Genomic DNA, 1077344 nt, shown 5'->3' with positions numbered 1-1077344 from the left:
GGCCGTGAGAAAAGGCACGCCCACTGGGGCAGGTAATTGAAATCACCCACAAGGCCGTGAGAAAAGGCACGCCCACTGGGACAGGTGATCGAAATCAAAAGCCGTGCTCTCAGCTACATTTCCAGTCATTCAGCAAGAAACGCCACTGAAGAAAGGTTTACCCCTGAAACGCGTCTGGCGCAGATGTATTGAACTTTGCTGTCCTTGTTGGGTCCTGCTGGCAGGCTGTCTTCCATTAAAAGTGAGCGAAATTTACCCTTCGTGTGGCTCTACTTCAAATGGGTTTCCTGTGATGGTGTATGTAAAAGGCGGCCCTTACCCAGTCGCGAAGAGGAGCCCACCGCGTATCGCGGGTCTTTTGACAGCACCAGGAAGGCGCGTCTACAGTGAGAACGAAGGTGAGCTGGAGCCCTTGCAGGGAGGGAGCCAGTTTGACGCTCCGGTTGTCAGCCACAAAGCGGGGCAGGTCCCGCCCTGGACATTTGTTTAACAAGTTGCAATAGAGACTGAGAGAGTGCACCCACTGGGGATCATTATAGAGCACTACATCACCCATAAGGCCGTGAGAAAAGGCACGCCCACTGGGGCAGGTAATTGAAATCACCCACAAGGCCGTGAGAAAAGGCACGCCCACTGGGACAGGTGATCGAAATCAAAAGCCGTGCTCTCAGCTACATTTCCAGTCATTCAGCAAGAAACGCCACTGAAGAAAGGTTTACCCCTGAAACGCGTCTGGCGCAGATGTATTGAACTTTGCTGTCCTTGTTGGGTCCTGCTGGCAGGCTGTCTTCCATTAAAAGTGAGCGAAATTTACCCTTCGTGTGGCTCTACTTCAAATGGGTTTCCTGTGATGGTGTATGTAAAAGGCGGCCCTTACCCGGTCGCGAAGAGGAGCCCACCGCGTATCGCGGGTCTTTTGACAGCACCAGGAAGGCGCGTCTACAGTGAGAACGAAGGTGAGCTGGAGCCCTTGCAGGGAGGGAGCCAGTTTGACGCTCCGGTTGTCAGCCACAAAGCGGGGCAGGTCCCGCCCTGGACATTTGTTTAACAAGTTGCAATAGAGACTGAGAGAGTGCACCCACTGGGGATCATTATAGAGCACTACATCACCCATAAGGCCGTGAGAAAAGGCACGCCCACTGGGGCAGGTAATTGAAATCACCCACAAGGCCGTGAGAAAAGGCACGCCCACTGGGACAGGTGATCGAAATCAAAAGCCGTGCTCTCAGCTACATTTCCAGTCATTCAGCAAGAAACGCCACTGAAGAAAGGTTTACCCCTGAAACGCGTCTGGCGCAGATGTATTGAACTTTGCTGTCCTTGTTGGGTCCTGCTGGCAGGCTGTCTTCCATTAAAAGTGAGCGAAATTTACCCTTCGTGTGGCTCTACTTCAAATGGGTTTCCTGTGATGGTGTATGTAAAAGGCGGCCCTTACCCGGTCGCGAAGAGGAGCCCACCGCGTATCGCGGGTCTTTTGACAGCACCAGGAAGGCGCGTCTACAGTGAGAACGAAGGTGAGCTGGAGCCCTTGCAGGGAGGGAGCCAGTTTGACGCTCCGGTTGTCAGCCACAAAGCGGGGCAGGTCCCGCCCTGGACATTTGTTTAACAAGTTGCAATAGAGACTGAGAGAGTGCACCCACTGGGGATCATTATAGAGCACTACATCACCCATAAGGCCGTGAGAAAAGGCACGCCCACTGGGTCAGGTAATTGAAATCACCCACAAGGCCGTGAGAAAAGGCACGCCCACTGGGACAGGTGATCGAAATCAAAAGCCGTGCTCTCAGCTACATTTCCAGTCATTCAGCAAGAAACGCCACTGAAGAAAGGTTTACCCCTGAAACGCGTCTGGCGCAGATGTATTGAACTTTGCTGTCCTTGTTGGGTCCTGCTGGCAGGCTGTCTTCCATTAAAAGTGAGCGAAATTTACCCTTCGTGTGGCTCTACTTCAAATGGGTTTCCTGTGATGGTGTATGTAAAAGGCGGCCCTTACCCGGTCGCGAAGAGGAGCCCACCGCGTATCGCGGGTCTTTTGACAGCACCAGGAAGGCGCGTCTACAGTGAGAACGAAGGTGAGCTGGAGCCCTTGCAGGGAGGGAGCCAGTTTGACGCTCCGGTTGTCAGCCACAAAGCGGGGCAGGTCCCGCCCTGGACATTTGTTTAACAAGTTGCAATAGAGACTGAGAGAGTGCACCCACTGGGGATCATTATAGAGCACTACATCACCCATAAGGCCGTGAGAAAAGGCACGCCCACTGGGGCAGGTAATTGAAGTCACCCACAAGGCCGTGAGAAAAGGCACGCCCACTGGGACAGGTGATCGAAATCAAAAGCCGTGCTCTCAGCTACATTTCCAGTCATTCAGCAAGAAACGCCACTGAAGAAAGGTTTACCCCTGAAACGCGTCTGGCGCAGATGTATTGAACTTTGCTGTCCTTGTTGGGTCCTGCTGGCAGGCTGTCTTCCATTAAAAGTGAGCGAAATTTACCCTTCGTGTGGCTCTACTTCAAATGGGTTTCCTGTGATGGTGTATGTAAAAGGCGGCCCTTACCCGGTCGCGAAGAGGAGCCCACCGCGTATCGCGGGTCTTTTGACAGCACCAGGAAGGCGCGTCTACAGTGAGAACGAAGGTGAGCTGGAGCCCTTGCAGGGAGGGAGCCAGTTTGACGCTCCGGGTGTCAGCCACAAAGCGGGGCAGGTCCCGCCCTGGACATTTGTTTAACAAGTTGCAATAGAGACTGAGAGAGTGCACCCACTGGGGATCATTATAGAGCACTACATCACCCATAAGGCCGTGAGAAAAGGCACGCCCACTGGGGCAGGTAATTGAAATCACCCACAAGGCCGTGAGAAAAGGCACGCCCACTGGGACAGGTGATCGAAATCAAAAGCCGTGCTCTCAGCTACATTTCCAGTCATTCAGCAAGAAACGCCACTGAAGAAAGGTTTACCCCTGAAACGCGTCTGGCGCAGATGTATTGAACTTTGCTGTCCTTGTTGGGTCCTGCTGGCAGGCTGTCTTCCATTAAAAGTGAGCGAAATTTACCCTTCGTGTGGCTCTACTTCAAATGGGTTTCCTGTGATGGTGTATGTAAAAGGCGGCCCTTACCCGGTCGCGAAGAGGAGCCCACCGCGTATCGCGGGTCTTTTGACAGCACCAGGAAGGCGCGTCTACAGTGAGAACGAAGGTGAGCTGGAGCCCTTGCAGGGAGGGAGCCAGTTTGACGCTCCGGGTGTCAGCCACAAAGCGGGGCAGGTCCCGCCCTGGACATTTGTTTAACAAGTTGCAATAGAGACTGAGAGAGTGCACCCACTGGGGATCATTATAGAGCACTACATCACCCATAAGGCCGTGAGAAAAGGCACGCCCACTGGGGCAGGTAATTGAAATCACCCACAAGGCCGTGAGAAAAGGCACGCCCACTGGGACAGGTGATCGAAATCAAAAGCCGTGCTCTCAGCTACATTTCCAGTCATTCAGCAAGAAACGCCACTGAAGAAAGGTTTACCCCTGAAACGCGTCTGGCGCAGATGTATTGAACTTTGCTGTCCTTGTTGGGTCCTGCTGGCAGGCTGTCTTCCATTAAAAGTGAGCGAAATTTACCCTTCGTGTGGCTCTACTTCAAATGGGTTTCCTGTGATGGTGTATGTAAAAGGCGGCCCTTACCCGGTCGCGAAGAGGAGCCCACCGCGTATCGCGGGTCTTTTGACAGCACCAGGAAGGCGCGTCTACAGTGAGAACGAAGGTGAGCTGGAGCCCTTGCAGGGAGGGAGCCAGTTTGACGCTCCGGTTGTCAGCCACAAAGCGGGGCAGGTCCCGCCCTGGACATTTGTTTAACAAGTTGCAATAGAGACTGAGAGAGTGCACCCACTGGGGATCATTATAGAGCACTACATCACCCATAAGGCCGTGAGAAAAGGCACGCCCACTGGGGCAGGTAATTGAAATCACCCACAAGGCCGTGAGAAAAGGCACGCCCACTGGGACAGGTGATCGAAATCAAAAGCCGTGCTCTCAGCTACATTTCCAGTCATTCAGCAAGAAACGCCACTGAAGAAAGGTTTACCCCTGAAACGCGTCTGGCGCAGATGTATTGAACTTTGCTGTCCTTGTTGGGTCCTGCTGGCAGGCTGTCTTCCATTAAAAGTGAGCGAAATTTACCCTTCGTGTGGCTCTACTTCAAATGGGTTTCCTGTGATGGTGTATGTAAAAGGCGGCCCTTACCCGGTCGCGAAGAGGAGCCCACCGCGTATCGCGGGTCTTTTGACAGCACCAGGAAGGCGCGTCTACAGTGAGAACGAAGGTGAGCTGGAGCCCTTGCAGGGAGGGAGCCAGTTTGACGCTCCGGTTGTCAGCCACAAAGCGGGGCAGGTCCCGCCCTGGACATTTGTTTAACAAGTTGCAATAGAGACTGAGAGAGTGCACCCACTGGGGATCATTATAGAGCACTACATCACCCATAAGGCCGTGAGAAAAGGCACGCCCACTGGGGCAGGTAATTGAAATCACCCACAAGGCCGTGAGAAAAGGCACGCCCACTGGGACAGGTGATCGAAATCAAAAGCCGTGCTCTCAGCTACATTTCCAGTCATTCAGCAAGAAACGCCACTGAAGAAAGGTTTACCCCTGAAACGCGTCTGGCGCAGATGTATTGAACTTTGCTGTCCTTGTTGGGTCCTGCTGGCAGGCTGTCTTCCATTAAAAGTGAGCGAAATTTACCCTTCGTGTGGCTCTACTTCAAATGGGTTTCCTGTGATGGTGTATGTAAAAGGCGGCCCTTACCCGGTCGCGAAGAGGAGCCCACCGAGTATCGCGGGTCTTTTGACAGCACCAGGAAGGCGCGTCTACAGTGAGAACGAAGGTGAGCTGGAGCCCTTGCAGGGAGGGAGCCAGTTTGACGCTCCGGTTGTCAGCCACAAAGCGGGGCAGGTCCCGCCGTGGACATTTGTTTAACAAGTTGCAATAGAGACTGAGAGAGTGCACCCACTGGGGATCATTATAGAGCACTACATCACCCATAAGGCCGTGAGAAAAGGCACGCCCACTGGGGCAGGTAATTGAAATCACCCACAAGGCCGTGAGAAAAGGCACGCCCACTGGGACAGGTGATCGAAATCAAAAGCCGTGCTCTCAGCTACATTTCCAGTCATTCAGCAAGAAACGCCACTGAAGAAAGGTTTACCCCTGAAACGCGTCTGGCGCAGATGTATTGAACTTTGCTGTCCTTGTTGGGTCCTGCTGGCAGGCTGTCTTCCATTAAAAGTGAGCGAAATTTACCCTTCGTGTGGCTCTACTTCAAATGGGTTTCCTGTGATGGTGTATGTAAAAGGCGGCCCTTACCCGGTCGCGAAGAGGAGCCCACCGCGTATCGCGGGTCTTTTGACAGCACCAGGAAGGCGCGTCTACAGTGAGAACGAAGGTGAGCTGGAGCCCTTGCAGGGAGGGAGCCAGTTTGACGCTCCGGTTGTCAGCCACAAAGCGGGGCAGGTCCCGCCCTGGACATTTGTTTAACAAGTTGCAATAGAGACTGAGAGAGTGCACCCACTGGGGATCATTATAGAGCACTACATCACCCATAAGGCCGTGAGAAAAGGCACGCCCACTGGGGCAGGTAATTGAAATCACCCACAAGGCCGTGAGAAAAGGCACGCCCACTGGGACAGGTGATCGAAATCAAAAGCCGTGCTCTCAGCTACATTTCCAGTCATTCAGCAAGAAACGCCACTGAAGAAAGGTTTACCCCTGAAACGCGTCTGGCGCAGATGTATTGAACTTTGCTGTCCTTGTTGGGTCCTGCTGGCAGGCTGTCTTCCATTAAAAGTGAGCGAAATTTACCCTTCGTGTGGCTCTACTTCAAATGGGTTTCCTGTGATGGTGTATGTAAAAGGCGGCCCTTACCCGGTCGCGAAGAGGAGCCCACCGCGTATCGCGGGTCTTTTGACAGCACCAGGAAGGCGCGTCTACAGTGAGAACGAAGGTGAGCTGGAGCCCTTGCAGGGAGGGAGCCAGTTTGACGCTCCGGTTGTCAGCCACAAAGCGGGGCAGGTCCCGCCCTGGACATTTGTTTAACAAGTTGCAATAGAGACTGAGAGAGTGCACCCACTGGGGATCATTATAGAGCACTACATCACCCATAAGGCCGTGAGAAAAGGCACGCCCACTGGGGCAGGTAATTGAAATCACCCACAAGGCCGTGAGAAAAGGCACGCCCACTGGGACAGGTGATCGAAATCAAATGCCGTGCTCTCAGCTACATTTCCAGTCATTCAGCAAGAAACGCCACTGAAGAAAGGTTTACCCCTGAAACGCGTCTGGCGCAGATGTATTGAACTTTGCTGTCCTTGTTGGGTCCTGCTGGCAGGCTGTCTTCCATTAAAAGTGAGCGAAATTTACCCTTCGTGTGGCTCTACTTCAAATGGGTTTCCTGTGATGGTGTATGTAAAAGGCGGCCCTTACCCGGTCGCGAAGAGGAGCCCACCGCGTATCGCGGGTCTTTTGACAGCACCAGGAAGGGGCGTCTACAGTGAGAACGAAGGTGAGCTGGAGCCCTTGCAGGGAGGGAGCCAATTTGACGCTCCGGTTGTCAGCCACAAAGCGGGGCAGGTCCCGCTCTGGACATTTGTTTAACAAGTTGCAATAGAGACTGAGAGAGTGCACCCACTGGGGATCATTATAGAGCACTACATCACCCATAAGGCCGTGAGAAAAGGCACGCCCACTGGGGCAGGTAATTGAAATCACCCACAAGGCCGTGAGAAAAGGCACGCCCACTGGGACAGGTGATCGAAATCAAAAGCCGTGCTCTCAGCTACATTTCCAGTCATTCAGCAAGAAACGCCACTGAAGAAAGGTTTACCCCTGAAACGCGTCTGGCGCAGATGTATTGAACTTTGCTGTCCTTGTTGGGTCCTGCTGGCAGGCTGTCTTCCATTAAAAGTGAGCGAAATTTACCCTTCGTGTGGCTCTACTTCAAATGGGTTTCCTGTGATGGTGTATATATATATATATATATATATATATATATATATATATATATATATATATATATATAGCAACCAACAAAGTCCATTTGCAGCCTCCGTCACCATAGTTTGTGGCGCGTGAACGGGCGTGGGGGCCCAAAATCTCCAGAGCACGCTCCTTCCCACCAGCAAAGGAAAACATGCATTTCGGGAACCGCTTGATCACAAGTGACTCAAGGGAATCAGGGTTCCCAAAACACGTTGAGTTGTTGCCTGACGATTACAAATGTATGCATCAGGACTCCTGGAGTGTGCATCTTTTCCTTTTCTAGTGGCAAGGAGTGTGTTCTGGATATATGTATATATATAACAAAGCGTTGTACTGCCGCGCAAGAAAGAGCCCGCATTCCAGGAGTCATGAAATATCAATTTATTAGACTGGCTGACATGTGTCGACCTTTCCGGTCTTTGTCAGAGCCACTGTCCCACCATAAATATATATATGGGATAATTAGCAGTGCATGGCGAGGGCACAAGTTATAGTTACTTGAGATAACTATAATTATAATTGCTGAATCTCTATGGTTTTGTCTGTGTAAAATCTGAACCTAACTATAACGTCCCTGTAACCTTTGTTTTTTTAATGAATTTTCCTAGGTTTTAAATTCTAATTCCCAACTATAACGTCCCTGAAGAAAGGAAGAAGACAAAGAAGGATAGAGAAAAGGAAGGGTAGTCAAAATGGAGTATCGAGAAAAGGAAAGATGGGTGGAAAAAGACAGAAAGAAGGACTGGTGAATGGATGCAAAAATGAATGGATGGAGAGGAGGTTGGAGGGATGAATGGAGAGAAAGAGGATGGTGGTGGTTGGAGAGAATACTAACTGGAGAGAAAGAATTGTTGAAGAGAAAATATAGAGTGATGGATGGAAGGAACAAACGTAGGATATCAAGATGAAATGAGAGATGATGGATAAAAAGAAGGAAGAAATAAAGAGAAGTATGGAGAGAAACAAGGATGGACAAGGATAGAGTGAGAAGGATGGATGGTTGGGAAAAACAGAAAGATTGAAATGAAAATAGTACAGAAATCTGTGTAAAAAGGAAGAGAAGTTATATGAAAAAAGGAAAAAGGATGGAGATAAGGCAGGGGAAATGACTGAAAGAAGGATGGAGAGTAGGAGAGAAATTGAAGAATTTCCAAATTCTCTTTGGCTGAGAAATCTCCCAATACTGCCAGGTGCACTTGCCTCACCTCTTCACTCGATGCTATTTGGGACATGGTTCTAAGTGGGGGTAATTTATTTTTCTGGCTTCTTCCTTATTCAGCACTGTTCGTGTCGCCTTATTGCCCTCTACGTTGGATCTTCACAAAACCCTTCATGATCGAGCCAATGTGGATGAATACATCTTTACAAAAGTTTTGTGCAGTTTTGTCAAATGGAACAAAAGTTATTAAAAATTAAAATCAATCAATTTTTATGAGAGAAATGTGTAACTATTAGCACAGGGTCACTTGGTCTGCAAGTTACAGAGGAGTTCCATGAGGAAAGAGGTCGAAGGGCGAGCTCCTTTATAAAGTCAGGGAACTCTGAGGTGACTTGCCACTGCATACGGTTATAGAGGACTTTATTCCTGATGATACATTTGCACACCATTATCCTTACCTCAAAAACCTAACATTCTGTCTCTCTTTCATATGATTGAACAGGTTTAAAAATACGTATTATACATGTGGAATCTGTAGCTGCAAAATAAAACTCATCAACTCACAGTTAGTTGTTTGTTGCAAAACATTACATGCAGCTCAATGTAAGTCCCTTTTAAAATAGCCATGTTACACACATGGTAGAACATAGAGTGATTCCTGCTATCATGTAATGAACTATAGCTTCGCAAAAAACATACCATGCTTGCATAAATGGCTCCTTTCTGCTAAAGATGGTTCATTTCATGAAAACATTTCTGAAGAGCTGAAAGGTTAGTTCACCTTTTCATTTTTTAAGCAGTAGCCATAATTCTACTGTATGGTCTGGCTTTCACACCTACACTCTAATACTTCATTACAATTGAGCAGCAATGTAATTTTCTTATTTTAAGAGAATAGTGATATGACAAGAAAATTAGACAGTGATTGCAGACTGCCATGTATTATATAGCATTTTATGAACATTGTTTTGACAGACTGAGGGTTTTTTCTCAGAGAGACAATCTACACATGTAAATGAAATCCTGACTCACTGCACTTCTGGTCTGAAATCGATGCGGGTGACATTCAGTGTTTTCTATGCTATGTACATTAAGATCATATATAGAAGACTTTCCTTAATGGTCAGACAGTCAATGTCCACATAAGAGGATATCCTACCTCAAAAACGTATTAGCTTAACCCCTATAGGGTGCACTTCTGTAATTTACAAATCCCCATAGCCCAAGAGTCCTGCTTTACTTCTCGCATTCCCAGCGCATCTGTTTCCCTGAGAGACTCTTCCCTCTTGAATGAGCTTCCATCTCAGTCTGAGTCAGTGAGTTTTTATTTCCACTTGTTGCCGCCATCTTGTCTGGGGTGTGAATTTCTGATTTTTCCCAAACTTCCCAGCCTTCTGGACTTCTAAACAATCATTGTGACCTTCAGCTGTCTTTGCCTAACTCCTTGGCGCACTTCACCCTACTGCTTTATCCATCATTGAAACAGTGATTAGGTCTCACTACCTGTGCTCGTCTATGCCCAACGCACTACTCATTTCTGGCAAGGGTGTTAATCAACTGTACTCCCCTTATGCAAGATCACCTCGCCTCTTTCACGTCTCTGGCACACCCATCCCAAACCCCCACCCTCAAATATATACCAGTTCGCCTTTCATTTTACTGCCCAAGTCTACTGTTAACCTTGTTTGGCCTACTCTTTCCCCCAGTCCTCCTTGCTCCTCACATCTCTTGTGCTCTAATTCCATAGTATTAACCCCTTCCACCCCCGTATACAGCTCTCTGATGCTTTTTTAGTAGGTTCCCTCTACAGCAATCCACAAACTTCTTCTTAGAGCAGGCTTTCTAGGATTAATCTCTTCCTGAAGTGAAGAAGGCATGTCTCCAGGCTGCAGTCAGAGAACAGTCATAGAGACTACTCTCTTTCTGCTGCACAATAGAGTTTATGTCTTACTTAGAGGATTTTTGTGTCATAAAATGCTAAGATGTGTCTTTATGCTTGGATTAAATTCCAACAAAATATCAGGCTCCCAGTGCCCAGCATGTGCAGCCCAAAGTGCAGCAGAAGGCAAACAAACCATTCATTCTAACAATGGTTTTTGTAATTATGTGGGTACTCGGCTCACATACTAATGAAATGAAGACAGGATTTGTAACTGGCCCCATGCACGTGTGCCTGACCCCTTTTATTGGCAGGGTCACCTGACTGGTGATGCCTATGATGGATAGGTGCGGGGTGAGTGTTAGTGCATTCCCAGGGGAGAGGTTGCATCGCTATGTGTCCGGCACTAAATTCCTCCCAAAATCCAAGCAAAAGGACAACAATTCTAACCTGTGGAAACAAAACAAAATAAACTAGACACCACTGAGTGTATAGGTTTCTAGAGTCAATCAGTAGGACAGCATTGAATGTATGGATTAATGACGCTGTAGAAAAGTAGGTTTCTGTTGCAGTAACCCCCCCACGTTTTGCCAGATTACTGATGCAGTTTGACTTGATGTGCCCTGGGTTCCTGCCAATCAGGTTCCCAGGGCCTGTGTTCTTTCCCCAAAATAAACTCAATTGGCATCCCTGGCCACAGGTCCGCCCCTGTTAAATGATACCACAGGTACCCAGGGCACTGTGACCAGGGAAGGCCTCTAAGGGCTGCAGCACTTATTGTGCCAACCTTAGAGGCCCTGTACCTTTACACACACACACTGCCTTTGCAGGCTGCGTGTTGTGGTGCAGAATAAAGTGAAGAGTCGACATGGCACACAGCCCTGTCGCTGGGTGCCTTATACCAGTGGTGAGGGTAGAGGTGCATGAGCCCTGTACCCCTACAGTGTCTAAGTCCATTCTTATACATTGTAAGTGCAGTGCTGCCATTAAGAGTATCTGGTGCTGGGAGCTTGACATTACGAATTCCACAGCACCATAATGGCTACACTGAAAACTGGGACGTTCGGTATCAAACTTCTCAGCACATTAAACCACACTGATGCCAGTGTGGGATTTAATGAAAATGCACACAGACTTTTCCCGCCACTGCTGCCCCTGTGGCCCCGCCCCCTGCTTCAGCCCCGCTCCCGCCTCCCACTCCTCTGCTCCTGCCCCCCTTCCCTACTAATGGCGACCGCACACACAGCGGGCGCGCTGCTCGCATGCCCAAGGTGCGCCTAAGGCAACCCCGTCTGCGCCCGTCCGCGACCCAACCGCGACCAGCGCCAGGAACCGCGGTTCTCCTGGACCCCACCGCTACGACTAAGCCACCCTCCACGCTCTCAACTCCGAAGGCCACGCCAACTGCGTAAGATCCTCGCCCACCACGACCCATGGACAGTTCTCGTGCGGACACTGCCGAAGATCCTTCACCGTCGACATGGTGCCCCCAGCCGCCTACTGAACGACCCACTGAAACCCTGACCTGCATCCTTCTCAACGTATGCTCCCTACACTGACACGCCGTAGAGATCTGGGACCTGATCAACACCCTCTCGCCCGACGTCGCATTCCTCACGGAAACTTGGACCAACGCCACCTCAGGCCCCGATGTCGCCACCGCAATCCCCCGACGGCAACAAGATCCAGAGAAAGGACCGCCCACACTGCCCAGGAGGAGGCCTCGCCATCGCACACAAGACCCCCCTCCGACTCTCCACATCCAGCATGAACGACCCCACTCCAACATGGAACACCTCAATTTCCAGATTCACGCCAGTCCCAGGACCACACTACCCGGCAGCCAGCAACCACCATCGCCGAGCTCGTCGCACCCCACACCATCACCTCCATGGAATACATTCTGCTCGGGGACCTGAATTTCCACCTCGAAAAAAGCCAGGATCCCGACTCCACCACACTCCTCGAGAACCTCGCCAACCTAGGACTGAAACAGCTCATCAGCACTCCCACCCACAGAGCGGGTCACACCCTCGACCCCATCTTCGTGGGAGGATCAAGCATCCGCTTCAGCCACACCACCCAGCCCCTCTGGACAGACCAACACTGTGTCCATTTCACTTTCAACACCACCACCGCACCCAAGCCCGCCCCACGCCCGCTGCGAAGGAACCAGAGTACGGTCACTGAGGAACACCTGAACTCCGCCCTCCTCCAAGGCCCCCCCAATGCCACGACTGACACCAACTCCGCAGCCATGGAATTCCACCGCTGGGTCTCCCACTTCGCCTACAAGCTGGCACCTCTCCGCCGCACTGCCAAAGAACGCCCGCTGAAAGCCGCCTGGTTCACCACCGAACTCCAAGAAGCCAGATGCACCTGCAGATGCTTGGAGAAAACCTGGCAGAAGACCATCGAAGCACGGAACAACCACAAAAGTGCCCTGAAGGACTACCTCCAGCGTATAAGGGACACCAAAAAGACCTTCATCAAAGACAAAATCAAGACCAATGCTTCCAACGTCAAGGAACTGTTCAATGTCATTCAACAGTTCGCAAAACCCACCTGCGAAGCCACGGACATCACACCCTCCCAGGAACTCTGCGACAAACTCAGCTCCTACTTCCACCTCAAGATCAAGGCCCTCTACGACAACTTCAGCAAATGAGAAGAAGACAGCACCACACCTCCCACCACCGCCGAGAATCCGACCATCACCTCCTGGGCCCCCGCATCCATCGAGCTCATCTCCTCAACCATGAAAAAGACACACTCAGGAGCCCGTACGGACCCCTGCCCCCCAACATCTTCCACAGGGCCGTCATCGCACCAGAACTAGGATGGACTATCAACTTCTCCCTCACATCCGGCATCTGCCCAGACGACTGGAAGCGTGCGGAGGTGAAACCCCTCCTCAAGAAACCAGCGGCCGACCCAACTGACCTGAAGAACTACCGGCCCATCGCTCTCCTCCCCTTCGCAGCCAAAGTCACCGAAAGACTCGTGAACGCCCAGTTGTCTGTCTTCATCGAAGAAAACTCCATCCTAGACACATCCCAGTCTGGCTTCCGCAGCAACCAGAGCACAGAAACCGCCCTCCTCGCTGCCACCGACGACATCCGCATGCTGCTAGACCAAGGACACACCGCAGCCCTCATCCTTCTAGACCTCTCCGCAGCGTTTGACACCATCTCACTTCGCACACTAGCCGCCAGACTCCACAGCTCAGGATTACAGGGATCCACCCTCAACTGGTTCCAATCCTTCCTCTCCGGCAGAACCCAGAGAATAAGACTCCCCCCCCTTTCTCTCCGATCCCACTGACATCATCTGCGGAGTACCCCAAGGCTCATCACTAAGCCCGACGCCCTTCAACATCTACATGGCCCCCATCACCGCCATCATCAGACAGCACAAGCTTAAGATCGTATCCTAAGCAGACGACACACAGCTCATCCTCTCTCTCACCAAGAACCCAGAAGACACCAGGCTCTGCTTCCAGGAAGTTATGAGAAACATAGCAGCCTAAATGAAGAACAGCTGCCTAATGCTCATTTCTGAGAAGACCGAAGGCCTCATCCTCGGACCCTGCTCCTCCGCCTGGGACAGCACCTGGTGGCCCTCCACCCTCGGGAGCCCACCCACTTCGACAGACCACGCTCGGAACCTCGGCATAATCCTCGACTCCTCCCTCTCCATGAACCGCCAGATCAACGCCGTCGCATCCACCAGTTTCAACTGCCTCCGCATCCTCTGTAAGACCTTCAAGTGGATCTCCCCGGCTGTAGAAAGACCGTCACCCACTCACTAATAACCAGCAGACTAGACTACAGCAATGCCCTCTACGCCGGAATCAACAAAACTCTTCTACACAATCTCCAAACCATCCAGAACGCCGCAGACAGGCTCGTCCTAGGGACACCGAGCCACGAACATATGACCCAACACCTACGAAGCCTCCACTGGCTCCCCGTCGAAAATAGGGTCACCTTCAAACTCCTCACCCATGCCTACAAATCCCTCAACATCGGACCCAAATACCTCAACGACAGAGTATGTTTCCACGTTTCCTTAAGAGGAACCTTCGCTCCGCCGACCTCGCCCTGGCAGAGGTCCTCCTCATCCGCAGAAACAGGACCGGCAAGAGAGCCTTCTCCTACATCGCAGCCATGACCTGGAAGAAGCTCCCGGTCAACATCAGATGCTCCCCAACCCTTCACACATTCAGGAAGGACCTCAAGACCTGGCTTTTCGACTGACCCGGATCTGTTCCCCTCCCTCCAGTATCTTGAGACCCTCACAGGTGAATAGCGCGTTCTATAAACCACTGATTGATTGACAGCAGCAGCAGTGCGCATGTTGGGTTTAGGTCGGAGATTTTTTCCGATCATTCCTGTCATGCGCACTAGTGTTTGCTCTGGCTGGCAGCTGCCCATTAGGAAAGTAAGGGTTGATCAACGCTGCAACCCTCGGTCTCCTAATGGGCGGCAGGGCAGCGATTATCCCTGCTAAGCTAATCCTGGCGCTGCTGGAGCAGTGTCAGTATTGGCTGAGAGGGTTTGAAAGCGCCACCCCACCTTGATGCAGCCACGTAATGCTCTGGCAGGGTGACGAGTGCCGCAGGAGCAGAGCATCCTGAGAGCTGTCCTGGCTAGGGAGGTGAGCCCCGGAGCCCCGCGGAGACCAGCACGTGGGCTGAGCTCTTTCACTGCCAAGAGACGGCATCTGTCCAGGGACCCGGGCTGGGGCTGCACCTGAAGAAGGGGCCCGCCACAGGCATGACTCTAGCCTGCCCTGGGCAAGAGAAGAGTCTGCGGGCCAGGGCACGTGAGGGGCTGGAGCACCGCACAGTGTATTCCTGACAGAGCCACCCAGACCAGCACTTCCTCTGCAGGTAAGACCTAGGCTTGCACAGGGCATCGCGGCGATGTCTCTGTAATGAGGATGATTGGCGCGCTGTCCCCGGCCCACATGGGATTCATGTGCAGAGCGGAGGAATCCCTGCCCTTCAAGTCTACTGGAAGACGAACTCAGGGTGTGCATATTTCCTTTATCGACTCCCTTCACTCAGTGCCCCCTTGTATACTCTCTCACAATTGCTCTTTTTGTGCTCCCTCAGCTCCTTGCGTTTTCTCTAAAGACTGTGTTGTCACTCACTGTATTTTCTACCCTTGCTCTTTATTTCCCCAGTTTCCCGCTTGGACCCCTTTCTCCACTCTGTACACCTCAATCACTACTTAAGCTGCTTTTTTAGTCAACTGCACTTGGTAAAGACATCAAAGCTCTAACAACCGCAAGTCCCACAATGCAGCTGGCTTTGGCTGAGGCGGCAATGTTTGTTATTGTTGTCACACATTGTTTCGCTCCCCTTCCCCAATGACAGATACGCCTGCATTAATGTGCTTACGTAGGAGGCACTGTGCATAATCAGCTCGCGGAGGAGTGCTCAAGGGCAAAGACGTCCCCGGTAATCCGCACGCGTTGCACACACCCTCTCTTACTCCACTGCCTTCAGATGAGGGAATCTGTTCCCATAGGAGGTGGTGTGAGTTCTACAAGGCAACATACGGAGGGCTCAGACCTAAAGTTTCACTTTACAGCAAAACAGCACAGCTCTGGGGTTTACGTGCGTCTCCTTGAGGGGTCTGGTCTGCGCTGGCAGTGTGCCGGGGGGCACGTGGCAGGGGTGGCAGATATCTGTTGTGCGTACTAATCGAGGCATTTCATAAAATGCTGCACTGTGGTCAGACTTGCGGTTACCCTGGCAGCATGGTCAACGCAGGACTGAATAAACTGACATCATAGTGAGTAGTCGGGTCTGTGGTTTTACTGGACAGAAGTCAGATCATGTGGCGACTCCCCGAAGGAGCCTAAGCGATGTCTCTGAAGTTTATACCGAACAGCCTGCCCACCTGCGGCTCTGTACTGGACATGTCTTTGGGAGGGATCTTTATTAATGTAATAACTGCACTTTCACCATTGCTTTATTAACCTTCCTGCTTTCTCAAATTTGCTTGAAAATGCACCATTTGCCCACTCTTTTTTCAAAAATGTCTCGGAGGGAGAACACCAACGTAGGTTGTTCCAGCTTGCTCGGTGCAGTATGACAATAATTTTACGTCTCACCACTTTCAAATTTCACCAGCCACCACTGCCCCTAAATACAGTATTTAGGGGGCAGCCCTGAACCAAGTAAGCAGATTCCCGCAACCTAAGAAGAAAAAGGACAAAAGAAGACGCCCAGCAGAGGAGACTGCAGAGAACAACTGACTTGGCCCCAGCCCTACCGGCCCGTCTGCAGTTTCCTGAAATCCTGTGCCAAACATCGTCTTGTCCTGCAGCCAGTGACCTCCAGAACCCCGGGGAGGACTGACTGCCTTCAAGAAAGACCGGATCTCCTGTGAACAGCAGCTCTGTTCAAAAGAAACACCAAACAAAGACTTCGAGCCTGCTGAGGAAAAAGAAACCCGACACCTGGAACCACCACTGCACCCGTTGCCTACAGCCCGAGGTCAAGTGGCCCACCGGTCCCAGCGAAGTCCCCAGTGCTCCAGAGTCTGAGTCTACTATGGGTTGACACCTCAAGGACTCCCCGACGTCGCCTGCAGCCTCTGCATGAAGCCACCCCCCAACCGCGAGGGGTTCGGTAAGGTGAAATCCGACCACAAAAGACACCCCTGCATCCAGCCGCTCTGCGCCCTGGAGAAAGGAACCCGAGGTGTACCTACATCCCGAGCCCTCCAACTTACCTGCCCAGCTGTTGGTTCCTCCCGGAAGTCTTCCTGGACCGAGACTGCAGCTAAAAACCAAAAACGAAAATCCCCATTAAAAACAACAGGGCACCCGACGCCAAAACAGCACCCTGCACCCAGCCGCCAAAAGGGTGCACTTTGTGTGCTAAACTGGATCCTCCTTTGCCCTGAGCCTAACACCAGGAGCTGGGCTCCCACAACCTTGTGGCCTGTTCGCCAGCAGCCACCAACTGGAGGCCCCCTAGCCCTCATTGGATAACATTGGGGCTCAGCACTCTGCATCCGGCCGCCCTAGGGCCGCTGAGGGTGTAACGAGAGTGCATCCTTGACCTTGGGGAAACCCTTGTTCTAACCTCAGAAGCTCAACTCCAAAGACAGATTACTTAACTGGTAACCATTAACTTCATTTCTCTCCTAGGATTCCATTGACTGTTTTTCTCTGAAAAATGTTCCAAGTGTGGAGTTGATTTGTATGGAAACCAGAAAAATAACAATTGTGCAAAACTGATTTTACTTAACTTTTCTCCAGTAAATGTCCCAGTGTGATATCTAGACATATCACACTGAGTAGAAAAAGTAATTTAAAAAGTAATCTCAAAAGTAACGTAAAAGTAACTTACCTGTAATTTTCATTGCAAAGTCAATACAAAGTATATGTACAGTATTTCACAGTATTGCATTACCAGTAATTCAAACTGCAACCAATTCAAAGGTTCATTTACAATTGCAATTTAAACTGTATATTTACTGCAAAGTATTTATCAACTTACCTGTGCCAGGCTTGCTTGGTTCTAGAAAATAAAATACCTAAAAGAATATTTTTATACAAAACGAATTGGTCTGAAGTTCAGTCTTTAAGTGTGTGAAATCATTTGGTGATTGAGCGGGTACAACAAATGCGTAACACTGTCCTCTGATACTGCCTTACTGCTTGACCACACTACCACAAATAGAGAGTAAGGTTCTGTCTAACTTTACCTCTACCTACCTTTGGGGTTCCACTGGACTCTGTGCACTCTATACCTCACTTTGGTATAGTATATACAGAGCCAGCTTCTTACAGACGCTGGCTGCAATAGGACATCCTTTCTCGTCTTCATAATTTAACCTATGTGAGACAGGACACGAGCACAGGTTCAAGAAAGTCTAAAATCTTCTGGCTGCATGCCGGCAAGAGTCATGTTCATTGTGAGGAGTTGGTCCACTCTGCTGAAGTCCAGATGATTCGTGGCTGGTGTCAACAGTTCAAAATAGGTGCATCAGGAGTTTTGTTGCGTGACTCACTGAGAAATAAGAGAGTCTGCAACCTGTTGAAGTCTCTGCTCTGAGGCTTCACTATCTCCTGTCATATGTTAGGAGAGCAATAGCCGGTCCATCTCTCGGTGGTAGAGGCCCCTTGGATGGGTTGCCACGGGACTGCGTGTGGTCTGTGCTGGGACTGCCTGTTTGTCACATCTGGGCTGCTTCAAGACGGCCGAGGAGCCACTGTCTAATCACCGTAGGGGTAGAAAGGTCATGGTCAACATGTGCTTTCGCCACCGGGATTGGGATGCAGGTGGGGTGAGCAGGTAGTCATTGACTGTTTCTTTAAATGGTCATTGGCGCTTCTTGCTTTTAAGTATAACAATCATGTTGGACTCCACTCTGGTTGTTCCATGCTCAGTGGGTGGTAGTGGTGATGCACTAGACAGGGACTTGTATGATGGTGTTGCCAGTAGAGGGGTGAACCTGAACGATAGTTGGCAACGACTTGCCTTGATGCCAGGCATTCCTTCCTAGGCCATCGGCAACTTGGTGTGATGGGCTGCCATGCTGGTGGACTTACTTTATCCCCCTGATACTAGACCACCCTAGACTGTTGATATCTGGGTATTAGACACTGTGATAATATCCTGTGTAGTGTGATTAAATATTATGATGTCCGGCCTCAGCAGAGATGTTCGGTGCATAGGACCCTTAACAGTATATAATGGGCAATGCTTGTGACCATGACAGTATATTCGTGAATGCTAGAATGTTTCCAACAGACAATTTCTAACTTTGTTGGCTAAGATTGGTAAAGTAAGGGTAGAGTGAGAGTGGGTCGGGTGTGGGGAGAGATGTTCTGTAATTGTCTTTATATCATCAGTGGTATATGAATCTTACTTGTTGAAATGCCAAAAATGATTATAATAAACATTTAGAAAAAAACTTGGAGTGATGGTGGCCATGTGCTTACATACTTTATTTGAATAGGCATCTGCAACCTTCAGCCTGGATGCTCTGGGTTGATGAACCTCCAGTTAATATGTCTGGATGGTTACTTTGGAAAGGGTGGGAAGAGACTCAGTTTGTACGTGCTTGTGGCTTACTCCCAGTTTTCCCACTGTGCTAATGCCAGGTCAACCTTGTTTCAATTCAGTGGAGTTTTGGTGAGAGTCCTCTTGAGCATGCCTTCCAGGCGTGGCCACTCTTGATCTTCCCTCCTTCTGGGCTAAGTCAGTTGTCAGGTTTCCCACTGTGAACCGGCTGGTCGAACTATTGCCGGAGCATAATTGCCGGAGCATAGCGGCATCAGGTAAACACTCTTAACAAGACGATACCCATCTCCTTAAACTCCTGGTAGATGCATCTCCCTCCAAAACACGCTGTTTTACATTCTTTCAGTTTGGCATCCACTCCAGCTGTATTTGCAAGATCGAGAATTCTAGTGGATTGACACCACGATCGAGAATTCTAGTGGATTGACACAACGTACAAAGGTACCCTAATTATTGTTTACCTCTATCAAGTACCTAATCAGTGGGCATTTCTCGATCATTATTAGCCGTACTTTTGATATTTGCAGCTTTTAAACAAACCCACTAAGTGGCATCTCATAAATGGAGTCCTGCCACACGATGTTCACCGTTATACCTTAACAACAAGGATTAGCGGGTAAGCTTCTTAAGCTTTACAAAGCTGATTAATAATATATTAGCCTCATGCAACAGCCTCAATTCATTTTTATTAACTTTAGGCACTCGACAAGGCCCAGTACCCATCTAGGTTGCCCTCCAGTCCTTATGAAGATCCGCACGGCCAAGGTTCAAACTCCCTCATTAGGCCACTAAGACGGATCGAAACGTCGACGCCCTATATACATAAGCCTGGGATACGTTCATTTATTCACGTGCCCCATTGGAATTAGTTTCCAATTGACTTTGTAATTGTTTAACTCATCTTTTGTATAAATCGATTAACGTGACCAGGTTTTTCCATTTGGACGATGATTGACAACCGGTCCAGTGTTCAATTCTTTTAAGTATTTTATGTCACAATCTCTTGTATAATTTCTCTCTCTTTTCACTTTTCCATACTCAAATACTTTACTATTTGCACGTTCCCCTTGGAGAAACCTCGATAAAAGATTTGTCAAAAGAAATCTATAAAAATAATAAAATGCTATAAGAATTTTTGATGATGTTTGGTTGCATGTTTGATTCTATGATAAATGTTATATTGAGTATTGAGAGCTACCCAAATTGACGCTTTATAGCTCAGAATATTTGAATGACAGTACTAAGTAAGGACTTAAAGCCTATCTCTGAATTAAGGTCTAGGACCAATAGTTTTTTGTACTACATTGCACCCAGGTCCTTGACTTTTTGGGTTACCCCATTTTTGTAATGGCAGTCTCGAGGTAAAGCGGAGCTCCTTTTTTAGGTCTTGCCTGGCGTAGTCTGCGCACATGCGCAGTCTCGCTGGCGAGATTTAATGATACGGGGTATTTTCTGTAAAGGGCATTACATTTTCCATTGGCTGGCGTCACCGTTTATGCTAAACGGTGGCCAGCCATTGGAAAAGAGCTGTTGGTGACGTATTTGCTCGGCTTTCTGAGCCGTCCCATTCGGACGGGCTCGTCTGCCTTCCTTTTTTCGTGAAAGTTTTCTTAGCTTTATGGGGCCATGTGTTCCAAACACATGGCCCCATAAAGACAAGAAAGCTTCCACAAGGGACGAAAGTGAAAGCGGACCGTGCTTGTATTACATATGATGCTGTTAGCCTCTTACACCCTGGAGCGCTGTACCCCCTGAGCTCTCGGCTTTTCTGCTATTCACTGGTCTCGGCGTGAGAATGAGAAAGCGGACCGTGCTTGTATTATATATGATGCTGTTAGCCTCTTAAATCCTGGAGCGCTGTACCGCCTGAGATCTCGGCTTTTCTGCTATTCACTGGTCTCGGCGTGAGAATGCACCAAGCCTCGCTAGGAAACCCAACTCTTTCGGCTTCGCTCAAAGGCTGTTCTTTCCACAATAATGGTGCGCACCGAGCTGATAGCGGGGAGGGCGGCGAGCGGCATCCGCAGGCACACTGCAGGGGTTCACGTGCTCCTCTCTTCATAAATTAAAGAAAGCGGCCTGACCTAGTTCCTCCCGCCTGCCACGAGCAGGTCTCGCAGGAGAGGCAAGACTGCGGAACGTGTGAAGACCCTGCCAGCGGATGAGGGGGCTCCTGGGCTTAGCAAGAATGCATGGAAGCCGAGCACAAGACTGGCACACAGGGCCCACGCACTGGTGTACAATATACAAAAAAAGCTTCAACCAGATACACCTGAGGCCACGGAGAGCATCCATCGCGGCACGACAACCACCAAAGCATGGCTGGGCACACACCACACCTACCTCTCCACACAAAACACGTTTCAACCAGTCCATAGCTCAGTACAAACCAAGCCCTCCCCACTACAAAGCCAACTGTTTACACGGTGCATGGCTCAGTGCAAACCACACCCACGCCACCACAAAAATACACGTTTCACCCAGTGCATAGCTCAGTACAAACCAAGCCCTCCCCGCTACACAACCAACTGTTTACACAATGCATGGCTCAGTGCAAACCACACCCATGCCACCACAAAAAGTACACGCTTAACTAAGACTATGGCTAGACCAAGACCATGCCTACCTCTTCACAGAAACAAGTGGTACCCAGTGCCTGCCTAACTGCAAAACACCCTACCCTCCACAAAACCAACTCTTTATCCGATGCATGGCTCTACTCAATGCAAACTACACACCTCCAAAAATAACAAGCATTTGCAATGCAATAGGTCTCGCATTTACGCGAGTTTAAGCTATTGGCATTGTAAATGATAATGCCTTTTATTTATGTTTTCAAAAGGAAAACAAAAATAAAAGGCATGGTTATTTGCAATGTCAATAGCTCAAACTCGCGTAAATGCAAGACCTAATGCATTGCAAATGCTTGTTAGGAATAGCTTTGCAAACTCTTTGAGTGAGCGAGAGTGGGCGGGGAGGCTGAGCATTGCACAGAGAAAGCACTTTTCACTTCATTTTTAAACAATCTGCAGACTTTTTAGTCTGCTTGGCAGTAAAAACACAAACCATTTGGCAATACACCTGGAGTTTGCCACGCATGGACTATTTCTGCACCAAAACATTATATTTTTATCTTCTGTTGTTTTAATATATTGTTTACTGCCCTGCTGCATACTTGATATCTCTTTGTTTCTAGCTACTAAGCTAATGTATTTTTCTAATCAGTATAAGTTGTAGAGGGAGAAAGTAAATATGCAAAGTTAAAGTCAGACTTCCAAGATGGCCACTCTCCAACCTCAGTCTGTGCCATTTCATTCATGCAACCATACCATAACATGTGTATTTGTAAAGTTCACATATCACCGAAGTGTACCAAGGCGTTGACTCACAGATGTTTACTGTTACCCAACTCAATGGTGCTCATTTTATTGACCTCAGAATAATGAAAGGCTGTGTGGGCCAGTCAGGATTTTAACCTGTGACCATGAGATTGAAAACAAACACCTACAGTGGACGCATCAGACCTAGCTCATGGGTGTGCTATGCAACACAAATGGCTGAATGCGCTCTATAAAAAAAATGCAAACTAGCAACTGGTCAGACTTTAATACCATTAAAACAGAAATCTTGAAGTTTTATATCGGTTTCAGAAGTATGGCCTTTGTCTCTGTGGGAGCCTTTCCAAACCCTTAATTGTTCATTAAAAAATGTTTGCTTCCATTTTCAATTACCAGCTAGCACCACCTCATCAGTTTGCTGTTTGTTAATATTTGTTTTTACTACATACGACTTTATAATGATTTTTTCTGGATTTTAACTTTAGCAGTGCCTTATGTTACTTTGTGCAACCTACAGTGTTTACAGTATTTTTCATCTATTGTTTATTTATAGCACAGGCTTTTTCAATGAGTAGCACATGAGCTACTGGTATCTCTCCAGCTACCTGTAAGTAGCTCTCTTGTGCGCAGCTCAGCCTACTAAATTAGAATCTTTTGCTACACTGAATTAATGTATTTATCCCAAAAAATAAAAGTCAATCTTCAAGATGAAAATGTATGTGTTTTCAAAGTTCATTAGCTGATGTTTTATGAAAAATTGATTTTCAAAATATATTTAGAGCTGATATTTGAGTGAAAAAGAATGCAGCATTGGGGAGACTTATTATTGATATTACCCTGGTGATAGGGGCATTGCATATATGACTGTCATGTATAACCGATTTAGAGGTATTACAAGTTGATGAAGCCAGCAGCGGTTCGTGGAGGGAGTTCTGTGGGGCGGAAAGGCGGAGCGGGGGAGGGGCAGGGTTGGGGGTACTAAACACAAGACAAAAGGTTAATTGGAGGTAAGTAAACAATTAAATAAATACTACGACTTTCGTAGCGTGCCCTGCATCACAAAATGCGATGCAGCGTCCGCTATGAAATTCGTTTTATTTATTTAATTGTTTACTTACCTCCAATTATCCATATTCCGGTGTTTAGTACCCCCCACCCTGCCCCTCCCCCGCCCCGCCTTTCCGCCCCACGGAAATTCCTCCATGGACCGCTGCTGGATGAAGCCTTTTTTACATTACTGCTGGCATCCCTGTCTGATGCACTGAGATGAACACTGCTGGCAATCTTGCATGATGTGGTCACTAATGTAATCTTGTCTGATGTTGTCAGTATTACAAAACTATTAATTTAAGGAGCTTGGATGATTTTCATTAAACATAAATAGCTCTTATTTCAGAAAAGGATGGAGACCCCTTGCATAGTGCTCCGGCAGCTTCTGCACTGCTTCAGAGCGGCGAGGAGATATGATTGAAAGCAGGGGTATGTCTGGTACAGCAGGGATTTGGCACTGAATATGGCTTGAAAGGAGATTATTGGTTAAGACTTTTTTAGAACTGGCTTGGTGGGAATTTCAAGAGGGCATAGAAAATGGGATTGTATGACTGGATGGGGATTTTTAAACAATAGAAGAATGATTCAACTTTCTTAAATGGACTGGGCGGGGTTTTGCAGAAGGTATGGTGGGTTGAGATTTCAAGTAGGGAGACTGGAGCTACCTTTTTAGAGAAAGGGGTGATTAGGATTCGGAAGGTAATGTGGATTTCAAAAGGGGTACACAACATGTTCACAGATGTTATATCAGGCTTTACAGAGGATTCCTGAATTAGGCTTTGCAGAGTGGGGTAGAGAGGTTTTTTGGATGGGAATTTGTAGATCTGCCGAGATACGTCTTTGCAGCAGTGAAATGGATGGGGCTTGCATTAGGGATCTTCATGGGGCTGTGGAAAGTTTATCAGGAAGGGGCTTTGCAGAAAGAGTATGGAGGAGCTTTTGTATCGAATGTTTAGACTGGACTTCGGAAATGGTGTGTGGTGAGAGATCTGTATAGCTGTGACAATATAGCTTTCTGCAGTGGCTTTGCATAGGAGTCTGGATGGAAGTCTGAAGATAGATGCTGGTTCTGGCGTTAAAGAAGACACCACAATGGTACTTTGCGGAGGTGTTTTGGATGGGCATTTGAAGAGCCATTTTAGGATGGGTTTTTAGCAGCGTGGGCGGTCCTCTGAAAAGGATTTCTGAATGGGGTATAAGCAGGGGCCTAAATGATGTCTTTCAGAGCCGTGTCTGGATAAGGCTTGGTAAACGATGTCTGAATTGGCCTTTGTAGAACGGCACCTAGGTACTGCTTTTGTAGGCGGCATCTATGTGATGTCATGTAGAGAAAGTAGAGGTAGGCCTTTGAAGAGGGGTCTGTACTGGGCATATAGAGGATGTCTAGTTGAGATCGCTGTAGGACGTTGTAAGGACCAGTACAGCTAGTGATTTGCAGAGGAGGTCTGGTTGGGGCTTTGAGGAGAGGACAAGGATGGGCTTTGTCCCAGGACAATTCCCAATGTGCTGATGATTTAGGAAGCCTTCATATCCTTGTCTTGGTCTGAGATTTCGAAGGTTTGTAGGGGGCCTGACCCCCAAACATTCTGCTCAGGTGGGGTTTGGCATAACAAAGTTTGAAGGCCACTGCTCTACAGTCATCGGAAAATCCTTTCTTCGAGACTAGTTGACTCCCAACCACTGGAACCATCTTACAATACAAGCCAACACTTTGCCATGAGGCTGAATCCACTTATTGAAAATTGATGTGTCTGCTAAACCGACCACAGTCTGGTGCCTCTGGGAGGGTAGAACGGGGTCTGGGGCAGGAACATGTCAGACTCCTGTGAATAACTAAAGGACATGAAACTAGACTTCTCCTCAGTCTTTTGGCACTCATAAATCACTGACTGAGATTTGATTTTGGGGTTAACCCCTGGAAAAAGTGCTTGTGCGAAGCGGTTCATCCAGAGATCTTCATTGTGAATGGCTCTGTTGTGCTACGCGAGATGGCACAGTCTAAACACTTTCCCTGTCAAACGAGACGCATACATCACCCTAAGGACTCCCTGACATCACACAATAAATTCACAATGAGCAATTCGAAAGGTTTCTCCTGTCTCCTTCTTTCCATCACCTGTTGGACAATGCCGGGCTGTTTGCCATCACCTCGAAGCAAGGCCGCCTTCTCTGGGCTGTCGTTGCCACACACCAGCAGTGCCACGTTGTACCCAGAGGCCACTGGCTCAAGCAGAGACCGCACCAAATCTGAGAACACCTTGTCCTGCAAAAATTAAAGAAGACATTCAGTAGTGATTTAAGTGTTCTCTTGGCCTACATACAGGACTTGCCCTCTAGTATGCTAGAATTTCCGTGTAAGCAATTCTGTTTCTAAAGGCAGGGCAGGTTTATGGGTGTTCTGGGGTGGGTCCACCTGTAAAAGTTGGCCAACACCCACAAATTTTCGGATTTGTGGGTATCACCAATATTTTGCAGACAGTTTCTCTTGCCCATTGCCTGAGTTTTTGTGTTTTCATTGTGGTAAAACACACTAACTTGATCGCCTCTAAGGAAAAAGGTTCCCTTTTAATTAAAAATAATGTTCACTGGGGCCATCTAGCTGTGTGACCATGTTAAACACATCATGAAAGAAATGGCAGACCTGGTTTCATTATTATGTAAATACAGTTTGTAACAGGAGCTCAGGCCGCACAAAGAACCAGGCCCATCGGACAGAGCCCCGTCTGCCCAGCCCTTGATAGGAATATGTTTATTCTATAAACAAGGGGCGTTCATGGGCAGGAGAGGCAGTTTAATGAAGGGCGTTTGATCCTCCAGGGGAGAGTACGGCTCCGTCCAGGGTGAGAGAAGTAGCATGATTTGCCTCCCACTTCATAGTTCATAAGCAGACCTGGAGCACATGGACTGACAGTGTCAAAGGCTTCGGGCACATGAATAAATGTGAGGAGTTTAAGGTATGTGGGCAGAGGGTGAAGCTTAATGCACATGTACCAACAGCGTCGACCAGGTAGAGACACATGGATAGAGTGAGCATCATGAGTCATACAGACAAGCAGTGTGAGGAGCTTGGGGCACATGGGCACACTAAGTGCCATGAGTCAAACAGACAACAGTGTGAGGAGCCTGGGGCAAATGGAGAGAGTGAGCATCATGAGGCAGACAATCAGTGTGAGGAGTTTGGGGCACATGGGCAGAGTGAGCATCATGAAGCGGACAAGTAGTGTGAGGAGCATGGGGCACATGAGCAGAGGGAGCATCATGAGGCAGTCATGCAGTGTGAAGAGCTTGGGGTGCATGTGCAGAGTGAGCATCATGAGGTATACAGAGAAGCAGTGCAAGGAGCTTGGGGCACATGGGCAGAGTGAGAATCCTAAGGTATACAGACAAGCAGTGTGCAGAGCTTGGGGCACATGGGCAGAGTTAGCATTATGAGGTAGTCAAGCAGTATGAAGAGTTTTGGGTACATGGGCAGAGTGAGCATCATGAGGTATACAGACTAGAGAAGCAGTGTGAGGAGCTTGGGGCACATGGGCAGAGGGAGCATCATGAGTCTTACCGACTAGCAGTGTGTGGAGCTTGGGGCACATGGACAGAGTGAGCATAATGAGGCAAACTGTCAGGAGCTTGAGACACATGGGCAGAGTGAGCATTGTGAGGCAGTTATGCAGTGTGATGAGCTTGTTGCACATAGGCAGATTGAGCATCATGAGTCATACAGACAAGCAGTGTTCTGGAACTTGGGGCACATGAACAGAGTGAGCATCATGAGGCAGACAAGCAGGGTGAGGAGCTTGGGGCACGTGGCCGGTATGAGAAACTGAGGGTATGTAGCCAGACGGCGTGCTGTGCTTGCGGTACAAATGCAGATAATTGGAAAAACATGATCCACATGGACAGGCAGTGAAAGGAACTTGAGGTCTTTGGACCGACTACATAAAGAACTTTGTACAGATGGGCAAACAATGTAAAGTGCGCTGGCCACATATATGAACAGAGGCAGTAACTTGCACAGCCATGAAATACTTTATTCTGCACACTCACTCAGCAAGTCATTTGTTGAGGGCATTGAGGTGCGGGTGCCAAAAGTCAGTTTCATTCACTGTGTGCCCCTTATGAGATGCACACTGCTGCTACTTGCTTAAATTGCAAATTTTTCTTGAAATACAGGCAGTGACACAAACTGTCGGGAATGCTATATTAAGCACAATTTGCAGTTATCTCTGCTTCTGTTTTTTGCTGCAGAAGCATGTTGCAATAGTACAGCTGTCAAGGCTGATTCCCACAACCCATTGAGTATCGAACGGAGGCGGAATAAGGAAAATAACCTCTTACTGAAAACTTATTTTTTAGCCCTGTGCTGGGTGGTGTGAGCGTGATTCTACTCAGCCAGGAGCCTGAGCGAGAACCGGAGAGGAAGCAGAAGGGGAAGCGATCACATTAGCGACGGGTCAACAGAACTGCTGATCAGCCAGATGTACACCGGCCTGATGTGAAAGATTCTTAAACTTGAGTGACCTGCTCCCATAGCCTGGGGCCAGGCCGGAGAAGACCTGGCTAGTGTTTGTCCAGGTGTTCTTCACTCTTAAGACCTCCTGTGTAAATCTTGCTCTTCCTCTTGTTAGCTTATGTCGCTCTGTGGTGTTTAGTTTTTCTTGCACAACTCACGGGATCACTGAGTGTACTGCATTGTGTGTAATTCACGCAATCTTAAATTTGATACGAGTTTCGCTGGTGGAGTTGTTTTAGGATTGGGCTTATGTGATCTTATTTCGTTCACTAGTAATTGCGTTGCGGCATCTAGGGATGAAATTGAGAATACTGCTAGTCCTGCTAGAATGGCGTTGCAGCTGTCTATATAGGAAAGTACAAGGGCTTGGGTGGCTGATCTGAAGCCTTCTTGATTTTTAAAGAGTTGTGGGTGGTGTGTCGCCGTTTTTACAAGATTGTTGGCATGTTATTGAATGTTAAACAAAACACAGACATTCTGGGTAATATGTTGACCACTGAAAATAGGAGTTGTCAGTCCGACTGGAGGAGGCAAAACATGGTTTTAGCTGCAACTGCAACCAAAAAATAGCAACCTATAGACTACCACTCATTTCTGCAGAAAACCAAATAGAATACAGTAAATGTTATGTTTCTCTAACGCCCTCTTCCTCTATCCACTAAAAAACCAAGAATAGCATCTCTCCACATATCACTTGCACCCTCACTTGTGCAATCCAGAAAAAGCTAAAGGGGCACCTCTACAAGGGGCACCCACTTATCATCGATTAACACTGTCCTGTCTCTCTAGCTTCCAACACTACAACAGGAACCTTGCCCACTGTGTCCCTTGCTATTGTACACAATACTCGGTGCACATACCAGGCTTTAATAACTCACCCAACATTTCCTTAGAGGTTAACCTCTCCTGTCAATGTAGGGATAAAAATAAGAGCCTGGACGCATCTTGCACTGCGTTTTATGGTCCAAGTCCTAGCTTGTCCAATACCAAGCTCCATTACAGTTTATGTGTCTTAGTGTACTCGACAGGAAAGTAAACTACTGGCATTGACTCACCTAAGAATTTAGGGGCATATTTACAAGGGCTTTATCGCCGCTTTTTGGCATAAAAAGAGGGGGCAAACATGCATAATCGCATGTTGACACCCTTTTTCCCAGCGCCTCCCTTTGCATCTCTAATGAGATGCAAGTGGGCGTCACTGGGCGTACCCCGGATGGACTACCTTGCAAATATCACTGATGTTCACATTGCGATATTTACAAGGCAGCCCACAGGATTTTAGCAGACGTTAGATTTTGGGTCTGCTAAAATTCAGACTTACCTATGTTTGACATAGGGGGTGGATTATGCTGATATGACCACAGGGTCGTATCAGCAAGGTTATCGCCATTTTGCAGGGAACATCGCTGGAAAACCAGCGATGTTCCCTGCAAAATGGCGATAACCTCACTATCTCTGGAAATTTTATCGCCCTGGAGAAATGCGTTGTTAATAACGAGCTACCAGGGCGATAAACTCCAGAGATAGCCTGCGATAAGAAATTTATCGCTAAGCACGGCCAGCGATAATTATCACTGGCCGTTGATAATATGCCCCTTATTTGTTTACACATGTGGTTAGATTCCGGGACATACATACTGTATACAGATTATTATGCCACCAGAGGAACATGGGCCATTATTCTAGTGCTTGACAGCAAAAACATAGGGCGACAAAGAGGGGCGAATAGAAGGAGTCGAGAGGGAAAGGGTAAGTTGGGGCAGTACATGACCTAGGGCAGAATCAGTTTTATCAAACTCTTTAGAATGTTTCTCAAGCCAATAAGACACATCTGTGATTGTTCCAGCTAATTCTACAGATCTCATACTGTCTTATGTCAGATGTGAGCTGCTTCTCCTGTCCAAAAACCTCACGTTGTCTGGTCAGATGTGATTAGAAATCTCTAGAAGCTGCATGAGTCATTCCCTCTAGTCCATAGCAAAGACGTAGGGAGGTTGTAGGGGCATCAAAAAACATTTTAACGGAGAGAACATGTGGTGGATACACAGAACTGTCTAAAAGATGGTGGCGAAGAAGGTGTGGGCAGGTGAACGAACATGACTAACTATACAATAAATACTCTAAGTGAATGATGGATGCCTGCCTGTCTGCTTTCTTCCACAGGGTTTGCTAATAACATCTGAACTGACTGTGGTGATTCTACAACTGCACTAGTCTACTCTGTTTGCATTGCCTCATGATTTTTCTCCCACAGGACTGGCTGCTCACTATTGACCATTCCATACACACTACAACTTGTATGGGAGAAGAGGAACCAGGCCTATGAAATCACAGACAGACACAAATACAGGGATGCGTGGGAACCAGAGACCCAAGGCCAGAAAGAACACTGTTCAGAACTCTAGGATTCCAGTACCATAACCAAGCTGTAGGACACACCACCTCCCATCGCTAAAGAAAAGATCAGGCCACTCTAATGACATGCCAGCTCTAACCTCAGTCAAAGAATAACTACACCAGGGGCCCGAGTCATAAAGGTAGCTTACACTTTTGAGTTTGTTTACATTTTGGAGTAAGTTTACTATTTTCAGTATTCACAAACTCTGTGTGAAACTTAGTACGATACCGTTTTGTAGTAAATCTGCCCCTTTTTCCACCCACTCCCTCCAGTCCCATGCCACCCATATATACTACTAAAACCTATACTTAATTGTGCAGGGACTCTACAGTCGGGGCAGAGAAGTACGCATGTGTGAGTATAGGTGAAGCGGAGGCATAAAACTTCACATAGAGCTTGTGAACTGCAATTTGTAGGGCATATTGTAATACTGTAAAATGTACTACAAAGCACAGTTTGTGAATCGGGCCTTAGATCTATTAGCAGCATACACTACACCTGGTTCACCACCGCAGTCAACCACCAACAACACCTAGGAAATGTAGGAGCCCGCCTTTATAGTATGAGTTTGGTGAGACTCCAAGTGACAAGATGCACTCAGCAGCTGACTCCGATAGATGCTGGGTCCTGAGACGTCCACCTCCACTGCCATAATCCCTGCAAACACACCCAACATATACATACTATACTTGGGTTTGGATGGGAGGCTTCAAGAATCACCTCCCTACCAATGGGCATCCTCCAATGGAGCTCATGCTTAAAGGCCAGATTCAGAATTGTAGACAAGCTCTTCAGAAAGTGCTAACAGATCTCAGGCCTTATTTATAGTTTGGTGGACAAAGTAGTTCACCACAAACATGGCAGAGTACACTGTCTGCAAAATGTGTGGTTCCCTTGCTCTATTTAGAATCAGGGGTATTGCCATGTGTATAATATCAAGACTCTTCTGGCTCAGACGGGGAATCTTGGACCAATTGCCCAACCAATATTAAACATTTTTATAGTACCTCAGACCACCCACCTACGTAGGGTGGACATTATGACTCTTTCCCTGTTCCAGACCTCAAAGGAATGCATGGGGGTTCTCCATAAGAAAACCAATACATTACTTCAGTTCCCTGGGGAGAAACTTCCAGCCTGTCAGGGCCTTTTTTTTTGTTGAATAACATACCCCAATTTCTGAGGTCTTTGTTTTAAAAAAACAAAAACTTTCCTACAGCAAACTTCAGTGCCTTCAGAGGAGCTGCCATGACAGCAAATCTGCTGAAAGCACAGAGATGTCCTCCTGTCTGTCAGATATCTATAAATATAGCAGGCTCTACTTCTCTAGAGCAGAGGAGTACATTCCTTCACTGACCTAGAGAAATGCAGCGTGGCTTGCCAATCCCAAGTACCACCCCCACTCCTCTCCCACCCCTAAGTCATTGCTGTACTTGTGTTACAAAAATGCACTGTATTATACTCTTTAATGATTCCTTCCACCATCCCTAGCATATCCCCATGAGACCTGCATTGCTCTGTACAGTGCTCTGAAGCTCTGCAGTTAGATGTGTTCAATAGAAGTAAAAACGCACACATGCTTACAGACATCCGCCCATCAAGGGATTCAAGTGACATGTATAAAGCACTCAGATAATGGCCTTTTGTTTTATTCTCACATCAGAGCCTAATAATGTATTTATTCACGTCTTTAAAATGTCCCCTTGTAGAAGATATTCCAAAATGGAAGAGAAAGCCTAGGTAAACAGGTTGGGCCTGATTTAGAGTTTGGTGGACAGGTTACTCTGTCACAAACATGACGGATATCCCCTCCGCCATATTACACCTGCATTATGGTCTATGGCGCTTGTAATCTGGGGGGGGCGGAACGTCCGCCACGCTCCGGACATGGTAACCCGGCCCAGAAACTGTCAATCAAGCCCTATTGTCTACAAATGGGAGTTCAATGAAGTGCTGGCACTCTCACCTGTCCTGTATTTGGACTGAAGACTCCATCGAACGTGAAGCAGTGCTCCTGAAAGAAAAATGCGCCCCGTTAGTTCCTTTTCTCACAAAAGAGCTGATCCACTTCTGAATACTTGTGCCCTAAACTCACTCCATTGTCTTCTTAGTTCCAAAGGCAGTCAATACGTTACGGTACAACCTATTTTGTCTATATTTTTTCCGTCTTGGTAAAGCTAAAGGGTATTTTAGTAACAAGAAATGTTGATAGGATTCTGTTTATATTTTTGCTCGATAAATAAAAAAACAGAATTCACCAATAGGAAATCCCTAGGCGAGCAGTCGAAATTGTTGGACGTCTTATTTAACACTTAAACGTTCTAAAAGGGCATTAATATGACAGTCTTAGGACAGCGAGTGTTATAGCGCCAATTAATATAATTCGGTGTGGGCAGGCCCCCTGGAAATAAGCCTGCAAAACTTTGCAAAGCTTAGCTGAGACCTTTCACCTGTTGATTGGTTTATTCAGGCATTAACGAATTGATAATGTTTCCATGATTGTGATAGAATCAACATTTCATGGCACAGGGAAATTATTTTGTCTGCAGGCTGCAGCAAAAAACCCACACGTTTAAATATGCATAAAACATGTATATCGAAAGAGTGGTGCTATAAACCAATTTATTGCTATGCCTTATAAAAAGCATTCCTTTTCGCTGTTCATGAATGTTATGTTTACATCAGTGTGTTCTCAAAGAAGCCGTTTTTTGAGACCGAACCACAGTCACTGAGACATTAGAAGAATCCCAAATACTATGAACCTCATTATAAGATCTGATGTCATAAATCATAAAATGAGTCCCTACTTGCCAAACTTCAGGTAATCCAGAACACAGTGGCCCGCCTGATTCAAAACATGCTGGCCGGATCAGCCTCTTCTTCCCTTCTACGATCACTTCATTGACTTCCCATGTACATTAGAATCATTTTCAAGATCTGCTGCTTAGAGCAAACATCACTGGAAGGCAAAGGTCCCAGATACTTGGCTGAGAATCTTATTCCTTACCAGCCGAGCAGACCTTTCAGGTCTACGGTCAAAGCTTTTGTTTCTATTCCCCGAATTAAGAAAACACGTTCCGGGGGTAGACCTTTCTCTTACTTGGCCCCCTACTACTGGAATAAACGACCCATTCACATTCGGAAATGCACAAACCACCTGTTTTTCAGAGAGCTTCTAAAAAACGAAATATTTCCATACTAGTCCTGCCTTACCTGTGGTCACTCCGGTGCGGAGATACCCTGCCCGGGGAGATTCAAGTGCCGTACACGTTAAATTAATATAACAACATAACAGGTAGAGAGAGAGATATTGTAAAAAGAAAGTCGATTTGCAGTTGATTGGAAGAGAGGTGAGGTAGTGAAAGAAGTATAGGGATATGAAAGGTAAATTAGGAACAGTGGGGTAAAGAGAGGGGCAGAATGAGAATAGGTTTAGAAGAAATGGCCAGGTAAATTAAAAAAGAGGGAGAGAGAAGTTAGCGAGAGTGGGTGATGGGCAGAAACATAGAGGAGGTGGAGAGAGAAAATAGGTGACATAGAGAGAGACATGAGAGAGGCAAAGACAAAGTAGAGTGATACAGTGGTAGATATGAAGTCGAGAGAGTTTTGAGGTATAGAAAGAGGTAGAGACAGTTGAAGTCTATTTTGAGGTTCGGCAGACAGAGTGAGGTAAAATAGAGGAGGTACAACACACTACCATTGAAAACTGTCAACACAAACAATGTAAAACCTATTTCCTCACTGAATTGCTGTCATAAGTGCCTTACCTTCAATGAATAATGCACTCATATACACACCTCAAAGCAGTCTACAACCTGAACTTCCTTCTCATTACAGAGACCCAACTATCTGACTTCTACACCTCTTCCCTGGCTCACCTTTTAGCTCAGTCGTGCTCCATCACATATCCCATTGGGCCCACAGGCCTCGGGGCAGAGGTTGCAATAACCCATAGAGAAACTCTCTCCGCCTCTAGCATCACACCAATGCAAAGTGTAAGCTGTGAGACACTAGCGATCAGAGTCCCTTTATCCTACAACTCCTCCACTTTCATGTCAGACATGTTCCTGACTTCCAACCACATTGCAGTAACAAATGATTTTATCTTCTAACTTGATGATAGCACCACCCACCATTGATTGCAAGCCCGCATGTCCAACCCACCACCACCACCACCACCCAGTAACATGGTCAGACCACTTCTAGATTAAACTGAACCTCAACCTCCTTGCTGCTTCTCTCACAAAAATGTCCACCACACCATCCTTGTTTGCTTCCACAAGAAACGTTGTTCTAATGGCTTCAAGATCACACCTGAGGAAAACGGAAACCCACACACCATTACCCACATACCTCACCAAAGAATATCATTTCCATACTCAATGACAACATTGCTCAGGTTTTGGTAACATGACACTTCTAATAAAAACTGTCCCCTTCTACCTCATGATCACTGACCATAGAAAACCTCAAACAACTTAAAACAGTCCAAACAATCATGGTAGCCATCAAAATGAATCACTTGCACACACCCCAAAGCACACCTCAACTCTACAAGTTCAACTTAACACCAATGATATTAGACAACGTGCTTCCCTCTTCAAAGACCTCAGGCCTGAAAAACGTGCAGGTAACCACTTCCCCACCACTAGTGCAGCCACCCACATAGACTCTCTAGCAAACGAAGTGACTAGTTTCATAAGCATCAGTGTCAAATATGGCAGGACTTTGGGAGTGGGTTTTTGAAAAACAAAACGTTTGGTGAACAGTCATCAAAACTGACAGCAGCCATCCACTAAGGTTTTGGTACCGCAGAGGAACTGCTTTGACAGAGTTTACTCTGAAGTTAAAGAGTTCACCACTGGGCAGATGGTTATCTCTAAACATGGAGGTTTTCTGTCCATCAGGGTGGCAGAGTTAATATCCTCCGCTCCCCTGATGATTCGAGTAAAGACATCCAGATCTGCGCCTATTCCCACCCTGGAAACACAGGGAGCGGTGTCCCTCCGAACCAGCCTCCCAGTAATACCACTCCGGGCAACTTATCAGGGTCTTATTGTATGAAATTCAGAAGTACAACTGGAAACCATTTTACTTCCCTCTGTGATGGGAATACCGCAGACAGCACTACAATAACGGTGCAGCTGGATAACTTTGCTTGCTTCAATATTTGTCGTTTTGCATATTTATTGTATTGGCAGTTCTTAATTTAGATAAATGGTCCAAGGGTTTTTGTTTTCAACTAAGGGGTCACAATATACCTTTAGAAGATTACTAATTTATTAAATGACACACAAATACGCAGTGAGCAATATTACAATTATTTTTTTTCCCTTTTAACCACATATACCTGGACGGTCTTTTTAAAATAATTAATCCATCTGATTGAGGAATTAGACAATTACACATTCTTCTGCAGGTCTGAGTTTCCAAATAGTTTAAAATGTACCTCTTTTCGTGTCTTAGAGGTGCAAAACGAGTTAGCCATGTCAAGTACAATAAACGATTTACACTGAATAACGCTGTGTGTAAAGTGCAAACTAAAATATAATGTTTTATTCATATTTATGGTTTTAAGTGATCCACAGATTACCTGGAAAATCAAATACTATTTTACTTCTCATCAAATCAGAGTGCCTTTGCATTTCAGCATTACAAATCAAGCAAAATACTAAGCGTAGAGGAAGGGAGAGAAGAAAGGAAGATATGTGAGGCATGGAGGATGGCTAGCAAGGAACGTGATACTTTGAATGGAACGGAAACACGTAGGCAGAACTGGATCAAAGAGGGGCTAGATGAAAGGGAGAAAACCAAACATTTGATGGAGGGAAATAGAGGGAGAAGAAGAAAGAGAGAGAAGAAGAAAGGGAGGGAAGGGAGATAAGAAAAAAAAGAAGACAATAAAAAGAGGAAAGGAAGGGGAGGGAGGGAAGGAGCAAGGAGGGAAGGAAGGGTGGGAGGGATTATTGCTATATAAATAATCACCTTCATTTCGGTTTCAGCTTTCTGAATGAATATTAACTGGTTGGACTCTTCATCGATAACAGAGATGGTATTTTGCTTTTTTGAACCTAAACACAGAGAAAGATGGAAAATTGGCCAGTTTCAGTTATCATCTCAACTATTCTAAGAATGTTACACGTTATTTTTGACAGAAAATGTTCACCTAAGCAACCCCGCCACCTTCATACAGACATGTCACATTTATGAACATAGACAATCATCAGAAACAGTCACCTACAATCCACCAAACTATCATGCAATATCCTAATTAAACTGTTTCAAATTATTCCACAATGGATTCACACCTTTTCTGAATCACCACTATCTCCCTTTTTGCAAATCAGTATAATAAATGTACAGTGGAGTATTCTCCGCTAAGGTGGAGGAGCGTCGCCCCGAGAAGGGGAAAAATAAAACGATAATAACAAAGTTATTATCGTTTTATTTTTTGTTGCTGCGGGGCTGGGTTCGGGCGGGATGGGGCTAGTGGCTCAGGGAGGAGGAATGGACTGTGCACAGTAAGTGCGCATTACTTCTTAGATGGTCGTTTTGGCCGGCCAAGCAGTCATGCGCACTTTGTATGTTCCCCATCAGGCTGCTTTACACAGCCTGGTGGGGAATGTGCACAGGCTCCCTGTCCCAGTCTGAGCTCCGATCCACTGCCCTCAGAGCAATCACAATGCTGCATTGCAGCCTTGTGATTGGGTTAGGGGAGCCTGTGTGCCCGGGTGCTTCCTGCTGCTTCTTCCAGGAGTCAAGAAGAGCAGAGAAGCAGATGGAGGAGAGACATGGGCGTTGGAAAAGGTACGTTTTTAAATATATGTTTTAAACCCCCCTCCCTTCTCCCCGTGTGGCCCGCCACCCCACCACCGTTCCCTACCAGCCGGCACTGTACATGTGCACCCTTCTTCATGGAGAAAGTTAACAATCTCAAACATCACAAAAAACATCTATATATCCTTGCCTTACTTACACATCCCCTTACTTGTCCCCCGGAAGGGGCTACTGATCTTTGAAAGTTGTTGGACACAGCACATGTCCCAACAATCAATGCATGAGTGAGCCAAGTGAGCAAGCTGAGCTGTTCCAAGTGAAGTTCAGGGGAGTTTCTCCCGATTAGAAAGATTTTGAGCATGTGCTATTGGCTATTGGCCAGATCGGTCTCATTTACAATATGGCATAGCCAGTACATTAGCTTGAAATAACCAGCCATGTAAAAGCCAACACAAGTCCAACCAGGAAACCATCAACTGAGCCAAAAAGTATTATAAACAATTACAGCCAACGTCAATAGGTCTAGCTTATAATTGAAAGTAGCTCTCAAATCACTGGTGAGTTTAGGCACTTAATAAGTCATCATAAGTGCATTCTCAAAATCATCATCGCACTCATCTATATATGTATAAGTATGCATTTATATGCATGTATACATATTTTATCGAATGGCAGCCTACTAAACCTTCCTAGTCCTCCTGCGAGAGTCTAGCAATGATTATTGCAGTGTAATTCTTCTCCCCGTGTTTTGTTAAAGGGGATTATCGACACCAAAACCCTTGCCTACCAAAGTAATTAATGAAAATCCATGTAACAAAATACTTGTCCACAAGCTTCAATGGGGTGCAATGACAATTCATAATTAAGACTTATTGACTTTAGCTTATGCTTTTCATAATAAATGTGTTATGCACTCTTCCTTTGTTGTTGCTTTTCAAAACTGATCAGACGTATGGCAACTGACATAACCTTTCCCAACGTACCAATCAGGCATATATCCTTTCAATGTGGCTTTTCACCATCACCACCTCATGCCTGCTATATTGGGCATACGCTTTCTCATAAGGCAACCACCCTATATACGTGCAACATTAAAGATGGCTAAACAATATACAACCCCCTGACAGAGATCTAACATGGATTCTAACAAAGCAAATCTTCTGAGTATAAAATCAACCATGTGAAGAATACATACTTAACTATATTCAATTGTTTAAAGTTTCTGTGTGAATGTTTTTTCTGTGTGCATTTAACATAGAGCTGAATTAAAAACCTCTGCACCTTCAGTGAGAACATGCTGATGGAGATGTATAATCCTGCTGTGAGAAATCTCTTGAAGGCTGCACAGAAAAGACTTCCATTTTCTGTTGGCTAAGAAGTGGGTTGATGCTAAGATGTCATGAAATGCTCGATCCTGATTAGTTTTCACTCCGTGGTAATCGTAAGAAGTGTTGCTTACTGTCTAAATAGTGTTTTAATTGTGCATTGCTGAGCTAGTTTTATTCAGATGCTCCTTGTCCACTCTCCTTAGAGGAGCCACTTCTCTGATCATGCTCCAAGTTGGACTATTGAGCAAATCCATGCTCACTTACCTGACTGAATCTTTATTTGATTTTGCCTTTTAGAGGCTATACTTGCTGACACCTCCGGCCTGACTTCTTTCACAAATGTATTGATTTCCTTTAATTTAGCATATTAGAGAATCTTCCCTCCTTGGGAAACTGAGGTTGCTCAATTCTGCTCCATGACAACTCTTAGCATTTTGTTTGCATTTGCAAATTTTAAATTGATTTGATTTATATAAATTATATAACGTATACATTCATGCACTGATCATTTACTTTTGATAACCTTTAATGATGTGAGTTTGTAACTTTGCTAATATGCTAATAAACCTTAATGGTTTATATATCGACTACTCTCTGTCATCATTGTAAAGCCTATTGTGCTTCAATGCCATTGATGTATTGTTCATTAGAGGATGTTCACCTCGTGTGCGACTAAAGGTTCATCTGCTCGAGTGCCGCTTGTCCTTGAGTTTGCACCAATGATCTGCACGGTGCAAATCCTACTCCACTGCAACTAATTTGGTAGCAGAGGATGGTTCCCACTGAGGCTAAGGAAGTTAGAATTTGCCTCAAAGACAGTTATAATCTACCACAACTCACTCCACGCCCCTGAGTTTCCATTGTCCAGTTTGGAGAATTGGTGGTGGTTCGTCGTTCCTGAAGCAGTCACAGTGTCCTAGAAGTGTGAGTATATGTAGGATTTTGTGTCTTGGATTGCATGTTGTGGTGGTTACACATTTGATGGGCTAGTGTATTTTGTGACATGGTGTCCATTTGGATCCAGAAGGGCTCTGTGTTGAAGTTGAGATCTGAAACGCTGATTCATGTATATTGGTTGTGCTTAGGAAGAAGAATGCACTTGCTACAAAGAGTTTGTTTGGTTTTCGGATTCATCATAATCTAGCAGCCGTACTAAGACAGGGATTTATTAAACTTCTATTGTGAGGGTTTACTAACTGATATTGATATTTAGTTGATACTTTGCACGCAGGAGTCAGGATGATTTTCCCCTGGTTGAGAATTCACTTTGTGGTTGTGATAGGGGCAGAAGAGCATTATTCTCCATTATTACCCTAGAGCATGGGTACTCACAAACTTTCTCTCGGGGACCAAATTTACAGTGTGGTTTGTGGCCAAGGGCCGCACCAGTGGCGCGGGGTCAGAGGGGGAGGGGCAGGGCTAAAGCAAAATAATAGTGACCATGAGGTTGAACATAGGTCCCTGCAGCAGACGCCTTCGTCCACTGAGCTACCAGACCCGGCATACACACATCTCTCTCTCTCTCTCTCCTTCTCTCTCCCTCCCTCTCTCTCCCTCCCTCTCTCTCCCCTTCTCTCTTCCTCCCTCTCTCTCCCTCTCTCTCCATCCCTCCCTCTGTCTGTCTCCCTCTGTCTGTCTCCCTCTGTCGCCCTCCCTCTGTCGCCCTCCCTGTCGCCCTCCTCCCTCTGTCAACCTCTCTTGTCTCCCTCTCTGTCTCCGTCCCTCTATCTCCCTCCCTCTGTCTCCCTCCCTCTGTCTCCCTCCCTCCCTCTGTCTCTCTCCCTCTGTCTCTCTCCCTCTGTCTCCGTCCCTCCTCTGTCGCCCTCCTCCCTCTGTCGCCCTCCTCCCTCTGTCTCCCTCTCTGTCTCCCTCGCTGTCTACCTCTCTCTGTCTCCCTCCATCTGTCTCCCTCCCTGTCTCTCTCTCTATCTCTCTCCCTCCCTCTGTCTCCCTCCCTCTCCCTCTGTCTCTCTTCCTCTGTCTCCCTCCCTGTCTCTCTCCGTGTCTCTCTCCCTCCCTCTGTCTCCCTCTGTCTCCCCCCGTCTCCCTCCCTCTGTCTCCCTCTGGCTCCCTCCCTTTCCCTTCCTCTGTCTCCCTCCCTGTCTCCCTCTCCCTCCCTCCCTCTGTCTCCCTCCCTCTGTCTCCCTCCCTCTGTCTCCCTCCCAGTCTCCGTCTCCCCCCTCCCTCCATCCCTCTCTGCCTCCCTCTCTGTCTCTCTCTGTCTCCCTCTGTCTCCCTCCCAGTCTCCCTCTCCCTCACCCCCTCTGTATCCCTCCCTCTCTCTGTCTCTCTCTGTCTCCCTTCCTCTCCCTCCCTCTGTCACCCTCTGTCTCCCTCCCTCCCTCCCTCTGTCACCCTCTTTCTACCTCCGTCTCCCACCCTCCGTCTCCCTCCCTCTATCTCCCTCCCTCTGTCTCCCTCCCTCTCTGCCTCCCTCTCTCTGTCCCTCTGTCTCCCTTCCTCTCCCTCCCTCCCTCCCTCTGTCACCCTCTGTCTCCCTCCCTCACCCTCTGTCTCCCTCCCTCTCCCTCCCTGTCTCCCTCTGTCTCCCTCCGTCTCCCTCCCTCTGTCTCTCTCTGTCTCTCTCTTTCTGTCTCCCTCCCTCCCTCTATCTCCCTTCCTGTCTCTCTCCCTGTCTCTCTCCCTGTCTCTCTCCCTCCCTCTGTCTCCCTCCCTCTCCCTCTCTCCCTCTGTCTCTCTCCCTCTGTCTCTCTCCCTCCCTCTCCCTCCCTCTGTCTCCCTCCCTCTCTGCCTCCCTCCCTCTGTCTCTCTCTGTCTCCCTTCCTCTCCCTCCCTCTGCCTCCCTCCCTCCCTCTGTCACCCTCTGTCTCCCTCCCTCTGTCACCCTCTGTCTCCCTCCCTCTCCCTCTGTCTCCCCCAGACTGCCTCTCTCTGTCTCCCTCTCTCTGTCACCCTCTGTCAACCTCTGTCTCCCTCCCTCTCCCTCTGTCTCCCTCTCCCTCCCTCTGTCACCCTCTGTCATCTCACCCCGTGTGTGTGTCAGCCCTCAGCCCGGGCTGAGACAGCTTCCCAGCGCATATCATAAAACCAAAAAATGCACTGCTGTTTTTACAATATACATTTACAATAGGTTCCGATCGAAATGTCAGCTAGGATCATGCTTTCTTTGGTTTTATGATACACACACCCACCGCCATTGTTAAAATATTTTTTTTTCTTTTTGAAAATATGTAACTTACCTATCATTTGGTTAAATGGGAATCGATTGAAACATTATTTGTCTAGGGACCATTCTGTTATACATAATAAGCTCACACAAGGTCCCAGACGTTTCCCATGTTTCTTATAACAGAATCTTTAATAATAACAATCAAGTCAAATGCAGAGTATCCCTGAATTCCCCAGTATAACTTCTCACCAGATACGGTAGCTGGAATCCCACCTGCAATTGAGTCCCTGCAAGAACAGAGCATCTTAAAAGAGATCACTGCAATTCACCTATAATGGCTTTGCAAAAGTCAAATAAGAAGTGGAAAATTGTTCAGGACTTGGGAAAGGTCAACAATATTGGTGTCTCATGTAGTCCTGTGGTACTGATTCCTGCTGGGATACTTTTGCAAATGCCCTGCATTGCTCTGTGGGTCACAGTTATTGATTTGTGTCAAGCGTTCTTCTCCAAGTCTCTTCATGAGGAAAGCCGGTTCTTCATTGCCTTCTGATTCCAAAATAAAGTTCTAGCATGGTGCTGAGTCCCACAGAGCTATTTGGAAAGTTCCTCGATCTTGTTGATATTGATAAAATTATGCTAATGCTTATGATGGTAAACGAACAAAATCACACCGTTATTGTCAAATTAGCCCATTGTGAACTCTCCATCAACCCCACTCGAAAATATGTGATTAAGTAGGTTCTGCAACACAGGCCCACAGTACCTCATTGACAGGTCACAGGTGAGGTGGCACGTAGCCTGCAGACAAACGCATGAACAGAAAACTCCGGTCCATCCCCCACATATGCGCAGCAACACCACAATGGTCTAGGGATTTTAGCCCCAATAAAGCACACATGGCCAGATGGGTGCACGCATTCCCAAACAACATGAAGTTAGATGCCACATGGAGTTAGGAACACACAGCTGATCAGGACACAGCACACACAGTACAAGCAGCAATCACGCTCCCCTCATCCGACATCCGGACACACTACCCACTGGCCCACATTGTGTCTACGCAAGGTTGAGTCACCTGCATTTGTTATCAAAGACCTTTTATGCATGACTCCACTACCAAGGGACAACAACTGCATGAGTGACTTCCTCCTCGAACTAAAAGAAAGTCTCTGCTGCGTCCCAGCTCTAGGAATGCCACGGCTGGGCATTTTCATGGCCCGACCCATATACAGAGAGATGCGATAGTGCATTTGTTTAAGACACACTGGTTTAAACCCCATTTCCAAGTCATTGCAGAGAATCTGTGCTGGCCTTAAGATATTGTGGAATGTTCAATCCTAATTGGTTTTCCCTCCATAGCAATTATAGGAAGTGTTGTATACTGTCGAAATTGTGCTTTAATTGTGCATTGCTGAGCTACTTAGAGAGTGCTCCTGCTAAAAAAGTTAGACTCTAGAGCAAATCTATTCTCACAGACCTGATTGAGGGCCTGATTTAGAGTTCGGTAGACTAGTTAATCTGTCACAAACGTGGTGGAGATCCTGCCCGCTGTATTGCAAGTGCTTTTGAAAATAATACACTTGTACTATGGCGGACCGGATTTCCATCACATTTGTGATGGAGTAACCAGTTATCACAGTCTCACTCACCTGAATCCCAGGTTCTACGAGAATGGAGATAGTCCATCCTTTCACCTACAGGCACATGGATGACAACGAGTGTGAATGATTAGCCTTAAAGGAAAAGGGGGAAAAAGTTAGAAGAGATAATAACCCTCTTGGACACTTGGTAGCACTCGCAAGGGCATTGAACACACATCCTTTGTGGAAGAACACCATAACCGGGCTTCAGTCAAAAAGTACAGTGGCCATATGTCCCTAAACAGAGCAAAAGATACCAAGGGTTGCAAACACAGACCCAAAACATTACAACACACATACAGTAGCCCCAATGTCAATCCCTTCTGAGTATAAGAAGGAGAACAATATCCCTATGTCTTCATAAGGAATAATCCAAGGAACCCTATTTGAGTCATAGGATGATGACCAAGGAGCTTCACCCAGGAGTAGGGAAGATAAATACTAAATCTGGGGTTGAGAGATAAGAGCTCAAAGTCTTGTAACAATTGTTCCAGGGTGATAATCAATGTTAGGAGCACACCAAAGCTTGATAATGGGGGGGGGGGGGGGGTAAAGGCTAGATGTAAGGACTACCAACACATGTCCACTAAACTGCCTATATGAGAACTGTAGTACAGTGCACTGACATGCTAACTACCAGGGGAAACAAAGGAAGGAAAGGGTTAACAAAACCTGACAAATCCTTAGCCAGGTGATGCGGGATATCAGTGCAAGCATCGTGATGTAAGGAAACTCCGTCTGCAAGCAGAGCGGGTCTTCAGCACTAAGTGTACGACGCAGGAAACTTTGTTGGCAGGCAGAGTGAGGAATTTGCATGTTCAGCGTGAGGCAGGAAACTCCAACATGGACATGCAGAATCCAGAAAATGCAAAAGAGCCAGCAAGTCAGTAACCTTCTCCCGGATTGGAGAAAGTGAGTTAAGCGCCATGGGGATGGGAGATGAGCTTTAAATAGACCGTGCCTCCTATCCCATTATGACTGAAAGTATGTGAATGCGTGTGTTCTCTGGAGAACTCACGTTCAAAGGAATTACCCTTGCAGGACTTGAAACAGAGGTCTTAACTGTGAGCTTTAAACTTATAACAATCATGCACACGCAAGCAGCAGGGTACTCATGGAGAGGGGTCACATCCTAAGGGGCCGTTTCTCCGATCTTGGAGTCAACATATGGGGGAACAAACAGTGCATACAGCGCGAGTCCTAACAATATCCCTCCCCAAAGGTTGACTTACTGGATGGGGCTTAGTGGCATTGCAGGCATGAAAAAGATGCACAGAGCTGAGAGAATGTACATGATCAGAAGGTTCCCAAGAAGGATCCTTGTGAGGGTACCCCTTCCAATTCACTAGATAGCACAGCCACCCCTGATGCCTTTGGGAATCCAGGATATGATTAACCTTGTACTCCTCATGATCTTTAACCACAAGTGAGGGTGGAGGTGGAAGGGGTAGCAAAGAGGGAAATAAGGGCTTGAGTAGGGAGATATGAAACACAGGATGAATCTGATATTCCAGGGGTAACTCAAATTTCATAGCAACAGGCTTTACGACCTTGAATATTTTTAATGGTCCCACATAATGGGCTCAAAATTTAGGAGATCCCTCTAAATGCAAGTTCTTTGAGGCCAACCAAACAAAATCACCAAGGGGCAGGATGTCTGTATCTATTAGCCTGTGTTTTCATATACTTCTTAGCAATATGTAAATGGTTTTGTGCTTGTTTCCAAATGTTTAGTAGTGATGTACTGAGACTGTCTACCGCGAGTATCTTGTGGGTAGGCTGAATCGGGATAGTCTTGGGATGAAAACCCATCATACAGAAGAAAGAAGTCATTCCTAATGCTGGCACATGTAGCGCCTGAACTCAACTACTGGTCATTGTGGACAACAAAAAGTGCAGGTACTGCTCCAGAGATTGATTGGTACGTTTCGTTTGACCATTGGTTTGTGGATGATATGTCAATAATAAACTGAGGTCCATTTGTAGCGTAGTACAGACCTCCTGCCAAAATCTTGATACAAATTGAAGGCCCCGGTTGGAAATTACAATTGAAAGGATTCCACTGGATCTAATCACATGTTGAATAAATGTGATAATTAAGTCTTCAGCAGTAGGAACCTTAGGAAGTGGAACAAAATGAGCAACTTGGAAAACAAATCCATCACAACCAATATGGTGGTATAGCCCTGGTCTTTGGGAGGTCAGGTTCGATATCCATGCTAATAGTGTGCCTGGAGCAGTGGGGTAGTGTGAGTGGTTGCAAAAGACCTGCAGGGGAAGTGTGGAAAGCCTTGTTAACTGCACCAACTGAGCAGGATTTCACATAAGTCTGTACATTGTGAGTAATAGTTTCCCACCAAAACCATCTAGTACAAAACTCCCTGGTCTTTGTTATACCAAGGTGACAGGATAAAGGTGAGGAGTGACACCAGCTCAATACCTGATCTCTATATTCAGGAGGGATGAACAACGTCTCCTCATGATATAGAAGCCCCTCCTTAAAATAATACAAAGGACTTGCAAGCCTGGTATTGTGGTCAACCGTTTCTAGTTTTTTCTTTATGTTACCAAGGAATTCCTATGCGGAACAACTACCAATTACCCCATCGCTTGATATTATGGGTATGGTTTCTGATGTGTCTTTCTTAAGTAGATGAGGTATATAAATACTTCAAAGAGCATCTGCTTTTGCCTGTTGTGCATCTGATTGATAGGTGATAACGAACTCATATTTGTTAAAGAACAAAGCCCAACACATCAGACAAGGTGTCAAGTCTCATACAGAGTGGAAGAACTGCATGAGTTTGTGGTCAGAGTAAATAGTGATAGGGTGTTGAGTTTCCTACAGGTAGTATCTCCATTACTGGAATGCTAGTTTGCCAATAACTCTTTTTCCTTGATGGTATCATTTTGTTCTGCGGGCAACAACTTCTTAGAAAAATATGCTATGCAATGCAAAAGGCCTGATTATTTATCACGCTGTGACAATACCCGCCTCACAGCATATTGGGATGTGTAGGCTTCCACAAAGTAAGGCACTACAGGATCTGGATGTACCAAGACTGGAGCTGAAGTGAATATGAACTTTGTGCAGACCAATGAAAACATTTTGAACAATCTGGTTATGGGCGTAATGTTGTCTGAAAAATGCATAGCAAAACGCCTATTGAAATCAGCAAAACCAAGTAGAGACTGCATTTCCTTCACACAAATTGGAATAGGCCATGGCAGTATTGCTCCAATTTTCTTGTTATCCATCTGGATCCCTTCAGAGGAAATAACTAAGCCTAAAAAGTCTACGTGGGGGAAATGAAACATACATTTGTCAAGCTTGACAAACAAGTGGTGGTTTTGTAGTTTCTGTAGGACCTTTTCAACATGCTGTTCCTGTATGTTATTAGAGAATATCAGAATGCATCAATATAGATGATTACCACAATATCAAGAAATTCCCTAAGCACCTGATTGATGAAGAACTGGAATACCGCAGGGGCGTTACACAGACCGAACGGCATAACTAGGCATTCATACAACCCAAACTTGGTACAAAAACCATTTTCCACTCGTCCCCTTCCCAAACACGAATAAGATGATATGCTCCATGAATGTCTAATTTCGTTAAGACCGTGGCATGCCGTATTGGATCAAGCAGCACTGGTATCAATGGTAAATGATATTTGTTCTTTATTTTTTCCTTATTAGGTGCTCAATAATCGATGCACAAGTGGAGATCCTCCTCTTTTTTGGGACAAAAATAGGGGGGGCGAGACTGGGGAGAAAGAATGTCTTATGAATCCACAGTCCAACATTTCGTCAGATGTTGCGTTTCCTGTTCCAAAAGGGCATAAATCCTACTGCATGGGAGAGCAGTGCCTGGTACAAGATCTATTCTACAGTCTAAACTGTGATGAGGCGGTAACTCAGTAGCTTTCTTTTTTGTTAAAGCCATCAGCATTCGGTTGATAGGGATTAGGGATCCTGGGACTCCCCAAAGGCCAATCAATGGCTTCATGATTACAATGCAGTAAACAATACTTGGAATCCAAGGTGACAGTATGGGATACCCAATCGATCCTAAGATTATGTAGTTGTAACCAAGGAACCCATAGGATTGCACTGAATGCGGGATGTCAATCATATCAAAACGAATAAACTAGGAATGTCCATTGTCACATATCATAGTAATTGGTTAAGTATGTAATTTAATTAATCCAGATGATAATTCCGACCCATCCGCTGCTTGGACTGGTTCAGGTTCCTTCTTTTGAAGACATGGAATGCCCAATTTCCTTGCTAGCAAGATATCCAAAACATTACTGGTTGCCCCAGAATCTAACAGTGTTGTTAATACCATGATAACAGTAATGGTGAAATGCCATGGAAGACAGGTGGCAATTTTGTATGGCATACAGGTGCTAAACTGGGATATACCTAAAGAGGTGTCTCCCAAGCAATCCTCTGTAGGGTGCATAGTAGTTGGTGATCCACTTTGACTACCAGATCAATGAAATCTGAACAATCGTTTTGGGGATCCACTACTTGGGACAAATTGTCATTTAGGTCATCACACAGACCCTGATAAAACACGGAGGTTCTCTTTTCTGGTGGCCAATTTGCCTCTGAAAACAACCGGTTAAAAGAAGTGATGTATATCAATAAAGCATGTTTTCCTTGTCAGAGATTGAGGAGCTCTGTATCGCTAGCCTGCAAGTAAGTATGTTTAGCGAATAGGCATCTCATTTGATTCTTGAAGGCTGCAGAATTGTAGAGAATTGGACCAACTTTTTCTACAAGGGGAATCGATGAGTTAGCCGCAGTACCAGCTAAGTGTGAGATCACAAAGGCTACCTTTGAGGCATCATCCGGAAATCATGTATGTCAACATAGAAATTGAAGATAAAATTGGTTCATAAAAATGCTAAACTTAACCTATCCCCACTAAATCGTGCAGAAATAGCCAAGGGAACAGGTATCGGGGTCACCACAGTGAGGTCAATAGGAGGATTTGCAAATCCTTTTTTGCTGCCATTCACCAATGGTGTATCCGGCCTCGTGAAACTCTCATTGGCGACAGCCTCTTGCATCGTCCTGCTGGAAAAAGTCAGAACATAAAAGTCTTCACTGCAGCTTAATCCAGCAGATCCCCAACGATGACGCTCCCTCCTCGGACACTACCTACAGCCTTACCCCGCTGAACTTTACCTTCTCAGAACATTTTTTACTACATTTCTTTTAAGTCTGAAGGTAAATATTGAGCGTGTCCAATCCACTCTTTGCATTCAACCAGCGCTCCATCGCGGTTGGACATATTTTTCAACTTTGACCCGGTCTTACACGATTATTTGTCCGTCTGTGGAGCTTTGATCTTTTAGGCACTAATTTTTACCTTAAACTTTAAAAACTCCTAAATTTGGTTCTACCGATTGGACTTTTGTCATTCTGGTGTCAAATAATTTATCAAAATGTGCCCCAGTCTTCTAAATTGGTGTAGGACTTTTCTTCTGTTGTGTTTTCACTGTATTACTGTTTGTGTGCTGCATAAATACTTTACACATTACAAGTTAAGCCTGACTGCTTTTGTGCCATGTTACTAGAGGATTAAACACAGGTTAATTCAGTGACTTTTGTGGTTCACCCTGACAGGGCTTCTAGCTGTTGCTTTCCCAGGGTTAATACCCCTGTCAACAAATAACCCAATTTCTCACAAGAGTTCAGAGAGTGTGAAAAACAGAAAGGAGGTTGAATAAGTTTTCTACACAGTTGCAATTATGCAGATTGCCATACACAATAATATGCCAGAATGCATGGCTATCATTATTTTTTACAGCCTCAAGGAGAGTCTGCCTGGTAGAATGTGCTCAAATCCTCCTTGTTTGGAACTCAGTGTATTTGCAATGTATCCTATGCTCTGCAATTACATGTCTCCTATGTGATTCAACAGCTGTCATTTGATTGGCTCTGGCGATTTTGCAATCCTGGTTAAACCAAGAAACCTCTATCCCTTTTTTACCAGAGCCTGCCCTCAAGACCTTGTAAAAAAACTTTTAAGAATGAAAACAGTTTCGAATGTAAATCAATTATTGGTTTCAGTTCTGAATCTAGATGTGCACAAGGGCCAAATACAGAAAGAAATATATTATGCATATAGCCACTAATATGGCACCTATCAGTTTGTCTTGTTAAATGATCTTCCAGAATATGTAGAGCTGGTGATTCTATGTTCTTGGGTGTCAAGCAATTATAAGCACACCAGGAATCCATTTGCTGATTACATTGTTATTACTAAATTATCAGGTGATAAAATGTTTAACTTAGGGATTGAGCAATTTAACAAGATTTTCACCCAAATTAAGCCACCCTAAGGCCTGCCCACAGAGGAAGGTCACGCCTCTGCACAAATTGTTAAGTAACCTGATTTATGCAGGGATCGATCACCCACATTTCTTGAAATATGATACATGTCTATAAACTCCACCCACAGTGGATCATTAACGTTAGAATTTAGGCCTGCAAAATTCCACAAGAGTACACGCAATTGTTTAAAACCCCAGCTGGTTGGAGGGGTATGCTGAGTACTCAAATTTGGTCCTGGTTCTATGGATACCGTAGCATCAGGAGCCAGACTCATATTTCTACTCTAGGACCTCCAATTCTCTAGAGGATTCCAATCCGTTAACAATTGTGTCAGCTGGACTCCATGTCCTTCCTTTAAACAGATCATTGCCTAAACTTTGACCCTCAGTTAATCTATTTCTTTTAATGAGAACATACTATACAGTAAATCAACCCTATCAAGTTGCTTTCTACCTGATATGTCAGTTGGATTTCCTCTACTAGGCGAGGGAAAAAGAGGCGGACTCTGGGGGCCCACCTACTCCACCCCTCCTTCTATTCCAAAGTGCCTTCTGGGCTTTGTCTTCCCCCTTCAACATCCTGCGCATCCTGTGCAGCAGGGATATCACCAGCGATTTATAGCGCACCCAAGTGGGAGAGGTCCACTTCCTTAACCACTCCTTATGATCCCAAGTGCCTTTTGGGGCTTGTGGTCCCCCTTCAAAGTCCAGTGAGTCACAAATTATAGTTACTTCAAATAATCACAACTGGTAAATTTCAATAGATTTTTTTAGTTTAAAATGGAATTTTTTAACTGCCATATTCATCTAACTAAAACTTCAATTTAACCTTTGATTTTGTCAGTGAATTTCTAGGGTTTTTTAAGATCAAGCCATATATTATTAACTTATAAAACTATAGCATCACTTTAACCTTTGTTTTTTCTGTGAATTTCCAGGCATGTTCAACATAATCTACTATTCTATTACCATAGCTTACTATGTCAATCCTACGCCGTGCATAGTCTGTAAGTGCTCAGATCCCTGTGGTGTAAGGGCTTCGGACGCATACAGTATGGGGTTGGGTGCAAGGCCCGGCTTGTGGGCAGACCCTGCACCCAACTCAACGCGGATGCCCAACCCTCTGCTGCGCACAGCATGGGGTTGCGCTCAACTTCCATAACCGATTTACACCAAATCACAAAAGCACACTTTCTGGACAAAGAGCTAGCTTTCTGTCAAATTTGGTGTAATTCTGTTCAGCTGGTGGTATGTTTCATACAGGTGCCCAATATAGGCTCACCTACATTCCCCTGCTATTACACTGAATAACGGTTCTTAGTACTGACCTTTTACCTAGTTACGGTAATGCCTAAAGATCACATGGGGTTTTCTCTGAAAAGCTTAAGCGTTGTTCATTATGCATGAGGGTTCTTGGAATGACAGCAGGACAGCAGGCCTACCATCTCCTGCATAGTAACTATGTACAAGGGTCATTCCTTCCGTCATCCTAGTCCGACATGACACAACAAGATATATCCCCTGGGGGTACCACTTTGGGTATATATACACAATATCTTGCTGAGATAGTCAGAGGAGAAAAGGACTTCCATGCTGACACACTGACGAGAGACGCTGAGGCTCCTGCACACAGACACTCCAGCTCGCAGTGGTCTGACATCCCTTGCGGGGTGTCCATCTCGAGACCAAGACAGGGTCCCACAGTCTCTCACTTCAGGTATTGGGGTTGACTTTATCCTAGAGGGATTCTTGGCTTTTACACGTACGTACATGCTAGGTACACTTAGGTACATCTAGTTAGTGTTGCATCATAAGAAAATGTGTTTACTATTGTCATGTATTTTATATAATTGCCTGTATTTATTGTTTTAGCACAATAATAGAAATCTACCATCCTTTTACTCTGTTAGTACTTATAATCATATATATCTGTTTCTGTCTAATGGTTGTTTCAGCACACCTATTTTACACTAGAATGCCGCTGGTTCAATAAATGCTTATTGAGAAACGTCCCCATCGTGTATTCTGTGTATCTCTCTGAGACAAAGTGAGCACAAGTGACTGAGCAAAAAGTATTGCACTGTCTCCACGTAAGAGGGGTTTCTAGTGGCACTGTGAGCTAGCTGGTATACAGGCTAACATACCCGGTAGGGGTGTCTAGTATCAGTCTGGACACCAATCCTGCAGTGTATGTTGTCTAAACACACAGATCCTATATAGGTTTATGGGAACTACACGACATGGCACTGCCAGCGTTGGTTTAGTACTTATTTAACAGTCAAATCTGAGTAGTTCAGCCGTGCTGTTCTCAGAGACCCCTACTCACAATTTCCCAGAGATGTCTGGAGTGGGAAGGGAATAATCCGCCACCGCTGAGTAGGCATATCCTATGTACTGGCTGTAGGTTTATCAAGCTTGAAGGAAAATGATTCCTATTGTGCATAAAACCTTATCTCCGTTTCCTTGAAACTCTTCCTTGAAAACCTTTGTCAACAATGGCTGATGAAGACGCCACAGCAGCAGCACAGCGTGCAGCCACAGTGAGAGAGGAAGAAGAAGAAGGGAAAAACAACATTTCTGAAAATGTTAGAAATGCCCTTACCTTGAGACTAGCACACTATGGAGTCACAGCTAGGGTTGGGACAGTAACTTTCGTGATTGAGGCTCACAAATCTTATAGAACAGAGGTATTCTATTCATTGGTTAAATTCCCACGAGCAGATGCACAATCGCATACATTTCATTATTACACTGAGGATGAAACAACAGATGAATACTGTCCGTATGAGGACATTGAAGTTCCGCCCACCTACCAGGAGCACATAAACTGGTTTAAAGGCACCCTCCTCCACACAAAAAACAAAGTAAGACTAGTTCCACTCGGAATAGATGGAGGCACTTGGCCAGTCCTTGTGACATACACACCGCATCCAGACATTGACTCAATACCAGTAGCAGACTCACAAAGAAATAATACAACTTTACAGAAACCTGAAACAGTTTGATATGAGAACACTCACACTTCAGCCAACATGAGCTACACAAACAGGACCAATTCTGGGTTATATAATTAAAATTACACCTCAAACGCTATACGGAGTTATGAGTGAAATGCCCACTAAACGTGAGCAAATACCATTCTGGATAGCTATAAAAATAACACAGCTATAGGCAGTATTTCCACACACAAGCCCTCAAGAAAACACAGAATGATAACAATATGCTTGCCAATGGGGATAGCTCCCCAGATAGACGATTGTACCACTTGGGGTACAGTGTTCGCTGCAATATATACCTGAACTCATGGTATCCCATAATTATCAGTAATACCAGATGCATTAAGACAAATACCGAATTAGTATGGAGCAGAGCCTGCTATGAACTTAGGGATGAAATTGTGGGGAAATCTTGCCCAGGTATCAGCTATTATATTAGCTAACATTAAAGGGGATGTAAAACAGACAAGAAGAGCGTACCTCAATTTAAAAAGTGGACAATACTGAGTCACCTCACCATACAATCCCAGTAAAAACTATTCCAACTTCACAGAGACAGTACCCAATAAAACAAGAAGCGAAAAAACAGGTCAGGGAGATCTTAGATCAACTTGAATACCAGGGTGTAATAGAACATTGAACCCCTGCAATGAATAATCCTTTGTTTCCCGTAATGAAACCCGATAATTCATATTGTCCAGTTTTAGACTACAGATATCTGAACACATGCACTAAAACATTTGCAGTACAGAATGCACACAGTGCCACATTGATGAAAAACATTGTGCGGAAAAAATACAAAACAACACTAGATATTTCAAATGGATTTTTCTGCCAAAATATAGAGCCTGAAAGCAGGTATTTGACAGCATTCTCAGCGCTAGGTTGCCAGCATCAATTTTGTAGACTCCCCCAAAAGGGTATAAGATTAGCTCTGGGTTGTTCTCCACTAGGGTAACAGACCTACTTCAGAATTTGGATGAAGAGGCATTGTCCTATGTAGATGATATTTATCTGACGAATGATGATTTACAGGATCACTCGACCAGGGTGAGCAACATTATTTTGGGATTCGCCTCTGAGGCTATAAATTCAACTTTAAAAGTCAAAAATAGGCCACCTCAAGGTCCTATTTTTGGGATACGAGCTATCAAGTGAAGGTAAAAGCCTGGCAGCTAGCTTTGTAGAACAGTGTGTGCTGCTCCAAGCTAAATCTTTGAAAAACTTACAATCCATATTGGGATTTTTGAATTTCGGCAGAACATACATTTTGGATTACGCAGAACAAGTAAAACCTTTCTATGATTTAATCAGACCTGATTTTTCAGTTAGGCATTGAACACAGGAACACACAGATATCCTTCGTTCCCTACAAGCTGACACAATAGCTTCAAAACACTTTCAGACACAGGTAAATGTCCGCAACTTGGTAATCCGTGCTATAGCGGGTCAATCTGGGTATACTTAGCTAACCTTCAATGAAGGAGAAACGGTACCCATAGCATATAAATCACACTTGCACACAAACGCTGAAATGCGCTTTGTTTCAACAGACAAGATACTGACAGCAGTAATGACCGGTGTAGTAAGAGAAAGAGCACTGGCTCAGGGGAAACGTAAAATTGTCGTAACTCCAGTACCAGCATTAGAGGCTGCTACAAAGGCAAGCGTTCCAAATGCTAAAGCCTTTCATCCAAGATGGATACAATGGTCTAAATCTCTCACTGCAACAGATGTAGAATACAGGTATGGCCCTAGTCTAAAAACACAAGCATTCCTGCAATATGAACAAGAATATCCTCTCCCAAATGAAATAATGTTTCTAGATCAGTATGAATATATCATTTACACTGACGGATCTGCTCAGCCGGCCATGGGAAGTAAACAGCAATACAGCGCTGCATGTGCGATTGTGAAAGGTTGTATGCAGGGTGGTAAGTTCCATCCGAGCAGTACGAAGACACAGTAACTAGGAAACTGCACGGCTCAGCTAGCAGAATTAAAAGCCCTGTTACTGGTACTAATAAATACGAATTGAGAATTCCCAACACTGATCGTATGCGATTCTTTTTATTGTGTTCAGTCATACAATGAATATCTTCACTACTGCGGTCAGAATGGGTTTGTTTAAAGACTCAAAAGGTGGCACAATTAAGCATACAATGCTATGGGAACAGGTGGCTGAGTTGAAAAATGAACTACCAAGAGCTCACGTGATACATATGCTGAGTCATCAACGTGATGGCGTTCACGTTGAACAGAATTCATTGGCTGATGAAGCTGCAAAGGGGGCAGTATGAACTGCTGCAATAGCTGCAATCACTTGTTCAAAAACGAGAATAGACGTACAGATAACGGTAGCTGTCCTTGCTTCATGGAAAAACAGCCCAGCCGCACCTAAAGGCTTTCCACTCAAGTACTCCTACAAGTTAGATGCAAATAACATTCCGTATGCTGAAATTCTAGGAGTGGGGGATAGAGTAATACCAAACATGGATCACAGATTGCGGTTAATACTAGCTGCACACGAGGGTCTTGGTTCTGCACACACAGAGATTACCGCCTGGGTTAACTAAACAAACAAAGGATTTTGTCCTAAATTGCGGCATCTGTCAGCAGATGATGGGTTCCACCGTGGCACGACCAGCGCAGACACCTTTACTAATATTTATTTATTTATTTATGGGTTTGTACCGCGCTGGAATCGACTCCCAAAGGAGTATCTCCGCGCCTTAGGACGACCATAGTGCAACAGGAAGAGAAGGTCCACGCAGTATATCATATTAGTTGTGAAATAGGAAAGTTTTTAATTGTTTCCTAAAAGGGAGGTGATCGTCAGAGAGCCTCAAAGATATTGGGAGACTATTCCATAGAGTTGGACCAGCAACTGATAGGGCTCTGTCTCCCTGTCCTGCTTTTTTTACTCTGGGTACACATAACAGAGCCTGCTCACTGGATCTCAGAGAGCTCGTGGGTACATAGGGGCAAAATTTGTTGGACAGATATACAGGGCCTCTCCCATGCAAGCATTTATGTATGACACAGCAGATTTTAAACTTTACCCTCTGTTTGATAGATAGCCAATGAAGCTTGTTAAGTAGAGGTTTGGAGGGAGTACGAGGGGGCCGATTTAGGACAGGGCGAGCAGCGGTGTTCTGGACTACCTGGAGTCTAGAAGTTACTCCTTCATTTGCTGCCAACAATAGTCCACTACAATAGTCCAACCTACTTAGTACTAAAGCCTGTATCAAAGTTTTTCTAGTAGAATCTGGCAGCAAAGGGAACACTTTCCGCAGCAAACCAATAATGTGGAAACAAGAGCCCACCACTTGGTTGCCGTGATGTTTTAGGGAAAGCTCCTGGTCCAATCGGACCCCTAGATTTTTCACTACCTGCCTAGGCTCAGGGACTGGGCCAAGGTCTTGAGGCCACCAGTCAGGATTCCACAGGAGTTTGGCCTCCCCGAACAGCATCACTTCCGACTTTGCAACATTGCATTGCAGGAAGTTAGATGCCATCCAGTGAGCCACTGCTTTCATCCCCTGGGCAAAGTCATTCCTAACCTCGGCAGTAAGGGTTTTAAAGGGAAAGAGGAGTTAGGTGTCATCCGCGTATGACACTAGGATGAAACCATGGGATCTCATGATGTCAGCTAGGGGGGGCCACGTAGATGTTAAAAAGAGTAGGGCTCAGACAGGAGCCCTGTGGTACCCCCTTAGAGATCTCCCTCTCCTCTGACCGATATATCCCCAAAGTGACCCTTTGGGTGCGGTCTGTTAGGAAACTCCTCAACCAGGCTAAAGCCTTGTCTTCCAAGCCGATGTTAACAAGCCTGGTGGCCATGATGTTATGTGACACTGTGTCAAACGCCGCGGACAGATCCAACAGAACCAGGATAACAGAGTAGCCTTTATCCTGGAACATGTGTAGATCATCCGCGACTGACAACAAGGTGGTCTCGGTACTGTGTCTTGGCCTAAAACCTGACTGGGAGGAGTCTAGCCCACCTGTAATTTCGATATAATTTGACAGGTGTCGATTTACAAATTTCTCTATTATTTTACCCAAAAAGGGGAGAAGTGAAATAGGTCTTAGATTCGACAGTTCTGTCAGACAGACCACTTGCGTGTGTCTATTTGGATCACTGCGGCTCCTTACAATTGGGGTGGTTTGCCCACTATAACTTTAAGTGGACGTCTACGTGTTCCTCTCAAAGAAGAGTTCATTTGATTTCCTATCTGCCCCTGAAGACCGTGGAAGGACAAGATTACGTTTGACACTTTTATAATTACTATAATCGTGATCTCATTGGAGTTGGACCTTCTAGTTACCATACCGTGTATGTTCGTCGCAATTTGTACGACGCCTTTGATTTTACAATATATCTCAACGGATAGGGGAGTATTTCATATTGGAAAATCGTGATTTCTCTACAAATGTTCGTGTCTGAAGACTTTTTGAACTACACCTTTCTTACTTGCCCTGAAGAAGTCCCAGAAGGGGACGAAACGCGTCGGCTGTTTCACGTGCCAAACATCGCATGTCTCCATTGAAAGAAAAAAAGAAAAATGAAATAATAAAGGAGATAAAGAAACACTAAATACCAATGTTGGAATGTTCTTTAAAGAATTTATATGTATATATATCTGCCCGTCACTTTCACGGATATATATCTTTTTTACTGAGTGGTGCATCTGTGCTCTGTTTGAATTGTTCAAAAGTTCCCTCAGGGAACAAGTACTGTGATGGTGGGTACGTTTCAGATAGCACACCATCCCCATAGGTAATAGATGGGTAATTAATAAGAGGGAGACTTCATTAGGTTAGGTGCTTGACACAGAAGGTTCCACCGTCAGGCTTTTATTGTTCCTATATATATATATATTCACTGAAAAAAACATAGGTTTCAGGGACATTATAGTTAGAAATTAGCATTTAAAAACCTTAGAAATTCACTGAGAAAACACTGGTTTCAGGGACATTATAGCTAGTTGGACATTTTACTCGTACAAAACCAGAGAAATTTGGCCGTTATAGTTAGCTGAGCTAACTATAACTGGCGCCCCCGCAATGCATTGCTGATGATGTCACATATCACATCATTCATGACATGGTCAGTGACATCACTGATGACATCACTAATGACATCACTGGTGACATCATCCAGTGACTGTGTGTTTCTGTAAAGTTTAAGTATGTTTTATATATATATATATATATATATATATATATACGCCAAGGTTTTAGTAAGTGCGTGACTGACTGTATAAGTGAGTGATTAAATGTGCCTTACTGAATGCATGGGTTAGTGACTAAACTCTGTGAATGTCTGTATCAGTCTGTCAGTTGGTGTGTAAGCAGCTGCATGGGTTGGTGAGTAGCTATATGAGTGTCTATATGGGTTATTGATTGGTTGTCTGAGTATATGTATGGGTGCCTGAGTGTCTCTGTGAGTGGGTGGGGGTGGGTGACTCTGTGCATAGATGTGTGAGTGGGTGATTCACTGGGTGTATGGGTTCGAGAGTGCATCTGTGAAGGGCTGTATGGATGGGTGAGTGTGTGTATGGGTGTGTTGGTGATTGAATGGATGTCTCAGTGGTACATGTGTGAGTAACTACATATGTAAAAGGCAGTACATGTGAGTGTTGGTGTATATAAATAACTATATGTGAGAGTGAGTGATTGTGAGAGTGGCTGTATGGATGAGTGTGTGCTTGTATCAGTGATTATATAAGAGACTAAGTCTGTGTTAGTATCTGTATGAATAAGTGAGGTGGTGTGTGTATAACTGTATAGGTGAGTAAATGGGAGTGTGATTGATTCTTTGCATGACTGACTAGGTCTGGGAGTAACTCTATGGATGAGTGGTGTTGTGCGAGTGTTTGTATAGGTGTATGAGTGCATATGATAGTGCTGTATTGATGAGTGACTGCATATATGGGTGAATGAGTGGATGTGTGTGTAGACCTAGGAATCAGTGAGTGGGTATGTAGTAACTGGTGTTGGTGTGACTATGGTTTAGAAAATGGTAGTCTGTATTTTAGAGTGGATGTATCAAAGGTTATATTAGTGTATGAGGAGGTGCATCAGATTATCACGTGGTTGATGTCATCAGTGATGTAATTTGAGATGTCATCAGTGATATCACTGACCATGTAATGAATGATGTAAAATGTGACGTCATCAGCAGTGCATTGTGGGGGCGTGAGTTATAGTTTGCTCAACTAACTATAACGGCCGAATTTCTCTGGTTTTGTACGAGTGAAATGTCCAACTAACCATAACGGCCCTGAAACCTGTGTTTTTTTCAGTGAATTTCTAAGCTTTTTTAAATGCTAATTTCCAACTATAACGTCCCTGTAATTTATGTTTTTTTCAGTGAATTTCAAAGGTTTTTTAAATGCTAATTTCTAACTATGCCTATAGAGGTAGGACATGTGCAGAAAGAGGACGAAAAGCACAGAAAGAAGCAAGAGAAATGCAGAAAGAGGCAACAGAAGTCCAGAAAGATGAAGAAAGCCCTTGTTACTTGACAGCACAGCGCACTTTCGCGAGAGTCCCTGCACGGGACCTGTGCGGAGGAACCACAAGATTCGTCGGGCGCAGGAGCACCATATAATGGCCCGAGGCTTCCCGCGGAGTGGGAGCCCTTGTTACTTGACAGCACAGTGCACTTTGGCGAGAGTCCCTGCACCAGACCTGCGAGGAGGGGCCACAAGACTCTACGGGCGCAGGAACGCCATTTAATGGGCCGAGGCTTCCTGCAGCGCGGGACGTGCGCAGGGCGTGCCCGGGCTCTGCCTGGGCGAAGACCAGGCCAAGACGGGCCCGTCTCAGCCCGTCCTAGGCCGGGCTCAGCCATATTATTAACATGCCTGCAAAGATAAACTTCATCAGTGGGTGAGTCCTGATATATATTGCGGCACTATTTGGGACGCTATCCAGGTTATCGTCTACTTATGTTAGTGCAGGTTCATTCAGTAGGCATAGTAGATCGAAAGTTATCACTCCAGAAATAGAGTTTGTTTTGACTTTGCATTTATCTACCAGTCACTGTGCATATTGTAAACTCTGACCTGACGGGGGATTGAAAATAAGGGAAGGCTCGTATTAACATCTAGGAAAGGCCCGGGAGTGGGTAAAATGGGCAAGTACAAAATGGCGGCGGTGATCCACCCCACACCAATCACCAGCATAATGGACTTTTTCTACAAAGAGCAGCGGGGGTTCTTGAAAAATAAATCGAACTTGTGTCCCGCCGACTTTCCCGGTCCCCGGTGAATCACCTCTTATCTTGTGCCTCTAATAGTGGGCTTCAGGATTCCGAGGAGAGTATCGAGCTAATAGCCACCTCTCCATCTCCTACCTCTATCAAAAAGCAGCTCGTTTGTGTCAATGATGATGTATAACTATGTACCATGAAATGTAAAATCCCAATAAACAAATTTAAACAAATAAAAACAAGCAGCTCGTTTGTGTTGAGTCCACTGCGGGCGTACACTGGGGGGTAGGGTACTAGCTCACACCACAACCACCCAAGCAGTGGCCCAGGAGGGGCAGTCCTGTGGTGGGGCTGGTTCAGGGGCCCAGCGTAAAAACCCCACCACTGGGGCCTAGGCGAAACGATCGAAAGTGGACACATCTATGTTAGACAACCAGGGTGCTGCACACTTGTCGAAAGACGACCTGGCAACCATGCTAGAGGCCATCTGATTTCCCTTCTTGACTGCTTGGACCTTAATTTGGAACCAATTAAACAAAGGCTGTCTTTTATAAAGAGAGATCTTTCAAACCTGTCTCTTTCTCTTAAAACTTTCATTCCTACTCCCCGTGTCTGTGACGCAGCTGAGGAACCCGCTGACTCGGCTCCTGTTATCGCTACCCCAAGCAGGGTTCAATTTGCCCAAACCCTCCACCCAGTGAGCACCACCTCCTACCTGACCCATCAACGAGCACTGGACAACTTCTACCCTCCATATGTACATCACAGGTGAGGCCATGCGACCAGTTGCCATCTAGAGCCGAGGCCAGTCATCGTAGGGTGGCGGCTCCTCTTGTGAGGGGAGTAGAAGGGGATGCCCCAATTCGTTCTACTGTTAAACAGGATAGACTCTCTCAGGGTCCAGATTCCATTCATTTACCTCCGGAAGCAACACCGTATGTAGTGGTTTCAGGCAATGTGCCAGTCTTAAGGCCGGATACCACTGAGAACTTTTATCAATTAAAGAACAAAGTCCGGTACTGGCTTAACAACAACACTCCCCTGGGCATTAGAGTGGAAAGGGACATCCTCATGGTTAGGAGGGTGGCCTGGATAGGAGGCTCTAAAAAGTGAAGTGATGGTGACTGTATAATTATCAATTTTAACAGACCACACCTGGCAGACAGGGTTCTCCACGCCGTCAACCATTGTAATAGAACATGCCTTTCCTCCTCTATGAGAGCACTGCCCTTGGGTTATTTTTATCCACCTACATCCATGGTATCGCACTCGAGGAATTCAGTGACCCTGTCTCCATATGGATGGCCTCAGCATCTGCCCCGGTCCCTTTATTCAATTCATTTGAGTGACTGGGTTACCTTGACCACTGTGATTGACTGAGTGGCCCGGGACCAAGGAAATCTACAGTGCCCTTACATACGGACCTAAAGGATCAGCTGGACCAGATGAACCATAGTAGATATTCATTGGGCAAAAACCTCTGCACTATCATATCATGGAACATAGCCGGTTTGGCTAGTAAGTTTGCGGATCCGGGGTGTCTGGCCTTCATAAAAAAACATGACATTATCTGTTTTCAAGAGACATGGACTATTGACAACATTTATTTTTTTGGAGGGCTATAAGCGTTTTAATATCCCTGCTATTCCTTCAAGGGCGGGACGTCTAAAAGGGGGTCTCGCGGTTTACGTGTCTCTTAGTCTACATGGTGCCATTGAGATATTGGACACAGATAGTCCATGTATCCAGGCGTTAACCTTAACCTCAGGGTTCCACAGTCTAAAGCTCCAGAATTTTTATAATGCCACTTCCCTTCTCCCTGAGGTGTGTAACGTCACTCGCCTAAGTGCATTCTTAACGAATGGTATGGCCATACCACGGAAGCCTGGTAACATAATCCTGGTAGGGGGCTAGTGAGGATACCACTTGTCCTCTTGTAGACGGTGTGCATTTTGATCATTGTAGGCAGGGGGAGAAACTAAATGCACTGGTTTGTCAACTGGACTTGCAATTAACAATAGGGAAATTGATCCCCCCCAGGTCATATCTCATTCCAACTTTTAAGGGGGTGGGCTGGGAATCTTCAATCATTGATTTTATTTTAATCACTACTCCCCTTTTATTATTTGATTTCTGAGTTTTAAGTAATAGCCAGTAGATTCAGTGACCACAACCCCCTGTGTATCAAAGGTAGATGGCCCATGTTTGATTTCAAAAGACAGATCACAGGAGGAGGGGTCCTACGGGCAACAGACGGAGGGAGATGACTTAGATGGGGGCACATTTTTCCAGACATTCTTTGTGGGTCTCTACATGAGATGTGCCAGAGTGAATTCCAGAACTGTCGGAACGCGAAGTTAGAGTCAGATGAGTCTATCATCCGCGCCTTTGAATCAATATCCCGCTCCGTCGCTAAATTATTGACTGTTCCATCTCAGGGAGCTCAGAAGGAGAGGGGACCTAGATGGTTTAACCCAGAATGCTCCCCGAGGAATGTCATGCTAGTTAAAATCCAAAGAAAACAGTATAAACTAGCTTTAAGTAAACGTAGGGCGTTTCTGAAGGAAGAAGCTTGGGGCAACCTTATGGAAGCAACAACCTATAAGTCTAGTGCAAAGTTCTGGAGCATTATCAATAGTCCTATCTTGGGAGAAAAGGCAGTCAATGTTTTAGAAGCTCATATCACTGAAAATGAATGGGTCTGCAATTTCGAGGACATGTTTAAGGGAGACTTGGTCCTGTCGCATTTACGTAATCCTGGTGGTACACAAAAAAACTAGTACTACTGGAAGAAGAAGTAAGGCGTGGGATTACTGGATTGACACGCAAAAAGGCCCCGGGACCTGATGGAATCCCACCTGATCTTTATCTGTCGGATGTGACACTTTGGGCTCCAGTGCTCACCTCCGTAATTAACGCTGTTGCTAGGTTTGGCATCACGTCTTCATGGCTGACTTCCATTAGTGTGCCTGTTCTTAAAAGGGGGGATAGGGACAGCACTGTCTGTTACAGACCCATCTCCCTGCTAGATTCGGCAGTAAAAGTTGTGGGCAGGATATTGTTGGATAAGTTATCACCCTGGGCTACTGACAATAACATTCTGTCAGACGCCCAAAATGGGTTTCGCTTTGGCCACTCCAAGATCAATCAATCTTTGAATCTACTCCTAATAATCAGTAAATACACAGTCGCCCGCAGGGGTACCATCTTCCTGGCTTTCATGGATCTGTCATCCGCATTCAATTGCGTTAACAGGGGCAAATTATGGCAGATCCTTTTAGAATTAGGGGTAGATAGGGAGATAGTCTCTTTTCTTTATGATCTCCACTGGAACACCGGGGCGGTAGTGCAATATTCGTCGAGTTTGACTGTATCTCGTTCTTTTCCCGTCTTGGAGACTGAGGCTGATTATCCCCAGATCGAACAGCGAGGTCTTCCCGTTCTGCTATATGCAGACGATGCCGTCTTGATGGCCAGGACAGAGAGGGGTTTACAAACCATTTTATCTTTGTTTGCCCCGTTTATGGGAGATTTGGACTTAAAAGTCAACAACTCCAAATCTTACATTATGCAACTGGGGACGCGGCCTAGTAGATCATATGCCTTCAAGGTAGGGTCAACCCCGATCCCTAAAATATCTGCTTTCTCCTACCTAGGGGTGCTCCTGGATGACAAACTGAACTGGGGCCCACAACTTACATGAAAGAGAAACGACCTTAATAGGGAAACTGCCGCAATTTTTAATTTTGCTGGTAGACTGGGTAAAAGACCCATGGGGGCACTTTTGGAGCTCTACAGGACTAAGTGTCAGTCAAAAGTACTTTATGGCAGCGAAAATTGGGGATATGCTGATGTAAAGGATGTCCAAATAGTGGAAAACAAATTCATGAGACGTCTGCTGTCAGTTCCCCAGGGTCCCCCTCTTTTATTGTCCACGAAGAGTTAGGAATGCCTTATATCACAGACCAGATAGCCTTTCGCCCGTTGTTACTTTAGCTAAAAATATGGGTCAAGGCGGGGGATTCGCTAAATAAAGCAATCATGAACAATTGCATGGCCCTGGATCAAGTATTAATGATTTCATGGTTGAAGTATAACAAAATGAATTTAACAAACCTGGGAAGAGGTTACCTTTATTCTAATCCTGAGGGAACTCAAAAGGTAGATATACCCCTTCTTAAGACGGCGTTCAGAACGCGGCAGACTATACTAAGGGAGTAGAGGGAGCTCATGAAGCCAAGTGTTCGCCATTTTGTGATATTAAGGTCCACTGAGAAGGCTGAGCCATATATACTTGGTTTTATGAACTCTTACGATAGTTACCTTTTGACCAGGTTTCGGTTTGATTTGTTTTACTTACTCAATCAATCAATCAGTCAATCAATCAGAACATTTGCAAAGCGCACTACTTACCCGTGAGGGTTTCAAGGCACTGGGATGGATGCTGCTACTGCTCAAAGAGCCAGGTCTTTAGGAGTCTTCTGAAGGTCAGCAGGTCTTGGGTCTGTCGTAGGTGGGTGGGAAGGGTGTTCCATGTCTTGGCGGCGAGGTGGGAGAACGATCTGCCGCTTCGGAGGTCGCTCTTCGGATGCAGGGGACTGTGGCGAGGGCGAGGTCGGCAGAGTGCAGCTGGCGGGTGGGGGTGTAGAAGCTGAGTCGTCTGTTGAGGTACGCTGGTCCGGTGTTATGGAGTGCCTTGTGTGCGTGGGTGAGCAGCTTGAAGGTTATCCTTTTGTTGACGGGGAGCCAGTGCAGGTCTCTCAGGTGGGGTGTGATGTGGCTGCGGCAGGGGATGTCGAGGATCAGGCGTGTGGAGGCGTTCTGGATGCGTTGAAGTCGTTTCAGGAGTTTGGCCAAGGCTCCTGCGTAGAGGGCGTTTCCGTAGTCCAGCCTGCTGCTGAAGAGGACCTGGGTGACCGTTCTTCTTGTTTCGGTGGAGATCCACATGTAGATCTTGCGGAGCATGCGGAGGGTGTTGAAGCAGGAGGAAGAGACGGTGTTGACCTGTAATGTAATGGAGAGGGTGGAGTCGAGGATGACCCCTATGTTGCGTGCGTGGTCCGTAGGTGTTGGAGCTGTTCCCAGTGAGGTCGCCCACCAGGAGTCGTCCCAGGCCGAGGGGGTGGATCCGAGGATGAGGACTTCCATCTTGTCCGAGTTCAGCTTCAGTCGGCTGTTCTTCATCCACTCGGCGACGGCTTTCATTTCTTCATGGAGGTTAGTTTTGGGAGCGTGGGGGTCCTTGGTGACGGAGAGGATCAGCTGGGTGTCATCGGCGTAAGAGATGATGTTGAGGTCGTGCAGTCGGTGACATGGGTGAACGGTGCCATGTAGATGTTAAACAGCGTTGGGCTGAGGAATGAGCCCTGGGGTATGCCGCAGATGATCTCTGTGGCTTCGGCGCGGAAGGGGGGAGGCGGACGCTCTGTGTTCTGCCGGAAAGGAAGGAGGTGGTCCAGTCCAGGGCCTTCTCTTGGATCCCGGCGTCGTGGAGGCGTGTGCGTAGTGTGTGATGGAAGACCGTGTCGAAGGCGGCTGACAGGTCTAGGAGTATGAGGGCCGTGGTTTCTCGCGGTACTCCTTACGTACCCAAGGGGCTCGAATAGAGGGCAATCTTTTCTGCCCTGCGGCTGCGATGGAATATCTCTGCAGGAAATGTTACATTTTACCATGTTTTGCCCATTTTATGAAACCCCCAGAAAATCATATTTAATTCCTATATTGAAACAGACCAATTTTAAACAAGTTTGCCCCGCCTTTATATTCCTCCAGATGCTGTTGGGCAATACTGTATTTCATGATTTAATTTTTTTTAAAGCTGCTATTAAGCACATGTATATGCATTGCCAATGGGTTGCGGACTTAATTATTGGCTTTTACGTATTGTTTTTAGCTGTCTTATGGGATTAGTTGTAATTTGTATACATAACGCTAATTATGAATTTGCCCAGATCTGCTTTTGTGACTTTATATAGTCCAATATCCTTTTTATCCTGTTTTTATATTGTGCTTTTATGGTTTTATGTAATATGAAACCGAATAAAGAAATGTGATTGATTTATTGATGTCATCAGTAATGTCATTTGAGATGTCATCAGTGATGTCACTGACCATGTCATGAATGATGTAATATATGATGTCATCAGCAGTGCATTGTGGGGGCGCAAGTTATAGTTAGCTTAACTAACTATAACGCCGAATTTCTCTGGTTTTGTACGAGTGAAATGTCCAACTAACTATAACGTCCCTGAAACCTGTGTTTTTTTCAGTGAATTTCTAAGGTTTTTTAAATGCTAATTTCTAACTTTAACGTCGCTGAAACCTATGGTTTTTTCAGTGAATTTCTAAGATTTTGTAAATGCTAATTAACAACTATAACGTCCCTGAAATCTATGGTTTTATTAGTGAATTTCAAAGGTTTTTTAAATGCTAATTTCTAACTATGCCTACAGAGGTAGGACATGTGCAGAAAGAGGAAGAAAAGTGCAGAAAGAAGCAAGAGAAATGCACAAAGAGGCAACAGAAGTCCAGAAAGACGAAGAAAGGTGCAGAAAGAAGCAAGAGATATGCATAAAGAACCAACAGGGGTGCAGAAATTTGCAAGAGAGGTGCCAAAAGAAGAAAGAGCAGTGCAGAAAGAACCAACAGAGATGCAAAAAGAGGCAAGAGAGGTGCAGAAAGATGGAAGAGGAGTGCTGAAAGAGGTAAGAGGGATGCATACATTTGCAACAGAGGTGCAGAAAGAAGCAAGAGCAGTGCAGAATGAACCAACAGAAGGTGCAGAAAGAGGCAAGAGTGGTACTGAAAGAGGCAAGAGGAGTGTAGAAAGTGGCAAGTGAGGTGCAGAAAGAGGCAAGAGAGGTATAGAAAGAGGCAAGATAAGTGTAGAAAGAGGCAAGAGAGGTACAGAAAGAGGCAACAGCGGTGCAGAAAGAGGCAAGAGATCTGCAGAAAAAAGCAACAGAGGTGCAGAAAGAGGCAAGTGAAGTGTAGAAAAAAGACAGTGAGGTGCAGAAAGAGGAAGAAAGGTGCAGAAAGAAGCAAGAGAAATGCAGAAAGAGGCAAGAGAAGCACAGAAAGAAGAGAGGTTTGTGCACCATTAGTACCAGTCGAACACCCACATTTTGTAATAAGTAACACATGATCATTCCAGCTTTGCAAAGGGCCTTCCACCACGCTGTAACACGCGAGGCTGCCTTTTTGGGAACATTTCAGCCATTTGAGCTAGAAGCAAGGCTTTTTTTGTTCAAATCTGCAGATTAGGCAGCAGATGATGGAATATTTGGCAAATGCGGAAAATGTTTAATTATGTGAAAATTGGTGCAGCCGAACAGTCACATAATTCCAGTGGCCCTGCTCATACCTCCGACTAGGTTCAGAAGTACTCCTCTTTGCATTACCCATCCACCCAAGAAACAAATGTAAAGTAGATCCTGAAAAAGCTGGTGTAAGTGTGTTTACAAGTTGGGAATGGGCAAGGAACGACCCTTAATTTGATGGTGCCTGAATTAGGGTTTTTCTCCACAGAGACAGCATTTCTTTGCCCTGCTCTAATGCCTATAGTATCAAACTACAAACTTGTATAATTCTGCTGAGGGAAGCAGGACGTCCTAAAAGGCCAGTTACTCTGACAGATTGTATGGCTTCAAAAATCATTCACATGTCGAAAACAGAGATCAGACTTGCTACTCCCCAGCTCCACCTTTTAGAGACACTGACTTTGCCGAAGATCTCCTGATTACTGATATAGGTAAGTCTTTCTATATGGTTACACCTATTACAACCACTTTATTGCTACATGGCAAATGTAACCATAATGTAAATTTATGTTCATACAAGTAACTAAAAACAACATACCTGTAAAGCGCTCTACCGCTTCAGAGCTACGTCAGCACTATATAAAACTGCAAAGCTAAGTAAACATAAATCATTTAAACACACTAGCCTTTAAAAAAAAACACACTAGCCCACAGCACTGCTTTGATATCTACGTCTGAGCATTATTCACACCTCTGTACACCTTAACACGTGGATTAATTTAGTATTGCATTCATTGTGCACAGCAATATGTTCCCTCTACCAATGCATGTGTGCTCAAGGTAGATATTGTTTCGGGATAAAAGTAGTAGAAGTGGGCGAGCCAACAAATTAACAGGGAGGGCCCTTGCGTCCCGAGCCGAGCCCTGTAAATGTTTGCCCTGCAAATCATACAACAAACATCAAGTAAATTATGATCAAGTTTCTTCAAAAGTTAAAAAAGTGTATTTTATTAATATGTGGAAGCTTTGACATTTGTAGATCACATTTTAACACTGCAGTGAGAACTGCTTGTTAAAAGTGATAGTTTCTAAACATGAGCGTAGAGCCATTCCTGCCCCCGACCCAATATGGCGACAGGTCAATTAGTGAACTGAGAGGCAAGACAGTTATCATGTTAACACTGTACCCTAGATTATAATAGACCAACATTGTAGTCTATTAATTCAAACACAATATCCTTTTGTGCAGCTGATATGCCGAACTCTGATATATGAAGATGCTTTCTTGTGCCATAAAGAAGAAAAAGTTTGATCGGTGAAATAAAATCTTTGTCACTCCGGGGCATATTAACAAGCCAGGCGATAAAATTATCGCCGCTTTAGCGGCAGGAAACTGCCGCTAAAGCGGCGATAATGGGCTTGTTAATATGCTCTATGGAATTCCAATTGAAGCTCAGGTTAGATGTCCTTCACATTTAACATGGGTTTCAATTCGAATTCCATAGAGCATATTATCAAGCCCATTATCGGCGATAATTTTATCACCTGGCTTGTTAATATGCCCCATAGTTTGCTTAAGCGGGGAGCAGCCAGGTCATCTTGTTTCAGCACATACGAGCCCCTAAATTGGGATCTGATTTTCTCTCATTATTGCCTCAAATGTTAATGCTTTGTTTTGACTTCTTTGCGCATCAGGGTAGAGTGAGGGTGTCAGCCAGAAGCCACATAGAAGCGCGGCTCGCTATGGGCTCGAGGTTCTAATACGACCCCGTACTGCGCCAGAGTCAGGCTTCAGGCTCGAGCCCGGCTCCAGCTTTCAGTGCTCGTCCAACTCTAGAAAGTAGGGTCTGCATGCCTTGCTCTGTGGCGCTCTACCCACAGTCCTAACAGTGGCAGACTTCCCCAAAACTGCTAAATACATCGTTCATAAAACACCACGTGACGAGCGCCCAGTACCTCACATCACACACTATACCTTCACCCTGACGCAGGATCACGGCTGCCTTCACACGCGCCTCCCGCACAGCCTGAAAGGAAAGCAGAAAAGATGAGCGCTTCAGACTTTTCCAAACCACTGCATTAAGTTTCTAGGAGTAAGAAGCATCTTTCCTTTGCAAGTGAAAGACTAACGGACCGCTCGTGCATTTGGCCAGTCAATATTTTTTAGCCAATGGGGATGTTAGAAGATTAGTCGGCCGGTCACCGCCGCTGATTGGCTGGTAGAGTAACATGCCTGGCTTCTAGCTTCAGACCTCCTCTTCGGGTGCACGCACAGCCCCGTGTTTCTGCCTCGACCCCCAGCCGTGTGTCAGCCTTTCAAAGGCATTGGCTTAGCTCGGAATATACTCCTGTACGTATAGTCAGCCCCTCTCAAAACAAACAACACAATAAGTAAGTGTAACGCTAGTCTGAGGCAGCAGCATCACATAGAATAAAGTACAGTGCCCCCTCTTCCCTAGACACAGATCCGCACTGGACAGGGCTGCCGCACTCACCTGCTGAAGGTCCATTTCCGGCTCCTCGGACCCTCCGAAGTGAGATCGGCTCCTCCGGCTGCTATGTGGGTCAGGGCTCGCCGGCGCCGGAGCAGGGTTAGTTACCCTTAATATTTAATCACCCCTGCTACCAACGCAGGGGCCGGACGGGCTGTTCCACCTCCTGGAAAGGCGAGAACTCCAGACTAGGTAGTCATGTTTTTATTTATTTCATATATTTAATTGCGTGATTTATACTGTGCACGCGCCAACTTAGCCTATCTATAGGAAGACGAATTAGTTAACATTAAGGGGTTTAGTCATTAATTCTAACGAATACATATTTGTCACAGAAAGAGTGGATCATATGCCACAGTCTCTCAGAATCATTGTCACACAAAACAAAAAATGCTCCTTGGCACCATCTGTATGTACACCCTGGCAGACCCCTAAAAGTCCGAAGCCAAAATCGTCCTACCTACCAGGCGACCCTTTGAGAGAGGTTCAACCCATACTTAGTACAAGGTCAGTGGACAGTGGCTTCTCGAGCCACTAAATGTGAATAAGTCCTTAAAAGGTATTAGAAATAACACTAAATGAAATAAAGGGTGTGGGCAAAGACCTGACAAATGACACAAGTACAGCAAAAGCGGAAGATGAGAAGGGGTTAAAATAACAGACAGATATATAAAAGATGTAAACAGCAAGAACAAGCAGGAGAGGGAAGGGTAAGAAAAACGTAAGAAGGGGAGAAAAGAAAACAAGCATTGGCATGGCCAATAGGTCTCGCCTTTGGGACCTTATAAGTGTTTAGCCATGCAACAGTTAATGTTGTTGCAGTAAGGATATTGTGCTGCATAACTAAATACTTTTTTTTTCTTTAAATACATTTTTGTATTGAGCAGAGCAGAGAACCAAACAAAATAACAAAACATTGGTCGCCAGGGAGCAACAGCACTCATATTTCCAAATTTTTTTTTTTTTTTTTTTTGAAAACCTTTATTGACAGTTCAATCAAGAACAGGTTTGGGCCTACAACCCCCCGGGGCCGGCCGCAAAGCAATCAGAGCAAAAACAGGCAAATGTAAACACAGGCAGCACTTCGGGGAGGAGAATCGTAATGCTAATACTGTGAACAGCGTAGGTAGGGCACCAGGAGAAAAAGGTTTTCATTTTATAATGAAACAAGGCAGAAGGATCAGGTGCCAGACAATTTTCAAACAGCAATTACAAATATGCAGAGTAATAGACAGAAACGATTTACAGCAATCTGTTAGGTCAATGGCGCAAACACAAGAACATCAGGATGGGGAAGAATATCGTAAGCAGTGGCGCCTGCAGTCCCCCGCCAGAACTCCCGGAGAGCACCCCGGAAATTGTGGTACACATGGAGCGGCAGCGAGTCATAGCAAAGGAAGTGTATCACGCTGATCCCAGAAAAAGAAAAACAAAAAGAAACAGAGAAGAAAAAGGAGGCCATGGAAAAAGAGAGAAAAGACTAAAGAATCCCCTCCCCAACCCCCCACCCTGCACCTCTGCAGATGAGTACGGCCCCCCCCCCAGCAGTGTGCCTGTCGCCCTGGAACCAGACCCGAAATATAGGAGAATAGGGAAAAAGAAGTAGGAAAAGAACCCCACCAGACGGGGGGGTAGAGAGAGTATTAATAAACTGGAGGAGGGCCTTCAAAACATACCCCCGGCTTCTCCCTCCCGCACGGTAAGTTTCCCCCAAGGTGAACAATAAACAGCACAAAATCGATCTTCTCAAAGAAAGATGGGGAGCATTATGCACCTATTATGCTGTTCGCTATGCCAGGAGAGCACGCAACCCCTGAGCCCGCCCGTCCACTAGAGGACCACCCCTGAAGGATCAGCCTTATCCCTGACCACTCTTTGGAATTCTGCCCATACCTACCCCTCGACCCAGCACCATATCCGATGTTCCAAGGTAGAGGATTGTCCAAAAACGTCCGAGAAGCGACGCATACAGGTGGGATGGAAGTCTCTGAGCATCAACACAGTCCGCAGCGTGGAGAAACAGGCTTCCCAGTGCTGCCCCAGGATATGCACTGCACTCAAGGTCCAGGAAGGCAGAAGCAGCCAAAGCAGACAATAGTTGCTGGAGTTGTCCTTGGGTCGCAGGAGGGCACGTACGGGACGAGGCTACCACATCCCACTCAGGGCCAATGCCTCCGGGACAGATCAGGCCCTCAACTGGACGAACACACTGTAGCATACTGGCCGGAGTGTCCAGCTGTGCACTAACCTCAGGGGTGGCCGCCAAAGTGTCCTCCTGTGCGCAGTGTGAGTAGTCCCTGTGTACGTGCGGACAGGCGGGTCGCCATTGCCCCAACGCCGACGCCACACCGTTGAGCTTACTCCCCAAGACCCCGACACCATGGATCAAGGAGGAGTGAAGAGCACCAAGGGCCTCGAGGAGGTCGCCGTACCCCAGCACAGCTCTCTGGGATCGCGCCGCCACACTCCCAAAAGTCGCACTCTCACAAGCCCGCTGCGACCCAGCGGACAGGATGGTAGGCTTCATCGCAACAAGATGGCCGCCAAATATGCCCGACCCTCACCGGGGCCGGGACCCTGGGACAAGCGTCTCGATGTCCACGTCGCTGGTGACCGGGTTCCGGGGGCAGGCAAAAAGTTATCCGGTGCGTGGTCACGGGCAACAGTCGTCCCCACTACGGACCAGCTCCCGTAAAAATCCGGGGGCGGCCCGCAATGATCCGGGCAGGATACGGGCGGCGGCCGGGCAGCTCACCATCAAAGGCCGGGGCAGCCACCGGAGGATCCGAGAATTGCACCCCCGGGCATGCACCCGGTCCGCTACGCTTGACAATAGAAACGACCACGACGAAATGTAGGCCGAGTTTGGCACCGCTCCGGTGGACCGACTCCAACAAGTCACAACAGACCGCTGTTGTTGAACTGCCACCCGGCCACGGCGTCCACTCGAGGTCCCGGCTCCGGGGCCGCACAGGCCGCAAAGTTCAGATGCACATTTCTCCGGCGGTACCGCAGCCAGAAACCTCGGAGTCACACAGTCGGGTGCCACTCTCCTTCAGAAACACGACCGCGTAGCACAGGTTGAGGATCTCGTGCAGGATATCCGTGCGGGATGCGGAGGTTCACGGAGCCGGGAGTCTACGCTGCCGTCCCGGTCGCCATCTTGGCTCCTCCCCCCCATATTTCCAAATTTAACGCACATATATCATATATACATTTAAACCTACGTCCAACACCTATATCATATATACAATTACAACCTGGAATCCTTCAGACCAAGATACACCAAAATAAAAAAAATAAACGAGAGTCCGGAACACCCTATGTTCATAAACATCAAGAAAGCAATTAATTACACCCTCCACATCTAAAGCTACCCTAAAGTGACTAGTGCCAGGTAATCGTCAATAATACAAGTAAATCAGTTGGTTCATCAGTAGCTTTTTTTTTATTTGCAAAATCTTGGCATTATTACTTCTAAAGTGCAAACGTGTTAAAATGCTAAAATTCCTGAAATACAGCCAAATTGTCAAAGAACTCCCAAACCATTGCAAACCTTTTTGTTGCGCCAACCCGTTTAGCATATGCTTCCTCAATTCTCCTTATTCTTGCCATTTTGTTTACCCATTTTTGGTGAGATTGAGTCTCTTCCGACCTCCAATTTTGAAGGCTTAGTGAGCGTGCTACTGTAGAGCAGATTGATATATAAGTCTCTTCAGCTCTTATCAAACCTGGCTTAGCTTTGGAGAGTTCAAAGAGAGCCACTTCTGTCTCGGGGTTGATCTTTTTTTTAATTGACAGGCTCATTGCAAAAAAAATGTCTTTCTAAAAGGTCTCAAGCTTCGGGCATGTATAAAATATGTGAAGCCAGTCTCCCTCGCCTTGGGAGAGACATCAAAAGCATTTATTATCTACTTCCGGATTACATTTGTTTAGCTTTTTCGGAGTATAATAGGCCAGCCATCGTGACAAGAAGGCCATCCTTTTAAAATTAACCGCTCTCAGGGCCTTGCTTCCTAATTGGGCTATAGCCTGCCATTCCTGATGAGAGAGGGAACAATTCGTCTCCCGAGTTATTTTCCCCAGACGTTCATCAACCAAGGGGAGTGCCTTGTGCTTCATGAGTAAGGAATACCAATTTCCCACTCCCTTCAATTTTACTTTAAATAAAGCATTAGCCAGTTGAGTTGGAGCCCCGCTTAACGGGAATATATATTTTTTAATAAAGTTTGTAATCTGCATATATTCCAAGAACCCTGGCTTAATTCGGTTTCCTGCCCTACATAGTACTCCTTCCCAAGGAATCACTGTATTACCAATGAGAAACTGGCCCAAATTTTCAAAGCCAATATCTTTCAATCTCCTAACATGGCTTGAATGAATATGTAGGCCGAACCCCCTACATTCATCCAATTTCAAAAAGGCAAACCGGGAGACGTTTGCCTGTTTAAACAACTACTGGAGTCGAATAGAATAGTCACGAACAGTCTTATAACGAGACTTTTTCGGTAGTTTAGATGTTTTTAAGAATACTGGGATTTGTGTGCCGGCCTCAACAATCATTTAAAAAAAAATATGTGTCCATCTGGTCATTAGGTTCCACTAGGCATGCGTAAGATCTAATAACGCAGCCTCATAGTATGTTCGGATATTTGGTAGGGCTAAGCCCCCCTGATTTGTCTCTAATTGTAGTATGGGCAATTTAACCCTGGACGCCTTCTTGTTCCAAACAAATTCCCTAAACATAGAGTCGATTTCCTTAAAATATTTAGCACTAATTTGTAAGGGTACATTGACAAACAAAAATATTAATAATGGAAGGATTGACATTTTTAGGAGTGCTACACGGCCAATCAATGTCAAAGGCAAGAGGGACCATTTGTCTAATAAAGTTTTAATTTTGATTCGCCCAGTTATATAATTCAAATTGAATAATTGATCTAAATGGGATGAAACGCTAATACCCAAGTATCTAATTGGCTCGTCTTTTAGGGCCTGAGTTTTTAAAATCGTGGGTAAACAGTCACCATTTGAGTTAAATAATAACATCTCCATTTTCTTTTGATTTATTTTATAGCCTCCTATTTGTTCAAATTTGCTAAATTCTAAAAGGGCTTCTTCAATTATCTGTTTTTCCGGGCAAAGGTACATAATAATGTCGTCTGCAAATTATTTTAATTTTGGCATCCCTTCGCATGGAGCTCTAATAAGGGAATTACCACAAATTCTTACAGCAAGGAGTTCAATGAAAAAAGTAAACAAAAGAGGAGACAACGGACACCCTTGTCTAGTACAGCGGTTTATTTCCACGGTCCCTACTACATCTCCATTGACTATCACCTGGGCTTGAGCGCCTTGATAGATATGTTTTAGCATGTTTAGAACTTGAACCGGAAAACCAAATTTACCTAGACCAAAAAAAAGAGCATCCCAATTTACCAGGTCGAATGCTTTTTCAGCATCGACCATGGTAATGAGAGTGGGTATTTTATCATTTGTCACGTAATCAAGGGCTTGAATTAAAAACCGAGTATTTGTAGACATGTACCTCCCCGCTACGAACCCAGTTTGGTCACAGTGAATAAGCTCCTAGGCAATAGGTGTGAAGCGTTGTGCCCAGATTTTCATTAGTATTTTAAAATCCGCATTGAGAAGACTAATCGGCCTATATGAGTTAATATCTTTACCGTTTTTGCCCTTTATAACGAAGCTGACCAATATAGATTCCTTAAAACTTGGAGGAACATCGCCTCCAAAAGTGATGTTGTTAAACAGATTTGCCAAAAACGGGGTCAGCTCTCTTGAAAAATCATGGGTAAGCAGTCACCTCTTGAAAAAGTTTTGAAGAACTCTATTGGAAGGCCGTCCGCACCGCAAGCTCTTGCTCCCGGAGTGGACTTGATAATATCTATAATCTCTTCTTCAGAGATGTCTAGCAGGAGCTATTCCGCCCTAGGCCCTGAAAGGGTAGGAAGCTCATTTCCGTCATAATAGTTGCTAATTTGACTTACTCCAGCTTTATATCTAGTTGTATATAACTGGGAGTAATGATCTAAAAAGACTTGAGCTATCTCCTTTTTGCCCGTTACAGACAAACTAGTTTTAGGGTCTATAATTTCTGTAATGGTGGATGCCTCCTGTTTGGTTTTCCCACTGCCAGCGAGCAGCTTGCCAACCATCTGACTCTCCTCCTATACGCGCTGTAGATAGGTTCTAGAGCTAGCAATCTCTTCCAGAGTAAAGAACTCTTTTAACTCATATTTGGCCCTAGCTAGGTTTGCTTTCGCGTCCCCTATACTTGCAGATGGTGCATATTTGATTTTTGTTGCTTCTACTACGGCCTGCTGGAGCTTAAGAATTTTCTCTTTCCTTTATTTAACTAAAGAGGCGGATAGTGCTATCATTCGCCCACGAAGGGCCGCCGAATTTCTGCCGTATCCATATTAATGTTAAAAAATTAAACGATCCAATCTTTTGTATTAGCCACCCATTGATGGTCCTGCAAAAGGAGCCGATCCATCTGCCACCTGGATCTTGGCCTCTTATTTACGCCGATTTCTATACTGAGTTTAATGAGAGAATGGTCGGAAAATGGATTAATATCTATATCAGAGGTTGTACAGCCCAGGGATTTTGATATTAAGAAAAAATCAATTCGCGAGGCCATATGAAATTGATTTGAATAACATGAGAATTCCAATTTGGATGGATTGGCAACACGCCAAGGATCCATCAAAATATGTTCCTGTTTTAAAGCGTCAATCACTTTTTTAGTTTTTGGTTTGAGCTCTTTTTTATTTTTATTCGAAGTGTCTTTCTTTAAATCCTGAATAAAATTAAAATCCCCTCCCATGATTAATTTCCCGGGTACCCCCCTCAATAATTCACTAATTTTACACAGGGCAGAAGTATCGTCCACAATGGGGCCATAGTAGTTGATGAAATGTAGTATCGTACCATTTAGTTTGGCCTCCACCCATATCCATCTCCCCTGAGGATCTCTCTTCACTTGACCAAACTCCCATGGGAGACCCCTGCAGAAATAAATCGCTACTCCTCGCTTAGCCAATCCTGCAGAAGCAAAAAAGGCATGCGAGTACATTCTTGGGAGAAATATTCTAGGAGAGTTAGTTTTCAAATGTGTCTCCTGTAAAAAAAGTACTTGGGGTACAAAGGAAGCCAACCATCTAATTAGAGCTCCATACTTTTGTTTGTTCAAGATTCCATTTACGTTTAGCGAAAGAATACTACATTTACTCATCATTAGTAAGCCTATTTCTATAGACCATACCAATTACATCAAAACTTTGCATACTCCTGCCCCTTATTCCAATCGAAGCCCTGCTACTGCTCATTAACTGCTTTCACCCCCCCTCGATCGCTTCCCTCCTCCCTAATGTGGTCTCTTCTGGTCCCGCAAACCACATTTCCCCCTTTCCACTAATAGGGTGCCCTGGTCCTGCACCCTAGGTGAGCACCCCCACCCCCCAAACCAAGAAAAAAGTCCTGTGGATAAGAGCTATACCATTATACATATTCATAGAACCAGTCAAAACAGTTTCATCTCGCAGTAGAAATATCTCTCAGCAATTCCTGAGCATCTTCTACCCGTGTGAGCATATGAAATTTGCCTTTAGCCAACACCCTTAACTTGGATTGTTGCGCAATGGATGCCTGAGCCCCTTGAGCTTTAAATAAAAACAAGAGCTTGACAAATTCCATGCGCCTACGGGCTGCCGTTGCTGACATGTCCGAAAAAATCCGACATTTGGAGCCCTCATTAATAACAAATTGTTTCTGCTGAATTGCTTTAGTTAACACATCTTCTTTAATTCTGTAATCTGCGAAATTAATTAAAATTGTACGAGGGTATTTGGAATTCGGAATCGGATGTGCCGGGACCCGATGTGCCCTGGTTATTGTAAGATCCCTCAAAAAGTCAGGAAGTACTTTTTGCTTGATAAATGTTTCAACCCAGCGAAGGGTGTTGGTACCATCTTTCCCTTCAGGCACTCCCACGATACGCAGATTTGAGCGGCGTGAGTAATTTTCCAACTCCTCTACTTTAGACTCTAGGGCGGTCTTTTCCGCTGTCACCTCATTGATCTTCTGTATGGTAGAGCTCATCTGATCTTCCAATTGGGCTATTCTTGATTCCGCCTCTTCAATCCTCGCAGGAGTGCCAGAGATTGATTCCTCGATTTTTTCGAGTCTCAGATGGAGAGCAGCTATATCATGTGCCTGGGACTTTTTCATTTCCCGGATCTCCTCCAGTATCAGATTAAGCAAGTCTTTCATTTCCATCTGCTGTGAGTCTACCATAGGGGATGGCAAATCAGGATTTTCTTGTGGTTTCTCTTGCGAGTTTTTGCGCCCATTGCTCGACTGGTTTGGAGGTACCCGGCCTTTCTCCTGGAATAGAGCTGGCTGATCCTGTATTCGCTGTGGGCTCTCTTGCTGTTGTTCTTGGCTATTTATTGCCACGAAAAATTGAAGTGGCAAATCTGCCCCGGCAAGCTTTTTTACTGGGAGGGATGGTGTATTCTCTTTTCCTTGATCGGCTGTGGCAGACGGTATCGGGGCTGGAGGCGGAACCTCTGCAGGTGGAGAAATATGTAGCCTTATAAGCGAATCAATTGTTGCAGCCTCATCTGGTGTAGCAGGAGAGATTGCCGCTGCCAGTGAAGGGGATGGAATTGCAGGGGACTTTATAAGCTGAGAGCTCTTTTTAGTGAAAAGCGGAAAGTCTTTGCTAGCTGGTATGGAAGATTTGCTAGGTCCCTCTAGTACTCCATCATGTAATCCATTGGTTCCTAGGCTCACGTCCCCTTCCCTTTGTGCTCCTTGTGGCTCCATCAGCTCTTCCGTGGAGCTCTCTGAGCTTGAGATTGATATTGATCTGGAGCGATTTAAGGCACTTTAGGCTTTCGCCGGGGCTAATATCCCTTTAGCCTGTGTTTTAAGTTTCTTCGCTTTCAATCCTTTCGCAGCTGCCACCACATTTACTTGTCTTAGATGTCTTCCCATCCTGCTTTTGGCTTTTTAACTTTCCCCCAGCTGCTCACCCGTACACCGATGGCAACGTCAGATATCCAGGGAAATGGAAGAAAAAAAAAAAAGTTCAAGGCGCCACCCTACTGCTGTCGCTCGGTAATGCAATGGGTCTGTATGGTCACCTTCAAATAATACCGCCAAAAAAGAAAAAAAATACCAGGCAGGGACTAATATAGCTCTATTTATGACCTTTTACGGTTCAGCTGTTTCCTTCAGCCTCCCAAAGCCTCCCACAGCGTTGTATTAAAAGCTTCAGGCAGACAGGATAACACATTAAGGGCACATTTTTAAGGGTCCCAATCAGCAAGAAATGCGCTGAAGTCTCTTAAGTTATTGCTCCTTTCCTTTTTCCTACCTGCTTTCCCCCGGTACCTGGCCGAGCAGGGCGCTATTCAGCACGTGAAGGCCATCTGTTTCCAGTCGGCTCTAACCTCGCCTATCAGTCGGAAGCAGCGTGAATTCCTTGCCGGGTTTCTCCTTGTACTGAAGTACTCTTTGCCTCTCTCTGCCGCACTCCAGATCACTCCTGGCAGCGAGCGCAAGAGGCTGACTGGCCTCGCAGAAGCTAACGAGCATTCCCAGGTCACTTATCCCTGCTGCTGCTGCGTTTTCGGCATTCTCAGCTCTCCGCCATTACCGCTTCATCTCCACAACGGTCTTTCCCACTGGGGGGCGTGGTCTCGCACATCTGGGCTACGGAGAGGCGGGAATCTCCATCGCCGAGTCCTGTAACTTCAATCTTAACTAAATACGTATAAGGTCCCAAAGCGAGACCTATTGGATATGCCAATGCTTGTTTTACATTGTTAGCCAATTACCCCTCAATGTTGTGATGTCTGGAAATCTGGTCTCTGGAGTAGAAGCCTAAAACAGCTACCTGTGTCAGAAGAGCTTGCGCTCCCTCCTGCCTTTCTCTTCGTCTTTACCATTTCTAGAAAGAATAAAATATTCAAGACTTACGGAACTTTACCCTCGACCGCCGAATCTCTCTCCCAGGACCCCAGACTGTGTTCAAAGCTAGGAGGCTGCTGTCCGGGAGCAGTGAAGTCCGAAGTTAGCGAAGGGGAGGGGGGTGGGGGGGCGCTGAAGGCTGGCGCAGGATGGTTTGGCGAGAAGGATCCACCCCTGATGTTTGCTGCTTCTTCTTGAGAAAAGCCCCATAGTCACCAGAATTTGAAACTTCCAGGACGCCCAGCGCTATGAGGAGAAGATAAACGGCGAAAGAACAGGGGGCACATTCAAGGAAGGTGGCGAGAATAGGCACAAAGGCACGAGGACAGAAAGAACAGTAAAGAAAGACAAATGTGAGAAAAAGTGCGAGACAAGAAACATTTCAAATTATTTGAAAGAATTCTAGATGTGAAGGGATGGGAGAAAAGGAATTAGGGGAAAGGCGTGATATAGGAAAAAGAAGAGAGAAAGGCACCAAAATAATGGCAACAGAAAGATAAACTATGTAGAACAGAAATGGAAAGAGGAGAAAGTGGGTTCATCATTTGAAGATCAAATAATGAGGCTAGATTATGTGTGCTGGCATGAGGTCTGACACTGGCGATCCCTCATCGCGATCGCGATCACTGTAAAAGCGAAAGTGATCGCGATGACGCACACTAGGGATGTGCGCGCGCAGCAGCGAGGGGGAGGGGTATGGTGCTGAAGGCTAGCGCAGGATGGCTGGGCGAGAAGGGAGGGGGGAATGCGGGGAGCAGCTGTGCGCGTTGCCGCCATTGTGCACTGTAGCTTGTCGCCAGCACAAAAATGTGGGTAGCATTTTCTAAACCCACCTACTAAATGTGTCGCCAGACCAGCGCTTGCGCTGGGTCAGGCGAGACCTAAAAACGGCTTTAAGAACGAAAGAACGGGGAAGTAAGGAGGATTCAAAGGAGGTCAGGGTGAATTGAATAAATGTTGAACAGAAGAAGTTTAGAGAGAATTGATGGATGGTTGGGAAGGTGAAATGAAGGCTTTGTGGAAGGTATATGGAAGGGTAGTTGAAAGGATAAAATAATGACTGGATGAAAGGATGGCTGTTAGGATTGATGAATGAATAACACAATAAAGAATGAAAAGAAAGATGAGGGAAACTATGGATGGAAGGGCGAAAGGACAGCTGCATGAATTGATGGATGCATTCAAGGATGACTGGATGGATGGATGGTTGGGTGGGTTGATGGAAAAGAGAAAGGATGGATAGATGGAGAAAAGGATGTATAGGTGAACAGATGCATGGACGAGTGAAAAGGGGGATAGGAAAAAGTAGGGGTGAATAGATGGGTGGAAGGATGGACAAATGACAAGGGGAAAAGAGGGATGAAAGGAAAAAAGAATGGATGTAAGGGAGAATGAAGGTTGAAAGGATGGATGGGTGGATGGAAGGGTGAAAGGATGGAAGGGTGAATGGGTGGAAGAAAGAGTAAAATATTGGATGGATAGAAGGTTGCCAGGAACTCTTTGCTCGCTTGGTGTCATAATAGGTATGGTTTAAAGTGGGGTATTTTAATTTTCTGTAGACTTCTTGGCTGCTCCCTTATCAGTTGATGCACAGAGGAATTCCGGGCCTAGTGTCCCCCAGCTGGCAACATTTGCAGGAACCTTACCCACAAATCTGTCCTGACTGTCGACACCCAGCTCTGCTCTCTTGAAGTTTGTACTCCTGTGAAACAGGATCTTCTCCACGGTGATATCGCATGCCTGCTGTCTGGTGACGCATATTTCCAGCGGTTATACTTTCACTCATGACCTCAGGCTCTAACACTGACTCCTCCATAGCATTCCAAAGCAGTAGTGGCCTGCACGTCCATCTATCAAGTTTTCAATTGGTGTGCTACACATCGCAACCAGTGAGCAGTAACACAATACACACACTGTGCTAGCGAGGCTGGGGTGGGTGAGTTGATGAACTGCTCTGTGCGAAAAAATATGCAAAATAAAACACCATTGTCTTTTCTGGCCCACAGATATCCTAGAACTAATGATTACATTACTCAAGTTCCGAAGTGAAAACCGATACACCGCACCATAGCCGTAAAAACCTCACAAAATCTTACCAAATTATTCACATGGAAACAGTAGATGGTTAATAAATTTAAAAAAAACACAATTTTTTAAGAAGAAACCCAGAGGAAAATCCAAATTGAAGGTTGGACCTCGCTCTTTGCCTCCGTTTAATTGTCACCACTTTTTAGGTCGAGCATAGAGCAGCGCGCATGCGCTGCTTGCGAGACTTTTAGTAAGGGGCTTCAGAAAGCTCACCAAGCTCACCACACGCTTGTGCTTGTGTTGTTTTTTTCCGCACAGGCTATTGGGCTTTGCGTGCGTCTTTCTAAGAAAGACAGCACGCAATTGGGCAAAGACGGGTGCATCTCCCGCCTTTACTCCGCCCACGGCCTATGCTTGCGGTTACCCGCACAGGCACCATCTGTTTTGCATTATCGTGCCCAGACTCGTGCGCGATAATGGAAAACACATGGCATGGTGCTCGCTCTCGCGGGCACCAGTCGCGGGGCGCTGCAGTCCTTGAATTCCTTGTTTTCCTTTCCTCCCTATCCCTGACACTCTGCATCTCTCATTCTGTCTCCCTCTCTTTTCACTTTTGCCTCTCTGTATTTCTCTCCCCGGCTCGCCCTCCCTACCCTCTCACTCTGTTGCTGTCTCCCTCCCTCTATTTCTCGCGCTTTCCATCTCTGTCCCTTTATCTCTCCTAGTCTTCTGCTTTGTCACTCCCTCTCTGTCTCAAACTCTCGTTGCCTCTCTCGCGCATCTTCTCTCCCAGCACGCGCCCCTCCTTCCTGTATGCAGGCTCCCAGCAGATGAGGTCATTGCTGGCAGACGGGAGGGGTAGCGCGAGCAGCTTGCCGACCGCAGCCAGCAAGCAGTCAGGGCTGGTACGTTCCTTCTGACTTACTCTTCCTTTTGTGACCTCTTAAATTTGGGGCAGCAGGGGGACCACAGTGCTAGTTAGGATTGGTGTCAGCTACAGGTAATTGACGTACATTTTGATGAGGGTGGTTCAATTACTAGAAGCCCTTCAACTTTGTTTCAGAGGCCGTTATTAAATTAGTAGACCGGCAGTCAATGACGTAATTACCAGCCGCTATTTAGCCGCATGGGGCTTTCCCCGCCTTTAACAGTGGATGGGGGCTGATCGCTGTCTCATCTGGGGTGCTCTCTTCTCGGAGGGGTGTCAAAAGCTTCCACTTCAAACACAAAGCTCGCTGGGGCCGGCGAATGACTTTGAGCAGCGCTCGTTAAAGTAGTTTCTATTGAAGCCCTTCTGAAACCTTTTCGGCGCACTTGAACAGAACTGTCCGTAATGATGAGCGGTGATGGGAGAGCGAGGGGGACTTCAATTTAGGTCAGCGAAATTGAACCATGAAGCTAAGCTTTGCAAGATTTCAAATGGAACTACCCGCTTATTTCTGCAGTTTTTACAGAGCAAACAAGAGTGCTTTATATTATCACTATATTACATCATCACACAAGTTCAGTCTTTTGGCACGGGGAGGGTTACGTGATATGCATAGAATCTCAGGATGTTGAGGGATGCCAAGGCTTGAACCCTGTCCCGCAGTTTTAAAGTCTGCCTTTAAGCAGCTGAGCATGAGGAGAACCTTTCGGCCACTGTATGACAAGCGCACCGCTGCTAATTAAAACAAGCATTGGCATAGCCAATAGGTCTCGCCTTTGGGACCTTATAAGTGTTTAGCCATGCAACAGTTGATGTTGTTGCACCAAGGATATTGTGCTGGAGAACTAAACACTTATAAGGTCCCAAAGGCGAGACCTATTGGCTACGTCAATGCTTGTTTTCTCATAGTTCTCAAAGCCAAGAAGCTTTTGTTATCACTGTGCCTAAATATGGAACTATGGCATGGCATCTCGTAACATAAATAAGATCTATGCAGATAGGGCCTGAGTCTCAAATCTATTTGCACATGGAATTATAACTTAACGGTAAACATACAAAATATCGAGTTTTCATTATCGACCTACCAGAATATGGATGTTGAAATATCGTCATGCCAGAATATCGACAGTCAGAATATTGTCCACAAGAATATCGAGTTGAAGGCAAGTAATATCGTTTTTTAAAATATCAATATTAAAAATATTGGTTTTTCAGTTAGTGTTATGTATGTTGGTATTTAATTTAAATGTATGTGTTCTATATTTTTATAAGTTATTAATAATTTTGTAATTACATTTTGCGTTTTAGTTCTGTAGCGGGTTGTGGGTTTATAGGGGAATAGGGTGGGAAGTAATTTAATTATAATACATTTATTAATAATTTTATAAGTTATGAATAATTTTTTATTACATTTTGCGTTTTAGTTCTGTAGCGGGTTGTGGTTTTATAGGGGAATAGGGTAACAAGTAACTTAATTTGAATACATTTATTAATAATTTTGAAGAAGTTATTAATTTTTTAAAAATTTTATTTTACGTTTTAGTTCCGTAGCGGGTTGTGGGTTTATAGGGGAATAGATGGGAAGTAATATAATTATTATTAAGAATTAATATTTATGTATTTAATTATGTATATTGCGAATTGTGGTAATTAATGTAATATTACTGATTTATTAATTGGTTATTAATAATTATTAATTAATTGTTAAATATGTTAATTGCTTCATTTTTTAGGAGTGCGTTGTGGGTTTATAGGGGAGTGGGGTGGTAAGTAATTTATTTATAATCAATTGATTTATGTTTTTGTATTAATTAATATTTATGTATTTAATATTTGATATTGTAAATGTGGTTATTTATTTATTATTTATTATTTGGATATTAATATTTATGAATTAATCAATAATTATGTTTATTGTGTCTTTTCTTAAGAATGTGTTGTGTGTTGATAGGGGAGTAGGGTGGGAAGTAATTTAATTTTAATAACTTTAAAAAAAAAATTATAATATTTATTTAAAGTTATTTTATAGTGTTAACTGTGTGAACTACTTTTATTAGTGATTGTTTTTAATTTGCTTGTTAATTGTTATTAGTTAATTAATTAATTGTCAATTAATTATGTTAATTTTATCATGTTTTACAATATTGGTGGTGTCGTTTATAGGGGAATATGGTGGGAGGTAAATTAATATTGAATAATTAATTATTTGTTAATTAATGTTAATTGTTTTGCTGGAGTGGGAATGCTAAATTATTCCCCTCCGCGATCTAACACTTTCCCTGCTGTTGCATTCTCTGGAGTGGGAATAGTAAGTTTTTACCCCCCACTATCCAACACTTGCCCTACTGTTGCTCTCGCTGGAGTGGGAATAGTCATTTTTACTTACCCGGTATCCAACACTTTCTCTACTGTTGCACTCACTTGAGTGGGAATAGCAATCCCCCCCCCCCCCCCACTATCCAACACTTTCCCTTCTGTTGCACTTACTGGAGTGGGAAGAGTAATTTTTACCCCTCCGCTATCCAACACTTTCCCTACTGTTACACTTGTTGGAGTGGGAATATTAATTTTTACCACCCCGCTATCCAACATTTTCCCTACTGTTGCACTCGCTGGAGTGGGAATAGTAATTTTTACCTACCCGCTATCCAACACTTCCCCTACTGTTGCACTCGCTGGAGTGGGAATAGTAAGTTTTACCCCTCCACAATCCAGCACTTTCCCTACTGTTGTACTGAATTATTATAAAAAATTTAATTAATATTGTATATATTAAAATTCTAATATTTGTATTTATTTATAATATTTATGTTATAGGTGGTAATATATATTTAATGGTATTTTTGATATATTTCTAATATTTTATAATTCAATAAAAATATTATTTATTAATTATTTTAAAGGAAATATATATATATATATAAATAACATTGTAAATATGTATGTTTATTTTTTAAATTAAAATTAATATTTATAATTTTTTACATTTACAAATAAATTAAAATAATTTATTTTTAAGTTAATAGTATGTTTTTTCTTTATTTTACAATATTTTTTAAACATTAAAAAAACCGATATATTTAACTTCGATATTTTAAACAATGATATTTTTTTCTCGATATTTTTGTACTTACCATGTTGTAGATAGGATGACGATATTCTGGACATCGATATTCTTGACACGATATTCTGGTAGGTCAATATTGTTGTTGTCGATATTATGTCAGTGATCCTAACCTAACAGGTGTAAAAAGCTTTTAAAGCTGCAAAATCACTTTTGTAATTCGGTGCAGTGAATTTGTTCTTGAAAAAGGATGAATTCACACGGATGTGTCAGTGTGAGGTTAATCTCCTCATCTGGATGGGCAGTGGGCATTCCAGAATAGGAACACCCTGGAAGTTTGTGAGGAACCACAAAGGTTTATTGTATATTCACAATGTTCATTCATTCCCAACCAGGAAATATTTGATGACTTCTTACCTACCTGGATGGTGGTAATGCCTCACTTATTAGCACCGCTGACTTCACATTGGCCACACTGATTTGTGGTGCACAAGTCACCACTTGACTCATCAAAGTGCTGAAGAAATATGATAACAATACCCCAATCCTGATGAAACGACCCTGGCTGTTCCTTCAGAGCACACCCCTTTCAAGACCTATTGCTTCACCTATAAGTCATTAACAACCAGTGTACTAGCTCACCTGGCCAGAAAACTAACCACCTCAATAGGCCAAAGGCATCAATGAGTTACAACATCAATACACATGAAATCAAGAAATGTGAAAAAGAAAATACAAGGAGTGAAGTATTCTCTAATTGTGCATCCAGGAGCAACACCTGGCTGCACATCAAGCTCGCTATAACACTTGTGCATTTTCCTATTATATCTCATTGTTCTTTTTACAGACATATTTTGACATCAGAATGCACCTGTAGTAAGAAAATTATGTAACATCTCTACTAGTTTGTACTACTATATTACAAGTGAGTGGTGCTGTCGCATTAACCCCGTCCATCAGGTGTCAGAGAGCAGGCAGCAGAGAACAAAATACATGGTTGTGCAGACAAAACAATGAGATGAGAAAAACAAATGTTGACCTCTTATCTCCCACAGAGGTGCCGATTACGATCCTGTAAAAAAATTCCCCGTACGACTCGTATCCGGTCTTTTTACCGTACGAATCGTACAAGTGCCGTACAAACTGCCAACTACGATTCGCATGGGAAAAAGTCCATACGAATCGCATTGGGAATTATTCCCCACACGTCCTCGGGTCGGAAAATGTGTCCGACACGTCCTCGAACGATTTACCGTACAAATGTGAAAAGTGAAGTCCGACCGCGGAAGTACGATCCATCCCGTGCGTCCGATGTTACAACCGTATGGAAAAAAAAACGTCCGCACCGAACTCCCATAGCAACCATGGAGACATGTGCCCGCATACGCGCCCAACACTCCCCCCAGCCCTCCTATGTACGAGTCGAATCCCCACCCGTGTATGTACACCCGTGTATGTACGAGACGTACCCCCACCCGTGAATGTATGGAGCGTACCCCCACCCCAACCGTGTATGTACGACTTGTACCCTCACCCGCGTACGTATGGAGCGTACCCCCACCCCAACAGTGTATGTACGGCCCGTACCCTCACCCGCGTATGCATGGAGCGTACCCCCACCCCAACTGTGTATGTACGTACCGTACCCCCACCCCAACCGTGTATGTACGACCCGTACCCTCACCCGCGTACGTATGGAGCGCACCCCCACCCCAACCGTGTATGTACGGACCGTACCCCCACCCCAACCGTGTATGTACGACACGTACCCACACCCACGTATGCATGGAGCGTACCCCCACCCCAACCGTGTATGTACGGACCGTACCCCCACCCCAACCGTGTATGTACGACCCGTACCCTCACCCGCGTACGTATGGAGCGTACCCCCACCCCAACAGTGTATGTACGGACCGTACCCCCACCCCAACCGTGTATGTACGACCCGTACCCTCACCTGCGTACGTATGGAGCGTACCCCCACCCCAACAGTGTATGTACGACCAGTACCCTCACCCGCATATGCATGGACCGTACCCCCACCCCAACCGTGTATGTACGTTCCGTACCCCCACCCCAACCGTGTATGTACGACCCATACCCTCACCCGCGTACGTATGGAGCGCACCCCCACCCCAACCGTGTATGTACAGACCGTACCCCCACCCCAACCGTGTATGTACGACACGTACCCACACCCGCGTATGCATGGAGCGTACCCCCACCCCAACCGTGTATGTACGGACCGTACCCCCACCCCAACCGTGTATGTACGACCCGTACCCTCACCCGCGTACGTATGGAGCGCACCCCCACCCCAACCGTGTATGTACGGACCGTACCCCCACCCCAACCGTGTATGTACGATACGTACCCACACCCGCGTATGCATGGAGCGTACCCCCACCCCAACCGTGTATGTACGGACCGTACCCCCACCCCAACCGTGTACGTACGACCTGTACGTATGGAGCGTACCCCCACCCCAACAGTGTATGTACGACCCGTACCCTCACCCGCGTACGTATGGAGCGTACCCCCACCCCAACCGTGTATGCACGGACCGTACCCCCACCCCAACCGTGTATGTACGACACATACCCACACCCGCGTATGCATGGAGCGTACCCCCACCCCAACCGTGTATGTACGGACCGTACCCCCACCCCAACCGTGTATGTACGACCCGTACCCTCACCCGCGTACGTATGGAGCGTACCCCCACCCCAACATTCTAAGTACGTAGCGCACCCCTGTACAACTAAATTCCCGAAGTACACACCGTACACACGCAAAAAACGCACGTACACAACCAGGACAAAGCAAAACAACACAAGAATACACCATTCGAATGGCACAAAGCCACAAAGCATGTCCAACAAGCACAAAAACAACACATTCACTGACCTGCAACTGCCAAAATCCCAAACAGAGGCCCAAAACACAACCACTCCTTATAACACACCCACCCAAACTTCAAACACAGCCACACCCACCAATGGACCAATTAAAAGGACCCACAGACACAAACCATGAGCCTTTGCAACAGACTCACTGCTGCCATACCCCACAGACAACCTACAGCACCATACTTGAACCTTTACTACACCTTACACTTGCACACCTTCACACACCCACCTTCACAAACACCCCCTCATCACATTCACACACACACCTGCACAACCACACCCACACACCCACAACCATCCACACACCCACCCAACCATCCACACCCACACCCCTCACCATGCCCACTAACAAGAATCCAAAGTTCACTAGCCGAGAGTTGGAGGTCCTTGTCGACGAAATCCTCAGAGTCGAGCCACACCTCTTTGGAACATTGGTCAGACAGACCTGCATGTCCGAAAAAACAGCCATGTGGCAGAGGATTGTCGATGCTGTCAATGCTGTTGCGGCCACCAGAAGGACCAGGCATGAATGCCAAGCCAGGTGGTACGATCTGCGGAGGAGGGTCCGAGCCAAAATGACCGACGACCATAACCAGGCCAACGTCACTGGAGGAGGGCCGCCCCGCAGACCCGTACACTACCATCCATGGGAGGAGAGGGTGATGGCCATACTGCCGGTGGTGTCAGTGGACGGATTAGAAGGACTCCGAGACCCGGGTGAGTACACAAACAACTCACCTCACATGGGGGAACGTCATCCACAACCAAACTCACAAACATGCACACAACCACCCCAAGCTATCGCATGACTCAACCACACTCCATGAACACGCACATGCCACTGGCGCCACCATGCCCCATGCACCCAGCTGGACAATGCCAAGTCACAGGCCACAGAAAACACCAACACAAGACACGGTAAGCCGGATGGCGGGAGTGTGGGCCCCAAAAATCACATAGTGCAACTCAGAAGCAGACAACAATGCCCCCTGCCCATATGGCCTAGGTCACAGCCAGACAAACAGTGTGTCCCCACACAGGAAAGACTTGCCAGCAAATGGCGGACGCCTTGCATTAACACATGGGGGTGACGGCACGTTTTTGCACATGACAGCAGATAATGAACAGCCAACACTGTGAAAGAGTGGCAGCACACACCACCACAGCAGCAGCGCAGACACAGACTCTACACCCAATGGGTGCCTGGAGATCAGAAACAAACTCACATCAACAAGCCAAGGGCCATTCAAAGATCTGCAAAAAGTGTGTGCCTAGGAAGCTGGGCTGAGGTGACAGAGGGTGACACACAGAGGGAGGGAGAGGGGGACAGAGAGGGAGGGAGACACAGGGAGACGGACAGAGGGAGGAGGCTGACACACAGAGGGAGGGAGAGGGGGACAGAGAGGGAGTGAGAAAGGGACACACAGGGAGCCAAATTCAGCCTTGGGGGGTGTGGGAATGTCTGCTCGTCAGCAGGTGGACTGCGTGCATGTAGACAAGGGTGGCCAGTGCCAGAACCCCCCCTCTTCTCCATGGCAAAACACAGGGCCATGTCTCAACCTGTGCACGAGCACAACGCCAGCTACCTGCATTATCTAAGTGTGTGGAACCACTCCATGTGCCCACGTACAGTGCAACACGGAAGGCGCCAATGCATGGCTCGCCACACCTGCTCACTCCACTGCTGACTGCAGTCACAATTGACGCAGCAAGTAAGACTGTGCCACACATAGGTAAAGTCGCAAAAGCTGTGGCCAGGGGACATACCCATGCACAAGTGCACTGTGAGTGGAATGCAAGACATATCCAAATTCCCAGAGGAAATGTGCCAACTGAGAAACGAATGAAACATGGATGTTGCATGGAACAAAATTAACATTGTCTCTCTCACACACAGGTCAACGTCGTGGATCACCCCCCAACACTGGGGGGGAAGACTCACAGGACCCGGCTCTGCGGGATGACGGACCCACCGGCAGCGACGACTCTCACCACTCTGTGGACGAACCCGACCCCGACCAACCTGGCCCCTCTGGTGTCCAACCACCTGCAGCACCTGCGTCAGGTACAACTGGGCCAACCACCACCCCCACTCCTGCCACATCCCAGGAGTCACCCAGGATCCCTGCCCCACCACCACAATGCAGCCAGGCTGGCCAGGAGGGACACGGTGTACCGGGCACCCAGGAGGAGGCAGGCGACAACGCCAATGCCACCCCTCAGGGGTCCGGAGACCCGATGTGCCCACAAGGGCAGGCCAGGTGCAAGTGGGCAGGGGTGGTGGGAGTGGAGGACGGTGGAGGCGCGAGCCTGACCGGTTGGCTGCGGAACCGGTATATTCCCATGTCAGAAACATCCTGGACACATACCGGCAGGACACCACGGGCATGGCCCAGGTTGTGTCCATCCTCGAGGAGATCAAGACCCAGCAGGCCCAGCAACACGCGGAACAACATGCCTGTCTACTGCGACACCAAGGGCGGATGGAGGACAGACAGGCTGAGCTCGTGATGGTGTTCACGGGAATTCACCGTACACTCCGTCGGATAGCCGACAACATGGGCAACCCTCCCTGTGCCACCAGGCGTAGAACATCACCACCCACAGGGAGGGATGAAGAGGAGGAGGAGACATCCGACGGAGCATCCCAAACATCGTCACGGCCTGCTTCTGAGGGTCCCCGCAGGAGGGCGGGTCGTCCACGGAAAAGACCGTGAGGGTCAGCGCAACAGCACCATCTCCCAGGACACCTGGCCTGGCACCTGGCCCACTGGACCAACAGCAGCACAGCAGCAAAAGACATTCTCTGCCACATGGACTTGCTGGTCACTGTCTGACCAATGTTGACAAAGACTGTGGCATGGACTCTGAGGATTCCCAATGGCAAGGACACCAACTCCCCTAGTGAAGTTTGGATTCCACACACCCGGAAAGCCCCTCATGTCATACCCCCCCCCCCCACGTACCCCAACAAAAATAAAAAGTTACACCATAAAGTGAAGATGCCTACATTTTGCATTATTACCTTACATGTGTCTTGTAAAGTCTAACCATGCCTGAGTTCTCATTTGACTTCAACCATCCACACTCTGGGGCCTGAGTCTGGCACAGGACACACATGGGTCACATTGTATTAGGCAAGACAGACATGGAGCACCATACACACCCGTGATGGGCCCAACCAGCTGAGGGGGTGGCCGCACAACCGTGCCGACAGACATATTGAGTACAGCGACAGCCATGCGCAGAGGTCAGGGATCATGTGGAGTGTCCTGTGGGGCACCCAGATATGTGTGGACAGGTTGCAGAACCATGTCCTGCAAGCTTGAGTCAGGTGGATGCAGAGAATGGTGGCCTGGCGAACGTTGGATGCATGGGGATGGCACATGTCACAATACCCACACAGTCATGGACATCATGCACAATACACAGTCTAATCCCACACAAACAGCTAGCATCTTGCTACTCTACACATAGACACATAGCCACTATCACGGAAAACCATGCCAGACATGCCGGATGCACCGTGGCAACACACCAGCATTGACTGAGAAGAGGCACCTTGGAGGCATAGGGACACCTTTATTATTCATGTATTTGGGAATGCAGAGGCAACTCGGAGTACACATGAACAGGTCATGTGGAGTAACATGTGGGTCCAACACTGGAACCCCCCTTCTGCAGCACAAATGCGTGATAGCCATGGAACTGGCACACAAGTGTCGGCTAACAGCTAAACACCCCCTGCTGCTCACGGAGAGGCTGCCATACACCATTGATCCTCTGATGTGGAAGTCCCACACCATGTCAAGCCAATGCAAACCGTATGTGTCCGAGGGCAGTGTAACACACATTGATGCCATCATCACAATCCACAATCCCATCACAGATGACTGTCAACAAGTCTGACCATCTATTCAGGTGTACCCAGCTGCATGTCATGTGTCCCATGGTGATGTGACATGTCTGCAGAGGAACCAAACATCGACAGGGGCAGTGTGCACACATCGTAAACAACTGCCACACCCAATAAACCCCTGATGCATCCCGTACCCTAAGGAGACTTCCAAACTTGTCCGTGCGTGTAACGCTGAGTCAGCACACGATGACGTGTCCATGAGGAATAGTAGTGCCACAACAATGCAACCAGCAGACGGCATGCGCAAGTACCTGGGGATGAGAGACACACAAGAAGTCAGCCACAAAAAGCACAGCCACTTGCATGTGCATGTACTCGACACATGTAAGGATGACAACATGCTAGGTCACAATTATGACTGGGGAAATACACTCATCACTGGCACCATCACTCCAGTGACACATCCACACACACCTCTGACTCACGTGCCATACATGCAGATGGACACACACATCGCAACACATGCCACACGGGGACCAATGCGTGCACACACAGACACTGGTACTCATCACTAAGCAAAGAAGTCGCGTATGAGCTGACTCGGGATGTCCTCTTGCGGAACCACATCCTCCACATCACTAGCCCCATTGCCAAGCCCTTCGTCCTCCACGGGTGGATGGTCCTGATCATCTTGATCCAGGATGAGTGGCACAGCTTTCTCAACTGCCATGTTGTGCAGCATGCAGCAGACCATGAAGATTTTGCAGACCTTCGCCGGGCAATATGGGAGGGCGCCGCCGGTCTTGTGGAGGCATCTGAATCGGCTCTTCAGGAGGCCAAATGTCCTCTCTATCACTCGCCTTGTCCGGCCATGGGCGGTGTTGTAGCGGAGCTGGGCCGGCGTGATGGGGTTGCGGAGAGGTGTGATCAGCCATGGCATGTTGGGATAGCCAGCGTCCCCTACATGGAAACCACATGGACATAAGTAGGACAGGAGAAGCGGTCATGCTGGAAGTCTACGCAAAATACAGGACAGACAGAGTGTACCCACCAACAACACATGCTCGTTCGTTGCGCAGCTGCGTCATCATTTCAGGCACCCTGCTACGCCTCATGATGTAGGCATCGTGTGCTGATCCTGGAAAACGAGCACAGACATGTGAAATCACCATGTTGGACAGACACACCACAAGATGGAGTGGTAGTGCTTGCGATTCCTGTACGCCACCTCGTGTGCCTGTGGTGGTACCAAAGCCACATGTGTCCCATCTATGGACCCAATGACATGGGGCATCCCTCCCAGGGCATAGAATCCACGCTTGACCCCAGTCAACAGTTCAGGAGTAGGGAAATGGATGAACTCATCCAGGTGAAGCAACATGGCCTCTAAGAAATCATGCAGCACACGGCTGAACATGCTCTGGGACATGCCACCAACATGAGCTATGGTATATTGAAAGGTACCCGTGGCAAGAAAATGTAGGGCTGCCATTACCTTCAGCTTGGGTGTCAGTGCCGTAGGATACCTGTGCAGCGGTTGCAGGTGTGGTGCCAGCCTCGCCGTCAACTCCTCAATCAACGGTTGGGGGAAGCGGTAGCACCGGATACAGTCATTATCCCGCATGTCAGCCAAGTCCAGAATTGGTCGGGGAAGAGGCGGTGCTCTGCAGTAATTTGGAAGTGACAAGGAAGAGTGAGTGCACTACAACAACATTTTTTTTGTACTGAGCACATGTCAATCTGTCAATACACATATGCGACATACGGAGTCAGGTATGTGCCACATGCCCTGGACACGTATGGCTGCCAGGTGACACTCCTACCAAGACCCAGCTACACACGGAGATTGTGAACCTCCACATGCCATGGCATGGGATTAGCTGTGTCCCAGTGTAAGTGAACAGCCAGACGCAACACAGGAGTGACATACATCAACACATCAGCAGAAGTAGGATGTCGATTTCAGAGACTGGTAGCGGAACACTAGAGCCACAGGTCACACGACATCACACTAGGACAGCCCACACACCTTGCCAATAAGGTGTACATGTAATGACTCACCACACATTCATTGAGAGGATGCAGACATGTCCTTGTTACGCTACTCCGTGTCCCATGCATACATACGCACCTCACATCCGATACCACATGTGGCCTGGTGTGCGTAACAGTGTGCCATGTCCATCTACACACAGACACATGTTGGTTGCTGCAACAGCTGATGCATTTGAGGGAGCACCAACATCAAGCTAATGGGAACACCCCACACATACATGACATAGACACATCGTGCACCTTGGGTAGTCACATGTCTGGTGTGGTAACCCCTGTAGCGGGCATCAGGGGACACTTGCGTGTGTTGTTGACTGTGCCATGCCAGTGACGCTCATCCCAAGTGTGCAGTACGACATGCACACATGTCAAAGGAGTTAAGGGCATGCCTGGCACACATTGCACCATCACACATAACATCTGTACACATCTCATCATACATCTGGTGCCTTCTCGACTCAGGAGTAATGTGCCACATCACAGCCTTTCACACCTGTGCCCCACACATGTAGTACTGCCCAGACAATGCCTTGATGTCCATCCATGGACAAGTATGTCAGCCCTATTCCTTCCTGTGTGCTGCCTGTCACCACTGTGATGTGTGAAAGGCACCGTACATTCGCTCAGAGGGCCTGTGTACGTTCCCTATCACTATGGGAGTGCTGCCGTATGTGTACCCATAGTGATAGTGAGCGTACGCACGCGTGTACGGTCCGTACCACTATGGGTACGCATACGCGAGAACACCCATAGTGATAGTGAGCGTACGCACGCGTGTACGGTCCGTACCACTATGGGTACGCATACGCGAGAACACCCATAGTGATAGTGAGCGTACAGGCGTGTGTACGGTCCGTATCACTATGGGTACGCATACGCGAGAACACCCATAGTGATAGTGAGCGTACGCACGCGTGTACGGTCCGTACCACTATGGGTACGCATACGCGAGAACACCCATAGTGATAGTGAGCGTACAGGCGTGTGTACGGTCCGTATCACTATGGGTGTTCTCGCGTATGCGTACACATAGTGGTACGGACCGTACACACGTGCGTACGCTCACTATCACTATGGGTGTTCTCGCGTATGCGTACCCATAGTGATACGGACCGTACACACGCCTGTACGCTCACTATCACTATGGGTGTTCTCGCGTATGCGTACCCATAGTGATACGGACCGTACACACGCCTGTACGCTCACTATCACTATGGGTGTTCTCGCGTATGCGTACCCATAGTGTTACGGACCGTACACGCGTGCGTACGCTCACTATCACTGTGGGTACGCATACACGAGAACACCCATAGTGATACGGACCGTACACACGCCTGTACGGGCCGTTGCTATGCATTTGGGGTGCCCTAGGGCCCCGGTACGCACCGTACCTGTGTGTGAAAATCCAAATTACATAGGGGACACATGAGGGACAAGTATAAAGGCCTACATGCATGCTGGTTGTCATGGAGACCAAGTTTAAAGTTTGAATTTTTTTCAGCAGGTGCACAGCAGTAGTCAGTTTGAATGAATCTACTTTGTTGCAATGTGGTTCTGGAGTTGACATCATGCTCAAGAAAAAAACACAATAAGAACCCACTGACTGTGCTAGGTTTGAAGGGATTGGAGGAAACATAGGATGCAAATGTGAGTGACCAATCACTCTGTACTCCTGTGCATGAAACAGGCCAGCAAGGCAGATATAAGGCAGCCAGGTCCCATGAGGGAGCACTTGCCTGCACATCTTTGGATTCTACGAGCCAGCTGCTGCTACTGATTCCCTGGAACCATGTCAAGGTCTGTGGAGAGGGCACAGCCTTTCACCCTGGAGGAGAACCTGGCTTTGCTGGATGTGATCCTCCCACAGTACCCCCTGCTGTATGGGCGACCAGGGTATCAGGTGAGTGCAGAGTCTACTAGCACAGACTGTGTCCCTTGTTTGTGACTGTGACTTCTGGCATTGTGTCCAGGTGTGACACACATGCTATGTACTGTAGGGGGGGTCCCAGGGGTGGGAATGCCTGATGTCTCCCAGCCAGTGCATGCTGTGGTGCATGTCTGCCGTCCTCACTTGCATTGTGTTTACTGTGACAATCACTGCATGGTGCATGCCACATTCTGCCTGTCTTGTCCTCCTGGGAATGTAGCCTCTACAGTCCTCATTTTATTATGTGGTCAGCCCAGTGTGACAGGTGACTGTACCCACAGATGTGTGTTAGTTCTGTGTACCTGTGCTGAGAGTGTCCATATGATGTGTTCGTACCCTGGACATCGGTGTGTGTGTAAGTCCCCTGTCATGTGGGTGGGTGCAAATGTGGAGTGTGGCACCCGGGCTGCATGAGGGATGGATATACCCTGCCCATGTGATGTGAGCAGGGAGCAGTGCTGTGTGTCTGACGTGCAGAGCCAGCCCCACACCTGTGAGCCCCCCCCCGTCTAGTGGCACATGTGCAGAGTGAGGTTTGTCGCTGCATTTGGCAATGGCAGGTGAATGTCCTGTGCCTGTGTGTGTCTGTGTACTCTGCTGCGGTAGCGTCAGTGGCCTGTGGCATGTGACTGCTTAGAGGTGCTGCACATTATCCTGGTGTACCTTCTGATGCACAGTGTGAGCCTGGATCATTGATTGTATCGTTGCCCTCATTCCACCTGTGTACTTTCAATGGCACATACTGCTTTTGCCCTTCCCCAGAGGATCATGTCCCTATGACAAAGGTGCAATGCGTTGGATGCATACTATGCCTTGTTGTAAACAGCAAATTTGTTCTAATATGTGTCTCTGTGACATGTGCCAGGTGTATTGATGTAGTGTCACTTGTTCATCCTCACAGGTAGGCGCCTCTGCCCAGAAGCAGATATGGATGAACGCCGTCAGTGCCGTGAGGAGGACGGAGGGTCGCAAGCGGCGCCTGGCCCAGGTGAGGAAACGCTGGCAGGATATCCAGTGCTGGACGCGGAGGATCGCACGGGTCCTGCTGGGGGACTCACCTGAGACCCATAAGAACCGCGGGCGCCGCCGTCTGACCCACATCCACAAGCATGTGCTGGCGGTGGTATTTCCAGACTTGGACAGGCGCTTAAAGGAGAAGCAGCAGCAGGAAGGGGGTAGGTACATGTGTGTTTGTTGTGTGTCACCAGCATTTGTAAGTGCACAGTTGCATGGATACAGTGCCAGGGTTTAAAGGTGCTGTGCAGATCCAGTTACCCACAGTATAGCGGTGCTCTCCTGCCTCCCTTCCCCTCCTTGCAATGTGTTCCCTGGTCTGTGTGTATTCACTCCTTCACAAGGTTATCTAGGCTGGCACTTTCTCCACGTGAACTATGCCTGTAGCATCATGTGTGGGGGTGGTGTGTAACAGGTTTTGGGACCTTGCCTGTGCCCTGTCCAGTTCAGTACTTGTGGGTTCCATGTCAGTTGGCACTGATGCGGAGTCCAGACATGGGAGTTAGTCTCTCAAGTGTCATGCCTTACAGCACGCATGTCCTATGTTGTGGCCTGTGACATGATGTGCATGAGTGTGCGATACGCATAGTGCAGGGATGGTGGCGTGTGTTGCAGTCATTCCCATTCAGGACCATGGAGTTGTGTGGCCACTACTGTCCCCTGGGGCATATTTTCCTAGGTGTCATGTGTGTCATCACAAAATGTGGACACTCTCAGTGTCTACAGCATAGGTTGTGCTCTGTGCCATTGTCCCCTGGCACCATGTATATTGACGTAAAATGTAGTACAAGTGTCCACTGTACAGCCTGACCTGATTTTCCTTGTTCATACTCGCGGTGGCCAGTGCCTGTGTGTCTTGTTACAATCATCTGATGATGACCATTTGTACATGATTATTTGGACAGGCGCACCTTGGGTATTTGGTGTCCAATCTTGCATTCATCCAGCCCATGTGTATTTCACCCAGACTAAGAGATGTAAGTGCTTCCTGTGTCTCAACAAATTGTCTCATGTAGGGTGTGGTTGGTGCGGGCAAAGCCTACATGTCAAAACCTGATATCTCCTTGCTAGGTCTGGCCAGTGTGTGATGTTTGTCTGCACATGCACTCAAGGTGCAGTGAGCCAGTCATGGTGGGCATGTTTTCAGTATTACCTATGCAGCATGTGCCTCAAGTTCATGGATATGGTCCCTGCTCATCCCTATTTTCGGCAACGCTGTGTAGTGCAGATGCAGTGCTGGATTGTCCCCAGGGCCTGGCTCCTCTGTCAAACTCCATTTCATGTCATTTGCTATTGTGTCATGCTCTCCATAGTTTTTCAGTGGCATGGTGGGTCAACCAACTGTGTGTTGCATGCCCTATATCTGTACCTTGTTTTGTAGATGTTACTGATCTTTCTTTTCAGGCTATGCACTGTAACCTATGTAGATTGGACTCATGTGACATATGTATACAGGTGTATGATTAATTGCTGTCTCTTCACCTTGCCCACAGCATCGTCGGGGGACACGGAGGGAGACATGAGCACAGACGGAGCGGAGGGACCGAGCACCAGTGCCAGCGGTGACATCGTGCCTGGCACATCGAGTGGAACTGAGGCGGAGGAGAGTGAGGCCGAGGACCTGTCCACTGGCACGACAGAATATGAAGCTGACGGGTCCGAGGATGATCTCTCCAAGTGGGCGGAGGCTGCACCAGCAGCTGACAGCAGCACAACATCTCTCCCTGCCCCCTCCATTGCCATCAGCCGCCTCCCACTTGCTTGTGTCCCTTCCCAGCGTGCCCAGTCACCACATGTCTCCTTCCTGCCAGGCACCGCACCCCCTGCCCCTGTCTCCACTGCTGCCGCCAATGCCGAGTCTGTGGACATCCAGCGGCAGTTGCAGGTTGGTCAGGCTGCGATGCTTAATGTCCTCCATGGCCACAGCCAAGTGCTGCACAACATGGAGGCATACTTGGAGGGCATTTTCTCATCGCAGGCTGATCAACGCAACTTGCTGAGGTCCATTGACTCGACACTGACTGCAGCAGTGGGTCTCCTGCAGCGCTACGTCCAACCCCCTACCCCTGACCCATCCACACTTCCCACTCCCATGCCTGTCCCACGTACACCCAGACGTCAGCATGCACCCACCACAACAGACACAGGCACCACACCAGCAGGGAAGGTCAAACGCACACCTCCTGGCATGCACACACAGGGTGAAGTAGGCACACCCACTGGGTCGGGGGGCAAACGTAAGACACGCAGCCAGAGTGGGAGTCCGCATTCCACCCAATCCACTCCCTCCAAATCCCCTCCCCTCAGCTCTCCTGGCCACATATCCGGCAAAGACTCCTTCATGGCCGCTCTGTCCCTGAGCCCCACAGTGACACCACCCCGCAAGCGGTCAAGGGAGTCCCCGGTCATGGTGGTTAAGTCCCCCCCCTGTCCACACCCTCCCCCAGTGGCGCTGCGACCCATCCCTCCGCCCCCCCCACTCCTTGGGGCCTGTGGTTCCTTCGGGTGCAGGGGAGTCGCTGGAAGACCTTGCTAAGGTGTGCAGCGCCATCCTGGCCTCCGCCTTTGGCCCTGACCCACCCCCTGTGGTGGAGTCCTCCATCCCTGCACCCACGACGCCTACCCTTTGCCCTCATGTCCCTGCGGTGCCTGTTCCTTCCCCCCCACATGATGCCCTCCCCGCTCCGGAAGACGAAGGAGTCTGACTGTGCAGGCAAGCTAGGGGACACGCGTCCCACTGTGTCCCCCACCTGGATGTGAACTTTGGATTGCCCTATGGGCATTGTACATTTTGAACTTTCAAGGGACAAACACATTTTTTTGATGCTGAATAAAGCAATTTATTTTTCCTTAGTACACTACTGTCTGTCTGGTATTGCTGTTGGTGGACCTGCCCCATTATTTTGGGTGGTGATAATGTGTTGGGTGTGTGGGAATTGTAGTCTTGTGCTGGTCATAGGGTGGATCCTGGTATCTGTGTACCATCACAAGCTGTTGGCTACATAACTTTGTTCATGTAAGCAGTTACTGCATGGTGTCATCGTCCCAAGGTGTGTTCCTTCCTCTGTGTAACCTGACATCTTCCCTGCAGGGTCTTTCCAATATGTGGTGCTGAGCTGTGTCTACATTGGCTGGGTGTGTGACGGACTCGTTAGACTTGGGCCATGCATGCTGAGCGATGTCTCCACCTGCATCATTCGTGGCGTCCTTGGTGGTCACTGTACTTGTGTATGTAGACTGTTGCCATGACTTCATGTGTACATGTTTTCTTTTTGGCGCTATGCATGTGTATACTCCCAGCCTCGCACACATGTGGTACATGTACTGCAGGATCTTTGTGCACCTGACTGACATTTGTGGGCATTGGATCTGTGGGTACTCCACCCTATTCTTTGCAGGGGCACTGCTGTGAGTGTTAGGCACCCACCCCTCCTATGTCTGGGCACTGCTGGGAGGACTCTGCACCCACCCCTCCTGTGACTGGGCACTGCTGGGAGGACTCTGCACCCACCCCTCCTGTGACTGGGCACTGCTGGGAGGACTCTGCACCCACCCCTCCTGTGTCTGGGCACTGCTGTGAGTGATAGGCACCCACCCCTCCTATGTCTGGGCACTGCTGGGAGGACTCTGCACCCACCCCTCCTGTGTCTGGGCACTGCTGGGAGTGATAGGCACCCACCCCTCCTATGTCTGGGCACTGCTGGGAGGACTCTGCACCCACCCCTCCTGTGACTGGGCACTGCTGGGAGGACACTGCACCCACCCCTCCTGTGTCTGGGCACGAACTTTGTGTAAATTGATTTTAAAAATATTTGAGTGTCACCTTGTTTCTTGTACTTTTAACTCACTCACCTTCTGCTCCTTGAACTGCTGCTTGCAGACCTCACTCGCCCAGACCACCCGTGCAGCGGATCTAGCGTTGCCACGGCTGCTGGTACCGGGACACTCTTGGCGCCATTTCCGGCGCTTGCCGCGGACACGCCCCTTTTCGAGGCCACGCCCTCCTTCTAGCCCCTAAAAGGCGCTGAATAACGAGCGCCAGGCAGATTGACAGATACTCCTGAGGCGGAAGCCGGGAGCACGAACTTTGTGTAAATTGATTTTAAAAATATTTGAGTGTCACCTTGTTTCTTGTACTTTTAACTCACTCACCTTCTGCTCCTTGAACTGCTGCTTGCAGACCTCACTCGCCCAGACCACCCGTGCAGCGGATCTAGCGTTGCCACGGCTGCTGGTACCGGGACACTCTTGGCGCCATTTCCGGCGCTTGCCGCGGACACGCCCCTTTTCGAGGCCACGCCCCCCCCACCCCCTCTTACAGATCCATAAAGCATGTGTAGATTTCAGACGCGCAGTGGACGAGCGCAGCGGGCGCGTCGATTGCGCACCGAAGGCGCGCCTAAGGCAAGCCCGTCTGCGCCCGTCCGCGGCCGACCGGGGCTAGGGGCATGTCACTCTGCTCAAATCATCACCTACTCTTCCTCACAACTCCACAGTCTTCATGGCCCCTGGCCTCTCTACGCTTCCACTTGCTCGCTCATATCCTCGCATGACCTGTCCCCCTCTCCCTCATCTCCCAACCCTTTCGCTCCCCCCACTCCTTCTCACCCTCTCAGAGAAGACGCCAGCCCAGTCTCACTTAGAACCCTTATTGCCTATTATCTCAACACCCGGTCAGCAGTGGCCCACTCACACGAACTGTCGGTACTGCTAGACCTCCACGCACCTGATCTCCTCTTCCTAACAGAGACTTGGTTCAGTGAGGACTCTCTCCCTACCTTACTGGCCACCCTTCCCGCTCCATATTACGCTCTTCGAGCAGACCGTTCCAATGGTAGGAATGGGGGCGGCGTAGCGGTCATCGCCCGGACCGACCTTCCCTTCCAATGTCTACCTCTGCCAGATATTGCTACAACAGAGTACCTTGCCATTCGCACTACTTCTACCACTCCCCCTCTTACTTGTGTTCTCACTTACCGCCCCCCTCAATCACCCTTATCTTTCTTGCCTGACTTTCAGGAGTAACTTTCCACACTGACGGTCAATAACTCTTGCATCCTATTACTGGGAGATTTTAACTTTTGGCCTTCAGACCCAGCGGAATGTCCGTCCTCCAGAGAATTTTCAGATACACTCCAAACCCTCAATTTCGTATCACATGTTCACTCTCCTACTCACGTTAAAGGACACATCCTAGATCAGATTTGGTCCTTGAACTGTCCGGTAGACTCTCTGTCCATCTTGCCATGCACCTGGTCCGACCATCATCTGATCTCGTTTACCCTTCCCCTCAATCCCACTATCAGGCCCCCGCTTCCAAAGAATGTTTGGGTCCGCTCATGGAGCCGAGTGGACCCGGAGAATCTATCTACATTATTAGCCTCCTCCTACCCTACCTTACAAGGCCTTTCCACTCATTCCCAGGCCGTTGCCATTGAACACTGGCTCTCCTCTAGCTGTGATTCCATCGCCCCGCTGAAGCGGGTGACCTCTAAACGGGAGAAAGACGCCAACTTGTGGTTTAACGAGAATCTTAAAACCACCAAACTTGCAGTACGCCGTGCCGAGCGTGCCTGGAGGAGGAACTATTCTCCCTCACTCAGAGCTGAGTTTACCACTCTTCTAGCTCAATATAAGAAGGCCATCTTGGTTGCAAAAACGGCTTATTTCTCATCTAAGATTCTTGCAGCTGAGAATCAACCGAGGGAAATCTTCTCGATTGTCCACAATCTGGCATTTTCCGACAGGACATCTCTCAAGCCTTCCCCTTCCCAGGACCTCTGTCAATCTTTAAATAATTTCTTTATCGAAAAGATTGCTACTATTAAAGCCAACATCCCCTCGCCCCCCCCGACCTTTGTTGACCTTCAGCGTCCTCCACCTAACGGCAAACTTGACACTTTTCCTCCCCTTACTAAAGATTCCTTGACTTCAATAATTCCTCTTGTCAAATCTGGATCCCCATTGGACATTTGCCCTGCGCCTATCCTTCGCCACATTTATACATCCTGTCCAGACCCCCCCTTCACTTCCTTAACAGTTTCCTTTCCCAGGGGGTTGTTGCCACACCACTGAAAGCCGCTGTCATTGTCCCCATTCTAAAAAAACCTGGCGCAGACCCTTCAATCCCCGCCAACTATCGCCCTATCTCCCTCCTACCATTTCTGGATAAGGTGCTCGAACGACATGTCACCAGGTCCCTGAGCACCTTTGTGGAGGAGTATGGGATTCTGGCTCCCCGCCAGGCTGGCTTCCGCCCCGCACACTCTACGGAGTCCGTAGTTCTCTCGGTCCTAGACAACCTTAGGGAGGGAATGGATACCAACCAGGCCCAGGCCTTGGTTCTACTCGATCTCTCAGCCGCCTTTGACACGGTTGACCATACCATCTTACTCTCCCGTGTCAGGGCGGCGGGGATCGGGGGTACCGCTCTGGTCTGGCTATCCTCCTTCCTGAGGGACCGCACCCAGGCTGTTCGCCTGGGTGTCTTTTCTGCGGACTTCCGGAAAGTTCAGTGCGGGGTTCCCCAAGGTTCCTCCCTTTCACCCCTCCTGTTTAACCTTTATATTGCCCCTCTTATTTTCTCACTACAGCAAATGGATGTCAGCATATACAATTATGCGGACGACCTTCAACTTGTTTTCAATCTGTCTTCTTCCCCTGCTTCCATCTCTAACTTTCAGTCTATCATGACTTTCATCCAGGACTGGATGAACTACAACCACCTGAAACTTAACCCAGATAAGACCGAGCTGGTGTTGACAGGTGGTAGCACCAGTCCCTGGTCTTCACTTTTCTGGCCTCCCTCACTAGGCTCATCCCCGGTCCCCTCTACCTCAGTTAAAACTCTAGGTATCAAACTTAACTCTCAGCTCACTCTTCACTCCCGGGTTAGTTCTGTGGTGTCCTCCTCCTTCCTGTCACTACGCACCATCCGCAGGGTATCCCGCTTTTTTACCTTCGATGCCCTGAAAATGATCATTTTGGCGATGGTCATCTCCCGCCTGGATTATGGCAACGCCCTATATGCGGGTATTCCTGCATATAGTCTACGGCGTTTGCAGCTGATCCAGAACCAGGCGGCACGGCTGATATTCAATATTCCGAAATTCCACCACGTAACTCCCCTCCTCAAATCCCTACACTGGCTCCCCATCCGTTAACGCGTCCAGTTTAAGCTTGCCTCTATCACCTTTCAAGCACGACTGGGCGCAGCCCCGGCCTTTATTACATCTGAGATTGTTCCCTATGTGCCTACCAGGGAACTGCGCTCCTCCTCGCAATCCCTGCTGTCAGCCCCCCGTTTTCGGAGAAAGAAATGGGGAGGATCAAAGTTCGCTACCCATGCCCCACTCCTGTGGAATTCCCTTCCTTTTGAGCTCAGATCTCTAACTCTGTACCCTCAATTTCGGAAGAAACTCAAGGCCCATTTTTTTGCCAAATGTTTTAACTAGACCACTTATTTTCTCTCCTTTCTAATCTGCTTTCCTTCTCCTACTCTGAGAATCTGTCTGTTGCAGCGCCATGAAACCGCCGGTGAAAGTGCGCTATACAAATACTTTAAACTCAACTCAAACTGCTGGGAGTGATAGGCACCCACCCCTCCTATGTCTGGGCACTGCTGGGAGGACTCTGCACCCACCCCTCCTGTGACTGGGCACTGCTGGGAGGACTCTGCACCCACCCCTCCTGTGTCTGGGCACTGCTGGGAGTGATAGGCACCCATCCCTCCTATGTCTGGGCACTGCTGGGAGGACTCTGCACCCACCCCTCCTGTGTCTGGGCACTGCTGGGAGTGATAGGCACCCACCCCTCCTATGTCTGGGCACTGCTGGGAGGACTCTGCACCCACCCCTCCTGTGACTGGGCACTGCTGGGAGGACTCTGCACCCACCCCTCCTGTGTCTGGGCACTGCTGGGAGTGATAGGCACCCACCCCTCCTATGTCTGGGCACTGCTGGGAGGACTCTGCACCCACCCCTCCTGTGACTGGGCACTGCTGTAAAGGACTCTGCAACCACCCCTCCTGTGTCTGGGCACTGCTGGGAGTGATAGGCACCCACCCCTCCTATTTCAGGATATGTGCGCTTAGAACATACACGGGTGTGGGTTCGCTCCATGCATACGAGGTGGGGGTACGGGTCGTACTTACACTGTTGGGGTGGGGGTACGCTCCATGCATACGCGGGTGAGGGTACGGGTCGTACTTACACTGTTGGGGTGGGGGGTACGCTCCATACGTACGCGGGTGAGGATACGGGTCGTACTTACACTGTTGGGGTGGGACGTATACGTACGCGGGTGAGGGTACGGGTCGTACTTACACTGTTGGGGTGGGGGGTACGCTCCATACGTACGCAGGTGAGGGTACAGGTCGTACTTACACTGTTGGGGTGGGGGGTACGCTCCATACGTACGCGGGTGAAGGTACGGGTCGTACTTACACTGTTGGGGTGGGGGGGTACGCTCCATGCATACGCGGGTGTGGGTACGTGTCGTACATACACGGTTGGGGTGGGGGTACGCTCCATATGTACGCGGGTGAGGGTACGGGTCGTACATACACGGTTGGGGTGGGGGTACGGTACGTACATACACGGTTGTGGTGGGGGTACGCTCCATGCATACGTGGGTGAGGGTACGGGTCGTACTTACACTGTTGGGGTGGGGGGTACGCTCCATACGTACGCGGGTGAGGTTATGGGTCGTACTTACACTGTTGGGGTGGGGGGTACGCTCCATACGTACGCGGGTGAGGGTACGGGTCGTACATACACGGTTGGGGTGGGGGTACGCTCCATGCATACGCGGGTGAGGGTACGGGTCGTACATACACGGTTGGGGTGGGGGTACGCTCCATGCATACGCGGGTGAGGGTACGGGTCGTACTTACACTGTTGGGGTGGGGGTATGCTCCATACGTATGCGGGTGAGGGTACGGGTCGTACTTACACTGTTGGGGTGGGGGTACGCTCCATGCATACGCGGGTGAGGGTACGGGTCGTACTTACACTGTTGGGGTGGGACGTATACGTACGTGGGTGAGGGTACGGGTCGTACTTACACTGTTGGGGTGGGGGGTACGCTCCATACGTACGCGGGTGAGGCTACGGGTCGTACACACACGGTTGGGGTGGGGGGTACGCTCCATGCATACGCGGGTGGGGGTACGGTCCGTACATATCCGTACCCACGCTATGGAATGCTTGTGTGGGCCGTACCCAGGCCTTTGCCACGTGGGTACAGCCGTCCCGCCATTGTTGGGGTGACGTAGGTGTGGGCGTGGTACGACTCGTACCCACGCTCTTAAGGCCTGGGTACGGGACGTACCTGTATTGTTGTGTTGCCGGTTCGCGTCGTCAAGCACTTCCGTTGTGGCGGACGCTGGCTTTGCTGGACACGCCCCCACCCCCTCGTAGTGACCAGGGCCTGGGGGTCAGGTATGTCCAGGGCATGTGTGCAGTGTGACTTTGGTGGGGTTTTTGTGGCCTGCCCCTGCTCCTGCCCCCCCCTCCTTTCCCCCCTCCCTTTGTTGTTCTGACCTTCTGCGGCATCTGCGTCGTAACCTGTAGAGTAGGTCGACTGCTATGAGGGCCGGGATGACACGTAGGTTCGGGTCCATGTCTGTCCGTCGCGTACAGGTACTCCTTGTTCGCGTCGTCCTGATTTCCCGGCAGTTTTTGGCTGCCGGAAAATACTGTCCGTGCGGGATGACGTCGGTGCGAATCGTACTTCCTGGTTCGTGAATGGCAGGCTGCGTGCGTCCCGACGTCACATCGGCGCTTTCCCGGATCACATTTGTATGTTTATTTTCGTCGGTCGGTGTTTTGTACGATTCGTACGGAAATGGTATTTCCGTGCGAATCGTACTTCCATGTTTGTATATTGTTACGACCGGGTACGCGTCGGACGGAGAATATGCTCCATCCGACGGTTCGTACCCGGTTTTTACAGGATCGTAATCGGCACCAGAGTCTGTATTTGGGTGTCAGGTTTCAGAAACTCGACAGGAAGCCGTGCCATGCGTTTCTTCAAGGAGAGCAGTGGAATGAAAATCAGAAAGAGAATGAGGTAATAACAGACCGAGCTGAGATACTGCTGAAAGCAGCATCTAACTTCTTTGTTTCCAAAAACAGTCAGTCTGAATTAGCCAATAATTAAAGAACTCTTCCTAAGAAGGTTTTTAGTATTTGCTTTAGGGAGGATGGTTAATACCTTGGTGTACAAAATTGTTTATTGTAGTATTTTCGCTTGCTTTTTTCAGGCATGAGCCGACATTGTACTCTGGCAAATGCAGGTTTTTCTTTTTGCTTGGAACATTTTCCAAATTACCCTTTATCACATGTAATACTTTCAGTCATTCCTATTTTTTTAGTCTAAAATATGTTGTATTATGGACTTGTAGATTATATAGTAACATTGGAAATGTGGACTACTTAATGGCAGTATGCACAGTGTTGTCATCTAAAATGCCAAGTCTGGTAGAAGATGTGAAGAGAGCGGTTTAGGAATATCGAGGCGGGAATATTGAGGTCACACAGTATCATGACCAGAATATCTAGGACCAAAATACCGATAGGTAAGAATGTATATATTCTCTATACCTAACTCCCCACATACATAGAAGGAGTTTTTGGATAGTCCAAAGTAGGGGCCCTGCTCACTCACCAACTAAGTCAGTTATCCATCTGACATACACATTAAATAAATATTACGGGGGGTCGTAAGCAGTAGAAAAGCACAATCAAAGCATAAATCACCAATACTACACAATTGTTGGTTTCTGTTGGAAACTTGTATCGTTTTTATTGAAACAATGAATCATTTTAAACAGATACCAACATCCAATACATAAGTATATTCAATATGACATATCTCTAAAGAAAAGTATCACATCTCAATTCACAGAACATCCATAGTGTAGATGTGTAATGTCACAAATACTGAAGATGCTAAACATCTATGATGCAAAATTGTAATGCCACAAATGATGAACATGCCAACACGTGTTTCACGGTTATATTCCGCTTCTTCAGGGCATAGAAAGTTAAGGAGAACCAATATAAATGTTTATTGGAGAAAAACATATATTGGAAGTCGCAATTGCCTTCATCCTCACAACTCCCATATCATATGCATAAACTATTCAAAGGTCAAGTTTCCTCCCAAAATCATTCTTTACCATTGCAAATAAAAACTTCCATCTTCTCTCTTCTTCCCCAAGTCTTTGTAGAAATCAACTTTCTTGTAGAGATCTGTGCTCACCAAAAGTAATCACAATACATTCTCGCCGGGTTATTTTCACAATGAAGAGATACAATATATTTGTCCCATATCATAAGTAATTCTTCCGCTACAGTTCGATTCAAGCTCGCGCCCACTCACTCAGTTCTGGGATAATGTGTAGCGGCCAGCATTTCCTTTTTAATCCACATATTCATACCACTGCAATCCAAACATTTGCTTTGCTTCCTTCTACCATGAGTAAAACCTAGGATGGGGCAACTTTAGCTGCAATGGGTAGGACAAACATGCTTCCACAGAGGCTTACTGCTCACAAACCACATGACACCATACCTCCAGTTTACCCAAACATCGGGCTGCCTGCCTGTGGGCAAATTATCACATCGGAGTGCGATAGGTTTCACAACACTCGGGGACCTATTTCAAGATGGTCAACTCCTTTCGTCTGACTCAATCATAGAGCTGTGCAACATGTGTAACATACAAAACTATGATCAACACATGTCCAACCACTTGGAGTATCTCCATCGGGGAGCCACAAACACATGCCCTCATACAAACCCTATTCACAATGGGTGCAGGGCATTGGCTTATAAACTGGATTATAAGGCTCTGTGGGAAGATACGCAGATATCTCTACAGGAGCTCTGGGAGGAACGGGAGTCTGAGATAGGAAGAGTATTATACGACAGCAAATAGTACTTGCTTCTCCACACAGTGTCCCTGTCAGATTTTATCTTATTTAGTTTAATATTCTACATAGAGCCTTGTTCTGCTCTGAAAAAGTTAATAGAATGTTCTCTAAGGTCAAATTTTCTGTCCCTGGTGCAATGCCTCTACAGCGGATCTGCAAGACTTACTGTGGAGCTTTTCCTTCTCTAGCGAACTACTGTCCCAAAATCACTGACAGACTCACCTCTATCACTGGCGGGCCCAACCTTGAAAGTTGGGAGGCTCGTGCTCTGGTCCTCTTTAACTGTACCAAATAGAATGAAATTGATGTCCAATTTTTTTTTTACTACCATTAGCTAAGCGAACTATAATGTTGAAAGGGAGTGCAAACACACCTCCTCCAACAGTGACCTGGTAGCAGACCACATTAAAATGGGTGCAAACTGGAAGCAAAGCCATGAGAAGGGAAGAGTTGAGAGGTCCCAGGAAATGCTCTATAGCCAATGGGTGTGACGACATACTTCTTCAGCCTAAAAACATAGTGAAAGACAATCATTTACTACCTTAGCACCTAATTTATTTATTTTTATTTATTTGAGTTTAATATAGCACTGGCTAGACCCGGAGGTATCAGAGCGCTTTACATGAGGAACAGTGAGTTACAAGTTACATCTGTTACATGAGACCTCTAAGAACTCATTGGGAGGGTTCCTTCAGGTATGATCTGATCTGGCTCTTTCCAATAACACTTGGTGGACCCTCCGTCATAACCTATCCAACCTCACTTACTGTTGAGACTAGAGCCTAACTTCCATCGCCAATTGGTCATTTTCGCCATCGGATATGCTATATGAACAACAAGTTCATAGATCTGTACCAATGTACCAGCGGGTCACTGCACTCCTTGCAGACTCAGCCTGTCTTACACACTCCCTTGCCTTTATTGTTTGCTCTTTGCAGCACCGGTTCTGTTTGGTTTTCAGAACATTATTTTAATTGTCGCAACAAGATCAGGATCAACCATGAAGGTTTGCAACTCATTCTGATGTTAGGTGCTATAATAGGGAAAGAGAATTAAAAAATGTATGAACAATTTTACTATCAGCCGTGGCATTTTTTAACCTGTGATATGTTTACTTAAAAATGCAAATTAAAATTATTTTTTTTAAATCTGGCAACTCACCCTCACAAATCCTTTTCTGCTTTGGTCTACCCTGCTTCGCTGGATATGCTTTGATGAGACAAGGGGCCTGGGGAATTCTCTCAAAAGTTATCAATTGTGACTTGCAATTGTGACAAAAGTTACCAATTGTGACTTGTAAAACCCAAAACGTACCAGTGCTGGAACTCAATATTGACTTGGAGAGTTTGAGAGCACATCTGGCATACATTTGAGGCACTCAGGTTAGGGCGTCTTGGGACTTGGCTCGAACTAGACTAGAACGAAAACCCCTGCTTGGGAGAGGCGACAAGTGAGGCACTGTTGAAGTGGAGTAGGCCGTGGTCATGGTCTCCATTGTAGGCTGCCTTCGCTGGGTGATGCAATTTGTTGGTGCAATGTGAGTGTGCTCTGCACACAGATCAGTGCTTGGGCCCCTCACCTTTTCTTCCACAATGGCCTGCATGTCACTCTTCTACCGTGGATCGGAGAGTGAAGGGGCTTGGGCTAGAATAATGGCCATGGCTACTAGCCTTTCAGTGAGGGCTTCTCTTTGCAGCAAAGCAGGCAGGGCAGGCAAACCTTTCAGGAAAACATGTTAGATACTGGTAAAAGAACTTAGCAGGAGAGGAATAGTTGCCCCACAAGTCCACTCGTCACGTGTACAGATGTGTTACAAGGAACTGGTTAGAGGGGTACAGTACTTAAAACGTTTATGGAGGTGGATTGCAGTAAACTACCAAAAGGAGTGGGGCATTATTGGCATTTTTAATGTCCTGACTTCCCATGGTGATTGCACGTTTTTAGGCTCTTTCCAAGTAAACCTCGAGAGGCTACGTTAGGGTCAATGGTTGTGCAGGCACAGCCAAGCCAGACAAGAGGAAAGCAATTTATCCTGAGGGCATGCAGGTCCTGGCCAGTGATTGGGTGAAAGAGGGTCATGCACACTGGCTGGCCCTGTAGTTGGTTACCGAAGGTAAGGACAACGGCCTATTATGGATGACTATGAGACTGGAATAGGGTGGGCCGGACACACATCCCCAGTATACAGGAAAATGCTCTGCCCCAATTACTAATCAGTCAGTCAAGTAGTTGTGAGCAGTTTCTCTTTGAGAGTACAAACTCGGAGGCACATTTGAAGCCCCTGACCCCCCGCTTGGGTGCGTTTAGAGTTAGCATCCCGGTGCTCTCTGGGGGTCAGAGACCACAAAGTGAAAAGTCAGCAGGGTAGCATGTAAGGAAGAAATGAAAAATGCAGCATGGGACAGTGGTCCCTTCCAGCTTTGGGCTTTAATCCGTTTGTACCTGTTGAATTCTCCTTCCTTTGTGGGCAGTCGTCAGTTTCCTTTTCTCAGCCTATTTAGATGAAAACAAATATGACCTTGCTATTTTCTTTTAAAAACAATTGCATGTCCATTGAAAATGATTTCAGTTCTATATTGCGTAAACTATTACTAAAGTGGGAATATAAAGCGTTTTTATGAAAACCGGATTTATTTATGTGAAAAATGGCACATGACATTTCTTTTAGTTAGAAATAGAATGCCGGTTTGATGGAGGATGTCAGTTGCCCACAAAGAAAACCACCATTCTTCACTTCTTCTTCTTCAGCTGTTCTTTTAATTCCAGGTCTATTCGGAGGCACTACACAAAACGTTCCACCAGGAAATGCCCTTAGACCTGTACCTCATCATCTGCACATAGGCAGTGACCCATGCAGCGACCCTTGCATCGCACACGTGAAGAAGACATTCCAATGCTTCTCTATGAGGAAGCAACCTGTGCCCCATCCTCATTGGCTAGAACCGTGGAACTTGGAGCATCCACTGAAAGTGATTAGAAGAAGCGCACAACCAGTACCCTGAAATTGAACATATCACATGGAGTTTCACTCTAGCTTGATGAACATCCTTTGGGCCTGGCCTGCTTGGAGCCCTGCTGTTGTTGGTGGTTCTAGGATGTGGAGCTGTATCCTGCCCGCTTCCTTTAGTTTGGGAACACACCTGAACCAGCTCGCTAAAGGTCTGTTTGCCTGCTGACCTCACCTTGTGGAAGTCCCTAGTCATTCTCAGGAATCGAGATATGCGTACATAGCACACTGATACCCCCTGTACCCTTCACAAGAGACCGGTGTACGGCTAGCCCCAAAAATCTACAACTACAAAGGCAGATGTACTGAGTGATGACTCTTCCTGGTAAGTACATTCCCGGTGTGCACCAACCTTTATTATTTTCTTTTGTCTTCATTGACCCTGCAGTTGCTGTAATTTCAAGCTGGTTGCTGGTTAACCAGCCCGAGAGAGGTCTGTGTGGGCAGAGTGGCCTATGTGGTTGCAATTCATTTCTGTTGGCGAGACTGTGGTCTGACCCCTTGATCTTCGATTTAGACCCCACCTCAGTAAGATGGTACTGGTCCTAATCCTTGAGGGCTCATGCATAGCGACACATTCTCATGTTGGGCTACCAGCATCACTAGTACTAAACCAAACAAGTAGGCTTACCTTCATAGTGACTGTAAACACATTCTTTAAACTGTGAGACACTGTTCCTCTTGGTTAAGAGGTACATTGTCGATCATTTGTCATTGTGCTTGAATTGTTCTTACCTTGTTTAAGTTGATCACCCATATTAAGGTCAGAGAAAAATCACATCATCAACTCGTAATAAAGTGTGAATCATCCATGTAATGTGTATTGATAATTGTCAGCGTTGATGCATTTTCAGTAAAAAATATCCCTTTCATGGAGGTGGGATTTGTAAACAGGGTGGGTGGACCTCAACCAGGGATGAAGAGGAAAGGACCTCACTTGGCATGGTGGGCAATCCAACAGGCCCATAACGAGCCCCTAGAAACCTTTAAATGTGGGGGCATCCATAAACTATCCATTTCATGCCTCATAAGGAAATGCATTCAATTGTAATGGATTGTATTGTAATTAGGAACTGTTCGCATGGAGACTGAAATTACTAAACGAGGATGAAAAAATGCTCACGCCAGGATCTTGGCCAGCACGTGGCTTATCCATGGTTTGTCCAGTACCGCTGTCTGAGATTAAGACGGTTGATGAATGTGTTGGCTTGAAGATGCTACCTCAGGATTCAAAACCTTTTTGCTGCAACTTATTTAAGGCTGAGTTCAACCGCTTGAACATACAACAAACATATCCTTACTCTTCCCGGGACTGGTGCAGAAACACCTACTTAGGGTTCTGGGGACCAAGAGTAGAAATTTAGTTCCAGCTATTCAGAAATCTTGCTGGGAAGAAATTAGTGAAGTATGACCTGCCACGGGGGCGCTAGAGGGCGCCAGACCAACATGGCCGCACGTCCGTGAGGCTCTCGCCAGCCGGGCGATTAATTAATCCTTCAGCCCATCTGCACGCACGGAAACCCACATCCAAGCGGCATCTACGGTGCGGGCCGAGCGTGGGCACGCTCGCTGAAATTCCTGAACCGTTCTGTCCTTGTGCTCCGGAGTTAGGAGCGTTTTTCCATCCCACGAGCGAGGCTGCGGACCGTCCCGAGGGAAACTAGCGGCGTGCATGAGCACGCGAGGCTGGGGATTCGCCGAGGTCAGAAGGCCACAAACTCCAGACTGCGGCAGCGCAGGCCACGCGCGGGAGGCTGGGAGCCCTGGTGCGGAGAAGACGACTCTGTACGCCCTGAGTGGACGGTGAGGTGAGGTGGAGGCGGACGTGGGAGTAACTTGCGGGCTCGGACCTCGAAGATTCTCTGAGGCGGTGAGGAGGTTCCCGCGCTGCCATCGCATAGCGCGGCCTACGAGAGGGTGGAGAGGTGGTGATGCCCCGTAGGCGCTGGCTGGGCTGTGGCCGCTGAACCCCATATGCTCTCAATGCTGGTGACTCCGTAGAGCCTGCCATCGAGAAAAATACTGATAAATAGCCCCATTACAAACGGGAGAAGGAGAATCAACTGGGTGAGGGCATTCAGTGCGACGACTTGCTCCCATAGCTCGCCGGAGGGCGCACCATCGAGCATCAGGGCCATCGAAATCATATTCAGCACAGCACGGCATTTCTGAGCGGTGGAGCAAGACACTAATCGAGCCACTTACCGCGCCCTGCTGTGGGGCTCTTATTGGTTCTGCGGAGCGGTGGGGCGTTGGGGGCGCTCCGGGTCTGATCTCCTGTGCTGGAGCCTGCCCTGCATACATTGCCAACATGGGGAAAACCGACGCTAAGCAATCCAAGCTCCCCTTTGAATCCCACAAGAAAAAGCCCAGGGCCCCACCACCGGAGGATGGCGACTCTGATGGGGGTGACAGCGCGGAGGTGGATTGGAAGGCGCTCCTGCTTAATATGCAAACAAGTCTTACTTCCATAGATGCCAAGCTCGACAACATGTCCAAACGCCTGGACTCTGTGGTGCATCGACTTGATCAGCAGGAGGAAAGAGTGAAAGAAGCGGAGCAGAGGGTTTCCGAGCTGGAGGATGGGGCGGCAGCCACCACCACCAAAGTATCACAAATGGAGAGACTTTTAAAGGTGATCGCCGATAAGAATGAAGATTTAGAAGCGCGGTCGCGCCGAAACAATGTGCGCTTTATTGGCCTTGCAGAGTCCACCAATGTGGGCAAAATGGAAAACTTCATTGAGAAGCTGTTGGCTGACCTTTTCGGACTGGAGGCTTTCTCCCAGCAACTGGTGGTGGAGCGGGCTCACTGCTCTCTCGGCCCCCGGCCCATACCCGGCGCCCCTCCTAGACCTGTCGTCATCCGATTCCTGAACTATAGAGACCGGGACACTCTACTACGCCTTGCCCGTGAAAAACAACCAGTTCAGTTTGAGAACACCACGCTCTCCTTCTACCCGGACTTCACGCAGTCAGTGCAGGATGCGCGACGCAAGTTTGCGGCAGTTAAAAAAAGACTTCTCCAGAGTGGCATCCAATACTCTATGATATATCCGGCTAAGTTACGAATAGTCCACCAGGGTAAGCAGCACCTATTCCAAGATCCATCACAAGTGGAACACTTTCTAAAAGACAATAAGCGATCCCAGGGCACTACTAGGTCCCCCTCGGGGCAAGCCCGTTCCTGCTCGCCTACCTCTGCTCTGGACTGATGGGAGGCTTCATTATCATTTTTGTATTATTCGTGTATGGCCTTATCCCTAGTTCCACTTTACGATATGTCTTTTTATTATTGGCAAAGACTGCTCTACACATTGTTTTCCATTGCTCGCCTAAAAGCCGTAAAGCTTCAGCAATCTCAGGGTCTCCGTGATGCTTTTAGCAAAAAGTTTGCCCTGGCAATTCCCTCCCCTTCTCGCATCTGCCGCTAGGTACTAAGACGAGCATGCAGCGGGTGTAATATCGGGGGAGATGGAAGGCGGGTCTGGACCCCTTGTGTCCCCCAATACGGGTGTTACCCGCTAGGGTGATGATTTGGTTCTTTGGGACTGTGCAGGGTGGGAAACATGCCCGGCATGATTGGGATGTCGGTGTGGGTTGGGGGGGATGTTCTCGGGGAATTGTTTATGCCTTGTTTAGGTTTGGAACGGACAGTGACACAAAGCATAGAGCTGAATTACTCCCTGACATTTTTCGGACAAAGGTAGTAATAGGACAGGTATTTGACAGTGCCCACGTTGAACAACTGCACTCTTATTGGAGATATGAGTCATGCCAGAAGTGTTGATATTAACGCGGGGGGAATAATCTCCACTATTACCTGGAACGTTAGGGGACTGGGCGACCCCAGGAAGCGCAGACAGATAGTGGGCGCATTGGATAGACTGAATGTACATATAGTATTTTTACAGGAGACCCACATGGACCCCCAGCGCAGGGGCAGTTTCGCTGCTAGATGGGCGGCGCATTCTGTCTTTGCACCATACTCTTCTTATGCGAGAGGTACTGCTATCCTGATAAAAAGAAATATCCCCTATACTCCTCTGGGAGATGCTGCCGATCGGGAGGGACGGTACTGTTTAACATGGGGTAGGATTGGTAATGAAACAATCACATTGGCCTGCTCTTATGGTCCTAATTGCGATGACCCTAGCAGCTTCATTGCTCTCTGTAATAAAATCTGAGACATAGGGTCGACACACTTGATATGGGGAGGGGACTTTAACGCAGTTCTTAACCCAGTCATAGATAGATCGAACCCCTCTGCACATCACTACACAAACACGCATAGGTATTTACGGGACATATGCGACACTCAAGACGTCATAGACGCTTGGAAGCACTTACACCAGACGCTGACGGAGGGCACACATTGGAATACAGCGCACGCCTCCTGGGCTAGATTGGACTACATTTTAATCTCTCGGAGACTGGCCCCGTCGTTGGCAGTGGTACAGCATGTAGGTCGCACGTTCTCCGATCACTCCCCAGTAATGGCTAGGTTCCGATTACTGGACATAGTGGGGAAACCACCTGCATAGAGACTACAACCCAACATTTTACTTGACGAACTCTTCCGAATTGAACTGGGACAAGACATTGAGGACTTCCTTTTACATAATAAAGGGTCGGTAGAGTGTATGGCAACTATGTGGGAGGTGCTGAAGGTCACTGTGCGGGGCCTCTGTATTTCCAAGAGCTCAGGCGTACTGCGGATGTTGCGTAACACATTACATACACTGTAGCACACACTGCACACTCTGGAAACCCGATCGGACTACTCTACCAACGTAGATGCACAACTTCAATACAGAATAGCATTGACTGACTATGAATCCACTGCCGATCGGGAGGTTAACTTCCGAAGTAAATATTTCAAGGCTAGGGCGTACGGAGAGGGAGAGCGCCTGGGTAGGTTTCTGGCTGGAGTTGTGAGGCCCCCTCGGTGTTCTAATTTTGTCTTAGAGCTGGAGGGTGATGGAGGGGAACCCCTGCGTGACACACAATCGATCATGGCCGCCTTCACCACACACTATGTAGCACTTTATACCACTACCAGGGTAGGCACCCTGGAAATGGATGACTACCTGAGGGAGCTCACTTTGGGGTGGCTGCCGGACTATCAAAGAGAATTCTTGGCAGCGCCCATTGGACTTGATGAAATTAAAGATGCAATAGGGCAGATGGCTTCCGGGAAGGCGCCGGGACTAGACGGTCTGCCCATGGATTTCTATAAGGCTTATGTGGACTTACTGGCGCCGGTGCTTAGAGAGGTCTTCCTGGAGGCACATGAGTCCGGGACACTCCCGCCGTCAATGCAGGAGGCTTTAAACACCTCTCTGCTTAAACATGGGAAACCGCCCTGGGTCTGCGAATCTTATCGCCCCCTTTCCCTAATCAACTGCGATGCTAAGATCTTGACTAAGGTACTGGCTAATCGCCTGCAGTTGTTGATAGAGGGACTGGTGTTATCCGATCAAGCGGGATTTATTCCCGGCAGGGCTACCTCACACAACCTTCGCACCCTTTTCTCTATATTGCAAAATGTCGACCCTGGCTTACCAATGGTGGCAGTCTTTTTAGACGCCACTAAAGCCTTTGACTCATTGGAATGGGACTACCTCCTTTGTATACTACGCAACATGGGACTACCTATAGGCTTTATGAAGTGGATCACAATCCTTTATCATAAACCCTTGGCCAGAGTGAGTGTGAACGGACGGATATCTGAGGCCTTTGGGATATCAAGGGGCACTCGCCAGGGGTGCACCTTGTCTCCCCTGTTATTTGCCCTGGCCATGGAACCCTTGGCAGCCCGTCTCCGGCAACACCATCGGGACAAAGCTCTGCGATGCCTCCAGAGACAGGTTCTGATCTCCCTATACGCGGATGACATTACGCTTTACATTCGAGATCCATCTGTCAACCTTAACCCTATTTTGCGGGAATTCATCTGCTTTGCTGTTCTGTCGGGTATTCACATTAACTGGGGAAAGTCTACTATCTTCCCGCTTACAAGAGCGGCTCAGCCCTTCCCCCTTGATTATCCTTTACAATGGTGCGACAGTGAAGTCAGATATCTGGGCATAGTGATCTCTCGGGATCGAGAGGAACTAATGCGATTGAACTATGGCCGTGCAATTGACCTTATTAAGACTTGTGTGACCAGATGGATCACGCTCCCTCTCTCCATGGCGGGCCGAGCATCCCTCATTAAGATGGTCATTCTTCCAAAACTCCTTTATCTTTTTCTAAACATCCCATTCCATCCAGGCAAGTCCTTTTTCAAGTTCTTGCGTTCTGAACTCATCCGGCTGGTTTGGGGAGGTAAGAGACCCCGACTGAGCTGGGATGTTCTGACTCGTCCATTTGCTCAGGGAGGTTTTGATTTACCGGAGTTTGAACTATATTATCACAGCGCACAGGCCCATTTTGTTTATTATTGGATTCATCCTCCCCCTTTTATGCCCCAAGTAGCGGTCGAACATTGGCTGGCGGATCCTGTCCCGTTGGAAGGGGCATTATTTAGTGTACCTGAGACACAGCCTGCTTATCGAACTACCATCTCCAGCACCATTCTAGCTTGGCGGCATATTGCGCAAAAAGTCCGGTCGTCACTGGTCTTTTCCCCATTGCTCCCACTAGCGTACCACCCTTCACTTCCTTTGCTGCAGGAACAATTGTTTAAAAATATGATGACCAAACTCAAAATTAAGACTTGGGGGGATCTTTATCAGGGAGGACGCTTTCGCTCACTGGCACATATGTTTGGGGACCTGACACCTACACCCATGGACACGTTTTTGTATATCCGGCTACGTAGTGGGATTCAGGCAGTGACTGAGGCGTTCCGTGATGAACCACCCACTTTGGATACACTGCACCAGCTGCTCACAGCTGCCTCCCCGGCACACGCGGTCTCTAAACTATATCACTCACTGCACACCTCACTCGATCATGGGCCCTGCAAAGTGCGCACTAGATGGGAGGAGGAGCTGCGCACACCCATAGAAGATGAGCTTTGTTGTTTTTGCTGCCAACAGACTGAACAGATCTCCTCCAGTAGTAGATTCAGGTGTGGATTTTTTACATCTGGCTTGGGGATGCCAGGACATTGCTAGATATTGGCAGCAGGTGTACTCGGGCCTTTCCGAGATGATTGATACCCCTCTAAGCCCATCTCCAACACAGGCAGTGCTGGGCTACACGAAAACAATCAGGAGACCGCACCGTAGATTTATAACTGTTGCTTTCTTGTTAGCGAAGAGACGAGTGGCCTGTAGATGGGGGAGGGGCAGAGCTCCCAAATTTAAAGAGTGGGTACAGAACATGGTACATTGTCAGGACACTATGCTCAGGTACGCGGAACTTCTACCTGCCGCCTCTAAACCCGTAGACATCTGGGGTCCTCTTAAGAGTTATCTTCTGTCACATCCCATTGCACATAATGACGTCACTGTCGATGCTAATACAGGATCCGCAACTTAATCCTAGTTGAGGCCACGAGAGGTGGAACAACGTACTCATGCGGCTATATAACTTGGGCTGGGTGGGAGTGTTGAGCTATGGTACCCAGCTGAACACGTTTTGGGGTGCCGTAAATTTTTATGTGAATGGTTTTGTGCTGTTATTGCCAATGGGACTTCTAATATTGCCCGGAAAAACCAGGATCGGACAAGTTGGGGTACCCTAATGTTGTTGTGACCTTCCCCCTTTACTGGCTTATGAATGTAGAAATGTGACTTTTTTCCTCTTATCACTGTGCCCGGCTTGGGCTAATATTAAGAGTCCGAGGCACTGTCAACCCTTGATATGCTAAATGATGTTATTGCACTTTGTGATATCAGCCTATGCTAAAACTGTACTTGTTGATCAGAAAAACGATAAATAAAGTTTAAAAAAAAAAGTATGACCTGCCACGTTTGCTTGAATGCAGAAGGCAGGGCAACACCAACTGATCGGTCTCCTGGGTCCATATAAGCAATTGTCTTCCTGGTTTATTTCTTTGTCTCCCCGTCCAATAGCAAATCCAGGAACTTTAGGAGTTTGTTGTCCTCACGTGCAAAATAAAGCAAACTATACTTCTCCGTGCGCCACTCGGAAAGAGGAGTCCCATAAATAGCTTCCATACACTGTGGCTTGACTCTCCACATTCCTACCTTGGAATGTAAAAATGCAAATGTTTGGTATTTTTAGAACATATTTTGATACCTTTTCTGGCTGCTTCTGCACATGTATGATGGTGATGGTTCATTTGTCCGAGTCAGTTCTTTGAGATGAAATTTCATACAGTAGGCACCAGCGATTTGAGACACCACATTGCTTTTTGCGACATGGGGCTTACATTCTTCTGCATGTTCCATGCAATCTTTTCATGATTTGTCTGGATTGTTTTTTCCGTCTGGCGGACCCAGATCAGTGCAAGTTGAATGCACTACAAATTCTTTCCCTGAAATCGCTCCTCCCTTCCGACCTTTTATTCTTGCCTACTCCGCTGCATAGGCCTGGTTCAATCATGGTGGCAATGCCGAGGGACCTTGCACGACCAAGAAGGATTGTTGCCTAGTGACAGGGGAACCGTGGAAGCATTCCCCTGTTGCCACCAGCAGTTTGCTTCAGTCAGAGTGGACATGCTTTTCACCTGTAACTATGGACAGCAGAGAGCATTCTTCCAAGAAACGCCAACGCGCCATTATGCCCTTGACTTATCTCACACTATTGTGCTCCAGGCTCGATAAAATCGAGATTTTGAGGCAGCTTTTAAATCAAGAGAGTGCCCCTCTCCTCATAAACAGTGCATGGGGAGAATTCTAGTCAGCAGGATATAGAGCGTGAGGAGGACATGAACCAGACACTATGTCCAGGGATCTGGCCTTTCTGAAGTTCTCCAACACATTCTGGACAGTTTGGAGTTTCCAGAGTCCTCACCGGTGAAGGAAGAGCAGGATTTGTTTCTCCAATAGCAGCATAAATAACCTGACTCTCTGCTCTGCACAATGAAGTCCATAAGGAGCTCAACAGAGAATGGAACAAGAGGACCACAATGTTTTTCAATGCTTTCTTTCACATCGTTAGCGACTGACACATTTATGATGAGTCTACGTCAGCTGTCAAGGTGGGCTCTTTGATGGCAAGACTGACCTTACAGGGCATGACCACCCCCTTCTGATGTTGTTGATAAGAAAGTTGTGGCACCAACTAAGCATGCATATTTGACATCTAGGTTTGCAATAAGGGCTAATGGCCTGTGCCACCTATGTGTTTAACCCTTTAATGTAAGGTTTCCAAGCCTTGGATGACGATATGCATCAGTGACAGGGCTGCTTGACTCATCTTTCTTTGATCAAGCAACAGGACAAAATTCTTTCTGATATTTCCTTTGACTATCTTTGGTTAGCGGCAGCAACATCTGGGTCTTCTGTTACAGTCAAATTTAGATGAGGTCCTGGAATGCTGATACCTCGTAGAATACTCTTTTGTCCCATTTCTTCAGCTCGAAGAACCAGTAAAGAAATTTGCAGAGATCCCTAAACTGATGACACCACTACATCCTACCACTGGGGAAAGAGGTTTCCGGTCTTGTAAAGTTGTTGGTCCTTCTCCTTCTAAAAAGAGCTCTGGCCAGCTCTTTCAAGGCATGATGGGTTGTGGCAAGAGTGGGCCATATGTTGACAAAGCCCAATATCACCCAATCGCCTCCCATTCTGCCCCATAACTTTCCATCCAAGTCCTGACTATGCCAGATAAGTGGGATGTCATTTCTGGGATTTTATGATGTCTGGAAAGCTAAAATATCAGACAACTGGGTGCTGCAGATCATAGAGAAGAGTTACAGAATTTTCTTTTAGGAACGTCATGTGCATTGCTTCAAAGTAACTCTTGCTATCTGTTAGTCTCCCTCTGCCATGGTCTTCAACAAGGGATCCAAGAACTACTAGCAAATGCTGCAATAGTTTGGGTACATTTTGTTTACAGTTCAGAATTCTTCCGGAAAATATAATTTGGTACTGGATCCGTAAATTCCTTCCTCCCATGGCTGTTCCCGATGACAACTACTTACACAGTTCAAACACCAGTATTTCTATAGGAAAGTGGGGTATTATGTAGTGAGGCTGGTTAGGCTTCACTATGCAATACCTTCATGTTACCCCAAATAGGTCCAATGGCATCACACTTATAAATCTCCAGCTCAGTTCTAGTAGTGTGGAAAAAAGCAGTCAGGCTATACTAGAGGATCATGTGTTAAGCATTTCAGGGCATCAACATGGATAATAACTAATGAACACGACTCAAAAGAAATCGAACACCAATTTATAAAAATAGAGCAGATTATTATATAATTGTAGACACCAGATGAGGACAATCAGATGAGTATAACTGGAGTTTTGAATTTTAAAAGGAAAAATAAATCAATGCATTTAACTCTAGCAAAATGATAACCTCAATGGGACAACACACTAGTGACACTTGATCATTTGCAGGTCAGCTCCAGTGGTAACCACTGGGGGGGTAAGCTTATTTGGGTCCCAGGACCAGGCTCCGACAGTCATGTGAATTTTTCTTGGCTCATAGGACCTGGGTGCATAGTTGTCCTGGCTGTCCCCTGTGCTGAACATGGGAGCCGCTGGTGCTGGTTTATTGCCACTTGGATGGTGCACATTAGAAAAGGGATGCAAAATCTCAACAACAGGGCCGTTGTTGCAGCTGGTTGAGGATGCAGTGGAATTTCATTGTGGTGCAGGGTCGAACAAAGGTAGTGGTAGGCGGACTGGCCATCAACTAGCCTTGGCAGTAGGAATCAAGGCATATGGATACTTCAATATCCTAGAGTCTGAAGGAAAGCAGTAGCCACCTCAAACTTGCTGGAGGTCAGGACTACATTTCTCACAATGCACTAGACCATTTACTTTTGGGCAGTCTCCTGGCGGGCACAATGGCCAGTGATTCTTTGGTTCCAGGAGCGTTCTTTACCAGCGGCCTGCCAGGGACTAGTATGCTAGTCCAAGGATGCAATGGTGTTGCCTTTGACTTGAAGAGTGATTCCCCTTTATATTGGAACCGGTCTCTCATCTGGGACTAGTCCCAGCTGTGCAGTTGTAGTGTGGTTGTCACAGGTGCAGGTTGTTGCTCCTTTGCTTTGTGCAGGTCCTGAAGTCGCAGACTCAGCCTCATATTTGTCCTGAGTTGTAATTCAAGCTGATTTGAGGTTCTGGTGCCAGGGGTGTCTCTTAAATCCTAGATTTAGGGGCGTTAGGGGTGTGGGTGCAAGTAGCCAATGGGCTACTAGCACCAGCAGCTAATCTACCCCTGAGGAGAACAAATTCTGGGGGAGTTGTGCCACCTTTTCAACCCAGAACACTCTATTCTGCCACTTATAAAAATGGTAGAACCCTTCCTTGACTGTACAGACCAGGTAGTCGATTCTGGAGGTATCGCTAGCCTTTTGGGGGTGCAAGACTCCTGACTACTTAGTTTCCCCACCTGCCTGGGTGCAAATGTGCCTGGAGGCAGAGGGTTGGCTATTTCCTCCTTTGGGAGGCAGCGTGGTTGCATATCAGTGCATCAGGGCGGTGGAAGCTTTGAAGCTCACTGCCTTGATATGTCACTTCACTAGCCATCCTGTCAGGGAAGGAGGTGACTCCTCCTTCTTAGGCGGACCCTTGCTTCTGACTCCTGGGAGTGTTCACATCTCCTGGCAGGGGGTAAAATTTCTACCTTGGAGGCAGCAGCTGCAAAGTATCAGCCAGGGCAAACGAAAGGTTGGGACAACCCGGTGGGCAACCTCCAAGGCAGCTACCTGTGTGCATGTCACATTAAATCTGAATTTGGGAAAAAGTTGAATTTGATGAGACACATTGTTTTATACCAAGCATGGCACTTTTCAGTGGGACCATAATGGAGATGGCAACCTAGGGGTGCCATGTGTGTGGAAAAAACAGAGGGATACCCCTAATTATTTGTCCTAAATCAGGGTATAGAAGATTGAGTGTGAAGAAGCAAAGATTTAGGAAACAGGATAAATATCTTAATTTAGACAAACAGAAACAGCATAACTCTTGTAAGCAAAACTAAATAGAAAAACTGTTTTTCTAGCAAATATTTAATGATTTTAGATAAAGAAATAGCGATAATTTTTAAATTCAACATACATAGGGATAATCACAGTTATTTAATTGTTATATATATACACACAATTGATGCAACATAGATGACAAGAATGGTCTCTATAAAATGAACATGAACTAATATACAGAAAAATTACAATCAAAGTCACAATAGTTGCAATCTGTTGCACAATTAATTCAATGTGTCAATGGCCTTAGGATGTGTCCATAGTCCTATGCGCGTTTCGGCAAGTGCCTTCGTCAGGGGGCCATACAAAATGTTCACAAGTGCCTAGATAAAATACAGACAGCTATCAAGAGTATGCATAATCAATTCATAATTACAATCACAAACTACCTAATGCCCATACTTCACATATTGTATGTAGCATTATACATAAAAAGACATATAAAATCACTAGTCAACCTTGTCTAGTTCTAAGTCTCCTAACGTGAACTAAAACTATTTTACACCTTAAAAAAACCATCACCACAAGTGGATTCGTGTCAAGTACCCATATAATTCCAATCTGCCGTAAGAGAGACAAAAGATTTATAGGAAATAGTCACTTAGTATAGAAAAGTCAGAAAAAGTCAGATGGAAATGCGTAGATGAAGGAAGATTAAGAAAAAGTCGTTAGAGTGATAATGACTCACAAATATGGTTTGAAGGGGAAAAGAAAACGTGAACGCATCGATGGTACTTCACGTCGGCTCTGTCACAAACTATGCATATACAGTGATTAACTGTAGAAAAGAGAATGAAATAATTTGTAATTGATGTATTGAAATCGGGAATTGATACGAGCAGGGCCTAATTGGCAAAGAAGTAAGACCGACCTGTGTTTGAATGGTCGTCTCTTCTTTTCGAATGAAGTACTTCAATTGATACGATTGTTTAATATAGGCACTTCATATACGGACAATCTAATTGAACTGGAAAATTGCCATGTTCTAGGGAATAGAAAATAAGACCGGTTTAAATTAATGGTGCGAACATATGATCTCGTATGTTGTACAGTAGGCTCACTGGTGATATAGCGATGGCAACATCGTGGCTTACCTCGAGGGAGGTCCAAAATAGCGTAAATTATGAAGATAGTTGTAGCTTGGTCCTTAAAAATCAGGATATCTAAAATATGGGAGGCAGTGTGTTAGCTATGTCGCTTAAGTGGATACCATGTCTCCGAACACTAAAGTTATATAGCGATGGCAACATCGTGGCTTACCTCAAGGGAAGTCCAAAATAGCGTAGATAATGAAGAAATAGTTGTAGCTTGGTCCTTAACAGTAAGGATATCTAAAATACGGAAGGCTGCGTATTAGCTATGTCGCTTTAGTGGAAACCATGTCTCCGAGCAATAAGGTTATATAATGGGTGGGAGTTAACTTACTTGAATTTGAAAAAGATCTTGACCAAAAATTTCCTTGCCCGGTTAGGTCCTAGGGTCCATTTAAGGCAAAAGTAGATTCCTGCCGTCCTCGGAACCTCGACACGGAGGTGGGGGCATGAACTCGGGAAGTGGTTTAAATAGACGAGTCCTTGGGATGCGGGGCCAAAGAATTAAGTGCTTCCGCTATACTAAAAGGTGTTTCCGCTATACTGAAAGGTAGAAGGGTGGACTATTAGACTCAAGCTTTACTGAACCAAGGGAGAAAAACGGCGGCCATCTTGGAAAAGATGACTAAAGAAGAAAACGTGATACAAAATACAGGATTAGGTCTATGAGGCGATAGGTTAATATGGAACCAGACACTAATGATAGGTGATGATTAGAATTACTGTACCGGCCGTACAGAGATAATATAGTTTCATGTGAAAAAAAAGAGATTTAAAAAAAATTGTTTTTTTTAAAAAATTCAGAAGATAAAAAATACAATTAAAAATTATAATCTCCTTTATATCTCAGCCACAATTGTATTTGATGACTTGTTCCCAAGGAATTTCACTATTCATACCATTAAGGTATGTATTAAGATGGAAAATCCAATAGACTTCTCTTTTTTTACGTATGTTGGTGCTCATATTGTTGGAATTATTCCTGATTTTCTCCAATATCAGCCAACGTATTTGGTCTGCAGTATGGTTTGCTTCCATATAATGACGAACCAAAGGGGCTTGAATTTTCTGAGTGCGTATAGCTGACCTATGCTCTGTCAGTCTGGTGGATAGCATGCGTGCTGTCTCTCCAACGTAGCCTTGGTTGCAGGGGCACAGTAGTAGATAAATTACATTGGTGGTCCTACAGTTTGTGAAGCTAGTGAGTGATATATTGTGGTTATTAAACTTAAATTGTTTAATTTCCATCGCAAATTCACATGCTGTACAGGAAAGGCACTTGAAATTGCCTGTGACTTTGGCTAACCCGGTGATGGATGACTGGGTTTGGGTAGCAGCGAGTTTGGTTGGCATGCGTGATCTGACTATAAGATCTTTGAGATTTTTATTTTTCCTATAAGCATATAGGGGTTTAGGTAGAGCTTCATTTTTAGGCTTGGTGGCATTCAAAATTGTGGCTGAGATATAAAGGAGATTATAATTTTTAATTGTATTTTTTATCTTCTGAATTTTAAAAAAAAAACAATTTTTTTGAAATCTCTTTTTTTTCACATGAAACTATATTATCTCTGTACGGCGGGTACAGTAATTCTAATCATCACCTATCATTAGTGTCTGGTTCCATATTAACCTATCGCCTCATAGACCTAATCCTGTATTTTGTATCACGTTTTCTTCTTTAGTCATCTTTTCCAAGATGGCCGCCGTTTTTCTCCCTTGGTTCAGTAAAGCTTGAGTCTAATAGTCCACCCTTCTACCTTTCAGTATAGCGGAAACACCTTTTAGTATAGCGGAAGCACTTAATTCTTTGGCCCCGCTTCCCAAGGACTCGTCTATTTAAACCACTTCCCGAGTTCATGCCCCCACCTCCATGTCGAGGTTCCGAGGACGGCAGGAGACTACTTCCGCATTAAATGGACCCTAGGACCTAACCGGGCAAGGACATTTTTGGTCAAGATCTTTTTCAAATTCAAGTAACTTAACTCCCACCCATTATATAACCTTATTGCTCGGAGACATGGTTTCCACTAAAGCGACATAGCTAATACGCAGCCTTCCGTATTTTAGATATCCTTACTGTTAAGGACCAAGCTACAACTATTTCTTCATTATCTACGCTATTTTGGACTTCCCTTGAGGTAAGCCACGATGTTGCCATCGCTATATAACTTTAGTGTTCGGAGACATGGTATCCACTTAAGCGACATAGCTAACACACTGCCTCCCATATTTTAGATATCCTGATTTTTAAGGACCAAGCTACAACTATCTTCATAATTTACGCTATTTTGGACCTCCCTCGAGGTAAGCCACGATGTTGCCATCGCTATATCACCAGTGAGCCTACTGTACAACATACGAGATCATATGTTCGCACCATTAATTTAAACCGGTCTTATTTTCTATTCCCTAGAACATGGCAATTTTCCAGTTCAATTAGATTGTCCGTATATGAAGTGCCTATATTAAACAATCGTATCACTTGAAGTACTTAATTCGAAAAGAAGAGACGACCATTCAAACACAGGTCGGTCTCACTTCTTTGCCAATTAGGCCCTGCTCGTATCAATTCCCGATTTCAATACATCAATTACAAATTATTTCATTCTCTTTTCTACAGTTAATCACTGTATATGCACAGTTTGTGACAGAGCCGACGTGAAGTACCATCGATGCGTTCACGTTTTCTTTTCCCCTTCAAACCACATTTGTGAGTCATTATCACTCTAACGACTTTTTCTTAATCTTCCTTCGTCTACGCATTTCCATCTGACTTTTTCTGACTTTTCTATACTAAGTGACTATTTCCTATAAATCTTTTGTCTCTCTTACGGCAGATTGGAATTATATGGGTACGTGACACGAATCCACTTGTGGTGATGGTTTTTTTAAGGTGTAAAATAGTTTTAGTTCACGTTGGGAGACTTAGAACTAGACAAGGTTGACTAGTGATTTTATATGTCTTTTTATGTATAATGCTACATAAAATATGTGAAGTATGGGCATTAGGTAGTTTGTGATTGTAATTATGAATTGATTATGCATACTCTTGATACCTGTCTGTATTTTATCTAGGCACTTGTGAACATTCTGTATGGCCCCCTGACGAAGGCACTTGCCGAAACGCGCGTAGGACTATGGACACATCCTAAGGCCATTGACACATTGAATTAATTGTGCAACAGATTGCAACTATTGTGACTTTGATTGTAATTTTTCTGTATATTAGTTCATGTTCATTTTATAGAGACCATTCTTGTCATCTATGTTGCATCAATTGTGTGTATATATATAACAATTAAATAACTGTGATTATCCCTATGTATGTTGAATTTAAAAATGATCGCTATTTCTTTATCTAAAATCATTAAATATTTGCTAGAATAACAGTTTTTCTATTTAGTTTTGCTTACAAGAGTTATGCTGTTTCTGTTTGTCTAAATTAAGATATTTATCCTGTTTCCTAAATCTTTGCTTCTTCACACTCAACCTAGGGGTGCCATCCCATGTTATCCTATGGCCTCTCGACCATTATTAGTAGCCCTTGTTACAAAGAGAATAATATGAGGACATACAAGCTTGCAATTATATGTTCACACCTTTAATATAATAAACCCTACCTCCTGGTTTCAAGAGGCCTACCTTAGGGGTGACTGACATATATTAAAAATAGTGCTTTGAGCTTGCCACTCATGGCGAGGGCAAAGTTGAGTAGGGGGCGTTTGCACTGCTCCTGCAGTCTGCAATTGCAGGCCTGCTGCCATATCTTTGATTGAGTCACTCAGGATGGCACAATCAGTGCTGTAAGCCCTGGTGACACCTTTAACTCCCAAGCCCTGTGTACCCCTGGTACCACTTAGTAGGGACTTATAAGGGGGTTAAAGATCTTGCCAATTGGTGTTATCAATTCACGTGCATCATATTTTTGGGAGAGAGCACTGGCACTGGGGTCTGGTTAGAAGGCTCCGGTGAACTTTCAAGATTTGAAAACCAGCAGCTAGTAGTCAAAATGGGGGCAAAAGCCGGGGGGGGGGGCAAAAAACAAGCCTGTTTTCCTCCACACAACCCCAGGTAACAGGTCCAAGAGACCCAACCCCACTGTTGGTGAGTCTTCCTGACATGTCTAGTGAGGAAGGATTTAGCGAAAACTGTCTGACTTATTGCGGGGCCTACTCTGCCTCACATCCTTCTGTCAGGGTCACTCCCTCTGGGCAGCTGGCCCACCTCAAATATGATAGGACCCAATTTAAACTAAAACTTAGCTGAAGCTGTTACTTTACTCTCCTCCTCCTTCTGTGCCTTGAGCAGTGAGGCGCCCACCTCTCCCAACCTTACCTTAGGTAGGACAGCACCTAGCTGACCCAAAGATGTCACCCAACACTTGAGCAACTCCACCTTGACCATCAGGGTCAGGGGTCCTAATTTACCTCTTGTCATGGGGTAAGTGGCATTTGCCGTGGCATTGCCTGAATAACTAAAGTACATAAAGTCAGAAAAGTCATGTTGCAAATTATTACAGGCTTTTTTTTAAATATAAAGTCCTGTTTAGGTATTACTTTTATGCCTTTGCGTACTGCGAAAACATAATCACATGGCTGGTATTTTTTTCTCTTGGAAAGGTGGCAACCCAACCTTTCAATAGGAAAGAGTCAAATAAAAAAAACACCAGTTACAAGGGAAGGAGACAGTAAACACATAGGTTTGTCATCTATCTGGGGGAAAAATACAGGCCTTTTGTTTGCAAAGACCCAGACAATATTTAAATAAGACTGCATATAAAATGGTCTCAAATCATATGGAACATTAGATTTCTGTCTGTGTTTAATTATAAGTCAGTTATTATTAACGTAGCCCTTGAACAATAAGAAGAAATATATGGGGAACGCACATTTAAATCTGTTCTAGAGCTGCGTTTCTGATCCCCGAAAACAAAGGCAGAAAATTCATGTTAAAACATCTGATAAGTTTGCCTCCTATCCAAGAGAAAAATACCAGTCATTGGTATGAAAAGGCCCGAAACATCTCTGTAAGCCTTGACAACATAAACGTTCTGCCTGTGTTTACGTTAACTATTAGTCAGGGATCCCTAACACAGCCATAGAACAGTACATAATGAGAAATGTTAATGGAAAGCAAAATATTTTCTAGAGCTGCATTAATGAACTCTAATAATTAAAGTAAAGAGGCAGAAAAGTAATGGAAAAAAAGATGGCACATGTGTTACAAAATTAAATACCTCCAGTAAAAGAAGAGAAGCCAGGCAGTATTCGCTGGCAAAATAAGAGGTGATTAGCAAAGATTGTCTGTAAAACAGACTCCCTTGGACTGCCGCCCGCCAACCTGGATAGAAACAGAGCAAGCCACATATGTAGGAGCCACCTGCTCTGAGCTCCCTGACCCTTCAGTAACTCAGAGGCCTGGAAAAACCCTTTCTGCTGCAATGTGCTGGAGCTCTCTTTGGTGATCTGCTCCTCTGCACCGGCTGCCAATGCGTGTGCGGCTCTGCTGCCAAGAATATTTGCTTTTTCGCCTTCCTTGTGTTTTTGGATGCAGCTCTGATGAACGGTTTTATACTCTCGCCTGATGGCTCTCTCCCTTTCAGGCAACATAGCACACCCACTTTGGTTGCTGAACTGTGGTGCATAACATCTTTGTAAATCTGCACCTTTTTTTGCTCATTCATAGGCATTTATTTTCTATGTGGAAACTGACACCACTATTGATCAGTGTATTTTGTGGCAATATATATTTTTTTAATCATAGCAGGTTCAATGTGTTAATGGTATACAGTATGATCCTCATTTGTAGTTTCTTGAATATATTGAAAGAAAAAATCACCCTGGTGAAAACAATTAGGGCATCTTGTACTTTTTCCCAGGGCTATATTTACTTCCTCATTCTGAGTTTTATCAAATTGTAAAAAATTATACAATTCCTGGCCCAAAGTCTGGATCTTTGTTCTCAGTGTAAACTTTAACAGATATTTCCTGACAAAATTTGCATTAAGGAAGAAGCATGGGTTCGTATTTGCACTAATTTTGTATTTTCCTGTGGACTCTTAATGAGGCTGTAAGTATTATTTTTATGTATTGTTCTTTTTAGGCCCAAATTCACAAAATTGCTTGCTATTTATGAATGCAAAGCAATGGCTTACAATCTAATGACATCTTTGCTAGTCATTTTTCCTGTCAATCCTCTTTCCTGTCAACTTGCATAGTAATGCACAAATACTTTGCAACCTCTCCTGCTTTCACAAAGCATGAAATAGTTACAGACTGCAATCTGCAAGTAGCAATCATATGAAGAAATGACCACTTGCGCGCTGGACCGACGGGCTATTTGCGTCACACGGATCAGACAGCGTGGACCACCGAATACTCCCATCTTCTTCTGACACTTTTTGTGGCATTGCAAACCCTGTTCCTTTAAGGCACAGAGTTTTAATGCTGGAATACTGTGTTATAGTAATACTTTATTGTATTAATCCAAAGATTACAATATAATATGATAACAACATCCTCTTAAACAAATTATCTAAAAAGACACACAAAGATGGTGTTTAAAACGTGGGAATTCTTAACTGAAAGCAAATTTCCCTTGTACAGTTTGGTTCAAATAGCAACAAGCTAGGGACTCCATTAATTTACCAAAATGCAGGAAATTAAATGCTAAAAACAAGATTTAAGTCCTAGCGTTCGGTTTAGATAATAAAAGGCATGATCTAAAAATGTCATACATTTACTGATAAATTAGATTATTAGCTGAAACAAAATATCACTACCTTGTGAATTGTCAGTATTTTAGCTTCTTTAAAGGCTGGCCATAGGTAATTCCTCCAAAGGTCTGGTAATTTAGGGCAGAGGCAGACAATCTGATCAATTGTTTCAGATTTATATTCGCAAAGTCTACATCCCTTCATGGCCATTAAGTGTGTATTCCATGACCCTTCAAATTGTTGCAGAGGAATATACAGTAGTCAAAAACCTAAGTATTTCCTCTTTTTTGCAGCTTTAAGGTTGGAATTAATGTGTGGTTGCTATGGAATAGAATAGGAGTCAAAGAGCAAATCTGTATGCTTGCATGGCAAAATCGAGGACAGGACTTCTTCACGGCTGTTCCTGTGTAAGATTCTTCTAATCAGAGTCTTGCGCTGATTTATTTGCCATTGCAGCTAATTCATCCACCTGTGGGAATTTCTGCAATGCAATTGTTTTATTTAACATCGGCAAATCCAGGCTCCTTCTCCTGAAAGTTCTGGACCTTAGCTTTTCCAGTATTAAACTCTTGAGTGTGTTCAAATTTGCATTAAAACACTTGGAAATAAAATTGATATTAGATTACAGCTGGTAAATAAATAATTATGCCAAATTGAGTTTCAAGCACAATTTGTATTGAGGAGTTGAGCCTCGTAGGTCGAGCAGAGAGCAAATATTTTGCATATAAATTATTTTCAGTCCTGATATTTACTTATTGCTGAAGACTGATGATACATACAGAAGTGAGAAGATAGTTTGGATGTTTAATACAATTAATGAATGGCTATTGCTCTTATTTCGTAGGTCTTGGTGAACCTTTCAACAGCTTTGTTTACCATAACTGCTTTTACCTTCTTTGAGGCAGTATGATGAAACCAGGTTAGAGATTTATCAATGTTTACTTCCAGAAACTCATAGAGGTATAATCACAAGAACGTGTGCTAAACATCACCAAAAAATGTTAATGCAACTTTACACATCGCAGCCTATCGCGGGAAAATAACCCTGTGTCAATGTGGAATTCACAACAAGGCGGTACCATGCGATAGTCTGCCGAAACCGCAGCCAATGCCCGCGATACAACCACCTCGACAGAGATAAAAACACATACCCCAACGCAAGAAAACCTGCGATGGGCCAAAGCGCGATGAGGAAATCAGCGCTAAGCAGCACTAGGCCTGTAACACACAACTGGCAGGTGGGAAAAATCACCATAAAAGTAGAAAAACACCCAAACACAAACTGACCAACACCCAAGCACCATGGTGGCAGCCAGAGCAGGCGCAAAGGACGAGCACAACCCCACAAGCACCCTGGACGACCAGCCTGGGGCCTCGGAGACAGGGAAGGTCAAGGACAAGAAGAGGAAGACGAAGTTCAGTCCGCAGGCGAACAGGATCATAGTCACGAAGGTGATGGAACACAATCAACAACTGTTTGTCACCTCCAACGTGTCATTAGGCACCAAAAATGGAATATGGCGGGACATCGTGGACAAGGTGAATGCCGTCAGAGAGCACAAGAGGACAATGGACGAGGTCAAGAGGCGATGGAATGACATCAAGCGAAAGACCAAGGAGAAACTCACAGCCAACAAGAAGGAAGCAATGCAGACAGGAGGTGGGGGCCCAGCACCACAGCTCGTGCTGGATGACATGGTGTCGACCGTCATCAGTGTGGATACTGTGGATGGAGTCGGGGGACTGGACACTGCTCGACAGGTCACAACACAACCGCAACAGGGTGAGTGACCACCAGGTACTGGGGGGACGGGTGGAGATGGCCACGATGGCACACATGCACAATCAAGCAGAGCACAGTGCACACCCTCAATGACTCTGGGTCATCAACCAGATCTATAGACTGTCACAATGTACAATGCCATGCTGTCTGAATGTCAACATGCACCATGCGGCTACATACATGTGGACACATTGCAATACACCATCTCCCCTTCAAATTGCAGGGCCACCGTCAACACCCCCTACAGAGCACTCCCAGCCGCTCTTCACTGATGACGAGGAGGACAACCCCAGCATCGACGCACAAGCCCCCCTAGACATCAGTGACATCATCCGCGACTCACCTCTAGGATCAGGGCTGCCCAGCTGCATCGAGGAGACCCCACCCACCACCCAAAACACCCAGCAGGAGGCACCCACGGCCCGGCAGTCTCCCATGACCCCCTGGAACAACACACGGGCTTCCAACACCGTGTGCTGGAGGGCCAGAGGGAGTCGGCTGAGCAGGTACGGGTAGGGTTCGACCTCATGGCTACCAAACTGGACGCCATCCATGGGTGTCTAGGCCTGCTCCATGGTCTCCAACGAGCCCTGACTGACATTGCTGGAGTCATGACGCGGAGAGAAGAACACCTGTCCGCTCAGAGGGGCTCCAGCGATACCAGCCGTGAGCTGGCACACATGCGGAGGCTCATGGAGGACATGGTGCGGATGGAGGCGGAAAGGATGGCAGCCACAGCTGCACACCAGCGGAATGTAGCTGGGATCTACCATGCCCTGCAGATCCTCATCATGGCATTGCTGCCACAAGGCGTGGTGATGATGAATGCTGCTGCCCCCACACCATCCACATCTCCGCCCCCTGGTGTGCCATTGCCTCACAGTGCGCCAGACAATCCTCCTCTGGCCCCTGGTGTGCCATTGCCATACAGTGCGCCTGACAATCCTCCTCCAGTCCCTGATGTGTCAGTGGCACACAGTGCCGCAGCCGGTACTGCAACAGCACACATCCTAGGACGAGGACGTGGATGGGTTTGAGTTCAGAAGGAGGCACTAGCATTAATTTGCGCCACTTGTCCGGTTTCTGCCTAGTGCCGCACATGGCCCCATGACCGTCTACTGACCCCCGATACACTCCAATTCACTCACCTTGGACAGCGACATGGACTGCCATATCCTGTTTGATGACCAATGACACGGCAAGCAGACTGCGGACTGTACCCATCCTCTCCCGCAGTACTTGTCATCCCCGGATGGACTCTGGCTGGCCCTCCACGGGCCCATATTGTGTAGTGTGGTTGGCATTGCCCTGTACCGCTCCAGCTGCAAAACTGCACTGGATGTGCAATAAACATCAAGTAACGCACTGCTGTGTTATGTCTTACATCATTCATGTATGAATGTGTGGATGAATGTAGGGACAGTGATTTTCCTTGCGTCAATGATGCTCATCCTATGGGATGCCAGTCAGAGGGTGCCACATTGCATATTGTGTTCCGGGTGCCCTGGACACTACAACAGGGACACATGCATCAGTCACTTCCATGTCCAGACATGGACTGAACGAGGCTCAGAGCCCATGAGTCATTGTTGCAAGCCCTGCGCTGGTACGGCGTACGGCAGGCCAGACCACTCCGGTTACGCTCCGAGGGGGGGGGGGCCTCATTGCTACCCATCGCAGGTGTACTCGCTGGTGGTGTGCAGGCCACTGGTCTAGTTGTCAGCATGTCACAGCCAATCCCTGAGGGCAGGTTTGCACACACACCACACCCATCCCGCACAGGCGTCACAGGCCATGTGACTCTGCCAACATAAGGGGCCGACGACGTCACATTCCCCTCTGCCGGTGGTGAATGCGTGACGAACGCTCCACAGTTCTCAATCATAAAGGGCCCATGAGTTGTTGCTCACAGGGTTAGTGGCACCCGAGGCCTTCCGGCCGTCACGGGCCTACCACCACGTGACGCTGACTGGGGTTGCACAGGGTTAGTGGCACCCGAAGCTTTGCGGCCGGCACAGGCACCCTGCCACAGGACGGTGAATTTGGGTGCACTGAGGTAGGGGCAACTTAAGTGCTGAGCGGGTGTGCAGCTTGCGATGATGACCCGTCCCAGCGGTCCCGACAGCTCAGGTTTTGTGTGCCCTGCTGGACCGCAGTGTAGGCCAGAGCTAGCGGGCAGCGCGGGCCTACCGCCATATGGCGGCGCTTTCGGGATCCCAGGGTTCGTGACACCTATTGGGCTGAGCGGGTGTGCAGCCTGCGATGAGACCAGGTGCAATGGTATGTCCTCTGCCATGGAGTAATCAAGACCCACCACCAAACTTGAGACCTGGTGGCCTGCGGAGTGGGATGCATGATGTGCAGGGTGCCATGTCCGCGGGCCCTGGGCTTGTGGCTTGCAGCGGCACGTGGTGGGACCTCCTGTCTGCACGCCGGTGGCAGAAGGTGAGCAGTGAGGCATGGGTATGCATGGGCAGGCATGCTCCGATGGGCGGCGTGAGGGGCTGGGGTGCCTCTGCCTGGGTGTACATGGGCGGGCAGGTGATGTTGTCTTGTGCAATTGTGTGTACTGTGCCAATCATGTATCTGGACTCTGTTTCAGATGACGGGTCTGTCTCAGATGTGTGACCTAGTGAACTGCAATACATACCGGCAAGTGGTTGGAGACACACCGGTAGCAGCATGTGAGCAGTGTGGCCTGGGTGCGCAGGGGCGGCACTCTCTCTCTCTCTCTCCCCCTCTCTTCTTATCTCTCGCTCTCTCCCCCTCTCTTCTTATCTCTCTCTCCCCCTTTCTTCTCTCTCTCTCCCCCTCTCTTCTTATCTCTCTCTCCCCCTCTCTTCTTCTCTCTCCCCTTCACTCTCTCTCTGTCCTTTAATGTGCGCAGGACACACCTTCTCATCATGATTTTTGTCTTGCAGGCTGTGACATACGGATTGTACCGAGGGGAGCCGCCATGTGTCTTCATTTCAGTTCAGTGTCCATGTTAATAAAGTTTCATTTGTTGTTTCGAAAGTGAATGTGTGATGCTCATTTTTGTGACGACACATGCATGTCCCCAGTTGTGAATGTGCGACATCATGCAGATTATTTTGTACATGTTTAGGTGTAGCTGATGTGGCATGTCTTTGGTCTGTGGGGGTGCCAGGGAGGGGGGGTCCTGGGGGTGGTGGCGGCGGGTGTTGTTGCCCTTTCGGCCCTCCGGGCTACATGTTTAGTTGCCCGGCTGCATCTGTTGTTCTTCAGGTGTGGCTGTGGGCAGGGCTACCTTTGTGGTGCAGGCTGCTGTCCGCCTGTGCACCAGGTCAGAGCAGGTGTTATTTTCCTGCTGCTAACGCGCCTTATCGTCTGTTTTGTGTTTCGCAGATCTGGCTGGTCGTTGAGAATGTTGTGGAGTGGTGTTGTCGCGGATTTTGGCACGGGAACGCCTACTCTGCATCTCATTAGCGATAGTTGCGGGGGGTCACCCGTGGCGATGTTTTTTGTGGCTGCTATCGCGGGTTAACCGGTGCTGTGGGATGTTAACACCAGCTTGTGATTGGGGTGATAAGTATATCGCTACTATGGCTGCGATAAACTGCCGTTGACTCGGTGATAGATCCTTGTGAATATGCCCCATAGTTTTAGCTCCCCAATTACTTGGTTCCCAATCATCCATGTCTTTTTTCTACAGCACTTTCCAACACAAATTACTTTAAATTTTGAACAATTAATTGAAAGACATTCAGAAGGGTATATGTATGTAATCTTGTTAATTGAGGTTGTAAGCGTTTGGAATTCATTGAAAATATTATCAGGTCATCTGCATAAGCTAGATGAGCGATGGTTAACTTCCCCAGTTTCAGCGGTAGCTCCTCTGCTGGGCTACAGTATTTGATGAGAACTGAGATATACAGAGAAAATAAAAGATGTGCAAAAATACAACCCTGCTTTAAGCCATTTGAAGTTGGCATTTTAGGTGAAATTAAATTTTGTCTCGAAAACTTGGTTTTTAAACAGGTTTCTTGATGTAAAGGTATGATAAAGTGAAGTAGTGATTTGTCAATGCCTCATCACCGCAGCCTATTCCACAAGAGATTTCGGCCACCTTGTCAAATGCTATGCTCTAATCTAATCTAAACAGACATGTAATGTCAAATGTGTGCCAATTGCCTTCTGGGCCAATAGTGTCAGTGCTACTATGATATATATTGTTGAACTGCTCCCTCAGAAGCCCATTTGATTTAGTGGTATCAACTTCTTTTCTTTTACAGATGTCTCATGTTTGTTGAGCAAATAGTTAGCAAAGATTTTACCTTTTCAATCCAGCAGGGTGATTGCTCAAGGTCTTCTGGTGCCTGTAAGGCCTTATCATTTATTGGCAATGATTAAGTACAGTGTGGAGTATTAAGTGATTTTAATATATGCGACAAACTTTTGACAATAGTTTTTGCTAGATTAGAGGATTCCACCGAAATTCTTGCATCTTAATTTCTTAACACACTTGATCCAGCTGGGAATTTTGAGGCAGAGGGGGTCCTGACAAAGATTTGACTGTAGGTTAAACCGGGTTCTGCTGCCTTATTGTGTGTTATTAGTTGTTATGATTATCCGCTTGCTCTATCATCATTAATATTAGTCTGGTTCTCATCAGGGTTGTCGAAGTTGGCAGGGGTAGTTTCAGTCCGTGGATTTACTTCATTTAAATTGCCAGAGTCAGCCTGACTGAATATGTGATCGAATTTTTGTTTCCATGAAGCATTATTCGTGGTTGTAGGTTAATCTTGCAGCGTTTCATTTTTGGCTCCAGCATTTTCCCCCAGATTCAAGATTTTCCACAGTTTTTTAGACACCTTTTCCTAATGTAGGGTACAAATTCTTACTTTTAGGTGTCTTCAATAATTTCTATCAGCCCCTGGTCAATTTTGTCTGTTATTTCTGACAGTTCTTCAGGGCAGTCATGAGTCGTAGTGCTAATGTGTTGTTCCATCTACATCATTTAAAGGTATAATTGCTACTGGTTTAGGGCCACTGATTATGGCTTAGATGAAATTGGAAGCATTGTGATCTGTTGACTGGGTATTGATTCTCCCTGGTATTAGACAGGTTAAATCAATTATGTTGAGAAGTGTGGCTCAATGGTTAGAGCGGCAGACTTCGATGCAGAGCACTGGTCCGGGACCAGGGTTTGATTCCCGCCGTGGCAGGGTCTCAGGCTATAAATTCCTCGGACCTGATATTCTCGCCTCAGTGCCTATTCTAATCATGGGTCCCACGCTGCAACTCTGGGCAATAGCTTGCTTAATCTTCACAACGGCCCCAACAGTGCTGGGATGCCTGGCTTCACCATGGGGGTGCCCAGGAGTGGACACTTCCCACGGAAAAGCCAGGAAGGGTACCTACAGCGGTATGAGTACAGTGCTGAGATACCCCTAGGGGTGATTTGCGCGCTATATAAGTACATTTACATTTATGTTATCTATGCGAGATAGATTCAAGCTACAACACTCATAGTTATTTAGTTTTTGATCAATACATGTTTGATACATGCCAGAGGTTTAGAAATCTCCTTCATTAAGGTGAGGTGTTCATTTATGTGTTTTAATATACCAGAGATTGATTAATTAACGTGTTCAATATCTGTGTTAGTGTAGCGCTGATGGCTCCCATTGCTGCCAATACCGGATATACTGGAACTAATTCCTCTGACACATGGTTGGAGAGTTGACAAAGAGCATTTGTTTGTGAATGTATTGGTTGCTGTGAGACATCGGGTTGTGATGAAACATATTAAATACTCCCTTGGTTTGCACAACTGTTTTGACTGGAAAACTCTTCGAGGTCTTTTGATAAAACGGAATCGTCCAAGGTACTTCAGAATTGTTGCACAACAGATTTTCGTTAGGTCCATTGGATCTTGACTCCTTTTTTCCATGGATCCTATAGATTGATTAACCGAGTGAATCATCAGCTAGTGAAGCATTATTATTAGATACAATGTTTGTCTCCACTGTAGTTATGAATTGTGACTCTTGCCTGGAATATTTCTCTTTAGAGTTTTGAGGTGGTGTACTGTTACGCATGTTTTCACAATCTGCATTAACATTGTCAGCCATGTTGTCAAGGTCGTAGTTTCTGGGCTGTATGTCTGCTGCAAAGCAGTCCTGGATTGATGTTTGTCTAGTCTGTACTTTTTATAATTGCGCTCAATTTAGTTTTTTTTGTTGTTGTTAGATCCGTGTTTGATGATTGGAATTCAAGAGTGGTTGCCTGATCCACCAAAGAACACAATTTATCTTGTTGGTGCATAGTTATTTCTGTCTGAAAATACTGTGGTTCCTTCATGCCTGACATTATATTGTTAAAGTTGGATTTGGTCACCTCCCCCTCCATGGTTCCGAGAGTCGCAGAATCAGAGAACATTTGCCTTTTCCTTTGTTTGTGCCATTATCCGTCACTGTTGTTGGCTTTGTTTGTGCCCTCTGAGCAAGGGCTTTAATTTTTCCTATATCTCCACAGTCACGGCTTCCAGAGATAAGCAGCCCAGAGACTTCTCAAAAGTAAGATAGCCAAAGTAAGACAGTGATGGAGCACGGATGATCTCTATGAACTCCTCTTGAAAAAAAAATGCACAACAAAAGTTTTCGGATATGACAAATGTGATGAGTTATCATGCTTTATGAACATGCACGAATTAAAGAGTGATTTAGATAATGCATCGTAAAAGTCTTATGCAGACCTTTATGCCAGCATTCACTCCTTTTCACAAATAGGCTTAAAATCAATTCCTGCCCAACTTTTTTGACTGAGATTGGTGCTGTGTGCCTCAGTATGCACAGCCCCTGTGTACCACAATTATTAGCAAATCTTCACAGAGCAAAGCGTGAGACTGCTTGTAGCCCAATACAAAGTACTGCACTGCAAGTAGCCTCATTTTGAATCATGCCCATGGTGATATTTCATCATATGTTTTATTGGTATTTTTCATCTGTTAGAGGCTTTATGGTCTGTTCTGATGGCGCATAAAACCTTTCATATATCTCACAACTTGAAGTATTATTCAACACTCACCTACTGATTAAGAGAACCCTTCTGGCCCAGCCACTAAAATGTAGGCCTCCAGAGTACTCTGTTACACACAAGGTGTTGGGAACATTGTGCCTCATGCATCAACATTTGGATTTGCGATTCCTAAATAGCGATTTTTAAGGAATCGCTACTTGGGAATCGCAAATCCTTATGCATGTAGGAATCGCAAAATAAATTACGATTCCTTAACATTATCTATTAGTGATTCGCAAATTGCGAATCACTATTAGGTAATGATACTCTATTCATTCCTATGGGCCTATAGGAATGAATGGCGATACGTTCGCAAATTGGTTTTACCAAATTGGTACTCACAAATTGCGAATGTAATTCCAAGGGTGCCAGGGGTCCTAAGGACCCCCTGATGCACCCCCCAAAAAGGTAAGTGTGCACATGTGGCGCTCACACATGCCCTTAGGGCATGTGTGTGCACCACATGTTACTTTGAAAAATGCACTTTGTGCATTTTTCAAAGGATGCGCAAATTAACATCAACTTGAAGTTGATGGTAATTAGAGTTTCCTAAATGCAGTTTGCATTTAGGAAAGGCTTGATGCATCGCCTTTAGGGAATCGCAAATTGCAATTCGCAATTTAGGTATTCGCAAACAATTACGATTACCTAATTTGCGGATGGAAATGGGTTCATGTATCAGAAAAGGGCTTTTTCCATTCGCAAACGGGCCGATTCTGCAATCTGCAACCGGAAAAAAGGTTGATGCATGTGACCCAAAGTGCTTTCAATTAAAACAAATTATTGGCTCCAAATGTATTCATTTTTAGTTAGGAAAATGTAGACTTCTGCTCAACTACTCAACTATTCAATGTTTACAAGTTCCCAGTTGTAATATGAACAAATGCTTAAAAGCACAAGATACATGCTTTACATTTTGACAGTTAGCTGATAATGTGTCTTTCAAGCATGAGTAATTATCATTTCTATGTTTGCCAAGATCAAGTTAGCCTTTTATTTTTCCAATTTAGTATAATTAAGTTGGGTAAGAATGATAACGTTTTTACATTGGTTAGAAACATTAAAAGCATGTAAGTAAGAGCTTACGGAATAGTAATCAATACCAACACCTTAATACAAGGGGCAGAGTAGGGCAGCAATGTAAGAGATACCTAAAACAACAATAACTTCTGAAGTCAACCACATAGAAACTGTTTGTTTTCTGCCCAGAAAGATATAAAGAATTTGATGGATGATCCTATCACAGCCAGTATTCAGCAAGCAGGAGGCCATCCCGGCACACCTGAGAATCAATGATGACTTCCCAAGGACACATAAAGGCTCGTCTTTTCAAGCAGCATAAAACGAGTTGGGTCTTCAATTCTACATGATCACTCCCCATCACAATGTCAGCCATTTTCAGCTCGCTTTAGTAAATTCCTGGCCCAAGACCAGTCAGACACCTATCAACTTTGAGGATGACTGTCACTATAGAACGTGCAGTTGTCCATTCGATGAAGCTATCTAAACCCCAAATAATGAATATAAGCGACAGAATGGGGAAGCATTTATCACATAACTCTAGCTAATCCCACAATGAGCCAAACTAAGAGGGTTCCCTAAGACTGGTAATTTAATACCCACTGAATGGAGTCTAGATATTGTCAAAAATAGACTTTGCCATTCGGGTAATTATCATAAGAACATGCCTAGGTAAGTCTGAGCATTATCAAAAGGAGGTCTCTTAATCACCGAGGATATTATCAAGAATAAAACGTTTTGCAATTGAATCTGTGTTAACATGAGTAGAACATCTATCTGTTTAAGAAATTGGGTTATTAGTTGAAGGGGGTGAGAACCAATCTCAAGCAACAGTCACAATCCTTGTCAGGTTGAACCACAAAAGTCACTAAATGAACTATGCTTAACCCTGTGGTAGCCTGGCACAAAAGCAGGCTTACTTTAGACATCAAAACAAATTAAATCCAATCAGTAGAACCAGAATTATGATTTTTTTTTTAAAGTTTAAAATGAGAAATAATGCCAAAAAGAACAAGGTACCAACCATGGATTTCTGTCTGTGCACGATTGGGGCAAGGTTAAAAGCAGTGTTTACTTTGAGCAATGGAGGTGAAGGTGACAGGAACTACATTTTGGAGACCAGCACTTCTTTTTCATGACCAGACATTTCCCAAGTTCAAGAGAGAGAAAAACGCACACAAATGAGTAAGATGGAGGAAGAGAAATACAGAAAAACCATAACTAAGGGAGAAAGCATGAACCTGTAAGAGTGAGATTGAGAGGACAGTGTCTGCTCGTGGAATTAAGTGGCAAGAGTTCGATTGAATACAGGGCAGTCTCTGTATTCAGTGTGGTGACATTTAATAGCACATAATGCAGGCTTTTTAGCAGAGCTTTGGGTACTGGCACTCATTGGTTTACAGATTAAACACTGGTCAAGAATTAAGGCCGACCGTGATGCGGCACAGTTCGGCTATACGGAGTGGATTGGGACCAGTCTTGGTTTACCTTTGGACTTAGAAGAAATTTGAAGAAAAAGTCACTGAGAAGGTAAAGTTCAGCAAGGCAAAGCAGCCAGCAGTGTCTAATCTGAGTCTGCAAAGTTCCATCCTTCCCTGTCATCCCCTGCCAGGCTCCAAGAGGTCTAGGGTGACAAAAGGCTTGTTTCAAGTTCCTTTGTTAGTGTGCTGGAGGCTTCCGTTTTAAATATAAGTGGGGCAGGGAACAGCTCCGCTCCTCCAATCCTGGCAGCTACATCCAGGTCTCATTGTTCACTATCTGGGTCCAATACGTATTCAAAATCTTAAATGTTTCACAAGGTAATATGTTGTTGGCTGCCCCTACAATGTCAGCATATTCTGTAGAGAGTAGATGAATGGCTCCCAACTGTATGCAGGAATTTGTTTACTCAAGTATTTGAATATAGCACACTTTTTAAATCCATTACTTGTCCTGTAAACCAGAGTCCTAGCAGAGTGAATGTGAGAGGTAATGAGATGTGAGAGAGGGTATTGAGAAGTTAAATTTAGTGTAAGTGAGAGTGAGAGTGCAATACACCGGTTGTCTTTGCTTAAAACAGACTAACATAGAGCATAGGGCACACTGGCAATGGGAAGACACTATATACCCTGCATTATTTCTAAATAGTTTTTTAATCTTTATTTATTCAGTTTTTCAAACAATAGCAGAGCGGTTGTACACAGTCTTCAAAATATCCCCAACCAGTTGTTTCCATTTAGTGGCAGAGTCCAATGACACATCAATAATGCAGGTTTAACTGCAACATAAGGTAAGAGTAACATCATACATATTTACCGTATCACACAAATCTCAACTATACGTTTCGCTGTTGCTATCAGAGGTATAATTTTGACCATTTCCGTTTCCCATTAGGTTTTGAAGATCCCTGCATAATTCTCTCCAGAGTGTGATGCGCTCGAGTCTTTTTACGTCCTTTCTACAGGCTTTCATGTGCAATTCTTCTGCAAGAGACCATTCACTTACATTCCTTATCCAGTTCTCCAGTGTTGGGGCTCGTGTGCTCATCCAGCATATAGCAACCCTCTGTTTGGCCAGTACCAAGGTTAATTGTAGCAATTTATAAGCCATTTTCCGTTTCTTGGGCTTCGGGATCATCCCCAAGAGGCAGTGCTCTGGGTTAGCCTCCAATAGGATACTCACCCCCTCGCGCACCCTCGCTACCACACTCTCCTAATACTGCCTAACCTCTGGACACTCCCACGCCAGGTGCACAAACCCTGCTTGGGTCCTGTTACATCTTGGGCATTCATGGAGATGAGTTGCATCAATGCGATGTAGCCTCACAGGGGTTATGTACACCTGCTGCAGAAAGTTATAATCTATCAGTCTTAGGCACGCATTGCAGGATACTTTACATGTTAATGTACATGCCCTGACCCAGCTATTTTCTGGCAACGGAGACTGTTGATCCTCGTTCAATGCATCCATACCTTAAGGGCTAGGGATCCGGAATCTGCCCTCATAGCTTTATATAGCAGTGATACCAGCCTGTGCCCACTACCGCATTTAAGCAATACGTCCAGGGTCTCAGTCGTCTGAGGCATGTTTGGATATGTGGGCCACGTAACCCTGACCATTTCCACCAGCCCAGCATATTGGAGATACTGCCCCTGTCCCAGATCGAACCCTTCGCGTGCCTGTTCAAATGTGATCAAGGTGTTGTTTGTGCATAAATCTGCCAGGACCAGACATCCGCCCTCCCTTCAAGCCTGGAAGGACATTTTCTGTACCATTGTTCGCACTGGGGCCAATTGCCAAATGTTCAACTCATGGTGAAACGATGCATGTCTGAGTACCCTTTCCACAAACTTTTGCCATATAAATGCTGTTTGTTTGACGACGTACAGTAGATCTGCACTTGCACCTGCCCCTTCTAACAATATAAGGGGGAGGTTCTCTGGCTGCACTTGACTCCTGAGTAGGCGCTTCTCCCAGTTATCTCCCTCATCTAACCACCGCACTGCGTGTTGAAGGTGTGGTGCATTGTAGTAGAGGACTAACATGGGCGCCTCCAGCCCCCCCTCTTCGTAGCGCTTGGAGAGGACCTGTAGTGCTACTCTACTACGTTTTCCCACCCAGAAAAGGAATACCAAGATTGATTTCAATTGACTTAATACCGTCATGGGGATATTGCATAGCGAGCTTTGCAGGGCGTACAGACATCAAGGAGGCACCTCCATTTTTGCCGTGGCTATTCTGCCCATTAAGGACAGCAGCAGCGTGTTCCAGAATGCTACTGAATGCTTCAGGGACTCAAGTACCGTAGTCATGTTCAAATGGGGCTCTTGTGTATCCCGTGAGCTACCTGTATTCCCAGATACAGGAAGTGGTCTGTCTCCTATCTCAACCCTAATCTGGGCAATATCTCTGTGCTATGTACCTTCAGCTTTGCTCACAGTAACACCAAAGACTTTTGCCTGTTGAGATGCAATCCCGAATATATTGCGAAGTGATGCAACAGCTGCAGGAGTTTCAGAATCGCCTTCCAAGGAGATGCAACATAAAACAGCGTATCATCTGCAAATAGTTAGACAAGGTGAGTACCATTCTCTATTCGTATTCCCAACGGTCAAGATCTTGTCTGGCCCACAGCGCCATGGGCTCCATGGGTTAAAGAAGACTGTTAGTTACATATTGTCAAATTGAGGAATAGTGCTATTTGATGTATTTCAATCAATCAATCAAGTAACTTGTAAAGCACACTACATACCCGGGCGGGTTTCAAGGCGCTGGGGGGGGGGAGGCTGTTAGTGGTCGAAGAGCCAGGTCTTGAGTTGTCTCCTGAAGGTCAGCAGGTCTTCGGTTTGGCGTAGGTGGAGGGGGAGGGTGTTCCAGGTCTTGGTGGCGCGGTGGGAGAAGGATCTGCCTCCGGAAGTAGTACTCCGGATGCGTGGGACCGTGGCCAGGGCGTGGTCAGCGGAGCGGAGTTTTCTGTTGGGCACGTAGAAGGAGAGTCGGCCGTTGAGATAGGCTGGGCTGGTTTTGTGGAGTGCCTTGTGTGCGTGGATCAGGAGCTTGAAGGAGATTCTTTTGTCGACGGGGAGCCAGTGCAGGTTCTTCAGGTGGGGGGTGATGTGGTCGCAGCGCGGGACGTCGAGGATCAGGCGTGCAGAGGCATTCTGGATTCTCTGTAGTCTGCTGATGAGCTTGGACGAGGATCCGGTGTAGAGGGGGTTTCCGTAGTCGAGCCTGCTGCTGACCAGGGCCTGGGTGACTGTTTTCCTCGTGTTTGTCGGGATCCAGCTGAAGATCTTGCGGAGCACGCGGAGGGTGTTGAAACATGTGGAGGAGACTGCGTTGACTTGTTTGGTCATGGAGAGTTTCGAGTCGAGGATGACTCCCAGGTTGCGTGTGTGGTCGGTGGGGGCCGGGGGGGACCCCAGTGATGTGGGCCACCAAGAGTCGTCCCAAGCGGAGGGGTTGGACACGAGGATGAAGATTTCCGTTTTTTCTGTGTTCAGTTTGAGGCGGCTGTCTTCCATCCAGTCAGCGACGGCCTTCATTCCCTGGTGGAGGTTGGATTTGGCGGTGAGAGAGTCCTTGGTGAGGGAGAGGATCAGCTGAGTGTTGTCGGTTTAGGAGATTATGTTGAGGTCGTGTTGTCGGGCGATGCGTGCTAGTGGTGCCATGTAGACGTTGAACAGCGTCGGGCTGAGGGAGGATCCCTGTGGGACGCCGCAGATGATCTTGGAGGCCTCAGAGCGGAACGGGGGGAGGTGGTCCAGTCCAGGGCCTTGTTTTGGATGCCTGCGTTGTGGAGGCGCGTGCGTAGTGTGCGGTGGCACACGGTGTCGAAGGCGGCGGAGAGGTCTAGGAGGATGAGGGCCGCCGTCTCGCCGTTGTCAAGCAGGATCCTGATGTCGTCTGTGGCGGCGATGAGGGCGGTCTCGGTGCTGTGGTTGCTGCGGAATCCTGATTGTGATGGGTCTAGGATGTTGTTGTCTTCGAGGTGTCGCGTGAGCTGGGTGTTTACTATCTTCTCGATGACTTTAGCTGGGAACAGGAGCAAGGAAATGGGCTGGAAGTTCTTGAGGTCGCTCGGGTCTGCCTTGGGTTTCTTCAGTAGGGCATTGATCTCTGCGTGCTTCCAGTTCTCAGGAAAGGTGGCGGTCTCGAAGGAGAGGTTGATGATTTTGTGCAGGTGGGGTGCGATGGACTTGCTGGCTTTGTTGAAGATGTGGTGTGGTAGGGGGGTCGGATGGGGAACCGGAGTGGATTGATCCCATGGTCATGATTGTGTCCTCGATGCTCACGTTGGCCCAGGTTGTCAGGGTGTCATGGGCGGTGAGGTGCGGTGGGTTTGGTGCGGTGTGGTCGGCAGGGGTCAGCCGGGGTCTGAAGCTGTCATGGATGTCGGTGATTTTCCGGTGAAAGAAGGTGGCGAGTGAGTCGCACAGGTCTTGTGATGGTGGGATGTTGTTGGCATTGGAGCTGGGGTTGGAGAGTTCCTTCACGATTGTGAAGAGCTCCTTGCTGTTGTGTGCGTTGTTGTCAAGGCGGTCTGTGAAGGCAGTCTTTTTGGCGGTCCTGATGAGGTGGTGGTGGTTGCGGATGGCGTCTTTGTAGGCAGTGTGGCTTTCTGGCATCTTGTTGCTGTTCCGTGTGTTTTCCAGTTTCCGGCAGGTGCGTTTGGAGTCGAGGAGTTCCGGGGTGAACCAGCTGACTCTTCTGCTGGTGTCTCTGTTGGTGGGGTTTTTTAGCGGCGCGATGGTGTTGGCGCAATCGGTCATCCAGCGTTCGAGGGAGAGTGCACCGACATCCGGGTTGGTGGGGTTCGTCGGAGGGTTGAGTGCGAGGCTTGTCTGTAGTTGTTCTTCAGTGATTTTTCCCCAGCGGCGACAGGGGGTCTTTAGGGTGCGAAGGTGTGTGAGTGGTTTTCGGAAGGAGAAATGGATGCAGTGGTGGTCAGTCCAGGTGAGTTCGGACGCGCGGCTGAAGGAGACGTGGGGGCTTGATGAGAAGATTGCGTCAAGTGTGTGGCCGGCGATGTGGGTCGGCGTTGTGACGAGCTGTTTGAGTCCGGGGTTTAGCGAGATTGTCGATCAGGGTGGAGGAGTTGCTGTTGTTGTTGTTCTCCAGGTGATAGTTCAGGTCTCTGAGGAGGATGTAGTCGGTGGAGGTCAGCGCGTGCATGCTGATGAGGTCGGCGATGGAGTCGCAGAATTGAGGCCGGGGTCCTGGTGGTCTGTAGACAAGGGTGCCTCTTAGGGTGGTCTTGGGGTCTGTGTGGATCTGGAAGTGCATGTGTTTGGCGGTGCTGAGGGTGTCGTTGGTGTTTGTAGAGCTCTTGATGGTGTTTTTGTGGACGATGGCGATACCTCCTCCGGCTCTGTTTGTGCGGTCTCTGCGGGTGATCTTGTACCCGTCTGGGATGGCTATGGCGATGTCTGGCGCGGAGGCTTCGTTCATCCAGGTTTCGGTCAGGAAGGCGACGTCCGGTGATGTGGTGTCGAGTAGGTCCCAGAGTTCGACGGGGTGTTTGTGTGCGGAGCGGGTGTTGATCAAGATGCATCTGAGCTGGTTGGCTTCCGTTGTGGTGTGTGTCTTGGCGCTTTTGTGGCAGGAGAAGTTGCAGTTCCGGCAGGAGAAGGGCGACCTTGCAGCAGGTGTGGGTCCTTCCTGGGTTGAGAGTGATGAGGGTCTTGGCGTCGTAGCGGAGGTGGTCGGCCTGGCAGGTGCGAGGGCCAAGGGTTCTGGCGCTGGGCGCGGTCCAGGCGTGGACGGGCACAGACGGGCTTGCCTTAGGCGCGCCTTTGGCGCGCCAGCGGCCGCCATATATGGGGAGGTGGGGAGGGAGGAGCAGCTGGGAGGCGGGAGGCGAGGGACGGGTGTGGCGAATGGGCACGGAGGGGGCGGGGCCGCAGGGGAGGCAGCGGCGGGGACGGAGGACGGGAGACAGGCGCGGGGCACAGAGGAGCGAAAGGAGAACAAAAGCAAGGGACACAGAGCAGGCGGCGATCCGATTACACAATAGAGAAATACGGGAGCACAAGCAGAGCGGTGATCGGGTTACACAATACAGAATACAGGGGCAGAAGCAGAGCGGCGAGCAGGATACAGAAAGCAAAGTACAAGGGGCAAAAAGCGGAGGGGTGAGCGGGATACAGACAGCAAACTACAGGGGGCACAAGCGGAGCGGCGAGCGGGGGGCAGGGGGCACAGAGCAAAGCGGCGATCAGGGTATAAAATACAGGGGGCGCACAGCAGAGCGGCCGGCAGGGGGCACGGACAGATTCAGTAACAGAGCAACGGCAGCAAAAGGAAACAGAGCAAAACGAACAGTGAACAACGAACCTAAGGGCCACCACTGGCCACCAGGGATGAGGCGCAGGTGGAGGCCTGTGGGTGGAGGATGGCCTCGATTTCACCAGTGGTGGCAGCAGCAGCGGTCAGTGAGCAGCGGCAGCGGGGGTGCAGGCGGAGCTGCAGCAGAGGGGGAAGCGACCAACCAGGAGGTCAAGGGTCGCTCTCCTCAACACGCAGCGGCTGCCATATATGGGGAGGTGGGGAGGGAGGAGCAGCTGGGAGGCGGGAGGCGAGGGATGGGTGTGGCGAATGGGCGCAGAGGGGGCGGGGCCGCAGGGGAGGCAGCGGCGGGGACGGAGGACGGGAGAACGGCACGGGGCACCGAGGAACAAAAGGAGAACAAAAGCAAGGGGAACAGTGCAGTCGGCGATCTGATTACACAATACAGAAATACAGGGGCACAAGCAGAGCGGTGATCAGGTTACACAATACAGAATACAGGGGCAGAAGCAGAGCAGCGAGCAGGATACAGAAAGCAAACTACAGGGGGCACAAGCGGAGCGGCGAGCGGGGGGCAGGGGGCACAGAGCAAAGCGGCGATCAGGGTATAAAATACAGGGGGCACACAGCAGAGCAGCCTGCGGGGGCAGGGGACACGGACAGATTCAGGAACAGAGCAATGGCAGCAAAAGGAAACAGCAAAACGAACAGTGATCAACGAACCTAAGGGCCACCACTGGCCACCAGGGATGAGGTGCAAGTGGAAGCCTGCGGGTGGAGGAGGGCCTCGATTTCACCAGCGGTGGTAGGAGCAGCGGTCAGTGAGCAGCGGAGGTGCAGGCGGAGCTGCAGCGGAGGGGGGAGCGACCTACCAGACTATGATTATAAATGTGAAAATAAGGTTGCTATAAACATAAACGAATACAGAAATATGACAACTGCTAAATATAATAGATGATGATATATTTTTGTAAGTAAAAATAAAGATAACATATATATGTCTTTTTTAATTACTAAAGAAAAAAGTGAATAAAATGAAATATTTCCCCCAAAAACTGTTGGTTTTTGCTAATAATGTTGTTTACACGTATGTCTGGAATTGATTTAGCTGTAATGTGTTAAATACCACCTTGCCTAGGTGTTCCCTTTCCCATACCAAACCCCGATATTCTCAGTACCTCCAGCAGGTATCCCCAGTCCACCGTATCGAATGCTTTTTCGAGATTGATCGAAACCAGTGCCATCTCCTCTGTGGTTGCCTGTGTCTTGTGCATTACGTGTGCTAAGTGCTGAATGTTCATGGATGTGCTACGGCCCGGGATGAATCTGCACTGATCCTTGTGAGCCAGATACCTCATGTGTGAGCTCAGCCTCTTGGCTAGCACCTTGCATAAAGTTTTCATGTCAGTGTTTATCATCGTAAGCAGCCGGTACGCCGTGGGGTCCTGACTGTCTCCGCCCGGTTGAAGGAGCATACAAATTTCACCCTAGTGCATTGTTGGGGGCAGTATCCCGTTCGCGAAGGATTCAGTCAATGTCTGTAGTAGTGGCTGGACTAGCTTTGCCGAGGATGCCTGATAATATCGGTAGCCCATCATCCCCCCGGAGCCTTGGCTTCAGGTATGTCCGCTATTGCCTCTAATAGCTCTTCTTCAGTTGTCTACGCTTCCAGCTCTAACCAGGTTTCCTCAGGAAGCCTCCTCAATTGGAGGCCCTCCAGAAATGGGAGATAGGACTCAGCTCTGACAGATGGGTCAGCCGTTTACACCTTCTACAGGTGCTTCTGAAATTGTTCCAATATACCTACTCTGGAATATACCAATTCTCCGGACTGGTTACTTATACATGTGATCAATGGGGCTGCCTGTCTCCCTCTGCGTCCAGTCTTTGTTGATACTTGGTAAGTGTGTATTTGTCCAGCCTATCCCATGTGTCTGCAACCTGCTCTCGCAATGTCCACTCTCGCTCCTGGGTGTCTTCCTGACCCTGCATACCCGACTGGAGTTCTGCTAATGAGTCTTCCCTGTCCCGCAGCTCACATTGCAATTGCCTCCATACACAATACGCTAGTCATGTTCCTGCCCCCTGGACCACCACCTTCATTGCGTCCCACTCATTAGCTCTATTATCTGTGGTGTTCCACTTGAGGGACATATAGTCTGTCAATGTTTTCAAAAACGACTGACCTGATCTTCAAAAAGATCCGATAGTGGCCATCAATAGCGTGGACCCTGCTCCCTGATGGCCCATTGTACCGTGCAGCACACTGGTGCATGATCCGACACAAATCGAGCTAAATGGGTTATTTCTGCTGCTAGGAGGGCAGGAGATCCCGCTGCTAAGATCTTGTCTAACCTACTGTGTTTGTTATGTGTGGGGGTAAAACACATGTACAACTTCTGTGTCAGATGGTGGATTCGCCAGCCATCCTTTAAACCCAGATCATGCATCACCTTTTGCAGCTGTTTAGTCCTTCGCGGCTTGGTACCCCTTCTGGGAAGATGGCGATCCCGGTCAGGATCCAAGGCACAATTGAAGTCCCGCAACCATATAAATGGAATGTCTGGGTCTGCAGTGATCAGATCCTGCAGTGGCATAAAAAAGCAGGCTCATCAGCATTTAGGGTGTAAGTATTCAATATAGTTATATCTTTGCCGTCAAGCTTCCCGCTTAAGAACACATAGCGGCCCCCGACATCGGCTTCCGTATACTGAAGCATAAATGGGGTGCCAGGAGCCATCCAAATCAGCGTGCCCTACCGTAGGTGGAGAACGAGGAATGGAACACCTGACCGCTACACTTTTTTCTAACCTTGTTGCCCCCTTGTCATCCAGATGTGTCTCCTGCAAGCATGCGAACATTACATTGTGCCGTTTAAGAAACAAAAGAACTCTGTGTCATTTGGTGCAGGAACCCAACCCTCTGACATTCCAACTAAAGAAATTGACTAGTCAATTGTTTGTGTTTTCTGTCTGACTGTATCCCTGGAATTACTGCTCTTGTGTGTCAACCAGCCCATACTCGTAACACAACTTACATTGATCCATAAACAAGGACCTAAACTACCCCTCCCCCACCCACGGACAATAACCGGCTAACATCACAGACCATACTGCCCCCCCCTCGGCTCGTGCCAGCACATGCACAGTATCCCAATCAGCGAAACTGGGGCAACAAGTGAGTTTTTGTCCCCAGTCCGTCCACCCTTTACTTATCGGCAGTCGTACTGTCACTCCGGGATTCAAACCCCTCCCGTACATCTAATATCAATTTTGCAACATTCCTAGCTATGTCTGGTCCCTCCTGCAAGCACCCCAACCTCCACCCCATCTCTCTGAGCGAGCAATCAGTTGCATTCTCAGTACATCAACAAAATCATTTTGCATTTTTACAGTACATCTATGCAGTGTTTGGGCCGCATTTCTCGTTACCAGGACTTCTACTCATCCCCTAGTCCCTCTCCCCCTCGGGAGTCTCTTCCATCAGTGTCTCGGGCACACTGTCTATTGTCGGTCCCAGATTCTGAGCCTCCACTTCCAACCCAGCCAGAGTGGCTCCCAGAGAATTATTCGCCAAGTCTTCGTCTTCAGGGGTGTCCAGCTGTAGTGATCCATCCTCACCTACCGTGATTCTCAGCTGCGTTGGTTCAGCCATGTTCTCTGTTTCCAATCGCCCTTTTTGCTGCCTTTGGCCCTTGACTGGTCCTGTTCCCCATCTTCTCCTCCGCCCATGTGGCTCGAACGGGTGGAAGCCCATCTCCCTGGATCATCAGCCACTGCCAAATGTCCTCTAGGGAGTCACAGAAGTGCGTCTTGCCCCCTGTTGTCACTCTCAATTTGGCCAGGTACAGAAGCATATATTGCATATTCAGTTCTCGTAATTTGCGCTATACCCCTAGGTAAGATTTTCAAAGACCCTGGACTTGCTTAGTATATTCCAGCAACACAGCGACCCTATTACTTTCGAACTGGAGATTCTGGAGCTCCTGGGCTGCCTGCAGGATGCAATCTTTGTCCCGGTAGTTGAGGATTTTGGCTATGATTGCTCAGGGCTGCGCCCCTGGGGGCGGAGGCGGGACCAGGGCCCTGTGAGCTCTCTCTACCATAAACATATCCAACAATCTCTTGGGTCATGGTTGATTGCGGATCCAATGTTCTAGGAATTACTCATCTGCTCCCTGTTCTGCTTTTTCCGGTATGCCCAGGACACGTATGTTACTGCGCCATGCCCTACCCTCTGCATCTTTCGCATGGCTCTCTAGGGCCCTCGTGGCCATGGTCATCTGCTCCACTTGTTGTTTGAGCATTACTACATCCCCTTTCAACTCCCCTATGTCCGCTTCGGTGCTCGTGACTTTTTCAGCCACTTTCCGGGGGTCTACCAGTAGTAGCTTAACATCAATTGAGACAGTCTATGCGGTCCTCCAGTGTCTTCCTGGAGCCCTGGATGGCTGCCATTAGCTCTGCTCTTGTGGGTTCCAGGCTCCCCCCCCCCCAACTCCCGCTCCGCTCCCTCAGTTTGTCTGGTCAACCGCTCGGGGGGTGTCTCGGGGGGTATATTGAGTGATGGTGTTGGGGCCTGTCAGTTTCTGGGCCTGTTCCTTGCCCATATTGACCCCTGATATTGGGATCCCCTCCACACAGAGTGTCCGTCCGCAAGGGCTATGTGATTGTTTCTCCTCTCCAGGGAAGACTAGCTTCCCCACCTGGCCAAAGGATATGCGCCTCTCCCAGTGTTCAATCAGCAGTGCATGTTCTCTCGCCAGCCGTTCTCAACTCACTACAACGGCCACGACCAGATGGCCAAGCCCCAATCTTGTAGCTGCAGAGGCGGCCCTTTCTTTACTGTCTCACCTTTATGGTGGGCACTCCTCCACGTCTTGGGTCACACAACTCAGGGAACCCCCCCACCCCCCATTTTGTGTGTCACAGTGGTCTACAGAGTTGGGGGGTGCTAATCGGAGAGGTTCAATCTCCCCCCACAGTGGCAAGTCACGTACCTTTGGCTCCAGGTCAAGCCACGCTCGGTATCCTCGCTTCGCTGTAAGGCTCGGCCAGCCCCAGCGATCGCCTTTCGTGAGGTCTACCCTCTTCTGTATTGCTTCGGCTCGCACCAGGCCCAGCCAGTGTTGTGGGCGTCTTCACTGGAGCAGGGGGGGTTCAATGTGAGGGGTTAGTGCTCCCCTGCTTGTTTCCCCACTGCCAATAAGTCCCTGCGGGGGGTGCCGCCATCGAAATGCATCCCAGACCGCACTCGCCCACAGGTCGAATCCTTGGCTGCAAAGTCACTTGGTGGTACAGCGTAACTAGCCTGCCCCGCTCCGCTGATATGCTGGAGAGATATTACCCACTGCCGCTCCCCACAGGCTGTGACAGGAGGAAAGGGGTAAAAGCACAACAAGACATGGCCCCCGCTCGTTCTTGCTCTTAATGTTCAGTGCAGGGGGTATTCACAACTTGATGTCACTCCAGGCCGCTACCAAGCACGGGCTGCAGGTGCCATGCACAAAGCCAGTTGCAGCATTGTTCAGTACCTCCTTGTGCCAGTGGGTCTCCTCGATCTCTCCGCTGTGGCGGCAGGACCGAATGGCTGCTTCGGACTGCTGCGCCCCTGATTCCTAGCTATGGCCGCTGCGTGTCTCTCCGTGCGGAGTGAATCATAGTGCCAATATCGGCAACAGTTATCACAACACACATAAGTACATAAATAAAACACACGACACTGAATGTAAGTGGAGAAATCTTGCTGCAGGTTTATTAGCATAAGCAATATGCAAACATGGTGGGTTATCTTACGGGCGATCCCAGGGCAGGCCAGCCCCTATGCCGCCTGCCCGTCTGATAAGCCTAGAGTCACCATGGCAACGCCAATAGGTGTATACCTAATGTTGGGAGGGTCCCCCCCTCCCATCCGTGGACCACCAGTCCACTTGCTTCACACGCCCCCCCGTGATGGGTGGGCGGAGCATACATGGCAGCCCCCGGTTGCTCAGACCCACAACCGCCTGTCGGATAGCGGGGCGCCGTCGGTCTTCCAGTGGACACGCTAAAGATCCCTGGGTATCCTGGCTTAGCACCACGCGGTGCTGCTGCATGCTATACCCCTTGGTATGTGCAGACCCTGGATCGCCCTGTAACTCCTCCTGCAACACAAAGTGAAAATTGTTAGAAAACCTGGCCCCCCCTTTGTCCCTCCGGACGCCGGGTAAGCGGATGGGCGGGCAAGGCGAACGAGCGGACAAGAGGGCGAGGAGGGGGCGGAGACAGAATATGTACCCCCCTGGCTCCTCCCCGCCGGAAGCAGCTATCTGCTGGGGTCTCCCTTGGTCTATCCCAGGGACACGACCTCCCACCCCTGTGCCTTCCTGTGGCACTAAGGCGGCCGCCCTCAAAGGGGCGGGCCGCTGCGCAACCCCCCCCCGGGCAGCCTTACATAGTGCCAATATCGGCAACAGTTATCACAACACACATAAGTACATAAATAAAACACACGACACTGAATGTAAGTGGAGAAATATTGCTGCAGGTTTATTAGCATAAGCAATATGCAAACATGGTGGGTTATCTTACGGGCGATCCCAGGGCAGGCCAGCCCCTATGCCGCCTGCCCGTCTGATAAGCCTAGAGTCACCATGGCAACGCCAATAGGTGTATACCTAATGTTGGGAGGGTCCCCCCCTCCCATCCGTGGACCACCAGTCCACTTGCTTCACACGCCCCCCCGTGATGGGTGGGCGGAGCATACATGGCAGCCCCCGGTTGCTCAGACCCACAACCACCTGTCGGATAGCGGGGCGCCGTCGGTCTTCCAGTGGACACGCTAAAGATCCCTGGGTATCCTGGCTTAGCATAGGTACCAAAGGAGAGGGATCGGGGGGGCTTTTTCCGCTCACAAAGAGTGAGTGGGAGGTCCAAACTGGTAAGGTGCCCCGGCAATGAAGTTATAAGAACGAAGACTACCAGTAGTTCCTCAAGGAGAGGAAAGAAGTGGAGATGAATCAGTGAATTAAGCCTGGAAGGACTACATGGATACTATGTGTAAAGTGGGTAATCCTTTTGTTGGATTATAATGCCCTCACACACCCTTTCAGGTGTCATGCTTCATCATCTGGGCTGCTCCTCGTCGGGCCGGCGGTGCAATGCCTAACGGGCTCCCTAAAAAGGGGCACTTTATCGGAGTTCTTTTAATCCAACAGCCGTCAGGTGAAGTGCGGGTGTGTGGGCCTAAGTGTTGTAGATATAAAAGTGAATTAAAACAGGGTCGAAAGTACCAGTGTGAACATACTATTTATTTTAATGGTCTCCTTCCCTGGTTAAAAAGGTGTGTGTAGCACTGAGTAGAGTATAATGTCTCTAATTGTAGTGCATGGAATTGGTGGTCAACATGTTTCTCGCAGTGAGCACGTGCGCTCGCGATTCGTCAGGACCTATCAAAAATCTTATATATATATCTACGATGGTAATAGGGGACTATCTAAAGTATAGTGGTCTCCTAATCATAGTTGGTCAAGTGAACAACAAACTTAATCCTAAAATACCTGTTGAGGTCTGGTGCTACCTGCAGAAAAAACAGTACATTAAATTGGTCAGTGTGGGGACACAAAGCCACAGGTATCAGGGATTATAAAACAAACAAAAAGGCTTACAAAGTGATTCATTCTCCAACTTGGTTAAAAATGTAACAGTGGTGACTGCTGGTGCTCGAGCGTCAACAGCTGCTCATAAAAAGTGGTGTACCAACATGGTGAACTAAAGTGGCTAAACACCTATGTGGAACAAATAAAAACAATCAAGGTTGCAGAAACCAACATTGGACTCACCCTAATCAGTAGGACTGCATGCCACAACAGTTCTGGGTGGACTCAGCGTGCGGCGAAGGACCTCTAAAAGTAGGTCTAAACTAAGGAGTAACAATGGCCTTATATAATGCAGTAATCACAGTTGGCACATGTGGGGACATAAAGCGCTTAGAAACTTAGCAGAAAAACAGGAATACGCTGGTTGATTGGCCCCATGGACAGACTGCGTTCCCAAATGATGTGCGAGGATGTCAGAGTGGAAGAAATAACATGATGCTAGAAACTAACTGTTAATGAAGATGTTATAGTAACTAGAACAATGAGGTCCCACTCCTATAGCAATGATGCTTAAAGCGCTCCTGAGTTAGAGTGAATTAGTAGTAAAAAAAGTGAATTTTGGCCAGAGCCTAGTTGTAGCACCCGTTGCTGATAGCCAAGTGGCAGCGGTTAAGATAACATGTTGATGCGTGCCTCGCTATTGTAATAAAGCTGCTGACAGCCAACAGTTAGGGTAACAAGCTAGTGCGTGCCTCGCTAGTGTAATCGAAGCGCTTAGGGAACAGGACGAGTGGTTACTAATTAGAAAGAGAGAAAAGAAACAAGGGTTTCGTGTGCGTACTTACATCTGCCCCGCATACGCTCTGCGCTATGACCTACCCGGTCCACCGAGTCTGGAAGGTGGAGACCTAAGCGCTCGCTATCGATTAAATACTTCCGGTCACGTCATGTGACGGGGTCACGTGATCGCGATTCGCGCGAGTGGCTAGAATTCTATAATAACGGGCTAGGTAACCGTATGAGCACTGTGTGTGTGCGCAGTGTATGATATGTTATAAAATGGACAGAATGCTTAAAATAAGTCGATCTCTAAAATAGTGAGTGAATTTGTAAAGAGCAAAGAAGGACAATATCGTCAGCCATCTTGGCTTGGGAAGCAAGGTGTCAATAAAGTTTTAGTAACAATTGGGTACAAAGTATAGGCAAGGTGCCAAGTAAGCCTTGATAGAATATATCAAAGGGTTGTGTATTGAAGTGTGAGCCTTGGTGTATACTGGAACTCATACTCAAATATTAATGCATACAGAACGTGAGAAAAAACTGTGGACCAGTTGTAAGGAGTATGTCACGTTATAGCTTCAGGGCTCCCCAGGGGATATCATCGTTAAGCCCAGTGACATGAGAAGACAGACGGTGTATCCATCTTTGTTCCTTCTTAAAAAGACTGTGCTGTGACAATTGAGGGTGGGTTTCTAGAACCAGCCATTTGACAGAGTCTGGGGAATGTTGTTTCTCGAAGAAGTGGGCACTAATTTTGGTGTTCTGTTTTTTACACCGAAAATTGCTGCGATGTTCAGAGATTCGCAACTTGATTGGTCTGGTCGTCATCCCCACGTAGCACAGATCACAGGGACATGTAAGGAGATAAATACAATTACTAGTATTACAGTTAGTATGTGACCTCAGTTCCCAAGTAAAAGTAGTGTTAAGGGTGATGGTTTTGTGTACAGATGTGAATGTACAAGCAGTGCACATACCACATGGGAAATGTCCCTTCACTGCAGGCAGTTGCCAGAGTGTGTTCTGTGTTAATTTGGTTTTGGGTCTCGGTCTGGTTTGTATTACCAAGTCTTTAATGTTTTTAGTGCGTCTGTATGCAAATCTTGGTGGTTCGAGATTCATTTGCCCAGTATTAAGGATATTCCAGTGTTTTTTAAGGACCTTCACTACCTGGTTGGTGTTGGGTGAGAAGGTTGTCACGCAGGTAAGGGTGTCAGACACAGAGGTGGTGTTCTCTCTGGGTTCTAGAAGGGCTTCTCTGTTGTTATTTCGTGCCCGTTTTTTGGACTTAGTAATACTTTTCAGCGGGTATTGTCTCTCTCTTAATTTATTAGAAAGAATTTCGGCCTCGCTCTTGAAAGTATCAATGGTGCTGCAGTTCCGTCGTAATCTTAGAAACTGACCGAAGGGTAGGTTCTCCTTGAGAGCTCTCGGGTGGTGACTTGTAAAGTGTAGCAGGCTATTACGGTCAGTGCTCTTTTTGTAAAGAGTTGTGGAAAGAATACCCTCGCTCAACAAAATAGTTAAGTCGAGGAATGCGATCTGTGAGGGGGACACTGTGATGGTAAAGTTGAGGTGAGGGTTCAGCTGGTTGAGCCATGTGTAGAATGCTTCGTAGCTCCCAGAGTCACCGGACCAAAAAATCAAAATATCGTCTATGAAACGTCTCCATAGTAGAATGTTGGGAAAGCAGCACTGTTACCCATATTGTAACGGTTTTTACACCCCCTCCTCTCACTCCACCCTTCCATCCATGGAGGGACAGGGCTTGAGTTACGGGGACGATCAAGCAGCAGAAATCCTACGGACCCCCTCCATTCTGGGTCTCGACCAAGAACTGGCCACTGGCAGCCAATCAGCTGAATGGCAAACACTCTCGGATATGAAAAGGGAATGGGTACGCATAACATTACATGGTGCCCTCATGACAGAGTACTTCAGGGCCAATATCTCTCCAAATGGCCTCGTAGTAAAGAATTTTCCAAGAATTTTCTGGGAAGATGGGCAATTTAAAGTTGAATGGTCTCAAATATCGTGGAAGTGTACCAGGGACCTTCTCATTCTGATAGTCAACACTGCAAAGAGATTGGCAGACGAGTTACTTACACGCATCCAGGCGTTGGAAAGTAATCTCAAACAGAACAATCCCGGCTCCCAGTATAAATCAAAACTAACTGAGATCAACAACGAGATAGCCGAACACAGAGAATACTTGATGAAACAGAAAGTAGCTAAGCTCCAGAAAGACATCAAGCGCTTTGATAAGGAAAAGGTCTACCCTTATCTTAAAGCAGATTATGTCCCGCCCAACACTAACTATTCATCAGACATTGATTCGGATTCCTCAAGGAGAGGATCCTCTACCAACAGTGACTCTAGCAATGAGAATATGAGATCCAATCAGGCTAGAGGAAAGAAAGGGAGACGTGGATATAACTATTTTCCACCCACGCCATACCAGGGACCAGCTTTCTGGCAGTACCCTATGTACCCACAGGGCCCCCCTCAGTTTGGCCCTCAAGGTCTACCTCAATTTGCACCTCAGGGTATGATCCAGCCCTCACCTTTTTTAGGCAGAGGTTGGGGCAGAGGGCGAGGGCGAAGAAGAGGGGCACCACAAGAGAAAAGAGTACAATGGGAGGAACCACCACAACGGGGAGTGGAAACCAGGAGTCACACCAGGAAACAAACTTAGTTGTCAATTTGTCGTCCAGACAGTTGACAGCCATAGAGGACAACGTCCTGCAGAAAGGACTTGGTTTTGTCCCTACCCCTAAGGTTGACCCCTTCAACCAGATTTGCGAATTACACCAATTCTTCCGCAAGATCCGGTTGAGATTTTTCTTTGAGGGTAAAGACGACATATCAGACAATGACTCAGGTTTACGTAACCCTTCCACCTTCACTCCCCACTCAGGGATGATACCAAACGAAGTACTCACCTATGAACAGGCAGTACTTAAAGATATAAAATCCATTCCTATACAGAAGCAATTCAATAACCTCAGCAGAGCAGAGAGGCTCGCTATTACAACATTGGCGGACGATCCATCTATCACCATCAAACAGGCTGACAAAGGTGGGGCTACTGTTATAATGGCAACGACTGATTATGACAACGAATGTCTGCGCCAATTGGGAAACAGAAAGTACTATACACCGATCCCAAACAACCCCACTTCACGTCTCAAAACTACCATTACTGGGTTGGTTGACTCCGCTGAGAGCAATGGCTGGTTAAGCGAGAAGGAGGCTTCCTTCTTGATCCAAAAAGAACCTAAGACCCCCTACTTCTATATTCTACCCAAGATTCATAAGGGGGTCACACCAGTACCTGGACGCCCCATAGTATCGGGCATTGACTCAATTCTAGAACCGTTGTCTAAGTTCTGCGATCACTTTTTGCAACCATTAGTGAAACGCACACCCTCTTACATACAGGACACGACAGATGTTCTACGTTTATTGGATCAGACAGATGACACCAACAACATCAACTTCCTCATCACTCTAGACGTGGAAGCTTTGTATACTAATATTCCACAAAGAGCAACTCTCGAAGTGATCGAGGAGGTACTTGGAGGTGAACCTTGGCAATCACCGACTCCAGCATCCTTCATCATTGAATGCGCCACCATAGCCTTGACAGAAAATTTCTTCGAGTTTAAAGGCCAATTGTTCCACCAGACTCAAGGTACTTCCATGGGGAGTACCTTTGCTCCGAGTCTAGCCTGTTTGTATATGGCTTGGTTTGAGGGGTTATACATCTTTTGTGATACGAATCCATACCGTCACAACATTCTACTATGGAGACGTTTCATAGCCTGCTACACTTTACAAGTCACCACCCGAGAGCTCTCAAGGAGAACCTACCCTTCGGTCAGTTTCTAAGATTACGACGGAACTGCAGCACCATTGATACTTTCAAGAGCGAGGCCGAAATTCTTTCTAATAAATTAAGAGAGAGACAATACCCGCTGAAAAGTATTACTAAGTCCAAAAAACGGGCACGAAATAACAACAGAGAAGCCCTTCTAGAACCCAGAGAGAACACCACCTCTGTGTCTGACACCCTTACCTGCGTGACAACCTTCTCACCCAACACCAACCAGGTAGTGAAGGTCCTTAAAAAACACTGGAATATCCTTAATACTGGGCAAATGAATCTCGAACCACCAAGATTTGCATACAGACGCACTAAAAACATTAAAGACTTGGTAATACAAACCAGACCGAGACCCAAAACCAAATTAACACAGAACACACTCTGGCAACTGCCTGCAGTGAAGGGACATTTCCCATGTGGTATGTGCACTGCTTGTACATTCACATCTGTACACAAAACCATCACCCTTAACACTACTTTTACTTGGGAACTGAGGTCACATACTAACTGTAATACTAGTAATTGTATTTATCTCCTTACATGTCCCTGTGATCTGTGCTACGTGGGGATGACGACCAGACCAATCAAGTTGCGAATCTCTGAACATCGCAGCAATTTTCGGTGTAAAAAACAGAACACCAAAATTAGTGCCCACTTCTTCGAGAAACAACATTCCCCAGACTCTGTCAAATGGCTGGTTCTAGAAACCCACCCTCAATTGTCACAGCACAGTCTTTTTAAGAAGGAACAAAGATGGATACACCGTCTGTCTTCTCATGTCACTGGGCTTAACGATGATATCCCCTGGGGAGCCCTGAAGCTATAACGTGACATACTCCTTACAACTGGTCCACAGTTTTTTCTCACGTTCTGTATGCATTAATATTTGAGTATGAGTTCCAGTATACACCAAGGCTCACACTTCAATACACAACCCTTTGATATATTCTATCAAGGCTTACTTGGCACCTTGCCTATACTTTGTACCCAATTGTTACTAAAACTTTATTGACACCTTGCTTTCCAAGCCAAGATGGCTGACGATATTGTCCTTCTTTGCTCTTTACAAATTCACTCACTATTTTAGAGATCGACTTATTTTAAGCATTCTGTCCATTTTATAACATATCATACACTGCGCACACACACAGTGCTCATACGGTTACCTAGCCCGTTATTATAGAATTCTAGCCACTCGCGCGAATCGCGATCACGTGACCCCGTCACATGACGTGACCGGAAGTATTTAATCGATAGCGAGCGCTTAGGTCTCCACCTTCCAGACTCGGTGGACCGGGTAGGTCATAGCGCAGAGCGTATGCGGGGCAGATGTAAGTACGCACACGAAACCCTTGTTTCTTTTCTCTCTTTCTAATTAGTAACCACTCGTCCTGTTCCCTAAGCGCTTCGATTACACTAGCGAGGCACGCACTAGCTTGTTACCCTAACTGTTGGCTGTCAGCAGCTTTATTACAATAGCGAGGCACGCATCAACATGTTATCTTAACCGCTGCCACTTGGCTATCAGCAACGGGTGCTACAACTAGGCTCTGGCCAAAATTCACTTTTTTTACTACTAATTCACTCTAACTCAGGAGCGCTTTAAGCATCATTGCTATAGGAGTGGGACCTCATTGTTCTAGTTACTATAACATCTTCATTAACAGTTAGTTTCTAGCATCATGTTATTTCTTCCACTCTGACATCCTCGCACATCATTTGGGAACGCAGTCTGTCCATGGGGCCAATCAACCAGCGTATTCCTGTTTTTCTGCTAAGTTTCTAAGCGCTTTATGTCCCCACATGTGCCAACTGTGATTACTGCATTATATAAGGCCATTGTTACTCCTTAGTTTAGACCTACTTTTAGAGGTCCTTCGCCGCACGCTGAGTCCACCCAGAACTGTTGTGGCATGCAGTCCTACTGATTAGGGTGAGTCCAATGTTGGTTTCTGCAACCTTGATTGTTTTTATTTGTTCCACATAGGTGTTTAGCCACTTTAGTTCACCATGTTGGTACACCACTTTTTATGAGCAGCTGTTGACGCTCGAGCACCAGCAGTCACCACTGTTACATTTTTAACCAAGTTGGAGAATGAATCACTTTGTAAGCCTTTTTGTTTGTTTTATAATCCCTGATACCTGTGGCTTTGTGTCCCCACACTGACCAATTTAATGTACTGTTTTTTCTGCAGGTAGCACCAGACCTCAACAGGTATTTTAGGATTAAGTTTGTTGTTCACTTGACCAACTATGATTAGGAGACCACTATACTTTAGATAGTCCCCTATTACCATCGTAGATATATATATAAGATTTTTGATAGGTCCTGACGAATCGCGAGCGCACGTGCTCACTGCGAGAAACATGTTGACCACCAATTCCATGCACTACAATTAGAGACATTATACTCTACTCAGTGCTACACACACCTTTTTAACCAGGGAAGGAGACCATTAAAATAAATAGTATGTTCACACTGGTACTTTCGACCCTGTTTTAATTCACTTTTATATCTACAACACTTAGGCCCACACACCCGCACTTCACCTGACGGCTGTTGGATTAAAAGAACTCCGATAAAGTGCCCCTTTTTAGGGAGCCCGTTAGGCATTGCACCGCCGGCCCGACGAGGAGCAGCCCAGATGATGAAGCATGACACCTGAAAGGGTGTGTGAGGGCATTATAATCCAACAAAAGGATTACCCACTTTACACATAGTATCCATGTAGTCCTTCCAGGCTTAATTCACTGATTCATCTCCACTTCTTTCCTCTCCTTGAGGAACTACTGGTAGTCTTCGTTCTTATATCCTGGCTTAGCACCACGCGGTGCTGCTGCATGCTATACCCCTTGGTATGTGCAGACCCTGGATCGCCCTGTACTCCTCCACAGCCTTGGGAGTGGCCACCGTCACTACCAGGGCCCCCCACCAAAGTCCCCTATTATTCGCAACCCGCAGCTGCCAGTGCTTCCCCTAGATCCAGTAAAAACAACTCCATGCCTAGATCCGAGAGGTGAACCCCATCGCCTTTCAGACATCCCGTTGATTTGGCGTGCAGAAGGCCATGCCTGATGAAGCCAAAGCCTCTTTGCTCAGTGAACTTGCGCATGGCGCTGTTAACTTTTCTTCTAGACACCTCGATGGCGTCGCCTGAGCGAGCACCATGCCAAATCGCGCGTGGTGTCATCTCAGACCACCACAGTTCACACGGCCCCAACAACACGCTCAACTTGCAGAAAGTATCCCTCATGTCTTGTAGCAAAGCTCTCCTTCCTAGTGATGTGAGGTCATTCCCCCCCAGGTGAACCACCAAGAGGTTGGACGGGAGCCACCCTCCCCGGAGTCTCTGCTTCACTTTCCGTAACAGATCGCACCAGCGCAAGCCTGAGAAACCCAACCACGTGATGTCCGTGTTGGCAAAGCCATTCTGCCACTCTCTTGCCTCCGCCCAATGAGCCAGTCTTGCAATAATTGAGTGACCAATTACCCACACTTTCATACCTAATAAAGAGAAAATTGGTTTTGAGTATATGTTTATTAAGCGGAAAACATCAGCAAAACATCAGCACATCTACAGTCAAGGTATACGACAATCAGGAGCCAGCGAAAGGGGGGAGGCCTGAAAGGATTGTAGGTCCCGAATAGACAGCCCAACCAATGTGTCCCACTGCCCCCACGGCCACTCCTAGGGCCGAATGTATCGCTTGAAGCAATGCGATTGCCAGCGCCCCACCTTCATGATACCTTCTGCAGGCAGTCCTGCCAGGAACGCTGTGGTGGCCGCACCTATGCGGAACGAATGGATGCTGAATTTTTTGTCCCTAACCTCATGGCCGGACAGCCTTAGGCAGGCCTTGAGGATGTGGTCCACTTGAAATCTAGTGACCGGGAGGCCATCCGGATGCACCAGCAGGTAACCCGCCCCCCGCGGGCGAAGCGGCAGGTAGGTTCTGACCCAAGCTACCGGGCAATATCTCTCATCCCCCAAGCTGTGTAGCACAAATAACCTCCCCCGCCCTAGCTGGTCAGTTTTGGACTGTCTCATGACTATTTTCAGGCACCCCGGCTCCAGTTCTACGTCTTTTACGTTCAAGGCCACCCCCGAGGAGTCAGATTTTGAGCGAGCCACTAGTTCCCCGATCCTAAAGGCACCAAAGAAGGCTAGGGAAAAACAGGCCGAGAACAGTGTAGCTTCGTACCCTGAGTGGGTGACCCTACCCATACAGTCTAACATCCCTTGTAACAGTGAGAAACTAATGGGGGACCTGGGATCAGGGGATCGTGGAACCAGTTTGGCCCACCCTCGCAAGGCTGCTTTGATCACAAAGGCCTTGGTGGGATCAGGCTGACCCCTAAGTTTGGCGTGGTGGCTGATGGCAGCGAGGTGACCCGTTATCCAGGAATGTGTTTTGCCCTCCCCTCTGGCCCACAGCAAGAATTGTTGGACTCTAAGTTCCAGGGCCACCTGATCCTCCTCCCAGCCCCCTGTAATTGCACAGAAAAGAGTGACACAGCTACCGTAGCGCTTCGCAGTTCTGGGGGCTAAGGACCGCTCTCCCAGCTCCCTCATCCGTGGTCCCACTTCAGCAGCCGCCACAAGTGCGGCGGGAAAGGAGTCCCCTCTTGACGTGCGCTCGGCCAGGCCTCCCGGAAGTGGTGCCACTGGAATCGAGACAAAGAGTCAGCGGCAACATTAGAAATCCCTTGAATGTGCCTGGCCCTGCACTCTACGTTGTTAAATAGGCAGGCCCTGACAAGCTCTCGCAGTAGGCACAGGACTAGGGGGCAGCTGGCAGACTGGGAGTTGATGGCCTGCACCACCGCCAGGTTGTCTGACCAAAAAAGCACACGTTTAGCGGACAGGGCCCTGGGCCAGAGATGAAAAGCTACCACAATTGGGAAGAGTTCCAGGACGGTGATCTTGGACGTGACCTTTTTCTTGTGCCAGGCGTTCGGCCACCTCTCTGCACACCACTCCTTGTCCAAAATCACTCCAAACCCTTCCCGGCCAGACGCATCAGAAAAGAGGGCCAGCTCCCGGCTGTTAGCCCAGGGGTCGCGCCAGATGACTGCCCCATTAAAGTTGACTAGGAAGTCTGCCCACATGATAAGGTCTTCCCGCATCCCCTTGTTTAATTTAACCATGTGGTGCTTCCTACTCACCGAGGCCGTAGCTCTAGCTATCCTTCTCGCAAATGCCCTGCCCGCGGGGATGACTCTGGCAGCAAAGTTTAGCTTCCCCAGAAGGCTCTGAATGGCTGCCAAGGAAACCTTCTCCTTCCCTACCACTTGGCTAATCTGCTCTCTCAGGTCCCGCACCTTGTCGGCTGGCAGCCTGGCCTCCCCCGCCACTGTGTCCAACTCAATACCTAAGAAAGAGAGAACCTGAGCCGGACCCTCCGTTTTCTTAGGGGCTAAGGGAACGCCAAGGTGATGCATCAGAGCCTGAAAATCAGCGAGAGCTGCCCTGCATTCCTGAGTGCCATCCCTCCCGATGAATAAGAAGTCATCTAAGTAATGGGAAACCCCAGAAACGCTGTAGGTGTGCTGGAAGGCCCATTGAAGGAAGGAGCTGAAGGCCTCGAAGAAGGCACAGGAAACCGCGCACCCCATGGGCATGCACTTGTCAAAGTAGTACATGCCGTCCACCTTGAAACCCAGCAGGTGTTGGCTGCTGGGGTGCACTGGTAGTAACCGAAAGGCCGACTCAATGTCGGCCTTCGCTAACCATGCTCCTTTGCCAGCCCTCCTTACCAGGTCAAGTGCGACATCCAATGTACAATAAGACACAGAGCATGACCCCTCCTGAAGGCCGTGGTTTACTGAGCTCCCTTCTGGATAAGACAAGTGGTGAATCAGTCTGAAAGACCCTGGTTCTTTTTTAGGGACCAAGCCAAGGGGGGAGACTACAAAGTTATCTAACGGGGGCTCCCTGAAAGGACCCGCCACCCGTCCCAGCCTCAGTTCCTTCTGAACTTTTTCATTTAAGACCTGTGGGAGAACCCTGGCAGATCTGAGGTTCTCCGCATCGCGACCGGACAGGGGACCTACATAAGGGATGGTGAAGCCCAGCGAGAAGCCTTCTAGCAGGAGCGCACTGTCAGAGGAGAGGGGGTACAGTCTGAGTAACTCGAGCATGCGGTCAAGGATGACAGGGGAAGGACCCTTGATGGCCAGGGGCGCAGGAGCGCAGGCGACTTGATCGGTGGGAGGGAGGGGGAGGGGAGAGGCCGCAGCTGGGGGAGGGTGCGGGGGCGACTCAAGAAGATGGTTTGAAGGAGTCAGCAGGCTTCTTGTCCTGTTTGGCTTGGCACGAGGAAGCGGGGTGACGCCCCCCGCACTTGCTACATGAGTGCTGGAAACGGCACTTGACCCCCCAAGAGCAAGCGCCGGCATTGAACAGGTTGCAAGTCCCGGGCGAGACCCGCTTGGCCCCCCTTCCCCTGCCACCTCCTCTACGCCCCCCCCGAAAGGGCTGCCTCGCGTGCTTAACATTGAGCTGGGAGCTCCCTGGCTGGCCGCCCCCCCCTCCTGACCCTTTGGGAAGCGAGGCAGGGCTCTGGGATCCCCGAGACCCCATGTGGTCCATCCACAGCTGTACCTCTTTCTGGTCCCATTCCATCTCTGGGCAAATGGCCATCTTCTTTCTGAACTCCATGTCATAATTGAGCCACCCTTCCCCGCCCCACTTCTGCGCCTCTGTGTGAATTAGCCGCTGGTACAGTACTAAGGCCTGCCCCTGTTCAGGAAATTTTTCAAGTATAACCGATTGAAGAATGGAAAAGGCGGCTAGCCAGTTATCTATTGTTTTATCCGGCCACTGCTGGAACCTGACCTTCTTATCGTCTTCCTTCCCCCCAAGCCTACGCGCGTCTTGCCCATGCTGGCCCAGCAGAAGTAGTGAAAAGATGTCTAAAAACTCGCGCCTCCAGATGAATTCCTTTACTGCTAGGGGAACCTCCCAGATCAGCGAGCTATGGCCAGACAGGAGCGGGGCATGAGTAACCTCCTTCTTGGCTGAGACCTGCAGAGATGGCCCTGGTACTGTTGCGCTAGCTAGCTGTGTGGACGCGCTGCCCCCTGGGGCGGGGGGGGGGCGGTGGGTTCAAGGACGGCAGCAGGCTGCCCGGTTTGCGGCTCACCTCCTGCTGGTTGACGCTGCTCACCCCCTGCCGGGAGGGGCCCTGGTGCAGGGGGGCCAACGGGAGCCGCCCTCTCCTGCCTGACGGACATAACAGACCCTGCCACCGCCGCCGGTTCTGCACTCCTGGGCAAGGAAATAGGTGGTGTGCACGGCACCGTGGACAGCTCGGGGGCCTGACGAAATGTCCCTTGTGGTGCCCAAACAGTGGCTGCAGCGGAAGGGTTCCCTCCCGCACTGTCAGCAGTCGGCCGTCCCCCGGCTGAGGCTGCCCGCGAGAAACCAGCCCTGACCTCTTCCATGAAATTCTTAAGGGTCTCATTGAGATTGGCCAGGTCCTCCCTGGATGCAAAGTTAGCGGAAGGAGAGCTTAAACTGCTCGGGGGTGGCGGGCCGGCCGGGGACGGCAGGGGCGGATGCCCGGAAGAGCCCTTGACAGCGGGCACCGAGCGGACCCTGTGTGCAGTTCCTTCAGCCGGGAAGTCTCTAACCGTGGCCCTGCGGATTCGTTTGGGGCGGGGAGGTCCTGCCTCCTCATTTGACTCTTGTCCCGTCGTGTGACCCCCAGAAATGACCCCCGAGTCATCAGGGCAGCTGGCCTTGAGGAGGTCTGCAGCCCAGGCCAGTCCTTTGGATTTGGCTAGTTCAATAATTTCTGCTAACTGTGCGTCTTGCGAATTGCCCTGCTGGGTCTCATCGACCTGGGACGGCGTCGAGAAGAGCGCTGGGGTACCCTCACTTTCCATCTCGGACTGGGTCCTAACTCTCACGGAAGCGAACGCACCTCCTTCAGCCCCGAACGTATGCTGTCCCAGATATCCTGCATACAAAGAACAAAACTGTTAAAAACGCGCCCCAGGGCGACCTTGTTCTTGGCCGTGCAAGCCAGGAGCCTACTCTCCCCTTCCTTCCCCACCCTTTGGCACACTTACACCCCTTTCCGGCAGCAAGCGTGTTCGTCTGATACACCTACCCTTGGCACGATCTAGGAGGAAGAGAGGAGAGGATGAAAACGACAATTTAACTTCCCTGCTGCTATAACCTACATGCATGTCCCCAAAGCAGCACCTGCGCAAGAAAGTGAATGGGGAGGGGAGCCTGGGGAAGTCTAAGAAGCGTTTGGTTGTGACACATCGCAGCGTTAGCGGGCACGGACCCCTGTCCTGTGAGAGCCTTGCTAACCGAATGTCTTGAGCACCAATTCTAATACTTGACAACACTTTTTTTTTTTTTGCGCAAATGGAGATAAAGTGATTGCGCAGAATATAGGCTGTTCGGCATTATCAACAAGACTCGAGTTTATCTCCCAGTTCCCCAGGTCACATCCGCTCCCTCGCTGATGTTGGGTCACCGAGGGTGAGCGGGGAGGGCGCGCGCGCCACAAATAAACCCCCCCCGCGTGCGTGAACCCGCCCCGGACACGACAGCCAAAGAAAGTAAGAAGGGGGGGTGAAATTCCACATGTCGCAAAGTGGCGAAGCGACCACCGCCTGCCAACTCGCGCCAGACGGGCACTAACGCACCTATGTCGACGAAGAAACAATTCACACCAACTAACGAGTCTGGTGGAATGCCGTCAGGCCTGGGCCCACGCATGAGAGTTCCAAAGAGCATCACACCAAAGATAGCAAACACTGTACAGTGGGCCGCGCAGGCACTGCCACTAGACAACAAGAATGCGCCTACAAGTCCAAATAGGACCTGCAACAATTCCCTCAACAAGCTAAAAGGAACGTAACAAAGCTGCCTGGTCACGTGACCCCAGACTGAGCTAGAGGCCCGCCCCCGCCACATCTCGGGCATCAAGGCGCACGCAATTATTCCAAATAGCAAAACTCAACCTACATACGAGGAGCATGGTGCAGCCCATCGTTTTTGTCGAACCCGGGACAGCTTGGGTTCAGGATCGGGAAGATTAAGTGATTCGCCCAGAATCACAGGATGTGAACGCGTCCCCGAGGCTCGAACCCCCGGTTTCCAGCACCAGCATCGGCAAACTAGCCGCCAGACCACAAATTGCGTGTACGCCTTTAAGACCGTAATTGAGACTGAAAGCCGTTACTTGGTAAGTACGAGCTTGAACTTCTGTGGCTGCGTGAGTCTTTTCAGCGTGCACGCGTCGCTTCAGCAGCCGCAAGCCTCTCCAAGCGAACAGTTGGAGTCTCCGACCGCCCCTTAGGCCACAAAGCGTCTGTCGGGATTAGCCCGGAACACAGGCCTAGTCCGCATCGAAGCCGGGAGAAATCCCCACAACACCTTTCCCGCCGAAGTAAGCGACCTAACTCCCCCGGGACGGCCCGCTACAAAACTATTCACTATTCAAACTATTCACTATTCAGCGTGCACGCGTCGCTTCAGCAGCCGCAAGCCTCTCCAAGCGAACAGTTGGAGTCTCCGACAGCCCCTTAGGCCACAAAGCGTCTGTCGGGATTAGCCCGGAACACAGGCCTAGTCCGCATCGAATCCGGGAGAAATCCCCACAACACCTTTCCCGCCGAAGTAAGGGACCTAACTCCCCCGGGACGGCCCGCGACAAAACTATCCCCGGACATGGCCACGGAGAAGGGGGACCCTTCTACATTGAGCCCGCCCCAAACCGAAAGTGCACCTTCCCTGACCGGGAACCGAACCCGGAACACCAGGAAGCGTGGCAGCACTGGTAACGGCAGTGGTGGCGGCCTGGGGCTTCACCGGGTCTTAACCCCACCGGGGCGAAGCCCCCCCCCCCCGAGCCCACCCTCGGCGTACTCCGGGCAGGAGACTTAGTCGTGTTGTCAGGGGGTACTGACGTCGGGGGTTGCAAGAATGTCGGGCAGGTGAACGGTGTGAATACAGAGGACCCAGTAGCCTCGCGATGAAGGGTCAGTTGGGCCCACTTCCCACAAAACAGGCCTCCTATGCATCGCTTGCTAACGCATGATGGAATCTTGACGCACACCACCAGTGTGAGACACGAACCGCGTCTACACCCTGCATTCCCCCTTGTTCCCCCAACAACCACGCAACACCGACAGCACTCCGCGCACGGGCCCCCCCCCCCGCCCGTGGTACACAGACCACAGGGCCCCGTCTCCTGGTACTGCCCAGGGACAGGGCCGGGGCGAGAGGAAGGTCACCGGCAAACTCACCGCATAAGCTTGTAGCAGGCTGAGCGCGCACACGACGATTCTGCGACGACGAACTGCGACCTCGGCCCAAGGCGAACGAGCGGACAAGAGGGCGAGGAGGGGGCGGAGACAGAATATGTACCCCCCTGGCTCCTCCCCGCCGGAAGCAGCTATCTGCTGGGGTCTCCCTTGGTCTATCCCAGGGACACGACCTCCCACCCCTGTGCCTTCCTGTGGCACTAAGGCGGCCACCCTCAAAGGGGCGGGCCGCTGCGCAACCCCCCCCGGGCAGCCTTACAAACCCTCTCTACTTCACGGGCCCATGGGGGTCCACTCATTGCCAATCCCTGGAAACGGGGGTGGGAGTAGAAGGGGAATCTCAATGAGGCGCTGCCTATACTCCAGCTCCGGCCCACTGGCATCCGCCATAGGGGGCACCGCTACAGGAGTCGCCACAGCCTGCTCCGTCCATCAGACCGGGGTCGGGGGCGACGGTCTTGTTCCCGGTCTGCGCGCTACAATTCCCATTGGAATTTTTTTTTGTTTTAAAAGTTTTATTGAACAATAATTCGATTACAAGCACGGGCCTACAACCACCAGGGCCGGCCGCTAAGTACAGAATGAAATATACATTTATCAAAGCTGCAGTCGGTTCCCGGGAGTCGGCCCCGTAGTGAGTCCGGATAGTTCTAGAGGCACAGGAGACTTAGATCCAAAAAACACAGAAAACTAAAAGAAAAACAAAAGGCGAGGCATAAAGACAAACGGCGCAGGTCAGGCGTCCTCCGGGGAACTCCAGGTCAGACCATTAAGCAGCACACGAAAGGAAGGAGTACCGGGAGGCTGGGGACGGGGGGGGGGCCAAGGGAACTGAACGTCCATATGTAGTCATTCCAAAAGGTGCCAGGAACCGTCAAGGGTCAGGGGGACATGGCGATATCGGTGTCCACCAGGGGGGGCGTACAGATACCCCCGCGATATACATTCCATTGCCCCCAGATTCTGCCCCATGTCCCTGGCTTACCACGGGCAACATACACAGTCTTCTCCCTGAACATACACCAGTCCATATTCTCCTTCCATACTGACACGGTGGGTGGCCGCTGGGCACCCCAAAGCTGCGCTATATCTCTCTTGGCAATCATGTTCCCCAGGGCCGCCCACCGAGTCTGAGCCGCGCTATAATCATTGGGCTCCCACACATTCAGGACACAGCGACGCACCTCCGGCAGCAGCACAACCCCAGTGACCTGTCCCATAACCGTATGTACCCGGCGCCAGTAGTCCGCCACCTCGCGGCACTCCCACAGGATATGGAGAAAGGTGGCACTGAGCCCACAACCCCGCCTACAGAGCCCATCGTCGGAATATCCCATCGAGACTAAACGAGGACCCGTCACATACACCCGGTGAAGAATCTTAAGCTGTACCAACCGGAGACGGGCTGGAATGGCGACCTCTTTGGGGGACGACAGTGCAGACTGCCAGTCCTCGTCGTCCAATTCCACCCCATCCCCCGTCCAAGCCTCCCGAAGGCGCACCAAGAGGTCAGCCCGATGATTAATCAGTTTCTTATAAATTAAAGAAATAGTGCTGTCCGGGACATGTCCGTCGAGTATGCGGTCCTCGAGGGGCGAGGAAACCGGGATCGTGGTCCCCTCTCCAAAGACCGAGAGCAGGGCGTGTCGAACCTGGGCATAGCGGAAAAACTCCCTGTCCGTAAGCTCATATTCGGCCTGAAGAGCCGCGAAAGTCTTAACCGCGCCCTTATGCCACAGGTCTCCCACTTTGCTGATACCAATCGTGTCCCACTGGTCAAACCCCTTCGTAGTCCAGAGACTCCCCAGGCGATCGGAGGCAAACAAAGGAGTAGCACATGTCAGTCGCTCACCCCAGCCCGTGGCCGCAGTGGCGGCCCTCCAGGTCCGCACAGCAATCTTAGTAGGACCCGTAAGGGTCCGGCCAGCCGAGCGAGAGTACAGCGCCCTGTTATAGTCCCCGCCGGGAAGCAGGAACTTGTCCATCTCATACGCCGGGTTCAGGCCAGGCGCATACGTGGCATGGTTGATGGCCGAAAGCTGCGCGGCCCAATAATACCTGCGAATGTCGGGAAGCGCGATGCCCCCGTCATACCAGGGGAGAGTAAGCTTAGCAAGAGCAATACGCGCCCGCCCGTCCCACACCAGTCTCCTCTGCAGGCTCTCTACCTCCCGAAAGTAGGCCACTGGGATGACGTCGAAGGAATTCTGGAGTGCATAGAGGAACCTGGGAAGGGACATCATTTTGAACAGCGCGGCCCGACCCAGCGGGGACAGGGGCAGCCTGCACCACCGGGCCGTATCCTCTCGCAATCGCCGAAGCGGACGCAGTAGATTCAGCTCATAGCGAGCCGACGGGTCCAGCGAAACATGTATCCCCAGATACTTAAAGCCGCTCAGTGATACCTGGATCGGAAGCCGAGGCGGTAGGAGTGGAGGACCACCGGAGATCGGATAGACGCAGGATTTAGACCAATTGATCGTGAGACCGGAATTATTCCCAAAGGAAGTCAGAACGTCAAAGAGGACGTTGAGCGACTGCCGCGGTGAGGTGAGATATAGGAGAATATCGTCCGCATACAGCGAAACCCGGTCTTCAAAGCCCGGGGCCCACCGGATCCCTCGAAGCGAGGGCTCCCAGCGGAGCCAAGCCGCGAGTGGCTCCAGGGCGAGAGCGAAGAGCAAAGGGGACAACGGGCATCCCTGCCTCGTGCCCCTGCCGAGGGCAAAGGGCCGAGAGACCCGCCCGTTCACCACCACCTGAGCCATGGGTCCCGTGTACAGAAGCTTCACCCAGCCAATAAATCCTTCCCCAAAGCCAAATTTAGCCAAGACAGCCCAGAGGAATGGCCACTCGATGGTGTCAAAAGCCATCGTGGCATCCAAAGAAACCAGCACGGCCGGTTCGGAGAGGAGCTCCGCCCTGGCAAGGGCGCCATGAAGACGCCGCAAGTTAAGAGCGGTGTTACGATGCGGGATGAATCCGCATTGGTCCGGATGAATCAGATCGCACACGACGCTCAACAGACGATTGGCAAGGACTTTCGCCAGGATCTTAGGCTCCGCATTTAGCAGTGAAATAGGCCGGTAAGAAGTACAGCGATCTCGCGGCTTGTCCTCCTTGGGGATAACGACTATCGTGGCCAAACGCTGATCGGCCGGGAGGGAACCCGCCGCCAGAGACTCACGGAACATGCGACTGAGGAAAGGCGCAAGCTTGTCAGGGCGCAATTTATATAGCTCAATGGGCAGACCGTTGGGACCCATAGCCTTGCCCGAGCGAAGGGAGCGGATCGCGGTCGCTATTTCATCCACCGACAAGGGGGCGTCCAGCCGCTCACGGTCCTCAACGGACAGGCAGGGCAAGGCGATATCCCTCAGTAAAAGGCGAGAGTCATCCTCATCCCTGTCAGTCACTGGGGAGTACACAGCCCGGAGGTGGTCGGCAAAACATTCCACAATCTCGTCAGGCTCCGTCACACACACACCATCCGCAGCACGCAACTCCGGGACCACACGATTCACTCTCTCCTTCCTGTCCAGCCACGCGATCAACTTTCCCGCCTTGTCCCCGGCATCGTACAGTCGACCCTGCTGCTCCCTATACATAGTTTTGGCCGCGTCAGTGACCAGGGACCTATATTCAAACTGTTTCAGGCTGAGGGCATGGAGCCCGTCCGGAGTAACATTCGCCTCCAAGGCCGACTCCAGCCCTAAGATGTCAGTCTCCAGCCTCACCACTGCCTCACTCTTGACCCTCTTAGCCACCACTATCTGGGAAAGGGCGTGTCCGCGGATCACGGTTTTAAAGGCTTCCCACAGGGACATTGCAGAAGACACCGACCCCTCGTTATCCAGGAAGTATTGGTCCATAGCCTTAACCAGGCTGTCACGGGTCGTAGGGTCTCGCAGGTACCATGGGTTAATGGGAGCGATCCGCCCTGCAGACCGCGGCCCGGTGTCAAAAACAAGCCACAGCGGAGAATGGTCGGAGATACCCCGCGCCAGGTGCCTGACCTCTCGAATCCGACCAGTCTGCGCCGCGGGCATAAGGAAGTAGTCTAACCTAGAGAGACTCCCATGCGCCCCCGAGTGAAAGGTGAATTGGCATTGGGTCGGATGCATTAATCTCCAACTATCCACCAGGCCGAAGGTCTCCAGCATCCCACCCAGCCATGCCTGGGCAGCGGGGAGGGTCCTTGGTGGGTGACGATCCAGTTCACCCGAAACCACAGAATTAAAGTCCCCGCCCATGAGCAGGAGGCTGTCCGGAAGGTCAAGCAGCATTCGACCCAAGTCAGTGAAGGTGGAGTTCTGGAGGCCCGGGGGGACGTAAACTGAAACCAGGGCAAGGGGCTGCCCCTCCCACCTCCCAACCAAACACACATAGCGCCCTCTGTCATCCGAGACTATCTTAGTGATCTCCACCGGAAGTGAGGTTCGCAGCAGAATGCCCACTCCCCTGGAACCAGTTGTGAAACCAGAATGGGCCACGAGGCGGTATCCCCCCCTGTTCATTGCATGACAAACATTGCCAACCAGATGCGTCTCCTGGAGAAACACCACATCAGGAGTCAAACGACGCAAATATTGCAGTACTACACCCCGCTTGATACGGTCCCCCAACCCATTAACGTTCCATGACATAAGCCTCAACCCGTCCCCCCCCATCCCCCCCAATAAATCAAGGGTCCCCCAGCCTGCAGCACAGTTCCCAAATGTGGACAAAAATCAGTACCTCGCCCTGTAAACAAAAAACACACAGCAAAACAAACCCTCCTCCCCCCCAACCCCACCCCAGGACCAACTCCCCCCACCCTGCACCCCTGCGGGCCAAAAACCCCCCCCAACTTGCAGTGTGCCTGTCGCCCCACTAACCCCATTCTACGAAAAGAACCCAGAGGAGGTAAGGGACCCGTCCCCGCCCGCCCCCCTCACTGGTCCTGGTAAAACACAATATGCAAATGAAATAAGACCCGACTGTACAGTGCAAAAAGGCAAAATCAAGGACCAAAAGTCATTCTAAAGGGGACCCATCACCTGCGGTGCCCGCAGAGGGTCCGGGACGGCCACCTCCGTCCGGCAGAGAGTCCAGCCAGTCACTTACAGCCACAGGAGAGTCAAAAAAGGCTGTCCGATCCCCATGTTCCACTCGGAGTTTTGCGGGGTAGAGCATCGAATACTTTAGGCCCAGCTCACGGAGACGACGCTTCACCCCTTGGAATCCCATCCGTTGTTTCTGGACCAGTTGCGTGAAGTCCGGGTAAAAATTGATGGTCGAGTTCTCATGACGAACCGGGCCGTGGGTCCGTGAGGCCTGCAGAATAGCGTCGCGGTCCCTGTAGTAGAACAGTTTGGCCACGATAGGCCTCGGGGGGGCCCCCGGCCGTGGCCGACCGCCCGGAACTCGATGGGCCCGCTCCACGGCAAAGAACTTACTTAGGCCGGCCGAGGACAACTGTTTCAGGATAAGTTCCTCGACCACGAGGTCAACCGGGCGGCCGTCAGAGGACTCCGGTACACCTATGACGCGGATGTTGTTGCGTCGGGCCCGTCCCTCGAAGTCCTCGAGCCGCCGGGCCATATGGTCGTTAACCACCCTGATGTCTCCAAGCGCGGCCCGCAGATCCGACACCTCCGCACCGAGGGTGGAGGTCCGTGCGTCGAGAGCCTGGACCTTCTCGTTAGTTTTGGAGAGGTCGGCCCGGATCAGGGTGACATCGATCGCGACAGTGTCAATCTTACGGGCCAGGGCCTCATATTGCGTCGCGATGGTTTCCCTGATGCCATCAATGGCGCCCATAATGTCCTGCAAGGATAGTTCCGTAGTGGCGGTCGCGCCTCCTTCCGCAGTATCCGAGGGGAGGCCAGCAGCGCCAGAGGGCCCCCTGCCCTGGGTGTAGCGGTCCATGTTATTGCTCTGGACTGCCCCCCCACGGAGGGAAGCCTTGGTCTTGCGGCCCTCGGGACCCCCTTTGCCCCCCATGTGAACACGGTCACCCGAGGGGACCTCCAATCAAGAGGTGTAAGGCACCAGCAAGAAGACCACAAAATGTCGGTATAGGGGGTCCGAGGCGATAGGCGCTCTAGTGGCAGATGAAAGAAAACCTCATGCAGAGGCCCAGGTAGCACCTCTCCACCCCGAGCGCACCTCCCTGCCGGTCTCCTGAAGTGCAAAACCGAAACCGAAAGTGGTGGATCGGCAGCTGGCACCGCGCTGAAGCCGCTGTTGTTCAATTGCAGCCCGGTCCCTCGGGTCACCTTCACCCCGGTCACCTCCGTCGGGTGGGTCCCAAAAGTTCCGACGACGACAACTCAGGATTCCCAGGTCCGATTTGAGTTTTGAAAAGAGATATACGTTCAGCCGGTCTTTATCTCCCAGATTCCATAAGCCACGTCAGGATATTCTCAGGATAAATTCCGAGGAGCAGAGAGGGTCCGGGGAGCCCTGTGCTCACGCGACCATCTTGGATGCGCGCTAGGCTCCTCCCCTGTCGCGGCATTTAAGCTCTCCGCTGAGGCAACAGGAGCAATGGTTGCCCCTGGCCACACCCGCCCACATTTCGGGGCTGCGGCTGCATTGTAGTTTGCCGTGCACGGCGGATCGGGCCCTCTCTTCTTCACGGGCCCGTGGGGGGTCCGTTTGTTGTTGATACCTGCAGGCAACCGCGAGGAGAAGGGGACACCCAAAAGAACGCCGCCTCCACACCAACTCTGTCTCATGAGCCTCCACCACAGGGGGAACCACAGGTAGGATTTCCATGGCTGCTCCATCGCTCAGGCCCAGGGTCAGGAACGACGGTCCTGTCCATGATGAGTACTCTTCGGCTCCCATCGGGATCCGCTGGGTCGTCAGGGCTTCACAAGCCCAATGGCCGCAGGACGGCGACTGGTGCCGACAGGCGCCGCTGGTCGCCAGTTCAGCTCGGCTCCGGCGCAGAGAGTGCCGCAATCAGGCTCCCCCTCAGGCCGCTTCCACCCGCAGACCTGTGCTGTAGCCTCCACGCACTTCACCACTCCGGGTGTTACAGCTTCTGCGAATCTTCGCCACTCGGTACATTCGATTCAGGGGATCAGCTCTGATCGATCCCAATTTCTTCCTTCAATTTGCAGCTACTTTTTACAGGATTTTAGTAGGATATACGGGTGAACGGACTGGGAGCTCAAGAGGCTCACATCCTCTCGGCCATGTTGTTTGGCCATGCTCCCTCATTATTTCTACATGAAATTAAATGTGTGATTTATAACAATCACTGCAAAAAAAACTAACAGGCCAAGGCAGTTGGAAACTCCTAAAAGGCCTATGAAAGTTTACGCCAGGAGGAGGCCAACTTTCTTTAAAGTGTCATTTTCAAACTAGTAATCTAAATCTGACTTTACCATTAAAGAGGAATCACAATTACAATTCATTTGAGACCCCACCTGACCTTTCTAACTGCCCCTAATCAAAGGTTCTAATTTATTAAATGTAATAAAGAACCCAATGTTATCCTATGGGAGAGGTACGCCTTACAGTAGTGAAAAGGAAATGTAGGGGTTTTTCACTACAAGGACATGTAAAACTTTAAAAAAGCATGTCCTGCTTTTTAAATACAATGCACCCTGCCCTATTGGGTGTTTAAGGTCTACTTTAGGGATTGCTCATATGTAGGAAGATATAGGCCTGCCAAAAGGTTTATTTTGGCATGTTGAATTGGCAGTTTAAAACTGCACTACAGCCAGGGCCAGACTGGGAACCAAAACCGGCCCTGGCAAAGTGCTCGGCCGCCCGCCCCCCCGCCGAGCTCTTTGCCAGGGCCGTTTTTCGGCCGATTTTGTTACAGGGCCGATTTTGCAGCTATGCTGCAAAAAAACGGCCCTGTAACAAAAACGGCCCCAGGGGCCCAAAACCGGCCCCCACCCGTGCGGCGCACCAGGGGATTGCCCGGTGCCCGCTACGGCCAGTCCGACCCTGACTACAGCCTCCAATTTTAGGCCAGAGACATGCTGAAAACGGCTACTTTTAGAGGGTGGCACAATGAGTGCTACTGCCCACTTTGTCCACCAGTAGCATTTAGCTTACAGGCCATGGGTACCTGTGATACCATAAACAAGGGACTTTCAAGTTTATTAAATGTACCAATCAGGTGCAAGTCAAGTGTACCATGTTTTAAGGAAAGAGTGCAAGCACATGTTAGCAGTGGTAAAGTGCACAGGGTCCTAATATCCAACAGAAATGGGTTCAGAAAACAGGAAGGGGGAAGGCAAAAAGTGTGGGAGGGACCCTACATAGAGGGCCAAGTCCAATATTCTGCATGAAGATTGGGTATTACGTATGGTGGCTCTGGGTAAGTCTTCCTGTTATCTAGTGTAGAGCTAAGAGTGAGTCAAAATATTATTAGGAATAGAGTTTACCCTGGGTGTTTGGACCTTGACTCTCAGTAAAACTGCATATTTACAAAATTAGAGCTGTCAGTACCTCTGGGTTTTGTCAAAAGCACTTCTCTGTGTCTACGTGACGCGTTATGAGGAACAAATTGCTGAGTGTATTTGGGTTTTCTCAAGAATAGAGGCTTGGGTGACTTGCATGATTAAAGGTCAGGGCCCTGAAGAGAGGGCATTTCAAAGGCTGAACCCACTGTAACAATTAAAAAAACAACAATGGGTCATTGTATACACATTGTGTGGAAGCTTGTAGAGTCTGGTCATGTTTACGAGCACCCACATCAAAAACAACCTGAACGTTTTTTTAAATACTCTTTATTGAACATTAACCACCATTCTTCTCTATCTACTTGTAGGTCAATAGAGGGCCTCATGTAACTCACATGCAAGTTCTAGTCTATAAGTACGTCGAGGCTGTATTATTTAGCACAATAATCTTTGGGTTTGGAATAAGCCTGTAATCGGAGAGTAATTGTTTCATGGCAAAATATTTTGAGTCAAACCAAACCACTGCACCTCACTTCTATGAGGCATTGATTTTACAGTGTGCGTAGTGTCCTTAGTGACTATTACTTTCCTTCGACAGTATGTTTGACTGATATTATATTGGTACTTCGGCCTGTGCTCAGTAGTACATAATCTAGGTGCTATCAGTAGCGGGTCTGTGTATGATCAAAAGCTTAACATTGAAAGAATCTGAGGGATGCTCGCTGCTCCTGGCATTACAGGGTCAGCTCTGACTTACACTGTGACTTTATAAGCAAGACTTTTGTAAGTTTATATATCATGGCACATCACTTCCAGAACTATCTTCAAAAGCGAGCATGGTTCTGTAAATGTTGATAAGTAATTAAGAACTGATTATTAACTCAGTGAGACTGATTTGATTGTACATCATCTTACATTTCAGCTGCCTACCTCTGTGCGCTGGGACTTTGTGCAGTACACTTTTATTAAATCTCAACATGGTAAAAACTGCATTCAGCGTGAACAGTAAACCAGCACTGGCAAGACAATAGACTGGCCTTGGTAGATGAATGCTGAATTGCAGGGCTTTAAGCGGGCCGGGTCTCACCGGCAGTTTTTTTTAAGGGGGCCTCGAAACTGGTCTCTATCGGGCTCTGTTTTGTGCGCTGCCATAGACGGTCCGTTTTGTTCCGGACAGCAGTCTGCTGTCACTGCAGTCCAGAACAAGCATCAAAAATGCAATAGGTCTTGCCTTTGATTAAGTTAAAGCCATTTGCTTTGCTAATGGTATTGTATAGCAAAGCAAATGGCTTTAACTTAATGAAAGGCGAGACCTATTTCATTTTTAATGCTTGTTTGTGTCTCCTACCCAGGGCTTTAAGTGAGCCGGGTCCTGCCGGTGATCAGCGCCGGCAATTCTAAAAAGCAGGTGCTAAGAGAGCTCCATTTCGGGCTCTCCATTTTTTGCCCTCACCCTTGGGTGGAAAAACAATCTTAGCTTTGTAGCAGTCCCACCCTCCACTGCTTTGATGTAACTTCAAAGAGACTGTTCTTTCAGTCTCATCATTTCAGAACTGAAGCATTTTCAATATTCTATACAACGAAGCCATACTTGTTACTTATTTATCTTATGCAACTAACACCCATTGACAAAGCAATAGTCCTGGCTTGTTGCAGGTATAATGTTACTTGCATGATATATCTGGATGCAATGACAGGAGCATCAAAACACCAGTCGGGCGGCAAGCAATGAAAAACACACATACTTAGCGTAGGTGTTTTTAAGCTACACCCTTAATTACATTGGCCACGCCCGTTGGAGAGACCTCACAGCTTTTTCATCCCACTTAAAGCCCTGCTCCTACCACAAAGTACGTGCTAAAAAAACCTCTGCCCGAGAACGGACGGAATGTCACATTTAAATTCACATAGGGTCACGTGAATCAACTTGTGAAGATGAGGGGAATTAATCTCCAATGCGGTCACGTGGACATCCTCATGACTTGCTACGTGTAGCCGCAACAGACGTAGAATCGTGGTTTAAGGAAGCACTAGGGAGCGTTTATTGTTCCTTTCACTGACACATATGCCACAAATGCATTTGCTGGCGCTCACGGGTGCAGCAGGTGCAGTGGACAGTGGTTGTAGGTAAAAGATGTGCTACTAGTGGCACCCAAAGGTCCTCCAGTTATTGTGCTGGGGTTTACCTGTGGTGGTATTAATTGTAGTGGGTGATGCTTGCAAGCACTCTAGGTGCTATTGGCGCATGCAAGACACTGCAGGTGGAGTCAAGTGGTGCTTGCCGGTGCCTCGGTACGTGGTGTTGCTCGCAGGAGGGACACTGGTGTCTTAGGGGCTCACGGTTGTTCTAAAAGGTGCCTCGGTTGCAGTTATGGGTGTTTACTTGCACTGCAGGGGCAGTTGGTGCTCACAGATACCCCAGGTGCATCTTTTAGTGCTCAAGTGCACTGCAGGTGCAGTTGGTGGTGTTTGCATGCGCCTTGTTCGCAGCTGCGGTTGATTCTGTTGAGGAGAATAGAAGAGAGGGTCCCCGAAAGTAGTCATGAAAGTGTGGAGCAAAAAACACTTGAGAGAGAGAGAGAGATGAAGAAGAAAGCTGGGCGAACACAAAGTGAAAAAATAATCAATAGAGAGGAAGCCACTATACCACAGAGAGGGGTAGGGAGAAGGGAGAGGAAAGAGTGAAACACACACCAAATGAAAGATAATAGAAAGAAAGAGAAACGCAGAGAAGAGATGACAAACAGAGATATTCGGTGCGGCAAGGAGAAATAGAAGTGCTCTGATACCCGATACCTTCGGGTGACGTTCGCACTATAAAAAGAAGGCAGCGTTACGAAGTTTCTGATAAGAAGCTTGGTTGCCATGACAACAGAAAGCTATTGCCACAAGATGGCATCGGACTGTCCACTGTCCGTACATACACGCGCATGCTGTTAGGTTTGGACAAATGGAGAGAGCAGCTATCTTTGTCCATCCCTAAGCGTGCATGTAAGGCTTTCAGAGAATCGATTGCAAAAGGCACTCTCATGGCGAGAGCAGCGCATGCGCTGCTATCGCCAGGCAAGACCTAAAAAAGTGCCAGGGCACAAAACAGAGCATGCTAGAGACCCGTTTCGAGACAGCAGGCACATTGATGTACCCTGCTCACACTACTCACAAGTGGAGAAGTTACGGCATGACGTCATGCCAGGTGAGCGTTGTAGGGGTAAGGGAAATCCTTTTAAGAGTCATTTTCTCTCTGGATTTCCCTTCTCCTTTTGAAAGGCTAGAGCAGCAACATTGTCGTGGTGTCACCAGGGTTTTAAGTGTAAGCTTTTTCAATATTCTATACAAGCCATAGTTGCTGCTAATTTAGCTTATGCAGCTAACAACCATTGATAAAGCCAATAGTCCTGACTTGTAGGTATGATGTTACTGTTGTATCATATCTGGATGCAATGACAGAAACAGCAAAATACAAGTCAGGCGGCACACTATGCTAAACACAGATTTTTAACGTACTGTTTTTAAGCCACACCCTTAGTTACATTGGCCACGCCCCTTTGAGAGACCCCCTTAGTTTTTTCATCCAATTTAAAGCCTTGCTGAAATGTATTTATTATTATCGCAAGAATGTGTCACAAAAAGAAAAAAAAGACAAAGGAAAACATGTTATAACTTAAACGTGGCCACCATATGCTTGCAATAAAAATAAATAAATAAAAATCATTGATATTGCCATCTCACTAGTGATTTTCTTTTATGTGAAGGCCTTCCAGTTGTACCATGTACTTTAATCTTATTTGTAAAATAGACTAGAAAAAACGCCAGATACCTAAGCACTGAAATCGCTGGCAGCTACAAGGCTACACTGTCACCTAAAGAATGATTAACTTTAAAAGGGAGACAGAAAATAAATCATCATCTAACTGAGCATCTCAAGAGCATGCACAATAAATTACCACTATTTAAAGGTAATATAAAAATACCTAAAATCACATCTGTATTGCCTTGCCCACTTGTGTAATCTAAACTTACGCACACCACTTACTTACACAGAAACTCCAACACTCCTCTGGAGGTAAAATGAGCTTTATCAGTATCGTAGACAAGGGCAACTGAAGCTAGTAAGTTCTTAGGCACCAAGTGAAACAATGATTACACCACACCATATATATACAAATATGAGATCTTGAATATAGATATATAAACAGTTAATGTACAAAGCACCTCACCAGATGCGTCTGCACCGGAGTCTTCAACATCCCTGGCCAAGCACCGAAAACACCAAGTCGGGAACCCTGTAGAGACTGGGGCACAGGAAGTAATCTCTCCAGGCACCAAAGTTGTCCTGCGAGTGCGTCCACTCCAAGACTGAGTTCCTGAGCTCCACCCCACAGACACCGCTTTTTATAGTTAAATCAACACGTTCGAGAACCCTCTAGCAGGCGTTCTCGCCCATCTATCCATCATAGGTGCTGGCCGCATCTCTGCGTCAGATCCACCCATACAGACCTGGCCAGATTCTGTCTGGGTGCGCCGAGGCAAAAGACATTCCTTTCCCTATCTCTGGCCTTGGAGAGTCTTGCACAGCGCATCCTCCCTCTGTCCTAGAGATAAGCATAGAATGCACAAAAACAAGCTCAAGGTACAAAATAACCAAGATATGTCTCGCACCAGCTTGTGCTGGTTTATGTGAAAAACATGTGTATGTTACTGCTGAAGTGTAACTACAGGTCAAAGCAGCACAAAATGGAAATGCAGTGCAACAAAATGGAGAATCAGAGCATCACATGGAATCGAGGTCAACATGCAGTACAACATCTAGATTAGGATTATCACTGAAGAGCAATGAACTATTTTCGGTCAAAGCCAACAATGTGAACAGGCTTTGTGTAATCACTCAGTCGGTGGGTAAAGTGGAATGACCCAGTGCTCCAAACTTTGTTACTGGGGCAAAATTAAAATGTGAATGACAATTTAACTTACCAATGAATGAAGATTGCTGACCAAAAGCCCCTCTATGTATGTACAATATGTATGAATTTTTTAGAAAAAAAATAATAGCATGACAAGATAGCTAATGCTGTCTCAGAGGCCAGACCTAAAAATAAAGGCTGCTTTTCTCCCAAAAGAAACATGTCCAAGGCATTTGCTAAGTTTGTATGTCAATGTTTGCTGGTAGACTTCCAACTGCTACAGTGTCATTTCATCTGAGCTAATGTTACCACTTTTCAGGAATGCAGAGAGATGGTGCATCGCTGGCTCCTCTGTAAACATATGCAGCTGACCTGGTCAGAACAAGCATTGGCATAGCCAAAGGGTCTCGCCTTTGGGACCCTATAAGTATTTAGTTATGCAGCATGTCCCAAAGGTGAGACCTATTGGCTATGCCAATGCTTGTTTTTTCTTTAATTGCCAAAGGAATCAAGTCCCTGGCTCCAGCCTCCCAACCTTCCTGTCACCCTGAACTGAGCCCCATTCATTAAGCTGGCTCAATCCAGCGAGCCGGGCCAGGAAGGAAAACAACCGGAGGCAGACAAGGGGGAGGCTGCTCAGTGCGAGGGCAACCCAGTATCTGGAGCCTGCTTGGGAGCTCAGTGCGAGGGCTCGCCGGGGAAGTCAGTGTGAGCTGTGATGGCACCCTGGTATGTGAAGGCTGGTAGGGGCAGGCTGGCGGGAGCTCAGTGCCAGGGCACCCCCCTATCTGGAGGCTGTTCGGGAGCTGAGTGCGAGGGCACGCCGGTGTCTGCTGACTGCTTGGGAAGTCAGTGCGAGCTGTGAGGGCACCCCAGTATATGAAGACTAGTAGGGGCGGACTGGCGGGAGTTCAGTGCCTGGGCACCCCAGTATGTGGAGACTGCTAGGAGTGGGCTAGTGGAAGCTCAGTAGAAGGAACCCCGGTAGCTGAGAGCTGCTCTGGAGCTCAGTACCCTGGTATGTGAAGGATACTGGGGCTGGATGGTGGGAGCTCAGTGCTAAGGCACGCCGGTATCTGAAGGCTGCTCGGGAGCTCAGTGCCAGCTGAGAGGGCACCCCAGTATGTGAAGGCTGCCGGAGCGCGGCCGGGAGATCACGGTAAAGGCTGATGGCAGATCAGTGCGAGGGCACACCGGTATCTGAAGGCTGCAGGGGGTGGGCTGGTGGGAGCTCAGTGCAAGGGCACACCGCTATTTCACAGGGCACACTTCTCTTACAAAACCTTCATTCAGTAAGACACTGACACAAACACACAAGAAGGAGGGCTTCCGTTACACACCCTCTTACATGCATTCATGGGCCAACACAACCTCTCACGTATTTAGTGCCTGCAGCAACAAGCACGCGAGTGGTGCGCGCGTATGCACCACAGCGAGATATCTGTTTTGAATTATTACGCCCGCGTCTGGGCACGATAATTCAAAATAGACGGTGCCTGTGCGGGTAACCGCAAGCAATAGGCCGTGGGTGGAGCAAAGGCGGGACATGCACCCGCCTTTGCCCAATTACGTACTGTCTTTCTTAGAAAGACGCACGCAAAGGCCAATAGCCTCTGACCAGAAACAAACCACATGCACGAACGTGTGGTCAGATTTTGAAGCCCCTTACAAAAAGTCTCGCAGAGCAGCGCATGTGCGTTGGCTCAGGCAAGACCTAAAAATGGCTGCATTCTATGGTCAGACAGTTGTTATGCTTCTTAGCATCTCACAAAGTTAAGTGTTTACATGTTTTATGTAAGCAGTATAACGTATGTTAGCAGAGAATGATTCTGTATTGTGCTTCCTGTCTGTGGATGAGCTGGAGGATCGACATGAGGAGAAGGGAATTGTGAGGCGTCACAGCACATAGGAAATAGCAAGAAAGCACATGCATTCTCATGGAGTGCTGGAACAAAAAGAAATAAAAGTAGTTCTGTAGTATCAATCTTGGAGGGGAAAAAAGTTACCTAACGAAAAGTATGACAAAGAAAGTATGCTCCATTAAACTTACAAACACAAGAAGAGGAAGGGAAGCCATTGACTAAGGAGCTAGAAAATGAGTGTGACAAGCAAGCCAACCGCTGGCAAGCAATGGTGTGGATGTCAATGGTCTCATAAGGTTTGATGGGGTCTGCAAGAGGTAATTCTGACAACAGACACCTGAAAGCTGTTCATGGGAGAGACCTGAAAAGGAGAGAAAGGGAGAGCATGAATGGTATAGTGGGAGAATCCTGTTTGGGGCGAGGCATTAACTCATGATAATGGGACAGTGACAAGACTAGACTCATAGTAGCTAAGGTTACTGGTATCATCCTCCACCTCCCCTGGGGATATTGGGCGCCTTGAGCTCGCGACCATGTGCAGTCTCAGACCTGTGCCTGTTCTATGGGGGGTGGAGTGTTTCGGGGTTGTGCTGCCTCTCGAGCCTTCTGCCGGGACTGGACGCAAGTTGAAACTCAGTGCAGGGCGCACTGGTGAACATCCTGTAAAAGCAAAACTGCTGCGAAACATTTTCGTTGCAAATCTTGTGTTTTCATTGGGAAATCTGTTAACAATCGGCTTCCATATTCTTTTCAATAAATGTCTGAAAATGAAGAAAGCCAACCTAGAAATCGGTCAGACCTTTCATTCTCTGGTATGCAGAACTGCCCTCGTAGTTATGACTCAGGCACCAAGACTGCATTGCTCAGAGGTTGCAAGACAATTTGTGTTGATCATTAAACAAAATAAAGTAAGCATTCCTTATTGCCCTTAAAGACTGCAAAGAGGTGCGTGGACTGTACTACAAATGTCAACCTAGCCTTTATGAGGGTGTACCTCTCATTCTCTGGCCACCAATTCCCAAAGCAAAGAAACACTGATTTTCCACTAGGTAGGTAGCATGTTAACCACATTCTCTACAAACCAAAGGAACAGGTGAAGCATACCCCCTGCACAGTAAACGTTCACGTCTTGTATAGACAGGTTCCAGTGCTGCAGCTTAGCTTGCATGCAGAACAGGCACAAGGTTAGCGGGGCGGTGCAAGCTTCACTTGGAAGAAGAAATGCATGTTCACGTAGCGCAGCAGAGTCATCAGTTTACTTCATTGACCTCACATAGAGCAGGCGCCTTGCAAGCAGTTTCTTTAATCTTGCACACGTAGCCCAGGCCCCCGACAGAAATTGTACAAGGTGTTCGTCACCAAGAACGAGTAACAGCATCACCGCGACAGTTCAAGGTCACCTTGCATCCACCCAGGGCTTTAAGTGGAATAATCAAAATGAGGGGGTCTCTCAAAGGGGCGCGGCCAATGTAATTAAGGGTGTGTCTTAAAAACGTGTCAGCTAAAAATCTATGCTCAGCATAGTGTGTAATAAATGCATCCAGATCTATACTACAACACATAATATTACACTGACAACAAGCCAGTACTATTGGCTGGCTTTGCCAGTAGTTGTTAGTTGTGTAAGATTAATAAGTAACAACTATGGCTTCGTTGTATATAATATTGAAAATGCTTCAGTTTTGAAATGAAGAGACTGTGAAAGAACTACGAGTCTCTTTGAAGTTACCTCAAAGGCAGTCAAGGGCGGTACTGCTGCTGAGTTAAGATTTATTGTTTCACTCTGATGCTCAGGGCAAAAATGGAGAGCCCGATAGGGACCCGTCTCAACACCTGCTTTTTAGAGCACCGGCAGGACCCAGCCCACTTAAAGCCCTGCACCCATCAGGGGCGCTGCTGGTCTGTGTGCGAGCCAGACGGATCTACAAACATACCAAGAAGTCTGCCGAACAACACTCTTGTCAGGCTGACAACAGCCCGATGCTGCTGCCCTGTATCCTCCCAGCGGAGGAAGAACCGGGGAGGGAGTGGGGGAGGTAGGGGGGCGTGCGGTAATTATGAAGGACTCCGACCTTTGGTTTCTATAGGAACGATGGCTGGTTAAGGAGGGTAAATTAAGCAACGCCCAGGAGCATTCTTTAAGAAGAAGCAATCCACTGCTCACTAGTTTTATACAATTTAGGAGCCTATACTGCATGGATGTACCTATGCAATTAACAAATAGAAGCCAAGAGGGAAATACGTGATATGAGGTGGCGCAGCCGCAGCAAACTATGATCGATAATACATGGAATTTCGAGCGGGAAGAAGCGCACGTTAAACTGACAACATTTTCACATCATATTTCATGTGGCTACATTTTAACAAATGCTGATGCTGCAAGGCAGGTAGATGGGAAATCAAACACAATGTTAATTGTATTCAAATAGTAGAAGGAAAATAGAATATATAGTTGTCGATTTTCTCCCTGATTTAGGGGAAGGTTTCAGGCAAAGGCACTATGCTCACTGGGCATTGTCTCATTTTTCCCTCATGGGGCGCGGTCACTATGCTTCAGTGGCTGAAAACTAGGGCTGACTAAGGGACTGCCATGGGGCGAGCTGCCCACTGGAGCTGTGGGATGTGCTCATCGACGCTTCAACGTGCCCGCCTCACCCTGGCGGTTGAGTGAGGCCTATGACAAGTCAACACGATAATCAGGCGGCGAGACGCCTTTTATACTAAATATTAGTATAAAAATAGGGATGATGGTGCCCCAGTGTCCATAAAAATGAGCCGCCACTGGATGCTTGCAATGTCTCAACCCTTTAGGAGCCTGCGATCCAACTGCTTTCAGAATATTTTGCAGGATGTTTTTGTTCTCTTGTAACTGGACGCTTCGGGTTAGAGGAGGTTGTGTGCTTACAAGGTAGTCATTTGGCCTCAGCTTGGGCATCTTTGTGTTTACAAGATACTACAATCTTACATATGTAAGACATGGGGTGAAGTGGGGTTCCCCCTAGCACCTACTTACAGCACACTGTACTCAACTTTAGCCAAGTTGTCTGTCACTAAACTCTACCACATAGCCAAGAGATCGCCTCTTGCTACTCTGCAGACGTGTGCACTGCAAGATGTACCCTACATCAGAAAGTAAACAAACTAAATAAAGCTGATATATAACATATTCAGGTCCCCGTCCTCTGCCCCTTTCCCCCAGTTCCACTCCTCTCTTTCATGACTTCAGTTATGCCTCGGCACAGTACCAAAGCATGCAAAGTTGGTAGCAGCACCCTGTCTCCCTGAATTCACTGAAATATAGGGAAGAAAAAGCATAAATTATTCAGGGGTTCAAATCGTCGGGGAGCCCTACAGTGCACGTGGTAAGCTTGGGGATACTCATTTAGGTGCAAGGGCACCTTTGTCAGCCTCTAATAGAGCATTGCATTGTGCGCTGCATACTTTCTATGATTTGAGTTACCACTTATACTGTGAATATATATGTATATGTGCTTGAGTATAAAAGTGTTATGTAACCACTGGCCTGATATATCAATAATCTGGTCTCAAAATGTGGGTGAAATTTGCAACAAGTCTTTCTGCAACCAGTATTACATTTTGAAACTGATCTATGTACTGATTGGTCGGTTTGCAAAATTCTGCATTAAAGTTGGTTCCAGCCCAGCCTGCCTCATTGATATTCAAAAGGTTTATCGCAAATCAATCCAATTAGCAGCCATTATAAGGATGGGGGAGTGCAAGGGTCAGCAGACCCCAAAGTCTGACATTGCATTTGAATAAAGTTTTTTTCTTTTTTTTAAATGCAGGCCAATTTCTTTAAAGGAAATGAGGCTGCTTTAAAAAAAATCATTTAAAAAAGTTCCTGTGAGAGTTGGTAGCGGTCCCCTGAAAACTGCGTACTTTCCATGAAACTTTTCCACAATTCACATAGGATAAAAGGTTGAAAGAGGTCCCTTCCATTTGCAGATATGTTATCCCAACTTGAGAATTGGTAACTTGTCAATGGTTTGTGAACAGAATTCTGGTTGAAAACCATTGATACATATAACTCGATATTTAGAAGGGACTCCCATGACATGTCCCTTCCCAATTCTGCATAGGTATCCAGTCACAGACCCATTTTAGGACTCAGTAAAACATTAATTTGTGTGATAAAAGTAAATATCATCACTCTCTCTAAATTCTAGAAACTGAGTAATGGGTCTTGCCAGTAAGGGCAGTGCCCGGGGGTACCAAAGGGCAAATCAGTTACTGGAGCTGCTACCCTAGTCCCTTACCAATGTCCATGATTACAGCTGTTAAGACACCCTGTTGGTACATTCCAGCTTTTTCCTTGTCCGGTTAGCATTGCCTGCAAGCTTGTGAAACCATAATTGGCTGCTCAACTGAGAACAACATTATTGATTGCTACTGAGCCCTACCAAGGCACCTTTGCATTCGCCCAGATGTCACAATTCATTGAAGAGAATGACATATTTTCAGACTTCCAAACAGGATTCCATCCAGGATGAGACATTGAATCTGCCCTCCTTGCCATCTGGGATGACCTGAAGAATACAGTAGACCGCAACAGGGTTGCTGCGCTACTCCTCTTGGACCTCTCTGCTGCCTTTGAAACGGTTGACCATGACACTCTGAAACAAGACTATGAAGCCAGCATAGAGGGGACTGCTCTAGACTGGATCGCATCCTACCTTCGAAACAGAACTAATGTCATCCATACCCCACCTTTCTCATCCAATCCAAACTCCATAAAAGCAGGGGTCCCTCAAGGTTCTATCATCTTGCCCATGCTTTTCAACATCTACATGAAGTCATTACCGGTACTGATCAATCAATTTCACCTCACGTGCTATAACTGTGCAGATGACACGCAAATACTCCTTCAACTGAAATTCCCCAAAGACATTGGAAAATCCCCAATTTTCAGTTGTCTAAGAGCCGTGGATCGGTGGATGACTTGGAGCCATCTCAAATTGAATGCTTCAAAAACTGAAATACTCACGTGTGGCGATTGGAAACAATACGACCCGATTGCCGCCTGGCCTGATGAACTGGGATCACTGCCTAAAGTATCGAAGGAAGGAAAGACTCCTCGGAATGACCATGGACTCCAAGCTGTCGATGAATGCCCAAGTGTACAAACTAGCAAGATCAAGCTTTGTCACTATAAAAACGCTGCAACAAATTTTCCCTCATTTGGGATTTCCACACAAGGTCCAAGCTACCATCTCCCTTGTTCTGTCCAAACTTGATTACGCCAATAGCCTCTACCACGGATCACCTTTAACGGAACATGAAAAGACTACAACGGATTCGGAACTCGGCTGCTAAACTACTCTTGCATATCAAACCGCGAGACCACATCTCACCTGTCTTGAAAACCCTGCATTGGTTACCGGTTGCCAGAAGATCCATGTTCAAGCTACTATGTATCACCCACAAAGCAATACATGGAATGGGACCGCTCTTCATCAGGAATAAAATCACCAAACACATTCAACAAAGGAACCTACTCTCTAAAGGGGCATCTTGCCTCAAAATCCCAAGATACAAGAAAACAACCATGGGTGGCACATCTTTCTCTGTTCAAGCAGCCAAACTATGGAACTCTTTACCACCCAACATAAGATTCACCGACAACCACCTTATCTTCAGAAAACTACTCAAGAATTGGCTCTTCCCCACATAAGCACCATACACACACAGAAAATGACAGCATATCCCTCTGTATATAAGCATTTATTTTCACTATAGATATGTACCTATCTTTGAGTATTGCTTTGTATAAACATGCAGAATAATTATGTTGTTGAAAATAAATAAATACAAATCATCTTTGGTCTACGTGTACTTACTTCCATTGTGCATCTATGTACCTTCCAGGTACTTGGATCTGTGTGTCTGTTACTTTTCTCCTGAAAAAGCATATCCAATGCACTACCCTATTTCTCATCCTTTACCTCTATCAATATCTTTAATCTACATATACTTACCTCCTTTATGCATCTATATACTTTCAATGTATGTGTCTATATATTTATCAATTTCTTCTAATTTAGCATTTCAAATGCACTACCCTATTTCTCAGCCTATACTTCTCTCAATATATCTTCTAGCCCAACCTTCTGACTCTTCTCAAACTTCTTTCTACTACTCTTTCCAATGCACTACCCTATCTCTCACCCTATACATCTATCAATGTATCCTCTACATCCACTCTCTCATGTATCCCAAACCCTATACCACTACTATGACCCCCAAAATAACCCTTTCTAGACTCTCTCCTACTCTACCCCTCCTTGTATCATCTGACACCTCTTTTACTATACCGATTCCCCAAAACAAACCTTTCTAAACTCTTTCTTCTGACTCTTCCCCTCAAAAACCTCTTTTTACTCATCCAAAAGCCTCTTCTTACTGCTATGACCTAAAAAAAATTCCTTCACTCTTATATCCCTCCACTATCCTTTTCAATCAAAATAACAGATTAACATGTTCACTTCTCAAATTCCATATTCCACTATACTAATTCACCACTAATCCTTTATGGGTTCCAGAGTAGCGTGCTACTCGCCAATAAAGCGTTTCAACAACCCATCAGGATTACCAGCGCTATATAAATGCAAACCCTTTTCCCTTTTCTATCTCTCCCCAACCCTTCTCAATCCAAATAACTGACTAACATACCCACCACTCAAATTACTTTCATGTTTCACCATACTAATTCAGCAGAGTAGCATGCTACTCGCCAATAAAGCACTTCAAATCCCCTTCAAGGGTAGCAAGCATTATATAAATACAAACCTCTTTCCCTCTTCTATCCCACAACCTACCCTTCTCTATCCAAATAACTGAATAACATATCCACCACTCAAATTACTTCATATTTCACTAATCCTTTATGGGTTCCGGAGTAGCGTCCTACTCGCCAGAAAAGCGCTTCAACACCCATCAAGGGTAAAAGGTGCTACATGAATGCAAACCTTTCTTCCCCTTTTATCCCTCCACTATCCTTCTCACTCCAAATAACTGACTAATATCCACCACTCAAATTACTTTCATAGTTCACCATACTAATTCAGCACTAATCCTTTATGGGTTTCTGGAGTAGCGTGCTTCAACACCCCATCAGGGGTAACAAGCGCTATATAAATACAAACCTTTTTTCCCCCTTTTCTATCCTTCTGCTATCCTTCCGAATCCAAATAACTGACTAACCTATCCACCACTGAAAATGTACTAGCATGTTTCACTATACTAATTTAACGCTAATCCTCGATGGGTCCCGAAGTAGCGTGATACTCACTGAAAAAGCACTTCAACACCTCGTCAGGGGTAGTATGCGCCATATAAATGCAATTACAATACAATGTGTCTCCACCTGCCACTGCTTGTGGGTTCCTACCATTGCTACTCTGCTGGGCCAGCAGCTATCTCCTCTTGAAATGTGGTGGACTGTAGAGGAGAGGTAGAAGCTGCTCTAAGAATTAACCAGCGGCCATCTTATTGCATGCAGGATCACGCCTCCCTATTTCGCATTTTACTATGATTCTATCATCATGGAACCTTTTTTTTTTGTTTTTTATGTATATTATATCACAGGGATGCCAATTCCCCACACACTGGAATCGATTTTAACTGTGTCAATTGTCTGTGCTATGCAAACTACAATTCATTTTTAACATAAATATTAATTACATTATGCAACATCAAGAGAAATAAAAATGAAACAGCTACATAGTGGAGGAGGTAGTAAAACGTCATAATACTACAAAACAACTTTCGTTCATGTAACTGTTTTCATACAAAAGTTGTTGATAATGATTTCACGAAGCAATGAAAACAGATCAAGCAGCAATGACAATCCTGGGGCAGTACATGCAAACAGATGGACAAGGGAGCATGGAATATAAGTAAGGTTCCCGTTTTTCTAGTATTTTGTTTTACGTTTTCTTGTGCATTCATCCATATTAATTTTTTGCTTATTGTAGCTGTATTTATCAATATTTAGTTTTTTAAGTGTAAAAATATTGTTTCAGCAGGCATATTTCCATATTTATTTAATAAATAAATAAATATTCCTTGTAAACGCAATAATATACAATACAACACACTCATCTGAAAGTATTATCACTGTGGTACAGCTTAAATAGCTGCATATTTGAAGGTACTTAAGCGTTAGGAAATAGTTTTCCTTTTTAAAACTGCTCTACCTGTCAGTTTGCACAGCTACTGGCCTCCCTTAGCAATTTTCATCTCACGACCCACATACACCTTCATTGTGCACATGGACCCTCTCCACATACCCGCATTCATCTTACGGCTGTTCTCTTAAAAAGATCTCCGCCAAAGTGACCCTTCGGGGGACCCGTAGGGCATTGCAGCACTGACCCGACGAGGAGCAACCGCCCAATGATGAAGCATGAAATCCTTCGGGGTGTGTGAGGGCAACAAGAGACAAGAAGTGTCTTTCTCCCCTCACGAAGAGGGTCCCGCTCTTTCCTATTACTCTCTTTTCAATGTGAGTATGACTCGACAGCACCCACACCGACGGAATAGTGACCCCCCCTCTTTGGTTATAGCATTTATAAATCTATATACAAACAAAAACCGTGAGCCTAATTTATATGGTACTCCGAGAAATTCCTGACCTGAGAGTGAGTGTGGGAACATCAGTATGGCTGGGCCAGGATCAGCCTGGTTCCGCCAGCAATAAAAACAAGCATTGGCTTTGCAATAAGTCTTGCATTTGCTTGAGTTAGAAATATTGGCGTTATAAATGACAATGTTTTTACTCATATGTTATGAAGTGTATGTGATGTGTAGTGGAATGTTGTGGGTTAGAATTGTTATTGTGGAATTGTGTGGTGTGGAGTGGATTTGTGTAGTGGAATTATGCGGCATGGTGTGCAGTGGAGTTATGTGGATAGTAATTATGTGCTATTGAGTGCACTTGCATTATGTGGAGTGGTATTCTGTGTTATGAAGTGTAATTATGTGGAATGATATTTTCTGTTGTGGACAGTTTAATTTTGTGCCATAATGTGGAATTCGTTGGTGTCGACTGGATGCATGTGGTGTATTGTGTAATTGTGTTGTTGAGTTGAATTATGTGGTTTGGTGTTGAATGTGGTGTGGATTGGAAATGTGTGGAGTTGAGATGTGTGGCATGGAAATAGAAGGGTGACAGGGTGGATGAAAGAGCTGATGATAGATATGTTATAGTGTGAGTGAATGAAAGGATGAGGGATGGAAAGATGAGGAAGCGTGAAAGAATGGATGGGTGAAAGTATGGATAGATGTATATGTGGATTTATTTAAGGGTGGACATGTGAAAGGATGGCTATATATATGGATGGATGATTAAAGGGCAAAGGTTACTGTCCTAAGGAGAGTAGATTTTGTGTGTCTCATGTGTTCAGTGTGAGCATACGGAGGTTAGGTTCAAGTGGTAGGTATTTTAATGTTCTAGTTAGTCCGTTGTTCAAAAGCATGGATTGGCTTGTTGGGAAATCTCTACATTTATTTTCTTTACAACAGTATCTGAGTGACTCTTCCCAAGACATTACGTCCTTTAACAGGCGCCACCATCAGGTCTACAGGGGGTGTTTTGCCATTAACCATACAGACCTGTCCACTTCAGCCGAGGGAAATTCTGACCAATCTGAAATGTAAAACGTCTGTTACAACGCGCTTTGCCAGTGATATGATTACTGCCAACAATAACAATTTTATACAGAGAGGGTAAGCACGAGAAGGACATAGAGATGGGGAAGTAGGGTGACCAGACGTCCCGAATTTCCCTGGACGGTCCCGGTTTTTGGAGAAGTGTCCCCACACTTTTCCCCAAATTAAAAAAATATCCCGTTTTTTTTGTAATGCGCAGGTGAAGCATGTGAGAAGTTGGCCTGGCACATGCTGTCCACTAGTTGTAGTGGGCACCTTGCACCAGTCCAAACAACCCTTATTGATAGGTTTAAAGACAACCTTTATTGAAAGCTATCCTAGAGGTAGCTATGGAGAGCAGCCTTCAGGCTAAGTCTTGAAGGAGTGTAAAGCACCTTGGTTTACCAGATTATAACCTCTTGAATTACTAAATGAAAGGAGAACCACAAGGTTTATATAAAATATATGTATTTATTTCTAAACACTCACTACTAATCGCTTTATGAGATTAGAGTCCAAGATACACAATAATACAGTTCTAAAACGACAGTAAATAGCACACTATACAATGGGCCCTAGAGGCGGACCAAACCATATATTAAGAAAGTGGTATAAGAACCACAACTTGACTAGACACAGTGCCTAGAGCACGTAGAATCGCTGGGACCCCAAGGAACCACCCAAGGTAGTGACACAGGAGACCCACGGGGGACGTGTGCAGTGTGAGGACACAGCCGTGAGCCCCGTACTATTCTATGGGAAAGTCGTGGTTGGAAGTTTAGAAGTTAAGGACACTTAGGAGAGGACTTTGAGCAAACCCCTTTAGACTTAGGGGGTTCTAGGGCCAGCACCCACGGGAGCACCGGAGTACTTGAGTTACCTCACCCAGGGAAGCCGGGTGCATAGGTGTCAAATGGTGTCGGGAATCGTCGTTGATTTCAATGGCGATCTGCTGCAAAGTGCTGCTGCCGGGAAGGAGAAAAGTGTCCGGTGTGATCCAAATCTGGTTCAAAGATCAGAAGAACCTGAAAGCAAAGGGGATAGAGTTTGAGTCACTTGCCAGTGACCAGGGGCACGATAGACGAATGCCCACCGATATCGGGTGTTTCAGGTGCAAAGAGCTGAAGCTTGACTCTGCAGCCACGAGGACCAGAAGGTGTCAACGACAACCAGGAGCTGGATTCGAGCTGTCCCTCGAAAAATGTCAAGTGTTGCGGTGTCGGTGCCTGGATTGGACCCAACAAGCCTTGGCAACAGCAACCCACCCAGGAAGAGAAAAGATGCTTCGGTGCGGACCAGCAAGGTCCTGGGGACTCCCTAAGTATTGGAGAGTCAGGGCACATCTGGAGCAATCAGGTAAGCCTAATTAAAGTTAAAGTTGCCTTCACAGGGACCCACCAGTCGACGGACTAGGGTTCGCGAAGGGACCTCAAGAGGAAACACAAAGGGCCAGCTCACGGAACACTCGTGGAGTGTAAGCGGGCAATCTTCAGTGCAAATGCTGCTCGGGGTCAGGGCTACCAGTAACCCAAAGCTCAGCTGTAAGAGTTGTTGGAAAGCTGGTGCTTCTGCAAATGGTTGTGGTGTCCAGGGGTTTGGGTTGCACGGTCTTCCACGAGGGATACAGGCCTCAGAATTGCTGAGTGCACAGATAGACCTCGGAGACCACGGAAACCCACCTCATGTGTTACAAAATTTTTCGGAGTCTGGCGGGATCTTCGGAAATGCAAACCGGACAGATGCGTCTTTGGTGTCTGCCTTGCAGGGGAGTAACTCCTTTACTCCAAGGGAGATTCTTCAGTCATCTAGTTCAATATAGATCGTCGAAGTTCCAGGATTCAGTATCAGAGTTTCGTCCAGGTGTAATCTAAAGTCCTGTAGCCAGGGGTTCCTTTCTTATACCCAAGGAAGGGGTGGGACAAACTCTAGGGACCCACCTATGGGAGGGTCAGGCAAGAGGGGTGGCTACACCCATTTCCTTTGTCCAGTTTCACGCCAGAGCAGGGGCTGGTAGCCCCTGCAACCGGTTTGAGCTGGACTATGCACAGAGCCACCAAATGTGCCCTCAGTGCTGACTTCAAAGCAATGGACTAAAGCCTGTCTGGGAGGTGGTAACACCTCCCTGTGACAGGAAACCTATTGTCCAGGCCTCCCCTGCCGGAGTTTCGTCCAGCAGCAGGAGGACAGACTTGTTTCTGTGGCTGGCAGCATCCATTTTGTGATGCCAGGACTCTGTTAGCTGGTACCGGGTATACCGGTGCTGTCATGTCTCTCCCTCTAGAAGGGTGGGATCATACTCCCACACCAGTTACTGGTGTGGGGTATGATTCCAAGGTGTTTGACACCAAACACAACATGTTTCCGTTCAGTCATCCCACTTAGCATTTACCGTTTGGTTATAATGCACTTAAGAGTATATAGTTTAGCTGCATCACAAACAACCCCGGAATAAAGGTTCCGAAGGCTGCAGAGGGGCTCTGCTCATGCATGGGCACCCTCTCACATAAAACCCAGCACCCTGCCTTCATGATTAGTAAGGCCTGCCATAGGGGTGACTGATAGGTTTAAATGTGCAGTGATATGGAGAGATACAGTGAACCTATATCTCAGTAATGGGTGCGTGCAGCACCTTACCCAGGCTGCAGAAGCAGTCCTGTTGTGTCATTTTGGAAGACTTCCCAGGGGTGGCATAATACATGCTGCAGCCCCTGGTAGGCCTCTGGGGTACCTATGACCTCGGTACATAGTATACCATATACTAGGGACTTATAAGGGTACCCCAGAATCCAATCTGGAGTGTACCTAAAGTACTGGTAATCAATTTAGAGAGGAAGCAGCTAGGCTGGGGTCCTGGTTAGCAGAGCCCCAGCCAGACTAAAGTCGAAAAACAGTGAAACATCAGCAAAAAGTGGGGGGTAACTATAAGAAGCAGATCCTACTCTCCTACACAACCCCCCCCCCCAAACGTACGGTCATTAAACTAACCTTGACCAGTTGAATCTTCATGTTCTAAGTGGAAATATCTGGAGAGTCCATCTGCATTGGCATGGTTACTCCCAGGTCTATGTTCCACGGTATAGTTCATCCCCTGTAGGGAAATGGACCACCTCAAAAGTTTTCACCCTTCATCTGCTTTAGCCATAAGAGGGGCTTATGGTCTGTCTGAACAATGAAGTGAGTGCCAAACAAGTATGGCCTCAACTTCTTCAGAGCCCAAACCACATCAAAGGCCTCACTCTCAATGGCTGACCAACGTTTATCTCTGGGGGTCAGCCTTCTGCTAATAAAAGCTACTGGCTGATCCTGACCTTCATCATTCAATTGTGATAACACAGCCCCAACCCCCAACTCAGATGCATCTGTTTGAACAATGAATTCTTTGGAGTAGTTAGGACTTTGCAGAATGGGAGCAGTGCACATGGCCTGCTTTAGGTCATCAAATGCCTTTTGACAGCTGACTGTCCACTGAACTTTCTTGGGCATTTTCTTAGAATTTAGGTCATTCAAGGGAGTCACTATGGATCCATAATCTTTTACAAATCTTCTATAGTACCCAGTCAGGCCCAAGGAAGCTCTGACCTGAGTCTGGGTGGTTGGAGCAACCCAGTCCATTATGGTCTGGATTTTGCTCTGCAATAGTTGAACCTGGCCTCCACCCACAAGGTGGCCCAGGTACACAACCTGACTCTGCCCTACCTGGCACTTAGTGGCCTTGATAGTTACCCCCGCTTTTTGCAGGGCCTCCAAAACATTCCTCAGGTGGACCAGGTGATCCTCCCAGGTGGAGCTAAAGACAGCAATATCATCTAGATATACTGCACTATAGGCTTCCAGGCCTGTAAGGACTTTATTCACCAACCTTTGGAAGGTGGCAGGTGCATTCTTCAAACCAAAGGGCATCACCACAAATTGGTAATGCCCACTAGGGGTAGAAAATGCTGTCTTTGGCTTTGCATCATCAGCTAGTCTGATCTGCCAGTAGCCAGCTGTCAAGTCAAATGTGCTCAGAAACTTGGCTGAGGCCAAAGTATCTATAAGCTCATCTGCCCTTAGGATTGGATGGGCATCAGTCTTAGTGACTGCATTGAGACCCCTATCGTCTACACAAAACCTCACCTCTCTCTTGCCATCTTTGGTATGAGGTTTGGGCACTAAGACTACTGGACTAGCCCAAGGGCTATCTGAGGGTTCAATGACTCCCAATTCCAACATCTTCTGGACTTCAGCCCTGATACAGTCCCTGACATGATCAGGTTGCCTGTAAATCTTATTTTTAACAGGCAGACTGTTCCCAGAGTCCCCTTCATGAGTGCACCAGGTAGTCTGACTTGGAGTCAGTGAGAACATATGTCTAAACTGGCTGAGAACTATTTTGCAGTCAGTTTGTTGCTGGACAGTGAGGCTGCCTGCCATGGCTACACCATCTACTGATCCATCATCAGGGTTCTGAGAGAGCAGGTCAGGGAGTGGGTCACTCTATTCCTCCTGTCCCTCATCAGTTGCCATGAGTAAGCCCATGTCAGCCCTGTTGACATATGGCTTGAGCCTGTGGCTCCTGGGAGTTCCTAGGTCCACCAGGTAGGTAACTTCTCCCTTCTGCTCAAGTATTGTATGGGGGCCACTCCACTTATCTTGGAGGGCTGCTGGGGTCACAGGCTCCAACACCCATACTTTCTGCCCTGGCTGGTAAACAGTCAGCACAGCCTTTTGGTCATGCCAGGCCTTTTCTAATTCCTGGCTAGCCTCAAGGTTTTTAGTTGCCTTCTTCAGGTACTCAGCCATCCTGGAGCTGAGACCAAGTACGTAGTCCACAATATCCTGTTTAGGGGTTTTTAGAGGTAACTCCCATCCCTCCTTCACCAGACACATTGGACCCCTAACTGGATGTCCAAACAGAAGCTCAAATGGGCTGTAACCAACCCCCTTCTGTGGAACCTCTCTGTAGGCAAAGAGAAGGCAGGGCAAAAGTATGTCCCATCTACGCCTAACCTTTTCTGGGAGTCCTTTAATCATGTCCTTAAGGGTTTTGTTGAACCTTTCAACTAACCCATTGCATTGTGGGTGATAAGGGGTGGTAAATTTGTAATTTACTCCACACTCCTTCCACATTGCTGTCAAGTAACTAGACATGAAGTTTGCATCCCTGTCTGATACTACCTCCTTATGGAAACCCACTCTGGAAAAGGATCCAAGTAGGGCCCTTGCCACCACAGGAGCTGTAGTGGTCCTAAGGGGAATGGCTCCTGGGCACCTAGTGACATGATCCACCACCACCAGTATAAATCTGTGCCCAGATGCTGTCTGAGGATCCATGGGACCAACTATGTCAATCCCAACCCTCTCAAAGGGAAGCCCACCACAGATAGTGGTATCAGGGGGGCCTTTGTTGTACCACCTGCCTTCCCACTGGCTTGACAGGTGACACAGGAGCGACAAAACTCCTTGGTGTCTTCAGACTTGTGGGGCCAATGAAAGTGAGGGACAATTCTGTCCCAAGTCTTGTTTTGGCCCAGGTGTCCTGCTAAGGGAATAGTATGGGCTAGTGTCAATAGGAAGCCCCTGAACCTCAGAGGTATAACCAATCTCCTGGAGGCACCAGGCTTGGGATCTCCTCTCTCTGAGCACAGGAGTCCATCATCCCAATATATCTTATGGGTTCCACTAGCATTCCCAGCAGCCTCATCAGCAGCTTGCTTTCTGAGGGGTTCAAGAGAAGGGCAGCTCAGCTGCTCTTGGCTCAGATCTGCCCTGGAAGGGCCCTCTGTCCCCAAGAACTCAACCTTGTCAGGTTCAAGCTCATCTGGGACAGTTCCTTCTTCAGGCTTGAGATCATCTCCATCAAGAGACTGATCTGCTTCCTGAGCCAGGGGGGAAGACATTGCCTTACCCCTGCTGCTCCTTTTCTTGGGAGACGCCTGGTCCATTCTTCCAGGATCCGGGGCCTGTTCAGCTTTTGACATTTTTGACTGTGACCTGGCCACAGCAAACACATGTGCAGGGATTCCCAACATTTCTGCATGAGTCCTGAGGTCCACTTCTGCCCAAGCTGAAGTTTCCAAATCATTGCCAAGCAAGCATTCAACAGGGAGGTCTGCACTTACCACAACTTTCCTAAGGCCAGTTACCCCTCCCCAGGAGAAATTAACAACTGCCAAGGAATGGTCTGTCTTGACATTGCTAGCATTGGTCACTTGGTACATTTCACCACGTATGATCTGCCAAAGCCTCTTTTCCATTGATTAAAGGCTGCTGTCTGTATTTGCCCAGATTACTGGGACTCACAAAGGAGGCCATATCCATGCCTCCATCACAGATCAGTACAGCCTGAGTTGGAACTCTGACTAGGCCAGAGTCCACCTCAGAACCCAGGGTTAATCCTACTACACCCTTATTCTGAGTAAAACCACTTTGAGCTAAACTAGGGGGAACAGTTGCCTTAGGGGCCATGGTGGCTGGAGTTGAGTCTTTTAACTTGGTACAATCACTTTTCCAATGGGGTTTCTGTTTACAGATTTTACACCATGGTTTCTTTTGGCCTTTTTCTTTATTAGATTGGGACTCCCCACCAGATGCAGATTTGTGGAGCCCTTGCGAACACTTCTGGCCTTTACCCTTGTCCCCACCCTTATCAGAGTTTTTGGAATCCTGCTTCTTGGAGTCACCTCTTGGTTCTGAACCTTCTGCCTCACCCTGGTTCTGATCCATTTGTCTGGCTTCTGGCCCAATTCTTGGTGAGAGGTCAGATCAGAGTCCACCAGGTACTGATGCAACATCTGATTTTGACAATTATTAAGGATCTGCTCCCTCATAATCAAATTGGATAATCCTTTAAAATCACACACTTTACTGCCAAGTAACCAGCCCTCCAGAGCCTTAGTAGCACAATCTACAAAGGCAACCCAGTCTTGACTCTGTGCCTTTTGGGTATCTCTGAACTTCAACCTGTACTGTTCAGTGGTTAGGCCAAACCCATCTATAAGTGAACTCTTCAAGACTGTGTAATTGTCAGCATCCTCTTCTCTAACAGTGAGGAGCTTGTATCTACCTTTGTCTGTAAAGGAGAGCCACTGTTCCTGAGGGACCCTCTGTACTTTACAGGCCCTTTCCAGTGCAGTTATCCATTTGTGGATGTCATCCCCACTCTGGTAGGGAGGGACAATCGTGTTCAGGTTCCTATGGTCATGAGTATGATCTCTACCTCTAGGGACACTGTTGCTGCCACCATGGGGCTCTAGCTCCCATCTATCTGAAGCTCTCTGTAGCTCCAGGGATTCCCTGTCCAATGCTAACTGTTCCCTCTTTATCCTAAGCTTGTCTTCCTCAAACTGCATCAGTCTGCATTTTCTCTCATGAGAGGACTCCCTCTTCTGAGGGAAAATGGTCCTATGAGAGACAGAGGTCCCTCCAGATGCACCAGAATGATTAGACTCCAGAGAAGGAGATCTTGATCTTCTTGGCACACCACCAACCCTTCCAGGTGGGGTATAGAGAGGGCCACGGAGGCCTTCCCCCTCACCTTCAGGATGGATTGGATTTTCCAGGTTAGAATCATCTTGATCCTCCTGGTCAGCTTAAGAGTCCTGGTCATAGGTGTTGTCACCTCTTGGCCTTTCCTCTTCTGCTGCCCCACCCACTCTGTCTACCTCATCAGACCCTGGGGTCTTTCTGAGGTCATCTGCTAGCAACAACTTTATGAGATGTTGTGTGGTTGGGCTTTTCCCTGTCTTCAATTTCCTTGAGACACACATAGTCCTCAATTCTTGGTATGTAACATTGTCATACTTAGTTAGGAGAGGCCCACTGACTTCTGCCCTTAAAGACATGACTAGTGGGGTGTGGTGTGTGCACCTACCTACCCTAGTGGAGCCTACTAAACTCTCTTGAGTTGTAGAAAGGGTGTGCTAAGCCCTTGACACACAACTCTATGTTCAGTAGAAGTTACTGTATTCTAGACTTGATTTATATGTACCTCTAGTGGTTTTCAGTTAGTCACTCAAAGAGATTATCTGGTAAAGCAATAGCAAGCTTGAATCTAACCGCTGCACACCAATGTGAGAAGTTGGCCTGGATATGCTGTACACTAGTTATAGTGGGGACCTTGCACCAGTCCAAACAACCATTATTGATGATAGGTTTAAAGACAACCTTTATTGAAAGCTATCCTAGTGGTAGCTATGGAGAGCAGCCTTCAGGCTAAGTCTTGAAGGAGTGTAAAGCAGCTTGGTTTACCAGATTATAACCTCTTGAATTACTAAATGAAAGGAGAACCACACAAGGTATATATAAAATATATGTATTTATTTCTAAACAGATACACAATAATACAGTTCTAAAACGACAGTAAATAGCACAACATACAATGGGCCCTAGCGGCGGACCAAACCATATATTAAGAAAGTGGTATAAGATCCACAACTTGACTAGACACAGTGCCTAGAGCACATACAATCGCTGGGACCCCAAGGAACCACCCAAGGTAGTGACACAGGAGACCCACGGGGGACGTGTGCAGTGTGAGAACACAGCCGTGAGCCCTGTACTATTCTATGGGAAAGTCGCGGTTGGAATTTTAGAAGTTAAGGACACTTAGGAGAGGACTTTGAGCAAACCCCTTTAGACTTAGTGGTTCTAGGGCCAGCACCCACGGGAGCACCGGAGTACTCGAGTTACCTCACCCAGGGAAGCCGGGTGCATAGGTGTCAAATGGTGTCGGGAATCGTCATTGATTTCAATGGTGATCTGCTGCAAAGTGCTGCTGCCGGGAAAGAGAAAAGTGTCTGGTGTGATCCAAGCCTGGATCAAAGATCAGAAGAACCTGAAAGCAGAGGGGACCGAGTCTGGGTCACTTGGCAGTGACCAGGGGCACGGTAGACGAATGCCCACCGATGTCGGGTGTTTCAGGTGCGAAGAGGTGAAGCTTGACTCTGCAGCCACGAGGACCAGGAGGCATCGATCACAACCAGGAGCTGGATTTGAGCTGTCCCACAAAGGATGTCGAGTACTTCGGTGGACCCAACAAACCTTGGCAACAGCAACCCACGCAGGAAGGGAAAAGAGGCTTCGGTGCGGACCAGCAAGGTCTTGGGGACTCTCCAAGTTATGGAGAGTCAGGGCACGTATGGAGCAACCAGGTAAGCCAAATTAAAGAAAAAGTTGCCTTCACAGGGACCCACCAGTTGACGGACTAGGGATCGCGAAGTGACCTCAAGAGGAAACACAAAGGGCCAGCTCATGCAACACTCGTGGAGTGTAAGCTGGCAATCTTCAGTGCAAATGCTGCTCGGGGTCAGGGCTACAAGTAAGCCAAAGCTCAGCTGTAGGAGTCGTTGGAAAGCTGATGCTTCTGCAAATGGTTGCGGTGTCCAGGGGTTCGGGTTGCACGGTCTTCCACGAGGGATAGAGGCCGCAGAATTGCTGAGTGCATGGATCAACCTCAGAGACCATGGAAACCCACCTCCTGTGTTGCAAAATTCTTCGGAGTCCGGCGGAAGCTTAGGAGATGCAAACCAGACAGATGCGTCTTTGGTGCCTGGCTTGCAGGGGAGTAACTCCTTTACTCCAAGGGAGATTCTTCAGTCATCTAGTTCAATATAGATCCTCAAAGTTCCAGGATTCAGTATGAGAGTTTCGTCCAGGTGTAATCTAAAGTCCTGTAGCCAGGGGTTCCTTTCTTATACCCAAGGAAGGGGTGGGACAAACTCTAGGGACCCACCTATGGGAGGGTCAGGAAAGAGGGGTGGCTACACCCATTTCCTTTGTCCAGTTTCACGCCAGAGCAGGGGCTGGTAGCCCCTGCAACCAGTTTGAGCTGGACTATGCACAGAGCCACGAAATGTGCCCCCAGTGATGACTTCAAAGCAATAGACTAAAGCCTGTCTGGGAGGTGGTAACACCTCCCTGTGACAGGAAACCTATTGTCCAGGCCTCCCCTGCCAGAGTTTCGTCCAGCAGCAGGAGGACAGACTCGTGTCTGTGGCTGGCAGCATCCATTTTGTGATGCCAGGGCTCTGTTAGCTGGTATCGGGTATACCGGTGCTGTCATGTAGATGGCTGGGATCATATTCAGGGGACCAGACTCTGCCGACACAACCAGGTGACCAGACTCTGCCGACACAGCCAGGTGAGCAGACTCTGCCGACACAACCAGGTGACCAGACTCTGCCAACACAACCAGGTGACCAGACTCTGCAGACACAACCAGGTGACCAGACTCTGCTGACACAACCAGGTGACCAAACTCTGCCGACACAACCAGGTGACCAGACTCTGCCAACACAACCAGATGACCAGACTCTGCCGACACAACCAGGTGAGCAGACTGAGCATGTACCTGAAGAGGTGTGAACAGTTACAATCAGACTTGAAAGTTATTCATTAGTGGCCATTACATGCAAGCATCAAGTTAAAAGTACTCTACACTTGCACAAGAATGCTGGGGAATGCTCTGGCACACTTCAGAGGGAAGAGCCCAACCACAAGCGCTCCAGGAGGTAAATTTGAACGTTGTTGAGGTGACGGAGGTGAGGTGTGAGGGGGTGAGGTTTGAATGACCCCAGGTGGATGGAATTGCAGCCTGTCTGCTCACCTTTGTCGCATATGTTAGAGGGCATCTGGAAGTGGGAATCACTAACAAGATCCTTGGGAGGGGAGTCCAAATAAACAGTTTTTGGTTGTTAAACTGGTGCTAATGTGGTGAAATCTTTGCCCAGACAGTATTATCATGTGTAAAAATAAAAATGTATTTCAAGGAATGCTACAAACATGTGCAACTTAATTGGGCTTTTCTTGCTACATCATTTAGTCAACCCTGCCACATAATTTAGTGCTCCCTGCCACATAATTCCAGTGGCCCTGATTATTAAATAGAGACCATTAATTATACAAGCATGTAAATCAGTGCATCGAAAATATTACATAGGATGTGGGCTAAAAGGTGTAGGATCCACATGTTATCCATACTGCTGGCCATTATGTGCTAAGATTGTCTGGAGAAACAAAGAGGCTGATTTGTTGAGTTTTCACACAGCGCAGTAACCAAAGTTCCTGCGTTGCATGAAAGGAAGACAGTACAACAACGCCATATCCTCATAGATGTAACTTTGCTGCTCTATCCCTAGCAGTGGCAAACATTAGACTGCCTTGCACCAGTGGACATACCTTTTCACTGCAGTGCAACTGTGTGTGCATGTCAAACATAGGTTTTGTACTGGAAGGGTGCCATATCCAGTTAACAATTCTATGCTTTGACAAATAAATTCTTTCCCCGCTAGTCATTACCATCAAAATCCATGGGTGGTAGCATAGGAACCCCCATGGACACCCCTTGATGCAAAGTAGCAGTTAGCGTTATTTTACTTTATGGCTACTTTCCAATGCAAATCAGTATTTATGTTGGAATGTAAAACCCAAGACAATTCTTTGTGCTGGCTTTGCGTCACTTTTGTGAAGTAAAAAGGTGCAGCGCTTTAGAAAATCTGCCCCCACAAACCCAGGGTTTAAAACATAACACAGTTATTGGGGTTGTCTATACTAATAAAAATGTGTTATTACCCAAATAAACCCTTGTTATCAACCCTAAGCATAATGAAAGGTTGATGGGAAAAACAGAATACGTTTCTAAACATTTGCCTTGCAGTTTGCATGCATCTGCGTTTGTGAAGTAAGCTGTCATTGTAGTCCCTTTTCTATGTCTAAGACAGCTGTCAAACAGTCCTACTTTTATGTCGATTGTTGCCGCAAACTTTAGTCCTACTTCTTAGTCCATGACCTGTCCCGGTTTTTCGTTGTGAAAATCTGGTCACCCTAAGGGGAAGGAAACTTAGACAGAAATAATGGCATTGTGATGAGTTATTCCCCTTCTGCCTTTGTTGGCGGAAGCTGCCAGGAACTCTCTGGAAGGAAGTCTGCTAATCACCTCCAGGCCGCGCATCTCTTTCCATGACTGCACGGCAGCTCAGGGGAACGAGGGTCAACCCGTATGGTAGCGCTTGTAGGGCATGCGCACTGCGGAACGTCTTGAAGAGCAGACACTGACTCCCCCTAGACGCTTTCACATGCAGGGGCTATTTACTGGAAGAGCACAAGAACACGGGTGATGATTTCAGAAGCACAATATACACAGGCAAATTTGGGTATTTTCTCTAGAAGAGAATCACATTTTTATAGGCAACGGAATACCACTGAAGTACCTATTCCGTCACAGCAGACACACCTTTTTATTGCACGTTCCACAGGATGGTGCTTTTGCAATGTTTACTAGGAATATTATAAAATGTATGGCGTTCTCCCCCACCTGAGTTTGTTTGTCATAAAACATATTGACTTAATCACAAAGCTTAGCCCAGAACTGTACTGTTGCTGGACGTTTGTAAAATCTGCAATTTTTCTGATGACACTAACTGGAGATTCTAATATTGATGGCAATTTACTCAACAAGCAAAATTGGGGTTATACCTATGTGCAGAATGTTTGTGATGCCCTTGGGCAAGAAAAAAGCAGTCCCATTATTGTTATTGGAACAGCAAGCACTGGTATACTGGAGAGGGCGCTGCGCGTGTAATGCGGAGCACTTTGGTCCTCACGTGGTGCAAGTACAGAGCTGCTGACTTTAGGACTCGGGAACCGGGTTCAAGTCTTGGCGTTGACTCTCCTGTGTGTACAAAAAAAATGTAGATTGGAACTAATAAAATGTAATAAACAATGGCATGCACATTGGAACTGATAAAAATTAAAGAAAGAATGCGAATTGTAACTAAATTAAAGATGAGGACGGTTATGAAGAAAACAACCACATTAAAGAACGAGCAGGAAATAAAAGAAGTAGTCCACATAGGGAACATATACACACTCACAGCGTAATGAAACTGTAATTGGTCAGTGCTCCTGAAAGAAAAACGGAAGTGAGGTAATCAGGAGCACCAACCAATAAGGAGCCACCAAAGAAGACTGACGCAGGAGAGAACCAATGGTAAGCAGCAGGCAGAATTTCCCTCCGTAGAGTGATTACAGCAGGTCTTGCAGACATGCAAATACTCACAGCCAAGGCTCGATCTAAAAAGTGGATTTTTTTTTTTAAAAAGCACCAGAGCCTAGTCCAGTTCACATGTAAATAATAAATTTTTTCCACAAATGATACAGACACGATAACTATCTGTTTGGATCCTGCATGGTTTATTGAAACTGATTATAATAATTAGTACAATTTATAGTGCATTTTAGTGTCCAGAGCATATACTCACCTTTCGCGCAGTTGAAGAGTGGTGTTATTTCTGCACTGTAAGTGCATAATTTGGGAGGCTCATACATTGTGTTTGGTGAAACTAAATGGGAAACTAATGCAAGTAGCTGTTGCCCGTATATAACTTAGGCAACATTTGTTTTCATCACTTGAATTATTAAGATTTGCTATGGTGCGCAGACAGTGGAATACAAGTTACTTTGTTCCAATTGTAGCTAAGACAAAATTCACTTTTGTAATATGTCAAAACATGTTTTAGAAAACAGATGGTCAGCTGTCGAACATTCTGAAGAAGACGTGCCATTATGACGTGAAAGGTTTTTTCATGAAAAGTTCTCACCTCCATAAAATAGATGACATTAACTTGAGGGGAATGTTGAGGTACTGCCTAAATTAGGTGGTTGCGTTAAATTAATGTTTATTATGTATACATTGAAATAGCCTGTTGTAAAGTAGTTTTACATGACATGTATGCGTGAGAGAGGAACAAAAGAGGTATGCTGCTTCAGCTTAAAGTTCAAAATCCAAATTCTTATTGTTTAGGTGTGTCTCAAAAATATACAACTGACTAAAACGGGACACATTTAATTGGTTTGGTTCAGCTTTAGGCTGCATCTCTCAGGTCACTTATTTGGCAGAGTTGCTTGTGCGAGCTGCAGGGCATGCTTTCTTCAACACCCCTGCAGCCGCTGGCTAAACGTACAGTTCGAGGTAACCCTCGGCTTCCCCGAACTTCAGTCCTCTCCCCTCACCACCCTGTCCCCTGGATCTCCCAGCGTGGTCATTATGGCTGCAGGGACAGCTTTGCAGGAGAATTTAAGCACAGGCTGGGGCAGCTGCTGACAGGCAGCAGAGTGGGAGATGCGAAGAGGAGAAAATAACTGGCAGCGTTGAACTGAGAGAAGATGGAGCCTGCCCCCTAATGATTACCAGTCATTCTGTGCACCACAGAACTGCAAAGCCAATGCAGGGGCCCAGAGAGAGAGGGGCGAGCTCGCGACTGAGCCCCTTTCCAAACTTATTTTCCGGAGAGCAGCGTGGGAATTCCTGCAACAACACAAAAAGACAAGTGTTTTGATTACAGTACTTTGTGGCTGTCCGCAGGCATGGAGCTGGTGGCTTGGATGTCGTTACTCAGTTGCGAATTGTAACGAAATTAAAAATGAGGATGGTTACGAAGAAACGACTGTATTAAAGAACAAGCAGGAAATATAAGAATTAGTCCCCCTAAGGAAATACACATAGCCACAGCGTAATGAAACTGTAGTTGGCCGGTGCTCTTGAATGAAAAACAGAAGTGAGGTATCAAGATCACCAACCAATAAGGAGTCACCATAGAAGACCGATGCAGGAGAGAATCAATGGTAAGCAGCAGGTGGAATTTTCCTCTGTAGAGTGAATACAGCAAGTCTTGCATACAGCGCATGCATGCTGCCAAGGCTCAACCTAAAAATGGCTATGATGCAGCCAGTGCTGCCACGTCTTATCTCTTTGTTTTTTATCAACTATACAACATAGCTAAAAGACATTGAAAAAACTAATAGCTCTCTGGTAGGTGAGACCTTTTGGCTTTGCCATAGTTTATTTTGCTCTGTTGCCTTCCCACATATTGAACAGCTGTGCTGGTGTGGCCCAAGAGGGGGTCAGGAGAAAAGGACCGGAGGCACAGGCCCATTTGGCACCTCTCTAGAGTAGCCAGTGGCTATATGATGTTATGCGCAAGTAGACACAGAGGTATTTCTTAGATAAAAAAACAGCAAACAGTTGCTTTCAACATAGCCATCTTTCCCACAGACCTATGCAAAGCTCCCTTCAACTTCTATCTGCAGGGAGCATCAGATTGGTCCATCGACCCAACTTTTGCCAGAGGGCCCAAGGCAAAGCCAAATGTGAGTCCAATTTCCCCCCCTACTTCTTGAGTGTATGGCCCGGCTGTCACCACTCTCATTCAGCTCAAAGGGGATGCTGATGTCTCGAGCATGCACACACACTCTTGGGCCAGCTCAAAATCATTTAAAGAATGTTGGTGGGCCGGCCTGGAAGCGCACACCATGAAGGCAGCCTTGCGTCGATCTCTTCCTGCTGTCTCAGAGCATCACAAGCAGGCCCACACAGGGGTGGGGGAAGGGTAGGAGTCTAAGCACTTTATAGAGTCCTTACGTTTACGTAACAGGGCAGAAATTGCTTTCATGCACAATTCTGTTGCACAGCAATGTTAACTTACAGAGCTCGCTTGTAGCCCATTTCGTAGTGGAACGGTGTGAGGAGTGAGACTGCAGAGCGCTGATTTCCGCCAGAGTACACATGTTAGGGGCGAAGGCCCGCACCCACAGGGGGCTAGAGGGGCGGGGCAGAAACCCCGCCAAGGCCCGGGAAGAAAGGGCACAAAAAAGCTGCCAGGAAATAACACCCCTGCCCCCCTGGCTGAGAGGGGACTCAAGGGGTGCAAGAAGGGCCGAACAGTGACAAAAGGACACGAACTACAAGTGGTCAGTAGAAGGCAGAGCTCTTCTTTGAAATCAAACCCCGAGGGGCTTTAAAAGGAGGCTGCCGGGACCCCTGCATTTCATCAGGTCAGAAGGGCAGCGAATCATGACAAACCCACCCAGTGATTTATGGAAGGCCTGTCAAGGGTGCTTTATGGCCCCTAAAAAAAGACAGGGGAGGGGCACATGCTGTGAATCAATGTTTAATGAAGCGCAACCAATATTGCCAACCTACCAAAAGACCTGTTTGTATCATTGTGTGAGAGTAGGCTGCATGCAGGGGTTTAGAGGGTCTCATAGATAAAACTACTTTGCTTTCTTCCGACTGGAACACGAGTTAAAGGTTCACAAGGGCAGAGTGCAGTGACACGTTCTCCTCCTGGTGCTTGAGCATCATCAGATGAGAGGGTGGTGGATGCAGGTAAAGCTAAGTCTGGTTCAGGCGGTGTCAGCATGCAGGGCAGGCGCCTGCAGTAATCCCTCTAGTCCAGAGGGAGCAGAGCGGGACCAGACGTGGTGGTAAATGGAGGCTGTTATCGTGAACATGTATCACATTTCATTCCACAATATTAGAAAATACTTATATACATATGTCTGAATTGCAGGAGAGTGGGTTTCAGAAACTAACAAACTGCTTTTTATTTTACTTTTCATGCCATTGCAAAGTGGCTCCATGTCAAGGGGTCCTGGATGTTTAACTAACAGTATGTTATAGGAAAGGTGAGAGCAGTAGGGGTTGGGACAAGCAATGTAGCACAGGGTACTGTCATTTACACATAACAACAAAAACACAGGTACAGGCAGGACGAGGCGGAGGACAGAGAATGAAAGGCAACCCTCTGGATAGGCGAAAAGAGGGGGATACAAAGTGAAAGGAGAACATGGGAAGGGCTGAGAAGATTAAAAGGATATCTGAAGAGCTGAGGGAAGATGAACAGAAGGAATAAGAATAAGGGTGAGCGGCTGGTGTAAAGGTAGGTGTAGGAATTAGTAGGAATAAGAAGAGAAGGTGGAAGGGTTGTAGAGAGAATCTGTCATTTACCATGTCTCTGAACAAATAAGCCCTAGTATTAAGCAATCAATGGTTCGCTGAAAGTCAGTATCCATGAATGTGGCCACTTTTTTTGTCCTAATCCATCCCAGTCCACCGTTGTGCATAATATCATGATGTGGCCCCTGGAATATTACCATCAATAACAGTGTGGCTTACGCACATGCTTTCCACTAGCTTAGTGCTTAATTTGAGCCAGTGTTTTCCGGTGCTCAGTGTCAGGTCTCACCTATTTTTTCCGCAGGAACGTCATGGACATGAAGAAGGGTCCACTACTTCGTCAAATCACCTATTGCACTCAACAAGGTCAAAGTGACAATGGTAACCTGGGGGAGAAGAGAAACAAAACAAGGAGGGATGAGGGTCACACGTTGAACCCCAGGCTGCGATAGGACCAAGCAAGGACAAGGCACAACATCTGCAGATAGGAGAAAAGAACAAAAAACTGGTAAGTATGTAGTAGGGTATCTCTATCTCTAAATCTCTCTAATGGGTTATTAAATACCTTTAAGGTTTCCCTTCTTCATAGTATTTAAATTAATTAAAGTTGTCAAGCAAGTGTCTGGTTCTGGTAGGAAAAAATATGGAACTATAGTTAGAGCAAAATTAATATAAAGGAATGAATGAAGGAGAAAACTCTAGGCTAGAACCCACCTATTCACCAGACTCATGAATGAAATCAATCTTCACAAACAAAGTTTCTCAATGCTAAATTAAATATAGCCTTAATATTCAGGCAACTTTCTAATGTCTCTTTCTTTTCTATTCACAGGTCTCTAATTCCCTTAAAGAGTGAGAGAAGGAACGGATGTCCACAGCGACAGGTACACCAGATCAGATAAGTATGCAGGGGTAAAATAGATAAGAGTAAATGACAGCGCAAAGCGCTGTAACTGTTATGTAGCAGTAATATAGCTTTCTGTTATCTTTTCATGTCGTTTCAGGACAGCACAAACTGAAGAGGACGGATAACTGGAGGCGAAGGTGGCGCTCCGTATGCAGGAACACTGGGAGAGAAGTCTGGGAAAAGAGGCAGAGTGCGGAGATGACTCCCGATGTCTCGGAAGCGACGAGATAGCCCGGAAGGTAAGGCCCCACACGAAAGACTGGAACGTGAAGCGTTGCCACTCAGGGACGACTGCGCTTTGACCTATCTGGTCTGTTGTTGTGCATGCGCATTCCCCGTGCGGCAGCCATCTTAGTAGTTCCCGTGGCTCCCGGTCTTCCGACAATCGTGAAAGTACACCCCCTCACGGTTTATCAGGATGACGCCTGTGAAACAAATGCACTAACCAAGAAGTGTGTACTTGACTAGCTGGCTCCCAGGTCCGTTCCTCAACACCATATCCCTTCCAATGTAAAAAAAATACTGGAGCCTGCGTCTCTCTTTACTTGAAACGATGATAGCCCCTTCCTCATATTCAGGTTCTCCATCTACCATCACAGGGGCTGGGATTGCAGGGAGACGCGTACCAGGTACTACCGGTTTCAGAAGGGAAACGTGAAATACCGGGTGAATTTTCAAGGAACCTGGAAGGTCTAGTTTCATAGCGACAGAGTTCACCACTTTCAATATCCTGTATGGACCTTTATACCGGGGTTTACATTTGCAAAGCCCCCTCAGTGCAAGATTCTTTGTGGATAGCCATTCTTCGTCCCCTTGGCTATATCCAGGCTCTGTGCATCTGTGGAAATCCGCTCCTTCTTTATATCTTGCCTTAGCTTTCTCTAGATTCACCTCTGCTGCTCTGTGTATGTTTTGTATCTCTGTTACAAAGTCTATGGCTGCAGGGGTAGAGCTTAGGGAAGGAAGCGGAGATAACATGGATCGTGGGTGAAAACCGTAAGTACAGTAAAAAGGGAGTAAGTAGTGGAAGAGTGATGACTTATTATATGAAACCTCAGATATCCATGCCATCTCATCCCAATCAGAAAGAGAGTGTAAGACTTGGCACCTGATATACTGTTCAAAACACTGATTCACTCTCTCAGTTTGGCCATCTGTCTGAGGGTGGTGGCTTGAGGACAACCGAACGTCTATCTGCAATAGGGCTCCCAACGCCCTCCAAAATCTACAAATAAACTGAGCCCCTCTGTCAGATACCAAAATGGAAGGAATGCCATGTAAGCATACAACATGTTGAGCAAACACAAAAGCTAACACTCTGGACGTGGGGAGTGCCTTTAGCGGAATAAAATGGGCCATCTTGGTTAATAAGTCTACTACAACTAGGAGAGTAGTATTCCCTGGGGTCGTCTTCGGTAAATCTACTATGAAATATAAGGATACTGTATGCCAGGGCCTAGGTGGAGTGTGTAATGGTTGTAACAGTCCCACAGGAGCTTGGTGAGAGGCTTTCCCTTGGGCACACACATGACATGTCTGCACATACTGTTTTGTGTCCCTCCCCATGCTGGCCACCAAAAGTGTCTCTGTAGTAAATCTAGTGTTTTTTTGTATCCTGGGTGTCCAGCAAGAGGATGAGTGTGGCACCACTCTAAAGCCTGTAACCTCAGGTCATGAGTGGTAAGTACTAAACCCTGTTGGACGTAGAACAGATCTTGTTTTTAGTGACTTCTTGGGTACCTACTGTTTCTTTCATAACTACAGATGCTTGTGCCTCCTTAATCATCCTTAAGAAGTCATCCTCAGAATACGGAGCTCCAATTATTCTTTCTCTGGCTATTATAAGGGGAGGCTCACCTTGTTGTTCTATGGGTTCATAACCTAAGCGGGATAACGCATCTGCTTTTCCGTTCTTTTTCCCTGATTTGAACTGTATAAGGAAATCATAATCACACAAAAACTGAGTCCAACGTAGTTTTCGCATGGATAGAGCCCCTGCGGATTTCAAGAATTGTAGATTACGGTGATCTGTGAGGACTGTTATTCTGTGATTTGCTCCTAACAGATATTGCTTCCACTCCTCAAAGACTCTTTATGGCCAGTAGTTCTTTGTCTCCTATAGAGTAATTAATTTCAGCTGGAGCCAATTTCCGTGAATAATAAGCCACTGGATGAAGACGTTCGGGGCTAGGATCTGCCAGAGAGAGGATCCCTCCAACTGCCACTTGAGATGCGTCAGCCTCAATCACAAAGGGTTGTGAAGGATCTGGATGCCTTAGTATGGGCGCTCGTGTGAAGGCTTCCTTTAATTTAAGAAAGGATGCATCTGCCTCGGGAGTCCATAGAAACTTAATCCCTTTTTTCAAGAGCCTAGTTATTCGGGAAGCTAAGTCAGAAAAATTGCTTGTAAAGCGTCTATAAAAATTGGCGAAGCCAAGGAAACTCTGCATCTTTTTAACAGTTTGTGGTGCTTGCCAACGAGTGATGGCTTCTACCTTCTGAGGGTCCATACTCATTCCCTGTCGAGACACCATGAATCCAAGAAAACGTACTAACTGCATATGGAAATGGAACTTCTCTAACTCACAGTACAGATGGTTCTCTCTCAAACGTTCGAGGACACTCCTAACATGAACTTTGTGTTCTTGCATGGATGGAGAATACATCAGGAGGTCATCAATGTAAGCAATGTCAAACAGATCCAACATGTCCTTTAAGACTTCATTGATGAAAAACTGGAAAGCTGAAGGAGCATTACGCCGCCTGAAAGGCATTACTAGATATTCATATAACCCATACTTGGTACAGAAAGCCGTTTTCCACTCATCTCCCTCCTTGATTCTCACAAGATGGTAGGCCCCTCGCAAATCTAACTTGGTGAACACTTGAGCATCTTTTATCTGATCACAGAGGGAGGATATCAGTGGCAAGGGATACCTGTTCTTGATGGTAATGGCATTTAAAGCCCTATAGTCTATACAACATCTGAGAGCCACTTCTCTTTTCGGTATAAAAAAGAGAGATGATGATGCCGGTGACCGGGAGGGACGGATAAACCCAATCCTCAACATTTCATCCAGGTATTCTCGCAAATACACATTCTCTTTTTCTGTTAAGTAGTACACCCTACTACAAGGCATTCGAGCTGCCGGCAGCAAATCAATTTGACAGTCATAGGCCCTGTGGGGTGGAAGGCTAGTAGCCTTTTCCTCATCAAAAATTCCCTTGAAGTCCTGATAAATGGAAGGTAAAGCAGATTCACTTGCACTGGTGAGTGTAATGATTTTCTCAGGATCGCTTGTGTCATGAAGGATATGTTCCCTACAATAGTTGTGGTTAAAGGTTAACCTGATTGCCTTCCAATCAATGGAAGGACTGTTTAGACATAACCAGGGCAGCCCTAAAATAGCCGGAAACTGAGGGGACTGTATGAGATCAAATGCAATGAGTTCATGGTGCTTTTTCTCAATGATTAAGGTTAAATCAATAGTAGCATGTGTGATGGGACCAGACTTCAGATTGCTACCATAATTTGTTGTGACTTACTCCCATGAGGATTTAGACACCCAAGGAATCTTTTTGCTCTGAGCCCACTGTGAATCCATGAAGTTACCCGAAGCACCAGAATCCACCATTACTTGCACGTCTACAACCTGGTGTCCCTATATCAGACGCAAGGAGAGAAAGAAGTGGCATGGCAGAGATGCCAATACCTCCGTTTGCGAGACAATCAATCCTGAATTAACCGAAGTCCTTGTCTCTTGAGACTCTGAGCTCAATCGTTTTCCGAACGCCTAGCCTGTTTTGGTTTTACGGGACACTCTCTAAGGAAATTACCCTGCTTACCACAGTACAAGCAGAACTTCTTGTCTCGCCTTCTCTGCCTCTCTTCTTCACTAAGAGGCCCTCTGATACTCCCTATTTGCATTGGTTCTGGTTCTTCAACTGTTCTTTCGGGGTCAGGCTTTCTTTCCCGGTAAGCAAAAACTCGCCTGTCTGACCTGCCTCTTTCTCTCTTCCTTTCACTAGTTCTATGGACCAATTTGACCACCAGGTCAATAAGGGCAGTGCAGGACTCAGGAGGATCAACAACTTGTGCTAACAGATCTTTTAATTCCTCTCTCAACTCCTTGTAAACCAAAACACTACGCTTCTCCTCGGGCCACCCACCTTCTGCTATCAATCTATTGAAAGTGGAAATGTATGTAGTTAAGTCTTTAGTCCTTTGTTTTATATTCAAAAGTTCAGTGTCTACCGACTGTGTATCAAATAATTTCCTGAGTTCTCTTTTGAAGGCGTCATAGTTCTGTAGCAGTGGATCGTTGCTTTCTATTAGAGGTATGGTCCAATTAGCAGCAGACCGCCCTAAATAGGATATAACAAACGCCACCTCTGCTTGGTCTGTTGGAAAGCAGGCGGGTTTGCACATGAAATGAAGCTGACACTGACTGATAACAGCTGCAAACTTAGCAGGATCCCCCAAAAAACGCTCAGGGGGATCCAAAGGGATGGACGGTGGTGCGGTGACTTGTATTACTGGGAAGCTAGTACCAGAATTCTGGGTCCCTGGACCTGAATCAGACCTCATTCCCCATTGTATGGAATCCACCCTGGCCGACAGGGCTTGGGTTTCCTTCTGAAGGCTACCCAACATGTGGGCTAAATCTGCTAGAGTCACCTGATTCATCTCCATGACGTCCGGGCGGAAGAGAAAACTTTTCTCTTGGCTTCGCGTTCTGTCAGGTCTCACCAATTTTTTCTACAAGAACATCAGGGACATGAATAAGGGTCCACTACTTAGCCAAATCACCTATTGCACCCAAAAAGGTCAAAGTGACAATGGTAACCTGGGGAAGAAGGGAAACGAAACAAGGAGGGATGAGGGTCACATGTTGAACCCCAGGCTGCAATAGGACCAGGAAAGGTTAAGGCACAACATCTGCAGATGGGAGAGAAGAACAAAAAACTGGTAAGTATGTAGTAGGGTATCTCTATCTCTAAATCTCTCTAAAGGGTTATTAAATACCTTTCATGTTTCCCTTCTTCGTAGTATTTCAATTAATTAAAGTTGTCAAGCAAGTTTCTGGTTCTGGTAGGAAAAAATATGGAACTATAGTTAGAGCAAAATTAATATAAAGGAATGAATGAAGGAGAAAACTCTAGGCTAGAACCCACCTATTCACCAGACTCCTGAATGAAATTAATCTTTCACAAACAAAGTGTCTCAATGCAAAATTAAATATAGCCTTAAAATTCAGGCAACTTTCTAATGTCTCTTTCTTTTCTATTCACAGGTCACTAATTCCCAAAAAGAGTGAGAGAAGGAACGGATGCCCACAGCGACAGGAACACCGGATCAGATAAGTATGCAGGGGTAATATAGATAAGAGTAAATGACAGCGCAAAGCACTGTTACCGTTATGTAGCAGTAATATAGCTTTCTGTTATCTTTTCATGTCATTTCAGGACACCTCAACCCGAAGAGGACAGATATCTGGAGGCGAAGGCTGCGCGCCTTATGCAGGAGCACAGGGAGAGAAGTCTGGAGAAGAGAAACCCCCACCGAGGTAGAGCGCGAAGAGAACTCCTGACGTCCCGGAAGTGACGAGATGACCCGGAAGTTAAGGCCCAACACGAAAGACTGGAACGCGAAGCGTTGCCGCTCGGGGACGACTGCACTTTGACCTGTCTGGTCTGTTGTTGCCCATGCCCGTCCCCTGTGCTGCAGCCATCTTAGTAGTTCCCGCGGCTCCCGGTCTTCCGACAATCGTAACACTCAGCACCGGCACATAATTGTCAACACTGACACATATGACAGTCTGCCACATGGTGGCACTGTTTGTGTAATTTAGAGGTGAGAAGAACAACAGTTGTTTATTAATACAATATACAGTAAAACAACTAATGCCTGTGCCCAAGCAATTCTTATAGCTTAGCGGGCCTGAAATAGTTTTGACTTTTCACAGACCCGCTTGTGATGGTTAATAGTTGTGTTGGTACTGTTGTTGGCAGCTAGCAGGGGCAATGGGTGGTGCAAGCTGCAGTGGGTTTCTGATGAGAGCTCTGGCACTTATTTGTTGTATAAATTAAGCACTGCACTAGCTAGAAGACACCCACTTTCAGGGGCAGAGTCATACTTCATATGCATACTTTCCAGGACATTTCTGCTGAAACAGCCAACATGAGTATCAAGTTGTACCGATTTTGACATTTTAGGAACTTCAATGGGGACATCACCTTATTTCCTAACCAACAACTTGAGTGTAATCAATTTTCTTCACCAGTGACGTGGCTCAGACTTGGACCCTCCATAAAGCAACAAAGCTAGAGTAATCTTGTGCCGACACATTCAGTCGCCATTTGATCCACGGTGCTGCTAGCATGGAAATCTCTCAAATCTTCTACAAATAATGCCACCTTAAAACTTACTTAGAGACCCTATAAGTTTGGCTAGTTTTTCGGCCAATGAATCTTTGCCATCGGTTTCAAATGGAGCATCACACAGCAAAGACATCAATAATTACGTTTGTCATTCACTCAATAAAGAGAGGGTTGGTGAAGTTTTAAACGTTTATTTTCTCATCCTTAGTAGATTAGTCAATGTTTTTGTTCTTTTTATTCAAATTAGTGACAAGTCAATTACAGAAATAATAAAATAGGTCAGAACGTGCATTAAGAATTAAAACATATCCCTGTTCTAAGCTAAAGGACCTATCCTAACCTTACAGGAAACCACAAAGAGTTATTTCTTGAAAAGAGCATATAGATCTTGGAGGAAGACTGAACTCCCCGTTAAGGATAGTTCTGGAGACTCAGCCGAGTTCGCCAGACAATTTCAGTAGCAACAGTCTAAAAGGGTGAGAAGGAAAGAATCACAGGAGTAGCTATGATAAGTATAAAAGGGTAAGGAAATCTAAGAAAATCACCGTAAGCAGTAGCTATGGCAAGTCGTGCTAGCACAAAAGTGCCAATGGTAGGGATGCATGGAATGAAAGAATGAACTCTCAAGCTAGGTACATGTACTACATAGAAAATTGGTAAAACATGTTGCAAAACAGGTGAATGTCATCATCATCATCCAATGGTGAGAGGTCCTCCAATGGTTTGTCGTCTTCGCCCTCGATTCCCATGGTAAACATCCGTGGCAGAATGAAGTCAGTTAGAAATAGCTTCAATGTATTACAAATAGGTACGTCTACGAAGGTTCTCATGAGAAACTTTGCAAGCCTACTTTGTTAGCGGTCTGGTGTCTCGTCGTATAAAAATTAGCTGTTCTTTGAAATCAGACATTTTAATTCTGGTATGTCCTGGTTAGATCACGAATTGTAAGATACAGCAAGTATTTTCTTTTCATTAGAACACTTGTTCATTATGCACATGTGGCAAAGAAAACAATCTAAGACTAAGTACATTGACGTAATATGGTGAAAGGGGAAAAAAGGAATACATTTTCTCAAGACACAGTACATTTTGCAAAAAGCCAAGCCCTGGTGTTCAGTCATAATGTTAAATCACTTATTTTATTAAAAGCATTTATTTTCTTAAAGGAATAGTGTGGAATATATGAGCAGTGCGGCATAGTAAGCGAAGAATGCTAGGATTGAAAGCATTCTCGAGAAAATAAACAACATTTTCATGTCTGCATGTTAAATGTTAAATAATGGCAAATTTTCTATAATTTAGCTAAAGTTGTATTTTTTCATGTTAATATTTGACATGTTTCTATATTATTGCCTAGTGAAATATGCATACATTTTTCAGCTTTATTCATTTTCCCATCTGATGATTTGTAAAATCATCACACATCTAGGTCTCTCATGTGAGTATGTTTCAGAGTGCACTTTGGTCATCAGTTGTGTCTCGTCTTTTTCTTTTCAGTCCCCTATATTTTCGTGAATTCATGTAATTGCCTTTAATGATGCAATGTAATCCCATGTCCCTTTCATATAATTTGTTTTGGAACTTTTTTTGATTCTTTCAGAGTATGTATTTGCAGTTGAGGATTAGAGCGTAAAGAAAGATAAGACAAAGGTCTGTTATTACTATGGGCATTAATATAACATTCAGTATACCCTTCTCGGCTGTTGAAAACCAGTTCCCAATTGTGACAATTCCTTTCCCAAAATGTTCATACAGGCTTGGTGTTTCCAATTCATGTAATTCAGGTTCTAAACCAGAAATGTTCTTTGCCGATCCTTCTATTTCCTTGCTCTCGTCAGGTATGTATGTGCAACAGTGAGTTCATTTAAGCATCTGGCAGACTCCGCCCTTGTCAGCAAGTAAAATGTCTAAAGCAAGACGGTCCTGCAAGACCATCGATTGTATAGCTATTAGTTCTGTATTTATTACAAGCAAAGCTCCGGATGTGCTGGTTACCATTTTGCCGACAATGGTTGACAGCTTTCTAATCTTTTTGCCATTTAAAATGACTCCTACAGGTGAAATGGCAGCATCAAATATGTCTCCTGCTAACACAGCTCCTGTTTCTGTACTACGTTTGTGCCTATGTGTGGGTGTTAGTGTCAGTGCATCTATACATGTTGCATGATACATTTTTGGGATTATTATGCCTAATAGCAGATCCCTTCCCAGTCAGTTGGCAATAAAAAGTAAGCACTCTGTCCACATGTGCAATACACTCCTGGAATAGCATTCTAGTTTCCCTCCAGGTGTCCGTCCGTCTTCTGTACACACCAATTTTCCCTTTGTTTTGGCTGTCAAGTCTCAGTTTAGGGTAAACCTTCTATCTAAATTTGTTTTCCTCCTTTCTCCATGCTATCTCCAGAACATCACTCTTTTTGGCAACAGTACGTTATGTTAGTCTACCTTTCTTCTACAGCCATTATCTAAGCCTTTTCTAAAGGTCTCTTTAAACAGGTTAGATTGTTTTTATAAGCTCTCATACTATCTATAGGTTTATGAGCAAAGAAATAGTACCAGGTTTTATCCATTGTGAGTGTAAGTTCATGCCTTCTAGCAATGGTAGTTGGGAAATAATTAGATCATAATGGAATAAAAGTGCTCAAATTTCCTCTCCTGTAAATGAACGATAACAAAATACTACTGGAAATTGCAAAGGATAGAGGCATGCTATAGTAGGTAACCCCTTTTGACACTGCTGCAGGCAAGTGTGCGCAGACATAGCAGTCTTTCGCGTTCATTTCATTAATGTATTCTTGTACTAATCTATAATAGACATTTTTAGAATAGTCATCTTTCTTGCAACTTACAAATGAGTAACTAAAGGGATCTTCTCAAGTGCTATAAATGTGCGAATTAGTAACATTCTTGTCTCTAAATTCTGACTCTGCTGTTAGGTAAAATCCTATCAGTACTATTGTGATAATTAATTATTGTTATTACAACAATTGAACCCATTATATATTTATGTTTATTTCTAATGCAACACATTCTCTGAGTCAGTTCCAAGCACTGGGTTAATAGTTGGTGGTGATATTAAGTGAATATTTTCTTAATTTGGTTATTTATTTTATTTTTATTTATTTTCGTCTTTCAATTAAGCTCCTATCCAGACAATCCCTAAACTGACTCTGTGTTCAAGTAAAATGTAATCCCTATGCTTCTGTAACTTTCAGCTCAGACCTAGGTTAATCTTCTGTAAAATAACAAACTAAAATAACTATCTATAATAGGCACAGTTCAGGTTTCTTTCTTCTGTTCACTCTCAAATTTGTATCCATTATTTTCCCTTGTTCTGCTTCCTTTTCGTTTCAGGGAGGTTCAAATAGTTCAGGGTTTACATAACTTGTCTTCCAGTGTAACAATTAAAGCAGTGTTCACAAAGCATGACCATTCAGGTGCTGAATATCTGAGACAAGGCGCCCATGCTCTTTTTAATCTTCTCATCTGGATCTACCCTGTTTTCGTCACCTGGCTCAGTTTCTTCCGGTATCCCTTCTGGTGTTCGAGCTATTAAAGCACTTCTCGTCAGATTTCTATTTTCAAAGCCTTGTGACCATTTGGCTTGTCGATTGCTTCTTCGTGTTCCAGTGCTGGTTCCTTTGCCTGAATCTTCATCTCTCAAAACCACACTTGAAGCACCTCCTCTTGATGACTTGATCTCTGCTTTTTCGTTAGAGATCTGTACAGCACTCTGGGTTATTTCTTGTACTTACACTTACGCTGTCTGCCGCTCTTCACCCCTTTCGTCTCCGTCTTGCTGGACTGCCAGTGATGCTGTTGGTCTGGGTAGACTTTCAATTGGTGGTGCAATCACCAATGCTATTTGCTCAGGATCAAAGACCAAAGGCATTTCTTCTGGATTGCTTCCTCTTTTCTTTTATGAGGCATGAATCCTGTTCAGGACTCCAGCACACTTAACAGTCGTGTGAAAGGGGCCATTCCATATGTGTTCAAGGCAAGTCTTCCGAACGTGCTTTTTGATTGAGGTTGTGTTCTTGAAGTGGATTTGTGTGGAAGCTGTGAGACAGAACGGACTACGTCAGCCAGTTCTTTTATGGGAACAGCAAGTAATCTCATTGCCTTGCCCATCAGTGTTTCATGAGGGGATAACCCTGTCTTCCTGCCAGGTATGCTTCAAATACTAGTCAGCCCAAATGGTAAAGCATCTGGCCATTTCAGAAAGGTGGATGCACAGACGTTAGCCAATCTAGACTTGATGGTACAGTTTATTTGCTCAACGATACCTGAGGCTTCTGGTCTGTAACTGCATTTTCATGATTTCATTGTTGGAATGTGTTCCTCTATCTAATTCAAGATAAATCGGCAAGCCGATCGTGGGGATCAATTCATGTAATACAATTTTGGTACAGTGAGGCTGTCATTTCTTCTGGTTGCGTAGGCTTTCACCAATTTTTATTTTTTTTAAAACATTTTTTATTGAGGAAAGAAAAAGAAAAACATAAAGCAGCAGTAAGACAGTGTATAAGTCCACAGCATGAATGTACATTTTCCAATAAATTTGAGACCAGGGAGACACAGTAGAGACCCTTCCAGTTCGTCAGACCAATACTTTCCGGCATATACATTAAGTAATTCACACATAGCGTGATAAACTCGCCAAACCAAGATGCACACCATTCGACACCCGGCATGCAGGTGACTGCCTTATTCAGTACTGGGTAGGGGCATACCATCCACCTCGGAGACATCCAGCACGGAACCGTCCCCACTCTCCATTTCTGGGCAATATTACACTTTGCAATGCCCATGTTTGCTCTATCTGTGTTGAGTCAGTAGCTTCCCAAATATTTAGAAAGCATAATTGGGGGGAGGCCTGAAGAGATTTACCAACCGCCCTCTCCATTTGTTGCGTGACCCTGCTACAGTACTGTTGCACAATCGAGCACCCCCAGAGAACATGAAAGAAGGCTCCCGGTTGGTGACATTGCCGGAGGCACATGGGGTCAGTCCTCCTTCCTATCTTGACCAAAATCTCTGCGTCTAAATATACACGATGCAGGATCTTCAGTTGGACCAGGCGCAATCTCATAGGGATAGCCGCTTCCTTGGGAGAGGCTTGGTCATCACACCTGTCCTCATTTTCTAAGCCTCCCAAATTTGTTGCAGACGCCTTAAGGGGTCTGGGCAATTGTTTATTAGCTTTTTGCATGTGAGATATATGGCCTTTTTGTGCATGGGGTCAAGGATCAGTCGGTCCTCCAGTGGAGAGGCCTCAGGGAAAGGGGCGTCTTTGGGCAAAACTGCTTTGACTGCGTGACTGATTTGCAGGTAGCGATAGGCCTCGGTCTGTGCTAGTTGGTATTTGTTCTGTAGATCTACAAATGTGGCTAATCTACCCCCATCCAGATGTGACCCACTGTCGAGATATCTATCATATCACACTTGTCAAAACCAGGGTGTGAAGAAGTACATGAGGCAGTAGATAGATGAACGGTTCTTCTTTATTTTAAGAAGAGGTAATTATAACGTCCTATCCACAAGACAGCCAGCAGCAACTGACATCATGTGCTAGGCAACTAAGGTAGATTCTTCATACATTCTAGATTTCTAAGCAAGTTCTAAGTAGGGAGATACACCAACACAGAGTAACAGAGTAATGGAAGAGAATTACCACACACCTTCCCCCAATACAATATAAAACACTAAAGCTAAGAAACATATTATTACTTTAAAACATAGTTGAGAAGTTTAAGCGGACTTTTGCGTGGGCGGGTACTCCTACGCAGAGGAGCAAATTCTTTAGAATAAACAACTGTTCGATTTCTCTCAAAAGTAACACAAATGCGTATTGGAGAAATTCTAATCAGATTCCAAATGCGACCATCATCTAGTCGAACAGCATTAAGAAACAGTTTAGCTACAGTGTGTGGAGAGGAGAATTTTGTACGACCACACTTCTGAGGCATACGTACTCTCACACTGTCACCCACACTAACTAGAGTGCGAGAGACAGCATGTCTCTTATCAAAGTTAGCTTTCCTTTTAGCACATTTAAGATCCTTACGGAAGCACCACTCAGTGTCTTGATTGTTATCATTATCAGTATTTTTCCCTCTCATCCAGGTCTGAAACATATGAGTATTAGGAATACGACCTCTAAACAGCTCAAATGAAACTTTCTTGGTGATAGAATGTGGGGTTAGGCGGTAAACCATCACACGTTCTAGATGGCAGTTTTCCAGTCACGATTTTGTTCCTTAGCCAGTTGAATAGTTTCCTTAAGAACACGGTTGAATCTCTCTACCATTCCATTGGATTCTGGATGATAGAGAGAGCAACGTTTGTGGACTATACCTTTTTTTGCCAGGAACTCTTCCATTTCTCTTGATACCAGTTGTACACCATTATCTGTCAGGAGAGATTCAGGATGACCCTCCCTACAGAATATGTTCTCCAAGAACTTTATGACATCTTTAGTTTGTATACACTGAGTGATTTTTATCTCAGGCCATCGAGAATACATGTCGACCAATACAAGAACATAGGATTGACCAGACTTGGATGAGACAGGACCCAAGAGATCCAAAGCAACATTTTGCCAACAACGTTTAGGAGTCTCACGTATGACCATTGGTTGGACTCTGGCTTTACAAATTTTATCACATGCATTACACTCGATGCAGTCTCTTACCTTACGCTCAACCTGCATATCAATTCCAGGCCACCAGAAATGAAGACAAATTCTTTCCTTGGTTTTAGAGATGCCCTGATGACCTAGATGAGCTAAATGAACAATTCTTTGCCTGAGAGAGGGAGGAGGAATGAGACGAGTTTCCCTCCAAAGTAAGTTATCCTTCAGCGAAAGTTCATGTCTTACATTCCAAAACTTTCTAACACCTTCACTCAAAGATCTAATACTGATCCATCCTTCCGAGACAAGCTTACAAACACTAATTAAATATTGATCACTTTTAAAAGAGTCTCTCCATTCTGACTCAGAAACACCACCTTCAACGACCTCACATACTCTAAAATTATCAATTTCCTAGGTATCTTCGGCATCAAGAGGATTCACAACACTTCTCTTTGGAACTAGACGAGAAAGGCAATCGGCAACTTTGTTGTCGACTCCCGGTATGTATTTAACAATAAAGTCTTAGTCCTGGAGTGCTATGAACCACTTACATATGCGAGAGGATATAGCATCCAATGACTTTTTGCTAAATACATCCTTTAGGGGCTTGTGCCACAACAAAGGAGGTACCCCAGAGAAATTTCTTGAGCTTCTTTATTGCCCAGAAAATGCACAACGCTTCTTTTTCAATTATAGAATACTGACGTTCAGGACCAACAAGAGCTCTTGAAAGAAAGAGTATAGTTTCTTCCTTTCCGTCTGTGATCTGTTTAAGTACAGCACCTAACCCATGTGAACTGGCATCAGTGACCAATATAGAGCTCAAGGATGTGTCAAAGCTTTGCAATGATGGAGCAGAAGAAAGAGCTTTTTTAATCCCTTCAAACTCCAACTGACACTGAGAAGAACATGAGAATTTCACACCTTTCTTCAAGAGAGACCTAAGCTCAAATGTACGAGAGGCAAACTGCAGAACAAATTTATTGTAATACTCCGCCATGCCCAGGAAAGTTACCAATTTATCCCTGGACTGCGGAACGGGAAGTTCTTCAATAGTCTTCACAAGACGCTCTCTAGGCTTAACACCCTTGCTGGTCAAGCAGTGACCTAAGTAATCAATTTCCGACAGATTCAATTTGCATTTGTTCTCCCGTAATGGGTGTAAGGATCTCACCACAGTGTAGTTCATTATCATCAGATACAGAGTCGCTCTCGCTTGGTATCAAAACTTCTTTGACACGCCTATTAGATTTATACATTTTAGCTCTTCATGCTTTAGTAAAATGACCCATTTTTCCACAATTTGTGCACTTGGATTTGATGGCAGGGCAAGATTTGTCATTGGCAAGATGATCTAACATGTCACAATGGTAGCATTTCGTTTTTGTATCAGCTTTTGATTGAGACTTAGAAGAGTGAGCAATGTGAATAGACTTGTGTTGCTTTAAAGTAGATTTAGGTGGTTTATTAGTAACAGTGTGAACTTTTTCATCAACAGAACCATTTTCTTTCCTTTTGATGACCTCAACACAAGCAAGGGAATGTTCTATTCTTTTTGCAATTTCTACGACTTCATCAAGTTTAGGATCATCTTTCTGCTAGAGTTCATCTTTGATTTTCTCAACCGAACAACCTAGCATGAATTGATCACATCTGCGTTCTTCAATAGCACTATCAAATTTGCACGTGGCACCTAATTTATGCAGAGCAGTGCTGTATGTTTCGACAGACTCATCAGGTTTTTGTACAATATTATGAGTGTACCCTGAAAGACAACCCAATTTTTCACAAAAAACTTCCTTGAATTCTGAGCACAGGGCACAACTTGAATCATTCACATTTAGGATGATACTAGTGTTCAATTCCTTTATATTAGAAACAGTATTTATACAACCCTTGTTAGAATCTGATTCAGGAGAAGTAGAATTTGGTGAGATGTCTCTGAGTACTATGCATGGATCAGTTGTTGAACAATGGCGAGAGACAGCATGTCTCTTATCAAAGTTAGCTTTCCTTTTAGCACATTTAAGATCCTGACGGATACACCACTCAGTGTCTTCATTGTTATTATTATCAGTATTTTTCCCTCTCATCCAGGTCTGAAACATATGAGTATTAGGAATACGACCTCTAAACAGCTCAAATGGAACTTTCTTGGTGATAGAATGTGGGGTTAGGCGGTAAACCATCACACGTTCTAGAATGGCAGTTTTCCAGTCACAATTTTGTTCCTTAGCCAGTGGAATAGTTTCCTTAAGAACACGGTTGAATCTCTCTACCATTCCATTGGATTCTGGATGATAGAGAGAGCAACGTTTGTGGACGTGTGGGTTTGTATCCCATCCTCGTCGCCAGTGTGAAGAAGTACATGAGGCAGTAGATAGATGAACGCTTCTTCTTTATTTTAAGTAGAGGTAATTATAACGTCCTATCCACAAGACAGCCAGCAGCAACTGATATCATGTGCTAGGGTAGGTTCTTCATACATTCTAGATTTCCAAGACAGCAAGTTCTAAGTAGGGAGATACACCAACACAGAGTTACAGAGTAATGGAAGAGCATTACCACACAGGGCATTTACTAAGCTGCCCCAACAGGTCTGGTTTGCAAAGCGGTGTGGCCTTTGTGAGCGTGTTATGTCACCCCCATTTTCTATTCACACCGTGCCAGACCTCCACTGTGCGTACTGTGGGCCCCGTGAGGTTGAGCTTGCGATGGTTTGTGTAGAGTGCTCTAGCATAGCCCCCCCGACCCAGAAGCCATTGTTCCGTATGAAAATTGGGGTCGTCATATTCCCCGTGCACCCATTTATTGATTGGAATCAACTGAGAAGCCTGATAATAAAGCCTCATGTTGGGTAAAGCAATCCCCCCATCATACCACCCCATCGTCAACTTTGTCATAGCAATTCTTGGGCCCTGTCCGTCCCACAGTAGCCCGTGTACAATGCCTTCGATACTGGCGAAATAGTTGTCATGAACCTTGTTAGGAGTGTTTTGCAACACATAGAGAAACTGCGGCAGTGCTAGCATCTTAAAGAGGGCTGCACGCCCCAGAAGAGTGAGATGAAGGGATTGCCAATATTTAGCATTGGACCAAAGGCGAGTCAGGGGACAAACAAATTCGGGTCCGGTGTAATATAGATAACAAGATACTTGAATCCCTTTATTGCCACTGGTATGTCATATCCTCGGGGCAGCACGGTGGCACATCCCACAGCACATAAAGCTGGGACTTAGTCCAATTGATAGTATAGCCAGAGTGGGAGCCAAAGATATGGAATATGTGGAGAACCCAGCGGAGAGACTGTGGGGTTGAGGCCAAATATAAGAGGATATCACCCGCTTGCAGGGAGATGCGACCATCGTGGTCCTCAGTACACTTCAGCCCCCTAACCTCTGGGTCTCCCCTGATCCAGACCGCAAGCGGTTCCAATACTAGGGCAAATAACAAGGGTGACAGAAGGCACCCCTGTCTAGTACCCCTCCTCAGTTGGAATTGTCTCGAGACGTGGTTGTTGACGGTCATATTTGCGGTTGGGTGGGCATAGAGCAATTGGATCCGCTTTATGAAGTTTGGGCCAAAACCCATCCTATCTAAGACTGCGAAGAGAAACTCCCACTCGATAGTATCAAACGCCATGGATGCGTCTAATGATAATAAAGCTGCATCCTTCCTGATCATATCGCGTCTACCCAGGACCCCGTAGAGTCACCTCAAATTCAAAGCTGTATTTCTCCCTGGCATAAACCCAGATTGGTCAGCGTGCACAAGCTCCATAATGCAGGGGATAAGCCTGTTGGCCAACAGCTTAGCTAAAGTTTTTGCCTCAACTGTCAGGAGGGAGATTGGACGATACGCCCTCCAATCATCTAATGGTTTGCCCTGCTTGTGGATGACCACAATGGAGGCAGGTCGAACATCAGCAGGTAGTGCCCCTGTGTCTAAACTTTCAGTGCACATTTGAAGCAAGTAGGAGGAAAGTTTGAAAGTCAGCGGCTTCAGGAATTTGATCGGGAGCCCATTGGGTCCCATAGCTTTACCCGAGCGGACGTCTTTTATCGCTTTCTGGACTTCAGCATCCGTGATCGCGCCCTCCAGGGAATCCCGGTCCTGTGTGGACAGACATGCAACTTTAATGGTTGAAAGGAGGTCCGCAGCCGCGTACGACTAGGATGTCGCAGAGGACGCGTACATCGACGAAAAGTAAGAAGCGAACGTATCGGCGATCTGTTGGGGATCGGTGATTGTATCCCCATTGGCCCCGCCCACTGAGTGAACCCATCTGGACAATTGTTCTTTTTTCTCTAGCCAAGCAAGGAGTTTACCCGTCCGTTCCCCATGTTCATATATCTTATGACATGTGGAGGTATACCGTGCTTTGGCCGCTTCCGCCAGGAGCTGATTGTAATCAAGACACACCATCGTGAGTGAGTGCTGCATCTCGGGATCAGGTGTGAGTGCCAGGGCTTCTTCCCGGGATAGGATATCCTCCTCAAGCTCTGTGATACGCTTGGTAAGTTCTCGTTTATGGCCAACCATCAAAGATAAGGCTCTGCCTTTTCATGACAGCGCCCAACGCAGCCCATAGGATGCGGGCTGAGGTGACTGACCCCAATGTTTTCTTTAAAGTATTAGTCAGCTTCTTTGAGTAATGTCTCCTTAATGTGGGGTACTTTGAGCACCCATGGGTTTAGAGTAAGGGTGGCGCGTCTCCTGGGCTGGTCGGGCGAAAGTGTTGTGAGAATGGGGGAATGATCAGAGATTCCACGTGCAAAGCACCTGGAGTCAGTAAACATGCGAATATCCTGAGCGTGGGTGAACATGTGGTCGATGCGCGATTGACTGTTATGGGCAACAGAGTGAAATGTAAACTGCACGGGGGTCGGATTTAGTTGCCGCCAGATGTCAACTAGGCCCGCGGGGGACAAGAACTCTGCCAATGGAGACCCCTTGGGGCATCCCTACGGGATGGAAGGCGATCAATGACACCATCTACACCCAGGTTAAAATCCCCCCCCCGAGCACCAGCAGCCCCAGGGGTAGGTCAAGCAAGAGCGTCCCGAGGTCTCGCAGCAGAGGACGCAGCAGCCCAGGTGGGGCATACACGGATATAACATAGATGGTCTGTGCCTCCCACGTGCCGGAAAGTGCCACATATCGACCCTGGTCATCCGACCAGACCCTGTTTATTAGGTATGGACATCCCCTGCATAGGAGTACCCCTGTTCCGCGAGAGCCCGATGTAAACCCCGAGTGGGCAGCCAGACGGTATCCCCATCTATTCAGGGCGCCACAGGAATTACCAATTAAGTGTGTCTCCTGAAGAAGAACAGTGTCTGGCACCTGCCGTTTCAAGTATTGAAGGACTACTCCTCGCTTGATTTTATCTCCTAAACCCTTAACGTTCCATGTTATGAACTTAAGTGCTTAGTGTGGCCCCATGTGTAGATAGAGGGATGGACAGTGTAAAGCCGGGAGATAGAGGGCATGTCACTGTTCATGCATTGAGGGTGGGACACACAAGATGGCCCATCGTGTGGCCATATGGTGGGCCATATGCTCGTGAATGTTGCGGATGATCTAGTGCTTGCAACCCTGTGGACTTTCTGTGCTCCCCATGGTGGCATGTTAAGAACCCGAATGTGGACATACAGTACAGTAGGTACTGAAAGTTACTGCAATAAATAACAAGACTCCATAACAAAAGGGGAAATAAGAAAAAGCATCATAGGAAAACAAAAGTCAAAACAGGGGAACAACACCCAACACCCACCCCCCAACCTGCCTCCCTGCACAGCGGGCATAAAACCACCCGCCACCCCAAACTTTCAGAGTGCCTGTCGCCAACCCTCAACAGTATTAGGGACGTGATCCAACCCCACTCCCTGGACCATCAACTTGTGAGAACATGTGCATTCCCAGCATACGACCCCTCGGTGTGCGAATCGGATATGATAAACTGTAGCCAAAGAATAATAAAAGAAACAACAATGCCAACACCACTGAGACGAACATCAGCGGCAAGCTGGACATTTGGAGTCTGCATTCTGCTAGAGGTCAAGTGGAGGGCTGTTGGTGCCAGATCAGTCTGTGCCCCTCAGGTCATTGTTCAAAAAGTTAATATGACCACGGAACAGCTCGCTACACCCTCAACTTTCAATGTCGTCCGTAGGACCACTAGTAGAAAGGTGTGTTGCCAGAAGACAAATGCAAGTATATCACCGCCCTCAGACGCCAGCAGGAATGCAAAAGTGAACAATGGGCAGCCTTGTACAGCACTGGAAAGATAGAACGTAGTGGAATGTCAAGAAGGCACAGTGCGTCCATCAAGACTCGGCTCCGCAGACCCCAGTAATCAAAGACCAATGTCAAGCCACCAAACCTTACCCGGTTGGGCTCTGCGTTGCCGAAGTATTACCGGGTGGGGACCCGGTCCACAGGCTTGACCTGTTGCTGTTGGATCTGTCACCAGCAGGCCTGCGATGGCGTTTTTCAACTGTTCTCCAACCCTCAAGCCAGTCCCAGGCATCCTCAGGTCTAGTAAAGAACCACACCTTCCCCTCAGATTCCACACGCAGCTCGGCAGGGATGAGCATGGCGTAGTTGATGCTTTGGTCCCGCAGCGCACACTTCACGTCCAGGAAGCTGCGACGTTGTTTCCTGACCCGCTTGCCATGATGGCGCAGTAGGGTGTGGTGGGTCAAAGACGGGGCCTGGGGCTAAACCGGCTACTCACCGACGCCTGCTTATGAGACCAGCCCACAGCGGCCTGTCGGTTACCGCCGGTCAATCCCAGACACAAGGGTGCTGCAGTTCCAACGAATACCACACCGGCAAGCGAGGGGCGGGCAGAAAGTGTGAGTGTCTCGCTAGGAGCTACACCAGCCGGGCAGGCCCCTGACTCTATGTCTGCACTGTATTGTCCGGCTAGTGATGGGCCCAGTATAGGATCAAGGCTGTCTTATTCCCTTCCACGCACCATGAGGTGGTGCATCCACAACCCAAGCAGACAGCACTTTGGGGTCAGTCAGGGCCTGCTGCAGTCACCGCACCCGCCTTCTGCTATGCCCTGTGGTGCGGGCTCTTTAGGAGGCTTCAACACCGGATGAAGAACTGTGTGTGCTACGGCTCACCCCACGCCACAGTAACGCTACTCCCAAGGACTAAAGCCCCCTTGCGATGGCCGCAAAGACTACAAACAGGGTTCATGGTGATCGTCGGCCCTGGCCCCAGAGAAGGGAGCGTCCACAGTCCCCCCGCCGTGGCATACAGTGTCTCATCAACAAGGCCCAAGGGAGGCCAGAGGAGCAGGGCCCGCTGCCACAGTGTAGTTTGCCCGGGGCTTCTGGGGAGGTCCACCAGACGTCCACCGCGGCTCGCACAGGAGGCGCGAGTCCACGTTACAGAACATTTCGGCTGATGGGCCTCCGGGGTCCCGTGAAGCACCACAACAGTGAGGCCAGGTTTCGTGGGGTAAGCGGGGGGCAATGCACTCACCAGGGAGAGCACCGGCAGTGATCATCACCGTCCCGGCCCCCAGGCCTCCAGCCAGGCCTAGGATCTCCGCCGCAGCCGTGATGTCAATTAGGCCAATCTTCAGCGTGGTGGAGGAGGATAGTATCGGGGTCAAAGGAGCTCCGCAACAGGTGCTTGTGGCCAGGGCAAGTCTGAATAAAACGGGTTTATCGGGAGTGGCGCGACGGAGGGAAGCTACTGTGCGGCCATTTCCCTGTGCAGTTGGCCACGCCCCCTGCTTCCACCCATCTTGAGAAGAGACACACTATCACCAGGATATATCTCAGCCCATTATGGACAAGCATCTCAATAAAACCTATCTGCATCCTGTTGAATGGACTACCTGATCTCTCTAAGTGTGTTTGTGTGACATGTGTTTGTACCCTACGTTTAGCTGTTGTCAAGTTAGGCACCTATGACATACCTCTTCTGTTGCACCAACAAATGATGAATGAAATGCTTAATAAATCAAACATTCACCCCCAGTCGAGAGATATGGGTTAAATCCATTGTTATTTTGCTCACCACGCCACCCCAGTTCGGACCCAGCCTTAAGCAAATCAATTTTGACCCTGCTCCTCATGAGAGCAATCCAGTGTGACCTGCCAAGCCGGGTCCATCCCGGACCAGAAAAAAGCATTCTGAGGTCGGTTTCAGGGTATCACCCCTCATCAGCAAGATTAACTTGAATCCAGTGGCACAGCAAGCAAGGGACACACATCTGGGAATACTCATCCCACTTAGGGCGAAAAGTGCTGCTTAATCTGTGGACTTCTGAATCTGGGGTTATACCAATTTTGCCTGAAAAGTCTCACAATAGCGTCTCTACCCAAATGTGTGTATCCGTGGTAACATTGGAAAGAACAAGCTGTCTGGTAATACCGGTCTCCCATCTGATGACATCCAGATGTCATTTACATTTTTCGCACAACCTGCTTTTACCCACTATTCTGTTTCATGCCACATTTTCCTGCACCCTCTTTAGTTAATCCAATGTATCAGTGAATTGCATCAACATGGCAAAAGAATTATCCTTCTCAGTCTCACATGATAAACCTCCATTAAATGAACAAGCTAACAGAGCGGAGTATCTAGCTACTGAGTCAGCATATCGGTTGCCCATGGCAACATATCTGCTTCCTCCTTGACGTGCTAAGCACTTAACCACAGCAATTTCTCCTGACAACTATTATGCATCTAGTAGTTTCTTGACGTGTACTCAGTTCTTAATGGGTGTTCCTGAAGAAGTGAGAAAACCTCGCTGTGAACATAACTTTATAACTTTCCAAAATTATGGACTACAACAAATCCGTATTGGCTGTGGGTAAGTATGGTGACTCTCATTTGAGCAGTTAAACTGCAGGCTCTAGTAGGAGCAATTAATTCATCAACTTGGGGGGAAAACACTTTTTGGAGTCATGATGCTTTGATCATTGGTGCATATGTCATATGCGGCTCTAAGTGTGATGGCATCACTTCTCAAACATGAGCCATCTGCAAGTAACACATTATTGGGCTCAATCAGAGGTTCATACTTAATGTCAAGTCGTGGTTTGGTGCACAATTCCATGATATCTAGACAGTCATGTTCACTTTCATCACAATTTTCATAATTAACAGGCACTTACATTGAAGGGTTTAATATCGTACAATGTTTTAGAAAAGCATTTTCGGAAGACAATATTCTTTGTTCATACCTTGTTAACATATTGTGGATCATGTATTGAGTCTTGGTTCTGGGTATTAACAGTTCCACAGAGTGAGGGACCATGAAAGTTAATGGGTATCCCATCACTATATTTTCACTCTTTTCCAGACTAGTACACACCACTGTCACCACTTTAAGGTAACCGGGAAGTCCTGCCACAGGTTTTCGAGATACGCCATGTGTTTGTGTCAAAACCGAGAGAGTGCACCCATCTCTCTCACTGTAAAATAGTGTGAACTCTTTTGTCTAATCTGTCATTCCTAGGGCTGGTGCCGAACACATTTTATCTTTCAACTCTAGGAATGCCTTTGCACATTATCTCTGTGTGTTAATTGCAGTAGAGGCTTTGCCACCAAGGAAAGGTTTGGTATCCACTGTCTACAGTAGCCACCCACTCCCAAAAACATCCTGATTTCTTTCTGAGTTTGTGTAGATTCATTTGCAAGATTGCTTCCACTCTTTCTGGTGACACCTTCCTAGCTCCCTTCACAATAATGTGTCCCAGATATTGATATTGAACTTCTCTTTGATAGTACTACAGTTTCCCTGGTGACACTTTATGTCAATTCTCTGCCAGTGTAATTTTGTCATTTGTACATGCATTCTGATGCCACAAGCAAATCATCTATATTTTGTATTTATTTTATTTGAAGTGTTTTATGTAGCATGAATATGACCCTCTCGGGAATCAGAGCGCTTTACAAAAGATAGGGAGCAGAGCCCAATAGAACCCATAGAGTCATAAAAAAGAGCATGATAAGGCAACACCCCAGACAGGTCAACAGACAATAACATGACAAGCGAGTAATAATAATAATGACAAAAACTAGCTCTATACATGTTAAGGCAACACCCCATATGAGGGTGGAGACACCAAAATGTCAATGCAGATGGATAAAAAATAATATATATATATATATATATATATATATATATATATATATATATATATATATATATATATATATATTCAGCATAGGGTTATCGTTGGCTTCGAAAATAACCATACTGCACTCCCAGGGGAAAATTTCATTCATCTTTTATTCTTGAGTTCACATCAACGCGTTTCGATGGCCTCTTGCCACCTTGTTCACATATATATATATATATATATATATATATATATATATATATATATATATATATATTCAGTTGGTGTAGATCTGTGTGGCATTACCAGGGTCTCTAGATTTCTTTTAGAACCTGGTTAAATAAACTCTCTGTATACCCCTGTCGAACACAACACCTTTCTGGAAAAGAGCATATAGATCTAGGACCATATTAAAAAAACTGAGAGGAAGTTCTAGAGACACAGTCGTGTTCTGCGGGCAACTGTAGAAGCAACCGCCTAAAAGTGTGAGAAGAAAGAATCATAGCAGTAGCTATGATAAGTATAAAAAGGTAAGGAAATCTAAGAAAATCACAGTAAGAAGTAGCTTATGGCAAGTCAGGCTAGCACAGCAAAGTGCCAAGGGCATGGCAGAGTAGGGACGCATGGAATGAATGAATGAACTCTCTAGCTAGGAATATGTACTATATAGAAAGCTGCTAAAACATGTTGCAAAACAGATGAATGTCATTATCATCGTCCATTGGAGAGAGGTCTTCTGATGGCTTGTCGTCTTTGCCCTTGATTCCCACTGTAAATGTCCATGGCAGCATGAAGTCAATTGGAAAGGGCTTCAACGTATTACAAGTAGTTATATCCACGAAGGTTCTCATGAGAACCTTTGCAAGCCTACTCTGCTAGCTGTCTGGTGTCTCATCGAATATCAACGAGTTGTTCTATGAAATGAAACATTCAAATTTCTGGTATGTGCAGGTTAGATCACGAATTGTAAGCTATAGCAAGCATTTTCTTTTCATTAGAACACTTGTTCATTATGCATATGTGGCAGAGAAAACAATCTAAGTACAGTGAAGTCATATGGTGTGAGGAAAGAAAGAATACATTTTCTCAGTTCACAGCACATTTCACAAAAAGCCAAGCCCTAGAGTTCAGTTATAATGTTAAATCACTTATTTTATTTAAAGCATTTATTAACCTAAAGAAACAGTGTGGAATAAATGAGCAGTGAGGCAATAGTAAGTGAAGAACTACAGGATTAAAAGCATTCTGGAGAAAATAAACAACATTTTAATGTCTGCATGTTAAATAATGGCACATTTTCTATAATTTAGCTAAAGTTGTATTTTTTCATGATAATATTTAATGCATTTCTATATTATTGCGTAGTGAAATTTGTGTAAACTGTTCAGCTTTATCATTACCAATATGTCCACATGTGCTCACCCACTGTGCGATAAATGTACATTCTGGTCCCCAATCCCTGAATCACTGGGAGGCGGTTTTAGACCACAGCGAGTCTTGACCCAGCAAAGCATCCCAGCAATGCTGACCACAAGGACCAGGACGCAAATCAAGCCCACCAGGAGGGGCTTGTGGCATTCAAATGCTGAAAGATTAACATCATTCATGGGGGTCCCCGTGTGTACAGCAGGAGTGTCACAAATGTAGCCACCTGGCCACCCTAGAATCTCAAGTTCTGACTTCACTAAGTCCTTCATCTCCATAAGAGAAGAACAGGAACAAGTGTAAGGGTTTTGACCCGCACCAAGAACTGTCAAGTGCTTGAAAGTCTGTAGCTGGTACTTGTGAATCTGGTCAATCATATTTCCGTCCACAGAGAGGACTTCTAAACTTGGAAAGATCTCAGAAGAGGGCAAAGCATTCAGTGCATTGTTGGAGAGAATTACTGTCTTCAGACGATAGAGATAAATGTCCAGAGCTTGAAGCCTGTTCCTGCTCAAATCTAGTATCTCGATATTTGATGGAAAGGAGATGTTCACACACGTCATCCCTGTGTCAGACAGGTTCAGAATGCGAAGAGAAGAGAGCCCCTCACAGGCAGCGTAAGCGGAACTGAGTTGGGAAAAGTTGTTTTGACTCAGATCTAAATCTGTTAAATTGTCCAACTGAGCAAGTGTATTGCAGATTTCTCCGAGAGACGTAAGATGGCTGCTCCTGAGCCTTAGCACTTCAAGTGTGGGATAAAGACCATTGCAAAAGGTTTGTGAGATTCCTTTTTCCTGGAGTGGGTTGTTGGACAAATCAAGGTAAAACAGGGCTTGGAAGTGCGATCCGATGTCGCTTGGAATGTGGCTTACTTGGCACTTGGCAAGAGTCAGCTCTTTCATCCTTCCCATCCAGTTGCTCAGGCTAGAAATATCAGTGGTCCTTCCGGCCAAGGGAGTGGAAGACACGTTCTTGAACTGCAAGGAGACCAGCTGTGGAGGTGAGCCCACTATGGCTTGCCAGCTCACACTGCCGACAAAGGCACAGTTCTCAAACACCAGCTCCTTAATGTGGATTCTATAGGCTGCCTTCACAAACTCTACCAAGAAGCCCTCTGACAGGACGCTGTTTGCAAAGGTGACCCTGGCCAGAGGCAGATCCATTAAAGGTGCAAGCCTTTCCATGTACTCTGGTAATACGGTAAACCGTTCATCTAAGCTTCCGTCCCGAAACTCAAAAATGTTGGCTGATGTGCAGGCGACAATGCTGAGCAATGTATTCAAGTTACTCAACGAGCATCTGCAATATGTCTGGAGAGAGTTAAAAACGCAGTCACCTTCCACGCTAGACTGACCGATCCCAATGGTCAGAAGCGCAAACATGGACAGAATGGATGGCATCCTAACACCTGTCCTGCAATGGAAGAAGGGAGAAAGTCAAGGTTAAACAGTGGTTCCCTCTGCAATGACCAGGTTGTGGCTGTTTAAACAGTTACATGTTAACAAATATTTATTTTTTTGTTCTAACAACATGCCACTCCAGTATGTGAAACCTGAGCATAGTAGGAGATTTCCAGGACATATATTGAATTAAAGAACATATTTCGATTAGTTATGAACTTTTTTTAGGTGTCTGAACAACAAATAAAAACGTTTTGGTCTTCACACTGAGAGCTGCAAAACCGTTTTATTTCAAAAGGTAGACTCATAAGGAAATATTTTAAATCTGTATTTCTTAGTTGAGTTTCAAAACATCTCCGTTTTGTTTGAAATTAACATACAGGATTGAAACCTGGCTGCAAGAAGATGATATGGGACCTTCTTTTGAGCTCTATTAGATAATCGCACTAGACAGTGGCTCAGGGCTAGTGAGTGATTCGCAGTCCTACTGCCTTCCTCTTGCAGGATACGTTTCGAAGTGATGGGGGTGCGAGTTCACAATATGTCCAGTTCAAGTGACTGCAGGTTATTGGAGTACATTTATGATGTGTGCAACACCACAATAGGGACCTAAGGTAACCCAGTACACTATTGAGAACACGCTACATAAGGTGCTTAGCCCAACATAACACCCGTAAATACATTTTTGACGTATGATAACTCCTGACCGTATGTGCACCTTCTCGCTTGCCAGGTTGGATAACGTTTCCGTTCTTTGATACAAACCCTACAGAAAGGACTTGCAGGCACATGCATCAATGTTGGCTTTTGCGATTCCTTAATTGCGATTATTAAGGAATCGCAATTAAGGAATTGCAAAAGTCTATGCATGTAGGAATCGCTATAAAATTAGCGATTCCCAAACAATCCTTAATTGCGACTTGCAAATTGCGAGTTGCAATTAAGGAATGCCTTCAGGCCCATAGGAATGAATGGGAGATTGCATGCGCAATGTGCGAGTACCAATAGGTACTCACAAATTGCGCATGCAATTTCAAGGGTGCAAGGGTGTCAAAAGGACACCCTGTTGCAAGCCTGAAATTGGACCTTGCACACATGTTGCGCACACACATGCCCCAAGGGCATGTGTGTGTATAACCTACAACTTTGAAAAATGCACTTCAGTGCATTTTTCAAAGTTTTTGCAAATTACCATCGAGTACAAATTGATGGTAATTTGCGCCCCCTATCAGCAAAATCACTATCTGCGATTCCATCATGCATTGCATTTAAGGAATCGCAATTTGCAATTCCTTAAATGCAATCGCAATTTAAGAAATCTCAATAATTTGCGATTTCTTAAATTGCGAGAGGCTGTCAGGTTGATGCATCGCAGAAGCCCTTTTTGCAGGCGCAAACGGACGATTTTTGTGAATCGCACCATTTGCGCTCGCAAAAATGGTTGATGCATGTGCCTGTTAATACCTATGAACATTTATATTGGCGTGACAATCTTTTATGGATGGTGATGCCCATCTAATCCTAATAATAAACCCTGATGAAGTCCTTATGGATGAAACGCGTTGGCTGGGCTGATTGGTTTATCTCCTTGAAGAATAATAAAAGAAGAAATGTTTACACAAATACGTGAGTCCCCTTGTGATACTATGAATACGGTCTGAATGTCACACTAATTGATTTTGCAATATTGGGAAGAAATACTGTATGTATTTTTCCTTGTAATATCCCACTGATAGGATTGGATATCGTGTGAATATAAGCACTCCAAATTAAGTTTGTTTCTTATTTCCAGTGCATTGTGATTACTTAGCTGTGGGTCCATAAACAGTTGACCGCTAACATTTGTTCCAAAACGTATGCACTTTCACTAGTGCAACCTCCATATAGCCTACACTGCTGTGCCCTTCTCTTTGGTATCACCTTCCCGCTTGCATTTAACAGATTAGCTCTAATTCCTAGATGTGCCAACAGTAAAAATTATCTCCAGATAAAGTATGCATTGGCAAAGCCAAAATATCCAGCCACGAATTCATGTGGTAAATGCTCTGAGAAAGATGTGTTGTTTTTGAAAGACAATATCTTCTAAGAACTGTTGTTAACCCCTGTTCTTGATGCATTATGGTGGGTCTGAACAGTCTAGTTTTTTTTTACTTATTGGTTTTACAGCCTTTTCTTATCCTGTACCCTGTAATGTCTTTCGTAAATTGCTTGAATAAAGGTGGTTTTATTTATTGAGCTGGTTCTGCGTAATTTTGTTTGCTGCAGTTAATACTAGTCGTGTGACAAATTTTAAGCAAAAATATATTTTTGTATTCTCCTAATTTATGCAACTCTGTATAGGTATTTCCGCCAAGTACACATTTGTTGTTTCATAGGCTTTCTCTTCTTTTTCCACTCTCCTTACCAGGATTTTGTGAGGCCAGGAGCAAAAATGAACACAGAGCCCTCTGGATGCCTGTGGTGATTTAGTGATGTGCCAGAAGCACCTGTTGGAATTAAAATTACAGAAAAAGAAAACATGGTATGTCTAGCTATTTGGCTATAAAAGCTGCCTCTTTAATAAAGAGGGCTCTTCCTTTCAGAAAAAAATCTATGAATAACTTTTGCTGAATCAGCGTGGGACCCTGAACGTACAGGGCTGGGGGCATGATGCCCCATCTGCCTTCACTTGTGACAGCCCTGCTCCTCATTCTTGTCACTCTATTTGGAGCTGGCCAGTCCAAGCAGACTCCGTATTCTAGATAATTAACACAGGACAATGCCCAGAGGGTCGGGACATTGCATGCACGGATTGAAAAAATGAGAAAATGAATGGCAAGCATCCGGAGCATCCAAGCACAATGGTACCTTTTTTTAAATGTTGTTCTTTTGAGTTTGTACAAGAAGTAGGACAATGACAGGTCGCGGTCAGGACAGTATAACCGTAACATGGTACATTGGAAAGGTTGGCGCGTCTCGATTTATCATCATGCAACAAATATGAGAAGAAGGCAAAAAAAGACGAACTAAAACAACTGTAACGGTGGAGCCTGTGGGGATATGAGTAAAGCGATCTGTGTGTTATCGCTGGAGCATGCTGGGGGGTCTAGGGCTTGGGCGTCAATGCAAAGGTGTGTCATGGGTGTCGTGGTGCACTCCTAGGTGGTGAGCACTAGTGCATGTGGGTCGATGCTGGGTTGAGCGCCGGACTGGTTGGAGGTTTGTGTTCAGCAACTGCGTTGCCTCTTGGTCTCTGTGGCTTGAGCTCTATGAGAGGGGCTCTGGGTCAGGTGGGTGGCTTCCTTCCAGTGTATTGATTTGTAATGTGCCCACGCCCCCAGGATCGAGCTGTGTTCATCATGTTGTGTGGATGTGAACACCAGCTGCTCAGAGCAGAGTATGCGTCAGGGTGGGGGGGGGGGGGGCATTTTTCACTTCAATGTTGGTAAGATGAGTCTCCTGGCATTCGCAGCCTGTTCTATTGTCTCCCCATACATAGCAACTTGATGGTATTTGTTACTGCTCGTACCCAAGTCAATAGTGTGGCTAGCCAGCGTTAGGGGTCCTGGCCCTGGGTGCCTTCCATGACATCGCTATTTGTCTCTTAAACACAACAAAAGCTAGCTCAATGAACCTGTGCAAATGTTTGTCACCTTTAGGCTCCAGTGTTGGTGTGAGTTTTTTTCCCGCGAGTTCATCAACAATATTTGTGACCCCATGCCAGACCACTTGTAACATCAGGCCCTCTCAGACCATGTGATAGAATCCGGTGTCCAATAGCTCGCACGTGGGGCCCTCAGGGGTCAGGACTGGGAACGAGCACTTAATGCGTTGTGGAAAGAGGTAGGCATGATGTACATAGTTGAATTGTGTGAAGTGGAATCTCGGGTTTCGGGACACTTCTTTCACATGCTAGAGCACTTTACACCAAGCCTTGTCTTATAGCGGTTGTGGAAGGGCACCGTTCCGCCTGGCCTGTGCCCCTTTGCGTACCCTGTTGGGTGGAAATTAAGTTACATGTACAGTGTGGTGAGTGATGGCCTTGCGCATGCCTCCATAGGTTAGGAGAGAATGTAGTGTGGGGGATGAGGGTGGTTCTGTTTCCCCAGCGTTCCATGTGGCGCGCAATGTGTGTTGTATGGCATGAAATGTCAGGAAGTGGCCAGCTCTATGCCATAAGCTTCAGTTTCGATGAAATCTTGAAATGACATGAGGGTGCCGTCTTGGTAAAGATCCCCCAGTTGGTGAATCCACGCCTCCCTCCACAGTTCCGTGTCATATCCGCATCTCCTTGTGGAGGCCCAATAGGTGCCACATCGCTGTAGAAGGGGAGTATGTAATATGGAGGCCCGTGCCATGCACAAACCTGCACCAGCACACTTGAACCACCGTTATCTGGTGCATTTCCTGTTGTGGACGACTTTACGGGTCTGTTGACTATGTGTAGATCCTCGTTCCTCCTAGCATCCCACAGATGCCTGCCCTTCAGGGAATGCAGTCATCTGTAACCAGTGCATTTACTGTTGCAGCTGCAACGCCGTATAATATAGTTCGTAATTGGACACACCGAGTTCGTGCTCAAGATGGGGTCATTGTAGAGTGGCGAAAGCTACCCGCCATCAGCATGCGCCCCAAATCAGTACCAAAAGGAGGCCATGGAGTTCACAAAAGAAACATCTGGGAGTATGATTGGGAGTGCTGTGCTGCAAAGAAGTAGAGCAGAGCAGGCAGGGTAGCACCAACATTTTAGAGACCGCCAGTTGGTCCAGTGGGGAGAGGGGCAGTGATTTCCAGATGGGGAAAGACCTGCGGACGGATTCTAGTGCTCTGTCTATGTTGCCTTCCTTGATGTCCTTATCCATGTGGTATATCTGGACGCCCAAGTATTTAAAAGTGTTGTAGCACCATTTAAGCCGGAGTCTCGCTGGTGCAATCCTGTTCAGGTCTGGTGTTGGTTCTAAAAGGAACAAGCATGACTTGGGTCAATTTACCTTTGAGCCCTGAGATGTTGCCAAATTCACCCAGTAAGATCATCAGGCCTGGCAGGGATACCCTCTCGTCCCGTAAGAAAACCAGGGCGTCACCTGCATGTAGCGAGAGTTTTGGGATCGCCCATTGGTGTGCACATTGGCGCAGTAGGCAGGCCACTGGCTCCGTTACTAGGACAAAGATCAGCAGAGAGTGTGGACACCCCTACCTGTTGCCACTCTGGATTGTAAAAATGTCTGAGATGAACTGACCTTGAGTGTGCAGATCCAACCAAGGTACCTGGTCACAACCCAATGTATTCTAGGGTCAGCAGTAAGAAGTCAAAGCTCGGGGTATCGAATGCCTTTTCAATGTCCAGTGACACCGCCACCCGGCCATGGGCCGTGGGTGGGGTGGCCTGTATGAGGAGCAGAAGGCATTGGATGTTTAGGAAGGTGCTGTGCCCGGCTATGAACCCTGATTGATCTTCATGCACCAGGGCACCAAGTATGAGGAGTAATCTGTTTGTAAACACCCTGCTTAGAATTTTATAATCTAGGATCAGGAGAGATAAGGGTCAGTAGGAGCGGACGTCTAGTGGGTCTCTGCCTGGCTTGGGTAAAACCATGATCAGGGCCCTCCCAAAGCGAGTCCAGGACTTTTCCTGTTCCTCTAGCCTCTTTGCACATCTCTAATAGATGTTTGTTTATTTGTGTAAAAAAGTGGCATAATATTCAATTGGCAGCCCATCTGTGCCTGGTATTTTGTTCCTGGCGATTTGGGCAACAGCTGCATGTATTTATTCTAGTTGGAGAGGCTCATTCAAGTTGGCTCACTGAAGCTGGGACAGTTTGGTCAGCAGTAGTTCTTGTAAGAACCCATGAGTTTGCTCCGGAGGCGGAGAGCCCGTGGCCCTATTCAGCAATTGGTAGTAATCCTGGAATGCAGAGTTAATGGCCTTCTGTATAGTGGCTAGTGTGTCATTGTCTGCTCTAACACCCCCCATCGCGGAGCGCCATTTGTCCATTTGTACCAACTCATGCCAACAGCCTCCCCAAGCCATCTCCCTCTGGGTGAAGAATGGTCAAGCATCACTTATAATCGTGCATCCCTAGGCGCGTTTCTGCTTCACTGCCCTGTTTACGCAGCTGCTGCAGTTGCTCAACCTTCACAATCCGGTTGGCCACCTCTGTTTCTAACCGGCACAGTTGCCATTCGAGGGTTATTAGTTCCCCCTGTAAGTGTCGGGATATCCTCCATGTAGCAGTCATGCAGTCCTACTCCAGTGCCCTGGATGGGGTGGATCCTTTATTTAGGTCACAGTATTAGGTGATGCGCTTCACCATTTTTTACCTAAATGAGGAGTCTAGAAGCACTACTGTCAGCAGACTCCTGGTGGGTATCCTGGGGCATGGTCTACCCCACTGTAAGACTATTTTAAGGGGGTAGTGATCCAAGAAGGTGCGTGCCAGGTACTCTGACTGCAAACCAATTTGTTCATTGCATAGGAAGTCGTCTAGCCTGGTGTGGATGTCGTGGACTAGGGAGTAGAACACATATTTGTGATCTAGCGGGTACCCTAGCCATCACACATCGCCCAAGCATCTCTGGGAAAGCCAGTTGTTGAAGTGTTGTGTCATGTGGTTGCATGCAGCGTTACTCGGGAGTGACAGAGCATTTGTGCCCAACACACGGTTGAAGTGCCCACCCCACATCCCTGGAAGTGTGGTTAACAGAAAACCGCAGAGGTAAGTGTGTCCAGGAAGACTGATTGGCTGGTGTTGGGCGCATATACTCCCACCAGTGTGAGGGGAGTCCCATCGAGGTGTCCCTCTGTTGTTACATATTGTCCCCCAGTCTCTACCCTATGATTGTCTGCTACATCTGTGACCAAATAAGTACTCCACATGCAAAGGCGGATGCAGATGTGCTTGTCCCCTCCATTTCGTGGGGACCTTATGCAGTTCCGCTAGTGTGATGTGTGTATCTTTCTCTTACAACATTGCAATGAATGTTTGGCGGCATTTGAGCGCTTGGCGGGAGTAGCCATGTCACGCACATTCCATGTTAGGACATTGTATTGTGGGGTGTTACTATCCGTGCAGGTTCCCATAGCGTGATTCAATTGTATGTGCTGCGGTGTTGAATCTGTATTCTAATTCCCCATGTGTACTGCACCCTACTCCAGGTGCACTCCCACTCTGCAGCCGACCATGCCCTGTGATGTTGTATTGATATCCAGCAGCACCTCGATATGACTCAATTAAAGCAATTGGAATAACATAAAGATCAAAGAGCCTGAACGGCTGTCCCCTCCAGGGTCAGGTGACTCTTGCGTTCCTGGCCATAAATCCCCAAAATATTAATAATAACGTAATAAACTTAGTAAAAGGTGAAAGGTGTCCTCTTTGGAATCCATGTGGGGCATGGGTCCTCTGCTTTTCGAGGTCCCTGAGTCACCTGTGTCCGAGCTGGATGCTCGGGTTGTAGAGGAGCGAAAGGATTTGTGCTATGCTGTGAAGCATGCCACCGCTTGTGCCCATTCTGTGGCCACCTGGCCCTAAGTAGGACAAGTTCTAATGTTCCTGCGTTTCCTACGTTTAGGTTGGGGGAACCACTAAGTCACCGTCTGCCTGGTTCTCTGTGGAGCCAGGTCCAAACATCCCTTGCGGTTGAGAAAATGTGGGCGGTCTCATCATCCAGTGCTGTTAACTTTGCTGGGAAAAAGAGTGAAAAGGGAGCTTTTTATGTAGCACCCAAAGATGTTGCTTGACTTTTGTGTAGGAGGCGCTAAGCCACTGTACCTCAGCCGTGAAATCAGAGTATGCTGTGATCTCCACTTTTTCATAAAGCCAGGGGCCCTTCATTCTAAACAATTGCGGGACTATATCTCGGTCCCGATAATTAAGGAGACAGGCAATGATTGTTCGTGGTAACGCTCCAGAGGTTGATGGCCTGCTAGGTATGTGGTGCTCCTGCTACACAGAGAAAAGCTTCGGAACTTTGTTTTCCAGTACAGTGGTCATCAGCATAGGTTTCAATGAAGAGTTCAGCACTGAGGTATTTCGATCGTTCAGGGAAGCCTAGAAAGTGTAAGTTGTTGTGCCATGAGCACCCCTCAGCGTCCTCCACTCTGCGGTGCAGCGAGGCCACCTCTTCTTTCATGACACTCAATTGTGTCTGTAATTACCGTATCATTGGGATTATGGAGGTCACAGTGGATATTGCATTGTCCACACAGTCTGACAGGTTGTGGTGGTCTGCTCTCAGGAGAGTCACACCCTATAAGACAGCATTGATCTTTGCCTCCAGCATCGTTTTAGTGTTTAAGATAGCGTGGAGGACTTTCTCAAATTGAGCAGAGTGAGTGTTGAGGGTGGCTTCCAGGTCGTTTAGGGCACCGAGTGCCTGGTCTTTAGAGGCAGTAGGCAATGTGGGTTCTTGACAGATCTAGGTTTCCCCATCATGGTAGTGTTGAGTTTGGGGTTGACAGTTAGTTCTTGTGGGGTATGCATGGGTCTTCTGCTCTTTGTCCCCTTTAGTGTCTCGCAGGTGCCAGGTATGATCAGAGGTTGTCATGGGGTGAAAATGGAATGCCCAGTAGCCAGTCGCCCACAACCAGATGGGCAGCTGTGTCGCCGAAACGGGAACCTAGGTCACCTCATCCTGCTCTGTTTCGGCCCGTCAACTCTCCAATCAGTAGTTGTGGAGTAAGGGGAGGGGCAAGAGGCCCACCCCAGGATGTCCTTATATGTCCAAGATGTCGCCCTACTTTGTAGGCGTGCGCTACAAGTGCTGTTGGTGCCCCCCCAAGGCTCACCTTATGAGTTCTGGTATCCCTGCAGCAGTGTAGCCCCACCGGAGTTGTTCCTTCTGTACAGGGCAGGGAACAAGGCCCAGAAAAGTGCCTTTTTGAGGCTCAAGTGTAGACAGTTCGAGGCGGAGCTTCGCACTTGTGAGTGCCAGGGCAGTTTGGGCCTTGCGAATGCCACAGCCTTTGTCGAGCCAGCAGGCCCAGGAGACTGGGGCTTGCTTAATGAGCCAGATGTTGCTAAGGTAACAGACTCCCCCCCAAACAACCAAGGATCCTGGGGCTTTGGGTTTACACCTCCAGCAACGGTCACAAGCATATCCTGTGCAGCGGTATACTGGAGTTTGCTTTATGCACCTGATGGCTCTGAGGCAACAGACTCCGCCCCCTAAACAACCAACGATCCTGTGGCTTGTGGTTTAGCCCTCCAGCAACAGTCACAAGCAAGTCGCGTGCTGCAGCTGACTGGGGCTTGCTTTATGTGCCTGATGTTGCAGAGACTCAACCCCCAAACAACCAAGGATGCTGTGACTTCTGGTTTAGCCCTCCATTGCGTGCTGCGATAGACTAGGGGTTGCTTTGTGCGCCTGATGGCGCAGACGCAGCAGACTCAGCCCCCAAGCTACCAATAATCCTGGTCTAGCCCTCCAGCAACAGTCATGAGCGTGTCCTGCATCACTTACCACATGTGCCTGCAGGGGGATAAAAAAAATTATAGCATTCACAAGAATTTTCAATTCTATTAGGGACACGGAGGCTAGGCTTCTGCTTCTCTTTCTTTACAGCAGCCAATCAAACTAAAGGTTTTAAAACCACTATATTTCCCATGACTCCTTCACAGTCACCTGACCAAATGTAGAGCCCCAGCCCTATATAACTCTCCTGCAGCAACATAGCTTCCTCTTTTTTTGCTCCAGTCCAAGGAATACAGTTAAACAGTCTGAGACCCCGCAAAGACAGGACTCACTACCAACAGTTCGAGACCCTGTAATGAAAGGACTTCAAACCACAGAGAATAGCACCATCAGCTCCAACAGGAGCATAAAGTGGAGATTCTTGCTCAATTGAACCCGATGTCCTTGTTTCGACACCTCAGGAAAGCCTCCTCCAAAAACGAACTCCGGAACAACCAGGCAACTTCCACAATTTCGGAACGCTATCGACCAACAAATCACTTATCTCCGATTCCTAGCAAGCCAGAAAAAAAAACAAGGCCGTACATACTGTCTTCACCAAAGACATAACCCATCCATTACAATTTCTTCAGGGAGGGAAAAACAAAAACAGATGTACAATTCATTACAATAGACAAATATGCTAATTACTTTATGCAGATAAAGACGAATAAATGGGTAGGATAATCCTCACCTCCGTGTCCTTAATAGAATTGAAAAATCTTGTTGCGAATGTTAGAGACGTTTCTATTCTATGTCAGGACCGGAAGCTCCGTTTATGCTTGTTTAAAGCTGAGTCACCACCACAAGAAGCAGAATCAACAATAGGTTTATAGTAACATGAATGAAATGTAGATTCTGCTGACCAATCAGCCACCTTAAGAATATCAGTTAAACTAGAACCCAAAGCAAAGGATTTTGAAGCCTTTGTCCCTCGAGCGGGATGTGCTCCAAACACTAATGTATCAGTACCAGCCTCACCCATAAACCATTGCATCCATCTGGCAAGAGTGGCCGAAGCCCCTGGGCGAAAAGGCTTTTGCAAGGCAATCAATAATTGCCCCCTCAGATCAATACGAAACTCAGCTGTACTCACCTCATAAGCCTTCAGACATTGCACCATGCAAAGCTTAGAATTATCTGGAAATGTTGAATAAGAAACTGAGGTGGAATTACATTTGGTGCAATGAGAAATCAAGAAGGTAACACCCTCAAGAGAAAAAATCCTCCCTGCCAGATCTAGAGCCATACATCAGACACATGTTTACAAGAAATGAAACATCAGAGCATGGTCAACTTAGCCGATAATTGCTTCTATGCTAGATACTTATTATCAGGCCAAGAATCTAAAAATCTCAAGTCTATGGTAACATCCTATAAAACAGAATACCTAGGAAGAGGGGGCTACACCATCCGGATAACCCTCAAATATTTACACACTATCGGGTGCTCGCCCACTGGGTTACCATCAACAGGTAAATTACCTGACAAAATGGCAGACCAGAAATTGTTAACAGACCTATACGACAAGCCTGCGCAGGCCAAAGAGGACAAAAAATGTATGAGCAAACTTCAATCCACTCCAACAGGCTCTGCACCCTGCTCACAGCACCAGCTACTCCAGTGTCTCCAAGTTGGAGACATACCACTTTGGAGTTCCCGAGGACCAAGCTTGACCGATGAAAGCATTAGCCTCCTGCGAAAGTCCAGTGAGACTCCATCAGTCCCTGCAACTTTCCATGCCACTAGAGAGAGGTGTTGTGAGCGGATTAATTTATTTATTTATGAAGTTTTATAAAGCGCGAACGTGACCCGCGAGGGTATCAGAGCGCTTTACAATATACAGTATAAAACATAAAAAGATGAGGTAGAATACAAGCATTTGATATTTGTCATTACGTACAAAAGAGGTATGTAGTATATGGATAACATATGTGACTCGTAGCCAGCAGGACATTGCACTATATACAGTTATTGAGCATTAGGTGGTTGTGATAATAAACATACATATAATATTCTCCTTCGATCCACCATGGGTATTAGTTATATGGATAATTAATGGATATGGGAGACCCCCTGGATCCGGAAAGAGATTCCAATGGAAAGGAATTAGAATTGGACAGGCACAGGTCATCTCCAGAAAAACTGGAAACCACACTTGCGCTCTCCAAAGCAAAGCCAACAAGACCAGCTCCACTCTTTGGCGTCTCAATTGAGTCAAAACACTGGAATCATCATCGAATGGGGAAAGGCATTTCACAGACCAGGAGCCCAGTCCTGAAGAAAAGCATTCACAATGGAAAATGTTGTGCAATGAAGAGGCTCATACCAAGCTTCAGTGCGAGCAATGTAAGCTTCTTTGACACACAGAATAGGCACAGAAGAGGCATCAGCCACAGGAGGAGTAGCACAAGGTTTCTTTGCACACTCAGAACAGGACCACATAGCAAGAGTACACGTCTGCCCTTCTCACAGCAGAGGTAAAACTCAAGCATCATTGATACGAGCTTCTCTACCTCACAACATAGGTACACCTTGAGCAGCAGAAACAAAAGCTTCCCATCTCTATATAACAAGTAAAATAATTCAGGAATAGTTTCAATTTGAGAAACCACCCCGAACACCCCTCCCCCCACCCTCAGCCCTCCCGCGCTCAGCATACCCTCACAGAACTGGCACTCATGACAGTAGTGCGACTTACCTACTTATAGAACGTAACTAACTTGGTAGCAACAGTGCAAGCTTCATTCCCTCAAAGAAGAGGTGCAACGTGATAGGAGCCAAACATGTTTGCACATTGCAAGGTCCACCAGCAGTGGGGTAAGCTTCCACTGATCACAGAGGTACAACCAAGGCCTTAGGGCCTTGTAGTTCACACCAGATGCCTGGTGTAGGTGCTTACTCCACTGAGATAAGTATGGGTGGATGTGTGAGCTGCTTCTGCTACTGTAATTGAAGTTGCATTTCATCCGCACACCTGTGTCCACTCTTTCACTTCACGCGTCACTTTGATTGCCGTCAGAGGTACTTCGGTCATATCATGCACGACCTTTTAAGGTCCCTCTGAGTCCTGCTGCCACTGCGGTAACTCCTGCTGCATGCATAGTCCGCAGTCTATCTACTACTGTCTAAGTATGTAGCGCCTAGAGTGCTTATATACACCTGTCACTGCATGCAGCCCTAGCTGCTATCCTACCTTCCCAGTCCTGCTGACGTTACTTCATATAACACCTGCTGCTCTCACGTGTGCTGTTTCTGTTGGGGTCTGTTGTCACTTCATGTTTGTCCTGCTACTGCCTCTGCCCGTCTGTCACGAAGCAGTAATTTTCTGTCGCTCCAGCTGCCAGTCCTAGTTCCGTCACACCCTCAGGCTTCATTGGAGTAGGGAGACACCTAAGCGTGTGATTGACAGTACGCTATAGTGGGAACACAAGGGCATCACAGCTCCAAGGATACATAAACAGGGGCTTCCTGCAGCAGACTGAGTTTATGCACCGGGCACCGGCACTAGAACACAGCCCTGGGGACTGTCTCTGATCTGAGGACTCCCAGCAGGGCCAGGCTGTGTGTATCTAGACTGTCGTGGTTTACTCCTTCCTCCTTCAGGAGAGCATCCTAGTGTCTGTCCTGCTGTGAGAGCAAGTCTTGCACGGTGCGGGGGTGAATTAGTTACACCCTCTGCGGTGTGGGCGTGCAGCGGCGGTGCTGCAAGTAAACACTGCACGCTGCAGGCTGGGCGTCCACTGTGGCTCCAACTACACAGGACATTGTCTCCCGATGTAACTATACCAGAGGCCTGCTCTGTTACAATTGAAGAAACCCCTGCAAGCCTGGCTTTACCGTTTCTAGGTTTCAGCCTGCATCCTGACTAGCTGAAGGCGATAACTGACCTGCAGGGTTGATCTGTTTCCACAGCGCTAAGAGGCCTTCTGGTGTCCTCTTGCACTGCATAAAACCCAAGGCAACGCGAAACAAGTGTCTGGCTGTACTAGAATATCAGTTCAGGGTGTACGTCACGCATATAAATGTCTCATTACTGTGGTAAGAGTTCATTCTGCAGGTCAGGGTAGAGTTACATTATCAAACATCTGCCACTGTTCTGAAATTCAAATGCCTAATTTTACAGACAGGTGTTTCAACTTACCTCAACCCAGACCTATGATGACCATCAGTCATCAGTTCTAGGACCTGTATATAGATCTGCTGAATATATATATACGGTGCCTCATTCATGACATCCAGTAGCTATTCTGGTACTGAGGTGCACACAAATGTAAATTTTTCAATCTACACTAAATATGACATGCTGTGTCCCTTGTTATATCTCTACATAGAACAAGAATATTCAGAGTGTGAAAGGAGCTTTTGTATCCCCCTCTCCCCCTCCACTCATATATTCACCCCCTGAGCTCTTATTTGTCATTTTTGTTGCTCCGTTTTTCCACTTATTTCACCTTCATCTGTTTCCAGCCTTTATTCTCAACCCATATTCTTCATCCTTAGTTCCTCACACTCCCACCCTACTCTCTTTACACAGGCTCTTCTTCTCCTCCATCACTTTCATCTTTCTCTCATTCATCTCTCCTTACTTCAGCCCATCTTTTACTTCTATCTCCATCTCCACGCCTTAGGATAAGTTGAATATTTTTTATGAGCACTCTTCATGTGGGTTTTAAACAATAGAAATTTGAAAATACAGGTGTAAAAGTAGCAGCACCCAATTTCTAAAGACATCACATAAAATATTTGAACAAAATCAGACGTTTTGTGGGTGTGACGCACAGTACCTTAGATTACATCACAGCCCAATTATTCCCTGGGGGAAACATCGGTTACATTGCGGTGTTTACATCGCAATACCTTATCACCGCGGGTATTACAACGCAAGTCATTACAATGACTTGCGCTGTATGGCGCTCTAACCTAAGGAATAGTATGATTTACTATTCCAACACCTTCACTACTGTATGTAGACTGGAGTTGGAATAGTAAATCATACTATTCCTAAGTCCAGCGCACTACAACGCAAGTCATTGTAACGACTTGTGTTGTAATGCCTGCATTGTAAAGGTATCGCGGTGTAAACACCGCGATGTAATGTCGCATATTCCATTTTGTGATATATTTTTGGGCATCCCTAGCTAGGTAGCGACCTTCCCCATCATTACACAATAATCCATGCCTCTCAGCCATACCACCTTAGGGTGGTTTCTGTCGGACTGCCAGAATTGTCCAATGTTTTATGCTTGGCAATGGCTTTTCCCATATGTAGTAGTATCTGTGTGTGCCCAGATCCATCACAATCTCCACAGGTCCCAAGCAAACATAGCTTTGGATTTGGCTCCATTGTTAAATGCCTCACATCGATAGAACTTGGGTGATATACCGCCAATATTCCTGAATACCTTCGCACTTTCACACACCATGGAAGCAATCTGCAGCTACGTGGTTTGATCTTTGGCAAGTTGAGGTGGCTGGTGACCCACCGCTCCATAATATTCTGGATGAATAATAAAGCCTATGCAGATATTTAATCTGGATGAGCCTCAGGTGAACCACTACCACAACTTCTCAGGGTTCTATTCTGGCCTCCACCTACCCCTCATCTTCTAGATGACCCACATCCTTATCACATTGGACTTTAAATGCTGTGAAGTAATCAGTGGCGTTTATTACTAGTGATTTATGTATATTGGTAATTATGTATCTATCTAAGGGCTGTAAAGTCACCTTGGCTTCCGGGGGGGGGGGGGGGGGAGGGGGATTCAGCTAAGGATGACAGTTTGTTGCAATATTGCTCCAGTGCGTGCCGCTACCGTGATTATTTTACTAATGGTATTGTGTAGCAAATATTCTTCTATTAGGATTTCCAGTGACATTAAACGTCCAGGTCTCCAAACATTTCTGAAAATTAGAGATGCCTATTAAGTCTCATTGTCACAACCCCTGAAGCTGTGACACCTGAGTCAACATCCTACCGACACAAAGCAATGTCTTGTGGGATAGTTTGTTTTTGCATCCTATCCACTTGAGCACCTCCTGCCAGCACCAAAGTGCAGTTCTAGTGGGTAAGAATAGGTGATTTGGCGGGGCGAGCACCATATAGGCAATGAACCGATGTTGAGTCATGGAGTAGCTCTACTTCAATCCTGATCAAGGAGTCATCCATATTGGCGAAAAGCCAATAATTAATGTTCAATAGTTGAGAGGCCCAGTAGTATTAGCAGCCATCAGCTATACCCAAACCGCCATCATGAATGATCTGTACGCAGTTGACTAATGATAGATGGGGTCTATTACCTTCCCATACAAAGGTCTGGATAAGCATTTAGTCTCTGTGACGTATCGGGCTGGGGTGAAATATGGATGATTCCTGCATCATGTATAAAAGTCTTTGCAGGGAAATCATTTTAAAAAGTACTGTTCTGCCTACGGTGTTTATAGTTAAAGTTCCCAGTGCCCAATGGTCCTGTCCCCGCTTGGTAAGCAAAGGGCCAAACTGAGCTCCCAATATTGTGCGGAGACTAGGGTTACATAAATGACCAGGTACCCATAGCTCTGTGTCAGTGCGTTTATTTGGAGGGCCAGAGATTCGGCAATGCTTGGGCCCTGAATCTGGAAGACTGCCAACTTCCTCCACTTAACCCTGAGGACTGATGCCTCCCCAAATAGTTCCAAGATTGGTATCAATAGATGTAACCTGTATCCGAAATAACACAAGTGCAAGAATTTTTACCACTCTAGGTAAGGTGCATTTTTCTGTACTCCATTCTAATAATGGCACAATATTAGCTGCTTTTGTTTGTGATATACCACCCCTTCCTAGATGACACCTTGGCATTCACATGTTATTCCCTTCCCCATAAACACTCCCTTCCTTCTCCTCTGCCTCTCATATTATCCTCCCTCACACATACCTCTTTTCTCTTAAACTCATCCTTTCTTATCCTTTTTTCTTCTTACATGCAGTCTCCCCATATCCTTGCCTTTCTCGCCCAGTTTTCTTTCTCTAGCTCACATACTCTCACCTAGCTTACTGAACTCTTTTTCCCCACAAGCCCAATCTCTGCCTAACACCATCTTTTGGCACCCTGGTCTAGCCCTCCATCTCACTTTCCTCCAGCTCACTTCACGCACACCTCCCGCTTGCTTCCTCACTCATACCACCATCCTCATACCTTTCTCAGAACTCAGTTTTCCCCGTCTCCCTCTCCCTCTGACCCTTTCCTACATTCACATCTTCCTTGTAAGCCCTTGTCATACACAAGCACACTTATTCTTCTCCCTACCTTCTTTTTTCATGCCAATCTTTCTCATTTCCTCTTTCTCACATTCACTTTTGCTTTCTCGCTATCACTCACACTGACACACATCTGACTGGGTTTCTTATTCCGCCTCTCAATAGGACAACAGCTGGCGAACATAAATATGTGCTTCACAATTAAGCAATAATGACCTAGAGGCATTGCTGATTATGTCAGTGAAGTAAATCCTGTGGAGGTCAATGCTGCAATGACTCAACTATAACACTAGATATGAGTTTATAAACAACATAGAAAGTTGTGGCCATTTAGAAACTATTGAGACTTTGTGAGGCACACACCTGCCAACCTCTGTGGAGAGGCGTTAGTGCACGTGCACCATGCAATCCCAGCCTTGGTGTTGCACCTGTCCAAATTGACAAAATTGTTTAGAGCAATCACTGACATTTCAAGCTTCTCCTGGATGATGCTTGGGTAGCTGTCACTTGAGTTGAATGTGGCAGCGAAGAAGGGAAAAAAGTAGTCAATTATCTTTAAAGAGAATGAGATTTGACGGGACCGGGACATCAGTACAGATGATGTCACTCCACAGGGTGACACTGCCCATTGCTTATGAAAATTCTTCAACCTTTCCCCCCTGCCTACAAACAGTTTTTTACATTTAATTTCAGCTCTTGTGCCCTATGTGGTCAGTTGAACACAGGATCATAAACCCCTCGCGCAGCCATGAACTCACTTGTTTCCAGCCCCCAGAGTTCTGCAGCCAGGCTCCCGTCTTTCAGGTTACCTTCCCGCTGACTGGTTTTATATGGCGCATTCGGCGGGTTCCAGTGGTTCTTACTTTTGAACGTTTAAGATCACTGCCCAAAACGGCTGGCTTCCTGCCGAGTGCCTGTTTCGCAACTTCTTAACGGGACTGCTTTCCCTCTGCGCTCTAATAACTATTTTCCCTCTAGTGAACGGCTGACTCACTCAGCGCGCAGTAACTAAGGGGAAGTGGAAAGTCCTGCAGGATTTTTTTAGACAAACTCAAAAAACTTTCAATAAAGAGCCTGTTGTTTGGGAAATTCCGCGGCTGCTCCTGCAGGTAAAGAGCCAGTGATGCGGCGTGAGGGGCCGGGGTTTTGTAGCAGCGTTGCTTACCTCGCGCACATCTGCTTTAATATACTGTTTGTTATCCACAATTTTCAGGGGCGGAGCTATCTGCGGTGCAACCGATTCTTGCTGTATTTTCTTATCCCTATAGCAGCCAGGGAGCCCACTCCCTGGCAGCAGAGTCCATGGTTCTGCGCCACTAATCACTGTTTATCTGTTTGCACTTTCAGTCCACCAGCCTGAAGTTCTCCAGTGTTGGCAAGTATGTGCAGTATGGTATGGCCAGTGCTTTAAGTGGGAAAAAAAAACTGGGGGTGCTCTAAAAGGGGCGTGGTTAATGTCTTGAAGGGGCGTGGCCTATCTGAGTAGGGGCGTGGTCTAAATCAAAATAACTAGCACTGTGTGCTTAAGAAAATCATGAGTACCGGCACTTCTCCGTGTTCTCCCATTGAGTACCGGGACTTCTCCTTGTGTTAAGAGAGTACCGGTACTCCTAGTGGCATGCTGTGGTCAGTCTCTAGGTTATGGGTGCTTGTCAGTTAATGTCGAGACGAGTGGATTCCGGCGCTAGGTTACGGCTGCAGCCCTACACTCCGAGCCGGCATTTGATAAGATAGCGCCTTAGGCGGAGAGAAATTTGGCGCCCTTGCTAATAGAGACTGAAATGCGGCAGCAGGGGGTCCTTTTTGAGTTGAGCTAAGCAGTGACTGCCCCCTGAACCCAAACGCCTCGGGACCTCCCCAGCTCACCTAAATCACCGATAGTTTAGCTGCCTCACGGTGATGGGTCTGTTGGTGTGTGTATCAGCAGGGGTGAGACGGTGAAAGGAGCGCGAAGAAAGGGACAATGAGGTGTTAAAACAGGCCGGCCCTGCTCACACCCTGACAGCGCAACAGGACAGGAAGACACCTGTGTTTTTCTAAGCTAGAGGTCTCGACATTGGAACTGTCGCGCTGTGAGTTATAGGGAAAGTTTGCAGATCCGTTGTCTGTCAGAGTGCCTTGAAAAAAAAAAAAGTCTGCTTTCGCGTAAAACTTCTGCTTCTCATGTTAATGCCCTCGGGCTAAATTCACGCTATATATAGTTACAACAAACGCTAATTACACCCTGCAGCTATGGGCAGAACTTGGCCAAAGGCCCTTTGACCATTGAGGAAGAAAATGCTGATAGTGTACAAGGCTGCCTTGAAGCCACGCCCCCAGACACGCACCTCCCAGGCTCACCCCTATCAATTTGGTGAGTACCGGCACTTCTCTTTTTCCATTTAAAGCACTGCCTAACAGTGCAGCAACAGTGGGCAGAGTCTGAGCACCGGCAGTTTTTTTTTGGGCCCTCAAAACGGGTCCGAAAAAAATAAAAAAAAAAGAACAGACTACCTTTAGTAGCCACGAAAATAGAGCCCGATAGAGACCCGTTTCGAGGGCCCCAAAAAAAAACTGCCGGTGCTCAGACCCAGACAGACCCGGCCCACTTAAAGCCCTGAGTATGGCTCCATCTCGCATGGAGAAGATGTGGTCCGTCGGCTGCGCTACCGCTTCTGGTGCAGGAAACCAGGGTTCGAGCCTCGGGGTCGCGTCCACATCCTGTGAGTCTGGGCAAATCACTTAATCTCCCTGTCCCTGAATGTGTAATGTGCTATGTAAAGCACTCCAATACCTTCGGGTCGAGTTCGCGCTATAAAAATATGCACAAAAATAAAAAATCCCAAATCCAGTCAGGGTTTGCACAAGCTTCTTAATGACAAAGGGTCGCCCCCTGCAATCAGGACCTTTTCTGCTAGTGCCCACAGAAATAGGAGTACACTGAAATCTGAACTCACCCGTGTTTGAAGGGCATCACACTCCTTGGACACATCTTCTCCCTGCAAACAAACAAAAGGTCTCACACACTTTCTCAGCCTCCAAAATCTCCATTGATTTTTAAATTGGCTCACCCTGGATCTTAAACTCCTTGGAGACTCAAAAGGTATAGGGGTATGTTTGTGATTGGTGAAAATAGGGGGCGTTTCCTGCTCAAGAATTGTGATGTATACGACGTAAGTGTAGTCCACTAACTTAGTCATATCCAAATCTCTGAGCTAATGCAAATAATCCTTCTCATTCAGTAGCGAAGATGGGCTAAAATTCAGTGGCATGTCTCTGTGGTAGGAAATTGAGATGCAGTACCCTTCCACCAGTCACGACCTATGCATCGTCCCAAGCACCTGACTAGAATCTCATTGATATAGCTACACAAGAAGATTTACCTTTTTGGGCGCTGCCTAGGCAACCAATTTTATGGTGCCACGTTTTTCAGCTTCAAACATTGAAAGTCTGAGTTTGCCCTGCCGGAATTCAAGCTCAACCATTGCAGATCATGCACATCAGTAGCAAGTGTTTAACGCAATATGACATGTTGCATACTTTAAAAGCTTTCATTTATGCATGCACTGCTTCAGCCTTCTCCTGTAGCTAGCCGGCTGCATATGCGGTGTGCCAAGGATAAGGCTGAGAATGCCTGAGATTAATTGAAACATTCCTTCCATCACCTTGTTTTTGTTGCAGTTGACTTCCTAAGTGCAATGAGTATGCCCAGACATAGGTCCTGTGCTCATCATGCCACTGGAACCAAGTTATGCCCGACTGATGAGCCCTATGCTTGTGTTCTGGTTCAGGGAAGACCTGGCCTGGCAGTTCGGGCTCGACTGTTCCTATTGGTTCAGGTTCAATACTGATTTGCATATGGCTAGGTCCAAACTGAGGTGACCGTGGGAAAAAACCAATGGATTGAGATGTGGCTCTGGGCAATTGCAAGTGGCTTAGATTAATTCAAGCATTCCATTCTTTACATTGTTGTTCAAAATAAAGGAGGAGGGGTGTTGTGACAATCACACCCCACCTGTGGCATCATACCATCTTGAGACAGCCCAGTGCCAAAAGACCTGACAGCACAGGTGACAGATGATACCCGAACTGCCATATGGGGTGTTTTACCTTCCCATACAAAGGTCTTGGATAAGGATTTAATCTTAGTGAATAATTGGTCTGCTCCAAGAAATGCCTCCCTTCCTCTCATACATTTCTTGACCTTCTTGAGCTACTGTCATGACCTGATACACAAGAAAAGATAAAAGGCCTGGAAACTGCAGAAGGCCAGACAGTGACAGCTGGGGTTGAGGTGGTCTTCTAGCTCATTCAGAGGAGAATGACCAATCAAAACAATGGAAGGACTGCATCCAAGACAATTTAAGCAGCAGTATAGCAGGAACAAGTTGCCTTGCAACTACATGGTCTTATGGTTCCCCTATGCTAAATGTGCTCACCTTATTTGTGTCCCCTGCACCTTTGTTTTGTTTCCCCAGCCCTTCTTTTGTGTTCTTCCCACTTACCTGCTTCTTCTGTGAGGAAGGTACCTTGTACAGTTTCGGGCCTTCTACACCTGACTTTAATTAGAAGTTGCTCGCACCAGCAGTGTCTCCTGGTGCTCCAAAGCTCGGGGAAAGTCTCCAGGTGCTTCCTCGGTGTATTATCAGCCCTACGTTTTGGAGCATCAGGTGAAGCATATGGGGATTGAGCTTGTTCAATATTGACAGACCTCAGGTTGGCCTAGTAATCTGAGATTCAGACACATTGCCAGTCTCAATCTTTCGGGCTGTGGAGATTAAGAGACTCAGGAAAGTAGTTCTCAGTGCTTTGCATGGGTAGATAGCAGCAGTGGTGGCCGCCGCCTATCTAAAGTGGTAAGACCGCATTGAAGGGAGGGCAAGGGGTTGGGAGGATAATATAACAGAAACAAATAAAAGACGTACCTGCCGCCCCTCTCGTCAGGCTAAAAGGGGATGGGCCCTCAGGGCACTGGCTCCACACCCAATTTAGGCACTGCTCTCATAGCGTGAGAGCAGCATCAGGGTTGGTCTGAGCAGCTTCATTTGCCGCTTAAACAGTGAATTGGAGCCTGTATATTTTCTCCAATTCGGCTGTGTAACCCAGCTGGATTGAAGAAACATAAGTGCGCATGTGTGTTTGGCTGGCCTAAGACGGCCGGTCAAACACACATGCGCATATTTAAGTGCACTCTACTCCTCCTCCCTGACATATCCGGCCCGCCCCGCCCTATACTTATTGCGGAGCTCAGACAGACAGCATGAAGAAAATGATACTAACATTGTGTTATTATCATTTTATGTATCATCTGCTGGCGCGGGCTGTGGGGCGACACTCCTATGCCATTACGGAGGAGCCACCCCTGGGTAGCAGACAATTCAGAGTATGGGTCAGCAGGTACAATCACTGTTGGCTAGAAGGGAACAGGACAACAACATCTACAGGAAAATAGAACACTTTTCAGCACTACGGAGAGAGGCAAGTTAGAATGGATGAGATCATTTGCTCAACAGAGAAACGACGAGGAATGTGGGAAAAAACATAAAAATTAGTTATTATGGATTGTGGAAACAATTCACACATATTCAAAACGGTCCTTATTAGTTTAAAAGTGAAGGTGTGGTTTCTTCACTTTGCAACATTCACCCTCCCAACCTCTGTGAACATCATCTTTGGTAAGGAGATTAGGGGCGGCTGGTGACATTTGAAAGTGGTGAGGCGTAAAAAGATTGGCACCGTTGCGAGCGAGCGTAGCGAGCGAGCCCGAACCACCATAAGGGGGATTCGTTGCGATTCTCTTCCCGTGAAAATTTTGAAGAGAAGAAAAATGGTGCATTTTCAAACAAATTTGAGAAAGCAGGAAGGTTAATAAAGCAATTGTGAAAGTGCCTCTGTGAACTGTTACTTTTCTCTTTACCTAACTCTCTCCCAGAATTCACCACCTTCACCTGTAAGTGGCTGCGAGCTGCTCTATCGGCGTCACTCTCTTCCAGTGACACTCTCACTTTCCCATCATCTAAGTATCCCATCCTACCTTACCTCTTTCGCTATCTCAGCATCTCCCCTCTTCTGTCACTGTCTGGGTGCTGCAGACACTGGTCGGTGACTGTCTCAGCGCCAGTATTGGCTGAGGGCACAGCTTACTCTTCGCCCACCGCCTGCCCATTAGGAGACCAAGGGGCTTCTAATGGGCATGTGCAAGTCAGTGAAAACACAAGTGCGCATGACTGGGCACGGGCGAAAAATTAGTGCACCGTCCCCACTCATGCGCACTTGTGCTGCAGTGCTGCCTGTCCCTGCCTGGTCTGACAATGCATGTCAGTCAACATGACACCGGACCGCCGACGGTCCGACGTCATGCTGACTGCCATGCATTGTCAGTTCTCCCTCGGCGTCTCTGAACTGAAGTAAACTAAGTTCAGAGATGCCGAGGGAGCTGCGGGAGTGGGCGGGGGGGCAACGCCCCAATGGACGCATGGCACCTGACGGAGATCCTCTTTGGTACGGAGCTTACATGTACAGTCAATACCTCACATTCCTGGGTGATATGCAAGTGTACCTGATAGAGTTTCTTCTCACTTCATCAAATACTTTGTGCCTCCAACTGTTTATCAGTGTCCAGGAGTGGAATGTACTGCCCCGACAAGAACAACACATTCTCAGCATGCAAGGTGGCTTATTCTAGTAGTCTATTTACAAGTGCCCCCGTTGTAGCATGACATAAACTCTCTAAACTATATAAATGTAAGGAAAGGCCTCTTTTTGAATGATCACCCCTGAAGTTTTGGATTGATGCTCCTGGTTTTTCAACTCTGTGAAGGCTAAGAGGACTGCTGACCAGACCTCAGTGCCAGTGCTCTGACAATTAAAAGTGAATTTTAATTGGCTAATACTGTGGGTGGGCGTGCTTTTTCACATACTTTGCCAGCTATGTGGAATAAACTACCACTGAAACTCCGCAATGAAAAGAAACTAATGCCCTTCCGCAAGCAATTAAAAACTGTGCTTTTCCAGCAAGCGTGGGGTGGCCGCTAAATTTTTAATTTGATGCATCTTTTTATTGTGTAGCTGATCTTAACAAAGCGCTTAGAGACCCCTGGGTTATAGTGCGCTATACAAGTCACAAGAAATAAATAAATAAATAAATAAATATCCAACTGTCATATTTTAACTCACTTATAAGGCCCTTTTATGTGGTACTAAGGGTACCTAGGGCTTGTACATTTAGGTGTCCCTCATGGACTGCAGCACTTGTTGTGCCACCATGAGTGTGACAAAGCAAAAGCAAGTCTCCCAGCCTGCCAATGCAGGCTGGTAGAGCAGTTTTATACCGCTGACTCAACTTTACCATTTAAAGTAATGGCAAAGCCCAACCGTTCCTTTTTAATGTATACGCTACGCCTAAGGTAGGCCTATCGAGCCCTAAGTTAGGGTGCTGTATATTAAAAAGTAGGACATGTGTTGTTATATTTCGTAACAGCAAAATCCCCCAATTGACGCTTTTGCTGTAGAAAGTCTAGAAGCTCCTCTCAGTGGGGTAGCTAGACCTTTTGCCGCCCGTGGTGATAACTGCTTTTGCCACCGGTAAGACCAGGGGGGGGGGTTTGCTGGCGTTTCCTGCGTTCGAGCAGGGCGATTCAGCCGCCCCTAAACTTGTGCCTCCCCCCACTTGCTACGCTACTGGCCCCATTGACAAGTACACAGTTACATACTGACAACTCAGCTGGGCTAACTCCTGAATGGCTCTCCTAAAATTGATACCTCAAGGTATCAAAATAATCTGTACATTAAACCTGACTTAAAGCTCAAGTCGAAATCAATGTAACTTTTTAGTAAAAGGCAAGTTTAGGAAGCTGCCACTCTGTTGCCTAAGTTTTCCAGTGGACGGTTACATTTGTTGGCCACGAGACAGCCTTCTGCCTTCCTGGGGAGAGGTGTGAATGACTCCCAGGGAGAACACAACAGGAACCTGCTGTTGGAACCCGGGAGAGTCGTTGGAGTGAAGTTTGGTCACCCAAAATGAAGACTTGCTACAATTAAAGGGAATCTCGGGTTTCAGTGTAACCGCAGACCATTAGGTCAGTGGCAACTGGTTTTTCGCTGGCCTTTGAGGGACATTGACCTCTGTGACCAAAGTCACCCCAGAGTATTTGTGGACCAAGTGGTGGCCCAATAAAGACCCCATCAATCAAATTGGCATCCACATCATCTTTTGGTATCTTCAGCATTCTGAATCCCTTGCATAACTAACACTCAATTGATGTTTATGGTGAGTTGCCCATACAGCCTGGAACTGGACTGTAGACTGCTGTGACTGTAACGTAACTGTCCTACTAAGCCTTACTGGCCCCTGTGACTTGCTCTCTGCTAGAGTTTGTCAACTAAAGTGGGCTTAAGTAACTAAACACAACTTTCCAAAAGTTTTCATAGTAACCACAAAACACAGTAGTTGTCAATGCTTGTTTGCATTCTGAGTGAAAAACAGTGATTTGCAAAATAATTTATATCCCTGGAACCTTCCAGTAGATTTTATGTATTTTGGTGTCTAAAAATTCATAAAAAGATCTATTTTTATAAATTGGTGTTGGATTTTCTTTGTGTTGGATTTTTCTTATTCTACTGTTTTGATACTTCAGAATGATTTACACTTGTTCATTTGACAAAGTCTGACTGCTCAAAGCCACAGGGGTTGAGCTTGCAAACACACCTGACTGATTGGTTTGTAAATTTATTACACGTTAAGGTCACACAATCATACCATAATAAACCTAATTTCCTCACAATACATATTGTGCAACCATCCAGAACAGCTGGGTAAACAAAAATGTCACTTTTACAAGAAAGCACATAATTCATCAATACCTTTCAAACACATCCTAATGGCTTACACACACTCTTGCAAAGTTATTGATATGTCTTCTATATGTTACCATGAACATGGTCACCACTTTGCTCCTTGGTGGCAGCAAACCCAGAAGTGGCCTCTACCTACTCTTTGAGAGTAGACCGGTGAGCAGTAAGGCAACCCAGGAACATATGAGCATATGTGCATCATTTCTGAAGCCCTGCAGGTACATGTAGAATGCCAGATATGTTTCGAGTCCCTGCCTGGAAAGCATGGGTTGTACTGCTTGAGTGTTGGGCCCCTGTCAGGGTCCCATCCATGGGCAAATGAAACCCCTACACTGGTGATCTGGAGAGAGCAGCCCACTAAATGTCAGCACAGGACTCTGCCTGTGATTCAGGCCTGAACTCGTGCCGGGCTGTAAGCCCTTGGATCTTCCAAAGGTCTAGGATAGTCCACTCCTATCAGTGGTCTGCCTGAAAGTACTTCATACTTAGAGGATCTGTCCTCTCTTTTATTAGTTCAGATGGGGCTGTATTCCAAAATGCCAAAGCAGTTCCTTGCTAGAAAAAGGAATTAATCATATCTCTTTTCCAGACTGCAGATGAAAGAGTTTTGTATCCACCCTCCAGGGCAGGGGCAGTGAAATTGAGATGACTTTGAGAAGCCTTTTTAGTTGACCTGTGGTTCCAGATTGCCATAAGCTTCAGTCGCATGGCACTTGGTCTTCTGTGTGTTTGCGGCACTCTGGGCCAGATAGCACCTGAAATCAGTGGTGCAACATGTGATGTCGTGTTGGAGCACAGGTTCACAGGACTACAGCCTATCCATTCTAGTCCACAGTCATTGGCTTGCGCTTTCTCTGATGGTGGTTATATCTGAGCAGCCTATCTAGGGAGGTGGATATTCAGCCTCCAAATCTGGCCTTACCAATAAACAGCAGCATCAGAAAATGTTCAATGTTTTGGACACATACAGGTTAAGCTTTCACAATACGTTTTGCATTTTCAGTCAGCAAAGGCAATAACTTTAGCGAGAGTAAATTATACTAAAAGGATACATGCAATAGCCCTGTACTCAAGTGTGTGGCACATTGCACCCAAGATGTCAGCAAAGTGCACTGCCAAGTATCAATTGCTGCATCAGAAATAACACTGAATATGTGTCCATTAGTTTAATCAAGTTACATGCTACCTTAATTGTCTTGACTTATTAAGGGGATAGTTACTGTGCCCTAGTAGCATCCAACGTCAATAAGCTATGTAGGCCTTAACACCCCTCGGTTATTTAGCAAAGAAACTGTACGGGAATGCACAGTGCATGTAGAGCTGCTGTTGATGATCTGGTAGATACTTTTGGTAATATATTTGAATGTTCGTGGCCCTGAGCACGGAGCGTGTCATCGTCATTGGCTTGTTGTCCTGATAGTCTGGTTCCATCACCCTCACAGCTTCGGTCCTTGGTTCTTGTATTGCTGGACAGGCCTTGTTAGTTCGAGCCTGACCCAGCACTTGCGCTGGTCTGGCGGAGACCTTATGTAAGGAGGGCTTCAAAAAATGCTACCGCTGGCTACAGCATGCAGTGCATGTGCGCGGGCGCGCGCTTGCACTGCAGGCTGTGGCCGGCGGAAGCATTCCCCCCCCAGCTTTTTTCTTTGTAAAGAAATAGATGCGTGTTTCTATTTCTTTACCTTTGGTATAATCGCGGCACCAGCGCTTTACTTTTAATGATAAAAATAAAGCACTGGTGCCGCGATTATAGCAAAAGTAAAGAAATAGAAACAAACATCTATTTCTTTACAAAGAACAAGCATTGGCATAGCCAATAGGTCTCGCTTTTGGGACCTTATAAGTATTTATTTATGCAGCACAATTTCTTTGGTGCAACAACAACTGTTGCATGGCTAAACACTTACAAGGTCCCAAAGGCGAGACCTATTGGCTATGCCAATGCTTGTTTTTCTGAGATCTGTAGACTTTCAGAAAGTGCTTCAATTTGTCACACAAAGAACATTTCTTGCCTCTCACTGAGATTTTAGCTGGTGAAAACATTATCGCTAAAGTGATGTCATAGGACGTGATGTCATCAGCAATTATATGGCACTGAGGAAACCATTGGACAGATAGGAAATTAACTTTCAAGCCTTAAGTCAATACACCCAAGTTCCTTCATCACCAGTGTGCAAAGACATGAGCCGCTGAAGCTCTGCTCTGCTGTCATTGACTCCTGTTACACAAAGCCACAACTTATCTGTAGCTAGCATTTCCTGAATCTGATTTGTCACATGACATATACTCGCAAATAGTGAAGCGGGACAGACGTCTGAAATGCTTGACAATAAAGCAAAATACGAATGGTTTGCCGCTGCAACTTGACCCAGAAGGTGGGCTTAGTAATATTTGTTTTTATCAACTTTTATAGAAAACATTAGACGAAAGCATGGTAACATACATAGAATTATAACATGCATAAATAACCACTTATAAAAAGTCTAAATCTAGAGGCATATTTTCTTAAAACAGCAGTAACAGATTGGTTACATCACAGAGGGTGCAAAGCTGCCATCCTCTCATCCCTTTAAATTTCTTGGAGACCCATGTGATTCAGTTTAAACCATCTAACCGGTGCTAATTCAAAGGAAGAATGCTTCTAGCCTGAGAATGTCCTCTAGGAGTGCACAAGAGAGAATGTGCATATGTAATCCTCATTATCTGGATGCAGTTAAATGTTACCAATAACATGTTAGTCTACTCATATGAGGTAGCCAAGAATACACATTGCTGCCAAGTAGATCCATGCCCAGACCTTCACCCAGCCCTGGTGGTATGTCTAAAAGCATGTTGCATTCTGAGGCATGCTGGTTTGCTTTTACCACAGTAGGAAAGACTCAATAATCTAATTATGCAGAGTGCTCTTGGCTTAAAAACCAGGGCTGGCTAAATGTTTCACATATGACATCAGCCCACTTAGCAGCTATGTCATCACCTGCATAAAACACCTTATGCACATTCTGCAAATAATAATTCAAGTTTCCCATTTTAACAGTGAAATAATAGCACACGGAATACTAGTGAAGTGCGAAAGATTTAATAAAAATCACACAAGAGCCCCTACATCTGGGTAAAATAGTTACCTTACCTCTAGCTGTGTCACTAGATTTTGTAACCTGATTTAAGGGAACCTAGAATGAGCCAAAAATAAGTGCAGCACTGTTTATTTCAATTAGCATCAACCACACGCCCATGAATTAAACTTTTGGTTGTTATCTTAAGAACAATTTAAAAACTAACTACAATGCTTATGATTTTGGGTGATAAAATTGCTAAAAATTCAACATGAATTACTGTGTCAGAAGCTACCAGATCCACAAAATCTTTAAGCAGTACATGAACGGACATCTTGAATGCAGGAAGCCCTTCTTAATATAGAAATGGTTACTTAACAGCATGGGAGATTATCACTGTATTGTGCCACACTTTGCCAATACCTCTATGCTAAGGAAGACCTTCTAACCGCCTTGGCTTTTTTTTGCGAAGCACTTTGTCTGATAAGCGAATAATAGACACGCGTCAATTAGGACCATTCTGGGTTCAATACCTGTCCTCGACGCCCCTCCAAGTCTCAGTATTTCGGAATCTCCATATCCGAGGTAATTATTATTTATTATTATTATTATTTTTCCCCCCCTTTTTTCTACCCCTGCATGGTTACGGCATCACGATTCGCACTGACTGCTTCACTACGAGGTATCCGTTTTCGCATGACCTTCCATTCAGTGGCTGGCCTTCTATTTATTCTCTCTATTCATTTCTGTCGCTCAACGCTTGCGCGCAGAGCCCACTGCTCCCTTAAATGTGTATTCCTTTACCGTAAGATCACTCTTGTGTGGTTAACAAAATGTTTCACTTCGTTTTTCATTCATGATTTATATGTAGTTAACCACGCTCTCTGTTGCCCTACCCTTGCACGCATAGCCTAATGACCCCGCAAGGCGCAATCCTTTATCGTAAGATCACTCAACTGTGATTAATATTTCTCTACCTTTATCAGTACTTGTTCATTATATCGTTTTCCAGTCACATCGCTATTTCTCCTCCTTAGCCATTGTGCGCTCCAAATGCTGCAGCTTACTTTATTTCCTTTCCACTATTTTACTCCTTCTTACTCCTTTTTGTATAACCTTATTCACGCTACTTCATGGGTTATCAAACGCACACCCCTCATTACGACCGTGCTTCTGGAACTTCAAATTGCATTGTTTTGACCACCACCATTTTGCGAGCTGTATAGTATTTGCCTTAAATGTGAAGAGTTGCCTTTTCTGACGCACGTTTTTACTCTGCCTTTTTGATCTTTTGGAAGGTTGAATTAATTATTGTGTTATTCCTTCCCCTTTTCCCACCTTTCCTCCAATTTTTCCTTCAATTGTTGCTATATTGTAAAATTATTTATTGTAATTCAGGCTTTTGAACATGGGCAATTTATTTGATTAGTCCTGAAGATGATCCGATATCCCCCAGATAAGGATCGAAACGCAGTCGACACAGTTGTCTACCTTACACATTCTATTTTTTGCATATAAAGTGATGTGAAGGTGACCATATATGCATTTGATGTTTCGCTACTCTAAGTATTTTCAGATAGAAACATCCTTGAAATTGCCTGAACGTCTTTCGCAAGTTGTCCTTGCGATATGTAAGTTTTAGGATACAGGCTTGTATCCCACTGAAATTGTACTTACACTCTTTGGATTATTGTCAATCAACTTTATTTAACTTATTAAAGGTGCCCTTGTCCGGCTGGACACTGGCTACAATATAGTACCGATTGTGGCTATATTCATTGTATCACTAATTTCTTTGCTTTCAGGGACCACTGTCTCCTGTAACAATAGAAAATTGGACAGCAGCATTTTTAATATATGCAAGCGTTTACTGTGAAAAATATCCTGAGCGCTGTGTAGCGCTATTTTAATACATGGATGTTAATTGGAAAGCCCAACTCAGAGGGTAGGATTCACGTTGGCATAATACGACGAGGAGTTTAGAGCGCGCATGGCATGTGACCCAGAAGCCAAATGGGGAGAGTTGGACACTGGTTTGTGGCAGCACACCATGGGGGAGGCAAAAAGGGGTAAAACCATTTTATCAGCTAGTGGACTACCAATAGTTTATTGGCCCTTTCAGGGGAGACCCCTGGGGAGGGGTGGGAAGTGCAGGACGAGGGCAGACAGGGGCAGGGGGGCTTGTTGGGATTACAACAAGGGTTTGTGCACTCCACAGTTCTATAAATTCCGCCACAAAGGCTCGTTGTGCGGGGGTCGGCATGCGCAGGTCAACTGCTTCGAGGCGGGGATGGCTACCACCAAGAAAGCCAGCAGTCGCAGCAGGGGGGAGCCAGCGCAGAGCAGAGGGTCAACAGCAACAAAAATTTTCAGGTGCGCGGAAGGCTAGAGGTGCTCAAGGGTCTGGGCCAAAGGGCTCATACTCCAGTTAGGCCGGAAAAAGTGGATGCAGCTCTATTGGGATATGAGGATCAAGGGGATCAAGGGGCAGCAAAAAGTAATAATATAACAGAAACAAATAAAAGACGTACCTGCCACCCCTCTCGTCAGGCCAAAAGGGGATGGGCCCTCAGGGCACAGGCTCCACACCCAATCTAGACACTGCTCTCAAAGCGTGAGAGCAACGTCAGGGTTGTCTGAGCAGCCTCATTTGCCGCTTAAACAGTGAATTGGAGCCTGTATATTTTCTCCAATTCGGCTGTGTAACCCAGCTGGATTGAAGAAACATAAGTGCACATGTGTGTTTGGCTGGCCTAAGACGGCCGTCCAAACACACATGCGCACATTTAAGTGCACTCTACTCCTCCTCCCTGACATGCCCGGCCCGACCCGCCCTATACTTATTGCGGAGCTCAGACAGACAGCATGAAGAAAATGATAATAACATTGTGTTATTATCATTTTATGTATCATCTGCTGGCGCGGGCTGTGGGGCGACGCTCCTATGCCATTACGGAGGAGCCACCCCTGGGTAGCAGACAATTCAGAGTATGGGTCGGCAGGTACAATGACTGTTGGCTAGAAGGGAACAGGACAACAACATCTACAGGAAAATAGAACACTTTTCAGCACTACGGAGAGAGGCAAGTTAGAATGGATGAGATCATTTGCTCAACAGAGAAACGATGAGGAATGTGGGAAAAAACATAAACATTAGTTATTATGGATTGTGGAAACAATTCACGCATATTCAAAACGGTCCTTCTTAGTTTAAAAGTTTAGGTGTGGTTTCTTCACTTTGCAACATCCACCCTCCCAACCTCTGTGAACATCATCTGTGGTACGGAGATCATCTTTGGTACGGAGCTTACATGTACAGACAGTACCTCACATTCCTGGGTGATATGCAAGTGTACCTGATAGAGTTTCTTCACACTTCATCAAATACTTTGTGCCTCCAACTGTTTATCGGTGTCCAGGAGTGGAATGTACTGCCCCGACAAGAACAACACATGCTCAGCATGCAAGGTGGCTTATTCTAGTAGTCTATTTACGAGTGCCCCTGTTGTAGCATGACATAAACTCTCTAAACTATATAAATGTAAGGAAAGGCCTCTTTTTTAATGACCCCTGAAGTTTTGGACTGATGCTTCTGGTTTTTCAACTCTGTGAGACCTAAGAGGACTGCTGACCAGACCTCAGTGCCAGTGCTCTTACAATTAAAAGTGAAATTTAATTGGCTTATATCCAACTGGCACATTTTAACTCACTTATTAGGCCCTTCTATATGGTACTAAGGGTACCTAGGGCCTGTACATTAAGGTGTCCCTCATGGACTGCAGCACTTGTTGTGCCACCATGAGTGTGACAAAGCAAAAGCAAGTCTCCCAGCCTGCCAATGCAGGCTGGTAGAGCAGTTTTAGACCGCTGATTTAACTTTGCCAGCGTTACCCCTAAGGTAGGCCTATCGAGCCCTAAGTCAGGGTGCTGTATATTAAAAAGTAGGACATGTGTTGTTATATTTCGTAACAGCAAAATCCCCCAATTGACGCTTTTGCTGTAGAAAGTCTAGTAGCCCCTCTCAGTGGGGTAGCTAGACCTTTTGCCGCCCGTGGTGATAACTGCTTTTGTCACCGGTAAGACCGGGGCGGGGGGTGGTTTGCTGGCGTTTCCTGCATTCGAGCAGGGGGATTCAGCCACCCCTAAACTTGTACCTCCCCCCACTTGCTACGGTACTGGTCCCATTGACAAGTACACAGTTACACACTGACAACTCAGCTGGGCTAACTCCTGAATGGCTCTCCTAAAATTGATACCTCAAGGTATCAAAATAATCTGTACATTAAACCTGACTTACAGCCCAAGTCGAAATTAATGTAACTTTTTAGTAAAAGGCAAGTTTAGAAAGCTGCCACTCTGTTGCCTAAGTTTTCCAGTGGACGGTTACATTTGTTGGCCACGAGACAGCCTTCTGCCTTCCTGGGGAGAGGTGTGAATGACTCCCAGGGAGAACACAACAGGAACCTGTTGTTGGAACCCGGGAGAGTCGTTGGAGTGAAGTGTGGTCACCCAAAATGAACACTTGCTACAATTAAAGGGAATCTCGGGTTTCAGTGTAACCGCAGACCATTAGGTCAGTGGCAACTGGTTTTGGGCTGGACTTTGAGGGACATTGACCTCTGTGACCAAAGTCGCCCCAGAGTATTTGTGGACCAAGTGGTGGCCCCAGAAAGACCCCATGAATCAAATTGGCATCCACATCATCTTTTGGTATCTTCAGCATTCTGAATCCCTTGCATAAGTAACACTCAATTGATGTTTATGGTGAGTTGCCCATACAGCCTGGAACTGGACTGTAGACTGCTGTGACTGTAACGTAACTGTCCTACTAAGCCTTACTGGCCCCTGAGACTTGCTCTCTGCTAGAGTTTGTCAACTAAAGTGGGCTTAAGTAACCAAACACAACTTTCCAAAAGTTTTCAAAGTAACCACAAAACACAGTAGTTGTCAATGCTTGTTTGCATTCTGAGTGAAAACCAGTGATTTGCAAAATAATTTATATCCCTGGAACCTTCCAGTAGATTTTATGTATTTTGGTGTCTAAAAATTCATAAAAAGATCTATTTTTATAAATTGGTGTTGGATTTTCTTTGTGTTGTATTTTTCTTATTCTACTGTTTTGATACTTCAGAATGATTTACACTTGTTCATTTGACAAAGTCTGACTGCTCAAAGCCACAGAGGTTGAGCTTGCAAACACACCTGACTGATTGGTTTGCAAATTTATTACACGTTAAGGTCACACAATCATACCATAATAAACCTAATTTCCTCACAATACATATTGTGCAACCATCCAGAACAGCTGGGTAAACAAAAATGTCACTTTTACAAGAAAGCACATAATTTATCAATACCTTTCAAATACATCCTAATGGCTTACACACACTCTTGCAAAGTTATTGATATGTCTTCTATATGTTACCATGAACATGGTCACCACTTTGCTCCTTGGTGGCAGCAAACCCAGAAGTGGCCTCTACCTACTCTTTGAGAGTAGACCGGTGAGCAGTAAGGCAACCCAGGAACATATGAGCAGATGTGCATCATTTCTGAAGCCCTGCAAGTACATGTAGAATGCCAGATATGTTTCGAGTCCCTGCCTGGAAAGCATGGGTTGTACTGCTTGAGTGTTGGGCCCCTGTCAGGGTCCCATCCATGGGCAAATGAAACCCCTACACTGGTGATCTGGAGAGAGCAGCCCACTAAATGTCAGCACAGGACTCTGCCTGTGATTCAGGCCTGAACTCGTGCCGGGCTGTAAGCCCTTGGGTCTTCCAAAGGTCTAGGATAGTCCACTCCTATCAGCGGTCTGCCTGAAAGTACTTCATACTTAGAGGATCTGTCCTCTCTTTTATTAGTTCAGATGGGGCTGTATTCCAAAATGCCAAAGCAGTTCCTTGCTAGAAAAAGGAATTAATCATATCTCTTTTCCAGACTGCAGATGAAAGAGTTTTGTATCCACCCTCCAGGGCAGGGGCAGTGAAATTGAGATGACTTTGAGAAGCCTTTTTAGTTGACCTGTGGTTCCAGATTGCCATAAGCTTCAGTCACATGGCACTTGGTCTTCTGTGTGTTTGCGGCACTCTGGGCCAGATAGCACCTGCAATCAGTGGTGCAACATGTGATGTCGTGTTGGAGCACAGGTTCACAGGACTACAGCCTATCCATTCTAGTCCACAGTCATTGGCTTGCGCTTTCTCTGATGGTGGTTATATCTGAGCAGCCTATCTAGGGAGGTGGATATTCAGCCTCCAAATCTGGCCTTACCAATAAACAGCAGCATCAGCAAATGTTCAATGTTTTGGAGACATACAGGTTAAGCTTTCACAATACGTTTTGCATTTTCAGTCAGCAAAGGCAATAACTTTAGCGAGAGTAAATTATACTAAAAGGATACATGCAATAGCCCTGTACTCAAGTGTGTGGCACATTGCACCCAAGATGTCAGCAAAGTGCACTGCCAAGTATCAGTTGCTGCATCAGAAATAACACTGAATATGTGTCCATTAGTATAATCAAGTTACATGCTACCTTAATTGTCTTGACTTATTAAGGGGATAGTTACTGTGCCCTAGTAGCATCCAACGTCAATAAGCTATGTAGGCCTTAACACCCCTCGGTTATTTAGCAAAGAAACTGTACGGGAATGCACAGTGCATGTAGAGCTGCTGTTGATGATCTGGTAGATACTTTTGGTAATATATTTGAATGTTCGTGGCCCTGAGCACGGAGCGTGTCATCGTCATTGGCTTGTTGTCCTGATAGTCTGGTTCCATCACCCTCACAGCTTCGGTTCTTGGTTCTTGTATTGCTGGACAGGCCTTGTTAGTTCGAGCCTGACCCAGCACTTGCGCTGGTCTGGCGGAGACCTTATGTAAGGAGGGCTTCAAAAAATGCTACCGCTGGCTACAGCATGCAGTGCATGTGCGCGGGCGCGCGCTTGCACTGCAGGCTGTGGCCGGCGGAAGCATTCCCCCCCCCAGCTTTTTTCTTTGTAAAGAAATAGATGCTTGTTTCTATTTCTTTACCTTTGGTATAATCGCGGCACCAGCGCTTTACTTTTAATGATAAAAATAAAGCGCTGGTGCCGCGATTATAGCAAAAGTAAAGAAATAGAAACAAACATCTATTTCTTTACAAAGAACAAGCATTGGCATAGCCAATAGGTCTCGCTTTTGGGACCTTATAAGTATTTATTTATGCAGCACAATTTCTTTGGTGCAACAACAACTGTTGCATGGCTAAACACTTACAAGGTCCCAAAGGCGAGACCTATTGGCTATGCCAATGCTTGTTTTTCTGAGATCTGTAGACTTTCAGAAAGTGCTTCAATTTGTCACACAAAGAACATTTCTTGCCTCTCACTGAGATTTTAGCTGGTGAAAACATTATCGCTAAAGTGATGTCATAGGACGTGATGTCATCAGCAATTATATGGCACTGAGGAAACCATTGGACAGATAGGAAATTAACTTTCAAGCCTTAAGTCAATACACCCAAGTTCCTTCATCACCAGTGTGCAAAGACATGAGCCGCTGAAGCTCTGCTCTGCTGTCATTGACTCCTGTTACACAAAGCCACAACTTATCTGTAGCTAGCATTTCCTGAATCTGATTTGTCACATGACATATACTCACAAATAGTGAAGCGGGACAGACGTCTGAAATGCTTGACAATAAAGCAAAATACGAATGGTTTGCCGCTGCAACTTGACCCAGAAGGTGGGCTTAGTAATATTTGTTTTCATCAACTTTTATAGAAAACATTAGATGAAAGCATGGTAACATACATGGAATTATAACAGGCATAAATAACCACTCATAAAAAGTCTACATCTAGAGGCATATTTTCTTAAAACAGCAGTAACGGGTTGGTTACATCACAGAGAGTTCAAAGCTGCCCATACTCTCACCCGTTTAAATTTCTTGGAGACCCATGTGATTCAGATTAAACCATCTAACCGGTGCTAATTCAAAGGAAGAATGCTTCTAGCCTGAGCATGTCCTCTAGGAGTGCACAAGAGAGAATGTGCATATGTAATCCTCATTATCTGGATGCAGTTAACTGTTACCAATAGCATGTTAGTCTACTCATATGAGGGAGCCAAGAATACACATTGCTGCCAAGTAGATCCATGCCCAGACCTTCACCCAGCCCTGGTGGTATGTCTAAAAGCATGTTGCATTCTGAGGCATGCTGGTTTGCTTTTACCACAGTAGGAAAGACTCAATAATCTAATTATGCAGAGTGCTCTTGGCTTAAAAACCAGGGCTGGCTAAATGTTTCACATATGACATCAGCCCACTTAGCAGCTATGTCATCACCTGCATAAAACACCTTATGCACATTCTGCAAATAATAATTCAAGTTTCCCATTTTAGCAGTGAAATAATAGCACACGGAATACTAGTGAAGTGCGAAAGATTTAATAAAAATCACACAAGAGCCCCTACATCTGGGTAAAATAGTTACCTTACCTCTAGCTGTGTCACTAGATTTTGTAACCTGATTTAAGGGAACCTAGAATGAGCCAAAAATAAGTGCAGCACTGTTTATTTCAATTAGCATCAACCACACGCCCATGAATTAAACTTTTGGTTGTTATCTTAAGAACAATGTAAAAACTAACTACAATGCTTATGATTTTGGGTGATAAAATTGCTAAAAATTCAACATGAATTACTGTGTCAGAAGCTACCAGATCCACAAAATCTTTAAGCAGTACATGAACCGGACATCTTGAATGCAGGAAGCCCTTCTTAATATAGAAATGGTTACTTAACAGCATGGGAGATTATCACTGTATTGTGCCACACTTTGCCAATACCTCTATGCCAAGGAAGACCTTCTAACCGCCTTGGCTTTTTTTTGCGAAGCACTTTGTCTGATAAGCGAATAATAGACACGCGTCAATTAGGACCATTCTGGGTTCAATACCTGTCCTCGACGCCCCTCCAAGTCTCAGTATTTCGGAATCTCCATATCCGAGGTAATTATTATTTATTATTATTATTATTTTTCCCCCCCTTTTTTCTACCCCTGCATGGTAGGTATCCGTTTTCGCATGACCTTCCATTCAGTGGCTGGCCTTCTATTTATTCTCTCTTTTCATTTCTGTCGCTCAACGCTTGCGCGCACAGCCCACTGCTCCCTTAAATGTGTATTTCTTTACCGTAAGATCACTCTTGTGTGGTTAACAAAATGTTTCACTTCGTTTTTCATTCATGATTTATATGTAGTTAACCACGCTCTCTGTTGCCCTACCCTTGCACGCATAGCCTAATGACCCCGCAAGGCGCAATCCTTTATCGTAAGATCACTAAACTGTGATTAATATTTCTCTACCTTTATCAGTACTTGTTCATTATATAGTTTTCCAGTCACATCACTATTTTTCCTCCTTAGCCATTGTGCGCTCCAAATGCTGCAGCTTACTTTATTTCCTTTCCATTATTTTACTCCTTCTTACTCCTTTTTGTATAACCTTATTCACATTACTTCATGGGTTATCACACGCACACCCCGACACCCCTCATTACGACCGTGCTTCTGGAACTTCAAATTGCATTGTTTTGACCACCACCATTTTGCGAGCTGTATAGTATTTGCCTTAAATGTGAAGAGTTGCCTTTTCTGACGCACGTTTTTACTCTGCCTTTTTGATCTTTTGGAAGGTTGAATTAATTATTGTATTATTCCTTCCCCTTTTCCCACCTTTCCTCCAATTTTTCCTTCAATTGTTGCTATATTGTAAAATTATTTATTGTAATTCAGGCTTTTGAACATGGGCAATTTATTTGATTAGTCCTGAAGATGATCCGATATCCCCCAGATAAGGATCGAAACGCAGTCGACACAGTTGTCTACCTTACACATTCTATTTTTTGCATATAAAGTGATGTGAAGGTGACCATATATGCATTTGATGTTTCGCTACTCTAAGTATTTTCAGATAGAAACATCCTTGAAATTGCCTGAACGTCTTTCGCATGTTGTCCTTGCGATATGTAAGTTTTAGGATACAGGCTTGTATCCCACTGAAATTGTACTTACACTCTTTGGATTATTGTCAATCAACTTTATTTAACTTATTAAAGGTGCCCTTGTCCGGCTGGACACTGGCTACAATATAGTACCGATTGTGGCTATATTCATTGTATCACTAATTTCTTTGCTTTCAGGGACCACTGTCTCCTGTAACAATAGAAAATTGGACAGCAGCATTTTTAATATATGCGAGCGTTTACTGTGAAAAATATCCTGAGCGCTGTGTAGCGCTATTTTAATACATGGATGTTAATTGGAAAGCCCAACTCAGAGGGTAGGATTCACGTTGGCATAATACGACGAGGAGTTTAGAGCGCGCATGGCATGTGACCCAGAAGCCAAATGGGGAGAGTTGGACACTGGTATGTGGCAGCACACCATGGGGGAGGCAAAAAGGGGTAAAACCATTTTATCAGCTAGTGGACTACCAATAGTTTATTGGCCCTTTCAGGGGAGACCCCTGGGGAGGGGTGGGAAGTGCAGGACGAGGGCAGACAGGGGCAGGGGGGCTTGTTGGGATTACAACAAGGGTTTGTGCACTCAACAGTTCTATAAATTCCGCCACAAATGCTCGTTGTGCAGGGGTCGGCATGCGCAGGTCAACTGCTTCGAGGCGGGGATGGCTACCACCAAGAAAGCCAGCAGTCGCAGCAGGGGGGACCCAGCGCAGAGCAGAGGGTCAACAGCAACAAAAATTTTCAGGTGCGCGGGAGGCTAGAGGTGCTCAAGGGTCTGGGCCAAAGGGCTCATACTCCAGTTAGGCCGGAAAAAGTGGATGCAGCTCTATTGGGATATGAGGATCAAGGGGATCAAGGGGCAGCAAAAAGTTTGAGGGAGGTTTCAGATGGGGGTTCCGATTAGGGTACAGGTGTCTGAGACACAGGCGGTGGGCTGAGAATCTACCCTCGGCAAAGGACCATAAACAAATAGTGCAAGAGAAATTGGACAAAGAAGTGAGGGAGGGAAGAATGGCTGGGCTGTTCAATGATTGGCCCATGGAGGACTTGATTGTTTCAACCATTAAGGTGGTTCCAAAGAAGGAGCAGGGTCAGTTTCGGCTAATTCAACACTTATCATGGCCAGAAGGGAGCTCAGTAAATGACTTTATTGATGAGAAGGGGGCCACAGTCTCATATTCATCAGTTGATGTGGCCATGTCACTAGTTGTGACGCTACACCAATGGCAAAATGTGACATAAAATCAGCTTTTCGTTTGCTTCCAGTCCATCCAGATGATTGGGATCTTCTGGGTATCCATTTCGACGGGAAATGGTAAATGGAAAAAGCATTACCGATGGGCTGCTCTATGTCATGCGCATTATTTGAGTGCTTCAGTGCTTTCTTGCAGTGGCTGTTTTCACAGCGCACAGGTCACCAGTTTATGACACATTACCTGGACAATTTCTTCTTTGTGGGCTCCCCGGGCTCCACGGAGTGCCAGGAGGCTCTGGAAAACTTCCGAGAGCTAATGGGAGAGCTGGGTGTGCCTTTGGCACCAGAGAAGATAATGGGCCCCAGTACAGCACTGTCTTTCTTTGGAATTGAAATTGATTCAGGGGCAATGCGGGCGTGCTTGGCAGAAGACAAGAAAATTAGAATGTTTGAATTGCTGAATGTCATGCTAGCCCGCAACAAAGTAAAGGTCAAAGAGATACAGGTCCTGCTGGGCCATCTCAACTTCGCATGCAGAGTAGTGAGAGTAGGGAGGACTTTCTGCAGGAGGTTGGGGCGAGCGTTGTCAGGACAATGGTTACCTCATCATCATGTGCGGCTCTCTGCAGGCGTGAAAGAGGATTTGAGAATGTGGAGGATATTTTTGCAGTCTTTCAACTGGATTTCACTTGCAAAAGAGGATGACTTGTTGTGGGATGTGCAAATATTTTCAGATGCAGCTTGCAGCCTGGGTTCTGCTTGTTTTGGCAAGGGAGGTGGTGTGCAGAACAATGGCCTCTACACTGGAAGGAAGAGGGTAGGAGCATTGCATTTCTTGAGTTTTTCCCCTTAGTAGTAGCAGTGACATTGTGGGGAGTGCAGCTGGCACCCAGGAATGTTACCTTCAGAGTAGATAACATGGCAGTAGTGGAGATAGTGAATCGCCAGTCAGCAAGGGATGAGCAGGTCTTGAAGTTGTTGAGAGTTTTCGTTCTAGGTTGTTTGCGATATGACATAGCCTTTAGAGCAATGCACGTCTTGGGTGTGGACAATGACATAGCGGATGCTTTGTCTTGTTCGCCGTAGGGGAGATTCCATGGGCTAGCCAAGGACGCCCACAGTACTCCAAAGCCAATGTCGCCGCAGTTGTGGTATGTAGGCAACACAGGGTGCTGCAACTGGTGGTAGGGTCGCTCGTAAAGTCAACCAGGGTAACATGCAGTTTAGAGTGGAAGGAATTCCTGATTTCGGGCACCCAGTAACGTGTTAATAGTAGGCAACGTGTAGAAGATGTAATTCAATGTATTTTGGATCTCATTGACAAAGGTCTGTCCAGAGTTACAATTGGTGGGAAATTAGCGGGGATTGCATTTGTGGGTAAGCTGCTATGGGGCTACCTGTCGTCAGCAGGCGAATTAGGAACAAGGATTTTAGAGGGTTGGATGAGAGAACATGGTCAGAAGAAGCATTTGAGGAGACCTTCGTCTTGGCAGTTGCTAGGCTGGTTGCTCGAGATATTACCAAACATTTGTACAGACGACTTTGAGACGTGCAAGTTTTCTACACAAATGGTGTGGCTGTTCTTCAGTGCTTTCAGGGTATCAGAGTTGTTGGGTGACAAAATCAGTGGGGGAGTGAATTGGGAAGATGTGGTCTCACGCAGTTCGGGGGTCCAAATATGGTTGCACAAGTCTAAAACTGATCAGAGGGGAATGGGTAGATGGGTATTGCTACAGGCAGCTGACCCTTCTTCAACTTGTCCCTATAGATGGGCGTCACGGTGGTGCGCTCTGTCCGGAGGGCTTGGGGGGGGCAGTTTTCAGGCATGCTAATGGGGGCAGAGCAACAGCATACCAGCTGCTAGCAGTTTAAAGGAAACCCTTAAACAAGCATGGAGTCAACGGTGCAGGTTGTGAGACAAATTTGTTCTGAATTGGGTCAGCGTTAGAGGCAAATAATGGGGATTGATAGCAGGGAAACATCATGCGGCTAGGGCATTGGCCATCCTTGAGAAAGGAAGTTGGGTTGGCTGGCGCGGTTGACAAAAATGCGAAAATTCATGGCGTCTTTTTTCGTTTCAGGTTCTGTGTCCGGCCCCTTTCTGAGGAGATGACTATTTGGTTGGTGGGACATTCGTTTGTGAAGTGGACCCAAGTTCAGGGCTGACAGAGCTATTTTGGACAAAGTTTGGGTTTCAATTAACGTCTTTTTAAAGAGGGAAAGGGGGCATGTGCTAGAGGGATTTAGTGCCTTGTTTGAATAGCTGGATGGTGGGCGGCAGGTGCCCGGACATTCTAGTGATACATTTAGACGGGAATGACTTGTGTTAGGAGAAAAGTATTATTTTGATACGAAACATGAAGAGGGATTTGGCTTTAATTAAAGAGCAATGGGCAGGGTGTTTTGTTATGTGGCCCGAATTCATCCCTCGTAGAGTTTGGCTTGGGGCATTTAACCCAGGTGCGGTAGACAGGGCCAGACAGAAACTCAATACTGAAATGGCACGTTTTTGCAGAGGATTGGGATTTGGTAGGATATCACATAGAGAGATTCGTTTTGACACAGTTGCATTTTTCAAAGGTGATGGAGTACCCCTTTCCAGGTTTGCTGTTGACTTATACCTCCTGGAGGTCAGGGAGGTTCTGGCCCGGACACTAAATGTACAAAGCCACGCAGACAGGAAGGCAGTGGTATAAATAGAAAGGGGGGCAGAAAAAAGGGTATGCGTTAACCTACACCCCCTTTTTTCTGGGTGGCGGAGTTTTGAAAAGTTGGCCAGGGTTGGCAGAGAATGTTGGTTATGCGTTGGAAGTTGTGAGCAGGGGCAGGGAAAGGGTAGGCAGGTAGTTTACGTTTCAGTTGTAAACCTTTAGTTAGTTAAAGTTTCAGAAAGGCAGGTATTAGAGGTTGGTTTTTATAGTAAGGCATATTTTTTAAACGCAATACATTGTAATGTTGTTGATATGTTGATGTCAGGTTGGGGGCATGTTTGAGGAAATGGGATTATGGGTCAGTTGTCGTATGTATAGCGAGGTATCGTTTTGTAAGGCAGTTGCCAGGTATGTTATTTGTAATAGGCACCTGTTTCAATAAAGCAGCCTTTTTCACACACAAATTGGTCTCAGTCTGGTCTGCCACCCCCCTCTCTCAATGGGGGTTTGGGAGGCAGTCGACCGCAGGGAGGTCTGCCCCCCGGGCAGATTGGGAGGGGCTGGGCTGGCCGGACACCGGCAATTTTGTAGGTTTTTGGACTATTCAGAAGATAGCCCAAGTATAGCCCAACTATAAGGTACTGTAAGGGGCGCTCCCAACCACCATTTTAGGTTTGGTGACCTGGTGGCTGAGAGTATGTTGTTTAGCAATACCCCCCTCCCATCCCTCATTTAAATTGGTTTCCTGGGGTTGTTATTCTGGTTCATTTATTACGTTTGGGGGCTTGCTTTGATTGGGATAGGTCCTCAGGGGTTGGTTGAAGTGTATTTTCACTTGGAGCAGATGCTTGTTGGGGTTTTGAAAAGTTGGCCAGGGTTGGTACGCAATTGTACTTGAAGATCTCCTCGCAAGAGGACATAAAAACTTTAAATACTGCACTTGCCCAAACTCAACAATGGTTAGCTCAGAACCATCTCCTACTAAATACTCTCAAAACTTAATTTCTTTTGATCACCCCTCCTAATCATTCAGCTCCTACCCTTGACTGGATTAAACACATAACTGCTCTGAACTCTACACCTCACGTCGTAGACTCTGTCAAATCTTTAGGTATCACCTTAGATAAACACCTAAACATGGAAGTACACATCAGTGCTAATACTAGGGGAGTCAATTTCCAACTCAACACACTGAAGAAAATCAAACCATTGCTACCCCCGAAGATCTCAGGCCGGCGGTTCAATCACTGATTATTCCTAGATTGGAATATGGGCTAGTGACCCTAGCAGGACTACCCAAAGCTAGCTTGGCCCCACTCAGAGCTACCTTGAACGCATCGGCCAGACTTTTAACGGGCTCGAGGAAATTTGATCACATTCCACCCGACCTTCTGCAGCTAAATTGGATATCTATTGAAGCTAGAATCCGACTCAAGATTGCTTGCCTGACTCATAAAGCCATACCACAATACCCTATACTAACTAGCAAATAAACTTGAACTATCGGGCTCCAGCCTGAACCACAGAAGTACATCCACCCTTCTCTTGAAACCTCCAAGATTCAAAAAGAAAATATCGTACAACCGTGGGTTCAACGGTCTTGCTCCGAGAATCTGGAACTCCTTGCCATCCGAGATCAGATCCAATCCTTCCACTATTTCCTTTAAAAAACTAGTAAAAAGGCATCTAATGAATGAACGTTAATGCGTTGATTATGCTGGTGTGTTATGGTAATAACCAAAATCTTTAATCTTTTTCATAGATTTTCTATTTAATGTTTCTTTTACCTTTGTTTTGTTCTAATCCTTGATAGTTACTGTTGATTTTTGCTTGTTTCCTTTTTGTTAAAATTCCCGATGCACATTGCACATCTTGGTTCTTTCTATTGTATGATGTTTTGCTCTACGGCACCTCTGATACACCCTACGTTTTATTCTTGAATGTTTTCCCACAGGTTGTAACTTCACTTACCTTCTTTATGTTTTGTATACTTCCTGGCGCCAACTCTGTGCAGCGCTCTGATACCCTTTTGGGTTTTGTTTGCGCTATATAAAACTTTTCAAATAAATAAAATAAAATAAAACGTTGGCAGAGGTTTTTGGTTAAGTATTGTAAGTTGTCCAGATACAGGCTCAATGGAGGCTTCTAACTCCCTGTCTCTGTCTGCAGGCACACTAGTGTTTGCTGTAAATGGCGGGTGATGGCTGCCTAAGAGCAGAAAAGCAGAGGTACGAAAGGGCACAGAGAACCACTGGGAGCAAAAGAGTGCAATGCAGATGTGGGTTGCATGGAAACACACAGCATTATGGAGCGTGGGGGTTAAAGAGAAGCCCACGGTGCGATAGAACAAGAGGGGGTGGGCATGTGCACAGAAGTATGTCCACGTAACATTATTTAGCTGTAACCTAACACCAAGGATGATTTCTTCAAGTGCCTTTGATGCTTCACAGGCCTTTGAATGTTCCTGTATGATGCACAGACACAGACGATGCAGCAGACTAGAAGGGAGACGAAGTCAGGCCCAAACAAAGTCCAGTGAAGTCCAGAGTGCCCAGATGGTCAAAGTAGAAGTGGTGTCTTATCTGAATCTTATCTCATGACGAATCTGAGGACCTACACCCAGGTAAGCCCTTAAGTACCCTAGGGATAGGGTTTGGAAGATTCAGGGGAGGGTCTGGACAGGGGGGAGGTTACACCCATGTCCTTTGTCCAGTTTCTCGCCTGGACTATGCAAAGGGACACCAAATGTGCCCCTCATGCAGACTTTCTGGTGCCGGCAAGTGCACCCACCTGGTCCCAATACACTAAATCCTGTCAGGGAGGTGGTCACACATCCTTGTGACAGCATGCCTACCTCCTCTCAAGCTTGACTCAGCAGCAGGAGGGCAGAAATGTGTCTCTGGTCGGCAGCAACAATTTTGTGCTTTCCGGGTCTAGAAGGTTGGCACCGGGAACACTGAGAGCCTAACGGAGGGCTCTTCCAGTGCTTGGAATCATACCTCCCACACTGTTTACGATGTGAGGGTATGATTCCAACATGTTTTATACCAAATATTATAGGATTCGTTGCAGCCGTTTTCAAGATGGTCATCGTGTAATTACGCGGTGCCCATCTATATAGTATATGGCTGCTTCACTGACAACCCGGGAGAATGGACTCCGTAGGCTGCAGGGGTGTCCTGCTCATGCAGGGGCACCCTCTCCCTTAGAACCAAGCACCCTACCATCAGGATTGTAAAGGCCTGCTATAGGGGTGACTTATAGGTTTTAAGTGCACTCACCCTTAGATATAGTAAACCAATATCTTTAGTAAGTGGTGCAAGTGTAGTGAAGATCGTTATCTATATACGTACAATGCTAAGTTAGCACAACCGCGTTAGATGTTAGAAAGCCATCTTGCCGCTTTTGCTGCTTTTGCACACGACACTGTAGTTACATGTTATTAATTGAGAAATGCTTGCTCGACTTTGCTTCACATGAGAACTGTCTGTTGTTCACATCCCAAACAGTGAGCAGCGACCTTGGTCTGCACATCGTGTAAAGAAACAGTCTGGGTCGCTAGACGGTGCATGTTGTTGGGTTCAGGTTGATTGGCCCACTATTTAGCCATAACACGCATGCAGCTGCAAATACCTGAAAGTCGGGTGCTTTTAATATTGCAGTGTTACATGTTTTTCATTACATTCGGAAGAAGAGCTTTCCCAGGAGCAGAGCCTAGCTGATCCTGTGATGTGATCTCACTGAGCTGATCTTTACGGTATGGGGTTCCCCATTCAAGCCTAGAGACCTTTTACTAGTATAATAATAATAATATTAGTTAGCTAGCGAAAGGAAGGTGGCTGAGATCCACTGTCATTTTAGTAGGATTACTCCTTTCATTTTCTATGGGAATGTAACTATGCTGATGGTTTTGATTTTAATCATTTGTCTGCTTATGTTAGCCAAAGTACTGCATTTTAGGACACGAGGTTTATAAAATAAACTCTTTAAACTGTACCGTGTCTCTGTTTATCCTGTTGTGGACTGATATGAGAATAATTACGAACAGGTATTTCTGATTCCCACCATTCCTGAGAATACCCTAAGTCGCTTGTTCTGGGTTGTCTATACATTGGGACCGCCGAGATAAGACTCGGATAACGAATGGGACACTGATGCTGGTCGGATAAGGGGTTCTGGGTTCTGAGGTGAGTTTTTGGTACACCACAATTCACTGAGGTCCTGGTTTCCTGTGCATAGTTCTGTGCATAAGCAGAATCCCTGCAACACAAGCACCACCTTAACCAGGCTGCAATGGCAGGCCTGTAGTTCCATTTTGAATTGTCTCTCAGGAGTGGCATAATACATGCTTCAGCCCATGGCGAGACCTCTGGGGTTCCTATGCCCTGGGTACACTGGTACCATACATTAGGGGCTGACAAGGGTACCCCGGTATCCAATCTGGGGTGTACCTAAGTACTGAACACAGCAGTGTAAGGAGAAAGCATATACAATGGGGTCCTGATTAGCAGGGTCTCCGTCAGACTAGTCAAAAACAGCATCACATCAAACAAAAAGTGGAGGTAACCATAGAAGCAGATCCTACTTTCCTACACAACTCCCCCCCCCCCCCCCAATTGTAAGGAGATGAGACTAACCTTGCCTAGTTGAGTCTTCATTTTCTAAGTGGAAATATCTGGAGAGTCCATCTGCATTGGCATGATTAACATAGTAGGTCGCACACTGCTCGTCATACCAGCAAATAGCCCCATAGAACTCTGGATAATGTAGTGGCAACGGTGAGTACGCCTAGGCCACGAGTATGTCACTATAATGCCATCCCTGGACAACTGTTTCGAGGTAATTGCCTCTCGTCAGCAGGGAGCAGGTAGGTGCGGAACCAAGGCTCGTCAGCCCAAATCGCTCGAGAGAGCTTAAATAATTAACATAGTAGGTCGCACACTGCTCGTCATACCAGCAAATAGCCCCATAAAACTCTGGATAATGTAGTGGCAACGGTGAGTACGCCTATGCCACGAGTATGTCACTATAATGCCATCCCTGGAACGTGTTTCGAGGTAATTGCCTCTCGTCAGCAGGGAGCAGGTAGGTATGTGGGGTGCCAAGTAGACTGCCAAAATATTAAAGGTGAAATACCTCTAACGGCGCGCAGGTGCGGAACCAAGGCTCGTCAGCCCAAATCGCTCGAGAGAGCTTAAATAATTAACATAGTAGGTCGCACACTGCTCGTCATACCAGCAAATAGCCCCATTTGCTGGTATGACGAGCAGTGTGCGACCTACTATGTTAATTATTTAAGCTCTCTCGAGCGATTTGGGCTGACGAGCCTTGGTTCCGCACCTGCGCGCCGTTAGAGGTATTTCACCTTTAATATTTTGGCAGTCTACTTGGCACCCCACATACCTACCTGCTCCCTGCTGATGAGAGGCAATTACCTCGAAACACGTGTCATGGGATGGCATTATAGTGACATACTCGTGGCATAGGCGTACTCACCATTGCCACTACATTATCCAGAGTTCTATGGGGCTATTTGCTGGTATGACGAGCAGTGTGCGACCTACTATGTTAATTATTTAAGCTCTCGAGCGATTTGGGCTGACGAGCCTTGGTTCCGCACCTGCGCGCCGTTAGAGGTATTTCACCTTTAATATTTTGGCAGTCTACTTGGCACCCCACATACCTACCTGCTCCCTGCTGACGAGAGGCAATTACCTCGAAACACATGTCCAGGGATGGCATTATAGTGACATACTCGTGGCATAGGCGTACTCACCGTTGCCACTACATTATCCAGAGTTCTATGGGGCTATTTGCTGGTATGACGAGCAGTGTGAGACCTACTATGTTAATTATTTAAGCTTTCTCGAGCGATTTGGGCTGACGAGCCTTGGTTCCGCACCTGCGCGCCGTTAGAGGTATTTCACCTTTAATATTTTGGCAGTCTACTTGGCACCCCACATACCTACCTGCTCCCTGCTGACGAGAGGCAATTACCTCGAAACACGTGTCCAGGGATGGCATTATAGTGACATACTCGTGGCATAGGCATACTCACCGTTGCCACTACATTATCCAGAGTTCTATGGGGCTATTTGCTGGTATGACGAGCAGTGTGCGACCTACTATGTTAATCATCTACATTGGCATGGTTACTCCCAGGTCTCTGTTCCACTGTATAGTCCATCCCCTCTAGGGAAATGGACCACCTCAAAAGTTTGAGGTTTTCACCCTTCATCTGTTTTAGCCATAAGAGGGGCTTATGGTCTATCTGAACAATGAAGTGAGTGCCAAACAGGTATGGCCTCAACTTCTTCAGGGCCCAGAGCACAGCAAAGGCCTCCCTCTCTATAGCTGACCAACTTTTCTCTCTGGGGGTCAACCTTCTGCTGATAAAAGCTACTGGTTGGTCCTGGCCCTCAGCATAAAGTTGTGACAGTGCAGTCTGTACCCCAACTCAGATGCATCTGTTTGGACAATGAATTGCTTAGAGTAGTCAGGACTCTGCAGAATGAGAGCAGTGCACATGACTTGCTTTAGGTCATCAAATGCCTTCTGACATCTGTCCACTGAACGTTCTTGGGCATTTTCTTAGATGTCAGATCATTCAAAGGAGTCACTATGGACCTATACTCTTTGACAAATCTTCTGTAGTATCCAGTCAGTCCCAAGAAAGCTCTGATCTCAGGCTGAGTAGTTGGAGCAACCCATTCCATGATGGTCTGGATTCTACTCTGAAGTGGTTGAAACGTGGGCCACCCACAAGGTGGCCCAGGTACACAACCTTGTTCTGCCCTATCTGGCACTTTGTGACCTTGATAGTGAGGCCTGCTTTTTGCAGAGCCTCCAAAATATTCTTTAGGTGGACGAGGTGATCCTTCCAGGTAGAGCTAAGACAGTTATATCATCTAGATATGCTGCACAATAGGCTTCCAGTCCTGTGAGACCTTTATTCACCAGCCTTTGGAATGTGGCAGGTGCATTTTTCAAACCTAAGGGCATCACAATAAATTGGTAATGCCCACTAGGGGTTGAAAATGCTGTTTTTGGGTTTGCATCCTTGGGTAGTCTGATTTGCAAGTAGCCTGCAGTAAGGTACTTAAGCACTTCGCTGAGGCCAAAGTATCAATAAGTGACTGCATTGACTCCCCTTGTCAAGGTTTTATTCCAAACTCCCAGGATCGGTGCGTTGCTCAAATGGGTCCACCTCTCAATCGTTCCACCCTCTGATGCTATAACAGCGCAGAGGGTAAGAATGATTAAGCGAGGGAAGGAAAGGATGGGGACAGCGGGGAGGGAGACCTACAAGTGAAAACAAAACACAATTACCAACCTATTCTATATCCAGTACTCCTTAACCAATAACCCAAAGCAATAGACTGAGCAATAACTACCTGTAAAGCAAAATACAACTGGCTTTTTTATAATCAAGCTCTTGCTGAGGATATCGCATATATGCAGGCTCCTTTACATGCAACATAAAGGAGAAAAACGCTCAAGGTAAGTATCAAGATAATACAATGCTCACACACACACACACACACACCTACTCATACATACACTGTACCCACCACAAGAACTGTTGTACTTGCATCACAGAGGGGGTTGAACCTATCTCACACCAAACCCCTGCTAGAAGAGAGAGAAAGAGCACAAGGGCATATACGGTAGTATCAGGGGCAATGTTCCCTCTAATTTTTTTCCTCTGTGTGCGGCAGTATAAGGTCTCTGTGCGCTGCAACTAAGGCTGTGTGCGCCGGGAATCCAGACCGCATATGTGGGTGCAGCGCCAAATATCACTCCAAACCTTTGCTTAAAAAAGTGAAAAGAGAGTGCATTTCCACACATGTAGCGCCACATGAAGTGTCTTAAGGCAGGTTTTCAATTTAGATATACACAAAATGACATGAATTGGTTACACAGGGAAGTACACTTTGGGTTTAGAAAAGCACAGGACTCCAATGGTGGTATCAAAATAAGATTTTACTGAAGATCCTAAGCTCAAGGACTGTTCATAGGGTGGGGAATGTTGGGAGCCTATACAAGATCACATATATACACAATTACATAACATATTTATAATTAGACGTGCAAGCTACGGAGTGATGTCTGGATATCCCATCAGAGATAGTTTGTCACCAGTCCAAAAATGAGTCCCCTACAGCAAGTTGTCGTAACAACTTCTGGGTTAAAGTAACTTGTGGTAAAGTCGCAGTCGGAGTAGTGAATGCTTTGCAAAGGTCTGTCGTTGTTGAGACTGCGAGGTAAAAGAGGTTTCCTGTGATTAATATTTCTGATGGAGAGAGATGTTTGTCTGGTTGCAGTTTTGACTCATCATAAAGTAGTACAGAGGGGTAATATGCCTGTATAAAAAATGTGTACCATACACATCACATAAAATACAGTTCTGTTGATAGCTCAGTAGGTTACTGCTTTTGTTGTAGAGAACCTTTTGTTACGTGCAGTTCATAAGTTACAATTATGATATAGGACAGTAATCTATGAAGTGTCAAAGAGCTGCTTGCAAACTGCATGGTATAGGTTAAAGAGTTATGGGTTTTTTCCTTATCTTTCACTATACTAATGATGGTAAAAAGGGTTGGTTTGGGTAGAAATACATTCTTATTAGTAAAGACAACAGTATGTGGGGTCTTTATTTTCCTAATTGCGTTCAACGAAGGGCCATCAAATGTATTTCTGTTGATGTCTTCAGGCTGTGGCAGAGTTAATGTTACTTGGTCGCTAAATACAGACTTAGGTTCATTAATTAGCTCTTCTTGGGTTAATTGCTCAGATGAATCTGAGATTTAAGTAGCAGATTGCTCATGCCCTACAGGATCATCAACCAGATTGATGGTCTTAACTTTCCATTGCCTGTACTAGATCTATATGGTTTGCTAGTAAAATTGAGCGCAGCCAGGAGTTTTTCGCTTCCTCTACAGAGTCAATGATGGAGTTGTTTGTATACGGATAGCGCTTGTTTGGGTGAGGTCTTGGCATTGAATAAGAATAGCTTGGTGCTTGAACCTGGGCCTGAATCATGATAACTTCATCCACTGACATTTCACTGTTTCCAGGTGCTGTTACTTTTAAATTCATAGATGGACTTATGCTGGACCGTTGATCTGGATTCAATAGTGAATCTGACTTTTGAGGAATGAGTGGATTGGCAGTTATGCAATATTTTCTGTTGTTGAATTAGAAAGAAAGGCAGCTAAAGGGTCCAAAGGCTAGAGTCATGTTGACAGTGTTTCTGGTGGATAACAGCAATGCAACAGTGTAAGACTTTAGCACTCAGCTGAACATAAGTTTCGGAGTTACGTCAAACCTTTAAAAAGTCTTACCTTTTCTTTGTATGGCAGCCAAGACTTTAAAGTGTTGTGTCACCTCCACATTCCGGGCTTACCCTCCCTCGATGACTAAAAACATAGACCCGAAAGAGACAGCAGTGAGATTAGGCCCTGCAGGAAATTGTACAATGCCGCAAGAAAATCCAGGGTGAACAAATTGAAAGACAATGCTTGGAGAAATCTTTGCGAGGCCGCCGAGAGCAAAGACAGCTCCAAATTTTGGTCGGCTGTGAACGCCCCATTTTTAGTTAATTACTTGGAAGAACCAACTATGGAGGTGGCAATCGACGAGAGTACCTGGCTAGATTTTTTCTCCAATGTGTATTCAATAGAGGGTGACGGGGTGTCCACTGTTTGTCTGTCTCACTCCCCTCCCCTTACAAAGCACCAGATGCGCAACTAGAGCCAAATTTCGGGGGGGGGTGGGGGGTTGGCTAATTCTTCCAGAAGTAGGAAGTGTGGAGACACAGGGGCTCTAAGAAGAAGTGAAAAAACAACAAAGCTCATTATCGTGCAAATGGTCTTTTAAAGACCCGTGAAGTACTCGGGTGCAGCTGTTGTGTGCACAGGAAGCTGTTTCAGTCGGGGTCCACACACGACAGGGGGGGGGGTGCTGAAGCTGAAGCCCTTTGAGCACAATGGGCTTTGCGCGCCTGCAACACCATGTCTCTTCCTCTGCCTCCCGCCTGGATTTCGCGCCGCTCGTGTTTAAAAAGCGGCGGCGCGAACGGTCTCGTAGAGATGTCTCACAGTGTGCGCGCTAAATCCAGGACACTGTGCGCTCCGGGTGACCATCATGTGCGCGCACCCGTGAGCGCATCTTAGTGGGAACAGTGGCCCACATCCATCTGGCTAAACTAAGGATCATTAGGAACCACCAAGCCCTTTCAAAGCAAACGTTTTAGTTTGCATGTACAAAAACATAAATCAATGAAAACTCAAATATTCAGTGTACCATGAGTAAAACGTTTGTAATTAAAAAATATAGGACTCACCACAGCCAATTTTCCCAGGCTTATGTGTGATGTGCTGCTCCAGTATAGGTTTTTTTTTCTTTGAATTATTTGACTTGTCTTATTCATACCAATATAAAAGAAGTATTTGCATAGCCAATAGGTCTCGCCTTTGGGACCTTATAAATATTTAGCCATACAGCATATTAACGTGAGTGCTACATCTACTGTTCTTTAATGTGCAAGCTTTGACAGTTATAGGTACATTATAGCACTGCATTGAGAAGTACTTTATTTGTGTATAACTGTTAGTCTGAAGTCAGGTATCTGGGAGTGCTTTCATATGCGATATTGAAACAAAAAAGATTTTTAGTGAAATAAGTAACTTGCTTGATAACACAATTTAAGAGAGGAAGACACAATGTGTCCAGATTTTTTTGTTTAAGTTTGTACAAATCAGTTAATAAATGAGTATCAATGTGTCTTAACTGATGAATCCTGGCTCCAGAAGTGAGTACAGTTGGCTCTGATCTGCGATTCAACAAACACAGTCTGAACTCTTGCTCACTGAAAGTATAGCTTTACATACAAGGTCATGGGAGCTCCAGGGTGATAAATGCACCAGATGCTGAGGGTGTTCCGGTTTTGCCCGCTGCTGGGGGTGCTCCGTGGTAGCTCCTGCTCCAGAAGGTGAAGTTGCTCCAGGGTGCACTGCTGCTTCAAGGGGCGAGGAATGTGGGATTTGTAGTTGCTTCAGCTTGGGCTGGTGATACAGGGGAACTTCTGCGGATACATAGAGGGTTTGCAAACAGAGGGGCATGAAGAGGTCAGGAGAATAGAGACAGACCGAAGGATAGACATACAGGGGCATAAAGTGAGACAAAGAAGGTGGGACAGAAATCAAGATGAGGAGACAGACAAGAGCAAACCATGTGACAGAGACAGTGGAATGGAGAGAGGCTGCAAAATCAAGATAGAAGGACAGAGGTAGACAGTGTGACAGCGTTAGAAAAAGGAATAAAGAGCAGAAAGCAGAGGATCAGAGACAGGTAGAAGGAGAGAGGTCAACTTAACCACAGGCCGAAAATGAAAAATATGCTCTGAGCCAAAGCGGGACAGACAGGCAGAAGTAGATGGTTCCATGGAGATAAATGCACAGGCAGGAAGGTGCCAGGAGAAGAACAGGGGCATAGACAGTCAGAGGGACAGGACTGGGATAACACAGAAGGACAGGCCCAGAGAGAGGAACAGGTAAAAGGATGAAAAAAGGTTTAATGTGGCTGCCGGAAACGACCACCTTTTTTGATGGTGATCTGTGTGATATGTCGTATCTTCACTGTAAGTCATTTCTGTTCATAATAAACATGTTGGTGAACAGACTGATACTGAGCAATAATGAACTATTAATGGGGGATCTGTCTCTGCAACAGGAAGCCCCAGAATACAAACATTACTTGGGCTTAACTTTCAAGAAATGCTTCCTTTTTTAATTTATTATTAATATTTTTAAGCAATATATAATTGTGTCATTTTAAAAATATGTGAAGATATTAAAGGACAGGGGAGGCCACAAAATAATTAAAAAGAAGACTTTGGAGCTTGGAAAATTCGAATTTAGGAATACATTGAACATTTTCTCAAAAATTAGGATGTGGTGTTTTTATTTCTTGACATTGTTACTTCTAGTCCCCTAATTATTCCTGTGGAAAAAAGAGAAGTTACATGCAGGATCATCAGCAAACTTAGCCTCCCCACCCGTCCCCCGCCGCTCACCTTTGTTCCTAATGCTGCCAGCAGAGCGTGTTTCCAGAAAGGCTGAACAAACAAGCATTGAGATAGGGAAAAGCTACAAGCATAGCAGGAGAAAGGGAACCTGTAAGGAAAAGAGAGGGATGGGAGGGGAGGGGAGAGGGAACACACGAAAAACAATGTTTTTGCCCCAAAGAAATGACCCGCTGGAGTTACGTGTGGAGTGCCAGCAAACTTTACCTCCTCACCCCCTCTCAGCAATGTTCTTAATGCTGCCAGCAGAGCATGTTTCTAGAAAGGCCGACCAAAATTTTAAAGACCCGTGAAGTACTCGAGTGCGGCTGTTCTGTGACCAGGAAAGCTGTCTCAGCCCGGGGGTCCCCACAGGACGGGAGGAGGGGGGCGGGGCTGAAGCTAAAGCCCTGTGAGCACAATGGGCTTTGCGCGCCTGCAACACCATGTCTCTGCATCCCGCATGGATTTTGCGCCGCTCGCGTTTTAAAACCGGCGGCGCGAATGGTCTCGTAGGGATGTCTTGCAGTGTGCGCGCCAAATCCAGGACACTGCGCGCTCCGGGTGACCATCGTGAGCGCGCGCCCACGCGCGCACCTTGGTGGGAACAGTGATCAGGGGTAATCATCAACATAAATGAAATATGCAAAAATTGCACTATCCTCATGCCAAGCGTTTCCTCTGTTCCGTTAGCGCTTTTTGTTTAACTCGTCTCACAAGCATTCCTCAGCTGTTTCAGCACAGCATAATTGTTTCACCATTTCATACCAGTAGGGCTTGTATGGGTTGAATGTTCAGCACAACGATACACAGCCCACGTTGGAGGTATCGCGTCACACCTCTAGCATTAGGACCACTGTTATGCGCTTGCCCCAATTGTTTGTTACACCACCACACTTAGGCCAATGTCGTGCGCTTGCCCCAATTGTTTGTTACACCACCACACTTAGACCAATGTCGTGCGCTTGCACCAATTGTTTGTTACACCACCACACTTAGGCCAATGTCGTGCGCTTGCACCAATTGTTTGTTACACCTCCTTGTGAGGTGTCGAAAAGATATGCCCCCTCTCAAGCGGTGACAACGTCACCCTTACCGCCCTTCTATGAAGCTTCCAGAGGCATCAGGATTCCAAGGCACGAGTAACCCCCGCGAGGCGTTTCCCGGATAATCCAAATTCGCAGCACCGATCGCTGCCTCCGCCCATCCTAAATGGCTTCCGGGTAGGCGTGTCATTGGCCTGCGTGCGCGCCTACCCGGAAGCAAGGCCTGGGATATGTAGTTTTTGCGGGCGGTAATGCCCGTGCGTTCGCCGCGCGTCCTGCTCTCCACCCCTGCTTCAACGAGCATGACAGTATGTCCCCCTCCCTACAGGGGCCGACGAAGACGCGGTTTATCAGGAAACCGCATATGGAAGGCGCGCACCACTTGGGGAGCATGAACACTTCTTGCTGGTTCCCAAGAGTTTTCTCCATGCTTTATACTTTCCAGGAAATCAGATACCATAAGGAGGAACCCCGCATTTTGGAGTCCAGTATCCTAGAAACCTCATATTCGGGTTCCCCGTCCACCAGCACAGGAGGGGGTGCTTTCTTCACAGGTGTGTATGAGGGTTTCAGTAAGGATACATGGAACATTGAAAGAATTCTCATAGATTTTGGCAGGGCCAAACGGACTGTGACATGATTGATGCATTTTACCACCTTATAGGGCCCTAAAAAGCGTGGGTTAAAGACGCTATATCTGCGGAATCTAATGTTCCTTGTGGACAACCAGACCACGTCGCCTTGCTTGTAACAGGGACTTTCCCTACGGCGTACATCTGCATGTTTTTTTATATCTTGTTTTTGCTTTCTGAAGGTTCAGCTGTGCCCTTTTTATAGTGTGTTGTAGATGTTTCACTCTGTTCCGTACTTCAGGTAAGTGTTGTTCCATCCCAGGGTGCACCAAGGGCAGGAACCTAGGATGAAACCCGTAGTTACTGTTGCAGGGATTCTGCTGATACGCAGAACTATGCGTAGAACCCCAGGACCTCAGTGAATTGTGGTGTACCAGAAACTCACCTCAGAACCCAGAACCCAGTATCCGGCTAGCATAAGTGTCCCATTCGTTATCCAAGATTTAGCTCAGAGATCCCAATGAATAGACAACCCAGAACAAGCTACTTAGTGTACTCTCAGGAATGGTGGGAATCGGAAATACCTGTTCGTATATTATTCTCACATCAGTCCACAACAATAATCAACAGAGACACGGTGTAAATAAAAAGAGTTTATTTTTATAGACCACGTGTCCTAAGATGCAGTACTTTGGCTAATACAAGCAGACAAATGATTAATATCAAAACCAGCAACATAGTTACAATACCATAGAATATAAAAGGAGTGATCATATTATAATGACAGTGGATACTACCACCTTCCCTTCACTAATAAGCTAATATTATTATTATGCTATTAGAAGGTCTCTTAGGCTTGAATAGGGGACCCCATACCTCAAAGATCAGCTTAGTGAAATCACATCACAGGAGCATCAGGAGACTTCTCGCAGGAAGGCTCGTCTTCAGTCTGAATAATAAACATGATGTCTGTGATATTAAAAGCACCAACTTTCAGGTATGTGCAGCTGCGCGTGTGTTATGGCTAAATAGTGGGTCGATCAACCTAGAGTAGAAAACATGCATTGTGTAATATTCCAGACTGTTTGTCACACCATGTACAGACCAAGGTCGCTGCGCAGAGCTTGGGATGGTAACAACAGATTGCTCTCGTGTGAAGCAAGTCTCGAGTCAGCAGTTTTATGTAAGAAATAACATGTAAACGCAGTGTCGTGTGCAAAAGCAGAAAGATGGCATTCTAACATCTAACGTGGTTATGCTAACTTAACAATGTATGTACGTATTCAGGGAGAACACACTACACGCCCCCTTGATCGAAGCACTATTTAATAGGCAAGAAAAGAGAGAACGCAGAGTTCAGTGTCGTCAGAGCAGAACAAGGCGTAACCAATGCAGAGTTTCAGAATGCGCCAAAGTCCGAAACTACAAAAAATTTAAACCAGGGTTTTTTTGAAAGAAAAAAAAATATGGAAGTAAAAAAACTCAAAACGACCATCGGGAAAAAAAAAAAAAAAAAAGGAGAAAGAAAAGAAGAAATGTCGCGCTAAAGTGCTGTCCAGTAGCACAGGCGCAAAGGACAACTGTCCAGTTAATCCATGAATGTATAGGCAGCATATGTGGCCACTGCTTCCAACAAAAAATCGTTTGCAGGTCCACTGAAAGTCTCAGCCATCCAATCCATCAACGAAAAGGAACATACGTGTTCTTCAACCATCGGAGCCTCCAGCACGATCAGAGGGCACCCGGAATGTTCCTCCAAATAGCTCATAGCCAAGAAGTCGTAGGCAGCTGTTGAGATGTCCCAATTACCCAGGATACCATGTGCCGCACCACAGGCCATAATCCGGACACCAGAACAGGCCAACTCGTGAGACACTAAGGGCCTCATCAGTCGATCGAAATCCGGCACCGGAGACACCAGGTTGGTCAAGCACAAATCCAAAGGCCATTCAAAGGGACAATCCAGGCAGTGAAATACAGGCTGCACGCAGGTGAAGTAGGAATACCTGAAGGATAATCCATATGCCAGGCTTACGGTCGCCAACGGCAGAGTTCCATAAAAGTCAAGCATCCTATCACGAAGAAGATGCAGGCGGGACAGGCGCTCGTGTGGCACAGAAGGAGCAGCCATTCCGTAGTATGAAAAGTAAAAGCAGCACACCTGCCACCAGCGCCAGAAGCAGCGGAACACCTCCAAAGATGCTCGAGAAAAGTGAATGAAAAAATGCCGGAATCACACCAAAAATAGTTTTGAAAGAGGTCACGAGACCCGAGCCCACAAGTTTAAAAAAATGAGCCAGGCCGGTCGTGGACGAGGCATTAAAAATAGTTTGGATCAAAGTGCCGAAATGTAGGGGGAGGTCAGTATTCAGAAGCGCCTGTACCTCAGTGCGCGTATTAGCAACGTGAAGGACAAATGTTTCACGAGAGGAAGTCAATGGCACCTCTTTTTGGGACAATAAAGCTCTTATTCTGCTCAACTTGTTGAACTCTGCTTTCAAGGTTGGAATCGAAGGCCAGATTGAAACATCCAGCTGCCCATGCGGGGGTGGAAAGAGAACATTATTGCAGCAGACAACTTTCTGCGAGACAGTTACTATGTACGGGATTCCCACTAACATCCCGCAGCAAGCTTCATTATTCAAAATTAAATAACTACCGTTTGCAAGCAACGTGAAAGAAGGCGTAATCACAGGCACTGGGATACCTCGTAGGACGCAGGCTAAGTTCGGGGCTTGTACATTGCATGCGCCGTGTAATTGAATGTGCCTACATACCAAGGAATGGTCTGGTGTCGTGGTACATTCCTCGCCTTTCAAATAAACCTCAGTGCCTTCCCTAGTACATCTATACGTAAAGGGGAGGGACCAAACCTCATGTATGAAAGCGGTGCCCAGCGGTTCATATCTACCCAAAGCATAATGTTTCATACAAGAAGTGAACTTAAAAAGCGCGAAAGGGAGAGTTATCAATCCGTGGACTAACCACGTAGCTGAATTGATCTCCGCTACAGAAAAAGGCAATGGTTCTAATTTTTCAATATGTAACAATGAATATGTAGCATCCTTCATGGACATAAATCGCTGCTTGTCAGTAAGGTTAAAGGGAAGAAATAACGATGTAGTGTTAAGATAGTCCCAAGGGACTCTCCCCGCCTTTAACGTCTGCAATGTCCATGCAAACTGCATAACAGAACGCAACTGGTTTTGACCATGATATAACACAGACATATCATCATGCACAATATCAACAACAGAAGAAACAATATTATCTAATGTATAAATTCTTGAAGAGAGAGTGTTAATGCTATTATCTATAACGGCTAAAACCTTCTCCATGTTTGCTTGGTCAATAGCTCGCAATCTGGAAGCCGCCTCAATCTGCGACAACTTCCAGACTTCGTTGTAAATAGCATACGCCCACCTTTTGGTTCTGCCACCCACAGGACCTTTAACAAAATCATTCAAATCTATTTTGTCATGTAATTGTGATAAATGAACTTTGACAGACGCCAAGGTGGAATGTCGCAACCAAGATTGACACAACTTGCCCACAGAGTATGTAGTTACAGTATGTGACGACTCAAACCGAGGGTCCACGCGTTCCCGAGTATACCCCGGTTTCAGTCCCAGAAAACGACGTTGACAGGTGTCTGAACTGCTTTGCCAAACTAACCAACCCTCACTATTAAATTTCGAAATATTGAAAGATGTATTTGAAACTAAGGATTGCAAAGCAGCAAGGGATAGATCTGTGTGGTTATCCCAATTGGGATAAGCGCCCAAATCCGGCACAGAAGGTGTCTTTAATTGTTTAGCAGTAGCCAATCCAAAACAGGTGGTTTGGAAGATGGATGAATTCAAAAATAAAATATGATTTGGTATAAGACAGGCACGATGTAAAGCCTCTGTACCCTGTACCTGCCACGGCTTGGAACCCCAAACCGACTTTAGATCAATAGTAGCCTTCCATACATCATAACCTTTGATTGACAACTCGTCCATAAAGGACTTGGAATAAAGTAACTTTGTGTGTGTCAGTCTAACCTTTGCGGCAGACTCAGGCAGCACCTTAAAATAAAACGCTGCCGGGTCGGTAACACTGAAATCAGTAAAATAACAATACTTGTTAACTAGTGTTTGTGAACTTCCAAACTCGGGAGTAGGACAGTGCTCCCATTGGGTAAAATTTACAAAATTTCTAAATGTATTTGCTTTATGCAGGAAATGATTGCCATAATGTTGAAAACAATACTGTTCCGCATAATTAGCCGCATTTTCATATAAATCTTCAGCATCAAAAGCGGCATAATATTTCAAATCAGAAAACAGTGATTCAATGGCGTGTACATCCCAATCATCAGAACGTATGTTCTGCCTAACCACATCACCCATAGAAACTCGAAATACATTAGGTACATTAATGACCTCTGTAGGCCCATGAATTTGGAATTTAACAGCATCCCATGCGATTCCATCCAAGACGGGCCAGGCAGTAATATTCACAGAAGTCTGGTCCCTCTTCATGATGTGGGACGAGGAGTGGGGGGCCAAAGTTCCATTGATAAGTCTAATTGTCGATCTCTCACTCAAATAGTGGCCATCCACAAGACGGAAAAAAACTATTATAAATCCAATTGACATAAACAAAAAAATAGTGAAAAGTATCAACCAGATGTATGTCCAAGGGGCAATCAAAAAATGTCTCTTAAACCAGCTGAAAAAAACAGCAATGTTTGATGGGGGGCTTGACGGTAACGAGTTAGTGTCAAAGGAGAAACGGGACTGGCCAAGTGCTGTAGATTGTAAAACAGGCGAGGGACCACGTGTAGGATAAGCATACTCAGTCTCTTCGGGCAAACCACCAGCCGATGGTATCAACAAGGGATCAGTAACAGATTGCATCTCGATGGCAACCTCAGGCAAGGTGTTAGAAGCAAGAGCCAACATTGAATTTCTTTGCATCGTCTGGCAGGAAACTGCTGGAGTCAGACTAAGAAGTATCGGCCACTCGCTGTAGTTTGACATTGTCAATGGAGATGTACCTGTTTTCTTTGCGACCAGGAAGTGGAGGTAAAACGACTGTTCTTGTACCCTGCACTCCAAGCACTGGAACTGGTGCACGATAAGAGGGGCCAAACTCCTTCCTGTTCTCCACCTTCTCACGGACCAGGTCTCCAACTCGGGGTAGCCAGCCGACTACCGGAACCTGAACTTCAGCTTCAGATGTGGAGGGCAAATGTTCCTTCGAAAGAGTGTCTCTGGCTTCTTGTAGAGTCTGTAAAACAGCACAGTGATCATCTACGTCAAAGGGTGCGGTCGACGCCGCCATGTCTAGACCATCAAGGTCTGGGACAAACATTCGGATTCCGAAGAGCATCATGTACGGGGTCCGCCCACCCAGAGACCTTCTAGGGAGATTATTAAGTGCACGTTGGACGTTATACAAATGGGCTAGCCAGTTCCGGCCTGTGCCTAAAACACGTGCTGTCAATGATTGCTTTAAGTCACGGTTCATTCGCTCCACCACACTATTACCCTCAGGTCGGTAGGGGGACGAAAATTTGACTAGGACCCCCAAATTTCTCATAGCCTCCTTGTAAGCCTTAGAGGCAAACGCAGGGCCCTGATCAGAATGGAAGGTACCACACGCAAAAGTTCCCACAAAGACACGCAAATCCCTGATGACAGTCCGCGAGTCAGCACTCCTTTGTGGCCATACCCATAGAAAACGTGTGCACGAATCCACTGCAACCAAGATGTACTTGTACGCAGTATCAGAGGAAAAAGGACCGCAGTGATCTAAATAAACACAACCAAATGGCTTATTAGAGATGTACAGCTGTGTCTGTGGTGGCCGCGCAACAGTAGAAGGTTTAATCTGTTGGCAAATGTCACAATCAAGAACATAAGCACGCGCTTGTTTATATAAACCAAACCACCAGTAACGTTGTTGTAGCAGAGATATGGTAGCTGACACACCGGCGTGGGCAGACGCCAACCCCTCATGTGCAGCCAAGATCAGTGCTGGCCTGCAGTCCGCGTTGGGAATAATTCTGTCACCAACGTCGTTAATCCTTACTAATGGGACATTATCAGGACTTAAATGGTAAATGTAACGAGAAGGAAAACCCTTCGGGTAATCGCCTCCCTTATCTGTAGCAGCAATAGCTGCCAAGATGTCATCATCAATCTTACTTTTTGATCTGGTAACTGCTGCCACTAAGTATGTAGCCACTGCTGTTTTTGCTGCCTCGTCAGCCAAGCTGTTGCCGACAGCATGGACACCAAGTCGTTGGTGACCAAGAGTGTGAATAACATTCACGAGAGGGAGACGGTCTTTAAAGTCTGCCACTCGAACCCAAAGCGTTTTATGCTTAATTGTGCCACCTTTCGTGTCTCGATAGTCATTCTGAGACCAGAAGTGTAAATTGTCATTGTAGGACTGGACACAGTAGAAGGAATCACTCACTATAAGAGTAGTGACTCGGGGATCAGCAAACTCCAGTGCAAGCACCAGAGCCCGAAGCTCCGCCAATTGCGCGGTACAATCACCCAATGACTGCGTATGCACTGCATCAGATTGGAATTCACCATTTACGAATGTACCTACGACAATTGCGCAAGCCGCTGAATAAGCGTGCTTCGATCCAATCGCGGGCTGCGCAGACCCGTCAGTGTATATGACACAATGGTATTCTTCGAGCGGGCGCAAAGACAGAGGTGCCGGATGAACGAATTCATACTGCAAGAACTCTTGAGTCTGTAATGAGGCATCAAAGATGTAAGTAAGACTATTTCATAAAGTCTGTCAGGGGGAGCCACTCTGGTGTCAGCTGTTTCAACAGTAACCAATACATCAGTTGCTGTCACCGCCAGAAATGGACGCAGAGCTTGACGGACTATGGTAATTTCCGCCGCGCTGTCCAGTAGCGTCAGCGCCCATGTCCGGTTCCGAAGCTGTGTCCGACTATCTGAGGCATACCTTGCCGTCAGAGCCGCCACTTTCTTCTTCTGAAACGGGGGTCTTTGTCGAGCAAATTCGTCCTGCTTGCCTTTTCCCTCAGTCTGTCGAGGTTGGTCCCGCTGTTGTGGAACACCCCGACCTTTGCTACCGCCTCCGCCACCGGACTGTGCAGCCGATGTTTCCTGTGAAGAACGAGGAGAACGCGGTTCAGAAACCTGAAATCTATCAGGAGACTTAATAGTAGCACGATCTCGCAGATCATAAGTGCGTTCACTACTTGACTGTACGGGAGAGGCAGGCCGAGAGCCCTGTTTAAACTGCCACTTTTGTTTTGGAAAAATGGGTCGTTCATCCTTACCAGAAGTTCCTGCCTTACCCTGCTGCTTAGAATCGGGATTTTTGATCACAGGCTTAACTCCTAAAGAGCTACGACCCAAATCACGATATGCTTCTGAAATGATTTTTGCAAATTCCTGCGGTTTGTCCTCTTCAGCAACTTTCTTCAGTTCATTACGAACCTGAAAGTGCAACGCATCACCCTTAAGGTTTCCCATTATCATGGTAGCCACCAGGCCAAAATCTCCGAGGAGCCGCATCCCTAATTCTATCGCAGACTCCGCTCCATGGTCCTCTTGAACACGTTTGATAACGGAGGGCAGCTGCAACATAGACGGAGTGCCAAAGCACTGCGCGTACGTTGCAGCAAAAACCTTACCCCAAGAAACACAATCATCCATGTGGGGAACTAAGTCTTTAGGCAAACTAATGGTGAGGATCCTGTGTTTCTCCACAGGAGTTGTATGCGGATAAACCGCCTCTATTTGGTCAAATTTTTCAGCAAGCCAAAAGGGATAATCATCCCTTGTGGGGGGACGCTTGCCCATAACAGAATTAACCATAACAGGACTAATGACCACCGCGTGACGATCACTAGGTTGTCCCGCACCAACAGGCGCCCCCGCCTGTACAGTGCGTGACACATACTGCACTAACGCCCTATATACTGTTATAAGGGCAGTGTGTAGTACACGCAATTCATCCACCGTCACCGTGAGGTAACGGGGATGAGGCGTAAATCCGGCTAGTACCGGCCAAGTGGCCCCCGCAATTGATAAAGGGCCCATTCTCGGCGGTATAACCACATGGGGGAGGGCGCCATTAAACCAAATCTGATGTTGCCAAGCAGATATTGGTATCTCCTGTGTCCTATACGGCGCATAGGCAGCAGGCACTGCAGAGGCAGTGTATGAATGAAAGGTATTATCATTTCCACTGACTGCCGGAATCGTCACCCAAGAGTAGAATAACTCAAAGGGATGAGCCGCATCGGCTCCCACCACAAAGATGACGTCCATGCCCGCGTCCGGCACTCCATATTGCGTCAAGTGACGTTTCAGTGCCGCACGGCTATGCGCTGCAATATTTATTGCCATAAGGACACGCTACACTTCAAGTATTCAGTAGCACAAGGGTTCAATAACCTTTTTAATAATCAAGCTTGAAAGAACCTATATCAATAGAACTAGGTAGGTTTAAAATCCGTCAGACTTGTTATCCGGAAACAAGAATGAGGGTGCTGTGGACCAAATGTAAGCACTACTAAGGCGTTTCAACTCATAGACCAAACGTTAGGTGCGCCATGTTGCAGGGATTCTGCTGATACGCAGAACTATGCGTAGAACCCCAGGACCTCAGTGAATTGTGGTGTACCAGAAACTCACCTCAGAACCCAGAACCCAGTATCCGGCTAGCATAAGTGTCCCATTCGTTATCCAAGATTTAGCTCAGAGATCCCAATGAATAGACAACCCAGAACAAGCTACTTAGTGTACTCTCAGGAATGGTGGGAATCGGAAATACCTGTTCGTATATTATTCTCACATCAGTCCACAACAATAATCAACAGAGACACGGTGTAAATAAAAAGAGTTTATTTTTATAGACCACGTGTCCTAAGATGCAGTACTTTGGCTAATACAAGCAGACAAATGATTAATATCAAAGCCAGCAACATAGTTACAATACCATAGAATATAAAAGGAGTGATCATATTATAATGACAGTGGATACTACCACCTTCCCTTCACTAATAAGCTAATATTATTATTATGCTATTAGAAGGTCTCTTAGGCTTGAATAGGGGACCCCATACCTCAAAGATCAGCTTAGTGAAATCACATCACAGGAGCATCAGGAGACTTCTCGCAGGAAGGCTCGTCTTCAGTCTGAATAATAAACATGATGTCTGTGATATTAAAAGCACCAACTTTCAGGTATGTGCAGCTGCGCGTGTGTTATGGCTAAATAGTGGGTCGATCAACCTAGAGTAGAAAACATGCATTGTGTAATATTCCAGACTGTTTGTCACACCATGTACAGACCAAGGTCGCTGCGCAGAGCTTGGGATGGTAACAACAGATTGCTCTCGTGTGAAGCAAGTCTCGAGTCAGCAGTTTTATGTAAGAAATAACATGTAAACGCAGTGTCGTGTGCAAAAGCAGAAAGATGGCATTCTAACATCTAACGTGGTTATGCTAACTTAACAATGTATGTACGTATTCAGGGAGAACACACTACATTACTATAGTAAGGGGTGTGATCGGTAGATTGATGGGTCGCGCTGTTGTATGCTGTTTCTGCCACCCACAACAGATCCACCCACTCATCCGTGTTTTCTCTTATATTGCACCGCAGGTACTGTTTTAGGGTTTGGTTCAGACGCTCGGTCTGCCGATCCGTTTGCGGATGGAAACTTGTGGATTTTGCCGATTCGATGTGCAAGGCCTTACACCACTCTTTCCAAAAGTGCGCCGTGAATTGAGATCCTCTATCCATTACGATGGTGGAGGGTACTCCATGTAATCGCACAATCTGACTCAAAAGGATTTTAACCAACTGCCCAGAAGAAGGTAATGTTTTGCAGGCTATGAAATGCCCCATTTTCGTGAGACTGTCTACCACCACCAAAATTATTGTATGCCCTTGGTCTTTAGGTAACCCTACTATAAAATCTATGGAGATGGTATTCCATGGAATCAAGGGAGTAGTTAACGGTTGCAACAAGCCTTGAGTTTTCCTGTGATCGGTTTACGCTTTAGCACAGGTTTCACATTTTCGTATAAAAAGTGCCACGTCGGGGGCGTGGCTAAGATGGCGGCCGTGTGAGACGTGTTTCTCCGTCTCTCTGGCGCCGCTGACTATCGCATGCGGTATTCAGGCCCCTGATGCCCATCTGCTCCTGCTCTGGCCCCCGCTTCGGGCGGGGCACGCATCTGTTGGCCCTGGTGCCCCCCGTTTTGGAGACACGATGATTCCGTGTGCCGCGAGCGAGCATGCCCGGCCCCGGCATCGCTGCGGCCTAGTGGACATTGCTGGTGTGGCGTCCTTGCAGTGACGGCCGGCGGGGGAGGAGAGCCGGCACTGCGACACCCCTGGGCGCTGCCTGACGGCGCCTGCAGAGTGACAGCGCTATCGCCCTTGTGGAGAGAGGAATAGCGGCGGCGGCGGCCTGCGGGGGACGTGGATCCTCGCGGTGGCGGCCGCCATTTGCTGACTGAAGGATTTGCTGCCTGGAGGAGCTGGTGAGACGTCACAGGCGGTGAGGGGCTTGCGCGTGGGGGCGCTGTTCTTGGCGGACCCTGGGGCCCGAGGATCCGCTCCTCTGTGGAGAAACGCTGCTTCGCGGTTCCAGGGGGGCCCTCCAGTCCCGGCATTGCTGCGACCCGGCGGCCTCTCGGATCCCTTTGGTGCTATTGCTGGGTCTGCGACCGACGGCGGTGTTGCCTGGGGGGGGTCCCCGCGCAGACACGAGAGAGGAGGAGGCCGCCTGCAGGACTTGCTGATTTCTTTGCGGGGCTTCGCGCCCTGTTGGCCACATCGCTCCTGCACGCCCCTGGTGGGTCTGGGCTGCTGGGGGGTCCTGATCGGTCCACATTTTGGTGGACGGAGGTGTTGATGCTGCTGGGGTGTGCCCGGGAGCTGGTTGGGGCCCAGTACTCTCCCACGTGCCTTCCGTGCTGGCTGTGCCCTTGAGCAGTGTTGCGCTGGGGGCTGCTGGACAGTTCACTGCCCCTACCTAAGTACAGACAGGTCAGGTTAGCGGCGCGGGGGGCCTGCGACATTAGCTCCTGGGCCTGCTTTTCGGTCCGCAGTTCGGCGGATGGTGCCCCCTGCCCAAGGCCCTGCGGTGAGAGTCCAGGGGCGGGCTCTGCTCGGTCTGCATTTTGGCGGATGGGGAGTTTGCCACTATTGGGGCGGGCCGGAGTCCTGCCTGGGGCCCTATCATCGGCCACTGGTGGTTGTGATCGGCGTGGTTCTGTGCTGGCGGTGGCCTTGCGTGGCGGAGCGCTGGGCCCCCCTGTCTGTTCCCTGCCATTGGTTCGGTGTGGTGGATCTGTCTGACGGAGTGGAGACTGGAGGCTCTGGCTTCTGGGCCCTCTTTCGGCCCGCAGTTCGGCGGGCGGTGCTCCTTGCCCGGTGTGCTCCGGACGAGGGTCTGTGGCGGGGCCGGCTGGGCCCGGGGGGCTGGGACCCTCTTCTGCTGCTGCCGGGGGGCCGCACACTGCCTAGCGGTTTGGGGGTGCTGGCGGATAGAGTGGTGACAGCGCTCGGGCCGTGCGTCGGCGGCCGTTGGGGGGGTCTGGTTGCCTCTCGGTATCCTGGAGTTGCTCTGAAGTGGTGTCGGTGTGCGGGTCTGCTCTTTTGGCCTCCGGGGCCTTGCTGCTTGGGCTGTGTGGTGGGGGGCCCGGATTACCGTCATGCCCCCCCCAAGGCCCGACGTGATAAGACCATGAAAGATGCTCAGCAGCGGTCCGCGGGACTGTCTTCTTCTCAATCGTCTCCTCCTACACCATCCTCGGAGGATAACGACCAGCCAGCCACTAAGGCCTTTATGCTTGACCTCTTCTCAGCCATTAAGGAGGACATCTTAGAACTTCGCTCCCAGCTATCTTCTGACCTTCGCAAAGTGCGGCGTGATGTGGACGCACTCGGAGACCGCGTCGCCACTGTGGAGGCGCATTACTTGGGGCGTGAAGATGATATGCATCAGCTCCAGCAAGATGTCCTCCGTCTCCGGGAGCGAAACCTTGACTTGCAAGCCCACGTCGAGGACCTTGAAAACCGGTCCAGACGGAATAACATTAGAATTCGGGCGGTGCCCTGGAGGGGTGAGGGGGATGATCTCCGAAGCTATGTGCTGCAGCTATTCCGGCAGATCCTCGGGAAGGAGACGGAGCGGGACATACAGATGGATCGCGTACATGGGGGTGGTTTGCCGAGGGGGCCGAGGGCTCCACCACCAGACATATTGGTTTGCGTGCACGATTTTCAGCTTAAGGAACGGATTCTGCGCAAAGCCCGGGAGCTTAATCCAATACAGTTCCATGGTCATCAGCCAGCCCTTTTTCAGGATTTAGCTGCCTCTACCCTGGTGAAGCGTAGGGAGTTTAAACCCATCACTACTCACCTGCGCGAGAATAGCATTCCTTACTCGTGGGGCCACCCCTTCCGTCTTATTTTCAAACACCAGGGCAAACTTCTTCAGTTACGCTCATTGACTGAAGCTTATGAGGCACTGGGGCTGGAGCGGCCCTCCTCCCTGGTGGGGGTAGCTGGCGCGCCTGCGCGGCGGCATAGACGCTCGGATGGCAGGCAGCGGGTGGGCCGCTCCCCCCGACTCTCGGGGCTGGACGTGTCCACTAGTCTGCTGGAGCGGGAGGCGGCAGTCACTTCGGTGGCACAGGTGATGGACAGTAATGATTCTCCATGAACCTGCGATAGCTGGCATCAGGTGGATTTTCACTTGCTGCGCCGGAGGGGGGAGGTCCTTGGCTGAGGGTGCTTGTCGTCAACTACCCTGTGGGGGTTGGATGGCTGGTGCCCTTCGTGCCGGGGTGTCGTCTTACTGGATTCCACGTTCCCCACATCGTTTGTTCTCTATGTCAGACTGTTGTTCCCCTACGGGGCCTCTGGGTTCTGTGTTTGGCTGTGACTTTTCCATGTTTGTCGCGTTTTTTTGCTTTTGGGGTTTGGGGGAAGAGGAGGGGGTGGGGGATAAGTGGGTGTTTTTGGGATTGTGTTGGGGCTCCGCATCAGTCCTCTTGGGGGTGGGGGCTTGTTTGTCCCCGAGTCCTTGTCGGTGGGTCGGCCTTCTGGCTCTGGGTTCTTGAGCTTGATCATCGCTATCTCTCCCATGTCTTCTATGAGTAGGGGTCTTAAAGTGGTGAGTTTGAATGTTCGCGGCTTAAATAATCCGGTTAAACGCTCAGCTATCCTATCCCTCCTGGAGGGCGCTGGGGGTGATGTGTGTTTATTACAGGAGACCCACCTTCTCTCCAAAGATGTTAAGCGGATGAGGGATCGGTGGTTTCCGCTACAGGTGTGGTCTTCTGGGGCGGCCAAGAAACATGGGGTGTCACTGCTTTTTTTTGCGTGTGCGCATTGTAAGGTTCTCGCCCAGGTTGCTGACTTGAAGGGGAGACTTTTGGCGCTTCGTGTGCAATGGGGGACATGTGCTTCACTGTAGGGTCACTCTACGCCCCGAATGAGCAGCAGGAGTCTTTCCTCAAGAGGGCCTTTTCTGAGGTGCTGGCCTCGCCTGATTCCCTGATATTGATGGGGGGGTGCTCTCTCACAGGGGGGCAGACAATGGTTGAGGGATGGCGGTCTGCATGATATCTGGCGCATACAACACCCTACCGAGCGCGATTATACCTTCTACTCAGCAGCGCACAAAACTTACGCCCGCCTTGACCATTTCTTTGCCTCCACCTCCCTCTTGTCGTGCCTGTCAGACTCGCCCATCTCTCCCCTCTCCCTGTCCGACCATGCCCTTATCTCTGTGCAGCTTAATTCTCCGGCAGCCCGTCCTTCTCCGCCTGGATGGCGCCTTCGCGATTCTTTGCTCGGTTCCAACACCACGGTGGCTCGGATTTGAGATGTGATCATTGCCTATCTGGCGGTTAATGATCAGGGCGCTACGTCGGTGGCGGCGGTGTGGGAGGCCCTTAAGCTGGTGGTACGGGGGAAATTCATAGCGCTGGCGGCTGCATTTGCGCGTCTTCATAGGGATAAGCGCGCGGAGTTGGAGCGTGACGTAGGGGCCCTGGAGTCCATCCATAAGCGCACCAGAGCGCCCAGGGTGTGGAGAGAACTCAAAACGAAGCGGCGTATGCTGAAGCACCTGGATCTCGACAGGGCCGAATATGCGCTGTTGCGACTGCAGCATAAATTTTACCTTAGCGGGGATAAAGGTGGGCACTTATTAGCCCATAGGCTCCATGCGAGTGCTCAGCGCGTGGCGGTCCAGTCCATTCGGGACGCTCGGGCAGTGGAGCAGACTACTGTCGCCCTTATTGTGGAGTCTTTCCGGCAGTTTTATCAGCGCTTGTATACCAGGGAAGCGACTGATCCGACGGAACGAGAGGCCTATCTGGCCTCCTGCCATATCAGTCCGCTGGTCGCAACCTCTGCTGATGCGTTGGAGTCTGCCATTCGAATAGAGGAAGTCATTTCGGCGATTGCCCGCCTCAAGGTCGCAAATCGCCTGGCCCTGACGGCTTTTCCGCCTTGTTTTTTAAGACCTTTTGTGCTGAGCTGGCTCCACTTTTAACGCGTCTTTTTAATTCTTTTTTGGAGACGGGGGAGGTGACCCCTACTATGTCTGAGGCTGCGATTACGGTTATCCTGAAGCCTGGGAAGGATCCGAGGGACTGTGGCTCGTATAGGCCCATATCCCTCTTAAATATCGATGCCAAATTGTTTGCGGGCATTCTGGCGGCGCGCCTCAGTCCACTGATGGATGGCATCATAGACCCGGATCAGTCCGGGTTTATTTCTACGCGTCAGGGAGGGGACAACACCAAGCATCTTCTCAATCTTATCGACTTGGTCCAGCGTTCTCGGACCCAAGCTTGTCTCCTCTCCATTGACGCTGAGAAAGCCTTTGACCGTGTGGACTGGGGTTACATGTTCGAGGTCTTACGTACTTTTGGCTTCAAGCAGCGCTTCCTTCGCTGGGTGCACTGCCTCTATGTCGCCCCTAAGGCGTCGGTGAGGGTGAATGGGTGCCGGTCTTCTCTCTTTCCCATCTCTAGAGGTACGCGACAGGGGTGCCCCCTGTCTCCACTGTTATTCGCGCTCTATATGGAGCCCTTTGCCCAGCGCATATGGTCGAATCCGGATATCAGTGGCCTTAAATTCGGCGCCGACATGCACAAAATTAGTCTATACGCGGACAATGTTTTTCTCTCTCTTACTCATCCGCACACCTATTTGCGGTGCTTGATGCAAGAGCTCTGCGATTTTGGATTGGTTGCAGGATTTAAAGTTAATTTTTCAAAATCGCTGGTGCTTAACCTTTCTCTCCCTGAAGAGGAAGTTGGTGATTTGCAGCGGGACTTTGCCTTCCAGTGGGTGCACTCTGATATCCCCTAGCTGGGGATTCGTTTGGCCCCATCAGTTGTCAAAACAGCTCGTTTAAATTACAAATTATTGGTGGAGCACGTCACTAAAGCGCTATCTGACTGGTCTCGCCTTGGCCTGGCCTGGTATGGGCGACTCGTGGCGGTCAAGATGACGGTGTTGCCGAGGGTCCTTTACTTGTTCCAGATGCTCCCCGCGCAGCCGCCCCCGGGTACCATCCGTAAGTTGCAGGACCTGCTTAATAAGTTTTTATGGCACAATAAGAGGCCAAGGCTCGCATTATCGCTCGCTACTGCCCCGAAAGCTGCCGGTGGGTTGGGCTTTCCCCTGTTGGGGGCGTATTATCAGGCCTCCTGCCTCCGATATATCACGGAGTGGAATCGGTCTTCCTCTAGCAAGCATTGGCTTTTTATGGATCAGACAGTTGCAGGCTGTAATATCTGGAGTGAGCTGTGGCTTCCGCGGAAGCACAGGGCCTGGGGTCTTTATTCTTCCCCGGTGACTTCTCCGACTCTTAAAGCGTGGGATCAACTAGTGCGCGCGCGGGGGTGGACCACGTTCCCCTCCCCTATGATGCCTATCGTGGACAACCCCGATTTTCCGCCGGGCTGCGCGTCGCCGGTTTTTCAACGTTGGCGTGAGGAAGGCTGTAAGCGAGTGGGTTCTTTATTGGATCAGGATGGAGTGATCCCTTACGCCCAATTGCGCAAAGATTATTTTGACCTGCCGCCCACCGATGTCTATCACCATGCACAGCTTGCTCACTGGGTGTCCCTTCCTCACAACTTCGCTTTGCTGTCCCGTCCTTTGGCCGCTTTTGAACGCTGGTTGATCTACAAGAAAGATGATCAGAAGCTCATTTCGGAACTCTATGCTCTGATAATGGGGCGTCCTACGCAGCAGAGGTCAAAGGCGCAGGTTCGCTGGGAGACTGAGCTGGGGCGCCCGTTAACGAGCAAGGAGTGGAGGCAAGTTTTCTATCGTGTCCACCATACAGCGTCCGACACGGCGGGGGCTGAATCTGCCTATAAAGTGGCATCATACTGGTACTATACTCCGGCGCGCATTTGATCTTGGGACCCTACGGCATCCGGTCTTTGTTGGCGGGGGTGTGGGCAATCTGGTACTCTAGTGCACTTGTTGTGGTGCTGTCCGAAGCTCGTGCGGTATTGGGCGGCGATCTTGGATGAGGCGTTTCAAATTAAGCTGCCACGGTAACCTGCGCACACGTTGTTAGGCCTTCCGCATCCCAAGTGCTTTCCCCTGCGCACAATACGGGGCAGGCAGCTGGCATTGGCGCTACTTGCGGCGCGGCATGTTCTGTTGGCGCAGTGGGGCTCCCCGGCTGAACCGGATCCGCAGGACTGGCTCCGGAGGCTCTGGCATCTATTGGCGATGGAGCACCTGTCGCTCAGAATCGATGGAAGAGGATCGGATTCTGAGAAGCTTTGGACCCCCTTTATGCGGCTCCTAGCCAAGGAAGTGCGGGAAGTTACGTGCCCTAAATATTTGCACATTCTTCAGCTTATCCCGCTAGAGCCGGTAAGGGGCACTTGGGAGGTCTGATTGTATGTTGATCAGGACTGTAGACCCGTGGGGTGGCGGATAGAGGCGGAGGGGAGGGGAGGGGAGGGGGAGGGGGGTTTATATGTTTTGTTGTGGACTCTTTTTTCAAAATGTGTGATCTGCGAACGCATGCCTGGCAGGCCTGACCTGTGTTTCATCCTTTTTGCGGGCGCGCCCTCCGGGCTGTAGACCTGGGTGCTGTGTATGACGTATTCTGTTTCGCTCTGCCGGCCCATGGATGTAGGCAGTTGAGCTGTGTACCTTGCAGGTGTATCACTTAATAAAAAAGCTTGATTCTAAAAAGTGCCACGTCGACCTTAACCGAAGGCCACCAAAAATACCTCAGTATCCTATCCAACGTTTTGGTGATGCCATTGTGACCCGCACTGGGAACCACATGACACCACTGGAGAACTCTTTCTTGTAAAGCTTTTAAGGGGACTAACATCTGTAGGTTTCTGACCGGCACCCCTTGTCGCATTTTCCATTGAGGATGTTCTTTAATCCATTTCCTCCATGAGGGTATTGTGCAGGCACGAGCCACAGAACGTAGAAATTGTTCTGAATGCACCACGCCTATGACTTGCTCAGGGGCCAATATGGAAAAGGTTTGTTTATTCTCCTGCCCATTCCCTGTTTCCTGTCTGGTAAAAGCATCTGCTTTTCCATTTTCTGCACCTGGTCTGTAGGTGACGATATAGTCGAACTCAGAAAAAAACAACATCCAGCTCATTTGCCGAGGGGACAATAAACGGGCTGACCTCATAAACTGTAGGTTCCGATGGTTCGTGTTTACTGTGACTTTATGCTTGGCCCCCATCATATGGTGTCTCCATGTAGAGAAGGCATCCTTAATAGCCAAAACCTCCTTCTCCGTGATGGTATACCTAGTTTCAGCCTCAGTGAGTTTGCGAGACATGTAGGCTACCAAATGAAGCTGTCCTGTCTGTGCATCCCTTTGGGACAGTATTGCACCCACTGCTATGTCTGAAGCGTCTGCTTCTACCACAAACGGTTTCTCAGGATCTGGGTGAGCCAAAACCGGTGCTGAAGTAAAGGCTTCTTTCAACTGTGAAAAGGAAGATTTGGTTTCTGCCGTCCATTCAAATGGAACGTTTTTTCTTAAAACTTCGTTATCGGTGTAACCACCTTCGAGAACTGTGGTATAAACCGCCTATAAAAGTTAGCGAAGCCCAAAAAGCATTGAACTTCCTTTACGTTGCTTGGTTGTGGCCAGTCTTTTACTGCTCGTATTTTACAATCAGACATTTCCAATCCATGAGGTGAAATGATTACTCCTAAGAACTCCACCCTCTGAACATGAAATTCGCATTGACTCAGCTTGCAGAATAATCCATTGTTACGCAGAGCTTGCAGGACCAAACACACATGCTGGTAATGCTGATCCACTGAATCCGAATAAATCATAATATCGTCAATATAAACGACTGTGAAAACGTTCAGATACTCCCGCAACACCTCATTAAAAAAGAACTGAAACGCCGCGGGGGCATTGCACAGCCCAAAGGTCATCATCGTATATTCAAACAACCCAAAACGAGTGCGAAACGCAGTTTTCCACTCATCCCCTTTCCTTACCCTGACTAGGTGATAAGCGCCTCTTAAATCAAGTTGTGTGTATATTTGAGCTTTTTTCACCTGATCCAATAGAACAGGGATGAGGGGCAGGGGATACCGGTTCTTGATGGTAACGTGGTTTAGGGCTCTAAAATCGATACACACGCGTTTTTCCCCATTAGCTTTCAGAATGAAAAATAAGGGAGAGGCTGCAGGAGATTTCGAAGGTCTTATAAAATCGTTTGCTAAGTACTGGTTCAAATAGGTTTTCAGATGCTCGTTTTCCGTGTCCGTGAGAGCATATATCCTGCTACACGGCACCACCGCACCTGGCACCAAGTCAATTGGACAGTCATATGACCTGTCAGGGGGTAGCACGTTGGCTTGTTGTTCGTTGAACATGTCACGGTACAGTTCATATTGCACAGGTAAAGTGATCTCCTGCTCTGCTGTGGTAGCAACGTGCAGAAGGGTGGCTACAGCTGTTACAGGAATTTCATGCTGTTCTTGACTGCCATGCTTCTTGCATTCCGAGCTATTAAACAGTATGGTCCTGGCAACCCAATCTATGGAAGGATTGTGCGTGACCAACCAAGGCAATCCTAAAATGATACCACACTGTGGTGCTCGTATGATGTTGAAGGTCAGGGACTCTACATGTGAAGGCGCACAGCGCACTGACAGGGCACTTGTGGAGAAACTAATCTGTCCCGTGCTCAATTCCCTCCCATCTATGGCCAGAACAGTTTCAGGTAACTCTTTTCTAACTAAAGACAACTGTAAAGTTTCTGCCAAGGTCTCATCCATAAACAACCCAGTGGCCCCCGAGTCAATCATGGCTTCTAGGTCTCTCCAGCCAGTAGTCACCTGGATACTGATCGGGATTCCAAAATGTTTTGACGTACTCGCCTGTGGATCCTGAGTGGAAGGGATCACTAAACTGCTCAAAAAGCCCCCCTCTACTACCTTTGAGCGTTCTCGTTTTCCGACTTGGAGGACACGGGGACACTCACGCTACCAAACCCGGGTTTGTTCTTGGGTTTAACTAGACAGTCCCTTACGAAGTGGCCCTTTTTGCCACAATACAAACATAGTCCATTCTTGCGTCTTTGGTCTCGTTCATCCTGCGACAAAGACGCCCTTACCGTCCCTATTTCCATAGGTTCAGGCCCACCGCCCGTGCTGGGTTTGGAGAACCTGGGTCTATCATATCGGGAAAACACCCTATCAGGTCTTTTCCTATCAAGCTTACGATCATTCATCCTGCTATCTAACCTCAAGGCCAAATTAATCAAATCAGTGCACGTGTCTGGTTGAGGATCTACCTGAGCTTTCACGTCCTTGAGCTCCTCTCATAACCCCTGGTGGAATAAGGCTGCTCTCTTCTCCTCCGGCCACCCGGTCTCGAAAATCAATCTCTGAAAGGAGTTCAAATACACAACTAGATCTTTATTGCCTTGCCTTAGTTCCAGCAACTCCCGGTCAGCTAAAAAAACTATGGGAACGTTTATCAAATATCTTCTCAAACTCTTTTCGGAAGCCGTCCCAATCGTACAACAAAGGATCATCAGTACGAACCAACGGAACTGCCCACAAGGCGGCGTCTCCAGCCAGATATGAAATAAGGAAGGCCACCTTTGCCTGTTTAGTAGGGAATGCCCTAGGTTTACAGGTGCAACAACACCTGTGTCATGAAAACCTGTACCTTGCTCTCATCCCCTGTAAACCTTTCTGGAGTCGCTAAAGGTATAGGTGTGGGAAATTCCACCGAAAGCGGTGGTGCTACTCCTGTAAAGGAACCTGAAGCCCACGTGGCACCGCCACCTTTACTCGAGCTTACGCCAAACGGGTTCCTTTGCAACTTATCAACTCGTTCATGTAACGCAGCGGTTTCTGCCCTAGAAGCAGCTAACTCCTGCTGAACCATTACCAAGGCCGCCATAACATCCTCTAAAGTGGCCATCATCAACCAATCACTGATCAGGAGAGAATACATTCTTGGGCTGTGGATACTGTCAAGGTTTTATTCCAAACTCCCAGGAACGGTGCGTTGCTCAAATGGGTCCACCTCCCAATCGCTCCACCCTCTGATGCTATAACAGCGCAGAGGGTAAGAATGATTAAGCGAGGGAAGGAAAGGATGGGGACAGCGGGGATGGAGACCTACAAGTGAAAACAAAACACAATTACCAACCTATTCTATATCCAGTACTCCTTAACCAATAACCCAAAGCAATAGACTGAGCAATAACTACCTGTAAAGGAAAATACAACTGGCTTTCTTGTAATCAAGCTCTTGCTGAGGATATCGCATATATGCAGGCTCCTTTACATGCAACATAAAGGAGAAAAACGCTCAAGGTAAGTATCGAGATAATACAATGCTCACACACACACACACCTACTCATACATACACTGTACCCACCACAAGAACTGTTGTACTTGCATCACAGAGGGGGTTGAACATATCTCACACCAAACCCCTGCAAGAAGAGAGAGAAAGAGCACAAGGGCATATACGGTAGTATCAGGGGTAATCATCAACATAAATGAAATATGCAAAAATGGCATTATACTCCTGCCAAGCGTTTCCTCTGTTCCGTTAGCACTTTTTGATTAACACATCTCACAAGCATTCCTCAGCTGTTTCAGCACAGCATAATTGTTTCACCATTTCATACCAGTAGAGCTTGTATGGGTTGAATGTTCAGCACAACGATACACAGCCCACGTTGGAGGTATCGCGTCACACCTCTAGCATTAGGACCACTGTTATGCGCTTGCCTCAATTGTTTTTTACACCACCACACTTAGGCCAATGTCGTGCGCCTGCACCAATTGTTTGTTACACCACCACACTTAGACCAATGTTGTGCGCTTGCACCAATTGTTTGTTACACCTCCTTGCGAGGTGTCGAAAAGATATGCCCCCTCTCAAGCGGTGACAACGCACCCTTACTGCCCTTCAATGAAGCTTCCAGAGGCGTCAGGATTCCAAGGCGCGGGTTATCCCCGCGAGGCGTTTCCCGGATAATCCGAATTTGCAGCACCGATCGCTGCCTCCGCCCATCCTAAATGGCTTCCGGGTAGGCGCATCATCGGCCTGCGTGCGCGCCTACCCGGAAGTAAAGCCTAGGATATGTAGTTTTTGCGGGCGGTTGTGCCTGTGCGTTCGCCGCGCGTCCTGATCTCCACCCCTGCTTCGACGAGCATGACACCCCTGTAGTCAACACAAAACCTCATCTCTCTTTTTCCACCCTTGGTGTGAGGTTTTAGTACCAGCACGTCTGGACTAGCCCAGGGGCTATCTGAGGGCTCAATTACTCCCAATTCAAGCATCTTTTGGACCTCTGTTCTGATGCAATCTCTGACATGATGAGGCTGCCTGTAAATCCTATTTGTAACAGGTAGACTCTCACCTGTGTCCACTTCATGAGTACACCAGGTGAAAACATATGCCTATATTGATTGAGGACCTTCCTGCAATCAATCTGCTGTTGGTCATTGAAGCTGCCTGCCAAGGCTACACCATCTACTGACCCATCATCAGGGTTTTGTGAGAGGAGATCAGGGAGGGGGTCAATCTCTTCCCCCTGTCCTTCATCAGTTGCCATGAGCAAGCCCATGTCAGCCCTGTCCACAAAAGGATTTAGCCTGTTCACATGAAGCACCCTATGGGGGCTTCTGGGAGTGCCAAGGTCCAACAGGTAGGTGACCCTCACCCTAGTCACAAACAGCATCACATCAAGCAAATAGTGGGGGTAACCATAGAAGCAGATCCTACTTTCCTACACTGCTGGACTATTGCTCATTGCATGCCGTGCTGAGAGTCAAGCCTAAGGGAACTGTACATTCCATTGGTCTAACGTTAAATAGATTGGCCTTGTCTCTTGGCCTACTGCTCTCTCTCTTCTCTAAAATATCAGTGCTTGGAGATATGTTTCTAAGTGGCAGCTTTGATTAAGGATGGAGGTGGTGACACTGCATGGACCTTTCCTGTTATACTTCAAGTTTAAATACGCAGTTCAATGTGTACTCCCTCATTTCTGAATCTTTCACAAGAACATGCTGTTTTCCTAACACAGATTACGACAGCAGATACTAAGTGCACAGAGCCATTTGTAAAAGAAAAAAAATAGCCAGGTCAAGAGTATCCTACATATCCTGTCACTGACATATTGGGAGGTGGACATAGACACTGAACTGACAAACAAGTAAAAACATTTTCTTCTGTAGTAGATCTAAATTGCTACACTTTGAATTCTAGCTATCGATAGTATACTCTTGACACTGATACGGTTAGATTAGGAGGAATATGGCTCTCAAAGACCTGTTGTGCCTTGGGTTTCGCACTGTCCAGTAATATATAAATTTATGGTTGCATTTGCTACCCAAAATTACATGACTACTACGGCACTGGCCTCTTCCCCTATCAGTAGTGTTATTGAGTTATGTGGCTGAAGTCCATACATCATACAGGAAACCTGTGGCCTGGAAAAGAATGGACTTGAAAACATATTTCTGTCTATTGTTGTGTCCTTAGTGCCCGCTTTCCTGCCGCTGCTGCCGCTGCTGCCCCCACGGCCCCTCCCCCTGCCAGTTCCCGCTCCAACCACCCAGCTGTGCTTCCCTCCCTCTTCCCTATTTAATTGTGCCTGCCAAAGGCATGCCCGTCTGCGCCCACCCACGACCCGACCTTGGCCAGGGACCCTGGCTCTCTTCGACCACCCACTGCTACGACTCAACTCACCTCCACGCACTCAACCCCGTAAGAAACAACAACTGCCAGCTGGCGACGCCGAACACCACCCATGGCCAGTTCTCCTGCCGAGACTGCCAACAATCCTTCACAATCCTTCGCACCCCATGGCCTCCGCATCCGCAACGGATGCCAGCTCCCACGAAGCCCTGAGATGCATTCTCCTCAACGTGCGCTCCTTGCACAGACATGCAATAGAGATCTGGGACCTCCTCGACACCCTCTGGCCAGACGTCGCCTTCTTCACGGAAATCTGGACCAACGCCACCTCAGCCCTTGACATCACCACTTTCATCCCCAATGGATACAAGATCCAGAGGAAGGACCGCCCCAACCTCCCAGGAGGAGGTCTCGCCATTGCACACAAGAGCTCCCTTCGACTCTCCCATTCCACCACCGAACATCTCAAATTTCCAGATCCAGATCAGCCCCAAAATGACCCTACGAGGCATCCTCACCTACAGACCCCCTGGACCTCGAACTTCGTTCACCACCACCATCGTCGATCTCATCACCCCCTACGCCATCACCTCCATGGGCTACATACTCATCGGGGCCTCAACTTCCACCTTGACAACCTTGGCGCCCCCAACTCTGCCACCCTCCTGGACAACCTCGCCAACCTCGGACTGAAACAGCTCGTCAACACCCCCACCCACCAATCAGGACACACCCTCGACCCCGGCTTCTCAGGAGAGAACAACATCAACTTCAGCCACACCACCCAACCTCCCTGGACAGACCACCACTGCGTACACTTCTTTTGACAAAACCACCACTCACAAACCTACACCAGGCCCACCACGAAGGAACTGGAGCAAGGTTACAGAGGAGCACCTCAACTCAATACTCAACCACGATCCCCCTCCCGCCTTGACCAACGCCAACTCTGCAGCCAAAGAAATACACCGGTGGATCACCAACTGCGCAGACAAGCTTGCTCCCCTCCGCAAACCAGACAGACGGTGCCCCATGAAAGCCACTTGGTTCACCACTGGCCTCTGAGAATACAGACTCACCTGCAGACATCTCGATAAGCAATGGAGGAACAGCAAAACCACTGAAAACCATACCACCTACAAAAATGCCATGACAGAATACCACCAACTCATCAGATCCACCAAAAGGACCTTCATCCGAAACAAAATACTCGCTAACTCCAGCACCTCAAAGGAACTCTTCAGCCTCATCCAGGAATTCACAAAACCCCCAGCAAAGCCACGGACGTCACACCCTCCAAGGACCTCTGCAACAAGCTCACCTCCTATTTCCATCTGAAAATCAAGGCCTTCTACGACAACTTCAGCGAACAGACTCCAGACACCACTCCTTCCTCCAGCAACGTCAGCCAGCCTACCATCGCCGCCTGGACCTCGGTCACCACTAAAGATACCACCACAACCATGAAGAGCACCCACTCAGAAGCCCCCATGGACCCCTTCCTGCCGCACATCTTCTACAGAGCCACCGCCATAGCACCCGAGCTATGACGTACCATCAACGCCGCCTTAGAATCCGGCACCTTCCCCGATGACTGGGAACACGCAGAAGTCAAGCTCCTCCTCAAGTAACCCTCTACAGAATCGACGGACCTGAAAAACTACTGACCCATCTCTGTCCTTCCCTTCACGGCGAAAGTAACTGAGAAGATCGTCAACGCCCTGCTGACCAGCTTCTTCGAGGAGAACGCCATCCTTGACCCTTTCCAATTGGGATTCCACAGCAACCACATCACCAAGACCACCCTCCTCATCGCCACAGACGACACCCACACGTTCCTTGACCAAGGCTACACCATCTTTAACATCTACATGGCCCCTCTCACCGCCATTGTCAGACAGCATGGACTTAGCATAGTATCCTACGCCGACTACACCCAGCTCATCCTCTCCCTCACGAAGGAACCCAATGGCACCAGACTCAGCTCCCAGGAAAGAATGAAAGACGTCACATCCTGGATGAGCAGCAACTGTCTGAAGCTCAACTCGGAGAAGACAGAAGTCCTCGACCTTGGGCACAACCCCTCAGCTTGGGACAACACCTGGTGGTCCACTGCCCTCGGCAACCCCACTACGCCCACGGACCATGCCTAGAACTTTGGCATCATACTCGACTCCTGCCTCACCATGAATCACCAGATCAACACTGTCGCCTCCACTTGCTTCAACACCCTCAGCATCCATCGCAAGACCTTCAAATGGATCCCACCCCGAATCCAGAAAAAACGTCACCCATGCCCTCATAACTAGCAGACTGGACTACGGAAATGCCCCCTACATCAAAATGAACAAATCCCTGCTATGCAAACTCCAGACCATCCAGAACAAAACGGACAGATTCGTCCTTGGCATCCCACGGCATGTACACATCACCCAAAACCTGCAAGACCTCCACTGGCTCCCCGTTGAGAAGAGAGTAACTTTCAAGCTACTCCCCCATGCCTTCAAATCCCTCCACAACACCAGACCCAAATACCTCAACAACAGAGTCTCCTTTCACGTACCCAAGAGACTTCGTCCTCGTCGAAACCCCGCACGAACAAGAGCAGGTGGAAGAGCCTTCTGCTACATCGCAGCAAAGACCTGGAACGAGCTCCCGATCAACATCAGACGCTCCCCTTCTCTGCACACCTTCAGAAAGAGCCTCAAGACCTGGCTCTTTGGCTGACTAGGAGCTGCACCCCCCCCCCCTTCCCCAGCACCTTGAGACCAAAACGGGTGAGTAGCGCACTTCACAATTCCCTGATTGATTGATCGAGTTGAAAATGGGAGTTCACTCAAGTCTTATAGGGATGTGTTGCCTCCCCTCCATCTGAACAGTACAGAAGGACCTTTTCAGTAGGCAGGACATAATAGAATGAACAGTGCGAAAGGTCCTGTGCAGATCTTTTATTCTTCTCAAATAAATTACTGCAGGACTTAATTTGTACCACTGGTTGCAAGTGGTGAGTACAAACTAATCTGGGAGCCAAGTCATGTTTTCGTTTTCTTTTACCATTAGACTTTGACGTAGAGCAAGAGCAGGAAAAGGAGGAAAGAAGGGTGAACAGAAATGTAAAAAAACAGTGTCAAAGTGAGAAAGCAGGAATGGAAAAAAACCCAAGAGAGACAAAAAAAATGAAAGTGTGTAGGATGCAGAAGAAATAGACAAGACTATTTAGTCAGTCTTGGTATTCAGCAACTCTAGCATCATGTGGGGAGAAACAGGGAGGTCCTAATTAAAACTTAAAGCTTCAGCACTTACTTTTTTTTTTTTAACTATGCACTGCCCACAAATCCACACACATATGCCAATCGCATGTCATCAAGTTTCAAGACCTATGCTTTCATTAAAAAATGTAATTCTGGGAGGAGGAGCCTAGCGCGCAACCAAGATGGCCGCGTAGGTGCGAGGCTCCCGAGGACCTCCGCGACCTCCTGAATTAATCCTGGCGATATCCTGTCCTTGTTGAGGGGACTGTGTTGGGGAACCGGAGCTGAGGCGCCACCCGTTTTTTGGGCTCGAATCGGACCCCGGACGCCGGTGGGAGCATCGATCGAAGGTTGTGGCCTTCTCCTCGCCGGCCCCCCGGATTGGAGTAGTGGGGCGATCCGGGGACAAAGTGAATAACAGCGGCGAACGGGGCTGGGCGACTGGCGTACCCCGCACTTTCACTTTCGCTTTTGCGCCCTCCTAGCTCTCAAGCGGGGTCGGACTGCGGAGCGGGGTGTGGTGGTGTGGCCTTGTCCAGGAGCCCGGCTGACCCGCCGGCGGTGGGTTGACCCACGGTTCGGTGGTCGCCCCTGCCCCCCCCCTGGCACCCGTGACTTGGTATAGCGGCCCGTTTGGTGTGCTTGGCACGACGGTGGCAGAGCCAGCATGTCCACCAAACAAGATGGCGACCGGGCGAAGGTGAAGACGACCCGCCGTGGCACGGCGCACCAGGCCAACAGTATGGACCGCTACACGCTCCAGAAGGGTTCTCCGGAGACATCGCGTGCATCCCCGGTGGGCCCGACGGAGGCATCCGCTCATCCGGTGGATCTGACCCTCCGGGACGTCATGGGCGCCATCGCAGAGATGAAGGCCTCGGTGGACCAGCGTTTCGACACCTTAGCGCAAAAAATAGACTCGGTCCTGGTGGATGTGAGCCTTGTGAGGGCAGACTTGTCCAAAACAAACGACCGAGTCGACTCCCTGGCCCACACCACAACGAGCCTCACGACAGACGTGGTGGCCCTCCAGAAGGAGGTGCGCCGGCTTGGCCAGGCGAGCGCCCTGATGGACCGGCGACTGGAGGACTCCGAGGGTCGGGCCCGGAGGAATAATGTCCGTATTGTGGGGGTGCCGGAGGGACGAGAGGCAGGGGCGGCGGATCTTTTCGTGGAAGAGTTGATCCTGACCCACCTCCAGCCCCGGGGGCTGAGTAAGCTTTTTGCGGTGGAGCGTGCTCACCGGGTCCCCGGGGGCAGACCTAAGACTGGTGCCCCGCCGCGGCCTCTCATTGCCCGGATTTTTAATTTCCGGGACAGAGATGCTATCCTCCAGACCTCCAGACAACAGGGACCGGTCAAGCTTGACAACATGGAGGTACATTTCTACCCAGACTTTACCCCGGCGGTCCAGAAGCAGCGGCAGAGCTTTCTTGGTGTTAAACGTCACCTAAGGGACCTGAACCTCAAGTACTCAATGCTCTTTCCAGCTAAGCTGAGGGTAGAGGTGGATGGTCGCACGCACTTCTTTGACCGGCCCGAGGCGGCTGGGGACTGGCTGGACACTCTGCCTGGAGATCGGGGCCGGGGGGGTGGGGGGGGCGCGGCTGGCGAGGAGGGCCCGCCGGAGCAGAATTGAGGGGTGACTGCATAGGCCTTGCTCTGGACGTTGTTCCTTCACCATTTATTGATTGCGTATTTTCCCCTCCTATGGAGGTCGTGCGGGGTCTGTTGGGGGCTTCCCTCCTCCTCTGGGGGACTAGTTAGTATTTTAGCTATGGGGCGACAGGCACACTGCACTTTGGGGGGGCTGTCTGGGCTCATGCAGGGGTGCAGGGAGGGGGGAGTTTTGTTGGGACCGGGGGGTGGGGGGGGTGTGTTGTTTGTTAGCACCGCAGGGCAAACCCGCTACTATGTTGTTTCTAGGATGCTCGATGGGGGACGACCGATTGTTTTGACGTATGATGGGGGGTAGGGATTTGGCTGTGTTGTCATGGAATGTTAACGGCCTGGGGGATAGGATTAAGCGTGGTGTGGTCCTGCAGTACTTAAAACGTATTTCACCAGATGTTGTCTTCCTGCAGGAGACGCACCTTATAGGTAACTCCTTTCATGCAATGAACCGGCGGGGATATCGTTTGGCGGCCCATTCTGGCTTCACCTCGGGCTCGCGGGGGGTGGGTATTATGATCAAGAACTCGCTCCCGTTGGAGATTGATGAGGTGCGCCATGATGAGAGGGGACGCTACATGGTTCTGGTGGGAAGAATGGAGGGTAGAGTGTTTATCTTTATATCAGTGTACGTCCCGCCTGGGTTACAAGCCACCACATTTGCGGACCTGGGGCGCCTCCTTCTGGACCTTCCGAGTGGCCTGCTGGTGGTTGGAGGGGATTTTAATGCGGTAGCCTCTGGGTCTATGGATCGCCATCCCCCTAGGGACCTCCCCCGGGCACAGGCGTGGCTGCCCGGCCTTCTGGACACGCTGGGCCTGGTGGATTGCTGGCGATTAAAGCATCCTGCATTGCGACAGTACACCTTCCACTCGGGTGCCCATGGTAGCCTCTCGCGGCTTGATTACATCCTTGTCCCGGCGGTCCACGCAGGGAGGGTGGGGGAGGTGCGCCATCTGGCGCGGGGTATCTCAGACCACTCCCCATTGTTGTTGCATCTCGATGTCTTCCCGAGGGGGGATGGCAGGGTGGCCCCAATCAATGCATGGTATTTGCGCGACCCCACCATTCGTGCTGATTTGATCAAATCCCTACAGCGATATTTCGATGAGAATGTGGGGTCGGTCTCTTCGGCCATCTCCCTGTGGGAGGCATTCAAGGTAGTCCTTAGAGGGGAGGCCCTCTCCTTTATCTCCCATGCCCGGCGGCGCGAGCGGGAGGAGGTGACCCGGGTAGAGGCCGAGATTGCAGAACTGGAGGGTGACCTGGGAAGCGGGGTAACAGACGACAAGTTGCATGTTCTACACCTAAAGCAGGCGGCCTATCGGGCCCTCGTCACGGAGGCGGCCAGGGGCCTCAGTAGAGAGCAGCAGGGGCGATTGTATGATGTGGGTGATAAGGCTGGCAAATTGATTGCGTGGTTGGATAAGAGGGAGAGAGCGAGCCGTGTGGTGCCTTTGATTGAGAGTGTTGATGGTGCGTGTGTCACTGAGCCGGAAGCCATTGTCTCCTGCTTCGCGGATTATTTCCGCTAAGTCTACTCCCCGGTTTCCCCCTGCTCGGAGGCAGACTCCCATGCCCTGCTTCGGGACATCGCACTGCCCTCCCTAACGGTGGAGGACAGGGATTCGCTGGACGCCCCTCCCACCTCGGACGAAATTGCCTTGGCTATTCGCTCGGTTGCATCCGGCAAGGCCATGGGCCCCAATGGTATTCCCATCGAGCTCTACAAGCTACGCCCGGATGTGTTGGCGCCCCACCTGCGCGCGATGTTCCTGGCGGCCCACTCGCGGGGTTCCCTCCCGCCGGACCAGCGTCTAGCCACAATTGTGGTGATCCACAAGGAGGGGAGGCCCCGTGAACGGGTCACATCCTATAGGCCGATTTCGCTTTTGAACGCGGAGCCCAAAATCCTCGCCAAGGTGTTGGCCAACAGGTTGGTGGGCGTGGTGGGCGATTTGGTCCACCAAGACCAATCTGGCTTTATACCGCACCGCAACACGGCGCTCAATTTGCGGCGCTTGCACGGGGTGCTCGCGCGTGTCCCATTTGTGCGGGAGCCGGCCATCTTGGCGTCCTTGGACGCCACCATGGCGTTTGATACGCTTGAATGGCCATACATCTGGGCGATGCTGGCAAAATTCGGGTTTGGCCCGGGTTTCATTAGCTGGGTCAAATTGCTATATTCGGGCCCATTGGCGCAGGTGGTAGTGAATGGGCGAGTCTCGGCCCCATTCGCGCTGGGGAGGGGTACGCGACAGGGCTGCCCCCTGTCGCCTCTCCTGTTTGCCCTGGCCCTGGAGCCCCTGGCGGAGTGGCCGCGGTGGCACCCTTCTATCCGTGGTCTCCGCTGGACCCCCGAGCATGAGGACCGTGTGTCCCTCTATGCTGACGATATCCTTCTGTATCTCGCCTCCCCGCGTAAATCACTGATCGTCCTGGTTGATGTTTTGCGTTCATTCGGTCGCAACTCAGGCCTGGTCATCAACTGGGCGAAATCCTGTGTATATGTGCTTTCCGGGGAGGCTCCGGCCCTACCACGGGACTGTCCGATCCAGATTGCCTCCCAAGGTTTTCGGTACCTGGGTATCTATATCACTCTTGACCCGGAGGCCCGCTATGAGCGGAATTTGTTACCCCCCCTCCGGCGTTTGAGGGAGGACGTGGTGCGCTGGCGGCGTCTGCCGCTCTCGCCGCTCGGCCGAGCGGCCTTGTTTAAAATGATGTCCCTGCCACGCTTCCTCTACGCCCTCCAGAATACTATGGACTTGGTCCCGGCACGCTATTTCCGTGAGGTGGAGGGCCTCCAGCGGCGCCTGTTCTGGGACGGGAGGCCGCGCATTGCTCTGGCTAAATTGACGCTCCCGTGGTACGATGGGGGGGTCGCCCTCCCTGACATTAAACGGTATTACTGGGCCTCCCAACTAGCTGCAATTAATCATGGCCTTTACGGGCCCGCCTTGAACCCGGCATTTGAGATGGATAAGATGCTCCTGCCCGGTGGCGATTACAATCGAGCGCTCTACGCTGGCGTGCCCGACTCCCGTTTGACGGGACCGACGCGTGTTATGGTGCGTGTCTGGCACGCGGCTAATGCAGCTATGGGGTGGAAGGACCGTTTGACCCGGGCGTCACCGCTGTATGCGTCTGAGAGGTTGGGCTCCCTGTGGACGTCGAAGGGCTTCGAGAAGTGGGACACGATCGGAATCAGCACGGTGGGAGATCTCTGGACGAGGGGGGGATTCAAAACTTTTGAGACGCTGCAGGCGGAGTTCCAGCTGCAGGGCAGTGAGTACTTTCGGTACCTACAGGTCCGCCATGCGCTGGGCTCCGTCTTCCCGGATGTCGCATCCATTCCGGAGTCTTCCCCCCTGGAGGACAGAGTCCTAGATGGCCATGTCCCGGACAGCACGATCTCCCTCATATACAAAAAACTGATCAACGATAGATCGTGCCTGCTTACTAGTCTCCGCGAGGCTTGGGTTGCCGACGGGCTGGAGCTGGACGATGAGGATTGGATTTCCGCGGTGGCCTCTCCGAAAGAGGTGGCCATCCCGGCTCGCCTTCGTTTCGTCCAGCTCAAGATCCTTCACCGGGTTTACGTGATGGGGCCAAGGCTTCTGCGTATGGGTTTTGCTGGTGACGGAATGTGTAAGCGTGGCTGTGGTGCGTTGGCGACTTTCATGCATATACTGTGGGAGTGCCCGAAGGTGGAGCGATTCTGGCGTGGTGTGCATGAGGTCCTGCGTGTGGTGACGCGTGTTGCGCTGCTGCCTGAAGCGAGGAGATGCTTGCTGAATGTATGGGAACCAAATGACTATTCGGTCCCGCAGACGCGGTGGGTGACTCTGGGATACATGATAGCCAAGCGCGACATTGCTCAATTGTGGGGATCCCAGAGGCCCCCTGCGGTGTCGGCCTGGAAAGAGCATATGGATTGGTGTATGTTTCGTGAAAAGGTGGTGTATGTGGCGAGAGGTAAGCCTGGGGCGTGGGTGAAACTCTGGGGCCCCTGGAACGCCTACCGCGGGGGTATTTGTGAGCCACCACTGCTACCGGCTGCCTCGCCTGCTCCGTCTCCCTAGATGGCCCCCCTCCCTCAGCCGCGGGCGCGCGGTCCCCCAGTCCCTGATCTATTCCCATTCCCCTCTCCAGAGTTCTGCTGCTGGTTTGGATCCCCCACTTATGGAGCACGTGCTGTTATTTTGGATCGCGGGTTGCCCTGCGGGTGTGGTTTTTTGGTGTTGTTTTGTTTCAAGAAAAGGGAACCGTACTGTGGGCTTGGAGCTGTGTGGCCTGCACCATTGATTACTCCTGTTTCACTGCTCTGCACTGCCTAGAGACTTTTACTGTATGTGTGCAATATGTTTTTGTCATTCTAGCGGCCGGCCGGATGGTTGTAGGCCCATACCTGTAACTTTTACGAACTGCAATAAACGGTTTCAAAAAAAAAAAAAAAAAAAAAAAAAATGTAATTCTGGGAGATGTAGTCCAAGCTCACTTCCACTCAGGAAAGTACGCTAGGTGGCAGCCACTCCAATTCTGAGGCGCAGTTCATATCGACTAGGTGCCAACTTCACTTGTGTCAAGTCTCTACTTTTGGCTTGGCACACAGTCTGAAGAGTCCACTGGGAAACACATGGTCACTGAACACTGTACACGAAGATGACCCCCCTACACACACCTACAGGGGAGAAGGGCCACTTTGGGGCTGCTACTACGTGCACTCAGAGGATAAGAACTACCTCTCTGCTGGCATCATGTAATGTTGATAAAGAGGAAAGAGGGAACAGCACCAATCCCTGCACACGAAATGCTGGTGTGGAGGTTGCTGACTTTTTGTCTCGTTCCAGGGTCCGTTTAAGCCCCCACCTCCTGGTGTCATGCGCTTTTCTAGCCATGCTCACCTGTCAGGCTGAAAGAACTGGAGGCTGCAGGTGAGTGTGCACTGACCCAGTGCACAAACAACACTTCACTTTCTAAAGGTGTTCACTTCCAGCATATGTACCCACAGAAACCATTGATATGTGCCACCCCCAACCTCATCAATGACCTTCTTGACCCCCGCTGGGGCTTCCGGTGCTAGGCCAGGTTTATTTTTTTTTATTGTTTTTATTGGCATTTCAGTACAATACAACAAACATTGCAAAGGGGAAGGAAAAAGCAAACTAGCCTGTACAGACACATTACCTGAATGATCATATTACACGTAGCATGGCAATAACAAATATGCTGTTTGCGTGCTCTGTGCACAGTTCTATATGGAAGAAAAGTAAGATTAGTCAGAGTATAGGTGATCATAGCCATTAACCAAAGATCAGATAATTGCATTACATGGGAGTCTTTATCTACCCCGTCCATGCTACGCATACATTGTGAAGCTCGATATATGGAAGTTACCACATCTTTGTCCTCCAACTCCATCGCGCCACATCCACGTGCAAGGATAGCAACTCCGTCCAAGCCACCCATTCCATATCACATCGGTTCAACACCACCTTCAAAACTGCGCTCGCTGGCCCATGTTACAAACGGTTCCCATATATCCCTAGGTATGGATGTGGAGGGCATAAGTTCCCAGAAAGTGGACAGCTGTGAATTGCCATATGTGACATCCCTAATCCATTCATTTAGAGAAGAGATCTTTCTGCGCCCCCAGTGTATGGTGATTTGGCGTTTAGCAAACAATAGAAGCATGGCTTGCAACTTCCAAGTCCTTGACCGGGGTATCGTTTACATATCCCAGCATACCCAGTAGGGGATCAGGATCCGCAGGAGTGGCTATTATCTGATGGATAGCAGTGAAGACACTGGACCAATATGATGTCAGTCGGGGACAACTCCAGGCTATGTGCAGAAAAGTGGCTTCGGGTGTGCCACATTTCCAGCAGCTGTCATCGTCTTTCAATACCATGCGGTGCAACCCTAAAGGCGTCCTGTAAAATCAATGCAAACATTTAAAGTGTATTACCTGAAGTTTGTAGTTAGGGTACAGTGCCATGAGCTGTCCACAGCAATAGGTCCATTGTTCATCCATGAGTGGACAAGAGAGGTCTGCATTCCATGCCTGAAGTGCCCGGGGATGTGTCACAGGTGCCGAGGTCTGCATATGTGTATAGATACGTGTGATCAGTCTCCTAGAGGAAGCTGTTTTAAGCACATTTTCTAGTGCAGGTAATGTTTCCGGGGGGTTTGGGAACGTGTCATGTAAGGAGCGGCAGGCAGCGCAGAGTTTATAGTATATAAAAAGGTCGGAGAATGGCACAGTTTCGCCTTCCTCCTGAACCAGGAGCGGCCGGAATGTCTCCCCAGGGTATAGATCCGCGAAAGTGTGCAATTGTAGTCTTTGCGCTACAGCCTTATTGATGTAGTCGCCCATGTTGGGCAGCATGGGATTATGAGCCAGAGGTATTGAGGGAGCGTACAATATAGGGGCACCAGCTCTTTTTCGCAGCTCGTTCCACGCCCAGCGCAAGGTCTCTACTATGTCTACGCCATCGCGGGGACATCTATAGGGCTGATATAGCGCTACTTGCAGTGGGACAGGCGCAGCATTGTCTGTTTCCACAGCCACATGAGGCTGAAATGGAGTCGGATGTACCCAGTAGTGTAAAAATTGAGCTTGAGCACACCATGCATACAGCTGCATGTCAGGAGCTCCCAGTTCTCCCTGCCGCAGTGGGAGCGTCAGCAGGTCCCACGAAACACACGCTTGTCCGCCCGCCCAAACTAGGGACATCAGAAGGGATCTAATCAGTCTGAAAAAGGCTTTTGTGAGGGGGATGGGGATGTTAGCAAATAAATAAAGAAATTTCAGGAGAACTACCATTTTAACCAGTGCAATTCTCACAGCCAGGGAGAGCGGGAGCTTAGCCCACGCTAACACTTTCTCCTCTAGCCAGGTTACGGCGCGGCCTTAATTCATGTCCCATACTTCCTGCCTATTTCTGCTAATCCAAACCCCCAGATATTTAACCGGTTCATCTGCCCATTTGAGGGGGAACTCAGGAGGGGCTGGAGTAGTGGTATCCATCAAAGGGAATATGGTTGATTTGGCCCAATTAATGGAGATGCCGGAAAACCCACCAAATTTAATGAATTTGCGGAGGAGTGTATCGAGGTGTATCGCCGGGTCTGTGACATACAGGGTGACGTCATCAGCGTATAAGGAAATCAAAAGGCTCCTGGAGTGAAACCCAATGTCCCTGGCGGTGTGATACTGCCGGACACGAGCAGCCAATGGCTCCATCGCTATCGTGAACAGCAGTGCCACGTGAGATTGCAAATGGTGCAGACAGGAGTCCGTTCACCCGGAGTCGAGCCGAGGACCGCGTGTAAAGCAGCCGAATCAGATTAATGAACAGCTGGCTAAATCCCATGCGACCCAAGATGGCAAATAGGTATGGTCATTCAAGCGTATCGAACGCCTTCGTGGCGTCAAGAAATACTGCAACGGCCTGCAAGTCAGGATGGAGATAATGGAGCACTGAGAACATGGTCCGAAGATTATGGGAGGTTGATCTTCCAGGGATAAAGCCCGATTGGTCCGGGCGGGCAACCAAGGGGAGCAGCGGCTGTAATCGATTGGCAATCAACTTAGCCAGAATTTTCACGTCCACGTTTATTAATGACAAGGGTCGATATGAGTCCAATTAGTTTTCAGGTTTCCCAGGTTTCAGGAGAGTTATGATAATAGCTTCCCGCATAGATAGCGGCAATACACCCGATGATTGGGCCTATTCGAATAACACCAATAGGTGTAGCGCCAGCTCCTCTACATATGTCTTGTAGAAGGCTGTGGTCAGACCATCTGACCCCGGGGCCTTGTCTAGTGGCAAAGTCTTTATCACCTGAGTGACGTCCTCCACTGAAAAGGGGAAGTCTAAATAATCTCCCTATATCTCTGACTCAGCCATAACAGTTCCAGTGAGTCGAGAAAAGGCAGCAGGCCCTCCGGCTCCAACTCCTGGGTAGCAGTGTAAAATTACGAGTAGAATAGGTGAAATTCATGTAAGATCTCTGCCTGGCCTCTGATGACAGCTCCTTGGAAGCCATGCAATTCGGATACGTAGGCTGTGGAACGGGAGGGTCAGATCATTGCCACTAGAGTCCTCCCTGGCCTGTCCCCCTCTCCATATCTCCAGGCTTGGGCGTGTTTTCCCATAAATGTAACCTCCCGCTGGGCCTCTTCGTCAAATTCTAACAGCTTTTCCTTCAAGGGGGCTCGGGTCTGTAAATCGTCAGAGGTAAAGAATTTGGTTTTGAGCTCCTTGATCTGTGTTTCGAGAGAGGCAAGTGTGCCATGGATGGCCTTTAGCACTCCAGCTTGTCTGGCTTTGCATTTACCCCTAATAACAACCTTAAATGCCTCCCAGAGAGAAGCCTCCGTGTCGACTGAGACAGTATTTAGAGTAAAATAGTCAGTAATGTCCACTCTGATCTCTTCTTTAAATGCCTCATCTAAGACTGCGTGGGGGGCAGCCTCCAAGTGAAAAGTCGTGGAGTCGAGTCGGGAAGCACTAACCGCAAAAGGCATGGGGCATGGTCTGATAGGGACCTTGGGAGGTGTGTGGCCTTGGACGCCCAGCTGGACACATCCTGTGAAATCAACCAAAAATCCAAGTGTGACCAAGCCCTGTGATACTCAGAAATACAAGTACCCTCCTTAGTCATTGGGTGAAAGTTCCTCCAAACGTCCACTAAGTTTCCATCTGTGATAATGGCATGTAGTGTGGCACTGGCAGAGGGGTGAAGCGCACATGATGTTCCTTTCCTATCTAGCTCATCATGTAAAATGGAATTAAATTCTCCCCCCCAGATAATGGTGTCACAGTTCAGCGCTTTGACTCTGGCCCAGATATCCTTGAAAAAACTAGGAGAGTCGACGTTAGGACCATATATCGCCACTATTACCATTGGGAGCCCATCCAAAGTTTCCATGAGTATAATAAATCTCCCTTCTGGGTCAGTCTGCACCATCCCCTCCCTCCAACCTAATCCCTTTCTGACTAGTACAGCGACTCCCCGGTAATAGTTCGAGTATATGGAAGAGTACACTGTGCCACACCTAGTGTGTCTGGGGAGGGAACGACATTAAGGTGCGTTTACTGCAATACGCAGATGTCCACTTGGTGTCTTAACAGGTATGCATGAACGAGTCTGGACTTCCTCCCATCATTTAGTCCACGATTTTTCCAGATTAGAACATTGTTCCTAGCCATTTGGTGACCAGTTCTCCAATTGCACAATTAAAGTAGGAACAGAGCAACACATTTCAGTCAGTGCCACACAATTATGAACAATACATATACGTGGTGGTAGCCTGGCTTGAAACAATTGAACAAACCCCCCCCTACAACCCACCTCCGACACCAACCCCCCAATCAGGTTGTAGCGATCCCATTCCCAAAAACAAAAGAGCAATGAAATCAGAATAGAAACCTCCCATAGGGGAGTAGTACCACCAGCGTGCTCCCCTGCATTCACAGGGTGGCCAAGATAACTGCAAAGCGATGTGCCTGTACATTAGCAATCAAAAATAGCAGTAGCCAATCATTTCGAGCAACCTGAGGAAACAATCTATATGTACGACAGAGCATCATATAAAAAGAAAATCAGAGAAAAATGGCTTGCTCCACATATACCCCTGCAAAAAAACATGCATCGTAGTCCAACCAGTTAGTGCCCAAAGTCGGCATACCCCACAAAAATAGAGAAGACCCAAATGCTTCTACTTGGAGAAACCAACCCCAGGTTCGCATCGAGAATGACCCACAAGCCCCAACCACAATTTAAGATATAGTGAAACAGGGAAAAGGAAGGGATCCGGGCTGCAACAAGTTAGTCATTATCGCTCAGTCTGTCCTCCGGCCGGTCTGCAGACCCGGGACCCTGTTTGGGCTTCTTCCCACCCACATGCTTTGCGACTTTTAAGGCGGACTTGGCATCCGTAAAATAGTGGGCAGATCCATCAAATGTGACTTTGATTTTTGCAGGGTATAATAGTGAGTAAGGGATTTGGGCCTGCAGCAGGAGACGTTTGGCAGGCAGGAACTCTCATCTCGCCGACTGCACTGCAGGCGTAAAGTCAGGGTAAAAGGAGATCTGATTACCTTTGCGCGTGATAGTTCCCTTGTCACGTGCCAGATGAAGGATAAGATCTCGGTCCTGATAGTTCAAGATCTTAGCCAGGATGGGTCTAGGCGTCGCTCCAACCGGTGGTTTTGGATCCAAGGTGCGGTGTGCTCTTTCCACGGCAAATACTGCAGAGAGTTGGCCCTCGAAGAGCTCGTGGAGGAGTTCAGCCACGAAGGTCTGCATCTTATTTATGGCTGTCATTTTCGGTATGCCCGTGATCCGCAGGTTGTTGCGGCGCGACCTGGCCTCCAAATCTTCATTCTTAGCGCGGATTATGCCCAACACCTTGTCCATATGCAACAGTTGTTCCTTGGTGTCCACTTGGAATTCGTGAAAGTCGGAGGCCCTATTTTTGAGTACATCCAGTCGGGTCTAATGCAAATCCACCTGTGTCTTTACGGCGTTGAGTTGGGCAGTCAGTGTGTCCAGCTTGGTGTCAATATTCCGCAGACTGGATCTCATTTCAAGCATCAGAGAGCGCAAATCTTCACCGCGGTCCTCCGCCTGGGAGTCCGATGACCTCTCCACAGTCGCCTCCGGGTCCGACTCTTTGAGCCTCGTGGTTCGCATCTGATCAAAAGTTAGCTTGGGTTGCTTCACATCTTGTTTCCACATGGCGTAGGCAGGTGTTGCTGATTGTGCGTGCGCAAAACACCAGCTTGAAGTGGAGCACCGTGTGCAATGTTGGGCCTATGTCGAGCTTGGCAACTTAAGGGATATCGCAATCCCAGCCCTGCCGGCCTCAGTGCACTCCCACCACAGACAGCACCACAGATGCAGGTCTCACAACTGAGCGTCCAGCCCTCCGGTGCCCAAGGAGGGGGCCACATGCAACCAGCTAATAGCGACCGCCACCAACCAGCGTAAGCTGCAAATAAGGTCCAACAAAAAATAGAGAGGGGTTGCCAAGATACTGGAACACACACCTGCTAGTCCCTCGCCAGTCCAGCAGGTTACTTCATCGGCAAAACCCCCTGTATCAGTGTCTGATCGCCTGCGCCTCTGTCTGGGCCCCAACTCGCATTCCACAGAATGAGCAAATGGCATCCAGTCTCCACACGACAAACAACCCTCACGTCCACTAGGTTCTGCAGCTCTGTCTCAGTTGCGGGCCGCACCATTGAGATCCTCCACGCGGCAGACGCACGTTAAGGGGCCCAGCACTAAATGACTCGCACCTCCAATGTTCGAGCTGGCAATGCTTCCTCTTCAATATGGCGCCGCCACGCCGGGTCCACACAATACCAACGAGGTGCAGCGGCCGCTCAGTAGACAAATATGGGCTTGCTCCTCACCTCTGCAGTCTCGGGCGTCTTGCGGCCGGCCCCTCCGCTTCCATGGTTCACAACGAGCGCCCACACCGGGCGCGGTCCTCACCAAGTGGCGCGCCATGGGCTCGAGTGCCTGAACGATCCGTCCGCCCACCAGCAGGGCACTCTCGCGAGGCCGGGTCCGTCTCAGCTTGGGCTCAGATCTCCCCCCGGCGCCTCGCACAGGGAAGCAGGTCAGCTGAAACGATGCACCTCCTTTCCAGGAGTACTCGGAGCTGCGATTATGTCTACAACAGCGCTCCAATTTCCAGGATAAATGAAGGATTGAGTCTCGGCTGGCGGAGCTCGCTCACAGAGCGGCCATTCCACAGCTCAGCAGGCCACGCCCCCAGCGGTGCTAGGCCAGGTTTGATCTCCATGGCCTGCTGCTGGGTATCTGTCTCCCTGCTCATGCTAGTGTCTGTGGTGGTGACCGGTTAGATGGTATCAGGCCGGTCGTGGGAAAGACGGCCCTCCCGTAAGGTGCTTGGGCTAAGCAAAGCCTACATTAATTTTCCTGAGGTGTCTGTGGGTGCCGCTTATTTACCACTATTTGTGAACAAAGAAGCAAATATCGCCCAATTTTGTCCAGCCCACCTTGGGTAATTGTTCCCACATAAATCTGAAAAATTGCGCCAATTTGTGTGGGAAATAGCCCAATCTGGCAACACTGCAGAAACTAAACATATGGGCAATAAAGAAAGAATCTATGTAGGACAGTAGTCGAAGTGGGAAAAAGAAGTGAGGGAACTGTGGGCGGAGAATCAGAGGGCAGGTATAACCAGAGGATTGGATCAGTGGGCAGAGTCAGAGGTGTGGCTAGAATGCGTAGAACATCCCAATTTTTAGGATTTGTTTGGCATTTCACCGACCAGTTACAGATATTATGTTATTTAACTAAACGAATGGATACACATGATTATTTAAGGTTTAAAATGAGTTATTGGCATTAAAATACATTCACAAAGTAGGATATGTTTCCAATCACAGAATGTCCCAAATAGGCTTAAAAGTGGAAGCACAAGCCATTTGTCTCCGTACCCTGCAATTTCTGTCATCAGCACTTCTCCTCCCTTTTTCCACAAGAGCAGTTCAAACAAGAATGGAAAAATATCCTAGTTTGCAAACGTTTTCTATATAATTATGGCTCTGCTATATTTGCCACATAATACAACATCTGCTGCATAAACTGCCAATTATAACGAATTCATTATTAGTAGTTCAAAAGTTAATAAAAAATGTGACTTGTGTTGTTGCAAAGTGGAAGGACTTTGCAAAGGTTGACTGGCCACCTTTCTCACTGCTGCATTGGCATGTTACACTGGTACTAATAAGGCACATCTTTCCAGAGTCTGTTAGCATGTGCAAAAATGTCAAAATATTAAAGTATCAGAAAATATACTGCATTAGACTGAAGCCTTTTTTTGCTGCATAGTTTAGTCACAACTGCGCCATATTTTTGTCCTTCTTTGCTGCATAATTCCAGTGGCCCCAAAGCAGGCAGCACATGTTAAAAGTGCTTGTGCATGAAGCAGAAAGACTGTGAAGTTTTTCGAACTTAGTTTGGTGAACGAGCAAATCCTGCATTGACGACTCCTGGTGAGTTGCAGCTACTACTGCTGAAACAAGGCCAATGGAGGTACCAATGGGTGAGGCATACTGGCCTAAGGGCAGGGCCGGCTTTAGCACTGATGGCTCCTGTAGTACATATGTCAGTTGAGTTATAGTTCTAGTCTTTCTAGAATGCTATTACATGACTTGTATTCCACCAGAATGCTCTTATGTTTCTTTTCTATGTTTGCTCTCAAGTAAGGGTTCTATTCCACGGCAGTTGCTTGTAGGAGAAGAGTCCCCTCTTGTCTCTTCCTGTACTCTGGCATAAAGGACTTCTCAACTTACCTGCTGTTCCATGCAACTTCCTTTACCACAACTTGGCGACAATTTTAAAGAACGCTGTGTCCAGCTCAGCAGCGCCTGCTTGATGATTTTCTGGTCAAGTGGAAGCGTCTCGGTACAGAGACATTGAGGTGAAACACTGTCAAATTTACCTCAACGACAAGAGCGGACAGTCTTCATTTCCTGCTCCAGTTTAGAAGAAATCCTGATTTTCCTCGTCCCTTCAGCCAGCGACGTCAAGCATTTCTTCGGAAGGTGACGTACACCAAGAAACGTTGACGGCTCGTTGCCTAGCGACACCTGATCTCTGCTCCTCTGACGCACTTCACTACCCTGTGAAACATCAGGATCTGTCTCCTAGCTATGATCAAGCACCACGTCGTTGCTACGTCATTATGCTTCAAGGTAGCGTCCCCACGTCGGCGGCCACTTTGTCTGGCCTATCTTCGTTACCATAGCAACACAGCGCGACAGAGCTTTGCTTCAGCTTTTGAAGCCGTCTGCAGCCCAACAAATAGCTGATTCCTTTGGCGATACACACGCCCACGGTGTATCCACTGTCTTGTAATTCAGGTACTCTATTTTAAGTTCCTTATAGGTTTTTTTCTACGGTGATATACACGCCTGTATATCGTTCTGTCTGGCACAACCAGTTTTGGATTTTGGAAGTGGAGACATCGAAGCCAGTCAAGCCTCGCCATATGTACTTTGCTCACCATATTATTTTGTAGGTTGTGGGATACTTATGGTCTTGCCCATTGTGAATTTGGCTATATATAACAATTTTCAGTCAGGTTTCAGCGATATACACGCTTGTATATTGTCCTGTTCTGTTGTTCCTGCTGCTCTTTATCCTCAACATGACTTCTCAAAATATTTCTGTTGCTCTGCCACCTAATTTTTAATCCCAACCAGGCCAGCCAAGCATCCCCTGGGAAGATTGGCTTCCTATGTTTGAAAATTATCTTGACGCTCTAGATGGTCAAGATTTTCCTGCTAAGAGAAAAAATGCTCTTCTCTTAAGTACTCTTGGCAAAGAAGGTCAACGCGTTTTTCGCTATCTCCCTCAAGCTCTTCAAGCCAATGGGCAGGCTCTGCCTGATGAATATACAGAAGCAATTTGTCGATTAGAATTGAGGTACTCAAAAGAAGACAATTTAGCCATGAATAGATACAAGTTTAACACCCAAAGCCAAAAAGCTGGCGAGTCCATCGATGATTTCATCTCTAGACTTAGAGAAATGTCTATTAAGTGTTATTTCGGAAACAAGACAAATGAATTCATCAGATATCAGCTCATAGTCCAGTGCGACAATAAGAAAATTCAGGAATGTCTCTGGGCAGCCAAAAACCCCAATCTTAAAACGGCTATAGATTTAGCTAAAGTTATAGAACAGTCCGAAGACTGTATGAAAGAATTAGACAACTAATGACAACTAATGATGTCTATGAGGTGTCCACTCAAGAGCTACCAAACTATGATCAAAATGACGATGATACTAGCACAATCGCTGCTGTCAAGAATAAAAAGTTTTCAAAGAAACCTGCTACAAGTAACTCTAAAACTGCAAATGTCAGAATGTGTAATAGGTGTGGAAGTACAGTACACACCTCAGACTTTAAGTTTTGCTTCGCATCTAAACAAGAGTGTTTAAAATGTAGCGGTATGGGACACTACGCAAGAGTCTGTCGGGGCAAATCTCGCTCTAGTGTAGCCAGTGTGCACTGTTCTACACCTGAGGTCAATGAGAATGACAAAATATTGGTAGTCGAGTCTGACACCATAACCGAAGAACAAGAAGACAAGCGAAGGAATAGACCCAAAGCTATGTTCATAATTGATGGTCAAGATGTATGGCTGATGGTTGATATGGGCTCAAAGTACACCATAATTCCCAAAGATCTTTTTGAAGAGAAGTGGGGTGATAGACCACTCCTTCCTAAGGATATTTCCCCAGGGGGATACCAAGAAGAGTTCATTGACATTCTTGGGTACTTTGATGCACACATCACGTTTTCTCATAGACATATTCAAGGAAAGTATATGTGTCTAAATGCGGGCCAGCCATTCTTGGGTGGGAACCAATATGACCTTAGGATTATTGTCAACCCTCGTGCAACCACACAAGTCATGGTCATTGAAGATGAGGGTTTGGATAAAATCCTTGCTGAAGCCGGCAGTGTTTTTAGAGAAGAATTGGGTCAACTCAAAGGATATTGCCATCGCATTTTAATTAAAAAAGGTTCTATTCCTGTTCAGCCCAAGGTTAGGCGTGTCCCTATAGTTGTTAAAGAGGAAGTCAAAGGGCTTATTCATGACATGTTCACAACGGGAGTCATAGAACCTGTAGAGGCTTCTCCATGGATTTCGCCCATTGTTGTCACCAAGAAGGCTGATGGTAAATTTTGCTTCTGTGTGGACTTTAGGTCTTTGAATCAATGTGTAGTCGCTGACATGTTTCCTCTACCAAATATCACAGAATTGGTCACTACTCTAAAGGGTGCTAAGGTGTTCTCAAAACTTGACCTCAGAAGTGCGTACCACCAGATCAATCTGCACAAAGATTCTAAGCATCTCACTGCTTTTATTACACCTCAAGGCACTTACCAGTTTACACGTCTTCCTTTTGGTCTCAATTCTGCGGCCAGTGTTTTACAAAGAATGGTATCCAACATTTTTGAGGGAGTAGGTAATACCATTTATTTCCAAGACGATATCTTAGTATATGGTCAGTCAGTCGAACAACACAATGTTACTCTCAAGGTTGTTCTAGACAAATTGTCTGCAGCAGGTCTCACACTCCGCAAGGAGAAATGCAAGTTCTTAGTTGATCAAATTGACTATTTAGGTTATACCATCAGTGCTTCTGGTGTTAAACCCAAGAGAGACTTGTGCAATGCCATTCAATCAGCTCCTCATCCCAAGGATAAAGACCAGCTACGTTCTCTTATGGGACTTATTGACTATTACTCAAAGTTTGTTAAATATTTCTCAGACAAAACATCCTGTATGCGTTCTTTACTCAAGCGGGGGGGTGAGCTTTTTTAATGGGGTGCTCAGCAACAAGAATGTTTTGATTGTATCAAAAAAGAAATTTGCAATGCCAATGTACTATCTCCTTTTGATGTAAATAACAAGTCTATTTTAACTGTGGATGCAGCGCTACAGGCTTGGGAGCTATGTTATCACAGTCCAAAGGTGAGTCTGAATGTACTGTTGCCTTCGCTTCCAGAACACTGACCGATGCCGAGAAAAACTATTCGGTCATCGAGAGGGAAGCGTTGGCAGCATCTTGGGCTGTGGAATATTTTAGAACATATTTGTGGAGCATGAAATTTCTCCTAAGAACTGATCATAAACCCTTAGTCAAAGTTCTTTCCCCTGGTGGTACTGGGAAAGGGTCAGCAAGACTTGCCAAGCTTGCATCAAAACTTCAGGAGTTTCAATACTTGATTGAATACATTCAGGGGTGGAAGAATGTTCAGGCCGACTGCCTTTCTAGAATGTCTCCGGACTGGCGAACAGTTCTTGATCCATGTACTGCTTTGTGTGCTGATGACATTGCTGTGGCTTCAATTGAAGATGCTGTATTTGTAGGTGAGGGTGCTTTTAAGGCCTGTGATTGGGAACGTGAAATGAGTATTGATCACACCCTACAGGAAGTCATCAAACTTTTAAAATTGAGTTCCAGGAGGGAAAGTTGTGTCTCAGTTTCTGTCCGACCTTATGTCAAAGTACTTGATGATCTTTCGCTTAATAATAACAATGTCTTAGTCAAAGGTGAAAAATGTATCCTTCCTTTTGACATCAGAAAGAAACTTTTAGCATTAGTGCATGAAGGTCATCTCAGTCAGACTCTCACACAACGCCGTCTCACTTCTGGTGGCCAGGTATTGATTCTCAAGTGGTTGAGTGGGAGGAAAGTTGTTCAATTTGTAAAGAAGGTGAAAAGTGACTTAAAATAGGTCCTAAATCGAGTGATGCACACATACAGAACCCTGGTTTACCCTGGCATAGCATCTTTCTTGATTTTATTGGTCCTATGTGGGAGCTACATGAAAAAGACAGATTTGCCATTGTTGTAGTTGATGTCTTTTCTAAGTGGTGGTAGTTGAATTCACCAATCATGTCACTACTGAGAACACCATTAAATTATTGGGCAATCTATTCAAAGATGAGGGTATTCCCTGTGTTCTCATCACTGACAACGGCACCCAACTTGTCTCCAAGGAGATGCAAACTTTTCTCAAGAGTTGTGGTGTCTCTCATCATCGCACTTCACTATACAATCCTCAAGGCAAGGGCATGTGCGAGAGAGCTAACAAAGTAGTCAAAGAAATCATGCAAATGGCCTTCGCCAATGGGTCAGTGGTACGGAAAATGGTCAACAAAATGTGTTGGGCCTATCGGACCACTCCCCTTGTTGATGGTCAATCTTCCCCTTTCCAACTTATGAGAGGGCAGGCTCCCGGCTCGAAACTTGTTCCTTCTTGGATGAAGCAAGTTGTCACATTGCAAGGGAGATTCTCTGACCTGCCGTTTTCCTCAAACTCATCTCGTCCTTTCAAGGTGGGTGATCTAGTCAAGATCAAAAGCGGTAGGGTGGGGCGAGGGTTGTCAAAGTTCAAGGGGCCCTTCACTGTAAAAAAAGTGCTTGATCATTGTGTTATTCTTAATAGTGAGTGTTGGAATTTCAGACGGGTTGTCTTATATCAAAGAGGGGTTGCAATTTCACCACAGGACAAGCCCACCAGTTCCTTGAGCAGTAGTGGTAATCACCTAGCTCAAACTCCTGAGGAAGCTACTTCTTCGGCCTCGTTGAGTGGAGATCGTGATGGTGGGTGTGGTGATTCTCTCATGTCCGGGAGTCACTCAGTACATGCGTCAGACCCTGTTTCAGACAGGGTTGTTCCTGCTCGTGCTTTTAGGTACCGCAGACCACCAGTTTATCTGCAAGACTTTATTTGCTAAATTATGTCTATCTGTTTTAATTTTGTTTTGTTTCTTAGGTTCTCACTTTCTTGTTTTTTTTTCTTCATTTTTGTTAACATTGGAAAGGAAGAAGATGTGTAGTACATAAGTCACTTGAGTTATATTTCTAGTCTTTCTAGAATGCTATCACATGACTTGTATTCCACCAAAATGCTCTTATGTTTCTGTTCTATGTTTACTCTCAAGTAAGGGTTCTATTCCACTGCAGTTGCTTGTAGCCTCCATGGAGAAGAGTTCGCTCTTGTCTCTTCTTGTATACTTTAATAAAGGACTTCTCAACTTACCGGGTGTTCCATGCAACTTCCTTTACCACAACTGTGCAACAATGTTTGTTGGTGCCCCTCAATGACCACCTCTGCCACGGATTCCCTCGCTACCACCCTTTAACAGTAGCCCTCAAGTCTCCATAACCACACTCTCTCCCAGATGCATTTAAAATGATTTACAGTGCCACTCATACCAGTGTAGGGTGTCAGAGCACTTTACATCATACACATTACACAGAGGCAATCAATTATACTGTGTAAATCACTGTATAAGAAATGTTACATAAGACAAAAGACTACAAGGTGCAGGAGTCACATGACACCATACTAGTAGGCAGTATAGTTTAATAGTGATTGGTCTGAAGAAACACAAATCCAGGATTTTAAAATGTAGTACCATGGTTGGTGGTTCTCTTTATTAATCAGAATTGATTTCAATCCAAATGAACACTTTTTGCAACATTAGTATAATCAAAGACTGGGGGGGAAATAACACTCTAATTTATACCTTGCAGTTTGCATGCAGCTCTTAAATGGCAGATAATAACTCACTCTTCTATGTTAGGTTTTTTAACTTATAAACTGCAAGTAACAAAAGGATCTCTCTGAAAAAAAGCAGTAAGGCACTGACCTATTTACATTATGTGCACTTTGTGATCTGCATGGTACATGTTCTTGCAGCAGGCACATTAACCCCTCTGCGCCATCTTTCCATGAGTCAAAACTTTCACCAGACAAAACTCCGATCTCTCTCTAGGAAGAACATTCATCACCGGAGTTATGACATGGCACCTCCACCCAAAGTCAGCGCCCGGTGCAGTCACGCCGGTCGCACTGCCCTAGAGCGAGACCTTCTCAAGGGTCCTGAGACCTCAGTGACAGAGTTACTGTTGCTCTAGGGTATGCTGCTTCCTGGGCCTGCCCGCAAGACTGGAGGTGAACTTCATGGATTGTGGTAGACAGGCCTTCAAGGTTAACCCACACTTTCCACTGCTAGGATCCACCTGCTGGTGCTAAGACACCAAGGCTTCTAAGGTCTTACAGGTCCTTCTAACGTCTAGCATGGAAATGTGCTCCCTGAGCAGAGTGGTCTGGGGGACAGGTCATGAAGGCTGAACCTGGTTCCCCAGTTCCAAATTTGGCAGCTCTGACCATAGTGCCACATCCTCCCCCCCAATGAACACAATACTGCCCCACTGAGAGAAACTCGCACTGCCTTCAACTACAACCCAATTGTTCCCCGCTATAAACACCTGGATGCTACTCAATTCAAATCACGCACTAGACAAGAGCAATATGGTGCCTAAAACAAAAGTAACAACATACTGGAAAAAGCAAACACTCATAGGGAATGCAAGATAAAGTAAAGCATGTGAAATGTATGCAGGAACAACATGGTTACCTTAACGCTTTTACACTCACTATTCAGAAATCAGTGAGTGCTTTTGCCTGAAAAGTTAAGGACATGATTACAGGGCCCAGAAGGGACTCATTTCAATATCCATTGCTGATATCCTTACAAAACATAAGCAGTATGGTTTAAAAAGACCACTCCCATGAACACAGAGCCGCTGTACACATTTTGTATTCCAATCCACCCATCAATCAGGCATTGCAGTACATCCAGGATTGGTGCACTTCCCCACCCGGGGAAAACAAAGAAAGACAACAAAACAAGAGTAGCCTTCACTGGCAAACTCTGTAAAGTGGTAGTAATGTGTTTGGGTGTGATTAAAATCAATCTAGCTACTTTGCAACCACTCTGTCTTGCTTTATTTAATTATTATTATTTTTTCTTCATATTTTGAACCTTTTTTTCCCGAGACTACACTTTGGAATTGAAAAATATCAGAAAAAAACATTTCCAGCAAAAGTGTTTTTCTTTTTTGGATCCATTTCACAGGGTAACAAATAAACGAAAGCAGGAAAGAGAGGGTGAGAACCATTGCTTGAGTCATGGTTTTCAGTAAGTGAGAAGGAACTAGACAGAAAGAAAGGGAATAAGAGGAAGAAAGAGAGAAGGGAGGGGGGCAGCTGCCAGCGGGAGAAAAGAAGTGGACACTGTCCTTGTCTTCTCTGGGCAAGAAGGAAAAGCCAGAGTCCTTTTGTTTCTCTGCCCACCCGCCTGTCCGCAAACACCCTAGAACACTGAGCCTTATCTGTAGGCTTTGACTATTTCTGCCGCCCTGGGACGCATGTTTAAAATAAAAAAAAGTTGGGGAACAGACTCTATTGATTTAATGGAGTGGCACACTGTGCCCTGCCGATCCTGCCCACTTCGACCACTGATGTAGGAGGTGTTAGCCACAAGGTAAGACAAATGTTCACTATTCACCAATGAAAGCCATGGAATTAGTAGAGGCAGACCAAGACCAAAGAAAAAGCGGTGGGCATGTTCAAAGCCCACAGAGGGATTATAGCATGCCTCACAGAGGAGCGCATGCACAATGACTCTAGGCTCAACCCAAAAAGTGGATTTACTGACACAGAAGGGCGAACGGACACTTTCTTTGACTAAATATATATTCAGGGTGACTCATTGGAGGTTTCAGGAGGACGTGCGGAGAATTATGGAAATGACATACACATGGCCCTTAACGGAGAGATTGCAAGTTTCAACTCTGGTAAGACCTACTCAGCTTTTCATCTGTATCAGGTCAAACAAAAAAATTGGCATGAATAACATTACACTGGGTGGGGAGGGTAGAAAGAAAAATAATAAGTGTTTTGCAGAGCCGCGAAACGGCTGTGCGACTTGTGTGACCAATACCGTCTGCCAGTCAAAGCCATATAGCGAATGTCAGGTTGCAGTCTCTAGTTTTAGGAGACTATTACTCGTGCAAAGAGGCATTTTCTAATATTTCTATTATTACATGGACTGAGCGACCTTTATTTTAATCACAATGAAGTGTCACTAAAAGTGCCACACATATGGCCCTGAAATGTTACACATAAGCACACCCAAAACAAGAAAATGTCACACATAGACAAACTAAAAACTGGGCAGCTATGTACAGAAGATGTTATATAAAGATCTACTTAAGAATCGTGTTTGAACCTTTGCAGAGTGTTAAGAACGTGAACAGATGGTCGGTATTTTTCTCTTGGAAAGATGGTAACCTCACATGCACATAGAGAAAGTTACTTTGCCTGCTGCCACGTGTGTAAATGCCATCAGGGTGAACAGTGGATAAAGGGTTTACATTCATTCTGTCATCTGGGTTAATCCCTAAACTAACTGGCTTCATATGGAAAGCTCTGTCAAGAGCACAATTGTAAGTTTCCTACTTGTTCGCCATATTTACTCCATCGAAACAGGCTAGAATGAGGCTCGTCCGAGCTGTAAGCATGGAGGCTTGCTTAAAACTTTCTTGTTCACCGAAGCAGAACGAAAAGTAGGTCAAATTATAATTGCACGTTTAAAACCAAACACATTTTCGATGTTAGTGTGGTGAGGAAGAATGAACACGTTTACCGAAAAATATTATCGATATGTTGGTGTGTTTTAGTTATTAACATACGATTGGATGATAGCAACGTATTAGAATAAAATGTTTTATTTATTTTTATTTTTTACTATTGAAAACGTTATTCATGTCTTCGTGATTGAAAATCACAGTAGTATAAGATGGCCGCCGCATTTATGCTTTCTTCTCGAAAGACTAATCTGGAGTGGTCTGAAGTCCGTCTTTGATGGCCTATCTGATTTTGTCAACCTTTGGCTTGGATGGGTTCAGGCAACACTTGTCCTGGGTGAGTACTAGTAGTGTAGAGTTGTGGGTTTCTGACTGCGCTGCTCTTGGGATCCCTGTTAATCGGTAACATATGAATGCAGATGCTGGGTCGTTTAAGGTTTTTTTTAATGTTCAGGATTTAGGTGCTGGTTTATTGCTCTCCCCTTTCAGAATAACGTAGCTAATTTGGAGTTCAAGTAAAGGCAAAAAAGTGGGGTTCAAATCAGAAACATTTGTATTAGTAATGTAAGGGCGTTGTAGTTCATGTCAGGCTGATATTTTTGTAGGGAGCAAGGACGATTCACCTATTAGAGTTTAAATAGGGAGCAATTGTGGGAATTAAACACGCCTTTCGGTTAAACTTCGGTTACTGTAACAGTATTAGCAGTGCTTGATTTGTAAAGAAATACGTGCCAGGACGCTCGTCAGGAGCCCACTCGAGCTTGCACCACACATTGTCCCTCCCAGCGCTTTCAATGACAGTACCCACACAACTACTAATCAACTCATTCCTACAAGGGTGACAACTCAGACTATTTCAGGCCCCCAGAGCTATAAGAATGACTTGGGCGGCACTAATAGTAATTTTTATGTAGATTGAATAATGAACCAACTGTTGTTGTCCTCTCTAAATTAGCCAGACAGTGCCACCTTGTGGCAGACTGTCAAGCACGGTGTTGACCAGTGCCGTGCGGAGCTCAAATTAAGCCAGAGTACTAGGTAGAATGGTAGATATGGCATTCATATAAAGTATGTACTTCTGCACTGCAGAACCAACACGTTTCCCACTCATGCTCGAGTATGCTGCGATTTGTAGAGATTTGTATTCATTATAAAACCAGGACTACAAATCCCCGATTTCTAAGAAAATCCCTCAACTGTTTGGCTGTATTAGACATGGAACTATTTAACTTACGAGCTCTGCTTCTGCCTATGCCAAGGCAAAAATAGTGGTAGTAATAATACCCTATGCCACATATTATCAGATCGCTTAACTGTCTGTTGTTGAAAGACCTATTGTGGATAATACCAATACATACAGTGAACATTTGGCCAGCCCATTGGTTGGCTTTCTTGTCAATCTCATTTGCTTCCTTATTAAATGGCATATCTTCCTCTTCTAGTTGTTCCTTTCAAGGAGTGTAGCTGCTTTACCACCTTTTTGATTGACTCACTTGTATCCTTCCACTGCTTGCATTCTAAGAAGTGTTAGATAGCACTATGGCCTGAGACATTTGTTCAATGAAGTGAGAGTCGGAAGAAGTTAAGGAGAAAATTGTTAGATTTAACCAGATGTAATGGTCAAAGTTCTTAGAGTAGTGTTTTGACTTTTCACTGCTGTAGCAAATGTGCGAGTTATGAAGCAGTATTTTATCACAAAAATTCTACCCACCATTTTCAAGTCTTCTGTGTATATGAGTGCTTTTATAATACTCTACAAGTTTTGACTAAACATCGTTATCATGTGCTTGATTGGGAGGAACTTGGACCCGAAATTCCCAATACAAGTTTGTTTCTGCAATAAAAAAGATAGGCCCACATATAAAAACAACTGGCTTTTTTAAATTACCAAACATTAGGGAGCAGATCAAGGACTGTTTGGGGGTTTATTTAAAGAGTTTATTCATTATGGATGCACGTGACTGAAGATGCTTATTTTGAATAAAACACCAAAGTTATCTTGCAAGGTATTTTTAGCCGTAACACTTTGTCATTTAGTGCTGGAATTGGCCTGAAATGTCTGAAAACAGAATTCCTCAAAAAAAGCTTATGACAGGATATGACCGGATAAAAATGTTTTTATTGAGTTCAGTGGGGACCCCAGGAGTATCCCAGCAGGAGAGCCCACGATCCAGCAAAGAAGATATCTAAGTGTCCATAATAGCAGAGAGAAACATGCCTTCCCAAAGGTGTGCTAGTCATCTCCTATAGTCAACTACGTAGCACACATTCCTCAAGTTAACCCTGTCCTCTGTGTTTAAAGATTAGAACTGTATAAACCTGTATTCTTTGGTTTGGAGGTTGTAAGCCAGTCTAGCCACATATCTAAATTCATAATTACATGAATTGACAGACACTTCACTAGAACATAGACTCATTTTATATTTTTATTAATGCCAAACAAATATAGTCAGACATAATCCGGATGCGAAGTCTAACAGGTGCTCATCTATCAATAACATACTCTGGTCCTGCCCAAATACAAATCACCTGTCCACATCCAACAGTTTTTATGTACCGTCCCTCAAAATAATGGCACCAGTGGGCACCCAGACTGGCGAGAATTAAACATAGTATGAACGGCCAGTTAGCAATAAGAAACAAAAGAGCGGCACCTGAGCCGCGCACTGTAGAAAACAAGGCGAATCAAACCCCCTCCCCGGCGTGTCACACAGAGCAAAAGTTTACACTAACATCATGGTGTAGCACAACAGTTTACAGCGCAAGTATCATACAATGTATACCAGGAAGTTTGCAGCAACAAGGATATTTACAATCGGGGATGCAATAGCTATAGATAGCCAGGTATAGGAAAATATATTAATCAAGGCAAAACAGCTGGTTCTCCAGCCATGGAGTCCACATCCTGATCAGCATCCGGGGCCTTCAGAAAGACTACCAACCAATGCCTCACAGCCTCCAATGCTTTTTCACTTTGAGCTGCTAGCAAGTTTAAGTCTGATAATGCCCTCACACTCCGCCCACTTATGGAAGTCTGCTTTCCACCGCTGAATACTGGGGCTTCTCTTGGATTTCCAATTTACTGTAATATTTCTTTTGGCCAATACAAGGCCCAGATCCAAAAATGTGCTAGTGATCTTGTTTTTGGATGTGTGGGGGAACCAGTGCAGCAGACAAGGGCCTATAGCGGGTTCTATCTCTCTCTCGGTAATGTCGCACAACAGCGTAACCACCTCCTCCCAAGCTGGGAGCAATCCCACATCATGTGGCGGAAATCCGTATCCTCCGTGTTGCATCGTGGGCACAGCGCTGTGTGTTTGCCGAAGTATGTGTTAATCTTGGCTGGGGTAAGGAAAGCTCTATGTAATATTAAAAAAAAATGCACCAGCTGGAATCCAGCATTCCGAGAGTATTCCAACGCCCGTTCAACCAGTTCGGCCCACACCTTCTCAGGGATCTCCTCACCTAAGTCCCCCTCCTACTTCTGTCGCAGTACCGACAACGGAGTCAGCGCCTCGCGCATCATGCGCCTATAGAGACAGGTAGCTGCCTTAAAGGTGCCTGCCGCTAGTACTACATACTGACAAGCCATGCAGGTCCGCGGCTCAGACAGCCCTTCTCTCCAGTGCTTTTGAATGGACGCGACGAGGGCTGAATGAAGCAGAAAGTCCCCGTGAGGTAGATCGTACCTATCCTGCAATGCATCGAAGGGAAGGAGAGTGCCATCCTCATACAGGCTCCTTAAGGTAGACAGGCCCCTCTCACCCCAGGCAGTCAGCGCAGTCGTTGCCCCCGTGCGGTAGAGCAGTACACATGGCCAAAGGGATCTCAGGTGCGTACGTGCATGCAATCCGCGCTCTCCGCTGGCTTCTGTTCGAACACAGCCAAAATGTCCATAGCTCACCAGTGAGTGCTTTGAGACACAATGGCAGCTGCAAGATAATACGAGACAACACCTGCCCTGAGACCTGTCCATCTCCCCGCTCATCCGGCCCCAGAAAATCCAGCACTACTTCTTGGGTAAGCCAATGTAATTGGGCGGCTAAATAATACGTCTCGAAGTCGGGCACTGGCAGGCCACCGTCTACCTTCGGTCTCCCTAAAACATAGACTCATGTTGGATAACACTTTCCTGTGTGTCCTTAATAGAATCATGGGTGCCTTAAGAAATGTTTTGAAAATCGACATTATTTTAGGACTAACCATGAACATTGTTTTTCACTAAGAATACCATGTGTCTCACAGGTTTAAAACAACATTTCTAGAATATTGTATTTCCTGACTACTCTGTCATCTGCAATATCTCTTGCAGAAGGACATTTAAAATAGCAACTTTGGAGGCCATGAGTCCGTGGTAGAATGTTACGGAAATCATGTCTCTGTACCAGCTTCATGCTTGATGTCTTTCACCCACCTTGTTGAATAGGATGAAATCCGGGAAAACATTTTCTGACCGATGTGTGTTGCTGAACTATATACAGCAGTCTTAGATCACGTCTTTGCCTCATATTCGCGTAGGTAGCACTCCAAACAAAGGTTACTGTTGTTAGTGACACTAGAATTAAAACAAATACCATGACTAGTATTGCACTATGTTCTGCAAGCAAATCGAAAAACTATACATTCTTGGCAAAACCTCCTACAATTTCAATTCAGAACCTTACGTCTGAAACCCTCTTAACATAAAATCAATCCTAGCAAGCTTGTCTGGCAGTTGCCTCAAGATCAGCTCAGCTTTATCCGGCCAACCTTAAAAAGATCAAAAACAATTTCCCATATGCTGGAATTCTTGCCACCAGCTGGTTTTTAACAACTTGACCTCCATAAGGAGTGTGCAAACCAATGGGTGTGAGTCAGCTGATTTACCATTCACAAGCTCATGTCCTGCCTAAATTGTACTTTTGATGGGGTTCCCTGATCACCCGGCTTTGTCTTCTCTTCCCACTTGCGACAAGGAATTAATAATGTTCACTGCAGATTCTGACAAAGGGTTGTGATTGCTCTCCAACATTAATGAGTCTCAGCATGCCAGACTGATATGTGAGCCTGGGGCTCAGGATTGTCTAAAGAATTGGTCAGTCTTTGGCAGAGGTCCCATGATAGAATACCTAGCCCAGAAATTCTTCAGGTTTCCAACTGCAGAAGGCCTATAACCACTAGATTAGGTGTACCTGATGCGCTTTTGAGGATCTCATTCCGAACAAGGAGGCAATCTCAAGAGTTGTGAAGAAGTCCTGGCTACCATCCTTTAGCTGATTATAGAGAAGACGTTGACACCATAGACGCCAAGTCTGCCAAGTGGAATTGGGGAAAGGCTGGAAGGTGTAGCTCACTCCTGGAGTTCATGATTGGAGTAAATGGTCTGTAACCAGAGTCAAAGCTTTGGCCTCTGTTTGCAAAAATCCAGCAACTGTACATTTAGCCATGATGCAAAGATTCTGCAGCAGGTCCCAAGTAGCTCAACAGCCTCTCTAAGAACTTACCATCCAGTTGTCATTCGCTGCCACTGCCATCCCACAGCTATGTTGATTTCTACTCTGCTCTCTTAGTTTATAGTTTTGAAGGCAGGTGATAGGCCCAGAAGTATCAGGAGGCAGGGGTCAACTTTGTCCTTAAGGAGGGCACATCCTTGACTTGTAAGTTGGCTACTTCAGTGCCGCAGCAAGATCAGAAGTGGGTTTTTATTGATGTGACCTGAAGATTGTGTGTAGATTGCCTTTTCAATTATCTTTACAATAAAGGGTTAAGGGATGGTAGTTGGCAAGGTCATCTGGTCAAGGATGGGTTTCTTAAGTGTGGCCCATAAGATGTGGCCCATCTTTAGGGTTTCCTAGAAGATTACTTGGAAGATGGAGGCATTGACGATGGTGAGTAAGGGTGAGGGTGCTTTTCCGAAGAGGGCTTTGATGTAGAATTGTGGTGAGGTATATTTTTTTGTAAGTGGTGACTTTAAGGGATTTACATTTTTTGGCATAAATTCTACTCTCACCAAGTACTGCACAAAATACTGTCCTGGGGCATACATAAACGTTAAACAGTGAGCAGGAGACGGATGATCCTGAAATGGTGGTTGAGGACGATGCCAGAGACCCAATATTTATTTGTTAGCTGCACTTAAAAAGAAAGGTTTAGATCCACTCAACATCATAGCCAGAAACAGGTTCTTTTACATTTCCCAGTAGAATGGCCTGGTATACTTTGCTGCGTGTGACAGAGATGTCAAGCATTATTATGGCATATTTTGTCTTACTCCTGGGAGAGGAGCTCATCTAGATTCTCTTAAGGAGAAGATGATTACACTCATCGTATTCATGAAGTTGTCTTGGAATTTTCCTGTCCTAGGGTAGGTTAGAGATCAGCTAGTATCCAGGATTGGTGTGCCTAGATTAGGCTAGATATCAGCGGATACCCAGCATCTGTGGGTCTAAAGTATGTTAGAACTCCTATCTAGTGTCTTGGGATCTGTTTAATTGATTCATGAGAGGCATGGAACTGACACGTCATAGGACAGAAAATAGCTCCATGTAGATAGAAAGGCATTTACCGGTGGTTGAAATGTCCTACGTAAGTGACTGAAGAAATTGCCTCATTCATTAAGTCAGGCAAACCTCCATTGCTCTTAGGCATTTTAGCCTTGCGCGCTTCTCTTGAGACATTCGACTCCAGGTGTTTGAATCTGATGAAAAAAGAATATGCAATGGAGTTGTGGTGGTGGTAGACTTGACATGAAGATTCTGGGTTGAAGATGATATTGTAGATTTTTATTATATTGTACTCGTGAAAAAAACAATGGTCCTCACAGTGTAGCTAGAAAGGACAGGGATGTGTGGATTATAACATTGTAATATTTTTCAGCTCCAAAAAGGTTATGACCAGCACTTGCAGGGAAGATTTATCCTTTTAATTGATTTTTTGTGCACAACCTAACAAACGCGTTTCGGCAAAAGCGCCTCTTTCGATGTCGAAAAAAGCGCTTTGCCAAAACGCTTTTTATTTGGTCACAAATCGTCAATTAAAAGGATAATTCTTCCCCGCGAGTGCTGGTGATAACTTTTTTGGAGCTGGATAATGTGTGTATGCCTGCGCACGACACAGCACCCGATCACGAGTGCTGAAGCAATGAAACGTGTCTGTTCGTCTTTATTTGTTTTTTCATTTTTAGGTAGCTAATCTCAAACGAGATGATCTACTTCTCCCTAAAGATTAAAAAAACAAATAGACGAACAGACACGTTTCATCACTACTTACCATAATCAAGCGTGGTAGGTGATTATCCTTCACTCACATTTAGAAAAGCCAAATCTCTAAGAGACTCATTAAGTACAAGTGCTATCGAAGAAGTGAGAAAAGCAAATGTGGTGCAAGGCTTTTTTATTTGCAATAAATGCAAAGCCTGGAAATATAGTCAAGAGTTGCAAATCAGTAAAAATATGTAATGAGAAACCAGCATTTAAAATTTTGAAATATTTAACCTGTGACACAGAGTACGTGGTTTATGCATTAAAAGGTCCTGCAACCAATTTTACATTGGAAGTACCACCCATAGGGCTAAAAAGAGGATTTTGGAGCACTTACGTGCTATTAACAAAAATGACAAGCAATACCCAGTAGCCCGCCATTTTAGCTTGGAACATAACCAGAATGCCAATCTTCTGAAATTCTGTGTCCTTGATTGTATACCCCAGAGAGAGAGGGGGGGGGGGAGGCAATCGGACATTAGAATTAAGAAAATTAGAGTCGCGGCTGATCATCAAGTAGAACACCAGGTTGAGTATAAAGAGAATCGTCACGCAATAGATTATTTTTTAACAAAAACGTTATTTAATGCGTAAACCATATGTTTATGATGTTATACAGGAAATGAACACTTTCTTTAACCCCTTGGGTGCTCATGACGAGCTGGGCATGGCACACAGTGGTTGTGTGCTCATGACGAGTCCAGCTCGTCATGACACCCAGCACCGGAAATCCCTTAAGCCTCGGAAGCAGGGAAAGAGCTTCCCCAGCTCCTGAGGGCCCCCACCCCCTGTTTCCCTGAAATGACTATCTTCGCGCTGATGTCATTACAGTGAAACCGAAACTGAAATGATCCAAGAGGCTCATTTCAGTTTGTTTCTACGTGATAGCCCCTTGAGCACGTAGAAACTCAGGAGAGGTATCGTTGGAAAGGGGAGAATCTCCCCTTTCCAATGGTACCCCTCCCTAGTGCATCCCTGCTTGGGGATCGCCCCAGGAGAGTGATCCCCAATCAGGGATCCACCCACTAGTCACCAGGGAGGGGGGAGCGGCCCCTTGGACAAGGGCCTTTGCTCCCCCCATAAAAATGTTGGCATAAGTAGTCTTTCTGCCCCCCCTGGGGGGTAGATGGGGGCAGTAGCCCCCAATCTACCCCCCTGGGGGGGGTAGAAAGCCCACTAGACAACAGGGATTTTTATGGGAGATTTATTAGAGATGGGGGCTGCCCGAAACAGGCACGCCAATGTCCCCACCCCTGCCACCATTACAGCCTTTCTGCCACTCCTGGGGGGCAGAAAGCAAACTTGACGGCAGGGATTTTTTTTCTGCGCAATCTTTTTAGGGTGGGGCTGCCCGAAACAGGCACGCCAATGCCCCCACCCCCGCCACCATTACAGCCTCCAATCTGTCCCCCCGAGGGGGGGGGTAAAAAGCCCACTAGACACCAGGGTTATTTTGGGGCAAATTTGAATTAGGGTGGGGGCTTCCCAAAACAGGCATGTCCATGCCCCCACCTCCTCCCCCGCAAAAATTGCAGCCTTTCTGCCCCCCCGGGGAGCAGATGGGGCAGTAGACCCTAATCTGCCCCCCCCCCCCGGGCGGGCAAAACGCCCACTAGTCACCAGGGATTTTTTTTAGGCAAATTTGAATTAGGGTGGGGGCTGCCCAAAACAGGCGTGCCCATGCCCTCACCCCCTCCGCCACAAAAATTACAGTTTTCCTGCCCCCCGGGGGACAAAAAGCCCAGTAGACGCCAGGGATTTTTTGGGCAAATTTTAATTAGGGTGGGGGCATTGGCATGCCCGTTTTGGGCAGCCCCCACCCTAATAAAAATTAGCCCAAAAACTCCCTGGCGTCTAGTGGACTTTCAGCCCCCAATCTGTCCCGAGGAGGGGGGGGGGGGGGGGGGGGGGGAGAAAGCCCTCTAGGCGCCAGGGTTTTTTTAGGGGCAAATTTGAATTAGAGTGGGGCAGCCCAAAACGGGCATGCCCATGCCTCCACCCCCGCAAAAATTACAGCCTTCCTGCCCCCCCAGGGGGCAGATGGGGTAGTAGCCCCCAATCTGCCTCCCCGGGGGGGGGGGGTGGCAAAAGGCCCACTAGACGCCAGGGATTTTTTGGGGCAACTTTTTATTAGGGTGAGGGCATTGGCATGCCCGTTTTTGACAACCCCCACCCTAATTAAAATTTGCTCAAAAAAATCCCTGGTGTCTAGTAGGCTTTCTGCCCCCCCGGGGGGCTGATGGGGGCAGTAGCCCCCAATCTGTTCCCCCTGGGGGGGGGGGGTCCACTTGACGGCAGGGATTATTTTTTGCGCAATGTTTTTTAGGGTGTGGCTGCCAGAAACGGGTATGCCAATGCCCCCACCTGCAACAATTACAGCCTGTCTGCCCCCCCTGGGGGGAAGATGGGGGCAAAAAGCCCACTAGACGCCAACGATTATGCTGGCTTTTTTATGTGTGGGGTGAATGCCCCCACCCCCCAAAACAATAGCCACAGTGTTTCTGCACCCCTTGGGGGCATATCAGGGCTTCCCCAATCTCCCGATATCCCCCCCCAGGGCGACAGAAAGCAGACTAGGCACGGATTTGTTTTTAGCAATATGCCTACCTGTCGATTTTGGGCCCTAGCGCAGCCGGCACATAGGGAAATCTAGCAAACCTGTACATTTTTACAAACTAGACACCCAGGGGAATCCAGGATGGGATAACTTGACTGGCTCTCACCAGGTTCTGTTACCCAGAATCCCTTGCAAACCTAAACATTTGTTTAAAAAAACAAATTTTCCTCACATTTCTGTGGTGGAAAGTTCTGGAATCTGCGTGGATCCACAAAATTCCACCCACCCCGCGTTCTCCAAAGTCTTCCAAGAAAAATGGTACCTCACTTGCGTGGGTAGGCCTAGTGCCCGCGACCGGAAACGGTCCAAAATGCAACGTGGACACAAAATTTTCACAGTAAAAACTGACCCTTTTTTTGCAAAGTGCCTAGCTGTAGATTTTGAATCCTAGCTCTGCTGGCACCTAGGCAAATCTAGCAAACCTATACATGTTTGAGAACTAGACACTCGTGGGAATCCAGGATGGGGTGACTTGACTGGTTCTCACCAAGTTCTGTTACCCAGAATCCCTTGCAAACCTAATAAGTTGTCCAAAGAAAACACATTTTCCTCACATTTCTGTGGTGGAAAGTTCTGGAATCTGCGTGGATCCACAAAATTCAAAAAAGGAACAAAATGAGGGGGTTCATTTTGCCATAGAAATTATGATTAGTGCTGCAGAAAGAAAAATGAGGGCACATTTTCAGTGACTTCTCAAATCCTCTTCTATTTCATTAAAACATTCTGACATGCAGACTGAAACATGCACTTTCAATACCAGCAGCAGACTTCCCTGGTGAGCAGTAGCTTTACTACAGTGATCTAATGAGCAACTAGAGTGCTAACATTCTGAATTTATGGCAAATGTGTGACACATCTGAATGCCTTCTTGATGGAACCAAAGTAAAAAACTGAAAGTATTTCCTACTGCGGAGACTGTAGTAAATGAGGAAATTAGGAAACTTCATAACAAATAAGTCTCCCAAAATGGCCACCAGAGACAAAAGAGCCCAAATGTAGCCCAAATATCACCCAGGTGTAGCCCAAGTATAGCCCAATGACAGAAGTGTGCAAAACACTTATTTTTTGTGTTTTTGCAGTTTAATATAGTGCAGACTTGTCAGGTATTGGAATGCTTTACATGAGCATTGGTTACATCACACAAGATCAAATTCATTTTGGTTGTAGACAGGGGGGAGACTAAGTGATTTGACCAGAATCACAGAATGTCGAGCTGAAGCAGAAACTCCAACCTGGTTCCCCAGTTGCAAAGTCTGCAGCTCTGGAAGTAACACCACATCCTTTCCCCTAGGTGCAACATTTAATCAAGTGGTCAACTGGATAAAAAAACATAAAGATAACAAATAATTTAAAAGTGCTTTGTCGCTATTTGAAAACTCAGAAAATATGTCCTCATTTTAGTTTTTAGAGCACTAACCATAATTCTGATGCAAATAAGACCCTCTCATATATGTAATTTCTAGCGGAAATGCTCTAGGTATTACAGTTTTGATCACATCAAGATGACGTCAGGCGTTCCACACTTTTGTAATAAATATAGAATGTTAGCAAACTAGTTGGTCATTAGGATACTGTTGAGAGGCAGAGGCCAGGGGCACGGACTCTGAAAATTGAAGGCAGGTAGTAGGTGTGAGAAGTTGGCCTGATGTATGATGTCACTAGTTATAGTGTACACCTTATATCAGTCCAAATACCCTTATGGTGATTGGTTGTAAAGTCAACCTTATAGACCAGCTATCCTAGTGGTAGCATGGACAAGAGCAGTCTTAGGCTAAACTCTGTATGGCATGTGAAGCCAGCTGTGATACCATATATAATCCCTTGAATACCAAATGAAAGGACACCACAACAGATATATATATAAAATAAAGTGTATTTATTCTAAGCAAACCCTCAGCACTCTTTATGAGTTTAGAGGTAAGTACAACACAGTCTTATTAATGCATACAGTAAGTCACACAGGTAAGTAATACAGTTAGGCCCTAGGGGCCACGCAAACCATATACTAAATAAGTGGTATAAGAACCACTGTCACGGAAATAGAATAGGCCTAGGGAATCGCTGGGGCTACCCTACACTAGCGTTAGTTAGGAAGTGGGAGGCCCACGGGATTCGTGTGCAGAGTGGAAACACTCACGCGTAATGCGTAAAAGTCAATAGCAATGTTACAGTTTAGAAATAGATAGATTTAGGACACTTCCGGAGTAGCTAGGAAGTTGAGACTTGAAAACTAGACACTAGGATAGTCACTATCCTGATGAGCACCGGAGTACCCAAGTTACCTAGCCCACAGGCTGCGGGTGCATAGGGGTGAAGATGCGTCGTTTTCGTCGTCGACTCCTATGGATGCCTGAAGAAAGATGCTGACAGGCAGTCTGTGAAGAGTGTCCGGTGGATCCCAAGGCTGGGATCAAGAAGAGGAGAAACCTGCAAGCAGAGGGGACAGAGTCAAGGTCACTAGCCAGTGACCACGTGGAACCAGGAAGGAACCAGGCGATGTCGTGAAGAGTTGCAGGTGAAGGTGAAGCTTGTCGCTGCAGCCAGGAGGACCAGGAAGCGTCGAGGACGACCAGGACCAGGAAGCGAGCTGTCCCACGAAGGCTCTTGCTGTCGGCGGCGTCGAAGTTGGACTAGGACTCACCAAGCCTTGGCGAGCGGAACCCACGAAGAACAAGGGACTTGCTTCTGGTGCAGACCAGGAAGGTCTGGGGTGCTTCTTCTTTGCAGAGAAGCGGGAGCCAGTCTGGAGGAGCCAAACCAACGCAGAAGATTTCAGGGAGCGTCGTCACAAAGGCCACTAGCCAGCGGGCAAGCAACCGGACAGACGCGGCAAGCAGGAAAATGCTGAAGGGCCCCACGCAGGACTCGTGGAGTGTGGGGGGCTGGTCTTCGGTGCAGATGGTGCTTGGGGTTGGGGCTTCTCAATCCCCGGTGCACAACTTCGAGGGTACCTCAGAAGCTGCGCTGTAAGTTACTAGCCACTTTTCCCAGGTAGCCGGTCCCACGTCGCTCGTCGCCTCCACGGATCTCAGCTCTGCTGCAGATGTGGATGAGGGTCGGAGAAGTCTGGAAATCAAGGCTCTGGTCGGGCTCTGCAGTCGGTTCCTCGTCGAACGTTTCACAAAGCAAAGGGTAGTCACTTGATGGTGCCTGTTTGCACAGGGTAGCCACTCCTTGGCTACAAGGGAGATTCTTCAGTCTTCTTCTTTCGTCGAATGTCGAAGGTCCAGAGTTTCTGTTCAGTTTTGCAGGTTCAGGATAATCTAAAGTCTTGAGGCCCAACTCCCACTCTTATACTAATCTGGGGGGCTGGGATACCTGCTAGGTCACGCCTTATGGGTGGGACCTGGGAGGGGGTGGTTACACCCACTTCCCTTTGTCCAGTTTCGCGCCAGAGCTGGGGCTGGAGTGCCCCAGCGCCGGTTTGAACTGGACTATGCAAGGAACACCTTGTGTGCCCCAGGCATGTCTCATTCCTTTCAGCCCACCCTGCCCCAATACACTAAAGGCTGTCTGGGGAGGTGCTAGCACCTCCCCAAGCAGGAAACCTATTGTCCAGGCCTCCCTGGCTGGGATCACTCCCAGCAGCAGGAGGTCAGACTTGTGTCGTGGCAGCAGCATCCATTTTGTGATGCTGAGGCTTTGGTCAGAGGCTAACAGTTGAAGTATGATTTTAACATGTCTTTCCCTCTAGAAGGGGGGAATAATATCCTCATCACCAGAAATGGTATGGGGGTATTATTCCAAAGTGTTAGACACCTTACACGACATGTTTTGATACAGCCCAACCATAGTTACCATAACCGTTTAAGATTATAAGGCACTTTAAGAGTATATGGTAGGCTATATCATAGAACAGCTATAAGGACATGGTTCCGAAAGCTGCAGACAGGCTCAGCTCATGCTAGAGCACCATCTCACATGTTACCAAGCACTCTGCCTCCAGGATTGTTAAGGCCTGCCATAGGAGTGACTGATAGGTACACATGTGTCTATATATAAGGTAGGTATAGGAATACTACACCTAAGCAAGGGGTGATTACACGACCTTGCCCCAGCTGAGTGATCAGCCAGTTGTGTCTGATTGGAAGGCCAGACCAGGGGTGGCATAATACATGCTGCAGCCCCTGGGAGGCCTAGGGTACACCTATGCCCTGGGTACCTAGGGTACACTGTACAGGGTCCAATAAGGTGATCCTTACCAATTGGTTATGTACCTAGGGTACATGGAGTCCATTTTACAGAGAGAGCAGACAGCCTGAGACCCTGAATGGCAGGATCTCAGGCCAACTAAGTCGAAAAACCAGCTAGACACTAGGCAAAAAGTTGGGGGTAACCATAGTCAGATATCCACCTTCCTACAGGAGGGTGCAGAGGCAACAGTTTGACCACACTGGGCAGGCAGGAAGGGCAGCAGGGGCAACAAACCAACAATACAGGACTGGCAAGAGAGCCTGTGGCAATATAATAGACCATTGTGGGTAGAAGGAAGAGGCAGTGGTAGTACAACCATACATGCCAACAGACCCGATTCAGCCAGGAAACGTCCAATGTTTTTAAGCTCAAATGGGCTTTATTTGATCGCTCTCCTGTCTACAGTCTCCTCTTTTTCAATGTAACTCAAAGGGGAAAATCAATACCCCAGTTTTTTCAAAATCTCCCTCTTACCAAGTTCAAAATGTTCGCAAGTATGGTACATTGGATCATGGAAGGCAGGAGGAATTGGGGTAGGGACATGGACTTGGATAACAGAGGACAGGAGGGACATGGAGAGGTGCACCAAACTGACCCTGCAGGGCAGGCATCAGGGTTTGCAGCAGCACAATACACCACACAGGGCATGCGGGACGGGAGTGCAGCACAACAATCCATAAAAAGCAATAGGGAGGGGACAGGATCATGCACATGGACAACAGAGAACAGAGGGGAAAGAGGCAATGGTAGCTAGCTGACCATAATGGACAGACAGGAGAGAAAGCTGCAGCATAACGGACCATAAAGGGCAGGAGGGACGGATCAGGGGCATTACAATGGAACAGACAAGCCAGGAGGGAGGGAATAGGGGTCTGCACATGGAAACAGAGGGCTGGGGGCAAGGGGGAGGGCAGGAGCAGCAAGATGACCATGGAGGTCCGGCAGGATGGGCACTAGAAGCAAGACACACCATAGAGAGCAACAGTGAGACTACGATGGCATACACACAGACCGTAGAGGGAAGGTGGGAGGGTGTCAGGGGCAGCTAGCTGACCACACAGGGAAGGTGGGAGGGGCCGTGGCAGCACAGAAGACCATGCATGGCAAGCGGGAGGGTTAGTGGCAGCACAATGGCTATGATGGGCAAGAAGGAGGGTGCAGGGGCATGCACAAAGGACCATGGAGGATAGAAGGGAGGGTCAGGACCTGGGTACAGACAAGAGAGTTCAGGGGAAGGGGCCTCACAACAGACCGCACGGGGCAGGCAGGAGGAGCAGTTGCAGCACAACAGACCAGGGAGGGCAGAAGGGTGTGGCAGTAAAATGGACCAAGGAGGACAGGAGGAAGGGAATAGGGGCATGGCATGTGGACAGGCAGGGTGGAGGTGGCAGGGACAGGTCACAGTCATCTGACAATGCTAGGCAGGTGGGAGGGGAGTGGCAGCTCAACAGAACACTCAGAGTAGATAGGAGTGGCAGGTCCATGGAACATAGTGGGCAAAAAGGATGGATCAGGGGCATGCACAAAGACATTGGAGGGCAGGGGAAGGAGAATAGGGGCAGCAAGCTAAGCACAGAGGCTAAGCAGGAGGTCAATGATGCCCCATAGAATTGGGCAATGGAGGGCAGGAGGAGTGGACTGGTACATCATGCTAAATGGAGGGCAGTGACAGCACATCAGACCATGCATGGCAGGAGGGAGGAGGCTAGTCCATGGATTCAGACAACCGAGGATAGGGAGGAGGTGGATGGGGCAGCAAGCTAACTGTTCAGAGAAGGTGGGTATTCGGAACCTTATTGTTTTTAAAATGTGTGTCTGTGCGAACTACTTAAAATATGAACAAGTATGCAGCATAATCTCACTTTTATTCAGGAGGAAGAGGACGTTTGTGATTGTGACTCTGGGCTCACTTGGCAGAAACACCCCCTGACCCTCCACCCCCCATCGCAAAATGTAATGCCCGTGAAAAGGGTAGGTGGACGCAGTGTTATATAGAACATAGTCCTGAGAGCACGATTGAAAATGAAAACTAGATATAGTATATGGTGTAAACTATGCACCAAAAAGTGTGATATAAGATGAACCGGGGCGTGAAATATAATATGCAATACATTGTGCGCAATGACAGATTCTTTGGAGAGCGTGAGATAGCACAGGCACTAGCGCGTGCTATGCGATATGCGCCTTGGAGTGTAATATGCACAGGGCAGTGTTGTGTAACCTAACTAGTCTCTAAAGTTGTAATATAAAATATGTGCTGGGGAGTGTAACGTTGCATATGCACTGTGACAAAAATATGGATCCCAGATTGTAATATGTATGGCATAGCGCTGTGCGTCATAACATAGGCATTGAGGAAGGCACGTTAGATGGGGCAATATAACCTGTGCGAAGGCAAGTGTGGCATGACATATTCACGGGGTGGTGTTACAGTGCACATGGGCTAGAGAGTGTCATAGCATACGCACTAGCTGGTGGAATACAACACAGAGGTGTGTGGCACTCGGCGGGCACTGGTGGGTGTAACACAGCATTGGGCTCAGCCAGGAGCACGCTGTGACTCTCAAGTGAGGTTCGTCTCCTTTCCAGAGAGTAAAATAACAAGTATTACACATCTGGTGGTGGATGTGTGTTTTATTAACCGTGAGGGGGGGTTTCTTGCATAGTTTGGTCGAATTTTTGTCGAATCCCCTTTGAATGGCTTGGTGTGCGTGTGTATTAAATGTGCCCGTCAATAGCTACCCATGTTTGTATAAATAAACTACAAGGGTGTCTACTTGGAGAGTACCCACCGGCGGGGGCGCCGGGATTAGGCATGGTAGGGCGTCAGACACGTCAGAGCTTCACTAGCAGTGTAAATACATTCCACGTGGATTCATTGTATGCGTTGTCGCCTTTTAATGAATATCACGCAAATCGTCATGGTGATAAGTACATACGGTTTGTCCAGCATGTCCTAGGTGTTTTTATAAATATATATATTTTTTAAATAATAAAAAACAAAGGCCGGCCCCGGGGCCATAAATGGCCGGAGGAGGGGGGCAACGCAGCCCCCCTCCTAAAGAATAAAAAAAAAAAAGGCCATGACCCGGGGGTTGGGGTCCCCGGGGCCGATTAAGGCCTTGGGAGGGGGGTCACGCAGCCCCCTTCCAAATGAATTTTTTCAACAAAAAAATTTAGGGTGCAGGCCCTGGGGGATGGGGTCCCCAGGGCCAATAAATTAGAAAAAGAAGGGGGGGCCACACAGCCCTCCTTAATAAAATAAATAAAAGACCGGCATGACCCCGGAGGCCACGCCCCCTCCTTGCAGCACTCTGCAAACACGCCCCCTTGCCAGTTGTAAGTTGGGGAATTAACTCCCCTTCAATACTGAGGATCCCTGAGGGCCAACTAGCCCAACAGGTATCTCCAGTATGCGCCAAGGAGCTGCGTTGCAGACAGGTGTTCTGAGGCCACGCCCCTTTTTATACCTCTATGCAACGCAGCTCTGTGGAGCTTAATGGAGGTACATAGTGGGCTAGTTTGACCCTAGGGACCCTTAGGATTCAAGGGGACTTAATCTCTCAACTTAGAACGGCCACAGGGCGCGTTTACACAGTGGTGAAGGGAGGGGACGGGGCCTGAGGTGACGTGTGCAAACACGCCCTGTGGCGCGTTTTTAGTTGGGGAAATAATTCCCTTTCAATCCTGAGGGACCCTGGGGGCCAACTAGCCCACCAGGTGCTTCCAGTAAGCGCCACTGCTCTGCGTTGCAGAGAGGTGGTGCAGGCCGTGCCCCTTTTTACACCTCTCTGCAATGGCACTTACTGGACATACCTAGTGGGCTATTTTGCCCCTAGGGACCCTCAGGATTCAAGGGGACTTAATCTCCCAACTTAGAACGGCCACAGGGCGTGTTTACACAGTGGGGAAGGGAGGGGACGGGGCCTGAGGTGACGTGTGCAAACACGCCCTGTGGCGCGTTTTAAGAGGTAGTTTTAATCCCCTGCCCTATTATATACTAGGGGCTTACAGAGGAGGTCATGCTAATCACAGGGGGACCCCAACGCATAGTGTTCCCTAGTGTATGTAGGTATATTCACTGTATTCTGAGTGTCTTTTAACATAGCACTGGCTCTAGGACTGGTTAGTCAGACTCGGTTACCACCAGTATCCGTCTGAAAAAGTTGAGGGTACAGGATGATTTTGCAACAAGGCTTCTTTCTGCTCTTCTGTTTGTTCTTTCTGCACGTTATCCTTCTTCCTGCACTTTTCTTCGTCTTTGAGGACTTCTGTTGCTTCTTTCTGCATTTCTTTTTTTTCTTTCTGTGCGTTTTTTCTTCTTTCTTCACATGTCCTATCTCTGTAGGCATAGTTAGAAATTAGCATTTAAAAAACCTTTGAAATTCACTGAAAAAAACATAGGTTTCAAGCATGTTATAGTTAGGAATTAGCATTTAAAAAACCTTAGAAATTCACTGAAGAAACCATAGGTTTCAGGGGCGTTCTAGTTAGCTGGACTTTTCACTCGTACAAAACCATTGAAATTCCCCCGTTATAGTTAGTTCAGCTGATGACGTCACATATTACATCACTCATGACATGGTCAGTGACATCACTGATGACATCTCAAATTACATCACTGATGACATCATCCTTGTGATGGAGTGGCAGACCTCCTCTCCCCCTAATATATCCTTTGATACACACATTCAAAAATAAAATTTTCAAAACAATGGACATACCAATACCAGTTACAACAACCTATTCAGTAATTCTAAGATCCACATACACATCCACTCATTCACCAACAGTCCTATACAGTCACTCATACATGTACTCACTCATCATATGTACTCATACACCTATACATCCTGTTACACAACGCCACTCATCCATAGAGTTACTCACACACAGTCACTCATGCTAATAAAGAATCAAACATCCATTTACTTGCATATACAGTTATACACACACACCACCACACTTACTTCTACAGAAACTTACACATACTTAGTCTTTTAAACAATTTATAGAAGCACATACTTATTCATACAGGAACTCTTCCAATCTCTCACTCTCACATATACTCACTTATATAAACCAATAGTCACATATACTAGTTTAAAACATATGTAGTTACTCATAAAGACACTATTGAGACAGTCATTCACTCACTAACACACCCATGCACACACTCATCCACCCATACAGTCCTGCACACATGCTGTCTTCAACACATACAAACAGTGAGTCACTCATTCATGCACCTATGCACTACGTAATACCCCCCCACCAAACCATACAGACACTCATACTGATACTCAAAAAACCAACTAATAACCTATATAAACAACTCATGTAACTAGCTACTCACCAACCCATGCAGCCACTTATACACAAAGTGGGAGACTGATACAGATTTTACATATTTAAACATTACTCACTAAGCCATGTATTCACTAAGATACACTTAATCAGCCAGTTATACAATCAATTTTTCAAAAACAAATCATCCATTTAGACACTTGTATACCCATTTATTCTTCCATCGACCTTGAGATATACATATATAAAACATGTAATTTTCAGAAAAACACACATTCACTGGATGATGTCATCAGTGATGTCATTTGAGATGTCATCAGTGATGTCATCAGTGATGTCACTGACCATGTAATGAGTGATGTAATATGTGACGTCATCAGCAGTGCATTGTGGGTGCGCAAGTTATAGTTGCTGAACTAACTATAACGGGGGAATTTCAATGGTTTTGTACGAGTGAAAAGTCCAGCTAACTATAACGCCCCTGAAACCTATGGTTTCTTCAGTGAATTTCTAAGGTTTTTTAAATGCTAATTCCTAACTATAACATGCCTGAAACCTATGTTTTTTTCAGTTAAAATATATATATGCACTCACAGGCGGGTGCTTCTCACATGCGGGGGTGCTCCCGCATAGCAAATTAAGCTTCAACTCTCCTCCAACTCCCGGTCATCACCAAGGAAGACAGCACTCACGGGGGCCGGTTCTGTTAATTTATTAAAACAGAACACTCGCTAAGCTAAGCCTAAATAATGTCCGTTATGTTTGTTTATACAACAATAGCCTGGAGTTGAGTTATAACATAATCCATATAAGTGTGTCTTGAAATGTGATTTATGGCACACTCGCGAACAAGAAACCTTCTTTACGTATTGCCTACATAGTCATGCAGACATGACTGACATAAATTGTCTCCTGTTATTCACTGCCAGGTCTGAGACGTATGCGGTTGGGTATCAGTTGAGCAGTTAACTGACAAAGGCGTTGTGTAAATTATACTTAGGGATCCCGGTTTTATGGTATTTATTTTTTGGACATTTCCGTCTGTATTTATCCATATTTATTTTATGCTAATTTTATCTGTATTTATCCATATTTATTTGGGGGTTTGTAAAAAAATGAATCTGAAATTAGTATATTTCTACATTTATTTGACTGATAAATATGCACTCATGCCTGAACGACTGGCAGGTTTCAGGGACATAAACACACTCAGATGATAAAATATGCTCTTATAAGAAAACATGCACATTTTAATATCAAGGTTATGCATATCTATTGCTGTGTAAGGCTCTTTACTAAAATTCCTTTATTTTTTAAGCCCCCATAGCTTTATATCGACAGAGCTCTTGGCCGGGAAGTCATGGTTGCCAGTATTTAGAATCACTCAAAAAACAACCCAATTTCCGTTTGTATCCACATTTAAAAAATAAATACAGACCGGAAAATAAATGTTTTTCTCTCTGTATTTATTTGTAAAAATCAGTAAAATGGAGAGCAGGGAGCCCTAATTATACTGTATAATGTACAGGGGGAAATAGTTTTACAATGCATCTCAGATGGTGTACATTGAAAATGATGAGAAACATGAATCGTTCAGAGTGGAGTCTTTGGGTTTCTCTTAGGTAGTTGGAAGTTCCCCTCACCTGGGTTGCTCTTTGCTACTTGTGGAGCAATGTTGGACACCCCTGCTTCAATATGCCTTTGGGTAGCATTCAAAATAGTGGTAGAAGTAATACTTCAGCCTCTCAATCCAACATACGCTTTCCACTTGCCGCAAAACAGTATTTGTCATCACACTGATGGCATTTTAGAGAATGTGTTCCTGCACTTGCTTCTGTCTATCTAACACAAGTCATAAAACAGCAGATGATGGTTTTGAGGCCATCGGATCTCCAATGGTGTACCTTTATTTTCATATTTCAAAAGGACTATGGAATATCAAAGTCGAGCAAGAACGTAGGATGCTGAAGGTTTTGTCCGAAAATCCTTTTTGTTTTCCACAAACTATCTGAGCCAACAACTTATGGGTCTTCACCAATTAAACTGATGTTGTGTAGGGTTTTGTCTCTGCTTTCAGACTACTCGCCTTGCAATCTGGGATCTGCCTTCTATAAAGATGTGGAGCAGAGTGAGACTGCGACAGAGACCAGCTGAGACATGCATGGAGGAGCTGAGATCCCAGCGGCGGGAAAAAGAGATGGGTAGGTTTGATATGATGTAACCTTCTTTTCACTTATTGGCATATGACAAACATTGCAACTTAAATGACTGAGCCAACGAAACATATTGCCTAAAAGTATTTTATTCTCTAGAAATCAGAAGAACTTTTTACAGTGGTAGGACCCTCTTTCCTGGAGTGCAAGTGAGATTGGAGACCTGGTCCAATGTTTATGGACGGTTGTGTGAATGTGTTCTTGCAAATTCCTTAGTGGGTGCCTCAGCTAATTTTCGAAGACAATTTGACGGACTTCATGGACACCTTGAATTTCAGAACGGATGTCCACAGTGTGTATGGTATGTGTTGGGTGATGTGTATGAACATACATGCAAGGGGAAAGGACAAGTATGATAGAAATTAGACTCTGAGTATGTGTAGTAGACAGTGTTGTAAGAAGCTGCTGAGCTGGAAGATCGACAGAGCTGGGCTTCGACCCTCAGGCATGATGCAGTAGATGGGTTTGGTTTCTCCTGGAGGACCACGGTGTAGGAGCTACCTTTCCAGGACGAGGGGACAGGACCCTCTAGAATCCTTGAGCTTGAAGCGTAAGAGTTTGGTTGTCTTGCCCAATCAGTGAACAGCTTATCTTAGAAATTTCTTGGTCCCATGCCCTTCCTGTGGTATGGGGGAGAAGCATTGCGGACGCTCTTTTCCCTACCTCACCATATTGGGAAATGCTTAGACCTTATCCCAAGACCTTGGGGGAGGTTGAGGAGAATATGCTTGTGTGCACCTTCTTAGCATTTGTTTGGCCTGGAGGTGAAGTGGGAGGTAAGCTAAAGGGCAACCACATGTCCATCCAGCCCTTGTGCACAGCTAGAGAAGGATTCCCTTTTTGTGGTTAAAAGAAGCAACACCTGGCCTTTTAGTCCGGCTTAGAATGATTTCATTTTTGGAACCTGGACGACGGGCAATGTAGGCCCATTTTCAAACCACCTCATACCTTGAAAAGCCAGGAGGGCTGAAGTTAAGGTATTTTTTTTTATGAGAGTCTCTCCCTGGCTACCTGGCAGCAAAGCATCAAAGCTTTGTGCCTAAATGACTGCCCAATTTTTCATTACTTCGTATTTTTCAATGTGCTGCAACTCATGCATTTTTTGTTTATTCCTGGGAGATTTAATGCCTTTTGTTTCTGGAAAACGATTATGCTCCATCATATTTCCAATCAAGTGAACAAACATGATGGCTACCCTGCACATCTTTCAGAGGCTTTAAGCCAATCACATGGCTTCCTTTTTTCCTTTTTGTGAAGGTCGCTTTTATTCCGTTTGGAAACATCAGACAATAAAGGGAATTTTTTTTTCTTATCTTCACAAGGAGAGTAACGGATTTAGTAGCTTATGCATGCACAATGAACAACTTCATTTTGGGATTTTTCTCCTTAACTCCTGAATGAAAATTCTCAAAACCAGGGAAAGGCATTAAACAGAGTCAAGCACTACATGCCTACCATGTTTTATGCACTTTTCTTCAGCCTTTTTCTGTTTTTTCTGAAAAAGCGTCATATAAAAGTGTGCATAGGAAATGGTATTTGTGGACCCCCGCTGCTGCCCCTCCGCTTCAACAATTTGGAGACCTCCTCCCCGCCTTTAACAATCTGCATCAAATCTGGAAAAATCCAAGTGAGTGTTCTGATGTTTGGGTTTAGAATGTTTGGTACAGATTGGTAAAATAGGCCATACATTGGAAGCAGTGCGAAAATGCCTTCTTATTGAACTTCACTTTCAATGTACAAGAGGAATTTTATGGTTGGAGACTTAGATTAACGTCTCAACTCAACGTCATAAAAAAGACGTTTTGTTTCACATTTTTAGCAGTCATGTCTTTAGTGATTCATTACTTATGCGAAACTATTTATTAACGTTACTGAACCTATAGTATCAGTGTTAAAAACTGTTTTTGGTTGAAAGGTTTCAATTCTACATAATGAGTGAATCCTGTTAGCTCCTACATTTATAAGTATCTAAGCAATGGTGTAACATTAGCCTTGTGGTGTGGAGGGGCCCCCGGGCTTCACTGGGCTGCCTTCAGCACTGTGGTTGGGTAGTGGGCCTCTGCCTGAGAGCTCCTGACTGGGTGTGGGAGTGGGTAGAGGGTACTCCTTGTACTTTTCAGGAGGACCCCTTAAGTTTCGTTACACCACTGTATCCAAGTCGTACTAACTATTTCTACCATAAGAAGGATCTTGTTTCAAAAGTCAGTGAGTAACACAAGTGTGGTTACCACTCATCATCCCATGCAGTCTTTTCTCTGTTCAGGATGTTTTGGACTGCGATAAATGTGCAGAGGTTTCACTCTGTATGCTTCTCCCTTGTAATTCTAAGGGATTTTGATACACATCTTATCCTTTTGAAACCATGGCAAATTTAATATTAGACGCAGCCTTAGTGGAATTTTGGAATTCCAGCAAACGTGTTACAAATATTTATGATTTAAATGAGCTCTTCAGATATTCAGCTGTTCTCTTTGTGGGTCGGCTGATGAAGGTTATGGAATTGAGGTGATAACAGAACTGAGCTGGGTTCTTGTCCTCTGTTGCAGCCCTGAGAAAGGCGCGGAGGGAACAACATCTGATCAGTAAAAGGCTGGTGCGAGACAGACTGGAACCAGAGGAACCCGATGGCACGGCATTCGCAGAGGAGTATCTCTCCCAGTTTCAGGTTTGTGTGTTAAAAACTTATTTTCTGTTATTTTTTGCTTTAATCTCCATATGTGCACTAGCTTTGATCGATCGGCTTCCTAAACCTCAGCTCTTAGATGACTAGGAAATAGGTTCGAAAACACCAAACGTGTTCCTGCCCGACATGAGAACACAATGATATTAGAATGTAAGTCCGATATCAGACATACAGCTTTAAATTAGGAGTATATCCAATCAGTACCAAGGAACACAGTGGCAATAGTTTTGTTATACTCTGTTTGCACGCAATACTGTTAGTTTGCACGTACACCAGCATGAACAAGCATTGGCAAAGCCACCAGGTCTCGCCTTTGTTAGAGGACTATATGGTTTTGGCAATGCTTGTTGATACACTCGCCTCTACCACTCATTGGTATGTCATTCAATGATACACCCTTCCCACATCCTCGGAAGGGGTGTGCTGGGGGCAGAGCAAACTCTCCTTCACGCCTGAACAGTGAAATGTTGACACCAGGCAGGTCTCATGCACATTTGAGCGAGGAGGAGGCGGCGGTGGGGGTGACACATCAGAAGCTGGCAGACGGGCACACTACACACACAGAGACCTACTCTGTGTGTGTCAACTCTGAAGCAGCCAGTAACAAGCAGATGGGAAAGGGGGGATGGGAGGGCCCTGGCTTCTCCAAAACACATTAGTGTTACACTCTCTCACCACAAACTGACAATGTAAACAAGCTTACGGCAAAGAAAAGGGACTATTTAAACTTTTCACTGGTAATGTATGACAGAAAACGTGTTTAGCGTTTAATTAAGGACTAGGCACCATGTGAAAAACCTTTACTGGATATTTTGCTAATATCAATTGAAATCAATTCTATAAAAAGCAACTGAACTTAACTCAAACGTCAATGTTTTGCTAGCGTCAATTTAACTGGTATAGTGTAAACATGCAAATTTGCAACTGTTTGCATTGCTGTAAACTTTTTTGGGGTTGAAGGTGTTTTTTGAGATTATATTTGTTCGACAAAAAGGGGGAAAAAAAACATATCTATGATGAAAATCACCAGAAGTGGACTGGCTTACTAAGGAACCCTGGCTTTTTAGGTCTCGCCTGAGCCAGCGTGTTGTAGCCTATTAAAATAATAGGATTGTCCAAGGACTTGTTATAAAAAACAAGTTTTATTGTAGGTTCAACGAGCCACCGCTTCTCACATCCAGTGCCATCAAGATCCCCCAACTGTCCAACCCAGAACCCTGTGACATCAGAACATAGTGACTTCATATAGAACATTCACCATACCTAACAAGGATTGCTAGGCATAACATATTACCTCTCTTTGAAATAAACAAAAACAAAAGCACACAGAACACAATAAAACAAACAAACCGAAAAACAAAACAAAATAACACTACCCCACATCATGATACCCATTACCGCAACTTCCACGGAAGTTGCTTTACACGTGTGGACCTTCTGGGCCCCATACATAACACACTGCTACCCCCATTACTGCTACCCCCAGTAGAACTAGAATCCAATGAAGGAGAAACACCAACAGCGGATTGAACTTTAACTACTTTGCCCAAGTTCCACCAGTGACCGCCTTCAACCATAACTGCACCACCACACACTCTCTCTACACGAACCGGTTCACCAAAACTCTTTGCACCCTTACAGACGTACCTCGGACTTTTAATTCGAACCAGATCCCCAGGATTAATCCCAATCAGCTTGACAGAATTTTTAATATTGTATCTGTCTGCCATTTTCTTCTGAGCAACCTTCACACGTACCTCCAAAGCATTCTGATCAAATTTAGAGGACACCTTGCTGGCCACAGTCCTCAATAACCAAGCAGGATACAAAGTAGAAGTGGGAATTCTTCCTTTCAAGGACACAAAAGGAGCAATTTTGGTAAGAGAATGAGGCGTCGTGCGATAGAACCACAACATGGACCTCACCGCACCTTCAATATCAAGACAGTTCTGCTTTGCCCATTTGATACAATCTCCTACGACCCTATTCATTCTCTCCACCAATCCATTGGTCTGTGGATGCCCAACTGAGCTCTTTAAGTGTTTTACTCCTGACTCCTTCAGAAAATCCTCCATGTCCTGGCTTACAAATTGCACACCATTGTCAGACACAATGACCTCCGGAAAACCCTCTCTCATGAAAATTTCCTTGAGAAACAAAATGGCATTATTTGCAGTGGGAGTAGCACAAAACTTCACCTCCGGCCACTTGCTATGGAAATCCATTAGTACGAAAGCAAAACGAAGATTGTGCGGAAGAAAGTTGAAAGGACCAACTAGATCTATCCCCACTTTCGACCACGGTCTCATGGGAAAATCAATAGGTTGAAGTGGAGGAGTAGCAACCCTCAGCTTCTTTTCCGCACCACAACACACTCCACACAACTTCACGCTCTCTTCAATATCCTTATCCATAGAAGGCCACCAGTAATGCAATCTAAGACGCCTTTTCGTCATGGTAGCCCCCAGATGGCCATCATGCGCACAATCAATGAGCTTGGACCGAATGCCTGAAGGAGGAACACACCTGCCATCCCTCATAATCACACCATCTTCAATAGACAGCTCTTCAGAGACCTTCCAAAAGGGTTGAACTTCCTGACTAACACATTTTTCTCGTGGCCATCCCTTCACAATAAACTCTTTCACACTATCCAAACACAGATCAGCTTTCACTGCCTCATTCCATTCCAACTCACTACAAGCCTTGTTGTCAACTGCATCTACCACTGCAATAAAACAATCCTCCTTATCCTCTTCCAAATCCAACGGATCAACATCACTCAAAGGCAGCCTAGACAACATATCAGCCCTGACATTCTGTTTTCCAGGAATATGCTTTGTAACAAAATTATACTGTAACAGCTTAGTGGTCAAACGCGCAATTCTGGGAGTTGCATACTTTACACGCTCACCTCCTAAGATATAAACCAACGGTTTATGATCAGTGTGAATCTGAAATTTCCTGCCCCAAACATATGTTCTAAATTTCTCACACGCCCAAAAGCATGCTAACAGTTCCTTCTCTATAACGGAATAATTGACTTCAGCATCTCTCAAAAGCCTGGACGCATAACTAATAGTAACCTCCTCATTACCCACAACTTGGGTAAGAACTGCCCCCAAACCATAGTTGCTGGCATCCACCGTAATGATACAAGGTATCATTGGATCGTATGCCCTTAAAGACTTCGCATTTGTCATTTCAGCCTTGACCAACTCAAAGGTTTCTTGACACAACTCATCCCACACAAACGTGACATTAGATCTCAACATATTGGAAAGCGCCTTCATTTTTCCGGCATACCCTGGGATGAAACGCGAATAGAATTCACATAACCCCAAGAAAGAACGCAGCTCGTCTTTATTCTTGGGACAAGGACACTCCACAACAGCCTTAACCAATCCAGGCCTCGGACTCACACCCACACCGGAGACCAAATGTCCTAAAAACTCTATCTCCTTCTTCCAGAATTGACATTTGCTTTTCTTAACTACAATCCCTTTTTCTTCAAAAGTGGTTAAAACAGCTCTAAGGACTTTGTCATGTTCATCTAAACGTTTACTGAAAATTAATACATCATCCTGAAAGATCACCACCCCTTTCACTTCCTGTAATACAGATTGCATAACTCTCTGGAAGACAGACGCTGCCGACGCCAATCCGAAAGGCATTCTACAAAATTGGAATGACCCAAAAGGTGAATTGAAAGCTGTGTAATGTCGAGAGTCCACATCCAACAACACCTGATGGTAAGCCGAAGCTAAATCAATTTTAGAAAACCATTCAGCTCCTCTCAGTTCCTCCAATAAATCCCCAATTTTTGGTAAAGGATGTGCATCCACCCAAATTTCCTTGTTGAGACTCCTCAAATCAACACATAAACGGATCTCGCCATTGCGTTTACGTGCGACCACCAATGGACTAAGCCATAAACTAGATTCAATTGGCTCTATTATACCAGATTTCTCTAGCCTGTCCAACTCTGCTTTAAGGTCAGCTCTAAGACTAAAAGGCACAGACCTCACCTTGTGCTTAACCGGGATTGCATTATCTTTGATCTTAATTTTGTGTCTGAAACCTTTAATTTTCCCCAACGAATCAGAGAAAACACCAGGAAAATCACTTTCCAATTTGTCAGAATCCAAACAGTCTTGCACAACCAACACCTGTTCACTCGTACCTGGTCTCAATATCATGCCGAACAAACCTTGGTGAAACCACCCTAAAATGTTGAGACCACGCACAGCCACATAGATTTTACCATGAATCTTGCGCCCCTTAAACTCCAGCACATCTTCAATAAAACCCTCCAGATCTATCTTCCGTCCTTCGTAGGAGACAGGTGCTCTATCTGGTGGAAACAAAGGTCTGTTACCCCAGGACTTCTGAAACAAATCATGGGTGATCATCGTGATACGTGCTCCCGAATCCACCAACAAATTCAAGGTCACATCACCCACCTTTATTTCTTCATATGGATCCACACAATCTGCAGGATTTCCAGAGACAACACTCTCATCAACAACAGTCACAATCATATCCTGAAACTCTTGCACCAACTCATTCTCATCCAAATTCTCGTCTTTGCCAACACTATTCACTTTCTCATTTTTCAACAAGTTCGACTGACACACCTTGGCGAGATGTCCCAGTCTGCCACATTTATGACATTTAGCATTTCTCCCGGGACAAAACCTATCCTTCCCATGCGGAGCATACCCACAACGGTAACACATTAGTTTTCTTGAAAGGGCCCTTGAATTGATTTTTCATCTTTTCTAATAGTGTTCCCCACAGCACTAGTAGTTGCAACCGCACTAACAGTATCTTTTGTGACCAACCCACTACCCAACTCCTTTATAGAGTTTTGTGCCAACTCCAAACTTTTTGCCACTTTTATAATTTCCTCCAAACTAGGATTCCCCATTGTGAGTAGTTTTTGTTGTATCTGCTTATCTGCGCAGTGCGCAATAAATTGATCTCTTACCAACTGATCTCTGTAATCACCAAAATCACACTCAGCACACAACTTTCTCAACGCACTTAGATAGGTATCTACATTTTCCCCTTGTACTTGTGCTCTCTTAAAGAACTTGTGTCTTAAAACAACCAAACTTGGCTGAACGTCAAACTTAATTATTAGCTTCTTAACAGCCTCTTGGTATTCATCAAGAACTTCACCTTCAGCTAAGACCAACACAGGAAGATGTTTGTAAACTTCTCTTCCCTCAAAACCTAATGAATTTAATAGAAGAAACTTTTTCCTTTCCGCTCTGTAGCGCGAAGCACCAATGGCCCCCACATAAGTTTCAAACGCATCAAACCATTGCCTCCACTGTATTGGTGGCGCACCCGGACTTTCCAGGAACGGGGGAGGTGGATTTACAGATTGCATCGTACTCTAAGAGAAATACCAATAAAATGTCACAAAGTACACTGTTCCAACTTCAGCCCGACAGTTAATGGCCAGGAGACCTGTAGGTAATGCAAATGGAGTCCAGAGCTTACCACTAAGAAAAATAAACAGAATGGATGAAACGCTCACGAAGAATGACCAAAACGGGAGTAATGTCACTAAACCTTCAAAGTCCTCGACGATGTCCACAGCATTCCAGACGAGTGATTCGCTTTTCACGTCTTGTAGAAGAAGACACAGTCACCAGCCGATGTCCCTAGACCGCTGATTCGGTCTATACGTGGACGAAAAGAAAACAACAAACTCGGCACCTCACGGAAGCTTTGATTACTTGACAAGAAACTGACGCGTCTGAAGCGTCGCAGCGGAAGCGTCTTCACTCGTGATAGGCTGCTGCCCACAGTGCTTCCACCAATCCGTTGCGTACAATTCTAGTACGTCAACATTTCACCCGATAGGCTGCTGTCAACGAAGCTTCCACCAACACGTCGCGTACCATTCTAGTACGTCATCACTCCTCTTCCGAGCTCCTCGGGGAAACAACCTCTGGCACACTAACGGCTCTTTGATTCACCGAACAGCGTCGCCTCTTCACAACGGCTCTCAGACTGTCCGAACAGCGACGTCTTCACAACCAGGTATTCCTTCCGCTTGAAACAGGCACAGGAGTTGCCACAATGTTGGTTGTCCTTTTTTTTTTGCGCTCAGCTGTCCCGCTAAGAGTTAAAAATCACAACTCTTGGAACTGTTTCACTGAAATGACTTTACAACAGCGCTGGCTTTACGCGGCTGTGGTAGAGAAAGACAACACTGGTACGTAAGTCCAAAGGTACCACAACCTTGCTACCACGCGTCGTATGTAGGAACACCAGATCAAATCCAGACAAATTCAATCCACCATATGTTGTTCCTTGCGATGGCTCGCCCGCTCGTCGCCAAAAATATGTTGTAGCCTATTAAAATAATAGGATTGTCCAAGGACTTGTTATAAAAAACAAGTTTTATTGTAGGTTCAACGAGCCACCGCTTCTCACATCCAGTGCCATCAAGATCCCCCAACTGTCCAACCCAGAACCCTGTGACATCAGAACATAGTGACTTCATATAGAACATTCACCATACCTAACAAGGATTGCTAGGCATAACACAGCGCATGCGCTGTCTCAAGCGAGACATTTAGTAAGTGCGATTTCAAAGTGCTATCCACCGGCTTTTGCTGGCCTAAAGCTTGCGTTCACACGAGCGTGAACGTGCACAGCTGCCAGCTTTCAACGCCCGAGGCGCCATCTGGAGCGTGATTACTTTCACTTTTGGCAACATCTGATGTGAATTTTTCAAGGAGCAATTCACTTCCGACTAAGCCAATGCCGCCTCAGACAGTAGACATTTTCTGGTGCTTGTCTGCATTGCAATGCGTGAATTTTGTCAGAGCTCTACTCCCTCCTGTGCTATTTTGTTTTTCCAAGTACGGGAAATGTCATCTAGTGTATTAACTTGCCAGAAGTAGAAACAAGAGACTGAGTTCTAATCCAGTGTTCCTCAGTCGACCAACTTGTGTGATCCTCGGCCAATCACTCTACTTCTATGAGCATCGGTGGCTTTACCTGCCAGAAAGAGGGCTAACAAATACGTTAACTTTAATTAAGTTGATGTCCGTAAGCAGTGATGCATTAGAAATTAAATGCAAAACAGATCCATTTTTACTGAGTCACTTGTGTTACAGAAGAGTTGTAAATCCATCCATTTGTCAAATGTCATTTAGGGTCTTCAGAGGCAGCGCTTGCTACGCTGCTTTGATCCATCTGACCCCTGGGCTCAGAGGCTGTAAAAGCAGTGCCAACAAAGGAAAGTAAACAGCTGTGGTTTGTTTTTGAATCTCGCACCTGCATTCTAGTTATTAGTATTTTAGTTTTGCAAAATAAATGCAGTGTTGGAATGTGCACTCGTCTGAATGAATTAAAAAAATAAATTACAAAATAAAATTCTTTTAAACAACCTGCTGGCAAGTTTAATTACTGTGAATACATGAAAAACGATGTTTGAATACACATTTCACCTCTGTGCTCTGCATGGGTGATTGTACCGAACAAATCACACACATTAAAACGTTTTACCAATGATGACGAATAAATTAAGCCCCATAAATCAATACATGGTATATATGAACTACTGCAGGTGGGCATTTAATCTTTTTTTTGAGAGTTTTCCTGTGGTTTACTCAGATCTTCTAGTCGAGGTACACACACCAGGAGAATCCATAAATAACGACAGTTTTGTGATATAAATAGGTTCCCTGAGTTGTTCTGTGTTTTAATGGCTTTATATCCTATTAGTTATTGTATACAAAGCGCACTTGAGTGTCAATGATTGTGATGTCGTCAAGGTCACCTTGACGGCTTCAGGGTTAAAATATCCTGAGCGGTCACTTTCTGAGATTTCACTTGCGCTACCCCTGGTATTCTGGTGAGTCAAAGTCCACACAGGCACTGCAAAAATAAATGAGCATCTGTAGCTACACCTATTACAAAGGAGAACAAGCATTGGCATAGCCAATAGGTCTCGCTTTTGGGAACTTAAAAGTCTTTAGTTATGCAGCACAATATCCTTGGTGCAACAACATCAACTGTTGCATGGCTAAACACTTATAAGGTACAAGGTTTAGCCATGCAACAACAAATGTTGTTGCACCAAGGATGTTGTGCTGCAAAACTAAATACTTATAAGGTCCCAAAAGCGAGACCTATTGGCTATGCCAATGCTTGTTTCCTATGTGTGAATGGCTCTTTTCCAGCTACCAGTCTTTCAAACACTAGGCAGGCTGCCCTTAGAAAGTACTGTGAAGACAAGAGTGTTTGTTTACCAAGCTCATATATATGTATTTAAGCAGGACTTTAAGTGTGCCGGCTCCTGCTGGTGCTCAGCACCTGGTTTTTAGAACCGCCGGTGCTGAGACTGGTCCCTATCAGGCTCTCCATTTTTGCCCTCACCCACAGGGTGAAAAATAAATCTTAACTCTGGAACAGTACCACTGTTCAAAGCCTTTGATATAAATCGAAAGAGACTCGTTATAGTTATTTCAGTCTCATAATTTCAGAACTGAAAAATGTTCAATATTATATACAACGAAGCCATAGTTGTTACATAATTATGTTATGCAACTAACAACTATTGACAAAGTCAATAGCCCTGCCTTGTTGTAGGTATAATGTTACTTGCTGTATTATATATCTGGATAAAATAACAAACAGCAAAATACCAATTGGGCGGCACACTATGCTAAGGACAGGTTTTTGGCCTAGATGTTTTTAACCCATGCCCTTAATTGCATAGGCAACGCCCCTTTGAGAGATCCCAATCCCACTTAAAGCCCTGTGTATAAGCCTGGTCAGTAAAATACTGAAAAACTTGGAGACCATGCAGAATTGATCAATTGCAGACAGCAGGAAATTCTCACCACACGGGGTGGGTGTGGTGGGGCCTGGGAAGCAGCTCTGGAAGAGATAGCACGCAGGAGAGGCGTGTGCAGGAAGGACAACATTTCACACTGCAACAATGCAAATGTAAACGAAATAACGGTGGACTGGTACCGCGAAAGGAAATTTCATGTAACAGATCTCGCTGTTTTCCAGTAACATTCTCGGCGTCCCAGCTGTGAACTAAAATTGACGGTTTCAAATTCTTTTCCTCTTATTCATTTTATAAAATAAAAAAAAGTTCAATACTCCAAAAAGTCGGGGTGGAGTAAATACACTTGTGTTGATAGGCATAAGACAGAAAGAGCACTTGGTCGATAACTCAAAGATCTGGGGGGAGGGGACATGACCAGGTCGGATGCGAGTTCTTCAGGAGGTGAGAGCTGAAAGAATCCGGGCTCGTAAATGACCCAGTTCCTTGCATGCCTAGCGCATCTAGTCCAGTGTTTTTCCACGGCATACTGGGAGTTGACCCCCTCGCATGGAACTGAAACATTTATGTTCTGAAGTATACATATTGTAAAAAATAATAATTAAGACCTGATTGTGAAACGCCTCAATACAAAATCAGTAATTCTCTCACAAGCCGCCACAAACTTTGAAATGGAAGTTGTCCTTGCACCTGATAACCAGGATGCAACGCAATACCTCTCTTGACCCCTCTGCTCCTCTACATGGACACAAAGAGGAATATTTCCAACTGAACAATGTCCATCTCGCAACTGACAAATATGATGCAGGAGTCTGTGTAGCAAGAAGCCGACAGTGCGTGCCTGTCCGCATGCTAATTAAAAGATTGTTAAACCTAATTGTTTATTTGCTCAAAAGCTAGAAGCGCACTGCATTTCCTTGCAACCTTTCAAGCAAATAAACAAAAGCGCTTTCCAAAGCGCGCACAGGCTCCCCAATGATGAAAAACAAAGTTGGTGTAACTTTGCCAACAGCACTCACTTTCCAACATAAAACAAAATTAGAAGCAAGGAGATTCTCGAAGCCTTTAATGTGCCACAAAACCTCTAGCAACATAAAACAAATAAAATCTTCACCAACACTACAAAGGACGAAAAGAAGACCAATCTGAAACAGACAGAAGCCCAACAAAACAAGAAACAAGCACGGTCGCGAAAGTCATAGCGCCCGTGCTGGGGAAATTAGTACAAGTAACCTGATACTGGAATGCAGCCTGCCGTGCAGCTGGCCCACTGCATGCCGCTAATCACTGCGCTCGCTCCCGAGACACATAGGCAATGGGAGGGAACATTTAAAGATAAGGCGAGACATACCCACGCCTTTGGCCATTTGCGTGCTTTCTTTTGTGAAAGCCTTACGCAATGGCCAATCAAATGCGTGGGCGTGAAAAAAGAAACACGGGGAAAAGCTCTAGGGAGTGCTTACAAGAAGTCTCCCATTGGGCAGTGCATGCGCGCTGTGCTAGGCTCGACCTATAAATAAGTAAATCTACGTCCAGACAGTGCGATGAGACTCAATCTTTTTTAATTTTGTGTTGGGTCCAGTACAGCATAAAAATTATATTTGCAAAGATTGCCAGAACCCTGCCTCACCAGTCTTGAAGAGGCATGACTCTCTCTGCGGATCCTTGCGAATGGCTGCAAATGTAGGAATGGACCCCTGCGAGGATGAGCAGTAGTCTTCTGTCCCTGTATTCATGAAATTCTATCATTGCAGTCCCTGTTTTGGACCAAAGGGGATACTGTAATAAAATGTGACTATGTGAAGGGACAATGGAGAGCACTTTTAGAGTTCCCATGGATTGCTGTCTGCCGCCACAGCCCCCAAATGCCCACAATTTACATTCACATAGTGAGACCTGTACCTCATGGATTGTATTCAACTTTACAAATGGCTATCTAACTGGTGCGTGGTTTACAAGGTGCCTGAAGCAGTCCCAATACATTGAACACATACTTGTGACTAGTAAGATGGTAGGCTTTGGCCGCTCCCATTTGCTTACAATTTTCAAGAGCTAGTAATATGAATATTGTGAGTCACAAAGCCAGTTGCCACTCACAAAGCTTCAATAGTACATTGCAATTTCAGATTTTGCATTTGCAAAGCCTGCAGTTAAGCTCATAGTAGAGTTTGAGACTCCAAAAACCATTATTACATCTGACTCTTCGCATTCATTGGTTTTCTTTAAGGTTGACCAGCTTCTCAAGTATGTCCAGCATGGGCAAGAGCGAATGAAGTCCTTGACTCTCCTTCGAAAGTGTCTACAGTTCAGAGAAGGACAGCAGAACTTCGTAAGGTAAGAGTTCATTTGTATGATGCCTCTGAAACGACAACCATGCTAACTAAACTGGCTTCCACATCCCTAAGATGCAGGACTCTTATACTTTTTCTTTTCCTTAAATATCGCACAACGAAATCTGGCGTTTGATGAATGAATGGGAAATGTATAAAGCGCACAGCTACTCCGTGAGTGTCCCGGCACTAGGCAAGAAGCACATATCTGTGCGCGTCATTGACTAGTCTTTGAACGGGTAGGTTTTCAGTTGCTTACGAAATGCTTTTGTGTCAGAAACATTAATGATGAGGATGCACTCCTTCCCTTAAAGCGACACCGACTTGCAAATTTATCTGAAACGTGCGTGCAACCAGTATACGGATCGCCCATAAACCGCAAATTCTATTAAGTGAACTTGACTGAGCCATACATTTGCGCTCATATTACTAATGCACTGCTGTGAGCGGGAACAACTCCCTCCAATGTATAATGTTCATCCTGGTATTCCATAGTACTCTTCGTAATCAACATGTTCGTTTATCAACCTTTACTAATAATTTCATCCTGTTCTTCACCACAACGGAGACAATTAGGTTCAATCTGTATATTTTATTTAACACTTCCAATACTTGCTGTATGCCGTTCTAGGCTTCGTACAACAGTACGTACAAATTAACCTTCATATGAAATGAGCACACCTTATAATGTCCCAATGCATTTCGAGCCCGGAGGGCTCTTCGTCAGGGGATGCTGAAACATGAGAAATTAACAGTTTTAACTCATCCAGATGATAACACCCGTGAAATATCAGACTTAAAAAAATAATACAATACATAAATTCTCACACTGATTGAAACACTCTCCCATTATCCTTATTGCTGTGATTCACACATGCTCATTGCAAATTGTCCCCTAATAAATCCACCTCGTGCTCCCCTTAACGCGCGCACTTATTCAAACCCATTCCTCTCCTTTCTATCCTTCACTCTCCTCCATTACCCCTCTACCTAAATGTTATCACCCCCTCTCCTACGCCTTATCCCTCCTTATTAATGTGCTTACTGGCGCTGTTGTTTCATCTTTCTAATCCCTCTGTCTTTCCATCATAAATGACCGTCTTCCCTCGTGACAATCTCCCGCTTCATCTGCAACATTAGTACCCGTTCTCCCACGTAAAACCCTTCACTACTTTCGTGCAGCCACCCACATCAATCTCACTTACTTTGGCATCTCTCCTCATAAAAACTCTGTCCTCGTACTTCCTCGTGTTCGCGCAGAATAAGTTCGAATGCTCTTGATTCACTTTAACTTAAATACCTGCCAGACGTACTAATTAGCTACCCACGTGACACCATCGCCCTTGCTACACACCCAGTAATCACGAGATTGCTCCCAAAAACTCTGTCTCAAAAACTCTAATTCCCACAACGCATTTCCCTACCCACAGTAATATCAAAATATCCCTGTCCGTGTTTACTTAACTCCCAGCCAAATTAAATGCCAAAAAAACATCAATGACAATTTCATAACCTTAATAAATACCTACGGTACTTTGTGTCACATTTAAATCATAATTATCAAACTACTTGACTGTCTTGGTGCTAAACCATGCTTATGTAAAAATAATACATGAAAAACAATACAAGTGAAACAACAATAAAGGGCACTCCCAAATGCCCTTGGAATAAATGTAAACTGTCCAAATTAAATGTCCAGAAGATTGTTAAATGCTCCATAATTGCGCTGTCTCCGCGGTGATAAACGTAGTCTTATTGTGTTCTCCCAATTTTTGTATGTATATTTCTTCACAGGGGTGCAGAACCTCCTTAGGGCGATAATTCTAAGTAGAAGAAACATTAATGATGAGGATGCACTCCTTCCCTTAAAGTGACACCGACTTGCAAATTTAACTGAAACGTGAGTGCAACCAGTATGCGGATCGCCCATAAACCGCAAATTCTATTAAGTGAACTTGACTGAGCCATACATTTGCGCTCATATTACTGATGAACTGCTGTGAGCGGGAACAACTCCCTCCAATGTATAATGTTCATCCTGGTATTCCATAGTACTCTTCGTAATCAACATGTTCGTTTATCAACCTTTACTAATAATTTCATCCTGTTCTTCACCACAACGGAGACAGTTAGGTTCAATCTGTATATTTTATTTAACACTTCCAATACTTGCTGTATGCCGTTCTAGGCTTCGTACAACAGTACGTACAAATTGACCTTCATATGAAATGAGCACACCTTATAATGTCCCAATGCATTTCGAGCCCGGAGGGCTCTTCGTCAGGGGATGCTGAAACATGAGAAACAAACAGTTTTAACTCCTCCAGATGATAACACCCATGAAATATCAGACTTAAAAAATAATACAATACATAAAATCTCACACTGATTGAAACACTCTCCCATTATCCTTATTGCTGTGATTCACACATGCTCATTGCAAATTGTCCCCTAATAAATCCACCTCGTGCTCCCCTTAACGCGCGCACTTATTCAAACCCATTCCTCTCCTTTCTATCCTTCACTCTCCTCCATTACCCCTCTACCTAAATGTTATCACCCCCTCTCCTACGCCTTATCCCTCCTTATTAATGTGCTTACTGGCGCTGTTGTTTCATCTTTCTAATCCCTCTGTCTTTCCATCATAAATGACCGTCTTCCCTCGTGACAATCTCTCGCTGTAAGGTGTTTCTGGGTTTGCGTTAGGCTTTTTCACTAGAGGGATGGCGTTCCTGTATCCAAGGAGGTGGTGAAAAGCTCATGATAGATGGGGCTCAGCGTGGTTTCTAGCTTCCTCATGATATGGTGCAGGAAAGGGTCCAGGGGGGAGCCTGATTTGCAATTGGCAAAGGCCACTTCCACTTTTTTAATTGTTGGGGGAGAAATGCTAATAGTTTATCCTGAGCCGTTGGAATAGAGGGGCTCAGGTTGTCTGTAGGAACCGTGTCGTGTGTTGAGGTAAGGTTATCCTGATTTTTTTTTTTATTATTATTTTATCCTTGAAAAAGATGCTTAAGTGTGAGCACATGGAGGCGTTAGTTTCCAATGGTGGTCTGTAAAGTTAGAAACAATTTTAAATATTTCCTTTGCTTTCCCAATTGTGATGGCATATTAGTCGGGGTGCACTTTTTAAGTTAAATATGATACTTGCTCAGTGCTGGTTTACATTGGCACTTGTCTGACTTCTAATATTGTTTCCTCCAGAGTCGCTCCAATTTTTTTTTTAGAGCCTTTCCTTTCCGTCTCCCTTTCAGTGGCAAACTATGGGGAGGTTTGTAGGAGTCTTACTGTTCTGGTGTGTAATAGGGACTGTCTTATTTGTGGCCTCAGCGAGCCAATTACTCACTTTAGCTTCATAAAGTATTATGTTACCCGTCAGGGAGGGTTTGCGGTCTTCTAGTGTCTCTTCTACGGCTGGGATATCTGATATCTCTGAGCAGTCTTGCCAAGTACCATGCATCAGGCGTTATGCCAACACATTTGAGTGTGGTGCTCTGCGTCACTGCACTGAAATGCATAGTCCTGCATATCTGATGCATTCTGCATTATATATCTAGTGTCTGGAGCGCTGTGTGGTAGCTGGCAGCGCGTCGCGGCTCTATCGTGGCTTGCCCACGTTGCTCCCTGCAGGGTTCGGTCGCTCCGAGCTAAGCTATACAGTGGGTTGCTGGCAGGCTTTGACTGCTCTGAAACAATATATCTATTTCATAGTTAGATTCCCACACAGCAGCGCAGAGCGGCTGAGTCAGACGTTGTGCTGCGGGAGGGACGTCATATCCTGACTGCTGCAGGAAGTTTGTGTGTGCTGCACCGGCGTGTCCTGCAATCATGGTGGTGCTCGGCTCTCAGCACTGTTGCTGCTCGCCCCGGACCAGCCTGGTAGCCGCGCAGTGACTGTGGCTGTAATCTACTATAATTATGGCTGCCGCCGGCAGAGAATTTTTTATATTGCCATCCCGACCGAGCCTGGGGTCCAACTAAGGCATCAAGTAGTGTGAAGCTGTCACAAGTAAGTTGTAGACCAGCAACCACAGTGTGACAGTTCACTGTCAGTGTGTCAGAGATGTGTTAAATTTGGCAGCACTGTGTCGCGTGACCAGGCAGCGATACTAATCACTAGGTGATCTGTGGCAGAGGATGGTTACGCTGAGTGTCAGATGACATCCGGACTGTGTAATGGCTTTGGGTGATATTTCAAATTTGTATTCTGGTAGGGGGACTAGACTTCATTGCTTGATTTTGCTCACGAGAACGTGTGTCAGTCATAGTCGTTGAAATGTCACTCAATAATTACACCAAAATTATGAAAATGTTACACATAGCAATCTGAAACCTTGGCAGCAATGTCTGAGCCTTATATGTAAATGGCTGCTTTCTCTGTCCTTTTTTGACAGTTTTCTGTGCCTATTTTGGAGCTTAGCGTTAGTGATTTAGGCAGTGACACCCAATGTTAAACAGCTTTTAGATTTCAGATAACAGATATATGACAGACTATTATTTTAGCAACTGATGTTCTTTTTTTTACAAATCTTTCATTCTTTACTTTGTTTCTAGTTTATGTTTAAAATTCACATTGGTAACTGCTTTATGGTGCACTCCTGGTTTTAAAATAATTTGTTTTACTGAGCAGCTTATTTTGAATCTCGAATGCACTCACTTCACCAAACGTGCATTGCCGGCTTCTGTTTTCCGCTCCAGAAACAGAGAAATAGGGACACATGCCTGATTCCGGTGTCTTAAAACAACATGCATACATTGGCGAGTTTTGAATTTTCATTTTCTGTAAATTATACAGTAAGAGTTGATTCAGGGACTTGGGAGGTTTTGGCATTGATGCGTTAAGATGCCTCTTCTCCATGGTCAACAGCCTTTGTTTCCTCTTTGCAGGATCCCCAGAAGCATGCGAGCTCTTGTTGGTCTGTTCACCGGCAACATGGCTGACATCCGGTTGGAAGCAGCTCGGTGTTTACATGAACTTTCTCAGTCTGATGACCCCTCTGTCTCTGAGGCGTGTATACCAGCAACTTCCTATCTCCTGACCTACCTTTCAGGACACAGCGTAGCACTCACAGTAATATTTGCTTATTGTTTTTCACAATGATTCAGCTTTATGTGATATTTATAATGCATGTTCACACAGATACCTACTGCTAATGTACAGCAACAGGATTACTTGAGTGCCCATAAATTGTAGCAGCCGTTTGCACCTACTTTTGGATTCCTGCTTGCATATACGGGCCGCAGATGCTTGTGTTGTCTTTTCGGTAATATGTATTGTGAAGGCTCACATTTAAACACGCAATGTTAAACGGATTGTAGTGCCATGTAAATTTCCTTTTTTGCCATTTCACAGAAGCAAGAGAATGCATTAGCTGTGTTTATGAATTGTGTGCCACCTAGGAGGCGGTGCACAGTTTGCTGTACTCAAAGTGTGTGGTTACAGAATGCATGCATACAGACCAGAGAAGACGTTTTAAAAGCCACTCCCTGCTGCTTGTTTTCCAACATTTGCCAGTTGAAGAGATAGCTCTTGTGCTAGATCACTTTTTTAAACATAATTTGGCACTTTTTAGGTCGAGCCTGGGAGGCGCATGCGCTGCTGCGAGGCATGCAGTAGTGGAGTATGGCTTTGAAGCCCCGCCCACTCTCCGCCCATATTTCTAATTGGCTTGTGTCATTGTCCTTCGTAAACGCTGGCTTCTGAGTCGTTATTAGGCTTGTTAGTCCCTCCTTGGTACTGTCTTGCCTGCATTTGTTAGCTCCTATAACGACTGGATCTTTTACTGGTGTTGTGGCATGGATTGCTTTATAAGTCGGTGAGCACTATTTTCTTTAATGCTCTACCCCATTCCACTCATGACATCGCAGCAACCGCCCGCTTTTCTTTTTATCGTAATACTTTAATTCAAATTGCAGCACGGTCCGCTTAAACTATAGCGGCCGCGGTTATTTAATATACGCGCGGTCCGCTTTCACTTTATCAGCAGCACTCATTTATTTAATTACCAGCGCGGCCACGCTACAGAAGCTTTTGCATTTTTTTGGGATCCTTTTTGGTGAGAGCACCGTACGCTCTTTCACTTTAATGCTGGCCGCCCCCCTTTGTTTAGGCGCTGCTCACTGTAACCTGAATATGCGAGCAGCGTCTAAAAAAGGGGCATGGCCAGCATTAAAGTGCTCTCGCATTTGCGAGAGTTTGAGCTCTTGACATTAAAAATAACAATGCCTTTTATATATGTGTTGCTTTTAAAACACGTAACTAAAAGGCAATGTAATTTACAATGCCAACAGCTGAAAAGCTCTCAAATGTGAGACTTATTGCATTGAAAATGCTTGTTTAGGGTCTACACAAGGCGGACCCAATAATGGTAGCAGATTGGAACAGTGTGCCTTGTTAAGTGATCGTGTCTCAGATGTATTGCAAGTTTTTATGTTCACAGAAGTTGCATGATGTTTTTTTTATGCCTATCCGTTTGAACCTTCCTGTGCAAGTAAGGTACTTGCTTGGCGCATGTCCCATGCCTCTTTTCCTCTCTCCAGCTGAATAGTGATCCCAGGCCTTAAGGTACCTAGGATCACGCCCTCAGTCCAGGACAGGAGACATTATTTACAAAGTAGCGAATGAAGTTGCCAAACAAAACACTAACTTTTTAAAATCTGGTGTAGAAATGCCTTAACTCATGCCAATTAAGAGGCAATATGTCTAAAAGTGCGTTTTCTTTAGATGGATAACTTAGCCGGATGTATTCTTCACAAATTGAACTCTCCACCTAAAGGCAATTGCAGTTGTTGCATACTCGGTTAATCAGTTCCCTGTTTGGATCTTCTTTGACTCGTTGTGGCAGCACACGGCCTTTAGATCTGGTCATGCTTCAAGAATATTACCAATTTATTCTCAAAGACAAGAATGCATAACTGGTGTTTATCCGTACTGTGTTGAAAAAGGTCTTAATAACTTGCAGGCTTCAACAACTCTCTTCTCTTTTAATCTCTCTGACGACAAAGGGTTTATTGGTTTTACATCGAGTGACATATGTGTAGAATAACAAGAACTTCATTGTTGCTCAGCAGTGTTTCTTAAATGATGACAATTTCAAAATACTGACCGATAAACCATATGGGGAAATCCCCGCTATAATAAGCAGTACTAAATTTGCATTCTTCATGAGCACCTACACATTACACCGAGACCCTGAAGCCCGTTATTGAAGGATTACGTTTTAGAATCAAGAAACACGTCGAATCTATGGATAACACATTTCAATGAGAATATCAGACTTTTTTCACCATCAAGATTACTTAAATCTCAGCATCAGACCATTATCTAAGGCATGGGTACTCACAAACATTTGCCCAGGGGCCACAAAGTACGGTCTGTGGTGTGACCGAGGGCCCCACTGATGCCAACCAACATGGTGGTGGTAGAGGTTTTGGGGGGGTCAGAGACTGCGTGAGGAGGTCTAAAAAATGTTTAAATAAACGGGCAAGCATTTATTTGCAAGTTAATAAATGCTTTCTCATTTATTTGAAATTTTTTCCTGAATATTAGTGCTCAGCAGCTCTTGCTGCTGTTCACCAGGGGGCAGCATGTAAAGGTCAAGAGAGCTGCATGCGGCCCCGGGCCGTACTTTGAGTATCACTGAAATGCAAGGCTACTTTAAATATGCCACTGTCAGTCAAAGACAGGAAGTCCTTATTTATGAACATCATTAAGTTAAAAGTGGGCATTGGTCAAAGGAGGTGGACATCGATATAATTTATACCTGTGCTTTCTGGAGATTAAATCTCATAATAGCGGACTGTGCCGGCAAGGAGTGGGGCTGTGAGATGGTTTGAGAAATGGGCCTCAGTTTCTTGTGCCTTACCTAATTACGACCTGTTGCCATGCTGTAGTTCCTCGACCAAGGTTTGTAGGGTGCTGTAGGTGTTTTAGTACTGGTGGTGATGCTGTCACCTGGCTGTGATTGACTTTATACTATTGTATACTCAGAAGCACAAATACTCTAGTCCACTGTAAATCCAGATTTAACAGAAAAAAGGCATCAGAGATGACTACGAAAACCCCACTTGGATCATAATAAGTGATACTGTGTACAACTCTTCCTATTGGGTGAACGCTCCAAATTCAATGCTTCAGCAATCATGAGTAAAAAACTTCCCTTGCTTTGGAGAAGTGGAGCACTTTCATTATCAAGGTGGCATTAGCTAAGTGAACCATTCTCTCAGTGACTAGTTACACGTTTTTATCATCAATTGCAGACGTTGCACAGGAAAAAACAATTTTTTTAAATACACATTACTCACCACTGAAGAATGCTAAACAAAATTACTGGCACCCTGTGAGATACTACAGATCATTTCCAAAGTGCAGGTTTCAGAAGAGATGTTCTTTTACAGCTCACTGGCACTAATTAATGGCATTGGAATGATTGAGGTTGCTCTGAAGTAGCCTGTGAATGGGGGCACTATGTAAAAACCAAAAGATAAATTCCACACTTTTTAAAAGTACTGTGTAAGCAGTTATATGTTGTCTGTTGTTTATGCTAATGGCAGAAATTATGCTAAGTATGAAAACTTAACATAAACTGTATTCTACTCTTTGCGCTGGCTGGACGTTTTAGATAATGAAGCCTATTGTGCATGAAAAATGGTTCAGCTGTTGGAATGTTTACGAGCTGTATCAATCCTTGCATATGCTTTTGATGTTCTCAGGAGCTGTGCTTGTACACGTTGGGTAACCTGGCAATAATGAGTGAAGGTGTGAGGCGGACGCTTCTAGCACAAGGAGTACTTCCTGCGCTTTTGCTCTCTATCCAGGTAAGTTACTGCATCATTCTTCCAGGGAGTTAGAAATGGGGGTCTCTAGTTGGCAGTGGTTTGCACCCTGTCCTAGTAGGGACCCTTCCTTCTAGTCATGATAAGAGTTCCACACCTAGATAACCCCTGTTCACCCCTGGGTAGCTTGGCACAAACAGGCAGGCTTATCTCAGAGGCAATGTGTAAAGTATCTGTACATAACACACACAGTAACAGTGAAAACACCACAAATGGAAAACACACCAGTTTAAAAGAATAAAGTATCTTTATCTAAACCAAACAAGACCAAAACAACGAAAATTCAAGATACATACCTTAAAATATGACTTTTAAAAGGTTTCAAGCAATTTTGTCCATAGAACTCTATGGATGCATGATTTTTACACAAAGTACCTCAAATGCATCAAAATCCACAAGGCAAAACAGCCGCAGAGGTGGTAAGTGCCAGAAAACGCAGCATTACATCATTCCAGAGTCCTTTGGGGGAGGCAATGCGACAGTTCTGCAAAGCCACCTTTAGTAAAAAGGTGTTTTATTAAATTCTGAGTTCAGAAAGAGCAAACTCCAAATCTCTATCTTTTACCAATTGAAAATTACACTTGTAAAATGTTACAAGGCAGCTTCAATGATAGCCTATGGTAGAGCTAGTTCTTGCAATAGTGAAAAACGAAATACACAGTATTCCACTATCAGGACATGTAAAACATACCAGTGCATGTCCCACCTTTAACATACACAGCACCCTGCCCATGCGGATACCAAAGGCCTACCTTAGGAGTGACTTACATGTAAGCAAAGGAAAGGTTGCAGCCTGGCAAGTGGGTGCACTTGCCAAGTTGACATGGTAGTTAAAAACTGTGCACACAGACACTGCAGTGGACTACTTGCATAGGTGGCACAATCAATACTGCAGACCCACCAGTAGCATTTGATTTACAGACCCTGGGCACACACAGGACACTTTACTAGGGACTTACCAGTAAATCAAATATGCCAATCATGGAGAACCATTCAGAATTAGAATTTACACATATGCAATTTAGCACTGATCAGCAGTGGTAAAGTGCCCAGAGTCCTAAAGCCAACAAAAACAGTTCAGAAACAATAGGAGGAAAGAAGCTAAATGTTTAGGATTTACCCTGCAACAAGGGCAAGTCCAAGACAGGGGAAGAGGGTTCATCCCATATACAGATAGGCAATCTTAGTAGTGCAAAACCTAAGCATGTGCCTCTAGCTGACACTTCTCTGTGATAGGCTTCTCCTCGCTTCAAGAACATGCGAGTCCAAACCCTCCTGTGGTCTGATATACTGTACTATCCTTTTTTGATACTGTTGTGGGCTTTTATGAATGTGACAGTTTTGCTAATTTTGTGGGTTGTTCTTTGTATGTCCATCACAATCCGTTCTCAGTATGAGGCTGAATGGTTCGACCAAACAAGTAGGTAAAAGGGCTTTTATGTATCCAACACTTGCTGTTCTCAATTTGAATAAATAGTTGTTTCTTGGCCAACACAGTATTTAGGAATATAGGGCCATATGTAGAAAGCAAAATTGCGATCGCAAACGCCGAAATTCGCCGAATTTCGGCGTTTGCGATCGCAATTTTGCTAAGTGGGATGTAGGAAGGCAAATCTGCATGCAAAATAAGGAATCGCAAAATTTGCGATTCCTTATTTTACAAATGCATTTAAGGAATCCCAAATAGCGATTCCTTAAATGCAATGTAGAAAGCACCCAAGTTGTGCTATTTTGGCTTAAGGAATCGCAAATTACCACCAACTTCAGGTTGATGGTAATTTGCGATTTCTTTCAATAATGCAGTTTTTTGCATTATTCAAAGTGCCATGTGGCACACATACATGCCCTTAGGGCATGTATGTGCGCCACATGTGCACCCATGCTCATTACAGGGGTGCAAAAGGGTGTCATGTTGACACCCTTGCACCCTTGAAATTGCATTCTCAATTTGCGATTCTCTAATTGAGAATCGCAAATTGAAAATGTCTTCCTATTCATTCCTATGGGCCTTTTAGCCCATAGGAATGAATGGTAAGGTATTCCTTATTTGCGATTCTCAATTAGAGAATCGCAAATAAGGAATAGGTGGGATTCGCAAACAAAATTGCTAATCCTACCTACATAGCGTTTTGCTATTCTCTAATTGCGATTCCCTAAAAATTGCAATTAGAGAATCGCAAAACACAGCCTACCTACATATGGCCCATAATGATTTGTCAAAGTCCTGCACACTCGATATGTGCCAGTTTGTTAAGTGAAGTAGATTAAATCAATCGAGGACAGTACTCATACCTAGAGTGCATGCTAGAGCCATAAAGGAGTGACCAAGTAGAAGTTATAGAGTTAGGTCAAGGCGAACTATAAAGTACAACATTTAAGTGGCATGCTTACAGAGTTTTGTCCACAGTAGATCTGTGCTTCTAGCAGTGATATATTGTAGAATACACCAGACCTTCTAGCAACATATAGAGCAGGCAGTTTGGGCGATCCAAGGGGTAGTGACCTGCATTAGGCCTCTCAGGGTTTCTCAACATGGAGCTCCAGCATATTGTGTGAATCCACACACTTCTCTTTACAACTTCCCGAGAATGCAAAAATGTTTGCAGTTTTAGGTCTAGGGGCATTTGTGTATTAATTAAACGGAAATTAAAAAGCACGGGTCATGAAAGTTAGTGATGAAAATGAAGTCACTTTTATTGGTCTCATTCAAATGTAATAATATAGTCTTACATTTGTGGAATATTTACCTAACTTGAATTTGGATATCTCATTGTTTTACTAATTATCAATATTTGATTGCAGAAATGTAATCGAAGGTGATTTTAATTTCGGACCAGATTTGATTTTAGGCGGACATGTGGATGCCTAAGTACAAAGACAGAAACAGTCTGAGATTTCTTTTTGTGCTCATTTTTGGCTTGCTCGACACCTAGCGTTTAATTAACGCCACCCTTAAGAAACCATTCGCGGATCACCCTGTGGTCCTGGGATTAACAGGGATCCTAGTGTAGGAAATCGTTTTTTTAAACTAAGGGAGTGAAAGACTTCACATTTGATTTGCATTGCAGAACTCCCACAGTCACTACAATCCAAAGCCCATTAAACCAAAACGAATCCCAAACTTGCAGTTTGTAGCCTGACACAATCTGCTGGGCTTTCCTCAGAGAAAGTTGCACGTGGTACATGAAGGGCAAGACTAATACAACATTATTGTTATGGAAAAAAACAGATAAAAGTTCAGGATCCGCCACAAATCACCGTAGTGTCCCACACCTGTCATGTAATCACAACTCACCATCATCCTTAGAACATTCAGCGCAGAGGTATGCCAATGATGCACATAATCTTGAACATCAATTGAGTTCATGATGTTCACTCCATTGACTCCCACACACTTTCGTAAATTGCCTGGGACAGCCGCAGCTGTCAAAATTCAGTGACCTTTGGCCACCCCATCGTTGTGCAATATCTGACCTAGCAAAAGCCAATCCTGCTAGTTCTCCTATTTTGAAGGGAAGGAACCCCTTGCCCTCGATGCACAATGCAAATATTTTAGTGTCAAACTGTCTTTGGGATTTAGTAATTGTTGACGAGCGATCTCTAAACCTTCATCTAGCACTCTTGTGCTATGGGTCGTTCTCAGCTACTATGAATAGAAAGTGCCCACCCCATTTCAGCCTTTCAAACACTCAACACTCCTCCAACCTTCAGCATTTGAACATGTGTATAATATGCACTATGTAGAATTAAAATTTGGATCAGTCTAAATCCAGATCTAATAGAGACCTGTTCTGGGCACCCCTTGGCCATCTCGCAATCTGCTACCATCCAAGATCTCTTTCCCAACAACTCTTCAAACTCAGGGTTTCAGGGGTTTCCCTAATCAACATTCTGTAGATTCTTTATGTCGCTTTGATGGCCAGTGGTTCATTTAATTTTCTGTTTTCCTCGGGTGAAATGTGTTGAATATCATGCAGTTTGCACGTATTGCCACGCTGTAGCTTTCAGTTATGGGACTTTGTTGAATGCAAATTCAGTACTCGGATAATCAAATGATCTTATCGCCTACGAAATCTAAGCCTCCTCAACGTTTGAGATCACTATGACATCCTTCTCCAAGATCTTGCTGCCCAAAGGCATATCCGTGTAGTGACAATTACTTTCCAACTCAGCCAGGATGTGGCTATGTGCCATGCTTGTATTGCACCCTTCATGGGTACAGACAGCTTTGTAGGTATTCGACCTCCATATAGACCTTTTGATTTAGCCCCTTTCTCCCATGGTTTGGGAGCAACCACCAGTGCAATGCATAGAAAAGCCATTCACTCAGCGCTGCTGATTTGTACGGTTCTACTTGTGCACATCCAGCACCACTCCTTTCCTGTGTCCTCAAAGATAACTTAGTTTACCATCCAAAGGCAAAGTGTGGTGCAAAGTGGCTATTTTTCTGTAAAACACCTGGGGGTATTTTCCATGAGGTAGTTGAGCTTTGGGAAGTCAATCATTTTGTATGAAGCTGTTCTGCCCGTTGCCCAAAGTCAGTCTTTAGAAAGAAAAAAAAATACACCGATGAACTGGCTGTGATTCTCAAAAAAGAAAACCGAAATCATTGGCAGTAGTGTATTAATTTTTAGCACTAAAACAAAGCAATGCCTACCAGTAAATGGTTTTAAAAGAAAAGGTTTTTGGGAAAATACTGGCATTAAATCACAGTTTGAATCCTTTGCAATAAACTTCTTTTTTTAAACTAAGTTACGATTTTTTTTCCATGGAGACTGGTTCTTTGGACATTAGTCGTGGTTGCAAGATGTACCAATTCCTCGGTACTTCATAATCACAGCAGAATGTCAATATGCGATGGGTCCCCTGTGAATTCCTTATGTGACAGGTTATCCTTTATTTGTGAGGCCCATTATTGGGCATGCAAATGTTTTGGGCCACCATTACATGGCAGAAGTGTTTATGACATCATTAAAAGTATTGAGCTGCCAGGACAACTCATTATCCTAAATTATGAAGCTGTGACTAAATATAAAATGTCACATATGCAACCTGTGTAATAAAAATCTTCTGCTTTTTGTACGTCATGAGAATACGTTTTCTGCTTAGTGACTAACAAAAACAAGTGTCCGTAAACTACATTTTAGCAAGCATCCGTTCCGTAAACGTTCACTGTAGCATTTAAGCTTGTGTTGCCCTTTTTAAATGTGTGCAGATCATACATTTCGAATATAAGCACTTTGCAGATCTGCTTACCTTTTGCAAGGCACAGATACAGTGAGCATTTTTAATGTAAAAGCTGGGTCCACTTATTACGTTTCACTTCCAGACACAGCTAAATGCTTGTTGTTCTTCAGCTCATGCTGCTTCTTCGTCTCATGTCGCAGGTTCATTCAAAATCTGAGTGTAGGAATCTGCTTTACAGGCTTGCATTTAGAATTTGACACCCTTCTCTGTGCACACTTGACCCCTAATTTACAAAAACGTCAGGCATACCAATATCAGAATATTTGTAATGTTAAGGGAATGACCCTGGGCCTGTTTGACACTTCGAGACTACCAACAGGCCACATTCTCTAGCTGTTACTACGAAAATACACATTAAAACACTAGTTTAGATTCACACATTTAGTTGGCAATGAAGCCCTACAGGTTTTTCTCTGATACAAGTTATCAGAGCAAGCCATACAGTTTATGTGCGTGAGGCTGAAGGTGGGAAGAATGTGATATTCTTTTAAAATGTTTTTACTAAAGCCCAGGGATGAGTTAAACCGTCATAGGTGCACCTAATTCCACTCCGATCTCAAGTAAAAATCAGGATCTCTACAGAATGATTTGATAAATAACAATTATCACTAATGGTCTGGAGTGGGGCTTGAGTTACTCTGTAGTTAACATTGTTGCGCCGATGTTGTTTAAAGTCATTTAAATGTGCAGCTAAATTATTTATTCATTTAAAACCATAAACATTGTTTTAAAAACTCAGGTGTAAGAAAAGCAATCTTTCTGATGTGTTTGTGCAGGGATTTGTTGATTTTTCTTAAAACCCGATTGGTGTGAGTCATGGAGATTGCTAGTGTCAATGTGTTGGTTGAGTTTGAAGAGGACACATTTCTCAATAATTTTTTTCCGGGAAACGAAGGTTGGAGACTGGCCTGAAGCTGCTGAGGTCATCCAAGTCTGCGGCAAAAAATGTCACTGTACTTTGGCCTAGATCAATGTGACCTCCCAAGTGGTCCATAAAAGTACATTAATTACCAGAAGTGTGCAGTCCATATTGCAAATATGAAACCACAAATATATATATATTTAAGTAATGGCACCTACACAGTATATAGTGTAAAGGAGTTTAATACCTTCATTGAAGTTAATAGCCGGTGAAGATGGTGGATAAATGGCAGAGGTTGATGGATGCTAGTTTGGTGGCGTGGTTTGTTGAGTGATTTTGCTGTGTTGTGTTTTTGCATTTGTCTTCATGTGGAGCTGTGCTGTCATGTTATGATATTGTGGTGGCAGTAGTATATTGTGTTGTAGTTACCTAGTGTGTTGATGTGGTGTTAAGTTGTGTTGTTTCATTTTGGGAGTTGGGGTGGATTTGGATGTCATTACTTCCACATTAAAAAATAATGTGGTCTTCGTAAGTTCCTCTTGTCCCCGTACTAGGAAATTTGAAAAAGATTTGATGTTGGGAGGTGTTTTGAAAAAATACATCTCTTGTAATGAAGCTACGCAAATGGCACAAATGTCGTAGTAATCCAGTGTTTGAAATGGTTGATTGAGTTCTCATTTATTGTTTAATCTTCATTCACATCATTAAGAACAGTTTGAATTCTGTCACTTTAAAGTACTAATCAGCAGTTGCCTGTCTTGCAGTCTCCTGATGGGGCAGTGTTAGAAGCTGTGGGCTATGCCTTGTCGCAGCTTCTCCAGGCCAAGGAAGCATCTGAGAAGATTGTACCGTAAGAAACCGATCACTTATGGGGTTGGAGGAAGAGGGTTGATCCTGTATTCCCCGATCTTGTCCGTTTTTTGGAGCTATAATACACTGACTTTTTTTACTAGTTGTCTAGGGTTCCAAAACGTTTGTGCCAGACAAACTTTACCTTTCACAAGAGTGTTGGGCGTCATCCTCCCCAAGAACACTTTAAAAATGGTGACAAAAACAAGAGTTTTATGTATTGCAGTCAGTTGTGTAAATCTGTTTGCGCAAAGTCACATTGCCCATTGCTTTACTGTGTATAGCATCTTCACTTCGGTTTTCCATCCAGTTCCTTTTATGCAAATGACTGAAGGTCTACATGGAAGAAGCAGGATAAGCAAATCCTATGTTAAGGAAATCTCACAATCTCCTGCTTCCGGCAATGGAGCTAGTCAACTCTTACATCCCCTCACAGCAGTGCTACTGCTCAGTTACAAAGAGATCACATGGTCAAGTAGCTTACAGATTGCACTTTATGTACATTCTGAGTGTTCAAACTGTATTGATAATATCACAACCTCTTTATCAGTATGGATGCCAAATGCCTCCACACAGGTAATGAAATTGCAGCTGTGGCCGGAATAGCCTCTGTATTACCAAGGAACCAAAAGCAGAAGTAAATCTTCCAAGTTCTGCATGGATTAGCACTCAAATAGCAACTTTAAATATACTTTCAAAATGTAGTCCTTTTATTTGAAACCTCAGCTTGCCAGTTTCTGGAAACAGACATTTCACCATAAAATGCAGCCGTTTCGTTTTGGATGAGTAAACTCTATTGTGCCAAAGAGAAGCTTGTCATTTCCACGAGCAAATATTTATTTTGTAACTAAATATGAGATTTTCATTTTTTGTAACCATGTTTTTGGTACCCAAACATCAGTATGTTATTTTCACCAGGTACTCACAAATGCTACTGTCAGACAGATTCTGCCTCAATAAGCATTTGCTGTCCCTGGCTACCAGGGATGTACATAAATGGCAGAGATCTTCAGTACCATAATGCAGGAATAACCAGAATAATGTCAAGAATGGAAACAGTAAGTTAAATATAACAGAGCAGATAACGATAGGCTGCAGCTGAGAGCTGGTCACATCCCACATGTAGCTGGAAGAGTTTTTCACTACTGTGAACTGGTTTAAAAAAAATCCTGTTTTAAACCATTTCATTTTCTTTTAAACTAAGCCTCACATAGCGCTTTTAATCGCTTTTAAACAAGCCTCATTCTTACCTGCTCTCCCGACTTGGTCCAGTACAGCTGTGTGCCGATTGTTTGGAGGGTGTGGCAAAGCAGAGTGCAATTACCCACACCTGATTTTCTAAGAGGAGGGGGTGGAGCGGCGGAGGAGTTTCACCGAGCACACCCTACTTAACTCTGATGTGCCAGCAGACGCGTGCAGCGGGCACGCCGCTGGCGTGCCTAAGGCAAGCCCCTCTGCGTGCGTCCGCGCTCAGGGGCCAGGACCCCTGGCTGTGGGTTACCCCATCATGATGTTAAATACACAGCGAATGAGCTAAAGAGACTGATGCCACCCATTATGGAGACATGTAAACACAATCTACACGGAGACCAGGAGGAACTCTCCTGCGGCAATTGCAGCAAGGACTTCACCGCAACAATAATGAATACTCAACAGAGAGAAGTACTGTCCTTCCTCCTGCTGAACTGTAGATCCCTAACTAAACATAAACCTGAAATCCACGACGTACTGGAGGAAAAAAAACCAGATGCCATGTTTTTGACTGAGACCTGGCTCAATGACCGCTCTACCCCAGATATCCTAGATGCCCTACCGGAAGGCTACGGGATAGCAAAACAGGACTGGGTTGGACAAAGGGGGGGGGATTGCTATACTCTATAAATCAACGATAAAATGCGACATTAAAGAAACAGATCTTGACAAATGTGAGGGGATCTTTTTCACGCTTTCAATAGCAGGTAACGATACCATTGCTGGTTTCCTGATTTACCGTCCTCCAGGGCCAGAAACACAAGTCATAACCAGCTTACGTAAAAAAAATCATACACACAGCCATACGTCACAGCAAACTCCTCGTTCTATGGGACCTTAATATACACTTTGATGAAACTACTAGACCAGAGGCACAAACTGTGTGTAAAGACCTTCAACCTTGTTCAAAAAGTTAACGCACATACACATCAAGCTGGACACATTTTAGATCCTATTTTCACTAACATAACGGACATGGAAGTGGGAGCATCTTGGCCAATCCCATGGTCCGTTCACCACATAATCACGTTTCCGATCCCACACACAAACCCACGAGTCAGCTTACCTAAAAATGTCAGTAACCCGTAGGAAGTGGGAGAAGTTTAATCCTGACTCGTTCACTCGGGCACTACAAAAAAATGATCCGGAGCTGGACAAGGATATTAACCTAGCCAACAGACAAGTGGGATCATGGATAACCGAAGCGCTGAATTAAATAGCGCCCTGGACGACCAAAAATACAAGAAGGGGGAGCATCTCAGCTCTATGGTTCAATGACAACTTAATGAAGGCCAAACAAAAGTGCAAACAGTTGGAACGCAGGTGGCGCAAGAACTACTGTGCAAACATTAAAGGAGAATATAAACAACAACAAAAAGCATACTACGCTCTGATAAAGTAATCTCATTGTGAGTTCTACACTAGGAAAATTGAAATGGCCAAAAACTCCTCAAAAGAGATGTTTGCCATATTAAAATACCTACAGTCAGCAGATAGATTAACAGAGCCCCCCTCCACATCGGAGGAATCGTACAATAGAATTGCTGACTTCTTTGCAGTGACAAAGATCTATGATACTTTCCCTAGAGAAGCACGCCAGGCCACTAGCTCCAAAGACACTACATCCACAGTAGTCAAAGATGCAACCCTAGAGGAATTCATAATGCCAGAGCCAGATGTAATAAGGAATTTAAATCCGGTTCACCTAGGGACCCAGCCCGTCCCGAAATCTTATTACAAGGGGCAAAATGTATTGTACCTTTCATATCAGAACTTATCTCCCGTTCCATCCAATCAGTAGAAGTTCCCTTAGAGTGGAAGCAAGCTATGGTCCTCCCATTAATGAAAAAAAACACAAATAGATTATTAGATACAAGATAATCTATGTCCCATCTTGCTCCTACCTTTCTTTGCTAAAATCGCAGAACAAATACTTAACACTCAGCTCACAAAACACAGCGATAGTAATGACCTACTACACTGCTCACAATCCGGTTTCCGTGCCACACATTCCACTGAAATCGCCTTGCTCCTGGCCATAGACACTCTAAGACAACGGGCGGATGAAGGACACACAGCTGCACTGATCCTATTGGACCTCAGTGCTGCATTTGATACAGTCTCCCATGGCCTCCTCCTACAGAGGTTAGAATTTTGTGGAATCAGGGGTATGGCTCTGAGCTGGATGAAATCCTTCCTTGCGGAAAGGGGTTTTCAGGTTACACAAGACACATTCACTTCCAAGAGATCTCCCCTATTACAAGGAGTTCCCCAGGGGTCAAATTTTCCCAATGTATGGAGGAAGTAACAGCATGGATGGCAGACCACTGCGTAAAACTTAATGGCAGTAAGACAGAAGTAATGGTAATGGGAAGAGCGCTTTCTATCTGGACATCAGCTTGGTGGCCGGAAACACTTGGCCAGCTCCCAACCCCTAAAACCGAAGTCAAGAACCTTGGAGTATGGCTTGACCCCAACTTGACATATAAAAATAAAATCCGAAAAAGAACAGGCAAATGTTTCGGAACGCTGAAAACCCTACGGAAAGTCATTGACCTACTACCGGTTCAAGCCAGAAAAACTATAATACATGCAGTGGTCACCTCTCAGATTGACTACGGCAATGTTCTATACCTAGGTGTAGCTAAAAAGAGGCTGATGAAGATGCTAACAGTCCAAAACGCTGCTGCCCGGCTAGTGCTGAATCCACCTAGAAGATCGTCCAACACAAAGGCCCTGGCCAAATTGCATTGGTTGTCGGTGGGCAAGAGGATCCTGTTCAAGGCAATGTGCTTCTGCCATCATATCCTAGCAAATAAAGGCCCAAGTTATCTACAAGACATGATTACACCTTACACCCCCAATAGAAGCATAAGATCTGAAGGAAAATCATTGGTAATAGTACCCAGATTTAGGAAGGCCAGGCTAGGAGGCTGCTCTTTCAAATACCTGGCAGCAAAACATTGGAATTCACTACCAATGGATTTGAGGAAAGAACCATGTGAAGCTGCCTTTAGGAAAAGGCTAAAAACTTGACTTTTTCCCACCTATAAACCAGAATAGACCTTGAAACAGGACAGCTAGGGCTCACCTACCTATCTCGTGTCATTTCTGAGATTCTGCTCAGCGCAGGGACACACCGTTGGTGTAACCAGGCGCTTTATAAATGATGATGATGATGAAATACAGTCTGCTGGTATTTCTGCCTGAATTTTGTTAAGAATCATCACAATATAGCAGGTTAGGCCATTGTTTGGCTAGTCAAGATAGTCAGTGTTGGAAAACCAGGCAGCATTGATGAGTACAGGCCCCAGCTAGGCCCGCAAGTACAAAGGGTTTGCCCTTCTGTGTACGAAGTACTAGAAGGAAGTTGGCACGGAAACTGCAAATACAAAGACAAAGTTTATTAACCTTCAAAGGTGGTCCTACAACCTACGCAACACTCTACAGTATTGCACAGAGTAGCACAAAGAACTTGTGCGCATGGTCCCCTTTTATACACAATTGGGGGGCTCATAAGTAGGCGGATACAACATGAAGCAAGATTTTATGGTCATATATGGACATTTTCAGTGCATAATCAATACATGGGTGGAGTTAACGTTTCCTGAGACCCGTGAAAACACATTCGAGCAAAGCCTAATTAGTGACAGATGTGGTCAGTCTTGAACATGCACCAAACGTACAAAGGAGTTATTTATAGACTGTTGCTAGGCAGATCTCGGGAGTGACTAATGAAGAGGTAAGACTCTTCTCGTGCAGAGCACGTGGTTTCGTGGCCATACAAGATGGCGGACGGCTAAGCAAAATGGAGTCTGAACATTAGTCAATATAAAGCAGAAAAAGTAATTTAGACATGAAGAGCACATGTCTTCAGTGAATGCTTAATAATATCGCTGTTTTATTTACAACAGACTACCCTTTCAGCATTTGCTGAAGACATTCGGCTTGCTAGGATAATCAAGATAATCATCATTTATATTGATTCTCATCATCTCAGTTATTTCTTTGTTTATGCTCTTTTGATAGGTGGCATCGGCAACAGCTTTCTTATTGGGGATACAGAATGAAACACATAGAGAACATATCATAGGACCACATTGAATACACATACAACATGTGAACAAAATTGCTACAATAATACATAGACCAGTCAGGACTTTCCATCCCCATGTAGTAATTAAGGTCCAAAACCATCCAGAAAAGGTCCAAGTGCCATTTTCTGAATGAATGTCAGCAGCGATTTTATGCAATTTATTAATAGCTTGATAAACTGGTGGTGTGTGATCAGGGATGAACACACAACAACTACTTCCTATAATTCTACATGCTCCACCCCTATCTGCTAACATAACATCTAATACCATACGATTCTGTAATGTAACAATTCTAGTGATCTGCAATTCTTCCGTAATGTTCCCGAGAGCAGCAGCAGTTTGATTCGTCACAGCCCCTACAACCCTAGTTAATCGTCGAACCTTCCTACTATTCAGGGCAGCTCCAACAAAGAAAAACAGTCCTAGATTAAAATCAATATACTGTTGCAAACTGGTATCTGTCTGATCAACATCATCAACAGATAGAGTGCGTTTATACCTATTTACGGTTACGTTGTTTAATAACTTCAAATCCTTATGATAAGACGCAGGTGCTAAGAATACAGGGGGTAATAAAAAGGCCACATAGCATACCCCAGACCATCCGGCAGCCAAACGATAGTAACCTTTATTACCACACACAAAATAGGTATTGTGGGAGGCCAGAAATGTACTGTTATTTAATCCGTCTATATTTAGTACAACAATGCAATCACTGACACCAACAGGAATATGACCAACGCTTTGGATACACATGTCCGCTTGGGCTTGTGCCACTGAAATTACAAATTTCTCGTTTCCATGAGTGTCTCTAGTATTCGTAAAGACGTAGGGAATTGATTCATTGTCTGGTCGATATTCTTCCCATTCCCATATTGTTCCATTGGCTTGTGGATAGCCTTCTTTATCCTGATGACACTCTTTGTTAAGTCTGAAGAGTAATCGTCCCACTGTAGGTTTTCGTGTGGCAAAAAGCAAAGTGTACCATGCTCTACAAGAGCCGTTATGGGAGAAAGGGAGAGGTATAAATGGTGTTCCCCCTTTCTTCTGATGGGCTGGCATCATACCACATATCCAACAGTTGGTAGCATTTGTAGCAACGTGGGTATGATGCAGCATCTGGATGAAAGTATTATTCAGATAGGACTGGCGATGCTTCAATTCTTGGTATGGAAGGGTGTAGAAGTAGTGCTCCTCAGGCACTGGAGTAGACACAACAAGCAACTCACGGGCAGGAATTACATCCTCAACAAACCACGTGGTTGTAGCAGCAATTGCCATAGCAACAATGAAACCTATCGCACAAAATTTTTTCTTCTTCTCCATTTTCAAACAAATATCAATATCTTCCTGAAACTCAAAAGGTTGTCAGAACTCTTCCCCCTAGGCAGCGGTTGATTTCTTCACCATCGGGCCAAGACGGGTGTCACTACACTAATGCAGGGCTGATCCCCCCCCCCCTTGCCTCATTGGCTCTCCGTTTCACTAACCCAGGGGCTGCTCTGACAGCGTATTTTGATACTCAGAAATTCACTTCCTCGATCTGAGGTGATATCTTCTTACTCCAGGGGTCGCTTGGTCCGGGAAGAGCTCCTCAGTGTCGTCCGGGTCCACAGCATGGCCTTTCTTCGCAGTCAGGATTTCTCGATGGTCTGTCAATACAGCAGGCTCCACCAATCCGGGTGGCACTCTACGAGAATGTATAGAGTGGATCCAATTTTTGCGGTTGGAGACCCGGACAGCCGTTCTCGTTGCAAGCAAGACCTGCTCAGGACCGCACCACCTCGGCTCTAGACTGCTCGTCTTTTCAAACGACTTCACCAAAACAAAATCTCCGGGCCGGAGATCATGGCCTTCACCTGTGGACCGGTCGGGGAGCGCCTCTCGAACCTGTTGATGAATAGAGACCAACTTATCGGTTAACTGTGCCAGATAATCACTCATCATTACACATGGTACATCATACACTGACTTTGGTTTCGGTGGGCCCCAAATGTTCATCGGACGTCTAAACACGATCTCATATGGCGTGAGACCGGTTCGAGAATGCGGTACTGATCTGATTGACAATAATGCCAGAGGTAAAGCATCCGGCCAAGTCAGAGAAGTGGAAGCTTGTATTTTCGCTATCTTAAGCTTCAGAGTGCCGTTATACTTCTCAACCAATCCCGCAGACTGAGGGTGAAACACTGCGTGGAATTTTTGTGGAATTCCCAATCCTTTCAGGACATACTTGATAACGTCCGCTATAAAATGAGGTCCGTTATCGCTCCACAACAATCTACAAACACCATATCGAGGGAAGAACTCCTTCAATAACACCTTGGCTGTAGTAATTGCAGTATTGTCTTTCGTAGGGTATGCCTCAATCCATTTGCTGAAGGCGCAAACCACTACTAGAACATACTTCAGATTATTACAGCGTTCAAGCTGAATATAATCCATTTGCAAAACTTCAAAAGGTGCAGTGGGTGTTACAAATCCTCCTGCTGGAGTTCGTGTCCCTTTTCCTGGATTGTACTTCAGGCAAATCATACAAGTCTGCACCACTCTCTTTGCCGTGCTAGCAATCTCTGGATGCTCCCAAACTTGTGTGAGCAATTTTACAATTGCGGAAGCTCCAACATGAGCTAGTCCATGTGCCATCTGAACCATAGGTTGTACAAAAGCTATGGGTAACTTCCATTTATCCATCTGCTTATTTCTCCAACAACCTTCATCGTCCAATTCTCCGTCAGTAGACCATTGCTCCCGTTCTTTATCGGAAGCTGTCCTCTGTATCTCTAACACTTCTCTCCTAGCATCGTGCCATCTTTCTGCCTGCGACTTCACAACATACATTGCAGTGGAGTCAGGCTGCATCGCAGTGTCTCGTGCTACTCGATCTGCCAAAGCATTCCCTTCTCCCACCTTATCTACCACCTTTTTATGTGCATTGCATTTAACTATGGCAATCTTCTTTGGATATGTCAATGCAGTCAAGAGGTTGTGAACTAACTCTCCGTTCATTATCTGTGCTCCATGTGACGTTAGAAACCCTCTCTCCTTCCAGAGTAAGCCAAAGTTGTGTGCTACCCCGAAGGCATAGCGGCTATCTGTATAGACATTCACACGCAATCCTGCACTAAGCTCACATGCTCGTGTTAATGCTATCAGTTCCGCTGCTTGAGCTGATTTCTGCGGTATGCGTGCTGTCTCCACTACTGTTCGTAGCGTGGTGATTGCATACGCCGCTGAAGTCGTACCATCTGGTAGCTTCAGGCTCGACCCGTCCACCCACAATTCTCCATCTACATCTGTAAAGGGCGTATCCTGGAGATCAATACGACCCTTTGTCTGTTCCTCAGTTACAAAGATGCAATCATGTGTTTCTTGTGCCTCAGGCTGAGTCTCCGGAAATGGCAACAATGTGGCTGGGTTTAGTGTTGCGCATCTCTTCAATGTGATGTGAGGAGCCAACAACGTAAGCTCATATCCTGTTAGACGAGCACTAGTTAAGTGCTGCGTCTTTGTCTGATTCAACAGGGCGTCAACAGCATGGGGGACCAACACCAATAGCTTATGGGATAACACAATTCCTTCGCTTTGGCGTATTGACACAGCTGTCGCCGCAACCGAGCGAAAACAACCAGGCAACAGGATCAAGTACTGCCGAGAAATATGCACGAGGGCGCTGCTTGTCGCCGTGCATCTGTACTAAAACCAATAACGCACATCCATCTCTTTCATGCACATACAATGTAAAGGGCTTCGTATAATCAGGGGTGCCTAACACTGGTGCTGAACAAAGGGCTTGTCGTAATTGTTGAAAAGCATTTCCACACTCGTCTGACCAGGGAAGGGGAGTTGGAGTGTCTTTCGTCAAAAGTGCCAACAGCGGTTTAACTATGTGTGAAAAACCCAGTATCCATTGCCTACAAAAAGAAGTGAGTCCCAAAAATGCACGCACGTCCTTCTGTGTGAAAGGTACTGGCGTGTCCAAAATTGCTTGAATGCGATCTAATGTGAGTGCACGCCCCTCCTTAGACAAAAGGTGACCTAGGTAGGTTACTGTTGGTCTACAGAATTGTAATTTTTCCTTCGATACTTTGTGATTGTGCGATGCCAGAAAGGAAAGCAAAGATAACGTGCACTTCTCACATTGCTCAGGAGTATCGGCCGACAACAAGATGTCATCGACATATTGTATGAGGGCCACCCCTTCAGGTAAAACAAAGGAATCCAACTGTCGTTTCAATGCTTGACTGTAAATGCTAGGACTTTCTGTGTAGCCTTGAGGAACTCTACAAAATTGATATGAACGATTATTCAAAGTGAAGCCGAAAAGGTATCGGCTATCAGGATGAATAGGAATCGAAAAAAAAGCATTTTTCAAATCAATAACAGAGAACGTGGTCGCCGTTGGCGGGACCAAAGTAAGCAATGTCGTGATGTCAGAAACCACTGGGTATTGAGGTATCACTATCTTATTCACCTCCCTCAAATCGATAATAAAACGATAAATCCTAGTATCAGTGTCTTTTTTCAAAATCGGAAGGATAGGACTATTGCAGACATTGTATGGAACTTCCTCCACTACCCCCCACCTTAATGAGATCCTGCAATATCTGCGTGAGTGCCTCCTCCCCCTCCTGCGAAATACGATATTGAGGTAGGCGTGGTAACACAGCTCCCTCCTTTACCCTAATGTGTACCGGGGGGATAACCATCTGTCCCACATCAGTATCCGAGGTGGCCCACAGAGTGTGGGGTAGAGAAGCCAATGCGGTATCCTCTGCAACCACACACATCCTTCCTGTCCTTGGATAGTTATCGTTTAGAATCACACGCACTCCTTCAGGGGAGCAACGGATTGTGGCTCTGAAATGTTAGAGCATATCCAGACCCACAATGTTATCCGGCGTGTTCGGGGAAAGCAAAAACAGACCGGGTGTAGAAAACGTATTAACATGAAACGCAAGGGGTTGTGATAATGGGCTAAGTGAAGATGTGCCATCGAACCCTATCGATGTAACCGTTAAGCCAGACAGGGGAGCCCTCGGAACCAATTGTTTGGACAAAGCGCTACGAGTAGCTCCTGTATCAACCAGAAACCGATCAGTAGAACCCAAAACATGTGCTGTAACATAAGGACCCCACTGATCTACTGGCACTTCCACTGATTCCTCCCCCCATCCTACGCAATCCTATGCATGTTGTGAATCGTGATACCCAGGGCGTTCATAAACGGACATTTGATACTGGTTTTGTCGATCAAACACATTAGGCCCATCACGTGGCCGCATATTAGAATCAAATCAAGCACGATCAGTTAAATGTCCTCTAGAGCCCGAAAAACCTCCTCTACCTCATCGTCCCCTGGCCACGCCCCTGGCGCTGTGCATGTAATACCGGACAATCCCTGGCCCAATGACCCAACTGTTTGCAATCCGCACATTGATCCTTAGTTACATCTGGGCGACCAAAAGGGGGACCATAAAATCCTCTTCCATCTCTCTCAGCACCCCGGCGAGGCGGACTATACACATGCTCTAACATCACCTTTGTTTTTAAATCTTTCGACTTTTTCTCTTCGTTACCCTTCGCTTCTTGTTCCTGACGCTTGTAATACTGAGCCATCGTCAGGAGGGATGCCGGAGACGATGTTGTCCAAGAGCTTTCACTCGCTTTTAATCGAGCTGCTACTCCTGGCAATAAATTCGACACATATTTATCAACAAAAAGATGTCGATCCGTATCATCCGTAAGTGACTGACCGCTAAAATCATGAAATGATTCCTCAAATCGCGTAAAGAAATCAGAAACGGATTCATCAACCTTCTGTTTACATGAGGCTAACATATTCCAATCAATCTTCTTTGGGGGGATAATCGTTTTCAACTTAGTCAAAATAGCAGCTGGGAGATCTAAAATAAGCTAAGGCGGGTTTTCTTTCTCTATCCTCATCTTCTATGTCAGACCATTTCGCCTTAAAAACAGCTTGATCATCTACTTTCCGTACGGATCTCCACATATCCGGTGGTAAAATAAGCCCAAAGAACAAATCTATGTCTGCTAAAGTCATAGTACAAGAATTTAAAGCCCCCTCAACTTCCTCATAAAATGCGGCAGGATTCTTTCGGGGATCGGGTAGTGCTTTCTTCAATGCCATAACATCAGCCCTATGCCAAGGAGTATAAACCCAATTGTACACAAAATATCCTCTAGCATCGGGGGAAGACATATCCGAACTAGTTCCCGCTCCCTTAGGAGGAACTTACAGAGGCGCTGCCTCTCGCATCGGCTTAGCATGCACTAATTCAATCTTATCTGAATGAATGATAAATGACTGCTTTCCGCCTGCATTTGGATTCGATTGCTCCTCCTCTTTCTTTTGGCGCGCTTTCTCTTTGAGTTCAAACATCGCGTCCCGTAACGCAAACAGCCGTCGAACCGCATCGGGTACCTTAGAGGGAGAAAGGACACCGTTACGTAATGCTTTAGAATTTAATACTATATCAACATCGGAGTATTTCCGAAAAGCAGTAACCACTTCATCAGAAAAAGTTTCAGCAAAGTATAACTGTTCCCTATCCTGCCATCCTTCCAAAGACGACAATAATTCAGCGAGAGATAGTTTATTTTTAAGCGCACGAAAAGAAACTTTCCGAAGCTCACCCATGCGATCAGTTGATAACATGGACCGCGTGTCTACCTTCTCCTTGAGCAATCCAGGATTCTTGACTCCCGGAGCGGACGGGCCAACATAAGGTGGCGGAGAACGATCTAATAGAGAAAAATCATCTTCAAGATTAGTAAGGACAGGATAAAGAGGCTGCCGAACAGCATATTGACCCGATATTTGCAACCTGTGCTCTTTCTCCTGTTTTTCCGCCCGTTCGTTTTCCTCGCGCTGTTTCGCTTCCTGTGCTTTCACATGGTCCTTTTTCCGTTGTTCTTTGTCACACAGCGCTTTTTCACGTTTCTCGCGCTCACGCACTTCTTTCACCCACAATCGTATACATTCAAACATGTCTTGTCTCGCACGCCGCTTACATATACACTGCTCCACATACTCAATCTTACGCATATCAAACGATCCATACAAAGGCCATCGCAACTCAGGATCCTTATTGGTATATTTCCTCCACAATGTGCTGTACATTATAGGGGAAAGACCGTGCTTCACGTACATAACCCTATTAGGAGTCCCCTCTGGGGGGGCTGGTTCAGATTCCTCAAGACTTAACCGGTTTCCAAAATAGCAGCACCACTTACGGAGTGCGCTCAAAGCAGGCATGTTCAAGAATAGTGCAAAATATGCAATATTATCCAAAAGTGGCACTTAAACGTTGCGCCGTTCAAATTCAAACAACCCCGGAGAAATATCTCCACATTACCTGCCTATATGTGTTGCAACGCATATATTTTCACATTACTTATTTCAAAATATGACCGGTCATCACAAATCAAATCAAATAGCCACAACAAGCGTATCCTAAAACTGCCTTGCCAACCCAGGCTTCAAAAGCTCGCAGCAAGTACCGTACAACGGTTCTTACCAATCAAGAGCGTCCAGATTCCAACTGCCAAGTTCCAAATCCGCCCAAACGGCTATTGCACGGCAAAACCGACAGAAGGGGTCTTAGTCGAGGACCGGCGCCACCCAGATGGTCAGCTCGGAAGGGAAGGAAGAAAGCCTCGGGATGCCAGGACTAAAGACGCCGCTGGCAGTGATCACGTCCCCGGCAAGGTTCCACTCCTTCGTCACGACCAATCCTTCGAGTATCCGAGTTGCCGATGAGCCCCACGCAAGTACAAAGGGTTCGCCCTTCTGTGTACGAAGTACTAGAAGGAAGTTGGCACGGAAACTGCAAATACAAAGACAAAGTTTATTAACCTTCAAAGGTGGTCCTACAACCTACGCAACACTCTACAGTATTGCACAGAGTAGCACAAAGAACTTGTGTGCATGGTACCCTTTTATACACAATTGGGGGGCTCATAAGTAGGCGGATACAACATGAAGCAAGATTTTATGGTCATATATGGACATGTTCAGTGCATAATCAATACATGGGTGGAGTTAACGTTTCCTGAGACCCGTGAAAACACATTCGAGCAAAGCCTAATTAGTGACAGATGTGGTCAGTCTTGAACATGCACCAAACGTACAAAGGAGTTATTTATAGACTGTTGCTAGGCAGATCTCGGGAGTGACTAATGAAGAGGAAAGACTCTTCTCGTGCAGAGCACGTGGTTTCGGGGCCATACAAGATGGCGGACGGCTAAGCAAAATGGAGTCTGAACATTAGTCAATATAAAGCAGAAAATGTAATTCAGACATGAAGAGCACATGTCTTCAGTGAATGCTTAATCATATCGCTGTTTTATTTACAACAGCATGACTACATTTGTCCTTCACTGGGAACCAAACACCCAATTGTAGCGCCTGACTCTCAGAGGGTAGCGTTGCAGAGCAGTCTGAGGCTTACTCAAGGGAGGTGGTGTGGGCTAGTAATCGCCATTTGCAGGTGCACAAAATAACACTCCATAATTTATTGTCCAGTCTGTACTTTGCTTTATAAAAGTAAGAGTACAATTATTAAACACACACACTACTCAATACTATGCACCAATTTACAAATATACATAAGCTGTTGGAATTACTTTGTGACATTGCATAACATCTCCACCCCTCCCGCAAAGGGGGGGGGGTGGGTCTAGTACCACCACTCCCATGTATGCACATCAACTTGCCCCCAATGCAGTTAGTTGAACATAACCTGGAGCGAGGGCCCTGCGCACTGGAACCATCACAGTGGCGACCCACCCCATTACCTCAACAAGCATTAAAAAGGGGTAAACCTGCCTTGGTGACACATGACCCTGACTGAGCATCTCCTACTGACCATAAAGTATGCACCTCTATAGCTTAAGGGCTAGCACTCTGGGGACTTCACCTAAGCGCAGCAGCAAGAATCCATGTTTACGCACACTTTAGAATGACAGTACTCATCACCTTGGTTGATCATTTGAATGCATTGCAATTACAGCCCCTAAGGGCATCACGGATGAAATCACAGGATTGCGCATATACAGCCAGACACCCTAGCAGGACTGTTTGACAACATAGCCCCCCTTGGCTTATGACATCTCCTTACACATGTGACTTACAGTCCCTTCAAAAGAAGTACTCCTGGCAACTACACTCCTCCTGCAGTGCGCCTCTTCACTTTAAAAGGAATCGCAGGTAAAAGCATGGGATTACGTAAATACAGCCAGACCCCCTAGCAGGAAGGTCCAGCAACATAACTCCATTTAGCTTAACATCACCTTACACAGGTACTTCACTTTACACATGTGACTTCCAGTCCACCTAAAAAGAAATAACCAATAGTAAATGCATTTCGGTGCAATTACACCACTTCACCTCCAGGGGATGCCCTTCTCCAGACATCCCCAACTCAGCCCTTCACTCCATGATGCACTTCATAGTACACCCTCAGCTGTAGAACATAAGTTCCAGCCTATAAGGTGTTAAAGGCTGGCTGAGCCCTTGAGGGGTTATTCTTTCAGATGCCCCGTGAAACTTATGGGTGGACTGTTATTCTTTATGCTGGGGGAGACTGCGGTGCTCCAGCAGCCCCCCTGCACCCCTTTTCACACATGAGGGTGACCCCCTCTTCTGGGGGCCACCAGGCACCAGAATGGCAGATTTCTTTGTGCTGGGGGGGGGGGGGGGGGAGAGAGACTGTGTTCCTCCAGCAGCTCCCCCAGCACCTTTTCACAAGTGAGGGTGACCCCCCTCCTCTGGGGGCCACAAAGCACCAAAACGGCAGATTTCCAAATGCCTGGCGAGGCATTATGGGGCGCTTCATGCTCCTCTTTACCAGCCCCAGCCACTGGGAAAACTCTCCTCCGCCCTCAGGGTCTCTGATTCAGCAGGGTGCTGTCTTCACTAGCTCCCTGCGCCAGCCTTTCGCCTGGCTCTCCTCCGTGGCTCCTGCGCACCGGTCCTGGGCTCTTCTTCCGGTGCTGTTAGGGTCCTGGGGGCAGTCAGGGGGTCTCTCCTTCCAACTGCCCATTGCGCCAGGCTCCAGCACCATCAGCCTCAGCAGACCGCACCCCAGAGAGAGCTTCTCTTCCTGTGCAGGCACTTTTTAAAAGTTGAGTAGGGAGCTGGCAGGAAGTCTCTGTTGGTCCTATCAAACAGCGACACATCACGTCCCTGCCCCTCCTTCTTGTCCAGCCTCTGGGCTTGTTCAAAATGGCGTCGTCCAGGGTTTCTGGCCACATGCTTCTGAAGCCTCTTCCCCCACGCTGCCTTCCCTCCTTGGTGCCTGGCACCCAGCGACAGCGGTTGATGGATTGGCCTGTAGCCCCACCCATCTTCTCTTCGTGGAGAGGAGTCCCTAGCTTGTGGAAGAAAGGTTATCAATCCATCCAGCTGAGGTCAGCCCTCAGTCTGGGTCTGGTCATGGCTGGCTCAGGGAAATAGGACAGTTCTATATGACCCAAAAGCAGTACAAATATGACTTTGGACTCTGCAGAATACTTATTTTCACTTTCGCTACATTGGACTTAAGTGCGTGTCTGGAATCTGTAGGCATAACGGAAGTTAATCTAGCCATGGCCCCCACATCCCCATAGGGGAATAATGAAGTGAAAACACAATAAAACACACTGACTTTCCCTGGCATGTTTCTTTTCAGTCTATAAAGCCTATTCCATGTCACCACCCAATACTGCATAAGTCCTGCCACACCATTCACTTTGTAGCTGCTCCTGGACTGCACACGCTAGGAATCTCCCCTGCGCAGCCCGTACACGTGTGCACATGCATGTACACATGTGTCTGCATGTAACCAGCTCGGTGTCCCTTACTCCAGCTGCTGCACAGTGGCCTGGTCAAGCCAGGGGAACACCAGTAAAATCCCCATGCAGTCTCTTACATCCTGAGTTCATTGTGGGTGAGTCCCAACTTATGAGGCTCCCCCACAGTAAAAGCTCAACAATTAGGTGCTCAAAAAGCAAAAAATCTGGGCGGCCCATAGTGTCAGAACCACCTACTAACAGTCCGACAATAGCCATAAATGCCATAGTTTGGCAAGGATGGCTCACTGAAAGAACAGGGATAGTGAGACTGTCACCACACTGATGGGTCATCATTATGTCAGAGTTAACTAGCATGTTGTTGAAATGTCTGTAAATATGCCAGCAATGGGCTCATTGACTATTATGTTGGGTTTAGTTAGAACGCTTTCATAACGCAAGGGAGTAATTAGTCCTGCCCACGATGTCACAAAGGGCCCATTGTTATGTTGGGGGTTAGCCAACGTGTTCCCATTGGTTTCTTTATGTTTTTCAACATTTCCACCTGTTTTATCTATTTATTATGTGGTCAGTAAGAAAATAAAAAAACACAAAGTTGTACCTGGTATATTTTCCCAATTATATTACCAATATATAAACACTCACAGTTGTTACATGTCAGTTTTTAGCACTGTAACCAACCAGACATTGATAATACAACAGTCCATATACATCTGAACATTAACATTGCACACAAATTCACATTTGCAACTATTTGATGAATTATATGCCCTTTTAAGCTCCAATGCTGCAAATCAGTACAGATTCAATAAATTACCACATTCTGTATTTTGCTGTTTTTAAAAACAATCTCAGAAAGGAAAATTCAGAGTTTTATATCTGCATTTCTTTGTAAAAAATAAGTCAAAACTACCTTTGTATAATAGTGCATAAATGTCACTATCACAAAAAAGGGTTAACATGACTGGTACATATTTCTTGCATGATCTGAGACTTTGTTTACACCCCCATCTACCTTCATGGTGTTACTGTTAGATATTGTTGAATAATTTGATTGAATTTATAAGTTTAAAGTCATCTTGATCTTGGACACTCACTATGTTGTATACAATGAATTGAGTGAGGGAGTCTGGATACTAGAGGTGACGATATTTTTGATAATTTGATAAGATAGTTGATAAAAAGCCTTCGCGGATCGGTTGCGAAAGTATCCTGCAGAATAGATGAAGTGATGTGCACCTAACCGAATCAAAACTGTCAATAAGACAGGTAGCATGTTCAGTTAAATAGGCCTTATTGAAACAGGGTACCAGTGAAGGTTTATCTAAAGATTCAGAATTCATTACAGAAGACACAAAGATAATTAGACAGTCAATATAAGGGAATTAGCATATAGCTCAGTCAATTGTAGCATAAACTCTGACAAATTATTATAAATCATAAGCATGAGAAAGACTGCCATAGGTCTATTCTCTAAGAATGAAGAGATTTACTCACATAGCAAGTCAAGCCCACCAAGACAAGCTCCCTAAGTCTGGACAAGTAGCTAAGACTGGCTCCTCTCCAGTAAGTCCTACTTATAAGAAAATACACAATGAAAACTCCACTGTCATCATGAGGTGAGTAAAATGTTACATAGGCTCAGCCAATCAAAATACATGTACAGAATATAATGCAGCCTCACCTGATACCATTACCTAAATGAATAAAAATTAGTCCCGTTTTGACCCAATGTAATGTCCTCGCACGTGACAGTAGGAATCTGGTTACACACAAAACAATTACTGATTTATGCTACGCTGAATTACAGGCACAAAAAGTCTGTTATTTTATTATGTTGGGGAGCTTCCATTGGAGCTCACCTAAAGCAACACATCACCTCAAAGCTTTGCATTTTATTTGTGCACAGTGAGTTGCATGTGGAGAGAGAAATGAAAACACAGTCCCATTTTAAAACCAAGACGGAGTTGGGCCTAGTTTATGCTTTGTTTAGCCAACTTTAAGAAACCATGATTATGTAAAGTGCAGTATAATTGTTTTTTATTGCAAAACATTTATGACTTTAGGCAGACATTATTTATGAATCATAACAGTGCTTAATGTGATGTTTAACGGTGCTCGGCATTGACACTTAATTCTCAACCCCGGCACTTATGACAGTTAACCACATGGTGGCGCTGTTTCTCTAATTTAGATGCGAGCACACCAACAAAGTAATTCATTTTACATACATTAAACATTTAAAAAATACGCGCCACCCAGACCATTCCAAGTAATCTGGAATAATCCAAATCGTCACACTTGTAGGAGTTTGATTGTTAGTAGTTGGGTTGGTACTTGCTTTGGCAGCACTGGTAGGGGCGATATGTGATGCAGTCGCCTCCTACGAAGGGCCTTGGCACTTATTTCGTGTTTTTTACAAATTAAGCACTGAAATCTCTTATGCTGGCATTGGCAGAAAAGAACTGGCATGTGTTAAACCTTTGTGAAGATCATGGCATGACTTGTTTGAATTTGGATGGCGATTAAGAAGGAAGAGTCGCAAACCCTGGAGTCAGTTGTATACACATAAAGCAATGAGGTTTGTTTTGTTTTGTGTGAGGTTAATGGGGAAACCGTGTGCACACTGAGAAGCAGTTTGTGAATCAGGCTTCCGGTGGTGTAGATAGGGTGGGGGTGAGTAGAGGGATGGAGGTTTAAAAACTATGATGTAGTCTATAATTTACGTAGTAGATATGATGAATATGTGGGGGTTTAGTGGGCATTTGATGGTGCCTACAAGGACAGAATGCAGCTTGCAACTATAACACTCCTCCAATAACACTCCTACCCACTAGATACCACATTTGAATCAATAATGCCTCTGGTGTTTGCAGGTTAGTTCTGGACTCTGGCCTCCTCCAGCATGTTCTGCGATTGATCCAGCCTAACCTGGAGCTGGGACTGGGAGCAGCTGTAGAGTTTGCCTGGTGTCTTCATTATATCATTTGCAGGTAAATTTATTTTAAACTAGTAGATTTATAGGTGATACTAACCGGGCCATTGCTTTCTGTTTGTGAATGTGTCTATTCTGCTTGATGAGTTATACAGGGACTAACACATAATGTAAGGCATGCTGTGCCCAATATATCACCAATTAGTAAATATTGGAAAGAAAAGCTGTATTCATACTTAAAGTAGAGGTGCGTACGACAAGGCCGAATTTTAATATTAGGGCGAATCCGGTCCCGGTTTGCTTGTGTCCCGGTTAAGGGAGCACCTGGCTTGGCGGTTCATGCTGGTCTGTTCCCATGAGGAGCAGGGTCAAAACTGATTTGCATATGGCTGGTTAGAATTGAGGTGGCATAGTGGGCAGAGCAGCACTTCTGGCCGTCTTCAACAATATATATCATTCAACGTGCAGGAAGGCAGTCACCACAGCACCCAGCTTATTGGTTCACAGAAAGGCACGCATGAAGCCATTTTGTCAGGGACACGCGGTAAAGACTGCTGCCCTAGGGTGTCGTAGGAACACCCTGAAATTGCTGTACTCTCCTCAGAGGCCCCGAGGCCATGAGTGTGCTGATTTTGTTACATTTCTGATGAACTCCACCGAAACGTAGCTACTCTCGCCCTGATAGACATGCCCACCAGAAGCTGTGCTTTACAGACCACAGCCTGAATTTAACACACCAATCTGTTGTTGAGGTTGTTTTAAATCTGATGAGCACTAGAAGCTGATGAAATGTTATGTCATTGACATTCGTATAGCGGACAATCTGCCATTGGAATGTCGTTGAAGAGTTTTCCCTGGCATCCTTTCCACCATGTTCGGGATATGTTGGTGCACATTCTAGTTAAATGATTCAATGCGCCATCAGATTTCGGAGATCAGAACATGAACATGTATAGCACGCCCCCCCTTTTCTCTCAACTTTTCCCCTAATCATTCCCATTTTTGTCACCTTCATTAATTACTCCTCCTTCGAAGTGTCTGTTCTCTTAAGAACGTGTCAAGTACATCTATTAAAGATACAAACAAACCTTAATTTAATGTAACATACGGGTCAGCAACCAATAATACTCTTCCCGACAATGGGGGTTGTAGTTTGTCAGGCTAAGTGTCCCATTTTGGAATTTTCTTTAAAACCACATCTGTGCAAGAAATGTATAATTAAAGTCTAAAACATGTCACAGGCACTTGTCCATCTTGCAGAACTCTTCCTTTAGTCCTATGCTTCATTGATTCCCCTGTGTATAGTCCCCTCTGTATGATTGGAGGGACGGCAACCTGTCTAAGTCTTTGTGTACACCTTCAAAAGCAGTCCAAAGCAATCATAAAGAATGTTAATGTCTGAATTCGATGTAGACATTAAATCATACAGTTTTTCATGTGCAGTTTTAGTATGAACTTCTAACTAGTATGACTTGCCTACACCGCAATCTAAACGGATGTCAAACAATAAATCAGCTCTGATGTCTGTCTGTCACCCATAAAGTGCTACTGGCTCATAACCTTTTCTGCATCTTGTTTTCACAGCAAAGGGAATAATGCCCTGGTCCTCTCACAAGACGCTGTACAGACTCTGGTCAAACTGCTGGTGGATACAGCCTCCTCTGTCTCCGGAGATACTGTTCAAGGACTGGAGTTGGTAAGTGAAAAATGTCACCTATGTTTTTCACCATTGCAGCATCGAGTAACATTAAGTCGATTAGTGCAGAAAGCAGTGGCCTCTGCAGCAACCTTTCACACCTTTATCCAAAAGCACCATGAAAAGACCCAGTGGGTAAAACATGACTAGTAATAAAATACACTCTCAGGTACTTTGTCGTTGTTCATCAAGGGAAGGATTTGAAAGCATATGCATCTGTCCTACATTTCAAACAAGTTAACATATAATAAAAACTAAATTACATTTAACTGTCAAAATTTACTCGACAGACATTAAGCATTTTATGAAAAGCAAGATACTTCGCTCTCTATAACTTTTACTAGGAAACTGAACTAGCACTACAACATTTAAGTTCTAGTTTTACTGTAAAAGGACTCTGTGTTTTATCATATTAGTTGATCAATCTAGAAGAAATGCACAACTTTTGCAACATAAGGCGTAATGTTACATTGGCCGAGCATTTTTTAATTTTCTTATGCAGGAAGGACTGCCTTAAGATGCCAAATACAAAGGGAAAGCTGGACGGCATGTTGTGGTCTAATTGTGTCTGAATTCATGTGATCTTAGAACTCCATGCAGCACCTCTTGATTGATTTTCTGTGAGATGTTCCTGAATTAAATCCCTCTTGTCTTGACCAGGGAAGTTTTTGTTCAAATTTGTAAAAGGAGCAGTTTGTTGCATTTTGTGCAAAACATATTGCGGCTGTCACGCCTCAACATTTCCACACACAGGCAATTGTTTTAGAGAAATTTTACATAAACTAAGTAGAACTTCCATTTTATAGTTAAAGACAATTTTAATGCATAGCTTCACAGTATAGCTGCATGTGTGGTAAGAAAATTCTAGAACCATAATTTAATGTAGCTTATCCATACATATGACATATGTGCAACATGCTTGTCTCCGTTATCCTGTCATTATGTAGTTAGAGTGGAATTCCTACATCAATATACTTAAGTCATCCTTAGACCTGACGTTGAGAAGAAAACCCTATGTGTGGCTGTATTACTGTGCTTCTACAATTCTGGAGAGCCCTGTGCCTGTTTTCCTTGAGTGAGCCCAACAATCTTGTGTGCTCGCTGAGGAGACTCCAATATAAAGTTTATAATCTATCAGAACTGAGCTCTGGTATTGAGGAGCCACTCAAAGTGCACCCTTTGGTTGAGGGGGATTAATGTCTCCACTACCTTGGTAGGAGAGACTGACCGTGTTGGCAGCAGTACCTATAGTAGATGTGCACAGGCCTGTGTATGAGTATTTCTGTAGGGGGCAGTCTTTTTGGCTTCCCCCTTTTTAAGTGTGTGCAGTATTCCCCCAACTGGGTTCCTGTGCCTTCATTATGTATGTATAGAACATTTATGAAGTACATGTTCCTATATGCATGTGTACCTCGGTTAATGAGTGTGCATGACTTAGTGAATGGTGGCGTCTGTGTGGGACTTAATATGGTCATCTGCTACATGTGAGGCTGCTTGGGGTCCATCTTGGATATGGAAGCTTTCAAGTTCCCCCCCCCCCCCCCCCCCCTCCGACCGATAAGAGTTTGTTTCTGTGGGCGAATGGAGGTAGCGCACCAGCCCCTGGAAGTTGTCTGTAGTTTCTCTGCTTGATAGAGTCCCTCCCAACCCTTATTGCTCCTTCTGCCTGAACCAGTCTCTCAGACGGGACTACAGTGATACAAGACCTGGCCACAGTCTCATAAAGCTGCAGTTATGAATCTACAGACTGTAGAAGCCTCCCAAGATATGAAAAGTGCATATTGTGTAATATCCATGCCCTGTCATAAGTACTGGTCGCCTATTAACCAAGGAATGTCTGCACAGCAGTGCAGATTAGAAGGGGTGATCAGGGGGTGGAACCTTTGCTGGTGGCTTCTCTCCCCCTGAACCCAATGGGACCAAGTCTGAGCAAGACTGGAAGTGTTGCTACTGAACTGCATGGAGGGGAACCAGCATAATGGCTTCATAAGCTGCTAGAAAACATCTGTAATGAGGAGTGACAGGCTTTCCTAGGTGAAGAACGGAACCCATATGCAAGGAAGGACCAGTGTGGCACAGCCTCCCAGGCTGTATCTGCTTCAGAGACACCAGGCCAGTCCCACCCAGCTGACTGGGAAGTGAGAACTACAGCAGTCGGTCATCTGGACCTTCAAGATGAAAACGCCAACGGTCAGCCTGCTTTTTTTGTGACTTTCTCTCTGTGCTGTGGGGTACCAGTATCTTACCCCCTAGTTGCTCCCTGCCGTTTAATGTTTCCTCTACTCTATTCCTGTGTCTGGGTAGCTAAATTACTGATTAATGTCCAACCAGTTTTGGAGATATTGTAATTTGAACTCTGTCAGGACACCAGTGGCAGATCAGTACTCAGCTTTGTCTTAGTGTTCTATGTGCCCCTATCAGGCAGAAAGCTTGATCGGAATCAGTGGATTCCGTGATGCAGCACTTTTAACTGATCATCATCTAAAGTAAGGTATTCAGAGTGGGCTGGCGCCATGGACAGCTGTTGCCTCAACTAATCAAACTAATATTCCATCGGCAAATTGAAGGCAGTGGTGAAATAAAAGAACAAACGGCATAATGAATGAATGCTATTCCAAGACTGGAGGCTCAATTATGACTCCTCTTCTGTACCGTAAACTCTAGCAGCAAAGAAAAAAAACGTATATAACCTAAAACACATTTTAATATGGCTTCCAACAAGTCAATAAAGTTAAACCTTTCCACAAAATGCATCCAGTGGTGAACTCATAGTCCGTCTTGTGACGTCATTAGCAGCACAATAAATACTGCAGTCCTGGTCAGTCCTACTTCTTCTTTGCTGCTCTCGCAGGAGGCGAGTGCTTGAATTTATATTTGTTCCCTGGAGTTCAGTGTAGAATGCTTTATTCGCGTGCATAATTTCATGTTATTCAGTTATTTTCTAGTTTCCCACATAGTTTCTCCTTTTATTATAAGGTTTTGTGTGGTGTCTTCACGTGCGTCAAGCAGCAGCTAATTTGAGAATGCATTGTGCTAATTTTTTATTTGTCATAATTAGTGTTTTCCTTTCAGGGAATGATAAATTATCACTTTGTCTGACAGGCTAATGTATCTTTCAACGCCGTTTTTAGGTCTTACCTGATCCAGCACATGCGCTGGTCTGGCCGAGACATATAGTAGCTGCTTTGAAAAGAGCTACCAAAGCGGCCACCAGCTTACTGTCACGCGCACAAGCGCGCATGCTGCTGCGCGCGCATCACTAGCGTGCTTTAGCGCGTCATCGCGATCACTTTCGCTTTCAGAGCGATCGCGATCACTCTTGCTTTTACGCCCGCTCGGCGTTACTTTTACTGCCGCGCGGCCAATGCTTGTTTTGTAAATGTGAAGAAAGCCAGACCTCTGGATTATGTCATCGATTTTCAAAATAAATTCATACATCATATGTCCGTCCGCTTTGCTGCTCTCCTTCGCTCTAACCAGCCCACAGCAGCGTGCCATACATAAGCTTCCTCCGAGCCTTTCTGTAGGTTAGAGCAGCAGGCGGTGAGAACTCCCTGTTAATGGAGACCAGGCCGATTGCGCTATAGGTCAGTTCTCAGGGACCTTGCGGTTATGTGAATGGGCGCCATGCGTACATAGCATCAGCAAAACCAATAAAAGGACAGGCTGGGAAAGTGCTTTTAGTGAGGAAACGGGAAAGGGAAGCTTCAATTTACTGTAAAACTCGTTCCATAATTTGCCCGTATTTTTACAATTCTTTTTCAGCGGGAATCCTCTCTGGCCCCGCCTGTCCTTTTGCACTCATCCTTGCAATCGGTCACGAATGCACTTATGAATCATATTGTGTCGTGTTTCCTGCCCCTTCCTCGATGCGGTGGTGGGGCCGTTGAGAGGGTAGATTGTGAAATCTGATATGGCGATGTGCTTAACCCCAGATTGCCTGATGTCCAGGAGGACGAATCTTATTGTGGGTGACAATACTTGTAAACAAGCATTTTCAATGCAATAGGTCTTCCATTTACGATAGTTTGAGCTATTGGCATTGTACATAATAATGCCTTTCATTTATTTTTTGTTTTTTAAACATAAATAAAAGGCATTGTCATTTACAATGCTAATAGCTTAAACTCTCGCAAATGCGAGACCTATTGCATTGCAAATGCTTGTTTTTTTTATTCAGGCAAACTCCTTTCAAGCTCTGAGTCAGTTGAGGTCGCTCTTTGAACTTTTCAGGCCTCTGTGCCATAGCATTCTTAATTGAACTGTGCAAAGTTTAATTCCTCTTCACAGGGGTTTTCTCATTCTCAGCAATAGCCTATTGTGGAATTTGCCAGCATAGTTTGAATGCCACACTGTTTCCTTTGAAAAAATTCTCGTTTTCCTCCTGTGGATAGGGTTCCCTTTCTGGTTTAGGATAGATCCATTTATGCTGTAGGCTTCACCCTTTGGAAAGTACTTTCTGAACTGCTGGAATGCTGTAAAAGGCCATACACGTTGCAGACTGTGTCCTGTCTGGATGCTAACAGTGCAGCGTTTAACTATACCAGTAAAGGTAAATCGAAATGAAGCTAACTAAGAATTAACATTGTTTCTGTTTGTAGCACTATTTCAAACTCTGAACTTCTTCCTGTGTTCAGCTTTTGGTTTCCAGCCTCATTGTTACTTGTAACTAAATGTGGAATACTTGGCTTCATCGAAATTTCTAAGATCAAATATTAATGATCCTTGATTTTTTTGAAACCCTGTAATGAGTTATTTGTAGGGAATATCGAATTTTCAATAGTTTGTACTGTCTGTTGTTGATTTTAATGCGCAAGAAAGGAGGAACACATTGCCCTTCTGTAGTGGGTAAAACTTTACACAACCACTCGCCCTTACGTCTCACAGAAGACACTGCGTACATTTGAGGATAGGATCATTTACACAATAAATATAATAATAATAAGTTTTTAGGACCTCTGTCTGAATCCTAACCGCCACAAAATATTCTATACCTTTCTATCCTATTAACCCAGTTCCTTGTTGTCTAGTCACTTCTAAACATCCCTTAGACTTGTAAACACTCAAATGGCAACCCATCCGATTTGATTCAGATCTCTAAAGCGCATGCCCACAGTCAACCTAACATTAATCCGGCATCACCATATTACGCCATTGGTTTTATAAACACTTGTAAACACGTTCATGCAAGATACCACTGCAGAGTTCTTGTGTCTGCTAAATAGAATAATCTCTCTCAACCTGATGTTAATTTTTGCTCCTTTTGGTATTCCAGTTGTTGTGTCCTGCACTGCGGTGTCTCGGAAATCTGCTGGCGGAGGATGAAGCGGGCCAGGTGCAAATCAAGGATGGGCAGCTATTAGGCGCCATCTTTATCTTCATGAAGATCTTTCTACAGCAGCATCCTTTCATGGTGTCAGAGTGCCTGTGGCTCCTCAACAACCTGACGGGTAACTTCAGATAATGGGGTCCCAACCAGGGCTCTGGCATAAATGAATCATTGTTTTTTCCACTTCAGGCATTTGGTGACTGTACTTTTATATGCACAGCATGCTCCATATTTCCCTTCTAAGGACGGATTAGCTATGATTATTACATATCATGTTTTGTCATGTATTACTTATGGATGAGGAAAACAGAAAGTGTGTATTCCTAAATAAGTGGTCTAATCGGTAGTGGCTCACCCTCCTTGTTTCTGCCACTTTCTTGTATTATACCAGCAGTGAATGATATGTTATTATTGACCAGTTTTCATTACTGGTATAATAAAAAATATGCGGACATCGCTGCTTCCTGAGGCTGGACCAGGTCCTGAGAGGACAATCCACCCTGGATATGAGCATCTAAAACTGCTAGTGCTCCGGTCTCCAGTGTTTGTCACAGCTGTTTTGTAAGGGGGTCCTTTGATTAGACACTCTGCTCCTGCATTATCTGCAGTGCAGTGGTCGAAGTACATTTTAAAAAACGTATGGGAACTGTGATGCTGCATCCAAATGGAAGCAGGGTTATTAGGCGTGGGGGCGGGTCAAAGCCATGGCTAAAATAAACAACATTCTGTTACTTTTTTTGATCTTTCGCCTTCAGGTAACTAATAATGCACAGCTTAAATGAAAAATAAATGTAAGTTAATCAGTGGGAAATGCACATTCTTACGTTATGGAACCTTTAATACTTAATGTCCTGCAGGGGTCTGTATCTGTTACCAGAACCTGATTGGTGCAGTGGAGAATAATGACTTGTGTATTTTTAGTACTAAGAGGTCTCAGTCTGTGACATAAAGCACTGTGAATATGTAAGTCAATATTTTAAACTTGCATTATCAGGAAACTTCACTGATTTCATCAATTAAAACCAATACTGGCATGAAAGCACCCTTTACAATTGCAGATTAATGAGATGTGTACTTTAAACCTCGCACGCAGCTTCTCCCATTCTTATGAGGCACTACACCATTTGTATGTGTTTGGAAGTATTTGGCCGCAGCTTTATTGTTCAAATGGATTCACAACATGTATCCTCTGTAAACTTTATTTGGGGTCATAAATCCTACAGTGTGCTTGCATGTCATAAATCAATCACTGTAATTTTAATTGTCATCAACTTTAAAGCCCCTGCCTAAATCACGCCATACCGCTAGTCCTGTCATCACAAATCACGCTATAAATCAAGTAGACGGGGTTATTGCTGGCTTGTCATAAATCATGCCATATATCATTTTGACAGTTAGCGATGTCTTTGAGCTGGAATTTACTTTCAGTGCAGGGGGTAATCCCACAATCTCTTTTAGGCTTAACGTGCAACCTTCACCTGCTCACAGTGGGTACCCTGGCGCTATCGTACAAAACGCAGCCGTCAGAACGTGAAGTGGAGAGAAACAACAAGATAATTTTCTAGGGAACAGCCAAGTTTTAATTCGTTTCCTAAACAAAGATAAGGTATTACACTGTCTAATTTCCAATGGTAGCTCATTCCATAACCTTGCAGCTGCAAAACTAAAAGCCCTCCCTCCAGTTCTAGCTTTTTTTAATCTGGAGACCTTCGCTAAACAGGCAGAAGAGGAGTGAAGTCGCCGAGTAGTAGTATACCAGGCCAGTTTCTTCTGCAACAGCTTTGGACCAGCACCATGCAAAGCCCTAAACACTATGCATAGGGATGTAAAGTGTATTCTTTGCAGTACTGGCAGCCAGTGTAACTCGGCCAAACACAATGATGCAGAGGAGTCTCGTGGTCTGGACAATGCCGGTTTTGCTGCCGCATTTTGAATACTTAGGTGACTCCAACAATAGGGCGTTACAATAATCAAGTCTACTTAAACTTATGCCTTGTACTATTAAGGCTTTGACTGAATTTGGAAGCAGTGGGAGAATCTCAAAGCCCTGATCAGACCGAAGCAACTTCCCACCGTCTTATTCACTTGCGACTCCAAAGACAAATTGGCGCTAAATGTAACTCCCAAGTTTCGCGCCATGTTAGTCGGAACCAAAGGTGTAGAAGTTGCGAGATGCCAAAAATTATGAGGAAGGGGCGGCATGACCTTCCCATCAGAACAGTACAAAATTTCGTCTTTTCCAAATTGAATTGTAAAAAGTTGTTCCGAAGCCACTGCGAAGTATCAAGCTTACAGGCATGGAAATTCTCCAAGGCGTTAGACTGTGATCCATCCAAGGATAAAATAATCTGAGTGTCATCAGCACAATTAACTAGCTTCACATTGTGAGCCCGAATTATGTCCATTAATGGGCTCAGATATATATTAAATAGAATCGGGCTGATGGCAGACCCTTGGTACGCCATTCCTAATGTGGAGAAAGGCAGATTGGAATGGAGGTAGGGCCACTGCCTGACCCCTACCGGAAAGATAGGATTGAAACCAGTCCAAGGCAGTGCCTACTATTCCCATCTCCTCTAGGCGGGTCAACAAAATGTCATGGTTAACCGTGTCGAAAGCGGCAGACAGGTCAAGCAAAATAAGTATTGCTGATTGCCCCCTGTCATTAGACGAAGATTGTCCATCACGGTTACCAGAGCAGTCTCTGTCCCATGTTCCGGGTGGAAGCCAAATTGTACATCCGCCAGCTTGTTGTTACATTCTAGGAACTGAGACAGAGATTTGCTGACCAGCCGTTCAACGTTTTTCACTGGGTAAGGTAGAAGAGAAATAGGCCGATAACTACCCGGACAGGTTGGGTCAAGAGTGGCCTCCTTCAAAAGAGGCGTAACCAAAGCCTGTTTCCAGACAGAGGGCACAACCCCACAAGATAGTGATTGATTGCAAATCTGCCAGAGTCTAGGAAAAAGGTCTGAGGCAAATTCCTTCCAGATTTGATGTGGAAGGGGATCCAGCGGTGAGCCAGAAGAGACGCCCAAGGCAACTCTACCAAATTCTTCCTCCGAAGGGAGCTCAAAATGCTCCAGTAGGCTCATGTTGGTAGTCCCTATGCCAGACAGGATTTCCACAGAAAATGCCTTGACTATACCAGTGAACGGGACTGCCGCCCCGTTAATCCCAGCTTCTTCACCTACTGATAGAGACCTTTGATGATAGTACTTATTTTTTCATCAATAAAGGACGCTAATCTGTCACATAGATCTTGGGTTGGCTGAGTTATATTTTCTACACACTGCGGATTAGTGATGATATCAACTATTTTAAAAATACATTTGGATTTATTTTGTGCGTTCAGCAAAATATTCTGCCTTAGTGGAAAATATTTATTTTTTGTATATAACTAAGGTCTAATTTCCATGCAGTCTTGTCCTCGTCTGCATAAAACTTTTTCCATTTTCTTTCAGCCTGTTTACATTTCATTTTTAGGGTTTTTAGTTTGTCATTAAACCGTCTGGCCGAGGGTCTACCACTTCTCTTTCGATCTTTCAGAGGAGCAGTCTCGTGGACTGTTGTCATAATCTGTCCGCATAATTCTCCTCTATTGATATGGAAGTATCAAAGTATCCTTTAGTGTCAAACGTGGGAGAAAGCCTTGCTTTACCCAAAATCCCCTTCCAGTCTCTGCTCGAAAAGCTTCTAGCTTCTGTAGAGGCTAGAGCTCCTTTATTGGGGATAAATGTAAAAAAGTTGACCAAATGGTGATCGGTCCAATCAACTGGGAGCACCTTCACATGTCCGATGAAATCTTCCTCACCAAAGATAAGGTCAAGTGTGTGCCCCTCCACATGGGTAGGTCCTGTCACCCTTTGTAGTAGGCCTAAACTTTCACAAAATTGAAAAAGGTTGTTATATCGTACATCTAACGTTCCATTTGGCCATAGATTAAAATCCCCAACAATGATCAATCTAGAATGGGTGAGGGCCATGTTGTTAATAACATCAATCAATGTCTGTAATTGAAGTGGACTAACTGCACCTGGGGGTCTATAACAAGCTATACCATCCAATACGTGCCCTCCGGGATCCTTTAAGGAAAACCCCAGGAGCTCAAATCCTTCCACTAGATCGATATCCATAGGGACAAAGTCCCCCTTTTCTTTAAACAAGACACCAAGCCGTCCACCTCTACCTATAACTCTTGGCTTATGAAATATCTTATAGCCAGGGGGGCATGCTAAACCTAATTCGAGAACCGAATCAGCATGTGTCCATATCTCGCTCATAAATAGAGCATCTAAATGCTGAGCTTCGGTAATTAATTGAATCTCCAGGGAATGCCTCGGGAGAAATCTAATATTTAGTAAACCACAGACCAATCTAAATCTAGATCTAATAAAATCGGATTTAGGGCTAGCAGTTTCCTCAAATTTAGGCAGGCCCACCTCAGAAGCACTGGCCTCACCTATCTTCCGTAGTGTCTCACCGGAATAGTATATTTTACTCATGTCACGGGCAGCATGGCTGGCGCTTTGCGCGTTCCGTGTGCGGACGGGCGCAGACGGGCTTGCCTTTGGCGCGCCCGCTGCGTGTCCACGCCAGCGTGCCGAACAAATAGCCTCGTGCAAAAACAACAGTTGATGGACAGAATGCAGAACAATGTCATACATTCACCCCAGTACAGAGATCTGGGCCTAAATCCATCGTTTCTTTGCTCACCAAGCCATTCCAGATTGGACCCAGCCATATGCAAATCAGTCTTGACCCTGTGCCTCATGGGAACATTCCAGCCCGAACTGCCAAGCCAGGTCCTCCCTGGACTGGAAGCAAGCATCCTAGGAACGGTTTCGGGGTTTCACCCCTCTTCAGCCAGGATAGCTTGATTCCAGTGGCATGGAGAGCACGGGACTCACGTCTGAGCATACCAGTCCCACTCGGGGTGACAAATGCAAAAACAACAGTTGATGGACAGAATGCAGAACAATGTCATACGTTCACCCCAGTACAGAGATCTGGGCCTAATTCCATCGTTTTTTTGCTCGCCATTCCAGATTGGACCCAGCCATATGCAAATCAGTCTTGACCCTGTGCCTCATGGGAACAGTCCAGCCCGAACTGCCAAGCCAGGTCCTCCCTGGACTGGAAACAAGCATCCTAGGACCAGTTTCGGGGTGTCACCCCTCTTCAACCAGGATAGCTTGATTCCAGTGGCATGGAGAGCACGACAAATAGCCTCGTGTCAAGGAAAAACTAGAGCGCAAACCGGGAAAAAAATGTCGGGTCCGCTTTTACAGACTGGCACCGCTGAGTCAAGTGCAAAAATGGGACTAACGGAGGCAGCTAAAATTACTAAAAACAACTAAAAAAAGTAAGTTCTACTAATGCCACTCATTCAGTGCAAAATACGCAAATTTGTTAAATTTAGTTGTGCAAATACGCAGTTACTCTCCACTCGTAACTACTGAAGTGCTGCTCTTTGTCATACGCTGTGCGTCCACGCCAGCGTGCTGAACAAATAGCCTTGTGTCAGGGAAAAACTAGAAAGCTGTTCGGGAAACAATGGCGGGTTCCCTCTTACAGACGGGCCCCGCCGAGTGAAGCGCAAAAATGCTCATAATTAAGCTCCTCTACTTTACCGCCACGCTGTTCGTGGGCTTATGTCTGCGCCATTTGGTTGGTCATTGCCATTTGCACCCTGCCAGTGCCTTTGCAACCTGTAGGTTGGCCCAGAAAATCTCAGTTCCTGCATTCGAGAGTTGCACCCCATCGCTGCTGAAGAATTCAGGGTGCCTCTGGTTTATCAGGCCATGCCCGATGGTTTCCCACCTGTTTCCCCAGCAAAACCTTACAGCGGCCTTGTTGAGCTTTTTTCTGCATTTATCCAGGGTCCTGGCGGACCAGGCTCCCCCTCCATCCAGAGGCCGGGGGATACTTTCGGACCATATCAGGCTGGTGCAGCCAAATAATCTGGCAACCATGATTTTTTCGCTCCTGATGCACCCTAGCAGCTTTTCTTTCTAGTTGGGACAGGTCGTTCACCCCCATCACCCAAATGCACAATGAGCAGGTCCAGTTCGGCTGCGTAGTCCTTGTACGACTTCTCCCAAGTGATCCCCTGCTGATCCTAGCACATTCAATACTACCCCATCCATCTAATATCCGTCTTCTCTGGCCTAAGGAGTCTGTACTGTTTTTGCATGTCATGTATTGCTGCGCTGTTTTGGATGCAAGGGCATGTTCTATCAGCTGGGAGAGGTCACATCCGGCAGGGGCCAGAGCTCGTCTGCGAAATGGGTCATTGCTTGCTCCGCTGCGGGGGCCAGCTTACTGAATTTGTTAATCTGGAATCTCGAGAGTGCATCTGCTTAAGCGTTAATGACCCCTGGGACATGCCTCACCCTCAACTCCAGGTTACTTGTTAATTGTACCTTTACCATGTGCCTTAAGAGCATCAGCACCTGCGGACACCTGGCTGCCCCACTGTTGATTGCGTGCACCAGTGCCTAGTTGTCCGACCATAGGGTCAGCTTCATCACTCTCAACCTCCCTTGCCATAGTGTCAGTGCTACTACTATGAGGAATAACTCTTGGAATGTTATATTCTTGGTTATTCCAGATGTGGCCCATTCATGGGGCCAATTTTCCATGCACCCGCTGTCTCCTAGGATTGCCCCAAAGCTCAAGCTGCCTGCAGCATTCATGTACAATGCAATTTGCTTTTCTGACACCCAACCTTTCATCCATATGAGCACGCCATTGAAATATTCCAGGAAGGTCAACCAGGTTTTTAGGTCCTGTCTTGCACCAGACCCCGATCTTGTATGGTGGTGTTTCTTTTGTAGCCCCGTAGTTAGTTGGGTGAGGTTCCTTGAAAAAACTCTCCCAGCCATGATCACCCTTGCTGCGAAGTTCGATTTTCCTATGAGCTCTTGCAGCTTCCCCAATGTGGCCTTTTCTTTGCCTACCGGTGCCTTAATCCCTCTTGGTATGTCCTGTACCTTGTCAGGGCATGCTGGCGATGTAGTCTAATCTGTGCCCAGTCAGACAATCTTTGTTGTGGGCACCACTGTCATGTCTGAGGCCAGTAGGACACCTATTTCACCTGCTAGCCGCTAAAAGGCGTTCCACAAGCTTTTGCATTTCGCCCCCACCCCCCAGTCTACCCACTAATAAGAAGTTGTCCAGCAAGTGGAGCCATCAAGGCTCCCAGTCCGGCTGCACACACTAGATCGATTGCCTCATCCACTGACGCATGCCCTACCGTTGGCTTCTGGGTTGATCCTATCATTTACCAACTCCTCTTCAGGAAATGATAAGTAGTGTATCAGTCTGTATTGCCCAGGTTCTTTCTTGGGTATCACGCCTAGAGGGAAAATCACAGGGCCTTGTGGGTGTACCGCACCCAGGGAACCCTCTACTGTACCCAATTCCTTCTTATTCTGAGTCTTCCGTTAGAGATCTGAGTTGAGGTTTTTTGCGGCTCCCGCATTGATGTGACCCGTGAATGGAATTTTAACCCGCCCTCTAATACTTTGCACAATAGGCACATGTCTGCCTTGTTGTCGTATTAGTTAGCTAAATGCCTCAGCTTGTGGGTATTGATGGAGGAGCGAGCTAACTGGAAGCCTCCCCATGTCCCTTGAGTTTCACCCTCTTCTGCGCTACTAGTTTCTCGCTTTCTCTTTCTTGTCCCTTTCTCTGTTCCCCTACCCTTTTTAGGTCTCGCCTAGCATCGCAACGCATGCGCTCTGCAAGATCTATTGTCGTCGGGTTGCTTTTGGAAGTGGGCTCGAAGCTCCGCCCATGCTTTTCATTGGCCAGCGTCATCCTTTATGGTAAACGCTGGCCTCCAATTCAAAGTGAGGCTTTTGGGTGACCGCCCTGTCTCCCTTAGGTCCCACCCACCTGAACTGGACTTGTCGTCTGTTGCTCGTCATGCCCGGTGCATATCTTCACTTCTCCCTTCTCACAAGGCGGTGGGCGTGTTGGCACTTGTTTGCATTAGGTTCTTCGGCTGATCCTCTTTTTCCAATTCTTACTTGCGGTGTAAAAGCTCTCCACTAACGCTTTCATTAGTCATTTACTTTTTTTTAACTGGCGCGGAAGCCTCATACTGAAAGCAGCTGTCCTGCCATTTATTTTCTATTTCTTTACTTTTTCATATATATATATTTCTTTTTTACTTTTTCTTGTGCCTTACTTTATTTTCTTAGCTTAGCACGGCATGTCTCCTTAGTGGTGTTTGCCTGGTTCTTCCGTATTGGGCCAACCCCCACCCTCCCTTACTCCTCCTCTACATCACACACGGCGCTGCCTCTCCTCCAGTTGTAGCCAGTGCTTCAGCAGCTGCGCAAGACCAGCCTTCTCACTTTCACTCTCGCAGCCCAGCTACGGACATGGTGGGGGGGGGGGTTCGTAAGAGAGGAAGGATCCATGAACTTCCCCGGCTTAGGTAAGGAAAGCAGTCCCCAATATAACAATTCTTAAAGGGGGGAAATGGTGTGTGTTTGGGAAAATATTGCTTATGTTTTCAGCTGATCCTTGTTAATTGCTTTCAGACTAACAAGGATCGGTTCAAAACATAAGCGCTTTTATTTTATGTTTTCATCCGCCCCTCCCCCTCTACCCCTCTCTCCTGATTTACTTTATTTTGTAATTGTCACTCCTCACACTATAAAGCGATCGAGGAAAATATGTTGCATCTTTGGCAAACAGAGGTGCAACATAGCAAAGATTGTTTATTTTCTGAGTCTACGACCAAAGCATTTAAAACTAAAGTATGAGCTTCCTCTGTGAGTTGCACGCATCCTCCCGTTTGGTAAGAAATGCAAAGTCCGCTAAGTGTGCGCAAGAATCACGTCCTGGTTGAGAGCCAAAGATATATTCAGATAAGAACACAATTGGTCTGCTCATGTGGTAAAATCAACACCGAAATCGGTGGTCCTGCTAATATATCCTGCCCAAAGAAGACCCCAGGTCACCAGAAAGTGCATATCTGGGGTCCTTTTCTATCCTGCATACAGCAGTAGAACGCATGTCACTATCCCTTGCTTGCACCAGTGATCGGGATGGCTCGTAATGCCATTCAGGCCTACAATGCGGACCCTCACCACAATTACTAGAAATAACATGACGCCATTGACAAATGCCGCCCTGTTTACTGCAAAGAAAGCGAGTATTTTAAACACCAGTGCATAATTCAACGCACGCTACAACTACTTTCAAAAACTGGCATGCAAGTGCGTTGAAACCCCTTTTTAATAATCTCTCTGCAGTAGGCAACAAGCAACCACCACTCTTGCGCCATTTTGCCTCTCTGTAAAGTGCATTGCAGACAGTACCACACTCAGAAAGGAGCCCTTTGTATGTTTCTTGGGAGGTAAAATCTATACACATTTAAAATAAGGATGACACACCTCTATGAAATTGCCACAAACGTGTCTCGTCTGTCTCTTAGTGTGGCCTAACATACAAAAATATTAGCAGTATTTCAAGTTATAGAGACATTTTTAGGTATGTGTGCTAAATAACTACCTAATGTCAGCATATTCTCTGACCCAAGAAGCTGATACTGCAAGCTAAACTTAATGAGTCGAGCGACGGAAATACGAACCAAAGCACCAAAACAATAGAAGACAACATGGTGTGATTGAAAGAAGGCATATTTACAAGAAGTGTAAGTGCTGAGCCTCCTTCATGTACATACAGAAAAAACGCATCTGAAAAAAAAACATCTTGTGTGTGAACAAAATCTAGAAACGTCCAACTCTGGTAGAAAAGCAACAAGCATTGACATAACCAATAGGTCTCGCCTTTGGGACCATATAAGTGTTTAGTTATGCAGCGCAATATCCTTGGTGCAACAGTGTTTTATTGCAATAGGGGCACGCTGCGCTTAGCTTTAAACTCCTAAAGCACGGTGTAGCGCCATTGCTTTAAAATTTAATAAATGGAAAAACAAAGGCAAATGGACGCCACATTTCTTTTCCAATTGCAAAGCCAATAACTCTACGTTTAACTAATGCGAGACCTATTGCATTGCAAATGCTTGTTTGTATTGCAGCGGGTGCTGCTGACAGCACCGCCCACAGCAATGTAAAAAATGCGGGATGCGCACGCCAGTGGGGCGGGCACATCCTAATTGTGTATGCGGGACCGCTGCACACATAGCGGGCGGTCCCATTTCACGATGCGATGCGCCCGCCATCGTAATAGACCCCTAAGTCTCTGGTGACTGTAAAGAAATAACTCCTCAAGGGTTTTTGGATGCCTAAAAGCCTACCTAATGCTGGAACCTTTGCTCTACAACGTGGATAGCTGAAGATTAGAACTACACCCAGGTATGAGAGGCTTAATATGAGCTATCATATGGTGACATCCTCTAGAGGTGTATGGGAGTAATTACAAAGATATGCATTCACACTAATGTTGTACCTTGGGGACTAAGTTTCACATGCCTGGTTTTATGTTACATTTGAGTTTTGAATATACTTTGCAGAGCATCCCTAACAGGGTGCCTTATCAGGATTGCATAGCCATGTAATTATTAATGTGATGCCCTTTAAAGGATGGGACTGTATTGTGTTATTCATGCTAACAGTTTTGATAAGTACACCTCACTCCCAGTCCTGGTTAGGAATGTATTCTTGCTAATGCTTTAGTTGAATAACAAGACTGGTCAGCCACTGTGATTAAAGGTTGTATTTTTTATGGTCAGCAGTAGGTTCTCTCGATCAGGGTTATAGGTAACAATAGCATGTCTTCCCATTATGAAATGCTTGTTGAAATAATGCGGTGGGCAGCCACTCACTTGGTGCCAGTGGTAAGGGCCAACCCCCAACGTTATGGTCAACGCTTGGCATTTAGGGACAAGATAATGTTTATACGTGTGAGTGGTGGTATTAGACCCCCCTCCCCACCTGTGGGAGGGGTGGGAATGTTTACGCAATGTCATCAAGAAGTATTTCCATCAGCTTATGTATATTTGTAAATTGTTGCTTAGTATTGAGTAGTATGTGCAATATATGTACTTTTCCTTTTTCTAAAGAAAAGTACAGGCTGGACAATCATTTGTTGAGTGTTATTACTGCGCATCTCTGAATAGTGATTACTAGCCCACACCAACTCCCTTGAGTAGGTCTTGGACTGCTCTGCAATGCTACCCTATGCGAGTCAAGCACTAGAATGGGGTGGTTGGTTTTCAGTGAAGGCAAAAAGTAGACCCATTACTTGTGCAAGCCACACAACTAATGCCTCATTTACCAACAGGCACATGACAGACTGCCTACCCACTTGGAGTCTTTTTTCCCCTTCTTTGCAAACATTGCATCTCACCACCCACACAATGACCTGGTCATCCATACATTGCCACCAGAAATGTGCTTTCAGACGATGCGGAGTCAAACCCTGCCCCAATTGTCCTTCATGCGCCATGTTTATTAGTTTTGTCCTCAAACCCAAAGGAGACCCGAACCTATCCCCTCCCATCAAAACCCTTTCACCACACATGGTCATTTCATCCAGTACTTTGATAAAGGGCCACACTGACACTGCCACACAACTTTCTTACCTGCTTAAAAGGTACCATCATTTCACTGATGAAACTCTTTCACCCCTCCATGACAATAATAGGAACTCTCCTTAGCTTGTGTTGGACAGGAACTGCTTCCTTCTGGAGTATGATCTTGTGCACATATCCCTTCAACATGCCCAGTTTATTGTCAAACACTTCCTTCATTGAGTCCAAAATCTCAGGAACTGATTCTTGATCCACCACCATCACCTGTGTGGGTGCCCTAGGGTTGACAATGACCTTGCTCAGCCATGTATACCTTTCCTCGTTTGCTCCTACCACCCAATTCTATTTTAGATTGCACAAACCCCACAATGTTGATAACTTCCCCTTGTTACCCAGAAGGCGAAATGTTCTTGGGTTCTAACATCATGCCTCCCCATAATTACACTAATAAGTTTTTAGGCACAGTGGTGTATATCAAACCCGTGTACACAACAAGTTGCACCTCACAGTCATTTATTTTGACCATAGCTTTGGGTCTATTCTTCATTTGACTCCTCAAGCATTTCACTTTCACCTTCTAGGCTCAATATTCTTTCTGGCATATCAACAGGCTCAGGGGGAATTTCAGAGATAAATGCTACTTTTCCACCATGCACCACCCTACACACCTTTGCAAAATGCCCAAAGCGACCACATCTTTTGCACTCATTACTGGCAAAGCAAAACTTCAAGTCAGATGTATAACTCCTGCTACCACAACGATTGCAACCTTTAAGTGGTTGTGTGGATGAACCATTAGTCTTTCCCTTTGTACTGCTGGGTTTTACTGCAGCGAAAGTTTCACAACCCGACCTACTTATAGCTCGTATTTCAGAGACCTCGACTCCATGATCCTTCTCCAGTTCCTTCATACACAAATATGATTGTTCTAAAACTTTGGCAATACCTATAGCATCACTCAATGTTGGGTTCTTGGCGACATACAACCTTTCTTGAATCTTCTTATTCTTGCATTGTACAATGAGTTGATCCCTGATGAACTCATCTGTTATAAACCCCAAAACGACATTTGGTAGACAATTCATGTAACTTAGCTACAAACTCATTAACGGTCTCTTCAATTTTCTGATGTGGAGTATAAAAAACTCCTACCTAGTCATGACAAGGTTCTCCCCTTTTGCATACCGTACTTCCAATCTGCCCCTAGCTTCCTTAAGCACATCTTGATTGGGCTGACCATTTGCCTCCACAGCTGGAGTTAAATATCTAAACACGCGTTGATCCGCTTTGCCGAGAGCACTCAACAGTAATGCCTCCTTCCTTGCTGATCGAATCCCACCCTCGTCTCCATAATTGTTATGGAGGCAACTGCATGGGCACAGCAGAAGAAGAGGCAAGTGGTTTTTATTAAGTACAACAGCTCGGAGAGGACTCTCACTAGCCAGCCAGTAGATAACTGCACTTCTAGGAATGTCCGCTCTTAAATCACAATCTAGAACTCAACGGCATAAACAGACATGCTAGGCACGAGACACACTGCATTCGAGCACTACTCTACACACAAAATTCAATTATTTTTACAGGCGCAGAAATTAGTCAGTTTAAGTATAATGGAGATAGCGAATGTGCAGGCTAGATGAGTTGATTCATGAGAGCCATCAAGATGACAGAAGCCTGGAGACTTAATCTACAAAGTTTGTTAACACTAGAGATTAGCAATATTTGTAACTTAATACTTTGGGGCCACAGGGGTCTAAAGTGGAAGGCAGAGACCTGATGGGAGTGGTTTACAAGGGGGAAGGAAAAGAGGTCACACAACCACAAAAAAGGGACTATCTGATATCGAAGGTGCAGACAAGAGACCACCAATACAGGGAACACAAATGGAGAACGTCTGCATTTGTATGGGGCAGAGAAATAGCATCTTTATTGACAAGTTTTATGAATAAGTGTCCAACAAAGGAAAAGGGTACAATGGCCACTTTCACAGGTAACAAGAAAGCAGGAGACAGGGCTATCTGCACAAGGTACAGGTAGATATGCTGACAACATACAAATTTGGAATGGGGCAGTGTGCAGCGAGAAAGCAGAAAGAGAAATACAATGCATAGGAAAGGGTATGTCAATTTTATAGGAAGGGATAGAGACATGCCACCTGCACATAGAAGGACCAGGAACTGATCTTATACACAGGGAAGGGTAGACATGGGACACCAGCAAAGAGAAGGGGCAGAGTGAGGTGACCTACAGAGGGATATTAAAGGGAGGCCACTTGCACAGATGATGGTGTAGAGCAGAGCGACCTGCTCTCAGTGCATGGAGACTCCTCTTGTAGTGGGAGTCTACAAGTAGAAGTGGATAAAGAATCTACAGGGCTCATTCAAAAGAGTACACGGCACTCAAAGGGATATAACATTCGTTCTGAGAAAGTATAAAGGTATAGTTTGCTTATGGGGTGACCTCCATGGAAGCACTTCCTTTTAACCCATCAGGCTCCGCAATGGGTAGTACAAACTGCAGCTTGTTCAAGCAAGATAGGTAAAGACAATACAACTCCGTTACCTTAAACATGCCTATTTCAAATCTAATACTTTTGCTCAAATAGCTTCCATTTTAAAGGCTGAAAACAAACAATTTTGAAGTAACAAAATTCAATTGTGTGCTGCAAAGTTTTATTTTTGATGCTGCGAGATTTGATAAACTATGAGGCAATGTCTTGGGGAGGTGGGGAGAGTCTATCTAGAGTCTTCTTGCCAGAGATTTGCAACCGGTAAGATTTCTCCAAGCTGTCAGTTACATTTTAGGAGAAAAGACCGTTAAGTGGCAAGTATCAACAAACATTAGAAAAACCAATAGATCCAAGATAAGAATTTGATGCGTAAGGAACTACAAATTTAGAAGCTGAGTAGCCTTAGCTAAATGGCTGAAAGTATAGATACTGCCATAGACATCCAATGTGACCGTGTTCTAGTACAATGGTTACACCCTGGAACGGTCTTGTGATCAGTGAAATCTGTTGTCAACAAATATGTTTATGCATACTAAGGGCAAACAAATAAAAGAAAAAAACAGGACGTGAAGGATTACCTAATAATTTATTTTAGCAAAATCATGTTATGCATCACTCCACTGTATTGTGCTCAAACCAAAAGATCAGCCATAAGCAGACTGATTCCGTTCAAAACCTACTCATCTATTCTGTCTATTGTAAAGGTGCGGTTATTACGAGCACACAATATCGTATACTGCCTTTCAATGTCCTAAATGGATAAAGTAATGCCATTAGTGCTCCCATATTTGACCAAAGTCCAAACCAAGTGTAAGCCCCCTAAGGATCAACTCCTTACCATATTAATCAATGCGGTTGCCAACCCAAATCAGTCAAAATTCTCCAAAGTCTTCCAAGTACACAGTCTGTATGTAAATAAAATATATATGCATGTAATCCTATCATTATCAAGGACTATATTAATACTAAAACATAGCAGCACCCTCACTATATCTTCCTAACGTACCATATCCGTGCAGAATGGATATGGTTTGTTTGCAAGATATAGTGAGGGTGCGGATAGGTTTTATTGTTTATACAGTCCTTGATGATGATAGGATTACATGTATATATATTTTATCTACAGACTACATTTGGAAGACATACGAAGACTGAAAATAAAGAGAACATATTTGCATCAACTCGTGGAAACCGTGATTTGAACATTGGTGCTCGGGATTGCGATTGGGGGCAGTCCGGTCACCTACTTGAAGGGTGCAGAGGCTGCTTCACATCCCTGGAGCAACATTTTGGACTTAGTGCATTAAATATTTAACACGATAGCGCACAGAAGTTACCCTGCTACATCACTTTTGTACTGTAAATAAAGATACACCTAGAGGTACCTGCATATCGTAGGCGGTGCCCTCCTAACCATAGGAAAAGGTGATACCTGCTTACTGACACTGAAAGAACTCTAAACTACTTTCGACATTGGTGATCTCATCCTAACCCATACCATTATGATTCTACTGGGATTCATGAGCAACATCTTTCATTGGTTCCCCTCCTGCCAAGTCAACAGACCCGAGTTGGTTCACATGACCACACCCAGGGATCAGACGATCACTATCAGCTGCAGACAGGGTTCTATCTTGCTTGGTAATCTGCAGCATTTACATGGAACCCGATGGCGACGCCAACTGAACTTTAAAGTCTAATCAGCTCCACACATCCAACACCTCAAGCAGGCAGCACCTTAACCAGAAATGGAAGTTCAGCATCTACCTGAAGCTCAACCCAACCATGACATTTCTATTACGGCCTACATCTAGTCCAAACCTAGTTCAAAAAGACGAAGCTGAACAAAGAGTGATCCCAACAGTCACCCAATTCACTGGGGATCCTGACCTCACCCTTAAGAGTAGGGTGTGGAGAGTGACTGACATTGCATCTGCGGACACATCAGACATGCCCAAACTTTAGTATGATTCACCTTGTTCTGCTCGGAGGTGTCCACCCAATAGAGAGCGACACTTCTGCTGTTGATCAAGTCCTGAAGGGGCCTGGGAAATAGCTTGCCTCTCAGCTCCTGGCAGATGGCCCCCCCTTTGGAAAGTTCAGCCTCAGCTCCCACCAGAAAGCGCCGCAATCCCCCTCTGAATGTGGACAGGGGGCGAGTAGGAATATGGCGGTGCGGCTCTTTGGAGAGGTATGCCCAGGAGTCTGTAGTGGCTCCTTGGCTCCTTGGAGGGACTTCGCCTAATCCCCCTAGACCGCAACAGAGATGGCTTGGCTGGCGAAGTGATGTCCAGCCGATCCCACTGGTAATCCAACAGCGTCCCCTTCAGTGCAGTGTGCGTCAAGGAAACCGGCGGCGGGACTCGGGTGCGTGTAGCATGCGAGGGCTCCCGATCCCCCTCGAATCTCCAACTCCTCTTCCAGCTCCTCAAAGCTGCATACCCAGAGTTCCCAAAGACGGCAGAGACGAGATGGCCGGCCATGGAGCCCACGCGAGTCGAAGCACCGGGAGTCCAGCGGACGTGGCCGGGACCCAGGCGGCAGCCCAGATAGTTTAAAAGCCGCAAAGCGACCAGCCGGAGGCGCAAGCAGTGCTCTGGGCTAGCGGGGGATGTGTCAACCAGCAGCACAGCAGTATAGGTGGAAGCCATGATAGCCACGTTGCAACCCCCTGGACGGCTCCAGAGACCGCAGCTCTAACTCTAGTCAAAAATCCACTCCTCCATTCCCCCTTCCAGTTCTAGGTTCACTTCACGGTGATCAAACATGTTGCGCGCTCCTCTGCCCCAGGCTTGCAATTGGTCCACACGAAAGACGCATTTGTCTGATTGGGCCAGTGTTGTTCTTTTGCTCTCTCCAATGAGCACTTAGTAGTATGATGAGAGTGCCTCGTTTCAATTGGAGAGTGAATCTCTTCGAAGCTAGACCGAAATCCTGTTATATCGTGCGTCTGGTTCGGCTGCCACGTTAGGTCAAGTGCAAAAACATGTGGGTATAATAATCTGATGAAAAGGATCAGCGCTGGGGTGCCCTTGCCATAATAAGTTATCATGCAACACTGATCTTAGGTCCCAACACCGATAAGGCTCGATTTATTGGAAGGGTGCCCCAGTGTTTTGTTAACGTAATGCATTCGCCATTTAAATTGCATTTCAGGTCACGGAAACATACTCCAGGCTTTAATACCATGATCATATCTCTAAACATGAATAGATAAAGTCAATGTCGTCTTTTCTATTAAGCGGCAGCCGAAGTCCATTAAAAAAAAGCATGCGAACTATGATGCATTGTTGCATGCAATGTGGGCGGGGTCAGTGAGCGTGGGGGCGGGATCAAAGATATAGTTAAACAAGCGCTTGCCATGACGTATGCTTTTCTCTTTTTCTGCCGTCCCACTTGGACGGCCTCGCCTGCTAAAAGGTTTCTTATCTTTATGGGGCTATGTGTATGGCCCCATAAAGATAAGAAACCTTTTATTTCAGAAGGAAAGCAGGCGAGGCCGTCCAAGTGGAACGGCAGAAAAAGCCGAACGAAAACGTCACTACCAACTCTTTACCAATGGCTGGCCACGTTTAGCATAAACGGTGACGCCAGCCGATGAAAAAGAGGGGTGGGGCTTAATGCCCTTTAAACAAAATACCCCAAATCATTAAATCTCGCCAGCGAGACTGCGCATGTGCGCAGTCTACGTCAGGCGAGACCTAAAAAAACCCAGTCGTTGGTTGGCACCATAACCAACCGCTTTATGTAACAAAGTCTAAAAGCCACTCAGTGCTTCACTACGAATGTCTACAAATCCTGAAACATACAATATTAACAAAAATCCACATGTTGAAATGGCTTCAAACCTTATGGGCATGTAGAGAAATGTGATAATCCCTGCACAATGTAGAGATGGCTAGAAATTCTTGTGTCAAGCGACTAGTATTCAAGCTTTTGATGTAAACCTATAAAAGTACACAAACCAACTGACTGAAACAATGGTTCAAAAGCAATATGGCCTATTTATTTCAGGCATAAACGATTTTACTGAAACTATACTATAACCATCACATTTGTAATATTTGAACTTAATATTTGTTCAAACTGTGGTGAAGGCTACTGTGTGTAGGGCCAGACACAAGCCCCTTGTTCCCATTATGCAAAGAATGGAGTTAGCATAGTAAATTATCTAATCACACTATATCAGAACCCTGCAGTACAGATGTAAAAACTCTATTTTTTGCTCATACTTTATCGCTCTCTATCAAGACAGGACACTTTTGCCATCATCAACCTCTGCTGGAAGTATCTTGCAAGAGAGTACTAAATTCCACTAATTCCTCCACCTGTTTATTTTCCCCTTTTCGTTCATACCATTTTTTCTTTCCCTTTCCCTCACTCCCGTCTCCTTCACATTTCTTTTATTATTTTGACCTCCTATCTTCTCTTTTCCCTTGCCTCTACTCATCACTATCTTCTTTACCCATCGTTCTTTTCCTTAGCCGTCTTTCTCTCATTCTCTTATAACCCTCTCCCCTCCCGGTTTTTGCCTTACACGTGAGGCTCGCTCCTGTTTCTCTTCTTCCAATCAGTAACTTTCTACAAGCATTTGCAATGCAATACTTCTCGCATTTCTTAAAGTTAGAGCTGTTGGCGTTAAAAATAACAATGTTTTTTACTTTTGCTTTTTTATACCAATAGCAGTTGCGCTATGCAAATATATTTACAACACTGCAAATAAAAAACCAAAAGTAAAAAACATTGTAATTTTCAAAGTCAACAGCTCTAACTTTAACAAATGCGAGACCTATTGCATTGCAAATGCTTGTTGCTGTTGGGTGCACCCGCCCCAACAGTTGGAGCACACGTGCCTGAATTTGCATGATGGCCCCCAGGTGCATTCATATTCATCGTATTTGATCAGGAGCCCTTTCCTGGCAGCACTCCTTTCCAACTTATGTAGTGTGCTGCTTAAAAAAGTATTTCTGTTTGTCATGCTGCCCTTTGAAATGGCTCCTGCGAAAGGACTGCTCGGACTTCCCTGACCAGTTCCTTGGCTCCTTGGCTACCATCATTTTATGCATGTAACCCGATTCATCATCTTCGTCTGATTCCATGTCTGGGTGCACTTGCATTTTCAGCCTCAACCTTTGTAATATTCAAGCTAAGCATCTGCCGCGAATTGCCTTTGTGTCTTTTGTATTTCAGATTCATACAGTCATAAGTCTTTTGCGCAGTGGGGGAACATTTCTACTATAATACATGCCATGATCCTGAATGCATCCAGACAATTATCAAAGTTCCTCTCCTTCCTGACTCACACCATCTTCTTCCTATCCTTGTCCTTTCTGTCACATGTAGCAACCCATTTATTTGAATCTCCAGTAGTGATATGTCTATAAATTATTTGCACCAATTGTGTATCTTTACTGCTAAGAATATCAGATTAGCTAAACATGTGGCCCTGGTAACCATATATAGGTTACCCAGTGTGCCCCTCCTGTATGTCTCTGGTGTCTATCCGCCCTTAGCCTGGTTGCCCCTTGTCTCTTATTGCGCTTCTCCATACTTCAGTGAGCGATGGGGGTTTATTGCTTGTAGATGGTGTTTCAGTTAAGGTAGGTGCTGATCGGCCTCCTAGTGGGACCTACAGGGGTGTGCTTGCTGCGCTTGCCTGGCCCCACAGTTAGTTCCCAGACCCCCGAGAGCCATTGCCTTGATCACTCCCAGCGTGTCTGCCCCCGGCTCGGTGTTGGCAAACAGCAGGGGCGCAAATGATTTAAAGTATGCTTGTACAGTCCCGCTTATCTGCTCACCATTTGCAGCCTTGGCTCTCTTGTTGGTACGGTTGTTCACTATCTGTCGCTGTCCCCAGCTCTTTAACATCCTTCTTCTTGGTCACTTTCTTGCCACGCCTGCTAGCATTGCATTGCTGATTTTTAGGCTCCGCTGTCCTCGGGATGATCTTCGGAATGTTCTTTTCTCTCACTCCTGTCGCTGGAGTCTTCCGGGCTGCGCCGTCCCCTTGGTTTGCCTCTCAGCTGCCCCAGGAGCCAATCTTTGCCATCGGTGGCAGCTGCTTCCCTTGCTGCTCTCAAGATTTCATCCATTTCATCTTGATGTCCGCTGCTGCCAGGCTCCACCATCATCGCTGAGCCCGTTGTTTATAGTTGTTAGCAGACCAGTTGCGTCGCCAAACTGGCTGCCCCTGCTGCTCTAGTGTCCTGCCGCTACTTTGGCCTTGCTAAAAAGGAAGTTGATTCGCTCTTCACCAGGTCAAGTTGCCCTGCAGGCTGTCCTAGAGCCCCATTCTTGTGCACCTTTTGCAGCTGGGTCGTGTCACTCCAGCTGGGGTTGTCCACAGCTGATAGTCTGCCTGTTGCCTGGCCTTCTGCCTTTGCACTATGGGTCACGTCTTCTCTGTGGGCTGTCCCCAAATGCTCCTTCAGGCCCTGGCCTAGTGTGCAGTAAGTATGCCCTTTGATTCCTTTCAGCTGCTCATGTGTGAAACAAATGTCCCCACTCAGTTTACCTAAGGTCCGAGGCAAGACACTGCTGCTCTTTCTTTGGGAGCGCTCCTACTTGAGTAAAACGTGGGGCCTCCGAGCCACTCGCGTTGTGTTTGGTGCTGTGCTGTATCTCTGTTCCCTATGGGTGGGGGCTGCCTTCTGTAGTGACTTTTGCTGAGCAGGGGCCGCTTGTATTATGGGCCCGCTCTGCTTGTAGGCAAAAAACCTCTGTGGATGCCCAAATGCTGCTCCCCCCATGTCTCTTCTGTGTGTCTTGTGCTGCTGACTGCACGGTGTGTCAGTCCCACCCCTTGTTCCCGGTGTTCCACTGCTTCGCGCCTGGGGTGGGCAGGTCCACTGTCGTCATGTCTTCCCCGCTGGACTTCCCCGGGCATGCCGACTCCTTCGGTGCACAAGTGGTCCACTGTGCCACTTCCCCAGGTAAAGTGCTGCACGTTGTTGTGCTGTTTGTTGTTTCCCCTGGTAAGAGCTTTTTACCTGGGTCCCTCTTCCTCCTAAGAGACCCAGTCTTTCCTTGCAGTGAGCTAACTAGGTGGGAGCTTTGAAGACTGGGGTTAAGGGGGCCATCTTTAGCAATCCTCTTTGTGGTGCGGCGTGCTTGTCCTCGATCCTTTCGCTCCTCGCTCTTTTAGTCGCCACCCCACTTGTCCCAATAGACAGTGAGGGATTACGGGCATGGGAGGGCACTTAAATGAACTTACCTTGCCTGCAGGGGTAATTTTGAATACTACTCCGCTCTGCCATTGGCGGGTGGGCTGTGCACCCTTTAGTTTGCTTTAGTGCAGTTTTCTTCTCCGCCCCCTTCTTGGGGGTGGGGGTGGTGGCCACTTCCGGCCTTTTGTTTTGCTTGTCCCTTTCAGGACCCGCCACATTCCCAGGCCTTGAAAGCAAAAGACACACAATTGATGAACGGAATGCAGAACAAATCAAAACATTCACACCCAGTCAAGAGATCTGGGTTAAATCCATCATTATTTTGCTCACCATGCCACCACAGTTTAGACCTGGCCATATGCAAATCAGTCTTGACCCTGTGCCTCATGGGAACAGTCCAGCCAGAACTGCCAAGCCATGTCCTCCCTGGACTGGAAACAAGCATCCTAGGACCGGTTTCGGGGTTTCACCCCTCTTCAGGCAGGATAGCTTGATTCCGTTGGCACAGTGAGCCCAGGACTCACGTCTGGGCATACCTGGCACACTTGGGGCGAGAAAGCAAAAGACACACAATTGATGGACGGAATGCAGAACAAATCAAAACATTCAGCCCCAGTCAAGAGATCTGGGTTAAATCCATCATTCTTGTGCACACCATGCCACTCCAGTTTAGACCTGGCCATATGCAAATCAGTCTTGACCCTGTGCTTCATGGGAACAGTCCAGCCCGAACTGCCAAGCCAGGTCCTCCCTGGACCGGAAACAATTATCCTAGGACCGGTTTCCGGGTTTCACCCCTCTTCAGCCAGGATAGCTTGACTCCAGGGGCACAGTGAGCCGAGGACCCACGTCTGGGCATACCTGGCGCACTTAGGGCGAGAAAGCAAAAGAAAAAGAAGAGGAGTCTGGACTGTTTGCATGGGGCACAGGGTCAAGACTGGTTTGCACATGGCTGGGTCCAAACTGGGGTGGCGCAGTGGGCAGAAGAACGATGGATTTAACCCAGATCTTTTGACTGGGGGAGAATGTTTGCATTGTCAGCATTCCGTCCATCATTTGTTTGCTGTAACACTTTTCACCCTAAGTGGGATGGGTATGCCCAGACATGGGTCCCTTGCTCACTGTGCCACTGGATTCAAGCTAGCCTGGCTGAAGAAGGGTGACCTACCCTGAAACTGGTCCCAGGATGCTTGTTTCCGGTCCAGGGAGGACCTGGCCTGGCAGTTCGTTCTGGACTGTTCCCATGGAGCACAGGGTCAAGACTGGTTTGCATATGGCTGGGTCCAAACTGGGGTGGCGTACTGGGCAAATGAACAATGGATTTAACCCAGATCTTTTGACTGGGGGAGAATGTTTGCATTGTCAGCATTCCGTCCATCATTTGTTTGCTATAACACATTCCCAGGCCTTAGCACAGTTTATTCCGCTGGCACTTTTCTGCCCCCATTGGGTGTAGGCCTCTACCCTTATAGTTTGTTTAAGCAAGCAGGCATGCTGGGAAGAAGGCTTGTTTAGCTGCCTACCCCTCTTTTGGTTTCAGAACACAAGAGACTTAACTTCTGTTGAAGCATTTCAACTCTCGAAATTAACCATCTCAGGACAGTTTCCTCATCAAACAACAGAACTCTTTTTCTTTAATTAAAAAAGTATGGTCACATCGTGACCCTCAGACCCCGCCCACTTCGACCACTGGTCTCTTGTAAGCGTATGCTGAGCCTGGTGAGCGCTGCCAAGCATACCCTAACACAACTATTCGAGGAGCTCTGATCTGAAACCAGTGCTGCTGCCGAAGTGTGTCTATACCTCCCTCACATACGTGATCCCCTGAGGCTGTATCATGAGAACATCCTTTTTAATGCCAGACACATGAGGGGTGTGCTTGATTCTGTTGTTTCGGTCTACAGCGCACGCATTAACTTCGGCTGCCGACATCAAGCTTGCAAACATTCAGAGCCCACTGATAATATAGATTATGTCTCTGTGTTGCTCACTTTATCAACACTTGATGGGTGAAAGCATAAGTGAACCTATCACAAATCAGTCTCTGCTGTTGGTGTATTAGTGCTTCAAGCTATCTCCACGACAGCTTTATACAGGATGTTTTCTGTATTTGATTGCTTGCGTAGTTCATATGTGGCCATGTGGTTGCAGAAAGTGGTACAGGGAAACCGAACGATGAATGTTTGACAGAGAATGATGGAAGTAACAATTATTTTCACCTTAATCCAAACTGAGCAAAATAACTAATTGGTCTAGTCTTCTCTGTAACTTGAAAACAACTAACATTACTCAGCCTGTATTAGGTTGGTAACAGACTCTCTTCTTTTTGCAGTGGATGACCCAGTGTTCTGCTCAGCCATACTACACTGGGACCTGCTCCCCGCTCTCCTTCAGCTGCTGTCAGTTTCCAAGGCAGTGAATCTTCTGGTAGGTTGTTCTCATGGCCAACCTCTCCTCGGAAGGCTTTGAGCCATGATTGCTGCTATGATCAGTAGGCGTGGTCACCTTTTAGTGCACATGTGCAAATTCTTCAAAGTCAGTATGCTAACTGCTGTACACAGTCAGTTCCAGCCTACCATTCCCTTTTATGGGAAAATATAACAAATAGTAGGGAGTGTTTGCTAGACATTACCAAAAGAAAATCGAAAATATACAGTAAGTTACAAATAAATTGAGCCTCATTTCTGAAATAAAACTGGTTAGTTTAACTATGTTAGCTGTTGCTCTCTCTATGTAGTGGGCGTATCCATTGTGGTGCCCATGGTCTAGCTAAGCAAATTATGGTCCGCACCCACAGGAACAAATTCCAAGCTGATTTTATGATTCACTTCAAAGAGAAGACCACACTGTCCTCCTGCAAAGATATATGTCATCCGGTTTTTGTAATAGGGCTCCTAGTGTTTATTCTCTAAAGATACAGACAAACATGCAGTGCTAACACGAGTAGATGATGTTCTTATTCTCCCAAATTGAGCACATCTTCAGAGGTCCTACTTCAGTGTGTAGACCTCATGGGTCCTGAAAATTGTGGTATACATTGGGGACAAGAACCGTGGTCTCCAGCTGAATGAACTGAAGTGAGGAGGAGTTTGTGCTGTGTCTGCTGCCTGGGACTTTAACCATAATTTTTGATAATGTAGTAGAAAGTGGTGTATTGACCCCTAACCACGTGGTGCAGCTGTCTAATAGAACTGTCCTATTTTGAGCTTGTCATCTCGATCCGGGAACACTATAGCTCTTGCAGTGGGTTTTCAGGGAGTGGTTACATTGCAAGTGTTGGAGCGCTTCGAATATGTTCTTGGTAAGAAGGTGAATAGGCCATGTTCTAAGTGCTGTTCCATGACGTGGGAAGTAGTATTTTTGTCTCTAATCAGAACTGATTTGGCTTTCACATCCTTTGATATTTACTAATTAACGGGTTGAAAAGTATGGGAACCGTGTGTGATACCAATGGTGGACGACTGAAGTTAGGATTTGATCATACCAAGAAGAATATGAGAAGTTTATTTAACAAACATTGGATTGATCCTGGCTTCCAGCTACTCTGGCAAAGGTGCTCCGAGGAGATAGAAATTGAATGTCCTTAGCTACAGATGTTAATACTATGCAAATACGACTATGCTCTTGGAATGTTCTTGGGCTGAACAGTCTACTGTCTGACCCCGATACAATATAATTTCTAAATTCTTTTACAATTTTATTACTTAAAGAACCATGGAGCGAACAAATGACTCCCTTGCTTGGGTTTAATGAATATAGTCTCTTTACAGTGCAAACTAATAAATCAGGCCATGCAAAGTGTGGACTGTCGTACTACATTGCCGCTAACCTAAATTTAGTAGTGGAAAAGGTGGATTTTTATCTGGGCTGGTTACAATCTCTTGTGCTGAATAATACTGAATCTAGTCTAATTATACTCCTCTGTATCTAAGTGCCAGAAAAAATAAGTCTCCACAGCTGTATATCTTGCGAGATATTTTAAGTACATTAATAATACAGCACCCGGAAGCAAGCTTTATAGTCTCTGGTGATTTTAATTTGCATCAGATTCCGTTTTCCTTAGTAAACGGTAAGACAGACTGAATTGCAAAAGAGTGTTGTGATATTATGTCCGAGGCTGGGTTTAGTCAGTTAAAAGAAAAATCTAGGTTCATCCCCACATTTAAAAATTCTAAACAAGGATCAATTGTTGACTATACGTTTATTTCAGATAACTTAAGATCAAAACTGTCTGTATATACGGTAATCCCTCGGCTCGAAAGTGATCATAACCCTCAGATCGTAACATTTAATTTTTTAGTGAAGTGTTATCCTAGACCTAATGAACTTCCCAATATGGCCCATTCCTCATATAATCTGAAGAGGTTAGTGTGGCATACAGCTAAAGAAGAGGATATTACACAAGCTGCTAAAACATTAATAAAGGAAGGTGACCAGTGTGAGCTGGGGGATGTAATATGATTAACAAATGGAACTTTATTATAACGTCCCTGGTGGGGAAATTTGCAGCCCAACAGGTTAGAAAAGTAAATAATCCTTTAAAATCTTCGAACATATGGTTTACTTCTAAGTTATTGAAGATAAAGAAATCACTTAATAGAGCTGTTCGGGAGGCGTTTGCTCATAGATTGCATCAGTCTTACTCTGTTCATAAAGAAAATTTGAAGGAACTTAGAAAAGTTTATAAACAAGAAGTTTGGAAGGCTAAATTTAATTATCAAACAGGGCTTTGGAACAGTTTACTATCTGCTTCCAAAAAAAACAATGCAAAAAGATTTTGGGCAGTAATTAACAAGCTTGAAAGGGGAGACTGCAGGGAATTTCGTGTAAATATATCAGAAACCAGTTGGGTAACTTTTATTACTAATTTGTATGGCACAGTGGATCAGGCGGTAAATAAACCAGTTATGTGCTTTGGTTATGGGGAAAATAGTATATCAACTATTGATATGGAGAGTGGTGAGTGCCAGGAGATGAATACCACAGTCAAACTTAGTGATTCTAGTTTTGATTTGAACCTTAATTTAGAAAGTGGTCCGGTAGACAATCCCGCTAATTACTGTTTACTTTTGTTGACTGGTGTTGATGCAAAGGTCTTTGCCTCCATTTTGTTGAAAGAATTGGAAAATTGGGCAAAGCAGGAAAGCATCATTACATTTAACCAAACTGTTTTTTGGAAGGGCTAATCCACCACTACCAACCTGTTGGCACTCACGTTACTTGCTGAGCGGACTGTCTTAAAAACAACATGTATATATTGCTTTTATTGATTTAAAGGCAGCCTTTGACTCAGTTCCTCGAAATTTGTTATGGAAAAAATTGCTTGGCTGGGGCATCCCAGGGAAACTGTTGAAGGCTGTTATACTTTTGTATACGGATACCTGGGTTCAAGTCAGGTTGGGTGATGGTAGTTCCTTCTCAAGGAAAATCAGAATTTATAATGGCCTAAAGCAAGGTTGTGTTCTTGCCCCTTGCCTTTTTAATTTATTTTTCTCAGCCTCTGGACTCTATTAATGCCCATGCCCCAAGGTTGGAAGGGGTGCAAATCAGCTACCTTCAATATGCTGATGATACTATCCTCCTGAGCCACGCTCCTATTGGCCTACAAAGACTTATAAACGCCTTTGATGATTACATACAAATAAATGGCCTTGAACTGAATGTTTAAAAAAACAAAATCATGAAAATTGGATCTGTAAAACAGAAGTTCAATACATGGAGGGCGCGAGCAGGCCCCATTTAAGTTGTTAAAACTTATAGATATTTAGGGGTGGTGTTCGATAACCGAGTTTCTCTCAAATACCATTTTAAGGACCTAAGGGCAAAAACTGTGATTTTAATTCATGCTTTTAAATGCTTAAAAAAATCGTTTAATTGTCAATCATAAAGTCATTCTTAAAGTCATGAAACCCAAATTACAGCCAACCCTTCAATATGGCTCACCCATTACCAGAGGTAAAGATGCGAAGCTCCTAGATCTATTGGTAGTTAAGGCCTTCAAAGCAACCTTTGGGATTCCCAGATCAGTAGGCCAAGCAGGAATAAGATTAGAGTTTGGTCTCCAGAGACAGTTCCTGGTATCAGAAGGAGCATTTTTGAAATGTATGTTTTCTATGTTTTCTTCAGCTCCTGCAACCCTAGGGAACAATTGCGGGTTCGAATTAGATAAGTCTGCTTAGGCTGTCAAATAGAGATCCCATATTTTAACCTCCCTAAGGGATATTTGTCTGCAAATAGCGCTCCAAGACTTGAAAATTCCCAACTATAAGTTAATAAAAAAAAAAAACTGATTAAAGCTAAATCCCACAAGTTGGATAAAAATGCATTAGTAGGGAAAAGTTATGCATGGTATGTGATTAACTCATACCAATTTCTACGCATTCAGCCATATTTGACTGCTCATTTCTCAGCAAAAATAAAATTTAAAATTACGAATGGGAATAAATCCAACAAGAGGGCACGCAGTCATGGATTCAGCAGTGTCCGGATTCTAATTGTAGACTATGCGGATGGCCACAAGAAACATTAGTACATATAGTGTGCGTGTGTCCTAAACTGATTAACATTCAACATACCTTTTTGAAACCCCTATTCTTGAAGATCGGGGTTAGATCAGCTTGCCAGGCACCAATTAGGTCATTATCTGGTGAATCGATTCCCGTTGTTAGGCCAACTGATAAAAAATGTAAATGCAGCCGAAAAATGTTTGATATAACATGTTTGAGATGTATTATATCTATGTCCCGGGAACTTAATAGCTTTTTTAAACACATTTTGATATTTTGTGTAACTTAGTGTTCATGCTGCTAGGGTGATAATTGTAAGAATAGAAGCTTCCCTGTTACAGTAATTATTGATACACTTTATTATTGTCTTTATACAATGGAATTAGTCATTATTGCACGTTGGCACTTTAAAATGCAATATGTGCAATATCCTGTTATAGTAATTGATGTGTTTTTATTGCATTTTATTCTTGTCTTTAAATATTGGAATTAGTAATCATTGCATGTTGGCACTTTATAATGCAATATGTGCAATGTCCTGTTATAGTAATTGATGTATTTTTATATGTGCTACCAATGTAATTAGCTATTCATGATTAAGCCAATTTTAGATTGATTTTATATCCTTTTTATATGCACAATGTATGGTGAATTGGTCTGGTTTTGTGACATAATTATGAATGTATTGGTAAATTCTTAAATAATAATTGTGGTACAGTTTTTAAATATTGTGTGATGTGAAGATGTTTTGATTGCAATGATTTTTATTATTCAAGCAATAAAGATTTATTATTATCATACATTGAGATTGTATTGTAAGTATGCAGGTGGTTGGCCATGTTTTAATAGATTATAAGTGTGCAACAAGCTATTTGTCAAATGTGTTTTTTTCCACTTTCTTTTTTGTCATCTTTCCTAGCCGTATTGTTTTTATATAAATGGTTGCATCATAATAATTGATCAAATGTAGTATTGTATAGGCTGAGTGAAATTAATTATTTCTGTTACCATTGGATGTAAGGATTGTCTTTGCTGTTTCTTACGGTGTATTTCCCGTCTTTTGCAGCTTTTGTGAAAAGTTTCAAATTCAATTTGACATAAAAAAGGAACATTCATTTTTACCATTAAAGAGCTGCATTTTTTTTTTTATTATATATTTATTTCACTTGTGGTACATGAGTTACAAACTGTCCTTTTCTTACTTTGAGGTTCTCACAGTTTTGTGCAACATGGCGGAGAAGGGTCCTGCATACTGCCAGCAGCTCAGACACCAGCATGTGCTGCCTGCCCTGATCACAGCTTTGCAGCTGCTAGACCTGGATGTTGCTGGTCAGAGCCTGGAGTTACTCCATCTGCTTTTCAGGCACTGTTCGGAGGTGAGCATATGTAGAAATGCTAAATGCCAACCACAGGTATCAGGATGCAGACAAAAAATGTGCAGAACCTCAGTGCTTCAGCTCTGTGAAGAGTAGTGTATCTAAAGTCGAGCATCAATACTCATTAGCGCCCTTTAAAAAACAATTTGAATATTTATATAGCCCGACTGTGCAGCCATTTTAGATCACTTGGAGCCTATGGACGGTAGAAATGGGGACGGGAGGAATTTAGTGTAACGTAATAAGTGAGGAAAAGGAACTGGTTGGAAATAAGGAATGGTTAAGTGAAAGGATGTTATGGTGCTGCTTGGAACACACAGCCTGCCTTCTGGCTTCTCTACCCATGTCAATAAGGAGGGGGACTTGAGATTTGGAAGGTTGTAGTGTGGAGCCAGCATCTGACAGTGACTAATAAATAAAGGATGGCAAGAGATGAACTAGGCATGGTTTAATAGAAACAGTTGGCACGTCCCTTCCTTTATTTCCAACAGTGCTTCATATAGGCTCTTCTTTTTCCACACTACCTACTCTATTTCATGAATATGTCTGCATAGCCACAAGATAGATGAAGTGATTGGAGCTTCCCAACAAAGACCCCTTCTAATCCTGGCTGCTTATGGTAGGTCGGAAGTCCCCCCTGGGACCCTAAGAGACAGGCCCTCTCACTCTCCTATCCCAGGATGGCTTGCTGTTGTCTGCAAAGCAATGGGCCAGCCTAGCCTTAGGAGTTCTGGGTGGCTGTTCTGGTAAGACCCCATCAGGCTGTGCCCAATGTAGGTTGTGGTTGCAATGGGACCACGCTAAGGATACATTGGAAGGGCTATAGCCAGAAAACGGATGTATGTGAGATGAAACAGCTGAGGCAGGTGCTGATGTCAGGCCTTTTGACTGAAAGGGGGCACATTTATGCCGATGTTGAGTTTTTGGTGTTACCCTAAATTCTGATTGGTCTGGTTGCTTCTGCAAATCTACTGGAAGGTTATTCAAGACTGTTAATGCCCGAGTGGTGAGCATGTCACGTGAGCATCCTTATTTTTAATTGTCTGTTTTGACTGCAATTATGTATTACAGGTCTAGATATATGTTCGTCTGGTTCAGTGTTTGTGCATCCCAGGTATTTACTTAGCACTAGACCTTTTTAAAGGCTTAAAGAGGAATGATACTTCCTTGCTTCATTTGTGCAACGCTAGCAGAATGTCTTGGTCTGTGTGTGCAAATTCCCTACTTTCTGTCTGTTCTTTGCTATTTTAACTCAAGAGGAATTTTGCGTTTGTCATTGCTTTACTCCACCATCTGTGGTTGGAAGGTAAATCTTTCTGTAGAATGGTGTTGGCAGAGGTTCTGGCTTGTGGTTTTTAAAGTATACTAGGGACCGAATGCTTCAGATGAAAGCACTGTGCTTGACAAGCTAGTGCAAAGTAAGGTTTCTGAGTGAGAGGCCCCTATTGACTCCTTATTGTATTGTAATTGTAGTTGCATTTATATAGCGCTTACTACCCCGACGCGGCGTCAAAGCGCTTTTTCGGCGAGTAGCACGCTACTCCGGGGCCCATGGAGGATTAGTGTTGAATTAGTATTGTGAAACATGCAAGTACATTTTAGTGGTGGATAGGTTAGTCAGTTATTTGTATTCGGAAGGCTTGCAGAGGTAAAAAAAGGTTTGTATTTATATAGCGCTTGTTACCCCTGATGGGGTGTTGAAGCACACTTCTCCGGAAACCCATAAAGGATTAGTGTTGAATTAGTATGGTGAAACATGCAAGTACATTTTAGTGGTGGATAGGTTAGTCAGTAATTTGTATTCGGAAGGCTAGCAGAGGTAAAAAAAGGTTTGTATTTATATAGCGCTTGTTACCCCTGATGGGGTGTTGAAGCACACTTCTCCGGAAACCCATAAAGGATTAGTGGTGAATTAGTATGGTGAAATATGAAAGTAATTTGATTGGTGGATATTAGTCAGTTATTTGGAGTGAGAAGGATAGCAGAGGGATGGAAGGGGAAGAAAGGTTTGCATTCATAGAGCACCTGTTACCCCTGATGGGTGTTGAAGTGCTTTTTTGGCGAGTAACTCGCTACTCCGGAACCCATAAAGGATTAGTGTTGAAAATTAGTATAGTGAAATATGAAGTAATTTGAGTGGTGGATATGTTATTCAGTTATTTGGATAGAGAAGGGTAGGTGGCGAGATAGAAGAGGGAAAGAGGTTTGTATTTATTTAGCGCTTGCTACCCCTGATGGGGTTTTGAAGTGCTTTTTGGGCGAGTAGCACGCTACTCCGGAACCCATAAGGATTAGTGTTGAATTAGTACGGTGAAACATGAAAGTAATTTGAGTGGTGGATATGTTAGTCAGTTATTTAGATTGAGAAGGGTTGGGGAGGGGTACAAAATGGAAAAAGGTTTGGCGAGTAGCACGCTATTCTGGAACCCATAAAGGATAAGTGGTGAATTAGTATAGTAGAATATGGAATTTGAGAAGTGAACAAATTAGTCTGTTATTTTGATGGAAAAGGATTATGGAGGGATAGAAGAGTGAAGGATTTGGATTTTTCTTTTAGGTCATAGCAGTAGGAGGAGGCTTTTGGATGAGTAAAAGGGGTTTTTGAGGGGCAGACTCAGAGGGAAGAGTTTAGAAAGGTTTGTTTTGTGGGATCGGTATAGTAAAAGGGGTGTCAGATGATGCAAGGAGGGGTAGAGTAGGAGAGAGTCTAGAAAGGGTTATTTTGGGGATCATAGTAGTGGTATGGGGTTTGGGATAAATGAGAGAGTGGATGTAGAGGATATATCGATAGATGTATAGGGTGAGAGAGTAGGGTAGTGCATTAGAAAGAGTAGAAGAAAAGTTTGAAATGGTTCAGAAAGTTGGGCTAGAAGATATATTGAGATAAGTATAGGCTGAGAAATAGGGTAGTGCATTGAAGATGCTAAATTAGAAGAAAGTGATAAATATATAGATCCATAAGTACATTGAAAGTATATAGATGCATAAAGGAGGCGAGTATATGTAGATTAAAGATATTGATGGAGGTACAGGATGAGAAATAGGGTAGTGCATTGGATATGCTTTTTCAGGAGAAAAGTAACAGACACACAGATCCAAGTACATGGAAGGTACATAGATGCACAATGGAAGCAAGTACATGTAGACCAAAGGGGATTTTTGTTTTTACAACATAATAATTCTTCATGTTTATACAAAGATAGGTACAGATCTATAGTGAAAATAAATGCTTATATACAGAGGGATATGCTGTAAATTTTTGTTTGCGTATGGTGCTTATGTGGGGAAGAGCCAATTCTTGAGTAGTTTTCTGAAGATAAGATGGTTGTCAGTGGATCTTATGTTGGGGGGGGGGGGGGGGGGGGGTAAAAAGTTCCATAGTTTGGCTGCTTGAACAGAGAAGGATGTGCCACCCATGGTTTTTTCTTGTATCTTGGGATTTTGTGGCGAGATGCCCCTTTAGAGCGGAGGTTCCTTTGTTGAATGTGTTTGGTGATTTTCTTCCTGATGGAGAGTGGTCCCTTTCCATGTATTGCTTTGTGGGTGATACAAAGTAGCTTGAACGTGGATCTTCTGGCAACCAGTAACCAATGCAGGGCTTTCAAGGTAGGTGAGATGTGATCTCGAGGTTTGATGTGCAAGAGTAGTCTGGCAGCTGAGTTCTGAATCCGTTGTAGTCTTTTCATGGTTGTTAAAGGTGATCCATGGTAGAGGCTATCGGTGTAATCGAGTTTGGACAGAACTAGGGAGATAGTAGCTTGGACCTTGTGTGGAAATCCCAAATGAGGGAAAATTTGTTGCAGCGTTTCTATAGTGACAAAGCTTGATCTTGCTAGTTTGTCCACTTGGGCATTCATCGACAGCTTGGAGTCCATGGTCATTCCAAGGTTTATTACTTCCTTCGATACTTTAGGCGGTGATCCCAGTTCACCAGGCGGGAAGGCGGTCATAATGTTTCCAATCGCCACACATTAGTATTTCCGTTTTGGAAGCTTTCAATTTGAGATGGCTCCAAGTCATCCACTGATCCACGGCTGGGAGACAACTGAAAAGTGGGGATTTTCCAATGTCTTTGGGGCATTCCAGTTGAAGGAGTATTTGCCGGTCATCTGCATAGTTATAGCACATGAGGTGAAATTGATTGATCAGTACCGGTAATTACTTCATGTAGACGTTGAAAAGCATGGGCGAGATGATAGATCCTTGAGGGACCCCTGCTTTTGTGGAGTACGGTTTGGACAAGAAAGGTGGGGTATGGATGACATAAGTTCTGTTTCGAAGGTAGGATGCGATCCAGTCTAGAGCAGTTCCCTCTATGCCGGCTTCATAGAGTCTTTGTTTCAGAGTGTCATGGTCAACCGTGTCAAATTGCCGCCGAGAGGTCCAAGAGCAGTAGTGCAGCAACCCCGTTGCAGTCTACTCTATTCTTCAGGTCATCCCAGATGGCAAGGAGGGCAGACTCTGTGCCTCTTCGCGGAAGGAATCCGGTTTGGAAGTCTGAAAGTATGTAATTCTCTTCAATGAATTGTGACATCTGGACGAACGCTGCTCTTTCTATCAGTTTGCCCAGGAAAGGTCCATTTGTAATGGGTCTGTAGTTGTCCGGGTTCAGCGGGTCCAAGTTTGTTTTCTTCAGTAAAGGGCGTATGTATGACTTTTTGAGTTCTTCTGAAAATATTCCAGTAGTTAAGGAATTGTTGATTCTTCTTACTGGAGTGGCAGCAGAGGTTGTTAAAAGAATTGTCTTGAAAGTTTGTGGTGGACAGGGGTCAGAAGGGCTGCTGGCAGGCCTGCTTGCTTTGACCAGGTCAATAAATTCATCGTGTGAGATGTGTTGGAAGGAACGGAGAGGCTGGGTTAGAGTATTCTTGGACTGTTGTTTGTACAAGGGTTAGTGCTGGTGCTTTGTTTCTGTTTTAAGTACCAGTCCAATTTGATTGCTTTGTCCGTGTAATGATTTTCCAGTTTGTCTGTAAAATCTTGAGTAACAGGATGAGTTCCTTCTAGGCAATTTAGTTTGCGAAATTCATTGACTATTTTATAGAATTCTTTATTTGCACATTTAGCAATTCTGTCTGACTAGTACCTTTGCTTTGCTTTTTTGATAGCTGACTGGTATAATCTGTTAATTTAGGTACGGTGCAGCTTTCTAATTTGTTGTTTTATGTGTTTTAATTCTATGTTTCTCCAAGGCGCTTTTTTCTTTTGTTCTGTTGTGTGGTTTTGAGTGGTATCAGGATGTCAAAAGCTTCCTTTTTGGGCTTCTTGGTGGCATGGACAGCTTTCTTGGCCGCTGGTTTCTTGGTCTTGGCGGCAGTCTTCTTGGCTGCCTTCTTGCCCTCCAGCTGCTTCTTGTTCACTTTGAAGGATCTGGAGGCCCCGGTGCCCTTCAGCTCGGCTAAGGCGCATTTGCTGACCAGGCTTTTGAGGGAGGCCTTAACCCGGCTCTTGTTCTTGTCCGCATCTGTTTGTATTTTGTGATGGTAAGTATTATGAGGTGTTGCACTTTGAAGATCTTGTTGTGCTGGTGTGTGTGATATGTTTTGTTTTTGAGGAGTAGTGAAAAGGGATGCTGCTGTATTTGCCTCATGCAATGGATTTGGTTGTATAGTATTGTTTGTGAGAGGAGGTTGTAAGGTAGAGGGGGTGGTGATGTGTTTGAGTAGAGTGTATGTTGTGTGTAGGAGGGAATTAAGTAGAGGTAAGAGTGTTTGTCTTAGACTGGTTTGTTGCAAGAGTTAACACGCATTTACAATGCAATGGTCTCGGCATTGTTAAAGTTAGAGCTATTGGCATTACTCATGACATTATTATTATTTTTTGTTATTAAATATTTAAAGAAACGGCATTGTTATTTACAATGTCAACAGCTTAATCACTCTCAAATGCGAGACATATTGCATTTGCACCCACACACAGCCACACACACACACAGAGCCACTCACATAGCCACTTACACACACACACAGTTACCCACACACAGACAAAGCCACCTACAAAAAAAGCCACCCACACAGAGCCTCCCACACGCACACAGAGCCACCCACCCACCCACACACACACACACAGCCACCCACACACACAGCCATCTGCGCTCCCTCAGCCGGCTTGTGAGTGTAACGTCCCATGTGCTTGTGCTGGCGTTACTAGGATAAGCTAGTCCCCATTGTTTGGTTTGCTGCGCGCGTTAATGACAGCTTTGCGGTAATTGTTCATTGTATGTAAGACATCAGGCCAATCTGAGCTGTCAGTCTAAGGAACAGGGCCTGGATGCTCGCGTTGGCCCCTATACTATGGACATCTTATTGTGTAACTATATAGCAAGCTGCTTCCGTGCGCATTCGTATCATCGTCTTTATGAAGTCTGCAAAGGGAGATGTTGAATTTGCTTATGCAACTGAATGAAAGGCTGCAGTGGGTTCAGAGCTCGTATATAAAGAGGTGTACATATTTTCTATTAGCTGTGTTGTGGGGCTTTTTCTGCGTCTGTCCAGCGATAAACTGATCGCCGCACTCCCATGTCAATTCCTTGTAATGCTAGGAGTCTCCTTCACGTGCTCTTTGAAATGACGCGGTGAAACGCCCGCCATGTTGTTTTACTGAAGCATGGGGTGTAATATCTAAAACCACGAGGCCAGCCAAGCAGTGTGGCTAGAAACCTCCTTGTGACGCCAGCTCGGGTGCTTGAGCGGCACAACTTTTGGCAGTTTTTCACTTGGAAGACTTTTGGAGAGCTTCATTGCAGATATGTGACCGGGTCGCCTCTGTTCAAATCACTGTCGGTATTTAACCCACGCCCCCTTTTTACTGTCCTGTACAGTACGGGGGGCTGCACGTAGCGGACTTTCCTGCACACCGCGATTCTGCCATTTCTAATCTCTATAAACCAGTTTCCTGCATCCTGCAAGCGTTTCAACGTTGGTGATTGCCAGGAAGTATGTAGCACATCGGGGGCTTGATGGCAAGCAGTGTGTGCCAGTGGTATTTACCCAGCAGATAGACCCATAATTAAAGTATGAGTTGTTTGACTAGCAGGAGCGGCAACTCTAATGGTGTTTTTAGTGCTTTGTGTAGTTTTCCTAGTGACTTGTTGTCTGTGTGAGTGATGTTGTGAAGCCTGGGCAGTCATCAGTGAAATGATGAGCGAGGGGGCGGAGGGACGGAAAGGCTCTCTCATGGATTGGCTTCACCAGACGGCGAGCCATCCGCGGAAAGGCGGGACTGGCCAATTTGTGGGGACCGTGTTTAGACCGAGGAGCACCGAGGGAGCCGAGAGCAGGGGGAGTGGTGGACGGAATGACACCATGAACACCACCGCCTTTCTCCGAGGTCAAGCAGAAATGCCTCGGAGAAACGCAGTGGCATTTTCGGATTGGGGGGCGTGTTTTTCTTTCTCTCCTCTTCCCATTGGCTGGAATGTTTACATTCCAGAGGAGAGAAAGAAAGTAAAAAACACGCCCCCGAATCTGAAAAAGACGGGGCTTAAACGGACAGACGCCCCTCTCCTCCAATGGCGAAGAGGGTCGGGTTCAAGCCCCGTACTAAAAAACGTTAAATCTCGCAAGCGAGACTGCGCAAGCGCAGCCTTCGCTAGCCGAGACCTAAAAAGTGTGGTGGGTGCAGTGTATGTGTTGTGTGTTAGTGTTATTATGGTAGAAGGAAGAGGAGTGTGTTGGTTGGACAAATGATGGAAGGCTGATTATATGTTTGTTAGTGATAAAAGGTGGTCTGTTAGGAGTAATTAGAGCAGGGAGCGTGTGTCTGGATGGGATGTAGTTATGTATGGTGTTGAATGGCGTATCTGAAAGAAACACGTTATTTAGATTCCTCACCTTAGAATATCCCCAGGCGTCAGGCTGGATCCGGAAAGATTTTTCGTCAGCAATACCCTTGTGCGTCGCTAGGGGTCGTCTGCGGCTCTACGTCCATCGTCTGCGTCGTAATCGCCGGGATGACGTCGTCTGAGTACTTAGACGCCGCCCTCGCGCGCTGGTGTCAGTTCCTCTTTTTTCCGCGCCAGCAAGCGCCGATCCGGGAAGAGCATACCCTTTTAGTCACTTTTTGACTAAACGTTTTTGAGCTCTTTTGGTTCTATTCTTGTCGACATCGACTCTGGTGCCGGTAGGGATGCCTTGCTTTAAGGCTTGTGACTTCTGTCACCGACTGATGTCGGTCACGGACCACCACCGCCGGTGCCTCTACAATGGATGGCTTGCTAATGCATGCGAACAGCTAGTACCGCTTAAAAAATGGATTACTAAACAAATTTCCCCCACCGCACCTTGGTATTCAGAAGCGCTTAAGGCCAAGAAACTGATTTGTAAATACACTGAAAGAAAATGGTAAAAAAACTATGCAGAATCCGATAAAAAGGAATTTAAAATTGCCATTTCTAATTATAAACAATTTCTTATGGCAGCCAAAAAAGAATAGTTCTCGTTACAAATAACTAAGGCTCAGTCCAATTCCAATGAACTTTTTAAAACGGTTATTCACTATCCAGCCCAAATATGCCCAAACATCACGCTGCTCCTGATTTTTGCAATAATGTTGCTGAATTTTTTAAGTCTAAAGTAGAGACGATATTTCTATTGTTGTCCGGATTGATAAAAAAAAATCAAACAGATGCGAATTTAAATAAATTGGAGAGTCCCTGTCCTTCAGACAAGACCTTGGATTATTTCATACCTTTGACGAAATGTGATACTTTGAAATTGCTGATTGGCATCAAATCTGGCGCACCGAGTGATCCCTGTCCAGTCCGGATCATTAAACAGATTGCTGATACTATATGTACGGCACTTACTCCTATGCTCAATGATGTCTTTCTATCTGGTATTTTTCAAAAATTTGGGAAAAAAGCCTCGGTTCTTCCTCTACTAAAAAAGCAGTCTTTGGATCCTAGCGATCCAAATAATTATCAACCTATTTCCAGACTTCCTCTGCCAGCCAAAGTGCTGGAAAAAGCAATGAATATTCAACTCCATGACTTCCTCCATCGTAACAACTCTTTAGATACCTCACAATATGGGTTTAGAGCCCCTCATAGCACTGAGTTGGCGCTATTAAAATCGACCGAGGAAATCAGAGAGGCCGTGGATAAGGGAGGGAATGCGATGCTGATCCTCCTAGTCTTATCCGCGGCCTTCGACACGGTTCACCACGAGGTACTATTGAACCGTCTGTCTGAAATAGGGATAAGTGGTTTGGCCTGGAAACTGCTGAAATCATTTTTGACAGACAGATCACAAACAGTGGATCTTGATGGTAATGTCTCTGAACCTTTCTCGTTGCCATGTGGGGTGCCCCAGGGCTCAGCTCTTAGCCCCACGCTTTTTAACATCTATGTGGCACCCCTGGCAGGCATTATTAGATCCTATGGGTTCCAGCTCACCTCCTACGCCGACGACGCACAAATTGTGCTGTCGGTGATGGAGGGAACAGAGAAAGAAGTAGGTGCACGTTTCCATGACTGAATGGGATCCATATCAATGTGGATGTCTGCCAACTGTTTAAAACTCAACTCCGATAAGACTGAGGTCCTGAGATTTGGCAATAATCCTTGGATGTGGACACCTGAATGGTGGCCTGATAATCTAGGTCTTTGTCCCACACCAGCCAGGAAAGCCAAGAACCTAGGTATAGTGGTAGATAATAAACTTACCATGGGTGACCTTGTTAGCATGGTGACCTCCGCATGCTTCATGGTGCTCAGAATAATTAGGAAAATCAGGTTCTATCTATCTGAAGGGAGTCTGAGGACGGTAGTGACGGCACTTATAATGTCGCGTCTTGACTACTGTAACAGTCTTTTTCTTAATGTTCAAAAACAACATCTGAATAGGCTGCAGGTGGCCCAGAACGCAGCAGCTAGACTGCTGACAGGGACACCTAGATTCATTTCAGTTAAGAAAGAACTTAAAAAGTTGCACTGGCTCCCAATCCAGCTGAGATCCCGCTTCAAGGCACTGTGTATTGTTTACAAGGCTGCGAATGGAATGGGCCCTGAGTTTCTTAAAACTAAGTTCTCATGGTATATTCTCAATAGAAATCTAAGGTCCACAGGCTCTAAGCAAGTGAAAACTCCCTCCTTCAAGAAAATGAACTGGGGAGGTAGAAGCTTTGTCTACTGTGCCTCTAAAGCCTGGAATGAATTGCCGCTCACCCTGAGAAATGCCTCTGATCTCACTTATTTTAGGAAACACCTTAAGACCTGGCTCTTCTCCCAGTTTTAGATCTCTGCGTTGCTGGTATTCAGTGCTTAGCGCCAGGACACCTTAGGGTAATCGTGCGCTCTACAAGCATTAATAACATATTGCCTTGGAACCGACCACGATGCCGAGTCGTGCCTTGACTTCGAAAGCTAGGCGGGAGCGATCCCGCAAGCTACTCTAGTATCGGCAGTCGGCTCTGCTCGTCGGGGTCCAAGTCTTCGAAATACGGTAAGTCGAAGCACAGCAAGAAGTCGAAGAAGCGACATCGCTCTTCTGACTCCCCTCGCCGGTCACGTGACTAGGCTGAGGGTTTGGGTGGCACCACCCGCGAGGCTCAGACGGAGCCGCAGGGGTCTCGTCCGTCCCCATACCCTCCGGTCCCTGGAACTGACGCGACTCCAGCAGAGGTCAGTGCTTTCCTCATGGCCATGAGGAACCTAGCTCCGCTGTCGATGCCTGCCGGCGCGCCTTCGGGCCCCGCAGGCTCGACTGGGAGGTCTAGCGAGCCGGCGGCTCCGGCCCTGGTGCCGTCGTCGACTCAGGTCCCGGCGCCGCAGGTTCCCAGGGGATCCAAGTCTGGATTCCAGTCGGCGCCGGTCGACCTCACGACCCCTCTGCCCGCGCCGACTCCTCCGGTGCCACCCCCGGCGCCGTTCCCCAGTTTGGGCCCGGCGTCGGAGCGGCGCCGTCCAGCACTGCACGCGACGCTGATGGGTGGCAATTTCATCTTCCGCCCGGCTCCGATCATTCCACCTGTATACCAGGAATCGGATGACAGTGACGACTGGGAGGGGTCTGAGGTCCCTCTGGCCCGGCAGGACTGGGCAGATGAGCTGGGGGATGCCAGTGGTCTTGACACCTCCCCTGACACCGGCTTCATTTCTCCTCCGACCGTGGCTTCGGAGGAAGGTGCTTCATTTTTTGTGGTGCTGCGCAAGGCGGCCGAAGTCCTTGGGCTAGAACTGCCTGCTGTGGCCATGAGGACTAACCTCCTCACCGAAGTGCTTCAACCGTCAGCAAGCTCCTTGGAGCCTCTGCTGCAGTTCAGTGAAGCACTCATTGACGTTCTGAAGGGCACCTGGTCCAAGTCCTCCACAGTTCCTCCTGTGGACCGGAACGTGGCCCGGCGCCACCGCCCTGCACAGGGCGACCCCAGTTTTCTGTCCCAACACCCCACGCCTGAGAGCCTGGTTATCCAGGCCTCTACCTCCCAGACCTCCTTCCCGTCCGCTCCCCCGGATCGGGAATCCAAAAGGCTAGAACAGTTTGGGAAGAAGCTGTTCTCCTCTCTTAGTTTGGGGTTGTTGTCTATCAACACCTCGTGCCTTTTGGACCGTTATTCCCACTCCCTGTGGGATACGGTGGAGGACGTGCTGCACCAGTGTCCAGAGGAGGCCCGGACACGACTCGCTCAGGCTCTTGCCGATGGGCGGGATGCGGCACGGCATGCCATCCAATGTGGACTGGACACAACGGACTCGCTGGGCAGGGCAATGTCGACCACGGTGGCGCTTCGTCGCCACGCCTGGCTGCGGTCTACGAGTTTTTCCGGGGATGTCCAGAGCACCCTCATGGACATGCCCTTCGATGGCAGTCGCCTTTTTGGCGACAAAGCGGATAGTGCGCTGGAGCGCTTTAAGGACTCCAGGGCTACGCCCAAGTCCTTGGGCCTTTCGGCCCCGCGCCTGCAAACTTCCGCTTTTCGTCCCTTTCGTGGCCAAGGAAGGGGCGCCCCCTCATGTCCGACTAGCCACAGAACCAACCTCCACGCCGTCGCGGATGTGTATTCCGCCGAGGCGGTACAGGGGGACAACGTGCCGGTCTGTCCACATCTACCCCAGCAGCATCCGCCTCAAAGCCCCCCTAGTCCGAGCTTTCAGAGTTCGCCATCACCTGCTTCACTGGCGCACCATCATATCGGACCGGTGGGTGCTGCAAATCGTCCGAAGGGGCTACTCCCTCTCCTTCGAGGCGACCCCTCCAGCCATGCCACCGCAGTGCCACCGAATTTCGGGGGATCACTTGCAACTTCTGCAGGAGGAAGTTATGGCCCTCTTGGCCAAGTGGGCCATCAAGCACGTTCCTGGTCCAGAAGTAGGTCATGGTTGTTATTCCCACTACTTTCTGGTTCCCAAGTAGGGCAAAGGGGGCCTACGCCCTATCTTGGACCTCAGGAGCATCAACGCTTTTCTCCGGAAGGAGAAGTTCAAGATGCTCACCTTAGCTCAGATTCTGGCTGCCCTAGACCCGGGAGACTGGATGGTGGCGTTGGACTTGCAGGACGCTTATTTCCACATCCCCGTCCTGCCGGCCCACCGGCGTTGCCTGCGGTTCACGGTGGGCCAAGAGCATTTTCAGTTTACCCTGTGCCCCTTCGGCCTCACCAGTGCCCCTCGGGTGTTCACGAAAGTGATGGCGGTGGTCGCAGCTCATCTGCGCAGATTGGGGGTTCCAGTCTTCCCCTATCTCGACGACTGGTTGCTGAAGGCGGGCTCGCCCCAGGCAGTCGTCTCCCACCTCCAGAGTACGGCCGACCTCTTACATTTGATGGGGTTCTCCATCAATGTGCCGAAGTCGCCTCTGAGTCCCTCCCACAAGCTCCTTTTCATCGGAGTGGTTCTGGACTCGGCGCAGTTCCGGGCCTATCCTCCGGAACAGCGAGTCTGGGATATTCAGGCTCTGGTTCCCATCTTTCGGCCTCTATCCTGGGTTTCGGTCAGGTTGGTGTTGCGGCTTCTGGGTCTGATGGCCTCCTGCATCCTGTTGGTGCATCATGCCAGATGGCGAATGCAGGCTCTGCAGTGGGACCTGAAGTTTCAGTGGGCCCAGCATCGGGGCAACCTTTCCGACCACTTCCTGATCTCGGAGGGCACTGCAAGACAGTTGCAGTGGTGGCTCACGGACCACGATTGGGTCAGTGGCAGATCCCTCTCCCTACCCCAACCGGAGCATGTGGTAGTGACGGATGCGTCCCTCCTGGGATGGGGGGGCCACATGGGAGAAGCGGAGATCAGGGGCCTCTGGTCTCCGGCGGAGTCCCGGCTCCATATCAACCTTCTGGAGATGAGGGCGATCCGACTTGCACTGAAGGCATTCCTTCCCTCTGTCCGGCGAAGTGTAGTGCAGTTGTTCACGGACAACACCACCACCATGTGGTATTGCAACAAACAAGGCGGGGTCGGGTCGTGGACCCTTTGTCACGAGGCTCTGCGTCTCTGGACATGGCTGGAACATCGGGGCATCACCCTGGTGGTTCAACATCTGGCGGGCTCTCTGAATGCCAGAGCAGACGAACTCAGCCGCCGGTGCATGATGGATCATGAATGGCGTCTAAACTCGGACGTGGTGCAAGGCCTCTTTCGGCAGTAGGGAGAGCCTTGGTTAGATCTATTCGCCACCGAAGAGAACGCGCAATGTCAGCAGTTCTGCGCGTTGGAGTTTCCAAGGCGGCACTTGCTCGGGGACGCCTTTCGTCGCGAGTGGAGTTGCGGTCTGTTGTACGCCTTTCCGCCTATACCACTTCTGCCCAGAGTGCTGAAGAAGATCAGGCACGACTGGGCACAAGCCATCTTGGTGGCTCCGGATTGGGCACGAAGATACTGGTATCCCAAGCTACTCAGTCTGTCGATTGATCCCCCGATACGACTGTCTCTTCAGGAGGACCTTCTGTCGCAGCAGCAGGGGACGGTCCTCCACCCGAACCTGTCCAGCCTCCACCTCCATGTGTGGAGATTGAGCGGTGGCAGTTGATGCCATTTGACTTGCCTCCTGAAGTCTGTAATATTATTCTGGCAGCCAGGCGTCCCTCCACAAAATTGGTATACGCCTGCAGGTGGAACAAATTTGTGGCATGGTGCACAGCAGAGGCTGTGGATCCCCTTTCCATCCCTCTTTCTAAGGTTCTCCTCTTTCTTATTTCCTTGGCCCAGCAGGGCTCTGCTCTGGGCACCCTCCAGGGTTATCTTTCAGCTATTTCTGTTTTCTTACGGCTTCCTGATCAGCCTCCTCTTTTCAAACCCCTGTTGTAAATAGATTCTTAAAAGGCATTACTCACATGTTTCCTCCTGTCCCTTTCGTAATGCCTCAGTGGGATTTGAAACTTGTTTTGACCTTTCTGATGTGCGCTCCCTTCGAGCCACTTCATAATTGTCCCCTTCGCCTTCTCACTCTTAAGACTGCTTTCCTGGTTGCCTTCACCTCTGCTAGACGGGTGAGTGAGCTCCAGGCTCTCTCTTCTAAGCCTCCTTTTCTTTCTGTCCATCCGGACAAAGTTATTCTCAGGACTTGTCCTTCCTTTCTCCCTAAAGTGGTAACTGCCTTTCACATCGGACAGTCTGTTACTCTGCCCACCTTCTTTCTGCCTCCGCATCCTTCGAAAGAGGAAGAGAGGCTCCACCGTCTGGACCCAAAGAGGGCACTGTCTTTCTATCTGGACCGCACCAAACAGTTCCGGGTGGACGACCAACTCTTTGTTGGCAACGTGGGCGCTAAGAAGGGGCGGGCGGTGCACAAACAAACCATCTCTCGGTGGGTCGTTTTGTGTATCAAGGCCTGTTACTCCTTAGCTAAAAAGGAACCTCCTGTAGGGCTGAGGGCGCATTCCACTCGGGCCACAGCGGCGACCACTGCCCTGGGCCGGGTAGTCCCCTTGCAGGACATCTGTCAGGCAGCAACGTGGGCCTCGCTGCACACGTTTGCCAAACACTATTGCCTGGACAGCCAAGTCCGGAGAGACGGCTTCTTTGGCCGTTCTGTTCTCCAGGACTTTCTGGTGTGATCTTGGTTCGCAGGACCACCACCGGGGTTGGTATTGCTGGGGTATCTATTCTAAGGTGAGAAATCTAACTAACGTGTTTCTTTCAGATGAACAAGTTACTTACCTTCGGTAACGATATATCTGTAAGAAACATTAGTTAGTTAGATTCCTCACCGCTCCACCCATCCTCCCCGTTCTGCAAACAAATATCTAGGGTTGAGGTCATCCCTTTCAGGGCCCTAGAATTTTTTGGCACCAGTGTTGGTCTTTTGCATGGCTCTGTGTTCCTGGCGCGGAAAGCTATGTACAAGATCTGACGTCCGCGCGCGAGGGCGGCGTTGAAGAACCAGAACCTTTTGGGCCTGGCGGCGCAGGGTACGCCTTAATCTCCTGGGTTCTCCTGCTCAGAGACACGGGACACTCTGTTAGGCGTTAGAAGATCAGATTTATTGGCTGCAGCTAGTACAGTTATCCCAGAAGTACACAAGGTAGATTCTCAGGAGACTGCCACTTCACACTGTGGCGCACAATCTTTTATACCATATAGGTAACATATACATTAACCAAATACACACCCAGAATATACAAGGAAGAGCCAATAAGAAAAGTTGAAAAACAGGACAGAACCAATAGGAAAGGTTTGAAAACAAAGTGTCAGATGACTCGAAGAAACCTCTCCTCCAACTATGTTTGTCACCCCTCCCTTAAACTAATTCATTAACGGATTCGTAACTAACTTGCAGGTGGCGAGATACATTTGTGTGTGTTGGAGGACAGTTGTGAAACGAGAGAATGCTAGCAGAGGACAGTGAAGGCCAGACGATAAGATAAACTCAGAAAAGAATAGTGTGAACCAACAGATAGTTGAGACGGGGATTTGAAAAACCAGACAGGGATTAGTGTACTCGGCCAGACCTAACACCAGCTTTGCAAATAGAGGCAGAAGGGTTATTTCGACACGAAGCTGCAGAAAAAGCGGAATAGACTTTGTTTGCCGTGCTGCCTGAGTGATGGCAACACAAAATGGCGGCGGAGCACAAAATGGCGGGTCGATACGATCACAATCAAAAATCGAAGTTCCTCAGACCCTCCTTTTGCCAGAACTCAGGCAAGATAGACTCATGTTAATCTGAGTCAACGTCGATAGCCATGAGGTCATCGAGCTGTTGCTGTAACATCATTCTTATGTTTTCTGTTCTTGGTGATTTGGGTTTAGGGATGCACATAGTAGCACAAAGGTCACAGATGGCGGGACCACAGTGCATACAAAGGCAACAAGAGAAAATAATGGTCAAACCTATTCCAAGGAATGTCAATGCTTTCCAACCCCATTTGGACAGTAGTCCCCAAAACCACTCCGAAAAGGACCAATCTCCTTCGTCCTGATGAATCGACTCCGAGATTATATGCAACTTGGAGATAGCTTGGTATACTGTTGGAGCGTCATTAGGTATGAAAATACAGCAACTTGACCCGATCAATTTGCACACTCCACCACGATCTGCAAGAACAAAATCTAAGGCAACTCGATTTTGTAAGGTCATAAGACGGTCCGCCTGTAGTTCTGCCGTGATATTACTTAAGGCTCCTACAGTGATGTCTATTGTGGTCTCTACGACACAGACCAGTTGCCTTATATTTCTGCTGTTGGCCATTGGACCCCAAAAAGGAAGAAATCCTTTGAGGAAATCTCCTCCCTCTTGTCCTGCTGTGTCTTTCGAATCAATAATCCCTCTGCCATATCTGTTCCGATGATAGTTTGCAGAAGCGGTGTATGTAGGGGGAAGAAGGAAAGCTATATAGCAGGTACCAGAAAGACCCGTTGGCAACCACGTGTAAGCCCTATTGTGGCAGATAAAATACGTGCCTTGAAATGGCACTAGAGGAGGTGAGTTCTGAGAGGAATAAACGTATGTGTGGGAACAGTTGTTTCTTTGTATGGTGTCAGAAGACCGATCATTTATTTGCAGACAGAAATTTCCCTGATGAGGAATAGTCCAAATTGGTGGAGATTTTCTTTGTTTAACCTTATCACTAAGGCTAGTGACATAATGGGTGACGTTCCAGTTTGTATACGCTTTCCTTTCATCAATGGAAATCTTACTATTTTCCATGCTTTTAGCCATAGCTACCATTCCCTTTATTAATGAGCTATGACTAAAATCTGGACCACCAATATATGGACTAATGAATCGTTTGAATTTGCTTTGGTAGGCATTGGAGAAAATAACAAAATAGGCCCAAGCAGAACCCTCATAAGAAAACGGGAGAACTAAATATGGCATTCCTTTTTTTCTGCGGTATGTGGCATAAGTCCACACACCCAACAGTCAGTTGTATTGACCACTAACTGGTGTTGATGTAATAACTGGACAAAGGAATTGTTATAATATTCAGTTCTTCTAATGAGTTCATGTTGAGGAAGGGTATGAAATAGATGTGGAGAGACAGTAGAAGAAGACGAAGAGGAAGAAGGAGAGACAACTTTTTGCTGCAGAGCATAAATAATCCAACCTATAAACGCCAAAAGGATACACAATAATATAATAATACATAATGTTATATTGAAACGACTATACATTAATTTACAGGATTCTTTCTTCAGTTCATCCTTTCTCTCTCTTTTGCCTAGTGTAGTTTCCATCTTTCTAATGGATGCTCACGGCAATCTTCCTCGATCACTCAATTATGATTATCTGCCGTCCCATGACACTGCAAGTCCTGCAGGCCTATTGCCACTACTCAGGTCACAATCAAGACTCCTACCGTGACCCTGCAACCGGGACAGAATACTACACAAGAGAGAAAAAAATCTTAAGTGTTCTTTGGTCTAGGTCTCAAATTATAATGTTCTTTATTTGGTACAGTCTGGTCTCGGAACAATGTTCGTGGATTTGTCGTATCCAAGCGACGATGCGGTGTTATCGCTTCCTGCAGAATGTCGTCGTCCTCTTTCTCAGACAGTGTCCCATTCAGGCGTGCATCGCTAAGGGGCACGAATCGTGGAACCTTCTCACTCTCAGAGTCACCAATGCCCCTACGCACCCATTGATCGTAAGGTAAAGGCAAAGGCACTTTCTTACATTGCACGCCGTGAATCCAATTTTTCTTTCCCTCGACTTTGACTGCTGTTCTCGTTGTCAAAAGCACCAAACAAGGCTCCCTCCACCTGGGCTCCAAATTTCTTGTCCTTTGGAAATTCTTGGTGCAGACCCAGTCACCTGGTCGGATGGAATGACCTGGGTCGGTGGAAGCCTCCGGTAAAGCACTCTGAACCTGTTGATGGAGAACACGCAATTTAGTTGTAAGATCATGCAAGTAGTCAATCAACATTGGATATGGCAAGTCTGAGTATTTCTTAGGGCGAGGGATGCCTCATACATTAGCCAGTCGTCTAAAAACCACTTCCCAAACGAGAGTGTACTGCAGTTCTGGTGGATAGAAGGGCCAATGGTAAAGCATCAGGCCGATTTGAGTCCTGTACTAGCCTGAACTTTCGCTAGTTTTATTTTTAGTGTACCGTTGTAGCATTCTACTAAACCCGCTGACTGTGGATGATTTGCCGCATGGAACTTTTGCTTGATACCAAGACCCGCACAAACCTTTTGCATGACTTGGCCCACAAATTCGCTCCCATTGTCACTCCAGACAAGGCGCGGCAAACCAAACCTGGGGAAAAATTCTTTTAGTAAAGCTTTAGCTGTGGATAAGGCTGTGTTGTCTTTTACATGGTATGCTTCTATCCATCTTGAAAAGGCGCATACTACCACCAGAACGTATTTGAGATTGTTGCATCGTTCCATGTGTATGTAATCGATCTGCAACACCTCAAATGGATATGTCGGAGGAGCAAAGTGACCCGCTGTAGTTGGGGTTCCCTTTCCCGGATTGTATATTAAACAAACAATACAATGTTTCACTACATTGTCTGCGCATTTTGGGATTCCTTCGCTTTGCCACACTGGAGCCAGAAGCTTGCATATACCTTTTGCACTTAAGTGGGCTGGACCATGTGCCATAGTAACCACTGGAGTACATAGGCATCTGGTAACAGCCAACGTTGGTGTTCAGATAATTCCACCCAACAACCCATCTCATCTAACATTCCCATACTGTCTTTCCACCTACTTAATTCCTTCTCTGTAGCCTCTTTCTGAATCGATTTTACACTTTGTACTGTATTCTCGTACATTCCTCTCTCTCTGACCCAATTTGCAGGACCTGCCATATACATTCGACTTGTAGTGTCTCTCGCTGTCTTTTTCGCTACTTCGTCTGCAAACGCATTTCCTCGGCCAACATCATCTGTAATCTTTTTGTGTGCACTACACTTCACAATCGCTATTTGGGTGGGTAAGGCAAGTGATTCAAGAAGATCAGTCACTAACTGACCATGTTGTATTTTAGAGCCATGTGAAGTGAGGAATCCCCTTTCCTTCCAAAGACGCCCAAAGTTGAACGCTACACCAAAGGCATATTGACTGTCGGTGTACACGTTCACTCTTTTCCCTTTTGACAATATACATGCTCTCGTTAAAGCTATCAGTTCTGCTGCTTGAGCTGAACTGTATCTGATACGTGCTGTTTCCACAACTGTATGTAAAGTAGTTACAGCATAGGCTAAAACTGTATCTCCATTAGGCATTTTAAAGCAAGAACCATCTACCCATAGAGTTCCATCCGGATTCTCTAGTGGTGTGTCTTTCAAGTCTATTCTTCCTTTTGTCTCTTCCTCAGTACGAAAGAAACAATCCTGTTGTTCCTCGACACCTTTCTCATCTGGAAGGGGCAACAGAGTAGCTGGATTTAAGGTATTACATTGTTTGATGTGTACGTGACTAGACAAAAGCGTCAGCTCGTATCCAGTTAGACGAGCACTGTTTAGTAAGGTATCCACTGCATGCGGCACCATGACATTGAGAGTGTTATCCAACACTGCTGCTGCTGCAGTCGCTTTGAGACAACTAGGCAGTGCTTTAGCTACTGGGTCTAATGTAGCTGAAAAATAGGCACATGGCTGCTGTTTGTCTCCAAATTGCTGTGTTAAAACTGACAACGCACAACCATCTCTCTCGTGAACATAGAGCGTAAAAGGCTTACTGTAATCAGGAGTACCCAGTACAGGAGCAGAACACAGAGCAGCGTGTAAGTCAGTAAAACTCCTTTGACACTCGTTAGTCCAAGGAAGGGGCTGAGGCGTATCTTTCAAAGTAAGTGCCAACAGAGGCTTGGCCAACAGATAGAAGTTAGGGATCCACTGCCTACAATAAGAAGTAATACCCAGAAATGCACGTACCTCCCTTTGTGTGGATGGCACAGACATTTGCGCAATCGCCAGAATTCGTTCTGGGGTTAATCGTCGTCCCTCCTTTGATAGGAGATGACCCAAGTAGGTAACCTCTCGACGGACATATTGTAGTTTGGAAGGTGAAACCTTATGATTCAGATTAAACGAATGGCGTAACAATGCAACATTCACATTTTTACAAATATTTTCTGAATCAGCAGCGATTAACAAGTCATCCATGTATTGTATAAGAGCAACACCAGACGGCAAATGAAAAGCATCAAGATGACATTTTAAAGCCTGGCTGTAAATGGAGGGACTTTCACAATAGCCCTGAGGTGCGTGCTTAAACCGGAAGCTTCGGCCTCCAAGAGAGAAGCCAAAAATGTCCCTACTCTCTTCTGCAATAGGAATACTAAAGAAAGCATTCTTTAGATCGATAACAGAGAACCAAGTCGCTGTGGAAGGTATCATTGTCAACAGAGCAGTGATATCTGGAACAACAGGAAATTGTGGTACAACAATTTTGTTTACCTCCCGAAGATCAATTACGAAACGATATACAGGTGGCTGAGAAGGATCAGTACGTTTAAGAACAGGAAGAATAGAACTATTGCATGTGTTTCCCCTCGTTTCCTCAACCACACCCTTCTGAATCAAATCATGAATGATTTCCAAAAGCGCTTTTTCACCTTCAGTGGAAATTCTATACTGCGGAATACGCGGCAATTCAACATTGGGCTTAAGAGTGACAACATAAGGTGGAATCTCAAGACAGCCCACATCGTTCGGACCTATAGCCCAAAGCGTTGCCGGAAGAGAAAGTAATTCAGGTAGAAACTGATCTTTGGACAAATACATTGGAGAAATCAGTTTCTGTCCTAAAGTAAGATGTACACCAGAAGGAGAACAATATATCGTAGCATGCATTCTTTTCAATAGGTCCAAACCCAACAGATTCTCACCGCAACCATTCGTCAAAAGAAGTGGAGCTTCCAAATCATAAGGGCCAATTGAAATAGGCAAAGGGCAAGAAACCGGATTGCGAACAGGGGCGCCAGAAAATCCTACAGAAACATTTGTTAAGCCAGACAAAGGTGCCCCAGGGAGTTTAGAATGAATGATAGAACTTCTCATCGCCCCAGTATCTAGAAGAAATGGCTCTAAAACACCCATTGTAGTGACGTTAACATAAGAACCACTCTGATCTACTGGAACCGACACAACTCCCTTACTTTGTCCATGGCTGTCCTAGTTAGCATGAAGACTTTCATTCTCGCTTTCAATATAATGATCTTCATTGTAGTACTGAGTAGACCTAACATTTTGCTGATCAAAGTAGTTCATGGAATTGGGAGAAGGAAGGGCACGCTGTTCTTGAGTCAACACACCTCGACCTCTAGTTGCTGACTGGAGGCCAGCACGACCTCGTGGAGCAGATAATGCTCCATTGCGCTGCAATAAAACCGGACAACTATTCTTAAAATGACCCTCCTCTCTACAATAGGCACATTGATTAGGTCCTAACAAAGGTCGCGGAATGTATGGCTCAGGTTTTTGATACAACCTCTGAAACTGCGGAGGCTGTTGAAATTGAGGCTGAGCATGACGAGGAGGATAAGCTTGTTGCAAGAGAATCTTCGTTTTTAATTCTTTCGTCTTTTTCTCTTGCTTTTCTTTTTCTTCTTTCTCTGTTTTCGTAATATTGTGCAGTAGCCAATATCAGGGCAGAAGAAGAGACAGCCCATGAACTTTCAGAGTCTTTCAATTTGTGTGACAGCTCGGGAGCAAATTAAATACGAATTTGTCCACAAATAATCGCTGTCCACCCTCTGTAGCCATATCTTGACCACTGTGATCAATAAATGTCTCCTCGAAACGAGTAAAGAAATAAGAGACACTTTCATCTTTCTTTTGTTTGCATGCCGCTAGTTTATCCCAATTAACTCTCAATGCAGGCATCATCGTTTTCATTAATGTAATAATCCTACCAGGGAGTTCTGAAATCAAAGCATCAGGCTTTGCACCACCCACTTGGTCTCTATCTGTAGCAGTTATGACATCCCAATTAGCACCTAATTCCTGAGCGTGATTCTCTTTACGAATCTTAGCCCATATTGTCTGTGGAACTACATTTCCCATCAACATATCAATATCAGCTAGGTTCATGATGCAAGCATCAACTGTCTGTGATAATTCTTTATAATAACCTGCAGGGTTTTTACGAGGATCCGGTATAGTCTGTTTAAGGGACAAAACTTCAGATCTCTTCCAGGGTACATGTACCCATATATGCTGAAAATGAGCGGGAATAGCTGGATTATTACCTACTGCTGCAACCTCTTCCTTCCATACTGGAGGAACCTCTCTCATGGGATAATTTTTCAGTGTCAGTCTAACCGACGGATCAGTATCAAAGAAAGTCTGAGAGGTTAATAAGTTTCTAAAGGAAATAAGTGTCCTTACAGCATTTTCGACTTTATAACCCACAATAAGTCCTTTATCAAAGTCAGCCTGAACATCCAACAGACCCTGAGGAACCGAATTTAAATTCACATCCTCCCATTCTTTAATGAGAGTATCACACATTACATCGAAAACATATCTTTTGTGTGGGTACATTCCATTGTGAGAAGGTAGGCATGATATCAAGTACACTGTATTGGGGACCCTTTTTAATCCATTTATGTGCAAGAGATTCCAACCTCTCTCGTTCTTCAGAATCTGGGAACTGACTACGAGATTGTCTTCGAGCAAAAGCCGGAGACACATTTAAAGCTTCAAAGAAAGGAGATAGAATACCAGTGACAGTGTCAGTAAGCCGCTTACGCATGGACGGAGAATTGGACATGAGAATTGGAGACAAAGTATTAGGTGAACTAACAGTCGGAGAACTGATAATTGCAGGAGGTGCAGAAGGCAAAGGAGATCGAAGATCAGGAGATGAGGGCAGGGAAGTCGCAGTTAATGGTAAAACTGGCAGAGGCGGTAATACTGGAGGAGGCAAATGCGGAAGAGCCGGAACAGGCGGAGGTACCGCTGGCGGCTGAACAAGCTGTAACAATTGGGGTGCATTGGCACCTTGTGCATAGGGCGGAGGCAATCTCAATAAATGGGACATTAAGGGATCTTCTTCTAAATCTTTCTTATTATCGGAAGGGGAAACAGGCAATACCGGATAGCATTTATCTATCGCCATACGATGCTGTCTTTCTGAAATTTCAGTCGCATTATCAATTTCATCATCCTTAAATTGTTGGGCAGCCTGTATAGTTGTCATGCCCTGCGCTTTTCTATCTCGTTTTGCTTGCTTAATTTTGTTTCTGTTTGGCTTCCTTACGCCAAAGGCGGAAAGAGTCAAACATTGCCGGCCGGGCTTTTCTTTTGAATAGAACTGCTTCTAAATGATCTAGCACATCAGGCTCAAAGCTACCATTTTAGAACACCATCTTTCTTTGTGTATCGGGTCCATGCCTCGTTAAAGGCAATGGGGCCAATACCATGTTTTGAATAGAGCTCATATGTGGGAGTTCCAACTGAAGGAATCGGACAAGAGTCCTCAGGCCGGGAATCCCTATTACATCCAAAGCAACAAAATTTTCCAAACTTAGTCAGACCAGGCATCTCGTGATATCACCGGACTGTTCACAAACTTCAAGGGGGTAAAACTCAGTTTACGCAGCACAAATGCACTTACCCCTCGGCTTCGGCTATTGCAATAGTCGATTCTAAGGACCAAGAGAAAACAACTAAGAAACAAAATTGTGGGAGCGACCCACCAAATACTTAACTAAGGAAGTCTTCTCACGCCAACAGAGGCCCGTCTATCGTCTCGCCTTACCATACATCACCAAAGGAAGGGCCAAGGCAGGGCGGCAGTCAGGGCAGCGGTCTTCAGTAGCCGTCAGGAAGGAGTAACAGCGCTGCAAAAGACCTTCGGACCACTTTCGACATACAGGGGTCGCTTGACGTGGCTCGCGAATCCTCCGGGGTTCCTCACGACCTTCAGGCAGAACCGGTACCACTGAAGCCGCCCTACGTTGGGCGCCAGTTGAAGAACCAGAACCTTTTGGGCCTGGCGGCGCAGGGTACGCCTTAATCTCCTGGTCAGCTACACAGAGACACGGGACACTCTGTTAGGCGTTAGAAGATCAGATTTATTAGCTGCAGCTAGTACAGTTATCCCAGAAGTACACAAGGTAGGTTCTCAGGAGACTGCCACTTCACTCCGTGGCGCACAATCTTTTTTACCATATAGGTAACATATACATTAACCAAATACACACCCAGAATATACAAGGAAGAGCCAATAAGAAAAGTTGAAAAACAGGACAGAACCAATAGGAAAGGTTTGAAAACAAAGTGTCAGATGACTCGAAGAAACCTCTCCTCCAACTATGTTTGTCACCCCTCCCTTAAACTAATTCATTAACGGATTCGTAACTAACTTGCAGGTGGCGAGATACATTTGTGTATGTTGGAGGACAGTTGTGAAACGAGAGAATGCTAGCAGAGGACAGTGAAGGCCAGACGATAAGATAAAGTCAGAAAAGAATAGTGTGAACCAACAGATAGTTGAGACGGGGATTAGAAAAACCAGACAGGGATTAGTGTACTCGGCCAGACCTAACACCAGCTTTGCAAATAGAGGCAGAAGGGTTATTTCGACACGAAGCTGCAGAAAAAGCGGAAGAGACTTTGTTCGCCATGCTGCCTGAGTGATGGCAACACAAAATGGCGGCGGAGCACAAAATGGCGGGTCGATACGATCACAATCAAAAATCGAAGTTCCTCAGCGTCTAAGTACTCCGATGTCATCCCAGCGATTGCGACGACGGACGCGGAGCCACAGATGATGCCTAGCGACGCGCAAGGGTATTGCTGATGAAAAATCTTTCCGGATCCAGCCTGACGCCTGGGGATATTCTATCTAACTAATGTTTCTTACAGATAAATAGTTACTGAAGGTAAGTAACTTGTTCGTTAGTGATGAGTGGATTGGTTAGTGGTATAGAATAGTGTACTGTTTGTAGGTGATGGTGGGTATGTGTGGTAGTTGGGATAGAATGGTGTATAGATTTGGTTTTGTAGCGTATGCTGGTACATTGATTTGTGCATAGGGTTTTGTGTGGTGTAAATTTGGTGTGAGTGTGTTACTATGTTTGTGGATGGTTTGTGCTGGTTATTACCGAATGGGGAAAATGGGCAGCATTTCTGGCACTGGTCCTGACCAGGCTCAAACAGGCAACTGCCCTTGTCCTCTCCTCCCTTAACAGGCTCAAGCAGGCAACTACCCTTGTCCTCCGCCCTTAGTCTCGACGCCCGGGCTGAGACGCCCTAAGGCTTGGCCTTTTATAGCCCTATTAATCAGGTGACCCCTTCAGCCAATGGGAACCCTAGCTCTAACACTATCCAATTATAACACTAGCCTTAAAATTTAGAACCAATAGGAGACCAGGTCCTTACAGCCAATCTTAGCCCTAGTCCAAGCAACCAATCAGTTTAAAAAACCCTGATCTCTACATCCAATAGAGGCCCTAGTCCTACCAGTTGTCCCAGCCCAAATCCAAGCAACCAATGGCACAGGAAGCCCTAGTCCCTACTTCCAATAGAAAGCCTAACCCTACTCTTAGTCCCACACCTAGTCCAGCAACCAATCACACCAGAAGCCCTAATCACTACTTCCAATTAAAGCCCTATCCCTAGTCCCAACCCTACATAGATTGAGTCACAGACCCAGAAATCAATTAGAACCCTCAAATACCCAACCAATGAAGACACTAAACCTAATCCATTAGAAACACCGGATACAACCTCCAATCAGTGTACACCTGTACCAACCAATAGCAGACTATATAAGGTCCCAGCGACCTCATACAAGGTTTGCTGGCCAGGGAGTTGGAAGCTGCTCCTCTATTCAGAAATCTCCTAGCAGACAGACAAGCTCAATCCACACTTTGGACTTCTGCAAGTAAGGGCATAACAAACTTGTCCTCTAACAATACTGTTTTTATAGAACTTTACTCCCTCTCCTGGCCAAAAAACGAAGTTCACAGTCCCTCCTAAACACAGTTTAAAAAAGCTCACAGCAGATTATTGATGTCTCAGAGCACCCTCTGATGTAGAATATGCCTGTTGGGGGGGGGGGGGGGGGGCGCAGGGGGCTGGTTTCACTGACTTGTTAACACAAAATGGTGGCTGGGGGTGCACTGCCTAAGGTGCAGGTCTTAGCACAGGGCGAAGGAGATATTTTATGATGCAAAAAGTATGCAAGTTCTTTTTGATTAGGGAGAAGCAGGCAGAAAAATAAGGTGCTAAGGGAAATGGTGTCTGTTGGGAAATAAAACAAATGGTCCTTCAGTCTCCAGTAGGTATGCATTGCTATAATATGTTTAGGAAATAAAGAGCATGCTGACATGAGACCACAAGGCATACAGGAAGTTTCTAGAGGATTATGGATGTGGTATAAGTAATATTTGGAGTCTATATTTTATTTGTTTTAATACCCTTCATTAGAGCTTAGTTACCAATTAATATAGTAATAACCCTAAGAATTTTGATCTTGGTTCAGTTCTTCTTGAGTTGGTTATTACCACATCTGCTCATGGGCACACTTGAACTTTTTCTGCAGTAGCACTCAGACCCTGAAACCAGACCATAAACTGCCTTCAGAAAAATCTGGGTTTTGTTTTGTCATGAGGATTGTACCACAAAGATCGGAGAGGAAAGATAAATATAAAAAAGAGGAGATACAACGGACCCTTTAGGAGACGCACATGCAAGGACTTTGCTAGATTTAAACAGTGGAATAGCTGCACTCTGACAGTAGTCTGTTAAAAAAAGAAAAACTGGTTTTATTCAGATAGTGCAGCGTCTCAGATTCAGGCGCAAATAGGTCTATACAGAAGCAATTGATGGTCATTGGTTGTGAATGCCTTCAAATGGTTTGAGAGGACCAATGCTAAGACACTGCTGTACGTCCACATGCATTCTGAAAACAGACTGACAGAGTTCCTGCACAGGGAAGAGTGGGAAATGGGAACAGAGATGGGTGGGAACAATGAAGCAGGGTGGCTCTCTAGACCACGAGCGAAACCAAATCAGTGGAGAGAGAGTGGTGACTAATGAAGAAAAGAACACAGGTAGGGAGAGCAGAGTTTCAACATTCAAACTTGGAATGTGGGGTAACATTAATGAGATGATGATTAGGGGCTAAGTGGTGAGACACATTTGGAGGTTGAGAAATAGGGTAAAGAAAGGATGGAGATAAAGGATGAGGGCACATGTTTAGTCTTGCCACAAATAAATGACGGAATACAATAGAGCATCCCATATTTGCATGGTCAGTAAGGCAAGTGTCACCGAAATAAATATGTTGAATGTAAATTGATTATCGGTCTCTCCAGTATTGATTTTTTTCTATTTGCAGGCAATTTTAAACGCTCCATTTTATGCACCATTTTGCAGAGACTGTCATAGACCAACATCACGGTCTTGTGACCTTTTTATGCCTGTCTCTCTGGAGTTTTCGTTCCATTCTTCAGGATTTCTAGTAGATACTTTCATTCCTCGAAGCATGTGAGGAGGTGTCTTAAATATCTACATAACCGGGTTAGTGGAAGAAAGTGTCACAGTATCTATAAATCTTTCGACTTCTAGTTTCTTAGTGAGGATTCCTTGAGAGTGCTGCTGCAGTGGAAATGGTAGCTGTGAGATTGTATTGTAGCCATTCTTTGTAAGGTCTACTGTTTTTTTTTTTAGAGTCAGTGAGTAGAAAGAATAGTTTCATTTTGCTTCAAATGGACATTAAGCTTACAGGACAAATATCTCTGTGAATCATCCAAGATTTGGGCAATTTCTGTGAATAAATAAAGCTTATTTTGTAGAAGTGGCCGCACAAGGATTTGTTGGGGAAATGTTTTATTATGCATTCTCACTCTGTGAAATAATTTAGCATCAGTTTTTCAGACCGTAAGAATTATTCTATTTGTTGTTGCCATAGACTTAACAAATGCCTTTTCCCGTAAGTGTTTTTGTCGTTGCCAGTTCAAAACTTCTTGAAGCACTTTTTCTTAGTCTCCGGTTGCCATTAAATGAGTGCTTGACTTTGTTTATGTCCTGCCCGGAAACAATTTCTGCATTACTGTAATTTTCACACTTTTTAGGTTTATGTCCAGGTTTGCTTGCCATCAGGCTTAGATTGTGTTGTAGCCCTTGTTTGTTGGGTACCTGAACTTCTGTACGTTACTGACATTTTATTTCTGAATGAATTATTTTAAGGACTAAGATTGTTCTAGTAATTTCAGCCATCAATGCACGTTTGATTGAACTCTCAACCAGTTTCGTATTACACGTATGTGTTGGTCGGTCTCTGTATTATATCTGTGCCAAAAATGTCTTTGCTTCCAGTTTTTGAATGCCTTTTTCATCGCTCCTTTATTACTCACTCTCAACTGGTTGTCTTTTAATGAGTTCATTCAAGAGATTGAATTTACTCAATATTTTTCGTGGACGTAATTATTTTACAGGTTTCTAGAGTAAAAAGTCTATTTCTTACTGTTACGGACAGTGAAAGCTGTTTTTTTTTCACAAGTGTTCCCAGAAAGTGGTGTTGTACATTTGATTGGGCCAGTTTGGTTGCCATGTATTGTTTTTCCTCCCCTTTGTTGCATTCTATTCCTTTAGCACATATAATTTAATTCAATATTAACTCTTGGTTTACTGGTCCCTGTACAAATATTCAGGTTTTTTTGCTCTCCCTTTTAAATAATCTATCCATTCTGTTTTGAATTGTTTTCTGCTATTGTATCTGTAATTGACTGTGTTGCTGCCTCGTAGGCAGTTTTATTAATATTTCTAACAACTTGGTTTGTGTGAACTAGTGACTGATTGTATGCTTTGGTAAGTGAGTTACTATTCATGCTCTGTAGTTCATGCGTCAGACGTGCAGATACAAATTTGACTTTTCCCCCTACCAAAAATGTATGAGCAAGGTGGTAAAGAACACATAGAGGGGATGGTTGTATTTGACTACTTTAAAGTACAGAACCGTTTGGCATTAGTCTGAAAGCAGGGGCTGCTGTCTGGTAGATAAAATATTAATTTCTAAGGGGACCAGGCCACTAGTGGCTTAGACAGTGACACCGACCTAGATTAAGTTGAAGTGACTGTAATTATCCTATGGTATTGCCTTCAAATTTTCACACAAAAAAATGCAGACCGAGATATTTTTCTTAGCTTCAACAACTTATTGCACGTTAGCTATCATAGTAGTGTGTATCATGTCCCTTTTGGATTTTCCTCCTCTAATGCTGTTGTTTAAGGAACTAAGTATAGGCTTCACCAAAGACAAGAATTGACCACATCTTGACAGTAGCATGGCTTCACTTCAACTGTTTTTGCATTTATTCATTTAGGGGATAGTCATCTCTTTATTACGGCAGAGCAACTTTACATTTCTCAGAATGTAAAAGTAGCAGTTTTGTTAAGTTGCTCGAAGAAGGTTCTTCCAGTGCTGTGATAAAAGAAAGAACTGGATGGAATGCCAGACTAAGAACCTACCAGACTCTATTGTCTTATTTCTTGGCCGCAAAACTATTGCCCAAGTTTGTCAGCCGTGTCCGTATATATGCTTCTCTTGTGTTCTTGCCACATTGATATGTTTCCATTTGTTGCATTGCGTACAGCTCTTCCACTGCCTACTTAAGTGGCACACTTGCTTTTCTTTTCAGTGTTTTGAAATATTACGCAAAATACCATTCTAGAGGTCTACTGAAGACTTCTGGACCTAAATATTCGTATTTCTGCTTTTTTGGTCCTGCATGGGAAGACAAATGATAGTTTCTAAATTTAATGAAAATGACCGTGATTGAGAACTGATATTACAGGTAAATAAATTTCCTGCTGTCCCTCATTCTAGACATACAAAGAGCGTGTATTTCGGTTATCTAGTTTGGTAGTATATAAAATATTGTTAATAATGGAAAATAAGCACATTAGTAAATAAAAGATGGTGAGAGGAGGGGCACGACTGGCTAACATGGTAATTTGCCTCAAGGAAAAAAATAACTAGCTTGCTGCACTCTTTACTTATATTTACTGTATATAATGCTATTATGTGACCTCCCGTCACATGAGACCTCCCTGTGACCCTAGAGAGAGGGGAGAAAAATGAAGAGAGGTGCAAGTAATCATTGGTTGTTCAGGGTAAGGGTACAAATGTAAAGAATGGGAGATGGGCAGTTCCAAGTAATTAGGGCCTCATTTATAAGGAATTGGCATAGGGCAGCACTGCATGTCTTCTTGCTGCGCTGCCCTACGCCAATGTGAAAGAGCAGGAATGCAACATATTCATGAAATATGATGCATTCCTGTCCTTTCCCCCTTTCGCTGGCACACAATTTACTGCCTTGCCCGAACATAGGCACCCTTGCACCATGATGTAAGGGTGCCTACGTAGCAGGCAGGATTGTTTTTGTGCAGAAAGGGGTACCTTCCTGCACAAAAACAATCCCAAGAGGCGTTTTCCTCTTTCTGTGTGTGCTGCAAAATGCAGCACACACAGAAAGAGGAAAAAACAAGGAGAAATATTTCTCCTTGTTACTCCTGCTCTAGGGAGGCGTAAGGTTTTACCATTGCCTCAGGTTTATGTGATTAAGTAAATCTGGGGCAGTTTTAAAATCCATGGGTGCTGCGTGGGAAAACACACCGCTACGCCCATGGAATGCCTCCTTGACGCAGAGTAAGGCAAGGAAGTTACTTGTGCTGCTTTGTCTTACTTCATATCCATGAGGCCATGCACAGCCATGCAGAGTGGCTTTGCATCGCCTCATAGATATGATTGAGAGGCTTGCGCCGCCGCCCCGTCAAAAAAAGTGACAATCCGGCTGCATAAGCCTCTCAAATAAGCTCCTTAGTCTGCAGTGAGGTCTGTTGCGGTAATACGTCAAAAGCTACATTATGCAAAACCGGTTTTGAGAGAACCTTTTCCCTCATGTTTGCAGGTCTAAGGTTGAATACGGCCATGTTGGCTAATCAAGTACTGGTTTGTTACAGTCAGTTCCAGTACTCTGTCTGGCTTTCGGTAGTCTGCTGTTCTTTCCACAAACTATCCTTGCATGTCTCCCACTTGCTAACAGCCCTAACAAAGAGTCTATGAACTATTGCTGTAGAAGTGATTGTAGTAGTCACCTCAGTATAGGGTTGAGGCACATAGGCAGTAGTGAAGCTAGCACTGTATACTCAATGAAGGCTAAGAAAATAATAATTCAATATTTGTGTGGGTGTGGCTGACAAAATTGCACATTATCCTAAAAAGACCTTCTGCTAAGAAATTAATTTTGTTGTTTGAAAAACAGGCGTCTGGAGACTTTGTGAGCCAATCGGGACTGCAGGCCCTTGAACAATATCAAGACAAAGAAGAGCTCCAGTACAAAATTAGCGTTATCGTTGGACAATGTGTGGTAAGGAAAAAGCTAGCATTAGTGCCTGTACATAGTGCCTGCTCCTGTCACCTGCATGTCGGAGCCCTCAATATCACAACCCCAGTGCAGACAGCCTAATCAGCACAAAGCCCTCTGCCATGGCTCAAACACGTACAGATGTATCCCTAAGCAATACTGTATTGCAAGCACATTTTAGAGCCACTCTTTGCACCATTTGTTTCCAAAGAGGCTGATTACATAGTCTCTCATACTGTAATATTGCTGTAACATTTTGATATCTATTTGCTTCAGACATGCAGAGAATTGATGTTTTTTGAATCACTCATCACATACAGTTACAGATGGGTAACAGTGATTTATAGGAATGGTTTTCACCGAGGAGTTCTGAGTAATTTAAAATAGATAACAAAATAGAAGCACTAGGTGCCTATGATATCACTCGGAACCCTAAGGTTAAAAACCTCCCTGTAATTTACTTTTTACCCATCTATAATTCTATGTTATGTAAGCCATCCAAATCATGGCCTCCCATCCTGTCCCCAATTTAAAATAAAATCCCTTACTTGCCATCCTTTAACCAAGCCCACCACCTTCCTTGCTGTCTTTCCCTCTCCTGCAGCTGTGCTTTCTGTCAAAACAGACAAGCAGAACTTCCCTGACAGGCTCTCCATGAGCCCTGTCAGCCTGGCCTGTAAGGTCTTAATGATGTAGCAACAGTGGGTAACATGTTTGTTATCAACTTTTGATATGTCACAGCAGTGAGTTACCAGATTTAGAATCTGGTGTGAACTGTAGAGGTTTCCTATAGAAGCCACTTATTTGTCTGTGAAAGATGACTACATATGAAAAGATCAACGCATAGCAGAATATTTCTATATGTTTCTGGGTATTTGCAGCATTCTGAACATGGTGCATCAGTATGAGCGAGCCTTACCCTGCATGTTCTGCCATTGCGCAATGCTTTGTGTAGAATAAACAGTGTAGTGGGCCTAGCTCTTCTTGTGGCATCTCTAAGACACTTTACCTTCAAGCCCTAATCTTCGTATGTGTATCTTCTACATTATCGCTCTGGTCAGCTAGGTTGTGGTTGTTCTTGGTACCTGGATGGAGTTCAGGTTCAGGCAGCAAGTCCCTTGAAAGCCTCTCATTCTGGCACTCTCTTCCATTGGCCCTTAATAGTCATACAACACTTTCTACCAGAGGTGTTGATAAAAAAATAAAAATGACCAGGCGTCTCATGCTGTAATTGTTGTATCAAGTTTGTCACTCTTCTACGTGGGATGTACAGTTACTAAAGGTTTATTTAATTTAATTCTAATAGAAATATACTGCTTCGTTGCACATGCGAGCTTTAAGTAAATAAAAAAGGTTTGTCTATTTTCAGGCTACTATTTTCTCTCATGAACAGAATGTGAACAGTCACCATCAGCTAAAGGCATTAAAATGATAGCCATGCTATGACTGTTCACAAATATAATTTAGTAAAATAAAGTACATTTATTTTAAGTGAGTATCACAAAACATGCATCTATATCACTTAATCAAGTGACATAATGGTGTGGAACGGCACTAGTGAAAAAGGTGCAATTGAGTTGTTACTCATAAACATTTAAAAGTCATGCAATATCATTGACTCCTGGTCTGCTACTCTACGACTGTTCTAGAGGAGGTTCTCTGGTATTAAATCTTTCATTGATTTACATGCTTGAATCTTCTCCACCATCGAGGTTGGAATCCCATGGTAAATATAACAAGCTAAATAAATGAAAGCATTGTTTAATAAGCTTAAATAAGTGACATTGTAAACAAATTCACCTAATTTTAAGAAGAACTAAATTTCATCCAGTAAGGATCCGCTCAGGAAGCACGTTTCCCCTCAGAGGCCATCATACCTCAGGTTTCTTACTGCACATGTGAAGGGAGTCTCCCTGAGATCTACTCAGTTTATCTTCTCTGAAGCTATTTTTTGACCACTACAAATTCTACTTTTACTAAAACTGACTTCACTATTATTGTAAATTCTGACAGGAAAATATCAGCTGCCCCCTTATAAGGGTCTTTTTAGGACTTGTAGTTCCTTTGGAAAGCTTAGGCTTCACTCTGAAGATTTCCTTAAGGAGAGCCTTTATCCCCTTCACCTTAAACATAAGGCCATGACTGTAAGTACTCCTGTAGTTTTTCAGCAAAACTGTCAAAGACAGGGAGGGCAGGTTACTTATTTGGCTCAAACAAATAAAGGCAAGGAAGGATTCATCCACTGAAGATAAAGGTGGGGAGAAATTATCTATTTACAAAAAGACCACAAAAGAGAACTCCATACATAAAGGGAATCCTCTCAAGATCCCTCTAAGACGATCCAAAAGGGCCAGGAAAAGAGGCAGGTGGAGAAATGTCCTGCCTTAAATGTAGGAAAGCCTATGAAGAAGTAAAACTTGTCGTCTTCAATAAAACTTGAAAAATCCAGGTCAGAGCCTTCCACTCCTTCTTTAGCTCCTAGTTCGGATGCAAAGAAAATATCGACAGACCTCTTGTCGATGAGATATACGTCGTATAAGGAACCGTCGACGGCAGAAACGGTAACATCTTCAACAACTATGAGATTATTTGTCATGAATATTGACGAATACTTCGACAGCTATACCATCTACAGTATTGACACTGTCTGCAACAACTTCTTTACCATCATCGACGTCTCTGTTGTCGGAGCCTAAAGCATTTTTCAAACTTTAAAAAACCTTTATCAATGACACCGTTGACTGGCCGTCAGCGAAGCAGCCAAACATTATTTTAATTGCGTATAAGAAAATACAAGACCCTATCCTTCTGGAACACACTTCCTCCAGCAAAGTCTTTCCTCTACCATCTATGCATTTGTTGGATGCAAACGAGTCTGCAGATGAATGTCTTTTTGGCCTTGTATACAGCCCCACACAACTTCATGTAAAATGTCAGGACGATGATGTTGACAAGAATTTAGCAAGAGAGTTTACAGTCCTAGATCAACCAGATGCAATTGGATACAGGTATAATTGCTGAACAGTACTCTTATGATCCCTTTAATTAATAGGATCAATAGCAGAAGCCAATAATGCAGAACCCAACAGCCTTGGTCACAGCTCTCCACCACATGCTTTCAGACTATTACAAAAGGTTTCCAGAGTGAACTGCTCCTCCTGTACTTCCACAACTGTCCTCCTCCTCATCAACAGACTGCATCTTCTTGTTCTCCTTGTCTAGTCCATTCCGTAAAGAGTCCAAGTTTGCAATCAAAACAGATTGCTTCACCTAAAACACTAGCAAAGATATTTATTCTGATGATGAAGAACCAGAGGAAGGTTAGCTAACTAAGGATTTACTTGCTAATGCTGGAACGGAATGGGATGATTATGTTACACCACTCTCGGCTCCGCCTACGCTACAGGCCACTAGTTCCCCTCTGGATGACATTCATGCCCTGTTAGAAAGAGCTTCCAAGTGGTTCAAATCAGTTTTTCCATACCTGGAGAAGTGGCTCATAAAGGGTCTTTTGTCTCACAATAGAATTGCTCAGAGATCTAGGTCTCACATTAAACAGAGAGAAGTCTTGCCTTCAACCCAGCAGAAAAAGAACTATTCTTTGCGACGTTTTTGGATACAACCGCGTGCAAGGCCTTCCCTGCAAAAGAAAGGGCACTGAAGCTAACCAACTTAGCCGCGTACCGCTTGAAAAAAAGTCTGTTTAGGTTTGAGTCTTCAATCATTACGAGTATGATGTCTTCCTACTGTCACTTCCGCTTGAGGCCATTTCAGGAGGAGTTAGACAAACCGTGGACTCAAAGCCGAAGATCTTTCAAAGACATCATACAGATCACTCCCAGAATGAAAATTGCCATACCTTGGTGGATGTAGGAAAGCAATATCTTGTTAGGCCTAACATTCCTAAGCTTGTCACTTCAATTCGTGATGACCCCAGATGATGATTTGAAATTTCTAGAGCACAACAATTGGCCATGGGCATCAAGGCACTGTAGTCTTACTAGACTGCTAGGCAGGAGCTGAGAAAGAGAGGAGAAAGGAATCCCAGAATCTCCTATGTCTTGCTAAAGTGTAAAAAGCCACATTTTTAAAGCCTTTCTAAAAGAAAGATGTGGCTTTATGGCGGTAAGATAGAGGGGTAGACTATTCCACAGCCTTGCAGCCACAACTGAAAAGGATCGGCCTCCCCATTTCTTCCTGTGGACTCTGGGAACGATCAACCAATTGCCAGCTGCAGAGCAGGGATTTCTGGCTGGTATATGTGATTGGAACATGGTTTTATGTCTGCTGGACTTGCTGAGTAGAGGGCAAGCCCTTCCAAGATACTTTCCTAGAAGTCTGGGAAACACATTTACAGGACTTGGGAAGTCAAAGGAAAATGGATATCTCAAGAGACTGAGATGTGCATCAATCTTATAATGTCAAGGAAAGTAGCCCTAAGACTTTAAGCAAACACAAGGAGATGATGGACGGAGTGCTGAAACTTTTCAGACACTCTCCCCCAGTCACAGATCTGGGTTGAATCCACCATCGTTCTTTAGCTCACTTCGCCACCTCAGTTCAGACCCAGCTATGTGCAAATCAGCCTTGACCCTGTGCCTCATGGGAACAGTCCAGCCCGAACTGCCAGACCAGGTCTTCCCTGAACTGGAAACAAGCATCCTGGAACTGGTTGCAGGGTAACACCCCTCATCAGCCAGGCTAGCTTGAATCCAGTGGCAAAGTGAGCAAGGGACCCACGTCTAGGCATACCCTGCCCTAAGTTGGCAAGGTATGCCCAGACGTGCATCCCTTGCTTACTTTGCCACTGGATTCAAGCTAGCCTGGCTGATGAAGGGTGTTACCCCGAAACCGGTCCCAGGATGCTTTGTGCTTGCTTTGCTTTGTTCGCCCTAAGACTTTAAGCCTTTCTTCCAAGACTGAAAAGTTCATCTGTACTAGTTTGCAGAGGTAACACGACCGCAATGTACTACCTATTCAAGCAAGGCAGGACAAGGTCACGCCTATTGTCCATGGAATGCCAAGGATCCGGGATATGGATACTTACTGCAGTATTGGAACTTTCATAGATTCACATGCTTGAATCATTCCCCGTTAATGAGATGAGAGTCCCCGGTATATCAAAATAGCAATGCAAAGCCAATACAGACAGAAACCAGGGCAAGGCCCATTTCAGTTTTGTAACGTATCTCCATTGTTATGTAAAAGAGACCACAAATATGTTTTCAACCAATATGGACCTCTCACCTCTAGAAAACTTCTGAGAGAACCTGCAGACCCTCAGATTTTCTACCGCACGTTGTGCTATGGAGTCTCCATTGAGCTCCGCTCAGCTTCTTCAATTCTGCTACTTTAGAAGTTTTGAATACAAACCTTTTCTTCGAATCGGCTATCTTCTACTGTTGGTGCAATCTACTTCAGTATTATTTCTCCAGGTTTTTTTGACTATCATGTCTGACAAGGAGAAAAAGAATCTCTTTAGAGCCTGTGCCACCTGCTGTAAGAAGAGGCTTCAAATGGACGACCTTCACAAGGACTGCATCTATTGCCTGTAAACTAACCATAAGGCAAAGGATTGTAAGGTATGTTGTACCCTTTCAAATAACACATTGAGAGATCGTGAAGGGAGCCGCCTTATTTGGCTTCAAAAGTTAAAAGCCCAAGAGGAGATAAATTCTAGTGAGGACAGTGATGAGGCGACCTCTTCCTCATCTAGGAGGTCCCATAAGAGAGGGAGATCACCTCACGCTCATACATCTAGCAAGCATCCAAAGAAAGCCTTCAAAAAGAACCCTCAAGGCTCTTATAGGCATAGTCCATCTAAATCTCCTCACAAATCTGACAAGGAGAGAAAAGGACATTCCTCTGGGGACAGTAAAGCGAAAAAAGCACGTTCTGAGCCTCCATCACCTCCTCAAGGCAGGCATTTTTTTAAATACCTTCTTCTGTTCCCCCTGTCGACGAAAGCATTATTGTCTACGTCACAGTCTACGAAAAAATCTTTGTCGTCGTCGTTGATGAGCTGTAAGATCCACCAGTCTTCAATATCTAAGCAAAAGGCATGATAATGGTCCTTTTGGCTATGATCATAGCCCATCACAGTTGTACGTCAAGTGCAAGAGGATGACTTTGAGGAGAACTCTACGGAACAACAGTATTATATTCCTCATCAGGAATAGCAGGACGACACTGTCTGCATGCCAGCGTCATTATTAACAGACTGCAGTTCATGCTGGTGGACTACAGGAAAAGATTTCTACCAGCATCTGTTCCTTCTGAACTGTCTACACTGCCACCACAGGCACAATCTAATCCTTCTACCCCACACAGGGCCAAGATTTGCAGTCAATAAATCCCCAAAATCACCACCACCTGTTCCTCAACAAGATTCAGGAACAACAGACGATGACCAGGAGGAGGGAGAACTTGAGAACTTGGGGATCCACACCAGGAATGGGACGACTATCTCATACCCACTCCATCTTCGCCCACTCCCGGGCCCTTTGATACGCCCTAGAGGACATTGGTTGATTCCAAAACTGCTTGAAAGAGCGGCCAAGCGATTTGACTTGCTAATGCTGACATCCTAAACTAAATGCTTTCTATATGACTTTACAAAGCCTTTTAGAAAGTCAGTTAGGGCTATTCCAGTTGTGGGCTACATTTGGGAGGGAGGACTTAAAGTAATGATAACACCAGCCACAGTGATTCCAGTTCTATCTAGATTGGAAAAGAAATATAAAGCCCCAGAGGAAGCTCCTGCCTGCCTTGTGGGTCATCCAAAGCCTGACTCTGTAATCTCTCAGGCTGCACAGAGGAAATGCAAAAATCCTTCGGCTTCAATTACCACACCTCCAGATAAGGAAGGCAGGTGTCTGGATAATGCTGGCATGCGATTCTTAATGTCAGCACTGGTGGGTCATAGCAGCAAATGTTCTCGCAGTTTTAGGACGCTATGATCGGCAGATGTGGTGCGATCTAGCACCGTACATAGATTGGCTTCCTGAGGACAGTAAAACGGAAGCAAGGAAGATCCTCCAGGAAGGGGACGGTGTATCCTCGGAGGTTAACGACTGTGCGATGGACATTGCCATTACAGAGTTTAGATCGCTAGGAGGTGCAGCGTTATTACGCCGCCAAGGATGGATTAGTAAGTACAAAACAAAATCCTCAACCTTCCCTTTGATAGATAGGCCTTATTTGGCAAGCATATTGATGAATCGCTCCAAGATAAAAAGAAAGACACCGACACTGCCAAGTCATTGGGGACGCTCGCTTCAATACAGAAAAGTACCCTTTAGGGGAGGCAGAGGTCTTCCATCCTACAGAGGTTGATATCAACAATATTGGTATCCCTATTACACCTCCTCTTCTCCGCCATATCACCCGCACTATTCTCAGCGGCAACCACAGTCTGCGGCATACTCGAGATCTGCCCTTAGAGGGAGAGCAGGGCGACAGGGGACAGATTCCTCACTTTGCCAATGACTATATCCAGGCTCCGGCTACCTCTTTGTCCACCCCTTCACAAGTCACCTTAGTGGGAAAAATGTTGTCACAATTTCAGCAGTGGCAATAACAACGGACCGATGGGTCCTCAACCTTATCCAGTTCGGCCATACCCTGGAGGTTCTTCAAATTCCACCATGCACTCCGCCAGGTCGACAGGAGGTGAAACACCTACATCTCCTGCGTTTAGAAGTTCTTGTCATGCTCCACAAGGGAGCAGTAGAACTGGTTCCTGCGTTCCAGTCAGGGAAGGGGTTCTATTCCCGTTTCTTCTTCGTACGAAAAAATTTCAGACAATCGTGACCGATTCTAGATTTGAGGATTGTCAATACCTACCTCAAAAAGCAATCTTTCCACATGGTCACTCTGCAGGATATTTTGTTACTACTAAACCCAGAAGATTACATGGCCACTCTTGACTTACAGGATGCATATTTTCATGTCCCCATCCACCTATCCCACAGAAAGTACCTACGATTTACTGTAGCCGCAGGCCATTACCAATTCAAGGTACTGCCATTTGGCCTGAAGTCGGCTCCAAGGATATTAACCAAATGTCTGGCTCCGGTAGCAGCCTTTCTAAGGAGGCAGCAACATCAAGTGTTTACTTTCCTGGATCACTGGCTAATAAAGGCTCCATCAGTGTCAGCAACTCGGACTTCCATGGTAGCATGCACAAGGCTGTTCGCCAAGCTGGGCCTTACCTTGAACAAGGCGAAGTCCATCTTGCATCCCTCCACAAGCATCACCTTTTTTGGAGCGATTTTAGACACAACGCTCAACAAAGCATTCCCATCTCTTGAAAGACAGGCGGAAATAATATTGTTGGCTCAGCAATTCATAAGAAAAAGGTCACTTTCAGTTTGCCGCTACAAGTCCTTCCTGGGAACAATGTCATATTGTAATCCCTCTTATTCCCTTTTGCTGGTTTCGGATGCGTCCTCTGCAGGAAGAACTAGATTTGTAATGGTATCAAGCAGGAGGTACTTTTGAGGACGTCATTGCTTTTGTCAATGCCATCTCTTGGTGGACTTGGTGAAAAAATATTTCAATCGGTCTCTCTTTTCCTGCCACTCCATCTCCGCTCATAATTATCACTGATGCCTCCGTAGAAGGATGGGGAGCTTTTCTGCAAGATCTCCAGGTCAGGTGCTGTTGGCAGTAACAACACCAACATCTCCACATCAACTTGAACTTGCTGGACCTCAGGGCAGTCAAATTAGCATTACAGGTTTTCCTGCCAAAGATAAAGAACTCTGCTGTGTTAGTTAGGACAGACAACACAGCCACAATGCATTATGTCAACGAACAGGGCTGCACCAGATCTCTACTCCTCTCAGGAAGCTCAGTGCATCTGGGAATGGGCGATACAAATCGAGTCTCTTTAAAGGCGGAACACCTTCTGGTCGATCAGAACACAACAGCAGACACATTAAGCAGGCTTAATTCATCCTGCCACGAATGGGAATTGCATCAAGAGACATACATCTTTCGCCAATGGGGCAGACCAGCTGTAGATCTGTTTGAGACTCTGGAGAACAAGAAATGCCGGTACTTGGCAAGCTAGCATCACAATACGGTATCTTGGGGGAATGCGTTTTTGATGGCATGGTCTGGCATCTTTGCCTACGTATTTCCGCAGATTCCCCTCCTGCCAAGACTGTTGATGAAGATGAAGGCAGACCCCTGCAGGATGATCCTATAAGCCTCATCGTGGCCGCGTCAACATTGGTACACAGAGCTTATCCTACTTTCAAAGAGACAACCCATCCTCTTACATCCCATTCCATCTCTTCTATGTCCCAGGGACAAGTGCTGCATCCAGATCCCAAATTACTTGGATTAGCAGCATAGCTTCTGAACACCTTGAATTTGAGCATCTAAATAACTAGTTGGAATGTAGGGATATTCTTGGCAATGCCAGGTCACAAAGCAGTAACAAGACATACAAAATGAAGTGGAAGAGATTTTGTATCTGGTGTTAGGAAACCGTCGTCCATCCTTTCTCATCCTCACCTCATGAAATCCTGCCATACATCCTGCTTTTTGCACAGTCTGGACTAGTGCATGCCTCTATTAAAGTCCATCTGGCTGCTATATCTTGATTTAGAAGGACTTCTTCTGGTCCCTCATTATGGTCGGCAACGATCATTAAACAATTCATGAGAGGGCTATTTCGGATATTTCAACCTGTCTGGCATCTGAACATAGTCGTGTCAAAACTCATGAAATATTCCTTTGAACCTATACATAGATATGACCTCCAGTTCCTTTCATGGAAAGTGGCCCTTCTTCTAGCCTTGACATCGGCTAAGAGGGTCAGTGAAATTCAGGCTCTCACTATCCAGGAACCTTTTCTGCAATTCAGGGACGACTGAGTACTCCTACGTACCAACCCTAAATTAATTCCCTAAGTTCTGTCGGATTTACACTTGAACGAGCCTGTTCTACTCAAACTCTTCTTTCCACAACCAAAACTGCAGCGGAAAGAGCCCTTCATTCACTAGATATACAGCGTTGGCTTGAGTTCTATCTTCAAAGGACCAAAGCCTTTCACATATCATAGTAGAAACCACTGTAGACCAGTTGGCCCCATTAAAATCCTACCCTAATGTGACTGGACGCACTCATGCAGCATGGTTCTCTCCAGATCTACGGAAGGAAAAAAGCCTCTGCAAAAAGCTGGAAAAACGCTGGCGTCTCTCCCATGACGCAAATGATAAAGAAATGTACAAGAACTCTCTAGCCCACTATTATAAGAACATAAAGATTGCGCGCAGAATCCATATTGAGTCACAACTTAATCAGGCAGGAAAATCCTATAAAGAACTCTACCGCATCCTCAACTCCTTCACAAATCCTAAGGCCTGTCACAATGCAGTAACTCCATCACAAGAACTCTGTGATTAGTTAGCCAACCACTTCATCCAGAAAATTGAGTTTATTTACGATAAAATCAATAAAGACAGGGGCCCTTTGAATGACATTTCAACCCTCTGTCCCTTACACTCACCTACTATGCATTCATTGGAATGCATTCCCCCCTCGCACAACTGATATTGTGGAGTCTCTACTGATAAACGTTCAAATCAGGTTCCCCTCAGGTTATTCTACCTGCTAAAGTATCTTCATCACGCCATAAACGGCAGTCACCTGCTATTTGTTAAATTCTTAATCTTTCATTGAGCAAGGGCCACTTACCACCCGAATGGAAGGCCGCCCAATGCCCATGGGATGGATGATCTGTCCAACTGCCGCCCTATTTCTTTGTTACATTTTCTGTCCAAACTATTGGAAAAACACATTAACAAACATCTCTGAGTACATTGAAGCGACAGGATGCGTCGACCCCTCTCAGTCTGGGTTTCGACCTAGGTTTAGTAAGGAGTCCGCATTGATTGCCGTCACAGACAACCTAAGATACTCCCTGGACAACTGACAAGCAGCACTATTAGTACTACTGGATTTGTCCGCATCGTTTGACACTATATCCCACTCCATGCTACTCAATAGACTGAGAAACATTGTTATCTACGGCTCAGCCTTTTAGTGGTTGTCATGCTTCTTAACTCACCGTACTCAAACCATCAACCTCGACGCCTTCCGATCTCAAACTTTGGAGTTGACTAAAGGAGTACCTCCGGGATTCTGTCTCAGTCTCACTCTGTTTAACATTTACGTGGCTCCGTTGCCGGACTTACTCCCGGAACTGGGCTTCATTCCAATGTCATAAGCTGATGACACCCAGCTTTTAATGGATTTTGATAAAAACTCTCCCAATACCAAATCGACCTTTTCAGAAGGCATGACAGCCATTACTGCTTGGATGAGGAATAATTTCCTGCAGCTTAATGCAGGTAAAATGGAGATCATGCTATTCGGAGAGGCTCCTCTACTTTGGTCCCCAGATTGGTGGCCAACTGAAATGGTTGCCGCCCGGTGCCCAAAGCAGTGGTAAAAAAAAAACTTAGGTGTACACTTGGACCAAAAACAGTAGGCTCCTGCTTTCATTCACTAAGCCTCTTGAGGAGAGTTTTCCCTTTTCTCTCCATGACAGTTTGTAAATCACTCCTTCAGGCATTAGTAATAAGCCGCCTAGACTACTGTAATGCCCTCCTGATTTCAGCTAACTAATCCTCCCAAATAGACCTCAGGTGGTCCAAAACACTGCGGCCCGTCTAGTTTCCAACTCTCCTGCCAGGACCGCCTCTCTGCTGCTACATCATGGACTACACTGGTTACCAATCCGCAAGCGGATCCGATTTAAGATCAGCTGCACTGTTGACAAGGCACTAAACGGCAATGGCCCTAGCTACTTAGCAGATAGATTCATTCGTTATCAGCCTTCCAGAACACTCCGGTCAGGCTCTAACTCGCTACTCTTGGTGCCCTGTGTTAGGAAATCCCGCATAGAGGGGGGGGGGGGGGGTTTGGGTTGGTAGAAAGCTTTCCCACCTATTGGAATCAACTCACCAGCCACCTCCTGAAATGCTTGACTATTTACTCTTCTGAAAGCCCCTCAAACCTGAGCTTTTCGAAAACCTATTCTTTTCTTAACTGTAGCACTTCCGTAGCGCGGAGATACCCCTTTGGGGATGATTCGGGCGCTTTATAAGATTTATATAAGATAAGATAACCCAGCTCTTTGCTGCCTTCAGTGCCTCTTGGAAAGTCTATACCCTGTCTAAACAGGGTATTGCACTTTGGATCTGAAGTGCTATTCGAAATTGCCATCAATTGGTAGGGAAGCCCCTTTGGGCGCTAGTGTGTGCCCACTCTACAAGAGCGGTCTCTGCATCAGCTGCTCTATTTGCCGGAGTACCTATCCAGGACATCTGCAGAGCTGTGACCTGGAAGAGTACCCACACCTTTACCAAGCATTACTGCTTGGATGCCGCAGTTCACAGTGAAGCTGCAGTGGGCTTAGCGGTGCTGAGGAACCTGTTTCAGTGACTCTGAGCTCTCTATTTTCACCCCAACTTCCTTTCTACTGTAATATTCCACACAGTTTTCGTTTATATCTTATATACTTCTTTTTCCTAATGTTGCTGTTACTTCTAATATGTTACATTGTTCAATTATTTCTGAATACAATAAGTAGTTAAATCTATGCCGTTAATTGCCAATTTTTCAGACCGGGTCTTAAAGTGTATCTTCTTCTTTGAATATTTATAATATGGATTCTACACACCTCTTTATACCAGAAAGTTTGATTCTAACTGCTAGCTACTCTGATTCAAGTATGTGAATCTATGAAAGTTCCATCTCTGGAGTAAGAAATAAGTTACGTAATTGTAACAGTAGTTCTCCAGTATTGGAATCTTTCATAGATTCACATGCGACCCACCTTCCTCCCCTGAGAGGCTCACCTTTTGGATTTTGCACTGGTGCTGTGAAAATCTGAGGGTCTGCAGGTTCTCTCAGGAGTGTTCTAGAGGGTGAGAGGTTCTGATTAGTTGGAGACATATTTTTGATTTCTTTTACAAAACAATGGAGATAAGTTACAAAACTGAAATGGGCCTAGCCCTGGTTTCCGTTTGCATTGGCTTTGCATTGCTATTTTGATATACTGGGGTCTCCCATCTCGACAACGGGGAGTGATTCAAGCAGGTGTATCTATGAAAGATTCCAATACTGGAGAACTACAGTTACAGGTAAGTAACTTATTTGTTCAACACCAAATTACACTAAAAGGCGTAACATGTACCTGGAATAAAAAATAATTGGGCAGATACACTCAGCAGAACATCAAGAGAGTGCCACGAATGGGAATTGGACTAAAGTCTACTAACTTCCATTTTTTAAACCTAGAAAAGTCCAAAACTAGACATATTTGCAACATATCTCAATCGCAAATGTCACTTCTTTGCCAGCAGATTCCAGCTAGAAGGGTTGTGTGGGAATGCCTTCCAGATAGCCTTGACAGGAATGTTCGCCTATGCATTTCCCCATCTACCACGGATTCCCAGAGTATTGAGTACAATCAAAAGCGAACCATGTTGCATTATCCTAATAGCATCATTGAGGCCAAGATAGTATTGGTGCACAGAGCTACTTCTCCTATAAGCAAAACAGCATATTCCACTCAGACCAGTTCTTGGTCTGCTAACCATGATCAAAGGCCAAATTGTTCGTCCAACATCCGAGCTCTCTCAATTTATTATCCTGGCTGCAGAATCTAATAAGTTTCATCCCTTAAATATTTCAGAGGACTGCAAGAAGATCTGGCAAAAGCCAGAGCTGAATCAACTAGCGCAACCTATATTGCTAAGTGGACTTGTTTCTGTAAATGGTGCTCTCAAAATGACATTCACCCTTTTTCATGAAATCTTGCTGCATTTATTACACCTGACGCATTCAGATCGTTAAGAAATTCCTCAAGGGCCTATTCAGCGCTTATACACCAGTTACAAGGCCACTAGTTTCATTGCAATTAAACATGGTCCATAAAGCATATTTTAATAGCAACAATTCACACTACACGAACGGCTACTACAGAAAGTAGTTGGGAAGATAACAGAAAATCTGAGTGAAAGGTTTCCATTAAATGGAAACCAGGAGACGAACCGCAACCAAAATGCTTCTTAAAGCAGCACATGAGAAACAAAGTTGGAATAAACAAAAGCATAACACGTTGGTAAAATAGGGGAAATACATTCTGGTGTATGCAAAGTTAAAAAAATTACATACACCTGTTTTGGAAAATGGCTTTATTATTAGCCATAACTTCTGACAGTATCATTAGTGGAATCCAAGCCTTCACTATTAAGGAACCATAGATGCAATTCAGGGATGACAGGGTCATATTGAGATCGGACCCTCGCTGTAACCCCAGAGTTGCATCATACGTTTGTCTGAATGAACCAATAGTCCTTAAGACTTTCTGCTAGAATCCGACTAATGCAGCAGAAAGAGCACTTCACACTTGTGACGTAAAACGATGCCTCACATTTTATATTGACCTCTGTAGAGCCCCAAAATGAAGTAACAGGCATACATGTACCTGCCATTACTGCCTGAATTCCTCCGTGAGAGATGATGCAGCAGTGGGTCAAGCTGTACTTCGACATCTGCGTCAATGAGGTGAGCTCTCTCTCCATGTTTTACTTTCTACCTTAAATATCTGCTTCCACCTCCTCTTATAAAAATTTTTGTTAAGTTGATAACTGCTTGCTTTCCTGATACAAACGCGAGTCTATGAAAGATTCAGTACTGATGGAAAAACAAGTTACTTACCTGTATACTGTAGTTTCCAGTATTGATGTCTTTCATAAATTCACATACTAATTACCCCCTCCCCATAAGAGCTCACTGCTTGTAACTAATGCATCTTTATGAACCTTACACTTGTGCTGATAAATCATCTGAGGTGTAGTAACCCTTGAACAGAAGAGTGCTTCCTGAGCTGATTCCTGATTGTCTGAAGTTTGGTTTTTCTTAAAATGATTGGAATTGGTTTAAGTTTGTTAAGCAATGCTTTCCTTTAAACTGCTTGTTATAATTACCCTGGGACTTCCTCTTTGACGACAGGGAAGATTCAAGCTTGCAAATCTTTTAAAAATATCAGTACTAGAGTATAGAGGTAAGTAACTTTTTTTATGGTGTCGTAGTGGGATGAGTCGTTTGTGTCTATTAGTATAATGTTGTTTCAGCCTGGGTGTTCATTTTTGATGAGACTATTTTTTATACAGTCTTCTACCCTCAGTGCAAGTTTTCTGTCATTTCTGCTTCAGTTTCCTGTTACTGCCAAATTGGGATATAAGATCAGCGGTAACCCCACAGATTGCGCTCTTTCACCTGGAGTGTCTACCAGTTAAAAGCCGGCTAGTCTTTATGTAAAATACTGATGAAAAATTAGAAATGATGGGATGAATGGGACCAGGTACCAATTTCCTACAGTTAGTAATTCCTCACTGGTAAGGGGAGTGTCAGGGCAGGACCCCCACTGTAATCCCCAGTAACCCCCCCACCACCCACAGCCTTGAATTACCAGTGCCATATGTAACTCTAGCTAGGCAGAGTTAACGCGGAGATAACCGGAACCTCGTAATGTAGCCCTGGGGAGCTAGCAAGGTGACTTGGTGAGTCAAGCACACACCAGTAACATTTGAATTTATGCAAATGACTTGCAGGTTAGACTCACAAAACATGTTTTTCAGGCCAAGTATTTTGGTATTGATATACTTTCAAAAAAAATATTCGTGGCACATGTTTTTTCAGATTGCTCTTTGTACCTGACCGAATCCATCCATCCATACCAAACGTGTTTTGCAGCGACCATGAACACAATTAATTCCTTAGTTGAAGCATCCAGTACGTTAAGATGCCCATTTATGGGCAGTTCAGAAAACCCAACCAGCAGCCTCCTACAATTGCTTGCTGAATACTCTAATGTCCTTTTGATGCTTTTGGAAATCTCAACGTCCTAAAAAGATAATTGTATGCCAAAAAGGCCTCATCAACAGATCTTCGCTGATATTCAGATATTTTTATATGAAGAACCATTTTTTAAACTGTATTTTCTTTTAATTTTTATCACAGAAGCAGGCATTGGCCATTTTGGCACACACAAACAACTGCAGTGTGGTTTCGCACCTTTAGCTGTATTGCCAAGCACTGATTAGGCCTACAGGTCTAGCCTTTTATTTCTGAAAGTGCGTATTTATATGCAAACCTATGCTTCATTTCTAGTTAGCCACAACTAGCCCAAGAAGTAGCAATATGCTCTAAAGAGAGCTTTCTGCTGAACTTGAAGCATTTCCAACCTGATTTGCTTTGCATGGATCAAGATTATAGACTGTTACGGGGAGGATGTGATTAGTACTGAGCACACATGGCACAGCTAATGTTGCACGGTTAAGTAACCGATTAAATTTAAACAAAACTCCTTTCATCCTTCACTATTCTAGAGAAGCCTTGCCTCTTAATTACAATGCAGAGGCTTTGTAGAACAGCATCAAATACTGCAGCTATGGGCCCAAAGAGCCAATAAGGTAACATGTGTGGGTGCTAGTAAACCATGTCAAAATATTAGACTATATGAAGTCTCTTTAAAGGAAACTTTTTATGAATATAGCTTTATCTTTACTATGTTTTGAGGCCCAAATTCATTCTTTAAGATTTAGGAGCATTTGTTGACAGGTCCTGATTCTCCATGTGCCCAACATAAACAGTGATTAGCACAATCTTGGGAGAAAAATTGATGACTAGGACCCAGTGCTACGAATTTGAAATGGATACTTTGCTAGCCGCTAATAATTATATATACACACTGTGTGCTAATTCTGAATGTATTCCATAGCTCTTGAATACTTTGACAAGCTCATTTCTATGATTCCTGTCTAATGCCCAAGGTGGGAACGGGATGACAAGCACCAGTCTGAAATGCTATTGTAATGCTCTTTATTTCACAATACAGAATTACACAAAAGGCTATGCTCTTCTGCCGGGGAGACCTGTCATAACCGGACACCCAGATATGCTAAGGTTTTCATACATTGTGATGACAGAGACTTAAATTGATCGAGGTCTGCCACAAGTGTGATGCTGAGAGACCTAATAGTACGGGGATTTCACCGTTGAGCATACTCGACAGTAGCCTGGATTTCCTTCCCTGGTTTAGGTGCAATATCCTTTATACTTTGGTAAAGTAGACCAAAAATGCAGTCCCTCCTCAAAACATGGATCTTTTCTTTAGTCAAAGTCAACCATCTAGTTCTTGTTTTGCATCTGGTGCCATCATGCCTTAATTCCTCCATTCCCTTTAAAACGTCTTCGCCACAAAAAGTTATTTTAGCTCCCGAGTCAACCTTCGGATTGAGTGCTATACCATCAATATTGTAATCTCCGATCACATACTTTTCTTCAAGTCCGTATCCATTTATTTTACTCACTTCAGCAGAAAACACTAAATTGTTCACTTTTATCAAGAATTCCAATCTCATCTTCTCAGACCATACACATAGTCTTTCTTGGGGTATTTCTGTACACCCTTCCTGAGTGCCCTGTAATGCCACAACTTCTACACATTTTCTGTAGGGTAGAGTAAACTTTAGAACTGGCTAGATGTCTCATAGAACCCCATCTGTAACAGAATGTCGCCATTAGTCATGCTGTTCTCCTTTGTGTTTTATTCCTCCTTTGAAAACAATTTTAACTGCAGCTGCATTCTCATTCCCACTTTCTGTTCATCTCCTTGGGAACTTTGGATGCCATTTGTTCTAGATACAGCCGCTTGTAATGATGGAATTTTGCATGTGAGCAGTCTATCTGGGAATATTTTTCACAGTGAGTGTTTCAAGTTCATCTCTTCGGTAAGGTGCTCAAATTCACAGAGCATTGCCAGCATGACAATATGTGTTGATATTCTCACCAGCCATTTCGTCTCTAGTGAATAATTTTTATGTCTGCATACTAGACCTTTCTGCACTGAAAAGTTTGTAAAATCTCCTATTTACTTCATACGCTCTTCTAGTTCGTAACCTTCTGCTTGGACTATTTTTGGTAAATGGCTAATGATCTTTGTCTCTCCACACCCAAACAGTGCTATTAAATGCACTTCTTCCTGCTGGATGCAAAGCGATGACCATTCACAGCCCTTAAATAAAAATTAACAGCATGCTACCAGTCAGGCGATGGGTTTTGTGCCTCATCAGCAATAGAGGGGACGTGGTTTACGTATTGATTGAGTCTGTCCCTCTCGATAAGCTAGTGTAAGCATTAAACCAGAATAAGGTGCAAAACAGTTATTTTTTTCAATAAAACCTAGACATGTTTGTTCACAATATTATTTTCTTTTGCACTGCTCTTCCCAAATGTGCAGGTTTGCCCAAGTATTTCGAAATTCCTGTTCACATTAGCAGATTATGCTGTAATCCATTAGTTTAACAAAGAAGAAAAACCGATTCACAAAGCAGTTTTGTTTTTTTATAACTATAATGTGTTGTTACTGTGAACCAGTTATTTAGAACAACGGTGCTCCGCCTTGTAACTTCAGCTTTTGAACCTTGTTCAGTCTGTGAGCACTCAAAAACGTTGCTAGTAGGTAGCTGGTTCTAAGATGTCACCCAACAGTGATTTCATGTTATGTATGTGCTGAAATACCACTGGAAGGCCCTTATTCAATAAAAACGCCTAATATCCGTAAAGTACCTGCTCACTTGAAGGAAAATCTATTTGCATTACGTAAAGTGACATCCTACAGCTCGGCTACAAGTAAACAATACTCCAACCCAGGGTTCTCGTCCTTGCTTTACATTAATTGGAATCTCGTGGCTACAACAGAGACATGGCAAATGCAGTGCCTGATTGCAGTACAATTCTGTAAAGCAATAGCATTTTGTTACTCATGCTTATTACTAAGTTCATAGTCTTTGTTTACCTTCTCCGTTTACACAGTTCTTACTATATCACAACCCTAAACTGTGATGGAATTTATCAGTCAAGTTACCATAACATTTGTAATGGGAGCTCTCAATCTACATGTCTTTAGTCCCGTAGGAATCTCACCTGATTACCTGGGAATCCAAGATCAACAGTACAGAGCCAGACTTAAATTCACAGTCCTCTGATTCAGACTCAGGGCTGTGCCTAGAGCTGGAAAAATGCATTGTCATGGTAGCAGCCAACCTCAGTAGGAGAGACAGTTTCATTTAGCCTAAGTCAAGGAGAGGCTTCTGAAAGCAAGTACACCAACTTGCAGGACCTGGGCCTTTACATCATCTATATATATATATATATATATATAGTTCAGAACTATGGGTGTGTAAAAGCTCCATTAGTTACGGGCTCAAAGACGCAATTCAAGCAATGTTCGACATTCAGAGAAGACTTAAGTTATTTTCATGGGAAGTGCCAAGTTGCATCTCCGCAGACCTAGTCTCCCTTACATCCATCAGATGGGGTCTTTCATCTTCGTATTGCCTAGTGGCAGACTAAGCTTGAGCTCACTGCAGGAGTGCTTTCATGACTAAGACAGTCCGATACTAGAAAGACAAAATGACACAGTATTTGTCTGCCTTGCTGCTGTTTCCATGGTAGACCCAAAGAAAATTAGAATGTGCTGACAGTGCGTTTCATATACTGTACCAGAGCTGGATTTGTTTTAAACAAAAAGTTATTAAGAAAAATGTGACAACACAAGTTTTTCATTGCATAATCTGCAATCTTAGATGATAGTAACAGATCTAATGTCCACTTATTTGTATGGGGAAGCTCATATTGGGGATTTGCCTCTCCGTGGTACCAAACTGATTCACAATATACCAACCAGCATGCTGAAAGTCAGACTGCTACACCCTGCGCTGAAGTCAATCCTTGTCAAGCATTCTAAGAAGAAGTATCCTGGTAGATCACAAGTTGATCCTCAACTCCATCAGGTCCTTTTTGCATTGATGGAAAATTAAAAATGCCAACGTGTTCGTTCATGTACAGGGCCAAATGGGATCTTTTTGATAACCCTGTTGGGAACTTATGTTGTTGTTGCTTTTTCACATGCACAAAGGCATCTTAAAGCTAAAGTAATCCAGCATCACAATATCACCCTAGAACGGCCTTACAATTGGCAGCTCACTAACCTACGTTATTCATTAAAACAACCACACTGTAGATTTTCATGCATATCTGCCGTGCTTTGTAGAGCACAAAGAAAGACCCTGCACTGCAATTTAGCAACACTGAAAATTGCTGCACCGTTCATCCTTGATAAAGAAAAGAGACTATCCAGCATGTCATCTAAAGGCTTTAAATGATTTTGTCTTTAGTGGCCCATAACCACTAATTGGCTGACATGTCCAGAAAAACTATTTATTGCCCCGAGTCGTATTCCATACTAAATTTGGCTTATGGTTTCCCCTACCATGCAGTATAAAGCCCTTCCAAGACCTCCTTCTTTACTATGCCAGTCACTGCCTATTTGTTGGAAGGGCCTGGTAAGGTATACATCACTTATAGGAGATGGCTCCTCCTCAGGAGCTTTAAGAATGTGTAAAGTAACGGGACACCCTTTTTAAACCCAAGAATAAAGCCACATTTCAACTTCTCGCATCAAATCATCTCTTTCCTGGTGGCTATTATATTGCCACCTAGTTAGAGGATAGCTACTTGGAGCACAAACTGTACTGAGCAAACGTCACCAAAAAAAAAGGTGGCATTAAGGTCCTATTTGATTGCTCTCCAGAAGGGTAATGAACATTTCCATATTAACCAATTCATTTCTGTCACCTGTCTTTTCTGGAAGAACTTAAAGATCGCTTCACTCACTTGATGAGTAGAGGGCCTTACGCTATTACCTTGTCATGTCTAAATACATTAGAAAATCTAGTCACCACTTTGTTAGCTACAACCAAATCATACAAACATGGTAATTTCTCACACCGGATAGTGTCCTGCATGAAAGTGTTATCAGAAGGCAATCATATCTCTACTAGGAAGTCTCAGAACTCACTCTTCTAAAGGGAAAGCAGCTACCGCAGCCACTCTTATAAGCATACGCAATTGTGTAGTTTGCGGAGCGGCTGTTTGGAGATCATGTTCATAGATCTGCAAGAGAATACTATCTATATTCTGAATCCAGAATAGATGCCAAAGAGGACCAAAACATCTCAGTGTAATTTATTGGGGAAGAATGCTATGCACTAAAGTTGTCTTGATGTGTGCCACTTTCATAATGTGCTCCTGACTTATGAGGCTTTGTCAGAGCTTACTATTCTGTTTAGTGTTGATGAGTATCAATGAATATACTTGGACAGAGAAACAAAAGTACCACCTTGTACCCTACTTCTCCATCATGAGTCTTCACTAAAGTTACCTCTTTCTTTTAACTGCATCAGTTTATTAATGACAATGTGAAGCATGGCATTGATACATTTACATCGATAGCTAAAAGAGATAAATTACCTAGTGTGAAATACAGTGCAAGATTGAGGATTTGTTGTCATGTGCAGATACACAAATACCTGCACCAAACAAGACAGAAGGGGTTCTCTATTTAACTGGTACTAATACTAGATTAAAATTAAAGTCCGGTCAATCATTAATTGACTTAACAATTCCAAGAATTCTTTCCAGATTCCAAAGAAAAGGTCTGATCCTAACTTCCAACCTATGTATATCTTTTTTTCTGCAATTAAGGCCACACAAAATCCATTACTTTTGAATTGTGGTTAGCAATTTAAGGAAGCAAAGGTCTTCAAACTGGATGAATTTTGCTGAGAGTTTTACATTTTTCGAAGGGGTGATACTCCATTTACATAATTAATAGACACGGACATTCCAGAATGAGACTGACACACTAGATTAACTCTGTGTTCTCTATATTATACACTATTCTAAACGACCGGACAATGTGATTATTTTAACTTGCTTTACCATGTTTCTTTGGGATTAAGGTGATTCCTTTTACACAAACCAACCTTTGTCCTCAATTATGGACTGAATAGTTCTGTTGTGTTTTCACTTGAAAGCTAAACAACTTTCCACTTTAACTGCATCTCAATGCTTTTTTTTCTGTGAGCAGGGCAAATTCTACTCTGTGTGATAAATCTTATTTAATTCTTCCCTCGCCGTTTCTATTTATGTGGTTTGTTAACATGCGTAGTTTTACAAGTTCACGTATTTCTTTTTGTGTGTCTTTTTCAATGAGAAACAGACCTCATAAGAAACAATTGAGACCTTCAGAGATTGCTTAGGTTGCAATGTTGTATTGGCAAATTAAGTAATTTCCTTCCTTATCTTTTTCTCTCTCTAATATGTATGAATTTAATTGCTAGTTAAGTCTCATAGACTGGATCATGAGGTAAAGACTGAACTTTAGAGGAGCATGGCCTTAAACTATGTTGCTCATTTTTTAATGAAATGTTTGAAGAAATTCTTATCTAAGAGAAGTAAATCAGCTCTGAAGTAGGTCTTCTGGGAACGTGAAATGTAGGTATAACTGTCAAGCTTCTGTAATCTGCGGCTTAGTCAGCCAGGTGCGTACATATAAGAATTGGTTATGAGCCAAATTAAAATCTCCACCAATTGCTAAATATTCAGAGTTGATCACACAAAGAGTCTTCTATTTCACTAAGGGTTGTTGAGAGGCCTATACACTGGAGATAGTAACAAGAGTTGTCATTTTCTGTTCAACTATCTTTAAGTACCTTGTGCAAAAGTTGGTCGCACACTGCTAGTCACACCAGCAAGTTGCCCCAAAGGACTGTGGTAAATGTAGTGGCGACGGCGGGTACGCCTATGCCACGATTTGTAAAAAGAACAGTATGTGTTGCGTTAGCCATCCCTGGACACGTGTTTCGAGGTAGTTGCCTCTCGTCAGCAGGGAGCAGGTCGGTGTAAAGGGGTGCCGTGTGGACTGCCAAAATGTAATTAAAAACAGGTCAAGTACCTCTCATGGCGCGCAGGTGCAGATCCAAGGCTCGTCAGCCCGTTGGCTCAAGGGAGCCGTAATAAATTGTGCAAAAGTTGGTCGCACACTGCTCGTCACACCAGCAAGTTGCCCCAAAGGACTGTGGTAAATGTAGTGGCGACGGCGGGTACGCCTATGCCACGATGTGTAAAAAGAACAGTATGTGTTGCGTTAGCCATCCCTGGACACGTGTTTCGAGGTAGTTTCCTCTCATCAGCAGGGAGCAGGTCGGTGTAAAGGGGTGCCGTGTGGACTGCCAAAATGTAATTAAAAACAGGTCAAGTACCTCTCATGGCGCGCAGGTGCAGATCCAAGGCTCGTCAGCCCGTTGGCTCAAGGGAGCCGTAATAAATTGTGCAAAAGTTGGTCGCACACTGCTCTTCACACCAGCAAGTTGCCCCAAAGGACTGTGGTAAATGTAGTGGCGACAGCGGGTACGCCTATGCCACGATGTGTAAAAAGAACAGTATGTGTTGCGTTAGCCATCCCTGGACACGTGTTTCGAGGTAGTTTCCTCTCGTCAGCAGGGAGCAGGTCGGTGTAAAGGGGTGCCGTGTGGACTGCCAAAATGTAATTAAAAACAGGTCAAGTACCTCTCATGGCGCGCAGGTGCAGATCCAAGGCTCGTCAGCCCGTTGGCTCAAGGGAGCCGTAATAAATTGTGCAAAAGTTGGTCGCACACTGCTCTTCACACCAGCAAGTTGCCCCAAAGGACTGTGGTAAATGTAGTGGCGACGGCGGGTACGCCTATGCCACGATGTGTAAAAAGAACAGTATGTGTTGCGTTAGCCATCCCTGGACACGTGTTTCGAGGTAGTTGCCTCTCGTCAGCAGGGAGCAGGTCGGTGTAAAGGGGTGCCGTGTGGTACTTGACCTGATAATGATTTTAGCAGCTTACACAGCAACCCTACACACTTTCCTACTCCCTGCTGACGAGAGGCAACTACCTCGAAACACGTGTCCAGGGATGGCTAACGCTACTCATACTTGCATGCATTACACGGGCATAGGCGTACTCTCAGACGCTGACCTCAGGGACCATTTTTCATTGGGGTAACACGCTTGGTAGGTGGAGCAGTGTGCGACCAATTAGACTTATCTCTTTAAGTACCTGCCATTTTTTTTTAGAACCACGTGTTACCACTTTTGGTGGCACACAGTGACCTCATTGTATGAGAATGCTTATGTCACAGAATTTGCTTGCAAAACACCTACGAAATTTCTAGTTTATCCTGCCTGTTTTAGGTTTCAGTATATCAGTATCATGTAGGTCAGTTTCTTGTAGTAGAACATTCTGGTGCATATTTCTAAACACAGAATTTTCCCTGTTAGACTATCTCCCAATCCTCCACCTCCCATCTGAAGCCGGACGTTTTCACAGCATTTTCCTGCATGCCATGAGGTGGTGCTGTGCAGCTCTGGGCAAGTCTTGTTCCACCCCAGAAGTTATAGAGTGGAACCGCATATAAGTGCCACCCCTGCACACTGACGTCAATTACTTACTTTCTGGGCCTTATAAACACAGAACTGGAGTTGTGTGCCCGTTTTGCATTGGTTTGATAAGTGTTGGACCTGACCCTCTCTGCAGGGTCACCCCTAAACCTTTTGCCTACACCCCTTTTGTGTTCTGATACCGTTTTTGTTGGCTTTTATGACTCTGTGCACTTCACTGCTAACCAGTGCTCTCTTCTTTAAACATGGTAAAAGTGGCTTATGCCCAATGGCACATTTTAATTTACTCATAAGTACCTAGTAAAGTGGTACTACATGTACCCATGACCTATAAATAAAATGCTGCTAGTGGGCCTGCAGCCCGTATTATGCCACCCAATTGAGTAGCCTTTTTGAACATGCCTCAGGTCTGCCATTGCAGCCTGTATACAGTTTTAAACTGCCATTTAGTCCTGGCAAAATAAACATTTGGCAGGCCTAAACCGCCCTTTTTAAAACATATGTGACCCAGGGTAGGTTCTAAACGGCACTGAGGACAGGTTGCTTTGTATTAAAAAAGTTGGACATGTACTTTTAGATTTTACAGGTTCTGGAAGTGAAAAACTCCTCAATTTGTTTTTTTTACTACTGTGAGGCCTACCTCTCTCATAAAATAATATTTGAGTTACTTTGCTACATTTATTAAGTGATAACTTTTCTGTGAGAGCGCATAGGATTATCGTGTATGGTGTCTAAGGAATTGTAATTTAAACCCCTCTTTAATGTTAAAGTCAGATTTTTAAATCACCATTCTAAAAATGCCACTTATAGAAAGTTGGCAGTTTCTTGTCTTAACTACTTAGTGCCTGCAGCATGATTAGGTGTAGTTCCTCCCAGACAGTATCACAATAGAGGGTCTGGGTAGGATGGGCCATCCTGACTTAATGAAGGGGGGAGCTGGCACCTAACACACTTGCCCTTCAAAGACACTGGCCCAATACACTCATAAAGGACTTCATACTAGCCTATTGTGCCACTAGACAGAGGCAGGAAATTCCAGACACCTCTGGGGGGGGGGGGGGGGGGGAGGGCACCTGCAGAAGCTTCTCTCACTTCAAAGGGGGTGCCAGGTAGAAAATGGGACAGTCAGACAAACTCTTCAGATCCAACTCCTGGACCTGTTGCTGAGAAGAAAGGGGCCTGCACCCTTGATCCCAGGTTGATCGGACTACAAGGGTCAACTGACTGACCTATTCTGAGCTATAGGGAATCAACAAGCTCCAGAGGCCTCTTTATATTTACCAAGCTGACCTGCTGCAACTGGAGCCACCTAAGCGGTGCGGTCATCTACTGGAGTGAGTTCCTGATCCCAAAGAGGTGCCTCCCGGGACCTTGACTCTTGGTGGTGCATCAGTTGAGCTACTCCCGAAAGGAAAGAAGAAATCCTAACGTTCTGGGTTCTTCACACCAGCAAACAGGCCTGTTCGTGCCAAGATCTCGTTGCCCCCACTGGCCGCCAATGCGAAGCTCCTGTGAACCCAACTCTTCATGCTCCAGCGACGACTGGCAACACATGATCTGCTCTTCACACTACAGCAACAATAGCCCACAGATACCGTCCACGCGAATCTCCAGTCACCAGAGACACCCAATAGGATCTTTGTGCTACAGCGAAGACTGCTCCTCGCAGCCTCCTCCACTGTGAACAAAACTCTTCACTCTGGACTTTAGAAGGAAATTTTTCAGCTGGACTTAACTGGTCCCTGTATCTAGCCCATGCTCCATCTCGGTCGGCCTGAACTTGTGACTTTTACCCGGTCTCGCACAAACAGTGCGAATGGCACTTTAGGTGTTTTAGCACAATACTTAACGTAAATCGGCATATCTGTTGTTCGACTGATTGGATTTTTGTCATTTTGGTGTAAAAGAATATATATATAAAATTCTACTCTTTTTCAAAATTGGAATGGGATTTTTCTTTTATTGTATTTTCACTTTATTACTGTTTGTGTGCTGCGTAAATGCTTTACACATTGCCTCTAAGTTGAGCATGACTGCTTTTGTACCAAGTTACCAGACAGTCAAGCACAGATCAATTTACTGACTTATTGTGGTTCACCCTGACAAAAAATGTGGCTGTTACTTGAGTAGGGGCCCACTCTGGACAACAACCCAGTTTCTCACAATACGCTTTTCAGCATGAATTCCACTGTAAACTGGAATGATGGGCCCCCCACCCTGTAGTGGAGGCAGCATTTTAGATGCATATGTTGGCATGAGCGCATTAGATGTTGGAAGCGCCATCTTGCCGCTTTTGCACACAACACTGCAGATACACGTTATTTGAAAGCTGCTTGCTTGCCTTTTCTTCACATGGGAGCTGTCTGTTGTTCACGTCCCTGGACGTGCGCTGCGACCTGGGTCTGAACACTGTGTGCAGGGACAGTCTGAGCCGCCGAACGGTGTGTGTTTTTGGGTACGGGTTGGTCGGCCCACTCTCTGGCCATGGCGCGCACGCGGCTGCAGGTACCTGAAAGTCGAGAGCCTTTGGTGTTATAGTTTGCATGCATTGGACACACATTCTGGGGAGGGACTTGCGCAGAGCAGAGCTGATCCTGTGATGAGGTTCACCTGGGCTGATCTTTGCAGTTCCCCATTCAAACCTAGAGACCTTCTATTAGTATAATAATACTAGCTCACTAGCGAAGGAAGGGTGGTTGTATTCCACTGTCATTTGTAATATGATTTCTCCCTTCATTTTCTATGGTATTGTAACAATGCTGATGGTTTTAATTTTAATCATTTGTCTGCTTATGCTAGCCAAAGTACTGCATCTTAGGACACGTAGTTTATAAAATAAACATTTTAAACTTTACCGTGTCTCTGATTACTCTTGTTGTGGACTGATATGAGAATAATAACGAACAGGTATTTCTGATTCCCACCATTCCTGAGAGTACTCTAAGTCGCTTGTTCTGGGTTGTCTATACATTGGGAGTTCAGAGAGGATACGGATAATGAATGGGACACTGATGCTAGTCGGATTGGGGTTCTGGGTACTGAGGTGAGTTTTTGGTACACCGCAATTCACTGAGGTCCTGGTTTCCTGCGCATAATTCTGTGCATGAACAGAATGCCTGCAACAACCCAGGACTACAGGGTGTAAACCATGCCTTAAGGGTCGTAAACAGATGTCGGTGACGGGGCAGCACGAGGTGTGCCTTTAGTGTTTGAGCTTGGGACATAATTACTCATCTGAGGAATGTGCGCTCCTGCACCCAAAAGCATTCCAAGACTATGAAGCAAAGCTGTACATCGCTAAACATAAAAAGAATTACAGACCCGTTCCCATTCTTGAGGCCAATCCTGCGACATGACGTCATTGCAGTCAAAGTAAGGTTTGACACACCTGTTCCCAATTTAGTCCTGACATTTCTCATGTGTGCCCCCTTCAAGGCAATGCACAGCTGCTCATTGTGTCTTCTAACACCCAAAACAGTCTTACATCACTTCAGCTCGTCGCGCCAAGCTCCCTTGGTACATCCACTCTACACCACCCTTTTCCCAAAATGCTCTTGAAGACCAGGGCAGCCTTTTTGCCAATAGGAGTAACTACTTTTCATGTTGGACAATCCATCACCCTCGCAACATTCTTAGCTCTCTCATTCCTCAATAGAGGAGAAGAAACTTCATCAGCTGGACCCCAATTGAGCCTTACATTTTGACATCAGTCGTACCAATGACCATTGGGTAGACAATTGGCTTGTTGTGGAGTTCTTGTGGCCAATGAAAGGTAAGGCAGTACAGAAAAGTGCTTGAAGGTGAATAGTCCTCTGCATTAAGATCTAGTCCGCACTGCCAAGAAGCGGTCTCTGAAAGGACTAAAGACGCTCGCCAAAGCTTCTACCCCTGTGTTGGCAAGTGGACTCCCTGTTCTTGACGTGTCAGACCACGACATAGGTGTCACAGCACATTTTCATGAAGCACTACTGCCTTGACAACCAGTTCGGTCCTGAAGGGCTTTGTGGTCCAAGCCCACTCCACATACCCTCCACCTTCGGAGGCACTGCTTTGGTATCTATTTTAAGCGTGAGGGATCTGCAGTTGGAAATATTGATCTGAAAAAAAGTTACTTATCTAGGTTAATGCACTTTCTGGTAGAAACTAGATTTAACCGCAAATTCCTCCCCATTCTGATGAGTGGTCTCTTTTTACCATCTTAAAAAGGTACCTAATTAGAGATCCGCACACTGGTACTTACAAGGGCGTGGTAAGGGTCAAGCAAGAAACTGAATTAGGTGTGCAAGAGTGGTGCTTATATTCTGCTTCGCTCAATCACTTCTGGGGCAGAACAATGCTACACTGAGCCACATGGCACTACCTATCATCGTGTGGGAGCACTGCAGTGAAAACATCTGGATCCAGTCTGGCACCTGGGGGGGATATTCTAAAGATGAGGAATCTGTGGTTAAATAGAGTATGCAGCAGAAAGAGCATTAGTAACTTGTTAATGTTGATATTTAAATGTTTCAAATAGTTTAAAACATCACATTATTGGTTCAGTTACCACTGTAAGACAAAACAAATATGCTTTGAGATTTGCCCCCTTCTTACTAGACAAATGTAAGGGAATTCAAGACCAAATGACCTGCCTTCTAGAAAAACAAGGAGTTTGTTATTTTACATTCAACTTCGAAAATAAAAGCCAACACCTAAAACGGCGCCTTCTACAGAGACTAGGGACTTAATAGCAGAATTAAGCCATGGTACTTATCTGCACGGTTCTTTGTTTTACTTGCTATACCCGCAATTCAAAGACTACCCCAACAGTTTATCAATTTGAAATGTGAAGTTCATTGTAAAATACAGCCCAGTTGGTGGCAGGGATGTTCAGTGTTCATGAATTCCAAAATAATGTCCATGATGAAAAGCTAGGATTACAAAATACATTCACTTCAAACCACTGATCCATAATAACAAATCAGATTTTTCCCCAAAATTAATTTTTACAAAAACGTACGTTTTAGCTTACACCATATCTACGAAATGGATCCAAAAACACGTGTATGTCAAGAGGCTTTACCTGCTCAGTTAATATTATTTTTGGGCAACTGGAAATAGTTATTTTCCAATACCGCTTTTTGGAAACTGAATGGGAAAAAAACATGCATGTGGCACAATTTCTCATGAACTGCCACATCACTCCAACACAAGACACTTTAAACTACATTTGGTCAACTTCTAAAGCATCAATTATCCTGCTCCAATGCCAAATCTCTCCTCATGCATATTTTACATAGCTTATTTTTCCCATTCACCCAAAGACCTGCTTTCTGAAAGAAATTGTTTCCTTTGTAAAAAAAAAAAATAATAATAAATGCAAAGTGCTTTCACGACTGTTTGGGCTTGACTAAGGAATTCATGCTAATAAACAATTACCTTTTGTTTTGTTTAGGCTAATTAGAACAACGAAGCACTGCACATCAAAAGCATTCTAAACATGAAGGCACTTTACGCAGCAAGAAGAACCAGAATTCATGTCGGCATCATTTAATGTTCCTTTCTTTCTCAACTTAATGTACAGCACATTTGGTAGAACATTTTATTTTTGTAATAAAATATTTGGAACCAAGTGTGTTTCAATAGACACTATATGGACGATTTGCACCCTTTCCAGATTCCTATTTAAATTACACGCATGCATTTCTTGCACGACGATTGCTGTAGAGCAAAACAGGGTCTTGGTTTGATTGGCTCCTTCATAACTTCGTGTTCACAAGAGATTCGAGGGCTTTTGCAACTTGGTCAGCATTCAGGTTATGCAGTTGCACATTCTTCTCTCTTCCAAATTCTATAGAGGGAAAAAATAGTGACAATTATGTATCTGGTACAAAAGGCGTGCTTCCTTTAACTTTCTTCGACTGGACAATGCTGCTGGAAGAGGTTTTATTAGTTAAACGAGGTATCAAATTTTTACTGACTGAGTATAGATTGTGGAAACTGAAATACTGAATAATTAGTCTATATAGCTGGCCCACTAGCCAACGTGGATGCTGCTCACCTTCAGAGATTGGCTGACCACTGAAGACCCACATCGTACTTTTGCAAATTACCTGCATACCTCAGTTAGGTACTGGTGGGTAATCCATCTTAGACAACTCTGTATTTGCACCTAGACATCGTGATTCATGCAACCTCTCTAATGAAACCACCACTTGTCATAGTCACAGTAACACTATACCCTGATATAATCGTTAACAGCTAGGGTATGCCATCATGATATCTTTGCTAGTTTGGTTGAGAGTAACTGTCCCACTTAACTATATATCCAGACGAGTAATCTCTAAATATTGTAATCACCACCGTTTTGCACAATAGAGTCTGACTCGGTCTCCACCGCTCTCTTTATGCTTGTTAATCCCTTAACATTGGGCAACACTTCTTTTATCTGAAAGAAACACGTTAGTTAGATTCCTCACCTTAGAATATCCCCAGGCGTCAGACTGGATTCGGAAGATTTTTCGTCAGCAATACCCCTTGCGCGTCGCTAGGCGTCGTCTGCGGCTCCGCGTCAGTCGTCGGCGTCGTGCGCCGGAATGATGGAGTACTTAACACGCCGCCGTGGCGCGCTGACGTCAGTTCTTCTTTTTTCTGCGCCAGTAAGCGCAGATCCGGGAGAGCTACCCCTTTAGTCAATTTTTGACTAACTTTTTTGACTCTTTTTGGTCAATTCTCGACTCTGGTGCCGACTGTCACCGACTGATGTCGGTGACCGATCATAACCGCCGGTGCCTGTACTGCTTGGGCCTCGACCACGACGCGGCGTCGTGCTCCGACTGTATGGCCCTGACCTCGAAAGCTAGGCGGGAGCGGGCCCGCAAGCTTCTCGAGCTTCGCCACTCGGCTCCGCGTCGCTCTCGATAACGGTCCAGGAGGGGGTCCAAGGATCGGTCGCGGAGCCGCACTCGACATAGTCACTCGTCTGGCTCGAAGTCTTCGGGTAAGTCGAGGCACTCCAAGAAGCGACACCGCTCTTCGGACTCCCCTCGCCGGTCGCGCGACTCGGCCGAGGGTCCGGGTGGTTCCACACCCGCGGCTCCGCAGGAGCCGCGCAAGTCCCCATACCCTACGGTCCCTGGGACTGACACGACGCCGGCGGAGGTCAGTGCCTTCCTCTCGGCCATGAGGAACCTGGCCCCGCCGTCGACGCCCGCTGGCGCGCCTTCGGGCCCCGCGGACTCGACTGGGCGACCTCGCATGCCGGCGGCTCCGGCCCCTGCGCCGTTGGAGGCTCCGGCCCCGACGCCGCAAGTCCCCGAGCCGGGGCCCCCGTCGACGCCGGTCAACCTCGTTACACCTCATACCACCCCCGATGCCGGCTCCGGTCGACGTCGATCCCCGGTTCAGCCCCTGTCCGGTCCAGACGCCGATGCGGCGCCGCCCGATGCCGCTAGAGACACATATTGTCTATCGACCGGCTCCGATCATTCCTCCTATTTACCAGGAATCGGATGACGGGGGCGACTGGGAGGGGTCTGATGACCCTATGGCCCTTCAGAGCCAACTTGCTCAGGACTGGGCAGATGAACTGGGGGAGGCCAGTGGGTTGGATACCTCACCAGACACTGGATTCATCTCTCTTCCGACTGTGGCTTCGGAGGAGGGTGCAGCCCTTTCTGTGGTGCTGCGCAAGGCGGCCGAAGCCCTTGGGCTCGAGCTGCCTGCCGTGGCTGTGAGGACTAACATCCTCACTGAGGTGCTTCAGTCTGCCGCATGCTCCACTGAGCCTCTGCTGCCATTCAATGAGGCCCTCACTGACGTTCTGCAGGGCACCTGGTCCAAGCCCTCCACAGTCCCTCCTGTGGATAGGAACGTTGCCAGGCGCCACCGCCCTGCTTCGGGCGACCCCAGTTTTCTGTCCCAACACCCCACCCCCGAGAGTCTGGTTATCCAGGCCTCTACCTCCCAATCCTCCTTCCCGTCCGCTCCTCCGGACCGGGATTCCAAGAGACTGGAACAGTTTGGTAAGAAGCTGTTCTCTTCGCTCAGTTTGGGCCTGCGGTCTTTGAACACCGCCTGTCTCTTGGACCGTTATTCCCACTCTCTGTGGGATGCGGTGGAAGACGTGCTGCCACTGTGCCCGGAGGAGGCCCGGGCGCGGCTTTCCTCGGCCCAGGCCAATGGGAGAGATGCAGCGCGCCATGCAATCCGATGTGGGCTTGACACTACGGACTCGCTGGGTAGGGCGATTTCTACCACGGTGGCGCTTCGACGTCACGCCTGGCTGCGGTCCACGTCCTTTTCAGGGGATGTCCAGAGCACCCTCATGGACATGCCTTTTGATGGCGCTCGCCTTTTTGGTGACAAAGCGGACAGTGCGCTGGCTCGCTTCAAGGACTCCCGGGCTACGGCCACGGCCACGTCCTTGGGCCTCTCGGCCCCGCGGCCACAAACTTCCGTTTTTCGCTCCTTTCGTGGCAAAGGAAGGGGCTCCTCCTCACGTCCGCCTAGCCACCGGCCGCAGAACCAACCTGCACGCTGTGGCGGACGTGGTTTCCGCCGAGGCGGTACTGGAGGAAGACGCGGTCAGTCCACATCCACCCCGGCAGCATCCGCCTCAAAGCCTTCCTAGTCCGAGCTTTCAGGCCCATTCCACGCCAGTGGGCGGCAGAGTTCGCCATCACCTGCTCCACTGGCGGTCCATCACATCGGACAGGTGGGTGCTGCAAATCGTCCGAAGGGGCTACTCCCTCCCCTTCGAGACGAACCCTCCAGCCATGCCACCGCAGCACCACCGTATCTCGGGGGATCATTTGAATCTTCTCCACGAGGAAGTTTCGGACCTCTTGGCCAAGGGGGCCGTCGAGCGCGTTCCGAGCCCAGAAGTAGGTCGTGGTTGTTATTCCCACTACTTTCTGGTTCCCAAGAAGGGCAAAGGGGACCTACGCCCTATCTTGGACCGCCGGAACGTCAATGCCTTCCTCCGGAAGGAACGGTTCAAAATGTTAACTTTGGCTCAGGTTCTAGCTGCCCTCGACCCTGGAGACTGGATGGTAGCGTTGGACTTGCAGGACGCATATTTCCACATCCCCGTCCTGCCGGCCCACTGGCGTTACCTGCGGTTCACGGTGGGTCAGGAGCACTTTCAGTTAACCGTGCTCCCCTTCGACCTTACCAGTGCCCCTCGGGTGTTCACGAAAGTGATGGCTGTGGTCGCAGCTCATCTGCGCAGATCAGGGGTTCCAGTCTTTCGGAAAATCGACTGGTTGTTGAAGGCGGGCTCGCCCCAGGCAGTCGTCTCCCACATCCAGACTATGGCGGATCTCCTGCATTTGCTGGGGTTTTCCATCAACGTGCCGAAGTCACACCTGAGTCCCTCTCAGAAGCTCCTTTTCATCGGAGCGGTTCTCGATTCGGCGCAGTTCCGGGTTCATCCACCGGAACAGCGGGTCCGGGATATACAGGCCCTGATTCCCATCTTTCGGCCTCTATTCTGGGTTTCGGTCAGGCTAGTGTTGCGGCTTCTGGGGCTGATGGCCTCCTGCATCCTACTAGTGCATCATGCCAGGCGACGCATGCGGGCTCTGCAGTGGGACCTGAAGTTTCAGTGGGCCCAGCATCACGGCGACCTGTCCGACCATGTCTTGATCTCGGAGGGCACTGTACAGCAGTTGCAGTGGTGGCTCACGGACCGCAATTGGGTCACGGGCAAGAGCCTCTCCCTACCCCTACCGGAGCATGTCGTAGTGACGGATGCGTCCCTCCTGGGATGGGGTGGTCATATGGGAGAGGCGGAGATCAGAGGCCTCTGGTCTCCGGCAGAGTCTCGCCTCCACATCAACTTGTTGGAGCTGAGAGCGATCCGACTTGCACTGAAAGCCTTCCTTCCCTCTGTCCGGGGAAGTGTCGTGCAGGTGTTCACGGACAACACCGCCGCCATGTGGTATTGCAACAAACAGGGCGGGGTGGGGTCGTGGACCCTTTGTCAGGAGGCTCTGCGCCTCTGGACATGGCTGGAACACCAGGGCATCACCCTGGTGGTTCAACATCTGGCAGGTTCTCTGAACGCCAGAGCAGACAAACTCAGCCGCCGGTGCATGATGGATCACGAATGGCGTCTGAACTCCGAGGTGGCGCAAGGTCTCTTTCAGCAGTGGGGAGAGCCTTGGCTAGATCTATTCGCCACCGACGAGAACGCGCAATGTCAGCAGTTCTGCGCGTTGGAATTTCCAAGGCGGCACTCGCTCGGCGACGCTTTTCGTCGCGAGTGGAGTTGCGGTCTGTTGTACGCCTTTCCGCCTATACCACTTCTGCCCAGAGTGCTGAAGAAGATCAAGCGCGACCGGGCCCAAGTCATCTTGGTGGCTCCGGATTGGGCACGAAGGTACTGGTATCCCGAGCTACTCAGTATGTTGACCGATCCTCCGATACGTCTGCCCCTTCGGGAGGATCTTCTGTCGCAGCAGCAGGGGACGGTCCTCCACCTGAACCTGTCCAGCCTCCACCTCCATGCGTGGAGATTGAGCGGCGGCAGTTGATGCCATTTGACTTGCCTCCTGAAGTCTGTGATATCATTCTGGCAGCCAGGCGTCCCTCCACAAAGACGGTATACGCCTGCCGGTGGAACAAATTTGTGGCATGGTGCACAGCAAAGGCTGTGGATCTCCTTTCCGCCCCTCTTTCTGAGGTTCTCCTCTTTCTTTGGCCCGGCAGGGCTCTGCCCTGGGCACCTTGAAAGGTTATCTTGCTGCTCTCTCTGCCTTCTTACGGCTTCCAGATCAGCCCTCTCTTTTCAAGTCCCCTATAGTGTCACGCTTTCTTAAAGGCATTACTCACACGTTCCCTCCTGTCCCTTTCGTAATGCCTCAGTGGGACTTGAATCTTGTCTTGACATTCCTGATATGCGCTCCCTTTGAGCCTCTTGACAATTGTCCTCTTCGTCTTCTAACTCTTAAGACTGCTTTCCTGGTCGCCATCACCTCGGCTAGACGGGTGAGTGAGCTCCAGGCTCTATCGTCCAAGCCTCCTTTTCTATCTGTTCATCCGGACAAGGTTGTCCTTCGGCCTCGTCCTTACTTTCTACCGAAAGTGGTGACCCCCTTTCATCTTGGGCAATCTGTCACCTTGCCCACCTTCTTTCCGCCTCCGCATCCTTCCAAAGAGGAAGAGCGGCTCCACCGTCTGGACCCAAAACGTGCGCTCTCCTTTTATTTGGACCGCACTAAACAGTTCCGGGTGGACGACCAGCTTTTCGTTGGCTACATGGGTGCAAAGAAGGGAAAAGCTGTACACAAACGGACCATCTCCCGGTGGGTCGTTTTGTGTATAAAAATCTGTTATTCCTTGGCAAAAAAGGAACCGCCTGTTGGGCTGCGCGCCCATTCTACTCAGGCCACAGCGGCTACTACTGCTTTGGGACGGGGGGGTCCCTTTGCAGGACATCTGTCAGGCGGCAACGTGGGCTTCGCTGCACACGTTTGCCAGGCATTATTGCCTGGACAGCCAAGTCCGGAGGGATGGCTTCTTTGGCCGTTCTGTCCTCCAGGACTTTCTGGTGTGATCTTGGTTCGCAGACCCACCACCGGGGTTGGTATTGCTTGGGTATCTTTTCTAAGGTGAGGAATCTAACTAACGTGTTTCTTTCAGATGAACAAGTTACTTACTTATTAGTTAGTTAGATTACTCACCGACCCACCCATCCTCCCCGTTCTGCGAACTGACATCTAGGGTTAAGGCTATCCCTTTCAGGGCCCTAGAATTTTTTGGCACCAGGGTCGGTATCCTGCATGGCTCTGCATTCCTGGCGCGGAAGGCTATGTACAAGAACTGACGTCAGCGCGCGAGGGCGGCGTCTAAGTACACCGACAACGTCATTCCGGCGCCCGACGCCGACGACAGACGCGGAGCCGCAGACGACGCCTAGCGACGCGCAAGGGGTATTGCTGACGAAAAATCTTCCAGATCCAGTCTGACGCCTGGGGATATTCTAAGGTGAGGAATCTAACTAACTAATGTTTCTTACAGATACATAGTTACCGAAGGTAAGTAACTTGTTCTATAACGCCACAACCTTAAATCTACAGGTTGGCGCAGCGTGTGTACCTTAGGCAAACAGCCAATGACAGATGTCACTCTACCTGACTTATGCAGGTGAGTGACGCTATTCATAGACATTTCGCTATAAGGGCACAGTATGTCTGAACACTCCACATCTTTTGTGAAATAACAGACTTGTGATTATTTATTTAACAATTGATGTTGATGAAATATTTTGAATTGTTACTTTTGCATACTTTGGAATGTCATTTTTGGGTTAAATGTATAGTTCATTTTCAAACTGATGTAACTGCACAGCTTGTTGTTTATGTCTCATTCACAGGTCCAACCGGTAAATCCATTTGTTCTAATTTCTTGGATCACTGGTTTAGTATTTTAAATCCAACAAACCGATGCGTTATTATTCTGGGTTTTTCTCCCATCACTTTTTCACACAGCAGTAGCTATAATAGAGATACTGATGAAAGCCACAACACTTCCTAGGTCTTAGGCTGAAACATGTTAACTACTCAGTACGACTACATCGAATGTTTGCAGTCGTACTTTTTGCTTTCTGTTTTGAACCCTAGCACATAGTAGCACAAATAAAACTAATTAGGCTAACCCTTTAGCTAATTTTATTCACCCACCAACTTCCACTGCATATTTCCCATCGCCCCACCTCTCACATTGGGTTTTAGGAATACCCCTTACATCTGAAAACATCCCTGAGCTCCTCCCTCGCAGCAAGGGCGTTGTAGCCTGCATCATGACCAGGCTTGATAATGCGAGAAGGATTCTCCATGATGAAGCATGACACCTTCGGTGTGTGAGGGGAAACAGTCCTTAAAAGGGAACTTCCCACACCAGTTTGTTTCTCTTCTTTGACATCACTTAGTCTCTTCAGATCCAAGGGCCCTGTGTGTATTGAGTTTTTGACTGGGGAGCTTGCCCTCGTTGGTCCCGCTTTACTCCTCAGGCCACTATTTTCTTAATGGTGTAGCATAATATTTACATAATACAATTGTACAGTAGGTTGCAGTGCAATCACCTGGGAGTCAGTATTCGAATATTTACTGTTGTGCCAGTGCTTCAGAAACAAGACAGTTTGTGTTTTACAACAACAGTGAGCATATGCAAATGCTTAAAGAGTACCAAAGGCCCTTGGAGGTAAGAAGGAAGGGAGCAGATCATCTACATCTAATAGACAGCATCTGGATAATTTCCAGAGAAATTTTCTTTCCTCTGCCAGTACCTAAAAGAGCGAAGCTAGAAAGAGCAGTTTTTGCAGAATCACCAGTATCTCAATAGTTGAGGAGGGATTACCTGCATCTAAGGTCTAACATCTTGGTGTCACCTGGGACCTAAGCGGTCGTAAGCTTCAGGCAGCAGCATTACCTATATGCAACAGACCTGTCCCAGACTGCCTTAGAACCTCGGCCTTTCATGTAGCATGCCATTTCTGGACCTGTCCAGTTCAGAGTATGGATTCCGATATAGGAACACTGGAGAGTGGGGAACAAAGAACTACGCCATATGTCTTAGGACATACAGGTTTGTCCTCCTAGCTTACTTTAATCTACAAAGTCTATTTTTTCTTCTCTTTACACACTTTTTAAAAATGCAGTTTATTTTTGTTTAGGACTGTGTAAACCCTTTTTTTGTAATTGATCTTATGTTTACTAACGATTTTGTGCTTCTGTTTTAGAATACTGCTTTATTATGCACATATACATAAAGGTCAAAACTACCTTTTAAAGAAATCGTCATGATGTTCTTAAAATACAGACCCTGCAGCTAAAGTTTCTACTTCTTCCAATTAAGCAGTTGTGGAAATTGTGGCAAAGGAAAAAGTTTATTGTCCATGATCCCGAGGTGTCTTCAAGTCTGCAACTAATTCGAACATAATTATCTTGCTTTTGAAAACAACAACCTAATACCACATCTTCACCACCACATGTCTCTTCTTGAGAAGGTAGTTATGGTCAAGACTACTTTTATGATTGATCGTCTGAGAGGTTCAAAATAGCACACAGCTAGAAAAAAGTGGATACTTCAGTAGGGAACCTAAAGAAGGCTGGGTTAAATTATCGCTTCATACAATACTGCCTGACTATTTCTTTATATGCTAACAAAATTCGTATTTTGTTTTTCAAAACTACGGAAAACACAAACAAGTTATGCCCTTTCCTACTTAAAATTGTTACTATGCAGATGAGAAGCATGCAAACCTTCAAATCCCCCTGCAATTTAGGTGCACGCTATTGGAAGGCGTTTTCGTCTCAGACCGTTCTTTTTCTCTTAGAGAGAACAATGAAAAAACCCAAAAAGAAACACTTTCCCAATAATATGGTTGTGTGATACAGGTTGCACACTAAGTACTTCCCTCAAAAGCACAGCAACCAAGGTAGGTACAAAAAGAAACAAGGGTGACAAGATTTAGTTCAATAGTACTTTTACCATTCCCTGTAGTCTGGTGCTTCAGTAACACTTCTCAGAGAACACTAATAATCACATAACAAGCATTGGCAAAGCCACTAGGTCTCGCCAATGTGAGAGCTATTGCTTTGCCAATGGTGTACAGTAGCATGAATGCTGTGCAGCATGGCTAAAAGTTGAGGAAAAAAGTGCTAAGATGCATTCAGAGCTGCATGCTGTGTCGTAGCGTTTTTTTTCTATTCATTCTTATGTTGGGTGGGGTTTGGGACAATACAGATAACAGGAGTGTGAGAGAATAAGCAACACAGCAATGGAAGAGCAATGGTTGGCAGAGGAATATGCTACACGCACAATGGGAAGGAAGAAGTAACACGGATAAAGATGGGGGATAGGGGGGAAGAAACACTAAAAATAAGAAGCAACACAAAGAAAAATAGTACTTCAATCACAGCACGACCAGCGGAAGAACACTAATCAAGAGGAAGCAATCAAGTATTGGTCCCTGCTCCACACAAAAGAAGAGTAACTGAATTACAAAGGAGCAAGTAAGAGTGACAATAAAGTTGATGAATGGTAAGCAGTAAGCACGCTACCAGCCCCTTATGGAAAATAATCTCTCTCGCAAGTGAGAGCGCATGCTTGATCACAGCAAAAACTGGCTTAGGAGTTTCATATATTTGGTGTGGGCAGCGAGACTAGTGCTTGCTGTCACTTGGATGCTCCATTGTGAAACACTAACAACATGACCCTTTGATGGGGCAAGCCAGCAGCCTCAATCTGGCCTTGAGTCACTTACCATATCTGGCCCACAGCTGGGGCTGTACTCCAGAGCATTCTCGGATCAGGATGGGAAATTCAGGGTTCGCCTTCTTTAACTCCACGTAGTGCTGTTCGATGAAATCCCTGTAGAAAACGAAATGCCAAGTTATACACCATCTGTGACAATAGAGTACATTTTCTGAAATAAGTGCACATAACTGCCAGGTTTACCTAGCACAAGGTATCTGAATTAAATACTAGCCGGATTGTCTGTGGTAACTAGAAACGGACATGGGATATATTTTGAGCGAATTCTTGTAAGAAACATTCCTTTCAAGCAAGATTAAATATATATATTGCAGCAAAAGGGATTTGTCAATTATGTTTCCCATCACATACAGAAAACTCTAAGGGTGTTGTCACGGAAAAGGAAGCCATATCTGATCCAGAGGGCAGATTATGTTGTGGTCCAAGGACGGGTTGCTTTTTTAACATTCCCAAAACTTATGTGCTTAATACAATCTGCCAAAGTCTATAAAGATCCCCTGACCAACATCGCCACGTATAAAATGCAACAATTAGTGGGAAAGCAATAGGACTACAGCCCTGCATTTGGTCTTAGAAAGCCCACATTTCTACTCTTAGGTAATAATTCAAGACAACAGCCTATGTTGCTTAAGATCACATGCTGTGCACTACCTGCCACTCTAGTGTTCAGTTCCGAATATTACAGGTTAATTTATTTCAAGAGCGTAAGTTTCAGTTTGAAGAATAATTTTGGGACATGTACCCAAAACGTGCAGTGCATCAGCACGCACAACCCCACCTAGGATCGGTTTTTTCCACCAACAGGTTCATAGCCAAAGATTGGTGGTCTGTTTTCTAAGTTGTACCATGGGGGTAACAATGGAGTTTCTAGCACAACAAATCTATATGGTACAGAGAAACATTGACAGATGCAGCAGCACGAAGGTCTCTGCAGTAGATTTTTATTTTAAAGCACTGAACTAAAGCATCATTAACCATTGAATCCTGCAAGTTTCATACTTGCCTTCCAAGTGATATGAATAAGACTCTTGAAAAGGGCACATACTTTGAGAGTGGGGGCGGGGGATGTAGGATGAGGCAGCATAACGGAAATTGTACGTTTTCAATGTTGTACTCGGTCATACAAAGAACACAATAATCATGAATGTATCTTGTGCATTCCTCAGGATGAAGAAGAAAGGGGATCGGCATTTAAGTGTTTAATGTGTTGATTGTCTACCTGTAACAGTCATGATCCTAAATCAGCTTTTTATACCACCACTGAGTCGAAAGAACCAAACGAAGTAGATTCTGGCTGTGTGAACAATGTCTCAAGAGTCCTTTGGAGGTAGTGAACCAGGAGGAAGAAGTACAATTGTGATGATCAAGGGTCTTCACAAGAATTTGAGCTGTATACATGTAGCGGTACCTATACTCCCACTTCAGTTTGCAAAACAGATGCCTCCAGCATAAGAGAGGCGCTCTAAACACGCAACACACTAAAGGGACCAAGAGGAATCCTACTGGTCACTTAAGGACTTGGGAAAGCCTGCCTCAAATCACAAGGCGTTTCAATTCCAGAAAAACAACATTTCAATGCAGGAATAAAAACCACCTAAAAAAAAAAAATAAGATAGAGGGCATGTTCTCTTTAGGTGTTGCTTTGCAACGAAGTCTGTTTCCGTCCAGAAAAAAAGCCTGGGGACAAGGGAATGGTTCCTCGATAAATCACACAGAAGAAAATCTGGATTCTACACAAAAATAAGTTTTCACACTGACCACTTTGTAGGAAGTACTCAGATAGAGGTTTTCGGGCTCACAGACATGGCCAAATCAACCAGTCTTTAGTCTACTACTACTACATTCAGGCAAGACTGGTACTAAGCAAAAAAAAAAACACAAAAAAAATCACCTTTGATGATGCTGTTTCACCCAAGCAATTACGAGATCGTGGTGAGAGCACCGACTGGACGTACAGAAACACCACAGATATCGCACCGCCTCGCTTGCTTTCTACCCTCTCAGGCTACAAAGGCAACTATCGACCACACACAGATATCGGACTCTTAATCGGCCAGATCTGACCCTCCAACCGCCAGTGGTGCTGGGTAAGACTGGATTGGGCTGTATGCAATATCGTCTTGAGGAGGTTGATCGTTGGAGACTGTACCTCCATTGTGCCTCAACACTGCATATGCCCCAAGCGCTACACCAGACACTGCAGTTATACTAAAACAACATTAGAGACCAGACTGGCTCTGAACTCCCGTAAAATACAACCAGCTTAGTGAAGATTTCTTCCATCTAACCAGTGTCATTATTATGCATTCTCCCGCTCACTCTCACTGGTCACCCGGCTGCGAGTAAACGTCTAAGAATGGGAAAGACCGACCAGCAGCAAACTAAATTACCATTCGTGCCCCGACGAACATCAAGGCTCCCAGGCGCCACGGCTGACGCGGATCCGGACACAGACCCAGGATCAGAAGCCAAGATGGAGGCTGCCCATAATGCCATCCACCACATTGATGGCAAGATAGATGCACTTACTATCAGGATGGACCACATATCCGCCCGAATAGACAAACATGGTGAGCGCTTAGAGGAAGCCGAACAGCGGATATCGACAGTTGAAGATGAATCCCATGCAACTACTTCTAAATGCTCCGACATAGCAAAATTCCTAGAGGATACAAGCAAAGAATGAGGATCTCGAATCAAGATCACGTCGCAACAATCTACGCATCATGGATGTACCAGAGATCACCAATAGTGGCAAACTTGAGGACTATGTAGAGACAATGCTAAAGGACCTGTTTGGATCAGAACAATTCTCACCAATGCTCATTGTAGAAAGAGCGCACAGGTCCCTTGCACCGAAACCACCACCGGGAGCTCCCCCGAGGGCTATAGTAGCCCGAATTCAGAACTATCGCTACCGTGATGCAGCATTGCACCTAGCCAGAGATAAACAACCCCTGGAATATAACAGCTGTGAGATAGCCTTCTACCCAGACTTCACTCTCTGTCCAGCTTGCTCTCAAGGAATTCAGCCCGGTGAAGAAGAAGCTTCATGACATGAGCATCCCCTATGCCATGGTATACCCTGCCAGACTCCGTGTCACCCATGCGGGCAAAACTCTCATCCTGTCAACACCCCAGGCTGCGCAGGAATTCCTTAAATATGTTAAACAAAAATCTGCACGTGATACTCGCTCAAATCTACAATCTGATTCATTCTACGACATAATGTAGTCCTGTAAACGTCTCACTGCTGTACTTAATCCCAGAGGTTGGTGCCATACTTGATCACTGGCATAGGCTAAAACACTATGTTCATTACAAAAAAATACTGCGGCTTTCTATTATTTCCAACTTGGACTTTAGAACAGATGCAGGTACTGAGTAAGTTACACCCACTTGTTCTGCCACTCCATCTGTAAGCTAACTGTTATTTTCTGATATATGCTTTGTACCAAAAGGTCCAATATGGTACCACTAACTAATAACAGCCCAATTGCTGCAGCTATATGTAATTCTGTCGCTTCGGCCTCCACCTGCATGTGGATGGAATACCGAGCACCTAGCTGCCCCTCAACGGTAAACCCCATCACAATTATGTTACAGTTTAAACTTGAAGTTCCGGTTTGTCTTTGGCATGGTTGGGATGCTAAAGTCTACGTTAAGTTTAGCCAGGCAACCAACAAGCACTCAACACACAGTATACGCATAATACTCCACATTATACTCAATTCCAAGGCCATTATACTCAATTCCAAGCAGTACATTTTGAGGGCAGACGAGGTACTTTAATACAGTACACCAAGAATCAAATCTACTCACGCGATGCATAACACGGTAAGCACCACACCACTGAAACTAGTTACATGGCATGTAAGGGGACTTAACAACCCCCGCAAGATCAGGCAGGTCCTTGCGTACTTAGACAGGCATCAAATAAGCATTGCTCTGTGGCAAGAAACCCATCTGCTCCAAACCAAAGCTGATGCACTAGGAAAAAGAAGGGTGGCTGATTCCTCCTACTCAACATACGCCAGAGGCGTCATCACATTGATACGCAAAGGGACACATTTTGTACACGAACAAACGCTCACTGATAGCAAAGGCCGGTATGTCAGTTATAGGCGCACTACGAGGCTCCAAGATGGGAATCATCAACGTATATGGTCCCAATATAGACGACCCAGCCTTCTTCACAAACTTATGGTGCACTCCTAGAACTCTCCCACCTATGGAACTGATTTGGGGAGGCGACTTTAATGTTACACTTAATGACACATATGATTGATCTCCTGCAACCACTGAACACCATCACCGTGCAGCCTCAGTTATCCTTAATGGAATGATAGAATTCCACATGCAAGATATCTGGCGAATGCGCAACCCACAGACGCTAGAAAGCACCCACTCCTCCACTATACACGCTAGCTGGGTGAGACTCGATTATTGGTTACTCACGGACTCCACTTGCGCGTGGGCACACGACATACAGCACCTACCAAAAACTCTTTCGGCCCATAAACCGGTCGTACTGTCTCTTCACATCCAGACATAATCCTCCTCCGTTTATCTGGCACTTCAACGCCACCTCCCTACTTGACCCCATCTATAAAGAGACTATACACAGGGCCAAAAAAGATCTTTCACCTCATCACAAATTCAGTAGATAGTGCTGGTACTTTATGGGAAGCGTTTGAAGCGAACGTGCGTGGTGTGTGCATTAGCACAACAGCTGGTATCTTAAAAGACATACGCATACAACTAAGTAACAGTGAAGCATGGATAAAGCGGCTGGAAACAGAATACGACACTCCCCACAATACGGCTTTTTTAGGGGCAATTAGGGATGAAGTTACCCATTATAATAAACTTGCAGAGGATGAACTGAAATACATCACCCGCCGGTACAAAGCTCGTAGACTGGGAGAAGGGGGCAGGCCAGGTCGCTATCTGGCGCAACAAATACACATAGAACACAAACAGCATATTGTGTTGAAAATGATAATCGTGAAAACATAACGCACTATGACAACCAGGGCATACTAAATACCTTCATAGACACGTACGGTGAACTCTACTCTGCACGTGATACAGCAAACACACAAGAAATACTAGATTATCTAGAGGACATAGCACTTGTATGGCTCACAGATGATCAGCAAGAATTTCTAGCGCAACCCATCAGAGTGGAGGAGGTGCAGACTGCCATAAAGTTCCTACCCAATGGCAAAACCCCTGGGCCTGACAGCTTTACCGGGGAATTTTAAAAAGCCTACTCAGAGCTGATCAGTCCCTATATTGTAGAAATGTATGACGAAGCCTATAACAGTCAGAATCTCCCCCAACATTACGAGAAGCATTAATCGTAGCTCTGTTAAAACCGGATAAACAGCCAGAACATTCGGAATCATATAGACCACTTTCCTTAATCAATACTGATGTTAAGATCCTGGCTAAGATCATTGCCACAAGGTTACAACCTTTTATGCAAATAATAGTCCACCCGGATCAATCCGGTTTCATACCGAATCGATCAACCTCCCATAACCTACGCACAATCTTTGCACTCTTGCATCAATTATATCCAGAGTTAGAGGCAGCGGCTGTCCTTTTAATACAGCCAAAGCCTTTGACTCCATTGAGTGGGTATATTTGTTTGCAATTTTACAAAGGATAGGTCTACCACCCATGCTTTTAAATTGGATTAAGTTACTATAAACCAAGCCAATTGCACGTATAAAAGTAAATGGCCACATTTCAGATGCCATAAACATGCAAAGAGGTACAAGGCAGGGTTGCCCCTTATCGCCTCTACTATTCTCTATCGCAATAGAACCACTTGCTTGCAAAATCCGTCAAAGATAGGCCCACACTGCGTGAAGATTCCACCTTCGTCCTGTTGGAATCTCGATGTATGCAGACGATATGGTGCTCTATGTCCGATACCCGAGCCAGAATCTCGAACCAATCCTTGGAGAATATATCAAATTTGGCCGACAATCTGGCCTGCAGATCAATTGGAACAAATCCGCCATACTAGCACGGACTAAACTCACTAAACCTCAACCATTGGCATTCCCATTATTTGGCAAACAGACCCCATTAAATATCTAGGTATATGGATACATCGCAAACAAGAAATAGTACTTAGAACTAATTATGGCACTGCCGTAGATAAAATAGAGATGCAAATAAATAGGTGGATTACACTCCCCCTATCAGTAGCAGATCGAATATCACTCGTAAAAATGGTGATCCTACCCAAACTACTATACCTTTTCACAAATTTCCCAATCACCCTTCGATCTCCAATATTTAGCAGATTACGTGCACTTCTTACACAATTAATATGGGTGGGCAAGCAAGCACGGATACGATTACAAACTCTAACCTTACCATACGCTTCGGGAGGATTTGCGGTTCCTGACCTGTTTTTATATTACCTATGTGCCCAAGCGCAATATGCCTACTATTGGTATCACCCGATTCGATACATGCCACATCTAGCGGTGGAAGCCGGTGATGCAAACCCCATTAAATTAACGAGTATTTTGACACATAAGCAGCCGCATCTGACCAACCAGGAGATTAACACAATACGAACCACCACAGACGCCTGGCTACGAATCGGTCATTTAGCAAACAAACTCCCACTCTATGCACCGAACATGCGATTGGCGCAACATCCCTCCTTATCAGTCACTCAGGACAAGGGGAGTCTGGAGCTACCAGAACAAGATGGCATCACCCTGATCGGTTATATCAATGGGATATTCATCAAACCAGGTAACTTCTCATATGTCAATAACCAGACAATTCTATTTAAATTCACCTTTCATACTCAAGGAAGTCATAAAGAAATTATATCCCTCCTATCCAAATGAACCCCCCAAACTGGACGCGTTGCAATTACTCATCACCACCCCGCACAACAACCACATGGTGGCAAAACTTTACAGAACCATACAATCTGAAATAGGCACCAGCACTTTAAAGGCACATGAAAAATTGAACCTGCTGCTGGACACACCTATTAGTGAGGCAGACTGGCAATCTTGCTGTGCACTTACTACCCTACTCACTCACAACGGGAATTTACGTATTATTCACTATAAGTATGTGCATCAAGCTTACCACACTCCATTGAAATTGCACAAATATGGTCTACGTGAAAATGCGAACTGTAAGAGATGTGGATATGATCAAGCTGATTTTATTCACTTAGCATGAGAATGATCGGGTGCAGATTTATTGGAATCAAGTGGTAACTATGTTGTGCAAAATTCTGAACTGTACATTACCCTGCACACCGCAATGTCGTCTGTTATGCCACGTGATACTGCTAAAATCCACAAAGAAAAAGTTAGCTGCCATAGAACTATTACTGGCGAAACAGAGAGTAGCGATGCATTGGGACAGCAAAAGAATCACCCACAGTGAAACAATGGATAATGGACTCAATCTACTGTAAAAACAATTAAATATATTCAGAAGAGCTACCGACTGCTTCTAAGCCCGCTAATTTTTGGGAGCTTCTTACTGCTTATTTGAATGACAACCCTGATTTATTAACAAATGTTGTATGAATTGTGCCTTTTGAATGCCTTCAAACTCTGAATCTGAGATCAGGCCATTATATACTGTACTGTGTTGAACTATGTAATGATTATTATGCAAAATCAAATATGCCAGAACTGTTTGTTATTCTTGCACTGGCATAGATGCTAGGAGAAAGACCATGCACAGAAGCATGTTTTAAGAAAATAAATAAATCACTGCAGCCTACTCTTCTTGCCTTGCACCAGATTTGATAGCCAACACCCATTCTTCCTTGAAGGTGTAACCAGCAAAATCATTTGAAGAGAGGGCTGCACTCGCAGATTCATTGATAACAGGGTAAAAAAAGCATTACAATTGTCTAAAATTCAACAACTCAGGAGTATGGTCATATATTTTAACTGAAACAATCATTGGCATAGCCAATAGGTCTTGCTTTTGGGACCTTATAAGTGTTTAGCCATGCAACAGTCGCATAACTAAATACTTCTAAGGTCCCAAAAGCAAGACCTATTGGCTATGCCAAGGATTGTTTCTGTCTGCTCTGTAGTAATGGCGGCGCATGGGTGCCACCATTACTACATAGAAGTAATGAACAGGGGGAAAAAAAACTGGCTCACGGAGAACATCAAGCGGCCGTGCGGTCGCGAAAGTGAGGCGCCCGCGCACATGCACTGTATCTCTAGGCTACAGTGGTAGCACTTTTTTGAGCCCTCACAAAAAGTCTCGCCAGACCAGCGCATGCGCTGGGTCAGGCGAGACCTAAAAAACAAAGGACAAAGTAACGCTATACTTAGGTGAATATGTCAGTGACAACATTAACGTTTTGAACAACAAAAAAACGAAATTCACTAGTTATGGTTAGCAGAGCTAACCATAACTTGTGCCCCCACCATGCACTGCTTATGTCCTCACATCACTAAAGACCTATGACCTCATTGATGTCATATCAAATTACATCATTGATGCCATCATCCAAGATTTGCATAAAATAAACTGGTATAGAATTAGTGCTATGAAAGTAAGTGCAAAATAGCTCGGAATATTATGAAGCATCATTACTGCTACCATACATACAACCCCCATAGGTAAAGCAAGCTTGTGTTATGTGCAACACTGACCCTATACCATACACTTCATGGGTAGCAGAGTTCATGTTGACTATGAACCACAGATGAAAGGGTAACCGATACTGCACACAGTGTTCAATCTGTATACAACTGTTCAGGGAAAACCAAGTTCCTCCTGATACTGAACCTCTCTGTTACATAACAAATGCCCTCCTTCGGACAGTCTACCTGTATCACCCCCGACAGTCACTGAACCTAAATTGAGAAAAGAAGTGGAAAAGTGCGTACTATTACCTGTTAAAACTGTTTACTTTATGAAGTCCTTACTTTGTACCACACTGTTTTCAAGCAATGAAATTCTCATGAGAAATGCACCACAGAGTATTAAAAACTATCTACTAAGAACATTGTACACTCTATGCAAAAATTGTCCAAAGAGTGACTATTCATTTAAAATAACCAAGGTCTGACGGTGCTAAAGATCATACTACCTGCAGACTTCATGCAGGGGTGAAAACTGTACAGATAGGCCATCTTCTGAAGCAAAACAAGTACATGTACATAGGTTAGTACCTTGTGCACACAGTCTTCTATGTTAAGAAGAAATTGTCAAGCTGAGACGAATTGATCTAATAACTCAAGGCTGCTTACAGTACTTACTATATGGTATGTAGAATCTTTGCCCTGCTGGAAAGTTTTTCTGCAGTTCCAAAAAACTTGTGTGGAACATAATGAACACAAATCGTCAATTGTCACTTACACAGAGAGGTATTCTTCTAAACAAAAATGTATAATGTGTTCAATACATCTACACACCTATGGTGCATTAGGAGCACGTGCATTTTGTAAACAATTCTACCGATTAGTCCAGCACAGGCTGTACAAAATTAGGTAGAAAAGTATGATGGTAGTTACCAGACACTATGTAAACTATAAAACTGACACGCTTATTGAATGATGTCATAAAGTATGTCATATGTAATATGTGAGGTCATAAGCATTGCATTGGGGGTGTACATTGTTTTTTTAAGACATTCTTTGAGTATTAGCAATGAAGACACTTAAGAACAAGAAATACGTCAACAACAGCCATCAGTAACCACGTCAGAGTAATCAAGCATACTGGTCACAAGCATATCTGCATAGGAGTAATTCAGGTAGGAAATTAATCAACAATACCCCTGTACATTTGCCCAGTCGACTCAAGTAATCCAGCACTGAAAGCTTAGACCCTATAAGACATTCAAGCATCGATGGGATCGGAAGAGTATCCCTCCCCATCGAAAGAGGACTGCCAGGTACCTGCAGGGTCTAAAACCTCAGCAAGCAGCTCCCCCATTGCTCCAACTTATCTCCCACCTTATCATCATGCCTACACTTTCTCAGTCACACTTCCTCCACCACCACCCGTTCAGCCAAAACCGCCCACTCAATGCTCATAACTAGGAATCGCCTGCCCCATCCATGTGATTGCTACATGTCCTTTAGCCAGCAGAAACAGCAATCGTAGAACCTTAAATGCCCAACAGACAGAAGGTAGGCTCTAGCGAACATGGGATGGGTACCACCTACTGCACCCTAGCTATCACACTCACCCAGAACGTCTGCCCTGGTGGACAGACCCACAGCAAATGCAAAAAAGAAGCCACCTGGTGCTGGCAGCGGAGCCTATTGGGTGGATTGTACTGATCTATTTTTGCAAGAACACAGGTGTTCTGTACAGGCAGTGCAAGAAATGGAAATAAGTTTAAACATGGTATTAGACTAAATAGATTTCACCAACGCACACATACAGCCCCATTGAGCGTCCTCAAGTTCCATCCTCAGGTCACAATCCCAGGCTGCTCTTGTGAAAAGGGGGGGGGGGGGGCTTGGAGGGGGTACACGCCTTATCTGCTGTCATGGCTTTGTAGAATAAAAAACAATTCTCACCAGGGCACCTTCATGCACACTATATGGCATTGTGGGCCAATCCAGGAATTCTGGCGTACTACACACATAATTATGAGCGAAGTACTGGGGGTTGAGATCCAGCAGGAGGCGCCCAGATGCCTCCTAAACATTTGGGAACCAACAGATCTCACTACCTATGCCACACAATGGGTCACACTCGGCTGTATGATAGCTAAAAGAAACATTGCGCAGATCTGGGGGGGCCCCGCATGCACCCACCATTACAAACTGGAAACAAGATCTTGACTGGTGCATGCAAAGAGAAGTTTGTGTACATGGCTCGGGGCTGTCCCCGTAAATGGTCTAAGATATGGTCCTCTTGGAACTCGTATCGTGGGAACATCTGTACCCCTCCCCGCACACACGATGATGTCTCCCCATCCTTGTGATTTCCACAACGTATGCTTACTGTATTACTATGTATATTGAACCATGTGATACCCTCTGTATTGACTGTTGGATACTATGCCATGTTGTCGAGTCTGTTCAATAAAAAGATTTATAAAAAAATAAAAAAATAAAAATAAAAAAAAAACACAGAAAGTGTGGGAAGCGCTCTGTGCCCTAGGAGTCGAGGGCCCACTTAGCCATAGCAGAAAGACTGGCTTGTTGGAGGAACTGCCCCGCTCCCCCACCGAAACTAGTCCATGCATTGTCAAATTAGATGAATTCCACGTAACGGTCATGTGTGTGGAATCTGGGAGCACCCTAAAGGCCTGTAGTCCCCAGAACGGAAAGTTCCTAGCCAAGGGGGCCGGTTTCAAAACCACTTACTCTGTACATTCCTATAAGGAAGCAGTCTGTTTAACGAGGCACGACACCTGGCTGACATCTCGCGCCGCGCACCCTCCCCCCAGGGGAAGGCCAGACAGTATTCTTCCAAGTTCAGGACCGCCAGTTCTCCCCCCCCCCCCTCCCCCTCCTCCTCCAGCGGCAGGAATAGAAAGTCCCTCCCATCTCAGCTACGACGCCCTACCCATATTAAGGAAGTAAGCAGGGAATGCAATTGCCTAAACGCCACCTTGGGAAGACAGTTAAATGAAAGTTAAATGGAATATAGATACTGGGGCAAAAACACCATGTTCGAGGCATATGAGCTGCAGATTACACTGTGCATAGATCGCCATCTGGTGTTGGGCAGTTGCAGTTGTCTTTCTCTTGGAAAGTCTTTGGAAGTCACAAGGTATGTGACTCCTCCTTTGGATCATATTGCGCATGGGCTTCGGCTCCATCCTCAGATTGTTTTTTTCCGCCAACGGGCTTGGATGTGTTCTTCGAGCTCCAGTTCGGAACCATTCCAGTTTTCCCATTCGGCGCACAATCCTTCCCCGTTCGACGGTATTGTCTCGATCGTGTTCTCCACACTCGACACGACTCTCCTCGATCGAAGTCTTCGATTCCAGTCGTCGACGAAGGCCTTCGGGCCTACCTGGGCCTCCTGTCCTGGCTGATGGAAAGGACGCCATTAAAAAGTGTCCTCGATGTGGGTCAAAGTTTCCCCACACCGATCTACATGAGGTGTGCAACCTCTGCCTCTCCCCAGAACACGAGGCAAGGGACTGTCCAGCTTTCGCCTCCTTCCGATCGAAGACGACGATTCAGGACCGATGAGCAAGGAGAACGATGGTTCACTCGTCGACTTCGATCCCCGACGACATCTTCGAAGAAGGCATCAATGTTCCGGAACAGCACACCGAAGAAGGCCTCGTCAGCGCCTCCGAAGCTGATGACTCCGACGTCGAGGACATCACTCCGGCACAGAGGGGCGCGAGTACAGACGTCGACCCAAAACCCCCCTCCACGCCATTAGAAAAGCCTTCGGTCACGCCTTCGGGCCTAGGTATACACCGAGAGACTGCTTCCCATACCTCGCATCTGGGCCCGGTTAAGAAGCCCATCAAGCCTTCAGGCAGCTCGGGCTCAAGCCAGCCTACCCTCTGTGCCGAAAAACTCTCATCCACACCGGCACCGAAAAAGAAAACACCCCTTTCCTCGTCCGCGCCGAGCTCGACACCAAAGCACTCGGCGCCGAAGACTGGCACCGGCTCCTCGGCACCGATAACATCCTCGGAGTGGAGCAAGAAACCGTAGAGCCTCGACTCCCAAGCCTCGAAGCCGAAACTCACCTCGGAACCGAGGAAGACAAAAGACATTTCTAAACCCCACGGTTCCAGACAAAGAAATAGTGCCGAATCGACGCCTAAAAAACCCACGGCTCCAACACCATTGGCACCGAAAGATCTGTCCCCTACAGATCAATTGTTTCGACCCGATCCTTACAAAAAAACCCTCGTAAAGGATCCAAAGACTGGGCATTTGACGCTAGGCACCAGAAAAAGACAACTGGACAAGCCTGCACCAGCTCCACCACCAAAAAGGAGAGACTTTGCCACCTCACCTTTGAGGATTCCTTCACCTCCTCCTCCTCCGCCTCCCCCACCCCATCATTCTCCCACACCATCTCCAGATGAGGAGGAGGATGATGATGATGATGATGATGATGACATTATCTACGACACAGGGGACGGAGCGGACAACCAACCAACAGGGGACCCTACTCCTACAGGCTCCCCAGACCCATGGGATGACTACAACATCCCAGACGTCCCCAACGTCCCGCAGGGCGATCTTTACCCTTCCAGACCCTACCCTCAGAGGACACAATGGGCTTTAACCAGCTACTCCATAGGGCTGCCCACTACCACGGGGTTGATCTCCACACAGACCCCGTGGAGGAGGATTTCCTCTTAGATACATTTGACACTGCACAGAGGTCCACCTCAATTCTGCCCATGCTTAAGGGGGTTATTAAACACGCACCAGAGGTCTTTAAAGACCCGGTTAGGGCAAGGGTCAGCAACCCTCGCATTGAGAAGAAATATAAGGCCGCCCCAACAGATCCAACCTACATTAGAGGCCCAGCACCACTAGACTCCCTGGTAGTCTCCAATTCGAGACAACGTGCCAATTCCCAGGCATCAGGTGTGGCTCCACTGCCAGATAAGGAGTCTAAACTCCTGGATGCCTCTGGCAAGCGGACAGCGTCCCAAGCGGCCAACATATGGCGCATTGCTAACACCCAAGCGCTCCTAGCCAGATATGACAGGGCACATTATGATGAGCTGGAGTCAATATTGCAACACCTCCCTGACAAATATAAACATAGGGCCAACGAACTCATTCAGGAGGATAAAACTATCACTAATGACTCCATCCGTTGTGCCCTCGATGCAGCTGACACCGCCTCCAGGGCAATAAATACTAGCGTCCTTCTGCGTAGGCATGCCTGGCTACGTATTTCAGGGTTCAAACCCGAGGTTCAGCGTTCCATCCTCAACCACCCCTTTGATGAGAAACACCTGTTTGGCCCTAATGTCGACAGAGCCCTCGAAAAAATGAAAAAGGACACAGACACTATGGGAGCCTTGCAGTCGCAAGCTCCCAGGCGCTCCTTTCGCCGTTCCTCCTTTAGAAGCACCACCAGAGGCTCCACTTCCTACAAGGCCCTTACCCAATCCACCTTCACTAGGGGTTACCAAAGAGGCAGTTACAGGGGTAACAACAACAAAGGCAGAGGCAAAACTAACACCTCCACCCCCACCCAGTGACTTCCCTCCACTCCCCCCAGACTATTCCACTCCAGTGGCAGACTCCACAATTTCCTTCCTGTCTGGGCTACCATCACCTCAGACAGATGGGTGCAACAGATAATTCAATCAGGCTACTTTCTAGAACTAACATCTACCCCCAACCATTCCACACAAACAGTGCCCAATGTCAAGGGAACATTTGGCACTTTAAAAGCAGGAGGTTATCTCCCTCCTACAAAAAAGTGCAATAGAACCAGTTCCTACCCACCAACAAAACAAGGGAGTTTACTCCCTATATTTTCTCATACCAAAAAAGGACGTCTCTCTAAGACCCATTCTGGACCTCAGACCCCTAAACCAATACATACACTCAGACCACTTTCAGATGGTCACACTCCAGCAGGTGCTTCCTCTGCTCTCCCAGAACGACTTCCTTGCCACCATAGACCTCAAGGACGCCTATTTCCACATTCCCGTTCACATCGCTCACAGGAAGTTTCTCAGATTCATAGTGGACGGTCAGCACTACCAATTCAAAGTACTCCCATTCGGAGTCACCACAGCACCACAAGTGTTTACCAAGTGCCTAGCGGTAGTGGCAGCACACCTGAGAAGACAACACATCCACGTCTTCCCATACCTAGACAACTGGCTCATAAAAGCCAGCTCATACAACCAGTGTGTACAACACACTCACGCCACTATCCAACTACTTCACGACCTGGGCTTCATAGTAAACTACGTCAAGTCCCATTTGCATCCGTCCCACAATACCTCGGTGCCACCATAGACACCTCAAGAGCGTTTGTCTACCCAAGTCCCGCCAGGATAGCAAGCATACAGGCTCTTCGCGCCAAATTTCAACCACAACACTCTCTTCCAGACCGAGTGTTTATGCAACTTATAGGGATGATGGCCTCTAGAATATTCATTGTACCTCATGCAAGACTCCAGATGCATCCGCTCCAAGAGTGCTTGGCACGCCAATGGAACCAGGCTCAGGGTCAATTATCAGATCTGGTGTTGGTAGACGGTCGTGGCCACCGCTCTCTGCCGTGGTGGACCAGCAAAAACCTTTCCAAAAGGCGAACGTTCATAGAGCCGGTTCCTCAAATAGTTCTAACTGCGGACGCATCGCTCTTCGGCTGGGGAGCTCACCTACTACATCACACCATGCAGGGCAGGTGGACACCTCAACAAACGTTACTCCACATCAACCATCTGGAGTTACTGGCCATATTCCTAGCCCTAAAAGCCTTTCAAACACGTCTCAGGCAAGGCTGTCTTAGTCCGCACAGACAACATGACAGCCATGTACTACATCCAAAAACAGGGCGGCACACACTCTCTGCAGCTCTCTCAGCTAGCACAGAGCATATGGAGGTGGGCCATACCTCAAAACATTTTTCTACTAGCCCAGCATGTTCCAGGAGTCCAAAATAACATTGCAGATCTGTTGCGCCGTCAAACACAACAGATCCACGAGTTGGAACTTCATCCACAAGTTCTTCAACCATTCTTTCAAATGTGGGGGCAACCACAGATCGACCTCTTCGCCACCCACGAAAACACCAAATGCCCAAGCTTCGCCACCAGATATCCACACCCATTGTCCAAAGGCAATGCGATATGGATGAACTGGTCAGGCAGATTTGCGTACGCTTTTCCACCTCTCCCACTCATTGCATTAGTGGTGCGCAAACTACAGCAACATTCCCTAACTCTCCTCCTAGTTGCTCCGACTTGGGCCAGACAACCGTGGTACACCACATTGCTGGAACTCTCCGTAGTTACGCACCAAAAGTTACACCTCTCTCCACGCCTCTTAACCCAGAACCATGGAGAGATCAGGCACCCAGACACAGCTCAGCGCAACCTTGCGATCTGGCTCCTGAAATCCTAGAATTTGGTTACCTTCATCTTCCCCCTGACTATATGAACGTCACTAAAGAAGCTAGACGACCTACCACTAGAGCTTGCAACGCAGCCAAGTGGAAACGTTTCGTGATCTATTGTCAAGAACGTCAATCTCTTAGATGTGTCTATCCAACACATCATAGGCTACTTACTACACCTACAAAGATGCAACCTAGCCTACACGTCTATTAGACTACACCTTGCTGCCATGGCAGCATATCTACAAAATAGACAGCATCTATCACTCTTCAGAGTACCTGCCATAAAAGCCTTCATGGAAGGCCTTAAGAGAATAATTCCCCCCAGAGTGCCACCCTCACCTGTGTGGAACCTAAACATCGTTCTCAAGACTAATGGGGCCTCCATTTGAACCTGTACATAAATGTGAGCTTCAATTTTTAACATGGAAAACTGCTGTCCTTATAGCCATTACTCCGCTCAGAAGGGTCAATGAGATACAAGCACTCGCCATTCAGGAACCCGTTCTGTAAATGCATCATAATAAGGTTGTTCTCCGCATTAATGCAAAATTACTTCCTAAAGTCATTTCTCCCTTTCACCTCAATCAATCTGTGGAACTGCCCGTATTCTTCTCGCAGCCACAAACCATTGCAGAAAGAGCTCTACACACCCTAGATGTCAAAAGAGCTTTACTCCTCTACATCGAGAAAACACAACCTTTTCGTAAGACCAATCAATTATTTGTGTCTTTCTCACCACCACACAAAGGCAACCCCATCTCCAAATCTGGGATAGCTAAGTGGATTGTTAAATGCATACAGATTTGCTACCACAAAGAAAAACGAACGCTATCTGTTCCCCCTAAAGCCCACTCTACACGTAAGATAGGGGCTTCCATGGCATTTTTAGGAAACATCCCCTTAGATGATATCTGCAGAGCAGCTACATGGTCTACACCGCACACTTTCACTAAACACTATTGTGTAGATGTGCAAACTAAGCAACAAGCTAGTGTGGGCCAGGCTGTCGTCAAAACATTGTTTCAAACAACTGCAACAGATACTGGTGGTCGCCGCTAGGAGCGAGTACTGCTATATAATCTATGCACAGTGTGTAATCTGCAGCTCATATGCCTCGAACGGAATATGCTACTTACCAGTATGCATCTCTTCTTGGCATGTAGAGCTGCAGATCTACACACGCCCACCCACCTCCCCAGCTACCTTTATCTGTTCCAGTTTTATCTTATTTAGATACAGCACACATGGACATCTTTCCTCTTTCTTACAAAGCTCCATCATTTCCCCGCTGGCGAAAAACAATCTAGGGATGGAGCCGAAGCCCATGCGCAATATGATCCAAAAGGAGGAGTTACATACCTCGTGACTTCCAAAGACTTTCCAAGAGAAAAACAACTGCAACATCCGGGCCCAACACCAGATGGTGATCTATGCACAGTGTGTAGATCTGCAGCTCTACATGCCAAGAACAGATGCATACTGGTAAGTAGCATATTCATTTCAAGATGGCCTCACCTGCCACGAGAGAAAGGGGAAGAGTATTCCAGAATTGACCAGTGACCCTGGTAATATTATACTGTAGGCCCTTCTGCCACTTGTGCACCACCACCACCCCAGGTAACGAAAACCATTGGTTTCCCACCGGAAGGGTAATTTCGGTCCGGTCTCAGGAGAGACACGTCCCCAAGGGAAAGACCAAAGATTTCTTGTAATTGTCTGGAGGTCAGACAGCTCTCCAAAAGTATCAAGATAACCCAGTCGGAGTGGGAGTGATCATCTCAGAGCCTTGAGATAAACAAGCATTTGCAATGCAATAGGTCTCGCATTTTTGAGAGTTAGAGCTATTGGCATTGTAAATGACAATATTTTTACCTATATGTTTTGGTTTGGAGTGGAGTGGATGTATGGGGTTTGGAGATTAATTATGTGGGTTGAATTAAAATGGTCAGTTATGTGGTGTGTAGTGTATATGTGTACTGGAATTATGTGGCGTGGTGAATAGATAGGGGTGAGAGCTGCACAGAATAGATAAAAAGGAAGATAGAGAGGGATAGGTAGTTTGCGCAGGAAGTGGAGAATGAAGGATAAATTACTTACCTGTAATCCTAGTTTCAAACATTCACTCCCAGGCCAGTCTGGGACTAAACCCATCGTTTTTGCGCGCCTTACCATTCCAGTTTGGACCTAGCCATATGCAAATCAGTCTTGGCCCTGATCCTCATGGGATCAGTCCAGCTCGAACTGCAATGCCAGGTCCTCCCTGGACCAAAAAGCAAGCACCCTGGGACCAGTTTCGGGGTATCCCCCGTCTTCAGCCAGGCTAGCTTGAATATGGTGGCGTAGCGAGCATGGGACCCACGTCTCGGCATACCCTTGCCACTCTGGCCAAAAAAGTGCAAAACAAAGAGGTTGGACGGAATGCTGAACAGTGTCAAACATTCACCCACCCTCGTTCATCAATTGTTCTATTTGCATTAATGAACATAACAGGGATATTGTAGAGCACATATTAACCCTTGCTTGGTCTTTTGTCGATATTGACAGTAACAGATGTTTGTTACCCAGCACAATGGTACTCATTTTATCGAAGGATGAAAGCCTGGGTGGACCCGCTGGGATTCAATCATCCACCGAGTCTAGAACATATCGCGGATTATTCGGTTCACTGAGCTAGAATACTCTGTATTTTTGTAAATGATAAACTGAAAAAAAGCCAGTTCGACATATACCCCTTAATTCTGGTTACATTGAAGGGATACCAGTGCTTTATAAAGGGCCCACAAATTAGAATATTTCATGTATTCCTTGTGAGCTGGGATTCTGTGATTGGATCAGAAATACATCGGGGATGCCTTGTGCAACTCTGGCAGGAGGCTCACTGAACCCTAGACACTCTGGACATGACCTATGTAAAAGCGCTTTTGAGAGTGTTTACATAAGAGAATGGTTCTGCAGCCAAGAAGGAGTAATTCCCAACAAAGCTTAAGAAACGTAATTTTCGTCATTGGTACTAACAGGAAGGAATGTGATCCTGAGCAGTAGAGCGGCCTCAACACCAGCAGGGGAGCGGCCCTAAATCCTTTAATGCATTAAAATCGAAGGGTCATGGGTAGTCCTGCCCTGCGGGCAGACCAGGATTAGACATACATACCAAAAGGTGCGAGAACAGAGGCTGCTTCAGAAAAAAAAAAAAAAAAAAAAAAAAAAACACTGTCTTACCTCAACAAAAACACAGAAGAAAAAAAAAAAAAAAAAAAAAAAAAAAGAATCGTAATGTAGCGCTTTTGGCACAAATACCAATGAAGCGCTGCAAACCGCAGCAGTTCTTACACTAGAAAGAATATTTCATCGTCCTCGAGTTTCACTGAAAGCTACTTCTGCTGGCCCTAGCAGAGACTGTCGGTACTTCCGCAGACCGCTCAGTGGTTTTCAGGCGTGACGTCGCAGAGCCTCTTTTCACCTCCATTGGACTGGTGTCTAGCGCAGATAAATCCGTTTCTTCACGAGCCTATTACGTCCATGTTGACCCTAGCTATTTATTCTGATAGTTAAACGTCCTTTTAAATAAAAAATAAAAAAGATTTATGTAGATTTTGGGGCATTCACGTGTGGAAAAACAATGTTTTGCTTTGCACTGGGAGCAGAGAATGCGCGCGCAAGAGAGGACTATTTCACATTGTCGCATAAATTCGGTTTTAGACTCCACGTTTCAGGTAATCCATTTTAGCGTGTGTGAAACGACGAGTGTTGCCGGCCCAGGGGACAGCTCTGAATGCACTCTTCATACCCCTGCAGTGACTTCCGGTATTCGAGGACTGTGTTAGAGAACGCTGCGGAGCCCTCGAGACACAAACAATAAGGGGGCGGCCATGTCCTGACGCCGACGTCAGATTACACAGGGTGTCTGCATGTCGCATTAATCTGGCAGCAGTGGTCCGTCCATTATCTGAAGGGCCGGTCTGTGATACTCTGTCCGGATGACGCTGCTATGCTGACACCTTTGCTGCATTTACTAGTATCACAGGCAAGTGTGACTAAAGGGGATACCAAATTAGGAAATGGGCGCACTTAGCAGGGCTCAGTGGTAAGCCTTGAACAATTGTGTTTCTGCTCATCACAATGGAATTTGGGGAACTCTGAGCACGCTTGCATTGCTTCTAGTCACCGATAATGCTTTGCTAGCGCCGAACTTTGTCATTCACTATGTACGTTTATCGTTCTAACTTACTCATTTTCTCGTCTTGGACGTCCTTGCCAGTCCAGTGTAATAAGATAAGATGCATTCAACACCTGAGCTCATATCACTGGTGCAAAAAAAAAAAAAAAAAAAAAAAAAAAAAACTATTTACACTATATTTGCTGATTGTTCAATGGGGGATCGGGCAAACAGATTTTGCACAAATCCATCTCATGGAAATTGAGATCTTCCGTGGGACATATACTGCTTAAAAATAATTACAGCGAGTCAGACATTTGAATAAATCCGAATCGACATTTAACCATTTAAAGAACAAGTGGTGCGCGCGCGCGCACCACAACGAGCCATGTGGTTTCAATTATCCCGCCCGTGTCTGGGCACAATAATTAAAACCACATGAAAGCGGTGCGCATAACAGACACCAATAGGCTATGAGCGGAGCAATGCGCCCGCCTTTGGCCAATTTCGTGCTTCTTTTATAAAAAGACGCACGCAAAGGCCAATAGCCTGGGCCAAAAGGAAAGCATACGCACGAGCGTTTATAAACCCTCTACAAGAGGTCTCTCGCTGCGTGAGCAGTGCTGTGCACTGCAACGCTAGGCGCGAGACCTAAAAAGGGTATAGTCTGCATACAGCGACACTAGGTGGGTAACATCTTCCACTCTAATCCCCCACTGCCCCATTGTCTGCCAAATCCATATGGCCAGCGGCTCTAAAGCAATAGCAACAAGAAACCGCAAGAGCGGCGCAACCCTGTTGTGTTCCTCTGCCAACTATCGGAGTGGAGTTTAACAAGGGGCACCTAGCCGTAGGACGTTTACAGCAGTTTCACCCAAGCCCGAAAATGAAGTCCAAATCCCCCTCACCTCCAAAATCTTCATGAGGTATTGCCAGTCCACTGTGTTGAAGGCCATGGCAATGTGAGGAGATGAGGGCAAGCTCTTCGTTCCAGCCCTCCACTTCATGTAAGACGTGCCTTAACCTCAGAAGTTTCATAGTAGTGTTATATCCAGAGATGAACCTGCATTGGTCCTCATGCCAATAACTGGGCGTAACCGAAGTGACAATGCCTTGCAAAGTACCTTCATGATGGTATTGATCATCATGAGTGATCTATAGGAGGACTGGTCAGAGCCATCCAAGCCTTATTTAAGCATCATAGAGATGCAGCCCTCCCACATAGCCTTGGCCTATCAATGGCCTCAAAATAGACCTTCAACAAGTGTCGAGTGAGAGAGGGGGAGATAGTCTGATAAAACTGTGCAGCAAAGCAGTCACCACCAGGCACCCTCCCCTTGGGCAGCAGCTGAAGCACTGCCTGAATCACCTCGAGGAAGCCCTACAGTGGTCAAAAACTCAGAGATGCATTCAGGGTGAGGAGTGCAGTACACCAGCTCCAGATGGGCCTTCAAGCCGCCCGCTATTCCCCTCTGCGTTTACACATCTCTGCCCTGGGGAGACTTAACATGGAGTATGGGGAAAGCGGAGTTTCTTTCCACAGGATCCATGCCATTAACCACCCAGAACATTCCCCTTCCCTGTGGAGAAGCTGATGAAAGGACTGCAGTGTGAATTTTCCACTCGATCCCTCACTTCCACCACCTGATGTTGGACCTCCAATTCCCTCTGCTACCGGATGTAACTGCTGCAAGCGCACCAGTTCGTCCTCTTTCTGGTATAACTCGGCCTGTAGAGTGCACCTAACCCCACAGGAGAGGCCAACACAAAACCCCCGGATCACAGCCTTCGCTCCTTCCCATTTAGTGGACCTATGAGTGGTTGAAGACCAATTAATGTGAAAAAAAACTCAGACAGCGCCTCTGCCATCAGCAGGGTAGCACAAGGTGGGGGCCCCTGGAGGGTAGATCTAGGGGCTGACACTTGAACTGGAGGGCAGCGACAGTCCAAGTGATAGGCCCCTAGATCCACCTCTAGGGGTATGACTGTTGCCTGCAGGCATGCTCCCAGGTGGCAGGGGGTGGCGGGGTGAGGGGCAGAACGATCCTGCAGTCAAACCCCATCCCCACCCAGCCACCTCCCCAAGGACTTCTACTGCTCCCAGGGACCAGCACCAGCAACCGGGTGTGCATGCCTCCTCCACAGCCCAAGATGTGTCCAAAGCTAGGCTACAGGTCAAAGCACCCCCCAGGGTACCCTCTCACCTGTCATCCTTAGGGCAGACCCACCGAACATGGGGCTTAAGCCAAGTGCTCCGCACCTCTGATGGGCACCGGCGTGACAGTCACAGCAAATCTCTGGGCTTGAAGGCCCCCATTCCATCCCTCAGCCACCACCAGCGGGCCTCCCCAGCTGGCCGAATCAGGGCAGCAGGTGCAGGCACCGCTGTAGTCTTTGAAGCCCACCCTCCCAGGGTCTGCCTCTTCGGAGGTCTCCTTGCAGCCCCAGCGGGCCTGGGGAGAGGCCCTTGAAGGCTGCGAGCCATCAAGGATGGGCCCCCGAACCAGGCCTGGAGTCACTGCTCCACCCGGAGTCGCTTGCACACCTAGAAGCGGGGGAAGGGAGCCTGCAGGCCAGCACAACTCCCAGCGTCAGGGGCTCTGCAGCTTCCATCTGCTGCCGATGAGAAGACCGCCACACCGACCATGTGGGCCTGCGCTTGGGCTCCAGAGTCCCCTGGAGCAATCTGGGCAATATTGCCAGCTAGTCCGTTGGGACTGGGGCCCTCTCTCAAGACCACTGCGGGCCCCGCTCAAAGCCAGCCAGCACTGCTGCATGTGTCCCCGGGCCGACTGCCGCAGCGCAGGCCGTCACAGTGCCGCCAGGCACCCAGCCTCCCGGATAGCAGAAGCGACCTCAGAGGGGCAGAGTGCCCCCGCCAAGAACCACAGATAAGAGGAGGGCTTCCCCCACGGGTGGAAGTCAGCGGTGTTCAGAGTCAGGATTATGCAGCCGAGAGAGCCAGACCTCGTGAAGAGTACGTCCTGTCGGCCATCTTCCCTGGCCACACCCCCGGCACATATATTAGTTATCTCTGCTAACCATAACTGGTAAATTTTTGGGGTTTCATTAGTTCATACGTTAATGTTATAATGTTACTTTAACCTTTGTTTTTTTTCAGTGGATTTCTAAAAAATAATACTAGTAATAAATACATTTAAATTAATAGTTTATTACCATACGTGAAGCCAACCCCCACAGCGCACAGCCTTTATGTAGGGCTGTTTCTTTTTAATCAAAGTGGAGGGGGGCCACATAGCCCTCCTCCCGGAGCCTTAGTAGGTTTTGGGGACCTCATCAACTATGGGCTTTTATTTTCCTCCCCATTGCCTTTTATTTTTTAAGAAATAGGAAGAGGGCAGTGTGCCCCCCCCCCAGCCTTACAAGGTGCTCAGACCGTATCCTGCAGGGCAGTTTTTTATTTTTATAAATTAAAGGGGAGTAGCAATGTGTGGCCGCCGTCCCTTAGTCTTATTAGACCATTGGGACCCCATCCCCAGGGTTGTTTTTCTTAATTAAAGGGAAGGGAGTCTACGTACCCCCAAGCATTATGAGCAGTTGGGCACCCCATGACCACAACTTAAAATAAAGGTGAGGGAGTCACACTGCACCCCTCCACGACCCTCACTAGACCATGGGCACCGCAACCCCCAGGGCTGCTACTTCAACTAAAGGAGAGGGGGCCGCGTAGGCCCCTACCCGAGTCTTCTTAGGCTATGGGGACGCCATACCACAGGGCCATTATTATTATTTTTTTACTTACGTGGAGGGGGCCACATGCCCCCCCGAGCCTTCTTCTGCCCTGTGGACCCCACACTCCAAGGCCACCAGTAAAACTACAGGCGAGGGCCCCACTCTGAGCAGTTACCGGCCCCGGGGACCTCATCCTCCGGGGCCGCACTATTAAAGGTAGGTGCCCTGGTGCCTACCCAGGGTCCCCACCATACACTTGTTGCAATATTTTGATCCGTTTCCCACTTCGCATCAGTGCGGGCAGGGAAACATGAAGTCTGCCCCCAGCTGACCAGAGCAATTTTAAAGCTGACTTTAGAGCAGACTGTGTTTGCACCCACTTCGCGGGAGTTTCAAATGTGCTCTAGTCGAGCAGGAGCAATCACAGGTTTCTCTGCCCGCATTGGTGCAGGCAGGGAAACCGCTATGTCCCAGTGATGGGCTCCCTGGGGCATTGCTTGTGAGCCGACCCCGGTGGATTCAGTCCCCAGGGCCATTAATGGCTCAGGGAGAGGAGCTATGCTGCCCCCCTTCCTTAACGTAATTTACGACAGGATGGGCCTTTAATGGCTTGCGGGGTTTCACCATTTTTGCCCTGTGGGTCGGGTCCCTGGGGCCTTGGATGACTTGGGGGCCTCCTCATTTACACAACTTTTGGCCCCAGTAGTGGGCTCCCTCGAGCCTCTGGGACACAGTGTCAAATTGCAGCTATGTCCTGATCTACCATGACCATTGACTATCATTGGCACTTTGTGCATCATGGCGGTATTTCTACTTTAAAAATTTTGAAAATTCTCCAGTTTATATTTGATTTTTGTCATTTTGTTTATTAAATGTTATGCTTTTTAAACTGGTTTAGTAATTTTTGTTGTTTTTCATTTGAACTTTTTTGCTGTCTTAGTACTGCATACATTCCTTATACTTATCTAAGTTAAGCCTCTCTGCACTGTACCATAGCCACCAAGGGGTTGAGCTCAGGTTAATTTAGAGACCTTAGATATTCACCCTAACAAGGATTGTGATGACTACCTGAAGTAGGTACCTACCCCCAACTAATAATCACATTTCTTACACTATTTTTATATTACATGATTTATTGATAGATTTTACTTGTTAGAAAGATTTAGAGCATTAGAGCATCATCCATTTACTATTCATAGTATGCCTGAGAGCCCAGTTATGTCTGTCAATATTTTCACACAAGTTTTTTTTGTTGTGGAGAATGTGCCAATACTTAAAATGTGTTTTTATGCAACGTCTATTATAAATCAAATTTAGCAAAAATGCATTGTAAGAAAATTTAAAACAAGCATTCTAAAATGGGATTTTATTGTAGTAAATTGACAATATAGAGCAGTTTTAACTAGATGCATAAAGAAATAAAATAAAGAGCAATGTGTTCTGCATTTACAGTGTTCATTTTGAAACATTGGAGAGGATTCATTGGTAGATGTTATGTTATATGTTATATGGTTCTTATAAAGCGCCTATCACCACTGGTCTCTAAGCGCTAGACAGACGACCAACAACATAATGCCGCCTCCACAACCATCTGCCAACTCCAATTAGACCGAAGATGTTACCTTTCCAAACAGAAATGTCTTCAGTTTTTTCCTGAAGGAAAGAAGGTTAAATTCCTCCTTCAGGCTGGGTGGAAGATCATTCCAAAGTTGGGGAATGAGTACTGAGAGAGCACTGCCTCCTTTGGTTTTTAAATTGAATCTGGGTTGAACCAGATTTGGGACAGACCCAGAGCGTAAGGACCTACCGGGAACGTTCTTCCTCATGCGCTGTTTGACATATTCCGGGGCATTGCCAAAGAGTGCCTTATGGGCCATGCAGAGGCCTTTAAAGTGGACCCTAAGCTTCACGGGAAGCCAATGCAGTTTGCGAAGGAGAGTAGATGCATGTGAGCTTCTGGGAAGAGAGAAAACCAGTCTGGCCGCGTCGTTTTGCACGACTTGCAGTTTCCTCATCAGCTTCTGTGATAGGCCCAGATACAAAGCGTTACCATAATCTAGCCTCGAGATGACAGTTGCTGAGACGATAGTCTGCAGCGTGGAGGCCGAGAGAATGGCAGTAAGCTTACGTAGCTGCCGCATCACGGCTGTACAGGAACCTACCACAGCCGACACTTGAGGGGCCATAGTAAGAGCCGCATCGATCTTTAGGCCAAGACTCTTCACTACCGTCCCGGGGATAGGGGTTTTGCCGAGTTCTGGGGGCCAGTACAGATCATCCCAGGGATTGGCTATGTTGGTCACCACCAACACCTCCGTTTTCTCTGCATTAACTTTAAGGAAGTTGTTAGTCATCCAGTTGACCGTGAATCTCAGAAGATCTCTGACTGATTCATGGGCCTCTGGTGTATCTCCCAGCTGAACCAGTAACTGCGTGTCGTCTGCGTAGTTAAAGACCTCACAGTTCTTGCGCGCGAGTTCCTCAATCAGGGGTTGCAGGTAGATATTGAACAGGAGAGGGGAGAGTGCGGATCCTTGAGGCATCCCCCAGGTCACATCCCTACTCCCTGATAACTGGTCCCCCATCTGGACCCTCTGAGTGCGACCCGACAGGAAGGACTCCAACCACTTGTATGCCTGGCCAGCGATCCCCAGCTTCGCGATACGGCTCAGCAAGATGGAATGGCTGACCGTATCGAAAGCTGCCGAGAGGTCTAACAGGATCAGAGCGCAGGGTTGTTTATTATCTGCTCTTATTCTTAGCTCGTCGGTGACTGAGGCCATAACCAGTTCCGTACTGTGTTGTGGACGGAAACCTGCCTGCCTGGCATGTAGGAGATGGTGTTCCTCAAGGTAGTTGGCAACTGCATTCAGGACATGTTTTTCCAAGATCTTGCTTAGGAAAGGCAGTTGAGAAATAGGCCTGTAGTTTTTTAGTGCTTTAGGGTCAGTACCCGCTTTCTTCAATGCTAGGCCTGCAAGGACAGGCTTGTCAGGTGTTCTGATTAATGTTCAAATAGCAGCACTGCCATTGCGAAAATGTGTTTTTTTAACCAGCAGTGAAAGAAAGACAAAATTGTTAAGGTATCATGATTACTCACGGAAGCTAAATAGTCTGCAAATGAATTCAACATTATGATTTTTGAGTAAAAAACAAATAATCACTTTTAGACTTCTTTTCTGGGAAATATGAGTTTTGAAACCACTTAGAAGCATTCAATAAGAAATCAACACACACTCACAAAAAGAACAATAATTCTGTAAAGAAAAGGCTAAATATTCACTTGTTTAAATTATACATTAAACTGAAAAAAATGAAATAATTAAATATTTCAACACCTAACCCAGTCTGTCCCTTTTTTGGGCACTGAATGTACCTATGAAATGCCAGCAAGTAATAGTTTACTATATGCTTGGTTAATAAAAACCATTGCATAAAAATTGCTTGTGAAGAAAAAAAAAGTATATATATCTGGTTAAAACACACATTGTTATCACGTAATTAACTTATTCACATAAGATACTGAGGCCGTCTATACACGATCGTCTCTCAAGTCCTATCAGGTAAAGTCACATTTAGCAATTCTGTATACCTATGAGCACAGTCTCAGTTAGCATTGTTCTTCCCTTGAACATCATTTGTTTTAAATCAAGTTATTGTGGATGAAAGATTAAGCACTTGTAGCCATTGGTTTAAAATCAGATAATACTTTTCTGGTTAAGACGCTCTAAAAATCCTTGATCTAAGTTTAAAAAAAAAACCACACAAAAAAAAAAAATGGATTAATGAGATGACTCAAAAGGTTACAGATTGCTGTCCTTTAAGTGATATTATAAGCCGGAAAAGGGTGTTGGTTATCAAGGAAAAGAGCAGCTAGACGGTATTGATCCTTCTCCGCCGTCCTTAGTTTTATTCCGGCCAAGTGCAAGAAACGAACTAGACAGCAGTCCAGCCGGATGTTCTCTCCCTCAAAACAGGCATTCACTCCCTGTCTACATGTTCTTATCCGTAATCTTTTCAGGGCAGGCTTTAGCATGGATCTTCTTTCCCTGTCTAAACCTTTGCATGTACACAGAATGTGTAGAATGTCTTATTTTACCTCGGCTCACAGTCTGCACGAGGTTATAGATTGTGGCAGTTTCCAAGGGAGTAAATGTGACAGTGTTGGTAGAATGCCCATCCTCAGGTCCAAAAATGTTTCCTTTTTGGCCCTAGTAAACACAGTGCACAGACAGGGTTGTGGGGAGCAACTGTTATAGCTCAGTATGACGAACCATCCATGTGCCCTTTCTGAAAGGAAGGCTTTATCTTCGAGAACAGGCAATATTTTTACTGTTTTGTTAACCAGCTCCTTAAAGGTTTTATGGGCCCCAATCGTGCCGCAGTGGGCTTTTAAGGCCAAGCTGTCAATGGAATCTTTTAGGCAAGTCAAAGCTGCACTTTCTTTTCCTTAAAAATTCGTTTAGTGACCCTGGCTCTGCTTCTTTTATTTTGTGCCAGCATTTCAAGTATGCCCCATTGCGTGCTATCTGTTGTTTCAGTAGGCCAAACTCTAGTCTGATTTGGGCTGGTGATGTATACCGTGGAAGGTTAAAAATGCGACTACTATCGTTCCTTTGCCTTTTGTAGATGCTTTTTGCGGAAGGAACATGCCTTTGTTGCCTAAATTACACCCAAGTATTTAAAATCATCTACGATATCGAGTTTCATTCCTTCCAGCTCCCGTAGGAAGTAGTGTGATTTGTGTTTTATAGTTGATGACCATCACCTCAGTTTTGCCCAAGTTTATACATAGTCCATTTTTATTGGAAAAATTACTCGTGATGGTTAGCAGATGTTGTAAACCAATTGGGGTACGGCCAATCAGAACCAAATCATCTACATAGAGTAAGTTTGAGAGAGGGAAACCTCCGAAGTTCGGGGCGTGAGGATTGCACTTGCCCAATTCTGGCAAGAGGTCTGCCATAAACAGGTTGAACAAGATTGGCACCAGCACGCACCCCTGCTTCAGCCCCTTGGTTGTCGGGATTCTCCGCGATACGCTTTCTCCAGCGCCTAGCTTAATTTGTCTCCAAGTGTCACTGTGAAGTAAGATCAGCTGGTTCAAAAGTATGGTATTCATTTTGGAGAGTTTTAACCAGAGTTTATTCCTATGGATGCTGTCGAATGCCACCGAATAATCTATGAAGCAGACACATAGCGTTTTTTTGACACGTTTAGTAGCATCTATTAAAAGTGATAGTGCCAGTATGTTTGTCGATGTGCCCATGCTTTTCTGGAAGCCTGACTGATTAATTATAATTGATGCCGTTTCGGATGCCCATTCTGTGAGTTCTTCCAACAGCAATCCTGCCTAATATTTGGCTTCATTATCTATTAATGCAACTAGTCTATAGTTTTCTTCAATGTTTTTGCTACCTTTATTATACATCGGAGAGATATGGACCCCTTCCAAGAGTCTGGTATTTTTCTGTCTCCATAATGTGCAAGAAGAGTGGCAGGAGTTCAGCTGCCCAATAGCCCGAGTCTCACTTTTATAGAATCGGTGGTATACCATTGGGGCCTGGTGCGCCCTCAGTTCTGCCCTTGGAGATTCTACTCAATCTGTTTTGCCGTGAATCCATGGTTAGCCTCATCGTCTTTCTTCGATTGGTCAAAACCGGCTCTGCTGTACTCCAGAGCTTCCTGTGTATTGTTTGCCCACTATTAAAGTGATCCCATAGGTACTTAAACCAATTTTCTTCGGTGATGTGAGAGTTTATTCCAAGAGCCCTTGGATTCTGTAGTTTCTACACTCTGTACCAGAACTTGGCGGTGTTTTTGGCTTTCGCATTGTGGAGAATTTTGGCCCATGCTGTTTCTGTGGCTTCGCGGCGTGCTATCCAGAAAAGTTTTTTCTTGCTAGTTTTTAATAATCTTAGCTCAACTTGGAGGTTAATGTCTGTCCCTACCCGTTGGAGTTTACTTATTGCTCTGTTTATTCCTTGCTTTAATTGCGTTCGTTGTTTTAATTTCGCTCCTCTTAGATGGTAGACTTGCGTGCTCAACGGTGTGGAGTAAGACCTTTGTCGGGCCATAACTGCTCTGGTCACGTCCCTCCCTTCTTTTGAGTGGAGTGTGCCAAGATGGTCGGTGAATTTAGCCCAGCTTACAAGCGCATCCTTGTTCTCCTTTTTTTCCTCCCACAGGTTTTTTGCCTCGAGCAGGAAGTTTTCCAAGTTAGGAATTTTGCATTTAATTCTTCTGAGGTTGGTCGTGAACACAGAGCCTAAGCGGACTGGTTGCTCAGTAGATGCAGTACCATAAGCATCCAGAGTAATCTCTTGTGGTAGATGGTCACTATAGTCTGAGCTGCCTATCCTGAAGTCAACTATTTTATTGAACAGGGAGTATGACGTGAAAGTGTGGTCAATTGTTGTGTTTGCAAGTGCACTGTGAAACGTGGCTGCCGATGGGCTGTCTCCCAAGAAGCAACGCAACCAAACTCAAATTTTCCAGAAGGAGCTCCTTTGCTGAGCTGGTTTGCTTGCCCCACTTACTTGCTTCCTGATGTGGAATCCCCCAGACCCGGAACTGTTCTTCCACTATTTCATCTCTTTCGTAAGACCCTATTAGACGCATGTTAAAGTCTCCCGATACTATAAGATTCGAAGAGGCCTCTTCTTCAGGAAGTCCTGACAAATCAGAAACCAGCAATTTAGCACTGGCCTTTTTATCCCGTGGGTGGAGGTAAATGTCAGCAAGTGTTAACTGCTGATTATCGGCAAGACCTGTTAACTCCAACTTAATTGCTTCTATGCCGTTAGTTGTTGTTGCTGTGTTGAGTAGTTCCTTGCCTCCGGTTATTGTTTTGATGGAGGTGAAGATTGAGAGACCACCCTTTGGATGACCGAACTTGGCTTTCTTGCTGGCCGGGAGGGGATAGGACTTATATCCTTGCATCTGCAGCGGCTCAACCAGCCAGATCTCTTGCAATAGGATAAGATCAAAATCTTGGAAATACAGAAAAAAGTTCTTTATCCATGGCTTTGGACCATAGTCCGTTGATGTTCATGAACAAAGCTTTAATTGATGGGCTTTATTAACTGACTTCCTGCCCTGTCAGGTATTCCTTGGTCGGGAGTCGATAGTTCGGGATATCAAGGGCCAGCTGTTTAACATCTTATTCTCATCCGCTAGCCTGAGATTCCAGATGTTGGATTCTGCACTGCGAGCTTCTTTGAGGACCGAATAAGTTTGCCTTGTATCACGCATATGCCCTGGCTTATGACCCTCATGTGACTGCAACTCGTATAACAAATGTTCTGGGTAACCGGTTTCTTTCTGGCGTTTTAATCTGATCCCCCAGGCGTTCAGTTGTTCTTCCCTCATTTTCTCTGCTATATCCTGTATGGCCCAGGTTGTTTTTGATATTTCTTGGTATGCCAGATGTTTGACATTCAAATTCTACAGACTCCAGCTTGCTTGAGACAACTTCTGATACTAGTTAGTAGTCGCAGAATATTGCCTCTATTCAAGATGTCCCCTCTCCCTTTTGATTTATATTCCGGGATAAACAGAAATATCTTTGATTCATCCTGTTTAGAGCCGCTGTAGCGGACCCCAGGGACTTACAGCTCCTCATTAATCCCAGAGTTTGTCAAAGCCATTAATGTTGATTCATCGGCCAGTGGCCTAACTGAAGTATTTGCTATATGGCTTAATACAAAGATTCCTCTAGTAGCAGTAGGCCGATTGTCCGTCCTGAATTTGAGTTGAAGCTCCTTGGGTTATCATTGCTCATATGATTTGTCTGAGTAGCGGAGGTGGTCATTGACTGGGGTAATGGTGTTGCCTCCATGCTTGGTTTCAATGTGTGCTCCTCGTTCGTGCCACTTCCTTGGGCAGAAGAAATCTTCAGAGTGGGATGTCTATTCGATTGGAGGGCATCTCTGAGCTTTGCAAGGGCTGTGGGGATGTCAATGCCCTGTTTGTGCTTGCCGCAGATTGATCTCCTATTTGGGTTGTGGCAGATGCCAGGAAGTAAGACTTAATGGGAGAATTATTTCTCCCCTTTCTTTTTTGTTTCCGGCGGTTTTTCTGCCCAAACCTTATTTTATCTATCACCTCTATACCCTGGACTTGTCCTGGTGTATCATGGTCTGTGATCCCTTCTTGTACCAGCTTTTTTTCTTGTTGTTGAAAGTTAATGAGTTCCTTACGGGCCGGCTCCAGTCCCGGACCCACCTCTTGAGTGATTTGAGACCCTTTTACGGGGTGATATTCAGCCCCGTAAAAGGGGCTGAATCAAGTTGATTTGACTCTGGGGACCTTGGGGTTTGTCAGGGGAACTGGAGGCTCCTCGCGCTGGGTGCTGCTGTGGTGTTGTTGCTTAATCGTATTTCTCCATAGTTTAGACTTGAGTTATGGCATTTGTCGGTCCTGCAGCTTTCTTTTATCTTTTTTAACAGTAAGTGATCGGTTCTCAGGCATAACAAATCTGAATCTCTCTCACTATTTTAGCAACCATTTTTACAGATGACCTCAATTTTGGATCATGCATTAGCCACTTGCCAGGCCAAAATAAATATAATCCGAAATGCACAAAAAAATGGGCAGAACGTTTTTTTTTTTTTTTTTACAAGATGCTAATAGTAATATTAGTAAGACAGCTACATTTTTATCTGCTCATACTTTAACAAAACATTTGCATGGTATGGTGACACAAAGAAATAAGTCCAAGTGGCCCAAACAGTATTAAAAACATAACTGAAGCTTCCTATTGTCCACCTCAGCCATAAGGCGACTAGGTACTCAAGTACACAGCATGTGATCTATACAACTCATCCTGCAAATTGAAAATGTTAGTTTGTAGCTCATCGTGTTGCGTGTTCACATGCTCCACCACCCCCAGCCCCAGTGAATGGAAAGCAGGTGGTTGATAGCACTTTTTACTAAGTGTTTCATACTTTACCTCACAGTCAAGAAAACCTATTCTGATGGAGAATAACAATCTAAGGTACAAAATGTGTGCTAATGCACTGCATGTTTAGAACATGTGATCAGAAGTAATTGCAGAGGTTTTAACGGTAACAACAGCGCACAGCATGTGAATCTACAACAATAGAAGTTTCAAACCTTTGGCTACACATACCTAACGTTAAACTATCCTACTTTTAACCGATCAAACAGCATGGATGCTGTATGGAGGAACTTTCAAATAAATAGTTTTAAAAGCTGGTGTTTTTATCATTGGTTCCTCATACCGCCTCAACTACTGGCTACTGTAGCTGAGTAAGAGACTGCATTAACTAAACATTTCCTAGAATGCTCTTGAATCACTTTCCTAAGGGAGAAGTGTGGTACAGGGGTCAGGAGCAGCTGACACCCAGAGCACGGGGCTCACGGTTTGAACCAGCAGCTCAGCTTCGCACCCTGTGACTGTGGGCAATAGCGGACTTAATCTCCACAACAGCCCCCAGCGCCTAGAAATCCTTAAGGGGGTGATATGTCTGCGTTTCACTAGGAATTATTATATGTCCAGTGAGTTAGAAAAGACCAGTTGCCTGTAGGTTTAATACTGCTGCTTTACTAAGGATGAAATTAATCCTATGATATGCTGGAATCAGTTGAATATTTAGAACAAGCATTGAAAAGCTTGAGTTAGAGCTATTGGCATGGTAAATGGCAATGTCCTTTACCTATGTGTTATGGAGTGTATGTGTGCGGTGTGTAGTTGAATTATGTGGGTTGGACTGGAATGGTTAGTTGTGGAATTGTGTGGTGTGGAATTGTGTGGTATGGAGTGGATTTGTGTAGTGGAATTAGGTTGCATGGTATGCTGTGGAATTATGTAGATGGTAATTATTTGGTATTGAGTGTACTGGAATTATGTGGGTTGGGATTGTGTGCTATGTCGTTTAATTATGTGAATTGGGGTGAGTGGTCCGGATTGGACTGGGGTGGGGTGGATTGGACTGGGGTGGATTGGACTGGGGTGGGGTGGATTGGACTGGGGCGGATTGTTGGGTGGGATATAGTGGATGGATTTGGATTGGAGTGCGTTAGAAAGACACCTACGGAAACAAAAAGGAAAGGAAAGCTATTATTCATATAGTTAGTGGTTAAAGTAAGAGGTGGAGAAATAGGATTGTAAATTTGCCTGCCACAAATGAAATTTTCTAACAAAACAAGGACAAGAGGTAAGAAATGGAACACCGTTTAAAACAAGAGGAATCTCTTTTAAACACACAAACTCCTTAAAACAGCAGATGTGGGGAGGCGCACACGGAGCAAACACATACCACCAGTACTTAGCTTTCCCTAGGCAACGTCCATAAAGATTAGATGCTTTGAACCCAACCCCATAAATCCACCATTAGAAGTAAAAATGCAGAAAAGGTAAACAAGGCAATTGGGGGCTGCGAACGATGTGCTGGAGAAGCAGACTTTAATAAACACAATCACTAGCTACGACTCTAAAATAAAGAATGGTAATGGCAAGAAAGAGAATGAAGGCAGCACAATATCCAGTCCTGAACTTTCCATCTAGAAATCAGTGATTTCAGGGGATGTTAATCTAATTAGGTCTATAAAATCCAAAAAACTACAACATCCAGTATGCTCTATTGCAGTGATACATAAGTGCGGCCCTCTTGACCTTTCATGCAGCCCCCCCCGGTGAACAGCAGCACAAGTTGCTGTTTAGTTACTAAGCACTAACATTCAGAAAACAATGTTAAATAAACGGGTATGCGTTTATTAACCTGCGAATAAATGCTTGCCCATTTAACATTATTTTTTAGACCTCACACAATCCCTAACCAACCAGGCCTCCTACCGCTACCATCAGTGCTGCCATCGGTCACTCCACAGACCATACTTTGTGGCCCTTGGGCAAATGTTTGTGAGTACCCATGGTCTATTGGGTCATATAAAAGTCTAGGACAGGAAACGACTTGCGTAGTGACCTGGAGGAAAGTGGTAACTCTACATGCTATTTTGCAAACTTATTAAATAAAAGTGTTATTGTACATTAAAAAGATAGTATACCTATGCAAACCTTGGCAAATACTGAGGGAAGGCTGTTAACTAGCAGTTAACGCATGAAAAAAGAAGGCTGGGTGGGGGCCGCACAGAGGCGGCAGCTATTTCTGTGCAAGGACAGTAATCCAGCTCTAGAATGGAGCCAGCGTCAGCACAAAGAATGGGATCCCAAGGCTGACAGATGCAGGTTGCAAAGGTACAATTCTTCACAATGTGTGTTTGCAGCAATAATATGATAAGTTAGAGCCTAGTGTTTCACTTTTTAAAACTTAAACATGTAGGATTTCAACGCCTACATAAACTTGGCTCCAAAGCACAGCAAGCATGTGATAAACCCAAACACCACACTGACTGTATGTAATGGAAAGGCGACTACTGTAGAAAACAAAACTGACATTTTAAAGTGCATAGCGAGTACAAACCTCGCTAGAGGAGTCGCTGCTCTTCTTCACACGCACCGTGTGATTAGCAGCCATCGGAAATAGTGTGTGGGTTATGTAAGCTTTTTTCTGTGCACCTGTACCAGTTTTCCCACACAGTAAGAGAGTGGAACAAACACGAAAGGGGAAAAAAAGAGCAACTATTAAAATGAACCTGCAAGAGTGAGTGAAGGGGCCAGTGGGCGTCTGATGGTAGCTGAAAGAGGTAGAATGTGGAAATCTTGTATTCCACAATTGTTTCAAAGAATATAAATTAGTCATGGTTTTCAAAAAGTAATATACTAAATAATGTTTTTTTCTTTAAAAAATTAAATATTGTGGAAATGCATCAGCCAGGAGCCCATTGTTATTTGGGGACAGGGAGGTCTAGAGGGAATTGAAATGGAAGGCTCTAAGCTGGTGTTTGCACCTTCTCTGCTTTACAAGGACTCACATGTGTGGGAAGGCCTAACAGAATGGAGTAACGTGTACTGAGAAACCCACAAAAACATCTTGCAGTACTTTGTGCGTAGTGAAAGTGATCCAGTGCTGAGCGGGGCACGGACCTCTTTCTGCCTCACTCGATGCACACGTAAAGGGTGGGGGAGGGAAAGGCTGCATCTGTGCGGGGAGGTTTCCTAACACGAAGCAGGAGGCGGAAAGCAAAAAATGTAAAGAAGCAGCGACGGAAGGGGAACGCTGTGTTTGTACTCTTATCACCTGGAACAATAATTCAAAAATGTACATATGCTCTCTGGTGCTGATTGGCAATGTCCGCGCTATAGGATATTAGAACCTGCATCCGTCAGCATGCATCCCAGTGGTCGGCTGAGCGCCATGAACATCTTGCAGTACCTTGTGCACAGTGAAAGTGATCCAGGGCTGAGCAGATGCCCGGGTCTCTTGCTGCCTCACTTGATGCGTACAGAAAGGGGAGAGAAAGGCCGCGTTTGTGTTCAGAGGGCGGGGGGGCTCCTAACGCGAAAAGGGGGGGTGAGGAAAGCAAAACATAATAAAAACAAGTGTTGTAGTCATAAACAAAACAAGCACAACAAATGAAACAACACAAACCTTTCATGAAGCCGGCGCATGATCTAAACAAACTTCTCACTACAATACAAAACACAAGCAGAGGCAGGCAAACACAATAAGAGTGCTCACAGAGTATCAAATAACAAAAAGAGTAAGACCACATGTAACAGGAGCAGTCCTCATGGGAGGTTACAAAAGTCCAAAAGGAGGGACTACTAAGCATATTCACCAAACAAAAGTTGGCATTTACGATGGACAGTAAGAGGAACCAATGAAAAAGATGGACGTGTTCGAAGTCCATATTGTAGATACAGCATGTCTTGAGACAGCATGTATGCACTGCCTAGGAGAGACCTATAAAAGGGGTCTCCTTTTGTGGATACAAATTGGGACACACTTAAAATATTTATTCGGAGGTGTAAATGCAGAGGTAGCCTCAGCGCATATATGAACACAATGCTTAAACACTTTGAAGCAGTATATGAACTTTGTATGGCCCCACACATTCTGCCGATCTTTCAAGAAAAAATAATAATAAACTCAGTTATATGTGCTGCTAGAAAGAAAGTTTAATTTTAGGGTGAAAAAAAATGTAACTGTGTAAATGAGAAAAAAGGTGATAGCACAGACAGGCACAGACAGGCCTCTTGGAGCCTGTGCAGCGAAAGAGGGATCTAATAGAATAAAAAAAATTGAAAATTCTATGTCAGGGCTTGAGGCTCAGGATATGTTTCTGTATTTGCTGTACTTTTCACAGCAGCCAATGAAAACAGTTAAACAAAAGGAATACTTTTTCCATAAAACCCAGTGACTAATCACAAACACATCATGCTCTAACAGTGAGAGACACCACAACCCCTCCTCTTTCTTTGCTGCTCCAGCAGACAAGATGATTATTTGCTTACATTTAGTGTGTCATTGCTTTTGGTTTTTAATATATTACATGGAACTTTTAATGGGATGTGTTTAAAGTCTACTAGACCTGTGAATGTATCACAGCCTTTATGGACGAGGCCTCGCATCGCGAACATGTTCTAGGGAGTATTGTCGGTGTTTTTTTGTGGAGGTTTAATTACTTTTTAGCTCCTACAATTGAAAATTGTTAGAATTTTTAAGCCGCTGCAGCAGCTGTCGTGTGTCAAGAGATTGGGGGCTGGGCTGTGTTCAGGTGTCATCCTGCTGACGACGAGTGAAGTCCTATGTTTGTTTATTTAAGACTTGCGGATGTACAAGAGACACTTTCGCACTTCAATGTGGTGAATCAGAGGCACGCAAGCTTGCAGTGATAATAGGAGCGGAGTCATGAGGTTTCTTCTTCTGTCCACAAGAGTGGACAGTGTTTGTGGTGATATAGAGTGATTCAGAGCCCCATCAAATGCCCTGTAACACAGGTTTGCAGGGTTGAAATAATTTGATTGGGACACTGTCCTAAGAATTGAAGGCTGATCACTCCACTTCTAATAACTTCATATTAGCCTTCATCAGGGTTACTCTCCACACTTTCCAGCCTTGAGTGGCAACCATACAGTTCATTAATAAATGTGGCAGGTTCACAGCCTTTTTACCCTGAGGAGTATAAGGAGTATTATGAAGGTCAGGCTGATGATACTATGAGAATACAATTATTGAAGCATTGGACCAATCAGGCCAACAACCAGCTAATTAAGCCCGGACAGTAGCCCTGAAGCCCTTCAAATTTACGATGTTAAGCACAGACTCAGGACACAGGGAAGGCTCTGCAAAGAGACAACCAGTGGTTGCCTCAGAACAAAGGTCATATAAAGCCAAAAATAAAACAGATAAATGGCCCCATTCAGAAGCGCTACAGAAACTGTTCCAATCACTTTTAAATGAACACTGGTATAGTGCAACTGCCCTGGCTGGAGATTAAGTAGAAACACAATCATGGATCAAATCAAGGGATACAGGGGACGATTTATCCCACTTCGACTCATTCCAGGAATAGTTACTTACCAAGAAAAGGAAGCACAGAGGACCAACTTCAAGGGTTGACCACATTTATCAGCCAGGAATTCTGACATTAAGCCCTAGCGAATTTATGCACCTCCAATCGGCGGAATGGTTACCTTCCACAGAGATGGCATAATATTTGCAGTCTAAATTCCTAAAGAGCTTTGAAAAGAACGTACGAAACGGATTGTCCCAGTTCAAACTTTCAGGGCAAGGTGAAAGGGACTCTAGACATTGACCCCCAACATGGTAAAGTTCAAGCGTACGTTTGCTCGCTACCCCAAAAACTTCTAGATATGGCATACCAGGCCATAGAATCTGGTTCTCCAGTTAAAGCCAACATCTTTGCAGGATGGGTGCTTAAGGGTGATTTGTCAACTTGGAAATTTAAACCGTGTCACTTCGGCAAAACGGTACAAATCTGTCCTTATGCACATTGACCCTAAGCTGGCAGAACTTCCATCAGCGGAAGCAGGACCACAACATGGCTTCGCAAACGCACATTGTGGCGAAGAATATGATGCCTCCAGAGAAACGCACTCTTCCTGATAAGTTACAGAGGATGGTCAAGGTCGGTATGCCACAGGAGGCTGTCGGGGTATTCCTGCCAACTGAGGCGAATCTGGAATTACAAGCAACAATAATTCCTTATTCAGACTTAATTAATTTTAGGGAGCCAAGTGGCTTTGTTTCCTTACAAATGGGAATGGTTGACACAAAATGCATGGGTGCTAGACACAGTACATTAGTACAAACTAGAGTTATATGCAACCCCAGTACAACACACTCACCCCAGACCTCTTTCTGTCTTTTTCCCTTCTTGAACAAAATTACACAAATGCAGTGGATACAGGCATTGTTGGAAAAGCATGCGATTTGTTCGACAACCATTTTTCCCATAAAGTATTGCAGCATCATTTTTCCAATTCAGAAAAAGGGTGTCGGTCAGAGACTGGTTTTGAATTTGAAATGTTTCAACAAGAGGATGGTTTACATGCATTTCAAGATGAAGGGCACCCATCTATTGAGAGATTTAGTCAAAGCAGACTGGATTGTAAGGCTTAATCTAAATGTCTACCTCTCCATTCCAATATTTCCACCTCATAGACATTATCTCCAATTTCAATAGTAATCCACTTGGCACGAATTCTCGATCTCAGCCTCAATTCTCCACCTCAGCTGATACCGTAGTTGAAGCACTTCACATGAAGGGAGTACGTATGATTGCATACTTAGATGACCTAATTATTCTAGCTCAAGAGCATGCCACAGTATTACTACACCTAACATGGGTAATCCATTTACTTCACAAGCTAGGGTTTGAGATCAATGTGGCGAAGTTCATTCTGACATCCACTCAAACTATAGAATTCTTAGGTTTGAGACAGAATGGGAGAAGACCAAATTGCAATTACCCTCACAGAAAGTGAGGAGCATAAAGTAAAAAATGGAGATCTCCGTTATACAAACAAACAGTATTGCTGAGATTGTTCTCGTGGATAGTGGACTTAATGGCCTCTTTGATCCAATCATTATTCTCTGGGCCTCTGCATTACAGAGCCTTAAAAAGGCTAAAAATTATGCATACCAATGTTGGGATTATTTAAAGTTTGAAACTTTAAATAAAAAAGGCTAAAAATTCAACATCCATGCAAGGGCCCTTACATTTACGGATCAGGTAGATTTATCACAGGAAGCCCAGCATGGAACTAAACTGGTGGCTAGAACATATGGAGGCTTGGAATGGGAGGGCTATCGTTGGTTCCCAACTGGAAGTAGTGATCAAATCAGAAGCCAAAATCAGAAGCCAGCAGAAGGGGCAAGGGTGCAAAATGCAGCCCGGTTTCAAGAGGAAATGGATCTACATATTAACTGCTTAGAACTTCTGGTAGGTTCTTTTGTCAACAGAATATTCTCAGCACGGAAAGAGAGTTATTGCATCTTTTTGAGGATGGACAATATCTCAGCAGTTCGTTACATAAACAATATGGGAGGTACTGGTTCTCGTATGCTACTGGAAACTACCAAACAATTTTTGCCTGAAACATCACATATCTGTGATAGAGTATATTCTAGGACAGACCAACATTGTAGCGGACTGGAATTCCTAGTATTTGAAGGACAACAGTGACTGGAATCTGTTGCCACAAGTCTTTTGATGTTTTACAGGATATGGTGTCCATGCACTGTAGACTTTTTTACGTCCAGACTGAATACACAACTGAAAATGTTTTTCAGCTGGCAGCCAGATCCATTGGCGAAAGCGACCAATGGGTTCCTTCAAGAATGGAGCTCAGGTCTTCAATATGTTTCTGCTTTCATGTTGACCCAGAGGGTAGCCTCACAGATGCCAAGACAGAAGATGGAGTTGATGTTTGCGAAGCCTCACTGGAGATCCCAAGCAAGGTTCCCCACGCTGTTGGAAATGTTGTGCGACTAAACAATAGCAATCCCCACCAACCCCCAGTGTTTGTGGATTTGCTGGGTCAGATACATCAGCTAGTACATGCGAGTCTGTTATTTTTCATTGCATGTCGACTTTCAGGAGTAAATGGCAATTGTCTAGGCTCTCACACCAGGCTTCAGGATTCATACACCGGGACAGCACACACAAAAGATATATTTCAGATTAGTGACAATGGTCTTGTTGCGTCACATGGGGTATACATCCCCTGGATATCAGATTACATTTGGTGATTAATCTGAAATGACTTCTAATGGATCGGAATATGAGTCAGTTAATAACTTTCAATCAACCATTTTGGCAGAGCACATCAATGTAGATGATAAAATGATTGAATAACATACATTGGTTTGAACCAAACTAAAGGAATCAGGTTTTCTAATCCCCCTCAGCAGCTATTGGATGTAAATGAGATACTGAAATTCTTGGAGAGATGGACCGATAATACAGACTTGCCACGTAAGCAATCGTCAGTCAAATTGATTACTTTGATGTGTCTGATCTCCTGTAGGTGAGTCTCAGACGTGAAAGCACTAGACTTAACAAGTAGAGAATTTTCTCCAGAGGAAATTTTGGTTCACATATATGCATCTCGTATCCTATTTTTCCAAGAAATGTAAAAAATGGGTCACGTTGGTTTGCACGGGTCATGGGTCACTGGTGTGGAGGCTGGGTTGATGCCAGACTGAAGAGTCAAAGACAAGACATGGGATTGACACAGGTTGCTCGGTTGGAACTGTTCTATGTTACACTCATTGACTTTCAGTGGTCTAAAGGGGTCTCTATGATTTAGTTCACTTTGAGACAGCGTGCTCAAAGGACTGTGTTTCGGGTTTTTGTATTAGAGCAGTTTGGATCGGGATTTGTTTTTCTGGACAAAGAAAGAAGAGATCAGGGTGTCTCTTTCTGTTATAGCATGATATGTTATGCAATAGGTGACAGGATTTCATGGGGAAAGCAGTTTTTTTACTGGTAGCTGTTTCGCTGGATACTGTGAAAAATGCATGCCTTAAAGATACAGAAGCATAATCCTCGCCTCTGTGTCTTTAATAGAATTGAAAGTTCTTGACGCGATAGCTAGAAAATGTATATTCCACTAACTCAGAGTTGTCCACGAACAATGTGATTAAGGAGTACGCCATAATCCTCTAGAAGCAGATTGTTCCAAGGCCTGCCAATCAGCACTCTGAAGTTCTTTGCTTGCACCCCCACAAGTCTCGAAGTCTTAAGGAAATAGAGGGCTATTTGACCTGCTTCTTCCAGCCTTTTCACCAAATCAATGCTCTACAAGTAAACGTTGTAAGCAGGAAGACGGAGGAAGAAAATTAATGCCTTTCTTGCTCTCTAGGTAGAGTCGTCAAACCATGCCAAAATTTGGATGCAGAAGTGACTGATGCTAGGATGTGGAATATACCTAGACATGGATACACCTGCACTTTAACTAGGAGCACACTAACTCTGGGAAACTGAATAAACTGAGACAGGGAGACATACTGGAATGGATAAGCTGACAGAGCCACAGAGAAATATTGGGGATGGGAAATACAGACAATGTGAATACCCAGGACTCGTACTGGAATAGGAGAGATCCACTTCCACCGTATGTTTGAAACAAGATGCAATGGTCACATGCAGGTTTGGGTGGAAGACTGCAATACCCAACCCCCTCTGGGAGTCCCAAGTCTGGGTAACCCAAGTAGCTGTAGATAATAGTTGTTGGACTTGGCCCTTTTTGGCTAAAGTTCGCTAAACTTTTAGCTTTCCCCCTAGACCTTTTTTTTGACATGGTGTTGCCAACTTAGATGCTTTGGACACTTTGCCACTGCTTATCAGTGTCAAAGTGCAAGTGCTCCCTGTGTAAAGTGTAATGGTAATTGGTTGTCCATGATTGGTATGGTTGCCTTACTAGTGAAGCCCCTAGTAAAGTGCACTATGTGTGCCGGGGCTGGTAATGCAAATGCTACTAGTGGGCCTGCAGCACTAATTGTGCCACCCACACAAGTAGCCTTAAAAGAGAGAACTCAGGCCTGCCACTGCAGTACCTGCACGCAGTTTGTTAAACTGCCATGTTGTCCTGACCAGTGCACCCACTTGCCAGGCCCTACTCTTCCCTTTCTATGCACATCAGACACCTCTACGGTAGGTCTAAGGTATCCCCTGGGCAGGGTGCAGTGCATGTGAAAGGTAGAACGTGTACTAAGGTGTGTACGATGTACTGACAGTGAAATACTCTCCATTACGTTTTTCACTGTTGAAAGGCCATCTTTCCTATAGGACAGAATGGGGAGGCTGTGTAATAGGTTATCCAGCCTATCTTCCCATAGGCTTAAGATGGAGAGGTGACGTTTAGTATGCCTGAACTCACAATTTAATAACACATCTTTTTGTGAAGGTGGTTTTTGCATTGTGTGTTTAGAAACCACACATTTAGAAGTGGCTGGTTTTTTGTGTTCTAACATTTCTGTGTGTCTATGCCTGGCTGTGGATTGACTGTCTGGATTTGAATGCGATAGGCTCTGGGGAATGTCTTGACCCAGGGGAGGGGAGGGGGAGCAGTCCCTGGAGGTGAAAAGGCCTGGGCTGCTGCCATAAACCAATGACTCCATCTCCTGCTGAGTGATTTATGATCCAGACCCCCACTATCAAAGGAAGAAGGTGTCACTGGCAGGGAGACACCCAGAACTGGTTTGGACAGGGGTCAGTGCCCCCTTGAACACAGACATTTAGGGGTATAACTATGAGAGCTGAAACCCCTGAACGTTGGAATGAAACTGATCAAGACTGAAAAGGATTGAAACTACTTTGTGGTCAAGAGGAACCTCTGCCAAGGAAGAAACAGCTGAAGAGACTGAAGGAAAGGACGGACCCTTGCTGTGTGTTCTGGGGCTGGCCTGCAGTTTGCTGATTTAACCAAGGAGAGGCATAGGGACTTTTCTGTGTGCTGTTCCCACCGCTTGAAAGGACTTTGCTATGTGCTGTGTCCTGAAGTAACTTGTCCCCAAGGGACCGAGGAGAGCTGGCTCTCTGTTGTGCAGCCTGAGACCTTCGTGAGGACTGCCCTGTGATCGTGTGCACCCGGAGCTTAAATGAGTCTCAGTGATGCTGTGTGCGTATGCTCTGTTTCAGCCTGAGACCTTCGTGAGAAATTGCCCTGTGACTGTGTGTCCCGGAGCAGTCGTGTTCTCGGAGTTGATCGACAGCGTGACCAGAAGTGCTGCGATAGTCATTGCCATCAGCCCGGACCAGCATCCCCAGAGGAGCTGTGAGGATTCACCGCCGCCGGCCCGAGCCTGCCTTTGCCAAGGAGAGACCTCGAACCATCACGTCGGGGTTCCGTGGTCCACTGCCCAAGATCAACGAAATCGCATCGGAGGCCCAAGCCGAGAGGAGAGTGAGACTGTACCTCCCAGGTAACGCTCAGCGAGCGTGCGTGTGTCGCGCCTAGGGCAGAGTGCGGACTACGAGAAAACGCTCTCGGCCTTTCCCATCTTTGCAGCACGAGTCCCCGCTCAAGTTCGTATCGCAGGCCGTACTTGCTGAGGAGTGGCAGTACCAAGGCCGGAGTGTGGAGCTGCACTTTGTTTTCTACCATACCCGTGTTTGGGGCATATTTTGGCAGTAGCTGACTACGAGTCAGTAAGAGTGGCTTAGAGAACGTCCAGAGGACCATGATCGGTGCCGGAGTACATTGTTGCATTACGCAGTGCATTATTTTTGCATTATGAACTGCCCGATTGTTGCATTACGCATTGCGTTATTTTTGCATTACGAACTGCCCGATTGTTGCATTACGAAATGCGTTATTTGGGCTTTACGAACCGCCTGATTGTTGCATAACAAACTGCATTATTGTGACACTACGAAGTGCCTGATTCTTGCATTACGAACTGCATAGCATTGCATTAGAACTGCATTGTATCAGAGAATTTCTCATTAATACTGCAAGAACCTACCAGGGCTTGCTGGCCTAATAACCAGCAAGGTGAAATATTACAAATACGCATATGTTGGACTTTTAACGTGTGGTCTCATCGTATATCTTTTCTTTTATAAACATTTAATTGTTTTTTATGAAACTCATGTGGAGTCCATTTGTGGTGTCATCATTGGGTTACTGAGAGCGTGGTTGCAAATATTTTACACACTTGCCTTGAAGATAAGCCTGTCTGCTCGTGCCAAGCTACCGAGGGGGTGAGCGGGGGCTATCTGAGAAGGTGTCCTTCCTTTCCCTGACATGGAAGCAAGGGTCCCCATTTGGCCTAATGTACCTACCTCAGCCAACTAGCGACCCAGAGGTCTAACAATAGTCTACATACTACAACCCTCAAGGTGGGGAAGAATGTTGACCACTGCACTAAATTTAAAACAAAATGAATAGCTATTAGGTCCTCTGCTACCAACAAAATCCTAATTGGACCTTTGCTACAGTCTCATCTATGCAGAATCTGATCCTTTACAACAGGCTTGATACTCACTGCTGACAGAATGAACTGTGATGTCACATTGAAAGCCATGAATAGGATGGCCACATTACAGTTACACAACACACCATAACTGGGGGAAATCTGGATTTTTTATTTTTTCATTCAACTTTTGGATCACAACCATAACAGCCCTTTCACTACAGTTTATTGTTTTAATGTTGTTTGTAACAAAGGTTGTGTGATTCATCCTGTCCATTTTCTTAAATTTTGTAAGGATATATTGTGTTACGAACCATAGTCCAATGCAGCTACCACAGCAGGTAGAACCATGTCCTGTACCACAGAGCAAAGGTGCCCACTGGGCAACAAGACCTTCAGAAATGCACTGAACCAATGCCCGCTATGCATACTGTTTGGCCTGTGGACCCAGTCCTGTGTATAAGTACCACTGCCCGCTGTGACTAGATGACTTGACACTGCTGCAGAACCCACTGGGCAAGGCGTTTGATATCGACAGTACCCACTGTCCAGTGCCTGTCATACCCAGCAAGCGCATGGGTTAGTTCGCGCTTTGTGCCCAGCACCCGTGCCCAAAGGCTAGATGAGCACTTACTTCATGAAGTTCCTTAGACGTCCACTGTGTACTAAAAATTGCAGTGAATGGTTCATTTACGAGACCTCAAAATGTTAATTTTTTCCTAGTCAAAGTGCTTAGAATGTATATGATGCAATTAGAAATATAAATACATGTTATGGAAGTCAGCAAGGGGTCGATGGGGTTTGGTGTTCTTACTGTCGTGCTGGTTTACTGTTGTCATTGTATGTTAGTGTGTGCCCCTCACCCCACTGCCTTGGGCTTGGAGCAACGGTGGCTAATGTATGGGGGCACTAAGGCAACAACCCACTAGCGCCAACACAGGTAGAAAGCGAAGCTGTTTTCACACTTTTGAGAAGCAGAAAATGTAAACAGACAGATCTGTCAGTTTGTCTATTTACTTCTCCAATACCTGTATCCTGGTGGTGCAAAGTGTGCATGTCAACCACATAGGCAAAGGGGCTTCTACGAGACTCCATAGATTATGCATGTGTGAGGCGCTGTGCAATTTAGCCCTCTCACACATTCACAGTCCCATGGACATTCTGTGCTTGACCTGTGGAGTGAAACTTGTCGAGCGATAGGAGCGTGCTGGGGCCATGTTGCAAAGTTGCCCCTGCCTTACCAGACATTAGGTTACAGTGAAGGAGGTAAAGAAAAGTTACCCCCAGCTCTATTCTGACTTCTGATGGGGTTGTGATCAGTTGTGATGGGGTTGTGATTAGCTCCTTGCTCAAAGGTGTGAACTGCCTTGTGGGGCCCACTGGCAAAGAAAAGTCATGGAGAAGCCCACCAAATGGTAATTTGTAACCGTACTTGCCTTTTGAAGTTTGGATGCTCCTATTTTGGCATCTTGGACAACTGCCTCACTGCTCTGATCTCAGCCCTGGAAGAAGGAGGAGGGGGGGGGGGGGAACTGCACTGTTCACATTACTTGTGTCTTAAACTCGTGCAGGGCGTACAGAGGTTCAGGCTCTGTCCAGCATAGGCTCTGTTAAAGCTCATGGGGACTCAACTCCTGCATGCTCCATGTTGTGGCTGTATTTGATCATAAACTACAAGTGGTTCTGATTATATATCCAGGTTCTGAGGGACACAGGGCAACCCCATTATACTTAGTGGCTGCATTTGAAGAAGAGTTTTGGGAGAGGAATGTATTTTGTGGTTTCCCTTTGCACTGATAAAAGCAGAAAAACTTGTCATGAAGTGTTTTACTATAGAAGGAAAGTTTATGTAACCGAAGCCCCGTTTTATTTGTATCAAGCATGTTTGTTTACCCAAAAAGAGGTTGTACTTCTGTTTTAGTCACAAAGCCAGGTTTTAAGAATGCACCTGTGTGAGAATAAAGGGAAAATACCGGGCCATTTTTAAAATGTTAAAGATGGGTTCAATCCAGTTAAGGACAACCGGGTAAGCATCAAATAAATCAAATACAATGAAAACTCTTGTTGATCACAGATCAAGGCAATTTCTTAGTGAGAGTATACGGAGGATTCAGTCAATGTGTACCATGCAAAACGCCTTTATCAGCAAATCAATAATGCTTATTTTCCCATTACCATATCATAATCCAGACCAAATACATTCTATAGTTAGGCACATAAGTATTAGAACATGAACAGTAAATTCTTGAATAGACCTTAAGTTCAAAGTAATTTACTTAAACTCAGTAGCGGCTGCTCCCGTGAAGGGGCAGTGAGACGGGGAGGGTAAAAACCACTTTCCTGCCGACTGGCCGGCCACCACCTCTCCTCCGTCCTCCTCCTGACTTCTTTTGTGCAACCAGGAAGCATCTGGGCTCCCCATAGCCAATCAAAACACTGCAATGCAGCACACTGATTTGTCTGAGCACCGTGATTCGGCGCTCAGCCAGGGAATGGAAGCCTGGGCATGTTCTCCACCCAGGCTGTAATGCAGCCTGGGTGGAGAACATGCAAAGTGTGCATGAATGTTTGGCCGGCTCTACAGGGGCGGCAAAACATTCATGCACTCTTACATAGTGCTCATCACTCCTCTCCTGCTCCGACAGCAGAGCACATCCGCCCACGCCAAGACACCAAAGCAGCAACAAATAAAGCAATAATAGTGTTGAGTTATCATTTGATTTTTCCTTTTTTTTCACTGCGACAGCAGTGGGGCGATGCCTCTCCGCTTTAGAAGAGGAGCCGCCACTGCCTACACTTTTCACATATACAGGTGACCGACCAATATTTTGCATTTTACATCAAAAGTGCCCGACAAATAAGTATGTATGATCCTTAAATCATACTGCATTAATGACAGAAGAATCAGAGGGCTGTTCGGTTGGCGAGTGAAATTTGTACGCATCCTTTTTTAAATTTTTTTGAAAGAATCCTTATGGAAGGAACAGTCAATGGACCTCATTCTCTTTAACCCTATATGTGCGCTGTGAGGGAAGTGCTATTTGTAATGAAGGTCTTCCTCAGGCCAGAATTAAATTGGTGTAGGGCACTAGGTGAAAAATAAAAATACTAATGAGTCTTACTCTGCCGCAATTCAAATGATGGTATACGTACCCCCACTAAACCACTATGTTAGGACAGGCTTATTTAGAAACTTCTCAATGGGCATGTGGTCCCCTACTTTAATTGTTTCATCTTGGTATTATAATTAACACACCTGTATAGGCCGAAAGGAGAAAATGATGTACAGTTCGGCTGAGTGGAATCACTAGAGTACGTTGGCAGACAGGCAAGATTAGCAGGTTATCTGTGGATTAGAGGTCTGTAATTCCATGATCCCAGTTTTAATCAACAGTAATTAGTCTAAAAAAAAAGTCAAACATCAGAATTAGTCTTCACGTCGTGATGACACTACCCTACTATGCTCAACTGGGCTTTGGCTACTTCACTTGCACCTTTGTTCTGTCTTATTCGTTAGGTTTTTCACTCAAAGGTTTGCCGAGATAAAGCCGGAATGATTCCCGCTTCCGCTGGTTTGTTTCTCCATCCAACTGAGTTTGCCGGAAGTCAAGTGGGAAAGATCCCCGCTTTTATAATTGCACTATTAGGACACTCTCTGAGTTTTAGATTGTAAGCATTATTTCTGTAATCATTGCTTTTTCCCCAGTTTTTAACTATGAGCCTTGGTTTGCTTGGCAGGATAATTTGGAACCTGCTTTGGATGGCTCAGATAGCACAGCACCCCACGCAGGGGAAGCTTCAGGGACTTCTGCAAGAGGTTCCCCCAGCCTAGACATTTATATTGTTAATGAAAGAGAATAGAGGATTTGTTCATCATAGTCTTATGAGCTTTGCATTAGACTGTTTAGTGGACTGAGAGGCATACTGGCACTGCATGGTTTTATAATCTCATTAGCTCCTCCAGTGGTCTAGCCGATAAGTTCCATCCTGAGGAGACTCGGTAAAATCGCTCCAGTGTAGGCTTCCAACTCTGCTTCTAAGCAGCTCATTGAACCCTATGAATCCTACATCGGAGAGGCTTAGACAGCTCTCTTTGTTCAGTGGTTATAAGCGTTTGACTGTCAGCACAATGGCTCCTACATTGATTTACCCTTTTAATATTGGGAGGTTCAGGTGTAGCTCCCCTGTGTAGACTTCCTGGCTCTGTTTGAGTGACTCAGTTCTCACTGCACTTGGGAACACTGCCTGCCTTCTAAGACACTGAACGGCTGTAATTCTTCAGTGTGTTGGGATACAGCCTCAGCAGCAGTCAAAGGCAGGTGACAGACATGAGGATAAGGCATCACCCATGGAAACCCACAGTGGTATGTGGGTATATGTGCAATGGGAAGGAGTTGGGTTCACTCGTTTCACTAGTGTTCTCCGATTAAAAGTAGATAACTATGCAAAATCACCAGCCGTAAATGATTTAGGGCGCAAAGAGAATGCTCTCCACAGCACATGGAATAATGTTTTTTTTATATTCAGCCTCATTCCCACTCTCAAAATGGTCAGAGCAGGTAAACTCTGTATTCAGAGTTGAGATTCCTCTGTTGTGATAGGCAGCAGTCTTGGGCATGTACAAATATCCTTAAACATGTTTAGCCATCATATTATTTTTTTAATTAACCACTGGAAAGATCTGCACCAAACCAAAAAGTGATTGCAAATGAATCTCGCAGATATCTTCAGGTCAACATTTGTTGAAAATAAGTTACACAATTGCTGCTGTAGAGGCCTATCAGAAAATAACCTTTATGACTGGACCCCACAAACCGATCCCACCCAACCTATAACTTTCCTCTTGACCACTCTGAACAAAACTTTCCTTGATCCCTTTTTGATGGTCTTAAGTAGATTTATAAAATGAGAAGTAAGCTTCATACAAGTATCTAATCTTCACACCCATTTTGCGGATATTTATCTGAATGGGTTGACCAAGATTCACCAAACCAGCCAAATGTACTAAATTAATCACAGCACTACTTGTCTGCTTAATTTAGTGATCTTTTGTTCATCTTTTTGTTAAGCTAAATAACTATAGAGATTTAAATGGAAAAAAACACTTTTGGGATTGCCAACCTCTTTGCTCCTCCAGGGTCTGCAACAAATACCTATCTAGTTGACTGAAAACATTATTACGTTTGCTTCATATTGGTTATTCCAACCCAAGCTAAAAAAAAAATACACCCAAAGAGCTCTTTTTCTAGTGAACTTGTGTTGAAGACAAGAGTGCTGTAAATGTCACTTGAAATATATAGCGCACACACATACACAATAAAAACACGTTCTTAAAGTACCAACATGGTCCTCTCCTATGATAAACAAACTAAGCAACATTATGGTCAACTTTAACCAATTAAAATGGAAAAGAAACATCAGAAGAACGCTATGGTTAATGTTACAAAGCTTAAAGAAACCGCACTAAAAGTCCCCAGCAATGGCCAGATATGCAACCATAGTTCTCCACACATACACTGCTTATACTAGTTCAGTGCTTTCACTCAGGAAATATGACACAAAAAGATACATGGAGTGCTCATAGTTAATGGCCTCAGTCATACCATGTGTCTGCTAGACACAGAGGCAGGGAGCAGAAAGGGTATGGCCAGAAAGACTTTTGGAATACCTGGCAGGTTCTACATGAATATATATATATATCCAAACACACCACTTAGACACTGTAAATTGAATCATATATCAAATCTTGAGTAGTTTGTATTTTTTACAAAAGCTCCACTTTTATTTTGCAACAATTTATACACTTAAAAGGTCAAAATTTTCACAGAACAGCCGGAACAGCCGACGCGTTTCGTCCATCAAGGGACTTCTTCAGGGCGAGATAAATAAATCAGGGTGACGAAAAAGGAGTCTCATTCGTTGGTTCTTGGTAATATGTTTGTATCACTGGTGCTGATATCCCCGGTGATAAGTTGTAACGTAATGAATTTTAAATCTAAGACATCAAAAGCACTGTGTTAAAACCAGAAGATCAGTGGCAAAGCACATATCCAAGTTCGGACCAGCAAATAATGGTCGATCAAATTCAAGTTGTCCGCAATCAGTTAGGCTTGTGTAGAATAAGAAAGATACCAGATTCCGTATCTTTAAGTGGCGGGTCCAGCATCCACCCAACCAGAAAAGTGGCCTGCTGGATATGTGCTTTGCCACTGATCTTCTGGTTTTAACACAGTGCTTTTGATGTCTTAGATTTAAAATTCATTACGTTACAACTTATCACCGGGGATATCAGCACCAGTGATACAAACATATTACCAAGAACCAACGAATGAGACACCTTTTTCGTCACCCTGATTTATTTATCTCGCCCTGAAGAAGTCCCTTGATGGACGAAACGCGTCGGCTGTTCCGGCTGTTCTGTGAAAATTTTGACCTTTTAAGTGTATAAATTGTTGCAAAATAAAAGTGGAGCTTTTGTAAAAAATACAAACTACTCAAGATTTGATATATGATTCAATTTACAGTGTCTAAGTGGTGCATTTGGTGTTAGTATTGGTACATGTATTTTTCCAGTTTTCTTGGAACGACATTGTGCTGGCGGGTGTCGACCAAATTTGCACACTTGCGGTGATTCCATTATATCACCATAACTGATATGGAGTGATTTCCAAGACCGGTGCAGTTTCTAGAGGGCCACCGCTAGCTTCGTGTTTGGTTCTATATATCCAAACACAGTCGCCTGTTAGGAAGAGAGCCCACAAGCAGGTAGGTAATGGCCACAATCTTTATTGCAGGGAACATCAAGGACCATCAGCACATTTCACGAGTAAAGTCCAGCAAGTCGACGCGATTCGTGTTCTTTAACACTTCTTCATGGACACTGGATGCGAAGTAAAGTCACGGCGTTTTCAAGGCACCACTCATATAATTAAACCACCACCCCTATGGGCGAGGCCCGATGGTCGCTGTAGTGCACTCTCTTCCTTCAGTGAGAGCCACGATTTAGCCCCACAATATTGAATTACAGCCCAAGTGGGTGGTGGACCCGGGCTCAAGTCCCCAATGCTGTTATGTCCTGCAACAAATTGCTCCTGTTTCCAGTACGGCGGCGTGTATGGAGATATAAATATATATATATATATATATATTTTATTTATTTTTGTATTTGCAGGATACACAGTTCTAATCAACAGCGCTTAAAGGTGCTCTGTTGCCACAAACATCTGAAGGTATATGGAGGTCAACCTATGGTACATAACGTATCATCCAAAACGATATCAACCCACAAAAATGAGAATCCTTCCACCCCCTCCCTTTCCAGAACCATGGATGCAGTACTCAAAAAGGTAACATGCAGAAAACAATGAACATGTATACAACTGCAGGGTCAGCAAACAAAAGCTGCATATAGATTCAGGTGAGAACAAGAACCACAATAAAATAAACAGCTCACAATTTGAACAGTAAGAGGTGCGATACCCAGGTCCAGGGGAGTGGTCCCAAAGTAAATGTGATCTGGAACAATAAGTAATGATGGCTCAAACATCTATGGAGGAAATTCATCCGATTTAGCTCCACATGACCTAATAAATCTTTCCCGGCTGGCCAGAGAGTACCCCCACGCCCCTCTAGCCCTTAGCGTACGCAAGGCAATAACCTCTGCTAGGGACCACTTATGTAACCCCCTTAACCACCTATCAAGTGATGGAGCACTACACGCCTTCCAGGCCATTGCAATACTGCATTTGAGCAGTAGTAACAAAAGAGCTATAAAACAGCATATGTGTTTGAGGTTTTTGGTTCTCTTCAATTAGCCCATGATGCAGGCCTCCGGGTCCAGCGGGGCCACCTTACCCACAAGTTCCCCTACCTGCCTCATTGTAGCCACCCAGTATCCCTGTATCACCAGACAATCAGACTATGTGGTAAAATTCAGCCTGTCCTTTCAGACATCTGAGGGACCGATATGATGATCCCAGGAACATTCTAGCTATTGTAACTGGCAATAAATATGTTTGGTACAGATAGTTTAGTTGTGTGAATTTAAATCTCCGATTCCTGATAATCTGTGGATACCCCAAGGCCATAGCTCATTTCGCATCAGTGAGCTCCCTCCCCAAGCACTGCTCCCAATACACCTTCTTAGGATCGAGTGATCTATAGAATGTCGCGGCTGTAATCGCATGACTGTAGGTCCCCCCTCAGTGAGTATAGTTCCCAGGTCACATGACCTGGCTGGCTCAGATTCTTCAGCTCGCCATGTGGTCTGATCAGACATCGCAGGGCCACAAGGACAACTGCGATGCCAGTGGACTCCTTTAGGGATTCTTAGGTTCACATATTCCCACCTTCATACAGCCCACCCACCATGTTAATTCCAGCCTCTACCCAGGGACTTTTGTCAACTATAAGCACCAGCTTTATGAACCAAGGTAGACACCAAAGAGGTGTTTTCGGGGCATAGGGAGGCATCTCTGCCAGTCTAGTAATGTATAATTGCCAGCAAAAACTAGCGGAGCAGAACACTCAGATAGGACTCTTCCATCCTATATCAGGCCGCAACAGTAGACCCTTGATGCCTCCACCAGTGGCCCAAGGGCATATTTCTAAGGATACTGGGCTTCCCACTGTCACCAACCATCTCATTGGTGATATAAATTGCACTGCGCAGTAATATGGCTCTAGATATGGAACTCCCATACTGCCCTCCATGAGTTGTCTTATCAGCTTGGCTATGGCAAGCTGCATCCTCTGGGATGCCCAAATCAATCCCCCAAGCAAATTGCTCAAGTCCCTGAAAAAAGATTTGCGTAATATCACTGGAACTTCAACAAAATGATATTGGAGTTGTGGCTGTATATTAATTTTCACTATGGCAACTTGTCCTTTTGGGGAGTGAGTTAGCTTAGACCAGAACTTGATGGAGGTCCTAATCCCTGCAATGATCCTTACAAGGTTGCCAGCAATCAGTTATCAGTGAGATATGTACGCATCTCCAGGTATTTGAAAGTATTGGGTTCCCATTTCAGAGGGGAGTACGGAGGTGCACACTCCAGTTCAATGCGACCTGAGAAAATGTGAAAGAGACAGGGCTTGCCCCAGTTCACCTTCAGCCTGAAATAATCTCCAGTCATCCATGATTCCTATTATCTCTGGCAAACTATTTTGCATTCACTCAGTTACAATAGGGCATCATACGCATATAAGGAGACCATGCGACACCCCGCCTACAGCTTCATCCCCACTAATGCATGTGCTCCCAAAGCAGACACACCAGCGGTTCCACAGCCAACGCAAACAGAAGCTGTGATTGCATACATCCCTGCCTCGGTCCCATCTGGACCTCCTACGGCTTTGAGATAACCTGCCGCGTGTACACTCAAACAACTGAGTTTGTTTACACCAAATGTATCTGCTTGAGGATATTCAGTCCCAACACCATTTTATGCGGCAATGCACAAAAGGATCACCCTAGCATGTTGTATGCCTTCTCTCTATCAAGAGGTGACTGAAGCTCACAGGTGTGCATGTGACGTTCTATAAAGTACCAGGAAAATCCTACACAAGTCTTTATGCATGTTTCGATCAGGCATGAACCCACATTGATCTGGGTGAAGCAAGGTACTTAAATAGACCAGTATTCTTTTGGTTATGAGTTTCCCCTAAATGTTGTATTCCGCGTTCAGGGAGAGAGGCCTGTAGGAGCAAACATCCAGTGGGTCTCTCTTACTTCGGCAACCCCACTGTTAATACTTCCTTAGTGAATTTGAGTAAGAGTCCACACTATTGATGTTTCCTTTGTGGGTTTGGGTAACAGCCCCGATCAGACTGCAGTCTCGTAGATCGTCGACGCTCTACGGGTTATCATATCTTTATATTCAGCATAGAATTTGGTCAGCAGACCGATTTGCCAAGTGGTTTACCTCTAGATAGCCGGTCAATACAGCCTATTTCTTCAAGGGTAAGGGAAGCATCCACTGTTGCTCTCTGGTCCTCTGACAATTGCAGCATTTGGATGCGCATCACATAGCTCTCCAGTTGCTCCACAGCGCAGCCTCCAGGGGCTGAGTACAGCTCATAGTAACAGGCACCTAAAATCACGTTAATACCTAATTGAGTAAGCAAAATCTTCCCAGTAGGTGATTTAATGGCATATATTGGTCTGCGCCCACTTTCAGAGTGGAGCAACAAGGCCAGAAGGTGGCCAACCCTTTTCCCCTCAACATGCTGGCAGGACATAAACTCTTGATAATGTACACCCTTGTCTCTCTCTAGCAATTCCATATACTCCTCAGCAGCCTCCAGTTGTCGCTTGTGTGTCCCTATGTCGCTCACCCTGTCAGTATCCCAGGTGTGTATTTTTGCTCCAGGGCTATTAACTGTTGGGCAAGTACAACGTAAATTCCACAAGTAGGTTTAAGAAAATCACCCCACAGAGCTACCTTAAATGCGTCCCACTTGTCAGATGCATCTAGGGCTATTCCTTCGCTCTCCTTGATATGAACTTTAATTATGGCGTAACTGGTCCTAGGCTGCTTCTGTTCCAGTTGAGAGATAACCTGGCCTGGCAGTTCGGGCTGGACTGCTCTCAAAGGAGAAGGGTCAAAACTGATTTGCATATGGCTGAGTCCCAAAAGAGGTGACATGATGGACAGAATAAAGATGATTTGGGAAGTGACCCCAGTAATTACTAGTGGCTGAGATTAATTCAAGCATTCCATTTATCCCTTTTTGCAGATATCAGCGTGTTGCCCTAAGTGAGACAGGCATACCCAGAAGTGGTTCCCTGGCTCACAGGGTCACCAGAACCAAGCTATACCTGGCTGATGAGTTTTAATCAAAGTGAAACTTGTCCTAGATTGCTTGTGTTCTGGTTCAGTGAGGACCTGGCCTGGCAGTTCTGGCTGAATTGGTTCCATTGTAGCAGGGTCGAGACTGATATGGCTGGGTCTAAACTAAGGTAGCATAGTGTGCAAAATAAAGATGGACTGGTGTGTGACCCTGAGTAAATTACCAGTGACTAATATTAATTAAAGCATTGCATCCATCACGTTTTGTACACATCATCAAGGTTTTAAGTGGGCCAGGTCTCACCGAGTCTGAGCACCGTTTGGCGGGCCCTTCTCACGGATACGCTGGGGTCTTTTTGGCGGCCATATTGGGTGTGTACTGGCTGTAGATCGGGACGCCTGGCGGCGCCATCTTGGAGTCTCGACGTTCTAGTCGTCATAAGGACGCTAGACGCCTACTTAAGGGAGTCATGCTGACGCGCAGCGGGGTCGCCGGATTACCGCCGGAGTTACGCCAGAGTTTAGCCCGTCTGCGCCCGTCCGCGCTGAGGCCGTGCTGCAGGTTGTGCCGCTAAGAGATGATCGTCACTCGATGGGACAGGTAAAGTGTTTGTATTCTCTGCAGGACATGCTTGCTTTAAAGCCTTCCTTATTGACCTGCCATCACCGTTTTTCGCCCACTGGTCTTCTATGCTCTACTTCATGTCACATCTGTAAGGTGAGCTTGTTGCCCTTTGGTCCTAAGAATGATATTACCCACACTTCTTGCGCTCTGCCCAATAGATTACCATTAGGAAATGGGTTCCTAATTAATGCTAGATCATTGATTAAAAACAATGTCGCTTTCAACGACTTTGTGACTGCCAGGAATCCTTCATGGGTGTTCGTAACAGAAACGTGGGCCTCGGATTCTTCGGGCCATGATTTACTGATGGCTATTCCTGAAGGCTATGCACTTCATAGATTTGATAGAACTAGATATAGAGGAGGCGGGTTGGCAATTCTTTATAAAAATTCTTTTATCTGCAGCATCAAAGCCCTGACTGAGCCTTCGGATTCTTTTGAAGCCCTGTATTTCTCTATTGCTTGTTCTCCAGCATTATCTTTTACAGGGATTCTCATATATAGACCCCCCGGACTTAGATCTAATTTTACTGGTGAACTCTTTAGAATTCTAGAGCCTTACTTCGGTAAGCCCTCTCTTACTATACTTGGGGATTAAAATTTTCATTTAGATGACATGGGATCTAAGGATACACTGTCTTTGCTAGACTCGTTGGACGCATGTGGCCTTGTCCAACTGGTTAGTAGCCCAACACATCATGCTGGCCACATTTTAGATGGGATATTCTCCAATGACACGAGATTGTCGGTTGGTCCCCCTATACGTCTGGCCTGGTCTGACCATCTGGCAGTACCTTTAGAACTTGTATCCTCCCCTGGTAATGCGCCTAAGCGGAACACCTGTAATAAACAACCCAAAAGGAGCTTTAGGAATATAACCAATGATTCCCTTTCCCCTTTTATAGGGGTTAGGTCGTATTCTTCCTTTAGGGATGTCGGGGAAGCCGCACAAGAACTTGCCAATTCCATTACTAGAGCGGTAGATGTGCTAGCCCCCGCCTCTCTTCGGTATTCAGCAAGGTGTAATCCCTCTGCCCCTTGGTTTTCCGAGCCATTAAGGCTCCTGAGGCAAAGCTGTAGGAGACAGGAGAGAAGATGGCGAAAACTATGGGACCCCATTGAAGGTGAGGCGCATAAGCGCCTGTTGCGAGAATATAAGGCTAGGATAATAATGGAAAAGCAGGAGTTCTTTTCTAATCGGACCTCCTCCCTTGCTTCATCTAGGGAATTGTTTAAAATTGTGGACTCCCTCTGCTCTTTACAAATGCCTGAACCAGTGGTAGGGTCTCAGGAGCTTTGTAACAAAATCTCAGACTTTTTCTATAACAGAATTGATGACATTTATCTTGCCTTGGAAACTCAGAGGAGTACTCTGGGTTCCCAACTCTCCCGGGCCCTGGGAAAACTGGAAACCTGGACCAGAGATCCCTCTAAGATCCTCTCCTCTTTTCCATTGCTTTCTGTTGAGAAGATGGATCATTTGTTGAATAGAATAAAATCTGCCTCTCCTCTTGACCCCTGTCCTCTGAAAGTGCTGAAAGCATGTAGGGTCACTTTATTACCCCCTTTGATGGAGGTGATGAATGGTGCCTTAACACAGGGTGTGTTTCCGATGGCCTGGAAAAAGGCGATAGTGAAGCCCCTGCTTAAAAAGCCCACTCTTGACCCTGAAATGCTCAAGAACTTTCGCCCTATATCGCTGCTTCCTGCTCCAGCGAAAATGCTGGAATCTCACCTGAATTTCCATCTGTCGGCCTTTCTAGATTCTTCTGGATACTTGGATGATTCCCAGCATGGATTCAGGAGGTGCCATAGCACCAAATCTGCACTTACTATGGTGGCAAATAACATTTGAATGAAGGTGGATCAGGGGCAGACCACTCTCCTGGTCCTTTTGGATCTTACGGCAGCATTCGATACCCTCTCTCCCTCGACTTTAACATCTTGTCTGAGGGAGTTAGGAGTAACGGGTACAGCCTTGAGTCTCCTGTCCTCTTTTTTAGATCAAAGAGAGCAGAGGGTCAAGCTTGGTGAGTTTCTATCCCCGGCTAAAGCCTTGCAATGCGGGGTTCCACAGGGGTCGGCCTTGAGCCCGACCCTGTTTAACATCTATGTGGCCCCTCTGGCAAGGCTTGTGAAATTGCACGGGATGGAAGTGGGTCATATGCCGATGACACCCAAATCATGGTGTCCCTGGCCCACTCGGATAATACATCAGCGATCAACTTTAGGAACTGCATGCAAGCAGTCTCCGAATGGATGATTCAAAACTCCCTGAAGTTGAACGGTGACAAAACCGAAGTCCTGATTTTTGGCAACAATCAGGACTGCTGGTCTAATGAGTGGTGGCCCCCTTCGTTGGGATCTTGCCCTATTCCATCCCACTCCGCCAGGAATTTGGGCGTTATATTTGACACCTCACTGTCCATGACTCTCCAGGTGAACAGAACGATAGCAACCTGCTGGGGGGTTATTAAGATTCTTTGGAGAATCGTTCACTATCTCTCCCCCCAGTCACGTATGCAAACGGTGGTTGAGTTGGTTGGGTCAAGATTGGACTACTGCAATACTTTGTATGCAGACATTAATAAGGGCCTTATCTATCGCCTCCAGGTTGTACAAAATGCTGCAGCCAGATTTGTTCTGGCCGCACCTGCTGCCTCATCGGACACCTTAGCCAGGAAAAGCCTGCATTGGCTCCCTATTCAGTACAGGATTTCTTTTAAACTGCTGGTCCTGGTGTTTGGAGCTTTAAGGGCTGCACCCTCTAGCGCTTTGGGTTCTCTCTTAACCTGCTATATCCCTACCAGGTGCCTTCGTTCTTCAGAGATGAACCTTTTAGTAGTTCCCCGTTTCAAGAAAGTCAGGTGGGGAAGTAGGGCTTTCGCCATTGTGGCTCCCCGGCTATGGAATGCTCTCCCTTTAGAGATTAAGGCCCAACAGTCAATAACTCTCTTCAAAAAAGCACTCAAAACCTGGTATTTTAGTAAAGCCTATCAGTAAGCACTCTCCATTTTACTCAAGATTTAATTAGTAATCTTTTTTTTTTTCTAGGCGCCTTGACGCCCATTGGGCTAAGTATCGCGTAATAAATCGGATTTCATTTCATTTCACCGGCAGTTTTTTTTATAGGGGCCTTGAAACGGGTCTCGATCAGGCTCTGTTTTGTGCACTGGCGATCCGTTTTTTCCCGGACTGCAGGGACATTAATGTGCGCGTGCTCACACTGCTCATCACTAGTGGAGAAGTTACGGCATGCCATCATGCCAGGTGAGCGTTGAAAGACAAGGGAAATCCTTTAAAGAGAGTCATTTTCTCTCTGGATTTCCCTTCTCTTTTTGAAACGCAGAAGCAGCAACATCGTCCTGGTGTCAGCAGGGAGCGTTTTCAATATTATATACAACAAGCCATAGTTGCTGCTTATTTATCTTATGCAACTAACAACCATTGACAAAGCCAATAGTCCTACCACACTCCTTTGAGAGACCCCCAGTTTTTTCATACCACTTAAAGCCCTGCACATCATCCAAAACAGAGGGGCAATGTGAATCCATGTAAGGGATTAAAGTCGTTAAACACTGTGTCTACAAAGATTATGGGTTATATTCTTACGAGCTTAAATGCAAATACCTTCCCGTTTTCTAAGGTACAAAATACAACTAATGTAACGGTTTAAGACCCCCTTTGAAAAAATACGCAGGAAATCTAATTAAGATATACTGCGTTTAAAAATTTTCTTGGACACGGCTCCTTATTTTAATGCCACCAGGAAGATTTCCTTTTTCGAAAGCCACAATACTTGTTGGGAAGTCTCAGATCCCCAATCCTCAATCCTCCTCTCTCAATACCACTGAGGGCGATAAATCCTAGGTAGGAGAAACCCCTTTGCCACATAACGCTGCATGACAGAATCTACTGGTCCCCTTAACCCGTGGACTCCACTGCCGCCGGCATAAAGCAATCCGTAGAGGGAATGCTAAATGCCCAGTTGTCTTCACAATACAGCCCACTATCACTACAATCACCTGGTTCCCTGGCTCCCAGCAGACTTCTGACACAGGTGGATTCGAACCTCTCGCAGGTGCTTTCCCAGCTTTGACCCCAGAGTCCTTACTGTTGCGGCGGCCATGATGTCAGAACTACCGCTCGGCGCTCGCTGGTCTATCTTCGACTTCAATATAAAACATGTCCGTTGTCTATTTTGATTGGAGTACAACAGTATCGTTTCACGGCGACATTGCACTACGGGGTTGTGTAACGCTTGCTTCTTCTTAACTACAGATCGATTCACTCCGTGCTAAAACTAGAGGATATTCGCAACCCTGAATTAAAAATTATGTCCACGGGGTATTTTGCGAGTTCAACGAGTTCACCCCATAACAAAATGGCCGCCGTGTGCAAACGACCGACTTCTTCAATGTCTAAGCCACCTCGGTGAACTCTGAGTTTGATTGCTTTTGTATGACGTCGCGCGCAGTGTGTTGTGGGCGAAAACAGAACCTGGGAGATCGAAGTGTTTATTCTTGGTTGTTGGCTACTTAATATTGTCGCCAACATGCCGGAACGAGAGTCAGGTAAGTGTGCAGTTAGCAACAGGGGTGGACGGGCGTGGAGGGGAACGCGGTCAAGAGTACTGATCATTTTCAGTTCTTTTTCGCTTTGGTAGTCCATTTTTGTAAACCAGGTTTATGAGTCTCTTAAGGTGGATTTCGGGTTGTCCCCTTTGGTGACATCCTTGATTACTAAGCGCTCAAGATCTAAAATAGTGTTATTTTGTGATGACTATTAAAAACGGCTGATATAATCCAAATTCACCTCATTTGTAGATGCCAGATGTTCAAGTTTACTCGTGTGACGTTTCCAGGGTTTCAGGTTGCTTATTGTGCCCTTTCAATGCTTTTTGTGTGCCAATATGTGATACTTTATTGCAAGTAGATGAAGACAGTATTGTCAGAAATGTCTCTATTGGGCAATGTAGTTGTTTAGAAATTACATTAAAACAACTGCAATACCCCTCAAGTGGTTAAACGAGGTCACCCACTTCCCTGGATTCAGACTTGCCTTTGCTAAAAAGTTAGGACTCGCTGAACGAGTTACTTACTTGGGGGCATATCAGCAACAACCGGCGATAATTATCGCTAAGCGCACTTAGCGCTAGGATAATTATCGCCGGTTAGTGTGGATTTTTATCACTGAGATAGCGTGCTATTAGCAGTGCTTATCTCAAAAGCGATGAAAATCCTCACGCTAACTGCCTAACGTGAGATTATCGCTGGAAACCCAGCGATAATCTCACGCAATGTGGCGTTAGCTTGATGATAGGGACTCACAAACTTAGCCATGATATCCACCTTCCATAGGATATCATGGCTAAGTCAGTCTTGAAGCGTAAGGAAAGTAGCGATAACAGGGGTTATCGCTACTTTTCTTGCCGCTATGCTTCATAGCGTGGGGCTTGATGATAGGAGAAATGTCGCTTAGCGACATTTCTCCTGTCATGTCGGGTCAGGAACGCCCACTTTGCATCTCATTAGAGATGCAAAGCTGGGCGTTAGGAATTCCTACGCTAACGCAAGTTATCATGCGTTAGCGTGAGCTTGCTAATTAGGCGATAAAATGATCGCAGCTTTTCGGCCAAAAACGGCCGCAAAAGCGGCGATAATTCTATCGCCTCGCCAATATGCCCCTAAGACACTGGCCACCCTTCAGCTACATCTTGGGCTTAACTCCCCTCAATCCCCACTCGCAAAATAAACAGGGCTCCTGCCCATTCTGCTCTCGCCTACTCATACCAGTTGAATTGGGCAAGTATCTGTGTTACCTTATACGGTACAGAATGCCTGAGTGATATGCTTGAGCACAGGATTCCACCTGTCTCTTACTAATCAGCATAAATCCCGCGTTAACGGGTCGATAGATCTTTGTTGTCAGCTGAGACTCAAAGTTGAGTTCTCAATATAAATCTTTATCATCATTACTGCAGCTCAGTCAATAATGAGAGTTTAGTTTCAAATCTTTTAAGTATTCAGTCTTATATTAAGATATTCTCAAAATCTCATCATTAAAGATTAGCATAATCAGTCAATTAATATTTAGTAATTAGATGTCAGTTCAGTAAAAATCAAAATAAAGCATCAATACAGTAATTGTTTCAAGCGCAAGGCCGGACTGGCCGTAGCGGGCACCGGGCATTTCCCCGGTGGGCGGCCAGGGTTGGGGGCCGGTTTTGGGCCCATGGGGGCCGATTTTGTTACAGGGCCGTTTTTGCAGCATAGCTGCAATATCGACCACTGTAACGAAATTGTCCGAAACCGGCTGTGGCAAACAGCTCAGCCCCAACCCCCCAGGGGACTGGCCAAGTACTTTCCCAGGGCCGGTTTTGGTTCCCAGTCCGGCCCTGAACAAGCGCATTCCATAAAGAAACTTCCCTATTCTAAGCTAAGTCAAGATGAGTGCAAGAAGGTTTAAAGGTGTCTGTTCAGATATCTATGAAGAGTTCTGATGAACGAATCAAGCATAAGCAAGAATCTTTTGCAAAATAAGCTGGAAAGTATTTCTCAGCTTTAGGAAAAGCAGATCAAGAAATAACGAAGACTTCTCGGAGAGATGTTCAAGAAACTCAGTGTAGAGTCTCCTCTCAGAGAGTCAGGGAAAGGGGGCACATCTAATGTGGTCTGCGAAAAGAAGTCGTGACACTAAGCTAGGAACATGCACTAATATAAAACATATGTTTTCTATGTGGTGACCCTAATATTCTTTCTTCTTTATGTACAATAAGATTCAGTGTAGTTGAAGGAACAATGGTCGTGGAAAGGCCACACGGTCCTCAGGTAGCCTGGGCTACTATTATTTAGAGTTGGGCTTACGTCTAGGTTTTAGTAATGAAGAGGGAGTCCAAGTAGGACCGTGACGACAATGTATGCAGGGACACAAGGTTGTATGAATGACATCGCATTTATTAATATCATAAATGGAGTATCATCGAAATTTAAGTAGATAGTCTTAGTGCTCACACATATACAGTGAAGAAGTGCGTGAAGTGATTGGTGCTGGTGACTTAAAATTTACATCGCATTGACAACATGTACACAACTCAAAAAGTATTAGGCTAAGTAGAAGGAGTTTAGGTTGTGAGAGTCAACGGCGTTTCAATCTCCTTTATTAAGAGATCATCATCAGGACGAAAGGACGTGTGAGCCGGTAAGATCTAGAAGAAGAAACAACATTGGTCCTGGGGACAAGAGACATGTATCTAGCACGAGTACGGAATTAAAAAATGGAGGTTGGGGAATTACTCACATTGATCACATGTACCAGATATATAGTTAATTAATTACAATTAGTGAAAACAGGCAAGGCAAATGAACAATTTCTGAAAAGGATCTAATTGAAAATTTAGTCTGCACAGGGTTAACAGTCAGCTTGTAAAGCTAATCGCCTAGGGGGAGCACAGTGGTAGAGGGAGTGACCACCTGATCGAGTTAACCAGGAATCAGAGGCAGAATTGGGCCAGAACAAAATTAGGCGAATAAACATCTCAATGCGGAGATAGGTGCTGAATAATGGCAGCGGGTGCAGGGCAGATAACGCAAAAGTGGGGCCTAGTGTGATCAATGGGCTAGGAGGGAAGGTACAGAGAGGACAACCACGAGTGAGTCTTAGCCCAGTTATGTCTAGGCACGAGTGAGATATCAGCAATAAAGGAAGAATCGCGTATGCTACCTGAAAGTCGGGCGGTCCGCAATTGATGAAGCTTGAGGGGCTGGGTTCCAGTAGTATTCCAAGTGATTCTATTAATCGATAAGATTCAAGCATGCTCCTGGGAACAGGTCTACTCCCCATCTTCTCACCAGAGTACAGTCGTCTTTTAATCATGTGTCTTTGAACGTTGCTGCACATCCTTTCTCGTATCACAGAATTTCTTTCCGTAAATTATCCGCCCTGTCATCTACCTCTTCTGCGGTGTGAACATCACTATCAGTCATCTGACACAACAAATGTCTATTCATTAACTAATAATCAGTAGCTTCCAAAACTGCAACGCCTGCAGCAATGAGGAGAAAAACATCATGCTGAACTGTAGTTTAAAGTGATAAAACAAGCATTTCAGTACTAATGAACATTCACAGTAAATCATGGCACCTTTAGCAATGTCAACTTAACAATAATACATGCTTCATTACTATATTGCAGACCTATGCTATTTAAGTATTTTTGCTTACTGAAATATTTGCATTTAACATACTACATTTTTAGGTGTAAATTCTGCACGTTGCATTTTTAATAAAGCGTTTTTGTAAATCATTAAATTCGTGTCAGCAGTTGCCCCCCCCCCCCCCCCCAGATGGGTGAAAAAGCATCACAGTTTCTTCACAAATGACACTTTCACTCTCTGTTGAGCCTTCTTTTTTCATTTCTATGTTGACCAAGTTCTCTGTTTCTTGTATTCCCTGTTTTTTCTGCTAATTCTCTTCTGACATCTCTGTTACTTTCGTCTGTTTAAACAACATCTAACTATTCTATATGCAATATATAAAGTTATCAAACACCTGTTATAAGAGCAGGTTCAAAAATGACTTTAAAACTCCTCCTTCTGTTGCAACCCAATTACTAATCGCAAAAGATCTTTTGCTTAAATGTTCTATTATCCCAGCAGTTTCTAATGGTTCGAGTTCAGGTCAGAAATGTTCTTTGCACATTTTTCTAACTTTTTACTCATGTCTGGTCTGTATGAGCAGCAATGCTGAGCTTTCAGCATCTTGCAAACTCTGTCTTTGTCTGCCATCAAAATGTCTAAATCTAATTGGTCTTGTAAAACCATTGACATAATAGCCTTTAAATCTCTGTTAACAGCCAGCAAGGCTCCAGATGCACTATTTGCTTATCCAGCCACTACTGTAAACAGCTTTCTAATAAACCACATTTTTAGGTCTCTCATAGCGTTGCAGTTCAACGCACTGCTCGCTTTGCGAGACATGCATTATGCACTATAGTGGGGGTAGCTCCGTCCACTTTCCGGCCAGATTTTTGATTGGCTTCAATCATAAATGCCGCATTTTGATTCGTTTTTGACTGCTTAGTCCCTCCTCCCGACGGCCATGTTGTCATTTATATCCTTCCCTGGCTATTGGCCCCTTTACTCCAAAACTATTTTTGGCCCCGTGTCGCCCCCTCCCACAGTTCATGACTTTTCGGCCCCCCTTCCTTCATTCCCCTCTCCCCCACTCCTGTTCGTGACTTCCTGGACCCCCACCCTCCCATTTCCAATGCAATAGGTCTCCCGTAAATATGAGTCCTATTGCATTAAGAAATGCTGGTTTGTTGTGGGATTGGATGGATGATTGCGCTCTTTTTTGGTGTCGCGCTGCTGACGGCTTATTTTGCCTGACCAAAAGATGGCAGTCTCTATAACACATGCGCAATACAAGCATGCAAATGCTTCACTTCCGCCTCTAGCGCACTTGGTGCAACGTCCAAGTTACAGGAAACTGGGTGATTCGGGACTGTGTACCCCCATCTTTGCACTGACAGCTTTTGTATGTTTCTGGCGCACACGCCTGCGCACGTCCTGGTTGTAAAACAGATTCCTTTAAATTAGCATCGGGACTGCAGGCACACAACCACAGATGGGCTATAGAACCGTGCTGATGCGGTCCCCTCGGCGCCTCACTGTACTTTCAGTGAACTCGCGGGGACACCGTTTTCATGTTTCCGGCGTAGGGCACATTGCTGGTAAAGGAGCTTCCCTGGAATTTACCCCATATCCCATGCTTGCGATTCTAGTGGGTTCTACAACTCGTCCCCGTGTCCAAACCCCACTGCTGGGCACCAGGCGCAGGTCCCTGGTGGTGTGGAACGGATATCATGATGTGATTGGATTGACACTGGCATCGGTTCTGCTCTCCGGCCTCGTTTTGGGCCTCTCTTGGTACCCACAGTTTACAGTTCTGGTGCCTACGTCCTTGTTTTTTTTTTTTTTTTTTACTCCAAAGCTCAGTGTGGTGCCCACTTCAGGGACTCCGCGCTTCATGTTCCCTTTTTTAGGTCGAGGACCGTCCGGTCTGCCGAAGGCAGAACCGGAAGTCAGAGATTTAATGATTCTTAGAGTGGCTATTTAGCCCGCCTCTCTTTTTGCTTCTCCTCCATTGGCTGGCTTCCTAAATGGAGGCCAGCCATTGGAGGAGAGAGCCGTCCCTCCAAATAGGCTCCGTCTTTTTCAGATTCGGGGGCGTGTTCCGTGCTCTTCTTTCCACTTTTTAGCCACGCCCCCGAATCTGAAACCACCGCTGCGTTTCTCTGAGGCATTTCTGCTTCGCCTCGGAGAAAGGCAGTGGTGTAAAGGCAGTGGTGTGCTTGTTAAAGTTTAACGTAGACAATCCTCAGCCTTCTTAGAGAACTTGTGAAAGTGTGCCACGTCGAACTCTCTGTAAGTGCTTCGTCCACTGGGAATTAATTAAGCCACCTTCTTTTCTTAACAACACAGCAGTCTGTTTTGGTGCCCGTTTTAGCCCCGTTCCTCAGATACCGAGAATCTGCCTAATCGTTTTCCACAATGTTGGGGTGTCCCCGGCGGGCTCCTCGGTACCCTCTGCATGGGTCAGTCCCCAGAAGGCACCTCCGTGGTCCGTCCGGGGCGCCGGCGGGTCCAGGCACAAGTTTCTCTCAGAGCCCGGGCAGCAGCGGTGGAGGCGGAGGGGCTGCGGTCTGCGAGCCCTGTGCTCGGCTGCTCTCCGGGTGAGGGGGCGGAGCAGGGCTGCGCTTCGCTCCCGCAGAGTGGCAGCTGGAGGTGCCTGGCCGCTTCGCTCTGTGTGTGTGCGTGCAGGCTCAGGGCTGGAGTGTGCCTGTCTCTGCGCTCTGGCATTACTCACCCCGCTCCGCCGCCGCTCTCACCCTCGGTAGCCCGCCCCCTCCTCCAGCCCGTGAACATGGTCTGCTCTCTGCTGCTTCCAGACCCTGTAGACTCAGACCCAGCGTCGCAGCAGTCTACAGCCGCGCAGAACCGACGCTGCGAGCCAGCCACAGTTTCTCCCAAAGCTCTGGGGCTGACGAGCAAAAATGAACATTTAGAGAGTAGGCTTGTTTTAAATAGAGCTGTGTTATTTAGTTACCACCGCTACAGCATTCAAGCATGTTTTAATTGAAACATTCAACTTACTGCTGCAGCGTTTCCGTGCCAGAGGCACCTTGTTAACTTTTAACACAGGGTCGTGGAGCTCCGGATGGCGGGAAAATAAAATATACTCTAGAGGCCTCCAGCAATCGTTGATTGCCCCCCTCCCCCCCCAAACATTTATGCGTTAGTGTCGTGTTGGCAATTTGAAAGGTTGAATTTGATTTTAAGGTACTTCACAGGCGCAAATAAGCACAGCAGCACAGCTAAAGCTGGCCTGCTGTTAGTGTGAACTTTTGGGGTTGGCTTGGGCTGGGTTTTGTTGGTGACTGACTGATTTTGTAGAAAAGATTAAGAATTGGTGCCACCGGGACTGAATAACGGACAGGCGTTCCTAATAACGCAAACGTGACGTTCCAGGCACCATTTGAGCGAATATGTAGATCTCATACGTGTTCGTTGGAGATAACCGTCATGGTAGCTGAGGAGACATTTTTTTCAGACCTTCAAGTTTCAAGGTTGAAGACACAAAGGATTCTTGTAAATACGCACAGAAAAGGGTTTCCCTGTCCCTGCTGCTCCAGCAAGAGTTTATTCTGTTCCTATTGCAATGTATGGGCTGTGAATGTTATTCAGATATTTTAGATTTAGAATAGAATCTTTGCTTAATTTGGAGAAAAAAAAAGTGCCAGGGCTCTCGTCAGGAGCCCACTGCAGCTGGCACCACACATTGCCCCTGCCATGCTGCCAAATACACCACAACTACTAACCATCACATTCCTACAAGTGTAACAATTAGGACTCTTCCAGCCCCCCCTCCCCCGGCTATAAGAATGGGTTGGGCAGCAGGCAATAGTCATTTTGAATGTATATTGAATTAACAATTGACTGTTGTGGTCATCTCTAAATCAGGCAGACAGCAACAACTTGTGGCAGACTGTCACAAGCACCGGTGTTGACAAAGTGTTGGCACCGAGCCGGAAACCACCGGTTCGGCAATGGAGGGAGATGCGTTGCCTGGGCATGTCACAGCTAGAGAAAGCGAAAAAAACGGATATGGCCCTGGGCATACTGGTCCTACAACTCTTAGAATGACATCAGCCCCTTTGTAAACACCGCCTAAATAAGTGATACCTATGTGGTCCCATTGATGGAATCTCTTCAGGGCAGAGAGCTGATGGCACCACAGGCCGCACCACATTTGGGTGAGTTTGGTTAGCTTGCGGCCCTTGTGATTCAAGCGTAGTGCCACCCTCCACAGTCAGGTGAGTTTGGTTAGGTTGCGGCCCTAGTGATTCAAGCGCAGTGCCGCCCTCCACAGGCTGGTGAGATCGGTTAGCTTGCGGCCCTAGTGAATCAAGTACAGTGCCACCCTCCAGCAGTGTATCACCACTCGGGCTCAGGAAGACATCGTCCTGGATACTGGGTTTCCATAAAGAGTACAGAGCACAGAAAAGGCCTGGAGGAACTCAAAATCTACAGAAGCCCACAACAACTTCAGAGCCGCCATCAACGCCCACCACCATCTCATTAGAAATACGAATAAAACAGCGATCAAAGACAGAATCTCCACACATGCGCACAACAACTCCTGGCCGAGCCTTCTGGTTGGTCTAAGGCTTCACAAGTTGCCGGAAATGAAAGACTGATGGGACTTGTAGTCCAGCCTTCCCTCAGCTGACACGCCGTAGATGCGTGTAACGCCCCGCCCCACCCTCTATCACAGACTAAAGTCAACAGCGCGGTGGCCATCTTAAGAAACAGCATATGAAGGTACAACACCCAACAGCGTCTCAGGAAACAGGTTCCGCCATAACTATGACGCGGAAAGACTAATAAGAATGCAATTGACAATCGTTTTGGCTTTTGCAAAATAGAAATATTTTTCCACATTTTATAACACGGTTCTCTGTCTAACAAAGGTACAGAATAGGTAACGACAGTGCACACCTTACATCAGCTAATCAAATTTACCACTGTCTTAAAGTGTTGGCAAAGCCAATTAGTTCTTGCCTTTTGGGTGCCTGTTAGGGTGACCAGACGTCCCGGATTTGCCTGGACAGTCCCGGGTTTTCACCAGCTTCCCCGGCAAAACAAAAACATAAACAAAAAGTAATGTCATGAGCAATGCCAAGAGCTCTAACTTTAACAATGCCGAGACCATTGCATTGTAAATGCTCTATGTCCCTAGCTAGCTCTGTATGTGTAAGTCAGTGGCTCTGTATGTGGATGTCTGTAGCTCTGAATATTTGTGTGGATAGCTCTCTATCTGTGTCTGGCTGACTCTGTTGGTGTGGCTCTGTATGTATGTCTAGGGGATACACTTTGTATGTGTGTGGCTCTGTGTGGGTGGTTCTGTATGTGTGTGGGGTTGGCTCTCTCACTACGTCACTCTCTCTCCCTAACTCTCTCTCACTACCTCACTATCTCTCACTACCTCACTATCTCTCACTATACTACACTCTCTCTCACTAACTTTCTACCTCACTCTCTAACTCACTACTCAACTCTCTCTTTCTCACAGCAACACAATATCACTACCACAGTAACTATCTCTCACTCTAACACACTACTTAGAAACTTCACTCTCTCTATCTCACTACATCACTATCTATTTCTATCTCACTCTCACTACCTCACTATATTCAAACACACTCTCTCAAAACTTCACTACATCACTCTCTCACTACCTCGCAAATTCACTCTTTCTAACTCACTAATTCACTCTCTCACTACCTCACTCTCTCTCTCAAATACACTAAGTCACTTACACTCACTCTTTCACTACCTCACTCTATCTCACTACTTCACTACATCACTCTCTGTTTCTATCTTAATACCTCACAACATCCCTCACTACCTCAATCTTTCGCTATCTTACAACATCACTCGCTGTTTCTATCTCACTACGTCAGAAAATACCTCACTCACTAACTCACTCTTTCACTACCTCACTCTCTCTCACTACCTCACTCTCTATTTCAATACCTCACTCTCTCTTAACTTTGCCTATGTACACACATCCGGGCTATCAGTGAGTATTCCGGATAAACAACTAAGGTCGAGCAATGCCTGGTGCTCACCTAACCAAACTAAGGTGCCTCTCGTGGTGGCCAGTGACATCTTCAGCCTGAATATATAAGGCACGTCTATGGCATAAACAATGTTCTCCTTCCTTACATCGTTCCTCATTACTAACAGAATCTCTTGGTAGTTAAGGCGCCTTATGCATGCCGCAAACTAAATCAATGGCGCCACGTCTTTCATTGATTCTTGGGCAGCCCGCAGTACAGGGGTGAAGACCGTAACATATTTTTGAATAAAAACAAAATGAAAGTGTCTGCAACATTTCCTTCTCATGTCTACCTCCACAGACAATGAAAGTCCTACCAGACACAAAATCAGGCCCAAACCTATCCACATTTATTCACAGCATGAAAATATTTAATGTCCCCGTTTCATTCCTGTGTGCAGCTCCCCGATGTCTTCTGTACAATATCATTTTTATGCATTACTTTCTAAAATGCGAAACTGTTGTGTATGACTGAAAGCGCGGTGAATGAAGTTTCCTACGCTGTATGTGCATGCATTGTTAGTTTTATTATACAGCACAGGGATATGCAAGAACCGTTGATTGTTTTAAAAATATCGTTCATGGTGTATCTTGTATATTTAAAATGTAAATTCGTTTTCATCCAGTTTGTAGACTTTTGTAAAAAGGTATTTGGTTTTCTATTTGTTTCTGCAACGATACAAATGTGGGCACTAGATTACAATTCTATTGGCTTGAAGATGCAGGTATTACACCTGAGCATCGCATTCTACCAATGCATTTTACCCTCCCTAGTTCACCTTTTAAAGGGCAAAAGCACTAATCCGCTGGATGGCATCTTATGGTGTTTTTTCAAGACGTGTGATGCATCATTTACATGCCGAATGTTTTCACGGCTCGGCTCGTACTTTGCCTTATGACTAGAGATGCCGACTTTAGAGCTAGGGAACCAGCTACCAGTCTCTACGTAGGCTCAACATCCTGTGATCCTGGGCAAACCACTTACTTTCCCCATGCCTACCAAAAATGAATGTGCTCTTGTGTAACGTAACTGGTGCTCATGTAAAATGCACAATAGTAGGTGCACTGCTAATCCGAACCAGTCGCAGGGTGACCACAAATTCTGCCGTGTGGGGCCTAGACAGGTGCCAGAGGTGGGATGGGTGAGATTACTTTTTTCTTCTTGTGATTTTAAGGCTTGTGGTACCTCTCCATACGGCACAAAACGTCCAAGTGGTTCTTTATTAACAGTGTGTGTGTACATATATATAATATCATTTTCCTTACTTGCGGTATGGTGTCATGTCCTTATAGGCCTGTGTGTCAGTGTCCAGCTTTCCTTGTCCTAAACTGATTATTTTCCAGTTTTTAGTTATCTTCTTTACCATGTACGCTTACTCAAAACATGCTTTAGAGACTCCTATTCTTAGCAATCTGAATCATTTTTGTTAAAAACTTGTTTTCTGTTTCTGCCTACAATACCAACCACCTGTAGGCAAACCAGTAAGGAAACAGAAGTTTTCCATTTGGGTGCTCTCAAATACTGGCTGGTATTTAAAAAAAAGTAATTTAGTCGCGTGTTATTTACCGCAGGCCTGCGTCTGATGCAAATCCTTTTTAAATGGAGGAGGGAAAAGGATAGGGAATCATCAATGGGGCAGTAGTCAACAAAATATATGTAGGGTGAACACATTCTCTTATTTGTTATCATGAGATGCAAGGTAATTAACCCTGTTAGCAGTTAAAGCCAACAAATGCCAAATGTACTGCCACACTTATAATCACTGCCACATAGTGCAATAGACTAATATGGGATAATATAATGCATGTCTAAACACTTATAAGGTCCCAAAGGCGAGACCGATTTGAATTGCAAATGCTTGTTTTAAAAGGAGAGTCAATTGTATCCAGAAAATATTTCGTGCTCCATTACAAGCCCTGGTTTTCAACAAGAACGGGTAAATGTCCAGAAATATATCCAATATGTATAATCTGACAGGGTTTTTTCTGGAATATTGCAAATGTGTTCAGAATCCAACTTTTATTTTTGTTCAAGATAAACAACTTTTTCCTATCAGCCCGGCCAACGCGTTTCATCCCTTAGGACTTCATCAGGGTTGTGTTTTCCATATAATTTTTTAATGCCATAAAGTAAAGCGTCAACTTCAATTTCCTCAACTGTGATCCAATTTTTTTTCCTCTTCCTCCCGAGTGGTATAGTATCCCCCAATTCATCTTGCTGCTTCACGTCCCAGAGCCAAATGCCACAGGATAAACGCATACACTCTACTTTCTAATCTTTTCATTATTTAAAACTACTCCTACTGGTGGTATGAGTGCTCCAAAATATCTCCCATTAACTGTGTTCCATCATAAACACTTTGTGTGTGTCTGTGAGATGGTGTCATGGTTAAATTATCTATACTAACTACATGGTACATTTTAGCAAACAGTGACACTAAATAGCAAATACCCTCCCAATCAGCAGGTAACTGAAAATAAGCATCTTGTCCACAAACAAGGTAAACCTCTGGAATAACTGCTTCTTTCCCTGTAAGAATTTAGACAGGTCCTCCCAAAACTTCAAATGTGTGTTCCCAACTACTAATCCCAATGTGTCTTTTTTCTAAATTGATTTCTTCTTTTGTAAACGCATACATTTTTCAATTTTGGATATTCCATTTTCTTTTTTACATTCGTCTTCTTTCTTCCAAGCATTCTTATAAATTTCATCTTTATCCTTACTATGAAACATCTGAGCTCTCCTTTCCTCCAATGTCAAAATGTATGTATTTTCTATTGGCCTCATCAGACAGGTTAAATTGTTGTTGTATGCCTTAACAGTATCTTTAACAGTGAATGATCTAAAGAAATACCATGCAGTGTCTTGATCTTTTGCTTGTGGGTGTAAATTCATACTTTTCTGAAGAGGTACTTTTAAAATAATCATGTAGCAATTGGAAAAATAATATTCAAAACGTTCCTGTCTATAAAATAAGCTAGCAGTATACTACATGTAATTGCATATGATAGTGGGATGTGGTGATAAGTCACCTCATCCGCAACTGAAGAAGGTACATGTGTGTATATGTAGCAATCCTTGGCATCTAAAGCATGTGTGTATTCTCGAACTAGCCTAGAATATATGTTAGTTGAAAATTCTTCTTTTGAATAATCTACAAATTAAGCTTTCAGTTTTGTTTAATCTATTGTGTGTGCAGATGTTGTAGTCTCAGACGTAGATACAGGCATCGCTGGTGTAAAATGTAATCCAACTAACAGTGATATGATTAACTATTAAAGTGACACCTACAATGATCCTACATCTAGCCTTGGTAAGGAAACACATTTGTCTACAGTCAGAACTTCAGTAGAATATAGCAGTATGCAGATTCGATTCTCTGCCTTAATTTCTACTTGTGCAAAAAGGAAAACTTGTCAGTGAATAATTTGTAATTATTTCATTCAGTTTATTTACAGAAAACTTTGAGTAATCCCTAACCCTACTCCATCTTTTAGGTCTCGCCTGGCGTTAGCAGCGCGCATGCGCTGTCTCGTCATGCGAGGGCCTTTTGCAATCGATTCAGCCAAAGCTAAACATGCACACGATGTACGGACAGTGGGCAGTCCGACGCCATCTTGATAAGCACGCGTACGGAGGGCCAAAAAATGCACGCGCATGTGGACAGCCCGACACCATCTTTGTTTACTTTAATTAGCTTAGGGATGTGCACACGCGTGCTTTCGCTTTCCCACCCCCGTATGTGCACACGCGCGCGCATGGCGCAAGATTGTTTGTCTTTGCTGTACTCACCCCTATGCTGGACTCCTCTCCCTCGGAGCGAAGCCCTCCTCAGGTCTCCCTGCAGTCTGGGACTGCTCTAGTCCGTCCTGATCTATGCTTTCTCCTCAGCCCACCCTGAGCAGTGTTCACTCTTGCCTTGGCACGTGCTGCAGTCCAGGCAGTGGCCACTCTATCTGCTGTTAATACTAATTCTCCTGCCCAGGCTGCAGCCCTCCTGTTCGACACTCTTCTCCCGTCTTTCTTTCTGGGGCAGTGCTCCATCTAGCCTCGGGATGTGCTCCTTCCTGCTCTCTTCTGCCTCGCGCTGGTCTCTTTCCTGCCTCGTGCTGTGCTCCCTTCTGCCTCGCGCTATGCTCCCACCCGCCTCGTGCACCCTTCTGCCACGCGCTGTGGTCTCATACTCTAGGCAGTGCTTCCACCTGGCCTCCACGGCCCTTCCTCCTGACCCACGCTATGCCTCCCGCTATCCTCATCCCCATCCACTCCACTACTCTTAGTGTTTTGCTCCCTCCTATTCTGAGCTCTACTCCCTCTGGGGTGTTTTCGCTTCTTTTCTCTGAATGGAATTCCTGCCAGCTCTTCAGAAGGTGGTGGGGGGGAGGGGGGAGTTTCCAACTCCTCCCTGGTAAATTCACCACCCCAGCCCAGCCCTGCCTGTGAAACCCAAGTAGTCTGATCCTCTAAGAGCTGCTCAGTGCGCGAGCTGCAGCTTCACTACAGCAGGGGCAGAGGGACCTGCGGAGCCCCGCGTGGAAGACCGTCCCGGTAACGAGCAGCAAGATGCATCGCACCAGTGCACAGCAGGAGGGAGCGTGCACGAGACACACCGGGCTTACAGCCTGTGAGCAGTCCTCGTGTGGTGCACCTGTGCTCATCTTGGCTGCACCACACCTGAGGGAAGACTGAGTGCACCGCACCTGAAAGGAGACTCGCTGCACCCCGCCGAAGCGTACAGCGGAGGCGCTGCACCTGAGACCACCTCTGTGGCCCCGCAACTGTGCACATACATGGCACACTGCACCTGTGCACTGATTATTCATATATGAGTGGAAGGCAGCGTACGTCGGTGCTACCTGCAAGCAGCACTGGTACTCTGCACTGCAAGACAGGCAGGACTGGCATCACTTCCCCAAGCACTAAGAGGTGTCTCAACAGCAACCTGGCCTGGCAGTGCCATCCTGGACAGGTGCCCCTGTTTACACTACAGAAAGATGTCTGGGTAAATTGTAAATAAATTGTAAATTGATACTTGTATAGCGCACTACTCACCCGCAAGGGTCTCAAGGCGCTTGTACGAATACCGCTGTGGAACCCATCCTGGCTTTCCCTCTGAGGCGTCCACTCCTGGGCACCCCCAAGGTGGAGGCCAGGCATCCTTAGCGTTGTGGGGGCCGTTGTGGAGATTAAGCAAGCTATTGCCCAGAGTGGGACTCCATGATTGGAATGGCATCGAGGCGAGAATTATCAGGTCCATGGAATTTTGAGCCCAAGACCCGCCGAGGCGGGGAATTGAACCCTGGTCCCGGGCTAGACCTCTGCATCAGGGTCTGCCGCTCTAATCATTGAGCCACACTCATTGCCCAAACACCAGCTGTGAATCCAATTGGCATGGGCATCTAGAGTCCTGTTGGTGAACTCTGCACCTTAGGCCAGCGGGTAGACACCCGGGCACACACCTCTCACCATGGACTGCACCGCCCTGCTCTGGGCCGTGCTTGCTGCCATTGGCGCTATCAGGAGCCCCTCCATAGAGCATGACGCTAGCGCCACGGCCCCCGCATGCCCCACGGGATGCTGCTGCAAGGAGGACGGGATGCGCTTGTGGTCAAACTGTTCAGAGCAAGGGCTCTCGGCGGTGCCTGGCGGGCTGAGCCCCTTATCCCACCTTCCTTCATAAGATTGCCAGACTGTGATTGATAACATGCCACACCCTAATCAATAAGAAGGCCAGTCTATGATCAGTAGAATTGCAGCTGCATGCACAGTAGGAGCGGTGTGGTGTGCTCAGCCCGTGCAGCCACTACCAATAGCAATGGACCCATAGACGCCCATGTCATGATCCGGAAGAATGCTATGATATGCCCGATTAAAAATTCTGTGGTCAACAACAATTTCACGCAATTAAAATTCCATCCAATTGACAATAAAAATTGCAATATATGAATAAACAGTCAATGAAAATTCAAAGCAATGATTAGCAAGGATTGACACGGTAGTCAATAAAACTCCAATAATGAGATCAGCTCAGCGTAGATCCTGTGATCGCAAATAGCTCGATCCTACAGCTCATGACATTTGATGCTATGATAAAAGAAAAACTAATGCTAGGAACCACGACAGTGCCACACTCTCATGAAAAACACGCTGTGAATAATAAGAATGTCAAGCTATTATCGATAGGGGTTTATTCTATGATCACTTGATCAGAAATATTGCCTCATTATGGTCAACGGAATGAAGCACTGATCAGTATTCAGTCTTGCCCTGACTAAGAATTCAGTTGACGCGAATAGTGTGATGTGATCATTAAGAAATCGATGCTGTGATCAATAAAATCGTGTGCTGCACACAATATCGTGCTAAACAATATGAAACATTTAATGAATTGAAATTGTGTCATCACCAGTGGGGATTCCATGCTATGACTAATAAGAAATGCACTATTGTGGCCAAGAAGAGTTTCCTGCCGTCACAATAAAAAATAGTAGTAATGAAACAAGTGGTCCGTGACTGCTTTAAAGAATAAATTCTAATTTATCATGTGTGTGTAGCTTAAATAAGTCAAACACTGGTAAAATAAATGTAACCACATACCCTGCTGTCTAAGATAGCATTGTTCCAAACGTACAGTCAATGTAAAACACAAAAGCGCCAAAGAATTGTTTACGTTGTTAGTATATTTAATTTCATATACTTGAAACAGATCAAAATTAATGTGACAAAAGGGAGGTACAAAGGTTGCTTAAAGGAAGAGAGAAGAATGGGTGTGCTCGTGATGGGTAGGGAAAAGTGAATAGTCACAAATATTCAGAGTTTATACAGTTTTACGGCTTTGGCAATGGACTGGTAAAGAGACCAGTACAGAAAGGCCTGTCCCAAACACATCATACATTTTTTTTAATATAATTTTGTAAATGAATAAATGCGACATCAAGCGAAGGGGATGGGATGTGATACAGGCCGTTAGTGGATGCGGTGTGTCGACGGTTCGACTCGGCTTGTACATAGAGGGTGACTTAAACCTCCGCTGCGAGTCTTCTTCAGGACGAAGGAGGGCGGGGGACAACCTAATCCTGGTGCCACACAGGCATCTCAGGTACAATACTGGAGGTTGAGTACTTAATGGCTCTGTCAGGGTTGTCAGGGTATCACATCCCATCCCCTTCGCTTGATGTTGCATTTATGCATTTACAAAAAGTATATAAAGAATGTTATAAATGATTTGTTTTGGACAGGCCTTTCTGTACTGGTCTCTTTACCAGTCCATTGCCAAAGCCGTAAAAATGTATAAACTCTGAATATTTGTGACTATTCACTTTTCCCTACCCATCACGAGCACACCCATTCTTCTCTCTTCCTTTTGAGCATTCTTTGTACTTTCCTTTTGTCAAATTAATGTTTCAAGTATATGAAATTAAATATACTGAACTTATACAATTCTTTGGCGCTTTTGTGTTTTACATTGACTGTACGTTTGGAACAATGCTATCTTAGACAGCAGGGTATGTTACATTTATTTTTGGTATTTTATTTTTACCAGTTTTTGACTTATTTAAGCTACACATTCATGATAAATTATAATGTATTCTTCTCTAAAGCAGTCACGGACCACTTGTTTAATTACTGCATTGTACCCAGGTCTTGTGACGTTTATTGGGTTACTCCATTAATTTGTAATGATCACAATAAAAAATGGCATGCTAAGTAAGGTGATAAAAATCCAAGACTTATATTAATGATAATATCATTCCATGATCACATGCACTCTTATCTCTTACTGGCTCAGTCCCATGTGTCTCACTGTAGCACTAGAACATTACACTCCGCCCTAGTAGCTTTACCAGTGCGTGTTTTAAAATGTCGGCCGGCGCAGAAACAATTTGTTCCTATGAACAGCAAACCCCGGGAACCAAATGGATGTCTAGTCCAGTTGTACTAGAAAACGTCATAGAAGTCAGTTAGGTCGTCATGAAGTGTGTGTGTTGTTACTTTCTCTACACAAGCACCACTGAGAGGAATGTGCCAGGGGCCGCTTGTGACATTGTTGACTATCCTGTCTGAGAAACCGAGCCGCGGTCTCTACGTCTATGTCTTGTGCTTTTCAACTTCCTGTTTTCATTGTTATCGCACAATGTGGCACCCTAAGCCATGAGCACCGCTTCTACATCCGAGCCCTCACAAGCTGCTCCAAGCCTCTCTCTCTTGCACATAATCCCCACCTCCAAATGTTACTAAGGGATGTATGACTGTGGGACTCTTCAGGAATAAAATACGGATGAACGACACAAAACAAACACATAAAAATAGGGTAAACCATCTGTGCCACCTAACCTGGGAGCTTGCTTCCCTCTCCTGGTTACAGACATTGCATTTTATCCTCTCTCTACTCTCCCTATTTGTGTGTTCAATTCCATGCGTGCCAACTGAAAGTGCTCCAAAGCTGCCATCTGAGACCAGCATAAAAAATGCAATAGGTCTCGCCTTTCATTAAGTTAAAGCCATTCGCTTTGCTATACAATACGATTAGCAAAGCAAATGGATTTAACTTAATCAAAGGCGAGACCTATTGCATTTTCAATGCTTCTTTGTAAATGTTAACCTTACTCTTCAACTCTAACCTTGGACTAGAGAATTCTTTTTAATTCTTTTAAATTGTTTTATTAGTTATTTTTTATTCTTCCAGTCTCTTTTGTGTCTTGACTTATAACACAGTTAATCACTTGTTGTTGAAGCTGTTTTCAGTCTCAAGTTCAAGTAATAATGTTCATCAAGTTCTCAATTGCAATATTGCAATATTTGTTTCAAATATTTTGTTTTAATCAATCCTGCTTGTCACTGTGGCATATCATAGAGGCTTAAACAACTCAAAGCTCAGTTCATCTTGACTTTGATTTGAACCAATTGGCACATTTCTAGTATAGTAGGTCCATTCAGGTGCTCAATACCTTCGACAAGGTACTCTGGCTCTTTTGGATTTCCTTAGTGTCTGCTTATCCTTTTCTGTGTCACTTATACCACTAGATTCTGTGTTTTCGATGACTGTAGATGGTTTACCATCAAATACACGTGATCTCAATTGACTTTTACCACTTGGCCATTCATATCTCCAAATTTGCCCTTTTTGTCTCACACTTGTTCTTTCATCTGGATCATTCAGTTATCTTTGTGAAACTTCAAATGTTTCTTCAGAAGGTACTTCCAGACCACTCTGTGATATTTCTGAAACTTGCACTGGTATGGGATTCTGCTGTTCTTCACACCTTTCTTGTTCTTATGAATGAGCTATCACTGGTGCTCTCTGACCTGGCTCAAAGAACACTAGCTCTTCACGTGGACACCATACGCTGAGTGTGCAATGCATGCACCCAATTAGGTATCCCAGCACATTTGACAGCAGTGTTTGTAATCAGAATGACTTGGTAGGGGGGCCTTTCCACCTTACCTCCAAACAGGACTTCTACGCATGTTTCTTTACCAGTACTCAGTCACTGGAATTAAGGTCATGGCACTGCTCTTGATGTGGTTTGGCAGTGGCAGCTCCAACCCAGTGAGAAACAGAATGCACCATGTCAGCCAATCCTTTGCAGTAATCGAGTATCATGTCATCTGTGATGTTCACAAGTGCATTTGCAGGTACGGCAGGCAGTCTCATTGGACATCCCATGAGGGTTTTGTGAGGCAATAATCCTGTTCTCCTAGCAGGAGTACTTCGAAGACTCTTCAGAACCAATGGTAATGTATCTGGCTATTTCAGAGAAGTTGAAGCACAAACTTTAGCCAATCAAGACTTCGGGGTTCTGCTTACTTGTGTAGCCTAAGGACAGTAGCTACATTTTAATATCCTTTCCGCTTGAAGAGCCACACACAGCGTTTTAAGGACCTCATTATTAAAATGAGTCCCTTAGTCTGACTCGAGAGAAACTGGAAATCCATATCTATTGGTTCACGCAAAAGCAGCTTAGCTACAGTAAGTCTTTAATTTCTCTGCGTTGGATAGGCTTCCACCCATTGAGAGAAAATGCAAACTATAACTGGATGTATCTCAGCCTGTTACATGCAGGCATCTAGATAAAGTCCAACTGCATCCTATTGAATGGTCTACCTGAGCTCCCTACATTACACATGGTTACTGGTGTTCTTCTTTCTACATTCATTTGTTGGCATGTTACACATGTGTGGCACAATTCTTCTTCTAGAACTCTGAATCAGGGTTGAACCAATTCTATCTAAACAGAGGGCAATAAGGTTGCTGGATTCAGCATGCAACATCTCCTGAGTATTATGTTCTGAGCTGTAACTATCTGTTCATATTTTGTGAGTCTGTGAAATACTTTGCTTTAGTTCGGGTGAGCAAAATCTCCATCGAATATGGAACCATCACTGTAAGATGATTTCCCATCACTATGCTGTCACATCTCTCAATACTAAGACCAACTGCCGAAACCACTTTGAGGCATCCAGACAATCCTACAGCAACAGGGTCAAAAGTAGTTGAACAATATGCCACAGGTCTTCACGAATTTCTATGCATCTGAGTAAGCCTTGAGAGAGCGAAGCCCTCCCTCTCACTGCAAAATAATGTGAACATCTTTTTGTAATTAAGCATGCCTAGTGTCGGGGCTAGGGACTTGAGACTTTCTCTCAACTCTAAGAAAGACTTTTTCTAGGAAAGACTTTCTCTCAACTCTAGGAAAGCTTTCAAGCAATTGTCCCATGGAAGCGGATCAGGCCCATCTTTGTGAGTCAGCCTCTGTAAAGGCTTGGCCACTAGGGAATAGTTTGGTATCCACTGTCTACAGTAGCCAACCATTCCCTGGAGCATCCTGACTCCTCTCCAAGTTCACAGTGGATTCATTGTCAAAATAATCCTCTCTTGTGACTCATTTCTGATACCCTTCTCAATTATGTGTCCCACATATTGGATTTCTTTTTGACAATATTGCAGCTTGTTAGGAGACGCCCTTATGTCCATTCTCAGCTAAATGATTCAGTAGAGCTATTCCATTCTGTTTGCAAGCTTCTCGTGTATTTGATGCCACAAGCAGGTCATCAATGTTCTGTACAAGAACTGAATTGCAAGGCATCTGCAGAGTTTTAAGATTCTTCTTCAAGATCTGATTAAAGATTGATGGACTCTCTGTTTACCCTTGTGGAACTCGGCACCATGCCAAGACTCTAGCTCTGAACATGAATGAGAACAAGTACTGGCTGTCCTCATGCAACGGAATAGAGAAAAGGGCTTGACTGTTATCCACACCCGTAAACAATTCTGCAGTGCAAGGAATCTGGAAAAGTATTGTAGCTGGATTCTGTACCACAGGACTACATGAAACAACTCTGTTATCAACATTCAAAGATCCTGTACAACCTGGTATTTTCCATTGGGTTTCTGTAAACCCAGAGTAGGCGAATTGCAAGGATATCCAAAAATCTCTTTTAATATTCCCTGTTTTGGGATGTTCTCAATCACTGGTATTATTCCTGCAACTGTTTCTGGTGTCAATTTATACGGTGGTGTTCTTGAGAAAATAGTATTTGGTTTTACTGTAATTCGGATTGGCTCTACACCTTTAATCAGTCAGATATCCTTTCCTGTAAAATCCCATATGTAGGAAAGTGCCCTTTTCAACATGGTCACCCCTACTTATTTGCCCGGTATTTGATGTGATTTCAACTGGAAGTGCACTGGTTTCCTGCTAACCAGGTCCCCAGTGCCAGATCTCTTTCCCAAAACTGTGCGATTGCTTACCCAATTGGCAATACCTTTAGTACCCTCTGAAAGTCCTGAGTAAATGGTACATCTGGTACCTAGGGCCTGAGGTACTAAAGAGGGTGGTCTCCAAGGGCTTCAGTACAAATTGTGCCACCCCCAGGGATCCCTCATCAAGCTCATGCAAACTGCCAATGCAGGCTGCGTGTCTTGGTGCGCACAAAAGTGAAAACACAACATGGCACACAGACTGTGGGCCATGCCTGCTGATGCTGCATGCTGTATAAGTAAGTCATCCCTACAGTCGGCCATATCACCCTAAGGCAGGGTACACTTCACTTCATGTGAGGGCAGGCATAGCTGCCTGAGCGGATATGCCCCAATGCTATTCAGTTCCATTATTGCCAGTACAAGTGATCAGGGACGCCATTTTAAAGCATGTGCAGGACACTGGTGAAAACAAGTTCTCCAGCTACATTACGGCTTCACTGAAAATAGGGATGTTTAGTATCAAACATCTCCTATTAAGAAACCCGCACTGATGCCAGTTTTGGATTTAGCAATAGATGCCTACAGAGAGAGGTGCCCCCTGAAAACTACCAGCTACTGGTGTTTTGACTGACTGGTTTTCACCAGCCTGCCACCAGAGACGAGTTTCTTACCCCCAAGGTTGAGGGCCTTTGCTCACAGGGGGCCAGAAACTGAACCTTCTTGGTCAGGGGTTGTTTTCATCTCCTCCCACAAGATGACCTGTAGATTAGCATCCAAATTAGGGGAGCGTCATGGGGTATACCGCCTTTGGTATATGAATCTGGTTTCTCTCACAGGAGAAGAAGCCAACCCCCTTTGTCCAGAGCCATTTGACACCTAGACAGGTGGGAAAATTAGCTAGTCAGATAGACGTGCCCACCCTCAGGCTAGTGCCACCCATAAGGTGAGCTACCTGAAGTGGAGGCGACTTTTCAAAGTTAGCCATCTTGATGATGGTAAAATCAGGAATACTGGGACAGGGTTATGACCGCCCCACCCCAACCCCCAGGAAGTGGTCATGTATGGGGTGTAGTGACCCCAAGGGTAGATAGCCCATTAGCTACTACCCTACAATCCTCTAGTGCCCCTAAATTCAGCATTTAGGGGAGTCAGCACCAGAGAATCAGATCCTGCCCACCAAAATTAGAAGGGCCAAAGAGCTTTCGAAAGCAAGAACTGCAGAAGAATCAGCTGACTTGGCACCAGCCCTGCCGGTCTGATCTCGACAATTGCAGCAAAGTTGTCTCGCCCTGCAAGCTGCTGATCCTCCAAAGCCTGGGAGGACTGCCAGCACTTCTCTAAGGACATAGGGCCTCCTGTGGTACAGCGAGCTGTTCCCCCCTGCATCTTGCAGGTACCAAAAACTGAGTTTTGAGGCTTCAAAACCGTGAAAGCCCGACACCAGAAAGCACCACTGCACCCAAGCTGCCAAGCCCGAACTAAAGTGGGCTAGCATGGTCCCCCGAATCTTCAGACTCCAAGCCCACCTGGGGTTGCACCGCTGGGGACTTCTTGTTACCACCTTCAACAACTGTTTACAAGCCCCATCTACCACAGCCGCTCCTGGTGCCAAAAAGTGACACATAAGAACACCTCTGCACCCGTTGCCCCTTGCCTGTGTGGAAGACGACGAAATGTATCTAACCCCCCCCCCCGTCCCAGAGCATCGTGAGGTCTGAGCCCCCACCACCACCGTTAGTTTCATATTCATTCAATTTTTAAAGACCTCTTGCAACAAATGTGTAAAAATATTATGAAGTCCCTTCATAATTCAAAAGGTGTATTCCATTAACATATAGAACCTTTTTACGTTGGCACATCAGATTATGTTGGTGTATTGAGAAATATGTTTTTAGGAGTGATAGTTCTCAAACATGAATTTAGAAACATTCATCCGTCTCCCTACCCTGACAATGCCAATAGTGAACTAAGAGGCAAATTAGTTGTGATGTGCACCCTTTGGGTGGCCTGTGTTGCTATTATACATGAGCAACGTTATAGTTTATTAAATCAAACACAGGGAAGGATTTTGTACATTGCAAATCCTGAAGTCATGTATTTTGAGGTCCTCTTTTATGTGATAATGAAGAAAAAGGACGGAAAGTGAAATAAAACAATTGCCTAGGATCACACATATTGGTCAAGGTCGAAGCCGACCTTGATTCCAGGTTTTCTACTTTCACATTGTGCAATTCAGCCACTAGATGTATATTATGTTCACTTCCTCTACACACCCATACCCCCATCCCACCGCAGTCGCCACTCCGCTTGCCTTGCCTGTTTATATCAGTGTGGCCATTGGTCACCCCACAGACCAAACTTTTTGGCCCCTGGGAAAATGTTTGAGGATACCCATGCTCTAACTGATGTACTTGGCATCTTTTGGCATGTTTCACTGAGTTTTTGCTTTCCGACCTCCCGGTTTTAACTCTGTTTTTGCTGGCGTAGTGATTCTGCGCACTTTTCTCACTGCTGATCAGTGGTAAAGTGCAAGTGCTCCTGTGGTAAATTGCGTTATGAAATGGTGTTTCCATGATTGGATATTTGATTCACTTGTTAGTCCCTAGTAAAGTGCACTGAGTGCGCCAGGGCCTGTGAATCAAATGTTACTAGTGGGTCTGCAGCACTGATTGTGCCACCCATGTGAGTAGCCCTGAAAAGGTAACTCAGACCCGCCATTGCGGAGTCTGCGCGCAGTTTGTAACTGCCATGTCAACTTGGTCAGTGCACACACTGGCCAGTCCCTCACCTTCTCTTTTCTTATATGTCATCCACCCCTAAGGTAGGCCCAAGGTACCCCTGTGGGCTGGGTGCAGTGTATGTGAAAGGTAGGACATGCCCTGGTGTGTGTGGTATATCCTGATAGCGAATTACGGCCAATTTTGTTTTTCGCTATTGAAAGGCTACCTGTTCCCCATAGGACAGAATGGGGAGTTGGTTTATAACATCTTATAAACATAACTGGCCCGGGGAATTAGGTGGAAAAATAAAGTTTAGTATGCCTGAACTCAGAATCTAAAGCTGCATCTTTTAGTGAAAGTGATTTTTACATTCTGTGTTTGAAAAGGAATATGCTACTTACCAGTATGCATCTGTTCTTGGCATGTAGAGCTGCAGATCTACACACTATGCATACATCGCCATCTGGTGTTGGGCCCGGATGTTTGCACTTGTTTTTGTCCTGGAAAGTCTTTGGAAGTCACGAGATAGGTGACTCCTCCTTTGGATCATAGTGCTCATGGGCATCGTATTGTTTATCGCCAGCCGGGAAATGATGGAGCTTTGTAAGAAACAGGAAAGATGCCCATGTATGCTGTATCTAAATAAGATAATACTGGAACAGATAAAGTTAGCCGGGTGGGCGTGTGTAGATCTGCAGCTCTACATGCCAAGAACAGATGCATACTGGTAAGTAGCATATACCGTTCGAGGCATATGAGCTGCAGATTACACACTATGCATAGATTGTATAGCAGTATCCCCTCCTAGCGACGACTACCAGTATCTGTTGCAGTAGTTTGAAATAGTGTTTTGAGTACAACCTGGCCCACACTAGCTTGTTGTTTAGTTTGGACATCTACACAATAGTGTTTTGTGAATGTGTGCAGCGTAGACCATGTAGCTGCTCTGCAGATATCATCTAAGGGAATGTTCCCTAAAAATGCCATTGAAGCCCCTATCTTTCGTGTAGAGTGGGCTTTAGGAGGAACAGATAATGTACGTTTTGCTTTGTGGTAGCAAATTTGTATGCATTTGACAATCCACCTAGCTATCCCAGATTTTGATATGGGGTTGTCATTGTGTGGTGGTGAGAGAGACACAAAGAGTTGTTTGGTCTTACGAAAGGGTTGTGTTCTCTCAATGTAGTAAAGCAATGCTCATTTGACATCTAAGGTATGAAGAGCTCTTTCTGCGACTGTTTGTGGCTGCGAGAAGAATACGGGCAGCTCCACAGATTGATTGAGGTGGAACGGAGAAATGTCTTTAAGAAGTAATTTAGGATTAGTTCGGAGAACAACCTTATTATGATGCATCTGCAGAAAGGGTTCCTTAATGGTTAGTGCTTGTAGTTCGCTAACTCTTCGTAAAGAAGTAATGGCTACTAGGAAAGCAACTTTCCATGTTAAGAATTGTAGCTCACATTTATGTAGAGGTTCAAATGGAGGACCCATTAGTCGTGTGAGAACGATATTTAAATTCCACACAGGTGAAGGTGGTACTCTGGGGGGAATTATTCTTTTGAGGCCCTCCATAAAGGCTTTTATGGCAGGTGATAGATGTTGTCTATTTTGTAGATATGCTGCTGTGGCAGCAAGATGCAGTCTAATTGACGTGTAAGTTAAGTTGCATCTTTGGATGTGTAGTAAATAGCCGATGATGTGTTGGATAGACACATCTAGGGGATTGGTGTCGTTGTTATGACAATATATTACAAAACGTTTCCACTTGGCTGCATAGCATGCTCTAGTGGTAGGCCGTCTAGCTTCTTTAATGACGTTCATACCGTCAGGAGGAAGGTTAAAGTAACCGAATTCTAGGACCTCAGGAGCCAGATCGCAAGGTTGAGCTGAGCTGGGTCTGGGTGTCTGATCTCTCCATGGTTCTGGGTTAAGAGGCGTGGAGAGAGGTGTAATTTCTGGTGCAGAACTACGGAGAATTCCAGCAGTGTGGTGTACCATGGCTGTCTGGTACAAGTTGGAGCAATTAGGATGAGAGTTAAGGAATGCTTCTGTAGTTTGCGCACCACTAGTGGAATGAGTAAGAGAGGCGGAAAAGCGTACGTAAATCTGCCTTCCCAGTTCATCCATATCGCATTGCCTTTGGACAATGGGTGTGGATATCTGGCGGCGAAGCGTGGGCATTTGGCGTTTTCGTGGGCGGCAAAGGTCTATCTGTGGTTGCCCCCACATTTGAAAAAACGGTTTAAGAACTTGTGGATGAATTCCCACTCGTGGATCTGTTGTGTTTGACGGCTCAACAGATCGGCTATGGTGTTTTGGACTCCTGGGACATGTTGGGCTAGGAGAAAATTTTTCTGAGGTATAGACCACCTCCATATGTTCTGTGCTAGCTGCAGAGAGTGTGACCCGCCTTGTTTTTGTATGTAGTACATGGCTGTCATGTTGTCCGTGCGGACTAAGACAGTCTTGCCTGATATTTGTTTTTGAAATGCTTTTAAGGCTAGGAATATGGCTAGTAACTCCAGGTGGTTGGTGTGGAGTTACTTTTGTTGAGATGTCCACCTGCCCTGCATGGTGTGATGTAGTAGGTGAGCTCCCTAGCCGGAGAGCGATGCGTCCATTGTCATAACTATTTGAGGAACCGGCTCTAGGAACGGTCGTCCTTTGGAAAGGTACATGGTGTTCCACCACTGCAGAGAGCGATGAGTACGACCATCTACCAACACCAGATCTGTTAACTGACCTTGAGCCTGGTTCCATTGGCGTGCTAAGCACTCTTGGAGAGGACGCATCTGGAGTCTTGCATGAGGCACTATGAATATGCAAGAGGCCATCATCGCTATGAGTTGCATGAACACTCGAGCTGCAAGAGAGGGTTGCGGTTAGAATTTGGTGAGAAGAACCTCCATGCTTGCAATCCTGGCAGGACTGGGATAGGCTAACGCTTTTGAGGTGTCTATTGTGGCACCGAGGTATTGTTGTGTGTGGAACGGTTGCAGATGGGACTTGGTGTGGTTTACTGTGAACCCCAGGTCGAGTAGTTGGATAGTGGCGTGAGTGTGTTGTACACACTGGTTGTATGAGCTGGCTTTTATGAGCCAGTCGTCCAGATATGGGAAGACGTGAATGTACTGTCGTCTTAGGTGTGCTGCGACCACCGCCAGGCACTTGGTAAACACTCGTGGTGCTGTTGTGACTCCAAATGGGAGTACTTTGAATTGATAGTGCTGACCGTCCACTACAAATCTGAGATACTTCCTGTGAGCGACGTGAATGGGAATGTGGAAATAGGTGTCCTTGAGGTCTAGGGTAGCAAGTAAGTCGCCCTGTGAAAGCAGAGGAAGGACCTGTTGGAGTGTGATCATGTGGAAATGGTCTGAGTGTATGTATAGGTTTAGGGGTCTGAGGTCTAGAATAGGCCTTAGAGAGCTGTCCTTCTTTGGTATGAGAAAATACAGGGAGTAAACTCCCTTGTTTTTTTGGTGCAGGGGAACTGGTTCTATTGCACTTTTATGTTGGAGGGAGAATACCTCCTGCTTTCGCAGTAACAAATGTTCTTGTGACATTGGATGCTGTTTGGGTGGTATGTTTGGGGGGTAGATGTTAGTTCGAGACAGTAACCTGATGGAATTATCTGTTGCACCCACCTGTCTGAGGTGATGTTGGTCCAGACAGGAAGGAATTGTTGGAGTCTTCCCCCGACTGGAGTGGAATGGTCTGGGGGAAGTGGCGGGAAGTCATTGGGTGGGGGTGAAGGCAGAGCGGTAGTTGTTGGTTTTGCCTCTGCCTTTGTTGTTCCTCCTGTAACCACTTCTTTGGTAACCTCTAGTAAAGGTGGATTGGGTGGGAGCCTTGTAAGAAGTGGAGGGGCTTTCCGAGGAGTAGCCTCTGGGGGCGCTCCTGAAGGATGAGCGACGAAAGGAATGTATGGGAGCTTGCGACTGCAAGGCTCCCATAGATTTAGCTGTGTCGGTATCCTTCTTCATTTTTTCAAGGGATACGTCAACATTAGGGCCAAAAATGTGTTGCTCATCGAATGGTTGATTGAGAATCGAACTCTGGACTTAAGGTTTGAAACCTGAACTGCGTAGCCAGGCATGCCTACGCAGAAGGACACTGGTGTTTATTGCCCTTGAGGCCGTATCTGCTACATCTAAGGCACAACGGATGGAGGTGTTAGTAATGGTTTTACCTTCTTGTATGAGTTTATTGGCCCTATTTTTATACCTGTCTGGAGGTGCTGCATTATGGACTCAAGCTCATCATAATGTGCCATGTCATACCTAGCTAACAGCGCTTGAGTATTGGCAATGCACCATATGTTTGCCGCCTGTGATGCCGTTCGTTTGCCAGAGGCGTCCAGGAGTTTAGACTCCTTATCTGGTGGTGGTGCGTCACCTGATGATTGGGAATTGGCTCTTTTTCGCGCATTGGAAACTACAGGGGAGTCTAGTGGTGCGTGGCCTTTAATGTAGGCTGGATCAGTAGGGGCGGCCTTATACTTTTTTTCGATCCTAGGGTTGATGACTCGAGCCCTGACTGGGTCTTTAAATACCTCTGGTGCATGCTTAATGACCCCCTTAAGCATGGGTAAAATTGAGGTGGACTTTTGTGTGGTGTCAAAAGTGTCCATGAGAAAACCTTCCTCCACGGGGTCTTTGTGTAGGTCAACCCCGTGGTACTGGACTGCTCTGTTTAGGAGCTGATTAAAGCCGATAGTGTCCTCGGGGGGGGGGGGGGTAGTGTCCTCTTGTGGGATGTAAGGGACGTCTGGGATGCTATCCCAGGGGTCTGGGGAGCTAGTAGGACTAGGGTCCCCTAGTGGTTGATCGTCCGCACCTCCCCCTGCATCATCCGAGGTTTTATCATCATCATCATCTACTGGAGTAGGGGATGGTGTAGGAGAGCGGTGTGGTGGGGGAGGAGGAGGAGGAGGAAGAGGAAAAGGGATCCTTAATGGAGAGGTAGCAAAATCTCTCTTTTTAGGTGGTGGAGCCGGTGCAGGCATATCTAGTGGTCGCTTCTTGAAGCTAAGCATCAAGTGACCAGTCTTAGGATCCTTTACAAGAGTTTTTTGGGTAGGATCTGGGCGAAACAGTTCTTCTGTGGGAGGCAGATCCTTCGGTGCCGTAGGCTTTTTCGGTGCCAACTCGGTAGCGGTTCTGGGTTTGGAACCATGCGGTTTTGCAGTGTCTTTGGCCGATGGAACCTGTTGTTTCCTCGGTTCCGAGGTCTTTTTCGGCTTCGAAGCATGGGAGTCGGGGCCCTTTGGTGGCAGTGTTTTGGACGGCTCAGAGTGTGTTGTCGGTGTTGAGGAGCCGGTGGCAGTCTTCGACGCCGAGTGCTTGGATGTCGAAGCAGCAGTCGGCGTGGATGAGGAAGAGTACGGCTTCTTTTTCGGTGCCTGTGGATGTTTTTCGGCACCGCGGGTAGGGCGGGGCATGGGAAGCAGTCTCTCGGTGTGCACCTAGACCCGAAGGTGAAGGTGTGACCGAAGCCTTTTTAGTGGTGTCGAGGGGGGAGTTCGGGTCGGGGTCGACGTCTGTACTCACGACCCTCTGTGCTGGAGTGATATCCTTGACGTCGGAGTCATCGGCTTCGGAGGCGCTGACTTGGTCTTCTTCGACCCGCCCCTGCTCTGGCACATTGACGCCCTCTTGGAAGATGTCGTCGGGGATCGAACGCGACGAGAGAGCCATGGTTCTTCTAGCTTGTCGGTCCCGAATCGTCGTCTTGGAGCGGAAAGAGGCGAAAGCTGGACAGTCTCTGGCCTCGTGCTCTGGTGAGAGGTTAGAGGTTGCACACCTCATGCAGATCGGTGTGGGGAAACTTCGACCAACATCGAGGACACTTTTTGAATGGCGTCCTTTCCATGAGCCAGATAAGGCCTAGGTAGGCCCGAAGGCCTTCGTCGATGACCAAAATCGAAGACTTCAAAGTTGTTGAGAGTCACGTGGATTGGGAAAACGCGATCGAGACAATGGAAGGATTGCGCGTCGAAAGAAAAAAACTGTAACTGTTCCGAACTGGAGCGCGAGAAACACTTCCGAGCCCGATGGCGGAAAAAAACAATCTGAGGATGGAGCTGATGCCCATGCGCACTATGATCCAAAGGAGGAGTCGCCTATCTCGTGACTTCCAAAGACTTTCCAGGACAAAAACAAGTGCAAACATCCGGGCCCAACACCAGATGGCGATCTGTGCATAGTGTGTAATCTGCAGCTCATATGCCTCGAACTACCACTTTTAGAAAGTAGGTATTTTCTTGTTCAGTTAACCTCTCCAGGCCAACCCGTGTGCCTGTGCTGGAATGTGGATTGCCTGTCTGGGTTTTGGATGACAGAAGGTTGGGGAGCAGGAGTGGCTCCAGATACTCTAGGTAGGTCAGGAAAGGGCTGACTGAATTGGGGTAGGGGGAGGAGATTTCCTTGCACCTCAAAGGGCCTGGTCTGCCTCTGACCATGCCGTCTCCACCTCCTGCCAGGAAGTCACACCAGAGAAGGCAGAACTGGTTCTGGCTGGGCACAGACACTCTTTGCCTAGAGATCAAAGGATTTTGGGATATACCCCTGAACTTTAGAACTCTTTTGGACCAAGAAGACTGCCAAGAAGAAGAGCTGGAGAAGCTGTGAGGAAGAACTATCGCTTTGCTGAGTGCTTTGCTGTGTTGGCCTGCAGTGGCTGCTTCTGTCTTGGGCAGTGAAAGGACTGGACTGAACTTTCTGCCATCTATTTTTGTGAGTTTCCCCAAGGGCTTGAGGTAGAGCTTGCCCCCTGTTCAAGAAGTCTCAGGAACAGCAAAGACTTCAAATTCTTCTGCCTTCAGCTCTGGGGGCTGTGTGTTTTGTGCTGCAACAGAAGAAAAAGCAACTCAACGCCGTTTACGATGCCGCTGCCAACTCTGTGTCCTGAAGACACCGCAACGCTGCACCGCAACCCTGGTCTCACCTATGACGCCTGCTGATGCCACCACAAGCCGCTGCTTGCACCGCGACCTGTAGGCACTGCCTCGCTTCACGACACCACCTTGGTATCACCAACGACGCTGCTCCATGCCGAAATCAATGCACCTGCTTGCACTGTGGTTCGAGGGCACCGCTCGTAAAGTTACACGACGCACCGCCCTCATCCAGCACCGCAGCCTTGGCCTACCGACGCCGGTGCCATCGACTCCAGTTTGACAGCCGACAACAGCGCTTCAGCAGCGACTACGCACTGCTTGCACCGCGACCTGTCATCACTGCGACGAGCACCGCATCCTCTTCCCACCGCGAGCCTGATCTCACCGACGACACCATCTGATGCCACCACCGCGCTGCTGCTCGCACGTGACCTGAGTGCACCGCACCGCTGCACTTCGCACCGCAGCACCCGACGCCAGCGCTCCTGACTTAACAGAGGGGAGTTCGATCTGCAACACGTGTGACTTCAAGGGCCCCGACGACTTCTGCACCAACCTCCATAATAGACGCCTGCAGACACCGTGCTTTCGGAAGCTCAATGAGAGGTCGCCAACGCCCTGCATTTCTAAAAGGTACTGTTTGCGGGTCTTCCCGACACCGTAGTTAACCTGTGACGCCGCGGTCTACCAGAACTGTTTGGATTTGCTTGTTCACGACGCCGCGATAGCCCCGGACGGAACTATCGACTTCAAGGAACTGTTTTTCAAGGTTATTTTGATAACTGAAGCTTTCTGAATACTGTATTGTGGATTTTTATCGTTTTTGGTCTTGTCTTGAATATATAAATATATTGGATATTTTTCTAAACTGGTGTGGTGTCCTTTTGTAGTGCGTACACTGTATTACTGTTGGCTATGTGCAAGTGCTTTACACACTGCCTCTAAGATAAGCCTGACTGCTCGTGCCAAGCTACCAAGGGGGTGAGCAGGGGTTATTTTAGCAGTGTAACTCCCTTATCCTGGCTAGAGTGGTGGCTTCTGCCTGGCTTTGGCACATGTCTAGCCTACCAAAAATCCAATTTCTAACATTGGTTGTCAGTGGAGAGGATAAGACTTGCGTTTGCACTTGACTTACTGTGATTTGTGTGCACTACTACCGTATCGAAGACATTACGTGCCACATACTGGTTCTTTTTGGCCTATTTTTGATCTTGCCAGTTTGAACTCGCTACTTCATCATGCCTAAATCAAGAGCATCATCTGTTGCATCCCTGGAAATTGCCTTTGAGGAGGATAGGTTGGAATCCTACAATGTTAGGGAATTGAAATCAATTAGCAAAAACCTATAAGTCAGAGGCCTCACGAGGAAGGAGGAGCTACAAAAGGCGCTGAGGGCCTGGGTAGCTTCCAGACATGCCAGCGAGCAGTCTGATGATCTCAGTGGAGGGGCGGAGGACCCTCTGCCAAGGGTGGATGTGCTTTTGGGAGGGGGGGACCCTCCCGGCCAGGCAGCAGTGGCCTGTCCCCAGGAGAGCTGGAGGACAGACAGGAAGTAAGGAGAGAAGCAGTAGAACTGGAGAAGCTTAAGTTAGCCATGGAGGATAAATGGATGATGATAGAGCATGAGTTCAGGATAAAGGACCTGGATCAGAGGAGTAGAGCCAGATCAGATGGTGGCAGCAACCGGTCAAGACAGGCAGATAGGATTGTGCACATCCCTAAGAATGTAGGCAAAGAATTCAAGAAGGGGGATGACATACAAAGGTGGTTTCAGAGTTACGAGGCAGCGATACACATGAATGGGGTCCCTGATGAGAATTGGGGAGCAGGATTGTGGCCTCTCTTCCCAGAAGAAGCAAGGGATACTTTAATAGCTTTGGGTAAGGGGCATCACCTCACCTATCCAGACATGAAGGACGCCCTTCTCACTAAGTATGGTCTCAATCCTGAAAAGTACAGGGATCAGTTCAGGTCCGGTAAGCAGTACGATGCCAACACTTGGTTGGAATGTATAGGTATGTTTTGCAGGTCACTGGATGGCTAGGTGAAGGACAGATTTTCAGGGTGTCTACAATTTGATTGCATTGGAGCACTTGTCTAGTCTGTTTTGCAGATCTGTGCCAGCACCTAGTTGGTAGTAAGGTGACTGACCCCAGGAAGCTTGCTATGGAGGCGGACCGCTGGGTGAGTACCAAGGTCCACAGGAAAGCATATGGGGGAGACTCAGCCAAAGATGGGCAGGGTCCCCAGCAGAAAAGTGGGGGGGGGGGGGACAAGGGTAAAACATAGGATTTCCCTAAAGGACCCCAGACTAACACCCAGGGTAAAGGTTCCCATCCCCCAGGAGATAAGAAACAGGGGCTCCCGTCAGAAAAGCCTAAGGAGACCGGCCCCACAAGTGTTTTGTATGTGACCAGGTGGGTCACATGAAGGGGTACCCCAAGCGCCCTAAGGGGGCACAGCCACTCACCGGTGGGCAGTCCAAGGTGTTGACTAGTGTAGCGCTTGGGGAGGAGGAGTACCCACAGGAGGGTGGGGACCCCGCAGAAATGACCCTTGTCTCACTAGGGGACAGTGAGATGGTCCCAGGGTACCCGGTGCCCCCTAACACAAAGAAATACAGCACCTAGGTGACCATCAATGGGAAATGGGTAGAGGCTCTCAGAAATACTGGAGCCAGTGTGACCTCAGTCCGGTGTCACCTGGTCTCTGAGAAAAAGGTAGTCCAGGGACATTCCACCAAGTAATTGAGCCCTTCCATGCCTGTAGATTGTCTGCTAGGTAACGACCTGGAGCAGTCCTTATGGAAGGATGTTGAGCTCAGGTCTCAGTTGGAGATGCTTGGGTTGCCATAGTGGGCATGCCTTTCCACTCGGTCAATGGCGGTTAGAGAGGGTGCTCAAGAGGACTTGGAGCTTGAAACAGTGGCCCAAGTCCCTTCCAAGAGAAAGGGCAAGGGGCGTGGGAAACCGGCCCCTGACGTTCCCACAGACCGGGAGGAAGTGGACCTTGAGGGGGACGCCCCAGTGCCTACAGGGGAGCAGGTAGCCAAACTGGGGCACATCGCTGAGCTGACCCATTGGCTGCAAGAATGGGGTCCCACCAGAGAGGAATTCTGCAAGGAGCAGAAAGAGTGACCTTCTCTAAAGGGTCTGCGGCGGCAGGCTGCAGACCAGGCAGCTGGTGATCAGTCCAGTTCACATTGGATATACTGGGAGAATGATGTCCTGTACAGTGAGCCTAAGGTCGCTGAGCCTGGGTCAACCCGTGTGCTGGTGGTGCCCCAGCGCTTCAGGACCTTCCTACTGGATTTGGTTCATGACGTGCCTTTGGCAGGACATATGGGGCAGGAGAAGACCTTTGACAGTCTTGTCACCCACTTCTTCTGGCCCCAAATGCAAAGGCAGTCAGATGGACATCGCAGGTCTTGCCAAACTTGCCAGGCAAGTGGTAAGAGTGGGAGGAAAGTCAAAGCTCCTCTCCAACCTTTTCCGGTTGTTGGAACACCCTTTGAAAGGGTAGGAATGGACATTGTGGGGCCACTGGATCCCAAGACAGCCATGGGCAACGGGTACATCCTGGTCTTGGTGAACCATGCCACCCGGTACCCGGAGGCAATCCCTCTCAGGACAACGATGGCGCCCGTGGTGGACCTGGCGTTAATGGGGATCTTTTCGCGAGTGGGGTTCCCCAGAGAGGTGGTTTCTGACAGGGGGACCAATTTCATATCCAAGTATATGACATCCCTGTGGAAGGAGTGTGGTGTAACCTACAAGTTCACCACCCCTTACCACCCACAAGGTAATGGTCTGGTGGAGAGATTCAACCAGACCTTGAAGGGCATGATTAAGGGTCTAACGGAACCCATTTTCTTTTAAAAAAAAAAATATTTTTATTAAATTTCCAATAATGCCATCACATGCAGCTTCAATAACACAGCAGCTTATCCTGCAGATTATAGTTCACGCTGTTCCTTTTCAAACTGTCCCCCTTCCCCCACCCTCCCCATCCACCGGTGCGCCTTAAGGTATATACAGTATAATCATTTACAGAATTACCGGAGCAGTTTAACAACATTATTTAGCAGGGACAGTACTGTACTGGAGGCTGCGATATCATACACAATAACTGCCACCATTAGCCCATAGCTAGTTGGTCAATCTAGTCAATCATGGGAACTGGGATTCCCCGTCCCTGTTCAAGCAAGTCCTAGGGTCTAACAGAACCCATGAGGCGTAAGTGGGACGTCCTCTTGCCGTGCCTTCTCTTTGCATACAAGGAGGTACAACAGAAGTCTCTTGGGTTCAGTCCCTTTGAGCTTCTGTATGGTCACCCTGTGAGAGGACCTCTGAGTTTTGTGAAGGAAAGCTGGGAGGCAGCTCCCAGGAAAACTCCCCAGGATGTGTTCAGTTACATGCTGGTCTTCAGAAACCAAACTGCCCGCTTCAAGGAACTCGCTCAGGCGAACCTAGAAGCAAGCCAGAAAGAAATTAGGAAGTGGTATGACCAGAATGCCACTCTGGTCGAATTTCAACCTGTGCAAAAAGTGTGAGTCATGGCCCCAGTGGAACCTTGTGCTTTGCAGGACAAGTGTTTAAACAAAAACAATTGGTTCTGTGGGGATATATGCAATTGCTTAGGGTTCTGTTTGTAAATACAGAGAACAGTTACTTTTTATAAAACAATGATTCACAAAAGAAATTAATCCACACATGAGGAAACACACACAAAAATCAGAATCAATAGTGTATTCTAAATTAGTATTGAATACTAAAGGCTGTCACAGTTACAAATTCAATTGTATCAAAAGACAATAAGTGACCGTAGTGAGTAAAGTGACATGTAGTGATTGAGTGATATGGACAATACACTATATACAAAAAAATACATGTGAAACAAATCGGGAGGGAGGGGAAGCTTTGGAGAAGGTTTTGTCCTGTTTCTTTATGCACATGTGCTGCGAGATCCAATAATAAAATCGTTATCATGAGGAAGGTGCGGACATATATGGCATGTCGACGTTTCGACCCCGAAAGTAGTGCAATTTTAAGGTGCATCAGGGCGGGTCTTCTTCAGGACTATGGAGGGATGAGTGGACAGCCTATAAAATTAAAAAAATATTTTTAGGTGTGTGTTTAAGACAGATGAATGTTCTAACTGTTTGATCATTAGTTGGCAGCTTACCAATGGCGCAGGCGTCTCAATGAATGAAATCGGAATGCAGTGATTAAGTAGCGTTTCACAATTTGACAAAGCAGGTCTCCACCAGCCGGTTGGAGCTTGGGGAATACAATGGGCAAGGGTTCAGGAAAATATAACTAGCAATTCCTGCATAGGACATACTACATAGGACAGAAGATTAAAAGAAGAATGGCATACCTCATGTATATCTTCAAGCAGACCTCCACCAGCCGGTTGGGGTCTCGTAATAAAAGCCTATCGATTCAGACTTCCTGTTAAAGTAGAAGGAAGGACTAATTATCCAGTCACTTAGTGGCGCTATGAATTGCTATTGCGTTATTAACAAAAGAGGCCAGATCTGAGTAATACGTGTCTCACCTAAGCGCAAGGAAGTTGCTTCTAGCGCGAGCGCGACGTGCATGCTGAAGTGCAGCAGCTCAGTTGAGCTGTCAGGAACTGACACATCACTGTCAGCTGGAGGCCGTCTCCACAGTGTAGCAGCGGAATACCTTCTTGATAAGCGTGACCGCTGTGTCATGCTGAATATATATCCAGCGGGTTGTAATTCAGACGCATTCAAACCATATGATATCGAAGAATGGTTTTGGCGCGATGTATACAGTTTGGTCAAAATGTATAAGAACTTTAAGCATTTCCACAACCACATTAACAAATATGCCTATACATGTAGCAATACAATGATAGTGCCACGAGAAACACAAAATATGATTTAACCATTACATTGTACGGTCAAAATTCACAAAAACTTTATGCACTATAATAATCAAATTAGCAAATAAGTTTTAAAGAAGCTTACAAACGTGAGAAACTTTATGCATTGTGACAATCAATTTTATCAACTATGTTTTAACAAAGCTAACAAACGTGAGCCACACCAAATGTTAGCAAGCAGGCTGCCGTGTAGTACATGGCGTTGCCATGTCTATTTTAGCAAGCACGCTAGAATGTAGCGGTTTCATTGTGCTAGGTAATGAGTGAACATTTCGACATTCGTGACATTTAGGCAATGTATGTAAAAAGGAACGTGATGCATTCTCAAGTTCTTGAGAATCAGGGTTTGCAACAAGGAAATATCAAGTGCTTTACATATTGTCAGGGAAGTGTAACTAAGAGCCTGGTTTGTTGTTTGAGATTCTATAATCTAGCCATTTGTTTGTATGTCTCCTCTTGGTCGTTTAATCCTGTATTGACAGAGTCAAGAGTATGAATCCATCTGCATTCTTTTAAGTTCAGTGAAGAATGGATACTGCCCCCTCTTGGGTGTAAGGTGATTTTCTCCAGTACCCACCATTGTATCTCTTCTGCTGTGTGGTTATTTTTGGAGAAGTGCTCCACCAGGGGAGCCCCCTGGACATTGCAGCAGAATCTGCTGCAGTGTTAAAGAATCCTTGTTTTGACCTTTTGAGTAGTCTGGCCGACATAAACTTTCCCACAGGGACATCGTATGGCATATATTATGTTGTCACTGTTACAGTTGGTATGGTGGGTCAGATGGTATGTATTGCCCATATGTACAAACGATGAGCCAGTCTTTGCAAAATCAAATGCTTTGCAGCTGCTACATTTAAAATGACTCCGTAATGGGGGTAAGTTTAGTTGTTGTCTAATGTCTGGATTTTTCTCTGTTTCTAAAAAGGAATTTACAACATAGTCCTTGATGTTCCTGGCCCTCTTGAAAGTGAAGAACGTTTTTTCTTGGATGTCAATCTCAGTGCTTATCAAGTTCCAGTACTTTAGCAATACCCTCTTGATTTCATGACGGCGTGTGTTACACGTGGTTACGCAGACCAACTTCTCTAGATTGTCCACAGAAGGTTGTATCTCCAAGAGAGTCTCTCTTGGACGGTACCAAGCCCTTTTCCTGGCACGATATAATAGGACCTTGGGGTATCCTCGATCTCTCAATTTCCCAATGAGGACATCCGTTTCTCTGTAGAAATCACTTCTTTTTTTAACAGTTTTGGTGCAATCTTAGAAACTGGCCGTATCAGTTATCAATCCAATTATGTTCAGTGAAAGCAATGTGCAATTATTCGTACCTCCGATTAGTTCAAGCATTGTTTTTTATCAAGGAGCTCTGTAGATTCAATCCTTTTATGGCATTGTAAGAAGATTTGTTTAGCAGGCATGAACAATTAAGTTACTATTTTTTTTATTATGTTTTGCAAGCATATGTCAGTATTTATAAAAAATTAAGTCATTTTCACATGTAACTGAGGTACTATTAGTTCATGTTTCTAAATTGTCAAATACATTTTGAGGCTAGCTATATATCATCATTCTGATATTTCAATCTTCAAAAGGTATGCCTTGTAACTTGTGATAGAGTAATATTAGTATTCTAAAAGTCCTGCTGGACTTGGTCTATGCCCTGTCCTTTTGTTACAGGTTGGTGGGTAGAAATTGTATTTAATTTCTAATTCTAATTTGTTTCCATGGACCACAGGTGAGATACCACTTGTAAATGTTTGATAATTGAAGAGTCACAAGAGGTAGACTAAGGTGCTAGCACCACTGTACCTGAGTACTGTCTATTCTATCTTCCTTAAGGCAGAGAGGCGAAATGCACAACATCAGTAAAGCCAGACAAATTGTCTCTTAATATGAAAGTGGAAAAGGGTTATTCCCTTTAATTGTGAAAAACACAGATATGATGTGGAATCACAAAGCAAATGTCACCATCACCACCTTCAAAATCCCTCTTCGGAGCTTACATCCATGTAAACAACTGTAGTTGTGGCAGATGTAAGAACTTCTGCAAAGCATCAAAAAATAGTTATGTTGCATAAGTTTCTTTTATAAAGCATAATGTGGGCGGCAAGATGGCGGGCGTAAGAATGGCCGTGTGAGTTCGCAGCTCCCAGGCTCCCAGAAGCGGAATGACGGTGGCGCAGTACTAGCTCACTTTAAGCACCAGGATATGCAGTGACTCACCGGCGGGCGTGCCAATATTCTCTGGCCTCTTGTGCGGCGGATTTCACTGCTGTTGGCGGCAAGGAGGCTCCGGACACAGGCTTGGTGTACAGGGCGGCCGCGACACGTTAGCGGTGAGCCCGTAGCAGCAGCTCTGAGGATGCCGCAGAAGGCTGGGCGTGGTAGAGCCCGAGGAAGAGCGGAGAGCGAGACAGCTGGTGGTGTAGGCAACATACCGCCTGGAGGAAACGCCAAGGGGAAGGCCATGACTCCAGGGGAGAGGAAGACTGAAGGGGGTAAGCGCTCCATCCCCACGGTCTCTACAATTTTCACCAGCAAACCCAAGAAAAATGCTGTGCCACTACAAGCTAATGTAGAAAAAATTTAAATAGCAGACTCAAAGCTTCTCTCTCAGGGGTTACAGAATGGAGATTCAATTTTTGAAAAAATGCCAGAACATATGGTCGTGGGTAAGCTACAGATTAAACTGATAAATGCAGACAAAACCAGCGCTAGAACTATTTTTGAAAGTGCAGCATTAGGAGCACCATTGACTGGCGAGAATGGGGTGATTAAAGTTGGTAGTGAAAAGAACAAAGGGGACGGAGCACTCGCTGATCTAGTCAATGTAATGGGTACTCAGGCTCCTATCGCCAATCAAACACCAGACTACCTATTTAAAATACCAGAGCCCAGGGGTCCTTTAAATTGTGATGGTGCTAAAGACGTGGACTCTGGCGATTTTTTTTTTTTTTTTTCTTTTTTCTTTCTTTATCAGACTCGTCAGACGTTGCTGACGGGGAGTTTGAACTATCAGACAGCGAAAGCTTAGTGACGAGGACAAGTGATTACCGGGCTAGCGAGAGCCAAGGGGAAAAGTGGAGTGATGGGGTAGACAAGAGTACCCCAGACTGTACGTAAAAAGGATGGTTACAGGGGGTCAATCGCTCACGTTACTTCTGATGATGATGCAGAGAAATTACACTGGGACTATTCATTTACTTCGCAAATTGGCGCGGCAGGTGCCATGGCTGCGAGCCCTCTAGATGGTGCAGAAAGTGTTTCACTGGTGGATATATTCCAAAGTATAAGGGCTCCTAGGGAAGAAACCAGGGCGGAAGGCCAAAGGGTGCAGGGGGCATGTCGCAAGCTACAGAACACTGTGAGGCGCATAGAAAAATCCTGCACGGAATTTACGGCTCGCTTTACGGAGGCTGAAGCAAGAATTTCTTGCCTGGAAGACGAGCTAGCTGCCCAGAAAATCACTACAGAGACCTTAAGCTCGGCGAAAGATGATACCCTGTGGAAACTAACCGACCTGGAAAATCGGCTGCGCGGGAACAATCTAAGCGTGATTGACATTCCGGAGGGGTCGGAAGGGACTGATGTGCGACAGTTTATTATAGATTTGTTTACAGAAGCCTTTCCCACCCTAACCCAATGGGACTGGAAAACAGAGATACAGCGAGCTCATAGATTCCCCTTTATCCAACGAGCTAGACCTGGTCCGAATACCTCTCGCCCCAGAGCTATTCTAATCTCTGTCAATAACTTTCTAGCGAGAGAGGCTTTGTATGATCTAGCCCGTTCTGACCGAAAGAAGTCTGGTAAAGGTATTGAGGTTTTCGTTCGCCCTGATTACTGCCCGCTCACAGTTGAAACTAGATGGCAGTTACGACAGCCTATTATACCTTTTCATAATAAAGGGGCCCAAGCAGATCTATTAAATCCCGCCAAACTGAAAGTAGTTAGTAAGGATCAAATATGGTTCTTCACTTCAGAGGCGGCGGCTAAAACATTTTTGCACTCTTTGTAAAGGTTATAAAGATAGGAATTCGCCGGCTCGATACTGGCACTTAATGTAGGTTTTGAGCTTTTTTTTCTTTCTCCCCTGCGTATCTGGTTTTGTGCTATATGGTGCTTATATACTGTTTAGATTATTCTGTCTCTGGGGCCCGGCTGGGGTTGCTGGGGCTCGACTCATCCCTGGGACCATTGGTCCTAAAGCCTCAATGAGGGGGAAGGAGGGTTGGGTGGGAATGGGGTCTCGGCTGAGTCCTCATTGGGGATGGGGATGGGTGGGTGTCAAGGGATGGGGGTTGGGTGAGTGTGGGTGTGGGGGGATGGGAATGGGGTCTCGGCTGAGGCTCATTGGGGCTGGGTGGGTGTCAAGGGAGGTGGGTTGGGAGGGTGTGGCTGTGGGGGTTTATGGGTGAAAAATAAAAAAACAATTCATGGTAAACTGAAATTAGGACACAACTTAATGATGCTTAATAGGTTTTAGACCAGGACTAGTTATGGCAGGTAGTTTTAGGAAACCGGGATTGCGGCTTTGCACGTTAAATGTATGTGGCCTTAATAATTATGGGAAGCGTCAGAGGGTAGCCGCTGAGATTAGAATGTTGCAACCTGATATATTATGTATTCAGGAAACCCACATTACCTGGGGCAAGAAACATGTGCTATCAGAGCTAGGACTGTCCCTTCTGGTTTGTACACAGAAATCCATTACAAACAGGGGGGTGGCAATCTTGGTTAAGGACACAATACAAGGCACTGGTAGAGCAATGTCCGATAAACAAGGGCGTTGGGTCATAGCCGGGGTCACAATAGACTCGAAGATTTTTACAATCTGTTCAATATACGGGTCCAATTTGGACGAGGTTGGCGTTTTGGAGGAGCTCAATGTTGAACTTGCCTCATGGCCAACCCCCTTGATAGTCTGTGGGGATCTCAATATCCATCTGGAGCCACAAGGGTTACAAGCAGGGATAAACAACTACAAGGGAAGGAAGCCAAAAGTTTTTAAAGCACTATCCAATTGAATTTTAGACCATGGCCTTGTGGACGTGTGGGCTGTATTACACCATTCGGAACCAGGCTATACGTTCTTTTCACATCCCCATCAGAAATTGGTTAGATTAGATTATTTTTTTCTCCCCCCTTTACTGTTAAATCAGGCCTCAATGAATGTAGCGCCAAGAATCTCAGCGGACCACGGTCCGTTAGTATTAAATATCCCAGCAGTGAGAACTTTGGTCAAAGTTAGAAATTTCACATTTGACAGAAAGCTTCTGCTAGATGACGCATTTGTATTACATATGAAAGAATGTATCATACAATTTTTGTCCATTAATCGCAACTCCGCTCCCTTTGGGATGGTCTGGGATTCGCTGCAAGCGGGCATACGGGGGAATGCGTGAGTGTAGGGTTATATAAACAAAAACAGATTAAACAAATAGCGCAGGAGTTATATGCCAAGTTAGTTTTGGCAGAGGAGAAATTAGCACATGGGATTAGGGCTGAATCTGATATTACTGCTTTACAAAGGGAAGTTGCTCGATGCAAACCTAAAATGAATCTTCACTGGAGTAAGGATATTGCTGTAAAACATAGGCTAAATCGCGAGAACAGCTATGAATATGGGGAGGCTGTGGGGCGCCATTTGGCGCAGAGATTGCGTGCCAAGGAAGGAGCACAACGGATAGACCACACTATCGATGAACAAGGCATCTTAAGGGAAACTCCCACAGAAATCCTCATGGTATTTCATAATTGTTTTTGCAAACTTTACTCAGCTGAGACTACTGATAGGCCCAGAGGGGAAGCATTATTACAAGAATACTGCACCGCTAAACTTGATATGCAAATGGCCTCGGCTTTGGCTAGACATATAACTATGGAAGAGTTAGAAATTGCAGTCAATAGTCTCCCCAGTGATAAAGCTGCTGGGCCGGATATACTGCCCCTGCAGTTTTATATAACCTTCTTTAATGAAATGAAAAGGGATGTACTGGGCACAATGCTTTGTGCTCAACAGGGGGCACCCCCCTATCCTGGAAAGAAGCAAACATAATTGTTTTTAGAAAGAAAGATAAGCCCTCCAATCTTCCGGGATCTTACAGGCCGATCTCACTGTTAAATGCCGATGGCAAAGTATATGCCAAGATTTTGGCCAACTGGCTGTCAAAAGTTATTTCATCGCTGGTATCGACCAGGCAACACGGGTTTATACCCGGCCGAGGTACTACTAATCATATAAACAGGGTAGTCACAATGATTGATTGGGCCAACGCAAAACACTCTAAATTTGGCCTTATCCTATTAGATGCCGAGAAGGCTTTCGATCGGGTGGGATGGGACTTTCTTTGGGCTGCTCTTTTCAGTCTAGGCTTCAATCCGGGCTTTATTAAAGCAATTCAGGTTTTGTATCAATCTCCCACAGCTAAAGTATGTATAGCAGGCTCTGAATCAAAGCCGATCTCTATAGCCAGAGGCACCAGGCAGGGGTGTCCCTGCTCACCACTGCTGTATGCACTATATATAAATCCGTTTTTGAATATGTTAGAAGATACCCCCGGGATTGACCCTATGGTATGTGGGCAAGAACGCTGTCCGGTATTAGCCTACGCAGATGACATTGCGGTTGTAACATCTAACCCAATGGTGCGTGAGATAGAACCCCTGGCAACAAGTTATGGAATAGTTTCAGGGTATAAATTAAATCTAGCCAAAACGCAGATCTTGAGCCTTAATCTACCAGTTAAACATGGATTCAAGAATCATGAAGGAAGTTAATTATCTAGGGATAAAGCTTCGCACTTGTTTAAAATCATTAGTGGATACTAATTGGGCTGGCATCACCAGTGTTATTAAAGAACAGTTAGATCGCTATGAGTGTCTGCATTTGTCTTTGGTGGGCCGTTGTAATATCATAAAAATGGTAATCTTGCCAAAAGTGTTATATTTTTTTAGATCTGTACCACTGGAAGTAACCCAGGTGCAACTACAAAAGCTACAGTCAGTATGTGCACGATTTATATGGGCACAAGGGAAAACTCGTAGAGCCATGCGATACATGACGCTCCTACGAGAGAAAGGTAGATGGGCTGTTCCAGATTTTACCCTGTATTATTATGCTTGTATGCTGCAAAATATGAGAATACTTTTATCTGGAGAGTAGGTTATGAACAAAGCGGAATTTCCATCCATTTATCAAATTTTTCTTGGTTTTGAGGTTAAAAATCGCTTTTTTTTGTCATTTGATCTCAATTATTACAAAAGAACCAAATTTAAGGTATTAAATGCCGCTTATAAGATCTGGAGAGTAGTAAGGAAATCTCATAGGCTTGGGAGAATTACATGTTATACACCAACGGCAGCAACTGCACTACTCCCAGTGATATTTTGGGACAGGGTGGTAGATAGCTGGCGCAGGAAAGGAATAGTATTTATTGGGGATTTATATGTGCGTGGCGTTATGTCATCATTTTCGGTACTAGCGCAGAAATATGGATTGGCTAGTAAGGAATTCTTTAAATATTTACAATTACGTGACTTTCTCTTGAAACAGAGGGGGGAATTCGAATCCGACCCCTTGGTAGAAGCAATTAGGAAGAATGGACGTATCAGGACTATTTATAGTTTATTACAACTCCCACAGCCGAATGATCTAGAAAAACATAATCAGAAATGGAATAATAGGTTGGGGACTATAGATATCAATCTGGAAGATTGTATTGAGGTGGCCGCTAAAGTGTTTGTCTGCTAACCTGAAAGCACAATATTATAAGACCATGTTTAATTTATATCACACACCGGCTTAAATGGCTAAATGGGGAGCTGGAAACGATGGAAAATGTTTTCGATGTTGTAGCGAAGATGCTGATATTGTCCATATTTTTTATTCATGTAAAGAATTAACTAACCTCTTCTTATATATTGAAAGATTTCTTTATGAAATTTCGAAGATTCATGTTAAACTCTCAATGAGTGACATTTTATTAGGGATGGATTCTGGAGTTACAAGTGCAATGGCAAGATATAAAATACGGTATTTAATCTTTTTAACAACAGCGATTGCTAGACAATGTATCGCATCCACGTGGTTGCAAAAAGAGGCCCCGACATTTGAACAATGGAGAGCTAGATTTTTTTGTATATTTCAATTGGAACATAGTTTATATGCTCTGAAAGGTGTGCAGAAGCAAAAATGGGGCTTAGAAATATGGGGTATCGTGATGGATTATATGAAAATTAAAGAAAGCTATTTCTCATTCTTAGGCAACACTCATATGAGGTATGCGACAGGATGGAAATGTATCACTTTTGCACTTTGCACTTTCTCTTTTTTGTTGTTAAAATTACCCTTGCTGTTATCAATGTTGATTTTTAACTACCTGAATTTTTTAAAAAGCTAGTCCTTCCTTGATGTACTGTAATGCACTGATACCTGTTTTGTATGTCGTTTTATGTATCTTATATGCTACCTGAATTGGGAAATAAAAAAATACAAAAAATAAAAATAAAGCATAATGTGCGCCACTAAAGTGGTTTCTTAATACGGTTCCCGCATGTTGTTATTAGAAGTCCTAAGATCTAAACTCCTCAATTTAACAGGCTTATTTGGAACACTGACTTTTCCTGGATTCTGGGTGGTCTGGAAGGTCTCTTATGGGAGTTGGTTGCAGAGAGACTGTACTGCATTAGTTTGCCAACTGACAACCATTATATTATGTCATTTGGTTACTTTCATCACTGTTCAATCCATTAGCTTCTCAGCTAGTATTTAGTACTGTATGAAAACAATAAACTGTTGACAGAGCGTTAAGGGGACCTTCAAGTTCATGCCACCTTCTTCAGGACCAAACATATAATAAAGTTCTGTAAGATGCAAAGATTCTTTTAACCTCAGATTGTTGAAGAACAATTGGAACAATTGGGGTCTAAAATGCAAAAAACAATTGTAGGACACATCTCTTAAACTTACCACTAATACTTAACAATATCTCCTTCAATTCGGTGGTCCAAAATTAGTTTTTTAATCACATTAATTTAGGGCCCTTTCAAGTTATTTCTTATTTAAGTTATAGGTGGCCCAACTTTCAAATTTAGATTTTTTTATTTTGTAGAACAGACTTCAATTACTACCAATGATGAAGCTGTTCAATTTTGTAGCATCATAGTCAATCCATCATTAGGTGAAAGCATGAATATACAAATGTGAACCCACTTAAATAGTTCATCAAAATATTTTATAAACTATACTAATTTGCCCTTATTCATTCTTCACGGTTGAGTAAGGGGTACCATTGTTGCTACACACCAATTTTATTGAATATGATTCACTTCTGGTTATCTCAAATGCTGTTAATGTAATACTTGCCACTTTTGCTACCAGCGATTAAATCTAGGTAGTTACATTCAGAAGTAACAAGTTGTAACAATTGTAAGATAGGTAAGTCCTGATATCTTCACTATCTGCGTATTAAAAAGAGAAATTACTAATTACTGTCAACTCGCCTCTTTCACTATATCTGCAGCACATTATAAAGAAAATCTTTTTGTCCATTTTAAAACAATGTTTGACCTCAGACCTACTTTGTGGGCATGTATAAAATGAATGATTCAGACTACTCATTTTGATCTTAAGTTACCCGTCACCTTAATTGTACCACTACGTCTCTATGGCAAACCAGAGTCAGTCAACAAGGTTTTGTACTCTACGGAGATGAAGGATGAGAAGCCCCATTGAGGACAATGCTGTATGATCTATTGCAGTATTTAACACATTTAAAATGGTGTTTACCGCAGTCACTCTTTGTTTTTTTTCACTCTGTGTTAAGGATAAGAATGCCTTTTACCTGTAATATGTGAAAGTGAAAGACACAAGAGCAGACAGTGACACTCTTACCAAAGAGATGGCTTTGAACATTCAACTTACAGATTGCAACAGAAAGAAAAAAACGTAAAGTTCTTTGGAATATCTAAACGGGAACAGACAGAAGATGCAAGGACTGATGTCTAGGTATTCTGATAAACCACAAGAATGTATGTATAGGTGAAATCCAGAAAACCTATATGTCATGAGACCAGTCATCTATTACGTTGAAGATACAAATAGGCTTTAGGAAGTCCAGAAGTGGCATTACAAGCAGAAGAACTCAACGCAATGTAAGGGAAGAAATGTTGCTTGAATACTCTGCTAAGACATTGATGAATGTAAGCCAGTTTCAAGTTATGAGACCAAACTCAGCCTATGGTACAAAAGATACAACATTTTCAAACTTCGAGAGCTGCAGTCTTTGCTTTGATAGAAAATGGGAATATGGCAGCATTGTAAGGGGAGAATTGTTTAATATCTGTTTGTAACCATGGCAAAAACCTAGTTGATGTTATTTGTAACTGTTGTCAACAGCAGTAATTACTATTTTAGTTTTAATTTATAACCCCTTTGTTTGTTTTTCACAGTTGATATGTTTTCCAACCCTCTGGCCCCAGAGGGCCATGAGGTTGAGGATCTTCATTCCTTCCAGTGAGTACTGCAGTTTTTTCCTTTTAAGGGCAGCGGGTTGGGGTGTCCATATAGGGAATAGATGGTGAGAAAGTATGATGTCACAAAATCTTTATGAATCTGTAGTTTTAATACTTTTGGAATGCTTTTCTCAAGCGTCAAAGTCTCAGTATGCGTTTGCACAGAGGTCGATATGCTAATTCGGAAAAGTATTCTTCTCATAGTAGTGGATGGTGTAGGATAATTTGGAGGTTTAATTTCTGCTGCAAGGGCTTGTGTAAGCTGCAGGTTATGGGTTTGAATCCCACCAATGACAGCCCAGCCTTTAATTCTTCAAGGTGTGTTAAATGAGCAACCTTGAGTTGGGTAATAACAGAATCTAATATTTCATTGGTGAGATACTTTTTGATATTATGTATGCTCTATATAAAACATGGTTCTTATTTAAGTATGAAGCTCATTTCTAACATTTTATCTTTCACAAGGTCCAAGCTGACAAATGAAGACTTCAGGAAGCTTCTTATGACCCCTAGGGCAACGCCATCATCTGCACCACCAACCAAGTCATCTCAGCATCATGAGTAAGTACAGAAGACATTTTGTGACTAGACTAAACCTTGATTTCAACTATTAATCTTCATGTTCGCTACTGGGAGGTTTTCATTGAGCTGCATTGGAGCAGGAACAAATCACTGCAAAGCGCATATTTTTAAGATTTGACACTATTTTTTATGATGTGAGATTGATTGGAAAAGGTTGCTCATTTTTCCAAATTAGCATCCAAATACGACAGGATCATTTTAGTTCACACTGTGATTTTTGAAACGTTTTAATTCGATGATTCACTTAAGAATTAAATCACTTTTGTATGAGTAGCATCCAGAACAGTAAAATAAATTTGGCATCACCATAAAATCTGAAGGACCCAAAAGCTATTTTTGGGGTAAACGCTATAGGATCTGTTTATCCAGGTAAAATGACAACACTACTTTTACAGAGAGATGCTATGAAATATTGTCTGTAGAGGAAATACAATTCAAACATCAGGAAAATGTTAAAGGAAGATTAGAGAAGAAAACAAGGGCAAAATTTGTAATAGGGAAGAAAATACGGAGAACCCAGAAGCAATGAAAGAGCATGCAGAATATGTCAGCAATTCTTTATGTATTTGATGATGGTCTACACTTGCAGCATTTCCCAAGATCGCTACCCTTAATTTTTTTTTTTTTTTTTTTTTTTTTTTTTTAAATTGACATGATTTCATTTAATTAGACCTTCTTGCTCTATGATCTTCACAGGTCAGAGGAGATACCATCCATAAGTGAATATACATAAGTACAGGGCATGGACAGATATTAAAGCCAGCAGAAAATCCAGCGGGGGGAAAATAGCTGGCAATGTGTATATTTTATGAGGAAGACCAGAAAGAAATGTATTCCTGAATTTCATGAAAACTAATGCCAAGTAAATCTTTATTTGTCGCCACATAATCTTTTGTTGCACACTGTTAAATATGATCTCCACAGTTAAAAAAATAATCTTTAAAAGTTATCTTTACCTACTGTATATTTCCTATCAGTTTTATTATTTCACATCAATTACGTAAAGCCATTCTAAAATATATTCAGTACATATATGTGCACACAATAAACACAAACGTGGAACAAGAGACAAAAAATATTGAAACATTTATAATAGCATATGTTTGTGAAGCAATAGCATGTGTAGTGGTGGAGGGTGGAGGTAGTGAGGTCACTCGTCAGGTGACAGAGATCAGGGGTCACAAAACATTATAAAGGTACCCAAAGGCACAAGCAATGGCACAGAGCGCTCCTAAGTTCCTACGTGCAAAAGGGCTACTAAGGTTCCTCAGCGCAAAAGGGGCTGGGAGCCCAAATCTCGTGTATCCACCTGATAGACATCCCACTCAGGGAGTTATCTTTACCTACTTAGTCACTATTACACTTTCAGAAAATAACTGGAATATCTGAAAATTGAATCTTTCAAGAAACATCACTTAATTCATGGTCAAAAGCAAACTTTCATGTTTAATGTTAGTAGGCAATGCTTTAAAGAAATCTATTTGAACTACATCAAGAAATATGAAAAATATTTCCTCCACAATGTCCTCAATTCAATGTTTGTATAATGCAAATAAAAAGACAAGCTGAGAGCAAATATTCAAATTCATACACAAAATAAGCATTGGCATTATAGTCTTTATATGGACTTGTAAGGTAAATTGCATGCAGTAAACATAGTGTGGTTCAAAGCGGGGTCTTTGGTTTGCTATCAAAGTCTATTTTTGTAAATTGGAGTTGTATGGTAGTTTTAGGGAGCTGTTAAAATGTCTCTTTCCATTAAACAAGCCCACATCCATTATGTTTATGTTGCGTGCTATAAAATAATGCATTTGACAGAGGATGTTTTAAAGCATCTAATAATATTTGCTATATCTATTAAGAATTTCAGAAAGTAACTTAAGAGTTAAAACATTCGCTACATACATTGTGCTTGCAGTGGAAGGCAAAGAATCTACCTGTACTGCAGTGACCATCTATCATGAATACATTTATGCATATATTACAAACCCTGACCAAGTCTCTGCACTTTAGACTTCCCACCTAAAGACTGGTGTGGTCTCCAAACTAATCTAACATTTTTCTTTTTTCCAGAATGCCCCGGGAGTATAGCGAGGAGGATGACCCTGCCGCTCGCAGGCGGAAAAAGAAAAGGTAAACGGGTGTATGGTGAAGAATGAAAGTGAAGTGTTAGTTGAGCTGCATCTCATATGTTTTGAGTTCTGGACAGTGAAACAGTGGAACAATACCATCAATATTCATTCCAGCTTTATTCAGTTTTTTTGTTTTAATTTCTCAAATCCAATTCTAATTTATAAATAGTTTCAGGGAGAAGCATATTATTACATCAACATGTATTGGCGTGCAGAAGGGTTGCGGGGTTGTCTTTCTGTCTGAAGCTTTGAGTGTAGACTAAGTATTCTTCTTGTTGTTTTCTCAGCTACTATGCAAAGTTGCGGCAGCAGGAAGTTGAACGGGAGCGTGAGCTTGCTGAAAAGTACCGGGACCGAGCCAGGGAAAGGAGGGATGGTGTGAACAAGGACTACGAGGAAACAGAGCTCATCAGTACAACTGCAAACTACAGAGCAGTAGGGCCCACTGCTGAGGCGTAAGTGAAAACTCCCTTATCAAATGCCACATAGTTCCCCAGTTTCTAAAGCTTAGGAAGTTGCAAGTTTCTGTTACCTGATCTGTGGGCAATTTAGTGGTTCTAACTGTTAAATGCTACCTTTCATTCATAGCTTGTCTGTAATATCTCTTTGAGCACAGCTTATCTGTGTAGTCGCCTTGATCCCTGCTGATAGGTGCTGCCTCATTGATACCATCTAGTCTGTGCTACCTCACTGATCACAGCTAGTTTGTGCATTAATCTCTCCTGGGTTATGCTTCAGCTAACTAGCTGTCCACACGTGGTCACTTCAAACCTATGTTTATTTTCTCACATTCTATTGGTTGCTTATGCCAGAGACTATAGCTAATAAATCTAGCTAATCTCACTGACCAGATGTTGTTTGTTCTGCATCTCAAAACAAGTTGGTTTGGTCCCTCAAATAAGTTGTTCAGACAACTATGTTGGCGTACGTTTAGAATTAAAGAGGAAAAGCATTGGGGGGGGGGGGGGCAGACAAAGGCAGGGGTTCCAGATCTTCCATTTGAGTATTTGTAACCAGTCATTTCTTATGACTGCTTTTATTTCTTTCTAAATATCACATGTTTAATAGCCCCTTGTTGCACTATGGCACACAGTTCTAGGGACAGTACTGAGCCATGCTTTAAAATGTTATCTTCCCCATGTTTTATGATCCAATAACCTGTCTTTTCCTGTTTTAGGGATAAGTCTGCAGCAGAAAAGAGGCGGCAGCTGATCCAGGAGTCCAAGTTCTTGGGTGGTGATATGGAGCATACCCACTTGGTAAAAGGTCTTGATTTTGCTCTACTACAGAAGGTGAGTAGGAGTTTATCTGTGGGAGTACATGTGTGACTGGTACATCATATTGTAGAGCGTTATGGCAATGAACTGTTTGTCCCCAGATGAGTCAACACTCCTTTCTACTTTTATGTTTTTTTATTAAACAAATGTTATCGGTATTTTTGGTAGGAAGACAGAATATTTGAGTGACATAAGGTATGCACTACAGTTGCAGGATTTATCAATAATATCGTTGGTCCCAAATTTCCTCCATGTACACTCCGGATACAAAATATAGTGCAATAACACAGATATCAATGGATATCTAACTTTGCACCTTTTTATCATGCTTAATTATTTTGGTCCATCGCAACCCAAGTATGGGTGAATTGATTTAGCTGTTATCACTTTATGCATTTTCCTAGGTGATAGTCTATTTTCCTAATTGATCATCAACTGTGTAGTGTGTCTCCAGGCGAATGTTCCTGTCGGAAGCCCACCTTTTCCATATTTTGGTGTGTTTCTGCAGGCATCCCCGGGCAAGAAAGACCGGGAGTTCCATTTCCATGTTATAGTCCATGCCGTTTTCCCAAAGGCTTATACGGGGCGGAGTATCTACCTTCCAGTGCCTATCAATGTCACGTTTTGCAAGTGTGAGGCCTAAAAATAATAGGTGTCTTTTATATCTATTGCCCCCTATTCCTTCTGCGCAGTGTAAAAGTGCAAATTTCGGGGATCTAGGCAAGTCCCATGCTAGGACCTCAGCTAGGCTATTGAATATGCCATGTCAAAAGCGTTCTAGAACTTGACATGACCAAATAGTGTGTAGAAAGGTTCCCTCCTCCAAGTGACATCGCAAGCAACGCGGGGAAGCAATCAACCCTGCCGACCATAACCTATGTCTAGTGAAGTACAGCCGATGCAAGTACTTAGATTGAATGAGACGTAATCGAGTAGAGAATGCGGCTTCTTTTGGTCATTGGAGTGCTTCAGCTCAATCATCATCATCAATAGGTCCCACGTCCGTATCCCAGGTCGCTCTTAGGGTATCCAGGGTGGTGACAAGGGTTTGGTAGATCTTTGATATTTTATGATCCCCTAGGTCGCCTTTCAGGAGCTTACCTTCCAGAGGGTTGAATTCTGGAAGGTGGGTTAGATCTTTAATGTAGGGATGAAGGGCATGCCGTAGCTGTAGGAATTTACAAATGTGAGAATCTGGCAAGGAGAAGTCACTTCTTTATACTTTGCGGCATGACTAGTTGTGTAAAAGACAGGCTGGGTGCCATTTTGCTCAAGAATACTTTTCAGAAGTGGACAGAATAAAAATGCATCTCATGATTCTTAGGGTGCAAGAAAACTACGAACAAAAAGAAATGGATGCACATGCAGTCAGTATTGTCCTGACCTACATGCAATAGTCCACCCAAGCTAATTGCCATGTCTCTTCAGTACTGCCACACTAATAGCACCATACATGTTAAGGGAAAACGTTTGCCTTTTACCTACTTTTTACTTTTCTATGGAGCTTTTTACCAGTGATCTAAGGTGGCACTCAGGCTCAAGTTAATTTGATTTGTTTTCTTGGAGAGATTGGATGAAAAGGCCATTTTTTGTTTCCTTTGATATTAACTGCAAAAAGACCGCTGCCCCTTTTTGCCCGCAAAGATTGACTTTTCCATGTGTCCGGGAATTATAGTTGAACATAATGGTTCACTAGTTCCTGTCTTCATGATAGCACCAATGAATCATGTTCATCCACTGTCATTTTATCACATGATGCTCATAGACTTGTAATCATTAGAAATGCTATCCTTCAGGACTTTTGTTTGTCACTGCCCCCGCTGTGTTGTAGATATAGTTACTTTCAGATGGTTCTATCATCCTGAAACTGTCCCTAACTCACCTTTCTAGATAGAGACCATTCTTTGGACTTTGACAGTGCTGTCTCAATGTCATTGCAGTTCTTGCTCAAGGCTCACTAGAAGGCTGGGTTTTGTACCAGTGTTAATTCAAGAGAAATGTGTCCCTGAAATGAAACAACGATTGCTGTCTACTTCCAGAGAGGACAGGCATCATTCCCATTCTTCTCACACAGAGTGATGACATCTGATAAAAACCTTTTCCCTGCCTGTATGGAGTCATTTTGAGCATATGTCGCAAAGTCTTTTCTACCAGAGAGGTTTTATGCTTGATCTTATAAGGCTTGTTTTATTCATTAGCATTCTTGCACAAGCATCTTCTTTTTCCATGCCATCAAAGTAGCGGACTATTGATGTAGCCAAAGCATGAGTTGGGATATTGTTGGGATATTGATCAGAAGCATTTAGGAGTCAAATGCTCAATGAATTGTCAGTTGACTAACTTCTCCCTTCCCCTTTTTCAGGTACGTGCTGAAATTAGCAGCAAAGAGAAAGAAGAGGATGACCTGATTGAAAAACCGCAAAAGGAGGCAAAGTAAGTGTCTGGAAGTTAGTATGTACTTGGCAGTTGCAATATGGATTTAACTGATTAGATGTCAATACATATTTTCATATTTTATTCCAGAAAAGATGAGGATCCAGAGAATAAAATTGAATTTAAGACCCGCTTGGGTAAGTTCAGCATTCTGAATTGATCTAACACATAGAACTTATGACAGTCACAGAGAAGGGTCACATTTGTGGCCTAATTTGCACATTTGCTAAATCCCTTAATTAGAGATGTTTATTGTGACTTATTTTTTTGGGTTTGAGAGGCCTGTCTTATATAATTGCACCTCTGTGTTCCAGGTCTCAATTTTGCATCTTGTTAACTTGCAGGCCGTAACATCTACCGCATCCTATTTAAGGGGAAGGCGTATGAGAGGAGCGAGCTCTACCTGCCAGGAAGGATGGCATATGTGGTGGACCTGGAAGATGAGTATGCAGACACTGACATTCCCACCACCCTTATCCGGAGCAAGGCCGACTGTCCTACCATGGAGGTAATGTAGGACAACTGTATTGCACAGCTTCCTGGAGAAAGGTGGGACCCGTGGTCTCTTCAGTTATAATAGCTAGGTATCCTCTAATTGTCATTAAAGGCACATTACTTTAAAACAAAAAAAAAAGGTTTCTCTGTAATGAGGTCTCATTAATGCATCACTCCTCATTTTCTGGCCTCACCCTTTTTCTGTAGTTTTATAAATGCTCTGCAGTAACTGACAAGAGACATGTAGCACACTGAAAAAAATATTCTAAGTGAGTAGATAATATCTAGTGCACAATTTAAGGCAGTGTCTTACTTTAACATAGCAACAACATTTGAAAGATTGCTGAAATAGAAAGTTTTTACATTAAGAGGAAATCCACTATGCTTGTTCTCAACAAGTACTGTTCATATACTTTGGGTATGCCTCTTGTTTTGTACATGCCTTAATTAGTGACTGGTGGGATAGAAACGTACTCGCCATTGAGCCTAGAGACCCTCCGTTGAATCTACTCTTCATAGAGTACTTTTAATGTTGTAACATACGCATTTCTTAATTTTCCAGGCTCAGACAACCCTTACAACCAATGACATTGTCATCAGCAAACTGACGCAGATCCTCTCCTACCTGCGACAGGGCACACGAAACAAGAAGATGAAAAAAAAAGATAAAGGTGAATGGTTCACTGGGCAGTTCTTTGCTCTGGGCATTGATTTCAGTGATTTTTGCATGTGTGTTGAGTGAGAAGTAAAACATGCAAGGAAACTCTTGGGCAGCAAATGAATGAAGAAAGAAATTAACAATTAACTAAAATTAGAGACAACAAAAGTTAGAATAAATCAAGGTGCAAAAGAACAGGGTAAATGTAAAGCTATGCAGTCCTAAAATCTGTGCATGTTGGTTACCTGTGGAATAACATGAGGACATCAGAGGTAAAAGACAATTCGAAACAAAACCCTTTGTCACTAAAACTAATCAAAAGCACCCAATGAGCACACAAAATGTCTTTTTAGTGGGCAACATCAAATGAAGATACCCTTGGAGCAGTAGTAAAATGATGAGACTGTGAAAATACACATACAAAAATCCATCAAGATGTTAATAAATGTACTCTGGTTTTTGGCAGTTTCAGGGGCAGATGGTGCACTGCTGGAGGCCAAACAGTCTTTTGTTATTGAAGGACTTCTTCAGAACAGTCAGCAAACACAGTAAAGTTCATTCTTGTGGCACAGCGCTGAACTAAACAGAACAGTGGGGAGGGTGTTCGGATCTGAAGAGCAGACTCCGCTGTTATCACATTATTTTTTTAGCATTGTGCAGTGTAAAACAAACAGTTTCTACCTTTATCTTCCTCTGTCTTTTTATGAGTAGTTGTTTTTCCCCACAAGACAGATGATGTAGAGTTGAGAGCAAGGCTCTGTGCAGTTGAGAAACATTGGCATGGCCCTAAACATGTCCAACTCATGCTCTTATTTTAAGAGCTTAGAAATTAAGGTGCACATGTGCTGAGCAGGAATGTCTTCTTGAACCAAAGGAAAACCTGGTGAGCGCACATGTACTCTGTAAGGCAGTAGAATGTGCATTCCTCTTGTAATCTTTTACATATGAATGCTTCTTTTTTCCAGAGATTGCTCCTCAGAATTGGGCACAGGACAGGAAATTTCTGACTAAGATATGTCTTAGGCTGAAATTGTTAAATTTTAAGTGACACTACATGTTGACGCTGTTTTGAGGTTTTGCTTGGAAGCAATAAAGCCAACAGGTATGAGTTATTACTAATCTGTGTCCCTCATTGCCAGAAAAGCCAGTTAGGTAACAGAGTATAGATGCAAACCTTTCACCATCACCACCCACTGAGATAAAGAGTCATTTTTTTATTCATAAATGGCTGTGGATCCTATAAAGAAAGTGGGTAAATCATATCGGATTCTCTTTGAATCTTGTTCACCCTGTGTCATTCGTCCCTTAGTTTATTTAACCAACACAACTAATCTTTGCCAAGGCATGGAGTTGTGTGTTAATCTGATGGTTTTCAAATCAGTTCCATCAGGATAGCAAGGGAGAATGTTTTAGTCATATCAGTTGTGAAAAGATCAGACTGCAACTGTGCTTCATACTAGATAAAGTAGGTAGGAACTTTGTGACATGTTAATAGAAGGAAATGTATGTCTTCGTCCCCATAAAGCTAGGGCACAGCACAGATTAGGCCACAGACAAATGTAACATGCTTCCCATATACATGGAAGTTGTCACTGCTGAAAGAAGAGGAAATGTTCTTTGACTAATCGCTCATTACATATCCTCTGAAATCCTAAAATCTGTAAAACTGCTGTTAAAGCTTCTGAGGTGAATTCCCCAGAAGCTCGAGGGAGCTGCTCTGTGGTGTGCAGTCTATCATGAAATTTTATATTTATATATATATATATATATATATATATATATATATATCAAACAGGAAATGCGCCACACCCGGTTCCTGGACAAGTTGCTTTATTTAAATTTGCACAGGCAGTCACATGTCAGAGGCACCTGACGCGTTTCGGCAAATAGCCTTTTTCCAAGGTGTGTCCTCTTAAGTGCAATAACCCAGTAGTGCTTGAACACACGCCCCCATTGTCCATCACACTCCAACTCCCACAATGCTTTTCATGAGGCAGTAAGGTTACCATGTGATCCTCGTGATGTTACTCGATTACTGCCTCAAAATGTCCCGATGGCAACAGGTAGGTGGGACACAACGGGGGGCTGGTGCACTTCAAAGACACGCGGTTGCCTCTATTTAAAATCAGCGCTGGGTCCAGGACCTGCTTTGCAAGGTGATAGCCTCGCTACGCTCCCTTTCTCACCACCATACACAAAATTCGCCGGCAATCCTCAGGCTTGTGATGGGGAGAGCGGGTCATGTCCCCCAATTTAAGTCCTCCAAAAATTTGCTGTCGTCGGGGACCCCCAACCCTGCAGGGCGGTCATGGCAAATACGGGAGACAGCGGTTCCCGCAATTAAACATCAAACAGGAAATGCGCCACACCCGGTTCCTGGACAAGTTGCTTTATTTAAATTTGCACAGGCAGTCACATGTCAGAGGCACCTGACGCGTTTCGGCAAATAGCCTTTTTCCAAGGTGTGTCCTCTTAAGTGCAATAACCCAGTAGTGCTTGAACACACGCCCCCATTGTCCATCACACTCCAACTCCCACAATGCTTTTCATGAGGCAGTAAGGTTACCATGTGATCCTCGTGATGTTACTCGATTACTGCCTCAAAATGTCCCGATGGCAACAGGTAGGTGGGACACAACGGGGGGCTGGTGCACTTCAAAGACACGCGGTTGCCTCTATTTAAAATCAGCGCTGGGTCCAGGACCTGCTTTGCAAGGTGATAGCCTCGCTACGCTCCCTTTCTCACCACCATACACAAAATTCGCCGGCAATCCTCAGGCTTGTGATGGGGAGAGCGGGTCATGTCCCCCAATTTAAGTCCTCCAAAAATTTGCTGTCGTCGGGGACCCCCAACCCTGCAGGGCGGTCATGGCAAATACGGGAGACAGCGGTTCCCGCAATTAAACATCAAACAGGAAATGCGCCACACCCGGTTCCTGGACAAGTTGCTTTATTTAAATTTGCACAGGCAGTCACATGTCAGAGGCACCTGACGCGTTTCGGCAAATAGCCTTTTTCCAAGGTGTGTCCTCTTAAGTGCAATAACCCAGTAGTGCTTGAACACACGCCCCCATTGTCCATCACACTCCAACTCCCACAATGCTTTTCATGAGGCAGTAAGGTTACCATGTGATCCTCGTGATGTTACTCGATTACTGCCTCAAAATGTCCCGATGGCAACAGGTAGGTGGGACACAACGGGGGGCTGGTGCACTTCAAAGACACGCGGTTGCCTCTATTTAAAATCAGCGCTGGGTCCAGGACCTGCTTTGCAAGGTGATAGCCTCGCTACGCTCCCTTTCTCACCACCATACACAAAATTCGCCGGCAATCCTCAGGCTTGTGATGGGGAGAGCGGGTCATGTCCCCCAATTTAAGTCCTCCAAAAATTTGCTGTCGTCGGGGACCCCCAACCCTGCAGGGCGGTCATGGCAAATACGGGAGACAGCGGTTCCCGCAATTAAACATCAAACAGGAAATGCGCCACACCCGGTTCCTGGACAAGTTGCTTTATTTAAATTTGCACAGGCAGTCACATGTCAGAGGCACCTGACGCGTTTCGGCAAATAGCCGGGAACCGCTGTCTCCCGTATTTGCCATGACCGCCCTGCAGGGTTGGGGGTCCCCGACGACAGCAAATTTTTGGAGGATATATATATATATATATATATACTTAAAAAACCATAGGTTTCACACATGTTATAGTTAGGTAGATATTTCACTCGTAAAAAACCAATGAAATTCCCCCGTTCTAGTTAGTTCAGATAACTATAACTCGCGTGCCCGCAATCCACTGCTCATGACGTCACATATTACATCACTCATGACATCACTGATGACATCATCCTTGTGATAGAGTGGCGGTCGCGCTAGTTATAGTTATCTGAACTAACTATAACGGGGGAATTTCATTGGTTTTTTACGAGTGAAATATCCACCTAACTATAACATGTGTGAAACCTATGGTTTTTTAAGTGAATTTGCAAGGTTTTTTAAATGCGAATTCCTAACTATAACGTGTGTGAAACCTATGGTTTTTTCAGTGAATTTGTACGGTTTTTTAAATGCTAATTTATTTATGTATTATTATTTTTTATATATATTTATTTTACAATAAACTACGTATTAAATTTTGTTATTTTTTTTTATTTTTTTCAGCGTGCGCGCACCCCCGCGATTTAAAAAAAAAAAAATTAAAAAAGATTTTTTTGGGGGGGGGGGGGGTTTCACCCTGCGCGCACCCCCGCGATTTAAAAAAAAAAAAACCCAAAAAATTCTGCCTTCGGGGTCCTTCAGGGACCCTCTGACAAAGGCTAGGGGGTCAGGAACTCTTTACCCTGCCCCCTTTTCACGTTCGCCACCTTCCTTTTTCACTCTCGCACTGAAAACAAACAAAATGGCGGCCGACACTTCCTGATTTCGACCGATTCGAACGTTGACTAACATGTAACCACCAATCAGAATTACGCTCGCGCACGTTAGGGTGCTCGCACGGTGCGCGCACCCTGCGCGCGTATAGATATTGATATGCTTTTAAATGCTATTTTCTCAGGAAATACTGAACAGATTTACACCAGACCTTCAAAAGGCACTTCCTTGACCTTATGGCTACCTCTCTGCCAAATTGCAAGTAATTCTGTTCAGCCGTTCGGGCTGTAGCTGTGTCTAAAGGTCCTATGGAAAAATGCATGGGGAAAACGCTTTTTGGGACCCCCCTTTTTTCTCGGCCCCCGCTTGACGAATCACCCCGAGACTTTCAGGGTAGGAGCTAAACGGAGCGCCCCATTAGTTTTGAAAATTTCGCGAGGATTCGTCAACCGGCGCCAAAGTTATTCAAAATAGAATTTTGAGATTTCCTATGGAAACACGGTCCTAACTATAACTATCTACTGGCGACCGCCAGTAGATTTTATAGTTATCCATTTTTAGAATGCAGCTAAGTATGCTAATGAGACATTATGTCGAGATCTTTACACAGTAGCTGACACTCGGATTATTGGCACTGAGCAAAGTTTAATTGTAAATTTCCAGTGACCTCGTTACATCTAGTCTTTCCACCATGTTTATTCATGTTTGTAGGAGTGGGAGGGTGCTATATATATCTTCGATGTGCTGGTGTCATTTGGATTGATAAAGCCTGCTGCGCAGGCGAAACGCGTCTCTCTCTCTTGTGGGATCGAGGGTGACCTGAAACATCATTAAATCAGCCCCATACTCACAGACCGGTGTGCGTGCCTCTTCTTTGGGGAAGTAGGATTGGCGATGTGATATATATATATATATATATATATATATATATATATATACCCACACACCACCACCACCACCTTTTTTTTAAATAATGCATTTAGTCAATACCACGATGCAAGAGGTTAAGTTCATGCAGTGACATAAAAACATACTGACAAGGCCCCTTGACTATTAGCAGAGTTTATTTTCTGTGTCAAAATAATAACGTGCAATCTGTGAGGCAGTAAGCATGTTTTTCCTATATCAGTTTTGCGTTACTGTGGTAATAACATGGAATTTCACCATTAGTTTGTGGTAATGTGTTACGGTGTGACTATTAGTACATTTGTTCCAAATAACTTGTGTTATTGTTGGGCCGCATTTATTTTTATTGGCATGGCGAATTATAGTTAGCTCACTAACTATAACGGCTGAATTTTACTGGTTTTGTATGAGTGAAACCTCAGCCCAGCAATAATGTCCCTGTAACCTTTGTTTTTTTCAGTGATTATATATATATCTATATAGAGAAATATATATATATAATCACTGAAAAAAACAAAGGTTACAGGGACATTATTGCTAGGCTCAGGTTTCACTGATGCAAAACCAGTAAAATTCAGCCATTAGTTAGTGAGCTAACTATAATTCGCGCCCCCGCAATGCACTGCTTGTGACCTTGCATATTATATCACTCATAACCTGGATCCTTCTGAAAACTAAAAGAAAAATAACTGAATTTTTTTGCCCAGGGGGTCCCAGTTTCACAAAACGTTTTTTAAATGTGTTCTTTTTTGCCTAGTTTCTTCATGGAAAGTTTCGGGAGGACCTGTTAAAGGGGGAGGGCATGAAAAAAGAAAAGGGGGGGGGTCCAAAAACACACAATCCCGATGCATTTTCCAAATACTTTTTTGGAGCACGATGTCGCAAAAAATGTTGAACGGAATTACAACATATTTGCAAGGACGCTAGTTTGTAATCCAGAAAGATTTCCTTTTTGTGATTTGGTGTAATTTCTTGCAGAAGTTTTTAAGAAATTAAGGCCCAAAATTATTTGTTTATCTTTATGGTTGGGTTCAAGCGTCAATAAATGGAATGATCTCCTAGATTAGTGCAGCGCAACAGAAAAGGTGGTCTATGCCCCCGGAAACGCGAGGAAAATATGAAACAGATGAGTTGAATATAGGGGAATTTGAAGCACAGGGGCAGGGAAGTGAGGGGGAGGACACACAAACTATTATGCACATTAATGCTGCTGCAAACCATATGGATGTTTAATTGGGACATGGTCCAAAGTAAATGTTGTAATATCAAACCGCAAATCTAAAATGTAAGGTTTCTATGTATTGCCAACACTCATGTACACGTGATAATGTATACTGCAACTGTTTGAAGTTTAATATATGGAACATGCTGATTGGCCTAGGTATTAATAGGTGAAGGGGGCGGGTGCGCCCCTCAAGTCCATTACAGCCCCAGGGACCCCATTCCCCATGGCTAGTCATAAAAATAAAAGGGTAGGAGGCACGTGCCCCCCGAGCCTTATAAGTCCCCAGGGACCTCACCCCCAAGGACAATATTTTAAAAAAAATTAAGAGGGAGGAGAGGGTCACGCTTCCCCCCCCCCTCACCCTTCAAACCTAGTAAGACCATGAGGACCCCATCCACTGGGCTGCTATTTTAGAAAGAGGAGGGGCAGCACACCTCCGGGACATTGTAGTCAGGGCCGGACTGGGAAGCTAAAGCAGTCCTGGCAATTTTGTAGGACCAGCCCCCCTCCCCCTCACCCATCCCCCCTTCCTCCAGGGGAGGCTGGTGGCAGATGGGGGATGCACTTGTGAAGCACTGTTGCTTTTGTTACTAGGGGCCGATATTGCAATATTACAGCAACGTTGCAAAACCAGCCCCCAGTAACAAAAAAACAGCCCCTACTTGTGCAAAACTGGCCCCCAGCTTTCCAGGAAAACGCATGATGCCTGCTATGGCCAGTCCGGCCCTGTTGATAGGAGCCATTGTCTAGCAGTTTGAACAGGATGTCATTTTTCATGTTCGACTAAGGCTGATTTGCAAATGGTTGACCTCAGTCTCTAATAGCACATTTGAACTGAAAAAGTGGTGAAGCTAAAACGGAAATGAATAAGAGTCACCTTGAGCGGCATGGACTTGCCCAAGCAGGAACCAGTGCTCTCTGCGCCATGTAATGTTTTCAGGTATGCTTATTATAAAAAAAAAAAACCCTTCATTTTCAATAATAATGTTGGTCACTCAGTTTCTTTGTTTGGATTCGAATGCCCCATTGCCAATTATTTTGGACTTCTTAGCCCAAATCCCAGCATGTGCTGAGGATAACAAATGGTGCTGGGAGCTGAGCATTCCACCAGCCAATAGGAAGCAGAACTGGAAGACTACTGGCCAATGACTGTCAGAGCAATTCCCCTTTGTAATTGTGTGCTGTCTCCTCTGTGCAGCCCATAACTCACCTCCGTGGCGACCCAGGATGCTTTTATTGATCCTATCTGCTCCTCCCCCACCATATCCTTGTGTCTGTCACTGCCTTCCTGTTCTTGCAGCTTGTTTGTGCAATGATGCGCAGTTGGCCATGAAGAAACCCTTCATCAAACTGGTGACAAAGAAATACAGGAGCTCGAAGACAAGTCAAAAAGTAATTTCTTGGCACATTCCAAGGGTCAACAATGCAGTACCCAGTCTTGACGGACAGCCGCGCTACTTTTCAAGAAGGAACTGAAGTCTTTCTTCTAAATGAAACACCTCTTTCACATCTAAATATCCGACTAATGTACTCCATTTGGTATCCCCTCTTGTTTTGCCTGCTTCCTATCTCATTCCTCCACTTGTCCTTCCCCCGCCCTTATTATTTTTATTATATTATATAGTGCGAACTCGACTTGAAGGAATTGGAGAGCATTCCATGAGCACCAGTTATGGTACACAAGAACAATTTCATTTTTGGTAGGCATAGGGAGGATTTAGTGACTTGCACAGAATCACAGAATGTTGAGCCGAGGCTCGAATCTGATTCCTCCGCTCCAAAGTCGGCAGCTCTGGCCGTTACGCCACATGTGCATCTCACTGTTGCTTCGTAGCTCGGTTTGCACTGTATGCATGTTCATACACACATGCAATATATGCGCCACTAGACAGTGTAATAACAAGTTGGTATTTATGTCCAGTGACACAGAGAGCTGCATAAATAACTCATGCCACCCATGAAGCTAAGCAGGAGTGTGTGTTCTTGTTCTCTGGCTACTGCCACAAACATACACCAAAGATTGAAAGATTTGTCACAGGAGAAGAGCAGTGACATTGACACTCAGAGAAATGTATTCCTCTGATATTTTTGCCCCCCAGGTAAATGAGACAAGCCTTTCAGAAAGCAAACGCCATTGATAGGGCGACCCTCCACGGCTCGGCACCGCCAGCCTAGGGGATCGCTGTCAAATCCAGACCACTGCGCACAGGGATTAGAACCAGGCCGTCGTGGGCCTATACCTCTTACTTTATTCCCGGCCCGGGCGCGACGCCTGGCCCGCCCAGCCAGTGCCCACTGCCCATGATGATTGCTGAGTGGTCACACTCACAAACTCACCTGCTGCGGGCGGATGACAGGGGCCCAGGGGGCTACCCGGACTAGGATTGAAATAATTAAATGATGTGGCCGCAACGGTTCCCCTGCTCTCTGTCTCAGTCCAGTCATCTCTGGGATGCAGTCACGCTCACTTGCGTTTGCCCCAATGCACATGTGGCATGACGCACCAGCCCCGCCCCTGATTATTAAATTCATCACCTCAGGCTGGCTGCACGCATTGGGTCACGGACGGTGCTGTGCACAAATGCAGTTGTGCTTTTTCCCCACGGAGGAGTAGTAGTCTGTCTGACCTCCGTCAGACTGAGACAGACACAGTCAAACAGACTCTCGTGTCACGGACCGAAAACAAAACCGGCCCCCCTGTGGAAAAACCGGCCCCCTCCCCATCCAGCCTACCGGGGGATTGCCCGGTGCCCGGAATTACCAGTCCGGCCCTGATTTTAGTTCCCTGCCAGGAAGAGTGCGAGCATACTCTACCTTTACTCTCCCGGGTATGGAACTTAATGTTACTCCTGCACGGCAGTAGCAGTAAAAAGAATGCTGTTCCTGCCAGGGTGGTAACGAAGGAAAGGTGCCGTCTCTCGCAGGCATACAGCTGGCTCCATAGGGGCCTTACACAAAAATATTATTTAAAAAACAGCAAAATGTAAATAGTAAATGAGAAGCCGGAGACGCTCATTTATTATCGACTGCTCTTTGAAGGAGCGCCCCATAGTGCCCTGTGGGGGCTATGTACATTTCTTAGCTTGGTGATGACCGTTAATGGGGTGAGGGGCATCAGCAAGCATTTTTTTTATTTTGTAGAGGATTGCAGAGAGTTCAGTATCCCCCAGCAACTTTAACAAAAAAAACATGAAGTCTCCTAGGTCTTTAATTCCATGACCACAGGAGAACTTACCATTTTTTTACAGCACTCCTACCTGGAGCCCTATGCTCTTCAGCTGGAGTGCAAGGCCCTCTTGTAGTTGTTTTTATGGTTGCATGTTGTGGGCTCAAAAATTTAAAAAGAAAGACTTTCAACATTTATTTCATTTTTGAAAAAAAAAGTGTTTCGAGTTTTTGTTTGAACATTTTTTAGCCAACAAAATACAACTTTAAACTATGTTATAAGAAAGAATGAAAAATGTGCTAGCTATCGTAACAGAAAGTTTCAATTCTATTAAGGACTCGGAGGCGAGGATTATGCTTATCTTTGTTTGCTTTATTTCAGTAGCAGCCATTTTAACTTTAAAACTCAAACCACATTTCCCAAACACCCTCGGGAAAGTGGTTAACTAAAAAAGAAAGAAGGGACAACATATCCCTCAGTCCAAGTAACTGGGTCCTCGATATAGTCCTTTGTCTACCCCTTGCTCCTCCTCATTCTTTGCGCGAGTTACGGTATTTGATTCTGTCTAGCCGTCCTGCTTCCCAGCATCCGATCCTGGAACAAAAGGACAACATCAGAGCCAGAAAAAAAAAAACAAGGTCAAACCTGCAAGCAAGGACATTGAGGTTAACAGATCATAATACACAGACATGCTGTAGCAAAACGAACAAAGCACCACAAGCTTTACAGGAGCATAGAACAATGCAATGATCCGCAAACACAAACAATGGATATCAATCAGGAATATACGTATTTACTCCCAAAGGGCGGGCTGTCTCGTAGAGATCCACGGGTGGGATAATCCTCGCCTCCGAGTCCTTAATAGAATTGAAACTTTCCGTTACGATAGCTAGGACATTTTTCATTTTATGTCCGGACCGGAGGCTTCGGATTATGCTAGTTCAAAGCTTACTTTCCACCAAATGTGCCATATCCATAATTGGTTTGAAATAAACCTTTTAAATGTAGAGTTGGAGGACCAATACGCTGCATTCATAATGTCCTCTAGACATGCTCCAACTGTGAACGCGTTGGAAGCCATTGCACCCCGAGCCGAGTGAGCACCAAACTGTCGGAGGCTAATGCCTGCTTCCTGCATAACCCAACGCACCCAAAGTGCTATCGTTTGGGAGGAAACCGCCTTGTGTGGTTTTCGGAGAGGAATCAAAAGTTGTCTCTCACTCCGTAGGTCTGAGTTCCGAAGACATGTCTTCATAAGCTTGCAAGCAACGCAACACACACAGCCTAGGTGAGTCTGGAAATGCTGGATACTCGATCACACGAGTATGACTCAGTCCTACGTCTGATGGTGAAAGACACTCCCGAAGGAGAGAAAACTCTGCCCGTAATGTCTAGGGCGCGCACATCAGAAACCTTTCTGCATGACACCAGACAAAGGAGCATCGCTAGTTTTGCTGACCACTCCTTTCTTCACAAATACTGATTAGCCTGCCAGGACAAAAATAGATTCAGTACTCTATTCACATCCTACAACTCAGAGTATCGCGGTTCTGGAGGAAGTGACAAGCGGAGACCTCGCAGGAGCCGACAAACAAAACGTTGCTCCCCCACTGGTTTGCCTTGAACCGGGGCATGCCCCGCCGAAATTGCGGACCGAAAAGTGTTCACCGAACGGTGTGCTAGCCATTGTTGGGCTAAACTTGCCAAAACATTCACAACCTGTACTACGTCCGAGCCCGCTGGATCACTACCCCGTCACTGACACCAACCACACCATCATCGCCAGGCAGATCGATACCGCTTAACGGTACTATCCGACCAGGCCTTGGACAAGAGGCTCTCAGTCAATTCCGAAAAGCCTGGGAGCGACCATCTACCACTGTAATCCTCCACGCCATGAGGCGCAGGGATCCATTGAGCACCATCTGATGAGGAAGGTAGTCCAGACTGAGAAGTAGTTCTGGAAACAGGGGGGGTTGGATTGGAAAATCCCAACAAAGTTCCAGAAGAACTGGAAACCAAACTTGGGACCTCCGAATCGGAGTGATGAGAACCACAATCGCTAGTTGCCGCCTGATGTGAGCTGACTCCTGGATAATCATCGCGAAGGGAGGGAACGCATAGGCCTGTTCCTGTGTCCAATCTTGCAGGCAGGCATCCGTGGCCACTGTCAACGGGTCCAGCCTCCAGCTGAAAAAACAAGGACGTTGATAATCCGGTCTGGAGGCAAAAAGATCCACGGAGAAAGGACCCCAAAGGTTCTGGACCGAAGAAAAAACGTCCGGATGTAATTTCCATAGACTGGAATCACTGAAGTGCCGCGACTGTCAGTCCGCTACCAGATTCTCCCGACCGGGAAGATATTCCGCCGACAGCGAAATTTGGTGGTCGAGGCAGAACTGCCAAAGGTCTGTCACCAGATCTGAAAGCACCTTGGAGCGAGTACCCCCTAGATGGTTGATGTATCAGACTGCCGATATATTGTCCATTTTTAGCAGGACACAGGACTGGATCCGTTCCTTGGTCCAGCAACGCACGGCGAAGGAGCCCGCCAGGAAATGTAAACAATTGATGTGTAGGGCCTGTTCCTGTGAAGACCATGAACTGCCTGTGGAAAAATCTCCACACCTGGCGCCCCAACCCGATCTGCTGGCGTCTGATTCGATAACCATGTCTGGAGTGGAGCCAAATATTGCTCTTCCATTCCTCCATGTGAGAGAGCCACCACCGAACTTCGTATTGTGCCTCCTCTGACAAAGCAACCTTGTGGGAATAAGGGAGCCCTCTGCGAAGATGTTTTGCCTTGAGGCGCTGCAAAGCCCGATAATGTAACGGACCCGGAAATATAGCCTGGATGGATGCCGAGAGCAACCCCACAATCCGGGCAATCTGCGAAAGGTGAACCGTTCCCTTGGCCTAGGTGCGTCACAGCTCTTGACGTATCTTTGCCAGCTTGTGCGCTGGGAGGCTGAGAGTCGCCTCCGTCAAATCACAAAAAAGTGACCTTCTGGGCTGGAACTAGCAGTGACTTTGTGGTGTTTACTACAAACCCCAAACCTGCCAAAAGACTGACTGCCTTTTGCAACTGGTCGCGAAGCAACTGCGGGTCTTGAGCCAGCAAGAGCATGTCGTCCAAGTACACAATTAGCCGGGTCCCTCGCGTCCGCAGGAATTCCACCACCGGCTTGAGCTCCTTCGTGAAACACCAAGGGGCGGAGGAGAGCCCGAAAGGGAGTGTGGTGAACTGATACACCTGATGGCGCCACTGAAACTGCAGAAACCTCCTGTGAGGTGGAAAAATAGGAATGGCCAAGTAGGCATCTTTTAAATCCAGCCGGACCATCCAATCCACTGGTCTCCGTATGTCCCTTAAGAGGTGAATACCTTCCATCTTGAAATGGTGATAGACCAGCCATTCGTTGAAATCGCAGAGGTTTAGGACCGGACGTTGCCCCCCCTCCGTCTTTTCCACCATGGACATGTTGCTGAGAAAACCCTGTGGGTGCAAGACGGTGTGACAAATAGCCCCTTTGTGCAAGAGCGCAGAGTCTTCTGCATCTACTAAATTCTCTTCCTGATGTGAAAAACGAATGGGGCGGGAATGCCTGCTTGGGTTCACCGCAAAACTCGATCTGAAAACTTTGGACCGTCTGCAACACCCAAGCATCTGACATGACTGTTTCCCACTCATGCAAAAACTCGGCCAAGCGGCCGCCCACCCAAACCAGAGAATTGGTCGTAACACTTACCAGTGTTAGAGGAATTGTCTCCTCCACGGAAACCCCGACCTCTGGAACGTCTCCCTCGTGAACTGTAGAAATTGTTGTAGCGTGACTGGGTCTGGAATTGCCCTTGCCTGGAGCCTTGCCCCCTGGAGTTCTGGGGGGGCCTGGCCGGTCGAGCGGCCCCTTCCTCGACCGGCCCCACGGAAAACCCGGGAGGAGAAAACCTTTTTTATCAAAGTCTGGGCCTTGTCAAGAGACGTGAACGTGTTCACGAACTTGCCAAGTTCTTTGATAAATAGTTCTCCGGACAAACCTCCGTGGGCCACTGGCCCTGCCTAGGAGTCGGCCAAGTATCCTAACTTTGGGTCCACTTTAATTAGGAAGGACCGTCTGCTTTCCGTTGATAACGCACAGTTGGCGTTCCCTGGGAACACCACCGCGCGCTGCGCCCAACCTGAGAGCGCTTCAATAGAAATCCGTGCCCCTGAACTCTTGGCGTCTTACGCCATGTCGAGCGTCATGGTGAGGGGCCCAAGGGCATCCAACAACCTGTCTTGACATGCCCTCCAAGAATGATCTATCCCTTTCTTAGGGTCCTTAATAAACTTCGCAAGAAAAGTCACCATCCTGGGATCTAACTCTGAGGTCTGTGGAACATTCCTGTCATGGGAAGGGCGTGGGCACTCTGAGCGAAGACGGCTACGGGCCTCTTTGTCCATGGGGGTGCGAATCCTACCTGCCTTGTAGTCGGCCATTTTCGTTGAAAGGGGCCCACTCTGAGGATCGTGGGTGCATCAACAATTCAGGGTCCAGCAGATCGGACCCAGTATTCGGTACTGACGGCTCAGTGGAGCCTGTTGATGCTTCCGGTCGTCACGGTCTTGATGGACCGGGCTCCTCATCCGTGTCTGCATGGGTGTCGTCCTCAAACCCCTGGGATGGACTTGGGTGAACTAGTTGGAATAGGTGAAGGTGACGGACCTACAGGGGGTGGTTGGGGCAGGTTCTGGGCCAAAAAGGCGGCCAGTAAACGAGTGAACGCGTCCTAATCAACCCTGTCCACTTTGGGACGTTTCGCAGGCACCAGGTCCCTATCATCTGCATCTTGAGGCGTTCTGGAAGCAGGAGGCGCGTTGGGGATATTAGGTGCTTATGGGGCCCACTTAGCCCAGAGGTGCTCTTGCTTCCGTGCCAAACGCTCCTCCATAGGGTCGTCCATGACGTCCTCTACTGCCCTATAGATAGACACATCTACTGCGTCGTAAAACTCGTCATCCCAGGGTGGCCGGGCCAGGGGATCCTCCTCCCATTGCATGTCCGCCGGTTAAGACATGACTACAAGCCCTCTGACTCTTAAGTACTGGATTTTTCAAACTAGTTTGCCAGTGACACCCCGACAGCAGTATACGCTGCCTACTATAATGCTGGTGACCAGCAGATTGAACGGCCACTGCCCCGCTTAGAAACAAGAGGCACCAAGTGAACGCCTCAGGGACCGCACCCTGCTGAGAGGAAGAAAATAACAGGCTTAGCTATGTTTGTATATAACTCCCTAGGACAGTGTCCCTTCTGGCCGTTATTCAGCCTGCTGCCCCAACTACCAAGTGAATGCTATGCCAAATACACTTTCACAGGCGTCAATAAACACACTGACACCTACTCAGAAACTCGTTCTGAGCGTCACTTGAGGCCAAGAGCAGTGCTCTACAGACCCTCGTCTGAGGGCGTAGGTCTCCAGGTAGATGGCGAGGCTTCAGGCAATGGCGGGCGGAATGCGAGCGATCCCCCCACATAGTTCGAATTCCGCTCGCCGTTGCCAATAGAGATGCTGACATGCTGGTAAAGCGTCACAGCGCCCCTGGTGGCAGGAGGTGGAGACAGCGCCTCGCCGCAGGGATACAGCCGGTCCCGCATAGGCCCGCAAGTGGACCCGCAGTCCACGACAATCAACACTAGCGCAACAAACAACCAGGTGAGACACCCCAAACGCGCTGCAAGCAGCGTCAGAGGGATCGCCGAAGGCAGTGTGATTAAGCCGCCACCTGAAAACAAAAACGGCAATAGCCCGCATAATTATAAAAACAGTAAGATCGGGCACAGTAGCATTGAATCAGAGAAATAGCAGTGGCGGGGGCTAAGCGCGGTCCCGCGATTGCTAGGATAATTAATACCACAGTTGACATAAAAACACTTGGGGGGGGGGGGGGGGGGGAGGAGAAAAACACTTATCTCATGGCTGCGTAGCAGCAAAGAAAGAGGAGGAGCAAGGGGTAGACAAAGGACCATATCGAGGACCCAGTGCCCGGATTTCTTACTTAGACTGAGGGATCTGTTGTCCCTTATTCCTTTTTTTGTTAACCACTTTCCTGGGGGTGTTTGTGAAATGTGGTTTGAGTTTTGAAGTTAAAATGGCTGCTACTGAAATAAAGCAAAGAGAGATAAGCATAATCCGAATCCTCTGGTCCTGACATAGAATTACAGATATGTTGATTGTTTTTTTGTTAATTAAAACTTTACAAAACATTATTATAATAATCACTGTTATTGAACATTGTATTGTGTTAAGTACTAAAATATATATTTGAATAAAATATTGGTGATTTTTTTAACAAAGATAATACATCTGATTTATATTGATATGGTTGCCCCTGATAAAGCCAGTAGGCCCACTTTTAATATTTTGGTGTTGTGACTCTTTGACAAAGTCTACCTGAGTGTGGCCAGGACCTGTGAGACAAACTACATGCTGTGCATACCAGAAGGCGGTGTGCTGCAGGGGATAGAGCGCTCGTAGGGGGTTGAACGCAGGACCTAGCCGCAGGCCAGGCACACCACGCATTGCCAAAGGCCACATGGTCGTACTGTTGCTTGCCTGCAAGGGGTTGGCTGGCCTCAGGGTTGGACGCAGGTCCCGGCCACAGGCCAGTCCCTGCAAGAACCCAACGCCAATCACGGTCTTCGGCCAGGCGTGTATTTATGCATGGTAATGAACTATTACTTTACTTTAAAAGAAAGCTAGAAATTCACTGAAAAAACAAAGGTTAAAGTGACATTATAGGAAGGAATTGTAATCATGTCTTACTGTACATTAAAAACAACATAGAAATTCACTGAAAAAACACGTTATAGATAGACAAACATTTCAGTGACCATGTAATGTTTTAAACTTTAAAAAACCTGTTTTCGACCTCCTGGTCACAGGTTCAAATCCCAGCGGGTCCACTCAGCCTTTCATCCATCTGAGGTCGATAAAATGAGTACCATTGAGTTGGGTTAACAATAAACATCTGTTATTCAGCGCCAAGATACCTACGGGCGAACATGCACTTTACAAATACACATGTTATGTTCTGACCACTGAACTGGCATCATTGATGACAGCACTGTGCATGGTGAGGGATTTAGTTACTTAAGGACACGAGTTATAGTTACTTGAGATAACTAGAACTGATGAATTTCGGTGTTTTTATTAGTTTAAATGTTATGTTGTCACTGAAATGTTCATATTACTATAAAAGTACTTTAACCTTTGTTTTTTTTTCAGTAAATGTATCTATGTGTTCGAGGCATATGAGCTGCAGATTACACACTTTTGCATAAATCGCCATCTGGTGTTGGGCCGGGATGTTTGCAGTTTGTTTTTCCTCTTGGAAAGTCTTTGGAAGTCACGAGGTCGGTGACTCCTCCTTTGGATCGTATTGCGCATGGGCTTCGGCTCCATCCTCAGATTGTTTTTTTCCGCCATCGGGCTCGGATGTAATCTTCGCGCTCCGGTTCCGAACATTTCCAGTTCGACGATCGAAGCGGAATTCTCACTCACATCGCGGTATTGTTTCGATCGCGATCTCCTCAATCACCTTCTCATCGACAAATCTTCGGTTCCAGTCGTCGACGGCGGCCGTCGGGCCTACCCAAGCTCCGGTCCCGGCTGATGGAAAGAACTCCATTCAAGAAGTGCCCTCGATGTGGGTCCAAATTCCCCCACACCGATCTTCATGAGGTGTGCAACCTCTGCCTCTCCCCTGAACCCGAGGCTCGAGACTGTCCGGCCTGTAAGTCTTTCAGATCGAAAAAGACTATTCGGGACCGAAGAGCCAGACGAAACATGGCACACTCCTCGACCTCCGTTCTAGTCTCGACATCTTCGGAGACGACGTCGAAGATCCGGGACAGCAGCGCACCGAAGAGGACCTCGTCAGTGCTTCCGAAGCCGACGACTCAGATGTAGAGGACATCACCCCGGCGCAGAGGGTCGTGAGTAATATAATAGGATTTCCTCCTCGACACATTTGATACCGCACATAGGTCTACCTCCATATTACCTATGCTCAAGGGGGTGGTAAAACATGCGCCAGAGGATTTTTAAGGACCCGGTCAGGGCCAGGGTCATTAACCCACGCATAGAAAAAAAGTACAAAGATGCCCCCACAGATCCTGCCTATATCAAAGGGCCAGCGCCACTAGATTGCCTAGTGGTTTCCACTGCACGAAAGAGGTCAAATTCCCAGGCGTCAGGCGAAGCACCTCCACCTGACAAAGAGTCAAAACTACTGGACGCGTCGGGAAAGCGCACTGCGTCACAGGCAGCCAATATATGGCGTAACACCCAAGCGCTATTGGCCAGATACGATCGGGCGCATTATGATGAATTAGAAACCATAATGCACCACCTCCCGGAAAGATACAAAAATAGGGCCAATGAATTAATTCAAGAGGTTAAGACAATAACTAACACCTCCATACGCTGTGCCTTAGATGCAGCAGACACAGCCTCCAGGGCCATTAATACTAGCGTCCTCCTCCGTCGCCATGCTTGGCTGAGAATATCAGGTTTCAAACCTGAGGTACAGGCCTCCATCCTAAATCATCCCTTTGACCAAGAACACCTATTCGGCCCAAAGGTAGATGAGGCCCTCGAAAAAATGAAGGACACCGATACGGCGAAATCTATGGGAGCCCTGCAGTCACACCCTCCTAGGCGCTCCTTTCGCCGCTCTTCCTTTCGGTGTACGTCTAGAGGCTACTCCTCAGATAGCGCGTCCACTTCCTACAAATCCCCCACTCAGTCCACCTTCACAAGGGATTATCAAAGAGGCGGCTATAGGGGCAATAACAATAAAGGCAGAGGCAAAACAAATACCGCCCGCTCTGCCACACCACCTACCCAATGACTTCCCCCCGCTCCCTCCAGACCATCCCACTCCGGTCGGGGGCAGACTACAAAATTTCCTTCAGGTCTGGGAGACCATCACCTCAGACACATGGGTGACCCAAATTATTCGGTCAGGGTACTGCCTAGAATTAACATCTACCCCCCCAAACATTCCACCGAGGCAACGCCCAATGTCACAAGAACATTCCACATTACTAAAACAGGAGGTAATCTCCCTCCTACAAAAACAGGCAATAGAACAAGTTCCCGCCAATCAGCAAAATTTAGGGGTCTACTCCCTATATTTTCTAATACCAAAAAGGGACGAGACTCTACGACCTATTCTAGATCTCCGGCCCCTAAACACATACATACATTAAGAAGATTTTCACATGGTAACGCTTCAGCAGGTGCTTCCGCTCCTCTCCCAGAACGACTTCCTCACCACACTGGACTTGAAAGACGCATACTTTCACATTCCGGTACACCATGCTCACAGAAAGTACCTCAGATTTGTAGTGGACGGGCAACACTACCAGTTCAAGGTGCTCCCATTCGGAGTCACAACAGCACCAAGGGTATTCACCAAGTGCCTAGCCGTAGTGGCGGCACACCTCAGAAGACGGCACATTCACGTCTTCCCATATTTGGACGACTGGCTGATAAAAGCCACGTCCTACAACCAATGTGTACACCACACCGCCACTACAATCCAACTACTTCACCAACTAGGCTTCACGGTGAACCACCAAAAGTCCCAGCTAACACCATCCCACATAAAGCAATACCTCGGTGCCACCATAGACACCTCAAAAGCCATAGCCTACCCCAATCCGGCCAGGATTGCATGCATTCAGGCTTTGCGTCAAAGATTCATACTTAAACACTCCCTTCCAGCAAGAGTGTTTATGCAACTGATAGGGATGATGGCCTCTTGCATTTTCATAGTGCCCCACGCAAGACTCCAGATGCGTCCACTCCAAGAGTGCTTAGCGCGCCAATGGAACCAGGCCCAGGGGCAACTGACAGATCTGGTGTTGGTAGACGGTCGCACCCATCGCTCTCTGCAGAGGTGGAACACCCAAACCTTTCCAAAGGTCGACCGTTCCTGGACCCGGTTCCACAAATAATACTAACAACAGACGCATCGCACTCCGGCTGGGGAGCTGATCTATTACACCTCACAGTGCAGGGCACATGGACGCCGCAACAAAAGTTACTCCATATCAACCATCTGGAGTTACTAGCAATCTCTCTAGCCCTAAAATCCTTTCAGAGACAGATTTTAGGCAAGGCAGTCCTCCTTCGCACAGACAACATGACGGCCATGTATTACATTCAAAAACAAGGCGGCACACACTCTCCACAGCTCTCTCAACTAGCACAGAGCATATGGAGATGGGCAATTCCACACAATCTTTCTCCTAACCCAACATGTACCAGGAGTCCAAAACACCATGGCAGATCTGCTCAGCAGGCAGACGCAGCAGATCCACGAGTGGGAGCTTCACTCGCAGGTTCTTCACCCGTTCTTTCAAATGTGGGGGCATCCGCAGATAGACCTCTTCGCCACCCATGAAAACAAAAAATGCCCAAGCTTCGCCGCCAGATACCCACACCCATTGTCCAAAGGCAATGCGATATGGATGAACTGGTCAGACAAATTTGCATACGCTTTTCCACCTCACCCACTAATTCCATTAGTGGTGCGAAAGCTACAACAGCATTCCGTCACACTGATCCTAGTCGCTCCAACATGGGCCAGACAACCGTGGTACACCACGCTGCTGGAACTCTCAGTAGTACCACACCAAAAGCTACACCTCTCACCATGCCTCCTAACCCAGAACCATGGAGAGATCAGGCACCGGGACCCAGCTCAGCTCAACCTTGCGATCTGGCTCCTGAAATCCTAGAATTCGGATACCTAAACCTTCCCCCTGACTGTATGAACGTCATCAGAGAAGCTAGACGCCCTACCACTAGAGCCTGCTACGCTGCCAAGTGGAAAAGATTTGTTGTTTATTGCCGTAACAACACAATCAATCCTCTAGACGTGTCTATACAACACATCATATGCTACTTACTACATCTACAAAGGTGTAACCTAGCATATACCTCCATTCGGCTACACCTCGCAGCAATTGCCGCTTACCTACAAAACAGGCAGGTCCTATCACTTTTCAGAGTACCTGCCATTAAAGCCTTCATGGAAGGCCTAAAATGAATAATTCCCCCCAGAGTACCACCCTCACCTGTGTGGAACTTAAATATCGTTCTCACAAGGCTAATGGGGCCGCCCTTCGAAACTTTGCATAAATGTGAACTGCAATTTCTCACATGGAAAACAGCTTTTCTTGTAGCCATCACTTCCCTTAGAAGGGTCACTGAGATACAAGCACTTACCATACAAGAACCTTTTCTTCAAATGCTCCAAAACAAGGTTGTTCTCCGTACCAACCCAAAATTCCTTCCTAAAGTAATTTTCCCTTTTCACCTCAACCAATCGGTAGAATTACCGGTATTTTTCTCGCAACCTCAAACTGTTGCAGAAAGGGCTCTACACACGCTAGATGTCAAACGAGCCTTACTTTACTATATCCAAAGAACACAACCTTTCCGAAAGACCAAACAACTGTTTGTCTCTTTCTCTCCACCACACAAGGGCAACCCCATCTCAAAATCAGGGATAGCTAGGTGGGTTGTAAAATGCATCCAGATTTGCTACCACAAAGCAAAACGAACGCTATCCGTTCCCCCTAAAGCCCATTCTACACGAAAAATAGGGGCTTCTATGGCTTTTCTAGGGAACATCCCATTAGATGATATCTGCAAAGCAGCTACATGGTCAACACCGCACACTTTCACTAAACATTACTGTGTAGATGTGCAAACCAAGCAACAAGCTAGTGTGGGCCAGGCTGTACTAAAAACACTATTTCAAACCACTGCAACAGATACGGGTGGTTGCCGCTAAGGTTGCGAACTGCTATATAGTCTATGCAAAAGTGTGTAATCTGCAGCTCATATGCTTCGAACGGAATATGCTACTTACCAGTATGCATCTGTTCTTGGCATGTAGAGCTGCAGATCTACACACGCCCACCCGCCTCCCCGGCTACCTGTATCTGTTCCAGTCTATCTTATTTAGATACAACACACATGGGTTTCTTCACTGTTATTACTACGCTCCATCTTTCCCTGTTGGCGAAAAACAACCTGAGGATGGAGCCGAAGCCCATGCGCAATACGATCCAAAGGAGGAGTCACCGACCTCGTGACTTCCAAAGACTTTCCAAGAGGAAAAACAAACTGCAAACATCCGGGCCCAACACCAGATGGCGATCTATGCAAAAGTGTGTAGATCTGCAGCTCTACATGCCAAGAACAGATGCATACTGGTAAGTAGCATATTCTATATATATATATATATATATCACCTACTGGCAGTCGCCAGTAGGTAGTTATAGTTGGAACCTAGTTTCCATAGGAGAAGGGTTTTTTGATTTGCCAATATCTTTGGCGCCGCTAGACGAATCTTCACCAAATTTTCAACACTAATGGGTCGACCCTCTCAGTTTCTCTGTTGAAAGTTTCGGGGTGAAGCGGGGGCGAGAAAAAAGGGGGGTCCCAAAGCGCGTTTTCTCAATGTTAATTTCCATTGGAAATTTTGGAGCAGTCTACATCCCGAACTGCTGAACGGAATTACACCAAATTTGGCAAAAAGGTAGCTCATAGTTCAGAAAGCAGCCTTTTTTTTTAAATGGTGTAAATTGGTTCAGTAGTTTTTGAACTATTAAAGGAAAAAGAAATATAGATATCTGGGCGGAGCCTAACCACACATCTCCTCCCCAGCATGAGCTTCATTCTAATTGGCTGCCAACTCTCCAAACCAGGTAGTGTTGGCAGCCATCTTGTGCCTCGCATCGAGTGAAAATCAATAAGGTGAGAAATACATTGCAAACAAGAAAAGGGGGAAGGGTAAAAACACCCTAACCCCCCAGGCCTGCTCAGGGGGTCCCACAGGGACCCTCAGGCCCAAAAAAGCATTATTTTTTTTATTCGGGCGTGCTCGCGCCGGTTCGCAAATCCATCCGAAAATTTAAACGAAGCGTGGGCTCCCAAGCTTCGGTTTTTAAAGCCCCCTGGTGGGCAAGGTCCCGGGGGCAATTTGATTTATGTAGCGGGGCTCCCTCAGTCCCGGGGACAGCTACCTCCCCAGGGCTTTCTAATTTTCTTTTATTGAGGGTACTTGGGGGCCCCCCCCCGCAGCCCCGGGGACCGCCACCTCCCCTGGGCTTCAAATCAATAAGGGCAGGGGGACTCAACGGGCCCTCCAAGCCTTGGGGAGCGCCACCTACCCGGGTCTTTAATTCAATAAGGACAGAGGGCCTCGTGGGCCACCAAATGCCCTGTAATTAGTGTGGGGGGGCTCGTGCACCCCCCACACTGCCCCGGGGACCACCACCTCTCTGGGGCACTCTATATTTAAATACGGGGGTCCGTTATAGACCCCCTGCCCCGGGGACCACCACCTCCCCGTGGCTTTAAAAACGTTGGGAGGGGGGCCGCGTGGCCCCCCTTCTGGAGCCCTTGATGGCTCTGGGGACTGCCACCCCCCAGGACCGGCTCCTGCAATGTTCCAGGGTGCCCACCCGGGACATTGCTGTTTGGTATGGCACGGATCCCCCCCTGTCATAGCAAACTCTGCTTCAGGGGATGGGATGGGGTCCCTGGGTCCAGAAGTTGCCCGGGTGGGGGGCTACGCGGCCCCCGTCCCCTTTATTTATTTCTTAAATGGCCGGGCCCTGGGGCCAATAGTGGCCTGAGGAGGGGGGCCACACGCCCCCCTCTAAAATTAAAAATAAAGGGTGTCCAGGCCCCGGGGGATGGGTTCCCCGGGGTCAGAAGTGGCCTAGGGAAGGGGGGCCACACGGCCCCCCTCCCATATAACATTAAAAAAAAAAAATACAAGGCCATGCCGCCGGGGTTGAGGTCCCCTGGGCCAAGATCAGGCTCAGGGAGGTGGCCGTGCGGCCCCCTTCCCATTCCTTTTTTTTTTTTTTTTTTTATGTAGCAGGCCCTGGGGGATGAGGTCCCCAGGGCCCAAAAATAGATTAAAAGAAGGGGTGCTACATATCCCCCCTTCTAACTAAAATAAGTTTAAAAAAGCCGGCATCTCGCCGGAGGCCCCGCCCCTCTACAAACGTGCCCCCCCCCGGTGCGTTGTAAGTTGGTGGATTAAGTCCCCTTGAATACTGAGGGTCCCTGGGGGCCAACTAGCCCACCAGGTACATTCAGTAAGCGCCACAGAGCTGTATTGCAGAAAGGTGGTCCGAGGCCTCGCCCCTTTTTACACCACTCTGCAAACACGCCTCTTGGCGCACTGCTGGTGGGGCAATGAGGTCCTCTTGTGTCCTAAGTACCTAAGGACATAAGTGGACTTCATCCCTTGAGCAGCAGTGCGTCAAGAGCCGCGCTTGCAGATTGGTGTAAAAAGGGGGCGTGGCCTCGGACCACTCTCAGCAATCCAGGTGTGTGGCGCTGACTGGAGGTACCTGGGGGGCTAGTTGGCCCACAGGGACCTTCAGGAATGAAGGGTACTTAACACCCCAACTTAGAACATGCCAGTAGGTGCATTTGCAGAGTGGTGGGGAAAGGGGGCGTGGCCTTTGTCCCCCTCTCAGCTATCCCACTGTGTGGGGCTTATTGGAGGTAAGAAGTAGGCTAGTTGGCCCCTAAAGGTCCCCCAGCAGTGAAGGGGACTTCAATACCCATCCAGGGACAGCGGTGGGTAAAGGGGTTGTCGCGTTGTAAATGCAAAAGTTTTTTACTAATAGTGGTATTATGTGGTATGTTGTGCAGTGAGATTATGCGGATAGAAAGTATGTGGTATTTAGTGTATAGGAATTATGTAGTGGGATTATGTGTTACGGAGAGTAATTATGTGGTATGGTAGTCTGTGTTGTGGAGTGGTATCCTCAGGTTGTCTTCCTCGTTTCAGTAGAAGCTCAACTATGAACTCAGTGAGACAAAAAAAGAAGGAATCACTTAGGAGCACTTGTGAACCTAGTCAGAGGTATGAGCAGGGCCACTGGAATTATGCGACTGTTTGACTGCACCAACTTTCGCACAATTATACATTTTCTGCATTAGCCACATAATTCATCGTCTGCTCCCTAATCTGCAGATTTGAACAAAAAAAAGCCTTGTTTCTAGCTCAAACGGCTCAAACGTTACCAAAAATGCAGCAACAAGTGTTACAGCGTGGTGGAAGGCCCTTTGAACACCTAGAATAGTCACCTGTTACTTATTGCTAAATGTGGGTGTTAAATTGGTACTAATGGTGTGCAAGCCACTCTTGCTTCTTTCTGTACCCCTTTTACGCCTTTCTGTACCCCTCCGTCTTTCTGTACCCTTTTTGCCTCTTTCTGCACCCCTGTTCCTTCTTTCTGCACTTTTCTTGCTTCCTTCTGCACCTCACTTGCCTCTTTCTGCACCTCACTTGCCTCTTTCTGCACCTCACTTGCCTCTTTCAGCACCTCACTTGCCTCTTTCTGCACATCTACTGCCTCTTTCTGCAGTTCTTTTGCCTCGTTCTGCACTTCACTTGACTCTTTCTGTAACTTTTGCCTCTTTGTGCACCTCTGTTACCTCTTTCTGCACCACTTTTGCCTGTTTATGCACCCATCTTCCCTCTTTGCGCACCTCTCTTCCCTCTTTCTACACCTCTCTTCCCTCTTTCTACACCTCTCTTGCCTCTTTCTGTACCTCTGTTCCTTATTTCTTCACCTTTCTGGTTTCTTTCTGCACCCTCTGCCTCTTTCAGCACCTCTGTTGCTCCATTCTGCACTTCCATGCTTCTTTCTACACCTCTGCTGCTTCTTTCTCCAATTCTATTGCCTCTTTCTGCACCTCTCTTGATTCTTTCTGCACCTCGCTTGCCTCTTCAGCACCTCTGTTGCTTTTTTCTGCAGATCTCTTGCCTCTTTCTGCACCCCTGTTCCCTCTTTCTCCACCTTTCCTGCCTGTTTCTGCACCTCTGTTGCTTCTTTTTGCACTTCTCTTGCCTCTTTCTGCACCCTTCGCACCTCTTCCAGCACCTCTGTTGCTTCTTTCTGCACTTCTCTTCCTTCTTTCTGCACCCCTCCTGCCTCTTTATGTACCTCTCTTGTCTCTTTGTGAACCCCTCCTACCTTTTTCTGCACCCCTCTAGCCTTGTTTTGCATCACTGTTTGTTCTTTCAGCACTCCTCTTGCTTCTTTCTGCACCTTACTTGCCTCTTTCTGCACTTCTCTTCCTTCTTTCTGCACCTCTCCTGCCTCTATATGCACCTCTCCTACCTCTTTCTGCACCCCTTTTGTCTCTTTTTGCACCTCTGTTGGTTTTTTCTGCACTGCTATTGCTTGTTGCTGCACCTCAGTTACCTCTTTTTGCACTTCTCATGGTTCTTTCGAAACCTCTGTTGCTTCTTTCAGCAACTCTTACCTCTTTCTGCACTTCTCTTGTTTGCTTCTGCACTTCTCTTGCGTCTTTCTGCACCTCTATTGCCTCTTTCTGCACTTTACTTGCCTCTTTCGGCACCTCTGTTGCTTCTTTCTGCACCCCTCCTGCCTCTTTCTGTACCCCCTTCCTCTTTGATCAACTCTCTTTTCTCTTTCTACACCTCTCTTCCCTCTTTCTGCACCACTCTTGCCTCTTTCTGTACCTCTGCTGCTTCTTTCTACACCTCTCTTCCCTCTTTCTGCACCACTCTTGCCTCTTTCTGTACCTCTGTTGCTTCTTTCAGCAATTCTCTTGCCTCTTTCTGCACTTCTCTTCCTTCTTTCTGTACCTCTCCTGCCTCTATATGCACCTCTCCTACCTTTTTCTGCACACCTCTTGCCTCTTTTTGCACCTCTGTTGGTTTTTTCTGCACTGCTATTGCTTCTTTCTGCACCTCTGTTGCTTCTTTCTGCACCCCTCCTGCCTCTTTCTGTACCCCCATCCTCTTTGTGCAACTCTCTTTTCTCTTTCTACACCTCTCTTCCCTCTTTCTGTACCTCTGCTGCTTCTTTCTACAGTTCTCTTGCCTCTATGCACTCCTCGTGCCTCCTTCTGCACCTCTGTTGCTTCTTTCAGCAATTCTCTTGCCTCTTTCTGCACTTCTCTTGCCTGTTTCTGCACACCTCTTGCCTCTTTCTGCACCCTTCTTCCCTCTCCGTGCAACTCTCTAGCCTCTTTTTACACCTCTCTTCCCTCTTTCTGCACCACTCTTGCCTCTTTTTGTACCTCTGTTGCTTCTTTCTGTACCCTTCGTGCCTCTTTCAGCACCTCTGTTCGTTCTTTCTGCATTGCTCTTGCTTCTTTCTACACTTCTGTTGCTTCTTTTACCAATTCTCTTGCCTCTTTCTGCACTTCTCTTCCTTCTTTGTGCACCTCTCCTACCTCTTTCTGCACCCTTCTTGCCTCTTTTTGCACCTCTGTTGGTTATTTCTGCACTGCTCTTCCTTCTTTCTGCACCTTCCTGCCTCTTTCTGCACCTCTCTTGCTTCTTTACGCACCTCTGTTGCCTCTTTCTGCACTTCACTTGCTTCTTTCTGCACTTCTCTTTCCTCTTTCTGCACCTCTGACTTGGAGGTAGTTTTAATCCCCTGCCTTATTATGTACTAGGGCCTTACAGGGGAGGTCATGCCAATCACAGGGGTACCCCAACCATAGTGTACCCTAGTGTGTGTAGGTGTTTTCACTGTATTCGAAGTGTCTTTCAGCATAGCACTGGCTCCGAGCCTGGTTAATCAGTCAGTTACCACCAGTACCAGTCAGCCAAAAGTTGGGGGCACAGGATGACTTTGCAACAAGGCCTCTTTCTGCACCTCTGTTGGTTCTTTCTGCATATCTCTTGCTTCTTTCTGCACCTTTCTTCCTCTTTCTGCACATGTCCTACCTCTGTAGGAATAGTCAGAAATTAGCATTTAAAAAACCTTTGAAATGCACTGAAAAAAACACAGGTTTCAGGGACGTTCTAGTTAGTTGGACATTTCACTCGTACACAACCAGAGAAATTTGTCTGTTATAGTTAGTTGAGCTAACTATAACTTGCGCCCCCGTAATGCACTGCTGATGACGTCACATATTGCATCATTCATGACATGGTCAGTGACATCACTGATGGCATCTCAAATGACAGCATCCACGTGATAATCTAATGCACCTCCTCACACCCTAATATAACCTTTGATACACCCACTCTAAAATACAGACTACCATTTTCGAATTCATAGACACACCAATACCAGTTACTTTATACCGACTCACTGATTCCTAGGTCTACACACACACATCCACTCATTCACCCATATATTCACTCATACATGCAGTCACTCATTAATACAGCACTATCATGTGCACTCATACACCTATACAGACACTCGCACACTGCCATTCATCCATAGTTACTCACACACCTAGTCAGTCATGCAAAGAATCAATCACGCTCCCATTTACTCACCTATACACTTATATACACATACCACCTCACTTATTCATACAGATACTAACACATACTTACTCTCTTATAGTCACTGATACAAGCACACACTCCTCCATATAGCTACTCTCACAATCACTCTCTCACATATAGTGATTTATATACTCCAACACACATGTACCACTGAGACATCTATTCACTCACCAGCACACCCATACACACACTCACCCACCCATACAGCCCTTCACACATGCAGTCTTGAACCCATACAGCCAGTGAATCGCCCACTCACACATCTATGCGCAGTCACACACTTGTTACAGATACTCAGACAACCAATCAATAACCCATATAGACACTCATGTAGCTACTCACCAACCCATGCAGCCGCTTACACACTTACTAACAAATTGATAAAGAGATTCACACAGTTTAGTCACTAACCCATGCATTCAGTAAGACGTTTAATCACTCATTTATATAGTCAGTCACGCACCCACAAAGTCATACCATACAGCCACTCATACACCCACTCATTCTACAATACACCTTGGCATTTATATATATAAAACATATTTGAACTTTATAGAAACACAGTCACTGAATGATGTCATCATTGATGTCATTTGAGATGTCATCAGTGATATCACTGGCCATATCATGAATGATGTAATCAGCATGCATTGCGGGGGCGCGAGTTATAGTTAGCTCAACTAACTATAACGTCCATGAAGCCAATGGTTTTTGCAGTGAAAATATATATGTATATATATATATATATATATATATATATATATATATATATATATATATATATATATATATATATTCACTGAAAAAACCATAGGTTTCACACATGTTATAGTTAGCGGAAATTTTACTGCTAAAAAACCAATGACATTCCCCCGTTATAGTTAGTGCAGGCAACTATAACTCACGCGACCGCAATCCTCTGCTGATGCTAATACTGTATTTAGACACTTATTTGCCCATGTCTTCTTCCATACATTTTTAGCTATACATATATTACAAATATTTTTTTTTCATAAAGACACATATGTCATCAGCAGAAGATTGCGGTCGCGTGAGTTATAGTTGCCTGCACTAACTATAACGGGGGAATTTCATTGGTTTTTTTATCAGTAAAATTTCCGCTAACTATAACATGTGTGAAACCTATGGTTTTTTCAGTGAATTTGCAAGGTTTTTTAAATGCGAATTCCTAACTATAACGTGTGTGAAACCTATGGTTTTTTCAGTGAATTTGTACGTTTTTTTAAATGCTAAGTTACTTTACGCCATTCGTGGCGTGCGCGCCCACTTAACGTAGTTCGTTCCGTGCGCGCACGGTGCGCTTCGCGCACTGTGCGTGCACAGTGAGCACGCGGTGCGCTTTGCGCACCGCGCGCCCACTTTACGCAGTTAGTACCGTGCACGCACGGTGGGCACGCGGTGCGCTACGCGCACCGCGTGCCCACGTTACGCTAGATGGGCCATGTACGCACGATGCGCTTCGCGCACCGTGCGCACATGGAGGACATATGATGCACTTCGTTTTGAAAGGTAATATTTTAATTTTTCGTATATTTTATAAGCCATGCACAAATGGTGCCCTTCGGGCACCATTTGCACACGGGGTGGAGAGAGTGTGGATAATTTTTTTTTTTTTATTATTTTTTTTTTAAATATTTTAGTTTATCTCATCTATAATAAGCCATGCACCATTGGTGCCCTGCAGGCACAAATTGCACACGGGGTGGAGAGAGTGTGGATAATTTTTTTTATTTTTTTATTTTTTACCGTACGCGTACGGTAAGCGTAATCTGCGAAATTACCGAAAAAATAAAAATTCCGTTTTTGGCCTTGGGGGATCTTTGGGGACTCCCTCAACATGGCTATGTGTGTGGGAGCTGTCTAAACAGCCCCTTTACATGTTTTTGGGCTTTATATTTTAGAAATCACTCTCAGTGCGAGAGAGAAAATGGCGGCCGCCGCTTCCTGGTTTTGGCCGATTCGAATGTTTACTAAGATCTAAGAGCCAATCAGAATCGCGCTCGCGCAGGCCACCGTACGCGTACGGTAAGCGTACCGTAAGCGCACCGTAAGCTGGCTCAGATATATATATTGATTTAAAGGCTATTTTCTCAGAATCTACTGAACAGATTTACACCAAACCTACAAAAGGCACTTCCTTGACCTGAGGACTACCTCTCTGCCAAATTTCTAGTAATTCTGTTCAGCCGTTCGGGCTGTAGCCCTGTCTAAAGGTCCTATGGAAAAATGCATGGGAAAAACGCGTTTTGGGACCCCCTTTTATCTCAGCCCCCGCTTGACGAATCCCCCCGAGACTTTCAGGGTAGGAGCGGACCGTAGCGCCCCACCTATTTTGAAAAATTCGCGAGGATTCGTCGACCGGCGCCAAAGTTATTCAAAATAGAATGTTGCGGATTTCCTATGGAAACGTGGTCCTAACTATAACTACCTACTGGCGACCGCCAGTAGGTAATATATATATATATATATTCCATACGACAAAGAAACCACAATTGGAGGCCCACTCTCAGCGTGCAGAGCGATCTGGTGTACACATCGACAACCCAGTGTGGTTTTAAATTCTGGTAAAGGAACTTTGGCAGTGGCAAACCTACTATAGGATTATCAAACTACAAATACCATCATGCTTTGTGCTACAACGCCCTTTGGACGGAACTATATGTTGAACAAACTCACCTGCTGTTCCGCATATGCCTTTCCTGTCAACAAGAGCACCGTGATGCTCGAAACGCGTAGGGGATGTAAGGCTGATTGTGTGTCCTGTGCACGAGGAGCTGATCATGTCGCCTGGCAAAATAAAGTATTGTGCACGCTGCGAGTGGGCCTCCAAAATTGTGGGTTCTTTGTCGTATGGAATATATGCGGCCCTCCCAGGTCGCGGAGAGCCCCCACCGCGGAAGAGCGGGTCTTGTGCTGATACGATATCAACACAGAAGGAACAGCGTGCAGTTTTGCTGCGGGTGAACATGACATGACAGCGATCTGGTGTACATATCGACAACCAAGTGCGGTTTTAAATTCTGATAAAGGAACTTTGGCAGTGGCAAGCCTACTATAGGATTATCAAACTACAAATACCATCATGCTTTGTGCTACAACGCCCTTTGGCCGGGACTATATTTTGAACAAACTCACCTGCCGTACTGCTGTTCCGCATATGCCTTTCATGTGAACAAGAGCACCGTGATGCTCGAAACACGTAGGGGATGTAAGGCTGATTGTGTGTCCTGTGCACGAGGAGCTGATCATGTCGCCTGGCAAAATAAAGTATTGTGCACGCTGAGAGTGGGCCTCCAATTGTGGGTTCTTTGTCGTATGGAATATATATATATATATATATATATATATATATATATATATATATATATATACGCACGTTGATATTGATGATCGTCTGATTTCATTTTTCATTAAAAGAGCAGTTTTGAATTACTTATTGCTTCAAACCAGCCTGACCAATCTGGTCAAAAGAAAAATGTATATGTATTTTATTGTTTTTCTCCATAGCGGACTTCTGAATAATGTATTATCTTAAGTTACTAACCAATAGTTTCCAGAAATATTGCAGTGGGTCTCATTACCATCCGCACTTGCTCCCAGTGTGGAGTGGCATATTAGGTTTAAGGCATCTTACATCAAGTATTTTCTATTTCTATCTTTGAAAGCATAGAGCCTCTATCTGGACAATGTCTTTGGGTTCCACACACAAATAGAAAATCAGAGGTTGGGTCTTCTTTGTATCCGCACACTGTTTGAGGAACTCTTTGCCCATGAGAAAATAGTCACATGATATTGTGAATGACTAAAGCCATCAGAACTTGGGTATGATCCCTCTGAAAATTCCTTGCTGTTTTAATTTTGCTAGACTTTGTGGCAAGTACCTCATATAGAGGTAGGCATTCAATAGGACAAAAACATACAAATCAAGTGCATGTTTGGTGGGTGAGAACTCCTGCTTCAGACTCTATTGCAAGCGTTATGTTTAATTTTGCTGTCTACTTTTTCACTGAGGCTGGATTATGATTCAGTATTGACTTTGAAATCTGACAAGTACATTTTGTGACTTGTGCCACTGCAGGAAAACTGGATGAGAAGAAGGCTCCAGAAGCTGATCTGAGGTAAGGAATTATTGTCATTTAAGTTAAGTTCCTATTTAGTGGGTTTATGACCATCAGGCTGGTGCGTTCGCAACAAAACTTGAAAAAATATTGATGTATCTTCGTAAATCATAGTATGCTTTGGAACTCTCCTTAAATTGTCATCAGGAGTATCTTTCTGTAGCACGTGCACTATTAATTGAAACTCACTGCTTCCCCCTTCTTCCACTCTTTTAGTAGATGTTTTTATTGTTTCACTGTATGAACATTTGTTTATTCAAAGAAAGGTATCTTAATATTGAGTGCAAGCAATTTTTATCAAAAATTGATATTTTGGAATTGTGCAATAGATTCTTTATATTTATGCCTGCAAAACGCTTTCAGAGCTTCTTTCTTTTACTACAGATTTGAAGGGCTATCGTGCGAGTTCACATTTGTAGTCTTTAACCCACTTTTAGAAGCAACTGCTGATCTGTCACTTGTGTGTTCATGTAAAGAATATTCAATACTGATCTTTAGTTTTTTCCTGTGTTTCTCCTTTTAGCATTTTTGAAGATATTGGGGATTATGTGCCAACGGCTGGAAAAGCATCGCGTGAACGGGAGCGTGAGAAGTACCGGGAACGAGAGAGAGAGCGTGACCGTGAAAGGGAACGTGAGAAAGAGCGTGACCGTGATAGGGAGCGAGAGAAGGAGAGGGACAGAGAGCGTGACCGTGAGAGAGAGCGGGAAAAGATAAAGGAAGAAGAGCAGGAAGAGGAAGAAGAAGAAGAAGAAGAAGTGGAGGAAAACCAAAGGCATAGCTACTTTGAGAAGCCTAAGGCTGATGAAGATGAGGTAATTTATTCAATTTGGGGCCATGACTACACTGAATAATTCAGCAAAGTGCCAGGGTCTGTTCTATTTAGCACATGTGAATTCATTTGCAGTGCAGGCTGTTTGTAGCAAGAAAAGGATATTCTTGTAGGTATTTTTCAAGCATGTTGGTATGTTTAGTATGGGGTGCATTTAGGTCAGTGACACTCAGATTGGGTGCACGTCTCCGTTTTGGGCAGGTAAGCAAGGGGTCCTGCATCGTGGCTTTGGCCTCTGTCATATGTTACCTGATAAAAGATAAGCTGATCTCTGTGACACCCTGCATTCCTTGTTGCTCCCCTTTAAAATTGACATAGCCTTCTCTTCTATTTCTCACTTAAAGCACCTGCCATCTCAATCCTACTTCAAAAGCATAGCAGACTGCAATACAATATACAACCTTCGTAGCCTGCACTAGCACAAATACCATAGCACCCAGTGTCTTCAGTTAGTTCATTGTAGACTGCATACTTATTTTCTTGTACTGCTTGGTACTGTCACACTCCCATAAGGCAAAATTGCTACAGGTGATATCCATCACCCAGAACTCTTATCAGTCAATAGCAATACACTACCCATCACCAACTGACCAGGCATGAAGTAACTGAAGAGATCTGCCATATGCTTTTAGTCAACTGAGGAAATTGTTAGTCCATCACTACGGGTCTCAACAAGCTACATACTTTGACCTCTTCTTTACATCTCCTAATGGCATTCCAATATGGGATGGTATATTACCAAAGTCCATCCCAGAAGAGGTCACCACTGTGTCTTGCTCCAACCTCTGCCTGCTCAGGAGTATTACCTTTAAACAGAAATCAATCTGTACTACAGCAACCTTCTCGTATCTGAGCACACTTTTTGACAAGGAAAGTTCATGGGCCCATTCAGTCAATGCTAGGAAGCTACAGTTTAGGACATCGACCATGGCCTTGTCGAATTTTGACAGGAGACTAGGTACAAAGCCCCCCCCCCCCCCCCCCCCCCCCAGTAGTCGATGGCCTTGTCGAATTTTGCCAGGGGGCTAGGTACAAACCCCCCAAATTAAATGATAAAGATCTATCAGGCCAAATGTGTGCCTATTGCTACATACGGGGCAGGAGTGTGGGGGGACACTACTTGTAAGGCGCTAAAAACTGTGGAAAACAAGTTTTTGAAGCATTTCCTCGCTGTACTTGAGAGCTCTTCCACTGTTGTCATGCAGAATTGTGGGTACTGTTTCTAGCCGATTTTATCATGCTACAGCCCATTTTATTATGCCATCAAATCTGGGCAACAGAATTCACTGCTCTAAATTGTGCTATTATCAGGGATTGCCCTAATCTGAGTTCTTATTTGCGTATTCCCTGGCTGTCCTACATCAAACAACTTTCCTGTGCTTTTGGGCATTCAGAATTCTTCGAGTAGCCTAAATCCCTGGAAGTTATTAGCAGAAAAGACATGAAAACTGAATGTTTAGCTCACCTTGAGGAACTCCCTGTACACTGAACCGAACTGTTGAAGCCCAGTGTATTAAAGAACCAATCCATGTTGGTTACGTTTGAAGTGCATGCCCCATCTTAAGTTCGTACCGAATCCCAGGCATTGGTTTGTGCTTACTCCTTAGAATGGATATTTTCCATTGGCTTACTAGCTTCCCCGTAATGAATAACTGATCGGTGACATTAGCAAACTGCCCATGTGATCACGTACTATGCATGTAGTGCTCTTCTGTAAAATGTATACCAACCAGAGGAAGCACTACATCATTCCAGTGTTAAGGTCTCTTAATTTTTTACAGTGTCGACCTGTCTCTTTCTATAAACCCTGCCCACCATGGATATATGTTGCACTATGTCAAGCTACCTGTGGGTGGTGTTTAATGCCAGAAAGAAACTATAAATATGTGTAATAGTGTTCTTATGGCCCGGGTGACGATTAGTGCCAGAAAGAAACTCCAACTATGTGTAATAATGTTTTTATGGCTTCTTTTTTAATCTGTGGCGTTTTATTTGTTTTTACAAAGATGGTACGGTATTGTGATGTACTGTATTATGATTTTAAGAAAAATCGAATAAAGTATTTAAACTGGAAACAGAATATCTCCGAATGAACATCCCAGTACAGTAACCAGGTAAGCATGTTCCAGTAATGGAACATGCAGGTGTTCAAAGCTGCCAGTTTACTTATAACCATAATCTGCATCCCTTTTTCTCACCCATCTTCATCGATTACACTGTTAAGCGCAGCACCCCATAAGATTATAACTGCACCTCTGTGGTCACCACTCACAACCTGGACACACTTCCCACATAAGATTAAAACAAAGACAACACATTTCTAACCACACACTTTACATGGTGTAGCATGCTACCCATGTAGGCGAGTGCTTCAGCGCCCCACGTAGGGGCAGTAAGTGCTATATAAATGCTGCATACAATACAAACATTTGTAAATACCAATAGGTAGAAGTTTTGTTGTGATTACTCTGTCTCCAAACCTTTCTAATACCTCTTGCAGCAGTCCTTGACACTGCATAAGAAAATCGAGTTGTGTTCTGTTGAATATTGCTGGTGCCAGATGATATGCTTGTTGAGCTAGACATCCACTGCTGTCAAGATGGCTTGATGCACCAGAACCAGGACTGTTACCAAAATTCTTCCTGTGGCAGGAGCTGATGTAACTGGGACACTGTCTTGTGCCAACTGTAACTTTTGTAAGTTAGGCACTTGGAGATGATGGCGCTGACTTATTGTGGGCAAAGTGTACACTCAGGCCTGTGCAGTTGGAGACATCCACCTCTCAAGATGTACATCATGCCGCAACCAGATCAGATAGCTACTCCAAACTCTTCAGTGCTACATCACGATTTTGATGGGCTCTCCTGCTAGACCTCAAGTTTTGTCAGGAATCTCTGGCTGTGGTGTTCTGCCAAAGCTTCAAGTGGATAGATTTGAGTATGTCAGCAGGACCTAGAACTAGAATCATGCTTAAGCCACATTTCAGCACCTAATACTGGTATCAATACCTTGGCTGATGGAAGTGATGAGTGTTGTGAACCTGAAGGCTGAATGCCGACTACATGTACTCTGCGAGCTATGTCAGTGGTTGTGATGATTTGTGATCCAGATTGCCGTCATTTACTCCTAGTTAAATAAAGTATCTGTGTAGGTAGTGTCAGTCCACCTCGGTTTTGATGTCCTTTACAGATTGATTTGTATCTGAAGAAACCATATTGTGCTACTCAACTCTAGCAACAGCTCTGTGCATCCCACCCTCTTCGGTGTTCTTACAACACAGTTTTGACCTGGTTTGTGCATTTTGAGTTCTCTTTTCCCAGAACTTAATGTGCATTTTCCGTCTTCCTTTTTGACCTTCTATGTCCCTGGATACAAAGAACTATGGTCTGCTTACTGCTTGTTACAGAAATGTGCATTCATTTCGGAACTCCTATTCTCCAAATCGTACTGGTGTTCAGCCTTATCTGTTCGTATTCTGTGCATGTAGTATAGTGCCAAGCTTTTTTCTCCAAACTGCATTGTCTGGATGTGAATCAAGATATTCTCAAAATATATTTTGCCTTTAAATCACAACATATCGGCAGTTCTTTGGGAGACATGGGGTCTACAAAGACATGGTACTCACTGTTATTGTCTCAGTCTTTGATTACCTTCCGTAATATCTTTACTATTACTACTTGATCAAAAAAACTGTATTGTTGGAATGGAGGTTAACATCTGATCAATTTCACAAAGTGGTTCCCACCTCAGTGTGGGCATCTTCACTCATTATTGGCAATTAATCTGCCAAACTACTTCTGCTAGGGAGTATACATTAAATGTTCTGGTCATTCCGGTTTCTCTCTGAATCTATATCTGCTATTTTAACCTAGCCAAACCATTCTGTCATTGGTGGCCTTCAGGTTATCCTACTTCATGATATAATTGCAATACGCTGGCTGTTTATATAGTGGACCAAAAAAAGGTACACTGTGTAGAGTCCAGGCAAACCCCAACTGGTTTACTGAGGCGCAAATGGCACCCGAAATGCTCCTTTTTGTGGTAGTGTAGGCTAGCAGACAGGCATATCATAAGGTAGTGCTGAGAATTTATTGCACACACAAAGGCAGTAAGTGAGAGAGACACTATAAATAAATCCGACACTAATTTATAAAAATAACACATACTTTCATATGAATTTATATACCAAGATCATCGGAACCAGTTAAGTACTTTTCAAATTATGAATGTTTACAGTTTTCAAAAGTTGGCACTTGGTGCAACTTTTGGGTGCGGTAATGTTATCCTGTGGGGAGGGGGGGGGGGATGTACTTCATTCGGGCACTTAACAGCAACTCACAGGACTGTTCTCCATGCCTAAAGTGAGTATGGGTCCAGGTCAAAGCCTACACCATCAGGTCACTCCAGGAGGCTCTGGGTTGTCCAGTGCAGAGGTGTGTTACGGCGTTGGATGCCCCATTCACTTCATTTAGGAACAGTCCAGTTAGACAAGAGGCTTGGACTGGTAGGGCAGTCTATAGAAACCAAAAGGAGGTCTGGACTCTTGAGGTGCTCGAGCACGTTGGGACACTTTGTCCACTGCTCCTTGGTCTGTGCGACTCGAGTGCAGTGATGTCTTTTGGCGTCTGGTTCGGCACGCAAGTCACTCACCGTTGGAGTGGGCCTGTAGAAAGAAGCTCCAGGCAGCGACTGGAAGTCCAATCTGGCCAGACGCAACGATGGGCTCGACTCTTGTAGGTCTCAGGACCCAATGTGCACCGTCACCTGCTCTGAACTCGGGTTGTGGGGCGTAGGTGCAGAGGTGCTTTGAGGTGTCAAGTGGCGGGGGAAGAGGGGCAAACAGGACAGCTGGCCACTTTCGGTATTGGTGTCACTGTCCCCGAAGTTCCTCGATGTGCAGGTTGGTTGTCCTTGCCGTTGGTCTCTGTTCTTGCAACAGCCAAGGCTTGTTGCGTCCAGGAGTCCAGAACCCCAGGTGTTGGTACTGCACAGCTCCAGTCGGTTCTGGCATCCCCACACTTAAAGAGGACGGATCTGATCTGTAGGAGCTCAGTGACCTCTTCCTGGGCAGCTGCAGCGTCTGTAGTCCCAGTAGGCAGCAGGACGGTAAACTGCATCTTTCTTGTTTGGTGCCTGTTGCTGAAGGGGAGTAGCTTCCCTACTCCAAAGGAGTTTCTCTGGCAATTGGTGAAGCACTGGCAGCCACCTGGGTTTCTTGCTGTCTGCGCAGCGGCAGGGCGAGTCAGGTTCTCCGTGAGGGTCGAGTGCAACAGACAGGCTGGCAGGGTTGGTGCCAGATCAGTAGTTGGTTCTTGGGTCAGCCCTTCTTCATTATTCACTACTTTTTGTCCAGCGAAGTCTGCTGTCCTGGTATCAGGCGGTCCCCTAAATACTCAATTTAAGGGTGTTAAGGAGAGTGAGGCGTAGTAGCCTATAGGCTGCTTACCCCTGGGGTCACTACACCCCCTAAATGACTTCTTCCTTTGGGGAGTGGTCATCACCCTTTCCCAGAATTTCTAATTCCACCACAAGTAAGATGTGAATTCCTAACTTTATGTTGACTTCAAGCTGTTCACCCTAGAGGGGTGTTCAACCTGGCAGTGCAACATGCCTCTTGCATAGCTAATTGTCCTGCATGTCCTGGGGCCAGTTGGGCCAGTTGGGCCCAGGGCAGGGGGCGGCATCTCCCCTGTCTAGGGATGCCTTGGGTCGTATATCAAAGATTCGATTTGATTTGATTTGAACATTTGTATAGCGCATAAATGCCGAGGGTGTCCTAGACGGCTGATGCCTTTGAAGCCTCCTGCCTTGATATGCTGTTTTACCAGCCTTCCTGAAGGAGGAGGTGATAACACCTCTCTTCAGAGCAGGCATTGCTTCCGTCCTCTGAGAGCAGGGCAGAAATTCATCTGTGGTGGCAGGCTGGACTGGACCAGTCAGCCAGCACACTAGAACACTAGTAAGGTTCAGGAAGTACCTCTAAGGTACCCTCTGGGTGCATGTAGTAATAAATCCATCTAATAGAACTGACGTTGCGCACCTGGGTGGTGCTTATATAGGCACCACAACGTCATAACTGACACTGTCACGCGGAGCCGAATGGAGCCACTCTACATCGCACGCAAGGGGTATTGTTCAGCAACAAGTTTCCGGATCCAGCCTGATGCCTGGGAAATTCAAAGGTAACAATCTGCAGCTAGATAGAGTCTCTGTCAGATAATACGTTACCAAAGGGAAGTAACTTGTTCATCGCTGCAATCAGCGTGGGTTTATTCATGCAAGCTATTTGAAACCAAACACCATAGGTGTGGGAAAGTGCCCCTTTTTGACACGGTCACCCAACCTTTTGCTTGGTACATGATGTGATTTTGTCTAAAATTGAACTGGGCTACTGCTAACCATCTAGTATTGGTAATCCCACGCTAATGCCAGTGTTTGATATACCAATACATGCACACAGAGGGCACCTTAGAGGATCCCCCTGAAAACCTACCAGCCTCTGGTGTCTTTGCTGACTGGTTTCTCCCAACTTGCCACTCGAGACACTGTTCTGACCTCCGAGGGTGAGAACCTTTGGTCTCAGGAGACCCCGAATAAAGGCCTTTTCCGGGAAGAGGTTGTAACACCTCCCCCCACAGGATGACCTGCTGATTAGGCTCCTTGGACTGGCAAGCTTCAGAGAAGCTGCCACCTTTGAAGTGTGAGTCTGGCTCCCTCACAGGAGAGGAAGTAGACCCCCTTTGTCCAGAGCCCTTTGGCACCTGGAAAGGAGAGAAAATTAGCTAGTCAGGTAGGCATACCCACTCCCAGGCTAGTATCACCCCTAAGGTGGCCAAACCTGAAGTGGACACAACTTTTCAGAGTTGGCCATCTTGGTGATGGTAAATGTAGGCATTCTGGGAAAGGGTTATGGCCAATTCCCACAGGAAGTGGTCAAATAGTGGGCATAGTAACCCCACGGGTCAGTAGCCAATTGGCTTCTACCCTACATTCCCCTAACACCACTAAATTCAGTATTTAGGGGAGCCCCTGGCACCAGAAAATCAGATCCCCTCTGACCTGAAAGAAGAAGACAGAAGTGAAGAGTCGCAAAAAGCAAGAACTGAAAACCCAGCAACTGACCTGGTGCCAACCCTGCCGGCATGCCTGCTGACTTCGACAATTACGGCAAAAGACGACTTGTCCTGCAGCTGCTGAGTCTCTAATGCCTGGTAGACCTGCCCACACTTCACCCAGGCACCAAGGACTCCAGTGGGACTGCAGAACTGTCCCCTGCATTCTGCAGGCACCCAAAGAAGAACCATGTGGACTCGGGAACCGCCATACCCCGCCGCCGCTAAGCACCACTGCTCCTAAGCCCCCCATCCCATGCCGAAGTGGGCCAACCTTGTCAGCATGGTCCCCAAGCCCTCAAGGTGCCAGGTCCATTGTGGAGTGGCTCCTCGTGAACTCCCCGGTCTCAGCCGCAAGTGTTGCCAGACAAAGAAACCCGACACCCCAAAGACCCTCTCCACCCGGACATTCCCGGCCCGAGAAGAGGAGGACCAAAGGTTCCCCTCGTCCCCCAACATCGCAAGACCTAAAGCCATTTGTTGGTTTCACCAGACTGAAAAGAGCCACCTTGGCACCTGGACTTGCGGGAAAATTAGCTTGTCAGGTAGGGATGCCACCTCCAGACTAGTGCCACCCCTAAGGTGGGCTTATGTTGGATGTAGGGGTGGATGTGCCTGCCCTGCCATGGCTGTCTGGCCTAGTAACCTTGAGAGATAGACAGCAACCCCATATAAATGGGAGTAGGATTGAGGCTCAGAGAGACTGGCGCTTCTGTCACCATGATGACTGAACCACTAGTGTCCCCAGAAAACTTCCTGACTGGTGAGACATCAATGCTGATAATCGGACTTGGGTATATCCCATGGAGATGGCATCCTTGGAATGGTGAGTCGTTACTGGCCACAAGAGAGTGGTGTGATCTTCTGCAATTCCTGTACAGTGTCTGCTAGGCAATCCAGCCTAGGCTGAGGGTGAAAGAAAAACCCATGCAGCAATGCTGGGTATACCTGAATGGGATGAGTGAAAACCAGAGCACAGTGTAGAGCCCATGGTTAACAAGAAGTGTTGGAGCCTGGGATAATGGCCAGTCTTCCAAGAGAAAGGGCTAGAAGACTGGAAGCCCTCTGGGAGAAGACCTTTCAGCCCCAGAGGGAACTGAGCCTCAGGACCTTGAGCTTTACACTGCAAAGCTCTTGGGCCCAGCGGGACCCTCTAGGGAAGATCTGTGCCAAGGGCAGAGGACCTCTCCCACTCTTGAAAGCCAGAGACAGTAATTTTCTGATCAGGAAAAGGGAGATGTCAGTGGCTCCCTAAGGACCTATTGGGAGGAGTAACTCCTTTACAATGAGGCACCAAACCTGGTGCCATTAGGAGAGCGGTAGTGGCTCAGCAGTTTAGAGAGTATTTCCTCACATTGGCCCATGACATCCCTCTTGCTGGGCATCTTGGCCAGACCAAAACTTTGGGTAGGTTGGTGAACCACCTCTACTGGCCAGATATGTCCCAGAAGGTGAATGAGGTTTATAACTCATGTGGCACCTGTCAAGTCAGTGGCAAGACAGGTGGCCTCCCAAAGGCCCATTAATTCCACTTCGAGTTCTTGGGTTCCCTATGAAAGGGTAGGGATTGACATTCAGCCCCTTTGACCCTCAAACAGCTTCAGAAAACAGATTTATACTGGTAGTAGTGAATCATTCTACAAAGTGCCCTGAAGCAATTCCCCTTAAGTACTACTACTGCTCCTGCAGTAGCTAGAGCCCTCTTGGAATCTTTACCAGAGTGGGTTTTCCTAAAACACGTGGGCAGAATGTGGAGTGACTTACATGTTCACTACCCCATACCACTCACAAACATATGGCCTTGTTGGAAGATTCAACAAGACCATAAGAAGGTATGATTGGTGGACTCCCTGAAAATCTCAGAAGGAGATGGGTTGTCTTCCTGCCATGCCTGCTTTTTGCTTACAGGGAGGTGCCACTTCTGTTGGTCATCCTGTGCGGGGATCATTGCGTCTTGTAAAGGAAGGATAGGAGAGGCCTTTCAAAGAGCCTAAACAGGACATTGTGGATTATGTGCTTGGCCTTCGTTCCAGAATGGCTGAGAACATGAAAAAAGCAAATACAAATTATGAGGCCATCCAAGAGCTCCAGAAGCTCTGGTATGACCAAAAGGCTGCCATGGTGGGGTTCAAACCAGGGCAGAATGTATGGGTTTTGGAGCTTGTGGCTCCTAGGACTCTCCCAGACACAAAGGAGTGGGCCCTTCCCTATCCTAGAGAGTAAAGGGGAGGTCACCTATCTGGTGGACCTTAGCACTTGCAGGAACCCCAACAGGGTCATCCATGTCAACCGCTTGAAATCCTATCATAACAGGGCTGAAGTGATTTTGACTGAAAGCGCACTGGGTTCCTGCTAACCAGGTCCCCAGTTGCAGAGCTATTTCCCAAAACTGTACAATTGTTCCCCCAATTGGCATAACCTTTAGCATCCTCCAAATGCCCCTAGTAAAGGGTACCCTGGTACCAAGAGGGTCCCTAATGGCTACAGCACGAATTGTGCCACCCTAAAGGACCGCTTACCAAGCACATGCAAGACTGCCATTGCAGGCAGCGTGTCTTGGTGCAGAAAAAGTGAGAATACGACATGTCACACATACATGTGTGCCATGTCCCCTACCACTGCATGTAATATTTGTAAGGCACCCCCACAGCAGGCCTAACAGCCCTAAGACAGGGTGCTGAATATTTCATGTGAGGGCATACCTGAATGAGCAGATATGCCCCAGTGCTGGTCAGTCCTAAAACTGCCAGTACAAGTGACCAGGGAAGCCATTTTAAAACGTGATGGACACTGGTAAAAATGAGTTTCCTAGCTTCATGGTGGCTTCACTGAAGCTACGGAAGTTTGATATCAAACTTCTCGTATTGGTAATCCCACACTGATGCCAGTGTTGGATATACCAATACATGCACACAGTGCACCTTAGAGGTGCCCCTGAAAACCAACCAGCCTCTGGTGTCTTTGCTGACTGGTTTCTGCCAGCCTGCCACCCAGGACGCTGTTGTGACCTGCTAGGGTGAGAACCTATGCCCTCGGGAGACACAGAACAAAGGCCTGTCTGTCGGAAGAGGGTGTAACACCCTTCCTACAGGATAACCTGGATAACCTGCTGACTAGCCTCCTTGGGCCGGCGAGCTTCAAAGAAGCTCCCCGCCTTTAAATTGTGAATCTGGCTCCCCTCACAGGAAAGGAATCTACCCGTAATCCCCCCAACCCCCCCCCCCCCCATCCATAGCCCCTGTGGCACCTGGACAGGTGTGAAGATTAGCTATTCAGGTAGGTGTGCCACCTCCAGGCAAGTGCCGCCGCTAAGGTGGGCTACTTTGAGGTGGACCCAATTTTCCAGAAGTAGCCATTTTTGTGATGCCATACTTAAGAGTGCTGGGACAGGGTTATGCCCACTTCCCACAGGAAACCGTCATATAGCGGGCAAAGTGACCCCGAGGGTCAGTGGCCCATTGGCTACTACCCTACACTCCCCTAATACCCCTCAATTCAGTATTTAGGGGAGCCCATGGCACTAGAGAAGCTGATCCTGTTGACCTAAGAAGAGAGAGGACACCGATGAGCCTCAAAAGCCGAGAAAAAGACACTAACCCGGTACCAACCCTGCCGCCCTGTCTGCGTCCCTCGTCGAAAACGGCACAAAAGTCGACACATCCTGCAGCTGTAACTCCAGAAACTTTGCTTTCAAAAAAGACTCAAGACCTCCCAAGAACAGTAGACCTGTTTTAAAGAATCTCCAAAAGAGAAGTCTGAGGCCTCCGAAACCACCAAAACCCAACACTTGAAGCCACCACTGCACCTGTCACCTCTGATCCGAGTTAAAGTGGGCCAGCGGTGCCAACAAGGTACCCCAGCCCTCCAGAGCTTAAGTCCTTTGTGGTTGTACCCCTCCTGGACTTCCAAAGTCTTCTGCAGCCTCTGCATGCAGCCCCCCTTAACCGCTCTGGTAAGGAAAAACGTAACGCCTAAGGATACCTCTGCACCGGTCGCCCCAGGGCCTTGAAGAAGAGGCTCCCAATGCTGATTTGCACTTTGCACTCGTCCGCCCTCGTGTCACTTGTGGTGGTCTGTTGGTGCTGCCTTGGATCTTGCCCACCACTCACCTTAACTCCTGGAGATTGGTCTTGTAAGTCGATGTACTGTCCCGGTTTCCTTCCATAGGATAACAGTGCAGAACTCAAAGTGCCGTGTGTCCACTTTGTGAAGTGTAAATAATTTATATTTAAAAACGTACTTACCTGAACTAATTTTCTCTGATGCCTAAACATATATAAAGGTACTTGGTATTTTTATAAATTGGTGTAGATCTCCTTCTTGAGTCGTGTGTCATTTATTATTTATTGTGTGTATTTTGCAGATGTCTTGCACTCCTCTCTGTTAAGCTTAAGGCTGTTCGACCACACTACCCCCTAATAGAGCACTTTGTGATTGTATAGCAAGCCCCTGCCCACAACTAAGATAACACCTGGACTCTTTACACTGTATATCAGATTATTGATAACTCACATAAAGAGCTAGCTTCCTACAAAAGGTTTCAGTGAAGCCATTATGTAGCTGGGAAACTCGCTTTGACCAGTGCCCAGTATATACCTTAAGATGGCTTCCTTGTTCACTTGTACTGTCAGTAATTGAACTGGCAAGCACAGGCTCATATCTGCTCATGCAGAGATGTCCTCACATAGAAAATAATCTACTCTGCCTTAGGGCTGTAATGCCTGCTGTAGAGGTGACTTACAAATATTATATGCAGTGTTAGGGGGACATCTCACACAAGTGAGTGTTGTCGTGTTTTCACTTTTTAGAGCTCCTTGTCACTCAGCCTGCAGTGCCAGTCTTTATGAGTTCGGTGCTGGGTCCCTTAGAGTGGCACAAGATATGCTGCAACTCTTAGGGACCCTATTTAGTACCTTTGCCCTTGGTACCAGAGGTACCACTTATTAGGAACTTACAGACGTGCTAACTGGTCAATTGATTGTCTTGTTTTGGGGAAGAACACTGGCACTGGGTACCTGGTTTGCAGGAACCCAGTACACCAGTGAAAGTTGCATCAAATTCCAGGCAAAAGGTCGGAGGACTACTGCAAGAACCTTGTTTCCTACAATACCTAGGTGGAATTCCATGCATACATTATTAGAAAAGTCTTCGGGCTGTATGTACAGCAGCCTCTACACACTATTGATCCATACTGGAACCCCATATGGTCTGCCTTGCATGTACCCCTCTGAGGTATGCTTCTGCCATCGATTTAGCACAGCATGCTGTCCGTTTTACTGGACCATTATACCTAGTGAAACCTATCACAGTGTAACCTTCATTTACAGGCCTATTATTGACCCTTGAGCACATATTAGGTTTCCATCTGTTTTTTTGTTTTTGTTGAAGTATCTTTATTTGCATTTTGCAGGTTTTGTAATACAGTTCATATATGGAAGCAAAACAATCTTAAATTCAAATAATTCAATGGCAGCAACAATACAGTACTGAAATACATCTTTCAGCGTCCATATAAATGATCAAAGAAGAGAATTTGATTAACAATATACATTTTGTTGGACCCAGAGGGGTGCTGCATAGCCAATATTCCAGCAGAAATCTGTCACCTCCAGATTTAGACCAGATTCCTCAGTACATGCTTCACAAAAGTTTGTGCTCGATAATACACATTGTGAGAGTACCCACCAACAGATCAATGTACCAATATAACAACTTTGATTTACAAAATGCTACTTCAATTGTCTAAAAACAATTCCAACAAAATGAAACAAGCATTGGCATAGCCAATAGGTTTCACTTTTGGGACCTTATAAGTACTTAGTTATGCAGCACAATATCCTTGGTGCACCAACATTAACTGTTGCATGGTTAAACACTTATAAGGTCCCAAAGGCGAGATGTATTGGTTATGCCAATGCTTGTTGCTCTTTCTTAGTCTAACAGCAGCAAATAGGAAGCGAGAAATGGTGGCACAAGGGATCAATCAGGTGATGTCACGAAGGAGGTAAAAGGGTACATGATGTCACTTCCGCTGACCTTCTGCTCAAATGACATACAGAGGAGCTCCTGCTGGAGTATTCTGTTACATTCCGCTAACGTACAGCTGGCATTTAGAGTAGCACAGTGGTTGCCAGAGAAAAACTGCTTTGAGTCAATTAAGTGAAAAACAAACAACTGAGTTTGCTAACGGGCCAGAGGACAGTATCACAGAGGAGTGAACGCGGCTTAAGTCAATTCTCACCTCCCGTTTTAAATTAGTCGGCAAACACCCTGGCAGAATATCAAGGCGAGATCTGAAAGGTAGATTTTAGACTTGCTCATCGCATTACAACATAAGGATCTCTGTGGCACGATTAAAACAGCCGGGTCACTTTAAAAGGCTGACTCAACAGACCCCGCGGAGACAAACAAAGCTCGGTATCCAGTCAACAAGCACCGCCTTGTAGGGACAGTGGGTCGAAAAGATTGTTTACAGACGGCCATTTTGTGAGCAGATGGGTGTCACTTACTCTGTCACAACTCAGTAACATCTAAAATACGTCAAACGTGTGTCAGCGTGTAGATGAGATCAATATGTTAGAAGGACTTGTTAAGATCAGGCTGGAGTACATGTTTGCAAAACTATTTATTACAAAATCCCTTGAGAAAAATTGGGCAGAAATGTGCAAACTATGAGATATTACATGGCTTTTCAAAAGCAATACTTTAGCTCAATTAATACATCCCGATCAATTAAAAGAGAAACAGTTCAAAGAAAGAGTGTCTATAAACGGTCAAAACGGCTCTTTACATATCTGGAACCTGACCATAGAAGACAGCGGAGAGTACGGCGTGGAATTTTTCAAAAAGGAATGCGCGTGAGAGAGAGGGGGAGCAGCAGGTGAGCCCGGGAGTGGTTCGTGCGCGCGCAGTCTGCTCATTTTCAAGCGCTGCACTCGTGCTTGTGGCGCGCCGCTGCACGATCCCGCAAGGTGGACGCCCCCACAAGCCAGAGTGTGTGCTTGAAAATGACCAGAGCAATGGCTAAAGGTCCTCCTATGCAGCGCATGCGCGCTGCGTAGGCGAGACCTAAAAACAAGGAAACAATTAACCCAACTTAAACAAAAAAAAAAGAGAAGCAAAGAAAGGCCTTATGCAGAGGGGGGAAATATATCGTAAACATCAGTACAAGCGTGTGGTGAAGGCACAATATAATGAAGTGTCACAGAGGGAGGCAAGCGGTGCAACACGGGGAAGGGGTTCACATCTGCAGGTAAAGCCGCTCCATCCCAGCCGCAAGTGGCTAGCCAGTAAGCCCCCATATAATATTTTGACAACAGGAAATGCCGGCTCCCCGAATTCGCCAAAGATCCAATAGGTGGTGCAGTCTAAATTCCTTCTGGGTGTTGACCTGGGCCTGAATCCGAGTCTGAACCTGTTTCACCCGTCTCCTGTCCCTCGGGGTTCTCCCAGGTCGCCAGCACTTCCCTCCACTCGCCTGCATACTCTTGCTCATACCTTTAGATTCCTCCCAGCTGAGTGCTCTACCCTCCGCCCCAGCCCACACAATGACCTCTGTGCCAGGTCTCAAATTGTGGTCCCCTACTAGATTTCCATTCCATAGCAATGCAGCGTTTCGCTAATCTCAGTGCCAGGTCTATGAGCCTATTCCCTAACTTGCGCTTCGGCGGCCTGGGAAAAAGACCCAGAATGTACGTCTGTAGCGTGAAAGATAATTCTCTACCCAGCACTGCTGCTAGCTTACCAAGCACCACCTCCCAAAAAGGCTGCAGAACTCCACAATCCAAAACCATATGGCCGAAGTCCACGTCCTGGTGGCAGCATCGTGGACAGGAACGAACCTCCCCTCCATATGTCACATAGAGACAATGTGGAGTCATGTAAGCCATATGTGTGTAGTTAAACTGTATATATTTGGGACGTGAATTACAAGAGATTTTCTTAGGGTAGTGTAAAACCCTCCGCCATTCCGCATCCGTTAAAACCCTGCCATCAGTCTCATCCCATTTGGCACGCAGCTGAACCAAGGGACGCACCAAGCCTCGTGAAGGGCCACATAAAACCACTTCACTAGATGCCCCCCTGTCCCAAGCATGAACGAGGCATGGAGCACCGGGTGTGTCTCCGGTACGTTTCTACCAGCACCCCATAACTGCGCAAAATTACGAGTCCGGGCCTCAGAATGCAGGAATTGGCCGGGGGGCAGACCGCAATCCTCCATAAGGTTGTCAAATGGGAGTAGGCACTTGTCTAGAAAACAGACCCCAACAGTATCCAGCCCTGCATCCGACCAAGGGGCCAGCTGTTCATTTGTGAAGACAGACTGGGGGTTGCCATTTGGCAGACCCACAAGAGACAACATAAGGGTGTAGCTAGCGGCCTGCCGTCCATTACCCTGGCATCTCCACCAGGCTTGAAAGGCTGTACACTGCAGCTATGAACAATACAGGGTGGGCGTCGATGGTATCAGCAATTTTGCCATTATTAAACTAGGGCGGGAGTCCAGGAGTGACAAGAACGTACCGTCCTCGCTCACATCCTCTATCCATTGCACCAGCCACAGCAACATGTAATATTCAAAGTTCGGCACTCCCAACCCGCCCTCTGCAACGGGACGCTGTAACGTTGTTAGGGACACCCTAGGGTGTCCACCACCCCACACCAGATCCCGTAACAGAGCATTCAGGGGGCGAAACCAACCACTAGGCATAAGGACCGGGAGGTTGACCAAGAAATACAACAAGCGTGGTAGCATAACCATTTTAGATAGGGAAACCCGAGACATTACCGGCAATTGATATGTACGGCAAAAATTAACATGCGCACGTAACGAGCACACTGCTCTACCAAGGTTACCTTCTTTCAAATCATCAAGCGAATGGAAAATATGTATACCCGGTACTTGAACGTATACTGGGCCCATACGATGTCAGTCATCAGAGTGTCCGGTCTAGGGGACAGGACCCGCCACCGGAAACAGATACGCCTTTGCTCTGTTAACCCGCAGACCCGTTAAGCCTGTGAAGTCGTCCAGTATTTGCAAGGCCTTCGAGGTGCCCACTACGGCGTCCGACAGGTACAACAAAAGGTCATCTGCATAGAGGGAAACATGATATGTCCAACCTCCAGAGTCCAATCCAATCCCATCACCGCCCCGGCAGAGTCGCTGAGCAAGGGGCTCAATCGCCAGGGGAGAAATAGGGCACCCCTGCCGAGTCCCTCAAAACACCCCATACTCCCTGGATATTATTCTGCCCATTCGGACCCTGGCAGTGTGCGCCGCATATAAAAGCCGCACCCAACGTACCCAGTCGTCACCCAACCCATACGCCTCATCACCTCAACCATGTATCTCCACCCCACGTATTGAAAACCTTTGCCAGGTCGACGGAAAGCACCGCGGCCTGGAGATGAAGCAGGGTGTCGGCGTGATAAAGAATGGAGCAGAGCCTACCAAGATTGTATGCGGTGTTACGGGCGGGGATAAACCCAATCTGATCTGGGTGTATTAATGCCTTCATGTGCGGGACCAACCTACCGGCCAGCACCTTGCTCAGGATCTTAAAATCCAAATTAAGCATGGAGAGGGGCCTATAATCCTTAACCCCCGCCATTGACGACTTGATTTTCGGGAGGGGGATTACCAGAGCGCTCCGAGTGGTGTCAGGCAATTCCCCAGCCTCATAGGCGTCCGCGTACAACCGGACCAGATGTGGTGCAGTAGATCAGAGAAACGCTGGTAAAATTCTGCCGGGAGGCTGTCCGGTCCCGGCGTCTTACCAGGTGCCAACACATGGATGGCGGCCTTAATTTCCTGCAGAGTGACAGGGTCCCCCAATCCCTCCCTATCCTCGTCCTCCAACACCCGAAGTGGCAATGGTTCCAAAAACTCCCTCACCGCTGAACAAGGGGCCACAGTCGGGGCCGCATAGAGGCGTTCGTAAAATGTTAAAAAGGAGTCGTTAATCGTCTCAGGATATACAATACCTCACCAGAATCCATTCCAAGTTGTGTGATGAGGGAGCCACCCAGTTCAGGCTTAATTATCCTAGCTAAAAGACAGCCTGCCTTACCTCCCTCTCTCTGCACCCTATCGAGATACTCGTCGTAGTTATAACAACGCAAACGCCTAAGGGCCTCATTATACTTTGCTCGCTTCTCCTGTAACGCCAAGAGAGCCACATCTCCTGTACCTTTGATGTTATCTAAACTGCGGATGCTCCCTTCTTGGTCAAGTAATTCCTGAAGGAGCTCCCTATAAGTACCGGTGGCCTGTCCCAGGCAGTGGCCCCGCACCACCACCTTTAACGCCTCCCATTCCACCCGGACAGAGGATGCAGTATTGGCATTAATAGGGAAATATATTTCTAAAAGTGTATGCAGCGAGGTACAAAATGGGTCGTCATCCAGAATTGCCGGGTTAAGCCTCCAAGTGGGGACTGGGGGATACCGCCCTAAGGGTTGATGAGTCATTAACGGGCTATGGTCCAGTGTACGGCCCAGGTACTCCATATGCACAATGGTGCTATTCAATGCAGGGGAACACAGGAACATACCAAGACGCGTATGCACTTGGTGTACCGATTTAAAAGAAGGAGAATTCCCTACGGCTATCCTGTTGCAGTCTCCAGGTGTCTTTGAGTCCCCAATGTGCGAGCCAAGCGCGGAACCTCAAAGCAGTGCGGTGTGTCGGGGACCCCATTAGCGGAGGATGTGATCCTCAGCAACATCCGCAATGCAATTAAAGTCCCCCCCCCCCCCCTCCCCCAAGGACCAGAGTGCCCTGCAGGCCACCCGCCAAGACAGCAGAAACTGAATCTAAAAAGCCAACCTGGTCTTGGTAAGGAGCATAAATATTACCAAGGGTAACCTCGCGTCCTGCCAATCTCCCAGCAACTACAACATATCGGCCCCCCTCGTCCAGCCACGCACTCTCAACTTCAAAAGGGACCCCTGGCTTCACCCAGATCAACATCTGGGTGAGATCAACATCCCCTTGGCAAAGATTTAACAGGTAGTCGCAAAAACCTGGCCCCTCCAACGTCGTTTCAGTTTCCCGGCTTCCTCACTGTTTAAGTGGGTTTCCTGCAAGAACGCTATATCGATGTCCCTGCGCCGCAAGTATGAGTAGATGTTGTGACGTTTTGCCATGGACCCCATCCCCCTAATGTTCCACGTTAGGAACCGTATAACACTCTGAGCCCCTGCAATTCCTGCTGGACCATACTAGGTAACATTCCTGCGAGCAGGCCCACCACCACACTCTCCCTTTGCACATAACGTCCCACCCCTCTGCAAACATACCAGGTCATAAAAACAACAGCAAAAGGACCCTTATGGTGGTCAACCTCCCGACCCCAGGGCAGTCCAACAACGGTTAGCCGCCCAAACATCCCGTGAAACAGTGCGTACTAAGTGAGGCCTTAACCCGGTTGGGCCCTCAACAGGGGTTTGCTAGGCAAGGAAAAGCATAGAAAGAGGCAGCTCGGGGTCAAAAATGGGCAACATTCAGACAGTGGCACAGCCGCCCTAGCTTTCCAGTCACATCAATTATATTGTCCGCAGTGTTAGGTGTCACCACAGGCAACTTCACGCTATCACTGTGGGAGGTGTCTGTTTCGTTGCCGTCTGTCTCGCTGGTAGAACTGGCCATTACCACCGAGCCGAATTCTGACTCCGCATTAGTTCCGCCACTGCCTGCAGTTCCTCAGCCCTCTCCCTTTCGGTCTGTGATGGGGATGGTTTCTTGGAGGACCCTCTTCGAGGGCGCCGTCTGAGGTGCTTTCCAAGTTCCATGGCCTCCACCCGGTGCCTCCAGAGCCACTGGCCCCAGGAGTCTCGCCTTTGTAGGTCAACAACCAATCCCACGCGTCTCTAGGGCAATCAAAATAATGAGTGGTCCCCTCCAGCTGGAAACAGAGCCGGGCCGGGAACATCAGAGAGTATTTTAGGCCCTCCTCTCTCAAAGCCCTCTTGACCTCCAAATAGGATGCCCGTTTCCTTTGTACCTTCAGCGTGTAGTCCGGAAGGAGAGAGACCTTACTATTATCCACAGCGAAGGTGCCATCTGCTTGCGCCTTTTGCAGAAGAAGATCTCTGTCACGGAAGTGGAGCAGACGGGCCACCACTGGATATGGGGGTCTCCCAGGGGCCAAAGGCCTGGCTGGCATTCTATGGGCTCTTTCTAGCATGTAGAAGGAGGAGAGGCCCTCCGGCGCTACTATAGTCCTAAGCCAGGTCTCTAGGAAAGACACCATGTCGCTACGCTCAGTCCCTTCCGGAAGGCCCAGGATACGGATGTTGTTCCTCCTGTTGTGCCCTTCGGCATCCTCTGCTCTGCGCTCCAGCTGGCTCACTCTGTCTGTGAGAGCCCCCATCTGCTGCTCCAATGCCTTTTGGGCCGGATCCCGCTCCGCTACATTAGACTCAGTCTCTTTGACCCTCTCCGATAACTTTTTATGTTCTTCCCGCAGCAGGCCAAGTCCCACCGCAACAGTGCTGATATCCTGGTGGATAGTCGCTTTCGTATACGCTATGGCCTCGAATATTTTATTGAGTTGCTGCTGGAGTCGTCTGGGCCAGATCGTGACTGCTCCTGAGCACTGTCCTCTGGCTCCAGAGGGGCACCAGTCTGGCGACCTCTAGGCTTCCCCATGATGGCAATAAATCCCTAGACAGGATCGGGGCTCCCTACTGTCAACGTTTGTGGAACTCCGGGATAGCAAGGGCTCCCCTTCGCAATGGAACTTGCATCTCAGTCCACAGGGTTGGCTCACTCTGTTCCTCCCGCTCACAGGAGCCGCTAGCGGGGCCTCGTTGCGCGTGTATAAAGTCCCCAGGCCTCCAATCTTTCTAAGTGTCGTGCCACGTGTCTCGGGCCCAGTCTGTCACCCACCCACCAGGCTCATGGATTCATGAATTGGCCACTCAGGTGACCTAGGCCAGACAGAGTCCAGGTTGTCCAACCCCACAATCCAGGGGGGCCCTGCCAGTGCGACTGGCCCACCACTGAGAGGGTTTCCCGTGCACGTGCTGGTATGTGGACAGGTGCGCCAGTCCAGAGTCCCAAAAACCTCAGGGGTCGCCTGAAAGCGCCCCACCGACCATCCAGGTACTTCTACAACTTACTCCCAGTCCAGCCCACAGTGGCAATGCAGCACCCCGCTAGGCAGACCAACCCTGCACACAGTGCTCCAGCAGGGGGAAAAACCTCAGAAGAACAAGGAGTACAGCTATTCACCCTGCACCGGGCGGGGGTCACCGCTACACCCTCGACTGGGTACCCACCAGTTGTGCCTCTCTGCGTTGCTCCCGTCGCCAGGATCCAATACAAGCACACAAAGGGCTCTCCGCGACCCACCCGCAACAGCCACCCGCCGCAGGGGTCCAGCGCTCTAGGCCTCGCCGCCGGATCAGCAGCTTTCGATTTCAGGCCTGAGGCCGGGGATCACCACCCGCTAGGCCAGTGTTGTGCCCAAACACCTCTGTGGAGCCTCAAAACCGTCCAGCGGAGGCTCACCGGTGCAGTCCGCACCGTCAGATGGTGCCTTTCCAGTCGAAAGCCAGCAGGAGGAAGCTGCGGCCCCCGCAGTGCAGGCCCGCTCCAGCACCGACCAGCAGACCACAGGTTCACCCCACGAACCTCAGGAAATATCAATGCGCCACCAGCGTAGGCCGCTTCACCAATGCGGGTCCCGTTAGGCCCGTTGGGACCACCAAAATCTCGTGCCTCGGCCCGGCTTCACAATCCCTGAGGATAAAAAGCAGGCTGTGCGGAGCTCTCAGCTCACGCGTCCGCCATGATCCTCGGTCAAGCCACGACCCTAGGTTTCCCGTCAAACCCCAAACTGCATCACAGGGCACCCCAAAGCACTCGGCCCCCCCAGGGACCACCAAAATCTCGTGCCTCGGCCCGGCTTCACAATCCCTGAGGATAAAAAGCAGGCTGGTGCGGAGCTCACGCGTCCGCCATGGTCCTCGGTCAAGCCACGCCCCTAGGTTTCCCTCTGTTTAACTTACTGAACCACACCTCTCTCAGAAATGCCCATTTCCTGGGCTTTTTGGTCTGTGAACCGTACTGCACCACTCACCCGTCAGTAGTCTCCTGTGGCTTGCACTCAGTTTTAATTTAATGAATCATGCCAGGGTGCTACTTGGAAAGGCACATCCGATTATTCTTTTACTACTCGATGGTATCGCTCCTGTGTTGCTTATTATCATGCCCTCCATTTACAGTGTAAGGCCCCTTTATGTCTTGGTGTCTCACAGGTGTATCTCACCTTACTGACCCAGCCTCCTGGATGCTCCCTTTACAAGATTGCCCATGTTCTGCTGTTTGGTTTATAGGCTCATTTTCTTCAGTGGGCCCAACTTTGATTTCTTTAACCCCTTTCTAGTGAGGTTTTTTAGGTTCATCTCCAATCGCTTGATATGGTACTGCCCTATAAGATTGCTTTGCAATGTTAGACCCTTTATTTTATGTATTTCCAGATTTTATTAGACTCTGTTCGGTTGCTGGACTCTCTGTGATGGCTTATTTCATTATGGAACTCTATGCCCTGCCCCTCAACCTTAGAATTATCTCATCTCACTGGCGTATCAGAAAAGAACTAAATATGCTGCTGTTTTCACCTACCTATCATAGCGTCTACCTCTAACTACTGTTTGCTACCAAATTTTAGTACCAAGAGACCCTCTTGATGGTTATACAGTGCTTTATAAGTCTTAAATAAAATACAATTTCCAGGGGGTTTGTGATCTACGCTGTGAGGTAGAGCTTTATACATTTATTTAACTAAACGTCTGCATAACACTTCGTAATTTATAAAGACATTAAGAGTTTAAAAGGGCTTTGAATTTTGCAAAGTTTGGAACGTCTAGTGTTGGAAATACTTACCAAATCTTTAATTTTTTTGTTTTTGTTTTTCTCTCTCTCAGCCTATGGATGTCGAAAAAGGTGAGCTTGTGTGTTTGAAACTGTTTTTAGTAAATGTGTCACTGACAAACATGAATAGTTTTCTTGCAGTTTGTCAATACAGTAGGACCCGTTATCATTCACCAGCTCTGAGAGGTGTGAAAAGTATGATTTCTCCAATTTATATCAGGTTTTTCTGGCTTCACTCTAGGCCACTAACTATTCTCACCTCCTGGTTAAACCTGCCTAAATTTGTGCACAGTTGAACCACACCTTTTGACTAGTGAAGTTTACACTACACTGACTGGTACCTGTCAAACGATGCCATCACTGGCTAGATCATATACCCGCCTAGTTAGGTTATGCTTCCTCTTTGCTTCAGCACACTTCTTTGCTGGAACATGACAGCTCCTTGCTAGGTCACACCTTTCACTTTTTTGGTCATATCTTTTTTGCTAGGCCACTGTTTGTCCTTGGGAGGTGGATGTCTTTTAGCTAGGCCAGTATTCATGCCTGGGACACCACATCTTCGGAATTTCCTACGTCATTGTAATAGAACACTTCCTTGTTAACTATTCAGTCCCTTTTCATGGAGCACCATGCCATTTCTCCTGAAGTTCATACCTCACTGATAGACTAGGCCTCTTCATCTTGACTAGTTCTGACTCCCTTCTCTACCCTGTCCTGGACCACATCCTCTGACCCAGCTGTTGGACAGCCTAGGCTAGCTGCTGGACAGACTTCTCCAGTATCTGGCTAGACTAAACTATGCCTTTCTAGCTACATCTTGATCTTCCAGGGCATTGCCTCCTCTTTATTAGACTACATCGCCCCCTTCTAAACTAACCTACTAACTGCAAACAATGCCTCCTTGATGTACCACCCTTTCCTTCAATAATGCATAGTCCTCATGGTAAAACATGCTATCACAGCTATGAAAAAATAGACTGAAAAAGCAGACTTTTTCTTGCTCCGTTATGTCCATATCTCTTACCATGAGGAGATAAACAAGCAGGTTTCTTTCAATGTTTTATATTATTGTTAAGGTAAAATGCTAATTTTTGACTAAATAATTTAAAATATATTATAACTACTGGATTACTTTCTGAGATCCATTATTTTGCCACTCACATCATTGTGTTTTTTTTTAGCACCGTGTGTAATTATGTATTGACACTTTATACTACAATGGATTTTTAAGTGATGAGAGTGAAGAAAGTTTGGGGACTGATATGTGCTTGCCTACCAGAGCTCCAAAGAGTATTGGACAAGTGCTGGTGACAAAAAGAATGGAATGCGTCTGTCATCACTCACTGACTACTTCATGTCCATATTTGTAGGGCCTGGTTCAGCCAAGGATCTCCTCAAATCCATCAATGAAAATTTCGCTGGTGGCCCTGGATGGGAAGCAGCTGAAGCATATCCTTTTACATGGCAGACTTGAGTAGCGTATTTGATGAAAAATGCCGGAACCTCTTGGTACCACATTGTTATCTGTTAGAAATGTTTTTGAAACTGCATGTGATGGATGTAGTGGAGAGGTGTGGTGCAGCGGCCAGGGCAGCTGACTTTGGAGCACAGGGTTCACAGTTCGATCCCACCATGTGACTCTGGGCAATAGCTCACTTAATTTCCACGACGCCCCCCAGCGCCTTGAGACCCGTAAGGGTGAGTAGTTCGCGCTTTACAAATACGATTTACATTTTATTTATGGATGGGATCTTAATCGAAATCTGAACCCACGGATTACATTACATTCTACATTTGAATCTATACTAGTGACTGAGAAATGAAAATGCGTACAACTTAATTCCTGCTTCAAAGCTCTTAAATTGTTGTAGTGGGATTGATAAGTGGGCAAGAGGTACAAAATGAATATCCTGCACCCTCAATTCCTGTTTTGAAAGCATGCACCACCCATCTCTCCTGCCCTTTCTTATAGGCTGTGGCCAAACTGTGAATAGTCCCAGCCTGTAGAATATGGCTGTTTTCTGATTGATTGTATTGCTGATGCAATTAGTTTAAGTTCAGTTACAATATAACCTTTCATGGCCTGTGTTCACGTTAATGTCTGTTCCTTTTATTAGCTTTGACATTTTATGAATAGGGTATTGAGGTAACTCCTCTGAGATTGCTTCCTGAAAGATTAATTTCCTGTTTTTTTTAGGCTGGGCCTGCGAAAGCGGAGTTTGTGATGGTGAAGGAAGAGGTTCTACCATAGTGTTCCCTTATTAAGGGTTTTGGGAATCCTCCTTTGCCCCACATCCTCACTGCAACCAACCTGACAGAGATGTACTTTTTTGGACACAGACTTTATCAACACCCTTTTGTCAGAGATACAGCAGCTTTTCAATTCAAGGTCTGTTTTGTGCCCTATCCTTGGGTAGCAGACCAATTTCTTCCCTAAATCAATCTGCATTTCATATCCAATGCTTATTTTTTATTTTTTTTTATTTTTTTATTTTATTTATGATTTTGGCAATCACAAAAGTAACAAAAAAAATGCAATGCTTAACAATGATTAAAAGCAAGGTAAAACAACAGTAATTCATGGCATCGATACTGGGGCTTGCCCCCCCTCTGCTTCAAAAGGAAAAGTGACCACAATTACAATATTCCACTAACATCATTAGGAAAATCAGCATTGTAGAGCATAGCCGTTCAGTCCCAATCCTCTATTTGGTTTCAGCGCCAATCAAGCAATGCGCGTGGTACCTACAGACCCAGGAGCATATTGATACAACAGCCAGTCAAGCCAGTCATGAGAACCAGCAGCAGCCTCATCTCCACCTCGTGAAAGAAGATACCCCCGCATGGGGCCCCAAATATCTCTTGGCTGGGAGGCTCTCGGCAGCATTTCGGCATAGACCACCATTTGCTCCTGACAGTACAACATTTCCGCCAGCCAGTTCTTAAATTTCGGGGTGCGGCCCCTTCCCCATCTGCACGCTACCCTTCGTTTAGCCAGCAGCAAGGAGAGAGTGAGAAATTTATGGTACGCCACTGGTATCCGGGCGACGTACCTCAAAAGAGCTATTAGCAGGTCCCTCTCCAATGCACCTCCAACCATCTGCTCGAGGGCGTCAAAAACTTGCCCCCAATACTCCCCCACCTCAGGGCATTCCCATGCCAGGTGCAGGAACCCCGCGCCAGGCCTCCGGCATCTCTCACATCTGTCATTATCCGCCAGTTTAAATCTGTATTTTTTGACAGGTGTATAGTACAACCGCTGTACAAATTTGTAATGTAGCGTCCGTAACCGACAACTAGCAGAAATTCGACCCGTTTGGGTACAGCAATACCGCCATTGCTCCTCTGTTATATCTCTTTGCAAATCCACCCCCCCAGTGCATGTAAGCCGATCCAGCAGTGCCTATCTGGCATGCACGTACGCTCCGGTACAGTCCCGATACCAGATGTTTTCCATCCTTGGTCCCTAACAATTGCTGTAAGGGGAGGCGAGGCGGTGGCTCCCTAGGGAACTCCGGAAGCACCGCCCTCATCCCTTGTCTCAGCCTCACGCACAGAAACACCTCTAACGGTGTTGGCTGCAGTCCCTGAACAAAGTGCTCCATTGTACGGAATTGTCCTTCATGAAAAAGATCTCCCCAGGTACTAACATTAATACGTTTACAGAGGTTAAGGAAGCCAGTCTCCTGGAACAGACTAATACTAGGATGGTAAGTCAGTGGGAGCCGAGGAGAATACAAGAATGGTAGCCCAGCAAGCTTCACTATACGACGCTACGCCTCCATCGTGCCAGTGACCGTAGTAGGGGGGTCCGACCGGGCACGCGGAGGACCAAAGATCATGCCATTCAGCGGTATAGGGTCCGCAAGCCAATCCTCCACCGCCACCTGTGGCATGTATCTAGGAGGATAAATCCAACAATATACGTAGTGCGCCTGGGCACTCAAAAAATACGCCTCAAAATCCGGGACATCAAAGCCCCCCTGGTCATAGGGCTTCATAAGCGTCGACCAGCCAAGACGCGACTGCTTGCCACCCCAAAATAATCGTATCAATTTCGTACGTAAGGTCGCAAAAAAATAGGCCCCTGGGTGTTGGGGTATATATTTTTTAGAAACAGATAAAGAAATTGCGGTAAAATAATCATTTTTATGAGGGATGCCCTTCCCGCAAGCGAGAGAGGCAAAGAAATCCAGTGGGTAACATTGTTGGACAGTCGTGTAATGGCCGTACCATAGTTCAGCCGTATCGTGTCGTCCTTATCTCTGGCCACCTGTATGCCTAAATACCAAACATCCGTGTCACACCATTCCAAGGGAAAGTCTAACGGAAACTGCAATACTGCCGGTGTGAGGGGAAAGACCTGGGATTTGCCCCAGTTGATCGTGATGCCGGAAAGCCCACCGAAGACAATAAACTCTCGCAATAAGGGGTTCATGTTCTGCTGAGGGTCCCTAACGTATAATGTGACATCGTCCGCGTATAAGGAAATTAGGAGCGGGCGCAAACAACAGCGAAAGGCCTTGTCGTGATTCAATTGGCGAAGCCGGGAGGCCAGGTGCTCAATCGCAATGGCGAATAAGAGGGGGGATAAGGGGCAACCCTGCCGGGTACCTCTAGAGATGTTGAATGACCGAGAGGAGTGACCATTTATCAATATCTGGACCGTGGGCTGGCGATACAAGAGCTGGACCCAGGACAGGAACGGGGGCGCAAAACCCATGCGCTGCAGCACCCCGAACAGATAGTCCCACTCTACAGAATCGAATGCTTTGGTTGCATCGAGGAACACTGCAGCAAGTGGAAAGTCGGGTGCCACCGTTTGAATGAGCGAGAAAAGCGTGCGCAAGTTATGAGTTGTTGCTCTACCCAGCACAAAGCCCGACTGATCCGGGAGAATGAGCTTGCCCAGGAGGAGCGTCAGACGATTGGCCAATACTTTAGCCAGGATCTTAGTGTCTCAGTTCATCAAGTAAAGCGGCCGATAAGAGTCACTTGATCTAGGGGATTTACCCGGCTTCAACAAAGGTGTGACTAATGCTTCCCGCATTGAAGGCGGAAGAATCCCAACCTCAGGGGACTCCTCGTAGACCTCCCGGAGCACAGGAGCCATGATATCAATATATTGTTTGTAAAATTCTGCAGGCAACCCATCCGATCCCGGCGCCTTCCCATTTTTCAGCTGCATAATTGCCTCCCGGATTTCATCCAGCTCAAAAGGCAAACTCCAAAACCCCCGCTGCGTATCGCCTAGCCAGCCTAACACCACGTCCCCCAAGTAACCATCCAATTCCATCTGACCGTGCTGTTGTGACGTGTAAAGCCGCTTATAATGGTCAGTAAACGTTTCAAATATGCGCAAGGAGTCCCGATGCCACTCCCCATCCTGCCCCTCTATCTCCAATACATGCGTCATGAATCGGGGACTCCTAGTTACCTCAGCCAACACTTTGCCCGGCCGCTCCCCCTCACCGTATCTCCTTGCCACCCAATGCTTCCCCAGGAAGCGGACCTCCCTTGTGGCAGTTTCCGTGTACTCTGATAACTGGTCCCTAAAAGTTTGTTGCACCTGTCCCGTCTCCCCCTGTCCCATGCGCCTCTCCAGCGCCTGCATCTCTTGCTCCAAGCGCCCCAGCGTCCTTTGTAAGTCTCGGAACACTCCGAAACTCTTGGAGATACAGTACCCCCGTATGGTCACTTTGAACGCCTCCCATATGACCTCAACACTGTCAACCGACCCCTTCTTTCTAGCAAAAAAAATATTTTATTTCATCCCCCAACTCAGCTTGAAATACAGCATCCAACAACACTGCGGGCTGCGTCCGCCAGTGCGGCCGCGGTTTATCATAGCCCGGTGGGGTGAGGGACACCAGCACGGGACAATGATCTGAGTAAGATGTAAAATGCGTCCCTTCTTTCACCCCCGGGTGCGTATATCGCCAACTGTTAACTAAGCCCCCCTCCTCCAGTATCCCCCGCAGCACCCCCTGTGTGTGAGTGTAATGATGTGCAGCAACATTGGACCTATCCACAGCCGGAGCAAAGGCCACGTTGAAGTCTCCCCCCAAATCACTTGCGTGGAGCCAATGGTCAAAATCTTTCCCCATACAGTAGTGAAAAACTCGGGCGTGTCCACATTAGGCCCGTAACAATTTGCAATAGTAATCGAATCCCTCCCTATTCGCCCCCATATAATAACAGAACACCCTTGCGTATCCTCAATGGCTCCCACCAGCTCAAAGGGGGTCTGCTTTTTAACCAATATGGCAGTACCTCTAGCATACGAGGAATAAGAGGAGAAGAATCAATGACTTGCCCATTTACCAGCGAATGCCACAGCAGCCCCGGTCTAAGATGCGTCTCCTGCAGCAAGGCAATCTGTGTCTGTTGTCGATCAAGATACGCCAATATGCTCCTGCACTTCCGCGGATCCCCCAGCCCCGGACATTCCAAGACAAAATTCTCAAAACAGATTTATCAGCTGGTACCATCACTCCCACTCAGCCATATACAACGAGCGCAATACACCTCTCCAATGCGCCGAATCCATCCACTTACTAAGGTCAATACCCCAATGAGCGCCCCACATACCATCCATGCCATGAAAACTATACCCCCAACTTCCCCCCCCCCACTGAAACATCCCATTCATGCTAGTAATCCACATCCACCCCCCCCCACCACCCCAGGTCCCCAAAACACACATTCGGGTAACAACAACTCTGCCCCCGTCCAGAGCAAAGTAGCAAAAAATACAAACACACATCGAAAATCCCAGAGCAACATTATGGGGTACACCCTTGTGAGGGAACTTCTGCTAGGTGGCCCACGTTTACCTCACGACCACCCCGAGACTCCGCATCCAGTAGAGAGAACCGGAAGGGTTGCGAGGGCGTTCAGCTGCTACTGCAAATGTCAGATTCCAATCTATAGTCATCCCAGCGTCTGTGTTCCCCCCCCCCCCCCCCCCACACCCCTCGAACTCTCAGATATCTAGCTATCCACTTATCCCAATCATAGGCTGCAGTTCAGGTACATGACAGGGAGAAAGTCACACTGGCCGCAGTAGGCTGTACACCAACTGCGAGCCTCCTACCACAACTCCGATCACTCCACATCCGAGGTGGCTGCTGACGATGATCCTTCTTTTAGAGGCGACTTCTTCTTCTGTTTCCTGAGGTGTTTTCAAAAATCCTCCGCCTGTTGGGGCTTGGTGTAGAATGTTTGTGTCCCCTGATACGTGATGTGCAGACGAGCAGGATACAGCAATGCATAGTCAATTTGCGCCTGTCGCAATTTCTGTTTAACAGCGGTGAACTTGCGACGCTCTTCATGAACCTGCGCAGTGAAATCTGGAAACATCGTGAAGGACACTCCATCGTAATGCAGCTCCTTTTTTTCCCGGGCAACCCGCAGCGCCACATCCCTATCCCTGTAATTCAACAGGCGTGCAATAATGGGCCGAGGGGTGCCGCCAGGAAGAGGCCGCGGCCCGAGCGAGCGATGAGCCCTTTCCACAATAAAGTGGGGCGACAACAAGTCTGAGCCTACCACTGCCACCAACAGCTTCTCAACGTATTCCTCAAGCCTGCCGGTCTGGGTGCTCTCTGGTATACCTAAGACGCGAATATTATTCCTTCGACTGCGCGCCTGTTAAGTCCTCGTTCTTTGCCGCAATTATTTTCAGGAGCTTGTCTAACTGCGCCGTCGTACCCTTCGCCTGAGTAGTGGCGTCTTCAACTTACGAGATTCTGTGCTCTGCCTCCGTTGTGTGTTTCATGACTTTCCAATTTGCGCGCTATGGTGTCAATTTGCGACATTAATGTGTCCATTTTGTCCGCCATGCTTGCAAAACCCTGCCGCACCTCAGAGAGGACCGACGCCACTGCAACCCCATTACTGTCCTGCGACCCCATCGGCGGTACATCCAGCTCAGCCGCAGCTTCCGCCTGTTGCTGCCGCACGTGCTTTTTGCCTTCAAAAGATAACTTCGGTTGGCGCGTATCTCCCTTCCCCATTGCAGCGTTGACGCCCACCGCTGTAGGGGTAAAGCGGTCCGGGGCTGGCTGCCCCACCTCACCCCCCCCCCCTCCCCCCCCCCCCTGTCCCCTGTGGCAGGGGACAGACCACTCCCAAGCCCAACACAGAAGTCACAGGCGCTAGTAGTGTGCACTCCTACCGGCAACCCGGGAGTAGGGAGACCCGTTAGCCCCTCAGTGTTAACGCAGGGCACTTTGTGCTGCTGCACACCGGACACCTCTTGGAAGCAATCAATCAGAAAAGTCTTAGGTGAGAACGACGGCAAATTAAACTGCTACTGTCCCAATAGGTATGCAATATGCCAACCAGAGTGTAATGTCCAACGTGCCACAGTCAGCAGGGCACTCACGTCCATATTTCCCCACACACAGTGGCTTCCAGGCTGCCCCAGCAATGTGAAGAGTCACACTTAGTCCTCGCCCTTAAATCACCGCCTGCAGGCCCCCGCTGCCGCCCAGGGCAATTTCTGCGCAGTAGTGCCCAATACCGAAGCCTCCTCCACTGGGGCAGTCCCCCGCCGAGCTCTCCTCCACTTACCGGCAGTCAGGGCGCTGCTCTCGTCTCCGTGAGGGCCTCAGGAGCTCCGGGCGGCAGCGCTCCCTTCATGCACCGCCCGCCTGCCGTCTGCTCACCGCTCCGCCGATCTACAGCCTCAAGTCGCTTCCGTTGAAGGGCAAATAGGCAACAGGGCCCGCCTTCACCACCACCGCGCACCAGGGGCCTACCTGCCTCGTGGGAGCCACGGTAGTCGCGTGAGCTCCGCCGCCCAGCCGCGAGCTCCAGCGCCGCACACGCTCCGGCCGGTCAGTGCGCCGCTCAACCGCCAGGCACCTCCAAGCAGCATAAGTCCAAACAGGACGGTCGTCCAGCTGCCCGCTGCGATCGGACCTCAGGAGCCCAGAAGGGAAGATCGATTGTCTGCCAGGAACCAGGATAAATAAAGGATTTTTAGCGCTGAACCGCGGGAGCCTCACTCAGTGACGGCCATTCTGCTAATGCGCCACCTAGCGTCCCCCTCCAATGCTTATTTTGAGGTCATTCTGAGTTCTCAGCTCAATTCTTCTTCAGACCTGCTAGTGTATTGGATTCATACTCCTTTCAAGGTTGACCTTTTGTTTCTAGGCTTATCTAGATTTCAAGAGCTTTTTTTGGAGTTGCATGTGGGAGTATGTATGTAGTGAAAGAACAACCTTTGGTGTGTGCCTTGATATGACTGGGTGCAGAATCTTGCAGTCTTTGCTGGTCGTTTTGGTGTTCTTGGAGGTTTATTGTCTCTAGGATTGAATCCCCAGTGTGGAATGGAGATTGTCACCTAACCTCTGTGTTCAAATCAATTATTGGCGACTGGGTTGATTAGGTAGAACCCTATGCTCCAACTGTTCTCAGTATGATCCATCTACAAACATATTACAGATTCTATGAATGTTGGACCATGGGCCATAGGTAATACTTGAAGCACAGAATTTAAAAGGCATGTTTAGCATGATCAATCACCCTCACTTCACGTCACCCCTAAAATCCCCCGCCCGCTTAACCCTCAATCCAAATCACTCTAGTAGAACCTGCTCCTGTCGTCATGAAAGTTAACATTCAGCCCCCAAATCTCCAACATTAATTCTGGTGTCTTCAGTCTTCTTTCTGTGCTACCCATTCAATGATTTGCTGCTATTAATTCTCTGTTTTCGATAAGGAAGGTGGAAAGACCTCTCCAAACCAGATGACGTAACACAATTATTCAAGGTGAAATCTGTGTCCCTGTGCTGTGTGGACATCAGGAGATTAAGTCACGCGTCATGTGACACAAGCCTGAAACTGAAGCTAAGGCTTCATAGATAAAAAAATAAATAAAGTTGTAATATTCCAAATGCAACCCTGGCGGCTGAAAAGTGCTCTGTACTAGAATCTAGAACAGTACAAATCAATTTGTACTTGTATATATCCTTTTCCTTATGGATGACATGCATTAACATTGCTAGAATATTAACCTAAGTGTTTCCCACCTTGCATCTTTAAGCCGATTGTTACAACGGAAAAGCATAATTACAAGTCGCAGAATTTAGAAGCCTACTGGCTAGAAAGCCAAAACTGGTTAAAATTGTCACACATACAAGAGCCACTGGCACAGACGCACGTTGACAGATGAAAAATATTTCACTTATTTCTGTTAGCTTGAGTCAAAGAAATTAAATGTGTTTTGGAATGTTGAATTAAGGTGCAAATAATATTATTCTTGTTCCCTGTAAGGCTATTAAATATTTTCATACGCCAGAGTGAAAAATTGGCCGCTGTTAATAGATACCTCTCAATCCACTTGTTTCATTGAACCTGATACTGAACACACACAGGATAGATTTGACAAGAGGGAATGACACAAGTAGCATTCAATGGTCCTGCCTAAAATAATAAAAGTTGCAGTGCTAATTCCTTTGTAGTAGCTATGCTTGTTCCAAAGTGCTGTATAATGAGGGATATGTTTTCAAGTTGACGTAACTGGTTGAACACATGCACACCTCCAATAAAAAGCTAGAAAATAATTTCGAAATTGATAAGTGCAGCAGAGGCGCAGTCGAAGTCAAGATACCTTTTATATTATAAGGTTTTTCTGTTATCTCTCCACTTAGAAATTTCTTAAGACCAATGTGAGTGCTTTCATTCACCAAAATATCGTTTCAGTTAATGCTTTTTGGTTTCATGAGATTGTTGGCTGAGAAATATTATTTATTGATTTCCCTTTGATGGCATCATAGGCAGTAAGCCAGATGAGAACCAGGCTTCAAATAGCTAGTTTATGACATGAGCTCAGTGTACTCTGAAATATTGCCATTCTCGCTATTGTGGTTACTGTGGCAGGCTTTGAGGATGCACTGGCCTAAGACAGCAGCTCAAAACTCCTTTACCAGTTGTAGGCGTTGCAGGGAACACATGACGCATGGTAAAAATGTTTTTTTCCTTAATGTTTGAAAACTTTGAAGAAGCATGAAGATAAGAAGCAACAGTTGGGGGATTTCTTCGGAATGTCAAACAGCTACGCGGAGTGTTATCCTGGGACGTAAGTAGTCTGTCCAGATGTGTTAAAGAGTACCTTTCTGTAAGGACATAACACATAGGGGCAATCCAGGAATTGAAGCTACAACCCGCACTAATTATATAATTATGCAGTGACGTTATTGGCGTTTTTTGTTTTAAACAGCATCAGAGCACCCTGCACAGAAGGGGTTTTATTCAAATTAAAGCTTTTTATGTCACTCCTACCAGACAGTGCAAACTGTCTGGTTGCAAAAGACCTATTGTGGGCTTACCAATAGCTTAAAGTGGAGTTGGAGCCCATCCATTGATTACCGGCAACCCGGGGCGGCCCGGTTCAGAGGTGCTTTTCAGCGTCCGGTGCCCAATGTTATCCTATGGGGGATAAACATGTACTGCTTTTGGCACTTTACGGTGACCTAAGGGACCAATCTCCTGGACTTAAGGTGAGTATGGGGCAAGGTCCAAGGCCACACCAACAGGTCATTTTGGGTGGTTCTGGGGCGTCCAGGTTCAGAGATGTGTTTCAGCGTCAGGTGCCCAATGTTATCCTATGAGGGAAAAATATGTACTGCATTCAGGCACTTCACCGCAACTTACAGAACCAATATCCTGGACGTGGGGCAAGGTCTAAGGCCACATAGGTCACATCGGGAGGCTCTGAGGCGTCTGTGCAGAGGTGTGTTACGGCGTCGGGTGTCCAGTTCACTTCAATGTAGAACGGTCCGGTTGCAAAGAGTCTGCAAGCTGGGACTGGGAGACCAGTCAGGTTGAACCAACAAGGGGGGCTCAGGTCCCACGAGGCTGTGGGGACACCTTTGGTCCGCTTCTCCTTGGGCCGGGCGGCCAGGTGCAGGGGTGTTCTGAGGAGTTGGGTTTTGGTCACCGGAGACACTCGCGGTGGAAGGGGCCTGCACAAAGAGGCTGAAGCCGGTGGCGGTGAGTCCACCCTGGGCCAACCCAAGGTGGGCTTTGTTTCTGGAGGGTCGGGGCACCACGCTGGCACTGTTGACACACTTCAAACCAGGCTAGGGGGGTACTGGTGCAGTTAGTGGTGCTTTCCGTGTTGGGTTTGCAGCGGTCCAGAGTCCTCGCAGTTCTTTTGGAGTGCCTGCAGAATGCAGGGAAGAAGCTCCGCTACTCCACAGGAGTTCCTGGGTCTTTGTTGAAGGCAGGCAGTCCTCCCAGGCTTTTGGAGGCTCAGCTGCTGCAGGACACGAAAACGTTGGTGCAAGTTTGTCAGGAACAGCAGACAGACTGGCAGGGTTGGCGCCAAGTCAGTTGCTTCTCCACAGGCCTTGCTTCTTGCTGCTCTTCAGTGTCCTCCTTCAGCTTAGGTCCTGGTTCCAGGGTCTCCCCTATATACTAGATGTAGGGGCATTGGGGGAGTGTAGGGTAGTAGCCAATGAGCTAATTACCCCTGAGGACACTATGGCCCCTCTATGACCACTTCCTGTGGGAAGTTTGCATAACCTTGTCCAAGAGTTCCTAATTCTGCCACCCCCCAAGGTGACGCACCTCTCTGGCTACTAATTTTCAAACCTGTGCTGGTACCAAATGGGGCCTGCTGAGGGGGACTGGTATCCCCTCACCCTTGACGGAAGCCAAATTTACATACCAAAGGCAATGGGCTCGTTGAAGCTCCCTCTCTTGGACTCCTAATTTACCAGCCTTCCTGGAAGAGGGGTAAACCACCTCCCTCCAGAGCAGGCATTGTTCCTGGCCTACTGTGAGCATGGACTCTCACTCCTGGAGGTCAGAAACTCGTCTGTGGTGGCAGGCTGAACTGGACCAGTCAGCCAGCACTCCAGAGGGCTGGTAGGTTTCAGAGGTTACCTCTAGGTGCATGTATTAATAAATCAATCAATGGAATCGGTGTGGGTTTATTAATATGAGGTGTTTGATACCAAACACAATATGTTACAGTGCTCAGTACATACCTTAAGATGGCTTCCTTGCTCACTTTCAGTATCCAGTAATAGAACTGGACATCACAGTGGCATATCTGCTCATGCAGATATGTCCTCACATAAAATATAATGCACCCTGCCTTAGGGCTGAAAGGCCTGCTATAGGGGTGACTTACATATATTATACACAGGAGTGTGACATGCCAAGTTTTCACCATGTCAAGCAGCCTGCTGTGGCAGTCCATGTGTAATTTGAGTGTGGGTCCCTTAGGGTTGCATACGATACGCTGCACCCCTTTGAGACCCTTTTTAAGCCTTCAATTAGATTTGAACATCTTGCAAAACAAACTGTGTAAACCTTGCAACACCAGGGTTCAGAAAGTTACCACAATAATCGTTAACACTGAGTAATCGGGGTGTAGGAAAGTTGTGATGTTGCAGAAACTATGGCCAGGAGAAGGGGTTTATGTCTTGGAAGTCAATTCTAATGTGCAAACCATTTATTTTTCTTCTCAGAATGGACGATATGGCGGTGGATAGTGATGAAGAGGTGGATTATAGCAAAATGGACCAGGTACGATGTCTTTCAAAGAGTGTGTTGTCCCCCACACTTATTTTTTTCTATTCGAAAATATGCTCTGACTTAAGAAAAGCAAAGTAAATGAGGTCAGTAACCACTTGCATGCTGACTACGTATGGAAATCGGGGAAATATGACTATTTACAAGCCCCTATATTACAACGGTTCTGTCTCATTCAGGGCTCATGCTGAGTGGATCCCTACAGGGAGATTACTGCGCTTTACAAATCCATGTAACATAACAGTAGTGTAAAGCTGCTTAGCACAAAAAGCCATGCTGCTGGTAGTAGCACACAGCTCATGGACGTTATTATAGTTGCCTCTATCCTAAAACTAAACTTAAACGAATGTGACCAACTGTGACTGAGAAAAGGGTGCATCCTCCATCACAGATCTTAACTAACTCTGTATTTGCAATTGTTACTTGGATACACTACATGCATGGGCGTGTGCAGTACTCCTTTTCCTATTATTGCTACCAAAAGGGACAGTAAGTCTGAATCCTGATTGAGGGAATAATGTGCTATATTGATAATTACAAAACTTTTTTGCTACTTATGTCAATGATATTTTGTGAAAATTGTAACCAGTTTGTCTATACGTTTTATTGTTGTTAAATTTTGATTTTGTGAATTAAAATTGACAAATTCGTTTTTTTTAAGGTCAATGATTGTTCTCTACTTATGTTAGTCTAATAAGTAAATGTTAGTTAAATGTCAGTTACTTCTATTCCTGTTTTTTTCCTGATTCTCACTGCAGGGCAATAAGAAGGGCCCCCTGGGACGCTGGGACTTTGATACTCAGGAAGAATACAGTGATTATATGAACAACAAAGAGGCTTTGCCCAAGTGAGTGGGAATTTCTGGAAGATTCATTCTGTTGTTTGTCTGCGTTTTCACCCATATCTACTATTTTTGCAACCCTAAGCAAATGTACTCCACTCCAAAACCTCCTCACTGCTCCAGCTTTACCCTCACTATTTTAATAGTCTGGTAAACACTTCTGCCTTTAACGTACACTGAACAACGGAGATTACTGTTTTACTGCCCCCTGGAGAGTTCCAGAGGCGAGCTTCAGGCATTGAAAAAGGGCAGCCTTCTGTCGAAGGACTGAGGCAGACCTCAGGCTCTGAAATGTCTTATATGAGTTGAATTTCCTGTGACTGTAAAAGTGGCTTGAATTGTGTGTAACATTGAAAACTAGACAAAGTACTTTAAACATGTTGCAGTTTTTCAAGAGGACCCAGTAGAGGGCATTAAGTGCTGCAGATGCTGAAGAACGTTTAGGTAGAGACAAGGCAATTCTGGCAACTGTGTTTTGTAATTGTCGGAGGCGCTGGATTATGTATTCAGGGGCATCAAGAAAGAGCATTACAGTGGTGTAGTCTACTGACTATGGTAGACTGGGCAGTCAAAGAATGGGAACTTTTAGGGAGCGTGGTTACAAATGTTCTTAGAATTCTAAAAATTAGAAAACAATTGGGAGCTAGTTTACTAATTTTAATGACAAAGGCAAATCATGATCAAAATGGAACCCAAAGTTACATACTGTTGTACCTGGAATGGGGAGAGGGAGGGCCAGATCCAGTGACCAAGGGATTCAAATTCTTTCTTATTAGTGATTATTTTTCTAAGCTGTTTGCGGGTAGAGTCAGATACCCATTAGTTTTTAAGAAGCATTGCATCAAATATTAGAATCACCTTGAATATATTTTCCAGTTTCCCATTTGAAATTCCATTGATATAATCACATAAACTGCAGTTAATGTGAAATGAGAGTTGAAATTGAAACTAAGCCTGCTTATTTGATCATTAATATGTTCAGTCTATTGCAGTGGGTTTAATTGTGTGCCCCTTGTATCTATAGGTGTGGTACAGCCTAAAAGACAAGCTGTTTTTAAAATGATATTTTAAAAAAGGGCCTTCTTCTTCCATAGCTCAGATTGTCGTTGCAATGCAAGGTACAGCCTGACTTGGAAATGAAAATTCTTAAACATAAAATAGCGGCCTTGTTTCCAAGTGATGATCTGGTTTAGTTTTTAAAGCTTCTTGTCACACAACTTTGCAGTGGAAGCAGACTTGAATGCCCTTCCCTCTTCCTCAGTAACTAGTAATGTTATTTTTACAGTGCAACATCACTTCTAGAGATTGAGCAAGTGGCAAAGTGATGTCTCATGGTGAATTGATAGCCATGATTAGTAGAAGAGAGAAAGTATTACATGTCTCGTTAAGAGGTGATATAAAATATGCTGTTTTGTTACCACACTACCAGAAATTGGGAGCAAGTTATATAGAAAAGAATACTTTTACTATATACTACCAATATAAAGCCAGTTACAAAAACAAAGAACTGCAATAAATCGTCCCCATAATAGTTTATCAAGGTCTTACAGGTTCTTTTTTTATCTACTTTTTTTTTGTGATGAGCAAAAGCAATCCTTCTCAGTTGTCATGCTTTCTCTTACCTCGCAGAGCTGCTTTCCAATATGGCATCAAGATGTCAGAGGGGCGCAAAACAAGACGTTTCAAAGAGACTAATGAGAAAGCCGAGCTGGACCGACAGTGGAAAAAGATCAGTGCAGTGAGTGTTCTTGTGATGCTCTTCATTGTGATGAGAAAGGGGCAGTATTTCTGGGTGACTCTTAGTTGCAAGGGTTGAGCAGAAGTGGCTTAATTGGATGCTGATCCAAATTGGAATAATTTATTTTGACATTGGTGTCACATGGACATTATGTAGCGCATCTCTGTTGTGGGATATTTCTTCATCTAAACTTGCCACATGCTTGCTTCGTGCCTTTGGAAATAAAAAACTTTGCACTTTATGTGATAGCATCTGGCTCTTTCCTAGTGCCCTTTTTCTTGTAAATGGGTCTCATTATTTGTCTTGCTATGATTTTGGTTTGGTCATGAAGAGCTTGGTCAAAGTACAGCCCAAGCCCTGCTCTGTCTCTGTGAACAACGTAGATACTTCAACACAATTGTATATTCGGTCTCCCAGCAAATTTTTGATCTTGTTCTGGTTTGTGTGATCGATCCAGAAGAGTCTCAAATAGTTCTATCATTTTCTTTCAATGTCTTTCTTTCTGTGAGCTATTGCATAATGTAATAGTATTTATACAGGGCACTTTACAGACTGATTTGGTGCATGGTGGTTTTAAGTAATGTAGCATTAGTGACTGTGAAGTAAGTTAGAAATGTTAGTGTTTGATATCAACCATCAACAGCAGGTGAGGGCACTGAAACAAATTAAGGGGAAAGTCATGGTGCTGGACATGAATGTCCCAGCCTTTTTGAACATGCCCTTCTCCTGTACCTTTAAAAGTCAGTTGCGTTTTGTGAGAGGTTATGTACAGACTAGATTGTGAAGGCTTTGATTGTCATTGTAGTCATGTCAGAAGGATAAAAGCCTTGTTTTGAAACTGGAACCTAGAGGTTACACATTCAGAAAGTGCTTATTACACTGGGATTTTTGTAGATAAAGCAGTTAAACCTGTCCTCTCATATTGGGAGACTGTGTTCATGTAGGATGAATAGACATAATAGACCCTGAAAAGTGAGTAATGGATATGTTAAGCAAAGGATAGGATTGAGACTCTGCACTTGTCTTGCTGTCTGTGCTGACATCCGATGAAGGCTAATGCAGTTGCTTTACTGGCATTTATTAAGAACAGGCACTTTGTTCACTTGTTAGCACTGACATGAGGAAAAGTTATTCTTTATTGGCGAGACCTCCAGGTTGAGAGTTTTTCCTACTTTTGCTTGTAATCTTAGACAATGTTTAGATTACTTCAAAAGTAATTCATTTTTATCGTTTTCCAGATTATTGAAAAGCGAAAGAAGTTGGAGGCAGATGGGTGAGTAACAACATGGATGAACTTTTCGAAGACTTGATTTGTTACATTGTCAGCTTATGAAACTTGGATTATGAACTAAATTGTCTGTACGTGTGATCACACAAGAAAAAGGATGGAGAGTGCTCCCTTCTTAGCCAGAAAATAACTTATCAGAGTAGGTTGGTATTAGGGGTTTCCTAAAAATAGGCTGTGAGCTTGTCAAAGAAATAAATGTAAACATAAGGGCATGAACGTTTGCTGTCAAAGGGTATGGCAGTTACAACATTGGGTGTGCAGTGTTCCCTCTCTCCTGTGAAACTACATGGTGCCATCAATCCCCAAGCCTTTCACATAAACATGAAAGACACGAGACACTGGGCAGCCTTGACTGTTTTTCCTTTATCTGAAGCCAAAGAGAAAAGGGTCGGACTGGCCGTAGCGGGCACCGGATGTTTCCCCAGTGGGCCACCAGGGTGGGGGCCGGATTTGGACCCCATGGGGGGCGTTTTTGTTACTGGGGCCGGTTTTTCAGCAGTGAGACAGTAGTGGTGGTTCCAAGTAGCAAACACTCCCATCCCCCAGGGGCCATCCGAGCTGTTAAAAGGAAGTATATCAGATCCCTTTGTCTAGAAGAAAATTATTAGTGCTTCCCTCCCTATTTTAGCAAACTCTCACATCCTTTATTACCCTTGAAATGTAGTATGTGTACATATTTGACTAAGAACCTTGGTTTGCCGTCTTTCCTTATGTTTACATTAGAACATAAAACTGAACTAAACTGCTGTTAGAAAATGATGCACTATCACACACTTCCACAAGCCTACAAGTAAAATTGGAACTATCTGTGAAGATTCAAGTGGGCCATTTCACAGGGAACAACCAAATGAAGATCCATATCTAGCTTGGGAACCCTGCATTAAAGAAATCCTAGGAATACATAGCACCTTTGAAAGGAAGACGTCCAGTGAAATGAAGGGTTGCGTAACTGACCTATTATACGCACCTAAAGTGTGGGATTACGTTTTGAAATCAAAATCTCTTTTCACTCCTTTGTTCTGATGGAAACTCTCAACTGTGAACTCATTTGAAACTTCTCATTTCTGCTGGTTGATTTGGACCACTTCTTTTCAGGTGTTCTGCCAGTCTGGTGGATTCTAGTTAGTTATGTTTTTTGCTCCCAAGTCTGTTTATCCCTAAGGCAGAAGTGGTAAGGACGAGAACAGCAGGTTGCAGGTATCCGGTCATACATAAGTGAAGGATGGGTGATGAATTACCTACTCCCTTGTGCGTGGGAATCTCTGTGCTTGCCTGTATGCTCTGGAGGCCAATAAAAGCATATATGCCAGTTTGAACTGTAACAATTTGCTTGAAGCCTCTGTCCCGACAGAACCTCCTATTTTCTGAGCATATAACAAGGTGTTGGATCTTAGAGTGAAACACATTAAAGTTTCCAACTGCTTTCAATATTCCAATTATACCTCATTCGTGCAGAAACAAAGATCCTTCTCTATTAAATTGCACTGTAGCTTGTTCTTCGGGCACGAGAGGAAAATGCATACATTCAAGGAGTTCTGGTCTTTCCTGCAACTCAGACATAGGAATGGATGAAGAAAGAAACTTTTTTAATATTGATTCTGCATCAGAGATGGCTACAATGCAAGAAACTGACGCCATAGACCTTTATTTTGCATATATTCACAACCCGTAGAAGATCAGCTCCATTAGAATTTTGGATGTCTCCATAGTGGGATAGGGTTCTGGTCTTGACCATCTAACAATTCAAGGACTCTGGTCATATCATTCTATTGGTGTTAAGTTCTTTTCTTCCATTTCTGATAGGGGTGAGAGTTATGATCAGATGGACACCACCACAACAATGCATTATCTCTATAAGCAGGGTGGTATGAAAACTAGTGCTCTCTCATTAAACGTTCAGTCGATCTGGCTCTGAAACTGATTGCTGACCGGTAATTTGTCTCTAAAGTCTGTGTTAGAGAATTGTGAATGGATCTTAACTGATGACATTCTTATGGAAATCTTTTGCGATTTGGGTTTTATTGTAATGGAGATATTTGCATGTGTGGAAAAGAAAAGATGCCAAATCTTTGTGTACATGTTTCAGGAACAAGGCTTTTTATGTATTAACCTTTTGATGGAAATGTATTCATGCTATTCCACAGTTTCCTTCAATTCTATCAACTCTGAGAAAGCCGAGTCATTACAGAGCAAGAATGATACTAATAGCTGAGACAGTGGTGGTACATCAACCATATCTACCTGTCAGATAGCCACATATTGAATTTCTAAGCAAACTGAACCACTTCACTACATATCAGGGGGCGATTTACCATCCCAGCTACCAATTTTTATAACTTGGCTCCTGAATTCATTCAGTATTGGTATTTAAACCTGCCTGACAAGTGAGTATTCTGAAGGAAGAAAAATTACCACCAAATTAAACAAGCATTTGCAATGCAATAGGCCTCGCATTTACGCAAGTTTTAGTTATTGGCATTGAAAATGACGATGCTTTTTATTTATGTTTTGGTTTTTAAAACATAAATAAAAGGCATCGTCATTTACAATGCTAATAGCTTAAACTGTTGCAAATGTGAGACCTAGTGCTATCCAAATGCTTGTCTGTAAAAGCGGCCAGTGCCGCGCTTTTACTTTAATGGCGGCCACTCCCTTTCTTTAGACGGCCCGCGTCTTAAAAAAAGGTGCACGGCAGCCATTTAAGTGAAAGCGCAGTATGGGGTGCTTTTATCGGGAAAAAAAACATTTGTTTGTCAAGTTGACAAACACCTTTTTTGGTTGTTGGAAAAGCACCCAATGCCGCGCTTTCACTTTAATGTCAGCCACGCCCCTTTTTTTTAAAGACGCATCTCTTTTAAAGAATGGTGAGGCCACCAGTAAAGTAACAGCGCAGTATGGGGAGTTTTTAAAAATAAAAAGTATTTTTTAAGCAGCATAACGTGTGCAGAAGTGCTGAGCTGTGCAGCATTTTTTAAATCTAAACCACAGTGACCATGATAAGGTGCCATGCTGTCCTGAAAACAGGGTGGGTTAGGGAGAGCCTGTCATGCCTGCAAAAGCAGCTAGATTAAAGACATTAAAGAAAATCGCGCCCACAAACTGTAGCTAAAACAGACTGTAACAACACAAGTAAAATGTCCAATGCTCATGGTAGGTTACAAATGCAGACAAGACGTTGCTGAGGCATGACAAACATGCCTATTAACAAATCAGAAGCAACCATTTAGAAGGGACAGTAGCAGAAGCCAATTGAAAAGATTGGCAGAGAGTGGGCGGAGCTTCAAGTCCATACCTGAATACAGCATGCCTCGCAGAGCAGCTAATGCGCTGCCCAGGCTAGACCTAAAACGAATGTTTGTTTTTAAATGGAAGCTATACTGCATATGGTGTCGGAAAATGTATTCAATCCAACCACCTGTCAAAAAGAAGCAATGCTGCCATACTGGCATTCTGACAAAGGCAGATGTTTAATTCTCATTCATCAAAGTACACCTGTCAGCTATAGTAGTATACAGGAAAAGACCATCACAAACTTCCTTCTTTACCATTCATGTGCTTAAATATTTCGTAGCAGGGATAAAAGATGTGTACCCAACAGCAAGGAGACCTTCCCCCTTTTGGGAAAGTACTGTAGTTTGGGCTAAATTTATGTCCTCTTCTTTGTGAGCCCACTCATAATACTTTATTATAGCATCTGTCCTTGTAGACTACTTTTTTCTAGTGATGACAACATCTTCTCAAAAGGTTAGTGAAATCCAAGCATTGAATTCCCAGGAACCTTACAGCTTTTCATTCTAACAGAGAAGTTCCTCATACTCATCGGTCCTTTATACCAAGCAAAGTGACATCTTTAGGCTGTCAATATTGGGGAATATGCTTCTGAAATTTGGCCTCTCAGAATGGGTTTGCCTACTTCTAAACAGTCTATTTCAAGGTAGTGTATTGCTTTTTTCTATTTTATTAGTTAATGAGTAAGATATTAAATGATAACCCTAAGACATTTTCTACAAGAGGTAAAGAGCTACAGCTGCATTACTATGAAATGTCCTGCGAGCAGACATTTTCAAGGCGATGACATGGTGTCCTATCTGTACGGTTATACATTGTTATTAGTGTCTTGATTGATGCCAGAGCCGACTCATAAGTGAGTCTAGTTATATTATGACATCTCTTAGGTTAATCAGTTGTTCTGCTCTGCAGTAGTAGTTACTGAGATTTTTCACCACTCTGAAAGGATGAATTTGCTATTCACGATTAAAATTGATTCCCATTTGTATAACTTTCAAGCCATTGCTGCTTACTTGAATATATCTCGCATCATCATTTTAAAAATGAAGTCATGAGGTATCATGCATAGGCCTCATGCATAAGCCAGTTGAACCTATGGGTTCCTGTGTCAGACGCTTACTGAGATGGCTGGTGGTCTTTTTAAGTGGCGATCAACCCTACCAGAAAGACTGGCAAGTTTCAAGTTCTTTCTTCCTCTTAGCCTTGTATTGTTTTCCAGGCGGACAAAGTTCAGACAGAGCTTTGCTTCACTTGATCCATTACTGTATACTGAAGAAACTGAAAAATATAATTAAATCAATAAATTGTTCCCTTGGTTTTCATACCAAACACCATGCTTCTACAGCTAAGGAAAAGGCCAGATGTCGTTGGGCTCGACAATTGTGCCCTTGTGATTCAGAGTATCTATTTGTACCATTGGGTGGTCTTACTGAGAAAAGTAAAGAGGCTAAAGCTTACATTTTCAGGTTAATAGTCTCTTGCGTCCTCTGCGGTCTAGTATCCTATGACATTAGAAGCAGTGAGGCTCCATAGCGACTTGTTCCAGAAGAGTACTAGTAGTGTTCTAAAGAACTCACTTTCACATTAATTTATTTATAAGTTTTATATAGCGCTAGCTAGACCCGCAGGTACATCAAATGGAGAAAAACTATTTAATTATAGGGCGACAAATGAACAACAATTCTTGCTGTCTGGATACAGCTTCCAGAAAGATGCAGTGTTCTGCCAGTCGGTTCTGAGCAACATATTAGCTTGAGGGAAGGTTATTGGGTAGGCTGTTTTTCCCTTCCAGATTCCCAACAAGTTGGCGCGAAGAGCAAACAAAGTGAAGAAAAATTGCCTCCATGGCGATCCTAGTACTTTTAATTTTTAGCCTGCATCCTTCACCTTATGTAGCAGGTGCCGCGCAAGACAAAATGTCCTTAAAAGGACTGCATTCTGGTTATTTTTTACATGTTTTCCCAAACCTTCTTGCTGACACTGGTAATTACCGATCATGTGTGAAAGAGGCAGAGTAAGAAATAAGTACCAAATCCACTTTGAATGTAAATTTTGCATTTCAATTATCCATGGTAGTTTGCATAGACAAAAGTATTCCTGTATCCAAGTCTCAGCTGGATTCCTAGTTTGTTGATGTTGTGTTTTGTGTTCAGAAGGAATGTTTGGAGAAATGCATTTCTGTGGAGTTTATTGAATCGTTTTTATTTCCTGTTGCAGGGTCGAAGTGAAAAGGCCAAAATATTGAAAGTGGAACCGTGATCCTGATCTTTGTACTGCCCTATGGAGCCCCAAAATCTTTTTTTTATCTATTATTCTATGGACTACATCTCTTTTTAAATTAAACTTGGTTTGCTTCAGTGAAATGTTGCTTTTGCTGTATGCTGTACCTGCCTGCTGATTGCAGAATAATATGTTGCATTTACAGCGAATACGAGTGTCTTTGCATACTCTGCGCTTCATTTTCTACTTTATTTTGTATATATTTTGTCTTAACTTGAGCAGGATTTTCGTCACTGTGACCATTATTGATTCTTGTGCTGTTATGATGTAACATTTACACTTAATGGTTTCAAACCTGAAGCAATAAACACATGACTAAATCATGTGATAGGTTTCGTTTTATCCATGATATATGATTACTGAAAATGGTTTGAAGGAGAACAATCCTGCTTTCATACCAGCCTCGCTTTTCTGTCTAGAATTTCAATCCCATGCCTTTTCTTAAAAAGTAGAAACAATTTTGTTTGCCTAAAACAGAAGTACGTTTTTGGATTACTGAAGTAGGTATAGCTCCCTCAAATAGTGAATATTCCATGTTATCCTTAAACATCCAGCGAGAAGTAAAGGAACTGAGGTCTGGGCTTCTGCAGATGTTTCATAAGAGGGTTGGTAAGCCCTTTGTTGGAGTACAGATGCCAAGGCTTGTGCTCTTGCACATGCTTGTGGAGTTCTTTGTATGCTGTCCTATCCAGCCAAGCCTTGTATTGTGCTAGTTCAGAAACAAAAACATAGCGTTCCTGCAATGATCTTGTCGAATTTACGGAGGTATAAAAACAAAACAGCCTGATCTAGGATAAAAGAGAAAAATTTACAGATATCACAACTGTTCATAAAATGCCGGAAACTTTGCCCTGCAACTCTCATCCTGGCTCAGCACAATGTGCATCTTCTTTTGCTTTGAACAGCTACATTCATCTCCTGTAGGCTGTCCCTGCCCCTATCCTCTACATGACCTCGTGGCAGCCCACCACTCCACACAAACCTGATGTAGAAGTTGCCTGGGCTCAATACTCTCCTCAGCACTAGGAGTGGTTCAGCGCAGCAGCACCTCTCCCCTCCTAGGAATCACTCAGAATTCTGCCATGATATTTGGGCTCTTTTCTTTTCCCTCTTATCTTTGCCCATCGCTTATTTATTCTTTTTTCAGTTATTATTTAGTTCTGGTCACACCCAATGAAAGGTTGCAATACCCTTTACATGAAGGAATTTAAACATCGTTGAAATTAAATAAAATGCACATGTTCACAATGCTCCTTGAGATAGAATACGTTAGAAAAAAAGATTTTCAGTTGTTGCTTAAGAATAGATTTGCAAGTTAAGACATGCATACCAAATATGAAAACGTGCTTGTTTGTTGAGATCTACATCATGGTAAGGTGGCTATGGCATGACAGTAAGTATAGATAGGAAGCTATGTGAGAACGCAGCGGATGAGTGCAGGAATTTAGCAGCAAGAAGGCTTTCAAATGTGGAATGTTTGAGTTTTTAATCTGATGGAGTATGAATTGTATATAGATAATTAGTATAAATAATTCAGATGGTATTTATACAGTGTGATGTCTGATATTACTGTCTTTGCTTTTCCTGAATAATGCTAGAGAAGTTGCTATTCTGATGTTAGATATCAGGGAGCTCTGAATCCTTAGGATGTTGCTATAGACGGGACTTTATGTTAGATGTTTTCTTAACGCTTGATGATGCAAGTCACATTAAAGTTGTAGTCCTCACTGATCTTCAGCAACAGGAGAGGGTAAGGAGGTATGAATCTCTCCGCCACACGTTGAGAAGGAAGTAGCCAGGACCGCTAAGTTCGCCGCATTCGGCATCCGATCTAGAACAAGCAACTGAACTCGGAGAATTTGTTGCCGACGACTCCATACGACCTGGTGCCAGTCCCAGAGACCCTACCACCTGCAGTGCTGACTACAACAGCCTGATAAGCTCTACCAAGAGTTTCCAACACCTCGGACGAATCCGTCCATGTTTCTGAACAGGGCCGGCTCTAGGGCGGTGCGACCGGTGCCACCTCACCGGGTGTTGACTTCAGGTGGGGGCACCTGTTTGCAAGTATATTATGTTTTTAAAAGCACCTGCTGCCTTGTTCCTGGCCTACAGCAATTTTCAGGCAACAATACAAATATCAAGATAACCCCGGTGATTAATGTTCTTCCTAGAGAGAGATCAGAGTTTTGTCTATTGGAAGTTTTGACTTGTGGAAGTTTTGATTCTTCGTAATGTAGCGCAGAGGGTTAATATGCTTGCTGCAAATAGCATGTACCATGCAGATCACAAAGTAAATATAATATAAATAGGTCAGTGGGTTTCTGCTTTTGTCAGAAACATTTCTTTTGTTACTTGCAGTTTATAAGTTAAAATCCTAATAGTGAGCTATTAACTTTAATCAAAGAACTGCATGCAAACTGAAGAGTATAGATTAGAGCGTTATGATGTTTTCCCCAGTCTTTCATTATCCTAATGTTGCACAAAGGGTTCATTTGGATGTAAATCAATTCTTATAATTAAAGAGAACCCCCAACTATGGTGTTACGTTTTAAATTCAGCGTGTGTGCATCTCCAGGCCAAGCACTCTTAAAATATTCTGCCTACCAGTATGGATGAAATGTGAATCCTACCCCTTGTAGTCCTGTCTCGTGTAACGTTTCCTATACACTGATTTACACACTTATGATTGATTGTCTCTGTGCGTTATGTAAATTGCCCTGGCACCCTTCACTTTTAAAAGTAACGCTATAAAACTAATTAATTACATCGGCGAGAGAGTGTTTATGAAGACTTGAGAGGCAGTGTTAAAAGTTGGCAATGAGGAAATCCATGATGGAGGGGGTCATTGAGGCGGGGGGGGGGCATTGTCACACCAGGCACCACCAGCGCTAAAGCCGGCCTTGTTTCTGAATGCAGTGTTCAACATCTTCCGCAGATCACGATCCCCTCTGGAGCGCAAGCTGGCCCGATGGATCCATGGGCTTCTTGTTTGGAGGATTACCCATGCCCTACCCCTTTGCAGCCAGATCCACCGGCACAACAGCGGCCTCCACTGCAACCACTCCCTCTGACTCTGCTGGTGCCGCAACCATCTCTGCCAGGATCTCGTCCCTGATAAACCTACCACTTCATTGCTGCAGAAAAGAGGCACAGAGACTGACAAAGGAAGGCCGATACTTTTTCAGAGAAGAAGTTCCTCATGACCAACCCAGTCCGGAGGAGGATGCAGATAGTGAATTCCCGTTCAACCCACATTTTGCGGGGACTTCAGAGATGCAAATGGGCTTTGTACTTCCCCAAAGTGGGATCTTCTTTTCCTGACTGGACTTAACCACCTGAGGTGACCTCCTACCATTCAGGCATTAGGCGAGCAGTGAACATGATGGACCTGCAACTTCCATCCGTAAAAGCAAAGTCCAATATCCTAACAGCCTCCTATGTTGGAACTATTACCTCCTTTTAATGAGGCCCAACAGTGCACATATTAGTGATCTGGGAGAAACTGACGACTTCTTCCATGATTTCAAGAGCCATCACCCCCAGATCTAAGCCAGCTCCTGTGATCCCACGTTCATCTCCATCCCCAGAGAGCCTAGTAGTGGAGGTTTCTTGCTCCTTGAAGCTGTTACTCGGAGCCCTTGCCACCACACCATCTGACAGAGAGTCAAAGAAAACTGAGCAATTTGCTCAAAAGATGTTCTCTACAGGAAGCATGGCCCTCAAAACCAGTAATGCCACCTGTCTCCTTGGAAGATATGTTCATGCTCTAGTGGATCCAGCACATGCAGTCATTCCTAACCTATCAGACGATCTTCATCCCCACTTAGCTGAGCTGATAGAGGATGGGCAAGCTGCATTAAGTTGCAAGGGCCATGGGGATGGCTATCTCTACACCACCATGCCTGACTGCAGAACTCAGTTTTTACCCAGTGTGCAAAAATCACTCTGAAGGATCTCCAATTCAATGGCTCTCGCCTCTTCGGTGCAAAATTCAATTCTGCATTGGAGAGGTTCAAGGACAGCAAGGCATGGCCATGTTTCTAGGTCTTCAAATTCAAAACCGCATCAGTTTTGGAGGCTTTGAGACTTCAGCATGGATTTCTCCTTTCGGGCCGTCCACAGTACGGCCACCCACTACAGCAAACCCCCTTTAAAAACTACATAAAAGACGAGACAAAGGGTGAACCCCTGCCTTCCTTCTCCCTCCCTCCCTCTCTTCATCAGGAACCGCAGGGAAGCAGCCCTAGTTTCACCTTTCATGAACACATCCTAGCCATTGTAGGACGGGTATCCTACTTCCCACAAGCTTGGAGGACCATCACGTCAGACCTTTTGGTCTTTCAAATTGTGGAAAGGGGGTATGCCCTACCCATTAAGCAGACACCCCATCCCTCCCCTCATTATTCAGGTGCCCTCTCCCCACATTATCTGTGTGTCCTCCAACAAGAAGTTCAATCCTTGCTTATGAAGGGTGCAGTGGAGTTGGTTCCAGAGCAGGAACGGGTTTATAGGTGCTACTACCAATACTTTGTGGTCCCCAAAAGGGACAGAGGTCTAACGCAATCCTAGACTACTGGGTTCTGAACTGGTTCCTCAATAAGGAAATCACAGAACGCTTTCTCTTACATAGTTTCTACTTGTGCTGGAAGCTGAAGACTGGATGGTCTCTGTTGACTTGCAGGATGCCTATTCCCACATTCCTATCCTGCAGTCACACAGGAAGTATCAGCACTTCACATAAGGTTCCGAACACTACCAGTTTGTGGTTCTTCCCTTTCACCTCACTCACACAAAGGTGATGGCGGTGGTTGTGGCCCATCTCAGATGGCAGGGAAACCGATATGTTCGAGGCATATGAGCTGCAGATCACACACTTGCATTAGATCGCCATCTGGTGTTGGGCTCGGATGCTTGCACCTTGGAAGAAGTCTTTGTAGTCACGAGATAGGTGACTCCTCCCTTGGACGATAGTGCGCATGGGCATCGACTCCATCCTTAGACTGTTTTTTTCAGCCATTGGGTTCGGATGCAATTTTTGCGCTCTGGTTCGAAATCTCCATTTCAAACTTTTTCGACTTTTGCGCAAAACTTCCACAAACTCTTCAGATTGACTTAGAACATCTTCATCTTCGACGCGCCTTTCATCGGCTCGATTCCGGTCGTCGACACGGGCCGCTGGGCCTATCCACTCTGTAAGGCCTACGGCTCATGGAAAGGACGCCACTCAAAAAATGCCCCCAGTGTGGCGCTAAATTCCCGCACAGTGACCATCACAAGGTCTGCAACCTGTGCCTCTCATTTGAACACGACGAGTCCAGCTGTCCATCCTGCACATCCTTTCGATCGAAGAAGACTATTCGAGATCGAAGGGCTCGACGTCACATCATGGCGCAGAGATCAGCTCCGGAACCGGAGAGCATCTTCGACGAAGGCCCGGAGGTCCCAGAAGAAGATTCCGAAGCTCTCGAAATTGTGTCAGAGGCAGACAACTCAGACAACCCATCACTCCTGGTCAACGAGTGAGTACTACTGCCCCTACCCCAACCCCACCACCAAAACCCAAAGGCACTGGTCAAGACTTCGCCTGTGGGCCCCAGTTGCGACCGAAAACACACTTCAGAAGCCCCGCCTCCAGGCCCCGCTCTGAAGAAAAAAGACAAGCCTTCTGGTAGCTCGGGACCGAGCAAACCTCACATAATCGTCCTGCCGGCACCTTCGGCACCAAAGCCAAAGGAACACTCGGCTCCGAAATCGGTTCCGAAACGTTCCACCTCCAAAGACAAATCGGCCCCGAAAATCTCGAGGTCCGTGAATAGGCCAGCTTCCAATGCTTCCAAGCCTAAAGATCCCGCTTCGGCTCCGAAACCAAGACCCTCGGAACCAAAAGACAAGCCTAAGGACTCTACCACGCCTCCTAAGGCCAAAGACCATAAAATTCAACAACAGCCACGCTCGGAACCGAAAAAATCGGCACCGAAGGCGGTTCCCGATGAAGAGGAACTTTTTCACCCGGATCCTGTCAATCCTAAGCAGAAAAAGATTTATATTAATCCTGAAACAGGACATGTCACAGCGGTGCCATGTAAGAAGAGGAAGTTAGACACAGCACCTGCCACTCCAGTGCCTGTGAAAAAGAAGGACTGCTACATCACCTATGCCTCCTTCTTCTCCTGTACTTCCTTCTAACCCACCTCCTCTCCCTAAATCTCTTACACCACCTCTGCCTATAACTTCTCCACCACATACACCACCTCCAGATGATGATGATGATGATGGCCAAGGGGTGGGGGTAACCCAAATGACCCCTTCACAGATCCAGACAACCCACCACAAGATGATTGGGAGTACCCTGTCCCAACAGATCTACCAGACCTCCCAAGCCCCCAGTCATACCCCTCAAAACCATCTCCCCCAGACGATAATATTGGTTTTGGACAACTGCTTAATAGGACGGCCGTTTATCACGGCGTCACAATGGACTCCGACACAGCAGAGGAGGACTTCCATTTGGATACATTCGAACAGTCCCAAAAGACAGTGCAAATATTGCCAATGATCAAGGGAGTCATTAAGCATGCCCCTGAAGTGTTCAAAGATCCCGTACGTGCCAGGATTCTTAACCCTAGAATCGATTAAAAAATATAGACCTGCCCTTGAGGACCCTGCTTACATTAAGGGACAGCTGCCTTTGGATTCTCTAGTAGTTTCTAGTGCTAGAAAGCGCGCCAACTTGCAAACCTCCGGGGATGCGCCACCCCCTGATAAAGAATCCAAATTACTGGACGCTTCTGGCAAAAGGGTAGCTGCGCAGGCAGCCAATCACTGGCGCATAGCCAACACGCAAGCACTGCTGGCTAGAGATGATAGGGCCCACTATGGCCAACTGGAAACCCTATTACAACATTTGCCTGACCAATATAAAACCCAAGCAAATGATCTCATCCAAGAGGGCAAGCTAATTTCAAACGCGTCAATTAAATGCATACTTGACGCGGCAGACACTGCCTCTAGATCTATCAATACCAGTGTACTCCTTAGACGACATGCCTGGCTGCGTATTTCAGGCTTTAAGCAGGAGGTCCAAGCTACTATCCTTAACCAGCCGTTCAACCAAGAACAACTTTTTGGCCCGGCTGTAGACACTGCACTTTAAAAGATGAAGAAAGACACTGAGACTGCTAAGTCCATGGGAGCGTTACAGTCTCCACAAACACGTGACCCCTTTAGTCGCTCCTTCTATAGAGGAGCCTCTAAAAACATGGGCGCAGATACCTCATCTTCGTTTAAAGCCACTACACAAACATCCCCAAATAGAGGATATTTTAGAGGTGGATACAGAGGGAATAACAATAAAGGAAGAGGCTGAGGTAATAACAACTCTCGCACCTCCCCCACTACAAAACAGTGACTTCCCTCCGCTCCCCCCAGACCATTCCACTCCGGTCAGGGGAAGATTATCACAGTACCTACCTGTCTGGAATTCCATCACAACAGACAAGTGGTAAAACAGATTATCCAGTATGGTTACTGCCTGGAACTTACAGCTACCCCCCCCCTCCCCCATACCACCCAAGCAGCATCCAATGTCCACAGATCATCTCACTCTCCTAAAACAAGAGGTTTTCTCACTGCTTCAAAAGCAAGCAATAGAGCCTGTTCCCATACAACATCAAGGAACAGTGGTTTACTCGCTGTACTTCCTAATACCCAAAAGGACGGGACTCTAAGGCAGATACTCAACCTATATATACTCAGATCATTTTCATATGATCACTCTCCAAGAAGTGCTCCCGCTGCTACAACAAGGCGATTTCCTTGCTACACTAGATCTCAAGGACGCTTACTTCCACATTCCCATACATCCTGCTCACAGGAAGTATCTAAGGTTTGTAGTGGACACACAACACTATCAGTTCAAAGCCCTTCCATTCGGAGTCACCACCGCACCCAGAGTATACACAAAATGTCTTGCGGTAGTGGCAGCACATCTGAGAAGACAACAGATCCATGTCTTCCCATATCTGGACGACTGGCTAATAAAAGTCAAGTCATTCAACCAATGTGTTCAACACACTCACCAAACCATCCAAGCATTACACAACTTGGGGTTGGCGGTCAGCTACACCAAGTCGCATCTCCAGCCCTCTCATATACACCAATATCTAGGGGCCACAATAAATACCTCCACAGCTCTAGCATATCCCAGTCCAGCCAGGATAGCCAGCACACAAACCCTCATCACACAATTTCAAGCCCAACACTCGCTCCCAGCCAGTGTGTTCATGCAACTCATAGGCATGATGGCATCTTGCATTTTTATTGTACCTTATGCAAGACTTCAAATGCGCCAGTTACAGGAATGTCTAGCACATCAATGGAATCAGGCTCAAGGACAACTTACAGATCTGGTGTTGGTAGAAAGCTGCACACATCGCTCTCTGCAGTGGTGGAACACAAAAAACTTGTCCAAAGGGCGGCCGTTCCTCGAACCTGTTCCCCAGATAGTACTCATGACAGACGCATCACTCACAGGATGGGGAGCCCATCTCCTCGGACATACAACCCAAGGCAAGTGGACCACTCAACAAAAAGTGCTCCACATCAATCACCTGGAACTACTAGCAATATTTCTAGCTTTAAAATCATTCCAAGTACATGTACAAAACAAAGCTATCCTGATACACACGGACAACATGACAGCCATGTACTACATACAAAAACAAGGAGGCACACATTCTCTGCAGCTGTCCCAGCTCGCACAGAACATTTGGCCATCCCACAAAATATATATCTACTTGCCGAACACCCTCCAGGAGTACACCATCAGATTGCGGATCTGTTAGGTCGACAGTCACAACAGGTTCACGAATGGGAACTACATCCCCAAGTTCTTCTACATAGATCTAGTCGCCACACACCAAAACGCAAAATGCCCTACCTTCGCCGCCAGGTTTCCACACCCATTGTCCAAGGGCAATGCGATATGGATGAACTGGTCAGGCAGATTTGCTTTTCCGCCACTCCCACTGATTCCACTAGTGGTACGCAAGCTCCGACAACAGTCTCTCAAACTAATCTTAGTAGCTCCCACATGGGCATGCCAACCGTGGTTCACAACACTGTTGGAACTCTCACTAGTTCCGCACCAAAAACTATGCCTGTCCCCATCCCTGCTAACGCAGAACCATGGAGAGATCAGACATCCAGATCCAGGTCAGCTGAATTTGGCGATCTGGCTCCAGAAGTCCTAGAGTTCGGTTACCTTAACCAACCACCGGACTGTATGAACATCATTAACGAAGTAAGACGCCCTACTACTAGAGCTTGCTATGCTGCAAAATGGAAAAGATTTGCCATTTACTGCACCAACAACCATATTGATCCACTGGATGCCTCCATCCAGAATATCATTTGCTACCTACTGCACTTGCAAAGATGTAATCTAGCATACTCATCCATACGTTTGAATCTAGCAGCACTTGCTGCTTATCTGCAAAACAGACACTTGTCACTTTGTAGAGTCCCTGCGATTAAAGCCTTCATGGAGCACCTGAAAAGAATCATTCCTCCTAGGTTACCACCCTCTCCAGTGTGGAATCTAAATATTGTTCTTACCAGGCTCATGGGACCCCCATTTGAACCTTTACATAAATGCGAAATGCAGTTCCTCACATGAAAAGTAGCTTTCCAGATTGCCATCACCTCTCTTAGAAGAGTAAGTGAGATCCAGGCTTTGACCATTCAAGAACCAGTCTTACAATTACATCGTAACAAGGTGGTTCTCAGAACAAACCCACATTTCCTTCCTAAAGTCGTCTCTCCATTTCATCTTAACCAATCAGTGGAGTTAATAGTGTTTTTTCCAAACCCGTACTCCGTAGTGGAGAGAGCTCTACACACCCTAGATTTAAAAAGAGCCCTGCTTTATTACATTGACAGAACCAAATCCTTTCGCAAAACAACTGTTCGTAGCATTCTCCCCACCGCATAAGGGTAATCCCATCTCCAAAGCTGGGATTGCAAGGTGGATCGTTAAATGTATCCAAATATGCTACCAAAAAGCGAAATGCACATTGACAATTCCCCCTAGAGCTCATTCCACATGCAAACTAGGGGCCTCTATGGCATTCTTAGGGAACATTCCCCTAGAAGACATTTGTAAGGCAGCAACATGGTCTACAACACACACCTTCACTAAACACTATTGTGTTGACGTGCAAGCCAGACAACAAGCTTCTGTGGGCCAAGCTGTTTTTAAAACCCTCTTTCAAACTACTGCAACCGATACAGGTGACCACTGCTAGGGGAGATACTGCTGTACAGTCTATGCAAGTGTGTGATCTGCAGCTCATATGCCTCAAACGGAAAATGCTACTTACCAGTATGTATCTGTTCCACACCCCCACCCACCTCCCCAGGACTTGTATCTGTTCCAGTTCTATCTTACTTAGATATACACTCATGGACATCTTTTTCTTTTTACTAACTCCATCATTTCCCATTATGGCGAAAAACAAACTAAGGATGGAGTCGATGCCCATGCGTACTATCATCCAAGGAAGGAGTCACCTATCTCGTGACTACAAAGACTTCTTCCAAGACAACATGATGCAAGCATCCGAGCCTAACACCAGATCGCGATCTAATGCAAGTGTGAGGATCTGCAGCTCTACATGCCAAGAACAGATGCATACTGGTAAGTAGCATTTTCCTTTCTTACCTGGGCAACTGTATGGAAAAAGCAGGCTCTCCAGAGATGGTACCTCACTTGGTGCCCTCTCAACACATCCTGTTTATAGGTGCAGTAGTGGAACACACAGTGAATCAAGCTTTCCTCCCTCCTCAAAGGGTGCACAACATTCAAACTATAATTCCGATGTTTTAGAATGGAGCAAACATTCCAGTCCTCACAATCCTACACCTGTTTGGTCTGCTATCCGACGGCATTCTGTTGGTCACCCATTAACCCTGGAACATGAGAGCCCTCCAGTTTTCCCAGGTAGACAGTGGTTCCAACTCAACAGAGATCTTCAAAGCTGTATCAAAATCTCCGGGGACACTACAGCGAACCAACAATTGTGAAGTGTGAGGAGCAGCCTTACACAGAGAAAGCCATTTCACCCTCTCCCGATGCCAACAGTGATCACGGATGCCTCCAACCTGTGGTGAGCAGCTCATCTGGACGAACTGTAGAAGCATTTAGAAACCTTTCATTTCTAGAAGAACAAGTGTTATGTATCAATCAGTTGGAGTTACAGGTGATATGTCTGTCTCTCAAGCTCTTCACAGGTAGTCTGTCCAGATCTTGATGGACAGTACGATTGTGATGTGGTACATCAACAAGCAAGGGGGAATTGGATCATACCCTCCCTACCAAGCAGCTCTGTACCTCTGAGTTGATGACCACCAGATCTGCCTAGTAGCTAATCACCTGACCGGCGTCACTCTGAATCACAAGTGTCGTTTTCATCCAGAGGTGGTCCAGGACATCTTCCAGATATGCCGAATGCCTCAGATAGACTTATTTGCTACTCAAAAGAACGCTCACTGCCCGAAATTCTGTGCACTCCAGGGAGCATTTGGGGACATGTTTCACTTGATTTAACACTTTCTGATGAATACTTCTGCCTGTGGATTCCTCACCTTGTGAATACCCCCTGTGCCAGCATTCCGCAGAAATTCTTTCCTAGCTCTCACACGTCGACGATGACGTCACAATAGCAAGGCTCGCGACACCGTATGACGTCATCGAGGACCTCGTCGGCGTGCTGACGTCAGTTCCCTTTTTTCCACGCCGTCGACGCTTAACGGTTTTTCTAGGGGCTCTCCATTTTCTTCGCATAAAACTTTGTATCACTTGTTGGTTTCTGATGACTACTTCCAGGAAGACAGGGTTTAAACCCTGCAGAGTGTGTGGCGGGCATATGTCAATCACGGACCCGCATGAAGATTGCCTCTGGTGTTTATCTTCGGATCATGACGTCGAAGAATGTCGAAGCTGCAGGAAGATGAATCCCAAGGCTATAAAGGAGCGTGAAGCTAAGCTATTTATGGCCAAAGCCAAAAAGGAGAAGAGGGGTCGAAAGAGGGCGAAGTCTTCGTCTTCCCATACATCGAAGTCGAAGAAACACAAGAAGTCCAAGAGGAGACATGACTCTCGGCACCGTTCTTCAAAGACCAGGGCCTCGAGGTCGCCGACTCCGGCTGAGCGGCCTCGAAGAAAGAGGTCTCCGGTGCCTAGGGAGTCGTCTCCATGCTGGGTGACTTCACCTGTGGGGGCGCCGTGTCCGGCTCCGCAGCCTCCAGCTCGACCTCAGGAAGGTACGTATCCCTATCCTGCTTTTCCTGCTCCTGGATCAGATTTTTTGCATTTCCTTAATGCGATGTTTGGCATGTTTGCCAGGGCCTCTGCTCCATCCGGTGCACATTCCGGCCCCGTGGGTCCTTTGGCCTTTAACTTGGGTGTTCCTCAATTTTATCCTCAAGCACCCTTTATGCCTTTCTTGCAGTCGACTCCGGCTTGGCATTTCCAGGCGCCGAGGTCCTCCACTCCAGCTCCTCGGACTCCTTCGGCTGTTGACTCAGCGCTGCCTCGAGTTCGATCGAGGTTCGAAGCTGAGGCTCCTCTGTCGACGTCGTTTATGCCTTCACCGGCGTTGTGTGTGGCGCCACCGATTCCTAAACAACAATCTAGGAGAGAGGCCCAGAGGCTCCTTGAAGAAGAGGAATATGCACAGAACCAGGAGGAAGGAGAGATTGTTGATTCTATGGATGAGTTTGAAGACCTTCGCGAGGCTAGTGGCTTGGATACTTCTCCTGAGTATAATCTCCCATCTGTGAATGCTGGTGTTGTGCAAGACATTGCTCCTTATCATGTGGTCATAAGGAAGGCGGCTGATTTGCTTGGTCTACAGCTACCCTCAGCTGAGGTGACCTCTAATATTGTTACGGATGTTCTTAATACATCTTCTTCATCTTCTGAACCGTTGTTTCCCTTTACGGATGCTTTGACGGAAACAATAACAGAGGTGTGGCAGAAGCCTTTATCTGCTCCTGCGGTTTCTTGTTCAATCTCTAGAAGGTACAGGCCCGCTCCTGGTAATCCGGCTTTTTTATCTTCACATCCTACGCCGGAAAGTTTAGTTGTCCAGGCTTCTTGTTCGAAGCAATCTTCTGGTTCGTTCCCTACCATTCTTGGTGATAGGGATTCTAAAAAAAATGGAGCAGGCGGCAAAGAAGGTGTTCTCCTCTGCAAGTATGGCTCTTAAATCCACTAATGCAACCTGTCTTCTTGCGAGGTATATCCATGCTTTGATGGACTCAGTCATGCAGCTAGCTCCAAAGTTGCCTGAGGAGGATCGGGCTAATTTCTTGGAAGTCCTTTCTGATTCACAGGCTGCAGCACATCAGGTGATTCAGTCGGGCCTGGACACTGCTGACTTTGTGGCTCGTGTGATGGGGTCTTCTGTGGCTGCAAGGAGACAGGCTTGGCTTCGATCGTATGGTTTCTCACCTGATGTTCAAGCGACTTTGCTGGATTTGCCCTTTAATGGGTCAAAACTCTTTGGTTCAAAGGCGGACTCAGCCTTAGAGTGTTTTAAGGACAGCTGGGCTACTGCAAGGTCTCTAGGCCTCCAGGTGCAGCTCAGAGGATACGGCTACAAGCGGTATCGTGGATTTGGGAGATCTGCTTCCTTTCGTGGCTGCCAGCAATCACAACAGGGCCAGCAGCAGCAGAATCCCTTGTACAAGTTGTACAGAGGGAAGAATAAAAAAGGCCTCAGGGGAGCAGCTCAACAACAATCCTCCTCCTCTTCCTCTACTTCCCCTCCCGCCACCTTTGGTACATCAGGAAAGCAGTTCTAGATTCCCCATCTTAGAACATGTTGGTCCGGTTGGAGGTCGGGTGTCCCACTTTCTACAAGAATGGAGACTGATCACGTCAGATCGTTGGGTCTTGAATCTTGTACAGAATGGGTACGCCCTTCCCTTTTTGGAGTTTCCTCCTCCTTACCCTCCTCTCCAGGGTTGGTGCTCAGAGGACCACTTACTGCTTTTACAGCAGGAGGTTCTTCCCTTGCTACAGAAAGGTGCGATAGAGGTGGTTCCGGAGCAGTAAAGTGGTCAGGGTTGCTACTCCCGGTATTTCCTGATCCCCAAAAAGGACAGTCGCTTAAGGCCAATCCTGTACCTCAGGTTTTTTAACCTTCACCTCAGACAGGAGAATTTCAAAATGTTGACCTTGGCTCAGGTTCTTCTTGTGCTGCAACAGGAAGACTGGATGGTGTCCATCGATCTACAGGATGCGTATTTTCATCTTCCCATTCTGAGGTCGCATCAGAAGATTCTCCGGTTCACGGTAGGGTCTCAACATTATCAGTTTGTGGTTCTTCCGTTCGATTTTACTTTACTTCCGCACCTCGAGTCTTTACAAAGGTGATGGCGATGGTAGCGGCTCATCTCAGAAGGTCAGGGGTTCCTGTTTTCCCCTACCTGGACGACTGGCTGTTGAAAGCGGAGTCTCTGGAGTTAGTTTCGCGCCACTTGTGGGTAACAGCTCATCTGTTGTTCAAATTGGGTTTCTCGATAAATGTACCTAAATCTCACCTGGTGCCTTCTCAGCCCAGCCTGTTCCTAGGGGCAATACTGGACACTTCTGTGTGTCAAGCTTACCCTCCTCCACAGAGGATTCTCGACATTCAGGAAATGATTCCTTTATTTCACGATGGAGCGGTTGTTCTAGTCCTGAAGGTTCTTCGCCTGCTTGGTCTGTTCGCTTCCTGCATTCTGTTGGTCAACCGTGCATGCTGGCACATGAGGGCACACCAGTGGTGCCTCCGCAGGCAGTGGTATCAGCACAACGGAGATCTCGGGGAGAAGATCAGAGTCTCCAGAGAAGCTGCAGCGGAGCTGATTTGGTGGAGTGTGCAGGGCAACTTGGCTCAAGGAAAGCCCTTTCAGCCTCCTCCACCGGTGGCCACAGTGATCACGGATGCCTCCACTCTAGGGTGGGGTGCTCATCTGGGGGATCTGGAGGTCAAAGGTCTTTGGTCTCCAGAGGAAAGGTTGTTTCTTATCAACCTGCTGGAATTGCGGGTGATTCGTTTGGCACTAAAGGCCTTCCTCCCTTCCCTTCGCGGTCAGTCGGTTCAGGTCCTGACAGACAACACTACCGCGATGTGGTATATCAACAAACAGGGAGGTGTAGGGTCGTATCGTCTGTCGAGAGGCTCTGTGGCTCTGGTCCTGGGCTCAGAACCATCGGATTTGTGTGTTTGCAAATCATCTGGCCAGTGTGCTGAATGTACGTGCGGACAGTCTCAGTCGGCGTTACTCGGCCGATCACGAGTGGCGGCTTCATCCAGAGGTGGTCTATCGCATCTTTCAGATGTGGGGGTCTCCTCGGTTGCACCTCTTTGCCACTCACGAGAACGCGCACTGCCCGTCGTTCTGCAGTCTTAAGTATCCGATGCGGGGAGCGCTGGGGGACGTGTTTCAGTTGGATTGGAGCTTACAACTCCTTTACGCGTTTCCTCCCATACCCTTGATTCCTCGGGTTCTGAGGAAGATTCGCCAAGACCGGGCCTGTCAAGGTTCTGTCAAGGTACCTGAGTCGATTGTGCCTTTTCCACAGGAGCCGATGCTTGATCTCCACTCCTCCACTCCGCTACCGCGAGCTCCAGGGCTCACGAGCAGCAGAGAGGGGGAAAGGGGAATTGGACAGAAAAGAGAGACAACACTGCGTCTTCTTCCTGGACTGGTCTCGGATCTTGTCTTCCGATTCCTGCAACGAGAATTACTTAACAACAATTCTTACCACTCTCTCTACACTGATATGATATTGACTTCTAACCTACTGTACCTGTCCTGACACTGTGTTTTGCCGCTCTCTGCTCTTGCTTAGTTGATACCTTCTAGTGGGTGAGTAGTGGAGTTGAAAGGTGGGTATCACTCCTGCAAATAGAAACACATGTAAACCTGTTCTACCTGATGTCCCTTCCACACCACCACCCCTAGAAGTCCGTCGTTACCTGTATTCTACTAGAAGATTGAGTGATGTTCAAATAAGTGTTCACCAAATACTCTTTCTTCTACTTCAGAGCGAAGCAGAAAAAACTAGGTTGAAAGTTCAAATCATATATGTATATATATATATATTATATATGCTCTGCTGCAACTCTTGCAAGGTCTCATGTAGTCCTTACTCGTTTCTTGCGACTTCTTTCTCTCTAGTCTTTCTTTCTGAAAATGTTCTGGTGCTCTGTGGATTTTCTGAGATAGCGTATCTCTATTCTCTCACTGCCGCTATGATTTCACCACCAGTGAGATTGACTCTTCTCGCCTTATTTTGATAGAAAGTCACAAAAGCCCTTTTGTGGAATCCTGAGTCCACAAGATATAGGAAAAAATCAGCACTTACTTCACAGAAGGGCAAGCTCGAGAATTGATTCTACCTTCTTCTTGTCCGTCGAGATGTTGTGGAACGGGAAGGGTTTAGGACTCCAGGACTCCTCACCTCAAGCTGTGACTAGAAACTTGAACTGTACTCCTGAGGTGAGGGAACAAATAACTGGAACCCAAATGACTAGGGGCAGGGAAGGAACCTAAAGGGGAAGTTGGCTCTCTCAAACTGACTGCCTGAATCTTGACGGGGATTGATTCAAAAGAAATACGGAGCGATAGGAAACTCCGTCTTGTCAAACCAATTTTGACGGTTGAAGTGCGCCGCGCTGAGGACGCGCTCGCGCACTTCAAAAACTGAGAAAAGACTACACCGCTGCATGAACCTGAAAATTACTGGAAAGCAGATGTACCAGCTAGCGGCCATCTTGAGGAGGGGGCGTACCTGAATCCTAAGCGCTAAAGGATCGCAAGAAGGCAGCAAGCGATCGAACTGAAACCTTTCTACGCCTACCTACCCAACGACCAACCTGACTCCTAGGGTGTATGCAAAATGTCGGAAATCTAGCAGCGCCTACCACAGCCCTGACAGTACCCCCCACCAAAACCCCCTCCCTAACCCCTTTGGGCTTAGTGGGGTGTGTGCGGTGAAAATCTCTCAGCAAACGTGGAGCATGGATATTGGATTGGGGCTCCCAAGATCTCTCTTCTGGACCACAACCTTTCCAATCTACAAGATAGAAAATTTGCCCTCCTTGAACTTTAGAGTCGAGTATTCTTTTCACCTCAAATTCCTCCTGCCCCTGTACCAAAACTGGGGAAGGTGAATTTCTGAACCTAACCCCTTTTGGACTACGCTGAAGCAAGGAAACATGAAAAACTGGATGTATCCTCAACCTAGGAGGAAGACATAACTTCACACTGACTGGATTCACCATTCTGTCTACCTGAAAGGGACCCATGTACCTCGGCTGAAACTTTCTGTTTCCCTTCAAACGTAAATTTCTAGTAGACAACCAGACTAGATCTCCCTTCTTGTAAACCGGATTTGGACGTCTCTTCTTATCGGCCTGCTTCTTGTAGGAAATCTTAGCCTGAGACAGATTTCTAGTAGCTAATTGATAGGCCTTATGTAAATCCTGAATCACTGTCTCCACAGCAGGAACTTCACTAGACTCCTTGTCTACCCAAGCGTTTGGATGACGACCAGAATTTAAATAAAACGGAGAGAAACCTGTGGAAGCATGCTCAGCATTGTTATAAGCGAACTCTGCCGCCCAAATCAGGTCTGGCCAATCTCCCTCCTGGTCCATCAAGAACAGGCGCAGGAACTGCTCCAGCTCCTGATTCACTCTCTCGGTCTGTCCATCAGTCTCAGGATGGAAACTGGAGGACAGACGAGAGTCTACACCCAATCTTTTCAAAAAGGATCTCCAAAAACGAGAGACAAACTGAGGACCCCTGTCAGAGATAACGACCTTTGGGATTCCATGGGCCTTGACAATGTGCTGTGTGAACAGTTTGGACAGCTGGGTAGCATTGGGGAGGGCCTTTAAAGGGATAAAGTGACTCATCTTAGAAAAAAGGTCCACCACAACCCAAATGACAGATAGACCCTCACTGGAAGGTAGATCCACAATGAAATCCATTGAAATAGTATGCCACGGGTACGGGGCTGGGGGCAATGGCTGCAAAAACCCTTGGGGAGCCCTTCTAAGTGTCTTTCCCTTGATACAAGACTCACAAGTAGCTACATACTGCCGCACCTGAGCTTCCATTGCTGGCCACCAAAACTCTCTTCGAATCAGTTCTGTAGTTTTCTTCACTCCCTTGTGCCCGGCCAGCATATTGTCATGAAAGTGTTCAATGATTTGTTCTTGCAGCTCCCGACTAGACACGAACAACTTGTCTTGGTAGACTGGTCTTCCATCCTTGACTTGATATTCTTTCCCTTTAGCCGTCCAACCTCTAACTTCTTCCAAAGACCGCAAGTTTGGTAACTTCTGTTCTAAGTCGGAGTAGGAGAGTGTTCCGATTATCTGTTCTGCTGGAATTATGACTCCTTTTTCTGCAGTCTTGTTGTCGGCGCTCACATTTAGGCGAGATAAGGCATCTGCCTTCCCATTTGCCGATCCAGGTTTGTAAGTTAAAACAAAGTCGTAATCTGCAAAAAATAAAGACCATCTCAATTGGCGTGGGCTCAAGGTACGGGCAGATTTCAAAAACTGGAGATTCCGATGATCAGTAAATACTGTCACCACATGCCTTGCTCCCAGCAAATAATGTCTCCATTCAGTGAAGGCATCCTTGACTGCCAACAGTTCCTTATCCGCAATGGGATAATTGATTTCAGCCGCGGACAACTTCCTAGAGCGAAAAGCTACTGGATGTAGCTGACCTGTCTGCTTATGACGCTGGGACAAAACCCCTCCGATGGCCAAATCGGAGGCATCTGCTTCCACAAAAAATGGTTCTCCCGGATCCGGGTGGAGTAAGACTGGAGATGATACAAAGATTTTCTTGAGCTCGTTAAATGCTAATTCCGTTTCTGCATTCCACTCAAATTTGGTCTTCTTCCTCAATAATCTCGTAAGAGGACAAACTCGCTCAGAAAAGTTGATGATAAATCGCCTATAAAAATTGGCGAATCCAAGGAAACTCTGTACCTCCTTTACTGAACGTGGAGAGGGCCATTCCTTGATTGCTCGCACCTTAGACTCATCCATTGAAACTCCATCTGAGGACAACACAAATCCCAAAAACTCAACTTGAGTCGTATGAAAAACACACTTCTCCAGTTTGACAAAAAGTTGATTTTCAAGCAATTTCTTCAGAATGGATCTGACGTGCTGGATATGTTCTTCCTCGCTGGCAGAGAATATGAGGATATCATCTATGTATACCACTGCGAAGCGATCTAAAAATTCTCGCAAAACGTCGTTCAAAAAATGCTGGAATGCAGCCGGAGCATTGCATAAGCCAAATGGCATGACTTGGTACTCAAATAAACCAAAACGGGTACGAAAGGCGGTTTTCCACTCTTCGCCTTCTGCCATACGTACCAAATGGTAAGCCCCTCTCAAATCCAATTTTGAGTAAACTTTCGCTCCTTTCACCTGGTCCAACAGCTCCGAGATCAGAGGGAGCGGATATCGGTTCTTCTTAGTAACCAAGTTAAGGGCACGGTAGTCTATGCAAGTCCTTAGTTGGCCATCTTTCTTGGGGATGAAAAAAAGTGGGGACGAGACCGGTGACTGGGAAGGGCGAATGAAACCGTTGGCCAGGTATCTGTTCAGATATTCCTTGAGATGGGCATTTTCCGCTTCAGACAATGCGTAAATCCGACTACAGGGAAGGGAGGCTCCTGGCTCAAGCTCGATTCGGCAGTCGTACTCCCGATGAGGTGGCAAACGTTCTGCCTCTCTTTCGTCGAACACTGAGGCCAGATCTTCGTATTCAAGGGGAATTTCTTGGGTGTCTAGTGCACAAATTGTCTTGGGGAAGCTTGCTAAAAGTTGGGATTGTGAGACTTCTGGGGGATCTGGAATCGTGTGAAAGCAATGACGTAGACAATACTCAGAGTTCATGCAAATCGAACGTCTGGCCCAATCAATTTGCGGATTAATTTGCGGATGTGAGCCAAGGCAGACCCAAAATCAGCTGAAATTGTGGAGCGTCGATCAGACTAAATTGCAACGAACTAAGATGTTGTCCGGGTCCACTCAACAGGATCTTCTCAGTTTCATACACAATAGGACCGGAGGACAAGCTCGTTCCGTCCACTGCGCGAACCGGCTCAGGCCTTTCTTTTCTCAAAAAGGTGATTCCGAGAGACTTGGCAAAACCTATGTCGCAAAAATTTCCAGTTGCCCCTGAGTCAATCATGACAGAAATCCCATCCTTGATCCGACCTCCAAATCTTATTTGCACAGATATGATCAAATGTGGCGCCGATGATTGCAAGGTATTTGCCACTAACTTTGGTTCTGGAGTTGACTGTTCCTTCGCTTCCACCAGGGCAACCCCTTCTACTGGTGGAGCCGATCTTTTAACCCAAAATTGTTCTTGGGCCTCTTTGTACATTCCCGCACAAAATGACCAGAGTTCCCACAGTACATGCACAACTTGCCCAATCGTCTCTTCTCCCTTTCTTCCTTCGTCAGAGGCCCTCTTACCGAACCAATTTGCATAGGCTCATCCTCAGACACGGCTTCCTTTAACCTTGATCCTTCTGATTTTATTCTGTCAAACCGAGGCGGGACATTCCTAAATTCCTTACGTCTCTCACTCTTTCTTTCACTTTGTCGCTGATCAATCTGTAGGACTAAGTCAATTAATTCAGAAACCTCAATAGGACACCTTGAGATCTGTGATAGACCATCCTTTAACTCATCCTTTAGACCTCGATAGAAAATTGCAGCTCGTTTTTCCTCGGGCCAACTGGTTTCCACAATTAGTTTGTTGAATTGGGCCAGATATGCCACTAATTCACGATTCCCCTGCTTAAGATCTAACAGCTCATTGTCCGTGGATTGGGAGGTGGTTCTTCTGTCAAAAATCCGTAAAAATTCTCTCTTGAATCCTTCAAAATCATACAAAATGGAATCATTGTTGTTCACCAAGGGCATGGACCAGGCAGCAGCATCTCCACTCAGGTACGACAGCATGAAAGCCACCTTAGATTGATCTTCCTTAAAAATGATTGGCCGACAGAGATAGTGTAAGGAACATTGTGTAAGAAAAATTTGGGCCTTGTGTGGGTCCCCACTAAATCTTTCTGGAGCTGCCAATGGAATTGTCGGGGAGATAGCATGAATTACCTGAGTAGTGAGTTCTGCAGCAGACGGGGCAGGAGCAAAAGAAGGAGGCTTATCTTCCTTTACTGAGGAATGAGGACCTCCGGAAAACTCGTCAAACTGCTGACGCAAATAACGAGCTTCTTGGGCAGACTTCCTAACCTCTTCTCTCAGGGACTTGTTATCTTCCAAGGTGTCACTTAGCTGTTTCTGTATACTATCTAACACCGTTGCTAGAGCCTTTACATCAATTCCCTCAGCCATCGTGCTCGGGTGGAATTTTAATTGCGGGCACTTCAATCTGTCAAGGTTCTGTCAAGGTACCTGAGTCGATTGTGCCTTTTCCACAGGAGCCGATGCTTGATCTCCACTCCTCCACTCCGCTACCGCGAGCTCCAGGGCTCACGAGCAGCAGAGAGGGGGAAAGGGGAATTGGACAGAAAAGAGAGACAACACTGCGTCTTCTTCCTGGACTGGTCTCGGATCTTGTCTTCCGATTCCTGCAACGAGAATTACTTAACAACAATTCTTACCACTCTCTCTACACTGATATGACATTGACTTCTAACCTACTGTACCTGTCCTGACACTGTGTTTTGCCGCTCTCTGCTCTTGCTTAGTTGATACCTTCTAGTGGGTGAGTAGTGGAGTTGAAAGGTGGGTATCACTCCTGCAAATAGAAACACATGTAAACCTGTTCTACCTGATGTCCCTTCCACACCACCACCCCTAGAAGTCCGTCGTTACCTGTATTCTACTAGAAGATTGAGTGATGTTCAAATAAGTGTTCACAAATACTCTTTCTTCTACTTCAGAGCGAAGCAGAAAAAACTAGGTTGAAAGTTCAAATCATATATGTATATATATATATATTATATATGCTCTGCTGCAACTCTTGCAAGGTCTCATGTAGTCCTTACTCGTTTCTTGCGACTTCTTTCTCTCTAGTCTTTCTTTCTGAAAATGTTCTGGTGCTCTGTGGATTTTCTGAGATAGCGTATCTCTATTCTCTCACTGCCGCTATGATTTCACCACCAGTGAGATTGACTCTTCTCGCCTTATTTTGATAGAAAGTCACAAAAGCCCTTTTGTGGAATCCTGAGTCCACAAGATATAGGAAAAAATCAGCACTTACTTCACAGAAGGGCAAGCTCGAGAATTGATTCTACCTTCTTCTTGTCCGTCGAGATGTTGTGGAACGGGAAGGGTTTAGGACTCCAGGACTCCTCACCTCAAGCTGTGACTAGAAACTTGAACTGTACTCCTGAGGTGAGGGAACAAATAACTGGAACCCAAATGACTAGGGGCAGGGAAGGAACCTAAAGGGGAAGTTGGCTCTCTCAAACTGACTGCCTGAATCTTGACGGGGATTGATTCAAAAGAAATACGGAGCGATAGGAAACTCCGTCTTGTCAAACCAATTTTGACGGTTGAAGTGCGCCGCGCTGAGGACGCGCTCGCGCACTTCAAAAACTGAGAAAAGACTACACCGCTGCATGAACCTGAAAATTACTGGAAAGCAGATGTACCAGCTAGCGGCCATCATGAGGAGGGGGCGTACCTGAATCCTAAGCGCTAAAGGATCGCAAGAAGGCAGCAAGCGATCGAACTGAAACCTTTCTACGCCTACCTACCCAACGACCAACCTGACTCCTAGGGTGTATGCAAAATGTCGGAAATCTAGCTGCGCCTACCACAGCCCTGACAGGGCCCAAGTTATATTGATCGCACCGGATTGGCCAAGAAGGGTGTGGTACACAGATCTACTTCACCTCTCATCGCACCCTCCGCTCCGTCTCCCTCTCAGGGCAGACCTCCTCTCGCAGTCGCAGGTGCATGTTCTACACCCCCACCTCCAGAGCCTGCACCGTCATGCCTGGAGATTGAACGGGGCACCCTGAGCTCCTGCTCTCTCCCGCCGGATATAGTGGATGTTATTTTATCGTCCTGGCGACATTCCACTAAGTCTGTTTACTCTCCCAGATGGTCCAGATTTATTATTTGTTGCGGAGAAAGAGAAATTGACCCTTTGAAGGCCCGTTTGTCTAATATTCTGGAGTTTTCACTTTCTTTGGCACAGCAAGACTGTACTGTAGCCACTGTTAATGGTTATTTGTCGGCCTTGTCGACTTTCCTATGTTTGCAGGACCAGCCGTCTTTATTTAAGTCCCCCATTGTCATGCGTTTCATTAAGGGTCTTACAAATAAGTTCCCTCCCACTCCTTTCATTATGCCTCAGTGGGATTTGAATCTTGTTCGTACCTTTTTAATGGGTTCTCCGTTTGAGCCTCTTCATACTTGCCCGTTGAGGCTTCTTTCTTTTAAAACGTTTTTCTTGATTGCCATTACCTCGGCTAGAAGGGTAAGTGAGCTTCAGGCTCTTAGTTCAAAACCTCCTTTCTAAACCATTCATGCAGATAAGTTGGTTTTAAGGACCAGGGCTGCTTTCCTTCCCAAGGTGGTTACCCCTTTTCATTCGGGACAGTCCATTACTTTACCTACCTTCTATCCTCCCCCCTCACCCTTCCAAGGAGGAGGAGAGACTGCATTGTTTGGAACCTAAGAGAGCTGTCAGCTTTTACTTGGATCGGATGAGAGATCTGAGGCTGGACGAACAGCTCTTTGTGGGCTATGTTGGGAAGATGAAAGGCAAGGCTATGCACAAGAGGACTCTCTCCAGGTGGATTATCTTGTGCATCAAGATTTGCTACACCTTAACCAAGAAGAACCCTCCTGAAGGTATCTGAGCTCATTCCGCCAGATCAAACTCTACTTCTGCTTTGGCTAGAGGTGTTCCTGTTGTTGACATTTGTAAGGCAGCAACTTGGGCCTCCCTCCACACCTTTGCGAAGCATTACTGCTTGGACTCTGAGGTTAGGAGGGATGGCTATTTTGCTCGTTCTGTTTTGCAAGTTTTTTTGGTCTTGTCAGGTGGACACCCTCCTCCAGGAGAGGTACGGCTTTGGGAGTCTATTCATGAGGTGAGGAATCCACAGGCAGAAGTATCCATCAGAAGAACAAGATACTTACCTTCGGTAGTGCTTTTTCTGGTGGATTCAGTATCTGCCTGTGGATTCCTCACTGTCCCGCCCGCCTCCCCGTTGTCCACCTGTTTCTACTAAAAAATGTTTTATTTTAATACGTCTTAATCATGTTTATATTTTAATAAAGAGAAATGCTTATTCAGTTGCTATTTCTCTATGCCTTTATTGATTATGCATTTGTGAATTTTTATATGTGTATATATTTGGTATGCTATGTTTACATTTGAAAATGTGTCGGTCCGCCCGTTTGCCTCGGTGGCACGGAAAAAATGGGTGGAACTGACGTCAGCATGCCGACGAGGTCCTCTTATGGCTCCAATGACATCATACGGTGTCGCGAGCGGAGCCTTGCTATTGTGACGTCCTCGTCGACATGGGAGAGCTAGGAAAGAATTTCCACGGAATGCTGGCGCAGGGGGTATTCATAAGGTTGAGGAATCCACAGGCGGATACTGTATCCACCAGAAAAAGCGTTACCGAAGGTAAGTAACTTGTTCTTCTGATTCATTAAATGTTTCCTACCATACCCTTGATTCCTCGTGTTCCGAGGAAGATTCAGCTCAGCTGGGTGATTCTTATTGCCCTGGACTGGCCACTAGGGTCATGGTAAACAGATCTCATTCACCTCTCCCAGTGATCTCCGTCTTCTCTCTTGCAGAGTAGACCTCCTTCCACAGTCGCAGGTTTTACATCCTGGCCTCCAGAGCCTCCACCTGCATGCCTGGAGATTGAGCGGTGCACACGGAGTTCTTTTTCCTTACCTCCTAAAGTAGTGGATGTTATCGTCATATGGGAGCTAGCCTCATCAGCCACCCCACGGGACGGGGGACTTGCAGCAACCAAACTTACCCGACTGCAGGCTCAAGAACGGGAAAGGTTGCCTCCTTCCTCCGCCTGATCAGCTCTCAGGAGGGAACAGGCATGTTTTCTCGCCGACTTCTTTGAGGATCACAGGGAACGGGCACGTTTTTTGCCATTTTCAGCAAGGATCTCTGGAAGCCACACTGAAAACGGGGTGAGTGCCTCCCGCGGTTGCTCCTTCGGGAGCTGACCCGCCTCCTACGCCCCCTCTGCCCGCTCTGACTCTACCTAGCGATTTAGCGCCTGGGCAAGGGGCTCTCTCACAGATGCCTGAGCAAGTTCAAGGCAGGCTCTGCCCTCTTGTCCACTTTTGATCCAGTGACTTCCAGTGAAGGTCTGCCTGTCTTGCCGACCCGGTGAGGAGAGGCACAGAACCCCCGTTAGTATCATTATTGCGTTTGTTCTATCTGGAAGAGTACCCTATCCGCCATTTTAAGGACCCCCCCCACCCCCCTTCTCTCTCTCTCTCTCCCCTCCCCTGTGTCATCGAGACAAAGGGGATAATATTTTTTTTAAAAACCTTATTCTTAAGATGGTGACCCTCTGCATGAAAAGCAGAAATCGATAAAGGGCTCTATCCTGGTGAAACCTCCCTAAAAACTGAAAGAGGACTAAGAAAGCATCTCTTACTCCAAGAAAACCCTGATGACGAATGGGGCGTCCATCTTGGAACGAAGGTTTATCTTTAGTCTCTCCTATCTTACCCTCCCATTGACCCTCGTATCTCTTTCTTTTCATCCTTTTATACCTCCATTATTCCCCAAAACCGACCTTCCACCATTGGAACGTCACCCTGGTGCACGTCATGGTCCGTAGTCCCCTAACATAGACTGGCCTCCCCCAATGACACCCACGGTTATTCTGATAAAACGCTCACCCCCCTGTCAGGAATGCATCCTGCATACAACATGGTCTAAGATTCAGGATCACAGACCACATGTCCCTACTACCCTCCAAAGGGTCTAACGCCTATTCTAGCGCCCCCATGCTACCTTTCAGTCGCTCCTTGACCCAGTGACAACACCACTCACTCACTTTCTCCTCCCACTTTAGCCTGTGCTCATTGAGCCATGGACGCAACACTAAATCCAACAGGCCTTAATGTCTACACAATTAATTACCCCCTTAATCTCACTAAAAAGGCAGCAAAAATATCTCAAACATTGCCTACTCAAATCCCATCTGAAAACCCTTCTCTCAGACCCATACTTCTGTTTGAGTAAGGGCATGCTAACCAGTGACCTCATCTTCTACACTAAAAGACGTGCACAGTGGAGAACTGCCATATACTCCCTACTCTGATTAAATCATTTACAGGAAAACACCCCATGGGCTTAGACTATCAATATCCCATAAACCTTATGTGAGGCAGTCACTACCATATCGCTTTACAATAATGGCAACATCCTAATCCAATCCTCTAACGACAACCTAGCAGTACTGAACAATATTTTCCCTATCATAAAAGGAGCTTTGAACAAAAAGAATCCATCCACTATCCTAAGACACCCCAGTGTGCCTGACACCAACCATGCATCCCATTGTACTCTGTCTCCCCCAATGGCCTCATCCAGCCCTTTCTTGAGTGATAACCTATGCCTTCTCGCTCCCTATCTGCCCATCACTGACCCCGACTCATTAATCTTTAGCCGGATTGAGTCCCTCTCCCGAAGTCAACGTTCTTGCCCACATACTTCAGATCCCTCCTCAGCCACAAACTTTAAGTCCCTCCTGCCAGTTCCCATGCCCACCCCCACAATCCCACCCCTGCTTCCCAAACTACTCCTACCCAGCCCTTCTGACATCACCTCATCACCTACCAATACACGGACTATGACTATACCTGATTTCTTACCCCCTGATATGACAATCCATTTGCCTGCTAGACCACTCAATCAAGATACTCCCTACCCTACCTGCCTCCTTCAGGCTATCTCCCCTGTTACTATGATAACCCCATCACAGGAACCCCCTGTCCTTCAAATCCTTACTTCACACATTACCAGCTCTTCCTCCCAACCTGACCCCCCTCCTCCAACCCACTGCCATCTTCCCCCTCGCCTCCTCAGAATCTCCAGAATCCCGGCTTGAAGAGATCTCACTTAACCTACTACATCTTAAGGAAGATATTCCAAGACTTACCTCCTTAACCACTGAGGTGTTGCGCAACCAAAAGCATATCAGCTGGCAGATGAAGCAAACTGATTCCCAGTCCATTCTGCTCCCTAACCTCAAACTTCACACGCCTCACTTTAATAGGAATACCCTTCCCCCCTCTCGACCCAGGAGATCGACCAATTGCCTCTCTGACAGCGACATCCACACACTTCTCTCCTACTCACTCAATGAAGACCTCAACAAGGCTTGCCTGGCTCAAATCCAAACAGTGCAAAGAAATCCATATAGAGAATCTAGTCACAACCCTAGAGGGATTAAGAAAACTAATCTCAAGCCCATCAATCTCAATCGGTCTGTCTCAGCCCACCCCAATACCTTGCAGTTCGGCTGTTAGCCACGCATCCGACATCTATGACCTCATGAGCTTGACCACGTTATCCTGACAGAAACTTGGTTAAATATTTTAGACCAACTAGTCCTCCCTAGTCGCAACATTATTAGACAGGACAGAACTCGCAGAACTGGTGGAGGAGTTGCATGGATTTTCCGTCATACTCTTTAGGTAACTCAGGCAGACTCAGATGCCCTTCCTGCAGAAGAATACCTTTACACCAATATCGCTAGCAATGGCAGACATATTTGCAAATTTCATCTACCACCCCCATGGAAACAACCTAGCGTTCATAGAGCAAATCGTGGAAGTAAGCTCAAACAACGCTGACTAATAAACTACTCAGATCTTCCTTGGAGACTTCAATCTGCACTGGAATTACCTGCATGACCAATTAGTTAACACCTTCAAAGTCTTCCTATCAGACCTCGAGTTGACCCAAATCTGCGATCGTACTACCCACAATAAAGGCGAGACCCTAGACCTAATCATCGCAAAACAGGGCACCACTACACTGGAGTCCATTCTATCTTGCGATTAAACAGACCATTACCGTATTACCTTCTTCATCAATACCATTGTGTCCCCAAAAATGCCCAAGTTAAAAAACAAAAACACTGGAAGCGAAATCTACAGAACATCAACCTAGACGACCTATCGGCCCTTAGCCACAACTACCCCGCAGGTGGACATGGTGGACGTCCACGAAATAACAGAGCATTACAATTCCTCCATTCTAAACATCCTTGACTCGATCGCTTCGCTAAAACTAAAAAATGGATCTGCCAAAATTTCCTAACCATGGTTCAACGAAAACCTCAATAATGAAAGACGAAATATGAGACTACCAGAAAGAGCCTGGAGATCATCACCTTCTATGGATGTATGTATGTATAGGTATACTTATATAGCGCAATGACTATCACCCGACGGGCATCCTGGCGCTTAGACTGTTGATGGAACCTGCACGATAAAAAACAATCCACTGCGTAAGAAAATTATGCCACTCTTGGAAAAAGATGAGTTTTCAGGGCTTTCTTGAAAGAGGAGAGATCTCCCATGCTCCTCAAAGCCGGCGGTAGAGAGTTCCACTAGGTTACTGCTGTAAATCTAAAGGACCGGCCTCCCAGCCGAGTCCTCAGGATTTTTGGAACTACCACCAGGCAAGCTGTAGCAGAGCGGAGCGATCTAGACGGGATATACCAAGAGAACATGTTCTGTAAAGGAATGGGGCCTTGTTCATGAAGAGCTCTAAATACCATACAGAGGGCTTTGAATTCGATCCGCTGAGGGACCGGCAACCAGTGGAGGTCCCTAAGCGCAGTAATGGAGGAATCCACACGCTGGCGTGACAGAGCCAGCTTAGCCGCACAATTCTGCACACGTTGCAGTTTACCCACCAGAGTCGCAGGGGCTCCCAGAAGTAGTGCGTTACAGTAGTCTAGTCTACTTAAGATGGTACTCCGCCCTACCTCTGGTCTTGACTGCGCCGGGAGTAGAGGTAAAATTTTTCTTAACGTGCGAAGCAGCACCATGCACGTAGCCACTGTTTTATTAACAGAAGCATCCAGTTGAAGGTTGTAGCCGAAGAAAACTCCCAAATTCCGCACACAGTCTGCTGATGAACTGGTGCCCTGAGAGGATGATGGCCAGAAATTCAATGGAAGAGGCCTGGGGGTGCGGTCAGTTGAGCAGTGTAGAACCTCAGTTTTTGAACTATTAAATTGCAAAGAGTTGTGACACAACCAGTCTGCCGTGGAAGTCATGCAGCGATGAAAGATCTCTTGTGACACCGCCTCCTTACCCTCAAACGAGAAGATGAGTTGGGTGTCATCCGCGTAGTTGGTGACTGCGATGCCAAAAGACTTTATCAGCTTGATCAGGGGGCGGAGATAAAGATTGAAAAGAATAGGGCTGATGGCTGACCCTTGAGGGACACCCTGACCAACCCTCCTAATAGTAGATTTAAACGGTGGAAGGGCCACTACCTGGTGTCTATTATCCAGATAAGACGTCAGCCAATCAAGGGCCAAGCCAGTCACCCCCACTTCCTCCAGCCTCCTGAGCAAGATCACATGGCTGACCGTGTCGAACGCGGCCGACATATCGAGCAGCACTAAGAAGGCTGCCCGGCCTTGGTCGGCACGTGTCCTAAGGTCATCAAGCACAGTCACCAATGCTGACTCTGTCCCATGGGCTGGTCTGAATCCAAATTGAGCCGCATCCAGGCAAGCATTACTCTCCAGATAGCTGGAAAGATGTTTTGTGGCCCATTTCTCCAAGATTTTAATTGGAAAAGGAAGGAGGGAAATGGGCCTGTAGTTGGCAGGGCAAGAAGGGTCCAGAGTTTCCTTCTTAAGAAGAGGGGACACCACTGCCAGCTTCCAGCAATCCGGTACTCGTGCAGACCTGAGGGATTGACAGCAGGTCGCAAATAATGGCAGAAAGAGTTCTTCCCGAAATAACTTCCAAAATTTATGGGGAAGTGGATCAAGGGGAGAGCCAGAGGAGACGCTATCAGCCAGAGCACTAAATTCCTCAAAGGACGGAACTGGAAAGCTGCTTAGACGTGCTGGCCCGACATCACCCCCGTGACCGATGTCAAAGTGGGAGTAGGCAAAGGCTGAGTGCCGGAACTAGGTGAAGTAGCGAGATTGTTCAAGATGGTAGCAATCTTCTCCTCAAAGGCCAATGCCAATGAGTCACACAAGGATTGAGATACAGGGACATCATTAGCAGTACAGGCGGGGCGTGAGAGATCCTTGACAATTTTAAACAGCGCCTGAGATTTATTTGCCGCCGACAATAGGGATTCCTCTAGGAATTTAGCTTTGGCACATTTAATCTGTGCTTTATAGGTGGCCAGGGTTCGCTTATAACAAGCTCTATCAGATTCCCGATACTGTTTCCTCCAGGCACGCTCCATCCTCTTGCACTGGAGTTTAGCTTGGAGCAGTTCCTCTGAGAACCATGGCATAGCCGGAGTGGGCTTGTCTCTAATTTTTCGCAAGGGGGCTAATGAGTCAAGCGAAGCCACAATTCGTTGACTAAGCATTTCATAGCTCGCGTCCACACTGTCTCCTAACGAAAAACCCATCGGAAGTAAGGCAGGCAGAGTGGACTGCTTCACGAGCTTGGACCATTGTCTACCCACCTTAGCAGTGCCTAAGCTGCCTTTCTTCATAGAGGCTGCGGGAAGAGAAAGGGTGAAATGAACCAACGCATGGTCTGTCCAGCATTGAGGTTGAGTGTTCTGAAAAGCTACATTCCCTACATCTGCAAAAATCATATCTAAAATATGACCTTTTGAATGGGTCGGCAGGGTAACTAACTGTTTCAGCTGTACATTACTACAGGCCTGCTCCAGATCTTTAAAAGCAGAATCCATTGGTCCATCAGGCCATAGATTGAAATCTCCCAATACCAGAAGTCTGGTGTGGGAGTTGAATAAATCATGGATCAGGTCAATGAGCTCTGTTACCTCTGACAAGGGGCCAGCCGGAGATCTATAGCACAACAGGCCAGAGTATAGGGCTCCTCCCTGACTGTTTAGGGAAAAACCCAGTAGTTCGTAGCCCAAGATGGCCTTGGTATCAATCTGTGAGAGACATAAGGAATCCTTGAAAATTATGCCAACTCCACCTCCCCTGGCTCCCACTCGGGGTTTATGTTTGATTTTATAGCCTGGAGGGCAGGCTAAGCCTAGATCCACCATACTATCTGCTCTGGTCCAGGTCTCTGTCATGAAAAGTATATCAATGTGTTCGGACTCGATAAGGAGCACAATTTCCTCGTGATGTTTACAAAGTGATCTAACATTTAGTAGACCGCAAGACAGTGTTTCTGGGTATCTGCTAATGTTATGAGGTTTGGACAAGGGTTGAGTATTAGCGCTGGGGTTCAATCTTAAGAGTTCCTCACGGGAATAGGTAAACTCACCCGTTAACGGAGGAGCAGCATTTTCTGCGTCCGTCGCGTTCCGTGCGCGAACGGGCGCAAAAGGGCTTACCTCTGGCGCACCTCCGGAGCAACGCTGTGCGCATACGCTGCGCGCGACCATAATGGCCTTTAAATAGGGTGTGTTAGGCGGTGCTCGTTTCAACTAGAGTGCGGCCTTGGACCCGTCTTGGGCGTCTCAGCCCTACTCTCAAGATGGCGGACGGGATCGTGAACGAATGCAGACACCCAAATGGTGAATGGTGTTGTCAAAGTTTTACGTGCAGGCAATGCGGTCAGTGGCACTTGGAACGATCAAGGAGAAACACCTATAACAAAAGAATCAGAAATCCGTAAGCCAATTTCTATAGATCTCAATTGGACCAAGCCAGGAACCGACCCAAAAAACTTTTTGAAATTGCCAGGCCACAATCCAACAACCATCCCTACCCTCTAAATACCGGTTCCAATAAGCCTTCTAATTGTGAAGAAATTGCTACCTTCTTCAGAGAAAAAACATCATTATTGAAAAAGAGTTACAGACAATGAGGGAGATGATACCTTCTAACTTCCCCACCATTAACCACCCATCACAGTTCGCTATCCCGATTGGTTACCCAGAGCTCTCCCACAGAAACAATGCCTCCTGGCACACTTTTACCCCCCTCAATGAAAGTGACATCCGATACTTGTTCACACTGCTGAAACCTTCAAATAACTTTATTGACCCTTTACCTCCATCGATCTTTCAAGAGATCAAAATGTCTATCCTCACGCTATGGAATAAGATAGTTAATGCTCCTCTCCTCCAAGTCATCATCCCTGATTGTCTAAAAATAGGTCAGGTAACCCCCATCCTAAAAACAACCATGGCAGACTGCCCAGACTTAAACAATTTCTGCCCAATCTCCAACATTTCCACTCTGGCGAAGCTTATGGAGAAACGTGTACAGATCCAACTCTGCAATCACATCGATCAGTACCAACACCAGTCTGGTTTCTGCCAGGATCACAGCACAGAAACAGCACTCACTCACATAGTGGATGATGTTCTATCAATGTTGGATCAGAATGAAGCGTGTCTTCTCATCCTCCTCAGCATTTGACACTGTGAAACTCATCAACCTTCTAAAACTACTTTAAAGTAGGATGGGTCTATCTGGATCTGTCCTCCAATGGTTTACATCATTCTCCATAACAGAACCCAAAGAATCAAGGTCAACAACTCTCTGTCAAAACCCTCTACGGTCACCTTGGGAGTCCCACAGGGATCCGCCCTCCTCCTGTTCTTTTTAACTTATTCATGGATCGTTTAGCAGACTCCCACTCATCTTCCAACATTCACTACCACATGTATGCAGATGACACACAAATGTACCTGAAAATCTCCTCTCCTGATGACCTCAGTACCCTCAACATTATTCTGCAGAATACTTAAAACTGGCTCACACTTAACCATCTCAAACGTAATGCCATCAAAACGGAATTCCTCCTCATTACTCCACCCCAACTCAATCATAAGATCAACCAATGGATGAAACATCCAACTGCTCTCAATTGTTATCCACACCTTCTAGACTCTGCGAGATCTCTGGGAATTATACTAGACAAACATCTGAGCATGCAGCACCGCATCAGCAATGCCACCAAAGGAGCTAATTACCAGATGAGCATGTTAAGGAAACTCAAACCCGTCCTCCCCCAGGATGATCTGAAATCAGTGGTTCAGGCCCTAGTCATCCTGAGACTTGAATATGGAAGCGCCACGCTCAGTGGCTTTCCCAGATACAAACTGGCTCCTTTACGGACCTCCCTTAACGCTTCGGCCAGACTCATCACCGCATCAAAAAGAAACAATCACACCTCCCCGGATCTAAAATCCCTAAACTGGCTCCTATATGAAGCACAAATTCATCTACAAATTGCGTGCATGAACCCTAAAGCCATACATTTCAACATCCCAAGATACCTAGCACATAAGCGGGAACTATCTGGCGAATGTAGAACATTGTGCAGCAGCTGCTCCATGCTACTGAAACCTCAGAGGTTATGCAAGAAGAAAACATGTATCGGCTTTCTCAGGCATCGCACCAAAAATATGAAATTCTCTTCCGAAGAAAATGTGTCTGATTCACTCTACTGCCTCCTTCAAATCAAAGGTGAGATCCTTCCTAATGTCTAAATGGTTAGACTGATTGTCGTCACCATACTACATATCGATCGAACCTACCTGTTGAACTATTCTATTGATCTAGACCACCTCCATCTGAGCTCCTAACTAAATCGTGCTTCTATATTTATTACTCGCCAATGTTTATATTTCTGTAAATGCACTGTATTTTTGTCTTGTACTGATGTACCCACCCCTCCGCCCCCCTTGTAAAGTGTTCTGATACCCTTACGGGTATTGTTCGCGCTATAGAAAACTTTATAAATAAATAAATCTGAATACACTCGACCAAAACAGCCTGTTCAGTCCGATGGGGCAAATTTGTTGCATGGTGTACTGACAACTCCGTAGATCCTCTTCCGGCGTGTTTGTCTGACGTTCTTCAGTTCGCTCTCTTACTGGCCCAACATGGTTGCGCGCTGGGTACTTTTAAGGGTACCTATCAGCCTTTCTAAGTTTCACAGATCAACCAAATGTTTTTTAAATCTCGCATTGTAGAGAGATTCTTGAAGGAGCTCATTAACAAGTTTCCTCCAATGCCTTTCATTATGCCAGAATGGGACCTCATTAGTCCAGGGTGGGACCTCAAACGTATTCTCACATCGTGCCCCCAGTGATCCGTTGCACAGTTGCCCTACCGCTCCTTAGTTTTAGAACAGTCTTCATTATAGCTATCATATCAGCCAGACATGTAAGTGAATTGCAAGCCTTATCTGTAAAGCCTCCATTTACCTCTTTCTTTCCAGGCAAGCTGGTGTTCAGAACCAGGGCTGCCTTCCTACCAAAGGTGGTTACCCCCTTCCACCAACCCAAGTCCATTACCCTCCGAACCTACCTTCCTTCACGCCCAACGATAGTGGAGAAAAGATTCCAGCTACTTGATCACAGGAGAGCGGTCAGCTTTTATATGGACAAGACTCGTGAATTCAGACTGGACGACCAACTCTTCATGAGATACATTAGACAGGTAAAAGGCAAGGCAGTCCACAAGAGGACCTTATCAAGATGGATAATTCTGAATATCAAGATCTGCTATGCCATGGCAGACAAAGAACCACCAAAAGGCATTCATGCTCATTCCACTGGAGCCAAGTCTTCTACTTCTGCGATGGCAAGAGGTGTGCTAGTCGCAGACATTTGCAGAGTGACTACCTGGGCATCCCTCACACCTATGAAAAGCATTATTGTTTGGACTCTGCAGCAAAAAGGTAGGGTCACTTTGCTCGCTTAGCCCTTCAAGATCTCTTGGTATAAACAACTATGGACTCACCTCCTAGTACTCACCTCCTAGTAGGGGGCTGCTTTGGAAATCTACTCAAAAGATGAGGAATATGCGGGTAGAGGTATCCATGTGAAGAAAAAGTTACTTTCGGTAACACTCCTCTTGGTGGCTCTACCTGCAGATTGCTCACCAACCCACCCACCTCCCCGTGTGCAGGCTGGTTATACTTCTTGATGTGGCTCCAATCATATCATGGAAATGTGCACTTATCTTATTCATGTTGGTTTCATCCGTCCAACTCTAACGCTTTTTATAACATGCATTAGCAAATCCAACATATCTGGCCTTGGACAGCCTGCAATTTTCTTTTTTGCTTTGCTTATATGCAGTAGGCATTAAAAGTGCACAATAAATAGTAAAAAAAAAAATGCATGCTTGCAAAATTGAAAAAGGAAGCACATTAGTAAGGCAATAGGTCTGGGCTATTTTAAGTGAATGTGTTCTATGATGATAATGTCTGTTGGATGGAATAAAGATGTATTTATACATAGATATCCATGCAAATTACAGGTGCTGCCAAACATTGCTGAATGAGGGCAGTAATACAGAAACAAAACTGCCAGAAAATGTGTTACTCACAAAGAGCAGTATCAGATCAGATGCATACTAATCAAATGCTACGTAAGGGGAGGAAAAATTGTAAAATACTCATACTTATGAGCAACGAACATTTGCAAATCTATGAAAAGCCCAAATGAGTCACTGCATTCATGATGCTTTTTATGTAGTGTACCAAAATGAGGTACACTATGTAGAAAGTCGTGACGACTTATTGTCTTACTGGGTTTAAATAAATAATCCCAAATGCTCTCTTTATGGTAGTGTGGGGCGAGCAGTTTAGTCTTTATCAGAGTACTGTTAGCATCTATTGAACACACAGATTCAATTAAAGTGACACACTCAAAAAGAAACTTGAGACCAATTTAGAAAAATAACATTTTTGTATAATTTTAGACACCAAGATCATCGGAATCGGTTAAGTACTTTAGACATTATCAATTTTTACAGTAAAAAACGTAGAAAATGTCAGCTGACAGGTTTGAAGCATGATCCTCGGCTGCGGTAATGTTACCCTATAGGAGAAACATTCACTGCATAGACACTCTTAGAGACGACTTACAGGACTGTTCTTCTGGACTTAAGGTACATAGGGGCCAAGGTCCACAAAAGTGGCAAGAGTTCAAATTTACCTGCCCTGGGGTGTCCGGATGCAGAGGTGCTCTCAGCTGTGGTAGGCTCAAAAGCTACACGCTTAAGTCAATGGGAAAAGTACCTGTAATAAGGAAGCTGCAAGGGGGTAACAGTCTTGCAGAACCCAAGTGGGGTTCGGCTCTTGAGGGTCTCAGGACCACAGAGACACCGTCAGTTTACGTGAGCCCAGGCTGGAGAGCTCTGGTGCAGAGGTGTTTTGTCCAGCAGGTCAGTGAGTTAGAGGCTCTCACGGTTCTCAGAGTTCCTGCAGAAACACAGCAGGGCCACTCTTGGTGTGGAGCAGGTCACTCTTGGAGTCCCTCAACATGCAGGTAAGTTCTGGCGGCGGTGGTGTTCCGACTGAATACAAACAAGCCTTGGTGCTTGCAACTGGCTCCAATACCTCGAGTATTGGTACAGGGCAGCTCCTGAGGGTTCTGCCGTCTCTTAACATGGCAAGGAGACAGGTCTGACCTCCTGGAGCACAATGACCTTTTGCTGGGTGGCTGTTCCTTTAGTGGGCCCAGGGGTCGACAGAAAGGTGTCTAAGGGAGATGTTGCTGGGTCAGGGAAGTGCTGGGCAGACTGCCAAGGGAGAGCAGCAGTCAGGCAGGGATTTGCACCAAAGTTGATGCTGGTTCACAGTAGCCACATCTTCGGCACTTCTTTGTCCTTCTTCTTTCAGGCAGACGAATCTGTGTTCCTGGATCCTCCACTTCAAAGGAGATGCAGGCTGGTTGACAAAGTGCTGGCAGCCTTCCAAGGCTTTTGGAAGATGCACAGCTGCAGGACGAGTCGGGTCTGGGCGATTTTCGGGACAGATGCAGGCAGGCAGGGTTTGACGCCAAAGTCCACAGCTAGTCCTCTGTCCTTGCCTTCTTCAGCCCTTCTTTGCCCTTCTTCTTTTGGAGTCAGTCGAATCTGAGTTCCTGGAGTCAGGAGGCCACCTAAATACTCAATGTAGGGGCTTTAAGAGAAGTAAAGGGTAGTAGCCAGTGGGCTACTTACCCCTGGTATCACTACACCCCCTTTATGACCACTTCCTGTGGGGAGTGGACATAACCCTGTCCCAGAGTTACTAATTCCACCAAAAACAAGATGTTGGATCCCTTCTTTCGTGTAGCTCATCAGGTACCCCACCTTAGGGGTGTGACTAGCCTGGTGGTGCAACAAGCCTACTTGCATAGCTAATGTCCCACCTATCCTGGTGCCAAATGGGCCTCAGGACAGGGGGAAACCAGAGTCACATATCAAAGGCGTCAGGGGCTTTGAAGCCCCTGGCCTTGTTAGCATATCAAGGCCAGGGGCTTCAAAGGGAGTGTTACCACCTTTCGCCGGAGCAGGCATTGTTTTTAGCCTCGGAGAGCGCAGTTTCTCACCTGCAAGGGGTCAGAAACTCATCTGTGGTGGCAGGCTGGTCTGTACCTGTCAGCCAGCACACTAGATAGAGGAAAGTATTTCAGGGATCCTCTAAGGTGCCCTCTGGATGCATGTCATAATAAATCGTGTACTGGCAACAGTACAGATTTATTAGGACAAGGTGTTTGATACCAAACACCATAGGTTACAGTAAAGCCTTCATGTAGGTGGGGAATTCTTAATGATTAGTGCACAGTACATATATTGAAGATGGCTTCCCTGTTCACTTGTACCATCTAGTAATTGAACTAGACAACACAGGAGCATAGCTGATCATGCAGATATGCCCTCATGTGTAATATAATGAACCCTGCCTTAGGGCTACAAGACCTGCTGTAGGGGTGACTTACATATATTACATGCAGTTATTTGTGCCTGGCACTCAATGAGTGTGCCATGTTTTGTTTTCTCTCATGGTTTGTACCATGAAACCCAGTCTGCAATGGCCGCCTGCATGCAAGTTGTAGGGGGGTCCCTTAGGGTGGCATAATGCATGCTGCAGCACTTGAAGGAATCTCTTTGGTACCCATGCCCTAGGTACCAAGGGTACCATTTACTTGGGACTTACAGGGGTGCCAAAGTGTTTGCCAATTGTGTTACAATTAGACCACTTGACCTTGTTTTTAGGAAAAGAGCACTAGCACTGGGGCCTGATTATCAGGGATCCAGGGCACATCAGTCAGAAAACATCAGTACCAGTGGCAAAAAGTGGAGGCGACCATGACAATAGGGGCACTTTCCTACATTCCATTCCAGAGATGGTTCGGCGCCATACAGAGGTGTTCTCTGTTAGTTGAGAAATGCCCACATTTGTTCTACTACTTAATTTCAAGAAATATGAGCTGAAGGGCAGAACTTGGTGATTATCTCTCACTTGCCATAGAACAGCTTAAGTTGTCTGCTATACCATGACAAATCCTCTGACAACCCCCTCAGTGAATAACTCTTGTGTGCAAGACAAAAGTGAAACCCTTCCCATCGTGGTTCTCACATGACTCCCAGCCCTTGCATGCCTTTAAGAAGCATTGTTCTTCCCGACCAAGACCTATGCATTGGGGTCAGACTTATACAACATCCATTTTATACCACCATAACTCCTATCCAGTCAATGTCATGCATGAAAGCAGTCCTCACCTGCAATCATCTCTACATCTGCATGGTGGCACAACTGCCCTTCTCTCAGTGGCCACTGTTCCCTCTGCACATATAATGCTTATTTTTGGAGAAGTTAAAGAACTATTTCTTTATTTGTAGTGTACTGCTTTTAAGATGCAGAGATGGCACTGTCCCAGCATGGGACCGGCTGTAATCTGAGGGAACCTGCCCTAAATAACGCCTGCATTGGAAGAACCAGCTCAATTGGCATTAGCGCTGGCTAAGGCAATGGCCAGTTTGCAATGGAACAACCAGAAATGTAATTAGAAGTCACAGAATAACAGTAACAGTTTTGCCCTAAAGAAAAGCCAGTTCTGGCCGAGCCGGTCAGTTACACAAATGCAAAAACAACAAACTAGGGTGGCATGGTGAGAAAAAGAATGATGGATTTAACCCAGATCTCTTGACTGGGGGTGAATGTTTTGATTTGTTCTGCATTCCGTCCATCAAGTGTGTGTCTTTTGCTTTCTCGCCCTAAGTGTGCCACGTATGCCCAGACGTGGGTCCTGGGATCACTGTGCCACTGGAATCAAGCTTTCCTGGCTGAAGAGGGGTGAAACCCTGAAACCGGTCCTCGGATGCTTGTTTCCGGTCCAGGGAGGACCTGGCTTGGCAGTTCGGGCTGGACTGTTCCCATAAGGCACAGGGTCAAGACTGATTTGCATATGGCCAGGTCTAAACTGGGGTGGCATGGTGAGCAAAAGAATGATGGATTTAACCCAGATCTCTTGACTGGGGTGAATGTTTTGATTTGTTCTGCATTCTGTCCATCAATTGTGTGTCTTTTTGCTGATCAGTTACACAAGGCACAGACTCTTTAGAAGCCAAAAGATGTCGGCTCATGCAAATTCCAGATACTTTACCTGCTGTATCTTTATGAACCCCTGTATTTCCATGTTTACAGTTGATTATATAAAAGTATTGAATAATGTCCCCTACCCTCAGACAGACGGTGGGGAAATTCCCTTTTTCATAAAGTATCACATTTAGAGAAAGGCATTGTTTTACTGCCAGATGGCCCATCAAGAGACGCCTTCAGGCTTTTTTTTTTTTTTGCAAACAATGGCAATTGTATTTTGGGATTACTACCGGTCGCCGAAGGCGTGTCATACTATGCTTTACTAAACTTTTTCTGAACTTGTAAAAATGAGGGCGTGGTACAGCAGCATATGTCTACATTTTTTACTTTAATATATTGTTGTAAGTTAGCACTTTTCTAGTGCACAATTTGTATGACATCACAGCCAGTTAATTTCAAGTGAGGTATAACACACAAGCAATGAACATAGAAAATAGTTTATTTTAGGAAGGGACTAAATCATTTATCATTTTTCATGAAAAATCTGTGTTTTGGATAGATATTATGTCATTTATTCTATTTACTGAATCAACTATATGCTGAAAATTAATATATCCCCTTTTCCTTTCTCTGTGCAAGTTAAACCAATTATAACGGTTACCATCACACCTTCCTTTATTACAGGGGTTTCCAATGCAGATTCTGGAGAGAATCATCAACAACATATATTCTTTCTAAATAAAATAAATAGGCCACGTATCAAATGGAAAACAGTTCTATGTTGAGTAGCCTGAAAACCTGTCATGGAATGAACCCCTTTGAACACACTTAGGACACTACAGGTTTTGTGCTTAAAAGTGCCACTGATAAGAAGCACTTGAAAGGGAACCTATTGGTACACATACGGACCTCACAGAGCCTTATGTGTACTGAGTTTCTTACCGACACAATAGTATACTGCCACGGTTTTGCCCCCCCCCCCCGCCCCCAAAGAAAACACGGTTGCATTTTTTTGTTTGAAATTGTGCAGACCAGCACCAACAGAAGTGAGCTCCAAGTCCTGAGAGTGAGAGAAGGGCAGGCCATTGATGTCTTTAAAGTGGGAGCCACATATCCTCCATGCAGTATAGAGTTAGTCCTTGAGCAAGTCGCATGGGGTTTATTGGGTTGGAAAGCAAACAAATGTCTCTTTTCAACAAAGAGCTATAATGACACCGCATTTAAGCAAAAATATTACATTTGGTGTAAACCTTCTGAGGTCTCCTTTCGTAGCCACACAGAAAGCAAACAAAGTCCTTTGAATTTAACAGTGTTGTCTCCAACAGGATAGTCCTACTATTCAGACCGGCCTTCTTATTTTGTTTCCAGCTCTCTACCAATACATATAGCTGAACAAGTATTCAGTAAAAAGTGAAAAAGGGCTGCGGAGAGAGTAGTGGCTGCATGCTTTGTAAGCAGCTGCTTTATCACAGCCGCCCTGGATGCGGAGGTTCGATAATGTGGCGGTAGGGCTCCCGACCTAGAAGAGGTGCCCAGTTCCAGCCTCTCTTTTACATTACTTTGAACAAAGCTGGAGAGCAGGAGGCTACTGGAGGGACAGACGCTGTATTACTTATTTATTTTGCCGTTTTTTACAGCGCAAACTTGATCCAAAGGCAGTGGAGCGCTTTACGTGAGCGTCAGTTATATGAGGTACGGGGAGGTTAAGTGATTTGCCCAGAATCACAGGCTGTTGAGACAAGGCTGGCACTCGAACCTGGTTCACCATTAGGCCTGGGCAGAACTCTTAGAATTTCACTCTGTGGAATTCCACAGAGTTAAATAAAAATTCCATGAAATTTCGCAGGGTTCTGTAAATGGCTCATCGCACTGCCATTTTGCACCGGTGGCACGTTTTGTGCTTAAAAATCCGTGCGAACAGCAGCATGCGGTGCACAAGTGTGTGGCCATTTTTTTTTGCATGCTCCTGCCTAGCTTTTTCTCCCTGCTTCTTTTGTTTCCCTACTTTCCAACAACCCACCCAATCTGATCATCCACTTCCCATTTACTAGAGTATTTTAATAACTGCATGAACATTAGAGTTGGGTCTATATATGGAAAGGGTGAGGTGGAGTGGATGTTTTTAGGTCGAGCCTACTATGCAGCTCAATCTGGCTGGATGCAAAAGACCTATTGTGGGCTTACCAAGAACTTACAGGGGCTTACAGTCCACCTGTAGCTCATCATTGGTTGGCTTTGTTATTTCTCTCATTTGCTTTTTCTTATTCAATGTCTTTCCTTGTCCCATCCTGTCCATCTTCTCTTTGTCCTCTGTGTGATTGGCTGTCGTCTAGCCTTCCACTGCTCACTTTTAGTGAACTCCCTTTTTTCTTTTTTATTAGGTGCTTTATGAGAATGCATGTTTTTTTCTATCCCTCTCCTGTGTGTGGTTCTCCTCCCTGCCAAATACTCACCCGCCCCGCTACAGCATTCCCTGTTGCTGTGATGCTGTCTTCCTCGTGTTGCAAGCTCTCTTCATGCTTCTTCATCTGCCAAGCTCTCTAGCCCACCCTCTATGTTTATTTCTTGCTCGTGTCATTGCACCACCGATGTATTGCTCTCCTCTGGTGCTTTTTCTGGGGTAGGCAGGGGTGATCTTGCAGCACTCTAAAGTGAGGGCTGCCACCCGGTGTATGGAACTCTCAATGTCCTCCACTGATTCTTTCTCTCTGGTCTTGGTTTTGGGCCCAACAGAACCTGGTACTTTTCAGCAAAGGCCTGCCTGTTCGTACATTCATTCCGGTCCACGGTGAGCAGGGCTATGCCTTGCAAGGTTCGTCCTACATCTGTGACAGGCCCGGGCCCGGCTCTGTCATCTTCTGAGCTGAAAATAGTCAGGGTGCCGCTTTGGCAGCTCTGCAAGCCAGTGCTTTAACTTGGTTGGTCCCTATTTGCCCACCACTCACACTCACTCCTCCAGGACCACTTACCCAGGGCACATGGCACGAGCAGCGCATCCGGATTCCCCGGGCGTACAGTTCGATTTGCCTCGCCAGCTTTCGTGGTGTTGCTTAGGTGAGGAGCTTTACTTATCTTATAAAGCGTAGGGTTATTGTGGGAGCCAGGCATCCAGAGTATAAGAGGGGCACATGCATCTTGCTCGGTTTCAGCTTTGGCTCTGTCCTCTCTCATTGCATTTATTTATTCCTTTTTCAGCTCCTTTATACTGACTATGTTTTTTTTGATAATCAACTTTATTGCATTTTCATAACAAAGACAAGAATTCATCGGCAACAAATCAAACACATTAATGGGACAAAAGACACTCAAGTGAAGACGACCGTGACTCATAAGACACCTTTGAAATGGGCATGACATACCTACTTAACGGAATATGCGTATCCAACACACACAGACCCCTCAGGCGGGTCTTAAGTGGAACCACTTGCCCCATATTTTACCAAAGAGTTCGGGGCAGCCCCGGGCTGCGAAAAGGGGCTCCTCTTGGACTCCACACCAATCTACTCCTCGTCTCCACCTCCTCACAGTGGGCGGTTTAGCCTGGGACCAGAGTGCCGCTATGTCCCGCTTCGCCACCGCTACCGCTGTACCTAGGAAGCACTTGTCCGCCCGGGATCCATCAAGGCCATCAAACACCCCCAGGAGCAGGCGCAGCGGGTCGTGGGGGACCTCCCAACCCAGGGCTTTCATAAGCTCAAGTTCCAACCCCCCCCCCCCCCCACCCCCACCCCCAGAATGGCTCGAAACCGGGACACTGCCACACCATATGGTAAAAATCTTCTGGGGTGCGGCTGCAGCGCGCGCAGGCTGGAGAGGACCGCATGTGAGCGCTGTACAGGCATGCTGGAGTAAGGTATGTCACATGAAGATAGTAGAGTTGAACGAGGCGCAGCTTGGAGGAGATTGTCAGGGTCTTACGGGCCATAAGGGCGTCTCTCCAGTCTGCTTCTTCTAGGGGGGCCCAACCACCCCTCCCATCGGGCCCGGAGCCGGTCCAGGGACACGGGACCGTTATTCACCAGGGAACGGTAAATCCGAGACACCCCACCTCTGCCAAGGTTCCCCATTATTACCTGGGCCTCCAAGGGGCTAAATTCCGGAAATGCAGTGGGAGATGGAATGTGTGAGTGGAGGGCATGTCTGAGTTGTAAGTACTTGTAAAATTGGGAAGGAAGGAGGGAATGGCGTTGTTGGAGGTCAGCAAAGGATCTGATATGATCACCCACCCAGACGTCCCCCAAGAGCGAGATTCCAACAAGATCCCAACAACAAGTCTTGGAGAGATGATACCTCCCTCAACCATGCTCCGCTCCACAACGGCGTCTATCTGGTGAGTGTCTGGTCCCACTTTACATGGCGTAGTGCAGTACGCCAGGCCATTAGTACCGTCCTAGTGACGGCAGTGAGAGCTTGTGGCACTGGGCTTCCATACAGGTAAGCTTGAACCTGCGTAAGGTCCATTGATCTGAGTTCCACCCGATACGCCGGGTCGGACCAGCCGCCCACGAACCAGTCGTGGATCACAATGAGCCTCATGGCCAAGTAGTAGAGGTGTAGATTTGTGACCCCCATGCCCCCGTCGTAGGGAGGGATGCGGCAATGTGCCAGGGATAATCGCGACTTCCCGCCACCCCATAAAAATCGAGTGAAGACGCCGTCCATCTCCTGGAACCAACTGCCCGGGAGGTGGGCGGTGATATTCTGTAGGATGTACAGGAAGCGGGGGAGGACCATCATTTTGAAAAGGGCACTCCTGCCCAGGGGGTTGAGGGGGAGGGACTGCCACCTCTTGAGGTCGGCCTTGGCCCTAGCGACCAAGGGCCTGATATTCAGGGCCCATTCAAGCTCCGGGAAGAGGGCGACCCACACCCCCAAGTACTTGAACGATTGCTTGCGTAAGGGGATATTCATTTGCCAGTCAAAGCATGCCCGGGATGGATGAAGGGGGACCAGCGTGGACTTCGCTGGGTTGAGCCTGAGGCCGAAGACCTGTTCAAAGGCTGAGAGGGCGTCCAAACAGCGTGGGCCAGAATTCTCTGGGTCCGCCAAGCACAGAAGGACGTCATCGGCATACAGGGCTATCTTGTCAGTGTGGCTCGGGTCCCAGGCTCAGCCTCGGATGAAGGAGTCTTGACGGATGAGAGAGGCCAGGGGCTCCATCGCCAAAGCGAAGAGGAGCGGCGAGAGCGGGCAACCCTGTCGGGTGCCCCTCCGGATGGGGAATGTCTCAGATAACACGCCATTAATAAGGACCCGTGCCCTGGGTCTAGAGTAGAGGACCCGGAAAGGAAGGCCAAAACCCAACCTCTCCAACACCGCATCAAGGTAACTCCAGTCCACCGTGTCGAACGCCTTTTCAAAATCTATAAAAAGCAACGCCAGATACGGGGTGAGCTGATGGCGATGTGCAAGAGCGAGGTGTAGGCGGCGTATGCAATGCCGTGTGCCCTGGGCAGGCATAAAACCGCATTGATTCGGATGGACTAGGCCCTGCAGGTAGGGACGGAGCCGTTGGGCTATCACAGTGGCAAAGATTTTGACTTCTGTATTAAGGAGGGAAATAGGGCGGTATTCCGCACAGTCAAGGGAGGGCGGCTGTGTCTTTGGAATGACTACAATGGTGGCCACATCTGTCTCTGGTGGGAAGGACCCCTCATCTACCATGTGGTTGAATAAAGCTGTTAAGTGTGGGACCAATATGTCGTGGTAGGCCGCATAGTATTCTTGGGGTTACCCGTCGGGCCCGGGCGTCTTGCCGGAGTGCAGCAGTGAGATAGCACCATGCATCTCTTCCGAGGTGAAGAGAAGGTCCAACGCCTCCGAGGCCGACCGGGAGAGGCAGGGCAGGTGAGTATCAGTCCGAGCCAACCAATCTGCCAAGGAGCTCCGAGGAGGACGGGCCGCATAGAGGGCCGCATAATATCCGGCGAAGGTTCGGGCAATGGCCGGGGATGTAACATGATGGGCTCCAGTCTCAGCCCAAATCTCGGGAATAATGCGGTTGGCTTTGGGATAGGACACTAAATTGTGAAGTAGTTTGCCGTTTTTGTCGCCCCAGCCATACACACGCACCACCGAGGAGCGCCATAGCATCTTAGCAGACTCCAGTGAGATTTGACAAATCTCTTTACGGAGCAGTGCAAGTCGCCGAACTGAGTCGTCGCTGTTGCTGGCAGCCTGGGGCTCCTCCAATTGCGCCGCCTGGGCCTCCAGCTGCGCGAGTCGTGAGGTCTGTTCCTTACGCTTCACATGAACCAGGCCTCTAGCCACCCCACGTAGGTGGGCCTTACCGGCTTCCCACAATGTTCCCGGCGAGGAGACAGAACCGGGATTGGATGAGAAATAAAGCCTCCGTTCCCGCCCGAGGGCCGCGACAAATTCGGCATCCTGCAGGAACCAAGCATTCATCCGCCATGCCGCACGGGGGCCTGCAAAGGAGGTCCCAAGACGGAGGGAGACGGGGGAGTGATCGGAGATATCCCTGGGTAAAACAGTGACCCCAGACAGGAGCTGACAGTCCATGGCAGGCAGTAGGAACAGGTCGATACGGGAGTGGGTGTGGTGGGCCGCCGAAGTGTGGGTATACTGTTCCTTACGGGGGTTCCACACCCTCCAGGCATCACAGAGACCCAAGGCAGAGGACCAGTCAGATAGACATTTTGCAGAGGCCAGGCGGGAGGCTGATGGAGTACCTGTTGCATCGCGCATGGGTTGGAGTTCCGTGTTAAAGTCGCCCCTCACTACAGTCAGGCCCGGTGGGAAGGATGAAAGTATCGGCGTAAGGCAACGGAGTGTAGAAGCCATAGTGGCGGGGGGAATATATGTACACTAGAGGTTAAGGGGTTGGCCCTCGATCGTACCCGACAGGGCCACATGGCGGCCGTGTGTGTCCGTCTCAGCGCGTGCCAGGGTAAAGGGAAGCCCCCGCCGAAGCAGCACCACCACCCCCAGGAACCTCGTGTAAAACCAGAGTGCCAGACCCTGTCAAACCCGTATCTGGCAAGGAAGTTGCATTGGGAGCCCAGGAGGTGGGTTTCTTGCAGAAACAGGACGTCCGGGGCATGTCGGTGGGCGCTACGAAGGGCAGCAGCACGTTTGATACGGTCAAGTAGGCAGTTGAAATTCCAGGAGATGATGTGGAGGCCCCTACTGAAGATGGACGCCATCAGGGTGAGCGGTGCATGGATTGGTGGATGCAAGCACGAAGAAGCCCGGAACCCCTGGGAAACCACGTCGTAGGGCCTGGGGTGGTGGATGAAAGGTGTGTGATACGATGAATCTCGTGTCAGCGTCAAAGGCGGGTCGGTGAGTGTAGCTACCGAGTAGAACTAAGAACAGCGGCCCGTAGGCAGCTAAAAACAACAAACTGTTGGGAGACAATGGTCATCCCCCCCTCCCTCGCCCCCCAACTCCCCCCACCCTATACTTCGGAAAAGGAAGCATCTGTCGCACTAAAAAGAGAAAGCAAGTCAAACCAACAACTCCACAGTGAGGCTAACTGCTAATCTAAAACGGCTAGCGAAACAGGAGCATGGCAGAGATGGACCCCTCTCCATGTATCCGGATAACAGAGTCGTCAACAGTCGTCAATACAGTCAGGACAACGGTGTTATCAGAACTATAAGCAAAACCTGAACTTAAGGTGGAGAGTAAGTCTCCAGACTCGAGGCAGCATGAAGCAGAACCACCCGCTGCGGGAACCTCGGGGACAATCTTGTTGTAGAAGCCATCTAAAGGCGAGATACAGAGTCCCACAGTTCCAGCCACGTGGCCGCGCTCAAGTGTTCTCCTCTTTGCCGGAGCTATGGATCTCAGGGCTCCGGGACAGGTCAGAGTCCAACAAGACATGTCGCAGGATTTCAGAGGAGCCAGGGAGACAACTCGAGTTAGTCAGTGAGATAGCCGGGCTGGGGTAGGTGGACCCCCGAGCCGGAACCTGGTGGTGGAGGACGCGCCCGGCGATCGAGAGTCTGCCCTCCGACGGTCAATTTTCTTGCGGGACCTGGTCCGTCGTCTTTGGGGTCTAGGGAGGGCTGGATGTGGCTGCGTGGGGTCCCGCTGGGCGAGGGAGGGAGCCGGGCTCGTCTGGAGGGGCCGCTCCTCCAAGAGCCAGGTCCAGGCCTCCTGGGGACTGTCAAAGAAGAAAGTCTTATCCCAGAAAATGACCTTGAGCCGGGCCAGGAAGGGAAGACCGTAGCGGAGACCCATGGCGCGGAGCTTCTGTTTGACTTCGTCGTAGGATCGGCGCTGAGTCTGTACCCCCCTTGGAGTAGTCTGGGAAGACCATGATTTTAGTATTTTGAAACTGTAGTGGACCATGTGTTCTGGCCGCCCTGAGGATAGCGTCTCTGTCCCGGAAGTTAAAGACCCTCAAGATGATGGGACGGGCGGGGGCTCCAGGTGTTGGCTTGGGGGTCAAGGAGCGATGGGCCCGCTCAACAGCAAACCAGGGCGAGAGGCCCTCCTTGGGCATCCAGGAGCGCACCCAAGTCTCCACGAAGGTGTCGGCATGGCCCTACTCCACCCCCTCGGGAAATCCCAAAAGGCGCAGGTTATTCCTCTGTGATCTGTTTTCAGCATCCTCCGCCCTTCGGTGGAGCTCCGAGGTCTGGGTCTGGAGGCGGGCCACCTGGAACTTAAGTTGGTCAATGTCGTCTTCTGTAGTGGAAATGCGGGATTCCGCCTCCGCGATGCGTGCTGTAGCGTTGGGCAGGTCTTGACGGATAGGAGCCACATCCACCCTCACTTCGCCAATCTTGCTCTCCACGGATGCCTGCGACGTGCTTATCGCCTGAAGGATGGTGGAGAGATCGCCCCCGGGAGCTCCCGGCGCGGCTGGTGCTCCCCCGCCAAGATCCCGATCCGCCGTGGTGAACTGGTCCATCTTAGTTTGAGTGGCGGGGACAGGGTTCTGTGGGGCGCGAGGTCTGGCCATCGCCTCCAAGGTACAGAGCGGTCCGGTACCGGCAAAGAAATGCCGCAGGTCCTCCGGGGGAGAGGGGAAGGGGGGGCTCGGCCAAGACCCAGGCCGTCAATGCTCCGGTCAGTGGCGCCGGTGACCGCAGGGAGGGCGGCCAGGCCGGTGTAGGCGGCCGTTACAACAGCATGCTCCCAGCGCGGACCCCCACCGGGAAGGAAGTGGGGGTTGGAGGTGCCGGCGCTGCACCACCACGCTGCCACTCGACGCAGTGGCCGATCCCCACCCCCAGACCCCACTCGCCGGAGCAGACACCGCTGGTGTGGAAGGAGCTCCACAAGGCCTCAGGTCCACGCGTTTCGATGCAGGCAGGTGGGCCGCCGCAACCCGCAGGAGCAGGCCCGGGACAAACCAGGCAACCTCGGCCGGGATGGTGCCCCTCGGGGCTCCAAGCAGCCTACGAGGCAGGCCCAGGACCACCTGGGGAAGGAAAGTAGTGGGAGATTAACGGAGAGGGGCGTGGGGCACTAGGTCGCTGCACGTCCGCCACCCGATGTGATGGCCGAACGCCCACCTCTGGGCCCCTTCGTCAACGATGATGGGAACAAGGGGCACCTCCACCAGGGGCCCCCAGCAGGAGGCCGGTCCCACCTCTGAACACAGACGGGCCCAGGCAATCCCCATGCCCACCCCGGTCCCCAATCCAGCGGCCAGGGTCCAGCTCTCACCAGGTCACCAGACTCTTCGCCGAAGAGAGCAGGGCCTTGTCCAGGAAGAAGCCCCCCGCCCTTACACACCAGGTCCAGCCAGCCTGAGGCCGCTCGTACCCCCCTGAGCAGCCAATGGGGGTTGGACCTCTCAGGTGGATGTCCGTGGGGGCAGGGAGGCCCAGCCGAAGCCAGCAAAAGACTCGCCCAGCAACACGATCCCTCACCAGGAAGCAGGGGATCCCACGCTGTGGCAGATCAGAGGCCCAGCGGGGGCCCAGGGAGCCTCCGAGCCCGCCCCCCTTTAATGCACCGCCGCCCGATCCCGACGGCCAAGTCAGGCAGTATGGGGGGAAACTGGGCCAGTCTGGCACTCCGCCCGGGACTAGGCTGCAGCAGTGCCCAAGGCCGTCAGGGCGGGGCAGGCCGCTGACAGAGTGACGGGCCGCCCTCAGCCCTCCGCTCCTCCCACCGTCAGCATCGGTGAGATGACTGTGTCCCTGCTGCGGGAGATAGAACTCCGCCGCAACTCACCGCAATGCAGGGCAGCAGGCCCGATCCCCTTCAGCTTCTGCGGCGGGTCCCGCCTCACGGCCCCGGGTCCGCCACCGCACCACGTCCCTTCCAAAATGCGGCAGCACCAGCTCTCAGGAGTACACCCAACACATGGACAGGAGTGGCGAAGGGAAGATCACCGGCCTCCAAGATCCGCAGCCCCGGTCCGGGCCGCCAACGGGTCCGCCATTTCTTGCGCATGGCCGCGGCAGGGGAGTTGAAACAGGTCAGCCAAGACGTTAAAGGATCCCGAAACCGGCCCAAAGTGAAGGAGAGATGCCAGCAGGTCGGTATCGGGAAGAGTTACAGGTGGATGGTGGCTGTTGGCGTCGGGTGTAGGGCGGATGACGGAGGGGGTCCAGAGCACTCTTAGAGTGCAACCGCCATCTTGATGCCCAAGCCCCGCCTCTATACTGACTATGTTAAATGGTTTCTCCAATGTAGCCTTTTCTTTCCTTGTCACTTGAAAAGCTACATTGTATTATCTAAACACTGCTGTTGCTTATATTAATTCCTTCTTGTTGTTTTATGTGTTCCTTCACTCTGTTTAACTTAAACTGCATCATCAATGTGGATTTTTTTTTGTCACTGGCAAAATGACCTTAGTATGACCAAAACAGCCAAGACATACTTCGTTTTAAGGCAGGGATTTGTCAAATAAACCCACTAGTATACATTATTTATGCTCAGATGAATATAAAAGAAACATAAAATGATGGGTGCAATGCCTTAGTCTCAGCCACTGTTAATTCTTCTACGACGCATTACAACCAATCGCTTTTTGCTCTCTGCGCCCCTAAAGAAAGGGACTACCCACATGGCAAACCAGTGTGGGGTTTTTGGTGTTCCCATTCAGAAGGGACAGTTCTGACTGGAGTGGGCACTCAAGACTGGATGACAACAAGCTAAAGTGAGTTGGAGCTATTTAATTCTGCCTGGTGGCATGAAAAAAGCACCCAAAATACCATGGTAACAACCTCTTATAAGTCCACCAATACCCTCATAAAAGACATGCGGCACTCTCCCAAAATAGACAAATCTCAATTGAAGTCGACAATGACACTGTGTCCTGTCGATTTCCCTGCCATAGTGACTCAGAGCTGCAAGCCCTGGTGACCAAAAGTTATACCCGCAAAGATATGGCAGCTCTATGCACAAACATGGCAAACAGGCTATAAAGATAAAAGATATTTGTAACCAACTAAGGAACCTTGCTGATACACTTGAAAACCTCAATACCCGTTCCTGGTGGAACAGTATCCAGACTCACGGCATAAGTGGCGATGGCACCAACTCAGATTAAGAGGCTCACACACAGACGCTCATCGGACATCTTCAACTACCAGAGAAGAATGCAATCTGCCTGAACCTAACCCACCAGGTACTCTCCAATTTCCAACAGCGGGAAAACCTGGTGCTGGACATGTAAATGCAAGTCCACCAGTTTAGAAAGAAAGAAGACATGGCACCACATAAACAACTTTTAGAGGAGACACCATTATCCTCTACAAAGATGTGCTGCCTGTCACCTTGGTAAAAAGACAAAACTTCGAAGAGCTACAGGTTTTCTACACCACAAGAAGATGTTGAGACGGCGAGCCCCACAACTAGCAAAGTGTAGCTTTTAGTCGCTCCACAGTCCGGAGTGGAGAGGCTGCATGGTGGTCCCTGAGTACACTATAGGACTGGGGAAATCACTTGTCCAGCCGGCCAGTTCTTGCGGGGCGTGAGAGAGGGTAGGAGAGGCATCCGAACCCCCATCTTCATGCTTCCTCAATGCGTGATATCATCGGGGGCACCACAACGGAGCTTAAAAAGCCACATGACTGAAGGAGCAGCCTCTTTGTTCTTCGTCCACGCAACTCAACTGATCACACAGCCAGAATCCTCTGCTGTGGCTGGGGGCCACTTTGTGAAACACCTACCCACCTACACCTGGAGCAAGGGTTGGAAATATATGCAGAAGAGAATGGGAGAACCCAAGAATTTCGACTACTTTGCTGGTTTGTCCCCTTGATAGGGTAATGAGTATATGGGCACCCGGCTGGCTGAAGGGGGAACTGACCTGCTGGTGGTCCTGAACCTTTCAGCCCTACTCTGAGTTGCCAGTGATTTATTATTGATGGGGGCTTCACTTGTAGGCTGGTTAGGCCAGATGTGCCTTAGAAGGGATATGCATTATGCAGTTCCCTGGTTTTGTGTTCATTTGTATTAATTTGTATGTCATTATTTCATCCATCACATAGACAAGGTTAGAACTTGTACAAATAAATGTTGATGGTGATATTTGCCACTGACCCTTGGTGGGGAATGGAAATTGTTGGCACCAGGTGCCTGCCCCTGCGGGGGATGTAAATAGAAGATTATTTGCTAACTGCAATGCGACTCTTGCCAGGGGCATGCAACTGGGGGAGTTGATCGTCAATATTGATCTGTTTACCGCTGCGGAATCATGTCAGAATGTATTTTGAAAGTGTCACTTGCTGTACAATCTCTACCTTGCTTCTTCTTATCACTGGTGTTTGGAACTGCCTTCCATTCCTTGATTGAATGTTAAGTGATTGAATAGCTACGTCTTGATAAGACCAACACCTGGGTGTCTACCTCCTCTTTCTCGTTACACGATGGAGGGGTAGCTATGTGATTTTACTGGCCTGGTTGGCCTAGTGATTTGTACGTTGTGAGCACACTACGTGCAAGTTGGATTTCCCGTTCAAACTGGTCTTTTCTTTTCAAGGCAAACTATATTCCATCTGATCACCAGGTGAGGCAAAGACCATCCACAACATCTAATCACAGCCAAACAAAGACAAGCATTTGCAATGCAATAGGTCTCGCATTTACGGGAGTTTGAGCTATTGGCATTGTAAATGACAATGCCTTTTATTTATGTTTTGGTTTTTAAAACATAAAATAAAAGGCATTGTCATTTACAATGCCAATAGCTTCCTCGCGTAAATGCGATAACTGTTGCATTTTCAATGCTTGTTAGATGAGCTTCAAAGACTTTCGTATGGAAGCATTAAAAGAAAACCTCTCATAACTGTACCAACAAATAGGTCCTTTTTCTCACCAGGCACATGGCATGCATGATTAGAAGCTGTGTAGAAATAGCGCTTCGCGGTACTGTGGTAAACACTAATGTACTGGAATCTTTATTTGAATCCCTTTCGGAGCAGTCAGTAAAAGTGGCAAATATAATTGAAAAATTGAGCAGTTAACATGCACCTTTTGGTTTCACTTTTCCAAAATTATCCTACATAAAATCCTACTGAGCAATGTGCTGGGGGTTACTCACTTGGTGCACATGGGGTCTAAGTTTATACTTTTTGACAGGGCTGTTTTAAATTACCAGTCCGACCCTGGACGTGTTCCAGAGTCGAGTCAATGAAAAAGAAGTGGTCCAAATGCTACGTTCAGAAGGGGGAGGGTGTGGCTTAACGGCCAGTGCAGCCGACTTGGGCGCTGAGAGATCCGGGTTTAAGTCTCGTCGTGTGCTCAACATCCTGTGATTCTGGGCAATTCACTTCCCCCTGCCTACGGACAGCGCCTACAGACCCTCACGGGTTATTAGCGGCGCTATACAAATCTAAGTATTATATTATAGTATAATTATTAAGAAGAGAAAGAGGCAGCCAAAAGACGAGGATCAAATGTCCAAGCAAAATGGAAAAAGTGGCCTAGAAGGAGACTAGATAAGAGGGGAGGGGAGGAGTGGCTCGAACGCTACTCTTAAAAGCTGATGAAACACAACTAGTAGAAATGGACAAAGTATTGAGGAACTATATGCAGCCGTTCCAGGCGTTCTGAATTTCCGGTACCAACGGGAATCTCTGTACGCAATTACGAGTTTGCAGACCAAGAATTACTTGGCATAGTTCTGCATGGAAAGCTGCATGTTTAAAGCTACAGATCACATTTTCAATGAAACTGCACTACAGCAACAGCACTGGCCCTGATATAATATTAATGGCCGCCGAGCAGCACGGTAGCAGCAGAAAGCCTTTTAGGCTCTTACGCAACACGTAGCTAAATTAATTATTTGCAGGGAAAGGATCCCATACTCCCGGCAGCCTCCGAGGGATCAGTGAGAGGAGGACTGCGGAGACGCTCATTAGCGACCCTCAAATGTCAGACACCGGGAGGAAAGAAGAGGCCTGACAGGGAAGGAGACACAGCGATCTGGAAAGGAGGGGGCGCGAGAAAGACAGGGAGAGCGAGGTACAATGATGGAAGAGGTGGCAACGGAGCGGGCACAAAGAGGGGAGAGGGCGCGAGGTGGACGGGGACTGCAGGTTAGACAGGGACAGCGAAGTACAATGATGGAAGAGGTGGCAACGCGAGAAAGGGAGCGGGCACAAAGAGGGGAGAGGGCGCGAGGTAGACGGGGACCACAGGTTAGGGATAGGAAATGATGGAAGGCTCGTGAGAGAGAGCAGGATAGAATGGGGAGAGCGGGAGAGACAAAGAGCAGTAAATTCAGACATAAGCGCAGAGAGAGCAGTAAATACAGACATAAGCGAAGAGAGAGAGAGCAGTAAATACAGACATAAGCGAAAGGGAATGGGGTCGTAACTGAGACAGAGGCCTAGGAAAAGGAGGGGAGCCAGGTAGAGAACAAATGCGTATTACGAAGAAAACAAGACAAGCCCGGCTTCTAAAGTGCTCTGGACGCGAGCGGGCACCCGCCGCGCAAAAGTGAAAGCAAATTTGTCACGGCGAGACGCGGCGGAGCGTGGCGTGCGCGCTTGGTGGGGGCGGGGGAGCGCATTCCAGGCGGGGAACGGACCCTTTGAAGTATGATGCCGAGGGCACCAGTGGGCTGAAGCTCTTCCCCAAACGGATTGCATGGCGGCACGATGCACGTGATTGTGCGCGTGCTCGCCATGCAATCCACTTATGGGAGCACTTTGAAATGCCCCTCTTACTAGAGTCTCGCATAGCGATTGCATAAACGCAATAGCTAGGCGAGACCTAAAAAACGACAGAGGGGTCACAGGTGACTGAACTAAGAGGAGAATGATGGACATGGAGGGCCATCGGAGAGCGAACAGTGGAGGAACTCAGTCATCTGGGCATAAAGGTGGAAAAGGAAGAGCTCGAAAAGGTGAATGTGAGATCCAAATGAAAAAAGTGTATGCCTCTGAACTGCTGATCACCCAATGCTATCATAGTGACCCCTATGGAAAGTCATCCCGTGGTGTACACCACTCCGTTGTACCTTGCTGGTGCCCATCAACCCAGTCATTCCCGTCCGCACATCACCCAGGGCTGCACTGCTGCACATCTCCATGGTGGGTGGATTTAGGAGGTGCTAGCTATCTTGTCGGGGACAACAATAGCTGTTCAGCAGGCAGCAGACAAATACCATAATCAGTGGCATCACATGCAGTCATCGCAGGAAGTCGCAACACAAGAAGTAGTACCATGGAAAGCTGGTACTAATGCATGCAAAACAAATATAAAAATTGCTAATATAACCTCAAAATAAATACAAATGCCTAAATATATTTTCTGATAAAAGATTATACTTTATCTACAATTTTAATGAATGATTACATTTACTCCTAACGCCCAGCAAGCAGCAGTTGACTTTGTGTGGTGTGTGATAGAAGTGTACATTATACATATTCACTCTAATGTCATTGCACTAGGTAGTGCCATTGTGTAAAAATACTGGGTCACATTTATGGCCAATTCACACAGTGCAGCACAGCAAGTCTGGGTGACAGGGAAAGGGAAGAAATGTGTCGTATTTAAGTCAATATGGCACATTCCTGCCTTTTCCTTGGCACTGGCACCCTTTTGAATGCCTAGCGCCTACCCATGCACTCTTGCATCATGGTGCCAGGGTGCCTGCGTTGTAATGTGGATTGTTTATGTGCAGGATGGTTTCCCGTCCTGCACAAAAACAATCCCCTGAGACGTTTGCCTCTTTCTATGTGTGCTGGAAAGAGGAAAAAGGAGGAGAAATAAAGATATTTCTACTTGTTACGCCTCACCTGGAGAGGCGTAGGGTTTTGGCGCATTCCCAGGTCTACCACTTGTGCTAAATCTGGGAATGTGTCAAAATCCACGTATGTTGAGTGGGAACACCTACGCAATTCCCATGGAAATGCCTCTCTGGCGCAGAGTAATGCGATTTGCAATAGCGATTTGCAATGTCGTACATTACTCAAGATTTATGAAGCCATTCAGGGCCATGCAAGGTGGCCTTGCATGGCTTCATAAAATCTCAGTCTGAATTTCCGTTGCTCTTGCACCACGTTACTTGTTGCGAGAGTGACCCAAAGGGGCTCGTAAATATGGCCCCTAGCTGCTGCGATGGGCCATACCCAAAGCTCCAAATAAAATAATTAAATTTGACAATTTGAAAGTGAGATCCAAACTTCTGATTGTAGTTTGTTTGCAAAAAGTTGAAAAAACCAAAACATAAACAGTTGTTTAGGGGAATGAACTTTCGTTCGACTACAGAAAGCTCTGTATACCAAGCGAGGCACTTCCCAGGCAATTGAAATGTATGTTTAATATCCAAGGTTACAATTATGGAGTAAACTCCCTCAGACAACATTAATGCATACTAATGCTATTTATGAGACGTGTGTTGCTTGATGTTTTGGAAATATTAATTTAAAGTGTTCTTTAAAAAGGTACAGTACTATGATTTAATGTTGATATTGATCCTCATAGTTTACAGTGAGCCTTTATTTAACTTTATTTTTTTTAAATGCAAAAAATGTCCATCCACTCATGCCTGCTCGTTTCCCTGCGATGGTCTCACACAACCACCCTCAAGTGGCATTTTACACATCACGTTTGTATTAAGAACTGTGCATCATCAATTGTCTAAAGAAGCTTACAAGGAATACAGGGAAAATATGAAAAGAAATCACTGCTTCAGCCTTTACAAAGGAACATATTTAAAACAATATGGATACAGAGCCTGTGTTTATAGCACAGATTGTCACTGAAAGTTTAGAAGGCAGAAACATTAAACAGAGCTTCAGGCAAAACAAAATACTTTTCACTGTCAAAGGGAGTAAAACTCCACCGCAAAAGCACTTCTCAAGGAGCCCCTTCACCCCAAAACCGCGGTACAAATTGCATTTCCCACACTTACTTCAGGTGATATAGCACCTGAACTTTGTGGCTAAAAGCGCAGCACCAGCATGTTAATGCTCCAATAGACTATTACTGAAATCTAGAATAGCGGGAAAAACAAACAACTTTTTCCTTGCGAGAAATATGAGGTTGTTGCCTTTCTATCTGGTGATCTAATGTCCTTTTGGGTGGCAAGCCTTCTAAAAAATTTATTAACCTGCTAATTTGTAAAAGGTAATGCCTTTGTTCTCTTGTTAAGTTGTTATCAGGTTTGTTCACAGGGCACACTAACGCCACTGATATACCAGTCAACAGTTCAGAGAGGGCAGTCTCCTCTTAATACGCTGGCAAAAAGACAGCCTTTATTATGTGCTTTCCTTGTATCACTTTCAGACATAAAACATCACTTTCATCATTCTTTTTCAAGGACTCCTAGGAAGAGGATTCCTAAAAGTGGGAGTAGGCAAAGGAGGTGTGGGATAGTGACAAAGGGTAGGTAATCACCCAACGTGGTGTATGGCACCTACTGTGGCCTCTAGTCATCTGTTGATAAGTGGGCGCTGTGTATATTTTCTACTCTTTTCATGGGGTCACAGAGAACAGTCATGCATGTGTTCCAAAAAGCAGACGAATGAATGACAACATTTCTTCTCTCATTTCTCTGTACTCCTACTCACATTCACCCCACTATCCTACTCCAGCCACACCTATGACAACGTGTCCTCTTCTCCAGCTCCTCTCCCTTCACTTATCTCTCACTTCTCTCAAACCGCACCTTTTTTCACGGTGTCCAAAGCTAAGAACAATTCCATAATTACAGAAGATTGACTGAGCAGATTTAAAAGTATTGGATCTACTTCTGCGACTAATGGAAAATCCGAATCCTCAATGGGATGCGTCATGTTCAAAAAGTGTGGGGTAGTGTTCTTTTCCATCTTCTTTCATTCTTGCTAAAGGGCAACCATAACAAATGGAATCAAATGCTGTGATGTAGAAAATTACATTAGGAACTGCAAATATAGAGCAGAACAAGTGGAAGGAGTTCGCTCCAGGTGTGCTGGAAGGCCGAGTTTTTATATTCGATAAATAAACACAGGATCTAAACTCAACAAATCCTGAAGTGGGATATTCTGTCAAGCCAGCACCTAACTCTCAGCTCTACAGTGTCTGTCAGGGGAGGCCTCAGGTTCTATTTCTACTAAATGAGTGCTTACCCTCTGTAGTGTCTCAAACTCATCACCAAAAAATGTCAGTCTTGGATGTCCCAGAACTTGTTGGTTTTATATCCTGAAAAAAAATGAATTTTTCTCTCTCCAGAGGTCAATGAATATTAGAAGCAAATCAACTTGTCTGAACTGCAATCAACTGCTCCCCCTACGCCTCTTGGTGAAGTGACGTCTATACATATATAGCTAGACAACCAGCTTAACATGGCATCTTAAGTGGCACATACATCGTCAGCTGCCAGAGCCCCTCTATACTCCTTCAAGAAATGAAAGTCATTCCTTCGACCTTCAGACTTCACTCTGGCAGTTCTTTCCCTTGTGATCTCATTTATTGTGTTGCAGGGTGGTTTTTTACACCACCTTCATTTGAGCACGGGTGCTCTATCTAAAATAAGGAAACACATGTGAGATTTAGGAACTGAGTCAGAGTGGTAAAACAGCATTGTCTAATCTAAAAGATAAGTTTCAGAGACACCTTCCTAGATGAAAAAGTAAATCATGCAATTTTGTAAGTTTAAAAATCACGACACTGCATAAGCGAGAGACAAAGACAATATCAAAATACAATAAGCATTATAGCCTCAGCCAAAGATGCTAGAGAACATGGCTGAGGGAGACCACACATGCGCCATGACCCATGGGGTCACTTGTGTGAGGTAGTCTGTCGAATGGACTGAAGAGCAGATCATTTATACACTTTTAATGAGGAACCATTGACCACAGAATCACAACATTATCAGGTTCTTTGACCGCAGAACATGACGCACTTTGGTCACTTCTCAGAAATATTAGGAAAAAAGAAGTTACACTACATTACAAAAGTTTACCAAATGAAATTGAGCATTTATCGAAAATGATTTGTGTCACTTCTCAGAAACATTTTATAAGAAAGCAGAAGAATACAAAATGTGGAAAGTCCAAGTTGGCCCAGTTGGCCCCCACGCCTTAGTCTTGGCCAATGTTGTTCTTCTAAATGACAGACACATCCTGCTCTTGCTACATCTTGATGTTCAGAAAGATGTATATCTGAGTATACAGGAGGGCAGGGGGCCTACTGCCTCCTAGATGCTCAATGCAGTTTGGACAATTTTAACACAACCCTGTCTGTGGACTGGCAGGGACAATTGAGACTCTTATGCTTCAGATGTAGACATAATGGGCCTGGGGCACAATATGGTAAAACCTAGACCCTGCTTTATCCCTCCTCTTGTTCATTCTTGAACAAAATTCTTACAGCATACTTTGCTGGCCCTCCTTCTAGTTGATGTATCCCAGGGGTGTCATTCACATTGGAACATTGGCATATTTGGGACATTTGTTCTCCTGCGTCTTCCTTAACTCTATATACTCTCCTTCAGGTATGTCAATGAGGGATGTATATGGTGTCTGTGTAGGTTAGGTGGATCCATATTTAAATCCTATCTCAGTTGGCATCTACTAGTGGTGAGTTGGGGGCTACCGACCTGGCACTGAGTAATGGTAGCAGGCTGCATAGAATGTAGTCCTGTCGTTGTGACTTCTACTACTTCTATATGTGCTAAGTTATCCTCATTCCCTATTCTATCCGTTTTCCTATATATATATATGCTTTCTGAATGTTCCCTATTCCTACATAATTCATACCTACTAATTTACTATCAGTATTTCTTGCAAAATGACACAACAACTGCGTGGCACAACAGAGGAGCAACAGTAAAAACTTTCAGAATGGCAGACAGCCATGAAGGTATCCAGTCAATGTTCAACCAATCAGTGGCTGTGTCTGCTATGGCACCTCCTCCAGCAATCATTTTCTTTTCTATGTTGTTCACGTCCTCAATGGCCTTTGTTATGAAGCCATTTTCTTCATCGTTGGCAATGTGCAGCACAGACTCCCTATCCAAAGGCATACCCTTCTCTTGATATTTTTCGAAGATATCTGGATCCTGTTCAATAGGCGGAACTCCTGTGATATGTCTTTTAATGCTGTACACCCATAGTACTCAGCTTACTGCAAATGTCGGTGGAGCAAGGTAACACCAGGGATGGGCATGGATGTGGGAGATATTTGCTGCTGCAACGATCAGGGAGACTTTGTGCATTGTTCTATTGAGCACAGACTGCTCCTTCGAGGAGGCTGTTAGAGAGAGAGACGTTCTCCGCAGGCCCAGTAGAAGTCCATTAGGCTCCTCTATAACGAGAGGGCTAACAAAAGCCACTGTGGAGATATTGGAAGCAGTTTTAGTGACAGTTAGACTAGTTTCTGAAACAAAGAAATTTGATCATATTACCCCAATTCTAAACGAATTACACTGGTGTCTTTTGGAAGAAAAAAAATGCTTTAAAGTTGCATGTATTATCCACAAAGTCCCAGTTGAAAAATAGCCAAAATATCTTAATGGCTAACAAACAAAAAAATCTTTGATGGCAAGAGAGGTCTAAGAAGTAAAAAATCATTTTGCTTAAAAGGCAAGAAGTTCCTAAAACATTGGACTGCAAATCAGCCTTTGACCGGAGCACTCTAACCCCCTGGAATGCTTTGCCAGAAGAAATGAGATGTGCTAGGGAACTTCTAGCTTTCCGACAAATACTGATGACACATCGTTATCAACACTGCCTAAATCCATAGTCTCTATTAATCTCTTTCTACATCCTCCTTTGCCCCTTTTTGCTTGTCTAACCACTTCTTTTTCTTTCTACTATTTCAGTACTTTATTCCCCCTCAACTATTTTCCCCTTCCCCCTCTCCTTATGTTCCCGATTGATCATTTTATGACTCCTTTCTGGAACTTCTATTTTTTTTTTATAATTGTACGTTCTATATTATCATCACATTAATTGTTTATCTTACCTTCTTATCCCTACTCCTCTCTCACTTGTCTGACTTTTGCTCTTCAGGTACTACCTTTATCTCCTCCCACTTTTTTTCTGTACTCTGAGAATAACTTTCTCTACTGTTGAAACTCTTTAGAATCTAATCCTGCACCTCTCTCGTTAACACATTTCTGGTTTGTATTGAGTTCTTATTTTGCATTTGTTGTTTGGACTGATTGTCCAAGTTCCCCTCTCTATTGTGATATTCAAAGTTACTTGTATAAGAGTGAGGATTCCTTTTAGCTAATTGCAGAGAGTATGGGTTATCTTCGTTGATGTGCTCTATTTACATCAGACAGGCAATGGGAAATTAAAAACAAGAGATATGTGTCCTTATCAGGGCAAGTGGTAGATTTCTGGTCTTTGCCAATAGGAGATGTCTTCTTGTTTGTTTTGTCTTAGGTTCCACAGACATCCAAGGAAGCCATGATTACTGTTACTCAGAAATTAATTAGGAATGTATCAGAAGAAATTAACTTTATGAATACAGGAGGGAGATAAAAGGAGAAAGGAAGGGGAAAGAACATTCCCTTTCACTGTATTGTTATCTTAAGGTTCTAATCACCGTGCAGTTTTTTTTTAGCTGAATCGTTCTATTGGGTGCTGCTCCTGACCTCTCTTCCAGCTTATCTGCATCTCTCTTTCAGTTGTCTGCATTCCTCTCTTCTTCCTACCACGCAGTTGCTACTATATATCTGTTGGGCATATCAGAGCCTTTCACACCATTCCTCCTATCTCCATGGTGTGCTCTCACATTGCATCACTTTCACCTGAATCAGAAGTGGCATGTCAGTATCGTGTGTCTCACCTAAGTACCTGGGGAATTATTTACAAGCCCCTTGCACCACCCCTATGTCACTTTACCCATGTTAAAAATGACACAAAATTGGCGCAAGGGGCTTGTAAATAAGCCCCCTGATGTTTTCCAGAAGGCAATGAGATCCTGGGCTTTCCCGTGTCCATAGAGGTAGCTGAATGGTGCATACAACCAGTGGTGGGAGTAAGTAGATTGAGGCCACAGGCAGTTTCCTGCCACAGAGGAATTCTGACATTTAATCTAATGCAATATAGGCAGGGCCACTGGAATTATGTGAATGTGAGGCATAACTATAGTTTTGATGCATTCGTCACATAATCCATCACCTGCTGCATAATCTGCAGATTTTAACAAAATTAATGTGTTTCTAGCTCAAACAGTTCAAAAGTTACTAAAAACGCAAAAGGCATGTGTTACTGCACAGTGGAAGGCCTTTTGCAAAGGTTGACTGGTCACCTTTCTGTTGCCTGTTGCTACATTTGGGTATGAAACTGCTAACAAGGGATAAATAACAAAAACCTTCCTAGTTACTTATGATTTGCTTCTTTGAAGGGGCAATATTCTCATGGAATTGGTTGCATGTTTTGTGCTGCTGAAAAGTGATCAAAACTAATAAATCTAAATTAAAGCCCTGCAAAATGCCACAAAAAATGAAATTGTGTACCCCAAAATATGTTTGTTTGTGATGGTAAATTTACAAATACATGGACAATATCTTGGGGGATCTGTATAAGGCTACAGTATGTAGTGTAGAAATAGGACCCATGGCATATTAGCTGTGGCCTGCAACACATATTGTGCCATACAGTGGTGTGACCAGGAAAACATGGCTTCAGGCCTACCACTGTAGCTTGACTGGTGCAGTGTAAAACCTGCAGTACAACCTGTTGCAATAACCCTTTTTGACAGGTGAAAACCTCCCTTTTCAATATTAACAAGTCACCTCTATGTAGGCCTTGTAGCCCACAAGGCAGGGTGCATTGTTTTAAAATGTGGGACATGGAAAAAAATGAATGTTAACATTTCCCTACAGTGACAAGACCTTAAATGCTTTTTACACAGAGGCAGGCCTAAGTGTCCTACATAAAAAATCAGAGTACCGACTAAAATATTATGTCTGCTATCTCTGGTATTGGCCCAGCTAGACAAATAATTCAACCACTATTTTTTAATCGTTATTAAAAGTCCAATTCAATGGTGAACTTGGATTTCTAATAAATATTAAAGAAAGGTAACTTTTAAAAAGTTATCATTTCCTGCCTTAAGTTCCTAAGGGCTGATTTGCATTAGCTCTCCAGTTCTACCAGCTTGTACTTGGCCTGAACAAGGTGTGAATGGGGTGTAAAATTCCTTCCAGGAGCTACGCAATAGGTCACTGTGTTGAAAGATCGGCCTGACTAGGCAGGGATACCTCTTTTGAGCTCTGCAGAAGGATGGGGTCTGTGCCCCTCTTGTTGATACCACAGTGTCAAATACTCCATGACAGATCTGTCTTGGGCACATCTTACACTTCTGCACCCTCTAAGGGGAGTAAACAGGATACCAGGACAAATCTTGTGTGTCCCCCGTCTCATTGCTGAAGGACCCTGCTTTTGTCCTGCCAGACTTCTGTCTCCTGGTTTAATGTGGGTACAGGACCTGCTTCAAACGTGATTTCAGTGTCAGTTGTAGATGGACACTGGTAATTTCTATAGTTCACTCCCGTTCGCACCCCTAGCCTTCAGAGCCCAAGTTTACTATGACTGAAGACTTTAGCCAGCTTAGATTTGCCCTGACAGATTGCATGTTGGGCCTGTTTGCAGCAAAGAAAACAGGAACTACTGAAAACGTAGGTAGGCTAGGGCCTGGGAACATTAACTCCACTGGACAGGGAGGGCCTAAGAGTTTCTTAGGTGGTCACTTCACCCAGAGATGAACCCTACAAAGCTGGACCCTCACCCAGCCTTCCTCAGAACGCTTTATGGAGCTGTGGAAGAACAGAAGAGGACTAGATCTGTTGTGTTTGCCCTGGGAGGAGTTCTGAAGGACTGGTCCTCCTCCACCTTGTTCCGAGGTCAAAGAAGTGGATCCCAAGGGTCAGTTGGCTGACCGCCTGTGCAGTTACAGGGACATGGTAAGTTGCAAGTGGCTTTTTCCTGGAAATTCTCACTCACTAGTAGCAACTGTGAATTGGACTGGACTTTGCTGGTGGCCTCTCCTCACTTCCTGGGTGTCTCTAATTAACCCACTTCCCATGAGGCCCTGGGGGCTCTATATGTGTACTACTGTGTAGTGATGTGGTTGTTTTGCACAGTTTTCACGTATATCTATAAAAATCAATTTCTCCAGTTCTTCTTATTGGGATTTTGCCGTTTTGGTGTTATTTTCCTTAATAAACTGTATTCTATATTTAGAACTTGGAATGAGATTTTTACTTTGTTGTGTTTTCGAATTGTTTACTGTTTACTTCTAAAAGCTTTTCACATTTTCATTAAGTTAAGCCTGTCTGCTTTGTGCCATAGCTACTGGGGTTGAGCTCAGGTTTAAATTACTCAAACCTTTGACTACACCTAACAGAATAATGACATTATTACTTGTGGTGGACATCAATACTATATATGCCATTATATAAAATGTTGAGGCCTGTCACATCCTTTAATCTCTCCCTCCAAAGATTCAATCACAAAGCTTAACCTTTTAAGTCAGAGGTAATTCTTAGAGGGGGAGATGGCAGCGTGTCTGACAGGCATTTCACTTTTGCCTTGTTTGCAGGAGATCATGATTCGGCATTGTGAATCAGATTTCTGCATGCAGGAATCAGAAGGCGGGAAACTAATCTTGAAATAAGTACTCTCCCGCCTGAATCTGGAGGGTTGGCATGTATGTAATCCACCCCAACTAATAAACTATTTTCTCAGAGTCTGCAAATAAAAGGCATTGTCATTTATAATGCCAATAGCTCAAACTCTTGCAAATGCAAGACCTATTGCATTGCAAATGAGCGCAATATGAAAAAAAATTAAAAAGTGTTACGAGAGAGGTGTCCTGCCTGCTTAAGCTATTTGAGAAAATAGTGCTGGAGGCTGTAATTAAAGCCTAGAGAAACAACACACATAACAGGGGGGGCCACCATGGGAAGTTACAGCCCTACCAAGTATCACGCATTAGGCGTTAGAGTAGAACATTTCAGGGTGGTGGTGCGCATCACTGCACTGAAATGCAGTGTCACGCATTATAGCGCCTCAGCTGTCAAGCGCCGGAGGCTGCTATAATGCACCATACTGTAGTAGCAGTGGCAGCATGCGGTGCCTGCTGCTCCCTGCAGGCTTGGAGGCTCATGCTCAGCTGCTTGAGCTCCTACTCCACAGTGCTGATACAATGTAACACTCTCTGCACCCGACACTGGCGCGGCATCAGCAATGCCAATCACTGACGTCAGGATGGTGAGAGAGGCCAAGGGCAACACAGACTTCTGAGTCACATGATCAATAGGCGGGTCTTTCCGCTCTTGCTGCAGTGCGAGCGGGCTGGCGGCTGCAGTTTTTAAAAGTTTGTCTGCTTCGGAACAGTGCACCTGGTGGGCAAATGGCAGCACAGGTCTCCACTTACGCAGCTATCATGATCCCGGTGATTCATGACCCGCCACCGTGACCGCCGGCTACCCACGGCTCATAGAGAACGTGGCCGCCACCAGAGGACCCAACACCAGCCAGCGCTAGCCTCTGAAGCCGTGTGCATGTGCAGCTGAGAGGTCATGGGCCCGTTTGAGCCAGAATTGCCGTGGGAGTCAGATGGTCTGCTCCAGCGCGGAGTGCAAAATCCCTCCCTACCGTCACGGACCAAAAGATCTCACATACACACACTATCCATACATTCGCTGGTGGGGCCCATAACACCAACATTCACTCACCATCAGTCCATGTGGGAGGTGATTATCCTTCTTAGCACTGGAAATGAGGGGAAAAATACCACTTTTACCCTAATGAGCAACAAATCTACACAGCCTCCTAATACTCGTTAAACAGGACGGATCAGTTAGTTGTAGGTTTAAGTGACTTTCTAACTCTCTAATTAACCTTTTCATTTCCACATTTCAATGAATAACCAACCCAACTCATTTCTGTAGATGTTCAAATTCAATTTTATATTAATATTGCAAATTAAATCATTCATTTGATCAAGTTGCCATTCATATTTAACTATTCTGGCTAAAGTCGTCCTCTATGTCAAATCTGGCAGTCTCGCAAATCTATGCCCATCAATTTTAGCAGGTTCAGTTCATCAGGTGTTTGGGCAATAAATCAGTCCGTCAAGATTCAGGCTAACAGCTGTCCTGCAGTGTCACCGTCCTCTCCGTCAGCATATCACCAGGAAATCGAAGGAGCGACTCCCAACCTCTCTATTCTATGGGTTTTTATAATAATTTCAATAACAAAATGTAACAAAAATGAGTTTTAAACTGTTCTGATTGGCTGGTCAGGGGTCGTGCTACAAAGATCTCATAAGATTTAGTCCATGGCGTCAGCATACTTGCTGGTTCCGGTTTTTTAAGAAAGTCTTTTGTCTGTAGTGTTGGCACTATTCCCAGTGCGACCTTGATAAGTACAGCTTGCCTCGGGTCAGGACGAGGCCATTGTTGCTCATCTTAGCGCAGGTGCACTTCACCCAAGCCTTGTTCAGCGTTGGCAGTTGGGTTAGGCACCAAAGGCAGCCATCGTTCGATAGGCCAGAATGGTCAACTTAAGCAAAGAAACACAAAAACGTAATTAATACATAAAAATGACTATGCAAATGTTATTCCCTCGCTAATACCCATATGTGTGTGTATTTATCTAGCCTAAAGTAACACTCAATGTGGTTTATACTTACTAAATAAAACACGAATCACAATTACATCACAAAAGCAACATATATCATGCAATATTCTAATTGTTTATCATTAGTATGCGTACGAAATTTAGTTCACATAATTAATTAAACCATGCAGATGCAGATCCCACGTGTAATTCATATATTAGTAAGGTTGGTAAATATTTTCCACATCACTCCAATCCGTTAGTTCGATTATAATTAATTAATTAATCTAATTAATAAAATATCATGCAAAATGGGGTGGGTATACAAACTTTTGCATAACCCGCTCCAGCACTCCCCCCTTTGGTGATTTTATCACCACACCACCCAAAATTTTGTTCTGGCTTACGGAATCTTTAAAATGTTTTCTTGCTCTTAATCATAATTCAGTTTCGCCTACGTCTTCTCTTTTTACTGATTCATACATACTCTCCTTCCACTCCTCCAATTCTATTTCCTCAATTTCTCTTTCTTGTTTCTTATCTTTTCTTTTTGAATTTTCACTTTTTATTCTTTTCTTATTTTCCTTGTTTCTACAGCACATACAACCTAATCTTATCACTAAAATTATGCAAATTACACATGTTAATGGAAACAATATTTTACCTATAAAAGTACTACCTATTTTTACTAAGAAATTCTTAATAGCAGCTATTTTCTTTCCAATTCTCTCCCAAACACCTTCAACCTCCAGTGGTGCAAGTTCATCATGCAATTCAGTAATATTCTTAATATAAGTTTTCAGATCTTTGCTTTCGTCAGGAATGTAAGTACAACCATGTTGAACTTTCAGCATTCCACAGACTCCACCCTCTTTTGCCAATAAAATATCAAGGGCAAGTCGATTTTGCATTACCATAGCACGCATGGCAACCATTTCAGTGTTAACTAATATAAATCCTCCAGCGGTGCTTGTTGACAAGCGATCCACCACTGTTGACAATTTTCTAATTTTGTTTGCATTCAGAGTTATTCCCACTGCTGGTATTAATGCCTGAAAAATGTCACCTACAATTTCTGCCCAAGATTCTCTCTTGGTTCTAGCTAAATGATTACTTAAGCTATGTACACCATCTTCTCCTCTATCCATATGAAAGATGTTTGGAAAGACCGGGCCTACGTAACATGTGCCACACCAATGGTCTGGCAAACGATAATATGCCCTGTTCCCACAAATAACATATAATCCAGGAAAGACTGGATCTCTTCCACCTTTGAATCCCCATCCACCCATGATTCGATATGTATCATGGCACTCACTATTACCTAGAAAATAAATATCATACACAGTTTGATTCCTTCAAATGCAAAATTTCCCTTTCTGAGGCCAATCTAAAGCTATAGTTGGACTAGCTTCTCCTTTCAAATGTTTTTCTTTCTCTATATCCCAGATTGTTTTCTCCACTTTCCCTTCTGCTGCTTTTCTTTGCATTTTCAATCTCCTTTCCTCGACCATGTCTAGGAACGTCTTTTCCTCCTTCTTCAAACTGCATGTTAGATTGTTTCTAAAAATATACTCTAATGTTAGTTCCTTAGTTTCTAAAAGGAATTCACCTAATACCTTAGCAGGTTTTACTTTGTTCAATTTATTATAAGAAGGCACTTGCGCAAAAATGTTATCTACATCTGAAAAGTAATATTCTAATTACCCTGTCTCATAAAACAAACTAGCTATTACACTGCATGTTATTCCATACGTTGCCGGAAGGTGATGATATGTCACTCCCTCAGAAACAGATGCAGGTAACTGCATACATACGTAGCAGTCCCGTACGTCCATTGTCTTTACATATTCATACAATAATTTTGAAAACACATTATTAGAAAAATCTGTTATTGACCTGTCTTTATGCAAATAATTTTTATCTATTCTAGTTGGAACAACCTTTGGAATTTTCCCTATATTAGTTTTGTTCTCACTATGTCCTTCTAATGTATCTATAGTGGCCTTAAAGGAAATGACAAGAGCAAGGATGCTCCATAAAAGCATTAATAATCCTGTACAACAACAACACATTTTACACCATCGTTTCATGAATGTACATCTACCTTTACTACTTTCTATGTTAGCCATCTTGTTAAAATGGACCGTGTCTTTTGACTTAGCCTCTTTCACTTCACAACTAGTTTTTCTAACCTAAGGTTCTAACACCTATTTGGTTCTACCAGTCTCTATCTTTTGATTCAATATCTTGTTTTCTTCATCAATAGTTTTCTTAACTTATTCAGTTTGGCATCTCATCATTCTTCACTCTCCTCTCGTCATCCAAATATGGATTTTCCTGAACTTCCGTTTCTTCTTCTCCAATGTCGGACAAAAGAACTCTCAGGATTTCCGATTCTATTTCATCCTCAACCACTTTCAGTACAGCCTCCTCTGGATTTCCTTGACTATCTGCCTCTTCTCCCTTTTCAGGCAGAGCCACGTACGTCCATTCTGGTGACTTATACTTCTGGTTAGGTTTCCTTGTTCTTCTACTCTCTTTGCCTTCAGTTAATTCGTCTTCTTTTGATTTTTCTTGACTTGTCACTTCATTCACCTGTTCAGCTCTCGGTAAATTCACTCGTGTCAGTCTGTATCTCAGTTTCCTTATTTTATTGGGTTAAACATCATCTCTTGCGACTCTTTTTACTTTACTTCCTTTGTCATTCTTTTCATTCCTCCAAGCTCTCTTTCTTAGAACTCGACCTTCAGGTATTTCATTTTCACTCTCTTCAGACTCTGTCTCAACTTGATTTGTCTTTTCAGCAACTTCTTCTTCCACCACTTGTTTTGTTTTCCCTACTTCTGTCCCTCCTCGGATCTCCGACACGCAATCTTCCTGCTGGCTACTTGTCCCTTCACCTAACTGGATGTTGTGGTTCCCTACACCTCCTCGGGGGTCTTCCACAGAAATCTGTCCCTCTCTCTCTGTACCTGTCCCTTGTTCACTTAGATTTGTTACTTCAGGTGGAATTTCTCTCAGTCTCTCATCTGGTACTTCCTTTTCACGAATTTCTTTTATTGTATCTTCAGTACTCTTTCCTCTTTTCTTTCTGTGTTCTTTCTTAGAACCCTGCGCTTCTTGCTCGTTTCCAGAATCGCTGGATTCAGAAATCTGCAATCTTCTTCTCAGAGAGCTACTTCTGGGGACTAAAGCTGAACTTTGTTCTATTTCCCCCCTTTCAGAGTTTCCTCGTGTCTTTGACCCTTCGTCATCTGATTCAGTGCTTGATTCTGATTCATCAAAGTATTCTTTTCCTGTGCTGTTCACCGGATTTGGAATTCTCAATGTATGACTGGCATGGATCCAGTCCTTTCATTTCCTCCTCGGTCTGACTCAATTGTCACTGGGAACCTGAACCTGGGGATGAATTCTCTCAGCAGTAGCTTGGCTACTGTCAACCCATCATTTCTTCTTGTTGTGAATGCTTCCACCCACCTGGAGAATAGGCAGACCACAACCAAAACATACCTCAGTCTGTTACAGGGAGGCATCTCAATGAAATCTACTTGCATTCTGGTGAAAGGCCCTCCTTCTCGACCTATTGTTCCCAGACTCACTACTGTCTCCCTTCCAGGATTGTACTGCTGACATATTAAGGATCTCTGACAAAGACTTTCTGCCACAAGTCTGAATTTAGCATTGTACCAGGTCTGCTTAAAGGACCTGATCATGGCATCTCTCCCAATATGTCCCTGGCCATGATACATCCGTGCCATGGTAGACATCATGCTATCAGGCATAACTGGTCTTCCATCTCGATAGACCCACACATGATCCTTTTCCCTTGGGGCACATCCTGCTTTGACCCACTGTCTCATTTCCTCATCTCCTGCCTCATCCTGCAATTGTTTTACCTCTTCCCAAGTTCCCACAATGTTAGTGAACATCAATGAGCAAGAAGACATTTCTTTTACCTTAGCCCGATTGACCGAATTCTGATTTCGTGCACAATACTGCACCATGTCGTTTGCATACCTATTCCCGGTGGCAATATAATCACCACCTTGACTATGTGCAGCACATTTTACAACAGCCAATTGTTAAGGCAGCTGTATCGCCTCAAGCAACTTTCCAACCACTTCTGCATTTTTAATGGGAGTTCCACTCAAGGTCAGGAAGCCCCTTTGTAGCCATAGTTGGCCGAAGTCGTGTACGACTCCAAAGCCATACTGGCTGTCAGTTATCACAGTCACTTTCACACTCTTCCCAATCTTGCATGCTCTAGTCAAAGCCACAAGTTTTGCTACTTGGGCTGATTTCACTCCTTTCAAATATGATGCTTCTATTACTGCAGCGACTGTGCATACTGCATACGCTGCACTCCTTCATCTGTTCTCAAACATGACCCATCAACGAACATCACAAAATCACTTTCTGGCAAAGGTACATCTTTTATGTCTGGCCATGGTTTTGTACAAAATTCAAGTACATCCAGACAATCATGATCAACTTCATCTCTTACCTCCACAATCTCGGCATCAGGCAACAAAGTTGCAGGATTCACATTCACACATCTTACAAGACTCACATTAGTTGCACCTAATATGACCTTTTCATACTTAGTCAGCCGACTATGTGTCATATACTGAGTACGACTCCTTGTCAACAGAATTGCTACATCATGGGGTACAAATACTTTCAATGGATATCCCATCACATTTCCTTCACTCTGCTCCAAACTTCGACATGTTGCAGCCACCGCTTTCAAACATCCAGGTAAACCTACAGCTATTGGATCTAGCATTGATGAAAAATATGCAATTGGTCTTCTCATCTTCCCATGTTTCTGGGTCAACACAGAAAGTGCACATCCATTTCTCTCACTGCAATACAACTCAAATTCTTTCTCATAGTCAGGCATACCTAATGCAGGTGCTTCACACAAACCATCTCTCAATTGTCTAAATGCCGCCAATTCTTCTTTGTTTAATTCAAGGGGATCTTTTACATCACTTCTCGTTAATCGCACCAAAGGCTTTGCGATCAAGGAAAAGTTACATATCCACTGACGACAGTACCCAACCATTCCCAAAAACATTCTCACTTCTATTTGAGTCATGGGAGCTCTCATTCCTTTTATTATTCTGATTCTGTCTATGGTTATTTTCCTTAGTCCTTTCTCAATGTTATGTCCCAAATACTGCACTTCCTTCTTACAAAACTGTAGTTTTGCGGGTGACACTTTAAGTCCCCCATCTGCCAAATGATTCAGCAAGGCTATTGTATCTACCTCACAGGCTTCACGTGTTTTTGACGCTACCAAAAGGTCGTCAATATATTGGACCAATACAGAGCTCTCTGGCATTTCTAGACTCTCCAAAGACTTCTTTAATAACTGATTGAATATTGAGGGGCTCTCTGTATACCTCTGCGGGATTTGGCACCATGCCAAAATACGCTCACCAAAACGAAATGCAAATATTTGCTGACTGTCATGGTGCAATGGGATGGAAAAGAAAGCATGCCACAGCTCAATTACTGTGTACCATTCTGCATCATGGGGAATCTGATATAAAATCACTGATGGATTTGGTACAATGGGACAACATGATACCACAATTTTATTCACCTTTCTCAGATCTTGCACTATCCTGAATTTCCCATTAGGCTTTTTCAGTCCAATTATCGGTGAATTACATGGACTACTCATTATTTCCCTCAAGATTCCTTGCCTGATCATTTTCTCTATCACAGGAGTTACACCTTCAATTATTTCAGGTGTCAATCTGTACTGTGGAATATTTGGATATGTTACTCCTTCTTTTACAGTTATTTTAACGGGATCTACATTTCTCATTAGTCCTACATCTTCTCCAGTGAAATCCCAAACTTCTGCCTTTACAGATTTCCTCAGTTCTTTTGGTAATTCATCTGGGTTGAATACAGCATATGTTTCAGTAATTTCACTTTCTCTGTTAGCTAGGGTTATCTTATACAATACATCATCATCTGGTGTTTCAAAAGCTATTCCATCCGGGGTACAAAATATAGTGCAATTCATTTTGCACAACAGGTCCCTACCTAATAAATTCACAGGACTGGAGTCACACACCACAAAGCGGTGTATTTCTGCAAAATTTTCCTATGCTGACTTTCATTGGTTCTGTAAGATATGTCTTAATTTGCCTGTTGGACACACCAACTACTTGGATCGTTTCATCCGAGAGAGGAAGATTCTTAACATCAGCTGATCTAACAGTTGATCAAGTAGCACCAGTATCCACTAGGAAAGTAATATTTTCATCATTAACCCTCCCATCTACAAAAGGTCCTGTCTGGTCTACTTCAAGAGTTGCGCCAAGTACGCACTCTTCTTCCTCCCTTCGGCACCGTCAATAACTCGCTTCTGCGTCACTCTCATCACGTTGCAGCCAGTACTGCGAGACAGCGCTAGCGCGTGGCAGCTTATTTACCTGTTCTTCATTGTAGAATCCCGATTCACTACTATACTTCTGTGTGTTTCTGCTCTGTGGAAAAGGCGGTTTTGGCACCTGATTCTGTGGGGGAACAACTTGCTGCTGTTGCTGCAGTTGACCACTCACCTCATGCTGCACCTGTGGGTTCAATGATGGATTTTCATTGTTAGTACTCGGGGGAAACTTACACTCAGATTTCCAATGCCCTATCCTGCCGCAATTATGACACAGGAACTTCTTTTTAGCTTCTTCAATATTCCCCTTGTACTTCCCATTACTAAATGTTGGCTTTGTCCCTGCTTGTTCTACCAATTGTGCTTCCTGTCTCTCCGCTAGCTTTACCTGTGCCCACATTGCCTTCTCTTTTAACTTCCGCTGTTTTGCTTCAATTTCATCACTGAAGTATTTAGCATGTCTCAATACTTCATCTATTTTCTTGTTTTGCCAATCTACCGTATGCTGTTTAATCATTTCACCAATTTCTGGTCGTAAACCATATACAAATCTGTATACAAAATGGCTCAAATCCTTTTCACTCAGATTCTCATCTCCGCTAAACTGCTTAAAAGCTTGTATTAGCCTCTCGTAATATGCATGCACTGACTCTTTACTTTCCTGGTGTGTTCGATCAATTTTTACCCAGTCAGTCTCTTTAGGGGGCACTTTATTTTTCAGAAATACCATAACCTGCTCATATTTCTTCATTACCTCGGGGTCTGGTGCTCCTGTTTTAGGATCCCTTGGATATTCCTTGGTTGGCCAATTTATCATCAGCTTAAATTCTGACCATAGAGCTGCTGGTACTATTATGTCAAATAGACTATTCAATTAAATCCATAGTACTTTAGACAATTTCACAAATCTGTCTACCTGTCTGTACCACTCAACGGGCTTTTCGCGTAGTCGAGGGAAATCATTCGTAAAAGACAAAATATCCTGTCTCGTCCATGGGACATGTACATATCCTCCTCCTGGAATCTCTCTCATAGGGCATTCTGTCACTACCTTCTCCTTTTCTCTTACAGGAAAAGCTGAAAATGTCTTATCTGAGGCATCATCTCGTTTTCTATACCACCTGCTTCTCCATTTATCCACGTCTCCCCATTTTCTCAGCAAAATGATTATGTCCTTAATTTGACCTATTCGTCCTGTGGTGTTCATATTTTCAATATCCTTTTCAGTGAATTCTACTCGATCAGGTTTCTGTAAGGCTTTTACATTTTCAATATCAATACCCATTTCATTTGCTACTTCTTCTAACCTTTCATGCAAGTTTTCCGCTCTCCAGGTTACACTTTTGCACAAAAATAATAGTTCTTCATCCTGATAGGTTTTCAATTTTTCTGTCGGGATAGTCCCTACAATCAATTCTTCCAATACCATTCGTAACTTGGCCACATCAATTGATTGGGATTCTTTGTCTTTCCTCTGCAAGCTTCTTAACCATTCACTTAACTCATCTGTTGATGGTCCTACTGGTTTTTCTATACTTCCGTGTCCAAAATCTTTTTGTGTTTCTGACACTGTCTCTATCATTGTCATACGTCTCTCAGCACAATTTTGATCTACAAATGGATTATTTGTAAAATTTGGTTCCATTACACTCATAGTCTGCCTCCATGGATTCTCATTCTGACTCACTTTTGGTTGTTCTACAGGGTTATTACTTCTGTAAGGGACTATCAAACAATGCTCACTGTCCTTCTGTTTTTCAAAAATAGGCATTACTGGACCTATCGTTACTGGAACAGTTACGGCTTCTAGATTCTTGGTCAATTCTCTTATTTTCTCGGTTAATTCCAGGGTTGTTTTCGCTAATTCTACAGAATTTTCTCCATCTGTTCTTCCTCCCGATCTCTTTTCTACTGCCCGGGTACCACTGTTTTTACTCAAACTTAGGGATTCTGGTTCCGATTTTATAATTCGCATTGTTTCTCTCATTGGGGCACTTGGAGTTAACATTTCTGGTTCTGGTCGATACGGTGGTGGATTTTTATAGAACATATCATCAAGAACATCATCCTCAGACTCATTCGCTCCATACCCTCTCGACTCCAAATTAAGCCTCTTTTCTGCACACTTTCGACCTTCATTCTCTCCTACAGTTCTTACAGGGAACACACCCTCAGTCATACTCGCATCTCGCCATCTTTTCATTTGATTGCTATGCGTTTCGTGTCCGTATGGTCTTCCAAACCAGTACCTATATCCTCTACCACTTCTTTGTCTCTCTCGTTCATGCATTTCGTCTTCCCATTCCGTCAAAGCCTCAAATTGTGTCGGTCTAGGTCTTGGTTCCAAATTCATCATCCTTTCCCACAAATTTCTTAAAACCGCCAAATTAAATGAACCATGCTCTGGAAAAGCTAATACTCCATCATCCTTGGTGTATCTCACCCAATTATCTAACCAATTACAAGTATGATACCCATATTTTGCAATCATAATGGATCCAGGGGTTTTCGGTGGAGGAAGTAACTGTCCTTCCCTAGTTTTAACTGGTTTATCCTTCTTAAACCACTCCTTGATTCTCCCTAACCAAGTTTTCTTCTCCTTTTCTGGTGGGTCGTAATACATTTTCTTGTCTTTCGCGCAACGCTAGTCCCTCTTTACAACTGTACCGCTAATCTATCCAATCACAGCGCGACTTCACACTAACGCACCAATTCAGAGCGTCCACGTCACTGTCACAGTCCTCAAATCCTAGCGCGACTCACACTAACGCACCAATAAGGAGCGTCTACGTCACCTTGTTTCCTCCAATCATAGCGCGGCGTACACTAATGCACCAATCCGGGGCGTTTCACAGTTCTGACCGACTGTCCAATCCCAGCACGGTCGTTCTGACGTCAACAGCCGCTACGGCAGCTCCTGCTCCTGCTTCTGTCTCTGTCTACCCCTCCTTTACAAATCTGCTCAATACGTTTTTGTTTCAATTTCTACACTTCTGTTAGTAACAACATAGAAACATCTCCATTGTCCGCTTCGCTAACCAAAGAACAGTAAAAGTCCTTTCTCACGAGAATTCCGTCTTTCCCGAGAGCAGCGCTTACCTCTGCCCTACTACGGAATCATTACTTCCGTTGATAAAGTAGCACATCCCTCTACTTCACACTTCTAACAAGCATTAGCTAATTGTTTCTCTAGTATTTAAGACACATAGTTGGAGACCCAATGCTCCTGAGAAATAAACCTAGAGTTTCGCAATCAACCCAAATGCCTTTGCATTCACACTCGTTCACACAAGAAAAATGTAATACATTCACACAGAATCCTGTCTTTCCCGAGACCAGCGAACAGTCTGTTCTACTACAGAATTATGACATACGTTAACAAAGCAGCGCTTACCTCTCCTTTGTCCTTCTAACAAGCTCAGAGAATACCTATTACCTTGCCAGTGATAAGCGTTATTGGAATGCCAGTTGGATCCCTAGTACCAAAGACCAGAACTTCACAGGTAACCTTCGCTATCATACACACTTCTCTCACACTATAAATGTCTCTAATGGCAACACACGATGATGCTACCGAATCGAACACAGACAATGCGCCGTGCAACTTCAATTGTCACACGTTTCGCCTGTGTACCTACAGGGCAACAACAATTCCGTCTTTCCCGAGAACAGCGCTTACCTCTGCTCTACTACGGAACCATTACAAACTTCCGACTTCCTACATCCCAGAAGCCGTGCATACAACATATAACTCAACGTAACTCAACATAGAGTGTTAGTACATAAATCAATACCAATCAATAACCAAAATCAATAAGCAATGTACAAGCAATAATCACTCAACCAAACAATAACAAACCATCATACTGCTACCAGAAAAACTGCTCCAGCGCGGAGTGCAAAATCCCTCCCTACCGTCACGGACCAAAAGATGTCACATACACACACTATCCATACATTCGCTGGTGGGGCCCATAACACCAACATTCACTCACCATCAGTCCGTGTGGGAGGTGATTATCCTTCTTAGCGCTGGAAATGAGGGGGAAAATACCACTTTTACCCTAATGAGCAACAAATCTACACAACCTCCTAATACTCATTAGGCCCTGAATTTCACTTTCGGTATTCCCCTCATAAACGGGACGGATCAGTTAGTTGTAGGTTTAAGTGACTTTCTAACTCTCTAATTAACCTTTTCATTTCCACATTTCAATGAATAACCAACCCAACTCATTTCTGTAGATGTTCAAATTCAATTTTATGTTAATATTGCAAATTAAATCATTCATTTGATCAAGTTGCCATTCATATTTACCTATTCTGGCTAAAGTCGTCCTCTGTGTCAAATCTGGCAGTCTCGCAAATCTATGCCCATCAATTTTAGCAGGTTCAGATCATCAGGTGTTTGGGCAATAAATCAGTCTGTCAACAAAAGGAGGGATAGATGGGTAGGTTTAACGAGGTCCAGTGTACATACCCAGCAACTAGTAAGACAAAAAGGGTACAAAGTTCCTCAGACAAGTTAAGAAAAAGTAGTGATTTCAGCACAAAATGTCGTTTGCCATGAAGAAGGCGAGGGAAACCCTTTAGTTGGAACTAGGGCCCTTACACACCCAGCAAGCTAGGTGTCATGCTTCATCATTTGAGCCTGCCCCTCGTCAGGTCGGCGCTGCAATTCCTGACGGGCTCCCAAGATTGGGGCTCTTTGGCGGGGATCTTTTGTTCCTGCCGAAGGGTGCTGTGGGGGTAAGGGGCCCTAGGATGTGTAGATGTGGTGTACGAATAAAATAGGTGCTGTTAGTCCACAAGAATTGTGTTTAATAAAGTGGTAAACAGCCTAATTAAAAGGAAAGTGAGGTGGGGATAGCTACTAGTGATTATGATGCTAGTTGTGTATGCCCTACTCTCTGGAGGATCAACATGTTTCTTGCCCTTCAGGCCAGTAAATGGTCACGGCAATTCATCAGGATCAGGGAAAACAAAAACTATCTACAACAAGGTATGTGTGTTCTACGTACCGAAGAGGTGCTCAGGAGTCACCTAAGAAAAGATTGGAGACAGAAAACATGACAAAACTGTACGAATAAGCAATACATACATAAAAACATCAGCTGAAATCATCGAGAGTCTTATTCGGTGAAGCTCTCAGGGGGGGTATTAAATGGTCTCTAAAGACAGAAAAAATATATAAAAAACTCTAAAAAGACAGGACTAAGGGCTGAGACAGAGCTGAATTTTTAAACTCACCTCTTGTGTGAGCAAGGTAATCTTGCAACAGTCTCCGGCGGGTATAAAGGACTCCTAACGTGGGTCCTGGAGTAAAAGGGGAGACCAGGAGGGGACAGAAGGAAATTAGAAATGAAATATAAAATGACAAGGTCCGCCCGGCAGCCCATGTGGTGAGGGCAGTAACAGAGGGTATTGACAGCCTTGAGAGTCAAAAGGTGCTGACAGGAGCGATTAAGTGTGCAGCCATGGTGACCATCATGCTCAGGGGCCAGGGCATCTCGCCGCCAAAAAGTGGTTGAAAGCGGTCAGGAACGGGATGTCAAAAGGGACCCTAAAGCACAAATGGGTAGCGACCGCCATCGCCCCTGATAGCGGATGGATCAGAGCAGGACGTCCTCGCTCAAGCCCCCAATGAGGTCCATGAGGCGTCAAGAATACTCCTTGAATATTACCCAAACTCACCTACTGGACGACGGTGTATCCGAGCCCTGATGCACTCACCTGCGTCAAGGGACGCGTGGGAACGAAGACCTACCCCTACCGCCGGACCTGGGATGGGTACCGAGCGAAGCACCTTTTGACTCTCAAGGCTGTCAATACCCTCTGTTACTGCCCTCACCACATGGGCTGCCGGGCGGACCTTGTCATTTTATATTTCATTTCTAATTTCCTTCTGTCCCCTCCTGGTCTCCCCTTTTACTCCAGGACCCACGTTAGGAGTCCTTTATACCCGCCGGAGACTGTTGCAAGATTACCTTGCTCACACAAGAGGTGAGTTTAAAAATTCAGCTCTGTCTCAGCCCTTAGTCCTGTCTTTTTAGAGTTTTTTATATATTTTTTCTGTCTTTAGAGACCATTTAATACCCCCCCTGAGAGCTTCACCGAATAAGACTCTCGATGATTTCAGCTGATGTTTTTATGTATGTATTGCTTATTCGTACAGTTTTGTCATGTTTTCTGTCTCCAATCTTTTCTTAGGTGACTCCTGAGCACCTCTTCGGTAGGTAGAACACACATACCTTGTTGTAGATAGTTTTTGTTTTCCCTGATCCTGATGAATTGCCGTGACCATTTCCTGGCCTGAAGGGCAAGAAACATGTTGATCCTCCAGAGAGTAGGGCATACACAACTAGCATCATAATCACTAGTAGCTATCCCCACCTCACTTTCCTTTTAATTAGGCTGTTTACCACTTTATTAAACACAATTCTTGTGGACTAACAGTACCTATTTTATTCGTACACCACATCTACACATCCTAGGGCCCCTTACCCCCACAGCACCCTTCGGCAGGAACAAAAGATCCCCGCCAAAGAGCCCCAATCTTGGGAGCCCGTCAGGAATTGCAGCGCCGACCTGACGAGGGGCAGGCTCAAATGATGAAGCATGACACCTAGCTTGCTGGGTGTGTGAGGGCCCTAGTTCCAACTAAAGGGTTTCCCTCGCCTTCTTCATGGCAAACGACATTTTGTGCTGAAATCACTACTTTTTCTTAACTTGTCTGAGGAACTTTGTACCCTTTTTGTCTTACTAGTTGCTGGGTATGTACACTGGACCTCGTTAAACCTACCCATCTATCCCTCCTTTTGTTGACATATCAGCACGGGCTTACACCCGTGGGATATTGAGGATACCAGCAGACCACAACCTTTGGTGTTCCTTGCTGGCCCATACCACTTCGTTGGGTTTTATTTAATTCCCTTCACCTCGACCACTACGCATCATTCGCGAGACCGCACTAACCCATCATGGACTTCCATCAGGGTTTAAGTTTCGGCGATGATGTCGTATCAGACATTTTAGATAGGACTCCATCATTATTAGGGGCAGATGGCAGCGCGGCAACAGGTTCACAGTCGGATGACTGGACAGCATTGACACACTTGAAGAGGGAATGGCTTAAGATCACCCTACATGGGGCACTTATGACAGAGTACCTGCGGGCTAACATCGCACCCACAGGCCTCATTGTCAATAACTTTCCTAGACTGTTTCTAGAGGATGCCACTTTCAAGAAGGAGTGGTCCCTGGTGTCATGGAAATGCACCAGGGACTGGCTGGTCTTGATCATTAATACCGCAAAGAGATTGGCAGACGCCATCCTCGTGAGGATACAAATTGCGGAAGGGGCCCTTAAAACAACTATACAGCTAACAGCCTACAAAACTAGGCTAGCCGAGATCAACGCCGAAATTTCTGATAATAAAGACTACCTGATGAAACAGAAAATATCAAAATTACAAAAAGACATACAAAAATTTGATAAGGAAAGGGTTTACCCATACCTGAAGGCCGATTACACCTCGGATAAAACCAGCTACTCCTCTGACGAGACCTCGGATAGGAGAGATTCCAGCGATAGTAATTCTAGTACTAATAGCTGGGGAAGTAATAACTCGAGGAAAAACCAACGGAATAATCGACCCTACAATGGCCCTCCCTTCCAAGGCCCCCCCATGTTCCAAGGTCCTCCCCCGCCATTACCATACTGGCAGTTTCCTCAATACCAACATTGCCCCCCCCCGTTTTTCAACGGTAACAGCCAGCCTTTTTTAGGAAGAGGTTGGGGCAGAGGAAGAGGGCGCAACAGAAGAGGCGCACAGAAATCGGTCCACTGGCAAGAACCACCGACCAGCGGCATGGACACCAGGAGCAGAACAAAGGACAAGAGGAATTAGTAGTGAACCTCTCACATAGGGTCCTCAATGCTTCTGAAAAGTCACTACTACAGAAAGGCCTCGGTTTTGTCCCCACCCCTAGGGTAGACAGATTCAGGGATCACTGCGAAATCCACAGTCTTTTCCGGAAGATACGCCTCAAAGCCTTCTTTCAGGACCAACCTAACAATGAGGTCATAGACTCTGGATTAAGAAACCCCTCCACATTCACTCCACAGAACAACATGGTTCCTGTGGAGATTCTAACATTTGAGAAAGCGGTGTTGAAAGAGCTAAATTCACCCCATAGGGAGCCTCCTTACCACAATTTGACTGGGCATGAAACCACACTCCCAAAAAAACCTCTCCGAGGACTCCACGATTACTATTAAACAGGCGGACAAGGGCGGTGCGATCGTAATCCAGTCTACAACAGATTACGAGATTGAATGCAGACGCCAACTCTCTAATGAGAGATACTACACTCCCATTGCGTCTGACCCAACTCCCCGCCTCGAGACCATCATCTGCACTATGGTCTATGAAGCAGAAGCCAATGGCTGGATCACCCACAAAGAGGCTGATTTTTTGATTACCCGAGAACCTAAGATTCCCTTTTTCTACACCCTCCCGAAAATACATAAGGGCATGACCCCGGTCCCAGGACGACCGATTGTATCTGGCATTGGCTCGCTCCTCGAACCACTGTCAAAATTTTGCGACCACTTTTTGCAACCTCTAGTACGTGACATACCCTCATTCATTAAGGACACCACTGATGTCCTTAAAATCATTGATGACCTTGCAGACACTAGCACCATTAACTATCTCTTGACCTTGGATGTGGAGGCCCTCTACACTAACATCCCCCAGAGGGCCTCCCTGGCTGTTATAGAGTCAACTCTGCGGGCATTAGACTGGTCTTCACCCACACCAGTTACTTTCATCATTGATTGTGCTACCTTGGCTCTCACTGAAAACTTTTTCGAGTTCAACAAACAACTATACCACCAGAGCCAAGGCACATCTATGGGTAGTACCTTCGCTCCCAGTGTAGCATGCCTCTATATGGCTGACTTTGAAAAAACTGTGATCTCTTGCACGTCTAACCCTTTCCATGATAACATCTTTCTTTGGAAACGGTTTATAGACGATATACTCGTCTTTTGGAGTGGCACACATACTGAGTGTATGAACTTCATACAGTGGATCAATGAGCAGAATGAGTTTCTGAAGTTCTCCCATACGGTATCAGAACATTCGGTACCATTCCTGGACTTGAACATCACTCTTTCTGAAGGCACCCTCACCACCACACTGTACAAAAAACCCACCGACCGCAATAGTCTTTTACGTTATGATAGCCACCACCCCAAAGCTTTGAGGGACAACCTGCCCGTGGGGCAATTCCTACGCATCAGACGTAACTGCACTCAGCTAACAGATTACAACTCAGAAGCTAAGTTATTAGCATCAAACTTACGGGCTAGGGGCTATCCATCTAGGTGCGTTGGTAACTCTATGAAAAGAGCCAGAAACAACCCACGGGAGACACTACTGGTAACACACATTAAACCCGACACCGATGTCCTTACCTGTGTCACATCTTTTACGTCTGACTCAAGTAGGATCAGGAAGATCATTTTGAAAAACTGGGGCATTTTAGACAAAGGGAATCTCAACATACCAAAACCTAGATTTGCCTACAGACGCACACAAAACATTAAAGATCTACTTGTTCACACTAGACCTAGATTACACACCACTGGTCCACAAAGGACGCTATGGGAACTACCCCCGGTTAAGGGCCACTTCCCATGCGGTTCATGTGTAGTGTGTAAATTGACTAACACCTACAAGGACATAACTTTTACTAACAACTTCCACTGGACACTGAATAGACACACAAATTGCAATACTAAGAACTGCATATACATGATCAGGTGCCCGTGTGAGTTAGTATACATAGGCATGACAACCCGCATGGTAAAGACCAGGATTATGGAACATAAGAGTAATATTCGATGCCAGAAAGTGACCACTAAACTCTACACCCACTTTAAAACGATGAAACATCAGACAGATTCCATTAACTGGTTGGTCTTGGAAGCACACCCTGAGATGTCCCAAAATTCATTGTTTAAGCTTGAGCAAAGATGGGTACTGAGAATATCTTCACACGTAACTGGCCTAAACGACGACATCCCTTGGTCCACACTCATTAGATAAATATGTTCCTTGGTAGGACCTGTGACCCTTCTGGAATTCTTTATTTGTCCTGGTTATGCCCACGACCACCTTGGCTAAACCTGTTATACGTTGGATGCACATCACTAAACAACAGCAGTGATTTTCCCTGCAAATACACCTCTTGAATAGATTAGGAACCTTCTAGTTCCTTGTTCCACTGCTCCAATAATGGATACACTATCCTGGTATCTTATTATTATTTTTTCTTGATATGCCTTTTTCCCTCCCCTGTGTGTCTCTATGTGTCGGTCCCCTTAACGTCTGGCGGCCGCCCTGTTTTTAGACCCCCCTTGCATGGGCCACATCCCCACTATACATGTGTGGGACTTTGATTCCCCATCACGACCCTCGTGAACCCTCCCTTTAGACCCCGCTGCATAGGCTAGGTCCCCAATTACGATGTGTGTGACCTTCTTAACCCATCATGGCCTTCGTGAATCTCACCATCCTTATTTATACCTACCTTTTTCTCATACTCCTTGTGTTACCTGCAGCATGGCACTCGGCTACCTACGCGTTGCCTGTTTTTAATAACATTTTTGCCATAGCAACCGACCACGTGAGAGTATCTGTCCTCGTGGGACTATGTTTACCCATCACGGCCCCCGTGAATCTCACCAATTTTGTTTATACCATTTTTAATTCCCCACACTCCTTGTGGCACCTGGCTACCCACGCGTTGCCTGCCTATAATAATTTTATGGCCATAGCAACCGACCACGCGAGTGTATCTATCCTCCCAATATCACTTCCTGATCCCTAAATTTTCCCCGGATCACCTGCACCAACATGGCCGCACCTTTTCGTTAACCAATGGGATTGTTACAATCATTATGACAACCTATCCCTGGCAAACATCTCGACCAATGGATTTTCTCTTCCGGGCGCGCACCGGAAATGGATGGTTGACCGCTCCACCAGTTCCAACATGGCCGACCCGTAATTTTCCCCTCGACCAATGGGCTTTTTACTTCCCTAGTCATGTGACACATCCCGACATCCTCATCTAGCAAACACCGACTTCGCTCGGTACCCATCCCAGGTCCGGCGGTAGGGGTAGGTCTTCGTTCCCACGCGTCCCTTGACGCAGGTGAGTGCATCAGGGCTCGGATACACCGTCGTCCAGTAGGTGAGTTTGGGTAATATTCAAGGAGGATTCTTGACGCCTCCTGGACCTCATTGGGGGCTTGAGCGAGGACGTCCTGCTCTGATCCATCCGCTATCAGGGGCGATGGCGGTCGCTACCCATTTGTGCTTTAGGGTCCCTTTTGACATCCCGTTCCTGACCGCTTTCAACCACTTTTTGGCGGCGAGATGCCCTGGCCCCTGAGCATGATGGTCACCATGGCTGCACACTTAATCGCTCCTGTCAGCACCTTTTGACTCTCAAGGCTGTCAATACCCTCTGTTACTGCCCTCACCACATGGGCTGCCGGGCGGACCTTGTCATTTTATATTTCATTTCTAATTTCCTTCTGTCCCCTCCTGGTCTCCCCTTTTACTCCAGGACCCACGTTAGGAGTCCTTTATACCCGCCGGAGACTGTTGCAAGATTACCTTGCTCACACAAGAGGTGAGTTTAAAAATTCAGCTCTGTCTCAGCCCTTAGTCCTGTCTTTTTAGAGTTTTTTATATATTTTTTCTGTCTTTAGAGACCATTTAATACCCCCCCTGAGAGCTTCACCGAATAAGACTCTCGATGATTTCAGCTGATGTTTTTATGTATGTATTGCTTATTCGTACAGTTTTGTCATGTTTTCTGTCTCCAATCTTTTCTTAGGTGACTCCTGAGCACCTCTTCGGTACGTAGAACACACATACCTTGTTGTAGATAGTTTTTGTTTTCCCTGATCCTGATGAATTGCCGTGACCATTTACTGGCCTGAAGGGCAAGAAACATGTTGATCCTCCAGAGAGTAGGGCATACACAACTAGCATCATAATCACTAGTAGCTATCCCCACCTCACTTTCCTTTTAATTAGGCTGTTTACCACTTTATTAAACACAATTCTTGTGGACTAACAGTACCTATTTTATTCGTACACCACATCTACACATCCTAGGGCCCCTTACCCCCACAGCACCCTTCGGCAGGAACAAAAGATCCCCGCCAAAGAGCCCCAATCTTGGGAGCCCGTCAGGAATTGCAGCGCCGACCTGACGAGGGGCAGGCTCAAATGATGAAGCATGACACCTAGCTTGCTGGGTGTGTGAGGGCCCTAGTTCCAACTAAAGGGTTTCCCTCGCCTTCTTCATGGCAAACGACATTTTGTGCTGAAATCACTACTTTTTCTTAACTTGTCTGAGGAACTTTGTACCCTTTTTGTCTTACCAATAAATCAGTCTGTCAAAGATTCAGGCTAACAGCTGTCCTGCAGTGTCACCGTCCTCTCCGTCAGCATATCATCACGAAATCGAAGGAGCGACTCCCAACCTCTCTATTCTATGGGTTTTTATAATAATTTCAATAACAAAATGTAACAAAAATGAGTTTTAAACTGTTCTGATTGGCTGGTCAGGGGTCGTCCTATAAAGTTCTCATAAAATTTAGTCCATGGTGTCAGCATACTTGCTGGTTCCGGTTTTTTAAGAAAGTCTTTTGTCTGTAGTGTTGGCACTATTCCCAGTGCCACCTTGATAGATAAGTACAGCTTGCCTCGGGTCAAGGCGAGGCCATTGTTGCTCATCTTAGCGCAGGTGCACTTCACCCAAGCCTTGTTCAGCGTTGGCAGTCGGGTTAGGCACCAAAGGCAGCCATCGTTCGATAGGCCAGAATGGTCAACTTAAGCAAAGAAACACAAAAACATAATTAATACATAAAAATGACTATGCAAATGTTATTCCCTCGCTAATACCCATATGTGCGTGTATTTATCTAGCCAAAAGCAACACTCAATGCAGTTTATACTTACTAAATAAAACACGAATCACAATTACATCACAAAAGCAACATATATCATGCAATATTCTAATTGTTTATCATTAGTATGCGTACGAAATTTAGTTCACATAATTAATTAAGCCATGCAGATCCCACGTGTAATTCATATATTAGTAAGGTTGGTAAATATTTTCCACATCACTCCAATCCGTTAGTTCGATTATAATTTATTAATTAATCTAATTAATAAAATATCATGCAAAATGGGGTGGGTATACACATTTTTGCATAACCCACTCCAGCAGGTCCACAGAGCCAATGCGGCTACGGGGCCCGCCAATTGCCGCCCTGGCTCAGGCTTGCTTGCTGGCCGCCGAAATAAGTAAGTGTGCCTGATGTTGGTAACTTGCTATGGCTGCTAAAAATATGTCACACATGGCAATCTGAAACCTTGGCAGCTATGGATTACAAAATGAGACAAGGTGATTGTAGTATGAGGTATGTGCGTACATGCTCTCGTGCTTAGTGCGCGAGGGTTCGTATTCATTTAACTGAGGTTCTACAGTCTGGCTGCGAACGATGCGTGCCAGGATTCCTTCAACGTTAGTCAGTTGCTGGAGATCCTGGTACGCAGCGGGAGCGCCGGGCTGTGGGTGTCAGGTTTTTGAAATCCCCAAATGACCCTGATGTGCACATTTAATAATATCTTCCCTCAAACTCACCGGGGGAACAAAGGATTCATGTCTCATAACCATCCCATTGACCAAGGAAAGTTCAGAAGCCACCATAGAAAAGGCTTTTAACTCATTTGACAGCTTTCTACTCTCTGGCCAACCCTTTACAATATATTGCATGACCAATTTGAGTGTAATATCCTTACTATAAGCTTCCAACCAAGTTTGTTCAGTAATGGCAGGACATTCTTTGATTGCGTCAAGTGCAGCAACAACACACTCTGTGTCCTCAACAACATCTAAATCAGGAGCATCATAAGATGCCATGCGTGACAGACAATCAGCCCTGAAATTTCCCCCACCAGAAATGTGTTTTATGGTAAAATGAAATTCTTGCAATTTTGACAAAAGCCGAATCAACCTGGCAGACGTCCTACCAAACCCATCACCATCAAGTAAATGTGTAAGAGGTTTATGATCGGTGAATATTTCAAATTCACGTCCCCAAATGTAGTTCCTGAACTTCTCTATTGCCCAAACGCAAGCAAGTGCTTCGCGTTCAATTGTGCTATAATGGGTCTCTGCAGGTTTGAGCATTCTGGATGAAAAGGCTATAGTATGTTCCTTTCCTGCTACCCACTGACCAAGAACTGCCCCCAAACCTGTCAGACTGGCATCCACCATAATGAAACATTTAGCATCATCTTGAAAAGCATGAAGAGCAGGAGCTTCAACAATCATTTTTTTTGTTTGATCAAAAGAAAATGAGACCTCCTTGGACCAAAGAAACTTTGAACCTTTACGCAACAGGGCACGTAATGGCTCCACGGTCTGGGCATATCCTTTAACAAAACGGGCATAGTACTCTGCCAAACCTAAGAAAGAGCGAAGCGCATCTTTATCTTTGGGAGGAATAGCCTGACTGATGGCCTCGACAAGTACAATAAATACTTCAAAAGAAGAATTTCGTATCCTCTCTTACTTCAGTGATGCTAAGGATGGACTTCTAAGCCTTTTGACCAATGAACAGCCACAGTTTACTGTGGACAATGACACAAGCCAATGAAAAATATGGGCGGAGAGTGGGTGGAGCTTCAAGTCCCTAACTCAATACAACATGCCTTTCAGAGACGCTTATGCAATGCACAGGCTCGACCTAAAAACAGGTGGCTGACAGACAGTTAGCCCTTTGTAGGGTATTAAGGGAGGGGTAAGGTGTTCCGTTTCAAAGATTTTGCTTCTAAATATGTTTTCAGGGATGCGTACAATCACATGTAAGGAGGGGACGACAAAGAAAAATGATATAATAACCAGTACATCAGTCTTCGCGATTGCACTGCTTTGAGTGCGATGGTAAAATAATGCATGTTGTGGACCTAGGAAATGTATTCACCGTTTTTTTTTTCACCGAACATTCCCAGACAGCACAAACGGCATACAAAATACTACATTGCAGCTAATTATCCCAAACGTTAACTGCGTCCTTTTCTCCAACCACAAACCCAGTTATTGCGTAGCAATATGGCGCCCAGCGCTTGCGTATTTGTTGGCCAAGTTAGCATTCGAGATCTTTATTAGAATACGTGGTTTCGTATTAGAACGTCAATGACTCTGTGCAGTTATTGGCTGGCTGGAAGGACCTGCAGACATTTCAGGGATGAAAATGACAGCTGGAATATTTACTTCTAACTATTAAAAAAGAGATCGGCGGTCCAGTGTCTCAACTCTTAGTAGTTGAATTATATTTTGAGCTGTAGTAAATCGTATGTCACGGCAATGTGACTCGCTCGTGGTTGTATAGGAAAATTCGCTTTAAGTACCTTCCAGGACCTAGGTTGTCTTTTTCTTTTAAATATGGCGGCGTCCGGTCAGGTAAGCGTGACTTGCTTGGTGGTAAAGCAGTTTTGCTTTATCCCCGATAGTATAAATAACGTTTAGAGACTATCGCAGCCTCACGCACCGCCCATTATTATTTTTTGTAAAATTGTGGGTGAGGGAGATGGTGACAAGACGTGTATGACTTGCTTTTCGAGTTTTTAGGTGTCCTTCTTAGATCGGGCTTGAGTCCCAGTGCTGGAATTGGCAGAACGTTACTCCATAAACACCATAAATTGGGGGTCAAGGTGTGGCAGGGGAAAAGGAGTAGCGTCATTAGAGGCGAGCTTGGAGATCAGAGTCTGAAACTTAACATATACATTTATTTATTTTTAAAAACTGCTGCAAAAGTAAATGGCAACAATGGCATATATGACCATATAGCTGTTCTAAATTACTTTAATTGGTCACAAAGAGGCTGTATTTTAAAATATCTCACAGGGCGTTACACATGTTGCAGAGATCATTGTGTGCGCAGTAGTTTAAAGGGTATTAGAATAGTGGTAAGATAACTCTAGTGGTTAACAGTTCTGTCATAGTTATGCGTTTTGTCCAGTCACAGTTTTGACTCAAAGTACCATAGAGGGTTAACATTCCTGCTGCAAAACACATCATGTAACATGCAGATCACAGGTTTATATTTTATTTAGATAAGTGGGCTACTATTTTTGACACTGAAATCAATTTGTTTGTTCCAGTTCATAAGTTGCAAGCCTTCTGATGCAGCATAGTAATCTATTTACAACATTAAGGTTCTGCATGCAAACTGTAAGTCATGGGTTTAGATCGTTATAGCATTTTTTCTCATTCTGTTATTCTTCTAAGATTGGAAAGAAGCCTTCATTTAGAAAGGAAGAAGTCTCGTTGGTACATACAACTACAATCAGTGTGTTATGTTTTGTATTCTGACTATGTGTTTCTCCCAACCATTCGCTTTTAACATATATCTATAAATGTAGATGATATGTGATTCCTACACCTTATAACCCTCATTGTCTTATGTAACATTTTCTTACATTGATTTACACACTTGTATGATTTATTGTGTGTGTGTGATGTAAAGTGCTCTGATACCCTACACTGGGATGAGTGGCGATACAAAATAAATAAAAATAAGCATTTGCAATGCAATAGGTCTCGCATTTACGCGAGTTTAAGCTATTGCCGTTGTAAATGGCTTCATTTTATGTATGTTTTAAAAACCAAAACTTAAAAAAGGCATTGTCGTTTACAATGCCAATAGTTCAAACTCGCGTAAATGCGAGACCTATTGCATTGCACATGCTTGTTCCCATTAGCCGCTATGTATGTTGCACAAACCGGAAAACACCCCTCTCTCTACATGTTCTATATTTTTATGTTTCCATATTGTGAACGTATTTTTACACTTCTCAGACGTGCTATTTGTTTGTTCTGTTGAGTGTTTTGGTTACCCGAAGAAATGCTCAATATTCGACTGATTTGTGGTTTTCATTGGAAGGAGGTATTTCATACTAATCTAATACCACGATTAAAACACTCGTGGCCATTTTCCAGCACATAAAACATGCACTTATTACCACGGAAGGCTGTATCAGGTGTTCACACACATGTACCGTTCTTATCCATTACTGTTCGGAAATAGCTATATAAACACGCTGTGAACGTATTTCTTTAAAGATGCAGCAAAAAGCAAGATTTAGGAAACCAGAGTATAAATCTGGCATTTTTCTATCTTATATCAATTTTATAGCCGCCAGTATGAGGCAGAGACATCTTCAAGGTTCTTGGGTGCGAACCTGCAATTTACCCCCAAGTAGGCGCTATATTATGGCACCCATAGCCGCCCCTGCACGAGTTCAGTCAAGAAAAGGCGCCTCTACTAGCACAAAGGGCTTGCGGTGACGGTAAAGGGTGCCGGTACACAACAGACAGCTCTTTATTATGGGACCAAATGTTCTGGTGTCATGGCGCTATATCACGAGGCCGAAGGCCACCCCGAGCTGCTATTGTTGGACCATAAGACCCTTTCCCAGTGTCTATTGCTTATTTCACGTCTACTGTGGGTTCTGCACTTCCTACTGTGGTTTTTATGTTTTTTAAACCACGTACCTTTGTGGGACAGAAATATCCAGCCATTCAGTATGTAATTGGTTCGTAGCAAGCAGCTGCGTATTTTGGCCCAATGACGTCATGTCGTGTTTCAGCTGACGTGATCATTACCCACTACAAGTTGGTTAAACTATCACCAGACACTGGAAAGAGCATTATTGAATCATCACAATACATGCATTGTGTGCATTTTTTTTTATAATCGGCCATTTTATTTGCTTTTGAATAGCTCTTTCACATCATTTGTATGGTCTCAAAGCACTTTATGACTCTAGATGTTTTTATGATGCTGGGTCTTTCACTGCCCAGAGTGCTTTAAAAAAAAAAAATACATTTATGCGTGTTTTCTTTTTCGAAACAGTGAAGTTTGTGCAGAAATTAGTAACATAAAATACTGCGATACTATTATAGCTTCTTGGCTTCCAAAAGGAGGAGCGTTATAATGGAAAGTAATTGACAAGCCGGAAATGGATCCTCAAAGTATTTTTGCTGTTTGTTCTATGGTAACAACAGTCAGTCGTCTCGCATTCGGGCGTGCACAGGAGGCGGCTTTAAACCAGCAGATTTCCCTGCTGCTAGGACAGCTGGGGAGATTAATGCACGTGTTGCCCAGACCTGCATAAAAGCAGTAGGCTGCAGATTTCATTCCTGCTAGAAAGCTCAGTGGGCTGCTGTGTTTGCGGCAGACATGGTGTCTAAGATTCGAGTCTCAGTAATATAGCACAGGGGGTTAAGTGAGAAGTACAGAGATCTTTTGCCAACTTGCTGCTTTCTGATCAGTATTTAACAACAATAGTGTTAACACTGAATATTTAAACACTGCAAGACTCTTTGGTATATGGTGGCGCTTTATAACTGGGCAGTTCAAAATAATATTATTTTACTATTCTAAATAGAAAATAATTAGAAAGGTGCTGCATTTATTCATATAAAATATGATTTGAACGAAAGCATCTTGCATTTATTTTATATAAATAACACAGGTCATTATTCAAGGCAATACAGGGCTTAGGTCATAAAGCTAAATGCACAGCTCTAAAACTTCCCAGGAATTTTATTTTCCAGTTCTTTTTTTGGTTGCATCATTTTAGTCATGAAAACCTGCATTTCAGTTTAAATAATTCTTTTACTGTGCCCAGGAAGAGCAATCGCAGCATCTCATACTTTTCCAGTAATATATTGTCAAGACCCAGTGAAAAAAAGATAATTCTAGTAAATATTATAGCCTTCAAGCAAGCGTTTTCCTATTTTTCGCATCCAGTTGGACTGTAATGTTTGTTTGTGCTGAGTGCACTTTGCCACATGGAGAAAACCAGTGTGTATTTTTCTCTGTGCAGTTTTTTATATAGCGCAAACTCGGCCCGAAGGTATTGGAGCGCTTTACACCCGTTACATTACCGAAAGACGCATTCATTTTTTGTAGGCACGGGGAGATTAGGTGATTTGCCCAGAATCACAGGATGCTGAGTCAACGCCGAGATTATTCAGTCCTAACTCTTCAGGCTATCAAGTTTTAAATGGCATGGCACCGCAGGAAGCGGCCGCTTCTGTATTCCTGAGTTATTTTGCTGACCCACGGGTTCTCCAGTGATCCCCCTCATCCTCCTCGACAAACTGAACAGGCAGATTTAGGCAGCCATCCTATGGGCCTCAGTGGGACGTGCAGGCGATACAATCCATTTATTGGTTCATATATCTACTAATAGTTTCTTCAGAAAGGGTTTTGATGCATTTTCTTTTTTATTCTGCATATTGTAGTGCTTGTATTTGTCAGTTAAATAACCCGTGCCCTCGTCAGGTCTCAAAGAGAAATTTTTACTAGAAGAATAAAAACGTTTGAACCAAGAACTTCTAGAAAAAATGCACTGTTAAAATAATAGCCACAAAGAAAAAAATGCACTGTTAAAATAATAGCCACGAACAGGAAAAATACAAAGATACATTTGTAAACTTTTCTATATGCACATGAACTGCTGGGGCATACACACGAGCACACTAAATTAAAATTACTTGGTAAAAATAGTTTTGTTTCAGAAACAAAACAGAATAAATACACAGTGCTCGTCCTGACAGAGAGTAATGAAGGTTGTAAGAAACACACCCATAATTTGAATTTTCTCGCATTGAAGAGCACACATGTCTCGCTCCTCCGGGATAAGAAATAAACATACGCACTTGAAACGCCTAAAGGTCTAAAATAACGAACGAGGCGCTCTGCTCTGTCACTGCAAACCCTGAATGATAAGGCGGGGTGGTGATTATTGGCACCCCGTGAACTGCCAAATAACCTACACATTTTTAGCATTAGTAAATTCAGTGGGGGGGGGAGAGGGGGTTCTGTGTGTACCACTGCAGCAAAAAGTCATCACCAACGCTTCCTCGTCCAGAGACAGGAACGTGTGATTTGTGGTCACACAAGCCAAAGGTGTCAGTGCATTGAAGAATGCCGCAGTGCAAGCTACCCACAAGCACACACTGACTAAATCACTTACAGAACAGGAGAGAAAGGAGGCTGGGGTGACAGGAAGGAGATATGCAAGAGGGAATAAAATGGCCAACCTTTCAACCAACCAACCTACGCGGCTCTCCGCTTGTGAAGACCAGGCAGGGCACAAATCCTAAACAAGCACCGATCTCTTGTCTTTATGGGGCCATGTGTTTCTAATTAGAAACACATGGCCCCATAAAGATAAGAAAGTGCTTTGCGACAGCAGCAAAGCAGGCGACTCAGTCGGATCAGAGGCGAAAGGGCGTCCACAAAAACCCCTAATTTCCAATGGCAGGCCACCGTTTAGCATAAACGGTGACGTCTGCCAATGGAAATGAGGAGCGGGGCTTACAGCTCTTTTCTGAAACTCCTGTTCACAATAAATCTCGCCGAGGCGAGCAGCGCTTTAAGCTGCAACGCCACGCAAGACCTAAAAACTGTAGATGACCCATAAATCAATATTTGTGTATTTACTCAGACAGATAAATCTTACATTCATACAGTGCAAGCACATCTCTTACATAGGGAGTTGAATAAAGTTGAAAACCTGCCTCCAAATCATAGTTTCTCTTAAGTACTTGTGGAATAACAAGATGTGCGCCTTTTGTTTCCTTCCATTGCATTAGCGTCTAGGTTTTAGGCTCTAAATGGCTCTCAGCCGGAATGATATTTGAACAAAAGGAGAGTTGATGACCCTTTAAATCAGGCCTACTTTATGTCCCAACTGGATGTTAAAATAAGAAAGCCCCACTCTATTTGCAGGTTTCTATTCTAAATGGAATGCAGACAATGTGGGGATGCTCTAAATTATGTCCCAGTGTCGGAAAATGACACGAGGACACATTCATCATGTTTGCCTGGGAAATAGCTGTCAGAACCGGGATCCAGAGGTTTACCCCTGCTTCCCAGTGCTGAGCTTGACATCATAGGTGTCTGCATTCTTACCAGCCTTCTCTGATCAAAAAGAGGCACGATTTATCATGTTTCAAAATGGCAATTAGCGTAAATGACATCACAGGAAATAGTATTACATGGCTCTTCATCAGACATTGGCATTACAGGAAATTATACCTCATGACATTTGATCCAGGTCAGATGACAATATATGGTTGTGCGTGACACAATGGGAAACTACAAGAGGGCCTCAGAGAACTCTGGGCGGCCTTTACATCATCACAAACCAAATGGCCAAGTGTGAATCAGTGTCATTCGAGTGCCCACATTGAATGTACTGGCCCAACAGCACTCTCGCTGTGCAGTTCTATGCAAGGGCTATCAGTGCAGTGACCCTCATATGCATGGTATTACACACACACTCACTTTTTACTCTCACACACAGTCACACACAAAACTATTAGTCAAACAATCAAGTTCCTGGTACATAAGTGGGAATGTCAACTGGAGGAATATAGTTGCGTAATTTAAATTCCATCTTTTTAATTTGATAAAATGGTAGAATCTTAGAAATTACCCCGTTTCTCCCTTCAGGTTTCTTAACTGTCAAAAACGTAGGTATAACTAGAGGCAATTCAGTTTGCAGTTCACATTACAAGAAAATATGTATTCATGTTGAGGAGAGAAATGCAAAGGGTCATAGTTCAACTGATTGTGAGGTTTCTTGGCCTCACAATGATGACAGTTTATCCCAAATTGTTAAGATAATGAGCACGTCCTTGTGGAGGGCTACTGCAGAAATGTAATTGAAAGATTAGGGTGAAAGCATGGTGAGTTCAGAAAATAAACCTATTAATTTGATTTGGTCCACACTCTTATTCCGACATATCCTCATACCTTCAAAATAACTCTTCTTCGTGCAGTAGGGTAACACTTAATGCCTAGCTACCCAGCAAAACATGTTGATAAGGTGTCCTGGAATACTCAAATCCCATGGTGTTACTGCTTAACCAAAAGCATACCACTCTCCATTCCCCAAATAATTCCCAGGTTTAATTAATTTTGGTCTGCTGTCAGTGACTAGGGTGATTAGCTTTAATGACTATGGTATTTTCTCTTGCACTCACCATGTTGGGGGTGCTTCAGTCTCATGTTTTTGGCCACCCAGCAGTAATACCGAGTAGGCTTTGAAATTACTGCTCTGAAGGCTGTAGGGTAAGCACAGCCTAGTACAGACACATTGGGCTCCTTTCTCCCCTGTGATACCATTACAGTAGCTATGTCAAACCCAGAACCCAAACCTTGAACAGTCACAAGAGTGATGTATGAACGCCACACCACACGAGGCTTGGCCACTGCAGAAGAGTGGCATCAGTCTTGGTCGTTTTCACTGTTCTTCAGTGGTCAGAAAGGCTCAGTTAGCAGCCTGTCTTTTGATGTTACAGCTCATTCCACTCCAAAGTGGAGCAGGTTCACATGTACAAACAGGTGCAGAGTCTCTGGTTTTCACTGTCAATTCAGTAGGAGCAGATCAAAGTCTAGAACTGGCTTCGAGGACCACTGACATCACACAGATCGGTGATGTGACTCTCAACCTTTCCCAGTATTTTTGAGAGCGATAGCTAGATGTCAATGGTAAAGTACTCCAGCAGGGCAACAAGCTTCCTTTCCCCAGAGTAGTTGCTTCAAAGCAGTAGATGTTTCACAGAAAGCTCGAAATTTCCTAAACAGTTCCTCAAATTATACTTGAAAAGTGAGTTTCCATTTTGTAAATTCTAATACAACCATGCTGACCATAGACACAATGCCTTTCTCATTCTCTGAAGAGCACCAGGGTATTGTATACAGTAAAGGGTTTGAAGCTCACCCATTACTTACCACTTGCTATTCTTGATTGTCATTCTTTTTAGCTGCTTTCTAATTAGTCACGATGTGCCTCACATCACTTCCTTTTATTTCACCGTAGCATGGACCAAGTAATTCATTGATTAGTGTCCTTTATTGTCCTTCCGCTGCTTGCGCTGGGATCACTGTATATTTTTTTGTCCATCAATTCCACTTCCATGCTACACTTTTCGGTTGCTTTTAACTTTCGTCCTACAGTTGTGTTTTGTGTTGCCTTAAATTGTTTTGGAATTTGGTGCTTCCTTTTACAGCACCAAACAAATGGCACAAACTATTAAAGCAGCTGGTGAGTTTGTTTTACAGTTCGGCGCGTCCTTCTATAGCACCAAACAAATGGCACCAAACAAATGGCACGAAATATTAAAGCAGTCCGTGTGACTACATGTGTTTGTAGGCTGCACCTGTTCTCTGCGCATACAAAGTATGTATCTGTTTAAAGTGTGCACTAGTCTGAAACCGGAGTCCCATAGCCTTTCCAGACAAGCAGTCTAGTCACATGCTTCAGGACAGGCTGCCACTAAGCAACATAAACATTTTGGACACATCTGTGCCTTTTCAAACACTTGGGGGTCCATTAGGATGTAGGACAGATCGCCACCGATCCGCCCTACATCCTTCCCCGCCCGCCACCCATTTCCCCCCGCCATATTAGTATGGCGGGGGACCGCGGCGGACGGGAAGATCGTCCACCGCTTTTCCGCCCAGTTGGATTTAGTATGGTGGCGGTGTCTGCTAGACACCGCCATCCATATCAGGATGCAGGCGGGAGGCAGCCTTTCCGTGGTGGCGTTGCGGCCACGGAAAGGCATTGGGGATCTTGAAGTTGGGGGGCCCCCAGGATGTTGGGGGGTGGAGGGCACGTGGGGGGGTACCATAGCCCCCCTGCATGTGCATGCACAACATTGCAGGCACCGCGCGGTGCCTGCCACATTGTGCATGCATATACACGACATGCATTTTTGGCATTGCGTTGGGTGATGCTGAAAGCACCGCCTGCCGCAATTTTAAAAATGCAGGATGCGTCTGCCAGTGTGGCGGGCGCATCCTAATCACCCCCACGGGACTGCCACACTTATGGCGGGCGGTCCCTTTTTACGTCAGGATGGCGGGCGGACAAAGTTCGCCCGCCATCCTAATGATGCCCTAAGTATGTGGCTTTTTAAAGTACCTCCATTTTGGGCAGTGCTGCAGTTAATCAATTTCGCCTAAAAATCTGTGTTTTCAGTCTCATATGTATTCCACCTCTTCTTTGCGCATACAATGTATGTGTCTGTTTAAAGTGCATCAGTTTTGTGCAGCGCAGCAACTAATCCATTTCTTCTTAAAACCTTCTCCTTTAAGTCCTCATTCTCTTATGTATTTGGCACCCTATATTCATATCCACTTAGGTGGAAGAGATGTAGCCTAATGGCCACAGCTATACTCCACTCCACTCACTGCCCCACTCCACTCCAAAACTAACTACAGCACTCCGCTCCAACCTACCCCAGTGTACCCCACTCCAATCTACCCCAGTCCACTCCAGTTTACGTCACTGTACCCCAATCCACCCACTCAAATCTTTCCCACTCCAATCTACCCCAATCCACTCCACTATACTCCACTTCATTCTACCCCAGTCAAATCCACTCCATTATACCAGTATTCCACTCCACTCTACTCTACTCCAGTCTACACCAATATGCCCCACTCTACTTCTCTCCAATATATCCCAGTTTTCCCCACTCCACTCCAATCTACCCAACTCCACTCCAGTCTACCTGAGCCTTCCCCACTCCAATCTACCCCCACTCCACCCAATCTACTCCACCCCACTCCAATCTACCCCAGTATACACCATTCCATTCTACCCCGCTCCACCCCACTCTACTCCAATCTACCCCACTCCGATTTACCTCACTCCCATCTACCACACTCCACCCAACTCTAATCTATCCCACTCCACTCCGGTCTACCACAGTCTACCCCACTCCACTGTACTCCACTCCACTGCAATCTACCCCAACCCACGCCACTCTAATGTATTTATATATTTAAGCATTCGGGCACATTTGACATGTTCAAGAACTGTTGGCATTGTCTGGCTGAATAGCCAACGCAGACATGTCTAGAGTGTCAAGTGGTGCTTCTGAGTAATGCGCTTCTTTGTTGTGCATGAAGTGTGCTATTATACAAGCTACATTATGAGGAGCTTAGTTTTAATATGTTTGATGATATTTATGAAAAGCATATTTTGACAAGTGCATTTGTGAAGATATAGTATGTTTTGTTTGGTGTTTCTTACATAGTGCTATTTACACTGCCCCTTCTAGCGGTTGACTGTCTCAGATTAGAAGAGTGACACCTGCTTTTTTTTATTTTTTATTGATATAATCTTGAAATTTCGTATATTTAGAATTTTTTTTTATTTTTATTGAGAGTTCAGACAAATTACAAATCCATAGAGTTGTTAAAGAGTACATATTATAAACAGATCAAAGAAACATTAGATTACATTGTCAATAGATGAAATGTACAGAAAAATGTGAAATTGCCCCTCAGGGATAAATACCATGTAAGTGCAGGTGCTGAGTTTTTAAAGTTAAACATTTTTCATCCAACTTTTTAGACTTTTTCAAAACTATAAGGTTCTCAAGTAAAGTGCATAGTGCTCACAACTCCCTGTTGCAGAGAATAGAAATCAATTAAAGTGCAAGTGCTAAATACTTCGTTGTAACTGTAACCTACCAGATTTAACCGTTCCGCCTCCCCCCGCAGAATACATATCATTTAAAGTGCAGGTGCTGATGAAAGTTTAGGTATAGATCTAACCTAACAGTTTTAAATGTATTTTCCCTAACACTTGATTATAGCCACAATAGACTTCAACGTTTCTCAAACTTTTTTGTTGAGCCTGATCGTAGTGCATATTTTTTTTCCAATTCTTTGATTTTATTTGTTTTGCTCTCCATGCCTGAAAGGAGGGAACTATATCCGATCGCCAGCATTGTAAAATTAAAGATCTTGCCACCAATGCTGCGATGTATAGGCTTTCATCTTTTAAAGTACTATCGGGGGAACAGCCCAAGACTACAATTGATGTATCGATGGATATTAAAGGGTCTAGAGTTGATCTGAGATAGAGTTCAATTCCCTCCCACAGGCCATTGATTTTTGGACAAACAATATGCAACCATGAGCCCCCTCCTTCTTCGCGCAGCGAAAACACCTATCCTCTATTTGGGGATATAACTTATGAAGGAAGGAAGGAGTCCTATAGATCAGCCATTTTGAATAGAATTCCATGCGCTTAAAATTTGCGCCTCTAAGTGTTGATGCATTGAAAATATTAATTCTGTTCCATGTTGATATTGAGAACTGCATCCCTTCCCTTTTCCACCATCTTTCACGTATTTTATCATATGGCAAAATAACTTTATCTTCCTCAAAGATTTTCACCCAGGCACTGATCCTCCGTTGGGTCGGTGAATCAAAGGCTTCACTAATATTCGTTCTAACGGTAGTATTTTTTATATCAAAATTTTCCAGCAATGGCAGTCAACAGAGGGTCCTGGGGCAATCGCGGATCGAAGGGCCCTATCAGGGGTCCACAACGCACTGCAATCCGAGGGGCTGGCATACAAAGTGGTGACGGAAACAACAGACGCCGGGGATCGGGTGCGGCCGACCCCTCGGAGGAACTAGGTTGGACACGGGGGGCTACGGTTGTCTCCGGTGAGGACCACGGCAGGGCCGGATTGAGCTACAGACAGGATCCAACGATCGAGGCACTAGAGTAGGCTTAAAGGACAATTAGGCAACAAAGCCCTTGTGACACATATCTGGGAGCCGTTGCGCCCCCCCCCTTTCCGACGGCAATACAATTGCGGGCCTGAATTGCGGACCTACGGAGCCTCGGAGGTGGAGACTCACGCAAACCTCAGCATCATCCAGGTGGTGGGTGCCGCTGGCCTGACGGGTCAATCTGGATGCCCCAGGAGTTGGGGCAGTTTGACGGAGAGGTGAGTCGAGAGGTGCAACCTGCGGTCCCGGTGCCAGCATTATCTCTCTGGTGCTGCCCCTTCCTTTATCAGGGAGACACTTGACGGGCGCATCTCCATGGCAGCGGGGGGCAAAGGATCGAGGGCGAATGCCCAGAAGCAGCTGGCCAAATTTGTGTGGTCCAAGACGGAGGAGGCAGACGGTCCACCGAAAGGTGAAAAAGATGGAGGGGCAATCGCCTCCACGCAGGGACCGGAGCCCACCTTGAACGACGTTATGGCGTCTATCAGCAGAGTGCGCGCTTCAGTGGACTCAGTCACAGTGTAGGTCTCCCTAATTCGGGCAGATCTCCGAAAGATGGACGAAAAAGTCAAAGAGCTCAAGGTGGTCACGGGCGCCCTACAGTCGGACACGTCGGAACTCCAAAAACAGATGCTTGACATGCAGAAGAAGCAGGAACAGATGGCACAACAGCTTGATGAGTACGAAGGTCGGGCTCGCCGAAACAACATCCGCATCTTAGGTGTTCCCGAAAACTCGGAGAGGGCCGGTGGCGGACCTTTATGTGGAAGATCTTATCACGAAACACCTGCGGCCTAAGACTCTGTCCAACTATTTTTCCATCGAGAGGGCCCACAGAGTGCCGGGGGGCAGACCAAAACCGGGAGCACCCCCACGGCCCATCATCGCCCGAGTGTTCAACTTTCGAGACAGAGACAGTATCCTGCAGACCGCGAGAGCGAACCCCCGCTGAAGATAGATAACTTCGAGGTAGCCTTTTTCCCGGATTTCACGGCCAAGGTCCAGGCCCAGCGTCGCAGCTTTCAGGCGGTAAAGAGGGAACTGAGAGACCGGGAGGTGAAGCATGCAATGCTTTTCCCTGCCAGGCTGAGGGTGGAGTCGGATGGCAAATCGTGGTTCTTTGACTTGCCCGAGGCTGCCTGGGACTGGTTGGAAGGCTGGAGTACGGTAGGGGGCCAAGGCGGGGGATGGCCTGGTGGGTCTCACCAACACAGAAATGTCCGTGTAGAAGGTGCAAAGAAGGGCCCGGCGGAGAGCGGACAGTCAAAAGAGTAGGAGGGATGACCCATGGTATCACGGATGGGGGGGCCGATGCCAGACTTGAAAGTATAACTGGGGGGGGGGGAGTCCAGGACAGAAGTTGCTAAACCCAGATAAGTGAGACTTACAAATGGTGATCTAATCTGTGATAATAAACTTAATGGGCTTCAAGTATTGGGAGATGCTCAGAACCATGCAAATCGAACTGTGGATGGCAAAAGTACTAGTCAATTGTGATATGAACAGGCAGGGGAAGAGCTGACCACCTCGTGCACAACTAGCATTTCAGGGAGGGAGAGAGGCACTCTGCCATGTTTGGGGGTGGGTAGTTTTGAATCCACGGGCAGGGGGGCAGGGAGGGGGGAGGGGTGGGGGGGGAGAGAGATGTTTGAAATTAAATCGTTGTACGAGCAAAAACATGGGGAGGGGGGAGGACACTGACAGGGCGGGGCCTAGGGTTGGTTGTTTAGATATTGGTTTTATTGGTAAGCATTGCTATACTGTAATTTGGAAGTGTAAAATATCCACGATGTACATGCTGCAACATATGCTTGGTGGGCGGCTTGAGGCTGTCTCACAGGGGGTGGAAATCCGGGTGTTGGGAAATTGTATGTTGCAAAGGTAAGGGGAGGGGTAGGGACCGAACGCTCACCGTAATGACCTGGAATGTAAATGGGATTGGCGATAAGATTAAGAGAGGGATTGTGCAGCAGTATCTAAAAAGACACTCGCCGGATGTAGTCCTGCTGCAAGAAACGCCCTTGGTAGGCCTCAAGCCCAAGGCCCTCACTAGGTGGGGGTATAAACTTCTGGTGCATTCGGACTACACCCCAGGCTCAAGGGGAACAGCCATTTTGGTGAAAAAGAGCACCCCCCTAATTGTTCATAAGACCTGGGCGGATGCAAATGGCCGGTTCGCAGGGGCAGAGGCCCAATGGTTTGGTAGACACATTAACATCCTCTCAGTGTACCTACCGCCTGCACTGGAAAAGGCAGCGCTAGAAGACCTGTTGGGTAGGCTGGTGGGACTAAGAGAAGGCACACTGATTATGGGGGGAGACTACAACATTACATTAGACGACACGATCGATCGCCAACCACCGAAATCCAAAGAGAAAGCAAATACCCTAATGGCTGACTTCGCGACCGCAATGGGGCTGACGGATGTGGGTCGTGCGCTTCAGCCACTTGGCAAATTATTTACATACTTCTCGAATGTCCACAGCAGCCTCTCACGTTTAGATTATTTTCTCACTCATCAGTCCTCAATAGGTGACTTTGCCCAATATAAAGTCCTACCGAGAGGTATATCGGACCACTCGCCCGTATGGCTGGAATATACGCACTGGGAACGCCAACCGCGCGCTACCATAGTTCTTAACCCATGGCTTCTGCACGTACCGGATATCAGGGATGAACTCCGTAAACAAACCGAGAACTATTTCACTGAAAACGTGGGTTCGGTAGACTCTGCACAAACGCTATGGGAAGCATATAAGGTAGTTCTTAAGGGGCAAGCGTTGTCCCTGAAGACTGGATATGTCGCCAAAAAACGAGAACTAGTGGTCCAGAAGGAGTCGGACCTCCTGGCACTGGAGATAGAGCATTTACAAAATCCCTCCCCAGACGCGAGCCACAGACTTCTACTGAAACAGGAGGAATATAGGATGAAAAATAGGGAGCATATGGTGGCTAAGCTCCGTGCCACCCAGCACAGAATCTACGAACTTGGTGAGAGGGCGGGCAAGACGCTGGCTTGGTTAGAAAGACGGGAACAGGGAGCTAGATGGGTGCACAAGCTGACGACACCCGCGAGAAATAGCGGAGCAATTCGCTGATCATTTTGAAAGAGTATATACCTCCTCTACGAGTTATACAGCCGAGGACTCTCATCTGCTCCTCCGGGACAGTGATGTGCCGAGTCTCTCGGAGGGAGATAGAGAGACCTTGGAGGCAGATCTCTCGAACGAGGAAATACGGAAAGCCCTGGGGCAGATCAAATCTGGAAAGGCCATGGGCCCAAACGGCATTCCAGTAGAGTTTCTGAAAACACCGGCTTCCCTAACTGTGCCGCACCTAAAAGCCATGTATGAAGAGAGCCTGGAAGTAGGTGGATTGCCAGCAGACCAGCGACTAGCCACCATAGTAGTCATACATAAGCAAGGTAAACCGGCCGACAAAAGTGGCTCGTACAGGCCAATCTCGCTGATCAATATAGAGACAAAGATACTAGCCAAAGTCTTAGCTAATAGACTGGTGACAGTTATCACATCACTGGTCCACCCGGATCAATCGGGCTTTATGCCCGGCAGAAACACTGCCATCAATATTCGACGCCTACAAAATGTGATGGCTCGTAGGGAGTATATTGAGGAGGATGTGGCAGTGCTATCTCTAGATGCCTCAATGGCATTTGACTCTATCGAGTGGCCGTATATGTTTGCGGTACTCGAAAAGGTGGGACTGGGCCCTAAATTTATAGCTTGGATACGGCTTCTATACACCGGAGTGTTGGGACAGGTGCGAGTCAACAACTGTGCCTCTCGGACGTTCGAGCTGCGACGGGGTACTAGGCAGGGGTTCCCACTGTCTCCGTTAATATTCTCTCTTATACTGGAGCCACTGGCGGCCTGGGTGCGAAGGGACTTGGGGGTGCGAGGGCTGCGGTGGGTGGAGGGCTTGGAAGACCGTATATCCTTATATGCAGATGATGTGCTGTTGTATCTAGCCTCTCCGTACAAATCAATTATAGCGGTACTTGACATATTCACAAATTTTGGTAAATATTCGGGATATGCCATTAACTGGCATAAATCCATATTATATATGCTAAGAGGTCAAGCCCCCAGACTCCCGTCGAACTGTAATATAACAGTGGCAATGGAGGGATTTCGCTACCTGGGAGTTTTCATAACACCGGACCCCGATTGTTTCTATAGGTCCAACCTGGCTCCCCCTCTAGCTAGACTACGAGCTGATGTGAAGCATTGGAGGTCGCTCCCCTTAACGCTGTTGGGGAGGGCGGCGCTTTTCAAGATGCTGGCCCTTCCTCGTTTCCTTTATATATTGCAAAATTGCCCACATAAGTCCCGGATTTGTATTTTAGAGCAGTCGAAGGGGAGATTCGCACACTGTTGTGGGACGGAGGGGCCTCCAGGATTGCACTGAAAAAACTGACGAAGGGCTGGTACGATGGAGGCATTGCACTCCCCGACCTACAGCGATACTACTGGGCGGTGCAACTGGCTGCGGTCAATCACTGGATGTATCACCCTCCGGATGACCCAGCCTACATACTTGATCGATATCAAACAGACAGGTCTGGATATCTGGGGGCTTTGTACACTCCCGATAGGAAGGGGAGGGGGAGGTTCTTCGGTCCTACTCAACATACACTAGCGACCTGGCATCTAGTTAATTCTCGGCTGGGATTCTCTCGAGGGCCACGCCGTTGTGGTTCTCTCAGAAGCTAGGCATGCTATGCCGTCAGCCCGGGTTTGACTAATGGGACCTTATTGGGATCTCGGCGGTGAAAGACCTGGTACAGAAGGGAGCATTACTTACCTTTGATGATCTCCAGAAGCGCTACCAGATGGCACCGGGAGAAGTATATAGGTATATGCAGATCAGACACGCGATGAAGGCGGCGTTCCCATCTTTTAAAGATATACCGGAAACATCGCCATTGGAGGACCGTCTATTAGACGGACCCCTTAATTCGAAGGCGATATCCCTAACCTATAAAAAGTTGAGCAATAACTGGCCAGATACATTTTCAAAGCTTAGAGAACGGTGGCAGGAGGACCTGGGCCCTCTAGACGACGAAGATTGGCAAACGGCCCTCATGTCCCCTCGAGAGGCGGCCATCACACAAAGATTCAGGCTGATCCAGCTTCGCATATTGCACCGTTCGTACATCACAGGGAAAGTTCTGCCGAAAATAGGAGCTAGACCCGACGACCTATGTATGAGGGGGTGTGGACAACAGGCTACATTCTATCATACGCTGTGGAGTTGCCCAGAGATACGGGCACTTTGGGATAGGGCCTCTGAGCACATGCAAACCTCCCTGGGAAAAAACATAGTATTGACTCCACAAATGGGACTGCTGAACATATGGGAGGCAACTGACCTTACGGAAACCGAACAGCACTTCGCTACACTGGGATACACGTTGGTGAAGCGAGAACTGGCCCGGGGCTGGGGGGGGAGTGCACCCACCGCGTGTCGCCGTGTGGGCAATTGAGATGGATAGATGTATGCTGGCAGAGACCGCAGTCTTTGGGGCTAGGGGCTGCCCCAAGAAATGGGATAAAAAGTGGTCGCAGTGGAATGTGTATCGAGGGAATCTCTGTGTGTCACCTACTGTTGAAATGGGAATGAACACACGAACGGGCCGGGAGGAGAGGTTATAGTCCACATCAAGTACTAACAGCTGTCCTTTGATCTGTCTAACATATTAGAGTTGTTGTCCAATCATGTATGTATGGCTCTGATGAAAAACCAATAAACAAATTTATTAAAAAAAAAAAAAATTCCAGCAAGGGTTTTATTCTAATAAATGACCAATTTAAAATTGTTTTAGAATGCAGAAGTCGTGATTCGATCTCTGGCCCTTGCTTCCAAGAGCTACCTATAGTAAAATCCCGAATTTCTACATACCCATTTTCTTTCCATTTTTTTAGAATACTAGACTCTATAAAACATATTTTCCCGTAAAAAAATTTTGACAGCATGATTGAGCTAGTGAATCTTGGAATACTAAAAAATGTTAAAAACTGGGATTTTTGCTTGAGTAACCATTGAACAGTCTTGTATCGTACTTTCTTAGGGTACTTAGTTATTCTTCTAGGGTCAGTAATATTATATTCCTTCAATATTTTTTCCATAAAGAAATTATCTGCCCTCTGAGGGTCTAAAAAGAAAAATCTGAAACTATGATGTGCAAAAGTTGGGTAGTAATAATTCTGCATGTTTGGGAGCGACAGCCCTCCTTCTGCAACAGGGTAATTTAAAGTGCTAAGTGCCAGTCTCGGTACCTTAAAGAGTGACACCTGCTTGTGTGGCTTTTCTCACTGTTGTTGCCCTCAAGTGAGGTTTTGTCATGGGAACACCTCCAACCATAAAGCAGATGGAAGTGGTGCTGCACTGCTCTCGGGTCGCTGCAGCCTACAATTATTGTCTGTGTTTACGTCAGTTATCTTCGTTTTTTTGTTTTTTACACAAGGTATTTGTTGTTGTATGGCTTTTACATTGTACAGGCAGAGGAAGTGATTTGCCCAAAATCATACAATGTTTCCTCTGATCAAGTGCCAAAGCCAGTATCGAAACCCATGTGCTTGGGATTCAAGCTCAGCAACTACACCTCATATACATGGACGATGTCATATCCTCTTTCTTGGCAAGTTGAAATCTGCTGCAGAGCCCATTAAAGCGGCCAGATCTTGTGACCTCCCCAAAAGTTGGACCCTCCAAGTATCGTGTTGCTGTTATCTGTTTCAATGGATACAGTGAAGTCTATAGAATGTGGACTTCCCCTGGGGAAGGGTACGAACATATAAACTAAATTTTAGTGTTTGTGAGTCTCCGATCCAGTTTTGGTACGCTGTGGCTCCATGTCTTATAGAGGGATTCCCCCAATTTTAGATTAGTGGGTTTTGCCTCCATGTTCCATTTCAGTGTATCCATGCCGCCCCTTTCAGTTTCTTTCTTTCTTCAGTTTTGTGTATGGCAGTGACCTGTTTATGCAAGAGTTAGTCTTTGTGTCTCTACATGTCTATACTATTGATAACGAATGCACCTGTTTGTCTATCGCTTGAGACTCTTGTTTGTGTGTTCCATGCAAGTCAGTGTTTGTGTCCTGCTTCCAGAATATTGTGTTTTTCTATGGTGAAGAATGGTCAGGGTCATGTCAGATTGGATGGTTTCATCTGGTGATTGAGATGGTGGGATTCTTTTAAACTGTTGGGGCAGAGTATGAAGGCTTTTTAGATCAGGGTTAAATAGAACTTTAGCTGTCTCACCAGCCTCTTCTAATCAAACAAATTAATGAGTACAAATACATACACAGAGGAGCTTTGGGTCAGCACTCTTCATCAATTGGTCTGTTACCATTCACATGTTATATCCGTCCATTACCGCATACTGCATAGCAATGTGTCAGCCTATTTCTTCCATTGGCTCGTCAGCACTGCGAGTTACAGTATTTGCACATGCACACACCCTCCTAAATTCAAGTGCACTGCAGAGCAAGGACTTTGGGGGTGGGGGGCAAAGCTTTACTTTGACAATGTTTTGTTCTTTGCATTCTTTAGCTTTTTTGTTTTATTAATGATCCTTGTGATTTGAACTATATTTCAAGGTCACAGGACTTCAAAACCAGTAGTACCTTTTTCTGCTGCAGTAAAAATCCTATTTTCCTGTGGTGTGCATCAAACCTAAAAATTATTTCTTTACTTGCTCTCAGTACAAGTACCTGCTTTGAGGCTCCCACGCTGTTATATTAAAATTATATGTGATAGTTATTTTTTTAATTTCTTTTTTTATTCTTTAATTTTTGTGGCATACACTTTCAATAACCTATAAAACAAGCATTGGCATAGCCAATAGGTATCGCCTTTGGGACCTTATAAGTGTTTAGCCATGCAACACTTGATGTTGTTGCACCAAGGATATTGTGCTGGATAACTAAACGCTTATAAGGTCCCAAAGGAGAGACCTATTGGCTTTTGCAATGCAATAGGTCTCGCATTTGCGCGAGTTAGAGCTATTGGCATTGTAAATGACAATGCCTTTACCCATGTTTTTTGGTTTAGAGTGGAGTGGGTGCATGTGGTGTGGAGTGGAATTATGTGGGTAATATTGGAATTGTTAGTTGTGGAATTGTGTGATGTGGAATTGTGTGTTGGACAGTGTATTTGTGTAGTGGAATTATGTGGCATGGTGAACAGATAGGGGTGAGAGCTTCACACAATAGATAGAAAGGAAGATAGAGAGGGATAAGTAGTTTGTGCAGGAAGTGGTGAATGAACTCTGGACAGAGGAGCAGAAGGAGTGAGTGAGAAAGAGAAAGAAGGGGAGAGCAGGTGACAGACATATAAAGAGGGTGCGCTTGTGTACGCAAGAGGCATCCTAAAAAGAGGAGGAGCGCGTGGGTTTGAGAGACGGAAATGTTGAAAAGGTACGGGAAAGAAAATTTGTTTGAAAACCTGAAGTCAATGATATGAGAGATGCGGGAACAAAGCATGAGAGAGTGAGAGAGAGGGGTGAGAGAAAGTACGAGAGCGAGAGATAGAGATAGAGGGACAAGTGGGAGGGGCACCCAAAGGTGGGTGGGGAAGTCGAGAGCCGTACCAGTTCACAGCATGAGGAGGTAAAGAAAGGTAGTATGTGTAAGCAGATAGTATAGACAGAGAGTGTGAGGGAGGGATGAGAGGCGGCAGTGGGGTCGCAAGATGAGGGGTAGTGGGAGTGTGAGGGAGAGATAAGAGGGGGAGTAGGAGGGAGAGATGGGGGAGTGGGAGGGAGCGGCATAGTGGGAGTGTGAGGGAGAGATAAGAGGGGTAGTGGGAGGGAGAGATAAGAGGGGTAGTGGGAGGGAGAGATGAGGGGGTAGTGGGAGGGAGAGATGAGAGGGGTATTGAAAGGGAGAGATGAGGGGGAGTGTGAGGGAGACATGAGCGGGTAGTGGGAGGGAGAGATGAGGGGGGAGTGGAAGTGGGAAGGAGAGATGAGAGGGGTAGTGGGAGGGAGAGATGAGGGGGGATTGGCAGGGAGAGACGAGAGGGGTAGTGGGAGTGTCAGTGTGAGGGAGATATAAGAGGGGTAGTGAGAGGGAGAGATTGGGAAGTGGGAGGGAGAGATGGGGGGATTGGTAGGGAGAGATGAGAGGGGTATTGGGATGTGAGGGAGAGATGATTGGGTTGCTGAAGGTGCTAACTTCTTTCTTGGGATGGAGGTTTTTCTACGTAGTTTAAAAAAAGCAGATTTTAAAAGCAATTATAGAAGGAGGCAGACAGCCGATGGTGCTGCGGAGAAGGAGGGCTGAACCATTATAGGGGTGAAGTGGGCTCCTCACGCACCTGGGTGCTGTACCGGCTGCACTTACCATAGATACACCTCAGAGGGAAGGGTGGGCCTGGGCAGAGGCGTTTCAGGGGGTGTGCAAAGCAGCACAACTGGCCCCAAAAACGCTGTGTTAAGAAAGGCACTCTGACAGCGGCTTTATGTGCTTGCTAAATAAAAACAGTATAAACTATGGGGAGAAGAACAAACAAAACTGAAGAATTGTTTAAAATAGTTTGGGGACACACCAAACAACAACATAAACGATTAAAAAGAAGCACGTTTTTTCTGTGACTAAACAGAACTGGTACTCAGATCAAATTACAAAGGCATTTCTATCTTTCTAGCAATTCGTTGTCTGCGTGCTCTGGCTTGAACTCCCATTTTAATAAGAATTGACAAAGCCAATAGGACGGGCTGTTTTTATAAGCGACCCTGCTTCTTCGTGTGTGTGTGTCTCTGTCTGTCTTTCCGGTTGAATAGCTGAATGTGAGAAAAGGTCAGCCTTTGGATGCATTAGTGAGTGCATGGATAGATTAATGAACAAGAGATAACTAATGGCTGAGTGAGCCCTTCTATGGATATGAAGGGGGGAGTGAAATGGGTGAATGTTTGAATAAAGAAGTGGATGTATGTGATGATAAATGGAAGCGTGAGTGCATGTATAGATGCAGACAGGTTGCATTAACCTTACAGACTGTGGCCGTGATAATGTTATTAAAATGTCAATAATTATCAATATTATGTAAATGTAAACATTACACTAAGGCTGGGCACAATTATATCAAGAATGTTCACAATATATTAAGAATTAACACTATGCCAGTGCGAGAACTAGGCAAGCACAATGCAAGCATCACATCAGAGCACTATTATGCTTAAAATACACCGAGAATAAGCAACATTGCGGAAAAGACTGAATTACTGCAGGCGTGGCCACCATTGTGAAAAAATTTGCCTATTATCTCAGGAATGCGCGTGAGAGATGGGGAGCAGGAGGTGAGCCCGGGAGTGGTGCGTGTGCAGTCTGCTCTTTTTTGAAGCACGTACTCGTGCTTGTGGCGCGCCCCTGTGCGCTCCCGCAAAGTGTATGCCGCCACAAGCACGAGTATGTGCTTCGAACAACGGCTAAAGGTCCTCCTAAGCAGCGCATGTGTGCTGCGTAGGCGAGACCTAAAAACAGCACTAGTTTGCGAAGCCAGTCATATTATCTTTGCCATTGTGTTTTTCTTTTGATTGTGTGTGGTGAGGGATCGTTAATTTAGAGAGCATACAAGCATCTGGGCGAGAGAGTGTCTTGATCTCTCTGTGGTTGAGTAAACTAGTGGTACGAAAAGGGTCTTGAGAGTTATACGGAAGATCAAGGGGCTGGTTATATGTTTGAGCTGATAAAAATGTAAAACATATATTTAAAACCAAGCTGCCGTTTTCTTTTTGCTGCAACCATGCTTTGTATCTTGAAATGAAAGAATACTGTTTTAGCTTTAAAATCCCTCTTCAGATCAGGCATCAACAACAGTAGAGCAAATTCCTGAGGCAGGGTGTGCTCCTGATGACATGATTAGCAAAGGGCTAGTGCACCACTTATCTAGTGGACTAGCTGTTTGTGTAGTTTGTTCTGTTGCTGTAGCTTGAGCTATGGTTGCATCACTGATTTTTCTCAGGTTCTTCTTAACCCTTGTAGTACAAGAATGCCTCATTAAGTAACTCTTAAGTATTTGATCATCAGTGTAATATGTCTGCTATATAACCATAGTTATGTTGGGGGTAAAGTGCTTCAACAACCTACAAACTGTATTTTCTTTAAGATCAATATCTGTCAGCCATTGTTCAGGTCCGCAGACAGGCGAAAGATATATCTTCAGCTATCGGAGCTTGCACTTCTTAGTTTACAAATAAGTCACCCTCCCTCTCTAAACTGTGCATTCATTCACTTCATTGAATATGTGGCTCACTAGAATTGCTTTTGAGAGGATAGCATTAATGTTCAGTGTTGTATGTAGGGCGCCTCAGAGAAGCAGCACAAAAATTCCTGTGTTCAGCTACTCCAGTGGTAAGAATGCACTTTTCAGGGAGTTGGGATGTAGCCGGGGAGAGCCTTTCTGCCTTTGATGGGACAGTGTGCATCTGTATGTTGCAATTTAGCTGGGAAATATAGCCCTATATTGTTTTTTGCTTTAACCTGAGATCTTCTACCATGGGTTATGCCTGTGTAAATTAAGCAGTGGCCTTTGTGCATTCATCTGCTGCTTTCCTTGTTATGCTGTCTTATGCAGTGTAGTGCACACTCGCTATGCTTCCCTGGGCAACCCACTAGTACCCTGCCTGCTGCAGACGCAGTCACTTAGCATATCCACAAAGTGGTTCTGCAAGTGCCTAGGAATGGAGCAGTGTAAGAGAGAGCAATAGATCCAGTTACAGTCTACAGGCTCGGCCATTAGTAACTCCTGATGTGCTGCAGTGATGTTTCTGAATCCCGTGCTAGAAAACCCTTCTGAGGCAGCGCTGACCATTATACTGTTGATATTGTGGTCTTTAACACAAAAGAATAATGACTCGGTTAAGTACTGTACTATACTATAGTTTTATTGAGCCCAAAGAAAATCTGCTCTCCAACAAGAGCTTCATCTTCTCAATCCAGAATCTGCAACAAAAGTCTGCAATTGACATTTCATATTCGCTCATTCCAGCACCACCAATTCAGGCCCATACTCACTTGACCTGAAGTCAGTACGCAGAACACCACATACTTCATTGTCACCGATAAACGTTTAGAAGAACAGTGTCATTTTAATTGGATAAGGGTAAAAATCTACCAAGAGTAGTTGTAATATTTGGGATTTTCAATGCTTTGTAGTCCCTTTCTACTCTCGAACCTTCTAGCTAGAATGGGGACAAAGGACCTTGTAACAGTGGATATTTACTGTCTCCTGTGATGAACCGTAGGGAGCAGAAATTGTGGTGTTGAACATTTGTGCACTGAAGAGGCTTAAGTGTTGGTGTGTGCAGTTCAGAGTGCACCATTTGCAGTACTATCCAATAAACCTAACACACATTGTGACTCCCCTGGGGTTTTAGAGAGTCTATAAATGCTTAATTGATCCATCTCTTCTGTCTTTGCACCACTGTGCTTTATTGAGAAGTTACAAGGAATTGGGAGTGGACAAAACTCACTTCAGGAGGATGTATAATGGGGTTCTTTTCAGGGACACAAGGCCCACCCAGACCTTCTCAACTAAAGTCCTTATTTAAAGTCTGGTGGACAGGGTATTCCATCACAAAAGAGGCTGAGTACCCTGTCCACCAAATGCTTGCATTACTCCACTCTATTTAGAGTCAGGATAACAGCCATGTTTTCACCTGTGGAGCTTCTGCTCATTCCCCCGTCAGAACACTTAGACCAGTGGTCCTACTGACATTGGCCCATATGTAAACCATCCACCCTGTTTAGGGCGGACTTTCTAGCATAATTTTATTTCTGTTTGTGAATGCCAGGGAAACCAGTCCAGAATAGGAAATAAAATGAAGGACACCCCATGTACTGGGACAGACTGTCAATATGTTGGGTCCTTTCATTTTTAATAACTCTCACTGTGGGAGTTTGTTTTGTGGAAAAACAAAAAAACTTGGCGGTGCTAGTGCCTTCTGGTGCCCTTTCAACAGTGCTGTAGTGCTTGTAGAGGAGCCTGCCTGGCAGAGACGTCTAAATGTGTCAGGCTGTAGTCCACCAGAGCAGTGAAGTACATCCCTCCTTTGACCGGGCGCAATGTAGTACAGCCCGCCAGACACAAAATAAGCAACCAGGTTCAGCGTCACACAACATATACTGTAATACATGGACACTACATCTGTTCTGGTGCTACAGCCCCCAGCACTTACACAAAGGAATCGGAGTAATCGAATCAGAACAGCACCTGGATTACCTGGATTTTAGGTCCAGCTCCCAAGGCTTCCTAGTCCATGGTAATGAAGGGCAGTATACTGCGTTGACAGCACAGAGCAATGTGTCTACGGAAAGAGTTACTTTCCATCCCCTCCCTCATGAAACATATGTGGTGTTTGGTTGCAGGGGTTCCCATGCCATGATTCCATCCTCACACACCACCTGGAAGAATACCAATATAGTGGCCATTGCTCACTCAGGAATTTCCCAGTTAGGGTCTCTGTGTTTGACCCAGTGTGCCTGCCCACATCCTCCTATTCTCAAGTCCGAATCATGAGCAGTGTCACGACCTACCTTGGAATGGTTGGTTTAAAAGATGTCCCAAGGGGAACACCATCAGGCTGCTCCTCTTAAATTTGCCAATTACTAGACACTGCCTTCACTAGTTTATTCACTGTAGTGGAAGTGTGTAGGGATATTGTAGGTTTTGTAGTACATTTTATTTTTTAAGTTTGAGTCTTTCTGTGCTGTGGGCTTTATTCCAGATTTTCATGGAATAAGTTTAACATAAAATCTTACCTTTCATACACACAGGAGGCCTGTTCGGTTGAAGCGCCAACGCAAATTGAGGCTGCAGATCAGGTACTGTGTGTCAACAGATTTAATGTTTTCTATTAAAAGGCGCCGGAGTGGTTCTGACTGTTTTAGCTCCTCTTTCCCCTTGATGATTCGGAATTACTGCGGAGAAGGTGTGCTTGCTAGGTTTGCAGTTGGGTCTCCTGCCTTATCTATGTACATTTCATATCATCTTGATGAAATGATAGTGACCTCCCTATGCATTGTGACGTACTGTAAAATGGAAGCACAACAACAGAAGATGCAGTTCTTGTGGGAAATACAAGGTCTGTTTGATAGTCTGGGGCATTCTGAAAGTCTGTAGTGATAAGACCAAGATAGTCGCAGCATCTGGAATCAACTCAATAAAAACATCTCAAACCTATGCAGTTGTTAAAACTTTAAGGGTGCACATATTCTGTGAAATGTACAGTTCTCTTAGACAGTTTCAGCTGTTCCAGGATTATGGCAGTAAATGTATTTTGTCAGGCTGATTTTCATTGTGAGCTTGTATAGATTGCTTCTGAGAGCGCTTTTGTTAGTTTGAACTTAAATGTGCATTAGTATCGGTTTCTCTGCACTTGACTTCACACGTGTATACTGACATGAAACTATTGTAATTGAAACGAAATCATTATGACTTATTAAAGTGTGTTTTCCTGGCTTAGATATAACTAGGCTTCAGCCTCGGAGCCATCTTGTTTGAAATGGATGCTGAATCAAGATGTTCTGTTTTTATATGTTTAGCTTGACACTACATGCAGCAAGATGTGTATTGTTTATTTCTGTAACACGTATTGTTCTCGAAAAACTAGCTAGAGGAAACTTTTTGCCACATATCTCAAGGTTCTTCCTCCTAAAAGATTTATTTTATTCAGTCACAATGGTTCTCTGATGATTATGTAACCAATTTATTCTAACACCACCGGACGACTTTAGGTCAGAAGGGGCAATCCTTATTTATATAGTGGGTTAGTGCTAAGGTGATAGGATTATATGACGCTTTAGAATATTGGAATATGATTTGTTGAAATGATGATACTTATGCTCATACCATGCTGACTTTACAGTTTCAGTAATTTTCTATACAAGAAAACTGTATATAAACCCATTAATTTGGGGTTTAGCCAGATCTTTTTGGTTTCTACTATGGATGCTATCCGATATCCTGATGATTTTTCTGCATAGTTAAGTCTAGGAGCCTGATTTTGATGTTGTCAGGAAGCCTGTTTCTCCATCAGGGAGATGAAGTAAATTACTCCGTCATCCTGACGTAGATGCTGCCCGCCAAATTGAAAAATTAGCACCAAGCTGGCGGTTATTTCTTAGAGCATTGATAAGAACCACCATCATAGCAGTTCCTATCAATGCTTTGTGAACTTTGGTTAAAGGTTCGGTCAACAAGACTTAGCCATGCAGCAAACTGTTTTGTATTTCTAAAAAGAAAATCCTGAAGTGGGAATTTCTGCATGAAAATACAAAAGAAAATGCTCCCCATGCCATGGGAGTCGATCTCTTAGTGAGGGGAGCATTTAGCAGGCTTTACCGCCCCTTGCCGTCGGGGATTTCCTTGCTGTGACGACCAGTGTAAAAGGACCTCTGATTCTGTCCGTCTAAATTAGTTGGGCGGAATTAGAAGTCTGCCACCAATGGCCCTTGCTTCTCAGGCCATTCAGAGGGGTTTAATTACGGCAGAGACAGAGGAGTCTCAGCTGTGATTACACCTATGGTCCACTTGCATCTAAATTGGATGGGTAGGCTTTTATCTTGGTGGTAGGTATACTCCGTCGCCGTTGCGATTGAGTATACACATTGCCAAGATATAAACCAGCCCCTTAGTCTATTTCTAATTTTGCCTATTATTTTGTACTATTCCTATTGCTGAGAGCCTTCGATAAAAATGATTTCTGTGCTTTATTGAGATTGCTATTGCGTTTGCGCTTTTTAAATTTTTGAGTTGCACTTTAACATTTAATGAACCTACATGCTTTTTCTAAATTCTAATCTCAAACTCAATTTTGGAGTTGATCCTTATTGACTGTATTTTGAAATGCTGTTTTCAATCTTGCCTCAGGGGACACATTACCTCAAAGACATTGAGGATAACACTGTCGCTGGTCCACCCATAGATTGGGCATGCCCCTGTTGTGCAGATTTTCTAGAGGTAGAGCATGCCCACACTTCTCACAACCAGTGCACACAGAAACCCCAGGGCCATGCTGTGCTTCATAATAAAAACAAGGTTACTATGTTAACCCAGAACAAATGGGTGAGGGAACACTGTAGTGGCATATTGCTACTATATGATTATTGAGTTTTAGAGAAAAATGTCCTCAATAAAGTGATGCTTGTTGGGGCAAATGTGCTCTACATGTCATTGTAAAGCTGTGCCACCCTTCTTCTTGTACACCCTTCCCCCACTTTGGTGAGCATAACAATCATGCTAGCCCATGGAGTGTTCTCCTGACTTTAAACATCATTGCTGAACTTAGCTGTTAAGGTGGGCACCCTTAGTGCAACCCTCCCTCTCTGTGAGTTTGGTTTCTAACCCCTCTACCCAGGCTGTGCGAGACAGACAGTGGTGGCAGCATTCTCTGCAGGGGGTTGGGGGGGGGGCACAGGCCGCCTTTTCACTTGTAATATTCTGTGGAGAGACTGCCTATTGGCCTCCATACTGCGTGAGTTTGTGTTCATCCCCTATAACCAAGGTCTGTGCCTTCGTTGTGTCTAAGACTTGTATGATGAGTACGTTTGATGAATGTTGAGTGCACTTGTTTTACATATTTTGAATGTGCTGAAGTCCAGTAGGGTCTACTTGTGTATATTGTAACTGGTTGTTTCTTTCAAACCGTGTACTACGTCTCTAAAACTAGATGTGCCTGGGTGGACGAGAGATACAACCCATTCGGTGGAGGCATTGCAATCATCTTTAAAGACTGCTTTACCTGTCGTTTACTAGGTAACCCCCTCATAGACTGTGAGAATATGCATTTCTCTATTGAATTTTCCCCCCTATTGTCAGTTTCTGGCATCCTGATTTATCGTCCTCCTGGAGCAGAAGGCTCCTTCTGTAAAGGATTGGTAGAGACAGCGATTAATTTAGCCTGCATGTCCGCCAATTTTACTCTCTTAGGCGATTTTACCCTACATTTCGATGACCCTAAAGCGGTAACGGCTGGCGAATTGGTAGCAGACCTTGCGGCCCTGCAGCTTTCACAAAAGGTCTCAAGGGCTACGCACATGAAAGGACATTGTCTTGACTCTATGTTCTCCAATGTGGAGAACCTCACAGGAGATGATCCCCTCCCTGTTCCTTGGTCTGACCACTTCCTTATTCCTCTTTCTTGGTATCCTAGGAACTCTACTCCGCAAGTCCAACCTTTAATGATTTTGAATAGATCCTGGTCTAAGCTCAACCCAGATAATTGGATTCAGGTACTGGAGAAGACCAGACCCATACCTGTTCCCTGTCCTATTGTAGCGGATAAAGATTTCTGCAGCTGGATTGAAGACTCGTTGGATCAGGTTTTACCCAAAACCCTGATGAAGAAAACAAACAGCACCCACACATCCCCTTGGTATTCTGCGGAATTACGAGCTCTTAAACAATGCTGTAAAGTTCTTGAAAGGAGGTGGAGAACGGATTTCTCCGACAGTAAGAAGACTGGATATAGAAAAGTCATCAGCAAATATAGAGCAGGAATAAAGAAGGCACAAGCTTCGGTCTATGAGGAGAGAATTCTTCAGGCATCTAACTCCTCTAGAGAAACCTTCACGATTATTAAAAAACGTATCAAAATTCCAGTTCCCCCCCCCATCGCCCCCGATTTGTCAGGGAAACGATGTAATAAACTGGCAGAATTCTTTAGCTCTAAAATTCATAACATAGTGCAATCTATGCCCTATGCTGAGGCTACATGTGATGATCAAGGTGTCCTTCCTCCTGATCAGACGCTGGACTCCTTTCCCCCTCTGCCTTCAGAATTGTTTCTGACACTTTTCTCTCAGGTGAAAAGTGGCTCTCCTAGAGACCCGGCCCCCATGAATATTTTGGTCAAGGCGGCACCCATAGTAGCTCCTGTTGTTGCAGAGGTGATTCATTCCTTACTTTATACAGGTATAGTGCCCCCGAAATGGAAAAGGGCTATGGTGAAGTAATTGCTGAAAAAACCCAATTTACATCCGGAAGAGTTGGGTAACTATCGCCCTATTTCCCTTCTCCCGGGAATCGCCAAAATTGCAGTGAAATACCTGAACTCTATGGTTTCCAAGTTTCTGGAACTGCATGGGGTTCTACATCCCTCTCAGACCGGATTCCTCCCACGACAGAGCACAGAGACTGCCCTGGTGGCTGTAGTGGAGGAAGGTAGAAAGATTGTAGATGCTGGAGGGTCGGCAGCAATCATTCTTCTCGACCTAAGCGCCGCATTCGATACAGTAAACCATCCGACTCTGATACACCGTCTCAAAAAAATTGGAATAGGTGGCATGGCCCTGAAATGGCTCCGTTCTTTTTTAGAGGATCGCATCTTCCAGGTCTTTGAGGGAGATGTGAGTTCGCCACCTCAACCTCTGCTATGTGGCATACCCCACGGATCTTCACTAAGCCCTACCCTATTCAATATATATACATGGCCCCCCTGGCAGCTATTATAGCACCATTCGGAATTCAAATGGTAACTTATGCCGACGACACCCAATTAGTCGTGTCCCTTAACCAAACGACTCACCAGACTAAGGCCCTCTTCTTTTGTTTATCTGAGGTCTTAAAGTGGATGACTGCCTCTCAGCTGAAGCTGAATGGCGATAAGACGGAGATTATGATTTTGGGTAATCCCCACCCAGCTATACTGGAGTCCTCATGGCCAGCGTGCATGGGCACTCTTCCTGTTTTTAAAACTGAAATAAAGAGTTTAGGCATCTGGCTTGACCAGGATTTGTCGTTCAAAGTGCAGGCAAGGAAAACAGTGGCCACCTGCTTCGGCCTGATTAGAATGACTAGGAAAGTGTTGCCTCTTCTTCCCCCTTTGGCCAAGAAAATCCTGGTCCAGTCCTTGATACTTTCTAGGATTGATTATGGCAATGCCCTTTTTCTGGGCGCTCCAGCGTTAATTATGACCAAACTCCAAAAGATCCAAAACTGTGCAGCCAGACTGCTTTCAGGCGTATCCAATCGTACTTTGGTTAAACCTTCGATTCGCTCACTGCACTGGCTGCCGGTGAAGGAGAGGGTAAACTTCAAAGCCCTTTGTATTGTGCACAAAACCCTTCAAGGGTATGCCCCCCCCCCTCTCTTGGCACCCTTAATTCGGCTTTATAAAGCGAACAGGAATCTCCGCTCCAATGATCTTCATTTGCTTTCGATCCCGAAAGTTAAAAGGGCCAGAGGAGGAGGTCGCCTCTTCTCTTTTAATGCATCCAAACTTTGGAATGACCAGCTATGAAGTGAACTTAACCATCTAGCTTTCCGAAGACAATTGAAAACTCTCCTGTTCCCCTAATCTTCCTCAGCTTGTTCCATGCAGTCTTACCCAGCGCTGGGAGGCCTCCGGGTAGCCATGCACTTTATAAATGTTCTTTTCATTTAATTTCATTTAATTTTATTCGAAGTGGCTGGGCTTCCTCTGCCAGGGCAAAACCCAGTCCTATTTTCCTGCCAGTGATCAATATTCCTCTGTGAAATGGCTCTTGAGACAGATCTACTCCTTGTCCACAAAACTCTGAAAATAACTGGTCTTAGGTTGGGCAAGAGAGCCAGGAGCAGTGAATTTGGACTCCAAGCGCGGGAATATTGTGTCCCCAGGATTGGAGAAATATCTACACTTTAAAAAAGTTTAGCCATCGGAGGAGGATAAGCACTAGCCCTCCTTAGCTATTACTTTGTTCACTGGGAAGGTCCTGTGCACTAGAATCAGGAAAGGAGAGGCAGGAGCCTCTTCCTGGTTGCCACTTTCCTCTGGAATTGGCCTAAGTCCTGCAGACTTGCATCACTACTTGGTTTGCCCTCTTATACTTCACTATGCAAATACAACTTCCAGTTTCCAGACTTAATGACTCTAGAAGGGATATAGTTGTTCCTTCATACACCAAAAAGATAAATACAGCATCAAAAAGATAACTACGTGTTATTTGATTCTAAGATGATGTTAGCCAGGCCAATTTAAATGTATTACTGGCAAAATAATAATTAAACTTAAAAGCAAAAAAAAGAAGACAAGCCTTGGAAAGGCCAATATATGGTGGCTCTAAAAGTCACAGATATTGGCTTGTGGCTCTAAAAGTCCGTGATAATGCCTTTGCCAATGTTTGCTGGCATTTGCATCCTAAAAATCAACACCATCATGTTTGTGATGATGCTGACCTTTAAGCTCATAAATGCAAATGATGTTTTAAGTAATGTGGCCTTTCCCCATTCAGAAGAACCTCTAAAAAGTAATTTTTTGCAATGTTCAAACAATCCAGCTCCTAGCCAAATAGCACAGACAGTTTGATATTTAGTAGCCAGTTAGTCAAATTAAACATAATCTCTGAAATTAAGCCGGCAGTCAAGTAAACCGCAGTAAAACGTCACTGGTTAACAGGCCACTAACTAAATAGCAGTGACAAAGTGAAAACAGTGTACCTTTGGTGGTGGAATATTTGCTTGTAGGGTTTGGAATATGCCCTTTCTTTTGTGGCCCCAATAATATGACTAAAAATAAAAGCAAAATAATGAAATTGGAAAACATTCGAATCATGATGACATGGATGGCAGAAGACATGTGCCCTAATAGGACAAGAAGATTTGCTTTTAAACAGGCTCGGTTCTCCTGTTGGAACATTCTGGGATCACAGCAGACCTGTTACCTATAAGTGGAAGATCTACAATGTCGCTTAGGCGTAAGTGGTAGAGAAAAGATGCTGATGAAAAGCGCAGCTGTAGATTTGATTTCCTTCACACAATGACCAACAACCTTTTAATATACTACATCGAGAAGACCTGAAGTTTAAGTATAAAATGAAGCAGCAGAGAACATGCAGAGCGAGCAAGAATGTTTTCCCAGCCCATGGTAATGTGTTCTCATGTAAAGCTGAGTTTGTAGTAGAGTTTGTAGTAGACTGGTGGGTGCTGCGGTGCTGTTTGGGCTGAGCTACTAATACATTAATGCCGAGTCACGAATTATGATGCTATTTTGAATAAAACATTTTTATTATCGTTTGCAAAACCTATTCATAAGCCTGTCTATTCATCTGTCAGCCTCTCTGGAAATATGTTTGTCTCTCTCTATTTATGTACCTGTCTCTCTATGTATGACTATATCTGTCTCTGTATGCATGTATGTCTATATCTATATATGTTGCTGGCGATTTGTCAGTTAGTGTATATATGTGTCTGTATGTCTTAATTTGTATATATGTGTTTTTGACTTTGTATATATGTTTGTCTTCCTCTGCTCGCCTACCTGCGCATTGTACTTTTCTGCAAAGTTCAGTGTATTTGTATGTGGCTGTCTTTCTCTGTTTTGTCTACCAGTTATGGAAGCTCTTTGCTGTCCCTTAGCATCTTGTGAAATATTGACCACCACATCCAGTGCATCCTACTCAGTGCTGAATAACCCATTTTCTGCTTGTTATGCATGCACATCCGTCATGCTCTTTTTCTGTTTGTATGAGGAATTGAAGGGGCGATGTGGCAACTGCTGAAATGTTATTGCAACCCTCCATTTATCTGGGTGGTGGATGGGGAATTTTCTTGCCATCCTGCCTCAACACCCAATAACCTATGAGACTTGAGGATCACCTTGCCCTGGTCATGTGGGTCATTCAATATTTTTTACAAGTTTGGGTGGCTGTAATTCCTTTACAGTTGTTTGCCATTCTCATTGGGTGTTTCATGACTGGGGATTTGACATGGGTATCATCAGACAGGAGCAGGCACAATAGTGGGTATGTACAACACGTTTGCCAGCACCTTTATACATTGTCCACAAAAGCCAAATATGAAGAAACCCTTTGACATGTGCTTGTTTTAGTTCTGGTGTCTGAATAACTCATTGTTACCAATTACTTAAAATAGACTCACAGTGAGCTTTAACTCTGTCGAGAGGAATATTTAATTAGTCAAAAAAATATTTTAGATTTTTGTCAGTTTGCCTTTTGTACCAACAGTACCATGCAGAAGAAGCTGTAATTTTAATGTAACTGTCCAGTGATCTTGTAGGCATATTTTACCCAGGACAATCTGCCTTCAACAAGCTTCTGCAAGTCACTCCAATCTCGAAGATTAGATGATTGACTACCCTGTTGCATAATGATAGGCTCCCAAAGCACTTCATCCCTAATTCCTTTGGTGATGTAACTGTCCAGAAATGCAGTCAGTTTAAGCTTCTCACCCATGCATTCAAGGCTCTTCGCAACATAGGATCTGCCTACCTCACCCACCACCTACACTTCTACCAACCCTCCAAGCAACTGTGCTCCACATCACTAGTGTGGTTACAGATTGGCTGTAGACAGCCTGCCACCACCAGACATGTTTGTTTTTGGACCCCTGGGTCGAGAGCCTCTGCTCTCTGGAACCAGAAACCATGCACATCTTGGGCAGAGGTGTCACCTCCTCCCCAAGATGGGCACGGTGCTCGATAGGGAAGCTTCAAAAGCCTGCCGCCTTTGTACTGCAAATACTCGCCTCTGCTGGTAGCAGCAGATGCCAGCACCGGTTTACACCCCCATTTTGGGCAGGAAATCCTAGGAAGGTTAGGAGGTGTACCTACCTCTTCCAACTCCACCCCTAAGGTGGGAGAGGCGAGGTAAAGCACATCTTTCAGCCCCTGCCATCTTGAACATGGGGGGACCCCATCCCACAAGAGGATGGCAGAATTGAGGGTGTAGTCAACCCAGGTAAGGCACCCATTGGCCCTACCTACTGCTCCCCTAAATTTAGTACTTAGGTGGCTCCCTCAGACCTGAAAACTAGTTCCTGCCAATGTGAGAAGAAGGGCAAAGAAGATGCTGTGCAGTGAAGACTGAAAACACCTACTGACTCGGCCCCAGCCCTACCGGCCTGTCTCCATCTTCAACGATACTGTGAAGAAGACGACACCTGTCCTGCAGCCAGCGACTTCCAGAACTCGAGGAAGACTGCTTGCCCTTCGACAAAGGCCAGAGACTCCCGAGGACAGCGGATCTGTCCCCAAGAAACCTACACAAAGGACTCTGGTGCCCTTCGGATGCACGAGTCCTGCCCACTCTGCTCCCGACACCTCTGGCCCGTGTCCAGGAGGCCCACCGATTGCGAACAGGTCCCCAGTGATCCTGACCCCAAGTCCAGCATTGGCTAACCCTCCTGGACTCCAGGACGTAGCCTGCAGACTGAATCCAGAGGCTCTCCCTGACCGCAACGTCAAAGGACACCCCTGCACCTAAAGCTTGTGGGCCCTGGTAAGCTGAACCGTTGTTGCCAATACGACCTTCAACAAATAAACGTACCCTTTTCTGTTGCTGGTCTCCCACCTGCAGCCTCCGGTGCGATGCCTGCAGCCTGTTTGTCCAGCCAAGTTTCTCTGTTGAAGAGCATTGGGCGCCCGATGCTCTGTATGCACCCTGCTACCCCTGTGCTGCTGGTGGTGTATGTTTGGTGCTGCTTTGTGGCTCTACTTGTTCTTGCTTTAACCCCCAAAGCTTGGCCCCTGCAACCGATTTACCTACCTGCAAGCAGTGTGGCTCCAAGTGTCCCCAGTCTCCTTTGAAATGCATTGTGCCAGTCTCCGAATTTGACCTCTGCACCTGTCTGCCACTGTGTCGCTGGTGGTGCAAACTTTGTGCTTACCTGAACCTCACCCTCTGCTGACCTTAACCCCTGAAGACTGGAACTGTAAGTTGGGTGCTTACCTGTAAAATTGCATTGCTGTTTTCCTCCATAGGAAAGCATTGAACTGTTTGAAAATTGTAAGTGTCGACTTTTAAAAGACTAAAGTATTTTTCCTGAAAAATGTACTTACTTTTTTGCGAAGATCTTGGTCTTAAAATAAAATTCAAACAAAGCTTATTTTTCTAAAATTGGAATGGATCTCCTTTTTGAATTTGTGTGACCCTTATTGGTCTATGTGTGTGCCTAAGGCTGCTCGCCCACACTACCACTAATAAAGCACTTTGGGTTTGGATTGAGCCCTGTACACTTCTTGGGGATTATCTGGAATCTGTGCAATGTGTAAAACACCTACTGGTATAACATATACAGAGCCAGCTTCCTACAGCTTGTGATATAAAATCGAAGAGGGCTACAGTTCAGGTGCAATCCATTGCTTTTCTAAAGAGGTATGCAAGAATAAAATCTACAATAGTCATTCTCCTATTGTAAGAAAGTGGCTCTGTATATACTGCACCAAGGTAAGGTACAGTGTGTACAGAGTGCAACAGTCCCCAGAGGTTTGGCAGAGGTTAAAGTAAGATATAACCTTACTCTCTAAAGTGGTAGCTTGGTCGAGCAGAAACTTCACACTAGCTGTTTGTCACCCCAGACATCCTGGGACCATGGCAGGGAGCAGGAAATTCCCAAAACATCAGTGGGGGGAAAACGTTTGACGTTTCTTCCACTTTAAAGCTGACACCGGGAATAAAAATAGAACCCTGAGACCCACTCTTCAGTTCATTACTGGACCTGCCGAGGACTCTTTTTTTTTTTTTAGTGCTATTTCTTAGTTTAAAAGATCATTACTCTGTTTCTACAGATTGGATTTTTGTTGTTTTGGTGACATTTTATTTATTACATTTTACTCTGTTTTTCTTTTGTTGTGTTTTCACTTTATTACTGTTTGCGTGCTGCATAACTTTATATATTACTACTAAATAAAGTTGGACTGCTTTTGTGCCAAGCCACCAGTGTTAAGCAAAAGTTAATTTAATTAATTTTGTGGTTCACCCTGACCATGATTGTGGTTGTTGTTTGATTAAAACTCACACCCCTGTTGTGTGTAGATTTAGATTCCGTATATAGGTTTCCCGATTTATGCCCTTGTATAGGTACAATTCATATTGCCCTTATTTAGGCATAGAAAATCCAGCCCTTATTTAGGCACTAACCATGCTAACCAAATACAGGCATGTTCTCCTACATCCGTCAATCCACGTCACAACGAGTTCTTGGAAAACCAAACTCTTAAGCCTTTAGGAATTTCCCTGCTTGGATATTGATTTCTCCAAGAACTCATTTATTATGCATGAACATCTATTCCTTAGGGGTTCATTCATGACGTTCCGATGCCCGACTTTTACGTCAATACAGGCATTCCTAAACACCTTCAAGGTATAAACATACCTGCACTTACCCTGGCAAACCACGGTTCCGATACGGTCCTGTTCGACTGCCTACTTGCGGTTTGCCACGACAAGTTCGGAAGGAGATCGGGTTCCCGCCTGATGCACTGACCAGACGCTGTCATCCTCCTCGCAGAGAATCCAGCTCCAGTGTTTCTGACTCCCCTTGCAGGGTGTTAGATATCGAGTCCCAGAAAGAGATTCCACCTCACACATTCTAAGGTATGGAGCAGACTAGAACTTAGAGAAACTTTTGGCAATTCTAGGCAAAACTAAAACTATAGCTAGCTATACTTTAGAAAACAGCACCTACTTCTTACCTCGTACTACACTTAGGTTAGGTACACTGGGGTAGAACTATTTAGAAGCATCAGATGAGTATTCACATTTTAGCCTGTGTTATTTATGTATGTATTTTTATGAATATATGTCATAGCTACAAACTATGTGTTAGACTTGGCATCTTTTGGCGTGTTTCCCCAGACTTTTTGCTTGCTGACCTCCCGTTTTTGACTCTGTTTTTGCTGGTGTAATGATTCTGCGCACTTTCCTCACTGCTGCCCAGTGGAAAAGTGCAAGTGCTCCTGTATAAAATGTGTATGGATTGGTTTTTCCATGATTGGCCTATTTGATCTATGTGTCAGTCCCTAGTAAAGTGCACTGCGAGTGCCAGGGCCTGTAGATCACATGCTGTTGGTGGGCTGCAGCACTGGATTGTGCCACCCACCCAAACAGCCCATAAAGTGTAACTCTGGCCTGCCATTGCAGGGCCTGTGCGCAGCCTGGGGCTGCCAAGTCGACTTGGCACGTGCAGACACTTGCAAGTCCCTAAACCTTCCCTTTTCTACATGTTAGTCACCCCTAAGGTAGGTCCAAGGTACCCCTGTGGGCAGGGTGCATTGTATGTGAAAGGTAGGACATGCCCTGGTGTGTGTGGCATGTCCTGATAGTGAATTACAGCCTACTTTGTTTTTCACCATTGCAAGACTACCTCTTCTCCATTAGGCCTGGGCAGTAAATTTCGTTCTGCTTGCGGAATTTGCGATATTTTGACATTTTCACATTCCACGGAGAGCGCGAAAATGTCAAAACTTTCGCAATCTGCCGCGAAATGGAAGTATTTTTCTTGTTCGCGTTTTAAAAATGCATTCTCGCGCACGTGGTCGCGACTTACCGGGTCCCTGCGTTCACCGACGAGTTTTCCTATCCGTTCACGTGCGCCACGAGATGTTGGATTGTTGGTAGCCGGTCGCGCTATCCCGCGAGAGATTGCGATCGCGAACACGTAATTTGCGAACGCGAACACGTCATTCGACCCGGAACAGGAAATAAGCATCGCGAGCAAGATGGCCGTGCCCATTAGCGACCGCATGGGCAAGTTGGAGATATATTTCCCCGCGAGCACGCAAAAACACATGACGAACGGGCGGGAAAAGCAATCTCTGCATCTTCGCGAGTTGCGCGTGCTCGTAGAGATTTTGCGCAATTTCGCGATAATTTGCCCACCCCTATTCTCCATAGGCCAGAATGGGCGGTTTGATTATTACATCCTAAAATCCTAACTGACCCAGGGAGCATGGTAGAAATTCGAGTTTAGTATGCCTGAACTCAGAATGATAAAATACATCTTTTAGTGAAGTTGGTTTTAACATTCTGTGTTTGAAAATACCACTTCTAGAAAGTAGGTATTTTATTGTCTGACCATCCATCCTGCTAGGTTGTGTATTCCTTGTCTGGAGTGTGAGTGACAGGGGCTGGGGGATTCCAGGAGACAGGGTGGGTCAGCACAGGGCTGAATAGCAACATCTACATGTAGATGGATGGGAGGAGTTGCACCTGGGACCTGAATAGGACAGTGCCTTCCCTCTACAATGCTGGCTCCACCTCCTGTGGTGCGTCTGATGTCCCTGGCCTACTCTCTGAAAGAAAGGAAGGAGACTTGTCAACAAAGTGCTCCAGGACTGACCAGAAATGGTTTGGACTAGGCAAAGGCCTCTCTGCCTCCAGAGGACAAAGAGAAATTAAGGATAAAAAGGGGGACCCAAACCCCAGAATTTTAGCTCTTGCTGGAATCAAGGAACCTGCCAAGACGAAGAGCTGGAATAGCTGCCAGGAGGAGTACTGACCTTTTGCTGTGTTGTTGCTTTGTTGGGTTGGCCTGCAGCTGCTGCTTCTGCTTTGGGCAGTGAAAGGACTGGACTGAACTTTCTCTGCTTGTGCCGAGTATCTCCAAGGGCCTGAACTGAGCTGGTCTCCTGTTAAGAAGTCTCAGGGACTGCAAAAACTTCACCAACCTCTGGGTACCGCTCCTCAAACCTGTGTTTCAGTTGCCACAGAGAAGAGGGAACCTCGACCGACTCTGTCAACCGACTCCGTCGCTGGCCTTGTGTCCTGAAAGCACCGCAAGCCGCACCGACTCGCCCTGCACCGTAAGCCTTGCTCTCACCGACTCCGTCACCGAGCGGTTGCCTGCACCGCATCGAGAGACACCGCAACCTGCATCGCCTCGCTTTACTTCGCTGGCCTGGGCTCACCGACACGATCGCTGCTGGCTCGACACCTGTGACCGACTCGTCACGCACAGCTATTCGACTCGGCCAGTGTCACTTCCCGCCAACCGGCTCTGTCGCTTGCATCGCAACTTGCCAGCACTACATCGAGCACCGTCTCACTCTGCACCTCCCGCCTTGGTCTCATCGACGCCGTCTGGACGATCGTCACCGAGCCGCTGCTCGCACCGCACTGAGAGGCACCGCACCGTGCACCGCTTCCACTTTGCATCGCAACCGCGACGGACGCCAAGACCGACTCGCACCGCCGTGTGGGTCACACTAAGAAAGGTACTGTGAACAAATCTGTCCCGCTGTTGCTGGCCCGTACCGACGCGGTCAGCTGGAACTGCGAGACTCTGTGGTTTTCAGCATCGTGGTAGGCTGGGACCGAGCTACTGACTCGTACGAACTGTGTTTTTCAAACGTATTTTGCAACTTAAAGACATTTTGAGATGTAACTATTTCTGAAGTACTGTATTGTGGATATTTATCGCATTTGGTCTTGTTTATATAAAAATATTGGATATTTTCTAAAACTGGTGTGGTGTCCGTTTGTAGTGCTTACATTGTATTACTGTTGGTTTTGTGCAAATGCTTTACACACAGCCTCTAAGATAAGCCTGACTGCTCGTGCCAAGCTACCAAGGGGGTGATCAGGGGTTATTTTAGGAGTGTAACTGACTGGAGTAGTGGTTTCTGCCTGGCTTGGGTGCAAACCTTAGCCAACCAGAAATCCCATTTCTTTTTTTTTTTCAAAAACCTTTATTCATCAAAATCAGGGACACAGCTATTCAGCCGACAACCCGGAGGTTCGGCAGCTTCAAAAGAGCAGTACAAATGAGCGTCCACAGTGCACAGAAAGGAGAAGCAAAAAGGTTCTATTTTAAATAAACACAAACCAAACCCAAGCAAGGCGAAAAAACACTGAATACACCTGGTGATTGCCCCTCAGGGGAGACTGGACCCCCCTCGTCTATCAGTCACAGTGCTGTGATAAGAGGAAAAGGGAAAAAGCAGAGACTCAATAAGTCAATTAACAATCAAAATTTTTTTTTACAGAGCTGGAAAGAATGATAGGGAGAGAGCTGCTCCTCGGGGGGATCCGGATCAGGAGCCAGACATATGCCCCCCCTATATTGGTTCCACCGCCCCCAAATAGCATGCCACTTCCGAGGGCGCCCTCTAGCGCAGTATACTGTCTTTTCCCTAAACATATTCCAGTCCATGTTTTCCTTCCACGCAGCCAATGTGGGGGGTCCCGCGGAGCCCCACAGGCGCGCGATGTCTCGCTTAGCCACCATGTTACCCAGAGTCACCCACTGGGTCTGTGCCTCATCATAATCAGTAGGCCCCCAAACATTCAAGAGACAACACCGCGCCTCCGGCTGCATAACAATGCCCGTCACCTCCCCCATTACCGCATGGACTCTCCTCCAAAATTCCATGATGACGCCACATTCCCAAATGATATGCAGGAAGGTACCCACCATACCACAGCCCCTCCTACATAAGCCCTCCTCAGAAAATCCCATACGAACCAGCCTTGGCCCCGTAACATAAACTCTGTGGAGTATTTTGAGCTGCACCAGCCGCAGACGCGACGGAATCGCGACCTCCTTAGGAGAGGAGACCGCAGACTGCCAGTCCTCGTCATCCAGCTCAAGACCGTCCCTAGTCCATTGATCCCGCAACCCCAATAGCAGGTCAGCCCGAACATTAATCAATTTCTTATAAATAAGAGAGATCGTACTCTCTGGCATATGGCCATCAAGGATCCGGTCCTCCAAGGGAGAGGACTCAGGCACCCTCACCTTCTACGAGAACTGACCGCAGGGCATGACGCACCTGGACATAGCGAAAAAACTCGGATTTCCCCCAACTCATTCTCCTTCTGCAGCTCTTCAAAGGACTTCACCCTACCCTTAATCAGCAAATCTCCAACCCTGGAGATACCGATCAAGTCCCATTTCTCAAATCCTTTTGTATGCCAAAGCTTCCCCAATTTTTCAGAGTCAAACAACGGGGTAGCAGGGGTGAGCCTATCCTTCCAGCCCAGCGAGTCAGTAGCCAACTTCCACACCCGCACCGCCACCCCCGTAGGCCCTGTAAGGGACGAGTCCAGCGACCTCGAGTACAACGCTCTGTGATAATTACCGCCGCGCAACAACCACTGGTCCATGGCGTAGCCGGGGCTCAGCGCCGGACCATAGAAACCATGATTAATCGCGCTCAACTGGGTGGCCCAGTAATAACGTCGAATGTCCGGAAGCGCAATACCCCCGTCGTACCATGGAAGCGTCAACTTAGCAATCGCTATGCGCGGCCTCCCATCCCACAACAGCGATCGTTGGAGGCTTTCGACCTCCCGAAAGTAACTGGTCGGGACCCAATCGAGAGTATTCTGCAAGGCGTAGAGGAAACGGGGAAGAGACATCATTTTGAACAAGGCGGCGCGCCCGAGGAGGGAGATCGGCATCCTCCGCCAGCCCGCAACATCCCGCCGCAAACGCGCCAGGGGAGGGAGCAGGTTTCTCTCATACCGCAAGGTGGAATCAGTGGAGATAAAAATCCCCAGGTACAAGAAACCCTGCTGGGCGATCTGGATCGAACAATTGCGCGGGACAGGTGGAACATCGCCACTCAGAACATACAGATATGACTTACTCCAATTGATGACAAGACCAGAGTTCTTACCAAAAGATGTCAGAACGTCACAAACCACTATAAGCGAGTTCTTGGGCGAGGCGAGATATAACAGGATATCATCGGCATAGAGCGAGATACGGTCCTCGTGGTCAGGCGACCATCTAAGCCCACGTATATCCGGGTGCCAGCGTATCCACGCCGCCAGCGGTTCGAGAGCAAGGGCGAACAACAAAGGCGACAGGGGGCAACCCTGTCGGGTGCCCCTCCCAAGCTGAAACGGAGTCGACGCCCGCCCGTTTACCACAACACTCGCAAGGGGACCCTCATAAAGCAACCTCACCCAGCTCACAAACCCAGGGCCAAAGCCGAACTTGGCAAGCACAGCCCACAGATATGCCCACTCCACCGTATCAAAAGCCATCGTGGCGTCAAGAGACGCCACAATAGCTGGTTCTCGCAGCGTGCTCGCCCTGGCAATCACTCCATGAAGACGTCTAAGGTTTAACGCAGTGTTACGGTGCGGGATAAAACCCGATTGATCCGGGTGGATCAAATCTCCAAGTACCTGGACCAAGCGGCCCGCCAGGATTTTAGAGAAATCCCATTTCTAACACTATGCTATTGCAGTATTATTTTATCTTACTGCTAACCCTGTACGTATTGTACTTCGCATCCTGTCTTACGATTGTAGCAGTTCATATCTGTGAGAAGTTGGCCTGGTATATGATGTTCACTAGTTAAAGTGACCACCTTGTACCATGCCAAGCAACCCTTATGGTGTGGTTGTAAGTCAACCTTTTTGGACTAGCTGCATTAGTGGTAGCGTAGGCTAAGCAGTCTTTGAGCCTAAACTCGTGAAACGTGTTAAGCAGGCTGTTTTACCAAATGTAACCCCCCTTTATACCAATGAAAGGACACCACACAGATATATATTGAAAATATATATGTATTTATTTCTCAAAGTATCCCCTAGACTCTTTATGAGCACAGGAGCACAAATCGTTAAACAAGAATACGTTAGAATACACAGAAGTTGCACTTTATATGGATAGGCCCTGGTGGCCACTCGAACCATATACTAAAATAGTGGTATAAGTACCACGAACAGGAAAGGGAAAAGGCCTAGGGCCTCTAGAATCGCAGGGCCTACAAGGAGCTAACTTTAGTTAGTGACCAGGAGGTCCACGGGTGGCGTGTGCAGAGCAAATAGTCACACGCGTGCTCCCATAGGTTTTCAATGGGTGCGTAAAAGTTACAAAGTTACTGCAAAAAGGATCTTCCGGATGGACTATGAGCTCAAGATTGGAAACACAGACACTAGAGATGATTCTCTACACTTGGGCACCGGAGTGCCAGCTTTACCTCACCCACAGGAAGCGGGTGCATAGGTCTCGAAGTGCGTCGGGTTTCTTCTATCTGTTCAATGGAGCCTGAAGACAAAGATGCTGCAGGCGGTCGGTCCAGAAGAGATGCGGTGGATCCAAGGGTGGATCGGAGTTGTAGAAGACCTGTAAGCAGAGGGGACAGTGTTTATAGTCACTAGCCAGTGACCAGCGTGGCACCAGGTGGGTACCAGGTGATGTCGGGTGCAAACAGGAGGAAAGGTGCAGCTTGTCTCTGCAGCCACTTGGTCCCTGAAGGTCGACGACGTCCAGGAGTCGGTTCACGAGCTGTCCCACGCAGGCTCTCGCTGTCGGCGGTGTCGGCGACTTGATCGAAGCAAACAAGCCTTGGCAAAAGCAATTGTTGTGGAAAACGAAATAAGCTGATGGTTCTGACCAGCAAGGTCAGAGGGGCTGCTCCTTTGGAGGGGAGCAAGGGCCAGTCTGGAGCAACCAGACCAGCGGTGTAGTTCTTGAAGTTTGTCGCCAAGATGGCCACTAGCCAACGGGCCAGCAACCGGTTAGGCGCGTCGAGTGGCAAAATGCAGAGGGGCCCCACGCAGATCGTGGAGATGCTGGAGGGCTCACCTTTGGTGCAGATGCTGCTCGGATGTTGGGCTTCTCAGATCCCAAAGCACAACTTGGAGGGAGCCTCGGTTGTCGCGCTTGCAGCTTGTCGTGGTCTTTTCAAGATGGCTGGCTCCACGTGTCTCGGTGCCTCCACGGGTTCCTTCTTTTCAGGGACTGTGGATCGGGCGGTGAGAGGTCTGGAGGTCCAGGTCTTGTCAGTCTCTGGGCTCCGGCTCCGGCAGGAGGCGGCGGCAAAGCAGACGTTGATTCGCTGGATGGTGCTTGCGTTAGCAAGGTGGTCACTCCCTGACCACAGGGGAGATTGGCTTCAGTCCTCTGTGCGGCAGAGCGTTGAAGTTCCCGTCTTCTTCTTGTAGTTAAGTTGATTCCAGGATGTCTAAAGTCTTAGGACACAGCTCCTACCTTTATTCGGATTCTAGGGGCCGGACTACCTGCTAGGTCCCTCCCTATGGGTGGGACCAGGAAGGGGGGTGGTTACACCCCCAATCCTTTGTCCAGCTCGCCCCAGGTCCAGGGCTGGTGTGCCCCAGGACCGGTTTGAACTGGCATATGCACCGAGGCTCCTTGTGAGCCTCAGGCATGTCTGGTTCCTTTCAAGCCCTACCTGACCAATACACAAAATCCTGTCTGGGGTGGTGCACGCACCTCCCCTGGCAGGAAACCCTTTGTCCACACCTCTCAAGCTGGAAGGACTCCCAGCAGCAGGAGGGCAGACTTGTGTCTGTGGTGGCAGCATCCATTTTGTGGAGCTGAGGCTATGTCTGATTTTACCCGGGTTTCAGGTACTGTACATGTCGTGTCCCTCTAGAAGGGTGGAATGCTAACCCCGTCGCCAGAATTGGCGAGGGGTTAGTATTCCAATTCGTATGACACCTTACTCGACATGTTTTGATAAAGCCAAACCAAAGATAGCATTTAACCGCGAGGTTCATAATGCACTTAAGAGTATGTGGTATGACGATATCTGGAAACAGTAGAAGGAAGTTGTTCCGACCACTGCAGACAGGCTCAGCTCATGCCAGAGCACCATCTCACATGGAACCAAGCACTCTGCCTTCAGGATTGTTAAGGCCTGCCATAGGAGTGACTTATAGGTTAATATGTGTCCCATTTAAGGTTAGGTATAGGTATACTACACCTAAGTAAGAGGTGATTACACCAACTTACCCCAGCTGAGTGATCAGCCAGTTGTGTCAAATTGCTAGGCCAGGCCAGAGGTGGCATAATACATGCTTCAGCCCCTGGTAGGCCTTAGATACACCAATGCCCTGGGTACCTAGTGTACACTGGTACAGGGGCTCACAGGGTGATCCACTTCCAATTGGTTATGCACTTATGGTGCATAGTGTAAATTTAGTAGAGAGAACAGCAGGCTGGGGGTCTGATTGGCAGGCCCACAGCCTCAATATGTCAAAAACCAGTGAAGCAAAAAGCAAAAATTTGGGGTGACCATAGGATAGCAGACCCTACTCTCCTACAATATCTCTTGCACGAGAAATAAGACTGTTTAATAAACCCTCTTTATTGAACGCCCATCTATCTATTTCTGTGTAATTCTGTAGAAACAAAGCATGCACGATTGACTGAGTGAAACTTTTATCAAAGTTGTCATGTTTATGCAGTTGTCAGAAGCTAATCCCTTCTCTACATGGCCCCTAACGGTTTGGTAAGGCGCTAATTTAACGCTAGATACTGAAGTAACTCAGTCGTGCTTTTCTCAGAGACCCCTACTCCTAAAACTCCATAAGACGTCTGGAGTGGGTAAGGATAATATCCGCCATAGCTGAGTAGGACAAAAATCCTATGTATTAGCTGTTTGGTTTGTTCAACGTTGAAGGATACAGTGTTCCAAAATATTGTGCAACTTATCTTTGTTTCCTTGAAACTTGTTCAGAAACTTTCATTAAACAATGACCGAAAAAGGCACAAACACCGATACTGGTGGAGCTGTATCCGATGAAATCGCAGCAGCTTTTGATTTTAGAGGTTATGATGAAACAGATGAAAATGCGAAAATCATCGCTCCAAATTTAAGGAGAGCCATCGCTCTAAAACTTATAAAACATGGCCTAACACCAAGAGGTGGTAGAGCAGTTTTTGTGATAGAGGCACATGAATCTTACCAGACAGAGGTATTCTACTCATGGAATGTATTCCCAGAATCAAATCCAGTAACTAAAATGTTTCACTTCTACAAAGAAGATGAACCACCTGAGGAATATATTCCTTTCGAGGATATTGAAATTCCACTCACATACCAGGAGCATGATCTCTGGTTTAAAGGTGCCCTAAAACATTAAAATCACATTACCAGGCTCGGTCCACTAGGTAGACCAGGAGCAACATGGCCGATTTTAGCCGGCTACACACCTCCTCCGGACATTGAAGCAATGTCAGACGTAGAATTACTTGCTCAACTCAAAGAGTTAATTAAAATATATAGACAATTGGTTCAATATGTCATGCAGACTTTCACAGTCCAACCACCAATAGCAATTCCAAGACAAACCTCTCACCAGGGGAATGCGCTAAAAATTACTCCACAGACTTTACACGCTGTCATGGGTAAAATGCACACAAAACGTGAACAAATTCCGTTCTGGATAGCTCAAAAAATTACTCAAATCGAAGCGGTATTTCCCAATACCAGCCCTTATGAGAAACATAGAATTCTAACAATCTGTTTACCAATGGAGATCACACCACATCTGGAAGACTGCACCACTTGGGGCACAGTCTCTGCTGCAATCTACACAAAAACACATGGTGTTCCATCTATGGCGGTAATACCTGATGTCCTGAAACCGATTCAAAACGAATACGAGGCAGAGCCTTCTCTGAATTTAGGTATGAAGTTACTTAAAGATTTCGACCAGGTTTCAACAATAATATTATCTAATATTAAAGGAGAAGCAGCATCCGTGGCAATCCGCCAGAAATTAAGGGAATTTGATGTAACAGAACAACCACAAGAACTAGCCAGAATAATTGAAAAATCCTATGAAGAATTAGGCCGAGACATTTTGGGAGGGAAACCAGTTAAACCACAACTGTCAGAAAGTCCTGAAAAGGCCTTTTCGAAAAACAATCCTACCTCTTCTAAAAAGAAGTGGGAAAATAACCAGCAACCTTTAAAAGAGGAAGATTCTCAATCCCGAGGTAGGTCTCCTCAGAAGGAGCCCTCTGAAAGGGGGTATAACCTCAGGAATAGGGATAATTTGAGAAAACCTGACAGGTATCAAGATACTGATACACGTTCCTCTCGTACCTTTCAGATATCATCACAGACATCCGAAAGAAGAGGACGGTCAGAGAACAAAGAAGAACGCATGAAGTCCAAAAAAGATCAACATGTTCAGAAAAACAAACCAAAACCTCAATTCTCCAAAAAGAAGGTAGCAGGTCTGAAGATCAGACATGCCGAGGATTCTGAGAACACAACTCCAGAACGGCGAATGGGCTCAGACAATGTTGGACAGCGCAACAGAAGTTACAGTAGAAGGGGCTTCTAGAGACAGTGGACTTGAATGAGGACATTGAAGTTGAAACTGCAGATACCAGGGTTAGTTCTCCGCATAGGTTATATGAAATAACACTCCGAATGGAGGGAGACATACCAAGAAAAGTGAAAGCACTCTTCTGGGAGCGACTTTCAAAGGGTTATGATATACTTCTAGCAAAACAAGACTGGCCACCAGAATTTGTCAGGGAGTGCCCACATGGCGAAGACCTCATTATGCCAGCCTTCTCCAACGATGTTCCAGTACACTTAAAATATACTTATGCCAAGAAATGGGCAGTGGCCCAGGCCCCAGCATTATATAAGAATCATGTAGGATGGGATAAGTACTCCCCTCACCACAAAATGCAGTTAAAAAATCAACCAACTGCATAAAGGCAGTATCCAATTAAGCAAGAAGCTAAAAAACAGGTCCTGGAGATCTTAGATCAACTTGAATACCAGGGGGTGATTGAAACATGCACCTCATCAATGAACAATGTTTTTTTTAAGGGGGTGGCAGAATGGGAAGAGCCGATGAGTCGTGTTACTCGCCCTCGGGATGAAAAAGTCCGGTAGGGACTCCTAAGATAGGTCACGTCGCAGTTAAAGGAAACAAAGGTGGGAAATAAAGAGTCCATGCCAAGCGTTCTTACCTCAGATAGGGTAAATATTCCACCATAGACCAAATAATCGGCGGTGTGACAAAGTCTCCGGGGTGGCTTCTCGCACGGAGCCCCGCCTTCTTAAGGGGTCACTGGTCTTGCTATTCTCCAATGGGAGAACAGACTGCAGGTCAATTAGAGATAAAAAGCAGACTATCGAGGAAAATGAAAGTAAGAAATATTCAACTGGATACGGCGGCCATATTGGAACGTAGTATTCAACCTCTCGATAGTCATAGGAAAAGACCTCATAGACGAGTGCAGGACTGGATAGGAGTAAGCTGTTACAAGCTCCTGTGGGCATCAAAGGCATAGAGGGTGGACACAACACAAACCCCCTAGGATATGAACAAAACCCAAACACATCGGCGTAATTATGAGAAAAAGGGGGCACACCAGTTTCCATCAGATGCGCAAAACAGATCACATATTTGCGTTTTCCCAGGGTCATATTTCATTAAGGCCCTGGTGAACAGAATCCAAGTAAAAAATCCAAAAGAACTCTCTCTTTCTTCTGATCCGGTTCGAATCTCTTTCAAGAGTGGTACAGATCTTCTCTAAAATAGACCACTTCAGGTCCATTTCAGAATGACCTTTATCTAGCCAATGACTGACCAGAGGAGCAGAGACCTTTTTGAGACGAATGTTGGACTTATGTTCACCTATTCTGGTTCTGCATTCACGTCCTGTCTCTCCGATGTATATGAGGTCACACGGACATGTGATAATGTAAATCACATTGGAAGTGCGACAGTTCGTCATCTCCTTTAAAATGATTGAACGCTCCTTGATCTTAATGGTATGTCCAACAATCGCATTGAGGTATGCCTGGCAAGTGCCACATCGATGATTCCCTTTAACAGGTTCAAGGCCCGAGATGGCAGTTTGATATGGGACAGTCTTCTCAAAAATTTTCCCTTTGACTAGATGGATTTTAAGATTTTTGTTTCGTCTGAAGGCAAAGAGAGGTTTAGGGATTTTATTTTCGCTGTTGCCAATATTTAGAAGATACCACAATGAATTGATGGTTTGTCTAACTTTGTGGTTGATATTGGAATGTTTCGTAACACATACCAACCTATCCAAGGGTTTCTAACATGGCATCTCTGTTAAAATATCTGGCCCTTTTGTAAGAGTCTCTAATCAGCTTGTACGGGTAGCTCCGGACTAGCAATTTCTCATTTAGAACATCAGCCTGTGTCAAAAAGTCTTTAATGTCTGTACAGTTTCTTCGCAAGCGGAGAAATTGGCTGAAGGGTATGCTATCCCTTTGGCATCTCGGGTGATAGCTGCCATAGTCCAACAAGGTGTTTCTGGCTGTTGGTTTGGTGTACAAAGAAACAAATAATTCTTTTTGATTATGTTCAGTCCATACATCCAGAAATTCTACCTTGGAGTTTCTACAATGGGCAGTGAATGTAAGGTTAGTATCAGCCGCATTCAGCCAAAGAACAATCCCAGATGAAGAAGATGTCGTCAATAAATCGAGACCAAGCTCGAACATTTTCATAAAAGGGACCCATTTCATTGTATATATTCATCTGTTCGAAGTGTCCCATATAGAGACAGGCAATGCTTGGGGCACAAGATGCCCCCATACTAACGCCTTGTATCTGGTGAAAATAGTTGTTGTTAAATTCAAAATAATTTTCACTCAGGACCACCGTTAAGCATTCAATAATAAAGGGAGCGTTGGTAATTTCTGTTTCTAAGGACAGAATCTCTTGAAAAACAGATACAGCTCCTTCCTGAGGGATGTTCGTATAAAGGGACTCCAGGTCCAGAGTGACCAGGCGCTCCTTCTCTCAATCATAGGGCATCTTCTCGATCTTAGAGATGAAGTGACCAGTGTCTTTCACATAGGACTCAAGCTTACTCACCAAAGGTTTCAAGAAACAATCAATGTATTTGGATAACGGCTCAGTGGCCGATCCAATAGTGGATACAATGGGTCTTAGGGGTGGGTTGGAGGTATTTTTACGAGTCTTAGGTACCCCTTAAATAATGGGCATTCGAGTAAAGCTGGGAGTCCAAAATTCTGCTTCTTTTGTACAAATAAAGCCTGCCTCAACCGCAGCTTCAACCATGATTCAAATTCGCTGTTTGAGGTTAGGTTCAGGGTTCCTCACAATACGTTTATAGTGTCTTGTGGAGGAGAGGAGGATGTCCATTTTCTCAATGTAAGTCGGGGTGTTAAATATGACAATGGCCCCTCCCTTATCACATGGTTTGATGGTCAGTTGTTTATTTTCTTTTAGAGATTTCAAGGCTTTATTTTCGACAGCTGACAGATTGCTCATAGGTTTAGGGACAAATTTGATGATTTTAGCAATTTTAAGTAAGACCGCTTTCTCGAAAATGCCCACTTCCGGACCTACAAGATCAAGGCTAGGGGTAAAGTCTGATGGGGGTTTAAGTCCTGAAAAATTATCAGAGGTGGTCTGGTAAAAAAGATTTTTTTTTTTAACCTAATTTTCCTGAAAAAGAAGTAAAGATCTTTCATGAATTCAAATCTGTTGAAAGAAGTTGTGGGAATGAAAGAAAGGCCCCTAGACAGAAGGGTCACTGACTCGGAGTCAACAATGGTGATAGATAGATTAAACACAGGTATGTTAGTTATGTTTTCCAATACTGGTTGTGTCTGGTTTGTATGTACATTTCAGGTTGAGCCTGAGCCTGATGGAAATTCCTCTGTCGGGGGTTTCTGGTTCTGGGGCGATAGTTCCTTCTGCGGATGCCTAACAAATGATCAGGCATAACTGGTCTGTCAAACGATACCTGTCGTGGTTGGTAATTAGGATTGTAACTTGTTTCATAGTTAGCAGGACCTTCTCTGTCCGAATCAGTGGTGTCAGAGAACGTGGTGATCCTTCTGTTTCCCCATCGTGGGACCATATTATATTATATGGACCATTGCCATCCGGCATGTTGTAAAAACTAGTTGTCAAATAAGGATAAGCCTGTTCCTGTGTGAATAACCTAATGTCTTTTCTGAGTTTTTCAGTCTTTCTTTTAAGAAGCTAGTCAGAGAATGAATCTAGTTCCTGTGAGATTTCCCTCCATGCTACCCCTACCTTTCAGCAGGATGACGCATGGACAAACCTTCCATCTAACATCATCTGGCAGCTCTACCATCATGACCGATGTGTGATATTGTGGTTGTCGTTGGAATTAATGTATAGTTGTATGAATGTAGTGACGTGTGGGACACTGAGGAAAAAAGATTTGTTTGTGTATGTTCTTTTTTATTGTCTCAATGTATTGTGCTTGTTCGCAAGGAAAAATTTCTTTTGTAAGATTATGTTAATAAAAAGAAATATGTTCTTTTGTTAACCTAGGCTGTGATTCCTTGGCTTGAATATTAATTGGGCTCCGCTCCAGTTAGTAATCTAATATCAATGGACCTAGGTCTTAGGCCTATAATTATGTAACCTAGGCAGGTGTTTCCCTGTGCTCTTTTGACTTACTTTCCCCGTTTTACCTGCCTTGTATTGCCTCCAGGGGTCCCCCGTTCATAGATGATATATATCTGACAGACGATGACCTGGACAGACACTTGAACAGAGTGAACATCATTATATTGAGCTTCGCCTCTGAGGGCTACAAATTCAACTTTAAAAAGTCCAGAATTGCCCAGCTCAACGTCCTTTTCCTAGGATATGAACTTTCAAGTGAAGGCAAAAGCCTGGCAGACAACTTTTTTAGAAAAGTGTGCGCTTCTCCAACCTCCAAAAACGCTGAAAAACTTTGTCGATTCTAGGTTTCCTGAATTTAGGAAGAACATACATTCTAAACTACGCAGAGAGGGTTAAACCTCTCTACAAATTAATCAAACATGATTTCAAAGCCACAACTTGGACACAAGAACACACAGAAATTCTGCGTTCACTTCAAACAGACATGTTAGCAACAAAATGTGAGAAAGTGCCATCTTTCTTGCATGGTATGCCCCCACTTTTTGCTGAATTGCTGAATGTACTTTGACTGAGTGTGCCCTGGACTCCTGCCAATCAGGTGCCCAGGGCCTATGTTCCTTCCCTAAAACCTAAATTGGCAAACCCTGGCCACATGTCAGCCCCTGGTAAATGGTACCCTAGGTACCCAGGGCCTTGTGACCAGGGAAGGCCTCTAAGGGCTGCAGCACTTGTTGTGCCACCCTTAGAGGCCCTGTACCCTAACACACACACACTGCCCTTGCAGGCTGAGTGTCTGGGTACAAGACAAATCAGAGTCGACATGGCACACATCCCTGTGTGCCATGCCCACCACCTACACTGCCCTGGCATACATCAGCAACCCCTCTAGCTGGGTGCCCTATGCCAGTGGTGTGGGCACAGGAGCATGAGCCCTGTGCCCCTACAGTACCCAGGTCCATACCTGGGCACTGTAAGTGCAGTACTGCCATTTAAGAGTACATGGTGCTGAGAGCTCGTCAAACACAAACTCCACAGCACCATAATGGCAACACTGAAGACTGAGAAGTTTGGTATCAAACTTCTCAGCACATTAAACCCACACTGATGCCAGTGTGGGATTTAATGCACCAAGCACCCCAGAGGGCATCTTAGAGAGGCCCCCTGAAACCTAACCTACAATCCACGTCTGGTCTGGGAGGCTGCCTAGGCTGCCACACAGCAAACATGTTGCTGGACCCCTGGGTTGGAGAGCCCCTGCTCTCCTGGGCCTGCAACAATGCACATCCTGGGCGAGGTGCTAGATCTCCTCCCCCAAGATGGGCAGGGGGAAGCTTCAAAGGCATGCCGCCTCTGTGAGCTTCCCCAGGCCACTGGCAGCCCCCAATCTGGCGGGAAGCCTGGCTGGAAACCCCAAATAAGGACAGGGGATGTGCCAGCCTGCCAACCCCACCCCTCAGGTGGGGGAGGCGAGGTGAAGCACATCTCCGGGCACTCGCCATCTTGAAGATGAGAAGCCCTACCCAATCAGGACTAGGCTACTGCCCCCCTCCCACAGGAGAGAGGCAGGATAGGGGGTGCACCCACCCCAGGACAGGGACCCATTGGTCCCTGCCCTTCACCTACCTGTAACCCCCCTAAATCTAGTATTTAGGGGCACCCTGAACCTTCCTTCCCCAGATTCCAGATTCCGAAATACAAAGAAGAGCAAGAAGAAAGAATACCTGCCTGCAGCTGCTAAGAAGAGGAAGAAACCAACTGCTTTGGCCCCAGCCCTACCGACCTGTTGACCCTCGAACCTGCTCCTGCTACAACCCAGCATCTCTTGTGGCCAGCAACCTCACAAACCCCGGAGGACCTGGCTACCTTTTGGTTCTAAGCACCTGGGACTCCCATGAGTAGAGGCTCTACTCAAAATCAGCTTCTAATCCCTGGCATCAGCCCGGAACTGCGAACCCTGCACACTCTGCACCCGCCAAGCCTTGCCTGTGCTGGAGTAAACCAAGACCACGAGGACGACCCCCCGGCGACTGTGACCCCGAGTCCGGCACCCAAGGACTTCCCTTGACGCTCCTGACGACGCCTGCAGCCTCAGAACCAGGTACCCCCCCAACTGCGATCAACAGAGGGTAAGATTTGCCGACACCAAAAGGCACCCCGGCACCCTGCAGCCCCCTGTGCCCACCTATCCTCCAACTACCCAACTTACCTCTCGAAGTGGTGGTGGCACCCGAAGAATCTTCGTCCCTGAGCTTGCAGTCTTTTTCTAAACCGGAGCTTTCCCATTGAAACCAATTGAGCGGCCGAAGGCTCAAAAGCACCCAGCACCCAGCCGCCCGAGTGGCCCTGGCAGTGTAACCTTTGCTCCTATCTACTTCCCCATTTGCCCTGAGCAAGTGACCAGGAGCCCAGCTCCCACAGCCGCGTGGCCTGCCAGTCAGCAGCCACCAACCAAGGCCTCCCTGCCTCCCATAGGATAACATTGGGCCTAACTCACTCTGCACCCGGCTGCCCTTGTGCCGCTGAGAGTGTAACCACTGTACCTACCTGACCCTGGGAGACCCCTGTGTCTGTGCCCAGAACCTTAACTTTGCCAGTCGAGTACTTACCTGAAAGCCGATAACTCAATTTTCTCCATAGGGTAACATTGACTGGTTTCTTCTGAAATTTCTTTAGTGTGGAGTTTTCAAAACTTAAAATATTCACCAAAAATCAGCCGAGTAACGAAAACACTCACCTGCTATTAGGTGAGCTCCCAGTGCTGGATCTTGGTACCCAGCACTGACCCTGAAAAATATTCACAACCGTACTTACCCGTAACCCAATTTTCTTCCATAGGGAATCATTGTCTGTTTTTCTGTGAAATTTCTTCTAAGTGTCGATTTTTGCAAACTTCAAATATTCTTTAAAAATCGTACAAAATGTGAAAACGTAATTACTTACCGGCTTTAGATAGAGGTCCCAGTACTGAGTCTAGGCACCCAGTACTGGATTACAAAGTAACAAAAACATACTATACCTGCAACTTGAATTTTCTTCCATAGGGAATCATTTACTGTATTCTATGAAATATTTTCTAAGTGTCAACTTTTGAAATAGCAAAATATTGTCTAAAAATCATAACAGCAACTAAGTCGACTTTTATCCCTTGTTTCTGGGAACTGACCCAGGACTGAATCTAGGATCCAGTCCTGGAATTACAAAAGTAATCCTGAAAGTAATCTATTGCAAATAACTTAAAACTTCCATTGAACTCAATGCATTATTGTGTTCGAACTTGTGTTGCCTATTGCAACAATCTGTAACTTTCTACAAAAGGCAATTGCATATTGCAAAGGTATTTATCTAAAACATCTCATTCTGAGAAAGTATATTTTGATACCTATTGTTGGTTCTAAAATAAAACAAGCATATATTTTTTTATATATAAACCATTGGCCTAGAGTTCAGTTATTGAGTGTGTGAGACCATTTGGTGACTGAGTGTGTGCAACAAATGCTTTACACTGTCCTCTGATACTGCCTTACTGCTCGACCAAGCTACCACTTTAGAGAGTAAGGTTATATCTAACTTTAGCCTCTGCCAAACCTCTGGGGACTGTGGACTCTGTACACACTGTACCTATTTGGATACAGTATATACAGAGCCACTTTCTCACACAAAACACTTACAAACACGCGTAAACATACGCAACTTAGTGATCCGAATCATTCCGGGTCAATGCGGATTCACCTACTTAACTTTTAACGAAGGTGAAAAAGTACCAATTGCATACAAATCACACTTGTATACACAAGCAGAAATGAAATTTACATTGACAGAAAAAATTCTGACAGGTGTTCAAACTGCTGTAGCAAAAGAAAGAGCCCTAGCACAGGGGAAACGCATTATGGTCGTGACTCTTGTACCAGCCTTAGAGGCAGTCACAAAAGCGAGTATTCTGAATGCAAAAGCTTTACATCCAAGATGGATACAATGGGTTAATTCTCTTGCTGCAACTGATGTTGAATATGTTTTTGATCCTTATTTAAAAACACAAGCATTCCTGCAATACGAATACAAATGTCCTCTGCCTACTGAAATTCTCCCTCTTGACCAGTACGAATTTATAATTTATACTGACGGATCGGCACAACGTGCTACCGGGAGTAAACAAGCTTACAGTGCAGCATGCGCGATCGTTTAAGGTCGTATGTGTGATGGCAAATTCAGACCAATGGTCACGCAAACGCAATCTCTAGGAGATTGTATAGCTCAGTGAGCTGAACTACAAGCATTCAAGATGGCACTTGAAAATATGGATCGCGAATTCCCCACACTTATAGTGTGCGATTCTTTTTACTATGTTCAATCATACAATGAATATTTACAGAATTAGCTTCAAAATGGTTTCAAAGATGCAAAAGATGGCACAATCAAGCATAAAATGCTTTGGGAACAAGTAGTTCAGTTGTGAAACGGACTACAAAACACTCGTGTGATACACACGCTGAGTCATCAACGTGATGGCGTTGACGTTGAAGGGAATTCATTGGCTGATGAAGCCGCAAAAGGGGCTGTGCAAACGGCTTCCGTAGCTGCAATCACTCGTTCAAAAACAAAAATAGACAGTGAAATAATGCTGGTGGTCAATGCTTCAAGCAAAGGCAGCGGTGCAGCGTTACCAACAAATTTCCACTCATATATAATTGATGCGAACAGCGTTCCGTTTGCTCAAATCGCTGGAGTGGGGGATAGGGTACCAAACATAGAACGAAGAGGAGCTTTGATTTATGAAGCACATCTGGGAGAGGGGCTGACACATCAGGGGATCTCTAAAACAATTTTAACACTAAAAGAGCTGTACTGGTGGCCAGGAAGGAATACACTGATTCGCACTTTTATCAATGAATGCATAGACTGCAAAAGAGCTCGCCACCAGGCACCTGTCTACAACGTAGCCAGCCCAGTACAGACACCATTGTTGGACAGCATTAGACTATCTACATGCAGCCATCCCTGTGGCTAATGCAGTCCCACAAACACTAAATCAAGGTTCCAAAGATCGTTTGGCTGTTTTACAGGACTTAAATGAACTAAGAATGAAACAAAGCAACGTGCTCCTGAAGCCAACCATCACTGGGGAAAAAACGGCCGCACCAGCAAGGCCTGTCTGGATCCCAAAGCTTGGTGATCTAGTCAGAGAAAAGATTGCGGATAAGAAGGAATTTGGGCCTTCTTACAAACAACCAGTATCTGTCCTAGCAATCCACGGATCAAGAACAGTACTTTTGCCGCCCCTTGCTGGTAAAAAGGAGAAAAGATTTGTGTCCATCAACCTGATCAAACCACACTATGTGGTCGATACTAAGCAGGAGGCCAAGTGGACTCCGACAATGTAGCAGACGCACTCTGCTGGCTACAATCCAAGAGGTTCAAACTGAGAGACTCATCAGCTTCTGAAGATTCTGCAGTAAGAAATAAAGGACTAAGCAACAAAGCTATGGAACTCGTCCCTCTTGAGACCCCAATAACAGTTCGTCCTGATACACCTGTCTACAACGAAGTAACAAGTGATCAACTGGTTCCAGCGAATTCAACAAATCCTGATGCAATTCCAACCATTGACAGAACTGTCTCTGGCTATTTCATTAACTTTGATACGTTTTCTGAGGAACCCAGCGAACATGAAACGACGCCAGCACAAAGAACTTTCAAAGAAGGAGCAACAGACTTTTTTCATCTACTGAAAAAGACTTATCTGGTTTCACCATGGAATGAACTATGGATTGTTTTGGGAATATTCTTCTTTCTACTGTGGTTAGCTCTGGTAATAACTCTGGGTATGCTGATAAGTGGAAGATATATTAAAATGGACACAGCAAGTAAAAGAGTGAACTTACTTCTCCAGCCACACAAACCATCCCATCGTGAAGCAAGAGACTTGTCAGCAGTGAACATCACAACCGTTCCTATACATGATGGTATAGTTTGGGACCAAACTGAATATGACATTTTTGGCCCGTCGGAGCTTTTGAAGATTCCACATTTATTTAAGATTTCATTGAGTGACTTTATCACCTCTAGTACCTTTTCTGAGACTGTTAATAACATGATGTCTGATCTAGAGAGGTCTGCAGTATTCACCAATCATGAATATTTAGAGTGTTCATCAGACTATGAACAAATGTATTGTTATAACCACTATGTTCATAATTTCTTGCATAAAACTGCATCACCTAGAAATGTATTTATGTATAACCAATGGGAACATTGTCCTACACCTCCAAAGGGTTTTTCAGGCCACAATTTGTCTAATGCAGAAACGTTTTACTTTAAAAATGTGAACAAGATAGGGACGAAAAATATGTTAACCAATACGAAACAGATTTATTCTGCATCCTTTATTGCCCAACTGTCTAGAAAGGGTTTCGTCTTTTGGAAAGACAACATTGAGACAAAATCTGTCTGGGGTACAAAAGATTGGCAAGTACAGGGGGTAGAAGCTTTGTTTAGAGCCTGTATCATCCCTGAGCAAATTATGTTTTTAAATGACACTGTCCAGCAAACATCTTGCCTTGGGTTAGCCAAGATCAAAGACATGAACAAACCGATATTACCTATACCTGCAAGTAATAGCACCTTAAGGGGTGGAGGTCGAAGTACATAATATTTTGCATCACATCAGATCCAGAATGGAAACAATGGTTGCTCTGGCCCACAGACACGAATAACTGTCAAGATCGATTCCTGAACAAAACACAGGGTTTCACTATCAATAGGCCAGACCCACGCTATGTTCAAAGACAGCATCCAGGGGTAGTAACAACATACAGTGTAGGGAAACTCTGCCTTGATTGGCAACAGCCCGCTACACTGAAGGATGTAAAACAACACTTAACTTTAGATCAAGAAGGCGCAGACCTTAGTGAATTCTTGCTAGGACCAAGAAAACCGCGTCAAAAACGTTTCATATATGCCGGTATCTACGCTGCTTATAATGAAGCATGGAAGGTTACCCAAGCAGAGACTGCAGAACGAATACGAGAAATTGATCGTATTAATTTAGAGAACTCTCGCTGTAGTAGACAATGGGTTAACGACTCTGTCGTCCAGAATATATTCATTGGACAGCATTGTGTCTTCTGCCATAGACATCATGGGACAAGACTTGGTCATGTTGCAACATGGTCCGTTTCAGCTACGTTCTATCATGCTATTGGGCTGGATGCTACAAAACGTGTGTGCAGGCTATGTGCCTTGGCGTTTAATCAACACTACGTCACTGTTTTCAGAATTCAATCTCACTGATAAACAGATCAAACTGGCACAAAGGGGAGCAGACTTCACTGTGCTGAGCATTGAAAAACTGGAAAAATTACCATTCACAGAAAAATTAGCAGAAAATCCAGCTACTGAATGGCTCATACATGGTAAAATTACTCTGCCTGTTACAACTTTCCATTTTCAGTATTGCCTAAAACATATATCAGTAGGCAAATATGAAAGGTTGGGTAAAGAATACACCAAGACATCTTGGGATTTACCTGACACACATAGATGTTGGAGTGGGGGGAGTGAAGTGTTTCTTTGCGATACAAACTGTGAAAACGCACTAAGCGGTTCTCTCCATTGTCAGGGTATTAACTTACACGGGGCCTGTGATGGTTCCACTACAAACTTATCCTGTCACCTGCAAGGTTCACCGGCTGCAGTGATTAATCCAATTTTTGGCCAACTTTCTAATGGGAGTTACATTATGTTGAATGATCACAGCTGCTGTGGCATGTTGCCAGGTATTCCATATCTAGTTACGGTTACATCCAGGGTCACTTGCTGTATGCAAGTCTTGTTTCCACAAATAGACACAGACAGGGAGTGGCCTCTATGGCCTTCACTGAACATCTGTTCAATACGAATTGATACTCTAAGCAGAATGAAAGCCATTCTTTTACAACAAACTGTGCCACTGACCTCGGCCAAAGAAACCTATGATCTACAAGTCGCAAGGACTTCTGCCGAGATACATACCCTTTTGTATACAAACTGCCCTGTACATTTCTCAGAAATGTTAGGTCGTATCATAAACATGTCTGATACGAGCGGTATTGTACATGTATTTAAGAACGAATGTGCAGGACTGTTAGCACCTTTTCAAGCAGTCCTCGGCATATTTCCAAACTTCGTGTTTGGCGGACTGCCTCTCCTTTTAGCACTCGTTGCAGGGATCCTATTTTTGCTCCTACTGCTACGATATGGGAAGCCAAATCACCAACGACACCCAATTCACTATGGAGAGAGCTCTATTGGAGATGAAGTGTCTTGAGCACATCGTCCAAATTTTGGGTTTACCTCGTCCACGATAGTTAAAGACCACATGGTTTCTGTCATTCAGACCAATCTGGCAAGATTGCATCTAACCTGTTCTACGCTGCCTGCTCTGCGGTAAAGAATGCGTGCTAGACATCTGTCTAACACTCCCATCAGTCATGCCTATGGATATCGATACTCTGCTGCACCCGGTAACGGCCCATGCTCTGTGTTGTCCCCAGCGGCTACCAATCCTGATGACGACATTCATTGAGATCTCACAGACGCAAATTGCTACTGCTGAGGTACGAGAAGAAACATTTGATTGGAAAATTGCTGATGCAGCCAATGCTGAAGGCGATAGTTCACATCTATGTGCAGTTAATCTTCTAAACAAGGTATTCCAACTTTCACCTACAACGGTAGACGACTTTTTGTCTACGGGATTAGAAGATTTCATGTTTTCTCCAGTCCCACACACTGACTTTTGATTCAGGCACACAGTGTTCCGATGAGACTCTGAATTTGGCCTTCGTTCTTTTCAGACAAGGGACTAACTTTGGAACTTTTTTCCTATGATTATAATTTTTTTTTTCCAAATTTGTATTTTTTTTTTTCTTCTCCATTTTTTTGGCACAGTAATCTGTTTATAGTAGAACTATTCATAGAGGACAGAATTCTTTGAAAATCTTCCAGGGACGTTATGCCACCTTGTCACATCAACAATTGATTTGTGTTAACCTGATATGAAATGGTTTCGGCCTTTTTTTCTGTATTAACGAGCCATTTCATCATGTGTATATATTTCTGGTTCATTCTTTTTAGCATTTCCAATGCACACATATGCTTAGAATGAAATATTGCTTTTAATATGTACAGCACCTTATGCATAGCAATGGTTGTAATGCATTTTTAGGACATATGTTTTTAGATATGTTTTAGCATGTTTTAGCTAATCATGCGATACTCTCTTTTAGATATGTTTAGTATGTTTGGGATTTAGTAATGTCGTTCATACGAAACTGGAGTGGGTGTTGTGTGTGGATTTAGATTCCGTATATAGGTTTCCCGATTTATGCCCTTATATAGGTACAATTCATATTGGTAAGTTCTTGGAAAACCAGACTCTTAAGCCTTTAGGAATTTCCCTTGCTTGGATATTGATTTCTCCAAGAACTCATTTATTATGCCAGAACATCTATTCCTTCGGGGTTCATTCATGATGTTCCGATACCCGACTTTTACATCAATACAGGCATTCCTAAACACCTTCAAGGTATAAATACACCTGCACTTGCCCTGGCAAACCACGGTTCCGGTACGGTCCAGTTCGACTGCCTACTTGCGGTTCGCCACGACAAGTTCGGAAGGAGATCGAGTTCCCGCCTGATGCACTGACCAGACGCTGTCATCCTCCTTGCAGAGAATCCAGCTCCAGTGTTTCTGACTCCCCTTGCGGGGTGTTAAATATCGAGTCCCGGAAAAAGATTCCAACCTCACACATTCTAAGGTATGGAGCAGACTAGAACTTAGAGAAACTTTTGGCAACTCTTGGCAAAACTAAAACTATAGGTAGCTATACTTTAGAAAACAGCACCTACTTCTTACCTAGTACTACACTTAGGTTAGGTACACTGGGGTAGAACTATTTAAAAGCATCAGCTGAGTATTCACATTTTAGCCTGTGTTATTTATGTATGTATTTTTATCAATATATGTCATAGCTACAAACCATGCTATTGCATTTTATATTGTATTTTATCTTACTGCTAACCCTGTACGCATTGTACTTCGCATCCTGTCTTACGATCGTAGCAGTTCATATCTCTTGCATGAGAAATAAGACTGTTCAATAAATCCTTTTTATTGAAACGCTCGTCTATCTATTTCTGTGTAACTCTGTAGAAACTAAGCATGCACGATTGACTGAGTGAAACTGTTATCTATTGTTTCCACGGTTCTGAGATTGTTCCGACTCTAAGGGAAACAAAGGTGTCATATTTATGCGGTTGTCAGAAACGAATCCCTTCTTGTATATTCAAGAAGTTTCTAGTGACCTCTGAGTTAGCTGGCACACACAAGTAATTAAGTTTAATGTACTCGATAGAGACATACTGACCTCAGTCCTATGTCAAAACTTTAGTGTATATTATTCCAATGCGCAGAGCCTATTAGGGATATAGGAACTACACTACACCCCCTTCAACCAAAACTCCAATCTCTCTTAAGCATTAGATTTACATTGCCTACTTATAGATTTGATATCCAAAATTGGCTAGTAATATATAGCTATTATGTTTCTATCCATCATGGTATTTTACCTTAATTTTTGTCGGAAAATATTGTAATTGACTCAAAAAAATCTTTATATTTCCCCTATTGTTTTTTACTTGTTATGAATAGATGGATACGTGCCCTTAAATCTGGTTCCTGAGTTGTTTATAAGTGATGTTGTAAGAGGATCATTAAAATGAGGTAAAACCATTGTGAACTCGTAGACGATGATGAATCAAACCTCTACCTTCCGGGGCATTTAACACTTGCACAGCTCTATTGAGGAGTTGAGGCCAACTCTGGGAGAAAACTAAAATGAAGACATTTTTGCTATATCATTATCAAACTTAATAATTATGTGAATCATAAATGAAATATAAATCAAATGTAAAAGAACCAGTCATCAGTTGAAATTGTATCCCGAACGCCTTATCAGAAGAAAAAATTTGGGACCAAACTATGTTTTTCGTAGGTAATCCCATAGTGTATATGAAATCTTAATCGGTGTAAAACATCAAATAGGTTTTTCACACAGACTACAAAAGATGTTTCTCATTTAATCAACAAATATATTTTGCTCATGCATATTATCAAAGAGAAAACAATCTAGCTGTTAGCTCTAAAGTATGTCTAGCACTTGTTATTTTTCCCCAAAATATAATGCCTCCTTACACCTCATACTTATAAACTGCTTATAATAAGAGATTCAAGAAAAGAAGAAAATTTCAACACTGAAATGTCATGGAAAAAGAAACTGGGATTTAGTCACCTATTGAGGTGTGGGATGAAATCTGTAAAACAGTCCTATCATGACTGAACATACCAAAGGAACAGTCCAGGTGAAGGACGGAGCTTTCTTTTTTATGTGCGGACGGTATTGGATAGAGTTAGTGACAGCAAGGCACTCCACTCCTCTGATCCTTCTTACTGGAACTTCAGTGTAGGCTCAGTACAGGCACGAAGAGGATGCATTACACAGATGAGATGTACTCAGAGAAACACACACTTGCATTCTTTCTCAGCACACCAGCCAGCAACACCATTTTCTTACATGCCCAGCAGAACTGATCTTATTGTACCCCTTCTCCTGCATCACAATCTCACCTGTCTGCTGTGTCTAAACAGCAGTTTGCTGCTCTCCTGTCTGTGTTTAATATGCACATGTAGGTGGTTAGCCTGAGACAATAATTGAACTTCCTCACTAACATACCTACCTATTATGTGTACCAAGACTAACTTCAGGTTTTCTCTTTGATTACATACAAAGTGCATTAATTCTCTATTGTTTTGGTCATTTAGGGATGCCTGGGATTTCTCAGGTCCAGGGAGTGCAAGCTGCTGCAGCAGTGACTTCCATCCCTTTGTTCTTTCAGGCCTATCTGGTGGAACTGTGTCATAAGGATGACCATGCATCTGTCCTTATTCTAATGTATGCCGTTCCCGCCATTCTCACACCATGGCCCAGCTGCTGCTGCTTCGGTAAATAGGGGGTAGATGACCCGGTGGCCATTCTGGATCAGCTGGTGGATGATGGCAACCTTAAGAATTGCATGTTGGCAGAGGAGTGGGTGGTAGGGTGGCCCCAATTAACCCGTGGTACTTCAGGGACCCTGCGACTCGTAGTGCGGTATTGAAGGCGGTCGACCGTTACTTTCAAGAAAACCTTGGTTCGGTCACGTCGGCAGTGTCCTTGTGGGAAGCGTTCAAAACAGTGATTAGGGGTGAGGCCCTCTCCTTGATAACAGCGGCCAAGCGTCGTAGAGACGCGGAGGTCGCCCAGCTTGAGGCGGAGATTGCGGATCTAGAGTTGGCTCTGGAAGGGGAGGTCACGTCGGAGGCGCTGCACAAGTTGAGCCTTAAACAATCGGAGTACAGGGCCCTCGTGACGGATGCGGCCAAAGCCCTGAGTAGGGAACAGCGGGGCCGTCTGTACGACGTCGGGGACAAGGCCGGGAAATTGATCGCGTGGCTAGACAAAAAGGAGCGGGCCAATCGTGTTGTGCCGGACCTTGTGACGGAGGATGGCGTTCTGGTCACGGAGCCGGACGGCATAGTCCAGTGCTTTGCGGATTACTTCCACACGGTCTATACCTCCGTGTCTGACAGGCCAGTGGAGGATTCATGTGAGCTCATGCGCGATCTTGCCCTGCCTTGCCTCTCCGACATAGACAGAGACGATCTTGATGGTGACATCACAGTCGACGAGATTGCGGGGGCTATCCGCTCTTTGCGCCCGGGCAAGGCCTCGGGTCCGAATGGCCTGCCAATTGAGCTTTACAAACTCCGACCGGACAAGATCGCTCCGCATTTGCGGGCTATGTTTGTGGAGGCGCGGGAGATGGGCTGCCTCCCACTTGACCAGCGCCTGGCAACGATCGTGGTCATCCATAAAGATGGCAAGCCCAGGAACCGGTGCAGCTCATACAGGCCGATCTCGCTCCTTAATGCTGAGCCGAAGATCCTTGCCAAAATCCTCGCAAACCGGCTGGTCAGGGTGGTCGGGGATCTGATCCACCCTGACCAATCTGGCTTCATCCCGCATCGTAATACCGCGTTGAATCTTAGGCGCATCCATGGAGTGATCGCGAGGGTGGGGACGATGCGGGAGCCGGCCATGGTGGCTGCGCTCGACGCAACGATGGCATTTGACACGGTGGAGTGGGCATACCTGTGGGCTGCGCTTGCGAAATTCGGCTTCGGGCCCGGATTTGTGGGCTGGGTAAGGCTATTATACAAAGAACCTCTCGCCAAAGTTGCAGTTAACGGTAGGGCGTCCCGTCCCTTCGATCTGGGGAGGGGTACCAGGCAGGGTTGTCCTCTATCGCCGTTGTTGTTCGCCCTCGCCCTTGAGCCGCTGGCGGCCTGGATACGATGGCACCCAGACGTGAGGGGGATTTGTTGGTCCCCTGACCACGAAGACCGCGTTTCCCTCTATGCCGACGATATTCTGCTCTATCTTACTTCACCCCGGAAGTCCCTTATAGTTGTTTGCGACATATTGACTTCTTTCGGGAGGAACTCGGGGCTAACCATTAATTGGGGTAAGTCATATCTGTATGCCCTGTGTGGGGACGTCCCGGTTCCCCCGCGGAATTGCCCAATCCAGATTGCCCGGGAGGGTTTCCTGTATCTTGGGATTTATATCTCTGCCGACCCAACGGTGCGGTATGAGAGGAACCTGCTCCCTCCGCTGGCGCGCCTGCGGCGGGATGTGGCGGGCTGGCGGCGGTTGCCGCTTTCCCTCCTTGGCCGTGCGGTGCTATTCAAAATGATGTCTCTTCCCCGTTTTCTCTATGTCCTGCAGAACACCCAGGAGCTGGTTCCGGCCAGCTACTTTCGGGAGGTTGAGAGTCTGCAGCGTTCGCTGCTGTGGGACGGCCGCCCGCGTATAGCGATAGCAAAATTAACTCTCCCTTGGTACGACGGGGGTATCGCGCTTCCCGACATCCGGAGATACTATTGGGCCTCCCAACTAAGCGCGATCAATCATGGAGTCTACGGTCCGGCGCTTGGCCCTGGCTTTGCTATGGACCGGTGGTTGCTGCGGGGTGGTGGCTATTATAGAGCACTTTATTCGAAGCCATCGGCTGGGTCCCTCACAGGGCCGACCGGGGTGGCGGTGCACGTGTGGAAGACAGTCACGAACTCCCTGGGATGGAAGGATAGGCTCACCCTCGCCACTCCGTTGTATGACTCGGACATGTTGGGGTACCTCTGGCACTCTAAGGGATTCGACAAATGGGATCTGATCGGCATCTCCAGGGTGGGGGACATGCTGACCAAGGGGCGGATTAAGTCGTTCGATGAGCTGCGGTCGGAATATGCGCTTGAGGGCACGGAATACTTCCGGTATGCGCAAGTGCGCCATGCGCTGCAGTCGGTCCTCGTTCAGGGGGAAAAGGTGCCTGAGTCCTCTCCATTGGAGGACCGGATCCTGGACGGCCATATGCCGGAGAGCACAATCTCCCTAATTTACAAAAAGCTTGTGAACGTTCGGACCGATCTCCTCCTGGGGGTGCGGGACCAGTGGACTAGAGACGGCCTTGAGCTGGACGATGAGGATTGGCAGTACGCGGCCTCCTCTCCTAAGGAGGTCGCAATCCCCGCCAGGTTGCGACTTGTCCAGCTTAAGATACTCCACAGAGTCTATGTCACTGGGCCCCGATTGGTCCATATGGGTTTTTCCGAGGACGGGCTGTGTAAGAGGGGCTGCGGGATGGTGGGCATCTTTCTGCACATTATATGGGAGTGTGGTGTGATTGCGGAACTATGGAAGCGGATTCACGTTGTTATGCAGGAGGTCACGGGCATTGTATTGCACCCAGAAGCGCGGCGCTGTCTCTTGAATGTGTGGGGTCCTACAGACTACGACGCGGCGCAGACTCAATGGGTGACCCTAGGTAATATGGTGGCTAAGCGAGATATTGCAAGATTGTGGGGATCCCCTAGCCCTCCCACCCTGGATGCTTGGAAGGACAACATGGACTGGTGCATGTTCCGGGAGAAAACGGTGTATAGTGCGCGGGGTAGGCCCAAGAAATGGCATAAGGTATGGGGAGGTTGGAACCAGTATAGGGGGTACATATGTTTGCCTCCTGCCACTGAACCACTAGAGGAGCAACTTTCCCCCTAGCCTCGCATCCGACTTGGGTATCTCTGATGCACCTCTGCTAGAATGTTAGCGCCTCTGCTTCTCCCTCCTCCTTTCAATCGGTGGCTTGAACTGATGTTGGAAATGGGGCCGCCCCCTCGCTGGGAGCTGACGCGAACTTATGATGTATATTGCCTTGCTTGTTGTGTTCATTTTAAAAAATTGGAACCTTTGTTTTTATCCTGTATGAGAGCTGTAGATGACTGCACGTGTCGATTGAGGAGCTGCCGAACCTCCGGGTTGTCGGCTGAATAGCTGTGTATCTGAATTATACGAATAAAGGTTTTTACAAAAAAAAAAAAAAAGAATTGCATGAAGGTTATGCCTCCATCTACCTCTGTATGAGGGCCTTTGCATATAAAGAAAATGTGTTCTGACTAACCCAATCATTGATAGTTACTTTGGTCATTTAAGTCTTGAAAAGCTACGTTGACCATGTTAAGATTAAAACCTGTGACTCACCCTTAACCCAGTGAGCTATTTTATTGGCTTTCATTGTAATATCAGGCTGTGTGGTTTGTATGTTTTAGCTCTCATGTCCCTTTCTTTCTTTCTAGGTCAGTTTAGAGGAAGAAGGTGAACCTGAGGAAGCGAGGGAACCCCGAGTTCGAGACACGCCAGAGGACATCATCTTTGAGGCTGCAGTGAATACCATTGCTTTTCATCCTACTCAAGATATTTTGGCTGCAGGCGATCTTGATGGAGATGTTTATGTGTAAGTGTATTTTTTGTGCTGTAAAATAATACTATAATCTGCTGCAAAGGTGTACATCTTCATTTACCTTCACTTGTGTTTCTTGGTATCAACTGGAGCATTGTATTTAAATATTTAGGCCAACTCTCCAGAAGGATAATGATGGAGGCATTTCGGAGAATCAGACTAGAATGGGAATGGTTTAACCTGTATTTCCGTGAAAGAAAATATGTAAAGGAATTTGGAAAGAGCTTGGATGAAAACACTCAGGTGTTTAAATTAATGCAACGAAAAAGGTTCTGTTTGTTTAGTGCGTGAGTACTCGCAAACATTTTCAAAGGGGCCAAAAGCTATGGTATGGGAGTATGGGATGTGACTGAGAGCCATGTGGTTCTAGAGGGAGGCCGATGACTACAATAAATTGTGCACAGAGCACAGTTCTGGCTGTTTAGTCCCCCCCCCCCCCCCCCCCACACCCTCTAAGTAAAGCCCTGGCTTTAAGAGCTATAGATCTGCGCAGACATTAAGTGTATTAAATGTGATTAGCATATACTATCTTTGTTTCTATCCTTTTATCTCCTCTTGTAGAGTAGATTTGAGGGCTCCTGATCATTGGCCTTGGTGAGTACAAAGGGAGTTCTTTGATTATCCTAATGGAATTTAAATACTATTTGAAGACCAATCAGCAGTATCCACCCCAGATGCTGCCAAGGATGCATCTGCTGACCCATAATCCATAGACGAGGCTTCACAACCTCCTGTTGTCTCCTAGAAGAAGATTCAATAAATTTAATGAGTACTGGAAAAAACAAGAATTGACTATGGTTGGCAGAGACCTCCATCTCATACCCCCCAATAGAAGCAGTCCAGTGTTTACTTTTTGGACCTGACTCTAGGAGGCTTTACATCTAATCCTAGCTATACCACTTTACAACACAGATAGATAGTAAAGACTCTATTCAAAATGTGGACATGTCTCCCCTTTCAATGTGGAGGGCAATACTTGGATTTAACCATGCTATCACCCCATCCTGGTTCTGGTGGAGTAAGAAAGCTGGAAACAGTGAAACAGAAGACATAGTTTTAATCCCAGTCCCCCTGTGTGACCAAATTGTATTCTTTTCATTTATCACTTTCTGAGTTTAATCCTATGCTCCTATTTCGAAAGATTGGAATTCTGACGCGGCTGAATAGAAAACCTGAGTGGACCCCACCACAAATTGGATATTACCCCCAGAAGGCAGAACCAATTCACGTAAACTGCTCAAACAAATGTGGGAAGGTTAAAGACCATGAAACATGCAGTCCGGCCTTGCATTCTTGGTTCTCCTCCTTAACCAATGTGTTTCTCCTTTGTCTCCTTCTCTGCAGTTATGTCAGAACTTTGAAGCGAGCTCTTACATAAAAATACACCACCAATGCCATTTTCCAAGGACAAACCCACAGCACACTTTTTATTCATCAATGATTAGGATTTATTCATATGGTCATGGATAAAGGGGAGAGACAGCTGGGCTGTCACTATCCCTGATCTAATGAGACCGAATAACACACTATTTAGCTGAGTAGACAGCTCAGTGGGTTGAAAGCTGACTGAAGGCAAATGCAGTGACCAGGTGGTCACCAATTTAAATCCCAGCAAGCCAGGCTCAGCCTTTCATCCTTCCTAGGTTTAGTAACTAGATTGTCAAAAATTGGTCCAACAGCAGGAAAGTGTTTCTTGTTCACCAGCTGTTCGCATAAGAAAGGGCAAGTTGCCCACAGGGGGTACTTTGAGTATCCCTGGTTTAGTGGAAAACTTTCTTTTAAAACTAGAGATCACAATAGGAAACCTGGCTAGTTTCATGAGTAATATGAACAAATATTCTGTCCAAAGAAAGAGGAGCGAATGCATAGAAAAAGTTCACAGCTAAAGTTAACTCAAAAGAAAGTGAAAAAAAACAAGACCTGGGACAAGCACAGGAGGTCAGTGTTACGAGGAAAGATGAGACTACTCTGGAGATTCAGCTGGAGCTGGAGACTGTATAGTCAGGTGTAAAGTCAACAGGAAAACGGGAAAAGTGGACCCGACATGAAGTACCTTACATGCTATCAAATCTCATATGTCTATACTTCAGATGTTTGGTACTACCTACAGATTTAGTGTAATACGCATACACTGTTGGCTCAAAGTTCCTATTTTCCATATATATTATAAGGGAGTCGTTTAAATTTTCTGCAGATTATCACCCTGGATTAACTTCTTGTGGCATACCATTAAAGTCATGTTGACTCGTTGCTTTGGATATTGGGAGTGTGTGTCAAATATAACCCACACATTGTAGGGAAAAAGGTTGGAAGTAGACAGAGTAAAGCCTACTGGTTCTAGGCTCTTTGATCACATGAAATAGTTACAGATGTTATTCCGAAAGAGAATTCACTAGAAATGTTCCAATGTATTTTTCAACCCTCATCAAAGTAGCTGTACGAGCCAAAATCAAAAGCAGTTCCGAATGATAAATATGACATGTGCTGTCATTCTGAGTATTGCATGCTGTATTCCTCATGATAAGCAATCATGTAGTTTTCCGGATTAGCATTTCAGTTCAGGGAACTTTTCCCCATTGCGCTCACACATTTGTGATAAATACAGAGAAGCAATTGCTATTCATTATGGAAGATATCTTTTTTTATTCTGGTGAATTAGTTATAGTAGAACAAGGAGAAATGAGTTTTGAGTGCAGCCTCATCATTTGACAACATTGCAGAATAATGTATAAATCACTTTAGCTTCCTTTGCCACAAATTTGCCAAAACAGAGAGTGCTTAAAGCAGCTTAGTGCCATTATAAGTAATGTTTTGAAAAAACTGGAAATTTATGTCTTAGCTTGTAACATTAATATAAAAAAAAATGAGAAAAGCCTAATTGAACTTTTGTACTCCAAAACATTTAAAGCCCCTAGCATATCAAGAACCCTTTTCGCTGTCATGAAAGACTTGCGTGAACCCCAAGTCACACTTCTTCTGAATTTTCATCTGCTGTTTGCTGTAATTTTAAGGCTGATTTTTTTGTTTGTAAAATCTAAACATTCTTTGACCAACTTTCTACGTTTGTGGAAGATAAACATCTTTTATACTCTTTGCAAGATGGGTTTCCACACTGGTCCTAGTAAGGAAATTACACTGCTCTCAGCTTTGGATGAGTTGGGCTGCTGTTCAGACACCAGTATGCCAGTCGCCCTCATACTTTTGGATTTGTCGGCGGCCTTTACACAATTCACCGTAAAAGCCTACTGTCTAGGCTCCAGGATTTTAGAGTTGGAGGCCTTGCTTTAGCATGGATGTCTGATATTTTTTTTTGTCTCACTGTTCTCGATTACCTTTACACCTGTACATCTAGACCACATTGATCCATTTTATCCCCTTATTGATAATTATGGCGTTGGTATCTGTCCAAAGGTGATACTCAAGTCATTTTAAGGACATCTGGCGATGATCATTCCTCTGCTGCCTAACTTAATGAGTGTTTTACCCAAGTGTTTCACTGGATGAGCACAAATCAATTAAAACTGAATGGAGACAAAACTGAAATTTTGTGCCCCGTCCTCTTTTCCTTCTGGTCTGATGTACTAGCACTCCAGACTAATCTGGCTCCTTGCATAAGGAACCTCGGTGGTCAGCTTGATAGTTTGATAGCTTTGTCAGGTTTTCCTACTTGTCAAAAGAGTGACTTTGACAGGTCTGTGCAGCAGGGTTCAAGCTGCTGCTGTCAGGCTTTTGAGGGTAGGCCTGAAGCCATGTTTTCAATACCACTGTGCTGCAGTCTACAAGAGGCATGTAACCCTTTATGCCATGAATGCACTTATGCCCCATATACTATATCCTTATAGGAAAATTAAATGTGCCAATCCGGTTTAAGCCAATCTCAATATAGTTTAGCGGTCACAGCCCATATACCAGGCACAGGATAGAAGAGTCCCAGTTTTAGAATTCAAGATTACTAGCAGACGAGTCAGTGATCTGCTTCCTGTCCTGCGCAGCTCTGCCTGTTCGCTGCTATCCCTTGCAGGCTCTCTGACCCTCGCTGCTAGTGGGTGGAGGCCCTCCTTCACCCGCAAGCTTCCATCTGCGCCTCATCCCTGGTAGTCTAGTGGGGATCAGCTTTGCTCTGCTGCTGGTCTGCCTTCTGTCCTTTTGCTTTACTGCCCCTTTGCACTCTTTTCCTGTTTTTCACTCTGCACCATTTTTTGCTGTTTTTCAAGTTTTCACTCTTCTCCTCTTTCTTCGCGCCGTGCCCGTGCTCGAGCCCCACCCCTTCCTAGCGCTGCGTTTTCTGCTTCCTGCTCTCACTACTTAATGGCGACTGCTGCGCGGCCATGCCCAGTGCCACGGACCCTCGTTCTTGGACCTTCTACCGATACGATGCCAATACCTTCCTAGTACTCAACACTGGACGCCTCGCCGCCTGCCACCTTGCGTCATCTAGGACACCCAAGGACCTTTCTCCTGCTGAAACTTCTGCAGCACTCTCACCCACCTCCGCACTCCAGCTCCGCCTGCCGTCCTGGCAGTTCCATAGCACACCTTACTGGCTCAGCTGCATCCTCCTCAACACGTGCTCCATCCACAGACACGCCACAGAAATATGGGACCTCCTAGATTCCCTCTCCTCTGACATCGCCTTCCTCATGGAAACCTGGACAAACTACGGCTCAAGCTCGGAGATCCCCATCGTCATTCCTGATGGATACACAATCACCCGTAAGGTTTGCACCAACCAACCCGGAGGAGACATCGCCATCGTCCACAAGAACTCCCTTCGCCAGACCACCCACTTAGACGACCCGACAGCTGCCATGGAACATTTCCACTTCCAGACCAACCCCAACACCACCCTCCGTGGGACCTTCGTCTACAGACCTCCGGGCCCCCGCCCGCCCTTCACCGATGCCATTGTCGACTTCATTGCTCCCCAGTCTCTCGCATCATCCGATTACCTTCTACTCGGCGACTTCAACTTCCACCTGGTCAACCCCAACGACCAGAGCACAACATCCCTTCTGGAGAACCTCGCCAACATCGGACTCAAGCAGCTAGTCACCTCTCCGCTCCATGCAGCATAACACTGTGCGACCCCGTCTTCTCTACCAGCGAAAACATCACTTACAGCCACACCTCTGAACTTCTCTGGACTGACCATCACTGCGTCCACTTCACCTTTACCAAATCCACCGCACACCAACACACCCACCTCCCCCCGCCGCAACTGGTACAAGATCACTGAAGAACATCTTACCACCTTCCTCAGCACTAACATACCGCCAACATCCACAGACACCCATACCTCAGCACGCAACCTCCACCAATGGATCTCCAACTGCTCTGGTGCGCTGGCGCCCCTCAAGATAGTACCTGGCAAGCAACAATCCAAGAAAGCCAGCTGGTTCAGTCCCACCCTCCACAAGTCCAGACGCACATGTTGATGGCTTGAGAAGAGATGGAGGAAAAACAAACCCCAGGAAACACATGCAGCCTTCAAAGCCGCTGCCTCTGCACACCACACCCTCCTCAGAACTGCAAAGAAAATAGCCTTTCAAGTCAGAATTAACACCAACACACACAACAGCAAAGAACTCTTCGCCATCGTCCAGGAGTTCACCAAACCCAACAGCGAGACCACAGAAGTCCCACCCTCGCAAGACCTCTGTAACTAACTCGGCACCTACTTCCACCACAAGATAAAGCAGATTTACGACCGCTTCAACACTCAAGACCTACCCATCAGCCCTGCCACCACCTCACGAGACGCCGCCGCCCCTCAACAGACTCTGCTCAGCTGTACCCCGCTCACCACAGATGACACTCGCAAGACCATTCACTCTGGATCCCCCTTGGATCCAAACCCACAGCACATCTTCCACAGAGTCGCCACCACCATTGCCCCTGAACTGCCCCGCACCATCTGCTGCTCCATTGAGACCGCCACCATCCCCAATGACTGGAAAAACTACCTGCTGAAGAAACCATCAGCTGACCCGACAGACTTCAAGAACTTCAGACCCATCTCCCTGCTCCCCTTCACAGCCAAGATTATCGAGAAGCCATCCACGCCCAACTCTGAGTTCATCGAAGCCAACCATGTCCTGGACTCCTCTCAATCCAGCTTCCGAAGCAACCACGGCACCGAGACCGCCCTACTCTCCCCCACTGACGACATCCGCTCCCTCCTAGACTGGGGAGAATCAGCAACCCTCATCCTCCTCGACCTCTCAGCCTCGTTCGATACCGTCTCTCACTGCACCCTAATCACTAGACTCCGGGATATACGACAAAGCCCTGTACTGGATCTGTTCACTCCTCACCGGTAGAACACAGCAAGTCAGACTTCCTCCGTTCCCCTCAGAACCCACAGAAATCAGCTGTAGAGTGCCTCAGGGCTCCTCCCTGAGCCCCATGCTTTTCAACATCTACATGGCCCTGCTCGCAGCTATTGTCAGGAGCTACGGACTCATCATAGTTTCCTACACCTATGACACCCAGCTGATTCTTTAACTCACCAATGAGCCCACCACCATTAGAAACAACTTTTACAACAGGATGAAGGCCGTGGCCACCTGGATGAGAAAAAGCTGCCTCAAGCTCAACTCGGACAAGACCGAAGTCCTCATCCTGGGCCCAACACAGAAACGGTGTTGGGAAACAGTCACTGGATGATGTCATCAGTGATGTCATTTGAGATGTCATCAGGGATGTCACTGACCATGTCATGAATGATGTAGTATGTGATGTCATCAGCAGTGCATTGGGAGGGCGCGAGTTATAGTTAGCTCAGCTAACTATAACGGTCAGATTTCTCTGGTTTTGTACGAGTGAAATGTCCAACTAACTATAACGTCCCTGAAACCTGTGGTTTTTTCAGTGAATGTCTAAGGTTTTTTTAAATGCTAATTTCTAACGATAACGTCCCTGAAACCTATGGTTTTTTCAGTGAATTTCAAAGGTTTTTTAAATGCTTATTTCTAACTATAACATAGCAGTCGCATTTGCAGAGTGGTGGAAAAAGGTGAGCGTGGTCTCCGAACACCTCTTAGCAATCCCACTGTGTGAGATTTACTGGCGGTAACAGGAGGGGTAGTTAGCCCCCAACGTCAACCTTGGGGGCCAACTACCCCTCCTTTTACCTCCAGTAAGTCCCACAAAGCAGGTTTGCTAACTTCTCATACTAGGCCACGCCCCCTTTCTCCACCACTCTGCAAATGCGCCCCCTGGCGCATTTTAAGTTGGGGGGGATTAATTCCCCTTGAATACTGAGGGTCCCTAGCCCACCAGGTATCTCCAGTGAGCGCCACACAGCTGGATTGCAGAGAGGTGGTCTGAGGCCATGCCCCCTTTTTACACTACTGTGCAAACGCGTCTCTTGGCGCATGGCTGCTTGAGGGATGAAGTCCACTTGGGTCCTGAGGTCCCCAGGACACAAGAGGACCTCATTGCCCCACCACCAGTGCGCCAAGAGGCGCGTTTGCAGAGTGGTGTAAAAAGGGACGAGGCCTCGGACCACCTCTCTGCAATCCAGCTGTGTGGTGCTTATTGGAGGTACCTGGTGGGCCATGTTGTCCCCAGGGACCCTCAGTATTAAAGGGGACTAAATTCCCCAACTTAGAACGTGCCAGGGGGCGCGTTTGCAGAGTGCTGAAGGGAGGGGGCGGGGCCTCCGGCGAGTTGCTGGTTTCTTTTTTCTATTGTATGGGAGGGGGGCTGCGTGGCCCCCCTTCCCTGGTCCTCTTTTGGCCCCAGGGACGCCATCCCCCGGGGCCTGGCAGCCTTGTTTTTTTCCCCCAAAAACGTTTTGGGGAGGGGGGCCGCGTGGCCCCCCTCCTTAGGCCAATTATGGCCCCGGGGACCCCGTCCCCCAGGGCCAGCCTTTCCGTGGTTCCAAAAAAAATTTAATTTAATTATTGGGGAAGGAGGCCGCATGGCCCCCCTCCCAGGCCACTTCTGGCCCCGGGGACCCCATCCCCCGGGAGCCTGGCCTTACCGTTGCGAATCATGGGGGGGATCCCCAAAGACCCCATGGTCCCGCCAACTCCCCGCCTCCTGCGGGAGCCGGCATTGCTGTTGAGCAAGGGGAGCTGCTGACATGCAGCTCCCCTTGTTTAAAAGCAATTCTGATTTGCTTAATTGAAGCAAGAGCAGGTTTTCTTGCTCTCGCTTCAGTGAAGCAAAGCAGAGTTTGCTCCCCCCCCTGCCATAGCAAACAGCAATGTCCCGGCCAAGGGACATTGCAGGAGCCAGCCCTGGGGGGTGGCGGTCCCCAGGGCCTCCCTTAATTTACATAGCCCCGGGGAGGTGGTGTTCCCCGTGGCCGGGGGTCCGCTACGGACCCCTGCATTTCAAAGTGTATGTGCCCCGGGGAGGTGGTGGTCCCTGGGGCGTGTGGGGAGGCTCTTGCCCCCACACATCTTTAAAAAAAAATTTAAACAGAGCCCTGGGGAGGTGGCTGCGGGGGGCCGCGCGCCCCGCGCATACAGTTATACAGTGCCCCAGGGAGGTGGCGGTCCCCGGGGCAGCGTGGGGGGGTCGGGACCCCACCATGCATTCACTATAGAAGAAGCCCCGGCGAGGTGGCAGTCCCCAGGGCTGTGGGGGGCGCGTGCCCCCCTCACATAATTATCATAGCCTCAGGGAGGTGACGGTCCAGCGGGCCCCCGCTATATAATTGTGGCATTGCCCCCAGGACCTGGCCCATCCGGGGCTCATTTAAATGAAGCGCAGGAGCCCCCGCTTCATTTTCTTTTTAGTTTTGGCAGGATTCGGGCACCCAGCGTGAATTCTGGTGATTTTATTTTTTTTTTAATGCTTTTTCTGACCCTGGGGGTCCCTATGGGACCCCCCTGACCAGGCCTAAGGGGTCAGGGTGCATCTACCCTGCCCTCTTTTCTTGTTTTTAACCTTTTTTTCTCTACTTTCTTGTGACTTCGTTGCCGAGTCACAAGATGGCTGCCAACGAATTCTGGTTTAGAGTGTTGGCAACCAATCAGAGTGAAGCTCGTAGCCAGGAAGAGTTGCGACTCCTCGGTGCTCAGATATCGATATATTTCTTTTTTTAATTTCTCAGGAACTACTGAACGGATTTACCCATTTAAAAAAAAGGTCGCTTTCTGAACCAAGGGCTACCTTTTTGCCAAATTTGGTGTAATTCCGTTCAGCAGTTCCGGCTGTAGCCGTGTCTAATTTCCTATGGAAATTTAACATGGGGAAAATGTGTTTTGGAACCCCCCTTTCTTCTCTGCCCCCGCTTCACAAATCACCCCGAAATTTTCAAGACAGGAGCTGACCGGAGCGCACCATTAGTTTTGAAATTTTCGCGAAAATTTGTCAAACGACGCCAAAGATATTGGCAAAAGAAAAAATGCTTTTTGAATAGAAACAAGGTCCTAACTAGAACGACCTACTGAAGACTAGCTCTGCGTAATTGGCCTCAGGCACGCCATGGAAGCACCCACAGCGCCTCTTTGGTTACACCTCGTGCCAGCCCTTATCTAACTCAGAAGCCACACCCCTCCCCTGTGGGCATCGGGTGACCTCGAGAAAAAAACAACAAAGACAGTATTTTAGTGTCTGGCTTTAGCAGAGTGGGTCACTCTGCTCACGTGCCGGAGTCCTGCGTGGTGATGACCTTGCTAACCTGTCCCCTTCTGCCAGGTGCACGCCATATTCGATCCTGCTGCCGAGCCCTTCTGTCGTCTGTTAATGCTAAGACGATCCCTCTGATGTATCACTCTGTCACCTGCTGCTCATAAGGTATCCGCCACCATCCGTTCGCAGGGACCTGCCTCCCCCCGCCCGCGTACCCCTGCTAACATCCCTCTCAGCGCTAACGTGTCCGACCTCTCATCCTGCTAACCTGTCTCTCTCTAACATGGCCCCCCCTCACTATTTCTGCAAACGTATCCCCGCCTGCATTCTGATACTGCTAACAAGCTTGCTAGTGCCCAGATGCTCTCTAACCCACCCAGCTTGTCCCCGTGGTGATGTGTTCACCTGGCCTCTTTCCTTTTAATATTCCCGCCTGCGTCTACCCCCTGATTTAATCAACGTGTTCCGGTTCACCAGTGTGCCCACCAAGAACTAACTTTATTCTGCGCATCTTGGCCTCTGTTCCTGATAATGCGCCATCATCTGCCCTATAATTCTTCCAACATGTCTCTTTGATCACATGCCCCCAGTAGTTCATACTAATGAGTCCCCTCCTCTCTAATTCTGATCCGTCCCTGCCCTAGCTTCTAACTTTTAAACACATATTTGACCAGCATGCTCCAGACAAGCATGGGCAGAGCCGATATGTCTAAGCTTGCATTTTGAGTTCAGCTTAAAAAAATGTAGAAGCCCGCTACACGGAAAAAACACCAAAAATAATAATTTTTGTATAGAGCCTGCTATAAGATACACAATTTAACATGTGATTCAGTGTACTTTTGGGATGTAAATAGAACATCATGCATTGCAAAGCAAGCACTCCACCAGAGGCAGGATGATGCACCAAATAGCCAGTAACACGAGGAGAGGGTAATTCTCCTTAGTGAAGCCAAATCCCACTATGTATATTTTATAGATTTGGTAGCTTTAGGTTATGCCGTCAGCTGAGTTGTCAAGCCACACCTAAATGAAGAATCACCACTCTGAAGCAACTGAACTGGTCGGGCAGTGAAACTGGTCATGGCATAGACCAGAACAGCAGACTTTAAAATTCACAATACAGTCGTAAGTGGGGGCACACATTAGGGTAATAGAGCTCCTGCAGGCTAGATCAATTTAGAAACCATGAAAAAACAAACAAAGAGCATTATAGCGGATAGGTCCAACCAACTCTGTCGCAAAAGCACCTCAGTACTCTACTAGTAAATCTGAAACTGGGAACTTTACTACACACCACATACACTCCATAACACATGGATAAAAGACATAGTCATTTACAACACCATTTACAATGCCAATAGCTCTAAATTAAGCAAATGCGAGACCTATTGCATTTGAACTTTAATAAGCGTGGCGCCGTCTTCACGGACACCGAGCTATGCAATGCAATAGGTGTTGCTTTTGGTATTGTAAATAACAATGCCTTTTAATTTTTTTAAAGGCTTTGCCATTTACAATGTCAATAGCTCAAAATAATGTCATTGCGAGACCTATTGCATTGTAAATGCGTGTTTTATATCTGCTAGGACATTAAGTTGTGACCTTCGGTTTGCACTCAGATGTTACAATGTATGCATTAAGAAACGCAGCTATATTTACAGCTTCGACTTCATGATTGTGGGCAGAAGCATCCCATCTACTTGTGTCACAGCTTTGACTAATATTTGGATTTCAAGCCTTTAAAACAGGAAAGAATGAGAGAAAAGGCAAAATTGTAGCATATGTTCCATGTTCTAGGTAGTAATTCTGTATGTAATTTAATCTTTTTTCTCCTTGTGTTGCTAGATACTCCTACTCTTGCCTGGAGGGTGGAAACAAGCAGCTCTGGTCCTCTGGACATCACTTGAAATCCTGCAGGGAAGCCGCATTTTCTCATGATGGACAACGTAAGAGTCACCATGTGTCATTTGAGAAGCAGCCGTCTCAACTGCAGGTGGGGGGAAATGTCCCCTCTGTGTTGATTTCCAATGTTATGAGAACTTCATGAATGTAACGCTGGGTTTTGTACTGTGTTAGATATGTTTTTATTGAATCAAAGTAGCAGGATTAACTTATTCCTCTAAAACGTTTGGCTTCTGGCCTGGCCAGGTTAGGAGATGCTAACTGCCCCAGGAAAAGACTTTATTCATCACTCATATTACATGTTCTCATACCAGATCTGCTGTTTACTTTTTAAATTAAGTTTATGGTAGGAGTAAGGGAAGGCCTAATTTGAGTGTCACGTAGCGTATTAAATGATCTCTCAACCACTAATCTTATTCTGTATTTCATGTAAAGAGGACTCCAGATAACAATTTGAAGTGGAAGTATTTTACTTCTTACTATTGAAAGTTTAAAGGAAAATTATTTCTGAAAGATTTAAAAGTAAATTCTGACATTTCATTGAAGTATTTTTTAAGCAGAATCATTATTTTGCTTGACTGGTATGTTGCATGTTATTACTTACATGATGTGTAGAACGCACACATACCTCATTGTTTCTGCTAGTTCGATTTCGATCATACCTCAAAGCTCAGTCACTGTTTCTGAACGGACGGAGCTGTTGGTTTCATGTTCCTTATATCTAAAGCCAGATATTCCATCACTTAAGCCATTTTGGATGGTGTTGTTTCTAGTGTCAGGTGAGTGCTTTGCCCAGAACTGAAATGAATAAAACCATTCTCCTATGTCACAATCTCACTTTTTTTTTTTTTTTTGAAACCTTTATTACAGAATGCAAAGATATTCAAAGATGGGCCTACAACCTTCAGGCTGGCCGCTAGCAAACAGTGAGAGCATAAAATACAGTCATTAAACACAAGCGGCAAGTGATAAAGGTCCCAGAAGTCGAGGGAAGCATTGGCGGCCACACCGGCCGGACCCCCCAAATGGCGGTTCCATTTTTTATAAGAAACCACAAACAAATCCACAAGGCAGCAAAAGTCAAAGCAGCATTATGAGCTCCCCTGGGGAGGACCCTACCGATCCACAGGAATAGGGGGGGGGGACAGGCCGGGACAGAAACAAAGTAGACACAATGCCCAGAACCAAGGTGACAAGCAGACTAGGGAGACTGGGCCACTGCCAAGTCAGGCGTCAGCGGCGGGGTACAAATCCCGCCACGATAGGAGTTCCAGGGGCCCCACACCTTCACCCATTTCCCAGGCTTACCTCTCGCCACATACACTACCTTCTCCCGAAACATACACCAATCCATGTTGTCCTTCCACACCGAAACCGTTGGTGACCTCTGGGAGCCCCACAATTGTGCTATGTCACGCTTGGCCACCATATATCCCAGAGTCACCCACCACGTCTGCGGCACCGTATAATCAGTCGGCTCCCACACATTTAGCAGACATCTCCTAGCCTCGGGGAAACAGCGCCACATGCGTGACCGCTTGCAACACCGCATGTACACCACGCCAGAATCGCGCCACCTCCGGACATTCCCACAAAATATGGATAAAGGTCCCTAACAAACCACACCCACGCTTACACAGTCCATCCACGGCATATCCCATACGCATCAGACCCGGCCCCGAAACATAGACCCTGTGGAGTATTTTGAGCTGGACGAAGCGAAGGCGGGCCGGTATGGCCACCTCTTTCGGGGAGGCCACCGCAGACACCCAGTCCTCGTCATCCAGCTCCAATCCATCGGCGACCCATGCCTCACGAAGGCCAGTCAGCAGTCCGGAGCGATCGTTGATGAGCTTTTTATAAATCAATGAAATAGTGCCATCCGGTACATGCCCATCTAGCACTCTATCTTCCAGAGGGGAGCACTCCGGTATGGAGGCAACATCCGGGAATACAGAACACAGCGCGTGACGAACCTGTACATATCGGAAGTACTCCCTGTCCTGCAACTGGAATTCCTTCTGCAGCACATCGAACGTTTTGAATCCCCCCCTCGTCCAGAGATCGCCCACCCTGCTGATGCCTATCATGTCCCACTTCTCAAAGCCTTTCGAGGTCCACAAGCAGCCCAGTCGATCAGATGCATACAGTGGCGTCGCCCGGGTCAACCGATCCTTCCACCCCATAGCCAAGTTTGCCGCGTGCCACACCCGTACCGCGACCCGACTAGGGCCCGTCAAACGTGCGTCGAGCGATGTAGAGTAAAGCGCACGATTATAGTCACCACCCGGCAGTAACAGTTTGTCCATTTCAAAAGCCGGGTTAAGGGTGGGCCCATAAAGGCCGTGGTTTATCGCAGCCAGCTGGGAGGCCCAGTAATACCGTTTGATGTCTGGGAGGGCGACCCCCCCGTCATACCACGGGAGCGTCAGCTTCGCGAGGGCGATACGCGGCCTCCCATCCCAAAACAGGTGGCGCTGCAGACCCTCAACCTCCCGAAAGTAGCGCGCCGGGACGACGTCCATCGTGTTTTGTAAAGCGTATAAGAAACGTGGCAACGACATCATCTTAAACAGTGCCGCACGGCCGAGCGGCGAGAGCGGCAAGCGCCTCCAACGCGCCACATCCTCCTTCAGGCGCTGGAGGGGGGGGAGTGAGTTCTGTTTATATCGGGCCGCAGCGTCCAGGGTAATAAAGATACCCAGATACTTAAATCCCTGCGGAGCAACCTGGATAGGACAACCCCGCGGAAGGATAGGAGCCTCCCCCGAGAGGACATACACACAGGATTTAGCCCAGTTGATAACTAAGCCGGAGTTGCGGCCGAATGAACGCAACACATCCACTAACACAATCGGTGATTTGCGCGGGGAAGCAAGGTACAAAAGAATATCGTCCGCGTAAAGGGATACGCGATCCTCATACTCGGGGGTCCATCGGAGACCACGAATCGAAGGGTGCCACCGCAGCCACTCCGCCAGGGGCTCCAAGGCAAGCGCAAAAAGGAGCGGCGACAGCGGGCAGCCCTGCCGCGTGCCCCTGCCCAGCTCAAACGGCGCCAATACTCTACCATTCACCGCCACCTGCGCCAGCGGTCCGGAATACAACAGTTTCACCCAGCCAATGAATCCCGGGCCAAACCCAAACTTAGCCAGCGTCGCCCAAATATATGGCCACTCAAGCGTGTCGAACGCCATAGTGGCGTCCAAGGACGCCAAAATGGCTGGTTCTCGTATGAACGGGACCCTCGCGAGCACCCCGTGCAGACACCGCAAGTTAAGCGCGGTGTTGCGATGAGGGATAAAGCCGGACTGGTCCTGGTGGATCAGATCGCACACCACGCCAACCAGCCGATTAGCCAGCACCTTGGCGAGAATTTTCGGCTCCGCATTCAACAGCGAAATGGGCCTGTAAGACGTGACCCGATCCCGCGGCCTCCCCTCCTTATGAATAACCACAATAGTGGCAAGACGCTGGTCCAGCGGGAGGGAACCCGCCGACCGGGCCGCGAGGAACATAGCGCGGAGATGCGGAGCCAGCGTATCCGGTCGTAATTTGTACAATTCAATGGGAAGGCCATTAGGACCCATGGCCTTGCCAGAGGCGACCGAACGTATGGCGAGGGCAATCTCCTCAGATGTCGGGGCCGCGTCCAACGACAATTTATCCTCCTCCGAAAGGGAAGGCAGCGCAATGTCTTTAAGCAGGTCATGGGAATCCTCTTCCGAGCGGGAAGATACCGGGGAATACACCCCACGGAAATACTCAGCGAAACATTCAACAATTTCCTCCGGCTCAGTGACACACACACCATCCAGTCTCTCAATCGACGGGACCACTCGACTCGCTCTCTCCTTTTTATCCAGCCACGCAATCAATTTACCAGCCTTATCACCCACATCATACAGTCGCCCCTGTTGCTCTCTACTCAGGCCCCTGGCTGCCTCCGTGACTAGGGCCTTGTAGTCCGCCTGTTTGAGTCGGAGAGCATGCAGTTTATCATCCGTTACCCCACACTCCATACCACCCTCCAACTCAGTTATCTCAGATTCGATACGGGTCACCTCCTCCCGCTCGCGCCTCCGGGAATGGGAAATGAGGGACAGGGCCTCCCCCCGGAGTACCGTCTTAAACGCCTCCCACAAAGAAACCGCAGACGACACAGACCCCACATCGTCTTCAAAATATCGCTCAAGAGATTTAACCAAATCAGCGCGAATTGTGGGGTCATGCAGGTACCAGGAATTAATCGGGACCACCCTCCCCTCCCGCCTCGGGACAATGTCGAAGTACAACAGGAGCGGGGAGTGATCTGAAATACCCCGAGCCAGATGTCGGAGCTCCCCGACCCTCCCTGCCCGTGCTGCTGGCATCAGAACATAATCAAGCCTCGAAAGACTACCATGAGCCCCGGAATGAAAGGTGTATTGTATCAGCGTAGGGTGTTTCAGCCGCCAACAATCCACCAGCCCCAGGGTATCCAAGAGGCCAGATAACCAAGCTTGGGCACGGGGGAGATCCCTGGGAGGGTGACGATCCTCAGTTCCGGAAATTACAGCGTTAAAATCCCCCCCAACCACTAGAATCCCCTCCGGCAGGCCAAGAAGAAGGCGCCCCAAATCAGCAAAAGTAGTTGTCTGCAACCCTGGCGGGACATAAACAGAAACCAAAACAATCACTTTACCCTCCAATCTACCCACCAGAGCCGTATATCGTCCCCTATCATCATGGAGCACCTCATCAACCTTCAACGGGAGCGAGGTTTTAACCATAATGCCCACACCCCTCGAACCAGATGTGAAGCCCGAGTGGGCTGCAAGGCGATAGCCCCGTCTGTTCATGGCACGAAAGGAGTTTCCAATGAGGTGTGTTTCCTGCAGAAATACTATATCGGGTGAAATTCGTTTTAAGAACTGCAGGACCACTCCCCGTTTTATCCTGTCCCCCAGTCCATTGACATTCCAGGACAAAAGGCTCAGTCCCCTACCCCCCATCTTAGCCAAAACCGATCAATCTCCCCCCAGAGAGCACTTTAGCGATAGCACAACAATACTTCTGCCTTGTGGTACAAATAAACAATACCCAACCCCAACCCAACATCCCAAACAAAACTCCCCCCTCCCTGCACCCCTGCATGAGCCCAAATAGCCCCCCCAACTTGCAGTGTGCCTGTCGCCCCTGTGTAAACTAAACTACAAAGACCCCCTAGAGGAGGAAAGAGAACCCCCTCGAGACACAGCACCACCTCCAACGGAGGGGAAACAATACACAACAGTCAAGAGACCCTAAGCCTGGCCGAAAGGTGGCATCATCAGGAATGAGCCCCAGTGTCAATACCTCATACCCGGTCCGGTGGGCACTCTCCTCCCGCCGCCCCCATCCCATCCCGATCATGTCCCCCAGACAAATTGTCCAACCAGTCCCCGGCCACCTCGGGACGGTCAAAAAAGTGAGTGCGACCATCAGCCTCCACACGCAGCCTGGCCGGGAAAAGCATGGCGTATTTTAAGTTCATGTCTCGAAGCCGCCGCTTGACGCCCATGAAACTCAGTCTCTGCTTCTGGACCGCCTGCGTGAAATCAGGATAAAAGTTCACCTCCATGTTCTCCAGCTTAAGCGGCCCTTGCAGTCTGGAAGCTTGCAAAATCGCATCCCTATCCCGAAAGTTGAAGATACGGGCAATAAGAGGCCGCGGAGGAGCTCCGACCTTCGGTCTGCCGCCAGGAACTCTATGGGCCCTCTCCACTGCGAAGAATTTACTCAGTCCTCGAGGCTGGAGATGGGTAGAAATCAGGTCCTCCACAAAGAGATCCGCCGCCGAGTCCTCCCGTCCCTCGGGCACTCCGATAATGCGAATGTTATTCCTCCGGGCCCTGCTCTCGGAGTCCTCCAGGCGCCGATCCGTGAGCGCACTTGCCTGCCGGAGCCGGCGCACCTCCGTCTGAAGGGCCGCTACCTCAGTCGTGAGGCCCGACGCGGTATGGGCCAAGGAGTCAACCCGGTCATTTGTCTTAGATAGATCTGCTCTAACAAGGTTGACATCGATGAGGACCGCATCGAGTTTGTGCGCCAAGGTGTCGAATTGTTGGCCTACTGAAGTCTTTATCTCAGCAATGGCGCCCATGACGTCCTGCAAAGTCAGATCCGTAGGCAAATCCGGGGCATCCGGGGGACACTCGGAAGACTTGTGCGATCCGCCGGGAGACCCCTTCGGGAGGGTGTAGCGATCCATAATGTTGACTTGAGGCACGGTGCCACGCCGGGTCGATTTGGCCTTCAGCCGATCTCCATCCTGCTTCGTGGCCATCGTCGCGTATCTCGCACCCCCGCCAGTCACGCAGTGGAGAGCAAGCAATCAAGGCCGTGAGCCCCGGGGGCCACCCCAGGAAGGCGAAGCGGGTCCCCGCAGGCAGGCAGGGTCCCCCAGCGAGGCCACCACCACACAAAGAAGCGCCGTAATCCCACTTGCGATGACGGCAAGGGGACTCAAAAGCGAAAGTGAAAGTGTGGGGTACGCGACTCGCCAGGCCCGGCCCGCCGTTGTTATTCACTTCGCCACTGGGTCACCCCCAAACTCGAGTCCGGGGTCAGGAGAGAAGAAGGCCGCAAACTTCAGTCGATGCTCACCCCGGCCCCCGGGGTCCGATTCAAAAACGGAAAATGGGTACCACCTCGGCTCAGGTTCACCGACACAGTTCCCTCAACCGATTCAGGATGAAGACAGGATAAACGTAGGAGGTTGCGGAGGTCCTCGGGAGCCTCGCACCTACGCGGCCATCTTGGTTGCGCGCTAGGCTCCTCCCACAATCTCACTTTTTAATTGAAGTTCAAAAATGTTTGTTGGAAACATGGGGTTTGAGGCATGTGAGCTGTAGATCACCTGCTTTGCATACTCCTGCCATCTAGTGTTGGGTCAGGATGTTTGCAAGTTGTTTTTCTGCTAAGATGTCTTTCCTAGTCATGGGCTAGGGTGACTCCTCCTTTCAGTGATAGTGCGCATGGTTATCGACTCCATTGTTAGATTGTTTTTTTTCTGCCATCGGGTTCAGACGTGTGTTTCTGTGCTCCGGTTCGAAACTGTTCTTAGGTTCCCCTCAATGCGCAGTCCTCTCTCCCTCGATGGTATTGTTTTCATGCGCGTTTCCCACTTCTTCGCGTATCATTTCGGTCACCAAAAACTACTTTCAATCAGAAAGCTTTGTGGACAGCCTTCGGACCTAATTGCGTTGGTTCATCTCTCCGCCGATGGGACGGACACCATTCAAATTTTGCCCTCAATGCCAACGTGAAGTTTCAGCGCACTGATTCACACAAAGTGTGTAACTTGTGCTTGGCTCCGGAGCACAAGGAGGAAGACTGTGATGCCTGCAAATCATTTAGGTCGAAGAAAACTCTTTCCGATCGTCGGCCCGACGTCGAGCAATGCAGCGTCAAAGCATTGAAGACACACCAGACTTCTATGGTGAACATTCCGATTAAAAAGATGTGGGAGCATCAGCGGCGGAGGAAGAAGAAATATTCTCTGGGGAGGACTCAGGCTCAGACCTCGAGCTAGACCTCGATGGCTAGGAACTGCCGCAAACCGAAAACCCCTTGCCCCGCCAACTGCCCCAGAAAAAAGACAAGGATTCGGCACCACCTCTACCATCTGGCCAAGGTCAGCACCGAGACGACCTTTCCGAAGCCCCGCCACCAGGCTCGGCTCCGAAACACACTGTCAAGCCTTCCAGCTCCGTACCTAGTCACCAAAAGACCTCTTCGGATCCAAAACATCCAGATCCAAGCAGAAATCCAGCTCTGAGCTGAAACTTTCCACGCTGAAAGCGAAACAGCCTTCAGAACCGAAATCTTCAGTTTCCAAAGAGCATCACATGTCGGCACCGAAAACGCAGGCGCCGAAAACAAAACATGCCTCGTACGATCCGAATTTAGACGTTGTCACACCCAAAAAGGATCAAAACCAAAACGAACTCTATATCAACCCTGATGCAGGTCGTATACACACACTAAATTACCTCAAAAACACAAACTTCCAGATGAGGACACTCATTACAAGATTCCTTTAAAGAGGAAATCTGTTGCCACCAGTCCTTTTCATCTACCACCGCCATCCACTCCACCATCACCCTCTCCACCTTCCAATCCTTCACAAATTACACCTTAGGATTCTCCACAATCTCGCCATGATAATGATAATATTGATGATGAGGGTACACATTTACCAACAGACCCATGGTCCGATTATACTATTGATCCCCCGACAGTTACCGGCCCAGACCTTTACCCCCTGCCAAGCCATCGCCCCCAAATGACAATGTAGCTGCAAAGAACTAATTGCCAGGGCAGCACAATATCATGGGCTGGCACTACTTAAAGAGGCGTTAGAGGAAGATTTTTTGTACGAAACTTTAGGGTCCACACATAGGTCATTGCACACACTTCCTATGCTTAAGGGCATGATGAGACACACAGATGACATTTTTAAGGGTCCTGTGCGTGTATTCATATTAACTCCTAGAGTTGAAAAAACGTATAAGGCCTCCCCAACTGATCCAGTATGAATCAAGGGGCAATTACCATTAGATTCACTAGTTGTATCTAATGCTCGTAAAAGGGCTAATTCCCAAACATCTGGGGACGCTCCTCCACCGGATAAAGAGTCCAAGTTAATTGATGCTTCTGGCAAGTGCATAGCAGCTCAAGCTGCCAATCATTGGCGCATTGCAAATACGCAAGGCCTTTTAGCCAGATATAACAGGGCTCACTGGGACGAAATGGAGCAGCTGCTTCAATATCTTCCAGATGAGCATAAAACCAGAGCCCAGGACTTAGTAAATGAAGGGAAACTAATTTCTAACTCTTCAATAAGGTGTGTGTTGGATGCTCCTGATACTGCAGCTAGAGAGGTCAACACCAGCATTCTTCTTAGGAGACATGCTTGGCTAAGGATCTCTGGATTTAAGCCTGAGGTCCAACAATTCATCCTGAACACACCATTCAACAAAAAGAACAAGTTACTTACCTTCGGTAACGATGTATCTGTAAGAAACGTTAGTTAGATTCCTCACCTTAGAATATCCCCAGGCGTCAGACTGGATCCGGAAGATTTTTCGTCAGCAATACCCCTTGCGCGTCGCTAGGCGTCGTCTGTGGCTCCGCGTCCGTCGTCGGCGTCGTGCGCCAGAATGACGTCGTCGGAGTACTTAGACGCCGCCCTCGCGCGCTGACGTCAGTTCTTGTACATAGCCTTCCGCGCCAGGAACGCAGAGCCATGCAAAGACCGACACTGGTGCCAAAAATAAAATCTAGGGGCCTGAAAATGATAACCTTAACCCTAGATGTCAGTTCGCAGAACGGGGAGGATGGGTGGGTCGGTGAGGAATCTAACTAACTAATGTTTCTTACAGATACATCGTTACCGAAGGTAAGTAACTTGTTCATCTGAAAGAAACACGTTAGTTAGATTCCTCACCTTAGAATAGATACCCAAGCAATACCATCCCCGGTGGTGGGTCTGCGAACCAAGATCACACCAGAAAGTCCTGGAGGACAGAACGGCCAAAGAAGCCATCCCTCCGGACTTGGCTGTCAAGGCAATAATGCCTGGCAAACGTGTGTAGCGAAGCCCACGTCGCCGCCTGACAGATGTCCTGCAAAGGGACTCCCCGTCCCACGGCAGTAGTAGCCGCTGTGGCCCGAGTAGAATGGGCGCGCAGCCCAACAGGAGGGTCCTTTTTTGCCAAAGAGTAACAAATTTTGATGCACAAAACGACCCACCGAGAGATGGTCCGTTTGTGCACAGCTTTCCCCTTCTTAGCACCCACGTATCCAACGAAAAGTTGGTCGTCCACCCGGAACTGCTTTGTGCGGTCCAGATAAAAGGAGAGCGCACGTTTTGGGTCCAGACGGTGGAGCCTCTCTTCCTCTTTGGAAGGATGCGGAGGCGGAAAAAAGGTGGGCAAGGTGACAGACTGCCCAAGATGAAATGGAGTCACCACTTTCGGAAGAAAGGAGGGACGAGGCCGAAGGACAACCTTGTCCGGATGAACAGACAGAAAAGGAGGCTTTGAAGATAAAGCCTGGAGCTCACTCACCCGTCTAGCCGAGGTGATGGCTACCAGAAAAGCAGTCTTAAGAGTCAGAAGACTAAGAGGACAATTGTGAAGAGGCTCGAAGGGAGCGCACATCAGGAATGTCAAGACCAGATTCAAGTCCCACTGAGGCATTACAAAAGGGACAGGAGGGAACGTGTGAGTAATGCCTTTTAGAAAGCGTGTAACCACAGGGGACTTGAAAAGAGAAGGCTGATCAGGAAGCCGCAAGAAGGCAGAGATGGCAGCAAGATAACCTTTCAGGGTGCCCAGGGCAGAGCCCTGCCGGGCCAGAGAAAGAAGAAAGAGGAGAACCTCAGAAAGAGGGGCGGAAAGGGGATCCACAGCCTTTGCTGTGCACCATGCCACAAATTTGTTCCACCGGCAGGCGTATACCGTCTTTGTGGAGGGACGCCTGGCTGCCAGAATGATATCACAGACTTCAGGAGGCAAGTCAAATGGCATCAACTGCCGCCGCTCAATCTCCACGCATGGAGGTGGAGGCTGGACAGGTTCGGGTGGAGGACCGTCCCCTGCTGCTGCGACAGAAGATCCTCCCGAAGGGGCAGACGTATCGGGGGATCGGTCAACATACTGAGTAGCTCGGGATACCAGTATCTTCGTGCCCAATCCGGAGCCACCAAGATGACTTGGGCCCGGTCGTGCCTGATCTTCTTCAGCACTCTGGGCAGAAGTGGTATAGGCGGAAAGGCGTACAACAGACCGCAACTCCACTCGTGACGAAAAGCGTCGCCGGGCGAGTGCCGCCTTGGAAATTCCAACGCGCAGAACTGCTGACATTGCGCGTTCTCATCGGTGGCGAATAGATCTAACCAAGGCTCTCCCCACTGCTGAAAGAGACCTTGCGCCACTTCGGAGTTCAGACGCCATTCGTGATCCATCATGCACCGGCGGCTGAGTTCGTCCGCTCTGGCGTTCAGAGAGCCCGCCAGATGTTGAACCACTAGGGTGACGCCCTGGTGTTCCAGCCACGTCCAGAGGCGCAGAGCCTCCTGACAAAGGGTCCACGACCCCACCCCGCCCTGTTTGTTGCAATACCACATGGCGGTGGTGTTGTCCGTGAACACCTGCACGACACTGCCCCTGACAGACGGAAGGAAGGCTTTCAGTGCAAGTCGGATCGCCCTCAACTCCAACAGGTTGATGTGGAGACGAGACTCCGCCGGAGACCAGAGGCCTCTGATCTCCGCCTCTCCCATATGGCCACCCCATCCCAGGAGGGACGCATCCGTCACTACGACATGCTCCGGTTGGGGAAGGGAGAGGCTCCTGCCCATGACCCAATCGCGGTCCGTGAGCCACCACTGCAACTGCTGTGCAGTGCCCTCCGAGATCAAGACATGGTCGGACAGGTTGCCGTGATGCTGGGCCCACTGAAACTTCAGGTCCCACTGCAGAGCCCGCATGCGCCGCCTGGCGTGATGCACTAGTAGGATGCAGGAGGCCATCAGCCCCAGAAGCCGCAACACTAGCCTGACCGAAACCCAGGATAGAGGCCGAAAGATGGGAATCAGGGCCTGTATATCCCGGACCCGCTGTTCCGGTGGATAGACCCGGAACTGCGCCGAATCGAGAACCGCTCCGATGAAGAGGAGCTTCTGAGAGGGACTCAGGTGTGACTTCGGCACGTTGATGGAAAACCCCAGCAAATGCAGGAGATCCGCCGTAGTCTGGAGGTGGGAGACGACTGTCTGGGGCGAGCCCGCCTTCAACAACCAGTCGTCAAGATAGGGGAAGACTGGAACCCCTGATCTGCGCAGATGAGCTGCGACCACCGCCATCACCTTCGTGAACACCCGAGGGGCACTGGTGAGGCCGAAGGGGAGCACGGTAAACTGAAAGTGCTCTGGGCCCACCGTGAACCGCAGGTAACGCCGGTGGGCCGGCAGGACGGGGATGTGGAAATAAGCGTCCTGCAAGTCCAACGCTACCATCCAGTCTCCGGGGTCTAGGGCAGCTAGAACCTGAGCCAAAGTCAACATCTTGAACCTTTCCTTCCGGAGGAAGGCATTGACGTTCCGAAGGTCCAAGATAGGGCGGAGGCCCCCTTTGCCCTTCTTGGGAACCAGACAGTAGTGGGAATAACAACCACGACCTACTTCTGGGCTCGGAACGCGCTCGACGGCCCCCTTGGCCAAGAGGGCGGAAACCTCCTCGTGGAGAAGATGCAAATGATCCCCCGAGATACGGTGGTGCTGCGGTGGCATGGCTGGAGGGGTCGTCTCGAAGGGGAGGGAGTAGCCCCTTCGAACGATTTGCAGCACCCACCTGTCCGATGTGATGGACCGCCAGTGGAGCAGGTGATGGCGAACTCTGCCGCCCACTGGCGTGGAATGGGCCTGAAAGCGCGGACTAGGAAGGCTTTGAGGCGGATGCTGCCGGGGTGGATGTGGGCTGACCTCGTCGTCCTCCAGATCCGCCTCGGCGGAAACCACGTCCACGACCGCGCGCAGGTTGGTTCTGCGGCTGGTGGCTAGGCGCACGTGAGGAGGCACCTCTTCCTTGGCCACGAAAGGGGCGAAAAGCGGAAGATTGCGACCGCGGGCCCGAGAGGCCCAAGGACTTGGCCGTAGCCCGGGAGTCCTTAAAGCGGTTCAGCGCACTGTCCGCCTTCTCGCCAAACAGGCGAGTGCCATCAAACGGCATGTCCATGAGAGTGCTCTGGACATCGCCGGAAAACGACGTGGACCGCAGCCAGGCGTGACGTCGAAGCGCCACAGTGGTGGAAATGGCCCTACCCAGCGAGTCCGTGGTGTCAAGCCCACAACGTATGGCATGCCGCGCGGCATCCCTCCCATCGGCCAGAGCCTGGGTAAGGCGTGTCCGGACCTCCTCCGGACACAGGGGCAGCGCGTCCTCCACCGCATCCCACAGAGAGTGGGAATAACGGTCCAAGAGACAAGCGGTGTTCAAAGACCGCAGGCCCAAACTAAGGGATGAGAACAGTTTCTTGCCAAACTGCTCCAGTCTCTTGGAATCCCGGTCCGGCGGGGCGGTCGGGAAAGAGGATTGGGAGGTGGAGGCCTGGATAACCAGGCTCTCAGGGGTAGGGTGTTGGGACAGAAAACTGGGGTCGCCCGGAGCAGGGCGGTGGCGCCTGGCAACGTTCCTGTCCACAGGAGGAACTGTGGAGGGCTTGGACCAGGTGCCCTGGAGAACGTCAGTGAGGGCTTCATTGAACGGCAGCAGAGGCTCAGTGGAGCTTGCTGTAGACTGAAGCACCTCAGTGAGGACGTTCGTCCTCACAGCCACGGCAGGTAGCTCGAGCCCAAGGGCTGCGGCCGCCTTGCGCAGCACCACGGAGAAAGCAGCACCCTCCTCCGAAGCCACAGTCGGAGGAGAGATGAACCCAGTGTCTGGCGAGGTATCCAGACCACTGGCCTCCCCCAGTTCATCTGCCCAGTCGTGGGACAGTTGGGCCTGATGGGCCATAGGATCCTCGGATCCCTCCCAGTAGTCCCCATCATCCGACTCCTGGTGTAGAGGAGAAAGTAACGGAGCCGGGCGGTAGACAAAATGTGTCTCTAGCGGCGTCGATCTCGGCGTCCATCGACGCCGGGCCCGGACCGGGACTAAACTGGGGCACGGCGTCGAGCGGAGTCGACGTCGGCGTCGGGGGGTGAAACCGGAGTCGACGCCGGTGGAGGAGTGACAAGGTTGACCGGCGTCGACGGGGACTCGAGAACGGGTCCCTCGGGCGCTTGCGGCGTCGAGGCCGGAGCCGTCAACGGCGCCGGGGCCGGAGCCGCCGGCTGGCAAGGCAACCCAGTCGGGTCCGCGGGGCCCGAAGGCGCACCAGCGGGCGCCGACGGCGGAGCCAGGTTCCTCATGGCTGAGAGGAAGGCACTGACTTCCGCCGGCGTCGCGTTAGTCCCAGGGACCGGAGGGTATGGGGACGGACGCGGCGCCTGCGGCTCCGCCGGAGCCGCGGGGGTGGAACCACCCTGACCCTCGACCGAGTCGCGCGACCGGCGAGGGGAGTCCGAAGAGCGATGACGTCTCTTGGACTTCTTGGAATGCTTCGACTTACCCGAAGACTTTGATCCCGAAGACCGATGGTGACGTCGGCTGCGGCTCCGCGACCGATCCTTGGACCTCCTCCTGGACCGGGATCGAGAGACGCGCGGAGCCGAGTGGCGGATCTCGAGAAGCTTACGGGACCGCTCCCGTCTAGCCTTCGAGGTCAGGGCCTTACAGTCCGAGCACGACTCCGCGTCGTGGTCGAGGCCCAAACAGTACAGGCACCGGCGGTGATGGTCCGTAACCGACATCAATCGGCTACAGTCCGTACAGGCTTTAAACCCAGGCATCCTACCGGCACCGGTGTCGATAGACAGGATCAGAAAGGATCAAAAAGTTAGTCAAAAATTGACTAAAGGGGTAGCTCTCCCGGATCTGCACTTACTGGCGCGGAAAAAAGAAGAACTGACGTCAGCGCGCGAGGGCGGCGTCTAAGTACTCCGACGACGTCATTCCGGCGCACGACGCCGACGACGGACGCGGAGCCGCAGACGACACCTAGCGACGCGCAAGGGGTATTGCTGACGAAAAATCTTCCGGATCCAGTCTGACGCCTGGGGATATTCTAAGGTGAGGAATCTAACTAACGTGTTTCTTTCAGATACATCTTTTTGAACCTGATGCCGATCAGGCTTTGGAAAAAATTAAAAAGGATACCGAAGGTGCCAAATCTATGGGAGCACTCCATTTCCCTTCCAATAGAGGTTCCTTTCGTCGGTCCTTTTACCGAGCAGGGTCGAAGACCACACCCTCAGACCAAGATACATCCACCTATATGGGTAAAAACCAGTCATCTCCTTCAAGAGGATTCTTTTGAGGAGGTTAGAGGGAACAGTTCTAAGGGTGGGGAAAAGGCAGTATGCCCCATAATTACTTCCGCTTTTACAAAAAGCAGATTTTATGTCTTCTCTGGACTTAAGAGACGAATATTTCCATGTTCCAATTTACTCAGCACATCGCAAATATCTCAGGTTTGTGATAGCAGGCAAGCATTATCAATTCAAAGTACTTGCCTTTGGAGTGACAACAGGGCAAAATTGCTTCATGCCTGTAAACTAGGGGATTCCAAGGGCTTCTGAGAACACATCAACCAGCTACAAAAACGGCATGAACCGACATCACAATTCGAACATATTGGAAGCCACCTGGAGAGCCCATATCGAATTCTTATATAACGAAATTCCACTCTCAAAAACCCCGAAAAACGGAACATCAAAAGGGAAGGGGGTCGCTGGTACAGGACTAGTGAACAATATCTAGAGTCACAAACTACCCGAAGTCTCAGTGTCAATCCCACAAGAACAAGTGCTAAAAATTATTCAAAATGTAAAATCAGAGGGTGCTCCAGGGCCCAACGGTCTATCGAATTCCCTGTTCTGGCATGATCCTTCGTTTTGGTCCGGGCTCCTTACTCCCCTTTTCACCCACGATATTGCCTCCAGTCGGATCCCTGAGTCTTGGAGAGGAAGTATTCTAAATCCAATCTACAAGTTGGGCTCTCTCTCTGATCCATCCAACTACAGGTTGATTGCACTAATTGATGTGGAGGCAAAAATATAGCCATTGAATCTCCTGGTGGACCTCGAGGACTGGGTCAGTCGAACAAACCTGATACCATACACGCAAACCGGATTTCGGGCAGGGATGGGCACCCTTGTTAACGTCTCTGCAGTTACCCTCCTAGCCAATCAAGCCTTTGCAAAAGCTAGGCCCCTGTATGCATGCTTCATCGATCTCAAAGCGGCTTTCGATAAAGTTTCGAGAACTAAGTTATGGGCAAAAATGCAAGGCTGGGGGGCACCAACCAAACTCCTGGTGGCCATAATTAATCTGTACTCTCACACGTGGGTCCAAATTAAGTAAGGAGATGGGCGCAGTTTAACCAACAAGATCCCTACACTCAATGGGCTAAACAGGGTTGTGTGCTAGCGCCCTGCCTATTTAACATCTACATCTCAGATCTTGAAAAGCACCTTTGATCAATTCAAGCCGATCCCCCAAAATTGGGCAAATCACCGACACCGTGTCTCCAATATGCGGACAACATTGTTTTGCTAGCACAAACTCCTGTAGGCCTGCAGAGACTGATAACGGAATTAGGAGCTTACACCACCCTGGCCCAATTAACTGTCAACCATCAAAAAACAAAGGTGATGTGCTTCTCCAAACGCAACAAAACAACAAAAAACAGTACATTTTCTTGGAAATTGGACAAGCAACCGTTAAACCAGGTAGTCTCGTACAAATACCTAGGTTTTCAAATAGACTGCAAACTCAACTTCAAGCTACATCTGGACCAAGGACCCATGAAAGCAAAACAATTGCTGTTTGCATTTAAGATTCTAAAAAAAAAGCTTACATGCTGTTCAACAGGTCACCTGCTAAAAGTGATTGCATCGAAATTCCTTCCCTCGATTTCATATGGCTCAGAAATCCTGAACATTAAAGATGCCACAGTTCTAAACACAGCACAATCCACATTTTTCAAGAGATTATTTTTAATTCCGTCACATACCTCACAGGCACAAATCCGCCTTGAATACGGACTGAAAAACCAAATCCTGGCCAGACAAGGTGCACTAGTAAAGTATTACTGGAGGACGAGGGAAGCAGAAGACAACACCTTAGCTCACTACTGTTGGGTGGAGATTGAATATCAAGCAAGGCTAGTCAATTCAATCACGACAGTCTTGAAGGAATCCCTTTTGGCATTACAGCTAGAGGAGGCCTGGTTTACCCCCACAACATACCCCGGATTTAATTCTGTTGTGAATAATGCCATCAATCGGATATTCTTATTGACGGATAAAACTACCTTCTCAAAAAAATTCCACGCATGGCTAGTGATACAAACTTACCAGACTCTGAAACCACAACCGTACCTGTTGGAACACTTTTCTCACGAGAAGGCATTATCTGATGCTGCTGCGAATGGGGTCTTTTCTCTCGAAGGACCTGACCCCGAAATGGAAACACACATGGCCATCCAAGGAATGCCGCCTTTTGCGGACAAGGGGACGAGTCATTATTACACCTATTATGCATTTGCCCCACACTATTAGAAACTCGAAAAACTGTCCTTCGGGAGCCCTTTAGGAAGGAACAAATAAGAACATGCAGATCCGCAGTCCTCAAGTGTCTAGGAGGGTCGTCGATTCCTCTGTCTTGCAGAGCCATAACATTTTGGAAAATTGCAACAAAAGAATTGGACAAAAAAGGAATCCACTCTAAGTAGCTCAAAAACAATCTGTAAATACACAATCCCCAATCGCATTGATATAACAGTTGACACCTTTATTTAATCTGTTGCCTCCTGTCTGTGTTTATGACCTCGTGGTCTTTTTAATAATATATTTTTAAATGTATTCTAGAGTATTATGTTACACAGTGGTTCTCCCACCCTTTTATGATTTTTAAAGAAATTAAATAAAAGTATATTTGACTGACTGACTACGAAGTTGCCAAATCTATGGGAGCACACCATTTCCCTTCCAATAGAGGTTCCTTTTATCATTCCTTTTACCAAGCAGGGTCTAAGACCACACCATCAGACCAAAATACATCCACCTATAAGGGTAAAAACCAGTCATCTCCTTCAAGAGGATTCAGAGGGAACAGTTCTAAGGGTAGAGGAAAAGGCAGTATGCCCCATAATTCCCATTCCCCTAATAAGCAGTGACTTCCCCCGACTATATTGAACCTGTTGGGGGAGGACTGCAACAATTGCTCCCCATTTGGCAGTCCTTAACTACAGAGAAATGGGTGATTGGAATTATCCAACATGGTTATTGCCTGAAGCTTACCAACGATCCTCCAAACATTCCACCTCGCTCTCACAAACTGTCTGCACAACACTTGCACTTGCTCCAGCAAGAAGTGCAATCCCTATTCTAAAATGAGCTATAGATCCAGTTGCAATACAATTCCAAGGTCCATGGGTTTATTCTCTGTATGTTCTCATTTCCAAAAAGGACAGTTCCTTAAGACCTATTCTGGATCTCGGACAGTTAAACCAATATATTCTGTCAGAACACTTTCACGTGGTAACTCTTCAGCTCATACTTCCGCTTTTACAAAAAGCAGATTTTATGTCTACTCTGGACTTAAAAGACGCATAGTTCCATGCTCCAATTTACTCAGCACATCGCAAATACCTCAGGTTTATGATGGCAGGCAAATATTATCAATTCAAAGTACTTGCCTTTGGAGTGACAACAGTACCCAGAGTATTTACAAAATGCAGTGGTCGCAGCTCATGTCAGAAGACAGCACGCTCACATCTTCCTATACCTAGATGACTGGCTCATCAAATCCAGCACTTCCCAAACCTGTCTGCGACATACTCAAATGACAATAAACCTACTTCATCAACTAGGTTTTACAGTCAATGCACAAAAATCTCATCTGCATCCTTTGCAGATGCAATTATACCTTGGAGCCACTCTAAAGGCTGTCAAAGCTCTAGCGTCTCCCAATGTAGCCATAATTCACAACATTCAGGATACAATACTACATTTTGAATCCAACCAAGCCTTACAGGCCAGAGTGTTCATGCAACTACTGGGAATGATGGCGTCTTGCATCACAATTGTACCCCATGCAAGACTTCATATGCATCCCTTACAAGAGTGCTTAGCACGCCAATGAAATCAATCAGAGGGTCAGTTAGCTGATCTGTTGTTGGTAGAAGGCCGTACACATCGCTCTCTTCAGTGGTGGAACACGCAAAACTTATCAAAAGGACCGCCTTTCAACCTTGTTCCACAGGTGGTGCTCACAGCAGACGCATCTCTAACAGGTTGGGGGGCTCATCTCCAAAGCTATATCATACAAGGTCTGTGGAGTAAGCACAACAATCTACACATAAACTATCTAGAGCTTCTATCGAGTTTTCTTGCGCTCAAAGCTTTTCAAACTCACCTACTAGGCAAAACTGTCCTGATCCGAACAGACAACATGACAGTCATGTATTATGTACAAAAACAGGGAGGAACACACTCTCTCCAACTGTCACGACTTGCTCAGACCTTTTGGAAATGGGCAATTCATCACAGGATTTATCTCCTGGCAGAACACTTCCCAGGAGTCAACAATCAAATTGCCGATCTCCACAGCAGAAGAAGACAATAAGTTCACGAGTGGGAGATACAGCCCCAAGTTCTCGTTCCATACTTTCAACTATGGGAGTTCCCACAGATAGACTTGTTCGCCACAGCCGAAAACACAAAATGCCCAGACTTCGGCTCCAGGTTCCCACACCCACTCTCAAAGGGCAATGCCCTATGGATGAACTGGTCAAGCATATTTGCCTATGCTTTTCCACCACACTGATTCTAGTAGCGCCCACATAGGCTCGTCAACCATGGTACACTACCCTGTTGGAGATGTCACTAGTTCCACATCAAAAGCTGTACCTCACCTCCAGCCTTCTCACTCAGAACCATGGAGAAATCAGACATCCAAATCCCAAAGAACTGAAATTAGCAATTTGGATCCTGAAATCCTAGAGTGTGGCTACTTAAATTTACCACCAGACTGTATGAATGTTCTAGAAGAGGCAAGAAAGCTGACCACTAGAGCTTGCTATGCAGCAAAGTGGAAACGGTTTTCTATATACTGCCATAACAACAAAATACACCCTCTAGATGCTTCTATACAGAATATTATCTGTAATATGTTACATTTACAGCAAACTGGACTAGCTTACACATCTATTCATTTGCATCTAGCAGCAGTAGCTGCATATTTACAGAACAGAAAACATTTGTTGCTATTCAGATTTCCTGTAATCAAAGCTTTCATGGAAGGCTTAAAAAGAGTTATACCACCAAAGATAGGGTTGTTCTCCGTACCAACCCTAAATTCCTCCTCAAAGTGGTTTCTGCTTTTCATATCAACCAATCAGTCGAGTTACTTGTGTTTTTTCCTCAACCAGATTCTGTAGCAGAACGCGCTCTTCACACGCTTGATGTTAAAAGAGCTTTATTGTACTACATAGATAGGACATTAGACTTTCGCAAAACAAAACTGTTGCATTTGCTCCACCTCACAAAGGCAATCCCATCTCTAAATCTGGTATTGCAAGATGGATCGCTAAATGCATTCAAGCATGCTATGCTAAAGCCAAACAAACTTTATCCATACCCCCTAAAGCGCAAAATAGGGGCTTCTATGGCCTTTTTAGGTAACATTCCTCTAGCTGACATATGTAAGGCAGCTACATGGTCTACACCACACACATTTACCAAACACTATTGTGTAGATGTGTTAACACGTCAACAAGCTAACCTAGGCCAGGCAGTACTTAAAACACTATTTCAAACAACTGCAACATCTACAAGTTAGCCACCGCTTTGGGAGTATACTGCTTTGTAGTCTATGCAAAGCTTGTGATCTACAGCTCACATGCCTTGAACGGATAATGTCACTTACCATGTAGGCATCTATTCTTGGCAGGGAGAGCTGTAGATTCATATGCGCCCACCCGGGTACTTGTAGTTGTTGCAGTTTTCTGATTATATACTCATAGGCATGGACATCTCTTTACCACACTCACTTACTCCATCCTCACCTTCTGCAGGAAAACAATGTAACAATGGAGTCGATGACCATGCACACTATCACCGAAAGGAGGAGTCACCTTACCTTGTGACTGGGAATCACTTCTTCGAAGAAAAACAACTTGCAAACATCCAGACCAAACACTAGATGGCAGGAGTATGCAAAGCATGTGAATCTACAGCTCTACCTGCCAAGAACAGATGCTTACTGGTTAAGTAACATTATCCTTTCAGGAACTAATAACTGAAGCCTTATAGCAACTAAAGCAACAGAAAGGAACAGTAGGCGTGTTGCTACAGGAAGGCCCGGGCATAAAAGTTATCTATTCTGCTGAATGCCATGGAAGCGGCAAATAAGATTTATGATAGCAGAAATTTTACAAGTACTTATAGGTGGTAGGATGGATTTCCATATGCTCAGGTTATACAGGTTGAACAAGTCTGGCATAGGGACAAGCACTAATATGCTCTGAACATAATTCTTGCACTGGACCAGACAGCAGCCTTCGACCTGGATAAGAAGCGTAGAATTGGGGAGAAACCAGCACCATTGACAAAAATTGTAAGGAGCAAACAGCATGGTTCCAGGACAAGGTTGTGGGTGTTAGTCCTCAATACATTAAGCCAGGCCACACAAGTCTGTTCACACCTTGAGGTAATTATACAGAATGATCAAAATGCATGCAAGAAAAATGCACAGTAGTAGGTAAATAAAACAGGACTCCTTGCATGCACAACTGTGTAGCGGTTAGGTTAGGTTAGGTTTACCTTCTAAATGAGGTTTGCTCAGCAGCTGGAGGGCTTCAGAAAGGCTATATTGGCCATCTTTAATCAAACACCCTCTGGTGGGCTTCTGGAAGCCTTCATGTTGGATTCAGTGTCTCTTGGTATGGTGCGTTGTCGGATAAATTGGTACATGTGCCCCCTCTTACTGATTAACACTTAATCCCATCTTTGACGCCTTTCCATCAGGAACACTGAGAAACCCTTGCATTTCAGGAAAACACTGAAGATATGTCTTTTTTCCACTAGTATTCCTTCATTCTTCTTCCCTTTGGCAGGCCCGTGAATGCGATACAACTACTTTCTAGGTCCAGCGCTGGAAAGCCCTGTTATTGGAGAAGCTATGCACTTTATAAACACTATTACATAACATAACTCCAATCTATCCCACTCCGATCTTTCCCAATCCACCCCTCTCCACTCCGCCTAATCTACCCCACTCCACTCTACCCCACTCCAGTCAATCCCAATCCAATCTATTTCACTCCAATCGCCCCACTCCATTCTACCCCAGTCCACCCCACCCTTCTCCACTCTACCCCACTCCAAGCTTTTCCCACTCCAGTCTAACCCACTGTACTCCAATATACCCCATTCTATACTACCCCAGTCTACCCAACTCTAATCGATCCAATCCACCCTACTTCATTCCAAAGTACCACACTCCACTACACTCCAAACTACCCCACTCCATCCAAATCTACCTCCTCTACGTGAGTCCACTCTAAAACACTCCACTCCAATTTATCCCACTCCATTTTACCCCCATCTACCCCACTCCACCTCATCTACCCCACTCCACCCCAATCTACTCCACTCTAATTTGCACTAGTCCAGCCTACTCTACACAACTCCACCCCACTCCAGTCTACCCCTATTCAATCCAATCTACCCCACTCCAATTCTATCTATCCCAATCCAATTCAATCTACCCCACTCTAACTTAATTTACCCCACTCCACTCTACCACACTCCACTCTACACCAATCTACTCCACTCCAATCTACTCTACTCCACTCCAATTTACACCGGTCCAGCCTACTCTACACAACTCCACCCCACTCCAGTCTACCCTCACTTCAATCCAATCTACTCCACTCCAATCCAGTCTACCCCACTCCAATCTACCCCACTCCAATCCAAACTACCCCACTCCACCTCTCTCCAATCCACCCCACTCCACGCAACTCACTCCAATTTACCCTACCCTACCCTACTTCAGTCTACCCCACACCAGTTTACCCAAATCTACTCCAATCCCTCCCACTCCACCCCACCCCACCAACTTTTAGCCATGTTGAACAGCAGCCACACAGGTGTACAACATGGCTAAACACATTGCCAAAGCCAATGCCTGTTATAGTACTGGACTAGGATTCAAAGTTACTGCTAGCATTCTTGATGAGTTCTTCATTTGAGTTCCTTATTTCTTGTACTTTCACGTTTTTAGTCACGAAAGACCGCTATTAGCCATCATATTGTCAGCCTATCTCACTCTGGGTTTTAAATCTTTTTTCATATGAAACATTTTTAAAGATTTTGTTTCAGTTATTACATCTAGTTGCATGTCCTATAAGTTACACACTGCATCAAAGCAAAGTAGATGTAAGTGCAAAACATTGTTTAATGCATGACATTCATTTCATATATATATGTTATTTCCATGTCGTCAACATTATCAGCTACTGGGTTACATTTTGCTGCTATGCCCCAAAAATCCATCCAATCCACCCAGATATTGACACCTTTGTGTAGACATTCTCTAAATTTGTAAGTAGCAATTTCTAGGGCCATGCAGTGGTCCACCCCCTTTGCTTATTCTTCTGTGGGGAGGTGCGTGTATGTCTTTGCATGATATGCAAGGCTGCTGGAGGAACATTCCTATTGAAACACAGTTATATGCACTAGGCCCCCATTATGAATCTCCAAGCTGACCAATATGTTCAGGAATCAAAGGTTGGTCCTTCGGTGAAGACTCCACTGCGGACTTCACACCCAGGTAAGGCGCCATACTTTAACCCGCGATCAGTCCTGGCAAAATTGTTCAAACTCACCCATCACTGCAGGTGGCGGCACCGGCTTCTTCATATGCGATGAACGCTACCCTTTTCCATGAAAGTACTCAAGACAGAGGAATAATTGCCTGCGGTTGCTTGTAATCGATCACCAACTTTTACAGGGGAATTCACCCAGGAATTTTGTCAGATTTGCTCCTAATAATCCATTTGTGATTATGGAGATTCCATCGTGCTGGCAGAATTTCTGCATATGCAAATTCAGTTTTCACATGAAAAAGTCTGGCAATACTGGTTATGGAAATCTTCAGGCAGCAAAGCGACAATGTTGTGCCCCTACATTGCGCACAGTCATTTAAGGTTCGTGCCATTGGTGTTAGCTACTGTTATGATTTTTTAGCCATATGTATTTATGAAACATTTTCAGGTTCTTCCTATGCAACGGAGTGATTCCAAACTTTTTGTGTCTTCCTCTGTCGATCTGTTTCAATGAACTTTTTGGTAGTTGCTGATTAATTTACAGGTGATCAGCAGATTTGTATGTTTGTAAAAGCTGTGTTTCTTCCTTTCTTCCACAGAGCTCTTTACTGTGTCAAAAGATAAGTCCATTCATATCCTGAATGTGGAGGAAGGTCGGTTGACCAAGCGCATCCCTAGAGCACACAAGTAAGCCCAACATTCCAGGTGTTCATTAGTTGATTTTCTGAATTTACCTGTACATGGGCTGCTATCTGAGGATTTCAGATTTGCCTTCCCCATGAATGAGCTGGTATTCGCAGAGCTGGGATTAAGAGGTTTGGAAATGCGAGATAAGATATTTTAAGGTGTGATCATGAGTGTTGAGCATTTTATGTATGCATTCCAAAGACAGATTAAAAGTATTGAAACCCACCTTAGCTCTTGCACCATGTGCCTGTCTAGGTGGTTTAGCCTGGCTGATATAGACACCTATGGCAAATTACTGTCTGCTAAACAACTGGGATGACTGCAGTAGAGGGGAGTTAGAGTCACGATGTATACAACATATCAGAAATAAATATTTTAAAGTGGCAGTAGTTGTAGCTTGTTTCACTGCCAGACAAAACTTGGATTTAAACTGTGTCCACAACAACGCTGGACAAAGTTGAGCCACTTGGATACATTTTTTATATTCAGAAATCCTAATACTTAATAATTGTAACATACAAGACCAACTTTTTAAAACCGGAAAAAACAATATTTGGCTATTTTTCTCTGCTTTTATGCTAAGTTACGTGGCTCATATTGCCATCTGCTTCTTCCCTTCTTGCTTCCATTTGTCTCTGCTCCTAATTCTTTGCTGCCTTCTGAACCTCGTTTTACCATTTGTTGTTGCTTCTTCTATCACCTACTGTCTTCTTCTTCCTCCCTTCATTTTTAAGAGCAATCAATGAACCTTCTGTTTTGTGTGATTTCTGCGTAAACACATCGTTTTGAAACTCGCCATTCTTCCTCATTTCTCATGCTCTTCCCTACATCTTTGTTTCCTGCAGCTCCGCCATCTACAGTCTTCTGCTAATTGATGAGAACATCTTCGCCACTGGCGATGAGAGTGGGATGCTGAAGGTGTGGGACCTCCGTAGAGATGCAGCATTCATGGAATTGAAGCAACACGAAGAGTACATCAGTGACATGGTGATTGACCAGAATAAAAAGATGCTACTGACCACCAGGTGAGGCGAGGATCACTTCCCTAATTTTTCTACACTTGCATGTTCACTTGTATGTAGAAATAGCTTGCGGCAGTGACAATTACTGAGTCGTAAATACGGGGAATGAGGGGGAGCCTTTGGCATGGAGGTGGCTTACCCAAAACAGGAGTATGTCACTAGATGGAGAAATAGACCATTGTAGAGGATTGAAATCGTGTATAAGCTGCAAGAATATCACTAGATGTTCAAATAGTGCATTGTGGATTGCTGGCATTAGCTGTCCATCCTGCAGGTAGAAATCAGGAGTAGATGTGGGAGCTGACCAGAAGGGAGGTTGGGGGGCAATGAGTGGTCACAGTGAAAATAATCATGGCCTTAAATACTTTTGCAGCATGAATCTTTTCTGGATTTATATGGTGTGCATTTTCCACCATCTAGGGTTTGTGTCCAAATAGTCCTTTTCCTCCTTTTTTTTGTTTGCTCGGCGTAGTTGACTATTTGTTGCTGTGTCCACCCCCCTGTGTCATCAGACTTCTTAAGGTTCTTTTTTCTGCTGTTGGACACCATCAGCATTTATTTTATGAGACCAGGTTGCTTTGGGCTGGCAGTACCGATTATCAAAGATTATAAGAAAAAATCTAGTAACTATGGTTCTGTTACAAGAGCATGCACCACCGTGTAACTGAAATAACTGCAAAAATCTAGTACCAAACACAAAGCATTAGCCAATAAGTAGACAAGTAGACATAGGTATATGTGTGTGTGTATATATATATATATATATATGTTCAAGGCATATGAGCTGCAGATTACACACTTTTGCATAGATCGCCATCTGGTGTTGGGCCCGGATGTTTGCAGTTTGTTTTTCCTCTTGGAAAGTCTTTGGAAGTCACGAGGTTGGTGACTCCTCCTTTGGATCGTATTGCGCATGGGCTTCGACTCCATCCTCAGATTTGTTTTTTACGCCATCGGGCTCGGATTTAATCTTCGCGCTCCGGTTCCGAACAGTTTCCAGTTCGACGATCCACGCGCAATCCTCACCCCAATCGCTGTATTGTTTCGATCACGATCTCTTCAATCAACGCGCCTTCTCATCGACACAAACCTTCGGTTCCAGACGGCGGCCTCCGGGCCTACCCAGGCTCCGGTCCCGGCTCATGGAAAGAACTCCATTTAAAAAGTGCCCTCGATGTGGGTCCAAATTTCCCCACACCGATCTTCATGAGGTATGCAACCTCTGCCTCTCCCCTGAACACGAGGCTCGAGATTGTCCGGCCTGTAAGTCTTTCCGATCCAAAAAGACTATTCGGGACCGAAGAGCCAGAAGGAACATGGCACACTCCTCGACGTCCATTCCAGTCGACATCTTCGGAGACGACATCAACGATCCGGAACATCATCGCACCGAAGAGGACCTCGTCAGCACTTCCGAGGCCGACGAGTCAGATGTGGAGGCATCACTCCGGCGCAGAGGGTCGTGAGTACCAATCTACCCCCACCCACACCCGCGCCGACACCCAAAAAGGCTTCGGTCACGCCTTCGCCTCCGAGCCTAGGCAAGACCAGAGACACTGCTTCACACACCCCACCTTCGGGCCCGGTGAAGAAGCCAAGTAAGCCTTCCGGCGGCTCGGGCTCGAGCCAGCCTACCAGCGATGCCGAGAAACACACTTCGGCACCGAAAAAGAAACCGGCCTCCACCTCGACACCGAGCTCCGCACCAAAGCCCTCTGGGTCGAAACCCAGCTCTTCGGCACCGACGCCATCTCCGGTGCCGACCAAACCACACAAGGCCACCGGCACCGACACTTCCAAGCCGAAGCCCATCTCGGCGCCGACCAAGAGACCGAAGGGTCCCAAGCCGGGTTCTAAACATCAAACCGGCACGGAAAAACCTAAAAAGTCATCGGCCCCGACGCCTTCGGCGCCGACGGACCGAATTACCTCACCAGAGCTATTTACACCGGATCCATTGCAAAAAACTCTCACCAAGGATCTGAAAACTGGACATTTGACACTCTCTACCAAAAAGAGACATTTGGAGAAGCCTGCTCCGCCTCCACCTCCAAAGAGGAAGGACTCTGCTACCTCTCCGTTCAGAATACCTTCCCCTCCACCTCCACCTCCACCTACTCCTCCTTCCCCACCAAAACCCCCTCCGCCCTCTCCACCCCCACCTCATCGTTCTCCTACCCCGTCTTCAGACGATGATGATCAGGGGGACCCATATGATGAGACAGGGGATGTGCCACAGGACCCCACCCCTACAGGATCTCCAGATCCATGGGACGATTACAATATACCAGATATCCCCAACGTCCCACAAGACGATATTTACCCTTCTAGACCATCTCCACCAGAAGATTCATTAGGGTTCAACCATCTTCTGCAAAGGGCAGCACATTATCACGGGGTGGACATGCATAATGACCCTGTAGAGGAAGATTTCCTCCTAGACACATTTGATACTTCACATAGGTCCACCTCCATACTGCCCATGCTCAAAGGGGTGGTAAAGCATGCGGCAGAAGTTTTTAAAGACCCAGTTAGAGCCAGGGTCCTTAACCCACGTATTGAAAAGAAATACAAACCTGCTCCCTCAGATCCCTCTTACATCAGAGGACCAGCGCCACTAGATTCCTTAGTGGTATCTACAGCACGTAAAAGGGCAAATTCACAAGCGTCAGGTGATGCACCACCACCTGACAAGGAGTCAAAACTGCTAGATGCATCAGGCAAATGCACAGCATCCCAGACCGCCAACATATGGCGTATAGCAAACACTCAGGCACTGCTGGCCAGATATGACAGGGCTCATTATGACGAATTGGAAAGCATAATTCACCATCTCCCTGAAAAATATAAAGGTAGGGCCAACGAGTTAATTCAAGAGGGTAAAACAATCACAAACACCTCCATACGGTGTGCCCTAGATGCAGCAGACACAGCCTCCAGAGCCATCAACACCAGCGTCCTTCTCCGTCGCCATTCATGGTTAAGGGTATCTGGGTTTAAACCAGAAGTACAAGCCTCCATCCTTAATCATCCCTTTGACAAGGAACATCTATTCGGGCCAAAGGTGGATGAGGCCTTAGAAAAGATGAAAATGGACACGGATACCGCAAAATCCATGGGGGCCTTACAGTCTCACCCGCCCAGACGCTCCTTTCGGAGTGCATCCAGAGGCTACTCCTCGGACACAGCATACAAATCCCCTACTCAGACCACCTTTACAAAAGGTTACCAAAGAGGCGGCTACAGGGGTAACAACAACAAGGGCAGAAGCAAAACAAATAACGCCCGTTCTGCCACACCTCCTACCCAATGACTTCCCCCCGCTCCCCCCAGACCATTCCACTCCGGTCGGGGGCAGACTCCAAAATTTCCTTCATGTCTGGGAGACCATCACCTCAGACAAATGGGTGACCCAAATAATTCGGTCAGGCTACTGCCTGGAACTAACATCTACCCCCCCCAAACATTCCACCCAGGCAACGTTCAATGTCACAAGAACATTCAACATTATTAAAGCAGGAGGTAATCTCCCTCCTACAAAAACAGGCAATAGAACACGTTCCTGTCAATCAACAAAATATGGGGGTCTACTCCCTATATTTTCTAATACCAAAAAAGGACGAGACTCTACGACCTATTCTAGATCTCCGGCCCCTAAACACATACATACACTCAGACCATTTTCACATGGTAACGCTTCAGCAGGTACTTCTGCTCCTCTCCCAGAAAGACTTTCTCACCACACTGGACTTTAAAGACGCATACTTCCACATTCCAGTACACCATGCTCACAGAAAGTACCTCAGATTTGTAGTGGACGGACAACACTACCAATTCAAAGTGCTCCCATTCGGAGTCACAACAGCACCACGGGTATTCACCAAGTGCCTAGCGGTGGTGGTGGCACACCTGAGAAGACAGCACATTCACGTCTTCCCATACTTGGACGATTGGCTGATAAAAGCCACTTCATACAATCAGTGTGTACACCACACCGCCAACACAATCGAACTACTTCACCAACTAGGCTTCACGGTGAACCACCAAAAGTCCCAGCTACAACCATCCCACATAAAACAATACCTCGGTGCCACCATAGACACCTCAAAAGCAATAGCCTACCCCAATCCGGCCAGGATTGCAAGCATTCAGGCTTTGCGACAAAAATTCATACCTCAACACTCCCTTCCAGCATGAGTGTTCATGCATCTAATAGGGATGATGGCTTCTTGCATTTTCATAGTGCCCCACGCAAGACTCCAGATGCATCCTCTCCAAGAGTGCTTAGCGCGCCAATGGAACCAGGCCCAAGGTCAACTGACAGATCTGGTGTTGGTAGACGGTCGCACCCATCGCTCTCTGCAGTGGTGGAACACCACAAACCTTTCCAAAGGTCGACCGTTCCTGGACCCGGTTCCCCAGATAATACTAACAACGGACGCATCGCTCTCCGGCTGGGTAGCTCACCTATTACACCTCACCGTGCAGGACACATGGACGCCTCAACAAAAGTTACTCCATATCAACCATCTGGAGTTACTAGCAATCTTTTTAGCCCTGAAATCTTTTCAAACACAGATTTCAGGCAAGGCAGTCATCATTCGCACAGACAACATGACGGCCATGTATTATATACAAAAACAAGGCGGCACACACTCTCCACAGCTCTCTCAATTAGCACAGAGCATATGGAGATGGGCAATTCCCCACAAAATCTTTCTCCTAGCTCAACATGTCCCAGGAGTCCAAAACACCATGGCAGATCTGCTCAGCAGACAGACACAACAAATCCACGAGTGGGAACTTCACCCACAGGTTCTTCATCCGTTCTTTCAAATGTGGGGGCATCCGCAGATAGACCTCTTCGCCACCCACGAAAACACAAAATGCCCAAGCTTCGCCGCCAGATACCCACACCCATTGTCCAAAGGAAATGCGATATGGATGAACTGGTCAGGCAAATTTGCGTTCGCTTTTCCGCCTCTCCCACTCATTCCATTAGTGGTGCGCAAACTACAGCAGCACTCCCTCACACTAATCCTAGTAGCTCCAACGTGGGCCAGACAACCGTGGTACACCACGCTGCTGGAACTCTCTGTAGTACCACACCAAAAACTACACCTCTCACCATGCCTCCTAACCCAGAACCATGGAGAGATAAGACACCCGGACCCAGCTCAGCTCAACCTTGCGATCTGGCTCCTGAAATCCTAGAATTTGGGTACCTAAATCTTCCCCCTGACTGTATGAATGTCATCAGAGAAGCTAGACGCCCTACCACTAGAGCGTGCTACGCTGCCAAGTGGAAAAGATTTGTTGTTTATTGCCATAACAACTTCATAAATCCTCTGGACGTGTCTTATTATTATTATTATTAAAACATTTTATAGAGCGCGTAGTCACCCTGAGGTATCCCAGCGCTGGGGAACCCTACCTCTGTGGGTTGGGCGGCTGAGAGGGGGGGAACGGCAGGAATCAGAAGGAGGAAAATTAAAATTGAGGAAACAGGTGAGCTTTGAGCCGTTTCCTGAAACATAGGTAATTGGGTTCTTTTCTCAGGTCTCGGGGGAGAGCGTTCCAGAGGCGAGCGATGTGGACCGAGAAGCGTCTTCCACCCGAGCGGGCTTTCTTGAATCTAGGCATGATGATAAGGGACTCCTTATCCGATCGAAGGGATCTTGGTGCTTTATAAGATTTTATAAATTTTCTAAGAAGGGCCTTGATTCTGCAGTAGCTTGTGCGCCAGGCATAGGACTTTGAAAATCACTCGTTCCCTCACTGGGAGCCAGTGAAGGAGCTTCAGGGCAGGTTTAGCTGAAGCTCTGGCCGGGGTGTTAGTGAGGATCCGGGCCGCCGCGTTTTGGATTTTCTGGAGTTTATTAAGAGTTGCTTCAGGTGTGCCCAGGTAGATTGCATTACTATAGTCAAGCCTGGAGAGTATGAGGCCTTGGATGAGAAGTCGCTGGGAAGTGGGTGGAAGGAGGGGCAGGATCTTTCTCATAGATTTCAGTAGTCCGAAGCAGGTACCGGCTACTTTTTTGGCCTGCGCGGTGAACGAGAGATCAGCTTCGATCCATACTTCCAGGCTTTTTACTTCCTGTTTTGGGTCTGGGGGGGGGACCCAGACAAGGTGGCCAGATATTCAGGGGAAAGGTAAGGCCCTTCGGACCCAGAAGGAGAATGTCCGTCTTTGATCCATTCAGCTTTAAAGCTGAGTTATTCATCCACACTTGTATCTGCGTCAGGCAGTTGAATAAGTCTGCAGGTTGTTGGCTGGGGTGGGATAGGGAGACGACTAATTGTGTGTCGTCCGCATAGCTGACGATGCTCACTCCGAACGGGGTGACAACCTCCTCCAATGGGGCCATGTATATGTTAAACAGTGTGGGGCTCAGGGATGAGCCCTGAGGCACCCCACATTGGAGGGGAATTTCGGAGGAGCAGGAGTTGTTCTCCCAGATCTGAAAGGAACGTTGGGCCAGAAAGGAGGAAAGCCAGGATAGAGCAGTGCCTTCTACTCCAACCTTCTTGAGCCGTTTGATCAGGAGTTGGTGGTTGACGGTGTCAAAGGCCGCGCTCAGGTCGAGGAGGATCACTGCCACTGATCCTCCTTCGTCTAAGAGTGCTCTGGCCTCCTCCACCGCCGCCAGGAGGGCGATGTCAGTGCCCTGTCCTGGACGAAAACCTGTCTGCGAGTTCTTTAGCAGGTTATTAGATTCAAGAAACTGGGAAAGTTTCTTGTTCACCAATTTCTCGGCGATCTTGCTAGTCCCAGGCAGGAGAGATATTGGTCTATAATTAGCCAATTCCGCTGGGTCCAAAGAGGGTTTCTTTAAGAGCGCTTTAACAACTGCCGCTTTCCAACTAAGGGGGACGGTTCCTTGTTGAAAAGACGCGTTAATCAGATGGGTGAGGGGGGGGATAATGATGGGAGCTACTTCTTTAAGGATCCATAACGGTGCGGGGTCCCTAGGAGATCCGCTTTTGATAGTTTTTAGTGTGTTCTCGACTTCTTCGATGGTTATTCCCCCCAGGAAGTTAGGTTAGGGGAGATCTGAGTGTCGAGGGGATCGCCAAAGTCGCTCGGAATGGAGGGAGGGATGGAGTTAAGGATTTTTTGAATTTTTTCATGGAAGAAGCTGGCTTACTGATGGCATTTTTCCTTGTCCGCTTTGGGGTCTGGGGGGTTTCTCGGGACTGAATCGGGAACATTGAGAAGTTCTTTCAGGATGGTATAAGTTTCTTTGCTAGAGCAGGCGGCTTTTTCAATTCTTTCCTGAAAGAATAGACTTTTTGTCTCACCAATAGAAGATTTGTATACTGATAAGGAGGTGAGATAGGCATCCTTGTTAGTTTTGGATTTCTCCATCCTCCAGGAGCGTTCAGCTCTTTTACAGTTCTGCCGAAGCGACTTGAGCTCAGGAGTATACCACGGGGCCGAAGGTATTCGTTTGGTGTGTCTGAGGGTGGTGGTTTTAGGGAGAAGTATGTCCAACGAGGATGTGATCCAGGAGCTAAATTGTTTGTCGGCCGTGATAGCATCGGAAGAAAACGATGGGATAGAGTTAGAGAGAACGGAGGACCAATCAGATGGTACGAGTTTGTGCCAACGTCTGTCGGTGACTTTGATTTTCGCAGACTGGGTGGTAACAGTAGGAAACTCCCAGGAAATGGGGATTAACAAATGATCGGTCCATGGCAGTGGCAGGGAGGGACTCGTGGTGATATTGGCGACATTAGTAAGGACGGGATCTAAGAGGTGTCCTTTATCGTGGGTGGGCTCGTTATTCACTAAACGGATGTTGAGTGACTGGAGGTCTACTAGAAGGTCAGAGGCAGACCGGTCAGCGGGATCAGTAAAATGGAGGTTAAGATCACCTACAATAAGGAAGTTGGAAACAGAGGCGGCCAATTGAGAGGTTATTTCGGTGATTGCGTTAAGAAATTTCCCAAGGGTACCCGGGGGCCGGTAGATGAGCAGTCCCGAGAGGGAGTGCGTCCGGGAGGTTTGGAGGGAAAAGTGGCAGCTTTCGGCGTCATCAATATTGGCGTCATTAATTCTACAGCTGAGGTGATCGCGGTAGATTATAGCCAGCCCGCCTCCTCTTCCTATGGGTCTATGGCGGGTTTGGATGAGGTAGCCTGGGGGAAGGGCGGTGACGATATCCGCATCATTGCTGTCAGAAAGCCAGGTTTCTGTTAAAAACAAAGTGTCTAGGCCTTGGTCTTGAATCAGCCCATTGATTTCAAGTGCGTGCCTGGGGAGGGAGCGACAGTTGAGGAGACCAAGCTGTAGCCTGGAATTGGCTGGGGTCTGCGTGGCTGTGTAGCAGCGCGCGCAGTTTGTGAAGGGTTTACCTGCTTCGTGAATGTAGCGACAACCATGGTTTTTTTCAGGTCGGAGGTCCCGAAGCATGTCTGCTGAATACATCAGGCGACTGGGGGAGGGATCTGGCAGCATCCCTGGGCCTGGGTCCGTCCGGGCCCGGACGGGCCCAGACGGGCGTGCCTTAAGCGCGCCTTCGGCGCGCAAACGGCGCTCCCGCTGCGCTCGTCCGCTGCGCTTGCGTATAAGGCACATTTTATAGGCGGGGGATGTGGGCGTGGACTGTCAGGTGGGCGTGGCCTCGCGTCTGCTGCGATGGCGGCCGTGAGCAACAAAGAACCAAGACAGCGCTAGTTCCGCTGTGATGAGTTGAGCCTGCTTGGCGCTTTTGCCCGGAAAAGAGCTCAGGTGAGAGTACAAGTTAAGAAAATAAGTGAACACAAATATCAACAATTTTTAAAATGGCGAGTATCTCCTCCGGCTTCCGCCTCAGAGGTCAGGATTCCACTGGTCGCGCTAGTAATCAGCGCTGTGTTTATAGGCGGGGGTGTGGGCGTGGCCTGTCAGGTGGGCGTGGCCTCGCGTCTGCTGCGATGGCGGCCGTGAGCAACAAAGAACCAAGACAGCGCTAGTTCCGCTGTGATGAGTTGAGCCTGCTTGGCGCTTTTGCCCGGAAAAGAGCTCAGGTGAGAGTACAAGTTAAGAAAATAAGTGAACACAAATATCAACAATTTTTAAAATGGCGAGTATCTCCTCCGGCTTCCGCCTCAGAGGTCAGGATTCCACTGGTCGCGCTAGTAATCAGCGCTGTGTTTATAGGCGGGGGGTGTGGGCGTGGCCTGTCAGGTGGGCGTGGCCTCGCGTCTGCTGCGATGGCGGCCGTGAGCAACAAAGAACCAAGACAGCGCTAGTTCCGCTGTGATGAGTTGAGCCTGCTTGGCGCTTTTGCCCGGAAAAGAGCTCAGGTGAGAGTACAAGTTAAGAAAATAAGTGAACACAAATATCAACAATTTTTAAAATGGCGAGTATCTCCTCCGGCTTCCGCCTCAGAGGTCAGGATTCCACTGGTCGCGCTAGTAATCAGCGCTGTATTTATAGGCGGGGGTGTGGGCGTGGCCTGTCAGGTGGGCGTGGCCTCGTGTCTGCTGCGATGGCGGCCGTGAGCAACAAAGAACCAAGACAGCGCTAGTTCCGCTGTGATGAGTTGAGCCTGCTTGGCGCTTTTGCCCGGAAAAGAGCTCAGGTGAGAGTACAAGTTAAGAAAATAAGTGAACACAAATATCAACAATTTTTAAAATGGCGATGTGTCTATCCAACACATCATAGGCTACTTACTCCACCTACAAAGGTGTAATCTAGCCTATACGTCCATTCGACTACACCTCGCAGCAATTGCAGCTTACTTACAAAACAGGCAACATCTATCACTCTTCAGAGTACCTGCCATTAAAGCCTTCATGGAAGGCCTGAAAAGAATAATTCCCCCCAGAGTACCACCCTCACCTGTGTGGAACCTAAATATCGTTCTCACAAGGCTGATGGGGCCTCCCTTCGAACCCTTGCATAAATGCGAACTATAATTCCTAACATGGAAACAGCTTTCCTTGTAGCCATCACTTCCCTTAGAAGGGTCAGTGAGATACAAGCACTTACCATACAAGAACCTTTTCTTCAAATGCACCATAACAAGGTTGTTCTCCTTACCAACCCAATATTCCTGCCTAAAGTCATTTCCCCTTTTCACCTAAACCAATCTGTAGAACTACCAGTATTTTTCTCGCAACCTCAGACCGTTGCAGAAAGGGCTCTGCACACGCTAGATGTCAAACGAGCCTTACTCTACTACATCGAGAGAACCCAACCTTTCCGAAAGACCAAACAACTGTTTGTCTCTTTCTCTCCACCACACAAGGGCAACCCCATCTCAAAATCAGGGATAGCTAGGTGGATTGTAAAATGCATCCAGATTTGCTACCACAAAGCAAAACGAACGCTATCCGTTCCCCCTAAAGCCCATTCTACACGAAAGATAGGGGCTTCCATGGCATTTCTAGGGAACATCCCATTAGATAATATCTGCAAAGCAGCTACATGGTCAACACCGCACACTTTCACCAAACACTGTTGTGTAGATGTGCAACAAGCTAGTGTGGGCCAGGCTGTACTTAAAACACTATTTCAAACCACTGCAACAGATACCGGTGGTCGCCGCTAAGGTTGGGAACTGCTATATAGTCTATGCAAAAGTGTGTAATCTGCAGCTCATATGCCTCGAACGGAATATGCTACTTACCAGTATGCATCTGTTCTTGGCATGTAGAGCTGCAGATCTACACACGCCCACCCGCCTCCCCGGCTACCTGTATCTGTTCCAGTTTATCTTATTTAGATACACACATGGGTTTCTTCACTGTTATTACTACGCTCCATCTTTCCCTTCTGGCGAAAAACAATCTGAGGATGGAGCCGAAGCCCATGCGCAATACGATCCAAAGGAGGAGTCACCGACCTCGTGACTTCCAAAGAATTTCCAAGAGGAAAAACAAACTGCAAACATCCGGGCCCAACACCAGATGGCGATCTATGCAAAGTGTGTAGATCTGCAGCTCTACATGCCAAGAACAGATGCATACTGGTAAGTACCATATTCCATATGAAACAGTTCACCATCCCGTTCTCCGTGATCTCCAGGAAGAAACACAGGTACAGACCACAATATATATATATCGTTGGGTCTCTCCTATTGCGCAAGTAACAACTTTAACTATTGCAAAACCAGAGTGGACATGTTTAGTTTTTCCAGAAAACTAAAATTAAAGAAATTTTTTACGATAAAAGAGGGAAACAAACATCAAACTTCCTCAGACATCGCGGCCACTGCCACCAATTATAATCTAGAAGCAGCGGATACACACCTACTCCTCACTATGGCTGAACTCAACAACGCCGAGATCAACTCCTCAAACGAACCTAATGACACACGATCCACACAGGACAGACTCTCAACCCTCATTAATGTCGATTCTTGTGCCGGACTCAGCCCATTCAAAGGGAAATCGAGCTTCACCCCCATGATGCCAAAAGACGCCGTAGACATCTTCCAGGAGATGGTCACCAGCGATTTGAAAAATCTCTACAGGACGATTAGCCACAAAAAAGCTAAAATCAATCAACAAGAGCTACAATACAAAAAGCTAATAACAAAACTAAACAAAAACTCGAACGTAATAATATGCACGTCCGACAAAGGAGGCAACGTAGTCTTATGGCCGAAGAATGAATATGAGACTGAAGCCAGAAGGCAACTCTCTGATGGCAGCTGTTATGAGAAAACAAACATCAAGAGCTACAACACCGCCAAAGAATTATTAAAGAAGATGTTGCATTCCTACAAGAGACAGGGATTGATCTCAAACAACGAATTCAATTTCTTACATAAAGAATTCCCTACAATCCCTACACTTCGTCTCATACCAAAAATTCACAAAGGAGTGAGGCCGGTTCCTGGCAGACCCATTATTTCGGCCATTGACAGCACCAGTGAAAACACCAGTAGGTATGTGGATTATTTTTTACAGCCTTTAGTCCAGAATTTATCTACCTATATCAAAGACACAGGTGATTTCATCAGAAAATTGAACAATGTCAAATGGCAAGAGGGATTTCTGTTAGTGACTCTAGATATAGAGTCCCTATATACTAGCATTAATCATGTTACCGGTATGGCTGCCACCAAACACTATCTGGAACATAGGCCAATCAAATTTCATCAACACAACGCTATGCTTTTGGAATTAATTGACTGGGCCTTACACAATAATTACTTCATGTTTGGCAATGATCTATATTCCCAAAAGAGGGGAGTCGCTATGGGAGCTTGCTTCTCCCCTAGTTATGCCTGTCTTCATGTGGGCTGGTGGGAGGAGCAGGTTCTCATGGGTACACATGCGGACATTTTTAATTCTCAAATTGTTGCTTGGTATAGATTTATTGATGATGTTTTTATGGTCTGGAACGGGGATTTTAACAGTGTGATGAATTTTATTGAGGTTTTAAATAACAACACTTTTAATCTCAAATTCACTTCGCACGTTGACACCAACTTAGTTGAGTTCCTTGATATTAAGGTCATGATCATCGACAACAAAATTGAAACCACACTCTATAGAAAACCCACTGCTGGCAATTCCATCCTGCACGCCAGCAGTGCCCATCCCCAGCATCTCATAAAAAGTATCCCCTACGGGGAACTCCTCCGCATTAAGCGCATTTGCAGTTCATCAGAGGAGAGAACTAGATGCTCGGAAGAGGCCATAATGAGGATGAGGGAAAGAGGGTATTCTGAGAAGATCTTGAGGGAAGCCTACAAAAAAGTGCAGAGTTTGCCCAGAGATGCATTACTAATTGACAAATCGAGCACACCCATTTTGAATACACCAGATCCAGGGTCAGATGACCCATTCCCGGATGCCCCACGTCTGATCACGACCTACAACAAACAACACCATAGAATTAGGGCCATTATTAACAAAAACTGGCCCATTCTACTCACTGATGGTGTTTTGGCACCCATGCTACCCCCAAAATCCATAATCACATTCAGAAGGGCCAGGACTATGAAGGGAGATCTCATGAAATCAAGCAAGAACAAACCCTCAAACAGTGCATGGCTCAAACCGAAAAATGGTTTTTTCAAGTGCACAAGCTGTAGGGCCTGCAAATTCGGTCAAAACACCACTGAATATTTTGTCCCCTTCAGTCCCAGTGCTAGACAAATCACGGGCCACTACACCTGTAGATCAGAATTCGTGGTGTATGTTCTCAAGTGTACATGTGGCCTAAATTACATCGGCAGTACCAAACTCCAAGCCCATGTTAGAATCCTCCAGCACTTGAGAGCCATCGTCAACAATGATTCTAGCTATCCTGTAGCACGACATTTTAAAAGGTGCCACAACAATGACTTAGGCTGTCTTAAATACTTTGTGGTTGATAACGTCCCTGCATTTCGTAGAGGGGGCAACAGAGAAAAGACCCTAAGACAACTCGAAACAAGGTATATCCTTGAGTTCGACAGTAAGGCACCCACGGGATTAAACAATACCGAAGATTTATACAACTGTATCTGAAAATAGCTATACTAGTATTTACCAGCACTACAATTTGACTCATGATGATGCCCATTGATACCTTATCTCCATTTTTATTCATGTGATCAATTGTTCCCTGTTTCCAGTCCTTTTATCTCTTTTTATTTCTTTTATCTTTTTATCTTTCTATTTTTATCTCTCTGTTTTTGATTGTTAGATACATCTTTCCTGATACTGGTGTCTTCGACATTCCCAATTGAACCCCCATACAATTTGGCTTTGACAGTATTTACCGCAATGTATTTGGGACCACCGTTACCGAAGAAACGTTAACTCAACATCTGGCTGATTACATTTGCTTATTGAAATGAGAATTTTTTGTAAATTGTATTTATATATGACGTTCATTGTAGTATACTTCAATATTTTGTTCATTCCACATTGATCAATACTGTCTTGTTTTGGCTTTTAGCCGTTTTTTTCATCCTTCATTTCATTTTTTCACACATTTTTGCACTAAGTTCACTTTAAAAACAGGTATTTATATACCGAAAAAAACAAATATGAATTCGACCGACATATTTGCTACCAGTATAGTAGCCTCTCTGGTTTATGAACAGAAGAATGCGTTGTATTCCAATATATATTTTTTTCATGCAATCATGAATAGGGTCAACTTTGCCTCAAACAACTAGGTCTGGGTTTTTATTATGTCATATACATTTCTGTTTTCAGTCATGGTTATTTTATGCATATACCTTATATGACCAGTTGTATTGTGCACTTTATTGCGTATTTTGCACACAGAAACTCTTGCGATCTGCATTTTAAATTTGCTAGATTTTGTACTTCAAGTATCTGCACTTTATAACTTATATTCATGTATTTGTACAATTGCGCAACAATGTATCATGATAAGTGATAACTTCTGTTTTCTAATGGGAAAAAAACGAATAATCCAGATTTCTTTTATGTCGTTTCACACCATTCACCATGTGATCACTCAGTGTTGTATATATAAGGATGTCCAGTATGGCTGTTACTCTATGTGATCAAGGCCACCTGCTGGCCGAAACGCGTAATGGCATGTCACGCCGATGCTGACTCTGAATAAACCTCACTGAAGCACGATCCGGTGTCCGTATGCTTTCTCCTCGCCTGCTGGGAAGTGGATGAATGCACCTGGTACTTATATATATATATATATATATATATATATATATATATATATATATATATATATATATACACTTAACGCCCACAGATTCATCATGTTTTGTCATCCAGCGGCTGTGGCGAGGGGTAGAAAAGGCACACTTTCCTGGTATCTGTGCAGAATAGTCTAACTGTGAGGACTGTGTAATCCAGCAATGGACTGCAGGCACTGCGGCTGTCATCTTGATGTGCCCTTCGGGGGAAATAAATACCTATCGAGACTCTGGCTTCATACAATATTAGATGACACCGCAACTCCGAACCGGCATGGCTTAATATCAGAGGAATCTGCCCAGCTTCCCATTGGCCAGACTGAGGCCAATCAGAAGGATGGATATTGCTTTTAAACCTACCAGGAACTGTGTAGTAGACATGAACAATCGCAGCATTGAGGAAGGCATAAACGCCGAAATGCGTCTGTAAGGGATGTGTTAATTAACTATCTGCTAAAAACCCTGTGAGTGCTCCGTATTTCATGGAAGATTTGCAGGGCAAAAAAACGAGGCCCCACCCTCGTTAACGCAAACAGCACCCGACCGGAGTCCGGCTCCCTTGAGGGATCATGAAATGGATTTAATTGGGTATCCTCAACCGCCGCCGACAGATGTAATTGTTGACCATGCAGGTGATGGTTTATTCAAACTTGGGGACGTCAAGCCATTTGCTTAACGCCCACAGATTATTCATGTTTTGTCATCCAGCGGCTGTGACGAGGGGTAGAAAAGGCACACTTACCTGGTATCTGTGCAAAATATTCTAACTGCGAGGACTGTGTAATCCAGCAACGGATTGAATGCACTGCGGCTGTCATCTAGATGTGCCCATCGATGGAAATAAATACCAATCAAGACTTTTTGGCATCGTACAATATTAGATGACACCGCAGCTCCGAACTGGCATGACGAAATATCAGAGGAATCTGCCCAGCTCTCCCATTGGCCAGACTGAGTGTTATGTTCATCAGTTGTGTCCCTGCAAGGACATCTAATTGTCTTGCATGTTATGTCCCGGCGAGGACACTGTACTGCCCGTTCCCTCATCAGCTGTCAACGTCGTCAGCTGTTTCGGTTGACAGTTGACAGCTGATGACCCGACGCGCAGCGCGCACCTGAGTTCCGCTCCCGGAGCCTGTGTTGGTGTAAAGCTGAATAAAGAACTCGTTCTTCCACTTCGTGTACCGTGAGTTCTTAACACTGAGGATAATCAGAAGGATGGATATTGTTTTTAAACCTACCAGGAACTGTGTAGCAGACATGAACAATCCCAGCATTGAGGAAGGCATAAACGCCGAAACGCGTCTGTAAGGGATGGGTTTATTAAATATCTGCCAAAAACCCCGTGAGTGCTCCATATTTCTTGGAAGATTTGCAGCACAACAAACCAGGCCCCACCCTCGTTGACGGAAACAGCACCCGCCCTGAGTTCGGCTCCCTTGGGGGATCGTGAAATGGATATATATACGTTTCAGCCTACCCAAGCCTTTGTCCACAGGCAGGCTGGAAAGCAATGGTGGATTGCTGCTGAATTACATTTTTGAATAATTCAAACTCCGGGGTGTAGCATTTTTGCTTCGAAATCAAGTCAGGGCTTGGATCTGGCCCTACCGTCTGCACCCGCAGAGAGATATATATATCAATCAAAGGGTGTCCCCATTAAAGATATCGCGGGGGGGGGGTATGTTATCAGCACACACGCCTGTGGCAGCTCAAGCGGAATCCCCAGCCTCCAAATTGCAAGTGTCCAAACGCATTTCAAGCGGTAGCCCTTGTTCACTGGCTTGCAAATAGTAGACAGAGGCAGCATTACATTTCCGGAACACCTTTATTAAGTTACTCAGTCCCGCCCCAATGGGCGTCAACAGGCATGGCATTACGGATCTTGCAGTCCGTGTGCCTGTTAAAACTGTAAGTTCCATCTGAAGCCCAGTGGGTGTTGCTGCCTCCATATTAAAATCAATGTCCCAGTGGATTGGTGCTTGAAATTTCTAAACCCCAATGGGTAGAAGTTGAAGGACAGCACGCGGTCTGCTCACTAATAATATCCCACGGCGAGGCACCCCTCCATTCCTGAAAGTGCACGCGGTTGCGAGCACACGGATCCGCTTAATAAGCGGCGGGACATCTTTGCGGCCGGACCAGCCGCTACACAAGAAAAACAAAGGGTGTCTCCATTGAAGATGTCGCACCTGGGGGGGGGGTGTATCAGCACACACACCTGTGGCAGCGTCAGCTCAAGCAGAATACCCAGCCTCCAAATTGCAAGTGTCCAATCGCGTTTCAAGCCGTAGCCCTTGTTCACTGGCTTGCAAATAGTAAATATATATATATATATATATATATATATATCAGGAAGGAAAAATGCATCCCGGGATTCGCAGGTCTCCTTTTCACATTGTCAATAACCTTTGTTGGTACCCCACATCAGTCAGTTTCCTTCTGAACAATAACGTTCTGGTGTATTCTTGGCAGGTTTTTATATAGCCCAAGCCCTGCAAATGTGAGTCACAAAATCGAAATGGTTATGAGAAGTGATCATTCCTTCAGCTGCAGCCATGAAATGCTGTCTCTCAGATTTCATGATGGATAGGATTGCAATGGTTTTGACATATCGCTTTTACCAATGAATCCACCATCGGTGTTGAAGTACAGGTGCATAGAGTGTCAACTCCCTATCCACTCCCTGAACCCTTCACTTTGCAGTCCAAGTGATTTGCTATTAAAGTTCTGAAATCTGAAAGGGGCCCCAGACAAAGATTTAAAAAAATTCCCCCTGCACCACCAATTCATTGTGTGTTTACGACTAGACAGCTACTCTTTGTAGAGGAGATGCTGCGCAAGATGTTGTAGATATTTACAAATCCCCCATAGATGAAGCTCTACGAAGAGTTATCGCCCTACGTTTCTCTATAATGGATAACCAGGTCAATACACGGTCGACCCTAATGCCCAGATAACTGTTGCTACGTAATAACTTATGGGGTCTAATTGCCATAAACGTTGTCTTTTGGCTGTTAATCTCCAAGTACTATAATTTCTAACGAATGTATGACGTTACAACGCATACATTTACAACGCATGCCTTTGCAACGCCGTGTTTACTTCGCAACATCCTTTACAACGCACACATTTACATCGCATGCCAGTACAACACATTTTTTAAAACTACACTTACAACACATTCCATTACATCGCATCATACCTTTAAATCGCACACCATTACAACACATACCATTACATTGCATTTAAGGTAAGTGTTGGATAGTGTAGGGGTAAAAATTACTATTCTAACTCAAGGGGGTGCAACAGTAGATTAAGTGTTGGATAGCGTAGGGGTAAAAATTACTATTCTAACTCCAGGGGGTGCAACATTAGGGTAAGTGTTGGATAGTGTAGGGGTAAAAATTACTATTCCAGCTCCAGGGGGTGCAACAGTAGGGTAAGTGTTGGTTAGTGTAGGGGTACTATGCGTTGTAGTGGTATGCGTTGTAATGCCTGCATTGTAGTGACATGCGTTAGTGTCATGCGTTGCAGTGACATGCAATGTAATAGGTGCTTTGTAGTGACATGCGTTGTAAAGGATGTGCGATGTAAAGGCTGCGTTGTAAATGTAGTGCGATGTAATGACTGGGTTGTTTCCTTTTCTAACATGATCTTGACACTTCTCACTGTCAGAAAGGATTGTTGGACTGGGAGAGGTTGGGTGGCAACAAGTGAGACAAGATTGTTAGAGGTCTGTAAAGAAACAGCTCAATCGACAGCCCTTTATGGGGCAGGAAATTCGGAGCATGGGTAACACCAAAGAGTTTACCATTAGGGCAAACCATTTTGTTAGATCCCTACTTAATCCACCACAGAGTAGTCTAGTTCTTCCCCTCTATTTTGATGTTTCTCTCAAAACAATAAAATAATTTGGCAGCTCTCAGTCCATTACTATACTGGGCCAGGCTGTGGATAACATCAGAGCTGGAATCTTTTAGCAATGGATTAAAGGAGATTTTAAGACTAGATAAGAATCGCAAGCTGCATTTATTATGCCATATCAAGTCTTGGCTTTGTACTCTGGGGTTGGAAAGAATGTGGTCTGAGCAGCAAGGAACACCATAAAAATAGCTATTGGCATCATTTTGTGGGAAAAGGTGAATGAATACAAAAACTGGCAGTCTGTCAGATACATTTTTAGATATTGAATTAGCTCTATCTTTTAAAGTATATTTAGATGAAATAGTTCCTTCACAGCTAAAACGCTATATTTTAAGTTCAGATTTGTAACATTACTTCTTATCTGTTTTACTTGCAAGCGGGACAGTGGACTGACTAGCAGTGGGTTTTACAAAGCATTTAGTATTGGGAAGGAAAATATTGAATATGTTCTGTTCTTCTATCATATTTATTCAACTGCAAGACTGGATACACCCCTTATGTTGTAATCTGGAATTTCAAGACTATAAACTAGCTCTACGAGTGCTTCAGTCTGACACAAATACAGTAATTGTGCCTGACCGAAGTAAATTCTTATTCTCCGTATGGATACATCGGAAAAAATTGGGGCTCCCTTATAATTGACAAGTTGCACTTTTATGTAATCTAGCTGTTAAAGTGCGTATTTTGCTCTCTGTATACAATTGTTATATGAACTGGACGAGTATTATGAATTGTGTTTTTTATATATTTTATGGGTTGTCACGGTGAAATAAACATTTTCAAACATAGGAATGATATTGATGTCTACTGCTGAACCCTAGGTGAAATTAAGGTGGTGGCCATTCCAAAAAGCGGATGATCAATAGACAGTGTATGGTAGAATCTAGTGAAAGTGTCACAGCAAATAGAGGTGAATCTCAACTGGTAAAAGTCCCACAGCATAATTATAATGGAAACATTTAAGGAACCTGGCACCCGTGACACGACAGACATTTGCAACAGATGCAGCTTTCCTGTGTTAGGACACACAATTGATGGACGGAATGCAGAACAAATCAAAACATTCTCTCCCAGTCAAGAGATCTGGGTTAAATCCATCATTCTTTTGATCACCAATGCCACCCCAATTTAGACCTGGCCATATGCAAATCAGTCTTGAGCCTGTGCCTCATGGGAACAGTCCAGCCCGAACTGCCAAGCCAGGTTGTCCCTGGACCGGAAACAAGCATGTGAAAGCACGAGTGGACTCCCTGCATATGCTGTAAAAAGTCAGTCACTTAGACTTAAGCATAATTGTAATACATCTCATTGGTTGAAATCATTATAACAACCTGAACAGTGCTGATATACAAAAATAATACTACACCTATGCAGTACTTTAGCAAAGCAACATCCAGTCTCCGCATCTGTCTAGGGAAGCATCAACAATATTACACATGTGTCTGTTTGAGATGCTTCTCTGGGCAAAGAAGCTGCAGTAAAAGCAATGACAACTGCAGAAAAGATAAATAATATTTCAATATTGTCACAAAAAGGACTGCTTCATCGGATTTGTGTGTGACAGCTGTGCTTCATAAAACGCGTAAAAATGGCCATTGATAAGTCTACAGCCAACCATGCAACTGATATGTTGGAAAAAAGGCTAATTAGTTTGAATCCTGAAGTCCTGGAGATCTGGCCATCCATGTTTTTTTTTATGGTATATTTTTCATACTTTTTAGGACTAAAAAGTGTATTTCTTCCTTTGCAGCTGCTGGTGTTTCTAATGTTTTATTACTATGACTATTAAGTATATATTTTCAAGGTCATTAGTTGTCCAGGACTGCAGCAGATACTTATGCATGGGATTTGTTGGGCCCGCATACATCTGTAGTTTTGCTTTATTCACTCTTAAACCAGGGTATGAACTGTGCAGTGGAGTGTAAACTTCATTAATATGGGGGAAACCCACATTGTTGGGACTTGGGACAACTTGGACATTTCCATGTGTGAAGATGCCAGATCCAGTGTGAAGTTAATGTGCTCGATTCCTGTCCGAGGCAACCCTATTTTGCCTGAGATCTGTTTATTCAAACTATCTTAACTTAATCCTAATTACTAGCAATATCATTTTAGCATGAATATTATTAACACATTAGGAATTTCATTATTATGCAGCATAAAAGGTGAGAAACTAGAAGAAATAGCTGGTGCATTCATTTTTATTTACTGTAGATATTAGTTTCTTTTCTGGTGACATTTTGTCTAGTTGTATTACTGTAGCGGTGGGTTTTGCATTTATTATCCTAATTAAAGTCCCTGATGATAACAAAGATTACCTCTCCTTCATGCAGTGGTGACGGAACCATGGGCGTCTTCAACATCAAGCGCCGTCGCTTTGATCTGCTCTCTGAGTACCAGGATGGAGATCTAACGTCTATTGCTCTAATGAAGGTAGGATAGCGCTTTACAAAGTGAGTGGCTGGGGTGGTGGGGGTCAACGGTATTTATCACTGAGCTCCCAGGAGATATTTCTCTATGCCTCTAGTTAAGGTAGATTGTCTTCCTATAATAGTAGGTTGAATATCAGTGTGCAGAGTTCTCCATCACTGGAGATTCTCAGTCTCTCTGTTAGAAACAGTGTCCTGGACTTAATTGGGAGGGGAGTAAAATATTCTTTTTGACTGCCTTCTATGGCAGAAAAGGGTGTTTTCTCATCTGTAAGGCAGAGCCTTCTTCTGATCTGTCAGTTCAGTGTGCCAGCCTGTGTTTGTGTCTTTGTTTCCCAAACTCTACGTCTCTGTATCCCACGATCTGTGTCTTTTTCCCACTGCGTGTGTCTGCCTGTACAGTGTCCTTGTCTTCCTTTTCTAAAGTCTGTGCCCTCCTTGGGGGAGGAGAGTTCTTGCTTCATTCTGTGTGTCTACATGGTGCACTGTCCGTGTTTCACTGGCATGGTACTTGTCTACCTTTTATGATGCCTGTGTCTCCCTGCTTGTGTGCATGTAAACCTTTTTTCCCTTGTGTTTGTGTTTACCTTCCCTTGGGGCCTGTGCCTCCCTGCCCCAGATCTTCTGGCTTCCTGTCAAATCCCTTTGCCTACTTGTCCTTTCATCTGTGTCATCCTGCCCAGACGTCTGTTTCCTTGTTCAAATTACATTGCCTCCCTAACTGGGTGCCTCTTCTCCTGGTTATGATGCTTATGCCTCCTATCCCAAGTCTGCATTGGACTGCTCAGTAACTCTCATTTATTACCCTGATGTCCATATCTCCCTATGTCAAAACTACTGTGTTTCCCAATCCAGCTTTCTTTGCCTATCCGTCCCTATTGTCTGCCCCTTGGGACTCCTAGGTTTCCCTATCCTGAGGCATTTGCCTGCTTGTCTTCTTGACTGTGCACTCCAGTAATGGCACCTATTTCCTCTTGTTCGGGTGCCTATTTATCCATGTATCTGTGTCTCACTCTCTTGTCATCTGTCTCTTCTATTCTTGGCACCTTTACCTCCTGTGCTACTCTCTACCCCATCATCTTGTTGCTCCCCTGTCTTGGCATCTGCGACTTCCTGCCCCGGTCCTCGTCCTGGCATCAGTATTTCTCTACCATTCTCACAAGAGCTTTGTGATTATTTATATAATTTATTTGTAGACAGAATAAGTAGCTTACTCACATCCCACTCTCCTCAGGGCTCCAGAACTATCAGCAGCTTGAGCCAGGCATCCTGGGCATCCTGGGAATCCTTCACTGCCATTTTCAAAGAACAAATGGCGGGCCTTAGGCTTCTACATCTTCAGCCTCTCCTTTGGATGACTTCCTCATTCTAAATCTGAAAAAGGTCTGTAAGGTGGTTACACCTTATAATTTGTACCTCGGCATCTTTTATTTGACAGCAGGAAGTGTCCCTGACTCTTGGAAGTAGGCCCTGATCACTGCCTTTCTTAAAAAGCCATCACTAGACCCTAACAACATGTTTAATTATCGTCCCATTTCTCTGCTTCCTCTTTATGCTAAATTCACTAAAGTGAGGTAAATAAACAATTTGCAGCATTCTTTGAGAATAACCATTGTCTTCATCTGTCCCAGTCTGGTTTCTGCAAGAGTCTTGCGGCTGAGACAGTACTGGTCAAGGCTACGCAAGACATTAGAGACCTTAGTGACAACAATGGTGTGGGCACACTGATTTTATTACATCTGTCAGCTGCTTTTGACACCATTTCTCATTCGTGTTTGTTACTCAGACTCAGATCAGTGGAGATGAATGGGATTGTTCTGGCCTGGTTTCTATCTTTTTTGTCTGATAGAACCCAGGCAGTTACTGTCTCCAAATGTAGGTCCTCTCCAACATCTGTGTCTGAGGTGTACCACACGTATCGTTTTTGAGCCCTAACTTGTTCAACCTATATGTCTCTCCATTAGCAAAACTTCTAGAATCTTTTGTCAACATTTCTTATTCATACACGGACAATAACAATTTGATTACATTAGAGAATGATTCTAGCAATACAGCAAAACATTTCAGGAACTGCCTGGAAGAGGTTTCGAATTGGATGGTATCCAATTCTCTCATCCTCTACAAGGATAAAACTGAAATTGGGGTTTTTGTACTCTAATCCAGTGGCGGCTCCTCCGCTATGGCGGTGAAACGTCGCCCCACTGCTTTTAAGCAGTGCGAAGCAGAAACCTAAAATGATAATAACTTTGCGTTATTATAATTCAATGCTGCTTCCTGCTGCTTTGCGGGTGGGTGGGTGGTGCTGCTCTGCTCTTGGAGCAGGGCAGGAGAGAGTCGCCCCACTGCTTTTAAGCAGTGCAAAGCAAAAACATAAAATGACAATAACTTTGTGTTATTATAATTTTATGCTGTTTCCTGCTGCTTTGCGGGCGGGTGGGTGGTGCTGCCTTGCGCTTAGAGTGGTTTGCCCATTCCAAAGTGCGCAATGACTGTTTGGTCGGCCCTCTCGGGCCACCCAAACCAGTCATGCGCACTTTTCCCGTTCTCCATGTAGGCTGCATTACAGCCTGCATGGAGAACATGCCCAGGCCCCCATTCCATGGTTGAGCGTCGAACCAGGATGCTCAAACCATTCACAACACTGCATTGCAGCTTTATGATTGGTCAGTGGGGCCTGCTTCCTGTTCCTTGAAGTGCACGAGGAGAGCAGGAGCAGAGAGGCGGGACACAGCAGGCGGCAAGGTAAGATTTAAAAAAAATATATATTTTCATTTTCATCTTACGCGACCATTGCCTCCCCTCCCCAGTCACACCCGCCCCACCACCCGTGAGCCATGCCGGCCACCCCTGCTCTAATCTATGATCCCATGAATGTTGTCCAGCCTCTCTTGGCACTCCTCCTACTCCCGTTGACCAGGCTTGGGATCTTGGCATTTGGATTGACCATGACCTAGCATTTGAAGAACACAGTAAGATCACATGCTTAACTGGCTTTACAATCCTGAGCATTATCAGAAAGATTCTGCTGTTCCTCTCCACCGACTCTAGGAAGCATCTTGTTCAGTCCCTGATCCTGAATGTTGACATTTTAGAATATTTCTTGCAGAAATTACAACTACTGCAGAATACTATGGCCTGAATAGTGTTGGGTCTTAAAATGTCTGCATCCATCTCAGGTGAACTTGTAAGTCTACACTGGCTACCAATCCAGAAGAGATGTCAATTTAAGGCATTTTGTCTTTGCCACAAGACCCTTTATAAAGAACTGCACCACTCCTACTTTAGGGCTCTCTTTATTTGGTACCTTTGACATCACTCCATGCCCTTTTGGTGACTGTTCCCAAGTTTAGAAAGGCTAAATTTGGGATAAATCTCTATCAGTTGTTCTTGCCAAATTATGGAATTCTGTTCCTTTGGAACTTAGTTCGTATCCACACTTGGCAGTCTTTAGAAAACATCTTAAAATGTTTCTGTTCCCGAATAAAATCTAGGATACATCCTCCTGATCCGGGGCCTGGGTCTTTCATGTACAGGTCTCTTTCAGGGCAGTGTGTGTCTGTTATTTTGTTTCTACTTAGTGTTTTCCACCTAGCGCAAGTACACTTTGTTCCAGAGGTAGTTGGTTTAGTTTGTGCGGAATATAAATGCCATATCATTCATTCATCCACCAATGTCTACTGGTTTTGGCAAAGGCACCCCGCTGTCTTCGTGGCTGTCCCTGTATCTTCTGTCTCAAAGCATGTGTGTCCCTAGTCTGACCCCTGTGCCTCCCTCTGATGCCGTTGTCTATCTCCATGACATAGTGCCACATTTTCTGATACCAATGCTGATGTATCCAGATGCCTCTGTCTCTCGGTCCTAGCATCTGAGCTACACTGTCTAGTGCCCATGTTCCCTTCTTCTGGTGCATGCGCTCTCCTACCCCATTGTTCATGTTGTTCACTCATGTAAGCAATGCCTCTGTATTCTTTTGTCTGTTGCCTCCACTCGCATTGTCTATGCCTTTTAGTCTCCATGCTGTCGACTACTTTCCATGTGACTTTGTATCTTTGTCAGTACCTTTGTTTCCCTCTCTGTCTCTAAGTTTTTTATTTGTTTATTTTAGCTTCAGTGTGTGCTTTTTCCTGTCCCAGTGAACACCTGTATCCAGGAAAATAGTTAGTGAAAATCAAGAAAGAAGGTTATTCTTTCCCTCTGCCTCCAACACCTCTTATTGCAGCGTCCTAATTTTAGTAACTCAGAATGTCCTCAGGTAAGAGCAAGATCTCTTTCTTCTGAGAGTGGTTGCAGTGGATCTGAAAAAAACAGAGTTTCTACTCTAATACAAATTAGTGCTAGCAGCGAAGACTGGGTGGGATTAAGGGCATTTCTACAACTTTTCTTCCTCAGTGACATCCTTACCCTAGACCCATTGCATGTCAAGGGATTATTTCAAATTATGCTTTTTGAAAACTACGGATTGAGGGCTTTAGTTAGAATTTTGCAGATGGGATACTCTGTCACTCCGTCACGATGGATGCCCCGTCCGCAGTATTACAAGAACATTAAAGCTTATGGCACTTGTAATGAGGTAGACAGAACATCTGCCATGTAGGATTATTCTGTCCGCCGAACTCTAAAGTCCCTGAATGTCTCGTGTAGGTCTGCAGGATACATACTTGAATACTTCAAGCAATGAAGTTGTTAGCAGAGTTCTGAGATTCGTTGCGGGACCTCACTGATAGCAATTCAATTATAGTGCATGTTGGTACAGCATTGCCCACAATCTTGCCCCACTTTGCCTTCCGGTGAGCCATCTTTATCGCTTGCTTTGACCTCTAACTTAAAAGGATCTCTTCATATCATCAGGCTCCATCCAGATAGCTCTTTTAATTTGGCATTTCAAGGCAGACTTCACTGTAGGAGACTAGCACATTCTGTCAACCGTCTCAAGACCTTTACCTGCAAACCTCTGGGTGGTGGTTCTAGAAAATCATCAGATTGATTGCATGTTGTAAATGGTAAAAATTACATCCCAGGAGATTATATCAACATCTTGGTACAGTCATGGTCCGCTGTGTTTAATGCAAGAACACAATCTTTTACCTAAAGTGCTCTTTCTGGTCACATTCATCACCACCAACCCCATTGAGGAGGCTACTGTGATTACCTTAAACCTTTTTACAAGTGTATATAATGTGGTAATAAAAAAAGATTCATCAGATATGTTTTTCTTTACACAGACAGTCCAAAAGCAACTGTTGCGGTTTTTACTATGGGATTTTGACTATGCAGTTCAATGCTTTGTCTTCAGCAGTTCAAGTCACTGTCTTTTGGAATTTTGCTAGTAAACACAGAAATGATGATGGATACTTGGTAGGCTCTAATGTTCCCATTGCTGTGGCCTACGTAAAGATGGCTGAGACACATGCACCACTTTAATGGCAGATGCATATCCACTCAGTTGTCTTAAACCTTTGCACAGCATACTTTTTTGGGTGTGGGTTCAATCATATGTCACAGGACAATAGTTTTATGGTGTAAGGTTTTTTTATTTTAGGTATTCTGATTATAGGCCATGAGCGAATCAAGAGGTGAGGTGCTTGATGGTGAGTTCATTAGGTGACCGGCAGTTCTTGCCAGCACTTCCGATGAGGTCTGCACAAAGGACACATCAGTGACCGCGTTCTTGCAACAGAGTAGTCTTGCCTGAAACATCAGAACAACTCTATCAGCTTGTTTGGCTTCTTTTTATATGGGGACTCCCACCCAGGCAACTGCCTCTTTTTTAGTATACCTCACCAGCCATCTGGCCATTCACTGTAGTTGAATTGTACCTCCGAGGGCATGCCTTTTTTTTATCCTACCCACTCTGCCTTCCTTTATTGTGACAGAGTCAATTTGTAGATGGAAAATTTTAAATGGGTTTGGTGATGTGTGTGGCCTCATGTTGGTGTTTTCCATTTATGTGAAACTAGAGAATATGGTGGTTTGTCCTCTTCCCATTTGTTCTTCTGCTGCTCAAATGTACCTGAAAGTTTGTTATCGATTTCCACAGGCCCGTGGCATTGGTGGCACACCAGCTTTATGGACCACTTCATGGTTTACTCTAGCGTCATCTTGATACACTTCTTCCAGTTCAGCAACTACTGTCTGCATTACAGAGTCTCTCAGTCCCTCATAAGCACCCCCTCATCATCCCCGATAGGCTTCTAAGGCTTGGTCTTCCCCCTTGCCATGTGACTCCAATTTCGTTCTGGCTTCCGTAAATTCCAACAGAATGATGCTGATGAAACAGAATGATGCTAATGAGACGATGAAGTGTTCCAATTTGTATAGAGTTCCTGGCACTCTTCTAAATGCATAATTGATAGTATATTAGATGTAGTTTGACCTATGTGTGTGAGGCATGTGGGTGTCAAAAAGGTGCTTGCAATAATGCATTTTGAATGTCACTGCACATAAGTAGGATGTTGCTAGTGTGCGAATAAAAGTTGTGTTACCTACAATAATTAGATTTGTTCAGTATGCTAAAGTTGAGACTGTCAGAGAATGCATAGCATGCGGATAGCTGGAGGTCCCCAGAGAGTAGATTGCATGAAATACACTCAGTAGTGACAAGAGACCCACTGTTGGAGGCACTGTTAAACATCAGGATGTTTACTGTGTGGGATCCGCCCAGAAATAACAGTGGCTTAACCCATGGGGGTCCCTGTTTCACACCAAGGGGATATACACTCTGCAGGGTCCACCTAGAATCAACAGGTGTATAACCCCTGGAAGCACTTTTTTAAGTGAGTAAATACAATTACAGTAACTGGAATATAGGGCCCGCTACTTACAGTCCACCCTCATGAGCCAAGTAAGAAATGGAAGAGCATTCAGAGTTTGCAACCTGAGCAGAAACTGCACAACCATTTAAAAGTGCAGAGGTAGACCACATTTTGAGCAGATGTTCTGGGGCCCTTATCCATGCCATACGCCTGAAGGCTGCAAAAAGCTGTTCTAGATCCAGTTCCACAAGCTCTAGTCTGGTCATGGCTCAGACGTAGACAGACTGGCACCTTGTAAATGCGATGGCGAGAAGGGAAGTGCTGGGAAGACTGCATCCCCGCAGGTGCAAAAACAACTGCAACTGAGGAGGCTCTATTAAGAGTGCGCAGATGAGGGCAAGCACTGACACACTGATTGATGTGCTCAGATGTCCCTGGTCTGAATTCTTAATACATACGTCTCCTTGAAATAGAAGTTTTCATTCAGTCTGCTGTGTTGCATGGTTCTGAATCAGTTCTGAATGATGAAGAGCAATCACAAAGTCAGTTCCCGGAGAGTAGAGTACAGTTATTTTTCCCGTACTTCCACATGCCATTGGAAACCTAACTTCATAGACTCTGACCACAAAGTGAGATTTATATCCAGTCTGCAGATAGTTATACCTCAGTCTTAACCAAGCTCATGTTCTGTGAACATTGATTCTGTCTGTGAACAGTGTCTTCCCTGACCTTATTCTGCTTCATTTCCAAAATATTTCATGCAAGTATCATGGTACCAGGTAAACAGCTGTATCGCCTCTTCGCTAGTACAGAGACTATTGTCACTGTCATCCTATGATTATTTTCACCAAGTTTCACTGATTTCCCATAAGACAATCCTGACTTTGATTGAATAAGTATAACTACCCTTGGGTCAGTGGCTTGAGGATCTAGCACAAGAGACACTTATTTTTCTTTGTTCAAACTTTATTGGCACTGTTTCACTTATTTTTTTCTAGAGAGGAAAAAAAGTGGCTTGCGGCTCCAGCGAGGGGACAATTTATCTCTTTAATTGGGATGGCTTTGGAGCGACAAGTGACCGATTTGCTGTGAAAGCCGAGTCCATTGATTGTATGATACCAATCACAGACAACATTGTGTGCACAGGCTCCATGGACGGAGTGATCAGGTGAGGGAAGAGACACCATGGGTGTTACCATCTTTGATTAATCGAAAGCTATCAAGGAAATGGGCAGGATATGGTGTGCTGCATTCATATTTACACCTTATGAGACCACATCCATTGCTCTAAATGCCTGAATAGGTGTGGTTAGGAGGGTGACATGGCAGTGGGTCTAAGCCTAACATTTCTGTCCTCCAAAGCTTTCCAAAACACTCATAGTAGTGCACTTAGTCACCTGTATGCAAAGTTTAGTTCCCCAAGATCCATTAACAACTGTGTCTCTGGCATTCTATAGCTTTCTGTTTATTACTTTTAAAAAAATGTTTTGTGTTGATGTTTGCCCATCTAATACCACAACATTCTATTATCTTCAAAGGGATTCATAATAAAAGGATTTGGATTGAGGCAATTTAAAAACAATATAATAAGCTCACTTTTTACAGGCAGACAACACATAATTCAGGTAAGACAGATGGAAAAACGATGTATACAAAATGTAAGAAAATGCGTTGTTAGTTGAGCAGGATATGAGTTCCACCCAGATAATAAGTCCCAGCATTATGGGAAAACAGTTTCAATAGGTTGAACCTGGGCTCAGTCCCTTGTAGCTCTGGTACAGTGCAGACAAGCTTAATTTAAGAAAATGTGTCAAGTAAAATAAAAAACTCCAAACCCAACTCAATAAAAATCTCACAACCAGTTTCTAAAAATTAAGAACAAATGAATAAGAAAACTTTCACCAAGCCGACAAAACCCAATAAGGGGAACCAGAGATATGAATTTTTAAGGTGTTAATGCAGAAGGTGAAGTTTTTGTAAACTAGAAATTACTGTTTGCAGTTGACTGGGACATAGACACATTTTCAGGTTGTCCTTGATGTGTGCCTGTCGGATATACCAAGTAGGTAGTCTCGGTCTGCTATTTAATTCTTTGACTAAGTGTTTTTCTTTTTATTGGAAGTCAAAATCCTCCAGAGGGTCAAGGTCGAAGGCTGTATGTGCCGAAAATCTCCAAGCCAAATACCTGCTGGATGACTACCCACTTAAGTTTTTGACTTTAGTGTGAAAATCTCAGAGTGGGAGAAATTCAAATTTTGCTGCCGCCTAAGTACTCTCTTTGGGCAGATATTTTTCACACCTTTGCTTGGTCAAGATTTCTACCTTCAAACTCAGTTTTTTTTCTGTGGAGCTCAAAATTCTCCAGCGGGACAAGCCTGAAGCTGTATCCAATTAGTTGCATTGAAATCAGACATCTTTGCTGCGAAGTACCGCTGATGCTCCAGCAGACATGGAAATTGAAAATGTTTTTAAATCCTGAATTTTCAGACTTTTCTCTGCATCCAAAAAAACTCTCCATGGCTTAAGACTCTTGGTAACCCTCTTTTCTGTCTACAAAGCAAAAGCAACCATCTACATTTACATGGGGCAATCCTCATCCAAGTCTCAGATCTCAACCTAGAGGTATTTGAGAAAATGTTCCTCTTAATCAAAAAAACTGCAACCACTATTGTTCCCTCCCCCTCCCAAGGCATCTATGAACAGGCTTACAACATGTATTTGCCTTCAAGAGCATCTGAGCCAACCCCAATCACTCACTATACCTCACCACATTCCCACCTCACACTGAGTGCAAACACTGCTCAACCATATAGCCATGGTAACCATTTACTTATCTGACTTTCCTTCCCACCCCCCCTTGCTACAATCCATAGTAGTCCCAAGGCCTAAACTCAATATCCCAGACTTCAACCAGTCATTGACATTGCCTCCTTCACTTCACCCTGACCCCTGCCAACTAATCAGAAAGCCTCTGACCCCTCCCATTCTAGATCACTACTCGCACATCCCCCTGCCCAACAGCACTACGCTATCCAGGATTCAACACCACACCTCCTACACTCCAACACTCCAAGATCTCAATGTTGAGGCCACTCCCCCATGTCTCCCTCAGCTGACCAAACATACCTGACCAGCACAGATTCCAGCACCCCATCTCCCCCTCTTCCCTTACGAAAAGCCCCTACTTTATCCTTGCACATCCTATTAGCGTCCAGGATGGATGGGATCGCACAAACATTACATCAAATAAAGGAAGACTTGCATAGTCTTATACATCTCACCATTAGGTCAACTACCAATCATAGGATAAGTAATGAATCTCAGTTCGACAACGCCTGGCCTTGAACAACTTAACTCTTTCTGTTCTATGCCTCCAATTCCCCCCACACCCATACCATCCTCTTCCGTTCCAAAGTGCCCATTGCTGAGATAGAGAACCCTTCCCTGCCACAACGCACCCTCTATACCCATGCGATCCTCTGATTCTAACTCATTATCGGAGAAAGATATCGAATCACTCTATCATACAACCCTCTTCACTATGGGAGCATTGACAATCGGAGTCAAATCCAATCTATCTCTGCAAACCCTCACAGGGAATTTAAACCCAACCACAGAATGATAAATAAACATAACCTCAAGAGAGTTACACTTACCCAGACTTCTAAGGATATTTCCCAAATCCTTTCTGAAATGCATTCTTCTCAATTGTAGATCGGCTGTTAGGCACGCAGCGGACCTCGCAGATCTCATCCTGGCGCAGAATCCTGACCGAAACTTGGCTAAATGAGTCTACTGCACCTGTCCTCGACATTCTAGTCCCTCCTAATTATGATATCACCAGACTAGATAGACCCATCAAACTAGGTGGAGGCATCACTTTTATTCACCGTAACAGCCTTTCAGTTAAACAGATACAGTCCCCTGCTCTTTCATCATGTGAATATCTATGTATTGAGATTGCCTGCAATAACAACCCCCTCTGCAAATTGCACACATTCTATCATCCGTCTGTTGATAATCTCTCCTTAGTAGAACAAATTATGGATATCATCACAACAAACACTGGTCAATATTGCACTCAAATCTTCTTCGGGGACTTCAACCTCCACTGGAGTGATCTGAATGACCCTATATTTATCAACCTTAAATCTTTTCTTACGGATCTTAACTTAATACAAATTTGTGATAGCTCCACACAAAACAAGGGGGAGAGCCTAGATCTTATCATCTCAAAACATAATTGAAATCTATCATCCCCTGTAATTGTTCGGACAATCACCGCCTCACCTTCCTCATCACTAGTCCCTTGTGAGCAACTACCACACAAGTACTCAAACTGAACATTTGGAAAAGAAACACAAGAAATATCAATCTCACCAATCTGACATCACTCAGTGATGGCATCCTAGTACCCCCTGAAAATATGGTAGACGTACAAGATCTCACAGATCACTATACTATCTCCATGAAGAATATGACTCAACTGCACCTTTACAACTAAAAAGACTATCCACAAAGGATTTGCAACCATGGTACAGTGACAGCCTCAATACCGGAAGACATAATCTTAGACTAGCCGAGCATCACTTTAACACCTCAAACATCTAAAAACTCTTAGGAATACCTATCACAGAGGTCGATGCAGAATGCTTCCTCTGTGCCTCAGATTTGCAGAGCTACCTGAGGGGTATATTTTTTATATGCAATTGTGTCATTCTCAAGGCAATCAAGTGAGTACTGTATGTACCCTGGATTCTGGTGGTTCACTTTCGACCTTTACAACTAGCTTATTTCCTCTTTCTGCTTGAGTTTTACTTTTTTTCTCTTGTGCAGATCGATGCGATCTGTTTCATTGTCCTCTATTGCTGATCTTGGTTGCTATGTCCCTGAGCTCTTATTCTAGGGGCATCTTGGGTTGTAACAGGAATACATGAGATTCATTCAGGCAGCAAGGAGACAGAATTTCAGTAACTTGGTTGACACGCGCGCAGAGCCTGAACTGAAGAGGTGCTGCCGCTAGCTGTTGTAACTATTCTTTTTAAATACTTAGAATCTACCCCATATGGGCCGTTTTTAACCATCTTAATACGTTTCTTTTACTGTGCTGCTAAATTGTTATTCGTGTGCCTTGCTCCTTGCACTTTACTCACCTCCTGCACAGAGTGCTCCGAAGCCCCGGTCCGACTTGGCTTGTGCCATTGAGCGGAGGGCTGGACGGAGACACTCCTTTGGGCAGGTTACTTCCGGTTCCACAGTCAGCCAATCAGCGCTCCTCGCTCGCGCTGACCCGGCACTTATCTTGATGCACTCACAGTCACGCAGCGGACGCGCGCAGCGGGCGCGCCGACGGCGCACCGAAGGCGCGCCAAAGGCAAGCCCGTCTGCGCCCGTCCGCGACCGACTGGGACCAGGGGCCAGAACCCTTGACGGTGGCAACCCCAGTATCCATTATAGTGGACATCGTCTTAAAGCTCTTAGGGGCCCCACACCTGTTAAGTGCGCCCACTCTATTAATCCTGCCACGCAATACACCTGTTCCTCTTGTCACTTCTCACTGCTATCCCCTCTCAAAAAATTACATATGCCCTCCCCACCTCTCACGCTACTTTTGCTAAACTGCCGCTCCTTGCCCAGACACTCCACAGAACTTCATCTTCTTTTAGAAAATCGTCAACCTGACGTCTTATTTTTAACTGAAACCTGGCTCCATGACAACTCTGCACCGGATATTGTCCAGTCTCTTCCTCTGGACTACCGTATTTGCAGGTTGGACCGGAAAACTGCCAAAGGCGGAGGCTTAGCTATAATATATAAAGCATTTATAAGCTGCCGCAGTTTCCCCTCAGACGGCCTTTCCGACTGAGAAAGCATGCAGTTCGCCTTGGAATTCTCCCCTGTATGCACCTTTTCCGGCCTTCTGATCTACCGACCTCCCGGCCCCTTGGGTCAATTTCTCTCGTCCCTCCCATCATTTGTGGCAGAACGAGCTATAAATCTCTCTAACTTTACCGTGCTCGGTGACCTAAACATTCATCTGGACGATATCTCGAACCCGACTACTATAGAGTTGGCTACAGGCCTCTCTGCCTTACAAATTATTCAAAAGAGTTCATGTCCAACCCATGATAAAGGCCACCTACTTGACCCTGTTTTTAGCAATGTACATAATCTGTACGTGGCCACTCCCATCCCACTCCCGTGGTCTGACCACGGGAGTAGTGCCTATGGTCTGGGAGCCCGCGCACTCCACCCCCCCCCCCCCAGTCACCGATAAACACACTACAGAGACAATGGGCTAAGCTCTCGACCACTACTTGGTCCACTAAATTAGCCATCAGCAAACCTACCTATGACCCCAACCCTGAGCTAGCGAATGAGAAATTTAATTTCTGGATCTGTAACTCGCTAGATTCATTTCTGCCTAAGGTTCCAGCCCAAAAAAAAGTTAGGGAGAAATCGGCGCCCTGGTACACCCCTAGTCTGAGGAAATTAAAGCAATCATGTAGACGCCTAGAACGAAGCTGGAGACAGAACTATGAGGCTGACAGGAAACATGATTATAAAGAAGCAATAAAACATTATAAATCAGAGATCAAATCCACCCAAACACGCTTCTATGCGGAGAAGATTAATGCCGCCGCCTCTGCTCCCAGGGAAATTTTCAAAATTGCCAAATCCCTCTCATCTGTTCCTACGGAACCTCTTAAAATCAAGGACCACTCCCTCCACTGCAATAAGCTGGCAGAATTTTTTAACCAAAAAATTCAGATCATATGCCAGTCTTTTTCGCCCTATGTGTCCGACTTTTCAGACCCTAGTCCTAGTTCAAAGTCATCAAAAACCCTGGAGAATTTTCCCCTGCTTGACACTAAAACTCTGGACACTCTTTGCTCCAGTGTCACATCTGGCTCCCCTATTGACCCTGCCCCCCGCAGCAATTAGCCCTGGTCTTACACATGGTCGGCCCGGTCATTATGAATATCCTGAACTCCTCTATCATCTCTGGTAGAGTTCCCCGCGCGTGGAAATGCGCCCAGGTCAGAGCGCTTTTGAAAAAACCTAACCTGGACCCTTCAAACCTGGCCAACTATCGACCCATTTCCCTTCTTCCGTGGCTGAGCAAATTGACCGAACGCCACATCAATTCCATTTTAGTCAACTACCTTGAATCTAACAACTTACTGCATATCTCCCAAACAGGCTTCCGCCCTCAGCTAGGTACAGAAACTGCACTACTGGCTGTTACGGAAGAGGCCAGGAAACCTCTTGACCAGGGCGGATCAGCAGCTATCATTCTGCTCGACCTCAGTGCCGCCTTTGACACTGTTAACCACAACATTCTGCTCGATAGGCTTTCCAACCTGGGGATCAGGAAAAATGCTCATACGTGGTTTCAATCCTTCTTAGAGGACCGCTGTTATCAGGTATTTGAAGGGACTACCACCTCCAAGCAATGGCCTCTTAAGTGCGGGGTCCCCCAGGGATCCTCTCTTAGTCCCACCCTCTTTAACTCTTATATGGCCCCCCTAGCTGAGGTAGTACTTCCATTCGGCATCAAAATAATCACCTATGCCGATGATACCCAGCTAGTGGTGGCCCTTAACCATCCGGAGGGTTCATCGGACACTCTTCGCCTCTGTCTAGAGGCAGTCGCACATTGGATGTACCATTCACACCTCAAATTAAATGGGGAAAAATCCGAACTCATGTTCCTGGGAAAGTCACCCTCGCCCTCTTCCCCCATCTCTTGGCCCCCTTGCATGGGCCCTCTGCCACCTCCAAAGCACCAAATCAAAAGTCTAGGCATTTGGCTTGATAATACTCTCAGCTTCAACTATCAGACCACGAAGCTCTCAGCCATATGTTTCGGTCTGTTACGCCTGATCAGAAAAATTCTCCCCCTACTTCCTTTTCAAGCCAGGAGAATTATGGTCCAAGCACTAATCTTATCTCGCCTGGACTACGGGAACGCGCTCTATCTTGGCGCTCCCCAATCCACATTAAATAAACTACAGGTGATCCAAAACTGTGCGGCGCGTCACTTGACACAGATCCCTCGCAGACAGTCAGCCAAACCCGCCCTGAGGTCCCTACACTGGCTGCCCATCCGTGCAAGGATTCAGTTTAAGGCCATGTGTCTAGCAAACATGGCCCACAAATTCTTCAATCCTTGATCGTACCCTACAAACCGACTAGGTCCCTTCGGTCCAGTAACACCTTCCTTACCGCGCCACCAAAAGTCCGTAGAGCAAAATGGGGTGGACGGTCCTTCATTCTAAATGCATCCAATCTGTGGAACACTCTCCCCCTCACGCTCCGTAGCGAACCCAACATGGTTCTCTTCCGCAAACATCTTAAAACCTACCTTTTTCCCTCAGCTTTCCAGTGACCCTTTCTTTTCTGCTCTAATTGCCGTCTTTAAGCGCTAGGAGGCCTCCGGGTAGCTACGCGCTATATAAATATAACTTCATTCATTCATTCATTCATATATTATCTATCACTTCACATCCAACAGTTGCATCAGGTGTATCTCGGAAAATCTTATATTGCGGCTGTAAATGCCTGTAATAATTCTGACAAGGAATGTTTTGTTCTTTAGAATTCTGCACACTAACAATATTTTTATGACCCACCCAATGTAGTAAGGCAGTTGAAAACCACCGCCCTGTTTGAAATTTGAAGATAGTTTTCTCATTTTTGGCTCACAAGACGTTTGACTAATGGCCACCAGACATTAAACTTGTGACATGGGGGGGTTGTATTCTTTGTTGCAGATACTTCTTTCAGATGTATAAGTGAAATGTGGTCACTTTCCGGGGGTGACGCTTATACTCTTTTCCACTTGGGCACTTTAGTCCTTAAAACGCATTCCTCCTATCGGATAAAGGTGGTCAAAGAAGATAGAGCGATCAGTTTCTTGCCAAAACCTTGCTGCAAATGCAGAAAGATTCCTTATTACCCTGAAAATTAGGAGGAATCATAAATTATATATACATTGTACAATAGCTTTCAAATGTTTACTCTGATGGTCTTCCATCATGTTTGGTGACTCTACCACAAGCAAACGAGGATCTAAGACCCCCATCACAAGCTGAGTCAACAGTTGCTTTTGGCACGTTCAACCAAAAGAATCCTTAGCCAGATTGTGTTTTTGCCATCATAGCTTCTTTTGCATTCCATTGCCCCATCATCTTCAAAGCAGCCACTTAGTATATTTTTCATGCATTTTGCAAGTACTCGGTTCGATGTTCAATCCATATTAGATAGTCACTTCAATCAAACCATCTTTAAAAAATTTCCAGGTAAGCACAGAATTTTCATTTATTATTGTCTCATCCAAATCAGTATTTTTGACTAATTACAAATATTTAGCATGTTGGGAGGAAGGTTGCAGGACATGAGAATAGCTGCAAGTTGTTCACTGTAGTGGTTCTTTCACTTGTTGTCGCTTCCCTCCTTACTGCAGACGCTCCAACACTGGTCATGAATCTATTACATAAAGTCATAGAGAATAGGTATTATGGTATGGATAATGGGACAGCCTCTGCAAGCATGTGATGTATGCAACACATGTTCCCTCTTTTTGTGCTGGCAAAAATGTACTCTATTGTTTTCCCTGAACACGGGCATGCCTTCAGATTGTCTTGTGTATACGTATTAGTCAATTCTCAGTGTCAAGTAATTTTGTGACTCATTACTGGTCAGTGCTTATTTCTGGTAGCTAATGCGTTTTTTTTGATGGTTCATTTTTTTACCTGGCATTTGCCCATTTGCTTACTCGTTACCTCTGAGATGTCACTGGGCAGGAAAAGCATTATGCATTCATCCATCTTGAGCTGTTCTTTGGTTATGGCATGCAAGATTTTCTTTTCTTACATCATCATACATGAATGAATGAAAATGCATTTATAGAGCGCGTGGTTACCCGTGGGCATCCCAGCGCTATCAGTGGCGCCCTTAGGCTATAAGCAGATCAAGGGAAAAGAAAAGTTTTAAGTTGTTTCCTAAAGTTCAGATAATTAAGTTCAAGCCGTACGTGGTCCGGCAGGTGGTTCCAGAGCTTAGCTGTGTTTATATGAAAACAGACGGCCTCCAGTTCATGATCTCCTGATCTTTGGGACTAAGATTAGACCTTTTTTTAATCAGATCTCAGTGCCCTTCTTGGTTGGTAGGGCTGAATCATAGAATGGATCATTAACGAGCCCTTGCCAGTGAGTGCTTTGTGTGCAGTGCACAACTACTTAAATTGAATTCTTTCCTGGATTGGTAGCCAGTGCTTAGTGTCAAGAACAGGTTTTGCTGAGAGGCTTCTAGGGATGTTCAATAGAAGGCGAGCTGCACAGTTCTGTACAGTTTGCAGTCTTTTGGTTGAGACCTGAGGGGCTCCTAAATAGAGGGCATTGGCGTAGTCAAGCCGTGATAAGATTAAAGCTTGAACTAGTAGTCGTCTAGCCACAAAAGGGAGCAGGGGGAGGATCCCTCTGATCATTCTTAGGAGGCCATAGCAATTAGCTGCGACTTTTTGAGCTTGTTGCTTAAAGTTAAGATTACAGTCGAGCCAGACACCCACGCTCTTGATCTGTTTTTTTGGAGCAGGCAGTGGGCCCAGACAACTGGGCCACAGGAGGTCTATGTTTGATGGGGCCGAGTGACCCAGGAGCATGACCTCAGTTTTTGCTCCATTAAGTTTTAAGAATGAGTTATCCATCCCTTCTCAAGACATGAAGCCAGGCCAGGACCGGAGTTGTCCTGCTGATTAAGGGCGACAACTAGCTGGGTGTCATCGGCATACGTCACCATCTGAACATATGGTTCCTGCCAGGGAGCTCATATAGATATTGAACATAGTTGGACTAAGGGAAGATCCCTGGGGGACTCCACACGTCCGGGGCATTTGCTTCGAGGTGAAATCCTCTTCGAAGACTGTGAAAACTCGATTTTCAGGAAGGAATGTAGCCATTTCAATGCTATTCCGGATACTCCTACCTCCCTAAGTCTTTGGGTCATCAATTGGTGGTTCACCGTATCGAAGGCTGCGCTGAGGTCTAATAAAATCGGGGCAGCACAGTCTGTCATCGAGAATTTTCCTCGCTTCTTATACTACGGCCAGAAGAGCGGTCTCCATGCCCTGTTGGGATCTGAATCCTGTCTGCGTGTGATGGAGGCGATTATTTTCTTCCAGGAACCTAGATAGGGCAGAATTCACATGTTTTTCTGCTAATTTACTGATTCCAGGTAACAGAGAGATGGGTCGATAGTTTGCCCTCACTTCGGGGTCCATGTGCGTTTTTCCCAGGAGTGCTTTAACCCTTGCTTGTTTCCATAAGGGGGGTACAATTCCCGTATGGAGTGAGGAGTTTACATGAGACTTTTTAGGAGTACATGAGATACATGAGACATTTCAGAGTGAAGTGGCTCAAATCCTCTTACAGAGTGCAAAAGCAGTTGGCTGCAGGGCCTGGTCTCTTTTCTTTAAGGATTGTGCCTAGCGGGATAGCATCACTCCTCGTCTTCGCAAACGGCCTCCTCTCTCTATGGGATTTGTTACAACTGTGAGATATGACTGTGCATGCTGCAAGCATCCAAAGCCAGACAAGCTTCTTATTTTAAATTGTTTAAGGCTTCAGGTCTTACCTTGTTGATGTTTGGTAACTTGATTAGTGATCTCAATAATTCTTCTTAGGGTACATTGCACTAATTCAGATTGCTGAAATCCAGAAAGAGACTGAGCTATAGAGCTTACCTCTCCCGGGCCAAATTTTTTATTAGAATGCAATAGGTGTTCGGTCCAGGCTTTGTCAACGACATCACTTCCATCTGACTCCCAGCGTTGTCACCTGTTTTTAATGGGTGGCATCCAACATATATCTAGGGTGGAGCTGCAGCCGATGTTTGATTCCAAAGCTATGGTCAGGAAACCAACAGGCAGCTTAAGCGGTGTCTTCCAAAACTTAATTTCATTGGAGTCATTCTCGACTGTGTTGTCATCAAGGCCCCACAGTTACGCCCCATAGTCTATTTTGCTTCCCACCTTCGTTTTGGTCATTAGATCTCTATATTGTGAGTAACAATTTTTTGTTAGTGGGGAAGCCTAAGAATGGCATTTAGTGAGGCTTCAAAATTCTCAATCGTTTTTTTGATGTGTGTGTCCGATTTTGGGTTAGTGGTTAAGGTCCTGCCCAAACTAGGAAAGGCATTGACTTATAGTTTTTCTCCCACAATTGTGAACAGTTTATCCGAAGTCCATTTGCTGAATTTTGTTTTTCTATGGCTGTTAACTGGTCCTGAAGGCCTTTGGGGGACCTAAGTTGCGATAAAGATGGAATCATCAGGGTTGATTATAGCTTGGACCATAAACCTTCTATGGCGGGCCCGTTGATGGTGCTTTTAAGACTTCTTTGTACAAGTCATTTGTGTAGAGCTAGAATACTAATGGGACAAGTAGACACTGCTGTTTGAGTCGACTTGAGGTGTGGAAATGTCTACTATACCTACTTTTCGATACGGGAGGGTGTGCATACATCACAACAGATCTGGTAGTTAATACTCTTTAAATGGGGGGAGTGGCCAAGCGTCGGACCAAGATGGCCGCCTATACCTCGGCTCCGTCGAGACTGTCTCCCTAACTCGAACATCCTGCCAGTTATCCTGCCTCATCAGGTCCCTGGGCTGTAACTGAGTGCAAGCGGTGCCGTTTCATGCAACTCTGACCCCCAAGTGACGCTCAGGACCGGAGATACGAGGCCCAGTAGTATTAGGCCTGGACAACCATTACAGACCGGGGACTGGAGTGCTGAAGCCGCCGGCGAGACGGGAGGTGGAGCTGGCCACTCGGACCGGAAGTCGGCGTAAATTCTGCAGAACGGCTTGCGTCGCCATACCCTGTGGCGGTGCCTTCCAGCGAAATAATGGCGGCGCAGTGAGACCCCCTGCCTCCCCCCCAGTATCATAGGTGGTGGTAAGCGCGCCCTCTGAAGTATACTGGAGGCCAAGGGAACAGCTTGATGGTGTTGGCTCTTTGTTGACTTGCACGCCATAGGGCTGGAGAGTGGCACGCACACCTCGCTGGGGGTCCCGTGGTGCCTGTCTGGAGGCTGAGTGGTCATTGCCTTATTGCCCGCAAGCACCAGCGAGCCCGCTGTTGCTGTGTGTGTAGCGGCTGCCCTCGCCGTGCCTCTCCGGGCTCTGGTGCACAGAAACAGTGGAATAACCCCACCTGGGATCGGGGGTCCACCTGAGCCGACCATTTGGACATACAGACGCTGGGGTGATATCATCAGGGCGGATTGCGGTACTGAGTGGGAGAGCACGAGCGGATGCTCTTGCCACCCTGCAGATAAACACCTCCTGATTGAAAAGGCTGCCTCCTTGTTTTCGTGCGTCATCCACCCTGGTCTGTGCGACTCCCACAGTGGACAGAGACATCCAGAGGTGAGATGAACTGAAGCTAGCTCACCAGCCAGATACGGACAAATAGTGCAGGCATATTTCTTGCGCCTACCGTGCCTGACCCTGATACCGGCTATAACCAAACAGCTTAAATACAGAGGTCCTTCTCTCATAGCCCCCCCCCCCCACGCCCTCGACGGAGGACTCGGCCCGGGCACGGCTGGGGCGTCTGAGGGCTCGGGAGAAAGATGGCAGGTAGACAAGACGCAGCGTCAGGGGCCCTATCAGGGGTCCCAAGGGCACGAGGCAGATCCAATCAAATAAACTGGACCGATACACGCTTCCCAGGGGCTCACCGATGGACCTGCGCCAAACTCCTAGGGTGGTGGAAGACTCCGAGGGCACCACTTCAGACCTGACACTGCAGGACATCTTAGCAGCCATCAACGGAGTTAAATCAGATCTAGAATAAATGGACACTATTTCCATTGATGTGAACCTCATCCGGGCTGACCTCACGAAAATGAATGAGAAAGTCAAATCTTTGGATATCAAGACAGCTAGTTTGACGGACGATGTATCTCTGCTCCAACAAGAAGTGCGAGATCTTAAATCCTTCTGAGAGACTGCTGAGCGTAAACTGGACGATTATGAAGGGGGCCGCGACGCAACAACGTCCGCATCTTGGGAGTGCCTGAAAAATCTGAAGAGCCGGCGCCACACCTGTTCGTAGAGGACCTCCTCTTAAACCACCGTAAACCTAGGGGACTGGGAAAATTCTTCACCATAGAACGCGCGTACAGAGTCCCGGGTGGACGACCTAAGCCTGGTGCACCTCCGCGCCCCTTAATAGCTTGTGTCCTAAACTTCAGAGACGCATTTCTTCAACATGCGCGGTCTGCGCCCCCTCTGCACTACGAGAACGCCATCCTATCCTTTTTCCCGGACTTTACTCAATGGGTGCAAAGACAGCGTCGAACATTCCTGGCCGTCAAGAAAAAACGTAGGGAAAAGGGACTTAAATACGTCATGATGTTCCCGGCTCGTCTCCGTGTTGAAACTGGGGGGCATGGTTTTTTGATAATACGGAAGTGGCCTCAGACTGGCTGGACAGTCGAATAATCAGCGGCCCCGTTGAAAGAAGCGGAGGCGAGGACCAGGAGTTGCAGGACCGAGGGTGAGCGTTGGTGGGTGCCTTTATCGCTCATATGAACTCACTCAGGTAACTGGGTCCATGGGGCCCCGCAGTTGGACACACTTTCATCATGTTCCGTTTTGCACCGGTGCAGCTCAGCGAGGACCTATTAGGGACACTTGATTTAAAAGTATAGTTGGGGGGACGGGGAGATGGAGTATCGGCTTTCCTCCTCTTTTCTACATTTAGTTAATTTCTAGTATTGGTAATTGGGTGTTTCTACCTTTAGTTATTTTCTAGTACTCGCATTTGGGTGACAGGCACTCTGCCAGTTTGCAATGGGCAGTTCTAAGTCTAGAGGGCAGGAAAGCGGGGAGGGGGGACATTGGCGGGGGTGTTCATGGGGTCGGTGATATCATTGTTAATTTCTTCCATCGACGCATAACTACAGGCACAGCAAAGGCTCGAAGACTCGCAACGGTTCTAATGCACACGCACTGGGGGGGCAAGCATTAAAATGTTAAGCTGGAATGTCATTGGGCTGGGGCATAAAATTAAGTGGAGTGTAGTCCTGCAATACATCAGGAAGCAGGGCCCGGATGTCGTGCTGCTTCAAGAAACGCACCTTATGGGTCACTCCTGTAGGGCACTGAACCGGTACGGTTACAAACTAGTGGCACATGCAAGGTTCATGACTGGCTCCAGAGGGGTGGGCATTATGGTTAGGAACGCAGTCCCTCTTAGTATAGACTCCACATGGACCGACGACAGGGGTCGTTATGTAGGCATATCTGGCTCTTGGGAGGGACGGATCCTTACACTATTCTCTATTTATATCCCACCTGGCCTCCAATCGACTACGTTCCAAGACCTCCACACTATTATTCTCTCGCTACTTGAGGGTCTGTCGGTGTTGGGGGGCGACTTTAATTCAATGTGCTCCGGGGAACTCGATCGGCATCCCCCTCGTGAGTTGGGGCCTTCTTCCCATGGATTGCCAGACCTACTTGAGGCCATGGGACTAATAGATACCTGGCACACGTTCAACCCCGAAACAAAGCAATACACATTCCACTCTGGAGCTCACCACAGTTTATCCCGCCTCAATTACATCCTGGTTCCCAGCTTTCATACATCACACATTCCGGAGGTCCGCCACTTAGCTAGAGGCATCTCCAACCCCTCACCGCTTTGGGCTCACTTTCTCCTAGACCACATGTGGGTGGGCCGTGTCACCCCCATCAATCCTTGGCACCTTTGCAACCCAAAAATACGCAAAGATCTCCTAGTCGCAACAGATAGCTACTTTACAGACAATGTGGGCACCGTGACCTCTAGCCAAACACTCTGGGAGGCCTTTAAAACGGTGATCGGGGGAAAGCCCTGTCCTTAATATCAGGTCACAAAAGAGAGCAGCAGAAAGCAGTGTCCGATATAGAAACTGACATCCTTAGGCTTGAGGGGGAACTGGTGGAGCGAGACTCTCCAGAGACGCTCCAATTACTGCGGCTTAAGTAGTCTGAATATAAAGCTCTTGTCACAGAGACAGCTCGAACTCTGGGACAGGAAAAGCTTGGAAGAATTTACGATTTGGGAGACAAAGCAGGAAAATTGATAGCTTGGCTGGACAAGCGAGAATGGGCAAATAGACTGGTCCACGATGCCTTTAACACTAACATAGTTGAACCCCAAGACATAGCTTCTCAATTCGCCGCACATTTCGAAGCGGTATATAGGGCAGGGACGCCCTATGCCAAAGGAGATTCTACCGAACTGCTAAGAGACATTACACTGCCCACCCTCACTTCAACTGATAAGCAACTAATGGATAGTTCTCTGACCACAGATGAAATCGCCCAGGCCATTAGATCGCTTCAAACTGGTAAGGCATCTGACCCTAATGGGATACCCATAGAATTATATAAACTCTGCCCGGACAAAATATCAGCTTACCTTAAAGCCATGTTCGGGACAAGTAGGGAGTTGGGGGAACTTCCGCTAGATCAACGCATATCTAACATTGTTGTGATCCACAAAGAAGGCAAGCCAAAAACAGACTGTGCATCATATCGGCCCATCTCCCTTCTCAATGCTGAGCCGAAAATCCTTGCGAAGGTCCTTGCTAATTGCCTGGTTAAAGTCATATCAACTCTCATACACTCGGATCAATCTGGCTTTATCCCACGCCGGAATAGCGCATTAAACCACGGGGTGCTTGGCAGAGCAAATATGATACGCGAACCAGCGGTTTTGGTTTCCCTAGACGCTACTATGGCGTTTTATATGGTTGAGTGGCCTTATCTCTTCGCTGTACTCCAGAAGCTGGGGTTCCGTCCAGGGTTCATCGGATGGGTTTGTCTCCTAAATGCGGCTCCACTAGCGAAGGTAGTTGTCAATAATAAGCAATCAGACACCTTCACTCTGAGCCGGGGCACCCGTCAAGGTTGCCCGCTCTCCCCCCTTTTATTTGCCCTGGCACTAGAGCCGCTCGCGGCATGGATCCGACAGGATCTAGTGATCCGAGGATTCCGCTGGTCAGCAGACTGGGAAGATCTGATATCGCTTTACGCGACGACATACTACTTTACCTTACCAACCCTCGGAAATCTCTAATTGTCTTAATGGACATTTTGACAGTGTTTGGGAGATACTCCGGATTTAAAATTAATTGGGCTAAATCTCATCTGTATCCTCTTTATGGGGGAATACCTGCCTTGCCCTCCAACTGCCCAATCCAAATTAGTACATCGGGGTTCAAATACTTATGTATATTCGTATCCTTGAATCCCATACTCCGATATAACAATAATCTCCTTCCCCCTCTCCACCGTCTGCAGCGGGACATCGACAGTTGGAGAACTCTCCCATTGTCCCTCTTAGGGAGGGACGCCCTTTTCAAAAGGATGTCCCTCCCTCGCTTCCTCTATGCCCTACAAAACTCACTAGAAGCAGTCCCCCCCCACTTATTTTAAAGAAATTGAAAGACTCCAGAGGGAGCTCCTGTGGAATGGAACGCCACACATAGCTCTCAGCAAATTAACTCTGAAATGGTATGACGGTGGCATTGCCCTTCCTGACATTAAGAAATACTATTGGGCTGGCCGCCATAAACCATGGCACCCATGGAACCCCTGATGACCCTGGCTATCGAATGGACAGGTGGCTGCTCCCTGGTGGGAACTATAATAGAGCACTATATTCCAAACCTGTTCGACCTGCACTAACGGGGCCCACTGGGCATTCGATAACCGTCTGGCGCACCGCCACCAGATCTCTGGGTTGGGAGGGTAAATTGACATTGGCCACCCCCTTATGGGAATACGCGAAGCTGGGTCATCTATGGCAGACAAAGGGTTTCGATAAGTGGGATATGATAGGCATCTCCCGCGTCCAAGACATGTGGGAGAAGGGTGATATAAAAACATTTGCTTCCCTGCAAGAGCAACATGACCTGGCCGGCTCAGAACATTTTCGCTACAGACAAATACGCCATGCCCTGCGCTCGGCCTTCCCCGGGGGTTCCCCCCCCCAGAGTCCTCTCCACTGGAGAGTAGGATATTGGACGGACACCTCCCTGAGAAGTCTATCTCTTTGATTTACAATAAACTAATACATAACATAGAAGACCCTCTCACACAGCTCCGACACAAATGGATGGGGGCCGGTACTGAACTGGATGACGAAGACTGGCAGGAGGCTGTGTCATCTCCCAGGGTGGTGGCTATCCCTGCAAGACTGCGACTGGTCCAACTTAAAATTTTACATAGAATATATATTACGGGACCTAGACTAGTATTGATAGGGAGGGTGCCCACGGGAGACTGTCGTAGGCGTTGTGGCCAGCTGGGGACGTTCCTACATATCATCTGCGAATGCTCACCTATTCAGTCCTACTAGAGAGAGATTCATGGAGTGGTGGGGATGGTCCTGGGTATCCCCCTGCTCCCAGAGGCGCGTAGGTGTTTGCTCAATATATGGGAGCCCACTGACCTGAACGCACACCAAACACAATGGGCCACACTTGGTTTTATGGTGGCTAAAAGGAACATAGCCCAGGCTTGGGGGGCAGCCGCCCCTCCAACGCTGAAAGACTGGAAGACCAACATGGATTGGTGCGTGTTCCGTGAAAAGACTGTTTATACGGCCCGAGGCTGCCCCAGGTAGTGGTCCCGGATATGGGGGCCCTGGAATCACTACAGAGGCGGCCTTTTTACCCCGCCATTGCAACTAGCCCTTGATGACATGCATTCTCCTTAATTAGTCCCAAAGTGTACATAGTGCTATGTTATTGCTAACTTTGTATGTGCCTGATTGAATTATCTACATTATTGTAATGAGCCCTAAATTCTATTTGAAGTCGATGACTGTTAAAAAAAAATAAAAAAATACTCTTTAAATGGGTGTGTTCAGCACTTGGCAACCCACCTTCTGTATCGCGGTGCCTCAGAGTTGTATTAGCAGTCAGAGGACTGTGTGTTTAGTATTGCCTATTTGGCAACTTTTAGGCGAGCCAAGTGCACCCCGTAAATTTTCTTGGGTTATCATTATACATCGTGAGCCATACAAAAAAAATCTCAATTACTATGTGATCTGTTGCAATGGATACAATTTTATACAGTGGAGTAAGACATAGAAGTCGTGGAGGTATTATAATTAACTAGACAACTTGGGTTTTGACAACAAAATTGTTATATTGTTAATAATTTAATTTTATTATTATTATACATTTTTTGTGCATGCTTGGCGTAAATGTTAATTGCAGACATTTACAGTTAGATTCAGCGTTTTTGGGGAGGGCTAAGACACAACTCTTAACACCTGGCACTGCAGAAAAAAACCCTCAACCAATGAACACATACTCAGGCAGCTGGCGGTGGAGGTGAGGTCACAAGATCCAACCATTCCACCCCACCTTAGTTATGCAATAGGAAAAAAAAACTCATTGGAGGAACACGTTTTACTGCAGATAATGCTACATACTGAGACACTCATCAATGCCAAGAAGCTAAGTTATATATATTACTGCAATAGGAATTTGTTCTGAATAACTGTTTTAAAAAAAACATACAAAATGCTCTGCAATGCCTTTTACCTAGTTTTTCTTTAAACCAGAACCATCAGAAAGTGAATAAAGAACAGTTTTCTTAATGTGATTTTTTTTTTTCCACGTTTCTGCAGGGCCATCAACATATTGCCCAACCGGGTTATTGGCAGTGTGGGACAGCATCCAGGGGAGCCCATAGAACAGCTAGCTCGGTCCCCAAATGGGCGCTTCTTGGCCAGTTGTGCCCACGACCAGCGAGTGAAATTCTGGGATGTCACCCCTCTGAGTACCATGCTTGTGGATGACTACCGGAAGCGCAAAAAGAGCCGTCAGTTGAAGGCATTAAGTCGCAAGGCATTTGGAGGTGGTGAAGACTTCTTTGCTGACTTGAAAGAGGAATCAGTTGGAGAAAAGAGCCAAGAAGGCGAGGAAGGTGGCACAAGTGATGAGGAGCAGAGTGAGAGTGAGGATAGCGGTAGCGACTGAACAGAGGTAGATTTTCCATAAGGGGGAACCGTTAGATTTGCTTGCAGGCCAGTGCCTCTGCAAAGCTGTAAGGCAACCTGTCCCATGCAAGGCCTAACAGCCCCAAAAGAGTGGTATGGCTTGGGCACAGACCATCATTTTAGGTTGAAAACCTGACTATATGCCAGCACTAACAGCTGTTCAGTAAATGGCCTCCCATATCGCCCGTAAACCCGCCACCAGTCTCACTCAAGGAAATACAAGTGGGTTCTCCTCTGAGATGTATGGGTGTTCTTCTGTGACAGCAGTACCTTTGCCGTGAGGTTCGCTAAAGTGGGCTCCACTGCTTGATGCACATTCACCACAAAAAATGACTTTTATGGGCAGGCCTTTCTTTTCAGTAAAGGAATAATGCAAAGAACCACCTTCATTGTATACTCTTCATGCTGCTGTCACACCTACTGACCGCACTGCTTTTTACATGCACTTTCCTAATCCTTAGCCTACTTTTTCTAATAATTTTTTATTCGATCTACCCGTCTGAAATATATTTTTTCCAGTGCAAGTCCTGGCAAATCACGAAATCTCCCTAATTACCCCTTCATATCTGCTGCATTGGTGTTTTTGATTGTTGGAAGGCGTTTGGACATTAGACTCCTCTCCCACCCCAGCATCTCTAAACTGACGCAGACCTGTCCCTCATGTCCTGTTTACTCTGCCCGTTGAGCAAGAGGGGGGAAACTGTAGGAAATGCATCAAGGGCCTCCCATCTTATCACCTCTTTCCACCCGTAACTAAAGCTGCTTTGGAAAGGAAGACAAGAAGTACTGGGAGACAAACGCAATGGCGGAGAGCACAAATCAATGTTTTACTTTTATCAGCAAATTTTCTCGGGAACAAGCAAATGGGGCTCAAGATGGAGTAAGTCAAGGATTTGAAAGATGTCTTGTATTTTGTTCATTTGCTGTGTTTACGTGTCTTTGAGCTGGTTGGTAATAAGTCTCCAGCTCCCTCATGACCTGGACCCAGAATAAGATTTAGTTGGGAGCTGGAGAAGAATGGATCACTCCAAAGTGTAATACCTCCACCTCTCCCACCCAAAAAAGAAGTATGATTGTGAAGGTTTGATGAAACGTATTCTTTTTACTTGGATGCGTGAGGTAACATTTTAGCACTTCTAGGCAGAGATTGTTTTTCCATTGGTTTGAAAAAAAAATTACAATATTAAAAACTGAGATTTTGGCTCTTTGTATGTTTCTAACTTCTTGTTGCTGCCTTTATGTGATTACATCATCCATGTTGATATAATGGTGGGCGATTGGTTCTGCTTCGATGAGTTGCTGTAATAACCAGGGCAAAAGCATCCATGTAGCCGAAGGAAACGTGGGCGTGCTTTTCCTCCATTGCACCTTCCACTGCCAAGTCCCTCTGATTGTATTGTATTGTAATTGCATTTATATAGTGCTTACTACCCCTGACGAGGCGTTGAAACGCTTTTTCGGCGAGTAGCACGTTACTCCAGAACCCAAAAAGGATTAGTGGTGAATTAGTACAGGGAAATGTTAAATTAATTTGAGCGGTGGAAATGTTAGTGTGTTATTTGGATTGAAAATGATAGTGAAGGGATAGAAGAGGGAACGGTTAGCATTTTTTCTAGAGCTTGCTACCCCTGACGAGGCGTTGAAACGCTTTTTCAGCAGGTAGCACGTTACTTCAGAACCCAAACAGGAATAGTGGGGAAATAAATATAGAGGAATATGAAATTAATTTGAGCGGTGAACATGCAAGTTTGTTATTTGTATTGAAAAATGATAGTGAAGTGATAGAAGAGGGAAGGGTTTGTATTTACATAGCACTTGCTACACCTGATGAGGCGTTCAAGTGCTTTTCTATGGGTAGCAATGTACTCCGGAACCCAAATAAGATTAGTGGTAAATTAGTATAGGGAAATATTAAATTAATTTGAGCGGTGGACATGTTAGTCTGTTATTTGGATAGAAAAAGGACAGTGGAGGGATAGAAGAGGGAAGGGTTTGCATTTACATAGCACTTGCTACTCCTGATGATGTGTCAAAGTACTTTTCTGCGGGTAGCAATGTACTCCGGAACCCAAACAGGATTAGTGGGGAATTAGTATAGTGAAATATAAAATTAATTTGAGTGATGGACATGTTAGTCAATTCTTTGGATAGAAAAGGATAGTGGAGGATAGAAGAGGGAAGGATTTAGAACATTTTTTGTGGAGCTTAAGCAGTAGGAGGAGGTTTGGCATGAGTAAATAGGAGGTGGAGGGGGGAAGAGTCAGAGGGAATGGTTTAAAAAGGCTTGTTTGGGAGATCTGAATAGTAAAAGAGGTATGAGGTTTGGGATGAGTTGCGAGTGGAGGTCGAGGATATATTGAGCGAGGTAGTAGGTGAGAAATAGGTGAGATTCTTGGAAGGGGTATTTTGGGGATCATAGTAGTAGAATGAGGTTTGGGATTAGTGAGAGAGTGTAGGTAGAGGATATATTGAGAGAGTTATAGTGTGAGTAATAGGATAATGCATTGGAGAGATTAGTAGAATGAGGTTTGAGATGAGTCAGTGGGGGTAGAGGATATATTGCGAGAGGTATTGGGGGAGATATAGGGTAGTGCATTGGAGATGCTGAATTAGAAGCAAATTATTAAATATATAGATACATCAGTCCATAGAAGGTATAAGGAAGGTAATGTATGTAGATTTAAGTTGTATTTAATAAACTCCCATTCAAGCGTTGCTGTATTTAAAGTTAATTTATATGTTATTATTTTTTTTTAAAGTGTAATTCAACAGTGACACAATTGTAGATGGATAGTTATGATATTGTAAAATATTTATTTATTCATGCAGTCACCTATATACATGTTAAACATAAAATAATATATCCATGTGTAATATGTACATTTGTTAAGCAGAACTAATGAATATATATTTAAAAACATATTTATTATACACGTTTATACAAAGCAAAATACATATGTAGGTACACATCTATAGTCCAAATAAATGGTTACTTACTCAGGGATATGCTGTATATTTATGTTTGAGTATGGTGGTTATGTCGGGAAGAGCCCACTCGTGAGTAGTCTTCTGAACATAAGGTAGGTATCTGTGTATCTTATGTTTGGGGGTAAAGAGTGTCATAGTTTGGCTGATTGAACAGAGAAGGATGTGCCACCTATGTTTTTTTCTGGCACGGTAGGATTTTGATGAAGAGCCGTCCTGTTAAATCTATCACTTTGTGGGTGATACAAAGCAGATTGAATGTGAATCTTCTGGCATCCGGTAACCAATGTAGGGCTTTCAAGGCAGGGGAGATGTGGACTTCTGGCTTTATATGTAAGAGTAGTCTGGCAGCAGAGTTCTGAACCCTTTGTAGTCTTTTCATAGTTGATAAAGCTGATCCGTGGTAGAGGCTGTTGGCGTACAGAGCAAGAGAGATAGTAGCCTGGACCTTTCGCGGAAATCCCAGGGTGAGATGATGGAGCCTTGAGGGACCCCTGCTTTTGTCAATTACAGTTTGGATGAGAAAGGGGGGGTATGAATGACATTATTTTTGTTGTGGAGGTAAGATGTTATCCAGTCGAGAGCAGTCCTCTCTATGCCGGCTTCGTAGAGTGTTTGTATCCAAGTGTAATGGTCAACCGTGTCAAAGGCCGCCGAGAGGAACGGTCCATTTGAAATTGGTGAGTTGTCGGGGTTAAGCGGGTTCAGGTTTGTTTTCTTTAGTAATGGGCATATGTGTGTGTATGAGTTAGGGGTGATGGTGCAGCTTGTGGGGCATGTTGTAAGGTTCTAAATTGTCCAATGGATGAGAGGTGGTTAAAAGAAAGTTGCTGTATTTTATGGTGTTTATTATTTGTGTAGTCAGGAAGGTGGGAGTGGGTATATGTTTCTAGTTTGTGACGCAAAGTATTATGAGGTGCTGTGTGCGAGAGATTTTGTTGTGCCAGTGTGTGTGTTATGTTTTGTTTTTGAGGAGTAGTGAAAGGGGGTGATGATGTATTTGTTTTCTGAGAGGACTTTGTATGTAAGTATTGTTGGTGACTGGAAGCTGCAATGTAAGGGGGCGGTGATGTGTTTTGGAAAAGAGAGTGTGTGTGATACGTGAGCGGGGAAGCATAAGAGTTACGAGTGTTTGTGTTAGATGTGATTGCTAAAAGGGGTAATATGTATGGTGCATCCGAGTGTAAGTGTTCTGTGGTTGTGTTGTTGTGGTAAAAAGAAGAGGAGGGTGTTGGTGGATGAAAAGATGAAAGGCTGAGTATAAGTTTTTTGGTGACAGTAAGATGTCTGTTAGGAGTAATTAGAGCAGGCAGTGTGTGTCTGGGTGGGATATAGTTACGTATGGTGTGGATTTAAGTTGTGTTTGTGTTGAAAGGCTTGGTTACAAGCATAGAGTGGTGTTTTATGTGTAAGTGAAGGTGCAAATTTGTGGGTTGGGGTAGATGGATGTAAAGGTGTGGTTTGTGGGGTTTGTAGTGGGTGATAAGATATTGAAATGTGTGTAGGGTTAGTTTGTTGTGAATGAGTAGAGTGCATTTGCTGTGAGTTTAATATGGCTGTGGATGGGGTTGGGTGGGTGCCGGTGGATGTGAAAATGGGCAGCATCTCTGGCCCTAGGTCTGACCAGTCTCGAACAGGCAGTTGCCCTAGTTCTCTCTGCCCTTAGCCTCGACATCCAGGCTGAGAAGCCCTGAACCCTGACCTTCCATAGCTATAGTGATCTGGTGACTCCTTCGGGCATTGGAAACCCTAGCCCTAACCAATCGCACCACTAGCCCTAAGCCCTAGGGCCAATGGGAGACCAAGCTCTTAAAGCCAATCACAGCCTTACCCCTAACAGTCAATCAGAAACCAAACACTAAGCCCTAGGTCCAATAGAAACCCTAGCCCCAAAAACCAAACACAAAATCCTAAACCTATCCACCAGTCAGACCTCTATCCCTAACCCCTACACCCAATTTAATCACTGATCAGGGACCAATCAGAGCCCTGGACTTATCATCCAATCAGAACACAAACCATAATCTCAATAGAAACACCAGATACAGCCACCAATCAGTGCACAGTTGTAACTTCCAATAGCAGCTTATAATAGGTGCATGTGACCTCAGGAACAGGCTACTGGACAGGGGGCTGAGAGCTGCTCCTCAATTCAGAATCTCCTTGGAGACAGACATGCTCAATCCACACTCTGGATTTCTGCAGGCAATGGCCTAAACTAGGCCTCTAACAACACTGCTTTTACAACACTTAAACAACTCACTCTCCTAGCTAAAAAATGAGTGCCCTAATCACTTTGCAAACACAGCGTAAATACTAAGAGCAGATTACTGCAGTCTCAGAGCACACTTTGCTTTGTCTCTGAGGTATCATATGTCTGTTTCTTTGGGGTGGGGTGTTAATCTTGTTTCACTAACTTGCTGAAAATAAAGGGAGCGGGGGGTGGATTTCTTGCACACGGGTCTGAGCACAGATTAGGGGAGAAACTAGGAGTGAAAAATGAAACTGTCACGGGCTGATAAACACAGCACATTTTCAGCTACAAAGCCCACATACAAACAAGTGAAATTGAGGCAGTTACAAGCAAGTTAAACAGTAGATTTTGAACTACCACGCCCACAATACAACAGGTAAATCGAGACAGTCATGGGCAGGTAAAACTTCAATCTTTTGTTTTTGTTTTAAAAAAACCTTTATTAAAGTCAAGAAGCATTAAACACAGCATAATGCCTACATCCCTGAGTGGGCCGGCAATGCAATATAGCATGTTAATTGTCATGTAGGGTGCAGAGGGAATACACAGCAAGCCGCCTACAACCACAGCGGGCCGGCCGCGTAGAGTTGGATGAGGGACACTAGCATCGATAAGTAATCTTGCATCAATGATCTTCTAGATAACAACAACAAACAATAAAAGAACAGTACCACTTTTATGCCTTCTGGGGGTAAAACATGCTGACGTGTATGAATGCATTGTGCTCCTTGAGGTGTGGAATAGGGGTATGTGGAGGTCCATTTTCTTCCTTACCTATTATGTTTCGGCCAGGGATGGGTGTTTCTCTTTTCAACGTTCGTCTCTGAGTTGGGATTCTTCTTCATTGGTTCGGGGGTGACGGTAGTGTCTGCGGTGTGTTCCAAAAGGTATGTCTGGAGGGGGGCCCAGATATCCTGGGGCGGGAGGAGGTGGGTAGGAGTTCCACGTAAATGTGTAATTACTCTTGGCAGTAGATGAGATCTTGTAACTAGTCTTTAAATTTGGGCACCCTTCTCCTTCCCCACCTACATGCAATCCTTCGTTTAGCGAGGAGGAGTGCTAAGGAAGGAGGAGTGCTAAGGAAGTGTATCTTCGTATTTTGACATCCATGGGTTCTGTGTAGCCTAGGAGTGTGGTTATGGGGTCAGCAGGAAGGTGTGATCCAGTCATGTGGTCCAGTGCTGCTAATACTTCAGTCCAGAAACCACGAACAGGCGGACAGTCCCAGGCTACGTGTGTGAAATCCACTCCCTCACACCCGCAGCGGTCGCATCGATCAATATCGCGAAGGCGCAATCGGTGTTATCGCGCAGGTGTATAGTACAGACGGTGAATATATTTGTAATGGATAATACGAAACTTGCTGCTAGCAGAAATGTTTCCCGTTTGTCTACAGCAGAAGGACCACTATTCGTTAGTTAGCGAGTGTCCCAGGTCCCCTTCCCACCTGTCCCTGGTGAAGGGGAGATCATATGTTTTGTTCTTCTGTACTGTACGATTTAGCAGTGAGACCACATGTGAGGGAGCTGTTTGTTGTAGGAGGGCGTGTAAGGGGAGCATGATGGGGGGTTCTTGTGGGAAGCAGGGAGTGAGGGTTTTCACATCTTGGCGCAACCTGACGTAATAAAACCGCTCCAACGGGGTGGGAGATACGGAGCCAAAGAATTCTTTGCTGGTGCGGCACCTGCCCCTGATGTATAGTTAACCCCAAGTGTGAATGGTAGGCAGTGCATGGGGTCGGGGCCATGTAACTATCCTCAATCGCAAGGTGAGGCATATAAGGAGGGGGGTGTATTCAATATGAAGCAAAGTGAGCTTGCGCACAGACAAGGGTCAGGTGAGAGTGTCCCATCTCAGCCTGGCTTATTTACCTCCCCAGATGAGTCGTATAAGCTGAGTTTTGACCGTTGAGAAAAAATGTCGGCTGGGGGCGTAAGGGATATTAGTGAAGAGATAGAGCAGCTTGGGCAGTACTACCATTTTTATGAGAGCAGCCCTACCTGCCAAGGATAGAGACAACACAATACACCTTGTGATTTTTGTCTGTTAGTGTATCCAGTGCCCGGCCGTAATTGGCCCTCATCAGTTCCTCTCGATTGCAGGAAATAACTATGCCAAAGTATGTGAGTGTATCATCGCACCATGTCAGGGGAAAGTCAGGCGTGAAGCACGGGGTGGAATCGGTTAGGGGATATATCTGAGATTTGCCCCAATTGATGCTGACTCCAGACAGACGACCAAAGAGTATGAATAATCTAAGAATTGGATTCAGACTTTCATCTGGGTTTCGCAAGTAAAGGGTTATGTCGTCCGCATACAGGGAAATTAATATTTGTCGTTCTGGGTAAATGAGAGCATGATCTCGAAAATGTTGGCGGACCTTGGCAGCAAGGGGCTCAATAGCTAGAGCAAATAAAAGGGGGGAGAGGGAACACCCCTGCCTAGTTCCTCTCGCTATTGTAAAGGGGGATGATCGCGCGCCATTTACCATCACAGTGGCCCGCAAGTCAGTGTATAGCAGGGTTATCCAGGCCAGAAATGGGAAAGGAAAGCCCATACGTTGTAATACAAAGGCAAGATAGTCCCATTCCAGGAAATCAAACGCCTTGGTGGCGTCCAGAAAAATGGCAGCGGCATTCATGTCAGGGACTATATCCTGAAGGATCGCAAATAGAGTACTCAAATTGTGGGAAGTACTTCTGTTTGGTACAAACCCCGATTGGTCAGAGAGGACCAATACGGGCATAAGGGGACTGATGCGAATCGCAATTAGTTTGGCTAGGATATTGGCGTCAACATTGAGGGACAGTGGCCTGTATGAGTTACCTTGTGTAGCTGGTTTCCCTGGCTTTGGTAAGGAGATAATGAGTGCTTTGCGCATGGTGCGGGGCAGAATACTCGATTCCCAGGCTTCTTCGAAGACATGGCGAAGCACGGGGATGAGCAAGTGACGGAATGTAATATAAGATTCAGCCGGGAGGACATCCGGCCCTGGAGCTTTGCCCGATTGTAGTTGCATGATAGAGGATATGATTTCTTCATCCTCGTGGTGCGCAAGGAGGAATTCCCTCTGGCTGTCACTTAGCCAGGCGACGGCCGTGTCGTCAAAAAAGGGGTGAAGTCTACAGGGTGCGTTCTGTGTGTTTTGTATAGGTTTTTGTAAAAGCGTTGGAATACGTCCACTATATCTGGAGTGTGTCTGTGAAGCTGTCCATCATAATTAGGCTTTCCTGTTTTCAGTTTCTATTTTTGGTGAATTCTGGTGGTGTTTTTTCAGTGTTTTCCAGTGATTTCAAAACCTCAAAAAAACAGTGCTTTTCAGTGGTTACTCATTTTCGCCCCATAAAAAACAACTGAAACGGTGTTTTACCGGTGTTTATGGGACGCTTTGCTTTTATTATTGTTTGCTTTCTTAATTGGTGCATGGAATATAGACAGTCTATGTACAGTGTATAGGAGGTTAAAATACATTTTTACAAGTCAAATTTGGCGCTAAATGCTGGTTTTGTATTTTATGTACTTAAGCAGCCCCTACACAGTATGTCTGTCACAATTTGCAAACGATTAATTCTCCAATTCAGATTCCTGTTAATAGTAGTTAAAGGTATTTGAATAGTGGCATAACGTTGATTTAGAAACCCTTGCAGACCAGGGGACTAAGAGTGCATACTCTTATTTTCAAGTTGTGTTTACCCTACGGCAAGACTTTTGTCTGTGAACTGCTCATGATCAAACGGTTACCCTGAATGTGCAGCATCAGAGAACCAAACAATTGTTACAGTCTAATAGAGGGTGTATGACAGAATCACGCATGCCATTACCATGCATGCCTTTACAAAGGGTCAATTACCATGCATATGCTTTTACCACGCATACCTTTATCATGCATACCTATATCACACAACTTTTTGCCACACATATGCCTTTACCGTGCTTTTTGTGCTTTTTATCTGGCTTTCTTGAAGTCTTATAGACATAGTTGACTTAACACAGGTTGTAATTTAAGTTGGGAGCATGCAATGTTGTCCTGAATGTGCATCATCCCAATGCACTCCACTGACACTTTCCAGTGTGCTCATTCTCAGAAAGTGCCAACAGTGGTGGGGGAAGCCCGAATGGAGCCTCCAACTATACGATTAGATTGCTCGCTCAACACTCCACATAACTGATTCATGCAAGAATAGCTTATCTCGTCCAGGTTTTTGCTGTGCTTTCTGTGACAAATAGGTTTTATATGGGTATAAACAGGAATAAAAAAACCTATGATCCATAGCATCCTGAGATCTTTAACCGAAATATAGTAGTGTCTGCCTAAGTTTCTTGGTATGTGCCTTCCTGCTTTTACTTTATTGAAAATAAGGTTGGTATTATTGCCATCAGTTTATTGTAAAGTTTCTTAAATAAAACTCAAAAATCACTCTCTAGGGATATAGGACCTTTTTAGGATGGCCGCCTTTGTGACCTAATCCTAGCTTCGAAGAAGCTCCTCGTCCATGACGGCTGCCACTATTGCCCGGTTCGTATATAGTGCAGGTAAATACACATTTCAATGTATCTAACAACATCTGCCATGGTTTAGGTAACCCTTCTCGACAATCTTTTGCCTCAAGATAATTATTACGATGTTGATCTAAGAACATTGGCCAGACCTTCCCAATCCAAGATGGCCGCCTCAGGAGGGTTGTAGAACGGGTGCTTTAGAGGTCCATATTCCGTGTCGGCAGTCCCAGGTTTGAGTGAAGCTTCATCCGGGTTCTTTTTTTTCTTTCATTAACTTTATTGAGCGTCGCCTCACACTGAGTCTGTGAGTCGGAAAGGGTGTGTTGCTAGTTTTCGAATGGAGACGGTGGAGCAGGGATAGCAGTGTTCTCGCCCGGCCGCCAGCGCCATGGGGCAGTAGCACAGCTCTGCGGCCAGCATGAAGTACAACGAGAAGGAGCTGCTGTCGTTGTCCAAGCAGCCGGCAGAAAAGGCTGATGAACTACTCATGAAGGGGCCCAAGAAGGGCAGCGGTAGGTCAGCCGGCATATCCGCCTCTCGCACGAAAATCAGTGACACTCGGTTTAACCCGAGTCCGCTGATTTTCGGCCGGTAGGGTACTGTCGGTCAGATTTGGTTTAAACCGAATTCCGGACAGCCTAATCATAATCCTCAATTTCTAACACGGTGTTGGAAAAGCAGGGTGGGCGAGTTACGGAAGCCAGTGATTTGCCCGGTCTCTCTCCCTCGCCATAGTGGCGTGCCTGGTAGTATTTCCCTTTGAATTTACATTCCCTTTCAGCCGTCTCTTTGTATTCTGTGAGTAGGTCCCGTAGGTGTGTTTTGAGGTCAGGGGTGGGTTTAAGTTGTATCGACAGTTCTGTTTGCTTGATTTCGAGTTCCAGTTTTCGAAGTGTGGTCCGGATGTCCCGTAAGACTCCTCCACTCTTAGCGATGCAAACACCCCGTATGGTGACCTTACAGGCCTCCCATACTGTGGCGTAATGTGGTACAGAATTGTCGTTTTGAGGGAAGAAGTCTGTTATTTCTTGCTCTAATTTCTCTTTGAACACAGGGTCAAGTAGTGTCTGTGGGACGAGCCTCCAGGAGATGTAAAGTGACGGTTCGTGGGGCGGTGTGAGGGTAAGGAGAACAGGTGTGTGGTCCGAATATTTGCGTGCGAGATGAGACAAGTGTGTCATCCAAATTGCCAACCCTTTAGTGAGTAGCCAACCATCTATTCGCGACCAGGAGGCGTGGGCAGTGGAGTAGCAGGAGCGTTCTCGCGATAGTGGATGAAGAGTGCACCAAGCGTCTACAAGGTCGTGGTCAGCCACGATGCTTTTGAGCTTGTGCTACGCATTAGAGTAATGATGGGGTTGTGGGTGTGATCTGTCTATAGTTGGGTTCAATGTGACATTGAAGTCTCACCCCCCATATCAGATGTGTGGACCCAATATCCAGTATTTTGTCCCAGAGGATCCGGAACAATTCTGTGTCATCAGTATTGGGACCGTAACAAGAGACAAGGGTGATGGAGTGGGCAGAGAGTCGTCCCCACATAATGCTGTAGCGGCCCTGGGGATCCGCACAATCTCCAATGGGGGTGTAGGGGAGCGTACGTTTCACTAGGATGAGTGTACTTCGGGCATATGAGGAATAGGACGAAAAACACCTGCTGGTCACCCAGCGCAATGCAAATGTGGTGGGCGCGAGGTGTGTTTCTTGGAGCATAGCGCAATGGACATTATGGCGGTCCAAATAGGATAGGATATAGCGACGTTTGCGGGGGTCTCCCAACCCACGCACGTTCCAGGTCAGGAAGTTATAACTGGGGGGGCTAGGTCGAGACTCCATGGTATGTACGCCAAGTGATCCCCGTGGAGCAGCCATATAGTAGATCCGGCATTGTCAATTTAGGCATGTGTGCACAAAGTGGTGCAGTAAAAAGTGGTAATAAACATTTCCCATGTCCTCCCCCCCCCCTTCCCGCATCAGCAGCCCAAACCCGCCATTACATTTCCCCCCACTCCCCATAGATTCCCTGTGGCATCATCCGAACAGGGGATGGTGAAGCCAACGTACTAACCATTACCAAACGAGTCTGTTTAGGGTTCACCTGAGCGGGTGGCTACTAGAGGGCAACCTTACACCCCTTGTTCCGAGAAGGATGCTCGGGAGGTTGAGTAGTGGCCTTTTCCAGTCTGCGTCTGGTGGGATCCACCAGCAGCGTAGGGTGCAGCTGAGTGCAGCACTAGATGCATAGACCTTATTGCAATGCAAAAGGAAGTAGTGGAAGAGTTTCTTCACCTTGGCGTGTGTTTTGCGAAAAATTTAAAAAGGTACTGCAGTGCGGGATGCAGGTGTCATCCTACGCCTGACATGTCGCCTTCATCTTGGGAGTTCCTGGAGGGGGATGAGCGATTCGTTGCTGCTTTCGAGAGAGTTTTTAGGAAGTCGTAAACGTGTTGGGGATTCGTGAAAAATTTTTGTTTCCCCAGGTGGGTGATCTTAAGGCGCGCCGGAAAGAGCATTGCGTACTCGATATTCAGTTGTTGACGTTTTTTCTTTAGTGGAAGAAATTTCCTGCGCGCTTCTTGGACAGCTTGAGTGAAATCTGGATATATTGAAACTTCAATACCGTCGAAAAGTACCTTCTTGTGTTCTTGTGCGAGTCGAAGGGCTGCGTCGCGGTCCTGATAGCTGAGAACCCTCGCAATGATAGGGCGGGGAGGATTTCCAGGCGCCGGCCGGGGGTCCAGCAAGCGGTGTGCCCTCTCTTCAATGAACATCGGGGAGAACGCCTCCCTGCCAAAGGCTGCCACGAGCATACGTTCTATGTAGTCCTCCATTTTACCTGTGGCGGTGGATTCTGGCACTCCCAGGATTCGCAAGTTGTTGCGCCGAGAGCGCGATTCTAAATCCTCATTTTTTGCGGCAATTCGCTTCAGAACCCTTTCCATATTTAGCATTGTGTTGACGGTGGTAGTGGAGGTGTCATCAAGGTCAGAGATACGCTGCTCGGCTTCTTTTAGCCTCTCGTCGTGCTGGTTGCTTTTGTGCGCTAAGTGATCAATGCGGGTATTCATAGTGTCCATTTTGGTTTCTATGGACGTCAGGCTAGATTGTATGGCGAGGAGGAGGGCTTTCAGGTCATCTGTGGAGGTGGGCTGGTCGGAGGTTGTGGATTGATCATCCTCCATTGCGTCTGGGATCTTGAGGATTTCCAAACCTCAAAAGTTAGTTTGGGCTGTTCGATATCGGTGCGGCCCATGGCGAAGTGATGATCACGCTGAGGAGGCAAAAGGTGGAAGGTAGTCTCGGTGGAAGCGCGCTGGTGGATCCACTAGGTGTCCTCTGTCGTGCTTTCAGGGCGCGACGGGCGTAGAGGGGTCCAGTGATTTGCAGTCTTCAACGCATATGGGGAGAGTTTGCCTCGTGCAGGAGCAGTTACTGCATATAGTCGCGTTGAAGAAGAATTAATCGATGATGCTGACGGAGTGGCGATCAAGGAGGGAGCGAGGCACTTTCAAGGACTCCAGACAACAATACTGCATTGCGCTGAAATGGTACTCTTACCACTGCGCATGAGACTAGCGGGAATTGAGACTGGTCAGTGTCCAGTTTGTCTCCAGGTGGATTCCCAGACTGCAAGAGTCCTCTCCAGTAATGTTGAATAGGGGAGGTTGGGGGTTCCAGGCAGCACTCCCTCACGCACCGGGTGTTCGACTGAGGCAGCGGAAAGCCGCCCGCCCCGGCTGTAGTCCAACGCGGTTAAGCCGCGTGATCAAGGTCTCGGTGGGGAGGGTCTCTCTCCCAGAGGAGCAGCTGGAAGGGTGCAGGGCAGCAGGTACAGGCAGCAAGTGACAGTGGCAAAATCACCACCTCCGAGTTAGGAGGATGTACCGGTAAGCGTGCAGGGCATGCAGCGGCGCGAAGGTCCCTCTCCGTCCCTCCTTATGTCCTTGCTGTGCTCGGGAAGGCCACAACAGGGCCCAGGGGGATGCCTCTGCTCCCTGACCCAGGATCTCAGGTAGCAGGTCAATAGAGGTGCAGTCTGTGCTAGGGGAGCAGCGTGGGAGAGTGGGACAGCAGGCAGGAGCAGTAAGCGGCAATGCCAAACTCGCCAGTGCCGCGGCGGGAGGGTGTCACTACGGCCATACAGGCCGACCAGAGGCTCAAGGGCTCCTCGCCATCCGCATCAAAGTCCCCGCTCCTCCAGCAAGGCCACGACAGCTTCGGGGAGGCTCTCTCGTCTCCTGGTCAGGGATCAGCAGCCACGCTGACTTGATGCGATGTCGCCTGCAGTGCAGTAGATCAGGGACGTCGGAGCAGGGAGACGGCGCGACAGGATCCCAGTGTAAGCAGGCCCCGCCAGGTTCCCTGGACAGCAGTAGGGTCCGGGCCCAGGGCCCATGCCGGAGCTCCGCGTTCACCCCCACCAGTAATGCAGCGGTCCCGGTCCGGGCAGGGTGGAGGAATCCGCACTGTATTTGAACAGGTTTGACAGGCAGAGACAGACAGTGGGGCGGACCGTCTGCATTCACACTGCCGGTTCGGTCACAACCGTTGCGGTCGCCATTTTGCTACAGTCGGACGTGATGTGAGCAGGAGCAATACCTGAGGTTTCCAGCGGTCACTCAGCAAAATGGGTATAGCAGAGGGTAGCCAAGGATTAGGTCTAGTACTACAGGCCAGCGACAGGCTGGTAGGGTTGGATAAAGGGAGGATTCCTGCTGGATATCATCCCGAGCGGCAGGAGCCTCACAGAGATGCAGCCATCTTGCTTGGCGCCCTCTAGCGCCCCCAAACTTCAATCTTTAATTCTCAAGACAACAAACAAAACAGGTAAAATGAGACGGTCAGGGGTAGAGGAAAATAGCTTTTAAAATTTTAGGAAATAGACAGCGCAAAGTCTGTCTCCTCACCACATCCTGGTTCTTGATTCACTGCAATGTTGGGCATAGGGAAGGTGCAGTTCATAAAATGGAGGTGAATGTCTTGGGGTTCACCCAGCAAACCTTAAGGGGCCTGGGCATGTGTGAGTGGAGGGCTCAGGGTTGCTTGGAAGTTAGAGAACCAATCGGCAAGCTCATGCTGCTGGGCAGGGGGCTACGCCTCAATTCAGAATCTCCTTGGAGACAGGCTGGAAAAAAGATGAAAAACAGAAAATGGGGCAGGGTATAAACACCCTGACCTCCTAGGCCTGCACAGGGGGGTCCTAGAAGGACCCCCAGGGCCAAAAAAAGCATTATCTTTTTTTTAAACGGCTGAATTTGCGATGAGTGCGCAAATCCGGCCGAATTTCTTTTTACAAAAACGGAGCGCGGGCTCTCGTGCTTTATCTGTAAGCCCCTGGGGGGCAATGTGTGATTAATTTACGGGAGCCCCTGCAGCCCCGGGGACCGCCACCTCCCCGGCGCTTTATTCATTATGTTCGGGGCACGTAGCCTCCTCGCAGCCCCTGGGACCGCACCTCTCCAGGCCATTTATTAATATGGGTCGGGGGGCTGCTGCCCCCCCACACTGCCCTGGGAACCACCACCTCCCTGGGGCTTTAAACACTTGGGAGGGGGGCCGCGCATTGGGGCTCCCCCCACGGTTCCCAACAGTGAGGCCACGCAGCCCCCCTTCCCAATAATTACATTTTGAAAAACGAGGCCATGCCCTGGGGGATGGGGTACCCGGGGCCAACAGTGGTCTAGGAAAGGGGGGCCACACGGCCCCCCCTTCCCAATAATTAAATTTGAAAAACAAGTCCATTCCCTGGGGATGGGCTCGGGCCAAAATTTATTATTATTTTGTTTTATTAAAAAGGGGTCAGGCCCTGGGGGATGGGGTCTCCAGGGCCACAAAAATGCTAAAAGAAGGGGGGGGGGGCACACAGCCCCCTTCTAAAAAAAAAATATTTTTTAAAAAGCCAGCATCTCGCTGGAGGCCCCGCCCCCTCCTTGCACCACTGTGCAAATGCACCCCCTAGCGCGTTGTAAGTTGGGGAATTAATTCCCCTTGAATACTGAGGGTCCCAGGGGAGCCAACTAGCCCACCAGGTCCCTCCAGTAAGCGCCACAGAGCTGGATTGCAGAGAGGTGGTCTGAGGCCACGCCCCTTTTTACACCACTCTGCAAATGCACATCTTGGCGCACTGCTGGTGTGGTAATGAGGTCCTCTGGTGTCCTGAGGACCTCAGGACACACGTGGACATCATCCTCCGAGCAGCAGTGCGCCGGGAGCCGTTATAGTTAGAAATGAGCATTTAAAAAACCTTAGAAAGTCACTTTCAGGGATGTTATAGTTAGTTGGACATTTCACTCTTATAAAACCAGAGAAATTAGGCCGATATAGTTAGTACAGCTAACTATAACTCGCGCCCCCACAATGCACTGCTGATGACGTCACATATTACATCACTCATGACATGCTCAGTGACATCACTGATGACATCTAAAATGACATCACTGATGACATCGCTGATGACATCATCCACGTGATCTGTTGCACCTCCTCACACCCTAATAAAACCTTTCATTCACCCACTCTAAAATACAGACTACCAATATTGAAACCATAGACAGACCAATAGCAGTTAGTTCATACCCGCTCAGTGATTCATACATCTACATACACATCCACCCACTCACTCATACACGCAGTCATTCATCAATACAGCCACTGATATATCCACTCATACACCCAATAGCTACTCACATTGCCACTCACCCAAGGAATTAATCGAAAACCTAGTCAGTCACCCAAAGAATGAATTACACTGCCATTTACTCACCTATACAGTTATACACACACCACGTCACTTATTCATACAGATACTTACTGTGTTCAACAATTACTGACAAAAGCACACATTTATCCATGCAGCCACTGTCACAATCACTCACTGTCACATATACTCACTTATATACTACAACACTCACAAATACTGCCTTTCACATATGTAGTTACTTACACATATACCACTAAGACATCGATTCACTCACCAACACAGCTAGAGGTACACTCTCTCACCCATACACTCTTTAACACACGCACTCATAAATGCATATACCCAGCGCGCACGGGGGTTGTTCGACCTCCGCTAAAGAGCAGCTCTGTGGGACGACGATATTTTACCGATTGCACACGCGCGTGTGCATGTTCGCTGTGGATTATTGACTGCCTTACTGTACTGGTTGATGCCTTACTGTTTGCTAATTACTTATTGCACGCGCACAGGGGTTTTTTATCCTCAGCTAGGGGCAGCACTGTGGTACTGAGGAAACGCACTGGTTAGCACTGTTTTTTCGGGTTATAGGAACGTGCACTTCTATTGAATCACAAAATGCTGCCTAAGCGCAATCAAAAGAGAAAGGAGGGCGAATCCGAGATAACACAGCTGTTGAAGCTAGTGTTAGCAAAATTGGGCAGAGATGAGGAGGATAGTGAGGAGGAACAAAGGGGTGAGGCTCCGGTACCGGATTGTGAGGATGTCCCCTAGCCAGTAGATAGGGCCCGCCCCCGCAGAACCATAGTTCCGCCCAAGGCGGCTTTTCCTCCATTAGTAAAGAAGCTTAGGGTGAGCAAGAAGGGAAGTGGGGGGCAGGGGAACGGAGGAGCAACCTCCTGCGCCTGCTTCTCCTGTAATGCCGCCGCAGCCGGTACTCCCGCTGCCTAGTGGGCCTCCTGCGCCAGTTCCCAGCGTGCCAGAACCAGTGCTTCCGCTGCCCACAGCGCCCCTAGTGCCAATGCCTAATGCTCCTGGACTTGCGCTCCCGTTACCCTGCGTACCGGCAATACCAGTTCCAAACATGGCTCCTTCACCTTAGGTACCTCTGCAGGCAGTCAGTGGGCCCCCAGTAGAGGGACGGGATGATGTGGGCACAATCCTGGCTGAGATCAGGGGGGTTTTGAAGGCCTTGATGCCAGCACCTTCTCCCCCAATCATTGTGGTACCTGAGGTAGTGCCAGTGGTAGCCCCAATCCCACAGTGGGGACAACGAGTGGTGTAGTGCCTCCCACCCCAGGACAACCGGGAGCAGCAGCGGAGGGGGGGCAAGCGGCCACAGCTAATATATTGGCTACTGTGGCAACCCTTTTGGCGCAATTAGGCGCACCGACGGTAGGGAACCCGAGTGGCAGCGCAACGGTAGCGCCATGGGCGTCACCAACGGGCACGGGAAGTGTGCTCTGCGAATTGAATAAACAAGTGGCCCTCTTGGGTGAAGTGCAAGAAAAGGATGCGAGCATGCCCTTTCAGGCGGTGGGTCAAGCGGCCCCCGCTCAACCATTGACAACTGGATTTGCTGCAGGTAAGGAAGTAGAGTGTTCAAGCAAAGAAGTAGATAACGGGTCAAAGGCAATTGGTGGTCATGATTCGGTGTTATCTAAACGGGGTAAATTGGCAGCACATGTTACGCAGGACACAAGAGAGAAGATTTGGAAGGGGGAGTTTATTGATATAGTCCCCTTGATTAGACCAAAGAGGAGGGAAGTAGAGCCTAGAGTGAAGTACGGGAAAGAAGGTTCCTTCAGAGATAGGAAACCAAGGGTAGAAGAATCAATCACTAACTGGTTGTTTGGTTTCAATGTTTTTTCCATAGTAATGCTAGAAAAGAAGGCGGAATTGGCAATACCCCTGATTTGCTATTCAAATAAGATTTTAAAGGCACAGACAATGTATGGGGGTGTTGCTTGGATGGATTACGATAGAGACTTTAGATGGGCCAAAGTAAATGACCCTGACATGGGCTGGGACCAAACTGAGGTAAATGTGTGGCTAGAGAGCGTCAATAACAAAGTGCCCATGAAACAGCCCTTTCGGACTTCCCAGGGGGGCACAGGGGAGAAAAGAAGGACTTGTTGGGCTTTTAACCGAAAAACGTGTACCTGGCCCACCGGGGCATGTAAGTTCAAACACGCATGTGTCTACTGCGGCCACTCTGCCCATCCAGAGTTTAAGTGTATTAAGAAGTCCAAAGAGAAAAGGAGGGAGTCTAAACCACCCCAAGAGTACGCTTCCCACGCTAGTAGTTATAGGCAGGCGGATTTTCTGGCTGAATCAGTACCCGGACAGGAAGGCAGCCAAGACATTGTATGATGGGTTCTCCACAGGCTTCCGCATCCCGGGACAAGGGGTGCCCCCAGTGGGGTATTGCAATAACCTATTGTCTGCGGGCATGCACTGTACAGTGGTGTCTCAGAAGGTCGATAAGGAAAGGGTGCTGGGACGGGTGGCTGGCCCGTTCACTGCTCCCCCATTGCCAGGATATGTGTGTTCACCTCTGGGCGTGGTTCCCAAAAAGGAGCCAGGCCAGTTCAGGATGATTCATAACTTATCAGCGCCAAGGGGGGCATCGGTGAACGATGCCATAGATCCGTCCCTTTTCTCAGTGACATATTCTTCCTTTGACACAGCATTACAGAGGTTGTGCGACTTAGGTCCCAACGCCTTCATGGCAAAGACTGACATTCAGTCGGCATTCAGGCTCTTGCCTGTTCACCCTAATGATTATCATTTGCTAGGTTTCCAGCTGAATTACCAATTTTATTATGACAGATGTATGCCAATGGGTTGCGCAGTGTCATGTAAGTACTTTGAGTTGTTCAGCACTATACTGCAGTGGTTGTTTGTATTCAGAACAGGGCACAGGGACGTAGTACACTACCTAGATGACTTTATGATCATGTGCCCTCCAGCATCAGGAGAGTGTGGTCAGGCCTTGAGCAAGCTAGTAGATATGTTGGAAGAGCTGGGGGTGCCATTGCCTCCCGGTAAGACGGTGGGTCTGGTTACCTGTATGTCTTTCTTGGGCATTGAGATAGACACAGTAGGAGGGGAATGGAGGTTGCCCCTGGACAAGGTTCAGGCTTTCTCGCAAGTGATAGATTCTGCTCTGGCCGGTCCCAAAGTCACGCTGCATCAGCTTCAGGTTTTAGTAGCCCAGTTGAATTTTGCCTTAAGGATCATCCCGATGGGACGCCCCTTCTCTAGGTCAATTGCACAGCCAATGGTGGGGTTGACTCAAAAGCATCATCACGTGCGTTTGCAGGCAGATGTGAGGGAGGAGCTGAGGGTTTGGCGTAGTTTCCTGAGTGAATTCAATGGTAAGGCAATCTGGCCAGAGCCGCCAATATCCAGCACAGACTTAGGTTTACTCGCTGACTCAGCAGGTAGCATTGTTTTTGGAGCAGTGTTGGGGTCCCATTGGTGCAGGGGCGATTGGCCGGCATCCTGGCTTGAGAGCGGTTTGACCAGTAACATAGCCTTTTTGGAACTGTTTCCTATTATCGTGGCAGTGGACATCTGGGCTGGTTTATTTAAGAATAAATCAGTAATCTTTTGGTCAGACAACATGGCAGTGGTGGAAGCTATCAATAGGCAGTTAGCTACTTGTAAACATGTTCTGAGGCTGTTAAAACATTTAGTTTTGGCTTGCTTAGAGCTCAATCTGCTTTTCAAAGCGGCACATATCCCAGGTGTGGAAAATCAGGCTGCTGATGCTTTGTCTCGCTCCAAGTTGCAGGATTTCCAGAGGTATCACCCTCAGGCAGAAGAACGGATGAGTGTGTTCCCGACATCTCTGTGGAGGATTGGAGCCCCGCCCTAGCATGGGTGGTGGGAGCTTCATTGAAGCGAACGCACTAGAAGAACTCACCAGCAACATTTCAAAGCTTACAAGATATTTGCTAAGCGCGCTGGCTGGTTGCTCCTTTTTTCTACAGGGGCGCTCTGCAAATTTCTACTAGCTCTGAAAGATCAAGGACGGCCAGCGTCTTATGCTAGGGCACACGTAACGTCGATAGGCTTTTTTGCTAAATTGGCTGGGGAACGGGACCCCGGCACAGCTTTTGTAGTGAGGAAAGCGCTGGCAGGTTGGGCTAGGCTAGAAGGGGTCCAAAAAGACAGTAGAAGGCCATTGGATTTGAAAACCCTGGGCGACATTCTGGGGGTGTTACAGACGATATTCTCCTCTTATTACGAGAGCGTCCTATTTGGGGCTGTATTTACCTTAGCCTTTTATGGGGCTTTTCGATTGGGGAAATTGGTGGGGGCCTCCAAATTAGATCACACGGGGGGACTCCAGTGGCAGGACACCAATTTAGTCCAAGGGGGCCTGGTGGTGGCTCTGAGGAAATCCAAGACAGACTCATTGGGTAGGGGGGGCCACGATTCGCTTGGGCCCTGCGCTGGGGGGGGATATTTGTCCAGTAGCCAGGATGAAAACATACTTGGCGAGTCTGGGTCTGGATTTTAAGGGGTATTCTTCACACTTGTTCAGAATTGGGGCGGCAACACTGGCAGCAGGTGCAGGCTTACCAGCTGAGGTGGTCAAGAAGGTGGGGCGCTGGTCATCAACTTGTTTTAAGCGCTATGTGCGGCCCGAATTACTGTAGGACACCGGACCGATATGTTGATTTGACCATGCTGACGTCTCCATTTCTCTTCCTGCTATTAGTATGTCCTCAAAAATGATATGGCTGTTGGGCCACTCGTTCGTGCGGCGTGCCACAGTCCGGCTACGGCAGAAGCGAGTGTCGAAACCACCGGGTTTAAAGAGGGCGTCGTTCCTATGGCAAGGCGTTGGCGTTGGCGGTCTGTGAATTTGGCAGCTGTGGCAGCTGGTTGAGGAGACGAGGGCGCACGAGGGACATCAGTCCCCGGATTTGGTAATCCTGCATTTGGGGCGGCAACGACATGGTGGAGTTGGGACGCATGACAGTTAGGGAAGCCTTATTGACTGAATTCGCCTGGATCGGGAGAACATTTCCTCATGCTCGGATTGCATGGTCGTGTAGGATACCTCACCGGACATGGGCCACCGGAGTGAGATCTCGAGCATTGAACATATTGGTGAGGCGCCTCAACGGGGAATTGGCCAAGTTGTGCTCAGACCCGGGCCGCTTGTGTCACATTCCACATAGACTAATCACAGAGGACTTGATGTTTCACCAGGACGGCGTTCATTTGTCGGACATTGGCACTGACGTATGGATAAAGGGGATCTGGTCTTTTGTTCAGGACTTGTTTGCAGGCTGAGAGGGTGAAGGACCTGTGGGCCCTGGTCACCCTAGTGGCAGAAAAGAGACCACAGAACATTGATTTTCAGGGTTAACGGGAGGCCTGCTTACATACTCCCGAGGCCAGCACTGAGAGGAGAGACGGTAAGCTCTCAGTAGGGAGAATGGGGACACCGGCTGGGGAGGCAAGGGCGCCAGGTCACACGAGCTTCCTTGGCAGCCTGGTGGTAGAGGGTTGGGTCCCTGGAATGACGGGCAAGGACCAAGGGCTGGGGGCTCACCGCTCAAGGACGCAGGTGGGTTGCGCCTTGCGTGGTTCTAAGAAAGAGAGGCGAGCCAGAGGGCCCCTTGGTACTGGAGTAAGTAGATAGTGCATAACCGGTGGTTATGATCAGTGATAATACTGGTAAATATTAAAAGTGTAAATGTTGAATCGATAAATGTGAATTTTATAAATGCTTTTTGTCATGTTTATGAATGTTTGATGGTTATTAAACATGGCCGTTTTTACCCACACTCTTGGACTGGCAAGTTTTGATTGCTGGACTGCATGAGGTTGGGGCGAGGGACATCCTGGGGGGTCCGGGTTCTATGAAAAGCGCAAGACCTCGGTGAGCATGCCCTTGTCACAGCCCCATAGTCCGGTCCAGTAGCCCGATTGGCTACTGGCTGGATGAAGTCCTTCCGGGTCGGCTGTGACATGTGTCCGGCCGGAGCTAGGAGCGGAAGGGGGGGAGCCAGGTGGGGGCTATTTAGGCCCTGGGTCCCCTAGTGAACATCCTCTTTTCCCTGCACTTGACCCCAGGAGCAGCAAGTTCATCGATTTTTTTTTTTTGATGCAAAGCCTGGTCTATCTTAGTAGACCAGGCTTTAGGTCAAAAACGTGGGTGTTTGTGGTGATCGGCCATTCCACACCCACATAATGCCCCCTTTCTGAAAAGTAGTGCAAAGCAGCACAAAGTGGTGTTTGTGCACAAAGAAATTGCACCTTTCCAGAGCAAAATACCTTGGCTCAGACTCTGAAAGCTGGCAGGCAACACATCACAGCACCCAAAGATGATGCCCTGCGTTGCATGACAGGGAGGGAACAGGAGAGTGCCATATTCACACAGAATAGGCTCTCTCCTTCCCTCTCCCTAGCACCAATGCTGATTCCAGCTGCAGAGACATGCACACACCTTAGTGCCATAGCGCTAAGGTATGTGTGTGAGTCTAGCATAGGTTTGTAAAGGAAGGTTAACCTTCTTGTACAAAATACCATGCTCAACCTTTCACATCACCATGACCTTTCCCATGGGCCTACACCGTGCAGCGCAACCAGTGACCTTTTCTGATTGACAGGCTAGGCGGAACACCATGTTGTCAAGACAGCAGTTAGTGTTGATGACATGCTAGTGCCTCCCATGGAGTATGAGCATAGAGTGAGTGCCGACCAGGATTCCACGGCATTGGTATCCAAGTCAGTCAAGAAGTTACCATGATATGGGTTATTCCCCGGCACATGTCGCAAACTAGGATCGCCTCCATTCAGTCATTGTTGCCCATAAGATTAGCAAAAGAGTTATCGTAAGTGATTTGTGTCTAGGAAAGCCCACCTGAATCGCCCTCCTCCCTCATTTTACTTAGCCATAATTAGAGGTCAGTTTCTTTGAGGCTCCCACAGCCGGGGCTTTGTGTGACGCCTCTTTCATTCAAGACTTCACTATTCAGTGACCGGCTTATACGCAAACATAGGGAGGCCTCGAAAGACCTTTGCCTGTGAAAGACCAGTAAGACGGGAGCTCTTCAGGTCACTTAGTAGTTACAGGTTACAGAACTATGGTTTATTTTGAGTCCACTGTGTAAGTATACTTATCCAATACAGATCCAAGGAAAGATGAAGTCACTAAAGAAGAGCTTTTACTATAGAGTATTTAGAAGATAACAGCCAACACATGTTTCGCTCAACAATCTATGCCTAGACCTTCCTCAGGGCCTTTGTGCTTTTGAGTCTGAATGTAATGGTAGAGAAATATCACTTGGGCTTCCTCCCGTTTGCTAAGACACTCCAATCAGCCTCAGATATGTGTTTTTATTGTACACTGGCCTGAAAGCGAGGACGCACAGTTTTCTACAATGTAGAGTGGGGAGGCCTGGCTGCTAGTAATTGAAGACAAGAGGATTGTGTTGGGTGATCAGGGTTTGATGTTAATTGGTCTTGGATCATGTCGGACAATAGTCCACGCAGATTTGCCGGAATGGGTTATAGCGTCCTTGACTTCCAGAGGATAAAAAAGTTTACTTTGTGTTAAAGAGTAGCAGGGCACACAATGAGCACGGCTGCCTGGGTCCGCTTTGGGACGTGGAAGGGGGTGTCCGGGGGAGGGGGTCTTCGCTGGCATCATTTCCCGATTCTTGTTTCATGCCAATGGCATGGCTAGGTGGGTGTGTTCGGGGAGGGAGGCATTTAAAAGCCGGGCTCAGATCGGCTCACCTGGGGAGGGCAGCGCGCGAGTCTTGGAAAAGAAGGTTATTATTGCGCCGCGTGACAGCTGGAAGATAGTGCCGCGGTGCAGATATCCGGGCGCCGCGCTCAGCTCCAGGCACAGGCCGGGTCCAGCCGTCCCTAAGGCACTCACTGAGCTGCCGTCACTGAGGAGACCCTCCCAGGCCTTCCCTAAGGACCGCCGACGAGCAAGCCTAGGCCCCGGGACTTCTCCGCGGACTGAGGGCTGCTGCGTCCCTGCACGGAGCTCCACCACAGAAGGTAGGAACAGAGCCCCTTCCCAACAAGCCCTCCCCGAGGCTGAGGGGTCGGAGGAGGCAGGGGGATGTGGAGGCTTGTCAAAAGAAGCACTGTTTTCAGTGCACTCTTATTAGGTTTTTTTCTTAGTTTAAGATATTAATTTGGGAACAATGTGTGTTGTGGGACGATAAACTTAGTAATCGGGAGTATGTATGTTAGGAGGCATGTCTTTCTGTTAGTCCTCACCCCGACTTTACAAAAATGTGTAACGTGTGTTCTTAAAAATGCAACAAGAACGAATATACATAATGTGTCTGTAAAGTGATTTTAAAGTGATGGACGTTTATTATTGAGGTTTAAAGAGCGTAGGGTGAATTTCAAGCTATCCTTGCCCTCACCTCGCAGCGCCTTCCCTGGGCCCCGTGCTGAGCGGCCCCCTCAGTCATACGTTCATCCTGTCAGAGGGATTGCGCCATCTCTCGACACTGCTGCTTTTCTCTGTCTCCACAGCGGTAGAAGGGGCTGCAGGAGGGGTGCGTTCCTGAAACTTTAAATGCTCATTACTGCTGCTCGCTCGGGAATGCCGAGGGGCTTGATGGAAACAAGATGCTTGCCAGGAACAGGGAGTGAACCCTCCGCTGACCCGCTGCAGGGGGGGGCTATTTGTTGGCAGTGTGCCCGTTTTGAACGGCAACAGCGATGAACGTCAAATTGTAAGAGGCATTTGAGCTGCCTGTCATTTCTGTATAAAACGAATAAAAGCAGCTCTCTTGAGATGTGCCTGTTTCTGGATACCGGAGTGAGTGTATTACCACTGCTGAAAAACGCTGGTACTATTTTAGGACTAGAAGTAAGCCGGGCATCTCTGCCCAGGCGCACTGGTACTGTCCTTGTAACCGTCTAGACCCCTGGTATTGCCCCGTAAAAGCGCTCCGTACTGACCGAGTAACAGAACGGTTCCTCTGCCCAGGAGTGCTGATACTCTCCTATTAAAAGTATAATACTGCTGCTGAGAAGCCATGATGCTCTCCCATTGGAAGTATAGCAGTCCTGCTGAGAAATGCTGATACTCTCCCACTGCAAACGTCAGTAGCCATGCTAAGGACTGCTGGCACTTTCTTATTATATTAAAAGTATAACAGTTCTGCTAAGGGGTACTAGCAGCTGCGCTGGCTTCTATTACTGTCCAGAATGGGAGTGTCTACTCCCCCTCGTCCCACACAAGCACGGCTAGCCGCCAATCCAGGGAATTGGACAGATTTCCTTAACTCAACGTGGCGACGAGGCCTAGGGATGGAGGGGAGTGAGCAGGGTGTGTGGAGAGGGCTTGTGGAAAGTCTCAGGCCCGCCCTCACGCGGCAGACCACTGCGTGTGCTTACTTTTGGGAACAATATGGCTCTTATTTCTAAGGGCCTGGATTTCGGAAAGGACCCAGCCCTATTCAGCCAGGCCCACACAGCGTTCCTGATATGGTCTACAGGTGCACCCCCAACACATGGACACCCCAGGACCACAATGACAAGTAAGCATCAGAACGGCATGAGGGTGAAATGCAGAGTCAATCTGTAAAAATAACAGTCCCGAGTGGACCCCGCTTTCCTGTAATTGTAAATTATGTTGATATAGCGCTTACTGCCTCTGACGGGGGCTAAAAAAGGGACGACCACGTGACACAGAATGTATTTGATTTTTGCACATAAGTAAATGTCGTCCTGCATGTTTTCATGTGAAAAGAAAAACTGCAAGTACCTCGGTGCAATGAAAAACAAGCAGTGGCAAAGCTGCTAAGTCTAGGTTGCGTTTAGACTCCTGACTAAAACTGTAGAGGCTTTGCAGTTTAGGGGAGGGGGGGGGCTGTTCTCTTCACCCAGTCCTGCATCTCTAACGATCACCAGCAATGGGTGTTGAAAAATGTCGCTTTGCTTGATGATGTCAGCTTGGTTTACGAGATGTACTGTGACGTCACTTCATGGATGGCCCTTTTAAACACTGCTGCAGTGCTGAAATAAACTGTTTTTTTGTATCCAGTGCATCTATGAAGTGAAGGATTGAAAGTGGACATACAGGTGTACATTTGACATGTAAAATAGTCCCGTCGATTCCAGTACTGCGTGGGAGGTGGAGGGATACACCATACTGCCAATAGATGAGGTGGGAAAGTCCTATTCCTCTGGGAGGAGCCAACGTCCATTCTATGTGTATTTTAAAGAATAGGTAGTAATATGTTCTGAAGGCAGGTACGTCTCAAGCCAAACCTAAACAGACCGAACGGCAGGTTACAACTAACAAAGGGCATCGTTTGACCTATACATTTTTTGGAGCTGAAAAGTAATGTTTTTCATGACAGCATGTCATCCTCATACATTTTGTCCATGAGCAGGATGCTTCAGTCTGTGTACTCTTCATACTGCTATTAACGTGTTCCATGCAGTCTGTCCCATGTAGTGGATGCACACAAAGTCCCTCACTGGCCGTGCAGGAGAGAAAGCCTGCAGGAACCCACAAAGTGAGCAGGAGGCTAACGGTGGGGTCAGGAAGAGCGTCCTCGCTGACCGCCTCTTCTCTGTCAATACATGTGCATCATTCCCACTAACTCGGGCCCCATGCACATGTCCACCAAAGAAAAATGGGATGTTAAATTTGTTCTAGCTTACTTAATTGGCAACTGGTTAGATTTTAAGGTAGCTGAAGCCACCTGCTTCAGGGATGTGTGCTCATACAGCAAATTTCAGGGTTTAATACTGTCTGAATAGCGCATGCGGGTAATGCACATGCTGCAGATCTGTGTCTGTGTGAAAAGTGGACACAGGTCTGAATTACCATCAAACAGCTGAGAGGGTCAAAGTGCCTCCAACCCTGTGTATACGGAATGGGTCACCGGTTTGTATTCACGGAAACACAGCATGGTGCATGAATGCATTTGCTGTAGGTGTTCTTGTGTAACCTTCAGGTCTCAAGTTAGAATCCTGGGTAAAATAGCTCAGTGAGTTATACGCACAGGAAACAGCTAAACGTGGCGTACAATCCATGTGTGTGGGTCCGTGAAAGTGTGTCTTTTGTTGTTGGTTAAACGTCCTGTTGGGTAGTACTGCACACTTATTAAATTCCAAACCACACTTCAGTGTACATCGTTTGGTGTGTGCATAGTTATTTGTTGTGTAGTAACACACACACACTTTGGCATGCATGTTATTCTTAGAGAACACCAATATCCGGCCCTGCATATCTTAAACAGACACCAACATAGGAGCACAAAAGATGCTCATGGGAAATAAATAAAATGTAATTTTTAAAACCAGCTTCATACCCGTTCAATACATTTTACTTATAGCAGCTGCTAAGTAGCACAGCTTTACAACACCAAAAAGAGGTTTCTCACGGTTTTCAGTCGACCCCTCGAAAAACCGGGACATGAGCCAAAATTGCCGAATTCTGCCGGGACAGCTGGTGAAACCTCGGGACTGTCCCGGCTTATCCAGGACGCCTGGTTATCCCACAGTTAAGACAGTAGAGATTGTAGTATTGTAATTGCATTTATATAGCTCTTACTACCCCTGACGAGGCGTCGACTCGCTTTTTCGGCGAGTAGCACGCTGCTGAGCCTCTGGGGTATGTGGCAGCCCCCTGTATTGTCTGCCACGTGCCTCTCGCCCCTCACAATAAACGTTCATAAGCTCCGAGCTCCCAGAGTGCACCGGGCTCCCGAGAGAGAGCAGTAGACCAGGACAGAGCGCGCTCTCTTGGCTGAGGAGCCGAGTCCCCTCGCTCGCGCCCGTGGGAGAGAGCCGGCCCTCCCTGCTCCACACTGAAGGGGCTGTTGACGCCTTTTCATACTCACAGACCTGCCTTGTTGTCCGGGGCATGTTTGAGGCTTTCATAGACGTGCGTTCAGACTCCCCACAAGGGCCATTTCAGGTTAAGAGCAAATCGGATCGTTTATTTTGGGAGTCTAGCCTACTCCTCCCCACAATTCTAAAATCGAGATCTAGTGAGAGAGAAAAGAACCTAAAAGTCATCTTTCATCTACTGTACACATACACAGTATATACACTTTAATGCAATTGCTCGAGTGCTTGGTTACAGCTTCGATTAAGTTTCAGCGGCGTAGAAGTGTGTCTCAATGATTAGAGCGGCAGACCCTGATGCAGAGGTCTAGCCCGGGACCAGGGGCGGCTCTAGGCTCATGGTGGCCCTGTGCAGGGAGCGCAGGTAGGGGGCCCCGGAAGAGGGGGTCCGGGCGGGGCAGAGCTCAGGAAGGTGTTTTTAATAAAACGTCCAGAAAAGGCGTTAGATGACCAGTAACATGGTAACAGAAAAACGACGTTTACTTTTTGAGTGCTCATCACTTGGATATAGAATCTGGGTCTCTGGAGGGACCCCTTTCAACAAGAAAAACACGTTGCGCGTCCGTAAGAGAGTTCGGCCACAAAGCAGGATCCCTCCAATCACATAAATCATATTCAGAACACGGGTCTGTAACATGGTCTTGCTCTTTGGCTTCCTTTTCAATACCAGCATCATCCGTCTGTGAAATCTGAACCTCCTTCAGAATGCCAGATGTTGATGGACCGATGAATGATGTTTCAGTTTCTCTGTCTGAGGGTCTTTTGTAATAATCCTCATCCTGAGTTGGTAATTGCTGCATGTTTGTATCAATTTCAGAGTCACCTTGTTCATTTTCATTGGTCTGCTCATGAGTATCATTCTGCTCATGGATATCATCATTGTTTTGTTCTTCTTTATGGTCGTCAGCGCCTGTTTTACCGAGTGCATCAGCAGTACTCTGGCCAGAGGATTCTCCATCTTTAGGTTTCCCTTGGGTGATAAAGTTCAGGATTGCTCCTTCCTGTGACGCTACGAAAGCCTGCTGAGCCACCTTTCTCTTTCTTTTCGAATAACCAGATTTGTGTACTCTAATTCTCTTCATTTTGCTTGCAATGCAGCGGGCGAGGCTAGCAGTGGGTAGGGAAAAAAAGAAGACAATCAGCAGTGGCGGCTGCTGAAAGATTTTGATGTGTCATTTTTATTTTCTTGCAAAAACAACAGTTGATGGACAGAATGCAGAACAATGTCATACATTCACCCCAGTACAGAGATCTGGGCCTAAATCCATTGTATGTTTGCTCACCACACCACCCCAGTTCAGACATGGCCATATGCAAATCAGCCTTGACCCTGTGCCTCATGGGAACAGTCCAGCCCAAACTGCCAAGCCATGTCTTCCCTGGACTACACAATGAAGGACCAGCATACCTTAATGAACAAGTGAATTTCCACCAACCTACCAGGAAAATATGTTCCAGAACCATCTCCCTAGCAGCCACCCAATGCAGCCGCGGATAAAACAGTGGAGGCCGCTACTTCTCCCACATGGCAGTGAAGACCTGAAAACCCTCCCCCTGCACCTTAGAGCCTCACCATCGCTCCAGCAGTTCAGGAAGGACCACAAGACCTCGCTGTTCAACCAACAAGCAGCATGATCCAGCAGCATGAATCCCACACCGCCTCGAGACCCTTATGTGTGAAGCAGCTGAGCTTTACAAACCCTGACTGATTGATAGTAATTACCCTTCCCACTACATGTATGACACATTATGAGGACTAGCCACATATGGAAGGTTTATTTGAAGAGTGTTATAAAACTATAGGGTAGATCATGTGACTTGGCATACAAGGTCTGTTTTCTCAGTCCACTGAGAACAGTAGAGCCTAGAGAATAGTTCATGATCTATTTGGGAAGTGACCTTAGCAGGAAGAGAGTAAGCTACCTTGAAATCATGGCACACAGAGACCTGTCTCAGTACGTCACTAATTGATCCTGAAGACAGCCTACAGGTAACCAAAGACTCGTCCACTTTACCACATTGTCAAAAGACAAAATACAATATATTTAATTAAGGTTTCTTGTATAGTGCCATATTCCAGCAACCAGTTCTGCTCGCTTTCAGAGCACCTATTAAACAAGGATTAATTACAGTGAGTCCTAAGGCTATGAAAAAGCACTAGAGGTTCACTGAAGCAAAATGAATGTGCAAGGAACATCCAGTCAGGAGACAACTTTCAAGCAGACGTACGAATCACTAGCACAGCGTACCAACGACCCCATGGGCCGTGGCATAAGCAAGGAAAATGGCCCCTTTGGCTGCTGCTCAGGAAGTAAAATATAGAAATTATCAGGGTTCAATGGGCCCCTGAGGGTTTTGGGTCTCAGTACCACTGTACTTGCTGAACCAATGGTAACTATGCCCCTAGTATGGACAGAGAAGGCTGCTTCACCAATTGCAAACTGAGGACTAGTTAAACTAGTTTTCTCTGCTAGTCACATGACAAGCACTGGAATGTAATTAAAGAAATGATCAAGAAGCCAGTCTCCTACCAAGGTCTCTGCAAAAGGGCATTAGATTGAGTTAACATGGGTAGGCACTGCCATCCTATTCCAGGCGTCCATCCATAGGTGCTTGCATTTCATGTCTGCCTCAACACCATATAAACAGACATAACCAAATGCCAAGTACATTCGAACACTCAATGTTTTAAAAGATTTGTGCAGGCAGATCCACTCGTTAGATCACAAGTATCAGCTTCATACTCTGTTTTCATGATTGTTGATAAGTAATTGTAATCATTTTAATGAATCCTTAACATTACGTCTAACACCTCGTACCCTGCTCTCCTCTTCCCCCCAATACGACCGTGCCTCCCAAGTTACACCTCCAAAAGTCACCATGCCTCCCCTCAGCCACAAGTAAACACCGCCCCTGCACTCCTGACTCACTCTTCCCTCAACATACAGCGCCGATCTGTACCACTCCCTACCCCTGGCGCATGGTGACCACCTCTCCGACCCGCGCCCTCTCAGAGATGAATCGTGAGAGAGAGGCTCTCTCTCACGATTCATCATGCCCTCCCTTCCCATGACCACCAGAATACCTCCAGCTCACCACCTCACATGGCTTACCTCCACCCAGACCCAAAGCACACACCATCTACAATAACATCCTCACCCAACCTTCCCCACGCCCCCGGCTCCTCACCCCCACGGGCTGTGATACATTCCTACGCCTGATCTGCCCTCCTCCCCAGGGCTCCCCACACCCTCGTCCAATGGCTCACCTTCCCTCGGGTTCACTCTGCAGTGGCACACGCTGACCTCCTCACTCCCCCTCCCCATGCCCTGACCCTCGGGCTGCTCACCTCGCAGCTGGCACCAAAGGTTGCACACTGGCATGCTATCCTCTGCAAGGTGGCCTTTCTTGCCCAGGGTCTCTAGGCGCGCCAGTGCATGGCCTCGGCCGGTCTCGGTGCTGCTCGCTGCACGCCGGGCACGGGTGCTGCCACCCCTCCTGCCGCCAGTGATGCGTGGTGCTTCTGTAACCCCTTCGCTGCAGGACTCGCGGGCACTGCGCATGCGCGCGCATGCGAGCCTCCGGAGGTGCCAGATCTGGACTATTAAAACAAGCTTGATTCTCCTGGAAAAAAAGTTCTAAACAAGCACAAGACCTACCAGAAGAGCCCGAAACAAGGCCGACCCCACACAAAGACGAGACTGGGTTAGAAAGGAAAAGAGTATAAGAACAACCATTCAGCGTGCATCACATTGGATTTAGCACGCCTCAGTCGTTCATGCGCCAAATCCCTGCCAGGGGCCGCCACAAATATGTATTGTATCTGATTCTTCGTGGTGGCCCCTGGGGTTTGGTGGCCCTGTGCAGGTGCACAGCTTGCACATGCCTAAGGCCGCCCCTGCCGGGACCAGGGTTCAATTCCCCGCCTCGGCGGGTCTTGAGCTCAAAAATTCCACGGACCTGATAATTCTCGCCTCGGTGCCATTCCAATCATGGAGTCCCACTCTGCAACTCTGGGCAATAGCTTGCTTAATCTTCCACAACGGCCCCCACAATGCTAAGGATGCCTGGCCTCCACCTTGGGGGTGCCCAGGAGTGGATGCCTCACAGGGAAAGCCAGGATGGGTTCCACAGCGGTATTCGTACAAGCGCCTTGAGACCCTTGCGGGTGAGTAGTGCGCTATACAAGTATCAATTTACATTTTACATTTTTTAAGGAAACCTGGGGGGGGGGGGGCGGGGGTGCAAAGTACATGGACAACCACCACACGTTCCTCAGTGTACTGTGCCGGGGAGGGGCGGGGGCTGACCCATCCCGTATCGCGGGCACTGTCAAGTGTAGGTAATTTAGCTTCGAAATGACTGACAATGACCTTTCCATTTGTTCGTGTCAACACTGTGCTTAAATGAATACATTCCGTCAAATATTACAAATGCTTGAGTGAGTGTGCTGCTAAAGTCCACAGCAAAAGCATCAATATATTTTCCTGTCGACCCGATTAGTTCCCTGTAGTGTGCCCTAAAGACTGGCAGAGGGACACCCAGGCAGGCTACTGAAGCAGCCTTACTCACAACAGCATGGCGGCCTTGGAAACCCGCCCTTACGTTACAATTATCGAAGGAGAATCCGAAAACTGCAACAATACCACTGCAACATCTACGACTACAGGTGCCCATATAAGCGATGTCTCGCATAAAACACAGCGGAGACCAATGAACTAATAAAGGCCGCAGCCCAACAAACTAAAGTGACTTTACTGAACTGTCGCTTTGTGACAACCAATTAATTCACCATGCATCGCAGGCAGGATTACTGGGCACACGACTGGCACTCCTTTCTCAGGGGATAGATGGCTTGCACGCTTTTCTCCTCAACTCACGGACATGATCATTCCATAAGGGCACAGCACCTTGCTGAAAGAAACAGGAACCCGACAGGAGGTGGAGTGTCCATAATTCTCAAAGAACACTTTAGCTGCACTCCTGTTGTAACCTCTGCACAACAGTCTCTAAAGATTGTGAACGGTTATTAACTGGATCCAGTTCTCCCTATCCTAGCTAACTCAGCATTGACTCCTTACTTCCATATTATTAGCACAATAAAAACCTCTGCTCACCAAAGCACTGTTTGCACCTTCCCAAAGAAACAAATAATCAATCAGATACTTAGAAACCTCAATCAATAAATCAATCAAGTAGGATTTATTCAGTGAGGCTAATCACACGTGAGGGTATCCAGGCGCTGGGGGTCTTGAAGCTTTAGCTGGGTTCAGTTGAACTGCCAGGTTTTGAGCCCCTTCCGGAATTCTAGGAGAGAGGTGGAGATCCGGAGGGCACAGGGAGGTCGTTCCAGGATTTAGCCGCGAGTTGGGAGAAGGAGCGTCCTCCACTGTTGCAAGGGGTGTGCACGAGGGAGAGGGAGGCGGAGCGCAGGTGTCTGGAGGGTTGGTGGAAGTTCAGGCGGTGGTTGATGTAGGCTGGTCCTTGGTTGTGCAGGGCCTTGTAGGTGTGGATTAGCATCCTGAATTGGCATCTCTTCTGTACGACTTGCCGTGACTGCAACAAAAATATCTCCCCCATTATTGGTCTCTATTTTGTAGCACAAATATTGGATACACAGCTGGTGCTTAGCTTGAGCTGGTGGTTTTCGGTGCTTGACATCGACACGAAAATATCAACACTGACACTTATGACTGTTTACCACATGGTAGAGCTGTTTGTCTAATTTAGAGATGAGCACAACAGTTGCTTATTAATTCAATATACATAAACAATGCCTAATATCTGCCACCCAAGCCGTTCTTTTAGCTCAGTAGGCCTTAAATAGCCTGAATGGTCACACTTGTATGAGTCTGGGGGTTTGTAGTTGTGTTGGTGCTGTCAGCAGTGCTGGAAGGGGCAATGGGTGGTGCAGGCTACAGTGGCCTCCTGACGAGGGCCCTGGAACTTTTTTTTGTTTTTACAATTTAAACACTGTAAACTGCTTAATCTGTGTCAGCGGTCTCCTACACAATTACCAAACATATCTTTTCTCTGGGCACAGTACAGAAACAGCCACAATCAACACCACTGACCATTTTTTTTAAAAAAATTGAGAAATATGAAACCAACATATTTTCTTGGCTTATCGTCAGTTTTTGGTACTGTTGACCTGGACACTGCTTGTTGGGATTGGTTATGTATTCCAGGGCAAACGGGCTACTGGGCCCAAGGTGTGGTTATTGGGTCCCTTTACCTCTGATGTCCTCGAGCCGGCCTACTTGGAGATCCAAATACTGAGTGCCAAGTACACCATTTAAAATTTGACCTTCAGGGTAGTGACTCGAGCATTATCAGGCTTACTCAGGAGATGGAAGAGGGTTAGAGACTCATAACTCAGTAACTCATGGAATAACAGTACATAAATCGACTGTCCGGTCGGTGCATTATCTTTTATAAGAAAAAGTACTTTCTTCTACCCCCAAAACAATATCACACAAAGAAGCATGCTACATCTGGCGTAGTTTAATTACTATATATACATCTCTGTATAAGGCTTTGGCCAAGTGTATCGGATCTGGAGTTCTCAGGACCAATGAGCCATCATTGCTTAAGGGGTGGGCAGTTACAGTTCAGGATGGGTATACACAAAATCTCAGTGTTGCCCAGGTCCCTATCGGACTGTGTACCTGGTGATCGCTGTACATGGAACGGGTGCACTGCATTTGAGGCCACCTCATTGAAGTTTTCTTTATCCACCAGGCTCCTCCTCCTGCTGAAAGCTGCCTCTGCAGTCCTGTAGAACTGTACCAATCAGGCCAGGAATGGTTCTAGTACTGGTACCAGCTGGCATAGGCACGAATACCCCATACTCAAACAAGAGATGCCCCTCGCCGGAGGGAGCTCTACCAGCAAAATAGGCAGGAATCTGGTGGGGAACCAAATTTGCCCCGGGAGCCTACACCCTAGGTTCCCCAGGTCATAGTCCTAATATAAGAGCAAACCTCAGGGAGGCCCACCCCGCAGTGCCGTAGACAGAGTTGGCAATGGAGAGGAGCTGCCACCTGTGGTTTTAGGTTATCAAGCTTGTCATGCTTCAGGAAGCTGTGGAGGACATAAGGTTACGGGTGGGTCCCAAAGCAGCAAAACTCTCTGATCTTAGTTTCGTTGATATCACAGCCACTATTGTCTCAGTAAAAGCAAAAGAAAATGAGTAAGCCTGGTAAGAGTGAGGATGGCGCTGGAACCCAGAGGAAACCCGCTGCTCACAGGTATCTCTTCAGTCTCTATTTCGACTCACTCATATGAATGAGGACAGCAGTCTAAAGCAAGGACAGGTGCAGCACACATCAAAGCGGGTTGCCGTTACTACAGTAGGTGTACAACAAGTACAGAAGAGACTTCGGGTACGCTGGTAGGCCCTTGGTTTTTTCTGTCCCAATGGATATAGAACTTGAAATTGTCAAAGAACGAATAATTGATGCACTGCAAAGCAGCCAACGCGGGGTTTGTCCTGACATAAGGAACGCATCAAGGCTATTTTGTAGAATGTGGACTTGCGCATGTTGGATGCACAAACAAATGAGGTGGTGAGTGAGATCTGATGCTCGGTGAATCATGATGCGCCGTGGAGGTAAAGATGGTATACCATGAGCAATTTTCACTCACTCTTGTAAGAAGTACAGTGCTGGTCAGTGCACGGGGTCAGAGATGCACAGCATGATATCAGTCCGATGGTAAATGGGGTAAGGTCTACGGATACTCTCCAGGGTATACTCCTCTGAGTAGAGCTGAAATAGATCAATAAGTAGCTTAGAAAACGCCCATCAGTGGGTCCATTCAGTCAGTGTCACATGTATTGTGGAGGAGGCATGGTAACACCCCCGTGGGGGTGGAGGAGGTATGTTACCACCCCATGGAGGAGGTATGGTAACACCCCATGGAGGAGGTATGGTAACACCCCCATGGAGGAGGCATGGTAACACCCCCGTGAAGGAGGCATGGCAACACCCCCATGAAGGAGGCATGGTAACACCCCCATGGAGGAGGCATGGTAACACCCCCATGGAGGAGGCATGGTAACACCCCTGTGAAGGAGGCATGGCAACATCCCCGTGGAGGAGGCATAGTAACACCCCCATGGAGGAGGCATGGTAACACCCCCATGGAGGAGGCATAGTAACACCCCCATGGAGGAGGCATGGTAAGACCCCCAAAGTTAAGCGTTCCCTTGAGAAGCCATTTGAAGTGTGGTTACTGGTCCACATTTTGTTTCTTCGTGTGCTGCCCCTATTCCTGCCTTGAAACCCAATCTCGAGTTTTCCTGCTGAGGTCTTTGAGACATTGGAAGGTGTTGCACCACTGGGAGGGGCTTGTTTTTAACACACTCCTTTTTTTAAACACAATTTTATTGAGTTGTTTACAAGTTTTACAGCATATGAAATTCACAGCTGCATAACCACATACATTTCTGTATTGGTACTCTTGTGACATAATAGGGTAACCAAGCTGTAAACGTATACATACGCAACTATCTATAATAATATTTTGCAATATAGTGGTATATCTGGTATAAGGAATAAGAATTACAACTGTAAATAATCTGTCATACTGTACAAATCTCATATCTACTCAGTAAACTATAAACTACTACTCTTCAAACTAATAATGCCCCCTCCCCTCGCTTCTCTGGCATCCTACATAAATGACTTTCATGGTAGATTATGTTCTCTCATTTGAAACCATACAGTTTTCTGATTAATCTACATGTATAAGCTCCTGTGTATTAAGACAGTTTAAAATATATGAATTAGATTGGTTTGGTCATGTTAGCTGGTATGGACGCGAGGGATGTGGTAGCACTCTAGGACGTTGGAGTTGCTAGTGGGTCTAGCTTTTAATGATTCTAGCATCTGATCCCATTCCATAGAAATGGGTAATTTACGTAGTCCACGAAATTCTTCTTGACGAATAATCGCATTCTCTGCAGTGCCCCAGCGAATCATTTCTGAATGCCATGTGAGTGGTGTAGGTGGGGAGGCAGATTTCAATCTCATGGTGATGGCTCGCTTCGCTATGAGGATGGCCATGTCCGCAAACCTGTAACAGACTTTCTGACCTTTCAGACACTGGTGTAGTCCCAACAGGCAACTTTCTGCTGTCGCCCAGACATCAGTACCAGTGATTTCTTGTACTCTATACCGGACCGTATGCCAGAAGCTTCGTAATTAGGGGCACTCCCATAACATATGAAGTATATCAGCATCCGCCTCCTGACACCTAGGACAAGGGATTTGTGCATTCGGATACATTCTATTAGGACGGTGTGGTGTAAGCTATGCCCTATGCAGTATCATGTACTGTATATATTTAAATTTTGCGTTTCTAGATACATTTTTAGGGAATTCTAGTATGGTAGCCCATTCTTTATCAGTTAGGTCCCTGCCCACATTCTTGGTCCATTTCGTTCGGAGTAGGGTGAGTGGTGTTCCTGAGTGTGCCTTGATGCCCTTGTATAACCAATGGGTAAGGTGACGTCCTTCTCGCATTAAATGCATTGCATGTACAAGCTCTTTGGTGGAAGGTTCTATTCCTTTGGGGGACCAGCAAAGATTAATGTAATGGAAATGGTGGCATTTAGGATAAACAGGGTCTGAGGGACCCCTTGAGTGCGAGCGAAATTATCGTGATCTGCTAGCATTCCGTCTATTAAGAATGTTCCAATTGTGGTCACCCCTTCTTGTGTCCAGTGGGACAAGGCACATTTAGAAATGAGCCCAGTGGCGGTGGGTATCCCAAGTAAGAGGCTATTAGAAGAGTATGGCGAGACTCTTTTAGTGTACTGCATTGCCCGCCTCCAGTATAGTAGTGCTGTTTTTAGCAGGGGGGGAAGATTGGGAGGTAGCTTAGCGTTTGGCAATAATAGTGAATGAAGAGTACCCTGATTAAGGAGCTGTGGTGTATAGCCTATCTCTTGTATATGTCGCCCTGCCAGCCAGTACGATAGCCATTGCAGTTGGCTGGCCATACAGTACGCACGAAAGTCCGGAGCGCCCAAACCTCCCTCCTCAGTTCTCAATTGTAGTTTAGCCAAGCTCACCCTCCTACGTCCCTTACCCCAAATGAGTTCTGACAGGAGTGTATCCATGGTACGAAAGATTTTGGCTGGAATTATTATCGGTAAGTTGGTAAAAAAAATATAAAAGTCTCAGGAGCATCACCATTTTGGAGATGGCCACCCTGCCCATCACCGATAAGGGCAACGAGGTCCAAAAGGACACCTGCTAACTCACTCCTTTGTGGCAAATAAATCTGCTATCTGAATGAGAAGGCTGTGGAGAAACATGTTTTAAGACGCCAAGAAGATTATGATCATGATACTCTGAATTTCCCTACAGGCTAAGCAGCTGAAGGCATTGTGTAGTGTTGTCACATTGCCTAGCTTGGACCTCCCATTACCATTCCGAACATGGCTGTGAGTCGTATCTGCTGCATTGGTGCTGGGTATGTTGGTGGTCCCACTTGCACTGTCATTGCCCAAATGTGCCCAGAAGTCACTGTCACCGTGGTAGACATTAATGAAGATCGCATCAGGGCATGGAATTCTCCCCAGCTGCCCATCTTTGAGGTAATCTCTTTTCATTGAGTTATAAGTTAGTAGAGAAGGCTGCTGAACTATTGGCACAAAGTCTCCTCTTTAAGAAAGGAACTATAATGCATGTGAGTTAAAAATCTATCTATCTATTTTGTTGAATCTGTATTTCTATAGAATCTTTCTAATCTTTCCGACTATATTTGATGTACATTTATCATCTCTAAAACCTATCTGATCAATGTAAACCTTTTTTTTACAAGTTGGTAATTTTCTGTGATCTTCAAATTTCACGTTGATGTAGACTTGGTGTACCAACCCTAGAGCTGCTGACTGCCTGGATCAGTGTGATATTCACTCACTGAATAAAGGCACCGCATGGCTTTGCAAGCCATCTAGGTGCATGAAAAGATGCGTCCGAAATCAGGATCTGGTTTGTCTTATGTAAGTGCACTTCCTCAATTTGGGCATTAATTAGAAGTGAAGGCATCTGCTCTAGGATAGGATTTTTCAAATCTTAAGTAGTCTCCGTAAACCTTAAATCTTGCAATAATAGTGTTAGCCTGATCATGCTAATTAATTCTTTAAGAACATTGTGATTCAAAAGACCATCTTCTGGTGCTTTTGCGGAATTCGTGACTGTCACATGTGTCGAGAGTCATGCACATGCCCTGCCGAGAAATTTGCATTTCTCCGCTCATACTGCCTATTTCTTTTTTTCCTCAGCCTGGTTTGCAGGAGGTGGTGGAGTCTTGTCGGGGTGTGAACCTCTTCTTCTCAACAGACATCAATGAAGCTATTCGGGGGGCAGATATTATCTTCATCTCGGTAAGCTGGCACGTCTCTCTCCCATGCACAGGACCCCTGGCCAAAATGGCGACAATCTTAAGCTGTCTCATGTTATGCATGATTAGCAACTAAAGGTCTGATGTTTCCATTCTCCTACTTGTCAACGTGGATTTAATATGGGAAAACTACACATTACAAAATGCAAAGTAAAAAAACATGCCTGGCTAACTTATACACACTAGCCATGGGGCAACTTAAAATCTATGGCTAGCAAATCTGGTGTTTGGGTTAATAAAAGAGCCAAAGTTGGCCTAGTTGATGGGGTTTGGAGTTTAAAAAAATATTCTTATGCGGATGTCCCCATTTCAGCGGCAAGAAGTAGAGTAATACTTATTAAAAAGCAAGATAAGATGTCTTCTGCAGGGTGAGCTTCCACAACAGAGGTCTGTGTTTGTTCTTGTTGTTTAGTGATCAATAAAATGAGTGCTGTTGGTGTGGGTGAAGGCGTCATTTATCATTCCTGTACCTAAGAACAGGATGTCAGGTCTCTGAAACACTATATAAATGATACAGTGCAATACTGTGTGCTCTGCATAAGATGCTATGTGAAAATTGATAGCATCACAATGAAGTGCATAGTGTAGAAAGAACTAAGAACGTTGGAAGATTCTGATCTAATTGACATGTAGTTTACGTAAAGTATATTTATATGGGCTTGGAGTCGTGCTTGGGGTCAATGCAAACCAAATTAAGCTGTAGTGTTAAGTGAATTATGCAGCACGGGATACATGCATATTATGCAGCACATTCTGTAACATTTTTATTAATCTATTAAGACATTTTAACAAACATGAATAAAGTTATATAGCCCAATTAAACAATGGCCTGCAGTCGTGGTGGGTCCATCACAATGTGTAAATGCAGTGTGGAGGTCCCACCACGAGTGCGCCCCTTCCGTGATTGTGGGCATCCACCACGAGTGCGGAGGCCCTTTGTGAATCGGGCGCATAAAGTGGATCTTTGATGTTTTAGAAAATACATGAGTTTCTTATGAAAGAAAACTAGACACAGCAGATACTATTCAATATGTTAATTGCTAACAAAGAATGTTTTTGTCGCGCATGGAAACACCATTGTTATTAATTATGCCTCCCTATCTCCTAGACTAAATAACAGTGTTGTAAATATATACAATGCTGGCTCTGCATGTAGGTACTTGCTGTTGTGACGGACATGCACCCCTGCTCTGAGTGCCCATTTTGCAAACATATCTGGATCCCTGGTGCTGATTTTTTGGGTCATCAGTGAACACGGCTCATGCATGTGTGCAATGACTTACGCCTGTCTCACGGATTGCAGTCTTCTTGGACCGGGAGGGGTGCCCAAAAAGCTACCCACTTGGTGGTTTAAAGGCTGAACTTGTCAGAAGTTTAGTAGCACAAGTGCAGTGGAGGCAGTGTACCGTGTACTGAGCAGTAGGAGTGAACACTTTTTTACCTGTGTCACTGGAGTGAGGCCTGCAGGCCCACTAATGTAAAGTTCCGCTGCTGTGTGCTTAACTCACCCTTGGCCTACATCAAGTTAGTGTTTGGCTCTGTGCAGTGCGCATGTAGTTGCATGCTAGTGCTGGGTGCCTGTGAGTGGTACATTACATGGAAGACTCTGGGTTCCATTTTGGGAGACCCTGGGCTGACTGGAGGCGCATGGGGAGGTAGAAGATTTCCCCAGGCATATTTGTGGATTGCTGCTTTCCTGAGAGCTGAGTGGGACACACACTGGAGGAAGGAAGAGCCAGCCTTTTCAATACACTTCAAAGGGTGCTCTTTGATTTTGAGACAGGTCAATCAGTGGAAAGGGGCCAGGGCACATCTGAGAAGGGAGGTGGGTTTGGCAAGGGAATCATAAAGAGTAGGGCTAGGGCCCTTTAATAACCCTTTGGTGCACATATCCCTGTGGCTGCCATCCAAGTGTGAACTTCTAGTCACTCCCATGGCCTGTTTTGTGTGGCTTCTGGATCTTGAGTGTTTCCTGCTGTGGCAGACTGCTTTCTCTAGGAAGGGCAGGTCAGAGAAGTAGGCATTTCAAATGGAAGCAGACCAACAAAACAAAGTTCACTTTTTTGACTGAAAATGGACTATTAGAAGGGGAGCTTGAGACTCCCAAAATTGTCAACTGCCAGGCAGCCAGTAGGACTGTATGTTGAGGAGGAGAAGAGCTGCAAGACTGCTACCTGTGACCAGCACTAGGGGGTTTGTTCTGCCAGTATCCCTGCAGGGTCAGGGGCTATCACTCAGGGAAATTGAAGACCACCTGCCCTGCAGCACCAATGCCTGTCTGCTTGCCAAGACCAGTGTGCCCTGTTGAAGAGGAGAGAGCTTGGTGGAAGCGAGTTCCTGTGGGGCATCCTGGCAAAGGGATCCCCGTTGCGAGGTGTGAGAGCTGCTGCACCAAACGGTTTGTCTCAAGTTAGTGACCCCAGATGCCAAAAGGGTCTGTCATGAAGCTAGCCATTGCTGCACCGATCGGGCCATGCCCTGTATGCAGGTTAAATACAGCAAACTCACTTGCCAGAGGGGACTGCCATGAAGAGGGCATGTTGGTCCTGCCAATCTGGCCATAGTACGTGTCTGGGGTAAGTTGACGACTCCAAATGCCAAAGCGGGAACCGATGCGAAGAGCTGGGGTCATTACCTGGTTTCGCTAATGCTGAGAGAGAAGGCCGCTGTGGTGACCTGCTAGTGCTGGAGCCCGACCCTCTACTTGTGAGAGAGATCAGCATACTTACTGCGTCATTGGAGAGAGTGCTGCATATGTCTGGCTGCTGCTCCTGCAAAGCCGACAACACTACTCCATGCTGGCAGTGGCTGCAGCCGTCCGGGGTGTCTGAGCTTGGAACACTTTGGGATCTCCAGTATAGCAACCCCAGCGGAAGTGTGTGATCATAAGGATAAAGGGTCAAGGGGACTTATTCTGCCTTATAGCATTGAGGACACTGGAACATTTTTGACTTTAGAAGAGTCAGAGTGGGACGACTAAGACTTGCACTGTGGCCTAACCTAAATTTTGTCAGTAGTGAATGGGGAGTAACCACTACTGATAGAGAGGGAAGTAGGACCTGCCTATCCAACACTAGAGTACTGTGTATATTATTTGTGTAAGCCATATTTTACTATGTCTTTGTATATAAATACTAATTTTTTTCATAGAAGCAAGTATTTAACTGGATCATCTTCTATTGCTGCTATTCAACGTATTTTGAGTTTTGAGCCTATGTTCAGCCGTTGCATTTACCTTCCCCCAAGAAGCCATGGACTGCTCGATCCATGCTACTACTGAGAGTGAGGTACTGAAAGGGTACTATGCCCAGGTGCTCTGGACTCAAAATAGGTCAGGCACTGGTACATCAGAAGTAAAAGGCCTCAACAACCACAGTTGGGCCCAGTAGCTCCTGCTTGACCTCTGGCACTCTGAAAGGGTTCTGACACTTCCATAAAAGGTGTGCTTATGCATACCATGTTTCAAAAGTGAATCCAGGAGTGCAGTGTTGAATGTATTCTCTGTTAGATTTCTGGAAAGGCCCCTTTTGATAAAAAGAAAACAGCCCTACAAAATAGTAGTGAATGTTATATATTATGTAAGCATCTGTAAGGCTAGAAAGACCTCACCTGGTAAATAGAACTGTGCCACTCTGGCGTTTTCTGAACTGCGTTCCATTTTTCCACCAGTGGACTCCGTAATCTGTGAGTACACGTTCAGTGTTCCGTGATTATTGTGCAAATCCTAGCATAGCTCTATGCTCTTCTGGAACGGGGTACAGCCGATATGTACCCAGAGCATATTCAAAGGTGCTCACTGCCCAAAACATGGCTACGGGGTGATTAAAGGTTGGTAGCAGCTGAATTCTAGGTCATGGACTGGTCATTTTATCAGAACCCCTGAGTTGAAGCTCTCCATAGCTACTGTCCTTACTTCTTTCAAGACAAGTGGTGGTGTGTGGGGTGGCGATGCATGTTTTCCATGCGGGATATGGTCAATTTACGGATGAACAGTGTTTTCAGAGGGCACAAGGGATACATTATGATATGGTGGGCCTCTGTCAGTTGTCTTTCGTCCTCCTCGAGGACATGACAACCTCCATGCTGGTGTCCCTGTGCCTTTGCTTCAGAGTCCCAACTAGCTAACACTGACCCAAGAAGCAACTGAGTGATGTGATGTCAGGTTGAAGACCTGCTCTTACACAATCTAGAAATGTAAATGTTGTGCACATGTATCCCCCCTGACACACCCTCTAATCCCCGACCTCAGAAGAGCGCGTTCCTAAGCCATTTCCAGCAGTGGACAAACAGTGTTTTTAACTCTTCATCCTAGTCCTTAGGACTGAATCCTGTTGTCTACAGCCTTTCATTCTCTTTCCATAAACTGTTGAACTGGCACTTACCATTCCAAAGATGTTGCACTTTAACCCCTTCAGTGCCACGCCCTTTCCCCTTCCTGTGCCGGGCGTTGCACTAGTGGGTGGGGTTCATGATGAGATAGTCTCGTCATGGGCACAGCGCAACCGTGCTCCATGACGAGACTATCTCGTCATGGGCACTGAAGAGGTTAAAGTAAAAGTTAACCTCTAAACCTAAATTCAGTTTTGCAGCGTGAATCTCTTCTGGATTCACTATGCTGTGCATTATTCCACCATCTAGTGATTGGGTCCGGAATTGTAGTATTTCTTCTTTTTTTGTTTTGTTTTTTGTTCGTGGCTTGGTGGGTGTGGACATACCACCATTTGGTGTCCTTCTGTGACGCCGACGTGCTTCCTCCGGAAGCTCCCACCTTTGGTCGCCATCTTCAGATTTTTTTTTTCCGCCGTTGGTTCTGGATCGAGATGGGAGGAGCTCCAGAACTTTGGAGAGAAGAATCCACGAAAATTGACTAGAAGAACAGGAAAACAACTTATTGACACTCCGGCCTTCGAACCGGCAAACCGGGATGCAGAGAAGAGGAATAGAACACCAAAACTTCGACGTCCAACAGAGAATGTGCACACTGGGCTTCCTGGGCGCTGTAATGGACAAGACACCATTCAAGTTCTGCAACAATTGCCACCACAAGTATGCACAGAAGGACCAGCACCCGGTCTGTAACCTTTGCCTGCCGCTCGACCACTGCTCCGAAGACTGCAACGCATGCTCGGCATTCACCCCGAAGACCTTGAGGCTGAGGGAAAGGCAAAGGAGAGCACTGGGAGGAGGTAGGCGAACTGCTCAAAAATCTGCCTGAACAGTTCCAGAGAAGGGCAAGCCACTTGGTGGAAGAGGGGAAGAACATGGCCAATACATGTTTAAAATCAGCCCTAGATGCTGCGGAAACAGCAAGCAGGCAAATGATGATCGGAGTTACAGAGAGAAGACACACCTGGCTACTAATCTCAGGGTTCAAACCAGAGGTTCAAAGTAACATCTTGAACACTCCATTCAACGGAGAACAACTGTTCGGAACAGCTGTGGATGAAAAGCTAACTCAGCTGAAGAAAGAAAATGAAACAGCAAGGTCTATGGAAGCTATACAATTCAGAGGTATGCGTAGGGGGACACCATCGCGGAGACCAACAGGCAGGGGTAACCACCAGCCAGTAACTTCACACCAGACCTTTCAACAAGGTTACCAAGGAGGGAACCAGGGTCAGCAACAGGGTCAACAACAGCAAGGTTGGCAATACCAACAGGGGAGGCAATCCTTTCGAGGGCGCACTCGAGGAAGAGACCAACAACAGCGAGGGGGACAGCAGCCCACCTCCAAGTGACTGCACTACAACCATGACGCACACTCTAAAAATATCTCCGAAGGCACAACAACCAATAAACATATAAAAACATCAGGTCACAAACAACAAGGAACACCTCCAACATTCATCACCAGTGGGAGGAAAAATAGGAAACTTTCTTGCAGGAGTGGAAGAGGATTACATCCGACAAATGGATATTAAACGTAATTCGATACGGATACTGCATAGAACTGGCAAGACAACCGCCATGCAAAAAAACAAAGCACAAGGTTCATTCAAGAAGAGAGCTGTCTCATTTGCTCAAAGAGGCACGATAACTTCTACACAAGGGTGCCATAGAGAGGGGGTGCCTAACAAGGAAAGGAACAAAGGGGTGTATTCAACGTACTTCCTCATACAAAAGGTAGACGGAACATTAAGACCTAAACTAGACTTAAGGTTCCTAAACAAGTTCGTAAAAACTCAAAAATTCAAGATGACATCCTTACAAGAGGTGATACCTCAGATACAGGTTGGGGACTACATGGCAACTATAGATCTAAAGGACGCTTACTTGCACATCCCCATGAACAACAGACACAAAAACCTACTCTGAATCGTAATCAACAAAGTGCACTACCAATTCACGGTGCTAGCGTTCGGACTCAAGTCAGCACCAAGAGTGTTCACAAAATGTCTAGCAGCAGTAGCAGCCCACCTAAGAAGGCAGGGAATACACATTTATCCATACCTAGCCGACTGGTTAGCAAGGGCAAGCACATACAAGCTTTGCAAACAGTACATAGAAAGGGTCATTGAGACCTTGTTCGAGCTCGGTTTCTCAATACATTGGGAAAAATCATCAAGAACACCAGAGCAAGTGAAGATTTTCTTAGGGGCAGAAATCAACACAAGAGTAGGGAAGGTGTTCCCAAGCTCATAGAGGACAGTAGTAATTCTGAAAGAGAAACATCTTTACCGCAAGGGGCGAGTTCTGACAGTGAGGACAGTGGGGAAACTACTAGGGATGATGGCTTCATGCATTCATCTAGTCCCAAACATTCAACTGCACATGAGACCATTCCAGGAATGGATTCAGCAACAATGGTCACAGGCAACAGGGAGTTGGGAGGATCTAGTGGTTGTCACACAAACAGTTATTCAGGAGATGACATAGTGGAACAGAAAGCCTAAGCATGGCGGCGTGGCTTCTGAGGACTTAGAATTTTCTCACCTCAAACTACCAGAGAGCACAATGGCAGTACTCAGAGAAGCAAGAAGACCTGCAACAAGGGGGTGCCGCTCGTAGGCGCGGACTTCGTATTTTTAAAACAATTCATTTTTACCTGCCATTACCCTTGAGGAGCTGCTCTGGAACTGTGGGGGAATTCTGAATAGCGTGGACACTTCGGGAGGTTGCTGTTGTGCTGGGACTGCGAGGCCCAGGGTGCCTTGTTTCACAATCATCCAACGCACCTGATCCTCTTCCCGGCCACACCTCCTACCGCTATTTAATTGATAGCAGTTTACGCGTGAGCGGGACGCGTGCGGGGCGCAGTCCGGGGCGAAGCCCGGGCCAAGGGCGGGCCCGTTTATGCCCGTTCGTGCCCGAGAGAGTCCGGTCCGGCCATACCCTCTTAGTGCATCAGTCTTGTGAGTACACTTAAATCTTGTTCCAATTGCAGGAGAACAATGGTGAATAAAAGGGGCTTGAAACCGAGTGCTACTGATCATGTTGCTGGCTCGCTGGACAAATTTATTGTAAGAGCATCTTCAATACTTGAGCACGAAATTGCAATAACTGAGCGTCGGTTGTCCATGGAACCACTCTTTTCTAAACGCTCCTCATTGGGTACAATTGCATCTAGTCGCTCTCCTGTTATTTCCCCTGCTACTATGTCCACCCAGACTACTAATAATGGTCAGCCTCGTCCACCAACCTTATCTATTGTTTCCACTGATGTAGCTATAGGTACGGTCACAAATGTTCCCGCTTCAGTACTTGGCTCTGCCATTATGCCTGCAACCCCAGTTCGAGAAGTTGGTACCATCCCTAAAAGGAAACGAACTGGGTTATCACCAAAAGGCAGGAGGAATAAAATTCAGAAACCTAATCCTGATACCCTGGACACTTCTTTGACTGTATCTACAGCTACCATCAACCCAACTTGCTCAGAGCGCCCTTCCCCAGATGTAGTCCCACCGCTTTTAGATATAGACTTGCTACTTGGGAAAATGTCGACTGTGCTAGATCTAGCCATGCGGCCGCTCGACCTTAGATTGGTTGCTATAGAAAATAGGTTGGTTGCTCTGGAGACAGCTTTAGTTAAATATGATGAAAATATACAATTTACTATTTCAGGTTTATCTTCACGTCAAAACCAGGCTAACACTCCAGAAAACCCAATAATTTTGCAAGATCGACCTGATACTCAGTCGATACAGCATCGCGGAGCTGCTTGTAATCCTCATTTGAGTCATAGACGGGGGCCTTTTACACAAAAACCAGCTGCTAATAATATGTCTGCTAGCCTCCATCCAACTGCCAACCATTGTCCTGAACCTCCTGTTGAGGTTCCTCACCAGCTGGAATCTCCACGGATCGACCTTCCCCCTGAAAGTGCCCCTTACGTGGTTGTTTTGACAAATGTTCCCAAACTGACCTCTAAGAGACCAGAATCCTTTCAGGGACTTAAAAATAAAGTTGTGTTCTGGTTGAATGCAAACAGACCCCTGCCTATGAACGTACGGTCTTCTATTTTGTTTGCTAGAAGAGTTGGTTGGGTGGGCCATAAACAAAAAAATGTGGGTGGCGACTGTGTCATTAATTTTCAAGCGCCTGAGGTGGTTGACCACATATGTAGCCCCGCCTTTGATAATTTATCTTCCAACATTAAAACGCTTCCCCTAGGTTATTTCTACCCCCCGTCTACCAAACCCCCCTTTCCATGCTTAAGGCCTCTTGCTCCGTCCCACAATTATGTTGTCAGAGAGCAATTTAGCGAGGGAATGTGGGATAGGCAGCCTGTTAATGAAGCTTTGGGTTTTCCCACCCATAATAGGTTTAGCCTGTTGGATGAGGTAGAATGACTAGAGACACAAGTTAGATGCTTACCTTCCTTTACCCACACTGTAGATGAGACCGGTGCCAATGGAGGCTATGGTGACCTACTAGCGACCACCTTTGTGGGTTCTGCATCTTTGGTAGTCGGAACCACTTCTCCTATTTTTTTAGGTTCTACGTGGGACGCCCCCGCTCAATCTTCGGCTTTGAAGGTAGTCCCTGTGACCCAATTAGCAACTACTGACATTGTACCCGTTCAGCCTAATTCTATTGAGGTTCTTCCTAATTCTGATAACCAGCTTAAAGTTCTTAGCTGGAATATCGCAGGCCTAGCTTCCAATACTGGCAATCCAGAGGGGTGTTCCTTTATGGACCCCTTTGGGATTTGCCTATTTCAGGAAACCTGGTCAACTGAACCTATCCATAGACTGGGGTACATTACTTATATGCAACCTGCCATAAAAGGCCATCGGGGGAGACCCTCGGGGGGTCTGTGTGTCTGGGTGGGCACTCATCTTGGTTTCAACATCAAAAGGGTTGAAACGAATAGTAGCGATATAATATGCATTCTTTTGTCCCATAAAAAGACCCCTAAGATTGCACTTATTAATATCTATTCTCGCCCTACCCGTGGTGGTGGTCCATCACCTACCTTTGATTCCCTGTTAACCCTTTTGGAATTACTTCCAGACGATGTTGTGTTGATGATTGGAGGAGACTTCAATTGTCACTTTGAGCCCCTGCCCGGAGTAACCCCACTTACACTTGAGGAAGATGAGGCTAGATCTATACCATCTACTAGCATGTACCCTGCTAAACATTGGACCCCTTTGGTACTCCAGCTTACCTCCCTCACTTACGCCTTCTCTATGAGAGCGTGCAATGGTCGTTTCAGCGGAGATATACCGGGCCAGCCAACATACAGGGGCATGGGTCATGAAACTGTGATTGATTACGTTCTGGTCAGTCTAGACCTATGGCCCCATGTGCTGGACTTTAAGATAACTAGGCGAACTGAAAGTGACCATGATCCCTTGATAGTTGTTCTAAATTTCCATCTATTGAACACGGGGCTAGCTATGGTCACCTCTCCAGTAGGTAACCTAAGAGTTATACAAGGGGGGGAAGAGGATTCGCTGGCAAACTATAAAACAGTCAGACACGGCAATAGCCAGCCTGTACCTAAAAATACTCCCCTTACTTGATATGGTGTTTAAAGGAGATGTCAACAATATTGCAGTTGATGGAACCTTGGATTTGGTTAAAACCCATAAGGACCTTGTAGAAATACTGCGTGGTTCCTTTTACACCACAGGTACTGTTAATGCAAAGAAGCTGGTTAACAAAAATTCCTGGTTTACAAAGGACTGCAGGTTAGCCAAACAGGATTTATTACAGGCCATCAGGGGGGGCAATCCTTCATTTATTCGGGAAGCTAGGAGGGCATATAGAAAGTTAACTCTTATTGCTAAGACCGAGTGGGAAGAGGAAAGATGGGTTGCTATGAGATTAGCTCTCGTGGCAAAAGATCTAAGATCCTTCTGGAACCTTGTCCACTTTGGGAAATTGGAGGGTAACTCCCCGATTGACCCAAACATCTCCGAAGACGCTTGGGCTTCTCACTTTGAAAACTTGTATTCGATTAACACAATCAGGACTGTTGATCCCCCTGCTATTTTATCAGCCATGGATCCTTCCTGGCTTGTTCCCCCCTGGACCCTATCAGAAGTGAATCTGGCTTTGGATCAGCTTCAAGTGAACAAGGCCCCAGGGTTAGATCGTATTCCCGGGGATCTTTATAAGGATGAACCGAAGATCTGGGCCCCTTACCTTCAAATCCTATTCAACGCCATTTTACAAGGTTTACCGGTACCATCAACCTGGATGGGTGCGGAAATTATTCCCATCTTTAAAAAGGGATCTCCCCTTGATCCAGGTAACTATAGGCCTATAAGCCTAATAGATGTGAGCCAAAAAATCTACTCTAGGCTCATTTTGCAACGGCTACAGAACTGGATAGAAGAGAAAAATATACTAACCCCACTCCAAGCAGGATTTAGACCCAAAACGTCAACTATGGACCAACTATTTAGGCTCCAGATGCTTCATTGGAAACATGTCATATTGGATGGGGGTAGCCTATATATGACCTTCGTGGATTTGAAATCCGCATTTGATATGGTGGATCGTAACCAGTTATGGAACCTATTGCTAGCCATGGGGGCCCCGCCATACCTATGCTACCAATTGAAGATTCTCCACGATGGGACCTATGCTAGAGTCTGTTATGGAAAACATGGCAATTTGACTGGCCCCTTCCCCGTTGAAAAGGGAGTACGACAGGGATGTGTCCTTGCCCCAACCCTGTTCTCTCTCTTTCTTAATGGGCTCATTGCCGATCTTTTGGACACCACTGATATAGACGCACCAAAATTGGCCTCTAGAAAATATCCTGCCCTCATGTTTGCTGACAACGCCCTACTGCTGTCAAAATCCCCAATGGGTATGCAGCGGGTGTTGGATCAGTTTACCAACTTTTGTAAAAAAAGGAACCTGGTGGTCACTATAGGTAAAACGAAGTATATGGCTTTTAATGTAAAACCCTCCAGCTACCCGCATCCTAAAATGGAAGGTATCGCCCTGGACCGGGTTACTATATTCGAGTACCTAGGTTTGACCTTGAACGATAAAATGGGTTGGTCCCCTCAAATGCGCAAGGCCAATCTAAAACTTAATCAGGCTGTGGGGGGCATCCTTAAAGTTTATAAGAATTGTCGTACAAAAATTATAAGTGCTCCCTTAGAAATTTACTGTGTGCAATCCCGATCCTCTACATTGTACGGGGCTGAACTTTGGGGCCATACCCGTGCAAATGATTTGGCTACCACCGAAAACAATTTTATCAGGAAACTCTTATCCCTTCCAACTAACACGCCGCTTATGCCATTGAGGTTGGATCTTAACATCCGTCCCATCCTAGAGGTCATTGCCACTAGACCGGTGATGTACTGGAAAAGGCTCTGGAGTACACTAGAGCTAGCATGTTACAGAGACGAATTGAAAGTAATCCTGGGCACACTTGGGGCCGATAAGATTCCTTGGCTCCAGTATGTAAGGCAGACATTAATTCATATTGGCCTTGCCCATCTCTGGGTTAACCCAGAGACTTCTACTCTAGGCATTTCCAAAAAAACTCTTGCCTTAACCTTTAAAGATTACTTTCTAATGAACGCTTATAGCTCAGTCAGACCATCTAGTCTGACAGATGCTTTCCTTGATGTTAAATCTTACTACGCCTTTGTACCTGATCTTGATGCAATCCAACCCATTTTAGCAAAGAAGCTGTACTTACAGTTCAGATATGGAACCCTCCCTCTTTATTCCTTTACTGATCGATGGGCGGGCAGTTCCCAGCATATTTGTCCTGGTTGGTCATCTGAACTGGAAACTACGATCCATGTTGTGCTTTTCTGCCCCGCATATGTCGGTATCCGGAAAAAATGGATCATACAATTATGTTTAAACTTGGGTATTAGGAGTTATCTTGATTTTTTTAGGATCCTGCGAAGCGATCTAAATCCAGTTGTTGTGGCTGCAGTTTCTAAGTTTTTGTTCGCGATGTGGTCAATTCGTAGGAAACTAATACAGCAACAACACTGACTGACCTATTGGTTCTAAAAGGGGTTTGCTTACTGATTAATTACTATGACATCCTGTGTTTTTTTTAAGATGGGCTATTGTATTAACTGGAATATGTATTTTAAATGAACTGTTTTATATTGTACTTTTATGATTTTAAGCAATCGCAATAAAGTTTTTTGGATTGGATTGGAAGTGTTACACAGCAAAATGAAAACGCTTTTCATGTTGGTGCCATAAGGAAAAACTTTCAAGGAAGATCACAAGGGATTCAACAGTACTAAAATATTTGACACATTTGCTACAGGAGAAACTAAGCTATGCATCTATAAGGGTACACTTGGCAGCAATCGTAGCTTACACAAGAGGAGAAACAGGAAAGAGTTTCTTCACATCACAAGTGGTCAAGAGATTCCTTGAAGGAGCAAAAAGGGTGCCACCACCCACATGGAACCTCAACGTGGTACTCGCTCAAATGATGAAGGCGCCATTCGAGCCAATACACAAGGCGACTTCACACATGCTCACGCTGAAGACAGCGTTTTTAGTGGTAATAACATCACTACGTAGAGTAAGTGAATTGCAGGCTCTAACACTACAAGAGCCCTACTTCCAAATACATAATGACAGAATCGTCATGAGAACGGATCCACATTTTATGCCAAAGGTGGTTTCTAAGTTCAATATTAACCAGACAATACAAATACCAAGTTTTTTCTAAAACCCAAAGACACAAGAAGAAAGAGCATTGCACACCCTAGACACCAGAAGGGCGGTCATGTACTACACTGAGAGAACAAAGGAATGCAGAAAAACAAAGCAATTCTTTGTTTCGTTTGCAAACAGTTTTCTGGGATGACCAGTCACAAAGAATACTTTTGCAAGATGGATCGCACAAGCCATACAGTTGTGCCACAAACAGTCAGGTCTAACCTTGAAAGGAGCACCGCACTCTCACTCAACAAGGAAAAAAGGAGCAACAGTGGCGTTCCTAGCAAACACACCAATTCAAGACATTTGCCAAGCAGCAACATGGTCTTCAGTGCACACGTTCACAAAGCACTACTGTGTGGACATTCAGATGAACAAGGAAGCACAAGTAGGACAGAAGGTCTTACAACATATATTCACAAACCAGTGTTCATCTTCCACCCAGCCACCACTGGACTAGCAAACCGCTACAAAGTCAATACACAGCATAGTGATTCCAGAAGAGATTCACGCTGCAAAACGTATAGTTTCTTACCTGTCAGTGTAGTTTTGCAGCTAGAAGACTTTTCTGGATTCACTAGTGAACCCACTCACCTCCGCCAAGAAGATGACACAGGAGGAATAAACAAAGGGAACTAGAAAAAAAAAATCCAAAGATGGCGACCAAAGGTGGGAGTTTCCGGAGGAAGCACCTCGATGTCACAGAAGGACACCAAATGGTGGTATGTCGACGCTCACCAGGCCGCGGCAAAAGAAAAGAAAATAAATACTACAATTCCAGACCCAACCACTAGATGGCGGAATAATGCACAGTATAGTGAATCCAGAAAAGTCTTCAAGCTGCAAAACTACACCGACAGGTAAGAAACTATACGTTCTCAGGCATTATTGGTCAAGCCTGTTGGGCTATTCAGGTCCCATGCGTGCTCCCACTAGCTAAAAATATTGGCTTAGCAAACCAGTATCAAGGCAATGGCTTCTGCATTTTTGGGTCTCCAGAGGACATCTAGTTCCATCTCACACTGTAGTACACATTTATTGACTGAAGACCATGTATTTAGTAAAGAGCAAATACTGCAGGTACCAAGGTTAGAAAGTGCCGAGTACCAACCACAGACCACTTATTGTCATGATTTATCTGGGAATGTTCCAGGTTCTTTCAACATTCGCAGCAGCCCAGCTGAAGCTGCGATATTTCCAGGCTGCATTTGCAGTACGCTATGATATGGTAATAAGTCTGTGAATACCATACAAAACTACAAAATATTTCGCACCATTATTCTGACTGTCTTCTTCTCCACCAGGTGAACACTCCCACAAAGACCTTTGGAATCGGGAAGGGCAGGGCAGCAGACCTGAAATATATCGAGGCCTGTGCCCGTCAGATAGCGGAAGTGTCGGTGGGCCACAAGATTGTTGTTGAGAAGAGCACGGTGCCAGTGCGAGCAGCCGAGAGCATCCGCAGGATCCTCACCGCCAACACCAAGTCTAACCTCACCTTCCAGGTAAAGGATAGATCTCAAAGTCCAAGAGTCCGCTGGAGTGACCATTCAGGACGGAGGTCAGATGTTGATGTTTAAACAATCAAAAGACTAATTCCATGTATAATAATGTATGAAGCATGTATACAAATGATTGTAAGATGGTATGGCGACTGTGCTTTGCTTCAGAGGGTGGGTGAGCTTTGAGGTGCCTGAATAAAACTGCTCAGAATGCCATTAGCTGATCCAAGAAACTCCAAGACTTGTTTTAAACCGATTTTAGTGCTGTCTATTTTGCTAAATTTCTCCATAGCTGAAGGTTCACTTCTCTTCCCTCTAGGTTCTATCTAACCCAGAGTTTTTAGCAGAAGGAACAGCTATTCAAGACCTGAAAAATCCAGACCGAGTTCTGATTGGAGGGGACGATTCCCCTGCGGGGCAGAAGGCAATTCAGGCACTGAGCAGCATCTACGAGCATTGGGTCCCCAAGAGCAGAATCCTGACCACCAACACATGGTCTTCGGAACTCTCAAAGCTGGTACGCGTGTTCTTCATATATCATCAGACTTTCATGTACATTAATCTTAATGCCGAACCCATAGTCACATTTTAGTTTAGGACTCATTTCCCCATAACATATCTGGCACCATTAATTTGAGGTGAGGGGGATATAATTCCAGGAAAGCTGTACTTGTATGGCACGGTCTGTGACCTGGAGCCTGGTGCTGCCTTTTGACTGAGGTAGGACAGACTGTTATTTGACAAACATTAAGTCACCAGTTCAGCCTGATCTAATCTAATTCTTGAGGATTAATGTCAGAGGCAAGGCTGATTGGGGGCTTGTATGTCATCTTTAAAGGGATTTATCGTTGGTCACATCATGCAGAAAGTCCAGACCTTGGCAAAATGGTGGCAAGCGCTCCATGACCAGGGCTTTAAACATATGTCATCTTTTTATTTTTAATTCAAAAGTTTTAATTGACTTTCGATAAGGAGCAATAATACAGAGAAGGGCTTATCTCAAGGAGCAGCATAGCAACTGAAGGGGAACATTTTTTTGTAGCAAGGATATCTTAAACTTGGAACATTATGGTGTGTGGTTCCAATAGAGACCAGTTTACATAAACCAGGATATGATTGGGATGGGAAGTGGGAGCACGTCATTAGAAAAGAACTACATTGCAAACTGTGCAGTTGGTACACATTTAGCTTTCACTTATATCCACAGTTGTAACTTACATTAAGTATATTTGCAGTGTAATGCATGTATGACTACTGAAGCCTGGATTAGAAGCCAGGTCTTTCGATTTAAAACTCTTCAGCTTAACCACTAAACCCCGTCTTCCCTCTTGGACCCAAGATAATGATCATGGGAAGGAAGATTGGGGTCAACCATGTGTGTTTATGAAAAATGTTGTCTTGAATTCTCAGGTAAAAGTAAAAGAAAGGAGGGTCTGGACACAAAGTCCCTGATAGGTCAGGAATTGTGTGCTGTTGAAATGCTACTTTTCAGGAGAAAACGAAGAACACTGGGATCAATAATTCCACCAGAGGCCGGTGGATCACACTGCTCCCCCAGCAGATCCTAAAGTCAGACAGTCTTTAGGGAAACAAGCATTGTCTGTTTGGGCCCAGATCCTCCCAACAGGTCCACTGCTTGTATTGATACAAACAGAAACCACAATGGCTGGCTTGGCTCATGCGTGCAACACAAATCATGTGCTATGACCGAAAGGGAAGACGCTTCGAGCCACTATGCTTATGTGTGCAGAACCCGGTTAACTGGGAACTGCATGTCAAGGACCTGAACTGGCCTTAACTAACAGAAGGTATCTTACACTGTCTGGCACAAAGCCTTACTGTGTATCCACCCAGAAGCCCGGTGACCACACCAGCTCAGCAGAACTAGGCATAGAACTTGGCGTTCCTTCAGATTGTATAAGCTGAACCAGAAAGTGAATAATCAGCATCTCTATCTAGCACACAAGCAGGGCATTCCACGGTGCTTTTTTATGCTCACTTTATGCTCACAATGCATCCACTGCCCTAGGGCACATGCTTTATCTGGAAATCAACAATTGCGTCTATTTTGCCTCTGCAACTATGAATATTTTCTCAAAGGACAGAGAAGCAGTCTCGCGTATAAGGTGAATTCCCTCTGCAAAATGTGATGTACAGTTCAGTTTTTAAAATGCATTTATTGTTTCTCGATGAAAGGCAAATATTCAGTGAATTAGTACAATCACGAGTATCAACTCAGCTACGGTACATGTAATCTCCTATCATAATATAAAATACATAGTGCACCAGAGTCAGACATATTAAAAACAATTCATTTTATGTTGTGTTCCATTTACAGTTAATACTAATATAGTAAACTCTGGTGTTCAGTCACTAAGACAGAAGCATCTCAATATTTTAAAGTATGTTTTGAACGTAACTGAGTAGATGTGTTCTTCAGTAATTTTCCCTGATTTGTTGGTTTGCTTGGCTCAGTCCATCTCCAGGGTCTAATGTCTGGTGGGTAGCGAAGCACCTGAACATACTCCATGACGATGTGGGAACTCATCTCGGAATTCCCTGGAGATTCTGCAAGACTGAAACTAATTAGCTACTTCCATACTGTGAATTTTGACTTGGGCCATAGACTGGCATATTTAAATCCCTTCTTTGGAGGTATTAGTGTGCATACTTGGTGATTCTATCAACGGGCTCCATCCTGCTCTGGAGGAGCTTTTTTTCCCCGTACAGTGAACATTGACCCACAGAGGGAGAACTGCGTTTTAGAATAATTTCCTTTTGGAAGACTTTGGGGTGGAGACTGATCCCTTGCTGTGGGCTCTATCCTTTCCTGGAAGAATCTCGTTCCCAAATAATTCAGTTTCAACTAGGCTGTCCTTAACTAGTCCTGAGGAAGGCCCGCCTTGATGTTCATCCATTAACACCTACACTAGGGTTGAAACGTTGACGGCAATCTTATTGGTCCATGTTCTTGGTCCACCATCCTCTAAATTAAATTAATGTCGAGATAGAGTGTATTATGAACCAGTTGACACAAGAAGGATGGACATTTCTTTAATTGTTTTGATATAATTTTTTCTGTTTTGTATTGTGTTAGGCACTTTTTGATCTTTGTGTCACCAGTCATGTTGTTGATATTTGTGTGTTTAGGACAGCCATATATGAAGAAAATTGCGTATATTATTTGGGTATATGATTTTGAATATACAAAACAATTAATGGTTATTTTGTGTTTTGTCTATTCTTTCATTGATCATACCATGGGAGTGTTAAATATTGGTCTTATATAGGGCCGCAATCCATTTAAGTTGTACATATTGTTTAATTAATTTTCCAGACCATATCTTGATCTGCATATATTGGTGATATATTCTAGACACCATCTTTTCACGCAAAGCAATTACAACACATGACAGAACACATTGTAGTCTATACCACTATATACCCAGGTTCTGAGGGACACAGGCCAACCCCATTATTTTTCATAGTTGGATAAATGGCTTGTACAGCCGTGAGCTCCAGTCTACTGTTTCCAGATCTGATAATCAGGCCATACAGACTCATTGATTGGTCATTCACTGGAAAAAACTTTCTCTGTTTATTATAAACCATATTCGTGGGGAATCTCGAGAACAAAACTTTTTCACACCTACATTTAGCAAAAAACACCACGTTAGCGCTTTTTCCAATATTTAGAAGGATTCAATGGTAAACAGATTAGTTTTAGGAAAGAGTTTAAGCCATCAAAGAAAGGCAATAAAAAATCTCTTAAAACAAGTGTTCGGCTAGTAAGGCTCCTGTGAGCTCAGTTTGCACTTATTCCATAAATCAATTTCCCTTAAATATTACCTTTGGAGAGAGCTGCTACACACACTGTCACTGCCATTTGCAAATTAATTATCCTGGTGTTGTCTCTAACAGAAATTTCCTCTTTCCAGACCTCCAATGCTTTTCTAGCACAGCGCATTAGCAGCATCAATTCCATCAGTGCGCTGTGTGAAATGACAGGTGCCGACGTGGAGGAGGTGGCACATGCGGTGGGCATGGACAAGCGGATTGGCAGCTGTTTCCTCAAAGCCAGTGTCGGTGAGTGAATGGTTGAGCAGGATCCCAAACCAGGAGGAATGTTTTTCTGGCTACGTTTGGTGTGCAGGCAGACTCTCTACTACACTACATACTCTCCCTTCTAACATGCGTAAAGTCCACGGTGATTTACAAGCACAAATGGGCAGCATCACTGTTCTAAATTAGCAAGTAGGTAAAATATTTCATCCCTCAGTTCAGGGGTGATACCTGATTCAATCTGCTTCTGGGAGCAGAAACCTGTCCCTTAAATCAATCACAAAATTATATGGAAGGTGTGGTCAAAGTAGAAGCTGCAACAAAATCTTGCCTCGTAAACCAAGGTCATGAGGCAGGATGAAATAATTTTAGGTGGTGCAAAAAGCTCTATAACATAACGTTGGACGCAATGTAGCAGGAAGAGAAGTGTTAGATGCTCACATCTGTGAAGCTGATTGAAGAATACACGAGGGACCACGGTGAGATAGGTAACGCTGGTTTATTGTAAAACAAGCAACCAGAGACGGCAAGTAGCACTGAGGCTAGTGGAACCTCTTCAGCAACTGTCCCCCAACCTACATGCATGCTATTCCCTCAGCAGGCCACGTTCCATAGGCTAGCCTGGAATGCCACTCACCCTCTGTCGCGCGCATACACTCGCACGACGGGACAATGCCTCAAGTAGGTATGATGGTCCCGGTTCTTCAGCGACCATCACACTATGATGCAGGAAGAGGGCCCTGAGAGGAGGTAGTGGCCCGAGTTGGCTGTGGAACTCATGGCTGAAGGCTGCAGCAGCTGAACAGAACCCTTGCCCTCTGCTAAGAGTGGTGTTTGCTGAACCGTTTCACAATTAAGAGCAGTAAAGCTTATTTTCCCTTGCACACACGTAGGAAGAGAATGACAGGGTACATTCCCTATCCCCCACTGGCTCATTGTATGCTGTTGGACAATCGGCTCCATTATGGTAGCGATTTACGATATACAGGAATGGTAGGTCATCCTGGAAGGGTCCGTTGTAGGAGGACACAGTGGAAATGTTTTGCCTGGGGCACAGAAAGAGAATATAGCCCCAGAAAGTGGAGCACAAGTCTGCCCTAGAGGGGGCATGCACAGCTCACCCTCTATAGCGGGGCTAGCAGCAGCAGGCGAGGCTCAAGGAAAAACATGATGACAAGGGGAGGAGCTTGTCTTTAGCCGCCTTTGATGGTAGCTGGATCAGGGAGAAGGAGGAGGAGTAGTTGATAAAAGATCTGTTATTCTCATTTTGTATGGATATTTTCTAATTTCACGTTCACAAATCTATTTTGATATACACTTTATGCATGTTTGGGGTGAATAATTTGCACATTCAGTTTGCCTTTTTCATGTCAGATTTTGTGTTCTTCAAGAAGGCTCCAGCAAAACTGTAATTTCTTGCGAAGCATGAATATGCATAATACATAATCAGTGCTCCAATATGCCTTGTGGCTACAGATGTACATATTTTTTAATCACTTTGTCACTACATACATACAGAGCTTCACATGACTGACAAGCTTACAGATAATACATGTTTGAGTGGTGTGGGCAGGAAGGCACATTCTTCCACATACAATGGCCGTGCCCCAGTGCAATGACTTATTTGCCCACGGTCACAAACCATCTATTCATGGTCCTGGATAGATTTATGGCCTTAGCTGTCAAAACAGTGCTACTGTGTATGTTGGGACAACGAGTACTATACAAATACAGGAAGCTCTTTTATGTTGTTGGATTCATCATGGCCCAATAACATAATGCTAGTTTTCTAGGTAGTTGTAACAACCCAACACTTGAAATGTTGCAAAGCGTTATGTCCTGGTAGTGTCTGCTGAGCTAGAGGGAACTCTACTAGGCGGTGTTCCTGAAAAATTGCAAATTTGCTCTAATATGGTATAGGTGAAACGAAATTCACCTACTTAATCAATTTCACTGCCATGTCTTATGTTGATTATTTGTCAGAGAATATATTGAGCTAATGTAAAAATGCTCTATTGTACTAAATTTCTTTTTATTCCTAATTTTAGATACAAATGCATGAAATGTATGGTGGTTGGTATATGAAGGGGGTGGTGTTGCTCGTGTACCCACTAATGATTTGCGCCTTTGTATACCTCATCTTGTAGGTGTGCTATTGTAGGAGAGCAAGAAAACCAATAAAATTCTTTAAAAATTCAGTGATTTTAACCCAGTGGTGGTGAAGTGTCATAACCATGAAAGTTAAAACATGACTGAATGCGCTGCTCGCATCTGACATGCGATAACTGCAGACAGCCACTGACAGCTGCTGCTGTGTCTGCACATTCCCTTCCTCCCAAACTCAAAGTGACCGAGGAATTTTACTGTTCTGGGAATTGGTGTAAGTAGAACAACTCTACCCCAAATCCTCTCAAAAGGTAAAACACAATCAAAAGTCCCAGTGCCTCAATCCCCAGCAGGGAGAAGCATACCTGTGTGTCTAGTGGAGTTGTATTGACGCTGCACATTAGCAGTACAAAGCAGAAACTCCAGAAAGTAAATTTTTTTACTGTTTTTTGTTTTATTTCTTTATTTTTTATACTTTGTTTTATTTCAGGGTTCGGAGGTAGCTGTTTCCAGAAGGATGTCCTCAATCTGGTCTACCTCTGTGAAGTTCTTAACCTTCCAGAGGTGGCGCGATACTGGCAACAGGTAAATCATATATAAACAAGCTCATCCTGGAAGTTAAGCGGGAGAGGGAAATCAGTTTGTTTGAGCCACGTGTGTTGCGTGATCTGATCACACCTTGTAAAGGATTGCTTCATCAGCAATTCATGTTGCCTCTAGATGGCGCTATTCTGTTTGGATGAGCTTCTGTGTACCTTTGGAGCAGAAGGACAAAGAGATTTGACCTTAGTGGTAAAGCTCCTGAATTAGCTGAGTGGGTGAACTTCCTACGGGATATGGATGCAATAAATCCCTTAAAAATACTTTAAAAACTTTATTTAGCAACCACTGCGAGTAACTCCTCATTTTATGGATTTTTCATTTTGTTTTTAGAGAAACTTGATGTTTTCTGTAAGCGGGCATTTTAGTACTTTGAGCCCGATTTAGAGTTTGATGGGTCATAGTCCACCAGTAAGAATGGCAGAGAACATTTTGTCCACCACCCTGATGGACTATTGCCCACCAAATTTGGAGATCACCGTCAGCCCATTGGTGATCTCTTTACCTTGAGAGCAACCATCAGAAACACCATCACAGCGGTGCCTCTGACTGTTCAAAACTTTAGTGAACGCTGTCATTGGCTTTGACTGCATTTCAAGAAACATTTTGTCTTGCAAAAGCAAACTCCCATAGTGGGAGTTCACAAAAACAAAATAATGACTCGCACACCCTGGTCGTTTTTAGATATGTGAGGAGTCATTATTTTTCTGTTCGTCACTGCCATGTTTTCCATGGCGGCGACGAACAGTAAAAAAGGACATCAGACCGTCTGCCCTAAATAGGGCAGGTGGTCTGTTGTCCTTACTCAGACAGCCAACATCCTGTCAGGCCATTAGATGAAGCTTTTCATTGGCTGAGCCAATGGGGTACAATGGGGTACCACTGACAGAAAACTGACAGTCCGCCTTACTGAATTGGGCGGGAGGACCAAGAGTTTGTGAAGGAGTATCCTGCTCACCAAACAGTAAATCGGACCTTTAGCCATCAATAAACCAAGTTCCTAGTCAGTCACTGGGATTCTAGTATTAGGCACAGTTAGGTACTTCGTTTCACTCCCTAAAAATGTGTCTGATTTGTTTTTAACCCTCGCCATTTTCAAAGGTGTTAGTCTCTCAACAGAAAAAAAAAACATTCTTAATGATTTAGCACTGTGTATTGAATCGTATGCAGACGGATTTCCCAATTGGAGATTATAGCAGAACACATGTGCTCTTTCCCTGGTTCTGATTGGCTGCTACTCTCCCCCTGTGAATAACTGAAGTTAACAAGTGCCTGCTTTGACACCGCATAAAGATGGACATTACCTGCCTTGCATTGTGGGAGCAGAGTAACATTTTAAAAGATAGACAAGAAGGAGTATAACTTCCAGAATGCGCCTTACTCATCAGGTTGGTGATTGTTGTTGGCTGTGTGACCAGATTCTTTTTGACACATGCTTTTCATCCTTTCAAAAAGAATAAAAAGAGGGCAAGCTGTTGGCAAATGAAGTGTACAGGGCTGAGCTGCAAGGATTCCATCTTGTTGTGTCTCTATAGGTGATTGAGATCAACCAATTCCAGCGCCACAGGTTTGCCGCTCGCATCATCCGGTGCCTGTTCAACACAGTCACTGATAAGAAAATCGCCATCTTGGGCTTCGCTTTCAAAAAAGATACCGGAGATACCAGGTGAGCTTACAGGGAGTGCTGTTCAGAATTATTTCACTGTTCAGATTTGTAGAATGAACCTACAGGAAGAGGAAAGTGAGCTTTTAAGATATCTGGAGACTTACCTGCCAGTCCATGGTTCTGAAAGACTATTCGATTTTATTAGAATAAGTTACAAGTTATGTTCACCTGATATGAACCTGTATGGAAACCTGTGGTTCGCATGCTAATGAAACTCACTTTACTAAAAACACATACGCAGGCTATTCACAACCTTGATGTGATAAACTTCGACACGGATTATGAAATAATTTCTGAAATTGCCATGTTATCATTAAGGTCAATACTCTTGAAAAAGTGAATGTAACATCTCTGAGCTAAACAACCACCAGAGTATCAAAAATGTGTTGAAAATACAAAGTGGTGAACACTGTTCTAATTCGTGGGGTTAATCATTCTCCAAAACAATTTGTCCTCTTCTGGAGAGCGGCACTTCTGGTTCTAAACCTATGTAAGACATTCACATTGCACACTCTGTCCTTTCTAAATGTTCAGAAATTGACAATTAACCACACTGAGCCACGACCAAGCACTGGTGCTGTGCTTATACAGACATTATGCAGAGTTTCTTATTTATTGTTTTCCTCCAAAGGATTACAATTCATCACATGTTCTGGATGTTAAAACAAACAACAGTTCCAAAATACTTATCTTATGAGAACTGGATCCCCCTCATATATTATATATGACGTATATATGTGGCTAAAATTGTGGAACATGCTGGCACACTAGATGAGAACCCTGTAACAATGATGTGCCCGTATTAATTATGTGTACAAATTAGCAGGTAAGTCAGTGACAGAGTGTATTGTGTTGTGTGCTCTCTATTCTATTTGTGTTTTGTCTTGATGCCATGTATTTTTAATTCAAGTGTAACAGAAAAACACATTCTAATCTTTTAAACTTTCTTATGGAATGTATACTATGTATATGAAGGATTAGATAATATTATATGTACATTGATTTTTGTAATTATATTTTTATATTAAATATTCAACACAGCTAGTTACCTCGTGGCACTATATTTGATTCTTGGTGTTGTATGTATGAGTTGTGGACCAATTTGAGGTTGTGTGGTAGTTGAAATGTTTTTGATTGTAAATATGTGGTGATATTGGATTCCAAAGGGAATACTTTGTTGATGCTATGCTTATACAGACAATAAGCAGAGTTTGTTATTTATTTTTTTCCTCTAAAGGATTAAAATTCATCACATGTTCTGTATGTTAAAACAAAGAACAGTTCTAAAATACTTAATTCACGAGAACCGGATCCACCTCATATATTATCTATATCTTAATAAGGAACTCTGCAATTTTAATTGCAAGTACCGTAACCAAGTGTTAAAATTCACAGCAAAAACAAAAGCTTCAAAACTCTCTACCTATCCATGTGCAGCCAAGTGGATTTACGAGTTATTCCAAACAATGTCACTTCAAGGTACAGAAATTAATAACCCCTCCATACTACAAAAAACAGTACCTCCTTTGGTGAAACAAGCGATAATCAACACCCTGTTAAGAAATTAATCAGCAGACTCCATTGTGCAGTCCAATCTCAATGCAATCTACAATCTGCCATTCATCAATAAGAATTTGGAAAAAGAAACCACCAAACAATTGCGGGACGCTCTGGAAACCTGTCTAACACAATCACTAATTCAGGTCATAGGAATATAAATAACACTAGTAAGCATATGAGAAGACTTCCCATAATTCCTGGACAATAGCCAACCAGCTGCACGAATGCCCCTCACCCTCTCAGAAGCCTATTACACCATGGATCACCTAACTTTGCTCCGCGGATTGCAGGACTAGGTAGGTTTGTCCAGCATTATCCTGATACGGATCAGATCAGCCATCTCTGGCAGGGAACACCAAATCAGAAAAGGCTCCGCAGAAACCACTTCAAAATCAGCTCACTGTGTCGTCCTTCAAGTGGCACTATCACTGTTATTATTTATTGTACACAAGTGCTCCCTGGCACACATTTTTGACTCATAACAACTAGGCTTGGGAGTTCTATGCGGATAATTCACAAATCTTTCTCAAAATAAATTAAAATTCACATGATCAAAGTCATTTCCCAGCATGTATGGAACATATTGATTCATGGGTGACAGGGTCTCAGTTTTGTTCCCATTGAGGTATGAAAGACTGTCTAATTTTCAATAATGATCCAAAAATACAAAACATACTTCTTTTTACGTGGTCAAAGGTGTTAGGGCAGATTTCCATCCAATCCATGAATACGAAGAAAAGAGAATTATCTTTTACAAGGTTTTGTAATTAGACCGCAGCTAAGAGAGCCATTGGCCAACTCAGATCATCGAACTAACAAAAGGCTTGATCATGCCAAAACTATACTACTGCAGAAGTGTATATGCAGACCTATAAAAAAAACGATTAAAGACATTTTAAATTATACACAAGTCAAGCAGTACAATGCCGTCACCTCTGAAAATTCTAGCCTATGAAACTTGCTCTGCTGAGTATCCATTGGCTCCCACTATGAAAAGGGATCAAGTGTAAGATATTATGCCTTATGCACAAAGCATTAGATCAATCTCGCCCCAACTAATCTTCAGCCTTTGGCTTCACTATACCATCCTACAAGAAATTTGGGATCGATTAATGCATCCCAACTCATTCAACATATGCCAAAGAAATTGACGTTTGGAGGAAAGTTGTTTAGAATCCTGGGACCACGTTGCTTGAGCACCCTGTCACCAGCTGAAAATCCCCAGTTAACACTAATCTCATGCCCCTGTCTTTGATTTGCTATTACAGTCCAATGACTTGCTTTCCTCCCTTCGCGCCAATCTTGATGCCACCCTGTATCAATCCCTTCCATTTGATGCTCTCTGCTTGTTTTCTTACTCTCACAGTGTTTGTCATCATATAAGCGATATATAAAACTCATTAAATATATATGGGATAACATACTCCCTGCCTTACATTATAAGGATATTGCAAAACACAGAGGAGTTCTGTGACCATATAGGGGAACAAGACCAAAGGACAGGTTCCTCTATAAAGTAATGGAACTCCTAAGTTGCTTGCAATATCCTTTTAACATATGGCAGAAGGTATTTTCTTCATTATAATAGGTGGTCACACCTTCACGCTTACTGCACACTACTTAAATCCTTGGGGGCACATGAATCAAGGGATTTTGCGATCGCAAACAGTGCAATTCGCAAAAATCGTCCGTTTGCGATTGCAAAATGACCTTTTACGATGCATGAAAGTATTTGGGATGCGCAATTTCGGTAATCGCAATTTTTTGCTATTTCCCAAATTGCGATTGCATTTAAGGAAGCACAATTTGCAATTCCTTAACTGCAATGCAAGAAGCACTTTGAAACAGCGATTTCACTATTCGGGCTGCAAATTACCGAAAAATTAAACTGTTCGGTAATTTGCAAAAACTTTGAAAAATGCACTAAAGTGCATTTTTCAAAGTTTCATGTTACACACACACATGCCCTTGGGGCTTGTGTGTGCGCAACATGGGTGCACATCACAATTTCAGGGATGCAACAGGGTGTCCTTTTGACACCCTTGCACCCTTGAAATATCATGCGCAATTTGCGAGTACCGATTGGTATTCCCAAATTGAGCCTGCAATTTCCCATTCATTACTATTGGCCTGTAGGCCCATAGGAATGATTAGGAAGCCATTCCTTAATTGCGACTCGCAATATGCGAGTCGCAATTAAGGAATGTTTAGGAATCGCTATTTTTATAGCGATTCCTACATGCATAGGCTTTTGCGAGTCCTTAATTGCGATTCCTTAATAATCGCAATAAGGACTCGCAAAAGCATATCTTGATGCATGTGCCCCTTGGTGTCTTGCTCTTTCAAATCAAAGAGATAATGTGGTTGTAAACATAAAGAATAAGGGCCTCATGTAGGTAAAAAATATTTACCGATTCTTAAATACCGAACAGTACCGAATCGGTATTTAAGAATCGGTAAGTTATATGTAGGTAACAAGTCGGTAAAATTTACCGAATCGGTAACATTCGGTATTTTCCGAATCGGAAATTACCGAATCGGTAAATACCGCGGTGGTATTTACCGAATCGGTATATTCCGAGGTGGTATTTACCGAATCGGTAAATTCCGAATCGGAAAGTACCGAATCGGAAAAAAAAATCACATGACTGTTTGAAACAGCCAATCCTGTGCAACCAAACCCCACCCAAGTAGGAAGTGGCCACACCCAGGCAGGTGCACACAATCAACAGACTCAGGAGAGGCTTGAAGTGCAGAGGAGAGGCAGGGAGCCAGTGGCTGAATCTTGACACCAAACTACACCATGTCCAGCCAGAGGACAGGAGGGGAAAGGAGGCGCAAGGTGAAATTTAGCCCCAAGGAACTCCAGGTGCTAGTGGAGGAGGTGGTGAGGCAGCACCAGAAGCTATTTGGGAGGCAATCCCTGCAAGTGGCAGAGTGTGAGAAGCGCACCATTTGGCTGGCAATCCAGGCGCAGGTAAATGCCGTGGGAGTGACCCACAGGGACATAGACGTTTTAAAAAAACGATGGTACGACCTGCGCATCGTGACTAAGAGGAAGATGGGGGACATCCAGAAGGAGGCCAGCCGGACAGGAGGTGGAACTAACAGGGCACCTGCCCTCACTGAACTGGAGGAGCTGGTGCAGTCGACAATCGAGCCTGAGAGTGTCGTGGGCCTTGGGGATGCCGACAGCTCTGCCAGAGCCGCCACCCAACAAGGTAAGAGGAATGCACAGCAATGTAGCCCCCCCTACCCCTATCCCACATCCCCCAATGTGAAATGAGTATCCCACTCCAGTCCATGTGTTACTGCAGACAGGCAATGCATTATGGGAGATGTAGTCAGGGATCCCCCACCATGAACAGAATAGCACAGAACAATGATGCATGGTACAGACATTAGCCTAAAGCACACAGAGGACAATGTGAGAGTCTTAGACCAATTTATTGTCATGCTTGCAATGCATGCCTTCAGATACACTGAGCTGATGTTGCATTTCTGTCCACAGACGTAACATCGCGCAGGACTCCAGATGGCACAGGAGAGGGGGCACACCGTCAATCCAGTTCAGCTACGGGCAGCACAAGTTCTGGCCAGAGAGCGTTGCCACTGCCACCATCCCCAGTACATGAGCCAGCATCCCCACTACCTGCGCCTGCATCCCCAGTACCTGAGCCAGCATCACCACTCCTGCTGGAGTCACCGGCCACATCACCATCCACAATAGTGAGGTCGAGGAGGCGTGCTGCTGCCAGGCTGCGCGTGTTGCACACATCTTCCGATGACAGCAGGGGCCCGGAGCCAAATCCCATGCCCCAGGATGGGAGACATACCACTGGTCCCTCCACCTCACAGGGAGCCGACACGGGTGCAGGACAGCGCCGCAGGTCGCGTGAGAAAACTCCACCACCAATCCATCTCGGCCATGGGGTCTTTGGGGGCCTTGAGGCCGGCATGTTAAAACAACAGCGCCTGCAAACGAAGGCAGTAATTTCAGTACAGCGGCATGTGCGGGGACTCAGAACAACATTCAGACACATGGACAGGAACATTGGCGCTATGGCGGCGGGGATTTCTGACATGGCAGTGGGCCTGCGGGACGTCTCACAGTCCATGCAGCTGTTGTGCAGAAAGTTGGACGCAGAGAGAGCTGCAAGGCGCCGGGAACGGCAGAGGGGAGACAGGCACACCAGGGCACTCAACCGCATTGCGACGGCAACATCACTGCTCTGCCGGCGCTCAGTGAACATGCAGGAGGGCCTGACCCACTGCAGCAGCGATGTCACTAGGGGGATGGTGCAGGTCACCAGTGCCCTGGAGGTCCTATTGACCAGTCAGGCGGCCACAAGTGGTGCAGGGGATGCTGCTGAAAGCATTGACACCAGCAGCAGGAGCAGCATCACACCCCCCGTCCCAGAAACACGCAGGAGCAGCAGGCGGCATGGGGCTGGCACCAGTGAGGAGGCTGAATCCGTGCCATCTCACAATGTAGCGCGTGGCCGCAAACTTTGATGCTGCACCGCGTAGCAATAGACTATTGGGTGACTTAACCCTGGTCTTCACACTTGTGAATTGGCAATGTTACCTGATTTGCATTATCTTGGTTTCGTGGCGTAGTGGCGCATAATTAAACTACTACATGACAACCAACACCTGCCTGTGTCCCCTTACTTACTCAGAAATAGTTGCATGTGATCTCTGCCCGTCTCACTCTCCCATCTGTTGCTGTTGGCACTCCATCTGCGTTGGGCTCTGGCTGTCCTGAATCATCCTCATTGTCCTCGAAATCTGTGAGTTCCACCGCTGTACCTCTCTTTGTGGCAAGGTTGTGCAGCATTGCACAAGTGGCGATGATCTTGCAACAGATGATGGGTGTGTACTGGCGTGCGCCTCCGCTCTTGTGGAGGCAGCGGAACCTGCTTTTCAGTAGTCCAAACGTGCGCTCCACCACGTTGCGAGTTGATTTGTGTGCCACGTTGTATCGTCTCTCACTCTGGGTTGATGGGTGTAGGTAGGGAGTGAGGATGAATGAGCGCACGGCATATGCACTGTCGCCTGGGTGAGTGAAAGGGTACCATCAGTCACATGCCTCAATACACTTACATTTGCTAGTTTCATGGTGCGTCACTGTTACTTACCTAGCAGGTATCCCTCTCCAAATTCTCCGGCAAGCAGTCGTGTGTAGATCCCACTGTTCTGGAAGATGTATGAGTCGTGGGTGCTTCCAGGAAACTTGGCACAAATGTCAGTGATGATGTTCCCTGCATCGCAGATGACCTGCACATTGATGGAGTGGGTGGACTTTCTGTTTCTGTAGATGTGCTCAGTGGCAGCTGGTGGGCAGATTGGGATGTGTGTGCCATCAATACAGCCAATTACATGGGGGAACTGTGCCATGCGATAAAAGTCAGTTTTAGTTTTCTGCAGCTCAGCCTGTGTATTTGGGAAGCTGATGTAGTGGTGCATTCTCTGCATCATGGCATCCAGGAACTTCCTGAAGAAACGGGACAGGCAACTCTGGGATACACCGCCCACCGCAGCTATCACCACCTGGTAACTGCCAGATGCGAGGAGATGTAGGCTGCAGAGTACCTGCACATGTGGTGGTATGGCATGCGCCCTTGGTGTTGGCTGCTCCAGGAGTGGGTGCAGGTCCCTTATTAGGTCCATGATGGTTTGGGGGTGTAGCCTGTACCTTTCATGTATCTCATCCTCAGTCAGTTGGAAAAGTGTGATGCGCTGTCTGTAAATCCGTTCCTCCCTTCTCCAAAACCTCAGTCCTGCTGCCTGTAGACGTAGCCGCCTTGCAATGACATACAGAGCGGCCATGTTGTCCACGCTGATGCATTTTGGGATTTCTTTTATGCACTGTTTATGATTACCACCTGCTTTCAATCTGTGTTAATTACCGACTCTTATTTACCGAATTTCATCGATTTCTAAAATACCGAATTTACCTACATCTCTTTTTCCGTTTTACCACTTCATATTTACCACTTCATATTTACCGAATCGGTAAACATGTATTCGGTAAATATGAATCGGTATTTTAGAACTCGGTAAACATGACTCGGTATTTACCGCTTCATATTTACCGATTTTAGGTTTTTGGCCTCCTACATCTCACTTGACTAAATACCGGTCGGTAACTGGAAATTTACCGAATTTCGGCCGTTACCGACCGGTATTTGGCTACCTACATGAGGCCCTAAAAGAGGAATCTGTAGTGCAAAATTAAATACACCAAAATGCTGTTAGTAATTTGTTACAAATGTATATTAGAATCAGAAGAATGTAAGTCACATTAGTAAAAAATATATTCCGCAGACTGCGTACAAACATGCACAAAGATTCTACCTTTCCTAAAATTACTTATAATGCAAAAAATAAGTACATTCCCATAAATATCTCCTTTCTGCTGATCATTTTTACTTTTTCTGATCTCTTTTCTAAAGTGAACGGCCAGTTCTCGTTGATGAAACTCCTACTGTAATTTTGCTGTCTGACCTGCCTTTCACCCTGGACACAGGCTCTGGGAACAGACATTATCCAGTTTAATCGGATATTTTCATTTGCACCTTTACTTTTCATAAGCATTACTCAGCCTACATCTTTGACATTGAGAGGGTATAACAGGATATAGAAGGGGAGTTGAAGTATGTGCAAACTGACATACTGGAATGCAAATCTAAATTAAAAGGCTGACTAAACAATTACTAATCAGGGTTACCAATGAATTATAATACCTTCTAATAGGCCCAACACATGATTCTTAATTACCCAGGCTCGATTGTCTTTAAACAGTAAAATTCTCAACAAGCATCCCAGTTTTCTCCCCAGAATTGGACTGGGTGTGAGAGACGAGGAAAGAAATGCTTGCCCAGAGGGTATCATTAAACCATTTGCAAAATATTCTGCGCTGCGATTTTGATACCAAAATATTGCAAATGGAATTCACCAAAACTGAAAGGGTGTGTATGCGTTCAGTATTTACCTGATGCCTGGCTCCTCAAATGATTGTCTTTTAAAAAGCTCAAAATTGAATATTTTGAACCCCACTATAAATTAGGGCGTCCTTTAAATATCTTCCCACACATGCACTAGATGTGCTATTTCAAATTGGTGCCTTATGGAAGTAACCTTCTTATTATCCTCATTGCAGGGAATCTTCAAGCATTCACATTTGCACGTACCTGATGGACGAAGGAGCCAGGCTGGCCATCTTTGACCCCAAGGTAAAGAAGGAGCAGGTCATACACGACTTATCCGCATCCTGCATCTTGGAGGATGATCCTGATCGAGGTAAGGTTTGCCATGCTGAAATGTCAACCCTTCAATCTAACACTCAATGAGCGGGTAAGGATAACAGTACCAAGACTGGGGTCAAACCTCTAAGATGTACTCTAAATCTAAGAAATTACACTTTTACACTGCGAATGCAATAAGATTCAACTCGCCTATCCGCACTGCCGCCTACTGTAGCTGTTTATTCAAAAACAGACAAACATTTTGTGATTTATAAAGATATTGGTGGGCGAATATACATCCATTTTGTTAGCCACGCCAAAATCTTCCTCAGAAGACAGACAATAAACTAATGGCATTCTCTGACTGACATCTTTATCATTGTATTTTGAGTGTGCATTTAACTTTAGACCGGTAGTGCTGTACAAATCAAGATCCTACTATATGAATATTGTTGACGAGTTGTTTCACACTTACTCAGTGCTGTCAATATTGTAACCCCACCCTACGTTCATCCCTCTGTAAAGCCATCATAACATGCAATCTGTCCGGCATTAAAAAGTGGTTTTCTCATAGCATTTTCGATGTACTAAGGATATGGAATTTCACTTGTGACCTGAAGTAATATGTGAATGTCTGTTTAGTTACTATAATTAGCACGTTACATGTGCTGAGTGTACTAATAAATACATTTTCATTAATTTATTACTATAATATAAAGGTAACATTATTTGTTATTACTGCAGTACAGTGTAACTAACTTGGGAAGACAATGCATATGGCTCACAGATTCCAATCTAAAATCAGTTGAAAGAAGAAAAGAACTAGGGCTTTGCACAAATCATATTTATTTTTGATCCAGTTTTACGGCAAGGATTTAATGCCTTGTGCTCTGAAGAACAAGTTACTTTCCTGTGGTAATGCTCTTTATGCTCGATACGCTATCTAACTGCAGATTCCTCACCTTCAGAATATGCGTAGGCACCACACTGGATCTAGAAGATTTTAATAGCGTTGCTCCCGTATGCAGGTAGGTGGCTTTGTGTGGTTCCATTCCCACTTCATTCCACCCTGGAAGGGAGGAACGGAGCTGCATATAAGGGTGACATTGGTGGCTGAAGTAAGTTCCTTTCTTGACTTTGTCTTCCCCTGTGATGCGGAGCCCCACAATAATCTGACAATGCCAGGTGCAAATTCCTACATTGCGACATTTTTTGAGATAGGAAAAAAGACCAGTCCACAGAATGGGGAGATGAGAGGGCGATGAGAATTCTGCTGTTAGATCAAATATCCACCAGAAAGAGCATTACCGAAGGTAAGTAACTTGTTATTTTGATGGATACTTCTAAATTCAGATACCTCATCTGTAGAATCGATACCAAAGCAGTGCCTCCCAAAATGCAAGGAGGTGGAATGGATCAAATCAAAAGTCCTGTAGGACTGAATGAGTGAAATGCCCTTCTTGGCAGATCTGGCTGTCAAGGCAGTAGTGCTTTATGAATGTGTGTACAGATGCCCACGTCACAGCCTGACAGATGTCAAATACAGACACTCTGCGTGCCAGAACAGTGGGAGCATCATTGACTCTTGTGGAATGGATGCTCAACCCCTCAAGAGGCTCCTTCTTGGCCAGCTAGTCTGCAGATCTTGATGCACAAGACTATCCACCTTGACAGAGTCCGTTTCTGCACTGCCTTGCCTTTCTATAATCCAGACATCCCTACAAAGAGCTGATTGCCAACACGATGGTCTTTGGTGCAATCAATGTAGAAACTCTGAGCTCTTTTAGGATTCAGTCAATGGAGTCTCTTTCGAGGGGTGATGCAGAGCAAAGAGTGCTGGAAAAGTGGTGGATTATCTAACATGAAAAGCTGTCACAACTTAGACAAAAAGGCCACCTTACTCCGTGGTCACACTTTGTCTGGAACAAATATGGCATAAGGGGACTGGAGTTCCCAATGGGACAAAGGCCTTGGTACTTTTTGGCATTGAAATAACAGGAGCTCTATGACTCCCTTGACCAAAAGAGCCTGTAGAGCAAGATGAACAAATGCACCACTGAAAGATGTACGGATGTGAGTAAGAGGGGCAGCAGGTGAAAGGGGAATGGCATGGCAGATCCTTTATGGGTGATCTGGAGAACCCACCTGTCTGATGCTATATTTTGCCGCCCCTGGAAGAAGTATCTGATCCTGCCTCCCACTGGATGGTTGTGTGCCACTAAGGCCAAACTAAAGTATCTTGAAGGCGGATGTTGGAGAGAGGTACTGCAAAGTTTTCTTCCTTTGATGGCCTGGGCTTAGTCTGCTTGATCCAGCTCCAAAGCCTGAAAAGACAGGCATTGCTTCTTTCTGGGGTATTCAGCCTTTTGGTGGGCAGTATGCCAATCTCTGGATTATCAGCGAAAGGGGCAAAGCTGGTGAGAATACTGTCTTGCGGTGTAGAAACACCTAGAGAATGTGCCTTTGCCCGGCTTTCTTTAAAGAGATCAAGCACCGAGTCAGCCTTCTCGTAAAACCAGATGAGACCCATCACATGGGATGATCATTAAAAAGGCTTGTATGTCTCCAAAAAAAGCTTGCTGAGAACGCACATGCGGGTGCCAACTGCTCTACCCATGCAATCATTAGTGTCAAGCCCAGAACGGATAATATACTTTGCGGCATCTTGACCATCCTTGATAGTTTTAGCCAAATTGGCCTGAAATTCCTTGGGGGATTTCGGCAAGATCTCTCCAATCATGTCCCATCAAGCATGTGAATATCGTCCCAGCAAGCAGCTGGCACTGACTTACTGGAGAAACAAGGCTTCCCCCTTCCCAAAGGTCTCAAGATATTTCAACTCTCTATCAGGAGTCATGGGGAAAGAACTGGGGTTCACCAAACTGGTGGAAGCTTGAACCACCAAACTCTCTGTGGTACGTTTCTGTGTCAGGGTCACACTGTGCCAGCCTGTGGTGTATGGTAACCTCTCTGTTTTCCGGAGGGCAAGAACAGGCCCCCGACCAGGTGCCCATGAGGGTGTCAGTCAAATCCTCATTAAATGGAAGTAAAGGCTCAGATTAAGTTTGTCCCGGTTGTAGAACCTCTGCTAGAACATTGTTTTTGACTTCCATATTGTGCAATTTCAGGTCCAAAACCTCCACCGCCCGTCTCATCATCACGCCAAAAGTGGCACACAACCCAGTGTCTGGAAAAGTGTCCAAACCTCTAGCATCTTGTAAATCTATACATACATTTTCATCCTCATAATGTCGGTGAAAATACTCCCCCTTATCACTATTTTCATCCCCAAATGCTGGTTGGCTCTGGTCAGAGTCCAAACTGAAAACATGATGGTGTGCTGGGGTCTGGATCTGAGATAGGGGCATAGTTCTGTCTAAATTGAATAGCCCGGGGTTGGGTTCATCAGTATGGTACTGAGACGTGACCTCAGGACAAGATAGATACATCATAGAGTTGGATAGGACAATAGCGATGGAATAGTCTACTGGCAGCGGCGGCGTTGGTGCCAGTGTTAATGTAAAAGGGACCAGAGTGGATTGTGGTGCTCGATTGGAAGTTGTCTCTGGAATCGTAGCAGACCCCGAGGAGGGTTCCAGAGGCATAGACAGTGCGGGGGTGGCCACACCAGTGGTATCCCAACCAGAGGCCTCCGCAGATCCTTGAGGCCAAAGGCACACCAGAGGTAGCCAGAAGGTTGCTGAAAATTCACAAAATGCTGTGCAGACAAATGATGCATGGAGTGCTGAACAAATCAAACATTCACCCCCAGTCAAGAGATCTGGGTTAAATCCATTGTTCTTTTGCTCACCATTCCACCCCAGCTTGGACCCAGCCATATGCAAATAAGTCTTGACCCTGCTCCTCATGGAAACAGTCCAGCCCAAACTGCCAAGGCAGGTCTTCCCTGCACCGGAATCAAGCTTCCTGGGACCGGTTCGGGGTATCACCCCTCATCAGCCAGGCTAGCTTGAATCCAGTGGCACAGCAAGCAAGGGACCCACGTCTGGGCATACCCATTCCACTTAAGGGCTAAAAATGCTGCGCAAACAAATGATGAACGGAATGCTGAACAAATCAAACATTCATCCCCAGTCAAGAGATCTGGGTTAAATTCACGACATGTCCTCTTTGAAGGCCTTAATCTGTTGCAATGCTGCCAATTGATCTGGAAACACGGGATGCATTTGAATCAGTTGAGGATTTGGTTCCTAGGCAGGGGACCGAGAGCAGGCCTGTGAGGCACCAAGATGTCCTTGCGACTTCTTAGGGCGAGAGTGGCAGGACTCTGACAAATCCTCTTGGCTTTTTTGCTCTTCCACTTAGGCTTAGACTTACCGAAAGATTTGGACCACGATGATGACTTATTTTGGGAATGTCTCCAAGAGCAGGAACTGGTCTAGATCCCCAACTTGGAGCACGAGCTGGCTTGAAAGACTTCTTTCAGTATTCTGCGATCTATAGCTTCCCTTCACTGTCCTGGTTCACCTTTGGGTTCATAAGAACGCACTCCTCGCAGGACTTGGAGCTGAACACTGACATTAAACACCAGAGGCAGACCTTGTGGGGATTGATCACAAATATCTCTTTGCGACAGTCCCAACAAGGCTTACACCCAGTTGTTATAAGAAGGGGTTATAGCCCTCACACACTGAAAAAAAGAATTTGTAGAATAAATCCATCAAAGAGAAGAAAAAAGTTGGGAGCGAGCTCTAGATCTGTGTACGGAGGCATGGAAGAAATTAACTGATGTCAATGCACAAGAGGGGCACTTAAATTCAGCTGCATTTGTCACTTCAAGGGCAGAATAAAGTCAGGATGCCACCTATCGGAGTGCAGGAGCAATGCTGTTAAAATATTTCGAATCCAGTCTGACACCTGGTGATATCCTAAAAGTAAAGGAATCTGCAGTTAGAAGTGTCCATCAGAATATGGAATATTGTTGCATAGTTTTTTTCATAAATATTTGCCCATGACATGAACCTCGCAGCATGGTCTTTAAACCATATTTGCAAGTGTGCTGAGTGCAATATGCTTTTCATTACCATTGTTGATGGAGGTGAGGGGGGCTGCATGATTCGATAATCTGCATGTCTGGAATCATAATCCCTCCCACACTCAAAACACATTTTTTTATTACTACCTGTCATGTTCTAATCATTGTTGTATTTTGCAGTCTGTGTTTGTGCTATAACTAGACTCTCAGTAAAATTAATTAGTAATGTGTTTAGACCCTCCATGAAGTTATTCTGTTGCTGATAAAGACTAGCAAGTCTTACCACATAGCCAATTCTAAGTAAACCTCTTGCATTACTTATCCTACTCGATGCCCTTATGGTTTTGATAACTATACTTAAGACCCATACGATGTTGGTGAACGTCCATTAGGCTATTTTCCCATCCATGATCCTACATGATACAATTCCATCAACAATGCTACATGAGGTCCTTATAACATCCACAATTCTACTTGAGGTCTTTATAATTACAATTCTGTATGCATCCAACACATCAACATCCCTACTTGAAGCCTAATAACAACATTCTACATCTATATGTGTGTGTGTGTGTGTGTGTATGTATATATATATATATATATATATATTCACTGAAAAAACCATAGGTTTCACACATGTTATAGTTAGCTGGACATTTCACTCGTGAAAAACCAATGCAATTCCCCCGTTATAGTTAGTTCAGCTAACTATAACTCGCGCCCCTGCAATGCACTGCTGATGACGTCACATATTACATCACTCATGACATGGTCAGTGACATCACTCATGACATCACTGATGACATCTCAAATGACATCACTGATGACATCATCCAGTGAATGTGTATTTTTCGGAAAATTAAATATGTTTTATATATGTATATCTCACGGACGATGGAAGAATAAATGGGTATATAAGTGTCTAAATGGATGATTTGTTTTTGAAAAATTGATTGTATAACTGACTGATTAAGTGTATCTTAGTGAATACATGGCTTACTGAGTAATGTTTAAATATGTAATTATCTTTATCAGTCTCTCACTTTGTGTATAAGTGGCTGCATGGGTTGGTGAGTAGCTACATGGGTGTTTATATAGGTTATTAGTTGTTTTTTTTAGTATCAGTGTGAGTGTGTGTATGGTTCGGTGGGGGGTATTACGTACTGCATAGGTACATGAATGAGTGACTCACTGTTTGTATGTGTTGAAGACAGCATGTCTGCAGGACGGTATGGGTGGATGAGTGTGTACATGAGTGTGTTAGTGAGTGAATGACTGTCTCAATAGTGTCTCTATGAGTAACTACATATGTTTTAAACTAGTAATTGTAACTATTGGTGTATATAACTGAGTATATGTGAGAGTGAGAGATTGAAAGAGTTCCTGTATGAATAAGTATGTGTTTCTATAAGTGATTGTTTAAAAGACTAAGTATGTGTAAGTTCCCGTAGAAGTAAGTGTGGTGGTGTGTGTATAAATGTATATGCAAGTAAATGTATGTTTCTTTCTTTATTTTCATGAGTGACTATGTGTGTCAGTAACTCTGTGGATGAGTGGCATTGTGTAACAGGATGTATAGGTGTATGAGTACATATGATGAGTGAGTACATGTATGAGTGACTGTACAGGACTGTTGGTGAATGAGTGGATGTGTATGTGGATCTTAGAATTACTCAAGAGGTTGTTGTAACTGGTATTGGTATGTCCATTTTTTTGAAAATTTTAGTCTCTATTTTTGAATGTGTGTATCAAAGGTTATATTAGGGTGAGAGGAGGTCTGCCACTCTGTCACAAGGATGATGTCATCAGTGATGTCATTTGAGATGTCATCAGTGATGTCATGAGTGATGTCACTGACCATGTCATGAGTGATGTAATATGTGACGTCATCAGCAGTGCATTGCGGGGGCGCGAGTTATAGTTAGCTGAACTAACTATAACGGGGGAATTTCATTGGTTTTTCACGAGTGAAATGTCCAGCTAACTATAACATGTGTGAAACCTATGGTTTTTTCAGTGAATTTGCAAGGTTTTTTAAATGCTAGTTCCTAACTATAACGTGTGTGAAACCTTTGGTTTTTTCAGTGAATTTGTACGGTTTTTTAAATGCTAATTTTTGTATTATTTAATTAAAAAAAAAATTTTATGTTAAAAATAAAATTCCTATGTATTCATTTATATATTATCTGTATCTTTTTATTTGTTTTTGCTTTTTTAAAAAAATTTCAATTAGGATAAAGTTGAACAGTTTTTTTTATTTTTTGCAATTAATTTTTCTCCACTTTTTTTTTTTTTTATATAAATTCTTGGAGTGCGCGCTCTGAGCGCGCTCCTAGTACAATTTCGTAAGTTTTTTATGAATACCGCTGTACGTTATTTACGTACGCAAATATACGTTATAGCGCGCGCTGGGAGCGCGCACCCAGTACGTATGCGTACGTACGTACGCATGCGTGCGTGCGTCCTACGCGCTCCACGCGGTTTACTTCCGCATACGCTGAAATTACGCGCAATAACGGTTGCGTATACGCGTGTTCAACGTATGCGTGCTACGTACGCGCATATGACGTATGCACGTGCGCTCCTACGCGTTCGCGCATACGTAATCACGAGGTGCGCGCTCGGAGCTTGCACAGTGCGCGCACCTCGGGTATATGCATAATAAAACAGCACTTCTTATTGGTTATCATTACTTTCAGTTTCTGATTGTTTCAACACCACACCCAATCCCCTCATGGCAAGTCATGTGATCAAGAATCATCACTTTTGATTGGTTTGAAGTACTTTCAGTTCCAGATTCTTCCCAAACCACACCTACTCCCCTCATTATTAGTTCTGATTCCTTTGGAGAAGGAGCTATTCTGTTGTTGAGAGACAATGGCTGAACAGCAACCATCTTCAGACAGTGACCAGGACACTCTTGAGAGGCAGAGGAACAGGAAGCAGAAAGACAGCTTTATATGGCAGTTTTTCACTTTTCCAGAGGGACAAAAAAAGGTAAATGCACCTAAAGTTACATGTGTACTTTGTCAAAAAGTCTTGTCACGTGGGAATCCTAACAAGAAATATTCTTTTAGCATTCACACTATGTTGAGGCATGTTGACAAAATGCATCCAGTGACTTTTCGTTGAGCTTCTGGAGCAAACCCTCCACCTGCTCTACCGACGACATCTGCAGCAGCTCAGCCGAGCACATCTTCGGCAGCTCAGCCGAGCACTTCTTCTGCAGTGGTGCCTTTGCCTTCTTCCACACCTCGTTTTGGACCACCTTGTTTTGCTAGGTTGTCCACACGCTGCACTGATTGCGGTAAACTTATTTCTGTGTGTGAGACCAGTCTTGATCTCATTCAGAGAAAATTTGATGCCCATGAGTGCAGTAGGCCATAGATGTTTTTTCTTTTTTTTCGTTTTTCTTTTCCTGTTTCCCTCCATTAACTCAAGGGCTCTTTTAAGAGCCACTTATAAACTAAACCCCCCCAAAAATTTTTTGAGGGATTTTTTTTTTTTTTTAATTTAATGTACAAAAAGAGGTGAAGAAATGGAAGCATGAAAAGGGAGGATTGAGTAATACTAATATTTTTCACTTATTTTTAAAAAAAAATAAAAAAATTCTAAAAAAATTTTTTTTAAAGTATTTTGCAAGGGAACAGATTTTTTTTTTTTTTTTCTTTCCAGTTCTGCAAAAAAAGAAAAAAAGTATTAATATTCAATCATACATTACAAAAAGCATTACATGTTTTTACATATTTTACTAAGCAATTTTTTGCCCTTTTTTTGCTGTTTTCAGAAGTTTTATTTTTCACTTAAAATAGTGAAATAATTGTATTCATCATTTAACAGCGGGCAAAAAAAAAACAATCTGAAAGATTGCTTAAAAAAAGCCCTAAAACTTTCCTCACTAAAATATACCTTGTTAGAAATATTACATATATATTACAAGTACTTCTCTAGATGAATAAAAAATTTCTAGACAAACCGTCTTTAAACCTTGTCGCAAAAGCACACATGCCAAAATAATTTCTGTCAAAGGAGTCCACAATTGTTTTTATTACTTTTCCTTTAGGCTAAATAGTAATTTCAAAATCCTTTTTAAGTGATATCTTCAATTATAATCCTTTAAAATTACAAAAAATGATTTCTTCAGATGCAGTTTTTAGTTTTCAAAATTTAGGTTTCAGAAAAATTAAGTAAGAATTGGGTAAATCATAAGGCAAACGTTGCTTGAAAATCAATTGGGAATCATTACACAGTGTCCAGCCTTTTTCACATTTAAGATAAACTGTGTAATGCCCAGAAGTTACAGTAGGTCCTTCATGAAAAATTATTGCAACTGTAACAAAAGTTTTTCCAGAAATTGATAATTGCTGTCCTGTAAACTTCTTTATTAAAGTGTCCAATTTTGAACCATCAGCTCTACAACGTTGCATCATTAAAATTACATACTGACCATATTTCTGTAAAAATAATGTAGAAAACATGTCTGATTTACATTCAGAACATTCCATGTTGTGATTGGCATCTTTAACTAATTTACTAAAAGTCACTGATTTACTTTGTGGTAATGGTAAAAATATGAACCTTTCTGAATTCAACATTACTACTACATGTGTTCATACAGTTTTCACAGCAATGTTCCCATTTGTAAGAGACACCAAATAAGTTTTCTACTTCTACTCCTTCATCTTCTAGTACACTCAAAATATATATTAAGAATTCCTGAGCATCTTGCTGGACATTTTCTTTAAACTGTGTAGAACCACAACATACATCTAAAAGATTTCTAACATCAGTAGCACTTTCTATTTCAGTTTTATCATTACTCAGCTTCTCATAAAGGAGACTCAGCAGAGAACACAATCTTTTTCCATGATTTACTATTATCTGTTCTAGCAACTTTTCAAGATAAAATACAACATTCAGCACTACATTTGCATAGCAGTTGACACCAGAGCTATTTTCAAAATGGCAACCAACAACCTCTTCAACACTGTCCTTTTTCTTTTTCCTTGCTATCACATCACTGTCCTTTTTTTTTTGTTCTGTTCATCCACATTACAGATATTCTCAAATCTCCTTTTCCGACAAACAACATGTTTTTCAATCACAGGATACTGACCTAAATGAGGAGCATAGGTTCTTCTTAATCTGTTATACTCCTTTACACAGTTTGTATCAGCACTAACTTTTGAGTCATCAAAGTCTATCATAAATAAACCAGATAATGTTTTCACTCGTGACAAAGCAACATATGCCATACCTTCTTTGAACACAGTAGAACCAATGTTTACAAAAGCACTATCTACAGTCAATCCTTGAGACTTGTGAATAGTTACAGCATATGCTAGAGAAAACGGAAACTGCTTCCTACGTACATATAAGTCTTTCACAAGCATGAAACGAACTGAACAACGACAAATGTCTTTAACTTCTTCTATCTGATCAAATTTTATTTTTAAACATTCAATTCCTTCTTTTTTCTGGTAATTAATAAAACCCACAACTCTTCCCATAGCTCCATTCACTAAACCTTTTTCTACATCCAAATTTCTCCTTAAAATCACTCGACAATTCATGCAAACATATAGATTTTTTTCTAATCCAGCTGTTTTGGAAATATTCTTCTCTAGTGAATCCAATTTATTTTTCAGTTTGCCTGTTAATGTAAAAGTAATTCTTTCATGCTGAATTTTGTCCTCTGCTTCCATTTTTTTAATGTTTTCCTTTTCCAATTTCAAAAGTTCCTCATTGAATATTGAGCACTCACGTAGTGTTGGCATTAAGCAGATTACAGTATTTTTTTCTGCAATGTTCTGGTATATTTTCTCTGCAACTATTTCTTCATTTGGAAATAAGTTATGTAGCAACCGACGCTGTAATGCTTTTCTGCCAACTTCTGTGAGTAGTCCAATTCTGATATCTTTCAGAATACTTGCATAATCTTCGTCGTTTGCTTGTCTCATATTGGTAGTGAGTTCTTTGTACTCAAAGAACGACCAAATATTCGCATTACCAATGCTTCCTAATGACTTCTTCGTGTCTTCATGTGTCACAGTATTAAACACTGGTTGTCCTTTAACTGGAGTGAGCTGCAGAAGATCCCCAAAAACTATGATGTGTTTTCCTCCAAATAACACGTCATAGTCTCTCTTAAGAATTTGTTGCATTCTTAAATGCACAAAGGCAAGCATTAAATTTGAAACCATGCTCACCTCATCAATAATGAGAACTTGCATCTTCTTCAACACTCTTGAAACTTCGAGGCATGCTTCTCCAGTTAGCTTGTGGTATTCTATTTTGTTCTCATGCTCCACTGGTAACATTAGCAAGCGATGTAAGGTAATTCCTTTTATGTTATAGGCTGCTAACCCAGTTGGAGCAGTTACCACACAAGACACATTTGAAGCTGTTTTTTGCTGTAGGTAGCTTCTGATGACTTTTATTAAGAAACTTTTACCAGTTCCAGCTTGTCCACTCACATACATCCTGATTGGTTCAAATGATGTGCATGAGCACTCTTTCTTTTCATGTAGTAATCCATGATCAATTTTTTTGATGACTTCTTCATAAATTTCTTTTTGTTCTTCATTCAGTTGTTCCAGATTTAGTAAGTCGATTGAATCTTCCTGTGCTTGATTCATAGCCGTTTCTACTTCAGTCATGGCTACTGCAGCTTCATTTTCTATGATTGGTTGTCCTAGGGGATCTTGACTAAGTGTTCCTGAACTTTGGCTGTCTTGAGAACTGCCTCTAGCTCCTTCAGCTGCAATTTTTGCTTCCTGTTCATTTTCTTCATTTAACATTTGGACATAAGTTGTGAAAGTACTGCATTCTATACTGTCTTTGCTAGCATTAAAAGAATCTTCATAGCTTTGAAATTCTCCCAGTAGTTCGTCCTCTGAACGCCATGGTTTAAACAGCTGTAAAAGAGCCAAGTAGTAAAATTCCTTTTTGTCAGTAGTTTCGCAACTGAGCTTCCTGTGATTTATCAAACTTCCTTTTATTTGCTTCACCAAACATCCTTCCTCACCAATGACTTTATATTTTCCATTGTTGATGTCTTCTGTGGATTTCCGTGAATAAATGTAGTTCTGCAGCACTTCATAGAGACACATGTTCTCAAGATGATGACTTCTCTTTGGGTAATATGTGTCCAACATGTTTGATTTCAAAATATCTGTACTTTCTGGGTCATTCTCGGCCAAATATTCAATTTCTACAACAGATTTCAGTACCCGATTTCTCATTCCTGCATGGTCTAAGCTTACCCAAATTATTCTTCTGGATTTCGAGTAAAGACTTGCAGATAATAACCTATCTGAGCATTCGTAGGATCCAATTTCTCGATGCGATAACATCTTTAAACTGAAACTGTACAGCTTCTTACTGACAGTCTTCTCGTGAGAAATCTCTTCCCACATTTCCTTCAATTCTGTTTTCTCAGATTTAGTGATGTAAGATGTCACATACCGAGCAACAGCAATAGAATTGTCTGCCACATACTGAATATCCATGTTAGCATTCCACATGGATAAAATGACTGGGTTGAAGTCATTTATACATTTTGACTCTTCATTTCTTTTTAGGTTGTAGGTATTTTTGGGAGATTTTCTGGTTATAGTATGTCGCACAGCTGACATAAAACTGTTGACTCTTCCTTTTGAAAGAACAGGTCTAGGAAATCCAAATCGACACTTTGTGTAGAATTTATCTTTCGTCTTGTACTTCCGTCGACAGTATTTTCCACACCGATGACTTTGGAAATGTAAAACTTGCTCTTTTAACTTTTTCTCTTATGTGCTTTTAGGTATAGCACATGTTGCATATTCTTCAATGAAAGATAACACTGCTTCATCAGTATCTGTTCCAAACTTTGGGGCATCCTTGATCCACAACAGCATATGAATATGAGAAGCACCTCTTGCCTGGTACTCTTTTCTCCAACAGAAATCCACTACTTCTCCAAGAGGTGGATTTTTTTAATTGCAGATGAAGGACATCATAGCCTCAAATCTATGATTGAAATATCTGCAAACATTAACTGGATCCAATGAGCACAGTTCTCCAGCTGTCTTGTATTCAATGTTTTTATTGTTTGAATTTGCCGCTCTTAGAAAATCCAGTAAATCATCCCAAGCGTACTCGGCACAGCTTAGGGTTAGAAACCATGTAGGAGTTCCTAAATTCCGTAACATGCATTTTAATTCACCATGGCGTCGGTACCAATATTCATTTGTCCCACGCTGACAAGCCATCAGATTGATCAGTTGTGTTTCCAAATGATCATCTCGGTGCTGCACTTTCTCCATAAAATCCTTAGCAGACACATTTTGTAAATGTACTCCACTTTTTAAAATGTGATTTACTGCATAAGATAATGCAGACAAGTCGCTTTCAAATAAAAGATGGAACAAATAAGGAATACTTTGACGAAATCTTGGATCTTCTGCATATAGTCTTGTAGTCCGATACTCAGAAGCTGGAATCTGTTCTGGACGTTCATCGTATCGTCCTCCTTTTCCTGTAGGAAACAGCTGGGGAAAACATCGAGCTTCCAAGCTCTCCTCCCATACACTCACGGGAGTTCCTTTTGCTTTCTTCATCTGAAACAGATCAATAGTGTCTCCCATAACTTCTTTTGAATGAAGAGGATGTATGCTAAAATGTTCATAAATTTCTTCTTCCTTTGACTTGTCCACTTTTTCAATTTGACCAGTTGGTGTTTCTGTGTCTTCTTGTAAATCTTCTTCTTCTTCTTCTATATAAATTGATTCATACCATTTATTATTTTTTTTCAAATATAAATTTGCTCTTTGTGCTTTCCGCACATCTACCAGCTCCTGCCAAATCTTCTTATTCTTTGTAGGTACACCATTAACCAGAATTACTAATGGTTCAGTTTCCAAAGTATCTGCATCAATAGTTTCCATATTTTTTTCAAATCCAAGGGCAAATACACCACTCTTCCTTTTAAACCTCTCAGTAAATCAGAAGGAGGTAATTTACCAGTTTTGGGCTCCATACGTACTATGGTCTGGAACGGATGAACACATTGAATGAGTATAGACTCATATGTATTTAATTCAGAAAGTTCGGCAGGAATAGCATCCAATTCTAAAATATTATGTACAGCTCTGGTCGGCATTCTATTTTCTTCTAACTTATTATAACAGTATTTACAAATACGCTGATCTTCACCCAATTCAAAACAATTTTCAAGAAATATATATGTTGCAAAATCCTTCCACTTATAATTATCTTCATTTTCACTTTTTTATACAGATCAACATTCCTTGTTTGAATTTTATAATGACTTCTGCGGCAACAAATACAAGTAATATTTGGTCTTTCATTAGAGGTGATAGTAAATTTTGTCATTTCATCCTCAAAATTTTTAGTAATAATGAGTTCTTCATTCTGTTCCTCATTTTCCTCATTTACTGTGTCCTTTTCTGCACTTTCTTGTTCTGGACCAAAGTAACAAAACTGAATCTCATCATTAACCTTCACTACATCTGATACAGATCCACGTAACAGAGCATTATTCAACTCATTCAACTTTACTGCTGGACTTTTAGCAAAATACAATGTTCTCACAAACTTTCTCATTTCAGTATGATGAACAGCCAGCATCCTAAAATGATGAAAAACACTTTTACACACTTTTCTAGATAGACAAGCCAGAGAATGTCCCTGCAAACCAGTATTTTCTCTCACTCTGCATGGATCTAGTGTTTGAAGCACCTTCATCTTCTGTTTTACACTCTTTTTACTATATTCTCTTAGAAAGTCACGTAGATTCCTGACGCACAGTACAAATACTACTACAGTTCCAAGTGTACACTGGGGCTTTTGGACGTCTCCCCATAGCCTCAGCAGCCATTACTTCTTCCTCATTTCTTGGGACCATTTTCTCTTTTTGCATCACACAACCATCCTTAACTTCATATGCTCTACCATTGGTGTCAACTGCATGCAACAAACTATTACTTTGAAGATAACTCTCTTCATTAAAAAATGGTTCAGTACTTGAACTGTGTTTCCATTCTCCCAAGAACACTTTACAAAAGTTACTTTTTTTCACTTCTCTTTTCCTTTTGCTTTGTGACTTCATTGCATTCACTAATTTATTTAATCTACGCATCCTATTCAAAATTAGAATAAAAAGTTTTCTTTTTATTTCCAAAGCCTTACTTACAATATTTTCTATAATTTTTTTTTCTTAATAAATTTGGTTTTTTTCTTATATTTTTTCACATCCTTTAGCAAATTTAACATCACTCTTCTATGAAACATTTTTCGACGAATGTTTTTAAAATCTAATTTTCGTGTTAAATCAGTTTGACATACTTCTGATTGTACATTAGCTTTTTTTTTTGCTGTTGACTGTGTTGTTGCTTTGTACATAAAACTCTCTTTGTTTTACAGTTATTTTTGCCATTTTTTTGTTTTTGGAAAATCTTTTTTAAGAAATCTCTGCTCTGCTTACCAGTAGACTTTTTCTTTTTGCCATCACCAGCTTCTCCTGCTATTTTCTTTTCCCAGTTTTGTCCAGATATACTTGTTGTTGCTTTTCTTTCCTCTTTCTTGTCCTTAAAGGCATTTTTGTTTTTCACTGTTGCTCAGCAATACCTGCAAGGAACTAAAAAAAATTCCTTTTTGTAATTATAATTCATTAAAATATTTTTTTTTACTTTTCATTTATTTCAAATGTTTTTCCATGTGTCTCTCATTTGTGATTTACTAATTTGTGCACAGTGCTAACCACCACAGTTGAAAAAAACCAAGCTGCCCCTTTCCTGCAAGTGCATTTTTTTAACAGAACAACTGCAACACAAATTTGAGTTTAGAAAACAGGCTGCCCCTTTCCTGGGACTGCATTTCTTACTGAACAACATCTTCACAAATTAAATCTCTGCCCACAATTCCTGTGCGCACACAGACTCATACTATGTTTTTTGGAACAAAACAGTGTCCCTGAATAGTACCAAATTACTGTTACTGCCTGACACATTTCCCATATCATTTACAGAAGCAGAAAACAGCACATGTCCTAACAGCTCCTTAACACCATGACCATGTGTTACAGGGTGAGTGATTAGACTAGATCAATTTAAATGAGGCCTTGGTGACGTTCAATGTGTTTGCATTACACATTGCTATCTGAAACAGCACACAGAGCTGAGTACTACACATGAGAGTGTTGGAGAAGCTGCTGCGTGTGTGCCAAGAGTGTGTTTCTGAAGACTGTGTATTGTCTGGTGCAAGACAGATGAGCAAAGAGACTTCCAGAACTGCATGAAGACTGCAGGGATGTATGTAACAGTGCATGTGTGCTAAGGGATAATTTGTGTAAACACAACAGGCTGCCCCTTTCCTGGGACTGCATTTCTTACTGAACAACATCTTCACAAATTAAATCTCTGCCCACAATTCCTGTGCGCACACAGACTCATGCCATCATTTTACACACATAACACAGGCTGCCCCTTTCCTGGGACTGCATTTCTTACTGAACAACAACTTCATAAATTAAATCTCTGGCCACAATTCCTGTGTGCACACAGAGTCATGCCATCATTTTAGGCACATAACACAGGCTGCCCCTTTCCTGGGACTGCATTTCTTACTGAACAACATCTTCACAAATTAAATCTCTGCCCACAATTCCTGTGCGCACACAGACTCATGCCATCATTTTATGCACATAACACAGGCTGCCCCTTTCCTAGGACTGCATTTCTTACTGAACAACAAATTCATAAATTAAATCTCTGCCCACAATTCCTGTGTGCACACAGACTCATGTCATCCTTTTTCGCACATAACACAGGCTGCCCCTTTCCTGGGACTGCATTTCTTACTGAACAACATCTTCACAAATTAAATCTCTGCCCACAATTCCTGTGTGCACACAGACTCATGCCATCATTTTAGGCACATAACACAGGCTGCCCCTTTCCTGGGACTGCATTTCTTACTGAACAACATCTTCACAAATTAAATCTCAGACAACAATTCCTGTGCACACACAGACTCATGCTATGTTTTTTGGAACAAAACAGTGTCCCTGAATAGTACCAAATTACTGTTACTGCCTGACACATTTCCCATATCATTTACAGAAGCAGAAAACAGCACATGTCCTAACAGCTCCTTAACACCATGACCATGTGTTACAGGGTGAGTGATTAGACTAGATCAATTTAAATGAGGCCTTGGTGACGTTGAATGTGTTTGCATTACACATTGCTATCTGAAACAGCACACAGAGCTGAGTACTACACATGAGAGTGTTGGAGAAGCTGCTGCGTGTGTGCCAAGAGTGTGTTTCTGAAGACTGTGTATTGTCTGGTGCAAGACAGATGAGCAAAGAGACTTCCAGAACTGCATGAAGACTGCAGGGATGTATGTAACAGTGCATGTGTGCTAAGGGATAATTTGTGTAAACACAACAGGCTGCCCCTTTCCTGGGACTGCATTCCTTACTGAACAACATCTTCACAAATTAAATCTCTGCCCACAATTCCTGTACGCACACAGACTCATGCCATCATTTTACGCACATAACACAGGCTGCCCCTTTCCTGGGACTGCATTTCTTACTGAACAACATCTTCACAAATTAAATCTCTGCCCACAATTCCTGTGTGCACACAGACTCATGCTGTGTTGGTAGGCACAAAACACAGGCTGCCCCTTTCCTGGGTTATCAATTCTTACAGAACTAATGTTTTTTTCAAATGTACTGCCATTTTCCTCTCTTTTCTTTCAAAGTGATTTCTGCTAAATGCTAACCATCACAATTAAAAACAAGCTGTCGGAGGAGGAGCCTAGCGCGCATCCAAGATGGTCGCGTGAGCACAGGGCTCCCCGGACCCTCGCTGCTCCTCGGAATTTATCCTGACAATATCCTGATTTGGTTTATGGAATCTGGGAGATGACGACCGGCTGAGCACGTATCTCCTTTCAGAAATTTAATCGGACCCGGGAATCCTGAGTTATCGTTGTTTGAACTTTTGGGACCCACCCGACGGAGGTGCCCGGGGCGAAGGTGAGCCGTGGGGCCGTGTCGCAGTTGAACAACAACGGCTGCGGCGCGGTGCCAGGGGCCGCTCGGCCACTTTCGGTTTCACTTTCAGACCTCAGGGGGCTGGCCGGTGGAGCGATTGAGGTGGCGGGGTGTTTCCCTGACCTCTGCACAAGCTTTGTCACCACCTGCCACTAGAGTGCCTATCGCCTTGGGTCCCCCCGCACCGTCGTACTGTGGCCTCGGGTGAGGCGCTGGTTTCTAGGGCCGGTATCCCAACTACTTTTGTCCGGCGGTCCCCCTCGGAGTCCGTGGCCTCATGGGGGGCAAGGGGGGCCCCGAGGGGCGCAAGACTAAATCCTCCCTGCGTGGAGGATCGGTCCAGACCAACAACATGGACCGCTATACTCAGGGCAGAGGCTCTCCTGGCACGGCCGGTCCCCCCTCAGACGTCGCCGGTGGTGGCACATCCGTCTCTTCGGAACTTTCCCTACAGGACATCATGGGCGCCATTGATGGCATCAGGGAGACCATCGCCACGCAATACGAGGCCCTGGCCCGCAAGATTGATACGGTGGCGATTGATGTCACCTTAATACGGGCGGACCTCTCCAAAACAAACGAGAGGGTTCAAACTCTCGATGCGCGGACCTCCACCCTGGGTGCGGATGTGGCGGACCTGCAGGCCGCGCTCGGCGACATCAAGGTGGTCAATGAGCAGATGGCCCGGCGGCTGGAGGACTTCGAGGGACGGGCCCGACGCAACAACATCCGTGTCATCGGCGTACCGGAGTCCTCCGACGACCGCCCGGTTGACCTCCTGGTCGAGGAACTCATCCTCCAACAGCTGACCCCTGCGGGCTTGAGTAAATTTTTTGCCGTTGAACGGGCTCATCGAGTTCCGGGTGGGCGGCCACGGCCGGGGGCCCCCCCGAGGCCTATCGTGGCCAAACTGTTTTACTACAGAGACCGGGATGCGATTCTGCAGGCCTCGCGGGTCCATGGCCCGGTTCGATACGAGAACTCATCCATTAACTTTTATCCGGACTTTACTCAACTGGTCCAGAAACAGCGGATGGGATTCCAGGGGGTGAAACGTCGTCTTCGTGAGCTGGGCCTAAAGTACTCTATGCTCTACCCTGCCAAACTCCGAGTGGAACATGAGGACCGGACTGCCTTCTTTGACACTCCTGTGGCCGTGAGTGACTGGTTGGACTCGCTGCCGGGCAGAGGTGGCCGTCCCTCTGCGGGTGCCAACGGTGACGGGTCCCCTTTGGAGTGACTCTTGGTCCTTGATTTTGCCACTTTGCACTGCTCAGCTGGGTTGTACTTCTTTGGTTCAGTGTGTTTTGCTAGTACCTGTATGGGGGGCGGGCGGGGACGGGTCCCTCTCCTCCTCCGGGGTCTTTTTGTAGACTGGGGTTAGTTGGGCGACAGGCACACTGCAATTTGGGGGGATTTTTTGGCCCGCAGGGGTGCAGGGTGGGGGGAGTTGGGTGTTGGGGGGGGTGGGGGGGAAGGAGGGGTTGTTTTGTAATGTGGTTTTTGTTTGCAGGGCGAGGTATTGATTTTCTGCCACCTTTGGGACTTGTGCTGCTTGCGGGGGGACCTCTGAGCTATTGGAGGGGATGGGGGGGGACGGGTTGAAGCTGATGTCATGGAACGTCAATGGGTTGGGGGACCGTATCAAACGGGGTGTAGTTCTGCAGTATTTGCGTCGTCTGACTCCTGATGTGGTGTTTATCCAGGAGACGCATTTGGTTGGCAATGTCTGCCATGCAATGAACAGGGGGGGATACCGCCTCGTGGCTCACTCTGGTTTCACAACTGGCTCCAGGGGGGTGGGCATTCTCCTGCGATCCTCACTTCCGTTGGAGATCACGAGGGTGGTCTCAGATGACAGAGGGCGTTATGTTTGTCTGACTGGGAGGTGGGAGGGGCATCCCCTTGCCCTGGTCTCAATTTACGTCCCACCGGGCCTCCAGAACTCCACCTTCGCGGACTTGGGTCGAATGCTGCTTGAACTTCCGGATGGCCTTTTGCTTATGGGCGGGGATTTTAACTCGGTGGTTTCGGGAGACCTGGATCGTCACCCACCCAGGGCCCTCCCCGCTGCCCAGGCTTGGCTAGGCGGTCTGTTGGAGACCTTCGGCCTGGTGGATAGTTGGCGATTAATGCATCCGACCCAATGTCAATACACCTTTCACTCTGGGGCACATGGGAGTCTTTCTAGGTTAGACTATTTCCTTATGCCCGCGGCGCAAACGGGTCGAATTCGAGAGGTCAGGCACCTGGCGAGGGGTATCTCCGATCATTCCCCGCTGTGGCTTCTCTTTGACACCGAGTCGCGGTCTGCAGGGCGGATCGCTCCCATTAACCCGTGGTACCTGCGAGACCCCACGACCCGCGAGAGTCTGGTTAAGGCTATGGACCAATACTTTCTTGAAAACGAGGGGTCTGTGTTGTCTGCAATGTCCATGTGGGAAGCCTTTAAAACCGTAATCCGCGGACACGCCCTCTCCCGGATAGTAGTGGCCAAGAAGCTCAGGAGTGAGGCGGTGGTGAAGCTGGAGACTGACATCTCGGGGCTGGAGTCGGCCTTGGAGGAGGGTGTCACTCCGGACGGGCTCCATGCCCTCAGCCTGAAACAGTTTGAATACAGATCTCTTGTCACCGATGCTGCCAAAACTATGTATAGGGAGCAGCAGGGTCGGTTGTATGATGCCGGGGACAAGGCGGGAAAGCTGATTGCGTGGCTGGACAAGAAGGAGAGAGTGAATCGTGTGGTCCCGGAGTTGCGTGTCTCGGATGGAGTGTGTGTGACTGAGCCTGGTGAGATTGTGGAATGTTTTGCCGACCACCTCCGGACTGTGTACTCCCCGGTGACTGATAGGGATGAGGAAGATTCTCGCCTTCTCCTGAGGGACATTGCTTTGCCTGGCCTTTCTGCCGAGGACCGTGAGCAGCTGGACGCTCCCTTGTCGGTGGATGAGATCGCGACTGCGATTCGGTCCCTTCGCTCGGGCAAGGCCATGGGTCCCAACGGTCTACCTATCGAATTATATAAGTTGCGCCCGGATAAACTAGCTCCCTTCCTCAGTCGTATGTTTCAGGAGTCCCTCGAGGCCGGTTCCCTTCCGGTCGACCAGCGACTGGCCACGATAGTCGTGATCCCCAAGGAAGGTAAGCCACGGGACCGCTGTGCCTCTTACAGGCCTATCTCACTGCTAAATGCAGAGCCTAAAATCCTGGCTAAAGTCCTTGCCAATCGCTTGTTGAGCGTTATCTGCGATCTGATTCATCCTGATCAATGCGGCTTCAACCCACATCGCAACACCGCCCTCAACTTGCGGCGACTCCATGGCGCCCTCGCCAGGGCAGAGTACCTCTCCGAACCGGCCGTGCTGGTTTCTTTAGATGCCACGATGGCCTTTGACACCATCGAGTGGCCATTCCTCTGGGCTGTCATGACCAAATTCGGCTTTGGGGAGGGATTTCTTGGCTGGGTGAAGCTTCTCTACACGGGACCCATGGCTCAGGTGGTGGTTAATGGGCGGGTCTCTCGGCCCTTCGCTCTCGGTAGGGGTACGAGGCAGGGGTGCCCGTTGTCCCCTCTGCTCTTTGCTCTCGCCCTGGAGCCACTCGCCGCTTGGCTCCGCTGGGAGCCCTCGATCAGGGGGATCCGGTGGGCCCCGGGCTTTGAGGATCGGGTCTCGTTATATGCTGACGATATCCTCCTGTATCTTACCTCGCCGCGGCAGTCGCTTAACGTTCTTTTCGACGTTCTGACTTCCTACGGGAGAAATTCGGGTCTCACGATTAACTGGTCTAAATCCTGTGTCTATCCTATCTCCGGTGGCCCCCCTCTCCTGCCGCCTCGGCTTCCGATCCAAATATCTCTGTCCGGCTTTAAATACCTGGGGATACACATCTCGCTGGACCCGGTAGCTCGCTATGAGCACAATCTCCTGCTTCCACTTCGGCGTTTGAGGGAAGACACGGCTCGGTGGGGTAGGCTGCCCCTGTCCCCACTGGGTCGGGCCGCATTGTTTAAAATGATGTCCCTTCCCAGGTTCCTCTATGCACTTCAGAACTCCTTCGACATCATTCCAGTGGCCTACTTTCGGGAAGTAGAGAGCCTGCAGAGGAGACTGGTGTGGGACGGACGGGCGCGTATCGCCCTGGCCAAACTCACTCTCCCCTGGTACGACGGGGGCATCGCGCTTCCCGACATTCGCAGGTATTATTGGGCCTCACAGCTATCAGCCATTAACCATGCCACGTATGCGCCTGGCTTGAACCCGGCGTATGAGATGGATAAATTCCTGCTTCCCGGCGGTAACTATAACAGGGCGCTTTACTCCCGCTCGGCTGGACGGACCCTGACGGGCCCCACTAAGATCGCGGTACGGATTTGGAAGGCGGCCAATGTAGCCATGGGCTGGAGTGAGCGACTGACATGCGCTACTCCTTTATTTGCCTCCGACCGACTGGGAAGCCTCTGGACAACGAAGGGGTTTGACCGTTGGGACACGATTGGCATCAGTAGAGTGGGAGACTTATGGATGAAGGGCGCGGTTAAGACCTTCGCGGCGCTCCAGAGCGAATACGAACTCACGGAAAAGGAGTTCTTCCGATACGCCCAGGTTCGGCATGCCCTGCTCTCTGTCTTTGGGGAGGGGACCAAGATCCCGGCCTCTTCGCCCCTCGAGGACCGCATACTTGATGGTCATGTTCCTGACAGTACTATCTCCTTAATCTATAAAAAACTCATTAATAATCGGGCTGACCTATTGGTGCGCCTTCGGGAGACGTGGACGGGGGACGGGGTGGAATTAGACGACGAGGACTGGCAGTCCGCACTATCGTCCCCCAAGGAAGTCGCCGTTCCAGCCCGTCTCCGCCTGGTCCAGTTAAAGATTCTCCACCGGGTGTATGTGACGGGCCCCCGTCTGGTCTCGATGGGATTCTCGGAAGATGGGCTCTGCAAGCGGGGGTGTGGGCTCAGTGCCACCTTTCTCCATATCCTTTGGGAGTGCCGGGAGGTGGCGGAATACTGGCGTCGGGTTCATGGGGTCATGGGACAAGTCACCGGGGTGGCGCTGCTGCCGGACGTGCGTCGCTGTGTCTTGAATGTGTGGGAGCCTAATGATTATAATGCGGCGCAGACTCGGTGGGCGGCCCTGGGCTACATGATTGCTAAGAGGGATATAGCGCAGCTTTGGGGTTCCCAGCGGCCACCCACCGTGTCAGTATGGAAGGAAAACATGGACTGGTGTATGTTCAGGGAGAAGACGGTATATGTGGCCCGCGGTAAACCCGGGGCATGGGGTAGAATTTGGGGGCAATGGAACGTGTATCGTGGGGGTATCTGTACGCCCCCCCTAGTGGACACCGATATTGCCTTGTCCCCCTGACCCTTGACGGTTCCTTGCGACTGATTGTAATCATCGAATATAGATGTTCCTTTCCCGTTACCCCCCCCCGATCTTTCAGTACTCCCTCCTGTTGATAGCTAATTGAAGGTTTGGAGTAAAAGTCCCCCGGATGTAGCCTGACACACGCTTTCTGTCCGTATGCCTCGCCTTTTGGTTTTTTTTTTTTTGTTGTTATTTATGTTAAATGTATGTCTCCTGCTTCTCTCGAGCTATCCTGAGCCATTTACGGGGCTGGGCCCCAGGTGTCGCCTACTGCTTTAACTAATGTACGATCCTCTCTGAGTCTAGCGGCCGGCCCTGGTGGTTGTAGGCCCATGCTTGTAACTGCTTTTTGTTTTAATAAAATTTTTGCAAAAAAAAAAAAAAAAAAAAAAAAAAACAAGCTGTCCTTTTCTTTCAACTGCAAGTCTTACTTTTCAACAGCAACACAAATTAAATCTCTGTCAACAATTCTTCTCTGCACACAGACTCATGGTTTGATGGTAGGCACAGAACAGTATTCCTCATTGTTACCAGTACACATTAACTTATGGTAAAAACATACTCCATAATATTTTACATATTCAAAACAGTTAAATATCTCCCAAAACAGAAAATGTAAATCACAACTTTAAACAAATAATCACAATTCTTTTTTTATATCTAAATTAACCACAAACACCCCCTCTCAAACTCATAACTCACCTTTAAAATTAGTTAGTTGTGAAAGAAATGTGGCAGTCACACAGCAGTTTATCAGACCAGAATCTCTGAGCTGAACACCTCTCTCCTCTCAGCAGAACCAGTTAATGGCACAGTTTCCCTCTCTTTTTTCACACATATACATGTTAATTTCAAATCACAGTGCTTCCCACATTTTTTCAAATGAAATCACACATTTCTATTGGTTGAAAACTTCAACCCCTTTCCAAATGTACCCTTCCCCCAACTTGACTTCTGCCTGCTACCATAGCAACAGGTCATGGAACACAGGTGTGAGCAGAGAGGTCAGAAGTTCAGCAGACAATGTTTCATTTCCAAAGAGCAAGAGTGCTTGACTTTTCAAACCTAACAGCAAATCCAAACTAATGTTCTTTGTTCACACATTTTTCTGAACCAATACAAAACATGCTTTTTAAAATTTAAACATACAGCCTAGTTTTTAGTGTAGAATGGTTTGAAACAGCCAATGAGTTCTTTTTATAAAAAAAAGTATGCGTGCCCCCATTTTTCAACTGTCTTTCATTTCTTTTTGCCTTTCTACTGAAAGACACCTCCTGAGTGCATCCAGATCTCCTTTGAAGATGTTCACAGTGTGGATTGTAGGTCACAGCTATGTCTTCTTTAGTGAAACATTTGCAGAAAAAAGAGGTATGGTGAGAGACCTTGCTTTGCCAAATGTAGACATTAAATGGATTGGTCAGAGAGGGTTAAAGTGGCACCGATTAATGCCTTTGGTGAAAACCTTTCTACATCTCCCACAGCCTAACCTTATTATTGTGCACTGTGGTGGTAATGACCTAGGCACTTTAACTGGGGTAGGTCTGGAAATGCTTATTAAGGACACCTTTGTGCAATTGATGTCGCTTTTTCCTCAATCTGCCTTCGTATATTCTAACATATGCCAAAGGCAAAAGTGGAACTGGTCCAACCAATTTTGTCCGCAAATTGACAAAGCAAGGAAGCACGTCAACAAATCTATTTCTGCTTTCCTCAGAGACTATGGTATGGGTTCTATATACCACAACAACTTGCGTTACAACATGCAAGACATTTATAGAGGAGATGGTGTACACTTCACTGATGAAGGCAACAGAGTCTTCCTCTTGAACTTTAGACTCTGCATCGGTACTTACTTGTAGGTACCAAAAAACAAACAATAAACACAAGGGCTCTTTTTAGAGCCACCTTATATCTAAACACTTAAATGCGATTTTTTATTATTTTTTTTTAAAAAGTTTTTTTTCGGGTGCGCGCACTCGGCGATATTTTTTTTCAAAATATAAATTTTTTTTTTGCCCTACAAGGTCCTACTGTGACCCCCTTACAATGCCTAGTGGGTTAATATCTCCCCACTCTGCCCCCTTTTCAAGTTCTCCCCCTTTGTTTATCACCCCCTCTTTATGCGAGAGACAAAATGGCGGCCGCCGCTTCCTGATTTCCACCGATTCGAATGTTTACTGACATCTAAGAACCAATCAGAAGTGCGCTCGCGATCGGCAAGGTGCGCGCACAGGACTTGCTCAGTGCGCGCACGGTACGCGCGTACAGATATATATATTGATTTAAATGCTAATTTCTCAGGAAATACTGAAGAGATTTACACCAAACCTGCAAAAGGCACTTCATGGACCTTATGGCTACCTCTCTGCCAAATTTCACATAATTCTGTTCAGCCGTTCGGGCTGTAGCTGCGACTAAAGTCCCTATGGAAAAATGCATGGGGAAAACGTGTTTTGGGACCCCCCTTTTTTCTCAGCCCCCGCTTGACGAATCCCCCCGAAACTTTCAGGGTAGGAGCTGAGCGGAGCGCCCCATTAGTTTTGGAAATTTCGCGAGGATTCGTCAACCGGCGCCAAAGTTATTCAAAATAGAATTTTGAGATTTCCTATGGAAACACGGTCCTAACTATAACTACCTACTGGCGACCGCCAGTAGGTAATAATATATATATATATATATATATATATCACACACACACACACATATATAGAGATGTAGAATGTTGTTATTAGGCTTCAAGTAGGGATGTTGATGATGTAATGGATGCATACAGATATATGTGTGTGTGTGTATATATATATATATATATACACACACACACACACACACACACACACACACACACACACACACACACACACACACACACACACACACACACACACACACATATACATTTCCTTCAGAAATTTCTCCAGCTGGAGAACACATGGAGCGCACTCAGTGGAAGGCTTTTCACAATCGTTTTAATCCAAAATAAAACGGTCCATTTACAGCAATATAAACCAACGCGTTTCGAGCTCCCTGAGCCCTTGGTCACGGTTAGTTTCAATGCAATTACCCAGCATACTTATTTTTGGCAAAAATGACACGTGATTTCCTGTCTATGGGTGCTAAGCATTCTGGTATCTGTAGTCACTTATATCAAATGATATCAATTATAACTCACACAAGTTTTCACAATCAATATTATGAAATCCATCATGGTTCTCTGAACCTAGACACATTATTGTTGCAAATCATATTTCAATCAATATGTCAAATATTTCAAAATTAAGCGATTTTATTTTTTATACAAATATTACATTGCATCTTTCTTTTGTTACCGTCTGGCACCAAATTCTTTCCTTCCAGTGGGATTTCGCTAATGATAGCATGATTCTGCAAATTATATCCAAGCCAGTCTCTGGCTGATTTCTGTTTTATTTAACCCCTTCGGTGGGGAGTCAAACATCTTAATACAATTGTAAGAATTGACTTAATCGTTGCCGATTATGTGATTATGCTATTATAGACCACACAGTGAACATACCTTTAATTTCTGCTTTGCAGTAGAAGATGGCATTTGTCCTAAAAACGGCGACATGTATTGCTAATTAGAAGAAGCATTGGGACTCGGGGACATTCCTCTAAAAAACGTGACTGTTCTGAGAAATCCAGGACCTCTGGTCACCTAACCCATTGTTGGGAAAGATAAGCCAGTGGATCAAAGTTCTTGGATGAAAGCCTGTGCTGTACAGACGCAGATTTAACCAGATGGTTAAGTCAACCTTTTCTCTTTCTAAGTCTACAAAAATTAGGACAGTTCACTATCTCCTTGTATTTTGCCCTTAATGGATGGATGGTACCACTATATATTACAAGGTTCAGTTGTATCTTTCCATTAACATGAGGTAGGAAAAGACTGCTATGGTGAATAAAGAGAAAATTGTGTTTTACGTTGCAGTGTCCAGACTGGTCACCATTTGTTCTGACCCATACACGGCTTGTGAAAACACACATGCGATTGTCATCTGCACAGAATGGGACCTTTTCAAAGTGAGTATCAAAATCTGCAAGTAAATGTTACCTCCCCCACAGGGCCATATCTATGTATTATGTTATTTTATGCAGATTTGTAGAACTCATTACCACCTGGGAGGGTATCCTGGCACTGAGTAGGTGTGAGTCTAGCTAAACCCAGAGCCAAGTAGGACTACTCAGGTCTTCATCTTCTTGTGGAATTCATGAGGTGAGCAGGAGTCTCTTATGTGTGACGGCAGGCCATTTCATGCTTAAGGAGTAATGTAGGAGAAGGCTCGATTGCTGGATCTGATTTTCCGTATGCATGGTATGTGAGCAAGCATGAGTTCAGATGATCGGAGGCATCGGGAAGGTTTATGAAATAAGATGTGATTGTTGATTATGCTGGGCCAGTGTTATGTAGTGCCTTGAAAGTGCAGGTGAGAAGTTTGAAATGTGTTGGTTTCTGTACAGGGAGTCAGTGGAGCTCCTTCATGTGTGTGTGATGCGAGTGAGGCATGGGAGGTTGAGAGCGATTCTGGCTGCTACATTCAGAATGGTCTGCAGCCTTCTGGGGAGTTTTTGGTTGATCCCAGCAAAGAGATTGTTTCCCTAATCCAATTTGCTTGTGACCAGGGAGTGCTTGGAGGTTTTCCGGGTACTGATTATGAGCCATTTGAAATCTTTCTCAGCATCTTAAGGGTATGGAAGCATGAGACAGTGGTGGCATTGACATGGGTGGTCATGTTGAATTTCCTGTCAGTGATGATCTCAAGGTTCTTCGCCTGGGTGGTGGGGGTCAGTCCTAGCTCTGGTGACCACCAGGTGGTCACACGGTGAAGTGTTCTTTTGAAGATCATATTTTCTGTCTTGTTGGTTTTCAGCTTCAGACAGTTGGTCTTCATTCAGTGGGCGATTTCAGTCATGCAGGCATTAACATGATCCGGGTAATGGATGTCTTATCTGTGAGGGAAAGAATGAGTTGCGTATCGTCCGTGTCAGAGAGGACGTTAATATCATGAGAGCAGATGATGCTGGTTACAGGGATCATGTATGCATTGAAGAGGGTCCTTACGGAACTTCGCAGATAAGGTTGCGGGCATTCGAGGTGTACATTGCCAGGCTGACTAACTGGGTCATTCCAATCAGGAAGGAGCAGATTATGCCTGCATTAATTCACTTAAATGAAAACAAATTAATGGCAAGCACTGGTGGGAATATCCCTGTTAAAGACATACAAATACAAAGCAAGTTTGCCTATTTGACATAGTCAAAATTGTGCATCAAATTCAACATTTCAACTTGAATAAGTGCATGTTGCAAGGTCCCGCAATAGAGCGAGTGTTGCAGTGAAAATCTTATCCCGTGATTTGGTGACAAAGTGGGAAAAAGAACATGGGAGACACTCACAAACGTAAGAGTTCCTAGCTGGCTGCGGAAAGATCAAGAGATCATAGAATTTATGGAATATCTAAATCAGTATTAATTCAGTCTCAATGGCTGGGTACATAAGCAGGAGCATGTGTAGAATCACTGCGCCTGTCCACACGGAATACTAATTCAACAACCCAGAAAGAAGCAGAGCCTGGAATAACAATGCATTTCTAATACTAATGTAGATGGCACCTTATTACTTAGACATCGATTCATCGTCATTCTTAATGCCAGAGGTGGAGGAGACGCACCCTGTGCCCACCGATGACATAGCAAGATTGACCTCGTACCACCACTTTACTTTTACTCCTACTTCGCGCTGCCGAGCCCGGGGGTAGTGTCAGACGTACCAAAGGGCAGGCTTATTTGGCCATAGATTGCTATTACTACCCCTGGTGACGCATTGTTATAGTTTACGGGCAACTGTAATTGTTCCTTCTCAGAAAACAGTCCTTCAAATAAGTATCTGTGTAATTCGAAAGCTGTCGGGACATCTGATGCAATTTTACCTACGACCGCAAGAGAGAACTCTTGATACATTATCTTGGATCCGATCTAAAACTCACTCTCGAAAGTGGAAAGCTTGATTTTGCTTCCTGTGAAAGAGAGAAACACTGTGACTTGGCTGGGGCGTAGTTTGTGCGGCTGGAGCTGCTACGCCCAGTGCAATGAGCCTCCGTTCATCAGTGCAGCACTGGACCGGCGTTGTCTTGTCTGCATCTTCTTATTGACCATGCCGGAGTGGGAATACGCTGGAGTACAGCCGTCCTCAATGGAGGAAACCCAGGCTTTTCCGAGATGTACAGTAAAACGTAGTAGCGTCACTAAGGGGGGTCCAGGTGAGGCTGGCACCCCACCTGTTTCTATCATGCTCCCCCTTGTGCCCCACCACTAGTCACAGCTGGTAAAAACAGACACACCCTCCGAGATTAGCCACAGACACAGCGATTTTGTTCCTGTTCACATTTCACCTTTTACTTACTGTTGCTCTCCCAAAGTAATTGCTGTTTTCAGGATGTATTGTGTCTAGTTTCTTCATGCAACATATTAGTTATTATTATATATTACTTATTATAGAGCGTACTGTGAATAGAGTCAGGTATGTGAATGTAGGTTGTCAGTGGGTGTTTATAACGAACCACGATGTAGAGCTGTGGAGTTCAGCTAAAAGGCAATGTGCATTGCCACAGTGCCCATCTATGGGTCATTATCAAAGGGGTTCGGCACGCAAGCCCATCCTTTTCGCACAGAGTAACAGTCCCGTGTGAAGAAGGTACACAGGTGTCAAATATTGACACAGTGAAAGTAAACGAAAATGCAATGCTTGATAGTGAGAGGAGGTGTTCAAGAAAGGCCAAAGGGCTGACCCTAAATGCTATAGGCCTATATCCTTGATAGATTCCTCTATAAAAATCTTGGGAAAAGTCATACTTGCTAGGATAACAAATTGGGCCTCGGACAATAACATCTTGTCCGATGCACAGTATGGCTTCAGAGCCGGCCGGAGCACGGAGGATCAATGTTTGAACCTCCTCTTAATAATAGATAAATACACCAAGGCGGCTGGGGGCTCCTTTTACTTGGGCTTTATGGATTTGTCCACGGCCTTTGATCTCGTAAATAGGTCAAAGCTGTGGACAATGCTCCTGGAGTTGGGACTTGACCCTCCCCTTGTGTATTTTCTTTCAGTGCTCCACCAAGATCTGAATGCCTCGATAAGGATGACGACTGGGGGGAAGTGCACGGCCAGCTTTAAGTCTAGCAGAGGGGTACGACAGGGTTGCATTCTTGCGCCCATGTTGTTTACCCTATACATAAATTCCCTGGAACAAAACCTGCTGGCTGCAACGCAGGACACCCCGCGTATGGGAGGTACTCCGATCCCGGTGCTCCTATACGCGGATGATGCTGTCCTGCTGGCCAGGACTCCCCTGGCGCTGCAAAGATTGCTGGACTCATTCGGGGACTTCATGCATAGCCTGGATCTGGTGGTTAATAACGGCAAATCTCATGCTATGTCGTTAGGTCAAGCGAAAAACAAGGTAAAGCCTTTTTTCTGCAGGGGAGCCGAAATCTCAAGAGTGAAGACTTTCACTTACTTGGGAGTAGTCTTTGATGACAAGGGTTCATGGTCCCCTCAGCTTTCTTTAAAGGTAAATTCCATAAGAAGCTCATCTGCGGCTGTACTTGGCTTTGCAAAAAGGTTGGGAGGAAAACCGACAGAGGCAATACTAACAATCTACAAAGCCAAAACAGTTTCCATTGTAAGGTATGGGGCGTCAATCTGGGGTTACATTAAACACGACGCGATCCAAACGGAGGAAAACAAATTTCTTCGTACCCTCCTTGGCCTCCCACAATCAACCGCTTCTTATTCAGTCCATTTGGAGCTCGGGTTAGGTTACATAGCAGACATGATTAAATTAGCCCCACTACTGCAATGGATCAAAATTTGGCTAAACCCGAAACTTACTTTAAACCATAAAATCCTAAAGGACTGTATTCGACTTGACAACATGAATAAAATTCAATGGTTGTCAAACATCGAGAGGTTAGCTGCCTACATTGGGAGACCTGAAATCTTTTTTAATCCTGAAATTCTTTGCAAGGCAGATCTTGAGTGGGTAAAAATCAATTTTACAAAGCTAAGGGAGGCCGTGCGGGAAGAAGAAGAACTTCGTAAACCCTCTGTCAGGGGCCACGTCCTGGTATCCCAGCTCTCAGGGTTGTCTTTCTATCTTACAGTGGTAACCCATCCTTTTCACAAATGGCTGTTGACTAAATTCCGGTTCAACCAAATACACATAGTTCTTTGGGATGTGGCTGGCTGGAATAGGCCTGAAAATGTCGCCCCTTGCAAGTGCGATGATATCTCTCCACAAGACACCACGCACTTTATGCTATTCTGCTCCTTTTTTAAATGTGCTAGGAAGAGGTTTATTATTCCTTTATTAAAGAGCAGGAATTTTACACAGTACAAGCCAGCTCTATTGTTTCTAAGCATGCTTGAATGTCCATTAACTATGTTCTGTGTCGCTAGCTTTTTGGTGGCAGCTGTTAGAGAAAGAAGAGTCAGACTAAAACCTATACAGGATGTGGAGCCTATTTGATATATGGAATTTGATCCTGTATTAAGATTTCACGTTGATTATGGTCTTTTATGAAATTTTATTAGGAGTTGTTCTTAAATTGTTGATTTGTGAATCGCAAGATTTTATGTATTTAATTGTGTAGTATACTTTTATGATTTTAATTAATCGAATAAAGTGGTTTTGACTGACTGATATAATGTATGGAATATCTAAATCAGTATTTATTCAGTCTCAATGGCTGGGTACATAAGCAGGAGCATGTGTAGAATCACTGCGCCTGTCCACACGGAATACTAATTCAACAACCCAGAAAGAAGCAGAGCCTGGAATAACAATGCATTTCTAATACTAATGTAGATGGCACCTTATTACTTAGACATCGATTCATCGTCATTCTTAATGCCAGAGGTGGAGGAAACACGCCCTGTGCCCACCGATGACATAGCAAGATTGACCTCGTACCACCACTTTACTTTTACTCCTACTTCGCGCTGCCGAGTCCCGGGGTAGTGTCAGACGTACCAAAGGGAAAGCTTATTTGGCCATAGATTGCTATTACTACCCCTGGTGACGCATTGTTATAGTTTACGGGCAACTGTAATTGTTCCTTCTCAGAAAACAGTCCTTCAAATAAGTATCTGTGTAATTCGAAAGCTGTCGGGACATCTGATGCAATTTTACCTACGACCGCAAGAGAGAACTCTTGATACATTATCTTGGATCCGATCTAAAACTCACTCTCGAAAGTGGAAAGCTTGATTTTGCTTCCTGTGAAAGAGAGAAACACTGTGACTTGGCTGGGGCGTAGTTTGTGCGGCTGGAGCTGCTACGCCCAGTGCAATGAGCCTCCGTTCATCAGTGCAGCACTGGACCGGCGTTGTCTTGTCTGCATCTTCTTATTGACCATGCCGGAGTGGGAATACGCTGGAGTACAGCCGTCCTCAATGGAGGAAACCCAGGCTTTTCCGAGATGTACAGTAAAACGTAGTAGCGTCACTAAGGGGGGTCCAGGTGAGGCTGGCACCCCACCTGTTTCTATCATGCTCCCCCTTGTGCCCCACCACTAGTCACAGCTGGTAAAAACAGACACACCCTCCGAGATTAGCCACAGACACAGCGATTTTGTTCCTGTTCACATTTCACCTTTTACTTACTGTTGCTCTCCCGAAGTAATTGCTGTTTCCAGGATGTATTGTGTCTAGTTTCTTCATGCAACATATTAGTTATTATTATATATTACTTATTATAGAGCGTACTGTGAATAGAGTCAGGTATGTGAATGTAGGTTGTCAGTGGGTGTTTATAACGAACCACGATGTAGAGCTGTGGAGTTCAGCTAAAAGGCAGTGTGCATTGCCACAGTGCCCATCTATGGGTCATTATCAAAGGGGTTCGGCACGCAAGCCCATCCTTTTCGCACAGAGTAACAGTCCCGTGTGAAGAAGGTACACAGGTGTCAAATATTGACACAGTGAAAGTAAACGAAAATGCAATGCTTGATAGTGAGAGGATGTGCTGTTGTGTGAGTAGAGGGGATGGTGAAGTGGAGGAGATGCAAGGAAGAACATACAGGACAGAGAAAAGAGGAGGCCAAAGAGGAAAAGTATGAGATATGCAGATGGGAGTTTAAAAAAAATGTCACCAGAAAAGGGGTGTTTCTGAGAGACTGCAGAAGAAAGTGGTGTGAAGAGGAGAACAAGGGTGCATAAGACACTCTGAAAAGTTTTGGGCTGATCTAGCAAGCGGAAGCCGAGAAAAAAAAGGGGTGCCCTAAAACCAAATTTCTCCATGCATTTTCTACAGGCGTTTTAGGCTCAAAGTGGTAAAAGTAGCCCCTACTTTGAGGCCCCCGTACCTACAACTTATTTACTAGCTCTTCTCCATCCCCTCCACACCATGACTCCTCTTTTGCTCCTACCCCCTCACTTTCCTGCTATCTCTGCCTTTGCAGCCGGAAAAAGCTGCTGGGCAGCTTGCTTCAGTTTTTGTATTCGAAATTGAGTGTTCATCATGACAGGGCATTAAATTAAAACAACCAAAATGTGGGGCATTGTGACACTTGTGTAATCACTAAGGTCATTTTCCAAAACTTAAAAACTGCTCCAAGATGGCCAGCATATATACACATGCATCACGACACAGAGACCTTCTTGTAATGGATAAAAATAAGCATTGGCAAAGCAAATACATCGTCATTCACCTGTTAAATGTGCAATATGTCTTTACAATGCTGGTTAGGTTCATAACTCTTAAAACTTTTCTTTGAGCCTGGGTACGAGTCAAATGTCAAACTCTGCCTTATACCTTTGTACCTTTCCTCCAGTTCACCACCCCAGTCTGGAAGGGTCTACTAACAAAAGAAAAATGAATAGTCTCTGAATTACAAGATCGATCGTCAAGCGGGTTTCAGACGGCAAGTCTCGAATATAGACCCCACTGTACAGAAGTGTTGAGTAATAGTCACATGGTAAATTCTTACAATCAACACAAGCAGGTACCTAGCAGAGATCATGAACGAGCGAGAGTGGCCTTCAGACACTAACCCAAATGTAAACAAAAAGACTGCACTTCCCAAGTCTTGGGGTGTGTCCCTCGGGCACAGTTGCTGTCCTCTCGTGGAGGTTTCAAATGTTTGTCAAAAGATTAAGCTTGAGAGTTCATCAGATTTCAATTTGAAAAACTTTATTAGTCATCGTTTTTTTTGGCGTTGGTTTCAATCACATTACGGTGAACAGAGACATAGATGGTGAGATCCCAATGCATTTCGGCATAAGCCTTCATCAGGGGGAATCTACGATTACACCTCCATCCCTCACCAGATGGGTCTGGAGGCCATTGAACAGGCACTATTGCACTCGGAATATCCACACAACCTACAGGTCTTCCTTATGGAATTAATGCAATTTACCCTTTTCCACAGCTATTTTGAATACAACAATGAATGGTACCAACAACTAACGGGCACATCTATGGGAAATTGCGCGGCTCCAGCGTATGCCAATATTTTCATGAAGCAATTCGAAGAAGACCATATCCTCACTGCACCAACATGGATAAACCACCTAAAGATATACCTCAGGTTCATTGATGATATTTTCATCATATGGAAAGGTTCAGACCAAACTCTCAAAATCCTCTTAGAAGATCTCAATCATATTGACCAACGATTACAATTCACTTTCAACATTCATCCAGATTCCATCTCCTTCCTGGACGTCACCATCACCAAAACATCCACTGGATTTGAAACCAACCTGTATAGGAAAAGTACCGACAGGAATAATACACTTCATTACCAAAGCTTCCACCCGCCATCACTTAAACAACATTTACCTTACTCACAAATGCTACGGGTAAAAAGGATTGTATCCAACTCAATCAAATCTTCGGACCAGCTCAACATCCTCACACAAAGATTCAAATCTCGTGGTTATCCTGATCAGGTACTACTAAAAGCGAGAGAAAGGTCAACCATTAAGACTAGAGATCAGCTCCTCACTACACAATCCAAACCAACTAGCAACCAAATCACGGTAGTTTCTAAGTATTCCACTATGAGCACAAGCTATAAACGAATAATCAAAAAACACTGGCAACTACTTAAACTCGAGCAGGACTTCAACCATATTTTTGACGAGGAACCAATTTTCGCTTATACCAGAAACAAAAACATCGGCGAAATTCTAAAACAACAAGACCATCCGATCACACCAACTTCATTCAAAGGAACCATCCCTTGCTTGAACTGCAACAATTGCAATAACATAATAAAAGGAGATTACATCACACACCCCATGAGGGGACATAAAATCAAACTGAGGCTAACGGCAACCTGTGATACATCTAATGTTATTTACATGCTCAAATGTCCTTGTGGCAAGGTTTATGTCGGACAAACCGAGAGAAAGATGAAAGTGAGACTCAACGAGCACAAATCTAACATCAGGACTAAACAACTTAAATCATCGGTTGCTCAACACTTTATGGAAGTTGGACATAATGTTAGCCAATTGAAATTTTGCATACTTGAAATGGTCTCCAAAAAAGAAGGAAGAGACAATCGCAACTTCATACTACAAAGAGAAAACCACTGGATTTATTATTTGAATTCAATGAAACCGGATGGCTTAAATGATCGCATTGAATTTTCATGTTACCTGTGATTTCGTACTATATGTGTTGTTCTAAAGGAATGATATTGCAGATGCATGTTTAGCTTCACACACCCTTATAAGCTAATCCTAGTTTTCCTATTAACTACCGTATACACATCAATGACCCTGTTTTTATACTTACTTGTAAAATTTATCATCACTGACGCTTCTGTTCCTAAAGGTTCCTATTTCGACTCGTCACTATACCCTTTTGATCTTCCTATCCATATCGTTTATGTTCATACCCACACTTGTTTTTATCACATTAACAGTACTATTTTATTTGTTTTTCTTTTCTGAATTTAATTAACTCCATTAGTATAGTCCGTTCACAGTTTTCACATCGCCACAGTCCCATGTCTACCTTCATGCTCACCCCCTCGATGCACGTCATTCACGTTCAACTTCCCGAACACTTAAAACCACCCGCGTACAAATACAAAATGCGGAACACCACATACGGAAGACACGTAGAGGCTTTTTCAGCACCTGGTAAGAATATTTTATGCGTTGTGACCTGCATGTTCATACGGGATACAATTTAACATCTTAGTAGCCGTTTTTCAAAATTCACTAACTTCCAACACCTTAGATAGCATCTTGATCAGTATTCCTGGCACGCTCTGCACGTTTTGTCACGGTAAAACTTCCCAACACGGAACCACATAGCCGCGAGTACTTTTGCACGTTTTGTCACGTTAAAACTTCCCAACACGAATCACACAGTCGCGAGCATTTTTTTCATCACGAGTCTGCCCACAGAGATATCTTTATTACGGACTTTCCGTTTCACATTTAAATTCATGTTCACATCCCATCATTCACCGAAAGTAAATAATCACTACATGTTTTATTGTTCCTACACACAGTATTCATTTTATTTTATTTTATCTTCTTGCCAAATCGTAGATTCCCCCTGATGAAGGCTTATGCCGAAATGCATTGGGATCTCACCATCTATGTCTCTGTTCACCGTAATGTGATTGAAACCAACGCCAAAAAAAACGATGACTAATAAAGTTTTTCAAATTGAAATCTGATGAACTCTCAAGCTTAATCTTTTGACAAACATTTGAAACCTCCACGAGAGGACAGCAACTGTGCCCGAGGGACACACCCCAAGACTTGGGAAGTGCAGTCTTTTTGTTTTCACTTTACTCACTCAACATTCGGAGAGCGAGACCTTGGAGCACGTAATAAAAGACAAACAAGCTACTAACCAGCAGGCAGTGCGTGTACTACTCACCCCATTTGTATTTGAATACTAACCCAAATGTAGACAGTTTTGGCTGAACAAACTCTTCTTGATTTTTATTGCCTTGTGAAACAGAACGCAGTTGTAGATTCGCATGAGAGACAGCCTTCTTGTGGCAAATGTTAGCTTTACCAAGAAGTCATGGCTGAAGGAAGTTACAATCAGAATAGTACAAGTTGAGGGAGACAGGGGTGGAGAGAGCTGGAGGGAGTGAGGAGAGAGATGTGAGAGAAAGCTGAAGGGAAAAAAGGCTGAAAAAGAACGGGAAGGTGGATGGAGGGTAGATACAACGAGAGATTGAGGGACGGAAAGAGTGGGAAGAAAAACAGCCCTCATTTTTAGTCAGATAATGTTGATAATTTTGTGGAAGTGCACAAAGTATACAAAATGGTGACCTTTCTGAAACACAATTCTTGCAACCTGCTCCCTGCTAACTCGCTTTGAAAATAGTGAAATCGGAAAGACATTTGCTGCTACTCTTCTTACAATATGATCTACAGCAAGGACATAGGTACAGATCTCATAAACTAATATTTAGTGAGTTGCTGCTGATTTATTTGAATCACACGTGTGCCGGTGCCCAGCTATAATTAATAATCGCACAATTCCAATTGACCCTGAAAGCATTGCAATTTAATTGATGCAGCGATCCAAATTGACTTTGGACTGGCACTGCGATCACATCACCTCGCGGGGGTCTTGTGGCCTGAGCAAGGCACCGATTTCCAAACTGCATCATTTACGTAATCAGGGTCTTTTGTTTTGAGTTCACAGTGCACCGATAAATTAACAGTGACTTTTACCGAAATTGGGATTTTCATTCCTGGAGAATATGGACTGAAAGCTCCTGACACACCTCACCCCTCGGGAAGTTATGCTTTTTGTGTGCATCCTTAGGAAGTGTCATAATGAGACTGGTAATCACATTGCAGTCCATGGACTTATGCTGGACCCCTCTCCCATAGAGTCCTCCAATATCCGTAGGAGGCTTTAGTTAATTCTTCTAGATTTCAAGACCTATGATTTGTGGACCCATTCCTGAATGTACTGTTTGTCATTTGCTGCATGAGTACTACCTAATGGGTGTTTCCCATTCCTCATCCTGATGATGACCCAGTACGAATTACCTTAAGGGTCGAAACAATTGACACATTAATAGTGTACTGTACTGTTTGTGTAATCCATGAGCCTACAGCTCTATGTTAGAGTTTAGATCAAACAGCTGTGCATCCCCCACACTCACTATTTATGTATATATTGTATAGCGCTAGTGTATTTTTTACTCTCTTACCTTACTTTCACTGCGCCGTTGCGTCATTTCAGAACACCTCTCAAATTTGGAATGCATATGTTAACAGAGCTAAATGAGTTTGTCTACTTAAGATTCCTAATGTTGAACAATCAAATAAAATGTATTCTTTCTAGTAAAACGAATCTATTGACGGTTATTCACTAGATTACAGTGGAAGTTGAGGTTCATGCTTCCCCCTTCATGGACCATTGTTTCTTATATTATTGATCTATTTAAAACCACACAAGAGGAAAGGTTGCACAGAATCTTTCACAGCGTAAATAAAATTCACCTTTTCTGTGATTGTATTGACACATACATGGAACACACTTCTTTTCCTTATATCTGATGTTATCCAAGACCTTTGAGATTTACTGAAAATGCTATGTATAAGGAATCTAAAGGTGCTTTAAGCAACCTATTGTCATTCATTTGTCTGTTATAGTGAAATTTACAGTTTACTTCCACCCACTATAGCATACAAAATGGGGCACTGGGTCAGCTCACTTCAGCCATTGGTTGACTTTGGTGTGAGTGATGGAATTCTGCCCTTTCACATGGTGCACATCCACACACATAGTAATTATCTTCAGTGCCAGTGACTATATATTTTAGCTTTTAAACAAATCTTTTTTTTTTAGATTGACGATGGCCCTAAAACTTTCCTAACAAATAAAGTTTTTAAAAAACAAAGCAAGCACTGACATAGCAAAAATGGTGACAGCCAACACTAAACCTATTGGCTTTGCCAGTCCTTGTCCCCAAAAGGAATTGTAACTCTAAATAGTCCAGTTCAGACTGAGCCCTCCTCATTGTGGATCTTTTCTCCTCTGTTCGGAACGTATATAATGTGGAGCACCCTGGTCTGAAAATCTGTTAGAATAACCAAAATATGTCTCAGTTATGGTAAAACCATGTTAGATTATTAAACTGAAGCCGAAGCATTTCCCGGCGACACGGTAGGACTGGATGCCAAGATACTTCTAGCCATCTGGCCGTCCAAAATAAGGGTTGTACCCACGATGTGCTATTTGGATAGTATTTTTCAAATAAGTGTAGCATGAGGCACATTTTAAAGGGAAAGCTTGCTTCCTCAAGTGAAGAACCGTGTTTTGTCATTTTTTAGCTTCTTTTCTACAATGGATTGCATTAAGTCCTATACATATAGTATAGCTCTCAGTCGATGTATGCAGACTTCAAATATATGCTCAGTATGCATGCCTCTGAGCTGTGCAGAGGTCGTGGGTGTAATCTGAGGCTTCAGTAATAACATGCACATATCAGAGGCCTCCATAGGGTGCGTACAACAGGGGTCTGATACTGTACATATATGTGATGTGCATGCACCAGAGCTGTGCTTACGAGCACACATCCAAGGTGCACATACTTTTCTTGTAGTGGTAAAGACCCAGTGATAACACTTCCCCTCTACACATAGATGTCCCTCGGCGTGAGTATGACACAGTGTTGTTAGGTATTTGATATATCAGAGAGGTATGCACTCTGCAGGGAACATGTTTTCTAAAAATGAGATGTACATGGAACAATATTGTTTGGTGGTCAGAATGGCATTGAAATACATAAACCTAATTCTTGTGTAGGGCAGAGGAAGAGGGGCAGTGTCACTGGGAAATAACCATGCAGTAATTTTTTTTTGCATTTTATTATTAACCTACTTGCATATATTTACAAGTTAATTCAGATGAGAAATCACCCATAGCATTGTTAGGCCCAAAGAAGACCACACACGATATATAGTAAATGTGACTTTAAATTATTCAGATGTTATCAATGTTATTTAAAGTGCATCATTTGTATCACATTATGCCAAAAAAGGGAAAATAATACCGTAGTAATTAAATGTGGTAGAAAACGTATTGTGCCCTTTAAGACCTAAACATTGCTTCAGGTAGAACCCTCTAAGCCCCCCCCCCCCCCAGCCCCCTGATGACCACTGCCTCTGACCCTTTGTTAATTCTATTCATGTAGTTGTCATCTTCTGGATATCTGCCTCCCCCCCCCCACCCCCTAAAAAGCATACACTCCTGCCTATTGCCCTTAAATGGGTGCAGACATGTGCCTGTTATTTCCCCAGAAAGGCATGAGGAATAGTGCTCTCTAATCCATGTGTAAGGCTGGCTGACTCTGGAGCATGGGGCTCACGGTTCGATCCCCGGTGGCAGCTGAGCCCAGAACCATGTGACTCTGGGCAATAGCTCACTTAGGGCCATATGTAGGTAAATTATATTTACCGATTCTTAAATACCGAATTTTACCGATTCGGTATTTATGAAACGGTAAATGTAATGTAGGTAGAAAAATACCGAATCGGTAAGTGTCGGTATTTTAGAATCGGTATTTACCGATTCGGTAATGGCAACTGGCTTCCCATTCATTCCTATGGGCCTGGAGGCCCATAGGAATGAATGGGAAGCCAGTTGCCATTACCGATTCGGTAAATACCGATTCGGTAATGGGGGAGGCATCATCATGGGTGGCAGGGTGTCACATTGACACCCTGTTGCACCCCTGATTGGTCCATGTGTGCACATGTGGCGCACATGCCACATTGCACACTTCAAAGTGCACAAAAATGCTTTTTTACACCTATTCGTCATTTACCACCAACTTTTTGTTGGTGGTAAATAACGAATCCCCACACCCACGACACACTCCCCCTACATCTCATTTCATGATTCGGTAAAATTACCGATTCGGTAAAATTACCGATTCGGTAAATTACCGAATCATGAAATGATACCCCTACATAGCAAAAGCCTAAATACCGGTCGGTAACGGTATATTTACCGAAAATCGGCCGTTACCGACCGGTATTAGGCTTCCTACATATGGCCCTTAACCTTCGCGACGGCCCCCAGCGCCTTGAGACCCTTAGGGGTGATTAGTTTGCGCTTTACAAATACCGGGTTAGTATTGATTTCCCATTCGGGAGAAAATAACTTGTAATTCTCTGATTTAGCTGCGGGGATTCAGAACAAAATAGAAGATTCTTGAACAAACCCCCGCCACCCCATATCATCGAACATAAATCGGGGGACCTCATAATGAAGTCCAAAGTCACTTTTAAGGTGTCTTCCATAGCCATATACAAACAGCTTCCAGAGGTGGTCAACCATCACAGGCAAGCTTTGGGAGCAAAGAGACTTGGCAGGGAGAGCATATAATGGCAGCTGCTAGAGATGCGGAGTGGTGCAGCAGCCAGCACAGGAAAAATGCAAAAATAAAAACAAATAAATTCTAAATGATAAAATACCACTTACCTGCCGCTGCGGCTGCCACCTTGCTCCTCTCCACCTGCTCTCATGCAGGGAATACTATTACCCAGCATGAGGAGTAGCACTGAAATTGGTCTGAACTGCCTGGTTTGCTGCTCAGCCATGGCCTGGGAGCCTGCGTGTTCTCTACCCGGCTGTGCAGCACAGCTCGGGTTGGAGAAATGCTAAGTGCGCATGTCGGCTTGGACATCCTAAGATGGCCAGCCAAAACGACAGGCACACTTACAATGCCCAACACTCCTCCTCCTCCCTGCTGCAGCTGATGTCACAGGGTGACCCTGCCCCGCCCTAGGACTTGGCTCGCTGGCAGCCTGCAGGTGAGAAGAAAATAACATGATAATAAAATTGTTTTATTATTGTTTTATTTTTCATGTGTTTGAATCTGCTGGCACTGAGCAGTGGGCGCCACTTCTCTGCCTTCACGGAGAAGCCAGCCCTGAAACCACATACAGTACAGTGTATAAGTATAAGAACTGTTTAATCTGCGTGTGATGCGTCCTCGAGGACATAGAAAATGTTTATTTTCTGCTTTTAAAGATCAAGATATATAGTAGAAAAGATAACAGTGAGGGGCCCAGTGTAACCCTAAAATACCTTTCCATTTTGAATACGAGCAAAATTTGTGGAAAAACAATGGTGCAGGGTCTTAAAGCACAACGGGTAATAAACATTGATTTTAGTAAAAAACTAAAAAAACTTCATTTACAAATGTTTTCTACTACATTCATTTGCATCCTTAACAATGAACTACTCTGTATCTAGTTGGCATAAACAACTGAATTTCTATAGCAAAATACACAGATCAACTAGGCATAATTAGAACAAAGCCAGTTCCAGAATAACAGATTTTTTTTCCAAAGCAGTAGAGTTTGTGCACAAAAATTCACAGGCTAACAAACGGATTCAGTAGAAGCCGTTTGTAACTGGTCATCTGGAATTTTTATCACTCACATCTGCCTTGATTGCTTTTTAGTGTATCTTTTTTGTGTACTCAACGCTATCGTTTATCTCTAGGAACTGGACTATGGCAGAATCTATAATGCAATGTTGAAGCCAGCTTTCATCTTTGACGGGAGGCGAATCCTGGACAGTGTACATCATCACCTTCAGCACCTAGGCTTTCAGGCAAGTTAAAAACTTTGGCAATTGAAAATGTTATGGGAGAGATAGACAGTGCTTAATTTGAGCCAGTGGTTTCCGGTGCTCCTCACCGCACTTAATTGTTAACACTGGGACTGATGACAGCCAGCCACATGGTGGCTCTGTTTGTCCAATTTTGTGATGAACACAACAACAGTTGCTTAATAATTCTATATACATAAAAAAATTACTAATACCAGCCACCCAAAGTTATAACAAAATAGCTACGGTGGCAGGTATTAGTCCTTTTTAATGTATAAAAAGTCTGAATTGTCATTAGCACATTAGCAGTGCAAAGGGTGGTGCAAGCTGCTGTGGTCTCCTGACAAGAGCCCTGGCACTTATTTCTTCCCAAATTAAGTACTGGAGATAGGGGGTAAAGGTAGGTAGAGGTAGAGACAGTGAGAATTTGTAGGTTGGGCATGACGGGGCAGGTAAAGTAAGGAAAAGGTGAGGTTTGAGCTAGGGGATGAAAGGACGGGGAGACACTGGAGGCAGGAGACGTTGGATAGAGCCAATGGATGAAATGACAGGGAGAGTTTGGAACCTGAACATGGAAGAGTAGAGACAAATTTGAGCCAGGGTATAAAAGGACATGGGGTCGTTTGAACCAGGAGATGAATGAATAGAGAGAGGTTTGTGGCAGGGGATACGAGGACAGGGGGTGGTTGGAACCAGGGGATGAAAGAAAAGAGAGAGGCTGGAGCCAGGGGATGAAAGGACAGGGCGTGTTTGTAACCAGGGGATGAAAGTAAAGAGAGAGGTTGGAGCAAGGGGATGAAAGGACAGGGGGTGGTTGGAACCAGGAGATGAAAGAAAAGAGAGAGGTTGGAGCCAGGGGATGAAAGGACAGGGGGTTGTTTGAGCCAGGAGACGAATGAATAGAGAGAGGTTGGAGACAGGGGAAGAAAGGAGAGAGGGTGGTTGGAACCAGGAGATGAAAGAAAGGGGAGTGGTTGGAGCCAGGGGATGAAAGGACAAGAGGTGCTTGGAACCAGGAGATGAAAGAAAAGAGAGAGGTTGGAGCCAGGGGATAAAAGGACAGGGGGTGTTTGGAACCAGGGCATGAAATAAATGAGAGAGGTTGGAGCCAGGGGATGAAAGGGCAGGGGGTGGTTGGAACCAGGAAATGAAAGAAAAGCGAGAGGTTGGAGCTAGGGGATGAAAGGACAGAGGGTCCTTTGAGCCAGGAGATGAATGAATAGAGAGGTTGGAGGCAGTGGATGAAAGGACAGGGGGTAGTTGGAACCAGGAGATGAAAGAAAAGAGAGAGGTTGGAGGCAGGGGATGAAAGGACAGGGGGTGGTTGGAACCAGGAGATGAAAGAAAAGAAAGGTTGGAGCCAGGGGATGAAAGGACAGGGGGTCGTTTGAGCCAGGAGATGAATGAAAAGAGAGACAGGACAGAGATTAGATACTGGGTATGGAAGGGCAGGGAGAGGTTGAAGCCAGTGGATGAGAGAACGTTGAGAGGTTTGAGCCAGGAGATGAAAAGACGGGAAGAGGTTAGAGCTAAGGGATAAAAGGACAGGGAGAGGTTGGAGCTAGGGTATGAAAGGACATTGACAGGTTGGAGTCAAGTGATGAAACGTTAGGGAAAGGTTTGAGCCAATGGGTGAAAGGACAGGGAGCGCGGAGATACCCCTGCAGGGGTGAGTCCAGCGCTTTTAATCCCTCATTCAGGGAGGGGTTGGAGCCAGGGGATCAGAGCCCAGGGAGAGAGTAGAGACAGGTGAAGTAAGGTTAGGAAGAGGTTGGTGTCAGGTGATTAAATGACAAGAAGAGGTTGGAACGAGGGGATGAAAGTCGAAGTTCAGCTTGGATTCACAGGAAGAAATTATAAGAAGAGTTTGATGCCAGGTGATACATCAATTATTGCAACCCATGGCTATATTTTCATAGCCATGGGTTGCAATAATTGATGTATACATGCACTTTACTGTGCACAAATGGAGATGAAGTCATGTTATTTAATAGCAATGCCAGACTAGCCTGTGGATGCATGGGGTGGGGTGGGGGGTGGGGTTGTCAGACCACATATGCAAGGCTGTCAGGGTTTGTACAGGGTCTGTTTGGAGCTATCGCCCACCTCTATGCAAAGAAAAGAATGGTGCAGCGAAATTCTATTTGTTCCTGAGCACATGGTTGAGTTAGGGGCATTGTGACCATCTCTCGTCTCCTTTCATGCAGGTGGAGACGATCGGAAAGAAAGTAAACACGAGCAGAATGTTTCAGTGAACAGTGACCTTTCGAAGCAGCAGCGCGGGCACGGCTTCCCAGGAAGGTGGAGATCTAGGCACCCGCCGGCAGACATTTTGTGAAGATTTTTCTACAGCACGCGGTTTTGCCATGAAAGGAGGTTTAAGCGCTGCTGGAGACAATGGCACGCACATTGCAAAAGACAACAGTTGACTACATCCTTCGAGGGAAGAGTTTGCATTAACCTTTGGAGGACACGCATTGCTCGTCACCCCGCGCACTCAATAAGACTTGAAATTCAGGCATGGTGTTTTTAACTTGAACTCAGTCATCCTCACACTTTGGAGAGTAAGATGCGCTCGGATTTAATCACACAATAAAAGACTACACTCGAATGTAATAACATTGCAAACTCACATCTTTTTGTTTGAAAGAGCCCAGGTGTGACGATGTAATGGACAGAGATTAAAAAAAAAAACTACAGATCCTTAGCACAGTAAGGCTAAAATACCTCCATACATAAAAGTGCAGGATGCCTCTCTGTAGTAGAAGCAACAACAATATGGGGCACCATGTCTGTCCAGTCTCCCTGTTTTCTGTTTGCTCTCTACTCACAGGCCCTATGGTGTCTCCAGGTTCACCATAGCTTCAAATGGACATAACCTAAAGTTAGATCTGCTGCCTCACAGTCCCCACTTCCCTCTGAGATATGTTAATGTTGTCTCTTTAAAAAGACTGGGAGCCTTCCAAGGAAGCAGTTTTGTTCTGAGTGGAGGTACTGAGAGTATGGTCCTATGGGAGGCAATAGTATTCCAGAAAGTGTCTTAAGTTCCTGAAAGCGAGTTTGCCAGTATTAGCACATTAAAGTGCTTTTTTAAAGGGCTGCTTCACGTTATTACCCTTGCATACTGTACATTTGCAGGTAAATTAATAAAACAATTCATTTTTGTGCTTAGAAGTTAGTAGTAGGTAAAGTGAGCAAATAGCTGTGAGCCACAGTAGTAAGTAGAGCATTGCCAATTATACAGTCAATGGTTTTGTTCATGGATTAATTTGTGTTGTAGGAAGGTCCTTATGGTGTGTATTTCAAGGAGGGGGGGTCTTGTGACCTTCTCCCAAATCTATGTGAGAGTGTCTGTGATGGGTAACCCCACTGGAGAGCTCTAAAACAATAACTGGACCTTGCCATATGTCTCTGAACCAAATTTATGGTCTGTGGTTCATGTAGACGTGTGCAGCTTGCCCGATACTATGTATTTTTTTGTTTTTTTCAATTTTATCAGTGGCGGAGTGTCGCACCACTACTCATTGAGCAATTCAAAACGGAAAAATAAAATTATAATAACTCAACGTTATCATTTTATTTAACCATACTGGCTCAGTTGGTTGGGGGCAGGGCGGGCCTGGGCTGTTTAGAGCTGGGGAAGGAGTGGTAGGCATTTCCTAAGTGTGCATGACATTTTGGCCCGCCGTCTCGGGCCGGCCAAACAGTCATGTGCAATTTGCATGTTCTCCACCCAGGGCTGCATTACTGCCTGGGTGGAGAACATGCACAGCCTCCCAACCCCTATCTGAACATCGAACTGTCGCTCGGACCAATCACAACGCT

At 45.9% G+C, this 1077344-nt stretch overlaps 7 protein-coding genes across 11 annotated transcripts; 5 read left to right on the top strand and 2 right to left on the bottom strand.

Moving 5' to 3' along the window:
• Positions 1-239058: 239058 nt before the first annotated feature.
• Positions 239059-383682, bottom strand: CD14 (CD14 molecule). Of its 3 annotated transcripts, XM_085617810.1 has the most exons (3): positions 383633-383659; positions 351436-351576; positions 239059-240765 (listed from the first exon to the last, which is right to left on the bottom strand). In XM_085617810.1, the coding sequence occupies exons 2-3, from the start codon at positions 351465-351467 to the stop codon at positions 239346-239348; spliced, it is 1452 nt and encodes a 483-aa protein (XP_085473936.1). In that variant the 5' UTR covers positions 351468-351576; positions 383633-383659; the 3' UTR covers positions 239059-239345. The 3 variants fall into 3 exon arrangements, with proteins under 3 accessions (XP_085473936.1, XP_085473937.1, XP_085473938.1); XM_085617811.1 differs by lacking the exon at positions 351436-351576 and having other exon boundaries at positions 383633-383682; XM_085617812.1 differs by lacking the exons at positions 351436-351576; positions 383633-383659 and adding an exon at positions 258183-258345.
• Positions 347268-515106, top strand: TMCO6 (transmembrane and coiled-coil domains 6). The gene is made up of 14 exons (XM_085617809.1): positions 347268-347358; positions 368455-368578; positions 371137-371255; positions 382325-382431; positions 387315-387498; positions 391140-391244; positions 398136-398221; positions 417260-417376; positions 418903-419014; positions 424290-424464; positions 447866-447960; positions 453248-453415; positions 485030-485134; positions 514930-515106. Exons 1-14 carry the CDS (start codon positions 347299-347301, stop codon positions 514936-514938), a joined length of 1566 nt encoding a protein of 521 aa, XP_085473935.1. The 5' UTR covers positions 347268-347298; the 3' UTR covers positions 514939-515106.
• NDUFA2 (NADH:ubiquinone oxidoreductase subunit A2) lies at positions 515009-585820 on the bottom strand. Its single transcript, XM_085617813.1, has 3 exons — positions 585427-585820; positions 524746-524852; positions 515009-515325 (listed from the first exon to the last, which is right to left on the bottom strand). Exons 1-3 carry the CDS (start codon positions 585528-585530, stop codon positions 515234-515236), a joined length of 303 nt encoding a protein of 100 aa, XP_085473939.1. The 5' UTR covers positions 585531-585820; the 3' UTR covers positions 515009-515233.
• A 5-nt stretch (positions 585821-585825) lies between these two features.
• On the top strand, positions 585826-719240 carry IK (IK cytokine). The gene is made up of 20 exons (XM_085617808.1): positions 585826-585975; positions 633276-633339; positions 633804-633899; positions 635994-636053; positions 636340-636507; positions 637230-637344; positions 639692-639762; positions 639853-639899; positions 640107-640270; positions 640820-640928; positions 673059-673098; positions 673622-673913; positions 695980-695998; positions 697297-697375; positions 706932-707015; positions 709417-709474; positions 710239-710327; positions 711951-712059; positions 713298-713332; positions 718853-719240. The coding sequence occupies exons 1-20, from the start codon at positions 585957-585959 to the stop codon at positions 718878-718880; spliced, it is 1746 nt and encodes a 581-aa protein (XP_085473934.1). The 5' UTR covers positions 585826-585956; the 3' UTR covers positions 718881-719240.
• A 49375-nt stretch (positions 719241-768615) lies between these two features.
• WDR55 (WD repeat domain 55) lies at positions 768616-960056 on the top strand. Of its 3 annotated transcripts, none has more exons than XM_085617805.1 (9): positions 768616-768946; positions 832380-832427; positions 874215-874372; positions 885812-885912; positions 909937-910024; positions 910870-911049; positions 931931-932030; positions 939777-939946; positions 958484-960056. In XM_085617805.1, the coding sequence occupies exons 1-9, from the start codon at positions 768644-768646 to the stop codon at positions 958833-958835; spliced, it is 1500 nt and encodes a 499-aa protein (XP_085473931.1). In that variant the 5' UTR covers positions 768616-768643; the 3' UTR covers positions 958836-960056. The 3 variants fall into 3 exon arrangements, with proteins under 3 accessions (XP_085473931.1, XP_085473933.1, XP_085473932.1); XM_085617806.1 differs by lacking the exon at positions 768616-768946 and adding an exon at positions 807165-807414; XM_085617807.1 differs by lacking the exons at positions 768616-768946; positions 832380-832427 and adding an exon at positions 807158-807414.
• A 22989-nt stretch (positions 960057-983045) lies between these two features.
• On the top strand, positions 983046-1077085 carry LOC146810772 (UDP-glucose 6-dehydrogenase-like). The gene is made up of 12 exons (XM_085617804.1): positions 983046-983331; positions 997533-997762; positions 998453-998554; positions 1012989-1013189; positions 1013506-1013703; positions 1017125-1017272; positions 1019845-1019939; positions 1021490-1021620; positions 1030346-1030485; positions 1057820-1057911; positions 1073412-1073522; positions 1075727-1077085. Exons 2-12 carry the CDS (start codon positions 997604-997606, stop codon positions 1075772-1075774), a joined length of 1425 nt encoding a protein of 474 aa, XP_085473930.1. The 5' UTR covers positions 983046-983331; positions 997533-997603; the 3' UTR covers positions 1075775-1077085.
• On the top strand, positions 1025487-1027767 carry LOC146810773 (uncharacterized). Its single transcript, XM_085614445.1, has 2 exons — positions 1025487-1026401; positions 1026692-1027767. Exons 1-2 carry the CDS (start codon positions 1025984-1025986, stop codon positions 1027693-1027695), a joined length of 1422 nt encoding a protein of 473 aa, XP_085470571.1. The 5' UTR covers positions 1025487-1025983; the 3' UTR covers positions 1027696-1027767.
• Positions 1077086-1077344: the final 259 nt, after the last annotated feature.

The sequence above is a fragment of the Triturus cristatus genome, chromosome 7 (assembly GCF_964204655.1).
Source record: "Triturus cristatus chromosome 7, aTriCri1.1, whole genome shotgun sequence".
Classification (NCBI taxonomy): domain Eukaryota; kingdom Metazoa; phylum Chordata; class Amphibia; order Caudata; family Salamandridae; genus Triturus; species Triturus cristatus.
This window is presented reverse-complemented; position numbering and strand designations above follow the sequence as displayed.

Bases quoted from the DNA above. Each gene is read 5' to 3' on its own strand.
- IK (XM_085617808.1), top strand. The intron at 640,271-640,819 runs GTAATGTAGGAC...TTAATTTTCCAG, and splicing joins CCGACTGTCCTACCATGGAG to GCTCAGACAACCCTTACAAC. The intron at 673,099-673,621 runs GTAAGGAATTAT...TTCTCCTTTTAG, and splicing joins GCTCCAGAAGCTGATCTGAG to CATTTTTGAAGATATTGGGG.
- CD14 (XM_085617810.1), bottom strand. From the start codon at position 351,467: ATGTTTTCCCGGATTTCATCCTATTCAACAAG. The intron at 240,766-351,435 runs GTGGGTGAAAGA...CTTCCATTGCAG, and splicing joins ATTTCATCCTATTCAACAAG to GACAGGTGTTAGGATGCCAT.
- LOC146810772 (XM_085617804.1), top strand. From the start codon at position 997,604: ATGGCTGTGAGTCGTATCTGCTGCATTGGTGCTGGGTATGTTGGTGGT. The intron at 997,763-998,452 runs GTAATCTCTTTT...TTTTTTCCTCAG, and splicing joins CCCAGCTGCCCATCTTTGAG to CCTGGTTTGCAGGAGGTGGT. The intron at 1,073,523-1,075,726 runs GCAAGTTAAAAA...CCTTTCATGCAG, and splicing joins TTCAGCACCTAGGCTTTCAG to GTGGAGACGATCGGAAAGAA.
- TMCO6 (XM_085617809.1), top strand. From the start codon at position 347,299: ATGGCCTATCTGATTTTGTCAACCTTTGGCTTGGATGGGTTCAGGCAA. The intron at 371,256-382,324 runs GTTTGTGTGTTA...GTTTTCTTTAAG, and splicing joins AGTATCTCTCCCAGTTTCAG to GTTGACCAGCTTCTCAAGTA. The intron at 453,416-485,029 runs GTGAGCATATGT...TTTGAAAAACAG, and splicing joins TTTTCAGGCACTGTTCGGAG to GCGTCTGGAGACTTTGTGAG.
- WDR55 (XM_085617805.1), top strand. From the start codon at position 768,644: ATGCAGGGCAGCAGGCCCGATCCCCTTCAGCTTCTGCGGCGGGTCCCG. The intron at 768,947-832,379 runs GTCGGTATCGGG...TCATACACACAG, and splicing joins TGAAGGAGAGATGCCAGCAG to GAGGCCTGTTCGGTTGAAGC. The intron at 932,031-939,776 runs GTAGGATAGCGC...ATTTTTTTCTAG, and splicing joins CGTCTATTGCTCTAATGAAG to AGAGGAAAAAAAGTGGCTTG.
- LOC146810773 (XM_085614445.1), top strand. From the start codon at position 1,025,984: ATGTCCAGCCAGAGGACAGGAGGGGAAAGGAGGCGCAAGGTGAAATTT. The intron at 1,026,402-1,026,691 runs GTAAGAGGAATG...TTCTGTCCACAG, and splicing joins CAGAGCCGCCACCCAACAAG to ACGTAACATCGCGCAGGACT.
- NDUFA2 (XM_085617813.1), bottom strand. From the start codon at position 585,530: ATGGCCGCCGCAACAGTAAGGACTCTGGGGTCAAAGCTGGGAAAGCAC. The intron at 524,853-585,426 runs GTGATTGTAGTG...CGTTTTCTACAG, and splicing joins GCTGGGAGCCAGGGAACCAG to GGATTTCATCGAACAGCACT. The intron at 515,326-524,745 runs GTAAGTGACTCA...TTCCCTCTATAG, and splicing joins CCAGCTGTGGGCCAGATATG to AATTTGGAAGAGAGAAGAAT.